The 1,061,592-nt window shown below is 35.7% G+C and overlaps 3 protein-coding genes across 3 annotated transcripts; 2 read left to right on the top strand and 1 right to left on the bottom strand.

Moving 5' to 3' along the window:
• Nucleotides 1–38,393: 38,393 nt before the first annotated feature.
• Nucleotides 38,394–226,317, bottom strand: LOC150095853 (voltage-dependent anion-selective channel-like). Its single transcript, XM_090408845.1, has 9 exons — nt 226,189–226,317; nt 191,680–191,752; nt 168,644–168,778; nt 159,547–159,667; nt 117,598–117,708; nt 69,910–70,026; nt 60,574–60,724; nt 42,740–42,797; nt 38,394–38,826 (listed from the first exon to the last, which is right to left on the bottom strand). Exons 2-9 carry the CDS (start codon nt 191,741–191,743, stop codon nt 38,735–38,737), a joined length of 849 nt encoding a protein of 282 aa, XP_090264971.1. The 5' UTR covers nt 191,744–191,752; nt 226,189–226,317; the 3' UTR covers nt 38,394–38,734.
• A 112,672-nt stretch (nt 226,318–338,989) lies between these two features.
• On the top strand, nt 338,990–436,384 carry LOC150095852 (tachykinin-like peptides receptor 86C). The gene is made up of 5 exons (XM_090408844.1): nt 338,990–339,555; nt 410,913–411,128; nt 422,142–422,292; nt 426,080–426,276; nt 435,976–436,384. Exons 1-5 carry the CDS (start codon nt 339,038–339,040, stop codon nt 436,184–436,186), a joined length of 1,293 nt encoding a protein of 430 aa, XP_090264970.1. The 5' UTR covers nt 338,990–339,037; the 3' UTR covers nt 436,187–436,384.
• An 86,044-nt stretch (nt 436,385–522,428) lies between these two features.
• LOC150095851 (protein strawberry notch homolog 1-like) lies at nt 522,429–1,050,098 on the top strand. Its single transcript, XM_090409548.1, has 29 exons — nt 522,429–522,596; nt 595,472–595,595; nt 608,231–608,491; nt 628,375–628,465; nt 636,105–636,314; nt 648,661–648,745; nt 659,349–659,439; nt 696,777–696,938; nt 724,274–724,409; nt 732,374–732,519; nt 746,126–746,239; nt 799,199–799,296; nt 805,530–805,681; nt 828,918–829,139; nt 846,304–846,384; nt 866,162–866,319; nt 874,507–874,638; nt 893,132–893,267; nt 900,398–900,510; nt 912,792–912,863; nt 918,518–918,617; nt 937,034–937,108; nt 948,001–948,147; nt 983,339–983,427; nt 1,010,299–1,010,391; nt 1,010,843–1,011,004; nt 1,017,436–1,017,512; nt 1,030,803–1,030,999; nt 1,048,956–1,050,098. The coding sequence occupies exons 1-29, from the start codon at nt 522,556–522,558 to the stop codon at nt 1,049,039–1,049,041; spliced, it is 3,651 nt and encodes a 1,216-aa protein (XP_090265674.1). The 5' UTR covers nt 522,429–522,555; the 3' UTR covers nt 1,049,042–1,050,098.
• The last annotated feature ends 11,494 nt before the right edge of the window (nt 1,050,099–1,061,592 follow it).

Below are 1,061,592 nucleotides of genomic sequence, written 5' to 3'. Positions count from 1 at the left end.
TTTTTCTTTGAATCAAGAGGTGATTGCAGCTGTAGAGGGATATTTTGCAGATCTTACTGAGAACCACTACAGGGACAGGATAATGGCGCTGGAGCATCGCTAGAATAAATATATTAGTCTTAATGGAGATTATGTTGAAAAATAAAAATAATTTTGAAATTATAAATTCGGTTTTTTATTGTTAGGCCGACAGCTTTTCAGACCACCCTCGTATGTCTAAACTATCTCCGTCATGGGAGATAGTATGCCTAAACTATCTCCGTCATGGACAATAGTTTAGGCATATTACTGATTGCCCTATTTTAAAAGTGTAAACATAATAAGTGTCAAATGGTTGAATAAGGAAACTAAGCAAGAACGGCTAAAGAAGAGAATATTATGGAAGAAGTAAACAAAAATATGACAGAACAGTTACGTCAAGCCTTCACAATGCCTCCAAGAAAGGGACAAGTACATGCAAGGGAAAATCTAAGAGAAAGAGTTTTACAGCTGTGTGGCTAACAAAAGGAAGAGAGACTACGGAAGAACCATTCTGCTGGATAGAGATGGCAATAGAGTGTCCAAAGCTAACATTATAGTGAAATGTTTTTATTGACTCTTTTGTAAAGTTATTTCATACTGCTGGAAAGGATTTTGTTCCAAAAAAGAGCAGTAAGTTGAGGGACAGGCGAATTAACTAGAGATGTTTGTTATCACGTAATCTGAACATCCTCCTGATCTGGTTAGCTGAGCGGACTGAATCTCCTCTCTTCAGCTAGTGGCTTGAATCTCACTCTGGGTATGGACGATTGCGAATGTCTTTAGGTAGCAGATGATTTTAATTGTCTGATTTGTGACTCCCCCCCCCACTTACTGAAGTGGTATGAAAATGTTCAGAGCTGATTTTCTGGTTTATTTGACTCCTTAACTCGCCCACAATACTAAAGTGCTATACATTTCTAACCTTTGGGACGATAGAGGATTCAAGCAAAAAGAAACTCGATGTGAAGTTATATATATATATATATATATATAATTTCACAAAATAATCGATTATCTCTAGGGGACTGGAGGAGAGTTGTATCTCTGCGGAGGAGTTATCAATAGAATCGCACAAGGATAGAATTCAACAACAACTGTTGTTGTTGCTTGGGGAGATTCGATTGTTTGCAAATTCATGCAAAGTTGGGCAAAATTATAAAGAATGATGCTGATATACTAGCATCATTCTTTATAAGGTAGTGTGTTGATTAAATCCTGAGTGTAGCGCACTCAGGATTTAATCCTGGGGGAATGCGAGTTGAGTAGACGATTTGAGAATACACACGCATCACATACGACCTATGACTGAGCATCTGCAATGATCGTTAATTCATAATATAAAAATATTATATTCTGCCTGGATTCAAAGCACTGTACAATATGGTATATTAAGTTGGAGAGGAATCTATCGCACTACTCGGAAATCTTTAGTCTCGACTCAGAATAAAGTAATTAAAATCTTAACTAGAAACAAATATAAGGATACTGCAATATGTAATAAATACGCCATACTAAACATACTACCCCTTAGATATTTATACGTCTATAGCGTACTATTATTCATAAAAACGACAACGAAATACGTAAATATCAAACGAGATACTTTCCTTAGTAGACATAAGGGCCTAAAATATTTAATTCCAAAAGCAAATAAAGAAGCAATACACAAACATTATACTTATTTAGCGCCGAAAGTATTCAACACACTACCTTGAACAATAAGAAATGAAACTAACCCAAACAAATACAAAACTCTAATCAAAGAGTATTTATTTTCCCACAGAAATGAGGAAGCTCTGTTCAAAATAATTGTATAAATTATTGGTTTTTAGCATATTTGTATTCAAAGATCCAGTCTTATGTGTAAAACGTAAAATGTAAGTGCTATTTAATTGCTCTGTTTTATTTTGTTCCTAATTAATTGTTATGCAACTTTCTCTGTACGATGAAATTTTATTTTATTTGCGATTTTATTATGTAATTATATTATAATAATATGTAATATGTATATTATATGAATGTACATATGTGTATATAATGAAAATGCATTACAAAATTTTTGTAACTTTATGCATATCGTAACCTGGATGAGCTGTTGCTCTTAGGTTACACATGATTATTCAACATTTTGTACTATTATAGGAAGCTTACAAATAAACATAAGTAGTATAGAAATAGAAGACACGACACAACATAAATGAAAAATTAATTTTAATTAGGAAAAAATTTTTGGAAAATTTTCTAGTGTTTTTCCTTTTTCTTTGGGGTGGGGGCAGGCCCATTGGTCCTTTCTCCCTCTTGCTGCGCCACCGGAATAGACTGTTAACACGGACAAAATATGGCCATATGAGGTGTTATTTTAACATTAGTAAATATAAATTTTGTATTTTAAAATCTGGAAATGTTACGCAGGCACTTCACTTCCTGCACCACGACATCCAAACCTTATACAAATATAACTTATTAGTAAAAGTTTGGATATTGTGCTGGAGGTGGTGGAGGAGATTACGATTGGGCAAATGTGCAAAGATTTGTTCATCTGGTTTCAGAATGGTCTTGTTTTATGTTTCGATGTTTATTTTTTTTTTTTATTCAGTTGTTTATTGTAAATTATATTTTTCTTTGATAGTCTCAAATTTGGCAATTTGAAAGACTAACAAAACTACCTTTTGTTATTCTTTAAATTGCATATAATAACAGTGGAATATATATAAATACAGTATATATTACACCGCTACTCTGTAGCGGTGTAGCCCTATTGTGGAAGTTGTTTGCTGTATTCTCGTCACTCATGAAGTCTGCAAATCATCAGTAACAATTAATTCAGCAATAGGTAACGGCTAAAGGTAGATTCGGCCACCTTGCGATTTCCTTATTAGAGCTTTCATCTAAACGATCTCTCTCTTGCAGAATAGCAGTAAGCCAAGTAAACGTTTCGCTTTTTAAGTTTTATCAGTGTTCTAGAAATAACTTAATACTTGAAATGGCATATTAGCACTGGTACAGCGCTATCACACTGCGGCCTTAGACTAATAGTTAAAGTACAAGGCGATTGGATAACAGGGCCATTATATAGAAAGGGAAGCTGTGTTTACTTAATATGCGTTTAATGGACCGCAGGTAGTTATGTTCAGATACGGTACCTACAGAGCTCTCTGTCTTATAACAAATAATCTGTTTACTTGGTGTCATCTGCGCAAGGAAAAATGAACCTCGTGTTCCATTTGTTTTCATACAATACGGGTGCCTGTGAAAAACGAAGATCTTTAAGTAAAATAAGACAAGTTTGAGCTATTTCAGAATTAGAACCAAATATGTGCATGTACACACTCGCATTACAGTGGATTAAATGCACAGAAAAATAAAAGTGGAAGAGCGACAAAGCACGTACTGAACTACGTAAGCGTAGCGGAGGTACTTGATAATGAAGTAGTGTCATCTAACGCAGGATTTCCCAAAGCGGGCTTCGCGGAGCCTTGGGGCTCCATAACTGAAATTCTAGGGCTCCGCGAAACTTGTTTACAGACATCACTTATTTTATTTTTTAAATTAATGAATCGATGATATGATGAAATGATATGGTGCTACAAGTTACGTCCATCCCGCCAGACTGAAAAACTCCGCAGTTCAAAACAGCTGCACTGTAGTCATTAAAATGAGCTTACATTTTTAAATTTACACAGCATTAAATTTTAAATTGGTGGGTGTTTATGGATTTCTTCGTTTTTTCATGTTTATTTTAAAGATTGAGTTGTGAGGGCTCCACAAAAAAATTTGCTTGCTTTAGGGCTCCCCTTTAGCAAGAAGTCTGGGAAACCCTGATCTAACGTTCAGTCGACTTTTTTAATAACCATATTATTATTATAATTATACGGGCATCTCTATGAAGTCAGAAGACGCATCGCGGAAGACCCAAACTATTCACAGAATATCTGTCATACCTCTCCTTGAACTCATTGACAGACGAAGCACTCACAACTGAGTCAGGCAACGCATTCCACTTGTTCACCACTCTCCAACCAAAGAAATCTAGTCTTCACGCCGTTGTTAACCACACTCTTACTTACTTTCCAGGAATGACCTCTTGTTGCTCCACCACTAGCCAATTGCTGAAATAATTTCCTTGCATCAATCGTATAAAACTCTTTTAGTAACTTAAATGTTTCTATTATATTCCCTCCTCTCTGCCTATCAACCAACTTCTGCAACTCACAAACTCTCAATCTATCAATGTAGTCCTTACACCACTCACCGACTTGTTCATTCGCCTCTGAATCTTTTACACCACTGTCTCAACTCCAAGAAATCCGGGTGACCAGATCTCAGCACAGTAATCCAGATATAAACGTATCAACACCTTATAAAGAGGAATAAATAATTTCTTTATCTCTCTGCACGTTAGTGTGTTCTGCAATAACCAAGTAATCATATGAGCTATCTTGGACACCTTAGCGATATGCTCTCTGAATTTAAACCCTCTATCTGCCAACACCCCAAGCTCTAGCCTCATCCATCTTCTGGAGTGCAGTTCCACTAATGTAGTATACATTGGTGGAACTTCACATTACATATTACAGCTTATAATCTGTTAATTCCAAAATGCATGACTTGTCACTTTTCCACATTAAATTGGCATCCATCAATCTTTTGCCCATCAATCAACAACCATGGGTTCAATGCCCATAGGTATCTGATGCCATCTTGATATGATTCTTCCATTTCATTCTGTTTTGTGCAAGATGACATAGTTTGAATACAGAGTTTCTGCACCATTTGACAATGCCACCACCCAGTTCACTGTTTGGTCTTTCTATTTTGTTCTTTCCTTCAATTATCCCAAACACCAGCGTTTTTAATTTCCTCTCATCGTTTATTCTACATATATGGCCAAATAGACGGAGTTTCCTTATGATTGTTTTTCTGGATCAGGTTTTCTTATGATGGTATTCGTCTATAGATTTCCTCACTGTTCACTTCCTGGATCCAGCTTATTCTCAAGATCTTTCTATAGCACTTCCTCTCAAATGCTAATATCCTCCTTTCAGATTCTCACAGGAGTACCCAGGCGTCACATCCATAGAGCATGCTGCTGCAGATACAGGCTTCCTTCAATCATCTCAAACAGCAGCGCTTTTAATTTCCTCTCATTCTTCATTCTACATATATTGCCCACATTGCCAGCTTATTTAAATCATTCTGCAAGCTCTGTACATCAGCTTGATTAATTATTACGCTAGTCAATTTTGCATCATCAGCTAATAGCTGAATATCTCCATCCAAATCATTTCCAATACCTCATTTTTATTACATCATATACTAGAATGGTTTTGGGGAAAACGAACTTGATTTTCGAATCCTACTATAATGATTGTGAAATTCTCTTGGTGGTACAGGATATTCATCCCCTCGTGTGTCAATATTTCATTTTTTTATATCGATTACATGCAGAACCTGAGGCACATCAGTGCTGTGTGTGGTATGCATACTGGAAATCTTTAAATGGCTTGTAAAAGTTCATTGTTTGGTATTTAGGGCAGGAATGCTGGATTATGTAACACATAGTCCACCATTGTACTAAATATGACACAGATTTTCGTTTTCCTGGTAAAATCGACATAGGTGGAAGGAGGCATACATTTGTAATAAATTATTTATGTGTCAGATGATATTTTTTTCATCATCATCAAATTCCTGCCATGTACCCTCAAGGGGTGTACAGGATATGATAGTACTACATGAAAAATTTACATCATTACTAACTTCCTATCTACAATTTTCCTCCAAATCAGTCTGTTACTTGTCAAGACTCCAACATTATTAGATCTTATATTTCTATCGACTAAGGCACTTGTACCATATCAATCCACTTATATCTTGGTTTTCCTCTGGATCGTTTTCCTGCCAACCTGGAAGAGAACACTTGTTTTGCTAATCTTTCCTAACCCATTCTATTTAAGTGACCATACTACATGAGATTGGCTCTGCTAACGCATTTCTGGATGCTGACAATGTCAAGTTCTTTCCTGATATCCCCATTTTTAATATGATATTGCCATCGATGACATCTGTTCATGCCTATAATATTCCTCAGGACTCTCATATCTGCGGTCTCTAATCTTTGGTCAAGCGTTTTACTTCTGACCCAGCTCTCAGATCCATAAGTTAAAACCGGTTTGAACACTGTCTTGTATACAGCTAATTTAGTGTTCCAACTAATTTCTCTCTTATTCCATATGAATTTATTTAATTGACTTTCTACCATACCAGCTTTGTTGATTCTGTTGTCTATTTCCATATTTAATTTACCATCTTCAGTAAATATCGTGCCTAAGTAGCTGAAATGTTTTACTTGTTCCACAGGTTCTCCATTCACAACACAGTTGACATTTTCAACTGTGGTGTGAATGATTCTGCCTATTTTCATTGTCTTTGTCTTTTTATTGCTGACCTTCATACCATATCTATTACAACAGTTATTCAATTTAGTCAGAGAATCTTGCAGACTTGCAGCAGATTTATTCAGAAGTATTGCATCATCCGCATAAAGCAAAGAGCTGACATTAACATCTCCAATTCTGATATCATATTTAATACTACTTTCCTTCACAATGTGATCCATATAAATAATGAATAACAGAGGGAATAATGTACATCCATGTCTCACACCAGATTTAACATTAAACCATCTTCCTGTACTTCCTTCAATTCTAGCTGCTGACTTACAACTCAAATAAAGACTAAGTATTGCTTGATATAATGCCCCATTGACACCATATAACTGTAGTGTTTTGAATAGATTCTCTCTTGGCACCTTTTCATGTGCCTTTTCCAGATCAACAAAACTTAAATAGAGATCTCTGTAATGTTCCCATGATTTCTCCACTATTTGTCGATAAAGTGAAGATCTGATCCTGACAGACTCTATTTGGCCTGAATCCAGCTTGTTCTTCACCAAATTTTTCTTCCACAATTCTTCTCAACCGTTTCTCAAGTATACTTGCATATATCTTAGCAGGAACACTCAGTAGGGATATACCTCTGTAATTCCCACATTCAGTTTTATTTCCCTTTTTATATATGGGTACTGTGAGACCTCTACTCCAATCATCGGGAATTCGTCCCTCTGTCCAGGCATTCTAAACTATGCAGTGCACTGTAAGACTTTTATACCATCATACTTCAGTATTTCTAGTCAAATATCATCTACTCCTGCTGCCTTTCCACATTTCAAGCCTTTGATGGCTTTTTCTACTTCAAGTATGGATATATATTCTTGACTGCATGCCTGTTGAGTGTTTTTTATCACTGTGCTGTCATCATTGCTTGTTTCATTTAGCAGTTTTTCAAAGTAATTACTCCATACGTCAAAGATATCTTTTTCATTCGTTTTCATGTCACCTTTATCATCTCTAACTCCTTTTACAACACTCTTTCCTCCATTCCTAAACTTCTTCAACAACCTCCAGAATATTTTGCCACCTTCTTGATATTTATTTTCTATGTTTTTGCCAAAGTCCTCCGATGACTTTTGTTTAGTTAGTTTTACACACTGTTTAGCTTTTTTACATTTGTCTCTGTATTCTCTAAGAGCACAAGCTGATTCATTTGCCAGGAACTTTTGATATGCTTTCTTCTTTTCCTTCACTGCCTCTTTAACTTCTTGTGTCCACCATGGAGTTCTAATTTTTCTATCCTTGCAAACAACTTCACCATATGCCTCTCTAGCTGAATCAATCCACTGAATCTCCAAGGTTTGGTTTCTGTTCTCAAACTCTTTCATTTTTTCTTCAATAATCTTTGTGTATTTTAGTCTATAGTTGACATACGAGAGATGCTCAACTTTTATTCACTTTAAAACTTTCTCACATGTTATTCTTTTCAATATGAAATTCAATTTTATCCTGTTCAAGACTAAATAGTGATCACTTCCAATTTCAAATCCTCTGTACACTCTGGTGTCCTGCACCAGGGAGAAAACATCACTATTAACAATAACATTGCCAATGAGACTTTTCTTATTCCTTGCCTCTTCTCTCCATGTGAGTTTGTGCACATTTTTATGTTGGAACATGGTGTTAGTAATAACCAGTCCATGTCTTGAGCAGAAATCCAACAGGTATTTGCCATTATTATTAGCTTTGCTCTTTTCTCCAAATTTTCCGAAAATATTTTTGTATGTCTGACAATCATTTCCTACTCTGCTATTTAGATCCCCAACAAGGACCAACTTTTCCTTTTTCATTATCAGTCTCATTTTCTAAATCCTCAAAAAATTCCTCCACTTCTACCTTAGTAGAACCTTCTGTGGGACCATAGGCACAAATAAGTCTCATTGTCCAGTTCCCCATTCTTATATTTTCCCACATTACTCTACTTGAGACCGCCTGCCATTGAATATTAGCTTTGTATTTTGTGTTGAATACTATGGCTACTCCTTCTTTTCCTTGATTGTCTGCCTGAATATAACATTTTGTATTTATTGTCAGAAAGATCTCACCAGTTTTTGTCTTTTTTGTTTCAGTCACCCCATTATGTTGATCTGGTACTTGTCTAATTCCTCAGCTAGCTCCATTTCTTTGCAATTCAGGCTTCTTATGTTGATAGTACCGATCTTTAACTCCAGTGATGTTGAGTTGGGGTGTGTTTACAGATTTGTTCCAGTAGTTGACTTTTCGATGTTCGCCCTGGTTCCCTGGTGAAAACAACGGGGGCTTTGTTTAACCAGGCGATGCCCCAGCCGGCATGAAATTTTATCATGTTGTACAATCATTTGTATTTTGGTTTAACCAATAAGAATACAATTTGGTCGGCTAAATCCTAAATTGCCACCCATCCTCATTCATTCAGTATCCAGGTAGATACCCAACAGGGCGTACCATGAGGTGAGGATTGGACATTAGGTCAGAAGCCCTGGTCGTTTCTCCACATTCCTTTAAAGCCTATGTGGAGGTCTCCTCTTAGTTATACAGCTTTGACCCTTAAGCACCCCTGATATTTTTTTAAAAGCTATAAATATTAAAGAGGAATGGATAGCTCTCTGGAAATTGCGTTTAATCCTTAGATCTCGACTGGAAGAAAGCTGCTCTAAGTTTGAATCTAGAGGAATATTTTTCTAATTTTCTTTGACCGATTCCCAAATTTGTCGATTTCTTGCCCTTGAACTCAAGAAAATGAACCGTAGAACCCACGCAATTCCAGACAATAATATATTATGTTAGGGATCACGCGATGGTGACACTTGTCTACTGCTCTTTACTAGATGCTTCAATCTTGAGCTAACTATTTTTGATTAGTCTCTAACTGATTGCCTCTTAGTCTCTAAAAGTTGCATAGGGCTAAAATATCCACATCTGCTTCCTATGGAGAATAAATGCATTAGCGGATTTTTTTAATTTATAAATATATATAAATAAAGACATCAGGCAGGAGTGTCTTAATTAGAGCTGTGTAAATTAAAGAGAAATTAATGCCCAAAAAAGTTATTTCAAATACACCATTTTCAACATCTTGAATCTGTTAAGCATCATCAAAATTACCACTGCATCACCTGTTATAAAATTATACTTTTATGTAAATATATTGTGGTGAAATGAGGCAGAGAGCAAGGATTATGAATGATATTCTGGCTGAAATGTGTGAAGAGATGGGAATACAGTTTGTTAATGTGTGGAATGAGTTTGAGGGACGAAGTGAGCTGTATGGGAGCGATGGACTGCATTTGAGTGGTTATGGTGTGAGTCGCTTGGAGAGACTGCTGCCGGAAAGTGGAGAAGTGAATAGAGAGAATGAATCAGATCGAGAGGGGAGTGATGTGGAAGAGCAGGAGAATAAGACAGGAGAGATTGAAGAAGTGGAAATGAATGGGAAAGTGAGTGGTATGAGTATAGAAAATGAGAGAATGGGTGTGCAAGAGGAGCAGGGAAATGGGGAGGCTCATGGTGGACAGGGATACACAACGTGAGAAAGGTGGATGCTCCAAGAGGAGGTGAGAGCATGTGTAGGCAGGAAAGTAATGGGATGATCAGGGATCAAAAGGAAACAGATGGAATTGCAAAGGGTTCTAAAATGAAGAAGCAGAAAGGGAAATGGCCCCAGTCCAGCATGAAGAGATCACATCGAGTGAGTGGTATCAGTGGAACTAGCTGTAGATCCAGAAATGAGTTGTTGTGTTTGTATACCGATGCTAGAAGTATAAGAAACAAGGCGGATGAAATGGTTGCACTAATTGAGTCTGTGCACCCAGAGATTGTCGGAATAAGTGAGACATGGTTAGATGAGGATGACATCCTGACAGGAATAGAGATGGAAAGGTATGATGTGTTTCGTGAGGATAGAAGGGGTAAAAAGGGAGGGGGAGTGCTATTGATGATAGAGAAAGAGTTATGTCTATACAAGGTAGAGATGCAAGAGGGAAATGGGGCCAGTGGTTTTGAGGCAGTATGGTGTGAGATAGAGGTGAATAGAATCAAATACTTGGTGGGATGTTGTTATAGACCTGGTAATGTGGATGGTGGTGATAGTGAAATGTATAGTCAAATAAGCCAAGCAAATAAGAAAAGGGTGATCATTATGGGTGATTTTAATTATGGCAATATAGACTGGAATGAAGAGATAGCAACTGGAAGTAAAGAAAAATGAGTTTCTTGAGTTTTTGAGGGATAACTACCTCAGACAGTATGTAACAGAGGGCACAAGAGGATTAAGGGTCTTGGATTTGGTCATCTCATCGGAGGAGATGTAATTATCAATGAGGTATCAAATCATCCACCAATTGGTGAAAGTGACCATGAGGTGATTACTTGGGTGGTTGCCAGCAGTGCAAGGACCCCTGTGAAAAAGGGTATATGTGGAACTACAAGGGGGGGTGATTATGAAGAGCTCAGGAGACAGCTTGCAAGGGTAGCATGGAATGAGGAGTTAGCTGGAAAAGAGATCAATGCAGCTTGGGGATTTTCAAAAAATATTTAGTAGATGCAATGTCTAAATGTATACCACGGGTGAGAAGGTTAAATAAGGTAGGTGTGAGATGGATGAATAAAGAGATTAAGCATGCAATACAGAGAAAAAGGGCATTGTGGAGGCAGCATAAGAGAAGTGGAAGTAACCAATTTCATGAGGTCTACAAAGACCAGGCAAGGAGGGTGACTTGGTTGGTGAGAGTAGCTAAAGAGAGGTATGAACAGCAGTTAGCTAATGAAGCTAAAAAGAATCCTAGGAAGTTCTTTCGATATGTAGCCAGCAAAAGAAAGAATGATTATGGAAGGATGACATTGATTGGAGGAAATGGTATAAAGACAGCTGTTGTAGAATGTGTGGTGGAGATACTTAATGAGCAGTTCATAAAGATCTTTCAATCTTGTGAATGTGACTTCATGGAGAGATTAAGAGCAGTTGATGATGGGGAGGAGAGACTGACTGTAAGTGAGCAAGAGGTGTTTGTGGGAGTTGAGTAAACTAGATGTAAATAAGGCTGTGGGACTTGATAATATATCACCGCGTATTCTGAAGGAATGTGCCAGAGAGTTGACACCTGCCTTGACATATTTTTTTAATACGAGTCTTGCACTTGGTCAAGTCCCTAAAGAGTGGAAGGAGGGCAAGATTGTGCCACTTCATAAAGGAGGTGATCGAACTCAAGCATCAAACTATAGGCCTATCTGTGTGTCAGGTGTTGTGGTTAAGTTGTTGGAGAAGCTTGTGAGAACTAGGATCCAGAGTTGGGTTGACAACAATGGTATAATCTTTGATGGACAGCATGGATTTGCTAAAGGGAGGTCGTGTTTTAGTAATCTACTTACTTATTACAATAAAGTGACTGCTTCCTTGGACAGAGGAGAAGGATACACAGTAATATACTTGGATTTCGCAAAAGCTTTTGATAGAGTACCTCATGATAAGTTGACAGTCAAACTAGAGCAGATGGGGTTGGATATTAGATTAGTGCATTGGATTGGAGACTGGCTATCTGATAGGTATCAACAAGTTGTGTATGGGGGTGCAATATCCAGGAAAAGGAAAGTCGCTAGTGGAGTGCCTCAGGGATCTGTTTGAGGGCCATTACTATTTAACTTGTATATTAATGATATTGGCGAAGATTTGGATGGAGATATTTAGTTGTTTGCAGATGATGCAAAGTTGGGACGAACCATAAAGAGTAGTGAAGATGGTGTGGCCTTGCAAGAAGACTTGAATAAATTGAGTGATTGGGCAAGCAAATGGGGATGTGAGTTCAATGTTGCAAAATGTAAGGTTTTAAAATTTGGAAAGCAAAGATGGGATGCAGAATTTATGCTTGGTGAGAATGTATTGTTGGAAGTAGAGGAAATAAGAGATCTGGGTGTGATAGTGGATAAGGATCTAAAATTTAGGGGACACATCGCCAAAATTGTGAAGACAACACAAAGACTTCTGGGAATGATGCGGAGGATACTGACGTGTAGAAGTAGAGAGATTCTTGTTCCATTGTATAAGGCTTTGGTTAGGCCACATATGGACTATTGTGCCCAGATTTGGTCACCTGGTTTTCAGAAGGATGAAGATATGTTGGAAAGGGTCCAAAGGCGACTGACTAAGGTAGTTTCTGGCCTCTGGAATGTCGAGTATGAGAAAAGATTGAAAAGATGTAATTTGCAGAGTCTAGTGGAGAGAAGGAAGAGGGGAGATATGATAGAGACCTACAAGTTGGTAAGGGGTTGTTATAGGATCAATGGTGGAGAAGTTCTACAGAGAATAGTGGGAGATCAGGGGAGAACCAGAGGTCATCCCTGGAAACTGTATAAAGAGGGTGTGAGTAGGGGAGTGAGAGGCAGGTTTTTTTCGTGCAGAGTTGTGAGTGATTGGAATGCCTTGCCTGAGAGTGTGGTGTCTGCAAGGAGTTTGAATGTGTTTAAGGCGCGGTATGATGAGATGTGTGTGAGATAAAAGGACCTCCTAGATGAGTCTTGGACTCCATGAGGTCTTGTTTAATAATAATAATAATAATATATCAGTAAGAAATATGAAACTCAAAATGTGAACAGTGTTATTATTGAGCCTATTTGAGAATTATTGTAAATATTGAGATTGATTTCATTCAGTTGCTTTTATTGGGTCATTCAAATATTCAACTTACACCAGAAATAGTCACCTTGCAAATTGGAGCAGTTTGTTGCTAAGCAAACTGCTTAGTCATTAGCCTCTATATACGAGTTGCCCTGTCATGAAGTTGCTTCATGTGCAAGCTTTGTTTGCTTATACTTGGATAAAGGATTAAACCAAGAGTATAATTGTTGGCATTTTAAATTTATAATATAACCAAGTGGAAAAACTTTAAACCTTTATCTCTAATTCATAGTTTTTTAATAATTAGGTGTGACACCTTTTGGCTACGTATATATATGGAAATATGACTTCTGCATTACTCCAACCTTGGTATCACTTCTCTCTCTCTGATGAGACCTGAATAAAGGTCAAAACTGGTCCTTCCCATAATGCATAGCATTATACATGTCTGTAAGGATGTGTGTTGCATTATGAGATACTAAGGCAATTGATGTGAATAGATTAATGAATTAATCTATGAGTTTGCTGTTTTAAGGATATTGAAAGTTTATTTTTCAACATCTTTTTCTAAATCCAGAGTGATTTATTAAAAAAGGGTGGCACATCATTTGGCAACTCCTATAGGTAGCGATGACCTGCTAATGCTTCTGCCTGGTATCACCACTTGGGCCTGGCTCCCACTGAAGAGACCCCAATAAAGGTCGAAACTAGTCTGGGTTGTGGCCCTTCCCTTAATGCATAACATTAGACATATCCGCAAGGAGATGTGTTGTGCATTATGGGAGATACTGAGATAGGAGTGTTGGTAGCTTGCTCCACCTTTGCAAGGAGTGCCCTGGTGTTGTACCACCTTATCCCAGTCCTGAAGATACTTTCAGGCGCAAACTTTGTTTGCTCACACTTGGATAAAGGATTAAAGGATTATTATATGTTTTAAGGATACTTGTGACATAAGACTGAATGATAAATGCACATAAACAAAAGAAAGATATTTAATTAACCAGATATTTCGGTCTGGAAATAGCAGACCATCCTCAGTAGTATTACAAGAACAGTTATAAAAAATACAAGCTAGAATATTAACAATAGATCGTTTAAAATAGACCAAGCCGCGTGATGTTATATCACTAAGTATGAAACGGAATATTTTGAAGTAGAGACATGATTTAAAAAATTAAAAAAAAAAAATTAATGAGTAATCTTGATTATTGGACTTTCCCAGATTTTTGATATAGATATACAGTCATCACAATTCAAGTAGTTATATTCTTAAAGAATCAGCCCATCATCCATGTCAAAAAACAGGAATTATAAAATGCCTCATCAGAAGAGCAGAAACTAATTGTTCTACCTTTGATTATCTGCAGAAAGAACTTTTTACTATCCAACAACACATGAAACTCAATAGCCTTTTCTGAAAAAAGTACTCAACATCTTCTCAATTCTTAGAATCCTCCACAAAACAACAAAGTTTCAATAAGTCAAGTGCCAATTCCTTATATCTCCGGTATTTCAGAACCTATCGCAAGAATTTTAAAGAAATATGATTTAACAGCTACTTATTCACCTATTAACAAATTGTCTTCTCATTTTCCTTCTCCTAAAGACAAATGCTCAACTTTATCTCTTCCTGGAGTATATCAAATTCTGTGCAACTGTGATCTGTCCTATTTTGGCCAGACTGATGTTCTCTTGAAAAAAGAATCCAAGAACATCAATCCTCCATTCTTCACAACAAACCTGAAAAGTCTGGATTGGCTCAGCACGGGATTGAAACTGACCACAACATCCTTTGGTCCAGGACTCGCCTCTTACATATATCCCATTATAGGTTTGAACGTTTGTTCAAGGAAAGCGTGGAGGACTTGCTCCATCGTCCCAACCTGAATCGTAATGACTGTATATCTATATCAAAAATCTGGGAAAGTCTAATCAAGATTACTCATTAATTATTTTTTTTTGTAAATCATGTCTCTACTTCAAAATATTCCATTTCATACTTAGTGATATAACATCACGCAGCTTGTTCTATTTTAAAGGATCTATTGTTAATATTCTAGCTTGTATTTTTTATAACTGTTCTTGTAATACCACTGAGGATGGTCTGCTATTTCCAGACCGAAATATCTGGTTAATTAAATATCTTTCTTGTGTTTACGTGCATTTATCATTCTATCTATGAGTTGCCCTGTCATGAAGTTACTTCATGTTCGAACTTTGTTTGCTTACACTTGGATAAAGGATGAAATGAAGAATATAATTTCTTGGCATCTTTAATTTATATTCTGAAATTGTTTGCTTTCCTTTCTTTAAATGTTAATTTTTCTGCATTCTGACTTTCCTAACAGCAAAATCACCTTGTGGATATAACAGCCATACTTCCAGTTGCTTTACTTTTTCAGATGAATTGACATAGTAAGTAGCAATGCTCAGGCATTTATAATCACCAGTGATTTCATTACAGATTGCGTGAGCCTTGTACTGTGGGTGAAGAAAGTAATACTAGATTTTGGTCCAAACATCTTCTAGGCAAAATGACATCCTGACTATCCTCCGAATGCACAATCTCTTCCTTACTAGTGAGTGTGCCAAGGATGTTGTTTTACCTAGAAGACATTTAGACCAAAATCTAACATCACTTTCTTCTCTCATGGAGCAAGACTCATATAGCCACTCTTGACCACGTGCTTGGCACTTTAAGAATGCCAAGTGGGAATGTCTTTGCGATTTCAATGCCATTTTCTGGGTTGGACTTATTTTCAGTCTTTTGATCCAACCTATGTACTACTAAAACATCTGTTCATATCATATGGGAAACATTCACTTTCCAGTAAGTTTGTTAAGCCTGTACAGGAGAAAAATCTAGTATATCACAATTGGCTTACTTCAAACTCTTTGCTTTCCTTTTCTTTTTAAACTATAGCTCTAAATATTGTCAAGCAAATCTTTACAGTGATTGCACATGTTATCAACACATCCAAAATTGATTTTGAAATATCAAAAAGGCAGGAAAATGAAAGTCCAAATGGCAATCATGCTCTCTTTTCTTTGGCAAAAGCTATTTACTATAATGTTTGACTAACTTTGTTTTCTACCTTTTTTTTTTTTTTTTTTTGTATTTGAATAGGTTCTTTTGCATCATCCACAGAAAAAGGAAATTTGCTTTTCCAGTTCTTGTACAGAGACTGAATGGTAGGAGAAGATTGGTAAATCTGCTCCTACCTCAATGTCCTTCGTGATTTGGGGCAAAAAAAGAGGTCAGAAGAATCTTGCAAAAACATGATACAAAAAAAGTTCCTAGACCTATGACATTTCTCAGATATATCAGCAATTGAATCTTTTTCTCAATATTCTTTCTATTCTCTGCTGTTCCAGTGATATTCTGCAACCAATATTCATCCTATTTCTTATATGGGCAAGTTTTACCATCAAAATACTCTCTAATTTATCTCATTTCAATTCTTTCTGAAATAATGGAAAAAAGTACCAATACCCAAACTTCTATGCTACCTAGCAATCTCTCAACTAATAAACGAGTGCAAGTGTGGTGATCAAACAGATTCTTAGCTCATATCCTACCTTTGGATAAATATGCAACTGGGTTGTCAGCTTTCTTCCTAGATGAATGTTATGCATGGGGGGGGGGGTATTCTTTAACCTCTAACTTTGCAAGTAATGCTTTACCCTCTTCATTCAGTATATCAATGGCATTCTCAGCTTGACTGCAAAATCAATATAGATTTGCTGATTTATATATATATATGCATCAAAAACTTCAGAATATTAACTTCTGCTATCCCAAATTCTAATTATCCAAGCATTCTTACTAAGGAATGCTTGGATAATTAGAATAACTTTTAATTTCAGTGCTAACAAATCTAACTTCTATCTTATTTTTTGCAAATTAAAAAAAAAAAAAACTTTCTTTTCTAGTCTCAATCCAATGGCATCCAATTTAATTTCTTTTCTGGGAAAAACCCTAACATCCAATCTCTCTTGGCATAAACATACTGCAAATGTGCTCTACTCAGCATCTAAAAACTAGATTTTTTTTTTGTTCAAGTTTCTTTACAACTTAAAAATCACCAAATATTGAATGCTATTCTCACATTTGAGCTTAGTGCCCCTACGAGTCCCTTCTAAAATGCTTCATTCTATCTCTGACCAATTCATTCCACTGGTTTCACAGTAGTTGTTTGGTTACTGAAATGTCTATTTATGCTCACTAATCACCAGAATTTGCATCAGTAATTCCTGCTCTCCTTTAAATCTATTGAAAACACACATAGCAGATATTCACCACTCCTGTTAACTCCCAAAACAAATTTTTCTTCCTTTACATTTATTCCTTAATGCTGTCTTTTAGAGAGAGATCTTCAAATCCAATATTAAAAATTAGGAGACTTGGTAAGTTTCTGTTGCTTCATGATGTTATTATTATATGGACACCTCCATAGTCCGAAGACTCATTGCGGGAGACACAATCTATCATACCTCTCCTTGAACCCATTAACAGACAAAGCACTCACAACTGACTCTTGCAACTCGTTCACAATTCTCCAAGAAAACAATTTAGTCCTCACACCCTTACTAACTACACCTTTATTCAACTTCCAGGGATGACCATTTGTTCTGGTCCCTCTAGCCAAGTGCTGAAACATTTCCTCTCCATCTATCCATAAATTATATGGATAGATGGAGGAATCAACACACCTTAATAATCTATCCCTATGAGGAAAGATTATTAAGGTGTGGTGATTGCAGAAGTTGGTTAATAGGAAACATTCTACAGGCCACTCACCATCTTGGTCACTTGCCTCTGAATCCTCTCCACCATTTCCTCAACCCTAAAAAACAGGGGACCAGACTTGAGCACAGTAATCCAGATATTGGCATATAAAATAAAAAGCCTTATAAAAAGGAAGTTGTCATTCCCAGTGGTGGCTTATGGCTTGAAATCGTGAGGGTGCTGCAACTTTCAAAATATACATACATACGTATTGCAAGTACAGTGTATACGTGTTTGGATAAAATATCAGAATTATGGTAAATATTAAAAAAAAAAAAAAAAAAATTGTTCATTATCAATAAAATTATACAGTTTGGTATAATTCAAAATTACTTAAAAGTAAAATATATTCCTCTTGTTTTGTTTCATGAAAAAATATTGTTTATTATCGATAAAATTATACAGTTTAGTATAATTCAAAATTACTATAACAAATGTTGTGGCTTTAATTGTAATGTCCAAATATTTATAGAGACAGAGTAAACACAATAAGCACTATGAATACTCTACTATTGGCGCAAACTACATATAAACGAGTGCAACTGCGTGACGGATAGTGCCGCATTATGCTAATAGCCTTGGATCTCACTATGATGTGCATATGCTTGCGTGCATAGTAATATGACACTGTGGAAAACACAGTGCTACTAGCATCCTTCCCCTCCTAAGTGCTACACGATGGATTTTTATTATTTTTTTTACAAAGTAAGAGAATTGTATGGGATTGTTGATGATAAAATTAAATATTACCAGCAAATATAAATAAATTAATAAATATATTTATATATCTATCAAGAAAAATTGGGGATGCTGCAGTTCCCCAGTGCCTATGGATAAGCTGCCCCTGGTCATTCCTCTTTATAAGGCCTTAGCAACATGTCCTCTAAACTTTAACTCTCTGTCTACCACTAAATCTCTAGCTTCATCTATTTCCTGAAGTACAGTGCCATCGATATGATACATGGCTTGTAATCTATTTATCCCAAAATGCATAACTTTACATTTCTCGATATTAAATTGACACCCATTAATTTTTGTCCATACTGACAGCCTATTTATATCATCCTGCATGCTCTCCACATTGCATTGACTATTATTCTACCTAATTTCACATCAGCAGCAAACAGCTGATTATTTCCTATATCATTTATGTACAAATGTTAATGTGCTATAGGTTCAAAACACTTCACTGTATGGGATTACCTCAAAAAAGCAGAGGTAATAAAAAGTCAGCCACTGAATAGTCACTTCGTTTGGTACCTGACCTCAGTTCTCTTGAAGATAATCTAAATACCATCAGCAGTCATCTTTTCCACCTGGAAGCCTATCATTAATCATTGGTCACAGTATGGTTTCATCATCAATTTTCTGTTATGTATGCTATCTCAAGGGACTGAACAGGATACTGTGACAGTATTACATGATTAAGTTTTCATTATTATTAATCTCCTACCAGTAGTTTTCCTCTACATTAGTCTGTTACTTTTCAGCACTCCAATATTATCATAGTTAACATTTAGAGTGCTGAAAAGTAACAGACTAATTTAGAGGAAAACTACTGGTAGGAGATTAATAATAATGAAAACTTAATCATGTAATACTGTCACAGTATCCTGTTCAGTCCCTTGAGATAGCATACATAACAGAAAATTGATGATGAAACCATACTGTGACCAATGATTAATGATAGGCTTCCAGGTGGAAAAGATGACTGCTGATAGTATTTAGATTATCTTCAAGAGAACTGAGGTCAGGTACCAAACGAAGTGACTATTCAGTGGCTGACTTTTGACTGAATCAATTACATTTTGATCCTCCTATGGGTCTTTTATTGCCATCTTGTTTTGCTAGCCTTTCCTTTCTCATTCTTTTAAATGACTATACCATCTTATACTAGTTTTCCTTACACATTCTTGAATGCTAACATTGTCAAATTCCTTCATTTTTAATATAATTCTGCCATCTGTTCAATCCTATAATTTTTCTCAAAATTGTATTTGTAGCCGATATAAATTGGAAGAATATGGTGCTTCCACGTTAGTGCAACTGTGTCCAGGAGAAATGGTTGTGAAAAGGGAAGTGCAGTGAGTCGACCACACGTGCTACCCACAGTGGATGATCCACCACGCAAACCAAATGTGACAGTATGATGCTACAAAGGATATGTAAAAATTGCCATTTGTCAGTCGACATGTTAAATGTAGAATTTTGGGCATCATCTGAAACACAAATCTACACTGAACATCCAGAACCGAGGCTCACAACATGGGTTTCCATGGTGTGACTGCAATATGAACCCAACATTACCTGAACCAACATGCAGCGTTGTCTTCAGTGTGTGCAAAAAGCTGTACAGTAGAATATAAAAGCATGGAAAACTATGTTATGGAGTGATGAATTATGCTATATCCTGTACTGAGCAGATGGGTGTGGCAGATGCCTAGTGAATGTCTGTCTCCTACCACAGACATTCACCACCAGTGGATGGTGGGTAGCACTTGCAGTTGACTCACTGCACTTCCCTTTTCACAGTTATTTCTCCTGGACACAGTTGCACTAACTTGGAAGCATCATATTCTTCCAATTTATATCGGCTACAAATACCTGGCTTGTTATGTGGTCCAATGCACCTTGCCCATGGGGGTGTCCATTTACTTCTTTCCAAGCAGTGTGTATACATATATCCTTCATAGCATTATGCTGTCATGTTTGGTTTGTGTGGCGGTTCATCCACTGTGGGTAGCAGTTGCAGCCGAATTCCTGCACTTCCATCTGAATACAGTATCACTGATATGACGTGGGATGGCCCAATTTGTCAACAGTTTGCCAAAGAGATAAGCCTATTACAACACTTTCAAAATCTGTCAATTCCCTTTTTGCAGCCATTTCTTCTGGATACAGTTCTGCTAGGAGTATCATACTCTTTAAATTTATATCCGATACAAATACCTGATGTTACATGGCACAATGTACCTTGCCCACAGGGATGTCAATTTACTTCTTTCCAAGCAGTGTGTGAATGTGTATATAAAATATAAAAACAATCCCAATACACAAAATTAACTTCTAGTATATACCATGAAAGGGAAAAAATGTTAAAGAGAAGGAACAAACTTATCAATGTGGCAGAATGTACTCTTCAGAAAAGACGTAAGAGGGAAGACTCTTGCAATAGACAGTAGGAATGAATATAGAAGAACAAAATATTGTTCCGTAAGTTTTGATGCCAAAACTCTGATAGTTGAATAGCCATTACATATACTATAAACATGTGTAGAGCCATTACCAATACCAGTTTCTGAGGAGTAGTGAACAGAGAAATGTTAGTAGGAATGAACTGGTGAGAAAGATGAATAATTTTTTTTTTGTTGTTGTTCATGACATTCAATGGTTGGAAGGATTTGATTTGTAAAAAATTAAGTTATTGAGAGGTAAATTGATGCCGGGGGGTAAGATAGAAAATGTAGCCTTTTGGATGCAGAGAAGCATGGTTTTTATAAGCCTATCCTATTTACTAGAGGCCTAAAGTAGCTTGAAAAAGTTCTATGTTTGGTCTCTAGAGCAGTTTCTGAATAAATAAAAATATATAAATATAAAATTAATTTTTTAAAAAAATGAAAAAGGTGAACACTTTGTGTAAGATCATTCTTCTTTTTCTTCCCATACTCCACAACAGGACTGTCAAGTAGATCAATTAGCTTCGAGCTGTGTAAGTAAAGCACCTGTCCAACTTCTGTGTTGTCTATTCAGTTTATTCTAGGGCTGCCTCTTTTTAAATTCCTGGAAGAAGTCCTTCAAGAACTTGTATTGGGAGACTGTTAGAGCTGCTCATATTTCCAAGCCAGATGAATTGTTTTCTTGAAATCTTATATTATCCCTAGGACCAGCAAACTAATTTGTCTTACTTCAAAATTTGTGACATGATCAGTGTATGATATCTTTAGGAGTCGCCTATAACATCTCATTTCAAATGCCAGCAACATCTTAATTTTTTTATGGGTGTCCAAGTTTCACTTCCATATAGAAGAAATGAATTAACTGGTGTTAATAAGATATAATCTATTTATATGGAGTGCTATTGTTGCTTTTGCAATTTTTGTTCTAATATCCTGTCTTCATCCGTCGTCTGTATTCAAGACATTGATTACGTATTTTAACTGATCAATTTTTTTCTATGCTGTATCCTCGAATAAGATTTTTTCAGTTTCGGCCACAGCGCTCTTTCTTGATTAGAAGCACATGTATGTCATTGTTTTCAATTTGTGGGTACTTATGCCATATTTTTTTAAGACTATGAGCTAACTTTGTGATTTTTTGAAGATCTGAGTTTTCTACTAGGAGATCAATATTATCAGCAAACTTTACATGGTTTATTCTTCTTCCTCCTACTGTGACTCCAATATCATAATTCACCACAGCTTTATTTACAGCATATTCGAGGAAGCAATTAAATAACATTAAGGTCGACATGGCTTTGTGAAAGGTCGCCCATGCCTTAATAATTTACTAACTTTTTATAATAGAGTAACAGCTGAGTTGGATAAAGGAAATGGCTACATGATGACTTTGCGAAGGTATTTGACAGAATACCCTGGAACACTCTTATGCAAATTAGAATAAATGGGGATGGATATAACACCGGTTAAGTGGATAAGCAGGTGGCTGCTGGACAGATATCAAAAAATGGTATATGGAGGGGCAGATTCGAGGCAAAAACAGGTGACTAGTGGCGTGCCACAAGGTTCAGTGCTGGGACAACTGCTGTTTAATTTGTACATAAATGATATAGGAAATAACCCGAAAGGAAATATTCAGTTGTTTGCTGATGATGCAAAATTAGGTAAAGTAATAGTTAATCAAGGCGATGTGGAGAGAAGAATGCCTCTAATACTGTTCTTGTTTTAAAAAGACAAACAGTAGCTGAAGTTTGGAAAGAGCAAATTTCTACTTTTGAATTAGTATTTGTTTATTTAATCCTGTGTTTATTCCTGTTAATGGATGGCAGGAACAAATACAGTATTAATTACAGAATACTTGAAAAAAACTATTATTTAGACAAAAAAAACAGGGACTGAATTCATATATATATATATATGAGAATGGGGAACTGGACAATGAGACTTATTTGTGCCTATGGTCCCACAGAAGGTTCTTCTAAGGTAGAAGTGGAGGAATTTTTTGAGGCTTTAGAGAAAGCAACTGACACAATGAAAAAGGAAAAGGTGGTCCTTGTTGGGGATCTAAATAGCAGAGTAGGAAATGATTGTCAGACATACAAAAATATTTTTGGAAAATTTGGAGAAAAGAGTAAAGCTAATAATAATGGCAAATACCTATTAGATTTCTGCTCAGGACATGGACTGGTTATTACTAACACCATGTTTCAACATAAAAATGTGCACAAATTCCAGGGCTGGATTAAGCAAAATATGCACATGCTTAGGGTATCATGGAAAGGGGGGGCACCACAGAATTTCTGCTTTAGTTAGATGACGAATTTAATTTAAATTAACTTTAATTAGTTTTTCATTATTTTTATCTTTTCTTACTGTTACCTACTTTGTTTCAATAAATAATGATGTGTCGAAGGCCTAATAAAACTCTAACCACAAGCATGACGGTTCGTTTATGCCGTATTATCGCTCACGATGCTTTCTAGCACTACCATTGCGTCAAATGAGGTAATTTTTTATAATTTTTCCTGTCTGTTTTAGGTCTTGTTTTAATAAATTATGTCTTATAAAAGGCTCCAGAAGCAAATATAAAACAAATCGCGTGGTTGTCTCAGAAACGTGCCTTCGGTAAAAGGCCTAGCTGTCGCAGAAGTGCGACTCCAGTAAAATAAGAGTTAATTAAAGCACGAAAGCACAAGATTCAGCTGTAAGCTGAAAATTAAATTGTTCATATGATTTTGCCTGTGATATGTGTAACTGTGTTGATTGCCACCTAATATTCAACAAAATAATCTTTTTATTTCTGTATTTAACAGATCCCAAGAACCAAAATGAAACGTGTTCAGTTAAGTGGTGCACAAAAGCGAAAACCATCAAAAAAAAAACAAGGAGACTTTGGAATTAGATTCCAAGACTGCAAAGCTGACTGATTTCTTCATACAAGTTCCACAACATTATATACCCATTCCTGATTAGAGCCAATCTCCATCATCAGAAGTGGACACAAATACCACTTTGATCACTTCAAAATCAAAATACGATGGTGTTGGAATCAAGGTATCATGTCACAAGCAGGTTCATCTAGCACATGTCTAACAACTGACCTCTCATTTTGTTTGTAAATTCTCTTGATATCTCTACTGCAAATGTCGATGCAAGTTGCTTTACAAAACATTCTGAGGTTGAAATAATTGTTGAAAGCGAAAGTTTAGTGGGCCATGGTGATGGTGGTGAAATGATTCAGTCTGCAAAAGATGAAGTAAATATAGCAAAAGATCCAGGGTTGTGGCTTGATTTCTCTGCTGATGATGTGGCTTATTGGACTGCTTGTGGACCCAGTGACTGTCAACACCACAATGGGCCATTTGACAAGTCTTAACAACATTTCAGTAGTGGCAAACCAGTAAGATACTGTTCGCAGAAACTTTTTGTTGGGACAAAAGCCAATGGTGAGTAATACAAGAGAGAGTGGTTATTGTATTCACCATCAATGGGATCAGTTTACTGTTTTGTTTGTAAACTGTTTGCTCCCAGACAAGGTGTAGGGTTGGGACAACAGTTGGAAAAACAAATACAGGAAGAGTGTGATTACTGGGAACATGTCCTGAGGTGTGTCATAACTGTTATTCGTACTTGGCTTGGCTTTTTGAGGAACAGAAGAAAGATTTGGATCATTGCAAAATGGGAACTTTTTAGGGCTGCTTGAGCTCATAAGTCAGTATGATCCATTTTTAGCAGGTCACATTACAAAATATGGAAATTGTGGTAAAGGAAATCCTTCTTATCTGTCCAATGCCACCACCTGTGAGGAACTCATTCAACTGATGGCTCAAAAGTCCACATGCTTATCGTTGATGAAGTAAAATCTTCTGGTTATTTTAGTTTGTCCGTTGATTCAACACCAGATCTGTCACATATCTACCAGTTAAGTGTTGTACTTAGGTACTTAAAAAAAGATGGACAGCCTACTGAACCCTTTTAACCTTTCTGGAAATAAAAAGCCATACCGGTGAGGAAATAGCAAATCAAGTGTTGCAGTACTTACGTAAAGTTTGTCAGCTAAACTTTTCAAAAAATAGGGGTCAGTCTTATGACAACACTGCTAACATGTCTGGGTGTTATAAAGGGATGCATCAAAAATTTTAGAAGCAAACAAGTTTGCTATATATGTGTCCTGTGCAGCTCATTCACTAAATTCAGTAGGCCGAAGTGCTGTTGGTTGCTGTCAAGAGGCGGTCAATTTCTTCTCTACAGTGCAGTTACTCTATACCTTTTTTTCAGCCTCAACCAGCCAGTGGACAATTCTTAAAGGTTGTATTGGAAATGAAAATGTCTTAAAATCCCTCTGATACCAGATGGGAGGCACATGCTATGGCAACAGCAGCAATTTTGAAATCTTTCCTTCAAATTTTAGAAGTTTATTAGACTGTATAGCCAAAGACCAGTCACAAAAGGGAGACACTAGAAGAGAAGCAGATAATATTGCAAATAAAATGCAATAGCTAGAATTCGTTTTTATGTTGAATTTTTGGGATGAGATTTTGCAAAATTTTCATAGAGTAAGCAAAGTTCTACAAAATGAGGATGTCAACTTAAAAACATGTGCAGATCTGTAGCTGCCCAATTGTGCACTTCATGAAATGAATTTGAAAGATATGAAGCAGCTACAAAGGAAGTGCTACCAGATGTTGATTACAAGGCAGCTCAAACTCACAAACATATCAGAATGATGTAGATGCTCCAGAAGTATATCTGAATGCCAGAGATAAATTTCATATCAGCACCTTGTACACAATTGTTGACAAACTTGAAACTGAGATGAGAAGAAGAGGAGAGATATACAAAGAAATATCATAGAGATTTTCTTTTCTAAGTGATGTGCCACATAATGCTACTTCAGTGACTTCATCATCTACTGAAATTGAAAGGTATTCTTAGTGTTGTCAAAAGCTGATTGATGCTTACCCAGAGGACTTGAACACTAATTTCTCAGCTGAGCTTCAGCAGTTTCACTCATATGTGTGCCATAAGTTCAGTGCAACAAAAAATGCAAAAACAAGATTCAGTCATGCTGAACTTTATAAAATAATTGTAGAAGACAATATTAAGTATGCCTTTCCAAATGTAGACATTGCCTATCATATATTTTTAACATTAATGGTCACAAATTGCTCAGCTGAGCATTCATTTTCTCAGTTGAAGCATATTAAAAATCCCATCAGAACAACTATGCAACAAGGCAGTTTGAATGCCTTATTTCTACTAAGTATAGAAGCAGATGTGTTATGTAGGATTAATTTTGAGGATCTGATCAAAGACTTTGCGATTAAAAAAAGTAGGGGAAAACTTTTCAAATCTAAATAAAGTTGAAGTATACAAAAATAAACATTATTTTCCATCTTACTATAAGTTTTGTTTCATTTTGAAAAATAAAAATTTATTTTATGGTTTATTATTGTTTATATTTTGAATTACATATATATGGGGCATCAAAATCTTTCATGTGCTTAGAGCCTCTATGGGTCTTAATCTGGTCCTGACAAATTCACATGGAGAGAAGAGGCAAGGAATAAGAAAAATCTCATTGACTATGTTATTGTTGATAGTGATGGTATCTCCCTGGTGCAGGACACCATGAGTGCACAGAGGATTTGAAATTGGAAGTGATCACTATTTAGTCTTGAGCAAGATAAAATTGAATTTCATATTAAAAAGAATAACATGTATTGAGCAGCTCTCAGATGTGAACTGTAGACTAAAATACACAAAGATTATTGAAGAAAAAATGAAAGAGTTTGAGAACAGGAACCAAACCTTGGAGATTCAGTGGCAAGCCTTAAAGAAAACTCTGATTGATTCTGCCAGAGAGGCATGTGGTGAGGTTGTCTGCAAGGAGAAAAAAAAAAATCAGAACTCCATGGTGGACACAGGAAGTTAAAGAGGTGGTGAAGGAAAAGGAGAAAGCATATCAACAGTTCCTGGCAAATAAATCAGCTTGTGCTCTTAGACAATACAGAGACAAATGTAAGAAAGCTAAAAATGGGGTAAAACTAGCTAAACAAAAGTCATGGGAAGACTTTGGCAAGAACATAGAAAATAAATATAAAGAAAGTGACAAAATATTCTGGAGGTTGTTGAAGAAGCTTAGAAATGGAGGAGAGTGCTGTAAAAGGAGTTAGAGATGATAAAGGTGACATGAAAATGGGAGAAAATGATATCCTTGAATTATGGAGTAATTCAAAAAATTGCTAAATGAAACAAACAGTGATAACACAATGGTAAAATACACTGAACAAGCATACAGTCAGGAATACAAATCCATATTTGAAGTAGAAAAAGCCATCAAAGGCTTGAAATGTGTAAAGGCAGCAGGAGATGATATTTGACCAGAAATACTGAAGTATTACTATTTTTTATTATTACTATTATTACGGGCAACTCCAGGGAGTCATTAGACTTATCGAGGGAGGCCCCAAATCATATTCATCACAACTATTCGACATTCATACAGTATCTATCATACCTCGCCTTAAACTCATTCACTGTCACAGCATCCACCACAGACTCAGGGAGCGCATTCCATTCATTCACTACTCTAAAAGTAAAGAACCCAGCTCTAACACCTTTACTAACCACACTTTTGCCCAGTTTCCATGAATGTCCCCTAGTCCTCCCACAACTAGCCCTGTTCTCAAAAATATCTTCTGAATTAATTTTATGCAAACCCTTCAGTAATTTGAATGTCTCAATCATATCTCCCCTCCTCCGCCTATCAACCAATTTTTACAACCCACAAATCCTCAACCTGTTCTCATACGGTTCATTCCACAGACCTGCTATCATCTTGGTCACTTGCCTCTGGATCCTCTTCACCTCCTCCCCATCAAGAAGAAACCTAGGTGACCAAATCTGAGCACAGTAGTCTAGATGGGGTCTTATCAAGGCTCGATACAGAGGAACAATAACCTGCTTGTCAACGTATTCTTCAGCAACCAAGTGATTTGATGAGCTGATTTGGCCACTTTTGCAATGTGTCCCCTAAATTTCAATTCCTTATCCACCAACACTCCTAAATCTCGTGCCTCATCAATTTCCTGGAGCACGGTTCCACCAATGCAGTAAACTGCCACCAATCTTTTCACCCCAAAATGCATAACCTTACATTTTGCCACATTAAACTGACATCCATTCTCCTTAGCCCAGACCTCCAATCTATTCAAATCATCCTGCAAATTTTTGACGTCATCTGCATTCACTATTGCCCTACCCAACTTCGCATCATCTGCAAACAAATGAACTGTTCTTCTCAGATCCTTTCCTATATCATTTATGAACAAATTAAACAGCAGTGGTCCAAGAACAGATCCTTGTGGCACACCACTAGTCACAGGCCATCTTGTGGACTCTACTCCTGAGTAAACCACTCTCTGATATCTCTCCGTCAACCACCCTCCTATCCATCTCACCAACCCTGTGTCCATTCCCATATGCTGCAATTTACTGATTAGAATTCCATGTGGTATCCTGTCAAAGGCCTTAGCAAGGTCCAGTAGAATCACTGTAAACCCATTACCTTATCCAGTTCAGCCATCACTGTGTTATAATACGTGAGCAAGTTACTGAGGCATGACCTACCCTTCACAAAACCATACTGTCCCCGATACAGTATCCCATTTTCTTCTATCCAATCTTGTATTTTCCTCTTGACTATTTTCTCTAAGACCTTGATAATGATTCCTGTTATGCTGATTGGCTGATAATTTTCAACAGCAGCCTCGGAACCACCTTTGTGCAGTGGAACTATTTTCCCCTCTTTCCACCCCCTTGGGACTGATCCAGTCCTGAGGCTCAAATTAAACAAAATGGTCAAGGGCACTGACAATTTTTTGGCCGCTTCACGTACGACACGAGCTGGTATACCATCCAATCCCACAGATGTATTGACATTGAGGTTCTGTAATAGATTAGTTACCTCTACTTCATTCATCACAATTCCAGTATAAGCTGTTGGTTCTTCCATTTCTGCAAAGTCACCACCTCGATGATATACTCTTGCAAAGTGCTCGCTCAGTAATTCCACAACATTGACTGATTCGGTTACCTCCCTACCCTCAGCATTTTTTAAGATCATTCTACCATGAGCATTTTTCCTTTTACTTGCAACATACTGAAAAAACTGTTTGGGATTCTCTTTAGCCTGCATGGCCAATTTCCTTTCGTAATCTGCTTTTGCTTTTCTTACCACCCTTGTTACCATCCTGGCCTGAGCTTTATACTGTTCCTGCACCTGATGGTCACCCTTCTCCTTAAATTCCCTCCACAATTGTTTCTTTTTTTGCAGCTCAAGCTTAATAGTGTTATTCATCCATTTAACCCCTACTTGATTTATTATTCGGACTCTTGGTATACAGTCAACCATTGCCTCCTGCAAACAGTTCTTAACCACTTCCCATGCACTATCAACATCCAGCCCTTGCAGTTTTACATGCCATGGCATTGAGCCAAGAACACACCTAAGCTTGTCATACTTACCAGCCCGGTAATTCCACATGTACCCTGTCTTAATTGTAAATTTGACTCCTTTAGCCACCTCCCAAGTCATGGCCTTATGGTCACTCTCACCAATTGGTGGCAACATGGTCATGTTCGTTACAGCTACATTCTCAGTTGCAATTACTAGGTCCAGCACTCTCTGCCCCCTGGTATTTTCCAATACATGTTGCCGTAGATAGTTGTCCCTTAATAACTGCATAAAATCCAATCCCTTCCTCCCATGTGCCCTCTCCTCTTTCCAGTCAGTGTTACCATAATTGAAATCAACCATAATAATTACCCTCCTTCCACTCATTTCTTCTATTTGCTTATGCATACTATCCCCACCATCCACTCCATCACCCGGTCTATAGCAGCACCCAATTGTATATTTTATTCTGCTAGATTCTATCTCACACCAAACAGCCTCAAATGTGCTTTTTTCCCCATCCTGCAGTTCAACTTCTATACTCCTTGGCTGAAGCTCATCAGCTATCATCAATAACACTCCTCCCCCCTTTTTATTCATCCTGTCACCTCTGAACACGCTATACCCATCGCATTCAATCCCACTAGCTTTATCATCTTCTGTCAGCCATGTTTCACTAATACCGACAACTTGTGGCCTGGAAGTGCCAATCATGGCCAAAAACTCTTCCTTCTTGTTCCTAATACTCCTGGCATTAGTGTACATGAATCGCAGAAGCCCATTTGTCCCATCCCTACTTTGATGCCTTGTACTAACTATCCTATTCTGATTTGTTGTCCGTCGTACTCGCCCCGGCATAATATACTCATTCATACACTTAACTGCCCCCCCCCCCCCCTAAAGTCTGCATATCTACTCCCCCCCCTTAATAAATCTAGTTTCCCTGAGTCTGTACATCCACTTCCACATCATTCATCAACACTCTTTCAAGTCTCCATACACCAACTCCATTCAAATGTAACCCATCCATCTTATATAAGTCCATCGCCCATCGAACTCATTCCACACATCCACAAATTCCACACCACTCTCCATGCATAACCCACACATAAAGTGATTGGCAATTATGGCCCTCCTTCTAAACACTTCGCTGTCATACCGCGGTAAGATACTCACCATCCTAACTCTCTCACTCTTCTCTTTTGCTACCTCAAACAACTGCCTCACATCCTCTATCATTTCCATTTTGTCCTCTTTCAAATCATTCGTTCCTGCCACGATTATCATCTCTTTCACCCAAAGTATGGTGGTATAAAAGTCTTACAGTGGCTACACTGCATAGTTCAGAAGGCTTGGTCAGAGGGATGGATTCCCGATGATTGTAGTAGAGCTATCATAGTACCCATATATAAAAAGGGAAATAAAACTGAATGTGAGAATTACAGAAGTATTTCCCTACTGAGTGTTCCTGGTAAGATTTATGCAAGTATACTTGAGAAACGGTTGAGAAAAATTGTGGAAGAAAAGCTTGGTGAAGAACAAGCTGGATTCAGGCCAAATAGAGGCTGTCAGGATCAGATCTTCACTTTACGACAAATAGTTGAGAAATCATGGGAATATAACAAAGATCTGTATTTCAGTTTTGTCGATCAGGAAAAGGCATATGACAAGGTGTCAAGAGAGAAGCTATTCAATATGCTACAGTTATATGGTGTCAATGGGACATTATATCAAGCAATACTCAGTCTTTCTTTGAATGGTAAGTCAGCAGTTAGAATTGAAGGAAGTATAAGAAAATGGTTTAATCTTTCTGTACGTATACTTCTAAATAAATCAGCTATAAGTCTGAAGATTCCCTGACTAAATTGAATAACTGTTGTAATAGATATGGTATGAAGGTCAGCAATAAAGAGACAAAGACAATGAAAATAGACAGAATCATTGAAAATGTCAACTGCGTTGTGAACAGAGAACCTGTGGAACAAATAAAACATTTCAGCTACTTAGGCACGATTTTTAGTGAAGATGGTAAATTAAATATGGAAATAGACAACAGAATCAACAAAGCTGGTATGGTAGGAAGTCAATTGAATAAATTTATATGGAATAAGAGAGAAATTAGTCGGAACCCTAAATTAGCTGTATACAAGACAGTGTTCAAACCAGTTTTAACTTATGGATCTGAGCAGTGGTGGCCCGTGAAGTTTTAAGTAGAGGTGATGCCTATACAAAATAATTTTAAAAAATTTCTTTTTTTTCCTAATTAGTGACCAATTTATTAATAAATAAATCTGTAGATTTATTTATTAATAAATTGGTTACTGATTAGGAAAAAAGGAATTTTTTAAAAATTATTTTGTATAGGCATCACCCCCACTTAAAACTTCACAGGCTGCCACTGGATCTGAGAGTCCTGAGAAAGATTAGAGGCATAAACAGATGTCATAAATGGCAATATCATATTAAAAACAAGGATATTAGGAAAGAACTTGACATTGCCAGCATCCAGGAATGCGTTAGCAGAGCTAATCTCAAACGGCATGGTCACTTAAACAGAATGGGCGAGGAAAGATTAGCAAAACAAGTGTTCTCTTCCAGGTTGGCAGGAAAATGACCCAGAGGAAGACCTAGATATAGGTGGATTGATAGGGTACAAAGTGCCTTGGACGAAAGAAATATAAGATCTGATAATGTTGGAGTCTTTATAAGTAACAGACTGATTTGGAGGAAAATTGTAGATAGGAAGTTAGTAATGATGTAAATTTTTCATGTAGTACTATCATATCCTGTACACCCCTTGAGGGTACATGACAGGAATTTGATGATATATATATATATATTGCTGCTTTGTTTAGAACACTGTAAAGCCAACAATTTACTCTTAAGTATTTTTTCTTCATGGGTAAGTTTTCAGAGCAGGGTAATTTTTTCAGAAAATTATTTACACTGATATCATATTCTTTATTTGCAAAGTGTTAAATTTGCATCCGAGGAAGATTACCCTTATTTGGGAAGTGATTGTATTGGAGGGCCAAAGTTGTTAAATCCTAGAAAAGATTTGCAGAGAAATTTGTTTTCTTTGTTATAAATGTGTGAGAGATCTCACACAATTTCTTTTACAATTTTTTAATGTAAATTATTATAATTGCACATTTTTATATTTATTAATAATTTTTTGGTGGTGCTAGTGTCCTTGGTGAATGTGGCGGACGTGTTTAGTTAGGCTAGAAAAAGCGTTTTTAAATTTAAATATAGTGTGGCTTTTTGTCTCAAATTGTGCTGCAGTTGTGCATCAGTTAGATACAAGTGTCCTTCAGTGGTGTTATTGTTTGGAACTGTGTTGTATATATTGTGTTTTTGCTGCTGTTTTTTTCACTACTTCAACGTGTAAAGATAGCGTACAACAAAAAATGTATGTCAGCGGTGTGCAGGACTTCTACATGAAACGCTGGCTCAGCGTTAGATTTTTCGCAATGGATGCATTGCGGAAACTGCTACATGTATGCGCCGAAGAATGTGAAGGATCTGTGGTCGATCTGGCTAAGTGAGAAGAACGAAAATATCGACGTATGTGTGAAGTGTCTGGATAGGCTGGAGCGTTTAGGAATGGAAGCTGACGTTGGGGTTGTAGCAGAGGAACTTCGGCGGGAGCTCATGAAAATGAAAAATGAACATCTTCTGCATGAGGAATAGTGCTCAGTAAGGAGATACTGGAAGTTAAAACTGAGTTTAATGTGTTAAACAGAGAAATTAGAACTATAGAGATTACTTTAGCTGAAGTAACTAGAACAGATTTACGTATGGGTGAGTCTTTGGTGAATGATGCAGTAATAAATAGTATGGGAGTGATTGGGAGTCAACAATATAAATACCACATGAGGCCTAGAAGAAACGAGATGTCATGAGAGTGGGGGGGGGTAAGTAATAGAGCATTGAGTAGTGAAACTGGGAGAGTCATGCTGAATAGTGTAGAAAATGAGTCCATGAGTGACGCTTGTGTGGACTTGAATGAAGTTAAGAGTGGTAAGATATATGGTGATTCTATGATTAAGGGTATGGAGAGGGGTATGCATGAAGAGTGCTTGGCTGATGGGACAATAGAAAGAGTGGTTTTAGCAATAAAGAGAGGGAATGAAGCAGACAAGATGGTAGTTATGGTGGGTACAAATGACCTGAGTGGTGGTATAAATCGGGTAGGAAAAGATTTAAGAACATTGTTAGAAATTATGAAGAGGAAAAGTGTCAATGGGAGGATAGTGTGTGTGCTGCCTTGTTTTGACAATTACGAATTAAGTAGATGAGCGATGATAATGAATTATATGATTGCAAGAATGGGCAAAAAAAAGAGGCCTGGAATTTGTCGATGTTTGGAGTGTGTTTAAAGGAAAAAGACAGTTGTATGATAGAGATGGGCTGCATCTGAACATGGAAGGACCTAAGCGATTGAACAAGTTACTGTTTTCTGAACAAGTTGAAGTAATTGGGCAGGGAAACTAATATTGAAAAGATTGAGTGTAAGAGAGAGAAACTTTTGCACTGATTGTATATTTATTGATCCTTATTCGCAGAATAAATTGCAGAAGTGAGGGATAAAAATCGGCATGGGACTGAAATTAGTGACTTATATATCAGTTCTAAAGCCAGTACAAGATCTACAGTGAATCTGCAATTTTTGTATACCAATGCAAGAAGCATTCAAAATAAGAGAGAAGAATTTTTGGCATTAGTTAGTGCAATCTCACCAAAAGTTGTAGGCATTAATGAAACTTGGCTGTCAGCAGATGTGGTCACTGGAATTGAATGTGATAGATACAGTATTTTCAGGGAGGATGGAGAAGATAGAACAGGGGGGGGGGAGAGAGTTCTGTTGATGACAGGTGATGTGTTGCAGCCAAAGAAAGTAGTATATCAAGATGATAGACATCTTGATATACTACTCATTCATCTTGAATCTCATTCAAGATGAATGAGAGTTCATTTCAGGCGGTCTGGTGCGAAATAATGACCAATGCAACCAAATATACAGTTGGATGCTGCTATAGGCCAGGGAGTACAGGGGGAGATATTGAATTCATGCATCGGCAAATTAGTGCAGGTTTAGTGATTACTATGGGGACTTTAATTATGGTGATACAAATTGGAAGGAGGAAATATCACATAACAAAAAGGAAATGCAGTTCATACATCTTCTACAAGATAATTACTTGAAACAGCACATAACTAAAGGGACACGTGTTGTGAGAGTGTTGGACCTGGTTATTGGTTCAGAGGATATATGCATAAGTAAGGTGTCCTCATTACCTCCAATTGGTGAAAGCGATCATGGGGTATTGACTTGGGAGGTTGCAAAATCTGTGGATTTTTCTGTTAAGAAGGGGTATATAAACTACAGGTTAGGCAATTATAACAAGCTTCGGAGTGAGCTTGCAGCCATCCCACGGCAGAACATATTGCAGGAGAAAGATGTTAGCAGTGCATGGGATAAAATCAGTGGGTATCTGAGGAAAGCAATATCAGATTGTGTCCCCATGATCAGGAAGGCAAACGAAGCAGGCACTAGACGATGAGCATATCAAGCTTGACCTGCAAAAAAGAAAATGTTATGGAGAATTTACAAGGAGAAAGGTGATCAGTACACCATTGAGCAGTAAGGCTAAAGCTAGGAAGGTTACCAGCATAGTAAGAAAGCTAAATCAGATTATGAGAAGACCTTAGCCAAAGAGATCAAGGGTAATCCCAAAGAGTTCTTCCGCTATGTGGCAAGTAAACGGAAGAATGACTTCGGAAGGATAACTTTAGTGGGTGCTGATGGTATTGAGGTGACAAAATCAGATGTAATAGTTGAGTTATTGAGTGATCACTTTTCAAAAGTCTATCACCGAAGTGAGGATATCTCTGTATCTGTAGCAATAACTAATGTGAGAATTGAAGCTAAGAAATCAGAGGTATTTAATATACGGCAAAATTTAAATGCAAACACTGCTGTAGGTTTAGATGGAATATCAGCTTGGGTGTAGTGGGAATTTTCAAATGAATTGTCAACCCCTCTTACTTGGATATTTAACTAAAGTTTGAACTCTAGATTGGTCCCTAGGGAGTGGAAGTTAGGCAAAGTGGTTCCTTTGCATAACGGTGGCTCTATAACTGCAGTCGTTAATTACAGACTAATGACCATCTCAGGAGTAGTGGTAAAAGTACTGGAAAGGTTGGTTAAAGACAAAATTCCAGAATGGGTGGATCAGGATATGATACTCTATAGAGGACAACATGGTTTTGTTAAAGGTAGATCCTGCCTTAGCACTCTGTTAACTTTTCATAATAGAATGACATCTGAGTTGGACAAAGGAACTGGCTACACAGTGGTACTTCTGGATTTTGCTAAGGCTTTTGACAGGATAATATCCCATGGAACACTGTTACGCAAATGGGAATGGATACTAAATTGGTGATATGGATAGGAGAATGGCTCAGGGAGAGATACCAGTAGGTGGCGTATGGAGGAGCAGAGTCCACGATGAGGCAGGTGACCAGTAGTGTGCCTCAGGGCTCTGTGCTTGGGCCATTGTTGTTTAATTTGTATATAAATGATATAGGAAATGGCTTACAGGGAGATATTCAGTTGTTTGCTGATGATGTAAAGTTGGGTAGCACAATAAAAAATCAAGCTGATGTTGAAAGTTTGCAGGATGATTTAAATAAGCTGGTAGAACTACATTGATGGAACAGTACTCCAAGAGATTGACGAGGCTAGAGACTTTTAGTAGCTAGGGGTGTTGGTAGATAGGGAGATGAAGTTCTGGGGGACACATTGCTAAGGTGTCCAAGATTGCACATTGGATTACTGGTTATTAAGGAACACACTAACATCCAGAGATAAAGAGGTTATTATTCCCCTTTATAAAGTGTTGATACTTCCACATTTATATTACTGTGCTCAGGTCTGGTCACCTGGATTCCTTGGAGATGAGGAGGCTGTGGAGAGGGTTCAGAGAAGATTGACTAAGTTGGTAAGTGATGTAAAAATGCTCCCTACATTGATAGATTGAGAGCTTGTGGATTGCAGAGGTTGGTTGATAGGCAGAGAAGAGGGGATATGATAGAAACATTTAAATTACTGAAAGCTTTTTATAGGATTGATGCAGGGGAAATGTTTCAGTTGTGTGATAGTGATGGAAGAACAAGAGGTTATCCCTATCCCTGGAAGTTAAATAAGAGTGTGGTTAACAAGGGTGTCAGAACAAGGTTTTTTGCCTGGAGAGTGATGAATGAGTGGAATTTATTGCCTGACTTAGTTGTGAGCTCTTCGTCTGTAAATGAATTCAAGAAGAGATATAGATATGGCAGATATTGTTTTGCTAGTTTGGGTGTCCCACGATGAGTCTGCTGACTCCATGGAGATACCCATAATAATGATAAATAATGTTTCATTTGTATTACATCTGTTAATCTTAATTATAAAATAAAGTTAAGTGAATTTAATACATGAAATTTTAATAGTTTGCTAGAATTGTTTTTAAAGTAGATAGAATAATGGAATATATTGGAAAGAAACCAGGAATGCTTAAATGATACTTGTGATATGAGGTTTATATATATATATATATATATATATATATATATATATATATATATATATATATATATATATATATAGGTGCAGGGGAGAGAGAGAGAAAAAAAAAATATAATTTAATTTTTAATATATATTAAAAATACAAACGTTTTAAATTTAGACTGCTATCAACAGTTTTAATGTGTATGATAGTGCTTAATTTGAATTCTTTTGGATCAAGAAACCAACTCATTCTTGCCCTTCTTCTGGAAGGTCCTCTGTTGTTAATTTTCCAGATCCTAGCCATCTTGTCTCACATATACCAATGATTGACCATTCATAGCATGCTAGATCTTGTAGAATCTTGAACTGATCATGTTGATATAATGATCTAACATTCTATATTATGATCATAAAGCTGTTTCTCAAAACAAATTCCTTAGTATATTTACCTGTGGATTTGAGAACATTAAAATTGGAAAATGTTAAATACAAGAACTAATTCATTACTAAGCTTTAATGTATATATGGAGAATTTCACCCACTGCAAATCATCTATTATTTATGACTTTTATAAGCATTTATGTCACAGTAGGACATGAAGCCTCAGTGCAACTGGCAAAGAAGATGCTATATGTTCACTCACCAAGTAATGATAACTTTATATAGCCAATTTCTTTATTTAAAACAATGAAAAAATTATCATGATGTTGGCAAAGTCTTATTTAATGATGGTTGCTAAACTCATAATATGTATTATATATAACAATACAGTGAATTTTCACATAAAACGATCCCTTTTAAATTTGTGAACATGTAAAATTAATCTTTTTCAAATCACACATGTTATTCATACTCTTAGAAACTGAAGGAATTCAACTGTGACAGGCTGTGAAGATGTACTTTTAATCCAAAGGCAAGCTTTGCCTTTCATCACCTGCTGTCCCAAGCATATTTAACTGGTTCACTCGCTTAGGAAGGGGGGAGAGAGAGAGAGGTGTGTGTGTGGGGGGGGGGGGATAACTGCATAATCTTCTGTGGGATGAAAAAAAAATTTCTGGAATGGGAATCCCTGCCACATCTGTGTGAGACTGTCTTCTCAACTAAGTTGAAGAAAATCTTTATAAAGGTTCTTCATGTTCTAGACAGATTTCAAACCAAGGTCTCTTAAGCCAAAGCGTTGCCTTTGATATCGATTGAGTTATAGAGGCTCCTAAACATGCACAAGTACGCACACACAGATCACTTTCCACAGCAAAATTAAGCAAACATTAAAAAAAAATTCCTTAATGAATTATTGTCCATGTAAAATTAAATGCTAGCACTATACACAGAAGACAAAATAAATCAGCAACATTTGACTTACATTTATTATTTTATTCACACCTGAGCAGTGCGCTTAATTCACTTCATGACTGGCTGTATTAAGCCTACATTCTTTTTCATAGGAAAAATAATTAAATTAAATAAAGATTGCACTTGATTACCAGAATAAAAATATAAAGCAGCATAAAATGTCCGGCCTACAAAAATTCTATTTGTTTTCACCATGATAATAAATATATAACTTCCCATTTTCTTATTACTAAATGAATACATTGCAAACTGATGAAACCCTAACAACTCAAATGTTTTCTGTACAGCTTTGTAAAATGCTAAAATTACACAGTGCTTCAAATATTCCAACGTATTCTGAACTAAGCTTCAATTTCTAGTCCAACTCCTACTTTATGTCCACCTTGGTTGAAGTTTTTACCATCTATAAGATATGACAAGGTCATCATAATACCTAGGAAAGAGAAAACAAAACCTATTTTAAAAATAATACATGCCTCCTCTTCCTAATGTGCATAATTAAGCATTTCTTCAGAATCTTATTTTTTATGATGAGAATTCATCATGCAAATAATGCATTACGCATGCACTGGTTAATTTCAGGAAGATGACAGTAAGATTACTTTCATCTCAGGAAGATGAGAGTAAGATTTTTTATATGCATTGCATCTAAATGAAACATGCAGTTTCACATTATAGAACAGGGATGTTCATATTAAAGATGCTAAGAGAGGTATCTTCACACTTAAACATACCTCAATAAAGGTCGAAACTGATCTGGGTAGTGCCCCTTCCCAACAATACATAATAATGTATTGTTGGACGTGTTGAACCCAAAAGGACATGTGCTTTTTACTATAAGATACTAAGACCATTAATGTGAAGTGAACGGCCTTCACATACAAGTAGCCTAGTCATGAAGATACTTCATGTGCAAACTTTGTTTGCTTACATTTGGACAAAGAATTAAATAAGAATATAATTTCTTGGCATCTTTAATTTATAGTAGAACAAAGTGAAAAAACTTTCAACAACAGGATTGTTATGGCCAATATGAGCTAGAGTCCATGGTATTTTCTTTCAAAATTTATTTATGAATGCATGGTTTAAAAGAAGTTCTAATTACCATTCAGATGAAGTAAAATTGACATACCAATATGCAATGTGATAAAAATAACATTTACTAAAAATAACTTCTCTCACCTATTATTTACAAAAACAGATGAAATATAAATATAGAAACTGATGAAGTACAATTAGAAAAAGGCAGCTGACACAATGAAAAAAGGAAAAGTTGGTCCTTGTTGGAGATCTAAAGAGCAGAGAAAGATATGATTATCAGGCATATAAGAATGTTTGGGGAAAAATCTGGAGAAAAGAGCAAAGCTAATAATAATGGTAAGTACCTACTAGATTTCTGCTCAGTACATGGACTAGTTATTATTAACACCATGTTCCAACATAAAAATGTGGATAAATTCACATGGAGAGAAGAAGCAAAGAATAAGAAAAGTCTCATTGACTGTTATTAGTGACAGTGATGTTTTTCCACTGGTTCAGGAGAGAGGATTTGAAATAGGAAGTGATCACCATTTAGTGTTGAGCAGAATAAAATTGAACTTCATATTGAAAAGAAGGGCGTTTAAGAAAGTTTTGAAACAAATTAAAGTTGAACAGCTACAAAGCAAACAAATTAATCCAAACAAGCTGAATTTTTGTCAAGTTTTTGGTTTTAGGTCACAATAATTTTGGTTTTAGTTCACTATTTTGGTTGAGTGCTGTGTGTTTTAACTGTCTCTATGATGTCTATTAATAATGTTGTGTGTTTTTGATAGTGTACACAAGTTGACATTCGTAGTGTTTTATCCATTTTGTAGCTACACAAAATGGATACATCTCCAAGAAAGCATTCAAAAATATGTACTCTTTCTCAGCATGCACATCCATACCTTCAAGACAAACTGACAATGAGTGTGGTGTTGGTTTGGGTACTGTTAATGTGATTTTAAAGAGGTTTAGGTATCTTTTCTCCTGACAGAAAAGGAAAACTACAATTACTCAAGATCATTTACTAGTTAGAAAAAGCAAAATGAATCCAAGATTGTGGCAGCTAGTGGGATTAATGTTTCTGATGTGACAGTCTGTCAAAGATTGATGGAAGCAGAGAGGACTGCCCCCCCCCCCCCTGCATGCCAAAAAAAAAACACTGTTGACAAAGACTGTGTAGAAAACGAGGTTCTAGTGGGCAAAACTGTACAAAGATTGGACTGTTGAGGAGTGGAAGATGGTCATATTCTCAAATGAGGCCATTTCTTTGTCCAAGGAGATTGCAAATCAGCAGCCAAAAAGACTTCTCCTGCCCACCTTCAACAAGCTCCTAAACACCCAACTAAAAAGATGTTCTGGGGCTGTTTTACACATGACAATCCAGGATCACTTGTGCCTGTTGATGGTATGATGAAAAGTGACCAATACATAAAAATATTGGAATAAAAAGTGGTTCCACAGATCTGGAAAGAAAGAATTCATCTTCCAACAGGATCTCACTCCATGCCACACTTCAAAAAAAGTGAAACAGTGCCTCAAAAATTACAACATTCAATTGCTTCAGTGGCCAGGTAACTCTCCTGACAATAACCCAATAGAAAATTTGTGGAAAAAGAGGAAAAGTGAAGAGTCTATGTCTAAGTTGATTAATTCACTTAGACATGGACTCTTCACTTCTGAATTATGCAATGAAGCAAGCCACTGTAAAATTTTATGCTTCCATATTTGACCATTGATAGTTGAAGATCATCTACTCCAGCTATCTATGCATATTTCTAATCTTCGTTTTCTATTTCCAAATCTGAAATTCATTTGTGAATACATCCCTAATGCATATCTTCTACAACTGTTCTGTCACTGCTTTATCTCGTTTAATATTTTTTTAAATTATTCCAGAACTTAGAATACCTTCTTTTTTTTATATCACCTTTATTATTTCTGATTCCTTTTTCATTACAATTTTCTCAGATTTTTGGTTTTTTACATTAGTTTCTGGATTTGCTACCTTCATGATATTTATCTTCTACTGTATATTCTTTTCCAAGCCTTCTTTTTAGCTACTTTGACAGGTGGCTAAACAAAATGTTTATACATTTTTCTCTATATTTTTAAGGATACATGATGAATAACTTGCCAGGAACTTTTATGTGCTTTCTTCTTTTGGACCATCTGTTTAATTTCTTACGTCCATCATGAAGTTCTAATTTTTATAACATTGCAGAGAGAATAACTTCACCAGATTTATACGGAATATGGTATAAATAATGATTAATTCATAACCTGAATAGAATAACAGTTCATATGAATGAATAATAGTTCATAACCTGAATGGAACCAATCCAGTAAGTACTTATCACTGTTATCATTTGTTGTTTTCTCAAAACATTTCTATAAGGCTGGGATTAAGTTTTTAAGTCTCTTTCTTAATTTTTAAGCATTGTTAGAAACTGATATAGCTTTTCTTTTTATGTCATTCGCATCTGTAGTGACTCAAAAAATTCCTCCACCTTTCCATACTAGAATCTTCAGTGAGACCAACAGTCACAAACAGGTCTCATTGTATAATTTCCCAGTTTGAAATCTATCCTAATTAATATACTTGAAATCACCTACTATTCAAAATCAGATCTAGTGTCGACTATTACAGCTTATTCCTTTTACCAAATTTTTGATATATCATCCAAGTTATTATTTAGAATTATATATACTTTTATAAAACAAATTTCTTTTATCTAAAAATTACTTAATTTATATAATGGATTTCACCTTATATGAAATATACAGTCAACCAAACTACAGCAAATGCTGTCATAACACTGAAAAGTTCAACAAGCACAATGTCATGCGAAAGGAAATTCACTATAGCCAACTATCCAGCACAATTCCTGTGTTCCCAGGAGTCTGATATAGTGAATTGCCATTAGCATATGAGTGACCATGTGACATTGACTAGAACTGATTGCAGTGACCAAGTTCACTACAGTGGGTGCTAAACATATCTGTGCAAATTCTGATTTCTTATATGTATATATGTATGTTTGGAATTAAATCATACCAAGTGCATCCATGAGCAATACCGAGTTCTAACACAAAGGCAGAAATAAATGACAAAAAACAGCTTAGTATTCTAAGTTGTATTTAACACCTTAAATCAGTAAAAAATATGCAATCAACTTCTGATGTACTGACAAGCAAAAATACTGTCTTTGAAAGACAGTATTTTTGTTTATCAGTACATAAGATAAATAATTATCATAAGAATGCATTAATGAGTAATATTTAATTTTCTTTATCCCATTTGTTTTATAATGTGGTCTTACCCTGTCGAATTCTATGACTAAAGGAAAGGCCTATCTGGCTGGAATTATTAATTTTTGCCTGTTAAGAAAAGAAAGTAAATATAAATGAAATATGAAGTACTAGAATATTTAGAGAATCACATGCAATAAATATAATACATTTCTAATATTTTCAAGAAATTTTAACTCATTTGCATAAGCATTTACAAATGACATTACAACTATAGTACACAAAACTGAAATCAGAGATCAATGTCAAAAATGGAGATGAGTGAAAAAATCAGCAACTAATATTTTCTATACATAAGAAAATTGATAATGTAAATAACTGAAGAAAAGGGAAGGAATAGTGTGATTGACTGATCTCTGTTTCACCATATGCATGTCAAACATTTCCTAAAATTTCTCCCCACCCCAGGCTCACAATCATTCCTCATAAGAAAAATATTACTTATCTTAAATATCTCATATTTATTATGATTTTATTTAACTTCTCTTAAAAGTGAAATCAAGGGCTCACTTTAGCGAGTATAGGCACAGCAAAGCCGAGGCACCTGAAGCTGGACCACAAATTAGAGGATTCGAGGGCTAGAAGTGATTATTTCCTGTTTTCTCACCTCATGCAGTGGGAGTCTGCCTTCTCTCCAAGCACCTGTTCCACCTTAATTATGGATACTGCAGCAGAGGAGTGGCAAGCCAACTACAGTATCTGCCTTCAAACTTCATGAGTAGTATTAGCTAGAGGAAACTTGAAAAATGCTACCGTGTACAGGACAATAGATGCACCTGCCCTAACACCACATAAGGCAGGTGAGAAGTCTACAATGTGGTCTGCCAAAAATATTAGCCATATTTCAACAATTAATGTTCAGACACTATTCAAACCTAGAAAATTAAGAGTGATTGAAAAAGAACTGGAAATATTTAAATGGAATGTAATCAGAATACAGAATATATTATATTCTGTATTCTGTACACTATATACAGAATATATTATATAGTGTACAGAATATATATATTATACCTTATAATACAGAATATATTATAAGGTAGAAAAGATCAACGACATAGAGAAGGAGTTGCATTAATTATTAAAAAGTATCTGATCACTTCTCTCCTAGAAATCAGATCAATATCTTCTAGAATAATAGCATCTAAATTCAAAACAAAAGAGAAGAAATTTACCTAAAAAATAATTCAAGTATATGCACCTGATCAAATCACATGAAGAAGAAGAACACCTAGAATTTCTTGAACATCTTCAAGATGAAATAAACACTACTAAGAAAACAGATATCACCTTAATCATGGGTGACTTCAAAGCTAAGATTGGAACATTCACAGAAGATAAAAGAGACATAATGGGAAAGTGGGATTGATGAAACCAATGAACAAGGTGAAATGCTACTAAATTTTTCAAGTTAAATTATTGCTAATACAATATTTTCTCACAGAAAAAAATCATAAATATACCTGGACCTCCCCAAATGGAGAAGCTAAAAACTGTAAAGACTACATAATAATAAATAAAAAATGGAAATCCTCAATCAATAATGTAAAAACCCTAAGAAGCATAGATATGGACATGGACCATGAACTTTTAACAGCAAAATTAAAACTGAAATATAAAGTCACAAAATCAGTCAGCTCCACAACCTAAAAGAATAGACGTTTTAAAACTAAAATCAGAAAATCTCAATGACAACCAAACAGAAAAGTTTGATACAAATATTGAAAAGTTATGGGAAGAAAGAAAAGAAAGTATTTTAAAATCAGCAACTGAGACCCTTAGTCATTCCATTAGAACCAATAATGAGTGGATGACTGGTGAAATTCTGAATCTGATTGCTAAAAGAAAAGAGAAGCATTTGAAATAAGAGAAAGAATTTTTGGCATTAGTTAGTGCAATCTTACCAAAAGTTGTAGGCATTAGTGAAACTTGGCTGTCAGCAGATGTAGTCACTGGAATTGAAAGTGATGGATACAGTATTTTCAGGGAGGATGGAGAAGATAGAACAGGGGGAGGAGAGTTCTGTTGATGGCAGGTGATGTGTTGCAGCCAAAGAAAGTAGTATATCAAGATGATAGACATGTGAATGAGAGTTCATTTCAGGCGGTCTGGTGCGAAATAATGACCAATGCAACCAAATATACAGTTGGATGCTGCTATAGGCCAGGGAGTACAGGGGGAGATATTGAATTCATGCATAAGCAAATTAGTGCAGGTTTAGTGATTATTATGGGGATTTTAATTATGGTGATACAAATTGGAAGGAGGAAATATCACGTAACAAAAAGGAAATGCAGTTCATACATCTTCTACAAGATAATTACTTGAAACAGTACACAACTGAAGGGACATGTGTTGTGAGAGTGTGTTGGTCCTGGTTATTGATTCAGAGGATATATGCATAAGTAAGGCGTCCTCGTTACCTCCAATTGGTGAAAGCGATCATGCTGTATTGACTTGGGAGGTTGCAAAATCTGTGGATTTTTCTGTTAAGAAGGGGTATATAAACTACAGGTTAGGCAATTATAACAAGCTTTGGAGTGACCTTGCAGCCATCCCATGGCAGAACATATTGCAGGGGGAAGATGTTAGCGGTGCATGGGATAAAATCAGTGGGTATCTGAGGAAAGCAATATCAGATTGTGTCCCCATGGTCAGGAAGACAAACAAGGCAGGCGTTAGATGGATGAGCAGAAGTATCAAGCTTGATCTGCAAAAAAAAGAAAATTTTATGGAGAATGTACAAGGAGAAATGTGATCAGTACACCCATGAGCAGTACAAGGAAGTATAAGACAAGCTAAATCAGATTATGAGAAGACCTTAGCCAATGAGATCAAGGGAAATCCCAAAGAGTTCTTCCACTATGTCGCAAGTAAAAGGAAAATGTCTTCGGAAGGATAACTTTAGTGAGTGCTGATGGTATTGAGGTGACAAAATCAGATGTAATAGTTGAGTTGAGTTATTGAGTGATCACTTTTCAAAAGTCTATCACCGAAGTGAGGATATCTCTGTGTAGCAATAACTAATGTGAGAATTGAAGCTAACAAATCAGAGGTATTGAATATATTGCAAAATTTAAATGCAAACACTGCTGTAGGTTTAGATGGAATATCAGCTCAGGTGGTGTGTGAATGTGCAAAGGAATTGTCAACCCTCTTACTTGGATATTTAACTTAAGTTTGAACTCTGGTATGGTCCCTAGGGGGTGCAAGTTAGGCAAAGTGGGTTCCTTTGCATAAGGGTGGTTTTAAAACTGCAGTAGTTAATTACAGACCAATCACCATCTCAGGACTAGTGGTAAAAGTACTGGAAAGGTTGGTTAAAGACAAAATTCAAGAATGGGTGGATCAGGATATGATACTCGATAGAGGCCAACATGGTTTTGTTAAAGTTAGATCCTGCCTTAGCAATCTATTAACTTTTCATAATAGAATGACATCTGAGTTGGACAAAAGAACTGGCTACACAGTGGTTCTTCTGGATTTTGCTAATGCTTTTGACAGGATGCCCCCTGGAACACTGTTATGCAAATTGGAGCAGATGGGGATGGATACTAAATTGGCGATATGGATAGGAGAATGGCTCAGGGAGAGATACCAGAAGGTGGTGTATGGAGGAGCAGAGTACACGATGAGGCAGGTGACCAGTAGTGTGCCTCAGGGTTCTGTGCTTGGGCCATTGTTGTTTAATTTGTATATAAATGATATAGGAAAATGGCTTACAGGGAGATATTCAGTTGTTTGCTGATGATGCAAAGTTGGGTAGCGCAATAAAAAATCAAGCTGATGTTGAAAGTTTGCAGGATGATTTAAATAAGCTGGTAGAATGGGCAAAAGGTAATGGATGTCAGTTCAATGTGGAAAAGTGTAAAGTCATGCATTTTGGGATTAAAAGATTACCAACTGTGTACTACATTGATGGAACAGTACTCCAAGAGATTGACGAGGCTAGGGACTTTTAGTAGCTAGGGGTGTTGGTAGATAGGGAGATGAAGTTCAGGGGACACATTGCTAAGGTGTCCAAGATTGCACATTGGATTACTTGGTTATTAAGGAACACACTAACATCCAGAGATAAAGAGGTTATTATTCCCCTTTATAAAGTGTTGATACTTCCACATTTATATTACTGTGCTCAGGTCTGGTCACCTGGATTCCTTGGAGATGAGGAGGCTGTGGAGAGGGTTCAGAGAAGAGTGACTAAGTTGGTAAGTGATGTAAAAAATGCTCCCTACATTGATAGATTGAGAGCTTGTGGATTGCAGAGGTTGGTTGATAGGCAGAGAAGAGGGGATATGATAGAAACATTTAAATTACTGAAAGGTTTTTATAGGATTGATGCAGGGGAAATGTTTCAGCTGTGTGATAGTGATGGAAGAACAAGAGGTCATCCCTGGAAATTAAAAAGAGTGTGGTTAACAAGGGTGTGAGAACAATGTTTTTTTGCCTGGAGGGTGGTGAATGAGTGGAATTTATTGGCTGACTTAGTTGTGAGCTCTTCGTCTGTAAATGAATTCAAGAAGAGATATGACAGATATTGTTTTGCTAGTTTGGGTCTCCTGCGATGAGTGTACTGACTCCATGGAGATACCCATAATAATAATAAATAATAATAATAATAAAAAAATGAAACTAAAAATCACAAAAGAAAAAAACAGAAAACAGGAATACCTACTAATTAAAAAGGAAAGAGATTGAAAATGAAAAAAAAAAAGAATACCTTAAAGAAAAAGCCAATAAAAAAAATGATTTAAAGACTATTTTCAGAATAATAGAGGATATCATTCTCTTTTATTCTGATTGTTTTAGGAACATATCTAAAGCATATGTTCCTAAAACAATCACATTAATAGATCAAAATGGAAAAATTACAGGAAACGAAGACGATATGAAGAAAATATGGTACAACTATTTCACTGTAAACTTTGAAAACAACAACACAAACCATTTTCCAGAACCTAATGCAAGCTCCATAGAACCATCAAAAATTCTTGATGAATATATAAAGCACTCAAAGAAATAAAGAAGAGAAAACTACTGGTTTTGATAATATTCACAAAGAATTATGGAAAGAAGGTGGAGAAAGAGTCATAAATTACTTAGAAAAACTATTTAACAAAATAATTATTGAAGAGAAATTTCTAAAAATTGGAAGATATCAAAAATAATTCCTCCTCTTCTCCTCATCATCAAATTCCTGATATATATATATATATATATATATATATATATATATATATATATATACCCTTAAGGGGTGTACAGCCCAAAAATAACTCCATTGCATAAAAAAGGATATTATATTAACACGTTTTATGCAAAAAAATTGAATAAAATGTGTTAACTATAGGCCTATTTCTCTACTTAATCATGCTTTTAGTTTAATTAATCATGCTTTTTGTATAATATGGATGAAAATCAAGATTTTCATCCATATTATATAAAACCAAATTAAGTCTATCTATGAAGAAATCCTAGAAGAGGAACAAATGGACTTCAGAAGTGGCAGAGGAATAGTTGATGCAATTTTTGTAAGACAGAGATTAGCAGACCTTTCAAAAGAAAATAATTCTATTCTTTATTGTTGTTTCAATGATTATAAACAGGCTTTTGATACAATAGATAGAAAATACATGATCAAATTCCTTGAAAAAACTAGCACAGATCCCTATATTATTAATCTCATTAAGCAATATTATCAAGGTATAAAAAGCAATAGTCATATTTAATAAAATGGAAACAGAAGAAATACATATTGTAAAAGGAGTTATGCAAGGCTGTCCACTTTCACCATACTTATTTAATATATATATATATATATATATATATATATTAGTAATGTTGCAAAAGCTCTAGAGGAATGTACTGGCCTCTCAGTAAATTGAACATATCAAATATGTGGATGATATAGTCCTTCTTACTAAGAGCAAAGAAGATCTGAAATCCATGATCAGCAAAATAAACCAAATTTGCAATAAATATGAGTATAAATTTTAATAAAAACTAAAATAATGACAATAGGGAAAGAAAATAAACTAGTTAACATTGATATTGATAATAAATATATTGAACAAGTTAACTCAGTTTAACTATTTGGGTTCACTTATCACTGAAGATCTAAATTATATGAAAACAATAAATCATAGAACTGGCTTAGGTTGGTCTGTAATAGGAAAGCTAAATAAAATTTTTAATACTAATAAATAAGTACAACAGCTAAAATTAAAAATATAAAACTCAATGTATTGCCTGTAGTCCTCTACGGATCTGAAAGTTGGATAACAAAGAGAAAAGAAGAAATAAAATTACAAGTATTTGAATTCAAATGCTTACAAAAATTAAACCAAACTAAATGGACTGAGAAAAAGACCAATGAAATAGTGAGGGATGGACTAAATTACAAAGGACTAATATTAGACAAACTAAATAAAAAAAAGATTAAAATGGTATGGACATGTAAACAGAATGAATCAAAATAGTTACCTTACATCGCCCTACATGGAAGGAAAACCACCAAACAGACAAGCGGCAGACCAAGAATAAGCTGGATCACTAATATTAAGAAAGCTGCTAAGATCAACAGCCTTTAAGATCTTTCAAGAAAGACTTTATTAAGAGAAGAATGCAGAAGATGGACTCATGAAGTACTCAACTTGTCTTGATGAAAGAGAATCAATCAAAAATTAGATAACTGAGGCTATGAGCTCCTCTTTGCTGAGCACAACACTGATTTTAGTATGTGCTCAGCAAAGTTGTTGAACTCAAAAACTAGAGTGGACATTGACTTATTAGCTTTTATCATGTTTTCATAAGAATTATTTTTTTTTTTTTTGGTGGGGCAGAGGAGGGTTGAGAAATAGGGTGTGGCTGATTTTTGGAGCAATTCATTTCAGCTAATTTTTTACATACAAAACAGAATGGCAATCAGTATTCAATAAAGTGGTTGCAGATATTCATGACATCTTTCTTATTTATACATTACAAGGTTGCTGAAATGAAGAGAGAATTGTCACATAAGCTATGAACAGATACAGTAAATAAACTGTTGATATACAAGGAAGAAAACTGAGCCTTGAGGCACTTCCAGCAGTGATGGCAAAGTTGAAGGATAAAAAGCTACCCATTTTCACTCTCTCACACACATAACTAAAGAGTAAACTGGACGCCCAATGGAAGAGAGCAAGAGAAAGACCATAGTAATGCAGGAGGCACAAAGTCCTCTTGAATTGCTGCTTTCTACCACACAGGGTTGCAGAATACAGCATATTAATCTTAAGGATTTAACTTTGTACTGACTCCTAAACATTATTATTATTATTATTATTATTCAGGCCTCCAACGAGTCAAAAGACTCATCGAGGGAGGTCCTTCCTAAGACATAAAGTCTGTCAAGACTCATCGAGGGGAGGTCCCCCCCTGAGAAACACAAAGTTTATCATACCACTCTTTAAAGTCACTGACCGTTCTCGCTCCCACCACTCCATCAGGTAATGCATTCCACGGCTCAACCACCCTCCACACAAAGAAACCACTCCTTACCCTCTTGCTCACAGTTTCCTTTCGTAACTTCCAGGGATGGCCTCTTGTCATCACTCCTTCCCGCTGATCAACCAAGCGAAAGAATTCCCCAGTGTCAACCCTGTAACCACCTCTCAACAGTTTAAAAGTCTCAATCATATCACCTCTCCTTCTTCTATCCGCCAAACTCTGCAGTCCACATTCTCTCAGCCGATCCTCATAACTATCATTGTACAGTCCTGAAACCATCTTTGTCATCCGTCTTTGTATCTTTTCCACAGTTAATTTATCCCCTTCAAATCCTGGGGACCAAATCTGAGAACAATAGTCCAAGTGTGGTCTGATCAGAGACTTATACAACGGAATGATAACCCTCTTATCTCTGCAGGTCAGTGTCCTTCTCATAATAGCAGCAATCCTCTGTGTTACCTTCACCACCTTTGCAATATGTCCCCTAAACTTCAGGTTTCTATCAATCATCAACCCCAGATCTCTTGTCTCCCCTACTTCCTCCAGTATAACTCCTCCCATAGAGTATGCAGCATCCCATCGATGTTTCCCAAACCTCAAAACCTTACATTTTGCTGCATTAAACTGACACCCCCATTCATTTGCCCATCTATCTAGCTTATTTAAATCCTCTTGCAGGGCTACCACATCTGCGCTATTACTAATAATCCTTCCCAGCTTCGCATCATCCGCAAACAACTGAATATCCCCCTGCAATCCACTGGCTATGTCATTGATATAAAGGTTAAACAATATAGGTCCTAGTACTGAGCCCTGTGGGACCCCACTTGTAACCCTCTGCCTCCTGGAAACTGCTCCACCATACACAACTCTCTGATACCTATCAGACAGCCAATCCTGAATCCAGTTGACCAATCTGACATCCAGACCCATGTGCTGCAACTTAAATATCAGCTTATCATGTGGCACCCTGTCAAATGCCTTCGCCAAGTCTAAGAAAATTGCAGTATATGCCTTTCCCTCATCTAATGCTCTTGTAACTTTATTATAAAAGGCTAGCATATTGCTAAAACAAGAGCTTCCTTTCACAAATCCATGTTGATTCTCACAGATAACATTACCCTCATCTGCCCAATGCTGTACACGGTCCCTCACTACTTTCTCCAAGATCTTAACTACTGATGACACACAGACTGGCCTATAATTAGACACTTCCAGTCTGTTACCACCCTTATGCAATGGCACTATCTTACCTTCCTTCCATTCCCTGGGCACCTTTGCCAAAGCCAGACTTTCATTGTAAAGCCACGTTAAAGGTATTGTCAATTCGCTAGCACATTCTCTCAAAACTCGTGGCGAAATACCATCCAGTCCCACAGCTTTACTGACATCCAGAGTACTCAGTATCTGAAACACACTCTCCTCCTGTACCTCCAGACCTCGTACCAGTCCTATCCCTCTAGCATTAAAACTGACTCCTCTAGGATGAAATACTCCAATAAAGTGTTCATTGAACAATTCCACTATGTCCTCTGCATCAGTCACTCTATTCCCATTTTTATCCCACAATATCATTCTTCCACAGTCATTTCTCCTCCTACTGGCCACATAGCTAAAAAATTCCCTAGGATTTTCTTTGGATCTTAGGGCCAATCTCCTCTCATATTCCAGTTTCGCTTTCCTTACCACATGAGTCACTCTTCTGGCCTGTGTCTTATATTCTTCACCCATCCTCTCTTCACCTGTCTCCTTATATCTCTTCCATAGCCTCTTTTTCGCATGCAGTTCCTGTTTAATGTTGTTTGTCATCCACTTTACTCCAAATTGCGCCCTCTTCTTCACTCGTGGTATACAACTTATCATTGCTGATAACAAATATTCTTTCACAATTTCCCACGCACTGGTGATATCCCGGCCGTCCAATTCCTCCCTCCATGAAACTTCCCGAAGCTGACGTCTAAGACTATTATAATCACCTGCCTTATAATTCCACATAAGTTCCCGTCTCTTTGATACTCCTGCATGTCTATTCATTTTCCATGTCAACACCATATGGTCACTCTCTCCAACTGGTGGGAGAGACGTCAACTCAGTTATTATCAACTCTTCTGATGCTATAACCAAATCCAAAATTTTTGAACCTCTTGTTCCCTCTGTTACATGTTACCTAAGACATTTGTCCCTCAAGAATTCTAGAAATTCCATTCCCCTATTGTTACATGCATGTTCCTCTCTCCAATTTATACTACTGAAGTTAAAATCTCCCATAACAATCATTCTTCTTGCACTTGCCAAACTTAGCTGTCTAAACATCTCCTGGTCCCCATCCTCTGTGCTCCTGGGTCTGTAGCAACACCCCACTAAACATCCTGTCTTGCCTACCTCTAGCTCACACCATACGCTCTCAAAATCATTTGTCTCACTTCCTTCCAAATTCTCCACTGTTAGAGGACATAGGTCATCACTTATCATAAGCAGCACCCCACCACCACGCTTTCCCCTCCTATCCTGACGAAAAATGCTATACCCAGCGACTTCTATTCCTGTTTTTATATCCTCTTCTGTCAACCACGTCTCAGTGATCGCAATAATTTTTGGCCAGGCTGATGCTGTCTGTGCCACCAATTCCTCTCCCTTATTCCGGATACTCCTGGCATTAGTATACAGCATATAAATGCCATTGTTTCTATACCCAGCCTTATCCCTTCTAGACTCCACTGGGCTCAGTGTTACCTGACATTGTCTCCCTTCTCCCAAGTATCCATTCCCACAAGAGGCCACCCCTGCTATCATCCTCCCTGGGACACACTGACTCGTTCAGAACAGCAATCTCTCCAGATGCCTACGCCCTTCCTCATTCAAATGTAAACGGTCTCTCGCATACAACTCCTCTCTTTCCTCAAACGCACTCCAAGCATCCACATATACCAGTCCTCTCTTGTCACACATTCTCGCTATTATGCCATTCAGTATCACCGCTCTTCTGCTCAGCTCATCATTATCATACCTAGGCAACACGCACACTATTTTTCCTCTCTCTGTCTTTTTCCGTACAGTCTCAAGCAAAAATCTCACATCTCTCGCTGCCCGACTTACATTACCACTCAAGTCATTCGTTCCTACCATCACAATCATCTCATCCACCCTTTCACCTCTCTTAATTGCCATAGCCACCCTTTCTATTGTTCCTCCTGGCAAACACTCCTCACGCATCCTATCTTGAACACCACGGATCATTGAGTCGCCATACATTATACCTCTTACCATTCCCTCGCTCCTATTGTTTCCATTCTCTCCTCTTCTTTCATTCCCATACCTCTCTCTTCTACTGTTTCCATTCTCTCCTCTTCTAGCACTCCCATACATCTCTCTCATTCCCTCTCTCCTACTGTTTCCATTTTCTCCACTTCTAACACTTCCATATCCCTCTCTCATTCTGTCTCTCCTACTACTGTTTCCATCCGCTCGTCTTCTAGCATTCCCATACCTCTCTCTCATTCCATCTCTCCTACCGTTTCCATTCTCTCCTCTTCTAGCACTTCCATATCTCTCTCTCATTCCGTCTCTCCTATTGTTTCCATCCTCTCGTCTGCTAGCATTCCCATACCTCTCTCTCATTCCATCTCTCCTACCGTTTCCATTCTCTCCTCTTCTAACACTTCCATATCTCTCTCTCATTCCGTCTCTCCTATTGTTTCCATCCTCTCGTCTGCTAGCATTCCCATACCTCTCTCTCATTCCCTCTCTTCTACTGTTTCCATTCTCTCCTCTTCTAGCACCCCCATACTTCTCACTCCTACTCCTTAAATTCTCTCTCTCTCCCCTACTCTGATTTGCCTTGCATTTATCTCTTCCATTCTCCTAATCTTATCTTTCATACTTCTGCTCTCATTCACTAGACATTCCACCTCCTCTTTCAACTCATCTATCTCCCTCTGCAGGTCAGTCACTCTTAATCTAAATTCACTCTCCCATACAAAACCATCTCCTAAACTTCCACAGTCACTCACACCTTCCACACTATCAACTATTATTTTCTCATTCGCTCCTATCATACTACTTGTCTTCCTATTCTCCGTTCCTGGAGCAACAAAGTCGGATATCGATATATCTAATGTATTTATTTCCTCCAACTGCCTGCATTTGGCGCACATACGCTCTCCACTCTCTTTAACAAGCCACATATGTAATTCCGAGAAGCATACATGCCGCAAGTACTGCATGCCACAAAGTCCTTTATGATATTGCTAATAATTGAGTTTTTAAATGGCGGAGGACTTGGCGTTACGCCACTTGCGACTGCTGCTGAATCCACCATCATTCCTTACTGCCGAGTAGCGTAATCTTTAATAATTATTCAATTAATAAATAAGAGGGGAAAAAAGTACAAACATCAGAACATTTAAAGTACTAAATATAATTAAATAAACGAAATATAACTAAATACAGTAACTTAGCTTCGTTTTGTCTTCCACCGTTACGCGTTCGATTCCGACGGTACCAACATATATTGTATCGCGACGGCAACTAACTTCCAAAAAAACAACCACTGAAGTACACTCGTATTCAGAGAAACAATTTAGCACTCAAAAACATAGAAAAACGGGGGAAAAAGCGGACTATTCACCGATTAAAAATCACTTTCTTCTGCACAGCTCAAATTCACCGCCACGTGCTACGGCGACGCTAGCGCCACTTTAATGCCAAATGCCAAAACATATATCAAAAGTAGACATCAATAAATAACCTTGAAAAAAGAGCCTAGAAACACAGACTAGAAATAGACAGCAAATTTAAATGTATCCAGATTTCTACGATATTACTATATGTAAGACCTTACTCAAATAACATTAAGAAACTACAATTATAGCTTTAAAGAATACATCTTCATGTAGCTTCCTCAGTGAGAGTGTGCAGCACCATGTCCTTCCAGTTCTCTCTATTGGTGGCTTTCTTTTTTTGTTTCTGCATAGCCACATGATCCTGTCCATGATCTTATATCTTCAAGCCATGTCCTTCATTTTTTTTTTTGCCTCTTGATCCTTTTCCCAGAATTTTTCCTTCTAAAACTAACAGTTTTAGAAGGAAAAATTAGTTTTTGAAGCTCTCAGTACATGTCCTGCCAATCTCATCTTTCTCTGGATCATTTCCTGTAATAAAGATCTCTGTGTTCTCAATTCTCTGTAGCAGTCTATATTTGTCACATATTCTGTCCATGATATTTTCTGAGCTCTCCTATATCACCACATTTCAAAGGCCGTTATCTGTTGTCTTACTTCCATATGTGAAAACTGGCCTCACTAATGTTCTTATCATTCTTTTCTTCGTCTCAATACCCACAAAACTTCTAAGCCGATCTTTATTTTTCCAGATGGCATCTTTAGCTATGGCTGTCCTTATTTTTATTTCTTTATCTTGCTTTCCATCTGTAGTAAAGTAGGTGTATTCTGTTGTATGTTCAAATTACATATTGTTTATGAATATATATGGCTTGCATCTGTTTTCTTTTGAGATTTTCATAAATTTGGTCTTTTTTGCATTTAGATCTAATCCAAATTCTTCACCTTCTTCAATTAATAGCTGTAGTAATTTGATTAATTTATTTCGGTTTTCTGCCATTAGAATGGTATCGTTAGCATATCTAAGATTGTTGTATTTTATACCATTGATACTAATTCCTATTTTTTTGTTTTTCAATCTTTTTCATCAATGTCTCACTATAGATATTAAATAGATTTGGTGAAAGGATACAGCCTTGTCTAACTCCTCTTTTTATTTTCACTACAGAAGCCTCAGAGTTAAACAGCTGCATTTTCTGTTTGGTGTAAATCATTTTTATAATCTTAGGTACATGATCTTCGTCTAATTTATCTAATATATTAAACATTTTATTATTTTTACCTAGTCAAAGACCTGAAAGTCTATGAAGCATATGTAAATGTTCCTATTTCTTTCAAGTGATCTTTATATGAGTATTTTTAGTTTTCCAGGATAGCATTAATGGTTCCCATTCCTCTTCTGAAACCTTTCTGTTGTTCACTCAATTCACTGATTAAGGCTCTTTCAATTTTTTTGTTAACAATGGTTAAAATAATTTTAGATGCATGGGATATTAGGCTCGGCTCACAGTTAGTTCTATAATCCTCACAATTTTGTGCATTATTTTTCTTTGGAATTGGTATGCAGATAGATGTAAAAACTTCATGTAACTCTATTGTTTTATAGATGTCCTGAATGAATTCAACTAAATAGTCATTATTGCCAGTCAAAGCTTTCAGCAGCTCAGCTGGGATATTATCGCACCCAAGGGATTTATTACTAGGAAGATTCTTAATTACATGTTCAATCTCCTTTCTTGTTGGTAGAGTGGTATCTGTTGTTATGTTTAACTTAAGGTGTTGTGAATCATCTATTGTGTTACCATTATCATCATCATAGAGATCTGATAAGTACTCCACCCATTTTCCATTTATCTTTTCCTTATTAATAATTATGTTTCCACCTTAGATTGTGTACGTTTTGCTTTCCATTAAGTGCTTTCACTTGCAGGAATGCTTTTCTAGTTTTGTTCCTATTTTGTAATTCTTCTATCTCGGTGCACTGCTTATTTATCCAATGTTTTATATCTTAATCTTTCTTCTTCATTTGCTTCTCTTTTCCATGTCTTCTTTCATCGATATGATTGATTACTTCTTGTGTTATCCTTGGTTTTTTTCTTTCTTTCTTCTTGTTTATTGATGTGATTTTTAGCAGTTGTTATGATAGTTGCATGCAGTCTATTCCACTGAGAGGTTTCATTTTTGTTTTGAAACTGTGCAAACGGCAGTTCTGAAACATCTTCATTAAATTTTGATTTTGCTATTGGATTTTTACCATTTGTAGATCCCACTTTAGGGATTGACTTCTTTTAATTTTTATTGTTTTCAGGTGAATATTCATCTTCATTAAGACCAGTCTATGATCAGATCTACAGTCAGGACTTGGCATCACCTTTGAGTTCCATATTCCATTGAAGTAACATTTACTGATCACAACATAGTCTAATTGATTTTTGTATCTTCCATCTGGACATTCCCATGTGTATCTTGCTGTTGTATTTTGCTCAAAATAAGTGTTAGTTATGACTAACATAGACTGTGCTTGTGTTTTTGTCCTCTCTCATTCCGAATCCAAATGGACCCATGTGTGTACATGTTCTCTCTGATCCAACTTTTGCATTCCAGTCACCCATAGCACATAGCACAAATAACTCGATCTTTCTTGTCTCCAACTTTTTTTTATACACCATTCTCTTTCATCATACATGTTATCTATTTCTGCTTCCTTCTTTTCTGTAGGAGCAAGTATTTGAATGATCAGCATATCTCTAGGTTTAGATTTCACTAGAATTGCCATTACTCCAGTGGTGCACTCAGGATTTAATCTTGGGGATGGGGGATCGAGTTAAGTAGACGATTTGAGAATACACACTACGCATTGCGTACGACCTATGACTGAGCATCTGCAGTGATCGCTAACATATGATACCCGTGATCTCCTTAGGTCCAGCTAAGGAGAATAGCAGAACGTGCACGCAGGCACAACAAAACAGTAAGTGAGGAAGAAGTAGGAAGCTATTATTTCTCCTAAAGTCCTGATTGTGCCCTATAGTGGGCAATGTTGGTATTCTTGGGCGACTGGGCTGAAGGTCTTCTGATGTAGGTTTCCCAAATTTGAGGAAGTCTCATGCAGCCAAATTTGTTGAGGTTTGGATTGTTTCTTAGGGCTGAAGCTGATTCCATGAAAAGCCTTTCATATCTGTATTTGCTATGGTGTATTATCCTGGCTTTCTTCCACTGTATTCTATGGCAGGTATCCAGCGCATGGTCAGCAAGACCAGAGTGGCTGTATTGGTGAAAACGGATGTAGTCCTTGTATTCTGAAATTCTGATATTTGCTGTCCTGCCTGTTTGGCCAAAGTAGGACAGCTTACAGCTGCAAGGGACCTGGTATACACCAGGTAGGTCGGGGGGGGGGGGGGAGGTTGGTCTTTAGTAGAGCGGATAAGGGATGCCAATTTTTTTATATGGTCTGTAACAAGAAGTTAAGTTATGTTTTTTTAAGATTTTTGTGATTTTTTTCCGAGGTGCCTCGGATGTAGGGTATGGTGATGGATTTAGAGTAATCCTTGTTGTGAGGGGGGGGGGGGAGGTTGTGGTTTACTGGTTTCAATATTTTTGGGATTTTTTTTGGCAGGGGGTAGCCATTGGCTGAGAAAGTGTTGAGAATGTGGTTTAGTTCTGTGGTTAGGGCATTGTCATTCGAGCAGATAAGTTTAGCCCTGTTGTGTAGTGTCTTAATTACTCCATATTGTTGTGAGGAGGGATGGTGGGATTGTTGGTGAATGTATCTACCTGTATGGGTGGGTTTTCTATATACTGAGAAAACCAAGGTTCCATCAGGCTGGCGAGTGACTAGTGTGTTAAGAAAGGAATGCAGTTGTTTTTTTCCTCTTCCAGGGTGAATTTGATTCTGGGGTGTTGGTTGTTTAAGTGTGTTAAGAAGGAGAGGAGTGCATCGGAGCCATGTGGCCAAATAGCGAATACATCATCTACATAGCGAAGCCAAACGGTTGGTTTTTGTGGGGCAGAGTTTAAGGCTTTCTCTTCAAAAGTCTCCATATAAAAGTTGGCCAAGGGTGGGGAGAGTGGAGAACCCATGGGCTGCCCCCTCTATTTGTTTGTAGAATTTTCCTTGCCAAACAAAATAGCCTGAGTTCATTGTGAACTGAAATAGGGCTGTGATATCGGGAGGAAATTTAGCTTGGATTAGCTCTAAGGATTCTTTGAGTGGGACGTTTGTGAATAAGGAGGAGACATCAAAACTGACCATTATGTCAGTGTGTTTGAGTGTAAGGTTTTCTATGCTGGCTTTGAAGTGGGCCGAGTTTTTTTTATGTATGAAGGTGTGTTGCCAGTATAGTGTGAGAGAGCTTTGGCCAAATGTTTAGCTAGTTTGTATGTGGGGGAATCAATGCCATCCACTATGGGACGTAATGGCACATTGTCCTTGTGAATTTTTGGGAGTCCATAAATACTTCCAATGGGAGTATATATATGGGAGTCCATATATTCTAAACACTTGATTATAATGTATATATACGAACTATTTAAAGTGAACAAACAAGTGCATTGTTGTTTTCCATTGAAGATGAATCATTTGTCATCAATTCATCAATCCAGCCTAGCTAGATACTTAATATACTGGAATCATATACTTGAAAAACTGTCTTACTCCAGAGTACTCAATTAAAAAAGTTAATTTAAGAACCCACTAGAAGTACAGCATCACAAGTAATCTGATGCCTCCTCACAAAGGTTTGCTATGTAAAGAAGAAACAGCCAATTGATTACATGAACTATTCCCACAGTTATGTGGGAATAGTTACCCTGGCAATCTAAATGAAGTTCTTTTGAATTCTATCATATACAGCTGAAAAGAGATCGGATTAGCAATATATAAGACAGTGCTCAAGCCAGTTTTTAACTTATGGATCTGAAAGGTGGGCTCCAATAACAGTTAATATAAGGAGACAATGAGAATTGTGAGGGTTGCTTGTCAATGTTTTATGACTAAAGCAACTAAGGCTATGATGCCAGCTTAATTATATGTATTCTTCTGACCAGTTCAGCCATTTTGAAGAATGAAAAGAAAGCATTTCTACGAGGAAAAACTCAGCCACCTTTGTATGGACCAGCTTCATCTTCAGTTAAAAAGCCTATATAAAGATTTTTGCATCCAAGATGGGTCAAAATCCAGGTCTTTTCAACCAAAGGGCACTGAACTAACTGAATGAATAAGCTGTAAGGTAAATTAGAAGAGCAAAACAGAATAATATTAAAAATGGGGATATTAAAAAGGAACATGACGTTATAAGTATTCAATAATGTACATGTAGAGGTAATCTAAGGTAGCATATGATGGCTTAAACAAAATGAAAGAGGAAAGGCAAAACAGGTGTTAGGAAAAAGACCTAGAGGAGGCTGAAGATCTAGGTGGATCATCTGAGATTGAAATGTATGTGGTCCTGACAAAAAAACTACAGAAAGAAAGAAAGCTAAGTTATTAAAGAAGGCTTTTAACATATTGTTTATCCTGTATGCTCACTAAGAGCACATATCAGGAAACGATGGTGACTGAAATAACTCTCATACAATTTTGAAGAGGTCTTTTACATTCATCTTGAAGTATGCATTAACAATATAATTTCTTCAAACAATTTTTAACTACAATATATATTTACATATATTTTTCTAATAAGCAAAAAGGCAATTTTTTTTTAAAATAAAATTGTTAAAGAGCCTTTGATTCAACTTACTCTGACAAACGTATCATCATCCCATTTATATACACAACCCATGCCAATTCTTGTACTATTGGAGCCTGCAGCCCAAGATAACAAAACTCCAGTTTCTAATCTATCATTAACTTGTTGATAGAAAGATCCTCCAAATTCCTGTCCATCAGTACTATTTAAGATTTTAAATTATGTGAATATTTAATATATACAATGATATTTGTAGCTAACACAGAAATACACATGGATATATATATACTTCTGAGAAATTTCTTATATCGTTCTTCAACTTATATGAGCATTTTGAAATTAATTTCAATATTAATCTTCATTACACTTAAAATATATATTCAGTGGTTTTAATTCCAGATGGTAAATAAAAATAAAATCATGATAAAATTAAACAGCTAATATCAGTTATAGAATGTTTCACAAATTTTCAGATGCTACTAATGGATAAACTTTTCAGTAAATACTGATAACTGACAGGTATTTTGGCCCATTTTTTCATTTTCGTTCCTATAGTGAAGCCGAACATACTCTCAATGTTTTCTAATGTTCCCAAATGATCCTTTACAGATTTCAAAATGTACTAGCGTTTTCAAGTACAAAGTCTAGACTGGCTAGGCTTTGTACTTCACTGTTCTCCAACCTTGGTCTGAAAATGCACATTATTATAATGATTATGGTGTACAGGCAAGAGAATTATCCAGAATGTCAATAATGAGCAACAGAACATTAGCATTCAGCATTCGTTTTTAAATGCACTTTGACAAGAGGTCTTAGTGTAAACCATGAATGGTGTGTGGATACTCTAAATTTTCCTTTGTGCATGTATCTTTTTTTTACACAAATGATGTTCATTCAGGTTTCATTTGTCGGATCTACAGTTTGTGTATTACAGTTGCATTTCCATTAATAATTACAGTAATCCCTCTATTAATGCACCCCGATTAGTGCGCCATTTTCTTTTAGATACCCAAATTCGATTAGTGCGCCTCTAAAATTCAATTAGTGTGCCTATATCCATCTTAAAAATAAATGTTACAGATTTTAAAAATTTTCTATCTATACATTTTTATGGCTAACTATTTTAAAAAATCACTCACCAGAATTATTATTATTATTATTATTATTCAGGCCTCCATGGAGTCAAAAGACTCATCGCGGGAGGTCCTTCCTAAGAACATAAAGTCTGTCAAGACTCATCGAGGGGAGGTTCCCCCTAAGAAACACAAAGTCTATCATACCACTCCTTAAACTCATTGACCGTTCTCGCCCTCACCACTCTATCAGGCAGTGCATTCCACGGCTCAACCACCTTCCATGCAAAGAAACCACTCCTCACACTCTTGCTCACAGTTTCCTTTCGTAACTTCCAGGGATGGCCTCTTGTCATCACTCCTTCCTGCTGTTCAACCAAGTGAAAGAACTCCCCAGTGTCAACCCTGTAACCACCTCTCAACAGTTTAAAAGTCTCAATCATATCACTCTCCTTCTTCTATCTGCCAAACTCTGCAGTCCACATTCCCTCAGCCGATTCTCATAACTATCCTTGTACAGTCCTGAGACCATCTTTATCATCCGTCTTTGTATCTTTTCCACAGTTAATTTATCCCCTTCAAATCCTGGGGACCAAATCTGAGAACAATAATCCAAGTGTGATCTGATCAGAGGCTTATACAACGGAATGATAACCCTCTTATCTCTGCAGGTCAGCGTCCTTCTCATTATTGCAGCAATCCTCTGTGTTACCTTCACCACCTTTGCAATGTCCCCTAAACTTCAGGTTTCTATCAATCATCAACCCCAGATCTCTTGTCTCCCCAACTTCCTCCAGTATAACTCCTCCCATAGAGTATGCAGCATCCCATCGATGTTTCCTAAACCTCAAGACCTTACATTTTGCTGCATTAAACTGACACCCCCATTCATTTGCCCATCTATCTAGCTTATTCAAATCCTCTTGCAGGGCTACCACATCTGCACTATTACTAATAATCCTTCCCAGCTTCGCATCATCCACAAACAACTGAATATCCCCTTGCAATCCAGTGGCAACGTCATTGATATAAAGGTTAAACAATACAGGTCCTAGTACTGAGCCCTGTGGGATCCCACTTGTAACCTTCTGTCTCCTTGAAACTGCTCCACCATACACAACTCTCTGATACCTATCAGACAGCCAATCCTGAATCCAGTTGACCAATCTGACATCCAGACCCATGTGCTGCAACTTAAATATCAGCTTATCATGTGGCACCCTGTCAAATGCCTTCGCCAAGTCTAAGAAAATTGCAGTATATGCCTTTCCCTCATCTAATGCTCTTGTAACTTTATTATAAAAGGCTAGCATATTGCTAAAACAAGAGCTTCCTTTCACAAATCCATGTTGATTCTCACAGATAACATTACCCTCATCTGCCCAGTGCTGTATACGGTCCCTCACTACTTTCTCCAAGATCTTAACAACTACTGATGACACACAGACTGGTCTATAATTAGACACTTTCAGTCTGTTACCACCCTTATGCAATGGCACTATCTTACCTTCCTTCCATTCCCTGGGCACCTTTGCCGAAGCCAGACTTTCATTGAAAAGCCAGGTTAAAGGCACTGTCAGTTCCCTAGCACATTCTCTCAAAACTCGTGGTGAAATACCTTCCAGTCCCAAAGCTTTATTCACATCCAGAGTTCTCAGTATCTGAAACACACTCTCCTCCTGTACCTCTAAACCTTGAACCTGCCCTTTCCCTCTAGCATTAAAACTGACTCCTCCAGGATGAAATACTCCAATAAAGTGGTCATTGAACAATTCCACTACATCTTCTGCAGTCAGTCAGTCACTCTATTCCCATTTTTATCCCACAATATCATTCTTCCACAGTCATTTCTCCTCCTACTGGCCACATAGCTAAAAAATTCCCTATGATTTTCTTTGGATCTTAGGGCCAATCTCCTCTCATATTCCAGTTTTGCTTTCCTTACCACACTAGTCACTCTTCTGGCCTGTGTCTTATATTCTTCACGCATCCTCTCTTCACCTGTCTCCTTATATCTCTTCCATAGCCTCTTTTTCACATGCAATTCCTGTTTAATATTGTTTGTCATCCACTTTACTCCAAATTACTTGCTGCTAACAAATATTCTTTCACAATTTCCCACGCACTAACGATATCCCGGCCTTCCAATTCCTCCCTCTATGAAATTTCCTGAAGTTGACGTCTAAGACTATTATAATCACCTGCCTTATAATTCCACATAAGTTCCCGTCTCTTTGATACTCCTGCATGTCTATTCATTTTCCAAGTCAAAACCATATAGTCACTCTCTCCAACTGGTGGGAGAGATGTCATCTCAGTTATTATCAACCCTTCTGATGCTATAACCAAATCTAAAACTCTTGAACCTCTTGTTCCCTCTGTTACATGTTACCTAAGGCATTTGTCCCTCAAGAATTCTAGAAATTCCATTCCACTATTGCTACATGCATCTTCCTCTCTCCAATTTATACTACTGTAGTTAAAATCTCCCATAACAATCATTCTTCTTGCACTTGCCAAACTTAGCTGTCTAAACATCTACTGGTCCCCATCCTCTGTGCTCCTGGGTCTGTAGCAACACCCCACTAAATATCCTGTCTTGCCTACCTCTACCTCACACCATATGCTCTCAAAATCATTTGTCTCACTTCCTTCCAAAGCCCCCACTCTTAGAGGACATAGGTCATCACTTATCATAAGCAGTACTCCACCATCACGTTTTCCCCTCCTATCCTGATGAAAAATGCTATACCCAGCGACTTCTATTCCTGTTATTATATCCCCTTCTGTCAACCACGTCTCAGTGATCCCAATATTGGCCAGTCTGATGCTATCTGCACCACCAATTCCTCTCCCAAAAAAAATGAATGAAATGAATGAATGAAATAATTTAGTAACTTTGTAAAACATTTTACAAAGTTATTTTTAATGACATACTACACTACTTCCATGTACGCTATGTATACTATGTTTCCAATTTTTACTGCCAAAATTTATGTCATTTGCTAATTACATAGCATTTTCCTGACCATATCTCTTACCTCCTTTGCAATTACTTTCCTTACATTTTTTATTTTAAAGTATTTTCCCAACCTTTCATCATGAGTAAAAGAATTAGTGAGCAAAACAGTGAAAGTGTGAAAATTATTCGTAAAGTAATCTCATTGGGAGAAAAACTTGAAATAATAAAGAAAGTAAACAAGGCAAGTCAGAAGCAAAGATAAGACAAGAACACAAAAATGGGTGAATCAACTGTAAGAGCAATTTTAAGCAAAGCTGCTGAATACAAAGTATTATAATGATTGAATTAGAGAGACTTCTTTGTACACGGATCGAAGATTGTAACCAAAAATGGATCCTGCTAAGAACTGACATTATTAAATCAAAAAGCATTAAGTCTCTTTGCAACCTTGAAAGAAAGGGCTATCAATGATGGAAAAGAAGAATTCCACTTTAGTGCTGGGTGGTTTGAGAAATAGCCTACATAATGTTCTAATCACAGGCAAAGCTGGAAGCGTCGATAAGGAGGTGGCCGCAAATTATCCAGAGATTTGAAGAAAACTGTAATAAGAAGGGGGCTATTGTGACTAACAAATATTTAATGTCGATGAAACTGGCCTTTTTTTGGAAGCCAATGCCTTCCAAGACTTTTCTGGCTAAATCAGAGAAATCTCAGTCTGGTTATAAAGTCGCAAAGTCGAATGAAATTACTGCTAACAATATGCGATCCATTTGGAAGCACATTCTTTCACATTGTGCAAATGATTTTAGAGGCTTTTCAAATGAGCCTAAGTTAACTAAATCTCATTCTGAGAAACTGAGTGATTCCGACCTGCTAAATTTAGATGCATGGCGGGAAGATCCTGAAGAACATGAAGAAAATTTAATCACTGACAAGCCCAAAGAGATTTCACAGAAACAAATTTAAAATATTTTTCGCGCAACTGAAACTTTTAAGTAGCAATGCTTAGAGAATGGCCTTTGTGAAGAGAGAAGCAGGAAAATTTGCAGAAGAGGCAGTTGTATGAAAAAAAGATACAGAATGCCTGCCAGAATAATAGATTTATATTTTGAATATGTTTTATTGTCTTTCAGCTTCATAGTTTTCCTTTAACTAGGCCCTGAGACATACCCTAATTCTTTTATAAAAAAAATCAAGGGTAAAAAAAGAAATTTGAGGAACGAATTATACTTTTTTTCATAGGTTATTATACTCTATTAGTGCATTTTTGATTAATGCACCTGTTTTAAAGAACGCATTAGACGCACTAATCGAGGGATTGCTGTATTACCCCACCATATGCCTAGAATTTGTTTTGGCATTTACACAATATGTTGCCATATGTGTGAGATGGAATAACACACTGTGATAAATGCCCAAATTTAATTCTTACACACAAAATAATTAAATTTCATTCATCATTTGTATAACAAAAAAATTAAAAAGATGAAAGAGGAGGAAAAGATTAAAATAGGAAAGTATTATTCATATTATTATACACTGAAAAGATTTATCAGGAGGTGCATTCTAAATGGCACAATACAAACCACCCTATTATTTAATATCTTATATTTATTCCCAGTCCTTGCACTCACACCATGCTCTGAAAATGCATTTTAATCTCCTATTACACTGCAAAAATCCCATTCATGTAACTTCCAGGGATAGCAGCTCATCTCATTCTTATTCCTTTCAGTGTGTGAAAAATCCCTTGCTGTATCACCCCTTATTTACCAGGTTCTGCAATTCTTGCTCCTACAACCTATGTAAATAATAAAAAAAAAAAGCTATTTAGAAAGGCTTGACTAAATACAATAAAGAGCATTAATGCCTCTCACAATTAGCTCTACTCTCTTTAATACATGACCAGTTCCTTGCTGCTTGCATTTTCTACATATACCACGGTCACCGCTCATCAGAAATGAATAAATAATTCCTCTCTGTCTTCTCTAAATATATTGAAAGCATGCAGCAACTGTTTAACTCCTTCACAGTTCAACTCTAAACTCACAGAACAAATTTTTCTTCCTCTTCATTCTCTGTCATTTGTAACAGTCACTTTCTGTTATGTATTTTCTAAAGGATATGAAGGATATATAAATATATAAATCTGCAAGTCATCAGTTAATTATAACAAGTTCTTTTTTGTCCTTGACATTCTGCCCACCCATAGTGCTAATGCATTATTATTATTATCTGAGACCTCCAGGGAGTCAAGGACTGATCGAGGGAGGCTATAAATAACCCAAATCAGCTATCATACATTCCCTTAAATTCATTCACGCTAGATGTACTCACTACTGCTAAGGGCAAATTATCCCACTTACTTACTGCTTTCTAGACTGTGAAAAAGCTTAACTTCCATGGATGCCCCTGTGTTCAGCACATTCTCTCAAAACCCATGGTGAAATACCATCCAGTCCCACTGCTTTATTGACATCCAGAGTACTCAGTATTTGGAACACACTCGCCTCTTGCACCTCTAAACCTCGAACCTGCCCTATCCCTCTAGTATTAAATTAAAACTTAATTCTCCAATAAAGTGGTCACTGAACAACTCCAGTATGTCCTCTGCAGTTATTTATATATAAATAATATATAAATATGTTTTATATATATTTTTCAGGAATTTGATGGCATAATTAAAAAGTTTAATTACACCATCAAATTTCTGATATGTATACTCAAAGGAGTGTATAGGATATTCATAGTACTACACAGATATCCTACCACTAACACTTCCTATCAATAATGTTCCTCTAAATTAATCTATCATCTGAATATGCAAGTTTCTGTGGACAGTTTATTTATCTTAAAAAATGTGGTCTTAATACTGGAGGCTGTCTGTAGCCTATCATTTGTTAGGATTCAAGCTTGAGCATGTGGTGTTTATTTATTTATTCTATGCAAGAGATACATGGCACATCACTACATGTGACAGGTGCAGATAAGGATTGAGAAAGAAGAAATCTATTGTCATTTTTCTTAAAAAATTATGAGGAAGGCTGTTCCAGAGGACAGAGACAGAAGGAATAAATGAGGAAGAAGGGAAGCAGGTTTAGTGTGGTTTCAGTTGTACTGAAAAGGGATGTTAAGAAGCAGTTGCTCCTGTTTTTACAGGCTCAACAGTAAGTGAAGGAATGATGTTTGACAATTCACTGGAGCAGTGATCATGGTAGTACCTGTAAAAGAGACACAGAGCAAAAACATTGCATCTGTGAGATAGAGGTTGAAGTGAGCATGTGAGAGAATGGTTACGAAGGGTTATCTATAAGCTGAATTTCTCTCCTATGGACTGCATCAAGAATTTTCAGGGAGGTTTTAGGTGTAACACCCCAAATGTATGAACGGTATTCTAAGGACGGACGGAATTGGGATTTATATAACATGAGAAACTGAGTGGGTGAAACAGCTTCTTGAGCAGAAAAGCATGCTTAGCTTTTTTAGAGGAAACTCTGGATGTGTTTATGGCAGGAGATGCTAGAGCTGAATGTCATTTCAAGGAAAAAGATCTGATCCTGCCTGTGATGTATTACTGAGAATAATGGAAGGTGAGCTGAGATCTTCTGCAAGAGAAATGGCAAGACTGCATTTTGGTGGCACTGAAGGTGACTAGGTTATCCTTGCCCCACTAAAGTGCTTAAGAACTGGTTGCAGATGATCTTGATGCTTTGGTCTGAAAACTACATGGTTAATCAAAGGAGTATGATGAATGGAGTGTGCTATTGTCAGTTGGTGGTAATTGAGAATAGGTCATTTACGTGAAAGAGGACAGATGACATAGCAGAGCCCTGCAGCACTCTTGCATTGGTGGAAAAGCTCAAAGAGAGGGTGTCATGCACTATGCAATTACATCAAATTCATCTAGATCTTTGTCTTCCACTGGGTCTTGTCCTATCATCCTGGCATCAAACACCTGTTTTGCTGACCTTCCACTCCTACTTGGTTTAAGTGAACATATCACCTGAGAGGATGTTGCCACCACAAATGAAGCTATTAGAATGAAACTTGAGTGTTAGCAGTGTCAGCAAAAATTTTATAGAGACGTACGATAGACATAGTATTACTTATAAAATGGTTAGTACATATAAGGGAAATTACAATTTAATATCAGCTCCTATATATTTCAGAGCTGACCTTTATTTCTAACCTGGCTCTCAGGTTTGCCTGATTTCAACTCCATGTTTTCTTGAATAAATGGAGTTGAAATTACATTCTTCATGATTCCTTTCAGATGATCAAAAAAGAGACAACCACAAGAATGGGCATCTCTTTTGATCAAAATTTCTTTGTTCCATTCATTTACTGTTTCTTTTACTCTTCTAGTTCTTATAACTTTTCTGATTATCTTTAAAGCCAGATTTTCTATAAACAAAATGAAAAACAATGAGGCCTTCTTTTTTGGATTTCGCAATTCAAACTAGCTTCCACTCTCTTATTTCACTGATCGAGCTATAAGAAATGTTGAATTATTTGCCATTATGAATGAGCTATCCATCTATCCACCAGAATACCAAATAATCTTTTCCTCATAATAACTCATCTAAGTCTCCTTTTCTACTGAAAATTTTCATCCAACCACTCAGAATCCTGTGTCCTCCTTTGGCAGTACAATTATGCCAAATGAAATGATAACTGAAATATCATTGAGATGAAAACCATTACCAATTCCACTCAACATTCCAAACCACTATGCAAACCATGATTCTCCCCCCCCCCCCAAAAAAAAAAAACCTAGTAGATGGAAATTATAAATGCCAAAGCAGGCCAATGGAAAATAAATAAAAAACAGCACATTCAAATGAGAGAAAAAATATATAAAAGATCAAAGTGCAGAAAACTTGACTGTTGCTGTTTGTGAGAAAAAACCTCTAAACAGGAGACTCAACTCATATGGACTGGAAGAGATGAAAATGAGTTCTATAAAATCACTTTACTTACTTCAGCATGCTTCTTTCTTCTTGGTTTGGATATGATATAATCAAGATAAATGCAATTCACTATAGCAAACATCCACAACACCAACTATTTATCTAGTACCTACAAGTTTGCTAGTGAGAACTGCTATAGTAAGAGAGAGGAAATTAATGAAACTGGAAATAAAGTAATTGCAATATCTGAATTACTAATATTATAATTTTTTTTCTTATCACTACCAATTAGATAATCTCATTTTTATGATTAGATACAAAAATAATACTCGAATGCTACACTAACCAAACTTTAACAAGATTTAGTAATTTATTTTAGAAGTCATAAAAAACATTTATTAAAAATCAGTTAGAAGCAAGCAGTTTATAAATTAAAACTTACACAGTTGCAGTTGCAATGAAATCATGTTGCTGGAATCCAACAGCGAAATTTGATTTTGCAATTTTGTTGTTATTTGTATCAAATGAAAGCTGGGCACCAGCTAGCCATCCTTCATAACTAGTAGAAAATAAGTTAAATTCAAAATCATATCTAAAGCTCCCTTAAATGTAACAAATATTTTTATAATTTGTTGAATTATGATAAAATATCAATTAATAATTAAATACAATAAACAAATAAACTAATATAAATATATCCATATTTCCTTGTTCTTAAACTTCAAACTGTTAATACAATCAAAATAAATAATTACTATTCCTTAAATCATGTTTATATAGCTTCGGTTTCAAAATAATCTTAAACACATTTAGATACACACACAAGCAGCCAAGCACTCCAAAGATATTCATGAAGTATCAAATGGACACCATTATCACCAATTTATGTTAATGCTTTAAATACGTAAACAAAAGACACTAAAATATAACATTATGGCTGTTGATAACCAGTAACTCCTTTGTGACGTGCAGTTATTACAAAAAGACCTATGTCAGTGAACAAGAAGTTATACAGTAGACATAGTTAATTGGGACTATAACATTTTGGCCCAATTAAGTGGCTGCTATAATCATGCAAAGTTTCATGTTAATAGTTTAAAAGATATAAAAACAAAACTAATATTTCACTGAGCAACAATTACAGTAGCAAAATATGTACATATTTAAATCTCTCTCATCTTCAACATCAACAGAGACAATTACCTGCAGTCTTTCAAATGTAATCCTATTTAAAATCATGACTCAGCTTCTTAGCTAATTCCTGTGATTTTTCAGCTCATGAAAGATGACAAGTGTATGCAAATGACACTAGTTAGAAACTGTTTTCCCTTTATGTTGTTTATTTTTTAACGGTATATATTAGAACACAGAAACTAAGTAAATAATTAATTTATTAACTTATTGCTGATATTTCGCTGGTGTTATAACCAGCATCTTCAGAGCACAAAAACACAGTTTGTCACAACACACGAGACTATAACAACATGGTGTAATCAACGGACTAGTTAAACAAAATTGTAGCAGCAACACAAAGACTAGAGTCCTAATTTTTGGCATCCTCTATCTGAAAAAAAAAAAAAAACAAACCATGTCAGACTAGAGTCCTGAAAAACTAGTTTTTTCTTAAGATGACTGCCTCCCAGATCTTAGGCAAGTTAATACAGCCATATTTGTTGAGATTTGGAGTGTGTTTCAGGACTTCTGTCGCCTCTAAGAACAATCTCTCCAACTTGTAAGAGCTTCTGTGTAGTACTTTTGTGTTTTTCCAGTTGATCCTGTGTGCAGGGGTATCGAGAGCATGGTCTGCTAGGTCCGACTTGCCACAGTGATAATTCCGGACGTATCTTTTGTGTTTGCTGATACAGATGTTCACAGTTCTTCCTGTTTGGCCGTAGTAGGCTTGATTATATGAGCAGGGTACTTAGTTTCTGTGTTCTAATATATACTGTTAAAAAATAAACAACATGTTCGCCGAACACATAAGTCTGTCCACATGTTTTCCCTTTAGAAAGTAATACGCTGTATAATCTGAGTTAGTGAGAGGAATGAAGAGTCATTTATAGGCTGTACTTTGACACAGTATGACCTATGCTCTCCTTGTGCCAATAATCCTTTTACAAGCAATTACTTCAGAGGTATCTTCTTGAGTGCTGCAGTCTTCTATCCCAAATAAGTGAAGAAAACTCTGGTAATTTTCTTGATTTGGTTTATTTTAAAATCTGTCCCAAATAAATGGCTGTCCCAGTTAACTGGATTTTGCTGTATATATGTAGACAAAAATTAGGCAATAAGAGAGGAAGATTATGTTTCCAAAAGTTAACTTTTTATAATGCTGGATATTTTATCTATCTTCAAAAACACTTCATGTGAAATAAGAAAGACAAAGAAAAATAATAAAAAATATATATAAAAAGAAAAAAATTTCAGTTGCTAATCTGAGCAAAGAAATAACCCTTAGAAAATTTCCATCAGTGTATGCAGACAATTTTGAGAGCAATACCAGACCATTGTTATATAATTTATTATTATATGGGCATCTCATGGAGTCAGAAGACTCATTGCAGAAGATGAATGCTAATCTTTATACACAATACCTATCATAATCTCCTTAAACTCATTCACTGCCAGGGCAATCACAACTACTGGTAATCCATTCCACTCATTCACCACTCTCCAAGCAAAAAATCTAGTCCACACCCTTACTCACTCTTACATGACTTCTAGTTCTCTATTCACCATGTATTGAAAATTTTCTTTTGTGTCAAATCTTATAGAACCCTTTTCATAACTTAAGTTTCTATCATATCCCCTCTTTTCCACCTATTAACTGAACCTTGCACTGAACTGAGCATTCCACAAACTTCTTGCCAACTTGGTTACTCATCTATGAATCCTTTCCACCATTGCCTGATCCCCAAGAAACCCAGGTGACCAAATCTGCACAATACCACAGTAATCAAGATACAGCCCAATCATTGCCTTATATAAAAGAAAGAATAATCTATTTTTTACTTGTGCATTTTTCAACATCCAAAATAATCCTTTGAGCTATTTTGCCAACTTCTGCAATGTGCCTGATGAACTCCCCCCCCCCCCCCCATACAAAGCCAAAAACCAGTGCTGGCTTTTATGATGGTTATATAAGCTGTTAGTATTTTTCTGAACTGTTTACATGCGCCAGCATCTCCTAATTAACAATTAGCCACTGATCTCTCAACAACCAATTGGAACACAGAATATAATTCTGTAGTTAATACACAATGTCAAAATACTTGGATATGCTTTTATTGAAGGATAGCGAGGAAATTCTATTGTCTGGCTGGCATAACTAACCAATAATAAAAAAAACACCTGTATATACAGTATGGCAAAAAAAAAACAACTGGATAACTAACAACAACATCAGTCAAGTTCAGTATACTGTTTTTTTTTTTTTTTTATGTAATGCTGTTTATATATTGGTATCTTAATACTGGATGAAAATGATGACTATCTCTTAGTGAAAAACATCTCAAAAGAAAGACACCATACAGCACAGCTGCAAGCAAATCAATATTATTGTAGCATTAAATGTAGCATAGAAAGCCAATGCAGCATATGTAGTGACAATTAGAGTAATTGCAGTATTTAATGTAATAGATCATATGGAATTTATGATCCTATAGAGAGAAAAACATCCTTCCCACCCCAAGTCAACATATTGCAAAAATGCAAGCTAAACAAAGTAGTTTTATTGTAGCACTAAATTAAATACAATATATGAACAACCTATTTCAAAAAAATTTATAAGAGAAATTTATTCATTCATATATACCTCACTAAGTGTAGAAAAAAATGGATTTATGTAATGCAAATTTCAATCCCCCCCCCATGACATGAAATAAGGTAATGTTACATTTGGGACTTTTTTTTTATGCCATTAAGATGCTTCTTCCATTTAATGCCATTATGATGATTCATGAATGTTGTTTGTATAAAAAATTCTAGAATTGAAACTAGCAGATCACATATATTTAACAATGTGTAAAAACATGCTCCTTTCTTTTAGTGTTACACGGTGATCAGCATTCATTTTAGAAATTATGGACTTTACAACAGTGTTATAAATAACTCTTTTAATATCCTGACATTTCAATCTTCATACTAAGATCATCATCTCTGAAGCATATACAAATATACAGGACAAGCTAAGTTACATTACATACAGTAAGCTAGAGAAACAATGAATTGATCACAAGTTATTCTACTGGCATGACCTCTAGTGAAAAAAAATAAATAAATAAAAAATAAAATAATAAAAAATATTAATTATTTATAAACTACATCAAGCTAAATTCTATTTCTGATAACATGAATAAACAATCTTTCTTAGAGATAGTTTTTTTTTTTTTCAGTAACAATGATGTCCTGCTTTTGGCATTACAACTGTTATTTTTGATTTAGGATCCTGAATTTTCTACAGTCCTGTTTATAGTTGCTCTTAGAGAGCAAGTTCCGTGGGTCGAATATATGCCTTCCATATGTTTGGGATCATTATTGTTCAGATTGGGGTGGTTGGCAATAATCTCACAGGCTTCCTTGAATTTGCATTCATACCATGTTTTGGTGTGTTGTAGACAACTAGTGCTTTTCCAGTCAATTCTATGCAAGGTGTTCAAGGACATGATCCGAAAGGCCAGCTTCACCATAATTATTATATTTGATGTGTCTTTTATGTTCTTTTACAGCCCTGTTTTTTTAGAGTATTAACGACACCTAGTTTTTGTGTTGGGTGGTGGTAGGAGTTTATGTGTATATATTGGCCAGTATGTGTCGGTTTCCAGTAAAAAGTGAAGGAAAGATTGCCAGAAGGAAGACGTGTGACAAGCGTATCTAGAAACGGAAGTGTGTGTTCTGTTTTTCAATCTCAATTGTGAACTGTATGCATTTGTATTGTTTGTTTAGGTGGCTAAGGAATGTGTCTAGCGGCCATGGGACCAGATCGCGAAAACATAGTCAACATATTTAAGCCAGACTTTGAGTTTTAAAGGAGAGGAACCTAAAGTAAGTTGCTCAAAATGTTCCATATAAAAGTTAGCAATAGGGGGATAATGGTGAGCCCATGGCTGTGCCTTCTTTTTGTAGGTAGAAAGCGTTTTGCCATACAAAATAACCTGAACGCAATACATGTGCAAAGAGCGCCGTGATATCTGGAGGGAATTTGTAAAACTGTAAAAGAAGGATTGTGTCATTGATTGGAACATTCGTAAAGAGGGCAGAGACGTCAAAACTGACTAATAAATAATCTTTTTCTAATGTAATGTCTTGGATGATGTTTATGAAGTGTTGTGTGTTTTTGATATACGAGGGGGAATGACCTACCAACTCCTTGAGTGTTGCCACTAATTTTTTTGGCTAAGTGATAATTCGGGCTATCGATCCCCTCAACTATAGGCCGGAGTGGCGTGTTTTCTTAATGAATTTTCGGTAGCCCGTAAATTCTTGGGGAACGAGCATAGTGCAGAAATAGTTTTTTGACTGTATCTTCGGGCCATGTGGTAATTGACATAAGTAGTTTCTCTCGTTTTTTTTATTCTATTGGTTGGGTTGTAGTTAACGAGTTGGTATGTGTTACTGTCCGAGACTAGCAGATTCATTTTTTCTGCATAACTGGTTCGGTTTATTTTAAACCGAACCACTTAAAGCAGGACATCATTGTTACTGAAAGAAAACTATCTGTAAGAAAGATTGTTTATTCATGTTATCAGAAATAGAATTTAGCTTGATGTAGTTTATAAATAATTAATATTTTTTATTATTTTATTTTTTATTTATTATTTATTTTTTCACTAGAGGTCATGCCAGTAGAATAACTTGTGATCAATTCATTGTTTCTATAGCTTACTGTATGTAATGTAACTTAGCTTGTCCTGTATATTTGTATATGCTCCAGATGATGATCTTAATATGAAGATCGAAATGTCAGGATATTAAAAGAGTTATTTATAACACGGTTGTAAAGTCCATAATTTCTAAAATGGGTGTAAAAGCATGTTTGCTAGATGCTGAAGGGAGATGTTACATTAAAAGGAGTTCCCATCTGACACAAGCCTGGAATAAATTGTTAACTTCAAAGTTACTAGTACAACAAATTTAAATCAATTACGAAATATTTCAGGTAAATAACACAAGCATCTGACTGCTAACAAAAGCATGTGGCTACACAGCCACGAGACTCATTCAGGTCCTAGTAGTTCATTCAAAGAATAATGCAGAATTTACTAGTAAATTTTTAAAAGATTTTTGAGCCATTGACCGATACTGCAATCCCTAGCCACAACTTCATATCCATTCCCATTTGCTCCAACTTTTATAATAATTTTCTATGCAAGTATTCTGTTAAATGCCTTTTCATGGTGTAGCCTTATCTAATTCTGCTGTCACTATTATTAAACAAGAGTAAATTACTATGGTAGGACATAACTTTTACAAGTCATGATGTCCAATAGAGTATTTTACCTTAAACCAACTTTTCCAATACATTAGCCATCATTGCTGCTGAGATACTAACTGATTTGTAATTTGAAACTTCCATCTTGGAGCCACCTTTATGTAATGAAATTATCTTATCCTCTTTGCACTTCCTCAGAATCTTGCCAGAGCTCAGATTTAGATTAAACAACTTCATCAGAGGCAATGCCAATTCTCTTGCACACTCAGGTAGCACACAGGCCAACATGTCATCTAGTCCTCTGCTGCATTCACATTCATATTTTTCAATATTCTGAGCATCTTCCATTCGTCCACCTCATTCTCATATCAGGTCTCTGTTACATTAGCAACTGCAAAATCTCCACCTGGATGATACACCCTTGAAAAGTGATCACTCAGCAACTCAACTATTTCTTTTGCTTCTGTTCCTTCCTACCATCAGTATTGATTAGAGTCATCCTCCTGTAATCATTCTTCCTCATTACAGAGCAAAAGAACTCTTTTGGATTTACTTTGGATGTTTAGCTAATTTTTTCTTATAATTTGATTTAGCCATTCTTAGCATATTAGTTACGGTACATCTTACATACACTTTGTGCTGCTTGTGAGTATGCTGATCACATTTTCCTTTATAACCCCTCTAGAATGTTTTTTTTTTTTTTTTTTTTTCTGCAGCTCCTGCTTTATATCTCTACTCACTTTCTTTATGTGGCTCCCACACATGAAAGATTATTGTAAACTTATAGCACATTTATATGGTATGGTGTCATGGTCCAATTAAATATTAAAGGATTTTGTCAAATATATATTACATTTTTATTTATTATTTTTACATAGGGGAAACCCTGTTCTAGAGACCAAACAAGAAACTTTTTCAAGCCACTTCAGGCATCCAGGAAGCAGGACAGTGGTCTTACTCCAGACAATGAAATTCATCTCCCATCTAAAGACAATCACAAACATGCCTATAGCAGGATTCGAACTTGCAGTTTGTTTGTTGGAGAGTGGATATGTTAACCGCTCTGCCAACTAAGCTGGCACTTTTTATTATTACTGCCACTTGGTTTATACTCATGATTGTGGGTGTGCAGTCTGATACTGTTTCTTTCAAACAATCCTTGACCACTTCCCTTGCACTATTGATATTCTTCCTCTGTAACTTCTACCTTTAATTTAACTAGTGCTTAAGCCATGGATGGTGATCAGAATTTTCCCCTATCTGCCATCTGGGGATGCACCAAGAATACAATTTTGTATTTCATGATAAGTTATATTAAGTTAGTTTATATAAAATATTTAACATAAATCTTCATGAGTTTTTCATTGGTATGATGTCATGGTCCAATTAAATATTAACTATTTTAAATATTATAGAAATTCAGTTCTTACTACAAGTGGATTCACTCTCAGTGGTCATTCTTTGGTTCCTGTCATCCACTTACAATAATTCCTTGCACCACATTCAATTATAAATTGAATATACCAAGAAATTATATACTTGGTTTAAGAGATGTCCTACTGGTTCCTTGCAAAGGCCATTGGGCATAACCATCTATGCTCCTGCCTCTTTCTCACCCAGATAGCACTGTTTCAACATCACCTAAACATAAAATAAGCTGGATTCATTCTTCTCCTGCAGGCAAGGAAATCTCTTATGTGGTATATTGCTCTCTGCATGTTTCCAATGGTGCCTCATCAAAAAAGACTGAAGAAAAAGAATCTTGAATAGCCTGATACCAAAAAAGGCTCTTCTAATACTCATGGTATCCCAAAAAAGAGATGTGCTCCCGAACTAACACCTGTTCTTATCCATCCATTATATTCCATTCAGTAAAATGGCTTCTACTCTATCCTCACATGGAGTGAAATAGTCCATATCACGATAAATTAAAGATGACAAGAAATCATATTCTTGGTTTAATAATTTATCCAAGTGTAAGCAAACAAATTTGTGGCTGAAGTAATTTCAAGACTGGGCAACTCACATATAGAGACTGATGGCTCCATATCACTTGCCTTAGTATCCCATAATGCAAAGGCACATATTCTTATGGACATGTATAATGCTATGCATTATGAGAAGGATCACTACCCAGACCAGTTTTGACCTTTATTGATGTCTTGTCAATGGGAACCAGACCCAGAGGTGATAAAGGTTGAAGTAATGAAGAAGTCATATTTTTATATACGAGTTGCCTAAAGGTGTCACACCTTATTATTAGAATACTCTGGATTACAGATAGTTGTTGGAAGTTTTTCCACTTGCTCACACTATAAATTAAAGATACCAAGAAATTATGTACTTGGTTTAATCCTTTTATCCAAGTGATAGCAAACAAGCTTGCGCCTGAACTATTTTCAGGACTGGGGCAACTCATATGCATTATGGGAAGGGTGGGAAAATATGACTTCTGCATTACTTCAACCTTGGTATCACCTCTGGGTCTGGGTAGTGACCTTTCCAATAATGCATAGCATTATACATACCCATAAGGATATGTGCTTTGCATTATGGGATACTAAGACAAGTGATGCAAAGTCATAAGCTTCTATATATTATTATTATTTGACACCTCCAGGGAGGCCAAGGGCTCATCGAGGGAGGGCACCAGGTCTACAACTCCGTCTCCACCATTCAATCACAACTGACCACAACTACACCAACGCCATCTACCACCTACCACCACTGGTATTTCCACAGACAATCACAAACATCCATGCCCACGGCGGGATTCGAACCTGCAGCCCTTTGGCTGGAGAGCGGATACGCTATCCACTCGGCCAACCAGGCCAGCATATATGAGTTGCCCCAGTCCTGAAAATAGTTCAGGCACAAACCTGTTTGCTTACACTTGGATAAAAGATTAAACCAAGTGGAAAAACTCCCAACAACTATCTCTAATCTAGAGTATTCTAATAATAAGGTGTGACACCTTTAGGCAACTCGTATATGAAAATATGACTTCTGCATTACTTCAATGTTTGTATCACCTCTGTGCCTGGCTCCCACTGATGAGACCTCAATAAAAGTCAAAACTGGTCTGGGTAGTGATCCTTCACATAATGCATAGTATTATACTTGTCCGTAAGAATATGCGCTTTGCATTATTGGATACCAAGGCAAATGATGCGAAGATATGAGCTTCTATATACGAGTTGCCCCAGTCCTGAAAATAGTTCAGGTGCAAACTTATTTGCTTACACTTGGATAAAGGATTAAACCAAGTATATAATTTCTTGGTATCTTTAATTTGATCCAGTCTGGAGTCTTTTCCCCAGAGGCAAAGCTGCATACCACCGGACAGGTACCCAGGTTGGGGATCGAGGAATGGCCACCAGAGATGGAGGCTAGCTGCAAATAGCCAATAAGCAGTCCCAGACAAGAAGTGGCGATACTAACAGGATGTGGTGGGTTAGTGGACAACTCCAACAACTCTATAAAATGCCACAGAAGTCCAATGACGGTACTGCGTCAAGGTGAGCTTAGGCTGCCCTAAGCTTAAATCTATATACTCCTTCTTGCACCTCTCCCAAACTCTTCCAGGAGGACTAAGGGTTTGTCAGATAAGTGTCGATGTGCTGACAGTAAAAAGAAAATACGATTGAAATCTAATGCCAAAGAACAAGAGAAAAGACTCAAGCCGGCTTGGACATCGCCCGGTCAAACAAGGTCCGCATCCCCCATCAAGTAATCAGGGTTGGATCGAAAAATCGAAAAATGCAGTTACTTCAAGAAAAAATAGAGATGTGATACATTGGATATTTCAGAAATGAGATGGACACTGTCAGGAGAATCAAACGTTGGAAGAGTTCTCTGGTCAGGAAATGAAAGTAGGCATGAAGCAGACGTAGGTTTCCTGCTAAGTAACAAGGCCTGTCAGGCAATGATAGGATACAAACCAGTTAGTGAAAGAATAATGGTTGCAAGATTCAGTGCCCACCCATTTAATATCACGACCATTCAAGTATATGCGCCCACTGCAGAGTGCGCAGATGAAAACATTAAGAGATTTTAAAGGGATCTACAACTAGAAACTGATGAGTTGTCGAAGCAGGATATACTCATCATTGGAGGAGGCTGGAATGCAAAAATTGGCAAAAATAACACAGGATGGGAAAAGGTTATGGAGAAAGAAATGAACATGGAGAGATGCTTCTGAAATTTGTCACCGATAATAACCTGATGATTTGCAATATCAAATTCCAATAAAAAGATTGTCGTAAATGGTCATGGCGCTTCTTCGATTGCAGACACAGGAATATGATCGACCTGATATTAATAGACCAGAAATGGAGAACTTCATTTCAACAGTGCAGATCATTCCAAGGAGTGGATATTGATTCGGACAACAGCTTAGTGATTGCGAATATAATACTAAAACTGAAACAGAGGTACAAAGGAAAGTTACAAAAAGCTAGAGACATCGCAAAACTAAATGAAGACAGGCTAAGAACAGCATATCAGAACATATTGGAAACTAAGCTTAAGACCCCAAGTGAAAAACAAAACATAAATACAAGAACAGAACAACTGACTACAATGCTAAAAAAAGCAGTATAGGAAATGATTCCTGAAAGAGAAAAGACCAACAAGAAATGGATAACTCAGGAAACCTTAAAATTGGTACAAGAGAAAAGAGAACTGAAACTGAAACTCAGAGGCAGCAGATGAGTTATATCGTCAAAAATGAAATGAAGTACGGAAAGCAACAAAATCTGGTAAAGCCAAATGGTTGGAGGACCAGTGCGAAGACATTGAACAGTACTATGGAGAACACAAACCTAGAGAGATCTACAAACTTAGAAGAAATGTCAATAGGAAGTGGCAAACAAGATCGGTAGCAGTCAACGATGAAGATGATAAGGCATTGATGGACAAGACCGAAATCATACACAGATGGACAAGATATTGCAGCAAATTAATAAAAATCAATGCCTGTGTCTGCAATCGAAGAAGCGCCATGGTCATGGCGCTTCTTCGATTTTAGTATTATAATACTAAAACTGCAACAGAAGTAATCAAAGAACTAAAAGCAATCTCTCTCTCTCTACCAGCAGAGATCTTTGAAAATGACATCTTGGAAGAGGAGGTGAATAAGGCTATAAAACATTTCAAGAACAACAAGAGTTCTGGAGAAGACAACATAATAGGAAAGATGCTAAAATATGGGAGAGAATCAGTTGTAAAACAAAAGCATAAGCTATGTCATGAAATATAGAGATCAGGGTATGCACCGAAGAGTGGAAAAAATCGGGTCTTGGTTGTTCTTCATAAGGCAGTGCTTTAGAATGCACCAATTACAGAACTATTGCATTAATGAGTCATCTTTGCAAAGTGCTGATGAGCATACTAAGAGAATGCCTGAAGGGTCATAATGGAAGCACATCTTCCTCATGAGCAAGCCGGATTTCAAAAAGATCGAAGTATACTGCAACAAATACTCACACTTAGACTAATAGCAGAGAAAGCTCGAAGAAAGAACAAAAAGATATACTGCTGTTATCTTGGAATCCTGTGGTGTGAACAATAAATTGATCTGCTGTTGTGACGTCCTACCTAGCTAACTGTTCCATTTATGTTGGTTTGTTATTCTTATCTTTATAGTTCGCCCACCGATTAGAGGCCCCTCAACACTTCTGCGCATGTCAGAAAAAGGAGAATCCATTCCGATAATAGGGTAATCAATCTGTCTTCTGGGATGTGTTTGTTTATTATTACAGGTTGGAAAATTTAGCTTTTCTTTTACGAACATTGTAGTTTTTAAAGTGCAACTATTTTGCTTGAATAACAGTTGGAAAAATGTACGTAGAGTTTTAACAAAATTAAAAAAGGTATAGCATAAAACAAAAATTTAACTAAGTTTATTTTTAAGAAAGTTTTCTATAAAATAAAAATAATTATACAGAAAAACAGAAATTTCTTCAAATGAACTTAGATATTCTAAACTTACAGTTGAGAGAACTGAGACACTTTAATGTCCTAAACCAGTTAATTATTTATGACTTGTTGTGACTCATTTAACAAACCCATGCAAAAAGAGGTTGGAAAAAAATACCATTATCAAATCTTTTTAATCTTCAGTCATCTGAATCGGTCTCCGAATCGCCATCACTTTCACTTAAACTGATCACCAAAGGTTCGCATAATTCTTTGATAATTCCATCTGTCCCAATACATATTTTCCAATGAGGTGACATGAAAACAATATTTTCCCCAGTTTTGAACTGTAATACTTTCAATTGCCTGTTCTGAAAGCTTAAAAACTTTCAACATGTCAATATCTCCAGTTACGTTGCAATGGCGAATGAAACTTTTCACTTCTGCCCAAACATACTCAATAGCATTAATATCGCAATGATATGGTGGTAGCCTCAAAGCTAGATATGCTCTTTGAGCATCATGTCGAATTTAAATAGTTTAGTTGTGGGCAAGTTTCTTTTGTCCAAATTAAGCAATTCAATTTTTTGCATATCTGGGGAATGAGAAATGTTATTTGCAGAGAGCCAATCCATAAGAACTTGCTTATTATTAGACCAATTTGGAACTTTGTTTAATCGAATAGAGTGATATGAAGCGTTATCAATTATAACAACAGCATTTTTAGTAAGGTTTGGAATCAGTTTTTCTTCTGCCCACTTTTCGAAGATCGTAGAATTCATTTGCCTATGGTAATTGGCTTTGTATAGTAAGTTTGAATTCAGTAAAAAACCCATTTCTCCACCTGCACACAAAATTATTATGCGCCACGAGGCATTTCCGGTTTGTAGCACTCCACATTCTTCTTTAGACTGCCAACATTTTCCATAAGTTAAATTACTATCAATCCAAGTTTCATCTAGATACATAATCGGTCTTTTCTCCTCCCTGAAACATCTTATTGCTCTCTCAAATACTGCATTCTAGATAAAACAATGTCACTTCGCTCCATGATAAGTTCTCTTTTATTCTGGGACTTTTTAAAACAAAACCCGATTTCATTAAGTATTTTCTTTAAAGTTTCTCTTTTCCATGGAAAATTAATTTTTTCTTTAAGCACAGGAATCAATTTCGGAATAGTTGGCACTCTTTTCTCGACAGCGTAAAATTCGTGAATACTTCTTATAACGTCTACATCAAAATCATTCAAAGCTAGTTTCAATGGTTTTCTTTACTCTGCCACTTTTTTTTTTAGGAGATTTAAATTTTGGCTTACCTTCACCTTTTGATTCCCTATGAATTCTTTTAACAGTCGATCCTGATACGCCCGCAATTGCACTTGCACGTTTTATGACTTGAGAAAGGGGAACAAGGAGACATTTCTTTTTTCGCAGAATGTCAGCACATTATTCAATATTCTTTTGCAAGAGTTACTAAAACGTTTAACAACAGAACTTGTTGACTGTACTGGATCCATCATACAAATTAATAATAAAAAAATAATGCAAAAAAGCGACAACAAAAATCAAGCTAGTACTAGTACAGCGACAGACAAGAAAGTATGTGATTTCGCATGTTGGCGACCAATTTGTACATCCTTCATTTCTTTCTCCCCTTCAGCATGAATCGACTATTCTTGGCAAAATGCCAAGGAGAGATCTACAAACGGTGGGCGAACTATACCTCTTTAATTTCCATTATACTAGGTTAGTTGTTGATTGATGCTCATCTGAATATAAAGAAATTTATATTATACTGCGCCCCACTATATTCAGATTAGTCTAAATAATATAGAGGAATCAATTATCAACTATACTTATATTATCACTTTATCTTCAGGCCGAGGTTATTATTAGCATTTAAGGCTTCCGCAAAGGTCCGATTAATTTTATGAGCGGTGCAATGAAAGGAAATCAGGCAAACACCAAGTTTAACTCAACAAAAGAAAACATTTAATGTGGAAAAGCACAGTATATACATTTAAGTATAACTATCTGCAAAAAGTTATCCAATTAAATTATTATAAGAATTCACATTCAAACATTAATAACTTCTCAATTAGGTTTGGGGATCATGACTAATGTTAACAATTGTTAAATCATAAAGCATTAGTACTTCTTTGACATATTTCTCTCTATCCAATTGGATGAATCATATCATAAATATATTAGCTCAGTTTAAAGTATTCAGAATAATTACAATCCATAAATTATCAAACATTCATTTATCAGTTCTTTATGTTCAGTCAATCAAGTTGAGAATAGTTCTTAAAGGTTTAACCTTCCAAATGTTACAATAATTAATCTTATGACAGGCTACACTATAATCCTTCTCAGTCAGTTAACACTCAATAGAACAACATGAGACTTATTATTTAGAGGGGAAAGTACTTCAGTACATCTAACATCCGACCATTAATTGACATAACACCACAGCTAAGGTCAAAATATATCCGACAGAGTTAACTGTTATAGCTTCGCAGGTTACAGAAAGGAGACAACTCTTACCGGGTTAGTAGAAAGTATTTTTAACTTGGGTATAGTTATGTTAAAGTTACCAAGTAATTTTAAACCTGGTTTTTTCCAAGTAAGTTTTTTTGTCTGTTTGCTTACTTGGAAAAAATGGAGTAAAACCAGGTTTAAAATTACTTGGTATCTTTAACGTAACTATACCCAAGTTAAAAATACTTTCTACATCTATTTCTCCTCCTGAGATTTTTATTGAATAAGGTTATAACACCTTATGGTAACTCGTTTTGGTAAAATACTTACAAGCTCTGCATTACTAAATCTTGGTATTTCTAGCCTGGCTCCCACTGATGAGACCTCAATAAAGGTCGAAACCGGTCTGGGTAGTGGCCCCTTGCCTTTAATACAAAACATCATACATCCCCTTCTTGGAGATGTGTTTTGGCATTAAGGGTAAATATTAAGATTAGTGATCAGAGCTTGCTCCACTTCTACCACGAGTTGCCTTGGTCTTGCACTACCTGTGGGATCAGCTAGTCTTGCATATATTGCAGGCACAAACTTGACATTTTGTCTCTTTGCTTACTTGGAAAAAAATGGAGTAAAACCAGGTTTAAAATTACTTGGTATCTTTAAAATCTTACCGGGTTACTGCGTCTATACATCAAATTCGCATAGGCGCATTTGTAATTCTTGTTGACTTTTACTTTATAGCAACACAATTCTAAAGAAATCTTCCACTATAATAACTGAATTATTGACACAGAAATACACAAGTCTTGATGCACTTGGTTTTAGTTATCTACTAATTCCTTATTTTCTTCTATGTATTAACTTTGGTTCTGCACTATTCTTCCACTAACCATTTGGAATTTGTTGTAGTATCGGAACGCCATAGAAGTATTTCAAAATGCCTATTAAATTCCTGTCCTTTCCTAGTCAATCTACGGCATATATCTGCTCCCCTCTTGCCACACGTCCGATCTCTCTCGTCTCCCTTCTTTACTTTCATTTTCCAATCAACTCCGTTCCTTCTTCCCGCCAAAATCCGGTTTTAACCAGTTCAGCTTATATCAACTTGGCTTCTCTCCTTATACACAGTAGCTCACGTTTTCAGCACGAGCTAACTAAAATAAACTTCATTTCTCCGTCAGCAGCCAATCAAATCCAATCAGTAGAATTACATAAAATCACTCTTATTTACAGAAATAAAAAAGATGTATCACAATTTATATAATAATTTTTATAGAACAGACTAAATATAATGAATGACATTCTTATATAGAGTCTTTTCATTACTATTACATATTCTAAGATTAAATAATTAATTAATAAAAAACAAAACTCAAAGCATTTATATGAATAATATATTACAAGCAAGACTAACAACAAATAATATTTACAAGTCTTGCTTATGACATGGTGGATTATGTTAAATGTGAATGAAGTATTATAATATATAAAATATCTTCATTCACAATTTAACACTGCCTACTGAAAGATATAAAGAGCCAAGCACAAGCAAAAATCAGGATAGCAGGTGCGATTGTTGATTGGTTTGCCACTAGTCAAGGCACAAGACAAGGGGACCTAATATCACCAATCATCTTCATCACACATCTGGGAAGAACACTAGATAAGATTAAAAGAAGGTGGAGGCTCAATAAATGGCATGAGAATAAACTACCTCTGCTTTGCAGATGACATCGTCCTGATTGAAGAAGATGCAGCAAGGCTGGAAAGGACACTGCCCACACTATATGCAGAAGGAAAAAGATATGGACTAAATGTCAACTGTGAAGTAACTAAAACAATGATATTTGGAGAACAGGAGTTACTGAACATAGTTACCATAGACAGATTTCAACTAGAAAATGCGGAACGCTTCACATATCTTGGATGCCACATGACGCATGACTTGGATCCCAAAAAAGAGATAAAAATTAGAATAGCCAGAGCAACAACTATTTTAAAAGCCAATGGACAAAATATGGAAGAGCCGAGTTATAAAGATGCAAACTAAACTGTGCATTGTAGAAACCTGTATCTTCAGCAGCATGCTCTATGGATGTGAGGCCTGGTTACTCCTGAGAGAATCTGAAAGGAGGATATTAGCATTTGAGAGGAAGTGCTATAGAAAGATCTTGAGAACAAGCTGGATCCAGAAAGTGAACAATGAGTAAATCTATAGATGAATACAACCAAAAGAAAACCTGATCCAGAAAATAATCAAAAGGAAACTACGACTTTTTGACCATGTATGTAGAATGAACAATGAGAGGAAAATAAAAATGCTGCTGTTTGGGATGATTGAAGGAAAGAACAAAAAAGGAAGACCAAACAGAGAATGGGGTGAATGACATTGTCAAATGATGCAGAAACTCTATACACAAGCTGAGTCCTCTTGCACAAAATAGAATGCAATGGAAGAATCATATCAAGATGGCATCGGACCCATGGTTGTTGATGATGATCTTTAATTTATAGTATTGTTAAATTCTGAATGAAACTAAAATTGAATTAATTAACATTTCCTACAGAATTAACATGGGTTTATATTTTGAATCACATATTGATATATTGGGCTTACTAAATTCTTCTAATTTACCAAAGTATTACTAAATTGAGGATATTTTTTTTCACTACTTTATGTTATAAGGTAAAATATTGTAAATTGCTTAAATGCTTAATCCTTGGTGCTTTTGTGTAAGTACTTACAAATTGCTGGGAGAAAAGATAATCCGATTAAGTAAAAGTGGCTGGATTCTAAACACGTGCTACAAGTACACGTGCACCCTTTAAGTAAGCACATAGTCTCCCCCCCCCCCCCCCACACACACTCACATAAACTCGGAAGAGTACGCTAGAATTCCGTATGTGGCGCCAAACACTGGGTGACGTAGGGTGACATGGAAAAAGGGGAGGAGGAAAACGATGACGTAGAAGTAATCGGTAGTGCGCAATTTAAAAAGGTTGCAGCACCTAAAATGCACTCTTACTCTTATGCTCAGGTGTGTTGGAACCTCCTTGTGGCTCCTTCTCGTCCCCCGCTTTTCGACACGGATTCGAGATAAAGACTGAGGAACTATGCCGTGAAATTCCTGAAAGTTTACCGGTCAGCGATCAGCCCAGTGGAAGGAAATCTCCGATATTTCCGGAAATATCATTACGATGTTGTGCCAGTTAACCAGAGAACAACATATGCCTACTGTCAGCAGCGGAGATAACTACAGCTCGGACCCATGAAGAATGCCTCAGAAAAAGCAGAATGAACCAAGAATCGAAAACAATTGTCCAGTCGTGCTATGTGAAGTGGCCAAACAGTTCCCCAGCAGTTTGTAATGTGCAGTCTATGTTTTTATAAGCAATTGTGTATAAGAAGAAAGTTTGTAATTATAGGAAGGACTCTAGAGATTGATTTCTGTTAAAGTAGAGTGATTATGAAATTTTAGTGAAAGAATTATTGTAAGAGCACGTTGAGCTAAATTAGAAATTCAATTAGCAAATGTCCTTTAGTTTTCAAGAGTATAGAAGATTATGTTTGATCTATCAAATAGAAGTTGTAAACTATATATGACGTTCTTTGTTTTGCATGTTATGATAAAGATGGAGAGGTTAAATAATTAATGCTCATTCCTTAGAAATTGTAGACTGCTTTATTAGTGTATATTCATAAAGTGTAAGATGCTTCATTTGTAATTAAATGTTTTGCTTTTTAAGTTTAACTGGACTTGCCTGATTTTCTTCTCTATTGCACTTTCTCATAAAATTTGGACCACACCGGGAGATTAATTAATAGAGAGGCTACAACTGCATAAATAAGTTATAGTGAAGTAAGATAGTATGCTAAACTGTGTTCTGGTTCCTTGATTCTGCACTATTTGTTAATCTAGGATTCAGGATGGTGCAGGATGATAGAAATTTTCCCTGAATCTGAAAAAGGAATCAGATCCAGTATTGAAACAAAGGAATTGGTGTTGACCATTAGCAATTCCTTTGTCTTATATACTAGCATCGTTCTTAAGAGTGAATAACGGCCCAGAGAGAATATTTAATTTAAAAAGGGTAATTAAAGTGTTAGAGATAAATTCATTAAGTACAAGTGAATATAAACGAAAATTTTAGAGAACAAAGAAGAAGAATAAGTAAAATATTACAATGGCACACCAAATTTTACAGTATAACCAAGTGGAAAATCTTCCAGCACATTTAATTATGTGGTAAGAGGAATTTTCATGCACAAATGCATGAAAGAGCATTAAATTCATGCATTTAAAAAATGAAGATATAAAAAGGAACTTCTGCAAATGATATCATCTGTTCACTGTCCTGATTTTCTTCATAACTTTCATATCACAGGTACCGCAGTCTTCAAACGATTTATTTCTTGCCAAACTCTCATTCCATCTAGTTGAAATAATACTACCCTGTATTCTGCTAGTTTACTGTTTCGGCTAATCTACCCCCCCCCCCCCCAGTAGCTCTGATAACTCATATTCAACACCACTTTCCTTTATAATCATCATCAAATTCCTGATATTTACCCTTTTATCCTCAAGGAGTGTTCAGGATATGATAGTGCTACATGAAAAATTTACATCATTACTAACTTCCTATCTACAATTTTCCTCCAAATCAATCTGTTACCTGTCAAGACTCTTATTCTTATATTTCTATCTTCGAAGGCATTTTTTACCGTATCAATCCACCTATAATCTTGGTCCTCCTCTGAGTCTTTTTCCTACCAACATGGCAGAGAACACTTGTTTTGCTAATCTTTCCTCGTCCACTCTGTTTAAATAACCATACTGCACGAGATTAACTCTGCTAACACATCCCTGGATGCTAACAATGTCAAGTTCTTTCCTAATATCCTCATTTTTAATATGATATTGCCATTGATGCTATATATTCATGCCCCTAATCTTTCTCAGACTCTAATATCTGTGGTCTCTAGTCTTTAGTCAAGTGTTTTACTTCTAACCCAACTCTCAGATAAGTCAAAATTGGTTTGAACAATGTCTTGTATACAGCTAATTTAGTGTCTTAACCAATTTCTCTCTTATTCCATATAAATTTATTCAGTTGACTCCTACCATACCAGCTTTGTTGATTCTGTTGTCCATTTCCATATTTAATTTACCATCTTCACTAAAAATCATACCTAAGTAGCTGCAATGTTCTACAGGCTCTTATTCGCAATGCAGTTGATATTTTCAATGCTTCTGCCTATTTTCATTGTCTTTGTCTTGTTATCACTGATTTTCATACCATATCTATTACAACAGTTATTCAATTTAGTCAGGAAATCTTGCAGACTTGTAGAGGATTTATTTAGAAGTATAACATCATCTGCAGAAAGCGATGCACACATTAACATCTCCAATTTTGATATCAGGTTTAATACCACTTTCCTTCATAATGTGATCCATATAGATAATGAATAACAGAGGGGATAATGTACATCCTTGTCTCACACCAGATTTAATGTTAAACCATCTTCCTGTACTTCCTTCAATTCTAACTGCTGACTTACAACTCAAATACTTATATCAAACAATACTTAGGTATTGTTTGATATAATTATTTGATATAATATAAATTTGATTTGATATAATACTTAGGTATTGTTTGATATAATGCCCCACTGACACCATGCAGCTGTAGTGTTTTGAATAGCTTCTCTCTTGGCACTTTGTTATATGCCTTCTCCAGATCTACAAAACTTAAATACAGATCCTTGTTATATTCCCACGATTTCTCAACTATTTGTTTTAAAGCGAAAATCTGATCCTGACAGCTTCTGTTTGGCCTAAATCCAGCTTGTTCTTCACCAAGCTTCTCTTCCACAATCCTTCTGAATTGTTTCTCAAGTATACTGGCATAGCCTCAGGGGCTCACTTTAGTGAGTACGGGCATGGCAAACCCGAGGTACCTGATGCTGGACCAGACCTTACTTCATGTAATATACATCTGTTATATTATCTGTAGACTGGTCCCTCCTCTTCCTCCCTTGCTTCTTTCTTCTCTTCTTGCTCCTCCCCCCAAATGCTATTAGAGTATTCGAGGGGAATCTTTCCTGTTTTGCTGTGTCATTTCGTCTTGTGCTAACAAGACATTATCAAACACTGTAAAATGATCAGGCCATCAAAAAATGTTCATACTGCATCGTCCGTCGCGTGGGTTACCAAGGGACGCGTTCGAAAAATATGTTACAGTCTCCCTTGTGTAAGGGAGACCGTAACATATTTTTCACTCCTCAGCATTCTGCTAGAGGAAACTCCATCAATGGGCCGCTATTCCATTTGGGGAGGTGTTTAGGGGCAGCGCAAAGAAATGGTTCTGCAAAAGGATGGAAATAGCAACGACAACGGCACCAGACTATAGCTTTAGGCAACTGGAACATCTTCTCTCTGACAGGGAAGGAATTGGAACTGGTCGAGGAAGCCAAGCACTACCGGCTAGACTTAGTTGGGCTTTCTTCGACTAAGAGGAGACTCTGGAACTGTCGACCTGGATAAGGGGTGGAAGCTCTACTACTCTGGTGTGAGCCTGACAATGTCTGCTCAGGTGGGCGTAGGGATACTCACAAGCCCCCAGCTGTCAGACTGTGTTGCTGAATGGATCCCATTTATTCTTTTCCTTCACTGCCTGTTTAACTTCCTGTGTTAAACAGGCAGTGAAGGAAAAGTTGATCTGGTACTTATCCAATTCCTCAGCTAGCTCCATTTCTTTGTCATTCAGGCTTCTTATGTTGATAGTACTAATCTTGAACTCTGGTGATATTGAGTTGGGGTGCGTTTTAGGATTTGTTCTAGTAGCTGACTTTTTGCTGTTTGCCCTGGTTCTCTGGCAAAAAAAAAATGGAGGCCTTGTTTAACCGGACGACGCCCCAGCTGGCATGAAATTCTGTCATGTTGTACACCATCATTTTATATTTTGGTTTAAGCCAATAAGAATACAATTTGGTTGGCTAAATCTCAAATTGCCAGCTCATCCTCGTTCGTTCGGTATCCAGGTAGATACCTAACAGGATGCACCATGAGAAGGTGAGGATTGGACATTAGGTCAGAAGACCTGGTTGGTTCTCTGCATTCCTTCAAAATGTGATCTGCAAATCATGAATAACAGTCGAGATAACACAAATCCTTCTTCATATACTTGGCAAATAAAACTGTCTTCGAAAATAGAAGAAACTAGTGGTGCCACCTGTTGTATCTTTTTTTTTGTTATCAAAAAGGCAACCATCATTAGTGTTGTGTCAATTGTTTATGACATTTGTTTCATTACAAGCCGAGTTATAGTGACAATGTGTTTTGACGAATGGTCAGTCGTCACGATATTCATGAACAAGACGAATTCTCACTATCAGTCACTTCAAAACTTCCAGATAAAACAACTGACCAGGTTTGGCCAGGTGGAACAAATTCTTTGTGAATAATGCCCTTGGAATCTTAGAAACAAATCAGCACTGTCTTTATTTTTGACTTCTCCAAGTCAATGAAGTCGACATTTTTTCAGATGCCCCTCTTCTGGTGGCCTCCACTCAGCACTCTGGCACTTTGTTTCAGGCTCATACTCAAAACACCATGTTTCAGTAATGATCATTTCAAGGAAGTTTGAGTCCTCACGAGCGGTTTTAATGAGGTCCTTGCAGTGTTCAATTTGATACATTTTTTGGTCTTCGGTCAACTTGTGGAGAACAAATTGCGAATTCAATTTACAAAGGCCCAAACTCTCGGTCAAAATGTTGTGCACAGATTTTTCTGTGCACAACATTTTGACCGAGAAAGCATCTCACGACCACTTTGAAATTGTTTAAACTACTCGTAAACTTGAGTACGGGATAAGCATTCATCACCATATGCTTTTTGAAGCATTTGATGCATTTTGGTAAAACTTTTACCAAGTTTAACACAAAAGTCAATTGCAGCCCTCTGTTGAAACTCATTTTCTGACCGTTCGTCAAAACACACTGTCCCTCTTGGCACAATAACTCAGCTTCTAATGAAACAAATGTCATAAACAGTTGACACAACACTAATGAAGATTGCCACTTTCGACAACAAAACGATACAACAGGTGGCGCCACTAGTTTCTTCTATTTTCGAAAAGTTTAGTTTCTTTTTGGACAGAGGGTGTACAAGTATTTACCATAGCTACACAGAATTGTAAGACAACAGTTTAAGCACAGACTATCTATAACTTTGTATGTAGTCCCATTTAAATCAAATATATGTTAAAATATGAACAAATTATCTCTTGGTATTTTATCACATGCTTTTTCCAACTAAAATAAAATTAAATTTAAAAAAAACTTATTTTCCTATCGTTTCTCACAGATTTCATTTCCTGTAAACATTCTCAAGAGTTTATAAGATGCTATGATAGTACTCCATAATTAAGTATTACATAATTGTAAGGCTCCTCCATAAGTTGTAAGAATGACAAGATGTGCCCTTTAAATGGAAAAGACCCAAGTCATATGAGAAATGGACTTTTTTTTTTGCAACTGAAGGTGAGCTAGATCAGTGCTTCCAAAACTGTGGGCCACGGCCCCTTGGGGGGTGGGCATTCGTTTTGTTGAGGGGGGGCATGAAATAATGAAAGCAAATTTAAAATGTTTTAAGACTAAGTAGATATTTTTTAAGATGCTAAAAATGTAATATTTGCATTTCATGTTTTGCAATATTCGCTGTGCATGTTTTGTATTGAATATAAATACAATAAATATTATAAAGACATATGTCTGTATTACAAATTTTTTTTTGATGGGGACCATGAAATATTTTAATTTTTCCAAAGGGGCCTTTACATCCATAAGTTTGGGAAGCACTGAACTAGATGACTTCATATAGAGATAGCAGAGTATTTTCAGCCAGTAACTTGAGTTTTTCAATCCCATAGGCCAATCACAATTAACACACAAAAATACTATTAATATGTAGTAGATGTCAGGGTGTGGATGACAGATTACATGGTAATCTGTCATCGTTGACTTTGAAGTTTCACATAAAGTTTACATTAGTACTTGTTTCCTGTGAACAATCCTCTTCCAAATTAATCTGATATTTGTCTGATCTCATATGGTAAGATCATACATTTCAGTCTTTTAAGACATTGCTGAATGCATAAATCCATACAGATCTTGGTCTTTCTTTGTCTTTTCTTGCCTTCCCAGCATCAAAGTATTGTTTTTTGCTAACCTTTCTTCTCTCATTCATGTTCAAGTGACTATATCATATCACCTTACCTCTGTTCACACATTTAAATCATAACAGAATAATTACCTGCTAGACAAAAAACCCCATCAATAACCCCCTGTTTAAACCCCCCATATAAAAAAACCAGTGTAAAAATTCCCTGGACATTAACTCCCCATATAAAAATAATTCTTCAAATAAAATTTTCTTAACACAACAAATGATACGAAAAATGATTTGACAAAATAAAAATGTTAACAAAAATTCATTTGACACAACAAAATATGGATTCAAATTTAAAATTATATTAACACCTAATGTGCATATTTTAGGATATAGATAGAGAGAAAAATTAATTCATTTAAAATACTGAATCTTTTACAGGAAATGTAGTTTAATATTATTAATTACGCATTAATACTTAGAAAGAAAGGTTGTGTGCTGCCCCACGTAGATGGTCCATAATGCTGCGAACTATGGTAAGAACCTATGCATTTGATCAGCATACTGCTTTCTTGGAGTTTGTGCTGATTGTGCTGCCAACATTTGAGTGCAATAAACTTGTTGTAATGCTTGATCTCTTTGGAGAAATCCAATAAATTTCCAAATGGTGGAATGGAAACTTCCAACATTCGACTGGAAACTTTTGTGCCATCCTTCTACTGAATTATTTGTTTTTGGTAATTTATCTTCGGATCGTTGATACATAATCCACATATTGATGGCATAAGTTGGTTGCTGTCGTCCATGGTATTGTGGTCTTCCAATGTAAGAATCTTTGAAATAATCTGCGACTGGTAAGCATTCTGGAGGTAGAAATTCATACAATTCTTCAAAAGGAGTGACAACTTCATCTGTTGGAACAAATGCAAGAGCCGGCATTATTCTTAATTTCAGTGCAAAATCGGAATCTTCTTGGTAATGTTGTTGCAAACCAATCTCTTGAATTTTCTAGTAGATGTTCTGACTTAGATGTAATTTCACTGTCTGGGAAACTTCTTTCTAAACTGTTTATAACTCTATCCTGAGTTTTGTTTTGCAGTAATGCATAAACACACGGAATGGTTCGTCCATTAACTAGTGCACTAATGTCATGCAGTTGAAAAAAAGCACAGGAGCAGTTTTGAAACTGGTTTCTGGATGTCCCATCCAGAAACCAGTGAGATGTTGTTTCCAAGAGTCTAAGATTGTCACGTGTTCCAAAGATTAACATTCTGTTGTTATTCAGAGAACCAGAATCAAACATAAGAAAATCTTGGCCATCATGTGCAACTTTGTAATGATCTGGAATATCGATTTCACCAACATTCAACGGAACAAGTAATGAATTTTTAACAACTTGACGGTGACATCTGACATTGGGACGTAAATGATGAACTACTGGCAACCTGGCTTTTGCATCTTCACTTATCACTGAAAGAGATTGGGTGATAATTTGCTGCACCGCTTCTTCAGTTTCTTCTGCCAGTCTTTTAATTTGTTGAACTACTTTGAGAACTTCTTGTTGTGCTGGATCTGGACCATGAGAATGATCGTTTAACTGTCCCACAAGCTTTTCTCCACAGAGTTTAATTTTAGCTTAACATTCGCTCTTGTTATGCTTTCATTCACACTTAAATGATAAAATTCCATTTGTCAATTTTTGTTTGTTTGTTTTATATACACATAACCTTCAAAAATCACTTTCTCCTTTCCTTTATTTGATTTTACAAATTCCATCATGGATAGTCAAAAATATTTTATAAATATTATAAGAGATCGAAATAAAATATTTTGTTTACAACTTCACTTCGACAACAGTTTTGACATGCTCAGTGTTATTATCAAGATAGCAATAATTCGTAAATGTAATTACTTATTCATATATTTCATATATAAATATGTAACCATAATGTTTACAAGTTTACAGTAATAAGACAAAACAGATTGAAAATTATTTGTTGGTGGAGATTCCTAATCATATAATCTTAACATAAATCGCTTTATAATGGTCATAACAATTAAAATTAGTCTTGTTTTGACATATAATTCGGATTAAAGAAACTATAGGTAAATATTATTATAAAAATTACCTGAATCTTACCTGAATTCTTTGATTGTGCACTCAAAGACAACATCCGAAGAAGATAAATTGTTATTCTGAATTCTATTTATTAGTTTTTTTGTTCTGCAATTTTAAAACTTCATATTTTTTTTTTTTATCATATTTAGTTTCATTTACCGATATTTCAAATGGGAGGGTTCATTGTCTGGGTTTTTTTTGCATGGGAGTGGGGGGTTTAATGTCCATTTTTTTTTATATGGGGGGGTTTAAATAGGGAGTTATTGATGGAGGATTAATGTCTGGGGAATTTTTGTCCAGGGGGTAATTGTCTTAAAAGCCATTTAAATACTAATAATACTGGATTCTTTTCCAATTTTTATTCATTTTTAATATTATTCTGCCATTGATGCCATCTATTTCCTCCTATAATTTTTTTTCAATTATGGGAGGAAATAGATTAATAGTCAGTGTTTTTCAAAAAACACTGACCAGGCATGCAGTCAGGAATACATATCCATACGTGAAGTAGAAAAAGCCATCAAAGGCTTGAAATGTGGAAAGGCAGCAGGAGTAGATGATATTCGACCAGAAATGCTGAAGTATGGTGGTATAAAAGTCTTACAGTGGCTGCACTGCATAGTTCAGAAAGCCTGGACAGAGGGACGAATTCCTGATGATTGGAGTAGAGCTCTCGTAGTACCCATATATAAAAAGGGAAATAAAACTGAATGTGAGAATTACAGAGGTATTTCCCTACTGAGTGTTCCTGGCAAGATCTATGCAAGTATACTTGAGAAACGGTTGAGAAGAATTGTGGAAGAAAAGCTTGGTGAAGAACAAGCTGGATTCAGGCCAAATAGAGGCTGTCAGGATCAGATCTTCACTTTACGGCAAATAGTCGAGAAAGCATGGTAATATAACAAAGATCTGTATTTAAGTTTTGTCGATTTGGAAAAGGCATATGACAAGGTGCCAAGAGAGAAGCTATTCAATATGCTGCAGTTATATGGTGTCAATGGGGCATTATATCAAGCAATACTTAGTCTTTATTTGATTTGTAAGTCAGCAGTTAGAATTGAAGGAAGTACAGGAAGATGGTTTAATGTTAAATCTGGTGTGAGACAAGGATGTACATTATCCCATCTGTTATTCATTATCTATATGGATCACATTATGAAGGAAAGTGGTATTAAACCTGATATCAAAATTGGAGATGTTAATGTCAGCTCTTTGCTTTATGCGGATGATGTTATACTTCTAAATAAATCCGCTACAAGTCTGCAAGATTCTCTGACTAAATTGAATAACTGTTGTAATAGATATGGTATGATGGTCAGCAATAAAAAGACAAAGACAATGAAAATAGGCAGAATCATTGAAAATGTCAACTGTGTTGTGAATGGAGAACCTGTGGAACAAGTAAAACATTTCAGCTACTTAGGCACGATTTTTACTGAAGATGGTAAATTAAATATAGAAATAGACAACAGAATCAGCAAAGCTGGTATGGTGGGAAGTCAATTGAATAAATTCATATGGAATAAGAGAGAAATTAGTCGGAACACTAAATTAGCTGTATACAAGACAGTGTTCAAACCAGTTTTAACTTATGGATCTGAGAGCTGGGTCAGAAGTAAAACACTTGACCAAAGACTAGAGACTGCAGATATGAGAGTCCTGAGAAAGATTAGAGGCATGAACAGATGGCATCAATGGCAGTATCATATTAAAAATGAGGATATTAGGAAAGAACTTGACATTGGCAGCATCCAGGAATGCGTTAGCAGAGCTAATCTCAGGTGGTATGGTCACTTAAATAGAATGGAATAGAGGAAAGATTAGCAAAACAAGTGTTCTCTGCTAGGTTGGCAGGAAAACGACCCAGAGGAAGACCAAGATATAGGTGGATTGATACGGTACAAAGTGCCTTAGACGATAGAAATATAAGATCTGATAATGTTGGAGTCTTGAGAAGTAACAGACTGATTTGGAGGAAAATTGTAGATAGGAAGTTAGTAATGATGTAATTTTTTCATGTAGTACTGTCATGTCCTGTACACCCCTTGAGGGTACATGGCAGGAATTTGATGATGATTTTTTTTCAAAGCTCATATCTGTAGTCTTGTCTTCAAATAAGTGACTTATCATCCTAACTTACAGTTCCCTAAGTTAAAACTGGTTTTAACATGCATTATACTGCTTGTTTAGTTTTTGCTAATTTCTCAAATGCTCCATGTAAATTTATTCAACTGGCTCCCTATCATATCATCTTTACTTTTCTATTTTTAGCTTCCCTATTTAAATAATCTTCTTTGCTAAAAATGGTGCCTGAATAGGTGAAAATTTTACTACTTCTATATTTCTGTCTAGAACAAGTAAAATGTATAAAAAATCAGCAATAGAAATTGTCAATTTTATGACAAATTTGCTATAAAACAGTTATTCAATTTAGTTACGTTTTTGTACCGAAGACTTGTACTGGATTTATTTAGGGATATAACGTCATCTACATAAAGCAAGGAACTGAGTTGATTATCACCATTTTGATATTAGATTTAATAACATTACTTCATAATAAGATCTTTATAGGTCATGAATAACAATGGTGATAGCTTCATATAAATACGAACCTGCACACCATCTTCCTGTACTTCTTCACCTAGTAATTTAAGTTGTACATCAGCTACATACTGCTTTGTATAATGTCCCATTTACACTATAAATGGGAAATTCTCTTAACACCTGCCATTCCCTCCACCCTCCACCCCCAGATCTATGAAACTTAAACACAGATCTTTCTTATCTAATGACACTAAGATTTTGTTATTAAGTAAAATTATGGTGCTGACAATCCCCTACTTGGCTTGAACCAAGCTTTTGTTCTAGGTTACAATATCTGTTATACCTTATCGAATTTATTCACACTCATGAACACCTCTTGTAAATCATTTTACTCTTTCACCACTGAGCAAAAAATCTAGTCCTCCCTTACTAACTCCCTGGAAGTCTTACTCAACTTCCAGGGAGTGATCTCTTGTTCTCTTCCTTCATCACCTATTGAAAAATTTCGTTTGTATCCATCCCATAAAATCCCTTCAGTAACATAAGTTTCTATGATATCCTATCTTTCTTGCTTATCACTTATAACCCACACATCGTTCATTCTATCCTCACCATCTTGGTCATTGACATCTGGAACATTTATGCATCTCCAAGAAGCTCAATCTGTGTGCATTAGAGTAATCCTCAATCCAAAGTTTTATAAAGAGAGAGAACTTCCTTATCTCTATTTGTGAACTTTGATTCTCTGTTCACTTTACTTCCAAATCCATCTAATCCTAATCATCTTCATCGATGTAATATGTTGCTTGTAATCGTTTGAATCCAGAAGCACCTAACCTTACTACATTAAGCTGACCGCTGTCGTCCTTTCCCATGCTGCTAGCCTATTTAAAATCATGCAGAATCTCTACAACACTATAATTAGCTATGCTACCGCTCAAGTTTTGTATCATTGTCAAAAAACTGGATTCATCCCTCCACACTCATATCATTATCTATATAAGAAATATACAAATTAACAGCAGTGGCCTCAGTACAGAGCCCTGTGGCACAACACTGGTCACCTGCATTTCTCTTCGCTTCTACTCCATTACATACTTTGAATGTTCTATCCATCAGCCACCCTCTTATCTATGCAGCTAGCTTCATATCCACCCTCATTTGTTCCAAATTACATAGCAGATTTCTGTGCTAACCTCAAAGGTGCAACGGTAAGAGTGTGGCATTTTCTTTATTATATATAAAGCAGATTACCAAGATGGGACCTACACCTTCATAAAGCCCCACTCTGTCTCCAATAACATATTCTCATCCACCAGTTTCTGAATTCTGCCTTTAACCAAATTTTCCAATATGTTAACTGCTACTCCTGGTATACTGATCCATCTACAATTTATTTGCTACTTCTCTCATTTGTACTATCTTTATGCAACATACTATTTTGTCCTCTCCTAACTTACTTTTTGCACATTTTCATACCACACATACATACAGGACAATGTCTCACTCAATTTCATGCCTGTACTCACACTGAGATTTTGTAATGCAATAATTGCCTCCATTTTGCCTACTTACCACCTAAGTCCCCTGTCACTACAGTATCTCCACCTAGATCATACACTCTTTCAAAGTGAGCACCCAGTAATTCAATTATTCCTTCTTCTTTTGTCACCTCTACACAATCAGCAATCTTCAAAGTTATCCCACCATAATCAATCTTCTTTTAACTCACAATGCAGCAACTTCGATAATCTGATTTTTACCTCACTATGCTGGTCACTTTTCTTGCCTATACTTCATACTAAATTTGTATAGTATGTTCATAAGCATACTATACAAATTTTACCATTTTATCATCCTCATGGTAAAATTTATGGTTACTATCAAATAACTGAACATGCTCAAATCTTAGCCCCTTCAATGATATGCTGTTTTTTGCCATTATCACTTAGATCTGCATTAATTCTATTTCCATCTATGTGTCCATAGGTAAAGTTCTCCATAATAATTATTATTATTACGGGCATCTTCATGGAGTCAGTAGACTCATCGTGGGTGACCCAAACTATCAAAACAATATCTATTATATCTGTTCTTGAATCCATTTACAGACGAAGAACTCACAACTGAGTCAGGCAATCAATGTATTCCACTCATTCACCACCCTCCAGGTGAAAAACCTCGTTCTCACACCCTTGTTAACCACACTTTTCCTTAATTTCCAGGGATGACCTCTTGTTCTTCCATCACTATCAACACAGCTGTAACATTTCACCTGCATCAACCTTATAAAAACCTTTTGGTAATTTAAATGTTTCTATCATATCCCCTCTCCTCTGCCTATCAACCAACCTCTGCAATCCACAAGCTCTCAATCTATCAATGTAGGGAGCATTTTTTTTTACATCACTCATCAACTTAGTCACTCTCCTCTGAACCCTTTCCACAACCTCCTCATCTCCAAGGAATCTAAGTGACCAGACCTGAGCACAGTAATCTAAATGTGGAAGTATCAACGTTTTATAAAGGGAAATAATAACCTCTTTATCTCTGGATGTTAGTATGTTCCTTAATAACCAAGTAATCCTATTTGCAATATTGGACACCTTTGCAATGTGTCCCCTGAACTTCATCTCCCTATCTACCAACATTCCCAAGTCCCAAGCCTCATAAATCTCTTGGAGTACCGTTCCATCAATATAGTACACAGCTGGTAATCTTTTAATCCCAAAATGCATAACTTTGCACTTTTCCACATTGCACTGACATCCATTTCATTTTGCCCATTTTACCAGCTTATTTAAATCATCCTGCAAACTCTCAACATCAGCTTGATTTTTTATTGCACTATCCAACTTTGCATCATCAGCAAACAATTGAATATCTCCTTTTAAGCCATTTCGTATATCATTTATGTACAAATTAAACAATGGCCCGAGCACAGAGCCCTGAGGCACACCACTGGTCACCTGCCTCATCCTGGACTCTGCTACTCCATACACCACCTTCTGGTATCTCTCCCTGAGCCATTCTCCTATCCATATCACCAGCTTGGTATCCATCCCCATCTGCTCCAATTTGCACAACAGTATTCCATGGGGTACCCTGTAATCCAGAAGTACTACTGTGTAGCCATTTCCTTCGTCCATCTCACATGTCATTCTACTATAAAAAGTTAATAAATTGCTAAGGCAGGATCGACCTTTAACAAAACCATGTTGGCCTCTATAGAGGATCATATCCTGATCCACCCATTCTTCAATTTTGTTTTTAACCAACTTTTCAAATACTTTTACCACCACTACCGAAATGGTGATTAGCCTGTAATTAACTACCGCAGTTTTAGAGCCACCTTTATGCGAAGGAACTACTTTGCCTTCCTTCCACTCCCTAAGGATTATACCAGAGTTCAAACTTAAGTTAAATAACCAAGGAAGAGGCATTGACAATTCCTTTGCACACTCATGCAACACCCAGGCTGATATTCCGTCTAAACCTATGGCAGTGTTCGCATTTAAATTTTGCAATATACTAAGTACCTCTGATTTCTTAACTTGAATTCTCACATTAGTTATTGCTATGGGTACAGATATATTCTCATTTGGGTGATAGACTTTTGAAAAGTGATCACTCAGTAACTCTACTGTTACATCTGAATTGGTCACCTCGATACCATCGGCACCCACTAAGGTCATTCTTCCTTTTACTTGCCACATAGCAGAAGAACTCTTTGGGATTACCCTTGATTTCCTTGGCCAATAACTTCTCATAATTGGATTTAGCTTTTCTTACTATGCTGGTAACCTTCCTAGTTTGAGCCTTGTATTGCTCATGGGTCTACTGATCGCCTTTCTCCTTGTAAATTCTCCATAACATCTTTTTTTTTTTCAGATCAAGCTTGATACTACTACTCATCCATTTAACGCCTACCTTGTTTGTCCTCCTGACCATGAGGACACAATCTGATATTGCCTTCCTCAGATAGATACCCGCTAATTTTATCCTATGCACTGCTAACATCTTTCTCCTGCAATAAGTTCTGCCATGGGACTGCTGCAAGCTCACTCCGAATTTTATTATAATTGTCTAACCTGTAGTTCCATATATAACCCTTCTTAAGTGAGAAATCCACAAATTTTGCAACTTTCCAAGTCAATACCACATGATCGCTCTCACCAATTGGAGGTAATGAGGACACCTTACTTATGCATACATCCTCTGAACCAATGACCAGGTCCAACACTCTCACACCATGTGTCCCCTCAGTTACGTGCTGTTTCAAGTAATTATCTCGTAGAAAATGTATGAATTCCATTTCCTTTTTGCCACGTGATAATTCCTCCTTCCAATTCATTTCACCATAATTAAAATCCCCCATAATAATCACTAACCCTGCACTCATTGCACTAATTTGCTGATGCATGAATTAAATATCACTCCCTATACCCCTTGGCCCATAGCAGCAGCCAACTATATATTTGGTTGCGTTGGTCACTATTTCACACCAGACTACCTCAAATGTACTATCATTCAAAGTCTATCATCTTGATATACTACTTTCTTTGGCTGCAACTCATCAGCTATCATTAACAGTATTCCTCCTTCCATTCTATCTTCTCTATCCTCCCTGAAACTACTGTACCCATCACATTCAATTCCAGTGACCACATCTTCTGCTGACAGCCAAGTTTCACTAATGCCTACAACTTTTGGTGAGATTGCACTGACTAATGCCAAAAATTCTTCCCTCTTATTTCGAATGCTTCTTGCATTTGTATACAAAACTTGCAGATTCCGTTTAGTTCTTGTACCAGCTTTAGAACTGATAAAGATGTCACTAATTTCAGTAATCCCATGCCGATTTTTATCCCCTCTATTCTGCAATTTATTTCACGAATAAGGATCAACAATTATACAATCACTGCTTAAGTTTCTCCCTCTTACACTCAACCTTTTCAATTTTAGTTTCCCTGCTCACTTACTTTAAGTTGTTCAGAAAACAGTCACTTCTTGAATTGCTTATGACCTTCCGTGTTCAGATGCAACCCATCTCTTGTATACAGACAAGTATACAAGAGATGCCTTCAAACACACTCCAGACATCAACAAATTTCAGAGATCTTTTTTGCACATTCTTGCAATCATATCATTCATTATCATTGCACATCTGCTTAACTCATAATTGTAAAATGAGGCAGCACACACACTATCCTCCCATTGACACTTTTCGTCTTCATGATATCTAACAGTGTTCCTAAATCTTTTGCTACTCAATTTATACTACGACTCAGGTCATTTGTACCCACCATAACTATCATCTTTTCTGCATCATGCCCTCATTTGATGGAACAATAGAGAGTGGCTAAAGCCCCTCTCTCAATTATTCCACCAGCCAAGCACTCCTCAGACATACCGCTCTCCATACCCTTAATCATAGAATGACCATATATTTTGCCACTCATAACTTCATTCAAGTCCAAACAAGAGTCACTCACAGCCTCATTTTCAACGCTATTCAGCATGCCTCTCCCAGTTTCATTACTCAACACTCTTTTAATTACTTCATCACTCCCACAACATCTCGTTTCTTCTAAGACTTTTGTGCTTTCATTCTGTTGACCCCCATCACTCCCATACTATGTATTTCTTTATCAATCACTAAAGATACTTAATCCTGTTCTAGTTACTTCCAGTAGCGTAATCTCCATAGACCTAATCTCTCTATTCAACCCATTTAACTCTGTTTTAATTTCCAGAATCCCCTTACTGAGCACTTCCAATTCATCTTGCAAAAGATGAAGGTCACTTTTAATTTTTCCGAACTCCTGCCAAAGTTCATCCGCTATGGTCCCGAAGTCTGATTCCATGTCTAATCGTTCCAGTATGTCCCGATACTTCACACATCTTGAAGAAAGAAAACGTCGACGTTTTCTTTCTTCTCATTTAGCCAAACAGTCCGTAGATCTTTCACATTCCTCGGCGCATACATATAACAGTTCCCGCAATGCATTCACTGCAAAAAATCCAACGCAGAGCCAGGCTTTTGTAGAGAAGTTCTGAGAGCTGCTAACGTACACTTCTTGTTGGATGCCATCTTTAGTCGCTGAAGTAGTGAAACAAACCACAGTGAAAACACAATATATACAATAGAATTCCAAACAATAACATCTCTAAAGGACACTTGTATCAACCGAAGCACAATTTGAGACAAAAAGCACACTATGTTTTAATTTAAAAACATGTTTTCCAGCACAACTCAACACGACCCCCACGTTCACTAACAACATTAGCGCCCCCCATCCAGACCGGATGGGGGTGCTAGTGTCGAGCATTTTATTGAGCATGCATTCGTTGTTCTAATCTCCTAATGCAATCATCTACATCAGGGGTGGGGAATCTTTTTAGTATCAAGGGCGAAAATGGCTAATTTAAAAACTTCCGCAGGCGACTGGCAAATTTTAACTCATATATAATGTATGTAGTGTGCAATATATATCTCAATAAGTAAATGTGCAACATTCTCATCTGATATGGTATCTTTTAATTACAATTGTGTAGACATATAATTATAACAATCAAGAAAAGGCTATATTTATTTTATTTAAAAATTTATTATAATTAAATAAATTTAATTATAATAAATTTAAATTATTATAAAATTTTATTTACATGTACATACGAGTACATCAGCAAAGGGGTGAATTGAAATAGACTCGTGGGCAAAATTTCGCCCACGGGTGAGGGGTTCCCCATCCCTGATCTACATCATTCTTTGCACATCATGAAAATGGGAATGGCTCCCTATTATCTTTGCTTCTCTTATTATCCCTTTCCATATATAAATACCTATTTCCTAAAAATTGTGAAGAAATAGGTGAAATAGTTCTACATTCAGATTGCATCTGAACAAAATATATAGTCAGCATCAATAAACTATACATTTTGTCCTGCTGGCCTCTGTCTCACACCAAATATCAATGCTATCCTTATTAAACTTTCTCTTGTTCGTTGTATTTAGTCATCATCAGTACTGTGTACCCCCAACAACCTATTCTCTCTCTATCCTCTCTGCAAATATGATACTCTCTCTCTTACATTTTATCTGCATGTATCATCCTCCATTGACACTAATTCTCACTAATGCTGTCTGTATCAACAAGATGTGTCGGTCAAGCCTGGTATGATAAGTTTAACTCATACATACAATTCTTTTTCTTTTTTTTTCAGCCTGGTTGGCCAAGTGGTCAGTGTATCTGCTTTCCAACCAACCAGGCTATAGATTTGAATCTTCTGATCTGCTATAGACATGGACATTTGTGATTGTCTTTAGGTGAGAGATTAATTGATTGCCCAGTGTGAGACCACCACCATCCTGCTTACTGGAGACTTGAATGGCTTGGAAAACTTTCATGTTTGGTTTCTGTAGCAGGATTTCCAGACTATGCAAAAAATAAATAAAAATTCAAAATTAGCATCCCAGTGATTCAAGACATGAAAACTGCATATAACTTTCCTCGATCATTCCTGTTTTCATGCTCATTTGCCTCAAGGTGCATGCACATGATTAACTGCTCTCACCAACTCCCAAATAGTTTCATTAGTTTTGCACTTCGAACCTCTCACCAAAGAGCACTTTCTCCAGGCACTTTTATCCATTGGTCACATGCATTGTTTTGTTCAAACTGCTACAAGCTGTGCACCATTCCTTCAGCATAAACCATGCACTGACTCATTTGCAATCATGATCCTTCTCAATATACTTCTATCATATACTGACATAACAAAGTTACTCTCTAATTTTTTTCCTCTCTTTACTATCTCATTCTTCTTTCTAATCTTCCCTTCATATTGGGAAAACGATCTTATAACAGTTTTCAAGCACACCTCTTATTATGGAATCATCATATAATATTCTACTCTTATTCCACTTGCTTATTCTTTTATACATCTTTTCTTCCCTCTCCCTTCAGTCACTTCTCTGGTATATCACATGATAATGCTTCTCAAGTTAAACTCAAATTTTTTCCTGCTCCATAAGTGATAGTTCCCTCATTATGACCACCATAATTTTCCTGATTATCTACTACTTATGTGTGAATAAATCTTAGTTGGAACAGAGTAAGGAAAAATTGCTTTATTGTTCTTTTTATAGAGGTACTAAGAGAAGTTTACTCCAGAATTCATATTTGTGATCTGTTTCTGAAATTACAACACTGTTGTTGTAAAACATTTATACCTCCATATATGATCATTCTGGTGGAATCTCATCTATTTCGTCTTTCATATTTCGGATTTGTGAAAACTTTTCTATCCTCAATACTGCGATATACTCCTGACTATATTCTTCCTGAGTAGTCACCATTTTCTCTCATTTAATAATTTCACAGATGTAATTTCTCCAGAGATCCAGTTCTATATTCATTCCAAAACTTCCCATATTGTTTGTCTAGCTACTTTTACACATAACTTCTTATACTGTTTCTGTATTCTCTAAGTGCATATACTAGCTCATGTTTGATTTCAACTGCTTCTATAAATTCCTGGGTAAATTATAAAGTTCTGATTTTTCTATCTTTGTGAAAACTTTACATGTGCTGACCTGGCTGAATCAAAGGTTTTGCCACTTAGTCTCCAAGGTTTGGCTCTTGTTTTCAAAAATGCATAAAATGCATTTTTGAAATTGTCCCAGCACTGAAAGTTCAGCTCTGGATAATGCTCAAACTTTTGCACAGGTTTTTTTTTTTTTTTTTTTTTTTTTTGTTGTTGTTGTTGTTTGTTTAGTTTCTTACCACCAATTCATTTTTATCCTGCTCAAAACTAAATTACTTTGTTTCAAATCCTCTGTATACCCTTGTATTCTAACTATTCTGATATCACCACTGCCAATAGCAATGAGACTTTTCTAATTTGTGTGCTTCTCTTCATGTGATTATACACATCTTTATGTTTGTAATGACATTAGTAAATTAGTCCACTTCCTGAAGAGAAATCTTGCAGGTATTTAACATTACTAATATATTAACACAGTAGTTGTCTAGATATTGTGCAAGTCTCATTTTTTCCCCAATGGCACTTCTCACATTGTGATATCCATTTGCAATTCTGCTAACAATGACTCTGAGTTGTTTCTCAATAGCTGTCTTTTTTGCTGTTCCCATGGTTCTCATATGAAATCAGCAGGGGCTTGTTTAACCAGACGACACCCCAACTGGTATGAAATTTTATACACCTGATTATACATCTGACTATACTGCTCTGCATGTCCCATATAGATGTAGCGTTCTGAACAGTGTTTTGCTTAGCACCTTCCCATATAGTTTTTCCAGATCTATAAAACTGAAATACAGATTCATGTTATACTCCATGATTTCTAAACTTGTCTTAATGCAAAAATCTGATCCCAACAATGATGCTTTGGCCTGAATTCAGCTTGTTCTTACTCTAGTTTCTCTGCCACAATTTTCTTAGCCTCTTTTCAAGTAGGCTTGCATAATTCTTACCTGGACTACTCAGCAGGGAAATTCCTCCTTAATTCTCCCATTGTTTTATTTTCCTTTATAAAGTTGGGTATTATGAAAATGCTATTCCAATCATCTGAATTATTATTATATGGACACCTCCACGGAGTCTGAAGACTCATTGCGGGAGACCCAATCTATCATACCTCTCCTTAAACCCATTAACAGACAAAGTACTCTCAACTGACTGTGGGACCCATTCCACTCATTCACAACTCTCCAAGCAAAAAATCTAGTCCTCACACCCCTACTAACCACATCTTTATTTAACTTCCAGGGATGACCCCTTGTTCTGGTCCCTCTAGCCAAGTGCTGAAACATTTCCCCTACATCAATCCTATAAAACCCTTTAAGCAACTTAAATGTTTTTATCATTTTCCCTCCTTCTCCTATCATCCAACTTCTGCAATCCACCCTCAATCTATCCTCAGAGGGAACATTCCATAGGTCACTGACGATCTTGGTCACTCGCCTCTGCATCCACTCCTTCCTCATCCCAAAGAAACCCAGAGGACTAAACTTGAGCACAGTAATCCAGATGTAGGTATATCAAGGCCTTATAAAGAGGAATAACAACTTCTTTATCTCTACTGTTAAAGTGTTCTTCAATAGCCAAGTAATCTCATGGCTACTTTAGCAATATATCTTCTAAACTTTAACTCTGTCTATCACCCCTAAATCTCTAGCTTCATCTGTTTCCTGAAGTACAGTGCCAATGTGATACACAGCTAGTAATCTATTAATCCCAAAATACATAACTTCATATTTTTCCACATTAACTAACACCCATTAACTTTTGCCCATACTGACAGCCTATTTAAATTATCCTGCAACCTCTCCACAATGCCCTGATTAACTATTACTCTACCTACTTTTGCATCATCAGCAAACAACTAAATATTTCCTTTCAGGTTATTTCTTATATTATTTGTGTACAAATTAGACAGCAATTGTCCCAGCACTGAACCTTTAAGCACACCACTGGTCACCTGTTTACGCCTCAATTCTGTCCCTGCATATAACACTTTTTGATATCTATCCAGCAGCCACCCTCTTATTAACTTAACCAATGTCATATCCATCCCCCATTTGTTCCAATTTGCATAACGGAGTTCCATGTGGTATTCTGTCAAATGCCTTTGCAAAATCATTGTACAGCCATTTCCTTATCCAACTCAGCTTTTACTCTATTTTAAAAAGTTGGTAAATTACTAAGGCATTACCGATCCTTCACAAAGTCATGTTGACTCTAACATGGTATCATATTTTTATTTACCCCATTCTTGAACTATCTTTTTTACTAATTTTTCTAGTACTTTTACCATCACACCTGAGATACTGATTGGTCTATAATTTGCTACTGAAGTCTTAGAAACTAACTTATGCAAGGGAGGTTCTAAGACTGCCTGCTATTTCACCCCCTTTTCATTCCCTTGGAACTCTACCAGAGCTGAGACTTAAAGAGCCTAGTCAAAGGCATTGCCAGTTCTCTTGAACATTCTCACAAAACCCAAGCTGATACCCCATCTAATCCCACAGCTGTATTTACATTGAGATTCTGCAATATCCTAAGAACCTCCAATTCATCCACCTCTGTTTCTCCATCAGTCTTTGTCACAGCAGTAACCTCACTTGAATGATATACCCTTACAAAATGGTCACTCAGTAACTCGACTATTTTATTTGTTTCTGTCTCCTTGTGACCATCACTCATTAAGGTTAATCTTCCATAGTCATTCTTCTTCTTACTTGCCACATAACAAAAAAAATCTTTGGGATTTCCTTTTGCCTGGTCGGCTAGATTCTTCTCATAATCTGATTTTACCTTCCTTGCCAGGCTGGTCACCTTTCTCTTTATATACCATCCACACCATTTTCTTCTTCTGCAGCTTGTGCTTAATGATATTACTCATCCATGTAACTTCTACCTGATTAACTCTCCCTTACCCTGCATATACAATTTAATATTGATGTCTCTAGATTATCCTTCACTATATTCCATGCACTACTAACATCCTTGCCCTGCAGTGTTTTATGCCATGGTACAGATTTAAGCTTCTTCAGTGAGTGAGTGTGAGAATGATGCTCACTTGTAGTTCCACAAATACCCTTTCTTGATAGAATATTCCCCATGTTTTACAATTTCCAAGTCAAGACCGCATGGTCACTTTCACCAATTGGAAGCAATGTTGAAAGCTTATTTTTCACTTGGCTGGCTCCCACTGAAGAGACCTCAATAAAGGTCGAAACTAACTGGGTAGTGGCCCTCCCCTTAATGTATAACATTATACATATCCACAAGGAGATGTGTTAGCTTGCTCCACCTTTGCAACGAGTTGCCCGGTGTTGTACTACCTTACCCCAGTCCTGAAGATACTTTCAGGTGCAAACTTTGTTTGCTCACATTTGGATAAAGGATTAAACTAAATTTATTATAGTCTAACCAAGTGAAAAATAAACTTTCAACGTCTTTCTCTAAATCCAGAGTAATTTAATAAAAAGGTGGCACACCGTTTGGCAACTCCTATAGGTAGAGATGACCTTGCTATTGCTTCTGCCTGGTATCTCCACGTCTGGGCCTGGCTCCCACTGAAGAGACCTCAATAAAGGTTGAAACTAGTCTGGGTAGTGGCCCTCCCCTTAATGCATAACATTATACATATCCGCAAGGAGATGTGTTTTGCAATTTGGGAGATACTGAGATAGGAGTGATGTTAGCTTGCTCCACCTTTGCAACAAGTTGCCCAGTGTTGTACTACCTTACCCCATCCTGAAGATACTTTCAGGCACAAACTTTGTTTGCTCACACTTCGATAAAGGATTAAACTAAATTTATTATGGAAGCAATGTTGTCACCTTCGTTATGGATAGCTCTTCTGATCCTATGACCAGGTCCAATACTCTATCATCCCTAGTCTCCTCCATTACATGCTGCCTTAAGTAATTATCTATTAGCAGGTGTATAAATTGTATTTCCTTCTTTCCATGTGAGCTTTCTTCCTTCCAGTCTATATCTCCATAGTTTGTACTTAACTTGTACTCATTGTATTAATTTGGCGATGCATGTTTTCCAGATCATCTGTGGAACTCCCTGGCCTATAGCAACAACCAACTGTATATTTTGTCTTACTGGCCTTAATCTCACAACAATTGCTTTGAATGAACAGCCATCCTCCTGCCTATCTCCTATTCTTTTTGGTTGCAATTCATCTGCCATCATCAGCCATACTCCCCCCCCCCCCTTTATCTTCTCTGAAAATACAAAACCCTTCATATTCAATCCCTGTAACATCATCATCAGCTATGACAAATTTAGTTTAATCCTTTATCCAAGTGTGAGCAAACAAAGTTTGTACCTGAAAATATCTACAGGACTGGGGTAAGGTAGTACAACACTGGGCAACTCGTAGCAAAGGTGGACCAAGCTAACAGCCAAGTCTCACTAATGCCTATAACTTTTGGTAAGGTTGCACTAACCAATTCCAAAAGCTCCTCCCTTTTGTTAATGCATAGCATTATACATATATATACATGTATAACATTATACATGATGATGTTACAGGGATTGAATATGAAGGGTTTTGTATTTTCAGAGAAGATAAAGGGGGGGGGGGAGTATGGCTGATGATGGCAGATGAATTGCAACCAAAAAGAATAGGAGATAGGCAGGAGGGTGGCTGTTCATTCAAAGCAATTGTTGTGAGATTAAGGCCAGTAAGACAAAATATACAGTTGGTTGCACTAACCAATTCCAAAAGCTCCTCCCTTTTGTTAATGCATAGCATTATACATGTCCGTAAGAATGTGCTTTGCATTATGGTATAGTAAGGCAAGTGATGTGAAGTCATTAGCTTCTATATACAAGTTGCCCAGTCCTGAAATTAGTTTAGGTGCAAACTTTGTTTGCTTACACTTGGATAAAGGATTAAACCAAGAAATTAGAAATTTAATTAGGATTAAATCTTAATGCCACTTTTATACCACTTATAAAATTAAAAAACATATTCAACTCCTCTAAGCTCCCATTGGCTCACCCTGGAGTTTATCATATATATTGCACCTGTAACTTACCTTATATAGGTGAAACCGGACGTACAATCACTATCCGTAAAAAAGAACACAAACAACACATTAAATTTAACAATTTTGGTGAAGCAGGTCTCTCAGATCACGCTCTTACCACCCAAAATCAAATTGATTGGAAAAGAACCTATTCTATACATCATACAAAAACCTAGCATGAATGCAAATTTAAAGAAGCCTGTGAAATTTTGATTAACCATCCTAATTTTAACAATAACAGTGGCATAAAAATCCTAAGAATTTGAATGGCACACATTCAGCCATCTTAATTTAAGTTTTACAGCAAATCCTGACTTTAAGACTCTAAGCAATTATTTCAGCTTTTATTGGCCACCAACCATACTGTTTTGTTTTAACTGATATGTATAATTATGAGTAATTATATGTGAACGTATAATAATAACAGAACTAGCACTGATATAACAAGCTTTTTTTCCTCCCACCAGGTCAGGTCAGTAGTTGACCAAATCAATGTAACTTTAGCATACCATGTAGATTGTAGTGCAGCTATATATATGTGTATGTACTCCAGATAGTGACCATAATATGAAGGTCGAAATGTCGAGTGATTATTTTGGTTTATATTAAACCGAAGTTTTACTCTAACACAGTAGTTGTTTCCATAATTTTTATAATGAATAAATATGAAATACTTTCCCTTGAAACTATCCTCACCTTAACAAATTTGGTTGCCTGAAATTACCCCAAATTTGGAAAGATTTCATCCTCTGTACTTCAGCCCAACAGCCGAGGATGCCTAACTGAGCGAACTAGGGGACATTATCTAAAACTTTAAGCATACTCTCAGTTGACATGGTTCATCTTCATTATTTAGAGTAGTCCTTGTATATACATTTTATTATATTTTATTCCCTGATTTTATTCCTTAAAAAATAGAGTTATGAATAGCCAATGTATAAGCCTCTCCACTAGAAATTCTGATTTCTTGGCAAAAAAAATAACTCTCTCCTCACAACCTACAGAATATCACAGTCAGCTATGATATCCAGTTCTTATTTACTAATGTTTCACTTCCTGAAACTCTTCAATTGTTGCCACAAGCTTTCCCTCTTCATATAATTAAATTTTACAAGCAGATTGAAGGTAATAAAAAAAAGGTTTCAAACTGACAAAGCAAATGCTGAAAGAAAGAATAATTAATATATTTACAGTCAAGTTAAATAGTTTGTCTTTTGAACCTTTCAAGTAATTAAGAGACATACCATGATTGGCATGTGTACTTAAAAGACAAGAATTTTGGAACCTTTATAGGTGCCCGTGCAACCTATCATAAAAAATTATACTGTAAAAAGGGGTCCCAGTAAATCTTTTCTCTTCCTTACCAAATTTCTACCCTGAAACATCTTTAAGACTGTTTGGTTCCATACAGCTGCAACTTGCATTCTGGGTATGCCATGTGGATAGCATTTTTGCTATATGGCCACATACTGAGGCTGATCTTCCTTCCTTCCATCCCAGAAAAGATCAACAGTCTACATCCTCATACGTGGGTGGTCTGAAATGTTCTCAGCCTCATAAATGGCAACACTATTGGCAATTTTTTTTTTCTAAGTTAGTACATCTGTCATAAGCATCCATGTGAAATTGCAAGTCATTCTATCAAGTAGTTTTTTTTATACAGCTGTCAGAAACCAAAGTATTGTCTGTATCCCTTGAAATGAATAAAGCTGAGTATCATGCAGTTATAAAGTTCTTTGTAAAAGAAGGTTTAACGCCAAAAGAAATTCATTCGAAGTTAATAAAAGTTTATGGGCACTCTTCTCCTTTATTTTCAACAATTAAGAAATGGGCTGCCGAGTTTAAACATGGCTTTGAAGATGATCCACGTGAAGGATGTCCAAAAGGTGTAACAACACCAGAAATCATTGATCAGTGCATGATACGGTATTGGATGACCGGCAAATTGAAGTGTGTGAAATTGACGAGACTATAGGTATTTCAAAAGAACATGCAGGATATATTTTGCATGAAGAATTGCAAATGAAAAACATTATGGAAGATGGGTGCCACGCTCACATGAAAATAAATATAATTTGAAATTATAAATTCATTTTTTCATTGTTAGGCCGAGAACTTTGATGATGGAGAGGGAGTTGTGTCCATACAGGGTGGGGATGTGGGAGGGAAATGGGGCCAGTGGTTTTGGGGCAGTGTGGTGTGAGATAGAGGTGAATGGAGTCAAATACTTGGTGGGATGTTGTTGTAGACCTGGTAATGTGGATGGTGGTGATAGTGAAGTGTATGGTCAAATAAGCCAAGCAAGTGGGAAAAGGGTGATCATTATGGGTGATTTTAATTATGGCAATATAGACTGGAATGAAGAGATGGCAACTGGAGGTGGGGAAAATGAGTTTCTTGAGTTTTTGAGGGATAGCTGCCTCAGACAGTGTGTGGCAGAGGGCACAGGGGGATTGGGGGTCTTGGATTTGGTCATCTCATCGGGGGATGTGGTTATCAATGGGGTGTCAGGTCATCCACCAATTGGTGAAAGTGACCATGGGGTGATTGCTTGGGTGGTTGCCGGCAGTGCGGGGACCCCTGTGAAAAAAGGGTATATGTGGAACTGCAGGGGCGTGATTATGAAGAGCTCAGGAGACAGCTTGCAGGTGTAGCATGGAATGGGGAGTTAGCTGGAGGGGAGATCAATGCGGCTTGGGGGATTTTCAAAAAATATTTAGTGGATGCAATGTCTAAATGTATACCACGGGTGAGGGGGTTAAGTGGGGTGGGTGTGGGATGGATGAATGGAGAGATTAAGCATGCAATACAGAGAAAAAGGGCATTGTGGAGGCAGCATAGGAGAAGTGGAGGTAACCAATTTCATGAGGTCTACAGGGACCAGGCGGGGAGGGTGGCTTGGTTGGTGAGAGTGGCTAAAGAGAGGTATGGACAGCAGTTGGCTGGTGAAGCTAGGGAGAATCCTGGGGAGTTCTTTCGATATGTAGCCAGCAAAAGAAAGAATGATTATGGAAGGACGACATTGATTGGAGGAAATGGTATAAAGACAGCTGTTGCAGAATGTGTGGTGGAGATACTTAATGAGCAGTTCATAAAGATCTTTCAATCTTGTGATTGTGACTTCATGGAGAGATTAAGAGCAGTTGATGATGGGGAGGAGAGACTGACTGTAAGTGAGCAAGAGGTGTTTGGGGAGTTGAGTAAACTAGATGTAAATAAGGCTGTGGGACTTGATAATATATCACCGCGTATTCTGAAGGAATGTGCCAGAGAGTTGACACTTGCCTTGACATATTTTTTTAATACGAGTCTTGCACTTGGTCAAGTCCCTAAAGAGTGGAAGGAGGGCAAGATTGTGCCACTTCATAAAGGAGGTGATCAAACTCAAGCATCAAACTATAGGCCTATCTGTGTGTCAGGTGTTGTGGTTAAGTTGTTGGAGAAGCTTGTGAGAACTAGGATCCAGAGTTGGGTTGACAACAATGGTATAATCTTTGATGGACAGCATGGATTTGCTAACGGGAGGTAGTGTTTTAGTAATCTACTTACTTATTACAATAAAGTGACTGCTTCCTTGGACAGAGGAGAAGGATACACAGTAATATACTTGGATTTCGCAAAAGCTTTTGATAGAGTACCCATTATAAGTTGACAGTCAAACTAGAGCAGTGGGATTGGATATTAGATTAGTGCATTGGATTGGAGACTGGCTATCTGATAGGTATCAACAAGTTGTGTATGGGGGTGCAATATCCAGGAAAAGGAAAGTCACTAGTGGAGTGCCTCAGGGATCTGTTTTAGGGCCATTACTATTTAACTTGTATATTAATGATATTGGCGAAGATTTGGATGGAGATATTCAGTTGTTTGCAGATGATGCAAAGTTGGGACGAACCATAAAGAGTAGTGAAGTTGTTGTGGCCTTGCAAGAAGACTTGAATAAATTGAGTGATTGGGCAAGCAAATGGGGATGTGAGTTCAATGTTGCAAAATGTAAGGTTTCAAAATTTGGAAAACAAAGATGGGATGCAGAATTTATGCTTGGTGAGAATATATTGTTGGAAGTAGAGGAAATAAGAGATCTGGGAGTGATAGTGGATAAGGATCTAAAATTTAGGGGACACATCGCCAAAATTGTGAAGACAACACAAAGACTTCTGGGAATGATGAGAAGGACACTGACGTGTAGAAGTAGCGAGATTCTTGTTCCATTGTATAAGGGGCTTTGATTAGGCCACACATGGACTATTGTGCCCAGATTTGGTCACCTGGTTTTCAGGATGAAGAGATGTTGGAAAGGGTCCAAAGGCGACTGACTAAGGTAGTTTCTGACCTCTGGAATGTCGAGTACGAGGAAAGATTGAAAAGATGTAATTTGCAGAGTCTAGTGGAGAGAAGGAAGAGGGGAGATATGATAGAGACCTACAAGTTGGTAAATGGTTGTTATAGGATCAATGGTGGAGAAGTTCTACAGAGAATAGTGGGAGATCAGGGGAGAACCAGAAGTCATCCCTGGAAACTGTATAAAGAGGGTGTGAGTAGGGGAGTGAGAGGCAGGTTTTTTCGTGCAGAGTTGTGAATGATTGGAATGCCTTGCCTGAGAGTGTGGTGTCTGCAGGGAGTTTGAATGTGTTTAAGACCCGGTATGATGAGATGTGTGTGAGATAAAAGGACCTCCTAGATGAGTCTTTGACTCCATGAGGTCTTGTTTAATAATAATAATAATAACTTTTCAGACCACCCACATACATTCACTATGGAAAAGGATGGAAGGTTAACTATCTTGCACATCCTCCTCTCCATCTGACAACATCGAGACCTCAAAAAAGGTCGAGACCAGTCTGGGTAGTGACCTCCCCCCCCATAATGTATAACATCATACATCTCCTAGGAGATATGTTTTAATTATGGGAAATTACTAAGGACAGTGATTGGACTTTCTCCACCTTTACTACAAGTTGTCCTGTCATAAAAGGTTGGCATATGCTTGTATCCTCCAAAACTTTTATAGTCTCTATATAAAAGTTTCAAATTCTACATGAAACTCTTGTAGTTTCTATATTCAGCTATAAAATAATGTTGGATTCAATATCCACTTAATTTGAGAAAAAAAAAAAAAAAAAGTTTCAAACTGACAAAGCAAATGCTGAAAGAAAGAATAATTAATATATTTACAGTCAAGTTAAATAGTTTGTCTTTTGAACCTTTCAAGTAATTAAGAGACATACCATGATTGGTATGTGTCCTTAAAAGACAAGAATTCTGGAACCTTTATAGGTGCCCATGTAACCTATCATAAAAAATTATACTGTAAAAAGGGAACCCAGTTATGTAAAGTTTATGAAGCAATGAATTCTGCTTTACGATTCACTGTGTTTGAGAAATGTAACAATTGCAGTGAAATGTAATTTCTGCTTACTCTGTCTTATACATTCCTTATTTCAAAATAAAATTCAACACCTGAAAATATTTCTGCTTGAACCCATAAGAATTCAAAATGTGGGCCTTGCATGTCCCACTGAGGACCTCATGAATATCAATGCTTTTACAGAAATTGAACTTCAATATTCCTCACTGAGACAACAGAAATTTTTCCTTACTTTTACTATGACATTAAGAAATTTTCTTAAAAAAACAGACTAAATCATGAAAGACATAGGGATTAAAAACAAAGTAAATCATGTACAGTCAGTTCTCACAATAACAAATAGTTCCTTATAGTGAATAATTTTCTTTAGAAGAATAATGTCCATGTGAAACTTTGATTTGGACTTTCAGTAGTTAGTTCTAATGATATCTGCTATGGTGAAAGTTGACTATATAATCTCTTAAGAGAATTCTATGAATTACACACATAAAGATCCTGATATTATAGACAAACTTACTGAAGGACTGCTGCATTGTGGATGACTGGTTTAACATCCTCAAAGTCAAGATCACTATTAAGATGGATATTATCACTTTTAAAAGCTAATTTCAGTGCCCCTGTCTTTTTCCTGAAAGAGAGAGAGAGAAGCATATTTTCAGTCTTAAAGACTGCTTTTAATGCTCCAGTAAGCTGCCTGAAAAATATAAAGTATATACTATTTATATTATAAAACTATACCTGCTTCAGTTATAAGCTATAAATGTTATACGTATAAGTTTGTGAATTGTTTATTTTGTGCAGCCTAATTTGAATTTCTGAAATGATTTATCAATCAGATATTCTTCACACGAAGAACTGCAATCCTTCATATTCAGAATGTAGCCAAAAAAATAGTGATTTATGTAATTTCACAAGTGTTGATTATGGAAAAATTACCAAGTTTAATCTTAATTTGTGTTTCAAATTACATAATAGATTATATTAAAAAAATACATACACAAACACGTCTGGGATTCCAGGAGATCTTCCCACTGATCTGGCATTAGTTGGCAGAGCCTAATATGACACATTAATGGCATTGAAATGCTGTGACCAATATATATATATATATATATAGTGTCTTGAATGTAACTGCAGATTTCTCCTAAGAATGGGCATGAATGCTTTAATTTTAACAGCAATTTTTGAAAGATACCTTCATCATCATCAAATTCTTGGTATCAACAAGTATCATGATTTAGTGTATTGATTGATTTTGAAGGCTACATGATTAAGTATATATTACTGTTATATTTTCACAATTGGTGGTTCTGTTTCAGAGTGAAACCAGACTGCAAAGATATCATCCACAAAACATAGTCAAATATGAGATCAAGGAGAAATAGTCTTAGAAATTCTATACTTTAAACGCTCCATAAAATAATCAGCTAATGTAGATGATATAGGACTACCATAAAAGTACCCTCAATTTGTTGCAACAATTTATTATTCCACGTAAAATAACCAGCATTGATATAGTACGCTCACAGTTTCGAGACCCTTCTGCGCATGTGAAAAGAAGATGAATCCATTCCCATTATAGAGTAATCAATCCATCTTGTGGGATGGGTTGTTTATTGCTACACGTAGGAAAATTAACTTCTCTTTTATGATCATTGTAGTTTTTAAAGTGATAACTATTTTGCTTGCATAACAGTTGGAAAATTTTACATATAAAGCATGTAAATTCGCATGTTGGTGACCAACTCATACATCGCCTTCTTTCTCCCCTTCAACATGAATGGACTCTTCTTGGCAGCCTTCCAGCGACAGCTCTCTATACTGTGGGAAGACTACGGTAAACTTAAATAATCTGACAATGTTAGATTCTACAACTTTCACAAGATTTCCCTGATAACATCAGGTTATTTATGTTTTTTCATTTAAGATTATTTTACTTTGTGTAATAAATTGTTTCAACAAATCGAAGGTACTACAATGGGCAGTACTACATCACCTGCTTTAGCTGATTACTATATGGCGCATTTAGAAGATATTGGATTTCTAACACCATTTCTCCTCAACTTCTTATTTGGCTACATTTTGTGTATGATATCTTTGCAATTTGGTCTCACTCTTAAACCAAACTATTTTAATTCTGGACAAAATTAATTAAAATTGCATAACTCCTTATACACTCACATTAAGGTTACTATTGAGCGTGAATCTAACAACACTCTCTCCTTTTTTGGATACTCTAATATATCATAACTCTGAGGTAATATTGAATTTTATGTTTATAGGAAACCATCCTTTACAATCAGATATATCCACACATCTTCTCATCACCATCCTTCACAAAATATAATATTATCAAAGTTTTTGTTTTTTGTTCTTCTGAGTCTATTCTATTAGAAGAATTAAATAAAATTACTTAATGGGTACAGCAAAACTTGATACAGAAAATATTTGATAATTATGATCCCTCTTCCAGATTGCAATCTGATGTTAAAAGGATCCAACATACACTACCTTAAAATAGCTTTTGAATAAATACCAAGGACCCTTCGCAGATATAATATGGATACCACCTATAAACCAGCCCAATAGTTGTCTTCTTTCTTACCACCTATCAAAGATATATTATCACCTCTATCCTTGCCTGGTGTTTATCAGATACTCTGTTCTGGTCATCTTTGCTACTTTGGACAGATTAGCCATTCTGCTATGATTGGAAGAATATCAAAATTATATAAGATTTCTGGAATCTGAAAATTCAGGCCTTGCTTCTCATGCCATTGGCACCAGACACACAGTTCACTGGAACCAAACCAAGATGATGCACAACAGTAGGTTCAAATTTGATCATCTATTTCTTGAATCACGTGAAGCTCTACACCACTGTCCTAATCTTAACTGAACAGATTACATACCTATCTCTAAGTTTTCGTAAGTATAGATTGTTTGTAATTTTTTTTTAAATTATACAGCTATATATATTTACTTCTCTGGAACTCTAATAGTGTTTCCTCGTACTTGTGTCCTTCTGTGTGTCTCAACCAAGACATATGGAAGTATATGGATGCTGTATGATTCATTCTTGTATTCATAATTTAAATGTTGTAGCCAATTCTACCTTCTTCCTTAATGAAGCTCATGATACATTAAGTGAAATATATAGGAGTAATCAATTCTATTTAGTTTTCTCTTACAAGCTGTTATTTAAAATATTATACTAAGAAACACCTATTTTGCTATCTTTGCCTTTCCCATTTGGTTTAAGTGACCATACTACTTTTGATAACTTGATTAACAAATTCCTGAATGATAACAATGTCAAAGTTTGTTCCTAATATCTTCCTTCCGAATATGACATTGCCACTGTCTATCCATTCCCCACTTTGATCAGTTGCTTTAAATTCATAAATTAAAATTTGAACATGCATACATGAAAAATTCATTAAACTGGCTTCCCACCATACTAGATTTGCATATTCTATTTTCTATTTGTATATTTAATTCACAATCTGCACAAAAAATTGTACCTAAACAGCTGATATATTTTACTTATTCTATATTTTCTCCATTAGCAATGCAAATGATGTTTTCTATGTTTCTGCATATTTTCTCATCTTTTGTCTTTATACTGCTGATGAGTTGGCCAGTCTCATACAGAAGTGGTAGGATTTGAATATCCCTTTTGGAAACTCCAGTTTTTCATCTGGCAAACAGGCAAATCAGCCCATGAATACACATTTAAAAGAAATATATACCCTTAGAGTGATGCAACAGAGGAATGCCAAGTCAGCTGCATTTTAATGCAGCTGGCTTGACATTACTGCCATGTAAGGATGGAAGATTCAGTTGAAGTTAAAAGAATCAGAAGATTTGCAATGGATTTATTGAGTAGTATAACATCATCTGCATGAAGGTGAATTTCCAGTTGTGATATCTGGTTTGATGCTACTTTTCTTTATAATGAGATTGATATGAGTAAAAGACAGTGTGCTTCCTTGTCTTACACCTGATTTTACATCAAACCACCTTCAATTCTAACCACTTACTTAAAACACTAGCCATGGCTGCTTCTGTATAATGTTCCATTTACTCCATTCCCAACTACTTTTCTCTTGGCACTTTGTCATATCCAGAGCTATAAAATTTAAATACAGATATACCTGTTATATTCCCATGATTTCTCAACTGTCTTAAAATGAAAAGATGATCCTGACACCCCTATTTGGCCTAAACCAAGCCTCTTGTTCCCTATGTTTCTCTTCAATTTTATTTAGCCTCTTCAAGTATACGTTTGCATAAATCTTACCTGGATCACTGAGCAGGAAACTATTTTATAATTCTTGCATTTGCTTCTATTTTTCTTTTTTTTTAAGATGGATATTATAAGAGCACTACTCCAGTCATCTGGAATTTGATCCTTTGATAGGCCTTCTGAATTACGCAGTGTGGCCACAGTAAAATTTTTATACAGCCATATTTTGTATGAGTTTTGTATAGATACTCCATAAGAGCAGTGCATGAGGAAATCATGTTTCTCTTGGCCAAAGATGAATGAAGGGAGAGTGTAATAGATGATTATTGTAGTGGGTACAAATGATCTGCTGTGACAGGTATAGTATATGAGAAGATATGAAAGGGTTTCTGGTACAAGCAAATAAGAAGAGTGAGAGAATAGTGATAGTACATCTATTGCCACAGCATGATTAAGGTGAGCCAAAAAGAAGGAATACGACTTCAAATGAGTCATGTGCACAGGTTGTGTGGAAGGAATGGTGCAGAGTTCATGGATGTGTGAAGTGAGTAATGGACAAAAGGACTTATATGAGGCAGATAATTTACATTTCAACAGATGCAGAGTTAGGTGCCTTAAGAAAGTATTATTCAGTGAGAGTTCAAAAGTGCAAGGTTGAAAAAACTAGAGAGTTTTAGAGCAAAGCATGTAATTATTGGTCAGGTATCTTAAAGGTGAATAAGAAGAAGAATGATCACATAATGCTGAATGCAGCTCCATGGATTCTGAACTTCAGTGGAATAATCAACACAAGGTGTGAAAGAAGTTGTAGAATGAATGGGGCATTACTTATGTATACTAATACCAGAAGTATTTGGAATAAGGAAGAGGCATCTCTATCCTGATGGAGGAGGACAGATAGAATACAAGGGATTGGAGAAGAGGGGGGAGGTTGTACTAATGCAGCAGAACTGAAGCCAAAATGAGTAGGAGTACATCAGAAGGAAAGCGATGCAGAGGGCACTTCATTTGAAAACATCGGGTGTAAAAAAGCCCAACAGGATGAAATACATAGTAATTTGCTTACTTTTTATAATAAAGTGAGAGAAGAGATAAGTTGAATGAAGGAAAGGGTTACAAATTTTCCAGGGATACTGCTGGACTGCAAAGGTATCTGACATGATACCACACAGCTCTCTTATAAATTGGAACATATGGGAATGGAGATAAGAAACTGGTGATTTGGATAAGAGAATGGCTGATTGATGGATATCGATGAGTGGTATATGGAGGAACTGAATCCAGGAGAAGACAGGAAACTTGTGGTGTTTTGCAGGGATTAGTACTTGGTATGTTGCTTTTGTAATTTGTACATCAGTGATACAGAAAATAGTTTAAAAAGAAATATGCAGTTGTTTGTCAATGATACAAAGCCAGGAGTGATAGTCAATATGGGCAAATGATAACAGTCCAGTTTAATGTGGCCAAGTGTAAGGTGCTTTTGGATGAAGAGATCACGAGGCATGTACTGCAATGATGGAACAGAACTGCAGGAAATTGATGGGGCCAGGGATTTGGGGCGAGTGTGGATACAGAATTGAAATTTAGAGAGCATATTGCAAAGGTAGCAAAAATATACCACTTGAATGTTGAACTGTTAGAAAACACTAACAAGTAGGCATAGAAAAGTTATTATTCCTCTTTATAAGACCACATCTGAACTGATTATATAAGATCTAATCACCTGGATTCCACTGGGATGAAGTGGTGGAAAAGATCAAGAAGGTGTGTGACTAAGATTGTGGCAGGTCCATAACATGCTTTCTATGTGGATAGATTGAGGGTCTGTGGGCTTTAAAGACTAGTTGAGAAAGAGAAGACATGATAGAAACATCATCATCAAATTCCTGACATGTACCTTCAAGGGATTTACAGGATATGATAGTACTACATGATAAACTTACATCACCACTAACTTCCTATCTACAATTTTCTTCCAAATCAATCTGTTACCTGTCAAGACTCCAACATTATCAGATCTTATATTTCTGTCTTCTAAGGCACTTTTTACTGTATTGATCTACCTATATCTTGGTCTTCTTCCTGCCAACCTGGCAGAGAACACTTGTTTTGCTAATTTTTCCTCTCCCATTGTTTAAGTGACCATACCACCCGAGATTAGCTCTGCTATGATAGAAACATTGGTAAATTTAAGATTGATTCAACGTGTGGAATAAAAATACATTTGTATTATATTAAAAGAAAAAAATGATCAAATTCCTGATATGTACTCTCAGCGGGGGGGAGAAGAGATGATAGTACTAAGTGAAAAGTTTACATCATTACTAACTTCTTTTCAACAATCCACCTCCAAATTAATCCATTTGTTCAGGACTAATATTGTCAGATCTTATATTTCTATCTTCTGAGGCACTTCTGACTATCAATCCACCAAGAATCTTTGTCTTCTACCAGGTCTTTCCATGATATCTTGGTAAAAAAAATAACACTTGTTTGGTTGGCTTGCCTTTCCTCTCCTATTCTGTTTAAGTGACTACAGCACCTGAGATTAGTTCTGTTCACAGATTCATGAAGGCTAACAATGTTGAGTCCATAGTATCTTCACTTTTAAGTCTTTGACAAGAATCCCATTAAAAATCCTTTAATAACTTATAGCAAGGTGACAGGTATAAGTTATTAGAGAAGTTTTAATAAAACTGATACCAAAGACTTTTTTTTTCTGTACATATGGAAAGAAGGGAGAGAGAAGAAAACATAGTAGTCCCACTGAAAACTGTAAGTCTGGTTAGCAGGAGTCTTAAAGAGTATATTTTTTATTTGGAGGGTGATGAATGGGTTTGCAGCAAGAGGTTATGAGTGCCGAGTTGGTAAATAAGTTCAAGGAGAGGTATGATTAGTATTGTGCAAACAATGGTTAACGTAGGCTTCCCACGATGAGTCTGAATCCATGGAGAAGCCCCTAGAAAAATATAAAATGAAATAACATTTGAGCATTTCTGGTTGAATATCATCTATTCCAGTTAGTTTTCTATGTTTCAGGTGTTTGACAGTTTTTTGATCAGTCACTGCTTATTTCATTTAACAATCTTTCAAATCACTTACCCTAGACTTCCAAAATATCCTTTCTCTTCAGTTATATAACCTTTATCATCTCTGATTTCTTTTACAGAATTTTTTCTTCCATTTCTAATCCTTTTGCAATAGCCTCCAGAACATTTTTGTGACTTTTCTGATATCTTTTAGAGTTGCTTCAAAAGTTGGTTGATAGGCAAAAAAAGGGCATATATGACAGAATCATTTAAGCTACTTTTTATAGGATTGATATAGAGGAAATATTTCGATGCTTGGCTAAAGGGGGGGGGGGGCAAGAGGTCACATCTGGAAATTGGGTAAGAGTGTGGGTGCAAGGACTAGATTTTCTGCAGTCTTCCAACTCCATTAAAATATTTACCATTTTAATAATAATTGTTTTAACCTAAACCAAATGGCTGTCCCTCCCACAAATAATTGAGATATATAATCACTCATTTTCCTTCCTCCCTGAGCATCTTCAGAGCACAAAAACTATGACAAACAGTTTTTGTGCTCTGAAGATGCTGGATATAATAGCAGTGAAATATCAACAAATAAGTTAAATATTCTTGTGTTGTGAATCAGTACTGTTAAACAAACTGACATGAACTGCCAATACATAAAACTTTCTACTCGTTTAACTACAATCAAATGTAACTTACACGGATGTCCCCTTGCCCTCTACCACACCTACCACATAATGAAAAATTTCCAACAATATCCTATAACACTTTCTCAAAAGTTTATAGACCTCTATCATATTACCTCTCCTTTCTAATGTCTACCAGTGTCTTCTGCAGTCAACATACTCTCAATTTATCCTCATAATCTACATTCCATAATCCTCTTCTTTGCAGTTTATTTTGCACGGGCATTTTATTCTCTCTCCCAACCAAGGAGACCAAATCTGTACATCAAAGTGCAGTCATATCAAGGCTTTGTATAGAGGCAAAATGACTTCAAAATCCTTACATGATGTTCATTTCAACATTGCAATTATCCTGTGATTTCATAACTCCTCTCATGCTTATTCTCACATTATTCCTTCCACATCCACCTCTTCTTATGGATCTCTTGCTTAATAAGACTGCACATCTATTTCATGCCTGTCCTATTTGCTTGTTGAACACTATGGACACATTCAGATACTGCATCATTTAAGCAACCTTTCAAAGCTTCCCCATGCACTGCTGATATCCTTCCCATTCAGTAATTGACACTGAGAACAAATATAATATTCAGCTGAATTTATCATAATTCCTAGATTTACAGTTCAGCATGTAACCTGTCATGATTTCAACAACTGACAGCAAAACAGTCACATCCTTAACTGAGACACTTTCTAATGCTATGATCAACTCTAACACTCTTTGTCCTTGCGTTGTTTCTTTTGCATGCTGCTGAGAAAGTTATTTCCCAACAGCTCAATAAATTTTCCTTCATTCTTATGAGTTTTGTCTACTAATCAATATTCAGATATTTAAGTCATCCACAATAATCGCTTGTTTAATATCTATCAGGATAATTTGCAGTGTATTTCTTCATTCCCAGCAAATGAACTGCTAGGTCTGTGGCAACATCCCCTATATATTTTATCCTGTTAGCCTCAACTTCACACCAAATAGCCTCAACCTCACTGCTAAACAGGACATTACCATTTTTGCTTTGATGACTTTCTACCTTAAATGGACATAAGTGATCTGATATCATTGGTAGTACTTCCCCCTTCTCTATTTCTTCTGTCATTCCTAAAAATACTATACCCTTTCCACTCCATTTGACTCTGACAGCTGGTTTCACTAATGCTGATAAGTATAGAGAATAATTGTAGAAGACCAAGAGAAATGGATAACACTATCATCATCCAAACTATAGATACATGTATGAGGCCATTTGTATTAATATAGGTGTTCCTCAGATCATTGAGAAACACTGTCTATCATGACATGTGAATAGATATGTGTATGTGTGAATCCCACTGACAATGTTTGTGCACATGAATATTCATATTATGGGTAGGATTCACATGTTATGGTGGAGAGTTCTCTCTAAATTTTCCTCTGAAAATTTGAAGAGAGAACACTCTCCACCATAACATGCAGTGAACAATTCAATAAAAAACTGGCAATTCAATTACAAAGAGTGGAAATTAATCCAATAAATGGTCATTTGCTGAGAATCCCTTGATGCCAAATGCCATCAAGTGCTCTACCACCCTACACTGCTCACTTATAAACACATATGATGGAAAAATTTGTGCACGTGATCAATATTTCTGAGACACTTGATTGAATTGTTATTCCGCTCTTTCAAACTGATTGGTAGGTATCCTCTCTTCAGATCTCCTTAACAGAGCCATGATCATCTCAGGAATCAGTTAATCTGTGTAATACTACTTCCTCCTATATAAAAACAACTTCCTGTCACTCATCTCAAAATCCAATCCATAATTTTAGTGATGATTGTACACTATCTGCCCCCCCCCCACACACAATCATTTTGCCAAACCTTGCAATACTCAAGCATTCTTCCAGGGAAGATAGACAACCTAGGATAGTTTTTTACTACCTAAACATATTCCCTGTCTTCTTTTCCTTTAGTGTTACACAGTGATCAGCATTCATTTTACACAAATTATGGACTCTACAACCATGTTATAGATATAGGGGAAACAGGATGCACAATTCCTATCAGAAAAAAGGAACATAAATGACATATTAAATATAATAACTATGGTCAAGCTGGTCTTTCATCATGCCCTGAATACTTTACATAGAATTGACTGGAAAAGCACCTGTTATTTATGTCACACCAAAATATGGTATGAACTTAAATTTAAGGAGGCCTGTGAGATTCTTATCAACCACCCTAATCTTAGCAATAATGATGGTCTAAAAATCCCAAGAATATGGAAGGTACATATTTTACCCACTTAACCTTTTGCCCTAAGAGTTAATTATAAATAGGGCCACAGATAGTCCAGGATCTTAAATTTAATATAACAATTGTCATGTTAAATTAAGAATCATTTTTACTGTAACAAAACTATCTATACAAAAGAATGTTTCTCTGATATTGTCTTAAATAGAATATAGCTTTGATGTACAGTGGAACCTCGGTTGTCGAACATAATTCATTCCTAAAGGCTGTTTGGAAACCGATTTGTTTGAAAACTGAAACCATTTTCCCATAAGAATTAATGTAAAATGGAATAATCTGTTCCCGAACCTGAGATGATTGCTTATTTAAAAAGGGTGAGCTCTTTCCACAAAACTTTGCACCTCACCCCATTTCACACACATTTCCTTGATCAAAGAACTAGGAATCTTCTCTTCCTTCTTCTGTCTCTGAAAACATTTCTTCAACCACCTTCTTTTGCTGCTCCATCTGAAGGTGTTCCAGTTCTTCCATGGTGAGCTCATTCCTGTGGTCTTCCACATCAGAATTGCCAACTTCCAAGCCCATGCTTTTGCTCAGAGACACAACACCATCAACAACAGCAACATACTGTCTCAATGTCTCTGGGTCTACTACACAGTCTGGCCACAATTTCCTCCAGGCCGAGTTTAAGGTCCTGTAAGTCACTTGCACGCAGGATTTGTCAAAAATATTAAGCAATGGAGGATATTGAAACAGTGCTTTAGTGTAGAGTTTCTTCCATGGACTGGATTAGAGGAGTCGTGTTGGGGACAAACTTCACTGTGATAAAATCAAACTCCTCCACCAACTCATCCTCAAAGCTTGGAGGGTGAGCAGGAGCATTGTCCATCACAAGAAGGCATTTTAATGGTAAATTTTTTCTTGAAGGTATTTTCTCGCATTTGGGGCAAGGACTTCACAGATCCATGGAATAAAAAATTGTCTGATTACCCAAGCCTTACTATTAGCACCACTCGTACCACGGATTTTTAAACAAGTCATCATGTAATTGCCTCGCTATTTCACAAATTACAGCATAAGAAACAGTATCACCAGCTAACTGTTTCTCTTTTATCCAAATCTGCAACAATTTTTCCGACTTCTTCAGTCGTCTGAGATCTTTGTTTAGCAAGAACTTGCACTCTTTTTGGAACATCAGCTCCCTTGATCGTCTCTTTATTTTTGAGTATTGCACAGATCACTGATATCGCCATAGCAAGATCCGAGACACGAACGTCATTTTCATGTTTGGATAAGATTTATTTTTTTCACCTCTATCATGGTTCTAACTTTTCTTTCACTTTGCTGTTATCACTTTCCTTCTTTGATCCCATGGTGGTTTATTTAATAATAATTTATATAAAAAAAAAAAAAGAAGCAAAACAAAGAAAATTAAGAAAAGGCACTGCAAATTCGAGCAGGTGTCTGGATTGAGTGGCGGCTGACGCGTAAGTGATGTTCTTCCGCCATACATCTCAGCCCGGGGATCACGTGGATGCTGGTTTCCCTGTTCAGGAGCCGAGATTCTGTTCAGAAAATATGTTCGAGATGAGAGGCGTTCGACAACCGAGGTTCCACTGTAGTTATTTCATTTTATTTATTTATTGTAATTTTATTTTATTTTCACTAGAGGTGAGGCCAGCAAAATAACCGTTGGTCGATTCATTGTCTCTTCAACATACTGTGTGAAATGTAATTTAACTTGTCTCTGTATACACGAGGGATGTCCAGAAAGTAAGTTCTGTTTTTAAATATTTTCACTGCAGTGCTGTGATCACAATGGTGCACATGTGTGCTGAGTTTGTTGATTTGTTAGCAAGGCGTTGGTGCCATTTTCAGACATTCTTGCAGTGCATACGCTTCTTGGTATGTGTTTACAATGTCTGAGAAAATCCAATCGCCCACCGCATGTTTTTTAATGAAGACTTTTTAATGAAGGAAGAACAGGTGTGCAGATGATGAATGGAGCGAGCGACCATCTTTAGTGAATGATGATTTGGACTAACGCTTGCCCACACACACAGCCGGCATAACACAACAGCTTCTCGCCACTTTTGGTTGGGAACAATTTCATCATCCCACATATAGTCCTGACCTCGCAGCAAGCGACTTTCACCTGTTCAAGCATCTGAAATCTTTCCTTCCTGGCTGGCGGTTTCAAGACTATGTCAAAGAAGCAGTCAATATGTGGTTTGAATCACAGGCAGCAATCTTTTACAGTGAAGGTATACAACTCTTGGTTGCCTGTTATAGTGAGTGCCTGAACAATGGCAGAAATTATGCAGAAAAGTAGTGAAAGATGTCTACTTTAATTTCCAATAAAGTTTTTTTTGGAAGTATATTTTTGTTTCTCTGAACTTACTTTCTGGAAGTCCCTCATATATGTGTATACTGCAGATGATGACCTTAATATGAACGTTGAAACTTCGGAAAATTAAAATAATTATTTATAACAGGGTTGTACAGTCCATAAATTGTGTAAAATGAATATTCCCATCTTCTTTCTTACAAAAGAATTTTCACTGCCTCTCTCCATCAATAATATCAACAGCTCAATACATGATCATATTTCTCTTCCTGGGCAGACATTATACTTCTAGCCTGAGTTTCATGAGGCAGTCATCAATTTCATAGTTATTCAATCTCCAAAAAACTATATCCATTTCTACTCGTGATTTTCTTACCTATACAACTGCTAACTCAATAAAATAGCAAATATTCCCAACTTATTCCTGATGTTCAGAAGAGAAAATTTCAAGTAACTGATTTTCTCTCTGTGTCTCAATGCAACCACATCATCGAAAGTCTTTTACTTAAACTCTTTCTATAAGCACATCTAATGGATGCTTTACCATCAATCCTCTACGCTTCCTTAAGCCAACCAATGTGAATAGAGTAGTAATCAGTAAATATCTATAGTCAGTCTAACTACAAGCCCATTAAAACCATGAGGGTGGTCTGAAAAGCTCTCGGCTTCGACCATAGATGGCAAACACTATCTGCTAGATTTTTTTTTTTCTAAGTTGGTACATCTGACATAAGAATCCATGTGAAATTGCAAGTCATTTTATCAATTGCAAGTTTTTTTATACAGCTTTCTGAAGCAAAAGTATTGTCTGTATCCCTTGAAATGGATAAAATTGAGTATCATGCATTTATAAAATTCTTTGTAAAAGAAGGTTTAACCAAAAGAAATTTATTTGAAGTTCATAAAAATTTTTGGGCACTCTTCTCCTTCGTTTTTGATAATTAAGAAATGGGCTGCTGAGTTTAAATGTGGCCGTACCAGCCTTGAAGATGATTCACACATGAAGGACGTCCAAAAAGTGTAACAACACCAGAAATCGTTGATCAAGTGCACGATATGGTATTGGATGACCGGCGAGTCAAAGTGCATGAAATTGCTAAGACTATAGGCATTTCAAAAGAACGTGTAGGATATATTTTGCATGAAGAATTGCAAATGAAAAGCTTTGCATAAGATGAGTGCTGCGATTGTTCACAGCAGATCATGGTGAATGTGAATATGCTCACAGCAGACTCACCATTACACACTAGAATCTAAACAGCAGTCAAAACAGTGGACAGAAGCCAGTTGTTCAGCACCGAAGAAGTCAAAGTCAGTTCCATCAGCAGGAAAGGTCATGGCATTGATGTTTTAGGATGCTAAAGGCATTTTGTTTATTAATTATCTTGAAAAGGGTAAAACAATAACTGGGGAATATTATTCAGATCTTATAACAAGAGTAGACGAAAAAATTTATGAGAAAAGACCCGGTTTGCAGAAGAAAAAAAGCATCTTAGATCAGGACAGTGCACCTGCCCACAAAGGTGTTCTCGCAATAGGAAAATTAAGGGATCTGCATTATGAATTGTTGGAACATCCAGCCTATTCCCCAGATTCTCTCTGACGTCTATCTCTTCCCAAAACTAAAACTCTTCCTTGCTGGTCAGCAAGGAAGTGTGAATCAAGAGGTGATTGCAGCTGTAGAGGGGTATTTTGCAGATGTTATTGAGAACCACTACAGGGACAGGATAAGGGTGCTGGCGCATCACTGGAATAAATGTATTAGTCTTAAGCGAGATTATGTTGAAAAAGAAAAATAATTTTGAAATTATTAATTTCTTTTTTTCATTGTTAGGCTGAGAACACTTCAGACCACCTTTGTAGTGTTCCCAAAAAAACTATAAACACACAACTGTTTACACAAAGCATTAACAAGTTCTTTCTCTTTCTCTGGTACTGATGTGCTGTAGATTCTGCAATTTCTTCTGTATGGCACCAGTTTGCCTACACAGCCATGAGGCAACTTCCAAGACACTAGAACAACAAAAAGAAATATGGGATATTCATATCTGAATTATGAACTTTTTATAGGCTTTTTTTCAGTCACTCAGTTCCCAAGTTGATATACAATGCAAGTGGGGTATTTCACTTCTCTGAACTGTTCTCCTCCCACTTCCCCCCCCCTCCCCCATTTTCTTTCACCCTTTTCTTCAGAACACTTTTGCACTTCTCTCATACAGTAATCTCCTTTTCCAAGTCTTGCATATAACAGCAATAAATATGCATCATGCCCATAGCGATTAGATTCAAAGATAATCATCTTTACCTTACCTGTTTCATCAGCTTCTGCTGATGAAACAGCTGCTAAAGCATTTCCACAAAAACTTGCGAAAATAATTGAAGATGATGGTTACACTTGTTAACAAGTTTGGAATATGGATGAAACCAGCCTTTTCTGGAAAAAAATGCCAAACTTACGTATCAAAAATGCAAAAAACTGTTGGTGGTTCAAAGCAGCAAAGGATCGCATAACACTCTTATTTTGTTCGAACGCTTTAGGAGATCAGATGTTAAAACCACTGCTCATAAATCGATCATTAAAAGACCACGGCCAATGAAAGGCATAGATTTTCAAAAATTGCCAGTTCATTGGATGGCCAACAAAAAAACTTGGGTGACCATTGATATTTTCACGAGTGGTTCCACAAACATTTTGTGCCAGAAGTTAGATGCTATTTGAATGACAAGGGTCTCGAATTTAAAGTGTTTTTGATTCTTGATAATGCACCTGGTCATCCTGCCATAGAACATCCAAACGTGCAATTTTTTTTTTCACCTGCCCAATACCACATCATTGCTACAACCTCTAGATCAGGGTATAATTGCGACTTTTAAAACATATTATGTCAGATGAACATTTCAGTATGTTTGGAACAAGCTAAATGATGATGAAATACTGTCAGTTATGGATGTGTGGAAAAAATTTTCAATTATGGATTGTATTGATCAGGTTTGATTATCGTTATCTGAATTGAGACCAGAAACTATGAAGAAACCAAGGCTCCCACTGAAGAGACCTCAATAAAGGTCGAAACTAGTCTGGGTTGTGGCCCTTCCCTTAATGCATAACAATAGACATATCCGCAAGGAGATGTGTTTTGCATTATAGGAGATACTAGGATAGGAGTGTTGGTAGCTTGCTCCACCTTTGCAACGAGTTGCCCTGGTGTGTACCACCTTAACCCAGTCCTGAAGATACTTTCAGGCGCAAACTTTGTTTGCTCACACTTGGATAAAGGATTAAACTAAATTTATTATACTCTAACCAAGTGGAAAATAAACTTTCAACATCTTTCTCTAAATCCAGAGTAATTTATTAAAAAAAAAGGGTGGCACACCAATTGGCAATTCCTATAGGTGGAGATGACCTGCAAATGCTTCTACCTGATATCTCGACTTGGGCCTGGCTCCCACTGAAGAGACCTCAATAAAGGTCGAAACCGGTCTGGGTAGTGGCCCTTCCCTTAATGCATAACAATAGACATATCCGCAAGGAGATGTGTTTTGCATTATAGGAGATACTAGGATAGGAGTGTTGGTAGCTTGCTCCACCTTTGCAACGAGTTGCCCTGGTGTGTACCACCTTAACCCAGTCCTGAAGATACTTTCAGGCGCAAACTTTATTTGCTCACACTTGGATAAAGGATTAAACTAAATTTATTATACTCTAACCAAGTGGAAAATAAACTTTCAACTTCAGCATTTCTGGTCGAATATCATCTACTCCTACTGCCTTTCGACATTTCAAGCCTTTGATGGTTTTTTCTACTTCAAGTATGGATATGTATTCCTGACTGCATGCCTGGTCAGTGTTTTTTATCACTGTGCTGTCATCACAGTGATAAAAATTCTTGCCAAAGTCTTTTCTTCAATAATCTTTGTGTATTTTAGTCTACAGTTCACATCTGAGAGCTGCTCAACTTTTATTCGCTTTAAAACTTTCTTGCATGTTATTCTTTTCAATATGAAATTCAATTTTATCCTGCTCAAGACTAAATAGTGATCACTTCCAATTTCAAATCCTCTGTACACTCTGGTGTCCTGCACCAGGGAGAAAACATCACTATCAACAATAACATAGTCAATGAGACTTTTCTTATTCCTAGCCTCTTCTCTCCATGTGAATTTGTGCACATTTTTATGTTGGAACATGGTGTTAGTAATAACCAGTCCATGTCCTGAGCAAAAATCCCACAGATATTTGCCATTATTATTAGCTTTGCTCTTTTCTCCAAATTTTCCCAAAATATTTTTGTATGTCTCACAATCATTTCCTACTCTGCTATTTAGATCCCCAACAAGGACCAACTTTTCCTTTTTCATTGTGTCAGTTGCTTTTTCTAAAGACTCAAAAAATTCCTCCACTTCTACTTTAGTAGAACCTTCTGTGGGACCATAGGCACAAATAAGTCTCATTGTCCAGTTCCCCATTCTCATATTTGCCCACATTACTCTACTTGAGACTGACTGCCATTCAAGAAGATTAGCCTCGTATTTTGTGTTGAATACTATGGTTACTCCTTCTTTTCCTTGATTGTCATTGCCTGAATATAACATTTTGTATTTATTGCTCAGAAAGATCTCACCAGTTTTGGTCTTTTTTGTTTCAGTCACCCCTATTATGTCGATCTGGTACTTATCGAATTCCTCAGCTAGCTCCATTTCTTTTCCATTCAGGCTTCTTACGTTGATAGTACCGATCTTTAACTCTGGTGATGTTGAGTTGGGGTTTGTTTTCAGATTTGTTCCAGTAGCTGACTTTTTGCTGTTCGCCCTGGTTCCCTGGCGAAAACAACAGGGGCCTTGTTTAACCGGGCGACGCCCCAGCTGGCATGAAATTTTGTCATGTTGTACCATCATTTTTTATTTTGGTTTAACCAATAAGAATACTATTTGGTCGGCTAAATCCCAAATTGCCAGCCCATCCTCGTTCATTCAGTATCGAAGTAGATACCCAACAGGGTGCACCACGAGAAGGTGAGGATTGGACATTAGGTCAGAAGCCCTGGTCGGTTCTCTGCATTCCTTGAAAGGCTATGTGGGGGTCTCCTCTCAGTTATACAGCTTTGACCCTTAAGCACCCCCGAATTCTATTTACACGTCATTTTTAGGAACGTATCTATCACATAAAAAGAGGTTTAGGTGTAATTATATTTAATGAAAATCCTAAATACCTTGGAGTTACTCTGGATCCATCACTAAGCTTCAATAAACATATCAATAAACATATCTTCTTTTTGCTCTGACTGTTGCAGTCAGAGCAAAAAGAAGACTAAATATCATGAAAAGTATCTCAGGTAAAGAGTGGGGAGCCAATGCTAAAACTTTAAAAGTCATATACCTCTATTATCCATCCCATAATGGAATATGTTTCGCCTATCTGGATGCAAACATCACAAACCAGTTTAAACGAGCTTATAAAAATTCAGAAAAATGCAGCTAAAATCATATGTGGACTAAGGAATACAACTCCTGGAAAAATAGCAGAATTTGAATTCAACCTTGTTCCTTTAAAAATTAGGTGGCAAGAAAATCTTACCAAATTTGTAGAAAAAAGAGTCAATCGTGCACATCACAGAACAAGTGAACTTTTTAAAAACTGGAAACCAACAAACAGAATAAAGAAAAAATCAACAATCATGAAATCATAGAAAATAAAATTCCCTTGGATTGTCCAAATAAAATAGCTGACTACCCAGCATTTCCTCCAAATCAAGTCAGGAAAAATATAGTTATCAACTCTGAAATACGGAAACATGAGAAAAAAACCCAGAAAACCCTTAAATCTTGAGATCATTAGCCCATTCAAAAATAATGGAATATGGACCTGACTGAAAGATCTACACAGATAGCTCCAAAAATCCAAATGGCAATTCTGGGAGTGGCATACTCATCTATGGCTCTCATAATATAGAACTAAAACAACTAACAGCATTGGATGCAATCCATACCATGCAGAATTAATAGCCATTAACACAGCACTGCAATATTTGAACAAACAAAACCCGAAGGAGTTTATATTTTTCACAAATTCCTTAGCATCCCTTCAAGCTATTAAGAACTGCTACACTAGCATCAAGAAATACTTCGAGACATAGCAAAAAAATAAACAAACTACATAAGGATTCCGAAATAATCTTCCAATGGATCACATCCCATGTGGGATTAAAGGGAAATGAAACTGCAGATGAAGTAGCAAAAATGGTCGCAACATCAAGTGATACCACAGATTTCGATCTTTTTAAAACCACCCAAAAAGAAAACATAAAAAGAACAATTCTTCAGAAGATGACTCACAACTGGTTGAGAAGTTTTGTAAGCCAACCTGTGCTTGCAGAAAAAACACAATTTTTGTTGATGTTGTTAGCTCCTTTTCTGAATCTGTTTGTACAACCGTAATGCTTCTGTTTGATGACATTTCTGTCTAAAGGTATTCCTTTTTGTGAGCAATCTTCTATCCACATCAAGAGGACATTTTCCATCTTCACTTTTACAATGTCTCTCGTATACTATGACAACTTGCCAACTAATTTTGTTCCATAAAGAACAGATTTTCTAATGGCCTCTTAATTTTTCTTAATCATTCTGAAGGTAGCTTCATTCGATAAAAAATATTTCCCTAAAGATGTTAAACCTTCTCCAGCTGCTAAATTATCTAACATTTGATCTGACATCGTGATTAATAAGGTAATGTTACGAAAATATCTGAAAATTATCAATAATTAATATTACTAATTTGATATTATGCATACAAAACTTAAGTATATATATGTACTGTTCTAGGAAAGGTGAGTTAGCCGATCTCATACGGAGGTAGCAGGGTTTTTTCTCCCAGAAACTCGGGTTTTTCATCCCGCATACAGACAAATCAGCCCTTCAGAACACATGCAATTTACAGACAAAAAATACTAGTTGTGGTAGTGGTGGAGGTGGGCAGTAGATGGTGTTGATGGAGATGATTCGTAGTAGAGGTTCGGTTGAGTTTCGGTAGTGGTTGAGCCAGTTGTAGGTGTCCTCCCACGATGAGTCTTCGGACTCCTTGGAGGTGTAACGAATAATAATAATAATTATAATGGAAATACCCTTTTTTAACAGAACTGAATTCAAACAGAAATTTTAAAAATAAGTGCCATTTGAACTGTATTAAATTAAAATATACTGTGTAAAAATAGAATTACTTTTGTTTTCTAAACCATGTTACTTCGAAACTGTGTAAAAAAAGCTGTGTAAAAAGAGAATTAGCTGTAACATTCACTGTAACATCAATTATGTTACCACAGTATTTGAATAATTTCCCAGCCGAAAACAGCAGGGACCACGCTTAACTGTGCAGTGTCCCTGCTAGCATGACAATCATACTAGCAATCATGCACTGCCATCACATGTGTGGTATCAACCAATACAGAATACAATTTATTCAGTTAGACACCTTTGTCACCTTAGCCTCATTCATCAAGTATCCAGGTGAATATCTAGTAATGGGATTGACTACAGGAAGCTAATGATTGAACATATCACAAGCCCCAACAAGTACTCCACATTCCTTCAAGCTATCAGAAGTCTCCTCTCAGTTATTCAGCTTTGATACATAAGTTGAACTACATTACTGCTACAGTTAGTAGTTCAACTTATGTATCAAAGCTGAATAAATGAGAGGAGACTTCTGATAGCTTGGAAGAAACGTGGAGTACAGGCTGGGGCTTGTGATATGTTCAATCATCAGCTTCCTGTAGTGAATCCCATTACTAGATATTCACCTGGATACTTAATGAATGAGGCTAGTGTAAAAATAATCATAATTAAAATTCTGAATATTTTTACGAATTGTTTATTAGTTTTAGTTTCAAAACACGCATTGTCGGCACTTGCGATGTGCCCGTTATGGAAATTGTTTTGTCAATAGTGATATGTAAAGAAGTTAAAAAAAAATTGATGTACTTACCAGATTTCATATTTGTATTACTTACAAGAATTTTATTGTAACTTAAAATTATCAAGGGTTGTGTTTTATGAGGACATTCTCTTGTCGCTAACAGAGACAACGTGCCCGCCATTACACCTAGTTTCTTGTTTGCCATTTTCAAGGAGTGCGCATGCTCGCCGAGAAGTTTGATGTGTGATTGACAGCTGACAAGTTGGATATCGAAGCAACGGGAGAAATAAACAAGATAGCATTCGGAAGGAAATTAGAACACAGGCCGGCAGATATTTAGGTTCAGAGGAACTTAAGTTTTTTTATGTGACAGTCAGAAGAAAATTAATAGTATATTCCGAAAAATGAATCATGAAACTATTAAGTTTTAATGTGGAATAAGTATGTGGATAAATAAAAGAAAATATTGCTATATGCGTTTTAAACGGAATATTGGAGGGAACGCTAAATTGAAAGATTTATAGTAGATTCCGAAAAGGAAATCATAGAACTGTAAGTTTTTTTTAATTGGAAGAGCTAAGACTGTCAATAAGCATTTAGTAAATAAAAGAAGAATTTGCTATTTACGTTCTAAAGGAATATTCAAGAAAACTCTGATTAGGAAGTTTCATCTGTATTAAGGATGCCGGATCTAACTATTATTTCTACTAAAAAGAGACAGAATTAAGTCAGGAAGAATTAATGTGTGCTACATAAGTGATGAGAAAGGATCCTGTAAAAATGAAGAATAGAGTCATATATCTTCTGCAAAGGGCCTTGACAGAGAAAGAAATTGGCTATGAACATTTTGTGATTGTGCAAACAAAGTGTTTAGTCTAGTCTTAAGTGTAAGTTCATTTTTAAAAGGCCTTGGATCCAATTAATTTGTAGTTAGTTATGTAATATTTGTTTGCAGTGTATATATATTGTTTTTGTTTTATTAAATGTGTTTATTTTGTATTTTGGTCTTGAGTCAGTGATTATTTGGATTCTGAAGAAAGAGTTAAGATCACTGCACCAATTGGAGTGACCCCTTGTGCATATAATAATATATAGGTACACTCAGAATTAAAAAAAAATAATTGTTAGAAAGAGATCATCTCTTTGGTAGGATTAATAATATGATAACATCTATGAATATCTCCTCTATATAAAAATCCATCAATTTATTAATAATATTATTAACATCAACTTATGTATCAAAGCTGAATAAATGAGAGGAAACTTTTGATAGCTTGAAAAAAACGTGGAGTACAGGCTGGGGCTTGTGATATGTTCAATCATCAGCTTCCTGTAGTGAATCCCATTACTAGTATGATGTGATGGCAGAGCATGATTGCTAGCACGATTGTCATGTTAGCAGGGACACTGCACAGCTAAGCATGGTCCCTGCTGTTTTCGGCAGGGAAATTATTCAAATACAGTAGTGACATAATTGATGTTACATTGACGAAAATACAGCTAATTCTCTTTTTACACAGCTTTTTTTACACAATTCGAAATAACATGGTTTAGAAAACAAAAGCAATTCTATTTTTACACAGTATATTTTGATTTAACATAAACTGAGTACCTAGTAGTAGTAGTATTGCATAAACAAACATTACATACCAACAGTTTAGTAGCTTGGTAGTATATCGCATATAAATAAAAATTATATATCACTGATTTCAAGCAGTTGTTAAATGATTAGCAAAAATCATAAAGTATAATGCAATGAATTTTGATGGCTAACCACAAAGGTAAGGAAACTTAGGAGTCATGGAAATGATATTTTCTGCAGAGACATGAAGATTATAAAAGATGACCACTAATCACTTTTCATGGGCTGCATCCTTTGGTTTGGAAAGATCTGGATTTAAATTCAGATTTAAGATAGATTTGATAAACTCAAAGAGCAGACTTTTACACATCCATGCCTAACATATGATCCAAATCCACAACATTTGCAGTAAACAAACACTTGATAAAAATTGTTTGTTTACCACAATGGAAATATTTTTCCCATATGCTTTTCAACTAAGAGTGGGCAAAAATGTTTTAACAAACATCCACTGCTACAACTATGTGTCAGTCAGGTCTAGCTGACCATTCCTTGAATACCTTGCAGATAATCAGATGGAAGACTATTATGCTCCCTTACAGATAATTACAAACTTGACTCTTTTTAGAATCAGCTGTAGATTTGAAAAACCAGCCCAATCTTAATAAATATGGTTGTATTAAATTTTCCAAGATCTCGGAAACTAATTCTTATACCGCCTGCCCAACAGCTCCCATAGAGGGTGCCCCTTATAGGACTTGAGTCTTTATATAGTCTAATTCCATTTCTTCCACTTATTTATTTTTTTAACATTGCATTCTGATGATGTCTTTGTGATGACAAAAAAAAAAAAAAATATTAAAATGATTAAATCTGCTATTTATTTCATTAAGTTTTATTATAACTGTGAGTGATTACTTACTATTATAATAATGGAATTAACTCATGTAAAATATTCTTTATTAGTAGAATTTTCAGTATTATTTCTGGGAAAGTGCCATGTTACAACTCTTAAAAAACTATTATTTTTACGGCTATTTTTGCCTGTTTTCGTTTAGGAGTGCCCCTTATTTTAAATACATTGGCTTTTTACTCAAGAATACTTAGGGTATCGTAAGTGTATTTTAAAGGTAAATATATGCAGACTAATAGAGGAAGAAATTTTGCACATACCTTGTTTGGATGTTAGGATGTCTTCGTTCTCTATACTTCTGCTGTTAGGCTGTTAAAGGAGGGGGGGTAGGAAACATGGGAGAGGGTGTTTGAGGCAAGGTGGGAAGATTAATTAGAAAATCCAGGCTTTTTTTAAAATAATAATAATAATTATATATATATATATATATTATTATAAAAAAACACGGGCTTTCTAATTAATCTTCCCACCATGCCTCAAACACCCCACCACATTTCCTAACCACCCTTTAACAGCCTAACAGCAGAAGTATAGAAAATGAAGACATCCTAACATCCAAACAAGGTATGTGCAAAATTTCTTCCTCTATTAGTCTGCATATAAAATGCACTTATAATACCCTAAGTATTCTTGAGTAAAAAGCCAATGTATTTAAAATACCGGACACTCCTAAACGAAAACAGGCAAAAATAGCCGTAAAAATAATAAGTAGAATTTTCGCCTGAGTATCACAGGCATCATCAATACAAGTATAAAAGCTAATTAAACAAGTGATATATTCACAAAGCACCACCTCAGTAGCTATGTTTAAATTTCTTAAATTTATTTTTAAAAAAATTAAATAAATAAATAAAAATTTATATATTTATATGCATACAATTACAAAAATTAGGAAAGACTTGCTGATTTATAGAGAATACTATCTCCCACAAGGGGAATAGACATAGACCATTGGATCTGTTTAGGTTAGGATAGTGAAGTAACTTTTCACATGTTTCTTTGTAAAAAGTTGGTTCTTCCATGAAGAACAAACTTTTGTGAATGGCTTTTGTCTTTTTCCAATGAACTCTATGTCTAGTGTTGATGGCATGTTCTGCAAGTTCAGACTGTTCAGGTTCAAGGTACCGAATATACGACTTGTGTTCTAACTGTATCAGTGCAGATCTCAGTAGCTATGTTTAAATTTCTTAAATTTATTTTTAAAAAAATTAAATAAATAAATAAAAATTTATATATTTATATGCATACAATTACAAAAATTAGGAAAGACTTGCTGATTTATAGAGAATACTATCTCCCACAAGGGGAATAGACATAGACCATTGGATCTGTTTAGGTTAGGATAGTGAAGTAACTTTTCACATGTTTCTTTGTAAAAAGTTGGTTCTTCCATGAAGAACAAACTTTTGTGAATGGCTTTTGTCTTTTTCCAATGAACTCTATGTCTAGTGTTGATGGCATGTTCTGCAAGTTCAGACTGTTCAGGTTCAAGGTACCGAATATACGACTTGTGTTCTAACTGTATCAGTGCAGATTTTACTATTTGTCCAAAATATGATAACCCACAAGAGCAGGGAATCTGGTGGACACCTGGATAGCTGAGATGTGGGAGCTTGTCCTTTGGAGACATGAGGAATGTAGAGATTTTTCTGATGGGTCAAAAGGCAACACGAATATTTAGTGGTTTTAATAGTTTAGCCATGAGTTCGCCTTGCACATAGGGGATAGGTATATGCGTTGTTTCTTCTGCATTTGAAGAGAATGATGAAGCATGACTACTTAAAGCTCTTTTTAGGAAGGAATTCTTATAACCATTGTATAAGGAGGAGGAATTAATATATTGTATATTAAAGATACCAAGCAATTTTATAAACTTGGTTTTAATCCTTTTTCTCAAGTAAGCAAACAGACAGGTAAGTCAAGTTTGCACCAATAGTATTTTCAGGTCTGAGGCAACTCGTGGTAAAGGTGGACTAAGCTCTGATCATTTTCCTTAGTATCTTCCATACTGCAAAGCACATCTCCTTGCAGACATGTACGATGCTATGCATTAAGGGAAGGGCCACTACCCTGACCGGTTTTGACCTTCACTGAGGTCTCGTCAGTAGGAGACAGACCCTGAGATGCCAAAGTTGAAGTAATGCAGAACTTATAAATTTTACCTACACAAGTTGCCACAAGGTACTTTGACCTTATTAAATCATATAATATATATTGTAATTCTTTTTGTAATAGCTCTTCTGAAGAACAAAAGGAGTGGGCTCTATGAATCCACCCAGATTCACCCAAGTAATTCACCCAGGTGAATCCAAGTAATATACTTGGATTTTGCAAAAGCTTTTGATAGAGTACCTCATGATAAGTTGACAGTCAAACTAGAGCAGATGGGGTTGGATATTAGATTAGTGCATTGGATTGGAGACTGGCTATCTGATAGGTATCAACAAGTTGTGTATGGGGGTGCAATATCCAGGAAAAGGAAAGTCACTAGTGGAGTGCCTCAGGGATCTGTTTTAGGGCCATTACTATTTAACTTGTATATTAATGATATTGGCGAAGATTTGGATGGAGATATTCAGTTGTTTGCAGATGATGCAAAGTTGGGACGACCCATAAAGAGTAGTGAAGATGTTGTGGCCTTGCAAGAAGACTTGAATAAATTGAGTGATTGGGCAAGCAAATGGGGATGTGAGTTCGATGTTGCAAAATGTAAGGTTTTAAAATTTGGAAAACAAAGATGGGATGCAGAATTTATGCTTGGTGAGAATGTATTGTTGGAAGTAGAGGAAATAAGAGATCTGGGAGTGATAGTGGATAAGGATCTAAAATTTATTGACTAATTATTTAAATCACATTTGCTTTTTCCATGAGAAGAAAAAAGTTATGCAAACTAAATTATAATTTAAGTTGTACACCTAAACCTCTTTTTACGCGATAGATACGTTCCTAAAAATTATGCGTAAAAAGAACTACTGACTCCATAGAAAAAGTGAAGATTGGTTCCAAACCCGAAATATAAGCAAAATAACGAAAAAAACAAACGATAAATTCGTTAGGATCATAAGATTTTTATTTACATTTCATGAAGAACACACATACATATGAATTTTAATAACTTAAAAAAAAAAACATTAATTTCAGTTGTTTGCTAAGGATTCTATAAAAAAATTATGTTATTCACTATCAGTTTCTGACAATAAACGCAAAAGCTTTCGCTTTTGTGAGACTGTAACATCACTAGAATTACTAGATATGGTATTATAGTCATGAACTTTTACCTCAACTTGTGGAATTCTTCTTGTCATGAAAAAAAAAATGCACATTTGGGTGTTCTATGGCAGGATGACTGGGTGCGTTATCAAGAATCAAAAGCGCTTTAAATTCGAGACCCTTGAACAAAAGTACCACTGGTTGATTCAGTAGTTTTAGGCATGAACTCAGTTATTAATCACTGTGTTGATGTTTTAGATAAGTTGCGATATAATTCTCTGTATGAAGACATTAACAACTTAAGCTCACATGAAACTTCCCAGCACGTTCTTCATTTGGATCATGTCGGGCAAAATAATTGCCTAAATTACTGGCCAGTTAAAGACCTTCTTTAATTATATCAGCAGTAAAAATAGGATTATCTTGATCATTATCATTAACTTCTTCGCTTTCAGGAGTCTCAGAAACAATCTCCACTATTTCGTCTTCACTAAGAGGTTTATCAATTAACAATTCTTCGATATCTGCCTATGTAAGATCATTGAATCCTTCTCCGCCAATTTCACATGCCAAACTTATATTGGGGAATTCTGCACTATGATTGAAGGGAACAGGAACATTCTCTTTAACACATGCAGGCCAAATAGCTTTCCAGCATGCATTCATAGTTTCTGGTCTCAATTCAGATAATGATAATCGAACCTGATCAATACAATCCATAATTGAAATTTTTTCCACACATCCATAACTGACAGTGTTTCATCATAATTTAGCTTGTTCCAAATGTACTGAAATGTTTGTCTGACATAACATGTTTTAAAAGTCACAATTATACCCTGATCTAGATATGGTATTGGGCGGGAGAAAAAAAAATTGCACGTTTGGATGTTCTATGGCAGGATGACCAGGTGCATTATCAAGAATCAAAAACACTTTAAATTTGAGACCCTTGTCATTCAAATAGCGTCTAACTTCCACAAAATGTTTGTGGAACCACTCGAATTTAATGAAATTTGATGAAAATATCAATGGTCATCCAAGTTTTTTTTGTTGGCCATCCAATGAACTGGCAATTTTTGAAAATCTATGCCTTTCATTGGCCGTGGTCTTAATGATCGATTTATGAGCAGTGGTTTTAACATCCGATCTCCTAAAGCGTTTGAACAAAATAGGAGTGTTATGCGATCCTTTGCTGCTTTGAACCCACCAACAGTTTTTTGCATTTTTGATACACAAGTTCTCTTTGGCATTTTTTTCCAAAGAAAGAAAAGGCCGGTTTCATCCATATTCCAAACTTGTTCACGAGTGTAACCTCCATCTTCAATTATTTTAGCAAGCTTTTGTGGAAATGCTTCAGCAGCTGTTTCATCAGCAGAAGCGTTTCACCTTTAATTTTTATATTATGAAAAGCATGTCTTTTAAATAAACTTAGTCAGCCAACCATTGCTTGCATGAAATTCATATTTTTTCCTCAATTGAGATGAAGTATCTGGCTGCAGATTTTTAATCTATTCATAAAATCTCAATGCTGATTGCTTGATGGAATTTCCATCAAGCAATCAGCATTCTTTTTTGTACATTATCTTCTATCCACATCACTAAAGCTTTTTCGGCCTTTTCTAGAACAACATCTTTTTTTTGTGTATGATGATATTTTCTCACTCGATTTTGTACCAGGACATCCAAGGAAACAGGCTTTCCTTTTTTTTTTTTTTGGTTATCGGCAACATCATGTGAGAGCTGGATTAAAATTTTCGGTTAATGAAATGAAAGTTTGAAAATTACATGTAGCTTATCATTTATTATTTCTTGGCAAAATTATTAATTTTATAACGCGATTTTTATTTTGATTTCACTTAAAAAATGCAATGCAAAAAATGCGGTAATTGTGTTTTCTACTCAAACACCAAATTCAAACTGCTAAGAACTGCTTTTTTATGCGCAGTCAGTTTATGTAATTTGGAAAATTCGCAATAAATGAAATTTGTAAGAATTTAGAATTTTCTTAATTGAAACGAGAATGCAATTCTACAAAATTATCAGAATTTTCTTGAATTATGGATTTTTTCCTAACTTTGATTTTAGGTTGGTTGTGTAAAAGTGAATAAAATTTGCGTAAAAAAATATTTTTTGATATCCCAATTCGCGTAAAAAAAATTCATAAAAAGAGGTTTAGGCGTATGATCTTTCAACCCATACAGAATGATCCTATTTCACCAAGAACCATTAAATATAAGTTATACATATTTTTATTTGTTACATTTTAAGAAATTAAAAACCACTATATTCAAAAAATATCCCCGAATGCACTGGTGCTCACAAATGCTCACGCATGGGCCCGAGTCGAACCGCATCGATAGTTGCCATTTTCATGAGAAATGTCATTTTGTTGTATACAAACATCAACCCAAACGGATGCTATTTTTTTTGTTTTACCAGCAGTAATCAGTAACGAACAATTGATTATATTTTTTCTCTTGAATTTTGAAAAGTTTTGTAAGAACTAAAATTTATTTTTGTGTACATGTTATTTCATTATTTTCTTAAGGAACTTTGGCCAAATGCGTAGTTAAATAATATGTAAATATTAATTTTTTATTTGTAGTAATCCTTTCCATGTCAAAAAGATGCCACTCGAAAAATGATTATGTTGTTTACGGATTTACTTGTGCAACAGAGAAAGATGGTACTCAAAGACCATAATGCATTTTATTTGCAAAATATTTTTAAACTCCAATCTTAAACCGTCAAAGTTGTTAGAACATTTCAACAATCAGCATGGTGGTAAAGCTGCAGGACATACACTTAACATCTTGAAGTCAAAGCAGGCATGATTCGATAGCAGCGGCACCATTACAAAGTAATGGTGCCGCTGCTATTGATAGTTCAGAAACCTTTGCTAGAAGTTTATCAGGTGGCACATCTGTGAAAAAAACCCTCATACAATAGCTGAAGAATTGGTGAAACCATGTGCATTGGAAATTGCAAAAATTGTATTAGGTTCTGAAGCACTAAGAAAATTCAGCAGTTTCCATTATTAAATGATGTGATTCGATCATGCATTCAAGACATCAGTCAGGATATTTTACTGCAAGTAGTACAAGACATTAAAACCAGTCTTCTGAAAGTGTGTATTCAATTGGACAAGTCAACTGATGTTGATAATTGCAGCGAGTTATTAGTATTTGTGCGATACATAAAGGAAAAGGAAATTTTGGAAGAATTTTTATTTTATGATCAACTGGAACTGACAGCAAAAGGAATTGATGTTTTTAATCACATTAAAAACTTTTTCTTGAAACATCAAATACTAATGGATATGATTAGCTCAATATGTACTGATGGTGCACCTGCAATGTTATACAAAAATTCCAGTTTTTTTTTGCCTAGATCAAAAAAGAAGTACTGCAAGTTACAATAACACATTGCATGTTGCACCGCCATGCACTTGCATCAAAAACTTTGCCAGAGAATTAAAAAACATATTTAGCTACAGCGGTAAACATGGTAAATTATATTTGAAGACAGGCGCTTAATCATCATATCTTTCGTGCTTTTTGCGAAGAAATCGGTGCCAACTATAGTGTGCTTCTTTATCACACTGACATAAAATGGCTCTCCAAGAGATGTATCCTTAGCAGGATTTTTGAAATGCACGAGGTGATTATTCAGTTTCATACAAACCAGAATTGTAATTTAGTTCAAGACTTTGAAAGAAGAGATGCAGTAATTCGATTGGCCTACTTAGCAAATATTTTCGTTCACTTAAATGAATTAAATATATCAATGCAAAGGTGGTAAGAACATAATAACATCTAGTGAAAAATTATTTGCTTATATTGAAAAACTAAAAATTTGGATATGTCGAGTTAGTTGAAAATGGTAGTTTTGCAAACTTTCCCTTGCTTGATGAAATTGTTCTGGAAAACGAAAAAAAAATCACAATTTTACCTGAAATTGTAATACATTTGCAACAATTGATTGATTCTTTTAAAGGATATTTTTCCATGGGAGATATTGGCAAAGAGCAGAGGTGGATACTGGATCCATTTCTTTTTAATCTTAATTCTATAAACAACAGTAATTTAATAACAGACTATCTTATTGAAATGCAAGCCAGTGCACGTATTCAAATGGAATTTGAAAATTGGATTTAGAACAATTCTGGTGTACTCAAAACCATTTCCACAACTGGCAAAGGCAGCATTGTTGACACTTCTACCATTTGCTATCAGCTATCTTTGCAAAATGGGATTTTCATTACTTTTGCACATAAAAACAAAAACTCAAAATCACTTAAATGCAAGTGATGCATTAAATGCACATAGCCCTTTTGAAAAGGAACCTTGCTTTCAGAATATTATTATGAAAAAGCAACAACAAATTAGTCACTAAAATTTGGTATGTTATTTACATATATAATTATATATGTAAATGTATTTTTCAATAAATTGTTTGGAATAATTTTTTTTTTCTAACAAATAATAAAACACATTTTTCAAGGGGGTGTGAGAATGTAAATTGAAGTTCACTGGGGTGCAGGTCAGTAAAAAGGTTAAGAACCACTGACCTAGACTAATCATAATCTCTGAATCGTCTAAATGAAGATCGGAAATTTTATTTCTGAAATCCAAAGAATTTTTTATATACATAGCAGTTCTAGTTGAAGAAGTGAGTAAATTTGACAGAAATTTTGTAAGTGGGACAACCTATACAGTCTATAACAGGTCTTAATGGAATTCCTGGCTTGCGTAGCTTTTAAGTGTTTTCTTTTTATCTTCATCCCATATTGATATATTATCTATAAGAGCATTAAGTCTTTTTATTTGACTACCTGTAGGATCCGAAGTGAGGGGCCTATAAGTCGAATAGTCACAGAGTAACAGTGATATTTTTCTCTGGTATTCTCTTCTGTCTTGAATGACTACAGCCTTCCCTTTGTCAGCTTTCGTAATAATTAGGTTCTTGTTATTCTTTAGCGATTTCAGTGCTTTTTCTTCAGCGTATGATAGGTTCGGCCAATGAAGCTTGGCATTAAAAAGAATTTTTGCCTCAAATCTTGTCCTGTTAGCTGTTTTTTGGGGTAAGGATAGAATTACCCCCCCCCCCAAAAAAAAAAACCAGCTAACAAGACAAGATTTGAATGTCAAATTTCCTCACTTCTTCAACTAGAAGAACTGCTACGTATATAAAAAATTCTTTGGATTTCAGAAATAAAATTTCCGATCTTCATCTAGACCAGTGTTTCTCAACCTGTGGTCCATGACGATGGGACAGGTTGTCTGCAGGCAGACTTAAATTAAATATATATTTTTTAATTATTCAAACAAAACAAATTAAATTTGAATAAGTAAAAATTATTGAAATAAAATGGATAGTTAAAAAAACAAAGAGTGGCAGAAAGTTCATTCCATGAATATTCTGCCACTACAATAATTTGTAGCCACAGATTGACGAGTAATAAAAGAGGGGTGAAGTGAACAACAATGTGATTTTATTGCTACAAATACAAAGTACCAAGCCTTCCGTTGTTGTTTTGTCATATTTGAAGTATATGTGTTAGTCACATTTCAACTAATTACTTGTTGTTCATTGATTTTTATTATTGAGGGTTTTCCTCCTTCAACCAAGGCTCGATATATCTTCAGAAGTGCTAAGTGATACTTGGACAAAGTGTGTCGTGAGTTAACCCCAGTATTTATATATTTTTCGGGAACGTTTTTTAATAATGGAAAAGTGGCTTAGAACTAGGACTTTGAAAAGAAAAGCATATGAAACAGGTGATGCTAGCCCTAATTGTGATACACGTGTTGTAACGGCGAGTAAATCTGATACTACTAAAATAGAAGAAATAAACAGTTCAAAGAAAAAATACAGTAGGAAATATAACAGTTCATGTTTGGAATTCGGGTTTATTTAGTGTGAGTAAGAAAGTGAACAGAAACCTCAATGTGTTTTGTGTTATGAAGTCTCGTCGAACGAGTGCATGGAACTTGCGAAACTCCGACGACAATTTGGAATTAAACATTGTGATGTGAAAAATAAGCCAAATGAATTTTTTCAGGGAAATGGGAAAGATATAGTTTTGGCCATGGGTTTGATTAATAGCAAGGCACTAGAAGCATCATATCTGTTAAGTTTGTGCATAGCGAAAACAGGGAAACCTCATTCTATTGGGGAAAATTTACTACTTCCAGCTATATAAGATGTAAAAACTATGTTTGGCAACAAGTTATTAAAAGATATTGATTTGATTCCTCTATCAAATGACACTGTCAGTCGCAGAATTGATGATATGGCAGGTGATGTAGAATCTCAGTTAATCGAAAGAGTTCAGAAGAGAGCCCTTATTATGCATTACAAATAGACCAGACTACTGATGTTACAAATGATGTGCAGGTAATATGCTACGTAAGATATGCGAATGATAACATTCATGACGATATTCTGTTTTTAGAACGTTGGCATCCCGAACAAATGGAAGAAATATTTCACACTCTCAATAATTACATAATATGCAAAGGGATCCAAAGGGGAAAATGTATGGACTTCTGTTCAGATGGAGCTCGTGCCCTTACAGGCATAGCGGGGAAGGGAAGAGTACATTGGGAAGCGTTAGCCTCCAAAGGAATCCCACCAGAATTTAAAACTGTGCCATACAATGCTGTAAAGCTAGTTAATTTTATTAAGGCTCAACCATTAAACAACAGGTTATTTTCAGAACTTTGCGATGAAATGGGCAGTAAATATATACAACTTTTGCTTCATCAATTAAGGAACGAAGTTTTATTGTTTGTAAATGAACGTAATTCTGATTTTGATCACTCCTTGTTGACGATGAATGGCTATCAACACTATCCTATCTTTCAGACATTTTTTTTTTTTTAAATAAATGGACTAAGTCTCTCCCTTCAGGGAAATTCTTTAACTATTTTTGATGCCTACGAAAAAAAAAAAAAAGAGAAAAAACTGGTGTTATGAATTAGTTATGTAAAAGACAGACAATTTGCACCTTTTCCAACATTGGAATCCTTTTTAGTGGAAAATGATATTTTTGTTGATTCTGAGTTTCTGGAAAGGGTTTGTGACCACCTCAAAACTCTGAAACAGAATTTTTAAATATATTTTTCGAATAACTTTTATAGGAAATGTCTGTGGGTTAGCGATCCATTTCAGGCTTAGTCACGAGAACGACCTTTCGTTGTCGAAAAAAGAACAGTTAATTGAGCTTTCAAGTGATAGTGGGCTTAAAATGCAATTCTGTGATCTTGGTTTGGCTCGATTCTGGATCTCACCTTCACTGGGAAATGAATTTCCTGAATTATCTGAAGCAGCATTGAAAATCGTCATACAGTTTTCTACAACCTATTTTTGTGAGAAAGGATTTTCATTGCCCCTTCAAATAAATACAAAATACAGAAATCATCTTAGTGTGTCTACCGATCTTCGACTGAAGTTGACCAGTATTGAGCCAGATATCCAGCTACTTTCCAAGAAGCTCAACCATCTCATTAAAAGTAAGTAGTAATATAATTATATTATATTATTTATTTGTTTAATAAAAATTTAAACTTTGTTCAATGAGGATACACTTTTAATCGTTTACCTCCAATTTAATTATGTTTCCATATGTATTCAAAACATGAATTTAGATTTATTTTGTTATAAATGGCATAGTTTTTCCCAAATGTTGGCAATTCCTACATAGGTTTTTTTTTTAAAAAGTTACGTAGCTGAGTGGTCCATAGAATTGTTTTAGGCATTTTACTGGTCCTTGGGCTTAGAAATATTGAAAAAACGCTGATCTAGACGATTCGGAGATTATGATTAGTCTAGATGTTGTTTCTAAATTTATAGAGAAACAACATCTAGACTAATGTTCGGTTAGCAGACAGCAATGAATTGCACTACCAAGAATTCCCTCCAGGCATAGTCAAATTATTTGAATTTGTAATAAAGTCCGGTTATTTTTCCTTCAGAAACCAGTTATACCAAGAAATCGAAGAAACAACAATGGGTAATCCTATATCTCCTGCTATTGCCAACTACTTCATGGAGCACTTCGAACAACCTACTTTTGACAACATTTCACCCAGACCTAACCTTTGGTTCAGAGACATGTGGATGACATTTTTTGCCATATGGAAGGGCACTTCAGAAGAATTACAACAGTTTCTCTCAGAAATAAATGCACTTAAATCCAAGGATCCAGTTCACCCTAGAAATAGAAGTAAATAAGCAGTTAGCCTTTCTAGACCTCTTAATTCTTTGCCAACCAGATAGTAACCTACAATTCACAGTCTATAGGAAGGAGACTCATACAGGTCATTACATCCATGCTGAATCAAATCACCATCCCAGTCAAAAGGCAGGTACAATAAAAACACTGGTTCACAGATCCCACTCCTTTTGTTTTTCAGTAGAACTACTACAAAAAAAAAATTACAATATATTAATTCCTCCTCCTTATCCAATGGTTATATGAAATCCTTCATAAAAAGAACTTAAGTAGTTGTGCTTCAGCATCCTCTTCAAATACAGAAGAAACAACGTGTATACCTATCCCGTACGTGCAAAGCATTAGCGAACGCATACTACAGTGCTAAAACCACTAAATATTTGTGTTGCCTTTTGACCCGTCAGAAAAATCTCTACATTCCTCACGTCTCCTTAAGGACAAGCTCCCACATCTCAGCTATCCAGGTGTCTACCTGATTCCCTGCTCTTGTGGGATATTATATCTTGGACAAATAGGAAGATCTGCTCTGATCCGATTAGAAGAACACAAGTCGTATATTCAGTACCCTGAACTTGAACTTGCAGAGCATGCCATCAACACCAGACAGAGTTCATTGGAAAAAGACAAAAGTCATTTCCTCATGGAACGGCTTTAAAAAGAAACGTGAAACGCTTTTATATAATGAAACCTGTGGTGAATTCATCACTAAAAAAACACACGTACTAACCACAGTAATGACAATTTAATTCAACAAAAATACATCCATACTAAATGAATATAATCTTAAAACAACTCAAAAAATCATTAGTCACCTTCCCACACATCAACCCAGACAAGAAGAGTAGTCCACAGGATTCCCATACCTTACGTCAAAGGCATCTCCGAACATCTTTCAATTCAAAAATTATGAATATAACCTTGCCACTACCTACAAACCCATCAACCAGATCTATAACTTATTACCTTCTTCTAAGGACAAACTCTCACCTCTGATGTTACCTGGCATTTATGAGTTCCTATGCTCCTGCAAATTGTCTTACTTTGGTCAGACAGGTAGGTCTGTTCAGAAACGTATCTCGGAACATCAAGACCACATTTGTCTTTTCAAACCACAGAAATCTGGTCTCTCCCAACACGGAGTTGAAAATCCAAACCATAGGATCTATTGAGAGAAGCCGAAACTTTTACACAGATCTTTATAAAGATATGAACGTTTATATAAAGAAAGTGCTGAAGCCCTACTACACAGACCAAATTTAAACCGCACTGACGTTCTTACTATTCCTAACATATGGGAAATTGTGTAAAATAATCTTTGTGAGTGAGTGAGTGTGAGTGTGAGAGAGAGAGAGAGAGAGAGAGAGAGAGAGTCGGTTTTTAATCAGTTGTTGCGATACATTTTAAAAAATAGATTTAATGACTAAAAAACCGAGATAACTTATAAAGATTTTAATAAGAATAATACGACTAGTTTTGGCTTATAACAGCCTTCCTCAGGTATTCTTATGTTATAAGCCGAAACTAGTCATATTATTCTTATTAAAATCTTTATAAGTTATCTCGGTTTTTTAGTCATTAAATCTATTTTTTTAAATATATATATATATATATTTTTTTTACAGTTATATTTATTTTAGTTCTATAAAACGTTACTGCACGCATATTGAGATTCCATTGTAATCATGCACCATAACTGTATTTTTTCCTAGTATTGTTTGAACTACTGTACTGATGATGCCCCAAGATCCAAGATACTTGGGATGGAATATTGATGGATTAAATAGTCATTACTGTGCTTAGTACGTGTGTTTTCTTAGTGATGTGAAACGTCACTTCACTCCCCTAACCTCAACAGATCCGATGGTCTATGTCTTTCCACCCTTGTGGAAGACAGTACTCTATAAATCAGCAAATCTTCCCTAACTTTTGTAACTGTATACACATAAATATATAAATTTTTATTTATTTATTTAATTTAATTTTTTTTAAAATAAATTTAGGATACCACAGCGCACCACCTTAGCTAGTTAGGTAGCACTCTGTAAATATATCAGTTATTGTTTAATTTGCCTTTGTACTTGTGCCGACGATGCCTGTGATACTCAGGTGAAAATTATACTAATAAAGAATATTTTATGTGAGTTAATTCCATTATTATAATAGTAAGTAATATGTCTACTCACGGTATTTTCTTATTGAAACTTAACTGTGAGTGAGTTAGTCCAATAAGGAGATAGCATAGTTTTATCTTCCAAAAACTACAAGTTTTTTATTATAAGGTTGGTTAGATTCATGCTAACATCAGGTAACTTGGATGTGATGTCCAATAAACTGTGTATTCTTAAGTGAAAAAAAAAATCAGTTTTTAGAAGATGAAATAAAGTCTTTTTGAAAAACTTCTCATGTACTACACAGGATATGAACATATCCTGGTATTTTTCAAACAAAGAGAACAAATGATGTATACTAGATAAAAACAGATTAACTAAGTTGGCATAATGTGAAAAATGGAGGAGGGATGGCATTCCATTATCCTAGTAGTAAATATAGTATTCATAAATAAACTTTTAGCTTTGTACAATGTAACACCAGTTTAATTTTTGCAAGTAACAAAGAAATGGAAGAGGTTTATTGACTGGCTCAGTCATTTAATCACCTGAATATAGTTACCTGAAATAACAACATAATTGATACCTCTGCAGATATTTTGTCTTATGTCATAAAACATTCTCAGAAGAGCAATAACAGAAATGTTAATACAATAAGAAAGTGAAGCACATGAAAAAACCATGGAATATTTTTTACATATACAGTCACAAACATGTTAAGATAAACACAGTGCTACACTCACTATCAACCAAATCTGCCACTACTTTCTCCTAGAGACGAACTATTATTGCTACCTAGCATTTATCAAGTTTCATGGTTGTATAACTCATCTTATTTTGGTTAAGCAATCAGTTGAAATAGCCGAGTCTGCATTGGCACAACATGGAATGGACACTATCTTTCCAATCTTTGAAACAATACATACTAAATAACTGCATAACAGTATCATTATTCAAAGAAAGTTCTGAAGCCCTATTTATATCTGCCCAAACCTAAAGTTTAATTACTGCCTTTCAATTCTCAGACATGGAAAATGTGATAGTAAGTTGCATGAAATATATATTTTTTTAATTATTTTCACTATTTTTTTTATTCTAATAATTTCTCGACTGCATAAGTTAAAAAGATTTCTATTATGCTAAGCATATTTCACTTTCTAGTTGCATTCAAATTTTTATCATTGTGCTATCTAAATTGAGGATGTTTTATGACAAGACAAAATATCTGTAAAAGTAATAATTATCCAAGTATATACTGTGGTATATGTGTTTCAAGTAACTATAGACAGGGACGGCGGAAGTGGGCATGCGGTGCATGCGGGTGTTGCTACAATGGGGGCACTGCCGCCAGGGAACATTTCATAAGTTAATTTTTAAGAAACAAAATTTTTATCATAAAAACAAAAAATTCTTAGAATGATCAATATTAAAATGAATAAGGCCAGATACACCGAATAAAAATTAAAAAAAAAAGTATATTGCTGCCTCTTTGATCAGCTGGCTGTTTACAATTTTGCAGCTAGAGCAGGCTAAATGCTTGCCTTCAGAATGTTGTGTCTACTGCAGTCTATCTAAAGTGAAATGGTGAACGGTTTTTATGAGTAGAAACGAATTTTCGTACAAAACATTTGTTGCTAGAATTAACCAGTCATATGGTATGCATCTCAGTAGGCTAATGACAGTAGCACAGTGCCGACTATTATTTCGCTTCTGAGTCGTGTTGTGTAATAATTTCTTGTGGGTATAAAATAGAAATGGAATCAAAAATTTAAAAAAAAAGTGATCTGGTGCACAAAATCGTAAGCCTCATGCTGCGAAAGAAGCAGATATTAAGAAACAAACTGAGACTCTAAATAAATTTGTTAAAATATTCTGAAGCAGATTGTAACCAACTCGATACATCAGAATTGAAGAACCGTGCACATCATCCAGTTCGCATGAAAGTACTATTGCAACTATTGAACAAGATAATTGAACATTTAAGGGGAAAATAGTTAGGATTTAGTGGATGAGCAGTAGTATCAAGCTTGATCTGCAAAAAAAAAAAAAAAAAAAATGTTATGGAGAATTTACAAGGAGAAAGGCGATCGGTACACCCATGAGCAGTACAAAGCTCAAGCTAGGAAGGTTCCCAGCATAGTAAGAAAAGCTAAATCAGATAATGAGAAGACCTTAGCCAAAGAGATCAAGGGTAATTCCAAAGAGTTCTTCCACTATATAGTAAGTAAAAGGAAGAATGACTTCAGAAGGATAACTCTAGTGGTTGATGATGGTATTGAGGTGACAAAATCAAATGCAATAGTCGAGTTACTGAGTGATCACTTTTCAAAAGTCTATCACCCAAGTGAGGATATCTGTGTACCTGTAGCAATAACTAATGTGAGAATTGAAGCTAAAGAATTAGAGGTATTTAATATATTGCAAAATTTAAATGCAAACACTGCTGTAGGCTTAGATGGAATATCAGCTCGGGTGTTGCATGAATGTGCAAATGAATTGTCAACCCCTCTTACTTGGAAATTTAATTTAAGTTTGAACTCTGGTATGGGCCCTAGGGAGTGGAAGTTAGGCAAAGCGGTTTCTTTGCATAAGGGTGGATCTAAAACTGCGGTAGTTAATTACAGACCAATCACCATCTCAGGGGTAGTGGTAAAAGTATTGGAAAAGTTGGTTAAAGACAAAATTCAAGAATGGGTGGATCAGGATATGATACTCTATAGAGGCCAACATGGTTTTGTTAAAGGTAGATCCTGCCTTAGCAATCTATTAACTTTTCATAATAGAATGACATCTGAGTTGGACAAAGGAACTGGCTACACATTGGTACTTCTGGATTTTGCTAATGCTTTTGACAGGATGCCCCTTGGAACACTGTTATGCAAATTGAAGCAGATGGGGATGGATACTAAATTGGCGATATGGATAGGAGAATGGCTCAGGGAGAGATACCAGAAGGTGGTGTATGGAGGAGCAGAGTACACGATGAGGCAGGTGACCAGTAGTGTGCCTCAGGGCTCTGTGCTTGGGCCATTGTTGTTTAATTTGTATATAAATGATATAGGAAATGGCTTACAGGGAGATATTCAGTTGTTTGCTGATGATGCAAAGTTGGGTAGCGCAATAAAAAATCAAGCTGATGTTGAAAGTTTGAAGGATGATTTAAATAAGCTGGTAGAATGGGCAAAAGGTAATGGATGTCAGTTGAATGTGGAAAAGTGTAAACTCATGCATTTTGGGATTAAAAGATTACCAGCTGTGTAATACATTGATGGAACAGTACTCCAAGAGATTGATGAGGCTAGGGACTTAGGGGTGTTGTAGATAGGGAGATGAAGTTCAGAGGACACATTGCTAAGGTGTCCAAGATTGCACATAGGATTACTTGGTTGTTGAGGAACACACTGACATCCAGATATAAAGAGGTTATTATTCCCCTTTATAAAGCATTGATACTTCCACATTTGGATTACTGTGCTAAGGTCTGGTCACCTGAATTCCTTGGAGATGAGGAAGCTATGGAGAGGGTTCAGAGAAGAGTGGCCAAGTTGGTGAGTGATGTAAAAAAATGCTCCCTACATTGATAGATTGAGAGCTTTTGGATTGCAGAGATTGGTTGATAAGCAGAGAAGAGGGGATATGATAGAAAAATTTAAATTACTGAAAGGTTTTTATAGGATTGATGCAGGGGAAATGTTTCAGCTGTGTGATAGTGATGGAAGAACAAGAGGTCATCCCTGGAAATTAAATAAGCGTGTGGTTAACAAGGGGGTCAGAACAAGGTTTTTTGCCTTGTTGAGGGTGGTGAATGAGTGGAATTCATTGCCTGACTTAGTTGTGAGCTCTTCATCTGTAAATGAATTCAAGGAGAGATATGACAGATATTGTTTTGCTAGTTTGGGTCTCCCGCAATGAGTAAACTCATCGTAGGAGACCAATGGAGATACCTGTAATAATAATAATATTACGATAATTTCAATTTCTTGTATAGATTACTACAAATTAATAATGAAGATTTACGAAAAAATTGTGATGATTTAGAGATTCTCTTGAAGGACTGCGACAAGAAACACATAAATGCAATAGAACTATTTGACGAATTATGTGCTTTCCAGGATATTTTTCGGAAGGATAATTTAAATATTCAAAAGCCTTTTCGATATTCTTAATTTTATTGTGTCCAATAATTTATCTTTCCTTAACTTTTCAATTGCTTTAAGAATACTATTAACCGTAACTGTTAGTGTAGTAAGCATTGAATGTTCCTTTTCCAAGTTGAAATTGATTAAAACCTACTTAAGAACAAGTATATCATAAAAGGCTTGTTAGTTTGGCGTTAATAGCTATTGAAAATGATATATGTACGGAATTAGAAGTTAAGACCCTTATTTCTGATTTTGTGCATATGAAATCAAAAACCTTAAAATTTTAATTAAAAAAAATAAGTATATAATTTAATTATGTAATTTATTTTCTGTTATTCTGTAAAGATGTTATTTTTTGAATACTTATATTAAATGTTCTAATTATTTCTGAATTCTTTTCTTATTTTCTCATTTATCTTGAGTTTCTTTTATTTTTCTAAAAGATAGTTCCACTTATAAAAATTATTAAAAAATTTTACAAGTTACTAAGAATTTAGTAACTTGTAAAAATTTTTTAATAATTTTTATAAGTGCAAGAATTTTTTAAACTTTAAAAAATTCTTGCACTTAATATGTAAGAATTTTTTAAACTTTAGTTCAAATAAATTTTAACTTTAAAATTTATTTTAATTTTATTAGCTATTTGGGTCGGTGAGAAGGCTATAATCCCTGTTTCATTATATTCAACGATTAAAGTGAAGTGGCTTTATCAAAATTTGCTTTAACTTTTGAGAATTTTTTGAATATTCAGGTTTTTATCAATTATCCTGCCTAGTTAACACCCCCGGTTCGTTACATTTAGCGAACCAACGTGTGGTTGTTCTGTCAAAATTTATTTAAGAAATTTCAAATAATTTAAATTTTTATTATCATAAAAGAACCACACATGCCCAGATCATTACAAGGGCACTTAGATAGAAATTGCATGCTGATGGCAAAGACCCTAGCGCCAGCTCTGACTGTAGAGGTCCCACAGGTTTTACTGCACAGCAGAATTATAATTCAATGTGTTTTTTATTTGTACCACTAACTGTAAAGCTCATTACTGAAGACAAAATCTCCTTAATTCTGTGTTTAAACAGTTAAAATAATCATATGAAAATAACAAAAAATGAGATGATAGCACCCTGAGGTAAAATAACTGATAGAGCCTAATAGATAAAATCTGGTGTGCAGTCACAAAAGCCAGTTTATCTTGTAAGTATTATGTATGTGTGTCTGTGAGGGGGGTATATTAAACATCACCTTACTTAACTCATGTTCTGAAGGATACAAAAAGAGATGCAAAGGATGCCAGGTGTCATTTGACTTACTGTAACGTAATTTTTTTAGTATTAGCATTATTAGTTCTATATTATAGAAGAAACTGGCCTGTCAAACATTTTTGTGTTGATTAGCAAATCATGGAGAGACTGTCAACTTTTTAAGCATCTCCCTTGAAAAGTGAATTAATTTCTAACAGCACTAATTATGAATCATAACCTCTAAGTGAAGATTTCTCTACTGTGCTCTGACAAATTTTTCAGTTATGAAAAATACATCTCTATTTCCTTTAAATAAATAAATAAATAAATAAATAAATAATTTTTATTATTTTTTATTAAACAGTTTCCTTAATTGACACTTCTCAAAAATATATTTCATTTTTATTTTAATATAATTAAATTTTTTTTTTTAATTTAGTCAAAATTCTTAGTTCAGGAATCTTTATTATTATCACAATCACATTCATTTTATTCAAATGACTAAAATTCTGCTGCAGTTCAAAAATGTATGCTGCATCACCTTTAATAACAAGTTTATATAGCATACCCAGTTTGAGGAATGAAACTTGAATCCATAGTTAGCTTTAAGCCCTTTAGTATTTGGTCTTCAATGGTTAGATGTGCAGCCAAAGTATTATCAGTATTCCACTTTTCCTTTATAGTTATTCCTAAATTTAAAAAATACTACTATGAGATTAATTTTTAAGGAATAATATGTGAAACAAAATCTGTATTAAACTCTATATATATGAAATAAATTACACTTAGATTCTATTATTGCTATTTTAAGCAGCTCACAAATACTTTCTTTAATCATGTGCATGTCTAAATATAATGAAGAAATATATGCAAATAATAGTGATGTAGTGAGATGGCAACCGAGGAAGATATAAGAATAGAATGTAATTGTGAGTGAGAGAGAGAGAACAGGGTGAGACAGAGATTTCTGTTAATGATAGTAGAAGAATTGTAACTAGCAAAAGTAGAAACTAAGCTGACATGGTAGGAAGAAAGCAGTGCCTTTGAAGCTACTTGGTGTAGAATAAGAAGCAAATTGGGTTAAGGGCAGAATTCAGGAATAGATGGATAGTAATGTGAGGCAGCATGGGTTTGTTAAGAGGAGGTTTTGCCTTAGTAATTACTAACTTCCTACAATAAAGTAACAGTTGAGTTAGGTAAGGAAAATGGCCTACAACATGATGCTGCTAGATTTTTCAAAGGTGTGCTGCTTCGTCCCACAAAATAGGCAAACCAGCCAGAAGAACACAAACACAATTTACAGACATAGCAGACAATGCTGATAGGAATAACTATGATAAACAATAAGATTTCTAAGATGCTAAAATTGTCACAGCCAAGCCTATGCATCTAGCATGAAAAGAAAGAAGGAAATCGGATTTCAGAGGATACTGCATGAAACCCAATTATATAAGTTGCAGCAAATGGGATAAATATGAAGCGGGTGACATGAGTGTTTGACTGACAGATCTGAGAGAGAGAGAGAGATGAATATGGTGGAGCTGAATCAAAGATAATGCAGGTGACCAGGTGGTTCCAGAGACTCTGAACTTTGGCTGTTGCTATAAGTTAAAGATGCCAAGAAATTATATTCTTGGTTTCATCCTTTATCCAGGTATAAGCAAACAAAGTCTGCACATGAAATAACTTCACAACTGGGCTACTTGTATATAGAGGCTAATGACTTCACATCAGTTGCCTTAGTATCCCATAATGCAAGACACATATCCTTACAAACATATGTAATAGCATGCATTATGGGAAGGTGCCACTACCCAGACTGGTTTTGACCTTTATTGACATCTCCTCAGTGGGATACGGACCCAGAAGAGATACTAAGGTTGAAGTAATGCAAGTCATATTTCCCATATACAATTGGACTATTGCTGTTGAATTATATATCAATGATACAGAGAGTGATCTGAGGGAAAATATTCATTTGTTTGCTGATGTGGAGATTCTGCAAAATCTCCATATCAACCGATAGTTCTAAACAACTTCCTACACAACTGGTAGTTTGGCAAAAGATAATAGTAGCAAATAATGTGACAAAATGCACGCCCATGCATTTTAGGTTTAAGACACTGCAAGCTATGTTATACTGAAGGAACTGCAAGAAACTCTTGAGGCTAGGAATTTGGCAGTGACTGTTGAACAGAAGTTTAGAGGATATAATGCAAAAATTGGTAAAGAACATCTTCTGGCAGGGATAAGGAGGTTAAGGAAGCCCCCCTTGATAAGGTTTTGATACAACCACATCTGGCTACTGTTCAGATTTGGTTACTAGGGTGTTCTGGGGATGTGGTGAAGAAGATAGATTCAGAGGTGAGCGAACAAAGTGGTGAATCTGTGGATCCTACAGGAGACCTACAGTTTGGCTGATATGCTGAAAGGGGAGAGGGATATGAGAGAAATATAAGTTAGTCAAGGTTTTTTTTTTTTTTTCAGCAAATGCCAAAGAAATTTTCCAGTACATGGGAAGGGTGAAAACAACAGGACATCATACAAAAAATGTGAGTGAATTGAGTTGCTAGAGATGGTTTTCAACAAATGAATTTAAGGAGAGGTAGAATGCATTATGTATATAATGGTTAGTATAAGTCTTCTGACAATTAGTGGGACTCAATGCCTGTGTAATAATAATATTGATTTTTTTTTTTTTATCTTTGAAACCTTTAAATGTTTGAAGGTTTCTTCCCCATCAGAATCCTATACAAATATAATTAGCACATTTTCAAGTAAGGAGGGTAATTTTAGTGATGAGAAGGCAAATAGTTTGCTGGTCTATAATAAAGTAAAAAAATAGAAAAACAGCAAATAATAATTGATATAAATAACAATACATAAAAAAAAATAAAACAAGAACTCAGATTCTTGTTGGCATGAAAGGATAATAATAAATATCCAAATTATTTTGCAACTAGTAGGGAATTTTTTTAGATACGTGGCCAGTAGGAGGAGAAATGACTGTGGAAGAATGGTATTGTGGGATAAAAATGGGAATAGAGTGAACTGATGCAGATGACATAGTGGAATTGTTCAATGAACACTTTATTGGAGTATTTCATCCTGGAGGAGTCAGTTTTAATGCTAGAGGGATTGGGCAGGTTTGAGGTTTAGAGGTACAGGAGGAGAGTGTGTTTCAAATATTGAGTACTCTGGATGTCAGTAAAGCTGTGGGACTGGATGGTATTTCACCACGAGTTTTGAGAGAATGTGCTAGGGAACTGACAGTGCCTTTGACCTGGCTTTTCAATGAAAGTCTGGCTGCGGGAAAGGTGCCCATGGAATGGAAGGAAGGTAAGATAGTGCCATTGCATAAGGGCAGTAGCAGACTGGAAGTGTCTAATTATAGGCCAGTTTGTGTGTCATCAATAGTTAGTAAGATCTTGGAGAAAGTAATGAAGGACTGTATACAGCATTGGGAAGGTAATGTTATCTGTCAGAGTCAACATGGATTTGTGAAGGGGGCACTCTTGTTTTAGCAATATGCTAGTCTTTTATGATAAAGTTACAGGAGCATTAGATGAGAGAAAGGCATATACTACCATTTTCTTAGACTTAGCGAAGGCATTTGACAGGGTGCCACATGATAAGCTGATATTTAAGTTGCAGCACATGGGTCTGGATGTCAGATTGGTCAACTGGATTCAGAATTGTCTGTCCGATAGGTATCAGAGAGTTGTGTATGGTGGGGCAATTTCAAGGAAGCAGAGGGTTACAAGTGGGGGTCCCACAGGGCTCAGTACTAGGACCTATATTGTTTAACCTTTATATCAATGACATTGTCAGTGGATTGCAAGGGGATATTCAGTTGTTTGCGGATGATGCGAAGCTGAGAAGGATTATTAGTAATAGTGCAGATGCGGCAGCACTGCAAGAGGATTTGAATAAGCTAGATAGATGGGCAAATGAATGGGGTGTCTGTTTAATGCAGCAAAATATAAGGTCTTGAGGTTTGGGAAACATCGATGGGACACTGCATACTCTATGGGAGGAGTTATACTGGAGGAAGTAGGGGAGACAAGAGATCCAGGGTTGATGATTGATAGAAACCTATAATAATGAGAAAGACGCTGACCTGCAGAGATAAAACATTTATTATTCTGTTGTATAAGACCCTGATCAGATCACACTTAGACTATTGTTCTCAGATTTGGTCCCCAGGATTTGAAGGGGATAAATTAACTGTGGAAAGGGTACAAAGGTGGATAACAAAGATGTTTCAGGACTGTACAATGCTAGTTATGAGGATCGGCTGAGGGAATGTGGACTGCAGAGTTTGGTGGATAGAAGAAGGAGAGGTGATATGATCGAGACTTTTAAACTGTTGAGAGGTGGTTACAGGGTTGACACTGGGGAGTTCTTTCGCTTGGTTGAACAGTGGGAAGGAGTGATGACAAGAGGCCATCTCTGGAAGTTACGGAAGGAGTCTGTGAGCAAGAGGGTGAGGAGTGGTTTCTGGAGTGGTGAGAGCAAGAACGGTCAATGAGTTTAAGGAGTGGTATGACAGATTTTGTGTTTCTTAGGAAGGACCTCCCATGATGAGTCTTTTGACTCCATGGAGGCCTTATTAATAATAATACTTCACAAAAGAATATTTGCCGTTGAAGCTCAAAGTCTGAAAGCAGTTTAGAGCTTATAAAACTACAGCCTGCAGTATGAAAGATTCCTTGGTATTGCACATTTTGAAAAAGATGATAAACTACTACTCAAGAAGAGAGCATAACAATGCCAAGGCAGCTCTCATACTGAAGGTTGTATTTTGCTTGTTTTTATTATTATATCTTTAAACCATTTTTCTGATACTAGGATGAACCTTTCAGCCTCTACTCTTCAGTTATGAAGAGCTATGGGACATTTATAAATAACCAACAGATTCTAATTATAAATATTCAATTATGTCTACTGTAACTTCAGCAATCCTTTCATTTCCAATGTGTTAATTTTCATTTTTCTTTTCATGTGTTTCCTTGTGACATGAAGCATTTTGTGTCTGAAAGTACATACACAATTGTCCAGGATAGGTTGGTTGGTTTATGGTTTAATGGTGCAAGAACAGCAAAGCTGTGTATTCATTGTTGTTACCAAAAATCAATACAATAATTAACTACAGTGACAGAATCATGGCTGTAAGTATTCAAAATGAACCAGTAAATCTCAATATTATTAATGGTCTATGTGCCAACATCACAACATGAAGAAATAGAAGAAATTTATGAACAAATAGAAGAAATCTGGAACAGCTTTAAAGACAGAGATAATACAACAATAATGGGAGATTGTAATGCTATAGTGGGAGAAGAGGGCAATGATAATATTTCAGGAAGATTTGGTCTTGGATGTAGAAATGAAAGAGGAAGGCAATTAATAGAATTTTGTACACAAAAACAGTTAGTTATAGCAAATACATTATTTCAAGTTCCAAAAAGAAGAAGATACACCTAGAAAATGCCTGGCGATTCAAATAGATTATATATTGGTCAAGAAAAGATACAGAAACCAAATAAAAAATTGCCAAAGTTATCCATGTACCGACATAAGTAGTAACCATAACCTTGTCTTAATGAAAACAGAACTGAAACATAGGAAACAAATCAAAAGAGACAAACCAATAAGATGGAACCTTGAAAAATTAAAGAGTCAAGAAGTAAAGAGAAGATACCAAGATACAACTGACCATAACATCCCAGAAAACATAAATAGAGTAATATTGAAAAACCAATGGAATATGATCAAATATTCTATTACAAATGCATCAGATCAATTATTGAAAAAGAAAAGATTGAATAACAGATGAAATACTTGGCCTTATGGATCAAAGAAGAAAATATAAAAATGCTGTTTAAAGATGTGACCAAATACAAATATCTTAAAAATCAAATTACAAGAAAATGTAGACAAGTCAAAAAAGTATATCTGGAAAATCAATGTAATAACATAGATGAATTATTTAAAAAAGAAAACAGAGCCTATAAAGAAATTAACAAATTGACTTTCAAATTTAATAAGAATAGCAAAAACAATGCCATCAAAGATAAAAATGGAAAAGTACTCATAGAATTTGAGGATACATTAATGGAATGGATGAATTATCTTGAAAATCTCTATAAATAGCGATGAATTACATGTTGATATTGATATAGAAAATCAAAATGAAGATAATCTAGGACCCCCAATAATGTAAGAAGAATCTGATAAAGCACCATCAGAAATGAGTAAAGGAAAAAAAAGTCCAGGTGTAGACAATATTCCTACAGAACTACTACAAAATCTAGGGTGATGAGACAAAAACCTTACTCTATCAATTAATAGTCCAAATCTATAAAGAGGAGAAATACCAAAGAGGTTTATGAAATCAACTATAATACCAATATCAAAAAAAAAAAGAATAATGCTAATAAATGCAAATCAATTTAGAACAATAGCTTTAATCCCACATGTCAGCAAAATTCTGCTAAAAATTATTCAAAATAGAATTTATTCAAAAATGGATTGTCTACTGTAGGGTTTCCCAAAATGTGTTCTGTGGAAGGTGAATAAGTGGTCTGCGAGAAGTTTTCCTGGAATTGGTCATTTTAGTTTTCTAAGCATTTTGTGGATATATTCTGAGGAGAATAATATTCATGAATATGTCGAAAAGCTCAGACCCAGAACGCCTAATAACATCTGTGTAGCAAATGTTAGTGACCAAGCCATGTATTTTTAAACGTGGAAGTATTCATGAATTATCATTAATTTTTTACACATTGAAACCTTTCAACATTTGAGAAAGGGAATACCGCTGTTTATGACCGGTCATAAAAATTGTCTGCAAGTGGATTATAACAGTGGGCGGCATGTCCTCTGTTCTCAAAACTGAAGGAAATGACATCTGTTTAGCAAATGTCAGTGACCAAGCAGCATATTTTTAAACATGGAAATATTCATGAATTATCGTTAATTTTTCACACATCAAAATCTTTCAACAATCAGGAAAGATAATACTGCTGTTTATGACCGATCATAAAAATTGCCTGCAAGTCGATTACAATAATGGGTGGCGTATCCTCTGTTCTCAAAACTGAAAGAAATAACATCTGTCAAATGTTAGTGACCAATCAGCAAGGAAGTATAAAGAAAATTTTTCCACTAAAATTGAAGATCAAGGTAGTCTGTATCTGGTTCTCAAATCTAGTAATACCGAATACTTTCTTTGCAAGTTCATATTGTAGGGTGAAAGTTTCGAAACCATAGTGCTGTGATTTTTTAAAAGTAATAGGCCTGTAGATTTAAATTTTAACATGAATAAGAGACAAGGGACTTTGTTTAATTTTGGTATTAAGAAATCTCTTATTGAAGGTGTTTGTGATGCAACAGATAGTGAGTCATCCACCACCAGCCTACAAAGCAATCTTCAGGATGTACAAAAGGAGGGGAAAACTACCAGCACACAGGAGAAAAAGTCTGCATTTGCTCGTAGGTACTTATAATATTATAAGTTTTTGGTGATCAGAATGGGATATGTCATTAATTTAATGATGTTATGTTTAATTAATTATTAATTAACAATCAATTATTAATTTATAATAAAAAATCAGCTAAATTAACAATTAATTAATACATTACAAAATAATCAAGGTGTTCCGTGAAAATTTCAGGATTTGTGAAGTGTTCTGTCGTAGGAAAAGTTTGGGAAACGCTGGTCTACTGGATGAAGACCAATTTGGATTCAGAAAAATAAAGGAACAAAAGAGATAATACTCTGTGTAAGAACAATAATAGAGAGAAGACCAGACCTTGGTAAAAATACTTATATTTGCTTCCTTGATTTAGAAAAAGCATTTGATAAAGTAAACCAAAAAATACTCCTAAATTGCCTAACTAATATCAGTACAGACTTGAGGGACAGAAAAATAATTTATCAAATATATAAAAATCAAAATGGACATATTAAAATCGATGATAAGGAGAAAATAATAAATATAAGGATTGAAGTAAGACAAAGATGTATACTTTCACAACTTTTATTTAATTTATATATTGAAAATGCCATTCAGGAAACTAAAGATAAAATAAATAGCGACATAAAGATAAATGGTGAGCAAGTCGTGTTTGAGATTTGCCGATAACATAGCCCTTGTAGCAGAAAACAGAAGAACATTAAAAACAATACTAGAATTATTAAATAATAATCTTGAAAATATAAAATGAAAATCAACACAGACAAGACTAAAATTCTTGTTACAGGCAAAACCCTTATCAATATAGAACATATAGACATCAATGGGAAACAAATAAAACAAGTAAAATGCTTTAAGTATTTAGTAACAGAATGCTTTAAGTATTTAGTAACAGAAGATGGCAAAGCAAGAGAAGATATAAGGTCAAGAATAAACAATGCAAAAGCCCTTTAAGATGAAAAGCATTTTAACAGGAAACCTCAACCTACAATTGAAAAAAAAAATTAATAGAAACATTGATATGGAATATCACACTGTATGGATATGAAACCTGGATTCTAGGCAGAGAAGATGTAAGAAGATTGGAGGCTTTTGAAATGTGTGCTGGCACTGCATGAACAAAATAAAATGGAAAGAAAATCAAACAGGCCCTAAGAGAGATAAGTGAAACAAGAAGATCAATTAGATCACTCAAAATTAGAAGAGATAGGTGGTATGGGCATATTCTTTGGCATTCGACTTGTGAAAGGAATAACTGAAAGCAAAATAGAGGGAAAAAGAAGAAGGGGAAGACCAAGGAATAGCTTTGTTGACTAAGTCAAAGAAAGCACAGGCCTGAGGAGTTACCAAGAGATTAAGAAGAAAGCCAGTGATAGAATGGAATGGAGAAAATTGCTGCTGAGCTACCAGTCCCAAGGATGATGCAACTGATGATGACCAAAAAATCATAGCAACTTTTCTATGAAAATTCAAAGCATGCAGCTCTCAGCATGTCATAGAAACAGAGGTTCACCTGTGCTTCTCACATCTCCAAATACATTTTCTAGAGAGAAAGAGATTCTATACATAAATTGTCTAATGACAAGATGAAGTAACTAGCCTTATCAAGGTTTGTCAGTTTCCATTTTAGGTGTGCTTGATCTTCTAGAACATTATGTAGCAAACTCTATAGCCTTAGTTTCCATGGGAGTACTACTGCATACAAACATTATTGGAATGCTCAGGCTCAACTTATGTGTTGTGGTGACTGCCATGATTGGACACTATCCCATTAGAAATACAGTGTGGAGATGAATCATAATCATTCCATCTGTTTAGTGGGTGGAGGTTTTGTGATAGTGTGGGGATGCATTGCCTGGTTTAAACTTGGAACTTATTTGTTTTGCAGTTCCCAGAAAGATCAACAATGAATATTATATTATCACTATTTCATACAGTGTAGCAATTGGATAGAAATAGCCCAGTTGATTATCTGTTAAATGGAATGAAATGATCAAGACCAAATTTCTAGTGTTGCTGTGCTTAGTTCAAAATCAGAGTACATACACAGCACTGACATTTTATAGGCCTTGTAACCTATAGCATATACATGCGTAATTCATGCCACATATCTATAAAGTTAGTCATTAAGTACCACAAGAGATGAGACATCACAAAACTCGGCGTTGTATAAAAATCACTCACCATGATTACTAAATTTATATTTGGATTCCAATGACCCTGTCACTTTTCCAGTTTCATTGTTAGAAATTCCAACAGCATTCAGTTCAACACCAGTACTAGTTTTGGACTTACAATCAAGTTTCAATAGTGAATAAACTACAAAAGAAATGAAATAACACTTAATTAAAACTTATTTTCAGATGTGAAAACATCAGTTATTTTAATGATATTAAAATATTGATAGATATATGCAGAGTGTACCAAGACAATAATTAGCATCTTAAATTTTAATGATACTTGTTAAATGGACATGTTATATCTTTAAGCAATAAAATATAAAAGAGCTTAACAGCATATATATATATATATATATTACATAAAGCAAAATAACGGACATCGCAGTGAAGATTCACGATATATTTAAGCCAGTGGAAGTATATGACACCACTTAAGAAAGCATCCTGGTAGAATTTTTTGAGTTACATCATTTGAGTTATTTCTGTTTTTGTGGTTTCAGAATTATTATATGCCTGTATATATCATTCCCACATAAGAGACTGAAAAGTTTCTAACAAATAACTGCAATGAGTGAGAAGTGATATCAACAGATTGATATTTTTTTGAACAGTGGAGGTTGTAGTCAACTGTAAATGGATGCTCGGCTGCTAAACAGCACCCATGGAAACACGTGCAGAAAAAGACATCGGAGGGAAGTTGATATCTTGTGAGATAGTAGTTAGAGAGGGATCTTTTCTTCTTATTTTCTTGCCTACAAACATGGCACTGATTCGCTACTGTCATGTGACCTTTCGTGTGGATCAGATATTTAAAAAAGCTTGGCTGTTTTCTTCTGGATAGTGTCAAGAATTTGTAAAGAGGTATGTGGTGCACCACCCAAGATGTGAGAGAAATATTCCTTTCAATGATCTTGTTTTTTTGAAGCTGCAGATAATATATATAGGGTGTCCCAAAATTCACGCAAGTTTTAATTTTAGCGCCATTTGTGCAGTAAAGTGTTGCCAACGAGAAAAAAAAGACAGCGTGACAACTGACAGTTCAGGGTTATTAAAAATGGAGCACTACACAAAAGAACAACGCATTTTCATTGTTGAATTTTTTTAAAAATAATGAAGATTTGGCAGCTACAGTTCGCAAATTTCGTACAAAATATGGTCGGAATAGCGATTTAACTTCATCAACTGTGAAAAGATTAATTAAAAAATTCAAGGAAACTGGATCAATTTGTGATCATATACACTCTGGCCGTCCTTCAACACAAAACATCGAAGCAGTTCGCGACAGTGTTGCTGAGAGTTCAGGAACATCAATTCTTGAACTGATGTTCCTGAACTCTTCTTGAATTGGGCATTTCAAGAAGCTCTCTACAGCGTATTCTCATGAAAGATTTGCATCTTTATGCTTACAAAGTTCAATTGACTCAAGAACTGAAGCCTACTGACCACACACAGTGAAGAGAGTTCGTTGAATGGATTATGGAACAACAACAAATAGATGCTTATTTTTCGAACAAAGTCATTTTCAGCGATGAGGCTCATTTTCATCTTGATGGCTTCGTTAATCGACAAAATTGTCGCATTTGGGGATCAGAAAATCCATGAGTGATTGTTGAGAAACAAATGCATCCACAACGTGTCACTGTTTGGTGCGGATTTTGGGCTGGAGGCATCATCAGTCCATTCTTCTTCGAAAATGCGGCTGGTAAGGCAATAACAGTTAATGGTGCTCGCTATCGCGACACAATAATCCAGTTTTTTGTGCCTAAATTGCAAGATATGGATGTGGATGACATGTGGTTTCAACAAGACGGTGCCACATGCCATACAGCCCGAGAAACAATTCAATTACTACATGTGTCATTTCCTGGTCATGTAATTTCCCGTTTTGGTGATCAGAATTGGCTGCCCAGATCATGTGATTTAACATCGGACTTTTTTCCTTTGGGGTTTTTTGAAGTCTAAGGTTTATGCCAATGAGCCTACGACCACGCATGCCTTGAAGGAGGAAATTAAGTGCTGTATCAACGAAATTCAGCCACATTTATGCAAAACGGTCATGGAAAATTTCGACAAAAGAGTGCATATGTGCCAGCAAAGCCGTGGAGGCCATTCACCCGATATGCTATTCCATGCATAACCCTATACTTTATGAATCAATAAGAAATTACAACGAATTTGATAGAAAACACAGGTTTTTAATTTTTAATTAAAAACCTGTGTTTTCTATCAAAATTACTTCTTGCGTGAATTTTGGGACACCCTGTATATATATGTGCTTATACCAGGAAAGGCTAGGTAGTCTGAGAAGATAAATCTGTTGTTAACTGTTCAAAAGTTTTTTTTTTTTTTTTTTTTTTTTTTTTTTTACAAAAGACTAAAAGAACCAAATCTTGTTTTTGTAATCTCCTAATTGAAGGTGACTGACTAGGTTGTCATCATCTCAATGAATGATAGCAGAGATCACTGTTTAAGGAAGTAGTGTAAACTTTGAAGACTAAGACACTGCAAGGTGTTTCACATCAGTGAGAGGAAAAGAAAGTCATCAACAAAGCTGTGGATACAGAATTTGAGGTCAGTGAGAGCCCGGAGGAACACCTACATTAGTGGAAAAATATGAAGAGAAACCACCCTCTGTCGTTACATACAATGAAGGACCTAAGAAAAAACTAAAAGTGTGGACAACAGACTGAAAGATGGCAATTTGTGAAAAAGCCCCTGATGCTAAATCCTATTAATGTTCCATAGACATGTTTAGCTCAACAAATCTTTCCATGCCACATCTGAAGAAATAGGTGGCATAGGTGAGGGAAAGCTGCTATGGATCATAACTAGCAGAATTCATGGTAATCAGTGATTAGATATTTAAGTTAAATGTTGATGGCCTTCTCCACTACTGTAAATAACACCATAGAATCATACATCATGATATGGACTGGAAGTTTTTCCACTTGGTTACACTATAATTTAAATTTATATATATATAAATTAAAGATGAGCCTGTGTAGCTCAGTAGATGTGGCATTTGCACACCATGGCACTTGACCGCACAAAGGAAAACTTTTGTTTTGAATCTAGTCGTCGACTAGAGGAAATTTTTCTAAGCCTTTTTTCGAACAGTTCCTGAGTTAGTCAATCTCTGACAAGGGCAAGCGGGTTTTTTCTCCCCGAAATTTGGGTTTTACGTCCTGTAAACTCAAGAAAATTGACCGTAGAACCCACATTATTTCAAACATTAAATATATTGTGTTAGGTTTAGGGACCACGAGATGGCGGCACTTGTTGAGCCATCTCTCTTCACTGCGTGCCACTCATTTAGTGATAGCCTTGGGCCAGCTATCCCTGAGTGGCTGCCAGTGGAGATTGAACTGCCCAATCAGTCTCCAAAAAAAAGTCAGATAGGGCTAAATGGCCTTGCCTACTCCTGTATGGGAATAAAAAGTCGTTAGCTGATTTTTTTTTTAAATTAAAGATGCCAAGAAATTATATTCTTAGTTTAATCCTTTATCCAAGTGTAAGCAAACAAAGTTTGCACCTGAAGTAATTTCAGAACTTCGCAACTCATATATATAGAGGCTGACGACTTCACATCACTTGCCTTAGTATACCATAAAATGCAAAGCACATATCCTTACGGACATGTATAATGCTATGCATTATGGGAAAGGTCACTACCCAGACCGGTTTCGACCTTTATTGAGGTTTCATTAGTGGGAGCCAGACCCAGAAGTGATACCAAGATTGTAATAATGCAAGTCATATTTCCATATATGAGTAGCCAAAAAGGTGTCACACTTTATTACTAAATTTAATTTATAGTAAAACCAAGTGGAAAAACTTCCAACATTATCTCTAATCCAGAGTATTTTAATAATAAGATGCAACACCTTTTGGCTGCTTGTATATGGAAATATGACTGCTGCATTACTTCAACCTTGGTATCACACATCTGGATCTGGCTCCCACTGATGAGACCTCAATAAAGGTCAAAACTGATATTTGGGTAGTGATCCTTCACATAATGCATAGCATTATACATGTCCATAAGAATATGTGCTTGGCACTATGGGATACTAAGGCAAGCGATATGAAGCCATCAGCCCCTATATATGAGTTGCCCAGTCTTGAAATTATTTCAGCTGCAAATTTATTTGCTTACACTTGGATAAAGGATTAAACCAAGAATATAATTTCTTGGCATCTTTAATTTATCATGATATGGACTATTTCACTCCATGGGAGGATAGAGTAGATGCCATTTTACTGAATGTAATGGAATGAATGGAATATAATGGATGGATAAGATAAAGAACATGTGTTAGTTCAGAGTACATCTTTTTTTTTTGTGGGATACCATCAGTATTAGAAGAGCCTTTTTGGTATCAAGCTATTCAAGATTCTTCTTCGGTCTTTTTTGATGAAGCGCCATTGGAAACATGCAGAGAGCAATGTTCCACATAAGGGATTTCCTTGGTCATCCCTGCAGGAGAAGAATGATGCTAGATTATTTTATGTTTAGGTGATGTTGCAACAGTGCTATCTAGGTGAGAAAGAGGCAGGAGCATAGATGGTTATGCCCAATGTCCTACTGTCCCTTTGCAAGGGACCAGTAGGACACCTCTTGCACAACTGTAATTTGTTGTAAGAGATAACTTTTCTACATTTAGCTCTTTAAAAGTAACACTTAATTTTGTTAACGATTGTGTTGCAATGGTTGTAAGCTTTAGTGTACTCTGAGAATGAAGCCAAACTTTTACTCAAGCCACTTATTATATGCATAATTCCTAATGAGTAGGAGGGCAAGATAATTCCATTATACAAGGCTGGAGTTAAAATAGAAGAAACCAGTTATAGACCTAGCAGTATCTCTGCAGATTAAGGTGCTGGAGTGGCTAATTGTAGATAACAAATTGATGCTCTATTGAGCAGTAGTTCTTTACTGTGGGTCACAATCTTTCCAGGATCACAGCAAACATTGATAAACATGAGCAAATTAAACATTTATTATAGAACTATTGAAATTATTATACACTGCAACAGTTCGTTCTATATTTGTTTAATTTATAGTAGAAATAAACATCATGCTTATGTGACACTAGAGTATAAAAAAAGCCCAACTTAACAGTACCACTGGGGGGATTGCTAATAATTTTGTCTTATAAAAAGGTGTTGTGGATAAAAAAAGATTTTAAGAACCAGTGCTACAGAGGACGGCATAGCTTTGCTAAGGGCAGAGTTGCTTTAGCAATTTGAGCATGCTTTATAACAGTGACTGCACACTTGGACAAGGGGAATAGATATACTATAATACTTTTGGAGTTTGCCAAGGCATTGAAATAGGAAGCAGTTATTCTAAAAGGGAAAAAGATAGTAACTAGACTTATGACGTGCATAGAAGTGGCAGGTAGGAGAGAGTATTACATGAAGCTGCAAAGTCTAAGAAAAGGAGGAATAGGGAATAGTGAAGTACTGCAAGGAATGGTTGCCAGGATTCAGAGGAGATGAAGAGACAACTGAAAAGATCCAGCAGTGAATAACCAAGATGATGCTGGGCTTATGGAATTGTGCACTCGAGGCCAAACTGCAGTCCTGAAGTCCATACAGAAGGGAAAAGATATGATAGAAACATAAAAGATGGTGAGGGAATCTCACAGTAGGAAAATACAAGTGAGATTTTCCAGCTCATGGCACATTGGGAGAGAATGGAAAGAGAACTTGGGAGAACATGTTGAATGGCTTTAAGTTCAGTTGTGATAATATTACCACTTGAGAGCAATTCTTGGCAAATGCACTGTAGATAATTTTGTTTTGCCAAATTTTCATTAAACTGGTCCAAATGAAAAACAAATTTTATCAATTTCATCTATCCAAAGAAAAAATATGAATTTGAATTGTCTTGCAAATAAAATTGGAAATACATATAACTTTCATCAAGCATTAAATTTAGCTTATCTCCATACTCATACGACTAGATGTATTTTATGCTTATACAAATTTATGTTTTTTGCATGATTTATCAATAACAAATGTCAGTCATGTTGGCCACTTTTCACTATGTCTTCTAGATATAGTCTGCCCACTTTTCCACTACAAATGGTTCAAATGAAACCATTTAACAAACTATATCCAGTCAGTGTAGTATCATTTGAATATCATTCTGCCAATAAAAGAATAAAAGTTACCTGATTATCCCCACCCCAACTGTACATGACATCTATATATGTCCAGCTAAATTACAAATACGACTCTGTCAACCCATTGAATAACATGGATAAGAAGTACAATTTGGTCTCAATATTTCATCCACCTCGGCCAGAAGATAGGTTAAAACCAAAATTCAAATTGTTGTGTGCACACTGTGCATAATGTGAACTCTAATCAAATCCATCTGACAAGTGTCAGCTGCTGCAATATCTTGACATGTTTTGCTGCTTTGTGACCCTAGAAATGGTCCAGAAAAATGGACATAAGTGATGGTTACAAAAACGCACATAAGTAAAAGAATTAACTTGTTCTAGAAGTTAATTTATTAATATTTAAAGAAAGGATAATAAATATTCATTCTTTTTTTTTTTCAGCCAAATATATTTAATATATAAAAAGGGACAGATTGCTTATAACAGTACAACTTTTGGCACTGGTGTTGTTGAGGCATTGTACTAATTCAAGGATGACAGACTTTGCAAAAGAAACATGTCTATGCACTTCTATAGTGCATTTGAACTTTTTAGGCTCTTTTGTCAATATTCATTAATATTTTACTTCTAGTTGAGTCTTAATTAAAATCCATTGATTTTGATTTTTCTGTTGAGAAGATTTAGAAAGCTTTCTAAGACTTCAGAATCAGAACTGTATAAAAATAATGATATAACCAGACTTATATATTCTACCATTCTGTTTACAGTTCCCCCCCTTTTTTTTTAATTTTTTTCTTTTTACCTGAACTGATAATCAATGCATTTATTAGGTTAAGCACAGAATTTATTACTTCTGTTATTTTTAAATATTTTGCAACTTTCGTGTTTATTGCCTTTTCCATTGTCATATATCCACATCTCAATTAAGTAAAGGAATTAACTTGATTCAAAGTTACATCATATGCATGGTATTAGCTTATATATATCTGAATCCCAACATCATTAATATACAGTTTGAACCGATTACCAATATTTGTATATTACCATTAATATAAAAGATACAAATTACAAAAACCCGAACTCTGATTTATACTAGTGATCACGCTCTATCTCTTAGACTGCACTTCTTGATATATTACTTTCTGATACATGCTGCTCAACTATTTTCTTATCTATACAAACAGTTTATTTTCTAATTCTAACTTTTTCCAGTTTATTCAAAATTTTTATTCCTTCAAATGATATAGCAAAGCCAAGTTATATCATGTTGCATCTATTTCACTTCTCTAACTTAGGTGTAACTATCAAAACATTAGCAAATTAAAACTAAAGTCTCTGCTTTTCAAATCCATACCATTCTCTACACAGTAGTGGTTCTCTGTCCTCCCATTTTTGAATTCATTCCAGTCCAAGTAATGCTTCTAAATTAAATTATTTAATTTAAAAGCATCTTCCACAATGGTCAACTGGACGTCTAATGATAATAACAGTAATACTTATAAAATATTATATTCAAGATCAGAGAACACAAACTTCTTCATTGGCAAGCAATTTCAAGTGCAGTGATGTGGGAAAATTTCAAAAATAGAAAACTGGATACTTTTTTTTGTTTGTTTGTTTGAAAAGTGCTATATGTGGGCAAACTGACTTAAAGTAGTAAAGAGGATTCTAATAAGGAAGTAGAGAAGCTTTTTCAGTTATTAGAGCACAGTTTGAAATGGAAAAACTGGTTCTTCTTGGAAACCTAACAAGAGAGTAGCAAATTAATCACAGACAAAATGTTTTGAGAAAATTTTGATGGTAAGTACTTGCAGACCGTATTTTCAGAAGACTAATTAACCAACACCATTTACAAATACAAAGTGGTGCATAAATTCACTTGGAGAGAACAGACAAGTCTTATTCACAATGTTATTATTGATATCATCAGGGTTGTTCAAAATACAAGAGCATATAGAGGAATATAGAAATATGAAATAAGTGATCATTTATTCTGAGGAGGACAAAAATGAGCATCGTCACACATTTTAAAAAACATTAAAGCTGAACAACATTCAGAGATGAATTGTAGACTCAAATATACAAATATCATAAGAGAAAAAGTGAAAGTTTGAAAACAATCAGAAAATATTGTTGATGGAAGTTTTTTCACTTGGCTATGCTACCAATTACATATTTGGTTTAATCCTTCATCCAAATGTAAGCAAACAAAGTTTGCACCTGAAATATTTTCAGGACTGGGGCAACTCGTCAGGTGCAAACCTTGCTTGCTTACATTTGGATAAAGGATTAAACCAAATATGTAATCAGAAAATATACTCGATGGCAAAATATGAAAAACATTTAAGATTAAGCATGTGAAAATGTATGCAAGAATAAATAAATCAGAAGTTCTATCTAATGCTTTTAAATCCTGAAATTCATGATATAATCAAGAAGAAAACTAAGTGGTCTAGAAAAGCAGAAATATTGAAAGGACCTGGCAAGTATAATGTCTCTTAGAGATTGTGTGAAAAAAATACCCAAACAAAATTCATGAGAAGACTGAAAAAAAATACATAAGTGGAAGAAAGAGTAATTTAAAACAAGAGTTGCAAAGGTAACAATGACTAAAAATAAGAATATTCTGAATGACTGGAGTAATTACTTTGAAAAACATCAAATGAGATAAGCACCAAGGATGGCAGAAAAAAATATTCAAGATAAATGTAATCAGAAGTACACAACAACAGTTGAGTTAGAATTATTATGAACCTGAAACGGAGAAAGGTAGCTGAAGAAGATATTCAACCAGAAATGCTTGGATATGGAAGTATTCAGCACACTTACTAAGAAGTCAAATTTCAGATGAATGGAGCAGAGATCATGTGGTATTCATCTTTAAATAAGGGAACAAAACTGAATCTGAGAATTAGAGGACTTTCCCTACTGAGTATCACAACGAAGAATTAAACAAGCAAACCTGAGAAGAGGCTAAGAAAAACTGTGGAGAAGAAACCCTATTTCTAAATATCAAGTCCTGACAGTCCCTAAATAGGAAGACCTAAGCAGGGATTTGGCCATAGCCATATAGTGATCCTTAGGACTAGATTTTTCATCTGAGACAAAGAGGGATAAAGAGAAAATATTGAGAAGTTATGAGAATTTATCAAGGATTGGGATTGAAGTTTTGCAAATAAAGGGATCAAGAAAAAACCTATTCCAAATGTTATAATGGTATGAAAGAAACATTATAGAGGACAATATACAACTATACTTAAGTTCTTAGTCAACAGGCAGAATTGAAGAATATTATTATTAAGAGAGACTCCAAGGAGTCAAGGACTGATCGAGGGAGGCCACATACTACACCACCAGCTATCATACTTATTCTTGAATTCATTCACACTTCTTGCACTCACAACATCCAATGGCAATCCATTCCAGTCACCACCATCCTATGAGAAAAAAGTCTAGCCTGCGCCCCCTTCTTAGCGGCATTTATTCTCAGTGTCGAGGGTGCACTCTTGTCCTTTACCCACCCTGCATAAATTGAAAAATTCCATCAACTGAAATCCTGTATGCCCCTTTCAGAAGTTTGCAAGTCTCAATCATATCACTACTCTTTCTCCTGTTTGCTAGTATCTGCAGTCTACAAATTCTCAATCTGTCTTCATAATCAGTATTCCATAATTCTGATATAATTTTTAACACTCTTCTTTGCCCTCTCTCCAATATATCAGAATCACAATGGAAACCAAGAGACCAGACCTGTGCACAATAGTCCAAGTGAGGTCTTATTAAGGCCTTGTAAAGAGGCAAAATGAATCCTTATCTTTACACGTGAATGTTCGTTTCGGCATTGTAATGATCTTTTGAGTTGTATTTGCAATCTTTGCTACATGGCCCCTGAACTTCAACTTCCTAGCTACTAACACTTCAAGATATTAGCCTCATCAGTTTCTTCAAACATAATCCCACCAATATAATATGACATTGGATATCTAATCACACCAAAGTGAATGACTGACATTGAACTGACATCCATTTCCCATGCCCACAATTCCAGCCTATTGAAATCATTCTGCAAGTACTGCGCATCAGACGCACTCCGATTACTCTACCTATCTTTGCATCATCAGCAAAAAAGCTGTGTCACATGTCAAATTCTTCTCAATGTCGTTAATGTACAGAATGAATAACAATGGACCAAGCACTGATCCTTGTGGTACACTGGTTACCTTAAATCTTGCAGATTCAGATTCCTCCATATACCACTTTTTGATATCTGTCAGTCAGCCATCTTCTTATCCATGCTAATATTCTATAACCCAAACCCATAATCTCCGATTAATGCAGCAGTCTACCATGCTGCATTTGCTAAGGCTTTCAAAAGCCTTAGCAAAATCCAGAAGTATCATGGTGTATCCATTCCCCTTGTCTAGTTCAATGGTAACATTGTTACAGAATGTGAATAGGTTGCTAAAACATGACCTTCCTTTAGTAAACCCATTCTGCTCATTGCAATAGAGTTTCACTGTCAACTCATTTCTGAATGTGAGCCTTAACCAACTTTTCCAAAATCTTCACCACCACTCCTGAGATACTAATTGGTTGATAGTTGGATACATCGGTCTTTGCACCACCCTTGTGCAATGGAATTACCATACATTTTTTCCATTCCTGCGGAATCTTCTCTGTGCTGAGAACAGGGAAGATTAAACAGTCTGGTCAAAGGAATAGCCAATTCAGCTGAACAATCATTTAGCATACATGCTGATATTCCATCAGTCCCTAATGCTGAATTCTTATTTAGTTAGTGCAACTGCACTAACAACTTGTCCTCATACAGCTGAGTTCCTTCATTCAGTGAAGAGGCAGCAGTGAGCTCAGTGTTATGGACACCAAGTTGAGAGCTTTTCACAAAATGGACACTTATTAGTTGAACAACCTCTTCTGCATCTGTAACCCTCATGCCATCTGCATTTAGAAGTTATTCTTGCATATTCATCTTTTACTTGCAACATATTGATAGAATTCTTGTGGGTTGTCTTTATCAAGCAGAGCCAGTTTCTTTCCATGCTCAGACTTTGCTTTCCATACAACAGTTTTGACTATTCTGGCCTGCTGCATATAATTTTCATAATGCACATCATCCTTATGCACATGGTAATCCTTCCACATAATCCTTTTCTTATGAAACTTTTGCTTAATAAGATTACACATCCATTTGCCTCCTACCCTATTTATTCTTCAAACTCTTGGCACACACCTTGATATTGCATCATTTAAGTATTGTTTAAATGCTTCCTATGCACTGTCGATATTTTTCCTATCCAGCAACTGATATCATTCCACTCAACTTTATACTCCTCAGTTGGTCATAATTTCCTGCTTTGTAGTTCAACGTGTAACTTTTTCTGTAATGAACATTCATAAAATTAGTCACTTCCCAAGTGACCACCGCATGATCTCTGTCACCAACCAAAGGAAGAATAGTTACATCTTTAACTGAAATGTCCTCTGACACTATAATCAAATCTAACACTCTTTGACCTCGAATTCCTTCTGTCACATGCTGTTTGAGGAAGTTGTCCTGCAACAGCTCAATAAATGCATTTTCATTCTTCTCATGAAATTCTACTGCTACCCAATCAATAGTTGGATAATTAAAGTTTCACGTTTTATGATTATTCTTTTTGCGCTCATCTTGTCTGTTTGGTGATGCATTTCTTCATCACTAGCAAACTATCCATCAGGTCTGTAACAACAAATTTATCTTGCTAGATTCCACTTCACACCAGATGGCCTCAAACTCATTGCCACACAAAATGCTGTTAGTAGTAGTACTACAATCACAGGTCTCCACTCTAACTGGATTCAAGTCATCCAATATCATTAGCAGCATGCCACTTCCTCTCCTATCCTCTATATCCTTCCTAAAAATAGTGTACCCTTTACACTCGATACCAGTTAGTATGTCTGATTCTGATAGCCAGGTCTCACTATGCCTACAATCTGAGGTCCCAACATATTGACTAAGGCAACAAACTTACTCCTTTGTTTTCGATACTCCTAGCATTTGTGTATAGACATAATAATCTACACGGATGTTCTTTTGTATCCTGTTGTCTGCATGACATAGTTGGACAACTTGCAGATCTCTATTCTTCTCTAGTGCTTTATACCCTTTGCACACATTTGATGGGTCCAAACAGGACGAACAGAAAGTCAAAATCATTCTCTCCTCGTGAACATTTCCATGACAAAGCCCAGGCTCGTCATTAACATAGTTATACAACACTGCTGCTCTTACAGTCACATTCTCACTATTCCACTCTTTATAATTTAGTTTCCCTGACTTAGCCTTAGCAAGAGATCACAAAGCTCTAATGCCACTTAAGTATTTCTCATTTTTCCACAAGCTGCTGCAGTCTTTAACATAGTTGAGTGCAAAGATAAAGTTTTTTCACATAGATCATTTGAGACCTGCTGAATTTTTATCTGGGGCTGCTTTGGCACACTTATTGAAGAGCTGAAGCTTGCATAGTGGTCACAAGGTTCTGTGTGGCATGAAGGTCTGCATTCCAGAAAGGATTAATTCAATTATTCAGATGGAACAGATGTTTGGATTGTGAGATCAGAAGCAGTAAAACAGATCATTTGAAAAGAGGTGTAGAAATCCTGAAATTCAATAAGGAACAATACCACCAAAATGAAATTTTAAAAAAATTAAAATCTTCAAAACTTCGAGATAAAACTCACCATTGACCGTTTGACCAGGCGGAACGAATTCTTTGTGGATAATGCCCTTGGAATTGTAGAAACAAATCAGCATTGTCTTTACTTGATTTCTCCAAGCGACATTTTTTTGGATGCCCCTCTTCTGGTGGTATCCACTCAGCATTCTGGCACTTTGTTTCAGGCTCATACTCAAAACACCATTTTCGTCACCAGTAATGATCATTTCAAGGAAGTTTGAGTCCTTACGAGCAGTTTTAATGAGGTCCTTGCAGTGTTCAATTTGATGCATTTTTTTAGTCGTTGGTCAACTTGTGGGGAACAAACCGCAAATTCATTTTACGAAGGCCCAAACTCTCGATCAAAATGTTGTGAACAGTTGATTTTGGAACCCCCAATTAATTCATCTTCAATCAATCTCATGGATGATTTCGGGTTTTGTTTGATGAAATCACACAGTTTTTGGATGTTAACTTCACTCAGTCCAGTTTTTGGATGTTAACTTCACTCAGTCCAGTTTTTGGATGGCCCAGCTTTTCATCGCAGGAGACCAGACCTGCACACAATAGTTCAAGTTAGGTCTTATCAAGACCTTGTAAAGAGGCAAAATGACATCCTTATCCTTACATGTGAATGTTCATGTCAGCATTGCAATTATCTTTTGAGTTGTATTTGCAATCTTTGTTACATGGCTCCTGAACTTCAAGATCCCTAGTCTCATCAGTTTCTTCAAGCATATTCCGACTAATATAAAAAAACGTTGGATATCTAATCATTCCAAAGTGCATGACTTTACTGACACTGAACTGGCATCCATTTTTCCATGTCCACAATTCCAGCTTATTGAAATCATTCTATAACTACTGCATATCAGACACACTCCTGATTACCCACCTATCTTTGCATCATCAGCAAAAAGCTGTATATCACATGTCAAATCCTTCTCAATGTCGTTAATGTACAGAATGAATAACAATGAACCAAGCATTGATCTTTGTGGTATACCAACCACTGGTTACCTTAAATCTTGCAGACTCAGATCCCCTATATACCACTTTTGTATCTGTCAGTCAGCCATCCTCTTACCACACTAATATTCTATAATCTAAACCCATATTCTCCAATTTATGCAACAGTCTACCATGCTGTATTCTGTCAAAAGCCTTAGCAAAATCCAAAAGTACATTAATATATCCTTGTCTAACTCAGTGGTAACATTATTATGGAATGTGAGCAAGTTGATAAAACATGACCTTCCCTTAGTAAACCCATGCTGTTTGTTGCAAAGTAGATTCTCTGTCAATCCACTTCTGAATGCAAGTCCTAACTAATTTTCCCAAAATCTTCACCACCATTCCTTAGATATTAATTAGTTGATAGTTGGATACATCAGTCTTTGCATCATCTTTGTGCAATGGGATTACTAAGCATTCTTTCCACTCTTGTTCTGAGACTCAAATTATATAGCCTGGTCAAGGGAATAGCCAGTTCAGCTGAACACTGTTTTAGCATCCATCCTGATATCCCATCAGTTTCCTATTGCAGAATTTTTATTCAGTTTGCTCAACAGCTGTAATACTTTCTCCACATCCACATGAGTTTCCTCATATGGTGCAGAGGTAGTGGTGAATTCAATGTTGCATATACCAGGTTGATAGCTTTTAGCAAGATGGCTGTTCATTAGCTGAACAATCACTTCTCCATCTGTCACCTGCATACTATAGGCATTCAGTAGAGTTATTCTTTCAAATTCATTCTTTCTTTTACTTGCAGCATAATGTTAGAATTCTTTTGGGTTGTCTTTAACTCGCAGAGCCAGTTTCTTTTCATACTCTGGTTGAGTTTTCCATACAACACTTGCGACTCTTCTGGCCTGCAGCTTATAATAATCATAACTCACATCATCCTGTATGCATAAGCATACTGTATGAAGGAATACTGTATGCATAAGCATACAGTATTCCTTCCAAATCATATTTTTCTTAAAAATCTCTTGCCTAATTAGATTATACATTCATTTCACTCCTACTCTATTTATGCTTCAAATTCTAGGGACGCATTTTGATATTGCATCATTTAAATCATTTTTAAACACTTCCTATGCATTGCCGATGTCCTGCCCATCCAACAACATACCATGGCAAAGAACCCAGCTCCTCAGCTGATCATAATTTCCTTCTTTGTAGTTCAGCATGTAACCTTTTCTGAATGGAACATTCATAAACTTACTTCCCAAGTGAGTACTGCATGATCACTGTCACAGACCAGAAGCAGAATAGTTATATCTTTAACTGAAACCCCCTCTGACACTAGTCAGATCTAATGCTCTTTGATCACATGTTCCTTCTTTCACATGCTGATTGAGGAAGTTATCTTGCAATAGTTGAATAAATTCACTTTCATTCTTCTCATGCGATTTTATAGCTACCCAAGCGATGTTAAGATAATTAAAGTCCCCAATTATGAATACTCTTTTTGCACCCATCATATTTTTTCTTGTTAATTTTTTCATTAATCTTGTTAGATTCCAACTCATACCAGATGACTTCAATCTCACTGCTGCATGAAAAACTAGTATTTATGTGAGGTCCCAATATATTAACCAAAGCAACAAACTCTACTCCCTTGTTTCTGATACTTATCTGATTTGTGTACAGACATAATTTACCTGCATGCCGTTTTGTATACTCTTGTCTGTGGTCTGCATGGCACTCTTTGACAACTGGCAGATCTCTGTTCTTATCTAGTTCCTAACTTCTGCAGACATGTTTACACATACTTGATAAGTCTGAACCAGCGAACACAGAATTATTCTCTCTTTATAATCATTTCCATAATAATAATAACTATTCCCATCATTAACATGGTTAACTAACATTGTCAATCTTACATACAGATTCTCATGATACCTTCCATTCGAATTCAGTTTCTCTTCTCTGTGTTAGGTCTAATATCGATTAATAATTTTTCAAGACTCCTGATGCAAACACCTTCAAGTGTAAGTCGTTCCTCTTATACCCAATCTTCACTTTGAATGGTTTCACAATAAAGAATTAATGTCCTAATTTGGCGCCATCTATTGTTGGATAAAGTGAACTTTACAAGTATTAATTCGATCTCAAAATAGCAGTCTGCCAGAATTTGCTTACAAACCTCTTGCTTAATATTACACATCCATTTCACTCCTACTCTATTCTTCAAACTCTCAAGACACATTCTGGTATCGAAATATTTGAGTATTTTTTAAATGCTTCCCATGCACTGTCGATATCTTTCCCATCCAACAAGTGATACCATGGCACAGAACCCAGCATACTCCTCAGGAGGTCATAATTTCCTGCTTTGTTCAGTGTGTAACTTTTTCTGAATGGAATATTCATAAACTTAGCCACTTCCCAAGTGAGTACTGCATGATCATTGTCACCAACTGGAGGCAGGATAGTTACATCCTTAACTAAAACCTCTTCTTAAACTATAAGATCCAACACACTTCGACCACGATTTGTCCCTGTCACATGCTGCTTGAGGAAGTTGTCTCGTAACAGCTCAATAAATTCAGTTTCATTCTTCTCATGTGATTTCACAGCTACCCAATTAATATTTTTCGCAGGTTACTCTTTTCACACCCATTACATTTATTTGGTGATAAATTTCTTCATCTCTAGAATCTAATCTACCAGGTCTGTAACAACACTTCACTAGGTCTTGTTAGAGTACATCTCACACCAGATGGCATTAAACTCACCGCCACATGAAAAACTTACTAGTATAGCAGTAATAGGTCTGAACCCTAACCAGATTCAAATGATCTGAAATCATTAGCAGCACCCCACCCCGTCCTCTCCGATCTATCCTTCCTAAAAAGACATCCTTTGCACTTGATATCAGTTAGTACATCTGCTTCTGATAGCCAGGTCTCACTAATGTCTACAATATGAGGTACCAATATATTAACCAATGCAACAAACTCTACTCGTTTTGTTTCTGATACTCCTGGCATTCATGTACAGACATAAATTACCTGTATGCTTTTTTGTATACACTTTTCAGTGGTCTGCATGACAGTTCAATAACTTGCAGATCTGTTTTTATCTTGTTCTTTACTTATGTAAACATCGTTACACATGCTTGACTGAACAAACTGAAATGGACAAACACAGAATTGTTCTTTCTTCATAATCATTTCCATAATACACCCTCTGTCCAAAAAGAACCGAACTTTTGATAGAAAATAAAACACAGGCCAATTATAATTATCCAAATCATTTATTTCAATCAATATACTCTCCCTCAGCTTCGATACAGTGTTGGCACAATCAATTAATTCATTAAATGAGTTTTTCATATCGGTTTTTGGGATACCGAGGGGTTGTGGTTACTTGCACATTTTCAATGGTGTTGTATTGTTCTCCTTTCATCGGCAAATGAAGTCTTGGGAAGAGAAAGAAGTCACAGGGTGCTAAATTAAGTAAATATGACAAGTGATCCAACACACAAACTTGGTTTTTGCTCAAAATCTGTCTCACAATGTTCGAACAATGAGATGGTGCATTATCGTGCAATAGTGACCAGCAGCCTGCATCACGATATTCATGCCGTATGCGATGAATTCTTGCTATCAATCATTTCAAAACTTGGAGATAAAACTCACCATTGACCGTTTGGCCAAGCGGAATGAATTCTTTGTGGATAGTGTCTTGGGAATCGTAGAAACAAATCAGCATTGTCTGTACTTATTTCTCCAAGCAACTTTTTTTCGGATGCCCCTCTTCTGGGGTCTCCACTCGGCACTCTAGCACTTTGTTTCGGGGCTCATACTCAAAACACCACATTTTGTCACCAGTAACAATCTTTTCAAGGAAGTTTGAGTCCTTATGAAGTTTTATAAATGTTCAATTCGATACATTTTTTGGTTGTCGGTCTACTTGTGGGGAACAAATCGCGATTCAATTTACGAAGGCACAAAATTTTGCCTTCGTAAATTTTGTCAAAATTTACGAAGGCAAATTTGGTCAAAATCTTGGTCAAAATTTTGTGCACAGTTGATTTTGGAATCCCCAATTCATCTATAATCAATCTCACAGACGATTTCAGGTTTTCTTTGATGAAATCAAGCACTTTTTGGATGTTAACTTCGCTCAATCCAGTTTTTGGATGGCCCGGCTTTACATCGTCCTGAAGCGTCTCATGACCACTTTGAAGTTGCTTAAACCACTCGTAAACTTGAGTACGGGATAAGAATTCATCACTGTATGCTTTTTGAAGCATTTGATGCGTTTCGGTAAAACGTTTACCAAGTTTAACACAAATGTTAATCGCAGCTCTCTATTTGACCCATTTTCCGACCCTTCATCAAAACACACTGTCACTCGGCTTCTAATGAAACAAATGTCATAAACAGTTGACACAACACTAATGAAGGTTGCCGCTTTCAACAACAAAAAGATACAACAGGTGGCACCACTAGTTTCTTCTATTTTCGAAAAATTTGGTTTCTTTTTGGACAGAGGGTGTAATAACATAGAAAGCATATATATTCATTATATTTAATTTTTTTGCATAGGTTTTCAAATATGATATATTTTAATTTCATTTTTTTTAAGTTATTCAAGGATTTTTGTAAAACAAAGTATCAAATATGATTATGTTAACATACATATTTACAAATTTAGGGACACAAAACACACATGTTGAAAGGATTATTTAACTTATGATTAATAAAAAAAACAAATGACGTTTCGACCCCTGTATTGAGGTCATCATCAGAAAAATACATGTGTACATAAAAACAAGCTGCATGCTCTTATACTCTACAAAGGTAAATTGAATCTACACTGTTAACTGATCTTTTACTTAGCCTGAATTCTAGTGGTTAAAAAAAATATAAATAAATAAATAAAAACCTACTAAAGTTTTCCCGGGGGTGCTTAAGGGTCAAAGCTGTATAACTGAGAGGACACCTCCACATAGCCTTTAAAGGAATGCGGAGAACTAACCATGGCTTCTGACTTAATGTCCAATCCTCACCTTCTCGTGGTGCACCCAGTTGGGTATTTACCTGGATACTGAACGAACGAGGATGTATTGGCAATTTGGGATTTAGCAGACCAAACTGTATTCTTATTGGCTTAAACCAAAATACAAAATGATGGTACAACATGACAAAATTTAATGCTGGCTGGGGCGTCGCATGGTTAAACAAGGCCACAGTTGTTTTTGCCAGGGAACCAGAGCGAACAGCGAAAAGTCAGCTACTGGAACAAATCTGAAAACATGCCCCAACTCAACATCACCATAAGAAGCCTGAATGTCAAAGAAATGGAGCTAGCTGAAGAATTACATAAGTACCAGATCGACATAATAGGGGTGACTGAAACAAAAAAGACAAAAACTGGTGAGATCTTTTTGAGCAATAAATACAAAATGTTATATTCAGGCAATGACAATCAAGGAAAAGAAGGAGTTGCCATAGTATTCAACACTAAACATGAGGCTAATCTTCTTGAATGGCAGGCAGTCTCAAGTAGAGTGATGTGGGCAAATATCAGAATGGGGAACTGGACAATGAGACTTATTTGTGCCTATGGTCCCACAAAAGGTTCTAAGGAAGAAGTGGAGAAATTTTTTGAGTCTTTAGAGAAAGCAATTGACACAGTGAAAAAGGAAAAGTTGGTCCTTGTTGGGGATCTAAACAGAAAAGTAGGAAAAGATTGCCAGACATACAAAAATATTTTGGGAAAATTTGGAGAAAAGAGCAAAGCTAATAATAATAATAAAAACGGCAAATACCTGTTGGATTTCTGCTCAGGACATGGACTAGTTATTACTAACACCATGTTCCAACATAAAAATGTGCACAAATTCACATGGAGAGAAGAGGCTAGGAATAAGAAAAGTCTCATTGACTATGTTATTGTTGATAGTGATGTTTTCTCCATGGTGCAGGACACCAGAGTGTACAGAGGATTTGAAATTGGAAGTGATCACTATTTAGTCTTGAGCAGGATAAAATTGAATTTCACATTGAAAAGAATGACATGTAAGAAAATTTTAAAGCAAATAAAAGTTGAACAGCTCTCAGATGTGAACTGTAGACTAAAATACACAAAGATTATTGAAGACAAATTAATGAAAGAGTTTGAGAACAGGAACCAAACCTTGGAGATTTAGTGGCAAGCCTTGAAGAAAACGCTGATTGATTCAGCCAAAGAGGAATGTGGTGAGGTTGTCTGCAAGGAGAGAAAATTCAGAACTCCATAGTGGACACAGGAAGTTAAAGAGGAAGTGAAGGAAAAGAAGAAAGCATATCAAATGTTCCTGGGAAATAAATCAGCTTGTGCTCTTAGTGAATACTGAGACAAATGTAAGAAAGCTAAACACTTTGTAAAACTAGCTAAACAAAAGTCATGGGAGGACTTTGCCAAGAACATAGAAAATAAATATCAAGAAAATGGCAAAATATTCTGGAGGTTGTTGAAGAAGCTTAGAAATGGAGAAAAGAGTGCTATAAAAGGAGTTAGAGATGATAAAGGTGAAATGAAAACGGGAGAAAAAGACATCCTTGAAGTATGGGGTAATTACTTAAAAAAATTGCTAAATTAAACAAGCAGTGATAGTACAGTGGTAAAAAAACACTCAACAGGCATACAGTCAGGAATACATATCCATACTTGAAGTGGAAAAAGTCATCAAAGGCTTGAAATGTGGAAAGGCAGCAGGAGTAGATGATATTCGACCAGAAATGCTCAAGTATGGTGGTATAAAAGTCTTGCAGTGGCTACACTACATAGTTCAGCATGCCTGGAGAGAGAGACTAATTCCAGATGATTGGAGAAGAGCTCTCATAGTACCCATAGGAAAAAAAAAAAAAGGAAATAAAATTGAATCTGAGATTTACAGAGGTATTTCTCTACTGAGTGTTCCTGGTAAGATTTACACAAGTATACTTGAGAAAGGGTTGAGAAGGATTGTTGAAGAACAAGCTAAATTCAGACCAAGTAGACGTTGTCAGGATCAGATTTTCACTTTATGACAAATAGTTGAGAAATCAATATGGAAATATAAAAAAATTTGTATTCAAGTTTTTTCGATCTGGAAAAGGCTTAATTTTGTTGGGGTTTAAAGGCAGTTTTTATGTTGTATTTGTATAGTATTCTGTCTTTTTTTCCAAAATGCCTCTAACAAGGAATGGCAATGATTCTTAAAATCGTTTTTGTTTTTAGTGGTGTCTCTGTGGAGGATCTTGTGAATATGTTTTTACTGTATCCATTTTTTATAAATGTATGGTTGATGATCTCGTATTCCTGGTTTAGAGCTTGCTCATTTGAACAAATAGTTTGAGCTCTGTGTTTAAGGGTGCTTATTACACCTAGGTTTTGTTGGGTGGCAGTAAGAATTTTTGTGTATGTAGTGGCCTGTCTGTGTGTGTAGGTTTGTGGTAGAGTGAGAAGGCGAGATAGCCTGAGGGAAGGTGTGTGACAAGTATCTAGGAAAGGAAGAGAGTTGTCTTTTTCCATTTCAATGGTGAATTAGATAAGTTTGTGTTGTTTGTTTAGGTGGCTAAGGAATGTATTTAGTTCTTCGCAGACATGGGGCCAAATGGCAAAAATATCATCAATATCTGAGTCAAATTTTGGTTTTTAGGCACGCTGACTCTAGAGCTCGTTGCTCAAAGTCTTCCATATAGAAGGTAGCTATTGGGGGGGAGAAGTGGTACCATGGCTGTACCTTCTCTTTGAAGGTAAAAATTGTTTTGCCACACGAAATATCTGGAGCAGAGTAGGTGAGCAAAGAAAGCCATGATGTCGTGTGGAAATATGTTCTGTAGGAGCACAATAGTATCAATGATTGGGACATTGGTGAAAAGGGCAGTTATGTCAAAACTAGAATAATAAATCTTGGTCATTGAGTGTACTGTTTTTAATTTTGCTTATGAAATGTTGTGTATTTTTTATGTAGGAAGGGGAATGACCTACCAATTCCTTGAGTGTGACCACTAATTTTTTGACTAAGTGGTAACTCAGGTTGTCGATTCCTTCAACAATCGGACATAGTGGAGTGTTTGTTTTGTCTATTTTTGGCAGGCTGGAAATTATGGGAGCACAGGCGTGATGAGGTATTAGTGTTTTGGTAGTTTCTTCGGGCTATGTGTTAACGGATTTAATTAATTCAGTTGTTTTCTTTTTGATGCGTTTCATGTAGTTTACCATTTGGTAGGGGTTGTGGTCCGATACCAAATGGTTCATTTTTTCTATGTAGGTTGTCCGATTTAAAACAACAGTAGCATTCCCTTTATCTGCTTTTGTGATTATTATGTCCTTGTTATTTTTTTAAGGGATTTGACAGCCAGTTTTTCCGTTTTGTTTAGGTTGCTGCTTATTTTTTCGTTTGAGTTTAGTATGCACGATGTCTCCATGCGTATTTTGTCAGCTAGATTGGGGGGGGGGGATCTTAGACCTCTCTTGATATGATAAATGATATCCAGTTTGTTTACTGACCTTGATGCAATGACGTAGTTTAGGCCTTTTTCCAGTAACAAGAGTTCACCTTGAGTGAGGTTGTAGTTTGATTTGTTAATAACCAGGCCACGATCTGATGGTGGTTTTGTCAAGGAAGGTCAAGAAAACATTTTTTAACATTTTTTTTTATTAGAACACCATCTATATACTATATTATATTAATTAATATTATGTTAGTAAGTAATATTTTTGTAATAATAACATATTTGTAATAATAACAACAAAATTTTGTAATAATAATAACAACATAATATTACAAATCAATATAATATTAGTTTGTAATATTATATTTCGAGGATGGTCTGAAAAGTTCTCGGCCTAACAATGAAAAAACGAATTTATAATTTCAAAATTATTTTTATTTTTCAACATAATCTCCCTTAAACTGTATAAAAACAAACTACTTGATAGAATAACTCGCAATTTCAAATGGATGCTTATGACAGATGTACTAACTTAGAAAAAAAAAAGTAGGAACAAAAAAGCAATATTTATTTATATAATTTTATTGAAAAAAAAAAGATCTACCATTGCTTGCTGATCATGAAAATTCTCTTACTGTCACATTTTTTCTGATCCCAATTAATCAAAATAAGGAGACATCCAGTGTACTGCAAAGATGCAGATATAACAAGCAAAAAATTTTTATAAAAAATATGTGTACTTACAATAATTTTTATTAAAGATGTCTCGTGCTTGTTTGCCAAGGTCTGCATAACATGGTGGAGCCATATTGCAATTCTGAAATAAGTAATTATAAGAAATTTATTTAATATTGCAAATTATACATTTATTCCAACTGAAAACATATACAGTGAGTTAATGACATTTGATTATGTCAATTATGTGGAAAATCAGTTCTTTGAAGTAATCAAAAGTTATGATGGATATCAGATTGTTTGGATTAACAGCAAAATTCCAAAGAACCCAGCACTAGACAACAGGCAGTATGAAGTAACAGAATGTTAATTTGGAGTTTGTGAAAGTTGTACAACAGAATTTCAGATGTCATGTAACTCATTTATAAACAGCCATGCTAACAGAAAATCCTTTCACAGGCACCTTTGATTTAAAATAATACTATGAATGTGATTTCTAAGGAAGATTTCTCATCTGGTTCAAACATGCTATGATGATCAAAAAGATAAGTCTACATTCACCAGAATTCCTTCCTAATATATAAAAGAGTACATATATTGATATCTCAATCGTTCCTTTACTGATATTCTAACTCTCTTCCCTCCTTAATTTGTTACTCCTTTACATTATCTTATTCTTTCCATGTAAGTTCATCTTGCTGATGTAATTATCTAAAAATCCTTTCATCAATTCAATTAAAATAAGTGAATCTAGGAAACTGACAGCTGCTGACAGATTACTTTTGCTTTCCCTATATAATTACATACTCTGATAGTTACAATAACAATTTTTTTTTTTGTTGGACTGAAAATCAACCTCCCCCCCCACCGCCACTCCATTCAAAAATGCTTGTCACCTACCCAAGCCTTAATTTTCAATTAGTGCTCAAGGTAACCAACTCAGCCAGTGTGGTTGGCTTTTTTGCTCTCCAACATGCATTGCACTATGGGTATGACTGTTATATAAATGTTTTTATATAACCGGCCTGGTTGGCCAAGTGGTTAGCGTATCCGCTCTCCAGCCAATAGGCTGCAGGTTAGAATCCCTCTGTGGACATGAATGTTCGTGATTATCGGTGAAAATCTAATGGTGGTGGTGGGCAGTAGATGCCGTTGGTGTAAATGATGATGGTAGTTGTGGTTGGTGGAGCAGAGAATTGTAGAGTAGGTGCCCTCTCTCGATGAGTCTTTGAACTCTTGGAGGTGTCATGTAATAATAATAATGTTTTTAGGAGGAAGATGAACTTCACTGCACAGCATGGGACCACCCCCCCCTGCTTATGAAAAAGTTCTATTTTTGGTCTCCAAAACGGGAAGGGGGTGGTAAGACAGGGATGCATCTTGTCCCCCTCTTCTTTTTAATTGTTTTCTGGAATATGTCATAGATGAAGCGCTTCATGAATATGACAGTGGAATAGTAGTTGGTGGACTAAGAATAAATAACTTATGTTTTGCAGATGATATCAATCTTCTGACAGAAAGTGAAGAAGAATTACAAGAGATAACCAGCTGTGTTTTCGGAACATTAAAAAAATATGGATTATACATAAACGTACAAAAAACAAAAATAATGATAACCTCAAAATCAGACATTGAATTCTTAAAGATACAAATTGGCAATAAACAAATTGAGAATGTAAACAAGTTCACTTATCTAGGAAGCAAGTTAAGTCAAAATGGTCGTTCAAAAACCGACATTAAATACCGAACTGCTAAGGAAACCGTGGCCCTACAGAAGTTAAAACCATTGTAGGGAGATAATAGAATAGCAATCACAACCAGACTAAAACTAATTGATACCTTTGTGAATTCTATCCTCTTGTATGGTTGTGAGGCCTGGACTTTATTGAGGGAAGATGAGAGGAGATTCCTGTCTTTTGAAATTAAAACTTACAGAACACTTTTGAGAATTCCCTATACCGCTCATGAAACTAATGAAAATGTCTGAAAACTGATTGATTCAATAGATGGGAGAAAAAGGGAAAACATTCTGACAGTCATCAGAAGACAGATGAAATGGTTCGGACATGTGGAGAGGGCTAATGGAATTCCAAAGCAAGCACTAGAAGGAATGAAGGTTAAGGGCTGACCTGGACTGATAACATCAAATCAATGGACAAATTCCTCCCTTTCTCAACTGAAATCAAGAACAAGAGACCAAGATGAGTGGAGGAGGCTAACAAAGAATATCACCTACTAGCCATGAATGACCCAACGGTCCATTTAGGACTAGGGAGAAGAAGAAAAAGAAGCAGATTACTACAACATGAACTTTAGTAAATCCATGTTGTCCAAAGAGAATGTCACTGTTATCAACCCAATTCTGGATCTTCATTCTCACTAACCTCTCCAACACTTCAGCCACAAATGTGCAACACAGACGGGCCTATAATTTGAAGCTAGAGTTGTCACCTTTCTTATGAAGAAGGAGAATCTTGCTTTCTTCCACTCCTTTGGAACTTGGCCCAATGCAAGACTCATTAAACAAGTATGTCGAAGTAGATGTCAACACCCTAGCACATGCCCTCAAAACATGCAGTGATATATCATTAAGTCCAACGGCCTTATTAATATCAAGTTTGCTCAATTCCCTTATCTCCTGTTCCCTCAGTCTCCCCTCTTTCCTTTCCACTGTAGTCAAACTTTGCATGATGTCATATTCACAATGATGAAATACCTTTATGAATTGCTCATTTAATACCTCAACTATATCCTCTGCAGTATTTATCCTTTTATCGTTTTCACCAATCAACGTCATCCTTTTATAATCATTATTTCTTCTGCTGGCTACATATCCAAAAGAACTAGTCAGGATTTTTTTATGTTTCATTAGCTAATTGCTGTTCATACTGCACTGTTGCTACAAAATGAGTCACCTTCCTAGTCTGTTTTCTGTACTTCTTGTACTTGGATTATTATCATTCAACTTTTGCTGCCTCCACAATACCTTCTTCCTCTAGATTTGCATACTTAACCTCTTCATTCATCCATTTCATACCTATCTTATTTAATCCTCTGATTAAATTTACTTAGAATACATTTAGATAACACTTCTGCTAGACAGTTCTTAAATAGTATCCAAGAAGCATTAACCCCCTTTCCACCCAACTGCTCATTCCATGATAGAGCTGCAAGCTGTCTCTCTCAAGTTTTTTATAATCATTAGCCTTGTAGTTCCACATATATTCTTTACTTAAGGTCTTCATAAAGTTGGCAACAATCCAGGATTTCACTAAATGATTATTCTGACTAGCCAGAGGAAGATTCAACACTTCATTTAGTTTTCTCTCAAAAAAACCTAAGAAATTAATTTTCTTTACTTCTGGATTTCCTTTCTACTCCTTTTAGGAGTAGACAAGAAAGACTTGATGATGCATTAACTCCTTTTGGGGCATCAACTTTTCTCACAATGTGTCTCCCCCCCTTCCATCCACTGTCCCCCCCTCATTTTCATGCCTATCTTGCACATATTCTAATATACATTCCTAAATACCATCCAGAGTGGATTATTGCTATATAAAATGTGAAGGCATAAAATATTTTACTAAGGATTCCAAAAATCCATTTGTCAAATACCAAACTTGTGCATGAACAGAAAAAAATGAATGCAAATAGTTAAACATTGTAAAATAATTATGATATTAACAGAAACAATAGGGAAGGAATGGAAGAAAATCTAGAAGATAAGTGAGCAGGATTCAAGAGTACAATGCACTGAATATTAATATTAACTGTTGAGATAGCTCCACATAAAAATATAGATATTCATGCCTGACTTTCAAAAAGCATTTGACAGCAGTGATCAGAAATGGCATGGGCTATATTTTAATTTCACGCAGTGGACGGAAACTCAATATCTCTATTACAAAATATCAACCATAATGTAGAGGCTATGTGTGAAATTGTGGGAAAATGAACTTCTAGAAGATGAGAGGCATGAGACAAGGAGACTAATATCCCCAAGCATCTGTCAAGCTTTTGGAAAGAACAATGAATGTTTTTAAGGAAAATAAAAGGGGAATTTCAGTTCAAAATACAAGAATCGGTAACATAAGATTTGCAGAGGCAATTATTATTGTAGAAAATGAAGAACTAGAAAGAACAGTGCTAAAGTTAAGTGAAAATGGAAAGAGATATGGATTGATAATGAATTTGCACATGCAAAGCACTTTACACATGAAGTGGAAGACGTTAGAAGTTTCAAGCACCTAGAGACTAGCATGATGTACATTTGGAGGAGACAGGAATTTGGATAGAAAGGAGAAAGTAAGCCTACAAGCAATAGATAAGATATGGAAAAGAAACACAATAAGTCTTGACACAAAGCTAGGAGTATAGAAACATACATATTTAGAGTGCACTCTATGGGTGTGATATACATTTAATGGTCAAAGACTATAAAAGACAATATTGAAAACCATGTTCTATAAAAGGATTCTACAAACTGGACATGTGCCAAAGGTAATAAAGTAAATTGGAAACATAAACTAATGCAAAAAATAATTAGAAGAAAACCTTTTTTTTTGGACATACCTGCAGAAAGAATGACAGCAGAAAGATCGAAACCTGTATGTTTCATAGAATGGATGGTATAAACAGAAAGGGTCAGCCCAAAAGAGAGTGAATAGATGTAAAGGAGGGGATGTGGTGTGAAGAAAGTCTGCAAGAGTTGAGCAACCTGGCAAATGGATAGAAATGGAGATGACAGAAAATAATGAGAACCAATCAGAATAGATACCATGAGGTATTAGACCCATAATGATGCTGATAATTATACATTGTGAGGCATATCTAAAAACAGTGCCCCCTCTCTAGTCTTTTGTCAGGAAGATATCAGAAGAACTCTGAACAGATTACATTACAAGTCTTCTAGTTCTAATGGTATCACACATTTCCCTCAACTGTAATCAAACTTCTGCTTCAGAACTGGCATTCATCCTTCATCATATGTATGTTTATCATATTCAGTTGTCATCTAATTCGCATGTCAATACTCTATTCAGACCATTTCAAAAATGGAAGAAAGAAATTCATAACTAATATAGATAATGGTTGAGCAAAAATAGTCACTTGAGGGCTACAATATGCTTAAAGTTGATAAAGAGATCTGGAAAAGATAAGTGCAATTTTGTGTAATAATTGGTGATATTGCTTGCATTTTAGTATACTATTGTTTATTTTTCATAACTTAGTGTATCTGCATGATTATTGGTCTTGAAGATTTGTTACTAACTTTATTTTATTGAAGTTTTGAATCTTGGCTTGAATGGAACACAATGGCAGGATGCACGAGGTCAATTAGGTGAGCTATGAATTGCTCAAAAATCAAATGCCATTAACAACCTAGATTTTTCAAAAATGGTCTGATGTCAGGAGTGCAACATGAATGCATGCCGAACAGGAGATGAGAGAAAGTATGGATTTGTAAAAGGTGCAATATTTTGTAAAACTACGAGTTAATGAACGAGAAACAGACTGAAGGAGTGAAAGTTAGCATAAATGAAAGAAACAGAATAAAAAAAAGTGAGACTAAAGGAGTGAAAAAATGCAAAAATGAAGAAGTGAAAGTAAGTGATAAGGGAGTAAAAGGAGATATTATTATTATTATTATTACCACGGGCTACTCCAGGAGTCCTTAGACTCATCGAGGGAGGCCCTAAACATCATGTTCACACAGCTGTTCAACATTCTCACAGTATCTATCATACCTTGCCTTGAACTCGCTCACTGTCATAGCACCCACAACAGACTCTGGCAGCTTATTCCACTCATTTACCACTCTAAAAGTAAAGAACCCAGCTCTAACACCCCTGCTAACCACGCTCTTGCCCAGCTTCCATGGGTGTCCCCTAGTTCTCCCACCACCAGTCCTGATCTCAAAAATATCATCTGAATTAATCCTATAGAATCCTTTTAGCAATTTGAATGTCTCAATCATATCTCCCCTTTTTCGCCTATCAACTAGTTTCTGCAACCCACAAATCTTCAACCTGTTCTCATATGGTGCATTCCATAGACCTGCTATCATCTTAGTCACTCGCCTCAGGATCCTCTCAACCTCCTCCCCATCAAGAAGGAACCGAGGTGACCAAATCTGGGCACAGTAGTCGAGATGAGGTCTTATCAGGGCTCGGTACAGAGGTACAATAACTTGTTTTTCTCTGCTCGTCAAGGTATTTTTCAACAACCAAGTGAGTTGATGAGCTGATTTAGCTACTTTCGCAATGTGCCCCCTAAACTTCATCTCCCTATACACCAACACTCCCAAGTCCCTGGCCTCATCAATCTCTTGGAGTACAGTTCCACCAATGTGGTATACTGCTGCTAATCTTTTCACTCCGAAATGCATAACCTTACATTTTGTCACATTAAATTAACATCCATTCTCCTTAGTCCAGAACTCCAATCTATCTAAGTCATCTTGCAAGACTTTGACATCTTCTGCATTCACTATCGCCCTACCCAACTTTGCATCATCAGCGAACAAATGAACTGTCCCACTTAGACCATTCCCTATATCGTTAATGAACAGATTAAACAGCAGTGGTCCAAGAACAGAACCCTGTGGCACACCACTAGTCACAGGCCGTTTTTTGGACTCTACTCCTGAATAAACTACTCTCTGATATCTCTCCATCAACCACCCACCTATCCATCTCACCAACCCTATATCCATTCCCATATGTTGTAGTTTACGGATTAGAATTCCATGTGGTATCCTGTCAAACGCCTTTGCCAGGTCCAGCAGTATCACTGTAAACCCATTTCCCTTATCCAGTTCAGCCGTCACCTTGTTATAAAACTTGAGCAAGTTACTGAGGCATGATCTACCCCTCACAAAGCCATGCTGTCCTCTGTACAGTATCTCATTTTCATCAATCCATTCCTGTATTTTTCCCTTGACTACTTTCTCCAAGACCTTGACAACGACTCCTGATATGCTGATCGGTCGGTAATTTGCAACCATAGTCTTGGATCCTCCTTTATGCAGTGAAACTATTTTCCCCTCTTTCCATGTCTTCGGGACTAAGCCAGACCTGAGACTCAGATTAAACAACATGGTCAAGGGCACTGATAATTCCTTAGCCGCTTCATGCAAGACCCGTGCCGGTATACCATCCAATCCCACAGATGTATTCACATTAAGGTTCTGTAATAGACTATTCACCTCCACTTCATTCATCACAATTCCCATATAAACTAATGGTTCCTTCATTTTTTCAACGTCACCACCTGGATGATATACTTTTGCAAAGTGCGCGCTCAGTAACTCCACTATATCGACTGGTTCAGTGAACTCTTTACCATCGTCATTCCTTAAAATCATTTTGCCATGTACAGTTTTTCTCTTGCTTGCAGCATATTGAAAGAACTGTTTGGGATTCTCTTTTGCTTGCATAGCTAGTTTCCTTTCATAATCGGCTTTTGCTGTTTTTACCACACTCGTTACCCTTCTAGCCTGTACTTTATACCGTTCGTGTGCCTGCAGGTCACCCCTTTCTTTAAATTCCCTCCATAGTTGTTTCTTTTTTTGCAGCTCAAGCTTAATGGTGTTATTCATCCATTTAACCCCTCCTTGTTTCACTATTCGGACCTTAGGTATACAATCAGCCATAACCTCTTGTAAATGCTCTTTGATCACTTCCCATGCTCTATCGACGTCCAGCCCTTGCAGTTGTACATGCCATGGCACTGATCCAAGCAATCTCCTAAGCTTGTCATACTTGCCAGCACGGTAATTCCACATATACCCTGTCTTAATCACAAGTTTCACACCTTTAGCCACCTCTGATATGAATGAAAGCCAGATATGAATAAGGAAAGTAAGCTGTGGCTTAACGAGAGGTAGCAAGTCTACAGGAGCGATAGAGTAAAATTGCCAGAATAAAAGATTTAAAGATTTAAAATAAAAAATGAAATGTGGAATATGCAAAGTGATAAGATTTAGCAAAGACAAATGAAAGTGTGCAAAATGAAAGGGAAAAAAAAAAAAGATTAAAAATGTTAAGAGTGACTTGAGAATAGCAGCGTATGGAGATTCCATTGTCACAGGATTGGTAAATGAAAGAGTCCATAAGGTCTACTATCCAGAAGGGGAAATGAGCAGGATAATTCATGCTTTGGATATGAACTATTGGTGGTTGGGGGGGGGGGAATAAACAATTTAAGTGGACATAAGGAGAATGTACAGGTGGATTAAAATTAAGGAGGTTACTGAAGTTAGCGGTCACATAAGGTTTGAATACCCTGTAGCACTCGGGAATCTTGGCCACTGTGAACATAAGGCAAACGAAGTAGTGCTCAGGTGCTACTTCGTTTGCCTGAACCATGCCAGAGGAGATCATGAGTATCATGTATTGGCGATCACTGCAGATGCTCAGTCATAGCTCGTATGCAATGTGTAGTGCGTATTCTCAAATCATCTACTCAAACCCCCCCAAAGATTAAATCTTGATTGCTCTCCCCCCCCTCCAAGATTAAATCCTGAGTGTGCAACTGCAGAGAATACTGCTGTTATCAACCCATTTCTGTATCCTACTTCTCGCCAATCTCTCCAGTACCTTCTCCACAACTCTAGATATACAAACTGGCCTTATCACCACCACCACCACCTTTATGAGTTTATTCTCCTCAAAATTATTGGAATAAGTGAAACATGGTTGAATGTGAATAATAATTATGTAATCGAAATTTATGTAATAATTATGTAAACATATTTATGTAATCGAAATCGATTACATAAATGATTTCGATTACATAAATGATTTGTGGATGTTTAGTGCGGATGGAAGAAGGGTGTGTGTGAAATGTGACCTGAACGAGGAATTGATGAATGCGAATATGAAGTTGATGACAGAAAGTGCTAGTACAGATTGTGTCGCGAGTGCACGTTTGAAAGAGGATGGCGAGAAAGACAGGCGAAAAAATGTTAAAAAATCAAGAAAAAAGAAAAAGAGCGATTTGACAACCGTAACGGATGTTAAAAGGGACGAAAGTGAGGCGGAAAGAAACGAAATTGAGAGAACGAATGAAAGTAGAAATGGCGTGGTGCAGAAATCGCAAGTAAAAAAAATCGAAAGAATGAATGATAGCGAAAAAAGAATGACTGATGGCGAAAGTTGGACGCATGTTGGAACGAAAGTACTGAACCAAAGAAAGATGAATGACAGTAAAAGTGAGAAGAATGATAGCGAAAGTTGGACGCATGTTAGTCCGAAAGTACGGAAACAAAGAAAGATATGTGAAAGTGAGAAAAATGACAGTGAAAGTTGGACGTATGTTGGACCGAAAGTACGGAAACAAAGAAGGATGAATGAGAGGGAAAGTGAGAAGAGAGGGTCGAGAGTTAGAAAGTTAGAAAGATTTAATGATAGAGTGAATGTGTTGCGAGGTTCAGAAGGTGAATTGGATTGGATGAAGCAAGAAATGAAATGGATGCGGAATGAAATTAAGAGAATGCAGGTCAAAACTATTAAAATAAATCATGATGGCATGAAAGAGTTAACAAAAGATGAGCGAGTGGCGTTGTATGGCGACTCCATTATTAAAGGTGTGCTAGAGGATAAAATGCACAAGGTATGTTTTCCAGGCGGTAAAATGAGTAGAGTGATTGAGGCATTGAATATGAGGCGGGAACGAGCAAAAGAGTTAATTGTATTAATTGGTACGAATGATTTGAGAGAGAACAAAGAGCATGTCAAAATGAATGTCAGGAGACTGCTTGGAAAGATAAAGGAGAATAGTGTGACAGGAAGGGTGGTCAGTGTGTTGCCTAGGTATGATTGTGGTGAAATGAGGCGGAGAGCAAGGATTATGAATGATATTCTGGCTGAAATGTGTGAGGAGATGGGAGTACAGTTTGTTAATGTGTGGAATGAGTTTGAGGGACGAAGTGAGCTGTATGGGAGCGATGGACTGTATTTGAGTGGTTATGGTGTGAGTCGCTTGGAGAGACTGCTGCTGGAAGGTAGAGAAGTGAATAGAGAGAATGAATCAGATCGAGAGGGGAGTGATGTGGAAGAGCAGGAGAGTAAGACAGGAGTGATTGAAGGAGTGGAAATGAATGTGGAAGTGAGTGGTATGAGTATAGATAATGAGAGAATGGGTGTGCAAGAGGAACAGGGAAACGGGGAGGCTCAGGGTGGACAGGGATACACAGCGTGAGAAAGGTGGATGCTCTAAGAGGAGGTGAGAGAATGTGTGGGCAGGAAAGTAATGGGATGATCAGGGATCAAAAGGAAACAGATGGAATTGCAAAGGGTTCTAAAATGAAGAAGCAGAAAGGGAAATGGCCCCAGTCCAGCATGGAGAGATCACATCGAGTGAGTGGTATCAGTGGAACTAGCTGTAGATCCAGAAATGAGTTGTTGTGTTTGTATACCAATGCTAGAAGTATAAGAAACAAGGCGGATGAAATGGTTGCACTAATTACGTCTGTGCACCCAGAGATTGTCGGAATAAGTGAGACATGGTTAGATGAGGATGACATCCTGACAGGAATAGAGATGGAAAGGTATGATGTGTTTCGTGAGGATAGAAGGGGTAAAAAGGGAGGGGGAGTGCTATTGATGATAGAGAAAGAGTTATGTCCATACAAGGTAGAGATGCAAGGGGGAAATGGGGCCAGTGGTTTTGAGGCAGTATGGTGTGAGATAGAGGTGAATAGAATCAAATACTTGGTGGGATGTTGTTATAGACCTGGTAATGTGGATGGTGGTGATAGTGAAATGTATGGTCAAATAAGCCAAGCAAATAAGAAAAGGGTGATCATTATGGGTGATTTTAATTATGGCAATATAGACTGGAATGAAGAGATAGCAACTGGAAGTAAAGAAAATGAGTTTCTTGAGTTTTTGAGGGATAACTACCTCAGACAGTATGTAACAGAGGGCACAAGAGGATTAAGGGTCTTGGATTTGGTCATCTCATCGGAGGATGTAATTATCAATGAGGTATCAAATCATCCACCAATTGGTGAAAGTGACCATGAGGTGATTACTTGGGTGGTTGCCAGCAGTGCAAGGACCCCTGTGAAAAAAGGGTATATGTGGAACTACAAGGGGGGTGATTATGAAGAGCTCAGGAGACAGCTTGCAGGTGTAGCAGGGAATGAGGAGTTAGCTGGAAAAGAGATCAATGCAGCTTGGGGGATTTTCAAAAAAAATTTAGTGGATGCAATGTCTAAATGTATACCACGGGTGAGAAGGTTAAATAAGGTAGGTGTGAGATGGATGAATAAAGAGATTAAGCATGCAATACAGAGAAAAAGGGCATTGTGGAGGCAGCATAAGAGAAGTGGAAGTAACCAATTTCATGAGTTCTACAAAGACCAGGCAAGGAGAGTGACTTGGTTGGTGAGAGTAGCTAAAGAGAGGTATGAACAGCAGTTAGCTAATGAAGCTAAAAAGAATCCTAGGGAGTTCTTTCGATATGTAGCCAGCAAAAGAAAGAATGATTATGGAAGGATGACATTGATTGGAGGAAATGGTATAAAGACAGCTGTTGCAGAATGTGTGGTGGAGATACTTAATGAGCAGTTCATAAAGATCTTTCAATCCTGTGAATGCGACTTCATGGAGAGATTAAGAGCAGTTGATGATGGGGAGGAGAGACTGACTGTAAGTGAGCAAGGTGTTTGGGGAGTTGAGTAAACTAGATGTAAATAAGGCTGTGGGACTTGATAATATATCACCGCGTATTCTGAAGGAATGTGCCAGAGAGTTGACACCTGCCTTGACATATTTTTTTAATACGAGTCTTGCACTTGGTCAAGTCCCTAAAGAGTGGAAGGAGGGCAAGATTGTGCCACTTCATAAAGGAGGTGATCGAACTCAAGCATCAAACTATAGGCCTATCTGTGTGTCAGGTGTTGTGGTTAAGTTGTTGGAGAAGCTTGTGAGAACTAGGATCCAGAGTTGGGTTGACAACAATGGTATAATCTTTGATGGACAGCATGGATTTGCTAAAGGGAGGTCGTGTTTTAGTAATCTACTTACTTATTACAATAAAGTGACTGCTTCCTTGGACAGAGGAGAAGGATACACAGTAATATACTTGGATTTCGCAAAAGCTTTTGATAGAGTACCTCATGATAAGTTGACAGTCAAACTAGAGCAGATGGGGTTGGATATTAGATTAGTGCATTGGATTGGAGACTGGCTATCTGATAGGTATCAACAAGTTGTGTATGGGGGTGCAATATCCAGGAAAAGGAAAGTCGCTAGTGGAGTGCCTCAGGGATCTGTTTTAGGGCCATTACTATTTAACTTGTATATTAATGATATTGGCGAAGATTTGGATGGAAATATTCAGTTGTTTGCAGATGATGCAAAGTTGGGATGAACCATAAAGAGTAGTGAAGATGTTGTGGCCTTGCAAGAAGACTTGAATAAATTGAGTGATTGGGCAAGCAAATGGGGATGTGAGTTCAATGTTGCAAAATGTAAGGTTTTAAAATTTGGAAAACAAAGATGGGATGCAGAATTTATGCTTGGTGAGAATATATTGTTGGAAGTAGAGGAAATAAGAGATCTGGGAGTGATAGTGGATAAGGATCTAAAATTTAGGGGTCACACATCGCCAAAATTGTGAGGACAACACAAAGACTTCTGGGAATGATGAGGAGGACACTGACGTGTAGAAGTAGGGAGATTCTTGTTCCATTGTATAAGGCTTTGATTAGGCCACACATGGACTATTGTGCCCAGATTTGGTCACCTGGTTTTCAGAAGGATGAAGAGATGTTGGAAAGGGTCCAAAGGCGACTGACTAAGGTAGTTTCTGACCTCTGGAATGTCGAGTATGAGGAAAGATTGAAAAGATGTAATTTGCAGAGCCTAGTGGAGAGAAGGAAGAGGGGAGATATGATAGAGACCTACAAGTTGGTAAGGGGTTGCTATAGGATCAATGGTGGAGAAGTTCTACAGCGAATAGTGGGAGATCAGGGGAGAACCAGAGGTCATCCCTGGAAACTGTATAAAGAGGGTGTGAGTAGGGGAGTGAGAGGCAGGTTTTTTTCGTGCAGAGTTGTGAATGATTGGAATGCCTTGCCTGAGAGTGTGGTGTCTGCAAGGAGTTTGAATGTGTTTAAGACCCGGTATGATGAGATGTGTGTGAGATAAAAGGACCTCCTAGATGAGTCTTTGACTCCATGAGGTCTTGTTTAATAATAATAATAATAATAATAATAATAATAATGGAAGGATACAGTGTTATGCACAAAGACAGTAAAGACAAGAAGGGAGGGGAAGTACTGGTGATGAAAAAGAGAAATAATAGCAATGGTTTTGAGGAATGGTGTGAGGTAGAGGTTGACAGAAAGAGATATTTAGTTGGATGTTGCTATATGCCAAAAAATGTGGAGGATGGTGATGAAGAAATGTTTGGTTAGTGAACAAGGAAAGGCTGATTATTATGGGCGATTTTAATTATGTTGGAAAAGATTGGAATGAAGAGATAATATTTGAGAATAAACAAAACGAATTTCTCTAGCTCTTGGGGGACAATTATTTCAGGCAGTATGTAAAGAAGGTTATGTGAGGATCAAGAGTTTTAAATTGGATTGTCCCAATTCTAGAGGTCAGGGTAGGGAAAAGGGTTAATTAACTACGTAGATTTAGTTTACCGGTATACAGGGCGAGGTCATCATCGGAAGGATACAAGTGTATAAGGAACCAAGCTAGATGCTCTAGCCCTGTATACCGGTAAACTAAATCTACGTAGTTAATTAACCCTTTTCCCTACCCTGACCTCTAGTGATAAAATAAAATAATAATAATAAAATAAAAAATAATAAAATATATATAAATAATAATAATAATAATAATAAATAAATAAATACAACTACAATAAACTGCTGAAGTCCTCATGTATTAATATTCTTCTGGATTTGTAAAGTTCTCATTGTTATATGATTTCCTTCAGTTGCTGTTGAATGTTACAAACTTCCCCAGGTTCTTCTTGTAATGGGATTTTTCTATAGCTAGTTGGATTGTTATACAGGTTGTAGATGGGTCCTCCACATTCTTGGAATGGTTAGGCCATCATTTTTGTTGAGATTAGGGTTACGTTTAAGCATTTCACATGACTCTAAATTTTCTCTCAAACTAGGTTTTGGTGCGGTGTAGAGACTTAGTATTTTTCCAATCAGTTCTGTGGTATGTTTGGAGTGCATGGTCAGAAAGGCCGGTTTTTCCAAAATAGAGGTATTTAATGTGTCGTTTGTGTTCGTCTTGTCTGATTGGGATAGTTCGCCCTGTTTTCCCTATGTATGGTATGTTACATGTGCATTGTGTTTTGTATAACCCTGGGTGGGCTAGGTGTGGAAGAGGATCTTTAGAAGAACTGAGTAGGTGTCTTAACTTATTCGGGGGTTTAAAGGTGGTTTTAATGTTGTATTTGCATAGTGTTCTGTCTATTTTTTCAGAAAAGCCTCTAACATAAGAAATGGCAATAGCATTCCTGAAATCTTTTTTGTTCTTACTGGTGTCTTTGTGGAGGATTTTGTGAATAGTCTTTTTACTGTATCCATTTTTTTATAAATGTTTGGTTGATGATCTTGTATTCCTGGTTTAGAGCTTGTTCATTAGAACAAATAGTTAGAGCTCTGTGTTTAAGAGTGCTTATGACACCTAATTTTTGTGTTTGGTGGTGGTAAGAATTTTTATGTATGTGAATTTCCCTGTGTGTGTAGGTTTGCAGTAAACTGAGAAGGAGAGACAGCCAGAAGGAAGACGTGTGACAAGTGTGTCTAGGAATGGAAGAGAGTTGTTTTTTTCCATTTCAGTGGTGAATTGGATACGTTTGTGTTGTTTGTTTAGGTGGCTAAGGAATGTATTTAGAGCTTCGTGGCAGTGGGGGCCAAATGGCAAAAATATCAGAAATACAATTTTATTAATACAGACCAGTTTCACCAGCAAACTGTCTGGCTTTTTCAAGGCGTTACAGAGATATGAAAGTTAGTAAATGCAAATTAAAAGGAACATAAAAAACGTTGTAAACCAAACTAGTAGCTATGGTTAACCATAGCTACTAGTTTGGTTCACAACGTTTTTTACTAACTTTCATATCTCCGTAACGCCTTGAAAAAGTTAGACAGTTTGCTGGCGAAACTGGTAGGTTTTAATAAATGTTTTATTGTAAACTGGTCTGTATTAATAAAATTGTATTTCTTATTATAAAACGACCAAAAATGTATAATTTAAATGGCAAAAATATCGTTAACGTATCTGAGCCAAATTTTGGGCTTTAGACATGCTATCTCTAGAGCACGTTGCTCAAAGTCTTCCATATAAAAGTTAGCTATTGGAGGATGGGGGGAGCAGTGAGCCCATGGCTGTATCTTCTTTTTGAAGGTAAAAATTGTTTTGCCACACGAAATATCAGGAGCAGAGTACGTGGGCAAAGAGGGCCATGATGTCGTGTGGAAATATGTTCTGTAAGAGCAAGATAGTGTCATTGATTAGGACATTGGTGAACAGGGAAGTTATGTCAAAGCTGACTAATAAATCTTGGTCATTGAGTGTAATGTTTTTAATTTTATTAATGAAATGTTGTGTATTTTTTATGTAGGAAGGGAACTGACCTACCAATTCCTTGAGTGTGGGCGCTAGTTTTTTGGCTAGGTGATAATTTGGGCTATTGATTCCTCCAACAATCTGATGTAGTGGTGTGCCTGCTTTGTGTATTTTTGGCAGGCCATAAATTCTGGGCACGTGGGCATAACAAGGTATTAATTTTTTTGTTGTTTTTTCGGGCCATGTGTGGACGGATTTGATTAATTCAGTTGTTTTCTTTTTGTTATGTTTTGTGGGATTACAGTTTACAATTTGGTAAGTGTTGTGGTCCGATATCAAATGGTTCATTTTTTCAATGTATATTGTACGGTCTAAAAGGACAGTGGCATTTTATTAGTAATTAATAAAATAATCTGTTCAACACGTGTGTTTTTGTGTCCCTAAATTTATAAATATGAAAGAAATACATTATTATTATTACAGGCAACTCCAAGGAGTCCTTAAACTCATCAAGAAAGGCCCTAAACATCATGTCGAGAACTATCCAACATTTGAGCAGTATCTAATCACACTTTGCATTGAACATTTACAGTCATGACACCCACAACAGACTCTGGCAACCTATTCCATTCATTCACTACTCTCCAAGCAAAAAAACTAGTTCTAACACCCTTGCTAACTACACTCTTACTGAGTTTCCATGGATGGCCCCTAGTTCTCCCACCAACACACCTGTTCTGAAAAATTTATTTTGAATTAATCTTGTAAAAATGCCTCCATAATTAATATGTCTCAATCATAACACCCCTTTTCCACCTATCAACCAGTTTCTGTAACCTACAAATCTTCAATCTGTTCTCGTAAGGGTCATTCCATAGACCTGCTGCCATCTTGGTCACTTGGTTCTGGATCCTCTCCACCTCATCACCAAGAAACCCTGGTGCCCAGATTTGCATTGTAAGATGGGATCTTATCAAGGCTCAATAAAGAGGAACAATAACTTGTCTCTGCTCGTCAAAGTAGACATTCTTCAGTAACCAAGTGATCTCATGAGCCCCCCCCCTAAAATGTAACTCCCTATCCACTAACACCAAGTGTCTAGCTTAGTCAATTTCCTGGAGTACAGTTCCACCAACGTGGTATACTGGTAATCTTTTCATCCCAAAATGCATAACCTTACACTTTGCCACATTAAACTGACATTCATTCTCCTTTGCCCAGTCTGACAATCCATCCATCCAAACCATTCTGCAAAATTTTGACATCTGTATTAACTATTGCTCTATTCAACTTTGCATCATCAGCAAATAACTGAACAGTTCCTCTCAGATCCTTTCCTGTATCATTAATGAACAAATTAAACAGTATCAGTCGAAGAACAGAACCCTGCGGCCACTAGTCACAGGCCTTTATTTTGAACTCTACTCCTGAATAAACTACTCTAATATCTCTCCAACCACCATCCTATCTATCTCACCAATCCTATATCTATCCCCATGTGCTGCAGTTTACTGATTAGAATTCGATGTGGTATCATGGAATTCTAAATGACATCTTTGACATGGAAGTTCATGTCAAAGGCCTTTGCAAAATCCAGCAGTATCACTGTAAACCCATTATCTTTATCCAACTCAGCTGTCACCGTATTATCAAACATGAGCAAGTTACTGAGGCATGACCTACCCTTCACAAAACCATGTTGTCCTCCATACAGTATCCCATTTCCATCTATCCGTTCCTGTATTTTGCTCTTGACCTACTTCTCCAGTACTCTGACAACTCCTGATGTGCTGATTGGCCAGTTATTTGCTACATCAGTCTTGAAGCCTCCTTTATGCAATGGAACTATTTTTCCCCTCTTTCTATTCCCTCAGGACTAACCCAGAGCTGAGACTTAGATTAAATAATATGGTCAAGGACACTGACAATTTTCTCACCACTTTACGTAAAACTCCAGCTGGTATATCACCCAATCCCACAGCCGTAATCACATTGAGGTTCTGTAATATGCTATTCACCTCCATTTCATTTCAGTTACTGTATAAGCCTTTGGCTCTCTCATTCCTGCAATATCACCACCTGGGTGATATACTCTTGCAAATTGTTCACTTAGTAAATCCAATATTTAGACTATAATTACTTTCCTACCATCGGCATTCCTTAAAATCATTCTGCCATATATATTCTTTCTTTTACTTGCAGCATATTAAAAGCACTGTTTGGCATTCTCTTTATAGCCTGCATTGTTAACTTTGTTTCATAATCTGCTTTTGTCTTTCTTTCCACACTAGTTACCCTTCTACCTTGTACTGTTCATATGCCTGCAGGTCACCTTTCTCCTTAAATTTCCTCCACAATTTTTTTTTTTTTTTTTTTTTAGCTCCAGCTTGATGACATTCATCCATTTAACTCCAATGTATGCAGTCTGCCATTACCTCCCTCAAACACCCTTGACCACTTCACATGCTATCAACATCCAGCCCTTGCAGCATGCCATGGCACTAATCCAAGCAATCTCCTAAGTTGGTCATACTTACCACCCCTGTAATTGCACATATATCCCTGTCTTAATTGAAAATTTCCACACATTTGGCCACCTCCTAGAACAAGACCATGTGATCACTCTCGTCAGTTGGTGGCACAATTGGTGAGACAGCATACATAACAGCATTAATGTGTGAATGTATTCCATAGGTCAAAAGGCTGAACAAGGTACACATAAAATGGATGAATAATGGGATTAAGCATGAAATGTGGAAGAAGAAGAAGACACTCTGGAGGCAGCACAAGATGAATAATGGTAATAATCAGTTGCATGAAGAGTATAAACAGCAGGCAAGAAGACTACATCAGTTGTATAATAAAATTAGTTTAATCCTTTATCCAAGTGTGAGCAAACAAAGTTTGCGCCTGAAAGTAACTTCAGGACTGGGTTAAGGTGGTACAACACTAGGGCAACTCATTGCAAAGGTGGAGCGAGCTACCAACACTTGCCCTGGTGTTGTACCACCTTAACCCAGTCCTGAAGTTACTTTCAGGCGCAAACTTTGTTTGCTCACACTTGGATAAAGGATTAAACTAATTTTATTATACTCTAACCAAGTGAAAAATAAACTTTCAACATCTTTCTCTAAATCCAGAGTAATTTAATAAAAAAAGGGTGGCACACCATTTGACAACTCCTATAGTTGGAGATGACCTGCTAATGCTTCTGCCTGGTATCTCTACTTAGGCCTGGCTCCCACTGAAGAGACCTCAATTCGCCCCCCAATCGCGGGGGGGGGGTTCTTCAACGTCCAAAAAGACGCCACAGGACGCCTAGTAACGGTGGACTGGAAGTACGGTGGCCGTACCATCCGACTTGCTGCAGTTTACGCCCCGAACAATCCATACCATAGAAGTGGTTTCTTCTCTGCCCTTGAAAACTATTTCCTGGGAGCAGAACACCTAATAGTTGCAGGAGACTGGAACTGTGTGGAAGACACACGTCTAGACAAAATAGGTGGGAACGCAAACAACGGAACTGGCGGCATTGCCGCTTTAAATCGATGCTGTATAAATTTTGACCTCGTCGATATCTGGAGGCGGAATAACCCTGCCAAAGTAGAAACTACGTGGGGCCACGGCCAGATATCGACAAGACTAGACAGGGTGTACGTGTCCCAAAACCTGGAACAATATGTTCAGAGGATACGTCACACCGCAGTGCATAACTTGACAACCGACCACAAGATGGTCATACTAAAAATCACGCTCCCAGAGGTGATGGAAACAGCCAGAGGTCCTTGGAGGCTCCCTCCCACCTTCCCCAGTCTTTTCAGCGACCAGCTACAGAACCTCTGTGACAGATGGACAAACACCAACTGGGACTGGGAAAACTGGCTGACCTTCAAGAGGCAGGCTAGGGAACTGTTCCAAAAATGTGGACGCGAAAGGGCCTACCAAAAACGCAAACGGCTGAGGGATCTCTACAGGGAACTCGGCTGGTACCGGACAAACGAACGGAGTGGAGTTCCCTGCGGAGATCTCATCAGACAAGTAGAAATAGAACTGCAGCAAGAGCGGCAGAGTAGAGTCGAGGACCTCGACTTTCGAACGAGACTCTATCTCAGACATTTGGAAACACCTTCCGCCGCATTCTACAACCAACAACGGGTGGCGGCTAATGATGAGAAAACGATTCACCAGATCGAGAAGGGCCAGATTTTACGCTCAACCCACGAAATACTCCGTCACTTTCATCAGCAGTATATCGGTATCTTCTCTGACCAGCAGGGCACGGATGACTTCGGTGAATGGGACGCAACACGTTTTCCCGATCATCTTAGTGCCCTGCAGGACAGGCCGATAACTGCAGCCGAATTAAAGGCCACATGCAGAATGATGAAAACAAAGAAGACCCCAGGGCCAGACGGACTGGGGATAGAATTCTATAGATCTATCTGGGAATTTGCATTGGCAGCGTTAATAAACATCTTTAACGAATTCCTCACTTCGGGAAACATCCCCGAGGAATTCGTTAAGAGCCACACCATCTTTATCCCCAAGAAAGACCGAGATCGGACTTTGTCGAATAACTGGCGTCCAATCTCCCTAACCAACGTAGACTACAAGATTTTTGCAAAAATTATCTGCACGCGCCTTAAGGGTGGTATCGAAAAAATAATAACAAGCTCACAGGTCTATGGGATCCCTGGTAGATCTATGGAATTCAATCTCTTTTTGTTAAGAGACTTGATCAAACTGGCCAAAGAGAAAAAATACCCCCTGGCACTTCTCTCCACCGACCTGGAGAAAGCGTTTGACAGCGTCAACCACAGGTACTTGCAGAACATCCTACTAAAAACAGGCGTGGGCCCGAGACTTCGGCGTACAATTAAAAACATGTATGCGGAAGCCACGACCCAGCTATCTATTAATGGGTTTCTAACAGAACCAATCCGCATAAAGAGAGGGGTTAGGCAAGGCTGCCCGCTAAGCCCCCTCCTCTTCTCCCTAGTATTAGAACCCCTAATCAAAAGAATTGATAACACCCCCGCAATTAACGGTATTCCACTGCCCCAAGGCTCCAGACAATGCAAAATAGTGGCATATGCAGACGATGTAGTGGCTACACTCAGAGACTCTGAGTCCATCTATATCTATCTGCACACGCTGCAAAAATTCAGCATAGTCAGTGGTCTTCGCGTTAACGCACAAAAAACCAAAATCAAAAGTTTCGGAAATTTCCATAGCACTGGACTTCCCTACGGTTTAACGCTACAGACACAGCCTCTAACTATACTAGGCGTGCCCTTTTCAGACACCCTAGCACTACCAATCCAAAAATTGCAGGAGACAAGCAGGGAAAGGATAAGGCTGTTCAAACCAACCTTCTTCTCCTTTTGTGGCAGAGCGACAGTAATAAAAACAATCGTCACCCCAATGCTGATGCACACTGTCAATATCACAGGCATCACACTGGCACAAGAAAATAAAGTATCAAAAGAACTCCTGGATTTCTTCTGGAATGGGAGAAAACACGAAGTAAAGAAAGAATATCTACAACTCAAACAGGAAGAAGGGGGTTATGCTCTGCCCGATCACAGAAGCTTGCTACAAGCAAACACGTTCAAAACCGTACGGAAGGCCTTAAACTCCAACCACATTTCTGGCCTACTAATTAGATATTTTACAGGACTTTTCCTCCCCCTCTTTGGGATCACGGACTATGCTGGACCCCGCGCAAGGGGGGTGCCCAAGTGGTACCGTACAGTAGTGAAATCGATCACAACACTCAGAGACAGAGGAATAGCAATCCTCACACACAAACCCAAAGCAGTATACTGGGATTTCTTCCAACTTTCCAGGCGTGATACACCCAATCTTAGTACAAATAATGAAATTCTCTTCAGAAACATCAAAAATAGCTGGGGACAGCCTTTTCATCGGGATCTAGCCTGGAGAATAGCCTACGGGCGGCTCCCGGTGAAACAGGTGAAATCCTGGTATGTACCTAACCCGTGCGACCCTTTCTGCGATGTCTGTCGGGACGTGGAAACGGTGGACCACTTCTTTTATTTTTGCCCACCAGCCCAACGCATCTGGCGGAGACTCAGCACAGCATTGGGAATCCCCATGCTGACAGTAGAAGAGGTAATACGACTACAATTCCTGCCACCAGTCAAAAAAACCCAAAAGTTCACTATCTTCCTAATCAATGTACTAAAATATCACATCTGGAAAGTACGGAAAAAATCCCAGGTACGAGACGCAAATTTAATATATGCAAGAATAAGAAAAGGTTTCTTTTTCTACTTACACAAATTTCTTGCACAAGAAAGGCACTTACTAGGAGACTTTAAATTTGTGAATCAATACTGCAAACCACCGATAATATGCTTTCTTATACAGGGACGCATCAAGCCCTGTATATCTCTTTAGAACCCAAAAAAAACCCACCATCCCCCCCCACCCCAGAAAAAAGAATAACCACTCTGTTTCCCCTAGCCACAAAGCTTTCGCTGGCACGGTTTCTTTACTCCAAACAAGGGGGGGAGAGCTGGGAACCCGGGCGGCGAAGGCTTACTGCGAGGCGGTGCCGCTCCTCGTGAGCGGCATCTCCCGGGCCAGTCTCTTCCCCATTCTAAGTCCCAGTGGTACCAGGTATACAAGTTCCTCAGTAAGTTCCTATTCATTCCTACTTACCGGACCTTATGTCCCGTTATTTTAGATTTAAAATAAATATTTAAACAAGTCCTATTATTTACATCCTGTTAAAAAAAAAAAAAAAAAAAAAAAATATATATATATATATATATATATATATATATACCTGGAATAAAAATAAGGATACTATATCTAGTAACATAAAAAGAACCTCCATTAATACTGGAGTAAATCATTACTTTAGATAAAATAATATGAGAACTATAGACAAAAGTCTATGTTTAACCTTTTCTGAACAGGTAAATTGAGATTATATGTTACAGACCAATTAGCCAATAAGGCTAAACAGGTTGACTGAGGCCTCTTTTTACCTCCTACTATCCTACTCTATCTTATATCATACTCCTCTTTTACTGTCTGCTGATCCTCAGCATGCTTTATTCTCCAAAGGCCAATGATGAGAGACATGAACTCCCATTCTACCTCAATAAAGGTCGAAACTAGTCTGGGTAGTGGCCCTTCCCTTAATGCATAACAATAGCCATATCTGCAAGGAGATGTGTTTTGCATTATAGGAGATAGTGAGATAGGAGTGTTGGTAGCTCGCTCCACCTTTGCAACGAGTTGTTCTGGTGTTATACCACCTTAACCCAGTCCTGAAGTTACTTTCAGGCGCAAACTTTGTTTGCTCACACTTGGATAAAGGATTAAACTAATTTTTATTATACTCTAACCAAGTGAAAAATAAACTTTCAACATCTTTCTCTAAATCCACAGTAATTTAATAAATCAGTTGGTAAGGATAGCAGAAGTGCAGTATGAGCAGAAATTAGCAAATCAGGCCCAGAAAAGCCTGGTTGGCTGAGTGGTAAGCGACTCGGATCTCCAGCCAAAAGGCTGCAGGTTCGAATCCTGCCGTGGGCATGGATGTTTGTGATTGTCTGCGAAATTACTGGTGGACAGTAGATGATGGTGGTAGTTGCAGTTCGCTGTAGTTGGTGAATTGAGTGGTGGAGACAGAGTTGTAGAGTGGGTGCCCTCCCTTGATGAGTCTTGGAACTACTTGGAGTGTCACATAACAATAACAAAATTCCTCATGAGTTTTTCCAATATGTGGCAAGTAGAGGGAAGAATGATTATGGTAAGATGCTGTTAATGGATGAAAGTGGGAGAATGATAACTGCTGCTGATGATATAGTTGAGGTGTTTAGTGAGCAGTTCATTTGAGGTGTTTCATCCTCAGTGTGAATTCAGAAACTCAAATGTAGAGAATGAAATGAGAGAAGACTCAATGGTGAGCTAGCAAGAAGTATGAGGAGTTAAGTAAGCTAGATGTCAATAAGGCAATACGATTTGATGACATATCACCACGTGTCTTAAGGGAATGTTCCAAGGAGTTGACATCAGGCTGAGCCTACCTGTTCACTATGAGTCTTGCAACAGCAAAAGCCCCAGAGGAATGGAACAAAAGTAAACTGTTTCACTTCACAAAGGTGGTGGGTGGGTTAAGGCAACAAATTATAGGACAATCTGCATATCTGGAGTTGTACTGAAGGTATTAGAGAGGTTTGTGAGATATAGGATACAAAAGTAGGTTAATTACAGTAGTATTATTTGCTTATCAGAACAGGTTTGCTAAAGGGAGGTCGTGGTTTACAAACTTGCTTATTTACCATAGCAAGGTGCCAAACGTATTGGTCAAGGGAGATGCATATACAGTGGTATACTTAGATTCTGCAAAGGCTTTTGATAGATTTCCACACTACAAGTTGGTCACTAAACTGAAAGCAGATAGGAATGGATGATAGACTAGTGAGTTGGATAGGTGAATGGATATCAGGTAGGTATTAGCAAGTTGTGTATGGGGGCACTAATCTCGAAAGAGGAAAGTCACTAGTGGCGTGCAACAAGGTCAGTTTTGGAACCATTGTAATTTAATTTGTATATCAATCATATTGGGATAGGATTAATATACTGGTGGGAAACAATATGGAAATATCACTTCAATGTTGCCAAGTGTAAGGCTCTGAAATTTGGTAGACAATAGAATGCAAAGTATATACTTGGTGGAGAAAATTTTGAAAGACGTTGAGGACACAAGAGACCTTTGAGCAGTGGTGGACAGGGATCTGAAGGTCAGAGGTCACACTGTACAAGTCGTGAAATCATCACATCAGATTATGGCAACGATGCCTGAGGACTTTAACATGTAGTAACAAAGAGGTGCTGTTCCATTCTAAGGCCTCGATGAGGCATTTTATGGATTATTATGCACATATTTGGAACCCCCTGGTTTTCATGGTGATGAGGATATGTTGGAAAGGGTCCAGAGAAGACTATGGTTTATAACTGGTTTTGGGATGCAAGTACAGACTGAAGGAATGCAGTTTGCAAAGCCTTGGAATAGGAGGTAGAGAGGGAATATGATTGAGACATTTAAGTTGAAAGGGATGTTACCAGGTTAACATGGAAGAAATTTTTTGTAGAATGGGGAGAAGGAGGTAAAACAAGGGGACTTACCTGAAAGTTGTATAAGGAGGGTTTGAGCAGGGACGTAAGTAGTAGGTTCTTTGCATAGAGAGTGGCTGTCGAGTGGAATGTTTTGCCTGACACTGTGATGAATACAGATATATTGAATGATACATTGAGTTTAAAGCATAGTTATGGCCTTTGTGTATAACAGTGTTTGCCTCCAGCAATGAGTCTTTTGACTATGTGAAGGTCTGGTGTTAATAATAAATAATGACAAAAATACTGCATTCATATACACCACTTACTTGAAAACATGTAAGAGAAGGCTTGTTATTTACTCTTTTTTTTCCATTTAAGTCATGTGATTAGTTTGGTACCATCATATCTAGTAGCTGCAAATTTTCTTTTGTAGAAAAAAAAATGTTTTTATGTATGTAGTGTTATCTACAATTTCTATGGTAACTGCAAGTCTCTAGATTTATCCATTAAAAAAAAGTTGCTATCAGAACTAGTGATCTATGCCCTCACCTTAATTCTCACTAAAATAATTTTGAAACTCATTACGAGCTAACATTATCACCACATGGAAGCCCATATAATCAGCAACCACCTACAAATATACTATTCTGACCTGTATTACCTATTTCTGAACATGTATGATGTAAAGATTTGGAGCAATATTTGTAAGAAATACCATATGAGGGAAGATGTGAAAGAGTTACTGAATGAAGCAAAAAAAAAAAAAAAAAGAATGAGAAGGTGAAGTTTGTGAGACTATTGCCATTGTATGACATAGGTGAACTGAGGAGGGCAATGATAGCTAATGAATCAAAATGCAGGTTGGGCAGAAGGAGTGATGTAGATCTTGTGGACCAGAATTTGATGGATAGAAAAATTTGTACAATTCTGATGGACTGCACTTAAATGGATTCAAAGTTAGGTGTCAAGAGAGAGAGAGATAGAGTGCTTTGTTCACTGAGAGTGCAGAAGTGGAATGTCAGGAAAACTAAAGAAATCAGTGTGGATGCAAATGAGTATGTGAAGGCACCCATCAACCGAATGAGTGTGTGTGTGTGAAAAAAAAAAAAAAGAAAGAAAGAAAAGTGGAATCTAGTCTCTTGGGCAACAACATTGAATTCAATGGTCATTTCAGGATAAAAAGGTGGTTGAGGCCTAAGGGGATGTTACAGTTTCTATATACTCCAGGAATAAGGAGGAGTTTTTGACATAAAAGCAAGAATAGCGATGGGAAGAGATGCCTTTAATAGAAAAGGAATTTATTCATTAGTAAAATGGACAGAAACCTAAAGAAAAGACTAATAAAATGTTATGTGTGGAGTGTTGTCCTCTGTACAGCTGAAACTTGGACATTGAAGAAAGAAATTAAGATTTTGGAAAGCTTTGAGATGTGGGTTATTTGGAGAAGGATGGAAAAAAATCAAAATGGACAGATAAAATAACTAATGAAGAGGTCTTAAAAAGAGTAGAAGAAAGAAGTATGTTAAAGAGGATAAAAATAAGAAAGGGAAACTGGATCAGACATATTCTGAGAGGAAATGGAATCAGATGCCATTGAAGGAAAAATAGACGGAAAAAGACCCAGAGGAAGAGTAAGGAAAACAATGCTTGGCATGCTGAATGGAAACAGGTACACAACGTTGAAAGAGAAGGCTCAGAACAGAAGAGTGGAAGGAAAGTTTTTGCTACTAAGAGAAGAACCTGCTCAATTGCAGAATATACTTAAGTGCAACCTTGCCAAAAATTATGGTGAGACTTGGCTACAGGGATAGAATGTGATGGATTTAGTACTTTCAGGTAGGATAGAGTTAACAGGATGGGGGGGGGGGGTACTGCTGATAATAGCAGATGAATTGCAGCTAACAAGAGCAGGAGTCAGTTGGGTAGATGGCAGTTCTTTTGAGCCAATATGGTATGAGATTAAAGATATCTGGACAAAATATAAAATTGGTTGCTGGTATAGGCCATGGGGGTGCCATATATTATGTGGAAGATATGCATCAGCAGATATGAGTACAAATTGAAATTGGAAAGAGGAAATATCGCATGGCAGAAAGGAAATGAAATTTATACACTTAGTGAGAGATAATTACTTGAAGCAGAATGTGATAGAAGTGTTATAAGATTAAAAGATGTGACCATAACTAAGGTTGGCTATATGGCCTCCAGGATTAGGGAAAGTGATCATGTGGTCTTGACTACTAATAGTAATATGTGCAAGTCCCTATATACATTTCCAAGGCATCTGAATGAGTATGGCCAAGCCTACTTAGCAACCTACTATATCTGCTTTTCTAGACATTTCCAAGGGATTTGAATGCCACAGAATCCTTAAGTTCTTGCAACTTCTCAGAAAACAAAACAAAACAAAAAAAAAAAAAAGATGTCACCTCACAAAGTCAAATTTCTTTTTTGAACTGACATTCGACTTCTTGCCTCTCCTGCAGAGGCGTAGCTAGGGAGGGACGGAGGGGACAGCACTTTGAACCTTTTTGAACTTTTGCACTTAATTCTAAAATACAGTCTTGAGAACTCATTTCCAATATTGTAATACTACTGCAAATTTTCCTCACAATTGCTGTAAATATTGCTAGTTGTGAGAGGAGTTTTGCTAAATAAAATAGATTAAGAATTACCTACATTATTATGAAATAGACTTTGCCAATGTCATCGACAATTTTGCTAACAGAAAAGCAACAAAAAAAACATTTTAGGATGTTGAAATTAAAGTTTTACTTCAAAAATAAACAGTGTTTTAATTTATTTCCCTAAACATCTTTTGACTTTTTGTAGTATTTTTGATGTGTGTTGAGAGGGGCAGCAAACTCAGGGACTGCCCCAGGTGGCAAAAAGCTCTAGCTACACCACTGCTCTCCTGGCACAAACATATAGCCTTGAAATGTTTGGCACTCTTTTCCACTGAAGAAGTTACTTTTCATCCATACAGCAGTTAATCCTATGAAAATCTGTATCAACACAACTTTAGAATACTTTTCTCTTGAGTGGCATAACACCCAAAATCTCTCTAAAAAAACTTTCACAATCCAACTACAAACTTACAGAATAGAATCAATTTTTACTTACTTTTCATTCACTTCCATTCTTTGAAATAACATCTTTATTTCAAAAAAAAAAAAAACATCAATAAATCCCCCACTCTGCTTTTTTTTTTTTTTTCAAGCTTTACAAAGGATGATACCATTACTCATGAATAACTAACAAAACTTTTTTTCATATTTTGTAGATAAAGTGATTGTACAAATTATTGTACAGTCTCATTTATATTATTATAATAAAGGACTAACTTGTGACATCTAATATGCAATTCAAACTTCCACAACAATGAGGATATGATTTATTGCATTACAAAATGATGCAAAAGGTAATTACTAATGCCTTAGTAAGAATAAAAACAAAAATACCACATAAATTATCTCCTCTTTTTGCTTCCTTTTTAATTTTCATGCAACCACTATTATGCAGTACTCAAGTTTCCTTCCTGTTATTGCTACATTTCATGTTACAAATTAAAGCTATGCTTTAAAGCACAACCACATTATTACTGCATCTTCTTGACCCATATAAACTTCCTTCCATACTGTAATACAGAAATATAAACCTCGATTCCAAAATGCTTAAGCAATTGAAATGAAATGATATGAAAATTTCAATTCCTAAAAGTAATGTCTTTACTGGAAAATTCCCAGTTACAACCAAAATTGTTGTGCTGATAACTGCGTTCTTCAGCAATGTCACAGTTTTAACTTGTTAAGGATACAAGTTAAATTTAATGATATTGATAAAGAAAAAAATGAATAGATTTTAAAACATACTCATATGGTCTGACATCTAAGACCATAAGAAGACAATATGAGGATAAAACAATAAACAAAATTCTATAAAGTAAACCTAACAGCTGTATGCATGGATCAGAACATAGATCTAAACAAAATATAATTTATGATTCAGAGGGAAGAAAGCATTTCTGCAAGGTGGACAATTTTTTTTTTTTTTTTGGCTATGCTAATGTAGCAATATCTATTAATTATGCAGCAGAAAGTTACTACATCATTGTAGTTTATGTGATGTGCGTTGCTTGCTAACAAAATTATTATTATTATTATTACTACGGGCTACTCCAGGGAGTCCTTAGACTCATCGAGGGAGGCCCTAAACATCATGTTCACACAACTGTTCAACATTCTCACAGTATCTATCATACCTTGCCTTGAACTCGCTCACTGTCATGGCACCCACAACAGACTCTGGCAGCTTATTCCACTCATTTACCACTCTAAAAGTAAAGAACCCAGCTCTAACACCCCTGCTAACCACGCTCTTTCCCAGCTTCCATGGGTGTCCCCTAGTTCTCCCACCACCAGTCCTGATCTCAAAAATATCATCTGAATTAATCCTATAGAATCCTTTTAGCAATTTGAATGTCTCAATCATATCTCCCCTTTTCTGCCTATCAACTAGTTTCTGCAACCCACAAATCTTCAACCTGTTCTCATATGGTTCATTCCATAGACCTGCTATCATCTTAGTCACTCACCTCTGGATCCTCTCCACCTCCTCCCCATCAAGAAGGAACCGAGGTGACCAAATCTGGGCACAGTAGTCGAGATGAGGTCTTATCAGGGCTCGGTACAGAGGTACAATAACTTGCTTGTCTCTGCTTGTCAAGGTATTTTTCAACAACCAAGTGAGTTGATGAGCTGATTTAGCTACTTTCGCAATGTGCCCATTAAACTTCATCTCCCTATCCACCAACACTCCCAAGTCCCTGGCCTCATCAATCTCTTGGAGTACAGTTCCACCAATGTGGTATACTGCTGCTAATCTTTTCACTCCGAAATGCATAACCTTACATTTTGTCACATTAAATTGACATCCATTCTCCTTAGTCCAGAACTCCAATCGATCTAAGTCGTCTTGCAAGACTTTGACATCTTCTGCATTCACTATCGCCCTACCCAACTTTGCATCATCAGCGAACAAATGAACTGTCTCACTTAGACCCTTCCCTATATCGTTGATGAACAGATTAAACAGCAGTGGTCCAAGAACAGAACCCTGTGGCACACCACTAGTCACAGGCCGTCTTTTGAACTCTACTCCTGAATAAACTACTCTTTGATATCTCTCCATCAACCACCCAGCTATCCATCTCACCAACCCTATATCCATTCCCATATGTTGTAGTTTACGGATTAGAATTCCATGTGGTATCCTGTCAAACGCCTTTGCCAGGTCCAGCAGTATCACTGTAAACCCATTTCCCTTATCCAGTTCAGCCGTCACCTTGTTATAAAACTTGAGCAAGTTACTGAGGCATGATCTACCCTTCACAAAGCCATGCTGTCCTCTGTACAGTATCTCATTTTCATCAATCCATTCCTGTATTTTTCCCTTGACTACTTTCTCCAAGACCTTGACAACGACTCCTGATATGCTGATCGGTCGGTAATTTGCAACCATAGTCTTGGATCCTCCTTTATGCAGTGAAACTATTTTCCCCTCTTTCCATGTCTTCGGGACTAAGCCAGACCTGAGACTCAGATTAAACAACATGGTCAAGGGCACTGATAATTCCTTAGCCGCTTCATGCAAGACCCGTGCCGGTATACCATCCAATCCCACAGATGTATTCACATTAAGGTTCTGTAATAGACTATTCACCTCCACTTCATTCATCACAATTCCCGTATAAACTAATGGTTCCTTCATTTTTTCGTCACCACTTGAATGATATACTTTTGCAAAGTGCACGCTCAGTAACTCCACTATATCGACTGGTTCAGTGAACTCTTTACCATCGTCATTCCTTAAAATCATTTTGCCATGTACAGTTTTTTTCTTGCTTGCAGCATATTGAAAGAACTGTTTGGGATTCTCTTTTGCTTGCATAGCTAGTTTCCTTTCATAATCGGCTTTTGCTGTTTTTACCACACTCGTTACCCTTCTGGCCTGCACTTTATACCGTTCGTGTGCCTGCAGGTCACCCCTTTCTTTAAATTCTCTCCATAGTTGTTTCTTTTTTTGCAGCTCAAGCTTAATGGTTATTCATCCATTTAACCCCTACTTGTTTCACTATTCGGACCTTAGGTATACAATCAGCCATAACCTCCTGTAAATGCTCTTTGACCACTTCCCATGCTTTATCGACGTTCAGCCCTTGCAGTTGTACATGCCATGGCACTGATCCAAGCAATCTCCTAAGCTTGTCATACTTGCCTGCACGGTAATTCCACATATACCCTGTCTTAATCACAAATTGCACACCTTTAGCCACCTCCCAGGTCAAGACCTTATGATCACTCTCACCAATAGGTGGCAACATGGTCATATTCATTACAGTCAAATTCGCAGATGCTATTACCAGGTCAAGCACTCTCAAACCCCTAGTATTTTCAATTACACGCTGTCTCAGTTAGTTATCCCTTAATAATTGAATAAAATCCATTTCCTTCCTCACATGTGTCCTCTGTGAATAATACACAATATTTCTCTGAACACTACAAAATATGGAGAGGAAGAAAGAGTACAGATCATACTAATCCTATATATTTTATAACACAATTTCCAAAATAATGCAGATAACAGAGGAGGTGTTTTGGAGGGTTTTCAAATAAGAGATTCCATAAACAATTTTTATTAGTCTATCAAATTTGACTAAATGGAAAGTTGCAATGATCTGAACCACAAAGTAAGCAACTATGACAATACTATACTCAGATCGTCAGATTTCAGGAATCCACCCAAGAACTTTAATAACATATAAAAGTCATAGCCATCAAATTCCTGACATATACCCTCAGGGGATGTACAGAATCTTATGAAGAATACTACAATTTTCTTCTAGATTAGCCTGTATCTGTCAACATTCCAATATTAACACATCCTTATATTTCTGTCTTCTAAGGCACTTCTTATTGTATCAATCAACCTACATTAATCTTGGTCTTTTTCATGCCATTCTGGCAAAGAACACTTGTTTAGTTAATCTTTTCATTTCCAATCTGTTTAAGTGATCATACCACCTGAGATTAGCTCTACTAACAGATTCCTGAATGTTAACAATGCCAAGTTCTTTCCTAAATAGCCTTGTTCTTAATATGATACTGCTGTTGAGACTTGTTTAGTCTACTAATCTTTCTCAGGACTCTCAGATCCATAAGTTAAAATTGGTTTGAACGCTGTCTTGTATACAGCTAGTTTAGTGTTTTGACTAATCTCTCGTATTCCATATAAATTTATTCAGTTGACTTCCTGTCATACCAGCATTGCTAATTCTGCTGACTATTTCTTTTTAATTTTATTTAATTTGCCATCTTCTAAAAATTATGCCTAAATATCTGAAATATTGTGCTTGTTCTGTAGGTTCTCTATTCAGGATGGTTGATAGATTCGTTGTTTCTGCCTATTTTTATTGTCTTTGTATTTTTAATGCAGATTTTCATATAAAATTTATTACAGCAGTTATTCAATTTGGTCAAGGAATCCTGCAATCTTATCCTGGATTTATTTAAAAGTATAACATCATCTGCATAAAGTAACGAGCTGAGATTAACATCTCCAGTTTTGATATTAGGTTTAATACACTCTCCATCATAATGTGATCCATATAGATGATGAATAACAGTGGAGATAATGTACATCCTTGTCGCACACTTGACTTAGCATCAAACCATCTTTCTATACCCCTTTAATTTTAACTGCTGACAACTCGAATAGGGACTATGTATTGCTTGATATAATGTTCCATTTACACCAGATAACTGGAGCATTTTGAATAGCTTTCCTCTTGGCACCTTCCCATACGCCTTTTCCAGATCTACAAAACTTAAATACAGATTCTTGCTATATTCCCATGATTTCTAAATATCCATCTTAAAGTGAAAATCTGATCCTGACAACCTCTGTTTGGCCTGAACCCAGCTTGTTCTTCTCCAAGCTATTCCTTCACAATTTTTCTTAGCCATTTCTCAAGAATACTTGCATAAATCTTACCAGGAACACTCAGAGAAATTCCTAGGTAATTCTCACATTCAGCTTTATTCCCCCTTCTTTTTTTTTAATATATATATATATATATATATATATATATATGTATATATATATTAAAAGTATATATATATATATATATATTAGGGTTACCACGTAATTTTATAATAAACTTGGTTATTTTACTCCTAATCCCAAGTAAGCAAACAGTTAAGTTTGCGCCTGAAATGTAGTTCAAGTCTAAAGTTGGTGCAACACCAGGGCAATTCATTGTAAAGGTGGGTAAAGCTCTGATCACTATTCTTAGTATTTTCCATAATGTAAAGCACATCTCACTAAGAGATGTATACTGCAATACATTATGGGTGGTGTCACTATCCAGACTGGTTTCAACCTTTTTTGAGGTCTCCTCAGTGAGTAGCCTAAATACCAAGGTTTTAGTAATACAGAGCCTTATCAACTTTACCTGTACGAGTTGCTACAAGGTGTTTTTATTTTAAATAATCTCTAGAGGAGATAGATGTAAATAAGTTTTTTTACCTTGGGAATAATGTATATTAGAGTTACCAAGTAATTTTATAATAAACTTGGTTATTTTACTCCTAATCCCAAGTAAGCAAACAGTTAAGTTTGCACCTGAAAAAAAAAAATAAAATTCAATTAAAAAAATATATATATATATATATATATACATACACAACCCTCTGACCAGGCCTTATGAATTATGCAGTACAGCCACTGAAAAACTTTTATACCTCCATATTTGAGCATTTCTGGTCAAATATCATCTACTCCAATTGCCTCTCCACATTTCAGGTTTGTGATAACTTTATATTTCGGATGACATTCCTGTTGAGTGTTTTCTACATCTATGCTGTCACTGCTCATCTCATTTAGCAATCTTTCAAAGTAATTACTCCATAAATCAAGAATATCACCATATATCAAGAATATATATAAAAGTGTGCCATCTAAAAATGGGGACTTAATATTACAAGGTAACAAAGAAATTTATCATGATTCAGTGATCAATATTTCTATCAGGACTGCTATAGACATTTCAAGCTCATTTGAGCAGACATGTTCTATGGTACCAACAACAGTGTTTTGCAAAATGTTCTAATAGTAAAATAAATAAAACGTGAAGTGGAAGCAACGATTCATGGAAACATAAATAAAGATAATAATACACAGAAATTGTTAGTGGCATACAACATTCAGAAACAGAATTGTTTCTGAATGTTGTATGCTCCTGGAAGAAGTAAAGAAATGAGTAAATGAGAAATCAGTAAAGAAATGAGAAGACCTTTTGATGGTGGGCGGTGAATAAGTGAAATACATTGGCAGAACCATACAAAAAATGCTAACTGCATGTTTTGGGATCTATTGAGTTTGGCATCACCAAATGAGTCCTGTGACTACATGGAGGCATGAAAAGGATGCAACTTCACCGAGAGGGGGGAGAGATCCTATGTTCTGCGCAGCCCATTCAGTGCACAAGGTGTATATTTTTGCCCCACTTATTTTCAGTAAGGATTTTATCATCATTTATAACTGATAGATCATCATTTTGATCAGTTTCTCGCATCCTATTTTTAACGTATTTATCAACTAAAAATTCAACTTCCAAACGATACTGATGATAAAAACCAACGCCACGTACAGATCTAGTTTTCTAAAGTGGCAGAATTTTTCTACATTGTTTTCATCTGAGTATTCATTTTTATCTACCTGGTTATTATCCTTTTAAGGCGCAAGATCTCAATACAGAGTCGTTTTTTTTTTTTAATGTAATCTTGCTCTGAATATCTATTTTTAAAACCACTGCACAAAAGTAAATAAACATACACTTAAATATGAAATACACTAAACCGCTTACCTACACCGATACTGCTAAACTGCGATAAAAAAGAAAGAAATAACCTGTGTCCGAAATATACAGAACATATACACGGAAAGACTGGCTAACACGCTAACCGAGATCAACCGCTTATCATCACGCACCCCTGCGCACAGTAGAATAATCTAACAGCCTCCACATTGAGGACACGAGAAATCCAGAAAAAAAAAAAAAAAAAAAAAAAATCTGTTATAGCTTCTTGAAAAACAGTCTACAAAATCAATGAATAACATCTTGTACTCTCTCTATATATATTTATTTATTTTTTCAAAAGTCACACCCATACACATTTTTTTCTTTTTTTCAAAAGTCTCCCTCACACACATGTATATGTCGGCATGTTTGGCCGACTGGTTAGCGTATCCGCTTTCCAAACAAGAGGTAAAACTGTCTACATCTATCTCTCATCCTGAGATTTTTATTTAATAAGGTCAAATCACCTTATGGTAACTTGTTTTGGTAAAATACTTATAAGCTCTGTATTACCTAACCTTGGTATTTCTAAGCCTGGCTCCCACTGATGAGACCTCAATAAAGGTCGAAACCGGTCTGGGTAGTGGCCCCTTGCCTTTAATGCATAGCATCCATACATCTCCTCAAGGAGATGTGCTTTGCATTAAGGGTAAATATTAAGAATAGTGAACAGAGCTTATGCCACCTTTACCACGAGTTGCCTAAGGCTTGCACTGCTTTGCGGGTCTTTTTAGCGCGGTCTTTAATTTTAGAAACAGCCAGAAATAACAGGGAGCTAAGTCGGGTGAATAATCAGGATAACCTAATTCAGTAATCGATTTTTTGGCCAGAAATTCTTACACGACAGCTCACTATGGCTTAGTGCATTGTTGTGATGGATGATCCACTTGTCAGGCCACAATTCAGAACAGAATCTCGTAATCTTTTCAGCACCTTTAAATAGTATTGCTGGTTGACCGTTTGTCCCTGTTCAATGAGTTCATAGTGGACTATCTCTTTGTGATCAAAGAAACACACTAGCATGGTCTTTAACTGCGAACGTGACATTCGTGCTATTTTTGGACGTGGAGAACTCGGGTTTTTCAACTGCATGCTCTGTGTTTTGTTTCGGGATTGTCCTGGGAGCGCCAGGTTTCGTTACCCGTAACTACTCTCGGAAGAATTGGGTATGCGAAAGAACTCTTTCGCATACCCAATTCTTCAGTTAAAATTACCCTGACTGTTTCTCGATTCATTTGCAATTCATCAGCCATCAATCGCACACGTGTCAGACCGTACCAAATCTCGCACTCTGTTCACATTTGCGTCCGTCATTTTTGTTTTTGGCTGCCCATTCCTGGGATCGTCGTTCACATCTTTTTGCCCTCCTTTGAATATTTTATGCCACTCAAAGACACTTGACTTTTTCAGAGCATCCACACCATATGACCTTTTCAACAGCTCCAACGTTTCAGTAGCAGTTATTCTGATTTTCACACAAAATTTGATGTTAGCCTGCTGCTCCAAATTTCGATCACACATTTTTACGCCAAAGCAAATGGCTCTATCGGCTTATTAACAAGATTACTCACGTGACTCAAACCAAATCACCACACGGGCTACACTACGCGGCTGTTCTGGAATTAAATGGTCCCACCTCGTCTGTGTGTATGTGTGTGTGTGTGTGTGTACACACTAGGCCCTCCCCCTGACGCCCAACTCCCCGAGTTCCGGGCTGGAAAGCCGGTTCTCCTTCATTGCTTTGAGATAACAATGTGTTTGGCTCCTGAAGATAAACACATTGTTGGACGTTTCAAAACAATGAAGAGAGAAAAACGTGACATAAAAACGTTTCAAATGTCGGCTTATCTTTATATATATATATATAAAGGGTATAATTATGTTAAAGATACCAAGCAATTTTAAACCTGGTTTTACTCCATTTTTCCCAAGTAAGCAAACAGACAAAAATGTCAAGTTTGCGCCTGCAAGTAATGCAAGACTAGTTGATCCTACAGGTAGTGCAAAAATTGCTTGGTATCTTTAACATATATATATATATATATAATAATTTTATAATATTGTATATAATATATATAATAATTTTTGTCTAATCCATATAAGGGAATGAAAGCATCAGTTTATAGCTGATGGACTACTTTACAAATTGCCAACCACAATCTGTAGCTGAAGAGCCAGTTTTCTAACTGGTAATTCACTGCGTGTAATTGTGGATAGCACCCAGTGGCGGCCGGTGAAAATTTTAAGTGGGGGGCTGCTGCATATACAAAATAAATTTTAAAAAAATTTTTAAATAATCAATTATTTTTTTCACAATCAGTAACCAATTTATTAATAAATAAATTTACATATTAAAACGTTGCTTTATTAAAAATATTTCACCCTCACCACGAACAAACACAATAATAAAAGTTTCGTATCTCACGGAAATAACTCACCAGTGAAATGGCGGTTGCCAAGTGTTTATATATGTGATCAGTGATTTAAATAGTTGTTATGAATAATTCGGAGTGTTGATTCATATTTTTGATATAAGCGGAAAGCGAAGGTAATCAACTAGCTGATGATTGTGTTGTTAATTAGTGATTGCGGTCTCGCGATAGTTTTTATATTTTGGTATTTGGTATCAGATTGTATGATCAGGCATCGTTGCAGCTAAGCCTAATCTCGCTATTGTGACAGCTAAATCTTCTTTGTAGCTACGTATGTAAATCCTTGTGTTAGATATTTTTGGTTATTCATATAATACGTGTTTGATGAAACATTTTGAGAATGATATGTTATAGTGATCGCGTTTTTGTTGTTAAGCCTAATACTGCCATTCTCTGAGCATATATACTGGATGTTAAATGAAATCTATTGATTATAAGTGTATAATACTGAGATAATTATTTCAAGCAATGTATGTAAATTTTGTTAGGTATTATTTAATGTTGTTTAATATGAGTATTTTATTTTAAACTTAGTTCAGAACTCAATATGATAACAAGATCACAGACAATTTGTTTGAAAGGGCACAATCACACACCTAATATATTATCTGTTTTTAATAAATTACTTGCTAGTGAAAGTTTGGTGGATGTAACATTATTGTGTGAAGGAATGACCCTTAAGGCTCACAAAATAGTACTATCTGCAAGCAGCACTCTTCTATACAGCTTATTTTTAGAGAACCCAAGTAGTCATCCTGTTGTGACATTAAATGACATGAAGTTCAGCGACTTAAGGTTGATGATCCAATATATGTACCATGGTGAAATTAATATTTCATGGGATATGATTCCATCATTGTTAAAATCTGCAGAGTTCCTAAAAATGAAAGATTTTTTGGAAGTTGCTAATAAGTACAATGATTCTGTGGAAGGCATACAGCAGAGCGCTTTAGATTGTGATCGTCACGAAGCAGGAATAACCGATCATTGTTCACTTGGTTGCTGAGGGTCAACTGTCAGGTGAAAGTGTGCATACGGGTGTATTGTCTTGTTCAGTGTCTGATGCTACAGTTGATTCTCACCTAACAGTCACAACCTTGGGTAGTGATGACAATAGTCCTTTCATCAATTCAGGTGAATATGTGCATAACGGTGTGTTGTCGGTTTCTGATGCTGCATTCACGGTTTTTAGCGGTGATGATGGTCCTTTCATCAATTCAGGTGAATGTGTGCATGGCAGTGTGTTGTCGGTTTCTGATGCTACGGTTGATTCTCACCTGTCAGTCACAAACTTGGGTATGTCATCTGAGTCAGCCATTTCTTCTGTGGTTGCTGGTGATGTCAATCCAGATTACTTTACATCTTGTGTTTCTATAGTATCCCCTCTTGAATCTGATGTCAAAGTAGAAACGAAAGACTGTGCAGTCCATTCCACATCTAATATATCAAATGTTTTGCCTGTATTAAGTGACTCGTATGATCGCAGAAGTTTTAATGTAATATATGATGATACATCTGGTTTGACTAATATCCCAAGTTTAAGTGATCATCAAGACTTCGCAGTTAGCTACCATCAGTCACATAGGGAACATACATGTTTTATACAGCCATATCCCAATGTATCGGATAGAAGCATGTGGAGTAGACTGTGTTGTGCAAGTTCTCCTGAAACAAATGAACGGACATTTTTAAATGACTGTAATATATTTTATAATTTTGATCAGACCAAATTGTATAATCTATCTTTTAGATTTCCAATATGTTCTAATATTTTTTATGGAATAGGAAGTATGGGGGGATTAAGAATGACAAAGTATGAGAATGACAGAAGTGAATATGTGCATGGAATAAATAGTGCAGAAATAGATACACACATATTGCTGAGTGATATACTAAAGAATGTGAGAGAGGTTCAGGAACAAAAACAAGCATTAGTGGGAGTAAACGATGTCAAGTTAAGAAGAAGCAAAAAAGATGTTGTGCTGTATGGGAATTCTATAATTAAGGGTGTGAAGGATGGTAGAGTAATTAAAGCGTGTTATCCAGGGTCAAAGATTAAGGATATAACTAGGGCTGTGAAATTGCAGAAAGATAGAGTGAGTGAGATTATTGCAGTTATAGGGACGAATGATCTACGTAGCGAAAGATTTTCTGTAAGACGGGATTTGAAGAATTTAATGATTGAAATGAATGCAAAAAGTGAGAGTGGAAAGATCATGAGTGTGCTACCACGATTTGATTGTGATGAAATGAACAGAAGAGCAATTATAGTAAATGGAATGGTGTCCAGATTGTGTAAAAGGTTTTGCAAAGAAATGAAACTGAATATTTATTTTATGGATGTCTGGGATGAGTTTGATAAAAGGAAGGAGTATTTTAAGAGAGATGGTTTGCACTTAAATGGATTAGGAGCTTGGCATTTAGAACATTTATTGATAAAGGACAGAGTAAAGGGTCATAAACAGGGAAATGGGATTTGCTAGGGAGGCAGGTGATAGAGTTAGCTGTAAATAGTACAAAGGTCATTAATCGTTGTGAAACTGGGATTAATTGTTCGCAGAATGTTAACAGTAGACAGAGTGGGGTAATTTATTATGGGAGGAAGGGTGTATTGCAGTTTATGTATACCAATGCTCGAAGTATTAGGAATAAGTGTGAAGAATTTTTGTCATTACTTAGTACAACATGGCCAAAAATTATAGGAATTAGCGAAACTTGGTTAACCAAGAATGATATAGTTATTGGGATTGAATATAAGGGGTACAGTATTTTCAGGCAGGACAGAGATGACAGAATGGGGGGAGGGGTTTTATTAATGATAGACGAAACATTAAAGCCAAAAAAGATAGAAGTACCTCACTGTGACAGGTATGTAGAGGGCAGTTCATTAGAGGCTGTTTGGTGTGAGATAGAGATTAACAAGGCGAAATATGTAATTGGTTGTTGCTATAATCCAAGGGGAATAAGGGAGAATATAGATAGCATGTATTGGCAAATTAGCACGATGAGTAAAGGTCAAGTAATTATTATGGGGGATTTTAACTTTGGGGACATAGATTGGGGGAAGGAATGGTCACAAGGAACAAAGGAAATGGAGTTTATACAATTGTTAAGAGATAATTACCTGAGACAGCATGTGATGGAAGGGACAAGAGATTCTAGAGTGTTAGATCTGGTCATAACATCGGAGAACATATCAATAAGTAATTTAGTTACAATGTCTCCACTTGGGGAAAGCGATCATGTGGTCTTGACCTGGGAGATTGAAAGACGAACTGAATATTCTATTAAGAATGGGTATATGTGGAATTACAAGGCTGGTGATTATGGCAAGCTGAGAAGTCAGCTTTCAGCTGTATTATGGCATGAGAAATTCAAGGGGAGAGATGTTGATGATGCGTGGGAGATTCTCAAGGAGTATTTGAAGAAAGCTGTATCAGACTGTATTCCCAGAGTCAGAAGGAGAAATCAAGTAGGAGTAAAATGGATGACTAATACTATTAAACAAGAGTTGCATATAAAGAAAAGGTTGTGGAAGACATATAAAGAAAAAGGTGATGAGCGTTCCAATGAGCAATATAAGGTACAGGCAAAGAGAGTAACCTGTGTGGTAAGGAAAGCCAAAGCTAATTATGAGAAGAAGCTAGCTGATGAATCCAAAAGAAACCCTAAAGAGTTCTTTCGCTATGTGGCTAGTAAAAGGAAGAATATCCATGGAAAGATTACTTTAAAAAGTGTTGATGGTAAGGAAATTACTGAAGCTAGTCAAATAGTTGAGTTGCTTAGTGATCATTTCGCAAAAGTGTACCATCTTAGTAGTGATAGTGCAGTGTCAGATGTGACATTGACTGATGAGAGTATAGAGATAGATGAAATCGAGGTGCTTAATATATTAAAGAACCTTAATGCTAACACTGCCATTGGGTTAGATGGCATATCGGCCCATGTGTTACGAGAATGTGCAAGAGAATTAGCAACTCCTCTAACCAGGATATTTAATTTAAGCCTCAGTTCTGGTAAAGTGCCAATAGAGTGGAAAGAGGGGAAAATAGTTCCATTGCACAAGGGAGGCTCTAAGACTGATGTTGCAAATTATAGACCAATCAATATATCTGGAGTGGTGGTTAAGATTTTGGAGAAATTAGTTAAAATTAGAATTCAGGACTGGGTGGACAGCAATATGATACTTTATAAGGGGCAACATGGTTTTGTGAAAGGTAGGTCTTGCCTAAGTAATTTGCTTACGTTCTATAATAAAGTAACAGTGGAGTTGGATAAAGGAAATCCTTACTCAGTGATACTGCTTGACTTTGCAAAGGCTTTTGACAGGATTCCACATGGAACTCTGTTACATAAATTAGAGCAAATGGGTTTGGATCCGAAGATGGTGATTTGGATTAAAGGATGGCTGGCGGACAGATATCAAAGAGTGGTTTACGGAGGAGCTGAGTCCAGGAAAAGGCAAGTGACTAGTGGTGTACCTCAGGGCTCAGTTCTTGGTCCTCTATTGTTTAATTTGTACATCAATGATATTGGAAATACCTTGAATGGAAATATCCACTTGTTTGCTGATGATGCAAAATTGGGAAGAGCGATAATCAATTCAAATGATGTGGATATTTTACAGGATGACTTAAATAGGCTGACGCTATGGACTGAGGTAAATGGCTGTCAGTTCAACGTGGCTAAGTGTAAGGTGATGCACTTCGGGAGGATGACATCACATGCTGTTTACTATATTAACGGAACTGAACTGCAGGAAGTTGATGAGACAAGAGACTTGGGAGTTATTGTGGACAGAGAACTTAAGTTTAAAGGGCATATTGCTAAGATTGCCAAAACATCACATCAAATTACATGGTTGTTGAGGAACACACTAACTAGCAGGGATAGGGAAGTTATTATTCCACTCTATAAGGCATTAATAAGGCCGCATTTGGACTATTGTGCACAGATCTGGTCGCCAGGATTTCTTGGTGATGCGGAAGTGGTAGAGAGGATTCAGAGGCGGGTTACAAAGATTGTTGCAGGTCTGTGGGATGTTCCCTATGAGGATAGATTGATGATCTGTGGGCTCCAAAAACTAGCTGATAGACGTAGGAGAGGAGATATGATAGAGGTATTTAAATTGTTAAAGGGATTTTACAGGATTGATACTGATGATATTCTTAAGACCAATGCAGGATGTGAGAGAACGAGGGGCCATCCCTGGAGATTGTGTAAGAGTGTGGTTAACAAGGGTGTTAGGACTAGATTTTTTACTTGGAGGGTTGTGAATGGGTGGAATGCTTTGCCAGAACTGGTTGTGAATGCTTTAACCGTGAATGAATTTAAGGAGAGGTATGACAGGTATTGTGTAAATAATGGTTAGTGTGTCAATGTCGGGTCTCCCGCGATGAGTCTTTTGACTCCATGGAGACACCGTTAAATAATAATAATAATAATAATAATAAACTCGCCAAGCATACGATACACTGCCCAACCAAGCAGTGTCAGAATGACCTTGTAACGTGCAATCACAAGTGCAAACGATTATCGACGAATCTGGCTGCATTTTGCCAAAAGCAATAATTCTGACACTGCATTAGATAGCAGTGTATTTGTTTCGTGTAACGATAATTGAAAAAATATAATTCTTTTCATATTTTCAACAGTGACATTCGTCATAAATCAGCTTTGTATCTATAATAAATAAATAATTATATGTTATTTTAACAGAAAAATAAGATTTGCAAAAAATAGTTCACCCTCACCACGAACAAACACCAATAATAAAAATTTCGTATCTCACAGAAATAACGCTCGCAAGCATACGATACACTGCTCAACCAAGCAGTGTCGGAATGACTTGTAACGTGCAATCACAAGTGCAAACGAATATCGGCGAGTCTAACTGCGATTGGCCGATCGTGATAATTCCGACACTGCGTTAGATGGCAGTGTATTTGTTTCGTAATCTAAAGCGTTAATCGAACAATTCCAATTATTAACTATTCAATCACTGTCGAAATATAAGCTGTAACCTTTAACGTGTTGTATTGCATTTGTATAATGTTGTAAGCATTGTTGTTATTTATAAACACAAACAAAATTTAAATTTTTCATTTTTTTTTCTTGGGTGGGGGTATTGCAGTGTCGCAGTGCTTATGTACGGGGCGCCACTGATAGCACCCTCATTTTGAGCTTTGCCACCAATGCAGGCATCCTAATCCTTTGACATCTGCAGCCAATGCCTTAAATACTGATCTCCACACCATCCTTTAGGGGCTAGGATAACCTAATCTCCTTCAACGTCGCCCAAACGCAATCCTGCGTTTTCTCTCACAAAAGGGATCTCAGCTCATTTTCCCTCACCGTTAGCAATATACCAATCATCAGACAAGATGCTCTCTCTCTCTCTCTTCTTGGATAGGACATTTACCTCTAACCTCTCTTGCCACAAACACATCATATTAATAGCTTCCTCAGCTTCTAAAAAAAGTAGGCAATCTTTTACACCAAAGAAGCTATTTTAACCTACCCAGCAACTACTAACACTATATAAATCTCAAATTCGCCATTCCTTAAAATACTGCACATACATGTGTGTTGGTGCCCCTAAAACCTTAAAATGCTCTTGTTATTCAGAGAAGGTAATTAATTCTGCTCATAGATGAACCTTTCCTCACAGTCTCACCTCAACCTCTATCTTTCAGATGGAATATCTCAGTCCTGTGTCTCTTCTACAGGTTCTTCCATGGTCACTGCTGCACTGAATTGGCAAAAATAATTTCTCCACTTGCTGTAAGAACTATAAATACAAGAGCAGCTACTGTCTCTTTACAGTATAACTGCAGAATCATCGAACCTGCTTCTCCTCTTCCTCATTTATTCCATTTAACTCTACCCTCTGGAACAGCCTTCCTCGTGATAGGTTTTACAACAATTTCAATCTACAGTTCTCTGAGAAGAATTTCAATATGTTTTTTCTTTTCCAACCTTCGTCAACACTTCACACACACACACCAGTGATGTGCTGCAGGTTCTTGTACCACCTCGTGTGTATGATAAATATAAATAAATAAATAAATAAAATTACATATGGTCTGCATAGCTCAGTGAAAATGGCCTTTGTCTCCATTGCTGACTTAGAGGAACTTTTTTAAACCTCTGTTAGACCAGTTAGTCAATTTGCACAGACAAGCTGTTTTTTTTTGTTTTTTTTTCTTATGGAAACTCGGGTTTTACGTAATTCAGGAAAACTGACCATTTAACTCACACTATTTCAGACAACAAGATATTCTGTTATGGGTAGGGATCACGAAATGGCGATATATTAGTTGTCTGTTCATCGGATGCAGCTTATAAATAGTGATGGTCTTGGGTGAGCTATCTCTTATTGGCTACTGATGGAAATTGAACTTTTCACTCAAAATTATACAAATTTTTCTATTTGGATCAAATAAACAATCATAAAGATATACTTGTTTTAATCGAGCCCGTGTAGCTCAGTGGAAGTGGTGTTTGCAATCCTCAGCATTAAACCGCCCATAAAAAAGAGCGTGAATAGTCTAGTCGTCGACTAGTGGAGCTTATTCTAGGCCTTTTTTTCGACCGGTAGTCGAGCTCTTGCACGGGCATGCAGGCTTTATGTTCATAAACTCAAGCAAATGGACCGTAGAACCCACAATACTTCAGACTAGAAATAGCGTTTCAGGGTTAGGGACGACAAGATGGCGGCACTTTTTACTCGTTCTTCATTGTGTACTACTTAAATTAGTGATATCCTTCAGCCAGCTATGTCTGATTGGCTATGAATGGAGATTGAACTGTCCACTCAGTCTCCAAAATTTAGATAGGGTTAAAACAGTCTTGCCTACTTCCTATAAAGCAATAAAGAGCGTTAACTGATTTTTCAATTTTTTTTCAATTTTTTTTTCAATTTTATTATATATATATTTTTGATATTTGTCTTAAAAGCACTGTGAGTTATTTGTGGTACTCTATGTGTTTCTGTCCGCGCGGTTAGCTTAGTGACTTTGCACTTCGCAACCATATGCCTGGGGAAGGAGTGTCCTGGGTTCGATTCCCGTCGCCGACGTGAGGAGCTTAAGGATTATCCTCAGCCATAGCCAAGTTAGCTAGTCTTGGGTGTGGACAACAGGGTTTTTCATCCCGCAAGCAGGCAAACCGGCCCCATGAACACACACGAATCTACAGCCATAAATACTTATGGAGTTTTCCTCCCTTTTCTCCCCGTCCCAATAGGGACGGGGGAGAAAAGGGAGGAAAACTCCATATGAATAAATAAATAAATATGTGTTTCTTATGTTTCTGATACCATTCAAAATTTTTCAGACACATTAATAATCACAGGGCAATCATAGGCGATAAACCCCGCGGCATTTCAGTGTTCCAACCAGAGAAGTGTCACCCTTCTTTGGTATAACAAAAGCAAAGAAGCATTGAAGTTTTACAAATAGAATGAGTTTTTTTTTTTTTTTAATTAAAACAAAATGAAATCTCTGAACGATCCGATTAGTTTGAGTTTGATGATCATGTAGTCAACAGAGGTAAAAGATATCATCCAATTTCTTCACTGTTAGCTGCATAACGATTCAGTTAGTTAGTTAGTTAATTAGAGCGAGAGACAGAGAGACATTTTGAAATGGTATTTAGATGGTCTATTATCGATTGCATATAAGCGGATTTTGGTAAGAAATTAGAATAAATGAACGATACTAGACATACCATAGTAGCATTGAAAAAATTCTAAGCCAATTTTATTTCCCTAATGGACTTGACAGAACTCTTTACTGTTCTCTTCTTCTTTGAATGCCATCTCTTATCAGAGGTCGGCGATCACCTTGGCAAATTTTGAGCGATCCTCAGCCACTCTGAACAGTCCCTCAGAGCTCATTCCCGTCATGCTCCCTGGGACCTTCCGTACGGTACACTCCCGACAAAGATGCTAACGGACCTCTGTGAGAACGACGGGCAATCAGCAGAAGAGGATTTATATCCCAATGGTGAAATGTGCAGAAGATTCTTCAGAAGAGCAGACCTCTATAAACAACCTGTACTCAGCTGACTCTGGCTTTCAGTACCTGGTTAGGTTCCCTGCCTAGGATTACAAGGAAAATTAAACGATTTAATCCACTGACAAAAAGTTAAGCTGTTTTGTCACTACTGACACAAAGTTGAAGTCTCATGATGATAGTAAAGCTTATGATTAGAAAATTGCTGATGGCAATACAGTTTATTGTGTATGTCTGTAATATTCCAGAGCAGAAAGCAAATGGAGAAACTATTGCTCTATTCTCTCCAGACTAACCACCATGGCGAGCAAATCTACACAAATGGGCCCGAGTTCCCAGCGTCTCTTAAATGGGACAGGGATGCGAAGATTTTCAGGGTCAAAATGGTGTGTCCACTGAAACTAGGAACCTGGAATGTCATTACCATTATTGGGGGGGGGGGGGTGGGGGGGGGGGGGGGTGGGGGGGGGGGGGGGTGGGGGGGGGGGGGGGTGGGGGGGGGGGGGGGTGGGGGGGGGGGGGGGTGGGGGGGGGGGGGGGTGGGGGGGGGGGGGGGTGGGGGGGGGGGGGGGTGGGGGGGGGGGGGGGTGGGGGGGGGGGGGGGTGGGGGGGGGGGGGGGTGGGGGGGGGGGGGGGTGGGGGGGGGGGGGGGTGGGGGGGGGGGGGGGTGGGGGGGGGGGGGGGTGGGGGGGGGGGGGGGTGGGGGGGGGGGGGGGTGGGGGGGGGGGGGGGTGGGGGGGGGGGGGGGTGGGGGGGGGGGGGGGTGGGGGGGGGGGGGGGTGGGGGGGGGGGGGGGTGGGGGGGGGGGGGGGTGGGGGGGGGGGGGGGTGGGGGGGGGGGGGGGTGGGGGGGGGGGGGGGTGGGGGGGGGGGGGGGTGGGGGGGGGGGGGGGTGGGGGGGGGGGGGGGTGGGGGGGGGGGGGGGTGGGGGAATAGATTCAATCCGATTATCTTTTTCTGTCAGCTTACAAGTATGGTTATTGTTGTATATATTGAAATTTTCTTTAATTAAATGGTTAAGATGTTGTCATCTCTTAAAATTTTTAGTAGCTTATTACGATTGACTTTATCAAAATCCTTTTTATATAAAGGCTTTTGATAATGTCAAATCGATGAATAATATATGGGTCTTTAAATTGAATTATCTTCTTTTTTCTATCAGGAACTTGATTTTCCTGATTTTTCATCATTATTATACATCACTTGTCATAGTCCACCTTTCCTCCTCTTAGAGTGCCATGAGCTTTGGTTGCTTGTGAAATTCCACCTGCTTATATCCGAGTCCTCTTACAAGATTATGACGTCATTTTAACCTTTTATCGCGCTTTTACTATTTTTTATTTATTTATTTATTTTATTTTATTTTTCGCTGAGCAGTATCACTTATGTACATTCTACTGGATGCTTAGTAACATAACAATCCAAGAAAAAAAGTAGATAAATAAAAGTTTTAATTCTTATGATCATAATAAAATGGTAATTGAAATTGCTAAATACACTAAAATGCGGATATGTATATGTATATACACACACACACACACACACACACATGCAAGTACTTCAGTTCCTTGTAACGCTATCACCTATTTCTACAGACAGGCGATGATTGCCTCATAAAACCAGTTGTTAAGAAATATCTGCAAGTCTTAGTGAGTAAGCTTTTTTTTCGTGCGGTGCAGTCACTTGTTTCAAGCACAGTAATTCAAACACCGAAAGAAGTTTCGCTTTGATATTATCAATAGTTTGTATGTGCGTCATTATGTTCAGACGTATATTCTTAAATTTCAGACATTGTGTATCAAGTTTGAAAAAGTTATTTCGAATAAAATCAGTATAAAAAGTGTTTTATGCAGTTATATAATATGAATAGTCTATAACAGAAAAGCAGAAAAAAATCATTACATGGTTTCCATTCTTAATATGATTAGAAATTATTTTTTCAGCAGCGATATTTTATTTATTTTTATGCGAAAATTTGAACAAAAAAGTACATGCATCTTTTAAAATAATGCTATATTTACTGTAGTGTCCTTACATATATGAAAAGTTGACCAGAAGAGCGGAGTATGCCAAGTTTTCTTCTTTTGTAGCCAGCAAATGGTCTATTTAAAGAAAAATTGTTCCATTTTTTTTTGTTTTGTTTTCGGAACCCCCCCCCCCTCGCCCTTTCGCAGCAAGTTTCAATTCTGATCTATGGATGTGCATTGTCTCCCTGTTCCCTATCCTCATTCATCACTTTGCCAAGTTCATCTACATTTAATTATACCACTTTAAATTGTAGTTAAAATTAAATTTTAGCTAATTCCATTTCTAACTATAACCATTTTTTTTTTATTGGGGGAGGAGGGATGGAAATAGGAAGACAGATCTTCTGAGATCTAGATTCTTCGAACTATACGCAACATTAATTAAACAACTATTACGCTGGATTTCCTAGTCCAGGTTATTTTTAATAAAAAAGAAAAGTTTTGTGTCCGTATTATTTAAAATTTCAGAAATAAACGAGTAAAATCATTTTTAAAGAATTTTCAGATAAATTTATTTATATAAAAGGGAAAAAAGTAAAGAACCGGAGTAACGCTTGGATTTTTGCTAGTGTATATTATTACATTAAAATTCGTAGATTTCTTATTTCATAAATGAAATACTGTAAATGTGTTTTCTTTTTCGTCAGTAGATGGCACCACATTTGTAGTCTAATCTCTTCTTATTGTATTGGCGTTCTTTAGTGTAGTGTTTTCAAATCATATTTTATGACAAATTTGGTTGCCGCTGCCATCGTCTCTTCGCCCAACTTAACATGAATTTACTATAATCATCTTGAATGCATTTTTCTATTCTGAATTCTTCTGTATTTTATTTTATTTTCTCGAGAGGGTTTCTTCATATATGTAGATATCCATCTTTTTAAAAATATCGTTTAAATACTGCCAACTACTCGAAGCACCTCCCTTTTTTACATACAGTGTTATATTATTGAATTTGAAACCTTTGGCGAGGATGCTCATTTATTGCATACCCGCTGATAATTTTTATCAGGGAGTCTCTAGCGTCATTAGTTGATAAATATTACATCATAGACACGTACATTTAGCTTTCACTGCCTGTTTATCACAAATGATCCAGAATATGTATATAAAATAAACGTTCTAATTAAAAGTGAGTCATTTACAAACTATTCATCAGCATATTATTTTCATTTGTGCGTTTCGTAGGATGCATTGATCAGACCAGTGGCGCACTCAAGATTTAATCTTGGGGGTGAGGGGAGGTCGAGTTGAATAGACGATTTGAGAATACACAATACCCATTGCATACGAGATATGACTGAGCATCTGCAGTGATCGCCAATACACGATACCCGTGATCTCCTCTGGCTCGGCTTGGGCAAACGAAGTAGCGCCAGAGCACTACTTAGTTCGCCTTTCGTTCACAGCGGCCAGGATTACCGAGAGCTATACGGTATTCCCACCTTATGTGACCGCTAATTCATAAGTAGCATAGAAATAGAAGACAAGACACAACATAAATTAAAAAAAAATGAATTTTAATTAGGAAAAGATTTTTGGAAAATTTTCTGGTATTTTTTCCTTTTTCTTTTTCTTAAAGGGGTGGGCTTAGGGCCCCTTGGCCTCCTCCCTGGGTGCGCCAATGGATCAGACTCGTTTTGTCGAAGAAAGAGTCAGTGACTCTTTCTGTGATTGCAGAACCGATTTTATTGGAATTCGGAATTCTTAATCTCGAGGGATTTCAGTTTTTCATGAACACGAAAGGAACAAAACAATTCGCAAGTATGCATATCGATAACTCTGTCCTGGATGAACTTGGAAATCGAATAATTGAAAAAATGCAAATAATTTTAAACGGACTTCAGCAATTCATTCATTGCTTTCATAAAAAGTGCATCCCCCCCCCCGTGAAGGTTTAGTTGCAGTATTTTATTCTCTGAGTATTCCGTAGTATCAACGCCGTCATATACCCATTAAACGAATTGTAATTTTTTTTTTTTAACTTGAGTTTTTGCATTCTAGTGAATTTCCAAAACCACTTTCTCATGAACTCACTGATATCATGTTTTGATATTCACGTACTACCACAAATACCACCCCCCCCTTTTTAAGAAGGAAATCGTTATCAGCTTTACGGTTGCGTCCACAAATTACGTTCTGCTGTTAAAGAAGTACATGTTGTGATTTTAGGATAGCGATGTCATTATGAAGGAAAGGTACTAAAATAATAAAACGCTGTTCCTTTTTTTTTTTTTTTTTTTTTAATTCAAAAGTTATTTTCCACATGTATTTTTCTAATACAAATTGCCAACACTTGAATCTGCATGGGAGCATTAACCAGTACTTCTCTATCAGTGATCTCCAGTTTTTTATTTATTTATTTTTTACTTTATTTTTTTTTAATAATAAATGTTCATTTAACGGAGTTTATTTAATTGGACACCTTTACTAAAATTTGATTTCTCATTAATTTTCGATTTTAAATTTATCATATCCTTATCCTAGATTGAGAGGTGAAATATTCAATAATAGAAAGTTGATTTTGGTCAAAAATAGTGCATTCTGACTCCCAAAAAATCTGGAAAGTATATCAGTCGCTGGAATCGTTGGCGCAGTTAATGAGCACGTTCTCTTCTCTTTTATGAGGTTGAAATCCTGCTTCCCACTTGGACTTCTTTCCGATAAAACTGGTGCATTCAGTGAGAGTGGGGGAAACGGAGGGCATCAGGCTGTTTAAAGTTAAGGCTATGAGGCCAGTGTATTATACTTGTTAATTGCATGTATTCTTTTTGCTGGTTTGTTTAGCGGGATGAAAAACCCCAGTTTCCCGAAAGAAAAAAACCCTGAGTGATCAATGGGGGGGGAGGGGGGACACGCTGAAAGAAAGGGAATATGGCTTACCGATTATAGTCCACCAGATTATAACCAGAGAGGTTCGGCATATCGTCTGTAAATGCTGAGCAAAACGTCAACGAACAAAGAATCTTCTGTTAAGCAATTTATAAGAAAGATGTCTTTCTTACGAATATAAAACGCAAGGAGGATTACTAACAAAAACTCGAAGCTGTCAGCCAGTCTCATATTGGAGAGGGGCAGGATTTTCTTCTTGGAAATTCGGATTCTCCTACCTATAAAATAAACCAGGTAGAGAATAGATATCACACACACACACACGCGCGCGCGCGCATGAAGAAAAGAAGTCCAAAAGGAAAGTTGACAGGCCTGGTATGGAAATGGAATAAGAGAAGCAAAATTGTAAATCTACTGAAATATGATATGACTGCATCCATTTCGCATTTATTTCATAACAAATTTAAATATTTAAAAATACATGACAGAACTAAGCATAAACTCCCCCTCCCCCTTCCTTGACTAGCCCTTTTGAAAGGTGTTTTTAAATTAGCGCAGTATTTATAAGGAAATTTAAGATTTTTTCATTAATATTTTTGTATTTATTAATTTGTCAATTAATAAACAAACAATTTATCAATTAATTCTTTGTTGTTTCTATATTTTCTAGACATCGTTGATTTTAAAATTTGTCGCTTAATATTAGTCTCTTAGATATGTTTCTAGTTTCTCACTTTCCCACTCCTTTGGTTCGACCCTTCACTCTGCCATACTCGACGGTTCATGAAAAACTGTTGATCTGGTAAAAATAAAAAAAAAAAAGAGGAAAGGAAGGGACTCATACCCTCCATCTAATCAGTATTTTTTAGCATATTTCTTCGAACAGCGCGAGAATTTTGGGACGGAATTATTGCAAATTCATCACCTATATTTTAAGCCATTACCATTCTGTATATTCCCCAGGAAGTTTGAAGGGAAGTATATGAATCAAATAAGAAAAATGTAAGGGGACTCAACTCATCACCAGACAGATGAGATAAAGAAGAAGAAAAATGTCCCAAATTCTTTTTTTTTTTTTTAATTTATCATGAAAGAAAGTTTGGTAATTAACAATTGAAGAATTTCAAAATTTTCAAATTTCTTTCATATATATCTTAAATACTATTGGAGATAAGGCAACTATGGTGCTTATTTTAATAGCCTAGAGTTGCAATACGTACTATAACTACATGATCATGTTTTCTGATGAATCGAATGGAGTAGTGATTTTGATTTTGATTTTATTTTTATTTATTTATTTATTTTTTTTTTTTGCCAATAATTGACTACATGTGCGAAGGCCCTCATCGTTGCGCTCAGATATATTTAGGCTAAATATGAGTTTGAATCCCTCCACAAACATTAGGACTATTTTAGGCTCTTTCAGAAGCTTGGTTAGTAGGTCACAGACAGAATGGAAGAGTTTGCTTTCCTCAAAACAGACATCCCACTCGGTGGATCATTCCTTTCACACAGTTGACAGACGTGTTATAGCTAACAGTATAGTATTTAAATATGCTAATTCTAGATAACTCCATTCTGACATATGTAAGTGCAGTATTCCCAATGGTCAATAATTTAGCGAGGAAGAGTTTTGTGTGTGTGCGCGCGCGCGCGTGTGTGTGTGTGAAATTAAATTAAATGAAAATTAAATAATAAATACTAAATGAAAGGAAAAACCAACCAGTGTCCTTATAGCAAACTGAATTCCAAATTTAATGCTAAATTCATAACGTGGTATCAAGAATTTGCTTCGATACGGGAATAAAAACATACGCTTACCGTCATCGTTATTTTAGCTGAACGAGGGAAGCTTGTAGCTAAGCTTTCACAAAGCAATCGCCTTCGTACTGTCATTTTGTGAACTCGCAACGAGAGAGCCTCACAACAGTTAGCAGATATAATGCCCTATTTAAAACATTCATGTGGAATAACGTCCAGTGTAATATGACTCATTACGTTTATGTCCAACTAAATGTGTCGGCAAACATATCCCAAAGGCCTGGATATGTTATTATATATTTAATCAGTAAAGAGCGATGTTAACCATACTGTGAAGACATTTGCATAATCACTTATAAACATCTCTTGCCTAGCAACCAACCATTAATAATTATAGATCAGAAAATTTACATATGCTTTTCTCCAAATAACAATTTATTATTATTGTTGTTGTTGTTCTTGTTGTTTTTAAGTAGATAATCTTTTCTTTCATTTTCTTTTTTTTTTTTTAATTTTTTAATACACAGCCTTGCGTTTCGAATCTGTAGATTGTGCATCGCAATGTTTGGAGACTTCAATGTCCAACTTAAACTATTTGTGAGTGATTGTTTATTTATTCATTTTCCCCCTTCAAAAGATGGTGGGAAATGGTTGTTCAGTCGAGTCGAAAACGCTTTCCACACTCAGTTTTTCAATTTTTGAAGAATTCTGTCCTGACCGCTTGCCACCACTGATGCAGAATGAGATACACCCCGGTTTAGCGTTTCTTGATCTCATGGTTTCGACTATTCGCAGGTTTTGACACGGTTTTAAGAAAATTATATAACTTTAAGTCACCTCAATTTTTACAGCGTTTTCTAAATTCTGTTGCTTTCTCTCTCTCTCTCAAGCAGGTTTCCTTCCCATGAGTACTTCAAAGTGTATTGATATGTAAGCTGTATGTAGGTGACTCGTGAAAAAATTTTTTTTTAGTTTAAGCGTGCTGTGTGATTAAATGGAAGTAGTTGAGGAACTGTACTGTACTCCACGAAGCATCCTCTTATTTTTGTTTTTGGCCATGTTTCCAGTATCATGGCATTCGCGATTTTAATGATGTTTACATATCGGTATGTTAAATCATCAATGAGATACTTCGAGAAGCTTCTGCATGTCATGGCATGAGACAAAATGATGTCTCTGTAACTCAGTACTAATAATTTAATTAATGTTGTTGAATAATATACACACTTTCTTAATTATTAATATTATTTAATATTGTTTACTTATTTCAGTTGAGTTATTATTTCTTCTTTTATATTAAGAAGTTGATTTGATGCATATGATGTTCCCTCTAAAAATATAAAATATTTTATATTTTTAGAGGGAACATGGCTTGCTTAACTGTTCTAATTTATACACATCCTCAACGAATTGCAAACTATACTTATATTTATTATTGATATTTGAAAATAGGTTGAAATTTACCGTTTTAAATCATTAATCATTAATTATTTCGTTTAAGGAGGTGAAAATTAGGTTTTAACGAAAAATAAAATATAGCGATCAAATACATTTATAATTTTCAACTGTTGTTGTTGTTTTGATGCTTCTGAGTTTATGTTGTACAATAAATGATAAAATGAAAGAATACGAAAAGAATTGTACAACGAAGGAAAGGGAGGATTACCAAATGTTCATATTTAATTATAATTAAATATAACTAAATTCCTAGGTCCTTTCTTTTAGGCTTACACGGTGATCCGAATACATTTTGGAAAATTATGGAGACAAATTATGGAGAGATCTTAGTTTATATTAAACTAAAATTTTACTCAAACACGGTAGTTGTCTCCATAATTTTTCAAAATGTAAATTCCTAGGTCTTTCTATATATTTTCTTGAAAGGAAAAGAGATAAGAAAGAAGTTGGAAAAGAACGAAAGTGTAGTCTTTGGATGCCATAACAGGCTTCTAGTGTATATCTTGAAAAAAGAAGATAATATTTGACTAGATATTTCAGTGATCGAATCGTTTGTGAATATTAATCGCTTGCCTTACATATGGATTATTATTTTTTATTATTCACGAAATTAGCTCGCAGCCGCATGTTGCAAAATTTGTGTTTTATTTTATTTTATTTATTTATTTATTTTTTTTTTGGATATGGAGAAGTTTCACTTCACTAGGTAGTAAACGCCATTTTATGTAGAAGTTCCAAAAAGACTGAAATAATTCTCAAAAACGCGTTTTCGGTATCGAAAAAAAAAAAAAGGTTTCTTTTGGTTATGCTGTTACAACGGTATTTTGAACTATTCTGTAATTCTAGAGGAACTGGCTCCTTGAACAGATCCATTATTCAGATTGGAGAATAGTAATCATTAACGACTTCATCATCTAGTTATTGATGCCCCACTGCATGATTCAACAAGTCCTATAACAGGCCCACTGCTAAACGTGAACGAGATATAATTTTAGAGGTGATGCGGTCCTTCCTGTTTGTGTAACATTCTACTATCAGATCATATATACTAGAAAAACCTCACATCGGCTTCATTGGACATATAAGATTCGCTCTGTACTACCTCTAAAATATATCTCAAAGCACAAAGCACTTATTACAACGACACTTTCCTGGCAAAAGATCTAGATTCCGGGCTATTCAGATGGAGTCCAATGAATGCTTAAATCATATGAATTTTGATTTATCATACCAGAATATCAAGTTTTACAGCATACATAAATGAATACATAATATTCACCTCGATCAAAGAATAAACGCAATTCACATATACAAATGCTTTAGTTGCGTTAGCATGATCTAAATATCCTACCAAGTAAGGATAAATTCCTCTTTAACAAGTGACTAAAACAGATAAATTCCAAATCAAGAGACATTGTGTGGTGTAAAAAATACAGTGTAAAAATAGGTCTATGCTTGTTTCTTAAAAATATCATTTATTTGATTTAGGAGGGATTTATATGTTTGATTGATTTCTTTTCGTAATGTAATAATTTTATTTCATAAAAATCATATTTTTTCAGACCTACTCTTATGTTGATTTAATTGGCTTCCGTGAAGCAGTTTTCGATAAATATCACAATCATTGGATTGTGCATCAGTCGTTGTTTTAGTTATTCGGTGCAATATATACTGAACAGTTAGTCGCTTACTCCTACTCTTCTCTTTTTCATAAGCATATACCCATTTCCTAACACCCAGTTCTTGATATTTCGTGGGATTAATGGATAAAGCGTGAAACGAATGAACTCTTAGCTAACAGAGAAACTTCAGAGTTCATTAGTTGCAAGTAGGTTGTTTCATACTATAAGATACCTTACTTGCCCTTCTTGGTGTACAAGTATTTTCATTTCGTAAGCGCTGCGGATATTCAAATTATTTTTGTTGATCTGTTCAAAATCAATTAAGGTGGTCTGAATTCGTGCTTTCTTCGAGCGGCTGTATTTGATTATATCGTGAGATTTGCTTGTCATGTTAATAACATAACAAGCAAATCTGACGAAGTTCAACTGAACTATGAGCTCCGTGGCAGCAGACCCCCCTCCTCCTCACTTAATCGCAAAAGTTTTCGTGCTAAACAAATAGCCTTGTTTGTTGAAGATGGTTACAAGACTTCCATAAATTTATTTTATTGAGAAATATTGCACTTATTTGGCGTACAGCACGAGGAATTTTATGTTGCTATTTTCCTCAATTCTGTGTCTAGTAGAATTTCAAAAATAACCTAGCAAATAAAGCCCTAAATAGCATTAGTTGTTTTCATAATAGTCCACTTAGTCTTTATGATGCATTAGAGTAGTCTTATCTCTCCTGAATTCTGAGGTACCGTTTTACTTCGAGCGGCTACCATGAGAATTTTATGTTCTAGAAGCTGTAATTAATTGTTCTGTTTACTTGTGGTTCTTTGCATTCCAACTCTGTTAGCATTCCGACTTATTATGGGTTATTTGTGAAATTTCAAACACATGTTACAGTAAATGATATCATTTCAACTTCTTATCCTTTTTAATTTCTAAGCCCCCTCTTTCTCCTTCTCAATCTCCCCCCCCACATAAGTACTGCCTATGGTATTTTGTTTGGTATGAGCATTATACTCGTAAGTACTGTTTTTTTTTCTCTGATAAACTTAATCTTTCTCTAAGATAAAACCAAAGATTCGTTTTTTCTTTTTCTTTCTTTCTTTCTTTTTTTTTTTTCACAACAAAATGGATTTCAGGAATGGAGGTGAAGTTGATAAGAGTGGTTGATAAGGAATTTGTCCTATTCGTCATTTAAGAGGAAAAAAGCTGATTAAAATATAATTTAGAAGTCGAATTATTATTATTTATTATAATTATTTATCTATTTTATTACTAATTACTTAATTATTCTTATTTCTTATTATTATTATTAAAATTAAAATAATAATAATTATTATTATTAATCAAATGCACGATATACGTAATATACAAACCCGAATAAAAATCCACTCGGCTTTGTTCATGAACCAGAAACATGGTTGAGCGGCATCAGCAACCATACGGCAGATCTTAATAGCAGACATTAATATAAATACTTTTGACGTGCTCTTCAACTCTTTAGTCCTAAATACCCTTCAAACATTAACACATGTCTTGATATGTTAAGTCACTACAACATAAATCCAACCATACACACCCTCAAGAAATGAAAAAATACTTAATGATTCACTTACATAGTCATGCATAAATATTATCAACATATGAGCCCCTATCAATACATCACTGAATCAGTAATAAATACTAAAATCATCAATCATTATTTATCTTATCCCAACTTCGTTTCTCATGCTACCTTCACTTCTCCACGTACTGCAAACCTCCAGACAAATCCAACTCCATATCATAGTAAAGTGCATTGCTGACAATCTTATAAAAACACAAACTGGAACCGCCTGATTAAAATAAAGTTTAAAGGCAACAAAGCCTTTACAAAACAGGCGACAAAATACCCACGAATAAATGACGATATTTGTAGTGGTGCAGTAAAAGAAGACGGTATCCACAGATTGTCTTGATGAAAAGATTAAACACTTTATCCAAGAAAACACTGAGCTGGAAAAGTGCAAAAACACGAGAAACACTAATAACAAAAATTCGTAGGGCAAAAGATACTCTTCTTCTTCTTCTACGCGTTATTCCAGCTGCCTATGCAGGGTCCGCGTGTTACTTAGATGCGACTTCTTGTTAGTACTACTCCCAACCGACCCGTCGCCTGGTCTGCCGCTGGGGGGTATATATTTTTTTGACTGTAGAGGCGTATGTTCACGGGGCCGGTTTGCCGGATGAAAAACGCCAGATAAACTGGCGGGAAAAACCCTACTGACCGCGCCCAAGACCGGCTAACTTGGCTATGCCTGAGGAAGATCCTCAAATTCCTCACGTCTACAACGGGAATCGAACCTGGGACACTCCTTCCCCAGGGATATGGTTGCGAAGCGCAAAGCCACTAGGCTAACCGCGCGGTAGTAGGACAAAAGATACTACTTTAAGAAATTCACGGTGCCAGTAGGAAATAAATATAGACTATATTTAACGAATCACTAACGCCAAAAAAAGAATTCCACAAGATTTTATCACGGAGATGGACCAAAAGGAAGTAGCAGAACCATTCATCTATATCTTCACAATCAATATCATACATCTCAAACCAGGTACTTTTCTAACACAAAATTATCAACCCAAAAAGTGAAAAGCACAGTGTGTATTTTCTAGCTGTAACCAAACTGGAGATGAATGATGCTCATTCACAACTAAATCCAAGCCCACTTCAGGAATAGACAAAAAAGAAAAAAAAAGACTTTCATCTAAATCTTATACGTCTAAGACTTGTGAATTATCCCACAACAACTGAATACCGTAATAATTACACTTATCTACAAACAGGGTAAAAGAAATAGCATTCAGAACCACAGACCTATTGTTAACCTACCAGTTATTTCCAAAATTCTTGAAGTAACACACGCGCAAGCCTACAGAACTACTTACAGAAAAGCATCCTTTCCCAAAATCCGCATGGTTTTTAGAAAACAAAACAGCATCACCACGTTATTAATAGATATTACTGACACCATAAACAAAACTCTCGATATATAAAGATAAAAATAAATTTTATTCATTTTTATCCACTTGACCATAGCATTCAGCTGACCAAATTATACTCACTTGGAATAAAAGGGAGCCTACATACATGGTTCAGGAATTATCTCGGAAACAGAAGACAAGTAACAAGAATAGGCACAAATCAAAGCGAGGGTATACAGATAAACACACAGACTTTCTGAAGGCGCTATATTATCGCCTACTCTCTTCAATATACACATTCATAATATTCACAACTTGGCCACACGAAGTCAGATATACCAATACACTGATGATATAGCATTAACCAACCAACAAAGACATCAACCGCTTTCTCTCCCTCTCCAAAGCACAAAAAATAAAATAAACGAAATAACTACCTGTCTCTACCACAATTCAGTTATAACAAACAGTGCCCAAACGCAGATGTTAATTAATAAAGAACCCAAGAGCCATGTGCCCTACACCGTTCGCGTTACATAGTCACACAAAACACTTTATTAATAACATCATCAGCTGCCACTGCTCCTTAACGCACACTCAATACCTGGGCTTTTATATAAACTACCGCTTTTAATAGACAAAACACCAATAAAAAAATACACAAGTGAATAAAACTCGTATATACCATAGAATTTGTGAATCGATACTCAGAATATTACAAGAGTTGACGCAAACTCTGCAAACATCTGCCTAAATTACACATAAAAAATTACACATAATAATTGTTTTAATTCTTATGTGTAATTACACACTTTTCGATAATTAAGAAATTACTTCGATAATACTTATTGTAACAACCGAGATGTATGTCGCATAACCCACAGCTCCTTGCACAACCAGGCGCTAAAACTCATATCCGGTGCAGCTCGAGCGTCACACATCTATTTCTCAACAATCTACAAAATAATTTAAACACGTGAACAGTTAAAGAACACTAAAACACGAACTGTGGAAGCTGAATCGACAGTTTTAGAGTACCCACAGATAACACCCACCTACACTATCACATAAATCATAGAAAATACACCTACGCTCTCCATCGGTAAAAAGCACTAATCAACTTAAATAGCGTACATTAATCTCTTCCTAACAGCCTGCCCTCGCTTAGAAGTCATTGGGATTACACCCCCTCAACGTCTTCATCTCCTTATCTATCATTGCTATTACTATTGTTGTTATTTTATTTAACACGCTTTATAAGTTTACCCTTTCCTTCAGGACTTGACGCTATTACGTTTTACATAGTTTATCTCCTCTTTCTTCCTAGTGAGTCTCAGACTTCTTTAATTCATTTCCCCCTTCTTTTCTTGTTTCTCTCTGTCTCATTCTCTACAATCTATTGATTATCGATATAATACGAGACATTAATTACACCATTATACAACTTGTAATCAATCTGCAACTGAAATACTTCATCTAAATGTCATATAAAATTGTGGGTTATAATCTGTTCCTGTAGTTATGACTCAGAATTTTAGGTTTAAAAATAAAAATTTTTGATAATTTCATTCTCTGCTGCATGCCTAAAACATGTAACTGTAAACCAACATTAAATTACATTTTAACTTTCAAAATGTAATTTAATGTTGGTTGCCTTGTATAAAAGTGAACTGTAACCAGTGGCGGCTGGTGGCTTGAAATCGTGGGGGTGCTGCAACTTTCGAAATATACATACACACTCTAAGTACAGTGTAAACGTGTTTGAATAAAATATCAAAATTGTGGTAAAAATTAAACATGAAAAAAATATTGTTTATTATCGATAAAATTATACAGTTTGTTGTAATTAAAATTACTTAAAAATAAAATCCATTCCTTTAATTATAATTAAAGGAAGGGATTTACAATTTTTGGAAATTATAATTAAAGGAAGGGATTTACAATTTTTGGACATTACAATTAAAGGATTTAATTGTAATGTCCAAATATTTAAAGAGACGGAGTAAACACGATTAGCACCACGAACACTACTACTGGCGCAAACTGCATATAAACAACAGTGGAACTGCGCGACAAACATTGCCGCGTTACGCTAATAGCTCGCGCGCGTAGCAATATGACACTGTGGTAAACACAGAGCTGCTAGCGTCCTTCGTCCTCCTAAGTGCTAGAAGATGGATTTTTATTCTTTTTTATACAAAATAAGAGAATTGTATAGGATTGTTCATGATAAAATTAAATATTACAAGCAAATATAAATAAATTAATAAATATATTTATATATCGAGAAAAATTGGGGGTGCTGAAGTCGGGGTGGCCGACTTCTTCAGGCGTGATAGAACATACAAAGCAAATAAAAAAACACTGTAAAGAAACACCGAGTCACTATAAAACCATAAATTATAAAATCGACTATAAACTACAGTTATTTTGAACTGGAGCTACAGTCCGTGTTAAAGTTCTATTGCTAGAAACTTGTGCGCGTGTGATTTCACGAATGCGCCAATATCTGACAGCAGAGCTAAAAGAGTCAGGCAAATTATAGCTGAGGTTACTGTTTAAATGAAGAGGGTCCATGACAATCTCTTTAGACTCGATTATGCGGCGTTCTACTTCGTCGTGGCATATGTGCAGGGTTGAAGTTGTTGTCCAGTTTATCTCATGTTGACGGCCTTCACTATTTGTGTTAATCGAAAACAGGACATGGCTTGAGAGGGCACTAGCTCTAGTTCTTTTTGCTAGCGATGTCTCTTTGGTGTTCCTCGAGACGTAGGAGGATGGACTTTTCCGTTTGGCCATAGTATGGTTTCCCGCAGTCACATTTGATTTTGTACACACCTGGGAAATGTAGATGGTTGTGATTGCTTAAACTTGATCTTAGTTTGGGAAGAGTAGAGAAGCACGTTTTTATGTTGAACTTTCTTAAAATTCTACTCAGTTTCTTGGAGAGCGTATATATATATATATATATATATATATATATATATATATATATATATATATATATATATATATATATATATATATATATATATATATATGTGTGTGTGTGTGTGATTAAGATCTTAGAATTGCATTTTCTGCACACCACAAAATCTTGAACAGGTTAATTTTTTTTCTTTATTTTCATAATTGTAAATTTTTTTCAATTATTTAAATAGTATAGTAACATTTATACAAGAAATGATCATATGATAATTTATATTTCATTGTGCGCAGTTCTAGTTTTAAAAAATCAGCGGCCATAATTTATCCGACGCGTACACAAACATAATATAAATTTTGAAACAAGTCCACATTTTTAATCGGGTACAGTACCTCTAAAATTTGGACTATTTCGTCCTGAATTTGTTTATCTTCCCTGGGCAGCAACAACGCCTAGCATTTGCACAATATTTCCTCCTCCGGTTATCACAGCTCCACGCCATAGTTTTGCACGCTCTTCATCGTTATTCATGGCTTGCTGAATAAATTGTGGAGTAATTTTCCTTTTGTTATTCTACATTTCCTGATAATTCTAAGATTCCAACACTGCAGTTAAATATACTGTGGAATTAGCAGAAACTCTTTCCGTGTAGTGTTTCTCTTCGACAAGACGGTGGATCCGTCCAACGGGCATTATAAGTCCAGCTCTTGTCGACTTTGTGATTCTATGTCGTCTAGGAGACGGATTAGTTTGTCGTGAAGAGGATCGAGCACTTGAAAGTCCACCGGAGGTTCGGCTTGCTAGCATGTTGTTATGCTTTAAAAAAAAGCTGTAGATATTTCAAATGATTGTTCATTGTTTAGGTCAGTGCATCTGCTCATTCTTACGTGAGTATGATAGTTCGATTATATGATCTGGTATGGCATTGAATTGTGGGATTGGCGGGAATAACCGAGTGCAGAGAGAGAGAGCGAGAAAGCGGATTTTAAGATCGACTGCCAAATAATACAACAGTAACGATATTTAATGATGGTGGTTTCTTGGGTTTGTTTTGGTACCCACAACAAGTCATATGTCGATTTATCTGCTTATGTGTTTATTTAATTGTTTATACACACACACATATATATATAAATATATATAGTATGTAAGTGCTTTTTTTTTGGTTAGAGTGTGAAAGCGAGTATGTGCGGGCTTTAACCTTTTTGAAGGTGAAGTGGACATGACTTGTTTCTCTGCTTGAATGGTGTTTGAGAAAGCTTTGTTGATTTACGTGTGTATCTAACGCATTGGCGGCCGGTGAAAATTTTAATTGGGGGTGCTGCATATACAAAATAAATAAATAAATAAATCTTTTTTTCCTAATCAGTAACCAATTTATTAATAAATAAATTTACATATTAAAAAATTGCTTTATTAAAAATATTTCATTCTCACCACGAACAAACACCAATAATAAAAGTTTCGTATCTCACAAAAATAACGCTCAAGCATACGATACACTGCTCGTTTGAGCAGTGTCGGAATGACTTGTAACGTGCAATCACAAGCACAAACGAATATCGGCGAGATGGTTGTATTTGGCCAAACGCGATAATGCTGACACTACGTTAGATCGCAGTGTATTTGTTTCGTGTAACGATAATTGAAAAATGTAATTCTTTTCATATTTTAGACACTGACACTCATCATAATTCAGCCTTGTACCTATAATAAATAAATAATTATATGTTATTTTAACAAAATAAAATGAGATTTGGAAAAAATAGTTCACCCTCACCACGAACACGCACCAATAATAAAAGTTTCGTATCTCACAGAAATAACGTGCGCAAGCATACGATACACTGCTCGTTTGAGCAGCAGTGTCGGAATGTGCAACTGGCTGCAATTGGTCGAAAGTGATAATATGGACACTGCGTTAGATCGCAGTGTATTTGTTTCGTAATCTAAAGCGTTAATCGAACAATTCCAATTATTAACTATTCAATCAATGTCGAAACATAAGCTGTAACCTTTGTCATGTTCTGTTGCATTGACATAATGTCGTAAGCATTGTTATTATTTATAAACACAAACAAAATTAAATTAAAATTTTTCATTTTTTCCTTGGGGATGCTGCAGTGCCCCCACTGACTGTAACTGAAAAAAATATTATTAATATATTATACTTTTATGTATGTAAATGAAATGAAATGTACTCATTACAATGGTAATAACTGTAATCCACCCTGCACTACATGTAACAAAATATAGGCGTGGAACAAAATAAGAAACTGTTAAAAATTGCTTTGGACATAGGTTTATTATTATTATTATTATACAAGCAACTCTTGGAGTCAAGTCTCATCAAGGGAGGCAAGAGTAAGATGCATTCTAACAGAGATAATGTTTATCATACCTAATCATATATGATAAACATTATCATACATGATTGTGATATGCGGAAACATTGGTTCAATGTTTCTGCACTCACCACCTCATTCAACAATACATTCCACTCATCCACCACTCTCCATGCAAAAAACGTCATGCTGCACACTCTTATACAACTTCCAAGAATGACCTCTTTTCTCTATCCCCCCCCCACTTCCTTCTTCAACCATTTGAAAAATATCCTGGTATTTATTTGATAATCAGCCCTTAACAATTCATGCCTCAATCATATCGCTCCTCTTCCACCTATTTACTAGAGTCTGTAACTTACATTATCTCACCTGTCTTCATAGTCACTATTCCACAATCCCGATGTTGCTTTTCTTATTCGCTCTGAACTTTTTCCCAGAGCTTTCTTCTCACATCCAGACGTGGTCTAATCAAAGCCTTGTACAGCGGAATGACCAGATCCTTATCTCTAATTTTCATTGTTCTTAGTGTACTGGCATTTTTTTGTGCTGTTTTTATCATTTTTGCAATATGTCCCTTCAACTTCAATTATTTATCCACCAATATTCCAAGATCCCTCGCCTCCTCCACCTCCTGTAATACAACGTCTCCAATATAATACGTAGATTTACGCTTTTGACAGTAGCGCACTCTGATTTTAATCTTGAGTGGGGGGGGGGGTGAGTAGACGATTTGAGTAGATATTACGCATCGCATACGACCTATGACTGAGCATCTGCAATGATCGCTAATTCATAATTAGTATAGAAATAGAAGACACGACATAACATAAATAAAAAAAAAAGAATTTTATTAATTAGGAAAAGATTTTTGGGAATTTTTCTAGTGTTTTTTTTTCCCTTTTCTTTTGAGGGAGGGCAAGGGTCCCTTGGCTATCCCAAAGAAAAATCAAAAACCAGTGGCGCACCCTCCCCTCTGGGTGCGCCACTGGTTTTTGAGATCCAAAGTACAGAACAGTGCTTACATTTACTGATTTTTAATTGAAATCCCCACTTGCCAGTCCACATAGTCACTATTCAAATCGCTCTGTAGTACATTTGCATCATTCCTAATAACTTTTCTCAGTTTTGCATCATCTGCAAACAGCTGAATATGAGCTTGAAAACCACTCGTAATATCCATTATGTTTTATTTTTTTAAAGACTGCCTAAGATATAACCAAGATTTTATGTATTATTTATTAACGCTGTCAGAATTCTAAACTGCCTTCTTTAAAATTGCAAATGTTTTCAGCTTTACATAATCATAAGAGGTGCTTTAAAGAGAGTTCCGTATATAATAGTACACTCGATTTGAGTAATTTGTCCCATTTAACTAGTCATTTAGTTAATTGGCATAACTTGATTAATACAATATTAATATATTTCACAAAGGGAGTTAAACCTGAAAAGTCGGAAACATTAATGAACGTTTCTGGCTAACCACAATGTGAAGTACATGAACTTTATTGAAGTCACGTCAGTCTGCGGAAACCAAATCTATCTGTACTTCCGCATTGGTGGATGCGTTGGTAACCTGGATATATTTTCTGGCCAACAGTCATTACGCCATCAGACTTGAGGGAAACTATCGAAGACGGAATTAATGTAGTGAGGATTTCAGGTGTAACTTCCATACCCTCAGAAAAATGCCAAATATCTGTGGTACTAGGCATTGATAGGTGTTCGATGACTTTCATCCCTGAGTATAATATCACAGCTTTTCTTATTGGAAGCCTGAAGTAGCCCAAACCATGTTTCTTTACGAGGAAAGCCCTTTACTTTTCACTTATTTCTTCCAGTGTCCACTGTGAACAATGCTTTCTGAATTAGATCAGACATTATCGAAACACCAAATATTTCTTCTTTTCGATGGTACAGCTTTAAAACTTATTATGTAATACTGATACCAACATACTGACCAACATACTGATAGGCAGTATGTTGGTCCGAATTCAATGGTAACGCTGCAGAATGTTTTGATGTCAGCTAGCGAATCATTTTGATGCCACCATTTTGCAAGGTGTCCTTCGAGGGAGTCTGGTAGTATTAAGTGGGGACACGATTTTCTGAAGTACCAAGTACCTCATAAAAAGGTGAAACTGTTACAGCAGCTCTGAAGGAATTATAGGAGGCACTGAAGGATGGGATTCAGCAGAGGGAAACTGAGCAGAGGCATGTTGATTTTGCAGGACAATGCACCCGATGCATTGTCCTGCAAAAGCAACAATGCCTTATGAAACCCAACAGACAATACATAACTTGGGCTTTCAATGTCTGCCTCACCCACCATATTCGCCAGACCTGGCCCCAACTGACGATTTCTAATTCTCAAAATTTAGAGAAATACTCGAAAGGAACAAAATTTACCACAGATGATGCAGTCACATCTGCAGCTTAGGGCTGTTTTTTTTTTTTTTTTTTGCAAAAAAGGAAAAGACTTTTTTCTCAAAGGATTCCAAACGGTAACATCGTTGTGATAAATATATAACACTTCGTGATGAATATGTAGATAATGAGTAAGTTAGGCGGTTCTACTCAATTCCTTGATGGTGATTATCACAAATATTCAGCACACCCTTGTAAGATTTAAACGTTTGGGAGACACAGATGGGAAATAGAATATAGGATGGTGGGAAGATATGTTGGAGGATGTAGAGGAGATGAGGAATCTGTGATGTTGGTGGGTAAGGACCTGAAATGTTGAACATATCTTTCTAAAATTGTGAGGACAGCACAGCGCATTATTCCAGTGATGCCGAGAACACTGAAATGTAAGCATAAAGATGTAATGAGTCCATTGTATAAAGCTGTATTCAGGTCGCATATGGATTACTGTGCTTGGATTTCGTTACTTGGTGTTCAAATAGATGCAGATATGTTGTAAAAGATTCAAAGACTAAGGTGATTTCTAGTCTCTGGAATATTGAACATGAAAGATTGAGGGAATGTCATTGTAGAGTCTAGTGGATAGAAGAACGATGTGAGGGGGGGGGGGGGAACGTCATCAAGACATATAACCATAAAAAGGTCGTGAGCAAATGGGCAAGAACTGGTTTTTTGCGTGATGAGTTGAGGATGATGAATGCGTTGCCTGCAAGTTTAGTGGGTGCGAAGATGGTGAATACATTCAAGCCACTGTATGATGAGTTGTGTGTAATGGAGGACCTCCCAGTATGAGTTGTTGACTTCAGGGAGGTCTAATAATAATACATGCAACCAGGTCGTACAACACGTTAGGTTAAAGACCACTGCCGCATAGCGAATTTCATCGTATAGTGAATCACTGTCGTTTTTATCACTTGCAGAACATGTAATGGCTAAATAATGTTTGAAATAGTCATATATGTGTGTGTGAATGGCGTAAATAAAGCATTCATTTACGTCAGGCACGTTAAAGAAATGTTTAGAATAATTTTCTGAAACGTAAAAATTATTTTGAATCGCATGGCTTAAAGGAAGACGCCGACGACCTGTTCATCATGTTTTATCGATTGTAAAAAAGTGTTCTTTTTCTTTTAGAATATATAAGAAGACATAAAATTAACTGATCTTTGTTCTGGATGTTGATCAGAACTTTACACCCCCCCCCACCTCGTATAAATGGGCGCTATTTGTAATCGAAAAGCGTCGTATAAGCAGATTATCGTAAAGCGAAACGTCATAAGACTGGTATTACTGCAGTGGTTCTCAAGCTGTTTACCTCTGAGCCCCACCTGACAAGAGAAAACACTGTCGCCCCCCCCGCCGGTTTTATTTATCAAAATAGAAGTCATACTAAGTTTGACGTTTTATTCAGTTAATTTTGTGTTTTCTACATACTATTTAACAGTTTTTGATACAAAATCATTAAAGTATCACAATATTAGGCCTACAATAAAAATTAGTTTCAACACTTGCAATTAACCAAAATATGTATTGAAATGAAACAATATTTAACTAACAAGTATTTAATTTTCTCTGTAAAAATAATCAAACATTTAAATGTCAAAATCTAATGTGATGGATGGGCCTGCTTTTGAGAACAAAGTTTATCAAAACTTGGTGTAATATCAGAAATGGCCACTCTAAGTTCTTTAGCAATATTTAGTCTTGAACGATACTTTGACTTCATAGCTGCCAAAGCAGAAAAGCCTTTATCGCATAAATAAGTTGTTGCGAAAGGAATAAGGATCTTCAATGCTTTTTGACTTAAAGTTGGGAATTCCTTGCCAATATGTATCCAGAACTCTGACAAAGACAATTCCTTAAATTTACTTTTCGGTGAAGTATCACTAGTGAGATCGATGAGTTGTTCTTGCTCATTTACGTTCAGAGATGATGGTCCAGGTGCATTTTCGAATGGGTTTTTAATACAATAAAATTCAAAAGTATTTTTGAAATGAACTTTCAACATTATGAGATGATCAAGTAGGCAGCTTTTTATCTCCATTGGAAGCACTGGATTATCAGTGTCTTGGTCCATTGACACTAGAGTAGGGAACATGTCTAGCGTGTCGCTTTCCGTACTGTGTCTTCAGAGTCCTAAATTTCTCATGAATGCCTTAACTTTGTCATTCCAAGAAAGTACAGTTGCCTCATTCCCTTGAAGTGAATTCAAATTTCATTCCAATGAGATGTCATTAAGTCGCTGCTTTCAGCTGCGCGTGTATAGTGCTGCCTAGAAGAGGATGCGACCACTGCCGAACTATCAGCACTGCCTCTGGCGCACGGGTTTTATAAGTGCGAGTGAAGAAAATAATTATTCGTTATTTTGAAATTCATGATAATTAAAATCTGTATTATCAAAAGTTTTTCTTGCTGTGTTTTTATTTGTTGTTATTTTTAAAACTGATTTAGGACACTTTTAATTTTTATCTGTAGGAAAGTATGCCGCGTTTCCCTTTCAAGCTATTATCTCCCTACTGGGGGTCGCGCCCCACAGTTTGAGAACCACTGTATTACTGTAATGATAATTAATAACTTGAAGGATTATTGTCCTCAAGGCACTAGTCTCCGGGCCTATAAATGCTTCTTTGCATTTATAGGCCCATTAATTTAAATTACGTTTTAAATTAAAACGTAATCACTAAAGCGTTTTGGTTACTTCAGATTAAAAAAAAAAAAATACAAATAATAAATAAAAAGTAATAAAGAACATTTTCGGCATAATGTCTTTCTTACAAGCAAACAAAATAAGTTAACTGTTAGAAGATTCCCAAAGCAGGGAGAAATATTTATCAGAACAAACTATAAACAAAAACGGTAGTTTGACTTGTTTCATTTAGTCTGCTTCTAATGGAAAGACGTTTTCCTGAACTGTATATAACTTACATCCTTTTAATCAAATGGAAAATTCTAAATCGCCTCTCATTAAAAAAAATATAAAATAAAATAAAAAGTTGTGATAGTGCCCACTCTTCCAGTTTCTAGAGTTAGAGATAAAAATAAAAAAGATTCCATATAATTTTAAAGGTAACCAAAATAATAAATTATGGTAAGTGAATCACAGGAGTATCGGCAGTTGTTACGTTAGAGCTAACTACTTGTTCACTTTATTTGTGTGATGTTTTCTTTTTTTCTGGCTATCTCATCAAGAAATTATTTGGTGTTCTTTCCCCCCCCCCCCCCAAGCTCTCGGTATAAATAAATATTTTTTTGAGCATTCCACTTTTATAAAAATACCATGGCACTGCAAATTGTAAAACCAACTTCCTTCACACTAGTTATTAATTTCTCTGGAACAGTGGTGCATCTAGAGGGGGGGGGGGGCAAGGGCCTGCCCCCAAAGAAAAAGGAAAAAAAAAAAAACACCAGAAAATTTTCCAAAAATCTTTTCCTAATTAAAATTATTATTTTTTTATTTATGTTGTGTCGTGTCTTCTATTTCTATACTATTTATGAATTAGCGATCATTGCAGATGCTCAGTTATAGATCATATGCGATGCGTAGTGTGTATTCATTATCGTCTACTCAATTCGCCCTCCCCCCCCAAGATTAAATCCTGAGTGCGCCACTGCTCTGCAAGGTATTCACCATGTTGACTACTTAAGCAGTGTTCTTTGCCGATTTCTTTTAACAAACGAAGTGCTAGTTTAACAATAATTAAACATGTTTGTTATTAATATATAGTGCACAGTTTAATTCATATAAACTTTTCAAGCCAAGTTGCTGCGAACGAAAGTTGCTTGGCAAATAAATCAGTGTTATCAGCTTCGATTGTTATAATAGTAACGTTTTCCCATCAAGGCTAAGAGATATATCGTTATTCAGCTATGGTTGAGCCGATGTCAAGAAGGGCGCTAGTAACATGATATTTTATTGAAAATGGGACATGAAAGAAGGCGCCCAGCTACGAATTTGTCAAGGGCGCCAACATTTTGCTTTCATTTGGGAAATTTGCCCAGACACCTAGCTTGCTGCGCTTTTCAGGAACAAGTGAGTTGTGATAATTAGTAGATCTCTCTCACAATAAATTATCTTTTTTTTATATATATATAATTTCAAAGTTAAAACCGCTTAGCGATATATGTAATAATAGCTAAATGTAACACCAAATTAATTTTAAAAAATTAATTCAAAATTTAAAGCATCCTAATTATACGAACCGAATATCGTTCTAATTAATAAAGATCAAAAGTATGTCACATTATGTCCGTAAAATTGGAGAATAGAGCTAACCTAATGGAATGACTGCACGCCAGTTTTGTTATAAAGGGTCTGTAAAACATGCAGACTCATAAGAATTTCGAGCATAGGAATATTTTGGTTGTAGAATTCCGTTCTAGATTCCGCTTGTTTCTCAGAGACTGTAAAGGCCTACATAGATAAGAATGTCAGCGGTGCCTCTTATTATCGCATTATAGTATTACCTTCCACGTATCATTTACTTTTGTGACTACAATAATGGAAGACGTTTGCCGTGCACGTACACGCATGTGAAGAAAATATTATTGCCCAGCAGAATGCCATAAGGCTTGTAATAGTAGTGTCTAGTTGAACAGTGTTTGAACCTGTGTTCCATGTTGTATTCGTTGATATTGTCTCGCCAGAGACATTCATTTCTGTAATTACACACTGTCTCAGATGCGAAGTTAGGTATTTGTGCAGCACAGTATTTGTCCTTTTAATGACCTCTTTAATGGCCTGCACAAGAACATCCGCATTCTTCCACTTGCCGTTTCTTTCTAAACCTGCACTGAATGTAGTGTGCTACTGGAAAAAAAAAAAACATTAACCGTTTTTGTGATAAATCAATTCTAAGAAATCTTTATTGAAAGCAACTTGTTCTCTCTCTCTCTCTCTCTCTCTCTAACATATTTATATACTTAATCCAATTTGTGAGTGAGTAGCGGTCGGTGTATTTTGCACACGTGTAAAATTGGTGATTTTTGTCTCTTTTATTGTTCTTTTCCTTAGAATATATTAGTAGTTTTATAGTATTTAGTGTTTTCATACCACCTTGCTAGCAGAATGCAAAGAAGATTTGGAGGAACTTATTATGAAAGTTAAAGAAGAAAGTGCTAAATATGGTCTTAAACTTAATCTCAAAAAGACAAAAGTTATGGCAACATGTGAACTTAATGATTTTGAAGTAGATAGGGAGAAAATGGAAGCAGTTAACAATTTTGTGCTCCTAGGATCCCGAATTGATAAAGATGGTTATTGTACTGAAGAAGTTAGAAGATTATTACTCGGAAAGAAAGCAATGACAAATTTAATCAAGATCTTTAAAGATAAAGATATTAGCCTCGCAACAAAAATCAGAATTGTGAAAGCAATGGCATTCCCCCCCCCCCCGGTACTGTATGGATGTGAAAGTTGGACCCTGAGAAAGAGTGAAAGAAGGAAGATAGATGCATTTGAATTATGGGTTTGGAGACACTTAGTAAGAATACTATGGACTGCAAACCAAACCAATAAATCAGTGATAGACAGAATAAAGCCAGATTGCTACCTCGAAGCTATGATCATCAAGCAAAAATTGTCATACTTCGGACATATTATGCAAGCAAATGACAGTCTGGAGAAGATGTTAGTTTCCTAAGTTGATGGAAGCAGGAGAAGAGGAAGACCAAGAATTAGATGGGTGGATGGAGTTACAGAAGCAACTGGAGTGCGATTGGAAATTCTGAAAGACATGGTCAGGGATAGATCTGAATTGAGAATGTATGTTCATAGAATCACCAGGAGTCGAAAACGACTCGATGGACTATAACACACACAACATAGTGTTTTCATAGCAAATTTTTACGGAGATATTGCAATATGAAATACAACAGTAACATGGCGCCAAAATGCACAACAAACGGAACCTAATTGTTCTCCTATCTGTTTTTGCCTCTTTAGACGGAGAATTTCAAGCCTGCAGACACTAGCAAACAGGAGAAAGAGGGATGATATGAATGAGACTTACAAACTTCTGAAAAGGTTTTACAGGATATCAATAGATAGAATTTTTCATTTTATGGGGGGTGGGGGGAAAGGACGAGAGAGCATCCTTGGAAATTGAGAATGAATGCCGTGTCAGCCATGTTGTTATCCACGCCAATATTCTATAACCTAAACCCGTATTCTCCAATTTATGCAATAGACTACCATGAAGCATTCTGTCAAAAAGCCTTAGCAAAATCCAAAAGTATCATGGTGTATTCATTCCCCTTGTCTAGTTCAATGGTACATTGTTATAGAATGTGAGCAAGTTGCTAAAACATAACCTTCCCTTAGTAAACCCATGTTGCTTATTGCAAAGTAGAGATTTACTGTCAACCCATTTCTGAATGCTAATGGCCCTAACTAGCCCTATCCAATTTTTCCAAAATCTTCACTACCACTCCTGATATACTGATTGGTCGATAGCTGGATATATCAGTCTCCGCACCACCCTTGCACTCATACACCAGGTTGACGTTTTAAGCAAAATGAGCACTCAATCTCTTCTGCATCTTTAACCATCACAATATCTGCATTCAGTAGAGTTATTCTTTCATATTCATTCTTTATTTTACTTGAAGCTAACGATAGAAGTCTTGGATTATCATTAGGTGGTTGCATAGCAAGTTTATTTTCATACTCAGACAGCTTTCCGTACAACAGTTGTGACTCTTCTCTCCTGCTTCTTATAATTTTCCTAACTTGCAGTATCCTTAAGCACACAGAATTCCTCCCATATCATCTTTTTTTACGAATCTCTTGCTAAATAAGATAAGATTATACATGCATCATGAACTCCACCCCTACAATATTCAATCTTCGCACTCTAGGTGTTCCGATAGTACATGATTTAAGTACCCTACACTATTATCCTTTCCATCCAACAGCCAGCACCATGGCGCAGAACTCAGCATATTCCTCAGTTGGTCATATTTTTTTTCCTTTGTAGTTAAGCACGTAACCTTCTCTATATGGAACATTCAGAGAGGGTTTCATAAATTTGGCTACTTCCCAAGTGAGTGCCGAATGATCACTGTCACCAACCGGAGGCAGAATAGTTACGTTTTTAATTGAGTCCCTCCCCTCTGACACTATAATGAGATCTAACACTCTTTGACCTCGAGTTCCTTACGTCACATGCTGCTTGGAAGTTGTCTCGCAACTTCTCAGTAAATTCAGTTTCATTCTTCTCATGAGATTTTACCCAATCGATGTTCGGATAATTAAAGTCCCCCATTATATGATTAGTAGTTTCGCACCCATCATCTTTATTTGGTGAAGCATTCTTTCATCACTAGCAACGAATGAACTACGTCTGAACATCCGACTAAGTATTTGATCTTGTTAGGCTCCACCTCACATCAGATAGCATCGAACTCACTGCCACATGAAAATCTGTTAATAGTATTACAGCCATAAACTCTAAGTGGATTCAAGTCATCCAATATCATTGGTACCACACCCGCCCCTCCTCTCCTATCCTTCCTAAAAATGTTGTTCCCTTTACACTTGTTGCAAGCTAGTAGGTCTGCTAGACAGGTCTTAGTAATGACTACGATGTGAAGTCCCAACATATTCACCAAGGCAACTTCTACCCCTTTCTTGCTTATTCTCGTATATTTCGTGTACAGACATAATAAGCTACCTGCTGCTTTTTTGTATACCCTTTTCTGTATTCTGCGTGACACAATTGGACGCAGTAAGTCTTGCTCACTTTTGTGAAGTCGAACCGGACGAACACAAGGTCATTCTCCCCCTCATAATCATTTCCATGAAATGCCCATTCCCATCGTTAGCACAGTTACATAACATTGTCACTGTTACAGACAAAATCTCACCATTCCTCCCATCATAAGTTAGTTTCCCTGACTCTTTGTGTTGGGTCTCATACCAGTTAACAGTTTTAGAAGACTGCTGACACTAAACGCATTCAAGTGCAGGCCATGCTTCCTGTACCTAATTCATTCTTCCCTGAACTTCACTCCACACATCCAAAAACTGGCGTCCATTCCTTCTACGCATCGAATCGTTTGCCATCATAGCCCTTCTTCTTAATTCATTTCTATCATATCTCGATAATATATTTATGATTTTCACTTTCTTTCTTTCTCTTCGCTATCGCTTCTTTCAACAACCTTTTCATATCCCGTCTCATCTTGAACTTATTGTTAGTTAAATCTACTAAAATGACGATCTATTTATTTTCTGTTTTTCACTTGTATGTGCTATAGTTTTAATTTTTGTTACAGGATAACTTGAAGTTATGACCCGCTCATCAGTGACATGTTTTATGATCGAGTCACCATACTGAATATTATTTTGCGTTTTACAACAATCAACTTTACCTACCTGATTTTTTACTTACTAATTTACCTGATTACATGCTTTGTTGTTTCTCATTTCACTGCTTAATTTTCTTATCTCCATATGCTGCTTTAAACTCCACTCGACATTCTGTAATTTCCTCGTTGTCTGTCTAATAACCTGCTTTAACTTTGCGATTTTGGAGGTTAAATCATTTTCAATATCCTCTTAGATATCTTCTTTAGCATGGAAAGCCTTCTTCTCGAACTTCGCTATTCTTGTTGGCGTTCCTTTTCTTGTGCATTAGAGTTATGTTTAAGATTGCAGTATTATTTTAGCAAATTATATTATGAAAATAAATACAGTCTTATGAAAAAACGAAAGATTCACTGATATACTACAGATAAAATTCACCCATTTTACTCGATCGTTAAATGCACCGTCCACAATATGTAGATATCTTAATATCTGTGCCCATGCCTTTTTTGGTTCCTTTGTTCCTTTTTCGCATTCTTCTTTAAATCTTCAGGTTTTATCTTATTGTGTTTTGTGTGATTTGAACCATTCCCTTCATGGCGGTATGGTTTCCTAGTGGAGTTATGCTATTAATCTGGTTGATCAAAATCATCTACCAAATAGTGAAACAAAGCGATATCCATCACTTCATATAACTGCTGTACATATATCAAGTACATACAGGGTGTTCGGGATAAATTTGACAGTTTCGTAAGGAAAAAGAAAATCTTCTTTGTATCTATTAAATTTAATGAATTGACAAAAAAACATTACAGGCAGAGTTAATTACAATACTATCAACAAGATTTACTCAAAATAACCACCATTAGCATCGATCACAGCTTCAATTCTGCTTCGGAACCTCGAACAAGCTGATGCTACAGTCTCCCTGGGAAGGGCCGCAAAAACTGTTTTAATTTTATCCATTAACTGGGCTTTTGTATTACTGGAAGTGCGATTGGTGTCTTTTTCAACTGCGCCCCATACAAAATAATCCATGGGGTTAAGGTCTGGGGAGTTTGGAGGCCAAACATTTGGACTGGTGAAGTCGTAGAAATTTTCAGACAACCATTTTTGACTTTTCCCAGAGGTGTGGCAAGGGGCCGAATCCTGCTGCCATACATACGGCCTACCATTGGCTACCCTTGTTATCCAGGGCTTGACTACAGTTAGCAACTCCACGAACAAAGCCCGAATTCCAATGCCAGGGTTCTTCAACACCTGTTCCTGCAGATTTGCGAGGAATTCTGCTGTACGAACGCAATCAGATCGCCTGCTAGGGATCTTTCTTCTTGCTACATCCTCGTAGTCACCATTGCAAGTCTCTAGTTCATGCCTGATTGTTTTTACTGTATTCAGGGAGCATTGGGCAGCAGTCGTAATATCCTTATTTTGATGGCGGGCACGAATCATCATGATACAAGTTATTCTCTTCCATGATTCAGGTGGGTTCCAGCTATCCATCCTTTCTGACATCTTGTATATGAATGAAGAAGGGTCCAAACTTTTAAATGAAGAGAAGTGTGTGTTAATACATGTAACTTACGGAAAAATATAATTAATTATAAATATATCAAATTTATCCCGAACACCCTGTATATCTGATGGGACAGATATATGTACTTTAAGTTGGAATAAGAAAATTGAACTGTGTCAGAGGTAAGGGAGTTATAACTGCCTTTTATATTTTTAGATAATTCATTTCGAAGTGTGACATGGATTGGGAATGCTTAAAATACACGGGCCTTACTGTTAAATGTAAATACATATCTGAGCAACACGTATCATTGGAGCCAATGTATTTCACTTAGCAGATTTTAAAATAACATAAGAGCTTCCTCCTACTAAGGACAGCAAGTTTCAGGCAAAGATTCAACTTTTTTTACTAGAATTATTATAAAAATAATGGATGTCATTATTTTATTTTATTTTTCTACTGTCCATCTGTCTTATAACCTTGCTGGTGATTCATTGACAAGATAACTCGTAAAATAAACTCAGTTTTTGAACTAATTTTGCTCCTTTTAGCAGCTGGTATTGTTTTTTATACGTGTATTTTTTGTTCACATCGTAGGTTCTAATTTAGGCATTTTTCGTAATTATGTTTATCACAGATGGTGTCGCTGACCTTCAACTTAATTCCTACGCTGAACTATTATCAGAGTGTGTTTAAATTTAGGTAAAAGCTACTGTCTCTTATCGCCCAACAGGACAACACACTTAACAAACCAAAAAAGTGTGGAAGCAGACTAATCAGCAGCACTGTTGCTAATCTAAGCGGTCAAATTGCTGACTTTTGATCATTTTGGCATGTTTGTTCTTAACTTGCTAATGCTCTAAGAGTGTGGCGTGCACGCGCGCGAGAGAGAGAATGAGAGAGAGAGAGAGGCAGGCAAGCTCTCTACACTGGATCAGAATAAGATGATAGGCCCGAACAGTGTAGGACAATAACGGTTAGAACTGTCATCGTATATCAGAGAAAGAGCGGTACTTGAGGAGACGTTATGGAGCCAACTAGGGACTCCTCTGTGTTGAGTTGCACGTGAGGTACAACGCTGCTCTAGGCACTCGAGATTTATCATCGTTTCGTAGATCAGCATGCAGCGACGAAAAGCATTCGAAGAATACCAACTTCACTCTCTGGTGACTTGATAACAGAGCACTAGTAATATCTAGGTAAAGGGAATGCGACTAGGAAAAAAGAAAGACCCAAGGCCGACACTACAGTGTAATAGTATCACCTGAAGACTGCGATGACAAAGATTAAAAAAAAAGTTATAAATGAAAATGATCTGATTTTGTTCTGCTTCATCTACCAAATACAACTTTCATTTCAAAGGATAATTGCAATTTTGTCTCTTTCTTTCCAACTGGTCAATTAATGTAATCTCATAGATCAGGTTTTTATACGACTGAGTAGAGTTTAGAGCAGCTGTAAATGATTAATTTGATGTAGCCTTTTAAATTACAGCCCAATGACCATAATTTCAAACAAATTACTGGCGATTCGCTGAATTAGAAATATCAATAACCAAATGAAGTTTTGGGAAGGGAGACTTGGAGATTCTGAGAAAATATTTCCAAGATTTTATGGGTATACAACAATTAGCGAACTGCGTGAAAGATATAAGGGTGAAAAATATAATTTTCTTGTTCGAAATCTTTGCTGTTAATTTTTGTTTAGAAATGGCGCTCATTAAAAATAAAAGATTCTAAAAATTCTTAGATAATTAATCCATTTCATTAAAATTGCATATAATATACTATGATAAATCTATATTGTTATTAGGAGGATGAGTCTTTTTATACGGATATTTTTCACCGAAACCTTACAGAAGGATTTTGCCCTAAGGCCTAAATTACTTGATTGATGATTATCTCTTTACTTAGTAACAATTTCAAATTTTTGTGTTGGCTGCTCAGATAGTCCCTTACTTATGCTGGTAATTTTGAGGAACGGTTGAAGCCTATATTTTTTATTTTTATATTAGAATCGTGCAGTCGGATATTAATTCCAATGCGACATTGAATTAGAAAAATTATAGGCTTCTGCGTGTTTCACAAGCCATTTATTTTCGAAAACTCACTACATGAAGAGTCGCGGCCAACCATTGGCCGCGACTCCTCCGGATAGGTTTTCCCTTAAACGTTGAATATTATGAGGTTCAGTTCAGGATATTGTACTGACCAATCTTACCATTTGCACTCCATTTCTGCTAAACCTGATGCTACAGTCCGTTGATAATTATCTGAATGGTTTTCATAGAAATCCGTCAGCATTGGCAATTAGAATTGTGCAGAATGTCAATATAACATCCAAACCAGGAGACGCATCACTACACCACACTTCATTCACCACATTTAACACAGATAACATGATTTACTCAGATGAGTAACGTTCAGCTGCAGTATGTATTTTGTATTCTGATTCCTTATCCCCATACTACAGTTTTCTAAGTGGTCTTTTATCATGCGCTCTCTTGTCTTTGTGCCTTCTTGTCTCACGTGGTTTGCCACTACTACACAGCATTCGAGAATAAAGAGGGTTTTCGAGAATTGAGTTTTCGTATAACTTTTATAACAGGGTGTATTTTCTGAATATAGGAACATGGAAGTTAACTAATTATATTAGTGAGCACCAATATGGATTCTGATATTTTTCTTTTATATCCAGATCACCTAGCCAACTTTCCCATCTTTGGTCTTAAGCCATGGAAAGTTTGAAGAGACTAACGTGATTGCCATTGATATTTCCAAGCCATTTGACTGAGTCTAAAATAGAATCCTTCTTACCAAGCATACTATAGTCTTCTTCTTGCCTTTTGCGTTAAGGTCGCCAGTTTCCTCTCTGGTAGCTGGGGGACTTCAGCGTTGATGGGAGATATTGGAAAAGAGAAAACCACTCACCATGACACACAGTGAATAACCAGAGAGGAAAACTGATGATGCAGTTGCAGATGGTAAGCCAAAAGATGATAGCTTGTTAAAAGACCTCTAAGCTAGACCCGCTTTGATGCCTTGAAAATGCTAAATAGCTTGTATCCAAAGGTGGGTAAGTTTTTTTGTTTTTTTTTGATCCCTTGGCTGGTGCCTGGATGAGCTGTCTCCTTAACCAGTACTCTGCTGTGGGTGCCGTTGGACTATTTGTCCATTGGTTTTTTTTTCCCTGGTTGTAAGACCCTCGGCAGGGGGCCAACCGTAGTTTCATACAGGCACTTTTTTCCTAAAATTAAAGCTAAAAAATCGTGGTGCGAGATACATGCGGGGATTTCATAAATTAAAGTTTTCAGAAAAAAAACCCTCAAAATTGTGTGACTTATCAAGACGCTCTTATTCGCTATTGATACTTTTCATCGAGAACAGTTTCCTTGTGTGCATCGTCAAAGTCATCTTCTTTTCCATTATTTCAAGTAAAAATTACCAGTAATTTACAAGACTTGAGATACATAATGAACAATCCTTCATGAATGACTAATGAGAAGTAAAAGCAGATCGCGAAACAGACAGCAATGTTATCCCAGTTGAGATAGAGAAGCTATGAAGAAGTTCATAAATTTGGTATACGGTATTAACAAAAATTAACAAAGGCAAGCCAAGAGTTCAGTTTAAATGCTAATTCTTTCGACCGAATTCCATAATATCTAAAACACATTCACTATATATTTCTTAGTTTTAGCACGTTCACAACGGGGTAGTGTCAAGCAAAACCATATGTTGCACCGGCAACAAATGGTTTTGCTTAAGTCTATATAGCAGCTTCTGTTGGAGGGGAAGATGTGATTCATTAGTTAGTGCCGTTTTTATCCCAGTTGCCTCTAATTGCATTATTTGTTGAGAAATATATTACACAGACTGCAAATGTCTATCTTATTCAGTGATACAATAAAACTACTTGTTTTTCTTGGTCTTCAGTATAGTGACACTGTTGGGAAGGACGTGTTGTTTACCGCAGGGAGCGAGTTACTATCGCGAGGACGTGAACGTCGTGGCGATAGTAACTTCCAATTTGAGTAAGAGAATTCATACATAATATACCGTGTAATTTATTGAGAAATATATACGTTTAAAATAATTCTTTTTTTGTTAATAATGATTCCATGCATTAATGATGCATAGCCGATAATTGCCACGTACCCCTTGAAGACCTTTCGCGTACCACCCGGGTGGTATGCGAAAGGTTTCGCGTACGACACTTTGAGAAATACTGATGTAGATGCATCTCATGCTTCCTGCCAGAAAGACATCAGAAGAATCTTAAATAATTTGGATACCATAAAGGCAGCCGGACCTGATGGAATCCCAACCATTGTGTTCAAGAGATGTCTCCCTGAGATAATAACTGTTCTCTGTCATTTATCACTCAGCTTGCATACACTCTTGAGCACGGAAGAAAGTTCCTATACTACCAGTTCCCCAGAAAAGGGAGATGAATGTTTACCATCAAGCTATTGATTTATTGATCTCACATCAGTTTTATTCTAAAGTAATGGAGGTTATCAACAGTCAGCTTCTTCAACACCTTGAGAACTACTATCCAATTTGATAATCGAAGTTATTTAATTCCGATCCATATTGAATCGAAATGCAGTATGAATTTCACCAATCTAAATCCACAGGAGATCTAGCCTTTGTCATCACCTTTGGACCCATTCCATGGAAAGGTTTGGAGAAACCTGTACCGTTGCTCTTGGCATCTCCAAGGTCTTCGATCCTAGCTTCGATAGGATCTGGCATCGAAAGCTGCTCAACAATTTACCATAATTTATACTGCCTTCGTCGTAAATGGATCACCAGTTTTTTTTTTTTTTTTAATAGATTCCTACATTTATTGGTTCCTGTCAATGCTGGTGTCCCTTGGGGCGCTGTCGTTTCACCAGTCACTTCCCGATTTATATAAACGCCCTGCTCCCATTGACTGCAAATTTTATTCATAGTTTTGCTGAAGATAGTACATTGCACTCATGCTATTTAAATGTGAAGCCTTTTCAGTGCTCTAACATCTCAAGCGTGAAGATCATCCGTAATAAGTGCCATTCACACGATTCTACACGGTATCCTTGATTAGGGTGAAAGCAGCCTAGTCAACTTCAACGCTTCCACAACGCAGTTTTGTTTGTTTTCTCGTAAAAAAGATCCCATATCTTCTCTACTTACTTTTGATAATGCTCAGCTCAACATTGAAGACCAAATCTCTTTTCTCGGACTGACTCTCACTCCATACCTCTCCTGGCACAATCATGTAATTTCTGTCGCATCATCAGATCACGGCGATTCTTCTCTGCTGAACAGTTCCTTACTCTCTGTATAAATCCCAAATCCAACTAACCACTGGAAGACTGCTCTCATGTTTGGGGTAGTTCACCTAACTCCCTAAAAATTCTTGATACTCTTCAGAAAAGGGAAGTCCAGTTGATTTATGACACTTCTGTTACAGACTCTCTTCCCATAGAAGATCAGTTTCAGTTTCTCATCATGGCAATTGTTCAGCAGAACGCGCGCGCGCACGCACGCACACACACACACACACACACACACACACACACACACACACACACACACACACACACACACACACACACACACACACACACACACACACACACACACACACACACACAAAATAATATAAATATAGATATAAAAGTCCGCTATTTTATATTATATTTTTAAATTTCGGCAATACGCCACTTTAGACACATTGCCACTGATTTTGATAGGGTTAATAGTAATTATTTTACATATTGTATTTAGTAAAATTTAACTTGTCATTTTTGGGTTGGCGGGGGCGTAAGTTAGACACTTGCCACAGGCGCTTCATACCTTCGTTACTGTACTGATGCTGAATGTTAGAGACGTTAGTCAGTGAGCAGACCTGAAGTACACGTGGCGTGAGATCAAGGAAGTTGTCCATGAAAACCGACCCATCACTCTCTGATAGTTAAATATTCAATTAGAAATCTCATTTGGCTGATGTCAAAGCATTTTAAGATCTGAAAATGTGATAATGGATTGTAACGATACTCCGTTTTGTCTCTGAAGGACTTTCTGGACAAAAATGGCCATAAGGCGCGAGTGTACCGCTCTCTTTACTTTGCAGTACTCTTTCACCTTGAGTCCTCATATATAAGTAGTAAAGTATTTCCTCTGAAAACTCAGGTATTTCTTCTCGCAAAAGTAACAACTGGAAAACCAGGCAGAGAACCGACATAATATAAAGTCCTTATAGCGTTAGTTGCTTCGCCGCAATTTCAAACTACTGGTCTGACTGACTGACTAAATAGTACTTCCGTTCTCCAATCCATTAGTCTGTGATTTCGGATCCCACTGGAGGCATGGATGTTTTTGTAAGCTACTCTGCTTTTTGTAAGCTAAAGCAGCTTGGAAAATTTTCATATTTGGTCTCTAGATCAAGATTTCCGATTTTTTTAATTCTTAGTCCACTCACGGTGCTTATGAACAATAAATTTAGAACATTGTGTGGAAGGATTTTAGCAACAACAGTACTACTCCGTGACTTTTTTCCCCTTTTTCCAAAATTAATTCGGCATTAAATGGAAGACCATTTTATGATATTTTGGCAGTTTAAAAAATTGCAGACTTTCTGAGAACTTGAAACCTCTTCCCCACCATACTTCTGCAAATGTTTTCAGCAAGTTTCAGAGGAACTGGAAAGCAGGTAAATATACTATCTTGGTGGATATTGCCGCTTGGAAACCATTTGATTATATTTTATTCTGAATGGAGAGTTGTTTTCTGTTCTCATTTATCATCATTTCACTCCTCAATTTTCCATCCATTTTTGGAATTAGTGAGTTTTTTTAATTCTATCATTATTAAATTAATATGAAGCTGTGATGCAGTGTCAGAAATAAAAACCAATAAAAACGAAGATATTATGGGTTTAAAATAACAAGAACGTTTCGTGCATCGCTTTGAATATTTATTTCATATGGAAACCGTATGACAAAAGCTGCCAAAATCCCCTTCTTTATCGAGGATATGCACCAACTGTGATAATTCAGTACGCGGTACTTAATAAACTATTATGCATTAAGCGCTCGCTGCTTACGTAGAAAATTTTAAAGGGTCTGTGAACTGTTTTCAGAGATACTGAGGAAAAGTTTCTCCTAAAAGATGGTTAAGTTAGACATAAATTTTATAAACTGCGATAAAATGATTAGCTGCCAGCTAAGTACTATCGATTATTGTTTATTTTGCTCTGGTGAGATATAAACATGCCGATCGTTTTGATCCTTATGTTGCGCATCTATAAAACTAAATAACTTTACTAAATAATAGTTTATAAAATTGTTTTATGCTTATTTGTATATCTCCTACATTAAACGAGGTCCTTAAGCAGGTGATAGCTCTTTTTGATTAGAAAATTCACAAAGATTCTTTTGAATTTCGATACGTTAAGTGAAGTTTTTGTTTCATGTTAATGTCATGCCATTTTTTACTGATTCTGAGGGATGTGAAAATTATAATTTCGTGGTATCAATTAGAAGGTGTTGTTTCATTATTTAAAAAGCTTAAGTAGTGCTGTAAGATATTTTATAGAGGATTTATGTGCAGTCATACAGCGAAGCATTTACGAGCCATTCACTTCTGATGATTAATAATAGCAATTAGCTATTAATAGCGGATATTTTTTGCTTAATTGCAATCTTGTTATTACCGTTTCTAGAATAAGATTAATTATGAGTTTATTTATTTATTTATTTTAAGGAGAATGTTTAAATACAATAAAAAATCTCTCTTTCTCGCTCTCGCTTTGATGAACCATCAGATCTAGACTGCTCAGACTATCAGATGATAAGTTTGTTGATATTGCATCTTCTCACGAGACACATTTTTAAGTGCATTTTCTTTTTCTTTTTTCTTTTTAAACATTGTTTAAACAACATAGATTTCTTTGATCGCCACTGCAGTTCGATGGCTTTGAATAAAATTTGGAATTCGGGATTTATTAAAATTGATTAGTCATTTCAGTTTACATCGCCCACTTTTGGTGAGAAATGCACTACCGTTCGCAAGTTTTAAATAATACCGAATAACTTTGTTTCATCTTGAGCAGCAATGTAACCAAGATGTTTGCTCCCTCTCCTGGTGTTTCATTGAGTACACTGATGGCTCCAACAAAATTCTGATCTCTCAAAGTTTTCTTTATGCGCACTTATCTCTTTCCCTCCTCCGCAATGTCGGATTTTATAGTACGGTGGTTGTCGTTAGACTGGGGAATTTAAGATCATTCATTTTTCGACTCATCTCATTTTTTTGTTAAAATCGCACCCATATTAAGTGCAAACTGAAGCCAAGTGATTCAATACAATTCAGAGTTATGAGTTAGAAATAACAGTAAATAAACTAAGTCTGTAGTACCTAAGTTGTTTTTTTTTTGATCCGCTGTAATGATAATAAATGAATACATCACAAAAGAATATTATCATGAAATGTGTCCTTTTGTTATGGAAAGGATTAAAAAAATTCACAAAACACTCTTTTGAATTTCCATACGTTACATGCAATTTTTTGTTTCATGTTATCATATCATTTACTTTAGTTTCAAGTCTGAGCATCCTTACTGGTACTTAATCAATCAAATAAAGACGATCATAAAATAACGGGATTATCGTTAACACTTCAAAATATAAAAGTGACATTTTTGTTAGCTAGATTCCTGAAGATATTTTACAGATATCTAGGAAGCAGAAGAAACATTAAACAAATGATAAAGAAGATTGGCGCTTAAAGAATTCTGTGCAGTACACACAAGTAACTAATAATGGAATCAGTCCATTCTTCCTGCTGCATACATTAATCGGCCGCCATTTTTTCCTCTATTTCCTTTTTATGCGATTCCGCGCACGATAATTTGGCAGTCTGCAATACGTTAGTACCGAACCTGTTTTCATTTTATTTATATTTGATTTTTATATATCCGAAAACACTCTGCTCTAAAACCAAACATCAAACTTTTTCAAACCATTTCAGACCTCCAGTAAGCGGAATAATGACTTCATAAGAGAGACAGAGAGAAAGAGAGAGATTAACTCGATCTCCCATCTAAATAATTCATGAACATCTATGCCGTCGATGGGATTTGGAACTGCAGTCTGCTGTTTGGAGAGCGGGTTTACTATCCACTCAGATTAGGGGGTGCTGTTTGCCAGTAATTGTCGAACTGCACGAGATCCGAAATATTTGCAGGTTCTAATCACTACTTTCAAACATCGTGTAATACTAATCTTTGAAATTAACGGTTTAGTGTGAGTGCAGATGAAGTCAGTTCCATGCGATGGTTATGAGATGTGACACGTAGTGTTAAACCCGTTTTAACACTTTCATTGCCAAGCTGAAAATTGGAATTTCGTGTGGTGGCCAAATTTTTTTAATTTTTTTATTTAGTTAGCGACGTTCACGCGATAACACGTGATCGGCCGTTTGGTGAGAACTCGCATCGCGTGATCGCGCGATATCATTCATTGCCAAGCTGAAAATTGGAATTTCGTGTGGTGGCCAACTTTTTTTTTTTATTATTTAGTTAACGACGTCCACGCGATAACCCGTGATCGGCCGTTTGGTGAGAACTCGCATCGCGCGATATCGCGTGATCGGCAATGAACGTGTTGAAGCAGATTTCCAAGAGAACAGCATCATTTTGCATTATAATGTTTCTCCGTTGATCGGTCCGCATGCAACAACCTGAGAATTAATGAAGTAATTTTGATGAAATTCAAAATTTCGGAATGAGTTGAAATTTTTAAAGTAATTTTAAAATTACTGCTACATTTTTATAACTCATAGCTACAAAAGATTATAAATCTTACGATGGGTGTACTAAGGATCTATTACTAATCTTTATTTTTTTAAAAACATTATTTTTTTAAAATTTTTTACATAATTCGGAAACCCTGCCCTAGAGATCATGCACGGTAATTTTTCAATCCACTTCAAACCTCCAATAAACTGAACGATGTAATTCATTTCTCACTAAAAAGCAATTAAACAAACATTCATGCTCAAGGCCAGATTCGAGCCCCGCAGTCAATTGGTTGGAGAGCGAATACGGGCCGACAACATAATAACGTGAAAATCAACATCCATTTTTTTTTTTTTATTGTGCGAGGTGATGCATTTATAATCGCAGCTGCATGAACAAGAGAACATAAATGGTAACCGGATACCATTAACAATTAACTGCAATTTAAAAAGATTCCTGTATTTTCATAAGGAGTCATCGTGTTTGGTCTGTTGCAGGATGAAACTTATATGGACTCTCTTGGTTCCTCCGCATCTTTAACGTGATAATATTTTGCTTTTCTGTGGTAATGCTTGTGTTCGTTGATGCCCGCTTCTGCAGAACGACCTCCTGTTTGGCAATTCTAGGAAAGGTCACACGAACAAGGGACCATAATAGGTTTTTCTACAGCATCTTGTGAAACTTTCCACTGTGAAAGAAACCAAATATGAATTGCTAGGAGTGAATGCCAGTTTTCAAGACGTGACAGGTCATTAAATTTCCGTCAGTTTTTCTTTAAATGATATCTTATTTGGTATTATCATTGTTCAATTCACATACTCTAAAAGTACATTTTTCTTCTCGGAGGCGTCGTAATCTAGTCTCTCACGCAAACCTTTATAACATTTATAAGAGCTTTTCGACTGAATTTGAGTTTTCTGCCTCATTACGGAGGTATCATGGTTTTTCATCCCAAAAACAAACCAGGCAAATTGTCAATCACACTCCTGGTTGCTTCCGGACTGTTAATGGCTGTTTGATGGTGGTACAAAAGCGTTTAATGTCACATTTATTTTTAAATTTAGTGTTGCTATTCACTTCAGTTACTTTCTGAAAGTGTCTCCGAAAGAACAGTGATGAAATATAAAGGACCGTTTAATAATGTATCCATTTACGTGTGTACTCACAAGGTGTATGCAGGATACTATCATAATATTGTCCGCAGTTAGCCTAGTGGCTGTGTGCTTCGCAACCATACTCCTGGGAAATGAGTGGCCTGGGTTCGACTCTCGTCACGGACGTGAGGAGCTTAAGGATCTTTTCTCAACCATAGCCAAGTTAGCCGATCTTGGGCATGGACAGCAGGGTTTTTCTCCCAGTTTATCTGGGGTCTTTCCTCCCTCAAGCAGGCAAACGGGCCCCGTGAACACACATAGATTACAGTCAGGAATACTTAAGACCCAGCCTTAGGCCTGATTCGTCAGCTATGCCGGTCCCGAGCCCGGATAAAATTAGGGGGGAGGGAATTGAGATGGTGCCGTACTTCCCCGTAAAAGGGGCCTCACGGCCATTATATCATCATACGCTATAAAAAACAGTATTTACCTTTTCTGATTTGTAAGTTAATATAGGAATGTGAAGCAATGCATAGTCGTCAGCTTAAAATAATATGAATTGGGAGCATTCGTATCATCGATATGCATACCACTATGTTAAAGTGACTTTGAGGAGTGTTGCTTACGGAACTTATAATTCGTCCACTATATTAATGATATCTTATTAGATATTATCATTGTTCAATTCACATACTTAAAAGATTTAAAAGAAGATGTTGTAATTTTATGGTAACACTTTCGTTTTCCGAAAATACTAGACCTTCAGAACAAAGACCTATGTTGGTCTTTGTTCTGGAGGTCTCTGGAGGTTCTGGAGACCTTTCTACTTGCCAACTAGGGAACGCTTTCTTTGTACTATTCTTTCGTTTTTTCAACCTATTTCGAGTTATTCAGCTTTTGCCGCAGGCGATATTTTCCCTGCCAGATACTCGATTTTTAACTGTGATTGTGATTCAACAACTTTACCGCAGATCTCGCAGTACTAGTTTGTTCTGGGAACACAAAATGGCGTTTTGTTTTGCATACATTCTCTTTGGGAATCTTAAAATCGTCAGTATTTCTATCCTCAGTATGGATGATGAATGGGGAATCTCTACGTACCAATTTCTGAAGTTAGGACTAAAGGAGTTCCGCCTATTCTCTTTAGGGAATAAAAAGGCATTAGCGGATTTATTTCATTACGATTACAATTAGTGCGGTCTGCCTTTGCAAGCTGATGTTATACGATAGACTTCGCCATCAATTTATGCTATTTATATTGCTTTACTATATAATCATAATGCAGTAATCTGTTCTCCTTAAATAATGCTGTTACTGTGCTGCAATCTTTAACAAAGGCAGTTTTGTGTTCATTTTGCATCTTTAATCAACTAAATTAAATTCCTTAATTGGGACAGTATGGCTCCACCGATTTTATGTAATTATAATTGCTTCGTCATGATTATATTTCCAACGGCTTGTGTTTATGTGCGGAAACTCAGATATTAAACTACTGTTGTCTCGACCAGCTCTCTTTCTACACCTCTAGGTAACAACAGAAATAATTATCGTAATTTGCAGCAGAAATTAACTACTATTTGGAACGATGGTGTCACGTCCCGCGTTTGTTTGAGAAGTTATTAACCTTTGAAATCATCGTAATCAATTTTAGTTACGCTGACAGCTGTTCGTGTGATTTCTAAAACCACTTTCCATTTCATAGACTAGATACTTATTTAATATTTACTTAATTCAATGTTAGCACGGAAAATGTTTAAGATTTGGGATATCCTTGTAAAATGCTTCATTAGAGAATACTTGAAAAGTGATTTTTTGATAGTCTGAAATCATCTAACTTATCTGCTAACTGTACACTACCTAAAGGCTATTTTTTTTCAACTACTACTACTACTACTTTCGTTGTATATAATATGCTCTTCATCTTCTGTTGACCTAATCTTATCTGTGGTTCAGCTGACGATACAATACACTGCACTTGAATGCCTTGTTTCAGAAACGCACTGTATTCGCAAAAGAATATGACGTTCGTTTCCATTTTTCTCTAATAGCTATATCAATCTTATCGTTATGTTATCATCAACAAAAGAGCTTTTCTCTTTCTTTCTAATCGTTAACTTTCGTCAGAATGTTTTTCTCATATTTACTCACCACAAGTGCCAACTGCAAATATTGTTCTCGTATTTACAGGCAAATCGGCCAAAGGACACACGCAATTGCCGACTTCGCTGGTCGACTGGTTAGCATGTCCACTCACCAACCAATAGACTGTGGATCAAATTCCACCGTAATCATGAATGTTTGGGATCGTTTTCAGGCAGAAGATGAATTTCATCGTCCAGTAAATAATAAAAATTCAAAAATATATAAAAAATAATAAAAATGGAAAACAATCTTTAACCCACTTACAATACAAGTATATTATAGGTTTACAACCTTTTGTGGGTGGGAATCCCATAAAAGAGTTAACGGGAAAAATAATATTAGTAGAATCCAGCTATAAATTTTTGAACTATTTAACGTGTCAAGAAATAGTAATAATTTTGGGATGTCATTAAAACCTTTTAAATCGTTAATGAACAAACACTCGCTTTCATAGATTCACTGTACTCCCTATTATCAAGACAGAAAAACATTTCCTTACATTACATAGGAAACTGAGGGCTTTTCATTTGAACGAGTTTGTTGGAATCTGCAGAGGTAAGGAAGGTTTTCCTCCAGGAAATTCGGAATTTATCTCCCTAGACAAACAAACTGGCCAGAGAAGAATACACGCATTGATAAGACATAGCTTACACTACGTAGATAGGATAGGATTAACCGCTATATCATAACATTAATCAGGTTTACATTAAGCCGTGACAGGCCATTTAGCGTAATACGTAGGTGAATCTATCTTCGCTGTCCGCATATACTGTAATTTATTCGGAGCAAGGTGAAAGAATTTCTGTCGCGATATCATTTTTTTACCTTTTACATTAGCATAGTTAATCTCATTTGGTATTTATAACTACACATCCTTCTTGAAAACTTGCCAGCTCTAGTGTAACTAGTCTTCATTCTTTTTCAGATTTGAGAGGACTAACATTTCTCTCGCTTCATTCATTGAAACAATCTCCTTTCACTAGTATGCCATAAATTATTGTCTTCAGCACATGAAATCAAACATGAGCAAGTTTCTCTCTTTCCTCTTAAACTTCACTCTGTCAGTTGTTAAACTCACGCAGTGTATTATGCAGTTCCTGAACCTTTTAGTTGTTGCAATGTTATAAAAGTAAGCTGTCTTTAAGCAGATCATTACATATAATTTATTATTAACAGCAAAACCTCAGCTCTAATGATGAATTCTCTCTTCGTGACAAAATCCCTTCGTTGTTGCTATGCAATAAATCTCTTTGAAGTTTTCAGCAAGTATAAAGAATTCGCAGAGAGGTTTGATTGCGGTTTTGGTTTGATTGCAATTTCATGAAAGATATTGGTGTCGAAGAAAGGCATTCCATTTGGTTCCCGTATCTTAGTGCCTGGTTGCATATATATATATATATATATATATATATATATATATATATATAAGGCTGTAAATTTAATTTAGATGTGATCGCTTTATATCTCATACAAATTGTTGATCCAATATGACATCGATAGCACATGCGGGTTAAAAGAAGCAAAGAAAGGAGAAACTTATTAACATTTGATTTAAACATGTAGGATGCAGTTTATGGGAAGATATCAATAAAGGAAGAGGGTATTACAAAAACAGAGTTGAATGACATGAATGTGGAAGAAGAAAAAGAAGAAAAGGACATTCACTTTGAATTCGTTTTGGTGATGCAGTGTTGCAGACTGGCAACACGTATTTTGAAAAGGTTTGAAGATGAAGAAAGAGGAAGAGAAGGAGACGTGCCACGTAAACCGAGCATCTCTGTGATGGGGAAGGGTATTATTATTATTATTATTATTATTATTAGAGAGAGGGGGGGTAATGTATCCAATTCTTATATTAACAGAATTCAGGGTATTTTTAGGAAGATTTAGGAAGCGTTGTGAACCAAATAAGTGATCAGTATTTCATAGTGAATTAATTTAGAATTTGCACAAATCTATAATTGACTATTAATAAATTTGAAAAGTTCGAAGTCAGAGAGCAACAGCTCAATATCATCGTTAATGTTTTTATTCCTATTTTAGTCATAGGTCGGATAACCTCCACGATTGAATTATTATAATGGTATTTCTGCCTCCACGGCAGAAATACAATTATAATAATAAAGCGTAACATTGAGGATTAGGTTATGAGTAGCATGCATATGCAACTTCCAACCTAACGTTGTGAAACTGGAGTTATTGTCAGATGGGCCTTATGCGTTGGGAAGATTAATAGAAACCTCTCTCTCGAGTGGTTTGTAAGACGTGCACTTCATAATTATTGAAAGAGCATGGTTTGAATCCCTTCAAAAACAACAGGGCAAAAAAGTATGATGCACGTTTTTCAAGTCAAGAAGTTTGATAAACAGTCTGTGAACACGGCTACTTATTCACAAACTGTTATCGCCAGCTTGTAAGGTAGCTCAAGCAAAATTTATAGTTCAAAGCTTAATTTTCTTACTTAAGTTACTTTTTACAGTCCGAAATACAGTACTGGCATTTAGTATTCAGTTGAAATTTAATTAACAGAGAATTTTGCATCGAATTCACCGAATACACTCTACGAAAACAGACACAGAACATGGTGCATATTGAAAAGGTCAGATTAACCACGAAGTTTAAACATTCATATTCGGAAGTTATATTTTTATTAGGAAAAGACATAAAATTACTATGACATCTTTAATACGCGAAACATATCAGTTGATATTCTCTTGAATTTTAAGTGCGTCATTAATTTTTGTGATTTGCTATTGTTTGTTTTTCTCTGTAAGTAATCCTATTATCTACGTATTGCACTTTTTATCACTTTATATATGCGCATTATATTACTTCCGGTGAATTAGTATTTTTTTATAAAAACACAATTTAATTCAAGTTAATCAAATTATAAATGTTAAAATATATTACCTCAAATTAATATGTTTTATTATCTCATACAGTTTTGTGCAGTAAAAATTGAACTGCATTTAAAAATTAGAAAAGAAGTAAGCTTTATTCTTGCCATGAGATATTGTAATGACTTTTGCATATGTGGCGGTGAACATATACATGTAGAGTTGAAAAGAATTTCATCTCAAAGGGAAGCATGTAAGCCAATCTAGGAATACACGCATTCCCTGATAGACGAAACTACATTTAATGAGTAGATTTTGTAGTGTATAAATCAGTGTAGAGCAGCCTGCTGTAATGATTCTCGTAATTTCACGCCGATGCCACCTAATAATAATGCTACATTTTATATTGTCGTGTGGACAAATGCGCATACTCTGTTAAGGAAGATTTGGTCAAGTTGCAGTGCAAAGTTGTCGATTATAACTATATCGAAAAAATTAGTAAAGCTAGACAGAATCTAGCCAAATAATAACAATTAAATAAAAAGATGTTTTCAGGTTTGATTCACATAAGCTCCAGAGTTTTTAATCTCGTTAGTGGATAGTTAAATAGATAAACCCAATGGCGATCATCTACAATAACGAAATCTCACGAGAGCGAAACCAATGACCCCTATTATCACTCGAATGATATCAGTGGCTGTTTGCGGTTGCAAAGAATATAACAGAAGCATGAATGAGCAGAAGTCCAAACAAAGCTACGAAACGAGTAATTTTAATTGTTAATGAAACGAAAATGAATTACTATCCAGTGCAATAAGTTTTTTTTAAATGAGATATAGCATATTAAGAGCCATTTTTTATAAGCAGGAGCAAAGCTGCAATGTCGACGAAGAAAATGAAGTCACTTCCGATGATAACCGACTTTTATTTTATTTTATTTTTTTCCCGTGATATTTATGTGCTTTCTCTGTCCCATATTCTACAAGAAATGTTAGTTATGAATAAGGGCGTACACGTTATTGCTATGAATTTAAATACTTCGCTATTTCCGCTATAACTCTATTGGAGGCCTGAAGCCTTAGAAGAAAGTTCTATTTTTTTTTTTTTTTTTAAATTTCACATATTCCAACTTTCACCAGCTAAAACAAAATAATTCAACTTATTTGCATTGTTAAAGGTTATGAAGGGAAACTGATTATGGCAAGGTAGGAAATGGAATATTCGTTGCTAAATTTTGTTTATGCCTGTTTAGATCAAGTCCACAGCTGCCTGTTTCTCTTGAGACATTAGCCGCCTTACTGGGAAGTGACGTGTAATAGCAAGTAGTAGTCAATCGAGTTTGTGTTTCCCCAGTTTTAAAACTGCAAAGTCAGTAAAAAGATAGTTATCATATAGTAATCGTCGTAGCTGATTGAGATAATCTGTATTGCACTTATTTAAGACTTTATCTTCTGCTGATCAGGCCATTTTTACAGAGTACTATACTGAATCATGGTCGCTTATTTTAATTATTGTTAAATGGAATTTTGCATCAATGTTCGTCTCTCTTAGAGGAGGAAAATATATAAAAATGAGAATGAGAACACACACACACACACACACACACACACACACACACACACACACACACACACACACACACACACACACACACACACACACACACACACACACACACACACACACACACACACACACACACACACACGCACACAGAGAGAGAGAGAATATATTTTAAAATCCTCTCTCTCTTTGTGTTCTTCCTTTCTGTGATTAGTGAGCAATTTCAGTACATACTAATTCAAGATTTCTCTTAAATTCCATATAAAATTACAAATACCCATTCTGTGTGTAATCTTATTACGTATATGAAATAAGGTTTATTTTTTTGTTGTTGTTCTTACTGTAATATGGTAGTTCCCAACCTATGGATTAATTTCACAGTTTAATGTGCAATGAATATTTCTATCCAGAAATTAGAAATTCACATCGAAATGCGATCGACTAAAATGGCTTTTACTTTATCGAATATAAATTGAATGCATTTTACATTAAATTTTCAAATTCTTTCAGTAACAATTCGGGAAGAAAACCATAAAAAAGCTAATATTATAAAATAATCTGTTAATATTCAGAATTTTTTTTGTTTTATTTCTAGTTGCAACAGGGTGGCAGGCTGTACTGATTTACAGTGTGGTGTGCGATCCGTTTCGTTTATTATTTTACGAATTAAATGGTTTGCTAAATGGATCTTTTCCAAAAGTAATGCTACTTGGAACACGTAATTTATACTTAAAACGATAGCGCTAAAATAGGCTTAATACCTCTAAATAAAGAAGTTTCTTTACAAAAGAATTAATATCCAGCAGTGATGTTTATTTTAATTAAGCATTCATTCATTCACCACTCTCCAAACAAAAAATCTAGTTCTCACACCCTCGTTAACCACACTTTTCCTTAATTTCCAGGAATGACCCCTTGTTCTTCCATCACTATCACACAGCTGAAATATTTCCCTTGCATCAATCTTATAAATACCTTTAAGTAATTTAAATGTTTCTATCATATCTCCTCTTCTCCGCCTATCAACCAACCTCTCTAATCCACAAGCTCTCAATCTATCAATGTAGGGAGCATTTTTTACACCACTCACCAAATTAGTCACTCTCCTCTGAGCCCTCTCCACCAATTCCTCATCTCCAAGGAATCCATGCGACCAGACTTGAGCACAGTAATCCAAATGTGGAAGTATCAACGCCTTATAAAGAGGAATAATAACCTCTTTAGCTCTGAATGTTAGTGTGTTCTTCAATAACCAAGTAATCCTATGTGCAATCTTGGACACCTTGAACAAGAATTGTCTACAAGTTTCACCAGCATTTCTGTCTGGCTTCTTCAGGACATGTGTAACGGTACATGGAACTAACGTTTGCTAGTAAAAAGGAAGAATGGAGTAACACAGTCAAATAAATTAAAACGGCGCCTGTCTCAGTCATTGTTTTTCATTTCAGCTTACCAGAATTTCATTCTTACCAGAATGGAATTCTGGTAAGCTGAGCGAAGTTGTTAGGCTTTTCCATATGTCTTTCAGAATCATTCCTTGATTTCTGTTTAGATTTTTAGATTTTCCAACATACACTGGAGGTTACCTGAATTTCAGATCGACTCACCATATTGCACAGAAACTCAGTATAATACATATGCTTAAGAATAGAGCGACCAACATTATCTCAGAAGAAAAAGATCTCCTTGATGAACTCACTCTCATATCTCAGACTGTAGTAAACAACGGTTACCCAAGAAATATAAACAAAAAAAGATTCTTCATAGAAACCCTCCACAGTAACAACCTCCTGTCGCGCAATATACATCGCCCGTCGTCATCCCTTATGCAGGCTCAGTTTCAACAAAAATAGCCAAACTCCCTTAAACTTTCAACGTCAGAGTTGCTCTAAAACCTGTCAAAACTATACGCCACATTTTGAGATCACCAAAGGACATTAATGCCTTCTTCAAATACGCCGGTGTAAACATTCCATGTTCCTGTGGATTAAATTACATAGGGCAAACATCGAGAAGCCTGGAAATTCGAATAAAAGAACATGTTGGAGACGTGAACAACAACAGAACAGATACTTTGGGATTAGCCCATCACTTCTCGATCTCTAACCACTCCATCGATTGGGATAAAAGCTCCATACCCTATAGAGAAGAGAATTTTCCATCTAGAAACTTCAAGGAAGCCGCCGTTGTACTCCGCTCTGGAGAAAATCTAAACAGAAATCAAGGAATGATTCTGAAAGCCATCTGGAAAACCTGATAAGCTTACCAGACTTTCATTTCGCGAAAACTATATAACGCGCTCAATAAACATTGACTGCGACATCACGTTCCATGCTTATGATGTTACGCGCCGTTTTAATTTATTTGACTGTGTTATTCCATTCTTCCTTTTGCAAAGGTTAGTTCCATGTACCGTTACACATGTCCTGAAGAAGCCAGACAGAAATGCTGGTGAAACTTTTAGACAGTTCTTGTATATTTTTTACAAAAATCTCTGGTCAACTAATAAAGCCAATATAAAAGTTTGGTATCTTCATATTATTGTTTTGATAATTTTTAGTACATGTGATTATAGTAAACTCGCATTTTATTAATGGGAGAAACTGGTACAATATGAAACATCTGTGTGGAAAGTTTTGCTCCTAATGTGGGTCCATGCTCATTTTTCTCCTTTTAAATTAAATGTGTGATCAGCACTACACCTGCTAGTAAGCACATATATAAGTGTCGAGTTAAACACACTAATCAAGTGTAGTCGACGATAGGAAGAGGGCACCTTCCTGATCAATGTTTGAAAATCGGAGACGGCGAAATCTTAACCGGTGGCGTGATTGATTTATCCAATAATGGTGATGTTGTTCTGTATAAACAACCACGACTAATTACGATAAAATATTGATAAAAGTACCCTTACAATAAGATTGAGTATCTAAGTGTGATCAAAGAATATTCACAACAAATTATGAAAGCACAGAGAAATACAGCATCTCAAATGAACAGAATAAATGAAATATTTGAAATTTGTTGGCGAGGTTCAAATGTTATAATCGAGAACAGTCACTGATATGATTCATGCAGCTCTTCGAGAAACATGACAGGAATTGCCGAGAACAATTCATATTTCCCATGAGACCATAATGTATTCAGGCATTTTAAAGGAATGTGCGACGTCTGTCTTTCTCACTAATAAAATGCAAATATTACTGATATCTATCCGTTTCTCTCGTGCGGTTGGAAATGCTTCAGCAATTGTAAAGAATTGCAGATTGTGTGGGTTCAGTTATAATCATTCCCCCTGCAACTAGAGGAAACATGTAATTGAATAAACACCAAATCCCATTATTAACTGAATTAAAAGTTCTTGTTTAGTTTAGGTGAGTGATACTTTGCACAAGATATGTGGACACCGAGAATTATAGCATTTTCAAAGAAATAGAGTACGAAATATGCCGTCGAATTTTCACTACACATCATCAGAAGTTATAATCGAAAAATTATACATTGGAGGAAAATTGGCATCATTCATCCAGTTCAACGACCTCATTCATGACAGGAGTGCTTGATGCACTTCGCTAAATTCAACTTTATAAGATTAGGAATTGTTTAAACATGTCTGAAGTTTATGAAGTTTATTCTCTTGCTGCTGACATCATATTGTATCACGAGAACACAATATTTGTATCGTAGTAATAACATGCAAATGAAATCTCTCTCTCTCTTGCGCACTGAGCTACAGTGCTCAAGAGAATACATAAATAATCGGCCGATGCCCTTCGGTTGGAAAGACCAAAACCCTGAATCGAATCCCATCCAAGACTCAAATAACCTCCCTAAGTGCTTTTCAGAGGGTGAGTTTGCCATTCTCCTACAAATATGTCTGGAATATGATTTTTCATCACTTTAAGCAGGCAAAGTGGCCAGAACTCATGCGATTATTATACATAAGCTACTGGCTTCTGAGCCTTAATTGCTTCGGCCATAAATCAAAAAGAACCCAACTGTTTCTCTCTCTCTCTCTCTCTCTCTCTCTGTGTGTGTGTGTGTGTGTGTGTGTGTGTGTGTGTGTGTGTGTGTGTGTGTGTGTGTGTGTGTGTGTGTGTGTGTGTGTGTGTGTGTGTGTGTGCGCGCGCACGTGTGTGTGTGCGCGTGCGTGCGTGCGTGTGTGTGTGTGTGTGTTTTCTTTTATGATAGCTGCCTTCAGTTTGAAAGACGGGTTCAAATCCTGTTTAGAATGGTTTCTTTTCAATGAATGTGAGTTAACCGGTCTTATATGAAGATGAAAGATTTTGTCCTTCTGAAATTCCGAATTTTCATTTTTCAAAACAGGCAGACTAGTTAGCGAATATACGTGTATACGAGTACAATTATCGCACATAATTACTGGCCTCATAGTTTTTGTTGCTTCGCGCGTAACACCAGCCAAACTCGTGATAACTCAGTTGGGAATATTTGTTAAGGTGTCTGTTTTGTTTTGTTTTGTTTTCGCCTATAAAAGAGCAGTTGCCGTGCTTATGTCGATGAACTGTAATTTTGCTGCTACTGGAGTTGTTCAGTGCAGCCGAAAGTGACTTAAATTGAAATAGTATGCAATAGCGTCCATAACAGGACTTTTGGGTCCATATATGCAGCCGCCCAAAACGTTTTCGCAACATGATAAAAAAATGCTCGCAGACCTGAGTATTGTGATTAATTATATCTGATGTCAGCATTTTTCAATATTTCTTTCGAAACTGTTACTGGTATGATTTAAGCATAAAGTAAGTAAAACAGAATATTTATTTCTGATTTTAAGAAATGTCAATAATATGCAATAAATACTTGTATATAATGCATTTACAAATGTACATGTAGTGTCTTTTCATTACCTTTTAACATTTAATAGAAAATCTTTCGGTTGGCTTCTGTTTTAAGACAGACGCAATCTATATCGTAAGTGAAGTTCTTAATCCTAGAATGGGAGATTAGTGAGTCCTTCAAAAATGAATAAACAATGTTTCCCTCCACCCACTTCTCTCCTACTTCTCTGCCCATATATCCTACAATGACATCGAACTCTTTCGTCTGTCATCGATCGTTATCAGTTAAAATCTTAATCACATCTTATTCTAGCCTAAGGGTGCAAATAAGGTGTAAGATTTTAATTGCACCTGACGTCCTTTAACGATTCAGTGGCCGAGTGATATTGGGTACTTCCTTCAGTTAATGAAACGACGTCAAAGCACAATGTGAGTATTATGAAATCCACCAACACATGCCACGTGGGGTATTATAAAATTAATAAAGCAGGTTTTTTTATGGTTAAAAAGTAAGGTGTTTTTAACCTTACTTTTTAACCGTAACAAAATTGCTTCAGCGTATTGCAGAACAACTGCGGGAGGGGGGAATTTATTTATTTTATTTTGATTATTTTTTTTCGCCTGCTTTCGGAGCACAGCTCATCAAGCAAGAGGTAACTTTTTTCTTTTTTTTTGTGAAGTCGAAACCCACTTATTTTTTATATTACGCTGCTTTTACATCATTATAGAATTATGTCGTTAAGCAAAGAGAGCATCCATATTAGCTCAGTCAGTTGTAACATCAGTCAGTTGTAAGCCTTTTGGTTAGAAACACCTTGGTTCGAATCCCGTCTGGGACGCGAAGAACTTTCTTCTGGGGATTCCATTCGAAGGCGAGTTAGCCGATTTCATACAAAATTAGCAGGAGTTTTCCACTAGGAAACCAGTATTCATCCTTCAACCATCGGGAGCACACACAATTTATACACAAAAATATTTAGGCATTAAGACTAACCACCGTACCAAAAATTACGGTTATGAAAGGCACTCTGGTTAGATCGTGGGCCTTAAAGGCCAGCAGTATTACTGCGTATTATTTATATTATGCTTTAGCAAGTCATAATACTGCAGTATATTTGAGTTTTCATTAGTCTAATTCTTCATTTGTACTGTTATGCTATTAACATAATTTGGTTATTTATCTAGTTCTGATGTATAACGTTCACCGAAATAATTTGTATGTTGTTGACGATTGTATTTAATGTGTTTTGTATTGTGTAATTAAATAACAGTTTAATGCCACGGCCTTATTCCCTATATGTGATTCATCGAAAATTAGCTGAATACTTAATAAATTATTTCTTGTGCTGGGTTAGGTAATGGGACATATTTTTCTCTTTGCATTGCATTAAAGTGATATATCGGTGATCATGTGTTTCATTCTATGTCACCGCCGCCTTAAATTAGAAAGGATCATATTATCTTATTAACAAAAGGAGACTCATGCGCTTCATCAAGAGAACTTTAGTAACGTTATTCAGGTACAGACGTTCACAAATTGCCTTTACATCTTCCTAGCATAACAGAAAATTGATTGAGATAATGATGTTGCTTGTTTGAAACCATTAATAACTGGACCAGTACAGTTGAGAATATAAGCAAAATTTCGTTTTCCAACAAAAAGCTATCTCATCAATATATGAAATGAAATCTGTTGGGAAATCGTACTTTCTCTCTTTCTTTCTCTCTTTCTTCCTGTGTAACTGAGATGATCTTGAGAGGAAGAACGTCTTAGTAATACGGTACGTTAAGCCACATCAGGCATTAACTTTTTGGCTGCTGGATTCATGTCTCTAACCTTTAAAGGATTTGTCTTAACCATTTTTAAAATGTAAATGTTTACTTTGTTTCAAGCAGTCGAAAGTATTTACTAGCAAACACAATAGATGGTTTGTTCGATTCTGTAAAATATTCTGCAGAGGAAAGACCTTAATTGAGGATGTTGATCATCGCCGGCCTGGTTGGTCGGGTGGTTAATGTATCTGCTCTCTGCCCATCAGGCTATTTGTTCAAAATTCGCCGAAGGCATAGATGTTTGGGATTGTCTTTATGTGGGTAGTGAATTTCATTACCCGATATGCGATCCCCCAACTTATTGGAGGCTTGAAGTAGATTAAAAAAGTTCCGTGTTTAGTCACTCACTAGAGAAGTTTTCAGACAGTGTAAAAAATAAATATAAATAAAGTAAGATGTAAAAATATACAAATAAAAGTACAAATAGATAAAAAATCCTTATCTTCCTACCTACTAAAGTACGGCATGTTCACAACTTTTATTGGATGGGAGACATAAAAAATCTGCATAAGGAAGTGGTTAATATTATTTAAACCAGTAAAAAGTCACTACATCCTCAAATTGTTATCTAAGATGTGCTACAGTTTCTATTTTCTAGGAGGAGGTATCTGGGAGGTTTCTATTCTATTTTCTATGATGTATTAAAATGCTCTATTAGCAAATATACTAATATTCACACAATCGGACAAATGAAGTTAATAATATTCAGAAAGAGAAAATCAGCAGTAAGAGTAACTTGTATCAGAGCAGATCAATCACGTATAGCATTCCCTGTGTGACCACCTTATGGAGCCTTGAAGTGGCTTTGAAAATTTTGGTCTCTAGAGAAAGGCTTCTAGAATGTAAAAAAAAAAAATTAAAAAATACCAAAAACAAAAAAATCTAGCCCACCGACAGTACCAATGTACTATAGGTTTAGAGAAAATCTTTTGTGGGTGGGAGTTACATAAAAAAATCACCTATGTTCTGCTAACGAATACGACATGAATATTATGCACGTATAAATTGAGCATAAATGAGAATTCTAAAAAAGTATTTCACAATATATGAAAGGCATATGTTTCTGTAAGAAAATAGATCTAATCATCTAAATTAATTTTAGTCAGACGCACATACAGCCCGCGTGGGTAGCTCATTCAATCTTCAGCTAAGGGGCTGCTAGTTCGAATCCCGCCATGAGCATGGATGATTGTGATTGTCTTAACTCTCTGTGGAAAGGGAATCTGCGACCCTACCACCTCTTCTTGCAGAAGATTTCACTCCCAAAATCTCTGTGAGGTATGAGAGAGGGGGATGACCAGACGCCATCTAGTGTCGTCAAATGTGAATAACTGACTCTCGCACACAAATGTTTTGTTGATCAATGCCATTATTATCTGAAAATATATCCAGAACTTTGTTCATTTTTGCTATTTTACTATTTTGGAGTTCCTTTAGCTTTCAGTTTCTCCGAGCCTTTGCGTAGCGTGAATAAAATAAACGAAACCGAGTTTCTTTTATTTCATTTATTTTATTTTACTTTATTATCTTTGAATAAGCATAATTAAAAAAAACGAGGGACTTCTCGTGAAAAATTGCTTTTCACTTTCTTGAAATAAGACATCTCACACTTTATTGAAGATATTAAAAGGCAAAGCATCATTATCGTTCTCTAATGGGGTTTATTAATAAATTTGAGACCTGGTGTTGTGTGTGTGTGTGTGTGTGTGTATGTCGACCAGTGATAGTTTCATTGATCTTATTTTTCAGGAGCATTTTGCATATGTTAATAACACTGCAAGATATATGGCTATGCAGATTTTAGTTGAAATTACTGCAAAGGAAATATCTGAAAAAATCACCATTATATAATTCCTTTTTGTAATTGATTTCATGCTTTTTGATATGCTAAAAATATCTCGGCTGGGTGTCTGTATAACTGTGGAAATGGCGTTTATTTCCATTAAGCTATCCACCCCAAAGAAAGACCATTATAAGTTCGAGTCGCCACCTAGAGAACTTTTTTGTAAGCTCTCGGTCAGTTCTTGAGTTACTCGATCTATCACTAAGACAAGCAGGATTTTCCTCCTAAATTCCGATTTCAGTCAATAAATGTTGACTTAATACCTGTTAGGTATTAAAGCTACGAAATAGCGGTGATTGTCTGTCGTACTTTCCTTTTCCGATGCTTGCGAAATCATTGATTGCTTTGGATAAGTTCTAAGTGACGTGTAAGGATGGAGATTGACTACGCATCGATTTTCCCAAAAGTTAGTTAAGGCTACTTCACCCTTGGAGACGTAGGCATTAATAAAGGGCATTAGGATATTAATTTTTATATTTATTAATTTTAGAAATCCCTTCCTCATTGTATTGAAGCATTTTCATAAATTTTTAGATAATTAATTCGAGATTTTTTTTTTTTTTGCTCTCTTAGAAATTGACTTGTTTTAAATGTTATTCATGATAGAGAAAAATTCATGTTATTCATGTATATTTATTTATTTAGAATTTTCTGAAAATATGATTTAGAAAACTTTAAATAAACAAATACGACATGAATTTTCGTGCGACATAAAATCGTACGATAAATACGATGTTATATTCATGATCAATTACGTTCCCACTCTCAAGAGAAGGAGCAACTAGGCCATCCAGCATGCGTGCAATTCCTGAAGGGAAGAAGTCTTTCCATACACTTGTTACTTGAATGATGTATCAGCGGTCCTGTTCTTAGTCTAAAATACTTAATTGCATTCTACGCCTTGATCGTGGTATTTGGCACTGGCCGAATGGGGCTTAGGGCTACTTCATAGAATACTAAACTTGCTATTTATTACATAATTTCATTATTCATGTATTCATGGGATAATATTCAGGGGATTTTAATTAGAATTAAATATCATTTAATAGTAATTTTATTTCAATCATAAACATAATTTTACTATTCTTCTTTATCATTATTTACCGATGATGCTGATAATCTGTCGATTATCAGCTTATCATGTCGATGATGATAAGCTGTCGGCTGCATATAAACACTCTTCTTGGAAGGATGGAATTTAATGAAATTTTTTATTTAGGATCGCTACCAAGTATATGTCTAATCATTTCAATTTTGGTTTTAATGGGACTGTTTTAGTATAAAAATGAGACATTAACAAATTAGGAGAGAAGTGCTTCATTTAGGAATGTTGTTATAATACTTAAGCCATTATTCTCTCGCCGTCCGATCTCAATCATTCCTCCTCTGAATATGTCCCTGCGATAGGATCGAGAAGTTCTTCTATCAACGATACTTAATGCACTTTAGGTTGAGCAGTATTTCCTCTTAGGTTACCACAAAAAAGGCAAAATATATGTTGCAAATGACAATAATTGAACTATCCGTAGTATGAGTAAAAAGATCTAGAATCATTTGTTGTTAATGAATGGGATAACACGAATGCTGTTGCAAAATGCACCTTTTATGAACTGTAATGGGTCATTTTCGTATTTGTCATTGACTATAACATGTTCACTTCATTAGATCTTCCTCCTGTAAATGTCCATGAAACGAAAGCATGATAAATTCTTAATTTTTCTTGTTGTTTGTTTTGACATGCAAATTATCCGTGGGATTTATAAATAAAATAAAAAAAGTCATAATTTAGAAGAGTAGCCAGTATTTATTTTAATGTGTATGTTTGGAACCGTGCTAAAGCAACACCCCATCCGTTTTTTTTTATTTTTTTTTATTTTGAATATGTGTGTGAATGCGCGCGCGCGAAGGTGCTAGATTAAATAATACTCTTGTAAAGCTTAGGCTACTATAGCGTCCAAAGTGCCGGTTACTCTGAATATGTCCCTGCAATAATTATATAGGATTAGAGAGTTTATTGTGCAGCATCACAGGGATAACATACGTGAGAACACAACACTTTCTAGAAGCGATGATATTGGTTAACTTTGTGAAGTTCCAAAAAGAACATTAGTTTGGTTGCTCGTAGTTATTTGCATTTGAAATAGTGTTTCATTCTAGCTAAAATCATCCAAGACTGCATGCATTTATCGTAGTATATTACCCCGAAGCACTCAATCAGATTTAATGAACATTCTTGAGCTCCTTCTACTGCAACTTTCCGTGATTAATATACACATTCGTTCCCCCCCCCCCTCTCTCTCTCTTCCTTATGCAAAAGAATAAAGTTTTTGAATAGTAGAAACATTTAAGTAAATTAGCTTTTTTTAAAAATTTTCTTACACGCCTTGCAAAATAATAAGAGTATTATTTAACACTCTTGTTTCACTAAGAGTGTTAAATAATAATAATTATCACTGAAATAGCGTACTTGCTAATAAACATGGTCATTATTATAATGAATATATATAAAACGTAACCCACTCATGTACTAATGATGTACATATATAACTTCATTAGTACATGAGCGAGTTATGTTTTAGAAGTTGTTAAAGGTCTTGCTGTTCATCAATTTTCTTTTGGAAGATGACATGTATTAGTATTCTTTATTAAAGTTTTAAACTTACGTTAAAGTTTTTCTATAATAAACAACATAGACGGAAAAATAATCATTACTGTGACGCTTCTATGTTCTGCTCGCTACGTCGCAGTAGTTTTTTTTTGCATAATTTGTATCCTCTCACATACTTCTTTGCACGTGTTTTTACAGGGAGGACATTATAATATTAGAGAATCACTGGAGAACTCATATGATAATGAAAATTTAAAAAAAAAAATACCATTTTACCAAGTCACTGTCAGATTACACAAAGATTTCTTTCTTTCAATAAAAGAGCAGATATTTTTCTGTTTCTTATAAAATTATGAAAGACCTTTTTATTTCTTTATTAACTATCTGTAAGATTGTTTTAAATGCTCTCTTTGATACACAATGGTCGACAGAGTGGTGATATAAGTTGGTGAGAGAGAGAGAGAGAGAGAGTGTGTGTGTGTGTGTGATAGACGGAGAGAGAGATCATAAAATGAAGAAAAATACACCTGATGGAAATATTTTTTTGCATCAAGTGACTTTTCCATGTGTCAACACCTGAATCATTGATGGTGGTACCAGTAATCATGCCAGTGTTGATGATACGAAGGTTGTTTAATCAAACCTAAAGCTTTATTCTTATATCAGTCCTATTCACGAGAGATCACAAAACCCATAATACAGTAGTAATGTGTGTGATTAGATAATAATTAGGAAAACAAACAATGTTTCTTGAAGAACTGAAGGTTTGCGGTCATAAAAGAAAAGATAGCTACACACTAACGCTTTGCTTACCTAAGAAAAAATATTGAAGAAAAGTGTGACATAAACGGAAAAAAGTCTTCACTGTAATAAAAAATTTAACTGATGTGAAAAACCATCTAGTAACGGGAAGAATTCTCCAGAAAGCTGAATCAGAAAGGATTAAATAAGTTTTCTTACTATAATTGTTTTTTGTGATGGCAATGCGAGAGCTACCCTCCCATTGAAGAAAAGGACTACTGATAAATGTTCTATATTGTTCCTAATCCACAGTTATTATGGACTTAAACTGATGTCATTTGGCGTTTTATCTGAATGTGAAATTAATCACTTGCTTAAAATAACATATTTTATGAGCAGCACAACGCACTCCTAGAAAATGAACACTCCGACAAACGTCTGCTAGGAAAGTGCTAAGTAAAATGCAGTTATTATTATTATTATTATTATTATTATTATTTGACACCTCCAAATTATTATTATTATTTGACACCTCCACTATGCCACCTCCAGGGAGTCCAAAGACTCTCTGGAGGTGGCATAGTGGGATGTGGACTCATCGAGGGAGGGCACCTGCTCTACAACTTTGTCTCCACCACTCAATCCACCAACTGACTGCAACTACACCAATGCCATCTACCGCCAACCACCGCCACTAATTTTTCCACAAACATCCATGCCCACGGCGAGATTCAAACCTGCAGCTTTTGGCTGGAGAGCGGATACGCTAACCACTCGGCCAGCCAGGCCGGCTATATACCCACTGCTTGCAAAAATACTTTACCTTGAAGAGACATTATGAGTGGCGAGTAAAATTTTGTCAATTGGACGTTCGCATGCCCTCATTTCAGCAGGCATATTTTATTTACCGATAAAGGGACCACACATGTTTAACGGTCGTCTCAATGGGGGAAACATACCTTAATTTTTTTATCAAATGAGTGAGTGAGTATTTTTGAGGATGCAACTTTATTGACCAGATAACATGCGTATTTCTATCATACTGGAGCTTCACCGAATTTTTTTCCTTACAGTGTCCGATAGTTTTGAACTATTACTGTCATAATAATTTTCTCGATTTTTCGAAGGGATCCTTGACCAGTTACGGTTTCTGGATCATATAAAAGCGGTAGATTTTGCTTAAGAGGTTGACAATAAGGATGTACCACACCGAAAAATTTTGAATGTTACTAAATACATTCGAATCTATCAGCCACCAACAGGATGAACCAAGTAAGCATTATTACGAAGCGTGGACAAGTTTGACAGACATTTTGAGAGTGATATATCAGTGTTTTTGATGTTTAAAAGTTAATGATAGGGATACACTGCATCAGAGAATTTCGAAAATTACAGAATATACATTTGAAGCTATTAACCAACAATAGAGTGAATAACACTATAATTAAGCGTGGGAAGTAGTATTATTCAAGTAGAAGACTGACATTTTGAACAAGTGTAGTAAGAGTGTGCTTAAAATAACTTTGATTTTCTATCCCAAGAGTAAGCTTTAAGATGCTCTTAAAAGATTCTATAACTTCCTTGAAAATAAACATTTATCACGGTATTTTTTTCCTGTGCATTGTCGCATGTCCATAGTGTTTGAAATTGGTTCCGTTGATTAAAGTTTTATTTACTTAAAATCACTTCAGAACTCAACCACTAAAGCTTGGTGATTTCTGCATGGCCAGATTCTATTCATATACATGTATATATATTTTTTAGATTAAAGCCATTAATAGTTATTTTGACATGATTCTATATAAGAACATAAAATCTGACATGAATGTGGAAGAACATAAGAGTTACTCTAGCACAATATTATCTATTTACATGAGAGTGCCAACTGATTAATTTTCGCACTGATAAGCACAACAATCCTTCCCCCTTTCTGTTGGGGGAAGATGATGTCACTTCTATGCTGGAAAGTGGACTATGATGCAGTCGCCCTGCTCAGCCAGGAATTGATTCCGTGTATTCCAGTCTCTTGGTGGAAAAGATCTAAGGTGTTGTTTTGCCTGTGGTGGTGATGTTCATGTAGGATCCAACCTTTTGTTTGATGACTGCAAGGAGTTGATCAGCTGCCTCTCTCTGTGAAGTTGCTGTGCTGTCTGGTCTTGTATCTCTGAGGTAGAAGTTGTATATTACCGCTTTCGCAGTGATGAAGAGGTAATTGTAGAATGAATGACTATTTGACTCCACATGGATAAGATTGAAGTACTCCTCTTCTGTATGAAGACTACCACAGGTGAGAGCTTCCGTTTCCCGAGACAAACTGATTTGATGTTGACTGGGAATTCCAAGTAGATATGCCGGACTGTTCCCGATTGGTAGCAGAACAGGTAGTTATCTGAGACATCTGAGTTAAATTTTCGTAATATAGTTCGAGTGGGTAGTGCGTTGTGCCACATTCTCCACTGAATATCTGCGTCAGGATTGATGGCTCTTGTGCGATACGGTAGGTCCCATTGAAATGGTGTTTGATGAGATCATGCAGGATTTTCCAGGAAAGTGCTTTGATTCAACTGTTGTGTTAGAAAGCTGTAGATTTTGTTGGTGTTGCTGAGTGTAAGTTTCTCCCATGAATTATTAGTTTTTATCAGAAAGATAGGCGCTTGATCTTCTGAGTTAGGAGGGCTAAGTCCCTCTTCCGTTATGCTATCGGGCATAGCTACTTGAAAAGTGGCCTTTACAGTGTGTATCTGCTCAGACTGATTCCCATATTCCAGGTTTTCGAATGATTTTGGAAAGCACCAGGTGAGGCTCGGAGAAAGAATGTCACCCAAGATCCTCACGCCTCGCCAGCTCCATGGAGGAAAGAAAATCTTTCTGAGTGATCGGGTTTCTTACCATTATGTTGTGTAAGATGGGTTCCAAGAGGATTTCAGGAAGGGATGCTGTCTTCACTGTGTTGTGGAGGTTTAGCTTCTTCTATCTTCGAAGGGAATCTTTGTAGTAGTTTGTTAGATTTACTGGCACGTGAGCTGTTGTCATTCTTAGGGTTGTGGAGAGAGAGAGAGAGAGAGAGAGACCTCTAGTAGCAGAAGTGAAAATATATTCACTGGTACATTTGTGTGATATTTCCTGTTGTAGGGTATTAAGGAGAAATCGAGCGGGGGACATTGTTATCCTGTTGTAAATGAAGCTCAAGTTTTGTCCTCCATCTTTGAAAGAAGTACATAGCTTGGAGTAGGAAATCCAGTTTGTTTTGTTCCATATGAGTCGATAGATGGTTGACTTTATTTGTTTGATGAATTGCACTGGTGGCGTGAGAATCTTTAGTGTATGCCAAAGGACACTGGTGGCTATTTGGTTAACGATTATTGTTCTCCCTCTTGTGGAAGCAGAGGCTCGTATTGCTGCTCACTTTCCTAGTTTTTGCTTGAAACGTTTGTTTAGTGTTTCCCAGTTCGTATCCACCTAAGAGGGCGTGTTTCCTAGGTAAATCCGCAGGTATTTGTTTCTCTGTGGACCAGTTACCAGACTTTGTGGAATCTGTTCGGATTTGCCACACCACAATCCTGTGGTTTTATGTGTGTTTAGTTTGGCTCCTGAGGCTGCCTGATATTGTTGGTATGCCGTTTGTATATTATGGAAGTCCTCTTCTTTGCGGGCTATGATTGTAACATCAGCATATGCTGTCAGGGTTATGGTTTGGTAGGGAAGTTTAGGACAGGATGCCCTAAGCAGCATGCTGAGTCTACACAAAAAGGGCTCAATGGCAATCGTGTAAAGAGGACCGGAAAGTGGACAGCCTTGTTTAATACCTCTGCTGTATGGTACAGTTATGGTAAGCCTGTTGTTTATTTTCATGCAAAAGTGTGCCTTGCCATACATCTTAATAGAATGAATGATGCTTGAGATAAAGCCAAAGGCTTTCAAGCAGCTGAAGAGGTATAGGTGTTCAATGCGGTAGAACGCTTTTTCTTGGTCTAGTGTTACAAGACCCGTTGTTTCACTGTTGTTGTTGGCTATGCTTATGAGATCCCGTATGAGGTGTAAGTTTTCGTGGATAGATCTTCCAAGGACGGAATAGCTCTGATGGCTATTTATTATTTCGCTCAGAGCGGGTTTAAGTTTGTTGGCAATGGCTTTGGATATAATTTTACAGTCGGTGTTTATGATAGAGATGAGTCTCCAGTTTCCTAATTTCGTCGCGTCTCCTTTCTTTGGAATGAGTTTAATAACAGATGTTGTCATACTGAGTGGGAAGCCATTGGTATTCGCATCGACAAATATTCTGTAGAGGATAGGTCCAAGCTGTTCCCAGAAGGACTGGTAAAATTCAGTGGTGAGCCCGTCTATGCCAGGAGATTTATCTTTATGTAAGGAGGTGCAGGCAGTTGTCAAATCGTGTAGCGTGATATGAAGTTCTGTATTACGCCTTGTTGGTGGTGAGAGTCTTTTCACATCGGAGAGAATTATATTTGTGGCCTCCATAGAAATTGAGTTGGCTTGGTATAAATTTTTGTAGTACTGCAAGGTATATAACAGAATTTCGGCATGATTTTCTATGATGTTTCCTCTATCTGTTGTTTAAGCAGATATAGTGGTGCACTCTTGTTGGTGTTTTTCTAGTGAGAAGAAATACTTTGTGGGTGCATCTGTGAAGTCAATGTGTTTGCGTCGTGCTCTTGTTAGTGCTCCTCTTGCAGAGTGCTCTAGGTGTGAGCGTATGGTGACTTCTAGGGACTGGCATTCCTCAGATTCCAGATGATGTAATTGTTGTTGTTGCAGATTTTTATGGACTCAGTGCTCATTCAAATTTCTCTGGTGACTATATTTTTGGGTAAATACCCTAACTTTGGATTTAAAGAGTGACCACCACTCGTAAATTGATGTGACTCTCCTGACGTAGGGTACTGTGTGCATAGATGTGTAGTATCTATCGAGCCGTGCCTGGTATAGGACACTGGTAGGACCACCTTTGGCCCTCCAGGAGAATACTTTGTCATGTGGGTCTCAGCTCGAAGTCATTTATTACATCTTGGAGAAGCTGAGCTAGTGAGTGTCGATGTTCTTGCCATTGCTGTCTGTCCATTGCAGGATCCAGAGTGCAGTTGAAATACCCTGCCAGTAAAATGTGGTCATTGACCTTGCTGATGTGGTTTCGGACAAACTCTAGTACCTGCACTGCAAGATGTTCATTTTGTGGAATGTATATGTTAATGATATATATTTTCTTTCCTGTCTGAGTTGTAATGAGTGCATATATTGCACACCCAGGAAAGGTATCGAATATTTCTAATTTTAGAGCGTGTTTTGGTGAATTCCAATGCTGACTCCTGATCCATGAAGTTGTGTGGCAGGACAGTGGTGCATGGTATAAGGCCAGTTCTGCCAGTGTTGATATGAAGCTTTGCTGTTGCAATGGAAAATAGTTTCCTGCAGCATAACTATTTCTAGCCGGTGGACAAGGATTTGCTGCAGGACCAGCCTGTTTTGCAGTGGTGTGGCACATCCTCTAGCGTTTAGTGAGAGAAGGTTTACTGAGGTACGCATTATTTTATGGATTAGTTTTATTTTGGTGCGGTAATATACTACCTGATAAACGGGCTTGAATCCCGCTGCCGCTGGGATTCAAGCCCATTTATCAGGTAGTATATTATTTTCCTGAGATTGATGGTTTTTCTTCCTTTTTTCCTGCCAGAATGGTTCTTAATTCTTCCAGCTAGGTGATAAGGCCACTGATGTCAGCGGTGTAGTCATAGGCTGTCAGCAGTTTTTGTGAAGAGCCTCGAACTTTTTTAAGAAAGCTCTGAAGCTGCTCATTTGTAAGTGTGCCTTCATTGTGAGGAAGGCCTATATTTCCTTCATAGGTAGATAGATAGATAATGAGAGAGAGAGAGAGAGAGAGAGAATAAAATATCTATATTTTCAAGTAAATTATTGAGTGTTTAGCATGAATTAGCACAGAGGTATTTAAACATTGATGATGAAGAATATGAAGTAAGTTCTGCATCTCATCGAATTTGATTATTTTATTAAGGGGAAAAAAAATTAAGTTAATGTACAGAGCATGCCTTAAATCCCGAAGATGCTCTCTGGTAGAAGATATTACGGAACTCTATTAATTGCACCCGAGCAGAGGATCTCATCCGGAGCAGGATTTGATGGTCAGCTGTAACAAGTCTTAAAAATCTTAAGTCCAGTTTGCAAACACTATTTCGCCAAGAAGGAAGAACTGCGTTCCTTTTCACTTCCAAGAACATGATCTGCTTACTTGTAGTTCATTTCGTTATATGTATTATCTCAGAATGAACAAAAATACAACGTTTTGGCTCCTTGAAAATGCCAGCTGATGGCTCCGTCGAATGTAACTAGTTAAAATAATATATAAATCCTCTAATCCGTTTTTATTCCAAAAGGTAACAGGAAACACACTTTTAGCTTTAATGTCCAGGAAATCGGCGAGTTCCACCTCTTGCCGTCGCCAAAGTTTTTTTCACCCATGTTAATTCCATACAAGACAGGTAGTTCAACTAGTAATACATTAGTTCCCTGAATAAAAAGAAGATGAAAAAAGGAAACTTTTCAACATGGTTTGAATGCTGTAGATTCGAGGCAGATCTGGTTTATAAGGCAAAATAAATTTTTCATTATCACGATTTTTTTTTTTTTTTGCTCTTTTGTTGTTTATGCATGATTTTCTGAAGTTTGACGCCTTTGGAAACTATCAAATTTTGTAACGAATTTTCCCATTTTAAAATCGTACCAAGTTTCATAATTGCGCATTAAAAGAAAATAAGTATAATAATTGTAACTAATTTTGATATTTTCGAGTTCACTGTCTCCAGAATTACTGTCGTGTTCTTGGGTATAATGTTACTTGTGATGTTTTGACAATAGTTATGGAAGCATGTAGGTTTCTTTTATAGGTTTGGATCAAATATCAATTACGAAAGTAGTGATTGCTTTATGGGAGGTTCTTGAACCTGTTTATCTGAGCAATAAGTTAAATTGTCCAATTTACAAGCGATACTTGAGATTCGCCCTTCATCACTGGGAAAGAGAATGTTTCCTTGCTTTACGGGTATTATTACATGAAACAAGTACGTTCGTTCAGCAGAAATTGTAACTTCTTAACCTGTTGCTTAGGTAAGGCGTGCGTAGGAGTGGAAGAAAAATTCTTTGCTTTTCTAACACTTTTAAAACTTTGGCAGATAAATGTACCTAGCTCCGATTTTTATGACATTACTCTAAAACAAAAAAAGGATTTTAATGGAAAATCAATTAATAATCATCTGTTATTCAAGTTTGTTAATTAAAGTAAGTTTATTAACTTACTGTTATTCCAATTAACCTCATGAATGCAGATTCTTTCTTGTGTACTATTAAAATGACCGCAATTCAACTCAAATCGGCGAATGAAGATTTTTCTTGTTATTATTTTTAAAGGAAAAAAATGCACTTTGTATAATCTTATGATTCCATTATACATATGGCACAAAAAATAGTAGTAAAAACTACCACGATATATGATGGAGTGAACGGATTTATTAACAAAGAAATATGTTCATTTACAACTATCCGTGGAACTTGGTCGAATAAAGCATTAACAACGGTAGATTACGTGCTCAAAATGGGCACCTTGTCTTTCAAGACAGATTTTGTAGCGCATTCGAAGGTTCTCTGTCATCTTGGAGAACAGGAGTTAAGACATCTGCTAGACATATCGTGTAATTTTATCCCTTACTTCATCAAGGTCTGAAGGCGGGTCATGGTGCAATACCCATTGCTTACCATACCCCCAAACGAAGGCATCAAACAATGTAAGACAGAAGAACGTGAAGAGTACGGGAATTCTGTGAACCTCGAAATGAGCCTACCGGGACAGTGTTCTGATAAATAGGCTCCTGAACCGCGTGATGGGTGACAAGTTACTCCGTCCTGTTAGAATACCCGTGCACGAATTGGAATGTTTTTGCACGACACATTTTATGCAAATTCTGGGTGAATGGAACCAACATATTCTTGATATAGCCTTCACTATAAAAGGTCAAGGTTACACCACCCTCTTCAGTGAAGTAGGACCCAATTATGCCATGGCCGGAAACTGCACACCGTGCGTTGCTATTCTCCCTGTGAAGGGCTCTTGAACAAATTCAGGTCTCGAGAAACTAAGAAACCTGTAGATTTGTCTGTTTACATGACCGCTTAGATCAGTGATGGGGAACCTTTTTACCCAGGTGTGGCAAACATCTTTTTTTTTTAAATATTGACGTTGTTGATTTGCCACTTGCATACATCCATTATAAATTTAACTACATAATCATAGATGGTGACTTATACATATCATTATTATTATTATTATTTGATACCTCCAGGGAGTCCAAAGACTCATCGAGGGAGAGTGTGCCAACAGCCTCGGACGATTTATTCCTTTCAACTACTAACCGTGCTCAAACTTGCTTAACTTTTTGCGCGAGCCATTAGTAGCAGAGGCTCTACCAATCGACCAACTTTTGCTGGCTTAATTTAATAGGACTTTGATATAAAATTTATGAATTCATATCATACAATTAATTTAATAAAGTGAAATTACAAAGTTACATTACATTTAATGACTTTTCTGTTGCCGAGTACTGGTAGAAAGTTGCTTTATAGAAGGGCTATAGTGTATACATTTTAATGCTACACAGGCAGCGCTCAAATCATTGCTCAATCTATTTCTCCCTTTCGATTTGATATTATTTAAGGCAGAAAATAGTTTCACAAGAGTATGTAGAAGAGAAAATTGTTAGAAGAGCTTTAGCAAAGATTTTAGGAGCATAAAAGTTTTCGGGAGGGTAATTCCACACGCTTAGAATTTCACAGTCTGAATTTTTACATGCGGTATCATGCAGACATTCCCGCTCATGTTCTGATTCATTTCTAAGAGCAGTAAACTTTCTTTTCCAGATAGGATTACACTGGAAGTCGGCTAGTTGCATTTCTAGATCTTTTAACTCCAACCGCCCAAAGCCATCTAATTTAAGATCCATGAATTCTCTTTCATCAGGATACTTTATGAATTGGATTGCTTGTTCCACCATTCGAAATTGCTCAAATCTAGAAGAAAACTGCTCACTTACTGACTTTGGAACTTCGATAGACTGGTTGATATGTCGTTCACGATTTTTGGGGCTGGTTTCTTTAAAAAAAAATTCACTCTTGGGAAATACTTAAAATTGTTACTTTCTAAATCACATTGAAATATTTTGAGTTTATTCTCAAAGCTCTCGATTGTGTCAAACATAACATCGACAGATTTTCCGAAACATTGCAATTGTATATTAAGTTCATTCAGGTGCAATGAAAAATCGGTTACCGGCAAATTCATCGAAAAACAGTTAATCGAAAGACAATTCACCGAATGCAATTCATCGAACAGCAATTCATCGAAAAAGCAATTCGCCGAATAAACAATTCGCCGAACGGCAATTTAACGAATGGCAATTCGTCGAAAAGGCAATTCATCGAATGACCAATTCCTCGAATGACAATTCATCGAACGACAATTCGTCGAAAATGCAATTCATCGAAAAAACAATTCACCGAAAAATTTTCGATGAATTATGAAAGAATTCATCGAAAAGTCATTTTTCTTGCAAACTATTGTTTAGAAAATGTTCAGTAACAATGTGGAACGTTACTCATGATACAGACATCATATGGAAGCGGTCATTGAAACGTAATAATTATTTTCTTGCATTTTAGAGCATTTAATGTAAGTGTACATCCTGCTTCATTGTACAGTTAGCGATTTATCTGTAGGGAAGACAGGAGTACCGCATGCACTTATCTCCCGAATAACCTCGAAAACATGTAATTGCAGTTAATAAGGGGAGGAATAGGCTAAGAAATTCGTTCTACCAAATTTTGCACTTGACATCCTTGATAAACGTAGGATGCTGAAGTCCTTTTCAGCAATTTCATTAAATGAGCTGTAGAATTTTTCTCTTCTCGGTTTCTGCAGTTTTGATGAAAATAAGTTTAGGATGGAGAACTTTTTTTTATACATTCACGCCAAGTTTTTTGTGGTCTTCCATTTTCCAGAGATGAGATGTTTCTTAAAGTTGAGTTTTCTGATTTGGAATTTTCGAGTTGGTTCGAAAAAATGGCTCAACAATGCGATCATGCATGATCGCATTGTTGAGCCATTTTTTCCATGAGGAGACGATTACGAGAGTGGCATACCTAAATATGCTAGAGAAATTTGTGTTTCCCCAGATTGAGAATGTGTAGGGCCTCATTTTCCAACATGATGGAGCAACTCCACATTATGGTGACTGCGCGTATCCCACTGCTTGTGGCCACCGCGCAGTCCCGATTTGATTCCGATGGATTTCTTCTTTTGCGTATATTTATATTTGTGTATAAATAATTAAGTAAAAGAGTTATTTTCCCAAATGATTACTTTTTCCGATTTTTACATATGGCTATGTTCGTGTCCGAACAATTCATCGCGAGGAAAAATCAGAAAAATTCATCTCGCGAACTATTGATTGCAGAAAAAATTCGCTGAAAATGTTATTCGCTAGAAAATTGAAATGATATTGCATTGATACCGATATGAAAAGTAAATGCAGTGAAGATAAATTTCGTAAAGGCGTAAACTTTTACTAACGCATAAACTGAACAAACTTATTTGCCATCGCAGTACATAAATGTCTTTTTACCGTATTCAGTGTTAAACAAAGCCACCTGTTTTCTGGCTTCTGCATTGTAGCATCTGTTGAAGTGAAAGTTTCTTTAATGGTACATGGACATTTTCATCGGACAAAACAGAAGTAGTAAAAATTTATCAATTCCTGAGTAAAAATGAATACTTCTCTGTGTTATAAGAAGTTGATTTACAACAAAATATTAGCATTTTTTTATTTTTGAGATCTTCTATTATTGATAAGACATAAGCGCTGCTGACAGTAAAAAAATAAATAAATAAAATAAAAAAAACCTAATGTATTGAGATTAACAAATTGTTCAATGCTAGCAATGTTGAGTTCTTTCCTCATATCATTGTTTTTAATATGATATTGCCATTGATGCCCTCTATTCACGCTTCTAATCTTTCTCTCTAATATCTGCGGTCTCTAGACTGATAGTGTTTTTTTTTTCTAAACCAGCTTTCAGATCCATAATTTTTTAAAACTGGTTCGAACACTGTCTTGTATACAGCTAGTTTTAGTGTTTTGAATAATTTCTCTAATTCCATGAAACTTTGTTCTTTTTCCTTCCTACCATACCAGTTTTGCTAATTCTGTTGTCTATTTCCATATTTAAAATTTTAAATTTGCCAACTTTACTAAAAATTGTGCCTGAATAGCTGAAATATTATGCTTCTTCTGTAAGTTCTCCATTCAGGATGCAGTTCACATTTCGTCTTTTTATTGTTGATTGTTATACCAAATTTAATACAGCATTTATTCAGTTTATTTAGGCAAGCAGACTTATACTGGATTTATATGAGAGTATATATATATATATATTTTTTTTTTTTTTCTTGTAGGATGCATATTACGATAATATCCAGTGCGTAACCATTGTAGATATGTTGAAAATATAATATGAAGGATATCATATACAGAATAATTCAAAATGTATGCTTATTTTGAAGAATTTCTAATGCTTACGCCCCTCTCCCCTCCTTATTCTCTCCTGCAATTCGATTACATAACCACTCTAAATTTCTACAGGTTTGAAAAGTTTCCAGATAGTATTCAAAATCTCTTACTTCATTTTACCATTTTGACAAAAGAAATAAGAGAATAATATTGTTGTACCGTGCAGATTCTAATTCTGTACTCTTTCTTTGCCATCTAAAATCAGCTGTTCTACTGTCTGCTGAAATTATTTGAAATTTTAGAAACACTATGCTATTTTTTCAACGTGTAAAACTGCTTATATGCATACCACAAAAGAAAGTTCAGTAGAAAGTTCAGATTTTTGTTTCTTTTTCTTAAAATAATCTAAATATTTTTACTTCTACTTCAGATGCTGGTTGCTATTTCTGAAGTAAAATACGTCTTAGAAATACTACGTCTTAGAAATATTTGATAGTAATCCTCTTAGCTGGAGGAAAAGGGTAAAGGCTTAGATTACTCTGGGTGCTACTGAGAAAGAAAAGAGAGGACACTTAGCCAGAAGGGACACTAAAGTGCCTCAAGCTGTAGTGCGAATTACATCAAGAATGTCGTGTTTTGTTTTCAATTGTTGATTAGTAGACATCCTAACATAGAAATAAATATAGACATTTCTTTCACAGGCTGATACAGTATTTATCTAAAATAAGTTCTTAATTTATAATGATCAGTTTCATTTTTATTATCGAAAAATTATAAATTATTTCTTTCAATTATCTTGAAAAAGAAGATTTGAATTGTTTTTGAAAGAAAAGGAACATATGCATAATCTTATTTTTTGGTGGGGCGGGGGGTTATAGACTTATTCAATCTGCAGATATTTCAGAGAATTTATTTTATAAATCGTTCGCAAAACAACTGTTACAAACGTAAATCACTTGGGGAAACATGTCCAATCATTTTAATGTAAATACAACAATGCCATGTATCTAAACTGGAAGAAAAAAATATTTATACAAGAGTAATAACGTCTAATAAATCTGCTGATGCTAGAACTCTTTCATAAATAATTTTTTTCTGACATATCTCTATTAGTTATAATGTAATCAATCTACAGATTTTTGCCCTCTTGTATTCTACCATCTTATGGGCAGTAATTTCTTCTTTGTACTACAAAAAAAAAAAAAAAAAATCAGTCAACAAGAAAAATATGTAATATTTTCTTTTTCATTGGGTGAATTTACAATGTCCTTTCTTTGTGTTTTGGAAGGAAAGTGTAAATGATTATTTTCTTACTATTTTTGCCATTATAACATCTGATACAATTAGTATATCTGAACTAGCAGAAAATACATACATATCAATTTAAATCATAACCTTTAATTTCATTTTGTAATGACCAATTATACAGGGAAACCAAAAAGATCACAATATAAAGAAAAAAATTAGTGATATGATTAAAGAATTTCATTTTATTCTCTATAAAGCAGAGTTGCTCAAGCACGTCCTTCAGGAAATCTTCGAAACATGATTTTGAACAAAAATATAACATAATCTTGAACCTCCGCAGCCTGTTTTTTTCAAAAATAATTCAAATATATCAAATAACTATCGTGAATTATTTTTTTTCGAGAACAAAGAAAATGTTTTGTGGAGTAAGCGATTAGAAAAAAATTAGCAAAAAAATAAAAATAAATAAAAATGAAATTAGTGTTCCAAGGTAAGGCAATATTTAAATGAAGAAACTATGCAAGAACCTTTATTTTGTCCAGGCATTAAAATTGCTTTGTACAAGAAAAAGAGAAAATAAAAATAATTTCTATATTTTTAGTTTATCCAATATAACTAGGATTCAGTTACCCAGCATAGAACGAGGAACTGCATTCCTTGTTATAGACAACTGAGATGCAGCTATGAGCGTGAGATAATCCCATTAACTGTTCTCTTCAGCGGGAGGGTTTATCACACCTTCTAATGGACATGCTGGCCGAATTGCACTTCTTATAACTTCAACAGATAGCATTCATCGTATCCAGATTTATCTGGACGTCTATAGACGTCATGACCGGTTGAGGGGGGGGGGGGGTAAACGAGGAGGAACTGGTACAATTAATAGATGACGTCGAAAGTTCTGCCAAAGATTATGATTGTGATGAGTCCGTTAAAGAATTCAGTTTAAAGAAATTAGCAATAGGATTAGACTTGGCAAGAAAGTTATTTTATGGATAATGATCTCTCAATGGAGCTTTCCAGAAAATTTACGAGACAATTGGACATTTGTTTAGTTCCGTATTATGAACTTAATAAAAAATTGTAGCATAGTGGTAAGCAAGGTCTTATTACTGACTTCTTGAATTCATAACTAAACCAGCCGAAGTATGCAATAAGAACTATTGCATATATAAATAAAGAACATCTATGAAGTATACATACAATTTATAATTTTTATAATTTTTTACTATGTATTTGTTGCATAGTTTATGTTTTCTTAACTTACATGAATTACCTGAATATGTCATTGTTTATAATCTTAAAAAAAAAGAAAAAAACGATTTGGGAACCTAAACCTACTTTTTCTATGTGATTTGAGTCTCGCATAACGCGATTTATACAGCGCGGTATTTTTGTGGAACCTAACATCCGCGTTATACGAGAGTTACCTGTACTTCAATTTGTATCTTACCTTCCAAGTCAGCAGACTTCATTCCTGCCCAATGTGGAAGTTTAAACTATTTAAGAATATGCAAAAAAAAAAAAAAAAAAAAAAAATGACCTCTACTGTAAGCCGAAATTGTTCTATTTTTTTTTTTTCATTTTTATGCAATTTACATAACTGTTTACTATTAATTTACAAGTATACATACACATATCATTTGTAGAGAATTAGCCAAGAACTAAAATTAGACAAGATATTTGCATGCGCATCTTAAATATTTTTTATATTATTTAAATATTTTAGTTATCATCTTTATGCTAAGATCAATATTGTAGATAAAAATTCCTATTACCAACAAATTTATCATTTTTGTCAACAAATTTATTTACCAAGTATTGAAACTAATCGATTTTCAGTAATAATAATAATCGTATGATGATACACGGCCGTGAGTCCCCTTTATGAGGAGGTACGGTACCATCTCATTCCCCCCAAAATTTTATCCGGGCTCCGGAACAGATGAGGAATCAGACCTATGGCTGGGTCAGTATTCCTGACTGTAATCCGTGTATGTTCACTGGACCGGTTTGCCTGCTTGCGGGATGAAAACTACCAGATAAACTGGTGGAAAAAACCCTGCTGTCCACGCCCAAGACCCCTCAATGGAGCTTTCCAGAAAATTTACTAGACAATTGGATATTTCCTTAAGCTCCTCACGTCATTGACGAGAATCGAACCTAGGACACTCCTTCCCCAGGAGTACGGTTGCGAAGCGCATAGCCACTAGGCTAACCGCGCGGATTGATTTTCAGTGATATGATATTACACTGTAAATGAATCATATAGTTTATATGTATGTTATCTGATTTTGCTGAACTTTTTTTTTCCAAATAACTTTTCCATTTTCATTCAGTTTAAGTGACTTATTTACACTTAGGCTGGTAGTGATGCATTTTCTCTTGCTTTTATAATATGTATAATGTAATAAACTTGCCCTACTTTTATATTCCCGTTATTTTCCATATGTAATTGCAATTACCAGCAACTTTCGTATACTGATAATAAATTAATCATATGAGAATTAGTAAGGAAATACAATTATTCAGTGACATATATTATATATATTATTATACGTATTATATTATACATTATGTTACATTTCAATTTTTGCAATAATGTGCATTTATTTTAGAATACTATTCAAAACATAACACCGCAAGTTTCTTAAGCAGTATTACTCTACATTGTAAACTGAAGACAGTCGTTTTTGTTGTTTTCTATACTTCTTTTTATTATCTATTTTTCTGAAATCTAGTCTTCTAGTTCCCGATAATCTTTGTTAGTGCATCCTTATTTATTTATTCATTTTAATTTACTCATTTTAAACAATGCATTTGTATACTAATTCTCTTTCCTGTTTTGGATTATTACATGTGATCATTAGAGGATTATTATCATTAGGGGAGATACTAAGGGAAAGTGATCAGAGCTTACTTCACCTTTACGACGAGCTGCCTCAAACCTGAAAATACCTCAGGCGCAAACTTCACTAATCTGTCTGTATGCTTACTTGCGAAAAAGGATTAAAACCCAGTTTAGAAAATTGCTTGGTATCTTTAACATAGTATATACCCAAGTTAAAATAACTTTTTACATATATATTATTATATTATATTACATATAATTATACTATATTATATATATTATATTTTAAGCTGTTGATTATCCGCCATGACAACTGGAAAGTGTAGTTCACAAGTTGAAAGTGTAGTTTTAATAATTTTACAAATTATTAAAAATCAAATCAAGCTATAAGATACAAACGGGCGTGAAATCCGTCGCATTAAATTAAACATTCAAGATTTCTGTTTGTGTTAATTATTTTGAGTTTTTGTCTGCAGCTTCGTGATGCGACTTTTTTTGGTTTCTTGTTTTGTTTGTGGTTGATCGCTCTCAAACTGCTATCTTAGGGTATATTCCTAAACAACTAAATGTTTTCGAGGATGCCATATGTGTAGTTTCTTCATTTGAATTTTATGGGTTTCACACTAATGTCTTTCCATATGCAAACATCTGTGGCATAAATATGCTTCGGCCGAATGGACTAAGCCTTCGATGACTGTGTAATGTCTAAGTGAATATTAAATATGTTCTTCTGGCCTGCTTGCTTTTAATATAATAAATAAATAAATAAATAAATATATGGGCCACACTATGGAATCTGTGATGCTTGTAGCTTTCTAGTGAAAGCTCTAAGTGTATTCTACAAAAATTCTGAATTCTGAAGGAACTTCGACAATGGAAATAACTTCAACCTTAATACCCCATTAGGAGATGGAAATGAAATTAAATGTTAAATATATTAAATATCTGTGATAACTTCAGCGTTCTCCTTACGATTTCTTTTAACTGCACAGAATAGGATATGTAGTTGTATCTCATTAAAATCTCAATCTGAGCTAATTTCATAATTTTTGATTACATTTCTTTCTTAATTGCGAAAAGGCGGTATGCCCTAGGTTTCCCATTGCTATTGACACTATGGAAAACTGTGATGCTTGGAGCTATCTAGTAAAAGTTCTAAGTGCGTTCTACAAAAATTCTTTAAATTCTTCGTTTACGATGCAACTTTATATTCAATGGTGAAACTGTTGATTTCAGCCATTGATTTCAAAAATGTGATAATATAAGAACTTTTAAAAGATAAACCAGAAAGAAACACAAATAACAGTTTATGAATAATATATTATCTATTATCTACCTTTTCCGCAACATGAATAATTATTCACTTTTAAGTGAATAATTATTCATATATAAACAATTATTCATAAATAAACAATTAAGCTGACCGTCAATTATAATTGACGGTCAGCTTAACAGCACAATGCAACTTATATCTGAGACTTCTCAACAAAACTAACGGCTCCGGGGGCCGCGCCCACAGTTTGGGAAGCGCTGGACTAAAATACTCCACATCTGTCTCAAATAATCAAAACAACCCATAACGGTCTTTCCAAAGGTCGAAGTTCTCGAGGTAGCCAGTCAGCTAAAATACCTAGGATAACAAGAGATTGAAAATTGAGATTGAGGGATTAGGCCAATGAGCCCTGAAAACAATATATACAGGAGCTATACTACCATTGATAATTGACGGTCAGCTTAACAGCACCATGCGACTTATATCTGGAACCATTAAAACAACTCCTATTTATTGGCTTACAATGCTAAGCAACATAATACCACCAAATCTAAGAAGTGATGCTTGTTCACGAGAACATGACAAAGTACTCAGAAATACTGTATTGCCTATACATAATGACATATCAAAACTATAGCTTAACAGATTGAAATCAAGAAAGCTCACTCTTCGTGAAGATAAACATCTGAGAATGATTAATTAAAATACTAAAAATTAATGGAAACGAGTGTGGAGCATAAATACTAATGCTCAACTCAAAATTTAGTTTGATAGTTGCTGCCTCAACATCCCAGCAGGGGCGCGCCAGTAGTGTCTGGCGCCTGTGTGCAAAACTTTAGTTGGCGCTCCTATCCTCCCCTCCAATAAAAAAATCACTTAAAAAAAACGTTTTTTTTTAAAGTATTTCCTCCTCTTTGGCGCCTGTGTGCGTCGCACACATTGCACATATGGCCGGCGTGCCCCTGTATCCCGGGTTTGGAATTGGAAAGACATGGATAACAGTGAACAGGATTCGTACGCAATAGAAGATGTGCAAGCTTTCTGTACAAGTGGAGGAAAATTCCCTCACCGGAGTGTGACTATGGACACCCGAACCAATCAATCCATCATATTTGCATTGAGTGCAGTCTTCGCGCATATACAGGTCAAAGGAGCGACTTCCTAGAGGCGACACCGCCTTCTATAGACTGGATCAGAGAACATGATCGTAACTCATAAGTGCGTTGTCCGTCAAACGTGTAACTGCCTGTTTTATTGTAATTATTTATCATTTACACTTTTTTTTTATTTTACTTTTTACATATCTGTACCCATTTTTGTAAATGTACTTTTATAACTTTATGTAGATTGTCATACGATAAACAATAAATAACCTCCCGGTAGGGTTACTGTTGGGAAGAAAACGAAAACACCACACACACTTAATAATCTACAGTTTATTCGACATCTGAAACAACTATCGTTCAAAGATTTGAATCATAGGTCAGATGTCCACAGAAACTGCACTTTCTCGCGATAGTTGAGGGCTCCTGTGCAGTCATTCGAAATTATCAATTTATTGTTTTTTCCCTTAACACTAGATATCACTCTTTCTAGACATGTAGAATGATGCTAAGCTGCAAACATAACTTTAACTAGGCAAAATAGCTGAAAATATCACAACATTTTCCGCAAAAATGGTATGGCGCCGTAAATGAATTCATTTTTTATATTTAGAAAGACATCCCAACTAATGTAATTCTGATTTTTATGTGTGGTCTCTTTGAGTTTACTTAGATAGGGCGATATCGATGTTTATTCTTCTTTCCGTCAATTTACTGTTTCATAGCGAACACTCTCTCTCGTTTCGTTTTGGTTGCCTAAGAAATATCGATGTTTATTTTAATTTTTTAAATTTAGTAAAAAAAAAAAAAAAGATTACAAGCATTTATACGTCCAGTCTATTTTTGACATCCGTGCATCATGGTACGTGAAGAAATTTCATAATGAATGCTTTGCTTTCTCTATGTAAAAAAATGTGGCTAATATTCCTTTCTTAATTAAGTTCATGTATTTCAGTAATGTAAACTTGCGTACTACAGAACTATATATATATAACGTTTTTTAACTTGGGTATATTATGTATTCAAGATACCAAATAATTTTATATAAACTTAGTTTTAATCCTATTTCCCAAGCAAGCAAACGGACAAGAAAGTCAAGTTTGCGCCTGCAAGTAGTGCAAGTCCAAGACAACTCTTGGTAGTGCCAGTCGAGGCAACTCTTGGTAAAGGTGGATAAAGTTCTGATCACTTTTCTTAGTGTGTATAATACTAATAACTAATTAACTAATATATATATATATATTATTCCTCGACTGGCACTACCAAGAGTTGCCTTGGACTTGCACTACTTACAGGCGCAAACTTGACTTTCTTGTCTGTTTGCTTACTTGGGAAATAGGATTAAAACAAAGTTAATATAAAATTACTTGGTATCTTGAATATATATATATATATATATATATATCTTCTTTCTTAGCATAAACGTTCATTTCCTGATAACATGATCAGGAAATGAAACTGTCTACCAGCAATTTATTCTTACAATTCATTTATTTGTAAATATATAGGCTGTGTATTTTTTAATGCCTGGAAAAGAAACTTTTGTTTTTCCTGGAATCATTCATTCATTATTTGGTGCCACAAGTAAACATGTGGAGAGCAATTAACTTTTCTTAACAATTAACTAGAATCTACACAACTCTTAGTGACTGATCTTCAGGGCCGTTCCGTAGGTTTGCGCCGCCTGAGTGCAAAATTTTTGTGTCCCCCCCCCTTTAAAAATTAAAAGATCCCGAAGTACAATAACACGTTTCGAATCATTTTATTATACTGCACATTAAGAGCAAATCTCTCTCTCTCTCTCTGTAAAAAATATAGTTTATGATCCTTTTTCATTAACGTATGAATTTTTATTAGCTAATGCTGCTATTTAGAATTTATGATCAGAGATGTTGAAGCCTAGATTAATATCATGGCTTTTAAGACGTCATTAAAATAGTTTTTTTTAAGGGGAAGGGGCAGAAAAATATGCTACTGCACGTGGCTACAAAATTTCTAGGGTTGGCCCTGGGGCCAGTCCTGGTGAATATGGTGTTTGAGGTAGATATTGAAATCCCAAGTCGTATATTGTCTGTTGGATTTCATAAGCAGGTGCATTATCCTGCAAAAGCAACACGCCTCTGCTTAGTTTCTCGAACCGATTTTCCTTCAGTACCTCCTTCAATTCCTTCAGAGCTGCTGTAACAGTTTCACCTTTCTTGAGGTAAGGTAAGGATTACACCATCCATATCCTAAAAGATAATGGCAAGAACTTTCCCTGCTGACTGTTTGGTTCGAAACTTCTTTGGCCATGGAGAACCTTTGTGTCTCCACTCCATTGACTGTTGTTTGTTCTCTGGGTCATAGTGACGAAGCCATGTTTCATCAACGGTTAGAATATGAGCTAAAAAATTTCACGAAGATGAAATCCCTTTATGAAATGTTCTTTTAACATCTCAACTATACCCGCCTCAGTGGATATCATTCACTGCAACCAGTATGCCCCACCAAAAATTCGCTTTCCGAACGAAGTAGGATAAATAATAGTTATAAATAGTAGGATAATAAAAAGATATATATACCTCTCAAATAATATAAAATACCTCTCAAAATAATCCAAAAAAAAAAAAAAAAAAAAATTGCACACACATCTTTGCCCCCACAGGCCTTATAATTCATTTTTCGGTGAACTGTATATTCGATGAATTGTGATTTTTCGATGAATTGTTGTTTTTCGATCAATTGCGTTTCGATGAATTGTCTTTTCGATTAACTGCTCATCGGTGAATTGCTTTTTTGGGGAATTGTCTTTCGATGAATTGCTTTTTCGATTAATTGTTGTTCGATAAACTGATTTTCGATGAATTGTTTATTCGGTGAATTGCTTTTTCGATGAATTGTTGTTCGATGAATTGGCTTCGATGAATTGTCTTTGGGTAAACTGTTTTTCGATGAACTCTCCGGATACCGAAAAATCTGTGAAAAACATCGACTTACTGAGTCAAGCAGAATCGTTCAACTAAGAAAATTCGTGCTCCATGCCCTTCGTATTTAAATATAATTTAATTTCATTTAAACATTCAACAAACCGTTCAAGTACTTGGCCACGACTCAACCATCGAATATTATTGTACATTAATAGAACATTGTACACTGATTCAACTTCGCTTAAAAGTGAATTAAATTCTCGTTTGTTTAAAGCCCTGGCAGCAATAAAATTAGTTACTTTTGTCACAATTCTCATCACATCCTCCAAATCCTTTAAGCGTGATTTCGCACACAGTGTCCCCTGTTGTATAATACAACAGGAGACACTGTGTGCGAAATTGTTTCCTGTGTACAATGGAAACAAATCAGGGGATTACCAACATATTCTGTAAATTGTTTGATAAGACCGACATTATGGCCAACCATATTAGGCAACCATATTAGGCATGCCAGTTGTAATCGATAAATCTCTCTGTTTCTCACGGAACACTTTATCAACACAGTCGCATATGTCTTTACCTGTCGTGTTTTGAGGTAAATTTTCTAACTTTATCAATTCCTCGTGCATAGAATCACCGTGAACATACCTTGCAATAATAACCAATCGAGCTGATGACCTAATATCTGTAATTTCATTGAGACAAATGGAAAAACAATGGCATGAGTTCAAGTTTGTTGTATTTGATTTTCTATACTAGCATTCATTGATATAACTCTGTCTTTAATAATATTCCTACTTAATGGTAACTCTTTCGTGCGCTTTACAATAGCTTCCTTATTATGAAAGTCCTCAAATAAAAATGGTGCACACTTTACTAAAGCTTCTTTAATATAATCACCATCACTAAGTGGTTTCCCATGTTCAACAATAGTATGTGAAATACTGTAACTTGCGGCTACTAAATTTGAAGGTCCTGCAACAAATTTAATTAATGTCCCTGATTGTGATTCTGCCAGTTTTAGATGTTGCGATATGTATTCTTTGCGTTCTTCCAAATTTTTTTCTAGGAGCCATTTTTGCTTAGTTTTGAAATGTCTTTTTACATTCTAAGTTCTACTCACAGATAGCTCACCACACAATTTACAGAGAAGTTTATCGCCTCTATCAATAACACCATATTGTTCAGTCCAGGCATCTTGGCAATTTCTTCCACTTTCTGTGGTAATTTTAGTTTTTTATTAGTGCTAGCTGCCATTGTAAAAGGATGCACAAATTAAAAAGAGCACAATTATATACAGCGATAATTAAGCAGTAATAATTAATAAGAATTAACAATTACTGGAAATGAATTATACACCAGCAACTCAAATTACTTAAGTGGCAGACCATGCAAGACTACCACTACTTCTTTCAGCAGGGTTGCCAGATTTATTACCGTTCGTAGCAATAGGTTTTGTTGCGACGTCATTGTAAGTTGTTGCTATTTGCATTATTTAACAAAATTTAATGAATTTATTGCAACTATAAAAATGTTTTCATTATTTACTCAAATAAATTCAATATTTAATGCTGCGAATTATATTTCCTGTTAAAGTGGTTTTAAATATGTTTAGAACTTGTATTACTCAGTCGAGAGACTTGGAATGCATGCATGAACGAATTTCACACAGAAGTCAAATGAAAACTAAGTTTATAATATATAAAGCACGTATTTATAAGTTTGTATCGTATAATATTGATAATAAGTTTTGTAAGTTTGTATCATATAATGATAATAATTTTTTAAAGTTTTTATAATATCATATGACTATGCAGAAAGTATAATGATTAAGAAAGAAAACGTAAACTTAATACGCTCGTTATTTATAGGCTAGTTACAAAATAAAATAGAAATAAGCTACTATAAAATAGAAATAGGCTAACTACAAACTACAAAATAAAATAGAAATAGGCTAACTATAAACTAATTCTTTCAATGAACCGAAACCTACCTTCGCCTTAACTGAGCGCGATCTTACACAATTTATCGCAGTTTTTTCATCAGAATACCAATATCTTTTAACATCCAAGGTGTGTCACCTGCAACCCTCAAGTGTGTCAGTGCTGACACGCGTGTCATAGGTTCGGCATCACTGGCATAGACGCTACACGTGCTCTTCTGTTAACGTGCATGCTGGTGAACAGCAGGAGGTATGTGTCGAAGTTCAGGACTGTTTTTTATTTTATTTTATTTATTTATTTTTTTTTTGCGCGATACCGTACTTTGTATGTGTTGTACATGAAAAAATTCTATTAGAAGATTTTTTCAGATTTAAAGAGTTCTTGAAGTATTTCTGACCTTGACATTAATCGAATAACTTTAAAGTAGTACGCACTCCTCTTAATATACATTTAATTAGTATACTTAGGTATATCAAAGATTTAGTTGCCAAGTTCACAAACTAATTAACTTCGTCGCCATACGTAGTTGACATTTGAAACAACACCTAATGAAAATTATAGTATTGTTCCTTTAGACAAACGTAATTTCCGGTGTTTACGGAATTGGATAACTCTTATTCTCCTACTCTTGACTTGCAATCGCGTCGCATGCGCGACCTTCGCATTGAAGACTTAAAATTCTATATGTGCGCTGTTTGCTATCGAAGTTAAATACAAACATTTACCACATCAGATAGGTTTTATTAGATATTTATTCATGAAATGTTATATTCAACAAAGCAGTTCCGTTCATGGCATTATGACATACACTGTCCGTCTGCTCCATGGGACTAGTTTAGATGACAATATTTCCTATATTGATATCAGTAATTACGAGTGCTTATAGCTATTGATTTGGTCTCTATTAGTTCAGTGACTCGTTAAACCATTTTAGTTGTTGAAACATCCGTATTTAAATTTTAAATACGGATGTTCAAAACATGCAGAGTAGCATATTTGCACTTGGCTATTATAAGTTAAACAAAATTAAATTAGTTCAACGTCGATAAGATTTCTAGAGGAACAGAAGAGAATGAGTTATCCATATGTACATTTTGCTAGTAGGTGATATATTTACTTAAAAATATTTACTAGGATTCTAAAGAAGCTCTAGGTTGTAAGAAAACACAAAGTTAATTTAATTTTACCTTAATATAGACCCAAAAACGAATGCTAGTTTGTTTGTAAACTTTGTATCATATTTGCCTTTTTAGTAAGTGTATCAAAGAAAATTTTTTTAAAAAAATTGTCCAATTAAAAAAAATTAGATGTTATCATATAATTTCATATCTTTTTATGTTATTTAGTTGCTAAACGAACGTTATGGAATTAATATTCAGTATTCACACACACACACACACACACACACACACACACACACACACACACACACACACACACACACACACACACACACACACACACACACACACACACACACACACACACACACACACACACACACACACACACACACACATTAAAAGAATAGAATTAAAAAATACATTGAGAGTTAGTTTTGCGTTATGAACATCGGCCTAATAACGCGTTGGTCCACCTCTGTACAATCACGGCTCTCAGACACCAAGGAGCTGATTCCACGAGGTTTCGAACATCCTCCACGCGTAACTCAACCCATATCCGCTGCATCAACTCCGTTAGTTCACGCTAATTTCATGGAGGAAGATCAGCAGTCAGGCGAGTTTGGGGACCAATCCAATGTGGTAAATTTCATTGTCGTATTCCTCCAACCATTCAGTAGTTGTACGAACCCAATGACAAGGCGCGTTTTCCTCTTGAAAGATGGCACTGTGGTCTGGGGTAGACCTCCTACAGATATGGATGAAGATGGTCGGCTAACAGGTCCCTGTAACATTCACCATTCGGTGTTTTGTGTGTGGGATGATAACCAACGGACCTAGAGCGTGTCAGGAAAAAGCTCCCCAGACCATAACACCACCTCCACCGAGCTGTTGAACCCCAACTGTACAACCAGAGGATAGGGCTTCATGCTGTTTATACCAAATGCGAACCCGACCATCATCACGGTGCAGCAGAACACGGGACTCATCACTACAGACGACCTTCTTCCATTTGTCGAGGGTCCATTGCCGATGTGATGAGACTACAGATTCCATTGGGATACCCATATGTAATAGTAATAATCATGATGAGAAGTTTGCTCTGTAAGAAATCTGAAGACTAAATTATAAATATCAATAAAAATGGGAATGATTCCTACACGCGAATGGAGTTTCGACTGTTGGAAGAAATACGGCATCATTAAATGTTGTTCTTAAAATTGCGTTTCATACAGAGGTGCAGGATTTATCATCACTCAAAGCAGGCGAACCGGTCAGGTATCCATGCAAATTACAGGCTTAATATATATAGTGTCCCCATAACGTTATAATACCAGTCAAATCAAACGAAATAAAATCGTAAAAGTGCAGTTGTTTTCGTCTGTCATTTAAGAATAAGCAACTGGTTGTCTGACCTTCTTAATTTATTATTTATTTATTTATTATTTTTATTTTATCTCATCGTTATTTCTAGCGAGATTACTTTCACTTATGATGAAAAATATCTGGATACTTCATTCACGATTCATTTTTTTAATTTTTATTCCCTCTTTTTCACTACACTCCCTTATGATTTATACAGCTGTCTTTTTTTATTTTTAGTTCATAAGTTTCTTTTCTTTACTCTTTCTCCACACATGGTTTATCTAATCAATTTTTAAAGAATTTAATGCCATTCTAAACATTTCTCTCTTATGGGCTAGAAGCTTTAGTAAAGTGTTAATTTTGTTTCTCCACCGAAGTGCTTTAAATTCTTTAAAACGTAAAAGTTTCGATTTTTTTTAAGTTTCCAACCAACAGTAATATTCTCTCAGGGATACTTTATCTTTTCCACGACATTAGATGAGCCGTGGATCCATAAAGGAATTTCACGGTGCATACTCCGCAAAGAGCTGCCTAGCAAGATTGCATACCATCACGAATAAACAAATAATGGAAAATGCTACGATCACGTGGCATTATGTGAACTCCAGTGAACCGTGAAGCATGCGGGTCACTTCCGTATATCCATCATGAAAATACCATGTTTAAATAGGCTTCCGATAAAATGTTTTTTAACGTTGTTTAATCATGTTGCTAATGTCTCTATAAAACAGCGATTTGGAATATTTCTGTAGCTAATGTTTTAGGAAGATATTTATGCTGAAATAATCATTAAATTATTGATCCACACGTTTTCATGAAATAAATATTAGTTGGCATTCAGTTGTTAGAAGTCCTTGTGTCACTCAAATCATAGACATGCAATGTTAGTTCAGCTAGTAGTTTAAGTGTATAATCGTATTTTTAATAACTCGCACATATTCCACTTCCCTGCCTGCTAACGTTATGCGAGCTCCTAGTTCTCGTTTGCATGCTTTTTCACTTGACTGTTCGGTAGCTAAGTCATAGTTCTTACTTTTTTATCCAGAAGTTATTAACATTATGGGATATCAAATATATTCCTATAAGTAATAATAAATAAGTTTACATTATTATGCGAATCACACTCACCAACTTACAAGCGTATAATGCATTGGTACCGGATGGGTTAAGAGTTAGATCTCCAGAAATTGTGCCATAGACACCAAATATTGGACTTTCTTTCACGAAACTTGAAGCCTTTACTAGGCAGAGAAATAGTCTCATACCTGGCAATGAACTTATCAACTTCACATAAATAAAAAATGTATAGTTTTCGCTGTTTTACCATTATATGGCTCTGGGTTTTTGATGTCACATTTTCTTTTCACTTTTAAGCACATTTACAACCACTTTTTATATATATGTCCGTCTCTCTACCATCTGCATAAAAGAAAAAAAAAACAGATGGATATATTTTAATGAAACTTAGTATTTAAGATTTTCACGAAAAATTGTCGAACAGTTTTGTTTATTTATTTATTTATTTATTGTTAAAATCTAAATAACATTTTACATCTACAGCTCCATTTTACATGAAGATCAAAATATATTTTTCGCTGCGCCAGCGATGCGAGTAACCTCACTGTGTGAAACACACGCATTATCATTATCTTTAGTTAATATTAATTATCCGTCAACGTAATCTCATTCCTGTCTTCTCTCACTGATCTTCTTGCCCTTTGTCTAGCTGGCAGTGTGAATAGGGTTCTGCTGTTCATCTTTCAGTCTGTTAGTTTCAATCCACTATAGCATGGATACCGAACTCCTCTTCCGTTTGGGAATGCTAATCCAGTGCAGAAACTTGCCTTCTGCTCAAATGGCAGTCGAGCCCCTTCTTATCCCTCATTGTTCGGACACTTAGCGCAGCTTCATAATGTATGTCAGCGTAGTGCAGCGTAGGACATTCCTTACTTTTGATACTGTTCAGATTTTAGTCATTATTACATTTTTCTTTTTGGAGTGACTCTCACCTCTAGCCTTTCCTGACGCAAACATATCACATTCATGGTCTCCTCTGCCTTCAAAAAAGTTGGTGTTCTCTTCTGTTGAATTCTCGCCTGTACTATTTCTGACATTTCCGGAATCTGAAATTCTCACAGCCTTTTAAAAGTAGTGTTCTTGAATTTGGGATAATGATCCGGAAACCTTTCGAAGAATGCTTGATTCTATCTAAAAAACGGTAATTGCCTTATTGGGTGGACGGTCCCTATCTCACTTACCCTTTCGACTGAACTAGCCATCACCATTTCTGCACCCTCCTCTTAACATGCAAAAACACTAGCACTAATTAATTTATTCCTGTTTGAGATCCATAAACAATTCAGATTCAAACTTATGAGACTAACTTCTCATCCTCCTCTTTCATTCCTTCTACCTCTTTTCTCTGGAATAGCTTTCGCGTAACCAAGAATAACGACATCCATCCCTTAATTAAAGTGATCACTTGCCCCTGTTGCGTTATAGGTTTTGCAACCTCTCGTGTGGTGCTTTTCATTGCCATATAAAACCTCCATCCTACTTATTAGAGATTATATTAAAAAATACTATGCATTGTCTCTATATGATTCCTGGATGATCTAACACTTTAATGCGCATCCACAGTATTAATGTTGCGACTCCTTATATTGTACAAATGATCCATTGTTTTGTGGGTGGAAGTAGCATAAAAAACGAAATACTTTTGCTACTTGCAACTAATAATTTTACAGTATTTTTAATAATAAATAATTATTTATTTACATCGTTGTTTGATTTTGTTTTATTATTCAGTATTTAAGGCAAGTAATTGAAACTGAAAGTTTGGTCTCCAAGATGCAGTATTGAAATCGTGCCTGCATTTGTTCGTTGTATGCACTTTTCTTAACTTGTACTATAAGTAAGTTACAAATGGTAACTTTTTCATGTAGTGCTATCATAATTATCCTGTAGGTTAATTCCTGATATGTACCATCTCCTGAGGGTACATATCAGGAATTTGATGATGATGATGATGATGATGTATTATAAAAAAGCGCTTTAAAATGATAAAGGATTTATTATAAAGTTTTAAAAAATTAGTTTTTAATCTTTGCAATATTTGCATCATATTTTCTAGCCTAATAGGCAAATTACTGTCTATATTAAGAAATCAAGGTGTCAGACAGCTGTAGTGGTATGATGGTTGAATTTGTTTCCTTGGTACTGGCCACTACTTAAGACACGTCTTTGACGATTACACCTAGCAGTACTGCTTCTAACTCGTCATTTTTTTTTCTTGGATACCAAGTAGAATCTTAGAATGCCTTCAGGAACTCGTGAAAGTTACAGATACTGGTAGATCACTATCTATTTCAAATTTTGATGACCAGTAAAAATTTGAACAGAAAAAAAAATGAGTCTTAAAAGTCTTTAAACCATTCGTAGAATTGTTAATTAATTAAAAAGATTAAATCTGTATTTTCCAGGAGAGATTTCTTAGCGTAAATAAATATCACAAAAGTGATATTTTATGCTAAGAAATCAAGATAATTTTGGTAAGTTTATAGCTGTGTGATGGCTTATTATTAAAAAAAAATCGGTGACATGATGCTGACACTGTGTTGCCTTTAGCATTAGTGCTTGGTGTCACGCTAAAAGACGATATCCGTGGAACCGTATGAAGGCTCATTACATCGTATTTCTTTATATTTCATATTCAACTGAATATAAGTTTATAAGATGTAGCGCACACTACACAAGTTTCAGGTATTTTTACTTACTACTCGTATGTCTCTGAGTAGAAACCAGTTCAAAATAATGCGGGAAGGTCAGTGGAATCCTGAAAACAGTACTTTAAAAAGATGTTATATCTTGGAGATCGTTCCTTTTAAGTAATGTAGTACTAAAGCGATTGATGCTGAAACTACATAATTATCAATTGCTTGCAACCCGCACAGACATCAAGCTATCGCTCCTATGAACTTCGACTTCTTAATGCAAATACAGTCTGCTTGGCCGTAACCTGTGAATTTTTATCCTTTTCCTCAACAGCATCATGCAGCGAATATAAAGATTTCGGTGTTCAGTTGCGATGGGACGCCCATGTTATACTCGTACATAGTTGGAGCTTTCTTGTTCAAATTTTATTTTAATTTAATCCATGGTCTTGATGACATCATTATTCTTTTTATTACATTAGCCTTATTCAGTTTACTACGTGCAGTAAAATGTTACTATTCAGAATATCCGTTAATCCTGATGTCTTAAGTGAATATCGTTACTGTGTAGCTCAAATGTACAAGCACATTAGAACTTTCTTGATAACTTTTCTAATTCTTACTGTTTCTTTCTTAAAATCTTCATTTGATGTTCAGTTGTTCACAGCTGTTCTGCTTTAAAAGGTCAAAGCGTAACTTCGTCAGTCTGTAGACAGAACAACAAGTCAGTTATCGAAACACGGTAGTTAATTGCTTTCTGCGATTTCTCCTTTGATTTGCTTTTCCATTATAATGACACATCAAGTTCAGGCACCGTAGCAGAACAAGTAACCCCAAGACCATTTAAGACAGACCATAAGTTTTTGTAATTTAAAGGTCATCCGAACATAATCTTTTCGAATTAGAAACTAATCGACTCATTTCTTTCTTTAGGCGCTATCATTTTCATTCAAGAAAGTATGCTTTCTCAGTGATTTGTCCTTGCGTCATGTTCTTGAAAGATATGACAACTAATACCGTGGTACAGTCAGATCTCTTTTATTGCCAATCCAGACTTCTCAAATAACCGACTTTTATTTCCAGCCAGATAAATATTAATTAGACGGGCTCTGTTCTAAACGCTGTTTTCTATTCATATGTGACAGAGTTTGTGCAGTTCTGAAATGAAAGAGTACTTATGCTAGTGTTTCTATTTTTCATTCGCCTATGAGCCACTTAAAACACTATTGTCTGTTGGGCAATACCCTGTGCATCCTTTAAAATGAATATAAAATAAATCTATACAGCCAAAAACTAATTCACTGTGTTCGTTTTAATACTGAAATTTGATATAATAATCAGAAAAAGTTCATTAATGAAAATATTTAAGAAAGTAAAAAAACAGAATCGTGACGGTGCTGACATTTTTAATGACAGTAGTACTCTATCATCGTGGAGATGATACAATATCTATGCGATGCCCAAACATAAAAAAAAGCCGAATATAGAAATGTTGAAAGTTTAGAAATAATAAGTACGGTAGTTAGTGTATATTCGTAATTTTGCACTTAGTTTTTAAACTGTTGTAATTTGAGATTAATTTTGACTAACAATACCAAAACCATCTTTCAGCTCAGAGTTCAGCCTAATCCAGTGGAGGTAAATTATCCTAGTTTCGTTTATTATATGATGGAATAAATCGCGTTGCTTTAATATAAAATTTAAGTTTATTCACTTAGTGTTTATTATTTGCATTACTTCTGAAATTAGTATTGCAACACTGCCTGTTTTAGAATGAAATATAGTAATATGTGTATTCTGTCGTCACACGTGGTGTGACGACAGGAATAAACAACGGCTTAATCTACTTGTTGGTTAAAGAAAACTAAAATTGAGCGAAAGAGAAAAGTTACATTTCTTGGTCCTGAGCAGACGTTATTTTTAATATGTCTGTGTAAAGAATTAAGAGATATTTGATGTTAGAGTAATCCCAAGAGGAGAAGTCTAATCTCTTTTAGAGTGTTGAATGTTATTTTTTGCAAGAAGTAAAACGAAATTAATTTCTGCAAAAACTCCAGTTAACAAGATTATCAGAACACCACTGGGGAACGGTATGGTTTGGAACATCTGAATTTTGGATCGAAGTTGATGGAACGTTTGGTAATTTGTGTAGTGCAAGGTTTTATCAAATGAGAAAAAGGAATTGAATAAAATCATTGATATATATAGAAAGAAGAAAGTAAACAAAAGTATAAAACCTTTTTGAACACCAGGATTAACTCTCTTTGAAATTAGAGTACCATGCATCACCCGCCATTATGCTGAAAGAAACTGGAATCTCACTTTCGGAACTCATAAGTGAAAAAGAGAGAGAGACCCTAAGATGAGAGCTTACTTAATAGGCTTTTGTGCCAAAGCAGATCGAGTATCTTAGAAATATCAATGGAAACCATTTGAGATTTCCTTTTCTTAATATGTGTACAAAGTAGATAACATGAGTAAAAAAATCAGCTGTTGATTGACAATTGGAATCCATGCTGGCGATCGTTTATTAGTTGGCAGAGACTTTAAGGTAACATAATCTGTTAATGGTTTTCCTGATTACAAGAAGAACTGAAATGAATGAAATTAGAAGATATTAGAATAAAACAGATTTGTCGCCATTCTAAGCAATCAGTTTTGTGCTGGTTAATTTTCAGACTGCAGAACAGATACCAGCGGCGCAGTATGAACCTTCAGAAAGAACAGAGAAATGACGTCACTAATAGAGTTATTGGTATTTCCAATAAGAAGAAAGGAAAATTGAAGCTGCTTGTTTAGAGCATTATGATGACTTTTACCAACATCGTCTACATAAGAATTAAAGGCTAAGCAAGAAGACAGGAGATTTGGATGTCTCTATAGGTATGCAACACGCATCTATAGACATAGGGCTCGCGGTTTCAAATCGTAATAGGCCATGCCTAATACGAACGTAACTGGCCACTAGGCCTAATACGTGAGAGGAGGAGGATAGGTATGTAAAACAGGTGTAAGCAGGATTAGACAAAAGCAAATATAACTTTGACAAGTAACCACAAAACATGACTGCCATTCAGATATAATTCAGTTCTCTTCCCCCACCCCATCCGAAAAAACTCGTGTTTCTAATTGCAGCTCTGAAAAATTGACCGTAGTGTATTCACATACACTCAATCAAACTAGGATTGGAAATGAAATGGCGGCCGGTTAATACTGCACTAATCTGCACTGGCAAATGAAAATAGTGGGGGCTGGCTGCCTACTAAATTTTCCAAGTTTGTGATAGAGAATATGTCTCCTACTTCCCATTTTAAATTAAAAGCTAAAATGCTTAGACGATTTATTTATTTCTAAAAATAAAATAAAGAATAGATACTTGAAATTAATAAGAAACACAAGACCATACGAAGTAGAGGAGAAACGATCACGTGTGTTAGTGTTATCAGTTTTATAGAATCTCACTGGCGACATAATATTGCCGGACTACTGCGGATTGCTTTTTTTTTTTTTTTAATCGCCACCGCTGCGGTTATCGTTCGGCTATGATTTTGAGGGGGCTGGTTTTCTCCCAAGCGCTCTTGTTTCTCCCTCTATATAATAGAAATAGAAAACCAACTTGGACACATTTTTAAATGTTACGTTTACTGAGGAATTTGGCAATCTTTGTATAAGACGGTTGCTTTCTAGATGGACTGTCCGCTGTAGAATGTTGATATAAAAATTTTAAAAAGATTAACAAATGTATTTATATTTACAACTTTATAGTTATTTACAAAATCATCCCTAAAAATATTAAGTTTGTACCAGAGTTATCAGGAAAGTTATTATAACCTAAGCGTTACTTGTCCACGCGATTAACCTAGTGGCTATGCGCTTCGCAACCTGGGGAAGGAGTGTCCTAGGTTCGATTCGTCGACGACGAGAGGAGCTTAAGGATCTTCCACAGCCATAACCAACTTAGCTGGTGTCTTGGGCGTAGACAGCAGGGCACTCCCCCCCCCCCCCAGTTTATCTTGGGATTTTTCATCCCGCAAACCGGCCCTGTGAACAGATACAGTCAGGAATATCGCCCTTAGGTGATGCAGCAGAGGAGTGACGAACCGGCTGCATTAATGGCCAGTAAACCTCTTAAGGAGGGGACTCAACCCGTCCTAGACGGATGAGAAGGATAGGATAGGAATCCTTACTTAGTGTTTCATTTATTACGTAATCTTATCACATGATGTATGACGTATTCATAAAGCGTAACATCGTTATAATTAAGATTCTAAATGTTATCTTCGAATTACGTTTGGGTACTTTTTCGAAGATTACCGTAGAAATTAGCAATTTATTATCATCGTATCGCTTCATGTAATTTCTAGGGTGCCTCATCTATTTTTAATTTCTGTATAAAGAGTCCACAGGGTATTCTTAAGGTCTTTGTAGGTGAAGACAGCTTGCACATTTTACACAGAAGGGATACAGTAGCTTCTCAGTGCTTGGCTTGGCCCTAGGGTAATTTTAGATACTGGAAAAGTATTGCCTTGTGCGTTGAGGGGCGATGTAAGTTGATTCCTGTGTTGCTCTTTATTCTTCGTATTCTTTGTATCACTGTCGTAGCATTATCATGTAATGTCTTAAAGAAGGCTTATTAGAATAATTAGGAAATGTTTGAACGATATTTAGAAGGAATAATATAAAGGTTATTTATCTAAGTATGAAGTTTATACTGTAATTCAAATAATTAATTAATAAAAAAAACAATATGGCAATTCTTTCTGATATTTTTCCTGACATATCTGAATCAGATTTATATCCAAACATTTCCGTGTTCGATAATCGATACATAAATATGAGAACGTGATTGACTGTCAATGTCACTCATCGTCAAAAACAAAACTAAAAATAAAATAAATAAATAAAAATTAAATACAATAAAATAAATAACGCAATAAAAATAATAAATTAATGAATAAAATAAATAAATAAATAAAATTTTTTAAATGTTCCAGTCTGCAGCAGATGCGGCTGCTAGATCAACTTGGATTTTTCTGTTTTGATCTCCTATGCATAATCAGTAAAAGAAATATATCAGTGGCGGTCATCATGGTAGGGAGAAACTACAAATAAATTACATGTTGGGTCAAGTCTGAAAAACCTTGACAATTCAATGTGCATAATGCCATCGGGAGGATTTACTTCCAGGCATCTCATAAGTGATTTTTTTTTCTTACTGAGGGATGATGATCCATTTTTATGCAAGCATTACAACATTCATCTAAGTATTAAGGAAGACATTTATTGTTGACCAGCTTTCCTACTCTAGCTGAGCATGTAGTTAGATGCGCTTTGATATAGACAGAGTGAATGACGTTTTTTTTTAATTTTTTAAACAGAAAATTCACTGGTATTGTTTGAAATACCAGTATTGTTCGTAGTTTGAAATATATTTATTAATATGGTCTGATGTCGTTTATGCACCAAAAAAACACCCGTTTTAAGCTAGCAAATCTTCATCGTACGGAATAAAGATTGAATGTGTTTCCTTGCTACCTATCCGCCTTCTATCCACCCAATTATCCTTAGCAGGCATGATTGGCCGAGTGGTTAGCTTATCTACTTTTCAGCCAATAGGTTACGAGTTTGAATTCCGCAGTAGGCATGGACACTTCTCCACTGAGACGGCCTCTGTCATTCCTTCAGTTTCTTATAATCATGTGCAAACAGGGCAGCTGCTACTCAACCTACACGTATGCGAGCAGTTCCAAACATACCGAACCAAGTTGTCATTCTCTTCTTTCATTTCACATGCCTCTGTTCTTGCAGTACTTTTCCATCCCGTTTTTCTCAATGGCTTCAACTTTCACCTTTTCACGAAACATATTAAGATGTTCTTTCTTCTCTCTTGCATCACTTCCTAACATACACGGCAGTATTGTATTATAACATCTATCCCACACACGAGAGGTCGCGAGACCCCTCGTGTGTGGTCTAGATAGATGTTACCAAACAATATTCTGTCCTTTCAAAATATAAATCTTATATACTGTTAAAGGATACAGAAAATATACTGAAGAAGAAAACATCTTTCAATTGAGAAATGTGATATTAAATTTCCTCTTCTCTAGACAGATTCCATTAAATTTACTGGCAGTCGGTTTCATTTCACCATATATAAACAGAGGGAGAGTATAATATTTCCCTTTTGAGAATTAAATACGTGATATGTTTTTAAACATACTTTGAGGAACTTACTATTAAGTAGAGTGGACAAAGCTTATATGCCTTCATAATCATGAATAAAGAACAAAAAATTAACTTCGAAAGTGAAACTTTATCACTATCGATGCCCCAGTTCGCAATCGATGCGCTTTAAGCAGCGGAATAGCTTTATCTCCAGCTGATGTGGATAATATTTAATTTTTTTTTTTCAAGCAGTTTCAAAGCGGTTTACATAAAATGTCATTTCCTTATAAAAATCAGGGTCATAAAACCTTATTTTCATTCATTATTCTATAAATTTACAAAACGAAAATTTTGTTCATCTCTAACGAAATGAACCGGTGATTGTTATATTGTAGAAAAAAAAGTAACTTACCACCCAGAGATATAAGAAAACAAAATTCGGATTTACTACGTTACTGAATAATGAATTATAAGCAACATGACTTTTTTACTGTTCACAGAGTAGAGGAGCAGCTAACATATAATCATGTTAATTTTTACTGAAGAGAACATTAAAGATATATTCCACATCAATGTTTGAAATGTTTGTTGGATAAAGCATTCACGGTCTTTTTCGGAAGCGATGTAACGCAGTTCTTGAATGCAGAACGTCCATTCGTAATAAATGTCGGTAATAGAAAATTAATTGTTGATTCAGTCACATATTGGCTTCCTCAATCCTTTTAAGGCGTATGAACGGAAGTTCTGGATTTTACATGAAGGCATTTTAAAGTAGCTATGATAATGCATACGATATTAGAGAAGTGCAATAATTGTTCGTGATAATAAATAATCATAAGTTTCTCTTTCCCAGAAATGTAAAATTTAAAGTACCTAAAATATTAAAATGTGGCCGTAATATTTCAACTATTCATAACTATCATGAGTCCAACCGGAAAATTTTATCAGTGATAAGCCATAACGAGTGTAAAAAATGTATGGCTGTGATATTTGTAGCCAGAGTGATTGCATTCTTGTTTGCTCTTTTTTTTTTTTAGAAATTGGTACAACTTGCAACAGCACTTTTTTGGCGAGTAGCATGGCATCGGAACTCAATTTTCATTGTCGTTTCACCGCTTACTTGAACTTATTTGATTGATAGCACTGCTCAGGGCTGTAACGAGGACGACGCAACATTTTCGCTTCGATTAGGGCTGGGCTTGACTGGTGTCTACAACGCGAGGAACATTTACAGCGACTTTTCAATTTGAAGGTAATTTAGCCATTGCAGAAAAGCCAAGTTCGTCCTCTCAGTTTTTTTTTTTTTTTTTTTTTGCTTTATCAAAATAAGTTTCTAAGTTTCCTCAAGAAAACAAATTAGCAGCCTAATGTACTGACTTCATGACCTTAGATGTCTTTTCCATATTACTGCCGATCCCAATTCTTGAGTGGTCTGCGAAGGTACGAAAATGCTCAGCAGGACAAATATTTGCTTGCTATGCGCAAAGGCTAATCTCATCTAACTGCCAGTCAAGAATCCTATTATATTTAGCAACAGACTCACGCGTAAATTTGCGGACGTGTTGTACATAGAGATCTAGTTCACGTTTTAATTAAACTGCACAGTGCAAACCAAAAAAAAAAAAAACACTTTTATTCATTTAGATTCATAAATGCATATAGGTGGGTAAACATGTAGCCTTCCAACATAAGCTACACGTCTGACATACGGAACACTTATCTTGGAATTCCTATAGGATGTCTGGTCATGATTCCTACTTTTCCACTCCTGTCTTGTATTTCGAGATTTTAAAATATGTTCCTTATCAAGGAGACTCTCATACCTAATAATTTCTTGTTTCAAAGTGACAGTGAATTCTGGCTCTCTGTATCGGACAGCAAGAATTATACACCAGTGGTTTGCCGATTTTCAGATTTCAGTGAATGAGTGAGTGCCCACTAATCCCATGATTCGAACCATTTTAAAATTTTTAGAAAGATATAAAGATATATTTTGTAAAAGCTGCGCCAAAAAGAAAAGCTTATTGAAAACATTATTGTTGCATTATATCACGTTATTCATCCTTTTGATTTGTAGATGCTTCTCAGCTAAAGCGAGTTGTGCTCTTTCAAAAACAAGAAAGTTATTTTATTTCATTTCAGTAGTTGGCAGTAAATATTACTTCATGTGTCGTACTTCTTAAGAGGAGCATATTTTTTGGTTTTATTAAGGTTTTTTTTTTTTCTAAATTCAGTACAGCACAATAAATATAAACTAAACATAAATTCCTTCATTTTGTTGTCTATTATTTTTAGGTTTCTGGTACGTTTTGCAGCAATTCATGGGAATTTGTTATCCCAGCGAAGTACTTGTTACTGTTATTATTACAATAACAGTGTCTTACCACCCAATAGCGAACTCAGGATATCATATTGGGTGGGTGGGGGGGGGCGAGTTAAGTAGACGATTTGAGAATACACACTACGCATACGACCTATGACTGAGCATCTGCAGTGATCGTTAATTCATAAGCAGTATAGAAATAGAAGACACGACACAACATAAATAAAAAATGAATTTTTATTAGGAAAAGATTTTTGGAAAATTTTCTAGTGTTTTCTTCATTTTTCTTTGGAGGCCCCCCCCCTCTCTGAGCGTGCCACTGTTACCACCCAAACTGCCACAGTGCTGGGCAGTAACGTGTACGATTATTTTTAAAGTAGTATATAATTTTATGACAAAGGACTGATTTGTCCTACAAGTCATCTACATGTTTTTATCGAAAACAGGAGATAAATACTGCTAAATATATGGAAGTTATTTGACCTATAAATCTTCAATACGAGATCGGCGAGTCACCCAACGAATTTCGATACGCTCTTCTGTTTTCATTTTATACTTTTGGCGACTTGTGTTTGGTTCACTTCAACGATGCTTTGTCGCAGTATTGCTACATACATACATACTGTTCTTCACACAGCCTAAAGGAAGTCGCGTGGCGTTTGTTCTGCGACTTCATCGAAATAATAACATGTTATTAAGATGCTTATTCACAAGCTTATTAAAATGAGAGTTAAGTTGATTAGAATTACGGAGCAGCTAGTACTATCGGGCTAGTGTATAATGTCTCTAAATTGCATGTGTTCTTCTGACCGGCTTGCTTATTTCATCTAAATTCCAGATGACTCACCAACAGATGAAAAAAATCCTTATAAAGCCCCTTTGCATATTAAACAGAATTCAAACCGTGATCTTTCCAATCGACACTGCCAGTACCGATTGAGTTAAAAAGGTTTCTAAAAGTGAGAAACAACTTAGATGGAAGATACAAATCCCTGAATTTTTTAAATTTTTCATTTACTTGAGGCCGTTGATTAGTATGCTCAAGAAATTTGTTCCTATGCGACCGTGGTTCTTCAAAGCAAAGGTGACCACAGACCTATCCTCATGAAATAGCACAAAAAGCATACAGGGATTTCTGTTCGTGCAGGAGACGCTATGGAAATTTTCGGTTCCTCATTTAGATACGTTTTCGTCTACTTTCTCATGACAATCACAGTAAATTAATGTGCACCGTGCTTATTTGTAGTTTTAGAATTAAAGCATGTGACTGTTCGTCATGTCTGGCACAGTCGCTGTTTACTCCATTCTGTTGTTGTTGGTATCTTTAGACTCTAAGTACAAGCGACGATGACCCAAGTGGGCTACATTGAATTCTATCATCTCACATTTGGTAGCATATGGGAGTATCCAGGAAAGCATTATTGGCATTTGGATCCGTATGAGACCGACTAACTCACCTTTAGTCTGAAATACCTGATAACGATTCCTCACGTCATAGACGAGAAGCGAACCCAGGTGTTCCCGACCAAAGGGATTCGTCTATACCAACTGAGCTACGGAGGCTCATGGTCTTTGAACTGTCTGTCCAAAACGTAAATTGATCTTAGTGTGATATTTTAGTGTGATCTTACTGTGATAAAAAAAAAACTCTAGTCTGTTAGCTTCATATCGCTTACCAATTGTATCCCTGAAGATGCCGTTAGCAAAAATCGGTGAAACTAGTAGGATGATAAATTAAAACTCACTTGACTAACATTCATAAAAAGTGTTATAGTTTGTCGTAAATTGATCTGTTTATGTTTGGATGTTTGTTGGATATTTCTTATATTTGCTTGCTACAAGAAGTCACGTTTGAACATTGTCACTGAGTTTGTGAATATCGAATTGCGTAGAACGCTTTCTTTTGAATTGACGCCATTTTAACTATGGCAGTGCCGATAAAGTCAAGAGTTAGCAAAATGCCTATTGGAAGTAGTACAAAACAATTCATATATCCAGCGTATACAATAATTAAAAAAAAAAAAAAAGAAGACGCATTATTATGGCATTCTTGTGTAGTGAAATCGTTTATTATCACAATTGACAAGAAGTGTTTCTGACATATGAACTATACACAATATTTTCGTTCCTGGTACTGTGCACTAATTTAAACCAAAACTGAGTTTTCTCTAGATAAATTAATATGGACATTTTAATCATCAAATTTTATTAAATTCTATCCTAGAAAGCAGAATTCTTATTAATAATTTAATTGCTTTTTCAAACTTTCCTAATAAAATAGCCCATTCAGACAATCTTAATCAAAATTGAGCAAGTTTTAGTTACCATCATAGATTTTCTAAAATCTGTCCATCCCGAGCCGATAATTAATATGCGGATGGAGGAAAAACTCATCTAATAGGTGTTTAAGCATTTTTCAAAATCTTCCTATTAAATTGCGATAATGAATGATTTATCATACAAGAATGCTATTATGTAGCTTTTTTGATTATCTCTGATTATTTTCGGACTTGCTTTTGGAGGCACCCGAATTATATTTTGAATCCTAATGAAGCTATACAATAAAAATTTCAGGAAAGTAATATAAGATGTTCTTCAATTTCCTCATGTGCATAAAACATATAAAATTATTTCCTACTTTTGAAATAAATCAGAATTAAACCTTGTATAATTTTCATTTTAATTACCGTAATTTAATTTATCATTTTAATTAGACTAGTTTACTTCATGTGCTGAATGTTTGTAGCTTTATTCCTTCATTATTAAATACTTTTTTATTATCATCATTAATATGCATATAAAAGGAAGAACTCATCTGTTTTCTTATAGACGAAGCATAAGAACTTTGCCAACACACACACACACACACACACACACACACACACACACACACACACACACACACACACACACACACACACACACACACACACACACACACACACACGGATATATTTGTGTCAAAAATTAAAATAAGCTAACTCCTTTTATTCCCTTATAGGGAGTGAATGAGGCCGTTTTAGCTCTACCTAAATTTTTGGAGACTGAGTGAACAATTCAATCTCCACTGTAGCCAATCAGAGATAGTTGGGCCAAGGCTATTCCTAATATAAGCGGCGCGCAGTGAAGAGACGGCTAACAAGTGCCGCCATTTCGTGTTCCCTAACCCTAACGCAGTGTTTTAATATCAGAAAATAGTGTGGGTTCTACGTTCGATTTTCGTGAGTTTGCGGGGAGGAAAAACTCGAGTTTCTGGGAGACAAAACTTGCTTGCCCATGACGGAGATCGACTAACTCGGAAAGTCGGGAAAAGGCTTAGAAAGAGTTCCTCTAGTCTAATTGAACTCACGACAGTCTTTCTTCGCGCAGTCTAGCGCAAACACCACTTCCACTGAACTACACGGGCTAATATGAGCTACACAGGCTAATGATTGTGTCACTCGAGTTATTTTGAATTAGTTTGTGCTGTCGATATTATTGGGATATTAATTATCATTGTGCTCATATAAAATAAGTAGAAGAAATTTATTAAACTAATTTAACTGTTCTCGTTATTCAGACTGTTATAAGATGGTGTTTTTATGCTTTAAGTGTGTTGTTGACTCTACAGTTGTTTGCAATTTTTAAAGCGCTCTGCATACATTTCTGAAATGTTTTGATTTATGCCAGTTTTGATTGTGTTTAAACCCAACACTTCTGTAACTTCGTTGTAATGTACTGTTGTAATTATATACTTAAAGAAGATAATAAAATAAAATAAAATCAGTTACCATATGTTAGTATTAAGCGTTACACAGAATTGTTGTTTTCTGATATCCCTTGAAATAAAATTGTCTTAAAAATAATTACGCAGACTCTATTCATTGATGTTAATAAATATTTATTTAAAATATTGAATCGAGTCTGATTGCGTAACTATTCTTGAGAAATTCTTATTTCTCATAGGAGAAATTGTAGTACAGTAACCAACAACGTCGATTATCAAACGCGTGACGTATTGGCGCACGACACACGAGCAAGAGAACTGCGCGTGCGGACATTGTTTAGAGACTTACGTTAGGCTGGAGAACTGGCGAAGTTAGAGGACTGAGAAGACGTTTGTTGCTGAGTTTCGAAGATGTTTCAATCATCTTGCGCTACTAAGCTTTAGCGTCCCGGTGTTTTATCACTAATAAGCGATCATGATATTCATAAGTTGCAATGGGATTACGAGTGATGAATTAGTTCAAGGTACACTCGGTGTTTCCGGCTGGGATAATCGATGAAGATAAGTATTTTAGCCCAGGGATTCAAATGATAATTTAAACTCTACGATTATGAAATTACCAGTATAGCTGTGTAAACATTTCCAACATAGATCTTGGATTTCCTTGACTTTGAAACGAATCATGAATGATTATGACTTGCATTCTTATGGACTTTTTTCCTTAGATAGTAACTATACGAATGGATCAAGTCCTCGTCTTCCGACAACAACAGATTGTTTGGCAATGCTGGACGGCAAAGAACAATCCATTGTTTTCAATATAAGTGAAAATATAACGCACTGCATGCGACTTCGCCAAAACTTGTCGCCTCTCAGTGGGCCCTATGTGTTATCTTGGTGGCAACAGTTGAGCTGGACCATCGCTTTTGGAGCAATGGTTACAGTAGCAGCTGGAGGAAATGCTATCGTAATCTGGATCGTCATCGCACACCGGCGCATGAGAACAGTGACTAATTATTTTTTACTAAATCTCTCCATAGCCGATTTAGCAACCGCGACGTTCAATGCGATTTTTAACTTTGTTTTCATGCTAGAGAGCCATTGGCCTTTTGGCAGAGAGTATTGTGTTTTCAGCAACTTCGTAGCAAACCTTACCGTGGCTTCTTCTGTGTTTACAATGTCGGCCATGAGCGTAGACAGGTAAGTTGAAATACCCTTGTCATTTTTCTCCGTCTGAGGAAAACGTAATCTATCTGTGATTGGTGATTAGTCTACCATTAATGGACTTGGTAATTACACTGTTAATTCTTATAGCTTGAAATCCAGAGAAAATTGTCCGCTTGTGTAGAATTGCATTATTTTTCTATCTTTGTAATTGCTGTTACTGTTATTTTCCCCCATTAATTTTAGAATAACTGAATAATTAGCTTATAACCCCTCATAAATAATGGAGAAAAATATAGCATGGTTGAAAAAAATTAGGTGAAAAATACTAAATCTCTCATTTAGCTATCTAAATGAGTATCATCATCCTGTGGGGGGAAAAAACCTGTTTCCTATCGTCGTTTCGATAGGAAACAGGTTTTGAAAACTACAGTGAATGCAGATATAATACAGGGCTTACGCGATCTTTGCCTTATTAACAAAAGCATCACTGCCATGTTCTTTAGCAAAATTGTGTATAATGCAAAATCTAAAATTAAAAAAAAAAAGGAAACTCCAATGTGGTTAATAACTATTACAGTTGTCATTCTCTCTCTCTCTCTCTCTCTCTCTCCCTCTCTCTTTCTTATGGCAAATATTTCCCAAATATTTCTCCCACGGACAGGGCTCCTAATTCCGAAAGAATTACAATCCCTTTTAGGTGCAAAGACTAAAATTCGAATTCCGTAGAACTTAACGGCTTTTCAACTTGAGGTGAGTTTATCAGAATTATACGCGTGAGAAAGATTTTCCCTCTTGGAAACGAGGGTTCTTCTTCCTACTAAACAAAGACGTTGGAGGACACTCAGTTAATGGACATGCTATACTCACCTCACAGGTTTACTTGCATTAGCATAATCATTCTGTCTCACAAACAGAATATGTCATCTGATTCTGTTTCTCTGTTCCCTTCTTATACTACCATGGGCAGTCCATATTAATAAAAATGTATAGTTAGGAGATTCGCAATTTTGTTTAAATTACAATACAGTAGTTTGAAGTGCCGATATTGAATATAAAACTTTTTTTGAAATGACTGAATGTTCCTTTAGCAGTTATAATAACGTCCTTTATGTCAGTTTGCGAAAGGATTACTCCCTAATCTGTCCCATAGGAATACTTAAAATATTAATATGCAAAATGTATAAGGTTATAGCGCGCGCGCGTACAACCCCCCCCCCCCCCCCACACACACATCTTACCAAAAGTGTAATAATAAATTTTTGACGATACAGAATATATTCTGTGGATTTGTGACGCTACAGAGATAAGAAAGAAATGCCAGCTTAATTTTGATCGATATCTGATGTGTAATATTTTTAAACCTTTCCATTGCTTGCTTATCCATATGACAGAAAATCAGCAAAGAGCAACTCACTTTCTGCCATTACTTGATACGTGCTTTCAGATATCAGGTGTTATTTCAAGTTGTTACCCATTCTCTCAGCAGAACAGTATGATACTGGTGATGAAAAAGGTGTGGAATTCTTTCTCCTTTTAAAGCCAATAACAACTTTAATCAAATCTTAGGAATTGTTTAGAGTCATTATTTTGTTAATGTTAGTGATATTCGCAGAAGCCTAATTTTAAAATGTGAGTGCAAAATACTAAATCTCTCATTAGACATTTGCTGTGAAGTCGTATTTTAAAAATCTCGTTTAGGATTAATACACATCTAATTCTGTAACTAACGGCATCTATAGACTAAGAGAAGAAACAAAATAAAACTTATGCTTCCCTTGAGATTTTTTATAGATTCTACAATGCACATTCCCTCGATATCATAAATGAGTTGAGGATTTATGATATGTACAAGAAATTGTTCCCGTGGTTCATTTTTGCTTTTAAATCGAATCATTTTTTATTAGAAAATGATTCGATCATTTCAACTTATATCAATAATTGTGATTGACTGGTTATAATGAAATTTCGGACTTAAAAAGATAAAACAAGCCTTATCATAACTTTGCAACTATCATTTCTATGGTCGAGAGCAGGCTCCTACAAATACCCACACCGGCAATGGGATTCGAACTCACGGGGAAATGGGTTGAGGGGCTGGTATGCTATCTTCTCGACCAATAAGGGCGGACAGGATTCTTTTGTAAAACTTGTCAAAGAATTTCAATGTTTCATTCAGTCGGATCATTTGCAGATGTAAAATTAGGCAAACCGAGCTTATACATATAAAGAACAAAAGCCGAGGAAGGATCGACTTGTCAATCACAGAACGCGCACCACTTCACACTCTGATACTAGGTATGATGAACAGCACGCGAGATTGCATGGCGGTAACTGTCTGTCGTACTCTCGTCGCCATCAATTGTAGATCGTCTGTCAAAATGAACTCAACTACCGATGACGAAGGCTTGAAACTAGCTGCCCACCAATTTTAAAATTAGGGCTAAAGCATTAATCTTACCCCGTGTGGAGAATAAAGACAAGTCAGAAAATTATTTTTAATTTATTTTCTTATATAAATAAATAAGAACTTCATATTCATAATGTTTCATATTGAAATTCATAAAATGTAAGCATTTTAAGCATCATAAGCATTTTTATTATGCAGCTTGTTACTCAGGTTTCTTGTATGAACGGGTTTAATCGTAATTGTAGAGATCGTTCTTATAAAAGTCAGTATCATATACAAAGTATATGATATTGACTTTTATAAGAACGATCTTAAAAATGTTTATAAGAAAGATATACAAAAATAGTATCATATACAAAGTATCCTTACTACTGAAATTTTATGCAGTACATTTTGCTAAGCATTAACAAAGTTTCTGTCATTCGGTTTTAGAATGATGTGGATAGTTAAAGCTTTTTTTATCTCTAAATTTTCTTAAACAATACAATAGTTGTTTCTACATTGTGGGTACGGTTATCCTACCTTTCAGAACACAGCCCGGAGTGAATACAATACTATGGCGTTCTCTTCAGGTTACTTGATTAAGAAGTCATGCTTCGCGGACTGTTTGACTTGTGTTTTATAGACGATGAAGTGACAAGCGGCTCCGAGTATACATGGAAAAAAATGATATATGGAAAAAAAATATGTAATTACTTGTTCATTTGATTATAAGCCCTGCACATTTTAACGGTTATGGTAGTTTAATTGTACCATTAATTGAAATAAAATACCAGACAAGTCAACTCAAACTCTTCGGCAATCCATATGTGATGTCGCTCAGGTTCGGCTTGCTGTAGTAATTCAGTAGCACGTTATTCCTATATATGTCTTTTACAGATCAGAATGATAAACCTATCGCCATCAGTGTTGTTTATGCTCATAAGAAAATACTAATTACTTTAAATATGTTTTATTAAAATATTGTATAAGTAAAAATTAAGATAATAGTTTTAGCTGTTTCATTTGAAACTATTGAAAGCGTTCTGTAGGAGTCAAATATAAATTTTCATTTGTTAGCTGTCAATCCATAATTTTTCTAAAAAGATTATATCCATGCTAAATAAAGATTGAGTTAATACGGAGTGTGATACTATCTACTAAGTGTGATAGTTGCGTATATCTTAAAATAATGGTTCTTAAAATAATGGTATCTTAAAACAAATAAAAATCCTAAAATATGCCAATTGCCATATTTTAGGATTTCTCACCAACTGAATGGATCTATTTCGACCTTCCCCTTAGGAGTAAGCAGAAATACACTGGCACGACAAGATTCAAATGGTACTGTGGCATATATCGTATCTGAAGTAGTTATTTATTAAGTTTACTCCAAAAGCGGAACAGTAAAAAACTATGAAGTTGAAAGATCAAGATCGTCATAATTTTCTGGTGTTTGTATGCAAAGAATGTACCATATGTTAGGATAGTCCAATACAATTAATAATACTATACGAATAGTTTCTTTTCGACAACTTTTTTCCAAAAACTAGTTTATTATTTTTAATACTCTGATTAGTTCTTACATTCAGTCTTCTAAAGCACTCCTAACTGAATCGATCAGCTATACTGTATATTGTCCTCCCTTTCTTTAACAACTTATTTTGGCTAATCATTAATTTCCTATTCTTCTGTTTAAGTGGCCACAGTAAGTTAAAGGCATTTCAACTGAAGGTGAGTTAGACTATTTTGTACGGAGGTGGAAGGCTTTCTTTTCCCAGAAAAGCGAATTTTTCCATCTCACAAAACAGGCGAATCGTCCAAAAGAACACAAACATAATATACAGCCCTTATAGCGTGAGTTTCTTCAGTCATAATTGCAAAAAATAGCCCGCTTAACATATTTTGAATATTAACAATATTAAAGAATATAATTAGAGACCGCAGATATGAGAGTCCTGAGAAAGATTAGAGGCGTGAACAGATGGCATCAATGGCAATATCATATTAAAAACGAGGATATTAGGAATGAACTTGACATTGTCAGCATCCAGGAATGCGTTAGCAGAGCTAATCTCAGCTGGTATGGTCACTTAAACAGAATGGGCGAGGAATGATTAGCAAAAGAAGTGTGCCAATTTGCAGGAAAGCGACTCAGAGGAAGACCAAGATATAGGTGGATTGATACGGTACAAAGTGCCTTAGACGATAGAAATATAAGATCTGATAATGTTGGAGTCTTGACAAGTAACAGAGTGATTTGGAGGAAAATTGTAGATTGGAAGTTAGTAATGATGTAAATTTTTCATGTAGTACTATCATATCCTGTACACCCCTTGAGGGTACATGGCAGGAATTAGATGATGATGATGATGATCGTGAAGAATATAATTTTATGACATCCTCATTTTAATGTGATTATGTCAATGATTCCATCTATTTACTCCTAATTTTACTCAGAACTCGAGTGGTGTTAGCTATTGTCCGTCTTTCATAAACTATTAGATCCATAATTTAAAATTGATTTCAAAACCGTTTTGTGTACTTTAATCACCTAAACTGTCTTAAGAGAATTATACTATGTGCGTAGAGTTTGGAAATTAGCTTAATATCTTCTATTTAATGTTTGATTTAATAACACTTGTGTTTATAAAATGGTGCATAATGAAACACACACCTAAAAATATTTTAAAATATGGTTACATTGACGATGCATAAATTCTTAAAAATAGCAAGGTGTCCGGATGCACAGAGAAACCAGTTCCTTGTATCACTTATACTTTTTCCACACTCCTGATTCGATGATAGTAGTTGGTTAACGAGTCAAGTCTTGTGTCGTGGAGTAATTACTGCGTACTTCTGAGGACGTGTGAACTTATATACACTTAGAAACAGCGCTGCATGCGGTTTCGACATTGATGCAGTCTTCTGATTGCTTTTAGCTGGAGAACATTTCTATTAGAGGATTAATATTTGCTAATAATTAAAAATAATAATTTTAATTTAACATTTTATCAAGTACTGTATTTTAAAGAGTTTTAGATTTCTAACATATTAAATATAATTTAATTTTATAATAATGTAATAAAAATGTATGTAATAAAATATATAATAATAAAATAAAATAGATATAATATAATTTTATAATAATATAATATATGTTAAATAATCAACTTCATTGATTATGCTATGTCTAAGTAACAATTATTTTATATTCGTACATTAGAAAAAAGATCGCAAATTAGTGCCCAGTGCACCGAAATCGTCAGTTTGGAAATAATTGCCATTGAGTTCTTTGTGGATGATCACACTTTGACTAATGATATGTTATCCGTAAAGAGGCATATATATTTCTATAGTTTTGCAATTAAGTTGTTATACAATACTAAAAGATTAGAAATCCTAATGTTGTCTAACAATCGATTTAATGGCATACATACGTACTGAATATTAAGGGACACGCTTCCATTTAATGTATTGTGCCATTTAAAATGATGGCCTAAGTTTTGAATTTCATCGTAAAGAAACTTTTAGTATGCTTGAAATCTGAACACTATAACCGGCTATTTAAATCGATAGTTATTCATTAACATCGCGATTCGGTTTCTCTAGTGTTCATTAGTCCTTATTAGACTTGCGTAAAATTTTAAGGTTCTTTACCAGACTTCGAAGCGGCAGTAACCCTTGAATGAAGCTTATTTTAATCCCACCTTTTATTCATTGTATGGCTTTGTAGTTTTGATAAGAGTTGATAAATTTTAATATCACTTCCACATATAACAAGTTGCAGGACCCATAGCAAATAAATGCCTTGTGTGGGCTAAGGTCAAGAACAAAATAATCTGTTGATATTCTTCTTGAAAACTTGGAGTCTTTAGGGAGTACTTCATGGCGGAAGGCTGTTCCAGATATTGAAATAGATGGAACAAAGTACGAATGGGAAATAGTTGGTTCGGTGAGTTAGTAGATCAGCTGTAAAAGGATGTGGACTGTTCCTCGTGTTGCCGTTGGTTTAGAAAAAATGAAAGGAGGCATGATGGATGCTGGTTCTCAGCGTCCATGGAAATTCTGTAGAAAAGACAGAATGCGGAAATTGATCGTCTATGAGGCAGCGGCAAAAGAAAGCTTCTGAAAGAAGGATCGTTCAGTTAACCAGCCTACTCTCTTCTGAACTGAATTTGAATTTTTGGAGAAGTTTTAGGTACACCACCCCAAATATGAGACCAGTATTCTAAGGTTGGACAGATCTGAGATTTGTACAAAGTTGCTGGACAGACGGAAAATAACAAATTAAGCTTAAAAATGCAAAGTTCTTTTGGAAGCCGAGGATGCTATAGAAGTAATATGATTATGTCAGGAAGGAGTAAGGATCAATCTTAATGGAGAAATATGGTCTTGATTGTTGATCATTATCAAAAGTTAGGGAAGAAGAACTAAGGTTTTCTGCGAGAAAAAAAAAACAAACTTCGTTTTAGAAGCATTGAAGGTGACTAGGTTGTTATCTCTTCATTAAGAATGGTGTGAAGGTCAATGCTTAGGGCATATTGTAGATGATCTGGACGCTTGGAATGTTTGTGCACTGCAAGGTTTGTTGTATGAGTAGGACGAGCTCTTCAGCAAAAAGTAAGAATGAGATTTAAGGCCGTTGAGAGAATGGATGATATTTCTGCCAACTAGGAAGATATTTTTTGGGATATCTTCTTACACATAAACTGAATAACCAAATTTGCACGTTAGTACAGTTGTGGTCTGATTACGACCTTGTGCAGTTGACTAACTCGTCATTCATGCTTGTTGTTTCTCCTTATCATAGCAGCAAAAATTTGCTTTGTGTTCGCAATCTCTTACAGGGTATTCCTTTCAAACGACGGGATGTCGATCTCTATCTGTCGTCATCGTTAGATTACGACTAATATAGACCACGATGAATAACCCTGCCATCTCCGCATGAGACTGGAACTGGGGTTTATTGTCCCACAAAGTAGGCCAACCAGCCATTAGAAGATACAAAATTAACAGACCGTAAATCCAAATAAACCAAACCAAATCGATCGTTATCCAAATCGATCGATATAAAAATGTACATGTATAAACATGTACATTTTTATATCGATCGTTATAAAAATGTACATGTTTATACAGTATTTATATACGATTTTCGAAGTTTTTTTTTCGTATTTTCAAAGCAATAATAAATGTTTATTAAAAGGACATCTGTAATTTAAATAAAATAGAATATCATTAAAATAGAATTTAAATAAAATTACTATTTTAATGATTTGATTAAAATAATAATCTTATTATTTATCTTAATTAAATAAATAATAAGATTAATGTTATGAGCGATCCCATCCCTCTTTGCCTCTTACATAACAGGTTCACTCTGGTATATGACCATCGTTGGCGGCATGTTTTTTTTTTTTTTTCAGTACACGCTATATGTTGTGCATGTATATTATAGTAGGGCGACAGTTTTCTTGATATGCTCAATGGTACATCCGGTACGCCCTTATACTCACTTTAGATTATGCTTTTCTCGGACTATCACTTTGGAATGCCCGAGCTGGCGCGTACACACACATACAGAGAGAGTGAATGAGAGATTCTTGTTTTACAGTTTCCTAACTTAAAAGTACTGTTCTGTCTTCTTTTATGTGTTGGCCTAAGGCACAAATGGCTCCAGACTAGCCTTTACAGCTAATAATGGCATCCTGCTTTTCACTGTAATCCGTAGTTTATAAATAAATAAAGAAGCAAATACACACCTTTCTGTAAGTAAGTTAGCTCCCTCGAGTCTCAGGTAATGGAATGAATCGTCTTAGGAGGTTCGTTCTCCAAAGTGCTTTCTTCTTTGTTTCGCTTTCTTTGGATATTGTTCATTTTTAGGTAAGTAGTTTAAGTAGTCTCAGTTTTATATTTTTTTAGTACTTCTGTATGACTGTTATGGTATGTTACCTGGAAATGGTATTTCAACAGAATGATATACCCCATATGAATTATACATCAATCTACTAACGTGAAATATCCTGATACTTGAATTTTTTTTCGATGCATTAGAGAAGAAAATCTTTAGATCAAGAGCTACAGGATAAAGTAAGAGTTTTGTTTTTAAAAAAGGAATTACATTTATTTAACATTGTCATCATATAGACTGTCGTACACCATTATTTGCTTGTCAGCTTTTCATAGGTGACCAGATAATCTTACAGTAGAATGCAATGTGATTCGGTGTTTGATGTATTGTATTAGCTAACAGAGCATTCATGCATTGATACTTATTGGGGGGGGGGGGGGTTGGGAAATCTACGCTAAATTTGCATGAGAAAAATTAAAATTGAATTCAGGAAATACAATTTGAACTTTGCAAGCCAGCTTAATGGCACATTAATTATTGAAAAACGTCACATGAAATAGATACATTCATACATTATTTTCCTTAATGTAATAAGCAAATTTTCTGTAACCAAACATTAAAGCAGTTCGGTGAGACAGTATCTCTTTTTCTTCGTCTCTCTCTCTCTCTCTCTCTCTCTCTCTCTCTCTCTCTCTCTCTCTCTCTCTCTCTCTCTCTCTCTCTCTTGCTGCAGCGATAGTTCACACTAGACACAATTTGTTTAAAATTAATGACGGTTTATATCCGGTATAAACTGGAGGTATAAATTAAAACAGTTTTAATCCACCATGACAGAGTTCCAAGTCAGTGGAATTGGTGAAACCACTGTGAGACGGAACTGACGGAGTTTGCAAGAGGCGTTGTGATAGGATCCCATGTTGCAGGCCTATCTCTTCAGCAAATTGTTGAAAAATTGGTTCTGTACATTTGGTTCTGTGGTACCCTGCGCTTCCAGCTGATTATAGTGTCACTCACTGTTGACCTGGAATGGACAACAGTGAGTGACACCATACTCAGCTGGAAGCGCAGGGAGTCAACTTCAAATGCTACCCGCAGTGGGCGACGCACCACACGTGACCGTAGGTTGCTACGAAGGATAATATGTAAAAGTCATCATTCGTCGGCCGACGAGCTGAATGCGGTGTTCCGGGCATCGACTGGAACAGGTATCTGCACGGAAACATTCAGAACCGAGGCTCACAGCTTGAGTTTCCATGGCAGGACCACGATATGCATGCCTCACATTACCCGAACCAACATGAAACTTCGTCTTCAGTAATGCAAAGAACTGTACAGTGGAACGTGGAAGCTTGGAAAGCTGTGTGATGGAGCAAAAACAATCACGCTACGTTCCCTCCGAGCAGATGGACGGGTGGGGGTGGGAACCCCGTGAACGTTTCTTAAAAGAGTGCGTAACTATGAAATTTGGTGGCGGAGTGATGGTATGGTCCTGTTTTTCCTGGTTTGGTCTCGAACCTCTGTTTGTGGTACCACGAACATTGACCTCAGAGAGGTATCTGAACATTCTGGACAATGCAATTCTTCCCAATTTGTGGCGTTTCTACAGAACTGAACATCGTCTATTTTAGCAAGACAATGCACCTTATCATAAAGTTTATGATGTGACTGCGCGGTTCGTGGACATGAACGTCACCACATTTCAGTGGCCTCCACAGAGCCCTGCTAAACATCTGTGGGATGAACTGCAGCGTCGGATGAGGTCAAGGAACATTTACCCCACAACAGTCCAGGACCTCATTACATACGTACAGGAAGAATTGTCCGAAATTCCCATTGAACCCTATCGTACGCTTGTGAAAAGCATGCCCCGTAGGATTGCTGCAATCATCGCAGAGGTCCTACATCTACATAAGGTGAGCGCTATGGCTGTTTGTTCCTCACACTATGGTGTTTGTTAACTTCATTCCAAATAGTGTACATGTATTTAGTTTTATCTGTATTTTGAGGCCATTGTTGCTAAACCACTTATTTAGTTTCAACATATCATGGTTAATCCTATTTTCTAAATCCTCAAGGGTCGTTTCAGTATATATTAATGCCGTGTAATCATCGAATGATATTATTTTGCCAAAATAAAGTTTGTACTCACACAGATCCTTTACATATATTAAAAATATTATAGATCCTAGCTCCGAGCCCTGTGGTACTCCGTATTTTATTGTTTTTGTTGTGCTGTTGAAGGTTCCATAGCTGATATATTGTTTTATGTTATTTAAATGAGATTCGAATCTATCATTTGTAATTCCTCTAATGCCATATCAAGACATTTTCAAAAGGGGTAAGTCATGATGCACATAGGCGAACGCTTTAGATATATCAAGAAAAACGGCTGCCGTATATATTCCTCAATTTGTACTACTATATGATTTTATGAAACACCAGTGGAATTACGATAGTTATTTAATCGTTTTTATTAAGATTTCAATAACCTTTGAGACTGTAGATAACATTTGTCTGTAATTTCTAATTTCATTTCTGTGACTTCCTTTCAATAACGGAAGAATTTAAGCAATCCTTAAATGTTCAATAAATTCCCGTGTTCAAGAGATTTATTTATAATATGTCTAAAGAACTCTAACGTATTTAATTATAATATGTAGCTTTTGTACATTTATATTATCATAACCCACTCATCCCTTTTTTTTTTTAATCCGATTACTACATTCTCTACTTCAACCTCATTTACTGCATATAGATACATTGAATTCTTTATCCTAGGGAGGTGACTTACGTACTTTGCCCTATCTCTATAATCAAAACGCTACTATCGTAGTTAAAGAGTTTATTCATTCCTTTAAGAACAGTGGGGACATCATTGCCCTCTGTGAATTCACGTGTTTTCTGTTTTGTATTGCCAATTATGGTGTGTACCGATCTCCATCCTTGACGTTTATTGTTTATATAAGAAATTTTGTCAGGAGATAGTTTTCTTTTGCGTACTTGATTTTTTCCTTTAAGTGTTTAACGAAATTTTTATAGACATTTTTAAACAGTAAGTGTAGGGATTTTTGCTGTGTTTATTAGAATTTTTCTTTCATCCTAATCATATGTTTTAGTTCATCAGTAAATGTATGTGATGATCATTTGTTTTGCACTTCTTTTAATATTTCGATTTGCTATCTGCATATTTAATCATTTTGATGATTTCCTCCTATAGCTGATTTACATTTAAGTGATAATTGTGTGATCGTTGCTAATTTCTTATACAATTCTCAAATGTATTATAATTTATGCTAGTTTCGATGTGTTCATTACTAACTGTACAGCCATAGCACACTACTGTTCGGCAGAAATAGATGCAGTAGTATAGAGCAGTGGTTTTCAACCTTTTTTTTATATCTTAGGCACACTTCATTAAAAAGTGGACTAATTACTAAAATTCTACGCCATCCCATTCAACTATTAAGAAATATATCGACTGTTTCAAGTGAAGACGAAATCCGTCGCGACCCTCTTTATGAACCAACCCTCTCTTTGAAACATCTCTTTGAAACCCCATTTATTTATGACGCCTTGTAATGAAATACAAAAAGCATAATCAAAGTTATTTATGACAGCAGTTATTTATTATTTTTTTCTAATATGCATACATGTAACATAAATGTATTTTTTAATGAATGAGAGACCTGAGCTTGGTGTTGTTTCATTATGTTCCTTGTGCGACGTCTGATTGTAGATAGGCATACCCTCAAATCTGTTTTCCAAGGTTTCAGGTCGCGAGCTACTCTTCTTTATGTCTTCTTTATCCCATTATGTGATAATGGGATATATTTTTTTGTTTAACATTATTTAACAGTTAATTGGCATCAGTAATTATCTCACCCTTAATCATTTGAATCTTAACTCTTAATCATTTAAAACTCGTGTGCAGCAGACGCTCAATATCTCTTCACAGTTCAACTCCAAATTCACAGAACAAATATTTCTTCATCTTCATTAATTCCTTTTGCTGCTGTCTTTTGGAATGGCCTTCCTTCTTTTGTATATTTCTAAAGAGTATAGTTTTCAGGTCTTCGATTCCAATGCTAACAAGTTCTCATTTTTTGTGCCCATGGTACCTTGCTACCATAGGATTTCCATAAAAATACAGATATCACTATTTTTAATTTAATGTAGATCGTAGATTAATTTGTAGCTCTACTGGAACGTGCCTTAACAAAAACATAAATAACTGGTTTAACAAAAATATGATCTCAAAATAATTCAGAACAATATCAATGGATATTAAACTGACCTCAACAAGGAACTACAGAATATATGAGGAAACAGATACCTGCAGCTAAATGGAAACAGCAATTAAGCCTTAAATAAACCACTCACTAAAAATATTCAGTATATTCAGTTAAAAAAAAAAGACGGGGATCCTCGCCAAAAATACTGAAGAAATATTAAGAAACAAGTTTTATTGTTCAAGCGTAGATTTGTATCGCGAAGAATAAAATCAAATATGGTGAACTGAAAAAAAAAAAATTAAAAGTGAGAGCCAACAGTCATCAGACAAGAAATCTTAATATTTTGGGGATGAAAAATCTCAATTTCTGGGGGGGGGGGGACTGCCAATGAGACTGGCTAACTCATCTTTACTAAAAGACAATTATAAAAGTTCCTCGCGTCCCGGACAAAATCAGAACCTCGATCTATTCAAGTGAAAGGCAATTATTGTGTCATTCTTTGGAATGACCGAATGCAAACGAGTTTGTTGCGTGCATTTTGAACTATGGAGGACATGAAATTTCGGAACAGAGAATAAGGAAGAACTCAAGAAATAAGTAAGATATGTAATTATGAAGCGATGGAAAAGAAGATAGTAAGGATCCGGTGGGAATCACTCTGTGTTCGATGGATGTTAGGTTAATGACAAAATAGTCCATTTGGACTAAGACAAGAGTTTTCACATAGAAGTTTTGCTTCTGTTGTCGAAATAAATTTATTCAAGATCTTTGTGTTTCAGTTGCTATTTCTGAAGAGAATTTAAATTCAGTAGGTTACGGTATTGTTTGTACTGCCAGTATCAAGTTGCAAGACAATCGGGAACAAAAAAAAAAAAAAAAATTCTAAAACCCGCGTTTGTTATTATGCAGTTAAAATAATGTCGTTGTAATTAACGCTAATGAAACAGATGCACGCGCATAAACAGTCTGAATTAAGAGGTATCAAAAAAGTGGACTATAATTCTGAGAATCAGTTTTTTGTTTATAATATAATAATTTTTGTAATAAAACTTCGTTTTATTACAAATTTCGTTTTATAGTAAATTTAAATTTGTAATAAAATTAAAAAAAAATACAACAAGTTGATGTTTTTTAGCATCATCGATGCTAAAAATATCATTTTGCAAGGGAGAGAGAGAGGCCGTCTATAAAATTGCCCTCATATAGGAAAGAGTTCGAGAATCTCATAAGAAAATGCCAAGGTCAGTGTTTTCTTCGGATCTATATGCAGTATAGTGTGCGCAGTATAAAAAGGCAGATACAGGGGAAATAATGATATTTATTCTCCAGTTTATTCTATTTCGTGTTTCCGCTTTAATCGTGTACATAAAATTGCAAAAACAGGACAAAGCATAGGAACCAATCAGTAAATGTAAAGGAGCGTGAAATTTGGACTTAAGAATAAGGAAATGAAATATGTTGAACAGATGAAGAGTCAGGTGGTACTAGATCGACTTATTTTTAGGAGATTAACCTTATGAATGTGAAGGCTTTTTCTTGTGTGATTTTAAAATGACCGTAGTTAAACTTAAGTTGGTGAAAGGAAACTTTTCTTGTTATTTTTTTTAAAAGAAAAAAAAATGCACGTTGAATAATGTTATGTTTCCATTATGTAAGCACAACTTTTATTCATTGCTTACTTGATTGAACATTATATAATGGAAAATAATTTCTCTCAAAATAATAGTGATTTTGGTATTATGAGACTCTGTATCTGTGAAAGGTTTAAGTTGGCCTAATAATAATAGCTTACCACGATCTTCGAAAATTCGTTCATTTCTCCTCATTTGATAATTTCATTATCTTCCCGATTCAGACTCCACCATCATCACTGTTAAACAAGTCTGTCATACGAAGAGCAGCTTGCACAGCGTTCCATGTGTAGCTGTGCTCTTTATATTAGCCAACTGTTCTTACAAAGTAAAAGTATAACAGTGGATCTGAGAAATAATTTAAAATACTCATTTCCCTCTTCTTCGGCTCTTATTTCTTAACAAGAGGATGTCTCCAGTAGGTTGTCGTAATATGTAGTACTGTATTTCAAGCCACTCGGTTTTCATTACTCTTAGTTTGCATTTTTTTTTTTACGTTTATTTCTTTTTGCTTTTCCAACCGTGATTCCCGTGAAGAGCTGAATTCATTTTTTCTGTTTTTTTTTATTATTATTATTTAAGTGGTCGTGACAGCTAGTTTCCTTATAAACTTATAAGAAACACAACAACATTTTCTCCTCAGCCAACACGTTTTGTTTTTATACTACCAAGCTCGGGTTTCGTAATCTAAGAAACTTATTTTCTTGACTAATCCGGCATATTTTGTGTTTCCTTCTTGAAGTTTTACGGAAGCGCATGATTTCTCGAAAGTTAATTCCTCGTAAACATGTGGAACCCGAGTAATTAAATAGCAACATTATCGGAACCACTAAAGTTATTCTTTGGAATATCTCATTTTTAGCTTTTATTCTAATATTTTGGAATATACATTGTTCAGAGATATACTCTGAGTGTCCAGCTAATTAGTTACAGTGTCAGCCATGGGATCTACCGCTTCTCATTTCCATTTACAATAAACGTGGGTTCGAATCTCTCTTGATACTAGGAACCTTTATAAATATGCAGCTGAAGGTGATTTAGAGGAAGACTCATAAGGAGATGGCAGGATTTTCGCAAACCGCATTCCATGAGATTGAAATGTGATTGAGTGCCATTTTCTAATATGAATGCAAGCTTCATACAGCAGGGATTAAATATTGAAAGATAGACAACTCCTAATTTGTAATCCACAGATAAAAAAAATTAAACTAGGTTTTTACAGAATGAGAGTTTAGATTTCGAAAATATCGATCACACAAGTCATAGTAACTAAAATGAAGGTTCTTTATAGCATTTCTTTTTCTCTTAACATATGAAAACCCAGAGGAGACTTCCCCTGCACTTGCTGATGCTAGTGCTTCCATAGAACTATCACGGTGTGACGACTCTCTTGGCATCCTGTTAGTAGTATTTGTAAGCTTATATTATTAAATAAAGAAAGTTAGCTACGGAAATAGCATATCTTTTTTTTTGGGGGGGGGGGGGGGAGAGATCTCTGGTTTCGTCTCGCATAAGGTGCAAACGGCCCATAGAACATGGGCCGTTTGCACCTACGTATACAATATTCTCTTCATACCCTTAATTTCTTTGGCATGATCTATGTACGAGTATGCCACAACCACGCAAGCTTACTGACTCTTTCCAATCTGTCATATTTATATGATAGCTGAATATCCCCCGCCCCCATCTGTTTCCTTATATATCCGCTTAACCATGGTAGGTACGATAATATACAATGATTAATTGCCAACCTCAGGATAACGATATATTTTTGTCTTTGTATGTATTTAAGTGTGTGTGTGTGTGTGTATATATATATATATATATATATATATATCAAGGGCGTATATTCCAGGTGTGCGTCACCCACGGAATAACAATATCACCGGCATTTATTCCTATTAAAACTCCTCTAATTGTTTCCTGGCTTCGCATGTTTCCTAAAATTAAACATAGTATACTAATGTTTCAGGAAGAGGACAATTGTCGTCGCGTAAACTTTGCATCAGATTCGCGTTAATAGCCCGGGTGTGCGGTCACAAATGCGGATACCTTTGAGCCCTTTGAACAGACGTACAGATGGCGCAGCATTCCAATGGTATTCTGTCAATCAATCCAATTGAACATTGTCATTTATCATGAGTTGCTGATTTTTTTTTCTAGTTTAATCTGTTATGCACAGGTGAAGTGTCAACTGACGTGTTTTTGACACCGATATAGACAAGTTTTGAATATATAATTTTCTATAAATAATTCATAACCTTTTCCACATATTCACAATGGGAAACAGTGACGATCTACCGAATGTCTCGTTTTCTACGAGATTTTGCGGATCGGTATTGCTGTAGTTCAAGGAGGTAAGCCTCGTTCAAATTGACGTGAATTTTGTAACGTGGGGTGCATAAGCCACACGACAGCACACCCAACCGAAATGGCCGCGCAAAGCCATTGATATATTTAAATAATTACACGATACTTTAGTTTACCGTTTGCCCATTAGATAGAACCAATAGATGGGTTTCAGTTTTTGACGGAGATTTTTACGCTTTACCTCTAACACTAGCTGTTAAATAATTTTTATCATCCTTGTGTTTGAGGCTACCATTCTCCTTCATGCGATATTTTTCTCGATTACTATTCTCCGCATAAATGGATCTGCATTTCACATTCCTAGAATATAGGAAATGAAATTTCCGTTCTTCCATCGGTATGCTGTCCTTATCATTTCCGTAAACTAAGAATTTCTCATTTGTAAAGAAGTTGAAATAAGTGTTATCACAGGAATTTGTGTGTTCTGTGATCTCTTGCGAATTCTCTGCATTAACTCGACCGACTATTGATAATTCTGCTGCCAGAAATAATTGATGGCTGTCTCGAGTTTTTTTGTTTGTTTGTTTTGGTTTGTTTTCAGTTGGATATTTGCAAATGCACAAAGGGAGAAAACCTGAGACAAACGATTCGAAATTATAATAATATTTCGGTCTGTTTTAGCTCATTAACTTCCTAGTTAAATTGTCCCATGTTTTAGTGAAATAATTCGAAATAATAATAATAATTGTGTTTGTTTTAGCACATTAATTTTATTCTTTCAATACCGAACCACGAAAATTGGCAAACAAATATCTGAAATAATATATATATATATATATATATACCGGCTTACCCGCCCAGAACTCGGGGGGGGCGTCTACGGTGCCCCCCCCCCCCCGAGTTCTGGGCGGGTAAGCCGGTTCTCCTTCAATTCTGATGACTCGAGACATGAGACAACAATACGTTTGTCTCATGAAGGCAAACGCATTGTTTGACGTTTTAAAACAATGACGAGACAAAAAAACGTGACATAAAAACGTTTAAAATTTCGGCTTATCTTTTTATATATATAGAATATATGTATATATATTTTTTTTTTTCTATTTCGATTTACAGTTTATTTTGATTTACAATTTACATTATCTGTTTCTTTTCTGTTAACATGCAATAGGAATGATGAATGCATTCATTTCACTTTTTCACAATGCTAATTTTAAATTGATAATTTTTAAAAAGATTTTTATTATTATCATACAGAGTATTTACATATATACAATTAAAACATATTACATTTTCTGTTCAGTACAAAATTCCGTACGCAGTTTAGAGTCCCTCAATTATTTTTAATATTTTTTCTTTGAATATAAATGCACATAATTTTTTTTCATATCAGTACCATCATTTATCATTATATTATATTTATATATACATTACAATAATTTACAGTGTATGATTATGAGGATTAGTTGATTGAGGCGGGCTAATCCCACGTACTTCGAAGCTAGGGTTAGCTTTTATGAAACGAGTGGGATTAGCCTTCACTATTTATGTTTGGTACTGTTTATGGATGGAATGTAGACAATGGATGCTGGTGATTTGTGAGGTGTATATAAGTGTTAATATTATTTTAGTTGAGTTCGTGTTTTAATGTTCTATAGTTATCTGTGTGTTTTAAATTTCTCGGTAGGTTGTTGGGTAGCGTGGATATCAGATGTGATCTCACAAAAGAACCGTACGAGTTGTTGAAGAGTCTAGGGATGTAAAGAGTTGTTGTGGGTCGTATTATGTGATACGTGTCTCTGTTGTTACAATAGGTGTTGTTGAAGTAATTCCTTAGTAACGTTATGTAGTGCTTCAGATTTTTAATGCTCAGGATTCTATGTCTCGCCATAAACGGTTTGGATATTGGCTGTTGTATATTAAGTCCTCCAAATCACTGTTGAAACAGTTTTCCTATGTAAGGTTTCTAATTTTGTTAGGTGACTGTTTGATGTGTTTTGTGTAGACTGTCATACTGTACCTGAGTAGAGATTCGCAAATACCGTGATATAGGATTTTTTTTTTTTTTTTTGGTTAGATAGAGTTTATAAAAATAGTTTTTCAAATTTCATAATTCGTGCATATTATTTGCAATATATATATATATATATATATATATATATATATATATATATATATATATATATATATATATATATATATATATATATCATCTTCTTCTTCTTCTTCTTCATTATGCGTACATAGTATGATTTATATACTTTCAGCGCCAAAAGGACTTATGAAGTAATACAAAGGTTTTAGGTATTAAAATGACTTTATTAGGTATCTATTAGGTATATATATTAGGTGCATAAAACATCATCATTATGTAGGAAAAAATCGTAGGTTTTATAGAATTTCATGGACATACATGTGTCCCAATGGACGTAAAAGGTTGCAAATAAATTTAAATTTTATGTGGGGACATATATGTCCCATGGTCCTGAAAGGGTTAAGATATTTTTGTTACATTTTTTTTGGTCACAACTAATATTAAGTCTACAGTTCTGAACGTAATCGATTTTCCTATAAATATAAATTTGAAGAGAGATTATTATTCACGCTAGTTACATTTATACAGTTAGCATTGCACTTTGTTCGAAGAGTTCACTATTTAGTGCTAAGTGAATAATAGTAATGTTAATAGCAGCTATAATAATGGTAGTTAATATGATTAGTTGATTAAAGCGTGTTGAGGGAGGGGGGGGGGATCCACCGACTTCGAAGCTAGAGTTAATTTTTATGAAGAGAGTGGGTTAGCATTCAATATTTGTTTTTCTGTACTTTTTAATATTAGGAATAATAATAATAATATATTCAGAATGATAATAACAGTTCAGCGTACTTTAGTGTACTAACATCCTAAGCTATCCTAGATTTATAACTTCCCAATGGAAAAATATATTTTTTCGTTACAATTTCATTTTTATGCAAAACAATTTTGAATAGTCCAGCACATTTGATTCCTTCCAGGGAATTAGGAAGGGAAAAAAATATTTTACCCATGACATGACTTCTGGAAATCAGCAGATAATCATTCACCATTCACCGTCATCAGCGATAGATGAGTTTATGGCTGATGACGGTTTATTTATAGATGAAGTCATGTCATGGGTAAAAAAATATTTTACCCATGACATGACTTCTGGAAAAAAAGAGATAATCATTCACCATTCACCGTCATCAGCGATAGATGAGTTTATGGCTACTGATGATTTGAGACTTAATGGTGAGAGTATGAACTGCCTCCATCTCGTGTTCCTATTTTCTAACTGATATTATTGTCTGAAATAGTGTGAGTTTATTGACCGATTTTTGTCAGTTTCAGAAAAAAAAACTCACTTAACTGCATTGAAGATCGACTAACTTCGAATCGGTTGAAAAAAAAAAACGAGAAAGTTTCTTTCTTTGGCAAATGGAATCGTACCCATGGACTTTATTTTGGCGGTTTTCCATTATAGAACTACACACAAAGACACCCTGACAAAACAGTTTGAGAAATAATGTATATAACTGCTTTTTTTCACTATGATTACCAAAGTAATTTAAAAATGATAATAATAATTTCTTCGTGGTTTCATAAAGGTTAATGAAATTGGCCATTATTTCCGATCAGTAATTAAATTTTGTAAGTTTGCTCCTTTGGACCAACTTCTTTCTGAAAATTGCACAAAACAAAATTCTATCTGTGACATTAAAATTGCCCGTTATATCAAAAAGAAAATAAAAGGAAAAGATATTTGTTATCATTTCAGATCGTTTTTTCCAATAAACAGGGGATTGTAACGAAAATAAAAGAAAGAAACAGAAAAAAAAAAAAACTTAACCCAAATCTTCAATCGTTTCACTACTTTAACAAAGAAAATTATTACTGGATCGCGTCTCCTTTCTCCCGGAGTGGACGGGAGTAGAGTTACTTCACTGACGTAAGTTACTCTTGATAAGTGTTTATGTACAATACGCTATTATATTCATTGATTAGAATTTTCGCTTGTCTGTTCATCGATGTTTTCGCGAGTGCTATCATGATGCCTTAGACAGTGTCACTTTATATATGGAACTCTATCAAGTGAGGATATTTTGGGTTAGAGACCGACCAGTGAATCAAATTACATTATGTTAATGACTTTAACCCGTTTTTTTTTTCCTGTATTCTCTGGACACATTAGTTTTGCAACTACAAATGATCCGAGTTTAGTCCTAATTCGACCAAAATGAAACTAAACTCTTCATTAAATTTTAATAAAGATTCTAAATACATGAAGCCAACGCGAAATTTGTAATATCATTTTGCAAATATTTTTGATAAATTTTACCAGTTAGATACCACGATTGAAATTGGAAAAAAAATCGCATGGAGAAATCTCAGATTTTATTAAATACCATCAAACCTGAACGTAATTATTTTAGCTTATAATTGCCACACACGTTTTGCAATTTTGTCTGCTCCATATTTAAGTCCTAGCCAAAAAAAATCAGGAAAAATTTTTGTCCTGATTCTAAATACCAGTTTGAGTAAAATCCATCCTGTCAGAATCCTGGAATACCTTGCGAGAGCGAATGCAGAATGCTCTCTTTTCGTACCTACGTATTTGCGAAACGTACCTTAAAATGGCTCGATTTATATGATAATATACTCTAAGTTTTCAATTTATATGATAATGAATGATATCACTATATGAAAACACGATTACGACACGGTTCTGATCCTTCTTACAAACTTAACAAAATCGAATTGCTGCGAACAAAAATAACAAAATTGTTAATCTACAAAAAGCGCAAAATCACTCTGACAAAGAAATAAAATTTATTATAATCGTCCAGCGGACTCACAACATTCCTCTTCTCGTAATGGCTTGCAGAATAAGTGCAGAATAGGCGATAACGCGAAGCAGCAACAGGTATATCTGTTGAACTCTAATATGCGATAATGCATATCTAATAGTAATCTACTTCTGAACCAAAGAAATCTAATCAATTGCAGAGAACTAAACACAGTCATGTGGACGGTCAACTATCTGACACATCATAAACAACCTGGTTCAACTTCTGTTTTCCCTAGAAAAGAATCCCATCTATTCTTTTAAGGAGTCAGCGAATAGCAGTCGAAAAAAATCATTTGTATAAAAACTGGTCTGGTACAGTTTTTATTAGCTGGTATAGCTAATAAAAGTACAGAACTCTCGAAGTCTTTTTTATGTGAAAGTTAGCTACCACAGTATTACGTCATAAATATTTAATGTCGACTTCAGTACGAATGGATGTTTTTGCATAATCTACGTCATTGTTAAAATTGTAATTTTTATTGTTGTTTTTGAGTTACGTTAGCAAACTACGGTAAAACGTTTGCTAATGTACTGATGTGTTAAAGTGGCATTAAAATATCACTAGTTGTCTGTAACTTGCATGGATTCTTTTGGGTTTACCTGTTTTGCAGCATGGAAACGTCACGTTTTCGAGAGAGAGAGAGAGAGAGAGAGAGAGAGAGAGAGAAAGAAAAAATCCCACCCACTTCCTGTGAGACTGTCTAACTCACATTCAGATGAAAAGTTCCTATTTTAAAGTTCTTCTCGTCCAAGACGGAATTCGAACCCCAGTCTTTCGGACCAAAGTGTATTGTCGATACCCACTGAAAAAGGGAGGGGAGTGGAAGAATGAATATTAAGATGTTAAGCATTAAGCTTTCAAATTATATGTCAAAATTTCAGTACATATCAGATTTTGTAATCATTTCATTTGTTTTTCCACGTGATTCATGTTACTTAGATGACATTCTTTTCCCATAGTTTCTTATCCCTTGAGTGAGATGCTTAAGGCTGTTTTCAGACAACTTGCCTAAATAATGCTGATCTGCGCATCAACTCGGTCGGTTACCAGGAGTGCGAGTTGATAATTGGCTGAATCGCTTTCACATTTCATTGATCCACATAAGATAAACGTTACTTTGCACATAACTTCCACACTCGATAACCTGCGATCTGTGAAGCTCTGTGGTGCAAATTTCGCCTTCCGATGAAAGAAAAATTTCCTTGGTACCAACGTATCACTGGAAAAAAAAAAATTTCCCGCCTTCCTACAGCAATCATGTTATTTTTAGAATTACTGATAATATTCAGAAATATTTAACAAAATATTTCAAAGTTTAAATCCCTCCCCCCTATTGTCAAGCTGAAAAATGTTCACAATTCTTGAGTAACTTTAACATTTTGAACTCATCTCTTAACAGTTAAGTTCAAAATGCAGTTACAGAGTCATCTATAAAACCGCTCCAAACATATCTATGATCCTTCTTCTGTTTTAATTGTTTTTTAATTAATCGTATTATAGTTATTAACTGTTCCTTTGTAGAATAGATATTATACTTATACTTTAAACTAATTTGTTATTAGTTTATATTTTTTATCGATAAAAATTAAATTATATTTTATACATATTCCCTCTTTGTTCAAATCCTTTTTCGACCTAATTCATATCCCATGCTTCCATTTATTAAATTAAACCTTCAGACAGTCTGCGAAATGAGAAATATCGCATGAATGTATGTATATGGCAGGAGCCAAATGAAGTGGTTCCGGGCATCAAGTTCTCTCTTCGTGGTACTGATACACTGCCTTCCTTACTTGTGTGACTTATCTCTCCAAAGTTCAAGTAGATCATTCTTTAATACACCCTCTCACGTTAAGATTTGGTTTCACTAACTCACTCTTGAGAAGTGGCTTAGCAGTACCGACAAGGTAGAGGGGATTGATGAAGGCCACCATGTGTAACCAGAAGATAGGAGTGAAGGGTGTTTATTTTTATCCTTCTAAAAAAAAACGATCTGAATCATCATTACTTCTAGCTTCCAAGTCACATTAGTTATATTATGCATAATTGAGTAATTGAAATATGTAACAAACATTTGAGGCACTGATGTTGTTTCCCCCAGATTTTTAGGATAATTCGGAACTATTTCTTAATATAACATAATATTAATACTATGTAGGAGACATGGTTCGAGATTCCTTCTGTTAGCAATGATAATGCGATCCGCCACTCATTAAAAGTAGTGTGCACTATCCCAATGTACTCGTTCACCATATATATCCGATGATGGTCACAATATACTTTCGAAATGCTCTCTTGGATGACAGGTCCACTGTTTATGATTCTCAGGCGGATTTAGAATTGAAGTTTCTCCCTCATTCATAATCTAGTATAGAATCCAGTGGGATGCTCTAAAGCGTTTCTGTTCTCATCTGCTAGTGTAAGAGGATGATGGAGAACTGTTTACTAATTCTTCTCGGAGATTGTAAAAGTCGTTGACTTAATATCATTGCAAGTCAATGTAGCATTTGGGAGTTACAAGAGAACTTATTATTGATCACAGTAACAAAGTTCCGTATAATGTAGCAAAGTATTGCAGAAACAGTCTTAAGTATTCCTTTTGATGGAACAAGAAACCCAGCTTTTAAGTCGGTGAAAAACAGTGAGAGACGAATAAAGATAATTATTCGTCTCTCATTCGTCGCGCAAATTGTATCTCGTACTTGTCTGAGTAATTATGGCTTTTCCTTTCCTTGAAGTGAATTTAAAATATTTAGTTCCAGTTAACTTGACATAAGTATTTATTTTAACATAATAAATTTAGTTTAATCCTTTATCTAAGTGTAAGCAAACAAAGTTTGCGCCTGAAGGATCTTCAGGACTGAGGCAACTCATGGTAAAGGTGGACTAAGCTCCCATCACTTGTCTTAGTATCTCCCATAATACAAAGCACATCTTCTTGCGGACATGTATAATACTATGCATTAAGGGAAGGGCCACTATCCAGATCCTTTTCGACCTTTATTGAGGTCTCGTCAGTGGGAGGCAGACCCAGAAGTGGTTATACTAAGGCAGAAGCAATAGGAGAGGTCATATTTAGCTATACGAGTTGCCAACAGGTGTACCACCTTATTATTAAATTACTCTGAATTAGAGAAAGATGTTGGAAGTTTTTTCTGCTTGGTTAGACTATAATAAATTTAGTTTAATCCTTCATCCAAGTGTAAGCAAACAAAGTTTGCCACTGAAGTATCTTCAGAACTGAGGCAGCTCGTGGTAAAGGTGGACTAAGCTCTCATATTGGGAGATACTAAACTTCTCTTAGTATCTCCCATAATGCAAAGCACATCTACTTGCGGATATGTATAATACTATGCATTAAGGAAAGGGCTACTACCCAGACCGGTTTCGACCTTTATTATCTCACCACCTCTCTATCACCTATCTATATATCACCACCTCTGGGTCTGGCTCCCACTAACGAGACCTCATTAAGAGATACTAAGACAAGTGATGAGTGCTTAGTCCACCTTTGCCACGAGTTGCCCCAGTCCTGAAGATACTTCAGGCGCAAACTTTGTTTGCTTCCACTTGGATAAAGGATTAAACTAAATTTATTATAGTCTAACCAAGTGGAAAAAACTTCCACCATATTTATTTTAACATTCTGGTGATTAATCTGGTGGTGTTGAATCGTTTCAAATAGCTGACGGTATAAAAATAAGTTTATACCGTCGTATAGGTTTATTTTGCTCGTGCAAAATAATTCTGTTTTTTCGCTTTGTTAACTTTGTTTATTTCACTATGTTCTTTGTATAGCAATGTTAGTTGCAACATCAAGACCTAATGAACTTCATATTGTAATCTACTCTTTAGTTTTGAAGAACTGACAGAGTGCTTTGTTGATTGTTACTGTTCAGATCGGACTGGGAGTCGCACTCAGCAGCTCAAATGGATGATCGGTTGATATCAATGGAAACCGTTGTCTCCGTAATACTGCACCCTGAGAGATCATATAACCTTACTAAACCATAACAATGCCTTTAAGTGATGAGAGGAAACTGTATACCTAATATTTAGCTGTATTCCTAATGCTTACTCTTTAAGAGTATAACTGACAACTCTTTGTTTTTTGAATTATTAATTGAAGAAATTATAATTTTTTCGGGAATTTCTGAATCATAGTTTTTAGGTGCATTTTGCAAAAAATGCGTTAGTCTGTTAGATTCATTTTGTCCATACAAAGGCGCTACGCCTTTTGATAGACAGATTTTACCGAAGTTCAGTATTTGGAGTCCGCAAAAATTGCTGAGCTGTTCTAATTTTTATTTCGATCACACTGTACCTTGGACATGGGAAAAACGTGTCATATTATGCAAGTTAAGAGTATTTCATAATATGACGCGTTCTATGTTTCATGTTTTATGAGAATTTAAAAAATACTTAATGAAATATTGGAATACATCCATAGAGTTCAAAGAATAAATAGGGCAATAGTGAAATGGATGTGCTGTCTTATTCAGCAGGATATTCTTAAAACAAAGGTTATGTGGAACAAAGGATGGCCAGAAGCGTTACAAATATTTCACGGAAAGTTAAGCGACAGTATGAAAAGGAAGTGTCTCTGCAAGCTAAAAGACAACCGAAAAGAATCCCATCGTTCTGTTGCAAGTAAAAGAAATAATGAATGAGAAAGAATAACCCTCATTGAGAATTTGTGGACTGAATAAACCTAGGAAATATGATAGGAACCTACAAACCTCTGAAAGGACCATACAGGATACCGGTAGATGGAATTTTTGATTTTATGGAGGGTGAGGAGAGAGAGAGAGAATAAGAATCCATAAAAGTTGAGAATAAAGCCATTCAAAAACGGGTGAGAGCTAGATTTTAATCTTATAGTGATGTGTGTAATTGGAACGGATTATCTTTGGAAATTGTGAGTGCAAGTAGTGTGAATGAAATCAAGAAAAGGCATGACAGTTGTGTGGGTGATATATGGCGTCCCTCGATAAATCCCTGACTCCCTGGAGGTCTCTCTTAATAATAATGATAATAATAATAGCTTCATTTTAGTTGTATGGAATTTAATAAAAATTTGAGATTTCAACCCACATAAGCTGTCCAAGTGGTTCAGTTTTTGGTTTGTCAGATCATTTTTTGGAAAAAAATTAGTCAAAAGTAATATCAGCAATTCATTAATAAATCTTAAAATTTTGTTTCAAACGGACTATTTCTAGTGGCAGTAATAGTGGGTAAAACAGGATCCTGTGTCTATTAATACATAAGCCAAAAACGGGTCAAACTCATAACTTGACACACGTGTTTTTTCTCCTGATAGATATGATGGATGCACTTTCGTACATTTGCATAAACAGTCGAAATGTCAACAATCAAAAATTTGACTCTAAACATTTGTATGTAAGCAGTTATAAAAGCCAACCCAATTGCACATTTGCCGTAATGCGTAGAACATATAGTAGTATATTTTAATGTAAACAATATCCACGAAAGATCGTAGACCTCTTGCACTAATGCGTACCTTGGGCTGGATGAAGGTTAAATTCTCCAGAAATCTGCTCTGAGAGACCAAACATGGAACTTTTTTCAAGCCACTCCAGGCTGCCAGTAAGCAGAGTGGTGGTCTCACATCGAGCGATGAAATTAATCTCTTTTCCATTTTTATTGACAAAATGATTTGTCATGGATAGTAAGAAATTTTTTTTTCTGTATAAACAGATTATATTTATTGGCAGAACGATTCGAAATGATAATTTCTTCTTGATAATGGTTCATAGAATGTAATGAAATTTGGCATTCAAGATCACTGCTAAGGTTCGTCATGTTTTTTTTCGCTCTTGCGTAATGAGTTTGAGTATTCTTTGTGACTCAAGTAGTAATGCATTTATTTTCTTGGGCTCAAATTCATTATTAAAAAAAACTTTCCAGATTTGAAAATTTATTGGAATTTTTTTTTTAAATAAACATTTTTCTGTTATATATTATAAGCCTAAAGTTTCTGTCATAAGCCTAAAATGGCATTAAAAATCATACCACAGCTAATCAGTTACGGGTTTTCAGCTTTTCTTAGATGGAATTGGAAATGCTAGTCTCACAGACTGATTTCATGTTTGGGCTACATTACACTAATGAAATATTATAGTTGAAAGGTTCTGATTCACTAACCCTAAAATAGCTAGGTTTTCATTATTTATGTCTGAAACGTAATTGCAGAAATTCCTTATATCAGTAGTTTGAGTCAAGCATTTTTATAATATAATGTAAATAGTGTAAAAATGCTTGGCACAATTCCTAATAAATCTGAATCACCTAACTACTTTGAAGTTAAGATTTTAATCCTAACTGCAGAGTTTTATTCACAGTTAATCACACCTGTAAATAACCTATCATTGCGCAACTTATAATAACAACATAATAACTACGATCAACGAATGTTTGTTTGTTTTTTGCTCTTTTTTCATAATTATGATTCTTTTTGACTTTAGCGTACCTCTTCAGTTGTTATTTGCGATCATTAAATAACGTTAGAATCACAGAAAACAAACACTTTTATTTCTTTTTGTTTCTGACACAGTTTCGTGTGCCTTCAGAATATATTTAAAATATCCTCCATCCTAAGATCACCTAAACAACCTAATCCACCTCTGAAGAATCCAGGTGTGTATAAAATAATTTGTTATTGTGAAAAATTAGTATGAAAAGAACATCTAAAAGAAGTTTATAGAAAGAACCTAGAAGTCAGGTCAAGTCTTTTACAGCAAAGGGGAAAACATTAAGTAGTCTAGCAACAAAAACAAAAATGCAGTTATATCTGTAAATTTAAAGAAACTGCAGAAATGATCCAGTATCCAACTACGTGCACCAAAAATCAAGGTTTCATCTTCAACCAGTTACACGGTAGTTCTCCATAAAACGTTAATTTCAGAGAGTTGGGTTTCGATGAACATTAGGATTCTATATCGACAATGAAGCACGCATGTGATGTAGGCAACTCAATGTTTATTTTTTAACGTTCATTATATGCCTGGTTGTATGTTAATAGCTCTTGGGTGAATAGCTTTCAATATATTCCTGAAGAAACACGCCAAAGTATGTGAGAAACTAGTAGAATAAACAATTTTTTTCTTTCTTTTTTGTGGTTATACTACTTGCTTACTTATTCTCTTCGTGCCTCATGGAACAGTGAGGCAGAGATCAGCTTCTTTCAGATACCTCAGTCCTGAGCCACCAGTTCGGCTTCTATCCAGCTCTTCTTTCCTTTTCTGTCATTCTCTGCCAAGTTATTTAAGCAAATAATTCATTTCACAAAATGTCACCAGTATATCACCATTCTCATTTCTTGAACCATATGCTGCGTTTCCTACTGCTCTCTGATTATTTCTTTTGCCAACTTGAGCATTCCTATCACTCATAAGAATAATCATGTCATGCTTCGGGACTTGGTCTATACATTTTTGTAACTTATAAAAATTCTCCTTCTCTTCAAGATCGTTCTCATTTGTTGGTGCTTAAACTTGTATTATGGTTAATTTAATCTATCTTGAATATAATCTAAACTTAATTATCCGCTCACTTATGGGCTTCCAGTTTATTAAGCTTTTGTGTCTCTGCACTAAACAAGTGCCACATCTCTTTCATGACTTTCATCTGATCCTGAATACAATATGTGATATCCATCTACAGTTCTCACTGTTCCAAAGTCTGATCATCTGAACGCCCTTATTCCTAAAATATCTAATTACTTTCCCATTTCCTTTATAGCCTCTTGTGTCTTTTCAATTTAAAACATAGTTCTAACATTCCATGTTGCAGTTAACGTTCTCTGTGCAGGTGAAAGTGGTGACTTCATGTGTTTCAAATATTCCTTGAGGCTTTGTCCTTGAAACTTCATCCATGCATTATCCTTTTGATAGTGGTCATCTTTTTTTTTTTTTTTTTTTTGCAGTTACAGGGTGTTCAGGATAAATTTGACAGTTTCGTAAGGAAAAAGAAAATCTTCTTTGTATCTATTAAATTTAATGAATTGACAAAAAACATTACAGGCAGAGTTAATTACAATACTATCAACAAGATTTACTCAAAATAACCACCATTAGCATCGATCACAGCTTCAATTCTGCTTCGGAACCTCGAACAAGCTGATGCTACAGTCTCCCTGGGAAGGGCCGCAAAAACTGTTTTAATTTTATCCATTAACTGGGCTTTTGTATTACTGGAAGTGCGATTGGTGTCTTTTTCAACTGCGCCCCATACAAAATAATCCATGGGATTAAGGTCTGGGGAGTTTGGAGGCCAAACATTTGGACTGGTGAAGTCGTAGAAATTTTCAGACAACCATTTTTGACTTTTCCCAGAGGTGTGGCAAGGGGCCGAATCCTGCTGCCATACATACGGCCTACCATTGGCTACCCTTGTTATCCAGGGCTTGACTACAGTTAGCAACTCCACGAACAAAGCCCGAATTCCAATGCCAGGGTTCTTCAACACCTGTTCCTGCAGATTTGCGAGGAATTCTGCTGTACGAACGCAATCAGATCGTCTGCTAGGGATCTTTCTTCTTGCTACATCCTCGTAGTCACCATTGCAAGTCTCTAGTTCATGCCTGATTGTTTTTATTGTATTCAGGGAGCATTGGGCAGCAGTCGTAATATCCTTATTTTGATGGCGGGCACGAATCATCATGATACAAGTTATTCTCTTCCATGATTCAGGTGGGTTCCAGCTATCCATCCTTTCTGACATCTTGTATATGAATGAAGAAGGGTCCAAACTTTTAAATGAAGAGAAGTGTGTGTTAATACATGTAACTTACGGAAAAATATAATTAATTATAAATATGTCAAATTTATCCCGAACACCCTGTATATCTGTTATTGATTGTCACGTTTTTTCTTTAACGTCTAGGGAGGCCATTTTGAAAAAAATCATTATTCGTTATTGGTTCCGATTTTTAGTCATTAGTAGTTCCTGGATTTATCAGAATGCAAACATTCACTTTTGCGGATGTTTGCATTCTTGTTCAATTGGAAATTAAATTAGCTTATGGACAGTCACGCGTATTATTCTACCTGACTGGAATTTGGAATGTTATTCGTACGACAAGCAAATTTAAGTGTCGGCAAGTGGTACACAAATTTGTAAATGGTGATGTGCGTTTGATGAATGTCGTGAATGAACTTCTACAGACCTTAAAATCCGATCAATAATCCCTTTGAGGATCGCCAGGAAGTATTAGCCTAAGTCAGTACCGTTTCAGTGGTTGCTGTTTGAAGAAGCGATTTCCATTTCAAGAGGAACGAAATGCAAACAGAAGGCTGTTGGCAGAGAGAAATGGAAAGTCGTTTACTTTCTTTTCTAGCGATAATGAGGTGAAAATGAAATAGAAATTCTCAGATTATCTTTGAATTTACATGGCATGTTACGGTTTACCGTGAAACATCCTGTAGTAGTATTATTCCAAATGATTTCTTATCCGTTATCTGTGAATTATTATTATTATTATTATTATTATGTTATCATTATCATTATCTAAACTGAAATCATTGTCTCCTGATCAAGTAAACAAATAAACAAAAGGAATTAATTGCATTGTTTTTCTGGCAAGTGGGCTTGTTTCGTAGATAAAAAACCCGAGTTTCTTATAGGGGAAAAAGCCTGCCACTACATCCATATGATACGGTAACACCAAAACGCTACTCAGTGAATATTTGAGCCCAAAACGAGTTTCGTTTTCTTAAAAAAACTTGATTGGGTGCATTACATGAAAGGAGAAATACAAAAATAGAACATTACGTTACAAGAGGCAGCTATGCATTAACTTAAAAACATATTGGTGACATTTGAAGCCGTTTTGGATGCCATTGTATTGTTGGGCACGTTCACGCGAGCATGAGCTCGTGTACGCCAGTGTCGGATAGCTAAAAAGGTTGTCAATTTTCAATCAGATAGATTATTGCAAAGGTTAGTATTAAGATGGACCGGATTGAAGACGATTTCTGTTGATTCCACAATTCTTTTCTCCATTTCATCGTAGCATCAGAGAATGTTTTTTTGATTTGTCACTGGATGAATGAAAGAATCTTCCTCGTTAGGGCGAGCAGAATTAAGAATGTAATTAAAGAGTGCGCCGGCTCTAGTTTTACCATATGTAATGTCTCTCACATGTTCTTCCATACTCAACTCAATGGATTTGGCTGCTGACTAAAATAGGGCACATTGTAGTTACAAAGAAGACGATAAACTTCTGGATACTTTAGTTTGTCATATATATATATATATATGCGATATATGTACGAGAGTTAGTTCTCTATGTAGCATGAAGAATCTTTGACCCAAGCGCAGTAAGAATTTTCTTGCATACGATAGTTTTACGCTAAAATCGTTTTATTCTAGAAAAAACGAATATTCATCCTCCTGTTTCTGTCACCTTAATGATTATTTTGTACTGAAATAAGAATCGGCATAATCACAGTCACCGGCAAATCTCAATATTGAACAAAGCAATTTTGCGAAGAAATAGAACTGTTATTTTCAGCCTTTCTAAAGTAAATTGTGCAAGTCGTATTGCGGATCGATTTAACAATTTCAGAAACTATGGGCTCTCTTTTTATAACTCGATCGGAAGTACTGAATAACAAGTTCGAGGTAAAAAATATAAAGCGATTTCTAACAAATATATCTGTAGGTAAGACGGGTATTAATTTGAAAGTGAGACTTAAAAAGAAAACAAAAAGTTGTGTTAGAGTGTTTCCTGGCAAGACGAAGAAGCGCATTTTATATTTTTTGTTTCTTGTGACAGTTCTCTGACTCGCTCATACTTTTAGATTTTCCGCCCACATCTCAGGATTTAATTTTCGTTACTTTATCCTATATCACAGGTTTGTTTATTATTATTTATTCTGTCTTATTCATATTTTTGATACTAGTTTCATGCTGATATGGCTTACATAGGACTGAAGCTAGGTGGCAGGAATGCTCGTTTCCCACTGTAATCTTGATATCAAATATTTTTTTTGTGTGTGTGTGTGTGGGTGGGTGTCCGTTGGAGTGTGATTTTGTGTGTGTCCAATATGTGTTGAAGATCAGGCTAGGAATTATTGTTAGACTGAAGATTATTCACATATATTCTGTTTCGAAATTATTGCTTTTCCCAACAAATTTACATAGATTCTTCTATTCATATCAATTTATATGTTAATGTAAAATGAAAACAGTTCACTCATAGTACATTTGACGTAGCAATTCCGAATGTGCATTTTGTTAGTGTGCACATCATTTTTTTTTTTTTTATTATTATTAGCAACTTGAAATAAAATTTCACTTTGCTCTTTCTGAGTCCATAACAGTAACGTTACAGGTGATGATTTGGGCAGATTCTTTTTCGTTTCTGTCTGTCATCAAATTCTCACAATAGCAAATAGCATCACCATCAAGAGTTTATAATATCATAGAGAGCTTTATTTGTTTTACTTGTATGCTTATGGATTACTCTCTCTCTCTCTTTATATTAAGTAAAGTGAATTATTTGAATTATCAGTAAACCTAACAATAGATTCTTTGTACAGACCATTCCGGTTAACTCAGTAATATAATGAAATAAACACAACTTCAATCCATAAAGGAATCCTATCAAACTATACGTTAATCCAAAGTGTTTTTAGAATGAATAGCGGAGCTATTTCAAATTTGTAGTAAGGAAAGTAAATTCATGATGCTCTCTTTAATGTTCATGACATCAAAGAGAACTTTTAAGTAACTTGCATACTTTCCCAGAGGAAGCGCGTGTGCGTGCATATGCATCATTATGTTGATGCATCCTCTATTAACTCAAAACCTCTTTCGCTTCACTTTTTTCCGTATGTTGTTTATCTACACAACACATTCCGTATCTCTGTCTAGTTTGTATTTAAAAAAAATAAATAAAAAGAAGCTGTTTACAAACAACACACGTAAGGACCTGCTGTGAACCAGAAAAGCGAAAGTAACACGAATTCTATTTCAAAGAAGTTTTGACGATAGTAATTTGTAGCTTAAAAAATCAGCTCGACGACAAAGGCGGCGATTTTCCTCGTAATAGCTTCTTTCATTTTGCAGTTAAGTTTTTTTTTTTATCCTAATCAAATAAATGCTGAGTTTCAAAGAAATATGAACAGAAAAAAATTTAAGAGTACTAAACCTAATTTAACGCATGTGAAAATGTGTAATGAGGGAACAAAATGAATCTTGCATTCATTTTTGCCATTTGAAAAATATCACGAGATGTAATGCATTCAAACATGTTGAAACCAATAGCGGTTGGTACTTTTATATACCTTAAACGATTACACACTCCTCTGGGAGGAAGAATTTTGTATAAATGGAAAAAGATCCACTCTCATTTTTCTTCCTCCTTCTCAAACTTCTCAATATTTATTCTCCTCTTAAAATGTTAACTTCCTCTTCTATGCTATACTTAAAGAGAGGAAATTAACATTTTAGACTCTTAAAAATGATTATTGTTGAAATATAGTATAACGTTACATTTCAGGCACGCTTTCAATATTAACATGTTACTTAACGACTATTACTTGATACACAAAAGACAAGAGTTGGATATTTAAAGGTTTAGTTGCAGTTGGAGGTTTAGCTTAAGTGCATCCTTAACTGCCTAAGCGATGTTTTTTTAGCAAAAATGAAAAGTTCTGGGCAGTTTTTCCTCAGTCTTAAATATTAAATCTGATAAGGTTTAATATTTAAGACTGAGACCTTATCATCGAATACGCTTAAAAATTTGAATATAAGTAATTTTAAAATATGGTGGTGTTGGCATATTACTATTTACTTATTTCACGCGACCATAACTTCTCTTTTTTTTTATGAATGTCTTCAAATCATTGAGAAGCTTTCTCTCTCTGATTTATTATTATAACGGTGTCTCCATGTAGTCAAAAGACTCATCGCTGTAGACCCTACATCGACACACTATCCATTATTCACACACAATACCTGTCATACTTCTCCTTAAATTCATTCACAGACGAATATATTATTTATGATAATATATTCGCCATGGTTGATATCAGACATAAAATTTCCATAAATACATTGATCCATATATATATATATAAACGAATGATTGCTTATTAACAGACCGTTACTCGGTTATAATTCAGCTATTTCGTGAGCACATATTCGAGCTCAACAGTTCCAGCCAGAATAGAGCACTTTGGAACGATATTCCTGTTTTGTTGCAAGTGACGTTTTTTACATGAATCCCCACTCACAAAAGCTAGCAAGCCTATCGTGCATTAGTCCAGTGGGTGAGTTAAGGTTAATAATGCGAGGAACCCTATTCTACAGACCAAATATGAAACTTTTCAAGCCTCCAATAAATATGGTGATGATCTGAAATCAGGCGAAAAAATTCATCTAAAGAGATTCACAAACATGCCGCTCACAGCAGGAGTCGAAACCACAACCTATTGATGAGAAAGTAGAAGTGCTATCCACTCGAATAACCAGGTCCGACGTAATGTCTGTAGATTAATCTAGTATCCTAATAGTTGTATTTCTCTGAATCTTTTCATCTTTTATGTTTTTGCATGCATCGAAGTCTTGTAAGAGAACGAAACTAATAGTACTCATTTAATGAATAACAGTAATTCTGTTACAGTTTTATTTGTGTTAATCTACCATATAAAGAAAATTTATATCTAACCTCCGAGAAAGTTCGCATCAGCAAATTACTAGTAGTTATGGAGAGACTACTTTCATGAACATCAATGGATCTAGCGAGAACATTATGTTTAATTGCACTGAACAAAAGTCGTGTGGTTTGGTGTATACTTTCGGTAATTAGTCTTTCTCTCTCTCTCTCTCTCTCTCTCTCTCTCTCTCTCACACACACACACACACACACACACACACACACACACACACACACACACACACACACACACACACACACACACACACACACACACACACACACACACACACACACACACCCATCATTTCGTATGTTTTTTTATTCTTTCTGAGTCTGGGAGTTTGTTTAATGTTGCTAAGTTTGGGAATGAGATCATTATTGGATTTTATGACTGCTGTATAACACAAGCCATTCCTATCCACCGTGTGTTAGAGCAAACACTACAGACAAACATGCAGCATATAAAAATTTTATTAAACACCAAAGCTAGAATCATTCACCTCAGGAACAAAAATAAATTAACTACAAATTTTCAGGTTTAAAATGAGGAACAGCATTTCCATTATATAGCTTAAGAATTACCAACCCATAGACAAAATATTTTTCACCAAGTCAAAATATCACTCACCAGCAGAAGAAAAGGATATAAAGTATTTGCTCTTCTAAATTATACTACACAAGAAATTATATTCTTGTTTTAATCATTTAGCTAGGCATAAGGAAACAAACCTTAACTACGAAATATCCTCATGACGGGGCTACTTGTATATAGAGGCAGTTGAAGTAACATCACTTGCCTCAGTATCCAGTGATTCAGTATACACAGTACACTTCCTTTCCAATATGTGTATTGCTATGCTTTATGGGAAGTGTCACCACACAGACCGGTTTCGATTTTTATTGAGGTCTCATCGGTAGGAGCCCATAGATACTGATGAGACCTCAGAAAGGTTGAAAACGATCTGAATAGTGACCTTGACCCTTCCCATTCCCTTGCCATGCATTACGGAATACTGATACGGTTGATGTGACGCCAACAGGCTCTATATACAAGTTGCCAGCCGTAAAGATACTTCAAGCACAAAATATTTGTTTGCACTTCATATTAATATTATCACTCTATTACGCAAATTATTTGTTTGCCCACTTTTGGAAAAACTATTAAAAACAAGAATATAGTTGTTGTTGTTTTTTGTCTGGTATAATTTACTTTCTCTGAATAAGTGAAAAAAAGTTTCTACAATTGATTTTCCTAGTTACAAGTTGTCTAAAGCATTTAGCTAAATTATTAAACGGACAGACTTAACATTTTTTATATATGTAAGTATGAAATGTTTCAACTCCATTATAAGAAACATTCAGCTCGAAATAGGTGAGGTTATGGCAAACTTGACATCACTTTTTTTTACGTTCTCACATGAAGAAATGATGCGGAAACGTAATAGAGTGATAATGTTAATTGATTTTCATGGTAAGATTAATTTACTAGCAAAATAAAATTATTATTCAAGCGTTTTATACATACAGGTTACTTAATTTACAAAGGTATTATGTATAAACAGAGCTACCGTGACTCAGTCGGTTTTCCGGAAGCCTTTTTGTTGGGGAGACTTGAAGTCAAATCCCTAATAGGATGCGAAGGACATTTATCGGGACTTTTCAAATGTAGATGAGTTAGACAAGAGGCCAATCTGGGAGGTTAGTGGGCCTTAAGGGGCTGTTGGTATATCTCAGATTATTATTTATTACTATGCCTGTTAGTGTGTAATGGATTATTATATATTAGTGTACTACGCAACTCTAGCGCAGGATGAAGAAATTCTCTTTCTTTCGGTGCTCGCCAATATCTGTATGGAAATTAAAGAAGTATACAGCCCGTATACTATGGACTTCCCACAAGATGATAATTCCATACTAATGTAATAATCCATCATTCAAAAAATCTCTCAGGATTTGTAAAATCATCTAGGAAATGAGTATTCTCATATCAGATTTAGAACTGAATTAAAAACCAATATTAATACTTCCTTTCTAGATATAGAGACCATCTTTGAACTTGATAAAAATTACAGCTTCTAGGGCCAACCGAGATATCTTATAGACCATGAGATATCTACACTAATTGCACTATTATAGATCTCAAAAGATAAGGATTATGTCAACATCAGAAGCGCCAAGCCTACTGTCTCATATTGTAAACCTTATTTTTAATCTTAGACTGTTAGTCAGTTATAATTCAACTTGTGTGAGTGCGTACTGAAGCTCAACAGCTCAGAATAATTTTTAATTACTGTAATCCACGTGAGTTTATAAAGACCACACAATTCTGAGATAAAACTTTATTAGTTTCTTATACCTTTTCGTACATTTCGGAAGAATTTGTTAAATGCTGATCAAAGCCGGAAATGAATTAACCTTTGAAAACTGGTTTAAGAGTGAACGCATGATGGCTTCGGCGGAATTATCACATTTTACAATGTAATGAGCATCATATCTAAGGTCTGTGCGCATAAGATTCTTAATGACTAATGACCGGACTTGTGAGATATTGCATTGATTTTCATTGCACTGAATTGGTGTGGATAACGTTTCTAAAGCTTCCTTGGATTTTCTGACAGAGCAGTTGTGGTCCACGTATAACGTTCTGTTTTCTGGCAAAGCACATGATGACCATGGTTAGGTGCATGATAGGTTAATCCAGATTTTTTATCACATCTTTAATATGTTCTCACATGCATAGTTTGTCCTACGTAATATATATACGGCATAAACAGCGGATTTTAATTTCAGAAATGCCACACACACACACACACACACACACACCACCTACTCAATGCTGTAAAATCCAAGGCATTTCTTACAAAGTTTTCGTTTAGAATTAATATGGTTTTCATACCGGAATTAGCAAGAATTTCAAGATAATTAGAGAAATCTCTGAAGAGAAAGAAATCTATCCTTTATTTTCGTTATAATCTTAATACATATGTAGCGTTATTTACGTACTTTATCTGAAACTTTTCATCTTTATCTGTATATTTGCATACTCAGGTCGATGTCCTTTGGTATAGGACAGAAATTTGTAGTGCAAATTGAATGAACAGTAATAATTAAGTTGCATTTTCCTTCGACGATAATCTGCCACATAAAACAGAAATCGATGTCAAACTTGAGAAATTTGCTTGCATCAATGTACTGTGTGCGTGTGTGTACACAGGGTGATCAAAAGTATCCCTATTGAAGACCTTGTGGGACGCCACCCAGTAATTCAAATACTACACTATGTGTAGCATTTGAATTACTGAGCACATAATCTGAGAAAATATAGTTCCAAAATTCACCACCGGGGGACACTTTATGATGTACCGAATGTAGATATAGTATTTTTTTTGCGTGTGTAAGAAGGAGTAAAATGACACAAGCATAAATGACATTTTTATTCATCTTCATTATTCATTCACTGACTGTACTGTTCAATGTGCTGCCTTTCCGGTATGCCACAAATTGCATCCTTTGGATTCAATGGCAGAACGCATCTGGTCGGGAATGATGTGCTGCACATGTTGCATTATGCTGTCTTTAAGCGCTGGCAAGTTATCAAGATGATCCCAATAAACCCTATCTTTGAGAAATCTCCTGAGACACAAGTCATAGAGGGTCAAATCAGATAAACGAGGAGACCGTGGAGTGGGAAACACATGACTAACCACCCTGGCTTCGGTGAAATGTTCTCTAATAACCTCCTGTACGGATCGACTGATGTGTGGAGGGACCCCATCCTGTATGAAAATGAGTGAATCCATGCTGTAGCTGTGGCATAACAAAATTGTTTATTATATATCGCGATACCTCTTGCCAGTAACCTAGCAGGTCACAGGACCCGACTGGCGAATGTCCTTAAAGAAGAATGACCCAGTGATAAACGAAGCTATAAACTCGCACCAGACGGTAACTTTGGATGAATGCAAAGGAATTTGTTGAATTGCATGCGGGTTTTGCGTAGCTCATACCCGGCAATTGTGGGTATTCACAGCTACTTTCAGGTGTAAGGAGCCTGAACCTCATCTCCCTAGAAAATCATCCACAGCGTCCAACTCCATTTGAGCAAGGAGTGTTAAGTCAGTCGACTTTCAAAGTCCTGTGAGCGTAACTTCTGTGTCAGGGTTATCTTGAATGAGTAAAAGTCTTCCATAGAGTTTGTAGACAGCTGTGTAAGGCACATCTGTGTCTTGTTACACAACGTGCACTGCAGGACCCAACGCTGTTATTCATGGCCTTCTCCACAACGGAAGTAGTAGAAATTCATTGATTTATTGAGAACTGAATGGTGTGCGACCTCTGCCTGGTCTAACTCCGAACGATCCCGTTTCTTCAAAACAAGTAATCATTCATCGCAGAGCATATGGAGATAGTGGACCTCGTCGATATTTGTTCAGGTGACGAAATTCGCTGATTCAGGGCAGCATTGCAATTGTTTAGGTGGTAATGCTTCACAAACAAAGCACGTTGGGCCAAGGTTAATGCCATTACTGTGGACGGTATTAACAACCAGAAGGAAGGAAAAACTCCCGTGTCCATCTTTTTAAACCTGGCAGCTGTGCAGTTGCATGATATGCAAATTCCATGTGTTTGGTGTTTATAATGCCCCTGGTGGTGAATTTTGGAACTAATGTTTTTCCTCGGATATCGTTTCCGTATGACGCACAATGTATTCCTGCAAAGTTTTACAGCGTTTGAATCACTGGATAGCACTCAACAAGTCTTTAAATTTACAGGGATACTTTAATTTTCATCTTTCTGTGTATATATATATATATATATATATATATATATATATATATATATATATATATATATATATATATATATATATACAGAAACCGTTATAAATGCGTAACCGTTATAAATGCGTACATGAAAAGCCATATTATTCGCCTTATACTAGTGCTGTTTTAAGGTTCTGCTACCAGAAAGACATCTGTTTTCAAAGAAGGAATATCGAAGGCAGTAAACGTTATTTTCCTATAAATACAAGCAATAGTTAGGTTTTCAACACTTTTTTTCCCTGTTCCTGGCATTAATTTCACAGTTGTGATTTTTTTAAATAATTAAACAGAATTGCATTAAGATATAATGTTGTGGATTTAAATATCAAGTTCTAATCAGAATAACTGAGTAAACATTCACTGTGGAAAAACACAACAAGAGCACACATCTTTTGTTCTTAAATCATATAAAAATATACAAATGCATATTTTATTTTGCTGAAATATTATTTACAAGTATATTCACTGAGAAAAATTCGAAAAAACATGTAATTACCTAAAAATCTTTCACAATATTTAATTTAGACTCTTGACATTTTTCAAAGAGTTCAATGAATAAAATTTTTGTTACTCACTGTTTCTTGGTTACATTACATCAAAATAGCTGGTTCACACAAAAGAGTTTTTATATCAGATACCATGGTAACCACACTTCTATACATTTGATGTTGTCTCAGTCTGTAAATGATACCATGCCTCCCTAAACATTCTGTGTATTCTTTTGTCAGCAAATATACACAAACAGTTTTTGTAAAATGTTTGTAAATGTCCCAAAATAAAGAATCTTTATCGAATTGAATAAAATCTTGAAAGTCTAATTTTACTATTGATGAATTTAAATGATTAGCGATAATTTTCCCAATGATATGAATAGATAGTAATTCAGTTTCCAAAAATAGTAAATGATTATCAATGTCATACATTTTTGGTGAAAATCTCTCAGCTTCTTCACAACTAATAGAAAAAAAACTTTACTTCCATCAGCTCCTGTATCATCAAGTATTAGTTTGCCATCTTGGCATTTCAGAATATAACACTCACCAAGGTCCATTTCATAGTCAACTCTTCTTTGCAAGTAGCCGAGGTTATCAGACCACTTCCTGCATAACTTTTCCCAAGTGGTCCTGGATAAATACATCACAATGTACATGTCTTCTAAAATAATAATGGCTTCCATCCTTTTAGAGCTATGTGAAGAGTTTTGTCTCATGCTATTTTCCTGAAGAAAGAAAATTTCAATGACTTTTGTGGCTCACCCATTATTTTACTTTACTTTCCTGGACACCAATCATCACAACACAATACAATAGCCACGGGGGGATGAACGAATTGCCGTAACTGCAAAGACACATGACTTGTTTGTTTTTCCTTATAGTACTGTTTACCTGACCCTTAATCCTGACCGTTCCTTCCAAAATGAAACTTTTGCACAGATGATTCATGGACATGTTTCTACATGCTGTTGGATATGATGTTGATGTGAGATTATCTTACTTTGAGACATCATAGGGCAAATCTTATCTCTGTGGCTCAAAGGGTATTCTGTATTATTTGTCCTTATGTTAAGTATTTTATCCTCAAAAAGTGTTTTGATGTTAGACCATGTGACTATATCTCTCACTCATATGTCCGAAATTGTTGGGATGGGAAAAAAATAGCATTAGGTGGTGGAAGTGAAAAGGTCGTCAAGAGGGTGACAAATGTCTTCCTTGCAATGCTCCCCCACCTAACCCAATCACCCCTATTCCCCCCCTCTCCTCCAGAAGATGTCTGTTCAGCCTAGTGGAGATGAGTGAGCTCATCTTTTGCAGATGTCTTTTAGTGATGTCACCTCCAACTGATACTGATAACTTTGGAGGGAAAAAAATAGCATTAGGTGGTGGAAGTGAAAGGGTAATCAATAGGGTGACAGAGGTCTTCCCTGCAATATTCCCCCTCACCCCCTCTCCTTTAGAAGATGTCTGCTCAGCCCCGTGGAGATGAGCGAGCTCACCATTTGCAAATACCTTTTAGTGATGTCACCTACCAACTGATACTGATAACTTTGGAGGGAAAAAATAGCATTAAGTGGTGGAAGTGAAAGGGTAGTCAGGAGGGTGACAGAGGTCTTCCCTGCAATATTCCCCCTCACCCCCTCTCCTTTAGAAGATGTCTGCTCAGCCCCGTGGAGATGAGCGAGCTCACCATTTGCAAATACCTTTTAGTGATGTCACCTACCAACTGATACTGATAACTTTGGAGGGAAAAAATAGCATTAAGTGGTGGAAGTGAAAGGGTAGTCAGGAGGGTGACAGAGGTCTTCCCTGCAATATTCCCCCTCACCCCCTCTCCTTTAGAAGATGTCTGCTCAGCCCCGTGGAGATGAGCGAGCTCACCATTTGCAAATACCTTTTAGTGATGTCACCTACCAACTGATACTGATAACTTTGGAGGGAAAAAATAGCATTAAGTGGTGGAAGTGAAAGGGTAGTCAGGAGGGTGACAGAGGTCTTCCCTGCAATATTCCCCCTCACCCCCTCTCCTTTAGAAGATGTCTGCTCAGCCCCGTGGAGATGAGCGAGCTCACCATTTGCAAATACCTTTTAGTGATGTCACCTACCAACTGATACTGATAACTTTGGAGGGAAAAAATAGCATTAAGTGGTGGAAGTGAAAGGGTAGTCAGGAGGGTGACAGAGGTCTTCCCTGCAATATTCCCCCTCACCCCCTCTCCTTTAGAAGATGTCTGCTCAGCCCCGTGGAGATGAGCGAGCTCACCATTTGCAAATACCTTTTAGTGATGTCACCTACCAACTGATACTGATAACTTTGGAGGGAAAAAATAGCATTAAGTGGTGGAAGTGAAAGGGTAGTCAAGAGGGTGACAGAGGTCTTCCCTGCAATATTCCCCCTCACCCCCTCTCCTTTAGAAGATGTCTGCTCAGGCTCGTGGAGATGAGCGAGCTCATCATTTGCCGATATCTTTTAGTAATGTCACCTCCAATTGATACTGATAATTTTTTAGGATAAATAAATAAAAAACGCGTTTTTTATAATAACGTTTTAGGAAAAAAAATAAAAAACGCGTTTTTCATTTTTTTAACTTAATATAACTTGATATAACTTTTTTTAACTTAAATAAGTTCATGTCGCCGAATTGAAGCCTTTGGCTCTTCATTATAATTAGCAATTAACTATTTATTTGTTGTGCTGGCAAAAGAAATTTCTAAAAGAAAACGCAACGACGAGTTCAAATATTTATTTTTTGCATATATCTGTTACTTAAAATTACTAATGCTAAAGAAAAAAAATAAATAAAATAAATAAATTTCAGTTACAGAAATAGGTTAAGAGCACAAGGAATTGCAGGTAAAATTAATGGTCAATATTGGTTTTAAAAAATTAAATGAAAGCATTAATTTACTACAGCAATAATTTCCCATGGGAACGAAGAATGAATAATTTTAGGATATGTGTGATCACAATCATGTGAATGCTAATCACTTAGTCATATGTAAGTATTTGAGAAACATCCAAACTTGGGAAATTGATAGCTTTTGAAAAATACCGCAATTTACGGATGTGACTCATGTCATCTTCATGGAAGATCCCTTTGAAGAAAACTGCGATTTTGTAATTTCAATAATCAATGCTCGTATGTTTCGGTAAGCATAATTCTAATACTGAATAGTTTTTATGCATTCGTGATATCTGTAAATTCCTGTTTCTGCATATTGCATTGTAAATAATATCTGTAAAATAAATATGTAAACTTAAAAGAACAAACATGATGTGTTATGTATGTTTATGTAAGATCACTTTCGAAATCGCCGTGAATTCACACACGATTTGTTTATTTATTTATTTGTTGAACTTTAAGATCTTAATTTTAGACAAATCAAAATATTCGGATGAATTATGAATAAAATATGAATTAGAATATGAATATAGAAGAAAATATAGATGAGCTATGGGAAAAAAAAAAGTGTGTGTGTTTGAGGGACAACAGTATATAATTAAATTATTCAGAAAAATTCGAAACACTACTGCCATCACGATTTTCTCTAAGAATTATCACCCTTTAACAGGAAAGAAATACCCCAAAATGTATTGGAAAATTAGTACAGCCATCTATAGAAGAAAAAAAAAAACTGTATGGGGAAAAAAACAGTTTTTTTTTTCCCATAGCTCATTTGTATTTTCTTCTATATTCATATTCTAATAAAGTTCATATTTTATTCATAATTCATCCGTATATTTTTATTTGTCTAAAATTAAGATCTTAAAGTTCAATAAATAAATAAATAAACAAACAAATCGTGTGTGAATTCACGGTGATTTTAAAAAGTGTTCTTACTTAAACATACATAACACATCAAAGACATTGTTTGTTCTTTTAAGTTTACATATTTATTTCACAGATATTATTTACAATGCAATATGCAGAAATAGGAATTTACATATATCACCAATGCAAATAGTGTTTTTCTTGGCGTAACATTTCTTTGATGAGGCAAGTTTGATTGCCTGATTTTGATACTACTTCCCAAATGATTATGGCAATTTCTCCGGTCACTAATATTACCAGTACTGCTATAAAAGCAAGTATCTGGCACTTTTGCGATGGTTCTTGATTTTCACCTGCAAAGAAAAAAAAATCATTGATAGTAATGGAAAAGTTAGCAGATTACTATAATCCTAATACAGTGGTTAGTTTTGGAAGTATCAAAGCTTTACAGAAACATACAAATTTATCACCGTGAAAAGTTGGTTAGCAACACAACCTACTTATGTGAGACATAAACCCATTAGAAGAAAGTTTAAACCAATCAAATCAAAGTCCCGACACTTTTATACCCTTTTCAATGTGATTTGGCAGATATGTCATCCCTTGCAAAACAGAATGGGGGTGTGTGTTTCCTTCTTGTATGCATTGATGGTTTTTCCCGATTTGCGTGGGTTCGAACAGCAGACGATGTTGTTAATGCTTTCGAGTCTATTTTTAAAGAGGAAGTGCCATGTTACATAAACACTGATCAAGGAAAAGAGTTTTGCATCAAGAAAGTTCGTACAATGTTTACAAACCATAATATTCATTTCTACACGACCAGGAGTGAAATGAAAGCACCCATTGCAGAAAGATTTATCAGAACGTTGAAAACAAAGATCTACAAATGGATGACGTATACTAAAAGTTATACGAAAGTTTTACTTTTAATATACCAGATCTTCATCTGGTTCAAAGTGTCCCACCAATCACAACACGAATCCTTATCTCTATCATCACTCACAATGCCATACGCGAACCATAACACAAGTACTGAAGCCATTGACACATATACCCACAGGGAAATTTCAAACATTCCATACCCATGACGTCACACACAATGACGTCATCAACCAATCACGTCACGATTCCTTATCTTATCTTGATCTTGATCTTGTCAAAAGTGCCTGGTCTACTACTGCAATACTTAGTGTTCAGTTAGTTATTACTAGTTGGTGTAGTTAGTTATAGTCAAGATGAAAAATAAATTGCGCATACGAGGTATGTTGCAATCTATGTTTGTCATGTCATCTTACTAATATGCTATTATATTTTTGCTGATACACAAATTTTTATTTTATAGTATGTGACAGTCTCGAAAATTCATTATATATCTATTCATTAAAATTCTTTTTTTTTTTTTATCTCCATCCAACTGGAATTTCCTGGTATATACCAAAACAATTATTGCTAAACATTCGCACAATAACGTGATATCGTATTTCTATGAGATATACTCAAGATGTTAACTAGAATAAGAAGTAAATGAGGGAAAAAAATCTTGTTAGGATAGATTAGGAGAATCACCATCCATGATTAAAATTCGTAGTATGCAGATATATAATCTGTAAAAATTCCACAGAAGAACTGAATCATCCCGTTCATATAAAATATGTGTGGGCACAGTTGTTAATCTGCTCAAACTTGGTAATAACGTTAATCGATTATAAATGAAATGTTCAATCAATCGATCTGCGTTTTCGTGTGAATGAACAACCAAGAGTTTTGAGTAGGTAAACATTGCGATATTTATTTTAAACAAGTGTAGGTCTTAGTTTTTTAAAGATGCTGATGTTGATGAAAGTAGTTAGGAGAATTGTTAGTTTTTATTCGCAGCTGGGCAGCTAATGGGTGGGACTGTGTTTCACCATTCTATTCAACAATACATGTTAAAATACGTCGATATGCTTATTAATTCAATAAGAAATGTATTTAGAGGAGATAGTGTGTAAAGTGAGGGTATGCGTTAGAGAGTACAATAGAGAGAATCAGGTAAGAGAGAGCGAGAGAGAGAGAGAGAGAGTCATGAAAGTTGCTTCAAAATGTTAAAACTCATCCTTGCATTGAAATATGAATAAAAGACTGAATGTCTCATATCGTCTTCTGAACTGCTGCAAATTCGAATTTTATAATAGCTTCATACTAAAAGTGTTCACTCTCAGTTACGCTGCTGTTTTATCTTGAAAACGTAGTCCCATCCACTCAAAATAATTACACTTTAAATCTTGAGAGATGTTATCAGATATTTGACAGGTTTTCAGATAATATAAATTTACTACTTATACAAAAAAAAAAAAAAAAAAACCAATGACACTTGGAGCTTCAATCACAAGCGGCACATCCACCCTCCAGGAAATGCAGGAAACGAGAAGGAGATGGGCTCTTGGTAAATATTGATAAATTTTTCTACACCGCTGACATTGTATCCCGAAGCGTCATTTTACTGACAAAAAATAAAAGTAACATAAGAGTGCTTTATTATCATTATACAGTTAGTTTCCGGGGTACATGTCAGCGTCTTTTAACTATTATGTAATGATTCAGTAAAATTCTAAGAAACATTTCTTGTAGATTGCTAAAAATAAAATTTAAATAGATTTGAAAATGCCGCATTTAATTTCCTGAAACCTGCTCTACAGACCGAAGTTGAAACTTTTTCAAGTCGCTTTAGGCATACAACAAGCATGATGGCGATCTCACACAGGGAGTTGAAATTCATCTCGTGCGTAAACACATTTACAGAGCATTCATACCCACTGGGGATAGAATTGCTGTTTTTGTATTATGGACGAAGAAACTGAGTTATGAGCTCATTATTATATATTATTAAGGAACGGTCTTATGCCTCTTAACTGCGTGTGTTCTTCTTACTCGTTTATCTGTTTTGAGAAATAAAAAAACCGGTGTTTCCAGGAAGAAAAAATCTGCGTCATTCTCATGAGATTTGAATATATAGTCCAGTGATTGAAGTGCGGATGCACTTACTTCTTGACCATTCAGGCTGTTATCCATGTTTTCTCTAATTACATCATTCCTTGTTCGTTCTTTTCCTTGGGATGCTAGTTCTTTAATCCAAAGATCCAGTTCCAGTGTACGTAATTCCTTATGTATCATTCTCATATGCCGTGTTTTTGAGACAATTAACAGTACGTGTAGAGTATGTCACTATTAGACTATAAAATGCTTCATTTGATGAGATTCTATTGCTCGACAATGAGATTAAGTATTTCTCTTAGTTCCCATTAGCCATCTGTACGAACTACAGAAACCAAACATTTAAAGACTGTTGTTCGTACGACTGAAGAAATTAAAGATGTGTAGCTATTGTATAATGAGGATTGTTCTGACCGGTTTTGAGGGATAAAATAAAACTTGTTTCCGGGAAAAGAATACCACCACCATATCAGACTGACTAACTCTCATGCATTTGATAAAAAAAAAAAAAACTTATAATTCTTCGGGCCTATACAAGATTCTAACTCAGGTCTTTCCAATCCTTGGACATCGTCGATACTAAACGACCTACGGTGGTTCTGTCGTCTTATTTACTTCATATGCTATTGTGCGTGCATATATCTGTGTGTACGTGCCTATTCAACATCAGTTGTCATGACTTGTGACTTTCTGATGATCAAACATAAGATTATGTATCTGCCTTTTTTTTCGGAGTTTCTTATATAAATTATATGTGGAATATATTACCTGTTTTTGTATAATACTATACTATGCTGGTATAGTACTATTATATCACTCCTTACTTCATATAAGGCCACTGAGTGCAACTTCTGCCCACCGAGGTTTCCAGCCACTCCCGAATCCTGTAGTTACCTCACCTCAAAAAAAAAAAAAAAAAAAAAAAAAAGGCCAACTTACTAGCATCACCCTTCTCTTCAAATTCTTCCATTGATGACCTGGGCAAAGTTCCTTCCACACTGCCAAGAACGACTCCCTTCATGTCGCCCATATTCTTCCCACAAAAAAGAAATCCGAGCAATTCCAATAACCTAAATACAAACAAGCCATCTAGCTCTGATGGTATCCCACCTATTGTGTTAAAACATTTTGCTCAGAACTAACATCTATCCTGTAACGTCTCTTCAATCTATTATGTTCAACTGGCATATGCCCCACAGTATGGAAGCAGGTCCACATCTAGCCCATCCCAAAGAAAAGTGATAAAAGTCAGCCAACGAACTACCGTCCAATTGCTCTCACTTCTGTTCTCTCAAAATATTTTGGAGAAGATCATCCACAACCTACTCATGAAACACCTAAATACCTACTGATTAAATAGTGACCAGCAGTATGGATTCCGCCACTAGCAATCTCCATCTGATCTTCGCTTCTTGCTTTCACCACCCACACCTGGACTAAAGGCATGGAGAAATTTGGAGAAACCTGGTTGTCCTTGACATCTCAAAGGCATTTGATCGAGTTTGGCACAGGAGCCTACTTAACAAACTGCCATCCTGTAGTCTGCCTTCCTCACTCTGCAACTGGATTGCCAGCTTTCTTACTGGTCGCTCACTACGTGTCATGGTGGACGGTTTCCTCTCCTTAGATTTCCACACCAATGCAGAAGTACCACAGGAGTCTGTTCTTTCAATCACTCACTTGGTCTTGTATTTAAGTGATCTGCTCGCTCAGATTTCCAATCCTATCCAAAGCTTTGCCGATGACAGTACACTCCATTTCTCATTTTAATTCGACAAACCTTGCAGTGCTCAAGTATTTGAATCCTCATGATTTACCAGTGACCTGAACTCAGATCTCCTAGCCATATCCCAGTGAGTTAAGGTTCACAAGGTTGTCCTTGTGAACCTTAACTCACTGGGATATGGCTAGGATCTGATCTTCCGCAAGAAAGAGCTCGCATCCTTCCTCCTTACCTTCAATAATACTGAGATATACAAACATGAAGAGATTTCTCTACTCAGACTGACCTGCGCCTCCGATCTTTTCTGGCACAACCACATTTCAACTATAGCTTCCGCAGTCGCCAAAAAACTTGATGTACTTTTTTTGCAAAAGACATTACTTCATACCTTCAGAGCTTCTAACTCTATAGAAAGCCCAAATCCACCCAGTCATGGAATATTGCTTCCATATTTGGAGTGGAGCACCAAACGTCTTCCTAAGATCGCTTCATTCTATCTAGAAGAGGACAGTCCGGCTAATTAATGATCCCTCTCTCTCTCACACACACAGACGTTTCTCTCAAGATTCCGCTTTGTGCCTCTTCTATAGATACTTTCATGACCAGTGCTCTGCTGAATTGGCCCCTATTATTTCTCCACTCTCCTCCAAAATCATTAAAAACAAGAACATCTGCTAACCAACACCCATTTACAGTTTATCTTGAAATTCACCGAACCAACTTCACTATCTCCACTTTCATTCCTCAGCTGTTCAAGCAAAATGTGAATAGATTCCTCCTTTCTTCTATTCCTCTTGCCCCCACACACAGTACTAATGTGGTTTGTGGTCTTTCGTGTATGAATCAGATATAAAAAAGCAGCATCTCTGAAATGATTAATGTTTACGCGTAACTTCTTTTAATCAGATTAACTACAGCGCTTACCGGACATGTTAAAAAAGAGTAATATATAGATTAGATGTATCTTATATACGATGTGAACCGCTTGATTTTTATTATCATACATAGTGTGAAGAGGTTAAGCTGTAGGTTTCTGTGTAGCGTCAGTCTAACGGGATAACTGATAAACTAGTCTTTTGTTTCGAGGTGATTTTTACAATGTCATAAGTAAATATCCATCTGTTTGCTTTTTTAATTACAAAATTCACAGAATAGTAGTCATTTATGTTTTGTTGAAATTTAATTCCCTTCTTTGGCTATTATATAAATGACTACTATTCACAGAATAGTAGTCATTTATGTTTTGTTGCAAATTAATTCCCTTCTTTGGAAAGATTTGGATCGCATCCCGTTTAGAACATGAAAAACTTTATATAATATACTTTTTTCAGCTGAAAGGGAGGTAGCCAGTCTTATTTGCAGATGAAAAATCAGGAATTTTTTCATTCATTTTTGAATGAGGCGATTGAACGAAACGATATTCAGAAAACTAGGCATTCGATAAATGTTTACAGTAGTGGTACAAAAAACAACGGATGAAATGCGTTGCTATAGAATGGGCTTATTTTGAGATACCTCGTAATCCCATAAGTCTCTTATTCTTTATTCCATCATATGAGCTCAAGTGCTAGCAGATGGTATATAATCTCCACATGAACAGCTCGTTCTAAATCCATGTTGTTCTCTCCGAACGTTCTCAGTTCTATTTTTAACGTAGAAACTTAAAGCTTTAACTGTTAGGCTCATAACACGAATTTTCATGGAGTTTAAGCAAAATGTTTTTCTGTTCTATTTCGTAATCAAAGGGGGCTATTCGTTTTCCTGCAAAGTTCAATTCTGTCTGTGTGTGTTACAAGTTTTTCAACCGCATGTATCGTTTCAACGCATTTAGGATGGAATTTTTAATCATTAATATGACATTTAAACGAAGCATACTATTCTGATATTTGTGTTATAATGAAGAGAAAATGAAGTCATATATTTGTAAACTCCATTGTGTTCAACAAATTATTCTTTGGGAGAGAAAAAAATTAAATTCCAATCGATAATGATAAACATTGAAGAATGATTATTAAATAAAACAATCATCTTTATGTTTAAATATGTGAAATTTACAAAAAAAAAAAAAAAAAAAACTTTCCTCCGAAAAGGTATTAAATTGGCTTGACTTTTTTTTTTACTTATATAATACCACAAATACGTAAATAGATCTTTTGCCAATTGGGCAAATTTAAAAAAAAATAACCGCATTGCTTTCTCTCTTCCTGAAACAACACATATTAGAATATATACAGCTGAGATTAGAAGATTCAGAGAAAGGCCATACAGACCGATGCTACCTGTATGAATCGCAGAGGGTCTGATTAAGATCATCTTCACTAAAGCCACAAGAATCATCAAACAGCTATCTCATACGTAATGAAACCAATAACTGGAAAGCAGAAAAGAATTTAATACTCCGCAGCTGCATTCCACTACAAAATTGTCCTCTATAGCTAACAGAAAGCACAAAATTCGAGCAGGGCACAACTGTATAACCAGCATTTCATTGAGAGTCGCAGTTTTAAAGAAACGTAGAATAAGGATAGTTTCATAATCAACAACCTAAATGATATTAGATTCTGTCAAAGAACTATCACGGAAATTTATTTATCATAAGTCACATTCCGTATCCGGTAACACTGTTAGAGGACATTGACCAAAATCATCAAATGATCACTATGCAAATAGAATAACTTGGATATGAAATAATAAAATGGATATGCCGTATTAATTGACATTATATAACATATAAATAAATGCTCGTCAACAGAATTAGAGGAACTTAAATTACGCCCGTTGAAATCAGCGGTTGTGATTCTGTATATGAATGGATTGAACAGCATGTGGTACGACAGACTGAATAAATCGCTTGAATAGAACAATGCCTAGTTAATTTTGTAACGAAATGTTTGATGCTTGTGGTCATTGATTTTTTTTGTATTTATGGTACGTGCGTTTCATTCTAAAAAGGTGTTTTTTTTTATAAAATAAATTTTTTAAAAACTTTTGTCGTGTTACTCATCTCATTGCTTATTTATCAAATCAGTCGATTTTCCTATACCTTTAATCAGTGCACTACGCATGACAAATTTTTGTTTACTTAATATGAGATGCATTTGGTTCAGAGATCTGCTAACTAGATACTAGTAGTTTTCCTTATTTAAGAGCAAATTAAGCGAAGTTCATTATGGCGTTCTTGTTCGAGTAATTTGCAAAGTTCTTTCGACTTTGATCTGAAATAAATATCCGCTAGTACTCGATACAGTGTCAATATACTGAATTTATAGATAGATTAAATTTTCCAATCAGATATTAATAATAGTGTTCTACATAGCAAGAAATCTTCGGTTAACCATATAATGATTCATTGGAATTGATATCGAAATTATTGATATCATTAATTCATTATTGGCTGGAATCATATGATAATATAAAATGAAATTATTCACTTGAATTTTATATAACTCTGCTTCCAGATTGCTCTAAATGTAGTATAACTGAATGTGCAATTATTGTCGTGACCTAAGCCATATACAAAGAGAGCTTTGTTACAGCGGTTATTTGTATGACTGACCAGAAACTGCACCACTTTACAAGCGAATGGGAAGAAAAACTATTTCAAGTATAGATCAGGATATGTTTTTTTTTTGAAGTAATTTATTTGTAAACTTCCTATAATAGTACAAAATGTTGAAACAATCATATGTGTAACCCAAGAGCAACAGCTCATCCAGGTTACGATATGCATAAAGTGACAAAGATGTATGCAAGGTATTTTCATTCTATACACATATGCACATTCATATAATATACATATTACATATTATTATAATATAATTACAATAAAATCACAGGAGACATGCTAATATGTACAGAGAAAGTTGCATAACAATTAATTGGGAACAAAATAAAACAAAACAGTTAAATAGCATTTATTTTTACGTTTTACACATAAGACTGGATCTTTGAATACAAATATGCTAAAAACCAATAATTTATACAATTATTTTGAACAGAGCTTCCTCATTTCTGTGGGAAAATAAATACTCTTTGATTAGAGTTTTGTATTTGTTTGGGTTGGTTTCATTTCGTATTGTTAAAGGTAGTGTGTTGAATACTTTTGGCGCTAAATAAGTATAATGTTTGTGTATTGCTTCTTTATTTGCTTTTGGAACTAAATATTTTAGGCCCTTATGTCTACTAAGGAAAGCATCTTATTTGATATTTACGTATTCGTTGTCGTTTTATTTTGAATAATAGCCCTATAGACGTATAAATATCTAAGGGATAGTATATTTAGTATGATATATTTATTACACATTGCAGTATCCTTATATTTGTTTCTAGTTAAGATTTTAATTACTTTATTCTGAGTCGAGACTAAAGATTTCAGCATAGTGCCATAGATTCCTCCCCAACTTAATATACCATATTGTACAGTGCTTTGAATCGAGGCAGAATATAATATTTTTAGCATATTTAAATTTAAGAATCTGTTTAGGTAGTAAAGTCTGTTTAACATAATCCTTACTTTATTTATGACATCTGTAATATGCGGTTTCCAGCTTAAATTACTATCAATTTTTAATTCCAAGTAAGGGACTGACTTTTTCTATTTTCTCGCTGTTGCAATTTCAATTTTTCCTGCAATTCCAATCATGCAAAATTAATTGTGCAGTGAAGTTCATTTCGCAATTGTATTTCGCAAGTTGTATTTTGCCAGTTGTATTTCGCAAGTTAAAATTTATATATTTAGTTTTTGAGACATTCAGACTAAGTTTGTTTTACTGGAACCAATTTGTTACTTTCAAAAGATCAGCATTCACGATGGTTTTCATTTGTTCGGCTGTGTCCGTAGGGAAAATAAGTACTGTATCATCTGCAAAAGTATTTATTTTGCTGTTTAGTTTAAGATTGCAGAAGTCATTGATATAAATATTAAATAAAATTGGCACTAATCCTTGTGGTACACCGCAGTCTACTGTTTTGGAGCTGCTATAGCTCTTGTTTCTTTTTACAATTTGTGATCTGGCACATCGGTTCTCTGTTTTACTGTTAACAAATAGCAAATTCCAAAATGCGATAATATTCGATGCATTTCGAATTTTCTCTCCCGAACGAAGTAACACGTTCAAATATTGATTACCGTACTAATAATCAGTAGTCCCTTCCCTTGCCGCCAGAGCTGCCACTACTTGACTTGGGACTACGCCGTCCAGATTGTTTCCAGCAAGAGTTCGGGATGGAAAATTCGAACTTCGGATTTCTCCATCCATGTAACCCTAGATATGGTCTATGGGATTCAAATCCAAAGAATTCTGTAACCATGGAGACACATCGAATTCGCTGTCATATTTAGCTACCTACTCTAACACATCTGTGAAGACAGGCATCATGAATGGTTGTATCTGATTAGCCACAATACATACTATTTGGGTCTCCAAAGTGATTGAGAAGGTCAACAAAAATCACCAATATAGATTCCGCATTATTGCGCTACACCTGAAATCATCGCTAACCTCATCCAGCATTAAACACACAAGCCGTTAAAACACGTGGAGAAACTGTGGTTGCTCTTGATATTTCCAAGGCATTTGATCGTGTCTGAAATAGAGACCTCATATCCTATGGTCAACCTTCTACTTTGTGATTAGATTGCCAGCTTCCTTTCTGCTCATTCATTGAGTGTCATGGTGAATGGCGTTCTCTCATCAGATTTCTTTATCCATGCTGGAATGTCCAGGGACTTTCTCACCGTTGATCTTTCTCTAACTTCAAATTCTATTCTTAACTTTTCTGATGAGAGTACTCTCTATTTCTCTTCTTCAATCAAGAAACCCTGTAGAATAGAAATGATTGAAGCGTCAAGATTTTCAATAATGAATGTCATAAACAGTGATCTCCTTACAATTTTAAAGTGTAATGAAAACAAGTTAGTGACTTTCAATGCTATCAAAACAAATCTTGTCTCATTACCCAGAAGAAATATCCAATTCTGCTCCCTCTTTCTTGCGTTAATGCTCCAATTGCCAGTTAAAATCGGTTCCCCTTCTTGATAAACATATCCATAGTCTCCTCAACCTCTAAAAACTTGGCATTCTATTTCGTTCAAAATTACTTCTCTTAACACTTTATAAATCCCAAATCCGACAAACCTTAAAATATTGAAAAGAAGAAGACAATCTCCCTAATATTTGACCACCCCCATCACAACTCCCTCCGGTCACTTTCTCATAGGCGTCATGTTTCTGCATTATGCCTCTTTTTATACGTATTTTCATGGGTATTGCTCCTACGAACTGACCACTACCATTCCTCCGCTTTCCTCTAATCATGTAAGAGCACAAGCAACTAATGGTCAACAACCACACGCAGTTGAACTCCAAACACACTGAACCAGCCGTTCATCTTTTTTTCCTTGGTGCCAAGAAAGTTTCTTGGAAAGCTTTCCAAGAAACTTGTGAATAGATTCTCCTTAACCTCTTTGTCACATTTGGCACTGTTGTTTGTAATTCCAGTGACTTCTCGTGTGTGTGTGTCGTCCTTGAGTGGGCTTGTACAAGCCAAATGTTCAGCATCGACGATGTGTGGGCGCCAGCCATTAGTCTGTTCTTCATGTATTGCCCAATATCCTTCCACTCTCGGAACACCTTAACTGCAGCTCTCCGCGCACAACCAACATTATTAGGAGTTTCTTGGATACTGCACCCTTTAACAACTAAGTTTTTTTTTTTTAATTTTTAAGTAACATTTTTCAGGACACGTCCCTTTCCATTGTCGACTAGCAACTTCGAATGAACAGAATGTCACGCACTCGCAGAATCCTGTGCTATTAATATCTGGACTTCCTTTATTCAACAGTGATATTACTGAGAGATTTTATTAACTTCGATTTTATATTCTTCGATGTTTTCTCGTGTGTTTTTAGTTGCCGGCCTGGTTTGCCGTCTGGTTAGTATCCGCTCTCCAATCAGGCAATGGGTTCGATTCATCTTCCTCTCTACAGGCGGGAGATGAATTTCGTCGCCCATTGTGACCACTATTGAATGCCTGAAGTTCCACTTTGGTCACTAGAGCGGAGTTTCCAGATTACGTAAAAAAATAAATGAAAATATTTAAAAATTTAATAAAGATAGAAAAAAGGCCACCAGTAGTATGTTCTATAGACTTATAATGTTTCATGGGCGTTTTAATTACTTTAATTGAAACCTGAGAATGCCAGATTTCAAGTTATATTTAATATAATATAGTTTATACGTGTGCTGTTCAATAAGTATTATGACTAATTTTGCTGTGCCGAAACCACTCATCACAATATTAATTTCTGTAGAATAAAGAAATGTTTCTGCATATGTTAACAAAAGAGGTTGATAGATGGCGTATACGGGCTGATGTGCCCGAGTGTCACGTTACTAAACGCAAGTGCTCATCGGCGCGCTTCCGAGGTGCGACCAGTCTTCGAAATGGAAGCGTCCTTGGAACAGCGTTAGCGATTAAATTTTGTGTGCGTTTGCAAAAATCGGCATCGGACACTTTTAACATGATACGCGAAGCTTTCCACGATGAAGCAATGTCGAGGGCAAGTGTTTTTCGCTGGCATAAAACTTTTAAGGAAGGAAGGAAAAATGTGGAAGATCTTGAACGTGAGGGAAGACCTTCAACGTCCATCACAGAGACAATGATCAACACAGCAGCGATTATCATCAAACACGTCAAAAGGAAGCGTCCATTGCTGAAGAATGGCTTCTTATTGCATCACGATAATGCAAGGCCACATATTGCTGGTGGTGTAGTGGACGTTTTGCAGAAGAACAACACAGATATCCTACCACACCCTCCATACAGTCCTGATCTCGCACCGTGCGATTTCTGGCTGTTTCTTCAGCTCAAGAAACCACTAAGAGGCCGCCATTTCGAAAGCAACAAAGCATGTGTAAAAGCTGCGTAGGCGGTTTTGAAAGAACTCTCAAAAAAACGGACTCTCACATGTGTTTAAGAAGTGGACGCAACGTTGGGACAAATGCATCGCGTCTCACAGTAGTTACTTCGAAAAAGACCATGTAAATGATGACGATTAAAGGTAATCTGTTTTCTGTATACCATAAATATAGCCTACGTATTTATGGTAGTCTGAAATGAAATAAACAGCCTTACATTGAAAAAAAAATAAAAAAAGATCTAACTCATGATACGAGAGAGCTTCAAAAAAATTACACGCCACTTCGAACAAAAAGAGTCCATGGTCATGATGACAGTAAATAAGAATCTTGCACTGTTTAGCAAACAATTGCTTGAAATATTTTATTTCTTTCTGTTGTATTATCGCAGAACGCTGATTAAAGATGAGGACTTTCTGTTGAAAAACGACAATGGTTAGAAAACAAAAGCCATGCATACGTCATAGCTGTGATTAATAATGTAACAGGCGCATACTAAATAAACAGCGCTTACTTGGTGTGTACCACAACACAGTAAACTAGCTTCATCGATCGCATATCTGCCTGCTCTTTTCTTCGCCTTGTTCGTAGTCGGCCTAACTAAAAGTGTTCCCCCTTCCCCCCCCCCCCCTACTCCTCCTGGAATAGCGAGAATGTGTGATTGTCGCTTTGCTACCTACTGACGCATGTCACGGTGTCTAATGCACGCAGCAATAAGTGCCAACTGGACTATGAGGAATTCGTCTGAAGTGTGTTTCTAAGAGCCACGAGATATTAAGAAGAGGAACTGGTCACCTAGGCAAAACGTATCACAAGAATTGAAGATATGTCTGAAGAACTATTCACAGTTAAGCATAATGTAATAAAATTTCAGACATTTTTTATAACTGATGATAAGTAATGAGATAAAATACAGTGAAGAAAGCGAATGTGATATTTGGACGACGATTTATTGATTTCATCGCGAAATTGGGGTATTATTCTTGCATGAACCGTGCTTATGTCTGTTAGCATTTTTATCTTTAATTCTTTTAAATCTGTAGTGATATTTTTAACTATCAGGAAATTACCCAGTATTTTATGGATTCAGCTGGAAGCCCTTGTTTAGATTCGTTCTGTAAAATAAAATGAATTTTTTTTTTCAAAACTTAAATTTTGTTAAGAGATGAATTAGAATGAATCAAACGTAAGAGTTAGTTGGTAATCTTTCCAGTTTTTTAATAAATCATTGTCTTACCACGTGAACTTTCATGCATTGCGTGATATTCACCATTACAATGCAAAAAAAAAAAAGACTATTATACTTTATCTTTTCGTTTATTAATAAATCTATATCTGGTTTCGTTTCTCCACAGTACGGATAAAATTCCAAGTTTTTTTTTTTTTTTCCCCTTTCAGGGAGATGCTGGAAGAACATCTCACGAAATAAAATTTTATTTATGTAATAATATATTTTTAGACTTTCTGTTTTTAATAACAGTATTTTATAATATTTTATTTTATGTAATATAATCTAGTGAATCCACACCCCCACTTATCACATGACTGATTTCTCTTCCTATTCTCTTCGCAGAAACCCTTACTCACTTTACAGAGGATTTATATCCTGACTTTCTCTGATACGTTTTACTTTTCTGAGATGTGACTCGCTTCTTCAAAAATACTAAACAGAACTAATACTGCAACATGAAGGCACAAGTGTTGGCTAGTTCTTTTGTGAAACAACTTTTTTTTACGCTTTCTGAGTTTACTCCCTTGTGAGAAGAAATATAAAATGTGAGTAGGTGGAGCATTTAGATAAAACATTTTCTTCAAGACTAGGAAAAATATATGTCTTAACGTTGTCTCACTTTATCCGAATCGAAGGTAACTCGAATGACATCGCGAAAGTTATGATGAAAAAAATGGACTTACTGATTACGAAATTTTCAAGAGATTTCGGTGCCGGTAGAAGAATGAGTTGCATCAAGAGTAGCGATAATCCCACAAATTCGGGAGGCGTGGGTAACTTTATCTCTAGCCTCGAGAGATGGCATTTTGCTCTTCCCTCCTTTCATTCCTTCCAGTCTGAATATTTTCTTTTATATTTATCTCATCATTATCATCCCTTTTCTCCTGTCAGATTTTCTTAGATTACATTCTCTCATTTCCATCCTCAAATTTCCATAATTGTTGCATTGATTCATGTCGATGTTTTCTGAGAGAATGATTCCATAGAACAGGGGTCGGCAACATTTTCACTCGCGGGCCACATTCAACTTTTAATAATCGGGTCGCAAGCGTTTATTTAATAGAAAATAATGAGTGAAAAAAATACCTAAGTTATCAATTTTTATTATATCAATCTTAAAACACATAGAAATATTTAAAGTACGAGATATGAAACAATGAAAATGAAACTCAATGAAAAACTATCACGTAAAAACAAAGTAATATAGTTTATGCATCACAATATGTGTGTCTCTCTGCTTAATGTGACTTTTGTGATTGTTTTCCCTTATCCAAATTATCTACATCCACTTGATAACCTAAGGTGTAAATTCGAATCGAAGCATGCAAATATTCATCAGTCAGTCGAGAAGAATTTTTTTTTTCTAAAACTCATGGCAGAAAATGCTTATTCGCATATGTATGCGTTATCATCTTCTTTGCGAAAATGATTAAACTTTCAAATTTTTTTGTAAGCATCGATAAAAGTTTTGAATATTTTCTAACGAAAATGCGTTCTTTAATGTTTCATTGTGTTGTAATTCCAAAACTTTCGTCTGTAGTCGGTTTGGTACCTCGTCAATGTCGACATTAAAAGGATGCAAAAATAATCGCATTTCGATGCTATTTTTTATGAAAATCCACAAATCTTATTGAAAATTCCGTTTGTAAATCTTCAATAATACCAACAAAAGTTTCCTTTTGTGTTTGCCATCCAACTGTAGATGCAGATTTGCAACATATATGATGATGTAGATTTTCTTCCATCATATATTTCTTCAACAGACATAGTTTGCCTTCAAAAGCTTTTATGCCAGAAAACAGTTCTGCTAGCAACTTACCTTGGCCCTGCAGGGTCAAATTAAGTTCATTACGGTAGTTGTAATGTCTACCATAAATGCAAGAGATATAATCCATTTTTTTAATACTGTCCTTTTCAATAGTATTTTCGTGCTCCGTCATGAAAATATCTATTTCTTCACGTAAATTAAAAAATCTTTTTAGCACAGCACCTATACTTAACCATCCAACGGTTGAGTAGTAGATAACGTCCTCTTGAATGTCCATAACGTCTTTTCTTGGTGATAAAATTTTACGGGCCACATGCTATGTAAGTATGGTCAACCTTTTATGGGCCGCATGCTGCCCGCGAGCCGCCGGTTGCCGATCCCTGCTATAGAACATGAATGAAAATAAATAATTGAATTAAATATTTACACGCTTACGTTTTGACAGCTCGAAATAGCATTATCCAGGCATTTAAGACATACACTCAACAAATAAAATGATTTCGAAAACAATAACCCCTACTATAGTGCCATCTTTCGATAAGACAACGCACCTTGTCATTGGGCTCGTACAACTAGTGAGTGGTTGAAGGAATACGACAACGATTTGGCCACATTGACTTGGCCCCCAAACTCCTCTTCCAATTGAACATATGTGAGTTGCAGCATTAGACATGGGTCGAGTTACGCATGGAGGATGTTCGACATTTGTGGAATCTGTTCCTAGGCGTCTGCGAACCGTGATTGCGCAGAGAGATGGGCCAACGCATTATTAGGTGGGTGTTCCTAACATTAAGCTAACTCATTGTATAATTATACCAGTTTCACATAGTTATTCTTCTAGTAAAGCTAAACATAAGCATATTCTTTCATTTTATCCTTAGCGCACCATTTTATAGTCTTGATATTAACTACTTCATTCCCTCATATCTCCAACTGTTCCAAAGTTTATTCATATCATAAACCATGTGACTAAATATACATAGATTAATTCAGATATCGTTTGAATCTTGTACTCGTAAAGTGGAACAATAACCGACCTATCACTGTCCTCCTCTTCATTATCGAAGCAATCGCTGTATTGTCTTCAACTTTTTTGCGACATATCTTCTGAATTTCATTTCCTTATCGTTATAAATTCAAATACACAACGTTTCAGCATTCGTTTAATTATTCATTCATACATTCATTCCAAAGTACAAGTTTTTGGACTTCCGAATACACACAGAGAGAGAAATCCCTCATTAAATAAAGCTGAACCTTCAGGTGTTCCACGTTGCCAGTCTTCTTTACACCTCCCTGAACACTTGGATTAATTATTTGTTTTTATAATTTTATTATAATTTGTGATATTGATAAAATATATTTATTGTACTATAAATGCTGTTGTCCATTTAAAGTCCAGATTTTAATACTGAAAATTCCTTAAAAAAAAAGAAAGAAAGAAAAAGCAGTTATTAATCTCGAATGCGAATACGAGGGCTGGTGTGCGATCTTCTTTCATCAACTTAAGAATGTTTTTAGCTTGTTCCATTCAGCAAAGAATTCAAGTACTAATAAACAGAAGCAGTGGATACATCATGTGTTTATTTATTAATGCAAAATATATAAACGTTAATGAGATTTTAATGTTTAACAGAAGATTACTCTCCAACCGATTTCACTTTGCATAGTATGTTCATATTCATTAATTGTTTTTATTTTGAGCCATCCTAACTAAAAGTGTGTTCCTTTTTTCTCTTCTCTTTACCTCATTCGCAGAACAGCGAGAATGTGATTATATTTTTGTCACTTAACGGATGTACATCAACAAAAGACATCTGTTTGTAATGTCTTTGTTTGTCGATGTAAACAATAAAACCTTATTGTATTGAGAATTTGAAAGAGGATATGAGAAGCAATATAAATAAAATTCTTCTGAAAAGGACTAAGCTGACATTATTTGATTAATGGAATGATCGGTAAGTAAATTAAAGCACTGATAATATTTTTTATATTATCTCTCAGAGCATTCTTCTTTTTAAGAAACATCTCTGCATGTACAGGTATATTCTATTATCTTGGAGGACGCATTACTAAAAGCACTGCCAAGCAACTTTCCCCACGAAAATTAATCTGATAGGGGAGATGCGTTCGGCGACTTGAAGTTTTTGAACATCGAGAGTTTCTTGCAAACCAAGATAAAAAAAATAATAATAATCTTTTAAAAATGCTTCGTAAAGTAATTTTTATAAAGTAATAAGATAACATATTTAGAAACTAATAATGATTAACATTTTATACATATACGGCATTTTACACTTAAAATCATAAATTTTAAAATGCCGTGTTATCTAGAAAATATTAAAACATTGCTCACAAAGGTAAGATGTCGAGCTGAATGCTATATGATGTCTGAGTTTAATTTTTAAAAAAAAAAGAAGTGTGAAAATTAAGTCGAGTAAAAAATATTAGCAAACAATTTATGAGTTACATACAAAACCTGTGTGGAAAATTATTTATTACGTTTCTATCTATCTCTCCCTTCCATCTGATTCAGACGGGTTGGGTCTCGTCCTAATGAGGAGTCACGGCGAAATAATGCAACCGGCACGCCACTCCTCTGTTGCATCTCTATTGGAGGCATTCATGTCTAGTCCGTGTGTGTTCACTGGGCTGGTTTGCCTGCTTGCAGCATGAAAAAATCCCAGCTAAACTGGGAGGAAAACCCTACTGTCCGCGCCCAAGACCTGCGCGGGCAGTGGGGTTTTCCCCCGGTTTTTCCCTAACTTGGCTATGGCTGAGGAAGATCCTTGAGTTCCTCACGTCTCCGACGGGAATCGAACCTAGGACAGCTTCCCCAGGCATATGGTTGCGAAGCGCACAGCCACTAGACTAACCGCGTATTTATTATCTTTAATAAATACTTTTTGTTGTATTAATTTATGTTGAAAATGTGCACATGATTTGCTTGTTTAAAATAACATTTCTTGAAATCCATAAAAAGTTCGAACTTTGTAATCAAATTTGAACATAAAGAGAAAAACGATTGATATACAAAGGGAAAAAGTACAAGAACTCAAGAAGAAAAGAGCAATAGACAGTAAAAGTACATGAAAGGTTCGGTTCAGTATTTCATCCACTGAGATTCTATTTTGATTCTTCTTAAATAGAATCCGAGATTCTGTTGCGCACAAGTAGTTTAATAGCATAATCCAAATGAGGCTATAAAACTTATTTAATCCCATAGTTTTGATTACATAGTTACTTGATATTATGAAATACGGCTTGTTAGGAATTGATTTAATAATAAACGTTTCCCCTTTCTTTTCCAAATCTAGAAATTTCATTAATGACGAACGATAGAGCTTAATAATATCCCCCCCCCCCCCAATCCTGTAGTAAATGTTTTACGTTCCGTATAAGGTTTCTTCCCATTCTTCAGGAATCGATTCTAATCCATTTGAAATAACAATCTAAAGCATACTTTATTTGTATCTCGGTTTCTTCGATTTTCTAACTTTGTTTCCACGTGGTGTATCCTGATAATATTTATATTATTCATTATTTTATTCCAAGGTTGTGTCCAGTGATTTTTTGTAGGTAAATCAAAAGCGTGTGTGTGTGTGGGGGGGGGGGGGGTTCCGATGACTAACATTCGGATGTGTCTACTTTTCAGGTAGAGAAAATACTTGGACGAATTTCAAAATGTAATCAATAACTTGTAGTTTCTACTGTTATTAGTAGAAACTACAAGGATTCAAAACTTTTTATGAAAACATATCCTAGCGATACGTCAATATACGAATACGTATAAAATTATCAATATAGAAAAAACACCCGTGTATATTTATAGATATTTATAATTTATCATCAAATAACTACGATGGTGGTCTGAAAGGTTCTCGCCTAGAACATAGATGGCAACATTATGAAGTAGTTTGTTTTATACAGCTAGTTTTATACAGAAGGTTTTAACGCCAAAAGAAATTCATTCGAAGTTCATAAACGTTTATGGGCAATCTTTCCTTCGTTTTCGGCAATTAAAAAATGGGCTGCCGAGTTTAAACATGGCCGTACTAGCCTTGAAGATGATCCGCGTGAAGGACGCCCAAAAAATGTAACAACACCAGAAATCATTGATCAAGTGCACGATATCGTATTGGATGACCGGCGAGTCAAAATTTGTGAAATTGCTGAGACTATAGGCATTTAAAAAGAACATGTAGGATATATTTTGCATGAAGAATTGCATATGAAAAAGCTTTGCGAAAGACGGGTGCCGCACTTGCTCACAACTTGTTCGTGAGCACAATTACGCACTTGTTCGTAACTCAGATCAAAAACGCACTCGCATGAAAATCTTTGAACAGTGCTTGTGCATTTTATCAAGAACAAAACTGATTTTGTGCGTCGATGTATTACTATGGATGAGACTTGGATTCACCATTACACATCAAAATCCAAACAGCAGTCGAAACAGTGGACAGAAGCCGGTTGTTCAGCGCCAAAGAAGACAAAGTCGGTTCCATCAGCAGGAAAGGTCATGTCATCGGTGTTTTGGGATGCTAAAAGCATTTTGTTTATTAATTATCTTGAAAAGGGTAAAACAATAATTGGGGAATATTATTCCGATCTTTTAACCAGACTAGACGAAAAAAATCGTGAGAAAAGACCCGGTTTGCAGAAGAAAAAAATCATCTTTCATCAGGACAATGCACCTGCCCACAAAGGTATTTTGGCAATGGGAAAATGAAGGGATCTGCACTATGAATTGTTGGAACATCGACCCTATTCCCCAGATTTGGCTCCTTCTGAATTCTTTCTCTTCCAAAACTAAAACTCTTCCTGCGCTGGTCAGCATTTTTCTTCGAATCAAGAGGTGATTGCAGCTGTAGAGGGGTATTTTACAGATCTTACTGAGAAACACTACAGGGACGGGATAATGGCGCTGGAGCATCGCTGGAATAAATGTATTAGTCTTAAGGGAGATTATGTTAAAAAAAAAAATTATTTTGAAATTATAAATTCGTTTTTTCATTCTTAGGCCGAGAACTTTTCAGACCACCCTCGTATCTATAATTTTTATTCTCGATGTTGAGAGCAAAATTAAATTATGGAAACTATCTTTCGACACGGTTGGGCATGTGCGGGTAAGTTAATTGGTTTTTAAATTTACGAACTGTTTTTAATAAACAGAAAGACGATTTCGTAAATAGGATATTCATTCCTAGGAAATGAAATTTATAACTCTAGCGATATTTTCTCCATCTTCTGAAAGAGAGAGAGAGAGAGAGAGTGAGCATGGAAAGAAAATTGAATCGTTAAATCTTATTTCTGTAGTAGAAACAAATAATACTTCTGAGTCAACCCTCAGAGAATATTTGAAACGATATTTTAAATATTAAAAGTAAACGAATGTGTTTTTTATGCTGTCACCTAAGTAATCGAAAAATGTTGTGTGGAGTTACGAGTTGGCCTCTGTTCGTAAAATGTACTGTATTATCCATTCTCTTTCATTCATTTTCTTTCATTTAATTTTCATTCCTCCCTCCAATCTGATCCTGGACATCCTTACTTATTGTTTTCATGTAAATCGTGTACCCGATTTACAGATTACTGACACATAATAATGCAAGTTTCGATAATATTCTGCAATCTGACCGTATTATTCCATTTATATTGAGTAATGTATTTAACTCTTTTAGTGATGTGGCAGTATTTCAGATGCTGAAAGATTAAGTTATAGATGTCCCTCTAAAAAAAACCTTCAATATTTCTGTAGAAATAATGTTTACCGAATGAGGTTATACCAGTATAGTTGAGAGGAAACAAAATGATCCAATGATGATGTTTTTGTAAGTATTAATGTTAGTTTTCCTGATATGGCATCGTAAAAGAAGACCAGAAAAGTCTAACAGTTTATTTCAACCCAAAACTGGTGGAATTCAGACGTAGAGTACACAAGAGGAGGGGGACGAAAAAAAATAAAAATAATTACATAATGAAGATTTACAATTATCCTTATTCATTTCTGAATGTTTTAATTCTTGAATTAATTTCTTGCAACATAAAATACTGAACAAGGAATACAGGGGAACTTATTAGTAAACTTTCCCATCTCACTCTTCCGTTGTGTTCTAACTCCATGCCATCTCCGATCTCATATGAGTTTCCTTCCGCAAATTCGGGTTCTCGGCAAAAAGAACATACGCAAACAAAATGTCAAGATGCAAAAATATTTCGGACACTTGTCTGTATATCTAATAAAAATTATCTTACGCACGAGAACTGTTTCTAAAAATTCACAGCCACTCTGTCAGAAAAGTAGTGGCCACTGACACTTTTCTTTCACGTGAAAGCACAATATTAGCAAACTAGACAAAACTACTGTTCCTCGGGTTTATCTTCGTGATGGCTCTCAAAAGCTCGGCTATTTCGTCACTTTTCTGTTATCATCACGCTGACGACATTTTCGTGCATATTCTTTTAAACTTGCCTTTTGAATTCAGTTTTGCCTAAACACCTGATTTGGTTTATATTGCGAAACTGTAGGACCTTTCACCGCTAAACGTCTACAGTATTCATAAAAAATATCGATGTTTGGACCCAAGCTTACGATCGTCATGCAGTGTTACCCTTTGCATGCTCTATTAACCGTAGAATGTGAGTTGTCTGAACCCAAAAGGTTCAACATCCTTCGGACTTTTTAATTAAGCACCATCAGAGTTGCTAGCTGGCTTGCTGCTTTAGTTTTTGGCCTATATTAAAGAGCTGTTCGCCTTCGTGGCTTTTTTTCTTCTTCTTTATCTTTCTTGGTTATTGATTTCTTGATAAATGATATCAATATGGGAAAATTTTTGCTTTTATGACAATATTTTTGTTAATTTCGAAATCTAATAAAACATACTTAATTTATTTTCGAATAACTTGAAGAGTCGCAGGGAGGTGGGCAACACCATTTTAGTTTAGATATATATTGTCAGAAACTTGAGAAATAAGAACTAATTATTAAAGAATAGCTGGTCTTGAAAACTGAAAATTTTTATTTAAAAGCAAATAAATACAAACGAAAATTAATAGAAGTAAGGATTCCAGCAGCTACGCCACACAAGTTGATAATAATTATAAGATCCAGATATCTAGGACTTTGAAACATCGGAAAAAAATTTTGAGACTGTCTTGTCCAATATTTCTTCAAATTACTTATTGATACTTTCAGAGGAAATCGATAAAGTCGACTTCTTTATGCGAAATTGTTCTGAGACTTTCTAAGACAAAGCCTGTGAAATACTCGTCAAGTAACACGAAACTTGACTGGCTATGTTAGTTCAGGAAGTTTGCCTGCTCTATGAGAAGATTAATTTTTTTACAAAAACATCAACATTTTTACAGAATTCATTTCCTACTCCGATGATCCTTGTCATGCTTGAATTACCAAGAAAACGGTTGTTGTAGAAAATCATCGAGAAAGTGTCCGCGCGGTTAGCCTAGTGGCTATGCGCTTCGCAACCATATGACTGGGGAAGGAGTGTCCCAGGTTCGAAGACGTGAGGAATTTGAGGATCTTCTTCAGCCATAGCCAAGTTAGCCGGTCTTGGGCGCGGGAAGTAGGGTTTTTTCCGCCAGTTTATCTGGTCATCCTACAAGCAGGCAAACCAGCCCCGTGAACACACACGGATCTACAGCCATAAATACTTAACCCCCCCATGAGGGGGCTCAACTCGCCCCAATAGGGACGGGTTGAGGGATCTGCACGGGGGAGAAAAAGGGAGGAAACTCCATACGAATAAATAAAACCGAGAAAGTCAGAAAATCTCAAAAGTGAGAAATCATATAAAAAGAATCAAGTCAAGATGCACACAGAAGACTTTCTATAGTTAATAATTTCGGTTTTTATGGACATAATGTTTTATATAAGATCAAACTGTATTATTTACATATAAGAATAAATTTGGAATAATATACCATCCAAAATCTACATGAAATATCACTCATTCTAAGGAATGTAATGCATTTGACTTTAGAATATATTTAATTATGATCCAGCTAAATTGTTTAAAAATTACTACAGTATCTTTGAATAAATTCCGATTCCATAGTTTAAGCCAAGCCAACAGATATTCCGTTGGCTCTCAAGATATCCAAGGTCTGGCATCATTGATATAGAGATTTGTGAATTACATTGAGTGATTGATGAATTTCATAAGAAGTTATTTTCGATGTCTTTCCAGAAAAACCCAACAGATTAATTTTATAAGAATATACATAGTTCTTAAACAAGAACAAATCAGAAGTGTGAAGCTTCCCGCAGGAGTCATGTCGTTATGAAATTATCAATAAAGCAACTAGTCGTGATGAAAATGACGGAGAAAACATACTGTAGGAAGGAATATTTTTTCCATTCATTTTTGCTTCAATACCCATAAGTGCAAAACGTTTTCATTTTGTGAACTATAATAGTTTACAATTATAGTTCACAGTTACACTGTGAACTATATATATATATATATATATATATATATATATATATATATATATATATATATATATATATATATCTGGCCATCAATGTTATTTTCAAATACAATTCACATTCAGTTATTTTCCGTTTAGTAATAGGATTACAGAATGTGCTATATGGTACAGTGAAAAATTCAGTTTTAGATAAAGTTATAAAGAATACTGATGCATTTGGACTAAGACAAAAATCTTATGATACGCACGAAAAAAGCGAAGTATATGTAACTAGGAGTAAAATTAATTGCCATAGGAATAAATCACATCTTTGTGCCAAGAACATAGACAGTGTTCTGGAGATGATGTCGGTTAAGGTAACGTGACCTGCAAGTTAATTGTAATAATAGGATTATTACAATTAACTTGTGTGGCTTGACAACCCAAACGTCTTTCTTCGAAGCTATTGCAGATTAAACTTTTCTGAAGCCACTGGGATTATTGTTTATTTACTGTTGGGGTTATGGTGTATGTGTGCATGTTTTCACTTTAGCCTCCTAGATTTTACGGGTAATCATTACGGAAGTGTTTTTTTTTTTTTTTTTTTTTTTTTTTTTTGTATATGGTTGCGTAGCGTCTCAGGTCTGATAAGCTTAAAGTTTTATGTGAGGCCATTAAAGTATTTTTCAGCTTGTCGAGTGTATTGGCTCTCCAGAGCACTTCAGAAAGGATTCTTTGTGCAAAAACTCTTTTTTGCATTCTTCTGTGTATTAATAGTACTACTAACTATTTTAATATTTATTCTCTTTCAAATAAATTACATATACACAAAAACAGATAAACCATAGCATTGTAATGCAAACGTTTGTTGCAATAAGTACTCGTAGAATTGATAAAAACGAATCATTTTGCGTTGTTTGAAATCACAATAATAATGTTATTAGCCTTCGAGAATAGTTACACTTTTTTTTAACGCAATGATCTCAGTAGGTGCAAATTTTCAACCCCCACCCCTTCCGAGTCAGGTCCCAGCTCTGCTCTCATGACCACTATCTTAAGGTTCCAATGTTCAACAAAGAAATGAGTATTTTGCCTTCTATTCAATTTTGGCATCTTATCCCTGGCCATATACCTGTTTTGTGAAGTTAAAATCTGAGTTCTCAAGAGCAAAACAAAACATGCACGACCACTATATGAAACTGATTTCCCTTAGTTAAAAAGCTTTTATTAATTTATCTCATGCTTTATTACAGGATTCAAAATTGGCTTTTTCAACCAATGAATACAGTTCGTTATTGTTCTTAATACTAGTTACCGAACACTTAGAGCAGTGTTTCTCAACGTAGGGCGTACGCCCCGCAGGGGACAATTCGAATATTTTGGTGGGAAATTAGAAAATGTACATGTACATATTTATACATATTTATATTATACTTTTTCAGAACTTGACTATTATGCTAAAGGGGGGGGGCATCAAAATCTTTGAGTCGTTGAGGTGGGGCATGATCCAAAAAATATTGAGAAACACTGGCTTAGAGTGAGGTGTAATTTTTAAATAAATATTCAGTGGACATATGAAATATACGAACGGAGGGCCGAAAAGTTCTGATAAACACCTAGAACATGGTTTTACCTCATTTCCTTCATAGTGATTATCACAACTTTTCAGCACACGTCCTCGTTTAGTATTGGCTGGATAGAACAATCGCATGTAGAAAGTTTATCGAGGAGGGAAGAGAATTTCTTCTTCACATTTCGAAGTATAAAAGTGTTTTATTGTGAAGTAGGGTAGTAATGTTTATGATAATGACGAAACGTGGAATATTGAGAGACTAGTAAGTGTTGAGAAGTTTTGGCTACTTTGTCAAACAGCACTTTAGATTAAAAAATCTAAACTTTATTTTAAAAAAATTAAGAATTATTTATTTTCTCTATTTCCTTAAATCATTATTATCGTTGTACTTCATAGCAAGAGTTAGGAGGAAATAAATGTACTCTTAAGAGAATGTCTTGAATTTGAGTATTATTATTATTACCAGAGACCACCAGAAAAGTTAGGGATTCATCGAGGGAGGCCATATCACTAGCACCTGCTATCATACGTTTTCTTGAATTCATTCAACACTTCTTGCATTCATTATTATCGAAGGCAAGCTTCCAATCACGTACCGCTCTTTGTGAGAGAAAAATATCTCTTACCCATTTCTTGGCTGTATTCGTTCTGAAATTCCATGTATAGATGCTCTCTCTACCCTATAAATTCCATTTATTGGCATCCTGCATGACCCTTTCAGATGTTAATAGGTTTCCCTTTTTTATTCCTCTTTTACCTGTTTGCTACTCTTTGATCTGTTCTCATAATTTACATAGCATGATAGTCCTGATATCATCTCTAATACTCTCTCTCTCTCTCTCTCCCTCTCTCTCTCTCTCTCCTGTGCACCCTCCTCATTCAGTTGCATCAACCCGTAAACGAGGACATGCAGACGACTTCAAGATGGTAAACAAGATTTCTTCAGTCCTACCGTTGACTTGAAGATAAACATCCTTTCTTAGCTTACCTGGTAATTTATCTTATTCATCATTCCTGCGATCTGTTTCGCCAGATGGATCGTACTGTGTAGACATCCGACGATAACATGTGTATTATCCGCTATTTCCAACCTAATATTCGATTTTGAAGTCTTCTGCTACTTTTGAGACAGCAGCGTGCTCTCCCCCCCCCCCCCAGTCACTATGTCGACTGAACTTTGACCTTTTACATTTTCTAGATTCTGTCTGAAAACTTGAAGTCTAAAATAATATAAATACATAAGTACAATAGTACAATACATAACATAATACAATATATACTTAGTTACATAACATAAGGCGTCTTAAAATTCTGTTTTAAGCATTTCCTACATCTCCTTATCTGTTTTTACAATCTTACAAAGTTGGTGAAACTGCGTGAGCTGCAGCAAAATAACCCACCGGTGGTTTGTTTCTCTGAAGTTGACGCATTGAAACGGATCGTTATCTCTGAAATGCCAACACCAGAACTGAAATAATTTTTATAAGTAATAAGTATTCATTCATATATAATGCATCTTGATACTTCTGTATAATTCCATGATTCTATAATTCGGAAATAGATTTGAAACTATTTCCGAATTATAGGACTATTATAGAGTATTATATGTTAAAATGATTATATACTATATTTTACTCATTATATTTACATAGTCATATTTGAATATATATATATATATATATATATCCTTCATTCGGTGTTATATCGACAGGTACATTGCTGTAGTATGTCCGCTGAAACCTCGGATGGAAAAGAAAACGGCATTACTCGTAATAGGAGGGATCTGGTTATGTGGAGCCGCATTAGCGTTTCCCACTTTGCTGTATACCACAACACAGGACGCTAGCTACCCCGACGGTGAAATTCGAACTTTGTGTTTTCTCCTTTGGCCAGATGGACCTTCTGGTTTGTCTAAAGCAGAGTACATGTAAGTGTTTTTACTAGTTTTTGTTTTGGATGGATATCCAGAGCTTGAAAAATATGCTTGTCTGCTCGTCGGTAACAATTAAGAATTTTTAGTTGATGATTAAAAAAAAAATCAGAATTGGAGTTTCGGTTGCATCATTAATTTTATTTATAATTTTGATTCTGTTTCATTTTTTGAATCGTAAATTTTTTTGTATATCAACCTTACTTATTGCATCTATTGGAGAATGCTGGTAACAAATGTATTTTGTCGATTATCACTGATTTTGTTGTAATGGAATACAACAATGAGAAGTAGGATAGTCACACATTTTTTTCTTTAGAGAGCGCACTTGCGCTTATACCGTTTGGTAATCAGTTAATGCAACACGGCAACCTAAAATAGATACGCAGCCAACAGCTAGACTTAGCTTATTTTTTACTTAGTGATGTAATATGCAGAACCTGACTATTAATAATGATGTTGAAAGTTGAGAAAGGAGTATTTGTTTTCCCAAAATATTCATGATTCCTAAATGTTTTTCGATTTTTTTATGAATTTTTATTGATGTCGTATCACGCGGCATCAGGGCATTGATGCCGCGTGATGCAACATCAATGCCCTTTCCATCCGAAAATATTTCGAAGCCAATCAGAATTCAGAAACGCACTAATGTAATTATATGTGGAGATTTAAGGGTTTTATTTTATCGAGTTTTTTATGATACAACGTTTTATGTTTTAAACGTTTACTTATAATGATAGAGAAGAATTGCTTTTCAAGACATTATTGTGTTGGAAGCAAAAAGTAACGAAACATGCTATTATTAATAAAAACAAAATAATAAATAGTCTTACATCACTTATAAAATACGTGAATTTTTTCTTCGCAGATGAATCAATACATAAGTACTTAACATGTTTGTTTCAAAACGAGTAATTATACAGGATTAAAATTGTCTGTAGCATTAAGCAGGAATAAACACTTGACAGATATGTAGCAGGTGACCGTAGTAGGTACGCCCATACTAACATCTAACGAATGAAATATTTGCCTGACTGGTGAACCAGCGTAAACTTTTTCAGGCCCTGTGGATATCAAACGTTTATGGTGTTAGGCCATGAAACAGCACATTGTATTTTTGCTGGAAGAGAATTTATGTGAAGTATATTATATTAAATACCTTTAATTTAATCAAAGAAATTTGTTCTTATATACTATGTAGTTAAAACAATTCTTATTGACTTTCATCTATTTTTGTTAAATTTACGTATAACTGTTTATATTAGAAAATACTGAACTTAAAATTAATCATTATCGTAGCGCATTCTGCCTTGAAGTACTAAGGGAATGAATAAAGCTAATGAAAACTGCTATATTAGATACCCAAAAAATAGCAGTATATATAGCCTCAGGGAGAAAAAGGCCCTGTCGTCTCCCGTGAGATAGAATAACTCACCTTCAACTGAAATCTCTTGTAAAGAGCCGTCGCATCCTGGATGGGATTCCAGGCCAATTTTTCCAGTTGAATAATAAATGTGTCATTGCCCTCCCTCATGACTTCACAACAGAAGCACAATATATAATGTAAATCGCTGAGATAAAGTTAACCTTTAGTGTAAAAGTTCGTTTAATGGATGTTTGGATTATTTTGGAAAATAACGAGATGGCAGTAATTGTCCAACCAAAGCCGTATTGGACAATTTCTACTCAACGGGATCGTATGAACTGGATATAAAGTTGTAAAAATAAGAAATCGAGAAACTAACGCGTTTGAAACGGCACTGTATATGGAGCACTTGACCTTAAAATTTTAGTAATACATCACTCTTTGGGTATGAGAATACATCCAATGGAAAATACACCCGTTTTGTCATCATACACTAAATAAAATAAAATAAGAACGATATTGCGATATTCACATTTGCACATGTAATAGCGTGAGTGACTTACGTTTTAACATGGAACTATTTAACAGCTGTATTTATTCTCTAACTATAATCTCGAAACTGCATATTTGATTTCATGATCGAATTATTACTTTATAATTGAAATATCTATATTCATGAACCCTTTGGCATTTCTCGAGGAAAATTTACTTTAATTCTTGTTAGCATATAAGAAACTCCTTAATGCTGATTATTGCATTTCTGTCTTTCCAAAACTAGCATTAAATTATTCCGTTTTATATATATATATAGGGAGAAGAAAACATTTTTACACAAATTTAGCTTAATATGTTTTCAGGCGAGCCTCCGTAGCTCAGTCAGTATAAACGAAACCCTTTGGTTGGAAAGACCTGGGTTCGATTCCCGTCAGTGACGTGAGGAACCTTTATGTGGTCTCTTTTGACTAAAGGTGAGTTAGCGGTATCCTAGTAGGGATTTTTTCACCCGGAAATACAGGTTCTTCGTCCCCCAGAACAGGCAAACTGGCCCGTGAACACACGCATCTACAGACATAGATCCCACCGGGAGGCATAGGGCTAACCACCTTATCTTCGATACGGTAGCGGTTAAGTGAATAAAACTCCTCGTCACCATAAGATAAAAGAGGAGGGAAGGAATAATAAGAAGAATATTTTCAGGCACTATCATGAACGATACACGATCTCATTTCTTATCGCATTGCTCTCTGGCTGAATTGAAACAGATTACAATTCTGCAGAGTGAAAGTACACTGGTGTCCCAAGGCGAAAGGACGAACTACATTTTTACCTGTATATTAAAATATTTTCATGACCAAATGTGGATATAAATTTATTCCCAGCATACTAATAAATTATATTACACAAAAAATGTATTATAAATTTCGTACAAATCATCATCATTATCCTTTCAGGGATGATGATTTGGCTTGTTCCGGTCTCATTCCATCTTTTTCTTGGTCGTCCCTGAGTTCTTTATCCTCCAACTGGGTGGTATGGAGTATTTTGGGGTAGTCCTGAACTGTCCATTCATTTCATTCGATATTTTCGATCCACTTCTTTCAGTATTCATATACTTTGTCTAATACTGAGTCTATTTTTAGTTCTTTACGTATTTCTGTGCTTCTTCTTTTGCCCCAGAGAGTATAGTCTGCTATCCATCGCAGGAATTTCATTTCTCCAGTTTCTATTTTTTTTCTTCTGCAGTTTTTATGGTCCATAATTCACTTCTGTGTAGTAGAGAAGGTTTTGCCAAAACTTTATGAACTTATTCTTGTATTCTTTCGAACGTGGTTAGGTTTGAAAATATTATTGATCATTCCTGTTATCTTTAGAAAATTTGAATTTTTCATGTCAATGTCAGTTTATTTTGTATATTATACAGCACATCCAAGGTATTTGAGGCTGTTAAATTGTTCTAAAATTATATTTTCAATCATGATTTTACTTATGACTGGAAAATGTCTTTTAAAAGCTATGATTTTTTTCTCTTGATATTTGCATCTCGAATTTTTTGCACTTAATGCTTAAAGTGTATATTGATCTTTGGAATTCATCTTCACTTCTTGTATGATTATTTAGTCATCTGCAAACCGGTATTAAGTATAGTTCCGTGATCCAGTTTAAATGCTGGTTTTATATTTTTCTTCCATTTCTTGACTATTTCATCTATATAGATATTAAATAAGAATGGTGGCATTGAGCATCCTTGAAGGATCCCTATGTTTATTGATTTCCATTCTGTAACTTTTTCGTTGATTCTTACAGTTATTTGATTGTGATACATGTCAATTATTGCAGCAAGCAACTGATTTGCAATGTTTTGATTCTTGACTACGGTCCACAGTTTGACTGTCAAAGGCTTTCTGGTAGTCTATAGATTCTATGTGTGTTTCTATGTTGTATTCGTAATGTTTTTCCATTATTATTTTTAATGTAAAAGCTGGGTCAATTCACAATCATCCTTTTCGGAAGCCATTTTGTTCCTCGCAAAGTTTATCTTCTAGTTTTGAAGTTAAAATTTTATAAACTTTATAACCTCTTATTCTTGTATTCTTTTGAACTTATGATTAGGTTCGAAAATATTATTAATCATTCCTGTTATATTCGTGAATATAACTTACAACCAGTATTTACAAGACTTATTCTTCTGCAGTTTACACAGTTGCACGTATCGCCTTTTTTATATATATATTGGGATGATAATGGCCCTATTCCAACTTGCCAGATATTGTTAAATAATTTAAAAGGTCATTTGATGAATAGAGTGCCTGCATATTTTATACGTTCCATATCTATTCCATCTTCTCCAAGGGATTTTCCTGATTTGCTTTGCTGTATTGCTTGTTGGATTTCTTGTAAGGTTATTTCTTCCACTGTATAATTAGAAGTATTATGTTAGTTTTAGATTCATTACTATCTTGCCATAAGTTTTGGTAGAAGTGCAGCCGGGTCTTCATAATAATTTTGAAATTATTAATAAATAATAATAATTTTGAAATTATAAATTCGTTTTTTCATTGTTAGGCCGAGAATCTTTCAGACCACAAGGGAGATTATGTTGAAAAATAAAAATAATTTTTATTTTTCAACATATTCTCCCTAAGACTAATACATTAATTCCAGCAATGCTCCAGTGCCATTATCCCGTCCCTGTAGTGGTTCTCAGTAAGATATGCAAAATATCCCTCTACAGCTGCAATCACCTCTTGATTCGAAGAAAAATGCTGACCAGCGCAGGAAGAGTTTTAGTTTTGGAAGAGATAGAAGTCAGAGGGAGCCAAATCTGGGGAATAGGGTGAATGTTCCAACAATTCATAGTGCAGATCCCTTCATTTTCCCATTGCCAAAACACCTTTGTGGGCAGGTGCATTGTCCTAAAGAAAGATGACTTTTTTCTTCTGCAAACCGGGTCTTTTCTCACGATTTTTTTCGTCTAGTCTGGTTAAAAGATCGGAATAATATTCCCCAATTATTGTTTTACCCTTTTCAAGATAATTAATAAACAAAATGCATCCCAAAACACCGATGACATGACCTTTCCTGCTGATGGAACCGAGTTTGTCTTCTTTGGCGCTGAACAACCGGCTTCTGTCCACTGGTTTGACTGCTGTTTGGATTTTGATGTGTAATCCGTAGTAATAAATCGACGCACAAAATCAGTTTTTATTCTTGTTAAAACGCTCCAAGCACTATTCAGAGATTTTCATCTGCGTTTGAAAATCTCTGAACAGTATTTTTGATCTGTTAAGATCAAGCGCGGCACCCATCTTGCGCAAAGCGTTTACATGTGTAATTCTTCATGCAAAATATATCCTACACTTCTTTTTAAATGCCTATAGTCTCAGCAATTTCACACACTTTAACTCGCCGGTCATCCAATACCATATCGTGCACTTGATCAATGATTTATGGTGTTGTTACACTTTTGGACGTCCTTCACGCGGATCATCTTCAAGGCTGGTACAGCCACTTTTAATCTCGGCAGCCCATTTTTTAATTGTCGAAAACGAAGGAGAAGAGTGTTCATGAACTCTTATGAACTTCGAATTAATTTCGTTTTGCGTTAAAACTTCTTTTACAAAGAATTTTATAACTGCACGGTACTCAATTTTATCCATTTCACTGGATACAAACAGCACATGTGCTTCAGACAGCTGTATAAAACAAACTACTTGATAGAATGACTTGTAATTTCACATGGATGCTTATGACAGATGGACCAACTTAGAAAAAAAAAATCTTGCCGATAGTGTTGCCATCAATGGTCGAGGCCGAACTTTTCAGACCACCCTCGTATTATATTATTTTATTTTATTTTATTTTATTTTATTATGTTTTTTATTATTATTTTGGCACAAGCCTGCTGAAAAGAAAATTCGGTCTCAAACATGACAATAATTGCTCCGGCAGGGTTTCCAGTTTTTTGGTAGGACAATCCCAATTTCTGGGTGAGAAAAATCATTCCACCCCTGCATAACACTGCCTTTTTTTTCCTTTTTTTTTTTTTTCATATCACTACCACATGCAGCTGGGGTTTCAGAACTTACAGCAAATTGATGACACGCGTCGATTGAAAAGCCCTTATAAAAATTTCTTAGATGGGATTCGAATCCAGGTCTTTCCATCCAAACGGCGTTTCATCACCGACCTAGGTATAAGTGTGCAGGCGCGTACACACTCACATACAAACAGCGTCTGAAAAACGAAAGTATGTGCAGTCTGAATTTTTATACAGGGAAAATTTAGTTGAAGTTTTGTTATAGGCATCATTGTGTAACTATGTGTTTACTATAATCCACTGTGTGGATTATAATAAACATGCATATTCACATGGAAAACTGCTTAGATCTTTTGAAACAGTTTGTCAATATATATCAGCTGAACGTCCTTTTATAAAGCGGTCCCTCGTGTAGCTGCCGCGAATACTTCATGCTTGATGTAAAACATCGATTTCAATCTCCGTGGAAGAGGTCTCCCCTCAATTTCTCTTTACTTGACAGTCAGTGATATCTGTAAATCAGATCGAACGTGCTACCGCTCATAAAATATGATCATTTTTGTAGTAAAACACGTCAAGACAATGAAGTCGCCTGATGATGGAAAAAGGAAAAAAAAAAAAAAAACCACATTTTTCCAGGTCTTCGTAGAAGGAGACATTTGACAGGGCGTCTTCATGCTTATAACAGTTAAAGTTTCGTTTTTAGAAATAATCTTGTTTAATTCATGAATGTTTAATTCAATAATTGAATAATCATTAAGAAATTATATTTTATTATTTAAGTAAATTCAGTGTTTATTTTGACCCTTAAAAGAGTGGTATTTTTGAATAATAATGGCAATAAAGATAATCAACAAAAATCTGCTGTGAGTAAAATGGTTTCATGTTATAACTTCATATTTGTAAATATGGACAACTCTCTTCTAGGTATTGTGTATTTCTTGAATATTTATACAAGTAAAATACACAATGCCTTTCATAGGAGTAAAACCTAATTTATATTATTCAGCTTTTAAGTAATAAACTAATTCTTAAATGAACTAACGTTAATGTACAAATGTTTCTGACATTTTACTGTAATAGTGTACAGCATGTTATTGTATTATTAAATGTCTGATAATATACAAGTGGCCAGGAAATTAATGTAATTACTTAAAGCAACATATAATACTGATTAATATCAGTCACTTAGTGTTGTGTACATTCTAGCAAAATGATTCAGAAAACAAAAGTTAATTGCTCTCTTGTGTGCTTGCTTGGGCCACTAAATGATGAGTAAATCATTCCTGGAAAAAATGTTTCGTTTCCAAGAATTTTAAAAAATATATGGTCTGCAGATTTAGGAAACAACTGTAAATGTTAATTTCCCGTAGACAGTAACAAAAATATAACTCTAAGCTAAGAAACAGAATATATATATTTTTTAGTACTGTAGCACACAAATGACAGTAATCGGCAGTAAGCATTGATGCTCCAATTTTGCATTACTGAAATTAATTAACTCAATTCAGATAGGAATAACAGACAGTTTTTTAACATGCAGCAAGCAAGATATGTATCATGAAATTTCTTTACATAGCATAGCACACGAATAGCAAAAATAGACTGTACATATGAATGTTAGTAATCTTTGTTCTTGCTTATAAATTTGAAATCAGAATAAACATCAATATTTCTTAGCCAACTAAAACCAAATGTGAGAGTCTTCATTGTAATATAGGAAATTGATGAAAAGAAGAATAAACATTGATATGGTTATAGTAGTAAATGCAAACAAGACAACACATATATAAATTAGTATTACATCCATCAGGATGTCATTCTAAACAGAAAAAAAGTAATGATTTGTTTTAATGACCGTACGTTTTTTTAACCAACAATGCTATGATTTTTTTCTGTTATATTACCCATTTAAGGTTATATTTGTAGTTTGCATATCTATAAAGAGTGTGATATCTAGTGTTAAGGGAAAAACCTAAAACTTGATTAAATTCAGCGACTGTGCAGCGGCACTAATGTATCGTGAGAAAGTGTAATTTCAGGGATCTCTTGACCTAAAGCTCTAATCTTTGTAAGGCTGCTGTTTCGGAGGTAGGATAAACTGTAGATTACTGTACATTATCAACACATCAAAATCTGATTTTGAAAGAGCCAAAATGAGCATCAAACGTCCAAAAAGTGACTCATGTTTTCTGATCCCTTGCTAAGCTATTGGCGCTAATTTTTGTTCTCCTGATTCCAGGATGGTTCTGTTGCATCATACCAACAGAAAAAGTCAATTTTCTAACTTCTTACTTTTTTACTAATGCAATCTTTGACTTTTCATGAGAAAGTGATCAGAGGCATATTGGCCAATCAAACAAAATCTTGTAGTCCTTCTGCCATTACTCCAACTGTTCTGAAGACTAGTGCCTCATGAATTGATATTCATCTACTAGCTGTACTTCATTCTTTTATTCTATTAGTATTTATTATATAGATTCCTTATCCAAGTTATTTCTAAGAGGACAACTAATCTTTGCCATAAAGTTACTGTCCTATGGCTCTCACTTCAATTAACCCTTTCTCAAGTAAAGAAAAAACTCATTACTAGTTAATTTCTACACCATATGGAAAGTGTTCTCAATAAATGACCACCAGTATGAATTCCATCATTATCAATAAACATGAGATCTTCCAGTTAATGCTACCAATTCCAAGGCATTAGTCTAAAGGTTAATGCCATGGAAAAGTCTGGAAAAACTCAAGTGAATACTGTGGATATCTTAATTTAAAGGGATCTTTAAATTAATATATCCATTTTTATTTCCATTTTACGCATTTCCATTTTAAGGCCAACTACCTGTGGGAACAGACAAAACAGTCAAGCATGTTAGGATTATTTAGAAGCTAAAAATGTTCATGAGCTGTATGGCTAGTTTGTCTATTTGCGGGGGGGGGGCTTCATGATTGACTAATTCAAATGATGAAAACAAAGGATTTTAATTCGACTAAATTATAGTAGAATAGTTTTTACACATTGAATCAAAAGTTGATTCAATGCGTAAAAGCTTTCCTGCATTATAAGCTATGCAAAAATTTAATTTATGTGGTAAATATTTACTGAACAGGATTTAATTAAAATCTTTTGATAGTTTTTCCCTCTTTTTAATATTTTTTTTTCTTTTAGTCACTCATTTGGAACATCCTGTAGAGAAATAACTGATACCGCTCACTTACTGCTAATAAAATTATCAGTATTAAGAGAACACCCAATACATTGTATTCTATCGCTGGAAAATGCTTTGGAATCAATGTTTATTTATGATAAAAATTTAAAAAAACAGAGCTACTCATCCTGAAACTTTGTGCTCCCTTAATAATAACCTAAGTAGTATCTTCTTCCATTATATAAGTTTTTATGGCTAAAAAGACATTAAAAATGCAAACCAATAAATTGTTTATATTTACCTCTGAGGAAGACAACCTTCATATTTTAACAACAGCAGTAATTATATCCAAATCTTCTAATTTTAGATCTTTATGAACTGTCAACTCACCACGGAGATTTGTTTGCATCATCATTTTTTTTTTGTTTGCACAGACCATTCTGTTTTACTAAGTACATAAATCAGCTTTATGAGAGCCGCTTCAGGAGTCATATCTGATCCAGGAACAACTCCAATATCTTGAAGCATACTTCCTGTTTCATAAGAAGGATCAACCTGACCAAGAGCACATTCGGTGCAATTTACTATTATGGCTCCACGTCGACTAGCCCTCTTGAGCTCATCAAGAAGATCTCGACGTTGAGTTGGTCCATTGCCTGCACCATATGTCTGTAAAATAACTCCTTCGATTGGTGGACTTAAGAAAGCACGTACCACTTCCACAGTAAATGTATGTTACAGCGGTTGTATAAAAAAAGCAAACAAAAAAAGGTTTCTGAAATATCTGTTAGAAAATGATCTGCATTTAACTGCCCCTGAACTGAATTTTCCTGACTCTTTTTAATGATTGGAACGCGAGATTTACTTAAAATATAATTCTATAACTTTCCTTGAACGGCATTAAAATCGAAAAAATCAATAAATATCGATCAACTGTGCATTTTGTAAATAGCCTTTATATGGAATTTATTTGAAGCTTTTCGAAACTCAATTTATTCGAAACGTAACGGAATGGGCTCAGCTCACCTTATTCTCCTAATTAAAAGATATCTTCTATGTAGTGGCATACTGGATTCGATTGTCCTCATATATTTCATTTGAGAAACTGAGTGGCAGTCAGATCTTAGAAAATGCAATGGAATAATTAGAACATTTTGAGAAATTTGAGAATAAGAACGGGAATGTTTGTACCGAATGATAATAAAATGTTCTCGTATGTTGTAATTATCGTTTAGATTTTGAGAATCTTTTCTCATATGGAATAGAAATGTATTTTTTTTTCTATTGTTTTAACCGGTTGTGTGCTACCTTTATATACTAATGTTAGCAACATATCATTGAGATTTGCTCCAAACTCAATTATCATTTATTCCTCATACAAAAATTCTCAATTTCAATCCCGTCAGGATTTGAATGTAAGTTTCCAGAAGTTTATCCTTCCGATTTCCTGGAATAACTCCAATGTCATTCCTTTTCTGACAAAAAAAAAAAAAAGATAGCATGCTAGTCAGTGTCTTTTTCCCCCCTTCTCTTTCTCAGCATGTTCCGTTTCCATGTTTGTTCCTTTGTTCTTTCCGTCAGGCAGTCGGGCTACACGAGAGCTAAAATATATAATTTAATGTAATTGTCGGCCAGTCACGCAGATATATATATATATTGTAGATGAATCGCTCAGTATCTGTCAGAAAGTTTGAAACTTAGATTTATCTTGAAGTGCTTGGGATTTTACGTGATCTTTTATCTATTGTAAGATTTTCTTTCCGTCTGTCCCACTTAAGTTTTGTAGAACTTTGGGCAAGAAAAGTAGTATCGTTTGGATACTGAATTCTACCATTCTGTTATTAGTATTATCTTATTGTTATGTTTTGTTCAACTTCTTTGTTATTATTTTTCACTTTATATAAAAAATGATCAAATGCATAAATATATTTTTAAAATTAATATTTTTTTATTTCCAGATACAACATAATATTTCTGCTCATGACTTACGTAGTTCCCATGATTTTCATGGCGGTTACTTACACATGGATGGGCCGCGTGCTGTGGGGAAGTAAAGGAATCGGTGAGTTCACCGACCATCAGTTGGAAGCAATTCGATCTAAGCAGAGGGTAAGAAAGAATTCATTTAATAAACATATTCCCAGCAAGTTGTACAATAGGTGTCCTCCAGCGATGACTAAATTATAATTGAAGAATGAAAGCATTATGTGCCTATTACAATTTTTATTATTTTTATTCGTTTCATTTATATTTAGGCGATATGATTACTTGTATTCCTGATAAAATATTAAGAGAATTGCGATCCGATACCTAGAATCTTGAGCCGATAATCGGATAGAACATAACTTTGGTTTGAAATATTAGGGTTTGAATTCTATCAAGGATGCGAGAATATTTCATTTGTTATCAGCAATCCAGTTATTTTCGAATCGAGGTGATTCTCTCTCTTTCTCACCTAGTAATTCGAATTATAATACGTACCTCATTATTTGGATTAAATTCAACTATTAAAGCCTTGAATTTAATCTAAACAATAAGATTCTTTTCAATTCTTCAAAGTAAGACAAGCTGGAATGTATCTACATAAGTTATAATTAGAATGTCATTCTATAAATTGCTTCAAAACATATATTAGAATCTTTGTTAGAGAGGATATTGTTCTGACTGGGTTAAAGTTGACAGTACTTTCTCTCTCTCTCTCTCTCTCTCTCTCTCTCTCTCTCTCTCTCTCTCTCTCTTCTCTCTCTTTCTCTCTCTCTCCCTCTCTTCAACCAACAGCCGCTGAGTTCGAATCCCACTGTAGAGTGGATGTTTGAAAATATCTATTGATGGATTTCCTCACCTGGTGTGAGACCACTGTTCTGCTTATCGAATGCATGAATTGGCTTAGAAATGCTCCATTCGTGGCTTCTGGATCTAGGTAGCTCAATTAAGTAGCGTTTACTCGTCCACAATATTAATGTAAGATAGGCTTATATCCTTAAGTGGGTGGGATTATAATACGAACATTCTTTCGAACATCCAAGAATGTTTGAAATTGGTACAAGCAAGTAAATTTTAGCTTCCTGTTATAGAAAGTGCCGATAAGAGGATTGTAGCGTTAGGCCATAGAAATCATACAATAGCGTACAACATCTTATTTTGGTAAGATGTTGTACGCTAAAAGGTTATCTACAATGCAATGTTCCTGCCTTTTATACAGCATAAATTTCTGAACAAGAATTGCCAAATTTGGTCGTTAATTCATAGTGGAAGATAGACAAAAAACCAGGAGAACGTGTGTGTAATTGTCCAATCCAGGTTTACACTGAAATAGCACAACAGGATTATGGCTTGAGCATTCTAGTCAAGTTTTGGGAATATTTTCCTCTAAAGCACCTCCATAGTGCAATTGGAAGAACGAGGGTACGTTGCTCCATTCGATTGGAAAAGGCCTAAGTTCTATTCTCGTCATGACGGGGGGAATCTTTATATGGACTTTTTCAATCTAAGGTGAGTTCGCCGATCTCATACGGAAGTAGCAGGGTTTTTCTCCCGTAAACTCGGGTTTTTCAGCCCGCGTACAGACAAATCGGCCTTCAGAACACACGCAATTTACAGACAAAAAATACTAGCTGTGGTGGGCAGTATATGGCGCTGATGTAGATGATTGGTAGTAGAGAATCGGTGTAGTGGTGGAGACGGAGAGTTGTACAATAGGTGTCCTCCCGCGATGAGTCTTCGGACTCCTTGGAGGTGTCACGAATAATAATAATAATAATAATAATAATAAATAGATTGCTCGTACATTGTGCACTTTGGAGATGGTAGCAATATATCTGAATATCTTTGCTACTAGTCCACTGATGGACTGTTTGAGAATCTCAGTATTAATTTATTCTCTGTTTGATAGGTTACGGCACTAGAATTATTCAGGAACTGCAATAATAAAAGAACTTTCTCCGTCATCTGTAAAGTTTATTTTAATGGCTTTATTAAAGTCAAAGAGCTATACAAGCTTGTTTTTGGAACAGCCATGTCTTACGAAGATGATACGAACCTGCAGCATTTGCGGTAAACAATCAAAGACGATCCATCTGAACTATTATTGCAGTTTCTTTGTCCACTGTTCAGTTGTGGACTGATCGGGAGAATGTTACGAAGGCACATATCATACATTCTCATAATTGGTCGCCAACACTACAAATATCTGTTCACCATTCAATATATTGAGGATAGCAGTTGTAACCACAATCTAGAAAGATAGCCATACCCTAATTAGCCTGTTGCTATTTTTTTGTTAAGAGGCGTATTTTACTTAAGCCGGTATTAGTGTACAGAGCATCTACAAGATGACAGTTTACGAAAGCATATACGAAAAGTTTGCATATACGAAAGTCTTTACTTCTGTAAAGAGCAACTCGAAGATTATTTTCGTTCTTTATGAAAGTTTCCGATGTCTCGTGCCCTGCATGCATCAGTACGATATTTGACTTCGTGTGCCATACATTCTGCATTAGGATGATGAGTTTTGGAAATCGCTGTCTGCGAGCTAAACCTTCTCACATGAAAATGTTAAGAGGAATCAGATCTGTAGATCGCAGAATGAACCACACACACAGGAAAATGATTTTTCTGCTTGAATCGCCATTTTACGTTTGTGCTGAACTCTAGGTGACAAAATTGAGAATTATTTCTCACATATGCAGAATGAAAAATCCTTGTGTTGTATTACTGTGGTGTAGGTTGGACTTCCCTTACCGCGATTATTTTTTTAGAAATAAATTTTATGATGGCCCATCATTTGTAGTCATAATGACGAAAAGTTAAGAAGAGGAAAATAAACACATTTCCTCTTTAGGAAATACATAGAAGGAGGACGGTCTCAAAGGGCACGGAAGAGAAAGAACAAAGAGGGACAAAATTTGTTCTCTGAATTTACAGTTAAACTGCATAAAGGGACTAGCCACTAAACCTAACGTTAACAACAACAACAAAAAAAAGTGGGAAAATTACTATTGCCAATTCTGATTGACATGACCTTAGAAACACTGTAGGAACTTCATGAAATAAATTAACTAAATGCCTGTATCGAAGAAATACAGTAAGAGTTGAGAGACAGGTTATTAATCAACCTAATTGCTTATTCCATTACTTGTCAAGAATTTTTAGAGCGCATTTAGGGAAAATCACCTCGCTTGTCAGAATGGGATTTAGTGTTTGAACCGATTTGTAATTTATAATTTTCAGAGTAATATAATGCAGGGATCGAAACTATGCACAACATAGTTTGGAAAGCTACCTGTACATTGTATCTTGGTAATGATGGGCGCTCTTCTTTATTTCTTTACCTCTCTAGTAAGCAACATGGCGTATAAAACTAGTTTTAAACATTTTGCTTACAGAAATTAAGAAAAAATAGTCTTAACTTCTGTCACAAAGATATTTGACATGCAACACATTTTTGATGTATTTTTCGTAATAAAAACTATTTACTATACAGTTTTCTTCCTTGAATGTATGTATAAATGAATTACTATGAAAACAATAATAATTTCACCATAGAAAACAATTATACAGAATGCATTGATTTTTCCTCTCACCTCATCGAATTTCATCGAGGGCCATTGAGGCCAGAGAGAATTTTTCCTTGCATTCGTATTTCTACCAAATATACAAGTCAGAAAGATAAATGAATGAAATACTTCTCTTGATCTATAACTTGTGTTTGATATTTTAGGTCTCCGATAAAAATGTGTTTTTGTATAATGCGTGTATAATAACTTTATCATTCAGTTTGAAAATGATATTTGTTAATCTTTTATTTAACATGACATTATTAATTCTATTATTTAATTCCTTACAGTAATATCCAGATCTATTCTTCCTGCTCACTTCAGTTTTCTTCCAATTTTAGGTTGTGCGCATGCTGATATCAGTAGTTTCGATTTTTGCTATATGCTGGTTGCCCTACCACGTATATTTCTTGTACACGTACCACGACGTTGACTTCGTGCAATCAGACTACGTGCAACATGTTTATCTTGCGATGTATTGGCTTGCAATGTCTAATTCAATGTACAATCCAATTATTTATTTCTGGATGAATGCCAGGTATGAATGTTTTATTTTAATTTTTTTAGAATACGTTTATAACATGGTTAACAATTTATTGAAAGAAATAATGCTATGGGATTTGTTTATTAAATGTTGTTTATTTTATTATTTATTTATGTATTAGTAGATCGATTGAGGCATTAAGGAATTATAAAAACATGATTTTAAGTTCGACAAGTAGTCCTCAGAACAGCCTCACATCGCCAGAGAATTAAATTTTCATGGTCCTTCCAGTATTCCAAAAGGATGCTGTCTCCTTATCTTATCCCTCAGTTGCTTCAGATTAGGCTTTACCAGATTTCACCGCGAACAGCTTCTCCTACTTTCCCAAAATGATCAGTTGAACTTTCATCACTTTGATCCTGTACGATGCGCATTATCTTGCTAGAAGTAACCAGATCAATGAACTGTGAACACGAAGAGATGTCAGTTGAAATATGTACATTTCAACTTATTTCCTTCAGAATAACTGGAACGTACACCATCACACCACCCCCATCAACAGTGATGTATCTGAAGTATTATTATGTGACACCTCCAGGGATTACGAAGACTCATCGAGGGAGGACACGTACTCTACATCTGTCTGACTCCACCACTCAATCCACCAACTACACCAACGCCCACAACTAGTATTTCCACAAACAATCACAAACATCCATGCCCACGGCGGGATTCGAATCCGCAGCCTTTGGCTGGAGAGCGGATACGCTAACCACTGGGCCAACCAGCCTCACCTTATCGTTTGGATTATCGCTCCATTGGTTCGTGCTTCTGAAGCTAGTACTGTCGCCATATGCCAGCACTATCGTGAAGCAACTGGAACCAAAAATTGTCACAGAATTGACTGTTTTCCACTTCTGAAGTATAGGACGTCCTTTGCTCGCTTTGTCAATAGCTTCTTCCTGTTAACACGTTCGCTGCCAACTACGAGTATTCGAGGTATGATGCACAATGTCTTTGCAGAGCACTTTTGTATTGCAGCACCATTTGACTGATTGTGGTCCTTATATTAGAATGCTTCCAGAATCAGATGGAAATCAAACTGATGCTTGCAATTCAAACGAAAAAATACCTGTTTATTTACACTTTTCATATTCACAACGCATTTTGGTAATGCATTCCACTCGTCACTACTCTCCGTGCATGCTTGTCATCCCTTGCTCACCACACTCTTCTACAACTTCTAAAGATGGCCTCTTCCCTCTCTCTTTCCATACTATCTGTATATCATAATTCCTTCTGTATAAATTTGGTAAAAATCAGTAGTATTGTAGTCACTTCTGACAAGATCAAGATCAAGATAAGATAAGGAATCGTGACGTGATTGGTTGTTGAGATGATGACGTCACTGTGTGTGTGACGTCATGAGTTTGTAATGTTAGGAATTTTTCTGGGGAGCATCTGTGTGTGTGTGTGTGTGTGTGACTTTGTTTGTTTTGTTCGCTTATGGAATTATGGGTGATGATTAGAGATAAGATACCTGTCGTGATTGGTGGGGAAGTTTGAACACGATCAAGATCAAAGATAAGGAATCGTGTCGTGAATATTGGTGTTATCAGATGTAGATAAGTGACGTCATTTGTTAGTTGTAAATAAGTGACGATATTGTTTTGAATGGAAAAGGGAGATATATTAGTGGATAAGCATTCGTGTCGTGATTGGTGGGACACTATGAACCAAATAGGGGTAGGGTGAAAGGGGAAGCGACGTCAGTGTCCTGGATGTGTGTTGTTATGAGTTGTTGATAAGTAAATGATTTGCGTATGGCATTATGGGTGATGGATAGTGATAAGATAAATTTTGGAATGTTTGGAATTTCGCTGGGCTCCCCGTTCTGTCAGGGACATCACATGGTGTGTTGGGTTCGCATTGAACATTGTGGGTATTTTCTACCACTACTGACCCCTCCCTCTACAGGGATTTTTATACTGTTTCGGTGGGCTGATCACGTAATTCTATTAAATATCAAACTCGTCAATTGGAGTATCAAATTCGATTTCGTGATCTTGAACTCCTCTCACCAGAGTGTTTTTTGAAATGTTTCGAGATATGCTTAATGAGATCATTAAGCGTTTATCGAGTTCAGGAACTTTTTTCTCACGTTCGGTTGGGCGTTAATGTATCCAGTTTAGAAAGCAATATTAACTTACCATTCATGTTGCTTTCTGAACTAACTATCCAAAGGATAGTCGATACATTTTATTCTGTCGCCCAATCTCGCAGATATTTAAATTAAACTGCAACACGATGTTTTAGTTCCATGTTATTTAAGATTAGAGCGAGAACTTTCCATTTAAAATTAAAAAATTACGCAAAATTTATTTTGTAAAGGTACACATTTTCGGACAATTTCTCTCAATAGCCATTATGTTATTGCTTTTAAAAATCCCCGAGACTCTTTACAGTTTTCTCATTTAGCTTCCCAAGTATTTCCAGGACAAACGAACGTATTAGTTCAGATTTATAAACATGCAACACGGGAACCCCACTCATATTTAGTTTTAGACTTTAGAAAGGAAACACCTGGTATTTTACGCTTAAGGTCACGGATTTTGCCAGGAAAGAACCCAATAAAGTGTTTATCCCTGAATGGCTGATAGACTCAAACGCGATGAATATCTCATCAAGTACTTATCTCATTCCTCTCCCAAACAAGCAAATAATGCTTTAAAACACTGCACTTCCAGCCAAATCACAACACTCTATGAAATCTGCAAAAATGTTTTATCTGGAAATATTCCATTAAAACATAACCAGAAGTCACGCCTACGAAGGAAAAAAAATTATAAGAGCACTAAGTAACAAATCGCTCCCCTTCATTACTAGAAGAAAACTGGTTTTACAGCACGGGGGAGCACTGTTCCCATTATTAGGCAGTAGCATTGTTCCTTTATTGAGTTCACTTATTTGAAAATGAATATGTTTAAAAAATTTACGCTACTCCAATCACCAGAGTAGCGTGAACTGTACACCCTGGATGATGAAATGAGTGCCATTTTAAAAATAAGAAATATACATGCAGATGAAAAAGTAAAAGCATATTTAAATGTTCTGCAAAAGTATTTAGGGTTGAAAAACCAATTGGCTCACACAGGAGGAGAGCAACAGGAACATAGACTGCCACATCCAGACCCTTCACTGAACAAACCGAATACCCAGAACCATTCCCGTCAACCGTCAACGTCACCCAGTCCCAGTGAGGAAAATGCTTCCAGTCCACTCCCTGCCTGCAGGAGAACTCGAAGAACCAATACCAAGTTCGTCTTTTTATCTCCCCGAAAGCTGCATGGGAATAAGAAACTGATGTGGAAAAAATGGTAAGTGAAAAAAAAATTTTTTTTTTAATTATTTTTTATTTTCAGTAAATGATCTGTAACAGCATAAGTTACTACAATATCATTTAACCACAAATCCTTAGAATAATATTTGCTAATAATATAATAATATTTTGCATAGAAAGACCACGACATCTCAATATTAAAAAATATACACAGTGCAAACCACACGCGACAGATTCCTTAGCTTGTACAGCTACAGTACTATAATGCCATTTAATTAGTGTTGATATTCAGAAAGTTAACAATATCGCTTTCGGGTGGACGACCGAAGCTATCGAAAAAAATCACAATGTTTGTCTTTAATATAGATAGCTTGCCAATGTTGTCCAACCAGGTCGGATCTGTGTTCACGATGAACATCGACTGTTGTCTGATCGGATGTTGTGGCAATTCATCACGAGCACAAACTCCTAAACCCACTTTTATTGTGGTGGGTTTTAACTCTAATATGCTTATTAATTGTTCAGTGTTCATAGTCCAGTAACACAGAACGATCCTTTGTTACGGATAACGTACACTCGAATTCTGCATAAAGAACCACTGTGATGTTTTCAGGAAGAGGTTGAGCAAATTTAACTTCGAGTCGCACACTTCCTCTTCTTAACAAGCTGACATGAGGGGCAACGGCATTTTGATCTGGCAATAAGTCAAATCCATAGAGAACGTTTCCCTTTACGTATTCCTCATAAGAAATGTCATTACCATAGTCTCTGTTCTATTTGCCTAGCGATGTTAACAGTGACATGTAACTAATGTAATGCCTTTCTTTGAAGTTCGGAGTCAAAAGTTGTGAAGGATACTGAATATCGTCAGCTGTCACCACAAGAAAATTCAGATTGAAATAATGAAAATTAAATGGATTTCTGTTGAATACTTTCAACAGAAATCTATTTAATTTTTGGACTGGTCGCTAGTGATGGTACTCCATCACTAGCGACCAGTCCAATAATTAATCTAGATGGTATTTCACCTAGATACAGATTGTCTCGTGTGGCATCTGATATACCTTTGGGAATCGAAAAATAAGACAATTGCACACGATTGATGGGATATATCATGTTTGACTTGTCTAACACAGACAGGTAAGCCAGTTGAATCTTTGGGTTTATTTTGACTTTGTGGACAAAAAGTCTAGCCTCTTCAATTTGCGCTTTAGCATCAGCATTTGCAGCCAGCAAACAAAATTCAGGAGAACTGCGAACCATACGAACACGAACAGAAACGTTGTTGATCAAGTACCGGTCTTGATGCATGATGTCAGCGTGTATTCGCCCAAGCATCTCGACACTTTTCGATTAGTTAATTCGATCTTGTCGTCTACGCATCCCACATTCAGTTTTGGTAAACGTATCACTAACATTAGCCACATCATCTTTAACAAATAGTTCATTTGTCAGTTAACTGTTTTTAGCATCTCTGTCATAATTTAGTAGGTTTTCAATACAGTATATGCCCTATAAGGATGCGTGTCTGATGCCACATTCACTAGTTTATCTTGGAGAAAAAAGTCAATTTGACTGAACAGGGAATGGAAAAAATTATTCACAACACCAACTGAAGAAGCTTGAATAGGTTTGCCATCATTGTCAGTGATGCGCACACGAACGCGTAGGTATGATTTTCCCAAATCCAAGTATTCTTCAGATGTAGCTGGTATGCAAAACTCGACAGGACCTTCAGCAGTACTGGATATTGGTTTGTAGGTGACATAAGAAATTCTTTCCACACACACATGTTGACACGAGGGTGGGAAAAAAGATCTAACTCTGACATCATATCCTCAGCAAAAGATGTCATCTCGCTTGCGCTTTTTAGTATTCGTTTTTTTCTTCTTGCTTCCTTGACCTCTCTGAAGTAATCGGCTCTGAGCCTTTTCAGCAATGGTTTTCCCAGCTTCTGATGCTCTGTTTATAAAGGCTCGACGTACAGGTACCCTTCCAATATATCTCCTATCATATGCTGAACGGCTTTGAAGGCTTGACGACCGACAAATTGAGCTGCAGGTTTTAAAAGTGGACATAGAAAGGAGAAGGCACTTCTGAAAATGCTACCTAATCCGTACCCACGCTGTATCGGGGGCCCCGTAAACATTTGAGCCCCATGCCTGCATTGTGTAATATCTGAGATAATCAGTTATCCTTCACGTGTCGGAACTGTAATTTAACTATTGTCTTGCCGCCACGAAAGTGGAACAACTCGCCGCTGTCAAAACGAATTTCAATGCTAATTGACTGAAATGTTTGTTTTCGTAACGGATAATAATCAGGATGAGCAAAAACAAAGGAACACTTAGTGCTGCACTGAACAACTCGTAGCAATGGTGCACATGTATCACCAACTTTCTGTTCTTGGACTAAATCAGAATAAACAAAATATGCGGCTACACCCCATCAACTGGATATTTCCGAGTGATTGTACCTTTCAGTTTAAAACCAATCTGATTAAAACCCAGTAGAAAGCCCAAACCCGAGTCCACCTTGAGAAACAACAGGTTGTAATCTTTTGACAGTCCCAAAAGATTACAACAGGTTGTAATCTTTTGGGACTGTCAGAGAAATAGTGTTGTTTGGTTCTTTTTTCCAGTTACCCCAATACCCTTTTCTAAATTTGTGGGTATCATCACTTAAAACCACACTATCACCTACTTGAAATTTTGGTTTGGTAGTCTCTTCTTAGGTTCCGTACAAATATTTTCAAACACGATCCTCGTTGTGAAGGTTAACTTCCGAAGGAGCCATACCGATAGTGCGGTGTGGTGTGAGGTTATAAGTATGTACAAGGGTCGGCAAACACATTCCTATAACTTTTACTTTTAGTATACGTCATCCATTTGTAGATCTTTGTTTTCAATGTTCTGATAAATCTTTCTGCACTGGGTGCTTTCATTTCACTCCTGGTCGTGCAGAAATGAATATTATGGTTCTTAAACAATGCACAGACTTTCTTGTTGCAAAACTCTTTTCCTTGATAAGTGTTTATGTAACATGGCTCTTCTTCTTTAAAAATAGACTCGAAAGCATTAACAACAGCATTTGCTGATTTCTTCTTCAGTGTTCGAACCCACGCAAATCGGGAAAAACAATCAATACATATAAAGAGGAAACACACACCCCTATTCTCTTTTGCATGGGATGACATATCAGCCAATTCACATTGAAAAGTGTGTAAAAGTGTCGGAATTTGATTTCATTGCGTTTAAACTTCCTTCTAATGGGTTTATGTCTCACATAAGTATGCTGTGTTGCTAACCAACTTTTCACGGTTTCATGTGACAAATTTGTTTCTCTAAAGCTTTGATGGTTCCAAAACTAACTAATATACTAGGATTATAGTAATCTACTAACTTTTTCATCACTAACAATAAATTTTTATTTTTCCTTTGCAGGTGAAAATCAAGAAACATCACAAAAGTGGCAGATACTTGCTTTTATAGCAGTGCTGCTAATATTGGTGTATGTTGAAATTGGCATACTCATCTGGGAAGCAGTATCAAAATCAGGCAATCACACATGCCTCATCAAAGAAATGTTACGACAAAAAAAAAAACACCACATTCATTGATAAAATCTGTAAATTCGTATTTCTGCATATTGCATTGTAAATAATATCTGTGAAATAAATGTGTAAACTTAAAAGAACAAACAGTGTCGTTGATGTGTTATGCATGTCTAAGTAAGATCACTTTTGAAATCACAGTGAATTCACACACTATTTGTTTATTTATTTATTGAACTTTAAGATATTAATTTTAGACAAATCAAAATATTCGGATGAATTATGAAAAATTTGCGCTTCAGATTTCTTTAGTCATTACTTTCATTATTAAATAATAATATGCGCTAAATAATAATATTAGGATCCCTAAGCTTCGTACCGGAGATTCCCTTAATCTAATCTATTAACAAAACAACCCGAAATATTTTTTTTTGTTTCTTGAATGGAAAAAAATTACATGAACAAGGTATCTCTCGACAGGGCCGTTGATTATATGCTTTCTGGTTTTTGGACCATTGTCGATACGCACTCTACATAACTGTTGCTTGTGTGAACATTCTGATATGGCAGCAATTTTTGATATTTGTCTCAAGTCTAGCATCGAATTGACACACACACACACACACACACACACACACACACACACACACACACACACACACACACACACACACACACACACACACACACACACACACACACACACACGGAGTGTGTGCAATGAAAAATCTGAATGCTGCTTTGGTCCTAATCCCATACAGCACACCATTCAAAATTAATAGCCTGGCTACGCAGCGCGTGGAGCAAAATTCGTATATTAATACCGGTTTTCCTCTGTACCTTTGGAACAGAGGAAAACCGGTATTAATATAGTTTATTGCTATAATTTTCAATATCTCTGTTGAAGGTCGAATCAAACACAGCAGATATCCAAAATGTTGATGAATATCAACATTTGTGTGATCCAACAGCTTATGATACAAGATGGCCATAAAACTTTACTGCCAAGTAGAAAATGGAATCGGCTGCTTATCTGAGGGGTTTTGTGATTCACTCATAACAGGTAATAAAAAAGTAAATTATCTTTTGGCATATTATTATGATAAATGTCTGCATATCTTTTGTTTTAGATTCATAAAAATACTCAGTTCAACACTGTTTTATTATTTCTTGCTTTTTTTAAGCATAAAGTGTTACAAATGTTTGAGAGAGGTATAAAGAATAGATGTATTTTTACTTTTCAAATGAAAAACTATATATACATATTACTGTAAAATAAAATACAGTAATTTGAATTATTCTGTTTGTTTCACAACATCCACCTTTATCGAAATAAATGAAGGAGTAATGTCGTTTGCTTATTCACCATTCAGCTAGCGGGCGAGGAGTTCGAATCCCAACATGAGCATGGATATTTGTGGATGCTTTTGGTTCTTATCCTACCTAAGACGCTAATACCGATATACTATACGAGTAGAGTAGTAATCTTTCGTGATTGGGAATCACATTAGAGATGAAAAAATTTTAAAGCACATAATTTTATTAAAAGCATGCCCTGCCTTCACAAATTTGCAACTTCCCAACAAATAGTTAATCGGGCTTTCCAGTTGAAACATTCATTTCTAGCTCATTCGATGAAGACAATCGTTTCTCAACAGAAGTGAAATTTGCATCATACTATTGCTCCTTACACGCAATTCCTTTCGGTATTCTAGTAAAGACAAAAATTACCGGAGGAGTTGGAAGTCATTCCTCATAGTTTTCACTTGAAAATTTAATTGAATGGGTTTTATTTTGAAGCTGTTGAGTCGCCAGCCTGGGCTGGCCGAGTGGTTAGCGTATCCGCTCTCCAACCAAAAGGCTGCAGGTCCGAATCTCGCTGTGAGCATGGATGTTTGTGATTGTCCTGTGGAAATACTAGTAGTAGTAGTAGTGGTCGGCGGTAGATGGCGTTGGTGTTGTTTCGTCAGTTGGTGGATTGTGAAACCGAGTAGAGTAGGTACCCTCACTCGATGAGTCTTTGGACTCCCTGCAGGTGACTAATAATAATATTCAAAGCTAAATTATACCAAAAAGATGTTCAGAAAAGGAGTTCCAGCATTTTCCATGCATATGTTAGCAGAGATGGTGGAATTTGCATGTCAGTCTCAGAATATCTTGCAAGTGATTACAGACATTAATGGTTACTTATAAAATATTTGTTACAAAGTTAATCCGATTACTTTATTTTGTAGAATGTATCACATTTTAAAAACATATTTTTGAATATGTGATACTTTCTATAAAGTACAAACAACCGGCTCGTCTAAATATAAATTAATTTTCGTTTGCTGAGTTTGCTGTTGTGGTGATAACTCTGAAGCAGTACGCAAAAAGAAGTGGATGGTACAACGTTTAGCAACTGATATAAGAGTACTTTTATTTTCCCTTCATATGAAATGATTTTTCGGTAATTGATGGTTACATTTGAGTGCTGTGCATTGAACAACCACATTCAATTTAAAAGTAAAAGTGACATCAAAGCGACATTGAAATCACAATAATGGAAATGGACCTCAGTTAATTCAATTATAGTGTTTTCTTTATAATTGTGATGTTAAAATATGCGATAAAATTAAAATACGGTTCTTCACTTTTGAAGCTGTCTTTCAGAGATCACCTGAATAAAACATGATAAGCATTACTGAATTAATTTGAGGTGTATTAATAATATAGCATGTTGTATTATGTAATTGAAAATTTTGAAAGCATGCATTAACTTAAATGCACTTAACCTAATGAAAATTTACCAATGAAATAGTTAATAATTCATTGGCAATCAGTTGGTATATGATTTCATTTTCCGTTCTTTTTTGTGCAGGTTCAGAGCTTATCTTAAAGCCCTCTTGTGCTGTTGTATTCTTCCCGTCAATACCGAGCTTCAACAATCATCGCTTGGCAACCGATCGCAACCTTTCAGCATGCGATTGACCACCAAATCAGCATCGAAGACGAAAATCTCTTTAAAATACGGAATTCAGTGTCGCAGTCAAAAGGTGGAGAACGGAGGAAATGCAGTTCACTGTGTGTGAATAAAATGTCGCAGCGCACAGTTGAAAAGAAACTTTTCACTTTCATATGATTCAAATAATGGATCATATGAAAGTGATCCATTCTATACGTATGATCATACGTATAGAAGAATATTGCAGGACGAGAACTGAATGCAGAAACACTCATTGGAACATGCTTTTATGTGTGCATTATATTTGGCAAAATAAAACACTGATTTCAAATGTGTTAAGTATTCTCTGGAAAAATTTATTCTTTGAGAGAAATCCTATTTTCATGTGGTTGTATCACACTAACAGAGAAGTAACTCACATTATTCTGTATGCTCACTAAATTTTGTTTAGCAGTTTTCGTTATCGTCTAGAAAAATGTTTCATGAACGTGAATCATGTTTTAGTTTTAATTTTTTGCATTAAGAAAACAACTGAGGAACACTGGTCTCCCTAACACACGGCATCTGTTATCGTTTGCGCTACGGAAATCTACAAAAGTATTTATTGCATTGATGTCACATTGGAAATTCGTGACGATGGCGATTATAAAACACCATGCTATCTGATCGACTAATTCCTGAGTTCAAAGATTGCTATAGCATTGACTTATCTTCAGGCAGATCTTTTGCTATGTTGTGTAACGCGGAGTGGTTTTAATCACCATATGTTGTGAATGGAACTAATAGTAATTTGTAATTTTATGCATACATTGAGCTCTTCAAGTAATTGAAAATATGTGTACAGTGTTGAGATGCAGTTCTAGAAGTGTCCGTCTATCCTATCTAGGCACATTACAGTTTAATTACATCAAAGTTGAGTAGATTATCTTAGATTGTCTTGAAATTTTGAAAAACCATTGAAAATTGCCATAGACATTACATTAAGTCAATGGTTGGGAATGATACTTAAGCTTGGATTGTTTGCGCATTGAAAATTTTTACAAACGAGAATGATGATAGAGGTTGAGATCAGTATAGGAGGCCATTTATGTATAGGAAGAAGAACTAAGCGTTAAACGACGACGTCCTTTGGTGGTCATGCACAAGTTGGAAAGTCATAAGCGGAAACATCTACTGCAATGTATAGCAAAACCGAACATAAAACATGTTACGCTGGTATAAAGGGTTAATTAGCAAAGAGGTATACTCAGCAAATTAACCATCTTATGATTAATTTCCTGAGGACACATCCATATCAGACTCGATATGGATGTGTCCGTTTCACTGACTTTTTCCGCTGGGATACAGATTGCTGAACGTGAAGCTGGTGTTCTCACTCTCTTGCAGTATATCACATTTCAGGTTGTTTTCATGTCATTATAATTGCAGGATTCTCTCCCCCCCCCACACACAAAAGACTTGGATTTTTCATTCCGAAAAACAAGCACACAGGCTGCAGAACACACACCTCACACCTAATTAACAACATACTGGTCTTATACACTTATTTGCCTAAGCTGTAATTCAACAATTTAGTTCTTAAATCAGGTCTATTTTATATTGAGAAAAGTAAATGTTTCAAATAACAAAAAAAAAAAAAAAAATCCGAATCTAATTTCTGAACTAACTGTCCATGTTGCTGATCGAAGTAACCATAAGCTCATCATGAAAACCCTCTTTTAACGTGCTGTGTCCCTTTATATTATTAGGAAGACGCCGGTCATATCCTTTTGAAAGCGTCAGAAGTCTTTATCCTGTGGGTGATGAATACTGTTTCAAAGATGTTAGCATCCAATTAACGAAAAATCTGGAGATAAAGTATGAGAATCATAACTATCCTTATGACAGAAACCTGTGAGAAGGTTTGCTTCTTTAAATGAATAACAACGAACAGTAGGGAAACGTGATAGCAGCCTTAATACGCTAATACTAGGCAGTGAAGCCTACTATAAGCAGAAAATATTTCACGGCGTAAATAAATTCATAAGTTTATGTGAAATGCAATTAGTATGGCAACGCATTTTTATTTCTTAAAAACTGGAAGGAGATAGGGCATCTTTAATCTCATATTTCGAATTTATCACGTAGAAATCAATGGCACCCTACCCACCTACTTTGGTTCAAGATGTTGAACTAATCGCAGCGATTTTAATTTTGTTGCTGAGTAATTAATGTTTTCCCATCTGACTGTTGTAATATGATAATACATTAATTTTTCACTGTGTTAATAATTAAATATTAATTTGACATAATATTAATGGATCCAGATGCTCTTGGGTTGCTTCTTAGATTTCCTTTGTTTATAATGACGCTAATAACTTTCAACGTGCACGGCTACAATAATAATAAATACATCACACGACTATCCTACCGCACAGAGCATTAAAAAATAGTTCATTAATTTCTTAATGTGACATTATCAGCAGTAAATACAGGTTATATATAATATTTCATAAATTCTCAAATTATGATACTCCTATTTGTTGTACATTCTACACTAATTCAGAAGTCCATTATTCTCGCTCAAATGTGTACAATGCAGACTGTACACAAAGTGATACTGGGGTTAAAAGTAAAAATTAGAGCCATCATTTTCTAACGTTCAAGCTCAGGAATGTAGCTGACGAGACAAACTAAGTGAGGTCGATATATGCCGAAATGCACGTTAAGCTCACATGAATAATATCCCCCATAAATGGGGGGATATTATTCATGTGAAAAAAATTCAGAAAAAAAAATTTACACTCCAAGCTGTCATTCATAATATAGTGTTATTCTTGTAATTTTTACACAAATGTCTACTTTTAAAATACCAGCATTATTGTGAAAACTCGGTATATTTCCAAAGGGATATAAGTACATCTCCCACTTGCTTGAAGGCATGTATAAAGAGCATATTAAAGTCGTCATACACATTTCTACTTGGCTATTCCCATGGCACCACTATAGCGAAAAAGCTAAAAGTAAACGAACAACTGAAATATCTTTGCACGCAGTAATAGAAACAAATCACACTGGCCATAATGTCTTCAGGATATTAAGTTTAAATCTGTTTCTCATAAATTCCAGTGTAAAGCATTCAAGACTATCTTCCCTGCTCTGATGCGCGAGTCAGTATTTCCTTATCTGTTTCTTTATTATCCATTCACGTTTCGAAGTCAAGGTAACTCAAAACGTTATTTTTTTATATTAACATAGATACAACTTGTGGGAAGTTTTCGGTATATATAATATAAATAAGGACTTTGTTAAAAATAAGCAATTAAAATCCGACAAGTTTCGTGCGTCGTAAGACTTACATGATCAGGGGGTAGTGGGACATGAAAGTTTTACAGAACAAAAAATTATTAACAATTAATTACATATATTAGATGTTTTTGATAACTTCACAAGTGTTAAATATAATTGATGAACCAGAATACAAATGATAAATTCGTTATTGTATGCGTGTTGGAGTACTGCTAATTGTTGCTATCACGTTTTCTGCGTATCACGCGCTCTATATCCTAGGTCCGTGGCAGTTGTTTTTTATGAAAGCAGACCATAACTGATGTAAAGTTAAGCCTTGATTTTTATTGCATTGTGTAAAGATCCTAAGCTTTTGTGAGGATAACATCTAATATATGCAATTAATTGTTAATAAGCTTTTGTTGTGTAAAACGTTCATGTACTACTACCCCTGATGATGTAAGTCTTGCGACATATGAAAGTTGTCGAATATTAATTGCTTATTTTTAATAAACTCCTCATTTATATTATAATGTGGTCTCGATACCGAAAACTTCCCGCAGAACTGCTAACCCACAGAAACTTACGTGTACATATAGATACAACTTATGTTTTAGAATTTTTCATTAGTTTAGGTATGAAGTTGAGCTTTTATTTACATTAATGTTACTTGGTATTACTTTGTACTGCTTCGCTAATATTTTCGTGCTTTAAGCGCTTATTTTATGAATATTAACAACTATGCGCAGTGAATTTTATTTTGCTTTTTATAAAATTTTAGGTTGCATAATGTTATGTTGGGTGTGATGTCATGTGTTTCTTTTATTTCATTTTATTTCAGTTTGTTGCGGTGTCTTATGTAAGTTTTCGAGATTTTTTTTTTCTTTGAAAGTACTTGCGTTATGATTTTTCCCACCTCCCTGCTTGTTAACGTAATACAATACTATATTGAAGGAAACAAGCAACTGCTACTATCAACTGAAGTAAAAGGAGATCAAAAATATGCAGGTAGGCGTTATATTTAACTTTTAATATGGTAAATATGACTTTCTGTATGCAGTACTTCACCGATTATTTTCAAGAAGCAATCGATTTCGACGTACAGATAGGACATTATTACATGTAACTAAGAAACTACGTTTTGATTTCAATATGTTGTTAGTAAAAAACGCAGCTTAACAAATTAGCTTTAACAGACGACGAACCATTCATATAATTTGTCAACCGATACTGGTAGCATCACTAGTACTAACTGAAATGACAATTTAATATATGATTTTCATAGTTATTGTCGGTCAAATAACTGCTGGTAGTTTTTTTTTTTCTTCTTTAATCAAAGAATTTTGTCTGCTATTACATTACAAAAAAAAAAGAAAAAAGCGAAGGATAAGATGTGGTCACGTTTCCGCTACCGGAGATTGCGGCGCTGGCTTCTCTTATCTATGTTTTGTAACGTTACACGGACGCATATAGTGCCAGATGGAATTAATAATGCTATCGATTTTGAAATGCGGTCAAGTTTGTCGTGCTAGCTGCCACTGCCGGATTAAGTAATATAATACTAGCTTCTGTTCCCTTGTTGTGTTGAATGGATTAGTATACTAATTAGTACACTATGAAGCCGGTCGGAGATGTTGGCTGCAGTAGTTGTGAAATGGTTCTTCGAAAATTAGCGCTTTTCTGATCTTTCTTTTCCTACTAAAGTATACGAAGAGTTGCATGCAAGTTGGTTTTTCACTAAAAAAGAAAAAAGTTGACATTTCATTAAAATAACTTGCGCGAAAAAGTTTTCAATTCTGAAATGGTAGTTAAGTATCGGAGAGGTGGTTCGAAGAGTATACAGCTAAGTAGATGAAGATCTATTTTATATAGACCAGTAGTGAATGTTAAAAGACTTGTTTTAGTAATCTAATTCATTTTATAATAAAGTGACTGCAGTGGCGGATAACGGGTGTGTGTATATGGACTGGGGGTGGGGGAAGGGTCTGGATTTCGCAAATGCCACAGTTGATTGGCGTATTAGATGCGGCAGATGAATTTAGATACAAGTTGACTTCTTTGGTTAAGAGACTAGCTTTTTAATGTATTCCAAGGGTTTGTGTACGGGAGAGAACCTGCATTCAGATCCCAAGATACCAACCCAAACTACGGCCGCTGTTGAACCTGCAAATATTGCAAATATGCAGGGAGATATTTAAATACTTAGAGGATGCGGAAGTGGGAAAAACTAAAATAGTTCTTTTGTAGTTGCTGTTCCGAATGATTTCCCAAAGGATAACAGTTTGCCATTGTGAATTGTCATTTTGTACTTCCTAAGTTGGAAATCTTACGCTGTATAATAGAAAGAAGGTGGAGGATTATAGTAGTTTAGACAACATTTGAAAGAGATAAGTGGTCATTCTATTTCATATGCCTGATTTTTTGCATGCTCTCATTCACGAAATTTTGTAAACTCACAGCGCACATCGGGACCGTGGGTAGGCTAAAGGTCAGATAATCTTGAGGCCTCCAATAAAGAGTGATCGGATGATAAAAGTAAGTTATTACTCTAAAACGATCAGACGGCATCTGCGCTATTGCGTATGAATGACCACCTGGATTTCGAGATGAGCAGTCTTCGAAAGGATTCAGAGGCGGGTAACAAAGGCGGTATCACTATCGGCGATTATAAATGAGACGTTAAGGAGCTTACCAGATAGGAACCGTAGTTCACTTTCTTGCTTTAAAAGTACATTGTTTAGGATTTCTGTCCCATTTAGGTATGACGCACGTAATACTGCTAATGATCCCACTAGTCTGTTGTGCGTTCTCACAGCTCGTTCGCACGTTATAATACAGAAGTAACAAAGCCGTTACTACAATTTTCAGTCGCAGCAGGCGATACGAAGGAAACTTGAATATATTAGCTATCACATGCATATGTTTTTTTTTCTTTGAAGCAGTGCAAGAGTAGAATGCAGTTCGAAAAACAAGTTGCGCTGTTTTCAATTAAGTGGCAACAAAATCGATCCACTGAAAACCAAAGGAAGCTGGAGATGTGCTTAATGGTTTATAGGACATAAGTGTGGTCTTCCGAAGGCTATTTTAGAACATCAGAGAACTGGTAAATGCTTTCCAAGTAGGACAAAGATTATTTATTGCGGAGAAAAGCGCACTTCCTATCACAATCATATCCAAATTTATTCCATGTCATCCCGAAATTACTTTCAGCGTTTTAAATTCCTACAATTTTATTTTTGTAACTCCCTTAATTTCTATATTTGTAACTGGATTCCGTTTTGTGCTTAGTAGCTTTTGAATCGTTATACAGAAATTAACGTTGCATCGTTTTTGATTCTTCCATTCTACTTTACTTTCCCAACGTTATCTGATTCCGGATTCTTTATATTTGGAATGGCAAGACATTCAAGGCATTGCAGTATTGGGAAGAGAAATTCCTAAATGCCTTATAACTATCGGTGATATATTACTGATTTACAAGTTGTATAATTTGACCTTTACAGGTATATTTTGAACAGTCTTCTCACTCACAAAGCCAGTTTCAGCGAAAATCACAAATTCAATCAAATCCATCGAGCCATTGCAGGAGAATGCTTTTCAAGCAGCGGTAATGCCATTCGTGTTTTTTCAAATGTCAAATTAGTAAATTTTAATATGTATAAATAGTAAATTTATAATTTACTATTTATACACATTAAATATATATATATATATTAGTATTATTATTTTAAAAACTTTTATTAACAATAAAAGTATGATTCTGGTTTGTCCATTAATTCAACGGACTCGAATGACACTCGTATGTCACATGAGAATATGCGTCAGCGCCTCGTTTCTGTTTGTTTTATTATAAAACATAACAGGATTATTTTTTTTTTATTCAAGTTGACTCTCGGTTTTCGCAACAACTCATGGATTCGTATTTTCTGAAAGAAATTCTTCCAGATGTCAGTGTAAATGATTGATGATACTCCAGTTACGATCACGCTGGAGTGAGGAAAGCATCAGAGCTTGCATCGGCGCAAAGCCATCCATTAGTGTTTCTCTCTCTGACTGGCGTGAGTGTAATGGGAGTATCATGAACACTGCAGGAAGTACATATGATGACAACCGTATACCGATATTTGATGTTTTCGAGAAACTAATTTATTTACTTTAATGCCATTGAAATAACAACGGTGTTGGTGCTACGAGGCGAGCTGAAAATTCGGTTTTTTTTTGTCTCGTAGAAATGAGACAAATTACAAAGCAGATTAAAAGTTCTTGTGCATGTGAATGCTGCTAATACGTTATCCCTGCGATCATAAATTGAGTTGTAAAAATTCATCTGATTTATTCTGAATTTTTCAAAAAATGAAGATAACTGAAAGTTTAGAATTTCTTAAACTAGTATTGCGAATATTTGTACTTTCCTGTGGCAATTAAGCTGTATCGTGAATTGTGAATCATATTCATAGGATAGGTCGAATTTTAAGCTTACGAAAAAAAATAATAAATATATAAACAAGTGATGAATCTCATGTTTGGCAATTTCTGTTATTTCTTTTTTGGCCTATAAATGAAAAAAAATAATAATGCAATAAGTTTTTCATTGAAATTCAACAAGAGATTTAAAATAAATGCCTTGTTAAATTTTAAAAATTGACTGGCACATGAATTCATATGAATGGAAATACTTCGAAATATTTCGAAAAAAAAAACAATTAAACATTGTATTTTTTTTCTTTAATCAACATGTCTATGATGTAATTAACCATCTTAATTTGCAGAAATTTGTTTTCTAGTAGGATACGATCAAATTCAGGAAGACGAACTGTTTAAAATGAGATTATTTTAAGCCCTTTGTCCCGCTAAACGTCAAATTTTACATAAAAGCACTACATTTCAGCTAATTATTTTACATCAAGGTTTATGGCAATAAAAATTATAATAAAAGCAGTGTAGTTTGTGTAATTTAGAAATAAAATTTGGTGACGATTATCGATATTAATAGCTATCTTTTAAACACGTCTGTAAACAATTACTGTATAAGAAACTTACATTTTGCTCCAAGGGAGGGGGGGGGATTAATTTCTATAAAATATGGTGTGCGGATTCAGATTTTAGAATTTTTTTCAGAATCTTCCATTTGTTCTAAATAGGCATTTTATCAGAATAATAATAAAAAACTACACACACACACACACACACACAGCGCCGTAATTATGCATAGGCACAGGAGATTCTAGCGGGGATCCCGAAAAATTAAGAGCAATGTAAGGGTCCCAAACAATGAGGGACGGGTCCCGGAGCGCACTAGCAACTCGGACCCCGCCCGCATCGGGAAAAGTGTAACTACTGCCCACACATACATTTTAACGAAAACTAAAATAGTTATTATAAATCAGCAGTTAATTTTTCGTGGATGTTTTAAGCACCATCTAGAGTTTGCTTGATGGAAACTTGCATATCAGAATCCTTTATTTCATCCTGGAGGATTGCTTTCCGACCAAATTGGTTCGGAATAAATCCAGATATGAATAAAGGAAATAACTTATTTAGAGACATATCATACGTATTTACAGTGAATTAACATCTCATTCGTATTATCAACCCAATCACACTAGACTTGACGTTACTAAGGAAGTACGAACAACTTTAAGGAAAGAAGGCATATTGGAGTTAGACTTCATTTACTTTGGTCAAAAATTAGTATCTTTAATGTTTGTCCTTATTCGCGAACCCAGTAAAAATGCTTTATTGTAGTTTTGTGTTACCTCTTATTGTTGTGAAATTTATTCCAGAAATAGTGCCAAACTATTCTTAAATTTTCTCTTTTTTGCAAATCCAGTTTAATGCGAGCCTGTGGTGAGAACTGTTTTCAGTTCAGCTGGAGACTTCTCAGCGGTGCATTTCCCGTTATTCTGTAACAACATTTTGTCTACCTGACCAGTCTTCAATGACTGTGAATTTAATGTTTTCTATTAAAAAAAAAAAGGTGGATGGTATGTGTATTCATGATATAACGAACATATAAAAATCCGAATTCTTGCAAAGGATAAATCTTATATCGTAGCATTCTTGGGTTTAGCAATACTTCTTCAAAGGCCAACCATTTTATATTTTTAATCTTTCATTCCGGAGGTCTGAAACTATAGTAAATTTGCCTTTTCTACAATATATCTCTTTGTGGATACATTTTCGAAGTTACATTGAAAAGCAGTAGGAAATTACAGAAGAACATTTGATATAATTTGGGAAATTTCTAACAATTATGGCAAAGGATTAAAATCATCGAATAAACTCGAAATCAGATCCACTGATTTACTGCATATATAATAAAGAACTGTAGCATTTTTTTCACTTCACTATAACAAATGTTGACATAGCCATTAGCAAGATTAATAGTTTTGATGGATCATAAGTACTCAGCATCGTATCAGTTCTGACAAACTATCTTCCTTGAATCAAGTGGTCCCACGCACGTTACGCAATCTTCGCATTACATACAGTGATCCCCCGAGAAACTGACCCAGATAATTCAGAAAAACCGATTTATGCGGTATTCAATGGTACAGAGAATCCCGGTACGTTATTCCGATAATTCGAAGCGGCTAGGGAAGCAATCGAGTAATTAGTGCGTAGCGTAAATGATTAATATCCGTTAGTTTGCGAAGCACAACTTTTCGTATCTCTTCGAAGTACGGAAAGCCAAAAAGGGCATCGCAAAGAAAACGCTTTCATTAGTGTCGTATAAAGATCTTCTTATAAGTTGCAATTCGGTGTTTTTATTCTCTGCTGAAAGCTTTTAAACAAGATAAACTGACTCTCACCTGAAGAGTTGTTTATTGAAATTGGAGCGCAGTCACTGAAGCACGTGCGGGGGGGAGGGTCATGCTGTTCCTCAATTGCACGTGTTCTGGCCGATTTGCCTGTTGGATTACGAAATTGGATTACAGTGGCGTGTTATGGTCACACCAATCGTTGTAAGATGGCAGGGTGGTTTAAAACAGCGCCTCGGGAAAAGAAAATAACCAACAGCAGGAGGAGAAAGATTTCTTACACACGTTTCACAATGTTGATCTTGCTCCTCGTAATTTCCATCTTTTTGCACTACTGAATAAGCAACTCTTTCGAACCGATTTGCAACTTGTGGCAATTTGCAGCAATGTTTGTTCTCGGGTTGAAAGATACTCGCTACCGATTTCTTCTACACCAGCACAGATGTTAATTTTATTTTATTTTAAATTTATATTTAAAATATTTTAAATTTTAAAATTATTTATTTAATAATCACTCAAAATCAAAAATGATATGCCAATTAAGTTTTTTTTTTTTCGTCGTCATAACTTGGTTTCGTTCGTTATCAGTTGTCTTATATGCTACAAAGCATCCATTTATCGCGGACCAGTCAATTAAAATTTTATGAATGAAGGCGTGTCACATCACGGGTATAACTTTATAAAATTGTGTCGTTTACAGAAATCGTCACTTTGCTTATATATAAATGACCACCTGATGTGACATTTTAAAAATGATCAATCGTGCAGTTATGTGTGCTTCAAAAAACTATTTCACTGAAGAATCATGTTCCCTGACTTTGCGATGTCTTCAATTAAGGCGAGCATTGAGCGAAGTCAGTTTGTACAAATTGTCGGCATTCTTTCTCAGTTCGTTTTCTTGAATTGATGCACGAAAAGGTTTTGGAATATATCTTAATATCCGAATTGATCATTTTTTCCCCATTTTACTACTGAATAAAATCTTTTTATGAAAGATTATATATCCAACTTAACGAATGACATTTAAATAAACCTCTTTCTTGAAACTCGTCTTTCTTTATATATTTTTCGAAAACAAATGCTTATTTTATTGTGTGAGGAGCGCCCAACTTCTAAATGCAATTTATGAATTTTTAAAGGCATCAATGAAGTTAATTTTTCTGCCATTATAAATATTTAAACACTCCGTAAGAAACAGTAATTATATTTAAAAAAACAGCTGTTAAATGGTTCTTTATTTGGAATTACGGCCAAAGTAACCTCCTGTGAGGCCTTATAAATCCCTTATAAAGGTTTTTCTCTAGTCCTAAACGAGATTCGAATCCAGGGCTTTCCATCCAAAGGACATCCACCAAACCAGCTGACTTACGGATGCTCTGAATACAAAATTATTAAGCAGAAGGAATATGTTAATTTTCATTGAAGAACTTAATTTGAATATTTGCCAAGTCATTTTGGATTCAGATAACAGCGGAACAAATACATAAAAAATTGGAGACTGAAAAGTGATAATACCAAAGACCACTTGTTATATGCAACTAGATCCGAATAAAGTTCTAATTGAAGCGTGTGTTATCGCACTTTTGAATGTTACCTTCATATTTGAGATTTGTTTCCGTCCATTGCATTCATTTTTGGATTCATGTAAATTTATTTAAAATGAATCGACCATTAGTTCGATATAATTGTACATGTTAACGATTATAGCAATGCCGGAATAAATCTGTGCATATGACTTCATTTCCGTGTCAGTTAAAGCTAGAGTTACTTCTCATGTTAGCATCACATGCCAAATGGTAGTCGATATTTAATGATACCTGTTACGCCAAGCAAAATGAAATTAATAGAAAAAAGTAATCAAGTTTAGAGTTGAACCGTAAAATAGTGACTAGTTGCAGCATAGTTTAGGCGCGACATTTTTTCTTTCTTTTCGCAGGCATTTCCACTTATCAGCAGCTACTTGTTTTAAGATTCCAATCCTCATCCTGTAAGCCTCTTTATTCCATAGCTGTCACAGTGATCCTTCGCCACAGTCCTTGATCTTCATTTTCCTCCTCCCGAGGGTGACTAATTCATAATTCTCAATGACCATCGTTCTCTCATTATCTGCACGTGTCCATACCATTTCAAGACATGACTTCATCCTCTCCGGGAAGGCTCAATTTCCATCTCTGTTCGAATATATGCATTCCTCAAATCCATAGGACCGGCTCTCATACTTCATCTTAAGTAATCCGTTTTTACGATTTTCACGTGTTTCCTTCAGCTACTAGTGAGTCCAACACTTACATTCATATCATTCAAATAAATCACCCGCTACAGCATCCTATTACTTTTTCTTGAGACTCTGACGCCATAAAATACCACCTCATGATTCTAATAGCTGCATGTGCCTGTCTTGTTCTAAATGCTACATACACTTCACGTCATTTGATATAGCGAAGCCTTGTCATTTCTTTATAGGCATTTATTTTCCTTTTATTTTTGCATTGATAGAGGTTTCTTATATGGATAGGATAGTCAACTAAGATAGAGGTTAATAAAATAAACGGAGAATTATACAATTTCTATATATCATTAGCTTGCATGATTTACTGTGTTTTCTTATATTATTTGGCTAATTTTCGTGGAATGTTTTATTCATTCGCTTAATTTCATTGTAAATGTAATTAAACGAATCAGTATATAATAATTAAATTATAGAAATTTAGGATTATCTCCTAATAAGAAAAAGAAAAAAATGATTTTGTAATACATGATATATATACCCGAATGCGATAGTATTTCTAGTCAAAGATAATTAAGAACTGGACGAGAAATAGGAATTGCGTTTATCAGGACACTGTTGAAAATAAATAATCACAGTACACCTATGAAAAATCAGATATGAGCACTGATAATGGAATGACCATCTTTGGTTAATTACCATTCCAGGATCATAGTTTACTAGCATCCGGTTTAGTCTACTCTCGTGTCAACACCTCGACTGACCACGCTTTATTCGTAATCCTATTCCGCTATTTAAATCAGTGGTTGGCTGAGCGGGGGCTGGCTAACTAGTGCAGATTTAGCTGAAATCAGCTATTTCGTATATGAAATGATCGAACAACTCGTAGGTTTTATCAGCGAGCAACTGCGACGATTGGAAAACAGATGTTTTTCCAATACTGTAGCAGACATAATTCCAAAGGAGCTGTATGACAATCCGCATATCCTGAGTATTGATATTCCTTGCACATCCGCATTGACAAAGTCGAATCCGAAAGTATCGGATTAATTTCCTAAATAAGAAGGTTTAAAAAATAATAACCAAAATGCTAAGCCCTCCACGGTACTAATATATTATAGGGTTACCAGTTTTCATGGTTGGAATAGGATACAACGATAATGACTCAGTCGATCAAACAACAGTGCATTTTTGCTGAAAAGAACCAGGTTCAAATTCCTTCTAGGATGCAGACAGCCATAAGGACTCGTAAACCGGTGGTCAGTTAGTCAGTTCCCTATAGTAGGGATTTCATTCTGTAAGTCAAAGCTACCAGAAGAATATACGCAATTCACAGCTATAGCAGACTAGACTACACAGATAAGACTAATGCGATTTCATAATAAAGCTATCGAGCCTAACTCGTGAAGAGGAAGATGGGATATTTTTAGAACTAAAGACCTTACTAAAATATCCACATGTTTCTCAGGTATCTAAATAGCGATACTAATCAAGCAAAATGTTTGTTATTAGCCGCACCAGCATTATACATACTGGATCTCGAAAAAAAAACATGTTTTAATAAGAATCTCCCTGATGTAACCTGTAAATAAACTCGAGAAAGAATTGCAGACATAATACTAGAAAGAAATGAAGAAAGCATAAAGCATTTCCATCAAAAATCCGCATTAACGTTTCTCAGTACGCCGAGAACAAAGTGACGAATGCAACGAGAACGCCTTTGAAGTTGTATCCCAGTTTCAATAAATCCTTTACTAAACCCACAAAGAGCGCGCACGCTAAAAGGTAAGCTGATAAAAAAAGATAAGCTGCACAATGAATTAAAGGTAGCATATGGCGAAATTGAAACTTTCTTAAATCATTTCAGGATTAGGCACTAAAGAGAAATTTTTCTCGAATAGGAAGGAAGGAGGGAATTGATAACATACCAAGTGACATTTAAGTTTTCAATGAAGAAAAAAAATGGCATGCATACGATTTTTTTTACTTACTTGCAAGATAAATTCGACTGGCAATTTTCCCGAGGAAATAGCTATGGAGTATGAAAAGGATACGCTTCAGCAGAGATTCACAGTAAGTTATGACAAGGAAAGCTATGCAGGACTCCAAATATCTCCTTAGAATTAAATACGTGAACTGAAAATACGGCCATAATAATGAAATCAAAATATCCTACTGGACTTCTAATTAACGATAAAATAACCAACTTCGTTTATTGTAGAGAAATTACTGAAAACCAACAACATTTCATCAGTATTTCTGACATTTACATGTAAAGTAAGCGAATAACATAGCTAATTTAAAAAAATAATAATAAACGACAGGGAGAAATCAAATGTTTTAAATATCCGGATTAAATGTATTTTAATGTGAACTGAGCACCTACTAATTAGGAAGGTATATTTCCTTACCGATTTAGGTGACTAAAGCGACAAGCTACTTACTATTGGGACTCAACAAAAGCTGAAGTTTTGCTTCCTGGCGATTCTTACGATGTCTGAAGGTGCGAAGAAATGTTCATTTTGAAATGGATGATACGACTAGTTAATTGTAACTAGTCGTATTAAAATTAAAATTAAAATCAGTCGAGTGGTTCTGTTCATTTAAGGATAAAAGACTCAGTCAGTTGAAAGTGATTGTAATCCGGACGACTACAAGTCGAGAAATGACGAAACTGCTCAACAAAAATATACACAAGTTAGTATGAAACGATTAACCGCATCGGACATGGAATAGGATGTCATTTTCGTAGGTTTTGTTGTTGTCTTGTCCTTTGAAGAGGCTTAGATATTTCCATGTGCTCTTTGAACTGCTTTGGCTATGTCGATGATTTTGTTCGTATAGAGTTGTTCAGGATTAGGGTCTGTTGCTTGCAAGGCTGCTTTAATTGCTGGATAGGTAAAAATGTGAGTCAGTTCAGTATTAGGAGAATTTATTGCAGCTTCTGTATGTTCTCGTACCATCCGTATTGATCTTCATTCCTCTAAGATGTCCTGTTCGGAGCCTTGCTATCGTGGTCGAGGTCTTTCTGTCAAACATTAATTTCTGGAATTTGGTGTTGTATCCCTGATTTTAGTGGAATTAGTTTAGATTTTGCAAGTGCGTTAGCATCAGCAAGAGAGTTATCATGTCAGCTTTTTGACCTCTTTTGCTAATTTATCAACTGTTTCATTGTAATCAATGTCTAGATGAACAGGATTTTAAAATGTTCCGTAGGTTTTAAAACTATTTTAAAGAAGATGTAAATATGAATTCATTACCTCAATGTTGGTAACTCGTTTTTCAGTGTATATGCAATACAATTAGCAGAAAGAGCCGTTGGAGGACTTTAAGCATACACGAAGCGATCGTTTAAAAAAAAAAAAAATCAGGAGACTTAGCATGGCAGGCCTAGGTTTACGGGCACTATCCTGAAAATAAGCAACACTCGCGAATTTGACCACACGTCATTGGGGGGGGGGGGGGAAGAAGCATGTAATATACGAAAAAGTTCTTATTTCGTAATGAGATTGAACACACAACAAAGGCAATTTCATGAAGCAAGAATGGAAGTAAACTTTACAAAAGTTTACATTCGCTCTACTACTCTGTGGCCATCAATAGATACCGTTAGGAATCTAAGGAAAGAATTACACACCGTTAGTGGAGTACATAATTGACAGGGTACAAGCATACGTAAAACAAAAAATAAATATTTAGATAGAATACACAAAAATGATAAGAATAGCATTTTGAAATTGAAACAATCTGTGCTATTTTAATTAGGTTGCGGAGGGCTACATAACACTTAAGTAGTTCACTTAAATTTGATAGGGCTTTATATGAAATACCTTATGCTTACTTCCAAAGGTCCTGTTGGTAATAGAAAACTGTGTTGCACACTTCTCAAGTTGAAGAAATCGAATATAATTCATATATTGAAACTGTCGGATGTCTTCATTTCTGCGATATAGGCAACATTAATCTTCCTTGGTGCTAAGAGCTTTAGTGTAAGAAAGAATAATGACTTATTTATTGGTTTGTAGTTGTCTGAAAATATTTTTAGAAACCTCTGATATACGATATTGATATTCTTTTACTCTCTGAAGGTCTGTTAGTAGGCGAGGGTATTTTCAATAGATATCACTTCTGGTATCGTGTTATTTTTATTACATTGTAGTTCTTGCCCGAAAATTTTCTCAGATAACATCAATCTTTTTTATAAGGGTTTACAACTGAATACGAAATGCCGGTCTGTACGTATATCTGTTTTATTCCTACAGACCAATACGCATTTAATGTACATATATTACGGTGAACACGTTAACCTTAGTTGCTTAGGCTCTAATTCTTAAATAATCAACCAACGTTGTGGGGGATGGTCTTACATGCTCAAATTTTTGAGTAGGTTGACGCATCGAATTCAAAAAGGCTAGTTTTGAGTAAACTTATATCTAATTCATTAATAGAATCACCAAATGTTATCTACATATCTACATAGCGGAAACAATTTATTGGTGAGAGGTCTTGGAACTCTTGCAAGAATGACTTCAGTCATCACTCTTCGTGGTTGAACTAGGTTCATGTGTTTGCTCTTTGGCCCCTATATGCAATAGAATATAGGAGCCAAAGAGACTTTTGAAACTATCCTGACCCTTGACCTCAGAACTATGTGGTCTTCATTCATATTCTGTGGTCAAGGGTCAGGATAGTTCCAAAAGTCTCTTTGGCTCCTATATTCTGTTGCTGATTTATAGGTCGTCTGGAAAATATTATTTTTACGAATAAGCGACCCATTTGGATCTCTTGATAACTGATAAGTAATCTCTTTTGAGTAATTATCAGAGATCTGTTGCATTTTAGATGGGAAGAAATCACTGAAGACGTCCTCTATTGCTTTGTAGTTCTGGTCAGAATTTCAGAAAAATGGTTGATCTCTATAGATGAGTATCATAGGTTTCAACTTTTCAGTAAGATTACTATTAAAATCTATTGTATAAAAGTTTCGGAAAAGATTCTTGGCAAGCAAATAATAAATTATTCGATTTCATAGTGCATATATTTAATTCACGAACTTCTAATTACTTTATTAGAAGGTTTCAGATAACAGATATTGAGGAGTCTAGTAGCAAAGCCAAAAAAGGAATAGTTACTACCGATCGATATGATCGGGAAAAAAAACAAACTAGAAATCGGATGTGACAAAGAATTTTTTTCGTTCTTCCTAAAGGATTAATAAAGTTATACAATTAGTTTTATGTTCCTTAATATCACTTTAAAGGAGCTATTAAAACTTCATGTTAAAGAACGTTCATGGTATCATTCGTCACGCGTGAGGATCTCAAGACATAACACGACAGTCTTATATGTGTACGTGTGATAAGAGAAGAAAGGAATCTATTATTTCTTGAAGAGCTGGGAAATTGAATTCTTTGAACAGAATATCGGGAAGACTGTTTATAAGAACGGAAATAGAATGAATGAAGAATGAGAAGTTGTTTCGAAATTTTGAAGTTGAACTGTATATGGATGTTGACCAGCAAGTAAAGTGGAGGAATGGCGGTGGTCAGCTCATTGAAGTAGCACCCATAGAAATACTTATAGAAAAGATAATGCAGAGACAGACCATTTGTGGCAAAGAGAATGGAGGGAATCGGTGAGAGTGGGGTCAACTGGTATCTTTGTTTCGAACAGTTCCTTCCAGTCTGGTTTCAGTCAGACAAGAGAAGCCTGTTTGAATTCTGAATATTAATCTCTAAAAAAGAGTCGCCTGTAGGGTAATTACTGTGTTGATTAACTTTCAGAGATAATTTAAAATGTCAGTAATCAGAATTAGAATAATTAAGGCAACAAATGATGAAAGGAAATCTTGAGCCAGTGCAGGTCATATAAAGAGGATGGATTCCGGATCTGCTGACGTTTTACATGAGATGTCAAACCTGAAAAAAAAAATAAATAAATAAAATAAAATAAACCATTACACCCTTCGTTCTCACAAAGTATGCATGTCGTTCTCACAATTCCTTTTTTTTTTTTTTTTTTTCAAATGTTTTGTTCATTTTCCCTTCTGGAATTTATAAGTAGGCAGCATCACCCGCAATATAATCCTGTATTGTTTAAGACAAAAAAAAAACAGCTAAACTGAGGTCTTTGCCAACCAAATACGTTATTCCCACTGTACTACGGTAGCCGAAAGGCGACTCGTACAAATTGGCTCCATTCGAGTGACTGTAAAAGTCCGTCTCCAGATTCTGTGAAAAGAAATGGAAAAAATTAAACAGATGGCAATCTCCGTAGGTATTACGAAAGGAAATTCAAAGAATGGATGAGAAAATGGGAAATAAATTCACGATTACTTTATTCCCTGATCTGCTGTATGAGTTTTTGATGCATGTAAGCAACATGAGAGTTGTTTTCAGTACTGTAATTTCAAGTGTAAATTTCAGTGTAACTGCGTGCACCCAGTTAAATTTAAAACCACATCAGCATTGCCACCTCCAACTTTCCTCGTGTTGTTTTTTGGTAGGTAATCTAACTATAAAAAATCATAATCGACACTATACATATGAAGGTCACGTGTTTTGAGCAGATTATTAAAATCGTATTGTGCTCTCTCCAGTGTAAAAAGTTTACACCGCTGAAGGCGGTGTAAACTTTATACACACACACACACACACACACACACACACACACACACATACATATATACATATTGACTTGTCTTTATTCGTCGTTGACAATGCGATTTATATTTTTGCATATTGTTCTGAATATCTGGAACTTAAAAATGTATGTTGACCTAAATTTTCACGCTAATTATAGTATAGTTATTAGTTAAACTAATGAAATAAAAGGGGTAGGATAAAGCCGTAAAGTGATTCTTTGAAATTTTAATAGAACGCGAAGGAAAAGTCGATTTATGGGTGGGTGGGCGAGTGTCTTGGTTGTAGAATTTATTGAAGAATTTTGTTGTCGAATTGTACATCGTTGTTGAACACTAAAGAAATTTGCAAATAACCTTGGTAAAAAAATGACAACTTTTAAAATTCGTGGAGTAGATTGGAATATCACAAATAGTTATGTGCGTGATTATTGAATATCTCAAAATGCACAAAGGCGAAAACATTTGAGGACTGCAAATTCGAAGGCTGCAAAAACGTACTTAATCTGTTTAATGGGAGGAAAATGTAGAAGGCATTATTCACTTCTTGTATAGCAGTATAATCAAACATAACTGAAAAAAAAATATATATATAAACAAAAGCTGAAGAATAAGGAGGATTCATAATGGATAGATATGTAGTTATTATTTTTATAGCAGTTGAACGAGAGAAAAAAAGGTTGCCCGAAAAATTCATATATTATTTGTAGACCTTAAGAAATTTTATCATGATAAATACTTTTAGTAATTAGAAACTTCACGCTTATGGTCTCATAAATCTTAGACCATTAAGAGAAACCCGTTGTTGCAAGAAACTGGATTCTTGAAACAACTAGATTAATAGAGAACAGTCATATTTCCTAACGTAAGTGTTGGACTTTTTTTTTTTACTTAAGCCATTACTATGTTAGGGAAGTTTTGCTAATATAAATACACCCTCTGTCCAAAAAGAAGCCGATCTTTTCGAAAATAGAAGAAATTAGTGGCGCCACCTGTTGTATCTTTTTGTTGTCGAAAGCGACAACTTTCATTAGTGTTGTGTCAACTGTTTACGACATTTGTTTCATTAGAAGCCCAGTTATAGTGCCAAGAGTATGTTTTGACAAACGGTGGGAAAATGAGTTTCAAACAGAGAGCTGCGATTGACTTTTGTGTTAAACTTGATGAAAGTTTTACCGAAACGCATCAAATGCTTCAAAAAGCATACGGTGATGAATGCTTATCCCGTACTCAAGTTTACGAGTGGTTTAAGCGATTTCAAAGTGGTCGTGAGACGCGCTTGAGGACGACGAAAAGGCGGACAGTTCCACAAACTGGACTAAGCGAAGTTAACATCAAAAAGTGCGTGATTTCATCAAAGAAAACGCGAAATAGTCTGTGAGATTGATTGAAGATGAATTGTGGATTCCAAAACGACAAACTATGCACAACATTTTGACCTAGAGTTTTTGGGCCTTCGTAAATTGAATTCGCGATTTGTTCCCCACAAGTTGACCGACGACCAAAAAATGTATCGAATTGAACACTGCAAGAACCTCACGAAACGTGGTGTTTTGAGTATGAGCCCGAAACAAAACGCCAGAGTACTGAGTTGAGACCACCAGAAGAGGGGCATCCCAAAGAGTCGCTTTGAGAAGTCAAAAGTAAAGACAATGCTAATTTTTTTCTACGATTCCAAGGGCATTATCCACAAAGATTTCATTCCTCCTGGCCAAACGATTAATGGTGAGTTTTATCTCGAAGTTTTGAAGCGATTGATAGCGAGAATTCGTCGCGTACGGCTTGAATATCGTGACGACCGGCCGTTCATCAAAACACACTGTCACTCTTGGCACTATAACTCGGCTTCTAATGAAATAAATGCCATAAAAAGTTGACACAACACTAATGAAGGTTGCGCTTTCGACAACAAAAAGATACAACAGGTGGCGCCACTAGTTTCTTATATTTTCAAAACGTTCGGTATCCTTTTGGACAGAGGGTGTAGGTTAGACATATGGCGGTGTTCGAAAACCCTTCATAAATATTACTCGCGTTCTAAGGAGGTTCAGCCCCAGATTTTTCAAACCAGGGTAGCAGCCACTGGATTGAAATACTGAAACACCCCTATAAATATTAACATGGTAGAACCTATTTATATGTGGATAATTACAAGTTGTTACCGTCACGAATCACCTCTCCGATTTTTAACTACTTCTGTGGTAACATCGTCGCTTGCTTGAACCAAATTGCAGTTCCATGTATAATAGTTACAGTACAATTATTTAAGATACGTGAAATTTCAGTGAAGTCAGTTTCGCCATCATCTGTGACTTCATTTCTGCGAAATGTCTGTTAGCGATAAAATATAGTTGCAGCAGGTAACAGCATTATCAGTATGCTTTAAAAAATAACGACTCATAATTCGTACGTTTCAAATTTACCCTTCAGAGACTGCGCACCTCTCTCTTAAATGCTGCAACATCGCTGAGTGAAGCTGAACTCTGATAAGTGCGAAGAGTTTATTAATTTTTTTTTAATCAAAGCGAAAATGTGTGTTTCTTTTAAACTAGACTTTCGGTCTGTTATTCTTCGAATAAAAAAGAAAAATTTTGTTTCGGTTGCGATAGATTACGAAAGAAGTAATTGTACAAGTCTATATATACAAGTCTTGATTTCACTTGATTTCACAACGCATGATTTCACTTACAGAAAAGAGACAGATTTATGTTTGCTGTTGATGAGTTTTCGTAAACCCCCTCTTGGAGGAAGTATAAAAGTCTCGGGAATATCTTGATATAAAATTTATGGGACAGATTATACTGCAATATAGCTTTACTCAAAGTAATGCAATAAAGCTCGATTTCTATGATATTTTCCCCCTAAGAGAATCTGATATGTATCTTATCTCTTGAAGTTAAGGTCACGGTGCGCCATACGTTAAGATTGCCAGTTTCATTTCGTTGCAAAACCAATTTTTGTTTAACCACACGCAAGAAATCTCCAGACTTTGAATTACGTGAAAATTATTGATTATTCCTTTTTCGAAACTTGAGCTAAAATTAACACTTCATAATAACAAAAACAGGTGCACAATTACTCGACTTAGTTCAATTTGTCCTGGATGGTTACCAATATTTACAATTATGCTGCAATAAATGTAGAATGACAGCTGTATCAAATACTCTAAATTAAACTTGAATAAGAATGATGCATTCATTTTTGAAATATTTCCTTTACTCAGTTGGTATTGCTAAGTCAGTTACATAAATCTTAGACATCTTTCTAAGATAAGAAGCGAGTTTATTTATTTATTTTTAATTGCTGGCAAACTGCAATCTGTAGTAAGGTGACGTTTTCCTTATTTTCAGTGTCATGAACGATCTGATAAAATACAGCTACCAGCTTGATTTATCGATAAGTTGTCTTTCAGCGTTTGAATTTACACGCCACTGATTACTTTTGATTTTACTTTCATGTTTCCAGCTGAGTTTAAAATATTCGTTACTTTTGATCATAGAGAGTACGCAGTCAGCTCAGAATATACACATTCTGTCCGATCTCAATTGAAAATCTGTTCATACGTGGTGTATTGCATGTTAACATTATAAGAATATACATGCTTTCACATTTAGTTTCTAAATTGTTCTTTGACATAGTTAAGTATACGCGAAAGGTAATTGGAATTCGTATTGAATATGCAGTGCCGGATGTACGCTCACGTCAGCAGTTCGATCCTGCTTAGCATTAAGTTGTCTGGCTGACTCTACAATGAGAATAACACCGTTATTCCAATTCGGGATGAATTTATTATTTCAAAAGTAATACGTCATATTTAGCCGGTGAATACGAGATGTGTATGCTTTCTGCAACCGTAGATCTTCCAATAGTCAGACAGAATCATTGACCTTGCAACGTAAACAATGTAATGGAAACTGTAACCGTATTTAGAGCGTCAACACAATCGGTAACGACGATGCCGTTTGTTAGAATGACGTTGGTTCGAATTCTCACAAAGGACATCAGCTGATAGCGAGGTAGGATAAGTCGGTCTCACATGAAAGTGGTAGGAACTTCATTTCGGGGGACAGAATACACACACTAACAGAGCAGACAAATTAACCACCCTGTCTTAGATTTAATTTTCTCTGGATTCAGGTCATTTAGTTTTGGCAAAGACGTTGAAAGGAAGATTTCCAGAAGGCGAAACCTTTCAGCAATGGAAGCTCGAGTCTTTTTTCGCACTGTTATTCGACTTTGTGGTTTTAAACCGTTCTTCAGTGCTCTTCTGAAATTTTCTGGATAAAATAACGGCATTTCCACAGTAAAGAACACGACTGACAGTTGTGATTTGATATTCATTTATTTCATACTTTGCATTTCTGAATGTATTTCAGTTTCAGAAAATTGTTTATTAGTAAATGATACTCAAGTAAGCAGCACTGGAGTTTTGGATTCGAGAAGTGTTGTAATCCTCCTTTTGGTTTCTAACATCGACTTGTCTCTCCACAGGCCTGCCATTAGCTGGGTGTGTTCTTCGGATTGTTGAACTCCTCCTGATGCACGCTGGACATTGAGTACCTCAGCGTAGCAGTGATTTCCGTGAGACTTGCGCAGAGTCTATCGCGCTCATGCTTTGCATCAGTAATTAATGTCGTACTGTTGGCATCTTATTGTGTTCAGTTGCACACATGCCTGAGTACCTTGCCCTACCTATTTGATATAAGCTACGAATGAACACGTGACACTATCGCAAACGAAGTACGCTCATTCCCTTGTGCCATAGATACTGACATGTATCTAGTAAATTAATTGTTCGGTCATATACTTGCAAAACATACAAGCGTAATAATGTGACATTTTTTAAAAAAAGTCGAGAATACTGATTTAGGACCATAAATCACATTTTCGAGATGTGATTTATGTTTTTTTTTTTTTTTTTGCAAAATTTGTCCTTTCCTGTGTGGATTTCTATGATAATGTCTATGAAAGTTTCGAAACCCTCTAGTAAATTAGCATCGTCATTGGGCTTAGTTTCTGCTCCAGACACCAAACATTTTTCTTTCAGGCTTCTAGTAAGCAATTAGTCTCGCCAAGTAAAGGCATTCGCAGACGCGCATACTGGAGTGGGATTCAAACTCACTGCCCGGTAACGTCAGCTTGGTCATCCATTCAGTGACTAAGTATACTTTTTCACTGAAGTGTGTTAGAACAAGAAATCTTTCAGTTCAGAAGCAAAGCATATGACTCTAACAATGAAGGAAAAGAGAAAATAAGTGAAATTTTTTTTTATCATTTATGGTGATCCATTCGAAAGATTGTACACAATAGCACAGTATCGTGGAGGAGCCAAAGGTTAGGTAATTCCTGCAGTCCTCTAGAGGTTTAATTATTATTTTTTCAAGCCACTTGAGGGTATTTATCGTACAGTTATGCCACAAGATAAACTTATCAACATTATTTATTTCATCCAAATACGGTTTTTTATTTCATGCAGAAAAAAAATTCTTTCAGAATAATTAAAAGGAAACTTCAGGCTGAAGTCAATTAATTCTTTTAATTAGTAACTTTTTTTTAGTAAAGTTTCTTTCAAGTAATTATGTAAATACCTGTCTATAATTTTCTTTTAATGGCAAAGGAAAATGCGAAATGCATGTTGCAACTTACTAAAGTACATTTTCAGTAGCTTCACGGCTAAAAAACTAGTTTCTAAGAAGCTAAGAGAAACATGTGCTAAAAAAAGCCAATGTTTCTTGCTTTTGAAAAGGAGTATGTGAAAAATGTCATGAATAAATTCTCTCACAATAAGTAGCCAGAGAATGCAGCTAATCATATCCATTAGAGTATAGAAGGTTAAAAATTACAAATGAAAAATTCAATAACAAGAACATGGCAGCAAGCTGTGACGTTTTGAAACAAGAAAAATGTAAATCTGCAGACCACATACTATAAAGAAAAGGAAAGGAGGGAAAAATAAGTGACTAAATTGCATCAGACTGTCTATATTCTGGCCTGCTGCTGACGTAATCTATTCAGAAAAATACTTTTCGTGTATCTGTTAGCTTCGCACTTGATAGAACATGAACGAAGTCATGTTTGGGACTGTAAAAATCACATTTCTTTTTAATATTTTCGTTTCATAGTGGAGCCAAGTTGAAATTGTGTTTTGACTAGCAATATGTGCGAAGAATTCAAAATCTACGAATTATAAAGTACGAAAGAGCATTCTATGCACAAATTTAGAAGGCTCAGTCGCAGGGAGGGGGGATAATCTGAGGTTAGGATGGCACTTACCTGCGCTAATAGACTAGACAGGAAAGAATAATTCTCAATAACATCGAAAATCATCCTAGAGGAGGTGATTATTTTGGTGTTAATGAGAATTCTTTCTTTGCAAGTAGATCAAAGAATGAGTGAGTTGGATGCCTCAATTGATTGGCAGAATACTCCACAGATGATACACATGCACTTACAATACAGAAAACTTGTGTAAGAAATAGAGTATCTAAAATCACATACTGTTACTAGCAGTATGTTTAGTCTCTCGAGCTGGGTTATTTAACCCTTAACCCTACTCACGGTTCGAATGTACAATAATATGTTCAATAATAGTATAATAATAGTACAATATGTTCAACATATTGTACTATTATAGGAAGCTTACAAATAAACTTTTTTTTATTTGAAAAAAAAAAATCTTTATGGGGAAGACTCACACTTCCGGAATTAGTAACACAAACTGTTCCTCATATATATATATATATATGAAAAGACCGAAGAAAGAGGCGGCTTACGATCCAAAGGTTAAAGAGGTTTGAGAATTTAACATACTGACCAGTGGCATACCCATTTAGGTTGGGTGTGCTGTCGTGTAGCTTATGCAACCCGCACTACAAAATTCACCTCAATTTGACCGTATTATTTCATTTTTATTGATGTATGAAAGTTTTAAGAGTGCATAGCGCATCAGCGCTCACCTTAATTGGTCCAATGTAATTAATTGCAGGATAACTTGGAATACTTTGATTTATTAATATAATTTTAAATATGGAAAGCATAAAGGTCAAATGAAATGGGTTTACGTTTCGTGGTGAGATTAGATTAACACTAGCAAATACTAGAGTGAGACACGGATAATTTGAATTTTGATACTATTTTTAAATTCAGCCACATAATACGCACAGAAATCGCCAGGGACCCCAAGCTATGTGGAAAACTTAAGAGATCTATAAGAATGATATAGTAGATTCAGTACTGCCACACAAATATACCAGGCTGCAAGAGAAATATCAACTGTTCCAAATGTAGAAATTTTTAGGGGAACCCCACCAGCTTAATCTCCCCCTATCGCTGCGTATTCTCTACGTCTGTTCAAAGGTGTCCGTATTGTGACCGTACAGACGGGCTATTAACGCGAATCTGATGCAATGTGTACGCGTCGAAAAGCGTCCTCTTCATGAAGCATTAGTGTATTGTGTTTAGAAATCACACGAAGCCAGAAAACAATTAGGGGAGTCTTTAATAAGAATAAATGCAAAAATGTCGGTGATATTGCTGTTCCGTGGGTTTGCGCCGCATATCAAACACATCCTGAATATACACCCCTGATATTCAGGATTCTATAGCCTCGGTTTTCTAAGGAAGGGATGCCGTGCACAAGCAAAACATTTTTCTTAGACCAGTGGTCGCCAAAGGGGTCGATATGACATTGTTAGGGATCGATTCGGGCTCAGGGGTCGACAGAAAAATATAAGACATCATTGTATGGGTAATATTTAATTCGATTAACTTGGATTACCTCCATGACAAAACACATGGAGGTAATGATAACGCAATTAAGAGTGAATCGTGGGATCAGTACCTCCATCTTACAGGCCCTATTCATGGACCTGTAAGATGGAGTAAGGTCATGAAAATAGTTACTGAGGCCAATCAAGTAGGCCAAAATGACGTATTTACCAATAAATGGATGTTGGTGGTTCCTGCCGGCCGGCGCAGTTGGAGCGAGATTGCAACACGTGCGCGGTTCTTATTTACTTACAATAATTCGATCCCAGTCTCATTTTTGCGCATCGACATATAAATGAGCGTTAATGTTCTAAAATTCATCAACATACATATTATAATTCAATCGTTATTCATTCACGAACTAAACTTCTCTATGTTGAAGAGTTGAGCAGCGCTGTTAGTAATACCAGTGATATTAATACCAGTAGTTTATTAATATCACTAGTAATACCAGTGATATTACTAGTGATAATAATAGAAGTAGTAATAGTAATATAATAATATATACTATATTATACATACAATAAACACTGTAACTATAAAATAAACAATCTAAAAACTCACATAAGCGTCTTTTTTTGCTTTCCCTATTATAATTACGTAATAGTAAAATAGAGGGGGTCGATAAAAAGTCAAGAAACTCTTGAAGGGGTCTACGGGCAAATAACTTTGGCGACCCCTGTCTTAGACAATGCTCTGATTAGCTTTGCATAGTGAAGCCGCGCTGAAACCGGACAGTAGTTGGAAAATTTGTAGTACGGATGGTGAATCACTGACTCCAATAAGCTAGGTGGTGGTCTCATACTAGACGATGAAATTAATCTCCCACGTAAGGACATTCGCAAATATCCATTATTACAAACATTAGAGAGGATCCTTTTTAGCCATCACGTTATGGTTCGTTTCTATCTTGTTGCAGTGCCAGGAGAAGCGAATGCCATATCATATACATGGGTTAGTTAGAGCGAGAACATAGCAGATAAAAAATGTGTACGTTTTTGTGTCTATAGTTCATTAGTATGTGAGTGGACTAAGAATGTTTTTATTGTATATAATCCGGAAAACTTTATAGACCCCAGAACGAAATATTTCAAGCTTCTTAAGGCCTCCAATAAGCTGGGTTGTGGTCTCATATCGGGAGATGAAATTCATCTCCCACCTAAAGCATTCGCAAACATTCATGCACATATCACGCATTAGCCTGGGTCCTTTTTATCCAATATATTGTAAGCCTCGTCTAACTCGCCAGTATTACTTTTGCTAACCGATTAATTATGCATTTATTCTGAATAAATTTCCCCCATTCTTGTAGTATATTCTAGGCTAGATATGTTCCGATTTCATTTTTTTTAATTAATTAATTTATTTATTTTTTAAGAGCGCCTTTGAGAGAAATTGAAACGTTGGTTGTGAGCGACACCTGTTGCAGCTTCAATATAGGAACGGCCATTTCCGTGTGGAAATGAGAGGGGGGAAAAAACTTGCTGATAGTAGGAAGCGGTACGATTCGCACAGCAGACGAAGTAGAAAATTAATTTCAGAAATCATTTTACACGAAGTTTTTTGCATCCCCATAGTAAAGCCGGATTTTCAGATTACTTCTGAAAATCCATCTTTTATTTCTGGAAAATATTCTTCGAATTGTGCGTGTTTTGGCAACTGAGAATTTCTCGATACCGCAAAGCATATTCGAATACATACAGGCGTGTCGGGAATTAATTTAATGTTTAATGTGTCCTTTTCAGGAATGAACACAGTTAGAACAATCTTGAAAGAGATTTTAAACGTTTCGTATTTCGATAATCGGCTTAAATCTGACTCTCTGCAAAGTAGTTAAGCATATGCCGGCGATTAATAATCTCAAGCAAGCACTTCAGCAGTCAATAACATTCTCATCCACCAGGCGCTGCTCGATCTTTATTACGAAGACGCTTAATGTTTATTCGTTCTACTTGTTTTCATCTTTTCAGCAAATATTTGGCGCGCAGGAATTTCTTGAATAAGCAAACATTGCCACGAGAGATACGACATTAATAAACCTTGATTAAATAGTGATTCTTTTATGTGCTGTTTGTTTGTCTTTGCTTCACTTGCAAGTCATTATTTCCTTACACAAATGCCGAAGATAATCCCACAAGTGAATCGAAATGCTAAAAAAATAAAAGGTTGTTCCGGTTATATAAATGAATGATTTTAGATAATAAGAGAAAACGGGTGTTTCTGTCTAGTTAAGCGAAACCGAAAAAAGGCAAATATGAATAAATAAGCTTTAGAATTTGAATGTGTAACTAGAATAATGATTTCTCTGTGTAGGCTAATTTCCATTGGTCTGTATTTGAGAGAGAGAGAGAGAGAGAGAGAGAGAGAGAGATTTCTCCATTGGTATTGCTTCTTTTTGTAATAAGGCACGCATGATGATGATTTTGATTAGAAAACCTGTGTTAATATCCTTTTCACAAATTTAAATAACTCCAGCAAAAAAAGATAGAATCAGTTAATTTCTTTGCACAAGCAATATGGGGATAGTTTGTGCTATGAGCGTAAATATTAAGTAAAACCTATAAAGATTTTATGTAAATCCATAAATGTCATGTAAAACCCATAAAAAATACACTAGTTTTAGCCTTTAAAAAATTAATAATTGCTTTATTATACATTAATATAAGCTGTTTTTTGAAGAATTAATTTACTTATTCCTTTGTGATTCTGAAATATAATAATTATTATTTCAGGCAATAACGTTTCTTTTTTGTCTTTCAAAAAATAATAAATAAATAAATAATAATGTCAAGTTTGGTCATACTTCGTCCAGAGACCATAGTCTCTGGTCAAAGTTATGACCAAAGGGAAAAGTATGGCATCAAGGGAAACTTTCATTCTGAAACTCAACATTTCTTCAAAAACTAATTCGCAATTACGACTTTGTACGAATAATATGGGATATTTTCTTGCACATCTTAGCGCAATGAAAGATGTAAGTATTGTTACTCAATGAATAACTGAGCAACTGATAGGACTCAATAACTTACAGGTGGCACCATTCCAGATACTTGGCAGTTGCGGAGTTGGTTCTTCTGTTAGAAGGACCTGGATTCGAATCCCGTCTAGGACAGAAGTAATTTTTATAAGGGCTTTTTCAACTGACAACGATTAGCAGTCTCAAATAGAAATGACATGGTTTTCCTCCCAGAAACTCGGCATTCCATCCTGCAAATCATGCTACTCGGCAGGTGAACAATCAACGGACATAAAATACTGGCCTCACATATTAGTTGCTTTGGCATAATTCCCAACAAAGCAACTCAATTAAGAAATCATCCAGGTCGAGTCCATTTTGTTCGTATCCAGGTGAATACTGGACACGCATAGTGTACGCAAGTAACTTCCTCGAGACAAAACGTTGTAACATCTGCCATCAGAAATAAACCGCCTCCCTATAAACTATTTGTTTATGGCAGTATTTATGGGAGGTTACCGAGATGAAACAAGCATCTTTCTTGGAATTTACGTAAGCGGAATAATACCTCTTGTAAGTCTTTTGCTCTGTTTCGTGTAATAGCATATCACTTGTAATATATTGTATATAACTGTTTTATTATACTGTATAATCACGTTCACGTGAGTTATTAATACAACAGCATTTCGGCTTTTATTTCTGGAAAATATTCCGAATTGTGCCTATTTTGGCAACTGAGAATTTCTCGATACCGCAAAGCATATTCGAAATACCAGAACAATGCAAGCATCATTGCAACGCTTAAAAATTGTAACGAGAAATGTTTGATGATATAAGAACTTACATGAACTATTTGTTAAGCTAGATTCTAGCACTTAGTGTTTTGTGACAAGGCTGCAAATAGTCATGGAAGAGTGAGAACAAACACCATCCCCCGTCTCCATCTTAGATCACTTTTATTGATCTTCTGCATATTTAGTGATCATATCAATTATCAGTGTGGTTTATATTAAGCATTATTATTTTAAACTCTAAAACTGCTGCAACAGTAATAGAAAATTTTTTCACTTGGTTATAAATTAAATAAATCTTCACGGGCAAACAAAGTTTGCGCATGAGGTTACTTCACGACTAAGCTACTTGTAAAGAAAGGCCCATGACTTCACATCAATTGCCTTAAATATACATCGTTTCGTTTCGGCTGTGCATAACGCTATGCATTATGGGAAGGGTTACTAAGCAGACCGGTTTCGAGCTTTATTGAAGTCTCATCGATGAGGGAGCCAGACCTAGAAGAGATTGAGGTTGAATTAATGCAGAAATCCTATATTTCCCACATACAAGTAATGTATCATCACTGAGACCTCAATAAAGGGTGAAACCGGTCTGGGTAGTAGTCTTTCCCATAATGCATAGCATGATGCACACTCGAAAAAGATTGCTTTATAATATATTAACACAATTAATGTGAAGTTATTTACTTCTTTATACTATCTTTAGTCGTGAAGGAACTTCATGCGCAGACTGTGTTTGCTTACTATTGGATAAAGGATTAAACAAGATAATTTATTGGCAAGTTTAATTTAATTTGGAACCAGCAAGTGTGCACCATAAGATACTGTGTGGGACAAACGTTAAGAATATAAAAGAATCAAAAACTCTCTGGGGAAAATTCGAATTCATTTGTCGAAATACTCGCAGAGCAAAGTGACGCGTTACATGTCAGGACCGTACAATTATTCTAAGATAAGGAAATTCGATTTAGTCAGCCGAGGAATTGGCAAACACAAGAACTTAATTTTTATTTAATAACTCATCTCCATTATAAAATAGTCGTTTAAAAATGAAATGATCCAAATCCAATTCTGATTTATTCTAGTTTTGCATTTCACTTAAGTTTTAATAATTTGGATGTAATCAAGCAAGAGGAGAAAAAGTTTGATTCATATTAGATTGAAAAGTATTTTTAATGTTTATAAATTATGTGCGTAATTGAAATTTTTCCCCTGTATGTTAATAAAAATCTGTACAAGGATATTCATCGTTGCCTTCATGGAGTTCTGGGGCTAATTGCTGGAGACCACTATATCCCCAGCAATTGTTTATCAGATGCGTTTTATGGACCGATTTTGTTGACAATAAAACCAAAGTTCTGGGTAAGAAATTTCTACCATTGCTGTATGAGTTTAATTCCTCTTTCTTGAAGAGGAGGGGGAGTATTCTACACAGAATTCGAAATCCAACAACCAAAAGAAATATATCACACTATTCTTCTGACGTTGGAATAAATAAATATATATATATATATATATATATATATATATATATATATATATATATATATATATATATATCTTTGTGATACACGCAAACCTCTGCGTGTATCATAGAATTTGTGAAGTGGGCCTACAACTTTTACCTTGTAATAATCATGACACTAACACTTGTCGGAAAAACTTATGAGAAATACCTTTTCCAGGTTTTTTCGTTATTCAGCTTTGCTCGGTAAAGGGAAATAAGTCCTCAGTGTGTTCATTACTTCATTTTTCTTTGATAACTTTACATCTCTAATTGGTAACCGTTGAATAGTTATAAACGGCGTCTGCCTTCCAACAAATGCCCTCTCTGCCCATCACTGAAGGAGAATCATGGTGAAGTAATAGAAATATATTAATATTATTGCCATGATCGTCTTTTCATTTCTAGTGTATCTCTATGGATGCGCAGTTAGGTAGCCTGTTCATATTTTTCAATGATGAGAAATCGCACCGCCTAAGAGCAGTATTTTATTCAGAGATCAGGAAATTTTAAGTAGAAAAACATTAAAAAAATCATGTTTGCGCCTTCTCCTTGGGCTGTATACTTATCTGTTGATATTTTTTCTATACTGCATAATTTTACAAGGTATTTCATCCTTTTATATATATGCAGTTAAAGCGATTGACATTTGCCCCTCAGTTGTGGAGACCTGCGTTCAAATCCAGTCTAGGACGAGGAACCTTTCAGTGGCTTTTCAAATGAAGGCAAGTTAGCTGATAACCTCCGGAGGTGGTAAGATTCCTCCTCCATAAACTATCATTAATTCCCCAGAACAATGTGGCCAGTAGTACAGACGTAGTTATAGAATACGCTGGCCTCGGCCGTAATGTCAACCAAAAACCCCCAAACATTTTATAGGTGGTATTTGCATTTTGATTCAGATAATAAACTTTAAATCGCAGAAATATTCTGATTATTCCACATCGCAAAACACAACAAACTAAATGCGGTATTAGCTTTTCCCCCCAAATCATTTTAACTATCTCAATAAGTTCCTGTATGTGCACTGAAGTTTCACATATTGCCAACTGAAAGCACTCTCCTCGCAAACGAAACGAATTAATATTACTCAAATATAGTTGACAGTAAGCAGATACAGTATCTGCTTAATGACTATAGCGGAGAATTCCTGGGAAGTTGTGTACTTTAGCTGGGGCAAAATTAATTGCCGGATTTGATCTTCGCCTTTTCAGTTATGAATATGGAAGTGTGTAGAAATTATTTCTTTCATGCAAAGCTTCTCCAATGATTATTTCGCAAGGATGACTGGTTAGCTATATCGCAGATTCTATCTTGATCACTAAGTTGCGCGCTATTTCCATCCCAAAGACCAAGTAAGTGCTGATTTGCTTAAGATACTATTTTTAAGACGCCTCCTAACTTTAACTGCTTCCTTTTTTAAGCTATCACCTAGAAGGTTGAAAATTTCTTGTGCAATTCGAGATAAATTAATTGCAAGGACTTTGAATGTTAAGTAACTTATATGTGACCAATGTCAGTTTAATGCATGTTTATCAAATGTTTTTTTTTAAAGGAAGGCAATACGGAATTAACACCACACTTAAATCTTCGTTAGTTGTTTAATGAAATGATTGTAGATAATCTCAAACCTCTAACAATAAAACTGCTGTATCAGTTTTGCAGTAGTGTTGTCTTTAGGATACTAAAAAATAAATAAATAAATAAAAGCGCACGTCTTTGACGTTCATTGGTGGTATAGAAAGTTCTAGAAACTACTACAATCGGTAGTCGTTTAATAGAAATGTCAGTAACTTTGTTTCTAATTAATCCCTGGTCATCCACAGTACTGTACTGTGCCTTGTCAGCGTCAAGTGTATGAAATTGAAACTCAAAAAATAATAATAAATAAATAAAAAAATCACACCTTCAATTGTCATGGCTTTGAAAGTTTTTTCAACAATAAAAGACGATGAAAAGCACCTGCCACGTAGGATTCGAATCCACGGCCATTAGATTGGAAATGCTATTTACTCGGCCAACAGGTTGTCCATGAATTTATGCAATTTTCAGCTCGTAGCTGCTTGTTAATCACCGTAAGCCTTATTTAGAAAGGTTAGCGATTTGGAGAAAGTCGGATTATTGTTAGTAAATTGACTGTATTAGAACTGTAGTATACAACGTGCACCCGTTCTTTAAGAAAGTACTACAGAATTGTTTTGCGACTTGAACGCCCATCCTATGAAATAGAAAGCTTAGAAATCCGTTATCATTTAAGTGTGCTGCAAGCAGCTAAAAAAGACTTAAAGCGTTATTATTGTTTCATTAACATATATCTGTGAAGAAGAAGCAGTAATGAGATAGTAAAACTTCAAAAAAACTATTTGCATTTCTAAGATTTTTTGATTGTTTATTTTAATTTTTTAACCTCTCTCTCTCTCTCTCTCTCTCTCTCTCTCTCTCTCTCTCTCTCTCTCTCTCTCTCTCTCTCTCTCTCTCTCTCTCTCTCTCCCTCCATACATAAAATAACCCTTTTTGTATTGTTTTTATACAACTTTAGGCTTCTACTTCTATGGAGTTAACGGAAGTACACATACATACCGGTCGCTGATTTTGAAACTTTTATTTACTATTGTGTTGATTTCCTTTAGTTACTGCCAGTACTGATTCTCTTCAATTCCCCGCGCATAGTTCGGTGAGATATGGATCGGGAACAGTCTTCATTTAAATGCTTCGATCAGTCGCTACAGTTCCGTTTGTCCGTGTAACACTTCTCAGATGATAATGACAATCTCGTTTGTGACACTGTCTCAGTTACGCCGCTTAGACAGGCAATGTAGGTTATTTTTCTACTGATTAAACATTAAATTATTTATTAATCCAATGCACCAGACACCCACAATAAGCCCTTTATCGAACTCCGAAAAATCCTTTGTTTTTCTAGTTGTGATCAACCAAAGTGACGATTACGCAGAATGTTACTGTCTATAAGGGTGAAGCATAATGCTTTTAATCCCTGCCATCTGATAAGGTTACTGTGTAGGGAAAAATTTATGAGCTACGTGCTCAGCCCGAGTTGGGCAAGTTATAGATCCCGAAAGTGAACTAGGACGGCTTTAGGTCGTCTATATTTGCATAATTCCGATTCATCATAATTTGCTGCTTGTTGGACTAATTCTTTTGGATGTGAGGACGATTTTGAGAAGTACTTTACTGCGAAAGATTGCAGGAAAGAGTAGATATAAGTGATATTTGTGTCTCGATGAAGTTGAACATTTCTAATGTACCATGGTGCATTTAAGGTCATGCGTAAGCATTTGTTTTACAGTTTAAGGATATTTGAGGTTTAAGTATGGCTCCAGGCGAGGGACGCATAAGTGATAATGGGACGAATTATCAACTGATAGAGGAGCAATTTGATTTTAATATCTAGTTTGCTGTTCCTATTGATAAGAGGATAGAGCTGAGTGATATCTTTTGATGCCTTTGCACATAAGGATTTTGTATTCGGACTGAAGGTTAGTTTTCTATCTAGCAGTACCCCGAGATATTTGGCTTCTGTTTTCCAGGGAAACTTGATGTTAAATAGAAAGATGTCTTCTATGGGAGATGTTGAATTTTTTGTGAACAGAAGAGCACTGCTTTTTTGAGGATTTACGTGCAGTCTCCAAATAGAGAACCAGTGTTCCAGTTTCAGCAGGTTATCTTGTAGTTTCTTCGTAACAAGATGCGGTTTAAGAGATCCGACCAGTATTGCTGTATCGTCTGCATAGAGAGCAATGATAGATGACATCGGGTTATGCGGGATGTCCACGAAGTTAATCGAGAAAAGTATCGGCGCCAGGAGGGATCCTTGAGGCACACCAGCCAAGATCCTCCGCTAGGTAGATACATCCCCATTTAGTTTAACTTGCATGCGTCTTCCAGAAAGAAAGGACTTAATGAGGTGGATCAGATCCAGTGGAATGCCGGCTAAAATCAGCTTGTATAGGAGTCCAAAGTGCCATAATTTGTCGAAGGCCTTTTCTAAGTCAAGAAAGACTGCTCCGGTGTATTGATGCCAGTTGAAGTTGGTGGTAATGTATTCAACTAGTCTATGGATCTGTTGAGTAGTGCTGTGGAGTTTGCGAAAACCAAACTGCTCTGTAGGTAGGATATTTAGCTTGTTAACAGAAACTTGAATTTTGGAGAGGATGACTTTTTCAGCGATTTTGACCAAAGAAATCAGACTGATGGGGCGATATCTTTGTGGCAGCTGTGGGTCCTTACCAGGTTTATAAATAGGGACCACATCTGCCAACTTCCAAGCATAGGGCAAGTATTTTAATCTAAACATGGCATTTATTATTGTTGTAAGATCTACAATGGCCTTTCGGGATAGCAGTTTAATAATAACTTTATTAGTGATGCCGTCGAGTCCAGGAGCTTTTTTATTTTTTAAATTTTGTATGATATCGTAGATTTCGGCTGGAGAAGTAGGTGTGAGTTGGCTGGTACAAGTATCACACTGTTTTAGTACGTATCTGGTGTGGCGGTGGATTTTATAAATATGATTGAAGTTCAGATTATCATAAGATGGGCTGCACTGCTTTTCTAAGTTTTTGACTATAGTTTCGGCTTTCTCAGAATCTGAGTGAACTATGCCTAAATCCTAAATCCGATTTGAGCGGAGGAAGAGTTTTATTTTTATTTTTGATATTTCTTAACATTTTCCAAGCGGTTTGATCACCGGGTGAAATGGAAGCTAATTTATATTCCCATAGTTTGTTTCTCTGGACCTTCAGTGCATCTCTCACTGCACTATTCAACCGGTTGAGTAACTTTTTATCCTGAGGAGCCCTGGTATTAAAGAATCTTTTTCTTGCCTTATTTTTTCCCTGATTAAGTTCATAATATCTTCTGGAAGTCTTTTAGGCTTAGAAGTAGACGTATTTGAGGTGATAGATGATAAGGCTGCATTGATTTGTTGAGTAAATTTATTGATTGCAGAATCAATTTCTTCTTTAGAGTTAATATGAGGAACAGGACCAAAGTAGTTTGGGAGCACATTGGATAATTTTTCCCAATGTATAAAGGTGTGAGGCGGGGGAAACAGTCCATTCTGATTGCCTAATTGGAGCAGAATAGGGTTGTGGTCAGAGGTTAATTCGTCAAGTGAATCCAAGCTTTACTGCAATTTGACATTTTGGAGGACAACTATATCTAGGACGTCTGAGGAGGAACCAATTGGACTGAGATGAGTTGGTATTGAAGGACAAGCCACAGCTATGCAATTGGAACTTGAGTAGTTAAACAGTATGCGGCCATTTTTGTTGGTAGATTTACTATTCCAGGCAGGATGTTTTGCATTGAAGTCTCCAGCGATGATGACCGGTCCTTTTACTACAAGGAGGGCATCCAGATCTGAGGTCAACAATGTTTTTGATAGAGGTAAGCAGCAAAAATTTTTAGGTTTCCAATTGAGTTTGTGAGGACATTAATGCCTGTGATTTCGGGTTGGTGGTTGTAGGGTTGGTTATTGAATGATAGTTGATATAGTTTTTGATAAGGGTGGCTGTACCTCCACCTCTATACCCAAGTCTGTCGTTTCTGTAAATCTGATACCCTCTGATGTTTAGGTTGTCAGCAGGCCTCAGGTGAGTTTCATTGATTAGAATTATATCTGTGTTATATCTATTATTGAATTCCTAGATTTCCAACACTTTGTTTTTGATACCGTTGGCGTTCCAAGCGAATATTGGGTGATTTTTTTTTCCTATGCGTCAGCGAGTGCAGATAATATGGATTTGGTTTGCTGTAAGAATCTTTTTGTAGCACTTAGTGATGGATTTGAGTTGCTGAAATCCTGCAGCATATTTGCAAGAGAAGAGGTGATAATAGCTGATAGATTTGAATGTGGTTTAGCGAGGTTCTGGTTTTGTATTATCTCTTTGGAGCGGGCCACATCAGCATATGTTCTCACTTGATGTTGAAGATTCATTTTCTTAAGGGGCTCAGTTAATATAATGTTCTCACTCTTGGAGGACTGAGGAGCTTGAATTTCAGGAACTCTCACACTAGATGACGAGATAGGTTGATTATTTGGATCGTTCCATCTGTTTTTTGGGATGATGTATACACCCTCTATAATTAGCGGGGTGAGGACCGCCACAATTAGCGCACTTAGCCGTGGTGGATTTTGGCTTGGTGCAAGTGTTTGTGGGGTGATTCTCGTCACAGTTTAAGCATCTGTACTGGGCTTTGCATGGCTTCTGGGCGTGGCCAAATTTTTGGCATCTGTGGCACTGCCCAGAAGATGCTCTCTTCCTCAATGATTCTGGGGTGATTTTAAGTCCACAGATTGATTTTAGATTGTATATGTCTTTGTAAATATTATGAATCTCTACTAAAACTAGAAGCATAGGTGTCTTATTTGATCTGAACATTGTACTGACCTTTATGAGAGGTAGATCCTGTAAGTTGAGGTCAGTGACTATTTCATCCGTGTCAATATCCTCGGAGACTCCTCGTAGCACCACTTTCAGATTTTTTTCGGAGGCAAGTGAAAATGTGTGATATTGTGTTCCTTTTGCGTCCAGCTCCTTTGTAAGATTTCTATAATCAGCCACCGTGGCGGGCTGAATTTTTATGCCCTCAAAACAAATGTAGAGGGCATTTTTATGTCCTCTACATTTTTAGCCGATCTGTAACTTATTTGTAAGTTAGCCATGGTGGTTCTTGGTATTGTCCATCTCTGCTTTTCCCTTAGGATAATCGGTGGCACCTTTTCATTGGGGAAGGCAGAGGGGTATGAAATGGGAGCGTCTTCGTCCATACCAACATCATTTGTTGGCTCAGCAGCGAGAGTTTTTCGTTTCTTACGAGCGTGAATCTCTCCTTGATCAGAAGGATTAGAGGCAGAGACAACTAGATTGAGTTTTTCATCTATTTGAAGAGAGTCTTCATTTTCCTCATCATCAACCTCGGGTGAAGAATATAAGTTTAAGTAGCCGGGCCATTCTCGTTCAAAAATTTTTGAGAAGATTTTTAACAAAAGTGAGTGCTGGCTCTTTGTCGAGTGACTCGATAATGATGTCGGGGTCGATCATGCTAGTAGGCCATTTCAGTTTGAACTTCTTTCGAAGTTTAGTAATGAGTATAAGAGCCGGCTCTTCATCGAGGAAATCAGTGACGGCGTCCAGGTCAGGCACGCTCATATCGATTTAATTGCGTGTGAGCGCAAGAAGAAATCCCGCAGGTCTAGAGACCTGCCAGCAGAAATTCTGCAGAAAATCCCGCAGCCGCAGAGGACTGCCAGCAATACCAAGCGTTGGCTAAATACGCGAAGCAATAGCAATTAAATTGCATCAAATGTCAAAATCTTACCTTGTGCTCCACTATCAGTGATCAGATGAGTATTTTCATCTTCAATCAATCACTAATTTACAACACCAATCACTCTGATAATCCTGAAGAAAACCCAAATTTTCTAATCAAGATCAAAATCAGTGACGATTATCGACCAGCAGCATTCTTAAACAGTTGCGTGACGCACGTGACCAAGTATTTTGCATATACACTGCGTAAGTGGCGCAGTGTATATCTGCATAAAGGTTTCTAATTCCGTGGCTAGTATTTGTACAAATCGTAGGTTAGGAGTGAGTTTTTCTCTCAAACATCGGCTTCTTACAAAACTGTGGTTTGTGTACTGTTATTATATAGAAAAAAAATTTCTGTTCGTAATGAATTTGTATTGGACAGATGTATTTGGAAATTAAATGTAATAACTGAAATAATAAAGTCAAAATAATATCAGACTACGGTATAAATTCAAGATTTAACTCCTTGGTTCTCTTTTCCATTGTGCTTTTTATTGCTCAAATTCAATGTTATGAGAAAAAAAAAGCAACTTACCTCGTCGTATACATTTCAGTAACAGCTGCTGTCATCCTGCTGCAGCTTCTTCCGTTCGCTTATTGAGCTGGGAGATGAAAACACTTGGCAAACTGCTATGTTGACTGGTGTTTCCTGGTAAGTGAAAGAGACTAGTGAAATATAAAGTGTCAGCTCTTGCTGACACACAACGAACTGCAAAACATGGTGACAGATGTGTAGGACTAAGGAGAGTTACGAATAGCCAAGAGAATTTCTTTTTAAGATAACGTTGACAAGACCGCATAAATGCTCGTAGAATTTGGTACACATGCATTTCGTGAGTGATGGGAGCTGCCATTATTCGAAATAATTGTTTACTGGCCACTTATTCATTTTTTTTCTAGTTTAGTAACTGATGCTCAAGCAGTTATCGGGACTTTGGCTAGTTAAAATGGTTTAATAATTTGTATAGAATCGTTATTTTAAAGGATGACACGGTTTTTTTACAGGAGTTTCGTATGAGAAAATCCTGTCCACCTTCAAATGACAGATCAGCTGACCGCTATTGAATCAGTCTTTATGAAATTTTCCTCGCTGTGTAGACTTCACTCAAGCCCCTAGGTCTTGTCTATAAATTCTGAAAGTAATCGCTTTAAACTTCCAAAGTTAAACATGACTTTATAATATATTTTTGAATAGAAAATTACGCATTGTCATCATACCTATAGACAATTATAAATCACTGCTTACACTTTTATAACTGCCATGTTTCGAAATAAATTGTATGCTAATATAAAATAATACATATTAAAATATCATGGTGAGCACTGGTAAAGGTTAAGGTTAGACTTTAACCTTTACCAGATGATATCATTACGATAACCATTTAAAATGCATTATATTGAATGCCGCAATTAAATTTTACGATCGGAAAAAATGTCTTCATTGATTGGATACTTGAACGGTAACGAATCAAGCATCTTCGAATACAGATATATATTCATAGATTCAGTGCGACATAAGAAAAAATAAATTAAATTAAATTGCAGATGAACTTTAGCAGGATATCCGATAGTACAGTCAAGGACCTGTTCTTATTTTTATCTAATAAGAATGGCTTTTCTCGAGTAATTTATAAATTTTCCTCATATCAATATATATATACTGTATATATATTATTGAAATTATTATTATCTATTTATCCATCCAATTAAGGTGAAATCAGTGAATATCAACGACATTTTTGCAGTTCCACATATGCACACAGACATGGCGTCCGCAGAGGGAGGCAAACGGGGCACTTGCCTCTTCCCCCTCCCTTGGGATCGAGCAAAAAATTCCATAAATTATAATCGTAAAAGTGATTGAGATATGTAACCTTCAATTAGATATGGCTGAAAAATTAACAATAAAAATAGAAATACCTAGACGATGTTCCGTACAGAAATATAGATGCAATTATCCTGGAATCACACCTGAAGACTATTATTATCTGTACAGGGGCGCGCCGCCCATATGTGCAATGTATGCGACTCACACAGGCGCCAGGATTGTAAAGGTGCCAAAGATTTCAGGCGAGGAGGAAATACTTAAAACAAATATTATTCATTAATTATATAAAAATAAATTACATTTTTGTTTAAATTTTAATTATATTTTATAGATTTGTCTTAAACAAATTATTTATAACCACTTATTTGTTATTATTCCTTAAGATTTTATTTTATTCCGATCCTAGTTCTAACAAGTAGTTTAGCATAAACAAGTAAAAACTTGAATTTGCGTAAGTTTACTGTTTACAGGATGACGCTCGTTTGAATTTGTTTAATCTTGTTCACATTTAGAGCAAATGTAAGCATTTTCTCTAAACATATATAAGAAAATCTGCTGCAGTTTTTAACTTTATTCTATATTCTGCTGTCATCAGCAGAATATAGGCAACATCTTTCAATGTACCTGAATCGTCATGAGAAAAATTTAAATCATTTGAACAATTACAAAAAATGGACAGAATTAATTACATCCTTAAAAAATAAACCTTGTATTGATCATTTACAACAGACAGTTTTAGATAATGAAAGGAAACGTTGGTATGAAGTTATAAAAATAATAATTTTTGTAGTACAGTTTTTAGGCAAACAAAATCTAGCTCTTTGTGGTAAAAGGAATAAACTTTACGATCGCAACAAATGGCAATTTTTTAAAATGCATCGAGATGTTAGAAAAGTTGACTCCTTTTATATCGGAACACACGCGACGTGTAGCTAATGATCCTGACTTTAAAAATATGCCCTCCTATTTAAGAGATAAAATTCAAAATGAAATACACTTTATTGGCATCAAATATTAAAAATAACGTTTTTATGAAGTGTTTTTTTATTGGGGGGAGGGGTATAGGGGCGCCAACTAAAGTTTTGCACACACAGCCGCTGGACACTACTGGCGCGCCCTGTATCTGCACCATTGAAAGAAGTTTCAGCACCTTGAGACGTGTGAAAACATTTAAGGTCCACTATCTTAGAAACGCGCTTATCAGGTTTATGTATGATTAGTGTGCACAGGAAGAAACTAGAAGAGGAAGCGGTAAAGAAGAAATTTATTCAAAACAAGTTTGCAAGAGATAGACGGAGAATTCAATTTTTATACGATACGTGATTATTGAAATTATTATCTCTCTCTCTCTCTCTCTCTCTCTCTCTCTCTCTCTCTCTCTCTCTCTCTCTCTATATATATATATATATATATATATATATATATATATACATTAATTCTTGTTTCCTTTATATTATAAATTTATATACATTATGTATGTGTTTTTGTATTGATGCAATACTATATTCTGTAATCTACTTGTGAAAAAAAAATAAAAACCCGAAAAATTAAATAATTAAATAAAAATTTATTGATGTAATTATTTGTCTCCGAGCTTTGCCCCCCCCGGGGGGGAAATTTTCTACGGATGCCCATGCACACAGAGACAGCGAAAACATGAACCATTTTGCTACAATAGCTTCATTTGTAATTCCTTTTTATTCTATACATATTAATCCCGATTATCTGTTAAATCTAGCAATTTGGCTTTTTTATAATAATAATTTACTAATTAATGATAATTAATGATAGGGCGGTTAATTCTTTTCCTTAATCTGCCAAATCTGTCCAATGCTTGTGTTGCTGGTGGGTATGTTTTTCAAGTAAAAAAAAAAAAAATCAATTCTGAGAAAAAGAATGCGGTTCGTTGTCAATATGAAACCGACAAACTCGCAAATACATTGGTATTTGCGAGTTTGTCGGTTTCATATTGACAAACACAGGCTAAAGATTTTATTGCTTTAGAGACTTTTGGATGGGGAACATGTTGAAACTCAGTCCGGTATAAATTCCCGCATGGAAATTGCTTGTTTAGCTAACAGATTCCTTGTGGATTTTTTTAGTTTTCATTTTTTTATCTATTTAGATGAATTACATTTTAAAGTTTTCCAAATTATACAAGAAAATATTATTTTCATCAATTATTTTTTACATAATCACGACCCTGTTCTAGAAACCAAGCATGGAACTTTTATTAATCCACTTCAAGTCTCCAATAAGCGAGCATAGATAATCACGAACATTGATGCTCCCACGACGTATTCGAACTCATCCTTATTGGGTGGAAAGATACAATATTCACTCAGCCAACCAGGCCGATAAAATTGTATATGTTACCGGCAAAATGTGAAAAGCAGGCATTCTATAAAATGCGTGACGTTTTTAGGCAAAGTATGAAATGTCTGTTTTATTTTAATATTTTAGATATGTTCCCTAGGCATTGTATAGAATACCTAGGCATTATATAGAATGACAAATACTATTTCGGCAAAGTATGAAAAAGGCTTTTAAAATTCTTTCAGCAGTTCCAAGTCGGCAAAAACCATCGTCTGTCGCACTCATAACAACCGCCAGCAGATTGCGCGAGTCACCCCGTCCCTTGTCGACGTCTGGGATAGAAACTCGCGCAGTAGCCCACAAAAGTGCAGGAGAAAATCTGAATCCATTTTAATTTTTTTGGCCTATATTTCCAGATTCAATTTAGATCGAATTTTAGTCTTTGCTTTAATATTGAGAATGCTGTCAAGGGTAAAATTCCATCTAAATTGAATCTGGAAATACAATACTCTCTTTCTTGAATAGGGTGATCTGTTTCTTCTTGTATTGTTTGAACGTTTTCCATCATTTTTTCCAGTTGCTCCTCAGTCTGTATGTCTTGTAAAACATCTTTGGGTAAGGAAGATGTTGTGAGACCCACTTTAGCTTTGCAGCCAAACAGAGCTTCATATGGTGTTCTCTTAATCCCAGAATGAAATGCCCTGTTATAAGTTGCACGAAACGTAGGTCCCTCACTCCATCGATCAGTTTTTTCATCTTGCATCCACGTACACAGCATATTTTCAATATCCTGATTAGCTCTTTCGACACTTCCTTGGCTTTGTCAGTGGCGAGGCTTGCCATGGACGATCTTCAAAGTCGGCTAATACTCCTTTAGACTTCTCACCACATTATTAGCAAATTTTCTGCCATTGTCGGATTTTAGAATCGATGGTGCTCCAAACAACGAGGTTATATGCGACTTCTTCCGCTGTCTTTGATGTTAGAGCCTTGAGAACCACAAACTTAGTGAGATGATCTTGTTATACCATTATAAACTTGTATTCCCTGTCAGGATGTGACTGCAAATCAATGAGATCGACCTGAAAACGGGAATTGAACTCGGAAAAAACATAGGCTTTACTACAACACCCTTTTTAACACCTTTTTGTTTTTTCTGGCACGGCTCACAAAGGTTAATGTACAGTTCGATGTCATGTCGAGTAATGTTGTTGTACTTGTGTAAGATTTCTTTCAACATTCTGTCACGTCCTCCATGGCCAATGGCCAAATGAGCTTCATGAAGTACATTAAATAACTCAAAATCTGTGACGTAAAACTGGATTTCACTGACGCCTTCTTTAACAGGATAAATCAACTTACTTTTGTTTTCTACGACCATCACATCATAGCGATTCAGCAGCCAAAAGTCACGTGGTATCTTCTTAGAAGCCATCTTAGCATTTTTCACATCGTTCACTAACGTTTAGTAAGTAGTTTCGGTTAAAAAAACGCAATTTTTAGCAGCATTGGCTCGAACGTTAGATAGTTCTTCGTTGTTGCATGTCAACATGCCGTGATTCCTGCCCGGATAATGTAGGTTGCTCAGCCATTTTTTGTGCAGCAAGGCGAGCGTCGAAAGTCATGTGACTCGCCTTTCCATATTAAAAGTCACTGCTGGGAGTATTTTATACTTTGCCGATTTGCCTTTTGGCATTCTATAGAATGCCTAGGAAATGTGTGAAAATCTAAGCGTTTCACACTTTGATGTCCCACTTTCGGCATTGTATAGAATGCCTAATTTCACACTTTGCCGGTAACATATACACTAAAAGGCGGCCTTTAGTTGGAAAACTCTTGTGAATGTTTCTAAATGTTTTCTGAATGAAACCAAATCTTTAATCAGACACCACTACAACATTTACCGTAATGGTGTTTAATACTTATAATGCTATAAATGGAAACTTGTAAATTAACTGTAAATATTTTTAATCAAAGAATTGTATTAATAAAATACAGAAAGAATCTTGTTTTTTTTTTTTTTTTTTTTTTTGTTCAAAAGAATAGCTGTGGCACAAAATGGAGTCGAATGCCGAACCAAGTGATCCCCGAGTATCAGCATGTGCACTGCCACTCTGGAAATCATCCTTTGTCAGAGCGTCCATCAGATATCCGTTTTAAACTATATAAAGCAGATATTGAGAGCTTGTATAAGCATACGTGCGTGCCCAAATCAGTACAATAATACGCCATCAGCGCAGCCTAAATAACCTTTACTGACGTGTAATTGCCACATGTGATATGGAAACTGTCGCCCTGCAGCTCCGTAATGTGAATGACCAGCAATCTAAAAGCGCTCCATAGAAACGCTTTAAGTACTTCTCGGAGTCCACGACCCCCATCGCTTGAAGCTCTCCTGAGGACTAATGGGAATTGCATTCGCTCTCAGGTAGTTGTGTTGAATTAGGTTGAATTAGTCGGAATACCAAAGACTTTACCCCCCCCCCCCCATAAAAAAATGCTTTTTTGCTCCATTCTATGGCGCAAAACTCGAGTAATCTCTTCGTAGTCAAGATCTATTTATGCATAAAACACATTCACTGCGAATTTTTCATTTAGGGTAAAGTTCACATGTGTTTTTATTGCAGTGCTATCGAAGAGAGATTAGAAGAAACCTTTCCTACGTTGTCCTTGTGGCGCTAAGGGTTTAAGTAATCCGGGAGCAGTTCTAAAATATACTTTTATACAAGTAAGAAGTTTTAATGGACGAGCAGGAAAATCAGCTCGTTTCTATTTACGTAATGCTGATATCGTGTTTTATGTCGTAAATATTTTCTTGCTTTTATCAAATTTCTCACCCTACTGAGGTATGTCCCTCATTCAAACGCCTGTTGCATTAGTTATTATACTGATTGTGACGTTATGTCACAATCAGTATAATAACTAATGCAACCCATAACAACCAATAACAGAAAAACATGCGCAATTACTTCTTTTTTTTTAATAGAGAGCGCTCTATTGAACGATTAATAGTGAATAAAAAGTTGAAAAAGGCGTTGATTTTTTTTCTCAGAAAAAAAACGTAACCTAATGTTTTTCGATTTTTTTCTTTCAGTTGCCGTATCGTCATGTGACATCGCTGGCTCTGTCTGCTCGCCATTCCAAATTTCGGAGCTAATTACAATTCAGAAAACCATGTATTTAATTGTGTGTATATATAGACCTAAATGTTTTATACTATTAGTTTTTCTTTTTTCTTTTCTTTTTTTTTTTTGATTCAGAGTGTATTACTCTCAACATTTGTTTATAATGGCCCAAAAGCTTTTGATTTTTGAATAAATGATTCATGACACGTGTTAGAATTGAAAGCGTGTGTGAAATGCTGCCATTAATAGTCCTGTATCGTTGATGGGGGGGGGGGGGGGGATCGTCTCAGACACAAAGAACAGAAGTACTTTTTTACGTGATTCCAACCCATGAAACATTTTTGGAAACCTGTAGTACGTTAGTAGCATAGCTGAGCTAAGGATTTTATCTAATTTTTTTTAAGTTTATATATTGTATTTTTTGACAGGATCCAGAAACCGGCTCCAAAGAACAAACATGGAACTTTATCAAGCCAGTGCGGGTTCCCATCCTGTGTGGAGCATGGATATTTGTGATTGTCTTTAGGTGGGAGATGAATTCCATCGCCCGTTGTGAGACCGCTTTCCCGCTCCCGTACTCCACTTAAACTCGTTACTCTGAGAACTGAGTACGTTCGCGGTAAAAATACTTGAAGAGTGGAAAAGGGACACCGAATATTTGGGCTTTTTTTTTTTCTTACCACTTTTGTTGAAGACATATTTTGATCGTAATTGATCTGAAACACTGTAATTTAAAATACTAAATATTAGTTAATATATTCTTTACTTTATTCAAACATTTTTTCAGCTGAGCTCATGACCGTCGAAGGTTTTATTATGCGTCTGTGGTGAATTATTTCGTACAAAATAAGTGGCGCATGTTCTCAGCTGTGCATACTTGGTTTTACGAGTTTCATTTACTCAAATATACTTTTTCAAATAAGGTACTACGCGTTTTATACACACGCACGGTGCATTTTAATGAAATTTTCAGCTTTCCCAAGTTTGTTTGGGAAAGCTGAAAATTTCGCACAACTGCATTTTCCAAAGACGTTGAAAGTCGTATTTAGACTTATTATTATTCAGTGCGGAAACGAAAATTAAGGAGGAAAATAAGCTATAAAACTTCAAATAAGATTTCAAAGCCTTTCAAATTCTTTAAAACTACTATCTACAGAACAAAGTTGCAAAGTAGTCAGTTCAGTCAGGAGGAATCTGTACACTAAGTTGCTAAAATATTAGATATCTCCTACTTATTGGATCTACTAGTAAAACTGGCATAGTGCAGGCTTAGTTACGTACCCGCTCCCTGACCAACAGCTGCTGGTTCGAATCTAGTGTTTGTAATTGTCTTTAAGTGCGAAATGAATTTCATCGCCCGGTGTAAGACCACCGTCCTACTTATCGAAAACCTGAAGTGGGTTGAAAAAAAATTCGGTGTTTGGTCTCTAGAGTAGGGTTTCCGGGTAGGATTATTAAAAGGATACAAAACAAACAAACAAAAATTTTAGATCATCCATGGTGCTATAGTAGGTAGTAGAGGTCTACAATGTTTCTGTAACCGTGGGATATATATATATATATATAAACACAGCTGTCTTGTGAATGACGCCCGTTGTAAGCAGGAATTCCCTCATTGCAGTCCATCATAAACAGTCTCTTAACAGACATACGCTAGTAGCCTCAAAATTAATCGCTTTGGCTGTAATTAAAAACAACCCAACCGAACCCTTGTGCTAATAGGTACTTAATGGCAGTGGAAATTGATTGGTGAAATATTCCGTATTGTGCAACACATACTATTCTTTCCGATGCTAGATATGCTGCTATGTTGAACTATATATTGAATTGAGATTCTTGCAATCATCCTTGCAATTTTGGTCTACAAACACAGTGGACGAATAAGAATATTTATTTGTCAGACTAACCGAACTCTCTGTCGTTGGTTGCAATATAAAATTCATAATCATTGTGTGAGAAGTGTGTGTGTTCCTCAATCACACATACATCTCTAGATGATGATGTAGTTGTCGATGCGGTATGTTCATTGCAGTGGGCACCTTCTGCAATCAACACACCACAATGAACGCCTTCTAAGATTGCAAATGTTCCAGTTTTTTCTTTAGACACTAGATATACATTAGATCGAATACAAATTGGGAGCTCTGCTTTTTTTCAAAATACTTATTTAAATTACATACTAAAGTATTATTGGTTTTACTATTTGAATAGTGGTGCTTCCCCACAGATGAAGCATTTTTTGTGCAGAAAAAAAAATCCATTTGTAGCATTTCATCATTTCTAAGCAGTTTCTTTATTACAAAAACGCTCCTCACTTGTATTAGCAGAGAAAATAATTGAAGGTTTTAACTTCTACCTCTTCCTCCTCCAGGCTGTTTCCAACTAGAAAGACAATATAGATGGCCTTGCTTCACAAACGGTTTACTGGCCAAGAGAGCAGCGGTTTTTATACTAGCTTAGGAAATAATATCGGTCATGGATGGCTCGCGGGTGAAAAGAAAACCGAGGTGCTTTATTTTGATCTCGTATCTTGTGCGAGAACATGCGCTACCAGCATATACCATATCCTAATTGGATAGAAAAAACTTCGCATCATTTTGAAATGTCTGCAAATTACAAACCATTCATAAAAGAATGCCACGATACATAAATTGCGTATTAATATCTTAATACTGCATTGATCTTTTAAATTATAAGTTTTCATCATTAATACATTTGAATGCATTAAATATATTTAAATAATATATCTGTTAATTCTGCCTAAATTGTCTGTGGCTTCCTAGTTCCACTCATCACTATTAAAACATTTAGCCAAATCAGAAAAATTTAGGAAGTGCATAGTTACAGAAAGAATTGAATACACTTGCTTGTAAATTTGAAAAATAATCTTATAGTAACAGATTGACTAGCCAGTTCAGAGTTCGTGCCACGTTTGATGTCTCAAATATTTTCGCATGGGTTTGAGCTATCTTTATATAAAATATCGCCTTCTTTCTAAATTTTTCAAATAGAAATCCAGATGTATAGCCAGAAGTAAGGGTTTACACTGGACTTTCAATCATTATACGCGCCGGTGGCCAAAATCATGGAAAGATTTGAAGAAACTTCACTTTCAGAAGTAATTTTAAAACTTTCCATTTTTGGAAAAATGTGATTACGGTGTATTAATTCTGCGTATCCTCATTATCCACACACGTCTTATTTAACAGCACATCTTGTTGAATAAGAAAAGGTTATTTTTCCCCTCTCATCGTAGGAAAAGCTAGATAAATCATACGCATTAAGCGTTTTATGTTAACAACTCTTGCTTACTTCTACACGTCTTTGGCGAGGACTTCGACATTTGCCTTTCCGTTGAAGGGGGAAAAACTCGGGTTCGGATCCTGTTTAGAAACAAGGAAGAGTTATGACTTCAGCTGAGGATGAGTTAGGCAGTCTCAAATGGAAGTGCCAGGGTTTCCTGCCACTTCCATTTGAGACTGGCTAACTCATCCTCAGCTAAAGTCATAACTCTTCCTTTTCTCGAAACTGGATCCAAACCGGAAACTTATTTCCCATCTGGCAAAACAATTCAGCCATAGAACACGCTTTCATAGCTTTTGTTGCTCCATAAGTAATTTAAAATCGGTCGGTCGTATTTCATATGTTAACGTTATAGGTTTTACACGTTTTAGGAGTAGATAAATTTCATCACTCCGTTTACGGCTACCGCCCTGCTTACTGGAGGCCTAAAGTGACTTGAAAATGTTTCATGTTTGTTCTCAGAAGCAGGGTTGTTTCTGGAGTACATTAAAAATAATTATAATTAAATGATTCAGCCCGCCTATGGTACGGATGCCCAACAGATTTACAATCTTTCGAGGGTGGGAGATACATTTTTTTTTTTTTAAGTACACCCAAATTCCTCTTTCATTGGCGTAATCTCAGTTCAAAAAAATATTTATATAGCATAATATAAATTTAATATAAATTTTATAAAATTAAATATAAATTTACCCATATACTGTACTATAGGTTGATCAACCAAGCTCTTGTATGTGGGCTCAACATAAATATCTTTATGGTATATAAATATCACTGTGATGGAGAAAATATTTCTGTAGCATCAATTCATTTTCCGCTTTTTAATTTTCTCTTGCCTGAACTATTTTGATATGAATCGTTTTAAAGCACATTCTTTTCGTTAACAGAACCAAAACTTCTAGTAATATTAACTTTTCGTTTATCATAGTGATTTATAGATGTGGGGTGGAAGAGTGAGCAGAATTTGTTCATGTGCTGCTTTCTTAGTTAATTTTTTTTTTTTTGGTGTTGTTTTTGTTTTTGTTTAAGAATGAGAAACGCTTCCTTGAATAACAACCACACATTTCTGCTTCGTATCCTAACACTAATTGCGTTACGAGAACGCAGTATTTCTTTTTTTATTTTCGAAACTTCTCTTCCCGTCTCCTGACAAAAGCTGTTTTCTTCTTTCTTTCAGTCTGCATCAATGCTTGCATGAAAAAGGAAAGAGTATATAATGGTGTGAACTTGAAGGTACAGGAGTGAAGAAGGATTAAAGAAATCTTGGAATTTCTGAGGTTGCTATGCTTGAATGAGGGTAGCTAAAATGCGAACTCTGGTTTAAAATTTAAAGAAAAAGAAAAATAGAAAAAGAAAACGTTTTAGTACATCAGGAATTCATCGATGCGTAATCGGGAGATGTTTATGTGAATTCCTCTCTAGCTATTTAACAAAGCTCCACATTAACTAAAAAAAAGCACATCTTGTCATTTATTCCTTCCCTCTATTGAGCTTTAGTGTGTATATATATATGATTACTTTAACTATCGAAGTTTATTATTATTAATGTAGTTTTTAATCTTGTTTCAAGATTGACTAATGGGTTGTTGGGCATCTATCTATTAATGTTATTATCAAAAATAGAATTTACATATTCAAGATATGTAAAATAAAAACAGTGTTGTTGAGATACGATTTTGACAGCTTTTGCCACGCGTAGGCATTGCCTTAGTTGCTTAGTGGGTTAGGGCTGCCCTGATGGGATATAGATTCCAGTTCCGCTGAATACCGCCCATCGAATTATCCGTAGAAGACATAATGGCTGGACAGAATCTGCATCACTTAGCCAAACTGCCGTCTTCTGAAGAGCATCAAGAATTATAAGAGGATTTTGGTACACCATCTCAAATAGCAGCAGCGTTTCAACGTATTCAAATACATTTGCAAACGCACTTTCTTTACAAATACGGCTTTCATAATGTACTATGGTTATATTAAACATTACCTGAAACAGATGGAGCCAATATTCATTTTAAGATATAAACATGAAAAGAGAGAAGAACAGTATTTAATTCATGCACAGAAATCAGGTATTACATATAGCCATGTAATGAAAGCTACATATTGACTGTTTAGTTTACGAACGAAACGTTCGTAAACTAAACATAAACGTTCGTAATTATGAGAAGCATTTTAGAATACCATTTTTAACTGATGCGGGTTTTATATTGTTGGTATCTCTTATGGCCCTTTGCAGAATGTAGATAGCGTTCACAGTAACCGAAAATCTGTTTCGATTGTTTATTCTGATCTACAGGACGAGTTTAAATTATTTGCACTGAACAAAAACGTTTATATCTGATGTTGCTCTCACATTTGGGGTGGCTCACTAAAATGTAGTAAAAATGTTTGATGCATCCAGCAGAGAGGGACTCCACTTAAATAGATGACCAGTATCGCAAGTTCACTTCGTCCACTTTCACATCGATATTCTGTTTCTATCGTATGCCTTTCGGTAGATATTTTCAAGGACGGTGCTCCGCTGAACTGGCTGCAATTATTCTCCACTTCTATGGCTGTATAAATACGAGCAGTTGCTGATCAATATTTATGTGCAGCCCAATTTCAAACTGATCGAACCAACTTGTCTCCGCCTCTTTCATTCCATCTACCTCCTGTTTCTTTGGAACGGCCCTCCTCGCTCGCTTTTCCCCAAAGACTGCTACTGACAGCTCTAATTCCATTAACCGTTTGCCGACATACTGCAATGATGTGCTACTATAGATATCGCAATCTTTCTTGTACGAGATTGATATAAAAATCGTACGCAGTTGTGCAACCAAGAACTGTTCTTCGCACTCTAAATGAAATATCAGAGATCCGTCCGCATTCTTTCTTGAGTCTTTGCCGATGATTGTTTGTAATTAAGGTGGATGTTCTTATGATATCATTTTGCGAGAACTTTCATCTGAAAACTCAAAGGGATTGGCTGCAATTTCGAATCGAAGCGTGTAATTCTTTTTTTGTGTGAAATCAAAGTCCCGCACACGGAAGTTTGCAATGCTGTCGTACATCAGTGGTTTAGGTAGCTGGAACTTGAGTCGAGAAATTTACATTATCAGCAATCTAAGTAACCACTCACGTTTAAATTGCAGCCAACAACTAACTTGGATTTTTTTTCTCGATTATGGACGTAATTGGTATGACACAGAAGAAACTGTTGAAGGAAATTAATGCCATAATTTTTATCATAATCAGGTCAAACTTTTCAATTGATCCTGAACATTAGATAGATATTTTAGATTTTATTGAAAACACGAAAAGATGCGAGTCTTAAAAAAAAAAAAAAAAAAAAAAAAAACGAAGCTTATTGACCTTTACCTCCACCCCCCCCCCCCGCAACTTGCGTCAAGTTTTCCGTCATCTGGATATGACGCGCTGAAATTGTGTAACCCGAGTTCTGTTGAATTAGAAGCTGCGAATCAATAATATTCAGTATGGATGAAGTTACAGCAGATTTAATTTGGAACCTTAACGAGTGATTGTAATAAGAATAGTCGGAAAATTGCTACAGTTCTGGTAATTCAGTCACGGTACTAACTCTTGAAAAAAATAAATAAAATACTATTATGCTTGGTATATAAGCTTGCGTCTTTGAGTAAGAATGAAGGCAAATAAAACGCGTGATTTCTGCTTGTAGTTCGCTTAGTGGTGTAGCAGGAAAATGTGGTATTTCCATGTTTTCTGTTCACGGTGCAGAGATTACAGCGCCATGTCTGGAACAAGTTTTGGAGAAACTAAATCTCTATAGCACTTGCTCTTTTGGTTTCTATGAGCAGATAAATACTTCTGACTGATCTTTAATATTTTGCTAAAGGACATTGATTAGAAATTCATCAAGTTATGAACTTTGATTAAAAGGACGTAACTAATTTATCTGTAGGCGCTATTTTGCGTGAATTCACATAAGCTAAAAATATGAACTGTGTAATATTTAATTTTCTGCTCTTTGATGTAGAAGATTTTCACTGCTCATTACGGAAGGTTTGGTTGTACACGTGTCGTGAAACAAGACAAGTATAGCGATCTGAATCGCTCTTCAGCCAACTTATAATCTTCTGTAACTAACTGCATAACGAGATGCAATCAGTGCAGAATGATCAAATTTGCTTAGCCTGAAGACAAACTTTTGGTACGTATACTGGTGCTAATTTTCGCCCTCAAATGCATTATTTTTAATATTTTTCTTATGTAATCAACTCTGCAATAGAGCTGCGAGGGTAAATGACAACAGAAAACATTTTAAACCGAATGCTAATCTGCACGCATTGCTTAATTAGAAATCATTTGTCAGCCTGACTTAAATTTTGTCAGACTTAAATTTTTACAGTGCTGTAATGGTCAAATTATTCTCAATTTTATGTAACAGAATTTACCTCCTGGTTCTCACTTGCTTCTAAGTTGATTTTTGATTGATTACATGCAACGCCAGATATTCCAATATGCAGTCATTTCGCAGAGAACCAGTAGATAGTTTGAAACGAGTGCTTCATTTAGACTGCTTATACGTAAAGCCACATTACTGCCATTTACTTTGTTAATAACTTAAATATTGTTATGGATATAATTTCTTACTCACTATTCTGCCAAAAGCCATCGGGCATATACATATATAAACAACGCATGTATTTATTGAAGAAATTGATAATGTGTTGTTCCATCTTGAGCCGTAATACCTGCTTCAGTGCATAATGAAGGACTGTTACTCTCCAGTAAAATATTGGTGGTTGATTTTTTTAAGATGACGTCATGCTCGTCATCTTAAAAACAAAAAGGTTCCGCTAATGAAGATCCGTCCTTTAATTCTGCGTTCCAGTTCTTCCAAAAGATCTGTCAGGATGTTAGTCGCTAGTTGTTATGTTCCAATGACCCCTTCAAATTACTTACACTCGTGAACCAAACCATTATGATCACCCACTTAGTAGCATGTTAGGCCTCCTTTGGCCTATAACTGCTTCAACCCACCTTAGCATTGACTTCACTAGACCACAGAAGGTGTCCTGGGGTCATAACATCCCAGAGGTCAGCGATGAAGCGAGGCACTGGCATTAACCAGCGGATGTTGCGTTCCACGTGACTCCATAAAACTGCTATAATTCGGAACATACTTCTCCACAAATTCAGTGCAGTAGACATTTTCGGTGCACCAAAACTTGTAGACGTAATTCATACTATGAAAAGCAGTTCATCTTTTCACTGCCACCTTCTCCAGACTTGATCATTGGGACAATACTCTCAAGCGTTCTCTGGGTATCCTCCATACCCAAACACTTCCGGAATCATTTTCCTGGCATCTTTAAGATGTACACACTGCCTACGACAGACCTAATTAAAGTTTGATTACAAGTTTGTTCGTCTATTTTTCATGCATATAATATGGGCAGCTATTATTTCTCTCATCCAACACCCATAAATCCATTTGTTTATCTTGACCGAGTTCTGCATCTTTCACTCCTGAAATTTTTGCTTTAAACACTTGATTACTAATCTTTCATATCTTATTCTGTTTAAGTGACGATGTTATTTTAGATTAGCTTTCCTTAACCTATTTTGAATGCTAATAAAGGCCAATAATCATCAGAACATCTTGTTCGTGGTTTTCCAGCCTTTTATCAACAGAACTCACATAGACACAGGGTGGCCCAGAAGTAATAGGACAGCTAGAGAATTTAAATTAAAAGAGGAAATATTTATTAGAACATAATATTTAGACAGAAAACGGAACAGAGGGTAGTTATTACATCAAACAAAAATAATCAGAAAAAATAATAAATTATACAATAATAATGAAATCGTACTGACTATTGTTCTGCACCACCCTATTCCTTATGGGCTACCCTGTATTCCACAGTCTTGTTTATTGCGAGAAGTTTATTAGAAATAAAATTCTCCCAAACGAAGGCATCGAACGATGTATGATCAGGAGAACGTGAAGGGTACGGGAATTCCGTGAACCTCGAAATGAACCTGCCAAGTGTTCTGTGATAAATAGGCTCTATCAAAATGAACCAATAGGAGGCGAATATATGGGCTCTTTGAGCGTTCGTCACTTCCTATAAGATTCGGCTAGGGCAGGGGTCGCCAAACTTCTTTGACCGTCGACCCTTTCAAGAGTTTCTTGACTTTTTATCGACCCCTCTATTTTACTATTACGTAATTATAATAGGACAAGCAAAAAAAGACGCTTATGTGAGTTTTTAGATTGTTTATTTTATAGTTACAGTGTTTATTGTATGTATAATATAGTATATATTATTATATTACTATTACTACTTCTATTATTATCACTAGTAATATCACTGGTATTACTAGTGATATTAATAAACTACTGGTATTAATATCACTGGTATTACTACCAGCGCTGCTCAACTCTTCAACATAGAGAAGTTTAGTTCGTGAATGCATAACGATTGAATTATAATATGTATGTTGATGAATTTTAGAACATTAACGCTCACTTGTATGTCGAAGCGCAAAAATGAGACTGGGATTGAATACGTGTAAATAAATAAGAACCGCGCACGTGTTGCAATCTCACTCCCTCAGCGCCGGCCGGGCAGGAACCACCCACATCCGTTTATTGATAAATACGTCATTTTGGCCTACTTGATTGGCCTCTAACTATTTTCGTGACCTTGCTCCATCTTACAGGTTCTATTCATGTCACTGTTCCCACGATTCACTCTTAATTGCGTTGTCATTCAGGATGGAGGTAATCCAAGTTAACCAAATTAAATATTACCCGTACAATGATGTCTTATATTTTTCTATCGACCCCTGAGCGCGAATCGACCCCTAACAATGTTATATCGACCACTTTGGCGACCACTGGGCTAGGGCATCTCGTAGTATGGCGGCGGTCTATTCCCGCAAGCTCTCTGGTCAATTTTCGCACAAAACTTTTATAGTTTCTGCATTCCTTTGAAATGATGTTGGATTTAATATCCACTTAATTTATATAATTTTGCATCGCCGAAATCAAGCCTTTGGCTCTTTATTTTAGTAAATACTTTATGCACGGACCGAGAGTTCGCTTAGGGGAAATTACACCTCTCCAACACTTCAAGTTCTCTAGTACTGATTCAAATATAAAAGACCAAAAGCCATTTTAACTTCCTGTAGCGATGCATAGTCTCCATGCCCATTCAGGGCGAGCAAACTACCCATAAAATTTTACTCTCACTGTAGCCGTAATAAATAGCAGGGAATATGAAAAGCATCTTGCTTCACCTCTAAAGCCATCAATGTCCAATAGTCAATTCCCTAGTACTGAGAGTTTTTGCTTTCTTAGGTTTCTGCCGCATCTTGTCCCGTTGAGCGAGTTTAAGGTTTCGGAAGAGTTTTGCCTGAGAGAGCATTTTGAGTCTCAGGATTAAGTGCTTTCCGGCGTGGTCCGTGTGGGGCCATGTTGGTGGTTGCTTTTCCCTGGAATATGAGCGATTCTGCTCAGTGGTAGGGTGAGCCTGTCACTGAGTGGAACCAGCTCTGATTTTGGACGATTTCCGGTCACTCGTAGGGAGTGGTCTGGGATATCGCCTAATTTCTAGAGAGACCTTTACTTAAACAGTGTCTCTGACGAAAACCAATCAGTTTGAAACAGCTATCAGAACAGTGAAACCTTATCAAAATGGACCAATAGAAAGCAATATACGGGCGCTTTTAGTGTTCGTCACTTCCTATGAGGTTCGGTTAGGCCAAGCAACTCGTAGTATGGCGATGGTGTATTACCGCTAGCTCTCTGGTCAATTTTCGCACGAAACTTTTATAGTTGCTGCATTCGGCTTTGAAATGATGTTGGATTTAATATCTTAATTTATAATTTCATCGCCGAAATGAAGCCTTTTAGCTCTTTATTTCAGTAAATACGAAATGGAATATTTTTTGCACAACACATCCTATGTATATCCTGGGTGAACGGAACCAACTCATTCTCGGTGTAGCTTTCGCTATTCAAGGTCACGGTTACACCAAATTCATCAATGAAGTAGAGTCCAATTATGACATGGCCGGAAACCGCGTACCATACGGTGACCTTCTCGCTGTTTGGACAAATTCAGGTCTCGATAAACCAAGAAACCTGTAGGTTCGTCTGTTTATATGACACTTGGATGGAATTGCGCTTTGAGAACAAGACATTATGGAGGAAGGACTGATCTTTATGGACATTAGCCAGCACGCGTGCACAGTATTGCCGCCGTGCAGCGGCGTAATCCGTTGCTGTTAAACACTGACCCACCTGAATGACGTACGAAAAAAAGCACCCATCTCCATAAGGATTCTCTTCAGTGACTGCCTCGCTGTCCCAAGTTTTACCGCAGTTCGGCGTTGACTGCGTTTTGGAGACTGTAACACTTGCTCTAGTACACGCCCGTGATTCTCATTTGAATAACAGTTTGCGGTCTCCCGGAATGCCTTTTGCATTGCGGTAGAACACTCCCGGTACGTCGGAACCTCTCGATTAAGACAATGATGGCACTATTGTTTGGGGCATGCTTACGGAAACGATGAACACACTGTTCACAAATATGTCGTAGGCCTGAACCATTTGCTCTACCAACTCCGTATGAATGAAAATAATGCTCAACAATAAAGTCATTTCTGCAAACGTCAACACCATTGCTACAGCGAAATGTAATGACGTAGACTCTACACTTGCTCTTAAGATGCATGCATTCGAACGGCATATCTCATACCGCGTATACTGAAAAGGTTTCGAAGTTCAGTAGTGTTTTCTTCGAGGAAGTTATTCTCATTTTAGTGTTACTCATTTATTTTAACAAAACCAAGATATTACTGTTTCTATTGTTGTATTTTTTTAGCTTTTAACGCAATTATTAATTTGATTTATTTATACGGATTTAACATTTATTTATGGATTTAATAAATATTTTATTTCGTTTTTGAGAGTATAATACACCTAATGATGCCAAGAAAGTTTAAATCCGGAGCTAGTAAAAGAAAACGACTCAGAGAAAAGGAAAAACAGCTAAATACTCAAAAGGAAAGAAATTTTGTCGTTCTACTTACGTTTTTCTGAAAAGAAGTGAAGAATTTCACAGAACTGAAGTTGTATCTCAAACGTCTCGGAATGAAAGTGAAACATTGGTATTAGTATCAGGAGGAGACGAAAGTGAAAATGAAGGACATCAAAATAATGTGGAAAACATAGAAGGAGAGAAAGAAGTAAATTAAACAAATCAAGAGGATTTGAAGTAAATTTTCAATTGGAGTCTGTACTTACCAGCAAGCAAGCTATCTCTTATCCTATCGATATAACAGTGTGGCCACCGCAGCGCCGGCCCGAGCAAATTTTTGAGTGTGTGCAAGATTTTTTCCCGCCCTTCGGTTTCATATTTATATTATTTATTAACATATCGAATTTTTATAATAAAATATTAAATTACTAAATAAAAATTTCCGATTAAAATTGTTTCTTAAATAAAAATATTCTATTTAGAGAGAATCAAATTTTCTCAATGAAATTGGATCTAAATGTTTCTGTCCCAGGGATTATCAAAATAAAAATAATTATTGGGAGCTTATATAATTAGAATAAAATATAATTATCTTTATAAATATGTATATATAATTTTAATATTTTTGAAATATATGATATATCCAATTTAATTTTTATTTTTATTTTTATTATTTTTTTTCTGCCTCCAGTATAATTGTAAGATAAACTCTTCGTAAGTTTTTCGCCCTTTTCCGCCTGCGGCATTCGCCCATTCTGTCCCTGCCTCGAGCCAGGCCTGGTGTCCAGTTAGTATTAATGAACAATTTATCGATCCTATTTTAATAAATATGGCTCAGAATTTTTGGTAAAGTCGAAAAAAAAATACACAGAACGCAATAGAATATATGTCGGAAATGTAAATGAATCACATTTTTACTGTGAAAGGCGAATGGAACAAAGGAGGAACGAGAGCAGCTAACGTTTTCAGAAAGCAGCAAAGCAATTTACTGGTTTGTTTGTAAACTGTTTTCTAAGTCAAATAATAGCGTAATGAAGGGTATTAATGACTGGAGAAATATAATACAAAATTTATGTGATCAGAGCAGTCTACTAAGCATATACGAGCGATGTGCACATATCACAAAAGAAAATCAAGTTCTGTAAATAGTCGAATTGATCAAACAAATACAATCCGAAGAAAATTATTGGAGATAGGTTTTAAAAATAATAATAATATAAGTTACTGAGTAAACTAGGGCTAGCATTTAGAGGAAATACAAATGATATTTTTTCTGATTCTTGCGGAAATTATTTATCGTGTTTACATTATTTAAGTGAATTTGATTTTTTTTTAAAACATCTCATGAAAATGTACCCCAACTGTGGTTCTGGTTCTGGCAGATCAAATTATCTTTCTTACCACATTTATGAATTCATAGCGTTAATAGCTAAAAAACCAAAAGAAATATTAATATCAGAAATTAAGGAAGCTACTTATTTTGCAACAATACTTATTTTGCAACAATACTCGATTCAATGCTAGACGTTGCCCATAATGACCAATTAGCTATTATATTTTAGGTACGTTACCGCAAATTCTGACATTAGAGAAACATTTATTGGGGACATCAGTATTACACAACATAATTCCTTATATTTAGAAGAGATAGTATTAAAAATTTTGAAGAATTATCTTTGGAGATAAAAGTGTACAGAGGGCGAAACTATGATAACGCTGTCAATATGAAAGGTGTCTATACAGGTTTACAAGCTAGGCTGAAAAAATATAGTCCCTCTGCACATTATATACCATGCTCTAGTCATTCCTTAAATTTAATTGGCAACTATGCCGCGGAATCTTGTCCGGAAGCAGTGCAATATTTTTGTTTTATTCTATATATATATACAGTCGGGTCTCTTTTCATGCGGTAGATCCGTTCCACAGAAAACTGCATATAAAAAATTGCACAAAAAAGACCTAACTTGCGTTGAAAAATTAGGGATACGTTCCATACTTTTCTAAAACCGCATAAAACCGACGGCAATGAATTAAAATTAACCTAAAACGGCATAAAAAAGTTTATAAAAATTCAGGAAAATGAGAATGTCTAAGTTTGTTTTAAAGCTTTATTCATTTAATTTTATTGAAAAGTAACATTTTTTTTTTACATCGTTGCTATTAGACAATATTCGGCAACGTTTGCGAACTGATGCGAAATCACTTTCATCACCAGAAGAGATAGTCAGCGCATCAGATCTGTATGGTAAAGGCAATGGTTCTTCACAAACAGAATTAGCTTCACCCTCGTTCTATGCTGAATTTTTTTCTTCTGACAATGTAATCAGTGATTAAACTTTACGATGATGATTTCACAAATTTTTTATACAGCTCGCGATATCCATATATACGGTTCTTCAGCTCACGTTGGAATTTAAAGGCTCGTTCAGAATTTGTGTCATTAACAAGAAAATGATTTTCTAATTTATTGCACAGTTCAAGACCTCAAATTATATTTGCAGTGAGAGGGACAGGTTTTTCTTCTGCTTCACTATCGTTTTCTGGATCTTCGACGATATCTAAAGTTAATCGATATCCAATAATATCATCTTCACTTAAGGCATTATCCACAAGCAATTCGTCCACGTCATTCTGGCTAAATGTATCAAAACCTTCTCCGCCAATTTCATGTGCCAAAGTAATGATTTCAGTTGATAACGTAGATGTTTGTATGGTTGCACTGTTTGCAACACATCCATGCCAAGTTGCTTTCCAGCAGGCATTTAAAGTTTGTGGTCTTATTTCAGCGATAGTAGATGTAACATGAGTAAAACAGTCCAAAATAAAAATTTTTTTCCAAAAGTCAATTACTGTTAATGAATCATTTTCTAGTTTATCCAATATAAATTGAAAAGTGTGCTTAAAGTATTATTTTTGAAAGTAGCAATTATGCCTTGATCTAATGGCTGAATAATGCTTGTTGTATTGGGTGGAAAAAACACGACCTGCACATTTGGATGTTCTAAATGCGAGTGAGTTGGTGCATTGTCAACAATTAATAAAACTTTAAAATCGAGAGCTTTTTGCTTCATATATGTTTCCACTTCTGGTACAAAGCAATTATTGAATCATTCAGTAAATACAGCAGTTGCTACCCAGGCCTTTGTATAAGCCATCCAATGTACTGGCAGCTCTTTTAGATCTTTGCCTTTTAGAGCACGTGGTCTTAGAGATCGATTTACTAGGAGGGGTTTCAACATTCGATCCCCTGATGCATTGCTACAAAGTAATAACGTTACTCGATCTCTGCTTGCTTTAAACCCACTTGTTTTTTTCTCAGACTTTGCGATGTAAGTTCGACTACGCATTTCTTCCACTCCTGTTTCGTCAGCATTAAACCCTTCATCGGGACAATATCCACCATCTTCGATAATTTTGGCTAACTTCTGTTGAAAAATTTTGGCTGCTTCTTTATCTGCTGTTGCAACATCTCTTGTAATCTTTACGTTATGAAATGCATTCCTTTTTAAAAATCCGGTTAGCCATCCTTTGCTAGCCGAAAATTCTTTATCAGCCTGGGAAGCGGAAGTAGATGGCTCAAATTGCTTCATCTGTTCATAAAATCGAAGAGCTTTTTGTTTAATTAAATAACCACTTATAGGAATTCTTCAATCCAAATTATGAGCGCTCGTTCCGTGTTTTCTAATAAAGCATCTCTTGAGTACGATGATAATTTGGACTTAGTTTTGTGCCAGAAATTTGCGCCAGATTTTCTTATTGTGACTTCATTCTTTTTAATTGCTCTTATAGTAGATTCGCCTAAATTAAAATGTTTACCAATCGCCGTAGATTCCTCTCCTTTCACTAAGCGATCTGAAATTGCAATTTGCATTTCCAAAGAAATTGATTTTCTTTGGTGCTTTTTTTTCTCTCTATTGGGCCAAATTAAATCTTTAAAATAAAAATTAGCAAAATTTAGATTTACGATAATGAAAAGACAAACACTTACATGCAAAATTTAACTTTACGGACACTCACTGCTTACACGTTACTCACGTTACGCCAGAATGTGCTTCAACACGCTGTTCATTAAGTACAACGGGGAAACTCCGAATTTGCATGAAATATGCACTGCATAACTTCAAAACCGCATAAAAAAGATACGCATAAAAAAGAGACCCGAGTGTAATTACTTGTCATCTTCAACAAGAAGATGGGGTATACTCCTTAAACATTTAGATAAAAAATCTTTAACAGTTAAAAGACTAAGTGAAACGAAGTGGTCCGCAAGAGCTGACGCTATATTGGCTTTGAAACGTGGATATAAACCAGTTAAAAAGGCTAACCATTTCTCCTCATAAAAAACCTAATTAGAGAGCTCATCATTGGCTGAACATTTCGACAATTCAGAAACAGCAATTTTATTAGTTGTGTGGGACAAAATTCTACAACGAATAAATGCTACCAGTAAATCTCTACAAGATCCCGATATGGATTTGTTGTTAGCAAATAATTTGTTACTCTTTAGTTGGTTTTATTTTAGATATAGGAAATAGTTTTGCTGCTTTAAATGAAGAAGCGGATTTATTAACAGAATGAGACAAAATTTAAAGATGAGAAGGAAAGAGTTAAAAAACGAAAAAAAATGAGTGACCAAGTTTCACAATCTAACAATGAAATTATATTACCTGGGAAAGAAATTTTCATTGTTAATACTTTTAATGTCATTTGCGATAAGCTAATTTTGGAAATTAATAAAGAGCAAAAAGCTATTTAGACATATCATATCCAATGTTCAAACATATTGGATATGTTTGACATTTTTTGAAGAAAGATATAGATCAAGACAAGTATTAACAAAATTTTACAAACATATGGAACTGATATTGACTCAGAAAAATTTATTAATGGAGTTAAGCAATTTTTAATAATGATAAAGGAAGAAAATTCTTCAATTAAAAATAATGTACGAATTTATAAACGATGAGTTAAGGTCTACTTTTCCGAACGTAGAAACAATTTTAAAAATATTTTTGACGATGCCTATTTCAAATGCAAGTGCTGAACGCTCATTTTCAGTGTTGAAACGAATAAAAAATTATTTAAGAAGCAACTTGCACCAAAACAAAACAAGTGACCTGTCGTTATTATGCATTGAATCAGGTGTAACGGATAATTATCATGACATTACTGATTATTATATTTTTTAAAATGCAAATATATGTATACCAGTGTTTTGTTATTTTTATTTTATTAAAATGAGTTATTATGGAAATATCGACTTTTATTTTCAATAAACCTAAAAAAAAAAAATGCGTATGAATTTGATTAACGAAATTGACTTGTTCTTTTGAGACCTCATAATGATTTGCACCTAGGGTCTCGAAAAGTATAAATGCGGCACTAACGGAATGGGTTATATTAAACGTATACAGTAATCCCTCGATTAATGCATCCCCGATTAGTGCGTTTTCGATTAGTGCGTCATTTTTTTCAATACCCAAATTCGATTAGTGCGCCTCTAAAATTCGATTAGTGCGCCTATATACATCTTAAAAATAAATGTTACAGATTTTACAAATTTTCTATCTATACATTTTTATGGCTAACTATTTTAAAACATCACTCACCAGAATGAAATAATTTAGTTACCGATTTAAAACATTTTACAAAGTTAATTTAATGCATATTACACTACTTCCATGTACACTATGTATACTATGTTCCAAATAGCAGACAACAAACTTTATGTCGTCTGCTATAGTGCGCCCACAGATTCGAGACCCTTCGACACTTCTGCGCATGGCACAAAAAGGAAAATCCATTCCGATAATAGGGTAATCAATCCGTCTTCTGGGATGAGTTGTTTATTATTACACGTCGTTTGTAGTTTTTAAAGTAGTAACTATTTTGCTTGTATAACAGCTGGTAAATTTTATCTATAACGCAGGTGATTTCGTGTGTTGGCGACCAATTCGTACGTCCTTCATTTCTTTCTCCCCTTCAATGATAACGTCCAAGAGTTAATTAAATATCCTTCTGAAGAATAGAGTGATTCCAACCTGCTAAATTTAGATGCACAGCGGGAAGATCCCGAAGAATATGAAGAGAATTTAACCACTGACAGCCAAAAGAGATTTCACAGAAACAATTTTAAAATATTTTTCGTACAATCAATGTTTTTATGCAGCAATGCTTGGAGGCTGATCCCGATGAAGAGAGAAGCAGTAAAATTTTCAGAAGAGTAGAAGAGGCAACAGGGCCATACCGTCGGTTGTATGAAAAAAAGAAACAAAATGCACGCCAAACTACGTTAGCTCAATTCTTTGTTAAGAAGTAGAATAATAAAATTTATATTCTGAATATGTTTTATTGTCTTTCAGCTTCATGGTTTTTCTTTAACTAGGCCCTGAGACATACCTTCATTCTTTTATAAAAAAAATTAAGGTTCAAAAAAGAAATTTGAGGAACGAATTATACTTTTCCCCATTGGTTATTATATTCGATTAGCGCGTTTTCGATTAATGCGCCTGTTTTAAAGAACGCATTAGGCGCACTAATCGAGGGATTGCTGTATTTCTCACCCCCCCCCTCCGTTTACCGTAATGCAATAGTTTCTTTGAATTCTGTGTCGTGAAATGTAATTTAGCATTTTGATTCAATTCATTTGTTTCTCTTTACAAAGAGAATAACATGCTACGTAATTCATTTTACGAAATGTTTTTGTTGTTAAAATAATTTGTAACTTTAGTTTCTGTTATAATGTTTTGCTATCTGCAGTAACGTTCCATGACAGCAGTGAAAACAAACACGTACAGTTGGCAGTGTACATAGTTTAAGTACATCACTTTACTTCGGTCAATCTCAGTGAGTCCGTACGCAGTGATTTAAAAGGCACAAGGGAGTAGAGAGAGAGAGAGAGAGAGAGAGAGAGAGAGAGGAAGAAACTCGTGGCAAAGTAACGTGTGGTTACTTGTTAGCCATAGTTGGTGAGAGAAAGAATTATAGGAACGTTTTCGCAGAAATATATAGGTTAATCTGAAAGTAGTTATTTCTTTTAGTTAGTCTGCGACTGCCAGAAGATAATCTAGAAGGCCTCGAATATTGTTTTTGTTATTGCTGGGTAATGAGTTGTTAGAGGAAGCCACTTTTACAGAAGGGATTACAGGAATGTAATGGATAACGACATTGATTGGATGGGTACAAGCGATTAGCTTTTCATGTTTTCATTTGTCAGATGAAAGGGCTTGACTATTTATGGGTGGTTTGAAAGCTTGATGCGTGACCTTTTTTGGGGGGGAGGGGGCTTTTTCTTTAGATATGTCTTCAGTCAGGACGAGGCTTTTGGTTGTCTGTGCATGTAGGGACCTTTTTTCACTGTAGTTCAGCACCTTGTCTTATGAGCAGTTGGGAGGTAGTGGTGGTGTCTGCGAAGTATTTTACTGCTATAGAATGGATTAGGGAGGGAATATTTGCGGTGCCGGTGTCGCGGTATAACTGATCGTTTTTGAAGTATCACGGGGCTTCTAATATCATGCGCAGACAATCATTTTGGACTCTGTAGCCTTTGGATGTTAGAAGCAAAGCCGATGAGGCATACGTGAGTAATTGCTTTATTGCTAAAGTAGTGATAGTATTTTTATTTTATTTTATTTTATTTTATTTTTCTGCGTGTAGCTTGCTGTATCACTTGATCATGGGATATAATTGAGCAATTGCTTGGTTGCAGGCCAGCTTGGAGTGATCGGAGAAGCACAAGCCTTTGTCTAAATAAATGTCGAGATATTTTGTTCCTGTCTATGGGATTGTACAATTAAACATCTGTATATCACCTTCAGGGAATACCAGCCATCTGGTGAATCAACTTAGCAGCTTAATTCAGTGCTGAGTATGCACAGGATATTTTCGTCAAAAGTGAGAATAGTATTCACTGACTGGAAAGATATCTGATTTGTATGGAAAGAGAAAAGCCAACCTATGGATATCGAGAACGCAACCATTGTATCCGTTGTACCATGTGTATTATACGTAAAAAAGTCTTGTTTTTGATCCATTTCCTCCATACGTGGACTTCTTCCAGGCACGAAATGGCAACAGATCGGAATACTTCCTTATTTGTTACTTTCATTTTCGGTCACGTATGCTATCTAGCCAGCCTGAGAAACGGTTGTAGTATTTTAGCCTTGAAAAGGGGCTGATCTGAGTCCTTTCAGTGTATTGGACATCCCTCAACGATATCACCTACACTCAGGGACGACTCGTGCATAGTCACTGCGGAACTGCAGCACCCCCAATTTTTCTCGCTATATAAATATATTTATTAATTTATTTATATTTGCTGGTAATATTTAATTTTATCATCAACAATTCTCTTATTTTGTATAAAAAATAATAAAAATTCATCTTGTAGCACTTAGGAAGGCGAAGGACGCTAGCAGCACTGTGTTTACCGCAGTGTCATATTGTTAGCATTTGCTACGCGCACAAGCATGTGCACGTCATAGTGGAATATGAGCTAGTGCCGTAATGCGGCACTGTCCATCGCACAGTTCCACTATTGTTTACATGTAGTTTGCATCAGTAGAAGAGTGTTCGTAGTGCTTATCGTGTTTACTCCGTCTCTTTAAATATTTGGATATTGCAATTAAAGGATTTAATTGTAAATCCATTCCTTTAAATACAATTAAAGGTATAGATTTTATTTTTAAGTAATTTTGAATTATACCAAACTGTATAATTTTATCGATAATAAACAATATTTTTTAATGTTTAATTTTTTTTTTTTAATTTTACCATAATTTTGATATTTTATCCAAACACGTGTACACTGTACTTACAGTGTGTATGTATATTTCGAAAGTTGCAGCACTCCCACGACAAGCCACGAGCCGCCACTGCCTACACTGCATTCGAGAAGAAATCAAGCATAAGAAACTGGGCCTTTAGTCTGAAGACCAAACTAGCAACAATCACTACGAGTCTCCAATAAGCACGTGGTGGTGATTCACTGGAATTAAAGCGAAGTTGAATACCTCTTAAATGTGCAGTTGGTGATTCCTCCAACTATAGCTTCCTCCAGCTTCTTTCTCAAAATAAGAAACAATACCCACCCAGTCTCACATTAAGTTCGTGTTGGGTCACGTCAGTCTCTCTAAATCAATTAGTACAAGAATAATGAGCGGAAAAATTGGATATTTTTATGCATTTGCAGCGATAATAAATGACGGAAAGGCCAGAATTCCTATCACGTCTCTACTGCGATAGCTCAATACCTAAAAGAAATTTAGGAAGGAAATCAAAAATAAAAGATAGGTTGGGGATTTTACTTTATTTACAATCATCAATTCACAACATAATCTTACGCTTAATCTTTTAAGATTAAAGAGATTGCTGCGTTTCACAGGCAAACTCCAACACGACATTGGCAATTTGATGACCGTAGTATTTTGCGAGGTGACGGGGAAGGATGCTTTCAATCGGAAGAATGCGGGTATTCTACAAACTGTGAGCAGTACCCTTTTAAAGCCACTGTTTATCCTAAACTTCTTTGCACTCGCATACTATGAAGGGGGTTGTTCTCTTAGCAGAACAGCGGAGATTGTGAGACCGATACTCGGAGTGAGTGGGAGGCCAGAAGTGGCAAGTGGAAGCCATTCTTGCATTCAAGATCATGGAAGAGAATTGAGATGGGCTTCAGAAAGAGATTACGATTGAAAGAAGGAAGGCTGCTGTAGTACTCGCCTCATCTGAGATGTTTCACTTTCCCGTTTTCACGTTTCGTTGTCGCGTAGTGTCTGTTCATCTACACAGCAAGCCCCGTAGTTTTGTTTGGGCAGATACAGTTAGACGAAATGTATGGGAATTTCTGTAATCCATTGTAAGTCATGTGCTTAGTCAAAACGAGTGGTATAAAAATATAGTTGGATATCAGGAGCGAAATTAATAAAATGAAGCAGGTGTTAGAGACTAGTAAAGTGAAATATCAGGGAAATTAAAACGGCGCTAAACAGCTGCACAGCGTGAAGGGGCAAGCAGATAAATTATGGCTCTACCTATCATTGTCTATAAATGTGCCCTGAACTACTCTCGGCGCTAATTATAAAATGATATCAACGATGAACGATTTGATTGGAACGAACAGGTTGCCAATTGCTTGCTAAATGTCCTATTTTTGGAAATAGTACATAAAATAATAGAAGTTGACAAATTTTATTGAAGATTCCAACAGCGACCGACCTTCAGAATATATTTTAAAAAAAGTCAACAAACATTAACGATAACAGGCTCTTTATATTTCCAGTACAAGATACAATTTACATCTAATATGAATTTAGCCATGAAGTATTCGCAAATCTCATTATCCGACTATTGCAAAATTTTTTATTATTTTTTTATCGGCAATGGATTTATTTTTTTAATAACTAGAAAAGTAGATTTTCAACCTCCGCAAACAAATCCTTCGGCTATGTATTTCTGACACCTGCGTTGAGATATAGACTAGCATCAACGTTGTACACTGTGTTGTTCGGTCCTTCACTCGACACAAGATGGCAGCATCATTCTGCTAACTAATGTAAATTACTGCAAATAAAAATTATATTGCGCCTGAGTAACGTGCATAAAAATTCATCAAATTCTTGGAAACTTAAATATATATAGCATAATCAATACCAATGGATTATAGAAAAATTAGACTATCGGGTTGATAAAACGTGTTATCGCGGAAAGTATCCCAATTGAAGTACTTCAATATACCACAAGATGGCAGCATCTTACTATCAGATTCTGACAGTTTCATTGAAATTATTTTTTTAAGTACTATTTGAAACTCAATTTGGTATAGAATCTAGAAAGAAGCTATAACAATTGAGTTTCGATTAACATCACAATCCCTTTTTTTATTATCATTTTCGCCATTTAAAATGGTTTAATATTTTGAAGCAGTGTTCACATCATTTTTTTTTATTATTATAAAGCCTAAAAGCAACATTTTAATCCTTATCCTTATAAGGACTGGCGCTTAAAGGGGCGAAGCAAGAATGCTTTTCATATTCCCCGTTATCTGAAGAGGACAGTGTAGGGATATGGTGTTATTGAGCTATTACGCTCTGATCATGGCAGCAGGGTAACAGCAATAACCGAGCCTCAGTTAGAACTTCATTGGCTACAGCATTGCCATCCATTACCCTCCAAGGGTATTCGATTGAATGAATGAATCACCGCATCTCACGGTCGATTGATTCATCCAATTCCTACCGCAACATTTTAGCGTTGACTTCTCTTCCTTATAAAGCAATTTTTTTAAAGTATACTTAGAATTGTTATAAATAAATTTATTTTTGCTTTTATCTATGCATTATTCCATTTATCATTGCTTAACTTAAAACATACAGATTTCTTTGATAAGTGCACAAGACACTGGCACAGTAGTCATTGAAGGAATGGTCGGTTGCCTTAACTATCGGTTACGCCATATATGCATTTCTACTATATCTTATTTCTCACGCTCTATAGTCTAACAAATTTATTTCTTTTGCGCCTGCGCCAGTTAGACTATATTTGTGTGCGAGATTATAAGATCTTAAATCAAAGACAAAGCAGATATAGTTTATCTTCCCCACTTATACACCCTCTGTCCAAAAAGAAACCGAACTTTTCGAAAACAGAAGAAACTAGTGGCGCCACCTGTTGTGACAAATTGAACACAAAAGTCAATCGCTGCTCTCTGTTTGAAACTCATTTTCCGACCGTTCGTCAAAACACACTGTTACTCTTGGCAATATAACTCGGCTTCTAATGGCCAAGAATAACAGTGTATTTTGACGAACGGTCGGAAAATGAATTTCAAACAGACAGCTGCGATTGACTTTTGTGTTCAATTTGGTAAAAGTTTTACCGAAACGCATCAAATGCTTCAAAAAGCATACGGTGGTGAATGCTTATCCCGTACTCAAGTTTACGAGTGGTTTAAGCGATTTCAAAGTGGTCGTGAGACGCTTGAGGATGACGAAAAGTCAGGCCATCCAAAAAACTGGACTAGGCGAAGTTAACACCCAAAAAGTGTCTGATTTCATCAAAGAAAACCCGAAATCGTCCCTGAGATTGATTGAAGATGAATTGAGGATTCCAAAATCAACTGTGCACAACATTTAGTTTGGGCCATTGTAAATTGAATTCGCGATTTATTCCAAACACGTTGACTGACGACCAAAAAATGTATCGAATTGAACACTGCAAATTGAAACCGCTCGTAAGGACTCAAACTTCTTTGAAACGATCCTTACTGGTTACGAAACGTGGTGTTTTGTGTATGAACCCGAAACAAAGCGCCAGAGTGTTGAATGGAGACCACCAGAAGAGGGACATCCGAAAAAATGTCGCTTGGAGAAGTCAAAAGTAAAGACAATGCTGATTTGTTTCTACGATTCCAAAGGCATTATCCACAAAGAATTCGTTCTACCTGGCCAAACAGTCAATGGTGAGTTTTATCTCGAAATTTTGAAGCGATTGATAGCGAGAATTCGTCGTGTGGCATGAATATTCATGATGTCAGTTGACACAACAATAATGAAGGTTGCCGCTTTCGACAACAAAAAGATACAATAGGTGGCGCCTATTGTAGCTTTTTTTTGCCTAGTTTCTTCTATTTTCGAAAAGTTCGTTTTCTTTTTGGACAGAGGGTGTATATATATATATATATATATCCTTACTTTAAACTAGCCGTCGCTTAAATATAAATCATATAACGTCTATCTTATGCGGATTCAAATTTTTTCGGATAGAACTGACCGAATCAGTCCAGTGTGTTGTTCATAACCCATTAAGTCTAAAGGAATAATTTACAGAATCATTCACATATATACACAATGTCATTACAATACTCTTGCTAGTCTAAATTCTCTGTAATCTAACTTTAGTTCTAAGCTAATTCACAATCTAGCATAGCATTAACTGAATATAAGGCATACCTTGCTTAAGCCTAATTCAATATTAACATACAATATCTCATAAACATAGACATACGTTCTTGTTCAGTATTACAACTACTTACAATTCTTGTTCAGCAATTTTTCACATTAACCTTTTGTTCACACGTAATTCTTCCTGTGTTACTTTCTGCTTGCTGACTAGTTTCTGTTTTCCTGCTAAACTTCTTCCTCGTCGGAGTTGTCGACTATGCCTTGCCTTATAGGACCCTTAACATGGCGGCGATGTACAGCTTTCGAGACGATCGACACAATATTTCTAGCGTGGAAATGGACCCAGGTAGAAGATTCGGAACCAACGACGCTTCTCTTTAGATTTCCAACAGCAAACCTAGCGTGACGGTGGACTCAGGTAATAGAAGGCTTAGAAAATCGTAAGATAGAATTTCTTCCCTGTGACTGGCCTTGTATAGGCCCTGACTTCTGTTGTGGGCATGCCGCGTCTCTCGAATATGGTCACCTATTGACATGCTTCGCACATGCTGTCGTCATTCTTCGGGCATCTTTGGAAATTTCCATCTATGGCAATTCTCAGAATTCTTCACTAATCTTAGCATTAGACTTACTGATGTAACGTTTACTTAGCCTTACATGACGTCATGCACCATATTATTTTAACAAAGGTTCCATACAAAATAAAATAAATCAGCTAACGCCTTTTATTCCCTTATAGGGAGTAGGCGAGGCCTTTATACCCTATCTATCTTTTGGAGACTGAGGGGGTAGTTCAGTCTCCACCGGTAGCCAATCAGAGATAGCTTGCCCATGCCTATCACTAATTACAGCAGCACAAATGAAGAGGCTGGCAAACATGTGCAGCTATCTCTTGGTACCTAACCCTAACAAGATATGTTACTGTCTGAAATAATGTGGGTACTACGGGCGATTTTCTTGAGTTTATGGAATGAAAAACTCGCTTGCCCATGCCAGAGATCGACTAACTCAGGAATCGGCCGAAGAAAGGTTTAGAAAATACAATATTATTACAGAAAAGATTATTTCAGTCAAAAAAATCAACATTACTCTAAGTACATTCTCCTAAACAAAAAACATGTAAACACGATAAGTTACGTGACTTATCATGTAACATGATAAGTTACGTAACTTAGCCTGGTCATTAGAGGAGTGATATCCACTCGACCAACAACGATAGCTGCGTCAGTCGTTATTTATGTGGCAGGCAAAGCAATAAAAATATCATTCCTTCCTGGACACTTGTCGGAAATGTCTAAGTTCCAAATCCGTTTAGATAGAGAGAAATTTATAAGCATATTTCCAAGGGAAGGCAGGCAGGTTATCCGATCTGATACGGGGGTGTAGAATGATTACCTGATCCCTTTTGAAAGGTGGAAACCCCGAATTCCGCTTTTCCATCCTTCAAAACAGAAATATGTGCCCAGATAACACACGCATTTAGTATACAGACTTCAGAGTCTTCGCTGTTTCGGATGTAATTCCAAACAACCCAACCCAGTTTAGCATCCAAGATTTTGCGAAATACCTTGTGGTTGAAAACACAATCGAATCCGCTAGGAACTTTTATAAGCGATTCTTCATCTAGAAAAATGATTAGCTAATGTCATACAGATTTGATTTTTTTAAAACAGCTAGCAGCATCAGTCAATAGTCAAGCTGGCCGCGAGATCTCACGGATTTATCCATGATACACTGCCATCATCCTTTGTTCTTTCGACCGTAATTCAAACTCAACCATACAGAATCTACATCCACTGAACATAGATTCTGTATGGGAGAATCTACAACATACCTTATTACCAATATTCCTGGTCCACATACGTGAAGGTCCTTCGCGTATGTTGCGTGTCATAATGGGAAAAGGTTGCGGATCGAATGAATTCGAAAGGGGATGATAGTGATATTGGTATGGGAGGATACTAATAACTTGAAAGTTTTATCTGTTAGGATATCCACATTTAAAAGTGATTGCGAAAAGTAATATTCTAGCGAAAGCCGATAGTCCGCTTGTGTTAACAATGAATGCGAAAGGCAAATGAGGAAATTTAGATAATTTGTGGGGGAATCACGTCGAGTAATGAATCTAACTGCGAACAAAAAAAAATGTCAGAAAAGAGAGGCAATGTAAGGTGAAAACTTGATTAATGGCGTCCTGCATATTATTTTTGCACATGCTGGGTCCTCTGATATGAGTATAATAAAGATTGAATGGTGCAGATTACACAATGGCATAGATGGTGGTGAAAGTCTTGTACTTTGGAAACAATCATTCCATCACTGGTCATAAGATCAGGAATCATCTAGCATTTATCTTGCCCACAGTACTGTGAAAGGACTTATATACACAAGTATATAAGTCCTTTCGTGGATCAGATTTTGAAAGAAAAAAATCTTGATTAATACTGACCCTGGGGATGTGGTACGTTATCTTGAGGAAAGTGCCTATCCATTAGGGTTAACAATGTGAAAGTTTGTTTTCCATCTTGTACATCCATTTACGTTTACACTAATGGATGGGCACTTTCCTCAAGATATCGTACCATATCCCCAGGGTGAGTGTTATTCAAGATTTTTTTCTTTCAAAATCTGATCCATGAAAGGACTTATACACAAGTACAACAATACTGTGGGCAGGATAAATGCTAGATGATTCCTAGTGACCAGTGATGGAATGATTGTTTCGAAAGTACAAGACTTTCACCACCATCTATGCCATTGTGCGATTCGAAGTAGCAACTTGCTGTTTGGGAAACAGGTGCACTGTCCATTTCTGGTAAGGGAATTGTTACAGGAACATTAAAGCGATTTTATTTTAATTGATCCTCCTCGTCCCATCAGTCTTCACATAATCTTAGTCTGAGCTGAACAATTTTGGGGGAATGATATAACGAAATATGCGCGATATGGATCCACCTCCAGGAATCTGAACCTCAAAAATTCATCATGAGTTTTCGAAAACAACATAGTGGATGCCATCCATATCGACGCCCGTCTTCATTCGCTGTGCTTCAGCCTTAAATGACGCTCTAGACTTATTTCAAATGACTTGTGAAAATCTCTAATCAGCTACTGCATTTCTTGCATTTGGCTGTTCCAACAATCACTATAAAGCAATGATAGAAGTAGACAGCTGACAAGTGATAATGCAATATATGCAGCACCAGAACAGATGTCATTCCTTCTTCCATTACTAGTGATTCCTGTACTGCATTTCTATATCTTAATCTTGTCTTGCATTTATTTAATTTTGCCTGTTCCCTTGATAACATAATAACGAGGCACGTCGGTATCTGATTTGTATTAAATTACACCCGATTACGCTATTGTAATATAATAGTTGAAGAAAGAGCCTAAAAGCTTCAATTTCGAATGTAAAGCTAGTAAATGAAAAGTTATGAAGACATTTGCAATTTCAAGTCAAATATTTGAAACATAAAATGCTTCGAAACAAACCCGAGAACTTAGAAAAAGGAACATACAGGGTATAGGCTCAGCCGAGCAGCCTCTTTTATTGGTCTCTTTGATTTATGCTTCACTGGCCTGACAGCTGTTTCGAACTGTTGCCTCTCACCAAATACCAGGGAGAAACCTAGAAGGCAAAGCCTTTTGTTCAGTAAGCTAGCAATCCCATGTCAGAAAGCTGCATTTTGCATGAGTGAACCGTAGGTCGCTGTATGAATTATAATATTGCACACAGTCCAGAAGACAAACATATGGGTCTGTGCACAGAAGTCGTGTCTTTGAAGTAGTACCAATACCAAAGTAACTCACATACCAAATGTTGAATTTTCATAATATATCAAGTTCAAAAAAAGAAATCAGCTAACGCCTTTTATTCCCATATAGGGAATAAGTGAGATCATCTTAGGCATATGTAACTTTTGGAGACTGGAGGGAAAGTTAACTCTCCACCAGTAGCCAATCAAAGATAGATGGCCGAAGGCTATCACTAATTATACATGACATCTGGTGAAGAGAGGCAGCTGACAAGTGTCATCATCCCGTCATCCCTAATGCTAACACTATGTTTACTTTTTGAAAATAGTGTTGGTTCTGTGGTCAACTTTTACTGGACGAAAAACCCAAGTTTCCGGAGAAAAATCCTGCTTGACCATGACAGAGATCGACGAACTCCCGATTACAGTTTAGTAAACGTTGCTCTAGTCAGCGACTAGAATTTAACTTACTACACTGTTTCGTCGGGATACGATAACTTAAGACTATAACCTGTCAATGTTAAAGCTGATAAGATATTATAATCCTTATACAGTACTATCTAAAGAGCTATACAGAGCCTGTATGAAGAGTTTGTATAATCGTTTACACAGGGCGTCCAGGTGGAATCGATCAACCATCAGGGATTAATTCCTTGCAGGCAAAAAAAAAAAAAAAAAAAAAAGTGTAACATGATTCTTTACGAATGGACACCATTTGGCTGTTAACACGTATCGTACTTCTCTGTTTACGTAATGTAGTTGTTGCAATCGTCCTCATAGCATGCGAATGGTGTTCCTTTGTGTATTACTGGATTAACCATGTTAAATTCTCTGATTTATGGAAATACCTGTTCATATACATTTTTTTTTTTTTTTGTGATTGCAACGCGACAATTTCAATTGTGAAATATCAACCGCCATTTCAGACTAGGTTGCCCTAATCGACAGGAGTTTTCGTAATACGATTCCACGGGAAACGAAATTATGTATTGTTATTTACGCATAACGTTGATTGCTAAGTTCAATTTAAAATCATTTGCTTCGAGCAGTATAATGCAGTAATGGAATAAGTATTCAGCGAATATTCTCATGCTGTGAATTTCTTAAAAGAATTCTTAAAAGGGTGCTTATTTGACAACCTGCATCATTTAAAAGAAGTAAACCACTTAGATTCTCCTTTTAATTCACGGGTGAAGTTTTGTGAAGTGTTTGTAAAGCTTGGTATATACTGGTGCATTTTGTTCACCTATGAAGCAAATTTTATCCGAGATGGACTGAATAATACTCTAAATAAGCATCTTAAAGGTTGTTTAAACCTTGATACAGTTCTTTTAATGAATTTCCAACCCCACTTAAAGGAAACTCTTTTTTTCCCATAACGAGTTTTCGATTCTTTTGTAGAGTAAATAAGCGAATATTGTCCAATTAATCTATCACCGTTATTGTTGAAGTCCTCTCTCATTTTGTTTTTGATAGAATGCTGATTATTTCAATCGTTTCTATCCTAACTATTGGTCTATAAGCTCTATGTATTATGGCCAGATCTCCCGACTTGTCTTTCTAAACTATCGCATCTGGGATTCATACCAATCTTAGTAGGAGCGCTAAAGAAGTTTGGATCCCACAGACGATATTCGAAACGGCCAAATGATTACGAGAGACAAAACAGCGCAGACTTTATTGGAATGTCCATCATTGCATAAAAAATCACTACTTGCATTTGTCGCGTCATGGTAACTCTTGCCTCATAATCCTGTGAGGTATTCTTGCAAACTGCGTATTTTCTTTTAACAAATCCTCGTAGTTAAATGTTAACTGTCAGTATAGTTCCGAATTAGCCGATTTCAGACAGTCATATATGCCTATTAGGATTTAGATTTAAGACTTAGACTGAGCTTTCGCTGACGACTAAGGGTGGCTTCATATGCGTCTTCAAATCGTTACAGCTAAAGCAAGGTCCTATTAGAAGAGCACTTTTCTAAAGTTCATTCTCAAATTAGAATTTGTGATATATAAGTTTTTTTTTTTTTGTTTTTAAATGGAGAGAAGGCATCCGAGTTATCTAAAAGTGGTATTTCTTGCCTTTTCATTGTCTTTTATGGTGAATATCTTTTAACTGGTTGCCTCCATTACGCATTTGGAAGAACAGCAGGACATTGCGCACTTCGATTGGAAAAGACCTGGGTTCGATTCTCGTCGTTACAAGGGAAATCCTTATAGGGCTTTTTCAACTGAACGTGAGTTATCCGATCTCATAAGAAGGTAGCAGGGTTTTTCTCTCCCAGAAACGGGTTTTCATCCCGCGCACAGCCAAATCCGCCTTCAGAATACACGCAATTTACGGACAAAAAATACTGTTCTTGACGATGATGGGCGGTAGATGGCGTTGAGGACAGTAGTGGTGTGGTAGTAGGAGAATTAAATAGTGAGGGGTGAGATGTATTTAGCGAAGTAGAGTGTCCTCCTGCAATGAGTCCTTTGGACTCCATGAAGGTGTCACGTAATTAAAAAAGAAAAAAATCGGCTAACGCCATTTTGTTCACGTATAGGGAGTAGGCGCGGCGTTTTTAAGCCCTATCTAACTTTTGGAGACTGAGTAGGAAGTTCAATCTGCACTGGTAGCCAATCAGAGATAGCTGGCCCAAGACTATCACTAATTAATCGGCACGCAGTGAAGAAGGCGGCTAGTAAGTGCCGCCATCTGGTGGACCCCTAACTCTAACACAATATATTTAATGTCTGAAAATAGTGTGGGGTCGACGGCCGATTTTCTTGAGTTTACGAGACGAAAAACCCGAGTTTCCGGGAGGAAAAACCCGCTAGTCCGTGCCAGAGATCGACTAACTCTGGAACCGGTCGAGAAAAGGCTTAGAAAAAGTTCCTCTGGACGGCGACTAGATTCGAACGCCTTTCGTCGTGCGGTCAAGCGCTGTAGAGCGCAAACGCCACTTCCACTGAGCCACACGTCACGTAATTATAATAATAATAACTAGTTTAACCACCATGCCGACCTGTATGCGTTTACATGCCAGTAGTTGGATGAATATGAAGTGTTTATTGAATTAACCTTTGAACAATTTGAACTCCTATCCATGAAATAGCATGGATAGGAAACAAAAATTGTTTCATCAATATGTCAGATGCATTGAGAATGAAGGAAGGGGTAGTGTAATTTTTCCAGGTACTTGATAAATCATTTGAATTCTGGTAGACTGCTTATCCTTGATAAGAAAATGAATTAGTCTTACCTAAAATTGGAATATGAAAAAAAAAAAAATCCAAAAGCGCGATTGTGTTTTAATGTTCCTGTAAAAGACAGGAGCAGTTTTTCTTCCATTTCATTGAAAAAAAAGGTAGAAAAACCAGTTAATTATCAGTGATAAATAAGTTTTTTGGCATGAGATGCAGTGACGGCTGGTGAAAATTTTAAGTGGGGGGTGCTGCATATACAAAAAAAATTTGAAAAAAAAAAAAAAACTTTTTTTTCCTTATCAGTAACGAATTTATTAATAAATAAATTTACATATTAAAAATTGCTATGTTAAAAATATTTCATCCTCACCACGAACAAACACCAAGAATAAAAGTTTCATATGCGGTAGATGGCGTTGATGGATATGATTCGTAGTTGAGGTTCGGTGTACTAGTTGTCACGAATAATAATATAATATATAATATATATATCAATAGCAATGACAAATGCAAACGAATATCGGCGTTAGATCGCAGTGCATTTGTTTCGTGTAACAATAATTGAAAAAATGTATAATCCTCTTCATATTTTCAACAGTGATACTCGTCATAATTCAGCCTTTTATCTATAATAAATAGATAATTATATGTTATTTTAACAAAAAATAAGATTTACAAAATAAATAGTTCACCACGAACACGTGCCAATAATAAACGTTTCATATCTCTCAAAAATAACGAGCGCAGGCGTAATGTACACTGCCCCAGCGGCAGTGTATCTAATGACGTAACGTGCAACGACAGCAAACGAATATCGACATTAGATCGCAGTGCATTTGTTTCGTGTAACGATAATTGAAAAAATATTATTCTTTTCATATTTTCAACAGTGAAACTCGTCATAAGTCAGCCTTGCATCTATAATAAATAAATAATTATGTTATTTTAACAAAATAAAATAAGATTTACAAAAAATAGTACACCAGGCACATGCACCAATAATAATAAACGTTTCATATCTCACAGAAATAAGCCGCATAAGTTTACTAAAAATACACTGCCGTTTGAGCAGTTACAGTTGGGAATGACGTAACGTGTAATGACAAGGGCAAACGAATATCGGCGTTAGATCGCAGTGCATTTGTTTCGTAATCTAAAGCGTTAATCGAACAATTCCAATTATTAACTATTTAATCACTGTCGAAACATAAGCTGTAACCTTTAACATGTTGTACTGCATTTATATAATGTTGTAAGCATTGTTATTATTTATAAACACAAACAAAATTTAATATTTTTCCTTAGGGGTGCTGCAGTGTCACAGTGCTTATGTACAGGTCACCACTGATGAGATGCAGATCTGTTTACCTCCTTTCAGTTCCAAATTAAAAAATACAAAACTTGAACTTTTGAGGCTCGAGTTTATTTCTTGGCCACATCAGTCCTTTACTAGCCCAAAATATCATTCAGTTAAAACAAATGTGTGTTCGTTACACTTTACCCTGAATACTTCTGCCGAGAAGTCAAAAGTACCCTTGCAAATTACTTTTTGGTGAATAGCTTTAATGGAGTCGTCAAAGTTACTTTAATATTAAACTAACTTTGACGGCTCATATATGTAACAAAAATTATGTACAATTTATTCAAATACTCGTATATTTCATTCAATGTCCAGGTAATGTTGGTAATGAAATATATTCGTTTTTGAATAAATTCTGTATAATTTTTGTTACATGTGTAAGCCTTGAAAGTTAATATATCTTTTTGCCGTTTGTTATATCTGATAGCATAATCGCATCTTTTCTGTTCATTGGAACTTAAACCTTAAGATTAACTCTCTAATTGGAGTCATTCCATTCACCTCGCTAAGTGAATATTTTAATGCTAAGTGAACATTTAAATGCACCTAGCTAAGTGAATATCGGACGCCAGGTGGCGTTGTCTGTGTAGAATGGAATTATCGCTTCAGAAGGATAAGTAGCTTATTATTATTATTTGACACCTCCAGGGAGTCCAAGGTCTCATCAAGGGAGGGCGCCTGCTCTTCAACTCCGTCTCCACCATTCAATCACCAACTGACTGCAACTACACCAAAGCCATCTACCACCGACCACCACAGGTATTTCCACAGACAATCACAAACATCCATGCCATGGCAGGATTCGAACCCGCAGCCTTTTAGGCGAATACCGGATACGCTATCCACTTGGCCAACCAGGCTGGCTTATTTGAGAATATTAGGTTAACTTATTGTAGTTTTTGTTTTAAATGGGTGTAGGATTGATTGAGCTAATCACATTGTAAGCGTTCTATTTTTTATTTATTATATATATATATATATATATATATATATATATATATATATAATAAAAAATCTGCTGCCTTTTATTCCCTTATAGGGAGTAGGCGAGACCTTTATATCCTATCTAGCTTTTGGAGACTGAATGGGCAGTTCAATCTCCACCGATAGCCAATCAGAGATAGCTGGCCAATGTCTATCACTAATTATAGCAGCCTCCAATGACGAGGCTAGCAAAACAAGTGCTGCCATCTCTTAGTAACCCTTACAAGATATGTTACTGTCTGAAATAATGTGAGTACTACGGTCGATTTTCTTGAGTTTATGGGACGAAAAACCCGAGTTTCCTAGATTTATTGGCCACACACACACACACACACACACACACACACACACACACACACACACACACACACACACACACACACACACACACACACACACACGATATTGTCGGTATGGTATGGTATAGCACCAATACGTGGACGAACAATGGCGGTAATCATCTCATTTTTTCTCGGGCGATTTGAATTTACGGGAATGTATTCAGATCAGTCAGTGTGTGTGTCGGTGGGTGAGAAATGTATTCGTCGAAAAAATTAAAGGATACGTAAAAGGAAATTGAAACTGGAGAGGGCTAGAGCGAAAGTATTGTATTAAGTGTTTCAAACATGAATGTCTGATTGGTAACGAGAACGCATCAAATATCTGTGGATTGGACAGTAGCGACAGTAAGATTGAGAACGGCTGTGGATATAAAAAAGAACGAAATGGACGTCAATTGAGAATTTGCGCGCCTGAATGTTATCCTTCATAGGACATAGTGCGGAATTGAACAATTGCAAAAGCGGCAGAGATTAGCAGGACCGAAAAGAAAAAGAAGCAGGCAGTCCGACGGAATAATAAAGACCTACCGAACAAACAAGAAAAACAAGTTAATGAGAAAATTGTCCACAGAGACTCAATGATCAGGGCAGTAGTTGATGAAATTGTGCCTAAATCGTGTATTACAGGTGCAAAAATTCACGATATTAGCCATGCCATTCGGATGCAAAAAGGGAAGCCGAAGGAAATGATTTTCTTGGTTGGCACGAATGAATTGAGAGGTGAGAAGTATTCTATGAGGGAGGATGTAATGAAGTTGTGAGAAGAGGCAAGACTGAAGAGCAAGAAGAAGATTGTAAGTTTCCTACCAAGCTATGATAGGAACAAAATGAGTAAGAAGGCGTTGGTAACCAATGAGTCTATACATAGATTGTGCAGAAGGATGTAGGATTTGTTGATCTGTGGTCAGTGTTTGACGGAAAGAAGGATTTGTACAATGCTGATGGACTGCATCTAAATGGTTTTGCTGTTAGGTATCTGGAGAGAGCTTTGTTCACCGAGCATGCTGAAGTGCAACTTCAGGGAAACTTAAGCAATTAGGATGTAAATTAGTGGATGGATGTAAAAGACATCCATTTTTTATGGATGTAAAAGACATCAATAAAGCGACGGAATGGAGAATAACCAAGTGAAAATCTATTGTCTGAAGTAATGTAATGTTGCATCTTTTATATACTAATGCCAGAAGTACTAGGAACAAGAGGGAGGAGATTTTGGCATTGGTTAATGCAACCTAAGCAAAAGTTATAGGCATTAGTGAGGCTTGGCTAACAGTTGATGATGTAGTTACAGGGATTGAAGGTGAAGCGTTTAGTATTTACAGGCATTACAGAGAAGATAGGATGGGATGCGGAAGGGTATTGCTGATGATACCAGAAGCATTGTAGCCAAAAAGAATAGGAGATAAGAGGAAGGTGGCTGTTCATTTGAAGTCTGGTTTCAGATTAAAACCAGTAGGGCAAAATATACAGTTTGTTGTTGCTATAGGTCAGGGAGTTCCACAGATGATCTGGAAGACTTAAATCTCCAAATTAGTATGAGAGTGCAGGCCGAATGATTATTATGGGGGACTTCAACTATACAGATAGAGTCTGTAAGGAAGGAAGATCTCATGGCAGAAAGGAAATGGAGTTTATACACCTACTGAGAGATAATTACTTGAGGCAGCATATGTTGGCGCGGTGGGAAAGCATTGGACCTGGTCATAGGAACAGAAGAGTTATCTTTAGCCTAGGAGACCACATTGCTTCTGATTGATGAAAATGACCATGCTGTTTTCACTTGGGAGATTGTAAAATGAGGAATTTTCTCTCAAGAACGGGCACATGTAGAACTACAACGAAGTTGATTATGGCAAGTTTAGAAAGAAGCTTGCCATAATCAACTTCGTTGTAGTTCTACATGTGCCCGTAATATCATTAAGCATGAGCTACAGAAAAGAAAATGCTGTGAAGGGTATATAAAGAGAACGGTGACCAGGAAACTCATGACCAGTAGAAGGCTCAGACTAGAAAGGTGACCAGCATGGCAAGGAAGGCAAAATCAGATTAATTGAAGAATCTAATCTAGCAGGCCAAAGGAAATCCCAAAGAGTTCTTTTGTTATGTGGAAAGTAAGAGGAAGAATGACTATGGAAAGTTAACCTTAATGATGATGATTGATCACGAGGAGATGGAAGCTGATAAAATAGATGAGTTACTGAGTGACCACTCTGCAAGGGTATGTAATCCTAGTGAGGTTACTGCTTTAACCTATGTGACACACATTAATGTTGGAACAGAGGTGGATGATTTGGAGGTTCTTCGGATATTACAAAATCTCAATGTAAATACAGCTGTGGGATTAGATTTGATTAATTAGCTTATGTTTTGCAACAATATGAAAGGGAACTGGCAATGTTTCTGATTAGGCTCTTTAATTAAAGTCTCAGCTCTGGTCGGGTTTCAAGGGATTGGAAGAGGGCACAATAATTCTCTTGCATAATGGAGTTCTAAGACTGCAGTAGAAAATTATAGACCAATCAGTACCTAATTGTATACCTAAGTTAAGGAGAGTTAATCAGGTAGGAGTTAGATGTATGAGTAATATCATTAAGCACTAGCTGCAGAAGAAGAAAATGCTGTGAAGGATATATAAAGAGAAAGGTGACCAGGAAACTCATTCTGGTCATGGTTGTAAAAGTACTAAAAAATTGGCATAAAAGAGAATTCAAGAATGGGTAGATAACAATATGATACTGTATGAGGATCAACATGGCTTGGTGAAGGGTTGGTCATGCCTTAGTAATTTACTAACATATTATAATAGAGTAGTAGTTGAGTTGGAGATACAAGAAATAGTTACATGCTGATTTTGCTAAATTTTGCAAAGAATATTTGACAGAATACCACATGAAACTCTTATGCAAATTAAAACAAATGGGGATGGATATGACTGGTTAAGTGGATAAATAGGCGGCTGATGGACATATATCAAAAAGTGGTATATCGATGGCAGAATCGAAGTGAAAACAGGTGGCTAGTGGTGTGGGGTAATGTTTGGTGTTGGGACTATTGTTGTTTGTTTTGTACATAAATCATGTAGGAAATAACCTGAAAGGAAATATTCAGTTGTTTGCTAATGATGCGAAATTAGTTAGAGTAAAAAATGAAAGCGATGTGAAAAGCTTTTCAGGAGGATTTATACAGGCTGTCATTATGGGCAAAAAATTATAGGTATCTGTTTAATGAGGATAAATATTAAATTATGCATTTTGGGACAGATAGATTACAAGCAGTGTATTACATTGATGGCACTGTACTAAAGGAAATAGATGTAGCTATAGATTTAGGGGCGGTTGTAGACAGAGTGTTATAGTTTAGAGGACATATTGCTAAGGTAACCCATAAGATTACTTGACTGTTGTAGAACACATTAACAAGTAGAGATAATGAAGTTGTTATTTCTCTTTATGAGGCCTTGATACGTACACACCTGCATTACTGTGCTCAAGTCTAGTACCCTGGGTTGCTTGGGGATGAAAAAGTGGTGGGGAGGATTTAGACCAAGATGGTGAGTAAGCTGTGGAATGTTCCCCATGAAGACAGATTGAGGGTGTTCGAATTGCAGAATTTGGTTAGGAGAAAAAGAGGGGGATATGATAGAAACAGTTAAGTTGCCTAAAGGGTTTATAGGATTGATGTAGGAAAAATGTTTCAGACTTGGCTGGAGGAACCAGAAGAAGGGTTATCCCTGGAAGTTGAATAAAGGCGTCGTTAGTATGGGGAGGTGAGGACTAGATTTTTTGTTTGTAGAGTTGTGAATGAACTGCCAGATTCAGTTCTGAGCGCTTTATCTGTTAATGGGCTCAAGGAAAGTTATGATATATTGTGTGGATGGTTTGGGTCTCCCCAATGAAGCTTCGGACTCCATGGAGGTACCCGTATAGTAATAATAATTATGCTGAACTTACGTTTGTTTCCGTGGCGATAGGTCTCACACAGAAAGATATTTATATGTCGATTTTAGTTGCCGAGTAGAGAATTTTTAAACCGTTGTTTGGCCTGTCCCCGAAATTGTTCAATCTTTTTCAGGGGCAAGTAAGTGTTTATTTTATTTTATTTTATTTTATTTTATAATCCGCTAGAAACTAACTTTTTTCCCCCGCATATCTCAAAAATCGATCGTAGAATTTACACTATTGCAGGTAGTAATAGGAATGCTAGAGTTTAGGGCCACGAGTTAGCGATAGTTCTCTCTCCTGAAATGCTTTGATTTTTTAATAGTTGGAAAATAAAAGGCATTAGAGAATTTGTTTTTATTTATAGACACCTCCCTAAGTCTCTTTCCTCCATTTTCCCCCCCAAAAAGGGTAATAGAAGGTCTATGAAATTAAGCAATATTCTTTAATTCAGTTTGTCGGTTTATTTTTATCTTCACTAAAATCAAATGGATGTAATGTCAAATAGCATTCATTATTCACTGAATTATGACGATTGCCTGTTTTCATAAAATTAATTTTTACTTTTCAAATGTTCTTTCACAAGTTTTTTAAATTGTTTTATTAACATTATAGTTTTTGTTATCCAATAAATTGTTTTATTAACATTATAGTTTTTGTTATCCAATATATTTTCACCGAACTTTGAAATGCTACTTTATAAATGTTTTTACTTTTAAATCTTCCTTTCTAACTTTTTAGCTTAATTTTTTTATTGGCAATGTGATCTACTTAGTTCTGAATCATACCTTGGAAATTTTAATATATACATATAATTTAATATTACATTTTTAATTTTTCTTATGTATTTTTATAAAATAAACCCCATTATATGCATGTATATGATTATAATAAGGCTTGATTACATTTTATTTTTATTATATACTTTAAATGTCTGAGGTCTGCATGCATTTCGAAACGAAAACTATTATTATCTACCGTCTCTTTCTCTCTCTGCATTGGGAGCTTAGCTTTAGAACTGAGCCAACCTCTTGAGGCTACAGTAGACGCATTATGGGATAGCAGAGTTTTGATTTTTGCCTGATGTTGCTGTCGCTTGCTTGTACTCATTTCTGTCGAAAGAGTGTGCGAAGTCTGTAGCAGACGTGTGTCATTTTTTGAGCGAAAAGTGACTTTCGTAACAAAATGAGAAGAAGCACTCGAAGAAGGGATTCGAATAATCGCAAGTAAAACTGCATTTGAATGTGGAAAAATATTTGACATAGCGTCATTGTATATGCAGCGTTTGTGGTTGTCTGATTTTGTGCATATTTATCTGTATATATATATTTTTCAGACTTTGATAAGCCTATTATTTATGGGGAAAGTTTTATATATATATCTATCCTAACAGCATTTTTGTGTACTTTATAATGAATTTCATAAACTGAATTCCACCTGATTACTGTATGCATATTAAGTTCTGGGTAAAATTTTACGTAGTAATGCGAAGGCAAAACTTTTTTTTTCTTCCTTTTTTTTTCTTTTCTTTCTTTCCCCCCCCCCCCCTAGTTGACAGGAAAGATTTTCAAGTAATTAAATATAACGCGAAATTCATTTTCTTCTATCCACGATTTCTGTAACATCTAGAAATAAAATTAAAAAAAAAAAAAACGGAAAAAAAAAGTCACTAGTGTCGTGTTTGTATGTCCCGCATCATTCATGCACGTGCCGGCTATTGGAAAACAGCTCTGTCAAAAATACTATCACGAAATATATCAACATGAGATTTTTTTTTAAACTACGTTTTCGGCTTCTCCCAGAAAACCTTTTCATAAACTGAATATATATAAAAAATGCAATAATAAACAAGAAAATGCACAACATACATATCAGATATGAAAAATATGACCTATAATTACCTACCGAGGTTTGTCTTCATAATGTAACTAGTGTTCTTAGTAATATATTAAGATATATTATTTTAAGGTGGCGTGAATGGATGTGAGTGGAGTCGATGGAAGACAGGGAATGAAATTATTTTGAATATATTCTTGCGGTATTAGGATTACTCGCTAATAGCACTTGACCCATTAGCTATATTCCTTGGATAACAAGTTATTCCACCTGATATATTATTAGATAATAGAAAATTTACGTTCTTTGAGAATTGGTGTAAAAGTGGGTTTTTAAGTGACTGATTTGCGAAGTATATAGAGCCACAGTTATCCGAATGATAGCCAGTACTAGAGCAATTGTTATGATTTATGTGGCTCAACAGTACACATTAAGGTTAGACTAGAGGAGGCTTCATGCCTAAGGCATTGAAAAAAGTGCATACTATGCATTTTGAAACACTTTAAATAAATAGTGGGGATGGTTTATGCATGTACTAGTGAAGTAGCAGTATAAGAATTTGATTTGTTGATAATGATGCAAATCTATTTGATCTGTCATTTGTTTTATTTGAAATATCAAAATATTAATTAAAGAAGTTGTGTGGTCTGATGTCTTCATAATGCCATTGTATATGATCAACTGATGTTCCCTCTAAGCATAGCAATATCAGTAAAAGCATAAACTGCATGGATTACATAAGTAAGTGATTGGGTATGTTATATATTTAGCCAGGATTGCTCACAGAATTACTTGGTTATTGAAGAACACACTAACAAGCAGAGATAAAGAAGTTATCACTACACTCTTAATAAAGCTTTAATATTACTACATCTGGATTACTGTGCTCAGATCTGGCCATCTGGATTTCTTGGGGATGAGGAATTTATGTAGAGCATCCAGAGGCAAGTGACCAAGATGGTGAGTGGTCTGTGAAATGCTCCCTATGATAGTAGATTGAGAGTTTGTGTTGCAAAACTGGTTGATAGGCGAAAACAGGGGAGGAATATGCTAGAAACATTTGAGTTATTAAAGAATTTTATACGATTAATACAAAGGCAATATTTCACCACTTGACTAGAAGACAAGAGATGATCCCTGGAAGTTGGGTAAGTGTGTGGGTAGCAAGTGTCTGAGGACTAGATTCGTTCACACTGTTGTGAATGGGTTGCCCAAGTCAGTTGTGAGTGCTTTGTTGATGGGTTCAAGGAGATCTATAATAGTAGTGTGTTGAAAGATTGGGTCTCACAGTGAGTCTTAGAACTCCATGGAGGTGCCTATGCAATAATACACACGTGCGTGCACACACACACACACTGCTTAGAAAGAAGTCAATGGACTCCTTCCCCCCCATGTGCATGGTGCATCATGCCATGTAACAAGTCATGTTCTTAGCCTATATAAATTGGAGGAATGTGATGCTCCTCCCAAGTCAGTGCAACTATGTCTGGGTGAAATGGCTGTGAGAAGGGAATTAAGAGAGTTAGGTGTTGCTGACCTAACTGTTTGGCACATTGTTGACAAATTGGGCCATCTCAGGTCAACAATCAGTGATACCATACTGAGAAGGAAGTGCAGGTAGTCAATTGCAAGTGCTACCTACAGCAGATAACTCATCACACTTGCTGAACATGACTGTAGGGTGTTAGGAAGGATAATATGCAAAAAACCACCATTTGTAGGCCAACATGTTGAATGCAGAGTTCTGGGCATTGACTAAAACATGAATCTGCACAAAAATGAGGCTCACAACATGGATTTCCATGGTAGGACTGCAATGTGTAAGCCCCACGTTACCCTAACCAACATGCAGCATTGTCTTTAGTAATGCAAAGAGAATGTACAGCGGGACGTGGAAGCTTGGAAAGCTATGTTGTGGAGTGATGAATCATGTTACACCCTCTACTGAGAAAATGGACAAGTGTCTGGTAGACATCTCTTACCGTAGTGCTTAACCTCAGCTATGAAATCAGGAGGTGGGGATGTGATGGTATGGTCCTGTTTTTCTTGGTTTGACTTTGGAACTCTGTGGTCCCATGAACATTGAACTCCAAGAGGTATCAGAATATTCTGGAAAATGCATGCTTCATACTTTGTGGTGTTTCTGTGGAACTGACAATCTCTTTCTTTCTTTCAGTAAGACAGTGCACTGTTCCACAAGGCTGCTGTTTTAACTGCTTGGTTTGTGGACATGAACGTCACCATACTTGACTGGCTTCCACAGAGCCCTGATCTCAACCACATTGAACATCTGTGGAATGAACTGAAGTGTCAGGTATTGTCAAGGTATGTCTGTCCCACAACAGTCCAGGATATCATCACGTGCCTGCAGGAAGAATGGTCCAAAATTCCCATTGATTGCTATCGTGCACTTGTGGAAAGTATGCCCCATAGGATTGTTGCAGTCATTGCAGTGAAAGGAGGTCCTACATATTATTAAGGTGGGCAGCATGGCTGTCCTTAGACTTCTTTCCAAACTGTGTGTCATCAGCCATTGTCAATCCACTGCTGAATGCAGGCCTTTCCAAGATTACTCCAAAGCTGTGTGTGTGTCAACGACTCTCTTTCCCCATGTCACTCCTGCAAATTTGATGATATCATTAGTCCACCGTGATACCATTTGGCATTGTAGGCATTTTTTCCTCGCATTGAATTCAATCCAGTACTTCTTTTGTCCATTGTTGATCTTGTCTTTGAGCAACATGCCCAGCCCATTATAACTTCCGATGTTTTACTTTTTTTACGATGTCAGAGACTTTGGTTTGATTTCGTATTCATGTATGCTTTCTGTGATTTAGTCTTGTGATACCAAGCATACTTCTTTCCATACTAAATTGTGTTCTTAACCTTTGAATTTCATCTGCATTTATTGTCCATGTTTCACAGCCATATGCCAATATAGGAAGAATATGTTGGTTAAAAACTTCTTTTCAGGCATAATGGTAATTGGCTTTTAACTACTGACTGTAATTTTCCAAATGCTTTCCACTGAAGCATTGTGTGTCTTATAATTTTATTCATGATATTTTGTTCCATTATTATCCTTTGTCCTAAGTATATGTAATGATCTAATTGTTCAATTTCATCATTATTGATTTTGATTATTTCTGGTTAGACGTAGCTATTGAACATAACTCAGGTCTTCTTTAGGTTTATCTTAGGACCAGCTGTTTTGCTAGGAATTTGTAGTTCATGGATATGACTGTAATTCATGTAATTGCTCTAATAATTAATTGATTACTGTAATTGCCAGCCTGGTTGGCCAAGTGGTTAGCGTATCTGCTCTCCAACCAAAAGGCTGTGGGTTCAAATCCCGCCCTGGACACGGATATTTGTGATTGTCTGTGAAAATACTAGTGGTGGTGGTCGGCAGTAGATGCAGTTGGTGTTAAGTAATAATAATGTGCTGCTAGAAGAATTCATGTAGTGAAGAATTATTGGATGGGATTCCACAAGAGGAAAAAATGCCCACAATGTTGACCAATATCACGGTTGACTAATGATATTGCCAAATTTGCAGGAGTGACATGGGAAAGGGGTCGTTAACAGACAGTTTTGGAGTAATCTTGAAATAAAGATAACTATGTCATCTGCAAAGTGTAAATGGCTTAAATATCTTCCATTTAACTTCAGACCGTTCTCTTCCCAATCAGGTAGTTCAAACATTTCTTCTAGGTATGCTGTGAATAAATTTGGAGATATTGTATCGTGTTGTCTTATACCTTTCTGTATTTCCATAGAAAGATAGAGATATTTCCATTGAATTGCTGCTGTTGTACTGGTATATGCTGATATATGACTCCTTTGCATGCTGGTTTTGTAATGCTTGAAGTATTGCACAAGTTTTTACTGAATCAAAGGCTTTCTCATAATCTGTAAACCAAGACGTAATGGTAGTTGATATTCATTAACACTGCTCAATAATCTATTGTGCAAATTGAATATGGTCTGTTGTACTAAAGTCACTTCGAAAGCCTGCCTGTTCTTTTGTTTGTGCTAGGTGTAGAGTTGCACATAGCATATGAACCAAGACTTCGTAAACCACTGATAGTAGACTGGTGGGTTGGTATTTGTCAAGGGTAGCCTTTTCTACTTTGTTGGTACATCGTTTTTCTTTAGATATAAGGTAAATATTTTTACCAAGATTTTGTAGATCATTTAGTGAGTGGGTCAGCTGATAACAAAAAGAAAGAAGTGTGAAATAATAAAAATGAGGGCTTGATCAAGAGAAAAATTAAAATCCAGGAGCGAGTGTTGTATGGTGATTCAATTGTAAAAGGTGTGATCGAGGAGAGTTTGATAAAATCATGCTTTCCTGGTGCAAAAATTAATGATGTTAGTGAGGCTATTACAGCACAAAAGGGCAGAGTGAAAGAAATCTTTATCGTGCCTGGAATGAATGATTTAAAAGGAGAAAAGTATGGCATGAGAGAGGACATGAAAGAAGTACTTTAAGTAGCAAAAAAAAAAAAGAGTGAGAGTGCTAAGATAGTGAGTTCACTGAGGTATGACAGAGTACAGCTGAGAAGGAGGGCCATAATAGCGAATGAGTTGATGCTTAGGTTATGCAGGAGTTGTCATATGGGGTTTGTGGATGTGTGGAGTGAGTTTGATAGGCGATAGGACTTTGACAAGAAGGATGATTTGCATCTGAATGGATTTGGTGTTTTGAGACCGGAAAAGTGTTGTCGAATGAAACGAAAGTGGATGCACAGAATCAGGGAAACTAAAGCTTTTTTTTTTGGTGGGGGGAAAGCTGTTTAGTGGATATGCAGATATCGACGAGGCAGTTGAGTGTAAGAATGTGTATAATATGTCTGAGTTAGTACCAATGGTAATACACCAGAATGGGATAGTTAATATAAAGCAGTGGGATATTAAGGATAGCAGTGGGCCTAAGGGGCTTTTGCACTTTATGTACATTAATGCCAGGAGCATTCAAAACAAGCAGGAGGAATTTTGGCATTGGTTGACTCATACTGGCCAAAGGTTATTGGTATTAGTGAGACATGGCTAACAGAAGATGATATAGTTAGTGAGATAGAATGTGAAGGGTATAGTGTGTTCAGGATGGATAGAGAGAAAAGAATGGGAAGAGGAGTGTTTGCAACCAAAGAAAAAGTTCAACTACAGGCCAGTGAAAATAGCACATTTGAGGCTATCTGGTGTGAGATTGAAGCCAGCAGAACAAAATATACAGTTGGATGCTGCCATAGACCAGAGGATGGAAGAGATGATGGAGATAGTGTGCATTGGCAAATAGACTCAATGAGTGAAGGACAGGTAATAGATTGGAAGGAGGGGAGGACAATTACCTGGAGATGGCGTGTAATGGAATATACTAGGGGTTTAAGAGGTATCAGATGATCTAGTAATTGCATCTGAGAATTTGTCTATAACAAATCATGTTGCCACCAATTGGTGAGAGTGATTATATGGTCTTGACCTGGGAGATGTGGCTAAATGTGTGGAAATTACCGGGCTGGTAAGCATGCCAAGCTTAGGAAATTGCTTAGATCAGTGCCATGGCATTAAATCTGCAAGGGCTGGATGTTGATAGTGCATGGGAAGTGGTAAAGGAGTGTTTGAGGGAGGTAATGGCAGACTGCATACTTGGAGTCAGAAGAGTAAATCAGGTGGGAGTTAAATGGATGAATATCATCATCAAGCTGAAGCTTCAAAAAAAAAAAAAAAAGAAACAATTGTGGAGGGAATTTAAGGAGAAAGGTTACTTTCAGGCACATGAACAGTACAAGGCACAGGCCAGAAGGGTAGCTTATGTGGTAAGAAAGGCAAAAGCAGAGTATGAAAGGAAGTCAGCAATGCAGGCTAAAGAGAATCCCAAACAGTTCTTTCGATTTTCTTTTTTACTTGCAGCATATCAAAAGAACTGTTTCGATATGCTGCAAGTGCTGATGGTAGGGAGGTAATTGAACCAGTCTAAATAGTAGAATTAGCAAGCGAACACTTTGCAAGAGTATATTGCCTCCGTAGCGCAGTTGGAAGAACGACGGTACATTGTGCCCTTCGATTGGAATAGGCCTAAGTTTGATTCTCGTCGCGACGGGAGGAATCTTTATCTGGATGATTTTCAATCGAAGGTGAGTTAGCCAATCTCATATGGAGGTAGCAGGGTTTTTTCTCCCAGAAACTCGGGTTTTTCATCCCGCATACAGACAAATCGGCCCTTCAGAACACATGCAATTTACAGACAAAAAAAAACTAGTTGTGGAGGTGGGTGGTAGATGTCATTGATTGAGATGATTCGTAGTAGAGGTTCGGTGTAGTGGTTGAGACAGTTGTAGGTGTCCTCCTGCGATGAGTCTTCAGACTCCTTGGAGGTGTCAGGAATAATAATAATATATCGTGCAGGTGGTGATATTGCAGGAATGAGAGAGCCAAAGGCTTATACTAGAACTGAGGTAAATGAAATGGAGGTGCATAGCATATTACAGAACCTTAATTGGATAATATACCAGCTCGAGTTTTACTTGAAGTGGTGAAGGAATTGTCAATGCCTGACATAATCTAAGTCTCAGCTCTGGGTTAGTCCTGAGGGGATGGAAAGAGGGGAAAATAGTTCCATTGCCTAAAGGAGGCTCCAAGACTGATGCAGCAAATTACCAAACAATCAGCATATCAACGAGTTGTCAAAGTATTGGAGAAGTTGGTCAAGAGCAAAATAAGGAATGGATAGATGGAAATGGGATACTGTATGGTGGGGGGGGGGCAGCATGATTATGTGAAGGGTAGATCATGCCTTCAGTAACTTGCTCTCATTTTATAATACAGTGACAGCTGAGTTGGATAAAGGTAATGGGTTTACTGTGATACTACTGGACTTTGCAAAAGTCTTTGACAGGATACCACATGTAATTCTAATCGGTAAACTGCAACACATGGGGATGGATATAGGCAGGCCTGGCTGGTGGCGTGTGCGAAGTGTGCAATATACATAGGCGCCGCAGAAGAAAAGGTGCCTAAAAGATGTCAAAACATATGAGATAAGAGTTTAAACGAACAACGAATGGTACAGAATGGTACATATAATTATGAATGTACGTCGTCTTCCATTCGGGCCCCTTCAGATCTTTCTGGAAAAGAACAAATAAATTCTGAAATTGTATCCTGCACCCGATTATATCACTGTAATTTTTGATTAAAATTTATGAAAAGATACCTAAAATAGTTCTTCTTTATTTTTTGATGTATCATAAATCAACTTATGATTAATTGTTGAGTTCCGTGTAAGGGCCGTATCCTAATTGTAATCAGATCGGATGCATGTGGTCTAGCCCTAAAAGTCGGCTTACTACTGATAACTCATTCTTCTCAACATTCGAGCCTGTTATATTAGCAGGCTGTTAGGGCATCATCAGCAACACAAAATAATCGGCGAACTCTCGAGTCCAATGCGAAACATTCCTGTAAAATTCTCTTATCTATTTTTGTCGAATCTTCAAAATTAATTTATTTATTAATGCAAAATTAATGTAAAGAATATTTGAATAAATCTCTTAACTTTATATTACTATTTTATATTATTTTGAAAATTTATATAACTTGAAAAAATTTGTATAAGCAGGACTTATCCGTAGGTAACAGTATACTGTAAAGTGGTTTTCATTTGATTTTTCATTTCCTGTTCGTTTTATTCATACTTTATTCAAAAAAAACTTTTATAGAAAGGTGCCGAACATGCACACAAGAAAAATACTATGCGCCGGTCCTGGATATAGGGTTGGTGAGATGGATTCAGGAGTAGAGTTCAGATGAAGTTTTGAACTCTACTAATGTGACTAGTGGTGTGCCGCAGGGTTCTGTTCTTTGACCTCAACTGTTTATTTTGTTCATTAATGATATAGGATGTTAGTTTAGTGTAAGGTTATGAATTTTGGGGTGAAAATATTATCAGCTGTATGCCACATTGGTGGAACTGTACTCCAGGAAATTGACAAAACGAGACTTGGGAGTGTTAGTGGATAGAGAGTAAAGTTCAGGTAGCCCATATCAAAAGTGGCTAAAGCAGCTCATCAGATCACTTGGTTACTGAAGAATACTTTGACAATCAGGTTATTGTTACTCTTTATCGAGCCTTGATAAGACCACATATTGACTAATGCATGCAGACCTAGGCACCAGGGCTTCTTGTTGATGAGGAGATGGAGAGGATCTAGAGGTGAGTGACCAAGATGGCAGGTCTACGGAATGAACCTTACAAGAACAGGTTGAAGATTTATGAGCTATAGAAACTGGTTGATAGGCAGAAATGGGATGATAGGATTGAGACATACACATTACTGAGGGGTTTTTACAAGATTATTTCAGAGGAAATTTTTCAGAACAGGCGTGGCGGTGAGAGTAGGGGCCATCCATGGAAACTGAGTAAGAATGTAGTTATCAAGAGTGTTAGAACTAGGTTTTTTTGCTTGGGGAGTAGTGAATGAGTGGAATAGGTTGCCAGAGTCTGCTGTGGGTGCCATGACTGTGAATGAGTTTGAAGTAAAGTATGATAGGTACTGTGCAAATGTTGGATAATTCTTGACATGATGTTTAGGGCCTCCCTCAATGAAGCTAAGAACTCTTTGGAGTTGCCCGTAATAATAATTTCCACACTTGCTTTTAGAAGTTCAGCTATAACTGTAAACTTACTTCTAGCTTTTCCATTTTGTGAGCTTTGGATGCTCTAGATAACTTCTTCTCGTAGAATCTGATGTACTTAAGTTATTTTGTAGTTATATTGGTCTTCATTTGATTCATCATCTCAATATCATATTGAGTAAAATTCTTCAATTCGTTTTGCTATAGTATATCTATCTCTGGTTTTTGGTCCATCTCGTAGTTTGACTGCAACCATCTGTTTATTGCTGTTCATCAATTGTTTGGCTCCTTTGAGACTACATTCGTCTGATTGTTTGTTGTATGAATTGATAATTGAATTTTCTTATTTCTTTTGCGATACGTTTCTGATTGTTTTGCACAATTCAGTGTATTCAGTTTTTATTCTGTTATCTGCCTGTTTCATTTCTGTTCCTTTTTTCATAAGCTGCTTGGTTTCTTCAGAAATTTTGTCATATATCTGTTTTGTGGTCCCATCTATTTCAGGTTAGCATTAGTAAAGGTTATGGTTAATAATATCATTACTTTCTGATCCACATTGCATCTATAATAAATTTTTCAAATTTGTTGTTTTGTTATGTTATACTACAAAGTCATGTTATACTACATGATTGTTAATGTTAAGTTTGTAGATGACTGTTTTTCTTTGATCTTTGGACATTTTTTTTCTTTCCTTTTGGCAATTTATTTGAATACTACTGTGTACCATACAGTGGTCACTTCCTCTGTTCAAGGTGTTGGTAAGGATGTCCATTTCCTTTCTGTTTTTTAATCATCATTGTCAAATTCCTGCCATGTACCCTCAAGAGGTGTACAGGATATGATAGTACTACATGAAAAAAATTACATCATTACTAACTTCCTATCTACAATTTTCCTCCAAATCAGTCTGTTACTTGTCAAGACTCCAACATTATCAGATCTTATATTTCTATCGTCTAAGGCACTTTGTACCGTATCAATCCACCTATATCTTATTTTCCTCTGGGTCGCTTTCCTGCCAACTTGGCAGAGAACCCTTCTTTTGCTAATCGTTCCTCGCTCATTCTGTTTAAGTGACCATACCAGCTGAGATTAGCTCTGCGAACGCATTCCTGGATGCTGACAATGTCAAGTTCATTTCTAATATCCTCGTTTTTAATATGATATTGCCATTGATGCCATCTGTTCACGCCTATAATCTTTCTCAGGACTCTCATATCTGCGGTCTCTAGTCTTTGGTCAAGTGTTTTACTTCTGACATAGCTCTCAGATCCATAAGTTAAAACTGGTTTGAACACTGTCTTGTATACAGCTAATTTAGTGTTCCGACTAATTTCTCTCTTATTCCATACGAATTTATTCAATTGACTTCCCACCATACCAGCTTTGCTGATTCTGGTGTCTATTTCTATATTTAATTTACCATCTTCAGTAAAAAACGTGCCTAAGTAGCTGAAATGTTTTACTTGTTCCACAGGTTCTCCATTCACAACACAGTTGACATTTTCAATGATTCTGCCTATTTTCATCGTCTTTGTCTTTTTATTGCTGACCTTCATACCATATCTATTACAACAGCTATTCAATTTAGTCGGAGAATCTTGTAGACTTGTAGCTGATTTATTTAGAAGAATAACATCATCCGCATAAAGCAAAGAGCTGACATTAACATCTCCAATTTTGATATGTTTAATACCACTTTCCTTCATAATGTGATCCATATAGATAATGAATAACAGAGGGGATAATGTACATCCTTGTCTCACACCAGATTTAACATTAAACCATCTCCCTGTATTTCCATCAATTCTAACTGCTGACTTACAACTCAAATAAAGACTAAGTATTGCTTGATATAATGCCCCATTGACACCATATAACTGCAGCGTATTGAATAGCTTCTCTCTTGGCACCTTGTCATATGCCTTTTCCAGATCGACAAAACTTAAATACAGATCTTTGTTATATTCCCATGCTTTCTCGACTATTTGTCGTAAAGTGAAGATCTGATCCTGACAGCCTCTATTTGGCCTGAATCCAGCTTGTTCTTCACCAAGCTTTTCTTCCACAATTCTTCTCAACCGTTTCTCAAGTATACTTGCATAGATCTTGCCAGGAACACTCAGTAGGGAAATACCTCCTGTAATTCTCACATTGTTTTATTTCCCTTTTTATATATGGGTACTATGAGAGCTCTATTCCAATCATCGGGAATTCGTCCCTCTGTCCAGGCTTTCTGAACAATGCAGTGCAGCCACTGTAAGACTCTTATACCACCATACTTCAGCATTTCTGGTCGAATATCATCTACTCCTGCTGCCTTTTCCACATTTCAAGCCTTTGATGGCTTTTTCTACTTCAAGTATGGATATGTTTCCTGCTTGCATGCCTGGTCAGTGTTTTTTACCACTGTGCTGTCATCACTGCTTGTTTCATTTAGCAGTTTTTCAAAGTAATTACTCCATACTTCAAGGATATCTTTTTCTCCCATTTTCATCTCAACTTTATCATCTCTAACTCCTTTTACAGCACTCTTTCCTCATTCCTAAGCTTCTTCAACAACCTCCAGAATATTTTGCCACCTTCTTGATATTTATTTTCTATATTCTTGCCAAAGTCCTCCCATGACTTTTGTTTAGCTAGTTTTACACAGTGTTTAGCAGTCTTGCATTTGTCTCTATATTCTCTAAGAGCACAAGCTGACTTATTTGACAGGAACACTTTTGATATGCTTTCTTCTTTTCCTTCACTTCCTGTGTCCACCAGGGAGTTCTGATTTTTTTATCCTTGCAGACAACCTCACCACATGCCTCTCTGGCAGAATCAATCAATGTTTTCTTCAGAGTTTGCCACTGAATCTCCAAGGTTTGATTCCTGTTCTCAAACTCTTTCATTTTTTCTTCAATAATCTTTGTGTATTTTAGTCTACAGTTCACGTCTGAGAGCTGCTCAACTTTTATTCGCTTTAAAACTTTCTTACATATTATTCTTTTAAATATGAAATTCAATTTTATCCTGCTCAAGACTAAATAGTGATCGCTTCCAATTTCAAATCCTCCATACACTCTGGTGTCCTGCACCAGGGAGAAAACATCACTATCAACAATAACATGGTCATTGAGACTTTCCTTATTCCTAGCCTCTTCTCTCCATGTGAATTTGTGCACATTTTTATGTTGGAACATGGTGTTATTCCATGTCCTGAGCAGAAATCCAACAGATATTTGCCATTGTTATTATTAGCTTTGCTCTTTTCTCCAAATTTTCCCAAAACATTTTTGTATGTCTGACAATCATTTCCTACTCTGCTATTTAGATCCCCAACAAGGACAAACTTTTCCTTTTTCATTGTGCCAGTTGCTTTTTCTAAAGCCTCAAAAAATTCCTCCACTTTTACCTTAGTAGAACATTCTGTGGGACCATAGGCACAAATAAGTCTCATTGTCCAGTTTCCCATTCTCATATTTGCCCACATTACTCTACTTGAGACTGACTGCCATTCAAGAAGATTAGCCTCGTATTTTGTGTTGAATACTATGGTTACGCGTTCTTTTTCCTTGATTGTCATTACCTGAATATAACATTTTGTATTTATTGCTCAGAAAGATCTCACCAGTTTTTGTCTTTTTTGTTTCAGTCACCTGTATTATGTTGATCTGGTACTTATCTAATTTCCTCAGGTAGCTCCATTTCTTTGCCATTCAGGCTACTTATGTTGATAGTACTGATCTTTAACTCTGGTGATGTTGGGTTGGGGTGTGTTTTCAGATTTGTTCCAGTAGCTGACTTTTCACTGTTCGTCCTGGTCCCCTGGCGAAAACAACGGGGGCCTTGTTTAATCGGGCGATGCCCCAGCCGGCATGAAATTTTGTCATGTTGTACCATCATTTTTTTATTATTATTTTGGTTTCACCAATAAGAATACAATTTGGCCGGCTAAATCCCAAATTGCCAGCCCATCCTCATTCATTCAGTATCCGAGTAGATACTCAACAGGGTGCACCACGAGAAGGTGAGGATTGGATATTAGGTCAGAATCCCTGGTTGGTTCTCTGCATTCCTTTAAAGGCTATGTGAAGGTCTCCTCTTACTTCTTGAAACAATAATTCATGATGTACAGGTTTTCTTTTTCTGCATATTCTATTAGCCTTGCTCCTTTATCACCTCTCATGTTATATCCATGAGAGATGATAATTTTGAAATTAAAATTTTGAAATAATTTTTGTTTGTTGTAAAGTTAGTATACAACATTCTTTATCAGTGTGACCTATTGTTGGTGCATACACTTGGATGATCTGGAGAATATATCTCTTTGAGTTATGGACAATAATAGTTGCTATTCGATTAGATATACTGTCAAATATACTATTACGTAGATAGAGGGAACTGCCATGGGTTCCCCCCTCTCACCCCCCCTTGCCAATTTCTATATGGAAGATTTCGAAAAATGAGCCTTAGACTCAGCCCCACTCAAACCGTCTATCTGGCTAAGATACGTAGATGATGTGTTCTCTATTTGGCCTCATGGCCCAGACTCGTTAGAGTCCTTCCTCAGTCATCTCAATAGCCTACATCCAAGAATCCAGTTTACTATGGATAAGGAAAAGAACAATTGTTTACCCTTCCTAGACACCTTAGTCACACGCCTGCCTAATGATACACTTGCCTTCACTGTATACAGAAAACCCACACACACACAGGCAGATACATTCACAAACTCTCCCACCACCACCCCTCGCAACAATATGGCATCATTAAAACTCTTACCAAGAGAGCCCACAATCTTTGTTCCAGTGGAACCGCCCTCACTACTGAGCTTAACCACATACACAGAACTTTCCTCTCCAATGGCTACAGCGAACACAGTATCAAAAAAATAATCAATTCCTCCCCCATTCCCCATCCCTCTCGTCAACAAAATTTTAAAAATGCCATCGCCATACCCTACATCCTTGGCACTTTGGGAAAAAATAGCCAAGATACTAAAAAAAGTATAACCTACACACAGCATATAAGCCCTACCGCAAACTTGCTACCCTTATCCGGTCTACGAAAGATCAGCATCCATCCGCCTGGAGGAACACAAGTCATACATCGTTAAACACAACTATGGCCATTCAGGCTTGGCTGACCATGTGTTGGACACTACCCACAGAGTATCATGGAAGAAAACCACCATGCTCCACCACAGCAAATTCAAGAAAGAGAGACTTTTCTTAGAAGCAGCAGCAGCTCTCAGAAACCAACCAAATCTAAATAAATACGGTTGCATTAAGCTTCTGAAGATTTGGGAAACACTCATCGCCAGAGGTCCCACCTTACATTCCAGGCCACCTACGACCGCCCTTAGAGGGCGCTCCACCTAGATAGGACTTTAGTGTCACCCACATGGTTGGGCTTAGTATTGTAAGTTTTTGTGTGCATGTTACATTAATTGTTTTTGTAATCCCCGTAGATGTCCTAGTGACTAGGACGAAATATAGGAAATATTAAATTCTATTTTAATTCTTTTTGAGTGTTATCCATTAAACCTCCAACATAATGTCCTCACAGCACTTAAGCCTCTACACAAGACTTCTAGTTCTCAAGAAACCCAGGTGACTAAATATGTGTACAGTAGTCAAGATGCATCCAAATCATAGCCCCTATCTTTACTTGTTATTGTATTCTTCAACATCTAAATCCTTTGAGCCATTTTACCAACTTTTGCAATATGCCCTCTGAATTTCAACTCTCTGTCCACCATTATCCTCAAGTCCTTAGTGTCACCAGTTGCTTGCAGTCCAGTACCTTCAATATGATACTGTATGCAATCTTTTCGATCTGAAGTGCGTAACCTTACATTTTGCAACATTTAATCGACAGCCATTATCCTTAGCTCACAATGCCAATTTATTTAAGTCATAAATAAATTGGCTGTAGGATATTTACATCACCTTTATCTACTATTGATCTCTTTAGTTTTGTATCATCAGCAAAGAACTGAATATCCCTTCTTAAATCTTTCCCTATCATTGATTTACAAATTAAAGAGTAGTGGCCCTAGTATAGAACCCTGAGCTATTCCACTAGTTACCCTCATTCTCCTAGATTCCACTCCACCAGATACTACTCTGTGGTGTCTGTCGGCCACCTCCCTATTCATGCTTCATATCTTCTTCCTACTAGCTTCATATCCATTCCCATTTTCTCCAACTTTTGTAATAGTTTTCCATGTGATATTCTGTCAAATGCCTTTTACAAAGTCCAGCAATATCATGGTGTAGCCATTTCCTTTATCCAGTCCTGCTGTCACATTATAAAATGTGAATAAATTACTAAGATAGGACCTACCTTTTACAAAGCTATCAAGTACTGCATCCCTATCGACCTAATGTTGGATTTTGCCTTTTAACCAACTTTTCAATGCTTTTGTTACCACTCTTGATATATTAATTGGTCTGTAGTTTGTTACCTATGTCTTGGAACCACCTTTATGCAATGGAACTATCTTACCTTCTTTCCACTCCTGAAATCCTTAGCTGAGATTTAGATTGAACAACTTCATCAGAGGCAATGCCAACTCTCTTGCACATTGACACAGCACACAGGCTGACATGCCATCCAGTCCCACTGCTGTATTGGTTTAGTAATCTAATTAGCAAAATTAGTTTAGTTAATTATTTGCTTTAGATGTGTTTTATTCCACTAAACATGCATCAACATAAGTGATAAGCAATGTCCAAGCATCCATACCAGATTGGAGCAAGGAAATGGAAATTTGAAAGCTTGGTCAATAGGTTTATAGCTAATTCTAGTAATCTGGAAACATTATCATAAGGTTACTTATCTCTTCCATAACACAAGACTTCCAGAAGATAGTTTTTTTAGGTTTGATTGTAGTTGCAGACTAGTGGAACTATTACTCTGGCATCTCCACAGAATCCAAAAACTTCTTATTGACTCCCACACTAGAACCATTATTTACACAATACCTATCATATTTCTTGAACTCAGACACTGACAAACCACCCATGACTAGCAACCTTTCCACGTAACCGCCACTCTCCAAGCAGAAAAATCTTGGCTAACCACACTGTTATGCCATTTCCAGAAGTGATCTTCCATTCTTTCCCTTCTTGTCATGTAGTGAAAAATTTATTTTACATCAGTCCAGTGAAATCTGTTTATATGATTCTGTCATATTCCGTTTTCTGCCCTTCAGCTAAACATCACTTGACATCCTGTAATAATGAACAGAAAGAGAGAGAAGAAAATATTGCTGTTATGTGCACATTTTTTTTCTTATAGTTCTTACATTTTTGATATCTGAAAAAGTTTTCAGTTGTTTTAATAAATAAAGCTTACTGCATTATTACTCAGCAGAATCTCAAAAGCAGAGGAGAATGACAATATTTAAAAACAGAAACCTTGTATGAGTGATGGTAGATTCTGGTTAATCAGGGCAGCTGTTTTATTGGTTCAAGTCTAGAAGAACAAAAACAAAATGATAACATAACAAGAATTTGCTTTGTTTATTAGGGACAAAGCGATGTTTAATTTGGACAGCTAGTAAACTTACCACATGGAGTGGTAGAAAAATTATGTAATCTTGATTCAAAAATTTGGTGTTGATGATATCTGCAATACTGATGAAACAAGGCTATTTTATCGTGCCACATCGGATGGTTCCATGTTATAAACATGCTACACTGTTTGGATCAATGATAGCACTGGTTGACCAGTGTTATGTTGTTCAGATATGTCAGGAACTGCTAAATGAAAATTTGTAGTTATTGGAAAAAAGGCCAGGCCTCGATACTTTAAAGGGATTAGAATGGAGAGTTTACTAATTCATTTCCATGCCAACAAAAATGCACAGATGAAATTTTTAAGAATAGGCTTATGAGTTGGGACATGGAATTATAATGGAAATCAAGAAAATTAATATTTTACAAGCAGTACAGTATAACCAACAGTTGGCAAGGAATAATCAAGACCATTCAAAACTGTTTTGCTTACTGTGGCTTTAAATATTTAATCATGGATATGACAAACATTTATTATTATTGCACCCTGCATGGAGTCGCCAGACTTATTGTGAAAGGTTCATTCAACTGACAACATATTTATCATATCAAATCTTAACACCCCTTGCATTAATAACATGTTCTGGTAATGCATTCCATTCACTGAAAATTCTCTGTGTAAAAAAATCTACTCCTCATCTTGCCTTCTACTCTTTTTATAATCCCCTCTGGATTAAGCCAGTAAAATTCTCCCAGTAACATAAATGTCTATCACATCACCTCTTTTCCTCTTATTCACCAAACTCTGCAGTCCATATCTCTTCAACCCATTTTCATAGCCAGCATTCTAAAGTTTTGATCTGGACCCTCTTCATTGTTTCCACACATCACATTGAAAACCAGGTGATCAAATGTGAGCACAGTAGTCCAAGTGGTTTTTGACTAATGCTTTATACAGTGGCATAACCACTTCCTTATTCCTGCATGTTAGAGTATTTCTTATCATAGCGACACTACGATGTTGCATATTGTAGCACTTGAAATATGCCCTCTAAACTTAAATCTGCTGTTAACCATCACTCCCAAATCTCCCAAAATATTATGGGACAGTAGATTCTCATATTCTGGTTTTCCAAGAAAGGAATGAGAAGCTACATTCAGCATCTTTTGATTATTCTTCTGCTCTTTCCTAAAGGATGCCTGCAAACACGCTCACTGCATCTTCCCATATAAACTAATTTTTTTGACCCTGCACTTCCAAACTTTTACTTTCCCAGACCCCTCAGTCTTTATTCTCTCATTCCTCTTATTCACTTGTACCAGCAGTTCTTGCATATCTTATCTCACATGCGATACTTGGCCCTGCATTCATAATTGCCAAGATAATCATCTCTCTTACTATGCCTTCTTTGGATCCTAACTGTTTAATTAACATCCATAATCTTTGCCTCTATTAAACAGTTTCATCATCCTCTCCTCATGTCTGACTATCATGGAGTTTCCATTCAGAACTCTCTCCCTCCAACCTTTTCATTCTTTCACTTCTTTGCCTTCTTTCACTTGCTAGGCAAGTGAAAAAAGGCAGAGAAGTGAAATTTCTCCAAGCATCCTCTCATATTTTGTCTCATCATCCTTTGAGTGAACATTACATTGTTCACTCTTGCTTGCTTCTTCTTCTGTTGCACTTACTATTTCCCAACTCGCATTTTCATGCCTTTCATCATTTTACATTTGGCTTTCACACTTCTTTCTCTCCCCACTGTTCTTGCAGTCACTTTTGAAACATTTCTACATTTGCACGCACCACTCTGGCTTTCTTTCACAAGTACTTCACTCTTTTCAATGCATATGGCTTAAACACACACATACTGAAGTGAGCAAAATCTTGCATATTAAATTTGCCTGCCGTTGTTGTGCTGTGCATTGGTGCTGTAATGAACAATATAATATAAATAATTTGAAATTTTTTTTTTTTTTTCTAATGATAACCATACAAGTAAATTCAAAGAAGCAAGCCAACAATCATAAAACTGTAAACCACTGAAATAGAATCCTATATTACCACCAATTTATTCAAAATGCAACTTATCTTTCATTTCTGTAATCACTTTTGGGTCAAACGCTGTGATTTGATTTGTATTAGCTGCACAGTTTTAAAGTTGCCTAATTAATATTAGGATGTTGCTTATAATTATAATTCCTTTCATCTAAAGTAATAAATAAAATCTTGCAAAGTTAATATGCTGCCATCCTAAATCTAAAGACGATCACTATTTCTGAAGATTACAACTACATATTCATATGAATCAGCTTATGGGAATTTGTATAAATGAAGATTTCGAGTAGAAACTGAATACTCATTCACATTTTCGAATCATGTGCAAAGGAGCTATGTGGTAGCACTCAACCGTATAAAAGGTAAAAGACTGTGCTAAGCGCATTGTGTTTGAAGGAATCTCTTTTCATGAAGAAATAAAGTTCTAAACTTGGATGCCTTGTAATGCCTCAAGGACATCATCTAGATAATTTTTTGCAGGGAAGAATTACTGGAAAGCTTGAAGAAGAGTGCAGAATTACAGACATTGCCAGAGGGTTTGAAATCTCCCATAGCGTTGTATCCAAGCTCTGGGCAGCATTTCACACCAGTGGAATGTGTTCCAGACATTTGCTAAGAGGTTGCCCTCGCTCTGCCATGAATCACAAAGACAGATTTTTGGTTATAACAGCAAAACATAATTGATACGCCATGGCAGGTCAGCTTGCAAGTCTGCTCTATTCAAGTACAAGTACCTGCAGATATCTCAAAAAAACTGTGGCAAGATGTCTGCGACAAGTATGCCTATACACTCAAATAACTGTTGTCTGCATCCCTTTATCCACTGCTTATTGTAGAGCACATTTTCAGTTGTGTAATTTCAAATTGTACTCTTTACAGATGAGTCATTTTAGTCTTTCCTCTGATTCTAGATGACACTTGATCTGGTGTGAAAGTGGTACTGCCAAGAATGTTCTTGAAAGGATTAGATATGGTGTCACTGAGTCATGGGGTAGGGTAGGTATTATAATTATTATTATTATTATTCCTGATACCTCCAAGGAGTCCGAAGACTCATCGTGGGAGGACACCTACAACTGTCTCAACCACTACACCGAACCTCTACTACGAATCATCTCCATCCACGGCATCTACCACCCACCTCCACCACCACAACAACTAGTATTTTTTGTCTGTAAATTGCGTGTGTTCTGAAGGGCCGATTTGTCTGTATGCGGGATGAAAAACCCGAGCCTCCGGGAGAAAAAACCCTGCCACCTCCGTCTGAGATCGGCTAACTCACCTTCGATTGAAATCGTCCAGTTCCTCCCGTCACGACGAGAATTGAACTTAGGCCCATTCCAATTGAAGGGTGCAGTGTACCGTCGTTCTTCCAATTGCACTACGGAGGCTCTTATAATATAATGAGGCCAGTTTGCCTCACTGAATCACTTGGTGCTAAGCATGGTACGATTGTAAGAGTATGGCAGTTTGGGATGGACATATCCCATACTGAAATATCTCTCCACATAGTTTTCTGTAAGCACTGTATATTACTTCCTTAACTATGTCCTTAGGAAATTTGTAACATTTTGCCAAAAATGTATTTCAATTTAATTTGTATGAAATTTATAACACATTTTTTGTGTTATAAATTTCATACAAAGTCGCAAATATTTTCAAATACAGGTAAAAATGTAGTTCATCCTTAGCTTTTGGATGCCAGTGTAGTATACATTGAAAGGATTAAGCTCAGGGAGAATAATCATTTTGCATTGAATGAAAGATATGAGCACTTCACCAAGGGAAAGTAACAGATCACTTATTTAATAATCTGGCAATATTTTGTGAATTTCAGACTAACCAAAATACTTCTTACTGTTCACAAAGCATGTAGGTGGGTAGTTGCAGAAAGAATTCAGATTGTAAGAAAAATCAATTGATATCCTGTTGACCCCCTTTAAGACAAGGAACCTTATTTTGGGTATTGTCCAAAATTTTTGGTAAAATCATTCTCGTGTGGCTGTCTTAAAAACATTGAGTTGCCATCTTTTAAAGATTACCTTCCTCAGTTTAAAGAATTGAAATTTCTTTAAATGAAAGAGTGAAAGCATGAGATTAAGACTCAGATATTGTATGATGATTTGTTGATAAGAGAAGTGTCTTTGGATAATTATTCTTGTTGAGAGGCTTATACGCTGGTTAGACATGATAACTAATATTTAAGGAATTGACAGCGTATACTGGAAATATAGATTAAATAAGCTTTAATATACACTTTCCGATATTTCGGCGAACGTCACGTTGCCATCTTCTTGGGAACTTACTAAAAAGACACGTGCACACAAGTACTAATAACAGCAAATGAGACTGAAGCTAGGAAGCTAGCGTTTCCTAAAGTCCTGATGGTGCCCCCTGGCGGGCTATATTGGTAGTTCTTGGCCTTTGGGCTGAAGTTCTGATAAGTTTCCCAAATTTGGGGCAGTTTCATGCATCCAAATTTGTTGAGGTTTGGCATGTTCCTAAGGGCCGAGGCTGATTCCATGAATAGTCTTTCATACTTGAACTTGCTGCGGTGTATTACTGTGGCTTTCTTCCATCTTATTCTGTGGCGAGTATCCAGAGCGTGGTCTGCAAGCCCAGAGTGGCTGTACTGGTGAAATCGGATGTAATCCTTGTGTTCTGAGATTCTGATATTTGCTATCCTGCCTGTTTGGCCAAAGTAGGACAGTTTACAGCTGCAAGGGACCTGGTATACACCAGGTAGGTCTAGGGGAAGTGGTTGGTCTTTGGTGGAGCGGATAAGGGATGCCAGTTTTCTGTGTGGTTTGTAACAGGTGGTCAAGTCATGTTTTTTTAAGATTTTATTGATTTTTTCCATGAAAAACATCCTAACCACTGAACTAAATCACATCCGTGACACTTTCTCAGCCAACAGCTACCCCCTCCAAAAAATCCAAAAAATACTTAACCCAGTTATCCACAACCCACCACCCCCTCCCCTTCACAAAAAAGATTACTCTAAATCCATCACTATTCCCTACATCAGAGGCACCTCGGAAAAAATAAATGCCATAGTATGATAGAGGTGAGCTGAGATGGTGCTATAGTCACAAACGGGTCAGTGCATTGATCATGCAGGAGGATGACCGTGGAGTTTGTGGATATGGGAAGTGAGTTTGGTGAAAGGAAGGATTTATGTAAAGTGGATGCATTTGAATGGATTTAGAGTGTCAGGAATCTTAAGAAAGTATTGTTCAGTAAATTTGGAAGTGTAGAGTCAGGGAAATTAGAATGTTTAAAGGATATGGATGCAAGTGAGTGTGAGTCTAGGCAACCTAGAGGTTAACAAGTGGGAGAGCAATCACATAATACCGAATGTAGATCCTCATCTTAACTTTAGTAGCTAAGCAACACAATATGTAAGGGATGTTGCAGTTGCAGGATGAAGGGGTATTGCAGTTTATGTATACTGATGTCAGAAGTATTTTAGAAGTAAATGACTATGTAAGGGGAGCGGTGAAAGTTACGAACTTAGGAGCAAAGATATAGGAGGCAAGGTTGAGATGGTTTGGTCATGTGATGAGGAGAGAGGACAAGTGTGTGGGAAAAAAGGTCATGCAGATAGATGTGCTGGGGAGGAGGAAGTGCGGCTGGCCAAAGAATAGATGGAGGGAGATGGTGGAGGAGGACTTGAGGATGAAGAACTGGATGTGGTTACAGCCCAAGACAGACAGGAGGTTGTGGAGGAGACTCACTACAAACAGCGGCCCTACTTAAGTGGGACAAGCTGCAGAAGAAGAAGATGTCAGAAGTATTTTGAATAAGGGGTGAGGAGTTTTTGGCATTGGTTAGTTCAACCAAAGTTATAGACATTAGTGAGACTTGGCTGATCAAGGATGATATATTCACAGGAATAGAACGCAAAGAATATAGTACTTCAGAGAGAACAGAATGAGAGGAGTTTTGTTAATGATAGAAGTATTGAAGCCAGAGAGAGAGTAGAAGCACATCAGGATAACAGGAATGGAGGGCAGTTCATTTGAGGCTATCTGGTGTGAGATAGTGGCATAAAAGTTTGTGAAATACATAATTGATTGCTGCCATAATCCAGGATGAATAAGGGTGAATGCAGATAGCATACATTCACACTTAGCATGATAAGTGCAGGTCTAGTAATTATTATGAGTGATTTCAACTATGGGAACATAGAGCAGGAGGAGGAATACAACAGGGGTGGAGAAAATGGAATTTCTACATCTTCTAAAAGATAATTACCTGAGATAATGTAATGGAGGGGATATGATGTTTCAGTGTGCTGGATTTGGTCATAGCATCAGAAAACTTAACAGTAACCAATCTAGCTATGCTTTCTCCACTTGGAGAAAGTGATCATATAGTATTGACCTTAGGAATTGCCAGACATTCAGAATTTTCTGTTATGAAGGGGTATGTGTGGAATTACAAAGCAAATGAGTATGGCAAGCTGAAGATTCAGCTTTTAGCAGTGCCATGGCATAAAAATTTGGAGGGAGGAGAGATGGTGTTGGTAGTGTATGGAAAGTGGTCAAGGGGTGTTTGTAGAGAGCAATATACACTGTATACCCAGAAGCAGAAGGATATATCATGTAGGAGTTAGATGGATGAATATCATCATTTAATCAGGAGTTGCAAAGAAAAAGTTGTGGAGGGAGTATAAAGAAAAAAAAGTGAGCAGCACAGGCAAGAAGAGTGATCTGAATGGTAAGGAAGGCCAAGCTAATTATAAGAGAAAGTTAGCTGATGAAGACAAAATAAATCCTAGAGAGTTTTTTCTCTGTGGCAAGTAAAAGGAGAAATATGTATGTAAAGGTTTAGATGCTATTGATTATTCATGATAGTGCTTCACAATATAAACAACACCAAAAGAGTTAAAAATACATTGATTAAACTTACTAATATTTTGCTGGTTTTTTACCTATCATTTTCAGAACATAATTGTTATTGTGACAAGCACCCAACATTGAACTAAATATGGAAAGCAATTAATATTGTAACTGAAACTGAACTGATGTCTTTACATGGTGCCCTCTGATTTTTAATTGGAATAAGTTTCAACCTTTATATCAAAGTCATCATCTGAGTATACACATATGCAAAGAAACAAGCTACATTCCAATCTACATTGTATGCTAAAGTCACACTAATTTGGTCAACTGTTAACATTACTGGCCTGACCTCTGGCAGGAAAAAAAAAAAAAAAAAACTCTTACTACATCAAAGCTGGAGTCCTGTTATTTGTTAGAAATCACTAATATAAAATTTTGATCAGCCATTCTAATCTAAACAATACTGGTGTTATAAAAATTCCAAGAATATGGATGTCACATATTCAGCACGCAACTTCTTTCAGGTTATCCAGCAAACCTTTACTTTAGGACTCGAAGCAATAATTTCAGTTCTTATTGGCCATCATCAATACTGTTTTTTGTTCTAATTTATCTGTGAGTAATCTCTAGAACAGGATTTGAGCTTTGACGTAAGGTTGCCCCCACCAGAAGTCAGGCCGGTAGTGTTAATGGTTGACTAAATTTTTCTGTGATTTTAGCATACTATGTAGATTGAAACTTAGCTTGTTTTTTTGTGTATACTCCAGATGATGACCTTGATATGAAGGTTGAAATGATGGGCGATTATTTTGGTTTATATTAACCTGATTACAATAACACGATAGTTGTTTCCATAACTTATTGTAATTTAAAAAAATTAATTTGGAGAAAACAGGCTCTCAAGTCTCAAAATGACTGTTTCCCAGATTTTTGATATATTATTGCAGCCATACTTGTTGATGTTGGGAGGGTGCTTCAGAGCTGATGCTGATTCCAAAAATAGTGTCAGATTTATGACTTTGTAGCATCAATGTTTCCCTCTGTCTATTCCTATGTGAAGGAGTATCTGGAGCATGGTCTGCCTATCCTGACTCGCCACAGAGATGATCACAAATGTTATTTTTTAGTTCTTCAAGGCAGATGTTAACTGATCTACCAGTTTGTCCAAAGTTGGCTAAACTGCAGTCACGAGGAACCTCATATACTCCAGGATGTGCAAAGGGATGAAATCGATCTTTAGGAGAATGAAAGTAGCTAGCTGAATGAAAGGAGCATGGGGATCGTATTTGCAGAGAACTTTGGTTTTTTTTTTTTCTAATGTATCCTTGTACGTGGGATCAGAATGATTTTACTGTGATCCTTTGTGTTGGATGGGGTGGGTAGGATGGATGGTTACAGGAGGGATGGGGTGGGTAGATACATTATTTTATTTGTTATATATGGGCTTGTAGCCATTGGCTAAAAAGGCATTGCAAAGGTCTGAGCTCAGTTTCAAGGGCTGTGTCATTTGAGCAGATGGCCCTAGCTTGGCAAGTAAGAATGTACCATTTACACAACCTCAATGTGAACATGTCATAAGATTAGATGGCATACTGGCCTATATATTATGAGAATGCGTGAAGAAATTATCAGTTCCTCTGATCAGCCTATTAATTTTCACACCAAGGAAACGGGATTTTGTAGCACTTTCATGAAGTACTCCCCTTATCATACAGTTATCATAAAAATTATCTTTATGTTCTCTTTCTACCATTTTGTTTTTGGTTTCAGACCTTTTGGTTTTTTCTGTTCTTAGTTTGACTAATCTAGCATTTTCTGCAGCCTTTAAATATCACACCTTGTCCTGTAAATAAAGGACTACATGCAAGTGCATGCTATTTCTTTATACAGATCTACATTCTCCCATATTTCCGCCATTGCACTTTCAGTATTATCACCAATATTTATCTTTTCCAGTCTTCTGTCAATACTCTCCGCTGTACTCTCATGTAATTTGTTCTCTCTGCATTCATTCACTCTTAAAACATTTATTACATGCTTGCTCACCAGTTTCACTCTCCTTCCACAAATCTTTCAACTTTTGTGACAAATGCATCTCACAAATTTTACACTGGACAAAATCATGCAAATTTCTCTCTCCCAACAAAGACATCTTGGCTGCCATTATTCTGCTATGCATGGATGCCATATCAACATTATGTAATTTAAGGAAATATACATAATTTACTTATGTCTAATTAACTCACTATTACAAAAAATGTGAAAAAATTACTTACATTTCCACAGTGTTACAAATCAAAGACATTCACATAATATCCTTGATATTATTATGTGACACCTCCAGGGAGTCCAAAGACTCATCGAGGGAAAGCATGCTAACAGCATCAAATGATTGACCCTTCCAACTACTAACCATGCTCAAACTTGCTTAACTTTTTGCTGAGCCATTAGTAGCAGAGGCTCTCCAGTCGACCAACCTGACTAAATCAAAGAGTGGTTTCTCAAGGAATTATTCTAGGAAAAGACAGGTTATTAGTGGTGTACCACAGCGCTCAGTACTTGGTCCTGTTGTTGAATTTGTTTGTTAGTGATATAGGAAATGATTTGACAGCAAATATTCAGTTTGCTGATGATGCAAAACTGGGAAGTGAGAGAATTGAACATGATGTAGAATTCCTGTAGAATGACTTAAATAGACTGACAGTATGACCAAAGTTTAAACGGCTGCCAGTTTAATGTTGCCAAGTATAAGGTGATCTATGAGAAGGCAAGATCACAAGTTTATATTATACTAGGGGGCTCTGTCCCCTGATGCCTACGGCGCCCAACCCCCTCTGTTCTGGACTGGTAGGCTGGTTTTCCTTGAATTCCGATGACTCGAATTTTGAAGACTCGACACTCAGGGATGCCCCTGAATTTCAAAACGTTTCAAATAACTTGACAAAAATGTTACAGCCTACATCCGTTTGAAGCCGACGTCACATCCGTTGCCGATTTCAGCCTATCATTTTATAGTATAGTGTAGATTGATGGAATTGAACTGGAGGAAACTGATGAGGCAATGGACTTTGTTATTGTGGATAAGGAGTTGAAGTCAATAGGGCACACTGCAAAGCTAGCCAAAACAGTTTATCAGATTATGTGGTTGTTGAAGCAGGGTAGAAATGTTATTGTTCCCCTTTATAAAGCTTTAATAAGGACATGTGTAGACTACTGTGCCCAGATCTGGTCACCTGGATTCAGTGAGGATGAAGAAGTGGTGAAGAGATCCAGAGGCCATTGACAAAGATTGTGGCAGGACTGTGAAAATCTCTCTAGAGAATAGTGGGAAGATCTATGGGCTTTAAAAACTAGCTGATAACTGAAAAAGAGGGGATATGAGAGAAGCATTTAAGTTATTAAAAGAGTTGTATCAGATTGACACTGAAGACATTTTTTAGTACATGTACTGAAAAATGCAAGGATGTTTGTTTGGTGGGTGGTGAATGGGTTTGCCTAATGTGGCTGTGAGTGCTTTATCAGTGAATGAGTTTGGGGGGGGGGCATGATTCGGTATTATGAATCATGGGTCTCCTCCAATGAGTCTTTTGATTCCATGGAGATACTTGTACAATAATTTGTTTCATCCTTTTCTAACTTTTTAGGTTCCTTTATTGTTCTGCTGCCTCTTGGAGTTTATTTTCCTTAATTTGGTGTAATCTTTTTGTATCTTTTTCTCAGTAACTTGTTAATCATTATATATTCTAAATGAGTATGACTTGAATCTTTGAACTCTTTCACCTAGCAATGAGAGTTTTTTTGTTAAGACACTCACTATGATTCTTTTCTGTCACAAATTTTGTCAGCATTACCTTACGAAACCTTTCATAGTTTCTGCATTCTGCTTTGAAATAACGCTGGATCTAATATCCACTTTGCTTATATAATTTTGATCGCTGAACTGAAACCTTTTTCTCCTTATTTTAGCAAATTAATCATCATCATCATCCTTTCAGGGATTTAGGCCCACTGGCCTGTTCCTTTTCTGTTCCCAAATTCTGTTAGTGTTACCTTACTAAAAATTAGGCCCAGTGGCCTGCTCCAGTCTCTCTCCGTCTTTTCCTTGGTTGTCCCTGACTTCTTTATCCTCCAACTGGGTGGTGTCAGAGTATTTTTTTGGGTAGTCTTGAACTGCCCATTCTTTTGATATATTCAATCCACTTCTTTCAGTATTCATATACTTTGTCCGATACTGAGTTTATTTTTAGTTCTTTACGTATTTCTGTGCTTCTTCTTTTGTCCCAGAGCGTATAGCCTGTTGTTCCTTCTAGGAATTTCATTTCTCCAGTTTCTGTTCTTTTTTCTTCTGCAGTTTTTATGCTCCATAATAATTGATTTTTAAATTGATTTGTGAATAAAAAATCATTAGTCCTAATTTGGCTCGGTTATTACTCCTAATTTGATATTTCTTTCCATTAGGGTTTTGTCTAGATCTTGATATTTGTGATGGATATGCCTGATATTCCAAGTAGCAACATTCCAGTTATTCTTGTTTATTTTCATTTGTTTTCCCTTTCTTTATCCTGCTTATATATTTGTTAACCTGTCTGAGTTGTTTACCAGAGTGACAGTTCAGTTACTTCTTTCTTGAGACATTTGAGTAAGAAAAGATTCAGCTAGGTTAGTTACCAGCCATCTATAGCCTAGTGTGGTGGTGGGGCTGCCACCTTAGGGCCTCCAAACTTTCCCTAAGTCTCCCTTCTCTCGTTTGTACTTGACCAAGCTTCCTGTTAGAATTAGTACCCAATTTTCTATTGGTTGATCAGGTTCCAGGGTTCACCATTTGGAGGTGAGAGTTGCATTGGAGAGGAGAGGCTAGGTGATCCTACTTGAGAGGATCATATATTGCGCATCCATCCCTTTTGAACACCTAAAAACTTTAATAGTTTCCTATATTTTGGCAACTTTACATTACTATCATCAGGGATCACAAAAAACAATTATATGTGTATGCAGGCACTAACACTGGGCAAACGAGACTGAAGAAAGGCAACCAAAATTGGGCTTAGAGTCCTAAATGGCACTCCATAGTTGACTGAATTGGGTAGTCTTGGATTTTGGGCTGAAGATCTTAGGATGAATGCTTCCCAAATTTGGGACAGTCTCATGCACCCAAATTTCTTGAGGTTTGGAAAGTTTTACAGGGCTGAGGCAGATTTGAGGAATAAATAGCCTTTCATATTAATATGAACAGCTATTTATTTCTTTATCTATCTTGTTTCAAACTCCATTCAGTCTGCTTTATTAATTTACCAGACTATTCCCTGTGAATACATTTTTTTATTGTTTATGGTTTGATGTTACTCGTATTTTTGTTTCCTACCTTTTTGTCTATATGAAGAATGGCTCATAGCAGTCTGTGATTCCAGTGTATCACAGTATGTTTTTCCAATTGTTCCAACATTTTTTATGATACTTTTACAATTTGTCATAACGTAGTCAGTTTCATTTTTTGTTACTCCATTTAGATATCTCCATATCTACCTTCTTTCAAAGTGCTTTTTAAAAAATGTATTTGTTATATAAAGTCTCTCTGTGCTTAGCAAACTATGCCAATGCTCTCCTCTTTAATTTCTATCATCTATTCCCATGGACCCAGATATCTCTCTAGGCTGACTTTTACTGATTTTGGCATTGAAGTTATTCTTGTTTATTTTCATTTGTTTTCCCTTTCATGGACATATTGCATAAGTGCTTGTCTTCTAACTGTCTTCTATGTACTTGTAGAAATCTTCTGTTGTTTCATCCTCAGCTGTGAAAGTCAGTGCATAGCAGACTATTATATCTGTTGTTTCTGTTTGTCCTACTTGAATAATCAGTTTTCTTACTTTCTGAGAAAATGTTTCAAGATGAGACATTTAAAAATTTTTTTTTTGGTTTGGTTTAACTATGAATCCCATTCCATCAACATTGTTTCCTGTGTAATTTACTCAGGAAGACCTGGTAATCCTATTTTGCAGTTAAGGGTAGCTTGTCAGTGTTATTTCACATATTGCCTGAAAATCAAATTTTAGCTTATCAATCTTTCTGAAGAAAGTCAAATTGAAAGTCCTAAGCCAATATTCTCATGTTGAATTTTCCAAGTTGCAAAGGTAAAATATTTCCATGGTGGCCTACCACGTTCTGTGAGGTTCTTCCATGTTAATCTGATAAAAAAATACCTTTCTAATGATTGTGTCTATCATGTCCTCCTCTCATCCACTAGACTGCAAATTACATTTTCTCAACCTTTCTTCATACTTAACATTCCAGAGGTCGGAAATCTTAGACAATTGTGTCTGGATGATTTACAATATCACTACATACTGTTTGAAAATACAGGTGATGAAATCTGTGTGAAGTGGTCCATATACAATAGACCATAATCTCTTTATTTCTACAAAGGCAGTGTTATCCTTGCATTATTGCCAGAATGTTTAGTTGTCCTCACAGTTCAAATATGTATCCTCTGAGTTTTGGGTCCTTCTCCACTATCACCACCAGATCTCTTATTTCATCTACCTCCTCCAATATATCCCCACAAACTGTATACACCTAACTCTCTATTTCCTCAGTACTCATTGTACAATTTCAGCTTTGCAAAGGTAAAATGCTAAAAAAATGCTATAAATTTTCATTTAACACAGTATGATTTTGGTTTTACACAGTTTAAGAATAACAGAAAAAAAAATCTGTGTTGTGTTAAAAACCTATGCAGGTGCCTTGCACCCATTGGTAGCATAAAGTTTTTGAGTATGTTACACCAGTTTTTCAAATGTTACTGTGCAGTAAAGTATCAGTCTGCCAGGCACAGGCTTTTTAGATGCAATTATTAAGCTATAAAACAATGGAATTTGAGGTCATAATTTGATCATAGAGTCAGAAGTGTTCTCAGTTAAGAATATGAATGTTTTGACACACCTTGGTGACAATGATCATGCCGTACTTTCCTGAGAGGTTTGTGGACGTGTGGAGTGAGTTTGATGGGTGAAAGGACTTATACAAGATGGATGGTTTGCATCTGAATGGATTTGTGTGCGGAGACTGGAAAAAGTGTGGCTGAATGAAGTGAAATTGGATGTGCAGAATCAGGAAAACTAGAGCTATTGGGGGGATTCCTTCCCCCCCCCCCCCAAATAGCTCTAGTTATTTTAATATGCCAGAGCTAGTACGAACGACAACAAATCAGAATGGGATAGTTAGTAAGGCATCAAGATAGGGGTGGGACTAATGGGCTTCTGCACTTCATGGAGTATTAGAAACAAGAAGGAAGAATTTTTGACTTTGGTTGGCTCTTCCTGGCCACAGGTTATTGGCATTAGACATGGCTGGCAGAAGATGATATAGTTAGTGGCAGGGACGCATTTATACTTTGGAGGCCCGAAGCGCAACATCATTATGAGGCCCTCAAAAATAAGCATTTTTTTAGTTTATTGAAAATAAAAGTCAATATTTCCATAATAACTCATTTTCATCATCATGCTTATCAAGGATTTAGGCTTAGCATGGCCTGGATGTCCTGGTATTCTTTTTCCTAATGGCTTGTACTTTAAGGCTTGTTTTGGTAATCTTCCTGTTTTCATTCTTTGAACGTGTTTCATCCATTTATGTTTATATTTTTTAATTTTTTCTATTACGTTCTTGGTTTAATTCTCTCATAATTTCTTCGTTTCTTTTGTTATCAAATAGGGTATACTTTGCAGTTTTTCTCATAAACTTCATTTCTGCTGTTATTAATCTTTGTTTGCCTTTTTGTTTTATTGTCCAGATTTCACTTCCATACATTAAGACTGGTAGAGCTAATGTATTGTATACTTTTAGCCTGGTTTGTTTTTGAACTAGGTTTGGTTTAAATATAGAGTTAATTACACCTGTTATTTTTAAATAATTTGCAATTTTTATGTTTATATCTTTATCATTTTCATATGTGATCATGCATCCTAGGTAGTTAAATGAATTCATCTGTTCTAAGATCTTGTTATCTATTACTATTTTAGTTCTTGCTGGATCTTGTCTTTTAAAGGCCATAGTTTTTGATTTTCTGTTGATATTATCATACCATAATCTTTGGCTATCTCGTTTAGATCTAAAATAGCTTTCTATAGGTTATCTTCAGAATTTATAATTATTATTTGGTTGTCGGCAAAAAGGAGAGTGTTTAAATTCACTATAGGAGAAAGTTTAATACCTTGATGTAAATATTTATTCCATTTTGTTATTATTTCATTTAAGTAAATATTAAAAAGAGTTGCTGAGAGGGGACATCCCTGTCAGATCCCTTGGTTTATCTCTCGTATATGATAGCTCATGATTTAATCTTATTTGTATTTGATTATTTTCATATATACTTGTGATAGTTTTTAGGATATTATTTGGTATTTGTCTTTCTTTTAATATATTAAATAATATGTTTCTTTTAACTTTGTCAAATGCTTTTTCAAAGTCAATAAATGCAATATGTGTTTCTAAATTGTATTCTCTTCTTTTCTCTATTATTAATATTAGGCAAAAGGCCGGGTCTATACATGATCTTCCTTTTTTAAATCCATTCTGTACTTCTAAAAATAAAGTGTTCGGAATATTTCATTAGTTTGCTTTAAGATTCTGCTATATATTTTGTAACAGAAATTTAGTATATTGATACCTCTATAGTTTTTAGGGTCATCTCTATTACCTTTTTTAAAGATAGGAATCACAATTACTTTTTTCCATTCTATTGGGGGGAATACCAGTTGAATAAATTTTACTTAAAAATGAGTGTCTTTCATGGAATCTTGTTCCTGCATATTTATATAGTTCTGAACCTAGCTTATCTTCTCCAGGTGATTTTCCATTTCTTGTTTCTTTCAGGCTGATTTCTAATTCTTCTTTAGTTATTTCCTTTTCATTTTCATTAATTGTTTACCAGTTGTCTTTTTTAAAATATTTTTCTGTCCACAATTCTGTGTAGTAATTTAGAAATTCTTCTAATTTCAATTCAGTGTTTAATTTTATGTTTCCTTTGATATCTGCATTTAAGTGTTTCAAAATTTTATATACATTGGGTCTTGTTTTATATAAATCATGTTCTAAATTAGACACAAATTTATTCCATGATTCTCTGTCTTTTTCTGACTTCTCTTTTAGCTATGGCTCTTATTCTTTTATATTCTATTTCATCTTCTAATCTTTTACTGCTTAACCATTTGTGATAGGCTTCTTTTTTCTTTTTGATTATTTCTTTGATTGTATCATCCCAGATCTTCAGTTTTTTCTTTTATTGAATTTTTTGGTCTTTCCTAAGTTTTCATTTGCTGTTGCATTTAGTATCATTTTTATATTAAGCCATTCTATTTCTATTTCTTCATTTTGTTTTATTTTATCTAGGTATTGGTAAATTCTTTGTTCATATAGCCATTTGTGTCATTCAATAGTCTAGTTTTATAAACAAATGTTTCAAATTAGTTAGTAATGATGTAATTTTTTCATGTAGTACTGTCATATCCTGTACACCCCTTGAGGGTACATGGCAGGAATTTGATGATGATGATGATGATGATGTTTCAAATTTTCTTTCTGTTCTTGTTACTTGTAGCCATTTAGGTGGTAATCTTAATTTTATTTTAACAAGGAAGTGGTCACTGCTTATTTTATATCCTCTGTGAACTCCAACATCTAGTGAAAATTTTGATGTCTTTTCATTTAATATAAAATAATCTAATATTGATTTCCATCCTTTTGCTGCCCAAGTATATTTATGTATGTCTTTATGTTTATAGAAGGCATTCATTATTTTTAGGTTATTATAAACTGCAAAGTCGATCAATTTTTTACCATTCCTGTTTAGAGTATGTTCTCCATATATTCTTATATTATTATTAATTTTCGTGTTTCCAATTCTTGCATTTAAGTCTCCTGCTAAAATTATGATACTAAAATTAATAACTCATTTTAATAACACAATACGACATTGGTATACATATATTTGCATTTAAAAAAAAAAGTATAAAAATAAATCAGTTCGAACTTAAATAGAAAAATAAATAACTAAAACTTTTTTTTTCTGGCTTTGGTTTTAGCAAACATATCTGTAATGTCATCGTAATTGATCGAGTCCATTACATCTGATTCAATGCATAATAACGACAAGTTATTTGTTTGTTTTTTTTGATGCAAGTTGTTTCTTAAATAATTTTTTGTTCATTTCAACACTGAAAATGAGCATTCAACACTTGCATTTGAAATAGGCATCATCACAAATATTTTTAAAATTGTTTCTACGTTCGGAAAAGTAGACCTTAACACATCGTTTATAAATTTGTACATATTTTTGACACATTCGCTGCCAACTACAAGTATACTCGTAGTTGGTAAACCAGCTACACAAGCCAGCTATGACTGTGCTCGGACGCTTACCGCCGGCAACGAGATTACTGTACTGACCTTGAAGAAGTGAAAATGCTTGGCTTGTGGAGCTAGCATCAAAACTGTATATTCTCATAGATGGTATATGCTCTGCACAAGCCAATTACGAGTATACGCGTATGATGCTTGCCACCGGCAACGAGATTACTGTACTCACCTTGAAGAAGTGAAATTGCTCAGCATGTGGGAACAGACTATGCCGAAGTAGCGTGGCAGCGCACGTGTTAATTGAGGTATTTTCTTCCTTTATCATTATCAAAAATTGCTTAACTTCATCAGTAAATTTTTCTGGATCAATATCAGTCCCATAAGTTAGTAAAATTTTATCAATACTAGTCTTGTACTTGTCTTGATCTATATCTTCCTTCAAAAACTGTCAAACATATCTAATATGTTGAAATAGCTTTTTGTTCTTTCATTAATTTCCAAAATTAGCTTATCGCAAATGACATTAAAAGTGTTCACAGTGAAATTTTCTTTCCCATGTAATATAATCTCATTGTTAGATTGTGAAACTTCGTCACTCATTTTTTTTTGTTTTTTAACTGCTTCCTTTTCATCTTTAAATTTTGTCTCATCTGTTAATAAATTCTCTTCATTTACAGCAGCAAAACTATTTCTTATATCTAAAATAAAACCGACTAAAGAGTGTAACAAATTATTAGCTAAAAACAAATCCATATCGGGATCTTGTAGAGATTTACTAGTAGCATTTATTCACTGTAAAATTTTGTCCCACATAACTGTTAAAATTGTTGTTTCTGGTTTGTCAAAATGTTCAGCCAATGATGAGCTCTCTAATTTAGAAATAGGTTTTTCATGAGGAGAATGGACAGTTCAAGTAATGGGTCTTTAATTTGTTTATATCCATGTTTCAAAGCCAATATAGCATTAGTTCTTGCAGACCACCTCGTTTCACTTAATCTTTTAACTGGTAAAGATTTTTTTTCTAAACGTTTAAGAAGTATACCCCCATCTTGTTGAAGATAAAAAGTAATTATATACATTTTGAATAAAACAAAAATATTGCACTGCTTCTGGACAAGATTCCGCGGCATAGTTGCCAATTAAATTTAAGGAATGACTAGAGCACGGTATATAATGAGAAGAGGGACTACGTTTTTTTCATCCTAGCTTGTAAACCTGTATAGATACCTTTCATATTGGCAGCATTATCATAGCTTTGTCCTCTGCCCATTTTTATATCCAAAGATAATTCTTCTAATTTTTTTAATACCATCTCTTCTAAATATAAGGAATTATGTTGTGTAATTCTGATGAACCCGAATTTACGCCAACATACCTAAATATCATAGCCAGTTGGTCATTATGGGCAATGTCTGGCATTGAATCGAGTATTATTGCAAAATAAGCAGCTTCCTTAATTTCTAATATTAATATTGCTCTTTTTTTTGATATTAATGCTATGAATTCATTACAAGTATGGTAAGAAAGATAATTTGATCTGCCAGAACCACAGTTGCTGTGCATTTTCATGCGATGTTTTAAAAAATCATCAAATTCACTTAAATAATGTGAACACAATAAATAATTTCTGCAAGAATCAGATCAGAAAAAATATCATTTGTATTTCCTCTAAATGCTAGTCCTAGTTTATAACTTAATGGTAGCTATTATTCTTTTTAAAACCTCTCTCTCCAATAATTTTCTTCAGATTATATTTGTTTGATCAATTCAACTATTTACAGAACTTGATTTTCTTTTGCGATATGTGCACATCGCTCGTATATCCTCAGTAGAATGCTCATAATCACATAAGGTGCGTGTTATATTTCCCCAGTCATTAAAACCCTACATTAAGCTATTATTTGACATAGAAAACAATTTACCAACAAACCAGTAAATTGCTTTGCTGATTTCTGAAAATATTAGCCATTCTCGTTTCTCCTTTGTTCCATTCACCTTTTTACAGTAAAAATGTGATATATTTACATTTCTGACATATTCTATTGCGTTCTGTGTATTCTTTTTTTTAAATTTTCGATTTTACCAACATTCTGGGGCATATTTATTAAAATATGCTCGATAAACTGTTCATTAATAGTAAGTGGCCACACTGCTATATCGGTAGGATAAGAGATAGCTTGCTTGCTGTGTGGTAAGTACAGACTTCGATTGAAAATTTTCTTCAGAATCCTCTTGATTTATTTCATTTACTTCTTTCTCTCCTATGTTTTCCACATCATTTTGATGTTTTTCACTTTCATCTCCTCCTGATAATGATATGATCTCGGAATGAAAACACAACCAATGTTTCACATTCCGAGAATTGTGAAGTACAACTTCAGTTCTACGAAATTATTCATTTTCAGAACGCAAGAAAGACAATTGCCCTCTTTTGACTATTTAGCTGTTTTTCATTTTCTCTAAGTCAATTTCTTTTACTAACTCCGGATCCAAATTTTCTTGGCATCATTATGTGTATTAATCTATCAAAAGCGAAATAAATATTTATTAAATCCAAAATAAACATATAAATAAAATAAACAACGTTAAAAGCTTAAAAAATACAAAAATAGAAACAGCAGTATCTTGGTTTTTTTAAAATAAACGAGTAACAGTAAAATAAGAATAATAATTAACTGAATAATATATTCTTACCGACTGCGACAACTACTTTAACCACATAATTAGGTATATACACTTGTATACAGTATACTGCTCAAGTACTAGCCAAATAACGGTAACTAAACTATCAGTTTAATTACTGTTTTTTGGAATTTCCTTTACTGTTCTACGATATTTGACCCTTTTTGGTGCACAATTTATTTATTGTGTCTCTTCCCAAAAATATAAACGAATTTCACATTTATACAATAAATATTAATATTAAAAAAATCTTGGTAATATTAAACTAGCAACCTTGTTAGTCATTTTATATAAATAAATGACTAACTTATATCAATGGATTATAAATAATTATGCAACTTCTACGATACTTTATATTTAATATAAAATTTTCTAAATAGTTTAAAATCCTTTAATGTAATTCTAAATATATATATTATTTACAGTTTTAAATATTCCATGTAATTGAATCATAATTAATTTAAAGAAAGATGTAATTAAAATCTTTCTGTGAAAGATTGAGAGATTTCAATTGCAATGTTGGTTATTGATTTTGAGAACATTGATTTTGTTTGACAAGCTTTGTTGACAAGCATCATAGTTGCTACAAAAATTCTGAATACCGAAAAAATATTAAAAGGTATGGTAATAATTTAGTATAAGGATAAAAGTTTTTTTATTAAAAAAAAAGAATTTAAATGCAATCAAATTAAGCAGCTAATCAAGGTAAAAATTGGAACTTCATGAACTGTAAAGTTCAGATATTCTCACTAAAAATAAAAATTTTTGAATTTACGGTAATAAAAATTATAGCAAAAATCATCATATTTATGGAATTGCAACATTTATTTATTACAAGATTTATTCAACTCCAGCTTTGATTTTTGTAAGTTGCAGTAATAAGCATAATGATTCCAGCTTTAGTTAAAATGTAGAGGCAATAAATAGTAACGATAACTTGCTATGCTCGGTAACATCCACTTTATTATTCGACATTTTACCCTAAAATGACTAGAATCTTGATGCACAAAAAAATGAAATGAAAAATCAATTTCATTTATAAATAATAATGAACTTCAAATGCTCTATTTATGTGATATAGAAGCTGCTCTTGCCCAACTAATTAATACAAATAGCAGCAGCACACAAAAAAACCACTGTTGTCTCTGAAACGTGTTTCAAAATGATCACAAAAACTTTAACTCAAAAACTTATTTACTCTGTTTACAATTTCCACTTATTGAACTTCTAGTATACTTGCAAAGAGGTTAGCTAACTCTCTATTAAGTTACTTTTACAAACTGTATATCAACTTCAAATATGCCAATAGATTCTCTTAATGACACTTCTTGTTACTGTTAATCTAAATCTTAATTGTCCAACTAAAACACATTATAGGAGGAATTGTACAAAGGTATATAACTTACAAAAGCACTGCATCGCACATTCAGTCAAAGGTCTTGCACAAAAAGTTCTAAGGCAATTCTCTCATCTCAGATCTTGAGCTTCCTTCAGGAAATCTGGCTTCAGAAATATCTCATTGGGAAAATAGCGGACTGTGAACTGCGCCCTGCAGTACTCATATACAGCTCTGGCAGAAAGTTATTCTCCTATGGCGAAAAGAAAGACTTCCGAGCAAAGGTGCTTCGGGTAATTTGTCTCATCTTTTCTCCTCTGCTTGGGCTCACCAAAAATGCCTGGATGACTGCCGCCTTCACTTACTCGAATTGCCGCCAACTGTCAACCGGGATTCCTCTCTGGCCTGGAAGCTTTTCTCTGGCGATTGGAACATCTCCTTTCAGTAACTTAAAGCCTTCTCTTAAGACTGGAAACGGGAAGCTCTCTCTCTAGCGACTTCTGGATCCGGGAAGCTCTCTCTCTAGCGACTTCTGGATCCGGGTAGTCCTATATGCTTGGCTCTGTCCCCTTTTCTTATGCTAATTATATGCTTTTCTTATGCTTTCATATGCTAAAATATAATAAGCAGATATTTAACTGTCAATGGGAAATGGCGCCTTTTTATTTGTTAACTAAACGCTGTTATTTTTGTAAAATATCTTGTTGCCCTAATACGGCTGAGCGAGCACCCTTATTAAGCAGCGCTGTGAGGCAGGTTGCCTCTATGCTACATCCTGTCGACAGTACTAGGCAAAGCACAGCGTAAGAATGAATTCACGGTCTGTCTTAAACTAACAATTTCCACTAAAAATATAATAAACAATCCAGAATATTTCTAAAATTTTCGCTGAGTCGATGCTTACTCTGTGAAATAAAATCTGTGGTAATATTGATAACGTTTCACTTCAAACGATATAATTCAAGAATAAGAAAACTTGTATTTTTTAAAATTATTTCCCATGGTGAAATGGCACCCCTATCTTCAAGCGCCTTTGTGCGGCGCACAACCGCACGGCTCGGCCCTGTGTATAGGCTTGGTGCAGATGTGTACTTTTATTCTCAGTCACTTCTGGTGTTCTGAACATTATAGTCTGAGAACCAAAACCCATAGCAAGCAAAGGTTTTAAGTGAATAGCAGATGAAGGTCTTAATTCTAACAAGAATTATTTCCTCTATCTTTAGATCATTAGAACAGAAACCATGGAGAGCATCCGAATTGCCACTATTGTAAATACCAGTGTACACAACAGTAGCTGTTAGTGAGAAGAAAACTTTGACAAGGTTGTGGTCTGAGTTCCCAAGAAGAGAACTGGTTAGTAAAAGGTCAAGGGTGTTGGATGATGGTGAGGAGTAATTGGTCCTCTAATTTTTGCTGGCTCGTGTTTGCTAGTTTCCATTCTGAACAACAACAACATTATTGAGTTAGTCTCAGACTCAATAACCACAAGCCACAAACTTAATTTGATACACCAAAAATTGGTGACATCATTATTAAAAGATCTTATATGTTGCATTCTAAACATTATAAGAATAACTTAAATGCTTACTCCTTCAGCTACTTAATTATTTCATATACATGCAATTTATAAACAATTTGTCCAGCCATTCAAATTTAAAGAATTTGCAGTTCTTTTCCATTGTAATTTTGACAGTGACATTTTGAGGGTTTAATGCACTGAAACTATTAATGTAATATTTCTCACATTAATTCCCTTTCTTTTTCAACTAGCTATAATATAAAATTGCAATCACTAAATTAATTTGCTTAAATCTGTATACCTACAGAAATCCATCACTGTTTGCATGAGTTCAACTAACTACTGTCTAGACCAGCATTTTCGAAACTTTTCCTATGACAGAACACTTCACAAATCCTGAAATTTTAATGGAACACCTTGGTTAGAGTTCAGTATCATCGGTCTCGTATTCAGTAAAAAGCTAAGCGCACACTATCTGACCTTGCTTGTGACCACATGTTTCCTAGAATAGATACCCCCATACTTCACTCGTGCTCAGAGGTGTTGACAACCTCAGGCGGCTGAGTCAAGGCCAGTGCGTGCGCTGGCCTTAATAGCACAATCTACATGCAAAGTGAGGAGCTCCTGATTTTCCAACATGTTTGAACTTGTTGCAGCATTTAAAACCATTCCAGGCTCATATCAATTTTGATAAATTTTCACGGAACACTTATTCACTTTCCGTAGAACACCAGTGTTCCGTGGAGCATAGTTTGGAAAACCCTGGTCTGGACAGTGGACATGCAAAATAAATATGCTGCTGCAACTTGCTGACACTTTAGCAGTTCACCCACACAGCACAAGTAAAAAAGTAACTAATTAAGAGTGTATTACGTTGGAATGGGTTAGAGTAATACTGGAGCGGAAACATTGGAGAAATTACTAAATAAAATAAGTAAAAGGTATTGAAAGCAAAAATTTTGTGCATGCAGTTACTAGACGTGTACTCCCCCTTTTTGACTGGTATGCATGCAAATAGCTTAGGGGGAACATTAGCAATGATTATAAGCAAATTGGTGGTATCCACTGAATGCGTCCATGGTGCAGTTGGAAGAACAAGGGTACATTTCACCCCTCAGTTGGAAAAGACGTAAGTTTGATTCTCGTCGTGATGAGAGGAATCTTTATATGGGTTTATTTCAATTGAAGGTGAGTTAACCGATCTCATGTAGAGGTGTTTTATACCCAGAAACTTAGGTTTTTAATCCTGCATACAGGAAAATCAGCTTTAATAGCACACCTACTTTATGGACAAAAAATATTAGTGCTGGTGGTGGTGGTGGACAGTCGATGGCATAGTGTGTAGATGATGTTGGTAGTAGCAATTCTGTAGTTGGTGGATTAAATAGTGGAGACGGAATGTTGTAGTGTGGAGTGCCCACCTTCAATAAGTCCTTGAACTCATTGAAGGTGTCATATAATAATAAAAATAGTATCTACTGTACATCAAGTCATTGTTAATAGTAAATTATTATTATTATTGCATGACACCTGACACCTCCAAGGAGACCAAGGACTCATTATATGGACATCCTTCTAGAGGAGTACAAAAACTCATTTCAGGAAGTATACACCATTATTGATTTGATTGCCTATTATACTTGATCATCTGCTGACAAAGCACTCATGACAATCTCAGGCAACATATTATACTCATTTATTACTTTCCAAGTAAAAATAATCTACTCCTTCCATTCTTGTTGACCTTATTCTTATGTAACTTCCTGGGGTCACCCCATGTTCTCTCCTGTCATTTATTGGAAACATGCTTTGTCATCTGTACTATAAAACCCCTTTAGTAACTTTCGTTTCTATGATATCCTCTTTTTTGATCCTGTTAGCTAAACTTGCTATCCCATGAACCACACTATTTTGGTCACTCACCTCTGAATTCTCTCAACCACTTCCATATCCCAAGAAACCCAGGCATCGAAATCTGTGTACAGTAGTCTAGATGCATTTCAGATTTTTATAAGGAAGATAACTTTCTCATCCCTGATTATCGGTGTTTTAACATCCAAGTGATCCTTTGATGTATTTTGTCTACTTTGCAATATGTCCTATGAACTTCAGTTCTGCATCTTGCATTACTCCTAAATCCTTAACCTCATGAATTTTGTAGTGTTGTTCCATCTTTGCAATATATAGCCAATTTTTTTCATTTTGAAGTGCATAAGATCTATAATAATAATAATAATAAAATTACTTTGCACTCTGACACATTGTCTGCCATTATCCTTTACCCAATCTGTTTAGATCATCTTGCAGAATCTTTATATTAAATGCAAGGTGCTACTACACTTTGGCATGCAGAGATATAAGGCTATGTTCTGTATTGGTGGAGCTGTGCTTAAGGGAGTGGATGAGATTTGGGATCTTGAGGTGATGGTAGATAGTGGACTAAAGTTCAGAAGGTACACTACAAGTGTTGTGAAGAATACATATCTTATTAATGCTATGTTTAAAAGTACATTGATATGTGGTGCCTCTATATACAAGGCATTGGTCAGACCACACATGGACTATTGTATTCAACTTTGGTTCTCTAGTTTTCATTACTAGGATGCTGGAGTGTTCATTATTCAGAGCATTTGAGGGAACCTGGATTATAGATTTTGGTGGATCAGAGGAAAAGAGGAAATATTATAGACCTTCAAGCTGGTTAACGGATTTTACCAGATTAATACAGAAGGGAATTCTACAAAGAGCAGATGGTAAGGTGAGAAGAACAAGCAACCACCCCTAGAAGTTATATAGAAGTTATATAAAGATGTGGTGAAGAAGGGGGTGAGGAGTAGATTTTTCATATGCAGAGTTGTTGATCAGGAACACATTGCTAGAGTGCACTGTGAATGCAGGAAGTGTAAATGATTTCTAAGTTAAATATGATAGGCATGTTACTGGGGCCTCCCATGATGAGTCTAATAGCTCTGTGAAAGTTACTGTAATAATTATATATTTGGTTTAATCCTTTATCCAAGTGTTGGCAACCGAAGTTTGCACCTAAACTATTTTCAGAACTAGGGCAACTCGTGGTAAAGGTGGTATAAGTTTTGATCACCTGTCTTTGTATCCCATAATGCAAAGCACATCTCCTTGCAGACATGTATAATGCTATGCATTAAGGGAAGGGTCACTACCCAGACCAGTTTCGACCTTTATTGAGGTCTCTTCAGTGGGAGCCAAACCCAGAGGTGGTAATACTAAGGAGGAAGTAATGCAGAAGTCATATCACCATATACCAGTTGCCAAAAGGTGTCAACACCTTATTAAAATTCTCTGGATTAGAGATAATTGATGGAAGTTTTTTCACTTGGCTATGCTACCAATTATATATTTAGTTTAATCCTTTATTCAAGCGTAAGGAACTGTAGTTTGCATCTGAAGTATTTTTAGGATTAGGGCAACTCATGGTAAAGGTGGTATAAGTTCTGATCACTTGCCTTAGTATTCCATAATGCAAAGCACATCTCCTTACAGACATGTATAATGCTATGCATTAAGACCGGTTTTGACCTTTATTGAGATCTCGTCAGACATCAACTTCGGTTGCTTACACTTGGATAAAGGATTAAACCAGATACATAATTGGTAGCATAGCCAAGTGAAAAAACTTCCATTTACTGTAATAATATTGCTCTCTCTCCAGTTTAACTTCACCAACAAACAGCTGGATTCCTCTTCTTTAGCCTCTTTCTATCCACTGCTGGATATAGGCTTCCTCCTTAACTTTCAAGTTGTCTTCGGCCAATGTTCAATATTTCATGTCAGACCATTGGAGATCATTCCTCTTTTTCTTTGGTGACCTTTCCATCATCATCATCAAATTCCTGCCATTTACCCTCAAGGGGTGAACAGGATATGATAGTACTACATGAAAAAAATTACATCTTTACTAACTTCCTATCTACAATTTTCCTCCAAATCAGTCTGTTACTTGTCTAGACTCCAACATTATCAGATCTTATATTTCTATCATCTCAGGCACTTTGTACCGTATCAATCCACCTATATCTTGGTCTTCCTCTGGGTCGTTTTGCTGCAAACCTGGCAGAGAACACTTGTTTTGCTAATCTTTCTTCACCCATTCTGAGATTATTGACCATACCACCTGAGATTAGCTCTGCTAATGCATTCCTGGATGCTGACAATGTCAAGTTCTTTCCTAATATCCTCGTTTTTTATATGATATTGCCATTGATGCCATCTGTTCACACCTCTAATCTTTCTCAGGACTCTCATATCTGCAGTCTCTAGTCTTTGGTCAAGTGTTTTACTTCTGACCCAGCTCTCAGATCCATAAGTTAAAACTGGTTTGAACACTGTCTTGTATATAGCTAATTTAGTGTTCTGACTAATTTCTCTCTTATTCCATATGAATTTATTCAATTGACTTCCCACCATACCAGCTTTGCTGATTCTGTTATCTATTTCTATATTTAATATACCATCTCCACTAAAAATCATGCCTAAGTAGCTAAAATGTTTTACATGTTCCACAGGTTTTCCATTCACAACACAGTTGACATTTTCAATGGTTCTGCCTATTTTCATTGTCTTTGTCTTTTTAATGCTGACCTTCATACCATATCTATTAAAACAGTTCTTTGATTTAGTCAGAGAATCTTGCAGACTTGTAGCGGATTTATTTAGAAGTATAACATCATCCACATAAAGCAAAGAGCTGACGTTAACATCCCCAATTTTGATATCATGTTTAATACCGCTTTCCTTCATAATGTAATCCATATAGATAATGAATAACAGGGGATATTGTACATCCTTGTCTCACACAAGATTTAACATTAAACCATCTCCCTGTACTTCCTTCAATTCTAACTGCTGACTTACAACTCAAATAAAGACTAAGTATTGCTTGATATAATGCCCCATTAACACCATATAACTGCAGCATATTGAATAGCTTCTCTCTTGGCACCTTGTCATATGCCTTTTCCAAATCAACAAAACATAAACACAGATCTTTGTTATATTCCCATGCTTTCTCGACTATTTGTCGTAAAGTGAAGATCTGATCCTGACAGCCTCTATTTAGCCTGAATCCAGCTTGTTCTTCACCAAGCTTTTCTTCCACAATTCTTCTCAACCGTTTCTCAAGTATACTTGCATAGATCTTGCCAGGAACACTCAGTAGGGAAATACCTCTGTAATTCTCACATTCAGTTTTATTTCCCTTTTTATATATGGGTACTATGAGAGCTGTACTCCAATCATCAGAAATCAGTCCCTCTGTCCAGGCTTTCTGAACTATGCAGTGCAGCCACTGTAAGATTCTTATACCACCATACTTAAGCATTTCTGGTCGAATATCATCTACTCCTGCTGCCTTTCCACATTTCAAGCCTTTGATGGCTTTTTCTACTTCAAGTATGGATATGTATTCCTGACTGCATGCCTGGTCAGTGTTTTTTACCACTGTGCTGTCATCACAGCTTGTTTCATTTAGCAGGTTTTCAAATTAATTACTTCATACTTCAAGGATATCTTTTTCTCCTGTTTTCGTATCACCTTTATCACCTCTAACTCCTTTTACAGCACTCTTTCCTCCATTCTTAAGCTTCTTCAACAACCTCCAGAATATTTTGCCACCTTCTTGATATTTATTTTCTGTATTCTTGCCAAAGTCCTCCCATGACTTTTGTTGCTAGTTTTACACAGTGTTTAGCTTTCTTACATTTGTCTCTGTATTCTCTAAGAGCACAAGCTGACTTATTTGCCAAGAACTTTTGATATGCTTTCTTCTTTTCCTTCACTTCCTCTTTAACTTCCTGTGTCCACCATGGAGTTCTAATTTTTCTATCCTTGCAGACAACCTCACCACATGCCTCTCTGGCAGAATCAACCAAATCAGTCAATCATGAAATTTTGTCATGTTGTACCATCATTATTTTGGTTTAACCAAAGAATACAATTTGGTCGGCTAAATCCCTAATTGCTAGCCCATCCTCATTCGTTCAGTATCCAGGTAGATACCCAACAGGGTGCACCATGAGAAGGTGAGGATTGGACATTAGGTTAGAAGCCCTGGTCGATTCTCCACATTCCTTTAAAGGCTATGTGGAGGTCTCCTCTCAGTTATACAGCTTTGACCCTTAAGCACCCTAGGTGGCGACCTTTCCTTCTTTTGATATCCATTCAGTGCTGAATTTTGTCCACCTTTTGTGTGGCAGTCTACTAATGTGTCCAGCCTATCTCCATTTACATGTTTTACAACATTTCACAATATTTCAGTCATCTCTCTCTAATTCTAGTATTTCTTATTCTATCCCTTTTTGTTGTGTGAAGTATTCTTCTCTCCAAGCTTTTTGCACCACATGCAACTTGACTTACTATTTTTTAGTTGTTCCATGTCTCACTTCCATAAGTAAATACTTCTTCTCTCTTCCATCATCTATGTGGATGATGATGAGGCCGAATGAAATCTTTCCACTTCTGTCTGTCCTGGGAGAGTCCGAACAATTCTATCCAGTTTGGTGTTGCTTGTTGTGATTTGGTTTTCAGGTCCTCTTTTATTTTGTCTGTCCATCTAATTCCGGGAGTCCTTTGGATCTTTTACCTTCCATCGTTGTATTCTGGGCTTTAGATGGTAGTTTTTCTGTTCCCATTCTGGTCACATGGCCAAACCATCGCAGTCTTCTTTCTTGGATTTTGTCTATTATTGTTATTTCTTGTTTTAGTTGTTTCCTTATGTCTTCGTTTCTTGGTTGATCCAGCAGAGATACTCCAAGTAATCTTCTTAGCCAACCCATTTCAGTAACTAATAATTTTTTCTCTTCAGCCTTTTTGAGATTCCAGCATTCGCTTCCATAGAGGAGTATTGGGAGGACCATTGTTTCATAGATTCTTACTTTTGTTACTTGTTTGATGTCTCTTGACTTCCATATTTTATTAAGTCGTCCAAAAGTTTGGGATGTTTGACTGATTCGTCTGTTTATGTCTTTTATAATTTCACCATTGTACTCGATAACACCTCCAAGGTAGGTGAAGTTTTCTATCTGCTCTAGATTCTTACTATCAATTTCAATTTTCAGATTGGTGCTTCTTTTTCCCATTTGCATAATTTTTGTTTTGTCTATATTTATGTTTAATCCAGATTTTATACACTCCTCCTTTATTTTATCAGAAATTCGCTGTCGATTTTCTTGTGTGCTTGCAAGTAATGCAATGTCATCTGCAAATTTCAAATTTGTCACATTTTCCCCATATATTTTGATTCTGGTATCTTCATTGTTTAAGGCCTTATTGGTTGCTTCTTCCAGTGTAAGATTGAACAGGTCTGGTGACAGATTACATCCCTGTCTTACTCTGCTCTCTGTGTGGAACCATTTGGTTAAGGTGTCCTCCATTCGTACTGCACTTTCAGATTTCTCATACAGATTCTTTATTATCCTTATGGTTTTGTTGGGAATTCCAAATTCTTCCATAGTTTTCCATAGTTCTCTTCTATGGATTGAATCAAATGCCTGACGAAAATCTATGAAATTTATCTAGCAACTTTGGTTGTATTCTATTGTCTTTTCTATTAGCTGTCTTAAAGTGAATAGTTGATCAATTGTGCTTCGGCCTGGTCTGAAACCTGTTTGTTCTTCTCCTAGTGCCAGTTCAATATATATATGGCTTAATTTGTTTTTGGAGTACTTTTGTAAAAATCTTACTTGGAATACTTAGGAGGCTAAACCCTCTGTAATTATTGCATTCTGTTTTATCTCCTTATTTTTATATAGGAGTTATGACTGATTTGGTCCAATCAGTAGGCACTGATTCGTTTTTGTAGATCCTTTCAAATAATGTCTTTAATGGTTCCAAAAGTTGTTCCTTTCCTGCTTTTAAGAATTCTGCATGCATTTGATCAATGCCAGGTGCTTTCCTAGTTTTGAATTTTTCTATGCTGTGTGCTATTATTTCTTCGTAAAGATATTTGTTTCCTCTTCTATTTCAGTGGCTAGAATCGTAATATCCTGGGAGCTGTTTTTATTATATTAATCTTTGAAGTATTTCTTCCCATCTGGCCGTTCTTTTTGTTTTATTTTCAATTAGTTGTCCCTCTTTGTTTTTGATCATTATAATTTTTGTTGTCTGTGTCTTACTACTTTGGTCTATTTGTTTATATAATCCATGAAGGTTATTTTCTTTTGATAGCTTTTCAGCCCTTTTGCATTTTTCTTCTAACCAGTTATTCTTGTCTCTTTTAACTAGTTTTCTAATTTCTCTGGTTAATCTATTATATTCATTTCTGTTATAGTTCTGTTTTAGTTTCATGCTTTTCCTTTGATCGCTTAACCTTTTTACTTCATGCGAGATCCAATCCTTTTTACTTTCTCTTTCTATGTAACCTATTGTTTTTTCTGCTGAATTTAATATTATTTCTTTTAATTTGCACCAGTGTTCTTCGATGTTTATATTCTGTTTTGGTAGTTCCTTCAGGTTTTTATCTAGTTCTAGTTGATATTTTCTTAGAATATTGTTGTCTTGTAGTTGTTTTTTACATTCAGTCTTCTTTTGACTCTAAAAGTGCTTCCAGATTTTATCTTTATTCTTAGGTTTGCTAATACTAGCTTATGGTCTGATCCACAATCTGCAGAGAAGGATATGCAATTTAAGATACTTGATTTCCATCTTTGGTTTACGATAATATAGTCTATCATATTCTTGGTTTGTCTGTCTGGTGATATCCATGTCCATTTTCTTTGGGGTTCTGGATGTTTATAGAGAGTGTTGGTTATTGTTAGTCTATTATTTGAGCAGAAGTTTAGCAGTCTTTCGCCATATTCATTGCTTTCTTCATACCCGAACTTTCCAATTACTCTTGGCCAGGTATCCCAGTCTTTGCCTACTTTTGCGTTTAAGTCCCCCATTACAATTAGGAGATCTTGACTTAATGTCTGTGTACTGCTTTTTGAAAATCTATATAGAACTCCTCAATGCCTTCTTCTGATGATGTCGAAGTTGGTGAGTATACTTGAATAATTGTTAGTGATTCAATCGATGTTTTAAATCTTGCTTTAATTATCCTAGGTGAGATAGGATTGTAGGACAATAGAGAGTTTGAGCCTTTGGTTTTAATATAAGTGCTGCTACTTCTTGGTGTTTGTTGTCCTCCCTGCCTGAAGTTAAGATTTTGTACTGTCCATGGTGGAATTCTCCTTTTCCAGTCCTTCTGGTTTCGCAGTCCAGTCACTTCCCATCGGTAGTTGTCTAATTCATGCAGTAGTATTTCCAATGCTCTTTCCTGGTGAAGAGTTATGTTATGTTCTTCCTGTCTATTAGGTGATGTTTTGTTCCAATAGCATATTTTTCGCGTTCACTATCTTGGTTCCCTAATAGTGGGCACGACCTTTGTTTGACCGGGCAACGGTCGAGCCGGCATGTATCTTTAGGTTGGTTAGAGTTCATTCGGTTTCAATGGTTAAGTTTTCGTCAAGTGTCAACCACCACTCCTTGACCTAAATTCAGTTTTTTTTTTTAGTAGGTAGTGGAAACTACAGTTTGAGAGGAAAGAGTCGCCTCCTCGCCCTCGAGTTGCTCTAATAGCACTGAAGAGGGGAAGGAGTAAGAAGTAAGAGAGTAGAGGGAAAGAAGACTAGACGACCAGTCTCCAGATATGATATACCAAGTGTATATTGTATGAAGTAAGATCAGGTCTAGCTTGGGTATCTCGGGTCTGCCATGCCCATACTCACCAGTGTGATCCCCTGAGACCAGAAGTAAACACTGGAATAATGCATATATTAGAGCTTTCTTTTAAGGCATAAAAAGAAATCTCTTTTATATAGTCAAAATGCTTTCTTTCCTTGTGTGATTCTTTTACTTAATTCTTTATCTTGTTTCCTAACACTAACTAAATGACCAAGGAAAATATAGTCCTCCAAAGTTTTAGTCTGATTATCTAGATATACCACTCTGATATCTATCAGTCCTCCCTCTCATCCATGGTGTCAGCTTCATGTTCATCCTTATTTGCTCTATCCTGCATCCTATCAAATGCCTTTGCAAAGTCCAGAAGTATCATGATGTAACAATTTCCCTTATCTAATTCGGCTGTCACTTCATGGTAGAAAGTAAGTAAATTACTAAGGCTAGACCATCCTTCATAAAGTCATGTTGCCACACTCTTATGATATTCCTGTTCACTCATTTCTGAATTCTGCCCTTATAACTAACTTCTCAAGTATTTTAACTGTCATTCCTGAAATATTAATTGGCCTGTAATATAATTCTAGTGCTCTCTTTGTAATGTAACAATTGTTTATTTCCATTCCCTTTGCACTCTGCCATTACTTAAGCAATCTACTGATGGATAGTGGCATTTCTCTTGCACTTTCTTGTAACACATTGTATTCACATTGAGATTTAATATCCTAAACACCTAGAGTTCATTTTCTTCTATTCTCATGCAATAACCAATGTAATAGAGAACAGTATTATTTCTGCTTGGATGATACACAGCCTTCCTTATACCATCGGTCTTCATTAAAGTTATCCTTTCTAATATAAATGATTCTTCCTTTTACTTGCCACATGGTGAAAGAACTCTTTGGGATTTCCTTTTGCCTGCTTGCCTGCCTGATTTTCTCTCAGATTTTGCTTTTCTCACTCTTATTCACTATGATAGTCACCTTTCTTGCCTGTATTTTGTATTGCTCATCATCGAGATAATCACTTTCCTTGGATTTCCCTCCATAACATTTTCTTCTCTTGAAGCAATTTCTTAATAATGCCACTACTCATCCACTTAACATCCATATTATATATATTTTTCTAACTGTAGGTATTATGCATTCTAGTAGGGCTTTCCTTTAATACCCTTGACTATTTTTCATGTATTACTAATAATAAATTATAAGAAAAAATCTTCCAACATGTATTACTAATATTCTTTAGTTGCAATCCTTACACAAGGTTGCACATCCCACAACAGTGAGCAAATGATACAAAGTTTGTATTCTGATTAATTTGTAAATAGGGCTACTCTCATTATTCTGAAATTTGAAGTGTACCATAGATTTAGAAAAGACTCAATGGTTAACTTTTAACAATTTGATGAAAACAACTATATAATAAAGATGACCAGCTTTCTTAATATTATTATTATTGACATCTGACCTCCATGGAGTCAGACTCATCGTGGGAGCTACATACTCGTACACAATGCTCATCTGACTGTGTCTTAAACTGATTCGTTGGGTCTACATACACCCAGGCAATGTATTCTGCTCACCAACCACTCTCCATACAAAGAATCTTCTCACTCTTCTGGTCACATCCTCCTTATACAGTTCCCAATAATGACCTCCCCCCCCCTCCCATTCTATGAAAAATCTCTTCCATGTCAACTTGATAACAACCCCTGACTAGCTTTTATTATTATTATGATTCAGGCCTCCATGGAGTCAAAAGACTCATCATGAGAGGTCCTTCCTAGAAAACAGTCTATCATAAACTCATTGATTGTTCGTGCTCTCACCACTCTGTCAGGAAATGCATTCCATGGTTCAACTACCCTCCATGCAAAGAAACCACTCCTCACCCTCTTGCTCACAGCTTCCTTTCATAACTTCCACCAAGTGAAAGAACTTCCCAGTGTGTTCTCAATCATATTACCTCTCCTTCTGTTATCTACCAAACTCTGCGGTCCACATTCCCTCTGTCAATCCTCATAATCAACATTGTATAGTCTTGAAATCATCTTTGAAACTTTTAACAATTTGATGAAAACAACTACATATATATATCAGATAGCCACAGTTAATTTATCCCCTTCAAATACTGGGGACCAAATTTGAGAACAATAGTCTAAGTGTTATCTGATCAGAGCATTATACAATGAAGTGACAACTCTTTTATCTCTACAGGCAGCGTCCTTCTCAGTATTGAAACAGTCCTCTGGGTTACCTTCACTACCTTTGAAATATGTTCCCTGAATTTCAAGTTTCTATTAATCATCACTCCAAAATCTCTTGACTCTTCAACTTCCTCCAGTACAACTCCTACAACAGAGCATGCTGCCTCCCATCGAGGTATCCCAAACTTCAAGATTTCCCATTTTACTGCATTAAACTGAAATCCCCATTCATTTGCCCATTTATTCAAATCCTCTTGCAGGGCTGCCACATCTGCACTAATACCCTTTCCTAGCTTCAATCATCTGCAAACAACTGAATATCCCCCCCCCCCTTGCAATCCACTGACACTGTCATTGATATAAAGGTTAAACAATACAGGTCCTAGTACTGAGCCCTGTGGGACCCCCACTTGTAACTTTCTGCCTCTTTTTTATATTGACCCACCATACACAACTCTGATACATATCAGATAGCCAATCCTGAAACCGTTGACTAACCTGACATCTAAACCCATGTGCTGCAACTTAAATATCAGCTTATCATGTGGCACCCTGTCAAATGCATTTGCAAAATCCAAAAAATTTTCAGTATATGCCTTTCCCTCATCAACCGCTCTTGTCACGTTATTATAAAAGGCAATGATATTACTAAAGCAAGAGCACCATGTTGACTCTCACAGATAACATTACCCTTATCTGCCCAACACGATATATGGTCCCTCACTAATTTTTCCAAGATCTTAACAACTACTGATGAAACATAAACTGGTCTATAATTTGACACTTCAGTCTGCTATTGCTCTTATGCACTGGCACTATCTTACCTTCCTTCCATTCCTTGGGTGCCTTTCCCATAGCAATACTTTCATTGAAAAGCCAGGTCAACGGAACTGTCAGTTCTTTAGCACATTCTCTCAAAACTCGTGGCGAAATTCCATCCAGTCCCACAGCTTTATTGACATCCAGAGTACTCAGTATCTGAAACTCGTACTCCTCTTGCACCTCTAAACCTCGAACCTGCCCTATCCCTCTAGTATAATAACCTACTTCTGCAGGATGAAATACCCCAATAAAGTGTTCATTGAACAATTCCACTATTATTATTATTTATTATTATTATTATTACGGGTATCTCCATGGAGTCAGTAGACTCATCGCGGGAGACCCAAACTAGCAAAACAATATCTGTCATATCTCTTCTTGAATTCATTTACAGATGAAGAGCTCACAACAAAGTCAGGCAATGAATTCCACTCATTCACCACCCTCCAGGCAAAAAACCTTGTTCTGACACCTTTGTTAACCACACTCTTCTTTAATTTCCAGAGATGACCTCTTGTTCTTCCATCACTATCACACAGCTGAAACATTTCCCCTGCATCAATCCTATAAAAACCTTTTAGTAATTTGAATGTTTCTATCATATCCCCTCTTCTTCGCCTATCAGCCAATCTCTGCAATCCACACGCTCTCAATCTATCAATGTAGGGAGCATTTTTTATATCACTCACCAACTTGGTCACTCTTCTCTGAACCCTCTCCACAGCCTCCTCATCTCCAAGGAATCCAGGTGACCAGACCTGAGCACAGTAATCCAAATGTGGAAGTATCAATGCTTTATAAAGGGGAATAATAACCTCTTTATCTCTGGATGTCAGTGTGTTCCTCAACAACCAAGTAATCCTATGTGCAATCTTGGACACCTTAGCAATGTGTCCTCTGAACTTCATCTCCTTATCTACCAATACCCCTAAGTCCCTAGCCTCATCAATCTCTTGGAGTACCTTTCCATCTATGTAGTACACAGCTGGTAATCTTTTAATCCCAAAATGCAAGACTTTACACTTTTCCACATTGAACTGACATCCATTTTCTTTTGCCCATTTTACCAGCTTATTTAAATCCTCCTGCAAACTTTCAACATCAGCTTGATTTTTTATTGCACTACACAACTTTGCATCATCAGCAAACAACTGAATATCTCCCTTTAAGCCGTTTCCTATATCATTTATATACAAATTAAACAACATTGGCCCAAGCACAGAGCCCTGAGGCACACCACTGGTCACCTGCCTCATTCTGGACTCGGCTCCTCCATACACCACCTTATGGTATCTCTCCCTGAGCCATTCTCCTATCCATATCACCAATTTAATATCCATTCCCATCTGCTCCAATTTGCGTAACAGTGTTCTATGGGGTATCCTGTCAAAAGCCTTAGCAAAATCCAGAAGTACCACTGTGTAGCCAGTTCCTTTGTCCAACTCTGATGTTATTCTATTATGGATAGTTAATAGATTGCTAAGGCAGGATCTAGCTTTAACAAAACCATGTTGGCCTCTATAGAGTATCATATCCTGATCCACCCATTCTTGAATTTTGTCTTTAACCAACTTTTCCAATACTTTTACCACTACTCCTGAGATGGTGATTGGTCTGTAATTCAATACTGCAGTTTTAGAGCCACCCTTATGCAAAGGAACCACTTTGCCTAACTTCCACTCCCTAGGGACCATACCAGAGTTCAAACTTAAATTAAATATCCAGGTAAGAGGGGTTGACAATTCATTTGCACATTCACGCAACACCCGAGCTGATATTCCATCTAAGCCTACCGCAGTGTTTGCATTTAAGTTTCGCAATATATTTAATACCTCTGATTCTTTAGCTTCAATTCTCACATTAGGTATTGCTATAGGTATAGAGATATCCTCACTTGGGTGATAGACTTTTGAGAAGTGATCACTCAGTAACTCGACTATTACATCTGATTTTGTCACCTCAATACCATCAGCACCCACTAAGGTTATCCTTCCGAAGTCATTCTTCCTCTTACTTGCCACATAGCGGAAGAACTCTTTGGGATTACCCTTGATCTCTTTGGCTAAGGTCTTCTCATAATCTGATTTAGCTTTTCTTACTATGCTGGTAACCTTCCTAGCTTGAGCTTTGTACTGCTCATGGGTGTCCTGATCGCCCTTCTCCTTGTAAATTCTCCATAACATTTTCTTTTTTTGTAGTTCAAGCTTGATACTACTGCTCATCCATCTAATGCCTGCCTTGTTTGACCTCCTGACCATGGGGACACAATCTGATATTGCTTTCCTCAGATACCCACTGATTTTATCCCAAGCACTGCTAACATCTTTCCCTTGCAATATGTTCTGCCATGGGATGGCTGCAAGCTCACTCCGAAGCTTGTTATAATTGCCTAACCTGTAGTTTCGTACATACCCCTTCTTAATAGAAAAATCCACAGATTTTGCAACCTCCCAAGTCAATACCACATGATCGCTTTCACCAACCGGAGGTAACGAGGTCACCTTACTTATGCATATAACCTCAACCAATAACCAGGTCCAACACTCTCACACCACGTGTCCCTTCAGTTACGTGCTGTTTCAAGTAATTATCTCGTAGCAGATGTATGAACTCCATTTCCTTTTTGCTACGTGATATTTCCTCCTTCCAATTGATATCACCATAATTAAAATCCCCCATAATAATCACTAAGCCTTCACTCATTGCACTAAGTTGCTGATGCATGAATTCAATATCTCCCCCTGTACTCCCTGGCCTATAGCAGCATCCAACTGTATATTTGGTTGCGTTGGTCACTATTTCGCACCAGACTGCCTCAAATGAACTCTCATTCACATGTCTATCATCATGATATACTACTTTCTTTGGCTGCAACACATCAGCTATCATCAACAGTACTCCTCCTCCTGTTCTATCTTCTCTATCCTCCCTGAAAATACTGTACCCATCACATTCAATTCCAGTGACCACATCTTCTGCTGACAGCCAAGTTTCACTAATGCCTACAACTTTTGGTGAGATTTCACTGACTAATGCCAAAAATTCTTCTCTCTTATTTCTAATGCTTCTAGCATTGGTATACAAAAATTGCAGATTCCCTCTAGATCTTGTACCGGCTTTAGAACTGATATATAAGTCACTAACTACCGTAGTCCTATGCCGATTTTTTTCCCCTCTCTTCTGCAATTTATTCTGCCTATAAGGATCAATAAATACACAATCAGTGCTAAAGTTGCTCTCTCTTACACTCAACCTTTTCAATATTAGTTTCCCTGCCCAATAACTTCAACCTGTTCAGAAAACAATAACTTCTTCAATCTCTTATGTCCTTCCATGTTAAGATGCAGTCCATCTCTAGCATACAACTGCCTTTTTCCTTCAAACACACTCCAAACATCAACAAACTCCAGACCTCTTTTTCTGCACATTCTTGCAATCATATCATTCATTATCATTGCTCGTCTACTTAACTCGTAATTGTCAAAACGAGGCAGCACACACACTATTCTCCCATTGACACTTTTCCTCTTCACAATATCTAATAATGTTCTTAAATCTTTTCCTACCCGATTTATACTACCTCTCAGGTCATTCGTACCCACCATAACTATCATCTTGTCTGTTTCATGCCCTCTCTTTATTGCTAAAGCCACTCTTTCTATTGTACCATCAGCCAAGCACTCCTCATGCATACCACTCTCCATACCCTTAATCATAGAATCACCATATATTTTACCACTATTAACTTCATTCAAGTTCACACTCATGGACTCATTCTCTACACTATTCAGCATGACTCTCCCAGCTTCATTACTCAACTCTCTATTACTTACCCCCCCACTCTCACTACATCTCATTTCTTCTTGGCCACTTGTGGTTTTATTATGTTGACTCCCAATCACTCCCATACTATTTATTACTGAATCATTCACCCAAGACTCACCCATATGTAATCCTGTTCTAGTTACTTCAGCTAAAGTAATCTCTATAGTCCTAATTTCTCTGTTTAACACATTAAACTCAGCTTTAACTTCCAGTATCTCCTTACCGATCACTTCCACTTCCTCATGAAGAAGATGAAGGTCATTTTTCATTTTCATAAACTCCCGCCGAAGTTCTTCCGCTACGGTCCCGATGTCAGCTTCCATTCCTAAACGCTCCAGCCTATCCCGACACTTCTCACATACGTCGACATTTTCTTTCTTTTCATTTTGCCAGACCGACCACAGATCCTTCACATTTTTCGGTGCATACATGTAGCAGTTTCCGCAACGCATCCATTGCGAAAAATCTAACGCTGAGCCAGCCTTTCGTGTAATAGTAGAAGTCCTGCGCGCCGCTGACGTACGTTTCTTGTTGGACGCCATCTTTACACGTTGATATAGTGAAACAAACGGCAGTGAAAACACAATATATACAACACAGTTCTAAACAATAATACCACTGAAGGACACTTGTTTCTAACCGATGCACAATTTTAGCACAATTTGTGACAAAAAGCCACACTATATTTAACTTTAAAAACACGTTTTCTAGACTAGCTTAACTCGACCGCCACATTTACCAAGGACACTAGCGCCACCCCAAGGACACTATGTCCTCAACATCATTCACTATTCCCATTTTTTATCCCACAATGTCATTCTTCCACAATCACTTCTCCTTCTACTGGCCACATAGCTAAAAAATTACTGCATCCCCTTATATAGCTGTCATATTCCTCCTCCACCTCCCATTCACAAGGCTTAGCAGTTTACATTCTCTCAATCTGTCCTCGTACTCCACTTTCCAAAGACCACTGACCACCTTTTTGAATCATCTCTGGACCCTTTCTAACATGTCCTCATCACCAAGAAAACCTGGTGACTATCTGTGCCATATGAGGCCTGATAAAGGCCTTACACAATGGCATCATAACCTCTATTTCTGCATGTCAGAGTTCTTCGCATCATTGCTGTTATCTGATGTGATGTCTTCACAACTTGTGCAGTGTGGCCCCTGAATTTCAGGTCCTTGGCCTAGATCTCTCATCTCCTCTATCTCCTTTAAGTTTCCCACTAAGTGTATACTTTGCATCCCATCATTGCTTACCAAATTTCAAAACCTTACACTTTGCAACATTGCATGCAGTCTATTCAAGTCCTTTAAGGCCGTAACATCCGCTTGACTCCGCATTGCTCTGCCCAGTTTTGCATCATTTCCAAACAGTTTCATATATCATAATATTTAATATATAAACTGAACAAACAATGGTTGCAAAACTGACTCCTTTGGCACACCACTAGTCACCTTCCTCTTTTGGGAGGATACTGCACCCCAATCTTCAACTTCCTGATACCTATCTGACAGCCAGTCACTGATCCAACTCAGAAGTCTGTTATCCAATCCCATCTGGTTCAATTTATTTAACAGCTTATTGTGTGGCAGTCTATCAGATGCTTTTTCAAAATCCAAGTACATCACTGTATATGCATCTGCCCTGTCCAAGGTATTTGTTGCCTTGTTATGGTACAGTGGTGTTCAACCTTTTTTACTATGCGAGCTACTTTTCTATAAAACGTTATTTGGCGATCTACTCTCTTATATAGATCACGTTCCCCCAACCTGATATCTGATTATGCACAAATAAACAGCTAAAAACTTTATTTGGCATTTAAAAATTTATTTATCACTTTTAATTATTTTAATACAACAAATATTTTTATACAACAAAAAACAACAACAAATATATTGAAATAAAATATTTATTTCTCTATTTTGGAAAACCAAAGTTAGAAAAAACAACAGATTGATTACAAACTCACAAGTTACAGGAAATGCTGGTTGATTTTAAAAAAAAAAATAATAAATAAAAAATAAAAAATAATGTGAAATTTGGCATTGTTTGGAGCTCGCAATATTTTCATAGTCAAGTTGATATGAAGAAATGGCCAATTGCAGACAATCATCCAAATGATCATTTGTAATTTGGTTTCTTAATTGATTTTTTATGATGGTCATATTTGAAAAAGCAGATTCTGACAAGTATGTCGATCTGAAACAAGACAGAATTTTCGCACAATATCAGTTAATATTGGGAATTTTTCATGTGCATACTTCCAAATAACTTCATTGTTTATTGATTTTAAATGTAAACTATTCTGAAAGTTCTACTTCAGCTTGGTTTATAACAAACAGCCCACTAATTTTATTTGAAATTTCTGTGATGTTCAAGTTTTCTTGAAATGGATTATTGATAAAAGATAATCATTTCAGTTTTATTAAAATCTTTAAATCTTGAATTTATTTCTTCCTCAACTAATTCTATTTCACGAATAAATTCTTTTAAATCATAGCGAAGCATTTCTTGATTTTGTTCAAAAAATTTTAATAAATATGGAAGATGTCTAAATTCACGGTCATTTGTATTTTTCTTTAATAAAAGTAAGTATTGTTGGAAAGTTTTTATTGAACTTAACATGTCAATTAAACTTTTATCTCTACCTTGTAACTCTAAATTTAAATTGCTTAATTTCATACAGAAATCTACTAAAAATGATAAGTGTAACAACCATCTTTTATCACTCAGTTGTGAATAAATATCTCCTTTTTCATCAAGAAAATTTTTTATATTATTAATTAATACAAGAAATCTTTTTAAAAATTGACTTCTGCTGAGCCAGCGAACGTTATTGTACAACAGAAGTTTCCTATCATCATCTGCCTGTAATTTAAATAACCGGCATTGCAGGGCTTTTCCTCGAACAGAATTGACAATTTTAAATGTAATATCCAAAACATCTTTTGTGTTTAATCTTTTACTACACAGTACTTGTTGGTGAATAATACAGTGGTACATTAAAAAATCTGGATATTTTTCATCATTTTTACATAATGAAATGAAACCTGATTTATTACCGATCATTGCAGGAGCACCATCAGTAGTAATAGACACAAGTTTAAAAGGCAGAAGTTTGTGTTGTTTCACAAATTCATCAAATGCCGAAAATATGTCTTCTCCCCTAGTCCTTCCCAATAATGGTATAATTTTCAAAAGTTCTTCTTTACTTGAATAATCTTGAAATACCATGCGAATAAATACCATTAACTGAGCAATATCAGTGAAGTCGTTTGATTCATCAAATTGTAATAAAAATGCAACACACTGCTGAATGTCTGACATTAACCTGGCCTGGAAACTTTTCTCTGGCAATTGGAATTCTTCCTTTCGGCAATTTGAAACCTTGTCTGCGGCCTAGAAGTAGTCTTGAACCGAGAAGCTCCTTTCTGGAAGCGGGAAACTCCTCTCTCAACGTGGATTAGGGCAGTCTCTCTGACAGTGACTCTGAACTGGGCAGTCTCCTCTCTGACAGCAATTCTGGAACTGGGACCTCCTCTGAGACCTCGCGTGAAGTTTGGCAACCCCCAAAGAATCGGTATGCGTCTTTCATCTTAAGTTTCAAGTTCAGCACGCCTTTTGTTCTCTTCCGCTTTCTTTTGATTGTAAGTTGACGGCCATCGGAAAGTTGTTTGAACTCTCTCTGACTGACTTCGGAGATGTTTATGCTTAGAGCCTGCAAGCCTTTCTCATTCATACAAGTTTCAATAACAATCTTTCTAATGATACCATGTACAACTTTGGTGACAAAAACATTGCCTTTGTTTTAACACTCTAACATATTCTTATTAAAGCAGTATATACAGTTAGCTTCAAAAGAGTTATTTACAAAAACATCTAATACAAACTATACCAAGACAAACAAAGTTTATTTTTTTACAATATTCACATGGGACTTAACCTAAGTAAAAAATCGATGTAATGTGCTTTGGAATATTTAAGCTACAATCGAGTTTTTACACTTTGCTTATAATCGTATTCACTCGGCTCACTGTTTGACTTCCACTGATCCAAATTAATTCATTTACCCGGACTTATAAGAAAATTACTGATTTGACAATTTTAACGAAAAATAAATAAACCATAGCAATACACTTAAAGCAAATTAAAAATAATACAAAATAATGATAAATAAAATATTATGTTTTCAGTTTTAATTAAATTTGTAAGTATGGAGGAATACACAAGAGATCGACCGGTCGATTGCTATTGACGGGTTGAACACCCCTGTTATAGTACATAAGTAAGTTAGTAAAACGTGATCTCCCTTTAACAAATCTGTGGCGATAACCACAGGGAATACTGCTATTATCAACCAAATTCTGTATCCTACTTCTCATCATTCTCTCCAGTACCTTCATCATAACTCCAGATGTACAGATTGGCCTATAATTTGTAGACACAATCTTATCACCACTTTTATGCAGTGTAACAATTTTACATTCTATTCACTCCCTTGGATCCTTTGTTGCTTTAAGACTTATTAAAACTTTACACTTAAATTTGTCAATTTTACCCTGATGAGGATGAAACGCCCTTATAAAATGATCACTGAATACCCCAGCAATGTCTTCTGCAGCAGTTATCATTCTACCATTTCCATCCATTAACATCATCTTATCATAATCATTTTTCCTTTTAATTGCCAGATATCTGAAAAACTCTAGGGTTTTTCTTTGCCTGATTTAATTGCCAATTTCTGCTCATACTGCACTATTGTTTTCTTTACTAACTGAGCCCTCTACTGTCTTGCGGAGGGCTCAGTTCTTTACAACCTTTGTGTAATTGATTATTACAATTATTCATCTTGTACTACTTCCAAAGTGTCGTCTTCTTCCAGATTTCATGCTTAATCCCCTAATTCATCCATTTTACACCTACATTATTCAATCTTTTAGCCTTCAGAACACGTTAAGACACTGATGTGTTGAATTGGATTTAAACAGTATTGATGCGAACACAGATTGATAGGAAAATAACTATTTATTAACTTAAAAGCTAATATTTCGTGTGTATTATATCCAGCATCTTCAGAGCACACAGTTTGTTACAAATGTGAGACAACCACAATTCGATGTAACTAGTATAAGTAATTGCAGCGTGCAACATAAAAAGACAAAAGTCCTAATATGCCGCCATTTAAAAAAAAAAAAAAACACTAGTCCAAAGTTTTGAAAAAAATATAGTAGTCCAAATAGTAGTCCTTGAAAGTTTTTAAAAAAAAAAAAATAAATAAATAAAATTAAAATAAATATTAATTTGGTCTTAGGATGACTGTCTCCCAAATCTTTGGTAGATTTATACAGCCATACTTGTAAAGGTTTGGAGTATGTTTTTAAGGCATCTGTTGATTCCAGGAACAACCTCTCTGACTTGTAGAAGCTTCTGTGCAGTACTTTTGTTTTTTTCCAATTGATCCTGTGTACTAGGGTATCCAAAGCATGGTCTGCCAGACCCAACTTGCCATAGCGAAAGTGCCGGATATATTTTTTGTGTTCACTGAGGCGGATGTCCACAGTTCTTCCTGTCTGTCCGTAGTAGACTCGATGACAAGAAACAGGGCACTCCTGGATGTGATAAAGGAGTGAATCTGTCCTTAGGTGAATGGATGAAAGTAGCCAATTTCACATAAGGTTTAAATACATGCGCAGTTGGTGTTTGTTAAGCACCCTAGATATCTTTTCAGATGTGCCTTTAATGTACGGGATGGTGATAGTTTTGTTGTAGTCTTCTGTGGTAGATAGTGGGGAGGGGATTTCTGGGTAGCATTTAGTATTTTATCTATCTTATGGGAATTATAGCCATTGGTTAGGAAGGTGTGGCTTAGGTGAGAAAGTTCAGCAGTGAGAGCAATGTCATTGGAACAGATTGCTCTAGCTCTATGGGTTAGTGTTTTTTAAGATACCATATGGTTGAGAAGGGTGATGGTGTGATTGTTTGTGTAAATATCTCCCTGTATGTGGGGTTTTCTATAAACCGAAAATGATAAGGACCCTTCTGGAAGACGCGTGATCGGTGTGTCCAGGAAGGGTAGGCAGTCATCGGCTTCTAGTTCCATTGTAAAGTGGATTTTAGGGTGCTGGCTATTTAGATGCACTAAAAATGTATTCAATGTGTCTGGGCCATGTGGCCAAATAGCAAACACATCACCAACATAGCGTAGCCAGAGACTAGGTTTGAGAGTGGCTGTTTTGATAGCTAGCTATATCAGATGTTCTATGTAGAAGTTGGCTAAGGGGGGATCCCATAGCTGTCCCATCTAATTGTGTGTATATTTTCCCTTTCCATGTAAAATAACCTGCCTGTACTGAGAATTTAAATAGCTGAGATATATCAGGGGGGGGATTGTGAATTTAGTAACTTAAGTGTTTCAGTCAATGGTACATTAGTGAATAATGAGGTGATATCAATACTCACCATTAGGTCTGAACTATTTAAGGTGCGGTTTTCTAAAATACTTTTTAGGTGGGTAGAACTTTTAACAAAAGAGGGAGAATTGTTAGTGCAAGTGGCTAGTAGTTTGGTTAAATGTTTAGCTAGTTTATATGTAGGACTGTTTATATTATCTACAATAGGGCATAAAGGTGTACCTTGTTTGTGGATTTTTGGAGCTCCATATATTTTTGGTGTTTTAATATGATTGGTTTGAGTTTGTTGACTGTTTCTTTTGGCCAGGAGGTGACTTTGTGCAACAACTTGCACACCTTATTCTTTTGTGAGTTGGTGAGATCTCGATCTATAATTTGATATGTTGACCGGTCTTGGAGAGCGTGTTCATTTTGCTTTCATATTCTGTTGTATCCATTACTACAGTTGCGTTTCCTTTGTCTGATTTGGTTATTGTAATGTGGTTATTATTGTGTAATTCTTTTAGAGCCATTATTTCTTTATGTGGGATATTATTTTTGGGAAGTTTAGAATGGATTAGGATATTGGCCACGTCTAACCTAATATTATTGGCTATTGCTGGAGGCAGGTTGTATATTCCATGTTCAACGGAAGCCATTATTTTGGTTTTAGGAACTTCTTTAGGAGTAACAGCAAAATTGTGTCCACGACTTAAGGCACTCGTGGCTTCTTTGGTTAAGGTTAACGATAAGTTCACAACGATGCCATCTTGATGTAATTGCGGCCACTGTGTTGCTGGAGGATTTCAAATTTCTTCTGGTGTCGGTTTTTAACTTTAGCTAATTCTTTATTGGCTGTAGAGTCGGAGATTCTCTCCATAGCTCGGTGTTCAAAATGTCAGATAATATATCACATAGCGCACCGATGGAAGAATTTATTTTTGAAAGTTCTCGGCGAGTAGCATATATCTGTTCCCGTAATAGTGCTAAACTCGCTCGTTTATAAATACGTTGGGCTTTGGCCGAGTGAAACTTGTTCTTAATTTTTATACAGTTTGGTATCTCGGCACCTTTTTAAGAAGGCTAACCTGTTCAGTTGCCGCGACAATTTTACTTTCCACTTACCGTATTGTCGTGCCTTGTGTACGATATTATCTCCGTGAAGAATATTTAAATGCGTGGATAGGCTTATGTGTTCGTCATACATGTTGAATTGGATTTAAATGGTATTGATATAATAAAGACAATAATTACAATATTTCCATATTGCTCAACTCCTCATTCCATGCTATGGTTCCAAACTACCTCCCAAGCTTGTCATAATCACCAGCCTTGTACTTCCATATATATTCTTTCTTTACAGGTGTCTGTATATGGCTGGCATCCATCAAAGTACACCACTTCGCTCACAGTTGCATCCTCTGATGAAATGATCAGATCTAAAACTGTAGATCCTCACATGTCCCTCCTTTACCTTGTTGCCTGAAATAGTTATCTCTCAAGAACTCGAAATTCATTTTCCTTATTCCCATATACTATCTCCTCATTCCAATCTAAACCACCATAATTAAAATTGCCCATAATAATTACCATTTCTTTGTTCACTAATCCAAGTTGTTTATATATTTCATCATCATCACTCTCCACATTCCCTGGCCTATAGCAACATCCAACTAAATGTGTCTTCTTGTCCTTTACACTACATTGCCACTATTTCCCCTCTTTCATGTCTACCTTATGTGGACGCAATTCCCCTGCTATCATCAGCAGCACTCCCCTTATCTTCTTGGCCTTTCTGTCTTTGCAAAAAATATTGTATCCTTCGATTTCTATTCCCATTAGGATATCATCTTCTTTCAACATGTTTCACTTATTCCAGCGATTTTGGAGCAAATAAACTCAGTGAAACCATTTCATCTCCCTTATTTCTGATATTTCTGCATTTGTAAACAAACAGCAGTTCATTTTTAATTCTATAAGCAGTCCTATTTAAGCTACTTTTTGGTTGCGATTTCCCCACCACTTGCCACATACATCACGTATGTATAATTCCATTCTTCCCTCAAACTCATGCCATACATTCACAAACTGTACTCCTTTTTCCTCACACAGCTTCACTAGGATACCATTCATGATTCTGCTCTCCGTCTCAACTCATCACTCCATAGAACACACTGACAATCTTTCCCACTATACTGTTATCTTTCACTATTCTCAATAACCTCCTGATATTTCTGTTTTTGTAAAAAATATTGTATCCTTTCATTTCTATTCCCATTAGGATATCATCTTCATTCAACGATGTTTCACTTATTCCGGCAAACCTCCTGATATTTGCCCTTACATTCTCTTTACCCACTTAAATCATTTGTCCCCACAACCACCACTAATTCTCTTCTTTTTTTTTTTTTTTTTCTTTTAGGGTTACACGGTGATCAGCACTCATATTTGTAGATTTAGGGACTCAAAAACAGAAACGTCAAGTTTTATTTTATTTGTAATTAATAAAATAATCTGTTCAACACGTGTGTTTTTGAGTCCCTAAATCTACAAATATGAATTCTCTTCTTTGTTTCATCCTCATGTCTAAAGCCTGAATTATCTTGCCCTTTCTTTCTCCTGGATAGCAGACCTTATAGACTCTCTTAACTAATCCACTAACAATGGAGTCTCACCACACTGCTATCCTGGAATCACTTGTAACCTCTTTTACCCTTTCTTATATATATATATATATATATATATATATTCTATTCTTTTGCACACTTGCATTAGTTTCCACTTAACTTCTAATATCACATTGCATATTCCTCATTTCATTTTTCATCAAATCTTGCATTCTGACAATTTCACTCTGTGACTTTCATAGTCTCGCTACCTTCTGTTCTGCTGCACCTTACTTCCATTTTTTCATTCATACTTCCTTTCTTTTCTTTATCACTAACTTTCACTTCTACATTCTTGCATTCTTTCACTCCCTCGGTTTCACTAGCTTTCGTTTTATTTCTGTTTCTTTCATTGACTCCATCTTGTATTTCTTCAGTCTGTTTTGCATCCATTAACTTGTGGTCTAATAACATATCACACTTCCTACAAATCCATTTCTCTTGGCACCCATTCAACCTCTCCACAAACACATCTCTTACATTTCGTCATACATGTTCCACTCACTACATCGAACCATTTTTGAAAAGTATGTTGTTAATGGCACTTGATTTTTGCAGTGTTCACCTAGTTGCACTTTCAATGCCCGTGTGGTTCACCTTGTGACTACTGCCATTGGGTTCTGTTTAAACAAGGCAATTTCAGTTAATAAATCACACAGACGCACCAAGTTATCAGGAATAAACAGTACTACACCAAAATGGAAGTAATATTGCCAATTATTACTCAAAATAGCACTTATCTGTTTTTTTTTCAGAGCTCTTTTCTAACACTTACACACCTCATGGTCCTCTTATTTACAAACTTCTAGTAATATAACACATAATGCTTAATTCATTCCATGTAATTTGCCACTTTAGACTATAGTCTAAATTAATTTTAGTTTACATTATAAATACCCTATTATAAAACTGAAAATTTTAATGTGATATACAGTGGAGTCGACAGAGACCAAAGAGCACAAGCAGGAGTCATGATTTGGATTCATAACTCCCTTTCAAAACAGTTAAAACATAAATTATGGAAAGAAAGAATAATAGAAGCTAGAATAAAAATAGATAAAGGCTATTTAACAATAATTGGTTTATATGCCCCAGAAGAAGGAAGAGAACAGGATAATATTGATTTTTATAATCAGCTACAAAACATATATAATAAAATAAATAAAAATGATTACATAATTTTAGCAAGAGACTTAAATGCAAGAATTGGAAACACGAAAATTAATAATAATAATATAGGAATACATGGAGAACACACTCTAAACAGAAATGGTAAAAAATTGATTGACTTTGTAGTTTATAATAACCTAAAAATAATGAATTCCTTCTATAAACATAAAGACATACATAAATATACTTGGGCAGCAAAAGGATGGAAATCAATATTAGATTACTTCATATTAAATGAAAAGACATCAAAATTTTCACTAGATGTTAGAGTTCACAGAGGATATGAAATAAGCAGTGACCACTTCCTTGTTAAAATAAAATTAAGATTACCACCTAAATGGCTACAAGTAGCAAGAACAGAAAGAAAAATTGAAACATTTGTTTATAAAACTAGACTATTGAATGACACAAATATACAATGGCTATATGAACAAAGAATTAACCAGTGTCTAGATAAAATAAAACAAAATGAAGAAATAGAAATAGAATGGCTTAATATAAATAGATACTAAATGCAGCAGCAAATGAAAGCTTAGGAAAGACCAAAAAATTCAATTAAAGAAAAAAACTGAAGATCTGGGATGATACAATCAAAGAAATAATCAAAAAGAAAAAAGAAGCCTATCACAAATGGTTAAGCAGTAAAAGATTAGAAGATGAAATAGAATATAAAAGAATAAGAGCCATAGCTAAAAGAGAAGTCAGAAAAAGACATAGAGAATCATGGAATAAATTTGTTTCTAATTTAGAACATGATTTATATAAAATAAGATCCAATGTATATAAGATTTTGAAACACCTAAATGCAGATACCTAAGAAAACATAAAATTAAACACTGAATTGAAATTAGAATTTCTAAATTACTACACAGAACTGTGGACAGACAAATATTTTAAAAAAGACAACTGGCAAACAATTAACGAAAATGAAAAGGAAATAACTGAAGAAGAATTAGAAATCAGCCTGAAAGAAACGGAAAATCACCTGGAGAAGATAAGCTAGGTTCAGAACTATATAAATACGCAGGAACAAGATACAAAGGAAGACTTATTTTTAAATAAAATTTACTCAACTGGTATCCCCCCAATAGAATGGAAAAAAGCAATTGTGATTCCTATCTTTAAGAAAGGTAATAGAGATGACCCTAAAAACTATAGAGGTATCAGTATACTAAATTCATATTACAAAATATACAGCAGAATCTTAAATAACAAACTAATGAAATATTCTGAAAACTTTATTCTAGAGGTACAAAATGGATTTAGAAAAGGACGATCATGTATAGACCCAGCCTTCTGCCTAAAATAATAGAGAAAAGAAGAGAATATAATTTAGAAACACATATTGCATTTATTGACTTTGAAAAATCATTTGAAAAAGTTAAAAGAAACATATTATTTAACATATTAAAAGAAAGACCAATACCAAATAATATCCTAAAAGCTGTCACAAGTATATATGAAAATAATCAAATACAAATAAGATTAAATCATGAGCTATCATATACAAGAGAGATAAACCAAGGAGTCCGACAGGGATGTCCCCTCTCAGCAACTCTTTTTAATATCCACTTAAATGAAATAATAAAATGGAGTAAAAATTTACATCAAGGAATTAAACTTTCACCTACAGTTAACTTAAACACTCTCCTCTTTGCAGACGACCAAATAATAATTACAAATTCTGAAGATAACTTACAGAAAGCTATTTTAAATCTAAATGAGATATCCAAAGATTATGGTATGATAATATCGACGGAAAAATCAAAAACTATGGCCTTTAAAGGACAAGATCCAGCAAGAACTAAAATAGTATTAGATAACAAGATCTTGGAACAAGTGAATTCATTTAACTACCTAGGATGTATGATCACTTATGAAAATGAAAAAGATATAAACATAAAAATCGCAAAATATTTAAAAATAACAGGAGTAATTAACTCTATATTTAAACCAAACCTAGTTCAAAAACCAACCAGGCTGAAAGTATACAATACATTAGCCCTACCGGTCTTAATGTATGGAAGCGAAATCTGGACAATAAAACAAAGACAAAGATTAACAACAGCAGAAATGAAGTTTATGAGAAAAACTGCAAAGTATACCCTATTTGATCACAAAAGAAACGAAGATATTATGAAAGAATTAAGCCAAGAACCAGTAATTGAAAAAATTAAAAAATATAAACATAGATGGATGGAACACGTTCAAAGAATGAAAACAGAAAGATTACCAAAACAAGCCTTAAAGTACAAGCCATTAGGAAAAAGAAAACCAGGACGTCCTCTTAAATGATTCAACGATGACTTCTAAGGCCGGAACAGGCCATACTAGGCCTAAATTCTTGATACGTATGATGATGATTATAAATATCCAGATATCTGCTCACTCCAATATGAAAGTCATTAATATGTTGATCCATGCTTCGCTGCTACAACAGCCTTCAGTCATCTGGAAGGTTTTCCGCTAAATTTTGGTACAGTGTTGGAGTAATTTTCCTTCTGTTTTTTCAGAAGAGCATTGGTGAGGTCAGTTTCTGATGTCAGATGACCTGATCTAGCTTGCAGTCGATGTTCCAATTCATTCCATAGGGTTCGATGGAGGTAACATGCCCATCTCATGAAATCATTTCTGCACAGACCTTGCTTTGCTGATAGGAACATTGTCATATTGATACAAGAAAGGTACCTAAACTGAACTGTTGTTATAAAGTGGGAAGCACAAAATTGTCTAGAATGTCATTATAGGCCGGAGTGTTAGGATTTCTAATTAGAATTATGGAGAACTAGCCTGCCCATAAAAAAAATAGCTGCAAATTTTGATGCCTCTTCCACCACACTTCATAGTTAGCCCAATACATTCAGGTGGGCTGTATTCTCCTGGCATTTGCAAAACCCAGACTTGTCCATTCTACTGCCAGATGAAGCATGATTTGTCACTCCTTAGAACACATTTCCACTGTTTGGATTCAATAGCAGCGAGCTTTACACCACTTCATCCGCCATTGAGTTGCCCTTGATGTTAGGTTTGTATGGGTGGAGCTGTACAGCCCATGGAAACCCATATTCTTAATTCAGTGAAGTTGTTGTGGTGCTAGTATTGCTTGCAGAGGCATTTTAGAACTCAGTAGTGCTTCAACTTGAAGGCAGGCAATTTTTTCCTGCCACTCTTATTTTGTGTGACCTACCAGGCTGCAACTTTGCTATTGTCTCTAGGCATTTTTCCCACTTCTCAATAACATCACTTACAGTTGATTAAGGCAGCTGCAGAAGGGCAAAAATTCCCCAAACTAAGTTGTTGCAAAGGTGGCATCCTAAGATAGTTCCACTTTGAAAGTCACTGAGTTCTTCAGTACAGCTCATTTTATTGTTAATGTTTGTCTATGAAGATTGCAAGACCGTGTGCTCATTTTATAAGCCTGTAAGCAATAGTTATGATATAGCCATATCCTCTACTACTACAAAGGGGTGTCCAGATATTTTTTATCAGATAGTGTACCTCTGTCTATCTATAATAAATGGTTTCATTTATTCATTCATTTAAAGCAAGGGATATAATAATTGCTAGTAGATACCTAAAATTCTACTGCACATCAGGGACAAATATTCTGGGTGTGCAGTGCACAGAATATCAATAACACTGATATTATATTGTTGCATTTATTCATGCTAAAGACTCCCCTAATTGTTAATTGACTTTGTGTGATTCCTAAAATTAAACACAATATACTAATACTGCATGAAGAGGACACTTTTTTTGATGCCTAAATATTACACCACATCCGTGTTAATAGATCACAATGCGGTCACAAATACATATACACCTTTGAACTGTTTGAACAGACACACAGATGGCATAGCTTGTCAAGTTGTTGGCATTCCAGTGGAGTCCAATCAAGTTGAACTTGGTCATTTGTCATGAGTTGCTGCTTTTGTTTTTTAATTTTCATCTGTTTTACATGTGTGAGGTGTTAACTGACATGTTTAGAACACCAACATAGACAAGTAATTTTCTATAAATAATTTATAACTTTTTTTTGCCCATATTTACAATGGGAAACGGTGTTGATGTTTCTCCTGAATGTCCCAATTTCTGCCAGAACTTTTGTGAATTATGATTGATTATAGTTGAAGGAGGTTGGAACTTGTGTATTATAAATAAGTAAAACGAGTTATTTCAGCCTTTCTTTGGTTCAATCTGGAAAAATAATAATTTCCCAAGTGATTGGGTATAAAAATAATATAAAAATTGTATCAAAATTCAAATTATCGGTGTCTCACTCTAGTATTTATTATTATTACATGACACCTCTAGGGAGTCCAAAGACTCATCAAGGGAGGGCACCTACTCTACAACTTTCTGTCTCCACTAACTACAATGAACCACCATCTACACCAATGCCATCTACTGCCAAACACCACCACTAGGATATTCACAGACAATCGCAAACATCCATGCTCACGGCGGGATTCGAACCCACAGCTTCTTGACTGGAGAGCAGACACACTAACTACTCAACCAGCCAGGCTGGCCAATTTACCAATGATAATCTAATCTCACCACAAAGCGTAAATCCTTTGTGCTTCTCAAATAAATGGTGCTTGTTAAGTATAGCTATTGTTAATTTAATCTTTATACTTTTCATATTTAAAATTATATTAATTGATCAATTAAAGTACTCAAAGCTATTCTACAATTAATTGCATTGGACAATTAAGATGAGCACTGATGTACTATGCACTCTTAAAACATGCATACATCGATAACAATACAATCATACAGTGAAATTGACATGAATTTTGTATCACGGGTTGCATAAGCTACGCAGCACACCCAATCTAAATGGACATGTGATGCCACTTCTGCACATGTGTTATCAAATTAGATGGTCTCTGATGTTCATGAAATATCTTTTTCTTTAGTGAGGAGGTTGAATATTATGAGATCCATGAAGTGCAGTAGAAGGATTAAGATGGTGAGACTGTGATCTCTTCCATCTCACAGTATCTTTTGTCTGTAGATGTGTTTTTGAGGGATGAAAAACCCAAGTTTCTGAGAGAAAAATCCTCCCCCTCTGTATGAGCCCATCTAACTCACAGTTTCATTGAAAACAGTTGATAAAGGTTCCACATGTTGTAGACAGTATTTGAACCTAGGTCTTTCCCACCGAAGGGTTTATCTAAACTAACTGAGCTATTGAAACTCCTCTCACTAGATATAAAACTTGAAAGTTTTTTCTATGTTCATATAACATGATAATGGGAACTTTAAGAGTCTGGTAACTGATTTGAAAATAGCTGGCACTTGGAATTGAAACTACTTTGTAGCAGCAATGGTGGGGTGAGGAGGAATGGTGTAATGTCTGCTTGAGTGATATAGGGACTATTTCAATTTAATCCATGAGTGAAATAGTGATGTGAGCTTTGCTGGGCATTGTTTTTACAATGTGATGTTTCAGTGAGGGTTGATCTGACTTCTCTGTCTTCTTATGATAGTGTGTTTAAGGTATATTGATTCGGCAAGAATATTTTAGAAATTACCATACGTAGTAGATTATCTGTGAAGGGTTGTCTGTTGTCTTGTTCCTTTCCATAATAAGATTGTTCTGGATGTCAGAACTGATATTTAAGGAAGTTGTTCAAGTTGTTCTAAATAATAATTAACAGCCAGAGGATAAAAAAGTGGACTAAACAAGATTCATTGCAGATCTTGTTTAGCCTGCTCAAGTAACCAGGTGATTAGAACATCACAAATTGAAGACATCAGCTATATCAGAAGAATCTCGGATAAAAATTTCAAGGTATGTTTGCTAAGGGAATGTTGGTAAACAAATGTGATATCAAAGCTGAATTTGTTCACTGAACCCTGGGGGTTTGCAGAATTCTGGATGATGTTTGAATGGCCTTGTGCACTTGAAGGCTATGATAAGAACCTTTTCATTCTATAGGTAGGTGAATTAATAAATTCATAAATGATCTTAATGATCAGCTGTCTTGGTGGAACTTGAAGTGATTGCAAAACTTATTCTTCCATGGTATGGTATGTTCATAACATTTAATAATATTCCTATCCATAGGCTGAAACTTTACCTAATAATGATGGGTAGTAGTGTCTTAGAGAATAATAATCATTCAGCTATAATCCTCCATGTCCATCAAGAATTGTTTTCCTTTTATCTGCTGTTGAGATCATAATGTTGAGTGTAATGTTTCAGATTAGAGAGTATGAAGTTCATGTATAGAATTTTGGTGTCTTTTGAGTATAATCATTTGCAGGGAGACAACTTTCATCTGTTAGTAGTTTCAGGCTTTAGGACTGGTTTGAGTTTTGAAGTCCTATTACATTGCCAAATTGGATTATCAGTGCTAAAGGTGTGGAAAATTCTGATCTTAAAGCATGTGAAATAGTTTTTTTTTTTTTAATTTCTTTTTTTGTATTAAGATTATGCAGAAATATTTATATCAGGAAAGCTGTTTTTTGTCAAATTTGAAAATTTATCATAGATATTAATTAAATTTTTTTTTTTTTTTTTTTTTTATCTAGGTCTGCTAAAGAAGTGGAAGAAGTTCCAGATTTGCTATCTGCAGCTTTGGATGAATCTGGCATAAAACCAGATGAAATTACTTCAAACTCAGAAGTAAATAACTTGCCCATCCAAAATGAATCAGTAAGTTTTTAAATTTTAAAAAAAATCAAAATAAGATATTTATCAATATGAAAGAAAAATTTGAAAGAAAATCGAATTGAAAGAAAAAAGAAATATGAAAAGAACACAGGAGCCCTGTGTAGCTCAGTGGATGTGGCGTTTGCACACCACGGCACTTGACCGCACGAAGGAAGACTTCTTGGTTTCGAATCTAGTCGGCAACTAGAAGAAATTTTTCTAAGCCTTTTTTCGACCGGTTCCCGAGTTAGTCAATCTCTGGCACGGGCAAGCGTTTTTTTTCTCCAAGAAACTCAGGTTTTTCATCCCGCAAACTCAAGAAAATCGACCGTTGAACCCACATTATTTCAGATATTAAATACGAGTGTTAGGGTGATGGAGGCACTTGTTGAGCCCTCCCTCTTCACTGTGTGCTGCTTAATTAGTGATAGCCTTGGGCCAGCTATCTCTGATTGGGTACCTGTAGAGATTGAACTGCCCACTCAGGGCTAAACGGCCTCGTCTACTCCCTGTATATGGGAATAAAAGGGTGTTAGCTGATTTTTTTTGATGAAAGAAAAATTTTGAATGATGTGATACATTGGGGCCACCATTGTATAACCAACTCATCAAACTAAAAATTGTTTATTTACTAATTAAAATTTAATATTAGAAAATAAACAAAAAACATGCCTGAATATTCTTAATCGTAAAGTTGAATGCCATATTTGTAAAATTTTTAATCTGTTATATCAAGAATTTTAATCTTTATTTTGTAGTTATTTAGTAATGCACTTAATGATCAGGTTGAAATAGGATGAGATTGGAAATAATGTGGAAGGATCTTTACATCATGAATTCTCTTTTAGATTTTGTTTATCATTCTCTCTTCTTTAGTCTCATGGTGCCATACCCAGACATCAGTTTTTTAATACCTACTTTGCTGTTGTTCATACTTGTCATTGCACAAAGTGAAACTTAAATTATAACAGACTACCATAATTTCAAAGCAGATGCACATTACAGAAGATATAATAAAAGAAAACTGTTGCCTTACGACATATCCACACACTTCTTAAAGGACCATGTTGTTGCTTCAGTAGTAGTTATTATAATTTTAGTTTATTATTTCAGCTTTTAGGCAGCAGAACACTATTCTAGGCTTGTTTCAAGTTTTTTAGGAGAAAATTGGAGCACCCAGAGGAAAAATCAACTCCAAATACTGATAGTTCAGCAATGTTCTAGCTAATGCCACTGTGGGCCAACATGTAAATTATCATCCTCAGTTCTCAGACTTCAACTGTGACTTGCATTTCCTCATTCCTAATGTCTTTCTCTCATCCTTTTTATTATACATATACAGTATTAGATAAATAGTCCTAGTTACATATGATAAATGTCTTATATGCAATTACTGTTTTCTTGGAATGTTCCTATGAACTGTTATTTAGAAGTTATCAGTGATAATAGTCAATAACAATAAGCATAACACTTCCCTTACTGTTTACTTAACTTCTAATTAATTTATCACTTGACTGATGTTCAAAACTCAAAGTAAACTATAATTAGCAACATACAGCACCACCTATTCAACAACACACCAAGAAAAAAACAGTTATACTCAAATAATTATCCTTCATTTTGACATGACTTAAATGTTTATCCTGACTACATAAACTAATTTAGATATATCAACTAACGTTCTCTCTCGTTTAACCTTTCCTCCACCTTCAACATTTATCTACATCATTCTTAAAGTTTTTCACTCACTTTTGCTTTCTATAACAATTGGGAAAGAGCATTCTATAAATTCTGTCCCAGCTAATGATAATAATATAAGGAGATCATGTTATAACATGATCCACTCATATTGCTTCTTATTATGCCACTAATAGTTTCAACAAGTGTAATAGAGTTGATATGTATGTTACATTTACAATGACTTAATTTATATTAGCTTCAGTTAAGTCTCTGCTCCTTCTCCTGTTAAGTCATACAAATGAAAGTTAATGAATCTAGATTTTAATTTTTATGATGTAATCCTTCAATACTTTTTGAATCTTCTCTACATACTTTCAGTTCTTTAAATGCCCATTAGAAGTCTGTATGTGAGAGCTATAATCTGTGATTGACCTGATCAGAGACTTGTAAAACCTCTTCCTTGCAGTTCATGCTTCTTTTAATTAGGCTAACAACCCACAGTGTGTTACTTCTTACAAATATGAATCTGAACTTAAATTCCTTATCCACCATAATATTGAGATGTTTATATTTAGTGACACTTTCCAAATCTTTCCAATTCAGTTTGTATTCATTTGTCCCACTTGATTATCAAATGCATTTTCATTTCTCCAGACTAAATTTTAAATTTCTACTTCCTTGTTCAACCTTAAGATCATGCTGAAAAGATTTTTCAGGTTATCAGGATAATTCACTACATTACTCAATTTCACATTGTCAGCAAATAAAATTTTTTATTATTAGTCCATAAATCTAAATCATTGAGGAATATGTCTAATAACATGTCCCAAACTAAACTCTGGAGATGCAACTCCTAACTGTCTGACTCCTTTGAACATTACTTCTATGAAATTCTTTTTGACCTGGTTACATTAAGGTCATTTTCAGGAAACCATCTAACACCATATCATTGTAAGCTACATAATGCCTCTAAGTTAGAATTCCATCTCGCCTCTGCAGTGATATTGTTCATGCCTGGTACATTGTAGGACTGCTATCCTATCCCAATGGCTTTAACAGGCCTTTAAGGCCCACAACCTTCCAAGCATGCTTGGATTTCGTAACCGAAATACGAGGATAGAATGGTCACTCCTATGCCTCAAGGTATTCTTGGCTGTATCGCTGTGTGTTCAAGGGGCCGGTTTGCCTGCTTGCGGGATGAAAAACACCAGATAAACTGGCGGAAAAAGACCGGCTAACTTGGCTATGGCTGAGGAAGATCCTTCAGCTCCTCACGTCTCCGACGGGAATCGAACCTAGGACACTCCTTCCCCAGGCATATGGTTGCGAAGCGCAAAGCCACTAGGCTAACCGCGCAGACCTGTAGGACTGCTAGCCGGAGTTACTTTCGCACTGTTACAGTGTGATTGATTTTTTGCATTTTAAATAAAATTAATAAATAATTAATGATCATCCAATCAAAATAATTCTTATTTTTGACATCTGGTTATTGTACTCCAAATACTATCTATGTACTGTGACTGCATTCCTCTTGAATAATTTCTGCTATTATTTTGTCGCTGCTTTTCATTTGAATGATTTAAGCAATTACTCTAGACATTCAGAATATCTCTTTTCTTCGGTTTTTATGAGAGAAACTTAGAGTACTTTATGGTACTTTTTTTTTTCATAAAAAGTATAGTACTCTTTCCTCCATTTCTTTCCTCTCTTCAATAACCTCCAGAACATTTTGCCATTTTCATACTTATTTTTTTCTTATGTTATACATCAGTTCAGTTAAGACTGATTGTGGCAGAGAACACTACACCACCTTAACCACTATATAATCCATAATCAATGCACTACATTTATAAACTGCCTACTGTGCTGTCTACTACCCTACTCATTTTTCTGTTCCCTGGCTGATTTGCCTGTATGCAAGATGAAAATCCCGAGTTTCTTGAAAGAAAAACCCTGCTGCTTGCATATGAAATCAACTAACTTATCTTCACTCGAAAATAGCCACATAAATATTCCTTCCGATATGATGAGAATTAAACTTGATCCTAGAGGTGAGTGTCATATTTCATGACACAGCCATCTTTTAACAAGACAACACACTTTGTTATCAAGCTCATACAACTATGGAGTGGTTAGAGGAACATAACAAATTCACCACATTGCCTTTGCCCTCGAACTCTCCTGACTGTAATCTAATTGAACATGTGTGGGATGTGTTAGAATGGGCATGTGAGAATTGCATGCACCAATGTGCAACAGTTACACAAGTCGCTTACTAGTACAACAGCAGGCCAGTTCGACTCATTTCAACATGCATCATTCTCCTACCTTGCTTCGCCTGGGGTTCCACAGCTGGAGACCAATAAGGGTACCCATGATGACAACCAAGCATCGCAAAAGAGCATGAAGCCCTATCCCCTGGTTGCACAGTTGGGGTTCAACAGGCCAGTGGGTGTGTCCTAACATGCCCTATATCCATTGGTTATCATCCCACAAACACTGAATGGTGAATGCTTCAGGGACCTGTTAGCTGACTGTATCTGCAGGAGGTCTATGCACCTTGTTATTGGGCTTGTACAACTACTGAGTGGTTAGAGGAACACAACAAATTTTCCACAAGCCGGAAAATTTGTTGCCTTTGCCCCCAAACTCCCCTGACTGTAACCTAATTGAACATGTGTGGGATATGCTAGAATGGGGTGTGAGAACTGCTGATCCTCCTCCATGAATGAGCATGAACTGTCAACTGACAATTTCTGCAGCGGACATGGGTCAGGTTACATGCATGGAGGATGTTCGACATCTTGTGGAATCTGTTCCTAGGTGCCGCGAACTGTGATTGCACAGAGAGGTGCACGAAAGTGTTATTAGGTGGGTATTCCTAATGCAAAGCTAACTCAGTGTACATCCGTGTAGTCTCTCAGGGTTAACTTGCAAAGAGTTTTCAGTATAATTCCTCCTGCTTCGTGAACTTCTTAAGGACCAGTATTTGTATGTTTGAGTCTATTGCTCACCTCTGACTAAATCCCTGGTACTCAGTTGATGCACCTTTATCAGGTTGATATCAGGGAACTTTGCTGAAATCAAAGTAAGTTATGTCATATCCATTGCTTCCCACTATTTCCATAACTTATAAATTACCAGATTTGTCAAATTGACTGACATTTACTGAACTATTTGTGTTTCTCAGTGAGCAAACCCTATGAAGTCTCTACTGGATACAGTTCCTAATTAATTTTTCACGTTGTCAAGTTATCCTATGACTAATTAGCCGATGGTTCTCTGTTTTATACAGTGTTTCCCCCTTATGAATTGATATTATCTTTGTCAGTATCCATCAGTAAATATAATTCCTAATTTTAATACTTAATCAGAAATAGTCATTAAATAGTTTAATTATCACCAAATACCAAAGGCAATCTAATATATCATCTCCAGCCTTGTTAGTTGCATGAGATTTTAAAATATCAGCAAACCACTTAACCTGTATTAGATAGAAGTGAATTTTTTGTATAAATACCTACATAGAGAACCAGGTGTCATTACTTATTTAATGACAGTTATTGCCCACAAAAACTCATAAATTAAAGATGCAAGAAATTATATTTTTGTTTTCATCCTTTATTAAAGTGTAAGCAAACAAAGTTTATGTGTGAAATCACAAAAAGACTGGGCTACTTGTATATAGGATATGTGTTGCATTATGGATACTAAAGCAATTGATACAAGTAGCTCAGTCACGAAGTGACTTCATGTGCAAGCTTTGTTTGCTTACATTTAGATAAAGGATGAAACCAAGAATATAATTTCCTGGTATCTTTAATTTATAGTATAACCAAGTGAAAAAAAAATTGCAACATCTATCTCTAATCCAGAGTATTTTAGTAATAAGGTGGGACACCTTTTGACTACTTGTATATGGAAATATGACTTCTGCATCACTTCAACCTTGGTATCACTGATTTTCAAAGTCCTTTTTAGGACTTCCAGGGTAACAAGTGGCAATGCTGTAGCCAGTGAAGTTTTAACTGAGGCTCGGCTATTGCTGTTACCCAGCCATGACTAGAGCTTTTAGCTCAATAACAACCTATCCACACAGATTTTCTTCATTCTGATGACGGGATAAAGAGCCAAGGACTCAGTCCATCTCCCAGTTCTTTTAAGAACTTAAGAACCTTGGTATCACTTATGGGTAGTGTACCTTTCCCATAATGCATAGCATTATGGGAAATGTATATGTCTGTAAGAATATGTGTGTTGCATTATGAGGTACTAAGGCAATCAATGTGAAGTCATTAGCCTCTATATACAAGTAGCCCAGTCATGAAGTGACTGGGCTACTTGTATATAGACGCTAATGACTTCACACATGCAAACTTTGTTTGCTTACACTTGGATAAAGGATGAAACCAAGATATAATTTCTTGGCATCTTTAATTCATAGTATAATCAAGTGAAAAAAAACTTTCAACAACCATAGAAACTTGGTTATCATTGCCATATATTTGTAGTCAGTGGCTATAATCCTTATGATATAGACATAATACTTTCTATTTTCATCATTGTATCCTTGGTCATCTGCAAATAGCTGAAGTTCTTCATAAATATTATCTCTATGCCATTTTTTAAACACGCATTATACTAGTAGTCATCCATTTACACAACCTGGAGTTTATAAAGATTCAAATACCAGAATGCCTGAAACTTGTCTTACTTAGACAGATTTACAGACAGAACTATTAACATCTACCATTGAGATTATAAAACTGCTGTATTCACTATCATCATTATGACAAGTCGTAATGGCAGACCATGCTATGGATTTCTGAGAGACTGTTTTTAATCAGCGTGAAAGCTTCTAACCTTAATTATGGCTACATTAATACACCAAAGATTTAGGAGAATGTCAGAATAGATATGGTTATATGAAGATCATATCTTGTCTTGCTTTTCTTCTTCTTATCCAACTCCTAGTTATCCAACACCATGATAGGACATTAAATACAAAATTAATAACGGATAAACTCACGTAAAATGATTATTTAATAGTATAATTTTTGCTTGTGTGTCACAGGCATCCTCAGTACATTTTAAGCTCAAATTAAACAATAACTGACAATTCCAAAAAGCGCCACCTAAGTAGCTAGTGTGTAAGATATCTAAAAAGGTCAATAAATTTCCTAAGAAAAAAAAAAATTATATATACAATAAAAAGTTGGGAAAGATTAGCTGAATTATAAAGTACTATCTCCCATAAAGGGGATAGACGTAAACCATCAGATCTGTTTAAGTTAGGCGAGTAAAGTAAAGTTTCACATGTTTCTTTATAAAGCCGTTCCACGAGAAACCGACTTTTGTGGACTCTTGTCTTTTTCCAATGAACTCTGTGTCTAGTGACGATGGCATGTTCTGCAAGTCCAGACTGTTCAGGTTCAAGGTATTGAATATAAGACTGGTGTTCTTCTAGCCGAATAGAGGCATATCTTCCTGTTTGTCCGAAATAAGATAATCCACAAGAGCAAGGAATCTGGTAAACACCTGGATAATTAAGATGTGGAATCTAATGGTTTACATCTATCCCCTTTATGGGAGATAGTACTTTATAATTCAGCTAATCTTTCCTAACTTTTTATTGTATATATAATTTTTTTTTTATTTGTTAGGAAATATTGACCTTTTTAGTTATCTTACACTAGCTACGTAGGTGGCGCTTTTTGGAATTGTCAGTTATTGTTTAATTTAAGCTTAAAATGTACTGAAGATGCCTGTGACACACAGGTGAAAATTGTACTATTAATTAATCTTTTTATGTGAGTTTTTCCGTTATTAATTTTGTATTTATATGTCTGCTCACGGTTTGCCATTATTAAAACTGATAGGACATTAGTTCCTTTTACAATTATAATTTGAATAGTTTCCACAACTCTGGTTGATTGCTCTTATTTTGTAACAAACAATATGTTTTTTGCTTTGAAGATGTTGATTGATGTTGAAGAGCATTTTGTACATTTACATCATATATGGAAGGATTTTGATTTGTGTTGGATGGAATTTTATATTTGTATGATTGATAATTGTATCTTTATTAAAGTAAAATATATTCACATTAGTTGACAAATAAGATAGTTATATGCTACACTTGAGAAAGCAATCTGTAAGCAGGATGATACTTTTAAAAAGCATCTTTATTATGTAGATATTATAACAATTCTGGGATCATTCAAAATGCTTATATGGAATCAATTTCCATGAAAACAGCAGAATATCACTTGTAAAATTTAGTGGGCTTTTTATAGTGAAAAAATTATTAATATTTTTTTTGGGGGGGGGGGATCTCAAATTTAATAATGGGAACTTTACATATTCTACCATAACTGCATATATTTTTCATAATAAAAGTAGAATAAATAAAAAAAAAACATAATAGACATATTAGAATGATAATAAAAAAAAACACAATTGTGAAAATAATCAAATGATTAAACTTTGATGTGCAGTAATAAAATTATGATTTTTCACTATTTAAAAGTAAGTTATCGAATAGTAAATGATTGTTGAAGGTATAACAGTCATATTGGTGGCTTAATGGATTGTATACAGCACTCAGAAAGGATTAAAACAGAATTTAATACTTCCTATATTTCGTCTCAGTCACTGAGACATCTTCAGGGATTACAAAAAACTAAGGTAACATATACACAAATACTACACAATACTAAGCCCAACCATATGGGTGACTCTAAAGTCCTAACTAGGTGGAGCGCTCGCTAAGGATGGTTGTAGGTGGCCTGGAATGTTGACAAATGTTGACCTGAGCCCCTCTCAAACCATCTATCTGGCAAAGATATGTAGATGATGTATTCTCTATTTAGCCTCATGGCCCAGACACATTGGACTCCTTCCTCAGTCACTTCAACAGCCAACATCCAAGAATCCAGTTTATGATGCAAAAGGAAAAGAACAATTGTTTACCCTTCCTAGACACCTTAGTTACACGCCTTCCTAACGGTACACTTTCCTTCACTGTATATAGAAAACCTACGCACACAGGCAGATACATTCACAAACTCTCCCACCACCCCGCTCAACAATATGGCATTATTAAAACTCTAACCAAGAGAGCCCACAATCTTTGTTCCAGTGGAACTTCCCTTACAACTGAGCTTGACCATATACTTAACACTTTCCTCTCCAATGGCTACAGCGATCACAGTATTATAAAAATAATCAGTTCCTCCCCCATTCCTTGGTCTTCTCTTCAGAAAGAGTTTGGAAATGCCATCACCATACCCTACATCCATGGCACATCAGAAAAAATAGCCAAGATTTCAAAAAAGTGCAACCTACACACAGCATTTAAGCCCCACCACAAACTTGCTACCCTTGTCCATTCCACAAAAGATCAGCTCTCTCAGTCCCTGGAGTTTATAAAGTACCCTGTTCCTGTAAGCTGGCATACTTTGGACAGACAGACAGATCAGCAACCATCCGCCTGGAGGAACACAAGTCATACATCTGCAACCATGACTATGGTCAGTCAGGCTTGGCTGACCATGTCTTGGATACAACCCACAGGTTCTCATGGAAAAAACCACCATGCTCCACCACAGCAAATTCAAAAAAGAGAGACTATTTTAAGAATCAGCAGCAGCTCTCAGAAATTAACCAAATCTTAATAAATACTGTTGCATTAAGCTTCCTAAGATTTGGGAAACACTTATTTCCATAGATCCCACCTTACATTCCATGCCTCCTGCAACTGCTCTTAGAGGCCTCTCCACCTAGTTAGGACTTTAGAGTCACTCACATGGTTGGGCTTAGTATTGTGTGGTATTTGTGTATATGTTACATTAGTTTTTTTTGTAATCCCTGAAGATGTCTCAGTGACTGGAACGAAATATAGGAATTATTAAATTCTGTTTTAATTCTTTCTGAGTGTTGTATACAATGGAAGGTATAACAGTGTGTTGTTCATACTTAATCCTCTTCTTTTATCTTTTACGGTGTCAAGATCTTTTTGAACTTTGTAACCCCAACTATCCTCGATGATAAGGTGGTTAACCCTGTGCCTCCCAGTGTGTCCTGTGTAAAAACCCTAGTTTCCAGGTGGGGGAAAAACTGCCCTACCTCCATGTGAGACCGGCTCTCATTTTTTGTCAAAAGAGACCAGATGAAGTTCCTCACGTCACTGATGGGGAATCAAACCCAGCTCTTTCTGACCAAAGGACTTCATCTATATCAACTGGGTTACAGAGGCTTTGTGTTATTCATTATAATAAATTCATCAAAATATAATCCTTAAATTAATCAACCAAGTCGATTAATTAAGAATGATTAAATTACATCTGTTTTTTGCAAACCTTCCTTGTCTATTCAGTATAGCCATCACACTATCTCAGTTCACTATCTCACAGAAATATAGTATTATTATTAAATGCCTTCTTTCAAGAGCTCATATTATCTGTTCCTTGTCCAAGTGGCTTCAAAAAATAAATTTTTGCAATCAAAAAAATGGCCAAATGATTACAATCTCAGAACAATTTAGAGCATCAACCATTTTCTTCAACTTGCTATTAGAAGAGATAACATTTATAGAATTGTTATCCCATACATTAAAGGTGTTTTAGAATGCATTTCTCATAACTTGAAGTATCTCCATCACCTTCACAATTATTAATGTTATTATTATTATGAATTCAGTTATTAATTTAATCAACTCTACGATACCATCTCCAAATGATAAATTCTGCTACGTGGACTGTATTCTTTCCACATCTCTGAAAATCAATGCTGCATTACTTCCAAGAAATAAAACAAACTGGGGCTAACAGAGCATGTGATTACTACTAATAATAATAATACTAGCCACAGGATCTTTTGGTGGAATGACACAAATTACTATACACTCCCATAAATACAGTCGCCTCTTTAAAGAAAGTTCCTCCAGTCCTTATCGATGTATTTTCCATGCTAAAACTCTGGGACATTATAGTTCATATAAGGACTATGTGATTTAATATTATATAAGATTTTTTTAATAACTTAATAACCCGTGTGTGTGTGTGTGTGTGTGTGCACACGTTCACACACACTCTTAATTTGATCTATTTCATCCTAAGAGATTTTCATTTTCACTTGGCTGTCTCATGGCTGCATACAAGGAGAGATTCTATTCTCTGTATGCACTCATGTTCATAGAACTGCATCACCTTACATATAGTTTTTAGTAGTTAAATGGTCATTTTCATTGGTATATCATTAAATATTTCATTGTATTTTATCATCTTTCATTCCCATGGGTTTTTGTATAATGTAATAATTGCTGCTATTGCATTGGAATTTTTTATGCTATAAATAGACAGTAACGGCTAGTTTTCACATTTTCATGTTGAGATTACTATGGCTAAGTTATGCGCAATTAACAACTTGAAGAAAAAATGTGATTCTTGCTTTGAATAGAGAAGACTATTTCTCTTGTGAAATAGCTAAATTGGTGTCCTGTCTATCTACTGTGGTACATCTGCTGCTGTTGAAAGTGAAAGAAACTGGATCTACTGAAAGGAAGGGGACAGGAAGAAAGCCACTGTCTACACCATGCCAAGATTGAGTTTTGAAGCAGCTCTGCCTCAAAAATCACCGTGCATTGTCTGGAGAACTTGAAATCGGACTGGGAAGAACAAATAGGAGTTGTAGCAAGTTATGTAACTGTCAGTAGAAGACTCATTCGAAAGGGACTGATAGCCAGGTTCCCTAAAAAGAAGCCCTTGTTAACCATAAAAATGAGATAGGCTCAGTTAAATTGGTGCCAAATGGATCCCTGATCAGTGGAAAAGAGTAATTTTTTCTGTTGAGTAAAAGTTTATCCTGCATTGCACCAATGGCAGACAGATAGTTCTAAGATGATCCAGGAAAAATTCAAGCCTAACTGTCTGTCAACAGGGAAATTCTCAGCCAGTCAGATGATCTAGGGTTGAATGTCGTATCATTGTGTTGGGCATTTGCATTTCACAAAAAATTAGTAAATGCACAAGTGTACCAGAAAATTTTAGAAATGCTGCCTACTATCAGAGACAACTTTACAAAACAACGAACTGCATCTTTCAGGATGACTGCCCCTTGTCATAGGGCACAAAGTATAAGTAATGCTATTATAACCCTAAAATGTACAATAAGATTGATTTTAGTACTTAAAAAGAACTTTAATTTTTGTTGAAGGTTAATAAGTGGGCTCAATGAGCACTCCTTTCAGAGACTACCATGGCCAGGAAACATCCCGGATCTCAACCTCCATTGAGAATTTGTGATACCAAATGGAGACTGAAACACACACACAAAAAAAGAATCCAGAAACACCTTGGAAGCTCCAAGAAGCCATTATAAGGACATGGAAACACGAATTGACAGTTGCATCCATCAGAAAATTGATTTTGTCAGTGACCCCCTTCCCAATGTCAAGGTGCAATATAGGCAAGAGGACCTATGAAGTACTAAACAGCAAAATGGGAATACCAGTAGCTGTTTTCAAATGAAATTTGTCAAGTTTGTTGTCATTTCCTAATTATGTCACATCTGGTACTAAAAAGAGCCACATATTAATCAAAAGTAAAAATGTTATATTTTCTTCTTCATTATTGGTGACAGTTATTGTGTTATCCCTTTTCAAACAGGCATTCAAATTAAATTACCAAAAAACATTGTTACAGTAGGTGATGCAGTTTCTCTGAACATGAGTGTACCTGCATTGTTGAATTATTAATTTCCAACTGTAATACAGTGATGGTAGTTCATAATACATGAATTGAAACATCAGTAATTTTATCATTATTAAATTAATCAACTGTGTTTATGCGTAACTATATTATAATTGAGACCAAGTAATGTACAGTGTTATTTATTCTTATAAATGAAATGTTTTATTGGAAGGAAAATTGTATTAATTTGTTTCTGTTTATATTTAGAGATATATGCATCCTTCCATGGGTTCCTATTCTCATATACCCTGGGGTGCCTATGGATTTCCTCCAATGGGATCAGTTCCATTTCCTTATTTTGATAAATCTATTGCCAATTTGATGAACTCAGCAGAATTTCTTGCTCAGATGGGAATGGCATATCAACAATTTGCTAATGGAACAGGTCAAATGCCACCAATGTTTCCTCCAAAAGACTTTGCAAACTTTCTAATGAATGGAGACAGTATTTATAGAGGTGTTAATCCTGTAAGTATTTACAGATTGAATAGTTTTAAGTTAAATTAATGCATTAAATGTAACAGTTTGTGTTTTTTAAACTGAATTCATTGACCTATTACTTACTGGGCTTTTAATTTTCCTTTGTTTTCCACTGGGAAGTTTTTCAGAGTGAATCCACACTTCTTATCATCAAATTCCTGACATGTACCCTCAAGGGATGTACAGGATATGATAGTACTACATGAAAAATTTACATTATTACTAAATTCCTATCTACAATTTTCCTCCAAATCAGTCTGTTACTTGTCAAGACTCCAACATTATCAGATCTTATATTTCTATCACATAAGGCACTTTTTACCGTATCAATCCACCTATGTCTTGTGCTTCCTCTGGGTCTTTTTCCTGCCAACCTGGCAGAGAACACTTGTTTTGCTAATCTTTCCTCCAATTCTGTTCAAGTGGACATACCACCTGAGATTAGCTCTGCTAATGCATTCCTGGATGCTGACAATGTAAAGTTCTTTCCTAATGTCCTTGTTTTTAATATGGTATTGCCATTGATGCCATCTGTTTATGCTTCTAATCTTTCTCAGGACTCTCATATCTGCAGTCTCTAGTCTTTGGTCAAGTGTTTTATTTCTAACCCAACTCTCAGATTCATAAATTAAAATTAGTTTGAACACTGTGTTAGATCTAAAATAGTCGACTTCAATTTTACATGACTTCACCATTCCAGAATCTAACAATCAACAAAAAAATATATATATATATGCATACTTATCTTTTAGCGCAGTGTAACTATGTTTTTTTTTTTGTAACAACATCTTGTATGATAAACTGTGAATTATGTGAATTTAAATTAATGTATCTATATGTCTAGCATGAATGTAAGTAAGCAAAAAGGGGCAGATATGAGAGAAATCATTAGTGAAATATTATAAATGAAAGAATGCGTATTATTCAGTACATAGGGCAAAGATCACCTTAATACTATAAGAACAGCGTAAGCACCCGCGGGCATCACATCTGAGAAGACATCATGACGCATACGTTCCCATAAACAAGAAGTCCCGTATGTTGATCGGTGAAGTCACCCAGCCTGAGACCAATGGGTGAGACAATAAGAGAAATTCAAACTCGGAAAGGTGGCGCTCTAGGGGAGCGTATAAAACCCGCAACATGGAAGTAAATCACCCTCCTTTTTTCTTGTTCCTGCATTTCTCTTTGTGTGCTCCAAGAGTTCATCGCAGTTCGACTCTCATTTTTGAGGGCTGACTTACGAAAAGTTCCGGCATGACGCTGCAGCAGATTTCGGCAAGATCAACCGTAGGCCGTCAATGAGAAGGTCATTGACGCAAAATCTTACCAGAGAGAGAGAGCGCCCAGCTCAGGTGAGCACGTGTAACCCACGTGGCGATAAGATAGAGACAACCAGAGTCGTAACAAAGAAGGAAGGACGGAAGAAAACCGATAAAGAATAGGTAAGTACTCTCACTTGTTCTAGCCTCTTTCGAGAATTGACTAACAGTGTTAAGAGAATGCATCTTAAAATTTATAATGGAAGAAAGAGTGAAGAACTAAGATTTATGTAAATGACTATGCTTTAAAAATGAACTTTAAGAAATTTCAGTTAGATAGAGATTCTGTCGTAATTAATTCGAGAGAGATTATTTATGTGCTAAAATGCATAAATATCCAATTGAGCTGTAATTAAGAATGTATTATATGTTGATATAGTGAATTTGCTAACATTTTGAAGTGAATGCATAATAGTTTTAAGAGCGAGAGAGTGAAAGAATGGTAGAAGCTAAAATTAGATTTGATAACTACTTTAACTTGTATGGCATTATATAATGAGTTTAATAAATATTTTGATTCCTTACTTACATGTGTGGGGTGCTTAAGGGTCAAAGCTGTATAACTGAGAGGAGACCTCCACATAGCCTTTAAAGGAATGCGGAGAACCGACCAGGGCTTCTGACCTAATGTCCAATCCTCACCTTCTCGTGGTGCACCCTGTTGGGTATCTACTTTGATACTAAACGAACGAGGATGGGCTGGCAATTTGGGATTTAGCCGACCAAATTGTAATCTTATTGGTTAAACCAAAATAAAAAAATGACGGTACAACATTACAAAATTTCATGCTGGCTGGGGCGTCGCCCGGTTAAACAAGGCCCCCCCGTTGTTTTCGCCAGGGAACCAGGGCGAACAGCGAAAAGTCAGCTACTGGAACAAATCTGAAAACAAACCCCAACTCAACATCACCAGAGTTAAAGATCGGTACTATCAACGTAAGAAGCCTGAATGGCAAAGAAATGGAGCTAGATGAGGAATTAGATAAGTACCAGATCGACATAATAGTGGTGACTGAAACAAAAAAGACCAAAACTGGTGAGATCTTTCTGAGCAATAAATACAAAATGTTATATTCAGGCAATGACAATCAAGGAAAAGGAGTAGCCATAGTATTCAACACAAAATACGAGGCTAATCTTCTTGAATGGCAGTCAGTCTCAAGTAGAGTAATGTGGGCAAATATGAGAATGGGGAACTGGACAATGAGACTTATTTGTGCCTATGGTCCCACAGAAGGTTCTACTAAGGTAGAAGTGGAGGAATTTTTTGACGCTTTAGAAAAAGCAACTGACACAATGAAAAAGGAAAAGTTGGTCCTTGTTGGGGATCTAAATAGCAGAGTAAGAAATGATTGTGAGACATACAAAAATATTTTGGGAAAATTTGGAGAAAAGAGCAAAGCTAATAATAATGGCAAATATCTGTTGGATTTCTGCTCAGGACATGGACTAACACCATGTTCCAACATAAAAATGTGCACAAATTGACATGGAGAGAAGAGGCTATGAATAAGAAAAGTCTCATTGACTATGTTATTGATGATAGTGATGTTTTCTCCCTGGTGCAGGACACCAGAGTGTACAGAGGATTTGAAATTGGAAGTGTTCACTATTTATTCTTGAGCAGGATAAAATTTAATTTCATATTGAAAAGAATAACATGCAAGAAAGTTTTATAGCGAATAAAAGTTGAGCAGCTCTCAGATGTGAACTGTAGACTAAAATACAGAAAGATTATTGAAAAGAAAATGAAAGAGTTTGAGAACAGGAATCAAACCTTGGAGATTAAGTGGCAAACTCTGAAGAAAACATTGATTGATTCTTCCAGAGAGGTATGTGGTGAGGTTGTGTACACAGATAAAAAAATCAGAACTCCCTGGTGGACACAGGAAGTTAAAGAGGCAGTGAAGGAAAAGAAGAAAGCATATCAAAAGTTCCTGGCAAATAAGTCAGCTTTTACTCTTACGGAATACAGAGACAAATGTAAGAAAGCTAAACAGTGTGTAAAACTAGCTAAACAAGTGGGAGGACTTTGGCAAGAATATAGAAAATAAATATCAAGAAGGTGGCAAAATATTCTGAAGGTTGTTGAAGAAGCTTAGGAATGGAGTAAAGAGTGCTGTAAAAGGAGTTAGAGATGATAAAGGTGACATGAAAACAGGAGAAAGAGATATCCTTGAAGCATGGAGTAATTACTTTGAAAAACTGCTAAATGAAACAAGCAGTGATGACAGCACAGTGATAAAAAACACTGACCAGGCATGCAGTCAGGAATACATATCCATACTTGAAGTAGAAAAAGCCATCAAAGGCTTGAAATGTGGAAAGGCAGCTGGAGTAGATGATATTCGACCAGAAATGCTGAAGTATGGTGGTATAAAAGTCTTACAATGGCTGCACTGCATAGTTCAGAAAGCTTGGACAGAGGGACGAATTCCCAATGATTGGAGTAGAGCTCTCATAGTACCCATATATAAAAAGGGAAATAAAACTGAATGTGAGAATTACAGAGGTATTTCCTTACTGAGTGTTCCTGGCAAGATCTATGCAAGTATACTTGAGAAACGGTTGAGAAGAATTGTGGAAGAAAAGCTTGGTGAAGAACAAGCTGGATTCAGGCTAAATAGAGGCTGTCAGGATCAGATCTTCACTTTACGACAAATAGTCGAGAAAGCATGGGAATATAACAAAGATCTGTATTTAAGTTTTGTCGATTTGGAAAAGGCATATGACAAGGTGCCAAGAGAGAAGCTGTTCAATACGCTGCAGTTATATGGTGTCAGTGGGGCATTATATCAAGCAATACTCAGTCTTTATTTGAGTTGTAAGTCAGCAGTTAGAATTGAACGAAGTACATGAAGATAGTTTAATGTTAAATCTGGTGTGAGACAAGGATGTACATTATCCCCTCTGTTATTCATTATCTATATGGATCACATTATGAAGGAAAGTGGTATTAAACCTGATATCAAAATTGGAGATGTTAATGTCAGCTCTTTGCTTTATGCGGATGATGTTATACTTCTAAATAAATCTTCTACAAGTCTGCAAGATTCTCTGACTAAATTGAATAGCTGTTGTAATAGATATGGTATGAAGGTACCATATTGAAAATGTCAACTGTGTTGTGAATGGAGAACCTGTGGAACAAGTAAAACATTTCAGCTATTTAGGCACGATTTTTACTGAAGATGGTAAATTAAATATAGAAATAGACAACAGAATCAGCAAAGCTGGTATGGTGGGAAGTCAATTGAATAAATTCATATGGAATAAGAGAGAAATTAGTTGGAACACTAAATTAGCTGTATACAAGACACTGTTCAAACCAGTTTTAACTTATGGATCTGAGAGCTGGGTCAGAAGTAAAACACTTGACCAAAGACTAGAGACCGCAGATATGAGAGTCCTGAGAATGATTAGAGGCGTGAACAGATGGCATCAATGGCAATATCATATTAAAAATGAGGATATTAGGAAAGAACTTGACATTGTCAGCATCCAGGAATGCGTTAGCAGAGCTAATCTCAGGGGTATGGTAACTTAAACAGAATGTGTGAGGAAAGATTAGCAAAACAAGTGTTCTCTGCCAGGTTGGCAGGAAAACGACCCAGAGGAAGACCAAGATATAGGTGGATTGATACGGTACAAAGTGCCTTAGACGATAGAAATATAAGATCTGATAATGTTTGAGTCTTGACAAGTAACAGACTGATTTGGAGGAAAATTGTAGATAGGAAGTTAGTAATGATGTAATTTTTGCATGTAGTACTGTCATATCCTGTACACCCCTTGAGGGTACATGGCAGGAATGTGATGATGATGATGACTTACATGTGTTTGATCGTGATGACTGACCCTGATCCTTCATAAAACATCGAACCTATGATCGTGTGTGTGTGCGGGAATACCCCAATTGAAAATAGTAGGTGACGACTGCAAATAAATTAAAATAGGCCAGAGAACCCAAGGCTTCTAAGAATTCAGTTAACATTATTAGTGGCACCTGATATTCTATGATTACCTTAAAGGCTGAGTTTATCTCTAACCTTTAAGGTTAGAGATAAACTCAGAGATAAACTTTGAGATAAACTTTATCTCTAACCTAAAGGCTCAGGCTGGCGCAGATAAAAAATAAATTTTGCCTGAGTGACCAGGATAACTCATGGAATTCAGGGAACAGGTAGTTTCTGGTGGCTCTTAAAAGGTTAAATTACCTAAGAAAAGATATAAGAGAAGCGAGACATAACGTTAAAATTAATATTAATGAAGATCAATTAACAATGGTGCAACCGACTTAACAAAGAGGTACATGTGATAGGATTTGATATAGCGGCTGAAGTAGGAAAGGATAAAGTTAAATATATTGCCTCGATATATCAATATCAGAGATATACGATGCAACAACTGTCTTGTATACAGCTAATTTAGTGTTTTGACTAATTTCTCTCTTATTTCATATTAATTTATTCGGTTCATACCAGCTTTGTTGATTCTGTTATCTATTTCCATTTTTAATTTGCTTTCTTCACTAAAAATTGTGCCTAAGTAGCTGAAATGTTTTACTTGTTCTATAGGTTCTCCATTCACAATGCAGTTGATATTTTCAGTGCTTTTGCCTATTTTCATTGTCTTTGTCTTGTTATTGCTGACCTTTATACTATTTCTATTACAACAGTTATTCAATTTAGTCAGGATAGCTAGATAATGATTTCCAGTTTAATGTGGTAAAGTGTAAGGCTGTACACTTTGAAATGAAAAGAATATAAACTGTTTATTGCTTTGTTGGAATTGGACTGCAAGAAATTAAAGATGACTGGAATTGGAGCAGTGGTTTAAAATCAATTCATGTTTAGAGGATACAGTGTAAAAGTTAAGAGAAAACAGTTCATGTTATCACTGGGATGTTATAGTAACAAGTAGAGATGAGGTGTTTATTGATATGACTACGTCATGGCATGCACACATTTGGTTGCTTGAGTTTGTAGAAATTTTGAAGCAGTTGTTTGGGTTTCTTGTGGAGGCAAGTGACCAAGATGGTAAGATCTGTAATGATCTCCTTATAAGGATAGATTGATGATTTATGGGTTGCAGAAATTGGTTTGAGAGTACAAAAGAGTGGATATGATAAACATATGTTACCAAAAGGTTCTATAATATTGATGTAGAAGATTCATTACATGGGAAGAAGGAAGAGACTAGGAACAACTATACATAAAATAGCACAGAATGCAGTTTGCAAGAGTATGAATTTTTGTTTGGTGGCTAAATCCATTGTGTGGAATGGGTTTAGCCACTTGCAAGCTTAGTCATTGAATGAGTTTGAGAAGAGACAGGAATTGTGTGAATAAGGATAGATGTAAATATTGTGATATAAGTGGAAGATATAATGATAAAATTATAAAGTATCGAAATGATACATATATAAGAAAAATTGTATAATATTTGTAGAAATTTAGCTAGGTTTCCTAGCCGTTGTCAGTTTTTCCTGTGGTAGTGTTATTCCATCTTTATAATTTTATCGTTATGTCTTCCGTTTATGTCTCAATATTTGGATCTATTTGTGTGCTTTATGGAGAGAATATTTTTAAGAAAGCATCTGGTTTGTGAAAAGAATTGGTGAAAAAGAGTTAAATATATCAATAGAATAACTATTTTAAAAAGTTACAGGAGTGCACAGTTCATTGGAGTTTTTTGTTATATGCAAGCACATTGCATGTACTGGCATGCAGGTAATTCTTTGTTAATCAGATTCATGAGAAGAAAAAAACAACTGGTTTTCATTTATTGATGCATTACTTCTATTACTGCGGAATTATCTGATATTTTATCTTTTGAGGAATGCAATACTTTTTATGGAATTTCCTCTGACTCAGCGTAAAAAGTTTTTATGACAAACAACATCCTATTCAGAAATTTTGATCAATTTTAAATAAAAAGGATCTTCTGCCTAGAACCCATACTGACACCTCAAGAATCGTTACTAATATTTCACGCCATCCTTTATCTAATGAAGAAATCTCACTGTTGTCAAAAGGATAAGATTATGCTGTAGCTCTAAAATTCATTCCTGCTATGGACTTTTTTTAGTATTGATAAAGGCCTTCATAAATTCCTATATTCCTTGGCAAGTAAAATTCATTTTCCAGTAGCATATATTCTGTTTAAATCCATAACTTTTTACAGCAGTCTATTGAAAAATGATATTTATCTCTATTATCTCTAAATCTAATTATCTATGTTATCTCTAAAACCAATAATAACATAGTCATTGTTAAAGTAGACACACCCCAGAATCAAGTTCACCCTGGAAAAAGAGGTAAACAACAGCTTTCCTTTTCTAGACACACTAGTTACCTGCCAGCCTGATGGAACCTTGGTTTTCTCAGTTTATAGAAAACCCACCCATACAGGCAGTTACATTCACCAACAATCCCACCAATATGGAGTTTTCAAGACACTATACAACAGGGCTAAATTAATCTGTTCAGTTGTAGTTCGTGATAGAAATAACTATTTCTAAAAACTTAATCATCTGCTTGTCCACAGGATTTTGTATGCTAGACTCTTCATGTGGCCCTAGACAAAAAAAAAAAAAAAAAAGTCCAGTGAAGTTAATACTGGTGAATTTGCAGACCATGCCATGCCACTGAGTCACTTCTGCCAATCCATCACCCACCAAACAATTGGTGGAGGTAGTGTCCTGTCATGCGAAAAGTGTGGTAGTGCACCATCCTGTTGAAACCACTTGTTGCTTAATGTTCAATGGTACATCTTTCAACAATATGGCAGTGTCTCTTGCAGGAATGTCAAGTACATGGGACTGTTCAGGTGGGGTGGGAGAAGATATGATCCGATCAACTCATCACCTGTGGTGTGTGCCCACATGTTGATGGGAAACTTGTTCTGGAATCCATATCAGTGAGTAATATGAGGGTTGTCCCTGGACCAAATGTGGCTGTTTTGGTAGTTCCACATGCCTTCCCTAGTGAATACAGCATAATTGGTGAAGAACACTAGTTCTGGGATTTTATCATATTAATCTAGAGGGTATTATACAAGATATTTCAAAATACTCATTACAAACTAGGGTATGTAGAAGAGTTAGGGTAGATCATATTTTGATTAGCAACCCGTGTCCCCAACTGTGTCCTGCAAAAAACGTAAACATCAGACACAGGGTAATAACAACTGAACCACCTGCAGAACTCAACCCATGGTGTAAAATCGGCTGGGCACAGTGCATGAACCTTCTAATCCCAGAAGGGAGTGTAGCTGATCAGCATGCAGAGCCCACAGGGTGCTGGAGTGAGGGACACCCATGGCATGTGCAGTCTCTTGGATACTTACAGAAGGGTTCTCCTCAACCCGATGAGGCACCTCCTCATCGAAGTCTGTGATATGGCAAGTCGTACGATGGAGTTGGACGATGTGGAAAATGCTGTGCATAACAATGGGCAGCCCTCCCATTACATTGAGCTTTGCCATACATTAACATCATGTTCACATAGTTGGCATTTGTATAATTTACCATTGTTCATTAATGTGATGTGTGTCAATGCGACATCATCACTAGGGAGAGGAGTTTATGGTTTCGGCATGAACCCAACCTGAGGGGGTGATCCAAATTGTTGATTGTGAGGACTCTACCAGAACGAGTGAATTTGTTTGCTGATCAACTGTTTGTTGGGGTTGAGCCCATGATAAAATTATGTAAACATTCATTCCCTAGTCAGCGTAAACCATCCCTGATGTTAATGGTCTGATCTGATACCAGTGGCTGAACTCTGTCAGCACATACCTGGATATGTTTCTGACCTGTAAGACTGCAAAATTAGGCATTGGTTGCTAATCAAAACCTGATCTATCCTGACCCACCCCCCACATACCCTAGAAGTTTGTAATGAGTATTCTGAAACACCCTTTAGTAGAAGGTAAAAAGAAAAGAACCAGAGGCCATCCCTGGAAGTTATTATAAGAGTTTGGAAGAGTGACACGAGCAGGGCCATATTTACACTTTTCGGGGCCCAAGGCACTAGAGTCTAGCACCTCAGGCTCCGAAGTTTTAAGGAGATTTACAGTACACGAGAGTATTATTATTATGTGACACCTCCAGGGAGTCCAAAGACTCATCAAGGGAAGGCACCTACTCTATAACCCTCAGTCTTCACCACTCACTTCACCAACTACAGCAAACAGCGATCATCATCCACATGTGCCATCTGCTGCCCACCATCACCGCTATTAGTATTTTCACAGATAAACACAAACATCCATGCTCACGATGGGATTTGAACCTGCAGCCATTTGGCTGGAGAACCAGACAAAAACCTTAAACAGGGCAATATATATCATGTTGGAGGCTTAATGGATTGTATACAGCACTCAGAAAGGATTAAAACAGAATTTAATACTTCCTATATTGTGACTCAGTTACTGAGGCATCTTCAGGGATTACAAAAAAAAAAAAACTAATGTAACATATACACATATACCATACAATACTAAGCCCAACCACGTGGGTGACACTAAAGTCCTATCTAGATGGAGCATCCTCAAAGGGCGGTTGTAGGTGGCCTGGAATGTAAGGTGGGATCTTTGATAAGTGTTTCCTAAATCTTAGGAAGCTTAATGCAACTGCATTTATTAAGATTTGGTTGATTTCTGAGAGCTGCTGATGATTCCAAAAATAGTTTCTCTTTTTTAAATTTGCTGTGGTGGAGCATGGTGGGTTTTTCATGAGATCCTGTGGGTTGTATCCAAGACATGGTCAGCCAAGCCTGACTGACCATAGTTGTGGTTGCAGATGTATGACTTGTGTTCCTCCAGGCAGATGGTTGCTGATCTGCCTGTCTGTCCAAAATATGCCAGCTTACAGGAACAGGTTACTTTATAAACTCCAGGCAATGAGAGAGGAGGGATCTGATCTTTTATAGAACGGATAAGGGTAGCAAGTTTGCGGTGGGGCTTAAATGCTGTGTGTAGGTTATACTTTTTAAAATCTTGGCTATTTTTTCTGATGTGCCATGGATGTAGGGTATGGTGGTCGCATTTCTAAACTCTTTCTGAAGAGAAGACCGGGGAATGGGAGAGGAACTCATTATTTTTTTTAATACTGTGATCACTGTAGCCATTGGAGAGGAAAGTGTTGTGTATGTGGTCAAGCTCAGTTGTAAGGCCTGTTCCACTGGAACAAAGAGCTAAAGATCAACTTTCATTCCAAAAAAGCCCTCCGCATATATAACTGCGCCAGCTTTGCACTACTGCAAGAACAAATCGCCGCTACTTGTGCCACCCTCTTCGAGACGAACGCTACCATTGGCTGCTTACAATATGAGCTCTCCACTATACTTAACCCTGAACTTTGGTCTATTCTCTCTGGCATCTCAGAAGCTTCTGCACAGAAAGAATTTCAAAAAATAAAAAATAAATATATCAAGAAATATAACAACCTGTGTAAAGCCAACTGCAACTGCAAATTCAATTGCTCCGGACAGTAGTTAACCTATCTTCCAAAAGACTCAACGATGATGCCGCCAGTTCCCTAAGCCTCGCCACAATTTTGCGGTCGCTCCAAAAGAAGTGCCGGTGCTTGATGTAATGTTTAATATCAAACGCGGGATCTATCGCTTAGCTCCGGAGATAGCAAATAACATCAGACCTGACGTCGCCAACATCCTCGTCCAGTCTTCGTTTCCAAAAAGTAATAAAGTAATTTATCGTCTCCCCAATGCACTGCTCTCATGAAATTATGGAAAGAAAAAAGTATTGTCATCACCAGAGCGGATAAAGGTAATGCCACAGTCGTTCTTAATGCTACGGAATACAATTGAAAAATGGAGATTATCCTCCGAGATCAATCTACCTACATCCCACTAGAACACGACCCAACAAAAACACAAGTTAGAAAATTAAACAACTTACTTAAAAATAAGTATCTTCCTGGCCCTTGGACGTCACGAAAAAACACGCACCTTTCTGCTTCCCCCACCCCCCGAATATACAGTTTACCAAAAATCCACAAACCTAATTCCCCTCTAAGGCCTCTAATAGATGCCACTAACACACCTTACTACAAACTGTTAAAACAGCTGGCCAACTCTCTGACCCCCCCCCCTCATTGGACTTTCCACATCCTATATAAAAAACTCTACCCATTTTAAAACCCTCATAGAAAATTTAACCTTAAATAACACAGACACATTGGTAAGGCTTGACATCTCCTCATTGTTTACCAATATTCCCTTAATTGATATATTAACACTTTTAGAAAACGTTTTTCCTTCTGACATCTTAGATCTCTTTTCCTTTCCATCAATTCTGGTTATTTTTCTTGGAAGAAAAAAATCTACAAGCAGATAGAGGGAACAGCCATGGGTCCCCCCCCTCTCATCTCCTCTGGCCAATTTTTATATGGAAGATTTTGAAAAATGAGCCATAGACTCAGCCCCTCTCAAACCTTCTATCTGGCTAAGATATTTAGATGATGTGTTCTCTATTTGGCCTCATGGCCCAGACACATTAGACTCCTTCCTCAACCACCTCAACAGCCTACATCCAAGATTCCAGATTACGGTGGAAAAGGAAAAGAACAATTGTTTACGGTTCCTAGAAACCTTAGTTAAACACCTTCCTAATGGTACACTTTCCTTCACTGTATATAGAAAACTCACACATACAGGCAGATACATTCACAAACTCTCTCCCACCACCACCCTGTTCAACAATATGGCATTATTAAAACTCCAACCAAGAGAGCCCACAATCTTAGTTCCAGTGAAACCACCCTTACAATTGAGCTTGACCACATACACAACACTTTCCTCTCCAATGGTTACAGCAATCACAGTATTAAAAAAATAATCAGTTCCTCCCCCATTCCCCAGTCTTCTCTTCAGAAAGAGTTTAGAAATGCAATCACCATACCCTACATCCATGGCACATTAGAAAAAAAAAGCCAAGATTTAAAAAAAGTGCAACCTACACACAGCATTTAAGCCCCCACCACATACTTGCTACCCTTAACCGTTATACAAAAGATCAGCTCCCTCCTCTCATTGCCTCGTCATCGAATTCCGGCCATCTACCCTCAAGGGGTGTACAGGATATGATAGTACTACATGAAAAATTTATATCATTACTAACTTCCTATCTACAATTTTCCTCCAAATCAGTCTGTTACTTGTCAAGACTCCAACATTATCAGATCTTATATTTCTATCATCTCAGGCACTTTGTACCGTATCAATCCACCTATATCTTGGTCTTCCTCTGGATCGTTTTGCTGCAAACCTGGCAGAGAACACTTGTTTTGCTAATCTTTCTTCACCCATTCTGAGATTATTGACGATACCACCTGAGATTAGCTCTGCTAATGCATTCCTGGATTCTGACAATGTCAAGTTCTTTCCTAATATGCTCATTTGTAATATAATATTGCCATTGATGTTCGTCCCCCTAATCTTTCTCAGGACTCTCATATCTGCAATCTCTAGCCTTTGGTCAAGTGTTTTGCTTCTGACCCAGCTCTTAGATCTATAAGTTAAAACTGGTTTGAACACTGTTTGAACAGCTGATCTAGTGGTCCCACTAATTTCTCTCTTATTCCATATGAATTTATTCAACTGACTTCCTACATTACAGCTTTGTTGATTCTCTTTCTATTTCCATATTTAATTAACTATCTTCACTACAAACCGTGCCTAAGTAGCTGAAATGTTTCACTTGTTCCACAGGTTCTCCATTCACAACATAGTTCACATTTTCAGTGATTCTGCTTATTTTCATTGTCTTTGTCTTCTTATTGCTAACCTTCACACCATATCAATTACAACAGTTATTCAATTTAGTCAGGGAATCTTGCAGATTTGTAGCAGATTTATTTAGAAGTATAACATCATCTGCATAAAGCAAAGAGCTGACATTAACCTCTCCAATTTTGATATCAGGTTTAATACCACTTTCCTTCATAATGTGATCCATATAGATAATGTACATCCTTGTCTGACCACAGATTTAACATCAAACCATCTTCCTGTACTTACTTCAATTCTAATAACTTCTCTCTTGGCACCTTGTCATATGCCTTTTCCAGATCGACAAAACTTAAATACAGATCATTGTTATATTCCCATGATTTCTCCACTGTTTGTTGTAAAGTGAAGATCTGTTCCTGACAGCCTCTATTTGTCCTGAATCCAGCTTGTTCTTCACTAAGCTTTTCTTCCACAATTCTTCTCAACCGTTTCTCAAGTATACTTGCATAAATCTTACCAGGAACACTCAGTAGGAAATACCTCTGTAATTCTCACATTCAGTTTTATTTCCCTTTTTATATATGTGTACTATGAGAGCTGTACTTCAATCAACGGGAATTTGTCCCTCTGTGAATCCTTCTGAACTATGCAGTGCAGCCACTGTAAGACTTTTATACCGCCATACTTCAGCATTTCTGGTTGAATATCATCTACTTCCGCCGCCTTTCCACATTTCAAGTCATGGCTTTTTCTACTTCAAGTATGGATATGTATTCCTGACTGTATGCCTGGGGTGCTTAAGGGTCAAAGCTATATAACTGAGAGGAGACCTCCACATAGCCTTTAAAGAAATGCGGAGAACCGACCAGGGCTTCTGACCTAATGTCCAATCCTCACCTTCTCGTGGTGCACCCTGTTAGGTATCTACCTGGATACTGAACGAACGAGTATGGGCTGGAAATTTGGGATTTAGCCGACCAAATTGTATTCTTATTGGTTAAACAAAAATAAAAAATGATGGTACGACATGACAAAATTTCATGCTGGCTGGGGTGTCACCCGGTTAAACAAGGCCCCTGTTGCTTACGCCAGAGAACCAGGGCGAACAGCGAAAAGTCAGCTACTGGAACAAATCTGAAAACAAACCTCAACTCAACATCACCAGAGTTAAAGATTGGTACTATCAACATAAGAAGCCTAAATGGCTTCGTATGTTGATAGTACCGATATTATGGAGCTATCAACTTCATATGTTGATAGCTCCATAATAGTCACCCCTATTATGGAGCTAGCTGAGGAATTAGATAAGTACCAGATCGACCTAATAGGGGTGACTGAAACAAAAAAGCCAAAAACTGGTGAGATCTTTCTGAGCAATAAATACAAAATGTTATATTCAGGCAATTACAATTAAGGAAAAGAAGGAGTAGCCATAGTATTCAATACAAAATATGAGGCTAATCTTCTTGAATGGCAGTCAGTCTCAAGTAGAGTAATGTGGGCAAATATGAGAATGAGAAACTGGACAATGAGACTTATTTTTACCTATGGTCCCACAGAAGGTTCTACTAAGATAGAAGTGGAGGAATTTTTTGAGGCTCTAGAGAAAGCTACTGACACAATTAAAAAGGAAAAGTTGGTCCTTGTTGGGTATCTAAATAGCAGAGTAGGAAATGATTGTGAGACATAAAAAAATATTTTGGGAAAATTTGGAGAAAAGAGCAAAGCTAATAATAATGGCAAATATCTGTTGGATTTCTGCTCAGGACATGGACTGGTTATTACTAACACCATGTTCCAACATAAAAATGTGGACAAAATCACAATGGAGAGAAGAGGCAAGGAATAAGAAAAGTCTCATTGACTATGTTATTGATGATAGTGATGTTTTCTCCCTGGTGCAGGACACCAGAGTGTACAGAGGATTTGAAATTGGAAGTGATCACTATTTAGTCTTGAGCAGGATAATATTGAATTTCATATTGAAAAGAATAACATGTAAGAAAGTTTTAAAGCGAATAAAAGTTGAGCAGCTCTCAGATGTGAACTGTAGACTAAAATACACAAAGATTATTGAAGAAAAAATGAAAGAGTTTGAGAACAGGAATCAAACCTTGGAGATTCAGTGGCAAACTAAAGAAAACATTGATTGATTCTGCCAGAGAGGCATGTCGTGAGGTTGCCTGCAAAGATAAAAAAAAATCAGAACTCCCTGGTGGACACATGAAGTTAAAGAGGCAGTGAAGGAAAAGAAGAAATCATATCAAAAGTTCCTGTCAAATAAGTCAGTTTGTGCTCTTAGAGAATACAGAGATAAATGCAAGAATGCTAAATACTGTGTAAAACTAACTAAACAGAAGTCATGGGAGGACTTAGGCAAGAATATAGAAAATAAATATCAAGAAGGTGGCAAAATATTCTGGAGGTTGTTGATATAAAAGGAGTTAGAGATGATAAAGGTGACATGAAAACGGGAGAAAAAGATATCCTTGAGGTATGGAGTAATTACTTTGAAAAACTGCTAAATGAAACAAGCATTAATGACAGCACAGTGTTAAAAAAACATGACCAGGCATACAGTCAGGAATACATATCCATACTTGAAGTAGAAAAAGCCATCAAAGGCTTGAAATGTGGAAAGGCAGCTGGAGTAGATGATATTCGACCAGAAATGCTGATGTATGGTGGTATAAGAGTCTTACAGTGGCACACTGCATAGTTCAGAAAGCCTGGACATAGGGACGAATTCCCAATGATTGGAGTAGAGCTCTCATAGTACCCATATATAAAAAAGGGAAATAAAACTGAATGTGAGAATTACAGAGGTATTTCCCTACTGAGTGTTCCTGGCAAGATCTATGCAAGTATACTTGAGAAACGGTTGAGAAGAATTGTGGAAGAAAAGCTTGGTGAAGAACAAGCTGCATTCAGGCGAAACAGAGGCTGTCAGGATGAGATCTTCACTTTATGACAAATAGTCAAGAAAGCATGTTAATATAACAAAGATCTGTATTTAAGTTTTGTCGATATTCATTATTTCAATACGCTGCAGTTGTCAATTGGGCATTATATCAAGCAATACTTAGTCTCTTTTTGAGTTGTAAGTCATCAGTTAGAATTGAAGGAAGTACAGGAAGATGGTTTAATGATAAATCTGATGTGAGACAAGGATGTACATTATCCCCTCTGTTATTCATTATCTATATGGATCACATTATGAAGGAAATTTATATTAATCATGATATAATAAAATTGGAGATGTTAATGTCAGCTCTTTGCTTTATGCGGATGATGTTATACTTCTAAATAAATCTTCTACAAGTCTGCAAGATTCTCTGACTAAATTGAATAGCTGTTGTAATAGGTATTGTATGAAGATCAGCAATAAAAAGACAAATACAATGAAAATAGGCAGAATCATTGAAAATGTCAACTGTGTTGTGAATGGAGAACCTGTGGAACAAGTAAAACATTTCAGCTACTTATTCAAGATTTTTACTATAGATAGTAAATTAAATATAGAAATAGACAACAGAATCAGCAAAGCTGGTATGGTGGGAAGTCAACTGAATAAATTCATATGGAATAAGAAAGAAATTAGTCGGAACACTAAATTAGCTGTATACAAGACAGTGTTCAAACCAGTTTTAACTTATGGATCGGAGAGCTGGGTCATAAGTAAAACACTTGACCAACGACTAGAGACGTCAGATATGAGAGTCCTGAGAAAGATTAGGGGCATGAACAGATGGCATCAATGGTAATATCATATTAAAATCGAGGATATTAGGAAAGAACTTGACATTGTCAGCATCCAGGAATGCATTAGCAGAGCTAATCTCAGGTGGTATGGTTACTTAAACAGAATGTGTGAGGAAAGATTAGCAAAAGAAGGGTTCTCTGCCAAGTTGGCAGGAAAGCGACCCAGAGGAAAACCAAGATATAGGTGGATTGATACGGTACAAAGTGCTTTAGACGATAGAAATATAAGATCTGATATTGTTGGAGTCTTGACAAGTAACAGACTGATTTGGAGGAAAATTGTAGATAGGAAGTTAGCGATGATGTAATTTTTTTCATATAGTAATATCATATCCTATACACCCCTTGAGGGTACATGGCAGATTAAATAAAGTATAAATCTAAATAAGTATAAATAGTATTTGAATTCTTGTTTAAAAAAAAAAAAAGCATATGATCTATTTAGATATTGACTTGATGCAAAAAATCCTTTTTCTGAGGTCTGTATTTATATATTGTAGTGTTATAGGAAATTTAACAGATTTAAAATTCAATTATTTTTTTACAAGGATGGTCTGAAAAGTTCTCATCCTCGACCATAGATGGCAACACTATCGGCAAGATTTTTTTTTTTCTACGTTGGTACATCTGTCATAAGCATCCATGTGAAATTGCAAGTCAGTCTATCAAGTAGTTTGTTTTATACAGCTGTCTGAAGCAAAAGTGTTGTCTGTATCCCTTGAAATGGATGAACTTGAGTATCGTATAGTGCAGGTATAAAATTCTTTGTAAAAGAAGGCTTAATGCCAAAAGAAATTCATTTGAAGTTCATAAACATTTATGGTACTCTTCTCCTTCGTTTTCGACAATTAAGAAATGGGCTGCCACGTTTAAACGTGGGCATACCAGCCTTGAAGATGATCCACGTGAAGGACGTCCAAAATGTGTAACAACACCGGAAATCATTGATGAAGTGCACAATGGTATTGGATGACCGGCAAGTCAAAGTGCCTGAAAGTGCTGAGATTATAGGCATTTCATTTCAAAAGAACATGTAGGATATATTTTGCAATAAAAATTGCAAATGAAAAAGCCTTGTGCAAGATGGGTGCCACACTTGCTCAGAGCAGATCAAAAACGCACTCGCATGAAAATCTCTGAACAGTGCTTGGAAAATTTTAACAAGAATAAAACTGATTTTGGTGGTAGATTTATTACTATGGATAAGACTTGGATTCACCAGAATCCAAACAGTTGTCAGAAGCCTGTTCAGTGCCAAATTAGACAAGTTGGTTCTATCAGCAGGAAAGGTCATGACATCGGTGTTTTGGGATGCTAAAGGCATTTTGTTTATTAATTATCTTGAAAAGGGTAAAACAATAACCCAGGAATATTATTCCGATCTTTTAACAAACTAGATGCAAAAATTCATGAGAAAAGACCCGGTTTGCAGAAGGAAAAAATCATCTTTCATCAGGACAATGCACCTGCCCACAAAGGTGTTTTGGCAATGGGAAAATTAAGTGTTCTGCACCATGAATTGTTGGAACATCCACCCTATTCCCCAGATTTGGCTCCCTCTGACTTCTATCTCTTCTCAAAACTAAAATTCTTTCTTGCTGGTCAGTGTTTTTCTTCAAATGAAGAGGTGATTGTAGCTATAGAGGGGTATTTTGCAGATCTTATTGAGAACCACTATAGAGAGACGGGATAATGGTGCTGGAGCATCACTGAAATAAGTGTATGAGTCTTAAGTGAGATTATGCTGAAAAATAAAATTAATTTTGAAATTATAAATTCTTTTTTTCATTGTTCAATATGTTCAATTTTAATTATTTTTACTTTAAAATTTTTCAATTTTAAATCTCATTGTTTGGGATCCTTAAATTGGTGATAATATTTCAATGCCTCCAGCTAGAGTCTCGAAGTATGGCCCTGGATGTGAGGAGTAGATTTGTTACATTGAGAATGCGGTTGAATGGAACACATTACCAGAATATGTCGTTAAGGCAGGGAGTGTTAAGAATTTTAAGATTCAGTTTGATAAATATGTTGTCAGTTGAATGAATTCCTCCCTCTACAATGAGTTTGCTGACTCCATGGTGGGTATAATAATACATTGTGTCCAAGAGCTATGGATGAGCTACATTTTTACTTTTATATGATAAAATTTCATGACTACAGCAGAATGTATGCATATATTTATTGTTGGCATACTAATAAATTATATTACACAAAAAATGTGTTAAAAATTTCATTCAAATTAAATTGAAATACATTTTTGGAAAAATGTTACAAATTTCATAAAAACTTAGTTAAGGAATTAATATACAGTGCTTTTAGAAAACTATGCAGAGAGAGAGATATATATTTCAGTATGGAATATGTCCGTCCCAAACTGTGGTGCCGCTCTGACAGTATCATATTATGCTTAGCACTAAGTGATTCAGGAGTTCTTGAGGCAAACTAGCCCCAAGGAAACAAGGATAAGGCCATGTTTGTTTTCTAGAGGAGAGATTTCGAGCAGCAATGCATCTCTGTATTGTGTCCCAAATGTGTCTGTGGGGTTGAAATGTAGGAGCATGCTGGCCACTCGATTTGATTAATATCGCCTGTCTCCCGAAGTATCTTCACTGCTCGTGTACAATGAGGTGTGGCATTGTCATCCATAAAAATGAATTCTTTGCCTACTGCACCATGGAACAATCGAACATGACGTTGTTGAACTTCATTGCAATATCATTCACCAGTCATAATCTCTTTTTTCTAGCACTTGTGTCCATTAAGCATAAGGCCTCCCAGCACTGCCGTGTCTATCCCTTCCAAGGACATTCTGTGGCAACAGTGACTTCATGCCTCTGATAAGCAAGGCAGTAGCATTTCACTGAGCATTTAGTCAGCTTCCTCTTAAGATTATTTAGTAAGATTAGATTATAATGGCATCACAATCTGATGTAATATATTATGCAGTCCGATATAATATATTAGACTACATTGTCTATTATCTAATATAAATCCTGTACATTTTCATGTTGCAATTTAATATTTTCAGCCTTTGGCACCTACCCCTGTAGAAGAGCCAGAGGAGGAGGAGGAAGAACTGGGCCATGCAGAAACATATGCTGAGTATATGCCTTCTAAGTGTAAGACTTTTTGTAATTGTTTTAAATATTGGTTAATTTCATAATGATAAGTTTATTTTATTATGATTCTGCACAGAGGCAAAACAAAGTTAAGGAGCTAAAAAAAGAAACTTAATTTGGAGACTTACATATTTGTTTTGTGAGTTTGGAGTTGGACTATAAAAAGATGATGATCACCTGCTACAAATCTTCTCTCTTTCATGATAGAAGAGTGGAGAAATTACTAACCTGTTTTTTGTGACTACCATCCACCAGACTAGATGAAAAAATTCGTGAGAAAAGACCTGCTTTGCAGAAGAAAAAACTTCTTTCATTAGGACATTGCACCATTAAAATCATTTTCCAAAACTCATCAACAATCATCATCATCAACAAATTCCTGCTATGTACCCTCAAGGGGTGTACAGGATATGATAGTACTACATGAAAAAAATTACATCGTTACTAACTTCCTATCTACAATTTTCCTCCAAATCAGTCTGTTACTTGTCAAGACTCAAACATTATCAGATCTTATATTTCTCTCGTCTAAGGCACTTTGTACCATATCAATCCACCTATATCTTGGTCTTCCTCTGGGTCGTTTTCCTGCTAACCTAGCAGAGAACACTTATTTTGCTTATCTTTCTTCACCCATTCTGTTTAAGTGACCATACCACCTAAGATTAGCTCTGCTAACGCAATCCTGGATGCTGACAATGTCAAGTTCTTTCCTAATATCCTCGTTTTTAATATGATATAGCCATTGATGCCATCTGTTCATGCCTCTAATCTTTCTCAGGACTCTCATATCTGCGGGCTCTAGTCTTTGGTCAAGTGTTTTACTTCTGGTCCAGCTCTCAGATCCATAAGTGAAAACTGGTTTGAACACTGTCTTGTATACAGCGAATTTAGTGTTCCGACTAATTTCTCTCTTATTCCATATGAATTTATTCAATTGACTTCCTACCATACCAGCTTTGTTGATTCCGTTGTCTATTTCCATATATAATTTACCATCTTCACTAAAAATCGTGCCTAAGTAGCTGAAATGTTTTACTTGTTCCACAGGTTCTCCATTCACAACACAGTTGACATTTTCAATGATTCTTCCTATTTTCATTGTCTTTGTCTTTTTATTGCTGACCTTCATACCATATCTATTACAACAGTTATTCAATTTAGTCAGAGAATCTTGCAGACTTGTAGTGGATTTATTTAGAAGTATTAGAAGTATAACATCATCCGCATAAAGCAAAGAGATGACATTAACATCTCCAATTTTGATATCATTTTCCAAAACTTGAAGTCAATTTTTTTTTAGAATCAAAATTGAAAACTGAAAATATGGAAATTAAAATTTTCATATATTAAATTTCCATATTTTTTAATATAATTGATAGTCCTTAAACTCCTTTTGTAGCTTATTATTTTAAGAGTTCTGATTATATTTTTACTGATTTTATATTTTCTGATATCATTTCATCAAAAATTTTAAAGCAAACATGAAGATTCTCCAAAGGTATGTCAAAAATTATCCTTTTCATATAATTTCTTTTTCAGTACATGTTTAAAATACATATCATTCATGTCTTAATTTAACCACACTAAAAAGCCAATGGTTTAATACAAGGAATACTCCTTTAGAAAATAAGCAAATGGGCTATAAGTACTGATGTCTACTTAGAAGAGTAGCATGAAAAAAAATTTCAGAAAAAATAATACCTGAAATAACGATGGTAACAGAGAAGATGAAAAGTGGAAAGGCATGTGGAAATGATAATATCACAACAGAAATACTAAAGACAACTAAGAAAATCACTGATAATAAATTGCAAATGACCTTTAATGTTCTAGCAACTGAAAAGATACTCAGACAATGAAAAGAGGCAATGAAAATCATAATTCCAAAGAAAGGAGATCTTATCAGATATGAAAACTGGAGGAGAATTTAATCTACTATCAGTAGCTGCAAAAATGTTTTGTAAAATGTTGATAAATAGGATTACAAGTAATATAGAAAAGATGTTAAAGCATGAACAAGTTGCATTTATTTGTTCATGCTTTAATGTCTTTTCTATATTACTTGTAATCCTATTTACTTGTTTAATAGAGAGTACTATACATTACATTTCTACCTTAAAGAATATCACTAAACGAAGCATAGAATTTAGAAGCTCACAATATCATTTGCCAAAGAATGTGACAGTATGGACAGAAAAAACATTAAACATAATTATTAGATGCTATGAAATTCCTGACATATATATGAATAATAAGTCAAATGGAACAAGGAGGTAAAAGCTGTATTATTGCACAACAAAACATCAGAATTGTGATTGGTGTGAGACAGGGATGAATAATGTCTAGTTTACTGTTTAGCGTATTGATTAGATTGTAAGAAAAATTATAGGCATAAGAAAAAGAATTAAATTGAATCATATGTCACAGCTGGAAGATCTAAATTATGCAGACAATTTAGTTTTGATTCAAATTAAAGTTGCCAAGAAATTATATTCTATTGTAATAAATTGTAATAAAGGTTGAAACCCGTTGGGGTAATGACCCTTTCCTTAATGCATAATACTATTCCTCTCCAGAAGGAAGTGTGTGCTTTGCATTATAGGATACCGAGCAAATAATGTGAAGTCAACCACAAGTTATCTGGTTGTGAATGCTTCATGCACATACTTTCTTTGATTACACTTGAATAAAGGGTTAAAAAATATAATATATTGGCAAGTTAATTTGCTCTGTAATCAAGTGAAAAAACTTTCTATAGTTTTGATATCATCAAAATACTGAAATTCAAGCAAAATCAGAAGCATTATATAAAACAGCTGAAAAGGTTGGTCTTAACATAAATATAACTAAAACAAAACTTAAATTGAACAGTAAATGAAAATCAATCAAAATGCAGAAGCAGAACTTGAAGAATTTTATGTAACCTGGAGTTAATGTTGATACTAAAGATGGAACTAACGGGGATATAATGCAAAGATTGACAAAACCAAACCCTGCTTTCAGAAAGTTGAATAATATATGGAAATCATCCAAATATTATAATAAAACCAAAATAAAGATCTTCAATAGTGATGTAAAGGTTGTATTATTATTATTATTATATGGATCAGAGACATAGCAACTGACCAAAAAACAGGAAGCTAAAATAAACAGTTTTCAAACAAAATGTTTGTGTAAAATATTAAAAATATTTTGTCCCCAACATATAACAAACAACTTATAATATAAACTGACTAAGCAAAAATGTATCACTGAAATAAAAAAAAATAAAAGAAATTTAAAAAATCCTTTTGACTCTCCATTTAGCTGAGACAATGGCCTCACGTTGGGAGAGGGGGGAAAAAATTTTTTTAAATTTCTAACCCAACTCGGATCCTAAGTTACAATTGTTGGGATAATAAAAAAAAAAAAAAAAAATGTTTTACTAATAAACATCATAACTAATGTTTCTACTATCTCGTAGGTAGTAGAATTCGGACTCCATAGAAAGACTCATCGCAGGCCGGGGGGGGGTTGAACACTCTCAGACCACAATATATACCTTGCCTCGAATGCATTCAATGTTGGAGGCACTCACCACCCACTCTTTCATTGCATTTCCCTCACATTAACCACCTGCCAAGCAGAAAAATCTCCTTTTCACTTTTATTCATGTGATCTTTATACAGTTTCCAGATATGATATCTCGTTCTTGCATTACTCATTATCCTATGTAATATTTCCCTATATATCTATTTAATAGGCTCCTCTCACCAACTTAAGTCTCAATCATATCACCTGGAGAGGTGGTCTGCCAAGCTCTGATGACCACATCCCTTAATTTATCCTCACACTCAGTATCCCAGAGTCCTGCGAGACATTAGTTTATTCACCTCTGCACTCTCTCTCCAATGTGTTTCCTTATCACCAGTATAGCCAGTGACTAGATGCACACAGAAATCCAAGTGAAGCCTAATTAATGCCTTATGCACTAATTAGTGGAATCATCACCTTATCCATACATGTCAGCATTCTTTGCATTATAGCAGAAGTTTTATGAATTACCTTTACAACTTTCACTATGTGTCTTCCGAACTTCCTTTTCCTATCCACCAAGATCCTCAGATTCCATGCCTCCTTTACCTCCTGAAGCAAAGTCCAGTATGGTAAACCTCATTCCATCTTCTCTGGCTAAACTGCATAACTTTATTCTTAGCAACACTGAAATGACATCCTCATTCTTCAGCCCAAATCAGGCTTCCTCACATTGCCCTTTCTAATTTAGCATCATGAGCAAACAACTGAATGTCTCCCATGAGCCTATATCACTGGTATCTAAGTTAAACAAGTGATCTCAGAACAAGACCCTGTGATACCCTACTCATCACCTTCCTTTTTTTTGGACACTGCACCTTTACACACAACTTGCTGGGTCCTATCAGTCAGCAGTTTCTGTAATCAAATGACTATCCATCTCCACACTGCTCAATTTCATCAGTAGTTTATCATGCAGTACAGGTAACCCTCGTATAATGCGGTCTACAAATTGTAGTAACCCTTGTTCAATGCGGTACTTATACAATGTGGTTTTGATATAACACCATTTACAAATTTTAACCCTTTATTTTTTATCTTTATCATTTAGTAACCCTTTATCTTTTCATATATTTTTCACTGTGCAACTTAAAAATCAAATTTCATCTTCGTTAAATTTGTGTCTGCCCATATCGCGGATGTAGTTATAAGTAGCGAATGTATATTAGGGGAAATACCTTTAGCACACATGTATGCAATTGTTTACTGTATAAAGTTTATTGTTGAAAATTGTCTTCGTTTTCTGCTAGGAAAGCGTATTAAAAATCGTAAGTGTTTTAATCTCAAGCTGAGCACTATTTTCTGGTGAGTTAAAATATGTAATGCTTTTTTATGTAAAAAATTAATTTTTTATAGTAATGGCCACTTAGAGAGCTTTTGCGATATGGTTGAAAATGGAATTAGTGAATTAATTGATGACGAAACAGATTTAAATGAGGAGGAACTGGTGCAATTAATAGATGACGTCGAACCAAACGGCAGGGAAAGTTCTGCTGAAGATTCTGATTGTGATGAATCCAAAGAATTCAGTTTAAAGAAATTAGCAGAAGGTTTTGACTTGACAAGAAAGTTAGGTAGTTATTTTATGGATTATGATCCCTCAATGGAGCGCTCCGGAAAATTCACGAGACAACTGGATATTTGTTTAGCTCCACATTATCTACTTAATAAAAAATTGCAGCATAGTGGTAAGCAAGGTCTTATTACTGACTTCTTGATAACTAAACCATCCAAAGTATGCAATGAGAGTTATACATATGATGTCCAAGAGATTTCAAGTGATGACTTCTGGCCACTCTGAAATAAAGAACATCTACGAAATGTTATTTTTGAAGACAGTGATGACGATTAAAATATGCACTTTATTTTATTTTTCCTAAAACATTTATGCATTATGTGCAATGAAGTTTACATAAAATTTGTCATTTTATAAGTTTATACTATGTATTTTGTTTCACAGTTTGTATGTTTTCTTAACTTACATGAATTACCTGAATTAAATAAAAATGTATTTTTGTTGGGCATGTCATTGTTGTTTATATAATTAAAAAAAAAAAAACAATTTCAGAACATAACCCTACTTTTTCTATGTGATCTGAGTCTTGCATAACGTGATTTATATAACTCAGCATTTCTATGGAACCAAACATCTGCATTATACGAGGGTCACCTGTACTTGATGAAATGCTTTAACGAAATCCAGAGAATCATTGTATAAGCGTCTCCTCTGTCCAGTATACTAGTCACCCTATTATAAAATGTAACCAAATTAGTAAGCGTGACTTCTCTTTAACAAACCCATTCTATTCTATTTTATCCAGGTTTGTATTTTGTCTATAACCAGCCTCTCTTAACACCTTCACTACTTGATATATACACTGGATTATGGTTTCACACTACTGACTTGAATTCTCCCTTCTGCAATGATACCATTTTTCTGGTACTGTTCCTATTGCCAGACTTCTGTTGAACAACCAAGTCAGGGGCACTGCCACCTTTTTTGCACATTCCAGTAGTATTCATGATGATATTCCATCCAGTCTCACAGCCTTATTATTGATTAACTGTGATGTTACTTAACATTCTAAACACTTCCCAGTTTTGAACTGTCAGTCATCTCTCCTCCTTAATATTCAACACCACTCTTAATCCTTCTACATGAAATACCCTAACAAAATACTCATTGAGCATTTCCACTATATCTTGAACAGAAGTGACTCGCATTCCATCCCCAACAACTAAAATCTTTCTTCCATATTCGCCCTTTCTTCTACTAACAACATAACTATAGAATTCTGGGTTTTGCTTTACTGCTTCAGGCAATCTCTTTTTGCATGACAATTTCTCTTTTTTTGCTACACTCATCACATTCCTAGCTTTCACCTTTCCTTTAGTGTTATACAGTGATCAGCATTCATTTCGGACAAATTATGCACACTTCAACTGTGTTAGAAATAATTAATTTCCCTATGTTTTGACCTTCATATTAAGGTCATCATCTGGAGTATATATAATATATATACACTCTGTGTGTGTGTACACATATATACACAGAGACAAGCTATATTGCACTTCAAACAGTATGCCAAAGAGACAATGATTTGATCAACCATTATTCTACTGGCCTGACTTCTAGTGAAAAAAAAAAAAAACTGCATCAAAGTTATATTCTATTTATAACATCATTAGAGAACAAATTCATATAGATAGTTTTATTACAGCAAAAGTGGTGTTAAGATAGGATACCACTTTTGCTGTAATAAAACGTTTTTTTACTAGCGGTCAGGCCAGTGGAATAACAGTTGACGAAATCATTGCCTCTTTGGCATAATGTTTGAAATGTAATATAATTTGTCTCTGTATGTGTGTGTGTGTATATGTGTGTGTGTGTGTGTGTGTATGTGTGTGTGTGTGTGTGTGTGTGTGTGTACACTCCAGATGAAGACCTTAATATGAAGGTCGAAACCTCAGGAAATAGAAGTTTAAGCTATAGAAGTTTTGTATGAAAATTTGACCAGAGAGCTTACGGTAAATACGCAAAATGAACCAATAGGAGGCAAATGTGTGGGTGCTATATAGCGTGCATGCCACCTATTAGTATGGTGGCGAACGTATTTACTGTAAGCTCTCTGGTCAAATTTTTGTGTGAAACTTCTATAGTTTTTGTCGTCAGCTTTGAAATGATGTTGGATTTAATATCCACTTAATTCATTTAAAAGTGATAATGTTCATTCCTTATTGTACATGGGTTACATTTATGCATCTTACCCATTATTTAACTTCATGTAATGAAACTCTTGAACGAAATCAATTGAAAGCTTTTGAACAAATATATTCAAACATATATCTGTAATTTTTTTAAATGATTTTAATTTAGATTTTAAATATAAATCTGTTAAATGATCTCCCTTCTCAGGCTGCAGTATGTTGTCTGGTAAGTAATTCTGTATAGCAAAAATATGCACAATAAGAATTTCCAGTTATTAGAACTTGGTTTTATTGATTTATTAGAACTTATTATTGATTTTGAAGTTTTATTTTTCACATCTCTTATTTTATTTAGTAAAAATTGGGCAACGCCATCCTGATCCAGTAGTGGAAACCAGTTCCCTTTCTAGTGTTCCCCCACCCGATGTGTGGTACAAGCTTTCCATTCCTGAAGAAGTCATTGATCGTAAGCTTCTCTCAGCCTTGCAGTTGGAAGCTATTGTTTATGCTTGTCAACAACATGAAACTTTATTACCAGATGGATCCAGAGCAGGATTTCTGATTGGTAAGTTAAAATTATATTTACTATAAGTGAAATTTAAGATATTCTTATATTTATTTATGATTATGATGATGATTCTTCTTCTCCTTATTTTTATTATTATATTTTTTTGGCATTTTTCCTTGAAAATCAACTTTTCAACACAAAAAAGTGTCATTGAATTATATTTAATTTTAACCTAAAAATTGTTTTTTATCTGTATAAGTTTATAATTGTTTTGATATTACTATTAACGTCCATGATATATAAAACTTTATATATACCCATGGTGCTTATGAAAATGGTATTTGAACTATATGCACTGGGCTGCCCCAAGGAATCATTGACTAGAGGAACATTTTCTCTGCTTTTTTTTAAACAGTACACAAGTTAGTTGAACTCTAGTATGGATGAATAGGGTTTTCCTCCTAGAAATTCAGTCTTTTAGCTCTGTATTTCAAGAAAATTGATCATACAATTTACACCATCACAGATAGTAATGTGAGTGTTTCGATTTAGGGTTGCAAATGGCAGCAGTTGTGTGCATTACTCTCTTCCTCCTGAAAAGCTTTGATTTATTGATAGTTTTGGCTTGTAATCAGTAAATGCTTGTAGGATGGAGGCTCTGTCCACTAGTCTTCATAAGTTAATTAGGACCAAAGATGTTCCACTTATTTCATTTTTGGGCAATGAGAGGTTTTTAAGGATTTAGATTTTTTTTTTTTTTTTTTCCAACAAACACTACATTGCAACATAAAGTTAAGTCACAGGAGAAAAACTGTGGTGCCTATAGGTGCAAATGGCAAGTCTGATCCAGCCAAATTGAGTAGTCACATGTCCAGATTGGCTAGATCATGTTTACCTTAGTGACCAGATCCTATTAATTTGTTCAAAAGTATTCCATTGTAAAGAGAATAAATTCTGTCCACAAAATGAAAACATTTCATTTTTGTTGCCAGAAGAATAACCAACAAAGTTGATTATTCTTTTGGGAGAGAGAAGTATACTCTGTACTGCTAAGTAAAGAGAGAGAGAGAGAAGTATACTCTGTACTGCTAAGTAAAGAGAGAGAGAGAAGTATACTCTCTCTTTACTTAGCAGTACAGTCATGCCATTATATTTGAACTCATATATGCACTGGGCTGCCCCTAGAAAGTATTTTAACCTCCCAACCGGCCAGTGTGGATGATATAGTCAGCTCTCCCTAGCTTTTTTCATGGATCAAAACTTCGTCGGCATTCTACCTTTTATCATGCCATTACCTTTCTCCGCCGTTAATCTCGTTACGGCTATTCTATAGCATTAGTGGATTAACTTTTGCTGAGTGACCTTTGTGTCCCCTCCCCCTGTTATTTGACCTTTCTTGCCTCTAAAATGATTTATTGTGTCTCTTCCCAAAAATTGAAACCAATTTCACATATGCGAAAAAAAAATCAATCCAGAAATGCCCACTGATCAGCTTTTGTAATGAATCTATTTAGTGATAGTGGATTTGGTGTATTTTATTCTACAAATCAGTGCACCGGAAGAGATGCACTGATTGTTCTTTCACTTTACGTATAATAATTGAATAATTTTTTTCGAATTTTAAAATTGTCAAATGTTTGCTTTGAAAATATTATGTCAAATATTTATATTTTTAAATAATATTTATTGAAATGAATATGTCCATTTTCTTTCGTTTCTAGCGAAATAGCATTATATGGATCATCACATTTCAGATTTAGAAACGATTTTTTGTTATTCATAAAGACAAAACAAAAAAAAATGTTAAAATGCTAAATTGCCTTACTCGGTTTCCGATTGTCTTTTTGGTATCAAAAATTTATATCCAATGATATTTTTAGCAGTGATTCTTCCCCTTCGTCATTTATTTATTTATTTGTATTATGCATATTACGATAATATCTAGTGCATAACCTCGTAGATATGTTGAAAATATAATGTGAAAAATATCATGTACGGAATGATTCAACATTTTTGCTCATTTTGAAGATTTTCTAATGCTTCCCCCCCCCCCCCCCCCCCTCCTTATTCTCTCCTGGAACTGAATTGCATAACTACTCTAAATTTCTATACAGGTTTGAAAGCTTTTCTAGACAGCATTCAAAATCAGTTACTTAATTTTACCATTTTGACAAAAGATATACGGCAATCAGATTGTATCGTGAAGCTTCTAAATCTGTTCTATTTATTTGCAATCTAAAACCAGCTGTTCTATTGCCCGCTGAAATTATGTGAAATTTTAGAAATAATATGCTATATTTTCACCATGCAAAATTGTTTATATGCATACCACACAAAAGAAAGTTCAGTAGAATTATTTGTGTTTGTTTTTCTTTTAAAAAAATCTAAATATTACTTCTGCTGCTGGAAGCTATTTCTGAAATAATCTACGTCTTATAAATACTTGGTAATTCTACAAATCAGTGCACTGGAAGAGTTGCACTGATTGATCTTTCACTTTACGTATAATAATTGAATAATTTTTTTTCGAATTTCAGAATTTTCAAATGTTTGATTTGAAAATATTATGTCAAATATTTATATTTTTAAACAATATTTCTTGAAATAAATATGTCCTTTTTCTTTCGTTTCTAGCGAAATAGCATTAGATGGATCATCACATTTCAGTTTTAGAAACGATTTTTTGTTATTCATAAAGACAAAAGAAAAAAAAATGTTAAAATGCTACATTGCATTACTCGGTTTCCGATTGTGTGTCTTTTTGGTATCACAAATTTATATCCAATGATATTTTAGCAGTGATTCTTCGCCTTCGTCATTTATTTATTTATTTATTTGTATTATGCATATTACGATAATATCTAGTGCACATCCTCGTAGATATGTTGAAAATATAATGGGAAAAATATCATATACGGAATGATTCAAAATTCTTTTTCATTTTGAAGATTTTCTAATGCTTCCCCCCCCCCCCTCATCCTCTCTTAGAACTCACAGGTTTGAAAACTTTTCTAGACAGCATTCAAAATCAATTACTTCATTTTACCATTTTGACAAAAGATATACGGCAATCAGATTGTATTGTGAAACTTCTAATGCTGTTCTATTTATTTGCAATCTAAAACCAGCTGTTCTACTGCCCGCTGAAATTATGTGAAATTTTAGAAATAATATGCTATATTTTCACCATGCAAAATTGTTTATATGCATACCACACAAAAGAAAGTTCAGTAGTATTATTTTTGTTTGTTTTTCTTTAAAAAAATCTAAATATTACTTCTGCTGCTGGAAGCTATTTCTGAAATAATCTACGTCTTCCAAATACTTGGTAATCTCCTCTTATCTGGAGGAAAAGTTGAAGGCTTATTACTCTCGGTGCTATTGAGAAGAAAGGGGAGAACAATAAAGTGCCCCAGGCTGTAGTGCAGAATATGTCAAGAATGTCTTGTTTCCTTTTCGATTGTTGATTACCTATATTCTAACAGAAATACTGATATTTCGTTTACATGCTTATACATTATTTATGCCAAAATAATTGCTTAATTTATAATGATCAGTTTCACTTTTATTATCAAAAATTAGAAATTAAATCATACAATTATCTTGAAAAAGAGGATTTGAATTATTTTCAAAGAAAAGGTGCATATGCGTTTCATAATCTTCTTTTTTTTTGGGGGGGGGGATATAGACCTAAGCAATCTGCGGATATTTCAGATAATTTATTTCATAAATCGTTCGCAAGACAGCTGTTACAAACGTAAATTACTTGGGGAACATACCCATTCATTTTAGTGTAAAATAGTAGCAAAGGTTCAGTTACTTTAGATATGTAATCTAGAAGAAAATGTTCTACTGCCTGCTGAAATTATGTGAAATTTTAGAAATAATATGCTATATTATGTCTGCTGAGATTAGAATCATACGTGAATAATTTTTCTGACATGATTTCTCTATTCGTTATAATGTAACCAATTTCCAGATTTTTTCCCTCCTGCAGACTTCATGTTATATGCAGTGATTTCTTCTTTGAACTATAAGAAAAAAAAATCAGATAACAGGAGAAAAATATGTAGTATTTTCTTTTCCACTGGCTGAATTTACAATGTTCATTCTTTGTGTTTTGAAGAGAAACTGCAAATGACTTTTTTCTTACTATTTTTGCCATTATAACATCTCATATAATTATAAGAGTGACATTTTACCGTTTTTCTCCCACACGAGAAACAGAAATAAGGTGGTAATAATATTGTTGATTCTGCCAAACTTCATTGTAGCAGAAATTTTTATTACAAAACTTTGTAATATATATCTCCGAAACAAGAAATTTGGAACCCATATCACATCAATGTTGAGTGTTGGCAAGGTGAAAATGTTCCCGTTATTATTTATATATTTCATTTATTAACTAGGGGAGCTATGCCCAACCCCCCGTGTTCCGGTATGGTAGACCAGTTCTCCTTCAATTGTGATAATTCGAAAGGGGGTTCAGCCCCTGAATTCTGATGACTCGAATTTTGAAGACTCGACACTCAGGGTAGCCCTGAGTTTCAAAAGGTTTTGATAAACATGACATAAAAAAGCTTATCATTTTATATATATATAGGGTAGATTTTATTTCATTATTTTTTATTGTTTTGATGAAATACTTTACCTGGAATACTCCTTCCAGTTTCTCTGTGTCATAAAAAGAACTTAAAATTTAGCCTTCAAGATGAAAAAGAAACAGTGCATTCGGGTATCCCTCTATCAATATTTGTAGTCCTGAAAAGGACTGTTTTGATGGCCTTGAAAACAAAACATTTTTTATTTCATACTGTTCAGAATTTAAAATTCTTGAACAGCGTGGAACACCTTGAAGCAAGGGTAAACACACAAAGCAGTTTTACACTCAGGGCACCAGATTTTTGTTTCCTTTCTGATATTTTTTTTATTACATACATAATATTTGCGTGGAGGTTTTTTTTTTTATTAGCCGTTGGTGATAGATTTTCGGGATAATGGTTGGAGTTAGTAGCGTTCAACCTCAGATGTCTGACAGGATTTCCTTTTTTTCTGCTTGCTGAAGAAGGTGCATGTGCATGCAGCAATGCTTTCGCAATTTCTATTCTGTATTCCAGATATGTTATGGTAGACAAACATTTTTTCTTGTATAGGAGGAAACTGTTCCAAATAACAAAATCCAAACACTTCAAAATTCAAATAACATGTCCAAACACTTTTTTGTAATATTTTTTATGCTGTTTCCTCATTACAGAGTAGAATGATAGCTGCTGATCGCACCTGTCGACTCAACCCATAGTGTTGTTGTATGCACACACAGCAATGGGTTTTTTCTTTCTTCAAACCATGCTTCTCCACGGATTCCGCTGATGGATTGTGCAGGGAAGATAGCAGAAAAACATCTTTTTTGTCTTTCCAACGTAGTGCAAAGACTTTCCCTCGCTGATAAGTTCGGATTTCCCTCTTCGATAGCTTTCCTGAAGCCAGATCTGGAGGCATATCTCGCCTTTTTGCATTTACAGTACCATAACTATCTGTAAGACGCTGTCAAAGCAAATCAGCGAGTCCAGGACACATATATAGTAATTATCCATTATAATACAGTAACCTTTCCCCAGTAAAGGGTTTAGTAACTGCATTACTGCACGCATCGACAAGGGGAGATCCGAATATTTATCGTGCTCGATTACAGTTTGCTTTCCCGTATAAGGTTTGAAATCCCAAAGATATCCACTTTCCGATTCGCAAAGCATAAAAAATTTTACTCCATACTTCGCTTTCTTTTTGGGAATATACTGCTTACATTTCACTCCACCTTTGAATGGCATAAGGCTTTCATCGATACTCAAGTCTCTCTCAGGAATGTAGAGTGATTACATTTTTGACGGATTTTCATCAGAAAATCATAAATTTTGTTGAAGACTGGGCAAGGATGTGTTGCCTGATCGTATTCTTCATTATTCTGAAAATGCAAATACTTCATGATGAGACTGAATTGTTTTTCAGTCATAACATCACGAAACATTGGCGTGTTCAGAATCCAGTCTGTAGACCAATACATTTCGAGAGCGGGCTTTCGAAATGTATTTCGAAACTTCGTGTTTTTCACTTTCTTTATTCTGATATTGCATTTGAAGGATGACAGTGATTTTAAATATTAATTTCACCTGTATCCGAATATCACATAATTTCCTGATTTATAATAATCAGGTAATATGTATATTGTCTGATTTATAATTTGCTAATTTATAATAATCACCACATAGTTTCAGTATCGAAAAATTAAAGTTATGTGGAACAATTACTAGAGAAAAATAACGAATTAAATAAAAACTGTACCTATGTTTCATAACAGTTTTCGGGTGTGTGATAGTAATGCAACGGGGGGGGGTTAAACTATCAAAGGCGAAATAAAGTTCAGTTCTATTGTAAAAGTATGGAAATGAAATTTCACATTTGATATACATATTTTGAATGATAAAAATAAGCAAATGTATCGCTTAGTTTAAAAATTGGAGAATAAAATATCTGAATTATGCAGAAAATATAAATTTAAATCATAACTGTTAATTTCATTTTGTAATGACCAATTATACAAGGAAACCAAGAAAGTGAAAGTACAGATTACTATACAACGTGAAGAAAAAATTTAGTAATATGATTAAAGAATTTCATGTTATTCTCTATAAAGCAAAGTTGCTCAAGCGTGTCCTAAAGGAAATCTGTTAAGGATTATTAGATTTCGATGGTTTTGTACAAAAATAAAATTAATATAACCTGGAACGTCGGCAGCCGGTTTTCTTTTCTTTTTTTAAAAGAATATTCCAAATAATTATCGTGAATTAATTTCTTCGAGAACAAAGAAAAATCTTTTGTCTAGTAGCGATTAGGAAAAAATTAGCGCAAAAAAATAAAAAATTAAATTAGTTAAGTGAAGAAATTATGCAAGACCTTTATTTTGTCCAGAAATTAAAATTGTATTGTACAATAAAAAGAGAAAACAAATATAAATAATTTCTCTATTTTTAGTTTATCATATATAACTAAAATCCAGTTCACCAGCATGGAACAAGAAAGTCCGTTTCTTGTTATAGGCAACTGAGAGGCAGCTATGAACGGGAGATAATCCGATTAACCTTTCTCTTCAGCGTGAGGGTTTATCACACCTTCTAATGGACATGACAGTCAAATTGCACTTCTTATCCAGGTTCTTTAAACAGGTGGGCTGAATCTCATCCAGATTTAGTTGGACGTCTATAGACGTCCTAGCCGGTAGGAAGGTTAAATTCGATTATGATCATTGACTAGAGGAACGTTTTCTCCTGCTTTTTTTTAAATAGTTCCCAGTGGAGAGGCAGCATTATCTGAACTAGTATTATAATTTATTCCTGTTTTAATATTCTCATACTGTTCATGAGTGGGAGGGGGGGGGTTTGACTGTGTGAATGTATCTACCATTGTATGTGTATGAGTTTTCTGTAAACAGAGAACACCAGGGATTCATTAGACTGGCATGTAATTAAAGTGTCTAGAAAGGGGAGACTTCCTTTTTTGTTATTTTCTTTTTGTAAGTGAACTGAATCTTGGGATGCTGATTGTTTTGATATGTTAAAATGTTGAAAGTATTTGCATAATTCATCAAGTCAGATTCCATATGATTGGAGTAGAGTTCATAGTTCCAATCTGTAAAAGAAAAGAAGAAATATGACATTGTGAAAGTTGGTTGGAGTAATTTCCCTACTTAGAGTTCCAGTTAAAATTTACATAAAACATAAATGAGGCTAAGAAAAATTGTAAATAAGAAATTTGGAGAACAAACAGGGTTCAGGTGAAATGGGAGTTGTCAGGGTCATGCTTTCACTTGATAGCAGATATTTGAGAAATTTTGGGGAATATAACAAGGATCTGTTTTATAGATCTGGAAAAAGCATATGACCAGGTGCCAAGAGAAAAGTTTGTTAAGAGGCTAAAATTATGTGGGATAAATTATGCAGAGGAATATCTGGGTATTAAAATACTGTTTAGAAAAATATGGCTCACTGCAAGCTTTTTTTGCTATAACCATCTCAGATAGGGGTGTGTTGTGTGTAAAATTCTGTAAGAATGCAAAGGTTAGGTCTTAGTGCTCAAGACATCAAAATACTTTTCCTCTGAGCCCTTCAAGGAACGTTGGTTACGTGGACGATGAATCAGCAAATGACAAACAAGATGCATAGGGAAAGTATTGATTATGCTTTGACATATAATTGTTAAGTGTATGCATTATCATTGGCATGATTATCACAAACCAATGGCATTCATGCCATTGGTTTGTGATAATTATTGCCCTAGCATTAGCATATTTTAATGCAAGGAATTAAAGATAAAAATGTAAGCCAGCAGTTCTAGCTGCAAGGAGTACAGGAAAATCGTTTGATAATCCAGTTTAAAATAAGGATGTATACTGTCCTCACTCTTATTCATTATCTATGTGGATCACATTATTGAAAGAAAGTGGTATTAAACCTGATATCCAGATTGGAGATATCAAACTTAGCACAATGCTTTATGCAGATGATGTACTCCTAAATAAATGTACTGTACATTATCCAGGGTTCTTTGACAAAATTAAATAACAGTTATAACAAAGTTGGTATGAAGATCATCAATATGATAATTTCTGGTTATTTTCACCAAAACAGTGAAAATAACCAGAAACTTCAACTGCATTCTCAATGGAAAAACCTATAAAACATGTAAAATATTTCAGCACAATTTTTAGGGAAGATTATTATTATTATGTAAAACCTCCAGGGAGTCCAAAGACTCATCGAGGGAGAGTGTGCCAACAGCATCGAACGATTGATCCCCTTCCAACTGCTAATCGCGCTGACAAAGATGACAAATTAAATACAGAAATTCATAACATAATAAGCACTGTGGAATAAATTTATGTGGTGTATGAGAAAAATAAGCCAAAACGCTGAACTAGCAGTATACAAGACAGTGTTCAAACCAATTTTAACTTAGGGATCTGAAAGTGAGGTTAGAAATAAATCAGTTGATCAGATGACTAGACAGCAGATATGAGAGTTTTGAGAAAAATTAAGGCAGTGAACAGATGGCATCACTAGCAGAATCATATTAAAAAATGAGGATGAAGGAAGGAACTTGACATTATGAGCATTCAGTAATGTGTGAGCAGATCTAATCTGTGGTGGTATTAGTTACTTAATCATAATGGAAGAGCAACGTTTAGCAGAACACTGGTGTTTTTGTTTTGCCAACATGGCAGAAAATAGATCCAGAGGAAGACAAATATCTAGGTGGATTAATGTATTTAGTGCCTTAGACTACAAATGCAAGATACAACAGTATTGGACTGTTGACAAGTGACACTTATCTGGAGGAAGATTGTTGATAGGAGATTAGTAATAATGTAAATTTGATCATATAGTATTATCATATCCTGTACACCCCTTGATAATACATATTAGGAAATTGATGAATTTTCCAATGGCAGAATTAAAGTGAAATAGTAGGGCCTTGTGATATAAAAAGTATTCATATTATAGCAGCATTAATGGACTGGCAGTTTCATCTTGGGAAGGCCTATTTAATTAGCAGCATGTATATTATATGAACTATGCACTTATATACATTCCTAGTATTTACAATTCTAGCAATGCATTCCACTTGCCCACCAATATTAGTATAAAAAATCTACTGCTGATATCCCTCTTCAGCATCCTTTTCATAAGTGAACCCTCAGTCTTTCCCCTATCACATTCAAATCTTGTATTATCTCCACTGTATTAATTAATATGGCAAAATCCCCATACTAACTTGAACATCTTTATCATATCTCTTGTTTTACATCAGTCCATCAAGCTTAACAGTTTATATTCCCTCAGCCTCTCCCTGTAACCAGCAGTCCATTCTTCTGATAATGCTTTGATCATTCATCTCTGGACCCTCTACATTGTTTCTATATCACAATGGAAACTATATGACCAAATTTGAACACAATGTAGTCCTACCAGTATTTTGTATCGTGCCACAGCTACCTCCTTTTCATCAGTATATTCCTTATAGCAACGATGTAATGTTCAGTGTGCCCTGCATACATCATTCCACCATCAGCCATCACCCTGTGCCTCAAATCTGGTTCACTTCCTGAAGCACAGTTCCACTGTAAAAATAATCATAATTTTAAAATTCTTAAAATTTTTACAAATTGTTTATGTTTATTAGTTTTGGTTTCATAATATGCATTGTTGGAACTTGCGATGTGCCCATTATTGATGTTATTTTGTTAAAATGAAATGTAAAGCAGTTAAAAAATGTATGTACTTACTGGATTTTGAGAGCTGTGTTACTTTCAGAAATTTTATTGTAGTTTAAAATATTAATTGTTGTGTTTTATGAAGACATTCTCTTGTCACTAACGGAGATGACATGTCAGCCATTATACTTAGCTTCTCGCCTGCCACTTTTATGGAGTGCACATGTTCACTGAGGAGTTTGATGGGTGATTGACAGCTGACAAGAGAGCGTTCTGTATCAAGGTAACAGGAAGTAAGCAAGAGAGCATTCGGGAAGAAAAGAGAACGCAGGCTGGCAGATATTTAGGTTCAGAGGAACTTAAGTTTATGTGACAGACGGAGGAAAATTAATAGTAGATTCCAAAAAGAGAATCGTAAGGATAAAGATTGAAGACTGTCAAATGAGTGTTGGTAAATTAAAGAAAATATTGCAATTGACGTTCTAAAGGAATGTTCGAAGAAACGCTGATTGGAAAATTAATAGTAGATTCCAAAAAGGGAATTGTAGAACTGAGTTTTTAAGGTGGAAGACTGTCAATAAGTATTCGTAAATAAAAGAAGATATTGCTAATGACATTCTAAAGGAATGTTCGTAGAAACGCTGATTGAAAAGAATTGCATGCAGTGAAAGTGTTTATACTTAGGTGAATTCAGAATATCTACACTTCGGTGTCAAGAAGAATTAATATGTGCTACCTGAGGCTTTAACAGAGAAACTGGCTATGTACATTTTGTTATTGTGTAAACAAAGTGTTTATTCTAGTAAAATGAGATGAAGTATATGTTAAACAAATCAGTAATAGATTGAGTCAGAGAATGGCTGATCTCTTAACTGTAAGTTTATTTAAAAGGTCTTTGGATCCAATTAATTTTGTAATTATGTATTTTGTTTGAAGTGAATATATTGTTTTTGTTTTATTAAATGTGTTTATTTTGTATTTAGTCTTGAGTCAGTGATTTTTTTTGGATTCTGAAAGAAAGAGTTAGTCATCTGTTCAAGTTAAAAGTTGATTTAAATCTTCCTCAAGGTAATTAATATCAACAACAATCCTAATTTTCCCATCTTTTCATCTGTAAAAAGCTGAAGATCCTCACTCAATCAATATACATCATTAATTAGTAAGTTACAGCAAAGGCTGAAGAACAAATCCATGCATCACACTAGTGGTTGCTTCATTTTTGTTATTCTCATTTTACCGAATTATAATCAGAATTAAAATTCTTTGCAGAATTATAATCAGAATCATTATTTTTTGAAATATATACCATTATGTTCTCTGTGAATAAAGTTTTCATGGGTTTGATATCCATGTTTTTTTGTGTCTAGAATATCATATGCCATGTGATACATGCTAGACACAGTAATTTCTTTTCCTTAGTAAGAAATTACTTTATTTAATAACTAGTTTTTTTTTACAACATTTTTGTATGTTTTTTGAAATTGAAAACAAATAGGAAAAAAGGTATTCACAGAGAGATTTCTGGATTAACAACTGTCATTATTGAAATTAAACTTGAACTGGATGTTGAATATCATGACATTCTTCTCTGCTCATGAGTTTCTTAGAGGAGAGTTTGATGCTTAGTCTCAGGTTTCTTAGCATCGGTTAAATGTTATCTTTGCATAAAGAGAGGAATCATTCAGAACAAGTGATAAGATGGCATTACGCATGATGCTGAATGAGAAAGGCATATTATTTCTAGCTCATAGATCTCTCCCTGTTGATTTTCCATTGATGTTTGTTTGGAGGTGTATAAACTTGCTACAGTTGTTAAAGAGTGTTAACAAGTTGAATTTTTGAATCGGTTGAGGCTGGAGTCATACTTTTTAGAATTAGGACATTTTGCTTTGTTGCACATGTTTTGGACTACTTAAGCTGCAGGAAGAAGAATTGTGAACAGATATATAAATTATTTATGATAAATACAAATAAATGAATTTCAAAAAATTAAGTAATTCATCCTTGTATTTCACCACACTTTTGCATAAATAAGCACAATTAATTAATATATTTTTATATGTACATACATGTAGATGCTATGTACAATTTTACTTGGAAGTTTTATTTATTTATTTATTTTTTGGCTCTCTTTATAAGGTGATGGTGCTGGAGTGGGGAAAGGTAGAACATTGGCTGGTATTATTTATGAAAATTACCTTCTTGGAAGAAAAAGAGCTATATGGTAAATTGAATTATTTAAACAGGATATTTTTTTAAAAATATAAAGCTGGTGTTATAACATCAGTTTTACATTTTATTACTTAAGTGTCCAAATTTAAAAAAAAAAAAAAAAATTATGTGCACATGTCATCAGATTTACAGTATTTTTCATATATATTCAAACTAGCCTTCAGCAAAGAAGAAAATATCACTTTCATTCTTTTTCTCCCTCCCTACTAATTCAAAGAATATTTGTGGTGTAAGTTATACCTTGACCACAGAATGGAAGTAATTGCAACTATTTTACTACTTAGTTATGATTATTGTGTATTTTATTCTTGTTATAGTAAGCAGAACCCTTTCTCTCAATAGAAATATTGTTTCCTTCCATGTTAACAAACATTTATTTTATTATATAGAAAGACATATACAGCTGTTTAAATTATTAATAAGTAATAAATTTGTATTCAGTCAACTTTAATTATAACATTATAAATTTGCTTGCTGTAAGAAACTACACGTACAGTGCTATGCTGAAATAAATTTACTATAGCAAACTATTCTCTTTATGGACTAAATTATACCTGTTGTTCCTGCAAGCGTCTTTATTGAGAGTCAAGTGTGTATGTATGACATCTTGATGGATTATCCCAGTATGATTTTGCTCAATGAGTACTGTGTAGACATATTTTTGCAATTGTAATTTTGTTGACTAAATGAAAAATAATTTATTAGTTTTTGTCTATCGTTACTTATGTGATTGCTGAATGGATTTGTTTGCCTCTCAGCAAATGGTGGAATTGACATCTTTGTTTGAAATTTAGGCTTAATATTCATTTATACAGTGCTCTATATAGATTTGGAAATAAAGAAATATGCTAAAATATCATGCAGTAATATTTATATTAATATTTAAATTAATATGTTAGATTGGTGCTGGAAATTATAGTGTTTAGATTTTGATCATTATTCTACAGAATGGGTACTGAGTTACCAAAGGAATTCTGTGTCATTTCAAAGCATTGTCTTCATGAGGGAACCATTTAAGTTTGTTTTGTAAAAACCTTAAACAACGCCACAAATTTCATATCTGATTCCAAATCAAATAGTAAATGTCATAAAAAATCTAATAACTAGTAGTTTGGTTATGTGCTGTTTTTATGTTGTTGTTTATTGTTAAATGTGTTTTGCATAAAACCATCACTTCTTAAATGGGTACATAACCAAACTATCCCATTTAGCTATTAGATTTTTATGACATTTACTATTTGATTTGGAATCAGATATGAAATTTGTGGTGTTATTTACAAAACAAACCTAAATTGAATATAAGCACACACAAAAAAGTCACCATGGGAGAAATGGGGAAAATGTGTTTAAATCTTTGGCTATGGTATGCAAACCTGATAAAGATATGAATGGCTCTGAACATGGCTATGCATTTAGCAAAGGGAAATGTACACTGTAGGTTTGGACCTTTTGAGTGTGCCTGGGAAAGGAAAAGAGAAAGCTTTACAATAAGGCCAAACAGATCAAATATCTAATTGTAAGAAAAGGCTAGGTGGTAATTTGTTATATTTAATATACAAATATCAGGAGCATAAGAAACAAAGGGATTGAGATTGTTGCTTTATTGAATATGTTGTTGGGGGGTGGGGGGGGGGGGGGGTGGGGGGGGGGGGGGGTGGGGGGGGGGGGGGGTGGGGGGGGGGGGGGGTGGGGGGGGGGGGGGGTGGGGGGGGGGGGGGGTGGGGGGGGGGGGGGGTGGGGGGGGGGGGGGGTGGGGGGGGGGGGGGGTGGGGGGGGGGGGGGGTGGGGGGGGGGGGGGGTGGGGGGGGGGGGGGGTGGGGGGGGGGGGGGGTGGGGGGGGGGGGGGGTGGGGGGGGGGGGGGGTGGGGGGGGGGGGGGGTGGGGGGGGGGGGGGGTGGGGGGGGGGGGGGGTGGGGGGGGGGGGGGGTGGGGGGGGGGGGGGGTGGGGGGGGGGGGGGGTGGGGGGGGGGGGGGGTGGGGGGGGGGGGGGGTGGGGGGGGGGGGGGGTGGGGGGGGGGGGGGGTGGGGGGGGGGGGGGGTGGGGGGGGGGGGGGGTGGGGGGGGGGGGGGGTGGGGGGGGGGGGGGGTGGGGGGGGGGGGGGGTGGGGGGGGGGGGGAGGCGTACATCAGGAGACCTTCAGCCCAATGGCCAAAAATACCTACATAGCCTGGTAGGGGACACCACAGGACTTTTATGAGAACAATAGCTTCCTCACTTCATTCTCAGTTACTGTGTAAGCTGTCCTGCTTTGGCCAAACAAGCAGGACAGTGAATATCAGAATTTCAGAACACAAGGACTACATCCAGTTTCACCAGTACAGCCACTCTGGTCTTGCAGACCATTCTCTGGATGCACACCACAGAATACGGTGGAAGAAAGCCACGATGATACACCGTAGTAAATTCAAATTTGAAAGACTATTCATGGAATCAGCCTCAGCCCTAAGAAACATTCCAAACCTCAACAAATTTGGTTGCACCACCCCAAATTTTGGAGACGTATATCAGAAGACCTTCAGCCCAACGGCCAAGAATACCTACATAGCCCGCTAAGGGGCACCATCAGGTCTTTTAGGAGAAACAATAGCTTCCTGCTTCGTCCTCATTTACTGTGTGGTACTTACGTGCACGTGTCTTTATTATCAGTTCCTGTGTAGATGGCAACGTGACGTTGCCGAAATATTGGAAATATAGATTAAAGTTTAATTTAATTTATATCCTGTGTACCTTGTAAATTCCTTGAATTATTTAATAAGAATATATAGAGAAAGAGATATATGTGATATTTAGTTATCTGAGCTAATTACATAACATGCATGTAATGGTAGCAACTTTTAATAGCTTATGCATATTATTTAAAAATACATATAAACATTTTTGCTGTGAAAAATTAAGAATAATGTCGCTAAAAATGATCTGCTAACATCTTTTTTTTTTATTCCCCAAAGGAAGTATGTGGAATTCTTTTAGGCTCTAAATTACTTTTGTAGATGAGGTCTCCATCCTTAGTCATCACTAATGGTTGACCTTGTAGCTATGAATACTTTGAGATGAGAGTACAGAAGACAACTACAGTTGCCACCATCTCATCAATTAGTATTATTAAAGAAAGTTTTTACATTTCCTATTATTATTTTTAGTCCTGTGAATTACAATATGCAAATATTCTTGAGAAAATATGAAAGTTTGAAAATCAGAACCAAATTTTACAGATTAATTGGAAAAAGTTGAAGAAAACACTGTCAGATACAGTTAAGGAGCCATCTAATAAAATGTTGCATTGAGCTAGAAGACCAACAGCTTTGTCTCAAAAAGATAGAAACAATCAGTGTGTAAAAGAAAAATCATATGAACTTCTTCATTAGTACATCAGAAAATGTCTATACAGGACATAAAAATATATCTAAGAATGCTAAGTTATGTTTAGAAGTGGTAAAACAGAATATAGAAGAAAACGTAATTTTTTTTTTTTTTTTCCCTCTTGCCAAATCAGGCATATCAGCTAGGGAACACAAAATTAAGATGAAATTATAGTGTAGTAAATGGTAGTGCAGATCGTAGGGTAGTCTCCACATTCTTGGAAGCCACTCTACTGCATTTGTTAAAAGGAGAAAAATTATTCACAAAATCAAGTTAGAAAGGTAATATAAAGCCAAGAAAAGAATATTCTGGATGTTTGGAGTAATTATTCAGAAAAAATAAGCAAGGCAACCAATAATAGGACAGTGGTAGAAATTATTCGAGAGGAATATAATCAGGAGCACATTTAAATAGTGGAGGTGGAAAAAGTTCTATTAATTGTCAGTCATATTAACTCGGAGATCTCTTTGTAGTCAATATGGAATGTAGATAACTGACTAGGGCTTCCGATCCAGTTTTAAGAAGTTTTGTCATGTGGAACACCTTGTTAATAGCTATTTCTTTGGATACTGAACAAGTGAGAATGAAATGGCAATTTGGTATTTAGTAATCAATTTGTATTCTCTGTTGGCTTAAACCATTTATTAAAACATAAATATATTGTTATGTTAGCTGAGTTGAACAAGTACAAAGATGTTTTTTTCAAGGAAAATGGTGGAACACCTAAAGGTCTTTGAGAGTTTTTCACTTGGTTATATTATAAATTAAAGATGCCAAGAAATTATATTCTTGGTTTAATCCTTTATTCAAGTGTAAGAAAATAAAAATGTTACTTCACATACAAATTTTTATTTGCTTACCCATGGATAAAGGATTAAACCAAGAATATAATTTCTTGGCATGTTTAATTTATAATATAAACAAGTGAAAAAACTTTAAAACATCTTTCTCTAATCCAGAGTATTTTAGTAATAAGGTGGGACACCTTTTGACTACTTGTATATGGAATATGACTTTTGCATTACTTCGACCTTGGAAGCACCACTGGGTCTGGCTCTCAATAAAAGACAAAACTGGTTTGGGTAGTGACCCTTTCCATAATTCATAGCATTATATAGGAAAACCTTGCTTAATGCAATTAATTAATCCATCGATTAATGCTCGCTAAGCGAAATCGTGTTAAGCAAATGCAATAAACAATGGAAATAATTATAATTTATCCTTCAGTTAACAAATTTTAAAAAAATATCTGTTTTAGAGGGTAAAATCATTAAAGTTAATAAAAATCAGTTGCTTAAATTTTTATTTAATGTCTAAACATTTGATTACTACTTTTTTTTACAAAAAAATTAATTCAAGATGTATGAATATCTTGTCATGCAGTTTGCAATAGCTGGCGATTGCTTTATCAAGATTTTGGTGGACTTCAAAGATTCATTCCATATCAGGATCAGCATCAAACAAAATTTCTTTAGCATGCCCAATGTGATTTAAAACTAACTCAAATTCTTTTGCAGTTAGCTTCTTAGTCATAGCATTCTTTTCTTATTTGCCCTCCTAATCTTTTTCATATGCACCTGTTCTTCTAGTTGAAGGAGATCATTCTCGCTTAACAGTTGAATGGGAATCGAGCAAGTTTCTCACATCTTAATTATCCATTTCATTAAATCCAAGTTCTTTTCCAGTTGTGCTGATTTCTTTAATGATGTTATCAGCTGGGTTATTAAAACCAATGAAATCATTTGCACAGAGAGGTAAGATCTTCTGCTACACGGCTTCTTTATTACTGCACCTTTTTTTTTTTTATCAGTCTTTCACTTTTTCCATATCAGGGGGAATATAATAAAGCCTTATAGGTATCTAAATTAAAACAAAATGAAGGAAAAGTGATAAGAGAACAGAGAATGCATGTACGCTTGCAATGAAAGCTTTGAGTCAACTGCTGAGTGTTGCTGGCGACTGGCTGCTACATTGAAAAGTGCTGCCGCTCGCTGCAGATTTACAACAAAAAATTTTGCATAGTGTTAAAAAAATTGCATTGACTGATTAACACTTGCTTAAAGCAGAAAATAGTATCATTTCACTCACTTGTGCTAACTGATTATTGCGCATATCGAATTTGAGATTTTCCTGTACATGTTTGTAAGATATGTGCGTTGCATTATGGGATGCTAAGGCAATTGATGTGAAATCATTAACCTCTATATACAAATAGCCCAGTTGTGAAGTAACTTCACACATAAACGTTATTTGCTTACACTTGGATAAAGGATGAAACCAAGAATATAATTTCTTGGCATCTTTAATTTAGAAGAAGCATCAGTGAAAAAGAAGTGGAGCTAGTAGAGGAGTCATAGATGTGTCCTCATTTTCACCCTTTTATGGTGGTAGTTTATTATAAAATAATGTTCCATGGTATTTTTCGTTTTAATATATATATAATTTTTATTTGACTGATAGTTTATTGTTGTTATCATTACTATTGTTAATTAGTCTCCCAGATTTTTAGTACAGTGAGGTAGCCATATTTATTAAAGTTAGGAGAATGTTGTAGAGCTGTGGCATGTTCAAAAAATAGTCTCTCAAATTTATATATAAATATGGCTGCCTGACTCTATCCAAAATCTTGGAAACTATCATTATGAGACCATCATCTTGTTAATATTTAAGTCTTCACATTTTCACACTCTCTTGTAGACTGCACCGTTTCTGTGAATATTAAAGAATGAGGTTGCTGGACTTCAATAAGTGTGAGCTTGTTCTGCTCCAATATCTTATTCCCCACCTATGTCCAACCTATATTTAAAGACAATCATGGAATAAAATAACAATTTATTTAATTTTTATTTTTTGAAGGTTAGAACGTTTCAGATTCGCATCTGGGATAGTACATTGACTTCAGGATCAATATGTTGTGTTCTAAATAATGAAGCTAATGAAAATAACAAGAAATAATTAAATGTAACCATTTGTAACATAATTAAGCTCAATAATTTTTTCTCATATTCTATTTAATATTTAGAGACAAAACCAGATATTTGTACAAACACAACTTATGTAATCTCACTTAGCCATATGGAAGCTTCTTTTAATACATCTATCTTCCAATTATCGGAAATAGGCTTGAAGTAAAAGTCTTGCAACCAAACAGGAATATATTACTTGAGCAGTTCCAAAATGCAATTCCAATTTTAGAATTTTCATTTTTTTTTTAAAGAATTAAAAAAAAAAAAAGAAAAGAGAAATAACCAATGTGCACGTCTGTTCTCAAGATCCACAGCGAAACTGCAGTTACACATAGCTGCCACTATTACAGCACTTACATCTAATAATAGTGGGATATGAACTACAGCAAACAACATAATTTATTTATGTTGTTTGCTGTAGAGGATTTACATTACTAGCCCCACTACTTACTTATGATCACAAGTGAATTTTCTATCATCAACGTTTAACCATATAGCAGTTCCAATAATACTAGGCATATAATTACAATACTGAATAACAAATCGCATAGCAAAACGTATTTTTTGTTAAATAAAATTATCACCAACATATAAACTGTAAAATATGAACATAATAAGAAAACATTTATGTGAGATTTTTACAATCTGAACAACAAAAATTTCCTCACTGTGGCCACGAAGCCAGGGTGCATGGTCATCCCATTTGAACTTGGTCTATTGCCTTTCTGCTGTGGAGTGTGCATGTATGTGCCTATTGCATATTATTTTCTTTTTGTTTATGAAATGACTTGATGACCAAATCAAAATATAATTACTAAATAAGAGGATTTATATTTTAGTATTTAGTAAATTTAGTAATTAATTGGTAATAATATTACTAAATAATACTACATATCCCTAGAAGTCTGTTTTTGCTTATAAACAAAAATGAGCGATAATTAGACTGAATATCCATGCCAAGATAAAGAAGACCAGAAATAGCTAAATTCTGGGGTGATATTATTATTATATAGTTATCGTCATAGAGTCAAAAGGCTCATTGAGGGAGAACCCATTATTCACACAATACATATACTTCCTTAAACTTGTTCACTGTTGGGGCATTTGCAACTACCTATGGCAATCCATCCCACTTATTTGCCACTCTCCAAGCAAAGAACCTAGCCCCACTACTCATATATTGAAAAAGTTCTTTTGTGTCACTCTTAAAGAATCTTTTTAGTAACTTATAAGTTTCTATCATGTTTCCTTTCTTCTGCCTGTCAACCAAACTGTTGACAGGCAGAGCTATTCTCATATGGAGCATTCCACAGGCTTGTTACCAACTTGGCCATTCGTTGCTGAATTTCTCCATCTCAGTGGTTCTCAACCTTATGCCTATGGGTACAAATGTGCCTGTTGTCAATTATGTCTCTTCTCCTAGAAATAATATTTATTGAAATCATTAAAACGTTAACATTTGTTATATTACGAACATTTTGTAATTCCTCTGTCATTGAGTGCGAGTGTTAATAGCGCCATTTTATGCATATGTTTTATGTATTTAGTCTGTCAGCAACCTTGAACTTGAGGTATGTGTCACAACTTTACTGGTGTTGTCATTATGTTTTGACCATACATTATTTTCTTGTGTTTAAAAATTATGCCCCAAAATGGATAATCCAAATAAAAAACAACGAACCAATAAATTCAACGACTGGGAAGAAGACTATTGTTTTATTCATAGTAAAGAGAAATGTTTTTGCTTATTGTGCGATGGTTTAATTTAATTGTATAATAAATGTTACATGTGTATTTATCCTACTTTCATAGATAATTTGTTAATTGTTATCATTTGATATGATAAGCAAGTATACATTTTCATTAAAAAAATATTGGTGCCCACCACTCTCTTCCCAATCCCAAATGCACCCATGACCACATCCAAGTAATCCTCTAAGTTTGCCAGTCTCTTCAATATGTTCCTCTGAACTTCAGATCCATTCACCATCACCTCCAGATCTCTAGCCTTATCACTTTCTTATAATCCGTTATCATTAATATGATAAAAAGTATGTAATGTTTTCATCCCGAAGCATATTACCTTACATTTTGCAACATTAAATTGACAACCATTGTCCTTTTACCATACTTCCAATTTAGTTTAATCATCCTGTAGGACAGTGGTGTTCAACCTTTTTTACTATGCGAGCTACTTTTCTGTAATAAGTTATTTGGCGATCTACTCTCTTATATAGATCATGTTCCCCCAATCTGATTATGCACAAATAAACAACTAAAAAAAATACACAACTAAAAACTTTATTTGTGTATTTAAAAATTTATTTATCACTTTTAATTATTTTAATACAACAAAAAAAAAACACAAATATATTGGAATAAAATATTTATTTCTCTATTTTGGAAAACCAAAGTTAGAGAAAAAACAACAGATTGATTACAAACTCACAAGTTAATTTTTTTTTTTTGAATTTTCTGATGTTCAAGTTTTCTTGAAATGGATTATTGATAAAAGATACAATCATTTCAGTTTTATTAAAATCTTTAAATCTAGAATTTATTTCTTCCTCAACTAATTCTATTTCATGAATAAATTCTTTTAAATCATAGTGAAGCATTTCTTGATTTTGTTCAAAAAATTTTAATAAATATGGAAGACGTCTAAATTTGCAGTTATTTATATTTTTCTTTAATAAAAGTAATTATTGTTGGAAAGTTTTTATTGAACTTAACATGTCAATTAAATTTTTATCTCTACCTTGTAACTCTAAATTTAAATTGCTTAATTTCATGCAGAAATCTACTAAAAACGATAAGTGTAACAACCAATTTTTATCACTCAATTGTGGATAAATATCTCCTTTTTCATCAAGAAAATTTTTTATATCGTTAATTAATACAAGAAATCTTTCTAAAAATTGACTTCTGCTGAGCCAGCAAACATTATTGTACAACAGAAGTTCCCTATCATCATCTAGCTGTAATTTAAATAACCACCATTGAAGGGCTTTTCCTCGAACAGAATTTGCAATTTTAAATGTAATATCCAAAACATCTTTTGTGTTTAATTTTTTACTACACAGTACTTGTTGGTGAATAATACAGTGGTACATTAAAAAATCTGGATATTTTTCATCATTTTTACATAATGAAATGAAACCTGATTTATTACCGATCATTGCAGGAGCACCATCAGTAGTAATAGACACAAGTTTAAAAGGCAGAAGTTTGTGTTGTTTCACAAATTCATCAAATGCCGAAAAAATGTCTTCCCCCTAGTCCTTCCCAATAATGGTATAATTTTCAAAAGTTCTTCTTTACTTGAATAATCTTGAAATGCCATGCGAAGAAATACCATTAACTGAGCAATATCAGCGAAGTTGTTTGATTCGTCGAATTGTAATGAAAATGCAACACACTGGTGAATGTCTGACATTAACCTGGCCTGGAAACTTTTCTCTGGCAATTGGAACTCTTTCAGCAATTTGAATCCTTGTCTGTGGCCTAGAAGTAGTCTCTCTCTTTAGCGACGTTAACCGAGAAGCTCCTTTCTGGAAGCAGGAAACTCCTCTCTCAAGCAACGTGGATCCGGGCAGTCTCTCTGACGGCGACTCTGGACTGGCGGCCTCCTCTCTGACAGCAATTCTGGAACCGCGACCCCTTCTGCTTGCTTCAGTCCCTTTTTATTAGGCCTCATATAATCATATAAATATTAAATGATTTATTATGTATTAATATGATTTCTCTAGGGTGTGGCACTTGATGTTGTTGGCTAACTGATCATTGTATTTACTGTCTTCTATCTCTTTAAGTTCTTTGTTTGGTCTACACTAATGATATACTTTTAATTTTAGTATGAAATATTTGTGCTAATTTGTGTGTATTGTGTTTTCTCTCTCGTGACCTTAAAAATATACACAACTGACACATAACATGCTAACTGCTTTACAGTGTTAGTTCTAATTCTGATAGTGCTAATGCAGTATACCCATTAATTTTATATGGATGTTTAGTACACTAGTGTGAAATTAGTTGGTATAAAAAATTGTAAATGGTTGTTAAATAATTGATTTGTTAAATATCCACTTTTTATTAATACATGAAATCAAGCTCCTTAATAAGTTATTATAAGGCTCTTGTTAAGCTAATCCAATTTTTAAAGTCTGCATACTCTGATATCAAATACTGTAAATTAATTTAGATTGCATATATTGTACGTAAGTTGAATCTGCCTTTATAGTTTGTAATTTAGTACATTTTCTTTTTAGGCTTAGTGTTTCTAATGATTTAAAATATGACTCTGAGCGAGATCTAAGTGATATAGGAGCTGGAAAGATAGAAGTACATGCTCTGAATAAAGTAAGTTAGAAAAGAAAGAAGAAAAAAAAACTTGTAAGATATATGAAACAGTTGATTATATTGCAGTTCATAAGAATTATAAATAGTTTTCTTCTTTTCTTTAAGTTTTATTATTCAGTCTTATAACATACACTGACATCCATCTCTTAACAGTCCGTCTTTCCTATAATTTTCAATGTGAATAATGAAAGTAATAAATTCCCCCATCCACCAATGATAGTGATGTATGTATCTGGACCCCCCCCCCAAGTCAATAGTTAACAGCAGTGACCAAGCGAGTCATCTCCCTCAGATCTAAAATACTCTTTAACTTCTATTTTTGTTGGATTTCTTCAGTTCATTAGTAATACCACTCCTTTTGTTCTATTTCTTAAATAACACATTCAATAATGCATACTAACTTCACTAAAATTACTCTAAATGCATTGTATTTGCTATCAAGTTAATGTAAAACTTGTTAGTCTTGTTGACTGATATTATAGCTTTTGTGATCTTCAGAAATAGGCTGTGGTTTTGAATCCCACAGCATGCATGGATGCTTGAATGGCTTTAGGGTAGTTGAGGAATTTCATTACCCAATTTGGGAGCAATCTGCTTATTTGGAGTACTAAGTGGCCTCACAAATTTCCACGTGTGGTCCCCTAGAGGAAGATTCTGGGTTATTTAACCATTTAATCAGGGGTGTGATGATAAATTTTTAACTTTATTCTAAGGGGGGGGGGATGGGAAGCTGCACATTCTTTCTCTGTGAAAATTACAATTCATCCTCCTCCAATTTTTTTTTTTAAGGTGGGATATAAATGAATTCCATTACCAGCAAACACATCCAAGATCTTATTTTTGCTTGGCAGCTACTGCTTATGGTAATTACCTTATTGAGTTCACAATTCTAGAAACACAGGAACTTTGCATTTCTACAATTGAGTGGATGTTCGTAGAAGAATATCTATCATACCTCTCCTTGAAACCATTAACAGACAAAGCACTCACAGCTGACTCAGGCAACCCAACCGATTCCATTCATTTACCACTCTTCAAGCAAAAACTAGTCCTCATGCCCTTGCTAACTACACTCTTACCCAACTTCCAGGGATGACCTCTTGTTCTAGCGAAGTGCAGAAACATTTCCCCTGCATCAGTCCTATAAAATCCTTTAAGTAACTTAAATGTTTCTTTCATATTCACCCTTTTTTCACCTATCAACCAAGTTCTGCAATTTACAAATCTTCAATCTGTCCTTCGTAGGGAGAATTCCACAGACCATTCACATCTTGGTAACTTTCCTCTGGATCTTCTCAACCACTTCCTCATCTCTAAGAAACCCAGGTGAAGAGACCTGAGCACCATAATTCAGATGTGGTCATATCAAGGCATCTCTTTCAGATATTCAGATGAAAGGAATGATAACTTCCTTATTTCTGCTTTTTAGTGTGTTCCAAGTAATCCTGTAGGTACTGTTAGATCTTGAATGAAGAGTTTTTTTTTTTTTTTTTGTTTAGAAATACTTCATTTAGGATTTAACAAGTTTAACAAATCAACAAAGATATACTTTACATAAGTAGAGATGCAGATTGTTCAAGGATTTATAAATGAATACCTTTAATGTAGAATTACTCTATAGAAAAATAATAAATGTAATCTGTTTTGTAAAGTTTAACAATGAAAGAAATATTCCATGAAAATTGTTTATTACGATGTAAGAATAAGAGTTCAAAGTTCACTGGCGAAACTTTCGGATAAATGTTTGACCTGCGGCAATCAAGTATGCACGGGGAGTATGGCAGGTATCTAGCGCATGGTCATGTGCTGGATACCTGCCATAGAATACGGTGGAAGAAAGCCACGATAATACACTGTAGTAAATACAAATATGAAAGGCTTTTCATGGAATCAGCTTCAGCCCTAAGAAACAATCCTAACCTCAACAAATTTGGCTGCATGAGACTGCCTCAACTTTGGGAAACCTACATCAGAAGACCTTCAGCCCAATTGCCCAAGAATACCAACATTGCCTGCTAGGGGACACCATCAGAACTTTGGGAGAAATAATAGCTTCCTGCTTCTTCCTCACTTACTGTTTGTTGTGCCTGCGTGCACATGTGTTGTTCTTAAGTTCCTTGCAAATGGCAACGTGAAGTTGCCGAAATATTGAAGTATATTAAAATTTATTTTAATGCATATACTAGTTTACGTTGCAATTTCCTTAAATTATTTAGTAAAAATGCATAACCAACGTCTAAGCCTTTCCATGACAATGACAATAAGTTCGTTCCTAATGTCCTTGTTTTTAATATGATATTGCCATTGATGCCATCTGTTCATGCCTCTAATCTTTTTCAGGACTCTCATATCTGCAGTATCTAGTTTTTGGTCAAGTGTTTTACTTCTGACCCAGCTCTCAGATCCATAAGTTAAAATTGGTTTGAACACTGTACACAGTTTGTTCACAGCTAATTTAGTGTTTTGACAAATTTCTCTCTTATTCCATATAAATTTATTCAGTTGACTTCCTATCATACCAGCTTTGGTATGATAGGAAGTCAGCTATGATAAATTAAATATGTCTATTTCCATATTTAATTTACCATCTTCGCTACAAATCGTGCGTGAGTAGCTGAAATGTTTTACTTGTTCTATAGGTTCTCCATTCACAATGCAGTTGATATTTCCAATGCTCTGCCTATTGTCTTTGTCTTGTTATTGCTGACCTTCATACCATATCTATTGCAACAGTTATTCAATTTAGTCAGGGAATCTTGCAGATTTGTAGCAGATTTATTTAGAAGTATAACGTCATCTGCATGAAGCAAAGAGCTAACATTAACATCTCCAATTTTGATATCAGGTTTAATACCACTTTCCTTCATAATGTGATCCATATAGATAATGAATAACAAGGGGGGTGGATAATGTACATCCTTGTCTGACATCAGATTTAACATTAAACCATCTTCCTGTGCTTCCTTCAATTCTAACTGCTGACTTACAACTCAAATGAAGACTTAAGTACTGCTTGATATAATGCCCCATTGACACCATATAACTCTAGCATTTTGAATAGCTTCTCTCTTGGCACCTTGTCATATGCCTTTTCCAGATCTACAAAACTTAAATACAAATCTTTTTTATATTTCCATGATTTCTCAACTATTTGTTATAAAGTGAAAATCTGATTCTGACAGCCTCTATTTGGCCTGAGTCCAGCGTGTTCTTCACCAAAATTTTCTTCCACCATCCTTCTCAACTGTTTCTAAAATATACTTGCATAAATCTTACCAGGAACACTCAGTAGAGAAATACCTCTGTATTTCTCATATTCAGTTTTATTTCCCTATTTCTATATGGATACTATGAGAGCTCTACTCCAATCATCCGGAATTTGTCTCTCTGTCCAGGCCAGGTGAACTATGTAGTGCAGCCATTGCAAGACTTTTATACCTCCATACTTGAGCATTTCTGGTTGAATATCATCTACTCCTCCTGCCTTTTCACATTTCAGGCTTTGATGGCTTTTTCTACTTCAAGTATGGATATGTATTCTTGAATGCAAGTCTGTTGAGTGTTTTTTACTACTGTGCTGTTACTATTTGTTTCATTTAGCAGTTTTTTCAAAGTAATTACTTAAACCTCCAGAATATCTTGCCACCTTCTTGATATTTATTTTCTATGTTCATAGCAAAGTCTTCCCATGACTTTTGTTTAGCTAGTTTTACAGTGTTTAGCTTCATTACATTTATCTCTCTCTATTCTGTAAGAACACAAGCTGACTTATTTGCCAGGAATTTTTGATATGCTTTCATTTTTTTCTTTTACTGCCTTTTTAACTTCCTCTGTCCACCATGGAGTTCTGAATTTTCTATCCTTGCAGACAACCTCACCACATGCTTCTCTGGCTGAATGAATCAGTGTTTTCTTCACAACTTGCCACTGAATCTCCAAGGTTTGATTCCTGTTCAAACTCTTTCATTTTTTTCTTGAATAATGTTTTTGTATATTAGTCTATACAAACATTATTGTGGTGCAGGGGGTGCTTAAGGGTCAAAGCTGTATAACTGAGAGGAGACCTCCACATAGCGATTTCAGGTCAGAAGCGATGGTCATTTCCCACGGCTTCTGACCTAATGTCCAATACTCACCTTCTCACAGTGCACCTTGTTAATTATCTACTTAGATACTGAATGAACGAGAATGGGCTGGCAATTTGGGATTTAGCTGACCAAATTATAATTGTATTCTAGTATAATTTAGCAAATGACCAATAAGAATTCTTATTGGTCATTTGCTACCAGTGACTTAGATCCTCCTTTATGCAAAGGAATTAATTTGGCCACCTTCTACTCTCTTGGGACTTTACCAGAGATGGAACTTAAACAGTCAAGTCAAAGGCAATGCCAGTTCCCTCTGCATTCTCCTGAAATGCGAGCCAATATTCCATCCAATCCCACATCTATATTTTCATTCAAATTCTGCAATATACTAAGTACCTCCAGTTTTTCATCTTCTGTTCTCACTGTTCACATCATTCCCTATCACCGCTGTCATAACAATATCTTCACTTTGGATGATATACCCTTGCAAAATGATTACTTGGTAGCTCAACAATTTCATATGCCTCTGTCACCTCTCTACCATCTGCACTCAAAGTTATCCTTCCATTGTTATTCTTTCTCCTACTTGCCACATGATGAAAAAACTGTGTTTGGAATTTTCTTTCATCTGTTTGGCTAATCTCTTCTCTTGCCTTCCTTACCATGCTGGTCAATTTTATTGCCTAATCTTTGTACTGTTCACAAGTTAGCTGGTCACCTTTCTCCTTATATACTCTCGACAACATATTCTTTGTTTGCAGCTCATGCTTAATGATATTACTCATCCATCTTACTCCTGTGTGATTTACTCTCCTGACACTTGGGAATACAGTGTGATGTTGCTTCCTCCAGATACCCCTTGACTATCCCCCATGCACTGCAAATATGATTCATTTGCATATCTTTATGCCAGGATTTCACAAACTGTTTCTGCAGAACACTGGTGTTCTGCGAGAAGTTCTCCTGGAATTTGTCATTTTAATTTTCTAAGCATTTCTCATGAATAAATATTTTATAGTGGAAATATTCTCAGGATAATAATATTCATGAATATGTCGAAAAGCTCAGAACCAGAACACCTAATAACATCTGTGTAGCAAATGTTAGTGACCAAGCCTTGTATTTTTAAATGTGGAAGTATTCATGAATTATTGTTAATTTTCACACATAGAAACCTTTCAACATTTGGGAAAGGGAATACCGCTGTTTATGACCGGTCATAAAAATTGCCTGCAAGTGGATTATAACAATGGGTGGCATATCCTCTGTTCTCAAAACTGAAGGAAATGACATCTGTGTAGCAAATGTCAGTGAATAAGGGACATATTTTTAAACAAAGAAATGTTCATGATTTATCGTTAATTTTCACACATTGAAATCTTTCAACAATCGAGAAAGAGAATACCACTGTTTATGACCGATTACAACAATGGGCAGCATATCCTCTGTTCTCAAAACTGAAAGAAATAACATCTGTGTTGCAAATGTTAGTGAGCAATCAGCAAGGAAGTATAAAGAAAATTTTTCCACTAAAATTGAAGATCAAGGTAGTCTGTATCCAGTTCTCAAATCTAGTAATACTGAATACTTCGCAAGTTCGTATTTTGTAGAGTGAAAGTTTCAAAACCGTAGTGCCGTGATTTTTTCAAAGTAATAGGCCTGCAGATTTAAATTTTAATATGAATAAGAGACAAGGGACTTTGTTTAATTTTGGTATTAAGAAATCTCTTATTGAAGGTGTTTGTGACGCAACAGATAGGGAGTCATCCACCACCAGCCTACAAAGCAATCTCCAGGATATACAAAAGGAGGGGAAAACTACCAGCACACAGGAGAAAAAGTCTGCATTCGTAAGTACTTATAATAATAATATAAATTTTTGGTGATCAGAATGGGATATGTCAATGAAAATCAGCACAAATTAATTTAATGATGTTTATGTTTAATCGATGTTTAATTAATTAATAATTAACAATCAATTATTAATTAATAATAAAAATCAGCTAAATTAACAATTATTAATTAATACATTACAAAATAACCAAGGTGTTCCGTGAAAATTTCAGGATTTGTGAAGTTTTCCATCTTAGGAAAAGTTAGGGAAACGCTGCTTTATGCAATGGTACTGCTTCAAGCTACCTCCTAAGTGTTTCATAATCACCTGCCTTATAGTTCCACATATACCCCTTCTTACCTGGAATTTCCACGTTTTGCTACTCTTCTCTACTTCTCCCTCTTGTTCCTAATACTTCTGACATTGCTACCTCCCAAATCAAGACTATGATCACTTTTCCAATCAGAGGCAATGTAACCACCTTAGTTATGGACAGGTCTTCTGATCCTATAACTAGATCCAACACTGTTGTACCCAGAGTCCCCTCTGTCACATTCTGCTTCAAGTAATTATCTCTCAGTAGGTTTATAAATTCTATTTCCTTCCTGCCATGTGATCTTTCTTCCTTTCAGTCTATATCTTCAAAGTTGAAGCCCCATCCCCTGTAATAATTTACTTTTGCTAATCTGCTTATGCATGTTTTCCACATCATTCCTGGCACCCCCTGACCTATAGCAGCAACCAGTTTTATGATTTGTGCTATTGGTCTCAATCTTGCACCAGATTTACTCAAAAGAATCAATCTGGTGTGAGATTGACTCCTACTCTCTAGAGTAGAAGCCCACCTAACTCCTACTGTTGATGGCTGCAGTTCAACTATCATCAGTAGTATCCCACTCACTGTCCTATCTGAAAATACTAAATCCATCACATTAAGTCACTGTAACTACACCATCTGGTGTTAACCAGGTCTTATTAATGCCTATAACATTTGGTGAGATTGCACTAACCAGTGGCAAAAACTTCTCCCTCTTGTTCCTAATACTTCTGACATTAGTATATAGAAACTGCAATACCTCTTTAGTTCCCCAACCACCCTTCCTTCCTGAATCGACTACCCTATTCAATATTTTTGCAAAAGAGACTAGATTCAGCACTTGGTCATTCTCACACTAATTTGCCTTGTTGGTGCTTTCACACACTCTTCTGCATCCACCGTAATTTTTTTAGTTTTTCTGACTTTGAACTTCTACACTCTCTGTGAATACAAGCTCTCTCTCTCTATGTACCAACTCCAATTCTGTTTAATTGTAGTCTCTCTGCATTGTACAAATCTTTGTCCATTAAACTTAGGCCATTGGTCCATAAACTCCACGTCATTCTTTCTCACCTCTCTGATCGTTGGTTCCAGCCAAAACAATCGATTCTTTCACCTTCCCTTTCTGCATTACTAATATTATTAATTTTCACACCAGGGAAACAAGATTTTGTAGTTCTTTCATGAAATACCCCCTTATCATAGAATTGCAGTTAAAAATTATCTGCTTACACTCTTTCTCTCATCTATTCTTAAAATTTTCTTTTTGGCTTCAGACCTGATTTTTTCTGTTCTTATTTTGACTAATCTTTTGCTCTTTCTGCAGCCTTTGTCCTGTGAAGCATGTAAGCAAAATATTGCAATATTGCACTTTGTCCTGTGAAGCATGTAAGCAAAATATTTCTTTATTTAGGTCTTCTACATTGTCCTGAACTTCTGCCACTGCAACATTTACAAATGCTATCTTACGATTACTTTGAATCATATTTCTGTCACCATCGTTTAAACCCAGAACTCCATTCACTCCAGTACTTTCTGTTTCATGGCTTTTAGTACTAATTTCCACTGCTTCACCCCTTGCACCATGATGTCTTGGCTACCATTGTTCTCTTTTGTATTGGTGCCATGAATAACAGTTTCTGTTGCACACAATATAAATATATCAAAAATAAATACACTCAAGAAGATTGGGGTAACTTCCTATTGACAGATTTCTCCAAATTAGTCTTCATCAGGATTTGAGTATTGTCACTTATTAAATTTCTGTCATTTAATTGCATCAAGCTATGTAGTCTTTGGTAATCCTCTTTTTTTTCTTGCCATGTAGGTATTACACACCTACCTGTTTTTACTTCAATTCTGTTTAAATGACCGGTACTGCCTTAGATTGTCTCTGTTTACGGATTCTTGAATGCTAACTTGACAAAAAGTTCCTTCCTAATTATCTTCATTTTTAACATGATTTTACTTGATGCTATTTATTCACTGCCTAATTTTTCTCAGAACTCTCATATCCATGGTAGGCATGTTTACTGGATTTATTTAAAAGTATATCATCTAGATAAAGTAAAGAGCTGAGATTTACATCTCCAATGCTGATATCAGGTTTAATGCCGCTTTTCTTCATAATCATATAGGTAAGGAATAACCTTGGTGTACACTCAGATCTAACACTTGATTTAATGTCAGGCCATCTCTGAGTAACTCCTTCAATTCTAACAGATGATTTACAATTGAAATATGCACAATATATTGCTCTGGGTATTTTCTTTTTTACACCACATAATTCACAGTAGTATTTTGAATAGATTTTTGCTTGGCACTTTGTATGCCTTTTCAAGATTTACAAAATTTACATAGCCTTATTATACTCTTCCTCTTGATTAGTCTCTTCTAAAATTCCTAACTTAACCTGAACTGTGCTATGCTTCTACATTGCTTCATACTCTTATTGAGAGAACACAGCTCTCTCAGTACTCGTACTGAGAGAGCTGTGTTCTTTTTATGCAGAATCAACCTTCTGACTAGTTCTCCTGAATTTAGACACACACACACGAGAACTCTGAAGATCTAGGACATGACAGTGCTATGCATGGACAATAGTTTTAGAAGAAAGGAATTTGTTGATGTGTTTCTTGAAGAACTGATGACAGTATGGGGATGATTGTATGCAGAATCAACCTTCTGACTAGTTCTCCTGAATATAGACAGACACACACACACACACACACACACACACACACACACACACACACACACACACACACGAGAACTCTGAAGATTGAGGACATGACAATGCTATGCATGGACGAGTAGTGTTAGAAGAAAGGAATTCGTTGATGTGTTTCTTGAAGAACTGATGACAGTATGGGGATGATTGTTCCAAAGAATAGAAGTAATGGATGGAAGGAGGAGAATGAGAAGTTCATTTGATGAGCCTGGAGCTGAACTGCATGTGGTTGCTGGCCAGTAGCTGCTCCTGTTCATACATATTTAGAGAAAAGTGAGGAATGGTGGTGGCCAGCTCAGTGGAGCAGTATCCATGGAAATACTTGAAAAGACAGTGCAGCAACAGAGCATCTATGGAGAAAGCTGCTGTAAGAAGTAATTCAGAAAGGGATCACCTGTTAAGCAAATAGCTCTTCCCAATACAATTAGGCATTCTGTGGGAGGTTTTAGGTGCACCATCCCAAACACGAGAGCAGTAGTCTAAAGTCAGGTGGATTTGAGATTTAGAGCTGAGATAAAATGTCAGGAGTCAAGCAGAAGAGAAAGATTGTTGAAAATGAAATAGAATACCAAGTGTTTTGTGGAGGCTGTGGACGTGTATGTGCTGTCAAGAAAATGAGACAAGATTGTGTTTTGGTCGCATTCAAAATTCATCAAGTTGTCCTTGCCCCATCTGATAATTGCAAGGAGATCTGTGTTTAAGATGTGGGTCATTGATTTTATTATTATTATTATTAAGAGAGACCTTCAGGGAGTCAGAAACTCATCGAGGAAGGCCGTGTTATTCGTATACCATGGTACAGACGTGTGGAAAGGCTTATGTGGTTGCCATATATGTTCATTTATTTTTAATGATATTGATGAGCACACAGACGTATAAGAAAATACTTACTATTTTATTGACTTATTTGCTGATATTCGGTGGTATTGTATACAACATTTTCAGTTTAAACAATTGCAATGGACAACACAAAAACTAAATTCCTAATTAGGCGGCATCTATATTGGAAAAAAAAAAGCTGAGAGAGAGTATGTATTAATTAGGTCTTAAGATGACTGTCTCCCAAATATTTGGTAAATTTATACAACCATACTTGTTGAAGTTTGGAGTGTTTCAAGGTTTCTGTTGAGTCCAAAAACAATCTCTCTGACTTATAATGACTTCTGTGTAGCACTTTTGTTTTTTTTTTTCCAATTGAGAATGTAAGCTTTCCATGTTTGGGGCAGTCTCATGCATCCAAATATGTTGAGGTTTTGGGGAGTTCTTTAGAGCTGAGGCTGATTCCAGGAATAATCTCTCATATTTATGCTTGCTGCAGTGTAGTAAAGTGGCTTTCTTCCAGCATATTTTGTGGCGGATGTCCAAAGCATGGTCAGCAAGTCTTGGCTATATCTGGTGGAACCGGATATAGTCCTTACGTTCAGATATCCTGATATTAGCTGTCTTGCCTGTTTGGCCATAATAGGACAGTTTGCAACTAAAAGGGACCTGGTATACTCCAGACAGGTCTAGGGGAAGTGGCTGGGCTTTGGTGGAGCAGATAAGGGATGCCAATTTTTTATATGGTTTGTAACAAGTTGTCAGGTCATATTTTTTTAGGATTTTTGTTAGCTTTTCAGAGGTACTCCAGATATAAAGAATGGCGATAGATTTAGAGTAATCTCTAAAAGGAAAGGAGTTGGAGTAATCTCGGTTATGAAGGGTGGGTTGTGGTTAATTGGTTTTAATATTTTTTGGATTTTTTGGAGGGTTGTAGCCATTGGCTACAAAGGTGTTAAGAATATGGTTAAGTTCAGTAGTTAGGGCATTGTTATCTGAACTGATTAATTTTGTCCTGTTATATAATAAAGGGTTTTTCTAATTCCATATTGTTGGGATGGGGTGTGTGATTGCTGGTGAATCTACCTGCATATTTGGGTTTTCTGTAAACAGAGACAGCCAGGGAACCATCAGGCTGGCATGTAATCTGAGTGTCTAGGAAAGGGAAATTGTTATTGTTTTCCTTTTCCAAGGTAAACTGGATCCCGAAGTGTCGATTGTTTAAGTGGGTTAAGAAGTTATGGAGTGTATCCAAGCCATGTGGCCAAATAGTGAACACATCATCTACATAGCGTAGCCAAACAGTAGGTTTATGTGGAGCCGAATTTAAGGCATTTTCTTCAAAGGTCTTCATAAGAAGTTGGCCAGGGGTGGAGAGAGTGGAGAACCCATGGCTGTCCTGTCTATCTGTTTGTAGAATTTTCCTTGCTAAACAAAATAGCCTGAGTTCATAGTGAACTGAAATAGAGCTTAGGTTTGCACTGTTTGTGCAAACCATATATGTGGGTTTTCTTTAAACTGAAGAAGATATGACCCATCTGTTAGACATGTGATTAGTGTATCCAGGAAGGGCAGACAATCATTAGCTTCCAGTTCCATCAAAAAGTGGATTTTTGGGTGTTGGCTATTTAAGTGCACTAAGAATACATCCAATGTGTCTGGGCCATGTGGCTAATTAGCAAGCACATCATCACTATAGCATAGCCATAGCACTGGTTTGAGAGTGACTGTATTGATAGCTAGCTTTTCCAAGTGTTCTATGTAGAAATTGGCAAAGGGAGTGGAAAGGTGGGGAGCCCATTGCTGTCCCATCTAATTGTTTCTATATTTTCCCTTTCCATGTTCAATAACCTACATGTACTGTGAATTTAAATGGTTCAACTATATCAGGGGGAAAGTGTGACTTTAGTAAATCAAGGGATTCAATTAATGGCTCATTTGTGAATAGTGAAGTGATATCAGAACTCACCGTTATGTCTGAGCTTTTTAAAGTATGGTTTTCTAAAATACTTTTTAGGTGGACAGAATTTTTAACAAAGGAGGGAGAATTGATTGTGAGAGTGGCTAGTAGTTTAGCTAAATGTTTAGCAAATTTTTATGTGGGATTGTTTATACTATCCACAATAGGACATAGGGGTGTGCCTTGTTTGTGAATTTTAGGTGTTCCATATACTCCGGTTGGTCTTGAGTTTAACTGTTTCTTTAAGCCAGGAAGTGACTTTTTTTCAATAATTTGCACACTTTATTCTTTTGCAAGTTGGTGGGATTGCAATCTGTAATTTGTATATTGACTGATCTTGTATTAGTATGTGCATTTTGCTTTCATATTCTGTTGTATTCATCACCACAGTTACATTCCCTTTTCTGCTTTCGTTATAACAATGTGGTTATTACTGTGTAGCTCTTTTAAAGCAGTGATTTCCTTATGTGGAATATTGTTTCTGGAATCAACAGAAGCCTTGAAACATACTCCAAACCTCAACAAGTATGGCTATATAAATTTACTGAAAATTTAGGAGACAGTTATCTTAAGACTTAATTAATACCTGCTTTCTCTCTGTTTTTTTTTTTTTTCCAACATGCATTATGCCTAATGAGGACTTGAGTCTTTATGTTGTTTATTGGAATTGTTGAAACTAGTCCCATTGTTGTACCAGATTGTTGTTTTGCAAACTGTTTTTGTGCTCTGAAGATGCTGGATATAATACCAATGAAATATCATCAAATAAGTTAATAACTAGTAATCATTTTCTTATCACTTGGTGTTCTCATCAGCACCATTAAAAATAAACTACCATGGTACAAAACCCAGCATACTCCTGAGGTGGTCATAATTTCCTGCTTTGTAGTTCAGCATATAATCTTACCTGAATTATTTCATAAACTTACCCACTTCCCAAGCGAGTACCATATGATCACTGTCACCAACCGGAGGCAGAATAGCTGTCTCTAACTGAAACCTACTCTGATGCTATAATCAGATCTAACAGTGTTTGATCATGAGTTCCTTCTCTCACATACTGCTTGAGGAAGTTGTCTCGCAACAACTCAATAAATTCAGTTTTTCATTCTTCTCTTGCAATTTCATAGCTACCAATCAATGTTGGATAATCAAAGTCCCCCATTATGATTACTCTTTTCACACTCATCTTATTTATTTGGTGATGCGTTTCTTTGTCACTAGCACCAGATGGCTTCAAACTTGCTGCCACATGAAAAACTGTTACTGGTTTTGCAGTCATAGGTCTCAACTCTAACTGGATTTAAGTCATCTGATATCATTAGCCGCACGCTCCCCTTCTTCCTTTCCTGTCTATCCCTCCTAAAAAGACTGTACCCTGTACAGTATTTTTAGGAAGTTAGTATATCTGATTCTGATAACCAGACCTCACTGATGCCTACAATATGAGTTCCCAATATGTTAACCAAGGCAACACTCTACTCCTTTTTTTCTCTCCTAGCATTCGTGTACCGACATTATAAATTATCGGCATGTTGTTATGTATACACTTTTCTGTAGTCTTCATGACACAGTTTGACAACTTGCAGATCTCTGTTCTTATTTAGTCATCACAACACATGCTTGATAGATCCAAACTGGACGAACACAGTTTGGATCTATCAAGAAACATCAAACTGTTTCTGAGAATCGTTCTCCCTTTATAATAATTTCCATAATAATGACCATTCCCATCATTAACACATCTAACATTGTTGCTCTTACACACAGATTCTCATGATTCATCCCATCAGAATTCAGTTTCTCTGACTCTCTGTGTTGAGTGTTATATCAATAATTTCTCAAGATTCCTGATCCAAATGCATTCAAGTGTAGACCATACCTCTTATATGAATCCAATCTTCCTTCAAACTCACTCCACACAAATTAAAAAACTCGCATCCATTTCTTCTTCATAGTCCACATCGAATTGTTTGCCATCACAGGCCTTCTTCCTAATCCATTTCCATCATGTCTAGGTAATATACTAACAATTTTTATTTTCTCACTCTTCACTCTTACTTCTTCCAACAACCTTTTTGATGTCCTCTGTCATAAGGAATGTATTGCTAGTTAAATCATTGGTACCCCAGAATTACGACCTCTTTTGCTTTTCTTTTCAGTTTTTTCAATTGCTTGCATTATATTTTTAATTTTTGCTTTGGGAAAACATGAAGCTATAACCTGCTCATCACTGGCATGTTTTATGATAGGGTCACCATACCAAATAACATCTTTGCTTTATTTTCCATTTTGCTTCTGAACTTTTTAATTCTTCTATTGTTCCTCTAAACACTGCTTGACTTTCTGTAGTTCCCTTGTCGTCTGTCTAATAATCTACTTTAACCTAGCAATCTCAGAGGTTAAATTATTTTCTATATTCTCTTTGATATTGTCTTTAGTGGACAAAACTTTATTTTCTTGTGCACTACTCTGCTGTTCTTGTTAGTGTTCCTTTTCTTCTGTGTTTTTGGTGCCATTTTACAGCTGTATTTGATATTAAAATATCAAAATAAAAATATGTTATAAAGATGTTATATACTCTTAAAACATGAAAATATACTCTTTTATACTGTAAAACATTAATTTTTATCTGTTTTATTGTGTTTTTTTCTTTAGAAAACAGACAATAAAACAGATAAAAAATCCCCTGTTTTTCAGGATCCCTAAATTACACTGACCACTCACAATATAACCTCGAACCTAATTTTGAGAGGGACTAAAAGGTTTTATAAATAAAGAGTAGAGGAATAGAGAGTACTATCATCATCAAAGTTATGAATAGGATTGATGTCAGAGAGAGAGAGAGAGAGAGAGAGAAATTACTGATGTATAGATAGAAGATTGTGGGGGGATGGGAGTGACAACACATGGCCCCAGGATATCAGATCTAGCTCAAGATTTCTTTACATCACTTTGTTGCCTCCACTGCTTTTCTTATTCTGATGACTTTACTGGTCTATCAGACTTTCTGAAAATCAGTCAGTCTAATTACCTTAACAGTGAGATAATCTTCCGTAGGGATTTCGATATCCATAATTCAGACTGGATTTCCTTCTCCATCTTCACAGACTATGCTGGAAGTGATGCTGAAGTGTTAGTAACAGTTCAACACTAATGGTTCACCAACCTGGAATTCCAGATAATCTTCATTATTCTTCCAGCATCATGGACCTTTTCTTATCCAGCTCTCCCTCCAGATACACCGATGTTACTGAAATAAAGAGTCAAAAGGCTTCACTTCAGTGATGCAAAATTATATAAATTAAGTGGATATTAAATCCAACATCATTTCAAAGCCGAATATAGAAACAAAGGTTTCATGCCAAAATTGACCAGAGAGCTTGCGGGAATACAATCAAAGACTATGAGTTGCCCTAACCGAACCTTATAGGAAGCACAAACACTCAAAGTGCCCGTATATTTGTCTCCTATTGGTAAGGTTTCACTGGTCTGACAGCTGTTTCAAACTCATTGGTTTCATCAGAGACACTGTATAAGTAAAGGTCTCTCTAAAAATTAGGCGATCCCCCAGACCACTGAAACGAGTGACCGAAAGATCGTCCAACTTGGCATTAGTTCCATTCAGTGACAGATTCACCCCACCACCACTGAGCAGAACCACTTATATTCCAGGGAAAAACATCCAACGACACAGCCTGAAAGCACTCTCCCCCAGAGACTCAAATTGCTATCCCAGGCACCCCCCCCCCCCTCACTGGGAGCAAAATTCCAGAAGAAACTGAAGAGAGCAAAAACTCTCAGTACTAAGGAACCCAAAGCATCGGAGAGGTATATTTTCCGTAAGCAAACTCTTGGTTGGTGCGTAAAGTATTTACTAAAATAAAAAGCCAAAAGACTTCACTTTGGTGATGCAAAATTATATAAATTTAGTGGATATTAAATCCAACATCATTTCAAAGCCAAATACAGAAACTATAAAAGTGTCGTGCGAAAATTGACCAGGGCGGTCAATTGACCTGGTCTCTGATGAAACCATTGAGTTTAAAACAGCTGTCAGACTAGTGAAACCTTATTAAAAATGGACAAATAGGAAGCGAATATACAGGCACTCTGAGTGTTCATGCTTCCTATAAGGTTCAGCTAGGGCATCTCGTAGTATGGTGCCAAGTGTATTCCGCAAGCTCTCTGTTCAATTTTCACATGAAACTTTTATAGTTTCTGTATTCAGCTTTGAAATGATGATGGATTTAATATCCACTTAATTTATATAACACTGATGTTATTTCTCCTCTTGGCAAGTCTGTCCATAACCTTGTCTGTGTTTTCTTTTCCATAGATTTCCTTCTTCCAGTCAATCTTACTCATTTGTCAAGTTTGATTCTTCCCTTCTTGCGAAGAGTGTCATGCATGATGTAATATGGATATTTTTGGATGAGAAATGTAGACACAAAGGATGCCATTTTAGGTTCAGTTGAAAACATATTGTGTTTGGATGTCTGTAAGTGATGGCACATGCCATTTATGTAACATTCATTTTAGAAATTGTGGAATTTACAACCATGTCATAAAAACTCTTTTAATTTTCCGTCGTTTCGATCTTCATATTAAGATCATCATCTGGAGCATACAGGACAAGCTGAGTTACATTACATACAGTAAGCTAGAGAAACAATGATTAGATCACAGGTTATTCTACTGGCATGACCTGTAGTGGGAAAAAAAATTAATTATTTAGAAACTACATCAAGCTAAATTCTATTTATGATAACATGAATAAACATTCTTTCTTATAGATAGTTTCTTTCAGTAACAATGATGTCCTATTTTTAGCATTGCAATTGTTATTTTTGATTTAGGATTCTGGATCATCTATAGTCCTCTTTATAGTTCCTCTTAGAGAGGAAGGTTCCGTGGGTCAAATATGTGCCTTCCATATGTTTGGGATTTTTAGACCATCATTATTGTTGAAATTTGGGATGCTTGATAATAATTTCACAGGCTTCCTTAAATTTGCGTTCATACTATGTTTTGGTGTGATATAGATAACTAGTGCTTTTCCAGTCAATTCTATGTAAGGTGTTCAGGGCATGATTAGAAATGCCAGCTTCACCATAATTCTTATATTTGATGTGTCGTTTATGTTCTTTTTGTCTGATCGGAATTGTGCGTCCTGTTTCTCCTATCTATGGTATGTTGCAGATGTAGTAAATACGGTATACTCCAGGGTGGGCCAGCAAAGGGAGTGGGTCTTTGGATGAGTTGAGTAAGTTTTTTAATTTTGCAGGAGGTTTAAAGGTGGCTTTGAGGTTGTATTTTTGTAGTATTCTGTTTATTTTATCTGATGTCTCTTTAATATAAGGAATGGTTATAATTTTATTGTAGTCTGGTTTGTCTTTGTTTTTTATTGAAGTCTTGTAGAGAATTTTGTTAATAGTGTTTTGGCTGTAACCATTTTTTTGAAAAGTATTGCTAATAACTTTAAATTCATCTTTCAGTGCATGTTCACTGGAGCAGATCTTCAGAGCCCTGTTTTTTAGGGTATTAATGACACCAAGTTTTTGTGTTGGGTGGTCATATGAGTTTATATGTATATATTGGCCCATATGTGTTGGTTTCTGGTAAACAGTGAAGGAAATATTGTCAGAAGGAAGACATGGAAGACATGTGTATCTAGAAATGGAAGTGTGTTCTGTTTTTCATTCTCAATTGTGAACTGTATGCATTTGTGTTGTTTGTTTAGGTGGCTAAGGAATGTGTCTAGTGTCTGGCAGCATGGGACCAGATCGCGAAAATATCATCAATGTATCTAAGCCAGACTTTGGGTTTTAAAGGAGAGGAATCTAAAACATGTTGCTCAAAATGTTCCATATAAAAAGTTAGCAATGGTGGTGGGGGGGGGGGGATAATGGCGTGCCCATGGCTGTGCCTTCTTTTTGTAGGTAGAAAATGTTTTGCCATACAAAATAACCAGAACGTAATACATTCACAAAGAGCGCCGTGATATCTGGAGGGAATTTGTTCTGTAAAAGAAGGATTGTGTCATTGATTGGGACATTCGTAAAAAGGGCACAGATGTCAAAACTGACTAATAAATCATCTTTTTCTAATGTAATGTCTTTGATAATGTTTATGAAGTGTTGTGTGTTTCTGAAATAGGAAGGGTAATGACCTACCAACTCCTTGAGTGTTGCCACTAATTTCTTGGCTAAGTGATAATTCGGGCTATCTATCCCTTTGACTATTGGCCGGAGTGGTATGTTTAGTTTGTGAATTTTCAGTTATATGCCCATAAATTCTTGGGGAAGGAGTGTAGTGCGGAAATAGTTTTTTGACCGTATCTTCGGGCCATGTGGTAATTGATTTAAGACTCAACTCATCCAAAGACCCACTCCCTCCGCTGGCCCACCCTGGAGTATACCGTATTTACTGCACCTGTAACATACCATATATAGGGGAAACAGGACGCACAATTCCTATCAGACAAAAAGAACATAAACGACATATTAAATATAATAATTATGGTGAAGCTGGCCTTTCTGATCATGCCCTTGAACACCTTACATAGAATTGACTGGAAAAGCACTAGTTTACATCACACCAAAACATGGTATGAACGCAAATTTAAGGAAGCTTGTGAGATTATTATCAACCACCTCATTCTGAACAATAATGATGGTCTAAAAATCCCAAACATGGAAGGCACATATTCGACCCACGGAACCTTCCTCTCTAAGAGGAACTATAAACAGGACTATAGATAATCCAGGATCCTAAATCAAAAATAACAATTGTAATGTTAAAAATAGGACATCGTTGTTACTGAAAGAAAACTATCTATAAGAAAGAATGTTTATTCATGTTATCATAAATATAATTTAGCTAGATGTAGTTTCTAAATAATTTTTTTTTTTTTTCACTAGAGATCATGCCAGTAGAATAACCTGTGATCTAATCATTGTTTCTCTAGCTTACTGTATGTAATGTAACTCAGCTTGTCCTGTATATTTGTATATACTCCAGATTATGATCTTAATATGAAGATCGAAACGTCGGGAATTAAGAGTTTTTATAACATGGTTGTAAAGTCCATTTCTAAAATGAATGCTGATCACCGTGCAACACTAAAAGAAAGGATTTATGTAACAATTGAGTCCCCAATGTTGTAAAGCCAATCTAAAAGTGTTTGAATGAATTTCGTTGGATTTTTAGATATTATTATTATTTTGTTTATTTATATATTTTTATTTATTTATTTTTTACATTCTTGATGTTCAAGTTTTTTTGGTTGTTTTTGTAGGATGTTTTGTAAATAACAATGACTGTAATTCTTATGTTGTCTTTCCTTGTAGTGATTGAAATATTAATAAAATGTACAGAGCGAATAATGAAGGACTCATGATCAAGACTCCCACCAATTAGGAGTGCCCAAATTCTAGTCTAAGCTGGCCTCTGACAGTGCCCCTGCAAACTGCTATACTCAGATTTCATCCAGACACAGTCTTGCAGATTAAGCAGGCAGGATTATGTTCCCATTCATCAGTAGAACCTCCCAAAGTGTTAACAGCAGAGTTGGTCCAATGTTCAGTACTGTCTAATTATGCAGTGTAGCCATTGTAAAACTTTTATACTTCCATACCTGAGTATCTCTGCTCACATGTCATCTACTCTAGCTGCCTTTCCACATTTCAGGTTTCTCATTGATTTTTCAATCTCAAGTATTGATGAATTCCTGAATGCGTATTCTCTTGAATATTTTTTATTGCTGTTTTATTCCTGCTATGTTTTTCATGTAACAGTCTTTCAAAGTAATTACTTCTGGCATGCAGAATATCTTTATGTGCAGTTTTATGTCATCATTTTCATCTCTGATATCTTTTTAATACTATTCTTTCCTCCATTTCTAGGTTTTTCAATAACCTCCAGAATATTTTGCCACGTTCATGTTACAATAATCACTAATTTCTTAATATGTACCCTCAAAATGTGTTTACGATACTATGATAATATTACATGATTCAGTTTCTTCTTCAGCCTGTTTCCATCCACTGCCAGAAGGGCTCCTCCATAACTTTTCACTTGTTTCTTCATCCTTCCATCTTGTTCTTTGGAAATCTTTCCTTGTCTTTTCTACAGAGCTCATCGGCATTTACATGCTTTACAATACTCCATTCATCTTCCTAATTCTATCGCTATTTGTTATGGGGAGCATTCTTCTCTCCAAGGCTCTTTGGACCACTCATAAATTCCTGTTTTTTAGTCATTGCTAACATCTCATTTCCATAGGTAAATAACTGGAATAATGCACACATTAATTAGCTTTCTTTTTTAAGGATACAGATAAATCTCCTGACAGATATATTGCAAGCAAAATGCTATTTTTTCTTAGTGTGATTCCTTCTATTAATTTCTTTGTTTTTCTTTAAAGCTAATTATTTTAAGTAAATATAGTCATACATATTGTTGGAAGTTTTTTCCCACTTGGTTAGACTATAATAAATTTAGTTTAATCCTTTATCCAAGTGTAAACAAACAAAGTTTGCGATCAGGACTGAGGCAACTCGTGGTAAAGGTGGACCAAGCTCTCATCACTACTTGTCTTAGTATCTCCCATAATGCAAAGCACATCTCCTTGCAGACATGTATATGCCTCAGTCCTGAAGATACTTCAGGCGCAAACTTTGTTTGCTTACACTTGGATAAAGGATTAAACTAAATTTATTATAGTCTAACCAAGTGGAGAAAAAACTTCCAACATCTTTCTATAAATCTAGAGTAATTTAATAATATCTTTCTATAAATCTAGAGTAATTTAGTAATAAGGTGAGACACCTTTTGGCAACTCATATAGGTATATATGACTTCTCCATTGCTTCCACCTTAGTATCACTGGGAGAGGAGAATAATACCATACCCTTGGAGGGTAATGGATGGCAATGCTGTAGCCAGTGAAGTTCTAACTGAGGCTCGTCCATTGCTGTTACCCTCCTGCCATGATCAGAGCTTTAATAGCTTAATAACACCTTATCCCTACACTGTCCTCTACAGATAACGGGGAAGATCAAAAGCATTCTTGCTTCGCCCCTTTAAGCCAGTCCTTATAGGGACTTAGTATCACCACCTCTTTGTCTGACTCCCACTGAAGAGATCTCAATGAAGGTCGAAACCGGTCTGGGTTGTGGCCCTTCCCTTAATGCATAGCATTATACATGTCCACAAGGAGATGTGCTTTGCATTATGGGAGATACTAAGACAAGTAGTGATGAGAGCTTGGTCCACCTTTACCATGAGTTGCCTCAGTCCTGAAGATACTTCAGGCGCTAACTTTGTTTGCTTACACTTGGATAAAAAATTAAACTGAACTTATTATAGTCATACATGATTTCAATATTCCACTGTTATTCATCTCTGTAGATTACATTATAAAGGAACATAACATTAAACTGATAGCAAAATTGGAGATGCTAATCTAAGCTCTTTATATGCAGGTGATGTTATACTCTTAAATAAATTCAAGTCTGCAGGATTTCCTGACTAAACTTGACTGCTGTGATAGAATTGGTATGAAAATCAATAATAACAAAAAAAACAACCAAAGACTGAAAATAGGCAGAAAAATTGAAAATATCAATGGCCTGAATGGAGAACCTATAGAAGAAGTAAAACATTTCAGCTAGATAAGTACTGCTGTTAGTAAAGATGGCAAATCAAATTTGGAAATAGACAACAGCATTAGCAAAATTAATATGGTAGGAAATCAACTGAATAAATTTATACTGAATAAGAGAGAAATTAGTCAAAATATTTAACTAGTGGTATACAAGACTGTGTTCAACCCACTTTTAACATATTAATCTGAGAGCTGGGTTAGAAATAAAACACTTTATCAAAGACTGGAGAGCACAGACATTAGTTCTCAGAAAGATTAAGGGAAATAGCATCATCATATAAAAATGAGGATATTAGACATAACTTCAGATTGTTAGCATTCAGAATGTGGGAACGGAGCTGATCTTAGTTGTCAGTGGTTCTCAACCTTTGTGAGACTGCAGCCCTGTAAATTCTTTTTTTATAAGACAAGGGCCCAGTCCCAACAAATTTACTCATAAGTACCTTTCCAGTTTTTTTTAAAGTTCATACATTAAACTAACATAAGTAATAATAATTAATTATGGATAATCATAAAGAGCATTAGCACACTTATGTATAGGGTGTGGCATGTTGATATTAATGTGTATATTGATAAAAACTGTTTCACAAGGAAATTCAAGGAAGTGGCAAAAATGCTTAGAATTCGTACACAGTTCAACAAAAACCAAGGTTTGATATTACACCAAGTGTGGTCAGCATTCATGAAAAATCTAACTTCCTCAGATCTCGGACATAACACACGTGAAGCACAGAACATGACAACAAATAACAATGTTCCAACAAACATTCAGTAATGAATGTTTCAATTTTTTCAGTGTTATAGTTAGAAACATCTAATGGACTATGAATTTAATCTTTGTTAGTTGTGTTTAACTTTTTTTTATACACCAATAACCTGGTGATGTACGTCATACGACTTACGAAACTTGTTGGGTTTCATGTATCCTGTTCGTGTTTAATAAACATGTGGTCTCAATACCGGAATCTATCTCATACGTTTAAATTAGTTATCAATCACTGGACTGATGAAATCTTGTAGCATATTGTAGTTTCCTCAGGTCAACATCATTAAATTAATTTGTGCTGATTTTCATTGACATATCTCATTCTGATCACCAAAAATTTATGATATAAGTACTTACGAGTGAATGCAGACTTTTTCTCCTGTGTGCTGGTAATTTTCCCCTTCTTTTGTACATCCTAGAGATTGCTCTGTAGTCTTCAGGTGGATAAATCACTATTTATTGCATCACAACCACCTTCAATACGAGATTTCTTAACACCAAAATTAAACAAAGTCCCTTGTCTCTTATTCATATTAAAATTTAAATCTGTGGTCCTATTACCTTTAAAAAAAACCCACGGCACTCCGGTTTTGAAACAAGCACTTGCACACTGCAGTACGAATTTGTGAACAAAGTATTAAGTATTACTAGATTTGAGAACCACATACAAGAGTACCTTGATCTTCAATTTCAGTGTAAAAATTTTCTTTATACTTTCTTGCTGATTGGTCAATAACATTTGCAGCACAGATGTTATTTCGTTCAGTTTTGAGAACAGAGGATATGCCTCCCATTGTTGTAATCGGCTTGCAGGCAATTCTTATGACTGGTCATAAACAGTGGCATTCCCTTTTCCGAACATTGAAAGATTTCAATGTGTGAAAATTAACGATAAGTCATGAATTCTTCCATGTTTAAAAATATGCGGCTTGGTCACTGACATTTGTTACACAGACGTTATTTAGGCGTTCTTCTGAGCTGTTTGACACATTCACGAATATTATTCTCCTCAGAATATTTCCAGTATAAAATATTTATTCATGAAAAATGCTTAGAAAACAAAAGTGACAAATTCCAGCAGAACTTCTCGTGGCCAAGTATAATTGATGCCAGGGCCTGGTGTTTGAGAAACACACTCATAGGTGGTATTATCACATACTAAACACTAAATATTTACGAAGATAGTATTCATATACTTCTCTGTAAACAAATGCCATTTGCAGAAAAAATAAATTTAGATGATCTGTTGTAAAGAATCTATCTCTGAAGCCTGCTTATTCATATGGCCCTGCATCATCCAAAAATCTTGGTATTCTATATAATGTAATGGTTATAAAAATTTCTACAATTATGATTGCAAACTGAATGACCTATAGTTACTGATATAATCTGTACTTCTCTTTTTACATAATAAGATTAATCATTGATTTATGCCATTGTATTGGAATTTTTTTCTGTAATTAAAATATCATCCAGTATGACCTTATGAAACCTGATTTTATGTGTTATGCTAATATACCATCTTCTTCAGTATTCTTTTTTTGCTAACTTGATTCAAGGATTTCTTTGATTCCTTATGTTGCAGTTAATGGTTCTGAATCTGCCTCAACTAAATTTAGTAGAGAATCTGTATGTTTTTCTGCTTGTATATAAGTTCCTATAAAAATACTTCATATTTCCATTATCATTTTCTCCATTATTGCTTGCTTTATTTTCAATTTTGGAATCCAGTTTTTCTTTCCGTATAACTCATTTGAACATTTTCAGAGATTTTTTTGTTTTCGAGTATGAATTAAATTGTTCTTATGTTGAAAGTTTATTTTTCACTTGGTCAGACTATAATAAATTTAGTTTAATCCTTTATCCAAGTGTGTGCAAACATAGGCTGCACTTGAAAGTATCTTCAGGACTGGGTAAAGTGGTACAACACTGGGCGACTCCTTGCAAAGGTGGAGCAAGATACCAACACTCCTATCTCAGTATCTCCCATAATGCAAAACACATCTCCTTGCGGATATGTATAGTGCTATGCATTAAGGGAAGGGCCACTACCCAGACTAGTTTCGTCCTTTATTGAGGTGTTCAGTGGGCAGGCCCAAGTGGAGATACCAAGGCAGAAGCATTAGCAAGTTCATCTCCTCCTATAGAAGCTGCCAAACGGTGTGCCACCTTTTTATTAAATTACTCTGGATTTAGAGAAAGATGTTGAAAGTTTATTTTTCACTTGGTCAGACTATAATAAATTTAATTTAATCCTTTATCCAAGTGTGTGCAAACAAAGTTTGCGCCTGAAAGTATCTTCAGGACTGGGGTAAAGTGGTACAACACCGGGCAACTCCTTGTAAAGGTGGAGCAAGCTACCAACATTCCTATCTCAGTTCTCCCATAATGCAAAAACACATCTCCTTGCAGATATTTATAATGCTATGCATTAAGGGAATTTGGCAGCTTCTATTGGAGGAGATGACCTTGCTAATGCTTCTGCCTTGGTATCTCCACTTGGGCCTGGCTCCCACTGAAGAGACCTCAATAAAGGTCGAAACTAGTCTGGGTAGTGGCCCTTCCCTTAATGCATAGCATTATACATATCCTTGCGGATATGTATAAAGAGATGTGTTTTGCATTATGGGAGATACTGAGATAGGAGTGTTGGTAGCTTGCTTCACCTTTGCAAGGAGTCGCCCGGTGTTGTACCACTTTACCCCAGTCCTGAAGATACTTTCAGGTGTAAACTTTGTTTGCACACACTTGGATAAAGGATTAAACTAAATTTATTATGAGTTGTTCTTAAATACTTATGTTGTTTCTGATTTCTTTTCTTTTCTAACTAGTTTTTGCATTTCTACAAATTCTGTGTTAATAGTCTATGCTATTCCTATGTCGCCTTTTCCTTAATTCTATTTTTTGATTAGTGCCTGACAGATGCCATTTACCAGCAAACACGTCATCTTTAAGATGCTGTTGTAAACTGTGATGCTATTGTTTCTTGCTATTTATAAAGCCTTTTATAGAGCCTGTTTGGTTACTGCGCTTTTTTATATACCGTTATTCTAATTAGCAATGCGTGCTTTCTCTCTCGTAATAACCTTTTTTGCTTATACTATTATGTACTATGTTTATCTACCTTTTGTGCTAAGAGTCTTATGCCTATGGATACTAGAAAATTTATTTTTATTGAGACTGCACCACTAATATCTTTTAATTGGCATGAAACTCAGTAATACGGCCGGTTGATTTCTCTCTCTCTTTCTCTAACACAAATTCCTTCAGGAAAACTTTACACGAACAGTCGTGGTCTATTTGCACTTAACTGTACACTTTGGCTATCTCACTGGTTTCCCGCTCACAAGTCCGATAATTTTTTTTTAGGAACAGTGCATTGTAAAATAAACAATCAGGCAGCACTCTATTGACATATAATTAAACATTTATTTACATTAAAAATAAAGTACATAAAATAAGCATAGGGAGTTTACTCTCTCTCTCTCTCTCTACCTATCCTTTTGGTATAAAGTAACAAACTTTCTCTTTTCAATATTAAATGACTAAACAAAATATTTACTCTGTTACTTCTCTGCTTAAGAAAACCAAATTGCCTAGACTAATTTACTCATAAAGAGATTAACTAGCTATGGCAAGTTATCTTACAATTAATATTTCAGAGGACTCTCTTATAGATATTTCTAATTACTATTTCTTATCAGTCCATCTATGACATATCTCCTAGATTACAAAAAGAATATACATTAAAGGGTTGGAACACACTCACGGAGATTCTTTGTCAGGACACCTTCCAAAGGTTTTGCATCAAAGTCTCTATGGTTCTTCTTTCATCTTAGGCCTTGCTTCAGGGGGGATTTTGTCGGAGTATTAGCAGTTCTTGGACTGCAGTTTCCCCGTTACTCAAAAGCTCAGGCAAGAATTTTCAGCATACAGGCTTGAAAATCGTTCTGCAGCTTTTGGCTTTGGTTGACTTCCCAATTTTTTCCCTCTGGTGTGGGTTCACCTTGAAGTCCGTTTCTCTGGGTCAGTATGCTTCTGGTTCTCTGCCGACTGCCTCTGGTTCTCTTCAGTAACAGCGCTTCTCCTCTTCTGCTTTGGTAACTGGACCTTGCCTCTGCTCTCTCAGCAGCTGGACCTCACCTCTGTCAGCAACTGGACCTCGCCTCTCCATCTGTCAGCAACTGGACCTCGCCTTCTCCTGACTGCCTCTGGTTCTCTGCTGAAAACTGCCTCTTGATGTTTGGCTCAGTCCTCTTTTATTTTTGCCTTCTCGGGACCTTGCACGAAGGGTTGTAAACCCCGAAGAAATCAGTTCTCCTTAATCCTTCTGTTAAGGCCGGCCCATTCTTTTTTCTCCTCTGTGCACTCTTTTTTCCTTGTCTTGTCGGGCAGCAGAAACTTCTCTGAAACTAGCAAAGCTCTTTAATACTAACTTTCAAGGTGTTCATGCGCAAAGCTTACAAACAACTTTCTCACACACTTAATCGTAAACAACTTACAGCATAGCTATTATACATTATACATAGTTCCGATGGCAAAGCATTGCCTTCGTTTTTGACATTGTAGAAATTTTAGTTAAAACGGTAAATGCAATCAATTCCCATAGGGTTATTTACATTATATATTTAGCAAAAATTACATAGAGACAAACAAGGTTATTTTTGTAACAGTTCTCATGAGACTTGACCTCTGTAAAAATCGATGTGAAGCGCTTTGGTAATTTTATGCTACATCAAGTTTTACACCGTGTTTGCTGGCAAATGGTTTTCTTAATTCTTTAGTAACTTCTGTTATTGTCGAAGCTATTTCCTCCATTTCCTCATGTAAGTCTCAATCCTTCCTATTTATTTCCTTCAACTTTCTTTTGATCATTTCTTCAAATTTTTCTTTATGGTTTTTTATATCTTCACTTCTATTGTTTTTTTTTTTTTTTTTTTTTTTTTCTCTCTCTCTTGATTCTTATTTATCCTTGCTCTCACTAGCCTATGATCATTATGATTTAAACAGGTTGACAATATATACATCTTCTAATATTCACTTGTTGATCACCATAATATAATGAATTTCATTAAAAACTCCATCTGAGAATCTCCATTCCAGGTCTACTTTTTTTTTTATTTTATTTTGTTTCTTGGAAAGTATTAAAGTCTTACCTATATATCCCTGCTTCACTGCAAATTTGATTACCTTGCACACCTAAAGCACCATTTTTTCTTGTAGTTTCTTGCCTACTTTACAACAAGTAGTCTCCCATTATTATTTTCCAGTGACATGTATTATCTCAATATTAGGTCTTCATGGAAATTGTCAATTTCTTCACCTGAATGATAAAAGGCAGATTCATATATTTGTATTACACTCACTTCAAGCCATTTATTGATTTTCAATAAGCAGTTTGATTGTCTCCAGGAGATGTCTGGAAGACTGGTTTAAATTCAGGGATGTTATTTTTCCATCTTACGAACTGTAATTCCAACTCCTCCATCACTGTAATCTTTCCTAGCAGTATGCAAAATGTACCTCTTTGTTTCAATGATATTTGCTTCTTTTCTAGAAGGATAAGGAGTGGCAAAGTGTTAGAAGTAAATGAAGAGGACGTATTCTGAATACAGTATGCTAAATGTCAGTAAGGCAGGAGAAGACTAGATGAAATTTCACCGCATTCTAAGGCAGTGTTTCTCAAACTTCAGATATCTGCGAACTCATTAAATTTTCATTATTACCAAGTACCCCCTTATCAAAATAATAATAAATAAATAAATAAAAATATGATTTATTTTTAATAGAACAAAATTTGGAATAGGTTCCTTTTCATTTCACGTCCGTGAAAATCCACATTTCAATTAATTCATATCATACTATATTATATAATATTATAATATACTATTATATTATAGTATATTATAATATACTATATTATATCATATTATATTCATATCATACTATCGAAGATTTTTCAACTTCTTCCTAGTTGATTCTCTAGAGATATCACACGACACACCCTTATCAATTTCATTTCAACGAGATACAATATCAACATTTTCTTGTTGCTTACAGCTACTTTTGTGCATTTTATAAATCTTGTCTTTAACCAATGATCCATACTTAAGAATTTGAAAGGTAAAAAAATAACATATTTACTCGAATATAACTCACACTTTCTTCCCAAAATTAAAGCTAAACAATCACGAGGTATATGCAGGAGTTTTTGTAAACTAAAGTTTTCAGAAAAAACTGAAAATGGTGCGACTTACCAAGCTCGTATTCGCTATCGCTACTTTTGGCATTGAGAACAGTTTCTTTGTGTGCATCGGCAAAGTCATCCACCAAAATAGCTTCATCTTTCCTTATTTCAAGCAAAAATTACCAGTAATTTACACTTGAGATACATAATAAACAATCCTTCACAAATGACTAATGAGAAGTAAAAGCAGAGCACGAAAGCTGGTAGGCCAGTAGAGATAGAGCAACTATGAAGAAGTGCATGTGATTGGTGTGGTATTAACAAAAGATCGCAAGACAAAGACAAGCCAACAGTTGAGTTGAAATGCTAATTCTCTTCAACCGAATTCCATATAATCTGAAACACATTCACTATATATTTCTTAGTTTTAACATGTTCACAATGGGGTGGAGTCTATACAGCAGTTTCTGTTGGAGGGGAGATGTGATTCGTTAGTGTCATTTTTATCCCTGTTGTCTCTAATTGCACTATTTGTTGAGAAATACATTACACAGACTGCAAATGTCTCTGTATCTTATTCATTGATACCATAAAACTACTTTTTTTGCTTCTTCAGTATAGTGATACTGTTGAGGAGGGCGTGTTGTTTACCGCAGGGAGTGAGTTACTATCACCAGGATGTGAACATCATCGCTATAGTAACTCGCAATTTGAATAGGAGAATTCATACATAATATATAATTTATTGACAAATATATACGTTTAAAATAATTCTTTTTTTTATTAATAATGATTCAATTAGTAATTTTTCGGCTATGCATTAATGTCGCATAGCCAAAAATTGCCACATACCCCTGAAGACCCTTTGCGTACCCTTGGGGGTATGCATACCACACTTTGAGAAACACTGTTTTAAGGGAATGTGCTGTAGAACTGAACTGTACAATTAACTTAGCTGTTTAATGAAAGAGTTACAGTAGGACAGCTTTGTGGAGAGTGTAAGATAGTACCATTGCATAAACAGGGTAGAATTCAGGTATCATATTCTAGGCCTGTTTGTATTTATTCTGTAGTTAAGATTTTGCAGAACTTGGTATGAACTCGTACGGAATTGGGCAGATGAGCACAGTATTATACAGTTTTTTTTATGTTGGGTCCAAACATGAGAGGTTGGTTGATCAACCTATAGTACATGAGTACTGTATATGGGGTAGGGTTGGGAAAGGAGAAACTTGTTTACATTTGATTTAAAAGCCTGTATATTGTATTCCTTGGGAAATACATCAGAGGGAAGACTGTTCCACAGTACAGTAGTAGCAGGGATGAAGGAGGAAAAGAAACTTGTTCTGTGGGTTTCAAGGTGTACAGTGAAGAATGTTGGGCAGCAGTTGTACATGTTCCAGTAGACTTAGTACTGAGTGTGTGTGTGGGTGGGGGATTATCGATGCTATTTCAGCTGAACATTTGCCATGGAAATATTTATTGAATACACAAACTGCAGAGACCAAACGTCTTCATGAAAGTGAGGGGGGGGGGTCGGTGAGAGATGGGTCATTTGGCAATCTGCTTTCTCTCCTCTGTATTGAGTCAAGTGTTATGAGGGACCAATGGACCAAGTCCCATCCAACTGAAACACACCCATACCATACTTAGCTTCCACCAAACTTGACAGTTGGAATGATGTAGCCCTGCCAGAACCATTTCCCAGGCAATCTCCAGGTCCAAACATGATCAGAGTAAAACATTTGGAAGCATAATTTGTTGCTCCACAGAACCCTTTACCATCTACGGTCCAGGGACAGTGTGAAAGACACCAGTCAATGTTTGGCATTGAGGAGGTGCTGTATGGCTTGTTTACAGCAGCTCTGACATGGTAACCTAAGACATGCCACTCTCTGTGGACAGTTCTATTGCTAACAGATGTCCCTGCAGCATTTATAAGGTTAATTGTGAGGTCTGCTGATGCATCCTGTTGATTTGGAATCAACAGAAGCTTTAAAGCATACCCCAACCCTCAACAAGTAGGGTTATGTAAATTTACCAAAAATCTGAGACAGTCAGTTTAAGATCTAATTAATACTTGTTTTCTCTCTTTTTCCAACTTAGATGGCACCTAATTAGGACTTTAGTTTGTCCGTTCTACAATTTTTTTTAGTTTACAAAATTACAATTTTTTAACTCCCACTGTTATACTAAATTTGTTGTTGTTTTGCATACTGTGGCAAACTGTTTTTGTACTCTGAAGATGCTGGATATAATATACCAATGAAATATGAGCAAATAAGCTAATAAATATTAATTCATTTCTTATTCTGTGCCATCAATACAGTGAAAATTAATATGAATATTTGATTTTGTAGGATCTGAAATTTGCATGGCATGTAAGTTGTCCAAATACTTTTGTCAACATGGTGTATATTAGTATACTCAGTGGTGAGCTATAAGGGGCTCGCGCAAGCCCTTTGTTAAATTTTTCTCAAATTTGCGAGCCCCTTGTTCTTCTTGTTGAACTAGAAAATACCACCATGGAATGTATACATACTACTATAATTGCTACTTTAAATTCATATGGATTTTCTGATAACTACCGTATATAAAAAATCATTTCATTGCATTTTGTTCTGATGGAGCTAGTGTAATGTTAAGAAACAAATCAGATGTTGCAATCAAACTTCTACAAAAATTTCCTAACGTTGTGATTTGGCATTGTGCTCATCGTTTACACTTAACATTAGACGATTAGATAAAAAAACATGTAAAGTAATTCCAACAGATCAAGTAGCACAACAACACCGACTGCTGTGCGCAGACTTTAAAATAAGATCGAAGATAAGAACTTCTGGTTGCCATGGGATGAAGACAATTAAGTGGTTTCGCTTAAAAGAGGAGAGTGTGAGGAATCGTTTTAGGGAGAGAGTGTTAGAGAGGATTTCGGATGCACTGGAAAGTGTACAAGATTGGTGGAAACATAATTCAAAAGTAATCCTGAGCTGTGCAATTGAGGTGCTTGGTGAGACATCTGGAAAGATTAGAGAGCAGAAGGAGGGTTGGTGGTGGAATAATGATGTACAAGTGGCAGTGACAGCTAAGAGGAAGACAAAGCAGAAGTGGGATGAGTCAAGAGTGGAAGAGGACAGAGAGGTGTACAAAGAGAGAAAGCAAGAAGCTAAGAGAGTTGTGGCACAGGCGAAGGCCATGGCATATCAAGATCTGTATGATCAATTAGAAACAAAGGAAGGACAGAGAAAAATTTACCAACTAGCGAAATGTAGAAATAAAGCAGCTAAGTACATCTTACATGTGAGGCAGATCAAAGATGCTGAAGGAAGAGTATTATGGAGGGATGTGGACATAAGAAACAGATGGAAAATATACTTTGAGGGACTTTTGAATGAGGAAAATGCAAGGACTCAGAGAGGAGATGGGCAGCCTTCTGAGGGGATGGTGCAGAACATCAGTAGAATGGAAGTGACGGAGGCCATGAAGAGGATGAGGAATGGAAAAGCGGTGGCCCCGACAGAATTCCAGTGGAGGCATGGAAGGCACTGGGTGAAGAGGGAATTGACCTGCTGTGGGACCTGTTCATGAAAGTTTGCCAACAGGAAAATATACCCAAGGAATGGAGGGAGAGTACTCTTGTTCCCATCTACAAGGGTAAAGGGGATGCACAAGACTGTAAAAATTGCAGAGGAATAAAGTTGATGTCCCACACAATGAAGATCCTAGAAAGGGTTCTTGATGGTAGATTGAGGGAGGAGGTGGAGATTTCAAAGGAACAATTTGGCTTCATCCTGGTAGATCGACAACAGATGCTATCTTTGAGTTACGACAGATGATGGAAAAATATCGAGAGAAACAAAGGGAGCTACATCTGGTATTTATTGATCTGGAGAAAGCATACGATAGAGTGCCAAGGCAAGAAGTCTGGAGGTGTCTGAGGGAGAAGAAGGTGCCGGAGAAATATGTCAGGTTGGTGCGGGAAATGTACAGAAATGTGAAGACAAGTGTTCGGACCTGTTTGGGACAGACAGAAAGTTTTCAAGTAACAGTTGGCTTGTATCAAGGGTCAGCATTAAGTCCGTTTCTGTTTAATATTGTGATGGAGGTGGTAACAGAGGAGGTGAGAGAAGATGCACCTTGGACAAAGTTGTATCCAGATGACATCTTGCTGTGTGTAGATTCAAGAGAAGAAGCAGAAACTAAACTGGAAAGATGGAGAAAAGTACTGGAAGAGAGAGGTATGAGACTGAGCAGAAGTAAGACAGAGTATATGTGTTGCGCAGTGGGCGGTGGCCAGGAGACAGATCTGGAGCTGGAAGGAAATGTCATCCAGAAGGTGAGAGACTTTAGATACTTAGGTTCAACAGTGGAAGAAGATGGAGGAGCTGAGAAGGAAGTGGGATGCACGATACAAGCGGGTTGGAGGAACTGGAGGGAGATGGCTGGAGTGTTATGCGATAAGAGGGTGCCGATCAATCTGAAAGGCAAAATTTATAGGACAGTAGTGAGGCCAGCTATGACATATGCTATAGAAACTGTGGCCCTGAGGAAAAATAACATCAGCAGGATGGAAGTAGCAGAGATGAGAATGCTTAGGTGGATGTGCGGTGTGACCAGAAAGGATCATCTGAGAAATGACTATGTCAGGGGAACAGTGAAAGTTACGAACTCAGGAGCGAAAATACAGGAGGCAAGGTTGAGATGGTTTGGTCATGTGATGAGGAGGGAGGACGAATATGTGGGAAGAAGGGTCATGCAGATGGATGTGCAAGGAAGGCGGAAGCGTGGGCGGCCAAAGAAGAGATGGAGGGAGCTGGTAGAAGAGGACTTGAAGATGAAGAACTTGGATGTGGTGACAGCCCAAGACAGGAAGGTGTGGAGGAGACTCAACAAACAGTGACCCCACTTAAGTGGGAGAAGCTGCAGAAGAAGAAGAAGAATAAAAAAACATTAAAGAAATAAATCATTTTGAAATATTTATGAATAAATTATGCTTTTTATCATCAATCACCAAAAAATCAACGAGAATTAAATACGATTGCAAAAGACTTTGGTATTGAAATTTTAAAGATCGGCCTTGTGTTTGGATCATGATGGGCAGCTTGCAGTTTACGAACGGCTCTTGCTGTGTGGAGAAATTACCAACTTTATTCTAGCATTTTGCATCGAACAATAAATATAAGGGCCTTTTAAACCGACTTCTCAATCTGGAATTTTTAAAAGATCTAGCATTAATGATTGATATCCTACAGGAATTTTCATATCCGTCAGAAGCTCTACAAAGTCCAATATAAGTATTATAAGCGCTAAGTTAGGCCCTTTTTTGTGCTCAACGATGCTAGCCCTTTGTTAAAATTTCCATAGCTCACCACTGAGTATATTGATCTGACTCTATCTCCCTTTGCAGACACTTATTTTTGTTTCTTTATCCCCTCCCTTCTCCCTTGTATTTTCTTATTCTTCAAGATAAGGCTCTTGAGATATCAAGATATTCAACTAGCATTTATTGCCTTGCTCTTGTACTAAATTTTATGATATGCCATGATGATTTTGTTCCATTCCTCAAAATTTTATCTTATTAATTTGTTCCGTTATATTCCCATTGATTTCTAGTTTACATCTTACAGGTTCTCTGTCAGCTGTCATGATTTTCAGTTCTTCTGTTGCTTGTTGAGGTAGTTTTCCTAAATCCTTGTTGCTTATCATATATTCATTCAAATTATTTATTATATTTCCATTTAATTTTGTGCCAAGCAGATTTATTCCCCTGTAGTTCTCTGGATTTGTTCTATTTCCTTTCTTGAAAATAGGTATTGTTAGATGCTTTTGCCATTTATTTGGTACTTTTCTTTATTTTAAATACTTCATTTACAATATCACAATTCTTATGTTAATTGGTTCTCTCAATATTTACATTTATTTTCATTCTTTATCGTATATGTTTTATTTATATGTTTAGTTTTAGTTTTTTATACTTTATACTTTCTGTGTATAGATTTTGAAAATAATCCTCCATTTATCCAATCCAGTATTTGTTTGATGCATTCATTCAGTTCTTTTGTTGGAATTTGTATTGTTCTTCAGATTCGTTTTTGATTATCATAAAAATCATATTCTTCCAATATTCCTATGTAATCTTTTTTATCTGACTGTTTACGGTTTATAACATTCTTCATACATTGAGGTAGTTTTTGTCTTTTAGATAGTTTTAATAGGAGTCTACTGAATTCCTTAACTAAATTAAATAATTGCTGTCACAAATTTTCCATGAAAATCAGCAAAGAAAAGGCAAAAGGTTATGAAAATAGGCAGGGACATTTGAAAATTAGGTACATCCTAAATAGTGAAACTGTAGAACAAAAAAAAAATTACTATGTAGGCACAATATATATTTAGTGAAGATGACAAATAACATGTGGAAATAGATAATAGAATAAAGAAAGTTACTATTGTGTGAGAAGTCAACTGAATAAATTTATATGGAATAAGAGAGAAATTAGTTAACACTAAACTAGCTGAATACAAGAATGTTCAAACAGATTTAAACATATCTATCTGGCAACCATGTTCTGTTACCAATGAGTCTCTTGTAATATTGAAGTTGCTGTTCAACTTTCAGTAGGATCTCTTATTCATTTAAATGCCCTGAATATTTTGTGTGGTACAAATACACTAAATCCAAAGAAAAAGTTTTAAAGTGCATTCTTGAAAACCCAAAGAAAAAGTTTTAAAGTGCATTCTTGAAAACATTAATCAATACTGCCTGAACATTTACTGCTCTCAAACTAATAATTTGTTCACCATCCTCTTCCAAGAATTCAAATGACAAGTAGAAGATAACATCTATGGAGGAATCATTTTCCCATTAAATCCACTTTCTTAAACGGGGATATGGCTATTCCATCATAGAAGTCATAATCGATAAAGCATGAGTGGAATATATTCTCATCCCTGGTAGAGTTTAATTTTGCAACAGTGTGCTCATCTTCTTCTTCAAAATTTACTATTATATTTACACCTTTAAGTAATTCAAATATTATTAATAAAGCAGTGAATCATATTGCATCATGTATAATTGATGTGAAGTCATCATCGTCAGTTCCTATACGAGAGTGGTCTGAAAAGTTCTCGGCCTAACAATGAAAAAACGAATTTATAATTTCAAAATTATTTTTATTTTTCAACATAATCGCCCTTAAGATTAATACATTTATTCCAGCGATGCTCCAGTGCCATTATCCCATCCCCTTAATGGTTCTCAGTAAGATCTGCAAAATACCCCTCTACAGCTACAATCACTTCTTGATTCGAAGAAAAACGTTGACCAGCAAGGAAGAGTTTTAGTTTTGGGAAGACATAGAAGTCAGAGAGAGCAAAATCTGGGGAATAGGTTGGATGTTTCAATAATTCATATGGCAGATCCCTTAATTTTTCCCATTGTTGCCAAAAACACCTTTGTGGGCAGGTGCATTGTCCTGATGAAAGATGATTTTTTTCGCGTCGAAACACACCCCCACGTTCCTTCCCCCCACGCTTGTAAACAACCTCCAGCGAGATCATGGAAGTGGAAGATATTGTAAAATCAATAAAGGTATGTACCAAAAATTTTTTTCCACCTCTTTTATTCTACCTTAATTGCCTTCTATACTTACCAATAATGCCCTAAATATATATATATACCCTTGAGTACTGATAGCCAATGTATTTAAATAAGAGTCACTCCTAAACAAAAACAGGCTATAATAGCCGAATTTATAATAATGATTTTTTTCTTCTGCAAACTGGGTCTTTTCTTGCGAATTTTTTCGTCTAGTCTGGTTAAAAGATCAGAATAATATTCGTCGGTTATTGTTTTACCCTTTTCAAGATAATTAATAAACAAAATGCCTTAGCATCCCAAAACACCAATGCCATGACCTTTCCTGTTGATAGAACAGACTTTGTCTTCTTTGGCACTGAACAACAGGCTTCTATCCATTGTTTTGACTACTGTTTGGATTCTGGTGTGTAATGGTGTATCCAAGTCTCATCTGTAGTAATAAATCAATGCACAAAATCAGTTTTATTGTTGTTAAAACACTCCAAGCACTATTCAGAGATTTTCATGCCAGTGTGCGTTTTTGATCTGCTGTAAACAAGCACGGCACCCATCTTGCGCAAACTTTTTTTATTTGCAATTCTTTGTGCAAAATATATCCTACACGTTCTTTTGAAATGCCTATAGTCTCGGCAATTTCACGTACTTTGACTCACTAGTCATCCTATACCATATCATGCACTTGATCAGTTATTTCTAGTGGTGGTGTTACACTTTTTTGTACGTCCTTCACATGGATCATCTTCAAGACTGATAAGACTACATTTAAACTCGGCAGCTCATTTCTTAATTGTCGAAAATGAAGGAGAAGAGTGCCCATAAACTTTTATGAGCTTCGAATGAATTTCTTTTGGCGTTAAACCTTCTTTTACAAAGAATTTTATAACCGCGTGATACTCAATTTTATCCATTTAAGGGATATAGACAACATTTTTGCTTCAGACAGCTGTATAAAAAAACTACTCGATAGAATGACTTGCAATTTCACATGGATGCTTATGACAGATGTACCAACTTAGAAAAAAAAAATCTTGCCAATAGTATTGCCTTCTATGGTCGAGGCCGAGAACTTTTCAGACCACCCTCATATATAAGTAGCTTATTCGTGAAGATATTTAATGTGCAGACTTCATTGCTTATACTTGCATAAAGGTTCAAACAAGAATATAATTTCTTGCAAGTTTAATTTCTGACTGAGTGGAACATTTTTCTGTGGAATAATTTTTGTGTTTTGTATACATTGCATTTTACAATTAATAATACATACATAGTGGGTATTTATATATATATAATGTGTATTTATATACACACACACACAATTCTTTCACGTGTATAAAATAATTTTAATTTTAAACGTTCTCTTTCTTAGTTTAAATATGCAAAAATATCATCTAAAGCAAATGGAAGCGTGAAAAAGGGAGTGGTATTTGCTACTTATTCTTCTCTCATTGGCGAAAGTCAGTCAGGTGGTAAATACAGAACTCGATTAAAACAGTTATTACATTGGTGTGGAGAAGACTTTGATGGAGTTGTATCCTTTGCAGATTTATTACTCTATGTTTCTTTATTTAGTAAATGAAGTATATGTAATTTGAAAAATGAGGAATGAGGGGATGGAGAGAGAGCGGAGAGATAGTCTTGTGTGTCTGGAAAGTTCCAATTATTAATTCTTAGCAGAAAATTCAACCAACTTAAACAGTAGTAAACTCGCCAACCCCATATCAATTCACAAAATTTTAAAAATGTTGTGATTAACAAATCCTCACACACACTTTCTCCTGCAGAACTTAGTATGCTCTCAAAAGGTCTTAACTTCGTTCCTTCTCCGACCTCCATTCCTAAAGAACTCTTTCTTACAAAAGTTGAAAAGGTGGCTGCGCAGTTACCAAAACAAACTGCGAATCTATTTAGGATCGATGCCATCTTCACTATAAACAACAGTCGTCATCCTACTGATAATCTATCTCTTACAGAAAGAAAAGCAATCCAACTGCTTCGTAACAACAATGATATTATTTTACATGCTGATAAAGGGAACGCAACTGTAATCTTAGACAAATCTGACTATCGTTCAAAGATCAACAACTTATTAAGTTCTGATACCTATTCTATTCTAGAAAGTGATCCCACAAGAGAACTTCATAACCATACAAACAATCTTCTGAAATCTACATCTAAACTTCCCAGACACACAAGACTACTATCTTTCCACTCTCTCCATCCCCTCATTCCTCGTTTGTATGGTCTGCCTAAGATCCATAAGGCTGACACTCTTTTAAGACCTATTGTGGAAGGTATTGACTCACCTACTTACATATCTTGCAGCTTCTTTAAAACATCTAGTTGGCAATTCCTCCTCCTTCATCAAAAACTCTGAAGATTTCATCTCAAAAATAAAAAATTTAAATCTCAAAGACTCCGACAGAATGGTGAGTTTTGACATCGTGTCTATTTTTACGAATGTACCTACAGATGGAGTTCTGACTCTTCTTAAGGACAAGGTTTCTAAGAAAATATTTGCTCTACTAACACACTGCATTAATTCGGCTATTTCTTCTACGAAGATAAAATATATAAACAAACAAGTGGATTAGCTATGGGCAGCCCTCTATCCCCAGTCTTAGCTAACATTTTTTTACAAGATTTTGAAGAGAAAGCTATTTCTATAGCTACTTTAAAACCTAAACTGTGGTTACGTTACATAGATGTCTTCCTTATCTGGGAACATGGTTTAGAGGAACTACAAAGCTTCCTAAACCATTTAAATAATCAACATCAGAACTAGAGATTAACGGCGTTCTCCCTTTCTTGGATCTAAAAATCAGTAGATTACCTCACTGTCTTAAATTTTAAATTTTTCGAAAAACCACTCACACTGATAGATATTTGCATGCCTCTTCTCATCATTTCCCTCAAAAAATTGGCATCATCTCCATCCTTGCCTATCGTGCAAGATGTCTTACTTCCACAGAAGAAGACCTTCAAACAGAACTTAACTTCCTGAAAAACACCTTAAATAATGGATATTTTCATCTCGTAACATCACTAAACGTTTGAGACCACACCAACAACCTTGACAAGAAGATGAATCCAACCCTATCACTCGCACACAGTTACCATTTATTAGCTCTCTTACCCCAAAACTATCTAGGATTATGAAGAAATTCAACATAAAGACTGACTATACAACTCTGTCAAAACTTATTTCTTTTCTGAGTCAACCAAAACACAACCAGCTGCATTTTCCTGGTGTTTATAAAGTTATGTGCGACTGTGGTCGACCTTATTTTGGCCAGACAGATAAATCTATTTCACTACGTCTTGAGGAACATAGACGCAACATCTACAGTAGAATGTAATTGAGTGCCCTTTCCAGTCGTGTTCTTTTCTCTGCCAACTCTAACCTCGAAGAACGTCGACACCAAGTTGATTGGGACCGCACAACCAATTTATATATATGCAAGGATGAATTTGAAAGACGAATTATAGAATATAAAGAAATAGTTCTGGACCCTTCACACATGAACAACAATCTGAGCTACAATTTGCCTGATTCCCATAGTGCAGTAATCCAGTACTGGTGCTCTAAAATTAGCTGTCACACACATTCAACTCATGCTAACAATAGCATGCGGTCACCAATTCAAATATGACTGTTACTATTCTTCTTCTTTTTATTAAGCTGGAAAGTCCATGCTTTTTACCTTGTTAGTTTTATAAGTTTTATGTTATTTCTTACTCACCTGAAGAAGTCGGGACACCGATGAAACTAGTCGTGATTTATTAAAGTTTTTTGTGTTATACTTTCTACGGTTCTAGTCAGTTAAATATTAATTTTATAAATGTATACATCCCGAGTCAATCCTAACAATATATATAAATAATACACAAACAATATTTCTGTGTTATTCTCTAAGCAAATTTATTACTTAAATTCATTTAAGTCTCCTTCCATATCATGACTGCTTAATTGCATGGTGGCTCCACTAATATTAGCGTATAATTGCATTAGTAAATTCAAACAAGTTACCACGTTACGTATATACTTTATCTTATCATATAACAAAAACTTATTTCTCCTCAATGAAATTTTCTTTCAGTATATATGTAACATGTGAAAAAATGAACATAACTAAAACATTTATGTGAAATTTTTACTCACCATATAACTGGTATATGGAGTATATTTATTAGATTAAAATTAAGAATTATTTAAGGCAGAAATTAACTACCAGAGCCTGTGTAGCTCAGTGGATGTGGCGTTTGCACACCACCGCGCTTGTCCGCATGAAGGAAGACTTGGTTTCGAGTCTAGTCGGCGACTAGAGGAAATTTTTCTAAGCCTTTTTTTGACCGGTTCCCGAGTTAGTCGATCTCTGGCACAGGCAAGCAGGTTTTTCCTCCCGGAAACTCGAGTTTTTCGTCCTGTAAACTCAAGAAAATCAACCGTAGAACCCACATTATTTTTCAGACATTAAATATATTGTGTTAGGGACCACGAGATGGCGGCACATTTGAGCTGTCTCTCTTCACTGCGTACCGCTTAATTAGTGATAGCCTTGGGTGATCTGTCTCTGATTGGGTACCAGTGGAGATTGAACTGCCCATTCAGTCTCCAAAAGTTAGATAGGGCTAAATGGCCTCGCCTACTCCCGTATACAGGAATAAAAAGGCATTAGCAGATTTTTTTTTTTTTTGATTAACTACCTGATATGTGCAATATGTATTCCAAGTTTTTTATATATACAGTTGATTAATCAATGGCTGTTGTCTTATTAATAACATGTTTAGTTTATTTAGCTGAATTTTGGTATGATCTCAGATTATGTATTTTGATCTTGAAAAAGCAAATTCACATAATCTATAGTCTGTGATGTTGCCTTTGACACTTTTTATGTTGTCAGTATTTTTCAATAACTTCAGGGCTTCAACTGTGAAAGAGGAATATCAAATTCAGGAGGTTTGGCATCATACATGCAGTTTCTTAACCTCATCATTAGAAAGATAACCAATTTTCCCCTCTGTATTATGTAGAAAGTCTAATTAAGGAAATTGTTTTGGATAAGTTTACAGATATGTGGCTCCAGAATTCAGTTCTTTCGTTAGTGGATGACTAGATAAATTAGCAATCCAGTTGTCTATTGGGAATTCAGTCATATTTTTCAAGAACATTCTGATAACATTAAATATTGCTTTATTAAGACAGTTGCTACTTTTTTTTTTCCAGGGCTCCAGTGCTAACATTTTTGATGTATTGAGTTTATACATTGGTTGGAAAGAAGTCAGCGGACAAGATGCATCGTACCATGAAATGAGTCGTGTTTTTATAAATTAGAGGAATATGATGCCCCCAAGTCAGTGTAACTGTGATAGGAAGCTATGATAAGAACTGATGGAGTTTGAAATATGCAAATGCTACCCGAACATGACTGTAGGGTACTGCAAAAGATTCTTCTTTGAGTGCCATCTCCTATCGGTGGTCGGCGACCACCTTGGCAAATTTTGAGCGATCCTCAGCTACTCTAAACAGTCCCTAGGAGCTCATGCCAGTCCACACTCTGATGTCTGCCAGCCAAGATTTTCTTTGTCTTCCTTGTCCTCTTCTTCCATTTATCTTCCCCTTTATAAGCAATTGAAATATTTTATATTTTTCATTACGAAGTAGGTGACCAAGATATGCAATTTTCCTTCTTTTTATGATATTTAAAAGTTCACGTGATTTCCCCATTTGTCCCGGTACTTCCTGATTAGACGTTTTTGCTGTCCATGGGATTTTTAACATTTGTCTGTATAACCACATCTCAAAGGCTTCAAGTTTTTTTATTGATGCTGTCTTCAAGGTCCAAGTTTCTGCACCGTACAGCAGTATAGACCATACATGGCATTTAACCATGCATGCTCTAAGTTTAAGTTGCGGTTACACAGTGTTGATTTCATCAGGAGAAAATTTTTTCTTGCCATTTCAATTCTAACTTTTATTTCCATTTCTGGATTGCATTCTTCATTTAACCATCATCCGAGATATTTAAAATTTGTCACTCTTTCTATTTGTTTCCCATTTAAAGAAAGTGATGAATTCCAGAAGATTTTGAAGATCCTAACTATTGTTAGCCAGGAGAGCTGTGTCATCAGCATATCAGATGTTACCGATGATTTCACCATTTACATTAATCCCTTCCCCTCTTCTTTTTAAGATTTTTTGAAATATGGCTTCTGAGTATATGTTAAAAAGAAGAGGTGACAGCACACATCCTTGCCTTCCTTCTCGTTTGATGTTAATGGGGTCTGTAATAATGTCATCAACTTGAACAGATGCCTTTTGGTTCCAGTGTAAGTTTTGAATGATCCTGATGTCTTTACCATCTAATCCAATTCTTTTTAATAGTGCAATCATTTTAGTATGTTGGACTTTATCAAATGCTTTCTCAAAGTCAATGAAGCAAATGAATGCTTCCTTGTTTTAATCAATACATTTTTGGAATAAGACAAAAACTGGTGAGATCTTTCTGAGCAATAAATACAAAATGTTATATTCAGGCAATGAAAATCAAGGAAAAGAAAGGAGTAGCCATAGTATTCAACACTAAATACGAGGGTAATCTTCTGGAATGGCAGGCAGTCTCAATTAGAGTGATGTGGGCAAATACCAGAATGGGAAACTGGACAATGAGACTTATTTGTGCATATGGTCCCACAGAAGGTATAAGTGGAGGAATTTTTTGAGACTTTAGAGAAAGCAACTGACACAATGAAAAAGGAAAAGTTGGTCCATGTTGGGATCTAAATAGCAGAGTAGGAAATGATTGTCAGGCATACAAAAATATTTTGGGAAAATTTGGAGAAAAGAGCAAAGCTAATAATAATGGCAAATACTTGTTGGATTTCTGCTCAGGACATGGACTGGTAATGAATAACACCATGTTCCAACATAAAAATGTGCACAAATTCACATGGAGAGAAGAGGCAAGGAAAAAGTCTCATTGACTATGTTATTGTCGATAGTGATGTTTTCTCCCTGGTGCAGGACACCAGAGTGTACAGAGGATTTGAAATTGGAAGCGATCACTATTTAGTCGAGCAGGATAAAATTGAATTTCATATTGAAAAGAATAACATGTAAGAAAGTTTTAAAGCGAATAAAAGTTGAGCAGCTCTCAGATGTGAACTGTAGACTAACATATACAAAGATTATCAAAGAAAAAATGAAAGTCTGAGAACAGGAACCAAATCTTGGAGATTCAGTGGCAAGCCTTGAAGAAAACCCTGATTGATTCAGCCAGAGAGGCATGTGGTGAGGTTGTCTGCAAGGATAGAAAAATCAGGACTCCATGGTGGACACAGGAAGTTAAAGAGTTAGTGAAGGAAAAGAAGAAATCATATCAAAAGTTCCTGGCAAATAAGTAAGCTTGTTCTCTTAGAGAATACAGAGACAAATGTAAGAAAGCTAAACAGTGTGTAAAACTAGCTAACAAAAGTCATGGGAGGACTTTGGCAAGAACATAGAAAATAAATTTAAATTGTACATATTTGGTCTGATGTATTAAAATAAAGAACTTTTATTGCTAAAAGACCATAAGATATAATGATAAAATATACAAAGAGCCAACAAGTTTCACTAGCAACTATGCTAGACAGTTGCTAGTGAAACTTGTTGGCTCTTTGTATATTTTATCATTATATCTTATGGTTTTTTAGCAATAAAATTCTTATTTTAATACATCAGACCAAATATGTACAATTTAAGTTCACAAATGAAACATAAAGTTCGGTGCTTTGAGAAGAACAAATGCAAAAAAGGTAAGTTACTAAACCACCTTACATTTCTGAAGAGATGTAGAGATTTTGCTGTTATTCCGAAGTTCTTAGTAGTAAAAGGACCTATCCAGTCTGCAACAGCCAAAAGAATATACCACAAGACTTCGTTAGCGCTAATAAGAGAAAGGATACAACATACCAGTATGAGCTTAACATTATTGACGTAAATTGTAGAGAACAGTTTAATGACATATATAACAGTTTCGACTACAGGACTTGGAATACCATAGACCACGTATTACATCGTAGTTACGAAAAAACTTTCAAAGAGTAAAATCACGCAAATTAAAAAATTCAAAGTTCTTTATAAGAAAAAATTCCAGTCGCACCACGGTCTCCCTAATAAAGTAATTTTTAACTTTTCAGATTACATGCTTTCTAATCATGAATCAGAAATCCTAAAATAGGGTTTCAATTTTGCCATCTCCCCTAATTTTATTCCTAAAATGGATTTCATATGTGGGATAGAAAAAAGTCTTTTTCCTCTTCCAGAGGCTACAGCAAATGCTATTAGGTTCAATAGCATGATTATTCTTGCTTCAGCAAAACCACCAATACCCAATATCACTCCTTATGATAAGAAAGCTATCTGCAATTTACAGAACAACAAAGACATTATAATAACCAAAGCCGATAAAGGAAATTCAACAGTCATTCTTAACTCGAAAGATTATTTTAATAAGATTAACTTGTTACTAGCAGACATTTCCACTTACCAAGTCTTAGATAAAAATCCCATCATGAGTAATCATCTGGAGATTAATGCCAAGTTGGCATTAATCCGCAATATGACAAGTTGGTCGGATACTTACTAGCAAAGCATCTGGCAAATTTAATGAAAGGAACACTTAGACACACAGATACCTACATTAAAAACTCACAACATTTTGTGGAAAAAATCAAGAGTATCAAAATATCAGAAACGGACATTATGGCTAGTCTTGATGTAGTGTCCTTATTCACTAATGTACCGATCATAGAGGTGGTCAACATTCTTAAAGATCTCTTCCCTCAAGACATCACACAGTCATTTCATCAATGCCTGAAATCAAATCTCTTCAAAGTAAACAACATAGTATGCAAACAATCTGAAGGTCTAGCCATGGGTAGCCCCCTGTAACCACCATCATGTGCAGACCTTTTTATGGAAAAACTTGAAAAGGATATTCTTTCCACCATTTCACCAAAACCGTCGATTTGGTGGAGTATGCCGATGACGTGTTCATCATCTGGAAGGACAACATGGAAAACCTTCTCGTGTTTCTTAATAAAATCAACTCGCTACACAATAAGATCAAATTTACTATAGAACTGGAGAAGAACAAAGAACTACCTTTTCTTGACATCCTAGTGAGGAGAGAAGATAACAATATCCAACTGTCCATTTACAAGAAACCCACAGATACAGGTAGATATCTACATTATTCGTCCAACCATCATAGATCACAAAAACAAAGCATCATTCATATGCTCCGTAATAGGGCCTTAAGGTCTATTTCGAAAGAAGCAGATGTACAGAGAGAACTGTCACAAATAGCTAACACTCTATCTCTGAATGGATACCCTTCTAATATTTTAAACAAATTTCTATTTAAAGACAACCTCCAACAACGTGTTACGGTGTCCCAATATGTGTCCGCAGCTGTCATTCCATATATTAATTCATTTTCCACAAAATTGGCAAGAATGTTAAAAGCTCATAACATCAGAGAGGTTTTTAAACCAACTACCATGATCACACAGATCTTCAGATCACCCAAAGATGAGGTACCTTTCTTCAAATTTCCTGGAGTGTATGAAATTCCACGCACATGTGGCCTTTCTTACATTGGTCAGACTTCTAGAAGTATTGAAATAAGACAAAAGGAATATGTGGGGATGTCAATCACAATACAAGCATCACATCTGGTTTAGCTCATGATTTCTCAACATCAAATCACGTTATAGATTGGAAAAACAGTTCTATGCCTTATATCGAGAATGATTACAGACAAAGAACTTTCAAAGAAGCAGCTGTGGTGCTATGCACAGGCAATAATTTAAATGGAAATCAAGGTATTATTATTAAAGACATATGGAAAAATCTCATCATTTCTTTCAGTTTAACAGAACATCAATATGCAAAAAACTACACAACACGTGGTCATGTACCGGATTCTGACTGAAGCATTCGAACGCATGCACGCTATCAAACACGAATTATCAAATGTAACGGCCTAGCAGTTACTAAAGTGTGTGTTTTTCATGTAACTTGATGCATTTGTTTTCACACCAGTACAGCCTTGAACATGCTAGACAGTGCCTAGTGAAACTTGTTGGCTCTTTGTATATTTTATCATTATATCTTATGGTCTTTTAGAAATAAAAGTTCTTCATAGAAAATAAATATCAAGAAGGTGGCAAAATATTCTGGAGGTTGTTGAAGAAGCTTAGGAATGGAGGAAAGAATGCTGTAAAAGGAGTTAGAGATGATAAAGGTGACATGAAAATGGGAGAAAAAGATATCCTTGAATTATAGAGTAATTACTTTGCTATCACTGCTTGTTTCATTTAGCAAATTTTCAAAGTGGTAAAAACACTCAACAGGCATACAGTCAGGAATACATATCCACACTTGAAGTAGAAAAAGTCATCAAAGGCTTGAAATGTGGAAAGGCAGCAGAAGTAGATGATATTCGACCAGAAATGCCAAAGTATGGTGGTATAAAAGTCTTACAGTGGCTGCCCTGCAGAGTTCAGAAAGCCTGGACAGAGGGACGAATTCCCGATGATTGGAGTAGAGCTCTAATAGTTCCCATATATAAAAAGGGAAATAAAACTGAATATGAGAATTACAGAGGTATTTCCCTACTGAGTGTTCCTGGCAAGATCTATGCAAGTATATTTGAGAAACGGTTGAGAAGAATTGTGGAAGAAAAGCTTGGTGAAGAACAAACTGGATTCAGGCCAAATAGAGGCTGTCAGGATCAGATCTTCACTTTACGTCAAATAGTCGAGAAAGCATGGGAATATAAGAAAGATCTGTATTTAAGTTTTGTCGATCTGGAAAAGGCATATGACAGGTGCCAAAAGAGAAGCTATTCAATACACTACAGTTATATTGTGTCAATGGGGCATTATATCAAGCAATACTTAGTCTTTATTTGAGTTGTGAGTCAGCAGTTAGAATTGAAGGATGTACAGGAATATGGTTTAATGTTAAATCTGGTGTGAGACAAGGATGTACATTATCCACCACCCCCTCGTTATTCATTATCTATATGGATCACATTATGAAGGAAACTGGTATTAAACATGATATCAGAATTGGAGATGTTAATGTCAGCTCTTTGCTTTATGCGGACAGTGTTATTCTTTTGAATAAATCCTCTACAAGTTTGCAAGATTCTCTGACTAAATTGAATAACTGTTGTAATAGATATGGTATGAAGGTGAGCATTAAAAAGACAAAGACAATGAAAATAGGTAGAATTGTTGAAAATGTCAAGTGTGTTGTGAACGGGGAACCTGTGGAACAAGTGAAACATTTCAGCTACTTAGACATGATTTTTAGTGTAGATGGTAAATTAAATATGGAAATAGACAATAGAATCAACAAAGCTGGTGTGGTAGGAAGTCAATTAAATAAATTCATATGGAATAAGAGAGAAATTAGTCGGAACACTAAATTAGCTGTATACAAGACAGTGTTCAAACCAGTTTTAACTTATGGATCTGAGAGCTGGGTCAGAAGTTAAACACTTGACCAAAGACTAGAGACCGCAGATATGAGAGTCCTGAGAAAGATTAGAAGCATAAACAGATGGCATCAATGGCAGTATCATATTAAAAACGAGGATATTACGAAAGAACTCAGCATTGTCAGCATCCAAGAATGTGTTAGCAGAGCTAATCTCAAGTGGTATGGTCACGTAAACAGAATGGGCGAGGAAAGATTAGCAAAACAAGTGTTCTGTGCCAGGTTGGCAGGAAAACGACCCAGAGGAAGACCAAAATATAGGTGGATTGATACGGTACAATGTGCCTTAGACGATAGAAATATAAGATCTAATAATGATAATGTTGGTGTCTTGACAAGTAATAAGACTGATTTGGAGGAAAATTGTAGATAGGAAGTTAGTAATTATGTAAATTTTTCATGTAGTACTACCATATCGTGTACACCCCTTGAGGGTACATGTCAGGAATTTGATGATGATGATTTTTGGAATAAGATTTGAGAGCAGGAAAGAGCCTCTATTGTTTCCAAACCGTTTCTAAAGCCAAATTGGGTATCATTGATGGTGTCTTCACATTTTCTGTATATTCTTTTTTGAATTATTTTCAGGAGCATTTTGAGAATATGACTTATTAGGCCGATCATTCTATAGTCATTACAAGTTTTTGCATTTGCTTTTTTAGGTAGCATGATGAAGGTCGACTGTAACCAGTCTTGTGGGAATATGCCTGTATCGTACACCTTATTAAATAGCTTTACTAATATAGCAATGTTGTCACCTTCTAAGAACTTTACTATTTCTGCTGGTATTCTATCAGGGCCTAAGGCTTTACCATTTTTAGCTGAGTTCAGCGCACATTCTACCTCATCCATCTGTTCATAAGTATTTTGTGGGTTCTGTCTGTTATCAGAAAAGAGTTCTACTTATTTCACCCATTCTTGTATTTTGTCATATTTTTTGGATATTATTTCTCCCTTTTTGTTTCTTAGGACACATAGCTATTTTTTCTTAAATATACCTGAGGTCTCTTTCAGCTTTTTGTGTAGATTAAAACTGTCATGCTTTTCTTCTAGAATTTCAATTTCTCTACATTTTTCATTCATCCAGATTTCTTTTGCTTCTTTGATCTTGCCTTTAATAATTTTTTGAAGCTCTTTATATTTTGTTGGACTGTGATTTTTATATGATCTGCGTTGATCCATAAGAGAAAGAATTTCATCAGTTATCCAATCTTTCTTTTTTTACTGCTCTATCAGGACACAAGGTATAGGCACATTTCTCTATGAAGACAGATTTTAATTTGTCCCATGATTCATCAACCCTCATGACATCATCATTCTTGATAAGTGCTATCTCTTGATTCAGATCTTGACTCAATTTGTTTCTTATCTCTGGGTTTTTTAACTTTCCTAAATTAACCCTTTTTTGTTGATGTTTCTGAAGTATAGCTTTCAGTCTAATTTTTAACATTGTCACCAGTAGATTATGATCAGAAGCAATATCCGCACTAGAATAGGTTTTTGTGCTCTTTATGGAACTTCAAAATCGTTGATTAATTAGCAAGTAATCAATTTTGTTTCTGACTATATTTGTATTATTATCTTGTGGTGATCGCCAAGTATATAGTCTTCAGGATGGTAAATGTGTTTATGACTAGTAGCTCCTCTTCTTGGCAGAATTGAATAAGACGGCATCCTCTCTTATTTCTTGTTCCCAGTCCATGTTCGCCAACTATATCTCTACTTCTACCTTTCCCAACTTTAGCATTGAAATCACCCATGACGATGTTAATATCATGTTTTTTTTTGTGTTTTTCATTAGTTCTCTTAATTGGTCATAAAATTCTTCGATCTTGGTATCACTTGTCAGCTGTAGGTGCATAGATAGACCTGTATAAGATTAATATCTAGTGGTTCACTTTTCAGTTTTAATAACATCATCCTATCTGAGTAGGGAATGAAGCACAACAGTGACTTATTGGCATCTTTGTTTAATTATTCCAACTCCATTTTGATGGTTGTTTTCACTACTTCCGGAGTGGTACAGTGTAATGTCATTAACTTGAGTTTTGTCTGATCCTGGCCACCTAACTTCACTCATTCCTGAAATCTCAATTTCAAGTATTTTCATTTCCTGAATAGCATTTCTTAGCTTACCTGCTTCGTACAGGGTTCTGACATTCCTAGTTTTAGTGAATGCACCATTGATAATAGGTTAAAAACTCTGGGCATCGACTAGAACGCAAATCTGCACAAAAACATTCAGAACTGAGGCTTATTACAATAGGGGAACTCCTGCCATATAGGAGTGCAATATACAAGCTCCATATTACCTGACCCAACATGCAGCATCATCTTCAGTGGGACAAAGGTGTATGGTGGGATGCTTTAAAAGCTGGGTTATGGAGCGAATCACTCTATACCCACAACTGAGCAGACACATGGGTGTGGTTTCTTGCCACACCCATCCACCAGTGAATGTTTCTTACCAGAGTGTGTAACCCCATCTATGAAATTTAAAAGTGGCAGTGTGATGGTATGGTCCTGTTTTTTTTTTCCTGATTTGGCCTCGGATCTCTGTTTGTGATGTCACAAACATTGAACTCTGAAAGGTATCTGAACATTCTAGATCATGCAATGCTTCCTAATTTTGTGGCATTTCTGTGTTACTGACCATTGACTCTTTCAGCAAGGCAATGCACTGTGTCATAAGGTTGCTGCTGTAACTGTGTGGTTTGTGGACATGAATGTCACCACTTGACTGGCCTCCACAGAGCCCTGATGTCTCAACCCTCTGAACATCTGTGGGATGAACTGGAGCATTGGTATACCCCATATCTGTGTTAGTAAGGTGGGCACCATGGCTCTTTGTTCCTCACAACTGTGGTATAGATTGACTTCTTTCCAAGCATTGATTCATGAGAAGCCACAAAACCAATAACTAACAGTGAGTGGGCTAGGTGGTTAAGGAGAAAGAATGAAGGAATCTATTAATGAGTTTCTACATCAAATAAGGTATGTTGTAGCATAATGGAAAGATCATTTTTCAACTCAGTCATCTTAGTAATGTTAAGGACTAATTCCCTTTCAGAAATTTGCAACTGATTTAAGAAAAAGAGAATGGCTAAATGTAAAGTAAGTTTTATGAACTCTAGTTGATTTCTTTATTCCTATAAAAGGTATGTACAAATTTAGCATGTCTGCAGTGCTATATGAATCAGAACATCATATGTATTACACTGAGCCACATTATGTAGACATAATGTGGCTCAGTGTAATACAAAGGTAGGCTTCCATTTTCTGATTCTAGCTACTTCAGTGGCTGAAATCAGAAAGTGTAGATGGAATTTCATATCCTTCATTTGAAATCAGTTATTGAAATTGCAGAAAAAGAAGGAAAAGGATTCAATTAGGCAGTTAATTGCTATTTATTAAGATTACAACAGCATAATCAGACACTTTTCCAATGTTAAAATACATATCTCGTTACTTCACGATTTTGGAGGTATACAGGAATGTCTTGATACAATTTAATGGAATGACTCAGCACCAAGAGAAATAATTAAACATCAGTTAAATCAATATGTATCTGTCCCTTCAATTTGTATCAATTAAATTGATAAAAATTGAAGGGAGGTGAATTGAAGGTAGAGTGGAATTATCACTCCTGAAGGATAAATAACTTTTTCGTATTTTATTTGGGAATGTTACATTAACGTATTATAATTTGTTTTAAATGGGTGTGGGATTGACTGAGCTATTGTAAGTAAACAATTTTTTTTGTTTAAATACAATATTATCAGCATGACACTAGTGCATGCACAAACAATGCCAGCAAAGACTACGTTGTCAGTTGATTTCAATTTTATTATTATTATTATTATTATTACTACTATACTACATATTATCTTTTGTAGTACCTCCATAGAGCTGAAGACTCATCACAGGAGACCCAATCTATCTACACAATCTATCATACATATCTTAGAACCCATTAACAGACAAAGCAACCTCAACTGACTCTGGCAATCCATTCCCCTCATCACAACTCTCCTAGCAAAAAGTCTAGTTTTTAAACCCCTATTAATCACACCTTTATTCATCTTCCGAGGATGACTACTTTTTCTGGTCCCTCTAGCCAAGTGCTGAAACATTTCTTCTGAACCTATCCTATAAAACCTTTAAACAAATTAAATGTTTCTGATACAAACATTTACTCTTTACAAATCTCTTTACATTTACTCTTATCAAGAGTTCCCAAGTTCTAAAATCCACATACCCTCAATCTATCCTCATAGGAAACATTCCACAGGGCACTCACCATCTTATTCAATCACCTCTGAATCCTCTCCACTAAGAATCCTCATCCCCAAGAAACCCAGGGGACAAGACTTGAGCACAGTAATCCAGATATGGACGTATCAAGGCTTTATAGAAAGGAATAACAACCTCTTTGTTTCTACTTGTTAATGCATTCTTCAGTACCCAAGTAATCTTATGGGCTACCATAGCAACCTTAGCAACATGTCCTCTAAATGTCAACTCTGTCTATCACCACCCCTTCATCTATTTTCTGAAGTAAATTGCCATTAGTGTGATGCATGACTTGTAATCTACTTATCCCAAAATGCACAACTTTACATTTGTCCACATTAAACAGTTTTGCCTCTTTTAACAACTCCTTTACATCCTCTCTCATAAAATACTTCTCACCTATCAAATAATTGGTACCAACCAAGACACTCATTTCCTTCGACTTACCTTTTTGCATCTCTGGATGTCATGGTTAATGTCATGAATTTTTGCACTCAGGAAACACGATTTTGTCACACTTTCATTAAGTACGCCCATGATCATTGAATATTATATATTATTATATGATATATTATATTATTATTATTTACAATACTATCCTAGCCTTGTTTCTGATATTTACTGTCCATCTGATATCTGTGAATGATTCCAGCAAAATTTTATAGCTGCATTATGTTATTTACAAAAACAACAACAATGTTCTTTTAAAGAATCCATTGAGGGTATTCTCTTCCATGCAAATTTAATAGGATTCTAAATCCTGTCATGTGTTATCTAGAATACTTTGTATTTCTGACCTCAGCTGTTCCAACAGTTGTCCATACAACTTAATGTTTTGAGCAGATTTTCATGAAATTTAAAACTCTCCATTCGAAATGGTACAATTTCTCTAATTCTTTTACATTGAACACTTTCATTTGAGCTATAAAACTCAGAACAAAAAAATGCACAATGTGATGTCAAAAGCACTATCTTGTTTTAACCATGAAAATTCTTTGAGCCAACTGGCTTGGAAATTTCTACTTTTATGAATTAAATTCACTTCTGTTTTTGCTTCTGTCAGATGAGAATCATCGGAAGTATTATTTAAATAATCTGTATGCTTGATATTTTTTGTCTTTTGCTTTCGTTTTATTGCCGATAGACATGAAATGATATTTGTTTGCCTTATTTCATGCTACTCATCATTAAAATTATAAGATTTTCCATTCAGTCAACGTGAACGTAAGCACTCAAAGAAAAAATATCGGTCATGTACGAAACACACATGATCACTATTTGACATTAAATAAATGAGTATAGCACAGCACAGTGTAGGACCCCTGTGAAAAAAGGGTACATGTGGAACTACAAGGGGGTGATTATGAAGAGCTCAGGAGACAGCTTGCAGATATAGCATGGAATGAGGAGTTAGCTGGAAAAGAGATCAATGCAGCTTGGGGGATTTTCAAAAACTATTTAGTAGATGCAATGTCTAAATGTATACCATGGGTGAGAAGGTTAAATAAGGTAGGTGTGAGATGGATGAATAAAGAGATTAAGCATGCAATACAGAAAAAAAAGGCATTGTGGAGACAGCATAAGAGAAGTGGAAGTAACCAATTTCATGAGGTCTACAAAGACCAGGCAAGGAGGGTGACTTGGTTGGTGAGAGTAGCTAAAGAGAGGTATGAACAGCAGTTAGCTAATGAAGCCAAAAAGAATCCTAGGGAGTTCTTTCGATATGTAGCCAGCAAAAGAAAGAATGATTATGGAAGGATGACATTGATTGGAGGAAATGGTATAAAGACAGCTGTTGCAGAATGTGTTGTGGAGATACTTAATGAGCAATTCATAAAGATCTTTCAATCTTGTGAATGTGACTTCATGGAGAGATTAAGAGCAGTTGATGATGGGGAGGAGAGACTGACTGTAAGTGAGCAAGAGGTGTTTGGGGAGTTGAGTAAACTAGATGTAAATAAGGCTGTGGGACTTGATAATATATCACCACGTATTCTGAAGGAGTGTGCTAGAGAGTTGACACCTGCCTTGACATATTTTTTTAATACGAGTCTTGCACTTGGTCAAGTTCCTAAAGAGTGGAAGGAGGGCAAGATTGTGCCACTTCATAAAGGAGGTGATCGAACTCAAGCATCAAACTATAGGCCTATCTGTGTGTCAGGTGTTGTGGTTAAGTTGTTGGAGAAGCTTGTGAGAACTAGGATCCAGAGTTGGGTTGACAACAATGGTATAATTTTTGATGGACAGCATGGATTTGCTAAAGGGAGGTCATGTTTTAGTAATCTACTTACTTATTACAATAAAGTGACTGCTTCCTTGGACAGAGGAGAAGGATACACAGTAATATACTTGGATTTCGCAAAAGCTTTTGATAGAGTACCTCATGATAAGTTGACAGTCAAACTAGAGCAGATGGGGTTGGATATTAGATTAGTGCATTGGATTGGAGGCTGGCTATCTGATAGGTATCAACAAGTTGTGTATGGGGGTGCGATATCCAGGAAAAGGAAAGTCATTAGTGGAGTGCCTCAGGGGTCTGTTTTAGGGCCATTACTATTTAACTTATATATTAATGATATTGGTGAAGATTTGGATGGAGATATTCAGTTGTTTGCAGATGATGCAAAGTTGGGACGAACCATAAAGAGTAGTGAAGATGTTGTGGCCTTGCAAGAAGACTTGAATAAATTGAGTGATTGGGCAAGCAAATGGGGATGTGAGTTCAATGTTGCAAAATGTAAGGTTTTAAAATTTGGAAAACAAAGATGGGATGCAGAATTTATGCTTGGTGAGAATATATTGTTGGAAGTAGAGGAAATAAGAGATCTGGGGGTGATAGTGGATAAGGATCTAAAATTTAGGGGACACATCGCCAAAATTGTGAAGACAACACAAAGACTTCTGGGAATGATGCGGAGGACGCTGACATGTAGAAGTAGGGAGATACTTGTTCCAATGTATAAGGCTTTGATTAGGCCACACTTGGACTATTGTGCCCAGATTTGGTCACCGGGTTTTCAGAAGGATGAAGAGATGTTGGAAAGGGTCCAAAGGCGAATGACTAAGGTGGTTTCTGACCTCTGGAATGTTGAGTATGAGGAAAGATTGAAAAGATGTAATTTGCAGAGTCTCGTGGAGAGAAGGAAGAGGGGAGATATGATAGAGACCTACAAGTTGGTAAGGGGTTGTTATAGGATCAATGGTGGAGAAGTTCTACAGAGAATAGTGGGAGATCAGGGGAGAACCAGAGGTCATCCCTGGAAACTGTATAAGGAGGGTGTGAGTAAGGGAGTGAGAGGCAGGTTTTTTTCGTGCAGAGTTGTGAGTGATTGGAATGCCCTGCCTGAGAGCGTGGTGTCTGCAAGTAGTTTGAATGTGTTTAAGACACGGTATGATGAGATGTGTGTGTAAGATAAAAGGACCTCCTAGATGAGTCTTTGACTCCATGAGGTCTTGTTTTAATAATAATAATAATAATAAATGTCCACTTCTTATAAATATCTGCTTGTTACATGTGTGTTTAACAAGTGCCAGTGATATGCTGCACACCGATGTCTCAGCAAACACATTCCTACCGCCCTAGAGCTCAACATATCTTTAAACTTCTTGCTGGTCAAAGTGAATCAAATATAGTTGAATGACCTTGCAAATTTTCAAGGATGAATGCATGGGGGGGGGAATTCATCTGTCTTTCATCTTATAATTATTCTACTTCTGTCTTAATCTCATAAGACAGAAGTAGAATAATTGTAGAGGTATTAGCAGATTAACAGATTTTCAACCTTTTGACACCACTCATCTTAGAGTGAACTGTTCTATTTAGAATTTCCTGTACCAGAAATTGTTTCTCATATTTTAATGTTTGATTTTCTTTTTTTTATGCTGTTTGTTTGCAACAACAAATATAAAAATGAATTTCATATTTGCAAAAACAAAACAAAATAAATTATATCTATCTTAATATCTTAGTTGGGTTAAAAATATGCCGAGAGCATAGATGCTTGTAGCCAAATGAAGAACACATCAGCAAAGTGTAACCAAACAGTGGGGTCTATATGGGAGAGAGGTCAGAGTTTTTCTTCAGATGTTTCCATGAAGAAATTAGCTTGGGGGGGGGGGGGTTGAAATCAGATAGCCCATGAATCTTCCCTCCATTTATTTGTAGAATTTTAATTTTCCTTGCCAAACAAAATATCCCGAGTTCCTAGTGAACTTAAACAAGGCCGAAATATCAGGTAGAAATTTAGTTTGAAATAAGGTGAAGTGGAACATTGGTGAACAGAGAGGAGACATTAAAATTGACTGTAATGTCAGCATGTTGAAGAAAGAGATTTTCTATACTGGCTTTAAAGTGGGCTGAGTTTTTTATGTGCAAGGGGGATGTAGCCAATATATTCAGAAAGCACTTTTGGTAAATGTTTGGCAAATTTGTATGATGAATCAATGAAATCTACAATTGGGCATGACGTCACATTCTTCTATGAATTTTGGGTAGTCCACATATATATATATATATTAATATATTAGTAGTTGGTGATATATATATATATATATATATATATATATCACCAACTACTAACATCTTTCGTTGCAATGATGAATTGGAGAGAAAAATCATAGAATCTAGGAAAATCATCCTCAACCCTGAACATCTAAATAATAACTTGAACTACAACCTCCCAGATAGTCATTCATCACGTGAACGACAGTAATCATGTACTGTCGTTCACGTGATGCTGCAAGCAAGCACTCTCCCAGCAATGCAACAAACGAAAGAACAGCTTTAAATACAACTACAATGTTTTCATGCTAATTATGTATAAAGACTCTCTATGTTGTTCATAGTTTTTTTAACCTTCAGTGTTTAGTGTTTTTTCTTTTCTTTTATAATGTCACGTGATGAAGGCTGTTATAAGCCGAAACTAGTCGTGTTTTACTATTACCCCCCCCCCCCCCTTTTTTTTTAACCTAACTCTCGGTTTAAGTCATTCAACTCTGTTTTACAATATGTATTTCAACCGAGTCAATGAATCGTCACACACACACACACACACACACACACACACACACACACACATATATATATATATATATAGGAGAGGGTCTAGAATTAGAATTTCATGGTTTTAGTTTATTTGTAACTTTAACAGGTAAGGAGGTGACTTTTTATTAAGGAGTATGTGGAGGGATCTGATCTGTGTATAGGAAGGGTCTTAGTCTAAGGGAAAGTAGGTTGAGCAATCTTTAAGTAAAGAAGAAATTTTTAATGTATAATCATTGTAGTTTAGAACTGCTGTAGCATATCCCTTATCAGATTTTGTAATTACTATTTTATTATTCTTCATTTCCAATAGCTCTTTATATTCTTTAAGGAAAAGGTTACTTTTTTGGTGGTTTTGCTTGAATTAGTACATTGGAAACATGAATAAGAAGGTCACAGACCCACCATATGTTTACCAAGTCCCTTGTAGTTGTAACCTATCTTACTGTGGGCAAGCAGGCAAAACATCCAACATCAGAATTGCTGAACATAAGAACTATATCCATTTTCATCACTATCAGTCTCTCAGGACTTGCTGACCATGCTTTGGACACCCACCATAGAATATGCTGGAAGAAAGCCACTCTACTCCATCTCAGCAAATATAAATTTGAAAGACTTTTCCTTCTGCTTTTATCTTAAGAAATTACCCTAACCTCAACAAATTTGATTTCATGAAACTGCCCCAAATTTAGGAAGTTTTCATCCTTCATACTTCAGAACAGCCAAGGACACTATTTAGGACTTCAGGCTGATCTCAGTTGATGGACACATATCTTATATTTTGTTAGAAGTATTAATTAAATTTATTTTAATTAATACTTATTTATTAATTATTAATTTAATTAATAGATTAATTAAATAAATTAAATACTTTTTAAATTAAATTATTATTATTTAATAAAATTAATTAATTATTAATTTAATTAAATAAGTATTAATTAAATTAATATCCAATATTAATTTAATATTGGATATTAATTCTGGTGTGGATGTGGAGAATGAATTTAAGGGAAGGTATGACAGCAGGTTTGGGTGATTTATAGCCTCCCTTGATGAGTCCTTGACTCCCTGGAGGTGTCAGATAATATAATAATAATATTAGCATGTGCTGTAATTTTCTTAAAAATATAGTTTAGGAGATATTAAACAGTTCATATTATTCTAATTTTTAGAAATACATTTTCATACACACGCATGCACACACATTTACATCCAGATATTATTTTTGAGTAACACTTTTTAACTTACAAAAATAAAGTCCTGCATATTATCGAAACTGTTGCTATTTCTGAAATCAGCTATATCTTAGATATGCTAGCTAATAAGCCTTTTTGTCCTAGCGCCTGCTAGTTTAAAAGCTAACGGAGATTACTGACCATTATTGAGAAAGAAAGAAGACTTTGCCAAGCAATAGCACAGTACATATAAGAAATTTTTCATTCCATTTTCATCCTTTTGATTTATTATAATTAATACTTAATCTAATCTATAATTAATTAAGTATTAATTAATTATATTAATTAATGCTTAATTTAATCTTTTTATTTGTAATTAATCTCCCTGAAGACCACATAATTTCTAAATTTATAATAATCATGGCTTCAGCTTTATTATCAGAAAATTATATGCTTTCTGATAATAAAATGTTTTATATAGCTTTGTACCTTTTGATGTGATACAATCATATTCTGAGCAAAAAAGTATAATAAAGAACAATTTAAAAGGAAGTGCGACTAGTTTTTTGGAGAGGTTGTATTTAGCAGACTATTGAACTTAGAAATATTTCTGATTATAGTTTATTTTCAGACTTTTCACACTAGTATTAACAATGTCCTTCACTTTGGAAGATGTACCTGTACATATTTTTTTTCCTTTTGCCTGCCTGTTTGGCTGAGTAGTTAGTGTATTTGCTCTCCAGCCAAAAGGCTGCGGGTTCGAATCCTGCTGTGGGCATGGATGTTTTGTGATTGTCTGTTAAAATACTAGTGGTGGTGGGCAGTATATGGCATTCATGTAGATGATGTTTGCAATTCGTTGTAGTCAGTGGATTGGAGTGGTAGAGACTGAGAGCTGTAGAGTAAGTGAATCTTTGGACTCCCTGGAGGTGTCACATAATAATAATAAAAACAAATAAAAAGTAAATTTACTTCAGACATTCTACATAATATTTGTATACACAACAAATGTATTTCTTTTTCATGGAATGTTGTCTTTACAGAATCCAATTATATTCACAGAAAACACTTTTCAAAAAAAAGTGAGGAAGTTTCTCCAGCCTGAACAGTGAAAATGATTATTAATATTACTCTTTCCTGCATGTTATACAGAGGGCTTAGGAGAATTTCTTTCGCAATTGTTATTTCATTTTATAATTTCACTGCAATTTTATTTTTTATATTTTATATTTTATATATCATTTTATAATTTTACTGCAAATATGATAAATTCTTATAAGTGTTATATGGGTAAAGACTTGTGTTTTGTTTTCTTATAGGTAATAAAACAGTATAAGTGTTGAAAATCATTCATTCTGTGAAGTAATTTTTATTTTTAACTAAGATTATGGATAAGCAATAAACAAAACTTAGAACAAACAGTGAATTGTTTAAAATTCAGATATAGTTCATTTTTTGTGCTTGAAGAATCACATATCAAATGAGCATAATTAGGCAAAATTAAAAGGATTTTGATTCTCAGATTGCTTTTTCCAACAGATAAAACATTTATTCAATAGGAAATGATTACAATATTTTCCCATACTCATCTGGCATTTTATTTTCCCAGTGATAATATATATATAGATATATATATATATTGTTGAAATTAGGATTTACTCGGGATGTATACATTTATGAAAATAAATTTGACTGACTAGAACCCGAGAAAGTATAACAAAAACCTTTTAATACATCACAACTAGTTTCATCGGTGCTTACTCCACAGTACAACTTCTTTTCTAAGAAGTTGTACTGTGGAGTAAGTTTACTCATTAGCCTTGGAAACCTTCTATTTAAATGGCTGAGAAAGATAGGGGTGGAGGGAAGGATTCCTGAATGACTGCATTTGTAATGACACATGCAACAGGAATTTTTCTGCTTCAGCTGGCTATAATATTGAATCTTTCTACTAATTCAGCCGAAGTTGAATATCTGAAAAACACACCAACCTGGCTGAATACCAGAGCAAAACTGAATATTTGGTACATCCCTAACGTAATATATATATATATATATATATATATATATTTATGAAAATAAATTTGACTGACTAGAACCCGAGAAAGTATAACAAAAACCTTTAATACATCACAACTAGTTTCATCGGTGCTCCGACTTCTTCAGGTGAGAAATAAAAACATAAGATATAAAATAACACGGTAAAAAATGAACTTTACAGCTTAATAAAAAGCAGAATAGTAACAGTCATATTTGAATAGGTGACCGCGTGCTACCGTTGGCATGAGTAGAATGTGTGCGACAGCTAATTTTTGAGCGCCAGTACTGGATTACTGCGCTATGGGAATCAGGCAAATTGTAGCTAAGATTATTGTTCAAATGTGAAGGGTCCAGAACTATTTCTTTTGATTCGATAATTCTTCTTTCTAATTCATCCTTGCAAATATATAAATTAGTAGTGCGTTCCCAATCAACTTCATGTGGCTGTTCTTCAAGGTTAGAGTTTGCCGAGAAAAGGACATGACTGGAAAGGGCGCTCGCTCGTGCTCTACTGTAGGAGATGTCACGTCTATGTTCCTCAAGACGAAGTGAAACAGATTTGTCTGTCTGTCCAAAATAAGGTCGACCACAGTTGCACAAAACTTTATAAACACCAGGAAAATGCAGATGGTTGTGTTTTTATTTTGGTCGACTCAGAAAAGAACGAAGTTTTGGCAGCGTAGTATAGTCGGTCTTTATGTTGAATTTTTTCAGAATCTTAGCTAGTTTTGGGGTAAGAGTGCTGATAAAAGGTAACTGTATATGAGTGATAGGGTTGGAGTCATCTTCTTGTCGAGGATGTTGGCGTGGTCTCAAACGTTTAGTGATGTTACGAGACGAATGTCCATTATTTAAGAAGGTGTTTTTCAGGAAGTTAAGCTCTGTTTGAAGGTCTTCTTCTGTGGAAATGAGACATCTTGCTCGATGGGCGCGGGTGGAGATGATGCCCAGTTTCTGAGGTGGGAAGTGATGAGAAGAACCATGTAAATATCTATCAGTGTGGGTGGTTTTTCGAAAAATTGAAAATTTAAGACAGTCAGGAAATCTACTGATCTTTAGATCCAAGAAGGGGAGAACGCCGTTAATCTCTAGTTCAGATGTGAATTTAATGTTTTGATGTTGGTTATTTAAATGGTTTAGGAAGTTTTGCAGTTCCTCTAGACTATGTCCCCAAATAAGGAAGACGTCATCAATGTAACGTAACCACAGTTTAGGTTTCAAAGTAGCTGAGGAAATAGCTTTCTCTTCAAAATCTTCTAGAAAAAAGTTAGCTAAGACTGGAGATAGAGGGCTGCCCATAGCTAAACCGCTAGTTTGTTTGTATGTTTTCTCTTCGTAGCAGAAATAGCCGGAATTGATGCAGTGAGTTAGAAGAGCGAACACTTTTTTTAGAAACCTTGTCCTTAAGAAGACTCAGAACTTCATCCGTAGGAACATTCGTAAACAGAGATACGATGTCAAAACTCACCATTCTGTCCGAGTCTAAAAGATTCAAATTTTTTATTTTTGAGATGAAATCTTCAGAGTTTTTGATGAAGGAAGAAGAATTGCCAACTAAATGTTTTAAAGAAGCTGCAAGATATTTAGACAGATTGTACGTAGGTGAGTCAATCCCTTCCACAATAGGTCTTAAAGGGGTGTCAACCTTATGGATCTTAGGCAAGCCGTACAACCGAGGAATGAGGGGATGGAGAGAGCAGAGAGATAGTCTTGTATGTCTAGGAAGTTCAGAAGTTGATTTCAGAAGATTGTTTGTACGGTTATGAAGTTCTCTTGTGGGATCACTTTCTAGCATAGAATACGTATTAGAACTTAACAAGTTGTTCATCTTACAACGGTAGTCAGCTTTGTCTAAGATTACAGTTGCATTCCCTTTATCAGCAGGTAAGATAATGTCGTTGTTACGAAGTTGGTGTATTGCTTTCCTTTCTGTCATGCTTCTAGATCGCAACTCTCCAACAAATTAATTCTTATCAGAAAATTCAACCAACTCAAACAGGAACAAACTCGCCAATACAATATCAACTCACAAAATTTAAAAAAATGTTGTGATTAACAAATCCTCTCACACACTTTCTCCTGCAGAACTTAGTGTGCTCTCAAAGGGCCTTAACTTCGTTCCTTCTCCGACCTTCATTCCTAAAGAACTCTTTCTTACGAAAGTTGAGAAGGCAGCTGGACAATTACCAAAACAAACTGTGAATCTACTTAGGATCGATGCCATCTTTACCATTAACAACAGTCGTCGTCCTACAGATAATCTATCGCCGACAGAAAGGAAAGCAATACACCAACTTCGTAACAACAATGACATTATTATCTTACCTGCTGATAAAGGGAATGCAACTGTAATCTTAGACAAAGCTGACTACCGTTGTAAGATGAACAACTTGTTAAGTTCTAATACGTATTCTATGCTAGAAAGTTATTAATCAAGGATGAATTAGAAAGAAGAATTATCGAATCAAAAGAAATAGTTCTGGACCCTTCACATTTAAACAATAATCTTAGCTACAATTTGCCTGATTCCCATAGCGCAGTAATCCAGTACTGGCGCTCAAAATTAGCTGTCGCACACATTCTACTCATGCCAACGGCAGCACGCGGTCACCTATTCAAATATGACTGTTACTATTCTGCTTTTTATTAAGCTGTAAAGTTCATTTTTTACCGTGTTATTTTATATCTTATGTTTTTATTTCTCACCTGAAGAAGTCGGAGCACCGATGAAACTAGTTGTGATGTATTAAAGGTTTTTGTTATACTTTCTCGGGTTCTAGTCAGTCAAATTTATTTTCATAAATATATATATATATATATATATTACGTTAGGGATGTACCAAATATTCAGTTTTGCTCTGGTATTCAGCCAGGTTGGTGTGTTTTTCAGATATTCAACTTCGGCTGAATCAGTAGAAAGATTCAATATTATAGCCAGCTGAAGCAGAAAAATTCCTGTTGCATGTGTCATTACAAATGCAATCATTCAGGAACCCTTCCCTCCACCCCTATCTTTCTCAGCCATTTAAATAGAAGGTTTCCAAGGCTAATGAGTAAACTTACTCCACAGTACAACTTCTTAGAAAATCTTGCTCAGCTGTTTAAATAGAAGGATTTCCAAGGCCAATGAGTAAATTTTTTCCCCAATACAATTTTTCAGTTACAAGCTTATTCGTTGAAAGCATTTTTTCCACCTTCAGATATCAAGAATATTTATGAAGTTACCAGACATATGCTACTCCAAAAAATGCAAAAAAATTCATTTGGTTACATCATAATTTATCATAAATTCACTTTGATTATTATTATTATTACCACGGGCTACTCCAGGAGTCCTTAGACTCATCGAGGGAGGCCCTAAACATCATGTTCACACAGCTGTTCAACATTCTCACAGTATCTATCATACCTTGCCTTGAACTTGCTCACTGTCATAGCACCCACAACACACTCTGGCAGCTTATTCCACTCATTTACCACTCTAAAAGTAAAGAACCCAGCTCTAACACCCCTGCTAACCACGCTCTTGCCCAGCTTCCATGGGTGTCCCCTAGTTCTCCCACCACCAGTCCTGATCTCAAAAATATCATCTGAATTAATCCTATAGAATCCTTTTAGCAATTTGAATGTCTCAATCATATCTCCCCTTTTTCGCCTATCAACTAGTTTCTGCAACCCACAAATCTTCAACCTGTTCTCATATGGTGCATTCCATAGACCTGCTATCATCTTAGTCACTCGCCTCTGGATCCTCTCAACCTCCTCCCCATCAAGAAGGAACCGAGGTGACCAAATCTGGGCACAGAAAATCTGGGCAGAAAGAAATTATTAAATCTATAATTATTCTCTATATTTCACAAGTTAAAGTAAGTCCTTTTAACATTTTTGTTATCTGAAGAAATAAGTGCAATATTTCGTTTTGATTTTTATGCTGTATTATTTTTTAAATACATTGTTTTCCATGAAATTAAATTATAGTTGTATTATATTGAAATGGAAGATATTATGGATCCATCTATAATTTATAGCCAAATGTAGAAAGAAAGTGAAGTTACAAAAATTTGCTAGTGGGCTTATGAGAACAAGACTGGAATCAGAGTTGCCTTTGCTATACTATTTAAATAACGCTACCCACAACATTTTATTAATGCATTGTGTAAGTTTCACTATCCTTGAAACACCAGTCTTCAAATTTACCAAGCTCAAAAACATTACAAGTAGAAGTGAAAGCAAAAGCTCATTCAAAGCCATAATTAAGCTATGTCAGAAACTTAAATTCATTATAAGTGGTGAATGCTCTAGGTGGGTACATAATAAAATATTAAACTATAGTTCTGAGAAGCTTGTATTTATCTTACCTGGATACCATAATAGACAATATTACAGATTTTATTTCCCAGTGAATTAAAAAGATACAAATGGAAGTGAATTGGCTGCGTACTGAGAATGGACAGAAAGAAATTCCAGTGGATAGCCATGACATGTATTCCTGAAGAAAAAAGATTTAAAAGCAGCTCTAAGCTGGCATTGTTAAAAGAAAAAATGTCAGATTTAAAAAAAAAAAAAGAAAAAAAAAAGGTAACTGAACAAGATGGATCTCAAGATGATAAGCAGGAATTTCGTTTAAATATATCTGTTAAATGCTTAAATCATTGTTTTATAGTCTTGTTCTCAAATCCAAACCATGTTGTAGTACTCCCCTTTAGTGAAAGCTGTTAAATTTTAGAGAAATGTGAGATTTTCTTTAATATTTATAACAGATTGTTTTAGATGAATGTCATAAAGCTAAGAATCTTTGTCCTGTTGGTTCAACTAAGCCTACTAAAACAGGGCTTACAGTTCTTGAATTGCAGAATCAGCTTCCCAAAGCTCGTGTTGTATATGCAAGTGCAACAGGTTAGTTATATATAGTTTTTTTATCGGTTTAATTTTTAGCACTGTTATATCTATATTATGTTCCTTCTTGTAAGAGGTATACGGGCTACTATGATGTTATTACATGATTAAATTTACATTATTACTAATTTCCTATCAATAATTTTCCTCCAAGTTGATTACTTATCATCACTCCAATATTGTGGTATCTAATATTTCAGTCTTCTAAAGTATTTCTAATTGAATCAATCCACCTGAATCTTGGTCTTCCTCTGAGTTGTTTTCCTGCATCAAATATCTGTTTTGCTGAATGTTCTTTTTCCATTTTGTTTAAATGACAAAATGTCAGCCCTGCTCACACATTCAGGAATACTATTAACATTAAGTTCCTTCCTAATATCATCATTTTTAATATGATTCTGCCATTGATACCATCTATTCAGGCCCCTAATATTTCTCCAAACTCCTATCTGTGTCCAACTCTCAGATCAGTAATTTAATACATTTAAACACCATCTTGTACACTGCTAGTTTAGTGTTTTGGCTAATTTTTCTCTTCTCCAATATAAATTTATTCATCTAGCTCTTCATCATACCAGCTTTGCCTATTCTGTTTTCTATTTCCATATTTAATTTGCCATCTTCACTAAAAACTGTATCCAAATAACTTAAATATTTTACTTGTTCTATGTTCTCCATTGAGAATGCACCTGAAGTTTTTTATTTCCCTGCCTATTTTCATAGTTTTAGGCTTTTTATTGTGGATATCAATATTAAATTTATTACAACAGTTATTCAATTTAGTCAGGGAATCTTGCAGACTGGAAGGGCATTTATTTAGAAATATAACATCTATATAAAGTAAAGAGCACATTAATATCCAATTTTGATATCAGGTTTAATATCACTTTGTTGTAAAATGAAAATCTGATTTTGATAACTGTTAGTTGGACTGAACATAGCAGGTTGTTTTCCAAGTTTCTCTTCGACAATATTTCTTAACTTATCCTCAAGTATACTTGCATACATCTTATTAGGAACACTCATTAAAAAATTCCTCTTTAATTCTCCCATTCAGCTTTATTCTCCTTTTTATAGATGGGAACTGCGAGAGCTCTACTCCAGGTCAACTGGAATTTGACCTTCTGACCAGGCCATCTGAATTACCCATTGTTGGCACTACTGTTCTGTTGCTGCTTGTTTCATCTAACATTCTTTCAAAGTAATTTCTCTGATTCCTTTTACAATACTCGTTCCTCCATTTTTAATTATTTTCAATAGCCTCCAGAACATTTTGTCACCTTCTTGATGTTTGTCTTTTATCTTCTTATCCTTGTCTTTGCATCACTTTTCTTTAGCTTCTTTTACATGTTGCTTTGCTTTTTTTTTTTACAAAATTTTCTTTCTTTTAGAGTATCTGCTGACTTATTTGTTAGGAACTTTCAGTATGATTTCTTCTTTTTCAGGACATTTTCTTGTGTCTACCATGGTGTTCTTATTTTTCTATTCTTACAACTTCACCACAGAGTTCCATAAACTCTATCCAAAAGTGGTTATCCACAAAATATAATTCAAAAGATTCTCTATAGAAACAGCCCACAGCGACAACCTCAAGTGGCTCAGTCTCCACCAAAATAGCAAAAATCATGAAGTCTTTCAATGTCAGGGTTGCCTTCAAACCTATTTTAACTACACGGCACATGTTAAGATCTCCTAAGGACAGCATCGCTTTCTATAAATACGCAGGAGTATACAACATCCCATGTTCCTGTGGACTGAATTATGTAGGCCGAACATCACAAAGCCTGGAAATCTGAAAAAAAAGAACATATCGGAGATGTCAACAACAACAGAACAGACGTCTCAGGATTAGCCCATCATTTCTCAATTTCGAACCATTCCATTTATTGGGACAACAGCTCCATGCCGTGCATTGAAGATTTCAAAAGTAGAAACTTTAAAGAAGCTGCAGTGGTACTCTGGACAGGAGACAATCTCAATGCACGGCATGATATTAAAAGACATTTGGAAAAGCTTAATAAATTCACTATGTTTAGCAGAACTGAATTACGTGATCTCCTAGCAATGATTAAGTCTCCACGCTTTATGCTCTTAATGTCACTCATTTTCTTCTCAATTTTAACTGATTTTATGGTCGTTACTGCATTCTTCTGTTGTAGCATTTAATGTTAGTGTAACCATTCTCGTCCTGAAGAAGCCAAGCAGACTCAAGCTGGCGAAACTGGTAGACAATTATATACATATATATATACATATATTTATAAAGAATCATGGTCCAATAAAATCCAAAGAAAATGTCTCATATTTAGTATAATTTGAGCATTTTTAACTGGTCTTTCTTTAGTGCCTTATAAACCTTTTACAGATCTTTGAAGCTTACATACAGAAACTTGTACAATACCTATGATTTCTGATCTATTTTCTGAAGTCAAATCTAGTCCTTGCTTATCCCACTTTTGACATGAATTTGACTGTTTGTCACTGATATTATTTTTTTTTTTCTTGGCTTTCTCAAGAATGTTTGCAGATATCATTTTTGAAGTACTCAATAGGATAATTCTTTATTTTTGCATTTGGAACAGAGCAGTGAGAGCTCTGTTCGTTGAGTCTATCTTCCCATAAAAACATTAAAAAAAATTTCCACCAAAAAAAAATCAAAAGTAACAAAAACTCAACCAAAATACCACAAACATTATTCGAGGGGGGGAGGGAATGGCCCATATCCTCTTTACCAACGTTTGTGACTTTGACAGCAATTTAAATGTATATCAACACCTACTGTCATCTTAACCAGACTTGTTATGCTAATGGAATCTCAGCTGATAAATGTCAGTGAATACTGTTGGGTATTTGTTGTCATATAATGCATAGCACACTTCCAATCAGACATGGAGTTGCATGCACTATGCAAATGGTCACTATCCAAACTTGATAGTATTAGAAGAGGAGTTAGATGGATAACAGGAGAAAGAGAGAGAGAATTGATATACAGAAATAATTTCCATAATACAATGTTGTATTATGGAAAGTAGCATTGTATTATGATTATTATTAGATGTTTCATATGTCATATTGCTATAATCCATGTCTTTTCCTAACTTTCCATGAATGAAATTTTAATTCATTAATTATTAATATCAATATTCTTTGAGTACTACATACTTGATGAAGGGTACTGAAAAAAAAAAAAGTTCTTATGTGAATAATGAAACACCCTGAATGTTACTTATTGCTGCTGATATGTAGTGAAAGAAGATTGCTGTAGAGTTACATTCTTTTGTTTCCATTCTTTAACAGATGTCATAGATTGGATAACTAATGTTAAGAAACTATTTGATAGCATTTATTGGAAGACTACTAGACACATTTCTCCACTCAAGATCCCTCCTGGTAGGATGCCCTTGAAACTTTGTTAAAATGTTAAACATTATTGAAGTTACTGCCTGTCTATGGAAGTTTGTGATGGAAAGGTTAATTAGTGTCATTCATGAGGTTATGTTTCTGATGATTGAATATCAGTGTCAGAAAGCTGGAAGTCTCATGGTTAAGCATAGAATGATATAAAATTCAGGAATGCACTTGGGTCAGTGTAGTCATCTATTTCAATTATTTAGTGGGATATGAAACCCTACAGAGTACAGAATAAGTTTTGCATATAATATTTTGCAAATTTTTGAGGCTATAATGCTTAAATGGCAGAATTTTAATACCAAAAATCCATTTTCTTTGATAGTTGAAGAAATTTTCTAACCTTTGTGTATTGGTTAGAGGAAAAAAGAAAAAAAAACAGGGCTTTAGTATGTAAGTCTAAATAAGTTGAATGTTAACTATGCGTAGTTGAGTTGAGAAGATTTGGCTAGAGGATGCCATGCAAGTTCTTGAACTGTGTTAGTATTAGATAGATGGAAAAGCAAATTTCAAGTATAGTAAGAAGTTTTCTTCAGATCCCATCTGCTATAAGTTTTTGGTGTTTGTCTTGTTAACATTGGCATTTAGTTCACTGATTTTGCTAAATCCCATCAGACACTACCAAACCTTATTCAGTTTATGCAACAGCTCTAGTACTTTTACCCTCTCCTCATACACCTGAGCTTTTTATTCTTTGTTGAATAGCAATGAGCTCTGTGTTGCATACACTAGGTTAATAGCTCTTAGCAAAATGGGCACTCATTAGTTGAATAATCTCTTCATCTGCCACCCACTTACTATCTTTATTCGATAAGGTTATTCTTTTTTTTTAGCTTGCAAAGCAGTCCTTTTCATACTTAGATTAGCTTTTCATACAATACATGTAATGGCCTACACAAATATTGAGGTATTTGTTAAATACTTCCTCATGCACTAGTAACTGACCATGAGACTGAATATAGTATTCTCCTCCATCGGTCATAATTTCTTGCTTTGTAGTTTGGCATACAACCTTTTTGGACAGGAAGTCCATGTATGAGGGTAGTCTGAAAAGTTCTCGGCCTCAACCATAGATGGCAACACTATTGGCAAGATTTTTTTATTTTTTTTCTAAGTTTGTATAAGTGTCATAAGCATTCCTGTGAAATTGCAAGTCATTCTATCAAGTAGTTTTTTCATACAGCTGTCTGAAGCAAAAGTGTTGTCTGTATCCCTTGAAATGAATAAAATTGAGTATCATGCGATTATAAAATTCTTTGTAAAAGAAGGTTTAATGACAAAAGAAATTCATTCGAAGTTCATAAAAGTTTATGGGCACTCTTCTCCTTCATTTTCGACAATTAATAAATGGGCTGCTGAGTTTAAACGTGGCTGTATACCAGCCTTGAAGATGATCACCAGAAATAATTGATCAAGTGCACGATATGGTATTGGATGACTGGCGAGTCAAATTGTGTAAAATTGCTGAGACTATAGGCATTTCAAAAGAACTTGTAGAATATATTTTGCATGAAGAATTGCAAATGAAAACGCTTTGTGCAAGATAGGTGCCACGCTTGCTCATAGCAAATCAAAAACGCATTCACGTGAAAATTTCTGAACAGTGCTTGGAACATTTTAACAAGAATAAAACTGATTTTGTGCATCAATTTATTACTATGGATGAGACTTGGATTCACCGTTACACACCGGAATCCAAACAGCAGCCTAAACAGTGGACAGAAGCCAGTTGTTCGGTGTCAAAGAAGACAAAGTCGGTTTCATCAGCAGGAAAGGTTGTGGTATCAGTGTTTTGGGATGCTAAAGGCATTTTGTTTATTAATTATCTTGAAAAGGGTAAAACAATGACCAGGAAATATTATTCCAATCTTTTAACCAGACTAGACGAAAAAATTTTTGAGAAAAGACCAGGTTTGCAGAAGAAAAAAATCATCTTTCATCAGAACAATGTGCCTGCTAACAAAGGTGTTTTGGCAATGGGAAAATTAAGGAATCTGCACTATGAATTGTTGGAACATCCACCCTATTCCCCAGATTTGGCTGCCTCTGACTTCTATCTCTTCCCAAAACTCTTCCTCGCTAGTCAGTGCTTTTCTCCGAATCAAGAGGTGATTGCAGCTGTAAAGGAGTATTTTGCAGATCTTGCTGAGAACCACTACAGGGATGGGAGAATGGTGCTGGAGCATCGCTGGAATAAATGTATTAGTCTTAAGGGAGATTATGTTGAAAGATAAAAATAATTTTGAAATTATAAATTCATTTTTTCATTGTTAGGCCTAGAACATTTCAGACCATCCTCGTACTTAGCCAGTATACCAACCTATCCGATATACCAATGTGTCCATTTTCCCAATCTTAACTGAAAATTCCATGTTCTTAGCCACCTATCAGATCAAGACTGCATGATATTCTCCCCATTTTGGAGGTTAGAGGGAAAGTGATTATCTTGGTTGTGGACAAATCTTTCGTTGTTTTCACCAGATCTTGTACACAACACACAAATCTTTTTGGAGTACATTCCATCACATGCTGGTTTTCATAATTACCTTTTGGTAGCTGCATAATGTATGTGTAGGAATTAACACTCTCCAGAGCTGGATATTTGCACTGTCATTGGATTATACAATTTAATCAGTGGTACTTAATGACACAGTATTTGATTTGGTTAACTCAAAATATATAAACTGCAAAACCTCTCTCTGATTAGGTGACCCAAGCAACCTTATTCAATCTCTTAAGAAGCCAGGTATAGATGAAGTTTTTGCATATGCAATATGTTGCATCAAATAGGATTTTTACAGGAGATTTGAATAAGGACATATTAAGGATGTTGTGAATAAATTTGACCTAGATTATCTACAGAGGAAGACCATAAGATTATCTGAACTAATGGGAATGCTATATATTGATATTAATAGCTTTATTCAGATATTTAAGGAGGCCTCCAAAATGACATGTCAAACAGTGCAATAAAAATGAAGGCCTTACCTAAATCAGCTTTGGTCAACCTTTAGAAGAGTCCTAAGATTCACAGAACCAAGTTATGCAACACAGATCAGCAATGAAAAGTGATAAGTGCCTCCGTAGCACAATTGGAAGAATGATGATATATTGTACACATCAATTGGAAAAGGCTCAAGTTCAGCTCTTGTCGTGATGACAAGAGGAATCTTTATATGGGCTTTTTCATTTGAAGATGAGTTAGATTATCTCATATGGAGGTAGCAGAGTTTTTCCCTCCCGGAAACTTCATCCCACATACAGGCAAATTGACCATGAGAACCCACACAATTTACAGACAAAAAAAATACTGCTGGTTGTGGTGATGGGCAGTAGATGGCATTGATGGTAGTTGTGGGTAGTGGGAGAATTTAGTAGGAGGGACATGGTGAGATGCTTGTACTTGAGGTAGAGTGCTCTCCCACAGTGAGTCCTTGGAGGTGTCACATAATAATGACGATGATAGCATCTCATCATGATATTAACTATCATTTTAACTGTGATAACAGGTTTTGCCTTTTGTCACAGTTAAAGTTTGAAAACACAGGTTTGTTTTAAGAAGCATTCTGTTTTTTTAAACATAAACATGTTATCAAATTAGAAAAATAACTGCATTCTTAATGAAGTATGCAATACAGCATAAGAATGTAGAATAAATGCATTTTATTTTTATAATTATACCAGATCTGTTTTCACATGTGTAAATTTTGTTTTTTCCTGTGTTTAAATATAATTTTTTATAGTAAAACAGGATCTTGTCAACAGTAGGTCAGATTCAGTTACATCATCAAGAATTATATACGATGTTTCTGCATTTAAACTAATGCAGTGTCATTAGTAAGTCATATACCTTTTTTAAACTGCAAAAGCCATTTATAATCCTATACATAAATGACACTATCTTGCTCTCTCAGTCCACTCCATAGTTACACTGATGGAAATGCAATTTATTCCTCTTCTTTGTTTAGAGTTGAAATGCTTCAGAAATCAGAACCTTGCATCGTGAATATCTTAAACACTGCTCTTACCATTCTTCAGAACCTCCAAAAATTTTCTATCCCCCTTTTTGGTTCAAGACACTACTTCATGCATGCATAATAGATAAATCTCTTTGAATATTGGAATACTATTCTCATATTTCAGGTGGTGTACCAAAAATCTCTCTAAAAATGCTATCCTGTCTGGTGGATCTCTTCAGTGACTTTTTCATACTTTCTATTTCATTGTCTTTTCTAAAAATATTTTCACTGGTGCCACTCTGTCAAACCAGCAACTATCTATCATTCTACCACTTAGTTTTTCTAGCATTTACCTATGGGTTGAAAAATATGCTCAGGAATGTACATACAAAGTGAACCAGCAGATTAATTCAACTAAATTTGAGTAATTCTTTTCAATAATTGTTATGAGCCAAATTGAACTAGTCCCAAAAATGAATGAAATTCCCTATCTGTTCTCTAAAGTATCAATGTTTGAATTACTAATATTTTACAGAACTATAAGCAATAATATTGTTCTTCTTTATTTGTTTAAGTTCGCTTTAATTTCTTTTAAAGGTGCTTCAGAACCAAGAAATATGGCCTATATGACACGGCTGGGACTTTGGGGTGAAGGTACAACATTTCGGGAATTTACAGATTTTATTTCTGTGGTAGAAAAGCGAGGAGTTGGTGCAATGGAATTGGTAGCGATGGATATTAAGGTATTTTTTATTTATATTTAACATTTATTTAATGCAAGTTTATAATGTGGACTGAAGCTTTCCATCTTCATATAACTCATAAAATATTTTTGAACCTATTTGTAGTCCTAAAATTGAGTAGATGTTATGTGATAAGTGAGCTGTATCACTCAACTAACGACATTCATGTCTGTCATCAATATATACTCTTCTTTTTTTTCCTCATTTTCAAATTCTATGACTTATTCCATATCTTGAATGATTTTATCACAGATGTAATTTAATGAAATTAAGTGAAACAAAAGTAACTTCAGCAGTTAATTATATAAGAATACCAAACATTTTGCTAAACTTCAAAATGAAACCAAAACTATACTTGTATTCCAGTCTAGTTGGCTCAGTGGATGGGCTGCAAGTTCAACTTCTGCTCTAGGGCATCAGTGTTTGTTTAATGCTGTAAAATTGGACAATAAAATTGGAATTTTATTGTCCAATTTGAGAACACCACCTCACTTATTGGAGCTCATAAAATTAAAAAAAAAAAAATTACTATTATTATTACAGTGAACCGCAAATACACCAACAGCATCTACCGCCATCACAACCACTAGTATTTTCACAGACAATCACAAACATCCATGCCTTCAGCAGGATTTGAACCACCCACAGCCTTTTGTTGGAGAGTGGATATACTAACCACTTTGGCCAACAGGCCAAAAAACATTTTTGGCCTGGTTGGCCAAATGGTTTTGGAAGAACAATTTTAACCCATTCTCGGAACTAACATTATTATTATTATTTTTTATTTTTTTATTATTAGTATTAAGTGAGAATTCATGAATTCATTCTCCTTACTTGCACACATAATATCCAGTAGCAATCCATTATAATCATGCAATACACTATAAGAGAAAAATCTAGTTTTCACCCTCTTAATGACAGCATTCATTTTCAACTTCCAAGGATGCCCTCTCGTCCTTTCCCAACCGTGCATAAAATGAAACATTCCATCTACTGAAATCCTGTATGATCCTTTCAGAAGTTTGTAAGTTTATCCTATTTGCTAGTGTTTGCAGTCTACAAATTCACAGTATGTCTTCATAATTACCACTGGACTGGATAGTATTCCACAATCCTGTTATCATTTTTAATACCCTCCTTTGCAATACTTCCATTATATCTGAATCACCATGGAAACCAAGAGCTCTGATCTGCGCACAGTAGTCCAAGTGAGGTCTTATCAAGGTCTAGTATAGAGGCAAAATGACCTCGTTATCTTTACATGCCAAAGTTTGTTTCAGCATTGCAATTATCCTTTGTTGTATATGTAATCTTTCCTGTATGGCCCTTGAATTTCAAATTCCTGTCTATTAAAACTCCAAGATCTCTAGCCTGGTCAGTTTCTTCTAGCATAATCCCATCAATATAGTATGGCATTGGATATCTCATCACACCCAAGTACGTGACTTTACATTTACTAACATTGAACTGATAGTCATTTTCACATGCCCACAATTCCAGCTTATTCAAATGACTCTGCAAGTTACTGCATCAACAGCAATCCTGATTACCCTACCTATCTTTGCATCATCAACAAATAACTGTATGTCGCTTGTAAAATCCTCTCCAGTGTCATTAATGTACAGTATTAAATAACATTGGACGAAGGACTGATCCTTGTGGTGCACCACTGGTTACTTTAAATCTTGCAGATCACATCCCTCTTATACCATTTTTTGATATCTGTCAGATAGCCATCTTCTTATCCAAGCTAATATTCTATAACCCGAATCCATATTCTCCAATTTATGCAACAGTCTACCATGCCGTATTCTGTGAAAAGCCTTAGCATAATCCAGAAGTATCATGATGTATCCCTTTCCTTTGTCTAGTCCAGTGGTAATATTATTATAGAATGTGAGCAAGTTGCTAAAACATGACCTTCCTTTAGTAAACCCTTGTTGTTCGTTGCCAAGTGGAGAATGTCTGTCAATGCATTTCTGAATACAAGTCCTAACCAACTTTTCCAATATCTTCACCACCACTCATGAGATACTGATTGGTCAATAGTTGAATCTTGGAGTATTAATAGATAGGAAGTTTAGGAGCCATGTTGCAAAGATTGCAAATACGATTCAAAAGATAATCGCAATGCTGAAACAGATTTTTACATGTAAAGATAAGGATGTCATTTTTCCTCTTTAAAAAGCCTTGATAAGACCTCGATTGGACTATTTTGCACATGTCTGGTTTTCCATTGTGATTCTGATATATTGCAGAGAGTGCAAAGGAGAGTGTTATAAATGATATCAGGATTGTGGAATACTGATTATGAATTTGTATACTGCAGACTAGCAAACAGGAGAAAGAGGGAAGTGATATGATTTAGACTTTCAAACTTCTGAAAAGGTCATATAGGATTTCAATTTATGGAGGGTGGGGAATGGACAAGAGGACATTCTTGCAAGCAGAAAATGAATGCCACTAAGAAGGGGGGTGAGGGCTAGATTTTTCTCTCATAGGATGGTGCATGATTGGAATGGATTGCCATTGGATGTTGTGAGTGCAAATAGTGTGAATGAATTCAAGAATAAGTATGATAGCTGATGCGTGTAGTATGCGGTCTCCCTCAATGAGCCTCTGACTCCCTTGAGATCTCTCTTAATAATAATAATAATTGGTTTGAAAAATTTAAAATTGTTTTGTAAAACTTTCTTTTATGTGGCTTTTAGTTATCATACATCTGTTACATTGGTGTATTGTTTCTTGCTGCATTTTCCATCATTACCTTGATTAACTTGGTGTATCCGTGTTTCTTTCAGAATTTCTCCATGAGTGCATGTCACAAAGATGTTCCCAACAATCTCGATCTTGAGCCTCTCTCTTGTATGTTGTACCCATAGATTTCACTAATGGGTTTCCCCCATCTTGTAGGTGGTCTTCTTGGTTTTCTCTTTATTCTTGGTTGCCAACTGAGTATTTTATATGTTCGTCTATTATCCCTAAGTCTGGGGCCTGCCCATCTCATCTTGTTCTCTTATACTGCAGTTACATCTTTTATGCCTTATCTCTCTTAGTTCTGTATTTCTGACATGTTTTATTTTGTTGATGTTACAAATCCTATGTACTATTACACACTGAATTATCCTGAGAGTCTTCTTCTTTTCTTGTTGTGTTCCATGTTTCTGATCCGTATGTGAGCGAGTGTTTTAGTCTGTTGAATGATAGCCATGTGACTTTCTTTCTTTTTACTAGTTCTTCAGATAAATCATTATTCATATTTATTTTTTGTCCTAAGTAATTGTAAGAGTCACTTTGTACTATAGGGATGTTATTAATACATAGGTGACTGTCACTTGTGTAGGTGTTTTTAATGCATTTTGTTTTTTCTAGATTCATTTCTAAGTCTATCTCACTGCTGTTTGTGTATATTTTTTCACCCATTTCTTCTAGATTTTTTGGGATTTGAGATATCAGTACTAGATCATTTTTTCATCATCTATGCTTATTCCTCCATTTAGGTCTTTTTCAGAATATGTTCTAAAGTGCTGGTAAATAGATTTTGGGAGATCACATCGCCTTGGTGGACCGCTCTCTTTATATCTATATTTATAGGTTGATCAAATAGTGTTATTTGTGTGGCCTGATTTTTGTTAATTTATTTTATCATGTGGATGTAAGTAGGATCCATGTTTATTTCCAGTAAGGCACTGATGACTGCTTTGTGTTCTATGGTATCAAATGCTTTTTTAAAATCAATGAAGAGGAAACAGAAGGATTCGGTATTCTCTGCATTTTTCTGTTAATTGCGAAATGACTATGATCTGTTGTGTAGAAGCCTCTTCTGAATCCTGTCTGCTCTCTACTGGAGTTGTCTTCAGGAGTGTTTTGGATTTTACTATCATACAGTAAATAAATAATAAATAAATTAACATCTCACCTGAGCAACACTTGATACACCTCTGATTCTTTCACCTTTAATTCTCGTAATTCTTGTCTCCTTTCTGTTCCACAGCATCATTCACACCACTGTCATATACACTGATGAAGTGTTCGTTAAATTATTCCACTGTATGATTTGGTATGGTTACTTGGCTACCTTAGTTATCCACTAGGATCACTAGGCTTTGACCTGACTGGCCAATCTCCTGTGATATTGTACTTTTTCTTTTTTAACTATGCTTGGCACTTTTCTGGCTTGCACCTTATATTCTTCATACATCTCTTCACCGCAAACTGACTTGTACTCTATCCATAACTTATTTTGTAACACTGCTTGCTTGATTTCACTGTTCATCCATCCTACTCTATTTATTCACTTAACTCTTGGTATGCAGTTATGCATTGCTTGTGTTAGATACTGCCTTACATTTCACATGCACTGTCAACATCTTTTCTACACAATTTATCAACCCAGTGTATTGATGCTAGTTGACTACCAAACTTTCAATAATCACCCACCTTATAGTTCCACATATAGACCTTCTTGTTAACAATTTTTCCCATTTGACTACCTTTCAAACCAATGTCTCGTGATCACTTTAATCAAGGTGGCAGTGTTGATACCTCATTCACAGCCACATCCTGTGAGGATATCACCTGTGAGGTTTATCTAACACTGATAACCTCATGTTGCTTCCATCACATTTTAGTGAAGTCTTCATCAAAAAAAGCATTTAGCAGTTATAGAATCCCTGCCTCTTCTCTTCAAGAGGACAATATATATCGTATTCTTCTCTCTTATGTGCAAGGAATTTCCGAACTTCCTCCTCTTGGTTTCCTGGGTGTTTACTCGATTTCTTGTTCTTGTGGTGTATCTTATTTTGGACAATCTGGAGAATCTGCTTTTATTTGTCATGATGAAAAAAATCAAGCATTGAATTCTGTGAAATAAGACAAGAACCCTTCATAAAAGCCAATTTCGTATAGAATTTCTTTATAGAGAAACTTGTGAAACATTGCTCCCTTGTCCTAATTTAAATAGATCTGATGATCTACATTTATTTACTTTATGGAAGTAGAAGCTATCTACTTCAATAGCTGTTCTTTTCTAACTTTAATTATACAGGATTATTTTTTTAGTAAGGAAAATTTTGATTGTTATGCTTTTTAGAAATTTCTTGTTTAATTGCTGTTCCATTTAATACCAGATTTAATACCACTTTCCTTCATAATCTGATCCATATAGATAATAAATAACAGAGGGGATAACAAACATCCTTGTCTGACACCAGATTTAACAATAAACCATCTTACCGTACTTCCTTCAGTTCTAACTGCTGACTTACAACTCAAATAAATACTTAAGTATTGCTTGATATAATGCTCCATTAACACCACACAGCTGTACTGTTTTGAATAGCTTTTCTCTTGGCACCTTGTCATATATCTTTTCCAGATCTACAAAACTTAAATATAGATCTTTGTTATATTCCTATGATTTCTCAACTATTTGTCATAAAGTGAAAATCTGATCCTGACAGCCTCTATTTGGCCTGAATCTAGCTTGTTTTTCACTAAGATTCCCTTCCGCAATCCTTCTCTGTATAAATTTTACCAGGAACATTCAGTAGGTAAATACCTCTGTAATTCTCACATTCAGTTTTATTTCCTTTTTTCATATATAGGCACTATGAGAGCTCTACTCTATGAACAGAGAGCTCTCTACTCTAATTCATTTATCACCCCCAGTACAGGCCTATGGGTGATAAATGCGCACTAGCTATGATTGTCTCTGTTCTAGATGTCTTCATCGGGGAGAGCGTGTGCTTCTCCCTCGTTGACTTAGCTGATCAGCCATTTGGCATTGCATGTTTAGTAGTGTTACTCAAAATCGATTTGAGTAGCAGCTAACCCAACCCCTTTTGACCCTTAGACATTTATCTACCCCATGGATAGCCATATCAATCCCCAGGGGTAAATATCAATCACTTTGCTGCCCCCTGCTCTAAACAAATTCAAATACATTGTCTTACTTTATTTGCATAATTTTCATTTTTTTTTTAAACTTAAAACGTCATCTCATTCACTATTACGTTATTTGATTACTGGCAGCAGTCCATAATCAGATAACCCGATTCGACAAATATATTAAGTATTATTTGCAACCAGGAGATTAGTACCTTATGTAGTTAATTTATGAGCCTCCATAGCTCAGTCGGTATAGACAAAGCCCTTTGGTTGGAAAGACATGGGTTCGAATCCCATCCATGAATTGTGTGGAACGTTTTTCAGGTCTCTTTCAACTAAAGGTGAGTAAGCCAGTCTCATACTGAGGTAGAAGATTTGTTTTCACCAAGAAACTGGTTTTTCGTCCCTCGGTACAGGCAAACTGGCCCCATGCGCACACATTGATCTACAGCCATGAATACTTATAACAATGTGGAAGAGATATTGTCCTCACAACATTTTCCTTACCTCCATAGTCAACCATGAGTCACATTATGATAGTCAGTTTCCTGGAGAGATGATACATAATGATGATGAGTTAATTCCTTCATAGATTGTTTTCCTCCCTCTAAAAATTTAGTTTGGCTATTTTCAAAAGGTGAATTAATTCCAGTCGAGCAACAGTTATCACTACTTATCTCTTATCCTCTGTTATGTGGCTACCTGACATTTGGAAGTTAGTTTGGAGTCAGGAATTCTCAAACAATATTTCATTTTGCATAACTTGCAATGATTACCATTTCTTTCACTGACAACTGTAATACAAAATAAGAATTTATCCTATTCTTCAGACACTCTTTAACCTTTAAGCACAGTGCTCAGTTGCAATATACACATACTGGCCACTGAATTAGAAACCTTTCTGCAGATGTACGTAACTTCACGTATCACATATGCAAAATACTCAGTCGCGTGTGTATCACCATGTGTTATAGGCAACTATTCAAGAATGCTGCTGGTCAACAATTATCAATAGTGTTGATCACAATGAGAAAAAACAAAGGATCTTTCAGAGTTTGATTAAGGGGCTTATTGGGTGCTCTTCTGACTGAAATCCCGATTTTGAAAACAGTAGAGCTGACTGGTATCTCAAAAGGTGAAATATCCAGGGTGTTTAGTCAGTGGAAAAATAACCCACATTGCTTGTCTAAGAGGTATAACTGTAGTCCTAAGACAATTTGTCAGGAACCAGATTGCTATTTGCTGAGAAGGCTTGTACGGACAAATGTTCTGTTTGTCCATACAAGAGATACATTTAAAAATATGCCTAAATAGCTGAAATCTTTTACTAGTTTGTTAGATTAAGAATACAGTTCTCGTAGACAGGCTTATACGTTGGTTATGCATTATTAAATCACTTAAAGAATTAAACAACGTAGATACGAATATAAATTAAATTACACTTTAATAAATATTTCCGATATTTCGGCAACATCACGTTGCCATCTTCAAAAGGAACTTACAAAAAAAAGGCATGTGCACGTAGGCACTACAGCACAGTAACTGAGAATGAAGAGAAGAAACTATTGTTCTCCTAAAAGTCCTGATGGTGCCCTCTAGCGGGCTAAGTAGGTTCTTGGCCGTTGGGCTGAAGGTCTGCTGATGTAAGCCTCCCAAATTTGGGGCAGTCGCATACAGCCAAATTTGTTGAGGTTTGGAGAATTTCTTAGGGCTGAGGCTGATTCCATAAATAGTCTTTCGAATTTGTATTTGCTACGGTGTATTACTGTAGCTTTCTTCCACCGTATTCTGTGGCATGTATCCAGAGCATGGTCTGCAAGATCAGAATGGCTGCACTTGTGAAAACGGATGTAGTCCTCGTGTTCAGAAATTCTGATATTCGCTGTCCTGCCTGTTTGGCAGGACAGCGAATATCATGTCTTTTCTGGATCTGCAGAACTTAAATACTAAATAGTTTTAATGGAGAATGTGTACTAGACATATTTAAAAGCTTTCACAGCTTACTCATGTAAAAAATATGTGGAATGTTATTCAAAAACTCCAATATATTTCATTCAGTGTCACGTGACATCATCAGAGAGACAAAATGATAATTATATTCAAAACAATAATCATAAAAATGAGTCGCACTGCATGTGAATGCGTGCTAGACAAACCTGGAAATTTGTCAGATCGCCCCCTGAACATGCAGAAAAAAAGTAGTGTAAGCCCAAATCCCATACCAGCATTGTGGTATTGCAAATGAATGCCCTAGCAGCACAATCAACAAGCAGTGTGAGCAGTGCGTGGGAAGCTGCAAGAATCACAGGCATAGCAAAAACGTCTGTATTCCAAATATTTCATGGTGTGTAAGCATTACAACACCAATGTAAGTATCACAACAACAAATTTTTCTTTTCACAAAAACAATTCTGTTTGCCCCAGTGGCTGGGAATTCGCAAGCATTCATTATGAGCTGCCAGTATACCCTGCATTTCTTAGAACTCTCATTTGCATGTTTTTGCAAATTAGCCATGTGGTACAGTGCCTTCTATTGGGAAAAATATGAACTAATTTTTTTCTCCTTGCTAAAAGACAAATCCCCCTCCTTGCGATTCACTTTCATATAAATGCACCCTAATATACCAATTTTTCTGATTTTTATGAATTATTGAAATATTTTGGAGCCTATGGGACACCCTGTATGTTTACAAAACGTAAACATGTATAAGATTGAGGAAATATAGTGTCAGAAACTTGTTTTTCTAGATGCTCCATAAAATAATCAGCTGAGACTGGTGAGAGATAGGATTGTCCATTGTTTCTTCGATCTGTTTGAACAACATGTTACACCATGTAAATTAACCCACATTGATGGTGAATTTAAATAGGCTAACAATGTCTTCTGGGAAATTATATTGTCAAAACTGAGACTCGTGTTGAGGTATATTGGTGAATAGGGAGACTACATCAGTATTGGTGTTCCTGGCATAGAGAGCAAATAGCTCTGTAGTTCTGAGAAGAGTATATTTAAAGGAGGTGGTTTCACTTTGTATGGAGTTTGGGTAACCTCGAAACATAATTTATTTGCTTCATCATCATCAAATTCCTGCCATGTACCCTCAAAGAGTGTACTCAAATTGTTTTTGAGTACACTCCTGATTCCTGTTCTCAAACTCCTTCATTTTTTCTTCAATAATCTTTGTATATTTTAGTCTACAGTTCATCTGAGAGCTGCTCAACTTTTATTCGCTTTAAAACTTTCTTGCATGTTATTCTTTTCAATATGAAATTCAATTTTATCCTGCTCAAGACTAAATAGTGATCACTTCCAATTTCAAATCCTCTGTACACTCTGGGGTACTGCACCAGGGAGAAGACATCACTATCAACAATAACATAGTCAATGAGACTTTTCTTATTCCTAGACTCTTCTCTCCATGTGAATTTGTGCACATTTTTATGTTGGAACATGGTGTTAGTAATAACCAATCCATGTCCTGAGCAGAAATCCAACAGATATTTCCCATTATTATTAGCTTTGCTCTTCTCTCCAAATTTTCCCAAAATATTTTTGTATGTCTCATAATCATTTCCTACTCTGCTATTTAGATACCCAACAAGGACCAACTTTTTCTTTTTCATTGTGTCAGTTGCTTTTTCTGAAGCCTCAAAAAATTTCTCCCCTTCTACCCTTAGTAGAACCTTCTGTGGGACCATATGCACAAATAAGTCGCATTGTCCAGTTCCCCATTCTCATATTTGCCCACATCACTCTACTTGAGACTGCCTGCCATTCAAGAAGATTAGCCTCATATTTTGTGTTGAATACTATGGCTACTCCTTCTTTTCCTTGATTGTCATTGCCTGAATATAACATTTTGTATTTATTGCTCAGAAACATCTCACTAGTTTTTGTCTTTTTTGTTTCAGTCACCCCTATTATGTCGATCTGGTACTTATCTAATTCCTCAGCTAGCTCCATTTCTTTGCATTTCAGGCTTCTTATGTTGATAGTACTGATCTTTAACTCTGGTGATGTTGAGTTGGGGTGTGCTTTCAGATTTCAGATTTGTTCCAGTAGCTGACTTTTCGCTGTTTGCCCTGGTTCCCTGGCGAAAACAACGGGGACCTTGTTTAACCGGGCCATGCCCCAGCCGGCATGAAATTTTGTCATGTTGTACCATCATTTTTATTTTGGTTTAACCAATAAGAATACAATTTGGTCGGCTAAATCCCAATAATCTAGCCCATCCTCATTCGTTTAGTATCCCAGTAGATACCCAACAGGGTGCATCACGAGAAGGTGAGGATTGGACATTAGGTCAGACGCCCTGGTCGGTTCTCCGCATTCCTTTAAAGACTATGTGGAGGTCTCCTCTCAGGAGATTCTCCTCTCAGTTATACAGCTTTGACCCTTAAGCACCCCAATATATACTCTTTATTGTTATATTCCTGATGCTGCTCAAAAAAAAGAAGTGAACCTTGAGCATTCTACAAAGGTCTGCCAAAAATGATTCCTTCCACATTATTCCTTTATTGATGTCTTTAAAAATATCATTAATGTCTTAAATAAATTAGAGTAAAAAGGCAATGATGTAATACAAGGAGTGTTCCTTAAGAAAATAGGGAAAATAGCCATAATCATTAATATCGATTTTAGAGGAATAACATGAAAAATTTCCATTATTTCCAGAAAGAAATAATTCTGGATCTAATATCCACTTGACTTATATAATAATATTCTATATTTGGTTATATATTTGAATTACTAAAAGGTGTAAATACGTGAACCATCATCAGTAAGCCATGTGGGGATGGGACATATAAGGGAAAGAAAGAATAAATGTGAAGTGAAATACTTGGGAAAAAAGAATTATTAATATTATCATTCGTGATATTATGTGCATCCTATAATTTGCTGGCTGGAGTGAATAATACTTGATCCTGTAAACTCTAATGTGTTCTTTAAAACAGGAGCATTAATCGAAAATGCACTAATCGAATATAATAACCTATGGGAAAAAGTATAATTCGTTTGTCAAATTTCTTTTTTGAGCCTTAATTTTTTTATGTAAAGAATTAAGGTGTCTCTCAGGGCCTAGTTAAAGCACAACCATGAAGCTAAAAGACAATAAAGCATATTCAGATATAAATTTTATTATTCTATTTCTTAACAATGAATCGAACTAATATAGTTTGGTGAGTATTTTGTTTCTTTTTTTTCATACAACCAACAGTATGGCCCTATTGCCTCTTCTACTCTTCTGCCAATTTTACTGTTTCTCTCTTCATCAGAGTCAGCCTCTAAGCATTGCTGCTTAAAAACTTCACTTGTACGAAAAATATTTTCAAATTGTTTCTGTGAAATCTCTTTTGGCTGATTATCAGTGATAAATTTTCTTCATATTATTCAGGATCTTCCCACTATGCATCTAAATTTATCAGGTTGGAATCACTCAATTCTTCAGAATGAGATTTAATTAACTCTAGGACATTATTATTGAAGGGGAGAAAGTGAAGGACTTATGAATCGGTCGCCAACATGCGAAATCACGTGCTTTATAGATAAAATTTACCAACTGTTATACAAGCAAAATAGTTACCACTTTAAAAACTACAACGATCATAAAAGTGAAGTTAATTTTCCGACTTGTAATAATAAACAACTCATCCCAGAAGACAGATTGATTATTCCTATTATCAGAATGGATTATCCTTTTTGTGACGTGCACAGAAGTGTCGAAGGGTCTCGAATCTGTTGGCGTACTATAGCAGACGACATAAATTTTGGCGGTAAAAATTTGGAACATAGTATACATAGAAGTAGTGTAGTATGCCATTAAAAATAACTTTGTAAAATGTTTTAAATCAGTAACTAAATTATTTCATTTTGGTGAGTGATTTTTTAAAATAGTTAGCCATAAAAATGTATAGATAGAAAATTTTTAAAATCTGTAACATTTATTTTTAAGATGAATATAGGTATGAATTTTTGGGACGCACTAATCGAGGGATTACTGTACTGTTGATTAGGCGATTCATTTAGGCATGGCAGGAATGCATTTGGATTGATGGAGCAGCAAATCATCTTGTAAAATTTGTTGTGCTTCTTATGTTTATTATTTATGTTTTATTTAGGTTTTGCTTGATTTTCTGAGAATTTTATTTTGTTTCCTGAGGATCAGTATACATTTTTTACATAGTTAAAAATACATTAACAATTTCATTTGAATTATCCACCCTTTTGAGAATCCTATATTCATTACATTTTTTTAAAATAATTTTATTTATTTTTTATTATTTATTATTACTACTATTATTACTATCTCACCCATGCTAGTATTTTGTTTAGATCATCCACTGCCTGTAAATTAAAACATAGAAAAACAAGTAGTTTATTGTATCACTAAATACAGTACAGGAACATTTACGGTCTTTGTACTATATTTGGCAACAGTTCTTGTAATTAAAGACAACTGGAATGACACTTTGTAATGAAAAATACTCCCCTCACACAGACACTATGCTGCATGCATGTAAGCAAAACAGATTTATTGTAACACTAAACATAGTAGCTAACTGGACACATTTGTCCTAACATACTGTTTCAAATTTTCAGTTCCAGAAAATTCATGTAACAGCTGTTTATAATGCAGTCAATGGGAACAGAAAGAAAGCACACAATTGATCTGAAGAAAATAAAGATACAGTATGTTTGAGAGTATATATAACTTGAAATCAGTTTGAATTACATTTGAGAATTTAAATATCATTAAGACGCTTTACAGATGCTAAGTTTACAAATAAAATTCTACCGAAAATGTTGCAACTATAAGCTTAGTGAAAATGCAACCTCCTGATGTGGAAACAACATAGATACAGTATGCAATTTATGACACTGCCTGGCACATGAACATGTTAAAAGAAGTTCAATATTCAATGAGTAGCTTAAACATGGAAAAGAATGAACTAGGTTTAGGTGAGTTAGATAGTAACCAGGAAACCATTCATGACTATATTAAGTAAAATCTATACATCTTCTGTAGGAAGTTTTGCATTCTTGCTTGTGATTGCATTCTTGAAATTTTGTTTAAGTAAGCGAGTTGCAAGAGATGTATTAAGAATTTACTTGTCAAAGTAAATGAAGAGGAAAAAAGGTTATCCTTCTCCTTATACAGACAATCTACCACAGCAGGAAGATTTTTAAATGTCGCATCAAACCATTATCCATTAAAAAAGATGGGCATAATTAAAACTTCCCGAGACAGGGCATATAACATATCAAGCACACCAATTTAAAGGAATGAAGAACTGCACTACCAGAAACAGAATCTTGCACTTAATGGTTTTGAAGTAGAGGTTAGGTCAGTAAAATAACTGTTGATCAAATCATTGTCTCTTCAGCATACTATGTGAAATGTAATTTAGCTTGTCTCTGTATATATTTATGTGTATACTCCAGAATGACTTTAATATGAAGGTTGAAACATCAGGAAAATAAAATAATTATTTATAACACAGTTGTAGAGTCCATAATTTGTGTAAAATTAATTATTTTTCCTTACTTTTTTGAAAAAATTGCTATTTCAGCTATTTTGATATATTTTGATCTTAGAAAGAAAATGGATGATTTCTGTGTTGATATTTCATTCTGATTACTTATTTTTTGCATTTTCTTTGGTATTTGAAGATTTGTAACTAATGTAACGAAGTACTTTATTTTTTATTTTTCCAGTTGCGTGGGTTATATATGGCTAGACAGTTAAGTTTTGCCGGTGTGGCATTTAAAGTCGAAGAAATTCCATTAGCAAAAGAGTTCATTGAGATGTATGATGAATCTGTGCAATTGGTGAGTATTAATTATATACTTGCTAGTTATAATTTTATTGTTGTGTAAACTAAAGCAGTTTAATTGATATGATGATAGTGCAACCCAATTGTTGATATAACATTAGCTATCAGCAATTTTCTTCCAAATTGACTATTTTCTGTCAACTTCTAATTTGATTATCTCTTATTCTTGATCTACTAAAACAGTCATAACAGCATCATTCCAACCATATCTAGAACCATATTTTTTCCCACTTAAATTGTCTGATTTGCTAATCTTTGATCTGTATTCAACTGAGTGAGACAGACTTTCTTCTTCAACTCTTGTATAGACAAAGCATATCCACTATATCATGAATTGCTCAAATCATGCCTCCTCTGATTTTTCCCAAGAAGGATTATTATTATTATTACGGGCTACTCCAAGGAGACTGCAGACTCATCGAAGGAGGACCTAAACGTTGTGTTGTTAATAATTGGTATGTTTTTTATATAGAGATGTTTATATTATTTGATCTCTTTATTTCTAACAGTTATTTTTTTTTATTTCCGAGTGTACCTATATATTATTATATGCACAAGGGTTCACTCCAATTGGTGATGATCTTAACTCTTTCTTTCAGAATCCAAATAATCACTGACTCAAGACCAAAATACAAAATAAACACATTTAATAAAACAAAAACAATATATATATACACTTCAAACAAATATTACATAACTAACTACAAAATTAATTGGATCCAAGGCCTTAAAAAATAAACTTACACTTAAGACTAGACTAAACACTTTCTTTACACAATCACAAAATGTTCCTTTTCTGAAGATATGCAACTTTATTCATCATTTTCACAGGATCCTTTTTTTTTTATCACTCATGTAGCACACATTAAATCTTCCTGACTTAATTCTGTCTCTTTTCTTCAGTAGAAATAATGGTTAGATACAGCGTCCTTAATACAGATGAAACTTACTAATCAGAGTTTTCTCGAACATTCCTTTAGAACGTAAAGAGCAACTTCTTCTTTTATTCACTAATTGCTTATTTACAGTCTTAACTATTCCAGTAAAAAAACTTACAGTTCTACAATTTCCTTTTCGGAATCTCCTATAAATCTTCCAATTAGCGTTTCCCTTCAATATTCCTTTTAAAACGCCTATAGCAATATTTTCCTTTTATTTATCAATACTTATTTTACTTTAAACTTAATAGTTCCATGATTCTTTTTTCGGAATATACTATTAATTTTCCTCCGACTGTCATCACATAAAAAACTTAAGTTCCTCCGAACCTAAATGTCTGCCGGTCTGTGTTCTAATTTTCTTCCAAACGCTCCCTTGTTTTCAGCCATTACCCAGATACCGAACGCTTTCTTGTCAGCTGTCAATCCCTCATCAAACTTCTTGGCGAGCATGTGCACTCCATGAAACTGGTAAGCAAGAAGTTAGGTATAAATAATGACTGACACGTTGTCTCCGTTAGCGACAAGATAATGTCTTCATAAAACACAATCTTTGATAATTTTAAATTACAATAAAATTCTTTTAAGTAATACAAATATCAAATCTGGTAAGTACATCAATTTTTTGACTTCTTTACATATCACTTTTGACAAAACAATTTCCATAACGGGCACATCGCAAGTGCCGACAATGCGTGTTATGAAAACAAAATTAATAAACATTTTAACATAAACAATTCGTAAAAATATTCAGAATTTTAATTATGATTATTTTAACAGTGTCAAAAACTGTCCAACATTTGCAGTATATCAATTGAAGGTGAGTTAGCTGATCTCATATGGAGGTAGCAGGGTTTTTTCTCCCAGAAACTCAGGCTTTTCATCCCGCATACAGACAAATCGGCCCTTGAACACACAATTAACAGACAAAAAATATTTCTCGTGGTGGTGGTAGTGCGCTGATGTAAGTTATTGGTAGTAGAGGTTCGGTAGTGGTATAGATGAAGAGTCATACAGTAGGTGACCTCCCGCGATGAGTCTTCTGGCTCCTTGGAGGTGTCACGAATAATAATAATAATATCATACTTTGCTTTGGGGGTGCTTAAGGGTCAAAGCTGTATAACTGAGAGGAGACCTCCACATAGCCTTTAAAGGAATGCAGAGAACCGACCAGGGCTTTTGACCTAATGTCCAATCTTCACCTTCTCGTGGTGCACCCTGTTAGGTATCTACTTGGATACTGAACGAACGAGGATGGGCTGGCAATTTGGGATTTAGCCGACCAAATTGTATTCTTATTGGTTAAACCAAAATAAAAAAAAAAATGATGGTACGACATGACAAAATTTCATGCCGGCTGGGGCGTCGCCCGGTTAAACAAGGCCCCGTTGTTTTCGCCAGGGAACCAGGGCGAACAGCGAAAAGTCAGCTACTGGAACAAATCTGAAAACAAACCCCAACTCAACATCACCAGAGTTAAAGATCGGTACTATCAACGTAAGAAGCCTGAATGGCAAAGAAATAGAGCTAGCTGAGGAATTAGATAAGTAATAGATCGATATAATAGGGGTGACTGAAACAAAAAAGACCAAAACTGGTGAGATCTTTCTAAGCAATAAATACAAAATGTTATATTCAGGCAATGACAATCAAGGAAAAGAAGGAGTAGCCATAGTATTCAACACAAAATACGAGGCTAATCTTCTTGAATGGCAGTAATATGGGCAAATATGAGAATGGGGAACTGGACAATGAGACTTATTTGTGCCTATGGTCCCACAGAAGGTTCTACTAAGGTAGAAGTGGAGGAATTTTTTGAGGCTTTAGAAAAAGCAACTGACACAATGAAAAAGGAAAAGTTGGTTCTTGTTGGGGATTTAAATAGCAGAGTAGGAAATGATTGCGAGACATACAAAAATATTTTGGGAAAATTTGGAGAGAAGAGCAAAGCTAATAATAATGGCAAATACCTGTTGGATTTCTGCTCAGGACATGGACTGATTATTACTAACACCATGTTCCAACATAAAAATGTGCACAAATTCACATGGAGAGAAGAGTCTAGGAATAAGAAAAGTCTCATTGACTATGTTATTGTTGATAGTGATGTCTTCTCCCTGGTGCAGTACCCCAGAGTGTACAGAGGATTTGAAATTGGAAGTGATCACTATTTAGTCTTGAGCAGGATAAAATTGAATTTCATATTGAAAAGAATAACATGTAAGAAAGTTTTAAAGCGAATAAAAGTTGACCAGCTCTCAGATGTGAACTGTAGACTAAAATACAGAAAGATTATTGAAAAGAAAATGAAAGAGTTTGAGAACAGGAACCAAACCTTGGAGATTCAGTGGCAAACTCTGAAGAAAACATTAATTGATTCTGCCAGAGAGGCATATGGTGAGGTTGTGTGCAAGGATAAAAAAATCAGAACTCCATGGTGGACACAAGAAGTTAAAGAGGCAGTGAAGGAAAAGAAGAAAGCATATCAAAAGTTCCTGGCAAATAAGTCAGCTTTTACTCTTACAGAATACAGAGACAAATGTAAGAAAGCTAAACAGTGTCTAAAACTAGCTAAACAAAAGTCATGGGAGGACTTTGGCAAGAATATAGAAAATAAATATCAAGAAGGTGGCAAAATATTCTGAAGGTTGTTGACAAAGCTTAGGAATGGAGGAAACAGTGCTGTAAAAGGAGTTAGAGGTGATAAAGGTGACATGAAAACAGGAGAAAAAGATATCCTTGAAGTATGGAGTAATTACTTTTAAAATTTCCTAATGAAACAAGCAGTGATGACAGCACAGTGATAAAAAAAAACACTGACCAGGCATGCAATCAGGAATACATATCCATACTTGAAGTAGAAAAAGCCATCAAAACTTCAAATGTGAAAAAGCAGCAGGAGTAGATGATATTCGACCAGAAATGCTGAAGTATGGTGGTAAGTATGGTGGTATAAAAGTCTTACAGTGGCTGCACTGCATAGTTCAGAAAGCCTGGACAGAGGGACGAATTCCCGATGATTGGAGTATAGCTCTCATTGTACATATATATAAAAAGGGAAATAAAACTGAATGTGAGAATTACAGAGGTATTTCCCTACTGAGCGTTCCTGGCAAGATCTATGCAAGTATACTTGAGAAACGGTTGAGAAGAATTGTGGAAGAAAAGCTTGGTGAAGAACAAGCTGGATTCAGGCTAAATAGAGGCTGTCGGGATCAGATCTTCACTTTACGACAAATAGTCGAGAAAGCATGGGAATATAACACAGATCTGTATTTAAGTTTTGTCGATTTGGAAAGGGCATATGACAAGGTGCCAAGAGAGAAGCTGTTCAATACGCTGCAGTTATATGGTGTCAGTGGGGCATTATATCAAGCAATACTCAGTCTTTATTTGAGTTGTAAGTCAGCAGTTAGAATTGAAGGAAGTGCAGGAAGATGGTTTAATGTTAAATCTGGTGTGAGACAAGGATGTACATTATCCCCTCTGTTATTCATTATCTATATGGATCACATTATGAAGGAAAGTAGTATTAAACCTGATATCAAAATTGGAGATGTTAATGTCAGCTCTTTGCTTTATGCGGATGATGTTATACTTCTAAATAAATTCGCTACAAGTCTGCAATATTCTCTGACTAAATTGAATAGCTGTTGTAATAGATATGGTATGAAGGTCAGCAATAAAAAGACAAAGACAATGAAAATAGACAGAATCATTGAAAATGTCAACTGTGTTGTGAATGGAGAACCTGTGGAACAAGTAAAACATTTCAGCTACTTAGGCACAATTTTTACTGAAGATGATAAATTAAATATAGAAATAGACAACAGAATCAGCAAAGCTGGTATGGTGGGAAGTCAATTGAATAAATTCATATTGAATAAGAGAGAAATTAGTCGGAACACTAAATTAGCTGTATACAAGACAGTGTTCAAACCAGTTTTAACTTATGGATCTGAGAGCTGGGTCAGAAATTAAACACTTCACCAAAGACTAGAGACCGCAGATATGAGAGTCCTGAGAAAGATTAGAAGCATAAACAGATGGCATCAATGGCTATATCATATTAAAAACGAGGATATTACAAAAGAACTCAGCATTGTCAGCATCCAAGAATGTTAGAGAACACTGACAGAGAACACTTGTTTTGCTAATCTCAAGTGGCATGGTCACTTAAACAGAATGGGCGAGGAAAGATTAGCAAAACAAGTGTTCTCTGCCAGGTTGGCAGGAAAACGACCCAGAGGAAGACCAAAATATAGGTGGATTGATACGGTACAATGTGCCGTATCAATCTGCTGTAACTTCAGCAACGGCGGCAGTAATTCTGGAACACAGCTCATCCAAATTGGCTTGTAGGGATGGTACAAACACTCGATCTTTTACAAAGCCTCACAAGAAAAAATCTGTTGGTGTAAGGTTGGGGGAACGTGGTGGCCATACTACAGGTGCCCCTCTACCAATCTATCTACATGGAAAATGGTGTCAAAGTATGACCTTACATTTGTCAGGTAATAGGGAGGTGCTCTGTCTTGCTGGAAATGTAAGTGCTGTCATGGTCATTGTCGTATAATTGTGGTATGAGGTACCCAAGTAGCATGTCCAGATACACACCACCAGTAATGGTGGACTCCCTATAAAAGATCCATATAGATAATGAATAACAGAGGGGATAATGTACATCCTTGTCTCACACCAGATTTAACATTAAACCATCTTCCTGTACTTCCTTCAGTTCTACTGCTGACTTACAACTCAAATAAAGACTAAGTATTGCTTGATATAATGCCCCATTGATACCATATAACTGTAGCGTATTGAATAGCTTCTCTCTTGGCACCTTGTCATATGCCTTTTCCAAATCAACGAAACTTAAATAGAGATCTCTGTTATATTCCCATGCTTTCTCGACTATTTGTCATAAAGTGAAGATCTGATCCTGACAGCCTCTATTTGGCCTGAATCCAGCTTGTTCTTCACCAAGCTTTTCTTCCACAATTCTTCTCAACTGTTTCTCAAGTATACTTGCATAGATCTTGCCAGGAACGCTCAGTAGGGAAATACCTCTGTAATTCTCACATTCAGTTTTATTTCCCTTTTTATATATGGGTACAATGAGAGCTCTACTCCAATCATCGGGAATTCGTCCCTCTGTCCAGGCTTTCTGAACTATGCAGTGCAGCCACTGTAAGACTCTTATACCACCATACTTCAGTATTTCTAGTCGAATATCATCAACTCCTGCTGCCTTTCCACATTTCAAGCCTTTGATGGCTTTTTCTACTTCAAGTATGGATATGTATTCCTGACCTCATGCCTGGTCAGTGTTTTTTACCACTGTGCTGTCATCACTGCTTGTGCCATTTAGCAGTTTTTCAAAGTAATTACTCCATACTTCAAGGATATCCTTTTCTCCCATTTTCATGTCACCTTTATCATCTCTAACTCCTTTTACAGCACTCTTGCCTCCATTCCTAAGCTTCTTCAACAACCTCCAGAATATTTTGCTACCTTCTTGATATTTATTTTCTATATTCTTGCCAAAGTCCTCCCATGACTTTTGTTTAGCTAGTTTTACACACAGTGTTTAGCATTCTTGCATTTGTCTCTATATTCTCTAAGAGCACAAGCTGACTTATTTGCCAGGAACCTTTGATATGCTTTCTTCTTTTCCTTCACTGCCTCTTTAACTTCCTGTGTCCACCAAGGAGTTCTGATTTTTTTCTCCTTGCAGACAACCTCACCACATGCCTCTCTGGCAGAATCAATGTTTTTTCTTCAGAGTTTGCCACTGAATCTCCAAGGTTTGATTCCTGTTCTCATACTCTTTCATTTTTTTTCTTCAATAATCTTTGTGTATTTTAGTCTACAGTTCACATCTCAGAGCCGCTCAACTTTTATTCGCTTTAAAACTTTCTTACATGTTATTCTTTTCAATATGAAATTCAGTTTTATCCTGCTCAAAACTAAATAGTGATCACTTCCAGTTTCAAATCCTCTGTACATTCTGGTGTCCTGCACCAGGGAGAAAACATCACTGTCAACAATAACATATATAAAGTAATTTCATATTGATTTCCATCCTCCTGCTGCCCAAGTATATTTATGTATATCTTTATGTTTATAGAAGGAATTCATTATTTTTAGGTTATTTTAAACTACAAATTCAATCAATTTTTTACCATTTCTGTTTAGAGTATGTTCTCCATGTATTCCTATATTATTATTAATTTTCGTGTTTCCAATTCTTGCATTTAAGTCTCCTGCTAAAATTACATAATCATTTTTATTGATTTTATTATATATGTTTTGTAGCTGATTATAAAAATCAATATTATCCTATTCTTTTCCCTCTTCTGGGGCATATAAACCAGTTATTGTTAAATAGCCTCTATCTATTTTTATTATAGCTTCTATTATTCTTTCATTCCTTAATTTATAATGTTTTAACTGTTTTGAAAGGGAGTTATGAATCCAAAGCATGACTCCTGCTCGTGTTCTTTGGTCTCTGTCGACTCCACTGTATATCACATTAAAATTTTCAGTTCTCATGGTTCCTTTTAATTTCTTTTTTGTTTCAGTGATTACTGCTATTTTAAGATTTCTTTCATGTAATAATTGGTCTAATTCTATTTCTTTATATGCTATTCCTCTTACATTCCAGTTTGCTATATGCATTATATTTTGTCGTTTCCATTTTTGTTTTACCTTTTCCATTCCAGGGTCGTTTCCTATAGATTCAATCCGTTTATCTTTAGTAGAATTATGTTCTCCATGTCAGGGGACTAGCCTGATGATGGAATAGTTCAGTGGTAGGGCTGCTACCTTAAGGCTTCTGAACTAGCCTTCTTCCGAATTTAAACCATAGGAGGAATAGGGTATATTGAAGGGGGAAAGAGTAGATTATAGAAGAATTATAGTAAGTAAGGTTTATAGAGAGGGCATAGTTGTAAGGCCAGAAATGAAAAGACCCCATGGCCCTCGAGTACTCTAATAGCATAAGGGTCATAAAATAATTAGAGTTGGCTGATAAGACGTTATAGGAAAGATTAAAGTAAGTGGATCTTCCTCAAAGTAGCAGAAGGAAAGGATAGATCCAGCTAGGGGTCCATGGGAGTGCCGCTTCCTTTACAATCAAAATGATTGCCCCTTATGGCCCTGTTATCCACGAGTCCTTATTCAGTATATTCGGACCACCCCACCATATACACACACATGCACGCAGACACACACATGGTGGGCTCCCCTATCCCCCCACCCAGGGGACACGCGCTCTAGGGGTTACAGGGTCCCCCGAGAGAATCAATTATGAAACCAAATTACAAATGATCGTTTGGATGATTGTCTGCGATTGGCCACTTCATATCAACTTGACTATGAAATTATTGCGAGGTCCAAACAATTAAATTTCACATTAACTTTTTTTTTTTTAGTCAACCAGCATTTCCTGTAACTTGTGAGTTTCTAATCAATCTGTTGTTTTTTCTAACTTTGGTTTTCCAAAATAGAGAAATAAATATTTTATTCCAATACATTTGTGTTTTTTTTGTTATATTAAAATAACTAAAAGTGATAAATAAATTTTTAAATACACAAATAAAGTTTTTAGTTGTGTATTTTTTTTTTGTTGTTTATTTGTGCGTAATCAGTTTGGTGGGGGGGGGGGGGGGTGGGGGGGGGGGGGGGTGGGGGGGGGGGGGGGTGGGGGGGGGGGGGGGTGGGGGGGGGGGGGGGTGGGGGGGGGGGGGGGTGGGGGGGGGGGGGGGTGGGGGGGGGGGGGGGTGGGGGGGGGGGGGGGTGGGGGGGGGGGGGGGTGGGGGGGGGGGGGGGTGGGGGGGGGGGGGGGTGGGGGGGGGGGGGGGTGGGGGGGGGGGGGGGTGGGGGGGGGGGGGGGTGGGGGGGGGGGGGGGTGGGGGGGGGGGGGGGTGGGGGGGGGGGGGGGTGGGGGGGGGGGGGGGTGGGGGGGGGGGGGGGTGGGGGGGGGGGGGGGTGGGGGGGGGGGGGGGTGGGGGGGGGGGGGGGTGGGGGGGGGGGGGGGTGGGGGGGGGGGGGGGTGGGGGGGGGGGGGGGTGGGGGGGGGGGGGGGTGGGGGGGGGGGGGGGTGGGGGGGGGGGGGGGTGGGGGGGGGGGGGGGTGGGGGGGGGGGGGGGTGGGAACAAATCTGAAAACACACCCCAACTCAACATCACCAGAGTTAAAGATCGATACTATCAACATAAGAAGCCTGAATGGCAAAGAAATGGAGCTAGCTGAGGAATTAGATAAGTACCAGATTGACATAATAGGGGTGATTGAAACAAAAAGAAGACAAAACTGGTGAGATCTTTCTGAGCAATAAATACAAAATGTTATATTCAGGCAATGACAATCAAGGAAAAGAAGGAGTAGCCATTGAATAATATTCAACGCTAAATACAAGGCTAATCTTCTTGAATGGCAGTCAGTCTCAAGTAGAGTAATGCGGGCAAATATCAGAATGGGGAACTGGACAATGGCACTTATTTGTGCATATGGTCCCACAGAAGATTCTACTAAGGTAGAAGTGGAGGAATTTTTTGAGGCTTTAGAGCAGGGGTGGGGAAACCCTCGCCCGCAGGTGAAATTTCGCCCGCGAGTCTATTTCAATTCGCCCCTTTGCTGGTGTACTCGTATGTACATGTAAATAAATTTTTATAATAATTTATTTTAATTAAATTTATTTAAATTTAAATAATTAAATATACATGATCGTCAGATATATTATATATTGCTGGTAAGATATATATTGCACACTACATACACTATATATGAGTTAAAATTTACCAATCACCCGCGAAGTTTTTAAATTAGCAATTTTTGCCTTTGATACTAAAAAGGATCCCCACCCCTGCTTTAGAGAAAGCAACTGACACAATGAAAAAGGAAAAGTTGGTCCTTGTTGGGGATCTAAATAGCAGAGTAGGAAATGATTGTCAGACATACAAAAATATATTGGGAAAATTTGAAGAAAAGAGCAAAGCTAATAATAATGGCAAATACCTATTGGATTTCTGCTCAGGACATGGACTGGTTATTACTAACACTATGTTCCAACATAAAAATGTGCACAAATTCACATGGAGAGAAGAGGCAAGGAATAAGAAAAGTCTCATTGACTATGTTATTGTTGTTATTAAAGGAACACATAAGACCACAGTAATAACTTTTAATTAATAAGGTACAGATATTTCATACTTATATTTTGTAACACTGAAGATGTACTAATTGTACATCATTAGTGTTATAAACAGTTATAGGAATGGAATACAAGTAATGAACATTCGGTGGATACATAGTTGTCACGTGCTAGAAATGATAGAAAATAATAATTAATTAATATTTAAGATAATTGTTTTTTTTTAATGATTACATAAAATAAAAGTCTCCCAGATCTTCGAGAGAGAGAGAGAGAGACAATCATTTCGATTTAAATTCGGTCAGTGTAAAATACCTTCACAACTTTAAAAAGGCGTCCATATGTGAACCAGCATCTATTGAGGAGAATAGCTTTATCCCACTAGATATTATGGGTAGTGTTAATACTGTGTTGTGCTAGACCAGACTTCTGAGGTTTGTTGTATTCAATATAATATTGATGTTCTTTAATTCTTTTTTCCACAGAATGGCCAGTTTGTCCAAAATAAGAAACATTGCATTCACATGGTATTTGGTAAACACCAGCCAAAGATAGAGATCACAGTTTATCTTTTGTAGAAGGCAATGAGGAAGAAATTTTGTTGATAGGAATATATGTGGGAATCAATTGGTACTTTTTTAAAATTCTATCTAAAGGTTCTGAGATTCCTGGAATGTAAGGGATTGGAAATCTGCAGACTGTTGAAGAAACCTTAGGTATTGGAACATAAGATTCAATTATTTGTTGGATTTGATTTGGGTGGTAATTATTCAATTCCATTAACTTTTTAATGATTGAAAGTTCTTGTTGTAAGATTTCTGGAGAAGAGCAAACTTTATGTGCTCTATTAATTAGAGATTTAAGAATGCCAAATTTTTGAGATGTGTGGTGAACAGACTTTTTATTAATGTATCTGCCAGTAAATGTGGGCTTTCAAAAGATGCTTGTAGATAAGGTACCAGAAGAAGTTTGAGTAAGGAGGATGTCCAAAAATGGTAAAGTACAAGAATTTTCTTTTTCCATGGTGAATTGGATATGAGGGTGAAGGCTATTTATCTGTTGTAGAAAGGTGGAAAGTTAATCTTCAGTATGTGACCAAATGGCAAAACGGCAAAACAATACCAGAGATGGTTGAGGACGAATGGAGGAAAATATAGTCTCTTCGAATTGTTTAAAATAATACTTAGCCAAAGGTGGAGACAGAGGGCTACCCATGGCAGTACCTTCAACTTGTTTGTAGATTTTGTTTTTCCATCTAAAATAGAATGAATAACAAATTCAAAAATCTTTGCGATATCTGCAGGGTAATCTTCATATAATAATTTGACTGTGTCAGTTAGTGGAATATTGGTAAACAGAGACACAATGTCGTAACTAACTGAGTAGCAACTTAGACTCTTTGATTTTTATATCCTTGATTTTTTCAAGGAAATCTGTTGAATTTCTTATGTAGGATCTTGAATGTCCAGTGAGAGCACTTAAAGAACACAAGACTTTTGCGATTCGATAGGTAGGAGAATCAATGCAATTCACAATAGGTCATATTGGATAGCCTTCTTTATGGATTTTCGGGAGACCATATAGACGGGGAGTTCTTCCAAAGTAGGTGCGTAATTTAGCAACGTAATTTGGGTCCCAACTGATAATCTCATCAAGTAAATTAATTTAATTGTTTCTTCTTATTATTATTGTGCTATCTTCTATCGAAGGTCAGTGACCATCTTGGCGAACAAACTGCGCTCTTGTGCTAATCTGAGCAGTTGTGCACTGCTCTTTCCTGTCCACGTCTTGATGTTGTCAAACCATGATATTCTTTTTCTTCCTCTAGTTCCTTTGCCACCAATTCTTCCTATCAAAATAGTTTGTAGAAGTTGGTATTTGCTGTTTCTCATAATGTGGCCAAGATATGATGTTTTTCGTTTCTTGATTATTTGTACAAGATGTTTAGCTTTGCTAATGGATTTTAGGACATCTTTATTGGTAATTTTTTCTGTCCATGATATCTTTAGCATTCTTCTGTATAGCCACATCTCAAAGGATTCGATTTTCTTGATGGTTGTTGCCTTCAATGTCCATGTTTCAACTCCACACGTAGCATTTCAGCATTCGGCATCTGACTTCCATGTTTAGGTCTTTATTGCAGAATAGTGTTCTTATTTTCATGAAGGACTGCCGTGCAACTTCAATCCTTGTCTTTATATCTATTTCTGGATCCCACCATTCATTAAGCCAGCAACCAAGATATTTATATCTTGACACTTGATCAATATTTTTCCCATTGAGTGTCAGTTTCATTGATGAGGCTGGATGTTTGCTGATGATCATGTATTTTGTCTTGTTGATGTTTATATTTATTCCCATTCTTTGGCTTTCTATGTATACTCTGTCAATGAGTTTTTGGAGATCCATAATATTATCTGCAATTAGCACGGTGTCATCTGCATATCGAAGGTTGTTAACAATCTTTCCATTTATTGTGATTCCCTCTGAACATTCTTCCAATGCTTTTTTAAAGATTGCCTCTGCATATATGTTGAACAGGAGTGGTGAGAGCACACATCCTTGTCTCACTCCTCTTTTGATGTTAATATCACTGGTGGTAATGTTGTCTAATTGAACGGTAGCTGACTGATTCCAATTCAGATTTGTTATTAGTCTTATGTCTTGTTCGTCTAGCCTTATTTGTTGAAGGACTTCTATTAAGTTAGTGTGTCTGACTTTGTCGAATGCTTTTTCAAAATCTATGAAACACATAAAGACAGATTTCTGTTTTTCTATTCATTTTTGTATCAATATTTGGGTACAGAAAAGGGCCTCTCTAGTACCAAAACCATTCCGAAAGCCGAATTGTGTTTCACTTAGAGTTTCTTCACTTTTTCTATAAATACGATTCTGAATTACTTTCAAAAATATTTTTAATGTTTGGCTCATTAGACTAATAAGTCGGAAGTCACCACAGGAATTCGCTTTGGGTTTCTTTGGGACAGTGATAAATGTAGATTTGAGCCAATCTGATGGAAATTCATCACTTTCATATATTATATTAAATAGTTTTTCAAGAAGTTTGATGTTATCTGGTTCTATTAATTTTAAAAATTCCATTTGCACACCATCTGGTCCACTGGCTTTTCCTGTTGTACTTGTTCGTATAGCATTCTCTATTTCGCATTTCATGATTGCTGGTCCTTGAATGTTATCTTTTATATTTATAGGCTTCTGTCTAGTATCATTGAAATGTTCTGTTACATATTTTATCCAAATCTGTGCTTTATTCTCTTCTTCTAGAACTATTTTTCCATTTTCATCTCTTAGAGACACTATTTGCTTTTTCCTCAGTTTTCCAGAAATTTCGTTGATTTTCTTATATAGATTGAAATTATCATGTTTCTTCTGAAGCAGTTCAATTTCAGTACATAAATTTTTCATCCAATTTTCCTTGGCTTCTTTTATTTTTTTCTTGATGATGTTATGTGTTTCTGTATACCTGGCAAGGTCTTTGTTTTTGTACATTCTTCTTGTATCAATAAGAGAAAGAATCTCATCTGTCATCCATTCCTGTTGTTTTATATTATTCACATAACCTACTTCTTCAATACTTGTTGATACGATGGCATTCTTTAAGCTATTCCAAAGAGATTCCACACTTTTATTTTCTTCTATGTTAATCTGTTGTAATCGCAGGTTAAGCTGTGTCTTGGCACTTTTATTTATGTTCGGGTCTTTCAGTTTTTCTACATCAATTTTCTTTTTCTTCTTTTGTGATTTTTAGCTGATTTTAATCTAAGACGTACTTCTGCAACTATGGGATTGTGGTCTGATGAGATATCTGCTCCAGGATAAGTTTTGGCACTCTTTATACTACTGTGGAATCTTTTATTTATCAGTATATAATCAATTTGATTTCTGACAATGTTATGTTGGTTATCTTGAGGCGATTTCCAAGTGTACAGTCTTCTGGGTGGAAGTTTAAACCAGGTATTTGCTATTGTTAGATCTTCTTCCTGACAGAACTGGACTAGGCGATCTCCTCTGTCATTTCTGGTGCCTAAGCCATGTTCGCCAACAATTTCTCCATCACCCCCCTCTTCCCACTTTTGCATTGAAGTTACTCATCACTATGTTTATATCATGTTTCTTTGTTAGGTTTTTAATCTCTTTTAGGTGTTCATAAAACTCTTCAACATCTTCTTCACTTTTGTCAGCTGTGGGTGCATAAGCTTGGATGATATTTATGTTAATGGGGTTTTCCTTAAGTTGTAACAGCATTATCCTTTCAGAAAATGGAATCCAATTTATTACTGATTTATTGATTTCTTCATCTACTATTATAGCTACACCATGTCGATGTTTGTTCTCATCATTCCCAGAGTAATACATTGTCGTATTATCTTGTTGACACTTTGTATTATCGTATTATCTTGTTGACACTTTCCAGATCCTGGCCATCTTGTCTCGCAAATTCCCAAAATCCGGATGCCCAGCCTCTTCATTTCTCTTGTGGCATTTCTTAATTTGCCAGCTTCATACAGAGTTCTGACATTCCAAGTTGCAATTTTAAAAGTGGACACCATTTTGAGCCCGGAGATTCTTCGCACCCCTGTCCCATTTAAGGGACGCCGGGAACTTGGGGCCAATTGTAAGGGTTTGCTCGCCATGGTGGTTGTTCTGGAAATAAGGTAGAGCAGTAGTTTCTCCGTTTACTTTCTGCTCTGCAGTATTACAGACGTACACAATATAATCATATTGCCATCTGCAAATCTCTGATCACAAGCTTTTCCGTCATCATTTGGCTTCAACCTTGTGTCAGTACTGACAATGCTGCTTCCCAATGTCAGGGGCAGTGACCCCAGCAGGTGCTTATTTAATGGCGGCACTACTCGCCATGTCACCGAGTTGTCATTGGGCTTTGTGAGGTTTTAAGTGAAACAGAGTTGCCACTTCTGCTCCCCCCCACGCCTTGATAGCTCAGTCGCTGTTGGTCCACGGCTGCTTATTCGCCAGATTGCTCTGCTTATATCGCAGCTAGCCTCCATATCTGAAGGCTGTTCCTCGATCCGCCACCTGGGGACGCACCCAGTAGTAGTCAGCTCTGCCCCGGGTATTTGTTTAATTTGCGAATTTGTAGGATTATGCATGATCTCTTTGTAGGTAGAGGCGTCTTCTAAAAGACTGGATACTTATGCAAAAATATAATTCTTTATATCACAAGCAAAAGAAAAACTTAACTTCTGACATCACTTCTACTAATAAATGGATTATTAACATAACATCTTACATGTTCCTTTAATAATTATACTATGCCACAGGTACCTCTAAAAATATGTTATTGTTTATAGTGATGTTTTCTCCCTGGTGCAGGACACCAGAGTATACTGAGGATTTGAAATTGGAAGTGATCACGATTTATTTAGTCTTGAGCAGGATAAAATTGAATTTCATATTGAAAAGAATAACACATAAGAAAGTTTTAAAGCGAATAAAAGTTGATCATCTCTCAGATGTGAACTGTAGACTAAAATGCACCAAGATTATTGAAGAAAAAATGAAAGGGTTTGAGAACAGGAATCAAATCTTAGAGATTCAGTGGCAAGCCTTGAAGAAAACCCTGATTGATTCAGCCAGAGAGGCATGTGGTGAGGTTGTCTGCAAGGATAGAAAAAATCAGAACTCCATAGTGGACATAGGAAGCTAAAGAGTCGTCAGTGAAGGAAAAGAAGAAAGCATATTAAAAGTTCCTGGCAAATAAGTCAGCTTGTGCTCTTAGAGAATACAGAGACAAATGTAAGAAAGCTAAATACTGTGTAAAACTAGCTAAACAAAAGTCATGGGAGGACTTTGGCAAGAACATAGAAAATAAATATCAAGAAGGTGGCAAAATATTCTGGAGGTTGTTGAAGAAGCTTAGAAATGGAAGAAAGATTGCTATAAAAGGAGTAAGAGATAATGAAGGTGACTTGAAAACGGGAGAAAAAGATATCCTTGAAGTATGGAGTAATTACTTTGAAAAATTGCTAAATGAAACAAGCAGTGATGACAGCACAGTGGTAAAAAACACTGACCAGGCATGCAGTCAGGAATACATATCCATACTTGAAGTAGAAAAAGCCATCAAAGGCTTGAATTGTGGAAAGGCAGCAGAAGTAGATGATATTCGACCAGAAATGCTGAAGTATAGTGGTATAAAAGTCTTACAATTGCTGCACTGCATAGTTCAGATGGCCTGGACAGAGTGACGAATTTCCGATGATTGAAGTAGAGCTCTCATAGTACCCATATATAAAAAGGGAAATAAAATTGAATCTGAATGTTCCTGGTAAGATTTATTCAAGTATATTTGAGGAATGGTTGAGAAGAATTGTGGAGGAAAAGCTTGGTGAAGAACAAGCTGTATTCAGGCCAAATAGAGGCTGTCAGGATCAGATCTTCACTTTACGACAAATAGTCGAGAAATCATGGGAATATAACAAAGATCTGTATTTAAGTTTTGTCGATCTGGAAAAGGCATATGATAAGGTGCCAAGAGAGAAGCTATTCAATACGCTACAGTTATATGGTGTCAATGGAGCATTATATCGAGCAATACGTAGTCTTTATTTGAGTTGTAAGTCAGCAGTTAGAATTGAAGGAAGTACAGGAAAATGGTTTAATGTTAAATCTGGTGTGAGACAAGGATGTACATTATCCCCTCTGTTATTCATTATCTATATGGATCGCATTATGAAGGAAATTGGTATTAAACTTTATATCAAAATTGGAGATGTTAATGTCAGCTCTATGCTTTATGCAGATGATGCTATACTTCTAAATAAATCCTTTGCAAGTCTGCAAGATTCTCTGACTAAATTGAATGACTGTTGTAATAGATATGGCATGAAGGTCAGCAATAAAAAAAACAAGACAATGAAAATAGGCAGAATTATTGAAAATCTCAACTGTGTTGTGAATGGAGAACCTGTGGAACAAGTGAAACATTTAAGCTATTTAGGCACGATTTTTACTGAAGATGGTAAATTAAATATAGAAATAGACAACAGAATCAGCAAAGCTGGTATGGTAGGAAGTCAATTGAATAAATTCATATGGAATAAGAGAGAAATTAGTTGGAACATAAATTAACTGTATACAAGACAGTGTTCTAACCAGTTTTAACTTATGGATCTGAGAGCTGGGTCAGAAGTAAAACACTTGACCAAACACTAGAGATGTCAGATATGAGAGTCCTGAGAAAGATTATAGGTGTGAACAGATGGCTTCAATGGCAATATCATATTAAAAACGAGGATATTAGGAAAGAACTTGACATTGTCAACATCCAGGAATGTGTTAGCAGAGCTAATCTCAAGTGGTATGGTCACTTAAACAGAATGGGTGAGGAAAGATTAGCAAAACAAGTGTTCTCTACCAGGTTGCAGGAAAACGACCCAGAGGAAGACTAAGATATACGTGGATTGATACGATACAAAGTGCCTTAGATGATAGAAATATAAGATCTGATAATGTTGGCGTCTTGACAAGTAACAGACTGATTTATAGGAAAATTGTAGATAGGAAGTTAGTAATGTTGTAAATTTTTCATGTAGTACTATCATATCCTGTACACCCCTTGTGGGTACATGGCAGGAATTTGATGATGATGATATTATTTTTTATTATTATACATTATTATACGGGCATCTCCATGGAGTCCGAAGACTCATCGCAGGACACCGAATCTATCCACACAATTTATCATACGTCTCCTGAAGCCATTAACAGAAAAAGCACTCGCAACTGACTCTGGCAACCCATTCCACTCAATCACCACTCTCCAAGCAAAAAAAATCTAATCCTCACATCACTACTGACTAGACCGACCCCTTGTTCTGGTCCCTCTAGTCAAATGCTGAAATATTTCCCATTCATCTATCCTATAAAATCCTTTAAGCGAATTAAATGTTTCTATCATATCTCATTTTCTTCTATCAACCAACTTCTGCAATCCACACACCTTCAATCTATCCTCATATGGCACATTCCACAGGCCACTCACATTCTTGGTCACTTGCCTCTGAATCCTCTCCACTGCTTCCACATCCCCAAGAAACCCAGTGGACTAGTCTTGAGCACAGAATCCAGATGTGGACATATTAAGCTCTTATAAAGAGGAACTACAATTCCTTATCTCTACTTGCTAATGCGTTCTTCACTAGTAAAGTTATCTTATAGGCTGCCTTAGCAACTTTAGTAATATGTCCTCTAAACTTTAACTTTCTGTCTACCACCATCCCTAAATCTGTAGTTTCATCTATTTTCTGGAGTATAGTGCTATCAGTGTGATACAAGGCTTGTAATCTGTTTATCCCAGAGTGCATAAGTTTACATTTCTCAACATTAAACTGATACCCATTATCTTTTGCCCATACTGACAGCCTATTTAAATCGTCTTTCAAGTTCTCCACATCACTATTACTCTACCTAATTTTGCATCATCAGTAAACAACTGAATATTTGCTTTCAGGTTATTTCCTATATCATTTATGTATAAATTAAACAGCAATGGTCCCAGCACTGAACCTTTTGGCACACTGCTAGTCACATGTTTTTGCCTAGATTCTGCCCCTTCATGTACCACATTTTGATATCTGTCCAGCAGCTACTCTCTTATCCACTTCATATCCATCCCCATTTGTTCTAATTTGTGTAACGGTGTTCCATGTGGTATTCTGTCAGATGCCTTTGCAAAATCCATTAAAATCATTGCGTAGCCATTTCCTTTATCCAACTAAACTGTTAATCTATTATAAAGTAGTAAATTACTAAGGTATATCTGACCTTTCACAATGCCATGTTGACCCTCATATGGTATCATATTTTTATCTACCCATTCTTTAATTCTCTTTTTTTTACCAATTTCATAATACTTTTACCACCATACCTGAGATACTGATTGGCCTATGATTTGCTGTTGTAGTCTTAGAACCTCCCTTATGCAAAGTAATAATTTTGCCCTCCTTCACACTCCCTTGGAACTCTACCAGAGCTGAGACTTAAATTGAAATTCTACTCAAAGGCACTGCCAGTTCTCTTGCACATTCTCGCAAAACCCTAACTGATATCCCATCTAATCAGATGTATTTACATTGAGATTCTGCCATATCCTAAGGACCTCCAATTCATCCACCTCTGTTCCGCAATTGGTGTCTGACACACATGTTAAAGCAGTAACCTCAATAGGAAGATATATGCTTGCAAAGTGGTCAATCAGTAACTTGACTAGTTTATTTATCTGCTTCCATCTCCTCATGACCATCATCACTCATTAAAGTTAATCTTCCATAATTGTTCTTCCTCTTACTTGCCACATAATGAAAGAACTCTTTGGGATTTCTTTTGGGCTGCTCGGCTTGATTCCTCTCATGATCTGATTTTGTCTTCCTTGCCATGCTGGTCACCCTTCTTGCCTGAGCCTTGTACTGTTCATGAGTTTGCTGGTCACCTTTCTCTGTATATGCCTTCCACAGCATTTCTTCTTCTGCAGCTCGTGCTTAATAATATTACTCATCCAGCTAACTCCTACCCGATTAACCCTCCTTACCTGAGGTATACAATTTAATACTGCTTCCTCTAGATGAGCCTTAACTATATCCCATGCACTACTAACATCCTTACTCTGCAGTGTTTTATCCCATAGTACAGATTTAAGCTTTTTCCTAAGCATGTCATAATTACCTGCCTAGTAGTTCCACAAATATTCCTTCTTGATAGAATATTCCTCATGTTTTTACAATTTCCAAAGTCAAGACCTCATGGTCACTTTCACCAATTGGAGGTAATGTTGTCAACTTCGTTATGGATAGCTCTTCTGATCCTATGACCAGGTCCAATTCTCTCCCACCCCTATTCTTCTCCATCACATGCTGCTTTAACTAATTATCTCTCAGCAGGTGTATAAATTCTATTTCCTTTCTGCCATGTGATCTTTCTTCCTTCCAGTCTGTATCTCCATAGTTAAAGTCCCTCATAATAATCACTCGACCTGTAATCATTGTACTATCCCAACTGTATATTTTGTCTTGTTGGTCTTAATCTCACAGCTGATTGCTTCAAATGAACAGCCATCCTCCTGCATGTCTCCTATTCTTCTACGTTGCAATTTATCCCCTATCATCAGCAGCACTCCTCCCTCATCCTATCTTCTCTATCTTCCATGAAAATACTAAACCCTTTTCATTCAATCCTGTAACTATATCCTCTGCTTTTAGCCAAGTCTCACTAATGCCTATAACTTTTAGCGAGGTAGCACTAATCAATGCCAAAAACTCATCCCTCTTTTTTCTGATACCTCTGCCATTACTATATAAAAACAGCAACATCCCAATTTACACACTTTGTAATTGTAAAAACGATTACAAAGTGTGTAAATTATATATATGAACAAAATTAGGATATTTTAAGCAAAGAGAAAATAATTGTGAAATGTATAAGAAAAGATTGTTATCCCATTATATAAATAGGATACTTGAGCTAGTTGAATTTTGGCTGTGAATTTTCTAGGAAAAGAATGTTAATGTATAATTGAAATAGTATAAAATTCCTAAAATTTAGATAGACAAAGCAAGTTGTTTGTCTATCTAAATTTTTAAGACAAAAATTTAGGACAAAGTTTGGATGGAAAGTGATAGTAGTGGGAGAATGTGCAGAAAGTGTAAGCAAAGTGAAGAATTGAAGTATGTGTCAGGTCGTGAGATAGTTATGGTTGAAGAAAGCCAGAATGTGAGTGAAAATAGTGGCTTGATAGGGAATTGTGATGTTGTACAAGATAGCAATGAGAGCGGTGATCAAAGAGAGAGTGAAAGCAACTATGGTTTAAATGATGAAAAATATGAGGAATAATTTGTAGGGAGTGAGATCACTAGGTTGCGCGCAGTGATATGCAGTGCGCAGCAGCAGTTGGAACACCTGCAAAACTCTTTCCAGAGTGCCTCGACTAATGGAAATAAACAAGTGTTTGAAAGGAAAAATAAGCGTAAGAGTGGGAGAGTTTCTGAAATGAAGGAAAGAGTGTTGTGTGGTGACTCGTTATTAAGAGGAGTGATAGATGGGAGTTTAACTAAATCGTACTTACTGGGTGCAAAATTATAAGTGATAGTATTAGAGCGCAAAAACAGAGGGTGAAAGAATTGATAGTTGTGGTGGGTACGAATTAATTGAAATGAGATAAATTTTTTATGAGAGAGGACTTGAAAGTATTGTTAAAGGTATCTAAAGAAAAGAGTGACAGAATTAGGATGGTGAGTCTGTTGCCACGGTACGACAGAGACGAGCTTAGAAGGAGGGTAATCGCAAATGACTTTATGCGCAGTTTATGCAGACGGTGTGGTGCGGAATTCGTGGACATGTGGAATGAGTTTGATAGGCAAAAGGATTTATACAAGATGGATGGCCTGCATTTGAATGGATTTGGTGTGCAGAGACTGGAAAGAGTGTTGCTGAATGAAGTGAAAATGGATGTGCAGAACCAGGGAAACTAGAACTACCATGGAGGGGGTGGGGGTGGATATGCGGACATCAGTGAGACAGTAGTGTAAGAATGTATATAACGTACCCGAGCCAGTACTGAGGACAAGAAATTGGAATGGGATAGTTAGAATAACGCATCAAGATAGGGGTGGGACAAAGGGACCGCTTGTTTCATGTATACTAATGCCAGGAGTATTAGGAACAAGAAGGAAGAATTTTTGGCCTTGATTGGCTCCTCCTGGCCACAGGTTATTGGCATTAGTGAAACATGGCTGACAGAAGATGATATAGTTAGTGGGATAGAATGTGTAGGTTATAGTGTGTTTAGGAGGGACAGAGAGAATAAAATGGGAGGGGGGGGTGCTATTGATGATAGCTGATGAACTGCAGCCAAGGAGAATTGAAGTTATATTGCAGGATAGTGAAAATAACTCATTTGAAGCTATTTGGTGTGAGATTGAGACTGGCAGAACAAAATATACCGTTGGGTGTTGCTATAGACCAGGTGATGGAATAGATGGTGGAGATAGTATGCATAAGCAAATAGAAGCAATGAGTGGAAGGAGGATAATTATTATGGGGGATTTCAACTATGGTAACATTGATTGGAAGGAGGAGAGAACACATGTGAGGAAGGAACTGGATTTTATTCAGTTATTAAGGGATAACTATCTGAGACAGCATGTAATTGAAAATACTAGGGGTTTGAGAGTGCTTGGCCTGGTAATAGCATCTTAGAATTTGATAATGAATATGACTATGTTGCCACCTGTTGGTGACAGTGATCATAAGGTCTGACCTGGGTGGTAGCTAAAAGTGTGGAATTTTCGATTAAAACAGAGTATATGTGGAATTACTGTGCTGGCAAGTATGACAAGCTTAGAAGATTGCTTGGTTCAGTGCCATGGCATGTAAAACTGCAAGGGCTGGATGTCGATAGAGCATGGGAAGTGATCAAGGAGCATTTACAGGAGGTTATGGCCGATTGTATACCTACGGTCCGAATAGTAAAACAAGTAGGAGTTAAATGGATGAATAACACCATTAAGCTTGAGCTGCAAAAAAAGAAACAACTCTGGAGGGAATTTAAAGAGAAAGGTGACCTGCAGGCACACAACCACGCAGGCCATAAAGCGCAGGCCAGATGGGTAACGAGTGTGGTAAAAAAAGCCAAGGCGGATTATGAAAGGAAACTAGCTATGCAAGCTAAAGAGAATCTCAAACAGTTCTTTCAATATGCTGCAAGCAAAAAAAAAACTGTACACGGCAGAATGATTTTAAGGAATGATGATGGTAAGGAGGTCCCTGAATCACTCAATATAGTGGAATTACTGAGCAAGCACTTTGCAAGAGTATATCATCCAGGTGGTGACATTGAAAAAAATGAAGGAACCATTAGTTTATATGGGAATTGTGATGAATGAAGTGGAGGTGTATAGTCTATTACAGAACCTTAATGTGAATACATCTGTGGGATTGGATAGTATACCGGCACGGGTCTTACATGAAGCGGCTAAAGAATAATCAGTGCCCTTGACCATGTTGTTTAATCTGAGTCTCGGGTCTGGTTTAGTCGCAAAGGTGTGGAAAGAGGGGAAAATAGTTCCGCTGCATAAAGGTGGATCCAAGACTACTGTTGCAAATTACTGACCAATCAGGAGTCATTGTTAAGGTCTTGGAGAAAGTAGTCAAGGGAAAAATACAGGAATGGATTGATGAAAATGAGATACTGTATGAGGGACAGCATGGTTTTGTGAAGGGTAGATCATGCCTCAGTGACTTGCTCAAGTTTTATAACACAGTGACAGCTGAACTGGATAAGGGTAATGGGTTTACAGTGATACTGCTGGACCTGGCTAAGGCATTTGACAGGATACCACATGGAATTCTAATCTGTAAACTACAACATATGGGAATGGATATAGGGTTGGTGAGATGGATAGGTGGGTGGTTGATGGAGAGATATCAGAGAGTAGTTTATTCAGGAGTAGAGTCCAAAAGACTGCCTGTGACTAGTGGTGTGCCGCAGGGTTCTGTTCTTGGACCACTGCTGTTTAATTTGTTCATTAACGATATAGGGAAGGATCTAAGAGGAACAGTTCATTTGTTCGCTGATGATGCAAAATTGAGTAGGGCGATAGTGAATGCAGAAGATGTCAAAGTCTTGCAAGATGACTTAGATAGATTGGAGTTCTGGACTAAGGAGAATGGATGTCAATTTAATGTGACAAAATGTAAGGTTATGCATTTCGGAGTGAAAAGATTAGCAGCAGTATACCACATTGGTGGAAATGTACTCCAGGAGATTGATGAGGCCAGGGACTTGGGAGTGTTGGTGGATAGGGAGATGAAGTTTAGGGGCACATTGCAAAAGTAGCTAAATGAACTCATCAACTCACTTGGTTGTTGAAAAATACTTTGACGAGCAGAGATAAGCAAGTTATTGTACCTCTGTACCGAGAGCCTTGATAAGATCTCATCTTGACTACTGTGCCCAGATTTGGTCACCTAGGTTTCTTCTTGATGGGGAGGAGGTGGAGAGGATCCAGAGGCAAGTGACCAAGATGATAGCAGGTCTATGGAATGAACCTTATGAGAACAGGTTGAAGATTTGTGGGTTGCAGAAATTATCTGATAGGCGGAAAAGGGGAGATATAATTGAGACATTCAAATTGCTAAAGGGTTTCTATAGGATTAATTCAGACGATATTTTTGAGATCAGGACTGGTGGTAGGAGAACTAGGGGACACCTATGGAAGCTGGGCAAGAGTGTGGTCAGCAAGGCTGTTAGAGCTGGCTTCTTTACTTTTAGAGTAGTAAATGAGTGGAATAAGCTGCCAGAGTCTGTTGTGGGTGCTATGACAGTGAGTGAGTTAAAGGCAAGGTATGATAGATACTGTGAGAATGTCAAATAGTTGTGTGGACATGATGTTTAGGGCCTCCCTCCTCGATAAGTCTAAGGACTCCCTGGAGTCGCCCATAATAATAATAATATCCCCCTATTGACTGACAGAATCCATACTTCTGTCATTTATCAGATGGCAGTCTTCAAGGTAGCATAGAAGTTGGCTGTTGATAGTTATTTTCATTGCTTTAGAAAGAATTGAGGTGACAGAAATTGGATGGTAGTTTGAAGGTAAAGATTTGTCACTCTTCTTAAGAATGGGTTATACGGGCTAGTTTCCAGACTGCAGGATAGATACCACTGAAATATAATATAAAAATGGAATAATTAGATGGCATAAAATAGAAGTTATCTCTTTCTCTCTGGGTACAGAGCTTTAGAACAATTGGAGAATTGTTCTAAAGGGGAACTTTTTGCTATCCAATTTGAGCAAAATCCTGCTGACTGTGAAGAGATTTTTTGGGCGCTAGTGTCGCAAGTGAATATAGCAGTCGTTTTGATCTAAGTTAAAATATAGTGAGGCTTTTTGTCTCAAATCGTGCTGCAGTTGTGCTTCAGTGGGATACAAGTGTCCTTCAGTGATGTTATTATTGAAACTTTGTTAATCTTGTGTTTTTGCTACTTGTTTGTTCCACTACTTCACCGACTAAAGATGGCGTCCATAAAGAAACGTACATCAGCGGTATGGAGGACTTCTGTATGAAAGTCTAGCTCTGTCTTGGATTTTTCACTGTGGGTGCGTTGCGGAAACTGCTATATATATGCACCGAAAAATGTGAAAGATCTGTGGATTGTTTGGGCAAACGAGAAGGAAAATGTTAACGTATGTGAAAAGTGTCTAGATAGATTAAAGTGATTAAGGAAGCAAACGTTGGGACCATAGCAGAAGAGCTTCGGCAGTAGTTCATGAAAATGAAAAGTGACCATCTCCTGTAAGAGGAATTGGAAGTGCTCAGTAAGGAGGTTCAGGATATTAAGACTAAGTTAAATTTATTGAAGAGAAATTAAGGCTATGGAGATTACTTTAGCTGAAGTAACTAGAGCAGGTTTAAGGGAGAGACTTTGGTGAATGATGAAGTAATGAATAGTATGGAAGTGATTTGGAGTCAACAGAATGATAGCACAAGAGGTCTAGAAGAAATGAGATGTTGTGAAAGTGAGGGAGTAAGTAAAAGAGTGTTGAGGGAAAGTAATGAAACTTTCCCAGTTTCATTACTTTCCCTCAACACTCTTTTACTTACTCCCTGAATAGTGTAGAAAATGAGGCCATGAGTGATGCTTGTTTGGGTTTGAATGAAGTTATGAGTGGTATAATATATGGTGATTCTATGATTAAGGGTATGGAGAGCAGTATGCCTGAGGAGTGCTTGTCTGGCGGAGCAGTAGAGAGAGTGACTTGAGCAATAAAGAGAGGGCATGATGCAGAAAACATGATAGTTATGGTGGGTACAAATGACCTAAGTGGTAGTATTAATCGGGTAGCAAAAGATTTAAGAGCATTGTTAGATATCATGAAGAAGAAATGTGTCAAAGGGAGGATAGTGTGTGCTGCCTCGTTTTGACAATTATGAGTTAAATAGACGAGCGGTGATAATGAATGGTATGATTGCAAGAATGTGCAAAAAAAGAGAATTTTTTTGCACATCTGGAGTATGTTTGAAGGCAAAAGACAGCTGTATGCAAGAGATGGGCTGCATCTGAACATAGAAGGTCATAAGCGTTTGAAGAAGTTACTGTTTTCTGAACAAGTTGAAGTAATTGGGTAGGGAAACTAAAATTGAAAAGGTTGAGTGTAAGAGGTAGAAACTTAGGCAGCAAATGTATATTTGTTGATCATTTTTTATAGAATAATTTGAAGAATAGAGTGGATAAAAATCGGCATGGGACTACTGAAATTAGTAGAATGTATATCAGTTCTAAAGCTGGTACAAGAACTAAAGGGAATCTGCAATTTTTGTATACTAATGCAAGAAGCATTCAAAATAAGAAGGAAGAATTTTATTTTTAGCATTAGTCAGTGCAACCTCACCAAAAGTTGTAGACATTAGTGAAACTTGGCTGTCAGCAGATGTGGTTACTGGAATTGAATGTGATGGGTACAGTATTTTCAGGGATGATAGAGAAGATAGAACAGGAAGAGGAGTACTGTTGTTGATAGCTGATGAGTTGCAGCCAAAGAAAGTAGTATATCAAGAGGATAGACTTGTGAATGATAGTTCATTTTAGGTGGTCTGGTGTGAAATAGTGACTAACACAACCAAATATAAAGTTGGTTGCTGGTGGTACAAGGGATGATATTGAATTCATGAATCAGCAAATTAGTGCAATGAATGTAGGGTTAGTGATTATTATGGGGGATTTTAATTATATTAATATCATTTGGAAGGAGAAAATATCACGTGGCAAAAAGGAAATGGAATTCATACGCCTTCTAAGAGATAATTACTTGAAACAGCACATAACTGAAGGGACTCGTAGTGTGAGATTGTTGGATCTGGTCATAGGTTTAGAGGACATACACATAAGTAAGGTATCCTCATGACCTTCAATTAGTGATTGGGAGGTTGCAAAATTTGTGGATTTCTATCTTAAGAAGGAGTGTATATATATATATATATATATACACACACACACACACACACACACACACACATATGGAACTACAGGTTAAGTGATTATAAAAAGCTTCAGAGTGGGCTTACAGCCATCCCATGGTAGACCATATTGCAGGGGAAAGATGTTAGTAGTGCATGGGATATAATCAGTGGGTGTCTGAGGAAGGCAAAATCAGAATGTATTCCCATGGTCAGGAAGACAAACAAGGTAGGCATTAGATGGATGAGTAGTAGTATCAGGCTTGATCTGCAAAAAAATTAAATGTTATGTAGAATTTACAAGGAGAAAGGCGATCAGTATGCCCATGAGCAGTACAAGGCTCAAGCTAGGAAGGTTACCAGCATAGTAAGAAAAGCTAAATCAGATTATGAGAAGACCTTAGCCAAGGAGATCAAGGGTAATCCCAAGCAGTTCTTCTGCAATGTGGCAAGTAAAAGGAAGAATGACTTTGGAGTGACTTAGTAGGTGCTGATGGTATTGAGGTGACCATTTCAGATGTGATAGTAGAGTTATTGAGTGATCACTTTTCACAAGTCTATCACCCAAGTGAGGATATCTCTGTACCTGTAGCAATAACTAATGTGAGAATTGAAGTTAATAAATCAGAGGTACTTAGTATATTGCAGAATTTAAATGCAAATACTGCTTTAGGTTTAGATGGAATATCAGCTCGGGTGTTGCATGAGTGTGCAAAGGAATTGTCATTGCCTCTTACTTGGTTATTTAACTTAAGTTTGAACTCTGGTATGGTCCCTAGGGAGTGGAAGGAAGGCAAAGTAGTTCCTTTGCCTAAAGGTGGCTTTAAGACTGGGGTAGTTAATTACAGACCAATCACCATCTCGGGAGTGGTGGTAAAAGTATTGGAAAAGTTGGTTAAGGACAGAATTCAAGAATGGGTGAATCAGAATATGATACTCTATAGGGGCCAACATGGTTTTGTTAAAGGTCGATCTTGCCTTAGCAATTTATTAACTTTTTACGATAGAATGCCATCTGAGTTGGAGAAGGGGAATGGCTACACAGTGATACTTCTGGATTTTGCTAAGACTTTTGACAGGATACCCCATGGAATACTGTTGCTCAAATTAGAGCAGATGGGGATGGATACTAAACTGGGGATATGTATAAGAGAATGTTTCATGGAGAGATACCAGAAAGTAGTGTATGGAGGAGCAGAGTCCAGGATGAGGCAGGTGACCAGTGGTGTGCCTCAGGGCTCTATGCTTGGGCAGTTATTGTTTAATTTGTACATAAATGATATAGGAAATGGCTTGAAGGGAGATATTTAGTTGTTTGCTGATGACAAATTTGGATAGCGCAATAAAAAATCAAGCTGATGTTGAGAGTTTGCAGGGTGATTTAAATAAGCTGGCAAAATGGACAAAAGGTAATGGATGTCAGTTCAATGTGTAAAAGTGTAAAGTTATGCATTCTGGGATTAAAAATTTACCAGCTGTGTACCACATTGATGGAATAGTACTTCAAGAGATTGATGAGGCTAGGGACTTGGGGGTGTTGGTGGATAGGGAGATGAAGTTCAGAGATCACATTGCTAAGGTGTCCAAGATTTCACATAGGATTACTTGGTTATTGAAGAACACACAACATCCAGAGATAAAGAGGTATCCCCCTTTATAAGGCATTGATACTTCCACATTTGGATAACTGTGCTCAAGTCTTGTCACCTGGATTCCTTGGGGATGAGGAGGTTTTGGAGAGTGTTCGGAGCAGAGTGACTAAGTTGCTGACACTGATAGATTGAGAACTTGTGGATTGCAGAGGGTGGTTGGTAGGCAGAGAAGAGGGTATATGATGGAAACATTTAAATTACTAAAAGGTTTTTATAAGATTGATGCAGGGGAAATATTTCTGCTGTGTGATAGCGATGGAAGAACACGAGGTCATCCCTGGAAATTAAGGAAAAGTATGGTTAACAAGGGTGTGAGAACTAGATTTTTGGCTTGGAGGGTGGTGAATGAGTGGAATACATTGCCTGACTCAGTTGTAGTTCTCAGTCTGTAAATGAATTCAGGAAGAGGTATGATAGATATTGTTTTGATAGTTTGGGTCTCCTGCGATGAGTCTACTGACTCCATGGAGATTCTAGTAATAATAATAATAAAATATTTCTTATCTCTTTGGCAAAAGGTCAGATTTGCATTGAGTGTTGAGTATTTTAAGTACATTTGCATTTATCAGCTGTGCAAGAATTGGAGAAGTAGGAAGTCAAGAGTTGGGTTTTTTCTGGTAATGAGTGATGATGCAATATACCATTTGTCTGTAATAGTGGTGCGAGTAATGTTGGGCAGAAGTTACTGCAAATAGCTTTGGCCAGAGTCTAGAAGACATGGCTGCTGTTTGGGCAGGATGCTAGTTTCTTGCTTTTAGCTCTCAATATCAATTTTTGATGTCAGATGCACTAGAAATAGCAGAGAATGTTCACTTTAATAAGTATACGTTCCCTGTATATCCATAGCTCTTATAGATGAGTAGATAGGCTTATGTGTTGGCAGTACATGTTAGTTTATTTAGCAGCATTATTGATTCACAACACAGAATAATAAGAAAATAATATTTATTAACTTATTAGCTGATATGTCACTGGTATTATATCTGACATCTTCAGAGCACAAAAACAGTTTGTCAGAGTACACAAAACAGAAAACATTTAGTATAACAGCGGCGGGATTGGTCAAAAAAAAAAAAAAAATGAACGGATAGCACAAGGAACTAAAGTCCTAATTGCACCATCAGCTGTTAATATATATTTGGGTTGGCAAATAAGTTCGTTCGGTTTTTCAGAGTGGAATGAAACACATTTTATTTAATATATATAATATATACTAGTCAGTTATATATTGTGACCCTCTTTATCAATGACCTCTTGACATCTGTCCACCATTCATTATGCCGTGTTCATAAAACTCCTGAGGTTTACTGGCGAAAAACTGATATAGGTGTCTTTTGACAGCTTCCTCGTTAGCAAAGGTTTTCCCGTTCAGAGAATTCTGCAACGATCGGAATAAGTGGTAATTGGAAGGTGCCAGGTCCAGTGAATACGGAGGATGCGGCAAAATATCCCAGCCAAGATGTAACAATTTACTCCGGGTTGTTAACGATGTGTGGGGTCTGGCGTTTTCATGGTGAAAGACAACTCCTTTCCAGTTTGTCAATTCAGGACACTTTGTGCTAATTGCACGGGCCAGTCGCTTTAACTGTGAGCAATAGACAGTTGAATCAATCGTTCTGCCTGATGGTAACACCTCGTAGTGGACAACACCTTCATAATCCCACTACACAGAGAACATGATCTTCTTTGGGTGCAATCCCACTTTTGAGGTTGTTTGCAGCTGTTCGCTTTTGTGCCCCATGATCTTTTACATACCACATTATCGTACACGACCCATTTTTCATCTCCCATAATCATCCGCTTCAAAAATGGGTCGTTTTCTTGGCAACGTCACAGCAAATCACAGATGGACATGCGAGCAGTCATAATGGCCTCAGTCAATTCATGCAGCACCCAAACATTGAGTTTTGAAACATATCTCAGCTTTTGCAAATGGTTTTCAATGCTTTTAAGGGATATATTCAGTACTGCCGCAATCTCCTGCACTTTTTGTGACAGATTTTTGTCGACGATATCCTTCACAACACTAAAATCAATCTCGGTCGGGCAACCTGCACGAGGCGCATCACTGACGTTGAAATCTCCAGAACGGAATTTGGCAAACCATTTTTAGCATAGTCATTCTGTTAAGCACCATCCCCGTATATGCTGCATATTTTTTTATGGGCCTCCACAGCTCATTTGCCTTTTTTGAAATAAAAAAAAGCAAAATATGCCAGTAATGTACATTATTTCCTTCCATTTCTAAAAATATGTTACACACACGCAACTGAAGTAGGCCAAATGAAAATCCACTGAAAGGTTATGTGAAATGTCACCTTTCAACTGCGCAATAGCATTGCACAGCAGAGCAACAATAGCGACAGGTGAACCGGTGTAAACTTGTACTAATGCATAAACCGAACAAACTTATTTGCCATATATATATATATAGAGAGAGAGAGAGAGGGGGGGGGGGGAGTATTAATTTAATCTTAAAATGACTGTCTCCCAGATTTTTGGTAAATGATATAACCATACTTGTTAAGGTTTGTAGTATGTTTTAAAGCTACTGCTTATTCCAAAAACAATTTCTCTGACTTATGACTTCAGTGTGGCACTTTTGCTTTCTTCCATTTGATCCTGTGTGAAGGGGTATCCGAAGCATGGTCTTTTAGATCTGACTTTCCATGATGATAGTGCTGAATGTGTTTTTTATGTTCTCCAAGACAGATGTCAACAGTTCTTCCTGTCTGTTCTTAGTAAGCCAGGTCATTACAAGAACAGGGTACTTCATATACTCTTGGATGTGATAAAGGAGAGTTTGTCCTTAGGTGAATGGATGAGAGTTGCCTATTTAATATAAGGTTTAAATGTGGTGCATAGCTGATATTTAATAAGCATTCTAAATAACATTTCAGATGTGCCTTGATTGGTAACAGTTTTGCTTTAATCCTGTGTAGTAGGTATGTAGGGGATTTCTAGGGAGCATTTAGTATTTTTTTCTTATTAGTTTGGGGATTATAGATAATGGCTAAAAAAGTGTGATGCAAGTGTCACTCACTTGCATCACTGTTCAGTGATAAGAGCATTATCATTGGAATAGACAGCTCTGGCTCGCAGAGCCAGAGCTGTCTATTCCAAAATCTGGATCATGGTGTGAATGTTTATACAAATATCTCCCTATATGTGTAGGTTTTCTATAAGCAGAAAAGATGAACCATCAGGAAGCCATGTGACTAGTGTATCTAGGAAAGGCAGACAATCAACCTGGGAGTGGTCATTTCGAGATCAAATTAATACTTGTTCTCTCTCTCTCTTTCTTTCTCTCTCTCTATCCAACAACAGATGGCGCAATTAAGACTTTAGTTCCTTGTGTTATCGATTACATTTTTTGTAACTAGTCCCACTGTTATCAAATTGCTGCTGTTTTGTGTACTGTGATAAACTGTTTTTGTGCTCTGAAGATGCTGGATATAATACCAGCAAAATATCAGCTAATAAGTTAATTATCATCATCATGCTTTTCAAGGATTTAGATCTAGAATGGCCTGTTCTGGCCTTAGAAGTCATTGTTAAATCTTAGAGGACATCCTGGTTTTCTTTTTTCCTAATGGTTTGTAATTTAAGGCTTGTTTTGGTAATCTTTCTGTTTTCATTCTTTTAACATGTTCCATCCATTTATGTTTATATTTTTTAATTTTTTCTATTACTGATTCCTGGTTTAATTATTTCATAATTTCTTCATTTCTTTTGTGATTGAATAGAGGCGGACACTGTAACCTGTAGAGAGCACATGTCCTGGGTGGCAGATAGGGGTGGTCTGAATATATTGAATGACTCGTGGACCAACAGGGTCACAAGGAGCAATCATCTTGATTGTAAGGGAAGTGGCACTCCCATGGTCCCCTAGCTGGATCTGTCCTCTTCTTCCCCTACTTTAAGGAAGATCCACTCATTTTAATCTTTCCTTTAATCTTTCCTGTAAGGCTTATCAGCCAACTCTTTCTATTTTATGACCCTTATGTTATTAGAGTACTCAAGGGCTATAGGGTCTTTCCATTTCTGTCCTATATCTATGTCTCCTCTAAATCCTTCCCCTTTTATTTACCCTATTCCTCCTAATAAGTTAATAAATATTATTTTCTTATTATTTTGTATTGTGAATCAATATCATTAGCTAAGCTCTATAGCTGATAAAGAATCCTTGCAGGGAAAACTGGATAGCAGAATAGAGATTGCTGAATTAGAGATATTAAAGGTATTAGAAAAGCTTAATTATAAACAAAAATTGGTCTAGAAGGTATACTGCATAGGTTCTGAAAGAATGCATGACTGAATTTTACCAAGGCATTTAACAAGATTTGACATGAGATTGTTATACAATTCAAAGGGGGATGGGTTTGCAAAATAAACTGTTGACAATAGATAGGAAAGTGGCTGATTGACAGATTCCAGAAATCGATGTATGGAGGCACTGAGTCTTAAGAGGAAGATGACATGGTATGCCACAGGGTTCTGTACTTGTGCCACTGTTGTTTAACATGTATATTAATGAATTTGGGGATGTTAGATAGGGTGATGTCCAGTTATTTTCTGACCATGCTAAGTTAGGAAGAGTGATAAGGGATATATTATGATTATTGTATGGGCACCTCTGTGGAATCTGAATTCACACCTCCATGTGAATGAATGGAGTCACCTCCATTCATTTCACATGGAGCGAATGAATGGAGTCACCTCCATTCATTCGCAACTCTCCAAGTAAAAATAATCTTCATGTCCCTGCTAACCACAATTTTACTCAACTTCAAGAGATGATCTCTTGTTCTGCCCCCTCCCCCTTTAAGTACTGAAAAATTTACCTACATCAATTCTATAAAACCTTTTAAGTAACTTAAATGTTTCTATCATATGACCTCTTTTTTGCCTATAAACTAACTTCTGCAGTCCACACACCCTCAATCTGTCCTTATAGGGAACGTTCACCAGACCATGCACCATCTTGGTTGCTCGCCTTTGAATCCTCTGCACCAGTTCCTCTTCTCCAAGAAACCCAGGATACAAGACCTGAGCACAGTAATCCAGATGTAGATGTATCAAGGATTTATAAAAAGGAATAACAACTTCCTTATCTCTACTTGTTAGTGTGTTCTTTAATAGCCAAGTAATCTTATGAGCTATCTTAGCAATATGCCCTCAAAAATTTCAACTCCCTGCCCTTGATTTAACTTAATTTAAAATAATATGTATGCATTAAACTTCCTAAAATATGGAAATTGATAATTCCCTGGGATCCTATTTTACAACCTAGGCATTCAAATGGCATGCATGGATGTTGTCCTACCCAGTTAGAACTTCAGACTTACTTCTGCTGAGTTTCACTTTGTTTTGTGTATAATTGTGTGTGTAACAGTTCTGTATTGTACTTATTGAAAATGTCTCTTTGAGTAAGACAAAATATTTGAACCCTTAAAACATTGTTTTTAATTGTTTCCCAGTGCTGTTTTCTATTAAGCTTCTAACATGAGTTCTACATGGCACTTAAGACTAAACATGCATAGTCATAATATCACAGTTGCCTATAAATTCATCCATACCGTATGTAACCACCTTCCATCTCTAAAAGACAGTAACCTCTTTTTTTAAACATCCTAGTGTTTGCAGAATTCCTTGTTTTTTGTGGTTTACCTTATGCAGTATCAGTATTTGTAGAAGTTATGAAATAAGAAAGAAGGAATTCCTCGGCACCATGATATAAAAGAGAAGAAAAATCAGTACTTGCTTATCATTCTTATACAAATCATGTCATCAACTTTAATAAAGTTACCATGCTTAAAGAAAACTTCCTTTCACTTTGAATCCAGGAATCTGCTGCAGCCATTTACTCACGTCTCTTAACAAAAACCAAATACAGGTATCCCTTGCTTAATGCAGGATTTGATTAACGCAGCGAAATTAATTGTGACGGTCGCTTTATATATGCAGCAAGAGTTTTAATGCTCCTTTAAATTTACCATGCAAAAACATGCAAGCCTTGAGGAGTGTTTCCTGGCCGAGAGAAAGAAAGTCATGAACATGATGATGTCATTTCTTCCATGCAGCTGTACTCCCATAGCCTGAGAGCTAACCAGTTACTTCACTGCCATCATTAAGAGTAGGTGTGTTATAAGCTCCAATTGCTCTGCTGTATTTACAAATTACGTTTTTCGTAAATTTTACAGCCCATTAGTCATGCCGAAGAATAAGAGCAATCCCACAACTGGGTCATTAAATGAAAAAAAGCAGGGGAAAGTAATTACCTTAGATACAAAACTTGATATAATTAAAAGTTTAAATGCAAGCAAATGTGTTTTTAACAAGTCTACAATACGGACTGTTTTATCCAAAGCTGATGAGTATTGCGAACAAGGTAAAGTTCCATCTGCAAGTATGCAATGCACACATAACCAAAGTACTATGGTAGTTGAAATGGAAGATCTATTGATTATTTGGCTGAAAAACTGCAATCGAAAGAGAAATCCAATTAATGCCTGTAATATCACACCAAAGCTCTAAGCCTTTTTTCAAGACTTAGAGTCTAAATATAAAGCAGACAATTTAAATTTCGCAGCTAGCAAAGGTTGGCTTGAAAATTTTAAATCTAGGGCTGTACTAAAGAATGTGAAAATGACAGGTGAAACTGCAAGTGCCAATGAAAATGTTATATCTGCATTTCCTGCTGAGCTGCAGAAAATTATCAAAGAAAATAATTATGATTACTGCCAAATTTTCAAGTAGATGGAACTGGCCTCTGCTGGAAAAAAATGCTGTCTAGAACTTCTATATCAAAAGATCGCTTAACTGTTATGCTTGGAGGGAATACTTCAAGCATAACAGTTAAGCGAGATTTTATGTTAATGGAGATCTTAAATTGAAGCCGCTGCTTGTTTATCGAACTCAGAATCCAAGGGCTTTAAAAGGATGTAACAAGAACTCTTTATCTGTAATTTGGTGGCGAATCACAAGGCCTGGGTTACCCAAAGCCTATTCGAAGATTGGTTTAAATGTTATTTTTGTCTGGCAGTTGAAGCTGATTGCAAGAGAAATAACTTAGCTGTCAAATCTCTTTTGCTTTTAGATAATGCACCTGGTCATCCAAATTCTCTTAATGAGCTGAGAGAATGTGAAAGTTTTATTTTTTCCATACGACAATATTGCTACAACTCATGGACATCATTGTAACTTTCAAAGCCTATTTTCTTAAAAAGACATTCTCAAAGACAGTAGACACAACAACGGGAGAAAATGCGATTATGCTCCAAGAATTTTGGAAAAATTTTAACATTAAACACACAGTTGAAAATATGACTTGTGGGAGCAAGTGTCTCCTAGCTGTATGAGAGCTGTTTGGAAAAACCTTTTGCCAGAATGCGCTAATGACTTAGGTGGTTTTCAAAATTCTGTGAAAAATGTGGTTGAAGAACTCGTTCAATTGGTGAAGACCTTGGTTTTGATAGTGTTGATGCAGAAGATGTTAAAGAATTATTGGATTCAAATTCAAAAGATTTCAGTGACAACGATCTTCTTGAAATTGAACAACAACTCTCATGTGAAGACAACGTACAAATGGAATGTGAAGATGTTCCAAAGGAGATAACAATCAAAGAACTGGATGGAATATTTCGCAGTTTAGAATCGCCTAAGCAGCAAGTAATGGATATGGATCTAGATGTTAATTGAAGAATGCTTGTTTGTGAAGGTCTGCAGAGTCATTTTGCTTGTTATCGCAGAATTTTTGCTGATAAGAAAACAATCTAAAACTGTTCAAATGACTCTTGATAATTTTTTGATAAAAAATTGCATTATTTTGATAAAAAATAATGTGGGTATAAGCATTTATTAAACATTTACTTTGCATTCATTTTTAATCTTTCCTAAAAGAGTACCATATAAAATTAATTTTTACCATTGATTATTATGTAATTAAAATGAAAAGCCAAATGGCTAGTTTTCTGGCAACTTAATAGATATTAAAGGGATAAAAATCCTATGTTGTTATATAGCCAGTAAGTGAAACTCAAGATCGAGAACTACGATCTATGAGTTTCAATGCCGAAAAACTATCGGCGAAGCCAATTCCAAGCAAAGGTGGAGCAAGCCCCCTCACCATTCTTGATATTCTCTCATAATGTAAAACACAGCTCCTAAGAGATGTAATACTGTCATTACATTATGAGGAGAGGTCACTACCCAGACCGGTTTCAACCTTTTTTGAGGTCTCATCAGTGAGTAGGTAGACCTGGAAGATATCAAAGCTTAGTGAAAAGAACTTACATACCTTCACTATATGTATGCCATAAAGGTGTGCTTATATTTTGTAATTAAAATGAAAAGCCAAACGGCTATGGCAACTTAATAGATATTAAAGGGATAAAAATCCTATGTTGTTATATAGCCAGTAAGTGAAACTCAAGATCGAGAACTACGATCTATGAGTTTCAATGCCGAAAAACTATCGGCGAAGGCAATTCGAAGAAAAGGTGGAGCAAGCTCCCTCACCATTCTTGATATTCTCTCATAATGTAAAACACAGCTCCTAGGAGATGTAATACTGTCATTACATTGTACATTATGAGGAGAGGTCACTACTCAGACAGGTTTCAACCTTTTTTTGAGGTCTCATCAGTGAGTAGGTAGACCTGGAAGATATCAAAGCTTAGTGAAAAGCACTTGCATACCTTCACTATACGAATGCCATAAAGGTGTGCTTATATTTTGTAATATAAGCACACCATATAAATGAAAAGCCAAACGGCTATATTTTAGTCATTTAGCTTTTCATTTTAATTGCAAAATATAAGCACACCTTTATGGCATTCGTATAGTGAAGTTCTTTTCACTAAGCTTTGATATCTTCCAGGTCTACCTACTCACTGATGAGACCTCAAAAAAGGTTGAAACCGGTCTGGGTAGTGACCTCTCCTCATAATGTATAACGTAATGACAGTATTACATCTCCTAGGAGCTGTGTTTTACATTATGAGAGAATATCAAGAATGGTGAAGGAGCTTGCTCCACCTTTTCTTCGAATTGCTTTCGCCGATAGTTTTTCGGCATTGAAACTCATAGATTGTAGTTCTCGATCTTGAGTTTCACTTACTGGCTATATAACAACATAGAATTTTTATCCCTTTAATATCATTGATTATTATATTTGATTAATACAATTTTGATATACGTTATAACATCGAGGGATTAATTGATCGTGTTAATCAAAGGATACCTGTACTCAAATGATATATGGAGGTTGGTGATTAGATCTCTCAAGAAAACTGAGGTCAACTTTTCAAACAATTTCCATTAAACAATCCTAAAAGACAGGCTATGCCACACATCACTGGCTCCTTGCTCATCAATTGTCAGTAGTTAATCTGAAGTTTTTCTGTTAATCTTAAAATTTTTAAATTCTCGTAATAAGTCAATTTTTGTATGGTTATTATAATTTCAATAACTAATAAAACACAGTCCTTTAATAAAAGATCAGCGTAACATCTTTTTTAAATAATATATTGGTACTCATATATTCGCAATGTTTTTCATAAAGAAATTAGAAACATTAAATATCAAATAATATATAACATTCAAGAAACATGACCACTTGAAAAACTTTTTACTCCCTCACTGATTTCACTTGCATCAGGAAAGTCCTGACGCTAGTGAAATCGCTTTGCTGATGGCCGTCTATCAGGAAAGCAATACCAAAATAGATCAGGACAAGGTCTTCCCACTAACAGTTTGATGATATTGGTAATCACTCCATTCAAACACAGAGATAGAGGAAAATCATAATGTTCCTGCCTATCTATCCACTTTATTCTTATTAATGATATTGAATAGCAGATAATGATATACAGCTAATGGAGAATCCTTGCAGGTTGATTTGAACAGACTGGTTATTATGGACAAATGACACAATATCACAGTGTTACCAAGTGTTAAGTAATATTTTGTATTTTGGATGGAGGACATTTATTGCAAGTAGTCAGTGAATTTTGGAGGTTCTAGGGAAGAGCATTAAGTTCATAGACCACATTACTAATGTGGTTAAGTCACTGCATCCAACAACTGCACTGTTGAAGTACAATTCCACAAAATATATTAGGATAGTGACTGTAACCAAAAATTCCTGACAAGAATATAAATTTATCAGATATTTTCACAAAATCTCTAACAGGACTCATGTATAAACAAGTAGTTAAGGAGAAAGAAGGAAGAAACCTGTCGATGTGCTTCTTGATGAACAGCTGGCAGTTGTAGTCCTTAGTGCAAACAGTGACAAAAAGTGGAGGTTGAAAAGCTGATTCAGTAAATTTGAATTGTGTATTGATGATGACCATTATAACATTACTAGTTATTTAGTTCAATTACAGCAGTGCCCTTGAAAATGTGTAGGAAAGTCATAAGGCAGCAAGCGAATGTCTATGAGAAAATGATTGGAGTGAGTCTGAGAGAGAGGTTACTCTATTAAAAAGACTGTCAATTTCTGAATGACGTCAAGCATATTTATGGAGAGTTTTGATTCAAAGGTATTAAAAAAGCTTAATTATAAACAAAAATTGGTCTAGAAGGTATACTGCATTATTTTTATTTTTATTTTTTATTTTTTTTTATTTGATTTTTGATTCACCACTACAAACCTAAGAAGAGTATTCTAAGGTTGGGCAAATTGGCAATTTGTATTATGTTTTCAATTGCATAGGTGAGAAATGTCTTGAATGGAAGAGGATTCCAATATTTTTGAATATCGTTAGCTGGATTGCCGGCCTTGTTGGCCGAGTGGTTAGTGTATCCGCTCTCCATGCTGTGGAGTTTGAATTCTGCCGTGGGCATGGATGTTTGTGATTGTGTGTGAAAATAATAGTGGTGATAGCCGGAGGTAGGATGGCATTGGTGTAGATGAAGAAGTTAGTTGTGGTTGGTAGAAACGGAGAGTTGTAGAGTAGTTTCCTCCCTCAATGAGTCTGTGGACTCCCTGGAGATGTTATGTAATAATAATAATATTGTAACAAACCTTCGGCCTTTTTCTGAACAGTAGAAGAAAATGAAACTTTTTCAAAAATTTTTGCTAGCCTGGTTGGTCGAGTGGTTAGCATATCCGCTCTCCAGCCAAAAGGCTGCGGGTTCGAATCCCACCGTGGGCATGGATGTTTGTTTGTGAAAATACTAGTGGTGGTGGTTGACGGTAGATGGTGTTGGTGTAGATGATGAAGGTAGTTGCGACTGGTGTAGTTGTTTAGACAGAGTTGTAGAGTAAGTACCCTCCCTCGATGAGTCCTTGGTCTCCCTGGAGGCATTATGTAATAATAATAATAATAAGAAGAAGAATTCGTTTTCAATCCAAGTTGATGTCTCTTAATTAGTTTGTCACATCTACTGCTTATGTTTCATTACTTGAGCATAATTAATCGGAGATCTGACTGGTTATCACCATTTAAAGAGTATAAAAACAGTAAATGAATGCAGCAAATTGTTGAAAGTAATTTCTATGTCAGAACCTTATCATAAATTAGGAATTCTAGGAGGGAATGCTCTGATATGGAACTTAGAACTGATGAACGAATCTCACACTTATTTGTTTTAAGATCACAAATGTTGAGGCAGACTCTTTGTATTGTGATTTGTTGTTTTTTTAATGATTTTGATTGTGTTTTTGAAATATATTATGCTTTTTTTCTTGCTATTTTTTGTAGGACATTTTTTCTGACAAGCAGTGTTATTCTATTTCTTCCTGTGGTGGTGGTAATTTCATAGGGAGATATGGAGTATTGGGGTTAACATCTGTAAAAACATGTTCCACATGGAGTACCCAATATTGTGACCAGCAATGGCTTGAACATTCTGCACTCTGCACTACTACTGTATTTGGAATCCTTACAAAACTTGGATCTCTCATCATAATAATTTGTGAGATATCACTTACACCACTTGTAAGAAGCGGAGGGAGGGGATGATATCCTTCATCTTAGCATATCTAACACTGTAAGCAAGGAACCAGAGTATCTCCTCAAATCAATGATAAATGAATGAAGCAATTCCACAGGTCCCTGCTAGTACATGGGATTGAAACCAGATGATGCTGCATTGAGGCTTTTTGATTAGCTGAAGAATAATCTCACAACAAATTATGAGAGATCTGGTGCATGTAGGGAGTCCAAATACAGCAGTAGTGCAGGGTGCATTGTTAAAGCCATGGCTGGTCAGAAAACTGGGTGTCCCGCATGGAACATGTTTTTACAGATCTCTCATCCCCCACACCCCATGTCTCACTCTGAAATTACCAGCCGCCACAGAAAGAAACAGAGTTACACTGCATATTAGAAAAAATGTCTCACAAAAAATAATCATAAAATATTTTAAAAATACAATTGATAATCATTAAAAAATACAATAAAAACTTGAAAACACAACAAATATCAGTAAGAACAATCGCAGTCTGCTTCAAAGAACACTCACAGTCTGCTTCAACATTTGTGGTCTTATATATGTGCAATTCCTTAAAACAAATGTGTGAAGTTCATTCATGCACCAGGTAGAAATCATGTTAAGAAGGCAATACATATCAGTTCATTTCAGGTCCCTTGATAAGCAGGGTAACTGTATTTCACCAGCTAATGAAAATCATCTAGTACTAGTGATCTAGGTGATAAATTCATATGGCGACAGTACTCAGCTGGCATGCCGAAGCGATGTTTGCAGAAATGGACTGCACCACAAGGTGGTTTGGCTCAAAAAGTCCAACTTCACAATAAACATTTATTCTCGTCCTCTTCACAACTTCTTTCAAAGGATTTCATTATAGAATCCCACATGAAATTATAGAAAGTGCAGCAAATACCTTAAGAAAATTAACAGTACCATCGACAGCCACATGATAATAAAACAAAATCTTTTTCAGGCTCCAGTAAGAAGTCTAAAAATGTTAACTAAAATGTATGCTAATAACATAAAGAAATAGGATATAATGATGGCTTAAATAGATTCAGTTGTCTTAAAAAGCATATACCTCATTACTGATGATTATATGAAAATAATGTGATATAATATATTGTTTCGAAGAAAAAAAAATAATAGCCCATTATAGCTTGCATGCTCAGTATATAATAAAATAAAGGCATAGAATTTTTTTTTTTTAAATTAATAGATACGAGTGTGTCCTGTCCTGACAGATTAAGGAGGACCAGATTTGATGTAAAATCTGATCGCAAGACATCTGAAACCTCCTAAACCACCATGTCCACCACTTATAAAGAAAACCAGGTGTTTATAAGATCAGTTGCAATTGTGGGATACACTACATAGGACGAACATGGCAGATCTGGGGAGACATACCAATTGGAACACATCTAACCCTCAACTTAGGGTTCAAGTACATCATGCAACCATAGCTGAAGAGGCAGAATGGAAAAATTTGCTGAATCAAAAGCCTGTAAACCCAAGGTACATCACACCTCAAGAGCAATGCTCTTCCCTGCCACAAGCATTTGATGTGTTCAGTTCCTGTGGCATTTTCCTGTCTGAGGTGTGACGTACCTTCGATTTAGTGGATTTTAATTCAGCAACATTTTTCCGTGCTGCTTCTTCAGCTATGGCTGCATCATGCACCTGAACCCCTAAGGTGAGGGTCAGATAACTTTTTGTTGTAACCTCTGGTTGAGCATACTGCCAATTAGCCAATCTAATAGGTTTTGAAAATTCATAGTTTTTGCTTAACTTGCAAGGGTAGGCAAATATTCAGCTAATGCCTAGTTTGTTGGAAATTTTTTTCCACTTGGTTAGACTATAATATATTTAGTTTAATCCTTTATCCAAGTGTAAGCAAACAAAGTTTGCACCTGAAGTACTTTCAGGAGTGAGGCAACTCGTGGTAAAGGTGGACTAAGCTCTCATCACTTGTCTTAGTATCTCCCATAATGCAAAGCACATCTCCTTGCAGACATGTATAATGCTATCTTTTTCTCTAATCCAGAGTAATTTAATAATAAGGTGAGACACCTTTTGGCAACTCATATAGGTAAATATGACTTCTCCATTACTTCCACCTTACTATCGCCACTGGCTCCCACTGATGAGACCCCAATAAAGGTCGAAACTGGTATGGGTAGTGGCCCTTCCCTTAATGCATAGCATTATACATATCTGCAAGGAGATGTGCTTTGCATTATGGGAGATACTAAGACAAGTGATGAGAGCTTAGTCCACCTTTACCACGAGTTGCCTCACTCCTGAAAGTACTTCAGGTGCAAACTTTGTTTGCTTACATTTGAATAAAGGATTAAACTAAATTTATTATAATGCCTGGTTTGTTCTTTGGTTGCAGGTTGAAATGGTCTGAAAACAGCCTAATTCCTACTTCATAAGCAAGGTCACTAATTTGGAGGGATTTAATATCAGTCTTTTAAGGCTTAAAAAAAAAGCATATATTGGTACTGCAAAAAACAAGGACATCTAGAGAAAGATGTTTAGTGAAGAAGGTCGAAAGAAGCAAAGTTGACTGGAGGAAACAGCCCCTTCAGTAAGAGTTCAAGCTCATTTCACACTACGGAGGATTTCCACTTAAAATTCTGAAAGCATATTCCATACAGTTTTCAGGTACTGTAATGCATGAGTACCAGCAAACAGTACTATTCTGGAAATGGAACTAAGTTCATGTGCAGCTAGATGAACAGCAAGGCCTAAAAACAGGATTGACCTTCTGACATAATCTTTCTTTTCTGACTACTGCATATATGACCAAAGAAGTTCATCACTTTCAATATCAGAAACATCTTGCTTCTTTACCCATAGTCTATGTAGACCTTGGGGCACTACAAAGGTGACATTCTTAATATCCCCCCCCTCCAGATGTTTCTGTCTTGGGATCTCTTTAACAAAGTGGAGAACAAATACTGCATATACGACCAAAGAAGTTCACCTCCTGCAATATCAGAAGAAACATCTTGCTTCTTCACCCATAGTCTATGCAGACCTTGGGGCACTACAAAGGTGACATTTTTAATATCCCCCCCCCCAGATGTTTCTGTCTTGGGATCTCTTTAACAAAGTAGAGAACAAAGAATTTGTCCATTTTCTAATATCTATCCAGATGATTTTAGGTTGTCCCTGGTGTCTTTTAGTCAAGCCCACTGATGCTAATTTAGGTAAGCTATCTGACTTTGCTATATGGCCCAGATGTTTCCAATGTATTTTAGTGATATTCCTTGTGTTCTAGCAATGGAGTGGATTATCCTTTTAACCTTGTCATTTGTCACATGTTCCGTGTATAGTGAAAATGTTCCATGTATAGTGCCACAGAAAAAAGTTTTCAAAAGTTTTCTGTAGCACTTCATCTCGAAGACCAATAGTCTTTTCTCATCTTCCTTTAGCAATGTTAAAGGTGACACTCTATTATAGTGTCATATAGTATGACATGGTTAACAAGGGTATCGATGAGGTAGTCTTGTAGCTGGCTATTTTATTATCCATCCAAAGCTCCAAAGTGGCTGTAATCTCCAAAGAGCAACAGTTGCCTTAGCAATATGTGTTTTAATATCATGTTTAAACCAGTCATATGTGCTGTATACTTTCCAAGTAGGTGAATCTTTTTACTTCTTCCAATTTTTCATCCTTACCTGAAAGTTTCATAAGGTTATTGCCTAAAGATATTGTTTTTGATTTATGAATGCTGATTTTTAATCCATAATCACTAAGTGCCTTAACAAAAAAAAGTGCATCAGTTACAAGAATTAACACGTAACTGTGTTAATTCTTGTAACTGATGTTCATTTTCTGCTATTAGATTATTGTCATCGGCAAATCTGAGATCATTGATTTTTTTATTTATTTTTATTTTTTGCTAATTCTAATTCCAATACCATTGTTTTCTAAGGCTAAGTTTATTAAAGGTTAAAGAGCATTGGCAAAAGTATATGCTGCCTTGATGCCCACCCCTTTCCATTTTGAAAGGCTTGCTGTAGTTGCTGATTAAACTGATAGTTGTATAATTACTTGTTTTCAGTAGTTCTGAAGTTATTCCATTCCTGGTGATTTTCGATCTTCAAAGAACTAGCTGTGACTTCTACCTCTTATCTTAAAATAGGAAAATCTCCTTCATCCAATGTCATTTGTATTATGTTTTCAAGGTTTTAATTATTAAAGCTACTGTCTTTCTAAGAAAAGGTTAGCTTGAATAATCATGCCAGTGCTGCAAAATTTCATCCTTCCAGTCAAAAACTTGCCATTCATCCTCAGTTGACAAATTTGTATTAGTGAAGGGTTTTGTTAATCTCCTTATCATTTAGAAAGCACTTCTAAGGTTGTTTCTTTGTAGTTCCTCTTCAATATTTCTATATTCATCCAACTTCTAATTGGTTTTAGCTGTTTTATTTATTTATTTTTTGTTTATATTATTCTTGTTTATAGTGGATTTTAAGGTTCTCCTTTGATCACATAGTTGTGAAATGTCTTCTGTAATTCAGGGTTTGATGAATTTGCAAGATTTTTCTATTATGGTATCAGCTGCTTTTTTAAATGGCTTTGAAAAATAGTTTGTATTCATTATCAGTACGTATGAATTCTTCTAGGCAGATATTCAAGCAATTAGCAATGTGGGACTTATATTGTTCTCTATGAAACAATTCCATCTTCTCAACACTATATATTTTTCTTTAGTTTTTATGGTTCCTGGGAAAGATCTAGTCTTAGGACGGTTAACTGATGCTTTATGTGTTGTCTGAACAAGTATATGATCAATTAAATTGTGCAGAGATCCATTAGGTGAAGTCCATGTCCACTTTCTGAAGATATAAAGTATTTGTAATTGTTAAATTATTTTGAATGGTAAAATCAATAAGTTGGTGAAACATCATTGGTTTTTCACCAAAACCAAATGTACCACAGTGGTAGAGAAAATTCCCTTCAGTATCTGTACCAATTTTTGTATTCCAGTCTCCATATACAATGAGATATCTTGATTTTGACTTTGTTTTATCAGTGTTAATTTGTCCATGGAAGTCATTAATATTCTCTTCATCATATAATGATGCATGTACATAGACTTGTATTATTGATTCATTTATTGGTTTTCCTTTCAGTCTGACAAGAGCAATTCTGGCCTTTCATCATCATCATCATCATCAAATTCCTGCCATGTACCCTCAAGGGGTGTACAGGATATGACAGTACTACATGAAAAAATTACATCATTACTAACTTCCTATCTACAATTTTCCTCCAAATCAGTCTGTTACTTGTCAAGACTCCAACATTATCAGATCTTATATTTCTATCGTCTAAGGCACTTTGTACCGTATCAATCCACCTATATCTTGGTCTTCCTCTGGGTCGTTTTCCTGCCAACCTGGCAGAGAACACTTGTTTTGCTAATCTTTCCTCTCCCATTCTATTTAAGTGACCATACCACCTGAGATTAGCTCTGCTAACACATTCCTGGATACTGACAATGTCAAGTTCTTTCCTAATATCCTCGTTTTTAATATGATATTGCCATTGATGCCATCTGTTCACGCCTCTAATCTTTCTCAGGACTCTCATATCTGCGGTCTCTAGTCTTTGGTCAAGTGTTTAATTTCTGACCCAGCTCTCAGATCCATAAGTTAAAACTGGTTTGAACACTGTCTTGTATACAGCTAATTTAGTGTTCCGACTAATTTCTCTCTTATTCAATATGAATTTATTCAATTGACTTCCCACCATACCAGCTTTGCTGATTCTGTTGTCTATTTCTATATTTAGTTTACCATCTTCAGTAAAAATTGTGCCTAAGTAGCTGAAATGTTTTACTTGTTCCACAGGTTCTCCATTCACAACACAGTTGACATTTTCAATGATTCTGTCTATTTTCATTGTCTTTGTCTTTTTATTGCTGACCTTCATACCATATCTATTACAACAGCTATTCAATTTAGTCAGAGAATATTGCAGACTTGTAGCGAATTTATTTAGAAGTATAACATCATCCGCATAAAGCAAAGAGCTGACATTAACATCTCCAATTTTGATATCAGGTTTAATACCACATTCCTTCATAATGTGATCCATATAGATAATGAATAACAGAGGGGATAATGTACATCCTTGTCTCACACCAGATTTAACATTAAACCATCTTCCTCTACTTCCTTCAATTCTAACTGCTGACTCACAACTCAAATAAAGACTAAGTATCGCTTGATATAATGCCCCATTGACACCATATAACTGCAGCATATTGAATAGCTTCTCTCTTGGCACCTTGTCATATGCCTTTTCCAAATCGACAAAACTTAAATACAGATCTGTGTTATATTCCCATGCTTTCTCGACTATTTGTCGTAAAGTGAAGATCTGATCCTGACAGCCTCTATTTGGCCTGAATCCAGCTTGTTCTTCACCAAGCTTTTCTTCCACAATTCTTCTCAACCGTTTCTCAAGTATACTTGCATAGATCTTGCCAGGAACACTCAGTAGGGAAATACCTCTGTAATTCTCACATTCAGTTTTATTTCCCTTTTTATATATGGGTACTATGAGAGCTCTACTCCAATCATCGGGAATTCGTCCCTCTGTCCAGGCTTTCTGAACTATGCAGTGCAGCCACTGTAAGACTCTTATACCACCATACTTCAGCATTTCTGGTCGAATATCATCTACTCCTGCTGCCTTTCCACATTTCAAGCCTTTGATGGCTTTTTCTACTTCAAGTATGGATATGTATTCCTGACTGCATGCCTGGTCAGTGTTTTTTATCACTGTGCTGTCATCACTGCTTGTTTCATTTAGCAGTTTTTCAAAGTAATTACTCCATACTTCAAGGATATCTTTTTCTCCTGTTTTCATTTCACCTTTATCATCTGTAATTCCTTTTACAGCACTCTTTCCTCCATTTCTAAGCTTCTTCAACAACCTCCAGAATATTTTGCCACCTTCTTGATATTTATTTTCTATATTCTTGCCAAAGTCCTCCCATGACTTTTGTTTAGCAAGTTTTACACACTGTTTAGCTTTCTTACATTTGTCTCTGTATTCTGTAAGAGTAAAAGCTGACTTATTTGCCAGGAACTCTGGCCTTTATAGGTTTAAAATCCATCACATATTTTTTGCCAGTTTTGTGAATCAAGAACCAACTCCTCTTCATTGTGTTCCTGAATAAAGCAAAAGATTTCCCTATCTGTAACCAATTCTCCTGCTTGTGGTCATCTGATCTCACAAAGTCCCATGATAGACCAATGATAGCGTGAGAGTTCATATTGAATTAAATGAATTGAATAAAAGTTGACCATCTTTCTGAAACTTTCTGACATTCTAGGTACCAATCATATAACTTCTCCTGAGATGAAAAGAGTTACCTTTGTTGGTCAGACTACCAGTAACAGACTTTCAGAAATGGTTCACCACTTTTTTCCCCATGGTCTTTTGCCAGAAAGACTTTATAGGAATGTGAAATAATCTAGATACTAAAAAGTCCTCTTTTTCTGAGTATCTCACATGTACTATAGAAATAACACTTGTCCTGTATCATCTCTGTACTCTTATATCATTAAGCATATATCCCAGTACAGGGATGCACATATATTCTGCTTAAGATGCATGTATTGTCAAATTGTTAACCCATTGTCCTCACCTCTGCTCTCTCTGAAGTGATGGAGAATGCCACCTTTCATTCAGCTCTCTTCACTATTTGGAGACTGACCAGTTAATAATTGCTGGTATAGATTCATCTATTTCAAATCAAAAGCTAATCTCTTGGCCTGCATCTCGTGCTACTGGACATCTGCCATGGAAAGGTTTGGAGAAATCTGTAGTTCTTAACTATTTCAGAGCTTTTGATTAGGTCTCGCATTGACTACCTTTCACTCACTGTAATGGCATATAATGGCTCTCTTTGGATCTCCTCCCAACAATGCCAGATACATTCACCACCTCCAGGTCTGTTTTCTCACCTTTCAATGATATTACATTCATTTGATAAACGTCGTAACACCTTGAATACACACCTTCATGTCATTCTCCAATGGGATGAGAATAACTTAGTCACTTTCTCTACCAGAACACAGTTGTGTCATTTTTCATGTCAAGAAGAAGAATCTTAATTCATCATCATTTACACTTGATAATATATGAATCACCAAACAGGATTAGATATTGGAAAAACTTTTATTGGGATTATATTGATCAAGTGTATATAATAAACAACTAAGTTATACTAACTAGTTTCACCAACTAAGTCTGTTGGCATCTTCAGGGTACATAACTGATGTAAGGCACTAAAAAGTAGAAAACTGTTACAAACTAAAATCAACCGATTCCAATTATATTAAACAAAGAACAGAGCGCGTACAATACATTCATAGAGCGTGGATGATCTCACTCGTTGTTATTTAGGAATGTTCTATAGTTGGCACTAATTCAGTTCTGGCGAGTTGAAGGATCTGATAAGGGTCTTCCAGATCACGGGCAAGATTAGTCCTTGGTTCCTGTTAAGGTTTTGTGTACAGCGGGCAACTGTTGTGGACTCCTTAAAAATTCGGGAGCGGAAGTCCTCATCCATGTAAGGAATTGTGCTTCTATCCCACTCTATGGTATGGTTCGTTCTTGAGAAATGAAAAGCTAAACCCGATTTTTCTTCTCTGTTATTATTGACGTCACCTATATGTTCTTTTTGCCTAATTTCAAGGCTCCTTGAAGTTTGGCCGATGTAATTCAACCCACATGAGCATGGTATGTTATGAATTGATTTTGAATTGCTTAAATGCTTAACGCCATTTTGAATTGCTTAAATGTAAAAAAGCCAAACTATTAAATCACCTCACTTTTTTGAAAAGATGTAGAGATAACAAGATTATTTCAAAGCTTCTATTTTTTAAAAGAACAATTCCATTCAAGACGAGCGAAACATATTTATTTTAAAACATCTTTGGCACTTCTACGAGAACGGATACAGCATACTAGATTTCTTTTAAGCCAAATAGATTTAGACTGTTATCAGATTTATGACGATATTTCTAGTACTTTAGATCAAGATATATGGTCGCATTTGGATAGAATGGTCACTACTAGCTATGATAAAGCTTTACAATAAGCAAACGAAACCAAATCAAAAAATGTAACTATCTTTATACAAAACGTTTTAAGTCAAAACCTTCTCTACCAGACAGCAAAGTTATTTTTAATTTGTCGGATCATGTATTAACAAAACCGGAGATCAGTATACTTAAAAAAGGGTTCAATTTTGCGATAACACCTCATAATGTCCCTAAAGTGGATATCATTTGTAATATAGAAAAGGCAGTCTCGTCGTTACCGGAACCCATAGCTAATGATATTAGATTAAAAAGTAGTATCATCCTCTCATCTTCCAGAACTCCTACCAAAAACATCACTACTCTAGAAAAAAGAACATTGTACAGTTTAAAGAAAAAGAAAGACATTATCATATTGAAGGCAGATAAGGGTAATTCAACAGTGATTTTAAACACCAGTGATTACGAAGATAAGATTAACAGCTTATTGTCGGATACATCAACCTACCATGTCCTAGTCACAGACCCAACACTAAAGAACCACAATGATACCAACGATTTAATACGTCATTTGGAGAACTGGTCTATAGACTTAAAACAAAGATTGAAATCTATGCATCCACTAACACCAAGACTATATGGCGCTCCTAAGGTACACAAAAATGGAATACCACTACGTCCGATTGTGGACGGAATCAATTCGCCAACTTATCTGTTATGTAAACACCTGGCAGGCCTCCTCAAACCTCACATCCATAATTCGGACACTTATATACGAAATTCGCAACATTTCATTGAGAAACTGAACAACATCTCTATCTCCAATACGTATTTACTCGCCAGCCTGGATGTTACATCTCTATTCACTAACATCCCTGTGGAGGAAGTGATCAATATTTTAGGAAGTTTGCTCTCACAAGACATTACTTCTCTGTTCCGTCATTGTTTAACATCAAACTTTTTCTTATGGAATAAAACCATATATCAGCAATTGACTGGCCTTGCAATGGGTAGCCCCCTCTTACCATTTTGTGCTGATCTCTTTATGGAGGATTTTGAAAGTAAAATCTTAACTCAAACAGACACTAAACCCACAGTATGGTGGAGATACGTGGACGATATCTTTATCGTTTGGAACCACACAAAAAAGGACCTGTTCGACTTTCTTAAGAAAATCAACTCGCTACACCACACAATCAAATTCACTCTAGAACTTGAAGATAACCAATTATCATTTCTGGACACTTTAATTAAGAAGCTTCCGAATGGTGGTATCAACCTCTCAGTTTACCGCAAACCTACCAATACAGGACGTTATTTACATTTCACTTCCTCACACCACATTTCTCAGAAACTTAGTATTGTACACATGTTGAAGAACCGTGCCTCTCTACTTACAACAGATCAACAAGACCTCCAGAAAGAACTATCCCTGATATCCACCAACCTTATCATGAATGGATTTCCTCGAAGACTCATCCACAAGATACTTTTCTCTGAACCCCGACAAAGACAACAAGATGATGTACGTTATATTTCTACCATCGTCATTCCATACTTAGGGACAGTTTCAAATAAGATTGCTAGACTCCTTAGACCACATAAAATAAGAGTGGCCTTTAAACCCACAGAAACGATTAGACAATTCTTAAGATTTCCAAAAGATAGCCATCCTTTCTCCAAATATGCTGGAGTTTATAACATACCATGCTCGTGTGGGTTGAATTACATCGGCCAAACTTCAAGGAGCCTTGAAATTAGGCAAAAAGAACATAACTTGAGAAATGAAAAGCTAAACCAGGTTTAGCTTTTCATTTCTCAAGAACGAACCATACCATAGAGTGGGATAGAAGCACAATTCCTTACATGGAGGAGGACTTCAGCTCCCGAATTTTTAAGGAGGCCACAACAGTTGCCCGCTGTACACAAAACCTTAACAGGAACCAAGGACTAATCTTGCCCGTGATCTGGAAGACCCTTATCAGATCCTTCAACACTTGCCAGAACTGAATTATAGTGCCAAATATAGAATGTTCCTAAATAACAAGTGAGATCATCCACGCTCTATGAATGTATTGTACACGCTCTGTTCTTTGTTTAATATAATTGGAATCTGTTGATTTTAGTTTGTAACAGTTTTTTACTTTTTAGTGCTTTACATCAGTTATGTACCCTGGAGATGCCAACAGACTTAGTTGGTGAAACTAGTTGGTATAACTTAGTTGTTTATTATATACGCTTAATCAATATAATCCCAATAAAAGTTTTTCCAGAGCTTTTTGGTCAAGAAAATTAAACTTTTTTTAACAGGATTAGATATTGCTCTCTCCCTTCTTGGACTGAACATTTTCTTGTAATCTTACTTGTCATAAGTACATCATGTCACTTTTTTTCCTCATCCTCAAAAAAAAACATGGCATCATTTTCCACCAAGGTATCACTTTTCATCCACCTAGCCCAGCTCAGCCAGTAACTCTGTACAAATCTGAAATCTGCCCAATCTTAGAACAGTGTTTTCATGTTTTGTATAGATCTCCCTAAAAATTCTTGATGCTGTGCAAAGGAGGGTGGTTCAGCTGTTTAGTAATCCATTGCACTGACTCATTTTAACCACTATCTCCTAGATGTCTGTCTCTTCTTAGATATGTCTATCTCTTCTAGGTACATCATTTGCACTGATCCATCAAATTAGCATCCAACAGTCCTCTGCTTTCCATTAAATTTCTTAAAACACAAGCAGTTGCTGCTTTGATATCTTTTTTTTTTTAGACTTCAATTAACACCCAACTTCCTTCTTCTAAAGAGTGAAGCAGGTTCAAACTGTTCTTTGGAATAACTTTTATCATGAAGTATTCCCAATAACTACGACCTCTATTTGTTAAAAAAAAAAAAAAAAAGAATAGGTTCTGTCTTTCTCTCTCTCTCACCTACATGTTTCACCATTGTACTATTGGTTCTTCAATCACTCCTGTGTGGGATTTATATCAAAAAAAGAAGTAAATACAGGTTTGCAGTGCATAAATACTCACTGTACCCAACTTCTATGTAGTTTCACCTAGACATATAAATTTAATTCATTTAAAACAAAACAAATGCCTGCTGATTAATTTATTATGTAAATTGCATTTGTTTAAGTACCATATTTTAAATAGACATCTTTACAGTATTAATGAAACTTAATTTTCCTTTCAGTGTGTGGTTATTGGTTTGCAGTCAACAGGAGAAGCACGCACATTAGAACAAATTGAAGAATCTGGAGGGGAATTAACAGATTTTGTTTCAACTGCAAAGTAAGTTGCTTTTATAGCAGAACACTTAAAAGGAGATAATTAAAAAATATATATTACATGTAAATTAGCCTAACAAGTATGAAAATGATTCAACATAATCATAAAAAGCCCAACATTTTATAATACTTCTCCTTCTTAGCAGCATCGTTTATTGCTACAACACTTGAATCTACAGCAGTTTTTTGCTTGACATACTTGAGAGACATTTTTTTCTGATTTTGCCACCGAAAATGCTCCACTTGAAACCATAATTGAGTTGATACACTTTGGTGCTGAGCTTAAATACCGGCTTTCATTAAATTCTATCCAGCTTCAGTAGATCTGTTGCTTTATATAATTTCAAATTGAAACTAAATTGCTTTGAAATAGATTGAAATCTTAGGGTCACTGAAGTTGTCAAAGTTAGATACTGGGAGGAGATCACCACATGGCCTTTTTGCAGAGAAGAGACTTGTGCTTCTGACCTAATGTCCAATATCACAGTCATGTGGTGCACACTGTTAGTAGGTTTCCATTGGATACTGAATGAATGAAGAGTTGGAACTTATACCAAATTGTATTCTGTATGTGATGAAATTTCATGCTATCTGGGATGTTGCTTGGTTAAAGAATATCCCTGCTGTTTTTGTCAGGGAATCAAGGTGAGCAGTGAAAAGTCAATTACTGGAACAACTGCATTAGCAGAACAACTGAAGATGGCACTATCAGCATACAATTAATGGAAAAGAAATTGAACTAGTAGAAGAATAAGAAAAGTACCATGTGGACATAATTGGGGTTTCTGACACAAAGAAGACACTAATCAGAAAAGATAATGATCAAGAAAACGTAGGAGTAGTAATAGAATGCAACACCAGACATGAAAATAAACTTCTTATTTGGAGACCAATTTCAACTAGCAATGAGAGCAAACTTGAAAATGTGGAATTGGAAAAATGAAACTTGTTTATGACAGTAGTCCTATAGAAGGTTTTCCTAAGGAGGAACAAGATGAGAAATTTTTTGAGTCAGTAGAGATAGTATTTGACATAATGAAATCAGAAAAGCTGGTCTGGTCCTTGTTGATCTACATAGCAGAGTAGAAAATGAATGCAAGGCATGTAGAAATGTTTTGGGAAGATTTAGAGGCAATGGTAATAATAATGGTAAGTGCCTGCAGGATTTATGTTCAGGACACAGATCAGTCATCACTAAGGATTCAATATAAAGATTTGCACAAATTCACATCAGAAAAGCCACAAAAAAGGAAGGTTTTATTGGCTATGTTATCATTGATATGGATATCTGTACACTGATTCAGGATTCAGGATTTTAAATTAGACATGATCATCAGTTTTAATTATTATTATTAAGAGGAGTCAGGGACTCATCGAGGTAGGCCACATACTACATGCGCTAGCTCTTGAATCCATTCACGCTGCTGGCACACACACAACATCCAGTGGCAATCCATTCCAATCATGCACCACTCTATAAGAGAAAAATCTGTTTCTCACCCCCTTCTTAGCAGCATTCATTCTCAGCTTCCAAGGATGCCCTCTTGCTCTTTCCCCTCCCTCCATAAAATAGAAAATTACATCATCTGTATGGCCCTTTCAGAAGTTTGTAAGTCTCAATCATATCACCCCTCTTTCTCCTGTTAGCTAGTGTCTGCAGTTTACAAATTCTCAATCTGTCTTCATAATCAGGATTCCATAATCCTAATATCATTTTTAACACCCTCCTTTGCACTCTCTCCACTGTATTAGAATCACAATGGAAACCAGGAGACCAGACCTGAACACAATAGTCCAAATGAGATCTTATCAAAGCCTTGTAAAGAGGCAAAATGACCCCTTATCTTTACATGTCAAAATTCATTTCTTCATTTCAGCATTGCAGTTATCTTTTGAGTTGTATTTGCAATCTTGGCTACATGGCCCTTGAACTGCAACTTCCTATCTACTAACACTCCAAGATCCCTTGCCTGATAAGTTTCTTCTAGCACAGCACTTCCCAAACTGTGAGCCGCGGCCCCCTTGGGGGCTGTAGGTTTTGTTGAGGGGGCCGTGAAATAATGAAAACAAATTTAAAATGTTTTAAGACTAAGTAGTTTTTTTTATTTTAAAAGAAACGTATTTAACTTTTATTTATTATTTCTTTTTTGTTATTTTTGAAATTTAAAAAAAAAATTTTAAATAAAAAAGTAATTCTAATATTTAAATAAAAATCAAAATTAATAATTTATATGTTATTTAAAATACATAAATTACAATCGGCTAAAAATGAACTATTAAAAATAATTGATTACTTTCCGGTCCCCTTTATATTATTATTACGTGACACCTCCAGGGAGTCCAAAGACTCATCTAGGGAGGGCACTTACTCTACATCTCTGTCTCCACCACTCAATTCATCAACTCTAACAACCCGCTACTATACCAACACCATCTGTTATTTTCTCAGACAATCACAAAAAATCCTTGCTCACGGCATGGACGTTTGTGATTTGTATATTATAGAATGTGAGCAAGTTGCTAAAAAAATATGACCTTCCCTTACTAAACCCATGGTTATGGCAAAGTAGAGAGAAGATTCTCTTTCAATCCATTTCTGAATGCTAATCCTAATCAACTTTTCCAAAATCTTCACAACTCCTGAGATATTGATTGGTTGATAGTTGGATTCATCAGCTTTGCACCACCCTTGTGTAATGGGCTTACCATGCATTCTTTCCACTCCTGCAGAATATTCCCTGTTCTGAGACTCAAATTATATAGCTGGTGAAGGGAATAGCCAGTTCAGCTGAACACTGTATCAACTGTCCTGATATCCCATCAGTTCCTATTGCAGAATTCTTATTCAGGTTGTGCAACAGCTCTAATGCATCCTCCTCATACACCTGAGTTTCTTCATCCAGTGAAGAAGTAACAGTGAGCTCAATGTTGCGCACACACTAGGTTGATAGCTTTTAGTAAAATGGACACTCATTAGTTGAACAGCCTTTTCTGCATCTTTACCCTCGCGCTATCTGCATTCAGTAGAGTTATTTTTTCATATTCATTCTTTCTTTTACTTGCAGCATATCGATAGAATTCTTGTGGATTGTCATTAGTATGCAGAGCCAGTTTCTTGTCATACTCAGACTTTGCTTTCCATACGACAGTTGTGACTATTCTAGCCTGCTGCTTATAACGTTCATAACAGATGTCATCCTTATGCAAACGGTATTCCTTCCACATCGTCCTTTTCTTATAAATCTCTTGCTTAATAAGATTACACATCCATTTGACTCCTACTCTATTTACTCTTTGAACTCTCGGGACACATCCTGATATCGCCTCATTTAAGTATTGTTTAAATGCTTCCCATGCACTGTCGATATTCTTTCCATCCAGCAACCAATCCCATTCCACTGAACTCGGTATACTTCTCATTTTGTCATAATTTCCTGCTTCGTAATTCAGCATGTAACCTTTTCTTAATGGAATATTTATAAACTTAGCCACTTGCTACATCGAGTACCACGTGATCACTATCACCAATCAGTGGAAGAATAGTTACATCTTTAACTGAAATGCCCTACAACACTATAATCAAATCTGACACTCTTTTACCTCAAGTTCCTTCTGTTGCATGCTGTTTACAACAGCTCATTAAATTAAGTTTCATTCTTCTCTTGAGAATTTACTACTACCCATCAATGTTTGGATAATTAAAGTCCCCTATTATGATTACTCTTCTTGGTGATGCATTTGTTCATCACTAGAAACTTATCCACCAGATCTGTAACAACACCCACTATGTATTTGATCTTGTTAGATTCCATCTTACATCAGATGACTTCAAACTCACTGCCACATGAAAAACTGTACTAGTATTGCAGCCATAGGTCTCAACTCTAACTGGATTCAAGTCATCTGATATCATTAGCAGTTTCTCCTCTCTTCTCCTGTCCTGTCTATCCTTCCTAAAAATACTGTACCCTTTACACTTGATACCAGTTAGTATGTCTGATTCTCATAGCCTACAATCTGAGGTCCCAACATATTGACCAAGGCAACAAACTCTACCCTTTGTTTCTGATACTCCTAGCAATAAGCTACCTGCATGTTCTTTTGTATACTCTTGTTTGTAGTCTGAATGACACAGTTGGGCAACTTGAAGGTCTCTATTCTCCTCTAGTGCCTTATATATGCAGACATCTTTGCACACATTTGATGGGTTAGATTCAGACGAAGTCGAAATCTTTCTCTCGTAATTATTCCCATGATGAAGCCCATTCTTGTCATTAACACAGTTACACAACATTGTCTCTCTCTTATACACATATTCTCACCATTCCCCTCATTATAATTTAGATTCCCTGACTCTCTGTGTTAGGTCTCATACTAGTTATTTTTTCAAGATTCCTAATATCAAATGCACTGAAGTGCAGTTCCTCTTATACAAATCCAGTCTTTCCTCAGACTTGCTCCACACATCCAAAAACTCATATCCGTTCCTTCTACGCAGCCTATGCATCGAATCATTTGACATCATAGCCCTTCTTCTTAATTTATTTTTGTCATATTCAGGTAATATGCTTATGATTTCACTTTCGTACTATTCATTCTCGCTTTTTCCAACAACCCTTTTATGTCCTCTCTTATACTGAACTTATCACTAGTTAAGTTCTTAGTACCTACTTTAAGTAGGATGAAATTGAATATGTTGAAAAGAAGACATAAGAAAGCTTTAAAAAAAGAATTAAAGATGAGCAGCTTTTATCGGTGAACTGTGACTCAATTATACAAATATTATTTTAAAAAAAAAAATGAAAATGAAAATATCCAAAAATGAGAACCAGAATTTGAGGTCTTAATAGCAAAGTCTGAAGAAAACTGACTGATTTGGCTAAGTAGCCATATAGTAAAATGGTTTGTGAGGATAGAAAAATAAGAATTTCATGGTGAATGTAAGAAGTCCCAGAACAGAAGAAAGCAATTGAAAGTTCGCAGCAAGTAAGTTGGCAGAGATACACTAAGAGAATACACAGAAAAAAAGCAAGAAAACTAAGTTGCATGTAAGACTAGCTATACAACAGTCATAGGAAGATATGCAGACATATCTTTCATAAGAATGTAGAAGATAAATATCAGAAGGTGGCAAAATGTTCTGAAAGTTATTGAAAAAAGGTTAGAAATGGAGTAAAAGGAATCAGATGTAAAAGGTGGCATGAAAACTGAAACTAAAGATGTTCTTAATATTTTGAGTAATTACTTTGAAGGACTGTTAAAATTAAACAAGCAGTGACAGAACAGTGGTAGAAAATATTCAAGAGGAATTCAGTCAGGAGTGCATATCAATACTTCAGGTACAATTAAAGTTGTCAAGAGCTTGAAATGTGCAAATGCAGCCAGGACAGATGTTATTCATTCGGAAATGCTGAAATGTCGAGGTATCCAAGTTTTACAGTGACTATACTAGCTCAGGTATAGTTGCAATTCAAGTGGCCTAGTCAAAAGATAAATTCTCAGTTTGTCCCAGAACACTCATTGGAAAACTGAAGAAAACATTGATTAATTTATCAAGGATAAAAAAAAAAATTAGATCTCTGTGGTGGACTTTGGAAGTAGTCATGGGAAAGATGAAAGCATGTTGAAAGTGTCTAGCAAGTAAATCAGCATGTACTCTGAGATAATATAAAGAAAAATGTGAGAAAGCGAAGCACTGTATAAAATCAGCTAAACAAAAGTCATGGGAAGGTGATAGTAGAAGATAAATATCAGGAAAATGGCAAATTGAAAAAGCCAAGAAAGATATAAAAGGAATCAGATGAAAAAGGTGGTAAGAAAACTGAAACTAAAGATGTTCTTGGATTTTTCATTATCAAAAAAGCCAAGATATGGAGGAATTAAAGATGATAAATACAGTCCTCCAGCTTTTTCAAGAACCTTCTTAACTAAGATTCTTTTCTTCTCCTTAATCTATGGATTTTTATTGTAAATAATAAAAAAAAAAATTGCAATATCTGTTTTTGATGCTGTATAAACCCTTAGAATAAAATCTACAAAAATTCTGGTAGCAAATTGATTAAAAGTTCTAGATTACTTCATTTTGGCATGTCAGTTATGTAGTAAAATTTTTGCTGTTTCTGTGATGAACTTCCTTTAAAAATTTATTCAGAATTCAGTTTATACGCTAGTTAGTTTTGTTGAAATTTATTGTTTTAATTTTTTTTTTTTTTAACATGTTCTGTATTTCTGTTTCAGAGGTGTTTTTCAGAGTGTAATTGAGAAACATTTTCCAGCTTCAAACAGGAAAAAAACTTTAAGACTCCTTGGTCTTAATAGTCCATTACCTGAGCATAGCCCAGGCAGTTCTCCTACACCAACAACATCAAGTGGTGGGAAGCGCAAACCACGTAAGTTGACATTTGTGTCATGATGTGATGCTTCATTGAAAGATCATGTATTCTGGTTGCATATCATTGGTCAAAAAAAATTTTACAAGTCATCTTAGAAGATGAGCTAATTTCAAAAAACTATAAAATATGTTGAAAGTTTATTTTTCACTTGGTTAGACTATAATAAATTTAGTTTAATCCTTTATCCAAGTGTGAGGAAACAAAGTTTGCACCTGAAAGTATCTTCAGGACTGGGGTAAGGTAGTACAACACCAGGCAACTCATTGCAAAGGTGGAGCAAGCTTACATCACTCCTATCTCAGTATCTCCCATAATGCAAAACACATCTCCTTGCGGATATGTATAATGTTATGCATTAAGGAAAGGGCCACTACCCAGACTAGTTTCGACCTTTATTTGTTTGCTCACACTTGGATAAAAGATTAAACTAAATTTATTATGGTCTAACCAAGTGAAAAATAAACTTTCAACATCTTTCTTTAAATCCAGAGTAATTTAATAAAAAAAGGTGGCACACCTTTTGGCAACTCCTATAGGTAGAGATGACCTTGTTGTTACTTCTGCCTGGTATCTCCACCTCTGGACCTGGCTCCCACTAAAGAGCCCTCAATAAAGGTCAAAACTAGTCTGGGTAGTGGCTGTTTTTGTGCTCTGAAGATGCTGGATATAATATTAGTAAATAAGTTAAATAAATGTTACCATATTTTTCACCTTATAAGACGCATTGTTATATTGGATGCATCAAAATTTTCATGTAAATGAGATAAAAAAAAGTTTATTAGATAAAAAAAAAAACAATTATTCTTAAAAAATCATTAAAAATCTAACGTAATATATATATATATATATATATACACACACACACACTATAAACAATAATTTTTATAAATTTCACTAATTCTTTCAAAATCTATTCATCTTCACATGTGTGATCAGTTTGAATTCGTCTGCCCTTTTTTTTTTGTGATATTTTTGTTTATGCATGCATACATAAATAATTTCTCTTCATAAATCTGAAGCACCATGATGGTGACTCTGTAAAATCAATTATATTTCTTTCTGTTTTCAATAATTTTGCTCATTGAATAATCATTTTTGTAGGTACGCAGCAACCCAATCTTCTTTGATCCATTATCCAAGTTTTTAATTCATTTTCAATTTCTGGCCATTTTGCTGGTTTTCTGCAGGGATTGTGTTTTTTTAGAATTTACTTCTATTAATTGTTGCTGTAGTTTCCTTCAAATTCGTACATTTTTTCTGTAGGTGGAGGCACAAAGTGCCTCTCTGCTGCCCTATTGCTATTCTTTTTTGTGTACTCAGTTGCACTACAAACCCATTAAGGACTGAATTATTTTCCGCGTTTTAAAATTCTTACCACTGACTAAATTGAGTTAATTGATGTTACTGGAGTGGGAATATACTATTTTTTTATATCTCGCATGTCAGATTTATGAAATGTAGCATGTGACCATATGGTTATGCTAGTCCTTTATATGAACAAAATAAGAAAATGTTTATTATTTTTACTTATGGCTTACAAACAAATAAACATGTCAACATGTTTTAAATTACAAAAAAATACAAATTTCAACCTCCATGGACATTTAAAAAACTATGGTGCATGATATTTGACAAAACATCCCACACAAACTCCTGCATCACATTTTCTACATTGTGTACGTCCCACAGATTTACAGAATCATCCTGCACAACTTCTTTTCTTGTTTCCTGGCACATTTTCAACAAAATGGTACATTCGATCATATCTAATATCAGACATCACACTACCATCAGTTTTGGAGGTTGATGGGTGCCCCCCTCCTTTTGGAGGTTTCTGATATGGCGAGTAAGGTACATCTGTACAATCTCTCAGCAAAAGTTGAGCCTGGGATATGTCCGATCCTGTTTCCTTCATTATTATCCATGCTTTGTTGATGCAGACATCAAGCAACCAGGTGAATATGCACCACCACCATTTTTTCCCTCGAATGCCAATTCTGTATGTACCAATATCAGCATCCATTTAATCCGTTCCACCCAGATAATTGTTGTATTCGGCCTAGGAATTTTCACCCTCTTCTTGGCAGCTTGTGAATAGCGATCAGCCACAGCGAGAGGAGATATACCTTCATCATTGGAAGAAACTGTCACAACTGAGTTGTCCATCCATCTAGTAATAATTATGTTTTCATTCAGGCTGTATGTATAATCATATGATCCTCTTTCTTTCTTTTTCATGGTTCTGGCTTACTTAGAGGACAGCCCTTTGGGACTCGATTCTGACGTATGGTTCCAGTCCCCTCAATAGCTATGCTCCTTCAGATGTACCTGGAGGTTCATGCTGGTGAATAAGTTGTCGAAGTACAATCTGTATGGAAGTTGGGTTGTGACCTCTCCTCATAATGTAAAGCAGTATTACATCTCCTAGGAGCTGTGTGTTTTTACATTATGAGAAAAATATCAAGGATAGTGAAGAAGCTTGCTCCACCTTTGCTTCGAGTTGCCTTGGTGTTGTACTACCAGGTGGTCACTTACGCTTGGATTTCCCAATAGAAGTTGTCTCTTATCATCTGGCAAATCATCAGTCATTTGCAACGTTGGAGCAACCGCTTTACCGCACTTCACCTCATAGACACAATTGGCATTGGGGATAGAACCTTGATAGACCTCAAAGTTTACTAAGTATCCATTCTTTTTACATCCAGGCACTAAACTTTGTAACCGAAACATGTTGGTTTACCTCTTATGAATTGTTTGCAGCCATGCTGCCCATAATACTCAATTGCTTTCATCATCATAGTTCATTTCACGCTGTGGTTTGAAATTATGCACAAAATGTAATTTTATCTTGTTCATGAGAGGCCTAAGTTTACTCTTTTGTCTGCCTCATCTAGTTTACTATTATCAGCACAATGCAAAAATCGCATGATTTGTATAAATCGGCCTCTTCTCATTGCATTATAAACTATATTATGAAACAACATTATAAACTACATGAATCTCAGCAACACTTTTTTCCTGGTAAGTTATTAACCAGAGAGAATCAGTATCCCCAAGAAACGCTTCATATCTTCTGCTGTTATGTCTGGACATGGGCAATTTTTCCAGGTATTGTATTTATTTGATTTAGTCACTAATAAATCAATAATGTCATCATCAATAAACATTTCAAATAACTCAGTGCATGTCTTATTTCTATAGACACTGAAATCAGGCAACGGAAAAAACACTGGACTCGTCTGTAGTATGTCATCATGTGACCAACTACGCACTTTCTGTCACTTAGACCCTTTTTCAGTTTCACTGGTTTCCTGGTCTTCCTCTTCATTATCTCTATCCTTTGTATCCTAATTTCCTATTCTAGAACTGCTTCATCAGGAGCTCGTAGCTATTTTCCAGTTAGGTTTTCGATGAGACCACCTTCATCTTCATCAGACTCATCATGCACTTCTGGGGGGGGGCTCTATATATGCTTCAGTGAGGTCAAGATCATCATCTTCAAGAATATCTAGTATTTCTTTCACAGATAAGCTGAAAGGAGAATGGTTAATTGAAATTACACAGAAATATTTCTAAGATAAAAATGACTACATAGAAGACTAGTGTGATCAAATGGTAACACTACATTATAACCTACTTTTAACATATAATTATTATATATAAAGTTGTAAAAACAATATATTACTCTTCTTTAATGTTTTCACAATATGAATATGTTGATAGAAGTTATAGAAGTTTCAGAGCAAGTTATAAAGCAAGAAGCTAGACTTACCTGTTCTTATAAGCCATTTTAGATTCACAGATTCCATGTACTGTTTTATTTCAGCTACCACAAGATGGCATAAAAGGCTAGATCAGAAACTCCATCTATTGTTAATAGTTTGAACTATTACCAAGCCTGAAAGTATAAAACATTTACTGATTTTAGATTATTTGGTTACAGAGAATAAAAAATGTAAATCATTGCATGCTCTGACCATATGGTAATACTAGTCCTTAATGGGTTAAAAACAATGGTATAGCTATATCTGTACTACATAGAATCCATGGGTTATAAAAAAAAATTAAATATAATAATGTATTAATAGTTTAAACGTGTGACCGTGCAACTATTCAAACTGATCACGCACTACTGACAAGCAGTGATGCACCGTAAGTGCACATACATAAAAAGCACACAGGTGTATAAGATGCATTGATTTATAAGATATTCAGATTATAGAATGCATTCTGATTTTCAGATAAATTTTAGGTACAAAAAAAAAGCACATCTTATGAGGCATACTGTAATTATTTTCTTATTATTCTTGTGATGTGAATTAATACTGTATAATAAATTAATATCAGTTTGAATATGTAGCTGAAAGTGCTGTAAGAAATACCTCTTTTAACTCAAATATCGATGTTGGTTTTTCTTCTCACATTCTTGAATGCTAACAATTTGGAGAAAAGAGCAAAGCTAATAATAAAGGCAAATACCCGTTGGATTTCTGCTCAGGGAATTGACTGGTTATTACTAACACCATGTTCCAACATAAAAATGTGCACAAATTCATCTGGAGAAAAGAGGCAAGGAATAAGAACAGTTTCATTGACTATGTTATTGTTGATAGTGATGTTTTCTTCCTGGTGCAGGACACTAGAGTGTACAGAGGATTTGAAATTGGAAGTGATCACTATTTAGTCTCGAGCAGGATAAAGTTGAATTTCATATTGAAAAGAAGAACATATAAGAAAGTTTTAGAAAGAATAAAAGTTCAGCAACTCTCAGATGTGAACAGTAGACTAAAATACACAAAAATTGTTGAAGAAAAAATGAAAGAGTTTGAGAACAGGAACCAAACCTTAGAGATTCAATGGCAAGCTCTGAATAAAACATTGATTGATTCAGCCAGAGAGGCATGAGGTGAAGTTGTCTGCAAGGATAGAAAAATCAGAACTCCATGGTGGACACAGGAAGTTAAAGAGGCAGTGAAGGAAAATAAGAAAGCATATCAAAAGTTCCTGGTAAAAAAGTCAGCTTGTGCTCTTAGAGAATATAGAGACAAATGCAAGAATGCTAAACACCTTGTAAAACTAGCTAAACAAAAGTCATGGGTAAAACTAGCTAAACATCTTCATTAAAAATTGTGCCCGAGTAACTGAAATATTTTACTTGTTCTGTAGGCTCTCCATTCATGATGCAGTTGATAATTTCAATGTTTCTACCTATTTTCATTGTCTTTGTCTGCTATTGCTGATTTACATACCAAATTTATTACAACAGGTATTCAAATTCAGTCAGGGAATCTTGCAGACTTATACTGCATTTATTTAAAAGAAGGACATCATCTGCATAAAGTAAACAGCTGAAATTTACATCTCTAATTTTGATATCAGGTTTAATTCCACTTTTCTTCATAATGTGATCAATATAGATAATGAGTAACAGAGGGGATAATGTCCATCTTTGTCTGACACTAGATTTAACACTAAACCACCTTCCTGTACTTCCTGCAATTCTAAATGCTGACTTACAACTCAAATAAAGACTAAGTATTGCTTGATATAATGCTCCATTGACACCACACAACTGTAACGTTTTGAATAGCTTCTCTCTTGGCACCTTATCATATGCCTTTTCCAGATCTACAAAACTTAAATACAGATCTTTGTTATATTCCCATGATTTCTCAACTATTTATTGTAAAGTGAAAATCTGATCCTGTCAGCCAATTTGGCAAGAATCCAGCTTATTTTTCACCAAGCTACCTTTCCACAATCCTCAAGAATACTTGCATAACTTTTACCTCAGTAGGGAAATACCCTCTGTAATTCTCACATTCAGTTTTATTTCCCTTTTTTATAAATGGGTACTATGAGAACTCTACTCCAATCATTGGGAATTCGTCCCTCTGTCCAGGCTTTTTGAACTATGCAGTGCAGCCACTGTAAGACTCTTATACTGCCATACTTCAGCATTTCTGGTCGAATATCATCTACTCCTGCTTTTGATGAGATTTTTTCTACTTCAAGTATGGATATGTATTCCTGATTGCATGCCTTTTGAGTGTTTATTACCACTGTGCTATCACTGCTTGTTTCATTTATCAATTCATTTATCAAGATTCCCTGACTGAATTTGAATACCTGTTGTAATAAATTTGGTATGTAAATCAGCAATAGCAGACAAAGACAATGAAAATAGGTAGAAACATTGAAATTATCAACTGCATCATGAATGGAGAACCTACAGAACAAGTAAAATATTTCAGTTACTCATGCACAATTTTTAATGAAGATGGTAAATTAAATATGGAAATAAACAACAGAATCAACAAAGTCAAGTATGGTAGGAAGCCAACTGAATAAATTTATATGGAGTAAGAGAGAAATTAGTAAAAAAACTAAATTAGCTATATAGAAGACAGTGTTCAAACCTGTTTATCTTATGGATCTGAGAGCTGGGTTAGAAATAAAACACTTGACCAAAGACTAGAGATCACAGATATGAGTGAGTCATGAGAAAGATTACAAGCGTGAATGGATGTCATTAATGGTAATATTATATTAAAAATGAAGGTATTAGGAAAGGACTTGCCATTGTTATCCAGAATTAGCAGAGCTAATCTCAGGTGTTATGGTCACTTAAATAGAATGGGAGAGGAAAGCTAAAGTAAAACAAGTGTTCTCTGCCAGGTTGGTAGGAAAAAGACCCAGAGGAAGACCACGACTTAGGTGAATTGATACAATAAAAAGTACCTCAGAAGACAGAAATATAAGATTGATAATGTTGTATTCTTGACAGGTAACAGATTGATTTGAAGGGAAATTGTTGATTGGAGGTAAGTTCTTCATGATGTAAGTAATGATGTAAGTTCTTCATGTAGTACTATCATAATATCCTGTACATTCCTTGAGGGTATGTCAGGAATTTGATGATGTTCACAAAAGAAAAGCTAATTTTCTGAAATGTAATAAATAAACACTTATCTCAAGGAACATGTTGATTACCTTATTATCAGAATGGATTCGCCCACTTCTGCAATGTGCAGAAGTGTTGAGGGGTCTTGCACCTGTGGCCGAACTGTACTCCTAAACACATCCAGTGCAATTCTCCTGGATTCTCCAACTAAATTTAAAACACATGGGACAGAGTGAAAGAGAAAAGGTTTTCAAACCATTACAATCATATGGGGTAAGTCGGCAGTTAGAATTAAAGGAAGTACAGGATTGTGGTTTAATGAAAAATAAGAGGTAAGACGAGGATGAATATTATCTCCACTCTTATTTATCATCTATATGGATCACATTAAGAAAGAAAGTGGCATTAGGCCTGATATAAGAATTGCAGATGTCAAACTTAGCTCTTTGCTTTATGCAGATGATGTTGTACTGCTAAATACATCTGTTTCCAGTAGATGTAAGAAATATGGCATGAAATTCAGCAATAAAAAGACACAAACTATGAAAATAGGCAGGAAAACATAGAAAACTTCAGCTGTATTTTGAATGGAGATCCTACAGAAAAATTAAATATATTAAATAATAAACAAATTGAACAATTAAATAAATAAAGCAAGTAATGCAGAGTGGTTGGCATGTGTGCTCTTCATTCGAACCTCCAGAAGGCTGTAGGTTCGAGTCCTGCTGTGGGCGTGGATGTTTGTGGTGATCTGTGACTATGTTAGTTGTAGATTGGGTGGAGACAGGGAGATTTGGAGTGGGCATCCTCCCTCGATTGAGTCCCTTGGGCTCTCTGTAGGTGTTGGGTAATAATATTATTATTTCAACGGAATAAGCAAAGCTGGTATGGTTGGTAGCCAGATGAATATATTTATATGGAATAAGAGAGAAATTAGCCAAAACACCAAACTATCAGTATACAAGATAGTGTTCAAACTAGTTTTAAGGTATGGATCAGAGTTTACAATAAAGGTATTTCTTTATTGCAATAGCAATAAAGCACTCAATAAAAGACTACAAAATTCTTCATAAAAGACTACAAAATTCTTCATAAAAGACTACAAAATTGAGAAGAATGAACAGATGGTATCAATGGCAGAATCATATTAAAAAGGAACTTAACATTGTTAGCATTCATTTAACAACCTCTTTTTGGCCTGAATCCAGCTTTTCTTCCACAATCCTTCTCAACCGTTTCTCAAGTATACTTGCATAAATCTTACCAAGAACACTCAGTAGAGAAATACCTTTGTAATTCTCACATTCAGTTTTATTTCCCTTTTTATATTTATATATGGGTACTATGAAAGCTCTACTCCAATCATCTGCAATTCGTCCCTCTATCTAGGCTTTCTGAACTATGCAGTGCAGCCACTGTAAGACAAAAACCTTCATACTTGAGCATTTCTGGTCGAATATCATCTATTCCTGTTGCCTTTCCACATTTCAGGCATTTGATGGCTTTTTCTACTTCTGACTGCATGCCTCTTGAGTATTTTTTACCACTGTGCTATCACTGCTTGTTTCATTTAGCAATTTTTCGAAGTAATTACTCCATACTTCAAGCATATCTTTCTCTACAGCTTTCATGTCGCCTTAATCATCTCTGATTCCTTTTACAGTGCTCTTTCCTCCATTTCAGAGCTTTTTCAACAGCCTCCAGAATATTTTGCCGCCTTGCTGATATTTATTTTCTATGTTTTTACCAAAATCTTCCTATGACTTTTTTAGCTAGTTTTACACAGTGTTTAGCTTTCTTACATTTGTCTCTGTATTCTCTAAGAGCACAAGCTGAATAATTCACCAGGAACTTTAGATATGCTTTGTTTTCCTTCACTGTTTCTTTAACTTCTGTGTCCACCATGGAGTTCTGATTTTGCTATCATTGCAGACAACCTCACCACTTGCCTCTCTGACTGAATGAATCGGTGTTTTCTTCAGGGTTTGCAACTGAATGTCCAACGTTTAGTTTCTGCTCTCAAACATTTTTTCTCGAATAATGTTTGTGTGTTTTAGTCTACAGTTCATATCTCAGAGCTGCTCAACTTTTTGCTTTAAAACTTTCTTACACGTTCTTCAAGGATGGGCTGGCAATTCTTACATGAACGGGCTTGCAATTTGGGATTTAGCTGACCTAATTTCATTCTTATTGGCTTAAACCAAAATACAAAATTATGATGCAACATGACAGAATTTCATGCCGGCTGGGGCATCGCCTGGTTAAACAAGGCCCCTGTTTTTTTCGCCTGGGAACCAGGGCAAACAGCGAAAAGTCGGCTATTGGAACAGATCTGAAAACACACCCCATCTCAACATCACCAGAGTTAAAGATTGATACTATCAACATAAGAAGCCTGAATGGCAAAGAAATCGAGCTAGCTGAGGAATTGGATAAGTAGTACCAGACTGACATAATAGGGGTGAGTGAAACAAAAAAAAAAAAAAAAAAAAAAAACTGGTGAGATTTTTTTCTGAGCAATAAATACAAAATGTTATATTCAGGCATATGAGGCTAAATATGAGGCTAATCTTCTTGATTGGCAGGCATTCTCAAGTAGAGTGATGCAGGCTAATATCAGAATGGAGAACTGGACAATGAGACTTAATTGTGCCTATGGTCCAACAGAAGGTTCTACTAAGGTAGAAGTGTAAGGATTTTTTGAGGCTTTAGAGAAACCAACTGACACCATGAAAAAGGAAAAGATCCTTGTTGGGGATCTAAATAGCAGAGTAGGAAAGGATTGTTAGACATATGAAAATATTTTGGGAAAATTTGGAAAAAAGAGCAAAGCTAATAATAATGGCAAATACTTATTGGATTTCTTCTCGGGACATGGACTTGTTATTACTAACACCATGTTCCAACATAAAAATGTGCACAAATTCACATGGAGAGAAGAGGCAAGGAATAAGAAAAGTCTCATTGAAAATGTTATTGTCGATAGTGAAGTTTTCTTCCTGTTACAGGACACCAGATTTGAAATTATAAGTGATCACTATTTAGTCTTGAGCAGGATAAAATTGAATTTCGTATTGAAAAGAAGAAAATATAAGAAAGTTTTAGAAAGAATAAAAGTTCAGCAACTCTCAGATGTGAACGGTAGACTAAAATACACAAAGATTGTTGAAGAAAAAATGAAAAAGTTTGAGAACAAGAACCAAACCCTAGAGATCCAGTGGCAAGCTCTGAATGAAACATTGATTGATTCAGCCAGAGAGGTATGTGGTGAGGTTGTCTGCAAGGATAGAAAAATCAGAACTCCATGGTGGACCGCAGGCAGGGGCATGCCAAGGGTATTTGCCATCCGGATGCAAACTTTTATCGGCCACCCCTAATACTGCAATGTATAATCCAAATTAGATATTAGCTACATAAAATTCCTCCCTATCAATGTTGCCACCCATAGTGCGGTGCACCCTCAGGTTGGCGTGGCCCTGGACACAGTTAAAGAGGCAGTGAAGGAAAAGAAGAAAGCATATCAAAAGTTTCTGGCAAATAATTCAGCTAGTGGTCTCAGTGAATACAGAGACAAATGTAAGAAAGCTAAACACTGTATTACTAGCTAAACAAAAGTCATGGGAAGACTTTGGTAAGAACATAGAAAATAAATATCAAGGAGGTGGCAAGATATTCTGGAGGTTGTTGAAGAAGCTGAGAAATGGAGGAAAGAGTGTTATAAAAGTAATTAGAGATGATAAAGGTGACATGAAAACTGGATAAAAAGATATCCTTGAAGTATGGAGTAATTACTTCAAAAAATTGCTAAATGAAACAAACAGTGATAGCACAGTGGTAAAAAACACTCATCAAGCATACAGTCAAGAATACATATCCATACTTGAAGTAGAAAAAGCCATCAAAGGCTTGAAATGTGGAAAGACAACAGCAGTAGATGATATTTGACCAGAAATGCTGAAGTATGGAGGTATAAAAGTTTTATAGTGTGGCTGCACTGCATAGTTCAAAACTCCTGGACAGAGGGATGAATTCCCGATGATTGGAGTAGAACTCTAATAGTACCGACATATATGAAAAGGGAAATAAAACTGAATGAAAATTACAGAGGGCATTTCCCTACTGAGTTTTCCTGGTAAGATTTATGCAAGTATTCTTGAGAAATGGTTGAGAAGAATTGTAGAAGTAAAGCTTGGTGAAGAACAAGCTGGATTCAGGCCAAATAGAGGCTGTCAGGATTAGATCTTTATTTTATGACAAATAGCTCAGAAATCATGTGAATATAACAAAGATCTGTATTTAAGTTTTGTAGATCTGGAAAAGGTATATGACAAGGTGCCAAGAGAGAAGTTATTCAAACCGCTACAGTTATGTGGTGTCAATGGGGCATTATATCAAGCTGTACTTAGTCTTTATTTGAGTTGTAAGTCAGCAGTTAGAATTGAAGGAAGTACAGGAAGATGGTGTAATGTTACATCTGGTGTCAGATAAGGATGTACATTATCCCCTCTGTTATTCATTATTTATATGAATCACATTATGAAGGAAAGTGGTATTAAACCTGATATCAAAATTGGAGATGTTAATGTCAGCTCTTTGCTTTATGCGGAAGATGTTATACTTCTAAATAAATCTGCTACAAGTTTGCAAGATTCGCTGACTAAATTGAATAATTGTTGTAATAGATATGGTATGAAGGTCAGCAATAGCAAGACAGAGACAATGAAAATAGGCAGAAGCATTGAAAATGTCAACTAAATTGTTAATGGAGAACCTGTGGAACAAGTAAACCTGAAATCTACTTAGGAACGATTTTTAGTGAAGATGGTAAATTAAATATGCAAGTAGACAACAGAATCAATAAAGCTGGCATGGTAGGAAATCAATTGAATAAATTCATATGAGAGAAATTAGTGAGAACACTAAATTAGCTGTAACAAGACAGTGTTCAAACTAGTTTTAACTTATGGATCTGAGAACTGGGTCAGAAGTAAAACACTTGACCAAAGACTAGAGACAGCAAACATAAGAGTCCTGAAAAAGATTAGGGGCACGAACAGATGGCATCAATTGCAATATCATATTAAAAACGAGGATATTAGGAAAGAACTTGACTTTGTCAGCATCCGGGAATGTGTTAGCAGAGCTAATCTCAGGTGGTATGGCAACTTAAACAGAATGTTGAGGAAAGATTAGCAAAACAAGTGTTCTCTGCCAGGTTGGCAGCAAAACGACCCAGAGGATGACCAAGATATAGGTGGATTGATACGATAAAAAGTGCTTCAGAAGATAGAAATATAAGATCTGATAATGTTGGAGTCTTGAGAAATAACACTGATTTGGAGGAAAATTGTAGATAGGAAGTTAGTAATGATGTAAATTAGTACTATCATATCCTGTACACCTCCTTGAGGGTCCATGGCGGGAATTTGATGATGATGATACACTTTCATCTTCTTTTCAATATGAAATTCAGTTTTATTCTGCTCAAGACTAAATGGTGATCACTTCCAATTTCAAATCCTCTGTACAGTAGTGTCCTACACCAGTGAGAAAACATCACTATCAACAATAATGCAGTCAATGAGACTTTCTTATTCCTTTCCTCTTGTCTCCATGTCCTAAACAGAAATCCAACAGGTATTTACCATTATTATTAGCTTTGCTCTTTTCTCCATATGTTCCCAAAATATTTCTGTATGTCTGGTAATTATTTCTGACTCTGCTATTTAGATATCCAACAAGGACCAACTTTTCCTTTTTCATCATGTCACTTGCTTTCTCTAAAGCCCAAAAAATTTTTCCACTTCTACCTTAGTACAGGGTGTCCCAAAATTCACGCAAGAAGTAATTTTGATAGAAATCACAGGTTTTTAATTAAAAATTGTAATTTCTTATTGATTCATAAAGTATACAGTATAGGGTTATGAATGGAATAGCATATCGGGTAAATGGCCTCCACGGTTTTGCTGGTACATACGCACTCTTTTGTCGAAATTTTCCATGACCGTTTTGCTTAAATGTGGCTGAATTTCGTTGATACAGTGCTCAATTTCCTCCTTCGAGGTGTGGGTGGTCGTGGGCGTGTTGGCATAAACCTTAGACTTTAAAAAACCCCAAAGAAAAAAGTCCAACTGCGTTAAGTCACATGATCTAGGCGGCCAATTCTGATCACCAAAACGGGAAATTACACAACCAGGAAATGATTCATGCAGTAATTGAATTGTTTCTTGGGCTGTATGGCATGACCATCTTGTTGAAACCACATGTTCTCCTCATGCATATTTTGCAATTTAGGCACAAAAAAACTGGATTATCATGTCACAAAAGCGAGCACCATTAACTGTTATTGCCTTACCAGCCGCATTTTCGAAGAAGAATGGACTGATGATGCCTCCAGCCCAAAATCCGCACCAAACAGTGACACGTTGTGGATGCATTTGTTTCTCAACAATCACTTGTGGATTTTCTGAACCCCCAAATGCAACAATTTTGTCGATTAACGAAGCCATCAAGATGAAAATGAGCCTCATCGCTGAAGATGATTTTGTTCGAAAAATAAGCATCCACTTGTTGTTGTTCCATAATCCATTCAACGAACTCTCTTCACTGTGTGTGGTCAGTAGGCTTCAGTTCTTGAGTCAGTCGAACTTTGTAAGCATAAAGATGCAAATCTTTTGTGAGAATACGCTGTAGAGAGCTTCTCGAAATGCCCAATTCAAGACCACGGTGCCAAATTGATGTTCCTGGACTCTCAGCAACACTCTCACGAACTGCTTCGATGCTTTCTGTTGAACGACTTGTTAAAGGATGGCCAGAGTGTATAAGATCACTAATTGATCCAGTTTCCTTGAATTTTTTAATTCAAATTTCCACAGTTGATGAAATTAAATCACTATTCCGACCATATTTTGTACGAAAATTGCGAACTGTAGCTGCCAAACCTTCATTATTTTTAAAATATTGCTCAACAATGAAAATGTGTTGTTCTTTCATGTAGCGCTCCATTTTTAATAACCCTGAACTGTCAGCTGTCCTGCTGTCTTTTTTTTTTCGTTGGCAACACTTTACCGCACAAATGGCGCTAAATTTAAATCTTGCATGAATATTGGGACACCCTGTAGAACCTTCTCTGGGACCATAGGCACAAGTGTTTCATTGTTCAGTTCCTGATTGTGATATTTGCCCACATCACTATACTTGATACTACTTGCTATTCAAGAAGATTAGCCTTGTATTTAGTGTTGAAGAACATATCTGCTCCCTCTTTTCCCTGATTGTTATTGCCCGAATATGACATTTTATATTTATTGCTTAGAAAGTCTCGCCAGTTTTTGTCTTTTTTTGTTTCACTTTGTCGTCCCTATTATGTCAATCTAGTAATTATCTAATTCTTCTGTTAGTTCCATTTCTTTGCCATTCAAGCTTCTTATGTTGATAATACCGATCTTGAACTTTGATATGAAATTGGGGTGTGTTTGTGTGGTTTCAGCAGAATTAGACATGTCCAAATTACCTCTTTACATTATGTGAATAATGTGGTATAGTCTGCCCACAATGACAACCATAGCTGGCACAGTGCCAAGAAGATTCAATTCATGTCGAAGGGAAGAAACGAATAAGGTGATGTGTAGATTCGTCACCAATAATAAAAATAAGTAAACATAATAACTGAGAGACCTCCACATAGTGTTTAAAGAAATGCAGAGAACCGACCAATGCTTCTGATCTAATTTCCAGTCCTCACCTTCTCGTGCTGCACCAGGTTAGGTATCTACCTAGATAATGAATGAATGAGGATGGACTGGCAATTTAAGATTTAGACAACCAAATTGTATTGGCTTAAACCAGTAAAATCATGCCAGCTGGGGAGTCTGCCGGTTATCCCTGTTCTTTTCACTGTTTACCCTGATTCCCTGGTGAAAACAACAGGGATAACCGGGAGACTCCCCAGCTGGCATGATTTTACTGGTTTAAGCCAATACAATTTGGTTGTCTAAATCTTAAATTGCCAGTCAGTCCATCCTCATTCATTCATTATCTAGGTAGATACCTAACCTGGTGCACCACGAGAAGGTGAGGACTGGAAATTAGATCAGAAGCATTGGTCGGTTCTCTGCATTTCTTTAAAGACTATGTGGAGGTCTCTCAGTTATGTTTACTTATATTTATTATTGGTGACGAATCCACACATCACTTTATTTGTTTCTCCCCTTCAACATGAATTGAATCGTCTTGGCACTGTGCCAGCTATGGTTGTCATTGTGGGTAGACTATACCACATTATTCACATAATTTAAAGAGGTAATTTGGACATGTCTAATTCTAATATCATACCAAATGTAAGTTCTATAATTGTCTGTGTGAGAAATTGATCTGAAGATATGTGGAAGATTATCAGAGATAAAACATGATTTGCTACTCATGCATGAGATCTCATTCAAAACAGATATTGTTGTCTTAAAACTGCACATTTTTTGAGACAGTTCTCTGATGAATACCGGTATCCCTCGATTAACGCAGTTAATTAATCCCTCAATGTTACCGCATATATCAAAATTGCGTTAATCAAATCTAATAATCAATGGTAAAAATTACAATTCGTCCATGAATACAGATCAATTACTGTATTAATAATTCGTTTTATATGGTACTCTTTTAGGAAAGATAAAAAATGAATGCAAAGTAAATGTTTAATAAATACTTGTACCTACGTTATTTACTGCAATTTTTTAATCAAAAGAAGTTATCAAGAGCCGTTTGAACAGTTTTAGTTTTTTTTCTTATCGACATAAATTCTTCGATAACAAGCATAATGACTCTCCAGACCTCAGCAAACAAGCAATAAAACATAAAGAAAAAACACTGTAAATATAATACGTGATGGTACAAATTAAGTGGATATTGAATCCAACATTATTTCATAGCCGAATATAGATACTACAAGAGTTTCGTGCCGAATATAAATAAACTAAAAGTTTCGGCAGATGCAAGCATAAGCAACCTTATGGGCAACTCGTAGTAAAGGTGGAGTAAACTCCAGATCACTTTCCTTAGTATTTTCCATAATGTAAAGCACATCTCCTAGAGGACATGTATGATAAATAAGCCTTTGACTCTATTTTTCAGTTACAATCTAGAAATTATTGAACAAAGAATAAAAAACAACTACTAAACCATACTATGCTGACATTGGAGATCGCGGAATCTCCCAGATACAATTTACTGTCAAATATCACAAACCTTTACATGACATGTGTTAAATCAAACTGACAGCAAAAAAGTGCGGAATATCGCTCGTAACATATGAATGCACAGCTACTCATGACCTCCAAGCTATACACTGAATTGTGTAAGAATATTTATATTAAACATTTTATCTCTCAGATAAGCTGCGAGCTCTGCAAAGTTAAAGGCTCGTTAATCAAAACTCTTGGCGCGTATATCAAGGGATTGCCGCAATTAATTTCAGCGCGTTAATCAAATCCTGCGTTAAGCAAGGGATACCTGTATATGAGACTTCTGCAGATCAGATACTTGTTTTTTTTTTTTAATTTAATCGTTTTAAATTTTCTTCTAAAATTTTATAAAAAATTGTATAATAATGAGCAAATGTTATTTTGTTCTTCTTTGAATTTAGACATACTCCATGTGTTTCATTATTTAATCAGTCATACTGATTTGATTTATGAACCTTAGTTTTTCAAATTTTTTTCTATGTAACCTACCTCTCATAAAACCTTCTAAACCCCTAATGCAATAGTACCATGAATGGACTAGGGATTTTCTTCTAGTTTTATTCATTATTTTTTAACTCACATAAATACACTCGTGTCCAAAACCTAAAGATGAACACTGTTTCTGAAGATTATAACTGCAAATTCAGATGAATCAGCTTGTAACAATTTGTATAACTGACAATTTTAAGTAGTACACATTCGAATTTTTGAATTGCATACAAATGGACACATAGCATTCAATAGGATAGAAAAGCAAAAGGCAGCTGTAAGCAAACTGTGTGAAGGAAACTCTTTTCGTGAAATAATAGTTGCAAAGTTGGATGTCTTGTAATGTCTCAAAGACATAATCTAGTTGATTTCATTCAGGGAAGAATTATTGGAAAGCTTGAAGGCTGCAGAATTACTGATATTGCTAGAGAGTTTGTATCTCAGCTCTGGACAGCATTTCAAACCAGTGGAATGTGTTTTTTGGTTGAAAGGTTGCCCTCACTCTACCACAGAGCATGAAGATATATTTTTGGTTACAACAGCAAACAATAATCGACTCACCACAGCAGGTCAGCTTGCAAGTCTACTCCTTTCAAGCACATGTATGTGAATATCTCAACAAACTGTGGCAACACTTCTGTGACAAGTAGGCCTATACACCCAAAGTCCTGTATTCCACGTCCCTTTATTCACAGCTCATTGACCAGCACATTTTCAGTGGTGTTGTATCCATAAAAATTGGACAAGACACCAATTGGTTAATTTATTTTTTACAGATGAGAGTTGTTTTAGTTTCCTGTAATTCTAGACAACACTTGATCTGGTGTAAAAGTAGTACTGCTTACCATTGCAAGAATGTTCCTGAAAGGAATAAATACTTCAGTGCTAGGATCATGGTGTGGAGAGGCTTATATTTAATGGATGCACTGAGCTACAAGCTGGAAATAGGGACTATGAATGGTGAACAATATTGCAATCAATTTCTTTTTCATTTTTATTGTTCTATGGTGCTAGGCAAAGAATTCCATTTTTATGGATGACAATGCCACACCACATCATGAATAAGAAATTGAGTTACTTCTGGAGACTGAGGATATGAATTGAATTGAGTGCCCCCCCCCCCCCCCAGATTTCAACCCCATATAACATGTTTGGGATGCAATAGGGAGATGCATTGCTGCTAGAAATTCCCCTCCAGAAAACAAACCAGGCTTTATCCTTGCTGAGAAGGAGTAGTGGGACAGTTTGCCTCAATAACTCCTGAATCACTTGGTGCTAAGCATGGTACATTGTTGTGAGTTGCATTGCAGTTCAGGGTGGACATATTCCATAGTGAAATGTTTCTGCACATAGTTTTCTGTAAGCACTGTACATTAATTTCTTAACTATGTCCTTAGGAAATTTGTTACTTTTGTCAAAAATGTATTGCAATTTAATCGTGCAAAATTTATAACACATTTTTTGTGCGATTTTTCTGTAGTTATGAAATTTTTTTTCATGTACAGGTAAAAATATAGTTCCACTCTAACTCTTTGAATAGAATTCACAGCTAGTCCTTGAACTCCATCCATCAATGGTAGGACTTTTCAAGAGAGAGAGAGAGAGAGAGTGTAAAAAAAAACAACTTACATCATTTTATGGCATGAACACTCCTCATATTATTTTCTGTTATAATATGAGTGCTATGGTTGATTTTTGAGATGTGGGGTTAAAATCCCAAGTTTATTGGAGAGAAAACTAAATCTTCATGCTGAGATTAACTTAGTAAGTGGCTGAAAAAAGGACTAGAAATAGATGCTGTTTCATTGACAAGAATCTGAACCTTATAATGGTCTCTTGTTGGACAGCCTAACATTATTGAAGTAAATCCCATTTGCACATGGTCACACAGGTACCATCCTGATGGGTATTGCAGTGTTGTTGTTGTTTTTTTATTTTTATTTATTTTTTTTTTCAGGCATCTGCTATCAGAAGAAAGATTGTGGGAAACTATTCACTCACAACAATACCTATCATACTTGTCTTGAAAACATTTGACAACTATTCACTCACAACAATACCTATCATACTTGTCTTGAAAACATTTGACATTGAAGTACTCATTACTCACTCTAGGAATGCATTCCATTCATTCACCACTTGCCAAGCAGAAAATTTCCTTTTCATCTCCTTACTCATGGAACTTTTATGCTGTGTTCAGAGATGACCTCTAGTTCTTTCACTATCTGTGCACTAATTCCCCTATATCTATCTTGCAAGGCTTGGCTATCTCACCAACTTAGTTCAAACTCTGCATTTTCCCTTAACCTCTCCTCTTACTCAGCATTGCAGAGCTCTAGACAGTCATTCTCTGCATTCTCTTGGTCTAATGTTTTCTTATTGCCCAAATAATCACCTTTTAATCCTTATTTGTCAGGATTCTTCATGTTATAGTAACAATTTTTATACTCTCATATTTCATTTTATGTGTATCATTTTTATGCTCCCATATGCTGCACACATATGTATCTGCTGCTTTTCCCTTTTGATTCAGTACCTTATATAATCTCCTGCCATCTTTCCAAGAGAACAGTTTCCCAAATTCTGTATACATTGAAAATTTTAAAAATATGAGAAATCAGACTTGTGCAGCCATTTCAAAACAGCATTTTGTTAGTGCTGCTGGCTGTTGAAAATAAAAACCAGTGAGATATTGTCTTTGTCAGAGTACATTGGGAGGAGGAATAGAGCCCCACTCCCTGTTGTTGATATTATCATTATCATCAGAGGCCTTCAAGGAGTGAAGGACCCATTGAGAGAGACCATACACACCCACACTAGATGCACTCACATATTTCTTTGAGAGAAAAATCTAGCATGTCCCTTTAACTATACACATACTTGATTTCAACAACCAATGTACTATAACACCCTTTCAGATCTGATCTCATAATCTATGATGTATAATCCCAATATCACTGTAATTATTCTTTGCATCCATCCTTTCCACATCTTTATCCCATTGGAACCCAGGAGACCAAATCTGCACACAGTAGTCCAGATGCAGTCATCAAGGCTCTACAAAGAGGCAGAATGACTTCATTATCCTTCATATCAATTTATATTTCAACATCATAATTATCCTCTGAGCTATATTTGCAATTTTTCTATATGACCTTCATTTTGTAACTTAAAATTCCTATCCACCATAAACACCTTTAGATTAGGAATGATTAAGTCAGAAAGATGTGTTTAGTCATGAATCTATGAATACTGAAAAAGTATATACTTCCATTCATACAATATCAAAAGTTGCAATAAGTAGTAGCTAACATTTTTGGAAAGGGCATCTTGAGTAAATTTGGAATCATCTACTTTATTATTATTATTATTGGGTGACACCTCTAAGGAGTCTATAGACTCATCGAAGGTTGCCACCTACTCTACAACTTTCTGTCTCCACCACTCAATCCACCAACTACAGTGAACTGCACCATCTACTGCTCAACGCCCACTAGTACTACTCTGAATTTTTTATTACTTTGAATCTACAATCTGGTTCATTCAAGAAAATAGACGTGTTTCAAAGTACTGTTCTTAACATACATTGCATCAAAAGACTGAAACATTACTCCATAGTGTTATCTTTCTGAACCTGAAATGTGAAACATTTGGTGCATTTCTGTATAACAAAGAAACATTGATGAGACCTCACTGGGTAGTGAGGTCTCATCAATGGGAGCAGGAATCTGAAGTGTTTAATAATATGGTGATACACATTTTACTACTTATAAATAGAAAGGATATGACTTCTAGCTCCCACTGATGAGAGCATAATATGATTTCTGTTTCAGCAAACATACAAATTAACATGATAACACAAGGAAAAGAATGAGTAGTATACTTAATAGCCAAATATTTCAACCTGAAAGTTATAGGGTATCATTATTGGCATCAGACAGTTTGAACACAAAGTAGAATACAACAATGGTTTATTTAAAAAAAAAAAAGAAGTAAGAGCTGCATGATGTTATACATAGAACAACAGGAATGGATTACAGAGGAAACGTTATTTTAATCGCACATCATTAACAATTTTTTTTTATTAATATCCCAAATTCTTTGCAGCAATATTTTCCTAGAAGCAAATTAGTAATGAGTGTTACAAACCATGAAAAATGGTATACAAAAGTACTGAACATGATTGCTCTTCTTTTTCACTTCTATCAGCAACTCTTGCATATTTCTCACCTTTCAAATCATTTGTGCCAGCCTAAACAATCAACTGTCTGATGCCATTAATCAGCTTCACTAACATAACATCCCTTATCTTTGCACCTGGGAAACATAGTGCTGTGTTTATTCTTATCATCGAATATCCACACAATACCACACAATGCAGGCCTGGTTGGCCAAGCGATTAGCATATTTGCTCTCTAGCTAAAAGGCTGCAAGTTCGAATCCCACTGTGGGCTTGGATGTTTGTAATTGTCTGTGAAAATACTAGTGGTATTGGTGGTGGTGGGCAATAAATGGCGCTTATGTAGATGATGATGGTAGTTGCGGTTCGCTGTAGTTGTTGGAATGAGTGGTGGTTACGTTGTGAAGTTGGTGCCCTCCCTCGATGAGTCTTTGGACTCCTTGGAGGTTTATGTTATTAGAATAATAATAAAAATATATAACCTTCTTACTCCCAGTTTCTCACTCTTTCATACTTTTCCCATTCATTATTTTCTTTGATCCTCCCTCCTTATGTACTACTCATTTCTCCAGTGAAGGATGCCACACACTCTTTCACTCCTTAATGTCACCTCATTATTGACATTACCTTCATCCACTTCTTTCATTCTCTTTTTCATGTTTTTTTGCACACTGTCTTTCACTCCACATTCTCTATAACACTTTTGTTATCTTGCCTTACATAATTATTACTAGTTGCTTCATTTTCTTGCTTTCCACACAAAACATTTCTGACACTCTCTCTCTCTACTCTTGTTTTCACCATAAACCATTCACTTCGTAATGCATACATAGAATACACATTCACTACATCATATGAAATCTCGCATGCTGAACTCGGTGAACGAGAATGCCTTGGGCAGCATTTTACTTGTACACATTAGTGCCATGAAAAATGCTTTACGAATGATATTGCATATTAAAAATCAAAAACACACACGCCCTCAACTTTTAAAGTATGGAGTAAGTAATATACTGTCAAAAATAATTACTGAAATCATTAATATTTGTTAAAATACAAGACTCGTCTGTAAACCACATGCAGCACTACTTCTGCTATGTTCATATATGCTGGGACTTAGATTGAACAATTTAATCAAAGCATTGCCAGTTCTCTTGCATGTTCACATAGCGCACGAGCCATTATGCTGAGCACCTCCTGTTCGTGTAACAATTCTGACATCGGAATTGAGGTAAGGTAACTGTAACACGTCACATCAACAACTGTAAAAGAGTTAGACTGCATTCATCTAAAATAATTTAATTACTATTACCATTTTTTATATTTCTGCAGTACAATTGGTATTATCATAAAAGTGCATGCACTAGATATGAGACTGAAGTAAGTAACTATAGCAAGGTCTGAAGTTCTAAACTGCATAGTGGGCTTAGCCAATTATCTATCAAGTGTCCTGCAGTTGTTTTCTTCCCTACTGTGACCAGACAAGTTGGACAGCAAACATCAGAATCTGGACACAAATTACATGTGATACTGCCACTATGTCACCCAGGACTTGCAGTTCACAGCATGCATCTTTTAGATGCTTGCTGTGAACTCTAGATAGGTCACCTTGCTTTACAGAAACAAAAGTACGATAAGTTTCTTCCTAGATCTGCATCTGCACTGAAAAACTATCCCTTTTTTGCCACAAAACTGCCTGGATCTGTGAACATCTGGAAGATGCTCATCTTCACCATCAGCCAAGAGTGCCCATGCAAACCCATTAGGACACATAGTTTCGGACTTTACACTTGCTTTTTTTTTCAATTCAGTCTAGTAAAGTAGGTCTATGTTATTTTTATGCATCTTTATTTGTGTATTATTCCCTGATGATGTAAATTTGACTTGTATGCAAAATAGCACTATCTACTGGGAATAGCACTATCACCAACTTTGCAAAGTTCCAGACTGGTAGCCCAGTTCTCCTTGAATTTTGAAGACTTGAAAGGGGGTTCTGCCCCCTGGTGCCTACGGCGCCCATCCCCCGAGTTCCGGGCTGGTAGGCTGGTTCTCCTTGAATTCTGATGACTCGAACTCGGAAGGGGGGGGGTTCCGTCCTCCTGGCACCTACAGCGCCCAACCCCCTGAGTTCCGGACTGGTAGGCTGGTTCTCCTTGAATTCTGATTACTCGAATTTTGAAGACTCGACACTCAGGCTAGCCCCTGAGTTTCAAAATGTTTCAAGTAACTTGACAAAAAACTTTACAAAAAAAGGCTTATATTATAGAGTAGATATTATATATATATATATATATCGCGTATCTAAATTTTTTATCAAATGAGCTAATTTCTGGTTATTTTATTTATTTATATGCACTTAATGTTTAATTTTATTAAAGGTTTCTATTTTTTTTAAATTTATATATTTATTTTTTAATCCCACAGTTCGTCGAGCCAGGCAAGGTGTTAAGAGATATAAAGAAGATAAATTGTCAGATGAAAGCAGTTCAGAAGAATATCACGATGACAATAATGGAAGTGATTTTGACCCATCTGATATGGAATCAGTGGAAGAGGAGGAAGAAGGAAGTGATGAAGATTTTAATCCATCAGAGTCTGAGGGTGATAGTGATTTTAATCCTTTTGGAGATGACTCAGATAGTGATGGTATGGCATAATATATTTGTATATATAAACTACGGCTAAGATTGTATGTTTATGTGATACTATTAAATTCAAATAGTTGCGATTTCTTATACTTCAAACATTAGAACTTAATGATAATAAATACACACTAGCTTCTAGTGTTATGTTGAAGATTGTATCTAATCACAAAATTGGCCTGCTTCTCAAAATAGTTCATTTTTTAGATGTTCACTATTAACAGAAAGAAATGCCTACAGTAATGACAAGAGAGACTATATAATTAAATAGTTGTTCAAATAAATTTAATTTAAAATTAAATAATTCAGTGATAATGAAATTTAAAAATAATTTTAAAGGTATCCTTCATGTAAATTACATAATTATATTATATTAGCTTATATTATCTTAGGAAAATAATTTATCAGCAGAATTTTTGGCCATCTTTGCAACCATTCTTAATAGGAAAAAAGAAAAACAAATTCCAGTTGAAATAATTTAACAGTTCTAGAATAATTTTAGAAATGAAAGTACATGTTACAATATATGCTATTAATTGCAGGAAGAAAACTACATGTATAAACTATTTAGAATTCCTGAGAACAAAAATTATAACAAAAATAAAGACTAATGCTTAGAATTGCCTTCCAGAATTGGGAAATCTTCGTAGTCATTTTTATTAAGGTTCAGTCAATGGTTATAGGTTTTACAGCTTTCTAATAAGAAACAACTTTTGTGTAAATCTTTAGTTTCATCACATTGACTTCTGTCTAGTAGATATAGTGCAGATGGCTAGGCCTGATCACAGATTAGAATTTTTTTTTTTTTTTTTTATGTTGGGTCCTTTGCACTAGAAGATAGTTGGTCTACCTATAATAAGTTAATATTGTGAATGAGCATTGGGTTGGGAAAGGAAAAATGTGTTCCTGTTTGATACGAAGGCCTGTGTATCGGAAACACATAAGGGATGAGACTTCCAGGATATGGCAGTAGAAGTGATAAAAGAGGAAGTAAAAAAACTTGCTTTGTGAGTATGGAGTTGAACTGTGAAAGGGTATTTGGCAGCAGCTGCATGCATTTCAACAGATTTAGTAGAGTGGAGGAATTATTGGTGCTAGTTCATATGAACAATTACCATGGAAATATTTATAGAAAAAATGCATGTTGCTGAAACCAAACATTGGTGTGAAAGGGGATGGAGTTAGCAGGTAAGAGATGGGCCATTAATCAACCCAATTCCCTTTTATGTATTGAGTCAAGTATTTTTAGAGAGTGCTTAGAAGCACCACTCCAAGTGTGAGAACAATATTCAATAGTTGAGCAGATTTGTATAAGGTTAATAGCTATTATGAGGTAAAGTAAAATCGTAGTGTTTTAGAAGATGAGGAGGCAGTAGTTATAATGTGTTTATGCTGAGAGAGAGGCTTGATGACAGTAATTTCGAGAAGTAATATTTCATGTTGTCAGAGTTAATACAAAAAGAAACTGGTTCTTTTTTGTGGGGGAATCAGGCTAAACTGTGGTTTGCTATCACTGGAATTGCCTATCCAAACCCCTATTGAAGAATGGCTCAGTAATCAGAATAGAAGATAGTGGAGGTTGATGCCTTGCAAGTTGTGGTGATATGTATGGTTCAAGATTTGTCAGATCAGGAGTGCAATGTACTGTCATCAGGGAAACTGTGTGTTGGATTTTCAGTGAACTTGCGTGGGTCATTGATATATACAGAAGAAAGAGGGATAGGTAAGCAAACAGAACCTCGTGGAACCCCAGTATTAGTTGCATGGAATATAAGGGATAAGGAATTGTCCACAATCACACTCAGAAAGCTAGAAACCCAGTTGCAGAAAGCTGCTGGATAGACCAAATAATGGGAGCTTACTTAATAGACTTGTGCCAGACCTGTTAAAAAGCCTTGGAGATATTAAATGCAACCACTTGAGATTGACCATACTTTCCATGGTATTTGTCCAGAGATGGGTAACACATAAGTAGATCCCCTGCTGATCAGCAGCAGCTGAATCCATATCAGCAGTCATTTATTAATTGGTTGCCTTCAAGGTAGCATAGAAATTAGGTGTTGATGGTTTTCTCTCCATTAATTGGAAAGGATTGAGTTGAGAGAGATTGGGCAATAGTTAATTGGTAGTGATTTGTCACCCTTCTTGGGAATAGGTCAAACATTGACCTATTCCCAAGAAGACCAATTTCCAGGCTGTGGGGTAAATACCAGGGGTGTAAGAGGCAGCATGACAGAAGTCAGGCTCTGGCATGCAAACCTTCAGGACAATTGAAGGAATGCCATCAGCATCAGGAGACCTTTTTAATGTCTCATTTGGACAGTATTATTATGCTCTTTTTGTGGTGAAAGGCCAGAGGGAACATTTATCCAAATCAGTTATGTTGCATTAGAGGAAAAGTGTGAGTCCAGAAGGTTGTTTTTTTCTGTATGTGATGATGTAATATAACAATTTAGGTACAACAGGGAATGAGAGATGTATTGGAAAAAAGTTATGACCAATTGCTTTGGCAGAGACCAGAAAACTTGGCTGACATTTGGACATAATATAAGTTTCCTGCTTTTAGTACTCTCGAAGTTAGTTTTGGAAGCATCAACAGTTTTCTTGCAGATCTTTCAGGCTTTGATGTAAAATGATAAAAGAAGATGAAGTTCTTGATGAAAGTCAGTTGTGTGACTTTTTTTTGCATGTACAGCCTTGTTGCACCTTGTGGAGAACCAAGATTTAGATAAGGGATGGCAGTTTAGAGTGGAATGGAGAATATGTTTCCTTACCAGTAAGGATTTGTTCAGTGCGCATGTTTGGGTTGGAAGGCTAAAAGCTATAGGCCAACCAAGAGAATGACGCATGGAGATTACAATGGTCATCCCATTTGATATCATTATAATGCCAGACCACTCTTGATTGAGAGGAGTTGTATGAGCATTGTGATCTCTAAGTAATTCAGACCACTATATTGTGGTCTGAATTACATAGACATACAACATTTGTATGTCCTCTTCACTAGTGACTCTTCCAGGTATGGGTCACTAATGAAGAAGAGATCTAGGAGGTTTGAGGAATGGAATGATTAGTTATCTGATAAGCATTATTAGGGTTATTCTGGTAGACATGTGGAGGTCATTAGTGATGGCAAATAGCTCAGCATCTCTACCTGCATGGTTGTATTTGAAGGCGGAGGATCAGTTAGTGTTGTGAACATTAATTTGAGAGAAATGAGAGAAAGCTGGTGTTCAGAATATATATATATATAATCCTGATTTTTTTTTTTTTTTTCTAAAAGAATCAGAGCAGACTGACCAGTCTTCCTATAATAAGAAAGGCCATGTGCACAAACAATTCTATAAACTCCAGGGTAAGAAAGTGGAGAAAATGTTTCTTTCAGATTTTGACTTTGTTATACATTCTTCTTATTTTGCCTTTCAAAAACAAACTATAGCAACAAGTATTGAAGTTATGGGAAGTCCTGTTTTTCCACTCATTGCCAACTGTGTTCATGGAACACTTTGAACAACACCTTTTAGAAAATATTTCCTCTAAACGGACACATTAATACAGATAAGTAGATGATATTTTTGCAATTTGGAATGGCTCTTCCTGTGAGTTACAGCAGTTTGTTTCCAAAATAAATGCACTCCATCATTGGATTCATTTCACCTCAAAAAATGACATGACTAAATATCCTTTTTAGATATACTAATGCTTTGTCAGTCAGATGTCAGCCTACAATTTTCAGTTTTTTGGGACTAGACTTATACAAGCTGCTATATCCATGCTGAATCTCAATACCATCCTAGTCAAAAGGCAACTCTTCTTCTTCATGTAGCTTCCTCAGTGAGAGGGTGCAGCACCATGTCCTTCCAGTTCTCTCTCTCTGTTGGCAGCTTTCCTTTTTGTTTCTGCATAGCCATGTGATCCTGTCCATGATCTTATATCTTCAAGCCATGTCCTTTGTTTTTTGCCTCTTGATCCTTTTCCCATAATTTTTCCTTCTAAAACTGTTATCCTCTGTCCTGCTGAACCTCTCAGTACATGTCCTGCCAATCTCATCTTTCTCTGGATCATTTCCTGTAATAAAGATCTCTGTGTTCTCATTCTCTGTAGGACATCTGTATTTGTCACATGTTCTGTCCATGGGATTTTCAGAGCTCTCTTATAGCACTACATTTCAAAGGCCATTATCTGTTGTCTTACTCTTTTCTTGAATATCCAGGTCTCACTTCCATATGTGAAAATTGGCCACACTAATGTTCTTATCATTCTTTTCTTTGTCTAAATACTCACAGAATTTCTGAGCAGATGTTTATTTTTCCAGAATGCATCTTTAGCTATGGATGTTCTTATTTTTATTTCTTTATCTTGCTTTCCATCTGCAGTAAAGTAGGTGCCTAAATATTTGTATTCTGTTGTATGTTCAATTTTCTTTTGAGATTTTCATAAATTTCGTTGTTGTTGTTTTTTTTTTTTTGCATTAATATCTAGTCCAAATTCTTTACCTTCAATTAGTAGCTGCAGTAATTTGATTAATTTGTTTCTGTTTTCTGCTATTAGAATGGTATCAGCAGGTGACTCATAAGACCATAATACATCATATGCATTCTTTGCTCTTTTGATGAACTTTTATAGAAAGAGTAAAACATATTAAATCTACCTTCTTATAAGGGTTTCAATGATTTCTTCGTGAATAAAGATAAGCTTCCTCCTCTTGGTTTTGCACACATATTCCTTGTTCTTGTGATTTATTGTAATAATAGGACCTTCTGTGCCATTGTATTAGGGTTTTTTTTATTTATATTATATTATTCCTATATTATCTTATTACTTATGTATATCTTATCTCTTATATCTTATCAGCAATATTTCTTTAACATAATATTTTATCTTAATATTTTTGTATTTTCTTTCTTATTCTACCTTAAGTATTTTTCCTCATGCCTGGGATCGCCAGTTATTTATTTGTTTGAAGACTGCACCTCTGAAATTCCCCTATAGGCAAAAGAAAGCTTTTTATCTTAAATCACTACTAATCATTGGGGTTCTGCTATCAGGTCCGAATAGTATTTTTTTAGGATCAGTGCATTGCAAAAGATTGAATCGGACAACTATTTTTATCAACAATAACAATAAGTTTAATTTCTGGTCTAATATTTGTACATATTACATGAAATCACAAGATTCATTTATGAAAGTTAATTCTTGGTCTTTCTCAATCACTCAACTTGGTTTCTATTAAATTCTTTCGCACTTACTTAGACTTTCAACAAGCATAATTTATATTACAACTGTCAGGAAGTTATACACATAACATGAATTCGTTAGGTGCGCTTGACATTCCTAATTTAGCATCAATCAAAATACAACATACATGTATACAAATATCTCTCAGAATCTCATTCCTTTCAAACACTTAATCATAATCTAGGCGATTATACAATCCTCCTCATTGAGATTCAAACATTCCAATGATATGATAGCAGGAACATACCCATCATAAAATTCAATCATAAGTACACATATAATTAATTAAAGAAATTTCAATAGCTCAATATTTTCTCCAAGGGAAATTAATTGTGCTCATGCTTCACTCAGCAATTACACACATTTACAAGAAATATTAACACTCTAAATACTATCTCCTTAAACTAGACAATTTAACAGTTCGATAGGGAATTCTTTCTTAATTCACAAACAATTAATGAATATATAGACTTGCATGTGTCTTCCACCCTTTTTTTCTTATTCTCTCCTCCATTCCGTGTTTTGGAAGAATTCTCCTCGAAGCAATACAGGGCACCGATGAATAGTCACGGCAGCTGGTGGGATATAGGGTAAGCTTTCGAGCATCTTGAACTGCCCGGTGAAGAATTTCTGCGTAGGTCAGGTCTCGCACTTACTCGACTTCAGGACCTTTATGGCAAGATTTCTCCTTAACTTATCCTCAGGATATCTTCGGCTGTAACTGGAGTGCTATCAGTGGACGGGTCTCTTCGCCTTCCCCTCGGGAACTTCATGGCACCTCTCGTGGGTGGATGGATCACACAGGATGAAGAAAAGGAAGCCTTTCTCATCTCTGAACCAAACCTTTTAAACACCAGAGTCCCTGCACCTTGGATTAAGTTTTTGGGACCCCTAACGTCCCCGTGCGAGTCTTGCTAGTAGTTTTTAGGACCCTGGATAATGTTTCTCGAATATTCGCTGACAATCTTACTTTCTCCCTTTACTGCCTTAATCCTGCTTACAGGCCTTTCCTTTTAATTATTTGCGCTGCGCCTTTTCAATATTGACTTTGAAGGTCACCTGCAATGGGACTTGCAAACAACTTTCAAAAGACATGCTGAATTTCAGGGATGCTCTTGGTTTCAATACTTCTACAACGCTTCTTAAACAATGAACGAGTTAATTCCCTTTGGGCCTATTTTGCTCTTTATACAGATAGCTTTACATAGAGAAATAAAATATACATTTGTACAAGAAAATTTAGGTGAATTCCTACTATAAAAAGCTGATGTTTTAGATAATTTATTTTGGCAACATCGAATTTTTACATTATCTTATGGACAAACTGGAAGATCTCTTTTCATTCATCTTGAAGAACAATTTATTTTAAATATCATGAGTCTGAACAGCATGGATTTGCTCGGCATGCTATCTCCACTAAACATAGAATTTGCTGGAACAATACAAGAATCCTTCATAACAGTTGATTCCTTATAGAATCTCTTTATAAAGAAATGCGTGAAACATTACTCCATTGTTGTAACTTTAATTATCAGATCTATTTGATTACTTCGTAATCAAATAGATCTGATAGTCTACATCTGTCCCCTTTATGGGAGATAGCTTATATAATGTGTGTATGATGTATTTATTTATTTATTTTTACTTTTTTTTCAGTTAGGAAAATACTGAATATTTTAGTTGTCTTACATAAGCTACTAAGGTGGCACTGTTTAGAATTTTTCTGTTATCGATTAACTGCTGTCCCATGTTTTGTGTGGGTGTGTGCTGAAGATGTCTATGAAACTTAGTTGAAAATTCTACAATTAAATAACTTTTAACATGAGTTTTCTTACATTTTGAAAATAGTTTGTCATTTTTGAAGTGCGCTGCCATGGATTAGTTGGTTGACACAAGCCCTTTTGGTTGTAAACATAAACACCTGGGTTTAAATTCCTTAGGAAGATTGTATTCGAAACGGTTTTCACCGTTTCGAATACAGTCTTCCTAAAGAATGTGGAAGAATGATAGAAGCACCCCCTATATAGATGGAATCAATTAGCTGGGACTGCACAAATTGAAGTCCCAGCTGATTAAAATAATTTTTAGTTCTTTCTTAAGGGAAATCTCTGGTTCATTTGCAATTCCACACAGATTACTTGAAACTTGCATTTGTGTACTGCATTCAAAAATATATATCAGTACTATTTCTCACTGGCTTTAAATGTAGACTTTCTTTTATTTTTGAAGCCTCCATAGTTCTTTCAGTAATTAGGATGCCCAGATCCAAACTAGGAGGTAAAGAACCTTTATAAAAATGTTTCAACTGATGTTATCTTAGCTTATCTGATTCGGAGGTGACAGGATTTTTTCCTTTGTGAAAAACTTTCATTTTTTCATCTTGTAAATAAGGCAAACCAACTCCAGACTGCAATTAAGACTTAACATGGGTTTGATTTTCCACTGCAGGCATGGATGTATGCAAATGTCTTTAGGTCATAGGTGTGTTTCATTGTTATGCCCGATACTATTGCCCAGTTTAGTGAGAGCCTTAAATGGCAAAAAAAAAAAAAAAAAAAGTTCCATGTTTGGTTTATGGGGTGTTTCCTTATCATTAGTATATTTAAATATTGTTTCATTATTATTATTATTATTATTATTATTATTATTATTATTATTATTATTGCACTATCCCACAAGCAGTCAGCAGACTCATTGTGGGAGGTTCATTCAACTGATAATATGTTTCAAAAGGGGATATACAACTTTGAATGACAATAGAGGGTAAATTGCAATAGGTGAACAATTTTTATTACCGAGTTATAAAACTTCAAGAGTTATATAACTCTTGAAGTTTTATTTCTTCGAGTTTAGCATAACTCTTGAAGTTTCAACACAGACAGTTAAAGTTAGATATGACTGCCTCCAGTAATTATGCAGACGTCCCATCTGTAATAAATTTCCTGCCATGTAGCAGAGCATATCTGGTGTAACTTCAGCAACGGCGGCAGTAATTCTGGAACACAGCTCATCCGAATTGGCTTGTAGGGATGGTACAAACACTCGATCTTTTACAAAGCCTCACAAGAAAAAATCTGTTGGTGTAAGGTTGGGGGAACGTGGTGGCCATACTACAGGTGCCCCTCTACCAATCTATCTACATGGAAAATGGTGTCAAAGTATGACCTTACATTTGTCAGGTAATAGGGAGGTGCTCTGTCTTGCTGGAAATGTAAGTGCTGTCATGGTCATTGTCGTATAATTGTGGTATGAGGTACCCAAGTAGCATGTCCAGATACACACCACCAGTAATGGTGGACTCCCTAAAAAAGATCCATATAGATAATGAATAACAGAGGGGATAATGTACATCCTTGTCTCACACCAGATTTAACATTAAACCATCTTCCTGTACTTCCTTCAAGTCTAACTGCTGACTTACAACTCAAATAAAGACTAAGTATTGCTTGATATAATGCCCCATTGACACCATATAACTGCAGCGTATTGAATAGCTTCTCTCTTGGCAACTTGTCATATGCCTTTTCCAAATCGACAAAACTTAAATACAGATCTCTGTTATATTCCCATGCTTTCTCGACTATTTGTCGTAAAGTGAAGATCTGATTGTGACAGCCTCTATTTGGCCTGAATCCAGCTTGTTCTTCACCAAGCTTTTCTTCCACAATTCTTCTCAACTGTTTCTCAAGTATACTTGCATATATCTTGCCAGGAACACTCAGTAGGGAAATACCTCTGTAATTCTCACATTCAGTTTTATTTCCCTTTTTATATATGGGCACTATGAGAGCTCTACTCCAATCATCGGGAATTCGTCCCTCTATCCAGGTTTTCTGAACTATGCAGTGCAGCCACTGTAAGACTCTTATACCACCATACGTCAGCATTTCTGGTCGAATATTATCTACTCTGGCTGCCTTTCTACATTTCAAACCTTTGAAGGCTTTTTCTACTTTAAGTATGGATATGTATTCCTGACTGCATGCCTGGTCGGTGTTTTTTACCACTGTGCTGTCATCACTGCTTGTTTCATTTAGCAGTTTTTCAAAGTAATTACTCCATACTTCAAGGATATCTTTTTCTCCCGTTTTCATGTCACCTTTATCATCTCTAACTCCTTTTACAGCACTCTTTCCTTCATTCCTAAGCTTCTTCAACAACCTCCAGAATATTTTGCCACCTTCTTGATATTTATTTTCTATATTCTTGCCAAAGTCCTCCCATGACTTTTGTTTAGCTAGTTTTATACAGTGTTTAGCATTCTTGCATTTGTCTCTGTATTCTCTAAGAGCACAAGCTGACTTATTTGACAGGAACTTTTGGTATGCTTTCTTCTTTTCCTTCACTGCGTCTTTAACTTCCTGTGTCCACCAGGCATTCTGATTTTTTTATCCTTGCAGACAACCTCACCACATGCCTCTCTGGCAGAATCAATCAATGTTTTCTTCAGAGTTTGCCACTGAATCTCCAAGGTTTGATTCCTGTTCTCAAACTCTTTCATTTTTTCTTCAATAATCTTTGTGTATTTTAGTCTACAGTTCACATCTGAGAGCTGCTCAACTTTTATTCGCTTTAAAACTTTCTTACATGTTACTCTTTTCAATATGAAATTCAATTTTATCCTGCTCAAGACTAAATAGTGATCACTTCCAATTTCAAATCCTCTGTACATTCTGGTGTCCTGCACCAGGGAGAAGACATCACTATCAACAATAACATAGTCAATGAGACTTTTCTTATTCCTAGCCTCTTCTCTCCATGTGAATTTGTGCACATATTTATGTTGGAACATGGTGTTAGTAATAACCAGTCCATGCCCTGAGCAGAAATCCAACAGATATTTGCCATTATTATTAGCTTTGCTCTTTTCTCCAAATTTTCCCAAAATATTTTTGTATGTCTGACAATCATTTCCTACTCTGCTATTCAGATCCCCAACAACGACCAACTTTTCCCTTTTCATTGTGTCAGTTGCTTTTTCTAAAGCCTCAAAAAAATTCCTCCACTTCTACCTCAGTAGAACCTTCTGTGGGACCATAGGCACAAATAAGTCTCATTGTCCAGTTCCCATTCTCATATTTGCCCACATTACTCTACTTGAGACTGACTGCCATTCAAGAAGATTAGCCTCATATTTTGTGTTGAATACTATGGCTACTCCTTCTTTTCCTTGATTGTCTTTGCCTAAATATAACATTTTGTATTTATTGCTCAGAAACATCTCCAGTTTTTGTCTTTTTTGTTTCAGTCACTCCTATTATGTCGATCTGGTACTTATATAATTCCTCAGCTAGCTCCATTTCTTTGCCATTCAGGCTTCTTACGTTGATAGTACCAATCTTTAACTCTGGTGATGTTGAGTTGGGGTTTGTTTTCAGATTTGTTCCAGTAGCTGACTTTTCGCTGTTCGCCCTGGTTCCCTGGCAAAAACAGCGGCGGGCCTTGTTTAACCGGGCGACGCCCCGGCTGGCATGAAATTTTGTCATGTTGTACCATCATTTTTTTTTTTTTTTTGGTTTAACCAATAAGAATACAATTTGGTCGGCTAAATCCCAAATTGCCAGCCCATCCTCGTTCGTTCAGTATCCAAGTAGATACCTAACAGGGTGCACCACGAGAAGGTGAGGATTGGACATTAGGTCAGAAGCCCTGGTCGGTTCTCCGCATTACTTTAAAGGCTATGTGGAGGTCTCCTCTCTATTAAACAGCTTTGACCCTTAAGCACCCGAAAGCACCCCTTCAGAAGTTTGTAAGTCTCAATCACATCACCCTCTTTCTCCTATTTGCTAGTGTCTGCAGTCTGCAAATTCTCAATCTGTTATCATAATCAGTATTCCACAATCTTGATATCATTTTTAACACTCTCCTTTATACTCTCTCCAATATATCAGGAGACCAGACTTACTCATAATAGTCCAAGTGAGGTCTTATCAAGGCATTATAAAGAGGCAAAATAATATCCTTATCTTTACATGTGAACTTTTGTTTCAGCATTGCAGATATCTTTTGAGTTGTATTTGCAATCTTTGCCACATGGCCCCTAAATTTCAACTTCCTATCTATTAACACTCCAAGATCCCTAGCCTCATCAGTTTCTTCTAGCCTAATCCCATCAATATAATATGACATTGGATTACTAATCATGCTGAAGTGAATGACTTTACATTTACTCACATTGAACTGACACCCATTTTCCCATGCCCACAATTCCAGTCTATTGAAATCATTTTGCAAGTACTGCATATCAGCAGCATTCCTGATTTCCCTACTTATTTTTGCATCATCAGCAAATAACTGTATGTCGTTTGTCAAATCCTTCCCAATATCATTAATGTAATGTACAGATTGAATAACAGGAGACCAAGCACTGATCCCTGTGGTACACCACTTGTTACCTTACCTTACAGACTCAGATCCCCATATACCAATTTTTGATATCTGTCAGTCAGCCATCCTCTTATCCATGCTAATATTCCATAACTTAAACCCATTTTCTCCAATTTATGCAACAGTCTACCATGTTGTATTCTGTCAAAAGTCTTAGCAAAATCCAAAAGTATCATGGTGTATCCATTCCCCTTGTAGAATTATAGAATGTGAAGAAGTTGCTAAATCATGACCTTCCCTAAACCCATGTTGTTCATTGCAAAGTAGAGATTCACTGTCAACCCATTTCTGAATGCGAGCCCTAACCAATTTTTTCAAAATCTTCACCACCACTCCTGATATAATTGGTCAATAGTTGGATGCATCGGTCTTTGCACCACCCTTGTGCAATGGAATTACCATGCATTTTTCTTTTCCTGCAGAATTTTCCTTGTTCTGAGACTCATATTAAACAGCCTGGTCAAAGGAATGGCCAGTTCAGCTGAACATTTTTAGCACACATGCTGATATTCCGTCAGTCCTTATTGCTGAATTCTTATTCAATTTGTGAATCAGCTCTAAAACCTCGGCCTCACACACTTGCGTTTCTTCATCTAGCGAAGAGGTAACAGTGAGCTCAGTGTTGCGTTCACCAAGTTGATAGCTTTTAATAAAATGGGCACTCATTAACTGAACAACCTCTTCTGCATCTGTAACCCTCATGCTGTCTGGATTTATAAGAGTTATTCTTTCATATTCATTCTTTCTTTTACTTGCAGCATATCGATAGAATTCTTGTGGATTGTCTTTAGCATGCAGAACCAGTTTCTTTTCATACTCAGACTTTGTTTTCTGTACAACAGTTGTGACTATTCTAGCCTGCTGCTTATAACAGACGTCATCCTTATGCAAACAGTATTCCTTCCACATCATCCTTTACTTACGAATCTTACTTAATAAGATTACACGTCCATTTGACTCCTCTCTTTATTCTCAAACTCTCTGGACACATTCTGATATCGCATCATGTAAGTATTGTTTAAATGCTTCCCATGCACTGTTGATATTCTTTCCATCCAGCAACCAATCCCATTCCACTGAACTCAGTGTACTCAGTTGGTCATAATTTTCTGCTTTGTAGTTCAGCATGTAACCTTTTCTGAATGGAACATTCATAAACTTAGTCTTAGAGCATAAAACTCATTTAGTGAGAATTCTTTTTTAGCATTTATAATTGCACATAAAAGGATGCTCATATGTAATAAAAAATTTTGTTCAGTGACCACAACTTTGCTGTACCAAAGCTGAAATGCTGCTAAAGCATGCATTGATAAAGCTGTCACCATGGTATACTAAATCATTATGGTACTGTTTTAGTAGTCAGCATGTTGGGAATGCACCATTAAAATTTTTTCAGTTATTAAAAATTATACATTTATTTTATTAAAATTATAGAGCCTACAACCATGTTATGAATAATTACTTTAATTTCTCGATATTTCGACCTTTATATTAAGGTCACCACCTGGAGTATACACACATTTATACAACGACAAGGTACATTACATTTCTAACATTAAGCCAAAGTGAGAATGATTTCATCAATTGTTATTCTGCTGTCCTGACCTCTAGTGGCAAAAAAAAAATACATCAAAGCTATACTCTATTTATAACATCATCAGAAAACAAATTCATATAGATAGTTTTAATATGGAACAAAGTGATGGCCTAGTCCATAATTTAGCAATATTGTTATATTAGAGTTATGATCCTGAATTGCTTACAGTTCTGATTTTAATTCATAGACTGAAAGGGTAAATGAGTAGAATATGTGCCATCCATATTCTTGGAATTTTTAGACGACCATTACTGTTAAGATTGGAGTGGTTAAGAATTTCACAGACTTCCTTAAATCTAGCATACCTCATACAATGTTTTGGTGTGGCGTAAACAACAGGTGCCTTTTCAGTCAGTTCTATGTAGAGTATTTAGGGCATTATCAGAAAGGCCAGATTTATGATAGTTTTTAAATTTAATATGCTGTTGATGTTCGTTTTTTCTCATAGGAATTATGTTTCCTGTTTCATCTATATAGGGCAAATTACATGTGCAATGAATACGGTATACTCCAGGGTGGGCCAGTGGAGGAAGTGGATCCTTGGATTGGTTGAATAAGGAGGTTTAAAGGTGACATTAAGGTTGCATTTCTGTAGTATTCTGTTTATTTTATCTGATACCCCTTTAATGTATAGAATGGCTACAGTTTTATTGTAATGTAGTTTAGTTTTGCCTTTTGGTCTTCTGAAAAATTTTGTTGATAGTATTTTGGCTGTAGCCATTTTTCAGGAAGGTATTGTTGATAACTTAATTTATATTTAAGTGCTTGTTCAGTGGAGGAAATCTTCAAAGCCCTGTTTTTTAGTGTGTTAATGCACCCAGTTTTTGTATTGGGCGATGGTACGAGTTTGTGTATATATTGACCAGTATGTGTAGGCTTATGGTAAACAGTGAAGGAAAGACTGCTTGAAGGAATACTGGTGACAAGTGTAACTAGAAAGGGAAGTGAGTTCTGACTTTCAATTTACATTGTGAATTGTATGCATTTGTGTTATTTAAGTGGCTGAGGAAAGTGTTTGTCTGGCTGCCATTGGACCTGATAATGAAAATATCATCAATGTATTGCTCAAAAGATTCCATATAAAAGTTAGCAACTGGGGGGGGATAGCAGTAAGCACATGGCTGTGCCTTCTGTTGTAGATAAAAAGTATTTTGCCATACGAAATAGCTAGAACGTAGTACATGGGGAAAGAGTGGCGTGATATTGGGAGGGAATTTTTGCTGTAAAAGAAGAATTGTATCATTTATTGGGAAGAAAAGAGCAGACACGTCAAAACTGACTAATATATCACTTTTTTCCACTGTGACATCTTTAATTTTGTTTACAAAGTATCGTGTGTTTTTAATAAAGGAGGGGGAATGACCTACCAACCGGCCGATAGTTGAAGGTGTTGAATTGACAGCCCCATTTATCATCTGGCCAAGAAACTAGTGTCAACATTCAAGGAGTTTGCGGGTCATTCTCCCTCCTGTATTAAAAACACACAACACTTTGTAAACAGAATTAGACATCTCACTGGGAAAAAAAAAGTGACTTATTAGTCAGTTTTGATATCTCTGCCCTTTTCACAAATGTCCCAATCAGTGACACAGTTATTCTTTTACATGACAAATTCCAGACTGGCTATTTTGTGTTGCAAAACACTTTTTACCTACAAAAAGAAGGCACAGCCATGGGCTCACCCTTACTTTTATATGGAAGCTTTTGAGCAATGTGCTGTAGATCAGTGTTTCTCAACTACTGGGTTGCGAGCAGTTCTCCTGGAATTTGTCATTTTGGTTTTCTAAGCATTTTTCATGAATAAATATTTTATAGTGGAAATATTCTGAGGAGAATAATATTCGTGAATGTGTCAAAAAGTTCAGACTCAGAATGCTTCAATAGCATCTGTGTAACAAATGTCAGTGACCAAGCCGTATATTTTTAAATATGGAAGTATTCATGAATTATCGGGAATTTTCAGACATTGAAATCTTTCAACATTCAGGAAAGGGAATACCGCTGTTATGACCGGTCATAAAAATTGTCTGCAATTCAATTACAACAATGGGTGGCGTATCCTCTGTTCTTTTAACTGAATGAAATAACATCTGTATAGCAAATGTCAGTGACCATGCCATGTGTTTTTAAACATGGAAGTATTCATGAATTATCATTAATTTTCAGACATCAAAATCTTTCAACATTAGGGAAAGGGAATACTCCTGTTTATTGACTGGTCATAAAAATTGCATGCAAGCCGATTACTACAATGGGCAGTGTATCCTCTTTTCTCAAAACTGAATGAAATAACATCTGTGATGTAAATGTCAGCGACAATCAGCAAGGAAGAATAAAGAAAATTTTTCACTGAAATTGAAGATCAGGGCAGTCTGTATCCAGTTCTCAAAACTAGTAATACTGAATACTGTTTCTTCACAAATTCGCACTGCAGTGTGCAAGTGCTTGTTTAGAAACTCGGGTGCCATGATTTTCTAATAAAAGTAATAGGCCTACAGATTTAAATTTTAATATGAATAAGAGACAAGGTCATAATTTTATTGACATTTGAAAACCTTTTGACATTCTCTGTAGTTTGATGAACTGTAGCAAAATTATCAAAAAAAATAATAAGGCAATTTAGATCACTGCTGTTTTGTTAGAGACATTAAAGACAATCAAAGATTTCAAAATGGATCAAGGTGTGAAATTAGGATCATATACTCTCTTTTTTTTTTTTTTTCCTTAAGTTTGCAATAAATCCATACCTTTAGGAAAGCAAATTTTGGTTATAGTTGGAAGGTCATATTTAAAAAAAAAAACAAAAAAAAACTGAGATTTGATTTTCAAATGATATTGACTTTTTGGCAGAAATTGTGAACAACCTGCAGTAATTCGCTAATAGGCCAATCATTTAAAGATTCTAGGCATACCATTAAGTCTGGAAGTCTACATTTAAGAGAGGGGTTTGAGAAAGTTATTTGTTTTGGAAGCATACCTCCTAACCAATTGATAATCTAAACATATCAGATCAAGAGTATGCAATGCAGAAGCATAATGAGATTTCAAAAAAAGAACAAGGTTGATTTATATTGTGAACCTCAATACTTCTATATAGATGGGAAAAATAAACCTCATTAAGAGAAGGTGAAAAACAAATACAAAATTTGAAATAAGATGCTAATTAATAAGATGCTTCATATCATCTAACCCATAGATGATATGAAGGAGGAAACTTTCACAGAAGAATGAGTAAACATCCTAATAGCAGCTGGAGGGAAACATTTGAAGTGGTTTGAACAGCAGATCATATGGCTGGACAATGCAGTCATTAAAAATTTTACATCTGAAAACGATCTGTGGGCACAGATTACTTGAATTTCTAACATAGATAAATTCAACTTATTTACCTAGGTTAAGGGAGGGGAAACTCTTCCAGCTATTTTTATTTTTTTGGATTGAAGAAAAGTTATGAAGAAATTCATAACCTCTATTTCTTATGAAATGCTGCATCAAACTCTTCAAGACTCTAGATGGTAGAAGAGAAACATATACATCCTGAAACCATTGCTTAGATTGCTGTGTTTTAAGCGCCATCTTTATTAAGATGGTATGAATGTGTGAAATTTCAGTCAGGTCACTAAAAGTAATTCTCTTGTTATAAACAAATTTTTAGTACAAAATGTATATGATATCTATTTTTAAACAATTAAGCATGATTAAGTGTTTCTTATCAAAAGCAAAACTAGTCTAGGTAGGTTAAATACAAGTAGTAATCATAATGAATATATTTTGTAGCATTTCCTTTTTTCTACACTTTTATTTAAAGTATTTATTTATTAAATTCCTTTGATGAGAAGATTTTTCTCTATATTAATTTTAGTTTATTACAGTTCATTATTGTCTATAAATTATTCTTTGAATTTTTGGATTGCTTAATGTAATTGGGATTTGTGTCTATTTGCAGATCCATGGCTGAGTCGAAAGTCTAAATCAAAAGGAGGTAAAAAAAAGAAAGGTTCAAGCAAGCGACATAATAGTTCTAGAAGTAAGGTTTCATTTTAAAAGTAAGATTGTATGTGTGTGTAACTGTGAGTGTTTAAGTGGAAATTTAATCTCACTTCAGAAAAAGTGAGGATCAGGAAAGTTCAATAGCCTGCTTCTTAGTCAACAAAAAATTGAGCAGTATTTTGGAATTGGACAGTGTATTTGGTAGATTAGTAAGCACTGTTATCTAAATCTCAAAAGATACACTCAAAGTTATCCAAGATTATTCACCATACATAAAGCCATATTAACAAAGAAATGCTGTGATAATTATTATTATTATTATTATTTGACACCTCCAGGGAGTCCAAAGACTCATCGAGGGAGAGTGTGCCAACAGCATCAAACGATTGATTCCCTTCCAACTACTAACCACGCTCAAACTTGTTTAACTTTTTGCAAGCCATTAGTAGCAGAGGCTCTACCAATTGACCAACTTTTGCTGACAAAAATTCCTCTAGTCGGCGACTAGATTCGAACACCTTTCTAATAATGGTGAACTATACAAGAAAGGAAAACATTTCAGAATGATAAGAGTTTAATGTTAGAATTAATATACACAAGAAAAGATTAAAACACAGTAGAAACTTTTCAATATGTTACAAATGTCAGTATGTTGCATGACTGTTGAATTCACTGAAAAAGAAAATCCCTATGTAATTGAATACCTTTGTTTTCTCCCTTTGAGATGGTGAAATGGAGAGATATAGAAAGTGAAATGGAAAGAAGTGGAACTACTGAAACTGACTTTTGTTCTGAATAGTAAAAACATACTTAAGACCATTCACAAAATGTAAATGAACAAAATTCCTACATTAGAAAAAAATATTGGATCATGAATTAAGTAATAGATTTAGATATATACATGGCAATGCTGATCTATCCAAATGATGGGTGTAGTAATCTACACAAAACCTTTTGTAATAGAACAGTTTATGAAGAAAAAAAGGAACAAACACTGGAAGTCTAGTAAATAAAATCAGATATATTGAACTATGCAAATCAATAAGAAAACCAAAGAAGAAACGTAAAAATTCATATAGGAGGATAACCAGTGACAGGTATGAAGAATTTCACTCATTGTTTTGTTTGGATGACAAAACAACATAGAAAGGCGACTCTGAAGTGTGTGTGTGGGGGGGGGGGGGGAATGAAATGTAAGAAATCCTATTAGAAGAAAGATTCTAGGACCTCACTGTAGATAAGTGGTACCTTCAAAATGTAAAAGCAGCTGCTGCTGTAGAAGATGGATTCATAGTTGAAAGCAGGTAGGATAGTGGCCAATGAAATCCTGGTGTAACTTTTGACTCATTGGTCTGCTATCAAAGGTAAGCAGCTTTACGCACAAAAGTAATGATAAATAGCCCCCCCCCCCCACACACACACTGTAGACCTTGCACAGCCAAAAGAGCATGCAGATGTCAGATATTTTAGCACAGTAGATCATATTCAGGTGGTGCAACAGACTATCAAATTGCATCATGAACACTAACATCACTAACTTCCATTATGGCTTGGATTTATTGACTATGAGAGGTTTTGCAATAAGGTACTATTAAATCTGTATATAAAAACACAACAGCAACAGTGAAATGAATGCCAGTGAAACTGTTAGCAAGGTGGCAATTCCCAATGAACATAATCATTCATTTTAAGATACTAGCAAACACTTCAGAAATATCTTGACTGAAGCAAATCATTAGACAGATGATGAGGAAATTGGAAAAAGTTGAAAAGTGATTAGAGAGGTATCAGAAGGATATGGATGGAATCAACAAAGGAGAGACAAAACGAGAAAGCACTGAATCAGGTAAGATATTGCTTAATGATAATCAGGTTGGTGAAATCAATTATACAATGAAGAATATTGTGCATCTTGGAAATTCCATTATTAAACATGTGATTGGTGATATTGACATTGTTACTACTTTGAGTTTTCTAGATACTAAAATAGAAAATTTAATTAACACAATTGAAAAGCAGAAAAGAAAAGTAAAACAGGTGGTGGTTCTGCAGGAAAAACATCTGGCAAAGAGTGAAAAAATTAAAATATATGCTGGCCTGGTTGGTCTAGTGGTTAGCCCACCAACCAACAGGCTGCAGGTTTGAATTCTGCCATGGGCATAGATGTTTGTGAATGTCATCTTCCACAGATGAATTTCATTACCTGGTGTGTGACCACCATACTGCTTATTGGAGGCTGAAGTGGCTTGAAAAAGTTTTATGTTTGGTAATTATGAACTTTACAACCGTGTTATCAAAACTCTTTTAATTTCCCGACATTTTGATCTTCATCTTAAGATCATCATCTGGAGCATATACAAATATACAGGACAATATATACACATAAACTCATACCACCACCACCACCCAACACAAAAACTTGGTGTCATTAATACTCTGAAAATCTGCTCCAGTGAACATGCACTGAAAGATGAATTTAAAGTTATCAGCAATACTTTTCAAAAAAATGGTTACAGCCAAGACACTATTAACAAAATTCTCTACAAGACCTCAATAAAAAACAGACAAACCAGACTATAAAAAAATTATAACCATTCCTTAAAGGAACATCAGATAAAATAAACAAAATACTACTAAAATACAGCCTCAAATCCACCTTTAAACCTCCTGCAAAATTAAAAAGCTTACTCAACTCATCCAAAGACCCACTCCCTCTGCTGGTCCACCCTGGAGTAGACTGTATTTACTGCACCTGTAACATACCATATATAGGGGAAACAGGATGCATAATTCCTATCAGACAAAAAATATCATAAACGACACATTAAATATAATAATTATGGTGAAGCTAGCCTTTCTGATCATGCCCTGAACACCTTACATAGAATTGACTGGAAAAGCACTAGTTGTCTACATCACACCAAAACATGGTATGAACACAAATTTAAGGAAACCTGTGAGATTATTATCAACTACCCCAATCTGAATAATAAAATCCCAAACATATGGAAGGCACATATTCGACCCACGGAACCTTCCTCTCTAAGAGGAACTATAAACAGGACTGCTGTTTCCTTAAACAGCATGTGATACAAGGAACTCGAGGTCAAAGATTGTTCGATCTCATTATTGTGTCAGAGGGGGGGGGGGTTCTGTAAAAGACACGACTATTCTGTCTCCAGTTAGTGGCAGTGATCATGTTGTACTGATGTGGGAAGTGGCTAATTTTATAGATATTCCATTTAGAATGGTTACTTGCTGAACTTAAGAGCAGGAAATTGTGACCATCTGAGGAGGATGCTGTGTTTTGCACCATGGTATCATTTCTTTCAATTAAAGATGCCAAGAAATTATATTCTTGGTTTAATCCTTTATCTAGGTGTAAGCAAACAAAGTTTGCACATGAAGTAACTTCACAACTGGGCAACTCGTATATTGAGGCTAATGACTTCACATCAATTGCCTTGGTATCCCATAATGCAAAGCACGTATCCTTATGGACATGTATAATGCTATGCATTATGGGAAGGATCATTACCCAGACTGATTTCGACCTTTATTTAGGTCTCATCAGTGGGAGCCATACCCAGAAGTGATGCCAAGGTTGAAGTAATACAGAAGTCAGTATCAATTCTTGGTGAAGGCCAGAAGAGTTACAACTATTATACAAAAAGCTGAGTATGAATTAAAATTGTCTATGCTGCCTGAAGAGAACTGAAAAGAATCCTGTTGTTATTCTGCAAGTAAAAGAAAGAATGAATATGCAAGAATAATTCATCAATGTCAATGGTATGTGAGTGACAGATATAGAAGTGATTGTTCAAACAATGAGTTACCAATTTGCTAAAAGCTAATGTATGCAATATTGAGCTCAATGCTTCTTCTTCATTCTATGAAGAAACTTGTGTGTATCAGGGAGAAGTACTAGAGCTGTTTCACAAATTTAATAGGAATTCTGCAATAGGAACTGATGGAATATCAGCAGGATGCTAAAAGAGTGTTCAACTGAACTGGCTGTTCCTTTGACTTACTATAATTTGAGTGTCAGCACAGGAAAGATTCCAGAGGAGTGGAAAAAATGTAATGTATGATAATTCCATTGCATAAGGGTGGTGTAAAGACCGATGTGTCCCACTATCAATCTCAGTGGTGTTGCTGGAGATTTTGGAGAGGTTGCTTCTTGTACAAACTATTAAGAAAATCATTTATAAGGAAAGATCATGTGTGAGTAATTTGCTAGCATTTTATAATAACATCACAGTTGAGTTAGACAAGGGAAATGGATAGACCTTGATACTTTGGACTTTGCTGAAGCTTTTGACAGAACACAGCATGGAAGACTGTTGCATAAATTGGATAATATGGGATTGGATTATAAAACATTAGGGTGGATAAGAGGATGGCTGCTGCTGAAAGATGTTAAAAGCAGTATACAGGATATGAGTCTTCAAAATTTAAGGCAACAAATGGTCCACAAGTATCAGTCCTTGGTTCATTGGTATTCTCTCTTGCACATTAATGACATGGGAAAGGATTTGACAGTCAACATACAGCTATTGCTGATGTGCAAAGACTGACATGCATTATTTTCAGAATGATTTCAATAGGCTGGAATTGTTGACATGTGAAAATGGCTGTCAGTTTAATGTTACTAAATGTGAAGTTATGCACTTTGATGTAATGAGATACCCATTGGTGTCTTATGTTGGCAGGATTATGCAAGATGAAACAGACCCGACTTTGAGGACCTTGGAGTTATAGTAGTTGAAGTTCAAAGGTCATATAGCAAAAATTTTAGATACATTTCAGAGAATAATTGCAAGGCTCAAATGAACACCGACATGTAAAAATAAGGAAGTCATTATACCTCTTTACAAAGCCATGATGTGGCCTCAGATCTGGTCTCCTGGTTATTGAGGTGATGCAGAAGATACATTAGAGACGGTTAAAAAGGAGTGTTAAAGATTATATCAGAATTACAGAATGTAAATATTATTAAGAGAGACTCCACAGATTTAGGAGCTCATCACGGGAAGCCATACTGTTCTCACCAGATGTCAACCTGTTCTGGAATTCATTCACGCTACTTGCACACGCAACGTCCAACAGCAATTGATTTCACCCATGCACCGCTCTATGAGAGAAAAATCTAGCCCTCACCCATTCTTGACAGCATTCATTCTCAACTTCCAAGGATGCCCTTGTATTCTTTCCCCATCCTCCATAAAATGAAAAATTCTATCTACTGAAATTCTGTACAAACTGTTTCAGAAGTTTGTAAGTCTCAATCATATCACCCCCCTCTTTGTCCTGTTTGCTAATGTCTGTAGCCTACAATTTCTCATCTCTCTTTAGTCGATATTTCACAATTCTGATATCATTTTTAACACTCTCCTTTGCACTCTCTTTGCTGTATCAGAATCACCACAGAAACCAGGAGACCAGATCTGTGTGCCATAGTCCAAGTGAGGCCTTATAAAGAGGCAAAATGACTTCCTTACCTTTACATGCCAAGGTTAGTTTCAACATTGCAATTTTTCTCTGAATTGTATTTAGAATCTTTGCTACATGGCCTCTGAACTTCCTCTACTAACACTGCAAGAATCCTAGCCTGATCAATTTCTTCTAGCATTATCCCACCAATATAATAAGCCATTGGTTATCTAATCCCATCAAGTGCATGACCTTACATTTATTAATATTGAACTGATGGTCATTTTCACATGCCCACAATTCCAGCCTATTCAAATCATTTTGCAAGTACTGCATATCAGCAGCACTCCTGATTACCCTACCAACTTTGTATCACCAATAAATAGCTGTATGTTGCATGTCAAATCCTTCCCAATATCATTAATGTACAAACTGATCCTTAGGGCACACTATTGGTTACCTTGAATCTTGCAGATTGAACCATACATGACTTGTATGGTGTCAATCTGCAATTCTCTTATCCATGCCAATAGTCCATAATCCATTCCCATATTCTCCAGTTTATGCAACAGTCTTCCATGTCTTTGACAGAATACAGCATGGAAGACTGTTGCATAAATTGCCTTAGCAAAATCCAAAAGTAGCATGGTATATCTGTTCCCCTTCTCTAACAGTGGTAACATTATTACAGAATGTGAGCAGGTTGCTAAAACACATTAACTTGCTTGCATTCCCTTAGTAAACCCTATGCTGTTTGTTGCCAAGTATATATTCTCTGTCAACCCATTTCTTAAAATCTTCACCACCATTCCTGAGATATACTGATTGGTCAATAGTTGGATACATCGGTCTTTGCACTATCCTTGTTCAATGTGTTTACCATACATTCTTTCTACTCTTGTGGAATCTTCCCTGTTCTGAGACTCAAATTAAATAGCCTAGTCAAAGGAATAGCAAGTTCAGCTGAACACTATTTTATCATCTGTTCTGATATATCCCACCAGTTCCTATTTCAGAATTCTTCCAATTTATACAACAGCTCTAGTACTTCCTCCTCATACAATGAAGTGGTAGTGGTCAATTCAATGTTGCATATACCAGGTTGATAGCTTTTAGCAAAATAGAATTTTGCTAAAAGGCTGCTCATTAGTTGAACAATCATTTCTGCATCATTCACCTGTATACCATCTGCATTCAGTAGAGTTATTTTTTCAAATTCATTCTTTCTTTTACTTGCAGCCTAACGATAGAATTCTTTAGGGTTGTGTTTAGCTTGCAGAGCCAGTTTCTTTTCGTACTCAGACTTAGTTTACCACACAACACTTGTGACTCTTGTGGCCTGTTGCTTATAATTATCATAATTGATATCATCCTTATGTACACAGTATTCCTTCCACATCATCTTTTTCTTAAAAATCTCTTGCCTAATTAGATTACATATTCATATCACTCCTACTCTATTTATGCTTCAAATTCTAGGGACACATTTTGATATTGCATCATTTAAGTCATTTTTAAACACTTCCCATGCACTGCCGATGTCCTGCCCATCAACAACTCATACCATGGCACAGAACCCAGCATACTCCTCAGGTGATCATAATTTCCTTCTTTGTAGTTCAGCATGTAGCCTTTTCTGAATGGTACATTCATAAACTTACTTCCCAAGTGAGTACTGCATGATCACTGTCACAAACCAGAAGCAGAATAGTTATATCTTTAACTGAAACCCCCTCTGACACTATAATCAGATCTAATGCTCTTTGATCACAAGTTCCTTCTTTCACATGCTGAATGAGGAAGTTGTCTTGCAACAGTTGAATAAATTCACTTTCATTCTTCTCATGTGATTTTATAGCAACCCAAGCGATGTTTAGATAATTAAAGTCCCCAATTATGAATACTCTTTTCGCACCCATCATATTTATTTGATGATACTTTTCTTTGTTACTAGCATCCGATCCCACCAGGTCTGTAACAACACTTTACTATTTATTTAATCTTGTTATACTGCATTTCATACCAGATGACTTCAATCTCACTGCTGCATGAAAGACTAGTATTTATGTGAGGTCCCAATATATTAACCAAAGCAACAAACAAACTCCCTTGTTTCTGATACTTCTCTGATTTGTGTACAGACATAATTTACCAGCATGCTGTTTTGTATACTCTTGTCTGTGGTCTGCTGCATGACACTCTTTGACAACTGGCAGATCTCTGTTCTTATCTAGTTCCTTACTTCTGCAGACATGTTTACACATACTTGATAAGTCTGAACCAGCAAACACAGAATCATTCTCTCTTTATAATCATTTCCATAATAATAACCATTCCCATCATTAACACAGTAACTAACATTGTTACTCTTACACACAGATTCTCATGATTCCTCCCATTCGAATTCAGTTTCTCTGACTCTCCGTGTTAGGTCTCATATCAATTAATAATTTTTCAAGACTCTCCTGATGCAAACACCTTCAAGTGTAGGTCATCCCTCTTATACCCAATCTTCACTTTGAATGGTTTCACAATAAAGAATTAATGTCCTAATTTGGTGGCATCTATTGTTGGATAAAGTGAAGTTTACAAGTATTAATTCGATCTCAAAATGTCTGCCAGATTTTTGGCAAATTGATATATCATACTCATTAAGATTTGCAGAATATTTTAGAGCTTCTGCTTATGCTACTCATGATTCCATAAACAGTCTCTTTGACTTGTGATGACATCCATGTGGTGCAGTAACCTACCAACCTTCAAAAGCCCATTCAGTTAACCGACCCTTGCACGTCAACTGACATCTGGTAGCTCCCATGTAATTATACTTCAGTTATCTGACCCTTCAATTATCAGAACTCACCATTAATGCATGAAGGGTCTGATAATAGGTGATTTCTGTATTTTTTTCTCCCCCCATTCTCTTGTCTTAACCTGCCTAATGATGGTGGCAGATATATTTGTTCTCCAAGGTGGATGACAACTAGTGTTGCCAATTTAGCTCTTTTGGAGCTAGATCTAGCTCTTTTTTCCTTCCCTAGCTTCAAAAATTTTAATCTAGCATCTAGCTCCTTCAGAACTAGTTTTAGCTCTTTTTAGTTGTTTTTATAACTTACTGTTAAAGAAATTGTTTTAAAAGTTTTCCAGATGTTCACATTTGATAAAGGAATTGTATTATACGTTTGGGGTGAGCATCATACACGTTTCAAACGCATGATGACGTCAGTCAGTCACGTGGCCCAATAGTCTGCCATTTTGTCGCCTTAAAGTTGATAGCACCGCTACAAGTTAGTCTTTGCACAGTGTTCTGGTTGGTAGTTATGATAGTGAGTGGGAAGTTTTCAAAGACTGACTGATCATAATTCGTTGCAGTAAAGAGTTGTATACCCTTCTTCAAAAATGAGCAAAGAGAAAAATAATGCTTACAAGCAAAAATTTAGGAGGGAGTGGTTGCAAATGGGAATGTTTAGTAATTGGTTGTGTGAGGTTCTGGTGATGCTACAAAAGGCCACTGTAAGTTTTGCAGATGTGATATAGCTACTAAATATTGTCAGCTTGTAAAGCATAGCGAAACTAAGAAGCATCTTGCTGCAGTTCCATATAAGGCTGTTCCCATTATAAATATGCTTGTGATAGGAACAAGTCTGATGAAACCGCAAACTTGGAAGGTAGGCTAGCATTATTTCTTTGTTGTCACTCATCATTCAACAGTTGCGATAATCTGGTAGATATTTGCAAAAATATCATCCCAGACAGTTCAAATTATGCCAAAGGTAAAAATGCACCGAACTAAGTGCTCTGCAATTGTAAAGAATATTCTAAGTGAGTATTTTGAAGAAGATCTAATTGCAGACATTTGAGATGAAAATTTCAGCTTGCTAATAGATGAATCGAATGATATCACAGTGAATAAGATTTTAGGAATGGCCATCATTTATTATAGTAAGAAATTCAACAAAATTATGCATACATTTCTGAGCATGGTGGTTCTAGAAAAGTGTGACACTAGTGGTATTGTGGCTGCACTGAAAAAAGAGCTCTTGACCAAGAAACTGGACATTAAAAATCTCATTGCAATTGGTACAGACAACGGCAGTATTATGGTTGGTGTCAATAATAGCGTTTATGAACAACTGAAGGCATATATTCCCTCCTTAATTTTAATTAGATGTGTATGCCATTCATTACAACTGGTAATGTCTCACACTTGTGCAGAATCTCTCCCAAGAAAATTGGAATTTTTAGTTGCCGAAACGTATAAGTGGTTTTTTCACATTCCTCTTCAAGACAAGCAGCATACAAAGAGCTGTATCAAACTATCAACAAAAATGATGCTCCTCTGAAAATTGTGCAACAAAGTGGCTCTCCATTGAACCTGCAGTAGACAGAATTCTTAGCTAGTGGTTGGAATTAAAAACTCACTTTGAAGTCATGAGTGTGACTGAGAAATGTTACAAAGCTCAAATTTTGTGGGAGATGTACAAAGATGAAAGGAATCTGTTGTACCTTTTATTTTTGCATTCTGTTCTAGTTCAAGTTCAGCAAGTTAACAAAATTTTCGGATCTAACAATGCAGAGAAGATGAGATTATTTGAAGACCTTTCTTGTTTGATTTGTTCTATTGCTAATATGTTAGTGCTACTATCATCCACAGTCGACCCTCTAGAGTCAGTGATTGATGACTATTTGGATCCTAATCCAAATCTTGGTTACAGATTTGAAAGAAAAATTTCAGAGTTGATGATATAGAAGAAAATAATGCAAAATGATGAGCGAAATCTTAGAAGTAGAGCAAGACAGTTTCTTCTTGGTCTCTTTAAATAGCTTAAGCAAAGGTTGCCTGAAAACTTGATATTTTAAGAATGATGTCTTCTTTTTCTGTTGACAACACCCTAAAACATATAAAAGAACCTGTTACTCCCATCTTAGAAATAATGCTGAAAACAGAAAAAGATGTTGCTGCTGCTGAATACCAGTACAATACTATCCACTTAAATAAATGAACAAATATAGAAAGCACTGAGCTATTCTGGACTGAAGTGTGAGAATATAAAGATGCATCTGGAATGAATCCATTTAAAGAAATTGCTCAGTGTGCAATAAATTTATTAATACTGCCAAATTCTAATGCGGAAATTGAACGAATTTTTAGTTCCATGAATGTAGTGAAAACTAAATTAAGAAACAAGATGGAATTGCCAATGCTGACAGCTATTTTGTCAGTCAAGTATGGCCTCAGGCATAACAACAAGTGCTGTACAGACTATCATTTACCAGCCTCTACACTGAGTAATATTGGAACGATGGCCACATATAATAAAGCTGAAAATCTAAGTGAAAATGAATTATGCACAGAAGACCACATGGAAGATGTATTTAGTCACTTATATACAAGTATCGCTTCAACTTGAATAAAGTAAGTAACTTAAAAGTATCAGCTACTACTTTTAAAATTTTAGTTTCAAATTTGTATTTTTAACTCCTTTTTAGCCCTTTTGTTGTCCCAAAAACTGAATTAAAATACTAAATGTTCCCACTTATCCTCCTCTTTCCTTAATACATATGATCATATCAGAACTGTTAATATTCTTTATATTCAAGACACATCTGAAGACATATCCAGAGTACCTCATCAATATAAGCCCCCACACACCACATTTGAATCATACATGAAACTAGCTACCCTCTTCCATTCACATAATGACAAACTTAATCCTTTATCACATCAAGGAGTATATGAAGTGGCTTACTATGACATATCTGTGAACATCCATCTCGAAGAAACACATTCCACCATCGTTTTGGCAAATTGGGACTAGCAGACCACACTGTGGACACCCTCTCACATAGAATTGGATAGAAACAAGTGCCACACAGAAGTTCTTTCAAGTTGGGAGGACTGTTTTCAGAATCAACAGCATCATGAAACATTCTCTGAACCTCAACAAGTATAGCTGTATCACTTTGCCAAAAATCTGGGAGACAGTCATTTGAAGATTGAATTAATACCTGTAAACTTCTCTTCATCCAGCAGTAATGGCACCAAATTAGGAATTTAGTTCTTTGTGTTGCTGCTGGCATACTGTGATAATAGAATTTTTTATATGTTCTGCTTCTGCTCTTTGTAATGAATAGATAGTTATATAAACTGAGTATCAGAAACATGTTTATTGGGCATGGGTAGGAAAACAGATGCTCCAGAGAAAGAGAAGTGAAATACAAATGGCAAACATCTCTGTACTCTTTGTTGGGTCTTATTAAAACAAGAGCAGCAGATGCCCAGCTTCCCTTTTCAGTACAACCTGCAAGCACACTGAGCCTGCATCTCCTATTATTTTTTTTTTATTCCATCTATTTCTGTTACTTCTGCCCTTTTGAACAGTGTTCTCAACAACCTTCAACTCTTCAAGAAAATGTCAATAACCTTCTTTTCTAATCCACACTGATGTGCGCTAGGTTCTACTACCTTTTGTACATGGGATCATTATTAAAAATGTTTGCTGTGGGGCAAGAATGGGGAGCCTGTTGCATAGATGTGATACCATGGAAGTTAGTCATTTGTGAAGAATATGATGTTGAGAATGTTTCCAAAGAGAGGATGGAAATTTGTGTATATGCACTCTCCTATCTTCCTGTATTTCTCCTTTATATTAATATAGTACAAACTCCCCTCCCCTCCTCCATCTCATTTATCCCTTTCTTCCTGTAGTTCATCATCTCTGCAGAGGGAATTCCTTTATTCTATTCGATATCCATCATTCTGGTTATCTTTCACCAATCTGGTGTCAGATAATCAGAATGATGGATATCCTTTCTGAAATCTTTTCATCTTCTTGAAAACCAAGTCACCAAATTTGTGACATGATCAAAGCCATGTACGGTGGATTGGAAACCTTTTAATTTCTATCAGTGTCCTTTTTATTCATCATTGCCATAAGCTACTGTTCTTGCAATTCTCACCATGTAGCAGTTAAATTTTGAGTCCTTTATTGCTATCAATTCCAGTTACATTCATAGCATCCTATTACCTTCAATTACATTCACAGCATCCTATTGTTACTGTCTAAATTTCAAAACTTTACGCTTTGGAATGTTGAAATGGAAGCTCCACTCATCTGCTTTCAGTCTATTCATATCCTTCAGGAGGGCCACCGTAGTTTGATTCCTGATAGCTCTGCTCAAAGTTGTATAATCTACAAAGAATTGTACACATTCCATTTAAACTTCTCACAATATAACTGACATGCAAGTCAAACAGTAATAGCTCTGAAACAGACACTTCTGCCACACCACTAGTTAACTTTCCACTTCTGCTCTTTCTCTCATACAACTTGTTAATACTTGACAGTCACTTTCTTATGCAGCTTGCTTATCTGTCTTATTGAAATATCAGCTTGCTATTTGGCAATCTGTCAAAAACGTTTTGAAAAATCTAGCAATAGTACTACTGTTAATACACTATCTGATCAAAGTGTCCAGACACCTACTCAAAACTGTAATCAGACTTTCCCTGTGACACACTTTCAAGTAGTGGACATTAATATTAATATGGGGTGGGGTCCACCCTTTGCTTCTGTGACCACTCTGCCGGGGAGACTTTTTACCAGGTGTCGGAACATTTCTGAAGGAATGGTAGCCCATTCTTCCTGAAGAGCTGTAGTCAGAACAATTCATGATGTGGTTGTTGGGGTCTGGAGCAAAGGCTGGTTCTAATTCATCCCAAAGGTGTTCTATGGGATTCAGGTCAGGGCTCTGGGCCACCCAGTCCATTTCTGGAATGTTATTGTCCACAAACCATTCCCACATAGACCTTGATTTATGGCAGGTAGCATTGTCATGCTGATACAGACAATAGTCATCACCGAATTGATCTTCTACCGTAGACAGTACGCAATGGGTCAAAATGCCCTTGTACCTTCTGCATTTAGATTCTGTGTAGTGTTATGAGAGGGCCAAGCCCATTCCATGAAAAACACTCCCACACTGTAATGCCACCTCCTCCAAATTTCACTGTCTCACACACACACACGCACACACAGAATCATTCTCTAGACATTCACCAGACCCCTTCCATTGGATTGCCACATGGTAAAGCGATTCATCACTCCAAATCGCACATTTCCAGTTGTCCAGTGACGTTATTGTTTACACTATTTCAAGCAGCACGTAGCGTTCACAGGAGAAATGTTTGATTTATGGGCAGCTGTTCAACCATGGAACCCCATTCCTCTTAACTCTCGGCGCACGGTCATGGTACTGGCTGGACAGTTAGTAGCACTGCGGAACTCCTGGGTGATTGTTTCTCGATGTATGGTGATTTCCATGAACCACCTTCTTCAAAGCTCGATGGTCCCTGTCTGTCATTAAACGCGGCCTACCCGACCGTGGTTTTGTTGTGGTTGTGCCTTCACATTTCCACTTCGCAATCATGTTGCCAACTGTTGACTTGGGCAACTTGAGGAGGATTGAAATGTCTCTGACAAATTTCTTACTGATGTAGCAACCAATAACTAGTCCACATTCAAAGTCACTGAACTCCCTTGACCTTCCATTCTTCTCATACTTCTTATCACTGAACAACACACAGCTCCTTATCTCCTTTTATACCAGCAAGTGAGGTCGTAGTGACATCTAGATGCCAGTTTATGAATTATATAGAGGTGTCTGGATACTTTTGATCAGATAGTGTAGAACTTTCTTGTCCACATTCCCCATCCTGTTGCAATATGCAGGTAGATTGCCATAACATGAAATCCCCTAACCTTGCTATTTAGATGTAAAAGGTGCCTTAGTAATTTACTCACTTTTTTTGTAAAATGTTATTTGAGTTGTATAAAAAAAAAATGACTACATGATATCTTTGAAGTGGGTGAGTTTTAGAATGAACAAAAGGTGCTAAATTGATGTGTCAAGTCCTGGAATTTATAGGCAGCATGAGAATTGTGGATCTCAGGGAGCAGAGGAGTTTGGGGCATTGGTTAGTTTGACTAAGCCTACAATTAGTGACAATCGGAAGACTTTGTTGACAGAGTGATATAGGAATAGCCTTCAAGGAATATAGAGTGAACAGTATGTGGGGGTAATGGATTGATATTCTATCAAGAGAAACACAGTTTTATGAAGGATAGGTGTGTTGCCTTAGTAATTTACTCACTTTTTTTGTAAAATGTCATTTGAGTTAAATAACCAAAATGGCCACATGATACTGCTGGACTTTGCTAATGCATTTGACAGGATACTGCTTGAAAATTGTTACTGAATTGGAAGCAATTGAGGGTAGATATGAAAGGCACTGCTATTTAATTTATACATCAGTGATACATGAAATGAGTTAAGGGGAAATATTATTATTATTACGTGACACCTCCAAGGAGTCCAAAGACGCATCAAGGGAGGGCACCTACTCTATAACTCTCTATCTCCACTGCTCAATCCACCAACTACAGCGAACTGCAACTACCATCATCATCTACACCAATGCCATCTACTGCCCACCACGACCAGTATTTTCAGAGACAATCACAAACATCCATGCTCATGACAGGATTCAAACTTGCAGCCTTTTGACTGAAGAGTGAATATGCTAGCCAACCTGGCTGACTTGGCCTGGTTGACTGAGTGCTTCTCTGTTTATTGGCCAATAAATATTCAGATGTTTGTAAACTATCAATTTATAGAGCAGTTGGTAATAAAGATGACAGAGATTCTGCAGAATGGTTTTTATGTAGACGAGCAGTATGGACAAATGATAGCTGCCAAGGTAATGTGGCAAAGTGTAAGGTGGAATTAGATGGAACCAGACTACAGGAAATTGAAGAGGTGATTATGAACAGGCACTTGAAACTGAGAAGGTAGAGTAAGTACTATGCTTTCTGTCCCTTGTCAGGAGAGCAAGTTAAAGGAGAAGTATGAATTATCATCATTGCCAATTTGCAAATGATGCTTGTTTCACCATTCTTTGCCATTTCTCTCTCTGTTCATTGCCTGGTGACTCAAAACCTCTTTCCACACCATCACATCATCTACCCGCTCTTGCTTGTTTAACCTCTTCTATTTATACTCCATTGTATCAAGCATCAAGGTTTTGATCTCTCTATTGCTATCCATTCTGCAAACAAAAAACTGTTTCCTGCAAAGGAAACAAAAAACTTTAGCTTCTTTTGAATTATTATTTTGTATTAGATTCTCTTAGCAGTTTACTTGGTGATACAATTGTTAAGTTTTGCATCCATCCAATTCTTAGAATCTTTCTATAATATGTTCTTTTGAAAGCCAGTATTTGTCTCACAGAGCCATTGACCATTACCCATTCTCACAACCATAGAAAGTTGTTCTGAATATGCATGTTTCCAGCACTCTCAGCTTTATGGGAAGGCTCGCTGATTTACTTTATTTATATCTTGTCCATTGCCTGTAGATTTACTTTTGCTTTATTTATCTGAGATTTTATCCCTTTTTTAAAGTCTAAATCGTGTGTCATGTTGCTCCCTAGATATGGGAAGTTCCTAACTTTTTCCAGCTCTTGTCTGTTGAGCTTTTTCATCCACTTCTCTCTGAATATCATTGTTTTTGTTTTATTAATGTTCATTATCAGCCCATATTTCTTTTCTTCTTCAATAATGACTGTCATCTGCAAATTGTTTATTTTAGTACCTTGAATTGAAAAGTCCCTTGCATTATTCTTTATGACATCCATTTTTCTTTCTAAAAGCATCATAAAGCTGCATGGGGATATTGGGTCTTGTGACTCTTGTTACCTACCAACCATCTTCCTATTTCTCCACAGTTTTTCACACCAGTCTGTATTGTCATTGAGGTTCTGCAAAAGACATCACGTTTTTGTTCACTCCATGTGATTCGAGTACAGTCCATGTCACCTTCTGATCTATACTGTTAAATGCTTTCTGACAGTCAGCAAAACAGGTATAAACATTTTTATATTTATTCCAAGCTTTCTCCACAAGTAACCTTCACATTAATATTTGGTGCATAGTACTTCTGTCTCTCCTAAATCCTGCTTGCTCATCTCCCAAATTTTCTTCGAATGATGAAATCGGTGATTTCATCATTCCCAGGGCTTTTATGGTTTTTCATAAGTTTTACCACCTTTACCACTTCACCCCTCTGTGCTTGGTGGTGATATTTCCCTCAATTCATAAATTAACTGCTTTTGGATCTCGACATCTCCAAGTGTCATACATAACTCTGAGAAGTATCTCTCTCTCTCTCTCTCTCTCTCTTTCTTCCCCCCCCCCCCCCTCCTTATTTTTTTATTCTGTGTTCATCAAGATTTCATCATTTTTTTATGGTTCTCTGATTTGGATTGCATTTCTTGTTTGATGTTTTTAATCATCTTATATACTTCCCTTGTTCTGTATTCACCATAGTATTTATTAATATCCTGACACTGTTCCTCTAGCTGTTTTTGAGTTATCTCTTCTAACTAACCACCTTTACTTCATTTCATTAATAAGTAGGTTATGAATAATGATTTATGGGCCTCTCGTGATGGGCTGTGAACTCCATGGGTATGCCTAAGGAAAAATAATAGTAAGTAGAAAATTTTACATTTGCACCTAGAGCCAGTTTTTGCACCAATGTGCTAAAGTTTATTTTATGTAATTTTATTATAAAAATGATATAATTATTATAAAAAAAAACTTCATCATGGAATCTTGAACTTAGTGCTGATTTAGTAATAACAATTATTGGGCTTGTGCATATAGTTGGATATTAGGCCTAGTAGGCACTTAAAATTTATATACAATCAAGGTTCGTGTTGTTCAGCATTGAATTTTCAATAATTTCATTGTTTTTTCAAGCACTATCATGCAATCTGATACAAATCTGTATTATTCAAAGAACTCTATTAATAATGCTTTCATAAAAATCTGATGAGTTTGTTGAAAGCTATATCATGTATTATTTGATGCCATGACTCATTTTTGGCTTATGTGCTGTAAACATGTAATTTTGTTTTGTCTAATTTTGCTACTACAGCTACAACCAAATTTCATAAAATTCAATCCAAACAATTGGGGATTATTAGTTTGAATAATTATTCCATTAAAAATGATTTAATATACAAGATATTATACAAGAAAAGTTTGTTGAATTATATGAACCTGTATCTTCTAAATCTCAAATTTCATTCATTTCTGTTGATGCAGAGTGGAGTTATTGTAATATGTAATTTTGGTGCATTTTATCCCTTTATGATCCTACAAATGATCAAAACAAAAAAAAAAGTTTACTTGACAAATTTTTGTAGCTCTTGCACATAACAAATTTCTCATTTTGCCATTCAGATTCCTAGAATAACTTGTGGATAAATAAATAAACAAAACAAATCTAGTTATGTACACATTTCATGATGTGCTTCTAAAAATCATCAATATTGCACAAAGAAACTTTATTAATATATAGGAATGTTAAAGCGGGAATCTGAGTTGCAAGTTAAGCAAACCAGATATTTACAAGAAAAAAAAAATGCAAACAAGACCCATCAGAAGATTAATATTCGGATGGAAATTACACATACCAGGCACTGAATTAGAAATCTTTATGCAGATGTACATAAGCATCGCTTACGCAGCATATATGCAAAATACTTGATCACGTGTTCTAGGCAACTGTTTAAGAATGCTGCTGCTGGTCAGTAATCAAACTTTTTTCCATTGTGTTAATGGAAAAACAAAGGCTCTTTCAGAGTTTGATAAAGGACTTATTGTTGGTATGCTTCTTGCTTGAGCCACAATTTTGAAAACAGCAGAGCTGACTAGTTTCTCAAAAGGTAAGATATTCTGGGTGTTTAATCAATGAAAAGATAATTCGCATTGCTTGTTTAAGAGGCATGACTGTGGTCCTAAGACAGTCTGTCAGAAACAAGTTTGCCATCATCTGAGAAAGTTGTACTGACAAACAGAACTTCCTATGTGCAGCAATTGACCAAAGCATTTAATGAAGGCTATTCCTGACCCATATCTTACCAAATTATGTTCAGGGAATTGAAGAGGATTGATATCAGCAGTCGCATGTTATATAGAAACCAGAGATTTCTGTAAAGTGCTGAAAAGTTCGTCTACTCTAATGTTGAAAACACCATGACCAGACACTGGAAGGCTGGAAAAAAATTATGCAGTAGGCAGAGAGTTTGGCAAGAGCACCATGAAGCAATGAACCTAGCTTGTCTTGTAAACATGACTCAAGGTTCTGGAGCTGGTGTCATGGTGTGGGGTATGTTCTGTTGGTACAGAATTGGTCCTCTGATGTTGCCAGAGGGTATCGGTGTCCTCCAAGGAATATCTGAACGTTGTTGCCAATGAAGTCCATCCTGCAATATTGACTTTTTATCCAGCAAGTCATAGTTGTTTCATGGACAACAATGCCACTTTGAATCTCACAAGAATTATTCAGTAGTGATTCAGTGAGCATAACAGTGACTCCTATCATCTTCCCTGGATCTGTCCGCATGCATTCACAACCACATTGTGAATGCATGGGACACGTAAGAAAAACAGATCCGTTAGCAAAGTCCTCTACCATCAAATCTGAGCCAGTGGTATATTGTAGATGTATATGACCTTGTGAAATCTATGCCAAACTGAATATGTGCTGTATTTCAAGCTAAGGAGGTCCAAGAAGGTATTAAATAAAAGTGGTCAGTATGTGTAGATGTATCATATTAAAGACCTAATGAATATCATACCGATTTGGGGGGGGGGGAAGAGATTCTTTGATCTCAAACTGAATTTCATAATAGTCTGTATCAGACAGAACTGATCATGAGTGCCTTAGTATTTTTGCTGTAACTGAGATTTGTTCTTCTACACACACACTTCATTATTTACCAAATGAATTATATGTTTGTCACTTTTGTTTTATGTGCGATCATTTAGTTTTTATTCATTTTTAAGTGCTTCTGGATCTGTTGAGTTGGTCTTGTGCCAAAAACTGTTTCCTATTATTCTCTAGAAGTCAATATATACATATTCACTATATTGCATTATATACATATAATTTATTTTTAATTGATATTTTCTGTCACTTGTATAAAAATAGTGAAATTGCATCAAATTTGTTGATTAGTGAAAACATGCACTGATTTCTTGAATTCTTTTCTTTTTAAAAAAGTATTTCTTAATAGAAAAATAACAGCTCTAGTTATTTCATACAAGACAATTAGAGAGTTTGTTCATTCCTCTCTGTTGTTCAGTTCCTGTGACTTATAGTTAATTACGCTTTTTTTTTTTTTTTTTTTTTTTTTTTTTATGATTCAGCAAAAGTAAGTTAAAACAAAAAGGATAGTTCTTTTCTTAGGAACTGAACACTAAATAGTCCAAAAAATTGTAATCCAAGTTGAGCTTCTATGCTTTTTACAGATAAAGATTATAAACCACCACCTATTCATGTGGTTGAGAAAGCTACAGCAAAAAAAGAAGAACTTATGAAAAAACTTGAACAGTTAAGTGAGAAACTCCCCCCTAATACATTAGATCAATTAATTGATGACCTAGGTGGACCAGAAAATGTAGCTGAGGTTAGTGTTAGTTTAGTTTTTATGAATCTAGCAGTATTCTGATTCTAAACCATTCTTAAGGATTATATATATTTATTTATTTTAAAAACACAGACATTGATCTTGAATTTCTTATTTCAATTTTGATCTTTATTTCTGCAAAATTTGATTTTATGCTTATGATTGCTCTTTTATGTGAAAAGCTAAGTACCGTTTTTTTTAATGTGGCTAGTTGAGTGAGCAAACACCAACTAGATGAAAATATATTGATCAGTTTATAGCTAGATGAAAATATATTATTAGTAATGTAACTAAAGTTTACATTATTTTTTGCATCCTTAATTTTCTTTTCAGATAATAGATTAAGCTGGAATAAGTTTCTTCAAGCTAAATCTGTTATCTTGTAGAATGTTTTTTCACTTCATTATAAATTAAAAATGCCAAGAAATCTTTTTAATATTCCATAATGCAAAGCATGCATCCTTACGAGTGTGTATAATGCTAAGCATTATGATTACTGCATTACTTTAACCTTGGTGTGGCTTCTGGATCTGGCTCTCACTAATGAGACCTCAATAAAGCTCAAAACCAGTCTGAGTAGTGACTCTTCCCATAATGCATAACATTATACACACCTAAAAGGATTTTTGCATAATGAGAAACTATGGCTATTAATGTGAAGTCATTAGCTTTTATATACTAGTAGCCTAGTCATGAAGAAAATTTGCATGCAAACTTTCTTTGCATACAGTTAGATGAAAGATAACTGTTCGGCATTTTAAATTTAATCTGTTTCTGTCGGGCCTCCATTATTGTCATACTTTACATATTGAACTTCTAAGACGCTACTACCTGATTATACAAGGTTATTCTGAACTTGTGATAATCACCATGAGGGAATTGAAGTAGAACCATGTAACTTACACATTATTCTACATATTTCTCATAAAGTGTTATACACTTGTTACAATGCTGCTACATTATTTGCAATCCTCTGAGAAAAACGTCCTTCCCTTGTTGCACAAACCAGTCCTCAGCTGCAGATATGACTTCATCACCTGTGGTAAATTTTGTTCCTTTCAAGTGTTTCTTTACATTTTTGAATAGGAAATAGTCAGAGGGGTGGGGGGAGGCAGATCTGGCAAATAGAGTGGGTGATACAGACATTGAAAACCCAAGTTGTGCATTGTCTGTTGGATTTTGTGAACAGGTGCATTGCCCTGCAAAAGCAGCACACCCCTCTGCTCAGTTTCGTGCAGCGTTTTTCTTCTATACTTCCTTCAATTCCTTCAGAGCTGTTGAATAAACTGCTGCTGTAACAGTTTTGCCTTTTTAACTGCAACGCATTGCACTGCAGAATACTGTGCACACGTGCTGGCTAATGTCTATATTATCCATCCCTCCTCCATAATGTCCAGCCATTGCGTAATTAAGCTCTACTTCATTTAAGAGGGTGGTGTAACCATGACCTTGGATATTGAATGCTACCTCGAGAATATGTTGGTTCCATTTACCAAGGATTTGCATGCATTTACAGAATTTCCATACCCTTCACATTCTCCTAATTTTGCATCACATGATACCTTTGTTTACACTGGATGAAAAACCTGAGTTTATGCATAGGTAACAGGGTGAAAAAACCCTGCTACCTATGCATGAAAACCCTTCATGATAAGAATCGAATTCAGATATTTTCCAGTTAAAGGGTGCAATGGTCCGCTGTTCTTCCAGTTGCACTAAGGAAGTGCTAATTTATCTAAGGGTTACCTATTTACTTGCTTCTTCTACTAAAATATGTTCAACTTATATAAAAACACTTTTATAAAAAAGTTTCAACTTATATAAAAACACAGGTCTTTCTGATGTTATGAATCAGCTAGGATTTTTTTTTTTTTTTTTTTTGCTGATGTCCCTTTATCAGATACCATTGAATTACTCCAACAAGAACTTTTATCATATATTGTAAAACTGTTTGATTATGTTATACACTAAGGTTATTTCACCTTTCAAAACAAATATCAACAGATTGAACGAACACCTATGGAATGTCTCTTTGTAAATATTTCACCTAAACTGATGTATGCCCACGCTTTAGAGATCTTCGCTTAGAGACTTGCCAAGAATAGTTGATTCATGCTGAAGGGGAGAAAGAAATGAAGGATGTACGAATTCGTTGCCAACACGCGAAATCAAGTGCTTTATAGGTAAAATTTTCCAACTGTTATACAAGCAACTATGTTGCTTGTATAACTCATCCCACAATACGGATTGATTACCCTATTATCAAAATGGATTCTCCTTCTGTTGAAATGCGCAGAAGTGTCGAAGAGTCTGTGGGCGTACTGTACAGGTGTGGATGATATTTTTGCAATTTGGAATGGCTCTTCCTGTGAATTACAGCAGTTTGTTTCCAAAATAAATGTTTCCAAAAAATCAAGAAAGTATGCAACGGAATATTTAGATCTCGGACTAAATACAAAGACTAAAGTAAATGATGAAGAAAGACCACTGTGTGTTATTTGTTCGAAAATTTTGGCAGTTGATAGCATGAAACCGAATAAACTTAAGACATTTGGAAACACTTCATAAGAAGTATGTTAACAAACCTCAAGAGGTCTTTGCTGCCAAACTGAAATGTTTTGAAAGCAAAAATCTAACATTAAAAAAGCTCTTTGTCTGTAAATGAAAAAGCTTTACTAGCTTCTTACAAAGTTGCATATAAAATAGCTAGGTGCAAAATGCCCCACATTATCGGAGAGGATCTAATTCTGTCAACTGCGAATGATATCGTGGAAACTATGTTTGGAAAAAGTTTTACTAAACCACTACAGTGCATACCTCTATCAAATGATACTGCTACATGGCGAATTAGTGATATATGTGAAGATATGCAGTAACAACTTTTGTCGAAGCTTTGTGACCAATTATTTGCAATTCAGCTTGACAAGGCAACAGATAGCAACAAGGATTGTCATTTAATTGCTTATGTTTGATTTTGCAATGGATTATCAACAGTTGAAGAGTTATTGTTTTGTAAACCAATAGAAAGAAGAGCCACAGCACCTGAATCATTCAAAAAATATTGGATGATTTTTTATGCAAGGCAAACATAAAGTGGAAAAATTGTGTTGGAATTTGTACTGATGGTGCTCGAGTTATGTCTAGAAGGTTTAAAAGTTTACAAGCCCTTGTGAGGGAAAAATCCCCATAATCTATACTGCTCCAAACAATTAGAGGATATTTTGGTTTCCTTGTAAATTATAATTATTTCACACTAAAATGTATAATTTGTTAAATTTGTAATAAATATCGATTATACAATATCTCATCAATTACACCCTATCCATAAGTAAGAAATATTTATTCATGTATAAAGTACCCAATAGTTATAATTGTCTGACAGAAACTAAAATATCCCCTAATCGTTTTGAGCAGTGTATTTGGACACATTGCATGATTCATAGAGAAGGTCTTGCTGCAATGGAAATGAGCATAAACATTGTGTTTATGCTCATTTCTGGTATAAACATTGTGTTAACAACAATTATAACCGTGGTGAATTATATAAAAATTGAGACCCTTAAAATCAGGACTATTTTACTGTGAGATAAGATGGTTTTCACAGGGTAAATGTTTACGTGTTTATGAATTAAGAGACGAAATAGCAATCTTCTTGGAAGAGGAAAATCACGAACAAGCAGAGAAGTTTAGAGACCACTTATTTGTGATGAGATTGAGCTACTTGGTGGACATATTTGAGAAACTAAATGTATACACACATATCTTAGAGATAAATGACAAAGTTAATGCTTTTGTAAAAAACTAGAGTTATGGAACAAAAAGGTAAAGCAGCAAACATTAGAAATGTTTGCAAATGTGGATGAATTTATCAAAATGTAAAAGGCAGAAGAGCAACACATCAAATTTTATTTGCAACTATAGAAAATGATTTAATAATGTTGATGAAGAATTTTGGAAACTATTTTATAACCAACGACAACATAATGGCAATGTATGAGTGGGTTAGAAACCCATTTCAAATTACCCCTTAAGGTTTCTCAATTGAAGAAGAGGAACAATTTATAGACTTCACGTGAAGCGGCGAAATCAAAAGACAATTTGCATATAAATCGCTGTTTGAATTTTGGGCCAGTGTTGATGATGAATTCTCTGCACTAAATTTAAGAGCTTTTCCTACACTTTTGCCATTTCCAACATCTTATCTTTGTGAAATCAGATTTTCTGCAGTGACTGCCTTAAAAACAAAATATAGATCTCAGTTAAATATATAAAGAGAACTAAGAGTGTCAATTTCCAGTGTATCACCATCATATGAAAAGCTTTGCTCCACAACACAGGCCCAAGGAAGCCAATAATTTTTAGATTCATTGTTATTTAGTTTTAATTAGTTGCTCGGTATATTTTGCAATATTGATATGTTCCAGTTAGTTTATTCAATACAGTGGATTTTATTTTTGTTTTTATATTGTTTTGGTGTCAATAAATAGTTTCATTAAATGCTTTTGTTTCAATAAAGTAGTTTTTCCTTTGATTTCCACTTTCTTTGCTTTCTTCATGTTCCCCCTTTAGGTATTTCCTTCTCCCCAAAAGGGGGGCATGCCCCATAGGTTGAGAATCACTGCCTTGGCAGATTCTAAGTCCTTTCACTTAGCAAGTGCATGCCACAGATGCTATGTTACCAAGGTTTAATTTTAAAAAGATGCCTTAACAAAAACAATCAACAGTTATAGAAAATGCATTGTGCTTTCCATGGGCTAACTAGCAAACCACCAGGCAGTTTTGTAATGGAATTAGATGGCATTAGACACACCTTTTAAAAATAACTTATTGGCCATTAAAAGTAAATTAATTACAAATACCTAAATATTCAAGTGATCCACCTGGCAAATCATAGTTTATGATTTCCATCTATGATGGATATTATAAATAAAACTTTCTGATTTCATCACCAATTTCCTAATATGTACCATCAAGAGATGTATAGGCGATCACAACAGTACAACATGATTAAGTTTACATTATTATTATTATCATGTGACACTTCCAAGGACCATTACAGGAGGGCATTCTGCTCCACTCTGCTATACACATGTTGCCTTCTCCCCTACTACTCAATTCTCCCACTACCATCAATGCTACCTACTGCCTATCACCACCAACAACAACAGTATTTTTTGTCTGTAAATTACATATGTTCTGATGGCTGATTTGTCTATATATGTGTGAGATGAAAAATCCCTCCATATGAGATCGGCTAACTCACCTTCATTCGAAAAAGCTGATATAAAGATTCCTCTCGTCACAACGAGAATTATCTTCAAACCTTTCCATCGAAGGGTACGTTGTGCCATCATTCTTCCATTTGTGCTATGAAGGCCGTTAAAAAAAACGAAAATTTTCTGAAACATATTGCTTTAGAAATAATCCTTAATTTTCAACTAACTCATCTATCAACAATTTTTCTCCAAATTAGTCAATTACTTGTCAGCACTCCAATATTGTTATATCTAACATTTCAGCCGTCCAAGGCCCATCTGACTTTTTTTATTTTTTTTTCTGATCCACGCATGAAAGGCCATAAGACACTGTGCCATATTAATGCCATGTGTGGATAAGAACAAAAAAAAAAAAAAAGAAAGGAAGAATCTGTTCACATTTTAAATACTTCAGCTTTTTTGAACAGCTGAAGGATATAATCATTGCAGAAGGCAGAGTGGGGGAGACTGTTCCAAAGAACAGAAGAGATGGAATGAAAGAGGAGACAGTGAAGCTGGTTTGGTAAGTTTCAAGGTGGACTGTAAAAGGGTGTTGGTTAGCAGTGGCTCTTGTTGTAATGGATTTGGAGGAAAGTGGAGGAATAATAGTCACCAATTCAGCAGAGCACTGTCTATGAAAGTATCTGTAGAAGAGGCACAAGCAGAAAATGAACATCTGTGAGAATGGAATTGAAGTGGATATGTGAGAGAGAGATCATTAACTAGTCAGATTGCCTTCTTTTGCATAGAATCAAGTAATCTTAATGAGGATTTTGGTGCACCACCCTGAATATGGGAGCAATATTACATGGTTGGGTGGATTGGGGATTTGTATAGAGTTTGCAGCTGTGAAGACGTGAAGTAATATCTTGTGCTTTAAAGTAAACCAAGTTTTTTTGTGGGCTACAGAAGCTATAATTGAAAAATGTTTATGCCAGAAAAGGTAGGAGGTATGTGTCAGTCCAAGAAGGAAAATCTGATTATGTTTGGATATCAGGGTAGTACTGAAGAGAAGAAGAAGAGATGTGAGCTCTTTCTTGGGAGAGATCAGGCAGGACTGAATTTTGGTGGCATTGAAGTCTACAAAGTTGTTGTTGTCCCATTGGGATATAGTTAGTAGATCAGAGCTCAGGACATTGGCTGTGGTAGATTTTTAGGATTCTAATACTTGAACAGTACATTGTTTGTCAAATGAAAAGGAGTGGAGTGTACTGTCATCAGTAAAGCTATGGATAGGATTGGAAGACTGTGAGAGCATATCATTTATATACAAGAGGAAGAGACTGAGTGAAAGAACACAACCCTGAAGTTCTGCATTGGGTGGGAGAATCTGAGGAGAGGAAACCATCCACCATAACATGTAGTGAGCTCACCAGAAAGTTGGAGATCCAGTTGCAGAGTGTGAATGACAGACCATGCGTTAGCAGTTTGCTAAACAGGCTCCTGTGCCAAGGTCCTATGAAGTGCTTTTGAAATATCAAGGGCAACCATGTGAGTTTTTCCATGGCTTGAGTTCAGAGGTGGGTAATGAACAAGATCAGCTGTGGATCATGAGTAGTGAATTCTGCACTGCTGGTTACTGATTAGTTGGTAGATTCTTGGGTGGTTCATGTTAGTTGTTGATGACCTTCTCCATAATTTTAGAGAGAACAGAAGTGAGAGCAATTGGACAGTAGTTTGTTGGTTGATTTTTATCACCTTTCTTTGGGATGGGCTGGATGTAGGCCTGTTTCCATGTTGTAGTGTAGTTGCTGGTTGAATAGGACAGAACTAATACCTACAGGATAGGTGTTAGTTCTGGGGTACATTTTTTAACACCATAGGTGTGATACTGTCAGGACCCGATGCCTTGTTTGTGTGCAAGGCATCTGGTCCTGCACTAATGAATTGTAAGAGAAGTGTAATGCCAGTAAGTCAGCCTAGGTGAGCTAACTACAATGCTATCTGGATATGAGAGTAGTGGAGACCTGGGTGGGCAAAAGTTGCATTCAGTAGGCTTGGCAACCAGAAGGCATGACTGCTGATTTAGTAGGAGGCAAGTTTGCACCATTAAGCTCTTTCAAAGTCTGACTTGGATTTGGTGATGATTCTTTCACAGCTGTTGTGAATAGAAGTTAAGACAGTGAGCTGTAGGACTTTTGGTCTTGAGTCATTCATGGTATGGAGTGGTTTTTTCTTTTACTGCCTTGGCACAATTTTTTGAGACCCAAGGTGGTGGAAAATTTTCAGTGGAATAACGGATGAAAGCCTTCATTCCTGTGAGAATGATTTCTCTTGTTTGGTATGAGTAGGTGTTTGGATTAGAACTGAAGCAGTAGTTGGACCATGGGAAGGAGGAATAGAAGTCACAGAGGTCCCATTTGGCAAAGGTAATGAGACTGATAACTGGTGGATGAAGGTTTTTCTATGGCAAAAGAGACTCGTATGAGGTTGTAATCTGGGTTTCCAAGAGAACTGACATCCACAGTATACTTGGATGGAAAGCTTGTTAGGAAGTGATCAGGTGTGTTGGCAAATTAGCAGGTTCTCCTGGCATTCTGGTATGGAGATTGACGATCTGTTATAGGTCTTGCTAATGTCAAACACATCAGCATCCCTGCCTGCTTGATCGGTGAAAGCTGATTGTGACTGAATCAATCCACCTAGATCTGTCTTTTTCCTTTTATCTTGGCATCAAACACCTATTTTTCTAACCTTTCCTCTCTCATTTGTTTATATAAAGAAATAAAGTTCTAATAGATGAAAATTTTCATCTGTTAAAACAGTTCATTTTCCACCATTATTAGTTACAATTTGATGAAAGTCAATTCTGTATGGTGAATTACTTAAGTCAAGTTTTTAAAGAATAATGTGTATTGTTGCTGAATATAAAGTGAATCATTCATGTGTCCTAACATTTCAAGAAATTGTTTCTCACATCTCCATCTTTTAGATGACAGGAAGAAAAGGCAGAGTGGTGAGTACAGATGACGGAACTATTCAATATGAATCTCGCTCTGAAGTTGACGTGCCTTTAGAAACACTGAATATGACAGAAAAACAGAGGTTCATGGATGGTGTAAAGGTATATCTAATCTGAAAACAAAATCAAAGCTTAATTTTTGTCATAATTATAAGTTGATTAGCATATATACATACATTTTTTATATGAAGCATAACGACTGCATTTAATTATGAGAATTACAAGTCGCAATTTTTTTTTAAAGTTGTATGTAATTTGTCATTTTTATTTAAATTGTATTATTTAATAAACTGTGTCTTATAGGCGGCAAGATTTTACCTCTAGTCAGTTTGTTTGTTTTATAAAGAAACTGGCTAGAAAATATATTTATTATACCCACTTATGGTCTTAGTTGCTTCAGTATGTTGGCCAAGTGACTAATATATGGCTGTTTCTTAATCTACAGATTGTAGGTTCATCTCTCACTGGAGTTTGGATTTGTGAATATCTTTAGGTGGATGATAATTTTCATAACCTGGCATGAAACAACATGCTGCTTGCTGGAAGTCAGAAGTTGCTTGAAATTTTTAGTCAGCAGAGCTGAGTTCTTAGATAGTACTAATATGTGTTTCCAATTTTCAACCTTTCGCATGCTGGACTATTGTAAAAGTTTGAATTTACATACAAAATAAAAATATATTATCATATACATTAGATAGTTATGGATTGTAAATGTCCAGAAATACTCATAATGGTTGTTTCAAAGGATATAAATATTTAGTGCAAATATGAAAAATTAGTTCACAGCATTCTGAAACAAGTGAATACATAGCTTCTGAATGATGTGTGTTTAAAAGATTTCAAGAAGATTGGAACCTACATAAAAGGCATGGAGCCAAGGAACATAACTTCAAGCAACTTTGTTAATGAAGTAGTGTGGTAAATACACGTTTACGATAATCCCACCAACAAAAGGTTAGATAATCTGGTACCATATTTAAAAACCAAACATGCTATTCATGCCAACTATTTAAAGTTTAATATTTTGGCTTGCACCAAATGTGTTATTAATAAAATTAAGAAACGAAATCATCCATACAATTGAATTATTATGAGTCTATGAATTTCCTTAAAAGGAAATAATTCTGTGTATATTTTTTATGGCATCCCCATTCATGAAAGGTCATAAACCTATATTTAACAATGATAAGGACCAGATAATCCAGAAATCCTATTTAAGTAATAAATATGAAACTATTTCAAGCCACCTCAGGCTTTCAGTAAGCAGCATAGCAGCATTGGTCTCAAACTGAGCAATGAATGACATCTTTCTTCATACAAATAGATATGGAGCATTAAGACTGCTAAGCAATGGAGACAGGAATTTCTAAATCTTAATCTGCACAATAAGTAATTCAAACAATATTATGCTGAGTGACATGCCCTTGATTATGCTTGCTATCAGCATAGAATAGATACTGACTCTACTGTGAACCATACACAAAATATTGTGCTGAACATGAACTCGTATTAACAGAAGTTAAAAAAAATTAAAACTGAAAGAATTAGACTAGTATAGTTCACTGTACTAGTTTAATTTTTTTCTTCCGTCCTAGGACAAGTTGAACTCCTTATGGATGGTAATTTGTAATATTTGCAACCACTTTAATCTTGATATCCTTTTGGATTGTGATCCTTTCATCTATCCAACCATCCATCCAGCTGAACCTTTTTCAACTCATCTCTTGATATTATCCATAATTTTATGTAATCTTAATCTGTCAACAATAAATGAATAAATTAAACTCATGTTTAATTTATTCATTTATCTTGAATTCTGTCCAATGTGTTTTATTAATTTTCTGGAAGCATTTCAAAATGTTCTTTCAGCATCTTTACTAATTATCTATTGATATTTTTATAGACTTCTTCTAATTTTGCTATCTGTTACTTTAAAATTAGAATCTGCATTATGACAATTATGAACCCTCACTACATAGAAATTAACTGTTCATTAAAGAGCAACATTTACGAGCTGAATTTAGGGAACAAAGCCATCTCTCCAAACACAATATAATCACTCTGTGGGAGTGATACTACCTTCTTGACTTGATCTCTCACCAAGCTTTACAAGACTTTAGGATCACTATCATTTCTTTCTCTCTTCCATTACACATAGTCTCCAATTTATTTCTTCCCCTTATTTATTGCGGAGTTCAAGTATTGGTAACTGGTTAAGAAGTATTTTAAGCTTAACGTAGCAAAGTACTTAACTGGATTCATTTGTAACCTTATAATTTCATATTTAGTGGTATGTTACTTCATTTATCTCAAGTGACTATTGAAAACTGGAAAAAGAATACTGTAAAAGAGTTGATGATGTGACATAAAAACTGAAGATAAAGGTATTTTGGATGAATTTTTAATAATTACTTTTAAAAATTGTTGATTGAAAGTGACAGAACATTTCATTCCTCTTGAATATTTCTGCCAATCTGGAATGTATAGCAATGCATAAGATAGAAAAAGTCATCAGAAACCTGAAGTATGGAAAGGCAGTTGGAGTAGATGATATTCAATCATAACTGATCAAATACAGAGATATAAAAGTTTTGCTACACTGCATAATTCAGAGTGCCTATTTTTTTGAAATGATTAGAGTAGCATTGTCATACTGCTTATCTATAAAGGGAAATAAAAGTGAATGTGAAATTAGAGTAATTTCCTACTGATTCCAAGTATGACTTATGCAAGCATGTTTTAGAAAAAGCTAAAGATAAATTGTAGAAGAAAGAAGCTTGGGGGAAAAAAAGAATATATCTAGTTTAGTCCAAATAGTCATTTGTCAGGATCAGATTTTTACTTTTTAAGATAAATAGGTGAGAAATCAAGTTGTGATTATTTGTATTTCTCCTGCAATTTTGGTTTATTCTTTTTTCCCATATTCCACATTAGTACCATTGATTATGTGATTACATAATTACACAGATTCCGCTGTGAGGAAGGTATATAAAGATTCGTCATAAAAATCTTCCATCAGTACTTGATCAGCTCTCAGCTCTGCAAATTGAAGCATCTGTTCAGTTTTTGATATTGTCTATCCCATTTATTTTAGGTCTTCCTCTTTGAGTTCCTGGAATAAGGCATTTCAAGGACTTCCAGTGGAGGCCATTAGATCCCCTGATATATGACCAAGCCAGTTGAGTTACATCCTTAGAATCTTATATTTTTTTTTTTTTTTTTTTTTTTTAATCTTTGATCTCTAGCACTGATGAAAGAATTGATTTTTTGCCTTCAAAATTTGCAATATGATCAGTGTATGGAATCTTTAGGAGACATCTATAGCATCTCATGTTTCAAAAAATGCCAGCAACCTCTTTACATTTTTTAAAGAGGGTCCAAGTTTCACTTTCTTATAGAAGTATTGAATTAACCAGTATTTGTCAATAAGACATAATCTGTTTATAATTGTATTATTTGTCCATTGGGTTTAGTTTTTTGGAATGGTGTTGTTGCTTTTGCAATTTTTTTCTAATACCCTGTGTTGTTTTTCTGGCATTATTAAACACATTGCTGAGGTATTTAAACCAATCAACTTCTGTAAATTTACACTTTTAAGATTTTTCATTTCCCAACCGCTTTTTGTCAGGGTTGGGGGTACTTATGATTAAGCCATATTAATCATAAGTATCCCTACCCACATTATGATTAATTATAATTAAAGTTTATTATAATAACTTTAATACTTCCAGTATTTCAGCAAAGTCAAATTACCGTCATCAGGAAACAATATGTATGATACAGTGTGATATATGCTAGCAGGCACTAACACTGGGTAAATGAGGCTGAAGCAAGGAGGTAATCACAGTTGTGCCTAAAGTCCTAAATAGTGCTCCCCAAACACACACACACACACACACACACACACACACACACACACACACACACACACACACACACACACACACACACACACACACACACACCAAGTGGACTAAAATAATTGATCTTGAATGTTTGGCTGAAGATCTGAGTATGAGTGCTTCCCAAATTTTGGGCAGTTTCATGCACCCAAATGTCTTGAGGCTTGAAAAGGCTTAGGCATATTCCAGCAATATACTCTTATATTTGTACGAGGTGGTACCAAAACGTTTCGAGACTAGGTTTGTAACACCCAACAGATGACAGCACAAGGCTTGCACACACAGTCACCGGGAGCACCTACCTTCATAAGTCAGTGTGCCAAAAGACATTGTCCTCTGTACGTCGGGAGCCGTGTTGCTATTCTGACCACCTGCATTAACACATCTGCGCTTTCATCATGGACGGCAAGTTAGAACAGATAGCAAACATGAAATTCTGTATGAAACTGGACAAATCTGACACAGAGACATTTGACATGATTCGACAAGTTTACGGCGATGCTGCAATGAGTCGTTCTAGGTGTTTTGAGTGGCATGTGTGCTTCAAGAGCGGAAGACATCACTGGAAGACGATGAGAGATCAGGAAGACCTTCAACGAGCTCAACCTCCAAAAATGTCGAAACCATTCGGCAACTTGTGCATGAGGATCGTCGGAGAACACTCCACAACATTGCTGCCATTGTCGGTGTGTCATACGGAACAGTCCAGGCAATCCTCACATGTGATTTGAACATGTGCCGTGTTGCTGCCAAGTTCGTCCCCAGGCTGCTGACCCAGCAGCAGAAGGAACGCTGCGTCGAAGTGCCATATGTGTTTCGGGTCATCAGAATTCAAGGAGAACCGGCCTACCAATCCGGAACTCTGGGATTTGGGCGTCGTAGATGCCAGGGGTGACCCCCCTTTCGAGTCATCAGAATTCACAGTCCAGAACTTGGGGGGTTGGGCACCGTAGGCATCAGGGGGCCTTAGTGTGTGTATATATATATATACAGGGTGTTCGGGATAAATTTGACAGTTTCGTAAGGAAAAAGAAAATCTTCTTTGTATCTATTAAATTTAATGAATTGACAAAAAACATTACAGGCAGAGTTAATTACAATACTATCAACAAGATTTACTCAAAATAACCACCATTAGCATCGATCACAGCTTCAATCCTGCTTCGGAACCTCGAACAAGCTGATGCTACAGTCTCCCTGGGAAGGGCCGCAAAAACTGTTTTAATTTTATCCATTAACTGGGCTTTTGTATTACTGGAAGTGCGATTGGTGTCTTTTTCAACTGCGCCCCATACAAAATAATCCATGGGGTTAAGGTCTGGGGAGTTTGGAGGCCAAACATTTGGACTGGTGAAGTCGTAGAAATTTTCAGACAACCATTTTTGACTTTTCCCAGAGGTGTGGCAAGGGGCCGAATCCTGCTGCCATACATACGGCCTACCATTGGCTACCCTTGTTATCCAGGGCTTGACTACAGTGTTTAGCAACTCCACGTAGCCATCTGAAGTCAACCTGAGGCCCTCTTGGAAAAAATGCGGAGGCATCACATTGCCTTCAGAGGATACACATCCGAAAACCATCACAGTTTGGGGAAATTTAGTCTGCATTACACGAGGAATGTCCTTTGTACTGTATGCAAGCCATCTGTTATTCTGCGTGTTGTGTTTTTGATCCTGGCAAAAGTTTTTCTCATCGGAAAAGAACCAGATTGTTTGTGGTTCCGCAGGATGTTTCACTCTGCTTAGAAGTTTCTTCGCGTTTATCAAACGTTTTTCACGGGCCTTTTCTGTAAGCAGCTGACCTTTGCGGCGCTTGTATGAGTAGTAGCGGAGATCTTCATTGAGTGCAAGCTTCATAGTAGAGGCTGCAACATTCATTTCACGTGACAAAGCCCGAATTCCAATGCCAGGGTTCTTCAACACCTGTTCCTGCAGATTTGCGAGGAATTCTGCTGTACGAACGCAATCAGATCGTCTGCTAGGGATCTTTCTTCTTGCTACATCCTCGTAGTCACCATTGCAAGTCTCTAGTTCATGCCTGATTGTTTTTACTGTATTCAGGGAGCATTGGGCAGCAGTCGAAATATCCTTATTTTGATGGCCGGCACAAATCATCATGATACAAGTTATTCTCTTCCATGATTCAGGTGGGTTCCAGCTATCCATCCTTTCTGACATCTTGTATATGAATGAAGAAGGGTCCAACCTTTTAAATGAAGAGAAGTGTGTGTTAATACATGTAACTTACGGAAAAATATAATTAATTATAAATATGTCAAATTTATCCCGAACACCCTGTATATATATTTTTTTTTTTTTTTTTTTTTTAAACATAGATTTAATGACTTAAAAACCCGAGATAACTTATAAAGATTTTAATGAGAATAATACAACTAGTTTCGGCTTATAACAGCCTTCCTCGGGTATTCATAAAGGAAAAGAATAGTAATAAACATTGAAGTATCTAAAAACTGGAAATTACAGGTAAAAATTGCCACATATAATCGATACATAAAAAACGTTGTATTTTTTCAAGTTGTTCTAACAGGTGTGCCATTGTTTATTGCAAGTGTGCGTGCAGGCTCACGTGAATGCCAATATTGAATAACTGCAGCATGGCTATCTGGGTGTTATAACTCAAATTGTTGTTTAAGTGGACAGGGTTCAGCAGGATCTCTCTTGATTCTACAATTTTTCTCTCAAACTCATCATCACAGCGAAAAATATTTTTCTGATCTATCCCAGCAAACGGAGTGGCTTTGTTGATCATCATTAGGATTATTTGAAAAAAGAACATGACTGGATAACGCAGTTGCATGAGATCTTTTGTAAGAGATGTCTCTCTTATGCTCTTCTATACGTTGTTCAATAGATTTGTTAGTTTGTCCAAAATAATGGATATTGCAATCGCACCATAATTTATATACACCTGGATATTTTAGGTTGTGATGAGTAGGCTTTGGATGGCTGATTAGAGAACGGATTTTAGGAAGTGTGGTGAAGAACGTCCTGATATTGTATTTTTTAAGGACTTTAGCTAATTTTTTAGACACTGTGCTAATGTATGGAATGGAGATGCTACCTTTAAAATTAATAGTTTCTGTTGTGCACTGCCTAGGAGGATCCAGAAGAAATTTCTTAATCGTTTTTTCAGAGTATCCATTTTGTTTAAAGATAAGAGTGAGGTGATTTATTTCTTTTTGTAGTTCATCTGGTTCGTTCAAGAGAGTGCGTGCTCTGTGTCCTAAGGTAGATATAGTTCCAAGTTTTTGTGGTGGAAAATGATGAGAAAGATTATGCAGATATCTATTGATATTTATTATTTAGGGATAAATAATATAAATAGGGATATAAATTTTGGTGAGGGAATGAAATTGAGATCTTTGCTAAGAATATCTGTTTCAACATCCGTTAAAATATGAGAAGATTTGTTCACTACAGCTTTTTCAGGATTAATACGGGCTTCACTATGACCAGATCTGTTTTGTATCCTTTTTAGATTTATTCGTGTGGCTTGTGCTTCACTGTTAATGATAAAATCATGTAAGTTAACATTATCCATAATTTCTTCAAGTTTTTGAGTTAAAGATCTTATAGTGCTGAACAAAAAAGCTAAACAACGTTTTGTATCTGAAATTCTTTCACTGAGGAGATCCATCTTAGCTTTATGATAAATTCTTTTAGCACGTTCCGTTGTTATCTTTTCTTGAAAAGAGATGAAATTGGGAAAAATTGTATGGAACTTACAACGTTTGAGGAAAACTAACCTGTTTATTTTCAATCCTATTTTTTTCAATGCTTTTTTAAAATTCCTTTGTATGTTAATTAGAGACGCCTCGTCATTTAGGCTATAGATGTGATCATAGGCTTTTACTCGGTTGTTGTGATACATTTTATTTTATACATTTGTGATTCTTTTGTCCCCAGTTCTAGCTAACATCTTCCTTGAAGATTTTGAAACGAAAGCCATATCTTCCTTCTCATTTAAACCAAAAGTTTGAAAACGATATGTTGATGATATTTTCATTATTTGGAATCACAGGCACACATCTCTCATAGATTTTCTTCATTATCTAAACATCCAACATCCTAATATAAAATTTACTGCTGATCTTGAAAATAATAACTCCTTACCTTTCCTGGATGTCATGCTTACACGATGCTCTGAAAGATTAAAAATCTCTATATACAGAAAAACTACTCATACCAATAGATATCTGCATAATCTTTCTCATCATTTTCCACGACAAAAACTTGGAACTATATCTACCTTAGGACACAGAGCACGCTCTCTCAGTGAACTACAAAAAGAAATAAATCACCTCACTTTTATCTTTAAGCAAAATGGATACTCGGAAAAAATGATTAAGAAATTTCTTCTAGATCCTCCTAGGCAGTGCACAACAGAAACTATTAATTTTAAAGGTAGCATCTCCATTCCATACATTAGCACAGTCTCTAAAAAATTAGCTAAAGTCCTTAAAAAATACAATATCAGGATGTTCTTCACCACGCTTCCTAAAATCCGTTCTCTAATCATCCATCCAAAGCCTACTCATCACAACCTAAAATATCCAGGTGTATATAAATTATGGTGCGATTGCAATATCCCTTATTTTGGACAAACTAACAAATCTATTGAACAACGTATAGAAGAGCATAAGAGAGACATCTCTTACAAAAGATCTCATGCAACTGCATTATCCAGTCATGTTCTTTTTTCAAATAATCCTAATGATGATCAACAAAGCCACTCTGTTTGCTGGGATAGATCAGAAAATATTTTTCGCTGTGATGATGAGTTTGAGAGAAAAATTGTAGAATCAAAGGAAATCCTACTGAACCCTGTCCACTTAAACAACAATTTGAGTTATAACATCCCAGATAGCCATGCTGCAGTTATTCAATATTGGCGTTCATATGAGCCTGCACGCACACTTGCAATAAACAATAGCACACCTGTTAGAACAACTTGAAAAAATACGTTTTTTATGTATCAGTTGTGTGGCAATTTTTACCTGTAATTTCCAGTTTTTAGATACTTAATTGTTTATTACTATTCTTTTCCTTTATGAATACCTGAGGAAGGCTGTTATAAGCCGAAACTAGTTGTGTTATTCTCATTAAAATCTTTATAAGTTATCTCGGTTTTTTAAGTCATTAAATCTATGTGTTAAAATGTATCACAACAACTGAGTAAAACCTATGATCACATATATATATATATAGGGTGATCAAAATTAAAGTATACCTGTTGAAGGTCTTGTGGAGCACCATCCAGTAATCCAAATGCTGCAAAACTTTGCAGGAATATATTGTGCATCATGCAGAAGCAATATCTGAGGTGGGGGAGTCCAAAATTCAACATCAAGAGCACTGTAAACCATATGAATGGAATTTGCAACTCAGCAGGTGCCAGGATGGTTTTTAAAAAAGGTGGACATGAGATTTTTCCCTTCATTCTGATTGTTAATACAATCCACAGTGATGGCACTAACCTTGCTCCAATGTGCTTTGCTCATGAAGCCGTACTATCTAAACAATTGTAATGCCATTGCTGCACATTGCAAATTTCATTGCCCAAACAAATGTCAATGAGAGCCGCTATCTTCATGTGCTCTGTAATGAATGATTAGTCATTTTGAAGAAATGGGATCATTAGGAGTTAAACCTGGCAGAGGTTGCAAACCAGTCAGTGCATAACAAGTGAATGAAGTTGCTACTGCTGTTGTGGAGCAGACCATGAATAACAGCATTGGTTCCTGCAGTGCATGTGCTGTATCAAGGCACATGGATATGCATTACACAACTCTGGAAAATGCTGTGGAAGATTCTGCATTTCTACTCATTCAAGATTACCCTGACACAGGAGTTGCACCTGTAGGACTTTGAAAGCCGACTGACATTCGCTTTAACGTTCCCTGCTCGAGTGGAGTTGGGTGCCACATGGCCATGGATAATACTGTGTAGAGATGAGACTCACTTTTGCCTGAACAGAGCTGTGAATACCCAGAAATGCTAGGTATGACTATGCAAAACCTGCATGCAATCCAACAAATTTCTTTGCATTCACCCAAAGTTACTCTCTGGTGCAGGTTTATAGCTTCATTTATCATTGGACCTTTTTCTTTCAGGACATTTGCTAGTCAGGTCCTGTGACCTGTGCAGTTACTGCCAAGAGGTTATTGCAATATTATGACAAACAGTTTTGCTGTGCCACAGCTACGGCAGCGCTTGTTCATGGATTCAGTCATTTTCATGCAGGATGAGGTGCCTCTACACATCAGTGATCTGTACAGGAGGTTTATCGAGAACATTTCATGGAAGCCAGAGTGATCAGCCATGTGTTTCCCACTGCATGGCAGCCTTCTTCACCTGATTCTGACTCCCTCTGACTTTTTTCTGGGGATTTCTCAAAGACATGATTTATCAGGATCATCCTAATAACTTGCCAGCAAAAACAGCATAATGCAACATGTGTGCAACATCATTCCCAGCTGGTTGTGTTCTACAGTTGAACACAATGTGCAAAGGATGTAGTTTGGGGCATACCGGGAAGAGCAGCACATTGAACAGTATGAATGAATGCATAATGGAAGTGAATCAAAATGTGTTATTTATGCTTGAGTTGCTTTTCTCCTTACACACAGAAAAATTACTAAACCTACATTCCCTGATTTTGCATATTTAAAGCTACTACTGTCAGCAAGAAGCTATCTAAACTTCTAATACCAAAGCCATTTAAGTGCAAACTATCTCCATTATTTTAGTCTTTTTGGCAATCACTCCACACATTCGGAAACTGCACTCCATTCCTCCTACACAATCTAAGCATTGAGTCATTTGCAGTTATTGCTCTTCTTTGCAGCTCACCAATATCATACCTCAGCAGCAGACTCATTATCTTTACACACTCACTCTTCTCTTGTGCTGCTGCCAGTAACTGTTTCATATTCTCCCTCATGCCATACTTTTCCCCCTTCAGATCATTTGTACTTGCAAAAACAATTAACTCTTTCACTTTACTTTTCTGCAAGCAAATAGCATCGCTAATATCGTTAAACTTTGCATCTGAGACAAAGCACTCCTGTTATGATAGAATCTCTATAAAAAAATTATCATTTTACTTTTAATTACTAGATCACTTAAGGAATTGACGACATATATAAGAATATAAATTAAATAACACTTTAATAAATATTTCCGATATTTTGGCAACTTCACGTTGCCATCTTCAAAAAAAACTTACAAAAATGGCACGTGCACGTGGGTACTACAACACAGTAACTGAGAATGAAGTGAGGAAGTTATTGTTCTCCTAAAAGTCCTGATGATGTCCCCTACCAGGCTATGTAGGTATTTCTGGTCATTGGGCTGAAGGTCTCCTGATGTATGCCTCCCAAATTTGGGGCAGTCTCATGCAACCAAATTTGTTGAGGTTTGGCATGTTTCTTAGGGCTGAGGCTGATTCCATGAATAGTCTTATGAATTTGAACTTGCTATGGTGTATTATTGTAGATTTCTTCCAATGTATTCTGTGGCGTGTATCCAGAGCATGGTCTGAAAGACCCGAGTGGCTGTACTTGTGAAACCGGATGTAGTCCTTGTGTTCCGAAATTCTGATATTCCCTGTCCTGCCTGTTTGGCCAGAGTAAGACAGTTTACAGCTGCAAGGGACTTGGTATTCAAACGACAAGTAGGTCTAGGGGAAGTGGTTGGTCTTTAGTGGAGCAGATAAGGGATGCCAATTTTCTGTATGGTGTGTAACAGGAGGTCGAGTCATGTTTTTTTAAGATTTTAGTAATTTTTTCCGAGGTGCCTCAGATGTAGGGAATGATGATGGATTCAGAGTAATCCTTGTTATGAGGGCGTGGGGGGGGGGGGGCATTGGCTGAGAAAGTGTTAAGGATGTGATATGTGATTTTGTTCAGTGTTTAGGGCCTTGTCGTTTGAACAGATTAGTTTAGTCCTGTTGTATAATGTTATAATGTTTTTGCCACTCCAAATTGTTGTGTGTGTGTGGGGGGGGGGACTGTTGGTGAATGTACCTGCCTGTATGGTGTCCTGTTGTATAGTTTTCTATAAACTGAGAAAACCAAGGTTCCATCAGGTTGGCAGGTGATTTGTGTGTCTAGGAAAGGGAGGCTGTTGTTTTCCTCTTTTTCCAGAGTGAACTTGATTCTGGAGTGTTGGTTGTTTAAGTGTGTTAAGAAGGAGAGGAGTGTATCAGAGCCATGTGGCCAAATAGCGAACACATCATCAACATAGCAAAGCCATATGGTTGGTTTTTGTGGGGCAGAGGCTAAGGCTTTTTCTTCAAAGGTCTTCATAAAGAAATTGGTCAAGGGTGGGGAGAGTGGTGAACCCATGGCTATCCCCTCTATTTTTTTGTAGAATTTTCCTTGCCAAATGAAATAGCCTGAATTCATTGTGAATTGAAATAGGGCTGAGATATCGGGAGGAAATTTAGCTTGGATTAGCCCTAAAGTTTCCTTGAGTGGGACATTTGTGAATAAGGAGGAGACGTCCAAGCTGACCATTATGTCAGTATGTTGGAGTGTAAGGTTTTCTATGCTGTATAATAAATTTAGTTTAATCCTTTATCCAAGTGTGAGCAAACAAAGTTTGCGCCTGAAAGTATCTTCAGGACTGGGGTAAGGTGGTACAACACCAGGGCAACTCGTTGCAAAGGTGGAGCAAGGTACCAACACTCCTGTCTCAGTATCTCCTATAATGCAAAACACATCTCCTTGCGGATATGTCTAATGTTATGCATTAAGGGAAGGGCCACTACCCAGACTAGTTTCGACCTTTATTGAGGTAGAATGGGAGTTCATGTCTTTCATCATCGACCTTTGGAGTATAAAGATTGCTGAGGGTCAGCCGGTAGTAATAGGGGAAGTTAAAGAAAGGTAGAGTAGGATAGTAGGAGGTATAAAAAGAGGCCTCAGTCAACCTGTTTAGCTGTATAACCCAGAGGTTGTGGCTAAAAGGTCTGTAAAACATAATCTCCTTGCACCTGTTCGAAAAAAAAAACTTAAAATTTACATTTCATTTTACCCGAAAAAACAACTTTCGATTACATTAATCTAGGTGTCTGGAGACGTCATCTTGTAACCCCTAAAAAAATAAAGAAAAATGTTTGTTAATATTTGGAACTTAGATTATTCTTAGACTATGCCTTACAACTGAAAAAAAAAAAAAAAAAAAAGAACTGCGATAGCGGGATCCGTATTGAGGTGGACTTTATCAACCAGAGAACCGAGAGTTGGGGGAAGAGCCCGGCCCGAGTGATGCAGCCCACAAGGAGCTGCACCGCCTCGCTGTAGGCCTTCGCAGCTCGGGTTCTCAGGTCTGCCCCCTCCTATGTGGACTAAGTGTGGATACACAGAAACAAAACCAAAAGAAAAAAACTTAGAAGAAGGGGCTTTTTTTTTCTTTTAGGTCATATTTGTCCTCCAATTTTTAATCGCTATCTCCAAGTCTTTTACCACGTTTTCCATCACTGTGAGTACGTGTACTGACTCTTCATCATTTAGTTTCCATATTCTCTTTAAGCTTTCATTCCATTTCGTTCGGTGGTAATTGAAGTTATCCCACTTCATCCATATACTAATGTATCTAGCTCGCCTTTACATTGCAAACAAGTGTCTCCTTTTTCCTGTATAGCTGTGTGGACTTTGTGCCTTATCTCGGGTTTGTCCCTAAGATCAAGTAGGATTCGTCTTGTTATATTCGAATTTTCGTATTGGGGATTTTCTCCTTCTACCGGTTTTGTAATGGGGTGAGAAGAATCGGTATTTGTATCTTCTGGTTTTGGATCGTTTCCTTGCTCTGTGTCCTCTTCTGATGAGGTTTCTTCCTCATTTTCTGTGTTGTTTCGCGTTATTATCTCATTTCCTTCCTCATCTTCTTCCGAACTTGAGGCTTCTATTTGGCTTTCAATGTCTTGTTTATTTCGTTTCATTTCTCCTTCTTCTGGCATGATGGGTCGTTTTGTTGAACTGGTATCGATTTCCATTTCCTCTGTTTCTGTGTTGTTATTGTTGCTTTCCATTTCAATGGTGCGAGATTTCTTAGCGTTCCGTTTCTTTTTCTTCCTAGTTTTTCCTCCTGCGTTGTTCCCGCTTATTGCATGGTTTCCTAACGTAGGCATCGCGTTAGCTGGGGGTTGTAGGGCTGGAAACTCTTCTGATTCAGTTGTTTGTGGTTCGTTTACTGTTTGGCCTGTAGCTCGAGAGTCCTGTGTTGTGAGCTTAGGATTGATTACTGGAATGGCTACTGCCGCAGGTGTTATGGCACCTCCTGCTCTTTCTGCAAGGGTCCTGTTAGGACAAACGTCTATTTTATGGGATGTGTTCCCACATTTACGGCACGGTGACTCACATTGATTCAATGTGTGTTCTGTCGATAAATAGTTGTGGCATGTGTTGTTTTTCGGGCAGTGAGCGCTAAGGTGGCCCAAAGCGGTGCACCGAAAACATTGTTTTCTTATGCTTGGATAATTGACTATTACTCTTGCTGAGCCTAAAAAAATCAAGTTGGGGACTCTGTTTTCATCTCGATTGAAATGCTCACTTCCCCTGATTTCCACTCTGGGATATCTGCGTCTTGTCCGATTGTTACGTTTCGGACAGTCCCCCACTTGGAGAAAATGGTTTTAATGATTTCCTCCCCTTTCTCTAGATATTCTAGAGGAAACCTGTCAATTTTTACGGATTTTAAAATACTCCCGAAGAAAGTATCTTCAGGGCCACTACCTAGTCTGGGTAGTGGCCCTTCCCTTAATGCATAACATTAGACATATCCGCAAGGAGATGTGTTTTGCATTATATCCAGTCCTGAAGATACTTTCAGGAGCAAACTTTGTTTGCTCACACTTGGATAAAGGATTAAACTAAATTTATTATACTCTAACCAAGTGAAAAATAAACTTTCAACATCTTTTTCTATGCTGGCTTTGAAGTGGGCTGAGTTTTTTGTGTGATGGTGTGTTGCCAGTATAGTGGGGTGAGTGCTTTGGCCAAATGGTTAGCTAATTTGTATGTGAGGGAATCGATGTCATCCACTATGGGACGTAATGCCACATTTTCTTTATGTATTTTTGGGAGTCCATAAATACGGGGGGGGGGGGGGTTATAGAATTAAACGGTTTTAATCTGTTAATAACTTCTACAGGCCAAGAAGTGACCTTCTTAAGGAGCCTGTGAAGTTTTCTGATTTGAAAGTTGGTGGGATTGTATTCGATAGGGAGGTAAGTAGTCCAATCTAATAGAAGAGCTTTAAGCTTACCTATATAGTCCATTTGGTTAAGTACTACAGTTGCATTTCCCTTATCCGCTTTGGTGATAACTTTCTTTATTATTCCTTATTTCCTGCAGAGCTTTATACTCCTTATTGGATATGTTGGTTTTTGGTGGTCTTGCTTTGGAGAGGACACAAGCTACACCAGTCTTACACTGTTGGTGATTTGATGCGGAAGGTGGCGGATTCTGCATTCGATCTGGATCATAATATCCTCACTAGGCATTTTTCTGGGAGCAATGGCGAAGTTGTGGCCATGTGAAAGCGCGTTGAGTGCTTCAGGCTTCAGGGAGACTGAAGAAAGGTTGATTACGGTGTTGGTAGGAAGTTTTGGATTGACGGTAGAGTTCTTTAAGATGAAAAGCCAAATGGCTATTTTTTTCCGGTGAAGTTGATAAATTAAGGGGATAAAAATACCTTATTGCTCTATAGTTATGTCTTTGCTTTCTCTATATTTTACTGCTTTGTATCTTCCTATTCTATCTTTCTATCGTTATTTTTCTTCTCAGATCTCGGGCCTAATATGCTTGCATCTATTTATGTCTAGGACTGTTTCCTCTTCGGATACTGGCAAATTTTTATTATGCTGCACCAGCCAGTATCCTATAGTAGAAAAGGTTCCTACTCAGGGAGACAATACTAGACTCTTAGCCGTTTTCACACAATATCTTGCTTTAACACTGCCGATAGATTCAGATTATTGCAGTCGTGACATAAATCTATAATTATATACACTTCCTAATTCCTTCCCGCCAAAATAGGTTCTATTTTTATAAGTGTTAGTTTGGAATCGTAATCAGGCATGACTCAGGTTTAGGTAAATATGACATGTTTATTGGAATATCAAAACAGAATATACAAAATTCGTACACTCAAGTATGACTCAATACTAAATGAAACTCGAGTTAAGAGGTTAACATATTCTAAATTAATTAAAGGTCATAAAGCAGCATGTGAAACACAATAACTGCATATTGTGATTAGATAGCAAATGATATGAAGTTAAACTAAAATTCCTTTCTGTAATGCTATTCATAAGATGATATAAACAAACATTCTAATGTTACTCAGTTACTAAAATCCACAATTCTGATCTCATTAATTAATCCTATCACATACAATTACTAAAGATCTTTTCCAAACAATTCTTCTTACTCTCTCTCAAAGGAGGTTAACTTTCTAATTAGGACTGTCCACAGAGTTCTTTAGAATACTGTTCTTAATTTCACATTCGCAAACAATTTTCTCTCTTCTAATGAATTTTATACACAAAATGGAGTAATTTCACCTTACCGAACTTTTTCCCCATCTTTCAGCACCACGTGTATGTCTGGTTACTTCTTGTGTATTGGCTGTCCATACGCCAACATAGTGGTTACGCTATCTCCATTATTTCTGCCGAAAACGGACTTAAATCTTTGCGTTTCAGGAACAACTCGATGAGACTTTTCAGCGATGGCTTGATTCTGCTAGGACTGGAAATTTCTACCTTCAGCTCTGCGTAGAATCCTTCTCCATTTTCAAGAATGCCTGCTGTCCAACATCTTATCTTAGCATTGATGCTTCATCCCCCCTTTACGCTAAATTCCGAGCCACCAAACAGGAAAACGATAACACAAGAGAAATTCCCGATACGGTGCTCGTCCCCTTATATTCTTTGTTAGAGCGCCCTCTTTTTCCTCAGTCCCATTTGCACACGACCCATATCTTTTCACCCCTTGCTTTTTTCCGACGCTGTTATGCTCGTGTATTCCCAGAATTCGTGTCAATATACGTTCCACTTAAGCTACTGCTGCCAGCGTTACGCTGTACACGTGTAGTTTTATACCTTCCAAGAAGGTATAAAACTATTATTTATTATTTAGTAACTATCTGGTGACTCCCAGTTATTTTTACACAGCTTAAGTGAGGCTTAAATTAAATCAGATTATCCCTCTTTTTAGACATATTCTAAATAAAATCTTAATATGATCACAATGGATTAAATATATGGTGCATGAAATAAAGAATGCAAACTTTATACATAAAGTGAAGAAGCTTCACTTTTAATTACAGCTGATGTGTAGGTATTTCTCTCTTTTTTGTAAGTTTAATATGTTGGATTCTGAATGAATGATTTCTTTGCAAAATTCCTTCATTCAGGATCTAACAAACCAATGGTTGACCATCTTCACATGCCTTTGGTAATTTAATATGAGATTGAGTTTTAACAAATCCAACAGTGGGCTGCTTGTTGACAGGAATTAACATATCTTCTTAATCGTGATGATGTGCATCGGAAAATACACTATTTGTTGTCAACATCTGTGTTAATGGTGGTAACTATATTTCAACTATCTCTTCGTTTTCAGATGGTGATCCATCCAGCATTACAGAAAACTGACAATTAAAAAATGATTTCTGAGTAACACCAGTGTTTATATATGAATGAGGAAGGGAAAGTTGAGCTGATGGCAGGTTAAGCTGTGCGAACTCAGGTTTTCAAATGCAAATAAAGATTTATATGTGTATATACATGCTCATGCACGCAAATACACAGTCAGAATTACATTGGATATTTTCTGTATCATTAAAACACTTTGCAAATACTTGGCCTCAGTAGCTCAGTTGGTTTAGTGCAGCCTTAGGTTGGAAATACCTAGCTTTGAATCCCATCTATGACATGAGGAACCTTTATTGGGTGTTTTCATTGAAATAGTGAATTAGCCTGTCTCATCCTGAGATGGGCAATTTTTTCCCTTTTGGAAAGATGAAAGACAAAAAAACGAGAGATGAAAAACTTAGGTTTTTCGACTCTCGACTTTTATTTGGTTGCTCAAATCCTAGTTCCACTCTTAGTTAATGTAATTATCTTGCCCTTCTATCAATCATCAGGAATATCTTGCTTGTACTTATTCATGTTGTACAACCAGGCCAGGAAAGTTATTAATTCTCTTGCAATAGCTTCAGTATCTCAGTTGGAAGCCCGAAGTGACTTAGTTATATTTGGTCTCTAGAACAGGGTGTCTGGATTATGTAAAAAATGAAAAAAAAAAAAAAAAGATTTATAGAAAAATTAATACTTAGTCTACCCAACAGCAGTACTAATGTACTATATATAGGTTTACAACATTTTGTAGGTGGGAGTCATAAAAAGGAATAATAATAAATAATTTATGGTATCGAAGGAAGAAAGGTGAAAATGTTAAGTACATCTTTCAAAACTGAATTAATCTTTGCTTCATGATAAAAATACTGTGATGTAGATGAATTGATTGGTTCTAAAAAAATTACAGTACTATGCATCGCATACATCTCTGCGTGCATGTGTTTGTGTGCACTTGTACAAATATGCCTGCACGCATATATTTTCTGTCTATTTTTATTTATTTATTTTTTTCTTTTCTTTAGCATATTGCTATTATATCTGAAGCAGCAAGTTCTGGTATTTCACTTCAGTCAGACAGAAGGGTCAAGAATCAAGCTAGGCGAGTTCACCTGACACTTGAATTACCATGGAGTGCCGATAGAGCAGTTCAACAATTTGGTAAGTGTGTTCACATAGTTTAACTTTAGATGAAATCTTTGGATTGTAAGGATTCTTGCAAAAACAATAGTGGTATGAGGAAAATAGGGTGTGAATAACCCACAAATTGTTTAAAATATATCTCATTTCACTGTTTGTGGTTTTGTGTGTGAGAAAGAGTGTAGTATTACAATTTCAGTCATCTGTATATTCATTGCTAACATTTTTGTACATGGTACTTATTTCAACAAAAAGCACCAAATTTTAAACCTGCAATAAGCAGATTATTTGGTCTCCTACTTGTGAAGGATAAATGATATTCTGCCTAAAGACTAACACAGATATCCATGCTACAGTGTAATTTGAACTTCCAGTCTTTTTTGTTGGTTTGTAGATGTGAGCCAGTTACTCAACAAGGCTGAAAAATATGTGAATACTAATAATGTCAGATTTTCTCTTTAGTTATAATATGGTTCTACCACCTGTTCATATATGTATGAAAGTTGTAAAAAAAATATTACACCAGCAATTTTCAGAGGAACTGTAGACTCAATTTTACAAATATTTTATTCAGCTAAAAATTAAACTTGAAAGCAAGAATGAAACCTTGGAAAATCAGTGACAGAATCTGAAGAAAATGTTTATTTAGCTAGTGAAGCACATGAAGTTGTAATTTGTATGCAAAGATGAAAATTTCATATCTTTATGATGGACTTAAGAAAGTGAAGAGGCAGTCCTGAAAAAACAAGAAAGCTTAATGAAAGTTACTAGTAAATAAAGCAGAAGCCTTGAGAGAATACAGCAACAAACGTGATCCAGCCATTTGTGATAAAACAGAAGAGATGTCATATTACAGCACTAATATGTTAAAAGAGGGGTCGGGGAGGAAACTGAATGTGAAACTAGAGTTATTTCCATACTGAGTATTCCAGAGAAGATTCATGTGAACATGCTTGAGAAAAGGCTAAGAAAAATTGTGGATTAGAAGCTTGGAGAAAAATCTGGGTTCTGGCTAAATAATGGTCCTCAAGATCAGACTTTTAAGGATATTTTGTGTTTTAAGTTTTGGAAATCTCAAAAAAAGCACATGTTAAAATGCCAAGAGAAAAGCTGCAGAAACAAAGGTAGTAATGAACACAGTAGGGTATGAACACCGTGCAAGTTTAAAATAGATATAAAAATATACGAGGGTGGTCTGAAAAGTTCACACAAGGTATCGGGACAGAGGTTTTATATCAGGACTCTGGAGTGTTGATTATGACAAACGTTTCAGAGAATGTGGATTACAGAGGTTGGTGGATAGGAGTAAAAGAGGAGATATGATAGACACCTTCAAGTTAGTTAAAGAATTACATCAGATTAATACAGAAGAAATTATAAAAAGAGCGGATGTTAAGATGAGAAGAACAAGAGGCCATCCCTGGAAGTTGTGTAGAGATGTGGTGAAGAATGGAGTGAGGAGTAGATTTTTTATGCGGAGAGTTGTTAGGGATTGAAATGCATTGCCTGAGTGCATTGTGAGTGCAGGTAGTGTAAATAACTTCAAAGCTCATTATGATAGACATAATATTGCTGGTTGAGTGGATCTTCCACGATAAGTCTGTTGCCTCCTTGGAGGTTACCAAATAATAATAATAATAAATCATTTGTTAAGAAAGTTGACTTAATATGTTGTAATTTGTTCTATAGAAGTCTGTGTGAAGAACATAAAGAAATCTCAATGTATTAAGGTCATGATAGTCCTTTTTTTTTTTTTTTTAAGATAATGGTATGATTCGTCATGGATGGCAGCAGAAATTTTCACTTTTTTTAGAAGAAGCCTCTTACGGTCTGCTATATCCATGCATAATTACACCATCATCCTAGTCAAAAAACTAGCATTTTCAAAACCTTAATTGGTATTATTTCTGACCTTCATACAATATTTATTACAACAGTTATTCAATTTAGTCACGTAATCTTGCAGACGTCTAGAGCATTTATTTAGAAGTATAACATCATCTGCATAAAGCAAAGAGCTGAGATTAGCATACCACTTTCCTTCATAATGTGATCCATGTAGATAATGAATAACAGAGGAGGATAATGTACATCATTGTCTGACACCAGATTTAACATTAAACCATCTTCCTGTACTTCAATTCTAAATGCTGACTTACAACTCAAATAAGACTAAGTATTGCTTCATATAATGCCCCACTGACAGCAGCATACAACTGTAGTATTTTGAATAGCTTCTATTCAGGGCCAGTCCGAGAATATCTGATGCCCCTAGGCAAAGAAAATTTAGGCACCTGTGTACATTGTCTCTATATTCCTGTACATATGTCTCTTATATATAAGTCTATATATATATAGTGTTAGTGCTCCTAAAGGTTCGCCTAATGATAAAACCGGCCCTGCTTCTGTCTTTGACACCTTGTGATATGCCTTTTCCAGATCTACAAAACTTAAATACAAATCTTTGTAATATTCTCATGATTTCTCAACTATTTGTCATTAAGTGAAAATCTGATCCTGACAGCCTCTATTTGGTCTGAATCCAGCTTGTTCTTCACAAGCTTCTCTTCCACAGTCAACTATTTCTAAAGTATACTTTCATAAAATCTTACCAGGAACACCCATAAAATACCTATATGTAATTCTCACATTCAGTTTTATTTCCCTTTTTCTATATGGGTACTATGAGAGCTCTACTCTAATCATCTGGAATTGGTCCCTCTGTCCAGGCCTTCTGAGCTATGCAGTGCAGCACAGCACTGTAAGACTTTTATACTTCCATACTAAAGCATTTCTGGTTGAATATCATCTACTCCAGCTGCCTTTCCACATTTCAGGATTTTGATGGCTTTTTCTATTTCAAATATAGATATGTATTCATGATTGCATGTCTGTTGAGTGTTTTTTACCACTGTGCTGTCACTGCTTGTTTCATTTAGCAATTTTTCAAAGTAATTACTCCATACTTCAAGGATATCTTTTTTTTTTCTCAGTTTTCATGTTACCTTTATCATCTCTAATTCCTTTTACAGCACTCTTTCCTCCATTTCTGAGTTTTTCAACAGCCTGCAAATTATTTTGCCACCTTGCTGATATTTATTTTCTATGTTCTTACCAAAGTCTTCCTATGACTTTTTATTAGCTAGTTTTACAAAGTGTTTAGCTTTCTTACATTTGTTTCTGTATTCTCTAAGAGCACAAGCTGAATTATTCTTCAGGAACTTTCAATATGCTTTCTTCTTTTCCTTCAGTGCCGCTTTAACTTCCTGTGCCACCACGGAGTTCTGATTTTTCTATTCTTGCAGAAAACCTCACCTAATGTCTCTCTGGCTGAATCAATCAATGTTTTCTTTAGGGCTTGTCACTGAATCTCCAAGGTTTCGTTCCTATTCTCAAACTCCTTCATTTTATCTTCAATAATGTTTGTGTATTTTAGTCTACAGTTCACATCTGAGAGCTGTTGTACTTTTATTTGCTTATGGCAGCGTTATTATTTAGATCGGGATGGTTGTGTAAAATCTTGTATAGAAAGAATTTTGTATAAAATTCAATGCAAAATACTTGTAGTTAAATTAACAATTTTTCATAAGTGTTTTATGTAATCTATAAAAATATTAGAATGAATTACTAAATTATTTGACTGCCAATATTGTACAAACAAAGAGATACCCCAGACAGAATTAGAATGTAGACCTGAGCTATTGCCAGACACGAAAGCATACGAGTTACAGGGTTTTCCTGCCATGACTCAACTATTTTTGTAGGGGATACCTTTCCCCCTACGAAAATCGCTACGAGAATGTTGTGGTAGAACATTCGGGGAACTGGATCTAAAGAAGTTCCAAGGCCATCAAGGGAGAATAAAAAGGAGGTAGGCGCTCTGCTCTGGGCTTTTTTTTTTTTTTGGACTCTTGTTCTCTGTTCCTGACTTGTTCCGATATCACTTCGAAGAAGATTCCTGTATCCAGCCATCCCAAGGATGGGAAGGATATCCTGCTAGAAGGATATTCAACAATGATAGCAGATATGTAACAGTGGCGTCAGCCTGTTCCAGAAAGTCCCGTTGTGAAGTTCCTTAAGCAATCTCCAGGAATGCTGTATCGTCATTGCCATGGAATAATGTCTGTTTGCAGTTCTAATGGGAAAGAAAAGGGTTATATTCGTGATCTCTAGGATCTTGAATGCTGAACTGGCTGAGAAATGTATCAAGTAAGATTAATGTAGAACTGTTATGGATTGTGAACCTTAGAGCAGAGATTGTTGAATATATAATTGCTAGCATATTGTAGGGTTATGAAGTCGGAAAACCGCACTTCTAAATTATTGTGAAATAGTTATCAAAGGAGTTCTAAGCAATTGTTAGTTGTGAGGCTTAGTTAAGCATAATTCTGTTAAAGGTCTAAGTTAAATTGTTTTGAAGTGTGTATGAAATTAACCACATGCCTGACGTATATGTCTTTGCCTCTACACTAAAGGCTAGAAGTGCTGATATAAGTAATTTGAGAACGAGACATGTGCATTGCATTGTTACTTGGCAGAATTGAAAAGAACCTGATAAATTTGATATGTGTGAAATCCATTTTTCTTTAATTTGTAGTTTCCATGTCTTAGTATGAATAAATTGTTTTGTTTGGTAAATAACTTGCCTGATTTCGACCTACCAATGCACTTCTCATAAAAAGATAGAACATGTGTGTCCTTGAAGTTAAAGGTAGCCAAGGCTGACTATTAGAAAGTTTTCAAATATTGCTTGATTTAGTGCTGAATTTTGGAGATATTTCCATGTTCCACTGAGCAGTTCTCTTACATGTTTAGGAAAGGCAAACAATTCCTTTGCACGATAATGGTGCAGTCGTTACATAAATAAATTTTTATTAAGATCAGTGTTAGAGAAAGTCAGCCAGTTAGACAAAGGAATTGGCTCCAGCCAGAGGCAATTCCTAAATCTATACTACAAATAAATACAAAGATAATAATGGAAAAACTCATGTGAAAAGATTATTTAATAGTATAATTTTCGCCTGTGTGTCACAGGCATCTTCAGTACATTTTAAGCTCAAATTAAACAATAACTGACAATTCCAAAAAACACCTAAGTAGCTAGTGTAAGATAACTAAAAAGGTCAATAAATTTCCTAACAAAAATGTGCGAAAATTCTTTTTAATGCCAAACCTCCATGTCCTAATCTTTCTTACTCTGAATTTAAAACATTGAAATCACTTAAGAATAACAATAATTTAATTATTACAAAAGCTGACAAGGGGAAGGCTGTGGTTATTCAAGATAGGAAGGAATATGAGAGAAAAATGTCTCTATTACTCCACGACTATTCAACTTATAGGCCTCTTACATCGGGTCCTACTGGGAGTCAATTGAAGAAACTTAATTCTCTTATAGATAACGTATCTACATGGAATGAAGATCAAAACAAAAAACTTAAAACATTCTTTGGTCGTCCACCTAGATTGTATTTTCTTCCGAAAGTTCATAAACCAGGCATTCCGTTGAGGCCTGTTGTAGATTGCATAGGTTGTCCCACTTACAAAATTTCAAAATGTTTATCAAATCTTCTCACTTCTTCAACTAGAAGAACTGATACTTATATAAAAAATACTTTGGATTTAAAAAATAAAATTTCAGATCTTCATTTGGATGTTTTGGATATCATGATCAGTTTAGATATTGTTTCTTTATTTACAAATGTTCCTTTATATGACAGCATTGAATTACTGCAACAGGAATTTCCTTCAGACATTGTAAAAATATTTGATTTTGTAATACATTCTGGTTATTTTTCCTTTAAAAATAAGTTGTATCAACAAATTGAAGGAACAGCAATGGGCAATCCTCTTTCTCCTGTTATCTCCAACTTCTTTATGGAACATTTTGAACAATGTATCTTTGACAACATTTCTCCCAGACCTACTCATTGGTTCAGATATGTCGATGACATTTTTGCTATATGGAATGGCTCTTCTGATGAATTTCAACAGTTTCTCACTAAGTTAAATGCACTTCATCCAAGGATCCAGTTTACCCTAGAGGTAGAATCAAATAAGCAGTTAGCCTTTTTAGATCTTCTAATTCTTCGCCAACCAGATGGTAACCTACATTTCTCAGTCTATAGAAAGAAGACTCATACAGGCCATTATATCCATGCTGCATCTCATCACCATCCCAGTCAAAAGGCAGGAACTATTAAAAAACTGGTTAGTCATATTAAAACTACTCAAAAGAGCTTTGAGTAGTTTTAATATGTCTTCCTCTTCAAATACAGAAGAAATAACGCACATTCCTATCCCTTATGTACAAGGCATTAGTGAACGTATAGCAAATGTTTTAAAACCACTGAATATTTTTGTTGCCTTTCAACCATTCAGAAACATCTCCACCTTTCTCACTTCTTCTAAGAACAAGCTTCCACATCTTAATTATCCAGGTGTTTACCAGATTCCTTGCTCTTGTGGATTATCTTATTTTGGACAAACAGGAAGATCTGCCTCTATTCGGCTAGAAGAACACCAGTCTTATATTCAATACCTTAAACCTGAACAGTCTGGACTTGCAGAATATGCCATCATCACTAGACATAGAGTTCATTGGAAAAAGACAAGAGACCTTCACAAAAGTCAGTTCCTCATGGAACAGCGTTATAAAGAAACATGTGAAACTTTACTTCACTCGCCTAACTTAAACAGATCTGATGGTTTATGTCTATTCCCTTTATGGGAGATAGTACTTTATAATTCAGCTAATCTTTCCTAACTTTTTATTGTATATACTAGGGGACTACGCCCCCCTGACTGGTAGGCCCATTCTCCTTGAATTTTGAAGACACGAAAGGAGGGGGTCTGCACCCCAGCACCCATCCCCCGAGTTCCGGACTGATAGGTCGGTTCTCCTTGAATTCTGATGACTTGAATTTTGAAAACTCAAAAGGTGGTCTTCTTCAAAGATAGTTCTGATGAAATGTGTTCAAGTATTTATTAAATTATATGTTACTAATTGATATTTATAATTTAAAATTATTTCTATATGATTTAAAATTTTAGAAATAAGTAGTTTGTCTCCTAAGAGGTGTATGTGCAAGAGAGAGAGAGAGAGAGAGGTATGCTTTTACTAGGAACATTATCTGTTATTATTATTGTAGGCCGAACACACAGATCAAATCAGGTGACAGCTCCTGAGTATTTCTTCCTTATTTCTAACTTGGCAGGAGAGAGAAGGTTTGCTTCTATTGTTGCAAAAAGGCTGGAAAGTTTGGTGAGTAATACTAAGAATGAATACTAAGTATGATTTATTCATGCTTAATTATCTTGTATTTCTATATCGATGATTCATCTAATAAATCAAGGATCTCTTATAAAAATAAGAATATTCAAGAAATGAAATTTAACAAAATGATAACATGATACATTAATTGAGTTAAATTTCATTTCTTGAATATTCTTATTTTTATAAGAGATCCTTGATTTATTAGATGAATCATTGATATAGAAATACAAGAATAATTAGATAAGGGTATGACAGTGCCCTCCACCTTTATATTTTTAATTTTGCATATAGTATATTCATTATTTTGCATTATTTGAATATTCAGGTATATGAACTTATGCATAAAAGAAAAAGGGAGGAGAGGGTACAGGTTGGACTGCAGGTGGGACTTTATATATTGCAGGCATTTTAATTAAAACATCAGTTTTCTTAACTGCAAAAAAAAATTCATTTGCAGGAATTATCAGTTCCTTTAATTAAGTAGCCCAACATAAGTTGAATTGCTGAAATTTTGAAAGCGATGTCTCTGCTTTCCCAAATCTGCATAGCATTCATTGTTATTAATGACATCCTTTAACCAAAGGACAAAGATGGGGATTAGGTGATCCTGACTAGAATGGCTTTTTGACTGAAGTGAGTTAACCTATCTTGTATATGGATAACATAGTTTTCTTTCCTAGAAACTTATGTTTTTTTCATTCTACAAAACAAGACTAGATGGAAACATACATGACATACTAGCAAATTTGGCTGTAATCCTAGCTAAACCAGAATCTCCACCCCCCCCCCCCCCCAAAAAAAAATATAACTTGCAAATTTAAATTGAAGTGCAAAAAATGAAGTCACAAAATTTAATACAGTCCTCTGCTCAGGTCTGTTTTGTTATATTTTTAACTAATTTCACTTTGTTTTTTATAGTAAAATAATAATATAATGTATAAATAATAACATACAATTTCTGTATACAGCAACTGCCATAATAAATAAACATGAGTCCATATGCACTTACCAGTAAAACGATCATATGAAAACACGTGGGGCAATCATTCTGCTTCATTAATTGGACAGTTCTTCAGAAGTGGCAGAGAAGGCTAGGTCATCAACAGCAAATTCTTCAAATTTGGGAAATGCAATGAAGCATTCTGAGGATGGTTCATCAGATGTTCATTTCAAATTGGCTGATGTATTTGCCTTATTAACAGTGGCAAATACTTCTGTTAATTTTTGGGTACTCAGCTGACACAACAAGGACAACTGAAGAAATTAAAAAAAAAACAAAAGAATTAGATCAGGTGATTCATTATGTCCTGATTTATATAATTTAGTGGTGGATGAAATAATAAAAGAAGTAAACAAAATTTAAAAGAAAAATGTGGTATACAAATAAAAATGAAAAACTAAGAATAATTGAATATGCTGATGATATAATCTTACCAGCAGAAAATTTCCTACAAGCATTACTAAATACATTCGATAATGCAGCAGGAAAGAAAAATATGAAGATATCAATAGAAAAAGCTAAAACAATGACAGTTGCTATGGAACCCATGAGATGCAAATTAGAAATTAAAGGGAAAATAATTTACCAGGTTAGATAGATTAAATATTTAGGAATAGAAATGAACAGTAATGCTACTGTTTATTTCTACGCAAACTGAAATACATGAGAACAATAAAAGCTAGTGGAATATCTTGCAACCTCATTTGGAAGAATAAGAACATAAGCAAAGAAACAAAAATAAGAATCTATAAAGGAGTAATCAGACCAGTACTGATACATCTAGCAGAAACACATGAGCAACTACAAAAAGTCGACAAATCAGTCAAACTACTGAGATGAAAATATTAAGAAAAATTAAAAATATAACAATATTAAACAAAATCCAGAACTTACAAATCAGAAACAGTTTAAAATACAGCCCATAAATGATTGGATCCAAAAACAGAAAGAATGGAAAAATCATATAGAAAGAATGTAGGATAACAGATGACCAAAAAGAAAAAGAAATATAGAAAGATGAAGCAAACAATGGCAGGGAAGGTCTTTGGAAACAGAGGCACTATAAGCATAGTGAAAAGAAGAAGAAGCTTCTGCTTCTTCTCCTGCAGCTTTCTCTGCTTCTAGCTCGATAAGGTCTTCATTTGAGAATTCTTAAACAGCTTACAAATGTTCTACGTCTTCATTGTCCATGTGTAAAGGATGAATTGCCAGGCGAAACTCATATTGGAGACTTGATGGAGTAAAACAGCACTAAGAAATGATTAAAAATAATGTTTTATTTAATCCAGGAACTGAGAAAGGAGGGATTTGGTGCAACTTTCAAGTTGTACCAAATTTCAGCCTCTGCTTGAAACTAGCTACCTTTATCTGCTCCACTAAAGACCAAATCCCTCCTCTCTCAGTTCCTGAATATATATATATATTGTTCCCTGTTCCTGCAAGTTGTCCTCCGATGGACAGACAGGAAGATTAGCCATCAGTGACACATGAAAGAATGTAAAAAAATACATCTTCAGTTATGAATATGATCAATCAGGTCTTGCAAACTATGCTCCACTGCAGTAAATTAAGAAGAGAAGAACTGTTTTTAGTATCCATAGCTGCTCTCAGAAATTGTCCTAATTTGAATATGATTGCATTAATCTTCCCAAAATATGGGAAACATGAATTTGAGATCACATTTTACATCCTAAGCCAATAACTGGTGCCCACAGAGGGTGATCCAGCTAGTTAGGACTCTAGGTCTTTGTCCTCACATTTCACTTAGTTTTGTGTTTATGTCTCATGTTGTACTCCCTGACAGTGTCTCAGTGACTGTTATGAAATATTGGAAGAATTATATATCTTTAATCCTTTCTCAGTTCTGTTTACTCCATTAATCTCCCAACTAGCTAAGGTGGATGAAATAGCCAGACCATCCTAGCATTTTTCATTGATCAAAATATCTTCAGCATTCTACCTTTTATCATGTAATTACCCTTCTTTGCTGTTACTCCCTTAATGGCAAATTTAGAGCCATTAACGGATTAACTGGAATGGAACAACCTCCTTGTCACTTGTCTTTATTCGTGTACTGTGTTACATGGAATTTCCTCTGCAGTCCTTTGATATTTCACCTTTTTTTTTTTTTTTGCACAATTTATTTATTGTGTCTCTTCCCAAAAATAAAAATGAATTTCACATGTGTAAAAATAAATAATCCTGAAATGACAAGAGATCATGCTTTGCAATGAGTTTATTTAGTAGTAGTAAATTTGCTGTCTTATTCTTCAGATCAGTTCACTGGAACAAGATGATTTATGTTTTTTTGTTTGACTGACAATGTAGAAGTAATTTTTTGTGCAATTTTCAAATGTTTGTTTGCATTGAAAATTATTTTAAATATTTGTTTTTAAATAACATTTATTGAAATAAATGACCTTTTGCTTTCTTTCCTTGCAAAATACCATTGTATGGATCATCATACTTCAGTTTTAAAAACTTTTTTTATGAACAACAAATGATGTTAAATTGCATTATTCAGATTCCGATTGTGAGAGTTTTTTAATAGTAAAATTTATATCCAGTGGTATTTCAGCAGGGACTCTTCTCGCCTTTGCTTAAAATTGCAATGGAGGATTTTTTTTTTTGTTAGGATGCATATTACTATAATATCCAGTGCTCTCAACACTATCAGGCAATGCATTCCACGGTTCAACCACCCTCCATGCAAAGAAACCACTCTTCTTGCTCGCAGCTTCCTTTCATAATTTCCAGGGATGGCCCCTTGTCATTGCTCCTTCACGTTGTTCCACCAAGCAAAAGAACTCCCCCAGTGTCAACACTGTAACTACCTCTCAACAGTTTAAAAGTCTCAATCATACCCCTCTTCTTCTATCTACCAAACTCTGCAGTCCACATTTCCTCAGCCAATCCTCATAACTAACATTGTAGAGTCCTGAAACCATCTTTGTTATCCACCTTTGTACCCTTTCCTCAGTAAATTTATCCCCTTCAAATCCTGGGGACCAAATTTGAGAACAATAGTCCAAGTGTGGTCTGATCAGGGGCAGTGTTCTTCCCCAGAAATTTTTACCAGCCAGGTGGAATGAAGCATCAGCCAGACATACAAAAATTTTGAATGAGTTAAGAAAGACCCTTTTTCATAACAAATTAAAATAGTAATTTTATTAGAAATTACTTCAAATAAGGATAATATTTTATATAGTAATTATAACAAACAAGACTAGGATTTTTCTTATTTTCTCATTAAGTGATGCTCACAGCTGAAAATTCTATACATTAATTCTTCTTAGAAGCCTAGTTGTCAGCAGCTTTTTCGTAATTAAAATCTGTCTGGAGGGGAGGGGGTTCGCTGCTTTTTTTACTAAGCGTCTGTGGATTAGAATCCTTAATACTGGCATGAATGCTTATGAAAATATTTAGATGGTAGATGAATTTGGTTCTGTAAATAGCATAGTTCAAGGTCATCACCCATTTCACTGGAGACCTTGAAAAAACATTTCATTTTATCTCGATGTTAATTACCCTACATATAGCATTAATGTATTATAAATGTCTAAACTTTTGTAGTTGCAGACATAAAAACATAGAATAAAAAAGTGTAAAATGCAATGTAAAAGTATCCTGATGGTTCTTCCTATTTTTATTTTATCCTCTCAAAAATGTTCTATTAGCCACTTCAAAGGAATAGCATTATTCTGTTTGTTATAAAAACAATTAAAACAAATTCCTCTTCAAGAGGAATTGGAATGAGTAGGCAGGCATCTCTCTCTCTATTAATATTTAACAAGGGTAAATGCACAAAGTAATTTTACATTCAGGACACCATATCATTGTCTCCTTCTTGATTTTTTATAAGCATACATAACATTTGCATGGTGTTTTTTTTTAGCTGTTGGTGGTAAAATTTCTGGGAAATGGTTAGTTAGCAGCACTCAACCACAGAAGTCTGGGAGGATTGCCTGTTTTCTTACTTACTGAAGAAGGGGCATAAACTTGTAGAAATGCTTTCAAGATTTGTACTTTGTAATCTAAATATATGGTATACATACATTTTTGCTTTTACAGGAACAAAATATTCCAAATGATAAAATCTAATATATGTTCAAACACTTTTTTTTTGTAATATTCTTATGTTGTTTGCTTATTACAGAGTAAAATTATAGCAACTCATCACTGTATGCACATAGAGCAATGAGTTTGTCTTTCTTGAAACCATGCTTCTCCATGGATTCCATTGATGGATTGTGCAGAGAAGACAGTAGGAAAACAGCTTTTTTTGTCTTCACAACATAGTGCAAAGACTCCCTCGTGGATAAACTTGGATTTTCCACTTCGACAGTTTGCCTGATGCCAGATCTGCAGTCATGTCTTGCCTTTTTGCATTTACAGTACAATAATGATCTGTACGGAGCTTTAAAAGCAAATCAGTGAGTTAATGACACATGCAGTAGTTATCCATTGTAACACAATAACCTTTCTCCAGTAAGGGATCTAGTAACTCCATTACTACATGCATCGACAACAGAAGATCTAAATATTTATCATCCTCAAATACAGTCTGCTTCCTGTATAAGTTTGAAATCCCAGACATATCCACTTTGCACTTTGTGAAGCATAAATTTACCCCATACTATGCTTTCTTTTGGGGAATATATTGCTTACATTTCAATCTGCCTTTGAATGGCATAAGGCTTTCATCGATATGTCTCTTTCAGGAATGTATAATGATCTAAATTTCTGCTGATTTTTCATCAGAAAATCAAATTTTTTTAAGGACTTGGGAAAGATGTGCCTGATCATATTTTACATTCTGAAAATACAAATATTTCATGATAAAACTGAATTGTTTTTCAGTCATAACATCACACATTCAGAATCCATTCTATAGATCAGTACATTTCAAGAGTGGGCTTTTTCACAATACTTTGCACAATCAAAAGCACTATAAATGTAAGTAGTATGTTGATATCTGTTAGGCTCCAAAGTGTACTGCAAGAATGCAGACTGTGCTTTTTGCTGATGTAGTTGGCAAGCATAAAGGTAAGTCTGTTCCATTATGAAGGAAAGAATATTATCTAGAAATATACAGAAGAAGCCTTTCAGTAATTCAGTCTTCAGCAATTCTTGGCTTACCTATGAATGGAAACTGTAGACCTGCTGATGTGCATGTAGTGATGATCACCCATCTTCTACATGAAGATATGTCTAAACTACACAAAAAATTGCTATCTTCAGAGCTAGAAAAATTTCCTCTCACATCATACTTGAAAGGTGAAGGTTCCAATTTTTCTTCATCTCCTGAACTTTTTTTTTTTTTTTTTTGCTGCTACTTGCCATCACAGAAATGAATTGTGTCTCAGACATACTTGCTAATATTCCTTTCTGCTCGAGTAATAGGCTGTAAGCTAATGAAGCAATTACTGAGAAAGAGAGGGAAGAACGCATCCCAGTAGATACACTAAAAAGACCCAAGCAATAGTCAAATACATGCAGAAATTTGTTTTTGTTTTTCAACTTTCTGATTGGTAATATATATATTGTGTGTGTGTGTGTGTGTGTGTGTGTGTGTGTGTGTGTGTGTGTGTGTGTGTTGATAATACATATTAGAAATATTTTATTCTGATATTGCTTTTGTAGCATCTCAACATTAATTTTCCCAATTACCCAATATTCCTAATTTATAATAATCACAATTTAATTTCGATATTGAAAAATTAAAAATTATCTGGTACTTTGGATGAATAACAAATTCAAACAAAACAAGGTGCATCTATGTTACCTAGCAGAGTTTTTTTTTTGGGGGGGGGGAATTAGCCATCAAAGGGGAAATACAATTTAATTCTATTATGAAAATTTGGAAATGAAATTTCACTTTTGAGGCATCCACTATACATGGTTTGAATGATAAACTATCGGCAAAGTATCAAAAACTCCTTCAAAACTGCTGCATAATATCTAAACTAGCAGAAAATATGTACATAACAGTTTACTTCATAACAACATTTATTTCAATTTGTAACGAGCGATTTGGGGGAACCAAGAAATCTGAAGTGCAAAGAACTGCACATTACATTATAAAGATTATACTTTACATGATATGATTAAAGATTTTTCTGTTGTTCTCTATAAAGCAAAACTGTAAAAGTGCAAAACTTAATGCAGTCTGTGAACTAAAATTATGAATTAAAAAAGCAAACAAAAGTTAATTTGGAACAGATGGGGGGGGCTGCATTTTTTTAAGATTTTCATCAATTTATAAAATTGTTTGACAAAAAGGGAGTTTTGGCGACCAAGATAATTAGCAAAAAAAATTTATAATGATATTGGTCTTATAAGGTGATAGAATATTTAAGTGAAGAAAGTATGAAAGGATGTCTTATTTTGCACTGTCATTAAAAACTAATTATATGGTGAAGTAGAAAAAAAATAAATATAACTTTTAGGTATTTAGCCTAATATAACTAAGATTCCAGTTACCAAGCAACTGAAATTCTTGCTAGAGGTAACTGAACATAGCTATGTACACAATGCAATCTGGTTAACTGTTCTCCTCAGCATGAAGGATTATCACACCTGCTAATGGACATGACAGCAAATTGCACTTCTTATCCATGTTCTTTCAACAGGTGGTGTGAATCGTGTCCTGGTTGGGCAAACTGCAGCTGCTTAGCTATCAGCATTATTTTGTTTAAAGACAAAATAATGTTTTGTCTTTATCTTTGTTGAATCCTGTGAATGTATTAACATAAATTTTCAGCATCTTCTTCCAAATTTATGCACTCTGCTGTCATCTCATTCCATGCTGCATCTGTAAGATATTATATTCCTTTCAGAAGTCTCTGAGAGTTTTCTTACCCATATTAACAGCAATAGCCACGAGTAAAAGTATTGCTTAAATAATATGCCATGAAGATAGCAATAATAACCTGGTCCAAGGATTGTAGGAGTGAAGTTGTATTTGGTGAATGGGTGAATAGAATGGTGGTCATAAATCATATATGTTATAAGTCAAAGACTGACTGCATATATATAAAACATACCTCCAGAACGTGTGTTCTGGTGATATCAGAAATTTCTTTTGTTTTCATTAAATTTAGCTATCATCAGGAAAAGCTTTTACATAGTCGAAGTGATACACATATTTTCTACAGTATCTACTTATCCTCTTCTGTTTTATGCCATATAAAAAAACTGAGAACTATTTCCTCTAGTTTTAAAATCGGCATAATGACTAATTATCTTTATTCAGATGTAGTATAATAAAATATTTAAGCAGAGTAAAAACTATTTAATATATTTATTCATAACTTTAAATAATTTGAAAAGAATAACTCAATCTCCATCCTCAGTAATACAATGACTACTACACTCAACTCTCATTATAACAAACTGCTGAAAAGTTGCATAAGTATAATTCTGTGTTAAGACAGATTCACTATAGCAGATTATCCACTATAACAAACTATACCTGGGATCTTACAAGTTTGATATAGTGAAGTCCATGTGTACATCCTGGTTTGAACAATGTAAGAACATATTACAGTCAGCTAGTTCAAGGCAAATGCAGCATGCCAGATGATGCTCCTAACAAATCCTTACAAACCTGCAATCTGGCTTAGATATGTTGATGTTTTTGTTATCTTGCCACACATCTGCCAAATTTTAAACACCTTCCTCAGCCACCTGAACAAATAACATGAGCACATTACCATTAAAATTGAAAATCAAAACTCACTTCTTCTTTTCCTGGATACACTGGTCACACATCTTCCCTCAGGCAGCCTCTTCATAATTGTCTAATGCAAACCTAGCCAATACATATATGCTAATTCTCGTGGAAAGGCTTAGACGTTGGTTATACATTAAAATAAATTTTAATACACCTCCAATATTTCGGCAACGTCACATTGCCATTATCACAGGAACTTAAATACAAGACACATGCATGCAAACACAACACAGTGAATGAGGAACGAAGCAGGAAGCTATTCTTTCTCCTAAAAGTCCTGATGCTGCCCCCTAGTGGGCAATGTTGGTATTCTTGGCTGATTGGGCTGAAGGTCTTCTGATGTAAGTTTCCCAAATTTGGGGCAGTCTCATGCAACCTAGACCTACCTGGTGTGTACCAAGTCCCTTGCAGTTGTAAGCTGTCTTACTTTGGCCAAACAGGCAGGACAGCTAATATCAGAATTTCAGAACACAAGGACTACATCCGTTTTCACCAATACAGCCACTCTGGCCTTGCAGACCATGCGCTGGATACCTGCCATAGAATACAGTGGAAGAAAGCCACAATAATACACCGTAGTAAATTCAAATACGAAAGGCTATTCATGGAATCAGCCTCAGCCCTGAGAAACAATCCAAACCTCAACAAATTTGGTTGCATGAGACTGCCCCAAATTTGGGAAACCTACATCAGAAGACCTTCAGCCCAATCGGCCAAGAATACCAACATTGCCCGCTAGGGGGAACCATCAGGACTTTTAGGAGAAAGAATAGCTTCCTGCTTCGTTCCTCATTTACTATGTGTTGTGCTTGCGTGCACATGTCTTGTATTTAAGTTCCTGTGATAATGGCAACGTGATGTTGCCGAAATATTGGAAGTGTGTTAAAATTTATTTTAATGTATATTCTATTGTACGTTGTAATTTCCTTAAACTATTTAGTAAGAATATATATGCGCTAATTCTTACCACTACCCTTCATAAAAACTTGGTCATTAACATCCTCAAAAACAGGGCTATAACAATTTGCTCTAATGAGCAAGCTCATAAACAAAAATTACAAATTATTAACAATATATTTATAAACAATGGCTATAACAAAAATACCATCAATGATATCCTTCATAAAATTTCACCAAAAAATACAAATAATATAGATTACAGTAAAACATAGTTATCCCATACATTAAAGATTTATCAGATAAAATAAATAGAATTCTATCATTACAATCTTAATGTTACTTACCACCTATAAATCACGATTTAATTTTCCAAGTCTCTTTTTCACCATGGCCTGCAAATTTTCTAATGGGTTAATGTCAGGAAAGTTACTTGGTCAGTTGTGATTTTTGAGGAACTCTCTTTTTTTTTTTTAAGTGTAGCATTGAGTGAGATCCTGGTGGAAGATGAGTTCTTTGTCTTTCTGGATCTGTGGGACCACTTTTTTTCTCCAATATTTTTATGTATTAGTCACTTTTTATCATACTGTCAACAGGCATCAGTGATACTGGACCGTCATGTATAAAACAACTCCAGAACATTTTTTTAGTTGGGTGTTTTGGAGTTTGTTGAAAGTGGGCAGGAGAAGTCTTTTCAGTTGCTGATTTGCAATATGATCTTCTTCCACTTCTCAACAGTCCAATCTTTGTACACTTTTGCCCACTGGAGCCTCTTTTTCTGCTTAGCCTTTGTCAACAGTTGTTTGCTTTTTGGTCTGTGGGCAGTCCTCCCTGCTTCCAACAATCTTTGGCAGACTGTCATGTCAGAAACATTAATTTTGTTAGCTGCCAAGTCTCTATTTAAGTCTACAGCAGACAATCTTGGATTTATTTTGCTTTTCCTAACTAGTAAACAATCTTGAGCAAGTGTAGTTTCCTTTTTTTTTTCTCCCACATTTTTCTTTTCCGACAGAAGGTAACTGTTTCCCTAAACCTCTTTAAAATTGCATTAACAGTACCCAAACCCACACCACTCTCATTGGCAATTTGTCTTAGAGTCATGGATGTGTTCTGAGAAAGAGTACATAGTTTTGAATGCTTTCTTGGAGATGTATTCATTTTATAGCTACACAAAATGATTAAAACACTATGAATGTCAACTTGTTTATGCTATTAAGAACACACAACACTATTAATAAGCTTCATAGAGATAGTTTAAAACATACAGCACTCAACCAAAATAGTGAAATAAAACCAAAACTGAAAATAGTAAACCAAAACCCAAACCAAAATTATTATGAACTGGAAAAAAAAAAGAGAGAAAAAAAAAAGTGAAAATTCAGCTTGTTCGGATTAATTTGTTCATTACTGTAACACCCTACACCTGTTCTTTATATCATTCAAAAACCTGGTATGAATGCAAATTTAAGAAAGCCTGTGAAATTTGATCAATCATCCTAATCTAAACAATAATAGTGGCATAAAAGTCTGAAGAATTTGGATGGCACACGTTCAGTCCACATAAGTTCTCCAGCAAACCCTTACTTTAGGATTCTCAATAATTTCAGTCTTTATTGGACACCATCTATACTGTTTTTGTTCTGATTTATCTGTGGGTAATTATGTGAGAGCATGTTGCTCTCTAGCTTAATATATCTTAATGATTTGTGATTTGTAACCAAGTAACAGGATTTTTGCTTAGATGTAGTCGAGGGTTTTTTTTTTTTTTTTTCTCATCAGAGGTCACACCGGTAGTGTTAAGGATTGACCAAATTAGTGGCTTTAGCATACTGTGTAGAGTGTAATATAGCTTGTTTCTTTATGTATATGTGTGTAAACTCCAGATGATGACCTTGATAGTTCAAAAAACTTCAGGTGATTATTTTGGTTTATGTAAAATTGAAGGTTTACTATAACATACAGTAGTTGTTTCCATAATTTTCAATATAAAAAAGTAGTTTTTAATGTCACTGTTTAATAGTGTATTGTAATGAAATTAGCTTAGAACACATAATTTATTTTTTGATTGAAGTGAAACAGTTAGTTTGATACCTGCTCTCCTCAACAGGAATGTAAAGTTAGAGTTGTTTCATTAATCAAGCAGTGCATTCTGAAATTTTGTACTTCATAGATGTCATTAGGCTTTACACCCTCTAAAAGGGTGTATAATCTTAAATATGTTAATTTTATGTAAGATGTAATGTAAGAGTTACTGCAACCTTGTTGATAAGAATATCTGTAAATAATGGAACTGTATTGGAAAGACTCTTGGGAAGTAGAGGTGTGAAGAATGAAAAGGTTACTATACAAAGTGTAAACATTTTACAGTAACTGAGTATGCTGGTGCTATTGACAGTTTATTGGAACCAATTAATAAATGCATTTAGTTCCTGTCAAAAACAGGAACAAAATCAGTGTGTTAAAAAGTTAATTGCGTTTCCTATATTGTCAACAAAAAGGCAACAAAAATCGTAATAATTTTGAAATGGTAAAATCCATAAGTAATGGTGCATTATGGTATATATTTACTAATTATTATCTTGCTGCATATTCATTGCAGTATTGTTAATTTTTTTTTTTTTTTTTCATTCCTTCAAGGGTGCATTAACACATGGGGATAGACGAGCTTCAGAAAGTAGAGATCTCAGCCGTTTTAATATTGATACTAAGGTGAGTGATTTTTTAGAAATGTAATTGCTAAAATAGTGTTTAATCTTTGTCATCTGGTTTACCATGATTAGCATACTTAAGAAAAGTTTATCAAAATGAAAGTATCTCAATTTCCTTAAGAGCTGTCATTCATGGACATGACAGATTACAATATAGTGACCGAAAATTGAACAAGGTGTTCAAAAAAACATTAATATTGATTTAAATACATTGATTAAAAGATTGATAATATGTTTCTTCAACAGCTGAAGGTTGCACTACTTTGAAAAGCAGTGTGAAGAAGAAAAACAGATGAAATGAACAAGAAAGATCAGAAGTCGGTTTTGGTTCATTTAGGTTTGAAGCTAAACATTATATAGATGTTGAGCAGATTCATGTTTTTCACAGTGGGAGTATGATAGTAGTCAATCACAGCATAACACATGAAACCATTTATAGAAAAGGGATATGCTAAAAGGAGAATATCAATGAGAAGTGAAATGAGTGATTCTCTGCAAGAGGAATCATCTGTTAACTGAACTCTCTGCTTGATTTTAGATAACATCAAACATTTTAGGCAGGTTTTTGATGCACCCCAAATACAAGAAGAATATTCTAAGGCTAGCCAGACCTTAAATTTACATAATAATAGCAGTTGCACAAGTGAAAAATTGTGTTTTCAGTGGAAAGTTCAAGTTTTATGGAAAGTAAGTCTAAGATGTGGTTTGTGCCAGGAAAGGTTGCAAATGTAAATCCACCCAGAAAAAAAAAAAAGGAATGTTTCATGGAGATCTTGGGTATTATGAAAGGTAAGAAGAGTTTAGAAAGAAGTTTCTTGTAAGAAACATATGACACTGTGCTTTATCATTCAGATTATAAGGTTGCCTTGCCTCAGAGATTGGTAAGATTGCTGTTCTAAGGCATTAGTTCTGGAATATCTTGAAATGTTTAAAAGTTTTATCAAATGAAGAGGAATGAATTATACAGTCATCAGCAAATCTTGACAAGATTTGAGGTGAGTGAAAGAGGGTTATTAAGAGGAATGGATGAGAATATGCAGCCACAGACTACTCTGGTGTTGGTGGGAAAATCTGAAGAGGTAATGTTTGATGAAAATAAGCTTTATGACTACTACTAGTAATTAAACAAATTCAGTTTTAATTGCTCATTAAGAGAATATAAAAACATACAAGGAAATACTAGTTTCACCATCAAGGGGTGGGTAGCTTCTTAAAAATAAATAAACCTAAAGATGACAGGTGAAAAAAAGACATTGTCATAAACTGAGAAACTGTTTATGTTTATGAGAAATCTTTGATAGTTTTAACAATCAAAGCATAAGGAAAAAGTGTGGTATGTATCACGTTTTCTATCATTATTTGGTAATGATTAGTTGAAAATTTAAAATCAGGTTTCTTAAGTGACCTAAGAAGACTAGAAGCCATTTTGATATTCAGGTCATTCATGATTCTTCTGATGATAGGCTAAAGGAGCCATAAGATGCAATGTTCCAGGCAAATAAGGTGATTTGTCTTCATCTTTGAGGCATGCCTTTTAGTCAGCCTTATCTTTAGATGATCCTGTGGTGCTACCCATTTGGGTGAGAAAGAGATGGAAACAGTTGGACAAAAGTTATGCCCAACAGCTTTTGGAAGGATGAAAAAAAAACATGACTCCCATCATTACCAGTGGCAAGTTTCTTACATTTAGTCCTATCAAAGTTAGACTTAGCCCTTTTAATGATGATTTTGCAAGTATTGTGGACTTCAAAGGTTGAAGTAGTGCATAAGGTTCAATGTTTTTTCATTTGGTTATGCTGTAAATTAAAGTTGCCAAGAAATTATATTATTAATTTCATCCTTTATCCAAGTATAATTTGATTTTTATTGCATTGTGTTACACAATGTGTAACACGATGCTTTCATCAAAAATTTAACTGCCACGGACCTAGGATACAGCACCTGATACCACAGAACTTGACAACAACTAGCAACGTTCCAACACTCATACGGTAAAGAATTTACCATTTGTATTCTGGTTTATCAATTATATGTAACAGTTTTGAAGCTATCAAAAACATCTAATATGTGTAATTAATTGTTAATAGGCTTTTGTTGTGTAAAACCTTTATGTACCAGTACCCCTGATGATGTAAGCCTTGCAACTTACGAAACTTGTCGGGTTTTAATTGTTTATTTTTATTAAATTCTTTATTTACATCATAGTGTGCTCTCATTACTGAAAATGTCCCACAGAAAGTTTATAAAATGTTTATCTTCCATTCAGTGGAACAGGTAGAAAAAAAATCCTTCCATGAATTGCAGCCGTATTTATACAGTGCCCTATATCATAGCTGCTGGAGACTTTAGAGAAAATAGGAGAATATCCCAGAAGTGGAAAAGTAGGATGTGCACAGTTAAAAATATGTCTCGACAATGCTCAGCTAGTAGACATATAGAGGATTCACAATCCTAATCCCCAGGCTTACATGTACATGACTGAAGGTATTGGTACCCATCTTGATCGAATTTATATCTCTTCTTCCCTTATGAATAAGATAAAGCATCTTGACATTAACATGTCAGATCATAATCCAGTTCTACTTAAATTCTGCTGCATGGAACAAGTAGAGATCAGTTCTGGACCATGGAGACTACCACAAAATTTTCTGTTGATCTTTCAACCAAATTTCAGACAATCTGTTCAAACTGGAATAATGTTAAGTGATACACACAGAATATGAACAAAATTTATTTAGATAACAAATACAATAATCAATAGCAACTGCAGCTGATGCTCATCATAGCAAACTTGTAGAAATCCAAGAAATGGTTCGTTATGAAAGGTTTGTTATAATGAATTTCCTTTAACACGATGCCAAGGCATTTGGGTAATTTATAGAAAGCGAATTCACTATGATCATGTTAAGGTCGGAATTGACCATATCAAATCAAGAATATATTATCAGGATACTTCTGTGGCCAAGCGATTATTTTCATATGCTACTTGTTTGGAAACGAGAGCTAGGTTCAATTTTCATCATCATGAATTTGAACTTCTTAGACCTTTTTTTTAGATAAGGCTAAGTTGCTTGATCTTAAGTAGTAGCATCCGATTTGGTTTGCAAAACATGCAGAGTGGCCTGAGAACAACACATTTGGTCTTTAAAAACATGCCACTGATAGTGGGATAGACTGAGAGTGGATAAAAGTAATCAGTCAGAAGATCACCATTGAACCTCTAATCATCTTTGATGTTATTATACTCCTGAACAGCTATTAACTATGTACAAATCCATACAATCCTTGTTTACAATTCTCACATTTGCAGTGTCCCAAAGAGCTTCTCCTGAAGGTTCTTGACTCATCACAGAAGAGAGCAGTTGGTTGATTAATGATCCATCTCTCACCAGCTTGCTTAATCTCTTTCATATAGATGTTTAGTTGCTGCTATTTGTATTTTCTATTGTGATATTCAGAATGCCAATTCTTAGAATTGGATTTGATACCCCATCCTCCTCTGGATGGGGTATCATGCAGTAATTACTCAGCATACAACTCTGAATTCAAATTTTTCATTTTCTTCATTCATTTCTTGCACTAGTGTCCTTTACAAAGCCCTTCACTGTATATTAGTGTCAACAATTTTGGTCTTTTCCCTGATCATTCCAGGTGTTTTGTTGGTTGAACAAGATTTCACATGATTACCTTAAAAAAATTGCAGAAAAGCTGAGTTAGAATTGTTTTTCACTCTAAAAATATGATTCTTCAGCCATAAATTCCAAACCTGTGATTGCTGAATATTATGAACCCTCATGACACATTTTCAGTGTGAATTTCAAAAAAACAGACCAAAAGTGGTTGTATGCATTCAGGGAAGTGTTTGGCTGCACATAGCTTGAGTAGCATTGGAGATATACTGGCAATCATCGGGGACTTGTGAAGCAAATCCACCAATGGACTATTCCTGACCTCATTTTATCTGATTTCTAGTATCCAATATTCAGATGTAAGAACACACACCTGAGAGAGGAAACTACTAACCAATCCTGTGCACAATACTTCAAAATGACCACCTACATATTTGAAAAATGCAGCAGACAGTGGCAATCATCTCATGGTCATAAACCCTAATTGGTGCTATTGTCTAAAATAGGATAATTTTAGGATAAAATAAGATAAAAAAAAAAAATTTTTTTTCTTAAGAAGAAACTTGACATTGCTAGCATTCAAGAATGTGAACAGAGCTAATCTTAGTCGGTACAGTCACCTAAACAGAATGTGAAATGAAAGATTAGCAAAACGTTTTAATAGTATTTTAGGTGATTTAATGCAGTTAGAAGTACCTTGAAGACCAAAATATACTATCTAACAATACTGGAGTTCTGACAGAGTGATTTGGAGGAAATTTGCAAGGTTAAAAACTGAATTTTCAAACACAAAAAAAAACTACTTGCTTGTTTGCAACAAAGACTGACTGGTTGAAAAACATTAAAAAAAAAAAAAGATCTAGAAGAAAAGTATTGGTAAAGGGAATTGTATATAGTAGTCTTTCTTCTACAAGTCTAGTGTTGACGTTACTACTACAAGGATACACAGGCATTTACTCATCTTTTCAGGCACTGGAAAATTTCTAATACTTCTGTCCATTTAAAATTTCATAATTGATTGTTTGTCTATCATGTCACTTCTTTTCTGCCTTTCAGCCAAAATTTATAACCCAGAAACCTGTAGTCTTTCTTTCCTTATAGGAAACATACCATGGACTTGATTACTCACTTCTTAATCCTACCATGTCCTCACAAAATACTCCAGATGTGATTGCAACAAAGCCTATAAAGAAAGATAATAACCTCCTTACTGCTTGTTAACATTCAAGTCATTGTTTTCCGTTTTGTATACTTTTTTCATTGTTTTCCCTAAACAACTTTCTGTACAGCATCATTGCTCAATCTCTAGCCTCATCACTTTTTTGCACTGTAGCAATAGCAATGTCATTTGCAGTTTGTAATCTTTTCACCTTGCATATATAACCTTACACTTGGTCATGATGAACTAGCAACTCAGAAATATCAGTGTTCAAATCCTCCTTCTGGAGATCTCTACATCACTTTCATTTATTGGTGTTATCTTAGTGTACCAGTTTACATATTAGGGTTCTGTGATATTCTGTTTAGATGTATTTTACAGATTGTAGTAAATTACAGATTAGTCTGTAATTTGCTATTTCTGTCTAAACTATCCTGCCACTGCTAAGACTCAACCTCTCTTGAGGCACTACCAATTCTTTTGTGCTTTCACATAATGTATGGCCCAATATTCCACACATGTAATAATAGCTAACTCATCTTCAGTTGAGAGGCTCTTGTAAATGTTCCTGATATCCTGGATGAAATTTGAACCCTAAGTGAATAACAATCAAAGCTTGAAAATAAAAATCATTTAGAATTTCTATTCTGTTTCAATTGAGTTAAACAGAAACAAAGCTACTGCAGGTCCTTTGAGATTACTACTATTAAGAAATAACTGTGAAATTGAGATGGCCACAGGTTTACTAACATGGGATATTATTAGAGCATTCAAATTATATTTAAATTGCTTTCTCACATCTACTTCTCTCTCCCATCCCACCATAACTATGTCAAGTCTATAAGATAAAGTATTCTTGTTTTTCAGTATGGACGTTCTGCACTTGAAACTGTGATGCGAGCAGTGATGTTAATGGAAGCTCCCTTAGTGCAACCACCCAGTGATTACAAAGGAGATTTCTTTGCTGGTAATTAGCCTTGTTTAGGTATTTGATTATTAGTTATTAGAGATTATACATTAATATAAAATCATTTTTACTTAACCAGCATGGTCTAGACTTGGTTCTGTCTGAAGATAATGACTGTGCCTTCAGTTATCATTATCTTCGGATAATGATAAAAGTGTGTGTGTGTGTATTATGATTGTTTCAATTTCAGCAACAAAGAGAAGATCTCTAATAATTTGTAAGATCTGGCGTGTCTTTCTTTAATTTTGGCTACTAGTTCATTGTTTCATTTTTTGTTTTTTAGGTGATTTCTTTCCAAGTCTATTCCGTGTCAGTTTCTGTCAGCAGTTCCAGGATATTTCTATGCATTACAGAATGCAACTTCTTCTTTGTAACATGACCACTTGAATTCCTTGATCCATTTGTCTTGAAAGCATGCTGATTTTAGTTGATGACACAATAGAACTGTTTTCTCCTGTGTTTATTAATATTTTCTGGACCCTTTCCTTCAGTTTTGCACTTCATAAAACTAAAAAAGTGTAGTTTGTATAATTTCCTTTCATTTATTATTGATAATGAAGGATGAATTTAAACAAAACAAATAAGTTTATGAAAAAAAACAGAAAAATGGCCAACACTGGCAAGAGAGCCAGAGCATCAGTAACGCAATCCAACTTGTCTTTGCAAGATTATTGCTTTTTATATTTCTTTTTATTTTAAATAACCCTATTAAAAAGTCTTTTCATCATGCATGTTTAAATATATAATTATAATTACACTCATTTATGTTTTAAATTGTGGAAATAAGCTTACATCAAGACTACATTATTACCACCTACTGACTTAAGAGTATTGAGAGAATTACAGTTGGCAGGATATTTCAGGAACAAATGATAATCGATCTTATTAAATTAATTTTTTATGGACATCTAGTTAAGGCAAAATAAAATGTTCTTTGAGATTACATGACTATTTATTTCAAAATTATGCAGGATAGGTTTTAGTTGATAATTAGTGCCACCTCTGTTGGCATAGATGGGAATTACTTTACATTTCAGAAACATCAAAGGTATCTTTGAGAGTATCTCTGTGCAAATTAACTTTTAGTAGGTGTCTATGAAGAAATTAACTTATAAGATGCTATCTCCTGGTTGAAAATAAAACTTCTTTATATATTCATTGGGGACACGTATGATCAAATAACTTAACAAATGAGATGATGCTTAAACATTTTTAAAGAGTGTATAAATTATGCAAAAAAAAAAAAAAATACATTTTGAATGCATTTAGAATGGGGCTGAAAATTCACTCGCCACTTGTCTCTGATTACTTGGCTAGTGATTTCTGGGGTCTTGCACAATACATATATTAGCCCTATTCACACAAAAAAAGTTGCAAACCTATAACACACCAGTACCATGTCCTTCCATCGATTCCTTTTAAATCAATGGAAGGACATAATCTTTGTGGAAGGTAGAGTGAAGGTGGGATGTTCCAAATGCCAAAGTAAGTGTGTAATGATAGAAGTAGAAGAGGAGATGGTTTAGTAGGTGTGAAGCAGTTTCAGATGTTAATCAGCAGCTGCCCATTCTTAGAAGAGAGTAGGAAATTATAGTGTAATGGCCAGTTTGGCAAACTGTTGTCCATGACAATAACTATAGAAGAGGCATAGCACAGAAACAGAATAGGTGAAAGAGAGAGAAGTACTTAGTCTGTACTATTTAGCTGAGCATTATCAAAGGGAGAGAAGAATTAGGGGATTTTGGAAGACAGCTGCATTTTGGAAACACATTTTTCAGAAACTCAGTTTGTTCTTCCTTAACCTTTTGTCTACATATAACACCAGTATACTATAGGTTCTGCTGTCTCTTCCTTCTGGGATTGATATATGAAAATAAACGTATATATTTAGTGACTAAATAAACACACGTAAAACCACAGTAATAGGTTTTTTTTTTAATACGTAAATATTTCGACCTAAGTGTCTTAGGACATTGTCAGTACAGTTGAGAACAATACTAGGAATAACATACAGATAGGACGCATAAATACAATGGAATCCAAATGCATGCAGCAGCACTTTCTAGCATTTAAAAAAAAAAAAAAAACATTCGATTATTTAGATTAAATTAAAATTGAATTATTTTACACAATTTTGTATGACAATTTCCCATACTTTAGGAATGGCAAGAACATCATTGCGGTTTAGATTGGGTCTGTGAAGTAGGGCTTCAGCACTTTCTTTATATAAACGTTCATGTTTGTATGAAGATCTGTGTAGAAGTTTGGTCTTTTCCCAGTGGATCCTATGGTTTGGGTTTTCAACTCTGTTTTGGGAGAGGCCGGATTTCTGCGGCTTGATGAGACTGATGTGATCTTGATGTTCAGAGATGCATTTAAGAACAGATCTGCCTGTCTGCCCAAAGTACAACAGTTTACAGGCGCATGGTACCTCGTACACGCCAGGTAGTACAGAGATGGGAGTTTGTCTTTAGGTAAAGGTAACAAGTTGTAGATCTGGTTGATGGGTTTGTAGGTCGCAGCAAGATTGTATTTTTTCATAATTTTTGAAAGTCGCTCTGAGATGCCTTTGACATAAGGTATGGGAATCCTATTAGCTTGTTCTTGTCTAGGTTGATGTGTGGAGAAGTGGCTGTTGATTTTTTAAGTAGTTTTAGGATTGTATCCATTTAGAATGGCTGCATTTTTGATTATTTCCAATTCTTGTTTTAGAGATTCCTCAGAGGAGCAAAATCTGTGTGCTCTGGTTACCAGTGATTTGATGATGCCAAATTTTTGAGAAGGATGATGAGCAGAAGAGGTGTGGATATAGCAACCTGAAAAGGTCAGCTTTCAATAGATAAGTGGAGATGGAACCGTCTTCTTTTCTTTGGATGTGTAAATCCAGGAAAGAGATACCCTGTGGAGATTCTTTTTCTAACGTAAATTTGATGTGGGGTGAAAAAGGTTTATTTTATCTAGAAACAGATATAGCTCTTGTTCAGAATGACCCCAGACTGCAAAGACGTCATCGACATAATGTAGCCAGATTTTTGGTTTGGGTTGAAACACTAAACGTTTTTGCTTAAGATCTTCTATAAACAGGTCTGCCAAGTTAGGTGATAAGGAGGACCCCCATAGCTGTTCCCTCCTCTTGCTTGTAGATTTTTTCTTTCCAAGTGAAGGAAAGAAATTTTTCCCCCATAAATGAAACAGGTCCACTGTTTCCTTATGGGGGATAATAGTGAAGAGGGAGACAGTGTCGAAGCTAATTAGCATGTCAGTTTCTAACAGTTGAGTGTCTTTTATTTTAACGTTAAATTCTGTGGAATTTTTAATTGATGAGGCTGAGTGGCCAATGTGGGGATGGAGAAGGTTAGATAAGAATTTTGCTAACTTGTAAGTCGGGCTGCTGATAGAATCAACGATGGGTCTGAGTGGGACGTTGTTCTTGTGAAGTTTGAGTAAACTGTATATTCTAGGAGGTCTAGCATGGTATATCTTGAGTTTTTTTACAGGCATGTCTTAATTGACACCATCTATTGTTGGAAAAAGAGAGAAAATAGTATTAAAAGGTTTGGAGTATGTTTTTAAGCTGCTGGTGATTCCAAAAACAATCTCTCTGATTTATAATGACTTCTGTGTAGCATTTTTGTTTTCTGTTGATCCTGTGTGAAGGGATATCCAAGGCATGGTCTGCTAATACCAACTTGCCATAACGATAGTGCTGAATATATTTTTTATCTTCAAAGGTGGGTGTCAACAGTTCTTCTTGTGGGTCCAAAGTTAGCTAGCGCACTTCATAAACTCCTTGATGTGATAAAGAAGAGAAAGTAAAGGAAACTAAAAAGTAAAGAAAACTAAAGGAAAGGATGATGAAGAGAGTTTGTCCTTAGGTGAATGGATGAGCATGAATAGACAAAGTATTTCTTTTTGGAATGACACTTAATTCTAATTACCTGCTACATACATCAATTCTATATTGTGTGAACTTCAATGCCACCAAAAAGTCTTATTTCGTACCTGTTTTTCTACCTAAGACATTGCACCAGTAAAACTGATGGTACAACATAAATACTAAATATTGTTTTTTTTTTTTATAGAAAAACCACATTTACAGGCAGATATTTGCATAAACATTCACACCATCATCTAGCTCAACAGCATGGTATCCTAAAAACACTAATTCACAGAGCTAGAGCTAATTGTTCCAGTGACAGTGCTCTTACCACTGAACTCATCTACATCACACTTTCTTAGCCAATGGCTATAATCCCCATAGGATAGGAAAAAAAAATACTAAATGCTCCCCGGAAATCCCTCCATTGCCTTCACACAAGACTACAGCAAACCACCGCATACATTCAAGGCACATTTAAAAAGATATCTAGAGTGCTTAATAAATATCAGCTATGCACCATATGTCAAAAACTGCAACTCTCATCCTTTCACCTTAGGACAAATTCTCTTCTTTATCACATCCCGGAGTTTATGAAGCGCCCTGTTCTTGTGACCTGGCTTACTTTGAACAGACAGGAAGAACTATTGACATCCACCTTGGTGAACATAAAAAATAACTTTGGCACTGTCATTATAGCAAGTTGGGTCTATCAGACCATGCCTTGGAGCAAATGGAAGAAAACAAAAGTGCTACATAGAAGTCATTATAAGTCAGAAATTGTTTTTGAAATGAAGAGCAGCTTTAAAACATACTCCAAATCTCAACAAGTATGGCTGTATAAATTTACAAAAAATCTGGGAGACAGTCATTTTAAGATCTAATTAATATTTGTTTTCTCTCTTTTTCCAACAATAGATGGTGCCAATTAGGACTTGAGTTCCTTGTGTTGTTCATTACAACTTTTTTAAACTAGTCCCACTGTTATACTAAATTGATTTTTGTGTACTGTGACAAATTGTTCTTGTGCTCTGAAGATGCTGGATATAATACAAGTGAAATATCAGCTAATAAGTTATTAAATATTAATTTTTTTCTTATCATTTTATGTTATAATTAATACCATTAAAATAAACTAATATGATATACTGTTTTCTCTTCCCCCCCCCCCCCCAAAAAAAAAGAAAAGTAATAATTACTTTTTTTGTTATATTTTTTTATTGCATGTTACACAGAGAAAGTGGTACAAAATACTTTGTTCATAACTCTTTAAATGAATTTAATTGACAATTGTGGCATAGTGAGAGCAGGCTGCATTAACTGTTTTAGAATGTATCTTTCTTGGGTTGTATTATTATAAATTTTATATGTTAAAAAAAAAATGTTTGTATCTTATAAAGACAAACTGTATGACTATATAAACACTAAACAAAATATAGAACAGGGAGTTTTTGAAGATTTCAGCATATAACACGACTAGTTTACAACAGAAAATGGCATGCTTATTTTCACTGATTGGTTGGCCGAGCAGTTAGCGTATCTGCTCTCCAGCCAAAAGGCTGCGGGTTTGAATCCCACCGTGGGAATGGATGTTTGTGATTGTGTGTGTGGAAATACTAGTGGTGGCGGGTGGTAGATGGCATTGGTGGAGACAGAGAGATGTAGAGTAAGTGTTCTCCCTCGAGTCTTTGGACTCCCTGGAGGTGTCAAGTAATAATGTTTACAACATATTATGAAAATAATCTTCGGCAAAGTTTACATAGAACAAAAAATGCACTTTTGTCTAAAGACCATTTCTTTTTCAGTTTCCTTCTCTCCTTTTGGAATGACAAGCAAATTGACCTTACATAAAACTGTAAAGAATTACGTGTTTGTTGCTTTCTTTAAGCTGACTTTACGATGTAGCTATGAACATGAGTTAATAAATGTCAGTCAGTGTTTTCCTGACTGTGAAGGATTATCACAACTCATAATGGAAGTAACTGATGGCTTAAAATCTCTCATCCACGTTTTAATCTGTGACTACAAATGTTGTAGCACTTGCCTTCATACCACATCCTTGATTGGTGGTATAATGAACAGGTAACATTCAGATATGACATACAGAAAATCTGATGTTTTTATGTGACATGAATGCAGTAGCATGAAAATTATTGTTTTGAACCAATCTGTTCAAATTGTTTTTTTGTCATCAACCAGAAGAAGATTTATGGACAGTCTTCTTAAGGAACAAATTAATAACTATTCTGGTATGATGGATTAATTGGACCTGTGGTTCCTTATCCATTTATTAGATGCACAGAAAATGTCAGCTTTAAGGATGATTATTGAACTTTTTTTTTTATTATTATTATGTTGAGTCCATACATGAGAGGTTGGTTGATCAACCTATAGTACATTAATACCGTATATGGGTAGTGGGTTGGAAAAGGAGGAACTTGTTTACATTTGATTCAAAAGACTGTATATTGTATTTTTTGTGGAAACACAATGCGGGTGGGGGGACTGTTCCACAATACAGCAATTGCATAGATGGAGGAGGAAAAAAAACTTGTTCTGTTTGTTTCTAGGTGTACTGTGAAGGAATGTTGAACAGCAGCTGCACGTGTTCCAATGAGCTTAGTACTAAGTGGGGGAATTATTGATGCTATTTCAGATGAACATTTTCCACGTAAATGGGAAATGTTCAACGTTGTAGAAGAGTACACATAGTGCAGAAAACAAACATTTGTGTGAAAGTGGGCAGAGTGAGTTGGTAAGAGATGGGTCATTAATTAGTCTAATTGCTCTCCTCTGTATTGAGGCAAGCATTTTGAGAGAGCTTTTAGGGGCCCCACCCCATATGTGAGAGCAGTATTCAATAGCTGGATGGCTTTGTGATTTGTATAAAGTTAACAGCTGTTCAGGAGCAAAGGAACATCTTGAGTGAAAGAGAAATCCTAATGTTTTGAAGCTGAGAATGCAATGATTGTGACATGTTTATGTCAGGAGAGGCTTGATGTCAGGGTAATTCCAAGGAGATAAATCTCAAATTGTCGGGAAATTTGGATGTTGTCAAAGATAATTCTGGGAAAAAATGGTTCTTTTTTATGAGAAATAAGACATAACTGAGTTTTATTACCATTGAAATTGACAAGGTTATCTGAATCTGATTGGAGATCAGATTGAGGGAGGTGGTGGTTGATGTAAGGTGTGCAGAGTAAAGTTTATCAAATGAAAGGGAGGAATGCAATATGCTGTCATCTGCATAACTGTGTATTTGGTTGGAGGTCAGCTGAAGTAGGTCATTGATATATAACAGAAAGCAAGTTGGTGAGAGGCCAGAACCTTGTGGAACCCCAACATTAGTTGAATGGTGAGAAGATAAGGAACCATCCACCACCACACATAGTGTGTGTAAATAATAAATTACACGATGACCACAATAACTAACTTTAATGAAATGAAAGTACAGATATTTCATACTGAAAATAACAGTACATCATCAGTGTGTAGAAACAAGCAATCAAAGGAACCGGATTACAAAGTACATATGGCAGTCAGTGTTTTACCAATTAAAAGCTGTTGCCGTGTGCTAGAAACTAATATTAATAAACAATATTATTAAAAACTATTTTTGATAGTTACATAAGATGAGAATTCTCCCCAATTTTTTTTTTTTTGGGGGGGGGGGGGGAGAGACAATTCAGATTTACCCAATGCAAAAGGGCTTCGCAACTTACTTTGAAAAGGTGTTCATATTTAAACCTGCATCTATGGAGAAGACTAGCTTTATCCCACTAGATATTGTGTTTAGTGTCAATGCTATGTTGTGCCAGACCAGACTTTTGAGGTTTCATGTATTCACGTAATTAATGAACATCAGTGTTTCATGTATTCGATATAATATTGATGTTCATTAATTTCTAGCATGTGGTTTTTAATTTGTAATTAAAAATTAAAAATTTGTAATTTTAATTACAAAGTACATACATTGACTACTGTATGTACTTTGTAATTCCGGTTCCTTTGATTGCTCATTTTTACACGCTGATGATGTACTGTTATTTTCAGTACATCATTTCAGTATGAAATATCTGCACTTTCATTTCATTAAAGTTAATTACTGTGGTTATTGTGTAATTTATTATTTATAGTCATGCTACAGGTACCTTTAAAGATTAGACATAGTGTGTGTGTCCAGACAGAAAGCTGGCAATTCAACTATGGAAGTCCTGAGACAGGCCAACGATGGTCTGTCTCAGGACTCAGGACTTACTAAGTTTGCTTAGTAAGCCTTTGTGCGAGACCCAGTCAAAATCTTTAGAGATATCAAATGCAACCGCTTGTGATTCACCAAACTTCTCCATGATATTTGTCCATAAATGGGTGACATATGTGAGCAGATCTTTTGATCAGCAGTGACAGAATCCATACTGGCAGTCTTTTATTGGGTGTGTGCTTTCAAGGTAGTATAGGAGTTGTGGATTGATGTTTCCATTACTTTAGACAGGACTGAAGTGAGTGAGATAGGGCTGTAGTTGGACGGCAGTGACTTGTTGCTGTTGCCCTTCTTGGGCATGTCTAGATTATAGGCCAATTTCCAGGTTTGGGATAGATACCAGTGGAGTAGGAGAGAGTATATACAGGCGACATAGGACTTAGTTCTGGTGCACAAACGTTCAAGACATTTGGAGGAATGCCATCAGGGCCAGGGTACTTCTTTTGTGTCTAATTTGGACAGTATTTTTCCGATCTCTGTCAAAAGGATATGGGAAGCTTTGTATGTTGGACATCTGGAATGGTTGGGTGGCTTTTACCATTGTCAGTTATGCATGCATTGGAAGCAAAGTGTGGAAGGGATCACCCATTGCAGAAGTTCATCCACATAAGGTTCATCCATTGTGGGCTAATGGCTATATGGCTTTTTATTTATTTTTTTTTTTTTAACAAACTACCTGTTTGGGTATGATTTTTTTTGGAAGTTTGTCATGAGATATTTGTTGTAGTCTGATGTTATGTTGTAAACCTCAAAGACCACTTGTGATATTATTGAGCCTTTGGCTCATCCATGCTGGGCTTCTGGCGAGTTCTAAGAAAACTTACATGTTTAGTTTGGTTTTGGGACATTTGTGTTTTTGCAGGGTCATGCTCGCTGTGTAGTCTTCTTTGGCCGATTAATGGATAGAATTAGTAAAGTATTTTTGCAGTGCTTTCACATAGGAAAGTTTTGATTGCAGAGTTACTGGCTTCTGAGTGAAGCGGTGCATTTTCTACAAACTATGGTGAATTGAATGACTTTGCAAACATCTTGGATTATCTGTAGTTTAACATTTGAATCTGCTGTGCATCAGAATCAGCCAGGTGGGTGAGCCATACATCAGAACTGGCCTGATCAGCATCTTGTAATCCCAGCGTTTAGGCCCATATGTTGATTATCATACTTGATATTGTTTCAGAAAATGGATAATGTAGACCGAACAATAATAACTAAAAATATAATCATTATTTCCTATATTTTGCCAAAGTTACGAGGGTGGTTCCATAATTTTCCAAATTGACTAGCTTTCAGAGGTTATAGAAACAAAGCAACTGTGTCACTTTTCAACATGATCTTCCTTTAATTGAACACACTTTTCACCTCTTTGAATTAACATTTCTATGCCCTTGAAAAAATAGTCTGTACTTTTGTCTACAAAATGGCCTAAAACTGCATCTTTCACCTCAGTTTTCAGAAGAGGTAGTCACTGGGTGCTTGATCTGGGCTGTAGGGTGGGTGTTCAATCTCCTGGAAGCCACAGTTGTCCACTGCAGCCATCGCAACAATAGCCGTATGGACTGGAGCATTGTCATGAAGCAGGCGAACACCATGACTCAGCATTCCTTGTCTCCTCTCCTTTATGGTGTCGCACAGTTAATGCAGGAGTGAAGCATAATATTCTGCATTCATGGTGGTATTCCGTTACTCAAAGTCAATCAAGAGCCCCAGCAATTCCAAAAAGATTGTTGTCATGATCTTCTTGGTGGACTGAATGGCCTTGGCTTTTCTCGGCAGCGCTTTGCCTGGTTTGTGCCATTCCATGGATTCCCTTTTGGAAAGAGGATCATAATAAAGGACCATGGTTTCATCTCTGGTGACAGTGGATTCTAGCACCTCTCTGTCTGATTCCTTGGCAAACCTCTAAAAACTTGCTGGAAGAGGTAACACAATGCTCCTTCTGAAATGAAGAGAGAAGTCAGGGCAACCATCCTGCATTGACCTTCATCATGTAAAGCTTCTCGTGAATATGCGAAAGACAGTTGTTATAGAAAGCTCCAACTTTGCTGAGATTTCTTTGAGCTTCAGCCATCTGTCATTGAGCAGTTCCTCCTCAACAAGAGACATTTTCTTCAGTCATCACTTCCATAGGCCGAACATCATGAGGACCATCTTTGATGTTCTCTCTTTCTAGGCAAATCTGTTCAGCCTATTCCTTCATGGTGAAATGTGAAGGAGCAGCTTCCCCATAAACACCATCCAATCACTGTTTGATAACACTTGGAAAAAGCCCTTCTTTGATGAAAAACTTTATCACAGCACAGTACTCAATTTTTAACATTACAGCCACTTAGCATGCCATGTGTTAGTCAAGCGAGTGACTCCAACTGAATGACACAGGTAGAGTGTTGAAACTGGTACACTAAGCTTCCCATAGATGGTGCTATCTGTCACGCACGATGTTTTAAAATTGGTGCGAATTTTGTATGTCAAGCCGGAAACTTTTGGAACCTACCTTGTAAATTGGCATCTTCAGGGATTAAGGCACTTGTATCAAGCACATGCACTATTCAATAATAATAAAAAAAAAAGATGGAACAGGAGAAATACAGGCTAGCCTAAAGTCCTATAACTATGCCATCTGTTGGCTTTGGTTGGGTATTCTTGGCCAGTGGGCTGAATTGTCTGCAAATAAGGATTTCCCATATGAGAAGCAGTTTGATAAACCATATTTTTTGGGATTGGGATAGCTGGTGAGAGCTACCACAGTTTTGATGAAAAGCCTCTCAAACTTGAGTTTGCTTCAGTGGAGTAAGGGTTGGTTATTTTAACAGATCCTGTGATGGGTATCTGGGCAAGATCTGCTATTCCTGAGCAACCCTAGGGGTTGCTCAGGAATAGCAGACCATTGTGGTAGCAACTGTGCACATGATGAATATTTCCAAAATATTTCTATATGCCTGAGATTTATTTCGTATCTTACTGTTTAGATCTTTAAAAAGAACTAGCTTTTCTCTTTTCATTATATTAGCTGCCTTCTCTAATGACTCAAAAAAAAAAAAAATTAATTCCTCACTTCCTTGGGATTGTCCAATTTGCCATTTTGAAATTTACCCACATGATTACTTGAAATTGTCTGCCAATCAAGAAGTTTATCTTTATGTTTCATGCTGAATTTGAATTTTATTACTGCTCCTTTAATCAGCATTGTCTGAATATAATATAATATTATTTATCAGTATCTTAAGCAGTAACACCAGTTATGTCCGTGTGGTACTACCAGTCCAACTTCTTTTCTGTTGATACTTCTTATGTTGACTACCTTTAATTTTTGGTGATCTTGAGTATGCTCTCTGTATTTAAAATTCAATGAATTTTTTTTTCGGTGAAGTTAACTGCTTTCACTTGGAGGTATTAAGGTTTTCCTTCTCAAAAATTCATCTGACTAGACAGAAAGCTAGCCAGGTAATACTTCCCATCGATGTACATATGGTTAATTATCTCGTTCATAGTATCTAATATACTATGCAGATAGTGCTATGCATGTCATAATTAACTGCTCTAGTATAGCATTAATTGTGCTTAACACATTAAGAAGGAAAGATGAAGATTTCATCAGCACTTCAATTCTTTGAAATTCACATAGTATGAATATAAAATTGTAATTACTCTTAGCCTATGTAACACAGCATACATTTTATCCTTCATCGCTCCGAACACTTTCATATATAAAGTGAATTCAGTTATTAAAAAATATCAGCACGTGCTATTGAAAAAACTAACATCAGTTTCAAATCACTTATTTATATTTATATGCTTGCTAATAAAACTGATTCATTAGATGAAATCTTCAGTATTATAACAATAAAGTATGTGATTTGAAAAACAGAACTTGACTGTGTCCATGTCTATTTGAATTGGATAACAGTTTCTTTGACTTTCAGAAAATATCTCAGTTTATTTCAGATGAACTAGTTCTATATGGATTGACAGCTATAATAAATTTCTCCATTGCATAACCATTTTTCAACTGCTTTACTCTATATACCAAAAATATTTTGGTATATAGAGTAAACTAACAAGTAACTAACTAACTAAATAAATAAGAGTAAACTAACTAACAAGCTTCGCTGTTGTCAGTCATAATGCTAAGTTTGTGAGGTCTCCTTTCTTAAAAATGGATGCTATTATACTTCTGGTGAAGTCTGGGAACAATCTCCCTTTGATTGAAAATGATCAGGAAATCAGCCAGCGAAGTCTTTATATTCCCCTGCCTCCTTTTAGCCTTTCATCTCATCGTATGCTGTTTTTGTTTTGTTAATGCCAGAAACCCAAAGTCCAACAAACACTGTTTGCTCTCATCATAGGTTCCACTGCTGTTTGGAACAGAGGTTGGTTCTTTTCATAGTGCAGGAAAATTTATTATTTTAAATTACCATGAAAACGTTTTTCATAAGGTTTGAACACAGCTAACTTCTATTTATATAATGTGAGTTCAGTGCACTGGCCTTGGCATTTCTCATAAGTAATGACAATAGTAAGAGTTTTATTCAGATAAAATCTAGCTGTCTGAATTTCTTATTTTATTAAAATAATATATAAATGACATTAAAATTAAATTAAACAATTTTAAATGCTAATTTCTAATCCGAGTGGGAGTTGAATTTTTAACCAAGTAAACTTAAAAGCATCTTATTTATGCTATACAAATGAAAAATAAAACATTTTTAAATCAAAATATTAGCACGGTACAATAAAAAAACACATTTCTAATTCCTTTTTATTTCTGAAACGTGGTTTTACAAATATATGACCTGTGCTCAGAACAAACAGCTAGAAGAGATGAGAACTGTGGAACTGCTAAAATTCCCTATCACCACTTCTTTTGCTTATATATTGAAGAAACTATAAATGGAATAAAAGTGGAAATAGTATCTAATATACTCATCAATAGCCAATGCAGTAATTGCTAATTTAGATTTTAAAAATTATAAATTATATTCTAACATTATAGTATAATCTATCCTACAATAAATACTAAAAAAACCTAAGTTATGCTCATGAATATAAACCCACCAGTCTCAGTTAAGATCTTGCTGGGCAGTGAAACAATACTACAAGTTTTAAATATTTAGAAACAAAAAACAAAAGAAATTTATAGAAGCCTATGTTTGGAGTATTGCTCTTTATGCAAGTGAAATATGGACCTTATCAAAATAAGACATTAGCAGAATGGAAGCATTTGAGTAATGGTGTTGGCAAAGAGTACTGAAAATTAAATGGACAGAAAAAAGTGACTGACAAGGAAGTACTCCAATAATTAAGAGAATAGGAACATCATTAGGAGTGGAAAATAGAAAAGGAAAATGGATAAGACATCTTATCAGGCAAAAAACATTTATGGGAATGATTTTTGGAGGAAAGTTGTTGGTAAGAGACAAGTTGAAGACCAAGATAGAAGTTGCTAGAGTAAGTGCTTAAGAAATCAGAATGCCACAGCTACCCACAAATAAAAAGAGTGGCAATGGATGGGAGTGAATAGCAACAGAAGCATTTTTTTCGAAGACGAGACAAGGGAAAGTCCTTATGTACATGCAGATATCCTATAATCTATCCATTTTTTGAACTAAAGGAATTTTAAATTTATGTTCCTGCTGTAGTTATTTATACTACTGTTTTTTTTAGTAAAGACTGTCTACAGGTACCATTTCTTGTTCATACTTCTTTCTTATTTTATTTTTATTATGCCCCCCCCCCCTTCCCAATAATATAATGAATATAAGTTAGAGATGCCAAGAAATTATATTCTTGGTTTCATCTTTTATCTAAGTGTAAGCAAACAAAGTTTGCTTCACGACTGAGTTACTTGCATATAGAGGCTAATGACTTCATATCAGTTGCCTTAGTATCCTATAATGCAAAGCACATATCCTTATGGACATGTATAATGCTATGCATTATGGAAAGGACCACTACCCAGACCAGTTTCGACCTTTATTCAGGTCTCATCAGTAGGAACCAATCCCAGAAGTGATACCAAGGTGGAAGGTAATATCTGACACCAATGTAGAAGTAGTAATATGTGCTTTGCATTATTATTATTAGTAAGAGAGACCTCCAGGGAGTCGGAGACTCATCGAGGTAGGCCATATACTACCCACACCAGTTATCATACTTATTCTTTAATTCATTCACACTGTTTCCACTCACAACATTCAATGGCAATCCATTCCAATCATGCACCACCCTATGAGAGAAAAATCTAGCCCTCACCCCCTTCTTAGCAGCATTCATTCTCGGTTTCCAAGGATGCCCTCATGTCCTTACCCCATCTTCCATAAATTGAAAAATTCCACTAATTGAAATCCTGTATGACCCTTTCAAAAGTGTTTGTAAGTCTCAATCATATCACCCTCTTTCTCCTGTTTTCTAGTGTCTGCAATCGACAAATTCTCAGTCTGTCTTCATAATCAGTATTCCATAATCCTCATATCATGTTTAACAATCTCCTTTGCACTCTCTCTCTTCAATATATCAGAATCACAACAGAAACCAGGAGACCAGATCTATGCACAATAGTCCAAATGAGGTCTTATCAAGGCTTGTAAAGAGGCAAAATGACATCCTTATCTTTACATGTGAATGTTCATTTCGGCATTGCAATTATCTTTTGAGTTGTATTTGCAATCTTTGCCACATAGCCCCTAAACTTCAACTCCCTATCTATTAACACTCCAAGATCCCCTAGCTTCATCAGTGTCTTCTAGTCTAATCCCACCCATTTAATACAACATTGGATATCTAATCATGCTGAAGTGAATGACTTTACATTTATCACATTGAACTGACACCCATTTTCCCATGCCCACAATTCCAGCCTATTCAAATCATTCTGCAAGTACTGCATATCAGCAGCATTCCTAATTACCCTACCTATCTTTGCATCATCAGGAAATAGCTGCATGTTGCTTGTCAAATCCTTTCCAACAAATCTTTCCAAATATCATTAATGTACAGATTGAATAACAGTGGACCAAACACTGATTCTTGTAGTACACCACTTGTTACCTTAAACCTTGCAGACTCAGATCCCCCCCCCCCCATACCACTTTTTGATATCTGTCAGTGTCAGCCATCCTCTTATCCATGCTAATACTGTATAACCCAAACCCATTTTCTCCAATTTATGCAACAGTCTACCATGCTGTATTCTGTCAAAAGCCTTTGCAAAATCCAAAAGTATCATGGTATATCCACTTGTCTCGACTTGAACTAGACAAGGGTGTATTCTCCTTGTCTAGTTCAATGGTAACGTTGTTATAGAATGTGAGCAAGTTGCTAAAAAAATGACTAAAAAATTGCTAAAAAAAAATGCAAAGTTACCACTCCAACTTTCAACCCATTTCTGAATGCAAGCCCTAACCAGTTTTTTCAAAATCTTCACCACCACTCCTGAGATGCTGATTGGTCGATAGTTGGATACACCGGTCTTTGCACCACACTTGTGTAATGGAATTACCATACATTCCTTCCATTCCAGCGGAATCTTCCCTGTTCTGAGGCTCACATATTAAACAGCCTGGTCAAAGGAATGGCCAGTTCAGCTGAACGCTCTTTTAGCACACATGTTGATATTCCGTCAGTCCTTATTGCTGAATTCTTATTCAATTTGTGAATCAGCTCTAAAACCTCGGCCTCACACACTTGCGTTTCTTCATCTAGCGAAGAGGTAACAGCTCTTCGCTAGATGAATGAACGCAGCTCAATGTTGCGTTCACCAAGTTGATAGCTTTTAATAAAATGGGCACTCATTAACTGACCAACCTCTTCTGCATCTGTAACCCTCATGCTGTCTGGATTTATAAGAGTTATTCTTTCATATGCATTCTTTCTTTCACTTGCAGCATATCGATAGAATTCTTGTGCATTGTCTTTAGCATGCAGAGCCAGTTTCTTTTCATACTCAGACTTTGTTTTCTGTACAACAGTTGTGACTATTCTAGCCTGCTGCTTATAAATGTTCATAACAGACGTCATCCTTATGCAAACGGTATTCCTTCCACATCGTCTTTTTCTTACGGATCTCTTGCTTAATAAAATTACATATCCATTTGACTCCTACTCTATTTAATCTTTAGACTCTCGGGACACATTCTGATATCGCCTCATTTAAGTATTGTTTAAATGCTTCCTATGCACTGTTGATATTCTTTTTATCCAGCAACCGATCCCATTCCACTGAACTCGGTATACTCCTCGGTTGATCATAATTTCCAGCTTTGTGGTTCAGCATGTAACCTTTTCTGAATGGAACATTCATAAACGTAGTCACTTCCCAAGTAAGTACCACATGATCACTGTCACCAACCTGGGGCAGAATAGTTACATCTTTAACTGAAATGCCCTCTGACACTATAATCAAATCTAACACTCTTTGCCCTTGAGTTTCTTCTGTCACATGCTCCTTGAGAAAATTGTCCTGCAACAGCTCAATAAATGCATTTTCATTCTTCTCATGAGATTCTACTGCTACCCAATCAATATTTGGTTAACTAAAGTCTCTCGTTAGGATTACTCTATTCGCACTCATCTTTTGTATTTGGTGATGCGCTTTATCGCTCACAACTGATCCACCAGGTCTGTAACAACACCCCACTGTATAATCAGTCTTGTTAGATTTCACCTCACACCAAAGGCTTCAAACTCAGTGCCACATGAAATATTGTTAGTAGTAGTACTACAATCATAGGTCTCAACTCTAACTGGATTCAAGTCATCCGATATCATTAGCAGCACCCCCCCCTCCTCTCCTCTCTATCCTTCCTAAAAATACTGTCCCCTTGATGCTCGATACCAGTTAGGTCTGATTCTGATAGCCAGGTCTCACTAATACCTACAATCTGAGGCTGCAACATAATGTCATTTACATTATACAAGTAGCCCAGTCATGAAGTTACTTCACACTCAAACTTGGTTTGCTTACACTTGGATAAAGGATGAAACCAAGAATATAATTTTTTTGAAACTTTAATTTATAGTATAACCAAGTGAAAAAACATTGAACCTTCTGCATAACTTCAACCTTATTGTTACGTATTGGTCTGGGTAGTTGCCTTTCCCATAATGCACTATGGGATACTAAGGCAATTGATGTGAAGTCATTCTCTATATACAAGTAACTCAGTCATGAAGTTACTTCACGAACACACTTTGTTTTCTTACACTTGGATAAAGGATTAAATCAAGAATGATTTCTTGTCATCTTTAATTTATAGTGTATAACCAAGTGAAAAAATATTGAACATAATGAATTCTGTTGATCACATGTTACACTACTGTTCCTGCTGACTATTGCTGACATGCACTTGGCATCTGAACATCATTGTCATTTAATGTAATATACAGTCACTTCTCATTATTACAAACTATCTGGAGGTCTCAGATGATAATAATAATAATTATTATTATTATTATAATAATTTTTGGATAATTCTCTAGAATTGATGATGATGTACAAAAAATGGGAGATTTGCGCACAGGATTCTATGAGACATATAATTATGTCTCATAGATCCTGTGAATCTCATAAAATTATGATGTAAACATAATTATATGTTTACATCATAATTTCTGGCTTTCTATCAACAATTTTCTTCCAAATTAATCTCTTACTTTCAAGTCTTCAATATTGGCAGATCTTACATTGCTGTCTTCTAAGGCACTGCTGACTAAATCAGTTTAGTTAATTCCTGATTTTCGCTTAGTGTTAGCTGTGTAATTTAACTGGATTTGTTTTATTTCAAATGGGGAGAGAGAGAGTAAATGATATGTGTAAATGAATGAATGAATGCATTTATTAACAAAAAAAAAAAAAAATAATAATAATAAAATAAAAATGGAATTTAAAATATTGTCAATTTCATAAACCACCAACTCCAAACAATAAAAAAACATTGCTCTTCACAAAACACTTATCATTATATTAGTCATTAGTAATTTACAGATATCTAACTTTTAGAATAATATATGAAATTCTTATGTTAAAGGATATATAATACAATAGATACTTTTTTAGAATAGGATCTGCATTACTTTTTTTTTTAATATTCCATGAAAGCATGTCATGCTTTGATAATATAATGTTATGTCAAACTTTGAAATAAAATAGTTTTATGTTATATAGCATTAAATAAATGAATTAAGTGAATACTGTAACACAGCATTCACTTAATTAAATATATCAAATTTAAGGTTGTCTTTTTAAAAAAAATAGTATAATGATTACATATTCCCAATTTACAGATATCAGAAAAGCCTTAGTTGGAGTAGGTCTGGTAAATGAGGATGAGAAGACCGGTATGCAGTTCCTAGATAAAGGTAATATGGTCATAATCATAATGATGTGCACATTATTATTGTTATTATTATTCAATTACCTCCATGAAATTGACAGGCTCATCATGGGAGGCCCACTAAACTAGCAGCATGTCTGTCATATTGAATCTTGAGCACTTTCTCTGTAAAAATTTAAAAAAAAAAAAAAAATCACTCTTCACTGCTCATCACACTTTTACACAACTTCAAGCTTTTCTTCTTCTCTCATTCTTTACTCTTTTTATAATTACTTCACTCATATCACTATTTTCCTCATATCCAATGCTGCCACCTGCATTCTCTCAACTTTTCTGCACAGCCAACATTCCAGAGTACTGATATCACCATGGTCATTCATCTCCAGGTCCTCTTTTTCCACATCAGGATAAAACTAGATAACCAAATTTGAACACAACAGGTCCATGCATTGTCTGACTATTATCTTATATAAATTATTTCATTTAAAGATTAAGACTGTTTTTGTATCCAGTAATGATATACATGAGAAAATCATAAATCTTAATTCTGATAGTCATACTTAGCCAATAATTAAAACAAAATTTTATGATTCATTGTTATCCAATGAAAAACAGTAAGCAAGTACTAATAACAGCAAATGAGACTGAAGCTAGGAAGCTAGCGTTTTCCTAAAGTCCTGATGGTGCCCCCTGGCAGGCTATATTGGTAGTTCTTGGCCTTTGGGCTGAAGTTCTTCTGATAAAAGTTTCCCAAATTTGGGGCAGTCTCATGCATCCAAATTTGTTGAGGTTTGGCATGTTCCTAAGGGCCGAGGCTGATTCCATGAATAGTCTTTCATACTTGAACTTGCTGCGGTGTATTACTGTAGCTTTCTTCCATCTTATTCTGTGGCGAGTACCCAGAGCGTGGTCTGCAAGCCTAGAGTGGCTGTACTGGTGAAATCGGATGTAATCCTTGTGTTCTGAGATTCTGATATTTGCTGTCCTGCCTGTTTGGCCAAAGTAGGACAGTTTACAGCTGCAAGGGACCTGGTATACACCAGGTAGGTCTAGGGGAAGTGGTTGGTCTTTGGTGGAGCGGATAAGGGATGCCAGTTTTCTATGTGGTCTGTAACAAGTGGTCAAGTCATGTTTTTTTTAAGATTTTATTGATTTTTTCTGAGGTGCCTCGGATGTAGGGAATGGTGATGGATTTAGAGTAATCTTTTTTGTGAAGGGGAGGGGGTGGTGGGTTGTGGATAACTGGGTTAAGTATTTTTTGGAGGGGGTAGCCGTTGGCTGAGAAAGTGTCACGGATGTGATTTAGTTCAGTGGTTAGGGCTTGATCATTAGAACAGATTATTTTTGCCCTGTTGAATAATGTTTTAATAACTCCATATTGTTGTGGGGGGGGGGGATTGTTGGTGAATGTATCTGCCTGTATGGGTGGGTTTTCTATAAACTGAGAAAACCAAGGTTCCATCAGGTTGGCGGGTGACTAGTGTGTCTAGGAAGGGGAGGTTATTGTTTTCCTCTTTTTCCAGGGTGAATTTGATTCTAGGGTGTTGGTTGTTTAAGTGTGTTAGGAAGGAGAGGAGTGAATCCGGGCCATGTGGCCAAATAGCGAAAACATCATCAACGTAGCGAAGCCATATGGTAGGTTTTTGTGGGGCTGAGTTTAAGGCTTTCTCTTCAAACGTCTCCATGAAGAAGTTGGCCAATGGTGGGGAAAGTGGTGAACCCATGGCTGTCCCCTCTATCTGTTTGTAGAATTTTTCCTGCCAAACGAAATAGCCTGAGTTCATTGTAAACTGAAATAGGGTTGAGATATCGGGAGGAAATTTAGCTTGGATTAGCTCTAAGGTTTCTTTGAGGGGGACATTCGTGAATAGGGAGGAGACATCAAAACTGACCACTTTAGGAAAACGCTAGCTTCCTAGCTTCAGTCTCATTTGCTGTTATTAGTACTTGTGTGCACGTGTCTTTGTAGTAAGTTCCCAAGAAGATGGCAACGTGACGTTCGCCGAAATATTGGAAAGTATATATTAAAGTTTATTTAATCTATATTTCTAGTATACGCTGTCAATTCCTTAAATATTAGTTATCATGTTTAACCAGCGTATAAGCCTCTCAACAAGAATACTTATGGTAGTGTGATACAAATGCTAACATATGAGTGACATAGCTGTCTTCTTATTAATAATAATCAGCATTATTATTATGTTATTAAGACTCATAGAATGGATTGAGAGATACCTGCTAAAGCTCACAATATGTGCTTTAAACTCAGTCAATGCATCTGCACTCATTAGTCTCAAATTATGGAGACTACAATCATGTTAGAAAAAATTACTTTAATTTCCCAACATTTCAACCTTCATATTAAGGTCATTTGGAATATATACAGAGACAAGCTATATTACATTTCAAACATATGCCAAAGAGAATGATATGATCAACCGTTATTCTACTGGCCTGACTTCTAGGGGAAGGGACTACTTCAAAGCTATATTCTATTTATAACATCATCAGAGAACAAATTATTATTATTATTATTAAGAGAGACCTCCAGGGAGTCAGGGACTCATCGGGGGAGGTCACATACTACATGCACCAGCTATCATACTTATTCATGAACTCATTCAAGAATAAGTATGATAAGTATGGATGTTGTGAATGCAAGCTATCATACTTATTCTTGAATGAATTCAAGAATAAGTGTGATAGCTGGCATTCACAACATCCAGTTGCAATCATACACCACCCTATGAGAGAAAAATCTAGCCCTCACCACCTCCTTAGCAGTATTCATTCTCAGCTTCCAAGGACGCCCTCTTGTTTTTTCTCCACCCTCCATAAATTGAAAAATTCCATCAATTGAAATCCTGTATGACCCTTTCAGAATTGTTTGTAAGTCTCAATCATATCACTCTCTTTCTCCTGTTTGCTAGTGTCTGCAGTCTACAAATTCTCAGTCTATCTTCATAATCAGTATTCCATAATCCTGATATCATTTTTAACACTCTCCTTTGCACTCTCTCTCCAATATATCAGAATCACAACAGAAACTAGGAGACCAGATCTGTGCACAATAGTCCAAATGAGGTCTTATCAAGGTCTTCATATGTAAAGACATCCTTATCTTTACATGTGAATGTTCATTTCAGCATTGCAGTTATCTTTTGAGTTGCATTTGCAATCTTTGCCACATTGCCTCTAAACTTCAACTTCCTACCTATTAACACTCCAAGATTCCCTAGCTTCATCAGTATCTTCTAGCCTAATCCCACCCATATAATACAACATTGGATATCTAATCATTCCGAAGCAAATGACTTTAAATTTATCACATTGAACTGACACCCATTTTTCCATGCCCACAATTCCAGCTAATTCAAATAATTTTGCAAGTACTGTATACCAGCAGCATTCCTGATTATCTTACCATCTTTGCATCATCAGGAAATAGCTGCATGTTGCTTGTCAGATCCTTCCCAATATCATTAATGTATAGATTGAATTACAGCAGCCCAAGCACTGATCTTTGTGGTACACCACTGGTTATCTTAACACTTTGAGTCCTATCAATATAAATATACATTGATTGCATGTAAACCCAGAATCCCATCGATGTATATTTACATCGCTAATTTAAAAATTTCAAAAAATATTAATATATACATGAAATTCATTATCAGACTATACTGTAGTTAAATTTGAACCTTCAGCTTCATTATCCATGAGAATGGTTGACTTTCATCAATAAAAAAGGGCATTTATATTAGTATATGTAACGCCTGCATCACGTATGATCGCACGTGTTCATGTTTATATTATATTGCGCGATCATAACTCTGCTGCTCCAATGTAAACAATATAAGGGGTTCACGACTCTCTTCTTGTGACCTGAGAGATCAGTTTGTATTTCTCTTACACCATGGACAGACGGACCCAATAGTGCCCAAAGCAAAGATGTAAAACGATCCTTGAATTAGAACATGAATTAGAACAAATGCTCGAGGAAATACTCAATAATGAAGGATCTGAATTAGATGATTGGGCAGACCGCGATTCAGAACAAGAAGAAGCAGATCTCTCCACAAAGGTGAGCTCCGTGTTAAGCCACAGTGATGCAGAACTCGAGCGAGAGGCTGGCCAGCAAATCATGTTCGCGATTGCACGAGAGGTCGTGGCATTTCAAAAACTGAATGGCCTAATTCACTAATTTACCACTCGACTTTTGTGGCCAATAGTGGATAATTATAGTAATTTATGCCCCTGTGTAAAGTGATATTTTCTTCATAATAATAACACACATAAATTTTATTGATACTTTTCATTATTTATGTAACATCTAAGCGATGTTTTGACTGAATTTGTTGAATTTTGAACACTAAATGAACTTTTTATTTTTTCCAAAAACCTTGATTTCTTACAACCCGTTTCTGGAGCCCATACCTCATGTATAACTAAAATTCTTGTTCCAATTATTTTTCAAAGAAATACTGCACAGCAATTTTTTAAATAGAGCTGAAAATGGTCAGGACATGGGGTTCTTGAAGTCATAGTAGGTCTAGAACTCGGTGTTAAATCTTGCAGACTTGCATTCCCCCATATACCACTTTCTGATATCTGTCAGTCAGCCATCCTCTTATCCATGCTAATATTCTCTAATCTAAACCCATATTCTCTAATTTATGCAACAGTCTACATTTTGAATTCTGTCAAAAGCCTTAGCAAAATCCAAAAATATCATGGTGTATCTATTCCCCTTGTCTAGTTCAATGGTAACATTGTTATAGAATATGATTAAGTTGCTAAAACATGACCTTCCTATAGCAAACCCATGTTGCTCGTTGCAAAGTTGAGATTCACTGTGAGCCCTAACCAATTTTTTCAAAATCTTCACCACCACTCCTAAGATACTAATTGGTCGATAATTGGATACATCAGTCTTTACACCATCCCTGTGCAATGGAATTACCATACATTCCTTCCTTTCCTGCAGAATCTTCCCTGTTCTGTGAACAGTAACAAAACAGCCTAGTCAAAGGAATAGCCAATTCAGCTGAACACTCTTTTAGCACACATGCTGATATCCCATCAGTCCCTATCGCTGAATTCTTATTCAGTTTGTGCAACAGCTCTAATACCTCGTCCTCTTACACTGAATTTCTTCATCCAGTGAAGAGGTAGCAGTGAGCTCAATGTCACCTACACCAGGTTAACTTTTAACAAAATGGGCACTCATTAGTCAAACAATCTCTTCTGCATCTGTAACCCTCATGCCATCTGCATTTAGAAGAGTTATTCTTTCATTTTTGCTTTTACTTAAAGCATATCGATAGAATTCTTGTGGGTTGTCTTTAGCTCGCAGAGCCAGTTTCTTTTCATTCTCAAACTTTGCTTTCCATATAACTGTTGTGACTGTTATTGTCTGCTCCTTATAATTTTCATAATGCACATCATCCTTATGCACAAAGTCGAAATCATTCTCTTCTACTCAACATTTCCATGACAAAGCCCATTCCTGTTATTAACACAGTTTTATAACATTGTTGCTCTTACAGTCACATTCTTACCATTTTTCCCTTTATAATTCAGTTTCCCTAACTCTCTGTGTTAGGTCTCATACCAGTTATTAGTTTTTCTAGACTCCTGATACCAAATGCATTGAAGTGTAGGCCGTTCCTTTTATACAAATCCAATCTTCCCTCAAACTCACTGCAGACATCCAAAAACTCGCATCCATTCCTTCTACACAGCCTATACATCTAATTGTTTGCCATCATAGCCATTCTTCTTAATTCACTCTTATGTGATATAAGAATGCCCTAATACCTAATACTCTACATACACTTGCCTTTCCAGTCAAGTGTATGTAGAGTATTAGGGCATGATCAGAAAGGCCTGATTTACTATACTTCTTAAATTTAATGTGCTTTTGTTCCTTTTTTTTCATATAGATTCAGATAATTCATATAGATAGTTTTATTACAGCAAAAGTGGTGTCCTAATTTAACACGAGAGTTGCTATATTGGTATTAAGATCCTGAGTTACTTACAGTCCTATTTATAATTAACTCTTAGATGAAAAGGTTATGTGGGTAGAATATGTGCCTTCCATGTTCTTTCTTGGGATTTTTAGACCATCATTATTGTTAAGATTGGGTGGTTGATAAGAATTTCCAGATCCCCCTTAAATTTATGTTCATACTATGTATTGGTGTGATGTAAACAACAGGTGCCTTTTCAATCAAGTCTATGTAGAGTATTAGGGCACAATCAGAAAAGCCAGATTTTTGGATAAAAATTGTGCATCCTGCAGGCATCCAAAAACTTGCATCCATTCCTTCTACACAGCCTATGCATCAAATTGTTTACCATCATAGCCATTCTGCACCTGTATTTTGTCCTATAAAGGACAAATTACAGGTGCAGTGAATAAGGTATACTCCAGGATGGACCAGCAGAGGAAGGTGGATCCTTTGATGAATTGAATAAGTTCTTTAATTTTGCAGGAGGTTTAAAGGTGGCATTAAGGTTGTATTTCTGTAGTATGCTGTTTATTTTATCTGATATCCCTTTAATGTATGGAATGACTGCAGTTTTATTGTAATCTGGCTTACTTTTGTTTTTATGTGGGGTCTTGTGAAGAAATTTTATTGATAGTTTGGCTGTAGCCATTTTTCAGGAAGGTATTGCTGATAAGTTTTAATTCATCTGTAAGTGCTTGTTCACTTGAGCAAATCTTCAAAGTTCTGTTTTCTGGTGTGTTAATGACACCTAGTTTTTGTGTTGGATGGTGGTAAGAGTTTGTGTATATATTAGCCAGTATGTGTAGGCTTCCGGTAAACACTGAAAGAAAGATCACTGGAAGGCAGAAGTGTGACAAGTGTATCTAGAAAAGGAAGCGTATTCTGACTTTCAATCTCAGTTGTGAATTCTGTGCATTTGTGTTGTTTGTTTGTTTAGGTGGCTCAGGAAAGTGTCTAAAGTCTGGCAGACATGGGACCAGATAACAAAAACATTGTCTATGTATCTAAGCCGGACTTTAGGTTTTAAAGTAAAGGAATCTAGAGCATGTTGCTGAAAAGCTTCCATATAAAAGTTAACAATTGGGGGGGAATAACAGTGACCCTTTTGCTGTATCTTCTTTTTGTAAGTAGAAAATGTTTTGCTATACAAAATAGCCAGTATGTAGTACATGTGCAAAAAAATGCTGTGGTATTGGCTGGGAATTTGTCCTGTAAAAGAATTGTGTCCTTGATTGGGACATTTGTGAAAAGGCCAGAGATGTCATACTGACTAATAAATCACTTTTTTCCAGTGTGATGTCTTTAATTTTGTTTACATAGTGTTCTGTGTTTTTAATATAGGAGGGGGAATGACCTACCGACGGCTGTAGTGTTGATGCTAATTTCTTGACTAGTGATAACTGGGGTTGTCTATACCTTGAACTATCGGCCAGAGCGGTACGTTCTGCTTGTGAATCTTGGGTAAACCGTAAATTCTTGGGGAATGAGCATAGTGCAGAGGGAATTTTTTTTAACTGTATCCTTGGTGACTAATTTAAGTAATTTTTCTGTTTTCTTTTTTATCTGATTAGTTGGGTTATAATTAACAAGTTGATAGGTGCTGTTGTCTGAGACTAATTGATTAATTTTTTCCAGGTATGTTGTTTGGTTTAAAATAACAGTGGCGCTCCCTCTATCAGCTCTAGTGATTATGATATCCTGATTTGATTTTAAAGATCTGAATTGCCAATTCAGATTTGGTTAGGTTGCTAGTTATTATTTTCGTATTATTTAAAATGTTCAAGCTTTTCAATTGTATTTTATCAGCTGTAGTGGTTGGGAGAAATCTTAAGCTTCTTTCACTATAGTATATAAAGTATAATTTGTTAATAGTTCTGGATGCCACAGCAAAGTTCAGTCATGGTTAGAAAGGTTGATCACGTGACTGTTCATTGAAGACAGTTGGTGGCTCCTGTTATCACTTAATTCTGGTTGATTGTCGTTATCCTCTCTTGTTAGTAGTTGGCTGTTATTGTTATCACTGGCTTGTGGTTGACTGTTTCCATTCAGTGAGGAGAAATTCAAATTTATCTGTTGGCCATCTGAATATTGTTGATCTCTCTCTGTGAAATTTCAGTATAAGTTTTACTCTTTTTGTTTCAACAATATGTTTAGCAGAGTTGTCAGTAATCCACTCAAGGATATCCCAATTATCTGAATTTAAACAACTTAAAAGTTCTGATTTTAAATTTGCATTTGCTCAAAATCAGGTTTGAAATTTAAAATCTAAACTTCGAAGAATTAATGATAAATAGGACTGTAAGTCCAGGATCATAACTGTAATATAACAACTCTCATGTTAAATTAGGACACCGCGTTTGCTGTGATAAAACTATCTATTGATATATGAATTTGTTCTCTGATGAAGCTATAAACAGAAGCTGTAGCCTTGATGTAGTTTTATTTTTCCACTAGAGGTCAGGTCAGTAGAATAAGTTGATCAAATCATTTTCTCTTTGGCATGCTATATATAGCTTGTCTCTATATATATGTATGGGTATACTCCAAATGATGACCTTAATATGAAGCTTGAAACATCTGGAAATTAAAGTAATTATTTCTAACTTGGTTGTAGTCTACATAATTTTGTCTGAACTGAATGGCTTTCTTCTTAAGATAATGCTAATGACTGCTTGATATGACCATTTATTTCACTATTATGCTTATAAACTTTGTTTTTCTATGATGCACTTTACAAGTGCTGGTTCACCATATAGCTCATAACTCTCTCTCTCTCTCTCTGTTGTAGTGTATTTCATGTGATGCCGCTTCTGTATTTATCATGAATAATAATAAATTATCTTATATTAGAAGTACTGTTATAAGATAAGACATGCACATTATTTTTTTTTTTTTTTTTTTTTCAAACAATATTTTTTCAAGTCACTTCAGGCCTCCATGATATAGCATTTGTCTTGTATCTGGTGAAACTCATCTATCAATCAAATGCTTTCACAAACATCCCTGCCACCGCAGACGTTGAACATCCTCACTTTGCATCCAATAGACTGTGGAATTTTAACTTGGGGAAACTTGAAAATGAGCATTATTCTGGATGACATGAAACATATTAGCAAAAGTATGAACAGCTAATGATTATTAAAATGATAGTAAAGTTGCATGTAGCATTCCCAATTGCAGATTGGTCAAGGGAAAATATTCCTTGTTTTGTATAATATATCTGCAGGCTTAGAGGGATTTGAGTTTGAAAGGATTTTGCACAAAGAAATATCTTTTGTAGTATGCCTGGAAACTATAAGGTTCATCCAAAATGATATGGTTTATTGTGCGACAGCAAATGTATATGGGTGTTATCACTTACTTATAAGAACAAAGTTGATTAGAAGAATTAACCAAAAAAATGTATAAAAGATGTTGAGAGTGCATAAGCTCAGAATAGTTTTTACATGTCATGGGAAAAAAACTGCAATGTATTTGGACTTGGACAAAAATGCCATACATAAGTGGTCACTCTTATCACATTCAACATCAACCTCATCATTCACAATTGCATTTTTCACATTCTGTTGTTCAATTTACTACTATCATTCTTCTTCTTACTCTCCCCACACTTCTGGTACTCACTCTCAAAACACTTTATATGCTCACCAGTTTCATTCTCTTTCCACAGATTTTCATTTTACAAAATGAAGATATTTCACACATGCTACAGCGAACAAAATTGCACACGTTGAAATTGCCCACCATAATGTACAATACCGTATATGATATAACAAAAATAAAAACTTTTAACGCCACACAGTTAGGCACTTATTCCCCTTATGTTCTACAAACAAGCAAACAAACACTCATAAAAATTATAATCTTAAAAAAAAAAAGAAACAGTTATTGCTAAATATTTTCAAAAACAACTTATCTGTTGTCTCCTCAAATTCAACACATATTACCTTATGCCCTCTTACTGCATATCATCAGTTATAAACATCCACCCCATAGTGGGATTTGAACCCCACAATGTACCGTATTTGCTCGAATATAACTCTCACTTTTTCCCACAAACTTAAAGTTAAAAAATTGTGGTGTGAGATATATGCAGGGATTTTCAGAAACTAAAGTTTTTCAAGAAAAAACTAAATTGGTGTTTATAATTAAATCCTCAGTATTCAGTATAGTTTATAATTGCTCGCATTATTTATAAAATGAATGCATTTAAATTTTAATTATCAATGTTATTTATGCAATCGGCCACTCACCTTCATCACACAATATATTTGAATCTTTAGCAACAATGCTTCTGTAATTAAATTAATTATTTCTGTCGAAATCATGTCCCAAGCTCTCAAAATCCAGTTGCACAACAGTTCTAATGATGATCTCTTAATCTTAATCCATCCCCATGCGATCCAAGATTTGAGTAGAAATCAGTGCCCTCATTTCCACATTTCTACTACTAGTTGCTTTCATCTGTATGCATATAATTGATATGGGATTAACAAAAGATCGCTCGACTCAATGAGCACACCGATGATTATTGAGTTAAATGAATTCCAAAATATCTGAAACTGCCACAACATTCACTCCCTATTTCTTAAAGGTTTAAACTTTTTTCTTTGTGTGAACTATATGCGAGGGGAACAAGTAAATACAGTATTGGTTGGAGAAAAGATCTTGCTTACTTAGCTAACTACACTGGCAAATTTGAATATCTAGGTAATGTTTCTTAACTAAAAAAAAATCATTTTATAATTTAAGAGCTAATTAACTTAATGATATACTAAGGGAGCTGATTATCCTTATAAGTTATTTTTTTTACTCTCCTGAGTGTGATGATCAGAATTATGCTTAATTATAATTAATATCCTATTTTATTTATTGATTTTTATTATTTTTTTCACTGTAGATTTTAACAACATGAGCAAATTTCTTAATCGAATACTTGGAATAGAAGTTGATCTACAGAATCGCTTATTTCAGTACTTTACAGATACTTTAGAAGCTATCATCCAACATGCGAAAAAAACTGGTCGATGGGATATGGGCATTTTAGGTAGGTGATATCTAAGTTGTTACTTTTGTTACTTAAATTACCTCATAAATATTACATTAATAATTCATTTTATAAAAGGGTTTGCAACCGTATCTTCATGACTGAACTTCAGCAATATTTCATAATGGTGATAGACACAGTGCACAAAGTTTAGAAGCTAGTGCCTTTGTCTCATTGTATCCCTTTTATTAGTCTCTGCATCCATGGGTATTTCTGCATTTTCATTACTTATTTCCTTGCACCTCTTTTTGTAGCTGACTTGTTCCTATTGGGAGATGGATTGGCAGCTGCATTTGGGAAACACTGTGGCCATTTCTTCTCCAGAACTATTTTAGTCTGCTCATGCATCTTTAACACCTGTTCATATTCCAGCTGCTCCCAGTTCAGATTTATCATTTGCTCCTTTTTTTGTCAGGAATGGTTAAAGTGGAGGAGGGGGGGAAAGGATACTTATATATCCAAATGCCAGAGAGTTGATGAAATACTGAATCGCAATCCAAAAACTAATCCAAGAGAGAGACTCAATACAATGTGATGGGAAGTGAATCACCAGAGATGACTCACTTAATCTTGAACCAAGTATCAAGTGACAAGATGAGAAGTCACACTTTATCTCAGATGAGATAGCTAAATTAAAGAAGACAAAAAAGAGAAATGCACTATCAAAAAAAAAAAAAAATCACTCCATCTTAGTTTTATTTTTAGTCAAGTAAAGATAAATAAACCTGGCATATCCTGTATACCCAGTAGAAATGAAACACACCCCTTCCCCTATCAAAATTTATTATCTAAAACACCAACAAACTCTTTAGGCACCTTCTCTGCTGGCCACAGTGTGTGTGTGTACATCATATAGAAGTTAAGTTATCAATTATCTCCATTAAGAAGAGTGATAATCCTCTGCAGAAAATCAGATTTATATTTGTAGTTAATGAAAGCAAGAGGTGATATGCATTTTATTCATTCATTCATTTCATATGGTGATTCAACCATGAGCCCCTTTTACTGGGAGGTACGGCCCCACCACCTCAATTCCCCCCCCCCTATTTTTATCCGGGCTCGGGACTGGCATGGCTGACAATTCAGACCTATAGTTTGGGGGGGATTGTCTTAAGTATTCCTGATTGTATCCATGTGTGTGTGTGTTCATGGAGCCGGTTTGTCTGCTTGTGGGATGAAAAACCCCAGATAAACTGGTGGAAAACCCTGCTAGCCATGCCCAAGACAGCTAACTTGGCTATGGGTGAGGAAGATCCTTAACACCTTCATTGATAATCACGCGATATCGCGTGATGCGAGTTCTCACCGGGCGGCCGATCGTGCGTTATCGTATGGACGTCGCTATCAAGTAAAAAAAATTTGGCCACCACACGAAATTCCAATTTTCAGCTTGGCAATGAACGTGTTAAGCTCCTCATGTCGTCAATGGGAATTGAACCTAGAACACGGCTTCCCCAGGCATATGGTTGCGAAGCGCATAGCCACTAGGCTAACCACACGGACATGCATTTTATGATAAGACATGAGGTGTAGCTATAATTTTATGCGAGTTATTAGACCGAAGTATACAATCAATTAACAATAAACTAATTATCAAATAATTAGTTTATTGTTAATAGCAGAACAAAATAGGCTGCCCTTAATGGGTAAAGAAAATGGTTGTAATCACTGCATATTGACCTGGAAAAAAACAGATGATTTTATTTTATTTTTTTCAGAATTTTATTGAAAGTGATTACTTGCATGAAACTATTTTATAACATAATCACACTGAACTGCAGTTCCCCTTCAAGCATTTCCAAGAATTGCACATTTAGAAATTGAAATAAATGGTGTTATAAAGCAAATTATGCATCAGCTAATCTTTCTGCTAAACATGTGGCTAAAATAGTACTAATGTTAATGTCATTCTTATCATTACTTTTGATCTTCACTCACCAAAAATAATGAGAAAGTAATCATATGCACTAGTTTTTAGGAATGGGATTGGGGATGAAAAGTCAAATAAAATAAAATTTGGTTCTGAAAGGGTCATATCGAATGAAGAAAATAGTGCATATTATTATTCAGTACCTTACTGCAGTATGAAGAATAAAATACTGCACATTTGAAAAGAAATAGTTATTGACATATGGAAGTTTTGAAGTAGCTATACTTTTTTTTTACTACCGTTTTACACTAAAAATGTATAGGTACATGCTCCCAAAGGGAAATATGTTTTTAATTCTCTGATGAAAATAAACTGTAGCCTTAAAATATTGTAATTTGAATAGGTAGTTAAAACACTATTCTTCAAAAAAAATAAAAATAAATAAAAATTTTAAAAAAATAGCCGAACACCTATATAACATAGTTGCACTTCTTTTTGTTTTTTTTCAGATCACTGCTTATTTTGAAGATAATTTATAATTTTTCAATAATATAAGTGAAGTATGAAGGCCCCCATGAAGTGAATGAATGAAATTGGCAGAGGGACAAGCATGGCTTTGTTAAGGGTCAGTTATGCCTTAGTAATGTATGAATGAGCAAAAAAATGTAGAATCTAGTCTCTCAGGCAACAGTATTGAATGGGATAGTCAGTTCAGAGTGTAAAGGTAGTTGGGAGTTTAAGGGGATGCTACAGTTTCTATATACTAATGCTAGAAGAATCAGAAATAAGAGGGGAAGAGTTTTTGTTATTGGTTAGTGCAACCTTGCCAGAAGTTAGTGAGACAGCATTAGTGAGACAGCTAACAGCAGATGATGTAGTTACAAGGATAGAATCTGATGGATTTAGTATTTTCAGAGAGGATAGAGTGGACAGGGGATGGGACTGCTGATGATACCAGATGAATCCAGCCAAAAAGAGCAGGTGGCAGTTCTTTTGAGTCAATCTGGTGTGAAATTGAGACTAATAGGACAAAATATAAAATTGTCTGCTATAAGCAGGGGTGATATGGAAAACATACATCAGCAGATTAGAGCAAGTTGAGTAATTATTATGGGGAACTTCAACTTTGGAGACAGAAAAGGAGTAGAAAAGATCATATTGCAGGAAGAAATGGAATTTATACACTTACTGAGAGATAATTACTTGAAGCAGAATGTGACAGAGAGGACTCGACCTATGGGAGTGTTGGATCTTACTAAAGGATCAAAAGACCTGTCTATAACTAAAATGGAAAAGTGATCATGTGGTCTTAACTTGGGAGGTAGCAAAACGTGGAAATTCATGTTGAAAATTTATTTATCACTAGGTTAGACTATAATAGATTTAGTTTAATCCTTTATCCCAGTGAGAGCAAACAAAGTTTGCGCCTGAAAATATCTTCAGGACTAAATATAGTGTTGTACTATCTTATCCAGTAAGTAGTGCAACACCAAGGCAACTCGTGGCAAAGGTGGAGCAAGCTACCAGGCAGTGTTTTGCATTATGGGAGATACTGGGTTAGAACTGCCTGGTAGCTTGCTCCACCTTTGCCACGAGTTGCCTTGGTGTTGCACTACTTACTGGATAAGATAGTACAACACTATATTTAGTCCTGAAGATATTTTCAGGCGCAAACTTTGTTTGCTCTCACTGGGATAAAGGATTAAACTAAATCTATTATACGTGGAAATTCAGTTAAGAATGGGTATATGCGGAACTACTACACTTAGGAGGTAGCTTGAAGCAGCACCGTGGCATAAAGATTTGTAAGGGAAGGATGTTCACAGTGCATGAGGTAGTCGAGGAATATCTGGAGGAAGCAATATCAAGCTGTATACCCAAGGTCGGGAGGCTAAATCAGGTAGGAGTTAGATGGATGAGTAGCATCATTAAGCATGAGCTTCAGAAACAGAAATTGCTGTTGAGGGTATCCAAGGAGAAAAGTGACCAGCATGGTAAGGAAGGCAAAATCAGATTATGAGAAGAAATTAACCATGCGGGAAAAAGAAGTTTTTTCCCCAATCAGAGGTTTTTTTTTTTTTTGTTATGTGGTAAGTAGGGAGAAGAATGACTATGGAAGGATAACTTTAATGAGTGCAGATAGTATAGAGGAAGGCGAAATTATTGAGTTACTGAGTGACCAGTTTTCAATGGTATATTATCCAAGTGAATATGTTATAGCAGATGTGATAGGGAGTGATGTGAGAACAGAGGTTGATGAATAGGAGGCACTTAGAATATTGCAGAATCTGATTGCAAATATACCTGTGGGATTGAATGGGATATTGGCTTGCATTTTAAGAAAATGTGCAGGGGAACTGGCAATGCCTTTGACTATAAAATCTCAGCTCTGGTAAAGTTCCAAGAGTGGAAGAAGGGCAAAATAATCCTTTGCATAAAGAAGGATCTAAGTCTATGGAAGCAATTATAGACCAATCAGTATCTCAAGAGTGGTGGTAAAAGCTGGAAAACTTAATGAAAAGGAGAATTCAGGAAAGGGTGGATAAGAATACAATACTCTATGCGGGGGCAGAGGGACAAGCATGGCTTTAAGGGTTATTTATGCCTTAGTAATGTACAAACTTTTTATAATAATAACAACAGAGTTGGATAAAGGGAATGGCTACACATGATACTTCTGAATTTTGCAAAATCGTTTAACAGAATACCACATGAAACTGTTACACAAACTGCATCGAATGGGGATTGATGTGAAACTGGTGATAAGAATAAAAAGGTGGCTGATGAACAGATACAAAAAAGTAGTGTATGGGGGAGGTGAATCCAGGACAAAGCCCTGTGCACAGGGCTCTGTGCTTGGACCACTGCTGTTTAATTTGTATATAAATGATACCGATATAAGTGAGTTGGGTATTTTAATAGAGATATTCAGTTGTTTGCTAATGATATCAATTTGGTGATGTAGAGAGGTTGTAGGATTATTTAAATAATCCTACAAGCTTTCTTTCATTATCATCCTAATAATTTACATTCCATAATCTCGATTTGATCTGTAACACTTCCTTTGCACTCTCTTCACTGTATCTGCATCACCTCAGAAACCAGGAGACCAGTAATTAAATATATATATATTTATACTATATATATATAATTTATATATATAGTATAAATATAAACATAATATGTCAATTTTATTTGGACAAGTGTAAAGTTATGCATTTTGGGATACAAAGATTACAAGCTGTGTACCACATTGAGGGAACTGTACTCCAGGAAGTTGTTGAAGCCAGGGATTTGGGGGTGGTAGTAGTAGATAGAGTGTTAAAGTTTAGAGGGCATATTGCTAAAGTAGCCATGGTAGCTCACAGGATTACTTGATTATTGAAGAACATGCTAACAAGCAGAGATAAGAGTTATCATTCCTCTTTGATTGATTTAACCCTTCAGTCGAGTTCGACTTCTGGTAACTTTGTAGGCAAGTGCTCTTGCCACAAGTTATTTCTGGTGATTTTTACAGTATAGTTTGCCATTGTTTTTCCCCAATCCCCCATTTTTATCTGGGCTAGGGACTGGCATATAGCTGATAAATCACACCAATGGCTGAGATGTAAGTATTCATGGCTGTAATCCATGTGTGTTCTTGGAACCAGTTTGTCTGTTTTGAGGGATGAAAAACCCAAGTTTCCAGGTGGAAAAACCCCACTACCTCCATATGAGACTGGCTAACTCACCTTTAGTCAAAAGAGACCAGATAAAGATTCCTCACGTCATGGATGAGATTTGAACTGAGCTGCAGAGGCACTCTCCTCTTTATGAAGCCTTATTATGACCACATCTGGATTACTATAATCAGGTCTGGTCACCTGAGTTTCTCAGGGATGAGGAAGTGATGGAGAGAATCCAAAGGTGAGTGACCAGAGATGGTCAGTAGTCTGTAGAATGCTCCCTTAGATTGAGGATACGTGGATTGCAGAACTTGGTTGGTGAAAAAGGAGGGATATGAAAAACATTTGTTACTCAAACTATAGGATTAATGCAGGGGAAATGTTTCAGCACTTAGCTAGAGGGAGCAGAACAAGAGGTAATGAATGGAATGGGCTGCCTGAGTCATTTGTGAATGCTCTTTATATGTTTCCATCTGCTAATGTAGGGTTTCCCAGACTTCTTGCTAAAGTGGAACCCTAAAGCAAGGATGATTTTTTTTGCAGAGCCTCACAACTCGATCTTTAAAATAAACACAGAATAAATAAATACTCACCGTTTTACAATTTTGTGCTCCATAAATTTAAAAAAAATTAAGTTAATTTTAATGACTGCAGTACAGTTGTTTTGAACTGCAGAGTCTAGTATGATGGATTGTAACTTATAACATCATGTCATTGTTTCATTAATTTAAAAAAATAAGTGAATGTTTGTGAACAAGATTTGCAGACCCCTGGAATTTCAGATGTGGGCTCTAAGACTCCACAGAGCTCGCTTTGGGAAACCCCGTGTTAATGGTTTCAAGGTGAGGTACAATAGATAGTCTTTATAGTTTGGGTCTCCCATGATGTGTCTTAGGACTCCATGGAGGTGCAAGTGCAATAATAATAATCGTAAATTAAGAAATTGTGATGTTAGGCATTGTCCAGGGACTCATCTGTCACCTTAGGGAGTTCGTTCAAAATATGAGTTATCATCTGGGTTATGGGGGAACAGTCACAATTAGGGTGGTCTTACAGTTTCCATTTGTTTGTGTAGTAGGTTGCCACATCTGCCCTGGTTAGTTCTGATCCTGTTGACAGATGATCATATCTTCCTAGGAAGAACAAAACCAAGCTGCAGAGATCTTCATCCAGGAAGCCATTTGTTGAGAGTTTTCATGTTAGGGGCTTAATGGATTGTATAGAGCACTCAGAAAGGATTAAAACAGAATTTAATACTTCCTATATTTCGTCTCAGTCACTGAGACATCTTCAGGGATTACAAAAAAACTAATGTAACATCTATACAAATACCACACAATACTAAGGCGCTGTTGAAGGTGGCTTGTAATGTAAGATGGTATCTCTGATGATAAGTGTTTCGCAAATCTTAGGAAGCTTAATGCAACCGTATTTATTAAGATTTGGTTGATTTCTGAGAGCTGCTACTGATTCTAAAAATAGCCTCTCTTTTTAGAATTTGCTGTGGTGGAGCATGGTGGTTTTTAACCATGAGATCCTGTGGGTTGTATCCAAGACATGGTCAGCCAGGCTTGACTGACTATAGTCATGGTTGTAGATGTATATCTTGTGTTCCTCCAGGTGGATGGTTGCTGATCTGTTGCTTAACTGATCACAGGATCCCATGTTTTTCACCATGAGATCCTGTTGGTTGTATCCAAGACATGGTCAGCCAGGCCTGACTGACCATAGTTGTGGTTGCAGATGTATGTCTTGTGTTCCTCCAGGTGGATGGTTGCTGATCTGCCTGTCTGTCCAAAGTATGCCAGCTTACAGGAACAGGGTACTTTATGAACTCCAGGCACTGAGAGAGGAGAGAGCTGATCTTTTGTAGAACAGATAAGGGAAGCAACTTTGCGGTGGGGCTTAAATGCTGTGTGTAGGTCGTACTTTTTTAAACTCTTGGCTATTTTTTCTGATGGGCCATAGATGTAGGGTATGGCATTTCTAAACTCTTTCTGAAGAGAAGACCGAGGAATAGGGGGGGGGGAACTGATTATTTTTTTAATACTGTGATCACTGTAGCCATTGGAGAGGAAAGTGTTGTGTATGTGGTCAAGCTCAGTTGTAAGGGCAGTTCCACTTTAACAAAGATTATGGGCTCTCTTGGTTAGAGTTTCTATACAAGCCTCTATACAACAAACCATGTATAGAGGCTTGTTGAGAGATTGATGGACAGTGTTCTCTCCACATGTTCGATGTTGATGGTAAGGCAGCTGAAGAGAGTTTGTCCAATGACCAGAAAGAGTTTCTTGATTATAGGCAAAGACAATCAAATCCCTGCCATGTACCTTCAAGGGGTGTATAGGATATGAGAGTGCTACATGAAAAATTTAAATCATTACTAACTTCCTATCTACAATTTTTCTCCAAATAAATCTGTTACTTATCACGACTCCAACATTATCAGATCTTATATTTCTATCTTCTAAGGCACTTTTTTTATCAATCCACCTATATCTTGGTCTTCTTTTGGGTCTTTTTTCCTGCCTACCTGGCAGAGAATACTTGTTTTGCTAATCTTTCCTCTCCTATTCTATTTAAGTGACCATACCACCTGAGATTAGCTCTGCTAACACATTCCTTGATGCTGGCAATGTCCAGTTCTTTACTAATATCCTCATTTTTAATATGGTATTGCCATTGATGCCATCTGTTCACACTGCTAATCTTTCTCAGGACTCTCATATCTGCAGTCTCTAGTCCTTGGTCAAGTGTTTTACTTCTTACCCAGCTCTCAGATCCATAAGTTAAAACTGGTTTGAACGCTGTCTTGTATACAGCTAATGTGTTACGACTAATTTCTCTCTTATTCCATACAAATTTATTCAGTTGACTTCCTACCATGCCAGCTTTGTTAATTCTGTTGTCTATTTCCATATTTAATTTACCATCTTCAGTAAAAATCGTGCCTAAGTAGCTGAAATGTTTTACTTGTTCCACAGGTTCTCCATTCACAATGCAGTTGGCATTTTCAACGATTCTGCCTATTTTCATTGTCTTTGTCTTTTTATTGCTGACCTTCATACCATATCTATTACAACAGTTATTCAATTTAGTCAGGAATCTTGCAGACTTGTAGCAGATTTATTTAGACGTATAACATCTTCCGCATAAAGCAAAGAGCTGACATTTCGATATCATGTTTAATGCCATTTTCCTGCATAATATGATCCATATAGATAATGAATAACAGAGGGGATAATGTACTTCCTTCAATTCTAACTGCTGACTTACAACTCAAATAAAGACTAAGTATTGCTTGATATAATGCCCCACTGACACCATATAACTGTAGCGTATTGAATAGCTTCTCTCTTGGCACCTTGTCATATGTATTTTCCAGATCGACAAAACTTAAATAGAGATCTTTGTTATATTCCCATGATTTCTCAACTATTTGGCATAAAGTAAAGATCTGCTTCTTACAGCCTCTATTTGGCCTGAATCCAGCTTATTCTTCTTCACCAAGCTTTTCTTCCATCACAATTCTCAACCATTTAAGTATTTTATTTATTCATATGGAGTTTCCTCCCCCCCCCCCCCGTCCCTCACGAGGCTTAAGTATTTATGGCTGTAGATCCGTGTGCGTTCACGGGGTCGGTTTGCCTGCTTGCGGGATGAAAAACCCCAGGGGGTTTTTCATCCCGGAAGCAGGCAAACCGGTTGCCAAATCAGCCATAGCCAAGTTAGCCGGTCTTGGTCATGTCCATGCCCAAGATCGGCTAACTTGGCTATGGCTGAGGAAGATCCTTAAGCTCCTCATGTCGGCGATGGAAATCGAACCCAGGACACTCCTTCCCCAAGCATATGGTTAAGAAACTAGCCTAGTGGCTTTGTGCTTCGCAAGTATACTTGCATAAATCTTACCAGGAACACTCAGTAGGGAAATCCTTCTGTAATTCTCGCATTTAGTTTTACTTCGCTTTTTATATATGGGTACTATGAGAGCTCTACTCCAATCATCAGGAATTCGTCACTCTGTCCAGGCGTTCTGAATTATGCAGTGCAGCCACTGTAAGACTTTTATACCACTTTTATATTTTTTCAGCTGCCTTTCCACATTTGAAGCCCTTGATGGCTTTTTCTACTTCAAGTATGGATATGTATTCCTGACTGTATGCCTGTTGAGTGTTTCATTTAGCAGTTTTTCAAAGTAATTACTCCATACTTCAAGGATATTTTTTTCTCCCGTTTTCATGTCACCTTTATCATCTCTAACTCCTTTTACAGTACTGTTTACTCCATTTATAAGCTTCTTCAACAATCTCCAGAATATTTTGCCACCTTCTTGATATCTATTTTCTATGTTCTTGCCCAAGTCCTCCCATGACTTGTGTTTAGCTTATTTTACACAGTGCTTAGCTTTCTTACATTTGTCTCTGTATTCTCTAAGAGCATAAGCTGACTTATTTGCCAGGAACTTTTGATATGCTTTCTTCTTTTCCTTCACTGCCTCTTTAGCTTCTTGTGTCCACCATGGAGTTCTGATTTTTTCTATCCTTGCAGACAACCTCACCACATCCCTCTGGCTGAATCAATCAGGGGTTTCTTCTTGGCTTGCCACTGAATCTCCAAGGATTGGTTCGTGTTCTCAAACTCTTTCATTTTTTCTTCAATAATCTTTGTGTGTATTTTAGTCTATAGTTCATATCTGAGAGTTGCTCAACTTTTATTCTCTTTAAAAATTTCTTACATGTCATTATTCTTTTCAATATGAAATTCAATTTTATCCTGCTCAAGACTAAATAGTGATCACTTCCAATTTCAAATCCTCAGTACACTCTGGTGTCCTGCACCAGGGAGAAAACATCACTATCAACAATAACATAGTCTACATATGGGCAACCTGTGGGCCGGATCCGGCCCTCTACTTCTTTTGATCCGGTCCTAATCTATTTCAGCGAAGTTTGTCTGATTCATGGTGGGAGAAAACATGGTGTGTTCTACTAACTCACATTGAGCTGACGTCATATGACTTGCGCAAAACACACAGTTTTCTCCAGTGAAGGTCTCTTTCTCACTTTGCTTTGTTCAGTGCCTGCGTTGATGTTATGTTCTGTTCGGTGCCTGCGGTGTAGAAGACAGTTTTGTTTGGCAGTTCTGAATATCGCTTATAAATTTTGGACAGTATAAGGGGTTATTGCAAAAAAACGAAAAGTAGATGCAGAGAATCATCAATTTCAAGACAGCTGGACAGAGGATTATTATTTTATTCTGAATAAAGGTTTGCCTGTATGTTTGCTGTGCAATGAATCCGTATCCGTTAACAAAGAAAACAACGTGTTGAAGAGACACTTTACTTCGAGACATGCGGATCACCCAAAAATTGATGGACAACTACGAAAAGATGAAATACAGAAGTTGAAGAACTTGGATACCCAGCAGCAAATGTTCAACAAGCAAAGAACGCAGCACCATAGCATTGTCAAAGCTAGCTTTGTGGTAAGCGAAAAAATCGCTAAGCATTCTAAGTCATTTGGTGAAGGAAAATTTATCAAAGAATGTCTGCTGGATGTTGCAAGTATAATATGTCCTTAAAAGAAAAGAGACTTTGAGAATATTTGTTTGTCGAGACGTACTGTTGTCCGACGGATAGAAATTATGGCTGATGATATCAAAAAAAGTTTAAAAGAGAAGATTGCTAGATTGGAAGCATTTTCAATTGCTTTGGATGACAGCACTGATGCCCCCAATACAGCACAACTAGCAATATTTATTCGAGGAGTTGATATGGATTTCATCATCACAGAAGAATTATTGGCGTTTTGGCCGTTAAAAGGAACAACTACCAGTGAAGATATATTTGAAACAGTCAACACAGTCTTCGAGAGATTTGGGCTTAAATGGCATATGCACTGATGAAACCCCTGCAATGGTTGGTGCACAGAAGGGATTTATTGGAATAGTTCATAAAAGAACAATAAAACTACAGATCCATCCAGAAAATTTAATAAATTTTCACTGCATTATCCACCAACAAAATCTGTGTGCAAAATCGATTAAATTCACAAATGTTATGGAAGTTGTAGTAGCCAGTGTTAACTTTATTCAGTCATGTGCACTTAATCACCGCCAATTTAAGGAGTATTTGGCCGACCTATTTTCGGATTATGAAGATGTGTCTTATTATTGTGAAGTGAGGTGGTTGAATAAAGGTAAAATGTTAAAACGATTTTATGATCTGAGACAAGACATTGCAGATTTTATGGACATAAAAGGAAACGCAATTAACGAAGTAAAAGATGATGAGTGGGTGTGTGATTTAGCATTCCTTGTAGATGTCACCTGATACCTAAACGAACTGAATCTTAAATTGCAAAAACAAGGACAATTGGTTCATGAACTGCATGGACATGTCAAAGCTTTTTGTAATAAACTAAGATTGTTGGATAGTCAGATAAGAGCTAAAAATTGTTATCATTTTCCTACTCTAGCAACTCAAAAATATTCCTTATAATTGTTATGGAGATGAACTGAAGGCACTAAAAGAGCAATTTGATACAAGTATATGTAGAAAGTATTTTACCTTGGGTATAATAAATGTTAAAGATACCAAGCAATTTTAAACCTGGTTTTACTCCATTTCCCAAGTAAGCAAACAGACAAACAAGTCGGGTTTGCGCCTGCAAGTGCTGCAAGTCTAGCTGATCCCACAGGTAGTGCAAGACTAAGGCAACTCGTGGTAAAGGTGGTATAAGCTCTGATCACTAATCTTAACATTTACCCTTAATGCCAAAACACATCTCCTAGAGGAGATGTATGATGTTTTGTATTAAAGGCAAGAAGGCCACTACCCAGACCGGTTTCGACCTTTATTGAGGTCTCATCAGTGGGAGCCAGGCTAGAAATACCAAGATTTAGTAATACAGAGCTTATAAGTATTTTACCAGAACAAGTTACCGTAAGGTATTTTAACCTTATTAAATAAAAATCTCAGGAGGAGATACAAATGTAGAAAGTATTTTACCTTGGGTATAATAAATGTTAAAGATACCAAGCAATTTTAAACCTGGTTTTACTCCATTTCCCAAGTAAGCAAACAGACAAACAAGTCAAGTTTGCACCTGCAAAAAAAATCCTGAGATTTTTATTTAATAAGGTTAAAATACCTTATAGTAACTTGTTCTGGTAAAATACTTATAAGCTTTATTTATTCATTTTCATGAATAAATAAAGATTTATTCATGAAAATGCTTAGAAAAACTAAAATGACAAATTCCAGGACAGCTTCTCGCGGAACACCGTTTGGGAAACCCTGCTTTAAAAGAATGCAAAGAACCGAACAAGGCTTCTCACCTTCTTGTGGTGCACCCTGTTAGGTATATCTATGGATACTGAATGACAAGGATGGGCTGGTAAATTGTATTCTTATTGGCTTAAGCCACAATATAAAATAATGGTATTGGGAACTGTATTGCTTAATCTTTATATCAATGACATTGTCAGTGGACTGCAGAGAGATATTCGGTTGTTTGCAGATGAATGGGCATGCAAGTAAATGTAAAGTTTTGAAGTTTGGATGCATTGATGGGAATCCACATACTCTGTTGGTGGATCTGTACTAGAGGAAGAGGCAAGGAACCTTGGGGTGGTGATTGATAGAAACTTTAGGGGACACACATCACAAAGGTGGTGAAGGTAACTGAGAGGATTTCCTCAATACTGAGAAGGGCACTGACCAGTAGAGATACAAGAGTTAGTTCCATTGTATAAAGTCCTGATCAGACCACATATGGTGCTCAGATTTGAAGAGGATAAATCATATCACCTCTCGTATCTGTAGTCAACAGATACAATGTCCTCGGTCTATAGATTATATCAGGACTGTACACTGTTAACTACGAGGATACCAAGGATATGCTGGCTGCAGGTAAAAGGAGGGGTTATATCATTGAGAACTATTGAGAGGTAGAATTCATATGGTAGATAAAGAGGAAGGGACAAAGAGAAGAGGCCATCCATGGAAGTTATGAGAAGTGGTAAGAGCTAACCTTTTTTTTTATTATTATTACATTTGATTAAATAGGATTAGCATTCTTTGTTGTAGCTTTACCTTGTGATTATGTTGATATACTGATAATGAACAGGTAGTTTCTGGTTGAAATATTTACAGTAATAAAATTATATATTCTTGTGAATATACATGTATAATAAAAGTGAAATGCATTGCCTGATAGAGTAGTAAGAGCACGAACAGTGAATGAGTTTAAAGAATGGTATGATAGACTTCCTTTTGTTTAACATGGGCATCCCAAGATGAGTGTTATGACTCCATGGATGTCCATAATAATAATAATGAGAAATTGGAAAATAGGAGGAACATAGAAACCTTCAATTCCAATCTCAATGGAGAAATCTATAGAACAAGTAAAATATTTCAGCCATCAGGCACAATTTTTGGTGAACACTGTAAATTAAATATCGAAGTTCACAGCAGAATAAGCAAAGCTAGTATGGTAGGGAGCCAGATGAATAAATTTATATAATAAGAGAGAAATTAACCAGAACACTAAATAACAGTATATAGTGTTCAAACCAATTTTAACTTGTGGATATCTGGGAGTTATGTTAGAAATAAAAAAGCAGTTGAATAAATACTAGAGACATGGTTATGAGAGTTTTCAGAAAAATTGGGGGAGTAAATAGATAGCATCAGTAGCAGAAGCTTATTAAAAATGAAGATGTTAAGAGGGAACTAGACATTGTTAACATTCAGGAATGTGTGAGCAGAGCTAATCTAAGGTAGTATAAGCACCAGAACAGAATGATAGAGAGAAAGAGGAAAGATTAACAAAACAGATGTTTGATACCAAGTTGCCAGGAAAGAGATCTAGAAGAAACCCAAGATCTAGGTCCATTATTGTAGTTGGAATTGTCTTAGAAGACAAATATAAGATATAATAATTTTTGAGTGTTGATGAAATGATTTATTCACGTGATTCCATCAGCAGGAACCAAGATTTAATTTTGCACGACAAATGAAAATCTGATTCACTCACAAAGTTCAAAGACTAATTATCCCAACAGCCACTAAAAAATGGTTTTAGAGCAGATAACAAATTTTTGTTCTTATATATTTCATCATTAGTTTCCAGATTTTATATATATATATATATATTATTATAATTCATTTTTACTTGGTGGGAAATTCGTTGAATTGATCAACATCTTCAGGTATCACAATAAAAGAAATATATAAAAAATTACAGAGACTTAAAATTGCATTAACAGAACAAGTACAAAAGACAGTAGCATGTTTGAAAACAAAATGACTTTTGTTTTCAAAAGACTACTGTCTATTCTACTTGTTCTGTTAATGCAATTTTAAGTCTCTGTAATTTTTTATATATTTCTTTTATTGTGATAGCTGAAAATGTTGATCAATGCAATGTCTAAATGTATACCACAGGTGAGAAGGTTAAATAAGTTAGGTGTGAGATGGATGAATAAAGAGATTAAGCATGCAATACAGAGAAAAAGGGCATTGTGGAGGCAGCATAAGAGAAGTGGAAGTAACCAATTTCATGAGTTCTACAAAGACCAGGCAAGGAGAGTGACTTGGTTGGTGAGAGTAGCTAAAGAGAGGTATGAACAGCAGTTAGCTAATGAAGCTAAAAAGAATCCTAGGGAGTTCTTTCGATATGTAGCCAGCAAAAGAAAGAATGATTATGGAAGGATGACATTGATTGGAGGAAATGGTATAAAGACAGCTGTTGCAGAATGTGTGGTGGAGATACTTAATGAACAGTTCATAAAGATCTTTCAATCTTGTGAATGTGACTTCATGGAGAGATTAAGAGCAGTTGATGATGGGGAGGAGAGACTGACTGTAAGTGAGGAAGAGGTGTTTGGGGAGTTGAGTAAACTAGATGTAAATAAGGCTGTGGGACTTGATAATATATCACCGCGTATTCTGAAGGAATGTGCCAGAGAGTTGACACCTGCCTTGACATATTTTTTTAATACGAGTCTTGCACTTGGTCAAATCCCTAAAGAGTGGAAGGAGGGCAAGATTGTGCCACTTCATAAAGGAGGTGATCGAACTCAAGCATTAAACTATAGGCCTATCTGTGTGTCAGGTGTTGTGGTTAAGTTGTTGGAGAAGCTTGTGAGAACTAGGATCCAGAGTTGGGTTGACAACAATGTTATAATCTTTGATGGACAGCATGGATTTGCTAAAGGGAGGTCGTGTTTTAGTAATCTACTTACTTATTACAATAAAGTGACTGCTTCCTTGGACAGAGGAGAAGGATACACAGTAATATATTTGGATTTTGCAAAAGCTTTTGATAGAGTACCTCATGATAAGTTAACAGTCAAACTAGAGCAGATGGGGTTGGATATTAGATTAGTGCATTGGATTGGAGACTGGCTATCTGATAGGTATCAACAAGTTGTGTATGGGGGTGCAATATCCAGGAAAAGGAAAGTCACTAGTTGAGTGCCTCAGGGATCTGTTTTAGGGCCATTACTATTTAACTTGTATATTAATGATATTGGCAAAGATTTGAATGGAGATATTCAGTTGTTTGCAGATGATGCAAAGTTGGGACGAACCATAAAGAGTAGTGAAGATGTTGTGGTCTTGCAAGAAGACTTGAATAAATTGAGTGATTGGGCAAGCAAATGGGGATGTGAGTTCAATGTTGCAAAATGTAAGGTTTTAAAATTTGGAAAACAAAGATGGGATGCAGAATTTATGCTTGGTAAGAATATATTGTTGGAAGTAGAGGAAATAAGAGATCTGGGAGTGATAGTGGATAAGGATCTAAAATTTAGGGGACACATCGCCAAAATTGTGAAGACAACACAAAGACTTCTGGGAATGATGAGGAGGACACTGACGTGTAGAAGTAGGGAGATTCTTGTTCCATTGTATAAGGCTTTGATTAGGCCACACATGGACTATTGTGCCCAGATTTGGTCACCTGGTTTTCAGAAGGATGAAGAGATGTTGGAAAGGGTCCAAAGGCGACTGACTAAGGTAGTTTCTGACCTCTGGAATGTCGAGTATGAGGAAAGATTGAAAAGATGTAATTTGCAGAGTCTAGTGGAGAGAAGGAAGAGGGGAGATATGATAGAGACCTACAAGTTGGTAAGGGGTTGTTATAGGATCAATGGTGGAGAAGTTCTACAGAGAATAGTGGGAGATCAGGGGAGAACCAGAGGTCATGCCTGGAAACTGTATAAAGAGGGTGTGAGTAGGGGAGTGAGAGGCAGGTGTTTTTCGTGCAGAGTTGTGAATGATTGGAATGCCTTGCCTGAGAGTGTGGTGTCTGCAAGGAGTTTGAATGTGTTTAAGACCCGGTATGATGAGATGTGTGTGAGATAAAAGGACATCCTAGATGAGTCTTTGACTCCATGAGGTCTTGTTTAATAATAATAATAATAATAATAATAATAATTCAACGAAACTAGAAGTATCTTTTAAAATATACCATGTTTTAAAATTTTACTTCTTTTATATTTATTTTCTCTTATTTTTACCTATTTCGATTATTCTTAATTATACTAAAACTTTATCTTCAATCTTAATTCTCTTAACTTCAATATCTCTCTTGGCCAATCTATACTTACAAGAACGATACTAGTGGTTTGTGGGAAAGGAATTACTAATGGCGGATACCTATTCCTTTGTCTCACAGTGGTTCTAATTCTTTTTTCGGATTCAAGGAAAATTTATTTTTCACTGCGCCACCCCGAATCCTAGATTAACAGATAGTGTAGAATTCAGGAACCAGAACACGGTTTAGCATACAATCTTATGTTATTAAGAGTTACGTTTGCAGTCGTAGCCTCTCTATAAATTAATCTCCCGCTGTGGTCCGTAATTTATGAGCAAGTGCAACAGAGAAGAAAATCAGGCAAGTCATCAGTTAAACAAAAAGAAAAAAACATTTAATTCAATTGAAGCATTGTACATACTATGAATTCACTCGTAATATTTAATCTGCAATTGCTAATGAATGAGCACTAATTTACTTAGATTCCCAATGTCTATCTTAGCATGCATGACAAAGAACTTCAGTTAAGGCTTACAATTTACACTTGAAAAATCACACTTATTCATTAAACTAAGGACAATTATTAGCTGAATTACTATACTAGCTTCATGAGCTCTTATACAATTTCTTCTCACAAAATGCTCTCAACTTTTTCTATCATTTAAAAGACAGTTCTTAGGCTCCACGTGCTCTCAATTAATTTACTTAACAAAATACTCAAAATTCTCATTATTACTTTATCATTCAAAGAAAACTTTCTCTAGAGTCCTTCCAAAATTTTACATATATTCTTCTAATACACATATACACAAAATAAAACAAATTGTACGTTACCAATTGCTGGGGACTTATCTGACCACTTTACATATCTCGTCTGGACAATTACTTTCGACACTACATTCCTTCTGCTTTCTCTGAGGCATTCTTCAAAGGTTCAGTCTGCACTTACTTCTGCTGCCGAAAATAGGTAGACGTTGTTCCATGTTGAGCTCGTTCAACATCATAATGACATCTCCGTAAGCATCGGTGAATACCTTTTGCTGGGCTGGTCGCCGACTGGTAAATTGTTGGGAAATCTACGGCAAAGTTCCTCCATCATTGTCGAATCCGTGGGGGAACAAGGGGATGCCACGAGGAGGTGCCATACACATCAGCAAGACCGCCCGAAAACTCCGGAGCATAACTCCACACAAGAGTAAGAATAATACTCTGCCTAAAGAACAAGAGCACAAGAGAGTTTCCTTGGCGCTGCACGACTTTTTTAATTGCGTGCCACACACATTCACTCCACGTCATCGATTACTCCTCCCATTTTTCTCAGCGTCACGTCACCCAGTACTGCACGGCACACACGGAAATCTTAGCCTACTCTTCTGTGCGTATGAGTTGGCGGGGGGGGGGCTTATTTGCTTACTAAAGGGTAGACCTGTACTCTTTGATGCATGTGTTTCGATTCCGGCCATTTCTATTTAATTGGATTATCTCTTTCTCCCAGCAATTTATAAGTACTTACACTTGAGCAGTTTAGCAATTCACAATACTTTATAATATCACATATAAATTGAAGGATTCTCAGCTTAGTAACATTTTAGTGAAATTTACAAGAGTTTAGTATATTCTGATACATCAATAATTGATTCAAATTTGCAAGCCCATGTTAAGTCTGAAGGAAACGTAAATTCATTTAACTTTCATTTAAATCAGAACTTAACAAAGGCTTTCTCTCTCATCAAAAAAATTTAATAATTTTTTTTTTTTTTTTTTGTTGTCGCGGGTCATTCACGTGAATTCTCTGGGGGGGGGATTCACTTCCTTTAGGTATTGCAATTTTTGTTGTCATGTTCTGTGCCTTATTTGTAGTGATGTTTTGAACTTGCTCTCTTGAGCGTTTCCTCCATTTATGCCTACTTATTTGTTCAGTTCCGACATTAAGTAATTTAATACAATTAATCTCTACTGTCCTTGGACAGTCGTCCTTCAAACTTCCTTCTGAATTAATTTGATCTTTTGCTATTTCATCACTCAAATTTTGATACATTTCAGGTTGACAATTTACTTCTGAGATTGAAGCATTTTGAGATTCAATCTGATTATTTTCTACAATTTCACATCCTACATCTGTCTTCATGACATTAGCTTCACTCTGCATTCTTTCTTCATATGAATTCTCATTCCTATCCCTACTTTTGGCTTTAAGATTCTCTTTACTACACCGTTTCCTTCCCATGAGAAACATTTCATTCCGTGAGAAATTACAAGAAAACTTGTACCTCTCTAGAAAGTTGGTTCCCAAAATTATCTGCGAACTTGAGCTAGGTGATGAGGGAAGAACCAATAGATCTTGCCATACTCATAACCCAAACTCAGGCAAATATATTCTTGCTCAAACTTTCTTATAAGCGTAACAGATTGATTTTGATATGGTTGACAGTCTGGCAGGTCTTCTCAACTCTGCAATGCCCCTCCAGATTTTTGACTTAATACTCTGGAAGCAATCATTAGTTATGACAGAGACATTGCAACCAGTATCTATTAAGATATTACACAGGGATCTGTGTATATTTCCTTGGATTATCATCCTTGACGCATTCATTCTTGCATGGCCTTTATTTCTCCTGTTGTTACTACGGGACATTTGTCTGAAGTTTGCCTCTCTGCTGTTGTTCCATGGAGGCCTCCTATTTAAAAAACAATTTCCTGCCATATGTCCGATTTTATCACATTTGAAGCATTTAGGGGGTTCCCTATGATCTCCTTGAGCATAACTACTTTGTGACTGAGATTTATAGATTTTAGAATTTTGTTCAGTCATTGCTTCTAATTTCATCATCATGTTATCAATTCAGCTTAGCATAGGCTGATTCCGTCATTCAACTTTTAGTCTTATTGTCTCTTTGATCTCTTCTTCATGCAAGACATGAGGTTCTGTGGAATTGACTGAGATGGTTGTCAACTGTTGTAATACAGCATCGAGTCGATCCATCACAGGCTGTTGTAATCATTCCACCTCACACTTTATCATGGAATTCACTTCTTCCCTACTAATCTGATTCTTCTCTGTCATAAGGTTCTCATTACAATCAGACCCTAGATTAACATTAATGGACTTCTGTCCATCATTATTCCCTTGATTTCTGGATGCTCCTTTTTCCCTTTTATGCTCTTTTTCTGTCTTATCACTATTTTCCTTAATTACATTAATTTGGCCTAATTTTGATGCGGGACAAATGTCGCCAAGCATCTGTTCTTTCTCTCTCACAGCATTGTAGCAATCCTCTAGGTTTGTCAGCCTTTTCTTATATGCAGTTTCTCTTAGTTCAGGTTTTAATCCTTGCTTAAATTGAAGAAAAACTGCCCAGTCTAGATGAGATCTGTCTTCACTGGAAATACTGAGACTGTTGGTTAGGATTAGCAGACGGTTATAATAGTCTGTTACGCTTTCCCTATCCTTTTGAGCGCTTCCTTGTAAATTCCAGAGGTTGGGTCCAATGCTCCTTAGTTTTGAGAATTGAGAGATTAATGTTTCTTTAAACTTAGTATAGTCTAGAGTTTCCTTTAGAATCGGGGAGGAATATAGGAAGTTCTTCGCTTTTCCCACTAACTTACTCCTAAGTAAAATTAGCAACTGAAAATCAGACCGGTTTGCCAATTTTCTTAGTTTCTCTATGTAGAAAAAGAAGGCTAAAACATCGTCAGTTTCCTCTCCAGAGAATTGCGGGAATACCTGCTGAGGATTCACCGTCCTAAAGAATTCCATATCGTCAATACTAGTGCTTGATGAGAGTGCCATATTGATCTGCCAGTTACAAATTTTTCCAATTCTACACTTCAAAATTTCTTAATATCAGGCCTGCCTGATTCACTCTATAACTTGCTCACTTTGATTTATTTATTTCTATGTACTAAGGTCTATCTCTCAGGGAACCCTGTAACCCCTAGAGAGAGCGCGTCCCCTGGGTGGCAGATAGGGGAGCCCACCATGTGTGTGTGTACATGCACGTGCGTGTGTGTATATATATATATATACATATATATATGGTGAGGTGGTCCGAATATACTGAATAAGGACTCATGGACCAACAGGGCCAATCATCTTGATTGTAAGGGAAGCGGCACTCCCATGGACCCCTAGCTGGATCTATCCTCTCCTTCTTCTACTTTGAGGGAGACCCACTTACTTTAATCTTTCCTATAAGGCCTTATCAGCCAGTATGACCCTTGTGTTATTAGAGTACTCGAGGGCCATGGGGTCTTTTCATTTCTGGCTTTACAACTATGTCCTCTCTCTAAACCTTACTATATTTCTTCTATAATCTACCCTTTCCCCTTCAATATACCCTATTCCTCCTATGGGTTTAAATTCGGAAGAAGGCGAGTTCAGAAGAAGGCTTAAGTTAGCAGCCCTACCACTGAACTATTCCATCGTCAGGCTAGTCCCCTGACATGGAGAACATAACCATACTTGTAAGCTGACAGAAAAAGATAATCGGATTGAATCTATGGGAAACGACCCTGGAATGGAAAAGGGAAAACGAAAATGGAAACGACAAAATATAATACACATAGCAAACTGGAATGTTAGAGGAATAGCATATAAAGAAATAGAATTAGACCAATTATTAAATGAAAGAAATTTTAAAATAGCAGTAATCACTGAAACAAAAAAGAAATTAAAAGGAACTATGAGAACTGAAAATTTTAATGTGATATAATGTGGAGTCGACAGAGACCAAAGAGCACAAGCAGGAGTCATGATTTGGATTCATAACTCCCTTTCAAAACAGTTAAAACATTATAAATTATGGAATGAAAGAATAATAGAAGCTAGAATAAAAATAGATAGAGGCTATTTAACAATAATTGGTTTATATGCCCCAGAAGAAGGAAGAGAACAGGATAATATTGATTTTTATAATCAGCTACAAAACATATATAATAAAATAAATAAAAATGATTACATAATTTTAGCAGGAGACTTAAATGCAAGAATTGGAAACACGAAAATTAATAATAATTTAGGAATACATGGAGAACACACTCTAAACAAAAATGGTAAAAAATTGATTGACTTTGTAGTTTATAATAACCTAAAAATAATGAATTCCTTCTATAAACATAAAGACATACATAAATATACTTTTATGTATGTATTTTATATATACTTTTAAATATACTTTTTATTTATTAAATACAGGGAGCCTGTGTAGCTCAGTGGATGTGGCGTTTGCACACCATCGCGCTAGGCCGCACGAAGGAAGTCTTGGTTTCGAGTCTAGTCGGCGACTAGAGGAAATTTTTCTAAGCCTTTTTTCGACCGGTTCCCGAGTTAGTCGATCTCTGGCACGGGCAAGCAGGTTTTTCCTCCCGGAAACTCGGGTTTTTCGTCCTGTAAACTCAAGAAAATCGACCATAGAACCCACATTATTTCAGACATTAAAATATATTGTGTTAGGGTTAGAGACCACGAGATGGCGGCACATTTGAGCCGTCTCTCTTCACTGCGTACCGCTTAATTAGTGATAGCCTTGGGCCATCTGTCTCTGATTGGGTACCAGTGGAGATTGAACTGCCCACTCAGTCTCCAAAAGTTAGATAGGGCTATATGGCCTCGCCTACTCCCGTATATACGGGAATAAAAAGGCGTTAGCTGATTTTTTTTTTTTTTTTTTTTTTTTTTATAAATATACTTGGGCAGCAAGAGGATGGAAATCAATATTAGATTACTTCATATTAAATGAAAAGACATCAAAATTTTCACTAGATGTTAGAGTTCACAGAGGATATGAAATAAGCAGTGACCACTTCCTTGTTAAAATAAAATTAAGATTACCACCTAAATGGCTACAAGTAACAAGAACAGAAAGAAAAATTGAAACATTTGTTTATAAAACTAGACTATTGAATGACACAAATGTACAATGGCTATATGAACAAAGAATTAACCAGTATCTAGATAAAATAAAACAAAATGAAGAAATAGAAATAGAATGGCTTAATATAAAAACGATACTAAATGCAGCAGCAAATGAAAGCTTAGGAAAGACCAAAAAATTCAATTAAAGAAAAAAAACTGAAGATCTGGGATGATACAAACAAAGAAATAATCAAAAAGAAAAAAGAAGCCTATCACAAATGGTTAAGCAGTAAAAGATTAGAAGATGAAATAGAATATAAAAGAATAAGAGCAATAGCTAAAAGAGAAGTCAGAAAAAGACAGAGAATCATGGAATAAATTTGTTTCTAATTTAGAACATGATTTATATAAAATAAGAACCAATGTATATAAGATTTTGAAACACCTAAATGCAGATACCAAAGAAAACATAAAATTAAACACTGAATTGAAATTAGAAGAATTTCTAAATTACTACACAGAACTGTGGACAGACAAATATTTTAAAAAAGACAACTGGCAAACAATTAATGAAAATGAAAAAGAAATAACTTAAGAAGAATTAGAAATCAGCCTGAAAGAAACAAGAAACGGAAAATCACCTGGAGAAGATAAGCTAGGTTCAGAACTATATAAATACGCAGGAACAAGATTCAAAGGAAGACTCTTATTATTTTTAAATAAAATTTACTCAACTGGTATCCCCCCCCAATAGAATGGAAAAAAGCAATTGTGATTCCTATCTTTAAGAAAGGTAATAGAGATGACCCTAAAAACTATAGAGGTATCAGTATACTAAATTCATGTTACAAAATATACAGCAGAATCTTAAATAACAAACTAATGAAATATTCCGAAAACTTTATTTTAGAAGTACAGAATGGATTTAGAAAAGGACGATCATGTATAGACCCCGGCCTTTTGCCTAAAATTAATAATAGAGAAAAGAAGAGAATACAATTTAGAAACACATATTGCATTTATTGACTTTGAAAAAGCATTTGACAAAGTTAAAAGAAACATTATTTAACATATGAAAAGCAATTCAAATACCAAATAATATCCTAAAAGCTATCATAAGTATATATGACAATAATCAAATACAAATAAGATTAAATCACGAGCTATCATATACGCGAGAGATAAACCAAGGGGTCCGACAGGGATGTCCCCTCTCAGCAACTCTTTTTAATATCTACCTAAATGAAATAATAATAAAATGGAATAAAAATTTACATCAAGGAATTAAACTTTCTCCTACTGTGAACTTAAACACTCTCCTTTTTGCTGACAAATAATAATTACAAATTCTGAAGATAACTTACAGAAAGCTATTTTAAATCTAAATGAGATATCCAAAGATTATGGTATGATAATATCAATGGAAAAATCAAAAACTATGGCCTTTAAAGGACAAGATCCAGCAAGAACTAAAATAGTATTAGATAACAAGATCTTAGAACAGGTGAATTCATTTAACTACCTAGGATGTATGATCACTTATGAAAATGAAAAAGATATAAACATAAAAATTGCAAAATATTTAAAAATAACAGGAGTAATTAACTCTATATTTAAACCAAACCTAGTTCAAAAACAAACCAGGCTAAAAGTATACAATACATTAGCCCTACCAGTCTTAATGTATGGAAGCGAAATCTGGACAATAAAACAAAAAGACAAAGATTAACAACAGCAGAAATGAAGTTTATGAGAAAAACTGCAAAGTATACCCTATTTGATCACAAAAGAAACGAAGATATTATGAAAGAATTAAACCAAGAACCAGTAATTGAAAATATTAAAAAATAAAAACATAGATGGATGGAACACGTTCAAAGAATGAAAACAGAAAGATTACCAAAACAAGCCTTAAAATACAAGCCATTAGGAAAAAGAAAACCAGTACGTCCTCTTAAACGATTCAACGATGACTTCTAAGGCCGGAACAGGCAATATTTAGGCCTATTACTAGGCCTAAATCCTTGATACGTATGATGATGATGATGATGATGACTAAGGTCTATAAATCAAATCCTACCGGCTGCACCACTGTAAAATTTTTCTCTCTTATCTTTATTTTTATTATTTACTCTATATTTTCTCTTATTTTTACCTCTTTTGATTATTCTTAATTATACTAAAACTTTATCTTCAATCTTAATTCTCTTAACTTCAATATCTCTCTTGGCCGATCTATACTTACAAGAACGATGCTAGTGGTTTGTAGGACAAAGGAATTACTAATGGCGGATACCTATTCCTTTGTCTCACACTGGTTCTAATTCCTTTTTCGGATTCAGGGATTATCCTTCTAGAATTTTACATATATTCTTCTAATACACATATACACAAAATAAAACAAATTGTACGTTACCAATTGCTGGGGACTTATCTGGCCACTTTACATATCTCGTAGATACAATTACTTTTGACACTATGTTCCTTCTGCTTTCTCTGAGTCAGTCTTCAAGGTTCAATCTGCACTTCTGCCATCGAAAATAGGTAGACGTTGTTCCATGGTGAGCTCGTTCAACATCATAACGACATCTCTGTAAGCATCAGTGAATACCTTCTGCTGGGCTGGTCGCCGACCGGTAAATTATTGGGAAATCTACGGCAAAGTTCCTCCGTCATTGTCTCGAATCCGTGGGGAACGAGGGGACGCCACGAGGAGGTTCCATACCCATCAGCAAGACCGCCCGAAAACTCCGGAGCATAACTCCACACAAGAGTAAGAATAATACTCCGCCTAAAGAACAAGAGCACAAGAGTTTTCTTGGCGCTGCATGACTTTTTAAATTGCACGCCACACGTTCACTCCACGTCATCGATTACTCCTCCATTTTTCTCAGCGTCACCTCACCTCACGTCACCCAGTATTGCACACCACACACGGAAATCTTAGCCTACTCTTCTGTGCGTATGAGTGTGTGTGGGGGAGGGGACTTATTTGCTTACTAAAGGGTGCACCTGTACTCTTTGATGCATGTGTTTCGATTCCGGCCATTTCTATTTAATTGGATTATCTCTTTCTCCCAGCAATTTATAAGTACTTCCACTTAAGCAGTTTAGCAATTCATAATACTTTATAATATCACTTATAAATTGAAGGATTCTCAGCTTAGTAACATTTTAGTGAAATTTACAAGAGTTTAGTATATTCTGATACATCAATAATTGATTCAAATTTGCAAGCCCATGTTAAGTCTGAAGGAAACGTAAATTCATTTAACTTTCGTTTAATTCAGAAACTAACAATGTCATCTCTTTATCTCTCGGTATCAGTCATTAAAACGTTTTAATAATATATATATATATATATACACACACACACCATTAAGGAGTGTTCAGACTACTGCGACAATTACATTATTTATCTCATATCCATAATTTTTCTCCAGTCTATTACTTATCAGCACTTTATATGATCATATCTAACATATGTTCTTCTAAGGCACTTCTGACTGAATCAATCCTGACTTGGTCCTCTGGGTCTTTTTCCTGCCATATTGGCATCAAACGCTTGTTTTGCTAACCTTTCCTCTCACTCCATTCTATTTAAGTAACCATATTAGTTCTGCTCACACATTCTTGAATGCAAACAATAACTCCTTCCTAATACCTTCATTTTTAATATGATTCTACTACTGATGAGACCGTGATTTGAGAGGCCTGCTTCACCAAACTTCTTAAATTTAATGTGTTGTTTGTGTTCTTTTTTACAGATAAGGATTGTACATTCAGTTTCCCCAATATTAGCCAGCCTGGCTGGCCAAGTGGTTAGCATATCCGCTCTCCAGCCTTTTGGCTGGAGAGCGGATACGCTAACCACTCGGCCAGTTTGAATCCCGCCATAGGCATGGATGTTTGTGATTGTCTGTGGAAAAACTAGTGGTGGTCGGCGGTAGATGGCGTTGGTGTAGTTGCAGTCAGCTGGTGGATTGAGTGGTGAAGACAGTTGTACAGCAGGTGCCCTCCCTCGATGAGTCTTTGGACTCCCTGGAGGTGTCAAATAATAATAATGTGATAAGTTACAGGTGCAGTAGATGCAATAAATTCCAGGGTGGCAATGCTAGGGAGAGGATCCTTAGAGGAGTTGAATGTTTTTTAATTTTAAAGGTGGTTTAAAAGTGGCATAATGGTGTAGGATTCTATTAATTTTTTCTGATAACCCTTTAATGATGGGATAGCTATGGTTTTAATGTAATCTATATTATTTTTTGATGAAGTTTTATGAAGAACTTTATTAATAGTATTTTTGCTATAGTCATTATTTATAAATGTATTGCTAATAATTTTTAATTTTTGTTTAAGAGCTTGTTCATTAGAGAAAACTGTTATAGCACTGTTTTTGAGGATGTTAATGACTTGAAATTTTTGCAAAGGGGTAATATGAATTAGCATGTATATTGACCAGTATGTGTAGGCTCGCGGTAAAACGTATGACCAGTGTATCCAGGAAAGGGAGCTGGTTCTCATTGTCAGTTTACTATTGAAAATCGGTTTTCATTTTATTATATATCATTTATTTATTTATTAATCATTTATTTTTTGTGAACATGGTGCTCTCCAACTTAATTACCTAATAGATAATAATAACAGGACTAACTTTTATGTAGTAAGTTTTTTTTTTTTCCACCCAAGTTCAGGGCCAATAATTTAAAGGTTGATGAGTAATTTTTTAGCATACTACTGTTTAGATTGTAATGCAGCTTGTTTCTTTGTGTATACTCCAGATGATGACCTTAATGTGAAAGTCAAAACATTGAGTGTTTATTTTGGTTGATATTAAACTAAAGTTTTACTCTAACATGGTGGTTGTTTCTATAATTTTCATGATGTATTCTAATCACCGTGTAAGCATGAAGGAAAGGATCCTTTTCTACAGTTTTCACGCCACCTTTGTCATCTTTGATTCCTTTTCAGTACTCTTTCCTCCATTTCTAAGCTTCTTCAATAGCCTCTGGAACATTTTGCCACCTTCCTGATATTTATTTCCATATCTCACCAGCATCTTCCCATGACTTTTGTTTAACGACTTTTACACACAGCTTAGCTCTCTTAAATTTTTCTCCGTATTCTTTTAAGACATCTGCCAACTTATTTGCTAGGAAATTTCGGAATGCTTTCTTCTTTTTCAGGACTGCTTCTTTAACTTCTTGTGTCCACCGTGGTGTTCTTATTTTTCTGTCTTTCTAGACAACTTCGTCACATGCCTCCCTAGCTGAATCAATCAATGTTTTCTTCTGAGTTTAACAATGAGATTCGGTTTGATTCTTATTTTTGAACTGTTTCATTCTTTCTTCAATTTTGTTTATATAGTTGGGTCTGCAGTTTACCTGTAAAAACTGCTCAACTTAATTTTTTTAAAAACTTTTTTTACATACACAAAGCTGTGTTCACCCTCATACAGTATCATATTTTTATCTACCCATTCTTGAATTCTCTTTTTTTATCATTTTTCTAGTGCTTTTATCACCACAATTGTGACCAATTCATCTATAATTTGCTACTGTAGTCTTAGAACCTCTCTTATGCAAAGGAATTATTTTGTTCTCTTTTCCCTTGGAACTCTAATACAGCATTTTCTTTTTCTGCAGCTCATGCTCAATGATATTACTCATCCATCTAACTCCTACCTGATTAACCCTCCTTACCCTAGGTATACAATTTAATACTGCTTCCTCTAGATCAGTGGTTCTTAACCTGGGCAGTAGTGTTCCCCCAGGGGTGCTGGGGGGGGGGGGGGAGTAAACATTACAACACTACTAATATAATAATAAACTTGATATAATAAACTATAAACTAAATATAAAAAAAACTTGAGACTTTGTTTGTCGAACATTGAACTTGATATTGAAAAATTCGCAGGATCTCAGATAAGTACCAGATCGACATAATAGGTGTGACTGAAACAAAAAAGATAAAAACTGGTGAGATCTCTCTGAGCAATAAATACAAAATGTTATATTCAGGCAATGACAATCAAGGAAAAGAAGATGTAGCCATAGTATTCAACACAAAATACGAGGCTAATCTTCTTGAATGGCAGTCAGTCTCAAGTAGAGTAATGTGGGCAAATATGAGAATGGGGAACTGGACAATGAGACTTATTTGTGCCTATGGTCCCACAGAAGGTTCTACTAAGGTAGAAGTGGAGGAATTTTTTGAGGCTTTAGAAAAAGCAACTGACACAATGAAAAAGGAAAAGTTGATCCTTGTTGGGGATCCAAATAGCAGAGTAGGAAATGATTGTGAGACATACAAAAATATTTTGGGAAAATTTGGAGAAAAGAGCAAAGCTAATAATAATGGCAAATACCTGTTGGATTTCTGCTCAGGACATGGACTGGTTATTACTAACACCATGTTCCAACATAAAAATGTGCACAAATTCACATGGAGAGAAGAGGCTAGGAATAAGAAAAGTCTCATTGACTATGTTATTGTTGATAGTGATGTTTTCTCCCTGGTGCAGGACACCAGAGTGTACAGAGGATTTGAAATTGGAAGTGATCACTTTGTCTTGAGCAAGATAAAATTGAATTTCATATTGAAAAGAATAACATGTAAGAAAGTTTTAAAGCGAATAAAAGTTGAGCAGCTCTCAGATGTGAACTGTAGACTAAAATACAGAAAGATTATTGAAAAGAAAATGAAAGAGTTTGAGAACAGTAATCAAACCTTGGAGATTCAGTGGCAAACTCTGAAGAAAACATTGATTGATTCTGCCAGAGAGGCATGTGGTGAGGTTGTGTGCAAGGATAAAAAAATCAGAACTCCCTGGTGGACACAGGAAGTTAAAGAGGCAGTGAAGGAAAAGAAGAAAGCATATCAAAAGTTCCTGTCAAATAAGTCAGCTTGTGCTCTTAGAGAATATAGAGACAAATGCAAGAATGCTAAACACTGTGTAAAACTAGCTAAACAAAAGTCATGGGAGGACTTTGGCAAGAATATAGAAAATAAATATCAAGAAGGTGGCAAAATATTCTGGAGGTTGTTGAAGAAGCTTAGGAATGGAGGAAAGAGTGCTGTAAAAGGAGTTAGAGATGATAAAGGTGACATGAAAACGGGAGAAAAAAAAGATATCCTTGAGGTATGGAGTAATTACTTTGAAAAACTGCCAAATGAAACAAGCAGTGATAACAGCACAGTGGTAAAAAACACTGACCAGGCATGCAGTCAGGAATACATTTCCATACTTGAAGTAGAAAAAGCCATCAAAGGCTTGAAATGTGGAAAGGCAGCAGGAGTAGATGATATTCAACCAGAAATGCTGACGTATGGTGGTATAAGAGTCTTACAGTGGCTGCACTGCATAGTTCAGAAAGCCTGGACAGAGGGACGAATTCCCGATGATTGGAGTAGAGCTCTCATAGTACCCATATATAAAAAGGGAAATAAAACTAAATGCGAGAATTACAAAGGTATTTCCCTACTGAGTGTTCCTGGCAAGATCTATGCAAGTATACTTGAGAAACGGTTGAGAAGAATTGTGGAAGAAAAGCTTGGTGAAGAACAAGCTGGATTCAGGCCAAATAGAGGCTGTCAGGATCAGATCTTCACTTTACGACAAATAGTCGAGAAAGCATGGGAATATAACAAAGATCTGTATTTAAGTTTTGTCGATTTGGAAAAGGCATATGACAAGGTGCCAAGAGAGAAGCTATTCAATACGCTACAGTTATATGGTGTCAATGGGGCATTATATCAAGCAATACTCAGTCTTTATTTGAGTTGTGAGTCAGCAGTTAGAATTGAAGGGAGTACAGGAAGATGGTTTGATGTTAAATCTGGTGTGAGACAAGGATGTACATTATCCCCTCTGTTATTCATTATCTATATGGATCACATTATGAAGGAAAGTGGTATTAAACATGATATCAAAATTGGAGATGTTAATGTCAGCTCTTTGCTTTATGTGGATGATGTTATACTTCTAAATAAATCCGCTACAAGTCTGCAAGATTCTCTGACTAAATTGAATAGCTGTTGTAATAGATATGGTATGAAGGTCAGCAATAAAAAGACAAAGACAATGAAAATAGGCAGAATCATTGAAAATGTCAACTGTGTTGTGAATGGAGAACCTGTGGAACAAGTAAAACATTTCAGCTACTTAGGCACGATTTTTACTGAAGATGGTAAATTAAATATAGAAATAGACAACAGAATCAGCAAAGCTGGTATGGTGGGAAGTCAATTGAATAAATTCATATGGAATAAGAGAGAAATTAGTCGGAATACATTAGCTGTATACAAGACAGTGTTCAAAGCAGTTTTAACTTATGGATCTGAGAGCTGGGTCAGAAGTAAAACACTTGACCAAAGACTAGACACCGCAGATATGAGAGTCCTGAGAAAGATTATAGGCATGAACAGATTGCATCAATGGCAATATCATATTAAAAACGAGGATATTAGGAAAGAACTTGACATTGTCAGCATCCAGGAATGCGTTAGCAGAGCTAATCTCAGGTGATATGGTCACTTAAACGGAATGGGCGAGGAAAGATTAGCAAAACAAGTGTTCTCTGCCAGGTTGTCAGTAAAACGACCCGGAGGAAGACCAAGATATAGGTGGATTGATACGGTACAAATTGCCTTAGACGATAGAAATATAAGATCTGATAATGTTGGAGTCTTGACAAGTAACAGACTGATTTGGAGGAAAATTGTAGATAGGAAGTTAGTAATGATGTAATTTTTTTCATGTAGTACTATCATATCCTGTACACCCATTGAGGGTACATGGCAGGAATTTGATGATGATGATGTATATTTCGTGTACTTGTTTAGGTAAATATGACCTCTCCATTGCTTATGCCTTAGTATCACCACTCTGGGTCTGCCTCCCACTGACGAGACCTCAATAAAGGTCGAAACCAGTCTGGATAGTGGCCCTTCCCTTAATGCATAGCAGTATACATGTCTGTAAGGAGATGTGCTTTGCATTATGGGAGACAATGAGACAAGGAATGATGAGAACTTGATCCACCTTTGCTGTGACTTGCACCACCATACCTCAGTCCTGAAGATATTTTCAGGCACAAACTTTGTTTGCTTACACTTGGATGAAGGATTAAACCAAATTTATTATAGTTTAACCAGGTGCAAAAATAAAAGTTAAGAACCACAGCTTTAGATGATCCCATGCACTACTAACATCCTTACCCTGCAACATTTTATGTGATGATACAGATTTAATCTTCTTCCTAAACATGCCATGTAGTTCCACAAATCCCACTTCTTGATACAATATTCCTCAGGTTTTACAATCTCCCAAGTCAAGACTGCAAATACTGCCTCCAATTGGCAAAACTTTTGCCAATTGGAGGCAGTATTTTTACCTTGGTTATGGATAGCTCTTCTGATTCTATTACCAGGTACAATACTCTCCCACCCTTAACCTTCCATTCACATGCTGTCTTACGTAATTATATATTAGGAGGTGTATAAATTCTGCTTACTTCCTGCCATGATCTTTCTTCATTCCAGTCTATATCTCCATAATTGAAGTCCCCCATAATAATCACTCAACTTGTACTCATCGTACTAATATGTAATGCATGTTTTCCAGATGTATATTTTGTACTAGTGGCCTTAATCTCACACCAGATTGCCTCAAATGAACATCCACCCTGCCGTCCGTTTCCTATTCTTTTTGGCTGCAATTCATCTGCTATCATCAGCAGTAATCCTCCCCATCCTGCCTTCCCTGAAAATACTAAACACTTCACATTCAATCCTTGTAACTACATCTGCTTTTAACCAAGTCTCATTAATGCCTATAACTTTTGGCCACGTTGCACTAATCAATGCCAAAAACTCCTCCCTCTTATTCCTGATACTTCTGGCATTAGTATATACAAATTGTAGTATCCCTTTAATTGGCCACCCACCTTTACTTCCTGAATTGACAACCATATTCAATATTTTTGCTTGAGAGACTAGATTCCACACTTGGTCATTCTCACACTAATCCAAACTTCGCCCAAACTCACTTGCTTTCACCCTAATTGCTTAAGATTTTCTGAATTTGCACTTCAGCATGCTTGGTGAACAAAGCTCTCTCTCCAGACACCTGGTACCTAAACCATTTAGATGCAGTCCATCTGCATTGAACAGATCCTTCTTTCCATCAAACACAGATCACAGATTAACAAATCCTACTTCCTAACTTCTTCTACAATCTACATATAGATTGATTGGCTGCCAATGCCCTCCTCCTCAAGGATTTTGCCTCTATCATTTCATGGTAGGAGACTTAAAATCTTCACCTTCTCACTCTTCAGTTGTATCTCTTATAACAACTCCTTTACATCCTCCCTTCATAGAATATGTCTCGCCTCTCAAATCATTTGTACCAACCAAGACAATCCTTTCCTTCGCCTTACCTTTTTGCATCTGTATGGCATGGCTAATATTGTAAATTTTTACACTGGGGAATTACGATTTTGTCATACTTTCATTAAGTGCTCCCAATAATTAAGTCTTCATACATAATTTTCTCCTTAACTTGTGCAATTGAATTTTTGAATTTTTATTCTTGGTTTATTACGACATTTATGGCAGCAGTTATTCAATTTAGTTTGGGAATCCTGCATATGTGTACTGGATTTATTAAGGAGTATAACATGTGAGCTGAGATTAACATCTCTAGTTTTGATATCGGGGTTAGTGCCACTTTCTTTCATATTGTTATCCATACAGATGGCGAATAACAGTGGAGGTAATGTGCACCCTTGTCTCAAACCTGATTTAACATTAAACCATACTTCTTCAGTTCTGACTTACAACTCGGAGATAGACTATCGAGTGCTTGACATAATGTAGCACTTCAAATAGGTTTTCCCAGGATTTCTCAACTTTGTCTTAAAGTGATACTCTGATTCTGACAACCTCTGTTTGGTTTGTCCCAGCTTATTTTTTTCCAGTTTTCTCTTCCACAATTTTTTTTAGCTTTTTTTTTTTGTCAAGTATGCTTGCCTAAATTGTACAACTAACACCCATTGGAGAATTTCCTCTATAATTTTCTGGCCTGGTTGCTGAGTGGTTAGCATATCCAGTCAACAGGTTGTGGGTTTGAATCCCCCAATGGTATGGATATCTGCAATTGTTTTTAGGTGTGAGATGAATTTCATCGCTCAATGTGAGACCACTGCCCAGTTTATCAGAGGCTTGAAATAGCTTGAAAAAGTTCCATGTTTGGTCTCTAGAGCAGGGTTTCCAGACTAAAAAAATTAAATACAAAATTTAGATATTTGTATTTATTTAGATTCATTTTGATATAAAATTAATAAACTAAAGGAAGAAAATTTTTAGCCCACCCACATTACTAACATACTGTAAGTTTACAAAAACCTTTCACAGGTGGGAGCCACATAAAACATTCTTGTGTTTTGTTTAAATTTTTGTAGATGGATTTGATGAGAGCTCAATAAATAAAACTTTTTAGCATTTTACTTAAATATAAAGAGCCAATAGGCTTCATTTTGGCAATATAAACATTATTTAAATTAAGGGGATATTAAATCCCACATTGGTTTAAAACCGAATAAGAAACTCAAAGATTGGAATCAGAGAGTTTCAAAAGTATAAGATACTTTTTAGCATTTGGGGGGGGGGGGGGGAATGGTTATAGTGATGGATTCACAAAATCCTGTAGTAAATTTTTGGAACAGCTTGGATGTTATCGGATTTTAGATTGAGATTTTTAACATCTAGGTGTTGTATATGCTTTCTTTGTAATGTGGTGTTTACTGCTGCAGTGAGCACTGATGTGTGGAGGATAAATGAAGAGGAGTAATACATTTGTGTTGCAAGTTGAATTTTTATGTGAATCCTACCCACAAAATGTTATGGATTGAAAAGGCCATACTTGAAAGAGTCAGTGTTAACTTGACCAAGGGAGACCATATATTTTACATTAGTGGTACATTCATGATGCAGAATGATGAATTACTCTATATGAATTGATTTGAATATGTCTACTGAGAGTGTTACTTTAGTATTTACTAAGAATCTCGTTAGCAGAGAGAGAGACAAAGTTGATATCAAAAAAAAAAAACATTCCTGCACTTGAATTTTGATTTTTAAAAAAAGTTTTTTAAAAAATCCTTATTCCCTTTAAAGTATGTAATCAATATATAGTTTGTTTTTAATTCTAGTAACTAAAATGTGTAGTATAAAAACATGCACTATTCCTTAACAGATCTTGGGGGAAATCAAGTAAAGAGAGTGAAATGTAACTGCTATATTAGGCCACATGCCACAGGCACTGCTAAATCAGAGCTTCACACGGTAAATATGTGTTTAATTATGTATACATATGTAATTTATATCATATGGAGAAGTTTTTTGAGAAATGCTTACTTGAGTTTAAAAGTTCATATCCATATACATGAAAACACATATGTATATGAAACTTTTCTCATATACCACTTAATGTATACAGTTGAACCTAGCTGTTTGTTTAATTATGTATTTTTAATTCTTGAAAATTTTCATGACTTGCTCTGTAGGCTGTCCTATCCTGTCTTGTCACAGTTGGCAGGAGAAAAAAATTACTAACTAGTAATTTCTTTCTCTGTGAAAGAGAACCAGATGAACTATGGGAATTAAAGATATAATTAAAACAGAAGCAAAGAAGAATATTCCAACAGTTTGTAAGAAGAAGTCCAAATGGCTGTCAGAAGATTCCATCAAAACTGCTCAGGAAAGGAGGAAAATGAAGGCCACAGGAAATTTGCAGGATGTACGGCATTCGAATGCAGAGTTTCAATGACAAGGCAGAAGAGACAAGGAAAAATACTTAAACCAGGAATGCCAACAAATAGAAGACCGAAACAAGAAAGGAAAAACAAGAGATCTTTTCAAAAAGATCAGAGAACTAACAGGGAAGTTTAGTGCCAAGGTGACAGTATTGAAAAGTAAACACAAAGGATATCTTACAGAAGCTGCAGACATCAAAGAAAGAGTATATCTTCAAATTTCTCAATAATTTTGAAGCCCTTTACAGAAAGGAGTCCAAAATTACTGAGAAATTTGCGGAGCAGGATTATACACAGGAGTTAGCACCACTGGAGAGTGAAGTGAGGTGGGCACTGCAACAGCTATCCAGTAAGAAAGCACCAGGAGGAGATGGAATACCCATTGAGCTGCTCAAAGCCCTGGGAGAAGAGGCAGTTAAAATTTTAACAGTTCTATGTCAGCGAATTTGGATCACTACATGGCCTAGGGAATGGAAAAAAATCAGTTTATATACCTTTATTGAAGAAAGGCGATGCAAGAGAGTGCAAAAATTAAACTATAACACTGATTTCTCATGCAAGTAAAGTCTTACTTAAGATCGTTCAGAAAATACTGGAACCATTCATGAAGAGAGAAATGCCAGATGAACAGGATTTCGAAAAGGCAGAGGAACAAGAGATCAAATCGCCAATGTGAGATGGATAATAGAAAGAGCACAGGAATATCACAAGAATGTCTACCTTTGTTTCCTTGACTATAGCAAGGCTTTTGACTCTGTAGATCATGTGAAACTGTGGAATATGTTAAGAACAATGGGCGTCCCATAGCATTTCATTATCCTTCTGAGGAATCTTTATTATGAACAAGAAGCTAATGTCCGAACAGATCTTGGAGAAACTGATTATTTCACAATAGGTAAAGGGGTGCGACAATGATGTATTTTATCTCCATACCTGTTTAACTTGTACAGTGAATACATTCTAAGAATGGCAGGGCTGGAGGAGTCTCCAGTTTGAATTAAAATTGGTGGAAAAAATATTAATAATTTGAGATATTCACATGATACCACCTTGCTAGCAGAATGCAAAGAAGATTTGAAGGAACTTATTATGAAAGTTAAAGAAGAAAGTGCTAAATATGGTCTTAAACTTAACCCTCAAAAAGACAAAAGTTATGGCAGCATGTGAACTTAATGATTTTGAAGTAGATGGGGAGAAAATGGAAGCAGTTAACAATTTTGTGTTCCTAGGATCCCGAATTGATAAGAGATGGTTATTGTACCAAAGAAATTTAGAAGATTATTATTCAGAAAAAAACCAATGACAAATTTAAGCAAGATCTTTAAAGATAAAGATGTTAGCCTCACAGCAAAAATCAGAATCGTGAAAGCAATGGTATTCCCTGTGGTGCTGTATGGATGTGAAAGTTGGACCCTGAGAAAGAGTGAAAGAAGGAAGATAGATGCATTTGAATTATGGGTTTGGAGATGCTTACTTAGAATACCATGGACTGCAAAGCAAACCAATAAATCAGTGAGAGAATAAAGCCAGATTGCTCCCTTGAAGCTATGATCATCAAGCAAAAATTGTCATACTTTGGACATATTATGCGAACAAATGACAGTCTGGAGAAGATGATGATGCTTGCTAAAGTTGATGGAAGTAGGAGAAGAGGAAGACCAAGAATTAGATGGGTGGATGGAGTTAAAGAAGCAACTGGAGTGCGCTTGGAGGTTCTGAAAGACATGGTCAGGGACAGATCAGAATGGTGGAGGGTGTATGTTTGTGGAGTCGCCAGGAGTTGGAAACGACTCAGTGGATCATAACAACAACAACAAACAATTTCTTTCTCATGTACTTCTTTTGTATACAATATATACCCATCACTAGTTTGTGCCAGTGCTTCTCAACCCAAAAACTCTTGCAGCCTAATAATAAATTATTGGTACAAGTGATTTGTCTGTAATAGGAATATTTGTTTTCTTTTTTCAGAATGTTCTAATTTTTATTGTGATCTACTATAATGATTGAAACAGGAAACAGTAGATGCTCGTTATAGCAATCTTACAGTGACAAAAGAAATAGTTTATTATTGAAGAAAATACGATTGCCAGTATATGCGAAAATGTAAGTGAATGCAATTAAAGAATGTAAGAACTGAAAGCAGAGTTGGTGAAATTGATGCAGTGTGTGTAGCATGAAATGTGCAAGGTCATGTACATTATTGAATGATTCAGTGGTGAGGTTGATGATTCCATTACTACAATTGTGGTAAATCAGGCGGAGCACAAGATTGTTTTCAGGAGAGCTCAAGAACAGAGCGATTGAGGCACTGGATCTGAGCATATTGGATGGACAATCAGCTCAGAAGTGAAAGAATTGAAGAGAGTGAAAGATAACTGTAGTTGGAAAAGTGGTTACTGCAACTTCTCTGATAGGACAATGATGGAGAGAGAGAGAGAGTGAACAATGTTGACAGAGCCATATGAGGAAAAAAGAAGTGAAATTTTTGAGTGTGTTGCATTTGAATTGCAACAGTTCCCACATCAAATGTCAAGATTAGCCATATGAGTTTCTCTAAACCTTTCCATGTACAAAGATGGGTAGTGATGACTAGGAGCTCGGCATTGAACAAAAGTGAGGGATCCATATTGAATTAATTAGCTGCTGGACCTGCATCTAATTAACAAGTTGAATGGCTAGACAGTAGTTTATTTTGGAATGGGCTGAACATAAGTTTTCCATGTTGTGTAAGGTAGTGCCAGCAGCAGGAAAGAACAAAAATTATAATCTGGACAGATGTTAATTAGGACCATTGTGACCAGATTAACTAAATGATTGGATGACTTATCCTGAATAACTTGTTTCCAAGTTCTTACTGATTCTTATATATTTTAGTCAAAAGACTGGAGGATGTATGGAAGTGGGCTGTTCTTGGCCATGAGGGGAGGTAGTTTAATATAGTCATTGCAGGAGTTGATAACAAATGATGCCAGGAGGTTGGCTTTATGATGTTATGACCATACCATCAGGATGAGAGAGAGAGAGATAAGAGCAAGGTAGGGTAGAGGTGGCACCCATTGGCTCTCGTGATAGAACAGGAGGTTCAACTGCCAAAATCAGATTTCGATTTGTTTGTTGTGAGTTTGCTATGAAGACTGAGCATATAGCTGGAGTTTGGTATCAAGCCACTTGTGACATGCTGAAGTTTTTTCTTTTGAAAAAATGGTTTCTGGAGATGCTGGGTGAAATTGAGAGGTAAAGGCCTTCATTCTAGTTAGAATTTTTTCTGCTGCTCAGTAGGAATAGATGTTTGGATCAAGAAATGGGTTTGAATCAAAGGAAACATCTGACTCAGAAATAGGAGTTGAAGTCATGGAAGTCATCCCATTTGGCACGATTATAATATGAATGTACATGAGACTGGAAATGGCCAAGTGAACAGCATTCCACAGTAAATAAAACTCGGATCAGTTGGTAGTTCGAGTTAATGAGAGGAGAACTAGTTCAGCAAAATTCAAAGTGTGTAAACAGAATGGTGAGAATAAGGAAGTCATTTTGACTATTGTGTGCAGGTCTAATCTCATGGTTTCCATGTGATGCTGATAAAGTAGAGAGATTTCAAAGATCAGGAAATTTCACCAAATTTCCTGATCTTTGAAACAAGTTGAATGCATTATCTGTATACATTGTTGAATACAAATTATGAAGAAATATTGAGAATTTGTGGGCTGCAGACACTAGTAAACAGTAGAAAGAGAGGTGATATGATAGGGTCATACAAGGACACCAGTAGTTGGAAATTTTCATTTTATGGAAGGCAGGAAAAGGACGAGAGGGCATCCTTGGGAGTTGAGGATGAATGCTATCGAGAAAGGAGATTTCAACCAAAGACTTCTTTGGGTGAAATCTACCTACTCAGTCAAATTTATTTGCTGTCGCTATTGCTCCCCCAATGCAACCAACCACTCTGAGCTCTTTAACTTCCTTTCCTTAAACATTGATCTTCTCCAGTCTTGCTTCCCTAACAGCAAAATCATCCTCCTAAGAGATTTAGTGTCCAAAACATCAAGTGGCATTCCTCCTCCATTTGTACAAACCAAGTAGGCAGAGATGCTGAAACATTTACCATCACTTACACAAATTGTTCACGACTACCAGAATACCACATTACCCTAACTACTCCCCAAATACCCTAGATCTCTTCCTCACCAGTGACCCTTCCAAGTGCACAATGAATGTAGTGGGTCTCCGAGGTGATTTAGATTGCAATCTAGTGCCTTCCCCATGGAACAACATTCATGCAGTCACTCCCATACAAAAGTGTTTGGCATTATAATATGGCCAAGTGGAATAGCCTCCATGACCTCTGTGCCTCATCTGCATAGTTGGACTATTGTTTTTGGCCTTCCAACTCAAACATATTTACCGAAGTAATCCTTAGTGGAAAAGATATCTTTACTAGAAAAAGAAATCCTTACTATGAAAAGAAACATTCCCTACACTACTCCAAACTGCTGTCCCCCTAATTAAGTCCTGGTTCTCCAAAAGACGTGCAAAAGGTAGTACAAACAAAAATTCAAGCATACCACAACTTTTCTTACATCAATAACTCATCCTCCTTTATTGCCCATGCTGAAGCCTGAAGGATCAAAAAGCAGATTTGCAGCTTGTCCAAATGGCAGCCAAGCCTTTTGGTCTCTTGCCAAAGCAGCTGGTCATGACTTTTGTCCAACACTACTCCCATCTTCCATCATACCCAGATGGCTCTGTTGTATCATCACCCATAGAAGCCTATCTCCTGGCTTCATACCTTCTTCAATGCACGCATAACTCACCATGGTAAATACTCCCCAACCATTCCAGATGCCTAGTACCCACTGCCCCCTCCCATCCTTTCATCAGAAAGAAATCAGAAAAATATTGTCCAAACAGGGCACTTCCCCCAGGATCGAGTAAAAAATTCCACAAATTATAATCATAAAAGTGATTGAGATATGTAATCTTATACCGTCGACCCTGGGACGCTTTGTCTGTCTTAAAATTTTATTATGGGTTGGCCTGTTTCAGCCCAAGGCAGGGTAGCCATCGAACACGTGTTTTATTGCAGCAATGAAACACGTGTTCCTGTTTTTGGTTCATCTTTTGCTGATTTGTGAAAAAAAATGTTCATTACTGTTGTGAACAGTAATGAACATATTCCAGAGACCAGTTCATTTGCCCTCTGTGTCTTTCACTTATAAATTTAAACAGAAAAATATATTTTTAAAAAGTGTATGTAATTTAATATTATTTTACTTGTTAGTTTTATGATTAAATGGAGAGAAGAGGCTAGGAATAAGAAAAGTCTCATTGACTATGTTATTTTTGATAGTGATGTTTTCTCCCTGGTGCAAGACACCAGAGTGTACAGGGGATTTGAAATTGGAAGTGATCACTATTTAGTCTTGAGCAGGATAAAATTTAATTTCATATTGAAAAGAATAACATGTAAGAAAGTTTTAAAGCGAATAAAAGTTGATTTTTATTCGCTTTAAAGACTAAAATTCACTTTATAGACTAAAATACAGAAAGATTATTGAAAAGAAAATGAAGGAGTTTGAGAACAGGAATCAAACCTTGGAGATTCAGTGGCAAAAACTCTGAAGAAAACATTGATTGATTCTGCCAGAGAGGCATGTGGTGAGGTTGTGTGCAAGGATAAAAAAATCAGAACTCCCTGGTGGACACAGGAAGTTAAAGAGGCAGTGAAGGAAAAGAAGAAAGCATATCAAAAGTTCCTGGCAAATAAGTCAGCTTTTACTCTTACAGAATACAGAGACAAATGTAAGAAAGCTAAACAGTGTGTAAAACTAGCTAAACAAAAGTCATGGGAGGACTTTGGCAAGAATATAGAAAATAAATATCAAGAAGGTGGCAAAATATTCTGGAGGTTGTTGAAGAAGCTTCGGAATGGAGGAAAGAGTGCTGTAAAAGGAGTTAGTGATGATAAAGGTGACATGAAAACAGGAGAAAAAGATATCCTTGAAGTATGGAGTAATTACTTTGAAAAACTGCTAAATGAAACAAGCAGTGATGACAGCACAGTGGTAAAAAACACTGACCAGGCATGCAGTCAGGAATACATATCCATACTTGAAGTAGAAAAAGCCATCAAAGGCTTGAAATGTGGAAAGGCAGCAGGAGTAGATGATATTCGACCAGAAATGCTGACGTATGGTGGTATAAGAGTCTTACAGTGGCTGCACTGCATAGTTCAGAAAGCCTGGACAGAGGGACGAATTTCCGATGATTGGAGTAGAGCTCTCATAGTACCCATATATAAAAAGGGAAATAAAACTAAATGCGAGAATTACAGAGGTATTTCCCTACTGAGTGTTCCTGGCAAGATCTATGCAAGTATACTTGAGAAACGGTTGAGAAGAATTGTGGAAGAAAAGCTTGGTGAAGAACAAGCTGGATTCAGGCCAAATAGAGGCTGTCAGGATCAGATCTTCACTTTACGACAAATAGTCGAGAAAACATGGGAATATAACAAAGATCTGTATTTAAGTTTTGTCGATTTGGAAAAGGCATATGACAAGGTGCCAAGAGAGAAGCTATTCAATACGCTGCAGTTATATGGTGTCAATGGGGCATTATATCAAGTGATACTTAGTCTTTATTTGAGTTGTAAGTCAGCAGTTAGAATTGAAGGAAGTACAGGAAGATGGTTTAATGTTAAATCTGGCGTGAGACAAGGATGTACATTATCCCCTCTGTTATTCATTATCTATATGGATCACATTATGAAGGAAAGTGGTATTAAACCTGATATCAAAATTGGAAATGTTAATGTCAGCTCTTTGCTTTATGCGGATGATGTTATACTTCTAAATAAATCCACTACAAGTCTGCAAGGTTCTCTGTCTAAATTGAATAGCTGTTGTAATAGATATGGTATGAAGGTCAGCAATAAAAAGACAAAGACAATGAAAATAGGCAGAATCATTGAAAATGTCAACTGTGTTGTGAATGGAGAACCTGTGGAACAAGTAAAACATTTCAGCTACTTAGGCACGATTTTTACTGAAGATGGTAAATTAAATATAGAAATAGACAACAGAATCAGCAAAGCTGGTATGGTGGGAAGTCAATTGAATAAATTCATATGGAATAAGAGAGAAATTAGTCGGAACACTAAATTAGCTGTATACAAGACAGTGTTCAAAGCAGTTTTAACTTATGGATCTGAGAGCTGGGTCAGAAGTAAAACACTTGACCAAAGACTAGACACCGCAGATATGAGAGTCCTGAGAAAGATTAGTGGCATCAATGGCAATATCATATTAAAAATGAGGATATTAGGAAAGAACTTGACATTGTCAGCATCCAGGAATGCATTAGCAGAGCTAATCTCAGGTGGTATGGTCACTTAAATAGAATGGGAGAAGAAAGATTAGCAAAACAAGTGTTCTCTGCCAAGTTGGCAGGAAAACGACCCAGAGGAAGACCAAGATATAGGTGGATCGATACGGTACAAAGTGCCTTAGACGATAGAAATATAAGATCTGATAATGTTGGAGTCTTGACAAGTAACAGACTGATTTGGAGGAAAATTGTAGATAGGAAATTAGTAATGATGTAATTTTTTCATGTAGTACTGTCATATCCTGTACACCCCTTGAGTGTACATGGCAGGAATTTGATGATGATGATGATGAGTTTTATGATTTTGCTTTTAAACTAAAATAATTTGATTTTGGTTTTAATTAATTACTTGATATTTTAATAAAATATGCAGGTCAATTTTTTTTATATATGAAATTGCTAAAAACTGTTAATTCTGAATACTTTTTTTTTCCCAAGAATTAATGATCATTAAAATCTATGTAAAATGAAAATATTGTATTTATAGTTTACATCGACAAATAATTACATAAAAAAATGCTAAAAGATGTTTATTGATGTAATTACATAATTAAATCAATAATTATAAAAATTTATTGATGTAATTATTTGTCTCCAAGCTTTGCCTCTCCCCCCCCCCCCCCCCCCGGAAAATTTTCTATGCCTATGCATATAGTCAAATTGACGTGAAATTTGTGACGTGGTGTGAAAAAAAATGGGCATGTAATGCCACTGCTTAGTATCCCATAATTCCAAGCACATATCCTCACATAATGCTATACATTATGGGAAGGGTCACCACCCAGACCAGTTTCAACCTCTATTGAGGTCTCGTCAGTGGGAGCCAGACCCAGAGGTGATACTAAGGTTATAGTAAAGTTGCCGAAGCCATATTTTCATATGCATGTTTGCTTAGACTTGGATAAAGTATTAGACCAAGTATATAATTTCTTGGGATCTTTAATTTATAGTATAGCCAAGTGGAAAAACATCCAACTATCTCTAATCCAGAGTATTTTAATAAGGTGCAACACCTTTTGGCTACTCGTATATGAAAATATGACTTCAGCATTTCTTCAACCTTAGTATCAACTCTGGGTCTTGCTCGCACTGACAAGACCTCAGTAAAGGTCAAAACCGATTTGAGTAGTGACCCTTCCTATAATTCATTATACATACCCATAAGGATATGCTTTGCATTATGGGATACTAAGGCAAGTGATGTGAAGTCATTAGCTTCTATATACGAGTTGCCCCATTCCTGATATTTCAGGCTAAACTTTGTTTGCTTACACATGGATAAAGGATTAAACCAAGTATATAATTTCTTGATATCTTTAATTTATCGCAAATTGGTATCTCCAAACCTTTTGACTGAATCCTGCACAAAGGCCTACTAAGCAAGCATCCATCGTTTGGTCTGTCCCATCACTACTACATTTAAATTGCCAGCTTTCTGACTGGATGCACGTTATGTGTGATTGTGGATAGTTCCTTATTCTCTCACTGATGTTGGGATTCTACAAGGTTTTGTTTTCTCACCAACCATCTTCCTTCTGTACATCAACAACCTACTTCACAGTTGATCTCCAACTCAATACATAATTTTACAGATGACAGCACATTGCATTTCTTTTATTTTACAAACCTTACTCTACACAAAATCACCTCAATTTACAGAACATCAACCATCACTACCCTCAATCCTGATTTTCAAGCCATCCTCCAATGGGGCTCAAGTAATCTTTTCAGTTTTAGTGCAAGCAAAACCAAGGTCTGCCTTATTTCCTACAAAAAAAAAAAGAACCTTTTTTTTTTTTCAGTATATCTTGACAACACTCAAATCCCTTGACAACATGAATTTCTCTTCTTGGAACCACCCTGACATCAACTCTCTTCACTCGAAAATTTATCTCACCTCTGAACAGCTGATTAACCTGGGATTTTTAGACCAATATTATTATTGTTAAGATTAGGGTAGTTGATTAGAATTTTCCAGGCCTCTTTAAATTTGTGCTCATACTATGTTTTGGTGTGATATAATGAACAGGTACCTTTCCAGTCAATTCTATGGAGTATTCAGGGAATGATCAGAAAGGCCAGATTTACCATGTCATGTATATTCCTTTTTTTAATAGAATTTTTCAATTTTTTCACCAGAAATCTGGCCAAATCATTATCACTTTGGCATACTGTTTGAAATGTAATGTATCTTGTCCCTGTGTTTATATTCTCACACACACTTCAGATTGACCTTAATCTGAGGGTCTAAATGTTGAGAAATTAACATACTGTATATGTCAGCATATAAGACGACTCTCAAATACTACAGAAAATCTCTCGAAATCATGGGTTGTCTTATACAGAGAGTATAAAAAGGGAAGCTTAATTTCTTGGATGAACATTTAGGTGGTTACAATACATCGTTATATAAGAAAATAGGCAGTGTTTATAAACAAATCAAATTAATTTTTTGTTACATAAATTTATTTAAAATATCACAATAGATGTAAGTCTTAAAAAACAAATAATAATAATTAACTCAATTTTCATGTTAATTTTCTTCATCTGTTGAAAATAGTTCTTCAGATTCATTGTTTAAATGATCGTCATATGGATCCCAGTTCAAATCTGGTGAATTGATTTCATCGTCAGCGTCCCACAACAGATCATCTTCCGTACCATCCATAAGATTAGAGATAACACACTTTTTAAATGCTTTTATTGCAGTCTCTACTTTTACTTTATTCCATGCTTTGATCACAAAATTGCACAACATATCAAGTGATGCAGCGTGCATAGATCCACTGTTTGTAAATGATTTTTTACCAGTCAACATCCAATTATTCCACTCTTCTCGCATGTGATCTTTAAATTCAAGCAGAAGCCTAGTGGTTGCAATATAGAAGTTAAACCACCTGGTATAACAGCAATTTTTGTGCTATTTTTTTCTAGAAGACTTAGTATTCTCAGTTAAATGACTACGAAACATATCCCATATTAATAAACTGCGTTTCTTCATTATACTGCCTGGTCGCATGTTCCACACATTATTTATCCATAATTTCACATCATTTTCGTCCATCCATCCTTTTTCATGAAAATGTACAAAAACACCTGAAGGAAATTTTATCTTAGGTTTAGTTTTACATTTGAAGATGAACATTTAACTTGGTTCCATCAGCCAAACATGATAACATAACCGTAAACCTTATTTTTTCATGATCTGTACTTCGAACTAGCACACTCTTACTATCTTTAGACTCCACTGTTTTATTGCTTATCATATCAAAGGAGTTTCATCAATATTTGACATTAGAAATTTATGGTCTTGTCTCAACTGAATAATAAATTTATGGAAACTGGGAAGTTCGTGGTCAAGATCTGCTTAGTTTTTGAGCAATTTTTGTTTTTTGTCGTATTACCAGATTTTGTCTCTTCATAAAACGATTACACCATCCTGAAGTAGCTTGAAATTCTATATGTTCATCCAGATTCAATCTTGACCATTTTAGTGCATATGCTCTAATCATATTTCTTGTAACAAGATAACCATTCTTCCTTTGTTCGAATACCATTCTGCAACGTGATTTTCCAGTTGCGACCATCGGGTGATCCCCATTCTCATCGCACATTTTTTCTTTGGCAATTTTTTAAAAATATCTTTCTTCCTCCATTCTCTTACCTTCTTCTCAGTTATGTCAAACTTTCTTGCAGCAACGTAATTATTAGTTTGCTTTGCCATTTTAAATAGAGTTTCATGCTTTCTTCGTTTTGTTGCTGGTTCCATGATTTTAAATGATACAATTTTAATAATTCTAAAATTTTTAAAAATGCAAACTTAATAATTAATTAAAATTGGGGCTAATTACTTTAAATTAGGATAAATACTAAATCTATGCTATGCAAAAAAATAACGGATATGCATAGATATAAAAATAATGGATATAACAACAATACCTAACGTTGCATTAATACAAGAAAGAAGAAATTGGGGGGGGGGGGGTGTCTTATACAAACTACACGCACACGGCAATTATTCTTAACGTGGTTGTCTCCATAATTTATCGATACAAATACTGATCACTGTGTAACATTAAAGGAAACCATTATTTTCATTACCATAGGAAGTCTAAATTCTTTATAGTTTTCAATGATCTGGGGTAAAGTCTCTAATTTTTTATACCCTTGCCTTTCTTAAAGCCTGCTTGTTCTTCAGGCATCTGCCTCAGTACTGTTTAGAATGATCTTTAATAAAATTTTGCTTGAATGAGAGAGTAAACTAATAGTTCTATTGTTTTTGCAATCCTTCATATTTTCCTTTTTATATAGTGGTATGAAAACCAACTTCTTCCACTATCTAGCCCATGATCCCATTTCCTGTATCCTTGTAATTGATCTATGAAATACTCTCATCTCTTCCATCGCATGTGGCCTTAATTAACTCTGCTGGGATTCCATCTGCACCTGTGGCAGATGGAATCTTCTTATTGTTAAGATGGTGAATTTCACTTTCAACCTCATGCCTAAGTGGAGGTTCCAAACTCACTAGGAGATTCTAGATCAAAATTTTTCTTATCCTGTCTACTGTACAGGTTCTCACAGTACTCTTTTCATCTGTTTTTGATTTCCAGTTCTGTAAGCACTGCTCCATTCCTGTCTTTGATGACATTCAATTTGGACTTAAACTTGTGCTTTAGGTCACAATCCAAACAAAACATTTTTTATAATTGTGCCCCATCATCTAGAACTATCTCTTCATATTAATTAGCATGTCCATGTCTTTTCTGTAATCTCTCATATTCTTCAGTCCCTCTGTATCTTTGTTTCTCCAGCCACTTCCTTTTGATCAGACCCCATTTTGAATCTGATATCCAATGGTCTGTTTGATCTTCTAATTGGGTCTAGATACCTCTTGGCCATATCCTGACTCCTTCCCAAAGCATTTCTCAGTGAGCAGAACTCAGTGAGTTCTCACTAGTCTCCAAAAGACATGCAAACATTTTAATGTTTCTTCTGTAAACCCACTAGGAATTAATCTAATATCCAGTCTAGTGGGATGGGCCTGACTTTGGAAGGCTTTGGAGTCCCAGTCTTGCTTTGGCTCTTGCCAGTTGATGGTCTCTACCACCGTCATCTCCAGGACAAGTATGCACATTAAATAGGCCTGTCTTCTACTGTTGGAGAGCCAGGATGTAATCGGCCTGGTGCCTTGATCTATCTCTGTTAGATATCCAAGTGTAGGTCTGTTGTGGGTGTTTCTGGAAGCAAGTATTAGTAATAACTGATCTGTTAGCATGGACAAATTCCAACAGTCTTTCACCATGGGTGTTATACTTACCCAGACCAAACATTCCACACTCAGGCCTAACTCTTACTCGATCCCACTTTTGCATTAAATTCCCCTAAGATGAAAGTACATCCCTCCTTGGTAGGCAGTCCAGAACAGTCTGTAGGGTTTCGTAAAATTTCTCACTCTCTTCATTAGGCTTATCTGTGCTGAATGCCTAAACTATCCAAATCGACACATTAATAGGATGAGCCTTAAATCTGATACAAAGTATCCTGTCATTAATGGGATTATAACCAAGAGCTCTTGCCTGAACTTTCCCCACAGCTACCCCTTCATACTTTGAGTCACTTCCTGCATAAACAACTAGTTTACCATCCTGTCTTTTGAGATGACTTTCTTCATTCCGTCTTGTCTCTGCAATTCCCAGGATGTTAATCTCATACCTCTCCATCTCTTTGCAGACAATATGAAGAGTACCCATCTGTAGACAAAGTGCATTCCAGTGCCTGTGTAAAGATTATTGATGTGCCTTTAAGATTAATCCCATACCTTCTGTATGTCTCCTTCACAGTAACAAGACTTGTTTTGGAGACTGTGGGTCTTATTATTCTGCATGACAACCAATGGGTTGAGCATGAGATATGTTACAAGGCACAACTATATTAGCATTTTGGAGTGAAGTCACTGCAAGGAAAAAAAAAAGGGGGGGGGATTGCAGTTTCCACATATCTGGGGACTTTGATCTCAATTCATCCCACATTGGCCAAGTGGATTGGGACTTCAGCCTATTAGATAAGGCTACCTGGGAGAGAACACAGATCAATGTATAAGATGAAAAGAAATGGTAAAATAGGAAAGATTCATCTCTAGACCTCAAATACTCTAATACCATTGAGGGGAAGGAGCAAGAAGAAAAGAAAGGATAGGGACCAGTGTACAGATAATATAACAGATGTATATTACATAATGTAAGACATGCTTCAGCATCAGGTACCTTGGTTTTGCCACTCCCATTCTAAAGTGAGCCCTTGAGGATAAAAATAAAATCCTGTCAATAATCTAGACAACACTGCATGTGTGCTTCTTAAACCACCATCTTGGCATTGCTGCAATTTCATCATGCATTGCTCTTTGTGCAAGTTAGAGAAACATTCTACTGCTTTCTCTATCTTCCAGAGGCATTTCCAAACATAGAGCATTAGCACTCTTCTTTATACAAGGGTTGTTTGAAAAGTTTGGTAAATTTCCAGTAGACGATGACACAATTCATTCATTCATACCAGTGTCAGCATGTATCATTCTTTTCATGACCCCTGGAAAAATTTTAGCCATGTGCAACGCGTAGTTCTCATTTGTCAAACATTTAAAATGACCATATTCTCATTTTTCATAAAAATGGAGAAAACGAGTTTCGTTCAATAATAAAACACTTTTATTTGAAGAAGTGGATGGCCATGCAGATCCAAGCTGAGTTAGATGCAGTTCATGGGAACTCTGCACCAGTATTAAAGACTATGAGGGTTTGACAAGTTTGGTTAAAAAAAAAACTGTCTACACATTTTTTGGTCCAGTGAGTTTCCATTTTTCATCCCATCTAAAAAGTTGGATTTGTAAAATTGTGCAAAATTGTCATTGACAGCCTTGATGACATCCTCGTTCGAAGAAAATTTTTTCCCACCAAGCCAAATTTTTAAGTTTGAGAACAAGAAGTCACATGGGGCCAAGTCAGGAGAATACAGTGGATGTGGAACCAATTCGAACCTCAATTCATGCACTTTTGCCAATGTGTGGGACACTGCATTGTCATGATGAAAGAGCACTTTTTTATCCACCAATCTTGGCTGTTTTTTCTTCATTTCTTTTAAACGGTCCAACAATTATGCATAATAGACTTCTGTTATTGTCTTACCCCTTTTCCAAATAGTCTATCATGATAATTCCTTGGGAATCCCCAAAAACAGTGTCCATAGAGGCTTTGAAAACTGATTTTCTACACACATACATTGCACTCTCTCTCTCTCTCTGATCCAACATCTCTGCCATTAAAACTGAATGCTTCACTTAGCATGTGTTGGATCCTAAGCCATAATGGGATCAATGAAAATGAGGTTGTAGATGCCATCACCACAGTGAGGTCAGTTCATCCTTTAAGATATGTCTTTCACCTATAGTGATTACAGACAAATCATAAGATGAAAGCTAATATCCTAGTCGTAAAATGAGAAACAAATTACATCAGATAAAAACCTTTAATCAGCTGTGACAGTTCAATATATGCAGGATTCTTAGAAAGTTGTGCTTGCTCAGCTGTGGATAGGCCTCGATCCTGGTACATACTTCTGACTATTAAGGGACGATTGTGTGTGTGTGTGTGTGTGTGTGTGTGTGTGAGAGTGAGTGAGTGAGTATTATTGAATAGCTTCCACTTTTCATATTTTAGTATACTGTCCCCATTATTTTAATGAGTGCATCCACTATTTTACTGTTCTACATGGATTTTGTGCACTCGAGAAAATTTTATCAGATACACACACTACTTGAAAAAAAAAAGTGAATGGACACCCCCTTAGGCAAGGTGCATCATGCCATGTAATGACCCATGTATTTGTAGCATAATAAATTGGAAGAATATGATACTCTCAAGTCATTACAGCTCTGTCCTTGTAAAATGCCTGCAAGAAGAGAACTGATGGAGTTTGAAAAAAGTATTGTGATAGGATGCTATGTTTCAAGCCTATCTGTTTTGGAAATTGTTGACAAATTGGGCCATCCCAGTGAACAATTAGTGCTACCATACTGAGGTGGAAGTGCAGGGAGTCAACTGCAAGTGCTACCTGCAGTGAGCAATCCACCACACTCACCAAATGTGACTATAGGGTACTATGAAGGATAATATGTAAAAACCACCATTTGTCGGCTGACATGTTGAGTGCAGGGTTCCAGGGCATCAACTGGAATGCATCTGCACAAAAACATTCAGAACCAAGGCTCACAATATCGGTTTCCATATGCAATATGCAAACTCCACATTACCCAAACCAATATGCCTCATCATCATCTTCAGTGTTGCAAAGAGTGTGTACAGTGGAACATGGAAGCTTATAAAGTTATTATGTAGTGACAAATCATGTTACACCCTTACAGAACAGATGGACTGGTTTAGATATGGCAGTTGCCTGGTGAACATCTTCCAAGAGTGCATAACTCCAGCTATGAAATTCGGAGGTGGCAGCATGATGGTATCATACTCGAGTAACATTTGCTGAATCTCTCTCTTCAACATCTGATGGATTATCCAATCAATATATTTTTCCAGCCATTTTCAATGGTAAATAAAAAAAAAAAAAAAAAAACTAAACCAATATTATACTGACATTGGAGTTTGCAGTATCTCTCAGATACAATTTACTGTCAAATATCACACACCTTTACATAACACTTGTTAAACCAAAACTCACCACATAAACAGTGTGGAATATCACTCATAATATATGCACGCACAGCTAGTCATGACCTCCAAGCTATACACCAGATATGTGTAAGAATATTTATATTAAATAATTTTTTGTATCTCAGCTGTGACCTCCGCAGGGTTAATATAATTATATTTTATATTAAATGTAAATTTCCCTTTAGTTGGGTCGGCTCCATCATTCAATAAGCTCTCCTTTTTCAATCAGTACTTATTTTCTTTTTTTTCCTGACCCCCATGGAATCACAGGACTTAGAGCAGGAAATTTTTTTTTAAAATACTTTTAAGTCTATTTCACAAATCAGTGAGCCTCCGTAGTTCAGTCAATATAGATGAAGTCTTTTGGTCAGAAAGACCTGGGTTCGATTCCAGTGAGGAACTTTTATTTGATCTCTTTCGACAAAACATGAGTTAGCCGGTCTCATGCAGAGGTAGGGGAAAAAAAAAACTAGCCCTGTGAACACACATGGATTACAGTCATGAATCCATCCCCCACCATCTAGCCATATGCTGATCCTGAGCCCAGATAAAATTGGGGGAGGGAAGTGGTGAACTACCCCATAAAAATCTCACCTAGAACACTTTGTGAGCAATGCCTACAAAGTCACCTAGGATCGGGGAAACGATTAAAAGGGAAACCATCCATCCATACAAATCAATAAATATCTTAATTTGTTTTGTCCATCCATCTGTATATAAGTTGTTTCTGGAATATGGCTGAACAGATTATATTAAAATTCACTATTTATAATCCTTACAAAAATTTTGAGGCCATCTTAGCTTTCATTTCAATCAAACCATTTGCCAGAGCTAAATGGTCCCAAATTGTATGTTGGATTGATGCTTGGGGGAATTGAATAACACTTGGCATTTAGATATATGCTAGAATACATCCATATGCTTCACTTTTGCTTTCCATTACATTATTATTGTTGTCAAAATCTTGCAAAACAGTTCAAACCATAAGAAATTTAGTACTTAGGAACTCTTAAAATTTTTCAGATTGTTTCAGTTCTTTTATGGTAATAATCTCATACATGTAGTTGTTCATCCTATATTACAGAGTTTCCCAAATTTTTACTATGACAGAACACTTCACAAATCCTGAAATTTTGATGGAACACCTTGGTTAGAGTGGAGTATCATCGGTCTCATATCCAATGTAAAGCTAACCACACAGTACTGCCGAAGCAGGCTGTATCGTATCACAAAAATGAGACAGCACAAATGGCATGCTGGGCTGCATTGCATCGCATCTACCCTACTTGTGACCGCATGTTTCCTAGAATACGAGTAGATTCTTCCCTACTTCATTCGCGCTCTGAGGTGTCGACAACCACTGGCGGTTGTCAGCGCACGCTGACCTTAATACCACAATTCACATGCAGAATATGTAGTGCCTGATTTTGAAACATGTTTGAACTTGTCGCAGCATTTAAAACCATTCCAGGCTCATATTAATTTTGATAATTTTTCACAGAACACTTATTCACTTTCTGCGGAACACAGTTTGGGAAACCCTGCTATATTACGTTAATACTGTGAATGAGTAAAAAATGTTCCACAGAAACTAGAAACTTATTAACATTGTGTTGAACTGTGGTGTGTTAATAGATTTAGAGATAGGATGATCATCTATGCTAATTATTCTGATGAACAGTAATGATATGAAAAAAAAAAAAAAAAAAAAAATTCTAAGAGCAAAATCTGAATGTGTGTGAAAGAGCATAGAGAGAGACTGGTGACAGATTAATCAACCTAATTGCCCTCTTATGTGTACTGTAAAGTATTTCCAAGGAGTCTTAGGGCCACCACTCCAAATATGCAAACAGCATTCACTCTTTCAGTCTGCACAGAATTAGTAGCTGTTGAGAGGTAAAGTATCAGTAACACTGTGTGCAAAAGTGAACCCAGTTTCTTGAATTCTGAGGAGATGATAGTTGTGATATGTTAATGCAAAAAACATTCGAGGTAAGGGTAGTTATCCCACGAAGGCTACATCTTATCCAGATTTGGATGTCGTCAAAATCAAGACTAAGATGTTTTTCTGAGAGATAAGATGAGTTATCAGAAAGCCATCAGAAGTAGTTCAGCAATCAGAATTTAATACTGCAGTAGCTGATATTCCAAAATTTTGATGATTTATTTAGTGTATGATCATCATTAGCAGAACTTTATAAAGTTCTGCTAATGATGATCATACACTATGCTTTATAGTCAACTGAAAAGGGTCAAAATATATTATTAAGAGCAAGTCCCTGACTCTAGAGTCAGGGACTCATCGAGGGAGGATACATACTACAGGCACCAGCTATCATACTTATTCTTGAATTCATTGACGCTGTTTGCACTCACAATGTCCAATGGCAATCCATTCCAATCACGCACCACATTATGAGAGAAAAATCTAGCCCTCGCCCCCTTCTTAGCAACATTCATTCTCAGCTTCTAAGGATGCCCTTTTGTCCTTACCCCATCCTCCATAAATTGAAAAATTCCATCAATTGAAATCCTGTGTGACCCTTCCAGAAGTTTGTAAGTCTCAATCATATCATCCCTCTTTCTCCTGTTTGCTGGTGTCTACAGTCTACTAATTCTCCATCTGTCTTCATAATCAGTATTCCACAATCCCGATATCATTTTTAACACTATCCTTTGTACTCTCTCCAATATCAGAATCACAACAGAAGCCAGGAGACCAAATCTGTGTGCAATAGTCCAAGTGAGACCTTATGAAAGCCTTGTAAAGAGGCAAAATGGCTTCCTTACCTTTACATGTCAAGGTTAGTTACAACATTGCAATTATTCTCTGAGTTGTATTTAGAATCTTTGCTACATGGCTTCTGAACTTCAGCTTCCTGTTTACTAACACTGCAAGATCCCTAGCTTCAGTTTCTTCAAGAATAATTCCACCAATATAATACAACATTGGATACCTAATTATGCCGAAGTGAATGACTTAACATTTACTGACATTGAACTGACATCCATTTTCCCATGCCCACAATCCCTGCCTATTCAAATCATTCTGCAAGTACTGCATATCAGCAGCATTCCTGATTACTCTACCTATCTTTGCATCATCCACGCGGTTAGCCTAGTGGCTGTGCACTTCGCAACCATCTGCCTGGGGAAGGAGTGTCCTAGGTTCGATTCCTGTCGGAGACGTGAGGAGCCAAAGGATCTTCCTCAGCCATAGCCAAGTTAGCCAGTCTTGGGCGTGGACAGCAGAGTTTTTTCCACAGTTTATCTTGGGGTTTTTCATCCCGCAAACAGGCAAACCGGACCCATGAACATACAGGATACAGCCATAGGACATATAGACGAAGACAGAAGAGGGGATGGGCATCATCTGTCTTAATTCATCGCCATTAGACATTCATGGCTCGGCTATGAGTGATCCAGCAGTCCATTAAGGACTATGGAAGAGGATAGGATCTTTGCATCATCAACAAAAGATGTATGTTGCTTGTCAAATCCTTCCCAATATCATTAATGTATAGATTGAATAACAGTGGACCAAGCACTGATTCTTGTGGTACACAACTGGTTACCTTGCAGACTCACATCCCTTGTATACCACTTTTTGATATGTCAGTCAGCCATCCTCTTATCCATGCTAATATTCTATAATCGAAACCCATATTCTCTAATTTATGCAACAGTCTACCATGCTGTATTCTGTCAAAAGCCTTAGCAGAATCCAAGAGTATCATGGTGTATCCATTCCCCTTGTCTAATTCAACAGTAACATTGTTATAGAATGTGAGCAAGTTGCTAAAACATGACCTTCCTTTAGTAAACCCATGTTGCTCATTGCAAAGTAGAAATTCACTGTCAACCCATTTCTGAATGCAAGCCCTAACCAATTTTTCCAAAATCTTAACCACCACTCCTGAGATACTGATTGGCCGATAGTTGGATACATCAGTCTTTGCACCAAACTTGTGCAATGGAATTACCATACATTCTTTCCATTCCTACAGAATCTTCCCTGTTCTGAGACTCATATACAAGAGAATAAGTGAGAAAAACAAACATTGTGGAATGCCAATAACCTAGTTGGCACAGTCGTTTATGTACCTACTACGGACAGTGAATGCTTGTGATATTGGTGGTTGAATGAATTTCATTGCACATTGTGAGATGACCACCTCACTTATTGGAGGCCAGAAGCAGCTTGAAAAATGTTCTATGCTTGGTCTTTGGAGTGAGATTTCTGCCCTATGTAACAAAAAATATATAAAATAGGCAAAAAAAAATGTATGATAAAAAGCCTTAGCCCACCCAATGTACTACCATACTATGTTTATAGCATTTCATGAATAGGAGACACATTATAAAAAATAAAAATATATGTAGTTTATCTAGCAAATAAATCTAGTTTAAAAACAGGCAGCTCAGTTTCAGAGATCAGAAAGACAGGTGCTATATGATAGGAAGTTACGTATACGCCTTTATGCTACACCTGATGCAGTGCATTAGTTTGAGAACAACCACTTGAAATTCTCCAAGCATTTTCATGACATATCTTAAAAAAAAAAAGTGGAAAGGGGGATTGTTACTTTTTTTTAATCTATTTAATAATTAAAAGTTTTTTTAGGTGACATAGAAGCTCAGAGTTAATTGTTTTCTTAATTACTTCAGAAAAGTATTGAAGTTTCCAGGCTGCAGAATGGAAAACAGTGGAATTTAGAAATGCCATTTAAACCAGGAGTTCTGATGTCCAGTTTGGATATTATTATTACGGATATCTCCATGGAGTCAGTAGACTCATCGTGGGAGACCCAAAATATTAAATATATATATCATATCTCTTCTTGAATTCATTTACAGATGAACTCGCAACTGAGTCAGGCAATGCATTCTGCTCATTCACCACCCTCCAGGCAAAAAACCTCATTCTCATAGTTGAAATATTTATCCTGCATCAGCCTTATAAAAACCTTTTAGTAATTTAAATGTTTCTATCATATCCCCTCTTCTCCACCTATCAACCAACCTCCGCAATCCACAAGCTATGGAGCATTTTTTACATAACTCACCGACTTAGTCACTCTCCTCTGAACCCTCTCCACAACTTCATCTCCAAGGAATCCAGATGACCAGACTTGAGCACAGTAATCCAAATGTGGAAGTATCAATGCCTTATAAAGGGGAATAATAGCCTCTTTATCTCTGGGTATTAGTGTGTTCTTCAATAACCAAGTAATCCTATGTGCAATCTTGGACACATTAGCATGTGTCCTTTGAACTTCATCTCCCTATTCACCAACACCCCAAGTCCCTAGCCTCATCAATCTCTTTGAATACCGTTCCATCAATGTGATACACAGCTGGTAATCTTTTAATCCCAAAATGCATAACTTTACACTTTTCCACATTGAACTGACATCCACTACCTTTTTCCCATTATGCCAGTTTATTTGAATCATCCTGCAAACTCTCAACATCTGCTTGATTTTTTATTGCACTATCCAACTTTGCATCATCAGCAAACAGCTAAATATCTCCCTTCAAGCCATTTCCTATATCATTTATGTACAAATTAAACAATAACAGCCCAAGTACAGAGCCCTGTGGCACACCACTGGTCACCTGCCTCATCCTAGACTCTGTTCCATACACCACTTTCTAGTATCTCTCCCTGAGCCATTCTCTTATCCATATAAACCAGATTAGCATCCATCCCCATCTGTTCTAATTTGCACAACAGTATTCCATGGGGTATCCTGTCAAAAGTCTTAGCAAAATCCAGAAGTACCACTGTGTAGCCATTTCCTTTGTCCAACTCAGATGTCATTCTATTATAAAAAATTAATAAATTGCTAAGGCAGGATCGACCTTTAACAAAACCATGTTGGCCCCTATAGAGTATCATATTCTGATCCACCCATTCTTGAATTTTGTCTTTAACCAACTTTTACCACCACACCAGAGATAGTGATTGGTCTGTAATTAACTACCGCAGTCTTAGAGCCACCTTTATGCAAAGGAACCACTTTGCCTTCCTTCCACTCCCTATGGACTATACCAGAGTTCAAACTTAAGTTCAATAACCAAGTAAGAGGCATTGACAATTCCTTTGCTGATACTCCATCTAAACCTACAGCATTGTTTGCATTTAAATTCTGTAATATACTAAGTACCTCTGATTTATTAACTTCAATTCCCACATTAGTTATTGCTACTAGTACAGAGATATCCTCACTTGGGTGATAGACTTGTGAAAAGTGATCACTCAGTAACTGTACTATTACATCTGAATTGGTCACTTCAATACCATCAGCACCCACTAAAGTTATCCTTCCAAAGTCATTCTTCCTTTTACTTGCCACATAGCAGAAGAACTCTTTGGGATTACCCTTGATCTCGTTGGCTAAGGTCTTCTCATAATCTGATTTAGCTTTTCTTACTATGCTAGTAATTCCTAGCTTGAGCCTTGTACTGGTGTACTCATGGGTGTACTGATTGCCTTTCTCCTTGAAAATTCTCTATAACATTTTCTTTTTTGCAGATCAAGCATGATACTACTACTCATCCATCTAATGCCTATCTTGTCTTCCTGACCATGGGAATACATTCTGATATTGTCTTCATCAGATATTCGCTGAATTTATCCCATGCACTGCTAACATCTTTCCCCTGTAATATGTTCTGCCATGGGACGGCTGTAAGCTCACTCCAAAGCTTGTTATAATTACCTAACCTGTAGTTCTATATATACCTCTTAAGAGAGAACTTAAGAACTCATTGCACTAATTTGCTGATTCATGAATTCAATATCATTCCTTGTACCCCCAGCAACCAACTGTATATTTGGTTGTATTGGTCACTATTTCACACCAGACCGCCTCAAATGAACTATCATTCACACATCTATCCTCTTGATATACTACTTTCTTTGGCTGCAACTCATCAGCTATCAACAACAGTACTCCTCTTCCCGTTATATCATCTCTGTCCTCCCTGAAAATACTGTACCCATCACATTCAATTCCAGTAACCACATCTTCTGCTGACAGCCAAGTTTCACTAATGCCTACAACTTTTGGTGAGATTGCTCTGACTAATTTCTGAAAATAAAATTCTTCCCTCTTATTTCGAATGCTTCTTGCATTAGTATACAAAAATTGCAGATTCCCTTTAGTTCTTGTGCCAGCTTTAGAACTGACTTTATCTTCTTTGGGACTGAACAACTGGGTTCTGTCCAATGTTTTGACTGCTGTTTGGATTCTGGTGTGTAATGGTGAATCCAAGTCTCATCCATAGTAATAAATCGATGCACAAAATCAGTTTTATTCTTGTTAAAATTCTCCAAGCACTGTTCAGAGATTTTCATGCAAGTGTGTTTTTGATCTGCTGTGAGCAAGCGCACCCATCTTGTGCAAAGCTTTTTCATTTGCAATTCTTCATGCAATATATATCCTACACATTCATTTGAAATGCCTATGGTCTCAGCAATTTCATGCACTTTGACTCTCCAGTCATCCAATACCATATCGTGCACTTGATCAATGATTTCTGGTGGTGTTACACTTTTTGGACGTTCTTCACATAGATCATTTTCAAGGCTGGTAAACATGGCAGCCCATCTCTTAATTGTCAAAAACAAAGGAGAAGAGTGCCCACAGACTTATGAACTTCGAATGAATTTCTTTTGGTATTAAACCTTCTTTTACGAAGAATTTTATAACCGCACAATACTCAATTTTATCCATTTCAAAGGGATAAAGACAACACTTTTACTTCAGACAGCTGTATAAAACAAACTACTCGATAGAATGACTTGCAACTTCACATGGATGCACCAACTTAGAGAAAAAAAAAATCGTCCAAGTGTTGCCATTTATGGTCGAGGCTGAGAAATTTTCAGACCATCCTCGTAAAGGTGTCTGTCCATTTTTCATGGTATTATATAACTTACACTGCGTGTTTTCTCTTAATTTCCTGGATGTGTTTTTTTTTAATTGTGTGGTGTTTTGCATTTTTTTTTAGGTGTTTTTTTTTTTTTTTCCTTGAAATTTTCTGTTTCCTTATGTGCATAGATGTTTTATCATCAACTTAGTGTGGTATCATATGGCTGAAGTCAGTGGATGTAGCATCAATCATGAGTGTTATACAGATTCTTTAATTCTCAGTTATCAGAGAGACACCAATCTCCAAAACTTGTACAAGTATATTACAAGGTCCAGTCACAGTAGTTATTTCCAGGCAATGATGTAGTGACGGTTGTCGGCAATTTTATAACATTCATGTTGCAAGTTTGCTACCATGTGAGTACAAAGATGTTTCATATAAAAAAAGAAATTGTTTTGAATATTTAGTTTCATATTATAGAAGTGCACTGATATTTTATTTAAATGTTTAAAATTCATGTAGAAAAATGGACACATACCTTATGGCTCTATCATTAAGGCAAACAGCAAGTATCATGGCCTAGAAGGCAATAATAGTTAGGGACCACAAGAACACTTTTATGGCATTTTTCACTTTAGAGTAGCATTGTGTGGACAGAACTTTAGTTAGAAGTTATTGATAGTTTATTATATTGGCATTTGCTAATGAGGTTGAACTATATATAGAATTACCAATTTGTGCATGCCTTAGCAACTAAATATCAATTTATTGTTTATGAATTACAGGAGAGTTTGTTAATGCTACCACCTTATCAACAGCTGTTTATCATTCACATATTTCCACTTTTGTAAAAATTTAGGCAGAAAACCATTTGATTTGGAACCACACTCAAGTGTTGGCTATAAACCTAATGTTTCAGGGATAGCTAAGCTCATAAATTTAACTTTCATTTAATGTGTTAAATCTTTAAATTGTTCGTTTCCTTCTGTTATGTATAGACTATTGTGCCCAAATTTGGTCATCTGGTTTTCAGAAGGACAAAGAGATGTTGAAAGGTTCCAAATGCGACTAATTAAGGTGTAGTTTCTAATCTGGAATGTCGAGTATGAGGAAAGATTGAGAAGATGTAATTTGCAGAGTTTGGTAGACAGTAGGAAGAGGGGAGATATGATAAAGACCTACAAGTTAGTAAGGGGTTATTATAGGATCAATGCTGGAGAAGTTCTATAAAAAAAAGTGGGAGATCAGGGGAGAACCAGAGGTCATCCCTGGAAACTGCATAAAGAGGGTGTGAGTAGGGGAGTGAGAAGCAGGTTTTTTTTGTGCAGAGTTGTAAATGATTGGAATGCCTTGCCTGAGAGTGTAGTGTCTGCAAGGAGTTTGAGTGTGTTTAAGACACGATATAATGAGCTGTGTGTGTGTGATAAAAGGACCTCCCAGATGAGTCTTTGACTCCATGAGGTCTTGGGGTAATAATAATAAAATGTTTGTCAAATTAAAATAGTAGACTACAATTTCATTCAGATTCATAAACTCTGAAACAAAGTAACAAAAGATAACTTTGAATACAAGTTGTATTCAAACCTGGTAAAAATTCCACATAGTTTAAAAAAAAAAAAGCTCTGCTAGTTTCACAGCTATCTATGAAAATTTTAGAATTAACTTTCAAATAGATCAAAACTTCGAACACATGTTTGGGTATATTCAGGCACTTGGTCTTGGGATTTTTTTTCTGAAGAAAATCTAACTTCCTTCAATTTTGTTGTTTACCAACATTATACCAATTATTCTAATACTACCAAATTCAAGCCAGTAACAGTAATAAATAATGATCTCTTTTTGGTGTATTGTTTTTTATTTTATTTATTTATTTTTTTTTTAGCAAGGGTGCACTGAGATGGATTGAACTTCTTTTTATGGAGAATCAGTCAAGAAATTGGGAGATTATTGTTTCTCCTATACTGTAACTTTTTTTTTTTTCCAATCTTGATTAGAATTCAAGTAGATAGCAGATGAATAAATTTCAAATATTGTCCATGTATTTTAGCAAACCATTAAAGTTTGATGAATTTTTTTTTTAATTTAAGTATAGTCTTTGTAAAATAAAATAATATATAATATAGCAAGTTTACAGCTTAATTAACAGACAAAGATGTGAATATTCTATGTATTAATATGTTTAAAAATACAGACCATTTACAATCATTGTGCCTCTGCGACAGTGATCATGAATGGTTTCAAGGACTCAGATAAGCAACTTATCTAAGTAATCTGGACTAGATAATTATGAAAATGGTAATTGTTGTAAGTGAATAGTCATAGCATATCTGTCAGTTTAATAAAACCTCGAATTTGTTTTCTTGACTGTATTTTGCAGAATGTAATATATTGAAAATATTCTTCTATAGGTAAGAGTTGAACGTGGGATGTCATGGGAAACAGCTTCTGATCTTCATGCTGAACTTAATGGTACAGATGAAGGTTTTTATTTATCAACACAGGTAATAATTAGCAATATTTATACCTAAATCATATGAATAAACCATTTCATGTTAGCTATTTTATAGTTAATTATTTATTTCATTACCTGTTATCTTTTAATTAAGATATGAGTAAATATTCTTTTCTATAACGGAAAACTTAAGTTTCAGTAGGTAATCTTCTACTGTTTTTCATATCCATTTGCATCGTATTATGTATCAAATGGTTTATGTGGAGACTAAGTGATAGACTTGAGCGAAACAGAAATTTCTCTCTCTCTGTGTGTGTGTAAAAAAATCTAAATACATACTTGATCATTTGGATAAATCCAGTATCTATAATAGCAAATTAAGCTGTCTCCTTGATATAGACATTGAGGAGATAGTTCAATACACTATTACAGCAAACAGTCATTATGCTTTAATACTTTCACGTAGACTTAATGTACTTTTTTTCCTTATATCTTCTTAGAGTCGCAATAACAAGAAAACTGCAATTTTAGCAGTATCAGACTCGGCCAGAAGAAACAAAGAAAAAAATGAAAAGGATCAACTTTTCAGAGTTTATCGTCCAAATACAGGACTCCAAGCTAAACAAGAATCACTAGGAGAGTTGAAATCTAAATACAAAAAAGTAAGCCAGTCATCCAAATTATTATTATTTTTTTTTTTTTTTTTAGTTACCTGTAATCTAAATTTTAATTTATGAAATACAAATGCTTTACATGCACTATAATAATAATTTTAGAATGATTAGTCTTATAACTCACACAGCAAAAATTGTGGCACAAATAATTTTGGAGAGAATTAAGAGTAAAATAGAAAAAGAAATGAATGAAGAACAGTTTGGTTTCTAAACCAACAGAGAAACTAGAGAGAGGCTATAACTTGTCTAAGAATTATTGGGGAGAAAAACACTAAACCATTGTGGAAAGGTGTTTTGGGGCTTTCTAGATTTTGAAAAGGCATTTGATACAGTGAAAAATAAAAGGCTTTTTAATATTCTAGAAGATATTGACTCTTATGATTTGGAAATCTTAAAAAGAATATATTGGACACAAACAGCATCAGTATGTGTAAATAGAGAGGAGTTAGACAAGGATGTAAGTTATCACCATTATTATTTAACCTTTATAGTGAACAGATGCTTAGAGAGGCACTTGAGGATGTAGAAGAAGGAATAAAAAATAAATGGAAGAATCATCAATAACTTAAGGTATGCAGATGATGTAGTGGTAATGGCAGAAAGCAAAAATGGATTACAACAAACTGTTCAAATAATTGAAAACTCCTGTAAATGCAAAGATAAGATGTAAGATGTGGAAAGATTTCAATATTTAGGTAAGTGGATCTGAGAGAAAGGAACTTCAGAGTTGGACATGAGAAATAGAATAGGTAAAGCTAAATCGGCATTTATGGAAATGAAGAGAATTTTAATAAATAAGAATATTAAAATAGGTGTGAGAATTGGAATACTTAAAGCAAGTCTGGAGTATTGCAAGTTATGGACACTCAAAAAGAGAGATATGGAAAGAATTAATACGTTGGAAATGTGGTGTTATAGAAGGATGGAAAAGATTAGCTATACAGAAAGAATATCAAATCAAGAAGTTTTAAGAAGAGTTGGGATAGAAAGAACACTGCTTAAGAACATTATGTAAAGAAAGACCAGATTTGCAGGACATCTGACAAGAACTATATTACATTACAAGGGAAAGGAAAGTTGAAGAGAAGATGTGGAAGGCCAATCAAAGAGTGGTTTAATGACATTGTGGAATGGACTGGTTTAAGAATAATAAATTTAGTTTAATCCTTTATCCAAGTGTGAGCCAAAATAATTAATTAATAATTAAGAATGACGGAGACAACAAACCGAGAGAAATGGAGAAGAGCTGCTCATCTGCTGCAACCCTCTTTTTAGAGGATATTACCGAACGCCGACGAAAGTATACTAGCCAAGCAATTGTACTCTGTGGTAATCCTCTTACCATTAATACACAAATAAAGTGTCTTCATTTTATTATCCCATAATGCACAGTTATAAAGGTACTTACTGTAACATGCAAACTTTTGTTTGCTTGTAAAAATTAAAACAAGTGTATAATTAGTCTAGTATAGTTTAGTTGGTAACCAAGCAAAAAAACTTTCTACAACTATACCTGATCTGGAGTCTTAATAATATTGATACATCATTTTGCTGCTATATGGAATATGACTTCTGCACTGATTTAGCTTTCAGTGTTCTGCATTGAGATTTCGCTACTTCCTCTGTGGTGGAAAAGAGCTGTCACTCTTAATCTTATAACTAGGAAAAACTGTATAATTCTCCATCCCTACCCCAAAATTTTATTCCTGATGAGCAATTTTAGATTCCATGAGAGGCACCCCACCAAACAAGTCCTTAGAGTTGTGTAGCATATGTCAGTAGGATACAGCTGGAGAAGTCCACTGTCAACACTTCTCCAGTTGTATCCTAGTACTAGTGGACAGAATCAAAGGAATAGAAATTGAGCAATAATGATTCTTGTAATATGAATAATTCATGATTTACATTCCTCTCAACATGCTGTCATTGTTCTTTATATTTAGAACTTGTAAAAAAACAGAACTCTAAAAAAGTACTATCTCTGCATGACATTCAAACCTTACCTAAAGCTGGCTACCCTCATCTGCTCTCCCAAGGATCCTCTACCTCCTCTCTCAGTTCCAGTTTACAAAATTCCTTGTTCCTACAACTTATCTTGTTATGGTCAAACTTGGAGAACCGCTAACATCCACCTAGAAGAACATAAAAATTACATATGTTGCCATAAGTGTGATGAGTCATGGCTTCTGACCATGCCTTGGATACCTTGCACAGAATCAAATGGGAAAAAAATTACTATGCTTCACCACAAAAAAATACAAATTTGAATACTTTTTTTTTTTACATCAGATATGGTTGTATTAAACTTCCCTAGATTTAGGAAACTAATTCTTAGACCTCCTGCCCAACACAGCTAAGGCTAGTCAACAGCACCCATAGAGGGTACCCCTCATAGGACTGTAAGCTTTCTAATCTACTCTTTTCCACTTATTGCTTGCACAAATTTGTGTGTTTTTGCAATGTTAATATTGTTTCCCTGACAATGTCACTGAGATGAAATACAGTAATGATTAAATGTATTATTTAAATGTGCTGTATTTATTCCATTAAACCTCATAATGAGAATAAGAGGATGTGCCTTATATTCAGAAGCTGTTACCATTGTTTCATTCAGGTGGGAGAAGGATCAGAAACATAAAAGGACAGAAATTTTACCTATCGGCCTTGACTCATCAGCAGAAAGAAACATTGTGTATTTAGTCCTTACAAAGTCTGCTTTAGGTTTGTTGAGTGTTATGAAGTTATTATACTGCATTTTTTACCTTGGACTCTTTTGGCAGCACATTTCTTGGAAAAATAAGGCTTTTGTGATTAGTGTGAAGCAGAGAATAAAGGCACTTTCAGTTGAGTAGAACGGGTGCTTTGATCACAAGAATGGAAGCAATAATCAGACCAGCACATAAAAAAGGCGTAGAAATCTCTTCAACTATCCCAGTTGGCACCACTATAATGTCATAGTTTGTTCACACAGATTGCCTGAGAGGAGAATGATCTGTGTAGAGGGAAAAAGCATGAAGGTCACATGTTTATTGTTAGAGGAGAGCCTAATGTCACTGATGTATTTGGAGCAATTGCTGACTAAGGAAAGGTCATCCAGAGTACTGGAAGAATACTGAGGATTATCTGATATTTTAATGGGGAGAATGATTTGTAGATTTGCATTTGATCATTACTGACAGCAAATAGTTCAACTTTCTCTACCAGTTTGGTCGATGGAGAAAGGAGTCAGTTGGAATTATGGATGTTGAAATTTATATGGAAGTTTTTCAGTTTTGGTAATTAGGAAAAGCAATCAAGGAAGAAAATGAAGGCAACAAAGTAAGGAAATCTTGAGCTTTTGCAGAATCAGTCTCATATAAAGGAGATTCCATCTCTAATAAGCTTTTCGTGGGATATCAGACATGACAAAAGGTGTTTTGTTCTTCTTATGGAAGGCATCATGAATAATATAATGTGGAATGTTCAGGTAAGCTATAGTCTTAGAGGATGCTAGATGAGGTTCAGTAATGAATAACAGATAGTGACTAATGGAAAACCCTTGGAAATTAAAATTTTATACTATACTTAAATTATATTCTTCATCATCCTGACATATACCCTCAGCAGGGGTATAGGGGTGTTATGATAGTACAACATGAGAAAGTTATATCATTACTAATTTCCTATCAACAATTTTCCTGCAAATTAGCCAGTTATCTGTCAACATTCTAATGTTATCAAATCTTATATTTCTGTTTTCTTAGGCACTGTTTAACTATATTCCTCTGAGCCTTTTTCCTCCTATCCTGACAAAGGTCATTTGTTTTACTAACCTTTCCCATTCTGTTTAAGTGTCCACACCACCTGAGATTAGTTCTGCTAACATATTCCTGAATGCTAATAATGTCCTCATTTTTAATATGATACTGCCATTGATGCCATCTGTTCACTTCCCTAATCTTTCTCAGAACTTGATCAAGTGTTTTATTTCTAATTCAGTTTCATAAGTTAAAACTGGTTTAAACACTCTTGTATACAGCTAGTTTAGTGTTTTGACTAATTTCTCTCTTATTCTTTATAAATTTATTCAGCTAACTACTCACCATACCAGCTTTGCTAATTCTGCTATTTCCATATTTAATTTGCCATCTTCATTAAAAATCATGCTTAAATAGCTGAAATGTTGTACTTGTTCTATTGGTTTTCCATTCAGGATGCAGTTGATGTTTTCACAGTGTTTTTCCTTACACTCAAGGTGCAGACTTATTTTTGCTTACACTAGAGTAAAATTCATATATATATATACAGGGTGTTCGGGATAAATTTGACAGTTTCGTAAGGAAAAAGAAAATCTTCTTTGTATCTATTAAATTTAATGAATTGACAAAAAAACATTACAGGCAGAGTTAATTACAATACTATCAACAAGATTTACTCAAAATAACCACCATTAGCATCGATCACAGCTTCAATTCTGCTTTGGAACCTCGAACAAGCTGATGCTACAGTCTCCCTGGGAAGGGCCGCAAAAACTGTTTTAATTTTATCCATTAACTGGGCTTTTGTATTACTGGAAGTGCGATTGGTGTCTTTTTCAACTGCGCCCCATACAAAATAATCCATGGGGTTAAGGTCTGGGGAGTTTGGAGGCCAAACATTTGGACTGGTGAAGTCGTAGAAATTTTCAGACAACCATTTTTGACTTTTCCCAGAGGTGTGGCAAGGGGCCGAATCCTGCTGCCATACATATGGCCTACCATTGGCTACCCTTGTTATCCAGGGCTTGACTACAGTTAGCAACTCCACGAACAAAGCCCGAATTCCAATGCCAGGGTTCTTCAACACCTGTTCCTGCAGATTTGCGAGGAATTCTGCTGTACGAACGCAATCAGATCGTCTGCTAGGGATCTTTCTTCTTGCTACATCCTCGTAGTCACCATTGCAAGTCTCTAGTTCATGCCTGATTGTTTTTACTGTATTCAGGGAGCATTGGGCAGCAGTCGTAATATCCTTATTTTGATGGCGGGCACGAATCATCATGATACAAGTTATTCTCTTCCATGATTCAGGTGGGTTCCAGCTATCCATCCTTTCTGACATCTTGTATATGAATGAAGAAGGGTCCAAACTTTTAAATGAAGAGAAGTGTGTGTTAATACATGCAACTTACGGAAAAATATAATTAATTATAAATATGTCAAATTTATCCCGAACACCCTGTATATATATATATATATATATATATGTTTGTTATGGTGCTGCATAATGTACAAGCAATAGGTGGGATTCAAATCCACAGCCTTGTTGGTTGGAGAGCAGATACACTAACCACTTGACCACCCTTAAAATTTTAATAACATCAGTGTACTCCTCTCAAGCAAAGGAAATTTAGAAATTATGATATTTTATTCAGCACGAATAATTGTAAAGTATTGCATTATAATAAATTAAATTATTAAATACATAGCAGTAAATACTAAAAACAATTAAATATGTTATAGATGCATGCATGATTGGTGAAACTATCTACTGAGAACCATTACAGTTTAAGATATGAACTATTTTCATTAAAAGTTAAAGTCAAACCACATAATTGGGATGATCATGTTGTCAATCAGAAGCATCCCTAATGAAGGTCAGTGATTAATTTTTTTTTTTTTTTATTATTGACAATGTGCAAAAAAAAATAAAAAATGAAATAAAATAGTACTACGTACCCCTAAAGACCTTTTTCACACCTCTGGTACATGAACCCCACTTTGGGAAACACTGTAATAAAGAAAAATAATAATAAACAAGAATGTAATTTGTCACATAAAACTTCTGTTGTAATACACTATTGGTACTCACTCTAGACAATAAAATATCAGGTAAAGTAATGGTTTACCTTAAAATTAATCATCAGATATGGTATAGTGCATAATTTAAGCTTATTTTATGTTGTTAGACATATCACATTGGTTCATTTTTATAGGATAAATTTCAGCCAGACCGTAGGTAAAATATATACTTTCTAAAGTACTGAAGGTGTGTGTGTGTGTGTGTATTTTTTTTTTTTTTTTTTTTTTTACTGGCACTTAATGCTTTATCGTCAACTTTGTTAGTCAATCTGTTGCATTTCCAACAACAAATGAGAGATTAATATTTGACATGATTTGGCTACAAATTACTTTTGATTGTTTTCACTGTTGGCACTGTTATTCAGTTTGAGATGTATTGTTTATATGCTGAAATGATTTCAATGATGTTATTTTCCTGGATGTAGATCTATTAATACATTCTTATACATGTTCTAATTTTGTTTAAACAGTCAAACAAAATTTTTTAAAAATTCTGTTTGACTTTAACAATGCACTGTATATAGTTTTATTTAACTGTTAACAGGTAGTGTTGCTAAATGTGCATACATTTATTTTTTCTGAAAAAAAAAAATTGCATAGGTTTCATCAGAAGAAGTGGAAGCTCACTGGAAGGAAAATTACACTGCTTCAGAAGATGTTTGTAGTCATGTTTATTGGTAAGTCTTTACCATTGCCCATTTTATGATTAAGATTATATGATGTTTTTACAGAGAAATTTCATCTAAATTTTTTTTCAGCTGGAAAGCAAGTTGGGTTATAATTCCATGTGAAAATTGGGTGTGGGAGGGGGAGGTAAATTTCTGTTTGTGACAAGAAGTTGCATGAGTTACATGCAAAACTGCCAGACGGTGGTAATACAGTAGGACGTTAACAAGGCAGTAGGGGAAAAAAAGATAAGTTTTCGATGCAATGTTAGTTTTTCAAAACTAACATTTTGTAGATGTTCTTTATTTAAGAGTGGCCAGACGTCGTCATCACTTGAAATCTCTTGGACATCATTTGTGTAATTCTCATTGCATACTTCGGTTGCTTTAGTTATCAAGACATCAGTAATAAGACCTTGCTTACCACTATGCTGCAATTTTTTATTAAGTTCATAATACGGAGCTAAACAAATATCCAATTGTCTCGTGAATTTTCTGGAGCACTCCATTGAGAGATCATTATCCATTTAAAGTAACTTTCTTGCAAGTTCAATCCGTCTGCTAATTTTTTTAAACCGAATTCTTTAACAGAACTTTCCTGCTATTTGGTTCGACGTGATCTATTAATTATACCAGTTCCTTCTCATTTAAATCTATTTCTCCAATTTCGTTTTCAACCATATTGCAAAGCGCTCTAAGTGGCCTTATATAAAATTAAATTTTTTACGTAAAAAAAAATCATTACATATTGTATGTAACTCAAAAAAAAGTACTCAGCTTGAGATTAATACACTTATGATTTTAATGCGCTTTCCTGGCAGAAAACAAAGACAATTTTCAACAATAAAAACTTTATACGCTAAACAATTGACATACATGTTTGCTGAAGGGTATTTCACCTAATATAAATTCGCTACTTATAACTATATGCGCGATATGGGCAGACGCAAATTTAACGAAGATAAAATTTGATTTTTAAGTTGCACGTTGAAAAATATATGAAAAGATAAAGGGTTACCACAGTTTGTAGACCATCTTTTATTGAAACCGCGTTATATCGAAACTGAAACCACATATAAGTACCGCATTATACGAGGGTTACCTGTAATTATTTCTAACACAGTTGTCTCCTTAATTTGTCTGAAATAAAGAATGATAATCAGTACTTACAATGTTAGTTATAAGGATAGAATGAAGGAATGCAGACTGCAAAGTTTGGCAGATATAAGCAGAGGTGATATGATTGAAACATTTAAACTGTTCAGAGGTAGTTACAGGATCGACACTGGGAGAGTTCTTTCATATGGTAGAACAAGCATTGGGTAGCAACGCCATCCCTGAAAGTTATGAATGGAAGTGGTGAGAGGATGAGGAGTAGTTTCTTTGCATTGAGGGTGGTTGAATCATGGAATGCATTGCCTGATGGAGTTGAGTGAATAGTGAATGAGTTTAATCAGTGGTGTGATTAGACTTTGTTGCCTAGGATGCACCTCCTGCAATGAGTCTTGCAATTCCATGAAAGTCCTGAATAATAATAATAACAATAAAGTCCTCCTGTGTTCTTAAAGTTACATGCTGCAGAGGCAAACAGCTTTAACAATTTCTACAGACCTTATCACAAAATTTTTATTATATGATAGCTAACTGGAGGCCAAGGACTCCGTAATACTGCATGAGCTATTGTGCTTCATTATACTATACATTACCAACTATGTTATATATTTGTCTATTGGGAGCAATAACCCTAACTAACCAACCTTCAGTTGAAAAAATGTCCATATATAACAATTCTTCTCATCATAACAAGAATTTAACCCAGATCTTTTCCAGTCAAAGAATATGTACTATTGTTCTTCTAACTGATAGAGAAGGAAAAGTACTTTATTTGTTGAAGTATCAACATAACAGATGTCTGGTAAACTTATTATGAAAGGATGTGCAGAAATAAATTTTACTATTGTGTTTTGGTGTATGTGTGTGAGTAACAGATATTCAAAGTTCATATTTAATTCAAATTTTTCATTACCAAAGGAGAAGACAGCAGGATTTTGCTGTCTCCATATATGCAGTATCAGTTGATATCATATTAGAAATAGTCTACAGCTCAGCTAAGCAAGAAAAGCACTTTAGCATTCAAAAGTAAACTGGATTTCTTTTGGTCTTAAAAATCTCACCATTTCCAAGAATCAAATAATGCAAAGCATGAAAATGGAAAGCACCTTTCACCCTTCCAAATCAAAGAATTTAAGATACCAAAGATTCCATATTTACTCAACATAGACAAGTAGCCATCTTAGTTCATTAGGTGCTGATAATTCCCTGTTGAAAAGATCTAATTGTTGAGTCCCATCTACAAAACAAAGAACCTTTACAAGAAATTTAACTGAATGTAAATTAGCATGTTTCATATGGATGACAGGATTTGTCATCCTGTAAAGCAGACAAACAAGCATAAGAATCTACACAAATGACAATCATAGCATACGATAGATTTCTATTTCTCATCCTGTAAAGCAGACAAACAAGCATGAGAATTGTAGCATACTATATAAATAAAATTAACTGCCCTATCTTAACAGTAGTTTCCACAAGCCAAGTCACATGGCCTTTCACAGCCATTAAATCTAACACACTAAGGAAAAGGTATAAAATTGGGGGGAAAATTCATGTTTAAAAAATACCTTTAATTTGATCCAAAATATCATTGAAGCTTCATTATAAAAAAACTCTTGATCACTCATATTACAATAATGCACTTCGCACACAAAGTTTCATTAAAACAGACTGCTGTTTTAATGAAACTTTGTAAGTAAAAAAAAAAGTAGATTTCCATTGTTGAGAATCTACTTTTTAGTAGATTCCCAACAATATGCTATCATTAAAAAGCCTTGCTAATCCATGTTCATTTCACTCTTCAAATTTTAGTGTGAGCTAGCATTTAGTAGCAGTAAAACAGGCAGGCAGCAAGTAAGGATGCTTCATTAATGAAATTAGGGAATTCAAAATATGCAAAAATTAAATCTTTTAACAACATAAATAGACATTTGTGATCTAATAGCAACATGTATGATAGGGGAAAAGTGGCAAATCAGGGAAAAATGTGTCTATTTCAGCAGTTTTACATACTTGGTTTTAAGTTTTGAAGCAGGCAGTGATACAGAGCATGGAAACTATCTGTATTTTTAGAATTCCCTATTATGGTTCAACTTTGCTGACTTAAGATGGAGCTCAGTTATGCTTAAATGACACAATCAGTTTAGAATCTCAGAATCACTTATCTACTGCCTTAGTTAGCACTACACTACTGAAACATTTCAAATGTAGTCAGTTCCCAGTGATTTTCTGTAAATTAATAGAGTGCCAGTACTGATTCTTTGGCAGGAAGAAAAATGGAAAATTGAAAGGATATGAAAAGAAAAGTAAAAAATTATTCACTCATATTTCTACTTCATAGGGTGATAAGGTTTTTGGAATAAGAAACAAATTAAGTACATAACACAGTTTATTAAATATATTGTACGAGCATATGAAAGAAAAGTAAAATGTATAAGATAATTTTTGATAAAAAATGTATATAGCAAATATCTTAACAGTGGATGTAGTGAAAAATGTAAACTTTATTAACGAAATAAGTTTATATAGATACTATGCAAACATGTTAAAAATTTCTGTCAACATACCAGTGGATGGAATGTGACATAAGACACTGTTGTTGAATGTATATGAAAGAAAAGTAAAATGTATAAGATAATTTTTGATAAAAAATGTATATAGCAAATATCTTAACAGTGGATGTAGTGAAAAATGTAAACTTTATTAACGAAATAAGTTTATATAGATACTATGCAAACATGTTAAAAATTTCTGTCAACATACCAGTGGATGGAATGTGACATAAGACACTGTTGTTGAATGTATACAACCAACATATTAAATATATGTTGGTTGTATCAATTGGACTCCAAGGTCACCTGGATTCCTTGGAGATGAGGAGGCTGTGGAGAGGGTTCAGAGAAGAGTGACCAAGTTGGTGAGTGATATAAAAAATGCTCCCTACATTGATAGATTGAGAGCTTGTGGATTGCAGAGATTGGCTGATAGGCGAAGAAGAGGGGATATGATAGAAACATTCAAATTACTAAAAGGTTTTTATAGGATTGATGCAGGGGAAATGTTTCAGCTGTGTGATAGTGATGGAAGAACAAGAGGTCATCTCTGGAAATTAAAGAAGAGTGTGGTTAACAAAGGTGTCAGAACAAGGTTTTTTGCCTGGAGGGTGGTGAATGAGTGGAATTCATTGCCTGACTTTGTTGTGAGCTCTTCATCTGTAAATGAATTCAAGAAGAGATATGACAGATATTGTTTTGCTAGTTTGGGTCTCCCGCGATGAGTCTACTGACTCCATGGAGATACCCGTAATAATAATAATAATAATAATATATAGTGGGACGTGTTATTTTGCAGTCCTACAGCATCATACGAGGGTGGTCTGAAAAGTTCTTGGCCTAACAATAAAAAATCAAATTTATAATTTGAAAATTATTTTTATTTTTCAACATAATCTCCCTTAAGACTAATACATTTATTCCAGCGTCATTATCTCGTCCCTGTAGTGGTTCTCTGTAAGATCTGCAAAATACTCCTCTACACCTGCAATCACCTCTTGATTCGATGAAAAACGTTGACCAGCGAGGATGAGTTAGAAGTCAGAGGGAGCCAAATCTGGGGAATAGGGTGGATGTTCCAACATTCATAGTTCAGATTCCTTAATTTTCCCATTGCCAAAACACCTTTGTGAGCAGATGATTTCTTTCTTCTGCAAACTCTGTCTTTTCTCACGAATTTTTTCGTCTAGTATGGTTAAAAGATTGGAATAATATTCCCTGGTTATTGCTTTACCCTTTTCAAGATAATTAATAAACAAAATGCCTTTAGCATCCCTAAATATTGAAACTTACCTAATGGTCAGTTTCAATATTTTCTCCTTATTCACAAACGTCCTACTAAGGACACCCTGGCTCTTATTCAAGCTGAATTTTCTTCCAATATCTCAGCCCTGTTTCAGTTCAGCATATTGTTTATACCATATTGAAACTTACCTAATGGTCAGTTTCAATATTTTCTCCTTATTCACAAACGTCCTACTAAGGACACCCTGGCTCTTATTCAAGCTGAATTTTCTTCCAATATCTCAGCCCTGTTTCAGTTCAGCATATTGTTTATACCATATTGAAACTTACCTAATGGTCAGTTTCAATATTTTCTCCTTATTCACAAACGTCCTACTAAGGAGACCCTGGCTCTTATTCAAGCTGAATTTTCTTCCAATATCTCAGTCCTGTTTCAGTTCACCATATTGTTTACAAGGAAAATTCTACAAACAAATAGCGGGAACAGGTCATGGGCTCCCATCTTTCTACCCCTTAAACCCACCATTTGGATATGCTATGTGGATGATGTGTTTGCAATTTGGCCACATGGCCTCGGACACCTTACAGTTTCCTATCCCATTTGAACACCCTGGATCCAGTTTACAATAGAAAGTAACAAGTTTGCCTTTTCTAGACACAGTGGTAAATACATCCATCAACAGTCACATCGCCCCTCCCCCATTCTGCATTCCTGGTTGGCCAAGTGGTTAGTGTATCTACGCTACAGCTAAGAGGCTGCATGTTCAAATCCAAGGGAATGGATGTTGCCCTACTAACTGTTTACCATACGTACTGCTGTAATCTTGTCTTGGTGCAATGACCTTTTAATTCTTTGTGCCATAAAAATCAAAGCAAATACAAATTCCCAATCAACAATACAGATTTATAAAAACTTTCATCCACTGGCATGCTAATTTAACTTTGGCAAAATATAGGAAGTAGTAATTAAAATATTTTAGTGATCTACTCCACGTTGTCAATTTCCTGAAATTGACAACATGGAGTAGATCACTAAAGGATTATTGAGAAATAATTACCTAAAACCATATGTGATGGAAGGCTTGGTTTTAGAGCGTTGGATATGATGAATTTGTCCATAACCACGATTTGCATGTTGCCGGCAAGTTTCTTTTTTCTCCATACAGAAGAGTGACTGTACAGTCTTCTTGATGACGAAAGATGCTAATCATGTTGGAATTTTCAATTAAAAATAATATACCAAAACTCTGTTATGCAAACTGCAACAAATGGGGAAATGGACAGGAAACTGGTAATATAAATAAAAGGGTAACTGATGGACAGATACTAAAAAGTTGTATACGGAGGAGCAGAAGGCAGGTGACTAGTGATGTGATACAGGACTGTGCTTGGACCACTGTTGCTTAATTTGAAGGGAGATATTCAGTTGTTTGCTGATGTCTCTGTAAAAAGGATGGATGCAGGTTTGGGGTTAGTTTAAAAGAAGAATGGATTTTTATAAAGGGAATAGTCTGTACTTGAATGCATTTATTAAGTATCAGGAGTCTGGAGAAATTAATTGGTATGAGATCTATTACAGACAATCAGGAGAACTAGATTTTGAGGGAGAGGAATGGTGAGAATGTATGTGTAAAGCTATACTATGCTGCTGTGTTAATGATAGGAATGTGCATTAACATGGGAAATTAAGGAGAGGATGATTGTGTGTTTGTCCAGTTCAAATTTATTAAGTATGTGCAAGGATGCCGGCATAAGTAAAGCATTAGATAAGAATTGTGATCTCCAAGTTGTCCAATTGGATTGTGCAGATTACAGAAGTGAGTATACAAAAAAGCATACAGGTAACATATGTCTGTACCTGAATGCCAGGGATAGGATTTGTTCGCCTTGAATATGATGAACCTCAGAGAGCTGACTATCGATGGCAGATATATGAACTCATATCAAGTGTAAAGGATAGGAAACAGTATGATGTTCTAAATAACAGCTTCACGCATATAAGAGAAAACTAAATAGAATTTATTACTCCTATATATTTCTTCAGTATGTCAATAGGAAAGGATGATTGTGTGTTTAATTCAGGGAGAACTGGCTGCTGTTATTACTAACACATAAATTATGAAAACAAAAAAAGTCAGTTCTTAAGGGTCCAAGCTATATAACTGGGATGAGACTCCATGTAGCTGTTTAAGGAATGCAGAGAACCAACAGTCTTCTGACCTAATGTCCAATCCTCAGCTTCTCATAGTGTATACCCAGATACTGAAAGAACAAGGATGGGTTGGCAATTTAGGATTTAGCTGCCAAATTGTAGTCTTACTGGCTTAAACCATAATGTAAAATGATGGTACAATATGACAGAATTTCATGCTGCCTGTGGCATTACCTTGGATATACAAGGCTCCCCTGTTTTTTTTTTGTTTTTTTTTTCTCCGTCATGGAACCAGGGCAAGCAGTTAAAAGTCAGCTACTGAACACAAATCCCAGAACACATCCTAACTCAACGTCGGTACTGTCAGTGTAAGGAACTTGCAGAATAATTGAATTTCGATATAAAAGGCATGGCTATGAACAAAAAAGACAAAAACAGGTGAGATCTTCTTAGGCAACAAATACAAAATGTTATATTTAGGAAATAATAATCAAGGGAAATAAGGAGTAGCTATAGTATTCAATGCTAAATATAAGGATAATCTTGTTGAATGGCAAGTAATTTCAAGTACAGTGATGTGGACAATTATCAGATATGGGGAACTGGAAAATGAGACTTAATTGTTCTTATTGTCCCACAAAAGGTTTTACTAAAGGTTCTACCAAGAAAAATTGAGACTAAGGAATAAACAGAGGAATATTTTGAGGTATTAACGAAAGCAGCTGACACAGTGAAAAAGGAAAAGCTGGGCCTTGCTAGAGATCTAAACAAGCAGAGCAGGAAATGATCACCAGACACAGAAATATTTTAGAAAAATTTGAAGAAAAAGAACAAAGCTAATAATAAAAGTTAATGCTTGCTGGATTTGTGTTCAGGACCTGGGTTAGTTATTACTAACACCATGTTCCAACATAAAAATATGCACAAATTCACATGAAGAGAAAAAGCAAGGAATAAGAAAAGTCTCATTGGCTATGTTATTGCTGATAGCAATGTTTTCCCACTGGTTCAGGACACAAGAGCACGCAGAGTGTTTGAAATAGGAAGTGATCACTATTTAGTTTTGAGCAGGATAAAATTGAATTTCACAATGAAAAGAAGAGTGCATGTAAGAAAGTTTTACAACAAATCCAAATTGAGCACCTTTCAGAGGTGAACTGTAGACTCAAATACACCAACATTATTCAAGAAAAAAATGAAACTTTGAAAACAAGAACCAAACCTTGAATAAAAAAATGACTAATTTAGCCAGATGCATATGGTGAAGTTGGATAGAAAAATCAGAACTCCATAGTGGACTCAGGAAGTTAAAGAGGCAGTTAAGGAAAAGAAGAATTAAATCAGCTTGTACTCTTAGAGAATAAGGAGGAAAATGTAAGAAAGCAAAGCACTGTGTAAATCTAGCTAAACAAAAGCTATGGTAAGAACATGGAAAATAGCAGGAAGTGGCAAAATATTCTGGAGGCTATTGAAAAAGCATAGAAATGGAGAAAAGAGTATTGTAAAAGGAATCATAAATGATAGTGGTGACATGAAAACTGAAGATAAAGATATTCTGGATGTCTGAAGTGATTATTTGAAAGATTGCTAAATGAAACTAGCTGTATCAGTACAGTGATAGAAAACTCCCAACAGGAATTAAGTCAGGAATACATATCCATACTTGAAGCAGAGAAAGTCTTAGAATCTGAAATGTGAAAAGGCAGCTGGAGTAGATAAAATTCAACCAGAAATGCTCAAATATGGGACTGCATAATTCAGAAAGTCAATCTTGGGAATTACAAGGATTTGTATTTAAGGTTTGTAAATATGGAAAAAGCATATGACAAGCTTCCAAGAAAAAGTATTCAAAACTACAATTATGCTGGGACATTATATCACACAATACATAGTCTCTACATAGGATAATATTATTAAAACAAGTGGTATTAAACCTGATATCAAAGTTGGAGCTGTTAATCTCAGCTCTTTACTTTATGCAGATGATATGCAGAAGTATAATGAGAAGTATCTCATTATACTTCTAAATAAATCCAGTACAAGTCTGCAAGATTCCCTGACTAAATTGAGTAACTGTTGTAATAGATATGGTATGAAGGTCAGCAATAAAAAGACAAAGACAATGAAAATAGGCAGAATCATTGAAAATGTCAACTGTGTTGTGAATGGAGAACCTGTGGAACAAGTAAAACATTTCAGCTACTTAGGCACGATTTTTACTGAAGATGGTAAATTAAATATGGAAATAGACCACAGAATCAACAAAGCTGGTATGGTAGGAAGTCAACTGAATAAATTTATATGGTATAAGAGAGAAATTAGTCAAAACACTAAATTAGCTGAATACAAGACAGTGTTCAAACCAATTTTAACTTAAGGATCTGAGAGCTGGGTTAAAAATAAAACACTTGACCAAAGACTACTTTCATATCTGCAAGGACTTGATCAAGGACTCTCATATCTGCCGAGTACTGCAGATATGAGAGTCCTGTGAAAGATTAGGGGTGTGAACAGATGGCATCAATGGCAATATCATATTAAAAACGGGGATATTAGGAGAGAACTTGACATTATGAGCATCCAGGAATGTGTTAGCATAGCTAATTTCAGGTGGTACAGTCACTTAAACAGAATGTGAGAGGAAAGATTAGCAAAACAAGCGTTCTCTGCCAAGTTGGCAGGAAAAAGACCCAAAGGAAAATCAAGATGTAGGAAGACTGATATAGTAAAAAAAAGAGCCTTAGAAGACAGAAATATAAGATCTGATAACGTTATAGTCGTGACAGATAGCAGATTAATTTGGAGGAAAATTGTTGACCGGAATTTAGTACTGACAGGAATTTGATGAAAGTGTCATACAGCATGCATGTACTATCATATGTCTCAGTTACAGCAGTATAAGTAGGAGGAAACAATATTAGAGTTACAGAGAAGTAAGTGTAGTTTTATATATATTTTTTTTAAAAATGATCACGAGATAAGCATACAATCCGTTCAATTAAGAGTACAACACAAGCATAGGGCTTCACAGTTCAAGAAATAAATGACCAAATTTTAACCTACTGTAGTGCAGTATGTTCATATTTGTATACAGAAAATAATTGATAATTATCACACCTCTCTTAAGTTGCAATCTGATGTTAAAAGGATCCTCATACCCTACCTTAAAGAAACTTCTGAACAAATATTACGGATTCTTTGCAGATATAGTCTGTATACCACCTTCAAACCATCCAACAGTTGTCATCTTTCTTAACATATCAAAGATATATTATCACCTGTCTTTGCTTGGTGTTTATCAAATACTCTGTTCTTGTCATCTTTGCTATTTTGGAAAGGCTGGCTATTCTGCTAAAATTGGAAACCAGCAATATGAAGATTATGTAAGATTTCTGGAATCAGAAGTTTCAGGTCTTGCTTCTCATGCCATCAACTCTGGGCACAGTTCACTAGAACCCCCCCAAGATACTGCACACCACAGTAAGTTCAAATTTGATTGTCTATTCTTCAACTGTGTGAAGCCCTACACCACCATCCTAATTTTAATCTGAAAGATTGCATGCCTGTCTCCAAAATTATATAATTTAAAAAAGGAATAAATTATAAAATTATATTAATTTTTTTTTATTTTTTAAATGATAAACATTTGACAGCAATCACTTCCCAGAACTTGGAGATAAGCATACAATCCATTCAATTAAAGAGTACAACCAATTCTTCTGCCTTCTCCCTGAATAAAGTTCCTGACATATGGAGCAAAATATATAGGAGTAATGAATTCTGTTTAGTTTTTTCTTACGTGTGAAGCCGTTATTTAAAATATTCTGTCTAACACATGTCTGTATTGAATGTCTAGTGACAGACAGAAGTGTGTGGGGAATGCTAATGATGTTGAATGATTTTAGTCCAATTAAGGTAGAAACAAAAAAAAATACAGCAGGATGGTGTTACAGACTTAGTTGATCGTTTGCTGATGAAATATATTATCAAGTAAACATGGCAGGTGCTAAATGAATAATCATCATGATTGACTTTAATTATATGAATACTGATTGAGTAGTGGTGAAACCTTATAAGAAGAATGCCAAAATAGCAAAAAAGATGTATATATGGAATCATTATCCTTCAAAGTGCCCACTACATCAGCATATGCTAATATCTTATTTGAGTAATATAAGTAATATAATAGTTATTCCTCACACAGCACATGCATTGTTGACTTCTGTAAGAAAGGTTCAAGAACCAATGCAAAGAGCAATGGACTAAGAGGACCTTTTTGAATTTTGACTGAGTCTGAAACGACCCCCATTTAATAATGAATAGCAGCTTTTCACCCACACCAATTTGCTGGAATATGTGGAACAGAAAGGGATGGCGAACATTATCAAATGCTTGAGTAAGGTCTACTGCTAGCACTGCCATTGGCTGCTTTTTCATATTAACTAAGCGGAGCAGATCACCTAGCAGAAATTGATTAAATTCTACTGCTCAGTCTGGAACTCCATACACCTGTATGCTTTTAATTATGTATCTCATTCCCACTTTGAGCCTGTTATTAATAATGCAGAAAAATATCTTGTAATCAGTATTAGATAGAGAAATAGGTCGACAGCTGCTGATTAAGGTGTAATTTCTATTTGGTTTTGGAATGAGGACAGTATGGCTTGCTATAAATTTACTTGGTATTCTTCCATGTTTTAATGAGATCTTTCTTACTCAAATAAAGATTTGAATATTGTCTTTGAAAAGTTCAATCAGTCCCTTTTGTAAATCTTCAAGTACACGAGAGACACCAACTGGATGTGGTTGGAAAGCCAGTTTTAGTGTGAGATCATGTTTCTTAAAATCTTTAAACCGTCAATGTATTCTTTGATCAGTTAGTCTAAAACCTAATGTATTCATTGATACAGTTTTTTTAAGGTTTTATTAGTGCATCCATTGCCATTTCAGGAAAATGTTTAGCTGAATACAGGTTTGGAAAGGAGCATTTTGAAAGAGAAAAAAAACTTCTAAATGCTTGAATATTCTGCAAAATTTCATATATTGATTTTAGTTTTGCTTTGTAGACAAACATTTAGCTGGTTCTGTTTTGGCATTAAGTCATAAAAATGCAGCATTCCTTCAGAAATCCTCTTGAGAAAAGTTGCAAGTAATTGCCTCTCTTGTTACTGCAATATCTCCACCTGGATGATATGCTCTTGCAAAGTGTTCATTTAGTAATTCTACTATTTTGCCTGATTCAGTTACCTCCCTGCCATTGGCTTTCATTAAAATTATTCTCCTTTTACTTGCAACATACCAAAAAACTCTTTGGGATTATCTTTGGTCTGCACTGTTAATTTCCTTTCATATTCTGCTTTTGCCTTTCTTACCACACTGGTTACCCTTCTGGATTGTGCTTTGTACTGCTCAGGTACCTGCTGGTCACCTTTCTCCTTGAATTCCCTCCACAGATTTTTTTTTTTTTTTGTAGCGCCAGCTTAATGATGGTATTCATCCATTTAACTCCCACTTCATGTATTCTCCTGACCCTATCGCTTTCCATGCACTATCAATATCCTGTCCTTGCAGTTTCACATGCCATGGCACTGATCCTAGCAATCTCCTAAGCTTGTCATGCTTACCAACCTTGAGATCTCATGTTATTAAATTGGTCATTTTTATTACATTTAACTTTCCTCACAACCATTCAGCATCCTCTTTTATACTTTCTTCAAGAGTATATAACCCTCCTATAATATTTCACTAGTTTGTTTTTAATTTAATTGTTGTAATTTGATCACTTACAAAAGTGTATTTTTGTTTTCTATTTTTCAATTTATTATCAATTAACCCTTTGAACAGTAAACTAATATATCACCATGCTTCTGTTTCAAAAACAGTGTCAACACAAGTATACATTCAAATTGTAACTATAGTAAAAAGTTTGCAGGGGGATGCTGCAGTCTCTTAGCAACCCTCCCAATTTTTTCCATATATTGAAACCCCAATCAAAGGATCAAAATGGCCACTACACTACATAACTATCTTTTATTCCCTTTGCTTTTTTTTATTTTTGCTAAATTAATATTTTTGATTTTTAGTTTTACTTATTCCAATTCCTTTGTTATACTTCTTGATAAAAATTTAAAAAAAAAGTAATATTGTGTAGATATTAAGATTGGTGTCTCCCCTCCCACCAATCACTGTCTGGAATTAATCTCAGTGCCATTTAATTATTTGAAATATTTTGCATTGCAGGTATGGCCATTGTCGGAGAGTTTCTGCAAATATGTCCTGTGAAATAGGCTTGCGACAAAGGACGTATTATGTCCTTAGCGGGTCTGTTCTTTCTGTGTGGACAAAAGTTGAAGCTGTTCTGTCATCTTTACAGGGGTCACACAATGCAAAGCTACAAGTAGTACGCCTACGTACTGAAGATGGAACACGAATTGTGGGTAAGTTTCCTTGAATAGCTAACAAACACACAATTTCTTTGATGTGATGACAACCCTGCTTATTATGAAAGAAGTGAGAGTGAAAACATTGCAAAAGCTGAGCTTGTTTTGCAGTGCCTTTGTCTGCATTTGACAAACAGGAACACTTTCTTGTTGATGTGAATAGCATGGAAAAATAGCTTTGCTTTGTGTGGTGGTAGGTTTTTAAATAATTAGCAAATATACCTTAATGTTTTAGAACACATCTTAGAGTTTGAAAAAATGAATATATTTGATATAAACTTGAAATAAAATATTATGAATGAAAGAATAATACTACCGTCCTGGTTGGTCAAGTGGTTAGCTTACCCCCTCACCAACCAACAGGCTATGGGCATAGATGTTTGCAATTGTCTTTAGGTGGGAGATGAATATTATCGCCCAGTGTGAGACCACCATCCTTCTTATTGGAGACCTGAATGACTTGAAGTTCCATGTTTGGTCTGCAGAGCAGGGTTATGTAAAAAAACAAATCGAGAAATATATAAAATAAAATTGATAAAAACAGAAAAGAAAAAAAAAATCCTTAGCCCACCCAGTGTACAAAATGTACTATAGGATTGCAAATAACCTTTCGTGGATGAAAGCAACATAAAAAGTCTTTATATCTGTCTTAAAACTCAGATATCACACAAGTTAAAAATTAAAACTGTATTAACTTAAAGTTAAGAAATTAGTAATGCAAAATAGTCAAACGTATGTTTCATTTTGTATGTCTCAGGCAAGATGTTTTGCACTGTCATTCTTATCTTTAGTTACTGAAGTCTTGCTTAGATATAAAATAAAACTATTTGGTTTAGTTGTTATAGGTTGTTAAAACGTTTTGTATGTAGACAAATTGTTTATGAAATGTCACTTACAAGAGAAACAAAAGTTGCTGCTGTATTCATGTTGTGAAAATAATTAAGTGAACTTACCTTGGTGCATGAAGGATTGTGAAATGAAGAATTTTTATCACTTCCACTTGTTTTGGTTTGAAATTGTAATTAAATAAATTTTTTCTGCACTATGAACAGAACTGTCATTTTCAAGCACAGCAGGTACACAATGGTGGACTGTAGTGGAAGTTACTGTAATGCATTTCATAGTATGTGCAGAATCAGCTGTTCAGGTTGTAGGAAAGGAATGCAGCAGGAAAAAAACTGGAGTTTCTATGTCTTCAATACATGAAGACTAGGCAAAAATGAGAATGGTTAGAAATGAAGGACTGAGAGAGGATATCCTTCTTAAAGAGATGAGCATGAATTTTATTGTAGTCATTAATCAACATAGGATTTATTTCAGTTAAAGCTGAAAGAAACGTGATTGATTTCCAGTTCATACCGAATGGGTCCAGTGAAGTTTGCTTTATATTTAGGATTCTCAATCTGATAACTGTTTTCTAAAAAACAGTTATCAGAGTTAACAGTTTCACAAGGTTTTAGTTATTTCTTCAATGCTTTGTAGAAGACAGTTGTTCTGAAGTGATATCATTGATAAGTTTTGTAATTTTATATAGAAAGTGTCTTGGATGAAGACAAGATATATTTTGTTTTGTGTTTTTAAGATGCAGGAAGAAATTTGATTGCTTTATGCTGCTGTCATGTAGAGAGCAGTTTATTAAAAGGAATATGTTTCTGTAATGAGTGAGAGAATTGAAATTTTTTCAATATAGGATGGTAACTGTTTGCTTAAGAGAATTGAAGAGATGTGTAGCTGGCTTTGTTTTTTTATGTTGTATGGAGTTTCAATGTGAAGAATAATACATTATGCTTTTGCAGTTAAGTAGTAGTTGGTTTAATGTATATATTTGTGTTTATTTTGTTAAAGATTTTTATTTTGGCTACAAGAGTGTGAAGTTTAATAATCAATGGGTTTAAGACAGTACAACTTAACAGTTAGTGAATTTGCTGAAAAAAGTTGAACCTCTGTGATTGATTGCCTTTGATGCTGAATTACAAAGCTTAATCTCTTTAAAAAGTACTAGTAGCATTCAGCTGAAATTCAGCCTTAATGTTTTGGTCAACTATGCTTCTTTCTCAGATACAAACACTCAGATACAAAAACTTCTTTCCTCATCATAAGTACAAAATTACTGCTTCTGTTCAATCCTGCACACCCAGTTTTATTTGTTCATGCACATTCTTGTCTAATTCTTCACTCAGTAACATTAGAGAATATTACTCATTCTTATTCCTACTTCTTGAATTACTTGTCACAGTTCTGACAGCTAAAATCACCTATATCAATATTATACCAGTTGATAAGCTTGAAATTTAATCATTCTAATGACAGTCATAATCTGCCATCTATTTATAGCCATCTGATTATTTGATTGCTCCAGAAACTATCCAAATTATATGAACACATGCTATTTTAAAAAGTTTTGTTTCTGTTTGTTCAAAATTACTGCAGCTAGAATCAATAAGCTGATATACAACTTCCTCTTATACCTTGGAACAGAATAGGAGGATTTGGGACACTTGTACAGGCAAGGAGTTTCCTGAAGTATCATAAGGGAATTTCACAGTTCTCTTACTTACAGAGAAAGAGCTTAAGATTGTTTATTTTGCTATCCAAATGATAATAGTGCCAGCCACAAAATTCAATAAACATTTTTAATATGAGAAAGATGGTTGAGCCCTGCATTGTGGTTTTTAACTTGCCTACAGCATGGCCAAGAGGCTGTAGGTTTGAATCCTGCCAGTGGCATGGATGTTTGTGATTGCCCTAATAATTTGTGGAACAGTATCTGCTTCTAGCAGAGGGCTTCGCTCTCCAAAACCAACATGTGTACTTCTAAACTATAAAAAAAAACAGAAGCTATTCTTTCATTCAGTTCTTCCTCTACATCAAGAGGGGTAACAGATCTGCTTAGAATATATATATATATACCTGACAAAATGAACTCAGTTTATTGTGCATCTGACATTTTTCTATCATTTGCATTCACTAAGGTTATTTTTTCCAAGGTTATTCTCTTTTAACGAGGTTTTTTTTTTTTTTAATACACGATTTCGAAATAACACTGTTTAGAAAAAAAACAAACAAAAGCAATTATATTTTTACACATATAGTTTGATTTAACATGGTTCAAATGGCGCATATTGAACAAAACAATAGAACTGTATGACATGAAGATCTCAATAAATAAAACAAAATCAATAGCATTTCAAGGTAAAGAAATTAAAAGATGCAAACTAGTGATCCACAACACTAGTTTGAAGTAATAGAACAAGTGAACAAATTTTAAAGATCTAGAAAATTACATAAGCCCCAATGGAGAAATCGACATTGCATATAAAACAAATTCCTGTGTTTTATATGCAATTCTAGCAGTCATTGGAACTTTGAACAAACACTTCAATAAACAGATGTCTAGAACAACCCAAATAAAACTATATATAAAATAATAGCCAAACCAATTCTAAAATATGGCAGTGAAACATGGACTTGGAGAAAACAAGATAAAAGACAAGTGGAAACTGCAGAAATGAAGTTCCTAAGACCACTTGCAGGCTATAAAAGAATATACAAGATAAGAAACGAAGAAAATAGTTATCCATAATTAACATAACAGACGACATCACAAATTATAGAAAGAATTGGAAAAACTACATGGAAAGAATGAATGAGGACAGATGGCCAAATATTGCCTGGAAATATAAATCAAAGGGACACCAATCAAGATGGAAAGAAGACTTTTTAAACCCTTGAAAACGTTACAGGCAAACAAATGCCTAATACAGGAAGCCAAGAAGAAGGAAAACAAAAGCAATTATATTTTTACACAGTATATTTTGATATAACACAGTTCAAATGGTGCTTATTTTTAAAATTTCTGTTTGAATTCAGTTCTGTTAAAAGGGGCATTTCCATTATAATTATCATTTCTTAGAACGGCACATATGTACTTAAACTTGAATTTTGGGGAATCCCCTTGATGTTTTAATTATGACGGATTACTCTATGGTACAGAATGTAGACAATTGTGGCGACAACAAAAAAAATCAATTTTTGTAATTACAATTCCCCGAAGTTAAGCCAACAGATGATCTGTTATATTCACTTGCTGTTGGTTCCTGGAAGCAGAAGGGTGCTATACTGATTCCTTAAAGTTAAGTTGGTCCATTACAGGAGGCCTGCCTATATAAAGCTGCTTGGAAGGAATTAAGCTTTACTTAAATTAAGGGGATATTAAATCCCACATAGTTTTAAAACCGAATAAGAAACTCAAAGATTGGAATCAGAGAGTTTCTTGCCGAATATAGTAAAACTATAAAGTATCGGCGACACTAGCGTTAGCCAATGCAAGTGATCCTAGTACGTAGTACAATACCGGACGACTCGTTGCAAAGGTGGGGGAAGTTCAGATCGCTATTCTTAGGTATTTTCAATAATGTAAAAACACATTTCCTAGGAAATGTATGCTGTTATTACATTATGGAGGGAGGTCACTACCCAGACCGGTTTCAGCCTTTTTTTGAGGCTTCATCAGTGAATAGCTAGACCTAATACCAAAGTGTGTAGCGAAAAGAACTATTGTTATAAATAGTGTCGCCGATACTTTATAGTTTTACTATATTCGGCAAGAAACTCTGACTCCAATCTTTGAGTTTCTTATTCGGTTTTAAAACTATGTGGGATTTAATATCCCCTTAATTTAAGTAATGTTTTCATTGCCGAAATGAAGCTTATTAGCTCTTTATACTTAAGTAACTTAATGGTTGCACCTGTTTGGATAACTTGTTCGCGCAGTATATAGTTCTTTTCGCTATACACTTTGGTATTAGGTCTAGCTACTCACTGATGAAGCCTCAAAAAAGGCTGAAACCGGTCTGGGTAGTGACCTCCCTCCATAATGTAATAACAGCATACATTTCCTAGGAAATGTGTTTTTACATTATGGAAAATACCTAAGAATAGCGATCTGAACTTCCCCCACCTTTGCAACGAGTCGTCCGGTATTGTACTACGTACTAGGATCACTTGCATTGGCTAATGCTAGTGTCGCCGATACTTTATAGTTTTACTATATTCGGCAAGAAACTCTCTGATTCCAATCTTTGAGTTTCTTATTCGGTTTTAAAACTATGTGGGATTTAATATCCCCTTAATTTAAGTAATGTTTTCATTGCCGAAATGAAGCTTATTAGCTCTTTATACTTAAGGAATTAAGCTGTTTGCTAAACAATCATTTCTTGTTTACACACCTTGTGTTTTGTTCGTGCAATAGTTATACAGGTATGTATTAAATTGATATTACGTGTTCAGGTTTTGTACACGTAATATCAAATTCAGTTAGACAGAAGAATAGAAAAGCTATTTCTTTAGAAACTAAATTCCAAATTTTAAAATCATTTAGCAGGTGGAGAATGTTCAACATTGTTAGGAAAATATTTTGGATTGAATAAAAAATGTGCTGCTGGCTTTAAAGCAGCTAAGGATCGTGTAACTATTATTTTGCAGCAATGCTTCAGGAGATTGTATATTAAAACCTTACTCATTAATCGATCTCTAAGACCGCAGACAATGAAAGGTGTGGATTTTAACACGCTACCAGTGCACTGGAAGTGCAAACAAAAAAGGTTTGGTTACAAAAGAAATTTTTAATGAATGGTTCCATCAATGTTTTGTTCCATAAGTTAAGGGTTATTTGATGGAACACAATCTGGACTTTTAAGTTTTATTGATTATAGACAATACACCTCGCCATCCTTTTTTTAAGAACATCCAAATGTGGAATTTTGTTTTCTGCCACCTAATACAACCACTAGGGAAGAGTGTGATCGCTACCTTCCAAACTTACTACATAAGAACATTCCAATACATTTTGGATTGCATCAAACTTGCTAAGTTGGCATTATCAGAATTGAAACCATCAACTTTAAATGCATGCTGGAAAGCTACTTGGCCAGAATGTGTGAAAAAGAAAAACCCTATACCTTTTGTATACAACTGAATATCCCAATATCAGATTAGCACATGCAGTTGGCAGAGAAGTATTTGATGAATTTAGTTCCTTTTACTGAAGGAAACGTTTTGCCATTGCAGTATGAACAGGACAGCCAAAGTGTTTCACAAGTGATGGAAGTGATTTAATTCATCTCACACAAAAGAATGCTGCTACTGTCAGAAATTGATGGCGAATAAAATTTAATAACGCAGGTTTATTTGGGCCTTTTCAAATTTCTGTTTTATGAGTGACACGTTATATTCTTTAAGAAAGATACATATGTATATATTTTAAATAAATATTTAAAATAAAAAATATTCAATAATTAAATTTGCATATGTTTTGTTTGAAAATAACTTTTGTATTGGGTTTTCACATCTAGAACCATCTTCCATTTTTTCATATTCACTGTATTCTTTTTTACACGTTTTTTTCCTAGAACCAATCTACTGTTTAAATGGAGAATTGGGTGTGTGTGTATATATTGGTACTTATAAGCACATCAGTGCTGCATGTGTGTGGAGTAAGAGACTGCTACTCTGCTTCTTGTCCAGCTTGATTGGTAGTGTTAGAAAAATGAAGGCTGTTGGGATTGTGGATGTTGAGATCACCTAGGAAAATCTCACTATTTGGATAGTTGGATTGCAAGATGGTCCAGTTTTGTGAAAAGGTTTGAGTGGCTATCAGTATTTGGAGACTGGTAAATGCAACAAATAGATGTTACTAAATGGAACAAGGAAACCCTTGAGCCAGAGAAGGTCAGAAGCAAGGAATTCTAAATTAGTCATTCTCTAACAGGTTATTTCAGAGCTTACAAAGGAACAGCTGCTACCCTTTTGGCAATAAAATAAAATTATGTGGTATGTAATTGGAGATGGATAAAGTAGATGTAGCTGCAATCTTGGTTTCTGTCAGGCATTTGAGGTCTGGTCTGGAAGACTGCAAGTGATGGTGAATGGAAGTTTTTTCCACTTGGTTATACTATAAATTAAAGATACCAAGAAATTATATACTTGGTTTAATCCTTTATCCAAGTGTAAGCAAACTAACTTTGCGCCTGAAGTATTTTCAGGATTGGGGCAACTCATATATAGAAGCTAATGACTTCACATCACTTGCATTAGTATCCCATAACCTTAGTATCACCTCTGGGTCTGGGTATGACCCTTCCCATAATACATAGCATTATACATACCCATAAGGATGTGTGTTTTACATTATGGAATACTAAGGCAAGTGATGTAAATTATTGGCTTCTATATATGAGTTGCCCCAGTCCTGAAAATACTTCAGGTGCAAACTTTGTTTGCTTACACTTAGATAAAGGATTAAACCAAGTACATAATTTCTTGGTATCTTTAATTTAAGTGATAGCAAATGTCATTCATGTTTGTGTTAATGCCATGGATGTTAGTAAAGTAAATGCAAAAATTTGTTTTTAGTGAAGAGATTCTGGCTTCTTTTGTATGTTGTGACCCAACTTTTTTTTAATGGGATTAGTTTATGTAGAATAGTAACTTTTGTTGCAGTGTCACTATCATTTGTAAGTCTTCATCAGTTTAATCATGATTGAATGAATGGATATGGTGGCGAGGGACATGCAGTGAGAGAAGGTAGACTCTTGGACTTGATATTCATACATGGAAACCAGTGGCCTTGACAGTGCCCCTCCCCCAAATACAACCCTACTACTAGGAATCCCTCTCCAGGAACAATCCTGCAGAGTATGTGGCAATAGAATTATGTGCCAGTTGACCAGGAAGCCTACTTGCTCGTACTTACTGACAGGTTTGGGCCATTGGTGGTGTCCTCAAAATAGGTCTCTAACTTTTGCAATAGGTCCTGATCACATCCATTATTTCCAGATTCTTGGCAATTGTCACTGCCATCTAAAAACCTGGAAAGGATCCAACACAATCAAATTATTAACCTATTGCTCTGACCAATATTATTTCAATATCCAAGCTATTGGAAGAACAGTAAATGCAAGGCTTCTCTAATATTTAGAAAGCAACAAACTTCTTTCCAATACACAATGTAGCTTTTGTAGACAATGATCAACATTGGACTATTTAGAAATGCATATAAGAGATGCAATGAGAACATCTGGTTTTCAGTTTTCTTTGATATAAAAAAAGCATATGGCAGATTAAAAGATCTCTTTCTTCTTGATCTTGAGGGTACACCTTCCTGTTTTTATTAAAAACTTTCTGTCCAGCTGTCTTTCAAGTCTTGAGTGGGAAGCACGTTATCTCAGCCTTATCAAAAAGAAAGGGTTCAAGATTCTGTCTGAAGTGGGACACTCTTTGCTATTAGTAGTAATTCAATCACTCAACAGCTTCCTCCCACTGTGCCATGTTGTTTATGCTGATGACTTTACAATTTATTGTCAATCCTTCAGTATAAGGGTAATTGAAAGACAACATCGACAAGCAATTAATGCGCTCAAATTTTCAGCAGAAAAAAAAAAAAAAAAACTTGTGTACACTTCTGCTGGAAACATATCCTTCACTCGGATCCTGATTTAAGAATGGGGTAAAGTATTATTCCAGTAGTATCTAAACTTTTGTACAAGGGCCAAGTCCTTGGGATTCATCTTTGAAAGAAATCTTGCATTCTTTACGCACATTTGTCAATTTAGGAACAAAAAGCACATTGAATCTCCTTCACACTATCCTCTACAGAATGGGGGATGCTGATCAATGTTCATTGTTATCATGCACTTATATTCAAAGATTGAGACCCATAATCAAAGTGTGATTATGGGTCTCAGCAAGTTCTACAAGGGATAGCATGCGTCAGATGGTGGACTGTATCAATCATCAATAGGGCAGGCCCAGCTGGTGGCTAATATACACAGGTGCCTAAAAGATGTCAAAAAATATGAGATAAGAGTTTAAACGAACAATGAATGGTACATATAATTATGAATGTACGTAGTCTTCCATTCGGGTCCCTTCAGATCTTCCCAGAAACGAACAATAAATTTTGAAATTGTATCCTGGACCCGATTATATCACTGTAATTTTTGATTAAAATTTACGAAAATATACCTAAAATAGTTCTTTTTTTTTTGATGTATCATAAATCAGCTTATGATTAATTGTTGAGTTCCGTGTAAAAAAAATGTATAAACAGGACTAATCCGTAGGTAACATTATACTGTAAAGTGGTTTTCGTTTGTTTTTTTATTTCCTGTTCGTTTTATTCACACTTTATTCAAAAAACTTTTTGTTTTTGGAAAGGTGCCGAACATTAATCGCACACACAAGAAAAATACTAGGCGCCAGTGGTGCTTTATTAAGGTATAACAACTACTCGTACTTTTTGCACAACACCCATTTAAAGTCTTTATGTTAAAGCAAATAAACCTGCTCTATCACTTAGACAAAAACAGTTGTCCTTTAACTATGCCCTAAAAATTAAGTCTCTTCCAGAGCATTGTACATGGACCATTATCTTTCGTCTACATTGCAAAGCTCAACATCACACACATCAGACTGCCATACACATCCCTTTGGTATACATCTTAATAAGATTATGGAAGCTTTTAGCACAAGTGTTATCTGCAGGCAACATTATCTGTACCAAACATAACAGCATTCCTTCATAGGTTTGCACTCCTTCCTGTAACTTCTTACTTTGTCAACTACAGAAGTATCAGACTCCATCTGTTTATCTGTAGTTGTTTAATGTACAGAGTAGCCCGCTCTGATTTCTTGCTCATCTATACTAATGGTTTTCAAGATTTGAGATCTATTGGTTGTACTGCTGTGATGAACACCAAGGATGAATACTATTTCTGAAGATTACAACCACAAATTCAGACAAACTTGGATGTCTTGTAATGTCTCATTGACATCATGTAGATGATTTCAGGTGGAGAAGAATTATTGGAAAACTTAAAGAAGTCTGCAGAATTAGCAATACTGCCAGACAGTTTGGAATCTTACCTAGCATTGTATACAGGCTCTAGGCAGCATTTCAAACCATGTGTGCCAGAGATTTGCTAAGAGGCTGTCTTTGCTTATCCATGGAGCATGAAGACAGATTTTTGGTTATAACAGCAAAACATAATCAATTCACCCCAGCAGGGTCAGATTGCAAGTTGCCCTATCTCGACAAACCTGTGGCAAGGCATCTACAACAAGTAGGCCTATTATGAAAGAAGGTGGTGTTGTATCCATGAAAATTGGACAAGCTATTAGGGTGGAAGCAAGTGAGTTTGTATGAAGGCACCCATGATGCAAGTGAGGAATCTAGTCTCTCAAGCAAAAATATTGAATTGAATAGAGTAGTGAAAGTGGGTTGGACTAAAGGGATGCTACAGTTTCTGTATATGTATATATACCAATGCCAGAAGTATCTGGAACAAGACCTGAGTTTTTGGCATTGGTTAGTGCAGCTCGCCAAAAGTTATAGGCATTAGTGAAACTTGCTAAAAGCAGATGTAGTTACATGGATTGAATGTGAAGGGTTTAGTATTTTCAATACTAAAGTTTCAATACTAAGTAGACGACAAGCAGGAATGGTTAAGTTCATTTGAAGCAATTTGTTGTGAGATTAAGGCCAGTAAGACAAAATATACAGTTAGTTGTTGCTCTCGGCCAGGGAGTTCCACAGATAATCTAGAATGAAAGGTTCAATTTATTATTAGGCATTTCATTCGGGATTTAACTAAGATGCAAAATTCCCCAAAAGAAATGCTTGTACATAGGTGTAAGTGATTTTGTAAATAATGTAATAATACTTTCTTAATGAAATTTTGTATGTGTTATATTGTAAACTGTCCTGTAAATAACAGACAAGAATCATAAAAGTCTTTGTAAAGGTTACATTGGAACAAGAAAGTTCACATTAGTTTAAATCAGCTTATAGACATAACCCCAGGCAGCCGCGATGCGAAGTCCAAGGCACCCACATAGGAAACATATCGGAGAGAAGATAGCACAGAGTGCAAAAAAGCTGAGGTACCATCAGCAATCGGTGACGTAGTAGGGAGAGCAGCCGCGAGTGATATAAAAGATTTGGTGGCACAAGCTCTGTTCTTTTTTCTTGGTTCGTGCCTCTCTCTCCCCTTGGTTTCAGGTTCCGGTAGAAGTCTTTTGTGTGGACGGGAAGAACGATGGTCAACGACGGCCACACAGTCAGGTAGTGGTCCAGTCCAGGCACAGCTAAACAGCCAGTAAAGACGCAGCTTTATGCAGAACCACACGCACCCATCCATCAGAGTAGTATCGCAATCATCGGCACTGGAGTGATTCTTGAACGTAATCACTAGTTGGCAAAATAGGAAGACAACCTGTAGAAGATCCAGGAAACTAGCTGAGAGGAGTCAGCAAAGATTGATCGAGAGGAAATTCCTGCTTATTCCACTTGGTCGGTAACATAAAACTTTTTATTTGTCCATTGAACTGTGAACAGAGCTAGGAAGAGTTAATGTGCTAATGTAATAAGTGATAGGACTTGCTAATATATGACAGGACTCTAGTACTTTAACTTGTGGTAAATTGTTATTGTAACAGATATTGTCCTTGAATCACTTTCAGTGTGTTATAATCTAATATTGAGTAGTTATTCACTTGCATAGTTGTGATAAGTGAACGAGAATAGGACAGTTTGATTTGCTGATGTCTTTTAGTGTAACGCTTTAATTGTAATTAGATCTTGTCTGATGGATTGGTGTTACCTGCAGGAACAAAATTTTTATGTTTAGAATAACTTTGATTACTATGTACAGTACCTTTAGAATGAATAAACATTGTTTTCTTTACCTAAGTAAATTGCCTGGTTTCTCAAACCAATGCATGGCTTGCTTAAATTAGAACCTGTATAAAAAATTTCAAGCACATGGCAGGGGGGGGGGGGACTGGTCACAACTGTTAATTGAAGATCTTGTTGATGACTAGATTCCAAGATCGTGTGACAGTCTGCGTGTTAACTCTCTGACAAGGAGATTTCTCTTGTATAGGAATTAAAATGGTGCAGCTTCAAAAAATAAATTTTTCTTAATTCTGAAAAGGAGTTAACTCCAGAATTGCAACCAAGGAAAATTGGCCCTCGCCTAAGGCATTCTCTTTGTTTGCAGGATTTGCACACGTGATCGATTGGAATGATAGGCCACTGAAAGAATAGGTTTTAGCTAAGATACGATACTAAGTAAAGGAATGAGAGATAATATCATAACAAGTGTATAACAAGATAGTAATTAAGATAATAAAATAAATAAATATACACGAGAGAAAGAAAAGATAACACCAATGCGTACAGGTAGAGTGATTATTATGGGTGACTGAAGGGAAGAAAGATCACATGACAGGAAGGAAACAGAATTTATATACCTACTGAGAGATAACTTAAGGCAGCATGTGATGGAGGGGATTGGGGGTGAGAGAGTATTGGAACTGGTTATAGGATCAGAAGAGCTATCCATAACATAGGTGACAATATTGCCTCCAATTGGAGGCAATATTGTCACCTTGTTTTCTCGTGTTCTACAATGATAAAATAATCCTCAGGAGTTAGATGGATGAGTAATATCATTAAGCACGAGCTGCAGAATGAAGAAAATGCTGTGGATGGTATATAAAGAGAAAAGGTGACCAGCAAACAGTACAAGAATCAGGCAAAAAAGTTAACCAGCATGGAACGCTGTTGCACAAATTAGAACAAATGGGGATGGATATGACACTAGTTAAGTGGATAAGAGGTTGCTGCTGGACAGATATCAAAAAGTGGTATATGTAGGGGCAGAATCAAAGCAAAAACAGGCAACCAGTGGTGTGCCGCAAGGTTCAGTCCTAGGACCATTGCTGTTTAATTTACATATAAATGATATAGGAAATAACTTGAAATCAACTATTCAGTTGTTTGCTGATGATGTGAGGTAGAGTAATAGTTAATCAAGGCAATGTGAAGAGTTTTCATGACAATGCAAATAGGCTGTCAGTATGGGCAAAAGTTAATAGGTATCAGTTTAATGTCGAGAAATGTAAAGTTATGCATTTTGGGATAAATAGATTACTAGTCAGGTATCACATTAATGGCACTGTACTCCTGGAAATAGATGAAACTAGAGATTTAGGTGTGGTGATAGAAAGTTTAAGTTTATAGGACATAATTGTTAAGGAAGTTCATAAGAACACATTGACAAGTAGACATAAGGAAGTTATTCCTCTTCATAAGGCCTTGATGTGCCCACATCTGGATTATTGTTCTCATGATTGGTCCCCTGGGTTTCTTGGAGATGAAGTAGTGGAGAGGATTCAGAGGAGAGTGGCCTGTGGAATATTCCCTGTGATGATGATGATAGATTGAAGGTGTGTATGGATTGCAGAAGTTGATTGATAGGAGAAAAAGAGGAGATATGATAGAAACATTTGTTTAAAGGGTTTTATAGGATAGATGCAGGGGGAAGGTTTCAGCACTTGGCTAGAGCAACCAGAAGCATTGACTTCACTCATGGTGTCCTGTTTTACATCCAAAGGAATGAATATACAGCAGTCCCTCAATTAATGCGCCCCCGATTAGTGCACTGATATACATCTTAAAAATTTTCTATCTATACATATTTTTAAGGCTAACTATTTTAAAAAATTACTCACAGGATGAAATAATTTAGTTACAGATTTAAAACATTTTATTAAGTTTTTTTTAATGGCATACTACACTATTTTTCAAATTTACTGCCAAAATTTATGCCGTCTGCTAATTACATAGCATTTTGATGATCATATCTCATGCCTTGTATACAATTGTTTTCCTTTTTTTTTTTCCCAACCTTTCATCATGAATAAAAGAATTAGTGAGCAAAAAAAGTGGAAGTGTGAAAATTATTTGAAAAATAAACAAGGCGAGTCCAGACCAAAGATAGGACAAGAACACAAAAATGGGTGAATCAACTATTATTACAGGAAACTCCAAGGAGTCCTTAGACTCATCGATGGAGGCCCTAACATCATGTCAAGAACAACTATTCGACATTCACACAGTATCTATCATACCTCGCCTTGAACTCATTCCCAGTCATGGTACCCACAACAGACTCTGGCAACTTATTCCACTCATTCACCACTCTCCAAGTAAAAAATCTAGCTCTAACACCCTTGCTAACCACACTTTTGCTCAGCTTTCATGTATTCCATGTTAAACTATAAGAACAATTTTAAGCAAAGCTGCTGAATACAAAGAGAAAAGTAAGGCTGCTTCAAGTTCATCGTGCATTCGAAATCAAGGTATTATAATGATTGAATCAGAGAAACTTCTTTCTACATGGATCAAAGATTGTAACCAAAAACGGATCCTGCTAAGCACTGACCTTATTAAAATCAAAACATTAAGTCTCTTTGCAACCTTGAAAGAAAAGGCTATCAATGAAGAAGAATTCCATGCTAGTGCTGGGTGGTTTGAGTGTTTCAAAAAGAGAAATAGCCAACATAATGTTCAAAGGCAAAGCTGCAAGTGCAGATAAAGAAGGGGCTTTTGCAACCAACAAATATTTAATGTCAATGAAAACAGTCTTTTTTGGAAGCAAATTCCTTCCAAGACTTTTCTAGTGAAATCAGAGAAATCTTAGCCTGGTTATATATAAGTCCCCAAGTCGAATGAAATTACTGCTAGCAATATGCAAGCTGTTTGGAAGTGCATTTTTCTACATTATGCAAATGATTTTAGAGGCTTCTGAAATGAATCTAATTTAATTTAATCTCATTCTGAAACTGAACGATTCCGACCTGTTAAATTTAGATGCATGGCAGGAAGATCCTAAACAATATGAAAAAAATTTCATCATTAACAAGCCCAAAGAGATTTCACAGAAACAAATTGAAAATATTTTTCATACAATCAAAGTTTTTAAACAGCAATGCTTAGATGCTGACCCTGATGAAGAGAGAAGCAATAAAATTTGCAGAAGTAGTGCAAGAAGCAATAGGGCCATACAGTCAGTTGTGTGAAAAAAATAAACAGAATGCCTGCCAAACTACGTTAGCTCAATTCTTTGTTGAGAAGAATAATAAATATATATTCTGAATATGTTTTTCTTTCATCTTCATGGTTTTCCTTTAACTAGGCCCTAAGATATACCCTAATTCTTTTATAATAAAAAAAAAAATTAAGGGTCAAAAAAGAAATTTAAGGAACAAATTATACTTTTTCCCATAGGTTGTTATATTCGATTAGTGTGTTTTTGATTAATGTGCCTGTTTTAAAGAACGCATTAATTGAGGGATTGCTGTATTCAGTTCTTAGCACAAGGGATATGGTGTGTCATTGCATACAAGTAATGACTACTTGTTCACTTGTAAATGAATCCCACACAACACAAGTCTGTGTTTTAGAGCCTCCAACTTTTATAATGACAGCATAGATAATTTAAACAAGTGACAATGGTAACTAACTTTGTATTATGGCATTTCGTCAGTGCTGGTTCTAGGGGTCCTGGTGCTCTGATGCAACTTTAAGTTGAGTGTCCTCCCTTACTTTTTTTTAAATGTAGTTAAGATTTAAAGATTAAAAACTCAAAACTCATATTTCTAGGTAAAATTGTGTACTTTGAAAAATACATATATTAACAACACAGCAAAAATTGCATAACATACAAAAATGCACATGGACTAGAATTACAGGTACATAAGTTGTCGCTGATTACTGGCTATGAGCTTATTATAACTAGAGATGTACAAACTAGGAAAATTGCAGAATGAAAAGAATAATTTAATTTTTAATAGAAAGAGAAATGGATAAAAATATTAAATGACTTGAAAAGTTTACCTTTCTTGATTTTATGAAAGCAAATCCATCCAAAATTTCACTTGTTTCTAGTAGATATGACCTTCTATTGCAATCATTGATAGTCCAACTAAGCTGTCACTATTCTGTATGATGTCCTTTAGAATTTGTATTTCATTATATAATTTGGTGATACAAATATCCTTTTCTTCACCATCAGTTAGTACAACTTGTAAATCATCACAGCATTTTCTTAAAATGTCCTCATCCATATTAGACATTTCTTTGAAACTGCATAAAAATTGAAATATGTTAAAATGACCTGTCAAGAGATCAGACCTTTCAGCCAAAGAATTAAGATGTCCACAATTGGAAATAAAAAATGTAACTTTAGAGTTATATTGCAGATCAACTAGATGCTTCGTCTGAACATTCAAAACAGAACAATCTTTTCTTCCGTCTGTGTAATATACTGCTTTTGAACTGAGGAGAAATTTCTAAATCTAATGCTAATACTTTTTGTCAATTCATGTATAACATTAAAATTTTCGCCCAATCTAAATTCTTTAATAAAGTCGATTACATTATTTAATGTGTTTATAGATTCACTTAAATTTGTGTTTGGATTCTGAAGCACCCACTACATTGATCCTGCACAAAATTCATACCAGATTATAAGTGAACACAAAAATCCATAATCTTTCATTTTCAAAGCTGATATTTTTCCTTCATATTTTGTACTATTTTACAAAATATAAAGATAAAGAATCTGTTCTTCATAACTAAAGAATCTGTTCAAGAATATATTCTCCTAAAACTTCTCCAATATTATATCTCAGCGAAGGAAGAGTGTCAATCCTCGCTTTCCATCTAGTATGAGACAAAGTTTCAAGTGCAGTTTTGGTGTACTTTTTCATTACATCCCATCATTTAGTCAAAACACTAAAAACATTATAAATTCTTCTATAGTGCTAAAAAAACGTGCTGTTTCAGTATTGATTTGAGCTGCATCAGTGATCACCAAATTAAATATGTGTGCTGCTCACGGAACAAAGAGTGCTTGAGGGTTAACATTCGACATGCGTCTCTGAACACCACTGTGTTTACCTTGCATGATCACTCCTTTATCGTAGCCTTGTCTCTGCAAATTTTTAATATCTAAACGTAAATCTTTTAATTTATCTAAGAGGTATGTGGATAAACCTTCAGACTTTTTGAGAAATTTAGTTAGCTACCCTTTCTGTTTCTCTTTATTAAGTTCTTTTGCTGCTCTAATTTTTTTTCTTCTCCATTTATGTCGAAATTTATTCTGAAGTAAAAAATCTATTGAACAAAAAAATTCAGTACAACATAAAAAATAAAATGAAAAATAAATACTTAAAGAAATACATAAATATTTTTGCTGATTTGTAAAGGTTAGGTTAAATTTTGAATCTACTTACCTCAGTATGAATTAACTACACATTCACGGTGTGTTTAGCAACCAACAGTTCGATGATTTATTTACAAATAAATGAGGTCTGTTCCCCAAAAAAATGCCCAAATGTCACTTCATAATAGAGATTAGGCCGGATACACATGCATGCCTCATGTCCTGACCAATGCGCGCTGCATATGAAAAAGAAAGTCGATAGTGTAAGGCTCTCCCTGTGACATGACACCCAGGATGAGTTCCCAGCTCTATACCTCACATAGCAAAAAACAACTTGCAGTTTTTGCTAGATGTTATTAAAAGTCTCAGTATTTATTACAATATATTTAGTGAATATCCATATTTACTAAATGCTAATATTAAAACATGTTTTTATTTTACATTTTCGACTCACTTCAGTGTCCCTTGAAGAAGGCGGCCTGATGCGATGCATCGCCTGCTTACCGTGTTAAGCCATCCCTGTATTTCTTGATAAAAACAGGTTCAGACCACTGCTGCATGCCATAAGTTTCTTATGTGGCTGTAAATCTTAAGTGATAATTTACTTTTTGGTATATTTACTGAATGTTTTATTATGAATTTACTAATTCATGATAAAATAGTTCGACTACATATGAGAAAGTTTATATATTTAAAAAAATAAATAAATAAACTGAGTTTATTTCAGTTGCAAGAAAAAATTAATTTGCTGACTAGTGTTTAAATGTTTTTGGTGTTGTACATGTTATTGTTTCATATTTCCTACTAACCCTCTGAGTAGTTTTTGTAGTGTACATTCAAATGAATGTATAAATATTAAAAAAAGTATTGTTTTAATTCAGGGGGTCTCATTCCAAGTAACTGTGTTGAATCATTGGATACCGTTCTCGCTCAAGATGCAACAAAAACCTTCATCGAAGAGTTTTAAAATTTTGTGGTTGGAGAACTTGTAGAAATGTAATATGCCGGAGAAGTGCCCACCTGTGTGAAAAAATAAGAGGTAGTAGTGTGATATACTGAAAGGCAGCCTGCTGCTTTTTAAACATTGTCTCTGTACAGGGTAATGTCTTTTTCGATACATCTTATAAATATGGACCTGTATTTATTTCTTTTCTTTTTTTTATGACAAAACTTTAGAATGTTTTTTTTTCTTTTTCGATGTACAGGTAATCATTAACATAATTTGATTTTAAGAATAATGTAGGAATTAAGTCATCAATTAAGTACTGCTAAAGCCATGTACCACTGAAGAATATGAAATTACGGTGTATCTTTATAAATTCGTTTGTAGTTGATATTTTATGATTTACCTGAAAATGTTTTTCTTATTTAAACAAATTGTAACTATTTTATTGCAGATATTGCAACACATTCCATTATTGATTGAAATGTGATTTAATGCCTTACTTATCCTAAAGGACTTTTATACTACATGGGGTATGGGGGGAGATATAAATAATAGTAGCATAATGTTTTGTTATGTATCATAGGTCTGTCTTTTGAAATAAGTGAAGCACTTTCATCTTTCAGTGCATTCTAAAGCTATAAAATGAAACAGTTTAAAAATTGTCTCATGAAATTCATAATACCAAGATATATACTTGGATGCATTTCATTCATGATAATGACTAAAGATTTTATATAAAAGTTTTAATGGAAATCCGAAATAATGTAATCAATTTTATAATGGCAAACGTCCCTGTAACTTTGTTTTGTTATCTCCAGGGTGCATGGTTTCTAGCATACTTGAGCTAAATTCAGTTGTTTTTTTATGACTGCTGTTTTGTGGCATTTGCTTGAAAAACAACAGACTTGTAAAAATGAAAAAATTAGCATACCATGCTGAATAACATCATTTGTAGATGTAAGTGTTAAGTATAGAAGCATTTAAATCATAGATTATCATGACCATTTTGCATGTATCAACACATTTGTATTGAATTAAATACCGTGACGTATTGGTTTACCTTTATTTAAAAGTAAAACTTTGTCTTTGTTTACTCAATATTCATCTGTCCAATTAAAACTGAAGTACAGACTGCATACCAATAAAATTGCATTAGTGCATATCTGGATATAACTTGAAAGTTTATGGCATAACTAAACAAAGTTTTTCAGTGTGCTGGGTACACTTGCAAACTTTTCAGAAAGTATCTTATTTCAGATATCCATACTGTAGAGGTAAACACAATTATCTATACAGATGTTTCAATTCAGCCAACAATACTAGAATTAGGAGTATTAAGCAATATTTTTAAGTTCATTTATAAACTTGCATTATTGTAATAATTTACATTGTCACTGATTCACTTGTCCTGTGATGCTACTCAGTTTTTCGAAGTGTTTCAGGCACTTAGGACCAGTCAGCATGCTGCATAAATACACTATTGAATAATTCAGCATTACTCAGATCCATTTCATCATCTTCACAGAATATATAAATCACACTACACCTGACATGCACTTCATACAAACATTTCTGCATACAAGTATGCTGACTGTTATTATATAGACATGCACAACTCATTATCCATGGCAGCTAATGAAATTTAAATATTCCAAAAGAAGTGCAGCATTTGCTTGGATCTTTCAAAGGAAGGTATGAAATCTTAACTTCAAATTTTATAATATATTTTTAGGTGTTCTTTAGTCTCAGCATTTTTGTGTAAATAGCCATTACTAAGAATATATACTTCAAACAGGAATCATAAGCCAGTAAACAAGTTGAATTTGCAAAGATTGCTGATAGGAATGTTCCTGATACATGAATAATTCTGTATGTGCTGACATTAATTGGAATTAAACATGCAAATGGTTTATAAATATTTAATCACCGTCTGGTTAACTATTCTTATTTGTTACCTTAATACAGTTAAATATTCTGATTTTTTTTAACATTCCAGTTAAAAAAATCTGGCATGATTAACAGTGCTCTGATGTGAACTTTCAAGGTGATTTTGTGGCTCTCTGTGTAAAAAATGATCTACATGAAAAACAAAAAGTTACAGTTAATTTCTTAAGACATTCTCCAACCAAATAAGAAAAATACTACCAAATTGAGAGTAGTATATGTACAAATTTCATTTTAAATCTAGTAGGTCATACATTTTGCAGCATGCATTTTACCTGCTACTTTAGGTCCAATAGCACCTTTGAGAAGTTGTTTTTAAATAATTTCTATTTTTAGTGCTCTGTTCAGCCACTATATAAATGTAATATTCCTGGGCAGTGGATTCCAAAGATTTCATACTCATCATCATCAAATTCCTGCTATGTACCCTCAAGGGGTGTACAGGATATGACAGTACTACATGAAAAAAATTACATAATTACTAACTTCCTATCTACAATTTTCCTCCAAATCAGTCTGTTACTTGTCAAGACTCCAACATTATCAGATCTTATATTTCTATCGTCTAAGGCACTTTGTACCGTATCAATCCACCTATATCGTGGTCTTCTTCTGGGTCGTTTTCCTGCCAACCTGGCAGAGAACACTTGTTTTGCTAATCTTTCTTCACCCATTCTGTTTAAGTGACATACCACCTAAGATTAGCACTGCTAACGCATTCCTGGATGCTGACAATGTCAAGTTCTTTCCTAATATCCTCGTTTTTAATATGATATTGCCATTGATGCCATCTGTTCACGCCTCTAATCTTTCTCAGGACTCTCATATCTGCAGTCTCTAGTCTTTGGTCAAGTGTTTTACTTCTGACCCAGCTCTCAGATCCATAAGTTAAAACTGGTTTGAACACTGTCTTGTATACAGCTAATTTAGTGTTCCGACTAATTTCTCTCTTATTCCATATGAATTTATTCAATTGACTTCCTACCGTACCAGCTTTGTTGATTCTGTTGTCTATTTCCATATTTAATTTACCATCTTCAGTAAAAATCGTGCCTAAGTAGCTGAAATGTTTCACTTGTTCCACAGGTTCTCCATTCACAACACAGTTGACATTTTCAATGATTCTGCCTATTTTCATTGTCTTTTTATTGCTGACCTTCATACCATATCTATTACAACAGCTATTCAATTTAGTCAGAGAATCTTGCAGACTTGTAGCAGATTTATTTAGAAGTATAACATCATCTGCATAAAGTAAAGAGCTGACATTAACGTCTCCAATTTTGATATGATGTTTAATACCCTTTCCTTCATAATGTGATCCATATAGATAATGAATAACAGAGGGGATAATGTACATCCTTGTCTCACACCAGATTTAACATTAAACCATCTTCCTGTACTTCCTTCAATTCTAACTGCTGACTTACAACTCAAATAAAGACTAAGTATCACTTGATATAATGCCCCATTGACACCATATAACTGTAGCGTATTGAATAGCTTCTCTCTTGGCACCTTGTCATATGCTTTTTCCAAATCGACAAAACTTAAATACAGATCTTTGTTATATTCCCATGCTTTCTCGACTATTTGTCGTAAAGTGAAGATCTGATCCTGACAGCCTCTATTTGGCCTGAATCCAGCTTGTTCTTCACCAAGCTTTTCTTCCACAATTCTTCTCACCCGTTTCTCAAGTATACTTGCATAGATTTTGCCAGGAACACTCAGTAGGGAAATACCACTAAATTCTCACATTCAGTTTTATTTCCCTTTTTATATATGGGTACTATGAGAGCTCTACTCCAATCATCGGGAATTCGTCCCTCTGTCCAGGCTTTCTGAACTATGCAGTGCAGCCACTGTAAGACTCTTATACCACCATACGTCAGCATTTCTGGTCGAATATCATCTACTCCTGCTGCCTTTCCACATTTCAAGCCTTTGATGGCTTTTTCTACTTCAAGTATGGATATGTATTCCTGACTGCATGCCTGGTCAGTGTTTTTTTACCACTATGCTATCATCACTGTTTGTTTCATTTAGCAGTTTTTCAAAGTAATTACTCCATGCTTCAAGGATATCTTTTTCTCCCGTTTTCATGTCACCTTTATCATCTCTAACTCCTTTTACAGCACTCTTTCCTCCATTCCTAAGCTTCTTCAACAACCTCCAGAATATTTTGCCACCTTGATATTTATTTTCTATGTTCTTGCCAAAGTCTTCCCATGACTTTTGTTTAGCTAGTTTTACACAGTGTTTAGCATTCTTGCATTTGTCTCTGTATTCTCTAAGAGCACAAGCTGACTTATTTGCCAAGAACTTTTGATATGCTTTCTTCTTTTCCTTCACTGCCTCTTTAACTTCCTGTGTCCACCATGGAGTTCTAATTTTTCTATCCTTGCAGACAACTTCACCACATGCCTCTCTGGCTGAATCAATCAGGGCTTTTTTCAAGGCTTGCCACTGAATCTCCAAGGTTTGATTCCTGTTCTCAAACTCTTTCATTTTTTCTTCAATAATCTTTGTGTATTTTAGTCTACAGTTCACATCTGAGAGCTGCTCAACTTTTATTCGCTTTAAAACTTTCTTACATGTTATTCTTTTCAATATGAAATTCAATTTTATCCTGCTCAAGACTAGATAGTGATCACTTCCAATTTCAAATCCTCTGTACACTCTGGTGTCCTGCACCAGGGAGAAAACATCACTATCAACAATAACATAGTCAATGAGACTTTTCTTATTCCTTGCCTCTTCTCTCCATGTGAATTTGTGCACATTTTTATGTTGGAACATGGTGTTAGTAATAACCAGTCCATGCCCTGAGCAGAAATCCAACAGGTATTTGCCATTATTATTAGCTTTGCTCTTTTCTCCAAATTTTCCCAAAATACTTTTGTATCTCTCACAATCATTTCCTACTCTGCTATTTCGATCCCCAACAAGGACCAACTTTTCCTTTTTCATTGTGTCAGTTGCTTTTTCTAAAGCCTCAAAAAATTCCTCCACTTCTACCTTAGTAGAACCTTCTGTGGGACCATAGGCACAAATAAGTCTCATTGTCCAGTTCCCCATTCTCATATTTGCCCACATTACTCTACTTGAGATTGCCTGCTATTCAAGAAGATTAGCCTCATATTTTGTGTTGAATACTATGGCTACACCTTCTTTTCCTTGATTGTCATTGCCTGAATATAACATTTTGTATTTATTGCTCAGAAAGATCTCACCAGTTTTTATCTTTTTTTGTTTCAGTCACACCTATTATGTCAATCTGGTACTTATCTAATACTTCAGCTAGCTCCATTTCTTTGCCATTCAGGCTTCTTATGTTGATAGTACCGATCTTTAACTCTGGTGATGTTGAGTTGGGGTGTGATTTCAGATTTGTTCCAGTAGCTGACTTTTCGCTGTTCGCCCTAGTTCCCTGGCGAAAACAACGGGGGCCTTGTTTAACCAGGCGATGCCCTAGCCAGCATGAAATTTTGTCATGTTGTACCATCATTTTTTATGTTGGTTTAACCAATAAGAATACAATTTGGTTGGCTAAATCCCAAATTGCCAGCCCATCCTCCTTCGTTCAGTATCCAAGTAGATACCTAACAGGGTGCACCACGAGAAGGTGAGGATTGGACATTAGGTCAGAAGCCCTGGTTGGTTCTCTGCATTCCTTTAAAGGCTATGTGGAGGTCTCCTCTTAGTTATACAGCTTTGACCCTTAAGCACCCCTTAAGATTTCATACTTAATGTTTAAAAGGGCTTGTAAGAACAAGAATTCTGAAAAAATGACATGGATTGCCAATAAACATATTCTATGCATACTCTGATATAATAATAGGTATTTCTAGCCCATAGTTAAGTACTCCTAATGCTATTACCTGTAAAATTTGATTTTTTTTTTTTTTTTTTTTTTTTTTTCTGTCTGCAGAATGTTATAAACACTATTTAACTTTATCAGAAACAGCTGCATCAATCCATTCAGTGGGCTTAATTTCCAACATTGTCTTAGTATAGTAAGACTTGATATGGATATTCAAGCTGAATTTAAATTGGTACTATACTTAAGAGCTGAGGAGGTAGATAGTAAAAGGAAACTTAGCTGTTTCTTTTGCCAAACTTGCGGTATTTATTTGACACCCTTGGGGTGGGGGGGGATAATGGGTTTAAATTTTGATATACACATACTAAAGGAAAAAAACGATTTGTTGATCTCATAAGTTTGTTTCAAGCATCAGCAGTCATGTATAATATTTTAATGATTGAAGGAGGATATATGAGAAATGATATATATATATAAGATTCCTGAGATGCAAAAAAATAAAAACTAAGACTGCTGATGAAAAAAAGTAATAGAATGACCAACATTGCATCTGTTGGCTCACAAAAAGTGAAGCATGATTGTACCATTCAGTGATATAATTGGGGGGGGGGGGGGATTAGTCAAACAGTGAGTTTATTTAATAGTTACTTCACTTATGATTTGCCTGTGAATGTAGGAAAACCTGAACACTGCAGTTGAAGAATCATCATGGCAGTTTCTTAGTTGTATATACATGGTTCATGTATCTACATTTATACATCACTAATATTAACCAGAGGTGGTAGGTTGCTACTAAATTTTATTAATGAAATTATGTGAATGGGAATCTTTCTTTTCAATTTTCTCTCTGTAATACCTTTATGCAGCATAATTTTTTGTAAAAATAATGCTGCATGACTGTCTTAATGAGGTCAGCAACTGGAATCAAACTTAGAATAGTCGTTCTTTGGGCAACCTAACACTATGGATTCAGATGCCATTTCCATAGGGCTGCATAAGCTCCAAATGAATTAGAAAGTATAAAATTTGACTCAGGTATGCTAAAAAGCATTACATGTGGATAATCATTATGCAAATAAATGTTGTATGTGAATACAATGCTGCCCTTAGATCCAGGCCAGAAGGGACCTGTCTCAGACTCTACACTTTAGAGTGTGCATATAACAAACAAAAACAATGAAATAAATCAGAATCAGTCTAATGGGAAAATAAAGTTTATGAAATAATTTGTAAATTACGTGTCTTGTTTTATTACTCGCCCAACATCTCTGGACTATCAACTGAACACCCAGACATGTGCAATGTAAATTCCAATCAGCTTTAATATTATGCTGACTCTCATAGATTCACTTTTTTTTTTTTTGTCGTCTCTATTTGTACTCTTGCCCTTGATCCTGCAAATGCTAGAGAAGGGCTTGTATGAACAACCAATATGCCTTAAATGCTATGGTCTGTATTAACCACATATACAAGAAACTACAAAATCAGTATTGTGTCTGATGCTCTTTTGCTATTAGTCAAGTAAAAAGGGAACCAGTTAATTTCTGGAACTGAAGGTCAGTTCTTGGCAAAAAAAACAGTGTGATGAAAAGACATTCCAAACAACAGATGTAGATGAAATCAAGCAAGATGATGTGAAGTAAGTTTGAAGCTGAACTATGTATGGTGGATGTTGCTTAGCACTTGCTTATGTTCTTACATAAAAAAATGCATTGTATGATCCTTAGTTAATTCTTTCAGAACTGTTAATAGTTATGGTTGGCTGTTATTTGTGATCTGGATACAAATCATGATTAGGTTGTTTATTTAACCAAAGCACTGTGTCTGTAGTGTGGATTTGTTTCATTGATAATTTTCACTGCAAAAGACCATCAATACATTCTTTCTCTTATTCATTGCCATTAATATAATTTTTTTTCTGATAAAAGGTTGTGTTTATCTCAAGCTTCAATATGCCATTTTTTTTTTTTTTTTTTAAACCATCTGATGAGATATTACATAGTCTTTCACAGGAAAAAAGAGTAAGCTCAAGTTACTGAAGAAAAAATTGGCATAGCACAGCACAAAGGGAAAAGTATGAAAGAGTGAGAAACTGAGAGTAAAGAGAAAGCATTTTATGAAGATTCAATGATAAGTGTACTTAATATGTCAGTGAAACTATTAGTTTGTTGAGAGAAGTGAAAGAATTATTTCATCAAGCACCAATGATTTGAAAGGTGAGAAATATGTGATGAGAGAAGATATTGAAAGAGTTGCTTAAAAAAAGTGAAAAGAAAGGTGCAAAAGTAAAGATTGTGAGTGCTGCCTCAGTATGATGAGACTGAATAGAACATTGTGCAGGAGGAGTGGTGTGCAGGTATCTCAAGATACCTGCACACCATCTGTAGATGTATGGAGTGAATATGTTGCTGTTCACATACTGTGACAACTGTTTTTTGTGTTCTGAAGATGCTGGCAATGACACCAGCAAAATATAAACAAACAAACAAATACTACTGTTTTTCTTGTGTTGTAAATTATAAACTAAACATACACTTCAAAGTGAAAGGCTGTACAGTGTTGGTGAAACTGTACTGGGAACCCCAGGAGGTAGACAAGATTCAGAATCTGGGTATGATGGTTGACAGAAACCTGAAGTTCCAGGAACACAGCAAGAGTTGTTAACCAAAGTTAACCTTGAAAACTCCTAATAAATGACCAACAGTTTGGATTCCATCATTTCTGATCAACAGATCTACTAATGTATGTTGCCCATCTCTGGACAAACACCATGTAACGGTTTGGCAGACTTCGAGTAGTTGCCCTTGATATCTCCAAGGCCTTTGACACTTTGGCACAAAGGTTTATTAAGTAAACTCCCATCAGTCTACCCCATGACTTCTGTAACTGGGTACCCTACATGTGAGCATACAGTTTTGGACTGTATGCTCACTTCAAGTGCTGGTTATCTTTTAATTATACAACTAATGCTGGAATCCCACCAGGATCTGTTCTTTCACCCAGGCTCTTCCTCTGTATGTAAATGGTCTACTCCAACTGAGTGCTAATCTAATACAGTTTTGCAAATAACACACTGTACCTCCTCTTTACATTTGAGAAACCTTATATAGCATGAATTACAACCTGCAGAACTTTAACCTCTACTACTTTAAATTTCTGATATTCAAAACATTCAATGGGATTTGGATAACCTTGTCAACTTCAATGCTAGGAAAACAGCTCTGCATTATTTCCCACAGAAAAGAACCCTTTTCTTCCGATTTACCTTGGTAATACCCAAATCTCTATTCAAGATGAGAATTACTTTTTTGGGATAACTAATCTCAAATTTCTCTTAGCCCAAACATCATAAATATTGCCTCCTCTGCATCCAAAAAATTAGGTTCTTTCAAGTCATTACTTTATCTCCAAACAGACAGCTCCTAACCCTATACAAATCACAGATGTGCCCAAATGAATACTACTCTTGCATCTGGAGTGATGCCCCTAAAAATATTGGATTCTATACAGAAAAAGGCAAATATATTGATGATCCCTAATACACTCCACTCACTTTCACACAGGTATTCAGTTTCTGCAGCCTGCATCTTCTGTAGCTGCTGTTAATTTCCCCCCACCCTCTGTCAAATCCATCCAAATGCATGCAGAAGCTGCCAATCAACATCCTCTCATAGTTCAACTACAAACTCCACATAACAAATTTCTCCTTTTTGTTCATCTTCCACTGCTGCCTTTTGAAAGGATCTCCCACCATGTGTTTCCCAAGTGAACAATTTTCTTATTGCTTTCATGGTGGTAGTGTACTATAGGTTGACCACCCTCTCATGGTTGGTTTCTCCATAAAAAATCATTGTACAAGATCTTAGACCAGGCTTTCCCAATCCTATGCCCACGGGCACCATGGTGCCCGTCAACCAATTTGTGTGTGCCCGCCGCTATTCAACCATGTGCCGTATAGTTTGAAATAATCACGTGCACATCACACAACAATTCATGGCATGCATTAATGACACATGACGAGTATTAAATGCATACAACGTAAAGTAGACGCGCATTCGAAGTTGTTCATTATCTATTGCTATTCATATGCGCATAATTTTAATGGTGTCTTGTACTTAAATTTTTGAAATATTTTGATTTTTAATCCTAAAATGAGTGAATCAAGTAAAAGACAACGAACCTATAATTTTAACACTGACTGGGAGGAAACATTGTTTCGTTAATTTTAAAGATAATTGTGTTTGTTTGTTGTGCAACAGTAGCGTTGCAATTCCGAAAAAATAGATCGTGCCCATCGCCCTACCGGTATTTTAGAATGTGCTCTAGGAAACAAAAAGGTTGGGAACCTCTGCCTTAGACTATAGTATGTAAATCTGGTCATTTAGTTTGTTGCAATTAAGAGAATCCGTTAGCAAGTAACTAAGACAGTATCAAGAAAGTGGAGATGTGATACAGTAGACTTAATTAGCGAGAAAATTTTATGTAAAATGAACTGAAAGTTATCTAGGAGTATGTGAAGAACAGGGTAAGAGGAGATTTTTCCCCCTCTCCACAAGAGAGGAATATATTGCTGCAGTGCATGATGATGATTTAAGTCTGACTTATGAAACTTGTAGTGTTATATTTTATTAAACTTATTAACAATGAGTTTAAAAAACTTATGCATACATTTATTAATGATAGTTCCACGATGTCTCCATGGAGTTCAAGGACTCATAATTTGTGAAACCTGAAATTATTTTAAGTTTTCGTGTGTAGAGGCTTATGATGTCCTCTGGCTGCTGTGAGGACATCATATTGGAGGCTTAATGGATGGTATACAGCACTCAGAAAGGATTAAAACAGAATTTAATACTTCCTATATATTTCGTCTCAGTAAATGAGACATCTTCAGGGATTACAAAAAAACTGATGTAACATCAAAAACAAATAACACGCAATACTAAGCCCAACCATGTGGGTGACACTAAAGTCTTATCTAGGTGGAGCACCCTCTAAGGGTGGTTGTAGGTGGCCTGGAATGTAAAGCAGGACCTCTGGTGATAAGCATTTCCCAAATCTTAGAAAGCTTAATGCAACCATATTTGTTGAGATTTGGTTGATTCCTGAGAGCTGCTGCTGATTCTAAGAACAGTCTCTCTTTTTTGAATTTGCTGTGGTGGAGCATGGTGGTTTTTTCCATGAGATTCTGTGGGTTGTATTTTAAGTTTTATTAGATGAATCCATGATTTAGCAGATCTAAAACTAAGAAATGTGAAATTATCCTACACAGCATGTAGTGTATATATATCATTGCATATTATTATAATGATCTTTTTATGAATTAAAACTATCATTACCATACCTCTGTGGGGAAATGCTCATGTTTATGGACACATCTCAGTGAACCAGAAAGCATCATATACTGTATAACTATCACACTTTTTACACTCATAGCGTACTGCTGCAGTGCATGCTAGATTGGTGTTATCCATTACAAAAGACAGGCATGATTAAAACATTAAGAGCATACAAGATATCCAGTACGTCAATAAGAATGAAGAGAATCAACATAATTATTAATACTCCCTTTACAACTCTGGTACTTAAACAAGATTTTAAGACGTGTGGGAAGGTATATGGTTATTAATTTTAACAGTATAGATGAGAACACGGACTGATAAGAAAGTAACTATTTATGAACTTTTTGCTAGTATTCTATCCAGCATCTTCAGAGCACAAAAACAGTTTGTCACAGTATGCGAGATAACCACAATCTGGTATAACAATGGGATTGTTATACCAGAAAACCATAAAGTCCTAATTAGGCACCATCTATGTTGGAGGGGAAAAAACAGTAAAAGTAGATATTAATTTGGTCTTAAGATTAGTGTCTCCCAAACCTTTGGCAAATTTATACAGCCATACTTGTTGAGGTTTAGAGTATGTTTCAAGGCTTCTGTTGATTCCAGGAACAACCTCTGACTTATAAAAGCTTCTGTGCAGCACTTTTAATTTTTTTCTCCAATCGATCCTGTGTGTAGGGGTAGCTAAAGCATGGTCTGCTAGGCCTGGCTTGCCATAGCTATAGTGCCAGATGTATTTTTTATGTTCACTGAGGCAGACGTACACAGTTCTTCCTGTCTATCCGTAGTAAGCTCAACACATGAACAGGGCACTTCATAGACTCCTGAATGTGATAAAGAAGAGAGAGAGAGAGAGAGAGAGAGATTCTTTCCTTGGGTGAACAGATGAGAGTTGCCAATTTCACATAAGATTTAAATACGGTGCATAGTTGATGTTTATTAAGCACTCTAGATATCTTTTTCAGATGTGCCTGTAATGTATGGGATAGTGACAGTTTTATTGTAGTCTGCTGTGGTAGACAGTGCGGGGGATTTCTGGCGAGCATTTAGTATTTTGTCTATCTTTTGGGGATTATAGCCATTGGCCAAGAAGGTGTGCAGTAAGTGAGGAAGTTCAGCAGTGAGAGAATTTTCATTGGGGAAGACAAAAACATCGCTCTAGCTCTGTGGGTTAATGTTTTTAGGATACCATGGTATTGAGATGGGTGATGGTGTGTAAATGTCTCCCTGTATGTGTGGGTGATTAGTGTATCCAGGAAGGGCAAACAGTCATTAGCTTCCAGTTCCATTGTAAATTGGAATTTTGGGTGTTGGCTATTTAAATGTGTGTCTGGGCCATGTGGCCAAATAGCAAGCACATCAACATAGCATAGCCAAAGCCTTCGTTTGAGTGTGACTGTATTGATATCTAGCTTTTCCAGGTATTCAATGTAGAAGTTGGCTAAGGGGAGAGAAAGGGG

The sequence above is a fragment of the Typopeltis vanoorti genome, chromosome 19 (genome assembly GCF_054136105.1).
Source record: "Typopeltis vanoorti isolate ZY-2024b chromosome 19, IOZ_Tvanoo_1.0, whole genome shotgun sequence".
In the NCBI taxonomy this organism is placed as follows: domain Eukaryota; kingdom Metazoa; phylum Arthropoda; class Arachnida; order Uropygi; family Thelyphonidae; genus Typopeltis; species Typopeltis vanoorti.
This window is presented reverse-complemented; position numbering and strand designations above follow the sequence as displayed.

What these genes read in the sequence shown, in the direction of transcription:
- LOC150095853 (XM_090408845.1), bottom strand. Translation starts at nt 191,743, where the DNA reads ATGGCTCCACCATGTTATGCAGACCTTGGCAAACAAGCACGAGACATC. An exon ending in ATATAAATTTAGTAATCATG is followed by an intron (nt 159,668 to 168,643) that starts GTGAGTGATTTT and finishes TTTTAAATTTAG; the next exon opens with GAATAACTATAAAGGAAAAG. An exon ending in AGTTTCATTCCTCAAACTGG is followed by an intron (nt 117,709 to 159,546) that starts GTATGCTATATA and finishes TCTCTCTTTCAG; the next exon opens with GAAAAAGACAGGGGCACTGA.
- LOC150095852 (XM_090408844.1), top strand. Translation starts at nt 339,038, where the DNA reads ATGAATGATTATGACTTGCATTCTTATGGACTTTTTTCCTTAGATAGT. An exon ending in CAATTCGATCTAAGCAGAGG is followed by an intron (nt 422,293 to 426,079) that starts GTAAGAAAGAAT and finishes TTCCAATTTTAG; the next exon opens with GTTGTGCGCATGCTGATATC. An exon ending in TATTTCTGGATGAATGCCAG is followed by an intron (nt 426,277 to 435,975) that starts GTATGAATGTTT and finishes TTTTTTGTGCAG; the next exon opens with GTTCAGAGCTTATCTTAAAG.
- LOC150095851 (XM_090409548.1), top strand. Translation starts at nt 522,556, where the DNA reads ATGAGAAGAAGCACTCGAAGAAGGGATTCGAATAATCGCAA. An exon ending in TGAGTATATGCCTTCTAAGT is followed by an intron (nt 628,466 to 636,104) that starts GTAAGACTTTTT and finishes TATTTTATTTAG; the next exon opens with TAAAAATTGGGCAACGCCAT. An exon ending in GTTTTAATATTGATACTAAG is followed by an intron (nt 912,864 to 918,517) that starts GTGAGTGATTTT and finishes CTTGTTTTTCAG; the next exon opens with TATGGACGTTCTGCACTTGA.